Genomic DNA, 963,736 nt, shown 5'->3' with positions numbered 1-963,736 from the left:
CTTTGTCTCCCTCTGGTGGCAAATAATGTATACCACATGTCCCCAGACCTAGTTTATTTAAAAAATGGAGAAAATAAGAAAAGAATTCAACAGAATTCAGCCACTATGTTGTGTACATGAACACCAAAAATTCATGCCACGCTAGTTTATATTCAATTTTTGCCCAAAATTCATGGTTCTTCCAAAATATTAATTTTCATGACCCATAAAGTCTCATTCATTTCCCATGGCACATTTATTATTTTAGCTTGAAAAGGCTCCTTTAGCGTCACATTCACGTGATTCCAATGACAGCCATATACGTCCTTGCCAATGTCCCCCATGAATGTGTATGCCATCGACGGCTATGTAAGTCAATTCCATTGACAGAAGGTGACCTGATCGGAACAGGAAGTGACCACCAAATGCTGCCAAATCAATCAACAGGAAGTGACCTGATACCAACAGGAAGTGACACTGAAATGCCCCAAATCAACAGAAAGTGATCTGATATCAACAGGAAGTGACCACCAAATGCTGCCAAATCAACAGGAAGTGACCATGAAATGCCCACGAATCAACAGGAAGGGATCTGATATATACAGGAAGTGTCCCCATAACACCCAAAAATCAATATGAAGTGACTCGATATCAACAGGAAGTAACCCTGGAATGCCCCCAAATCAACAGAAAGTGATCGGATATAAACAGAAAGTGACCGCCAAATGCTGCCAAATTGAGAGGAAGTGACCATGAAATGCCCACAAATGAACAGGAAGTGACCTGATATCAACAGGAAGTGATACTAAACGGCCCCCAAATCAACAGGAATTACACTGATAACAGGAGGGATCTGTTAATGATCTGCTAACAAATCCCCAACAAATCAAAAGGAAGTGAACTGATAATAACAGGAAGTCACCCCGAAAAGCCCCCAAATCAACAGGAAGGGCCTTATATGAACAGGAAGTGACCATGAAACACCTCCAAATCAATAAGGAGTGACTTTATGTCAACAGGAAGTACCCTGGAATGCCCCCAAATCAACAGGGAGTGACCCTGATAGCAGGAAGTGATCTGCTACCAACATGAAATGACCCTGAAAACCCCCCAAATCAATGGAAAGTGACCCTAAAATGCCCCCAAATCAACAGGAAGTGAACCAACATCAACAGGAAGTCATCTAATATCAACAGGAAGTGACCTTGAAATGCCCCAAATTAGCAGGAAGTACCCTGATAACAGGAAATGACCTGATACCAACAGTAAGGGACTCTAAAATGCCCCTGATTTAACAGGAAGTGACCCTGAGAGGCCCAAAAGCAACAAGCAGCACCCTGATAACAGGAAGTGACCCTGAAACACCCTCAAAACAACAGGAAGTGACACTGAAATGCAACCAAATGAACAGGAAGTGACCTGGTACCAGTAGGAAGTGACCCTGAAATGCCCCCCAATCAACAGGAATTGACATGATACCAATAGGAAGTGACCCCAAAATGCCTCAAAATCAACAGGAAGTGACCCAGAATCCCCCCCAAATCAACAGGAAGTACCCTGATAACAGGAAGTGATCTGATCCCAACTGGAAGTGACCCTGAAATACCTTCAAATCAACAGGCAGATATATGATATCAACAGGAAGTACCCTAAAATGCCCCCAGATTATTAGGAAGTGACCCGGTTTAAACAGGAAGTGTCACTGAAATGCCCTCAAAGCAACAGGAAGTGACCTGATATCAATAGGAAGTAACCCTATATTGCCCCCAAATCAACAGGAAGTGACCTGTTATTAACAAGAAGTAAACTGATATCAGCTAGAAGTGACCCTGAAATTCCCCCAAATCAACAGGAAGTGATTTGTTATCAACAGGAAGTGACACTGATATGCCCCCGAATCAATAGGAAATGACACTGATTTCAACAGGGAGTGACCGGATATCAAAAGGAGGTGACCCTGAAATGCCCCTGGATCAACAGGAAATGACATGATAGCAACAGGAAGTGATCTGAAATTAACCAGAAGTGACCCCAAAATGCCTCAAAACCAACAGGAAGTGATCTGATATCAACAAGGGGTGATCTGATACCACAGGAAGTGGCCCCGAATTCCCCCCAAATCAACAGGAAGTACCCTGATAACAGGAAGCGATCTGATACCAACAGGAAGTGACCCCGAAACACTTTCAAATCAACAGGAAGCGGTCTCAAATCAACAGGAAGTGACACTAAAATGCCTTCAAATCAACAGGAAGTGACCTGAAACCAACAGGAAGTGACCCCAAAAATGCACCCAAATCAACAGGAAGTGATCTGATATCAACAGGAAGTGACCCTAAAAATGCCCCCAAATCAACAGGAAGCTGTCTCAAGTCAACAGGAAGTAACACTAAAATGCCTTCAAATCAACAGGAAGTGACCTGCTACCGACAGGAAGTGACCCCAAAAAGCCCCCAAATCAACAGGAAGTGACCCCGAATTCCCCCCAAATCAACAGGAAGTACCCTGATGACAGGAAACCATCTGATACCAACAGGGAGTGACCCTGAAACACCTTCAAATCAACAGGAAGTGATCTGATGTCAACGGGAAATGACACTAAAATGCCTTCAAATCAACAGGAAGTCACCTGATACCAAGAGGAAGTGACCCCAAAAATGCCCCCAAATAAACAGGAAGTGATCTGATATCAACAGGAAGTGACCCCGAATTCCCCCCAAATAAACAGGAAGTACCCTGATAACAGGAAGCGATCTGATACCAACAGGAAGTGACCCTGAAACACCTTCAAATCAACAGGAAGCGGTCTCAAATCAACAGAAAGTAACACTAAAATTATTTCAAATCAACAGGAAGTGACCTGATATCGACATGCTGTGACCCCAAGAATGCCCCCAAATCAACAGGAAGTGATCTGATATTGACAGGAAGTGACCCCCAAATTCCCCAAAAATCAACAGGAAGTACCCTGATAACAGGAAGCGATCTGATACCAACAGGAAGTGACCCTGAAACACCTTAAAATCAACAGGAAGTGACCCCAAAAATGCCCCCAAATCAACAGGAAGTAATCTTATGTTGACAGGAAGCGACCCCGAATTCCCCCCAAATCAACAGGAAGTACCCTGATAACAGGAAGCGATCTGATACCAACAGGAAGTGACCCTGAAACACCTCCAAATCAACAGGAAGCGATCTCAAATCAACAGGAAGTAACACTAAAAGTCCTTCAAATCAACAGGAAGTGACCTGATACCAACAGGAAGTGACCCCAAAAATTCCCCCAAATCAACAGGAAGCGATCGCAAATCAACAGGAAGTAACACTAAAACTCCTTCAAATCAACAGGAAGTCACCTGATACTGACAGGAAGTGACCCCAAAAATGCCCCCAAATCAACAGGAAGTGATCTGATATCAACAGGGAGTGAGCCAATATCAACAGGAAGTGACCTCGAATTCCCCCCAAATCAACAGGAAGTACCCTGATAACAGGAAGCCACCTGATGCCAACAGGAATTGACCCTGAAAGACCTTTATATCAACAGGAAGTGACACTAAAACGCCTTCCAATCAACAGGAAGTGACCCCTAAAATGCCCCCAAATCAATAGAAAGTGATCTGATAACAACAGGAATTGGCCCCAAATCCCCCCCAAATCAACAGGAAGTACCCTGATAACAGTAAGCGATCTTATACCAACAGGAAGTGACCCTGAAACACCTTCAAATCAACAGGAAGTGGTCTCAAATCAACAGGTAGTGACCTTGAAATGCCCCCAAATCAACAGGAAGTGACTCCAGAAAAAAAAAAAAAAAAATCAACTGGGCAGGTTTTAGATCTCTACCTACCGCAGCAAAGTTCCCATGGCAATTTCTCTACTAATTGCAGTTTTTAGCTCTCAAAAAGTTACTCAAGTAAATGTAAAATCAAAATGAATCAAGTGGCGAAAAACCTGCCTGGCAAGAGGAAATATCTCAGCAGTCAAAAAAGAACACAACCTTTTTGCCGGCTTTTTCCCCCGCTCATCACACAAGGCCCTAAAGATGTCAGGCACTTCTGCCCCGCCGCCCGTCAACTGAACATTCTCCTGACGCGCGACATGCCCGGTCATGATCCGCCATCAGTCTGGAGCCAGAATGATGAAGAGCCAGAAGACACCCACGCCGAGCCGAGCCGAGCCGAGCCGAGCGGCGGGTCAGGTCAGAGGGAGCCACGTATTTATCAAACGCCGGTTTGAAGTATCGCTAGCTGGATGGATTTCAAAGTAGAAAAACGGCGCTTTTATGGTGAAAGAGGGCAAGCGTCATTATGCTATTCGCAGCTGTCCTTGTATATTTGCTTCACCGCTAGCGTTAATGAACACAAGCCGCCCTCGTGGTTGTGTTTTTGCTCCCTCGGGTACCTTGTAGAATTTGACCCCGGCCGTGGTTAGCGACCTTCGACCCCATTTGGATGTTTTCCGTGTCACGCTTAGCGCTGTGTTGATATGCACAACAGAGCCCGCTGAGCCCATCAATCAAGTGGATAACAACAAAGATGTGATCTGCAATTCATTCCTAGCAAGAAAATACAATTTGCGTGGATACGCTGTGGATTTCGGGTCACTTCCTGTTTTTTGGAGGGCAATTCGAGCTCACTACCTGTTGAGTTTTGGCCAATTTTGGATCGATATCTGTTGATTATGAGTCACTTAGTAGATTTCCGGATGATTTTGAGTCACTTCCTATTGATTTGGGGCAGTGTTAGGTCACTTTCTGCCCATTTTGGGTCACTTCCTGTTGACTTGGGGCCATTGCGGGGTCACTTCCTACCCATTTTGGTTCAGTTCCTGTTGATTTGGGGGCATTTGCAGGTCACTTCCTGTTAATTTTGGAGCTATTTCCTGGTCACTTCCTGTTCATTTACCTTTCCAGTTGATTTTGGGCCAATGCCAGGTCACTTCCTGCTCATTTTGGGTCAATTCCTGCTGATTTGGGGGTGTTTCCAGGTCACTTCCTGTTAATTTTGGAACAATTTTAGGTCACTTCCTGTTAGTTTTGGGGCATTTCCTGGTCACTTCTCGTTCATTTACCTTTCCAGTTAGTTGTTCTTAAACATTTTGGGTCACTTCCTGCTGATTCTGGGCCATTGCCAGATAACTTCCTGCCCATTTTGGCTCACTTCCTGTTCATATTAAGGCATTTCCAGGTCAGGTTTTTTAGATAACTGAACAGGCAGTGACTCTAGAATAAGTGATTGAAAACGAACAGAAAGTGACCTGTAAATGCCCTAAATTCAACAAAAAGTGACCAGTAAATGCACACAAAAGACTGGTTGTGAATGCTCTGGTTTCAGTGCCATTGACGGCACTAGATGTCCAATCCAGTCAAAATGAAATGGATGTCTAGCACCATCAATGGCAGCCAGTGAGCTGGCATACAGTGGGGCAAATAAGTATTTAGTCAACCACTAATTGTGCAAGTTCTCCCACTTGAAAATATTAGAGAGGACTGTAATTGTCAACATGGGTAAACCTCAACCATGAGAGACAGAATGTGGAAAAGAAAGAAAACAGAAAATCACATTGTTAGATTTTTAAATAATTTATTTGCAACTCACGGTGGAAAATAAGTATTTGGTCAATACCAAAAGCTCATCTCAATACTTTGTTATGTACCCTTTGTTGGCAATAACGGAGGCCAAATGTTTTCTGTAACTCTTCACAAGCTTTTCACACACTGTTGCTGGTATTTTGGCCCATTCCTCCATGCAGATTTCCTCTAGAGCAGTGATGTTTTGGGACTGTCGTTGGGCGACACAGACTTTCAACTCCCTCCACAAATTTTCTATGGGGTTGAGATCTGGAGAGTGGCTAGGCCACTCTGGGACCTTGAAATGCTTCTTACGAAGCCACTCCTTTGTTGCCCTGGCTGTGTGTTTGTGATCATTGTCATGCTGAAAGACCCAGCCACGTCTCATCTTCAATGTCCTTGCTGATGGAAGGAGATTTTCACTCAAAATCTCTCAATACATGGCCCCTTTCCTTTACACAGATCAGTCGTCCTGGTCCCTTTGCAGAAAAACAGCCCAAGAGCATGATGTTTCCACCCCCATGCTTCACAGTGGGTATGGTGTTCTTCGGACGCAATTCAGCATTCTTTCTACTCCAAACACGAGAACCTGTGTTTCTACCAAAAAGTTCTATTTTGGTTTCATCTGACCATAACACATTCTCCCAGTCCTCTTCTGGATCATCCAAATGCTCTCTAGCAAACCGCAGACGGGCCTGGATGTGTACTTTCTTCAGCAGGGGGACACGTCTGGCAGTGCAGGATTTGAGTCCCTGGCGGCGCATTGTGTTAGCCTTTGTTACTGTGATCCTAGCTCTCTGTAGGTCATTCACTAGGTCCCTCCGTGTGGTTCTGGGATTTTTGCTCACCGTTCTTGTTATCATTTTGACGCCACGGGGTGAGATCTTGCATGGAGCCCCAGATAGAGGGAGATTATCAGTGGTCTTGTATGTCTTCCATTTTCTAATAGTTGCTCCCACAGTTGATTTCTTTACACCAAGAGTTTTACCTATTGCAGATTCAGTCTTCCCAGCCTGGTGCAGGTCTACAATTTTGTCTCTGGTGTCCTTCGACAGCTCTTTGGTCTTGGCCATAGTGGAGTTTGGAGTGTGACTGACTGAGATTGAGGACAGGTGTCTTTTATACCGATAATGAGTCAAAAAAGTGTTATTAATACAGGTAATGAGTTGAGCCTTTGTTAGACCTCGTTAGAAGAACCTCTTTGACAGCCAGAAATCTTGCTTGTTCGTAGGTGACCAAATACTTATTTTCCACTCTAATTTGGAAATAAATTCTTGCAAAATCAATGTGATTTTCTGTTTTTTTCCACATTCTGTCTCTCATGGTTGAGGTTTACCTATGTTGACTTTTACAGGCCTCTCAAATGTTTTCAAGTAGGAGAACTTGCACAATTGGTGGTTGACTAAATACGTATTTGCCCTACTGTAGACACTAATCTAATGGAAGATTTTGGTAGCAACCTTTTTTTTTTTTTTTAAATATAGTGACACTTTCCAAAAACGATGTATCCGTTCTTGGCAGGAGCATAAATTGATAACCTTTTCAGCTACAGAGTATCGCAATATATCACCTTTTCGATATATTGTCACACCCCCAATATACAGTATATCTAAACCAATATACATACAACCAAGGATAAGTGTTTGTGCGGAAATTTTCTTGAAATGCCCCAAGAAACACCATGTCAAATTTTGGCATCTGTAGAAATGGCTTCTGGACAGTGTTGACAGAGTCCAATTATAAGTAGAGTGGAGTAAACTGCGAGCAAAAACCCCTCAGGCTTTGACAGCTTGCAGATAGAAGAGAAAATGGGCTGGAAAAAAGCGCCTGAATAAAACTCCCTGACAGCAACCCCCGCAGAGAGGGAATTGGATCATATCCCCAAACCTTCAGGCTTCGGGTTTGAGGCCAAGGCCACTTTTATGATATTCCGTCGTATCGGATTTATATCAAATTTAGCGTAAACAGTCAATCCGCCGACTAGCATAGCGGCATCAGCTCGGAGAAAGGTGCCAAAGAGACCCTTGTGATTTATTGGCTGGGGCAAGCGCAGGGCTTTAATGTCGCACTTGCACTGTAGTCACATTCTGAAAGTTTCAAACAACTGCACATCTGAAAGACTTTTGCTGCCAGGCGCGACGATTCTTTGCCGCCGGTTTGTTTTGCGCTGACAGCTAGATAAGCTGCTACCTTCAGTGCACACTGGGGACGACAACAAAACACATTCATAATCCCCTGAAAAACACGTTTTAGGTTACGTGGCAGAGTGTTGGATGTCTCTTGTGCAAAGAAAGCCAAGTTAGGTCAATCTATTACAAAAAAGAACAGCTTTTAAACGTCAATAGCGTTTTATTGCAGGTCACGAGTACAAAACAGCCATTTCAGTTAGCAAAATGTTAGCATCTCAGGGGTCTTGAATGTCGTAGGTCAGTTAAATTAGGTCTTCATGGGTCGTGGAGAACGTGCTGTACATTATATTCATGAGAGGATGTTTTATCATTCTGAGTTGGCATCTTACATGTACCCAGAACCCTGACAACTTAGCCAAAAGGCCAAACTCCGTGCGTTCACCTTCGTCTTAACCCCTTGTACTGACTCCATTTTGAAAGCTGGAAAAAGGCTTTGAAGCACAAGTTGACGATTTATTCAGGTTGACAGCAATCTTACAGCACAGAGGGACCCAGGCGAGGATTCAGGGTCACCATATCACAAGTCAACAAAAGGTTCCCGAGAAAAATGACAATGCTTCGCTAAACATTCAGTCTTTTAAAGGCTGTCACGGGTCGGGCTGCGAGCAGAAAGAAGGGTGTGTTTCGGATAATGTTCTAAAACAGTTTGGGCTTTTTAGTTCGTGCGTCACAGTTGCTGAGTCACCGTTACTGGGGCAACCACAGTGGGAGATTTTGCCCGCCTCAATGTCAAAGGGGCTTTTGGACTCTTATCAGTTGTGTTATCAGTTGAACATTTCAAGTTGCTGTGATGTTAGTGAACCTAAAATGTGTTATTTTTGTAGGAGGAGGTTTCATAATTCCAAGTTAGCATGACATGCTAGCATTTAAGGTGTAGTAAATGTCGCGGGTGATTTAGGTGAGGTCTTCCTGAGACGTAAAGAACCTAATGTACATGATTTTCCTGAGAGGAGGTTTTATAATTCTGAGTTAGCATGACATCTTAGCATCTTACATGTTCTGTATGTTGTATTATGTTATGAACATTACTTCCTGGGTTGTGGAGGTAACGTAAAATGGGGTCGTAGCTGGTTTTTGCAGAAGACAGTTTTCAAATTTTGAGCTGGTGAAACATTAGTGATCCTAAAATACATTGTTTTTGTAGTAGGCTTCATATTTCCAAGTTAGCACGATATGCTAGCATTTAAGGTGTAGTAAACGTCACGGGTCCATTAGATAAGGTCTTCAAGGGTCATGGAGAACCTAATGTACATGATTTTCACGAGCGGATGCTTTATCATTCCCAGGTAGTGTGACATGTTAGCATCTTACATGTTGTGACTGTCGTAATGTGTTATGATAATCACTTGCTGGTTTGTGGAGGTAACAAAAAATGGGGACGTCGTTGTCTTTCGTAGAAGACCGCTTGAACATTTCCAGTTGGTTCGGCGTTAGTGAACCTAATGTACATTATTTTTGTAGGAGGATGTTTAATAACTCCAAGTTAGCATGGCATGTTAGCATCTCAGCTGTCGTCAGTGTCCTAGGTCTGTTTAGTAACCTCTTCCTGTTTTGGGTTAGCATGTCATGTTTGCGTTTTAGATATCATGCAAGTTGTAGGTTAGTTAGGTAAGTGTTCATGGGTCAGGGGAGTACCTAATGAATAGGATTTTAATGAGTGGATCTTTCATAATTCTGATTTAGCATGACACGTTAGAATCACAGGTGTTGTGAATCTTGTAGGTCAGTTAGGCAAGTTCTTACTGGGTCCTGGAAAACCTAATGTACTAGGTTTCTCCAAAACGATCTTTCATAGTTCCGTGTTAGCATAGCATTTTAGCGTTTCAGATGTCATGCAAGTCGTAGGTCAGTTAGGTAAGTTGTTGCATCCTTGGGCAAGATATAAAGTGTCTTTTGAGTTTTTTGAGAAGCACTATATTAATCCAATGCATTACTATTATGATTATTGGTCACTTAGAGCAGGGGTCTTCAGACTATTCCATATAGGGCCACACTGGGTGCAGGATTTCATCCCAACCAAACAAGACAACTTTTCACCAATCTGGTGTTTTACAAGTGTAATCAGTTGATTGCAGTCTGGTACTCCTTGTTTTAAAAGAAATCTCATTGGTTCAACTTTTTGTACTGGATCAGTTGGAACAAAAACCAGGACAGTGGTTATTGAGGACTGGTTTGGAAATCCTTGACCTAGAAGGCTAATTGTTGAGCATGATTCTTTTGGTTAGTGTTGAAATTCGCCTCCCCAGACAAGCCGCACGGAAACAGCGACAGCTGAACAAAGTGCCACTCTGCCGATGCTGCCTCCGCGCGCGCCAACCGGGAAGGCGGAATTTCGCGCGTTCATCTCTGATGTTAACCCTTTGTACTGACTTGTTCCAAAAGTTTAATAAAGACTTGCCGAAAGCAGGTTGACAATTTGTTCGTTGACAATGGTAAAAAATAAGGCAAAAACAGACGACGGAGGGGCAATTCTGGATCCAAAACAAGGCTACGTGTTTCCGAGCAGCAAAATCTGTCTTATCTCAGTGTCCAGTGTTTTTTAAGTCCGTGGGCCGGCCGAAGGTGTGTCCGGGCGTTGCTTTGGGATCATTCCTCTCTGGCCGGTTTCGGGCTGTTTAGGTTCCTGCATGGATGGGATGTGGTTGCCACAGCCACCGACGCTGGTCTTGACGTCACAAGCGCCCGCTATCAACTTTGTTATCCGGGCTGGCTCTACTTGTTTTAGGACAAAGAGGGCTTTGTCCTTACAGAACTGATTTGCAAGTTTTGGTGTGTCAATCTTGCTCGTGACGCATATGTCGGGCTTCTGTGATAAGATGTTGTTGTGTATCTATGCTGCTTTTCATTAAACTATGGTGTGCTATTTATTTTATATTAGGTGCAGTCCTACAGTAAATATGAGAAATGATACTATTCCCTGGTTAATTATATTAAGTGTGTTCAAGTAATGCAAACAGTTAGACGGTGCCTACGAGAAATGGTACCATTTTTCCTTTTCCCCCTCAGGAGCCCCGATAAGGTGATTAACTTTACTGTGTCAAGGGCACTGAGTGAAGTCTGCCTAAACTATAGTTAGATGAATGTGTTAGACTAATGCAAACAATAATATGGTGTGTGCGAGAACGGTACCTTTTCCCTTCATTAGCAAAGAATTGGAATTTACCGTCTGCCTCAAGTCTGGTCTCCTTGGCAGTCGAATGCATCCAAATTTGGCGGGCCTTACCAAGCCACCCAAACCGTCAACTCCTGGATGACATCCCTAGCGTGAAGGAGTTCAAGAATCACTTCCAATTCACTTGTGCCAATCTTGAGCTTCAGATTCGTTGAAGAATTTATTCTTATCAGCAAAATACCTGCTACTAAGATTCAAAATTCTGTAGGCGTCTTCCTAATCCTCGACAGAATCAACTGGCTCAGAGACGAGCACTGCTTCGAGCGCTCATTTTTCAGTGCCATTGACGGCGATAGACATCCAATCATTTAAACCGTGAGAACCGGCAATGACGATAGCAAAAATGATGAATGACTGACCGTCTAGTTTGCTGCCTACACAGTTTGCTGCTACCTGCAGTGCCAACTGGCACACTGAAGACAAAGCACACTTTTTTTATGCACATACATTATTTAGAAACATCATATTTTCTTGGTTACACAGCAGTTTGTCACTTCCCACCCGCATCATTGACGCCAGTGTGACATTCTCTTCTGTCACTGACTCCACTGTTATTAGCAGTGTGCTAACAGACATACGCGTCACATAAGGCGCCCCGGGATAATGAGGTGCTGCTGTACGGTCAGATGGACACCCGAAGGTCCGCTGAAAGACGGACTAGACTGCAGAACTGAGCCACTTATTTGGGGGAGTTCAACTTTCCTCTATTCGGAGGAGAGATTTCGGGTTTTAGGACTGCAATGACCATCGGGAGATGTTTATCATGGTGTTTTATATGGCAATTGACTATAAAGCTTAACAGTTAACATAACTTCAATCCGTAAAAGACTTATAAGTGCTCATTTCAAACAATTACCCAGACTTTAAATAGAGTTTTAGAAGTTGTAACTCAGTTGTTATGCGCAAAGACAAATTGGAGAACAATTTAAGTATAGCTACGGATAAAACAGATCTGAGTACAAGCAGTGTTGTTTTTGGCAGGCCTTTAAATTTTTGTTTTATACCCCTTTCCCGCTGGCCAAAAAAAACCATGTCAAGCCACTAACAATCGGCTTTTGGTGGCAGTGGGAAAGGTGCAGCGACTCGCCTCGACCCGTGTCAATCAACCCGCCAAGCGACCCGGGTTAAAATCACCTCGGCTCTGATCGTCATGCAGTGTGAAAGCAAAACCCCGGGTCAACAGTCAACACCCTAATCTACGTGGTGACGTAGGCTCTTACGTTATGTGTCATAACAACGTGCCAGTCGCCTCCCATTTAACACGCCCCACAACCGTAGTTATGTCGATGCTCATAACAAAGCTAGTAGAAGAAGAAGAATTCACGTCGCCTACGTTGCCTCAGCACAAGCGGAGTATTGATCCTTTGCTGCATTTCGATCATTTTGAGGGCAGTAAAAAGCATGAAAACGGAGAAAACAAACGGAAAGAAAGCTTCCATGTTGCTCTGCAATGTTTACTTCCTTGATCTGAATGAATTGTCGACGGCATTTTAGCGTGGTGACGTCACGTAACCTTACGCACGGCTGAGGAGTGGTGGGGGGTTAGACAGGTGAAAAGAAAAAAAAAAAGACACGGCTTTTTTTTGTCAATGCAAAATGCCAATTGCTAGTGGGTTGCATCGGCTTGGAAAAGATGCTCATTGACCCACTAGTTTCAGTGGGAAAGGGGCATCAGTCTTCCATCTATCCATTATCTTACGCTTAATCCAGGGTCGGGTTGCAGGGGCAGCAACTTTAGCAGGGAAGGCGAGACTTCCGGCCCCCCAGCCATTTCAACCAGCTCCTCCGGCGGGATCCCAAGGCGCTCCCAGGCCAGCCGAGAGATATAGTCTCTCCAGCGTGTCCTGGGTTGTCCCCGAGGTCTCCTGCTGGTAGGACATGCCCGGAACACCTCTCCAGGGAGGCGTTTGAATCAGATGCCCAAGCCACCTCAGCTGGCTCTTCTCAACGCGGAGGAGTATCGGCTCTACCCTGAGTCCCTCCCAGATGACTGAGCTTCTCATCCTATCACTAAGGGAGAGCCCGGACCTCCTGCGGAGGAAACTCATTTCAGCTGCTTGCATCCGGGATCTTGTGGTGTTGGACAAAAATACTTATTTGTCTTAGTCTTGGGGATGGTGGGGCTCAGTGGTAGTGTAGTCGTTCCCCAACCTAGAGGTTTTGGGTTCAATTCTCTCCCCTGATGAACTCTTTGAGCAAGATACTGAACGCTATGTATAGTAAACAACACCCGATCACACCCTTCTCCGGGACTACAGCCTGCCTCACCAGAGCCTTCAAAAACGGAATTCTTTAGCTAGCGAGGTCTTTCTCGGGAATCTTTTGTTGATGGTTACTGTTGAAATTCGCCTCCCCAGCCAAGCCGCACGGAAACAGCGACAGCCAAAACGTGCCGCTCGGCCGATGCTGCCTCACGTGCGCCAACCGGGAAGGCGTAACTTCGCGCGTTCTCTTCTTATTTTAACCCTTTGTACTGACTCCATGTTTCAAAAGTTTGAAGAAGACTCACCGAAAACAGGTTGACAATTTATTCGTCGACAATGGTCAAAAACAAGGCAAAAACAGGCGACGGAGGGAACAATGCTGAATCCAAAGCAAGGCTACATAGCAAATGTTTCCGAGCAACAAATCTGTCTTATCTCAGTGGCAAGTGTTTTTTAAGTCCATGAGCCGGCCGAAGGTGTGTTCGGGCGTTGCTTTGGTATCATCCCTCTCTGGCCGGTTTCGGGCTGTTTAGGTTCATGCGTGAATGGGATGTGGTTGCCACAGCGACCGACGCTGGTCTTGTCGTCCCAAGCGCCTGCTATCAACTTTGTTTATCCGGGCTGGCTCTACTTGTTTTAGGACAAAGCGCTCTGGTCTTTGTCCTTGTTAGTTTGTCGGGAGGACTGATTGCCAGAGTTGGTGCGTCAATCTTGCTTGTGGCGCCCACGTTGGGCTTCTGTGATAAGATGGCATTGTGTATCTATTGTGTTTCTTTAAAATATGGTGAGCTATTTATTTTACATTAGGTGTGTTAGAGTAGTGCAGTCCTACAGTGAATATGAGAAATGATACTATTCCCTGATTGATTATATCACGTGTGTTCGAGTCATGCAAACAGTTAGACGGTGCCTACGAGAAACGGTACCATTTTTCCTTTTCCCCCTCATGAGCGCCGATAAGGTAATTAACTTTACTGTGTCAAGGGCACTGAGTGAAGTCTGCCTAAACTATAGTTAGATGAATGTGTTAGACTAATGCAAACAATAATATGGTGTGTGCGAGAACGGTACCTTTTCCCTTCATTACTCTGGATCCAGCCTTTCCTCCTTGCCTGGGTCTATTTGCCGTTTTGCCTTGCTGTCTGATTGCTGTCGACTTGGAATAAATTGTCAACTTGTGTTTTGAAGCCTTTTTCCAGCTTTTAAAATGGAGTCAGTACAAGGGGTTATAACTAAGGTGAACGTGCGGTTTTGCCTTTTGGCCAGGTTGTCAGGTTTCCATTGGAATTGCGCTTGAGCGGTTCCGGCGTTACGGCTGGCATGATTCTGGCTGAAAGGTCAAATCCCTACATACGCTTGTGCAGTGGGACCTGGGTTCCTCCTGGTCCACGACAATGCCCAACCTCATGTGGCTGGACTATGCAAGCAGTTCCTGAAGGAATTGATAACACTGAGTGGCCCCCACAATCGCCTGACCTAAATCCAAGAGGACACTTCTGGGACATTATGTTAAGGTCCATATGGCAGAGCCAGGTTGCTTCTCAGACTGTCCTGGTCCAGATCTGGGAAGAGATTCCCCAGGACGCCCTCTGTCGTCTCATTAGAAGCATTCTCAGGTGTTGTAGGAAGGTCATAAAGGCACGAGAAGGCCTCACACACTACTGAGCCTAATTTTGACTTGTTTCAAGGACATTACATCAAAATCGGATCAGCCTGTAGTGTTTTTCCAATTTCATTTTCATACAAATCCAGACCTCCATGGGTTCGATATATAAAGACGTAACTTCGCTCTCGAAAGCGAACATTTTCATTTGTTTTTTTTTGTTTTTTTTGGCATCGGCTATGGCTGACAGTAATCCTGTTCGTGCTTTCTGTTGCAAATAAACCATTGAAAGCACTAAGGAAGTTAGCATAGTCCTTGTAGACACTACAACACTACGCTATGTATGTTTTATCCGTTTAAATGATTGACAATGCCGTAAAAAAAACAGGCAAAAAGCTATGCTAACCTAAAAATGCAAATGCAACATTCAGACATGAATCTATACCTGTATAAAATTGATATTTTCAAGAACGATCCATATCTCACCAACTGTTTTGAACGAATGTTTAATTGCTGCTAGCCCTCCCAGTTTAAACAAATAGAACGTAAATCACTGTCAGGAGGATGATTTGTTTTCTATGATGCCAGAACTAAAGGTATTTGCCCTCAACGGTTTCAGGTTGGCAGACAGGAACCAATAAAGAACCCGTTCCAGTTTTGTGAGGTTGTGAATAATTCGATATATTCTGATTGACTGTCTCTCAAAATAACCTTTAATTTCCATCAACGATATTTGACAGAACAAAGAAGCAGACCTAGACTATTGCTTATTTACTTTAGCCAGCAGTCCGAGGTGGTCAATCCCTAGACGGCGCTGCCTGACGTCATCATGAAGGCAATTTCAGTTCATCAACTTCCTGTCAGGTACAATTCCTTTCCGCCGCTTCAAGCGGCAAACCGCCGCGCCGTCTATTCGCCTCTCCGGCCGCCGAAAGCAAATTACGCGACCCGCGCGAGCTCGACGCCGGCCGAATCAGTCTTCCCCAATTTTCAGGACTCTCGGGAGGCCGCCCGACTAAACAGGCGGCGCAACCCAGTCGGATTTAATCATATTCTTTACCTCGCCTAGGCGGCGGAATCCCCCCGAGTGCGTAGCGACCGCCGTGTCTGGACTATTACGGTGGCAGGAACAATCATACTGCTTCAGCAAACAAGTCAAATGAGGTTTATTTACAGTCTTGGCTTAATAAATAGCAGACAAACTGGAATATATGCGTACGTAGATAATTCTACAGGTGTGCCAAGAGATGAATGTGTCTATGTTTGCTGTATGTTTTTTGAAAGTTCCTCCCATGCAACAGGTCTCAAAATGGAGCTTCTCTAGATTTATATGTGGAACATATTCATCGTAGGTATATTATTTTTGGAATTAAAATAATATGTTGAGACGATTTAACTATATAAAACAATTTGGCAAAGCGCTGATGATGAGAAATGTGTCTTTAAATCTGCCAATTAGCTTCTCCTGTCAATACAATGCTCTGGCGCTACCGTCTTGGTGATGACGTCAGACAATGAGCAATTTCAGCAGATTTAGCATTGAGCCCTATGGAATAGGAAAAACTTTTTAGCGATTTAGCATTGAGCCCAACGGAAGAGGAAACATTTTTTAGCAATTCTGGTTCAAGTTGGGATTTTTCCAATTATATTGTCGATCCAGAGCAAATATGTGACATACAGCCATATACAGTGGGGCAAATAAGTATTTCGTCAACCACTAATTGTGCAAGTTCTCCCACTTGAATATTAGAGAGGGCTGTAATTGTCAACATGGTTAAAACTCAACCATGAGAGACAGAATGTAGAGAAAAAAAAAAAAAAACAGAAAATCACATTGTTTGATTTTTAAATAATTTATTTGCAAATCATGGTGGAAAATACGTATTTGGTCAATACCAAAAGTTCATCTCAATACTTTGTTATGTACACTTTGTTGGCAAAAACGGAGGCCAAACGTTTTCTGTAACTCTTCACAAGCTTTTCACACACTGTTGCTGGTATTTTGGCCCATTCCTCCATGCAGATGCCATGCAGTAATGTTTTGGGGCTGTCGTTGGGCAACACGGACTTTCAACTCCCTCCGCAGATTTTCTATGGGGTTGAGACCTGGAGACTGGCTAGGCCACTCCAGAACCTTGAAATGCTTCTTACGATGCCACTCCTTTGTTGCCCTGGCTGTGTGTTTGGGATCATTGTCATGCTGAAAGACCCAGCCATGTCTCATCTTCAATGCCCTTGGTGATGGAAGGAGATTTTCACCAAAATCTCTGGATTCATTCTTTCCTTTACACAGATCAGTCATCTTCGTCCCTTTGCAGAAAAAAAGCCCCAAAGCATGACTTTTCCACCCCCATGCTTCACAGTGGGTATGGTGCAATTGAGTATTCTTTTTCCTCCAAACAAGAGAACCTGTGTTTCTACCAAAAAGTTCTATTTTTGTTTCATCTGACCATAACACATTCTTCCAGTCCTCTTCTGGATCATCCAAATGCTCTCTAGCGAACCGCAGACGGGCCTGGACGTGTACTTTCTTCAGCAGGGGGACATGTCTGGCAGTGCAGGATTTGAGTCCCGGGCGACGCATTGTGTTACTGATAGTAGCTTTTATATATATATATATATATATATATATGTATATATATATATATATATACAGTGCCTTGCAAAAGTATTCGGCCCCCTTGAATCTTGCAACCTTTCGCCACATTTCAGGCTTCAAACATAAAGATATGAAATTTAATTTTTTGGTCAAGAATCAACAACATGTGGGACACAATCGTGAAGTGGAACAACATTTATTGGGTGATTTAAACTTTTTTAACAAATAAAAAACTGAAAAGTGGGGCGTGCAATATTATTCGGCCCCTTTACTTTCAGTGCGGCAAACTCACTCCAGAAGATCAGTGAGGATCTCTGAATGATTCAATGTTGTCCTAAATGACCGATGATGATAAAGAGAATCCACCTGTGTGTAATCAAGTCTCCGTATAAATGCACCTGCTCTGTGATAGTCTCAGGGTTCTGTTTAAAGTGCAGAGAGCATTATGAAAACCAAGGAACACACCAGGCAGGTCCGATATACTGTTGTGGAGAAGTTTAAAGCCGGATTTGGATACAAAAAGATATCCCAAGCTTTAAACATCTCAAGGAGCACTGTGCAAGCCATCATATTGAAATGGAAGGAGCATCAGACCACTGCAAATCTACCAAGACCCGGCCGTCCTTCCAAACTTTCTTCTCAAACAAGGAGAAAACTGATCAGAGATGCAGCCAAGAGGCCCATGATCACTCTGGATGAACTGCAGAGATCTACAGCTGAGGTCGGAGAGTCTGTCCATAGGACAACAATCAGTCGTACACTGCACAAATCTGGCCTTTATGGAAGAGTGGCAAGAAGAAAGCCATTTCTCAAAGATATCCATAGAAAGTCTCATTTAAAGTTTGCCACAAGTCACCTGGGAGACACACCAAACATGTGGAAGAAGGTGCTCTGGTCAGATGAAACCAAAATTGAACTTTTTGGCCACAATGCAAAACGATATGTTTGGCGTAAAAGCAACACAGCTCATCACCCTGAACACACCATCCCCACTGTCAAACATGGTGGTGGCAGCATCATAGTTTGGGCCTGCTTTTCTTCAGCAGGGACAGGGAAGATGGTTAAAATTGACGGGAAGATGGATACAGGAACATTCTGGAAGAAAACCTGTTGGTATCTGCACAAGACCTGAGACTGGGACGGAGATTTATCTTCCAACAGGACAATGATCCAAAACATAAAGCCAAATCTACAATGGAATGGTTCAAAAATAAACGTATCCAGGTGTTAGAATGGCCAAGTCAAAGTCCAGACCTGAATCCAATGGAGAATCTGTGGAAAGAGCTGAAGACTGCTGTTCACAAACACTCTCCATCCAACCTTACTGAGCTCGAGCTGTTTTGCAAGGAAGAATGGGCAAGAATGTCAGTCTCTCGATGTGCAAAACTGATAGAAACATACCCCAAGCGACTTGCAGCTGTAATTGGAGCAAAAGGTGGCGCTACAAAGTATTAACGCAAGGGGGCCGAATAATATTGCACGCCCCACTTTTCAGTTTTTTATTTGTTAAAAAAGTTTCAATTATCCAATAAATTTTGTTCCACTTCACGATAGTGTCCCACTTGTTGTTGATTCTTGACAAAAAATTAAAATTTTATATCTTTATGTTTGAAGCCTGAAATGTTGCGAAAAGTTGCAAGGTTCAAGGGGGCCGAATACTTTTGCAAGGCACTGTATATATATATATATATATATATATATATATATATATATATATATACATACACAGTGGGGAGACCGTGTGCTTTGGTCAGATGAGACCAAGATTGAGCTTTTTGGCAACAAACACTCTAAGTGCGTCTGGCGTGCCACGAAAGATGCGCATGCTGAAAAGCACCTCATACCCACTGTGAAGTATGGGGGTGGGTCAGTGATGCTGTGGGGCTGTTTCGCTTCCAAAGGCCCTGGGAACCTTGTTAGGGTGCATGGCATCATGAATGCTTTGAAATACCAGGACATTTTCAATCAAAATCTGTTGCCCTCTGCCCGAAAGCTAAAGATGGGTCATCACTGGGACTTTCAGCAAGACAATGACCCTGAACATATGCCCAAATCTACACATAAATGGCTCACCAGACACAAAATGAAGCTCTTCCCATGGCCATTTCAGTCCCCAGACCTTGTTTTGTTGGCAAAAGGGGGTTGCACAAAGTATTAACACCAGGGGTGCTAATAATTGTGACACACATTATTTGATGTCAAATATTTTTTTCTTTATGTGGGATTTTTCCCCACTGAATGAATGCACTTGTATTGAAGGTTGGATTTTTCTCTTTTTTTTTTTTTTCATTAAGGTCCCATATTATTTGAATTAAAAAGAATAAATGATTAGAAGCTAAAAAACACATCTTAACCAGGGGTGCCAATAATTATGGAGGGCACTGTATATTGATATTTTCCACACACTTCCAAGCAGTCCATTGCATTCGGGACTCCCATAAAACACCACGTGTAATATGAAATAAAAATGTTTTCTTGTCTCATATGCACTTTAAGTAGCAACAATCAGATCCAGCAAATAACTGCCATCAGCCTTCCCAGTCAAAAATGGACTGGATATCTATTGTCGTCAATGGCCTGCCTAATGACTCACTGGTAGTCGAATAGCCAAAGGCCTAAGTCAACTGATGACGCATTCATGATTCGACACGTTACGTATGTCGTTAAAATTTCAAACTCCCCCCCACGGAGGTGTGGTCACCTGTGGTTCATAGTTCATGTTATTCAATCATCTTGCAGCCAAGGAGCCTGCGGGGTTTCCTGCCGCTGATGAGTTCTAAAGGTGGCGGGCACTTGACAGGACGACCCCTGCGTCCCTTCCCCTCTTGTTTTATGCTGAATTGATAACTCAGTCACCTGCTGGGAGTCTACTGAAATTGTTGACAGTGTGTAGAAGAAATGGGATGATTAAAATTGTGCACACTGTGGATAGGGGTCAGTGAAATTTGGAGTTCACTGTTAAATTACTGAAGTCTTAGCATCCGCTGCAAAATTATAATTTTTAAAAATTCAAAGTATGCTGGATCTTTTTTTTTTCTTGTGCCCTGCACAAGACCAAAACACTGAAAATCCTGTAGATTTTTTTGGTGTTATTATAGTTCAGTCATATGGTTGTCATATTTTTTTACAGTCCCAGATCCGATCATGTGATCATTTAAAATGAATGGAAAATTTGGACGTGCTTGGCCGTCAATGGCATGGACGCGCATGGCCTTCAAAACTGCCATATACACCCCAAAATTCCGAATACCACCCAAAAAATGTGACAAACCAAAATCCATTTTGCCACATGGCAAAAAAATGCCACATGGCAAAAAAAAAAAAAAAAATGCCACATGGCAAATGGCAAAAAAAATGCCACATGACAAAATCCCCATTTTGCCACATGGCAAATACCACTTTTGGTTCTCGGCCCTGCTGAAAATGTGTCCAGATGCATCAGTAGATTATGTATGTACACAGTTGGGTTACAGAACAGGAAGTGACCCAAGAATCCCCCAAATTAAAAGGCAGTGACTCAAACTCAACAGAACGTGACCTGTAAATGCCATAAAATGGGGGAAAAAATGACCTCTAAGCGCCCCAACGATATATCGATTCTGAGCAGAGCATATCAATAACCTTTTGGGATACAAAGTATTACGACATATCACCATTTCGATATTTTGTCACACCTCTAATATAATACAGTGGGGCAAATAAGTATTTAGTCAAGTTCTCCCACTTGAAAATATTAGAGGCCTGTAATTGTCAACATGGGCAAACCTCAACCATGAGAGAAGGAATATGGGGGGAAAAAACGCTGAAAATTACACTGTTTGATTTTTAAAGAATTTATTTGCAATTCATTGTGGAAAATAAGTATTTGGTCTATACCAAAAGTTCATCTCAATACTTTGTTATGTACCCTTTGTTGGCAATAACGGAGGGCAAACGTTTTCTGTAACTCTTCACAAGCTTGTCACACACTGTTGCTGGTATTTTGGCCCATTCCCCCATGCAGATCTCCTCTAGAGCAGTGATGTTTTGGGGCTGTCGTTGGGCAACACGGACTTTCAACTCCCTCCTCACTCCATGCCGTCAAAATGATAACATGAACGGGGAGAAAAAATCCCAGAACCACACAAGGGGGACCTATTGAATGACTTACAGAGAGCTGGGACCACGGTAACAAAGGCTACTATCAGTAACACAATGCGCCGACAGGGACTCAAATCCTGCACTGCCAGACGTATCCCCCTGCTGAAGAAAGTACATGCCCAGGCCAGTCTGCTGCTCGCTAGTGAGCATTTGGATGATCCAGAAGAGGACTGGGTGAGTGTGTTATGGTCAGATGAAACCAAAATACAACTTTTTGGTAGAAACACAGGTTCTCTTGTTTGTAGGAAAAAGAATACTGAATTGCACCATACCCACTGTGAAGCATGGGGGTGGAAAAGTCATGCTTTGGGGCTTTTTTTCTGCAAAGGGACCAGGACGACTGATCTGTGTAAAGGAAAGAATGAATGGGGCCATGTATCGAGAGATTTTGAGTGAAAATCTCCTTCCATCAGCAAGGGCATAAAATGAGACGTGGCTGGGTCTTTCAGCATGACAAACACACAGCCAGGGCAACAAAGGAGTGGCTTCGTAAGAAGCATTTCAAGGTCCTGGAGTAGCCTAGCCAGTCTCCTGGTCTCAACCCCATAGAAAATCCGCGGAGGGAGTTGAAAGTCCGTGTTGCCCGACGACAACCCCAAAACATCACTGCTCTAGAGGAGATCTGCATGGAGGAATGGGCCAAAATGCCAGCAATAGTGTGTGAAAAGCTTATGAAGAGTTACAGAAAACGTTTGGCCTCCATAATTGCCAACAAAGGGTACATAACAAAGTATTGAGATGAACTTTTGGTATTGACCAAATACTTATTTTCCACCATGATTTGCAAATAAATTCTTGAAAAATCAAACAATGTGATTTTCTGGGGGGGGTTTTCTCCCCACATTCTGTCTCTCATGGTTGAGGTTTAACCAGTGTTGTTAATAACGGTGTTAGAATATAACAGCGTTATTTTTTTCAGTAATGAGTAATCTAATTAATTAATTTTCTCATCTTGGCAACGCCGTTACCGTTACTGAGGCGGGAAAGGCGTGCGTTACTATGCGTTACTAAGTTGGTTGAATAAAAAAAAAAAGTCTGAGAGAGACGCACTCACGGAGACGAGAGAGCAGAGCAGAAGCGGGGAAGACACTGTTGCAACCGCGATGCTAGGTGGCTCCAATAATACCTGACTGGAGCCATAGCCTACAAACTACGCCCACACGATACGGTAGATATCGCATATTATAGAACTAGATGCAAATGACAGACACGGCTGCATTGGCAACATGTTTTAAGGACTACATGCGTTAGTAAACAGCCGCCATCTTAAAGCAGTAGACCTCTCAGGAAGGTTTTGATGTAGAGATCCTTCCTAGCGAACCTAAGTAACTTTTTTTTTTAAATCTAAAATGCTCCTAAATCGGCAAAATCTTGACTTAAATCTACCTTTAAACAATGAAACAGTTTTAAAACTTACACATGTTGAAAGTAGAAGGGAACTAATGCAATAATGGGAGCAATTTTAACAACTTTAACGGTTGATTCACAACTTTAAATGACTTCCACACATAGCAAAGGTTACTATCTAGTTATAGCAATACCCTTGTGTCTAGTTAAGTGGAGGGTAAAGAATTGGGCGAGGGCCAATTGTCCCCAAAACCCTTTAAAATTCACATTGTGTGACCTGTTTTGTTTGTTTGTTTTTTTAGAAAAAAAAACATGAAATTATCTCTAGTTACTTTGCCAAGTAACTAATTACTCTTACATTCAGGTAACTGAGTTACTAACGCAATTACTTTTTGGGAGAAGTAATTTGTAACTGTCATTAATTACTTTTTTAAAGTAAATTTAACAACATTGGGTTTAACCATGTTGACAATTCCAGGCCTCTCTAATATTTTCAAGTGGGAGAACTTGCACAATTAGTGGTTGACTTAATACTTATTTGCCCCACTGTATAAGTCATTTGTACTTATTTTTCTGAATGTACAGTATGTTTCTTATATTTTTATTATTAAAAAAAAATAAAAAAATAAAAAGCAAAAGTAAATGTTTACATTAACTTCAATTTTTACATACACCCCAGGTTCTTAAGTAGTTAAAATTGAGATTTGGCATTTAGTATGTGAGGAAATGAGGGAAAATAAAAATTAGGAGATGGAGGTTGGGGTTATTGCTGTTTTTGTTAACTTTTATTTTGCAAATCATTGAAAAAATACAATTTTGAATAAGAAACAGTTTTTGTATGTGTTATAGAAATAACTGCCAAAACAGTATTCTTTGCATTTCAGTAGTTTTAGAAGGTTTGACACCCCCCCCCCACCACCACCACCACCTGCCCACCCCCTACACCCCCAAAAAATGAAAATGAATAAATAAAAAAAACAAAATTTCTGGCTCTGTATCGACCTTCACGTCGTGGAGTTCCGGCAAGAAATTCTAGCCACTTTCAACCCTGCTCGTACTCACGTAGAAAAATACAGTATGTGATCGGGACACCACTATCAGTTACTGTACATAACGCATGAAATTAATTTATAATAAAATAGGGCTGTCAAAATTTTCGCGTTAACGGGCGGTAAATAATTTTTAAAATTAATCACGTTAAAATATTTGAGCATTTAACGCACATGCCCCGCTCAAACAACAATGACTGCTCAAACAGCAGTGTAACGTCCGCTTGTTACTTGTTTTTTGATATTTGGCGCCCTCTGCTGGCGCTTCGGCCTAAATGATTTTATAGGTTTCAGCACAATGAGCGAGCGTGGTGAAATTATTGACATAAACAGTGGCGAGCAACTAGTTTATTTTTTGAGGGTAACACTTTATAATAACTATCTGTTTACTAGTTAATAGATCATTAGTAAACTGTTGATAAATGATTTATTGTTGATTTGTGAAGTATTTGTTAACAGTTTGTTAATCATTTACAGGGTGTTCTTAACCTGAAACACAGTTTGTGTAGAAACGTTTGAAGTTTTTGTGTGTAACTTTTGGCATTTATCTTTTCAGGTTAAGAAATGCCGTTCACTTCAAAAGAAAAGGCATTTTGATAAGGCATTTTGCAGGCAGCGCTCATGTTGTACATTTATGAAAATCTGCCATAGAACTAACAAATATTTGTACTTTTCTTTGTATATTTAACCAATAAAACTTATGACCTTCAACATAAAGTGTATATAGTTTTATTAAGATCCATCAGCTAGCATGGGCATTTAGAATGGGGTCAATCATATTGGAACACCCTGTAAATGCTTAACAAACTGTTAACAAATACTTTACAAATCAACTATTAATCATTTATCAACAGTTTACTAACGATCTATTAACTAGTAAAACGGATAGTTATTATATAGTGTAACCTTTTTTTTTAAATTTAATAAAAAGAATTAAGAGGGGTTTTAATATAAAATGTCTATAACTTGTACTAACATTTATACGGAGCCCCCGGGTGCCGGGATAGAAAAATGTAAAAATCATAGCTAATCTGTACCCACAGATTACTAATCTGTACCCACAGTTTACTAAACTGTACCCACAGTTTACTAATCTGTACCCACAGTTTACTAATCTGTACCCACAGTTTACTAATCTGTACCCACAGATTACTAAACTGTACCCACAGTTTACCAAACTGTACCCACAGATTACTAAAATGGGGTTTTAAAAAGGTAACTATTGCACATTTTCTTTGGTAGCCGTCTACATTTTCAGGTGTCAGCAATCAATATGGCATGTTGCGTGTTAGTAGCCGCTAATGCGGCTACTAAAAATAGCTAACTGACAAATGAACACTACTTGAATTAAGCATGCACGGACACGACAGCAGCACAGAAAATGTGTAAACACAACATGCCATATTGATTGATGACACCTGAAAGACGCCTACCAAAGAAAACGTGCAATAGTTACCTTTTAAAAACCCCTTTGTTCGCCAAGGGCAAATGGTGGAGATGGTTGCTCAGTCGGTCCCTCGGCGTTTGGACCTGGAGTCCCCGCTAAACATTGGTGACTACTGTTTCCAGGTCATTGCTAAACTGTGGGTACAGATTAGTAAACTGTGGGCACAGTTTAGTAATCTGTGGGTACAGATTAGTAAACTGTGGGTACAGATTGCTAAACTGTGGGTACAGATTAGGTATGATTTTTTATTTTTTTCTATCCTGGCACCCAGGGGGCTCCGTACATTTATCTTTTAAGAACTACAAGTCTTTCTATCCATGGATCGCTTTAACAGAATCTTAATCATGTTAATGCCATCTTGTTGATTTATTGTTATAATAAACAAATACAGTACTTATGTACCGTATGTTGAATGTATATATCCGTCTTGTGTCTTATCTTTCCATTCCAACAATAATTTACAGAAAAATGTGGCATATTTTATAGATGGTTTGAATTGCGATTAATTACGATTAATTCATTTTTAAGCTGTAATTAACTCGATTAAAATTTTTAATCGTTTCACAGCCCTATAATAAAATCAGGAAGCAAGTATGACAGACTATAGCAATTTATTACTATTAGCCATCCATGTTCATTTTTTAAAAGCTGAAAATCAACCATCATGCTTCGTGTCGACGACCCACTGCCCAAACATTAGGGGAGGGAGGGAATATTTGAAATATTTCTGCATTCCCCCTGCCGTGCTGTAATGGACTTAATCTGCCCCTCAGAGTCATCTGTCATCTGTTAACTGATGTAATTGATGCTTCCTGATAGATGTGGGCTTCAGCTATGAGCCTTGAGCTCGATTTATGACCCCCATGCCCCCCTAGCTAGCACACAAACATACACACACGGCTAACGGGTTTAATAGCAACCAACTGACAAACTCCTGCTCCTTCTTGTCAGGTGATGAGCCCACAAATACCTGCCAAGAGCCACAAACACAACCTCTCAGCGCCGTCCCTCAGAGGGGGGGGGGGGGGCAAACGCAAAGAGTCTATTTTTACACGACTCGCAGTATGAGTTCCGCTCTCGACGTGAAATCGCCTCCTGGCTCAGGCTTTTTGGGATCGCTCGCCATATATTACATTTGCTGCCGGGAGGCGTCGACGTCTCATTAGACGGCCCACGCGACGCCGACGCTTTGTTTATTAATGTGTTTATAATCCGCGGTGCTGTGGAATATTTTCCCTGTCATGTTTAGTTTGTATGCAAGGGTCAAAGCTAGAGTTACCCAATGTTCTCGAGTAGCTGATAAAATCAGCTGATAAAAGCATTTTCAAATGATATCGTCTTCAGTTCTGGGTGTAGCGGATGATGTTTGTGAGTCTGTGGCGGCAAGTCGAGTCAGTGTGTTGTCGTGTCTCTAGTAACTCTGACCCGGATACCCGCATGTCAAAAGAGTTCCCCTCCGGAACCCAATATCCCCTACATTAGTTCCGTGGGTACATTATGTTAAGAGGATGTCTAGTCTACCCTTTCTCTCCAAAATCCTTGAAAGAGTGGTAATTAACCCTTTCACACCTAAGCCTATTTTGGCCGAATTTGCATGCATTTGATGTTGCCTTTATACTTCAAATAAAAACTTGTTCACAATGGCCAAGTTGGGTCCCTTTTTTAAGGACACTTTGAACTTCATATCCAAACTGTTGCTGTCTTCACTGACCAATTATAATCCACATTTTGGACCCAAAAAGACAAAAAAATCCCAAAATATTTTTTTCAAAATTTGTAATGTTGATGTCCCATTGACAACCAAACATGCTCGACCAACCGTTTTGAAGCTTGATAATATTTATTCAACTTGTTAGGATAAACATTCAATAGAAAAACATCAGATTGAATAGTTTTATGTTTGACAATTCAACACAAACAGCAAGTCTGGTCATAGGCGTTTTTGGCCTTTACACATACTATGGTCAAAACAGGTTATATATAGTGCAAAATAGTTAGAAAAAAAAAAAGTACCGTATATCATCTAACACAAAAAGGTTTGGAGGATATCTCTTAGTTGAGTTAGGTATTATACCCATCACCTTATCTAAAGTATAGACGTACATGCAATCAAGCTTCTCGAACACTCATCTTTATAAAAATTGAAAAGATTATAGTGAAGAAAAAATATGTATATAACATTGAAAAAAAGTATTTTCAAAAATATTGACAAGTAGTTCAGTTCAATTGAAATTTTTCAGGCAAGCGACCCAATAAACGACAAATACGGCTCATCTTCTTCCTTGAGTTAATGAAATAATGCATTAGCTTGCGCTAAATTTAGTTTTAGATTCATTCTGCACGTTTCAAAGTCACTCGCTCAATCCAACCGGCTGTTGCTTGCTTCGAATGCCTCCTTTTCCTTATTTGGAGCCTCGCACGGAAATTAAAAATGTCCACACTCGGTTCGCCCTTCTTGACATCACAACGGCTCCTGGGATATGTAGTCTTTTGTGCTGCTTTCAGTTTTGAAAAAGGACAAGAAATGATGGAAATATGGAGATAGAGATACATGGTCCATGCAGCGTTTTAATGCATATTTATGAGTGCAATAAAACTATAAAACTCAAATGACGTTATCTCCCGTTTTTCTTGGCCGATTGACTTCAAATAAAAACTGGTGTGGACATCAACTCCCGCACTTTCAAATGAAACCAACCAGCGGCATGTGAGTGACGTAATTAAAGCTTGACGAAGCTTCAAAGACAACATGCGTAAACGCGTCGCTGCCGACACGTTCGGTGTTAAAGGGTTAAACAACTCTGTCAGCACCTACTGGACAATAGTTTATTTGAACATTTCCAGTCTGCCTTTCCAGCTCATCATAGCACTGAAACTGCATTAGTCAAAGTAAATAACGACTTATTACTAGCCGCTGACGTTGGATTTGTCTCGATCCTGGTTCTGTTGGACCTGAGTGCAGCCTTTGAAACAATCGACCATGATATCTTATTGCAGAGACTAGAATGTGACATAGGCGTTAGAGGAGCAGCCCTCTGCTGGTTTAAATCATATTTATCTAATAGGTACCAGTTTGTCAATGTAAACCAGCAATCATCACCGCACTCTAGAGTTAGTTATGGTGTGCCGCAAGGATCGGTCCTCGGGCCCATCTTGTTTACTTTGGTCACTACACAGCCCCCTCCCCCTCCAGAATTCACCGCGTAACCCGACCTGTGGCAGACGACTGAATGGGACGATCAGGAGGACGTCTAGGATGCCAGTGTAACCGCTGTGAAACGCGCCGTGTCCCGACGTGCTGCACTGTCGATAGTGAGCGTGTCGTGCAGCGCGGCGTGGATTCGCGTCCCAGCCTGGTCAGAGAGGTGGTAGCAGATCGTGTTGGAGCGCGGCGCGTTTCACAGCGGTTACAATGGTGCCGTGACCCGGATCGGCAGCGAACGTTTTCGGGGGGTGAGTGTGACGGGTACACGCAGTTGTGTAGTGAGTGCGCAGCGTGGAAAACCTTCCCTCCGATGCCTTCAAGTCGGGATGCTGGCGGCTGTAGCGGCTCGAACTTAGCGGTTAGCACAGCAGTTAGTGTCCCTGCACTGTCGATAGTGAGCGCGTTGTACAGCGCGGCGTGGGTTCGCATCCCAGCCTGGTCAGAGAGGTGGGCGCGGCGCATTTCAACACCGGTTACACCAGGCCGTAGACTGCACTATCAGTTGATGGGGCATGGTGCCGATCCATAAGTGGCCTATCTTAAAAAACTTCAAATTCAAATATTTTCATAACTAAAGCCACTAGAGACCTAAACCCAAAACAGGCACCTCCCTTAGGCATATAGGAGTCTCCAGTAGAAGTGACATGAATATCTTTGTTCCCTAATAAAATCCCGAATAATATATTTTTTTATACAAGTATAACAAAACTTAAAATCACTATAAAATTCTCAAATTTTATGCCAGATGCACAAAAATCTCCATATGCAGAGATAATCACCTATATTTTCAGGATCAACGGCAATATTTCATATATGATTTTTTGCACAAAATAGCACCTTTTTTAAAAATGTATTTAGTGAAAGTTTTCCACAGCTAATAAAATCACTTAATTTTCACATCAGAAAGCATGCAGTATCATCTTAATTTTACTCAAGAAAAACAACATTTGCATGTTTCTGTGTAAAATCATAACTCATTTAGGTTGAATTCTAAAGGAATCTGACCTTTTAGCCAGATTGCCGGAATCACGCCAGCCGAAACGCCAGACCCGCGCTGGCGCAGATCCAATGACCGGCGAGGCCCGACAACCCGGCCAAAAGGCCAAACTCCGCGCGTTCACCCGAGTCTTAACCCCGTGTACTGACTCCCTTCTGAAAGCTGTAAAAATGCTTCGAAACACCAGTTAACAATTTATTCTGAGTCGACAGCAATCGTACAGCACATAGGGACCCAGGCGAGGATCCAAGGTCACCATATCGCGAGTCAACAAAAGCTTCCCGAGAAAAATGACGATGTTTAGTCAAACATTCATGGGCCAAGATTAGTCCTGATTAATGTGCCAGACTGATCTGCAGCGACAGGAAGCGTCTGGTTGAAGTTATTGCTGCCAAAGGGTGTGGCCACAAAATATTAAATGTGACGGTTAACTAAGTTATTTTTCCCCCTTCTGTCATTTTTTGCACGCTATCCTCATCAAAATATGAAAACCTATAAATGTTTGGCCGGTTTTATTTAAAGCAGACACTGTTTTTTCATCTGTGTGATTTTGATAAAGATCAGATAATATGTGATTGTGATTTTATGCAGAAATGTGAGAATTTCCAAAAGGTTCAGATACTTTTTCATACCACTTTAAATAAAACATCATGAGCAACCACAAAGGGAGTATATCAAACTCCCATGTGATACATTAGAATTAGTTCAGACCATACAGACGCTCCAATTCTTCGTGTCTAAGCAGCTGAACAAGACAGGTGAAAAAATCATCTAGATTCATAGGGTAGACGCAACGACACCAAAGATTAGCCCATCAACGGTCAGTGATTGATTTATTTTATGTGATATCATTGTGAAAAGCTCCATAAACATTATAGTGTTACACTGACCGACAAGGCTGACTACTATCCAACATACTGTACGTGATGCACAGCCCTCATCAGGTTGCATCAGCATGTCAATCAAACGGCGAACAAGCCTGGCAGCGCTAATTAGCTCATGTTCACCTAACGATGTTTGAATTTCTGACGATTGCATCACGGCGAGGTCGAAACCTGCCGGCCGTTCGTACGGAAGCGCCGTTCGGTCGCGTGCTTCTGCTATAGAACATATAAGAACATCGGGCTCGGATTTCAGCGAAGCTCCAGAAATCCTCCGTAAATGACGCCATTAATATTAAATGATGTTGCCGCAGATGTCTTTAGGTGCCCTAAAGCTGACGGCGGCAAACCTGATTTATCACTCAAATTCAACTCCTGAGTGAGAAAAGTTAAGAGCCGTAAACAACAGGATTGGCTGACATTTGTACCGTTAACTATTTTGTTGGCCCAGATTTTAAGACACCCAAGTAAGAAAAGACTACTCCCGAGGGGATTCTTTTTTTTTTTTTTTTTTTTTTTTTGCACTCCAATGGAAAATAAAGTCCCTAGTTCTTAAAAGAAGCAGATATCATAAGTCATGTCCACACAAACTTGTGCCCCAAATGAAGAAAATATCAATTGCCAGAGAGGTGGTTTTCTGCCCTCTAGTGGACAACAATTGTGCTGTTTTAAGTAGACCTGTTAACTTGTGTTGTAAATATGGAAGTAGATTAATGTCTTTATTTTTCAATCCAAAAAGTCCAAAAATATATATTTTCAATTAAAAAAAAAGTCACTTCAATCAAAAAAAAAAAAAAAAGTGTTAGAATGCAAAAATAAATTTGAAACTCAAAAAAATGCATTTGGAAACTTTTCCTTTAATTGAATTTTTCTTCTTTTTTTTTTCTTTTTTAATTAAAGTTTTTTTTTAATTGAAACGATTTTTTTGATTGAAGTGATGTTTTGCGTTTGGGTCACATGTTGGCTAGTACATTTGTGTCTTTATTGTTCAATAAATAAAATAAGTTGCTTCAACCCCCCCCCCCCCCCCCCCAAGAAAAAAAAATATCTATCTATCTATATATATATATATATATATATATATATATAAATCCATTAAAAAAAAAAAAAAATCAATCCCCCAAAAACTTGATTCAATCAAAAAAATATTTTCAAAGAAAAAAAAAATTGCAAGAGTGCCTTCCCTCCCCAATAAAAATCTTTTTTTTTTTGGAAAAATTTTTATTTGATTTTTTTTTTTTTTTTTTTTTTTTTGTCACTTTAAGTGTCACTTTTTTAATTGCAAAAACTTCCTAGTTTTTTTTTTTTTTTTTTTTTGAGGTGCAAACATTTTTGAAAGCACTATATTTTGATTTAATCATTTTGAGACAAATGTTGCACTATGCTAAAAATGCAACATACAAAAAAAAAAAAATGCCACATACCAAAATCCATTGTGCCACATAGCAAAAAAAAAAAAAAAATGCCACATGCCAATATCCATTTTGCCACATACCCAAAAAATAAAATGCCACATGTTAAAACCCATTTTACCATACACCAAAAAAATGCCACATTGCAAAAAATGCCACATTGCAAAAAATGCCACATACCAAAATACATTTTGCCACATGGTATAAAAAATGCTACATGCCGAAAACCATAATGCCACATATAAAAAAAAAAATACATACAAAAAAATGCCACATACCAAAATCCATTTTGCCACATGCCAAACAAAAATTGCCACATGGAAAAAAATGCCACATGCCAAAATACATTTTGCCACGCACCCCCCAAAAAATGCCACATACCAAAACCCATTTTGCCACATACCAAAAAAAAAAAAAAAAAAACACATGGCGAAAAAAATGGCCAATGCCAAAATACATTTTGCCACTTGGCAAAAAAAAATGCTACATGCCAAAATTCATTTTGCCACATACCTAAAAAATGCCACATGGCAAAAAAAATGCCACATGGCAAAAATACATTTTGCCACATGGCAAAAAAATGCCACACGCCAAAATACATTTTGCCACGCACCCCCCAAAAAATGCCACATACCAAAATCCATTTTGCGACATACCAAAAAAATGCCACATGCTAAAACCAATTTTGCCACATACCAAAAAAAAAAAAAACCATATGACAAAAAAATGCCCAATGCCAAAATACATTTTGCCACATGGCAAAAAAATTCTACATGCCAAAATTCATTTTGCCACATGCCAAAAATAATTTTGCCACATACTAAATACCACTTTTCGTTCTTGCGGTCTCTTGAATTTTTTTTTTTTTTTTTTTTGAAGACACAAATCTAGCTCCATACATAAACAGGGTTCATTTCTGGTATTTTAGTTTTGTTTACCTAGACACAGTCCGCTGACTTACTGGTAGCTGTTAACTGTTTCAAGCATTTTACCTTGTATTAGATTTTTATCATTGGATGGTACATGGTACATAGTAAAATTTATTTTTCTTATTTTTTTGATGGCGTTTCTTCGGCGCTGTACAGCCCCAACTGTTTGACCGACTGTCACCATTTGAATATCAAAATGACCGGAATATTCGTGAGGATCAGGGTATTTTTTTTTTTATATTGGATAATTTCTCAAGGCACACCTGACGATTTCTCACCGCACACTAGTGTGCCGCACCACACCGGTTGAAAAACAATGAACTAATACATTGCCATTGACGTGGATGGACGTCCAATCCCTTTGAACTGGAAGGACCTGCCCGTGATCACTTAAAGAAAAAAAACCTCACACATTCAACTCAAGAGGGAGGTGGCGGCTTGACAGGATGTGTCCGGAAAGGAGGGAGGGACGGACGGACGGAGGCTGTCATTGAGTTAGTGCATGTGTTGTAGTGCGAGTTCTCAGAAGAAGACGATTGCCAGAGTGTTTTTTTTTTCTCTTCATTATTCTTTCTGACATCTTTTGATTGTTCATCAAGAGTCTTCTTTATACTTGTCAGAGCAACGTCGGAAAGGTAAAGCTTGTTTCGATCCAATGGATTAAGAAAGTGCATGTGCCAATGTAAGACTGATGTCATCTTTGAAAATGTGTTAGTTTTATATCTAGGTTTACCACAAGTTAGGTCGGAAGCCTTCTAAAGTGTCAAGTAAAATTCTGGTTGAATTTTGACAGTTTTTGAAATGTCTGGTGTATTCCAGAATGAAATGTGAATGACTTTGTGTGGCTAAAATTTGTAATTCTGTCAGGGGTTTGAATGTCAATTGTGGCCTTTCATTTCCAAACAATGCATGTTAGATTCACGCATGAGTTTCTGATGATGAATGTTTGTTTGTCTACATGTGCCACACTTTAAATGAGGGGCTTGAGATATTAATTTCGAGTGATGACGTGACTCGCAGCCCCCCATTTACTGCAAAATGGACCCAAAGCAGCGCCATTCATTTGTGCTATGTAGACATGTGCCAATAACCGGTTTCAAGGTTTACCGTGGTATGGAAACGTCAATGTTTCAAAACCGCAAAAAAATTCCGTCATACCGTCCCTAAGGTACAGTGGGCAAATAAGTATTGTATAAGCCATGTTAGCTGCACACAACAACTGCACACCGCTCTCTCACCATTAACGACTTCGCCTTGTCGTTAAGCATTAACTAAGAAGCCCGTTTCACAAAGATACTATGTTGTAAATTGTAGCAAGGTTTTCAGTGCTCTCTTAGCAAAGTCAGGATATTCCGGAAGGACTTTATTCCAGAACCTCTGTAGTGTTGTTGTCTCAAATGTACGTTTAAGGTCGCCGTCATTTGCGATCTCTACAAGCTGATCTTCCTGTTGCACAGACATGCTCGAATCATTCGGTTTATTCACAAACGGGTCACGAATCCACTCCTTCGCAGTTCGTGGGTCTTCGAGGTTGTAGGCTCATCTTCTGGTTTGTCAGGTGCCCTTTTTCGCCATAAAACTCTCTACAAAGACCTCCGTTTTCCAGTCATCTTTGCTCGTTTGGGGGAACAAATGTGCTGTGCCCGCGGCTTATTTATACGTTATTATGGAGGACAAGCGCACATAGATATAATATATGCACAAAACAAGATGTACTGCTAGCAGTCAGATCAATGGATTTCTATGACGTTATTCTAATCTATCCTGTAGTATTACATCTTGAGAAGACAGGGATATTGGTGTGTTAGCAGGGGCACAGGGTTAATTCAGCCAGAATGTGGTCGTCAATAAATTATTATTTCTGTGCGGCCCGGTAGCAAATGTGGCCCGGCAGATGGGAACCCAAGTATCCAGTGGGGTATCACAAAATAGTTAAGTCCACGACCGCATATCTGGTTATCAGCTTGATATCAGTATTGGATTTTTGGAGTTGGACAATATTGGGATATCGGTTAAAAAGTCATTATCGGACAACTCTAGATGCAACCCATTGAGAATGATGCAAATACCGTATGTGATTTGAAAACCCAGGTGAACAATGTCCCAGTTATACTACAAAAAGTCGGACAACTCGTCATACCCCGACCGCATCCCCTTACGCATCGTGCGGGCAGAGTCGGAGCTGTCCGCCCTGGAGAGGGCCTACCTGGGGGCCGTGGGGAAGGGCGACTACGCCACGGTGAAGGAGGCCCTGGAAGAAGCCGAGATCTACTTCCGCATCAACATCGACTGCGTGGACTCACTGGGACGCACGGCGTTACTCATCGCCATCGAGAACGAGAACCTTGAAATCGTGGAACTGCTGCTCAGCTACAACGTGCACGTGGGCGACGCCCTGCTGCACGCCATTCGCAAGGAGGTGGTGGGTGCCGTGGAGCTGCTGCTCAACCATAAGAAGCCCAGTGGTGAGAAACAGGTATTGTGATTTTTGTTTTTTTAACTGGGAAGTTTTAGTAGTCAGACAGACAGACAGACAGAAGAGCAATATCATCGGTTCTCATTAGGCGAGGAAACACCCTGTGAGGAAGAAACAAACTTTACTAATCGATAGGAAACAAAGAGGTTAATTTTAGAGCATTTACAGGTTACTTCCAATTGATTTGGAGTCACCTCCTATTCATTTGGGGACATTCTTGAGTCACTATCTGATTGGGAACCCAAAATCTACAGGAAGTGACCTGTAAGTGCCCCAAAATCAACAGGAAGTTACCCTTAACTGCCCAAAAAGGAGAAGGAAGTGGCCGAAAATCAACAGGAAATGACATGAAATGCCCCAAAATTAACTGGAAGTGAGCGAATATGAACAGAAAGTAATTCCGAAATTGCCCAAAATAAACAGGAAGTGACCCGATATCTACAGGAAGTCAGAGATGCCACAAAAATCAACAGGAAGTAGTTCTGGAATGCCTCAAAATCAACAGGAACTAGGCCCGAAATCCCCCCACATCAACAGAAATTAAACCTAAAATGTCCCCAAATCTGCCAAAAACATACACATTCATTTCTAATAGGCAAAATTTCCCATTCGTTTCCAATGGCCCTATTCACCAAAAATTTCAATTACACAAAAACTCTGATTGATTTCCAACCCATGTGACACAATATCAACAGGAAGTGACCCCTAAATGCCCCATAATCAGCAGAAAGTGACACTGTAATGCCTCAAAATCAACAGGAGGTTACCCAATATCTCCAGGTAGTGACCCTGAAACCCCCCCACATCAATAGGAAGTGACCCAATATGAGCATGAGATGATCCCGAAATGCCCCAAAATCTGCCCCCACCAAAAAAAAAAAAAAAAAAACACCCATTCATTTCTAATAGGCTAAATTTCCCATTCGTTTCCAATAGCCCTATTCACCAAAAAATCCAACAGCACAAAAATTCCACTCATTCCTATTGATTTCCAACCCAAGTAACTAAATATCAACAGGAAGTATTCCCTAAATGTCCCCAAATCAACAGATATTTACCCTGGAATGCCTCAAAATGAACAGGAAGTGACCCAATATGTACAGGAAGTGAACATGAAATGCCTCAAAATCAACAGGAAATGATGCTGAAACCCCCCAAATGAGCAGGAAGTGACCAATATGAATAGGAAGTTAAGCCAAAATTCCCCAAAAATCTGCCAAAAATATACCTATTCATTTCTACTTGGAAAAAATTCCCATTCATTTCCAATACCTCTTTTCGCCATTCATTTAAATAGCACAAAAGCTTCCATCCACTCCTAATGATATCCAACCTAAGTGACTCAATATCAGTGAGAAGTGACTTCTAAATGCCTCAAAACCATCAGGAAGTGACCCAATATGTACAGGAAGGGAACATGAAATGCCCCCAAATCAACAGGGAGTGACCCAATACGAACAGGAAGTGAACCCAAAATGCCCCAAAAAATTTCCAATTCGTTTCCAATTGCCTTATTCACCAAAAATTTCAATTGCACAAATACGTCCATTCACTCTTACTGATTTCCAACCCAAGTGACTCAATATCAACAGGAAATTACCCTCAAGTGACTCAAAATCAAGTGACCCAAAATGTACAGGAGGTGACACTGAAATCCCCCCATGTCAACAGGAAGTTACCCAATATGGACAGGAAGTGAACCCAAAATGCCCTCCAAAAATACCTATTCATTTCTAATGGGCAAAATTTCCCATTAATTTCAAATGAGCTCTATTAGCCATTCATTTAAATAGCAAAAAAAAAACTTCCATTAATTCCTATTGATTTCCAAACTAGCCTAACCTTACCAAGTTATCCCTAAATGCCCCAAAATCAACAGGAAGTGACCGCCAACTATTGATATCCAACCTCAGTGACACAATATCAACAAGAAGTGATCCCTAAATGCCCCAAAATCAACAGGAAGTGTCATGTCATTTCCTGTTTTATTTTGAAGGCTTCGACCTCCTCGTGTCTGCGTACTTGCCCTTCCTCTGGTCACCTAATCACCTATTGTTTCCACCTGTTCCCCATTTACCTCCTGTGTATATATTGCCTTAGTTTCCCTTGTCCAGTGCAGAAGTGTCTTTCTATTCAAGTAAGTCACAGCAGCCTTTTGTCATAGCTTTCATAGTAACCCTGTATATTTATTCTCCATTTGGAGCGCTTTGTGTTAGTAAATTTTGATCAGAGTAATCCTGACTTTGTCCTCTTTTTGGGAGCATTTTAGGTTGTTAACTTTCCTCCCTTTTGGAGTGCTTTTTTGTTTCTAGTCATCCTGACTCATTCCTCCGTTGGAGCGCTTTCTGTTTGTATTTTTCTCATCCCCGCATGTCAGCGGAAGAACCTGTGTTTTCAAAATAAAAGTTTTTGCCCGAAACTCTGCAACTGAGTCCACCTCGTCGTCTTAGTCTGACAGGAAGTAATCCTGAATTTCCCCCAAACCAAAGGGAAGTGACCCAATATGTACAGGAAAGGAACATGAAATTCCCCCAAATCAACAGGGAGTGACCCAATATCAACAGGAAGTGAACCCAAAATGCCCCAAAATCTACCCAAAAATATACCCATTCATTTTTAATGGGCAAAATTTCCAATTTATTTCCAATGGTCTTATTCAGCAAAGATTTCAATAGCACAAAAACGTCCATTCACTCCTATTGATTTCTAACTCAAGTGACGCAATATAAACAGGAAGTGACCCAATATATACAGGAAGTGAACATGAAATGTCCCCAAATCAACAGGAATTGACACTGAAATCCCTCCATATTAACAGGAAGTTACCCAATATGGACAGGAATCGAACCCGAAATGCCCCAAAATCCCCCCCCCCCAAAAAAATACCCATTCATTTCCAATAGGCAACATTTCCCATCCATTTCCAATAGCCCTATTCACCAAAAAATTCAATAGCACAAAAAAAAAAAAATCCATTCACTCTTATTGATTTCCAACCCAAGTGACTCAATATCAACAAGAAATTACCCTCAAGTGACTCAAAATCAACAGTAAGTGACCCAATATGTACAGGAAGTGAACCCAAAATGCCCCCCCAAAATACCCATTCATTTCTAATGGGCAAAATTTCCCATTAATTTCGAATTAGCTCTATTAGCCATTCATTTAAATAGAAAAAAAAAAATGTCCATTCATTCCTATTGATTTCCAACCTTTCCTAACCTTACCAAGTTATCCCTAAAGGCCCTATAATCATCAGGAAGAGACCAAATATGAACAGGAAGTAACCATGAAATGGCTCCAAATCAACAGGAAGTGACCCTGAAATGCCCCAAAATCAACAGAAAGTGACCCAAAATGTACAGGAATTGAACCCAAAATACCCCCAAATCAACAAGTTACCCAAAATTAACAAAAGGTTGCCCTGAAACGCCTCAAAATCAACAGGAAGTGACCCGATATACCAACCATAACAGCTAAGCTAGCATCGCAATTCATCAATCCAGAAATTGCATTTTCTAGTCTAATGTTGCAATTATTTTATGAATTTTAATGTCTTTGACAGTCATTAGCACTGAAACAAACTACCCGAACTCATTTTGATTGCCTTCTCAAATAATCCTACATAGACTACTGTATTTTATGACCATGTAAACATGGGTACTGCCAAAACAAAGATAAAATAGGCAATGCAAATTGGATGGGCGACCAAACTATGAGCCATTAAAAAGTCAGATTTTCATATTCGTCCTTCAAAATATAAATCATGCAAGGAGATGTCACTGCTGTAGATTAACCACGTGATGCTGAGTGGTTAGAAACAGGTACAGTTGGACGGTATGGGGACCATCATTCACACACAAACACTGCTCACCGTATAGTAGTAATTTATTTTCATGCTACTGTCGGACACAAATCGACAGCAGTAAATAACGGAACCAGGAGAACATATATATTGCAAGGCACGAAAATCTCAGCTATATTGCCGAAATCTGCAGTTTAGAGTGCTGCCTGAGAGAAGAGTGTTGTCTTCGGTCCAGTGGGACGGACATACGACACCAGCAGAGGCAACTCATTAGCTGCGCGTGAGCTTGTTATGAGGAAAGATGGTCAAAGGAGATGAAATTGGACCCTTTCTAACCGCATTTTCAGCAAACCAAGTGCTTGCTGCTTGACGTGTCTCGGCTAGTTGCTAAAGAGACGAACCCAGCACTGCAACGAACAGATGCTAGCAAAGCAGTATTATTTTAAAGTAGTTAGAAACAGAGTTCGTTACCCTAACATAACTCACTACAGAAATGAAACATCAGCCGTCCAAAGAACATAACCGTCCTTTAGTGGAGAAACATTTACTACCGTGAAATTAAAACCATCATATCACCGATTTTCCGTGGTCTATCGGTACCAAGTAAAAACTGGGGGATGGATTAAAACATGCGCTTCCTAGTACTCATGTTTAATGGTTAATTTTTTTAGGCACTTTAAAGACCCCTCGGGATTGAACACGCCGGCATTATCATAGGACTTTCGATACGTAGTACCGTATTGGCCCGAATATAAGACGACCCTGATTATAAGACGACCCCCTCTTTTTCAAGTTTGAAAAAAAAGACTTTTTGAACACCAAAATAATTTTTATACAGAAAATAATTATAGTACATCCGAAACTAATGATTATAACAATATATTTGAGAGAAAAAGCATGTTATTTTGCCTCATTCAAATCTTAATATCTGAACATTTAAGTACGTAAACTAAAGTGCAATCACATTCGTAAATGAATGGCTTCTGGTTTTTGAAATGTAAATAAACCAATCTATTGTGATAAAACAACAAAATTGCAATAATTGCATTAACCATCAAAGTGAAGTCTAACTGTAGTCTTGAAACAAATCTGAATAAGGAAAAACATTGCAATAAAATAATGCAAACTGGTTAAACTTGAGAGTAGCTGAGATCTATCATAACAGAACATTGCTTCAATGATATCTGGCGCCATCTAGCGTCGTGAATGGGTATAATGTCTAGACCGCGAACATAAGACGACCCCCTCTTTTTCAGTCTTATTTCAATGCAAAAAAAACACCGTCTTATATTCGGGCCAATACAGTAATAGTAATAGTCATATTTCAGTCATTTCAAAATGTGTTAGTAGTTTTCCTTGACGAAAACTCAAAATGTTTTCATCTGTAAAATTCAATCTTTAGTCAAAAAATAAATACATAATGAACCTTTGAGAAACGAGCGCATATTGTAGCGTCTAAAAGGACAACTTGGTGATAATAATAAACACGCAGCAGGAGTAAACACTACATCATTTTCAATGAATTATACTTACAGTGGTCTGAAAAGGAATCTGAACCTTTTGGAATTTCTCACATGTGATCTGATTATTGTCAAAATCACACAGATGAAAAACTGTCTGCTTCAACTAAAACCACCCAAACATTTATAGGTTTTCACATTTCAATGAGGATAGCATGCAAACAATGACAGAAGGGGGAAAAATAAGTAAGCGAACCATCTGCCTAAGCAGACTTAAAGAGCAATTGAAATTAATTTTTAACATACAATTTAAGTCAGGTGTGTCCCCAATCACTGATGAGTGGTTTAAAGCCACCCTGCCCACTATAAACCACACACCTGGTTTTCTGCTTTTACTAGAACCACCTAAACTAGGGCTGTCAAACAATTAAAATTTTTAATCGAGTTAATCACAGCTTAAAAATTAATTAATCGTAATTAGGGACGACCCAGGACATGCTGGAGAGATTATGTCTCTTGGCTGGCCTGGGAAGGCCTCGGAATCCCGCTGAAGGAGCCGGTTGAAGTGGCTGAGGAGAGGGAAGTCTGGGCTTCCCTGCTAAAGATGTTGCCCCCGCGACCCGATCCCGAGCAAGCGGTATGGGTACGGGTATGGGTAGGGTAGTCAGTGGCATTCCATTAGAAATGAAAGGGCAAGTTTTTGGCAAATTCTGGGGGAACCATAGGTTTTTGCCAAATTCTGTTCTTCGCCAAAAATTTGAAACCCCCGACCGTCCTGGAAATTTTGATGTGTAAATTTTCTGATTTGTTCAAAAATTGTAGGGCAAGTAGCGTTTTGACTTTATTTATTTATTTATTTATTTATTTAAAGACCTGTGTCTACGGGCGAATGGCACATTTTGGGGTATCATTCGTAAAATTCCCTGCATCGCTTGAAATATCTGGTCATTTCGATATTTGAACGGTGACAAGGCAAAGCCCCATCTAACTAAACCCACCTGGATGCCATGAACTGCATGTAAAAAAAAAAAAATGTTGCCCGAGATTTTAAGACAACACTTGCCATGCTAAATACTAACGGAACGAAGGCTATGCTAATGCTACAAGTTACATTTAGTGCGTGATGATCACTCGGCATAGACATTCTAAGGCTGAAGCAACATTGCGGATTTCTCTTGCCAAGATAAGAAAACAAATCTCCCCATGTGTTTCAAAACAAGCTAGCCTGCAGACACCGCTAATTGGCAGATGTTACATGAGGGACACAATCAAGCGCTATTATACTGCAGGCTATCTTAAACATATCATATGAAAATGTCACATATTGTGAGAATATGACGGACAATATGGCGCCTTTTCGTCTCGTTACGTTTTAGTCTCCTGAGACACGTTTTCAACAATGCTGCTAATTGAAGTCTTTGTCCTTCCTTCAAGCTCCCCCCTACCCTGCTAGACAAACTGTTTTCGGACTTCACCCCAGACATCACCCCGATCATCCTGGCGGCCCACACCAACAACTACGAGATCATCAAACTCCTCGTGCAGCGAGGAGTCTCCATACCTCAGCCGCACGCCGTGCTGTGCGACTGCCTGGAATGCGTGCTGAGTTTGGACGTCGACGGCCTACGCCACTCGCACTCCCGACTCAACATTTACAAGGCGCTGGCCAGCCCCTCGCTCATCGCCCTCTCCAGCGAAGACCCGTTCCTCACGGCCTTTCAGCTGAGCTGGGAACTCAAGGAGCTTAGCAGGGTGGAAAACGAGTTCAAGAAAGAGTACGAGGAGCTGTCGCATACGTGTAAACAATTCGCGAAGGACCTCTTGGACCAGACCAGGAGCTCCAAGGAGCTGGAGATTATCCTGAACTACCGTGATGACATCAACCCACTGTTGGATGAGAACGCTAACGATCTGGCGCGGGTAAAATTGGCTATCAAATACTGCCAAAAAGAGGTAAGTGCCATTAAGAATTTAGAAAGTTTCCATTCAATTTTCGGATTCTTCCATTCACAAATTTACAGGGACATTGACAGAAATAAAATAAATTTAAGCAATCTGTTTCGCACCAGATACTATCAAGTAAACATGACCATTACATAGCATTTAAGCCAGCGGACTTTTGCTACGCAAGTTAGCCAGATGTTGTAAACATTAGCATTATATAGCATTTAAGCTTGCAATATTTTGCTATGTACGTTAGCCAGTTGTTGTAAACATTAGCATTCTATAGCATTTAAGCTAGCAAACGTTTGCTATGCAAGTTTGCCAATTGTTGTAAACATTAGCATTAGAGATGCACGATAATATCGGTCACCGATAATTATCGGCCGATAATGGCAATTATGACGTCACACAGATAATCCAGATAAAACGAAATTCAACCGATAATGCAATCCAATAATTATATAATTGAATAAGCCTCCAAATGTGCGCAATCAACAGTTTTGTCCAATTCTGCTAGTTTTAAGGAGGTGTTTTTGCAGTGTAGTAATGTAATATATGTTAGGAATGGTTTACTTTTAAAGGCATTTTTGTGCAACTAGGGTGTTTACTCTCTAATTGTTGCCAAAAGCTTACCATTACACAACGTCATTGCCATTGTTTAGTTGTTGGAATTTACTACTTGTTCACATTTGATGTGGAAAAAAATTTTTTTTTGCATTACATTTTTGCACAGTAACATTTGATCTTTGTATACTTTAAATTTTTACATACATATTTGAATAGAATTATCGGCGTGACATTATCGGTTATCGGGTGGAAGGGGCAGGAAATGATCAGTTATCGATATCGGTTGAAAAATGTATTATCGTGCATCACTAATTAGCATTGTATAGCATTTACGCTAGCTGAGTTTTGCTATGAAATTTAGCCAAATGTAACAATGCAACAATTGGCTAAATTGCATAGCAAAGGTCACCTAGCTTAAATGCTATATGATGCTAATGTTTACCAGATCATTTCTGGTGTGCATGAGAAACAATCTGGTAAACGTAAGCAAGATATAGCATTTAAGGTAGCGGACTCTTGCTATGCAATTTAGCCAATTGTTGTAAACATTAGCATTATATAGCATTTAAGATAGCGGACTCTTGCTATGCAAGTTAGCCAATTGTTGTAAACATTAGCATTGTATAGCATTTAAGCTAGGGGACCTTTGCTATGCAATTTAGCCAAATATAACAATGCAACAATTGGCTAAATTGCATAGCAAAGGTCAACTAGCTTAAATGCTATATGATGCTAATGTTTACCAGATCATTTCTGGTGTGCATGAGAAACAATCTGGTAAACATAAGCAAGATATAGCATTTGAGCTAGAAGAGGCTTGCTATGCAAGTTAGCCAATTGTTGTAAACATTAGCATTATATGGCATTTAAGCTAGCAGACCTTTGCTATGCAAGTTGGCCAATTGGAACAATGGAACAATTAGCTTTCAGTTATTAAATGTTTTTATTTTAAAGATGTCCCGCTCGATCGGGTCCGATCACGTCATTTTCAAAGTATCGGAATCGGCAAAAAAATATCGGGCATGCCTTTTTTTAATATATATGTATTTTTTAATTAGATCGTCTTCTATTTGTATTTAACGTTACAGACAAAATGTCTTACACTCATCCAGAGTAGTTTTGGCTTAAAGTAGGGCTATCAAATTTATCGCGTTAACGGCGGTAATTATTATTTTTTTAATTAATCACGTTACTATATTTAAAGCAATTAACGCATGCGCTGCACGACGTACTCATGCATTGTCGCTTTCAAATTATAATAGCGCCGTTTTACTTATATATAGGGCTAAGAAGCAGCGTAAAATGAGTAAAGTGAATTTTGGCAGTCTTTGGAGCATTTTTTTAATTGGCTAAAGCCTCTCTCAACAATTAGAAATATCGTGGAGAGATCTTTTTTTCTTAGCACCCTATGTTATTTCCTAACGCAGAGAAGATATATCAATTGGTGCCACTACGCACAGTCATGGTTCCACTTCCCATCATGCATTTGGGCAGAACAGTTAAATGGCTACAGTATCAGAAAGCTCAACAAAAAAACTAGATGGCAATATTTAGTCACAATATACAAAGTCACATTTATCCTTGAAGAATTACAAGTCTTTCTATCCGTGGATCCCTCTCACAGAAAGAATGTTAATAATGTAAATGCCACCTTGAGGATTTATTGTCATAATAAACAAATACAGTACTTATGTACTGTATGTTGAATGTATATATTCATCCGAGTTTTATTCATTTTTTTCTTAATGCATTGCCAAAATGTATATGATCGGGAAAAATGATCGGGAATGATTGGAATTGAATCGGGAGCAAAAAATAAGCAATCAGATCGGGAAATATCGGGATTGGCAGATACTCAAACTAAAACGATCGGGATCGGATCGGGAGCAAAAAAAACATGATCGGAACAACCCTAATTATTTTATATGATTGTCCAGATACAAACACCAATGACAAGCATAATGTTTTGCTGATAACCACAAAGAGTCATTTTTGCCACACGAAGATCAAAAGTAAACACTCATCAGGCCCAATCTGGGAACGTCAGTTTAAACACTATCCTGAGATTGGATGAATTTCCAGTTCTGTCCCAAAGATGGATTAAATACTGGAAAAAAAATGACTGTAAAATGTTATATTTCACCTTAAAAGAAAGTAAATGCTTCCTTTAAAGATTTAGTCCAAGGACAAAATGATCAACAATGTGGCCTCGCGACAACAAGATGAGCCACAAATGGCTGGAAATGGTCCGAGTTGTCCTCGGGGAATTTTGGCCAGCTCGTAATTGCGAGGCTGCTCCTTAATGTAATGCATTAGTCTTGGACCTCGGTCCCATGGCAACAGAATTATTGGGTGATAATGACAACGTGACAGTTATTTCCCTGAAATGAATCATATTTTAATCATTTGATGGACATGGTATAGAGTGGCTGCAAGTCAAAGACCTGGCAACCACGGAAATAGAGCAGTAGGTGGGTCTAACACTTTTCTATATGGTGGAGATCCCAGGCCAGGGTGGCAGTTACAGGGGTGGGGAGTTCAATTTTCCAGTCCTGGGCCGCCCCCTCTGGGAGTTCTCCTGCTTCCACCTTCCTCTCTTGGACGGTGGCATGTCACAGTTGGTAGCTGGAGTTGTCCTTGGAACGAAGGGTCAGCGGTTCGATTCCCAGCTACAACTGACCAACGTCGAAATGCCCTTGGGCAAGGATTTGCCCCCAATGGGTTGGTAGAGCCCTGGTGTGTGCTTGAAAGGATAAATGTGTGCTAATGTAAAGCACTTTGGGTATGGTAACCATGTAGATAAATAAGTATTGTCCTTTAGTCTCTTCACGGCGCAGATGTCTGGCTTAACGCCAGCGGGGTGTTGCCCCACCCAGGTGGGGATCCTTTCCCGGACGTAGTGACCCGCGGTGTTTAGCGATGGTTGGGGGGTTGACTAGGTGTCCATGTGGGGCGGTGGTGCATCCCCTCGTCCTTTCCCTGAGGACTGGTTCATGAGGGCACGGTTGGTCCGCATTGCCTGCAGTAAGTCAAATCCTTTCCCAGTGAGGGTTGGACTCCACCAAGGTTGCGCTTCTATTCGTAATTTTTACGGACAGAATTTCTAGGCGCAGCCAAAAAATTGATGGGGTCCAGTTTGATGGCCTTAGTGTTTAGTATTGCATCTCTGCATTTTGCAGATGATGTGGAGCTGTGGTTCCACCAACTCTCACTGGAGCGGTTCGAAGCCAAGTGTGAAGTTTTCGGGATGAAGATAAGCACCTCCAAATATGAGACTGTGGTCCTCAATCAGAAAAGGGTGGCGTGCCCTCTCCGGGTCGGGGATGAGATCCTGCCCCAAGTCGAGGAGTTCAAGTATTTTTGGGGTCTTGTAGGAGGTAGCGGGAGATCGACAGGAGGATTAGTACAGCGTCTGTAGTGATGCGAACTCTGTACCGGTCCGTTGTGGTGAAGAGGGAGACGAGCAAAAAGGTGAAGCTCTTAATTGACTAGTCAATCTACGACCTACCCTCACCTATGCTCACGAGCTGTGGGTCGTGACTTAAAGAACAAGATCTCTGATACTAGTGGCCAAAATGAGTTTCCTTCGCAGGGTGTCAGGGCTCTCCCTTCGAGATCATCCGGGAGTGACTCAGGGTCGAGCCGCTACTGCTCCGCGTTGAGAGGAGCCAGCTGAGGTGGCTTGGGCATCGAGTTCGGATGACCTGGACGCCTCCCTGGAGAGGTGTTCCGGTCATGTCCAACTGGCAGGAGGCCTCGGGGGTTACCCAGAACACGCTGGAGAGACTAAGTCTCTCAGCTGGCTTGGGAATGCCTTGGGATCCGGCCGGAAGAGCTGGTTGAAGTGCTAAACTGCTAACTGCTAAAGCTGCTGCCCCTGCCACCCGACCCCGGATTAAGTGAAGGATAATGGATGAATGAATTCTTTGATAAATTAACACTGGGTACACCAGGATTAGCGGTCAGGTAGCAAAGAATTAGATGTCAACATCTCCATACCTACAGGTGATCTTTATAATACTGGGTTCCCCACCTCACATGGCTCCACCCAATCTAATCACATCACCTTTTAACTCACTTTCCCTCATCTTACTTTTCGATGAACAAGCCCCTCCCACATGGTGTCCACGGGTAAATATAATTAACACCACTACAGGTAGCACAGGCGTTTAATAATGTATTTTTTTTGTTTTTGTTGTTGTTTGTTGTTCCCGTCTGTCTGTTTACCTTCCTTTCTGTCCTTCCTGTTCGCTACTCCCTCCTAATAAATAAAACATATTGACAATGGGATTTAAATCTTTTAGAAAAATCTCTTTTGCAAGGCGTGGCGGCTTTTATTTTGGTGTGGCTGTGCGCCATGATCTTTTATTTGTAGGGGAAACCCTGTATGTTTTGTTGTTGTTTGTTCTTCTCTTTTCTGCTTCCTTACTTTCGGTCCTTCCTGTTCGCTGCTTCCTCCTAATAAATAAAACATATTGAAAACAACCACAATGGGAGTATATCGAACTCCCATGTGATACAATACTACCTTTCAGACCACAAAGACACTCAGATTCCTAATCTCCGTGTCTAAACAGCTGGACAGGACAGGTAACAAAAATATGTCAGACATAGTGGCTATACTTCATACGTTAAACAGTTTTTCACAAATTTTTGGCTACTTCAATTTTATATTAAAGACATCAGCATAAACTTTTGAAAGGTTGCTAGTGTGGTTTTTTCCCACTGAATGGATCCACATTGGTTACAGACAAGCTACAGACCATTACGAGCACTTAGCAGTTGTCCACAAAATCTCTTCCTGCTTTTGAGAGTTTTTGTCAACAATGTCAAACACCGTCGGGCAGATTCCAATCGTCACGTAATCCAAATTAATCCTCAAATCGATGTCGTGCAGCGAGGCGCTGTGGCAACAGGCAATTTGACCACTCCCGAGACAAGATGGGGAAACTTTAAAGGGATTCGGTATGGAAAGATGACCTCACCGACCTCCCCCATTATGGAGTGAATCCATTTGGATGTAATGAGGTTAAACTGAAATCAACTTCCATCACCAGCAAAAGACGGCTCGCAGATGTTTTTATCGAGTCTTAGAGAGCAGAGGATAAGATTTGAACATTTCTTCGAAAAATTGGATCATCAATCTTGTCACGATAATTTGTAATCCAAAAGTTTATCGATATCTTCCATTCGACTATTGTCTATGTTAGCTCACTGGCTGCTCATTTTGAAAGGATTGGACGTCGACCACCGTCAATGGCATTGGAACCAGAGCATTCACAGCTTGCCTTCCTGGTTTGGCGGCATTTATACATCTCTTCGTGTTCATTTTAGGGCTTTTATAAATTACTTCCTGTTGATTTTGGGGCATTTACAGGTAGCTTCCTGTGGATTTTGGGTTACTGAACAGGAAATGGCTCAAGAATGTCCACAAATTAATAGGAAGTGAGCCAAAGTTTACAGGAAATGTGGAGAAATGCCCCAAAATTAACAGGAAGTGACCTGAAAAAGCCACAAAAGGAAACTTCTTGAGTTGTTTCCTTTTCAGTAACCAAAAATGAACAGGAAGTGACCTGTAGGCGCCCAAAATCAACAGGAAGTGACTAAAAAATCAACAAGAAATGACATGAAATGCCCCCAAATCAACAGGAAATGACCTGTGAATGCGTCAAAATCAACAGGAAATGACCAAAAATCAACCAGAAATGACGTGAAATGCCCCAAAATCAACAGAATGTGACCAAAAATCAACAGGAAATGACCTGTAAATGCCTCAAAAGGAACAGGAAGTGACCGAAAATCAAAAGGAAATGACCCAAATGGAACATTATATTGTCACTTTATTTTCACTAACTCAAATCAACAGGAAGTGACCTGTAAATGCACCATAATTAACAGGAAGTGACCTGTAAATGCCTCAAAAGGAATAGGACGTGACCAAAAATCAATAGGAAGTGATGCGAAATGCCCCAAAAGGAACGTTCTCGAGTCACCTCCTTTTCAGTAACCCAAAATCAACAGGAAGTGACCTGTAAGTGTCCCAAAATCAACAGGAAGTGACTAAAAATCAACAAGAAATGACATGAAATGCCCCCAAACCAACAGGAAATGACCTGTGAATGCGTCAAAATCAACAGGAAATGACCAAAAATCAACCAGAAATGACGTGAAATGCCCCAAAATGAACAGGAAGTGACTTGTAAATGCCCTAAAAGTAACATTCTCTTGTCACGTCCTTTTCAGTAACACCAAATCATGAGGAAGTGACCTGCAAATGCCCCAAAATCAACAGAAAAATGAACCGTAAATGCCTCAAAAAGAACAGCAAATGACCAAAAATCAACAGGAAGTGACATGAAATGCCCCGAAATTAACAGGAAGTGACCTGTAAAAGCCCCTAAAGGAAAATTCTTGAGTTATTTCCTTTTTAGTAACCAAAAATGTACATGAAGTGACCTTTAAATGCCCCAAAATCAACAGGAAGTGACCAAAAATCAACAGGAAATGATGTGAAATGACCCAAAAGGTACATTATATTGTCACTTCATTTTCACTAACTCATAATCAACAGGAAGTGACCTGTAAATGCACCAAAATCAACAGGAAGTGACCCGTAAATACCCCAAAATGTACAGGAAGTGACCTGTAAATGCCTCAAAAGGAATAGGACGTGACCAAAAATCAATAGGAAGTGATGCGAAATGCCCCAAAAGGAACATTCTCGAGTCACCTCCTTTTCAGTAACCCAAAATCAACAGGAAGTGACCTGTAAGTGTCCCAAAATCAACAGGAAATCACCTATAAATGCGTCAAAATCAACAGGAAATGACCAAAAATCAACTAGAACTGACGTGAAATGCCCCAAAATGAACAGAAAGTGACTTGTAAATGCCCCAAAAGTAACATTCTCGAGTCACTTCCCTCTCAGTAACCACAAATCATCTGGAAGTGACCTGTAAATACCCCAAAATCAGCAGGAAATGAACCGTAAATGCCTCAAAAAGAACAGGAAATGACCGAAAATGAACAGGAAGTGACATGAAATGCCCAGAAATTAACGGGAAGAGACCTGTATAAGGAACATTATAGAGTCACTTCATTTTCAGTAACCCTAAATCAACAGGATGTGACCTGTAAATGCCCCAAAATCAACAGGAAGTGGCCCATAAATGTCCCAAAATGAATAGAGGGGACCGAAAATCAATAGGAAATGATCTGTAAATGTCCCAAAAGGGACATTCTCGAGTCATTTCCTTTTCAATAACCCCAAATCATCAGGAAGTGACCTGTAAATGCCCCGAAAGGAAACTTCTCAAGTGATTTCTTTTTCAGTAACCCAAAATCAACAGGAATTGACCTGTAAATGCCCCCAAATCAACAGGAAGTGACCTGTAAATGCCCCAAAAGGAATATCCTCGGGCCACTTCCTTTTCAGTAACCCAAAATCATCATAAACAGACCTGTAAATGCCCCAAAATCAACAGGAAGTGACTCGTAAAGTCCGAAAAATCACTAGGAAATGACTCGTAAATGGAAGAATCAAAGAATCAAGGAAGTGACAAAAAGCAACAAGAAATGATGGGAAATGCCCCAAAATCAACAGTAAGTGACCTGTAAATGCCCCAAAAGGAAAATTCTCAAGTCACTTCCTTTTAAGTAACCCAAAATCATCAGGAAGTTACCTTTAAATGCCCCAAAATCTACAGGAAGTAACCACAAATCTGCGAGCCCCAGGGTTGAGGTAGGGGGTTGCGCCTCCGTCCCCTTGGCCTGGCTCTCCAGGGCTGCGGCAGCAACGGCAGGGTCGTTGGTGTGGCCTCATGGGGCCTAGAGTGGGGCTGTTGTCCCCTACAGGAGGGGTGGGTATCCCCTGGTCTCCGACGCTCGGTGTGGCGCCTGTCCGGGGTGCGGGGTGGGTGCTGGGGCAGTGGGGAGGAGGTGTGGGTGGCGGCGGGGGTGCTGGGGGCGGTCTGGGGTGGGGGTGGATCGGGGCCCTGGTGCTTCTCCCGCCCTGCGGCCAGTGTTTAGGCCGGATGGGGCTGCGCCTGCGGGAGCCTGCCTCTTAATTCACGCACACTTCATTTCGCATTGTAAATAGCTATCACCTTGGCACCTAAATACTCATTCATAATTCCAGGGAGACTCGGAACGGGGCTGTACAGTCCCAGGCCGGCTCCTCCTCGATTTTAATGCACCACACACCGAGGTTGTGGGAGGGATGGGACCTGTTGGGAGCGGGGTTACCTCACAGTTGCCTCCTCGTGGCAGGCGCCGCCATTCCGGCATTTCATTTAACGCACCACATAGGTCATACTCCACAGAGGAGCTTCGGCATTGGGTGGTGGGACAGATGGCTGGGTAGAATCTCCATGCGGCGTTCCCACTGCCCTAAACCGGGCTATCCTATTTTAATGCATACACAGCACTACCCTCCCCACACAGTCCTATCACGGTGTTGAGTAATGGCTGCCAGTCGGGGACCTGGCAGCCACAGTAATAGGGTGGTAGGTGGGTCCCACACTTTTTCTCTATGGCATGGCTCCCGGGGCGCGGCCTCCCGTATGGTTGGCCTGCCGGCTGCGGGGTTGTGGCTCCGGTCCCGCGCCGCCCCGCGCACCTTAGCCGGACGCTGGTTGGGTGCTGGCGGACTGGCTGGTTATCGCCTGCTCCGGTGGGGGGTACTGCCCTGCACTGGACTCGGTGGCCCGTTGGGCGTCCCGCGATGTGCCATGCCTGTCGGGGGGCTGCGGCGGTGGCTCGTGGGCCAAGTAGGCAGGCGGGCATGGGTGGCGCGCCCCTTGAAGGCCAGTTCATGGGGGCACGGATGGCCCGAGGCACCACCCTGAATCCTGGGGGGAATGATGACGGCTCCTTTGCTGGGCTGCTGGAGAAGGCATGGGCTGCGCTGGCTTTTCGCTGCCCCAAAGGGAACATTCTCAAGTCGCTTTCTTTTCAGTTACCCAAAATCATCAGGAAGTGACCTATAAATGCCCCCAAATCAACAAGGAAGTTATGGAAAATCAACAGGAATTTGCTTGGCCCTGGCTACAGTCGACGTCCAATCTGTTATAAGTTAGAGGGATGGCAGCAAATGACCGAATGCAGGTTTTAATAGCGTTAAAATTTAAGAGAAGTCATCAATGTCTTTGCTTCATTCACAGTTTGTGGCCCAGCCCAACTGTCAGCAGCTGCTAGCGTCCCGTTGGTACGATGAGATCCCGGGCTGGAGGAGGCGTCATTGGGCGGTCAAGCTCATCACATGTATCCTCATCGGCTTCCTCTTTCCACTCTTGTCCCTCTTTTACTTGATCGCGCCCAAAAGCCGTTACGGCTTGTTCATCCGCAAGCCTTTCATCAAGTTCATTTGTCACGCGGCTTCCTACTTGACGTTCCTGTTCCTGCTCCTGCTGGCGTCGCAGCACATCGAAGCCCCGCAGCGGGACTTTCAGGGACCGGCGCCGACCGTGGTGGAGTGGATGATTCTACCTTGGGTCATCGGTAAAGTTCTTTCATGATGGTTTTCCTTCGCGGTACGATAATAATCCAGCTGTTTGCTTCCGTTTTGAAGGATTCATCTGGACCGAGATCAAGCAGATGTGGGACAGCGGTTTCCAAGACTATATGGACGACTGGTGGAACATTATGGACTTCATTATGAACGCGCTGTATCTCGCAACCATCTCTCTGAAGATTGTTGCCTATGCAAAGGTACTTTGAACGCTCTGATTGAGCCTTGTTTACATTATACAAATGAATTTTTGATCAGACTTTATTCTGGCACTTGAGAGATCTGGGGTTTTTTGGGGCATGTGGCATTTTTAAGGCAATGCACGTCCATGCCATTGATGAATACCCATTCAAAATGAATGGAAAATTTGGACGTTCATAGCTGTCAATGGCATAGCCTGACTTAGGTGCCAGTTGAATGTCATTGCGCTGTAATGGTAGGTGTATGATCAAAAATCACAGCCACACGTTTTTCTGCCATTTAAAATGAATGGAAAATTTGGACGAGCATAGCAAAAATGCGATATGCCCCAAAAAAGCCACATACCAAAAAAAAAAAAAAAAAAAAATTTAAAAGCCAAATACAAAAATCCATTTTTCCACATAAAAAAATAATAAAACACGTGACAAAATCCATTTGGCCACATACACAAAAAAAATATATATGCCACATGCCAAAATCCATTTTGCCACATGACCAGACAATGCCAAATGGCAAAAAACATGCCTCTTGCCAAAATCCATTTTGATACATACCACAAAATATCGCCACATGGCAAAAAAATTGCCTCTTGCCAAAATCCGTTTTACCACATACCCAAAAAAAAAAAAGCCACATGCTAAAATATATTTTGCCACATGCCCAAACAATGCCACATGGCAAAAAAAATGCTCTTGCCAAAATCCATTTTGATACATACCAAAAAATATCGCCACATGGCAAAAAAAATGCCTCTTGCCAAAATCCATTTTGCCACATGCCAAAAAAATTGCCACATGCCAAAATACATTTTGCCACATGCCCAAACAATGCCACATGGCAAAAAAAACAAAAAAAGCCTCTTGCCAAAAGCAATTTTTCCACATACCCAAATATATCGCCATATGGCAAAATAATGCCACATGCAAAAATCCACTTTGACAAATACAAAAAAAAAATACCACATGCCAAAATCCATTTTGCCACTTGGCAAAATCAATTTTGCCACATGCCAAAAAAATGCCATTTTTTCCATACACCCAATAAATGCCACATGCCAAAATCCATTTTGCCACATACCAAAAAAAGCCACATGCCTAAATACATTTTGCCACATGGCAAAATCAATTTTGCCCCATGCCAAAAAAAAAAAAATGCCACATGGCAAAAAAAATGCCTCTTGCCAAAATCCATTTTTCCACATACCAGAAAAAATGGCACATGGCAAAAATAATGCCACATGCTAAAATCCATTTCGTCACAAGGCAAAAAAAAAATGCCACATGCCAAAATCTATTTTGCCACATTAAAAAAGTGCCATATGCCAAAATACATTTTGCAACAACCAAAAAAATGCCACATGCCAAATACCACTTTTCGTTCTTTGCTCTGCTGCACTATTTTGTGTTTGTGAACAGAACATTCACAAATAAAGGTGTGACAATACATCGAATATATTGCGATACTTTGTTGCCCAAAAGGTTATTGATATGCTCCTGCCAAGAATCGATATATCGTTTGAAAAAGGTGACTGTTTCGAAAAAATAAAAATAAAAATCTTCCATTAGATTGATGTCTACGTTAGCTCACTGGACAGGACATCCGGTTCATTTTGACTGGATTGGACGTCTAGCGCCATCAACGGCACTGAAACCATAGCATTCACAGCTTTTTTAGGTCTCTTCCTGTTCATTTGTAGGGAATTTACAGGTTACTTCCTGTTGATTTGGAGTCACTTACTATTCATTTGGGGACATTCTTGAGTCACGTTCTTTTCAGTAACCCAAAATCAACAAGAAGTGACTCAATATCAACAGGAAGTTGAGTGAGCCTTGTGTCGTAAATAGTATCGTATCGTGAGCTACTCAGAGGTTGTGTTTTATTTCTCTTGCAGTACAGCGGACAGAAACCCCGACGCAATTGGGAAACGTGGCACCCGACTCTAATAGCCGAAGCTCTGTTCGCCATCGCTAACATCTTCAGCTCCTTGCGCCTCATCTGCCTTTTCACCGCCAATTCCCACCTGGGCCCCTTGCAAATCTCCCTTGGTCGTATGCTCCTCGACATCCTCAAGTTCCTTTTCATCTACTGTCTGGTGCTGCTAGCCTTCGCCAACGGCCTCAACCAGCTTTACTATTACTACGAAACTGACATGGGCAGCAACTGCACGGGTATTCGTTGCATGCAGCAAAACAACGCTTTTTCAACGTAAGTTTCAAAGGAAACTTTATCACAGTTGTTTTTTTTTTCATAGCAAATCGCTCACACGTAACTCCAAAAACTGTAGCTGTAAACTTATTTACAAATGCATACACAAATATATATTAGCTGAAACAACTTACAGTCTTGTGTGGGCCAAACCAGAGCGCAGCTGTCCTTTATTCATGTTAGACAAGTGTTTAAGCACCTCTGTCAGTCCAGCCAGACCCAACGCTGCCACCAGAGGGCAGTGTATCCTCCATCAATAAACAAAATATGATACTTTGGACTTTTTGTTAGTTATTTTAAGATTTAAAGCGTTGATTCCGACTTGCGTGGAAATTCAGTTTATGTCGCATCTATACAACGAATACAACAGACATTATGGCCCACAATAATCAAGGGGACGTTGGCGTCCCCGATTGTACACACGGAGTGTAAAGAGTTAAACGGTTATTCCGACTTACGCAGCAATTAGGTTTACCTCGCCAGCATAGGAACGGAACTCGTTCCTAACCCAAGGATTACATGTACTAGCCAAAAATTACGTTTTTATAACTAGTACAACAGACGCGAAGGCCCACAGAAATCAAAGGGACGCTGGCGTCCCCAATTGTATACGCGGAGTGTAAAGGGTTCATTCAAATTTATGTGGCAATTAGGTTTACGTCGCCAGTGAAGGAACGGAACTTGTTCGTAACACGGGACTACTACTAACCAAAAATGACATCTTTATAACGAGTACAACAGTTGTTTTGGCCCACAGTAATCGCGTCCCCAATTGTACATGAGTAGTGTAAAGAGTTAAATGGTTATTCCGACTTACGCGGCAATTAGGTTTACTTCGCCAGTGTAGGAATGGAACTCGTTCCTAACCCGTGGATTGCTTGTACTAGCCAAATATTACGTTTTTATAACTAGTACAACAGACGTTAAGGCCCACAGAAATCAAGGGGACGCTGGCGTCCCCGATTGTACACACGGAGTGTAAAGAGTTAAACGGTTATTCCGACTTACGCAGCAATTAGGTTTACTTCGCCAGCGTAGGAACGGAACTCGTTCCTAACCCAAGGATTACATGTACTAGCCAAAAATTACGTTTTTATAACTAGTACAACAGACGCGAAGGCCCACAGAAATCAAAATGACGCTGGCGTCCCCAATTGGTCCCCAATTGTATACGCGGAGTGTAAAGGGTTGATCCAAACTTATGTGGCAATTCGTTTTACGTCGCCAGTGAAGGAACGGAACTTTTTCGTAACCTGGGACTACTACTAGCCATAAATGATGTCTTTATAACTAGTTCAACAGTTGTTTTGCCCCACAGTAATTGCGTCCCCAATTGTACATGCGGAGTGTAAAGAGTTAAATGGTTATTCCGACTTACGCGGCAATTAGGTTTACTTCGCCAGTGTAGGAACGGAACTCGTTCCTAACCCGTGGATTACATGTACTAGCCAAAAAGTACGTTTTTATAACTAGTACAACAGACGTTAAGGCCCACAGAAATCAAAGGGACGCTGGCGTCCTCAAATTGTACAGCGTGGAGTGTAAAGAGTTCAAGGGTTAATTTCGACTTAGGCGGCAATTAGGTTTACTTCGCCAGCAAAGGAACAGAACTCGTTCCTAACCCGTGGATTACATGTACTAGCCAAAAATTACGTTTTTATAACTAGTACAACAGACGTTAAGGCCCACAGAAATCAAAGGGACGCTGGCATCCCAAATTGTATATGCGGAGTGTAAAGGGTTGATTCCAATTTATGTGGCAATTCGTTTTACGTCGCCAGTGAAGGAACGACGGAACCCGTTCGTAACACGGGACTACTACTAACCAAAAATGACGTCTTTATAATGAGTACAACAGTTGTTTTGGCCCACAGTAATCGCGTCCCCAATTGTACATGAGTAGTGTAAAGAGTTAAATAGTTATTCCGACTTACACGGCAATTAGGTTTACTTCGCCAGTGTAGGAACGGAACTCATTCCTAACCTGTGGATTACATGTACTCGCCAAAAATTACATTTTTGTAACTAGTACAACAGACGTTAAGGCCCACAGAAATCAAAGAGACGCTGGCGTCCCCAAATTGTACAATGTGAAGTGTAAAGAGTTCAAGGGTTAATTTCGACATATGCGGTAATTCGGTTTACGTCGCCAGCATAGGAACGAAACTCGTTCGTAACCCGGAGATTACAAGTACCGGCCATAACTCACGTCTTTATAACAAGTACAACAGACATTATGGCTCACAGAAATCAAGGAGACGCCGGCGTCCCCATTTGTACACGCGGAGTGTAAAGGGTTCAAGGGTTAATTCCAATTCATGCGGAAATTTGGTTTACGTCGCCAGCATAGGAACGAAATTTATTCGTAACCCGGGGATTACATGTACTGTACAAAATGACGTTTTTAGAACGAGTACAACAGACGTTATGGCCCACAGAAATCAAAGTGTACGCCGGCGTCCCCGATTGTACAGCACGGAGTGTAAACCTGTGATGAGTGACTACCTGCGATCAATAACTTTGTCATTCAGCAGGGCCAACGGATGTACTTTTATTTGCTTTTCCAGGTTATTCGAAACGCTTCAGTCATTGTTCTGGTCCGTGTTCGGCCTCATCTCCCTCTACGTGACGCGAGTAAAGCCGGACCACGAATTCACTATGTTTGTCGGAACCACCATGTTCGGCACGTACAACATCATCTCTTTGGTCGTGCTGCTGAACATGCTCATTGCCATGATGAACAACTCGTACCAGCACATCGCCGTGAGTGGCCCGTTCTATTGTTTTGCCTTCTTCGGCAAACGCCTGGTGTTTTCTTTTCAAGGACCATGCGGACATCGAGTGGAAATTTGCCAGGACTAAATTATGGATGAGCTACTTTGAAGAGGGTGGAACTTTGCCATCGCCATTCAATATCATACCCAGTCCCAAGTCTTTTTATTATCTGACGGGATGGATAAAAGCACGTGTGTTTCGGAGGCCAAGTTTAAAAAGACTTGAGACTTTTGAAAGTTTGGGGGTAAGTTTTTTGCGTGAATTTTCCTAGATATGTTTGTATTCTCATCGTGACTCATTGCCCTAGGTGAAAGTGTAGCTTGGAGTAGTGATGTTCCTTCTAACGCTGGTATTTCTGATAGATTTGCATGTAATGCAAAAAAAAAAAAAAAAAAAAAAGCCAAAAAAATTCCCATTCATTTCTAATGGGCAAAATTTCACCATTGATTTCCTATGGCTGTATTTGCCAACCATTCATTTCAATACCACAAAAAAAATCAATTCACTTCTATTGATTTCTAACCCAACTAACTCAAAATCTACAGGAACTGACACCTAAATGCCCAAAAACCAACAGGAAGTGACCCTGAAATGCCCCAAAATGTACAGGAAGTGATCCAATATGTATAGCAAATGAACCCGAAATGCCCCCAAAACAAGAAAAAAAAAAAAAGCAACAGGAAGTGACCTAAAATCAACTGGAATTGCCCAATGAACAGGAAGTAACCCAGAAAGGCCACATTAACAGGAAATTACCAAACGTCTACAGGAAATGCCTCAAAACTAACAGGAAGTGACTCCGGAATGACCCAAAATCAACAGGAACTGATCCAATATGTATAATAAATGAACCCGAAATGCCCCCAAATCTACAAGAAGTGACCCAAAAATCAACAGGAAGTTACCCCAAATCAACAGGAAGTGACCCAAAATCAACTGGAATTGGCAAAGGAACAGGAAGTAACCCAGAAATGCCACATTAACAGGAAATGATCAAACGTACAGGAAATGACCCCAACCTTACAGGAAGTGACCCCGGAATGCATCAAAATTAATAGGAAGTAACCCAATATGTACAGTAAATGAACCCAAAATGCCCCAAAACCAGCAAGAAGTGACCCCAAAATCAACAGGAATTGCCCAACGAACAGGAAGTAACCCAGAAATGCCACATTAACAGTAATTGACCCAACATGTACAGGAAGTGACCCAAAATTTACAGGAAGTGACCCAGAAATGCCCCAAAATCAACAGGAATATATCCAGTATTTATAGTAAATGAACCCGAAATGACCCCAAACCAACAAGAAGTGAACGTAAAATCAACAGGAAGTTACCCAAAATCAAAAGGAAGTGATCCAAAATCAACTGGACTTGCCCAACGAACAGGAAGTGATCCAACATGTATAGTAGATGAACCCGAAATGTCCCCATACCAACAAGAACTGACCCCAAAATCAACAGGAATTGACCCAAAATCAACTGGAATTGCCCACTGAACAGAAAGTAACCCAGAAATAACACATTAACAGGAATTGACCAAGAATGTACAGGAAGTGACCCAAAATTTACAGGAAGTGACCCTGAAATGCCCCAAAATCAACAGGAAGTGATCCAATATGTATAGTAAATGAACCCGAAATGCCCCAAAACCAGCAAGAAGTGAACCCAAAATCACCTGGAATAGCCTAACGAACAGGAAGTTACCCAGAAATGCCAAAATTGGAAATTACCAAATATCTACAGGAAATAACCCAAAACCTATAAGAAGTGACCCTGAAATGCCCTAAAATCAACAGGAAGTGATCCAATATGTATGATAAATGAACCCAAAATGCCCCTAAACCGACAAGAAGTGACCCCAAAATCAACAGGAAGTTACCCAAAATCATCAGGAGGTGACCCAAAATCAACTGGAATTGCCCAACGAACAGGAAGCAACTCAGAAATGCCACATTAAACAGGAAATAACCAGATATGTACAGGAAATGACCCAGAAATGCCCTAAAATAAACAGGAAGTGACACCTAAATGCCAAAAACTCAACAGGAAGTGACCCTAAAATGACCTATAATCAACAGGAAGTGAATGTGTGCAAGTGCAACTTGTCCACATGTTTTTTGTGGTCCGGATGCCTCCTGGACACCTCCTTGGAGAGGTGTTCCTGGCATGTCCCTCCGGCGGGAGGCCCCGGGGACAACCCAGGATACGCTGGAGAGACTATGTCTCTCGGCTGGTCTGGGAACGCCTTGGTATCCTGCCGCAGGAGCTGGTTGAAGTGGCTGGGGAGAGGGAAGTCTGGGCTTCCCTGCAAAAACTGCTGCTCCCACGACCCGACCCCGGATTAAGCGGAGGATGGATGGATGGATGGATGGATGGATGGATGGATGGATGGATGGATGGATGGATGGATGGATGGATGGATGGATGGATGGATGGATGGATGGATGGATGGACACTGGGAAGATCAGTACCTCCAAATCCACGGTCCTCAGTCGGAAAAGGGTGGCGTGCCCTCTCCGGGTCGGAGTGGAGGAGTTTAAGTATCTTGAGGTCTTGTTCACAAGTGAGGGTAGGAGGGAGCGGGAGATCGACAGGCGGATCAGTGCGGCATCTGCAGCAATGCGGACCCTGTACCTGTCTGTTCTGGTGAAGAAGGAGCTATGCAAAAAGGCCAAGCTCTTGATTTTCCAGTTGATCTACGTTCCTACCCTCACCTATGGTCAAGAGATATGGATTGTGGCCGAAAGAACAAGATCCTGCATACAAGCGGCCGAAATGACGTTCCTCCGCAGGGTGTCCGGGCTCTCCCTTAGAGATAGTCATCCGGGAGAGATTCAGTGTTGAGCCGCTACTCCTCCGCCTTGACAGGAGCTAGTTGAGGTGGCTCGTGCATCTGGTATGGATGCCTCCCTGGAGAGGTGTTCCGGACATGTCCCAGCGGAGGGAGGCCCCGGGGACGATCCAGGACATTCTGGAGAGACTATGTCTCTAGGCTGGCCTGGGAACGCCTTGAGATCCCGCCGGAGGAGCTGGTTGAAGTGGCTGGGGAGAGGGAAGTCTGGGCTTCCTTGCTAAAGCTGCTGCTCCCGTGGCCCGATGCTGGTAAATTATTTTGACTTTATCTTCTCTAATTTGTGCATTCACAGAGACGTGCTGCAGACAATGTGAGACTAAACAATGAGTATCAGGTAAGATTATCTCAAAATAGTTGGTTGTGCTGACACACGGGTCCGTGGTGCTCAAAACCGAACCTCAGATGACTACCCACCTCTGTCGAAAAGAATCTGTTTCTCAACATTACTCTAAACTTTGCAGGAGGTTTTGAGGAACCTGGTCAAGCGCTACGTAGCGGCAATGATCAGAGACGCCAAGACAGAAGAAGGCTTGACCGAAGAAAACTTTAAGGTAGCGCAACCACTAAACTCCAACCATTCCGGCTTCTTTATTTGCTGCGGTTTAAACGATTTCCCTTCATGGTCCACAGGAGCTCAAGCAGGACATCTCCAGCTTTCGCTACGAGGTGCTAGGAATGATGAAGACCAAATCCCAAGGCCGAGGCTCGGGGATAGTAGCGAGTTCCCCTTTTGCTTACCAGGGCAACACCTTCAAATATTCCCCGAAATGTTACGCGGAAGAGTCCCCACAGAGGCTGGAGGTGTTTCACCTGAACCGACCGAGCAGAATTCCCGGCACGAGCAACAGCCCGACCGATAGGTACTTCGATTACGGCGGTCAGCAGAGACGCCTCAAACAGCCGTCTCAGAACTGCGCCGAAACCAAGCAGTCCTCGGAGAAAGTGGGAAAGACTTTGCAAACCGGCGGAGGACGAAATCTAGAGCTTAAAAGTCCGAGGGTGATCGTGGAAGTGGCGCAAGATGTGGAGGAAGAGGCTAAGGAGAAGGAAAGTTCATGTCAACGGTACACCGCGGGACAATAATGACTGAAAAAACAGGCATTTGTCTGTGTCCACGAATAATCGATGTTTGTTTTTCCTCTGCTTTGTGGTTATTTATTCCATTAAAAAATAAGAATTAAAGACATTTTTCTGGCTATTACTTGAAAAGATCACTAGAAAATGACATTTCTGGAGAATTTGAGCTAGTAGTTTTGTGGTAGTGGTTTTGCGGTTTCAGGTCACCTCCTATTGATTTGGGGGCATTTTAGGGTCACTTCCTGTTGATAACATATCACTTCCTGTTTATTTTGGAGCATTTCTAGGTTACTTCCTGTTCATATTGGGTCACATCCTGTTGATTTGGGGCACTTCATGGTCACTTCCTATTCTTATTGGGTCACTTCCTGTTGATTTGGGAACATTTCAGGTAACTTCCTGTTCGTATTGGGTCACTTTCTGTTTATTTGGGGGCAATTCTGGGTCACTTCCTGTTGTTTTGGGGGCATTTCAGGGTCACTTCCTGTTGGTTTTAGGGCATTTCAGGGTCACTTCCTGTTTACATTGGGTCACTTTCTGTTCATATTGGGTCACTTCCTGTTGATTCTGGGGCATTTCGGGGTCACTTTATATTGAGATTGGATCACTTCCTGTTTATTTTGGAGCATTTCACGGTTACTTCCTGTTTATATTGGGTCACATCCTGTTGATTCGGCAGCATTTCATGGTCACTTCCTGTTAATATTGGGTCACATCCTGTTTCTTTTGGGGCATTTTGGGTTCAGTTCCTTTTCATATTCGGTCACTTCCTGTTGTGTTGGGGAAATGTCGGGGTAATTTCCTGTTCACATTGGGTCACTTACTGTTCATTTGGGTCGCTTCCTGTTCATATTGGGTCACTTCCTGTTGATTTGGTAGCATTTCAGGGTAACTTCCTTTTCATATTGGCTGACTTCCTGTTATTTTGGGGCATTTCAGGGTCACTTCCTGTTCATATTGGTCAACTTCCTGTTGTTTTGGGATCATTTTAGGGTCACTTCCTGTTTGTATTAAGTCCCTTTCTGTTGATTTGGGGGCATTTCAGGGTCATTTTCTGTTCATATTGGGTCACTTCCTGTTTATTTTGGAGCATTTAAGGTTACTTCCTGTAAATTTGGGGTCACTTCCTGTACATGCTTGGTCAATTCCTGTTAATGTGGCATTTCTGGGTTACTTTCTGTTCATTGGGCAATTCCAGTTCAAATTGGGTCTCATCCTGTTGATTCGGCGGCATTTCATGGTCAGTTCCTGTTCATTTGAGTTACTTCCTGTTGATTTTGGCTCATTTCAGGGTAACTTCCCGTTCATATTGGGTCCCTTCCTGTCGATTTGGGGGCATTTCAAAGTCACTTCCTGTTCATATTGAGTCACTTCCTTTTTATTTGGGAGAATTTCAGGGTCACTTCCTGTTGATTTGAGACCATTTTGTTGTAACTTCCTGTTCCTATTGGGTCACTTCCTATTGCTTTGGGGACATTGTAGGATCATTTCCTGTTCACATTGGGTCACTTCCTGTTCATATTGAGTTAATTCCTGTTGATTTGGGAGTATTTTGGGGCACCTTTTCATATTGGGTCAATTCCTGTTGATTTGGGGGCATTTCGAGGTCACTTTCTGAACATTTTGGGTTATTTCCAATTTATGTTGTGGCATTTTTTTTTACGTTAAATCCTGTTCATTGGTCAATTCCTGTTAATTTTGGGTCCCTGACTGCTTATTTTGGGGCATTTTGGGGTTACTTGCTGTTAATTTATCAATTCCTGTTGATTTTGGGTCACTTACTGTTGGTTTTGGGGCTTTCACGGGTCACTTCCTGTGCATTTTGGGTCATTTCCTGTTGATTTTGGGGCATTTCCGGGGGAAGTTGCTGTGCATTGGTCACTTCCTGTTGAGTTTTTGTTTTTTCCAGGTCACTTGCAAATGATTTTGATGCATTTCTAAGTCACTTCATCTTGCTTTTGGGTCACCTTCTATTGATTTTGGGGTCACTTCTTGTTGGTTTTGGGGCATTACAGGGTATTTCCTGTACATTTTGGGTCATTTTCCTTTTGATGTTGTTACATTTCAGGGTTACTTCCTGTTCATTAGGCAATTCCAGCTGATTTTAGGTTGCTTCCTATTGATTTTTGGGTAACTTCCTGTTGATTTTGTGGTCACTTTTTATTGGTTTTGGGGCATTCCGGGGTCACTTCCTGTATATTTTGGGTCATTTCCTGTTGCTGTCGTGGCATTTCTGGGTTACTTCCTGTTTGTTGAGCAATTCCAGTTTATTTTGAGTAACTTCGAATTGATTTTGGGTAACCTCCTGTTGATTTTCGGGTCACTTATTATTTGTTTTGGGTCATTTCCTGTACATTTTTTTGTCATTTCCTGTTGATGCTGTGGCATTTCTGGGTTACTTCCTGTCTATTGGGAAATGCCAGTTGATTATAGATCACTTCCTGTTGATTTTGGGGTCAATTTTTGTTGGTTATGGGGCTTTCCGGGGTCACCTCCTCTAAATTTTGGGTCATTTCCTGTTGATTTCATGGCATTTCTGGGTTACAACCTGTTCGTTGGGAAATTCCAGTTTATCATGAGTAACTTCCTATTGATTTTTGGGTAACTTCCTGTTGATTTTGTGGTCACTTTTTATTGGTTTTGGGGCATTCCGGGGTCACTTCCTGTATATTTTGGGTCATTTCCTGTTGCTGTCGTGGCATTTCTGGGTTACTTCCTGTTTGTTGAGCAATTCCAGTTTATTTTGAGTAACTTCGAATTGATTTTGGGTAACCTCCTGTTGATTTTCGGGTCACTTATTATTTGTTTTGGGTCATTTCCTGTACATTTTTTTGTCATTTCCTGTTGATGCTGTGGCATTTCTGGGTTACTTCCTGTCTATTGGGAAATGCCAGTTGATTATAGATCACTTCCTGTTGATTTTGGGGTCAATTTTTGTTGGTTATGGGGCTTTCCGGGGTCACCTCCTCTAAATTTTGGGTCATTTCCTGTTGATTTCATGGCATTTCTGGGTTACAACCTGTTCGTTGGGAAATTCCAGTTTATCATGAGTAACTTCCTATTGATTTTTGGGTAACTTCCTGTTGATTTTGTGGTCACTTTTTATTGGTTTTGGGGCATTCCGGGGTCACTTCCTGTATATTTTGGGTCATTTCCTGTTGCTGTCGTGGCATTTCTGGGTTACTTCCTGTTTGTTGAGCAATTCCAGTTTATTTTGAGTAACTTCGAATTGATTTTGGGTAACCTCCTGTTGATTTTCGGGTCACTTATTATTTGTTTTGGGTCATTTCCTGTACATTTTTTTGTCATTTCCTGTTGATGCTGTGGCATTTCTGGGTTACTTCCTGTCTATTGGGAAATGCCAGTTGATTATAGATCACTTCCTGTTGATTTTGGGGTCAATTTTTGTTGGTTATGGGGCTTTCCGGGGTCACCTCCTCTAAATTTTGGGTCATTTCCTGTTGATTTCATGGCATTTCTGGGTTACAACCTGTTCGTTGGGAAATTCCAGTTTATCATGAGTAACTTCCTATTGATTTTTGGGTAACTTCCTGTTGATTTTGTGGTCACTTTTTATTGGTTTTGGGGCATTCCGGGGTCACTTCCTGTATATTTTGGGTCATTTCCTGTTGCTGTCGTGGCATTTCTGGGTTACTTCCTGTTTGTTGAGCAATTCCAGTTTATTTTGAGTAACTTCGAATTGATTTTGGGTAACCTCCTGTTGATTTTCGGGTCACTTATTATTTGTTTTGGGTCATTTCCTGTACATTTTTTTGTCATTTCCTGTTGATGCTGTGGCATTTCTGGGTTACTTCCTGTCTATTGGGAAATGCCAGTTGATTATAGATCACTTCCTGTTGATTTTGGGGTCAATTTTTGTTGGTTATGGGGCTTTCCGGGGTCACCTCCTCTAAATTTTGGGTCATTTCCTGTTGATTTCATGGCATTTCTGGGTTACAACCTGTTCGTTGGGAAATTCCAGTTTATCATGAGTAACTTCCTATTGATTTTTGGGTAACTTCCTGTTGATTTTGTGGTCACTTTTTATTGGTTTTGGGGCATTCCGGGGTCACTTCCTGTATATTTTGGGTCATTTCCTGTTGCTGTCGTGGCATTTCTGGGTTACTTCCTGTTTGTTGAGCAATTCCAGTTTATTTTGAGTAACTTCGAATTGATTTTGGGTAACCTCCTGTTGATTTTCGGGTCACTTATTATTTGTTTTGGGTCATTTCCTGTACATTTTTTTGTCATTTCCTGTTGATGCTGTGGCATTTCTGGGTTACTTCCTGTCTATTGGGAAATGCCAGTTGATTATAGATCACTTCCTGTTGATTTTGGGGTCAATTTTTGTTGGTTATGGGGCTTTCCGGGGTCACCTCCTCTAAATTTTGGGTCATTTCCTGTTGATTTCATGGCATTTCTGGGTTACAACCTGTTCGTTGGGAAATTCCAGTTTATCATGAGTAACTTCCTATTGATTTTTGGGTAACTTCCTGTTGATTTTGTGGTCACTTTTTATTGGTTTTGGGGCATTCCGGGGTCACTTCCTGTATATTTTGGGTCATTTCCTGTTGCTGTCGTGGCATTTCTGGGTTACTTCCTGTTTGTTGAGCAATTCCAGTTTATTTTGAGTAACTTCGAATTGATTTTGGGTAACCTCCTGTTGATTTTCGGGTCACTTATTATTTGTTTTGGGTCATTTCCTGTACATTTTTTTGTCATTTCCTGTTGATGCTGTGGCATTTCTGGGTTACTTCCTGTCTATTGGGAAATGCCAGTTGATTATAGATCACTTCCTGTTGATTTTGGGGTCAATTTTTGTTGGTTATGGGGCTTTCCGGGGTCACCTCCTCTAAATTTTGGGTCATTTCCTGTTGATTTCATGGCATTTCTGGGTTACAACCTGTTCGTTGGGAAATTCCAGTTTATCATGAGTAACTTCCTATTGATTTTTGGGTAACTTCCTGTTGATTTTGTGGTCACTTTTTATTGGTTTTGGGGCATTCCGGGGTCACTTCCTGTATATTTTGGGTCATTTCCTGTTGCTGTCGTGGCATTTCTGGGTTACTTCCTGTTTGTTGAGCAATTCCAGTTTATTTTGAGTAACTTCGAATTGATTTTGGGTAACCTCCTGTTGATTTTCGGGTCACTTATTATTTGTTTTGGGTCATTTCCTGTACATTTTTTTGTCATTTCCTGTTGATGCTGTGGCATTTCTGGGTTACTTCCTGTCTATTGGGAAATGCCAGTTGATTATAGATCACTTCCTGTTGATTTTGGGGTCAATTTTTGTTGGTTATGGGGCTTTCCGGGGTCACCTCCTCTAAATTTTGGGTCATTTCCTGTTGATTTCATGGCATTTCTGGGTTACAACCTGTTCGTTGGGAAATTCCAGTTTATCATGAGTAACTTCCTATTGATTTTTGGGTAACTTCCTGTTGATTTTGTGGTCACTTTTTATTGGTTTTGGGGCATTCCGGGGTCACTTCCTGTATATTTTGGGTCATTTCCTGTTGCTGTCGTGGCATTTCTGGGTTACTTCCTGTTTGTTGAGCAATTCCAGTTTATTTTGAGTAACTTCGAATTGATTTTGGGTAACCTCCTGTTGATTTTCGGGTCACTTATTATTTGTTTTGGGTCATTTCCTGTACATTTTTTTGTCATTTCCTGTTGATGCTGTGGCATTTCTGGGTTACTTCCTGTCTATTGGGAAATGCCAGTTGATTATAGATCACTTCCTGTTGATTTTGGGGTCAATTTTTGTTGGTTATGGGGCTTTCCGGGGTCACCTCCTCTAAATTTTGGGTCATTTCCTGTTGATTTCATGGCATTTCTGGGTTACAACCTGTTCGTTGGGAAATTCCAGTTTATCATGAGTAACTTCCTATTGATTTTTGGGTAACTTCCTGTTGATTTTGTGGTCACTTTTTATTGGTTTTGGGGCATTCCGGGGTCACTTCCTGTATATTTTGGGTCATTTCCTGTTGCTGTCGTGGCATTTCTGGGTTACTTCCTGTTTGTTGAGCAATTCCAGTTTATTTTGAGTAACTTCGAATTGATTTTGGGTAACCTCCTGTTGATTTTCGGGTCACTTATTATTTGTTTTGGGTCATTTCCTGTACATTTTTTTGTCATTTCCTGTTGATGCTGTGGCATTTCTGGGTTACTTCCTGTCTATTGGGAAATGCCAGTTGATTATAGATCACTTCCTGTTGATTTTGGGGTCAATTTTTGTTGGTTATGGGGCTTTCCGGGGTCACCTCCTCTAAATTTTGGGTCATTTCCTGTTGATTTCATGGCATTTCTGGGTTACAACCTGTTCGTTGGGAAATTCCAGTTTATCATGAGTAACTTCCTATTGATTTTTGGGTAACTTCCTGTTGATTTTGTGGTCACTTTTTATTGGTTTTGGGGCATTCCGGGGTCACTTCCTGTATATTTTGGGTCATTTCCTGTTGCTGTCGTGGCATTTCTGGGTTACTTCCTGTTTGTTGAGCAATTCCAGTTTATTTTGAGTAACTTCGAATTGATTTTGGGTAACCTCCTGTTGATTTTCGGGTCACTTATTATTTGTTTTGGGTCATTTCCTGTACATTTTTTTGTCATTTCCTGTTGATGCTGTGGCATTTCTGGGTTACTTCATGTCTATTGGGAAATGCCAGTTGATTATAGATCACTTCCTGTTGATTTTGGGGTCAATTTTTGTTGGTTATGGGGCTTTCCGGGGTCACCTCCTCTAAATTTTGGGTCATTTCCTGTTGATTTCATGGCATTTCTGGGTTACAACCTGTTCGTTGGGAAATTCCAGTTTATCATGAGTAACTTCCTATTGATTTTGGGTAACTTCCTGTTGATTTTGAGGTCAGTTCTTATTGGTTTTGGGCATTCTGGGGTCACTTCCTGTGCATATTGGGTAATTTTCTGTTGATGTCGTGGCATTTCTGGGTTACTTCCTGTTCGTTGGGCAATTCCAGTTTATTTTGGGTAAATTCCTATTGATTGTGGGTAATTTCCTGTTGATTTTGGGGACACTTCTTATTGGGTTTGGGCATTCCGGGGTCCCTTCCTGTGAATTTTGGGTCATTTCCTGTACATTTTGGGTCACTTTCTGTTGATATCGTGGCATTTTTTGGCTACATCCTGTTCGTTGGGAAATTCTAGTTTATTATAGGTAACTTCCTATTGATTTTGGTTCACTTCCTGTTGGTTTTGGGGTCACTTCTTATTGGTTTTGGGGCATTCCAGGGTCACTTCCTGTATATTTTGGATCATTTCCTATTGATGTTGTGGCATTTCTGGGTTACTTCTTGTTGATTAGACAATTCCAGTTCATTTTGGGTCACTTCCTGTTGACTTTTGGGTCACTTCTTGTTGGTTTGGGGGCATTCCGGGTTCACTTCCTGTAAATTATGGGTCATTTCCTGTACATTTTGGTCATTTCCTGTTGATGATGTTGCATTTCTGGGTTACTTCCTGTTCGTTGGGCAATTGTAGTTGATTTTGGGTAACTTTCTGTTGATGTTGGGTCACTTTATGATTTTGGAGCATTGCTGGCTCACTTCCTGTACATTTTGGGTGACTCCCAGTTATTTTTGGGGTTATTTGAGGTTTTATGGGGGTCAAAAATAATGGACATTTGTGTTGTTGTTGCAGGTCCTGGTTGAAATTCAATAGCTGTAAATGGAAATGTTTTTGTGGGAGTTGAATGTGCCATTGAAAATGAATGGGGCTGTTCAAAATATATGTTTTTGTCAATGGTACAATTAGGCCCAAAGCTGCCTGATAGCTGTGTGCCTTAATTTTACGAAGGATTTGATGTGTGAATTTTGGAAAAATAAGAAAATTACAAAAACACAATAAAACCTGTTTAATCTCTTAATAGCTTGCTAATATTTTTATTATTTTTACATTTATTATTATTATTCATTATTATTATTTATATTATGTTATTTATATTTATATATTTATATATATTTATATATACTGTATATATATATATATATTATATTTGATATTATATATTTATATTATATATTTATATTTATTTTTCTAATATATTTAACTTGTATGTAGTCAAGTAAGTCGTCCCAAACTGCCTCAGTGTTTTTTTGTTTTTGTTTTTTCAAAATAAATCATTCAAAATGTTAGCTTTGAACTACTTTTTCCGCCCTAAATTGCGGGAACATAATTAATTTAGTTGAAAAAAAAAAAAAGCGCAAGTAACCTCAACACATTAATTTTGCACTAATTACAGAGCGCCGCATGACACGCAACTAAATTATCGTGGCACATCTTTGAAACCGATTGTTTATTCATAAAATATTTGCACTGCTAAATGAACAGAAATGAAACTCTTGGAAAATTTTTGCAGGTCACGTTGAACTGATGATACAGTATATTAGACAGTTTTCTTTTGAGTTTACAGAAATGTTGTACCAGCAAATGGTTGCTTTACTCATTCACTCCCAGCCATTTTCACCGGTGCAACCCCCTTCGCTCCCGGACGTTTTACTAGATTTTGACTGATTTTGCAAGGCCCACAGAAAATTCTGTTCTATTGCTATATAAACATGGAGCCCACCAAAAGAAAGATTACACTCTCTTCTTTCAGCAGGAAAAAAAGTAAGTTCATATCTTTTTCCGTTCTTTAGAAATCAGCATTAGAAAATAGCTTAGTTTGAGCAATTTTCCAATTTCTGATTAAAAAAAAAAACAGAGCTTTCTGTGAAAGCATACATTTCAAACATAATTTTGACTTTATTTTTTGCTTTAGTTACATCCCAAACATCTGAATAATGTTTTCCTTTTACAAAATAAGATAAACAACAAGACAAATAGAGCTTTTGATAGCAAAGTAACAATGCCCTCCCACCCCTATTTATTGAAAGAAAATGTTTTTTTTTCACAAAATGTATCGGTACCGTATTGGCCGATTCCACACTGTCCAGTATCGGAATCAGTATCGGGAGCCAAAACCACTCATTTTTACTTCCTAATCAACGTCAGAACGCACAAAGATTGATTTATCCTCAAAGCTTTTGTTCAAATGAACCCTACACGATTCACGTCACGGTCACGAGCTCACAAAACTGGACGTATAAAATTGCTATCTTCTCAGTAGACGGTAATTCTAGGAAAATTGTGCAACTGAATGAGTTCCCGTCACTGCTCCTGAAAGCCGTGAATCACTCAACCGGGCTAATTTTCACGCACGTGCGAAGCTTATTGTTAGCGAGCCGCGGCGCATTGAATCATTTATTGATTGCGCCTTTCAAAGTTTGGAGCGAGAAACACAAACAAACTCTGGGGTGATGATCAAAAGATTTACTTTTGACTTTTCAGACACTAAAAGCCCGCGTGTTGATTAGCACTCCCACAGATGTCGCAGGATTAACTGGCAGAGATGAAACGTGGAGAAAGCGTTTTGTGGCAGGGACGCACTTTGGGCTGTATTTTCATTATCTGTGAGCGAAGCTACGCTGCATCCAATTATCGTCGTGTTGACTTCATCTGTGATGTTTCATGGTTTTTGTCAAATTTGCTGTGTGTTCAAACATTAGGATTATCCAGTTAATGTCTTCCAGTCGTTTGGATTAAGGGGTACTACAACAATAACATTGAAAATAGTCATTTTTCTCATGAAGAAATAATTAAAACTAGGCTTGCAAGCCGGACTGAAAGGGCCCTCGCAGTTTGGTACAACTCGGACATCACGCAGGTCAGAGTGGTGGCAGATCGTCCCCCTCTCATCATCTCATGAGAACCTAACATGCTCGAAACTCGCCTCATTTTTGTGGATTAGAAATACATTCACACACCTAGGTGAAAAAAAACCCTATTGAAGAGTCCTAAAAAAAAGAGGCGCTACTGAGCTGTGTAGCCACGCCCTTATTCAAAACCAAAATGAATCTTCTAATTGGGCCAATTCGACCTATTGTGCCAAATTTCGTGGCTATGTAAACTGCCACAGTCCTTGAATAAATCTATTTGAATGGCGAACAAAGGGTTGTCACGGCAACAGACAGAGATATCTGGACATGGGCCTTAAAACAAAGTATTTGAGAAGGTCTTGAAATTATAATGACGAATCTGAAAAGAACTTGACATGGATAAGTAAAACAAGTGACTTTCTGTTGCCACTAGTTGGCGCTGTAGGGTTGATGTAAATGACCTCTATTAAACCTTTCAGGGTACGACTCTCACCAAGCACGGGAAGTTTGGTGGTATGTCTGTGTAATTATGACTGTTCAAAATTTGTGGCGAGACAAAATGGGGACGGTCATTTTCACTTTCATGTTTGGACCCTTCTGCTTCAACAAAATCCCCAATAGTTTTCATCAGGCACCTGAACAAGGCTCCCCTGATGTAGGTTTGAGGTTAATTGACCCCCCCCCCCCCTTGGAGTAGGAGCCTGTCTCATAAGAAAGGGCCTGACAAAGACTGAACCTTGCATCAGGGAGTTATTAGTCATTTATTGAATTTGTCACGTTGCCCCCCCCCCCCCCACCAAAAAAATGCCCAACTTTGGAACCCTGCCCAGGTCAGGCCCATGAATAAAAACTCATCATTTTCATAACTAAAGATCTCATATGTCGCAACAACAGTCTTACCAATTTTGAGGAGGATCCAACTAATTCTCTAGGTGCCAATGTTTCAGATATGCACCCTGTAACTCTAATTGGGCCAGTTCGATCAAGTGTGCCAAATTTTGTTGCTCTACAAACTGATTGAGTCCTTGAAGAAATGTACTTCCTTTTAATGGCAAACAAAGGGTCGTCACGGCAACAGACAGAGACATGTGGACATGGGACAAAAATGTAGTATTAGAAAAGGTCTTGTAACTGCAATGAACAACCTGAAAAGAACTGGACACGTACCAGTAAGATGAGTGACTTTCTGTTGCTACTCGTTGGCACCGCAGAGTTGATGCAAATAACCCCTACAGGACCGTTCACGGTACGACTTTCACCAAGCATGGGCCGTTTGGCGTGGATGTGTTTGTCTGCTAAGTTATGACTGTTCAAAATTTGTGGCGAGACATAATGGTGACGGTTATTTTCACTTTCCTGTTTGGACCCCTCTGCTTCAACAGTACCTCAATATTTTTCATTAGGCGCCTGAACACATGTCTTAAGGCTCCTCTGATGCAGATTTGACGTCAATTTTTTTCCCTCGGAGGAGAAGCATGTCTAGTAAAAAAAAAAAAAAGGGGGGGGGTCGTTTCCTGTTCCCAGCAGGGTTGCCAGGCCTCATGGGTGATATTTCAATGCAGTCTTGTTCAAGCTAGGTGACCTCTCATACACACCAGATATGAAAGAGACTGAACCTTGTATCAGGGAGTTATTAATCATTTACTGAATTTGGCGTGTTGCCAAAAAATTGGCCGACTTTGGCATGCCGCCCAGGTCAGGCTCGTCAACGAAAACTAACTTCAGATGTCATATGTCTCATGAACAGTCTAACCAATTTTGAGGAGGATCCAACTAACTCCCTAGGTGTCAATGTCTCAGATATGCACCCTTTAACTTGATATAAATTTCACATTCAATCCAAAATACACAATTTCCTGTTGGGTTTGTTATATGGGTGCAAGAGAATTTTTGGAGCAGTTTTGCACAAGGTATCGACTCCCCAAATTTCATCGTTCTATGTTGAAAAAAAACTAATAGGAAGGGCCTTTTTGAAAAATTCAAGGGGGCGTTTTAGCCATTTTGTTACATTTTTTCTCGCGTCACCAAATTATCAAAATTTATGCCAAACTGCATGTACGTGCCAATTTTGACGAGTTTTCGTGCATGCTCCAGATAATAGGGCTTTTGTGCCAGTTGGTGCCATGGCCCTAATTATTGTAACTTGTACTAAAATTTATCATTTAAGAACAATGTGTCTTTCTATCTGTGGATTCCTTTTAACTTTCCAAAAGTAACTTGAAACACACTGATGCTGCAAAAAGTTATAAAAAACTTTTTTTTTTTTCATGTGGTGCCCCTTCCAGATAACACATCACCGCAAGGTAAAGATTGAAAAAAACAAAACAAAAACAAGGTCAAATGAACTAAAACCGCCCATTAACGTAACAAGATGCGATGCAATACTGCCATCTTTTGGATAGTTAAAGTAACTACGTAATAAGTTCACAATGTATTCATCAGCGGTGAGACTTAAAAAAAAATTTTTTAACCAGGATTGGATTAGCAATGCGTATACATTCCTACAATATACTAAGCGAATTCAATTTTCAACCGTCCTTGAATAACGGAGCATTAATCATTTTAGTGTTCTCACCAAGAAGAGGAAGAAAGCAAGTGACATTTTGAGCCCTCCCTCCATGCGGTCTAAAAAAGCCTTCGAGCTTCTGTACTCGTTAAATTCCGTTTTGTATCGTCATCATTGGACGTCTTTTAAGTTTCAGCTTTTTGGTGGTTCTGTGGCCAGAACCTCACTTTACATGTGGAAAGCGAGGCCCATCGGGGTTCTATCAGGGTGAACGGATGTGGGACCTACAGGGAAACAGATAGCAAAGTTTGCCAGGAGTATCCCAGATGTCTCCCACATGGGTTCCTTCCCTTGATCACATTGTGGCTCGGCTCTAACAACGTGGTCGGGTCCTATAATTTTCAATGCTTTTTACAAGCTACCAGAGGTACAGTAGGTAGTAAAGCATTACATTTACAACATTACATTTACTTGAGAAATGTACTTCTTCAATCTGTCCATGTCTTGCCAGTGTTGTATCGTATTTTACAGCCAATTTGATGATTTTTACTGCAGTACAGTACTCCACAAATAGTGGGGTGCGACCCCCTAGGGGGTTGCAGAGCGATGCCGGGGGTGGTGCATGTGACCTCGGGAAACATACTGTATTGGGCCGAATATAAGGCGGCCCTGATTATAGGACGACTCCCTCTTTGCAAGACTCAAGTTTGAAAAAAGACTTTTTGAACACCAAATTAATTTTTATACAGATAATAATTACAGTACATCTGAAACAAATGATTATAACAATATATTTGAGAGAAAAAAAGCATGTTATTTTGCCTCATTCAAATCTTAATATCTGAACATTTAAATATGTAAACTAAAGCGCAATCACATTCGTAAATGAATGGCTTCTGGTTTTTGAAATGTAAACAAACTAATCTATTGTGATAAAACAACAAAATTGCAATAACTGCATTAACCATCAAAGAGGTCTAGTCTTGAAACAAATCTGAATAAGGAAAAACATTGCAATAAAATAATGCAAACTGGTTAAACTTGAGAGTAGCTGAGATCGGTCATGACAGAACATCGTTTCAATGATATCTGGCTCCATCTAGCGTCGTGAATGGGTATAATGTCTAGACCTCGAATATAAGACGACCCCCACTTTTTCCGTCTTATTTCAATGCAAAAATCACCAAGTTGCTAGTGTTATGTCCCTGCCGTCCCTGTGCAAACCTGCACCCTTGGTATCAAGCTATTTATTGGCCATATGTTGACACAAGGTGTGCAACAATGAATCCATGTAGATCAATATATTGATTCCATAAGCACAATTGAATGCGAGGGCGTAGGTTTGCATCGGGACGGTGGGGACAGAACACTACCAACTTTTCAGGATGTTTCAATTGTCCCCAACAACTTTGAAGCAACCTTATTTGCTTTTCATAATGAATTCAGTTATATGATAATAATTATTATAATTATATAATATGATAAAAATTTAGATTATCTTCACATATGTTGTAAGGATAGAATATACCCTACCATTATTTAATAAATTATTTTTATTATGTTCAAATTTTATCCCTTTTCACTTGCTGAATGTGCCAGTTCATTTTTTCCGCCTCAAACGCACGTTTGATTGGCTGATGATTTGACCCCCCCACACACACACACACACACACACCCTCCCGCCACACAGACACACACGCACACTCACACAACCCCAACAGATTCATACTGACAATATGCCGCCTCCTCCGCTCCCTTAAGAGACGAGGGACATTAGAAGTTTTTTTCAGCCAGCAGCAGCCACTGTAAGTAGTGTAAAAAGACGTCAATCTTGTAGAGGTGGGGAACACAACACTAATTTTGGTACTGAAAGTCAGACCTGCATTAGAGTTGGTATAACAATAAACTGTGTGAACTTGATAACCTGAAAAACGACTGCCGTCAAGCTTGCCATCCCTCATTTGGATCATTATTTAGATTATGTGCATCACGGTAATGCAACACGGTGGCTTCAGAGTGCAAGTCCCTTTATTTAAAGTCTTGGAGTAGTTCTAGTATGGCTCAGATGTAGATCAGTCCTTGGACAGCTCTTTTTTTTTTATTGATTTTTTTCCCAAACCACTTTTATGTTGCAATATTTTAGTTTGAGTCTTGGGGTGCTCCAGTGCCCCCAAAAGTGGACCCATTCTTGGATAGTTCCCTGTTTTTTCAATAAAGGGACTTGCACTTCAAATGGTTTTTTAGTAGTTTTTGAAAACAAAGGTTGAATTGAACGTTGTTTCACTTGAACCAATATGCATGAAAGTTGGTATAAGTCAATACAGATTTATTTTTGCATTGATCATCATCTCTTATCTCATATTCGTGAGAAATGTAGCCCTGACCCATGTTCAATAATCCGTTTGGTCTTATTAATGTGCCGTCCCCAGCAAAATGTGTACATGCAGTTTATGCTGCAATATCGTCCCTACCAATGTTGAGACTAGAGATGTCCTGATTGATCGGCTCCGATCACATCATTTTCAAAGTATCGGAATCGGCAAAAAAATATCGGCCATGCCTTTTTTTTAATATATATATATATTTTTTAATTAAATCGTTTTCTAATTGTATTTAACGTTACAGATATAATATGTTACGCTCATCCAGAGTCTTTAGTTTAGGCTTTAGGTAGGGTTATCAAATTTATCCCGATAACGGCGGTAATTAATTTTTTGAAAAATGTATCACGTTAAAATATTTAACGCAATTAATGCATGCTCTGCACGACCCACTTACGCATTGTCGCGCTCAGTCAGTAATGGGTCTGTAATAATATAGGTAAAACGGCGGTTTTACCTATATAGAGTGATAAAAGGCAGCGTAAAATGAGTAGAGAGAATTTTGGCAGCCTCCCTCTTCCCACGATTAGTAATATCATGGGAAGCAATGTGGGGAAGCAGGGTAGCAATTGATCTTTTTCTTAACACCTTATCTTATTTCCCAACGCAGAGAAGATATATCAATTGGTAGCACTACGCACAGTCATGGTTCCACTTCCCATCATGCATTTGGGCATGGCTACAGTATCATTTACTGAAAGCTCAACAGATACACTAGATGGCAATATTTAGTCACAATATACAAAGTCACAAGTTTTTCTATCCGTGGATCCCTCTCACAGAAAGAATGTTAATAATGTAAATGCCATCTTGAAGATTTATTGTCATAATTAACAAATACAGTACTTATTTATTGTATGTTGAATGTATATATTCGTCCGAGTTGTATTCATTTTTTCTTAATGCATTGCCAAAATGTATATGATCGGGAAAAGTTATCGGGAATGATTGGAATTGAATCGGGAGCAAAAAAAAAAATCAATCTGTTCGGGAAATATCGGTGTGTGAGTGTCCAATTACTCACATAGAGAGGAAAGCGGGGCTCTGTCTGACGAGTTGCATCCACGACGACTCGGGTGAGGCTGGGTCGGTCATCCGATGGCTTCCATTTGTCTAATTCCTTAATATGATCGCGTGTATAATAAACTTTGATCACATTACTACTTTTAAATTTGTCACTTTCGCGTCCGCTAAAGCTGAACTAGTGACACGTTCGTATACGCTGTATCACGATAGTGTGCACCGTCACCGTGATCGTGTCAAACTTAAAGTGAAGTTGAACCGAACATAAACTATCAAATATTAGCGTATAGGGCGAATCGAATACGATGGGATGGAATACTAAATGCAATGCTGGCGTTAGCGGTCAACAGAAAATTGGCACCCTGCCTCCTCTCTTTCTACCTCAATCAAACTTTCTCAGGTAGTCACAGGTGGTATTAATCAGTTGACAGAGTGACAGTGACACACCCACCCCATGCACACACACTCATTAAACCTTTGCACCCCAAAACAAGTAGTGCTCAAATTCCTGCCTCTAACAATCGGGATCGGCAGATACTCAAACTAAAACGATCGGGATCGGATCGGGAGCAAAAAAACATGATCGGAACAACCCTAGTTGAGACCAAACCTATGCCCTTGATTGAATGCAATTTTATCACAAGGCAAAATGATGGGGTTATCTGTATGCCGTTTTGTCAACAACAACAAAAAACACTTCATAAGCATCAAAACTAATTGGCAGTTTTTATTGCTTTTCGGTAAATTACATAAGATTGCATTCATTTTCTATTAAATTGATTGAAAGCCTATGAATCAAATCGCCACAAAATATCGTATCATTATCCAAAGAATAGCATCAAGAAATACTTGCCACCCTTTCGCCACCCCATAATTTATTTTATTTTATTTTTTCATTTTTAGATCCACCCCGGAAAACATATCAGCTTTTCCCTATTTGCTTTTCAAACAAAATATAAAATATTTATGTTCAAGTTACCAGTTCCAGATTTTTACTCCGTCATTTTTCTCATGTTAAATTTTGGCTCAATGTTTAAGAAACACTGACCTCGTACCACCTCGCGTTGATGAACATGCAGCGCTTGTGACCACTAGGTGGCACAAAAACAACACAATCTGCAAATTAAACTGTGGCCTGGTTGCATTTCTTGATAGTTTAAGAGTCCAAATGGGCAGGGAATTATTATGTGTAAGTGCCATTAACGGGGAAAGACGCCCAAAAATGTGAAATACTGAAATGCATTGGATGTTTATCCGTCAATAAGATAAAAAAAAAAAAAAAAATGAATTACAATTCTGAGACACTATTAGGCAAACCTGTGCCATGAATTTGCCTTAAAACTGATTCAAAGTAAGCAAATTGTTCATGAAAAATAACTATATTTTGAAGTTGCTGACCTTGCGTGAGAGTTTCCCGCTGGTACTTGTGTGTGATGTTGTCATCGTGGTGGAGCGGGAGGTGAGCGGGGGCGGCCGTATATAAACTCCTGCTCGGAGTGAAGTCCTCATCACTTTGTGTTTGGAAGGGGTACGAGCCATCAAGTCAAGGATGAAGCTCCTCTTTGCAGCCACCTTTGCACTCTTTGTGCTCTCATCCTTGCTGGACGGGGCGCAATCGTCCTACTCGGCCTACGACAAGATTGTGGCGCACAGCCGCATCCGGGCCAGGGACCAAGGGTAAGAAATATACATACATAAAAAAAACATGTTAATAAATTTGAATCATTTATTTCATATGACAGTCAGTGAGTACATGGATATTTATGAAATTCATGCATGCATTTCAGTGCTACAGATGTAAGTAAAATAAAAATTCATGTTCTGTGCTAATTAATTCTTCACTTACTGTTCCATTTGTTTCATTAATTGCTAGTAATGGTATTTTGGTAACACATTTGACAGTGGCTCCATAAGACTGTCATAAGACCATCATAATTATGACATGACACTGCCATGAGCGTTATTGAATGCTCATGACAGATGTCATTTTGAGTCATCCGACAAATGATCTCTCTTTTGAATAGATGTTAAAAAAAAAAAAAAATCTTAGCTGGACAGAAATGGAGTTAGTGAGATAATCTGCCGTATGACTCGTAATGACATCTGTCATAAGCATTCATTAATGCCCATGATAGTGTCATGTCATAATTATGATGATCTTATGACAGTCTTATGGGCCGCTGTCAAATGTTTAACACAAATACCATAACTAGCAAACAATGAAACAACTGGAACAGTAACTGAAGACATTATTAGTGCAAAACTAGGGCTGTCAAGTGATTCAAATTTTTAGTCGAGTTAATTACAGCTTAAAAATGAATTAATCGTAATTAATTGCAATTCAAACCATCTATAAAATATGCCATATTTTTCTGTAAATTATTGTTGGAATGGAAAGATAAGACACAAGATGAATATATATACATTCAACATACGGTACATAAGTACTGTATTTGTTTATTATAACAATAAATCAACAAGATGGCATTAATATTATTAACATTCTCTTAAAGCGATCCATGGATAGAAAGACTTGTATTTCTTAAAAGATAAATGTTAGTACAAGTTATAGAATATTAAAACCCCTATTAATGTTTTCGTTTTATTGAAATTTGTAAAACTTTCAATCAGAAAATGAACTAGTAGCTCACCATTGTTGATGTAAATAATTACACCATGTTCACTCATGGTACTAACCTATAAAATCAGTTGGACCCAAGCGCCAGCAGAGCCAAACACCAAAAAACAAGTAACAAGCGGACAGTACACTATACTGTCATTTTAGTCTGTTTGAGCGGGGCATGTGCGTTAATTGCGTCAAATATTTTAACGTGATTCATTAAAAAAAGTAATTACCGCCCGTTAACGCGATAATTTCGACAGCCCTAAAAACATGGAATTTTGATTTGATTTGATATGTCACCGTTTCGGTATATTGTCACACCCTAGTTGAGAGACGACTAATAATAGTTCAGTCACTGAGCAGTTATATTTTATTCTGTGTACAGTTCATCGATACAATAAATTTGAATCCCACTTTTGTAATTTAACAACTAGTTTTGCACGATATGAAACTTTTTTTTTTTTTTTTTTTATAATTTGACCTTAGAGTTTAATTGCGAATGAATAAAAATGCAAATAATGTATGACATACTAAGAGTGAAGTCACAGAATGAATTCAAGTCAATCTGAAGTTAGTTTCGTTTATACTTACAGTATGTGTATGGTGTTTTAATTACGCTTAAAAATTAATTAATTGTAATTAATCGCATTTCAAACCATCTATAAAATATGCCATATTTTCCTGTGAATTATTGTTGGAATGGGAAGATAAGACACAAGATGGATATATACATTCAACATACGGTACATAAGGACTGTATTTGTTTATTATAACAATAAATCAACAAGATGGCATTAACATTATTAACATTCTGTTAAAGTGATCCATGGATAGAAAGACTTGTAGTTCTTAAAAGATAAATGTTAGTACAAGTTAAAGAAATTTTATATTAAAAGCCCTCAATGTTTTAATAAAATTTGTAAAATTTTCAATCAAAAAATAAACAAGAAGCCCGCCATTGTTGATGTCAATAATTACACAATGCTCATGGTCCATAAAATCAGTCGCACAGAGGGAGACAAAAAACACAAGTAACAAGTGGACATGAAACTGCTGTCATTTTAATCTGTTTGAGAGGGGCATATGCGTTAATTGTGTCAAATATTTTAACGTGATTAATTTAAAAAATTAATTACCGCCAGTTAACGCGATAATTTTGACAGCCCTAGATTAAAATTTTTTAATCGAGTTAATTACAGCTTTATAATTAATTAATCTTAATTAATCGCAATTTAAACCATCTATAAAATATGCCATATTTTTCTGTAAATTATTGTTGGAATGGAAAGATAAGCCACAAGACGGATGTATACATTCAACATACGGTACATAAGTACTGTATTTGTTTATTATAACAATAAATCAACAAGATGGCATTAACATTAATAACATTCTGTTAAAGCGATCCATGGATAGAAAGACTTGTAATTCTTAAAAGATAAATCTTAGTACAAGTTATAGAAATTTTATATTAAAACCCCTCTTAATGTTTTCGTTTTAATAAAATGTGTAAAATTTTCAATCAAAAAATAAACAAGAAGCCCGCCATTGTTGATGTCAATAATTACACAATGCTCATGGATGCTGAAGCCCATAAAATCAGTCGCACCTACACGCCAGCAGAGGGCGACAAAACTCCAAAAAACATTGCACTGTGCTGTCATTTTAATCTGTTTGAGCGGGGCATGTGCGTTAATTGCATCAAATATTTTAACGCGATTCATTTAAAAAATGAATTACCGCCCGTTAACGCGATAATTTTGACAGACCTAGTTTTAACTGATATTTCTATCCACTTCAGGCCCAATGTCTGCGCTTTGCAGCAAGTCATGGGGACCAGGAAGAAGTACTTCAGCACTTGTCGCAATTGGTACCAAGGCTCCATCTGCGGAAAGAAAGCGTGAGTAGTTTAGCTTCTTGTACTAACTATTACAACACATACTCTGTGAAAACTATACTAGTACACATAGTACATACATTCCAAAAGTATTGGCATTCCTGCAATTCTGTCAGATAATGCTCAATTTCTCTGAGAAAATGATTGCAATTGCAAATCATTTGATAGTAATATTTTGCTTGCAATGAAAAACCACAAAAGAGAATGGAAAAAAATCTATGGCCAACTGCTCCAGGTCTCTGAGATTTGAAGGGTGCCATTTTCAGATCTCTCAGGTCTGGCCACTTTAGAAGTCTCCAGTGCTTTCTCTCAAAGCATTTTCTAGTGCTTTTGGGTCATTGTCCTGCTGGAAGACCCATGACCTCTGAGGGAGACCCAGTTTTCTCACTCCGGGCCCTACATTATGCTGCAAAATCTGTCAGTAGTCTTCAGACTTTATAATGCCATGCACACGGTCAAGCAGTCCAGTGCCAGAGACAGCAAAACAACCCCGAAACATCAGGGAACCTCTGTGTCAAGTTCAAAAATAGACCCTTAGGTAGACATTTGTAAAATTACCCAAAAATAAGGAGAGAAGACACTCAGTTTTCTTGGGCAAGGAGAGCAAAGAGGGACTAAGACAGAGGAATGCTAGATTACCCTGTCTAGTCACCAAAATTGATCTAAGGAAAAACCCTCCTTGCTCTCTTTATTTAGGGGTTTGTCCTAACACAGAAAGGGTGCCACCCTGAAGGCAGGGGGGAAGCAAGCTGGAGACACCCATGTGATTTTGGTTGGCTTTGTGTGAGCATGTAGGTGGAACTAACTAAATACACGTGTGTAAGCAAGGGCACAGGTAAAGACGTCAAAATGACCCAGACACTTCAGTTATGCAACGCTGCGGCCATAGAAGATGTCCTCGAATGGAAAATTGTCCTCGAAAGTCCAGACGAAAGTCTAGACGTCAGGTGCTGAAGACGTCCCGGAAGGTCTAGTTACGCAATGATGCGGCCATGAAGCAAGGCGGTTGTCATCCCGACCCTTTTTAACACTTTGTAATACTTAAACATTATACCTAGTATAGCAAGCAATAATCATTTACTGGTTATATCAAATAAGAAAAAACAGGGGAATATGTATTATGTATGGTATATATGAGCACAAGCAAATATTCAATCAATCAAGCAAATATTCAATAAATTAAGCAAATATTCAATCAACCCTCGATAATTACCTCAACAGTCTGCTATGTTCGACTGTGGGGACCATGTTCTTTACTTTGAAGTCCTCGTTTGTTACACCAACTTTATGTTGGTGCCTTTTCCCCAAAAAACTCTACTTTTGTGTCATCTGACCAGACATTTTGGCTTTCTAAGGTAAGTTTTGGCAAACTCCAGCCTGGATTTTTTATGTCTCTGGGTCAGAAGTGGGGTCTTCCTGGGTATCCTACTCTTTTCATTCAGACGCCGATGGATAGTATGGGTTGACACTGTTGTACCCTCGGACTGCAGGACAATCAATCAATCAATCAAATTTATTTATATAGCCCTTTACAAAACCCGAAAGGCCCCCAAAGTGCTTTACAACAAAACATGGCTCAAGATAAATAAAAGGCAGGAAAATATTATACAATGACATTTTACAAAATAAAATAAAACAAAGAGCGCATCGCAATAAAATTCCAGCAAGTAAAACAATAAAACCGATAAAATCGAGAAAAAAAAAAAAAAACATTAAAAAAGCCCTTAAGCTAATAAAACCAGGCTATCCTAATCTTTGTAAAAGGCGAGTCTAAAAAGGTGTGTTTTTAGCCGAGACTTAAAAAGACCTACATCCGTGGTGGTGCGGATTTCGGGGGGAAGGCTGTTCCACAGCCTGGGGGCAGCAACCGCAAAGGATCGGTCCCCCCACTGTTTAAGGTTTGACCTTGGAACATCTAAAAGAAGCTGGCCGGTCGAGCGAAGAGTCCTGCCAGAGTTACGAAAAGTTAAAATGAAAGGACAGCTTGAACTTGTTTGCATGTTAGTTGAGGTTCTTTATCCACCATTTGCACAATCTTTTGTTGAAATCTCTGGTCAATTTTTCTTTTCCGTCCGCATACACACTTTTCCGCTTTACACTTATTGATGATACTGCGCACGGTAGACACAGGAACATTCAGGTCTTTGGAGATGGCCTTGAGAGGGCCCGTGCTTCCTCACCATTTTGCTTCTCGAGTCCTCAGACAGGTCTTTGGTCTTCTGTCTTTTCTCCATGCTCAATGTGGTACACACAAGGACACAGGACAGAGGTTGAGTCAACTTTAATCCATTTTAACTGGCTGCAAGTTTGATTTAGTGATTGCCGTCACCTGTTATGTGCCACAGGTGCTGTTAATCACACAAATTAGAGAAGCACCACATGATTTTTCAAAGGGTGCCAATACTTTTGTCCGGCCCATTTTTGGAGTTTTGTGTCAAATGATAAGGATATAATTTTTTTTTTTCATTCTCTTTTACTATTTTATATTGCAAGCAAAATAAATGAAGATATTACTACCAAAGCATTTGTAATTGCAATCATTTTCAGGGAGAAATTGAGCATTATCTGACAGAATTGCAGGGGTGCCAATACTTTTGGCCAGCAGTGTACATCTATACATACTGTACATATATATACATCCATACATTTATATATTATCCACACCTAACTTAACATAAAATACTTGCCCACCAATACACTATACTCGACAATGGCCAATTTAAACATTAAATATTGAAAACATAATCCAAAACTCAGTGACAAGTAGCGAGCGAGCGAGGATTTGGCAAGCGACCATCATCTTGCATAACAAGACAGCCAAGTGTTTATGATGAAGCCATCATGTGGAGTACTGGAACTCAAACAAGCACGGAGGGCACGAAAAGTGTCGGTGACGGACGAGCGGGGTTCAACAGAGAAAGCGATGACCAAAAAAAACATGGCTCTCGCCCATGTTTGAACACAAAAGCGCTGAGGAGCCAGAATCGGCGAGCGAGAAGGAGTAAACGGCGGGCTTTTCCATTCATAAATGGAGTCAGCAGTTCAGAACCACATCCTGGAGTCGGCGGTTGACCACAGGGACACTCGCGCTCCAAAACTTTTTTTTTTTAATGTAAAGACTACAAAGAGTTTCAGATCTAGTTAAATAGAGTAAAAACGTTTTATCGTGAAGTCATCTAACAAATGGAAAATGTCTTATTCACCAGAAAAAAAGAGATTCTCCATGTACATTAGGGTTGGGAACCTCCAGGTAGCTCACGATACGATACGATTTGCAATACAAGACTCATGATTACGACAATTATCAACACACGTGTGTGAAAATATGTCTACGATATTCTACAATACAACTAATAAATAGAAAATCAAGCAGTTCTCATCCTTCTGTCTTGAATTGAAATGAGTTTATCACTATTAGATGTCCAATCCGTTTGAAGTGGGACGGATGGCCGCCAATGAACCCCAAACAGATTGGACATTTATGGCCGTGAATGGCAGCCAGTGAGTTCATTTTGGGGCAATGTAGTTCATTTCCTGTTGATTTTTTTGGTCACGTCCTGTAGATTTTGGACATTTCTAGGTCACTTCTTGTTCAGTAATGCCAAATCAACAGGAAATGACCCAGAAAACGCCCCAAAATCAACATGAAGTAACTGAAAATAAACAGCAAGCGACCTGAAAGGCCCAAGTTAAAGTCATTGGTTGCCAATGACCGCCATAAATGTCCAGTTTGTTTGAAGTGGGCATTTTCAGGGCAATTATGTGCCACTTCCTGTTGATTTTGGGTTACTGAAGAGGAAAGTGATCCATAAATGCTCCAAAATCAACAGGAATTGACTAAAAATCAACAGCAAATGACCTGAAATTCCCAATTATTAAGCTTATTGGTTGCCATTGCGGCAGGGCCGAAAACCAAAACTGGTATTTGCCATGTGGCAAAATGGATTTTGCCATTTGGCATTCCTATGCATGTTTTGCCATGTGGCAAAATTGATTTTGCCATGTGGCATTTTTTTTGCCATGTGGCAAAATTGATTTTGCCAGGTGGCATTTTTTTTGCCATGTGGCGAAATGGATTTTGCCATGTGGCTTTTTTTTTTTTTTTTTGCCGTGTAGCAAAATAGATTTTGCCATGTGGCAAAAAAAAAGTCATGTGACAAAATGGATTTGCCATGTGGCATTGTTTTGCCATGCGGCAATATGGATTTTGCCATGTAGCATTTTTTTTACCATGTGGATTTTTTTTTTTGCCATGTGGCATTTTTTTTTTTTTTTTGCAATGTGGCAAAATTGATTTTGATTAATAATCAATGTCAATGCAATGGAAAATTTGGACATGCATAGCCATCAATGGTATGGACGTGCATGGCCTAAAAAACTGCCATATACCCCAAAAAATGCCATATGCCCCGCCCCCCCCCCCCCCAAAGAATGGCACAAACCAAAATCCATATTGCCACCCCCCCCCCCCCCCCCCAAAAATGCCATATGTCAAAATCCATTTTGCCACATGGCAAAAAAAAATGTCACATGGCAAAATCCAGTTTGCCACATGGCAAATACCACTTTTGGTTCCCGCTGTCTCTCTGCTATTTAACGCCATAGAAGTCCAATTCGTTTAAAGTGGGCTTTTTCAGGGCATTTCTGGGCCCCTTCCTGTCAGTTGTGGGTTACTGAACAGGAAGTGACTCGGTGACCCTGTTGATTTTCAGTTACTAAACAGGAAGTGACCTGTAAATGTCCCGAAATCAACAGGAAATGACTCAGAAATGCACAAAAGCAACAGGAAGTGACTGCAAACCAACAGCAAATGACCTGAAATGCCCCATAAATAAACTCATTGGTCCAATTCATTGGAAGTGGGCATTTTGAGAGCATTTCTGGGCCACTCCCTGTTGATTTTGCGTTACTGAACATGAAGTGGCCCCGAGTTAAACAGGAAGTGACTTAAAATGAACAGCAAATGACCTGATATGACCCATAATTAAACTCATTGGTCCAATATGTTGGAAGTGAGCATTTTGAGGTTATATCTGGGCCACTTCATGTTGATTTTGGGTTACTGAACAGGAAGTGACCTGTAAATGCCCCAAAATCGACAGAAAAGTGACACAGAAATGTCCCAAAATCGACACAAAAGTGACATAAAAATGCCCCAAAATCGACACAAAAGTGACACAAAAATGCCCCAAAATCGACAGCAAATGACCTGAAATGCCCCATAAATAAACTCATTGGTCAAATTCATTGGAAGTGGGCATTTTGAGAGCATTTCTGGGCCACTCCCTGTTGATTTTGCGCTACTGAACAAGAAGTGGCCCCAAATCGACAAGGAAGTGACACAGAAATGTCCCAAAATCGACAGAAAAGTGACCCAGAAATTTCCGAAAATCGACAGAAAACTGACACAAAAATGCCCCAAGATCGACACAAAAGTGACATAAAAATGCCCCAAAATCGACGCAAAAGTGACACAAAAATGCCCCAAAATCGATACAAAAGTGACACAAAAATGCCCCAAAATTGACAGAAAAGTGACACAGAATCAAGAGCAAATGACCTGAAATGCCCCCTTATTAAACTCATTGTTTGCCATTGACTGCCATAGATGTCCAATCCGTTTGAAGTAGGAGGGATGGCAGTTGATGCGCTGCCACCCTCCCACTTGAAACGCATTGGGCCTTTACTAGTGATAAACTCAATTGAATTCACAGCAATAGGATGAAAAGAGCTTGTTTACCTCTCTTTTGGTCGTATAATAATAATTGTTATATCACCATATTGTGAGATCATCCTTAATCTATTGCAAAACGGATCGCATCGTGAGCTACCCAGAAGTTCCGACTCTTAGTTTATAGTGAGTTTGCCTTAAAACATGTTTTTCCTAAACGAAGCTTTGTAAAAAGCGTCCAATTCAGCATCTTTTCTTCATCAGATGATTCAAGCATGCAGCATTCTTGACTCGTATTGTCCATTTACAAGAACAGGTGACTCGCATATGGAGCTTTTTTTTGTCTGATTTGTTTTGCAGCTTTCACGTGGAAACTTGTTTTTCTTCACATTTTGGGTTTGGATTGTTCTCCTGGACACAATGTGTTTTTGCTTTTTGTTCCTTTTATAAGGTTGCTGGGATACTGAGCCATGACCGTTTATATATAAGTATTGTATATATGTGAATATATACACTGTACATATAACAGCGGTGTTCTTGTGGCAAAGCACGCTTCCTCCAATGTTTGTAACAGCGGAAAAGCGGTTCAAATATGTTCAAATCTGTGGACGCAAGAGGTATAGCCTTATTTCCACCCAGCAGCTGCGCTTGATGATTTCACGTCTCTCATTGGGCCGCCCTTGGTGATTTACTGAAAATTAACTGCGTCTAAGACACGACCGTGTCAGCTGTTTGCGGAGTTTGAGCACGCACGCGAGCATCCATTAACTGGATCTTTTAAGAAATATAGACAGAGGCAGTGGTGAAAGTGGCTAGAATTTATTGCGGGCGCTTCCTGACATTCAGGTCGCAACGGAGACAGAATTTTTGGTGGGGGGCTATGGTGGTTCAAACCTCCTAAAACTACCGAAATGCAAAACCTCAAATTTAACTACTTAAGAACATTGGATGTACAATAAAACTGAAGCTAATGTAAACATTTACTTTTCTTTTTTCTTTTCCGATTTCTTTAGTAAAAACTATATAATATATTATTATAGAATTATTGTGTTGCATTGAATGAGGTGTGTATAAACTTTTGTAATTATAACTTACAGTATATGGTGAAAAACACTCAGGTGACTTGAAGTTCCGTTCTGAGACCCCCAATTTGGCCAAATTTCAAAATTGTCCGATATACAGTGGGGCAAATAAGTATTTAGTCAACCACCAATTGTGCACATTCTCCCACTTGAAAATATTAGAATGGCCTGTAATTGTCAACATGGTAAGCCTCAACCATGAGAGACAGAATGTGGGGAAAAAAAAACAGAAAATCACATTGTTTGATTTTTAAAGAATTTATTTCCAAATTAGAGTGGAAAATACGTATTTGGTCACCAACAAACAAGCAAGATTTCTGGCTGTCAAAGAGGTCTAACTTCTTCTAACGAGGTTTAACAAGGCTCCGTTCTAGGGCTGCAGCTATCGAATATTTTTGTAATCGGTGAAGAGCAATTATAAATATACATGAGAAAACAAGACATTTCATCTAATCTTGAACCATTTTCAGTCAATCAATGTCTTTATTTTCGATGTATATTGTTGAAAACAGCCAACAATTGCATCTCAGATGTAACTAGAACAAAAACAAAATTCACTGCTTAACTCAAAAAAACTTTTAGATCTTATTAAAAAAAAAAATATATATATATATATACATATATATATATATTATATATCTTACTAAAAATGCCGTTACGCTTGATAACACACATCACTTAAAAGTTAGGATTTTTTCCCACGTGTTTCAATTGAATTTCTATTTGTGTCAAGCCATTTTTAAGTTCTAGTTAAGTTTTAAGTAAGTCTAAACTGTAAGTCCTGATAGGATTTTGAGTTTTTGCAGTGTTCAAAATAAATGTATGGTACAGGCTGTATTGGAGCACATTAGGTACCTGTGCTACTTGGTGTTTTATCCAGCAATGACTACTGAGCTAAAATTAATAGTTAGCATTATTAAGTTTTTATTTTACACCCTCATCACTCCACAATGCTATGTTATGTTAAACCCTGTATGTAAGACATGTTAGCCACGCATCGACAGTGGTCATAATTAATAGAAACCTAGCCCTCCGCAGGGCTAACGTTACATGAGCCAGTAGTGACAGTAACGTTAATCTTATTTATTAGCGCTTAGCGCTCTTTTATTAGCACTTAGCGCTCTACTGCTTTAAGATGGCGGCTGTTTACTAACGCTGCCCAGACGCAGCCGAGTCTGTCATGCGCATCTAGTTCAACATACATGTGATCTCTATGAGACGCATCAGACGCTACCTGCTACCAACATAGCCTCGTGCGGGCTAGTATTTAGCAACGTCGGCGTCGTTTGTAGCGGCTGTCGGCTGCAGTAAGTTTTTTTTTTTTTTCCCTTCCTCCTCTCCGCACGTGACATCAGCGCGTTGTCCCGCATTAAAAGTAGTCCGAGCAAAACGTGATGCTTAGAGCTGTCAAAATAAACGATTACTCGAGGTGAATATAATTACTCGGATCAGTTTTTAAACTCGAGTTACTCGAGTTAGTCGAGTATTCGTTTCAGCTCTACTCCATTCGTTACCTGTATTAATGGTACCAGTTTTAACTCGCTATCGGTATAAAAGACACTTGTCCACAAACTCAGTCAGTCACACTCCAAACTCCAATATGGCCAAGACCAAAGAGCTATCGAAGCACACCGGAGACAAAATTGTAGACCTGCACCAGGCTGGGAAGACTGAATCTGCAATAGGTAAAACGTTTGGTGTAAAGAAATCAACTGTGGGAGCAATTATTAGAAAATGGAAGACATACAAGACCACTGATAATCTCCCTCGATCTCCATGCAAGATCTCACCCCTTGGCGTCAAAATGATAACAAGAACGGTGAGCAAAAATCCCACAACCACACGGGGGGACCTAGTAAATGACCTACAAAGAGCTGGGACCACAGTAACAAAGGCTACTATCAGTAACACAATGCACCGCCAGGGACTCAAATCCTTCACTGCCAGACGTGTCCCCCTGCTGGACAAAGTACACGTCCAGGCCTGTCTGCGGTTCGCTAGAGAGCATTTGGATGATCAAAAAGAGGACTGGGAGAAGATAGAACTTTTTGGGAGAAACACAGGTTCACGTGTTTGGAGGAGGAAGAATACTGAATTGCATCCAAAGAACACCATACCCACTGTGAAGCATTGGGGTGGAAACATCATGCTTTGGGGCTGTTTTTCTGCAAAGGGACCAGGACGACTGATCTGTGTAACGGAAAGAATGAATGGGGCCATGTATCAAGAGATTTTGAGTGAAAATCTCCTTCCGTCAGCAAGGGCATTGAAGATGGGTCTTTCAGCATGACAATAATCCCAAACACACAGCCAGGGCAACAAAGTAGTGGCTTCATAAGAAGCATTTCAAGGTCCTGGAGTGGCCTACCCAATCTCCTGATCTCAACCCCATAGAAAATCTGTGGAGGGAGTTGAAAGTCCGTGTTGCCTAACGACAGCCCAATAACATCACTGCTCTAGAGGAGATCTGCACAGAGGAATGGGCCAAAATACCAGCAACAGTGTGTGAAAAGCTTGTAAAGAGTTACAGAAAACGTTTGGCCTCCGTTATTGCCAACAAAGGGGACATAACAAAGTATTGAGATGAACGTTTGGTATTGACCAAATACTTATTTTCCACCATGATTTGAAAATAAATCGAACAATGTGATTTTGTGTTTTTTTTTTTCCACATTCTGTCTCTCGTGGTTGAGGTTTACCCATGTCGACAATTACAGGCCTCTCTAATATTTTCCAGTGGGAGAACTTGCACAAATAGTGGTTGACTAAATACTTATTTGCCCCATTGCATTTACAGACACATTTTTTTTCATTGTGACATAATTTGTTTAAAAGTTTAAAATATGCACGTGAATCATTTTTTTAAGTCTTTTTTTTTAACTAAATATTAGAGATCAATTAATGATTCTAAGCTAAAAATGACAGACATTTTGAATAATAAATGCCGTGCCGTTCCGTGGAATAAATAAATAATAAATATAGGTGGAAACAGATGACACTACACAACCACTGTATTATGCTTGTGGTTAACACTTGCGTTTGTAAATCAGACGTTTGTAGATGAGTTAAACCGGACGTTTGTAGATGAGTAGATGAGATGCGTGTGTGGCAGTCGTCTGGCAGTTTGTTTGTTTTTTTTTTTTTACATAGGGTTTTGACAGTTGCCTGCATATTTTTCGGGATCAAAGCACCGTATACCGCAACGGCGTTCCGGCCCCGAATCTTATACTGGAATTGCGTTCCGGACCGTCCCACTTTCACCCCTAAATTATCAGTCTTTGTTCGTTGTTTGTGAAGTTTTTTGCTTGTACGCTAAGTTCACTTACATCCTGTGCATCCCCTGGGGGCTTGGTCCCCCCCCCCACCTCCGTTCTCAAAACCTAGGGGCAACTCTTTGAGAAGACGAAAAATTTCATGTTTGCATTTATATGGTTCCGTCTCCATTCGAACAATGTCGCAATTCCGCATTAAAACGATGTAGTAGTCATGCCAGGCCCTAGGGGGCGGTGCAGATTTACAAGGCGACAGCAAATGATGCACTTTGACCTCCTCAGCCCGGAAGACAACATGCCCGCCCACTCCATGCAATGGCATTTTCTTTTTGTTCAAAAAGGCACAAAAATGGAAACATTCAAATTACAAACATTTAAATTAAAAAAATATTATAGAAACAGTAAATTAAAGCCGACTTTTCGCCATATTTGCTGTTTTTGATGTTTAGTAGCACCGCTGCGCACGCCCAATGTGACGTGTATGAGTGCTGACATTATCGGCGCGGTCCCGCACCGCGGGAGCTTTTGATGTGCATGTGGAGCAAGCCCCCGCAATCGAATTCTTTCACTTTGGAGGCAGGATTCCCAGGTTTGCGTCTTTGCCTTCCGTCTTTGCCGACACCATACGAACGCGAGGTCACTCCGCAACACAGTCATTGCTTCTTCGTGTCACAGAGTCGCCATGTAAACTGCCCCCTAGTGACGACCCTGGTTGCAACTCATCAAGAGGACACCTTTTCACTCAAGGGCGTAGGTTTGCATAGGGACGGTAGGGACATAACACTAGCAACTTTTCAAGATGCTCAAATTGTCCCCACCAACTTTTAAGCAACCTTATTTGCATTATATAATGAGTTCAGATTTATAGTTCATTTAGAGTGTCTTCCCATAAGTTTTAAGGATAGAATTGACTAGGGCTGCAGCTATCGATTATTTTAGTAGTCGATTAATCGATGAACTAGTTAGTTCGAATAATCAAGTAATCGGAAAAGGAACATGAAAAATTAAAATATCTGAGCTGAGCCTCAAACGGTATTAAAAATAAATAAATGAGGATATATGTACAAAAAAAGAACAATTGGCGAACTTACATGGCAAAAGTCCGCTAGCTTAAATGGTATAGAATGCTACCTTTTTTTCCAATGCTCTTAACAAATGGTCCAGACTCATATTCCCACAAAAAAAGGCTAAATATACATATAAACTAAATTACGAATGCATTAAAAAACATTAGCCCAAAGAAAAACTTAGCTTACGTTGGTCTTAACAGGGAGCAGTTGGATTCACCCATGTGAAATGAGGCAGACCAGAGGGCAATGTATCCACCCAAATCAATAAACTAAATGTAAACACTTTCAAAATAAAACATTACAACGGCACTTTAATTAAACGAATACTCGAGGCAACAAAATTTAATTTGAATATTTTTTTCTAATCGAATACTCGAGTTAATCGATTAATCGTTGCAGCACTAGAATTGACCCTATCACTATTAAGTGATTTACTTTCCTTATGTTCAAACTGCCGGTCAGTTTTTTTTTTTTTTTTTAAATCAAACGGACGTTTCATTGGCTGATGACTTGACCCTTTCCCCTCGCACACACACACAACCTCAGCCCCGACACAATTATAACATGCCGCCTCCTCCGCCCCTTCAAAGACGAGGAGTTGTTGTTGTTTTTTTCCCCCGTCAGCAACAGCCACTGTAAATAATGTAAAAAGACGTCAGTGTTGTGAAGGTGGGGGACACACCACTAATTTTGCTCCTGAAAATCTTAAAACAAATGTTTACTTTTGGCATACCTGGGTAATTAAGAGATTATTAACCAATTTGTATTTATTGTGTCTGTTAATATAATTTATGTTCAAATATTACAATTTAAATTTGCTAATAAAATCCAGACATTTATTCAGAAAGTTTTCAAAATGTTTCTTTAGTAGATTTTTAAAACAAAGGTTTGAATCAAACGGTGGATCACCTGAACCAATACATACAGTGCCTTGCAAAAGTATTCGGCCCCCTTGAACCTTGCAACCTTTCGCCACATTTCAGGCTTCAAACATAAAGATATGAAATGTAATTTTTTTTGTCAAGAATCAACAACAAGTGGGACACAATCGTGAAGTGGAACAACATTTATTGGATAATTTCAACTTTTTTAACAAATAAAAAACTGAAAAGTGGGGCGTGCAATATTATTCGGCCCCCTTGCGTTAATACTTTGTAGCTTGCAAAACAGCTCGAGCTCAGTGAGGTTGGATGGAGAGTGTTTGTGAACAGCAGTCTTCAGCTCTTTCCACAGATTCTCCATTGGATTCAGGTCTGGACTTTGACTTGGCCATTCTTAACACCTGGATACGTTTATTTTTTAACCATTCCATTGTAGATTTGGCTTTATGTTTTGGATCATTGTCCTGTTGGAAGATAAATCTCCGTCCCAGTCTCAGGTCTTGTGCAGATACCAACAGGTTTTCTTCCAGAATGTTCCTGTATTTGGCTGCATCCATCTTTCCGTCAATTTTAACCATCTTCCCTGTCCCTGCTGAAGAAAAGCAGGCCCAAACCATGATGCTGCCACCACCATGTTTGACAGTGAGGATGGTGTGTTCAGGGTGATGAGCTGTGTTGCTTTTACGCCAAACATATCGTTTTGCATTGTGGCCAAAAAGTTCAATTTTGGTTTCATCTGACCAGAGCACCTTCTTCCACATGTTTGGTGTGTCTCCCAGGTGGCTTGTGGCAAACTTTAAACGAGACTTTTTATGGATATCTTTGAGAAATGGCTTTCCTCTTGCCACTCTTCCATAAGGCCAGATTTGTGCAGTGTACGACTGATTGTTGTCCTATGGACAGACTCTCCCACCTCAGCTGTAGATCTCTGCAGTTCATCCAGACTGATCATGGGCCTCTTGGCTGCATCTCTGATCAGTTTTCTCCTTGTTTGAGAAGAAAGTTTGGAAGGACGGCCGGGTCTTGGTAGATTTGCAGTGGTCTGATGCTCCTTCCATTTCAATATGATGGCTTGCACAGTGCTCCTTGAGATGTTTAAAGCTTGGGAAATCTTTTTGTATCCAAATCCGGCTTTAAATATACGGAGACTTGATTACACACAGGTGGATTCTATTTATCATTATCGGTCATTTAGGACAACATTGGATCATTCAGAGATCCTCACTGAACTTCTGGAGTGAGTTTGCTGCACTGAAAGTAAAGGGGCCGAATAATATTGCACGCCCCACTTTTCAGTTTTTTATTTGTTAAAAAAGTTTAAATTATCCAGTAAATGTTGTTCCACTTCACGATTGTGTCCCACTTGTTGTTGATTCTTGACAAAAAAAATTAAATTTCATATCTTTATGTTTGAAGCCTGAAATGTGGCGAAAGGTTGCAAGATTCAAGGGGGCCAAATACTTTTGCAAGGCACTGTATGCACTGCAAAAACACACCTTCTTAAAACTAGTTAAATTCTCTTGGTTTCAGTGTAAATCTACTAGAAATAAGTGAATAAGTGACTGCCAGTGCTTCAAGAAAATTTTACTCTCTTAGATTTCTTGAAACTAGTCTCTAAGTAAATGTAACACATTACTACTGACCTTTGGTTGGGACACGGGAACAGAACTGATAAACGAAGGAACTTTGTTTTAATATGTTGTGTCTTACAGCAGGACAAGTAATTCTTCTAATCCACTGCTTTTGTACAATTTCTGAAGAGACAGCAATTTCTACTCAGCCATGCCATAAAACCACAATACTTTCAGTCAGTATGAGTAAATTTCCATAGAAGCGACCATAAAAGGGTCTTTGTGCTGACCCAAAAAGTTCTCAAATCCTAAGTTACTCACTCGGCATTTCTTCATGCCAGAATGAGGTTAACCGAATGCCGAGCGGCGAGCGAACTGATTGTGAATCTTCAAATGGAGACCTCGCCGTAATTCAAATCCATGATTTTAATAGCGGCTTAATCCGGGAGGCAGTTATCCCATTAGGCTTTGGAGCAAGATACGAGATCACATGGCATGGTTTGGTAGCGACGGAGATGAACAGTCACATCTGGAAACTGACACATGAGCCAATCGGCAAAAAGTCAACATTTTAAAGGATTTGCTACCGATCTGAGTTTTATTTAATTTCCCTTACAGGATGGTCCTTTACGAGTGCTGCCCAGGGTATATGAAGTTGGACGGAATGCGCGGTTGCCCTGCAGGTGCGTACTGTTGAAGTCCATTTAGAAAAGTTTTATTCGGGCGTATCATCCAAAACCTAGGTAGCAGCTGTTTGCTATTATGCCGCAAAGGATGCTCTCACATGTTGCTGACACATGTGCGAGTCTTTTTCTTTCAGTTGCATAGATAGATGGTCCGTTCCGAGTCACGCAAACCAATTTTCCCTACTGTAACATAATGGCAATAAAAATCATGAGCTTCAAGGACCAGACTGCTGCCATCATTATAACCTTTAATAACTTTACTGTGTCATTTTACACAGCCACTAAAGTGAAATTGGCAGAAATAAAATAAGTTAAAGCAATCTTGTGCACACCAAATAGGCCAGAAACAATGTGGTGCACACCAAAATGATAATACAGGATTTAGTTGAGCTTTACTTCAATCTTTGACTCAACTAGCACCTGAGCTTAGCCTCAAACGATATAAAAAAATAATAAATAAATAAATGTGGATCTAAGTACAACAAAAGCAGGGGTCGCGTTAACCGAATATTTTCCGTCGTTTTTTTTTTAACGGTGACGGAAAAAACTGAAGTCCATCTGTCATTTTAACAGGTTGCAATTCACACCCCAGACCACAGGGTGGCAAGTGAACATATTAATTAGCTATTGTCTCTCTTGATGCATGACGTCGTTGGCCTTACTCGGAAAAATGTCAAGGCAACTGAGTGTCCGAAGTTTCTTGAAAAAGCCCCAAAACAACGATGGTGTTGATAAAAGAGGTGAAAAAAGAGGGACTGATGCAGTGGAGGATGAAGGATGACAATGAATCAAGTGACACGCCGTCACCCAGGTGTATTTCGGAAGACAACAGGAAACAACAAGCCAGCGGATTGTAAGTCCATACAAATTTCTAACGATTTTTTTAAAAAATTGAAGTTTCCTATAATATATATATATATATATATATATATATATATATATATATATATATATATATATATATATATATATATATATATATATATATATATATATAATGGAATTATATAATATTTTATTATTATTAAATGTATCAGGATCATGGAAGGTCCCACTTGGGGGAAAAAGAAAAAATATATATATATATATATATATATATATATATATATATATATATATATATATATATATCCTGTATATACATAATATGATAAAAATATATATGGAAACACAGCACTGGCCTGCTTAATGTAATCCATGACTGCACTAATGTTAGTTACTTTATATTACAAAGTATTATTGTATTATTGTGTATATACATATAGTGACTGCATCAAGATATAGTCATTTTAAAAATTTAAGTGACGGGTAAAAATAGATTATGACCGGATTTTTATGACCCTGTCAGTCAAAATGACAGACAACAAAAAAGTCTAGCGCAACCTCCGAACAAAAGACTAATTGGCTAACTTGCATTGCAAAAGTCCACTAGCTTAAATCCTACGAGAGGCATTCAAAAAGTAATGCACTCAAGTGCATGGCTCGTACAGGATTTTACCAATCGTGTTTATATTTGGCACAAACATAATAGGACACACCTTTTTGCGATTGGTATATGTGTTTTCTTATTTTCAGATTTTGAAAGCTTAAACTAGCTTCCAAAATGGCAGCCCCTTTTGAAGGTCGTCAGAAACAAAGAGCTGTAATCGAATTCCTTGTTGCAGAGGGAGAAAACCCTCTGAAGATTCACAACCGGCTGGAAAATGTCTACAAGGATGATACCATAGACTATAGTACTGTAAAAAGATGGGTACAGCGATTTAAAAACAGTACTGACGACCATGAAGAGGTGAGTAAAGCCAGCATAGCCGATAAGCCCCGTAGTGGTCGCCCATCCACCTCTGTCAATCCTGTCAACAAAACTTATGCCGATGAGTTAGTTTAAGCTTTAAAAATCTGAAAATAAGAAAAACACATATAACAATCGCAAAAAGGTGTTTCCTATCATGTTTGTGTCAAATATAAACAAGATTGGTAAAATCCTGTACGAGCGATGTACTTGAGTGCATTACTTTTTGAATGGCCCTCGTATTTAATGGTAATTTTTACCAGATCGGTTCTGGTGCGCACTAGAAACTATCTGGTAAACATTGGCATTGTATAGCATTCAAGCTAGTGGAACTTTGCTATGCAAGTTAGCCAATTGTCGTTGTTGTACTTAAATCCTCATTTATTAGCGCCAGAGCTTAGCCTAAAACAATATAATAATAAATAAATGATGATCTAAGTACAACAAAAAACAACTGGCTAACTTGCAGAGCAAAAGTCTGCTAGCTTACCGGTGAATGCTTTTTTAATGTAATGTTTACCAGATTGTTTCGGGTGCTCACTAGAAACTGAGCTTATCCTCAAACGATATAAATAAATAAATAAATGAGGATCTTACAAAAGAACAATTGGCTAACTTGCATAGCAAAAGTCCACTAGCTTAAATGGTATATACAACTAATGTTCACCAGATTGTTTCTGGTAGCCAATCGGTCTTGTTGTACTTAGATCCTTATTTATTTATTTATTTTTATCTCGTTTAAGGCTAAGCTCAGGAACGCATCAGACACCAGCAGTTTTGTCATGCTAAAAGTGATAATACAGGATTTAGTTCAGCTTTACTTCAATCTTGTACTCAACTAGCGCATGCTGACGTTTTATTGACTTAGAGTAGCATTAAAAGTTAACCACTAATTTGGTAATGTGGTGTGGCAATGAGGCATGGAGCATATAACAAGGTTGCCCCTAATTAGCATGTAGCGAAATAGCTAAAGCAATGTAAAATTGCCGTTTCAGGAGGTTTTCGGGGAAAATAACAAAACAAACGTTAACAGTGCCTATAATTAGCATTCACCATGATTGTTTTCCCCTTTTATTGCATTTATAGATCAATCATGGTCAAAACAAATTTTAAGTTATTGGGGAAAAACTTTGTAATGTTAAAATGAAAACATAATTGTACAGAGTAATGTCAGTGAAATAAAAACTAAGTGAAAATAATTATGCCGTGGGGTGATGGGATGCAATACAGCTGCCGTGTCAGCCGGGTTCTCCTATTTTAATGCATACACTACACCAGGGGTCTGCAACCCTGGTCCTCGAGAGCCCCTACTCAGTTTTACATGTCTTCCTCCTTTAACACACCTTAAACAAATGATTAGCTCATCAGCAGGAGCCTGATAACGATCCTGATTATTTGAGTCAGGTGTGTTGTACGAGGGAGATATGGAAAACAAGCTTGATAGGGGCTCTCGAGGACCGGAGTTGGATACCCCTGCACTACACTATCCTCCCCAAACAAGCCAATCATGGTGCTGGATAGTGGCTGGCAGTCGGGGACTTGGAAGCCGCAGTAATAGGTCAATAGGGGTGGCCCTGGCGCAGTTGGTAGCTTGAGTTTTCCTGGGACCAAAGGGTCAGCGGTTCAGTTCCGGCTACGACTGTCTGATTTTCCCCCAATGGGTTGGCAGCCCCTTCCATGGCAGCAGCACCATTGGTGTGTGAATGTGTGCGTGGAAGGGTAACTGTGTGCTAATGTAAAGCACTTTGGGCATGGTAACCATGGAGATAAATGTGCTGTATAAGTCCTCTCCAATAGTTGGGTCCCACACTTTTCTATATGGTGGGGCTTTTGGTGCAGGGCCGCCTCTTTGTCTGGGCTGTCGGTTGCAGGGGTTGGGAGGTCGGGACTCCGGTCTTGCTCCACCGTCTACCCAGGCTTCCTCCTTGGGCCCTGGTGCTGCCAGCGGGGTAGTGGGGTGTTGTTTCATCCGCATGGCGATCCTTTCCTGCCTACTGGGCTGTGGGGATCCCGTGGTGTGCCTCATCAGTTGGGGGGGTTGCCGTGGTGGCTGTGGTCATCATGGGGGCAGTGGCACGTCCCTACCCTGTGGGCCGGTTAATGGAGGTGTGGATGATCCGGGGGCTAATGTCCTGGGTCCCGGGGGATTGTGGTGGTCTCTATGCCAGAGTGACGGGACGGGGTGGGCCACGCTCACTTCGCCCCCCTGATTGGCGGGGCCAGGGCTCTGAGGCAGCCCCTGCGCAGTATTTACACTTTTCTGCAGGACTATCTTACGACTAAGTGGGTTTACATATGACTGGATGCAATTAGGTAGAGGGATTGTCGGTGTCAGGATTAGTGATCAGGTACTATGGAATAGGATGTCAACATATCCACACTTACAGGTGCTAAATTGTGAACACTCCACCCAGTCAAATCACCTCTCTTTTTGACACACCTCCTCTCTTCTGTGTTGCATCAGTTGGAGGGTTGCTGCAGTGGCTAGGGGTCCAGGTGGTGGGGGCGGTTGGGCGTCCCCTCTTCCCTTCCCTGAGGGCTTGTCAATGGAGGTGCTAATGCTCCAGGGGACCGCCCTGAGTCCCAGGTGTCCCAGGCAGAGTTCTTTTTACCAAAATGTTAAAATTTTGAATACAGTGGTAATTCTACTTACCAACATCTCGACAAGCATTATTTTCAGGTTACAAAATATTTAAGCGGGAAAATATTGCCTCTTGTTAAGAAATTTCAGGTTACGAGGTGCAAAAATATTATCCAATACTATAAACGATACATATGTACTTCTTGCGTTCTACTTATAAATGTCGCACAATAAGATCCTGCTTCCCTATTGGTCTTAATAATTCCCATCATGCTTAACAACGGAATTCCACTCTCCTATTGGCCTATTGTTGTTGACGTTTCAATTTAGATGGCGCAGTGTTGCTGATATAGCAACCGCTGGCTAACGCATGAGCCAAAAGAGCACACGTCTTCTCATGTTTTCCTCTCACGAAGAGTTTTTAGACTGATCATGACATTAGTAGCACATTAGAGCCTTGATCTCCTGGCGTTTTTGCATTGCAACGAGTGAGAAAGATAATAGGCTCCATCGATTTTGTGAAAGAGTACATTGCCTCACTCGAAAGGTCAGATAAATTTGGGGTTCTATTATATACTTCATTACAGGTAGTAAAGGTTAGGTTGGAATGGAATGATTCAAATGTGTTTGGCTGTTGTTTTGTGGTGTGTCAGTAGTGCTCAGAATGGATCAGGGTATTTATGTGTAAAACACGTCTCTATTTACGAAATTTTCAGTTTACGAGACTACTTCCAGACCCAATTAATGTCGCAAGTAAAGGTACCACTTTATTACTGAAGCTCTTGATCTTTCCCCCTCACAGTGGCCCCAATCGACCACGTGTACGGCACGCTGGGTATGGTGAAGGCCCTTTCGACCCAGAGATACGCCGACGTCTCCAAACTGAGGGCCGAGATCGAGGGATCTGGCTCGTACACCTTCTTCGCACCCAGTAATGACGCTTGGGACCTTTTGGCTGATGTAAGATTCCACGGACAAACCTCGCATGACCTTTTAAAAATAGCAACTAACATTTTCTTTATATTTCAACAGGACATGCGGGCCGCGCTTGTCAGCAACGTCAACATCGAGCTGTACAACGCCCTGCGTTACCACATGGTCAACAAACGCCTCCTCACCAAAGACTTGCGCAACGGCATGACGGTGACCTCCATGTACAACGACCTGGGACTGCTCATCAATCACTACCGTAACGGGGTGAGCGCCACCGTCGCGAGCCTCGGCCGTGGGAGTCGCACATTCTTAGGGTGTTCTCTCGCAGGTGGTGACGGTCAACTGCGCCAGGATCATCCACGGAAACCAGGTGGCCACCAACGGCGTCGTCCACGTCATTGACCGCGTGATCAGCGCCGTCGGGAGGTCGATTAGGGACGTTATCGAGGTTGAAGATGAACTGTCGACGCTGAATGTGAGTAGTGGTGATTGCCGCCAAACTAATTTTGTTCTATGGGTGACTCACATGAAGCTAACTTAACAGGGACCACGCCTAGAAAGACATGTAGTTCTTAAAAGATGAATGTTAGGGTGATTTATAATAATTTGCTATTAGTACCCCTCTTAATGTTTTCGTTTTGATAAAATTTGTAAAATTAGTTTAACTAGTAGGTCGCCATTGTTGTTGACGTCGCAGGGCGGTGACGTCACGTGGGCACTCTGCCGGACTTCCACAGTGTCACTTTTAAACTACATAAACATGTCGTCGGTCCTGCCCATCCAATTTGAACCCGAGCGAAATATTAATGAGAAGAACAGCCCTGTTAATATTTCACAAAACGAGCAGCAAACGCAAAATGAACAGGAAAGACGGGATGGGACGAGAGTAGCGTTCATGTGTCAAGTTTGCTGGTGACAGCACTCTCCTGCTCTAGTGACGGAGCAGGAGAGTGTTTGATGTCAAAAAATATTTGCAGATCTTCACGGTAAATTATGGTGTGATCCAACTTGTTCCAAAATTATTATAGAGATAGTTAGCATCCAGAGCTGCCGTGTGCCTTTACAGTGAAACACAGCAGTTTTACAGATAGCCCTGCGTTACAGCAAATGAAAGCCTTGATGCTGTTTGCCTCTACCGAGACGTCTAATAGCGTCTTGCCTTATTTTTGTCCCGTAAAAGCACTGTCCAGATTGATGATCAAGCCCCCGGTGTTCTAAGACTTATCAGATGTTGCTCTTGAAGCTTTTCAGGCAGTGAATAAACAACACGGAAAAGATTTTTGGTTTTTTTTTTTACTTTTTTGCCAAAATCATCAATACTTAATAATTACTGTACAATACAATTAAAGGCTTGAACTTGAAAATATATGAAAATCTAATGCTTATCAGTACATTACAGAAAATAATGAACTTTATCACAATATGATATTTTTTTTAGAAGGACTAGTATGTGTTTCTAATCATATATTTTAGTAGAAGAGAACAATTGTGGCTTATTAGATCCTACAAGTCTTTAAATCAGAGGTTCCCTTTTAAACTACGCAAAAAAGTGTTATTTTTGTGCTCTCATTTTACTCAAACGTAACTACAGCTGAATATTTGGTTAGGCCGCTTAAATCATATCTACACAAACGATACAGTTTGACGCCGCGTTTCAAAGTGCCCCCAGCTATTTCATGTTGCGTTTAAGCCTGCTAGATTATCCAGTCGATAACAGTTAGCTCAAGCATGTGTTTATTTGACAAATCTTCCTGTTTACATTTTTTGCAAAGGATAGAATTCAGCGTTACGTAAAGAGCACTGCTGACGCTGACAACCGTAATAATTATGGTCACCGTTCTTTAGATCTCTAGTCCTGATCTGTTTCGCTAACGCTACCGCTGGATCTTCCGTCCAGGATATTGCAGTCAATTCTGGATTGTTGGACAAGCTGTCTCAGGCCGGGCATTTCACTCTCTTCGCCCCCACCAACGACGCCTTCGACAAGCTGGGAGGCGACGTGCTGGAAAGGCTCCAGAGCGACAAGCAGGTCCTCCAAGGTACACCCAATGTTTGCTCTCAGGGATGATGAATCGTCCCTAGACATTTAGAGTCTACAGCCGAAGCACAAGGTATCTTTGTAGCGAAAAGGTGAATGTACATAGACGTACATAATTCTAAATTTTCAAGGCTCTGTGTTTGCTTGATTTGTTTTTTTTGTCACAGGTTCAATCGACTCCAATTGAAAACAGCTGAAACCGCTATTTCTTAGCAAAAAGTTTGGAAAGTGGACACGTTGGCAAGCCAAGGGAATAATAAAAAATTAGTCTCCGCTTTCAAGTCCCACATGTAATCGTGAACAGAAAGTCAACAGGGTAGTTCCCGATGTAATTGGATCACACTTTTACACGGATAAATTATTTTGCGAGGTAGCTAAACAGAATCACTTGAGGAGTTTGTTCTATTATCCTGAAATTTAAAGACAGCGCTGTTGTTCTTGTTTGAACCAACATAAAACATCCTGGCTTGGAAGCGCGATTTATACAAAGAAGGCTGGCGAACCTCAAATATTTTATTGGCCGATGATGTCAGATCACACAATCCCGCACAAAGTTAAACAGAACCGTGGCAGAATCCCAAGTGGTTATCTTCCAGGACCCGAAGGATCTAAGGGTCTTCTGGTTCCCGAGAGCTTCTGTTTCTAGTGTAACACGAGACCAAACCGCCCAAATAATCTTCATACAAACATGTTTTTTTCTTTCCAGCTCTTCTGAATTTCCACCTCCTGGACTCGGTACAGTGCTCTGAGGCCATCATGGCCGGGACTTCTTACGAGACCCTGGAAGGCAATAACATTGAAATCGGCTGCGACGGCGAGAGCTTGACCGTCAACGGCATTAAGATGGTGCTCAAGAAGGACATTGTCACAACCAATGGCGTCATCCACCTCATTGACCAGGTCCTCATGCCAGACTCAGGTTGGAGCTTTATTTGCTGTTCCACTGATCATCTCTGACCATTGGCTGACCATTACCAGGAGTGGTTAGAGTTCTCAAATAATTGCTTCAAGTAATAGTAGCGTTACATCAAAATAATACGAGTCAAGTATAACTAAAAAAAACTACTTGGGTTCCAGGATAAAATAAACATATTTTTCATAGCTAATAGGTATTCACAGATTAGTAATGTGTGGGTACATATTGGTAAACTCTAGGAACAGATTAGTAATCACTGCATACAGATTAGTAATGTGTGGGTATAATCTGTGGTACGGATTTGTAAACTGTAGTTATGGATTATTAATCTGTGGGTACAGTTTAGTAACCTGTGGGTACAGATTAATAAACTGTGGTCATATGTTAGTAACATGTGAGTTAGATTGCTATACTGTGGGTACAGTTTAGTAAACTGTAGGTACAGATTACTAAACATATTTGTCATATCTAATATGTACCCACAGATTACTAATCTGTGAGTACAGATTGCTATACTGTGGGTACAGTTTAGTAAACTGTAGGTACATATTACTAAACATATTTGTCATATCTAATATGTACCCACAGATTACTAATCTGTGGGCACAGATTACTAAACTGTGGGGGACATATGACTAAACTGTGGGTACAGATGAATAATTTGTGGGCACAGTTTAGTAAACTGTAGGTACAGATTACTAAACATATTTGTCATATCTAATATTTACCCACAGATTACTAATCTGTGGGCACAAATGACTAAACTGTAGAGGACAGATGACTAAACTGTGGGTACACATGAATAAACTGTGGGAACAGTTTAGTAAACTGTAGGTACAGATTAGTAATCTGTCAATAAGGATTAGTAATCTGTCAATAAGGATTAGTAAACTGCAGTTGTAGATTAATCTGTGGGTACAGTTTAGTAATCTGTGGATACAGATTAATAAACTGTGGTCATATGTTAGTAACATGTGAGTCCAGATTGCTAATCTGTGGGTACAGATTAGTAATCTGTCAATACGGATTAGTAAACTGCAGGTATAGATTATTAATATGTGGGTGCAGTTTAGTAATCTGTGGGTACAGATTAATAAACTGTGGTCATATGTTTGTAACATGTGAGTCTAGATTGCTAAACTGTGGGTACGGTTTAGTAAACTGTAGGTACAGATTACGAAACTAAGGTTACAAATCCTTGGGTACAGATTACTAAACTGTGGGGGACAAATGACTAAATTGTGGGTAAAGTTTAGTAAACTGTAACTGTGGGTACAGATTAGTAAACTCGGGTTACAGATTAGTAAACTGTGGGTACAGATTAATAAATTATGGGTGTATAATAGTAACCTATGAGTACAGATTACTAAACTGTGGGTACAGTTTAGTAAACTCTAGGTATAGATGACTAAATTGTCGGTACATATTAATGAACTGTGTGTGCAGTTTAGTAAACTGTGGGCACAGTTTAGTAATCTGAGGGTACAAATTAATAAACACTGGGCATATATTAGTAATGTCTGGGTACAGATTACTAAATTTGGGGTACAGATAATTAAACTGGGTATAGATTAGTAATCTGTGGGTACAGATTAGTAAAACTCGGGGTACAGATAAGGAAACTGGGTACCATTTAGTAACCTATGGGCATATATTAAAAAACTGTGGTCATATATTAGTAATCTGTGGGTACATATTACTAAATTGTGGGTAAAGATTACTAAATTTAGGGTACAGATGAGTAAACTGTGGGTACAGATCAGTCATCTGTGGGTACAGTTTAGTAATCTGGGTACAGATTAATAAATTGTGGGCATATATTATAATCTGTGGGTACATATCACTAAACTGTGGGTATAGTTTAGTAGACTGTCGGTACTGATTACTAAACTCATGGTACAGATTAGTCATTTGTAGGTACAGGTGACTAAACTGTGGGTATAGATTAGCTATCATATTGTTTTCTACTCTGGCACCCAAAGGGCTCCATAAAAAAGTATTTGGTGGAACAAGTATCCAAGTAATGAGTAATTGCTTACAACGTCTGATTTTTATTTTTAGGCAATGATATATTTTTTTTGTCAGCACAACGTCATCTATATGAACTGTTAATATTACACTGTACTATAACCTATTACATTATCATATTAGGCCCCCAAAACACAAAAATTACTGGACTAGAAAACTAGAAAATATTGACAGAAATGAAACATTACCTGTCCAAAGAGCATGCGTGCCCTCTAGTGGAGAATACATTTCCAACCACAAAATTATAATGATCATTTTCGCACTTTCAAGTGAAATAGTTTGTTTTACGGTGCTTTAAAGATGCCACGTGCTTGATCGGTCCAGCGTGATCATAGGACTTCCGACTGCAAACTTGTTTATGATCATGTGACTGTATTTTGACATCTGACTGGTGTCATGGTAAAACGGCAGATCATCAAAATTGGGTGAATCCGACTCAAACTCGGGTGCAAAAATAATTTGAACTGATTTTTTAGACACCGTCACACTTTAGAATAGCAAAAATAAGACTGAGGATGAACTTTACATGACTCGAGATGATATCCACCTTTCTTTTTTAAAGCACATATTTTCCCACGATTTACATGACACGTGCTCAAACATATATGCACATACTTTGAATCTAACATGAATAAACTTTCAACGTGTTGGCATTTTTCTTCCATGTCATCTACATGAAAAGCCAAGATTCACTCTCTAATTTTTATCAACTCAACTGCTGTGCTGGCGTTCAACACCATCATCTGCAAGGATATACATATTCTAAAGCGGCATTTGAGACGGAGTGAAAGTTCAACCATCCAAGGAGCATGAGTGCCGTCTTGTAGAGAAAACACAACAAATCTTTTCCCATGAAATTAAAACAAGCATATCTCCAGCTTTCTATTGAAGCCAAATTAAAACCTGCACGCTTTCTAGTGAAATTGTTTATTTTTTATGACGCTTTAAAGACGCCAAGTGATTGAACACGCCGGCATAATCGTAGCACTCCTGGCATTTCACTGTATTGCAGTGTTGTTTTTGGCGGTCCTTTTAATTTTTGTCATAGTCTTAGTCTTTCGGACAAAAATACAGGTAGTCTGCGGATTACGGCATACTCGACTTTCGCGATTTTGTCTCCAGTCATTTTTTTGTTGTTGTTGCATAAACAGTACCTTATTGTACCTCTCAGTATCTTAATTTTTTACTTCACTTTATTAATGTGACGTGTTCTGTCCTCATTCAACGTGAAGTTGTTTAACAGACAGTAAACAGGGCAACTGTGCTTTTGACAAAACAATTGGTGTTCAAACGTGCATGTAGTCTGATCAATATCAATTTAGTAGATTAAACTAGCCTAATTTGCCAAACAAAAATCCGCTAGCGTGAATGCTACAAATGCTAACGTATTTACAATTGTCATAGCAAATCGTTCACACGTAACTACACAAACTGTAACTGTAAACTTAATTACAAATGCTTACACAAACATATTGAATTTGATCCTAACCTTGGCCCTATTTTTTGATAAAAAGTCTTAAATTTTTTATATAACCCTCTTTTAACTGCCACTACTCCCCATGCCTTTGCAGCCAAACAGGTGATGGAATTAGTAGGAAGTTCCCAGTCCACCTTTGGTGACATGGTCTCCGAGCTAGGTCTGTCAGCCGCCATGAGGCCTGAAGCCGAGTACACTCTCCTGGCCCCTCTCAACGTTGCCTTCAATGGTAAGCAGGTGTCCAATCATTTGTGTCATATAACTCCATGTTCTCCTATTCAGGTTGAAGCTACAGCGCTATGAAAAAGTATCTGAACCTTTTGGAATTTCTCACATTTCTGCGTAAAATCACCATCAAATGTGATCTGATCTTTGTCAAAATCACACAGATGAAAAAAACTGTCTGCTTTAACTAAAACCACCTAAGCATTTACAGTTTTTTTTTTTTTTCATATTTTAATGAGGATAGCATGCAAATAATGACAGAAGTGGGAAAAATAAGTAAGTGAGCCCTCTTCCTAAGGAGACTTAAATAGCAATTGAAACCAATTTTTACCAAACATTTTAAATCAGGTGTGTGCACAATTACTGATGAGTGGTTTAAAGCTGCCCTGCCCACTATAAAATACACACCGGGTAAGAATTGTCTTGATGATAAGCACTGTTGGATGTGCATTAGGGGTCGGTCAAAAGAGCTGCGATCACGGATTGTTGATTTGTATAAAGGTGGGAAAGGATACAAAACCATCTCTAAAAGTCTGGATGTTCATCAATCAACAGTCAGAGAAGTAAGTTGTCTACAAATGGAGAGAGTTTGGCACTGTTGCTTCTCTCCCAAGGAGTGGTCATCCACCAAAGATAACGCCAAGAGTTCAGCGCAGAATACTCAGAGAGGTAAAAAAGAACCCTAGAGCGTCTGCCAAAGACTTATAGAAATCACTGGCACCGTCTGTGCCACATCAACTACGTGTAAAACTATGGCCAATAATGTTATTTATGGGAGGACTCCATGGAAGAAGCCACTGCTGTCTAAAAACAATGTGTTGCTCGTTTAATGTTAGACACTCCACAGAAGTTTTGGCAAAATATTTTGTGCACTGATCAAACCAAAGTTGAATTGTCTGGGAGTGACACACATCGTCGTGTGTGGAGGAAAAATAGAACAGCTCACTAACATCAACACCTGATCCCCACCGTGAAGCATGGTGGAGGGAGCATCATGATTTGGGGCTGTTTTGCTGCCTCAGCGCCTGGACAACTTGTAATCATTAATAGAAGAATGAATTTAAGTTTTGCAGGATTTTTTTCAGGAAAACCTGAGGCAGTCTGTCAGACAGTTGAAGCTAAAAAGATGTAACAAGACAATGATCCAAAACACAGAAGTAAATCAACTTCAGAATGGTTTCAGGAGTACAAAAGAAACGTTCTGGAGTGGCCAAGTCAAAGTCCAGACTTGAACCCCATTGAGATGCTGTGGCATGACCTAAAACCAGCGATTCATGCCAGACATCCCAGGAATCTGACTGAACTGCAGTTCTTTTGTAGAGAAGAATAGATCGATGTGCCAGACTGATCTGCAGCTACACAAAGCGTCTGGTTGAAGTTTTTGCAGTCAAAGGGGGTGCCACAAAATATATAATGTGATGGTTCACTTACTTATTTTCCCCCTTCTGTCATTGTTTGCATACTATCCTCATTAAAATATGAAAACCTACAAATGTTAGGGTGGTTTTAGTTTTCATCTGTGTGATTTTGACAAGGATTGTGGCATTGTAATGTAATGGTTTATTTCGGAAGTGTTTGCATTCAGTTTTATTGATTTGAGTGGATACACTGCCCTCTAGTCTGCCTCATTTTACATGGGTGAATCCAGCTGCTCCATGTTAAGACCAGCATAAGCTATGTTTTTGTTTGAGGTAATGTTTTTTTAATGAATTCACAATTTAGTTTATGAGTATATTTAGCCGTTTTCTTTTTTTTCTTTTCTTTGTGGGAATATGTGTCTGAACCATTAACAGCACTGTAAAAAAAAAAAAAAAAAAAAACTTTTTATAGCATTTAAGCTAACAGAATTTTGCTAGCCAATTGTTCTTTTGTTAAACATAAAATTTTGCTATGCAAGTTAGCCAATTGTTCTTTTGTTAAACATAGATCCTTATGTTTTTATACCGTTTGAGGCTCAGCTCAGGTATTTTAATTTTTCATATTCCTTATCCAATTACTCGATTATTCGACAAACTAGTTCATCGATTAATCGACTACTAAAATAATCGATAGCTGCGGCCCTAGTCTGATCAAAGTCAATTTAGTAGATTAAATTAGCCTAATTTGCCAAACAAAAATCCGCTAGCGTGAATGCTACGAATGCTAATGTATTCACAATTGTCATAGCAAATCGTTCACACGTAACTACACAAACTGTAACTGTAAACTTAATTAAACTGAAAAGCTGTAACAAGACAATGATCCAAAACACAGAAGTAAATCAACTTCAGAATGGTTTCAGAAGTACAAAATACACGCTCTGGAGTGGCCAAGTCAAAGTCCAGACTTGAACCCCATTGAGATGCTGTGGCATGACCTAAAAACAGTGATTCATGCCAAACATCCCAGGAATCTGACTGAACTACAGTTGTTTTGTAGAGAAAAATAGATCGATGTGCCAGACTGATCTGCAGCTACATGAAGCGTCTGGTTGAAGTTATTGCAGCCAAAGGGGGTGCCACAAAATATTAAATGTGATGGTTTGCTTACTTATTTTCCCCCTTCTGTCATTGTTTGCATACTATCCTCATTAAAATATGAAAACCTACAAATGTTAGGGTGGTTTTAGTTAAAGCAGACACTGTTTTTCATCTGTGTGATTTTGACAAAGATCACATTTGATGGTGATTTTATGCAGAAAAGTGAGAAATTCCAATAGGTTCGGATACTTTTCATACCACGGTAAGTGAAATCCCCAGTGTTGTGTTTGTCAAATCTGTACGTACAGTCAACGGGGCCTGGATATTTTATGGGTTTGGAAAAAGGGCTAAGAGTTCACAGGGTGACAACAGCTGGAGGTAATGGCAACCACGTGCTTGTTCTGTCAGTACTTTCCGATGTGGAGACATGATTTGCATCTTACTTAGCGCGGTCCAGTTGCGGAACTCCAGATTTTGCTGTAAATCACTTGTAAGAGTCGTAATTCTTCCTCATCCGTGCTCGGTATTGCGATTTGCTACTTGTGAGGGATGACTATGTTGTCTAAACTAGGTTCATATGATGTAAATCACTTAGTAAAGCTATATTATTTAGCTAGCTGTTACATTGTATTGAAAGCCGTTTCCAATATTTTTGTCGCAGATGAGGTGATGTCTATGGATCAGAGGACGCTTAAATTTATCCTGGAGAACCACATCCTGAAGAATAAGATCATTCTGGGACAGTTGTACAACGGCCAGACGCTGGAGACCATCGGCGGAAAGCTCCTGAGGGTGTTCATCTATCGCACAGTGAGTCGTCCTCTTGTAGGAAAGTCATTCCCTGTCAGATTAAGGCTTAATCTGCTTTTTTCTGCAGGCGGTGTGCATTGAGAACTCCTGCTTGATCAGAGGCAGCAAGGAAGGAAGCAACGGAGCGCTCCATCTTATGAGGAGCTTCCTCAAACCGGCCGAGAACTCAATGTATGAGATTCTGAGAGATAACGGCGGGTTCAAGTAAGTACAGTCTGAGGGTGTTGTATGACCTCTTCAACCGTATCGTTGTAAATCTTTCCGGTAATGAAGCATGTGTGACAAAACGATGTTGTTGTAGTATTCCCACTCTGATTCCCTCTCTGTCCTGCAGGATCTTTTTGTCTCTGATGGAAGACGCCGGTCTCACAGACTTATTGAGACAGGAGGGGGATTTCACATTATTCGCTCCGACTGACAAGGCTTTTGCCGGTTTGAAGGACAGAGATTTCCAGCTTCTTAAGAGTAGGCCATGCCGCACGCCTCTTATTAGCATGTGTACCATGTCGCTGGATCAGGGGTGGGCAAACTATTCCACAAAGGGCCACAGTGAGAGCAAGTTTTTGTTGCAACCATTGGCGCTATAAGGCCTTTTTTTTTTTTTTTTTTTTTTTAACCTGTCCTGCTTGACACAAAGAATGGAAATCTGAGTGTCCAAGTGGTCTGAACAGTTTTAATGTATCACATGGGAGTATGACATACTCCCATTGGGATCGTTCAACGTGCCTCGTTTATTAAGAGAAAGCAGCGAACAGGAAGGGGTTATTGGAGGGAGGCGGGGGTCAGAAGAAGCACAAACAACAAGAAATACATTGAGCTCCTACACTAACTGTACGACCGGTGTCAGAGTTTGGTCCGCATTGCCGGCAGTAAGTCGAATTCGTTCCCAGTGAGGGTTGGACTCCGCCAAGGCTGCCCTTTGTCACCGATTCTGTTCATAGTTTTTATGGACAGAATTTCTCGGCGCAGCCGAGGCGTTGAGGTAGGTCCGGTTTGGTGACCTCAGCATTGAGTCTCTGCTTTTTGCAGATGACGTGGTGCTGTTGGCTTCATCAAGCCGTGACCTACAACTCTCACTGGAGCGGATCGCAGCTGAGTGTGAAGCAGTTGGGATGGAGATCAGCACCTCCAAATCTGAGACCGTGGTCTTCAGTCGGAAAAGGGTGGCGTGCGCTCTCCGGGTCGGGGATGAGATCCTGCCCCAAGTGGAGGAGTTCAAGTATCTTGGGGTGTTGTTCACGAGTGAGGTTAGGAGGGAGCTGGAGATCGACAGGCAGATCGGTGCAGCGTCTGCAGTAATGTGGACTCTGCACCGGTCCATAGTGGTGAAGAAGGAGCTGAGCCGAAAGGCGAAGGACCAACTGAATATGTTGGTGTTATCGTTAGCTAGTTAAATTTCCGGTTGATACCATGTGGGGGGGCTGATGGCCAAGGAGAAAGAGGGGGGTGGGGAAGAGTCAGAAAGATAAGTGATTCGTAAGGGTGAAGTGTCAATGTACACAAATCAGCCATGTGAGGTGTAGAACCCAGTATTTGTGTGAAAACCTTGTGGGTGTTAATATGGTGGCATCTTATATTGCCATGTGGCTAAATGGATTTTCCCATGCGACATTTTTTTTATTTCGCCATGTGGCAAAATGGATTTTGCCATGTGGCATTTTTTTATTTTTTTTACCATATGGCAAATGGATTTGGGACTTTGGAAAATTTAGACGTGCATAGCTGTCAATGGCATAGCCTGACTTGGTTGCCAGTTGAATGTCAATGCACTGCAATTCTAAGTGTATAATAAAAAATCACAGCCACACATGTTTTTGTGCCATTTAAAATGAATGAAAAATTTGGACGTGCATAGCCGTCAATGGCATAGCCTGACTTGGGTGTCAGCCGAATGCTCTAATGTAAAGTGGATGGTCACAAATCACAGCCACAAGTGTTTTTCTGCCATTTAAAATGAGTGGAAAATTTGGACGTCCATGGCCTTCAAAACTGCCATATACCCTCCAAAAATGCCACATACCCCCCCCCCCCCCCCATTTAAAAAATGCCACATGGCAAACAAAAATGTAACATTTCAAAATCCATTTTGCCACATGGCAAAAAAATGCAACATGGCAAAAAAAAATGTAACATGTCAAAATCTATTTTGCCACACGGCAAAAAAATGCCATATGGCAAAAAAATGCCACATGCCAAAAAAAAATGCCACATGTCAAAATCTATTTTGCCACATGGCAAAAAAATGCCACATGGCAAAATCCATTCTGCCACATGGCAAAACAAATGCCATATGGCAAAGTCCATTTTGACACATGGCAAAAAATGCCACATGGCAAAATCCATTTTCCCACATGGCAAAAAAATGCCACATGCCAAAAAAAAAATGCCACATGTCAAAATCCATTTTGCCATATGGCAAAAAAAACCACATGGCAAAAAAAATGCCACGTGGCAAAAAAAAAATGCCACATGGCAAAATCCATTTTGCCACATGGCAAATACCACTTTTGGTTCTCGGCCCTGCTGCAAATCCTTGCAGAAGGAGGGTTTTTGGGCCACTCATAGTGTCGAGCCTTTGTTTGAGCAATTCATAGCTACACATTGAAATGGCATGATGAATCTCGCGAGTAAAACTCAGAAAATGTTTGCAATATATGGCGAGGATAGTGTTGCTATACTTTCGTATGGAAGTGCTGGGGAGGTCTTGGGAGCTTTACTTCACCAGCTACCAGCCGGCAGCGAGGCGCGTCCCTTGTTGCTAAGGTGTTGCTATGGCAGTAACTCAAAAACTACGCGGTCAATTCAAAAACGTTTTGGGTCATGTGAGTTTTAAGATAGCGAAAGATGCATTCAATACAATTTAAAGGAGTAAAACGCTCATGAATTGAAGTATTTAGCTGCCTTTTAAAACCCAGTGACACCCCTGGTTGTAACCCATCAAGAGGTCACCTTTTCACCTATTTTATGTCTTCGAAGTGCAATCAGTTGATTGCAGTCAGGTGCTTCTGGTTTCCCCGGACCCCTTATTGGTTAAACTCCGTGTGCTGGATCAGCTGTAACAAAACCAGGACCCACTCTGGCTCTTTAGGACCGGTTTGCCCACTCCTTGCGCTAGATGATAATTACTCTTGTCACTGCTTAAAATTTAGGTGACATCAACGTTCTCAGAACCATCCTTCTGTACCACATCAACAACGGCATCTTCATCGGCGGCGGTTTGGAGACCGGCGTGACCAACCTTCTCAAGTCGCTGCAAGGCAGTAACCTCAGAGTGATGTTTGTGAGTTGAGTTCCGTGACTGTGCATTTTTGTTTCGCAAATCAAGCAGTTATTTCTTGAGCAAATGCGGCATGAGCTCAAGCATTTACGACATCTGAGGTCTGGAGTTGTTGTTTTTGCAGGCAAACGACACCATGCGAGTCAACTCGGTCCAGATCCCAGAGTCTGACATCATGGCTACGAACGGAGTCGTTCACTTTGTCAACCAACTGTTGTATCCCGCTGGTATAGTTCTCGGCTTTCTGTGAAAGCTATCAAGCTGCGTGACCTTCCCTCTTTGCTGTTGTTGCGTTTTTATGACACATCCTGTACTCTCGCTCAGATATCCCCGTCGGGAGCCAGGATATTCTCTCGCTACTGAAGAGGCTTGTTACTTATATGCAGATTAAGGTTAGTGATGACCTCATTTTAATGTAACACTAGATGTTCATAACTCAAGACTTTTCGTGGGTTTACTCATGAAACACTAACATCTTTCACTTTTGAATGTCCAGTACATTCCAGGCTTCAAGTACCAGGAAATTCCGCTCACATTTTTGAGTGAGTATTAAAACAATCTAAAGTTAGTGCTCATTCCTGCACTGACATTAATGCTTTTTTATCTTCTATTCTTATTAGAGAGGGTCGTCACGCGAGTTGTTGGAGGTACAGTAATGACAAATTAGCATGAGCGTCATGTGATTCCTCATCAGGAAGTTCTTAACAAATACAAAAGATTTGCTTGATGACCAGACTGCATGGAAAGTTTCATCAATGGGCCGCATTTCTCATGCATTGTCAGAAATTGATACCTTGTCTGTATGCAAACCTCTGCGGAGAAATATTGCACTCCCAGAATGGTCATGTGGCCTCTAAGTGAATAGGGTCATACCAGAGATGCGAGGAAGGAGGTGGGAAGTTCCACGATGTGTCTCTTGGAGGCAGAGGATGTCGCAGTGATTCTTGATACAGAAATCTGCCAGGAGATCTTGTTTTGTGCTGTTTGATAGCACACATAAGTCCTGACTGTCAGGCCGAGATGACGAGGCGGACTCAGCTGCGGAGGCTCAGGCAAAAATTTATTTTGAAAACACAGGTTCTTCCGCTGACATGCGGGGATGAGAAAAAGCACAAACAAAAAGCGCTCCGACGGAGGAATGAGTCAGGATGATTAGAAACAAAATAAGGTTTCAAACACAAAGCGCTCCAAACGGGAGGTAAGGCAAAAACATTAAGCGCTCCAAAAGGAGGAAAAATTCAAGCTGGCTAGGATCAAAAGTTACAAACACAAAGCACTCCAAATGGAGGAATATGTACAGAATAACTATGATAGCTATGGCGAGAGGCTGACGTGACTGACCTTACATGAAAGACAATTCTGCACAAGACAAGGGGAACTAGGGCATTATATACACGCAAAAGGTAATGTGGAACAGGTGGAAACAATCGGTGATTACCTGACAAGAGGAAGGGCAAGTACGCAACTATGAAGAGGGTGAAGCCTTCAAGATAAAACAGGAAGCAACGTGGCATGACACTGACAAGGACCCACCTACAAGTAACACATCACAAAGACCAAAGCTAAAGTGGCATCAAGTGACGGCATTTTCAGGAAGCTCAACACAAAGTGGGCTGCTGATGCTAAAACATTATTTACCACAGCTTTGGCTTTATGATTCTCTGCAGCGGAATACGCATCACCTGTCTGCTATAGATCAACCCATGCCACCAGGGTTGATCCAGTGCTAAACTCTGCTTGCCGTGCTGTAACTGGCTGCTTGAACTATACAAAGGTTGATGACCTATACCTACTTAGTTGGATTGCTCCACCAAGCATCCGGAGGACAGTTGCATCCCAGAAGATAAAGCTGAGACAAGAAACACCCGCCACCAACTCTACAATCATGAGTAAACAGTAAAAGGGCTAAAGTCAAGGCATAGCTTCCTGCACTCTGAAAAGTCTCTGATCAGAAACCCGGAAAAGCAGCGTGTCGCTCTGTAGACAGAACATCTTACCCAAGCCCCACAAATTGTGTCCTCTACCAGGCCATGCGAATGTCCTCCATTTGGTGCCAGTGAAGCATGACCACTCTGGTCTTGCCTTACCGATTGAGAACTGCTGCCGGCCAATGCATAACAAACCTGACAAAGTGGGGGTTTAATGTGAATGGCGACATCTGTTGTATGTGTGGAGAGGAGCAGGCGATGCAACATCTCCTAGTCTTCCCACTCTTTCCGACACCTTGCACCCAAGAGGACCTACAGTAGCTGACCTAAGATCAAGTGCCAGACAATGCATCCAGCAATGGTGTGGAACTATCTGATGATATGTAGTGACTTGAGAAGAGGAAGAATTTCTCATTCAATATAAGTCAACGATGAAGGTAAAAGTTTTTTACAGCCTCAAGCAGGAAGTTCTGATGCTGTTTACATTCAACAGAGGGCAGATTAAAATTGCAAGCAGTGACATGTTCAATACTGCTTTCACAGATCACCTCATCATCATCAGTGCAATCCTTTAAATTATGAAAGTAAACGGCCATTTGACATATCGGAATGTGGACTGTGTGCAGAATGCACAAGCGACCACACCACAGCGCAGATACAGACCACACAAGTAGACCTGTCGTGGACCCAAACGATGCGCGTAGATCCACTCTCGCAAATCCACTAGCAATCGTAACTGGGCTGGGAAGTAGCTAGCTTTGCTTTCATTCACAGCCTGCTGGCTGGCTTTAGCTTTTGTCTCTTCAGGCTCGTGAGCAGCTGGCTGTCTTATACAGAGAGATTGAAAAACACCGGCTATGGAGGGAGTTTGTTTCTTTCCTCTTATGGAGGTTATGTGCTTGGACAATTTAGCATGGGATTCTAGTGCCTTCATGCCCATTGTACCCAGCTGAATCAGTTTTTTTTTTTTGCATTAAAAAAAAAAACCTCAAACACACTGCTATCTACTGGTTTGAGCTAAAGGCAAAACAATTGTTTACTCAACCACGCTGGGCTGAATTATAATTTCCCTATTCCTCTAATATGAAGTGTATGGCCAGGTGTAAAAAAATATGTATAGTTTGGAGCAAGACATTTTGTCGTGACACAGGATTCACATGGGTATCCCGCGGGACAGGATTTTGACCCGGGGATGCGTTGCGTTCTCAATGATTGGCTCCTCCGCCCAGTACATTTATTTTGGCTACATTATTTAATCGAAACGACAAATGACACTTTTGAGGAGAAATGAGACACGGAGAAGTTAAATGAATTTTTAAAGCCCAGATATGAAAATTCAATACTTTTTCAACGCTTTTTATTGTCATTTCCAAATTCATAAATTCAATGCTTTTAACCCTCATATCGTGTTGGGGTCAGAATTGACCCGTTTTCAAATTTTCGTATGTAAAAATCAATGGTACTTTTGACATACCCAAACTTAAGATTGGGCCAGTCTTGAACCGAAAGAGATACACTGCAAATGTTTAGTATTTTCAAGCCAAGTTAATTTACAGATCATATTTAATTCACTAGCAAAAATATGGGCCGATTTCTAAAAAAAAAAAAAAAAAAGACAAGGGTTAAGACTTTTTAGGACCACGGGGGAACCCTGAGAAATACATTATTACACGCATATGCTACCTACGAAAATAGTGGTACGATCACAGAAAAGGAAAACCGATAGGAGACAGCAATGAGACAAACAAGGGCAATAAAAGAACAAGCACAACAAGAACATCACAAATCAGCCATCACTGCTCACTGCAAAAGGGAAAACCACATCACGGACTGGGAAAAGGCCAGAGTTATCCGCACCGACGAGACCATTGAGATCCCGAGGACCATCAACAGGGACGAGGGGGCGTACATGCTCTCTAGGACCTGGATCAGCATCCTGGAAGGAAGAGTGAACGGTCAGCAGAGGGCGTGACTCGCCTGTCAATCTGACAGGTGAGTCAGGCCTTCATTCATCAGCTGATAAAGACACGTCACACCAACACCAGTGACCCTCTGACGAAGTTTGCCGAAACGTCAGGTAATTAAATTACCTACTATTATCTGGTATAAAGGAAAATTTTGACTAATTTATAAGTGTAGGCAAAATGAACCCAATACAACTAGTGGTGCTATCGTTAGCTAATTATATTTACCCGTGGACACCATGTGGGGGGCCTGATGACCGAGAAGAAAGACAAGGGGAGGTGGGTCAAATGGAGATGTAATTAGGCAGGATGGAGCATTCACAATCCAGCAATGTGAAGTGGGAAACCCATTATTATGTATATCCCCTTTAAGTGTGGATATGTTGACATTCTATTCTATGCTACCTGATCGCTAATCCTGGCATCGACAATCCCTCTATCTGAGTGTGTCTAATTGCATCCAATCATGCGTAAACCCACTCAGACTTGTGATAGATAGTCTTGCAGAAAAGTGTGAATGTTGCGCAGGGACCAACCCAGGGCCCTGGCAGCTCCCCCACTAATCGGGGGTTGGCGGGAATGAGCACGGGCCAACCCTCCTCCGACAGTTCTGGCAAAGAGACCACCGCCATCCCCATTGGACCCAGGACGTTAGCTCCCGGACCATCCACACCCCCATTAACTGGCCCACAGGGAAGGGATGAGGGGCCGCGCCACTTCCCCCCATGCCTGCCCACCCACCACGACCCCCAGCCACTGCTCCAACACCCCAAATAACGCGGCATACCGTGGGACACCCACGGACCAGTAGGCAGGAAAGGATCCCTGGGCCCCTGCTAAAAGCTTTGAATAGCTTCTTTGGAGTGTCCTTTTCACGCATCTTATCATATGAACTGCTCGCATATGACCATGTACTGTATCTTGACGTGTAAATAAACTGAACTGATCCCCACTCGGAGGGGGCGATACCCTCGTGATCCGCACTGGAGCCCAAGGAGGATACCCGGGAAGAAAAGAGGAAGGCGGAAGCAAGAAAACGCCAAGAGCCACCGGGGGGTGGTTTGGGACCGTGGACCAGACCCCCTGTCATATAGAAAAGTGTGGGACCCACCAACCACCTTATTACTGTGGCTGCCAGTTCCCCGACTGGCAGTTACTACCCAGCACCGTCATGGGGTTGTGTGGGGAGGGTATGGCATTAAAAATAAGTGATCCTGGCTGAGAGGGCAGTGGGACCGCTGCATGTAACTTCTTCCCGGCCGCATATACCACTGCCCCTCATATGAATATAATGTACAGTGCCTTGCAAAAGTATTCGGCCCCCTTGAATCTTGCAACCTTTCGCCACATTTCAGGCTTCAAACATAAAGATATGAAATTTCATTTTTTTGTCAAGAATCAACAACAAGTGGGACACAATCGTGAAGCGGAACAACATTTATTGGATAATTTAAACTTTTTTAACAAATAAAAAACTAAAAAGTGGGGCGTGCAATATTATTCGGCCCCTTTACTTTCAGTGCAGCAAACTCACTCCAGAAGTTCAGTGAGGATCTCCGAATGATCCAATGTTGTCCTAAATGACCGATGATGATAAATAGAATCCACCTGTGTGTAATCAAGTCTCCGTATAAATGCACCTGCTCTGTGATAGTCTCAGGGTTCTGTTTAAAGTGCCGAGAGCATTATGAAAACCAAGGAACACACCAGGCAGCTCCGAGATACTGTTGTGGAGAAGTTTAAAGCCGGATTTGGATACAAAAAGATTTCCCAAGCTTTAAACATCTCAAGGAGCACTGTGCCAGCCATCATATTGAAATGGAAGGAGCATCAGACCACTGCAAATCTACCAAGACCCGGCCGTCCTTCCAAACTTTCTTCTCAAACAAGGAGAAAACTGATCAGAGATGCAGCCAAGAGGCCCATGATCACTCTGGATGAACTGCAGAGATCTACAGCTGAGGTGGGAGAGTCTGTCCATAGGACAACAATCAGTCGTACACTGCACAAATCTGGCCTTTATGGAAGAGTGGCAAGAAGAAAGCCATTTCTCAAAGATATCCATAAAAAGTCTCGTTTAAAGTTTGCCACAAGCCACCTGGGAGACACACCAAACATGTGGAAGAAGGTGCTCTGGTCACATTCTGGAAGAAAACCTGTTGGTATTGGCACAAGACCTGAGACTGGGACGGAGATTTATCTTCCAACAGGACAATGATCCAAAACATAAAGCCAAATCTACAATGGAATGGTTCAAAAATAAACGTATCCAGGTGTTAGAATGGCCAAGTCAAAGTCCAGACCTGAATCCAATCGAGAATCTGTGGAAAGAGCTGAAGACTGCTGTTCACAAACACTCTCCATCCAACCTCACTGAGCTCGAGCTGTTTTGCAAGGAAGAATGGGCAAGAATGTCAGTCTCTCGATGTGCAAAACTGATAGAAACATACCCCAAGCGACTTACAGCTGTAATTGGAGCAAAAGGTGGCGCTACAAAGTATTAACGCAAGGGGGCCGAATAATATTGCACGCCCCACTTTTCAGTTTTTTATTTGTTAAAAAAGTTTAAATTATCCAATAAATGTTGTTCCACTTCACGATTGTGTCCCACTTGTTGTTGATTCTTGGCAAAAAATTAAAATTTTATATCTTTATGTTTGAAGCCTGAAATGTGGCGAAAGGTTGCAAGGTTCAAGGGGGCCGAATACTTTTGCAAGGCACTGTATGTGGTGAGTTAAAAGAAGTAAATGGCGGGACCAGCAGCAGGAGGGCAACTGACACATCACCCCTCCACTCAACCGACCCCAGCCGCCCCACACCCTCGGTATATGATGCATTGAAATCAAAGGGAAGCCAGCCCTGACTGTGCGGCCCCGTTCAGACTCTGCCCGAAATCCCTGAATGAGTGTGTCTGTTGAACTAACGCACTCCATTTGGCAACTTTTCATCAAGAAGTCAGCTACCGGAAAATGATCAGTCTTTTGATTCTAGAGGAGGTTTTCCATGGCATGTTTTCAACTGACCCCCAAATTGAGTTGCTGGCCCTACAGTGAGTGACAACGAACTCACAGGCATCCCTGTCAAATATAATCTATAAAACAGATACCACAACCCCCCCCCCCCCCCCCCCCAATGTTAAACAGATGTGTCTAGTGACGTAATGGGTTGTTCCTATGCACATGTTGTAGACCTAAAAGAAAAAGTGCCAGGCAGACAGACAAGACAATTACGTGAAAAAACAAAATAGTGTAATTTCGTGACCATTAGCTGTATTAACAGTCACAGTCTCAATTGCGATTGCAATTTCTGTTTATGTTTAACACATACAGTACATAAGTATTTTTGGGCGGAACATACAAGCATGCATGCATACTAAAACATGATACACGCTAGCATGCAACGTACGCTAGCAGACAAATGCGCTATATATGTTAAAACTACAAGCAATGATTGAAATCTTTGATGGGGAATCACATTACTGCTGTAGAAATCTTTCCAATCCGGCAAAATTTATACCCATGAGCAATGTTTCGCTTTGGCTAATTTAGCTCCGGAAACCAAAGTGACAAGGGTCATCCAACAAGAACCTTCCATCACCAAGGTTACCCGGGTCATTGAAAGTCAACCGTCAATCACCAAGGTGACCCGAGTCATTGAGAGTGACCCCACCATCACTAAGGTCACCAGAGTTGTCTCGGGTAAGTTTTAGTAACTGAACACAGGAGGAGTTTGCTAACGTTTGAACATTCTGGACTGTCATTCAATTGTTACTGGTTTGTGATCTCAGGACCTCAGTCCTCCGTCAGTGGAGGCATTTCTGTGGACGGTCAGTCAAACCCTTTTACAAAATGTTATTAAACTTGAATTCACCATTATAATCTTGAATTACTCTGTTCCTTCTACAGCCTCCACCATCCACACGGATAGCAATTTTGACGGCGAGGGACTCGTCAAAATGATAAAAGGTGAATTTTTAAATGAGCGCTTTGTTCGTGCTCGCAGACATTTGACCTGATGATGTTTACCTGCCTTCGAATAGAGAGCGGTTTAAGGAGAACCTCTTCCAGAAGAGTTTTAGGTAACGCTGCGATTCAGATTCTTGCTGCTGGGAAAAGCTTTTAATATGGATCGGCTTGCTAGCTGGTTGTCGCACAATGGCCTTGCTTGGAAATAGACCTAAATATGTGTACTGCTGCTGTTTAAAATTTAACATGATTTCAACCATTTCAGATTCACGCGAACACATTTGAGGTGGATTCGTACAAAGCCCCTCAGAGTGCCAGGGTAGAATGTTTTCTTTTTTTTTTTTAATAGCTAATCTGGACCCAAAATTTAGTCATCTGTACCCAGAGTTCACTCATCTGTACCCACAGATTACTAAACTGTGGGTCCAGATTATCAAACTGCATTTTGGTAATCTGTACCCACAAATCACTAAACTGTACCCGTATATTACTAAACTACCCACAGATTACCAAACTCTGGGTCCAGATTGCCGCAGTTCAGTAATCTGTACCCACATACCACTAAACTTTACCCACAGATTACTAAACTGGTCCAGATTAACCATTATAAATCGGTAACCACGGTGTCCGGATCATTGCTGAACTGTTGGTACAGTTCAGTAATCTGTGGTTACAGTTTAGTAAAGTGGGGGTAAATATTACTAAACTGTGGGTACAGATCACTAAACTGTACCCACAGTTTGGGTAATATTTGGGTACAGATTACTTGTACTAAATAATCTGTGGGTCCAGATTCCTAACTGTGGGTAGTTTAGTAAACTGTGGGTACACTTTAGTGATATGTTGGTAAATATTACTAAACTGTCCCCACCGTTTAGTAATATGTGGGTTCAGATTACTAAACTGTGGGTCCAGATTGCTAAACTGCAGTTTAGTAATATGTGGTAACATATTACTAAACTGTCCTCAGTGTGGTTATCTGTGGGTACAGAATACTAGTCAAGTACAAAATAATCTGTGGGTTCAGATTACTAAACTGTGGGTCCAGATAAATAAACAATCTGGACCCACAGTTTAGTAATTTGTGGGTACAGTTTAGTGATATGTGGGTACTGATTACTAAACTGTACCCACAGTTTAGGGTCCAGATGACTAAACAGCAGTTTAGTAATATGTGGGTACAGATTACTAGTCTAGTACTAAACTATATTACTAGTTTAGTAAACTGTGGGTACATATTAGTAAACTGTAATATTTTGTACTAGTAATCTGCAACCACAGATTACTAAACTGTGGGTACAGTTTAGTAATCTGTACCCACAGTTTACTAAACTACTAGTAGTAATGTGGGTACAGATTACTAAACTGTAATGATTAGTACTAGTAATGTAATCTGCACCCACAGATTACTAAATTGTGGGAACAGTTTGGTAATCTGTACCCACAGTTTACTAATATGTCTTGACAGATCACTAAACTGTACCCACAGTTCAGCAATGACCCGGAAACAGTGCTCACCAATTTATTTGGGTTAAACTGTACCCACAGTTTAGTAATGTGATTACTAGTACTAGTACTAAACTAGATTACAGTATAGTAATATATCAACGCATATTACTAATCTGCACCCACAGATTACTAAACTGTGAGTACAGTTTAGTGATCTTTACCCACAGTTTACTAATCTGTACCCAAAATTCAGCAATGACCTGGAAGCAGTGGTCACCAATTTATTTTGGCTAAACTGTACCCACAGTTTAGTAATCTGCACCCACAGTTTAGTCTGGACCAACAGATTCAAATGGATTGGGCGTCCACTAGTGATAATCTCATTCAAATTCACAGCAGAAGCATGTAAAGACCTTGTGTTTCTGTTTTATTAGTTGTTTTGTAGAATATCCTAGAATGATTTCCCCGCCATATCGTGAGGTCATCGTTATCGTGAGCCTTGTATCGTATGGTGAGGTACCCAGAGGAGTTCCCACTCCTACTAGCAAGTATCTCCAATCCCAATCACCATCCTATCCTTGCCTCCTTTTACAGATGCATGACAGACAGACCACCACACACACAAAACATAACCAGGTTTTTAGATCTATTTAAATTTACAACTTCCACGTGGTTGGCCTTGAAAGGACAATTACAAAACTCCCGACAGAGACTCTGGCTTAGTAGAACGTCTGGAAACCGGTAAACATTTGGCTGCTAGGCAACCAAAAAAAAGCATCCAGAGGCACATATTTCATTTAATCCCTGGTATCTATTTTATACGTATGTTACTCTCAAGGTTCATGAAGGATTTAAGGATTAGGGTTAAGTGGCCAAGATTTTATGCAATCATAAACTTTGTACGTGTATGTTACGATGGAAGATCGTTTTCAACACAAAAGCAATTTGTGACCATCTCAAAAACAGTGGAGGAAAAAAAAAATCCAAATAACTGCATCCAGTCTGCAGGCATACCTGATTCCAATCCAATTCCTCTTTGAATCTGATCTTTAGGGCTGACTGTTCACACTATTTTTTTGAACAAGTGTCCAAATCAAATCTGGGCCCGTTCAGTCTGGGCCACATTTTGACACGCCTGGCAGGTTTCTGCAGCCACAAGGCGTCATCCAGCATAGAGTGACGTCACAGACGGTTAAAACCCATCCGTGCTGTTCAGATTGAGAAGCATCTTGTCCTTATCAGATATGGTTTGTGGTTTCTGATCAGATTCTGTGCTTTGTGACTGTTCAGACTACAAAAGAGCAATCCAGTTTCAATCTGGATGGGCTACAAAATCAGATTCAGACTGCTATTCCAAATGAATTCTAAGGTTGCATCCAGACTGCACGCAAATCTGATTCCGATTGGATTCCTCTTCAAATCTGATTTTCAGGGCAGACTCTTCACTTTTTTTTAAGCAAATGGCTGAACCAAATCAGGGCCCGTTCAGACTTGGCCACATTATTGACACTCCTGATAGGTTGCAACGAAGGCGTCAGGCAACGTAGAGGCCTTGTTCAGACTGGCAGGCAAAATCTGATTTTTAGCCCATCCAGATTGAAACTGGAATAGATATTTTGTAGTCTGAACAGTCACAAAGCACAGAAAGCAGATTTTTGCGAGACGGATTGAAACCATGTCATATTTGGACAAAATGCTTCTTAGTCTGAACATCTGAAATGGGATTTGACGGTCCGTGACGTCAGTCTTTGCCACAATGACCTGTCAGGTGTGTCAATAATGTGGTCCAGTCTGAACAGGCCCAGATCTGACTTGGACACTTGCCAAACATAGTGTGAACAGTCCGCCCTAAAAATGAGATTTTAAGAGGAATTTCACTGGAATCAGATATGCCTGCAGTCCTACTCATACTTAGCGATTAGTGCTTTAGCTCAAATTTTGTATGCTTAGCTTGTGTATGTGACCAGGCATGCATTAATGTTGCGCTGCGAAGCTTATTACTGCTGCTCATCATTTAGCATCCATCATCAGTGTTGCCAGACTGGGTGGGTTCCAACCCAATTGGGCTATTTTCAGAGATTTGGGGCGGGTTGTTAATATTTTCAAAAGGTACTACTTTTGACAAGGAATGAACTGTTTTGATTAGTTTTAATGGTAAAACTATGAGCTATGTTCAATTACAGTACATTGCGGTATCTTCTTTATTCTAATTATATCTGGTATTTTAGCGCCTCCACATGTGAAGCTTTGAACTACGTGCAATTTCTGATTTCTTGGTGCACGCTTGACGAAATAATTCCAAAAATGACAAAACAAAGATGCGTGAGATGCACAGTGTTTTCATTCATTTATTTTCCCAGCTGTGTACAATTGTTATACATAAAAAAAAATTCAGGAAGCTAAGGGGCATAAAAGTTCGATTCAATTTTTGCTAAAAATAAAAAATTGCCAAAACATGCATACATTCATTTCTAATGGCCCAAATTTCCCATTGATTTCCAATGGCCCTATTCGCCTGTTAATGAATTCAATAGCACAAAAACTTAGCAGGAAAAACCTGTGTGGTTATGATTTTTGACCAAAAACTTACCTATTTTGACATTCAACTGGCGCCCATGTAAGTCAATGCCATTGACAGCTATGTACGTCCAAATTTCCCATTCATTTCCAATGGCGGGAAAACCTGTGTGGTTGTGATTTTTCACCAAAAACCTACCATGTGAGCCCACTGACATTCAACTGGCGCCCATGTAAGTCAATGCCATTGACAGCCATGTACATCCAAATTTCCCATTCATTTCCAATGGCGGAAAAACCTGTGTGGTTATGATTTTTGACCAGAAACTTACCATTACAGCCCATTGACATTTAACTGGCACCCATGTAAGTCGATGCCATTGACAGCCATGTACGTCCAAATTTGCCATTCATTTCCAATGGCGGAAAAACGTGTGGTTGTGATTTTTCACCAAAAATTTACCATTACAGCCCGTTGACATTCAACTGGCGCCCATGTAAGTCAATGCCATTGACAGCCATGTGCGTCCAAATTTCCTATTCATTTTCAATGGCAGAAAAACATGTGTGGTTATGATTTTTGACCAAAACCTTACCATTAGAGCCCATTGACATTCAACTGGCGCCCATGTAAGTCGATGCCATTGACATCCATGTACGTACAAATTTCCAATTCATTTTCAATGGCAGAAAAACATGTGTTGTTATGATTTTTGACCAAAAACTTACCATTACAGCCCATTGACATTAAACTGGCACCCATGTAAGTCAATGCCATTGACAGCCATGTACGTCCAAATTTTCCATTCATTTCCAATGGCGGAAAAACCTGTGTGGTTATGTGGAAAAACCTGTGTGGTTATGATTTTTGACCAAAAACTTACCATTACAGCCCATTGACATTTTACTGGCACCCATGTAAGTCGATGCCATTGACAGCCATGTACAGTGGGTAGAACAAGTATTTGATACACTGGCAAACCGTGTAGTGTATCAAATACTTGTTCTCCCCACTGTACGTCCAAATTTCCCATTCATCTCCAATGGCGGAAAAACCTGTGTGGTTGTGATTTTTCACCAAAAACCTACCATGTGAGCCCACTGACATTCAAGTGGCGCCCATGTAAGTCGATGCCATTGACAGCCATGTACGTCCAAATTTCCCATTCATTTCCAAAGGCGGAAAAACGTGTGGTTGTGATTTTTCACCAAAAATTTACCATTACAGCCCATTGACATTCAACTGGCACCCATGTAAGTTGATGCCATTGACACATATGTAAGTCAATGCCATTGACGGCCATTTACGTCAAAATGTCAACAGGTCGCGTCCCCGAAATGTCCCCAAATCAACAGGAAGTGACCTCATAGATCTGTGTCTCCCGCAGCAAAACTCCCATTGCCTATTTCTGTAGAAATTGCATTTTCTAGTTAGGAAAGGTTCAATAAACATAAAGAACTACGAACTCCCATGATTTTTATTGGTGAAACGGCAATGATTCCGCAACTACTAATTCACTATTATTATTTTTTTCCCCAGTTATAGTATCAAAACATGTATTGAGTTGAATAAATTGTGTACATCTTATCTTGGACGGAAGGTTGTCATTTCATTGAATTGAGCGGGTTTTATGCAGCGATTGGGCCGGAAACCGTCTTTCCCATCTGGCAACCCTATCCATCATCTGTTTTCTGTTGTATAAATCTCCTCTCAGAACGCTGCTCCTGCTTTGCCAAAATGTGATATTTCCACAAAGCGATTGTTGACTCTTCAAAACACCTCTACCTCGGAAATAACTAATAAAAAACCTTTTCCTTATTGTCTTCCAAGCTGGCGGCAGGCGAAGAGGAAGGGACTGAGCCGAGCCAACCGGAGCGTCGCGGCGGGTTAAGAGCGACCGGCCGACAAGGGAACGCACTCGAAACGTCATTTCAAGCGTACTCTCGGTTGGAAACGGAAATCTCGACGCTACTTTGAACGCGTATCCGCTTTAAGGGCCGCAAATGCGAACAAATGAACATTCCGCCGTGGCTTTATTGCACCAATAAAAGATCAAAACAGTTCAATCCTACACTTTTCTTTTTTTAAAGCAATGAAACACAAGTAGATGATAAATGATCAGTGGAATGATGTTTCTTTTAAACTTGTTAAAACAGTTTCACGTGTCTCTCATTTCCAACAATGTATCCATCTAAAGGGTTTCCCTGCTTTCAGTCTTTTTTTCCCCCCAAGCATTTTCCAATAAAGTACATTCTTTGATATAAACATGCCACTTTTTTTTAATTGGACACCTGACGACAACAGCCTTAAAAGGTCTTATTTCCAGAGTAGACTTCAAAATGATGCTGCTTTTGTCTATTTACAAGTTTTTCCAAGCGCAAGTGTTTAATAACGTTCACATCTTTCAAGTTGTATTCATTGAAAAGCTGGCCGTCTGCTGCCGGGAAGCTCTTAAGAAGAGATTTTTTAGGTAGAAAAACCGTGTTTAAAGTGCGTCCAAATGGACTGGCTTGCCGTACTGTTAGCACTGCGTGTTTGCTTTGGGTGTTGAAAGTAAGTTTTGGATCACATTAATCAAGAGAAACGCAGTTTGACTGAGTGGGAAAATGGCATCAAGGTGTTTTTGTTTCTAGCTTATTGGATTTCCCTGAACTATAAGTCATTGTGAGTCAATTCAATGTTTTTAAACAACATGGAAGTACATTCCAGGAAGTGGAAATTATCAGTTCGTGGGCTGCAATAGCGTACCGCACGAATGCTATTTTTAGACCGCAAGGCTGCCTGACGTCACCATCGTAAACCGGAAGGGGGTCAACATAGAAGCGCACTCGCATACAATCAATGATAGTACTGCTGGTTTTCTGCCGGTAATCTTTCCAAAAAAATAACATGCCAATTAAACACTGCTGCTATGGAACTTGTAGAAACGACTGTAGACATTACGACCATTTACATATGAAGGATGTTTTCTGCATACGATTCCCAAAGCCAAAAACTCGGAGGGAAAAAATGTGAAGAACGGATTACCTTGTGCGGACGTCCAGACCAGTTTAATGCCAGTAAGGTGAAGTCTTCACCTTCATATGCAGTAAATATTTTGTTGAGAGCCATGGTCCTACAGATTGACAATCCTGCCCCGAAGAGGTAAGATATTTTGAGTTATTTTTTAGCGTGGCATTTTGCCGTGCTGCTTCCGTCTGACAATGAATGACCTGAAAAAAATTACAAATGTATTTACCGAATATAAGACGGCCCTGATTATAAGACGACCCCCTCTTTTTCAAGACTCAAGTTTGAAAAAAAGAAGAATTTTTATACAGAAAAGAATTACAGTACATCTGAAACAAATGATTATAACAATTAAGAGATGTCCCGATCGATCGGGTCCGATCAAGTCATTTTCAAAGTATCGGAATCGGCAAAAAAATATCGGACATACCTTTTTTAAAAAAAAAAATTCTTTTCTTTTATTTTAATTAAATCGGTTTCTAATTGTATTTAACGTTACTGACATAATGTGTTACACTCTTCCAGCATCTTTAGTTTAAGCTTAAGGTAGGGTTGTCAAATTTATCGCGTTAACAGCGAGAAATAATATTTTTTACATTTATCACGTTACAATATTTAACGCAATTAAAGCATGCGCTGCACGACCCACTCACGCATTGTCGTGTTCATTCTATAATGGCGCCATTTTACCACCATCATATTACATTTGATGGTGTTTTTATGCAGCAATGTGAGAAATTACAAAAGGTTCCGATAGTATTTCATACCACTGTATGTCTATATTTCTTGCCTGCCACACTGCTCAAATTCATTGCTTTTAATAAAAGTGTCGCAACTCTGCAACCCAATCGCACCAAAACATGGGAAATGTCCTCCTTCTTCACATGCTTCATCCATCACCAGTTACATGATGTTTTATACACATGTCAGTACCAATGGAAAAGCTCATGTTTTGGCCAATAAGGGAAATCCCAGATTCAACTAGATGCCTGAGCTAAACTCGATTGCCTTTATCTTCATAGAAGGGGTTTGAAATTTTATCGGAAAGTTACATATCACGATACTCTGTAGATTAGTGTCTACATTAGCTCACTGGCTGCCATTGACGGCGCTAGACATCCAATTCATTTTGAGCGAATTGGACATCTAGTGTCTACAATGGCACTGAAACCAAAGCCGGTCTTTTGTGGACATATACAGTACAGTTCACTATCTTCTCATTTTAGGGCATTTATCAGTAACTTCCTGTTGATTTTGAGTCACTACCTATTCATTTGGGGACATTCGTGAGTCACTTCCTAGTCTGTAACCGAAAATCAACAGGAAGTGACCTGTATTTGCCCCAAAAGGAACATTTTTGAGTCACTTCCACTTCAGTAACCCAAAATCAACGTGGAATGATGTAAAATGCAACAACATCAACAGGAAGTTACCCGTACACGCCTCAAAAGGAAAAGGAAGTGACGGAAAATCAACAGGAAATCACATGAAATGCCCAAAAATTAACAGGAAGTGACCTGTACATGCCCCCAAAAGCAACATTCTTGAACCACTTCATTCCCTCCATTTCAAATCAACAGGAGATGACGTGACCTGACCAGTGGCGTACCGCAAGCAACACGTCACGGTCGTCGTGATGATCCCAAGCCGAAAATGGCACTTCTCGGGCGGACACGTAAGAACCGGAGAAGACAGTGGGTCGCTGCGTGAGTCCGACCGGAAAACTGCTTTCGCAAACGGTGCACAGCTTGTCATATCTCTTTTCGGCGGCCCACTATTTGAGAAGTGCTGTGCTGTATGAACATTTTAAAAAACATAACCAAAGTTACAGTGCCCTCCATTATTATTGGCACCCCTGAAAAAGATGTGTTTTTTTAGCTTCTAATAATTTTTTATTTTTTTATTTTTTTTTCAAATAACATGGGACCTTAATGGAAAAAAAGAAGAAAATCCAACCTTCAATACAAGTGCATTCATTCAGTGGGGAAAAAATCCCACATAAAGAAAAAATTATAATGTGTGTCACAATTATTAGCACCCCTGGTGTTAATACTTTGTACAACCCCTTTTTGCCAACAAAACAAGGTCTGGGGACTGAGATGGCCATGGGAGGAGCTTGATTTTGTGTCTGGTGAACCATTTATGTGTAGGTTTGGCCATATGTTTAGGGTCATTGTCTTGCTGAAAGACCCAGTGACGACCCATCTTCAGCTTTCTGGCAACAGATTTTGATTTAAAATGACCTGGTATTTCAAAGCATTCATGATGCCATGCCCCCTAACAAGGTTCCCAGGGCCTTTGGAAGCGAAACAGCCCCACAGCATCACTGACCCACCCCCATACTTCAAAGTGGGTATGAGGCGCTTTTCAGCATGCGCATCTTTTGTGGCACACCAGACCCACTTAGAGTGTTTGTTGCCAAAAAGCTCAATCTTGGTCTCATCTGACCAAAGCACACGGTCCCAGTTGAAGCCCCAATACTGCTTGGCGAACTCCAGAGGTTTGCTTTTATGATTGTGAGAGAGGAAAGGTTTTCTCCGTGCATGCCTCCCAAACAGCTTGTTGGCGTGTAGACAGCACCTCATACCCACTGTGAAGTATGGGGGTGGGTCAGTAATGCTGTGGGGCTGTTTCGCTTCCAAAGGCCCTGGGAACCTTGTTAGGGTGCATGGCATCATCAATGCTTTGAAATACCAGGACATTTGAAATCAAAATCTGTTGCCTGAAAGCTGAAGATGGTCGTCACTGGCTCTTTCAGCAAGACAATGACCCTAAACATATGGCTAAATCTACACAGAAATGGTTCACCAGACCAGAGGTTGCGCTAGACTTTTTCGTTGTCTGTCATTTTGACTGACAGTGTCATAAAAATCCGGTCATAATCTATTTTTACCCGTCACTTACATTTTTAAAATGATAATAAGGATATATTCAATAGTATTTAGTTTTCATTCATTTTTAATGAATATTCTGTCCGAACAAGCTTAACAAGAGGCAAACAGACAGCGGAGTGCACCAATCAGCGACGGGCAGACGTGCCGTTAGCAAAGCGACGAGGGCAGGACGAGGGACTTGCGCGCGGAAGTAAACATTTTATTCCAGTTTATTCCACATGGCTAGCGCGAGACAGACTGTTGTCAATGACTCGTGTCGATGTGTTTTAGCTCATTTAAAACTGAATTTACCGCGGATTGGAACATATTCTCGGCTCTCCCGTTCGTCATCCGTGTTGATGAGACGACTTTCGGCGCGCAAGAGTGACGTTGCTTGTGAAGAACATGTCACGCAAATAAACAAATCTGATTTGTCGATTGATTTTGTACCTGCTCGAGAGGCCGTTAATGGGCTGGTTCCCAGACTTTTCTCTCAGTGTTTGAAAAATACAGGGAGAACAGTCTGGCCGTGCCAGGCAAACACTCAGTTGCCTTGACATTTTTCCGAGTAAGGCCAACGACATCATGCATCAAGAGAGACAATAGCTAATTAATATGCTCACTCGCCACCCTGTGGTCTGGGGTGTGAATTGCAACCTGTCAAAATGACAGATGGACTTCAATTTTTTCCGTCACCGTTTTAAAAAACCGGTCAACGACGGAAAATATTCGGTTAACGCGACCCCTGCACCAGACACAAAATCAAGCTCCTCCCATGGCCATCTCAGTCCCCAGACCTTGTTTTGTTGGCAAAAGGGGGTTGTACAAAGTATTAACACCAGGGGTGCTAATAATTGTGACACACATTATTTGATGTCAAATAATTTTTTCTTTATGTGGGATTTTTTCCCCACTGAATGAATGCACTTGTATTGAAGGTTGGATTTTTCTCTTTTTTTCATTGAGGTCCCATATTATTAGAATTAAAAAAATATATTAGAAGCTAAAAAACACATCTTTTTCAGGAGTGCCATTAATTATGGAGGGCACTGTAGTTCAAAAATACAGCGCACACTCTGAAAATGAGAGCGGCACTGCCACCCACTGAGTGGATGTGCAAGCACACTTTATTCTAGTACCGCAAAAAAGAAAAAGAAAAAAAGCATGTTCCCCGAGGTCACATGCGCCACCCCGGATATCGCTCTGCGCCCCCCACTACTTGAGAAGTACTGTGCTATATGAACATTTTAAAAAACATACCAAGTTATACATTGATATATTCCCCCAAATAAACATTCCTTCGGTCAAATTGACCCATGAACATTGGTGATATGATCAAGAGCAAAACCAGGAGCACTAATAAGTTGAGTTACGGCGGGCGCGCCACTGTTGAAGCTTTGAGTAGCAGCGAACATGTCGCCCGCCTGCTTTCACTTAACGACAAGCGTCAGAGCGTTTGCGGCGCCACATCCTCAGAAATTCGATCCCGTACTCGATGCCGAGTCGGAGGGAAAAAACAAAATTCTCAAATGGAAACGCCGACGCATCTTCCAGCAGATGTTTTCTTAATCCTTCTTATTGGAACGGCAACGGCCGGATGAATTTCATGTCATGAAGTAGGGGTGGGAACTTCTAGGTAGCTCACGATACGATACCATTTGTGATACGAGGCCCACGATATGGCGAATGCACAACTGTCGATATATGGGTCAGGAATCGTTCTCCAACTAATGAAGTGAAAATCCGGCTATTTTCACCCTTCTGCTGTGAATTTCAATTAGGGGTGCAGGATATTCATTTTTTGAAACCGATACTGATATCCGTAACTTCCTGCTCCTCAAAGCCGATACCGATATTGATAACCGATAATAAATATATAATTTTTTAAATGCATAACCTGAGTTTTTGAACACCAGGAGGTTTAAAAAAAATTAATAAATAGTGGTGGATTCAACCTAGATTTGCCTTTGATCTCATCAGATTTTTCATAATGACATGAACAAAACACTTCTGCACTGCCCGACAGCCAGCTAAGAATCAGTGTTGGGAGTGACGCCGTTATGTAACGGCGTTATTTTTTCAGTAACAGGGTAATCTAATGACTTTTTCCGCCATTACAACGCCGTTACTGTTACTGACGGTCAAAAGCGGTGCGTTACTTACTCTGAATAAATTGAAGAAACTACCAGCCGTTAGTGTTGTATCGGTCACGAACGATTCGTTCTTTTTGAACGAATTGTTTGGGTGAACGAGACCGAACTAATCACCATCTGCACTGATTCGTTCTATGAAGTTGGTGCTTGTTCGCTGCGTGGGAGGGCGTTGAGCAAGCGGCAGCGTCTTCTGACATCGCACACGACCAATCAGACGCCAGCCTCATCGCGGGCAGGGGAGGGGGCGGAAATAGAATCAGGGCGTCTGTCACTCACTTCCACGTGTGGCCAATAAGCAGCCAGCGTGCAGGCAGGGGGGCAAGACTGAGTTTTGTCATTTCCCGTTCAGTGACTCGGTCCTCCGGTTCCTGACCTAGCTTGCTGCTCACTTGACTTTCCAGTAATTACTATGCGGTGAACGAGTCAAAAAATTAAAGGAAATGACTTTGTCACATATTTGTTAACATGGAGCCTATCAAATGCTGCTCAAACAGACAAAAACACCTCACAAATCTAGCGAGCATGGTTTAGTTTACTACTTTTCTCAACAGACTCGGGACTACCTATGACAACATACTATCAAATTTACAGTAATTTAAAACACGGGTAGCTACGAGGCAAGCAAAAGCTGAGCGGTGGTTGCGTGACGGCAGTGAAGGGGGTAGAGAACTGTCACTATATGGAGGCTTCATGGCAGCGATATTTACCTCATATGTGCACAGAAAAAAAGAATATTTAGTATGATCACCATAATACTGATTTGCAATGAAACTGTATATACATGTCAAGTTTTCCCGAGTGTTTTTATTTTTATTTTTTTTTCGTGTCAGAGCGTTTCGGGTGTTGGTTGGTTTGACAAATTATGTCCATCCGTCCATCATGTGCTACTCAAGCGCCCAAAAACAACACACGCGGACACGGGAGATGTTGCAATATGTCTACATTTTTCTTAACAGACTAATGAGAGTAGAAAGGCGGCATCGTAAAGAGCAAACAATTATTTCTCGTCAGCATTTGACGATCTGAGATGCGGGGACAACAGGGGAGCTGACCGGATTATTTTATTTATTAATACCAGTGCAAAAATTCAACACGATCATCTTAATACTGATTTGCAATTAAACTGGCAAATATCAAAATGTAGTATTGTTTTTATTTCAAAGAAGCACATTTGACAACTAGCTATTTACACGTTAGTTTTAACAATTGTGGCCAAAAATAATAGTGATGAGCATGAAAACAAAAATACAACAGAGCGAGAGGTAAATTTGATGTGTTGGTCGTTCCATATTTAGAAATTAAACTTTTGATTTATTTTTATTTTCGTGACAGCAAGCATGCTGCGTTGGCTGGTAGCAGCAGCATTGTATATGCGATCAAGAACATGCTAAAGAAAGTCCGTGCGCCCCCGACCCCAAACCCCCACTCCCCCCACAAAAGGAAAATGTTTAACCGTGTCCTAAATCGAAATGCAAGCACGAGCCATGACTTTGAGCCCATAGAACTAGGACAGACGACGCGGAAGTTCTCCCTCGCTTTTGCAGCAGCGGGAGGGAGACGAGGCTGTCTGTGAAAGCAGAATGATATCGCCTGTCACTCATTTCTGAAACTACGACGAGCAGTCAATGAGGAGCCTGTGTGCAAGAGAGGGAGGGACCAAGCAACGTCACTTCCCGTTCAGTTATACTGCGAAGCGGTCTTTGGTGATTTGTTCGGCAACGTCACTTCCCGTTCACTAACCAAATGATTCATTTGGGCGGGAAGGGAGATGAGGGGGGCGAACGATTCGTTGAACGATTTGTTTGAACGAATCTTTTTACTGAACGAACCGGAGTGGATTCGTTTACTCAAGAGAACGACAGATCCCGTCACTACCAGCCGTGTCGGGTCGACTCTCTGCTCTGTTGATTTGTCATCCAATACTTGGGGTGCGTTCAGGTTCGAGAATAGCGCACATACTTCTGACCTCAAGCTGTTTGTCCCTGCTCATTCAATTAGACAATGCTTTCCAAAGTTTGGTAACGTTTCTGTGTTTGCTACACCTGATGCTAGCCTCGTTCCCATCTCCCACTGTCAGCCAGCAATAATTCTGCTTCCATCTTGAGGACGGCAGACGCTTTGAAGTTGACGTGAATTGTCGGGAAACGAGCCTACCTGAATGCTGCCCCTCGAGAGATGCAATGGAAGTGATTGTGATTGGCTGAGGGTTTGAGTCCTGTGTCGTGGTAAGCCAATCAGAGCCGGTGATTTCACAAGCAAACCTGAAACAGCGCGTGCGGCAAACACACACACACGCAAAACAGATGCACAGGGTCGGGATGTCAGAGCATTCAGAAGAAAATTGTCCTTTAAATGGTGGAGATATAGACACTATTTCAAGTTTGTCGAAATTAAAGGAAAGAACGTAATGTGTCATTTATGTCCCGGGGCAAAGATTTTGTCGACATCTGTGGTAAGCAATTCAAATCTGCTGAAGCACCTAACAAGTTAACTACCTGTCTGTTCTTCTCTATTCCACTGACTCGAATATTGCTCAGAAAATTTCAAATTCTTTGACATACAACAAGTTCTTTTTAAAGTAACGGAAATAGTTACTTTCCCAGGCAACTAGTTACTTTTACTATAGAGTAATTCAGTTACTAACTCAGTTACTTTTTGGAAGAAGTAGTGAGTAATGAAACTAATTACTTTTTTAAAGTAACATGCCCAACACTGCTAAGAATGAATGCAATTCCATAAACCACAAGGCTTGGTCTTTTCTTGCTTTAATGGGAAGACTCTCGTCTTAATATTGTGAAAGTACAACAGAAAAATACACATATTCAATACTCAATATACAACAAACTGCACAATCCACTTATATACACAACTATTATATGTATAGCATAGCACACTAGCTGGCTAGTCCACTCCAGGACCTTCAAATGCTTCTTACGAAGCCACTTCATTGTTGCCCTGGCTGTGTGTTTGGGATCATTGTCATGCTGAAAGACACAGCCACGTCTCATCTTCAATGCCCTTGCTGACGGAGGGAGATTTTCACTCAAAATCTCTCGATACATGGCCCCATTCATTCTTTCCTTTACACAGATCAGTCGTCCTGGTCCCTTTGCAGAAAAACAGCCCCCAAGCATGATGTTTCCACCCCCATGCTTCACAGTGGGTATGGTGCAATTCAGTATTTTTTTCCTCCAAACACGAGAACCTGTGTTTCTACCAAAAAGTTCTATTTTGGTTTCATCTGACCATAACGCATTCTCCCAGTCCTCTTCTGGATGATCCAAATGCTCTCTAGTGAACCGCAGATGGGCCTGGACGTGTACTGGCTTCAGCAGGGGGACACATCTGGCAGTGCAGGATTTGAGTCCCTGGCGACGCATTGTGTTACTGCTAGTAGCCTTCGTTACTGTGGTCCCAGCTCTCTGTAGGTCATTCACAAGGTCCCCCCGTGTGGTTCTGGGATTTTTGCTCCCCGTTCTTGTTATCATTTTGACGCCATGGGGTGAGGAGGGACTTTAAAGTCCGTTTTGCCCAATGACAGCCCCAAAATATCACTGCTCTAGAGGAGATCAGCATGGAGAAATGGTCCAAGATACCAGCAACAGTGTGTGAAAAGCTTGTGAAGAGTTACAGAAAATGTTTGGCTTCCGTTTTTGCCAACAAAGGGTACATAACAAAGTATTGAGATGAACTTTTGGTCTTGACCAAATACTTATTTTCCACAATGATTTGCAAATAAATTCTTTAAAAATCAAACAATGTGATTTTCTGGTTTTTTTCCCCCACATTCTGTCCCTCATGGTTGAGGTTTACCCATGTTGACAATTACAGGCCTCTCTAATCTTTTCAAGTGGGAGAACTTGCACAATTAGTGGTTGACTAAATACTTATTTGCCCCACTGTATCTCTTATGCCCTATGTCAAACATATTCTGCTTGTTTCCCTTAAACTATGATATAAATGCTATTTATTTTATATTGGGTACGTTAGAGTAATGCAAACAGTCAAACAATTGCAATTGTTAAACACGGTGCCCTCTGCCAGTCATTTTAGTACGAGAGAACAATTGTTGCTTGTTTGGGCCTACATGTCTTTATACTAGAGCTGTCAAATTTATCGCGTTAATGGGCGGTAATTAATTTTTTCAATTAATCACGTTAAAATATTTGACGCAATTAACGCACATGCCCCGCTCAAACAGATTAAAATGACAGCACAGTTTTAATGTTCGCTTGTTGTTTTATGGTGTTTGGCGCCCTCTGCTGGCGCTTGGGTCCAAATGATTTTATGTGTTACACCATGGGTGAGCATGGTGTAATTATTGACATCAACAATGGCGAGCTACTAGTTTATTTTTTGACTGAAATTTTTACAAATTTTAATAAAACGAAAACATTAAGAGGGGTTTTTAATATAAAATTTCTATAGCTTGTACTAACATTTATCTTTTAAGAACTACAAGTTTTTTTTTTTAATCCATGGATCGCTTTAAGAGAATATTAATAATGTTAATGCCATCTTGTTGATTTATTGGTAGAATAAACAAATACAGTACTTATGTACCGTATGTTGAATGTATATATCTGTCTTGTGTCTTATCTTTCCATTCCAGCAATAATTTACAGAAAAATATGGCATATTTTATAGATGGTTTGAATTGCGATTAATTACGATTAATTAATTTTTAAGCTGTAATTAACTCGAAAAAATTTTAATCGTTTGACAGCCCTAATTTATACCCATGGTTCCTTTTAAAAGAGTAGCAAAGAACGTCACAAAAAGTTTTTTTTTTTTTTATCACGAGTGTGATAAGAAGAGTCACCGTCCAATCAGCCGCTGTATATTTTTTGAAGGTTCCGCCCATGAAATGGGTCTCAGTTGGATTTTTCCCAGCTTTATATGTGGTTTATATTCGAAACAATCAATCGGTGTGCCAGGTTACAACACTCACTTATTAGTTTTAAACCACAACATTATAGAAGTTCACCGTGCCAAGTTCAGGTTCATGGAGTGTTTTACCTGGCACACTTAAGCACATCGTATAAAGACACGTGTACTCTAATATCCTATCCAAACGCCACCTTTTAAGCAACAAAAAAAGAGCACAAACTCCCAACAGGTTTGAAATATACTACATAATTGCCTAACCTTAACAGTTTGTCAATCTTACTTTTCATCTCAGACTTTTGACACTGAAAGTGGCTTTGAAATATTAGCGCCTGACAATTCCAAGGTGATGATGTGTTCACACGCTCAGAGTCAAATCCTGCAAAATTGACAGAAGAACCCTCATCAACAAGAGTCCAGCACGGTGTTCCAACTGTTTACATGACATCCAAGTGTGATAAAATTGTATAAGGTGGTGATATAACTTCAGTAGGGAAATATTATTTACTATTTATGTTCTTTAATGACGGCACCGCAGCTGCGGGTAGAAAAACAGTAGAATCTGCCAAAGAAATATTTGGATGACATGGAATACTAATTTTTGTCTATGACACAAAGACATCCTTACGGTCAAAATGAAGTTCAAAAGAGGATAAACTTGAATCATGCAATAGCATTTGACTGTGATAAACGTAGGTAACTCGCATCTCACCTAGTGACTTATATGACCTGTCACAGAAAAATGAGTTATAATCTCAACTTTCCAGTGACATACCAACCAATTGCAACTTGAAGCTGGGTGGTCCATGAGTCTTAGATTTCCAAAAGTGGAATAGCAACAACAACAACAACACTCATTCACTTTTCCTTACCAACCAGCATTTTACTGAGGATGTAAAACCAGAAAATTCTCAAAACTCAAGCCATCCTGAATGACAATTTATTCTAGGTTTTGAAGGAATCTGACCTCTTAGCCAGATTGCCGGAATCACGTCAGCCAGCGCTGGTGTAGCGCCAACGACCCGGGCCGGCGAAATTCCGACAACCCGGCCAAAAGGCCAAACTCCACGTGTTAGCCTTGGTCTTAACTAGGGTTTGGAATCTCTGGCATGAAGCCGATTCGATATGTATCTAGATACACAGGTTACGATTCGATTAAAAAACGATACATTTTCAAGGCCGAGCGATTCGATACGATTCGATACAGTGTAAGAACGATATGGTTCGATAGAGTGAAAACAATACGATGGTAAATATTTGTTGTGTGTGTTTGTACAGTATTTTAACCATATAAAAAGACCACATTTCTAATATAGACCCTACTCACCTACGTCATAAAATGACGTGTCGCTGTATCCGGCCGCCATATTGTCTGTATTTTTTAGACCTATTCTCATTGTTTCAATTAGTCGTGCAAGTTATAGAGCAATTCATGGAAGCCCCTGTGTTATCTGACGCTGTAAACTCATTGAATGCGTTGCATAAAAGGCGTTATGTGGAAAAGCTTCAGTTTATCCATTCGCCAGATCCATATTTGATGCCTAAATCGATGTTTTTCGACCCGCTGCCTCCGCCATCTCTGCCTGACGTCTGCTACCCTGATATTTACAACTATCTTGTCCACACAAAATCAGCCTATTCTCACGAAAGTTTGAAAAACTTTCAGAGCTTGGAGGCTTATAAATACTTTGTTGCCGGTTGGGTGAAACAGGTCCTCGTCCACGAAAATTCGGCAGGAATCTATCTTGTGCTCGGGAAGATGAGTTACCAAATTTTCAATTCAAAATCTTTTGTTCTTGCTAACATCCACTGTCAAGTCTAATGTATTTCCTGTCATTTGTCAATGGAGCTAGGGCTTTTAATGTTTATATGGTTTAGCGATAGCACTCTCACTACATACATATATAATATGTAATAAATATGTAGTGCGAGTGCACTACTCCAGATTGTCCCTAGTTGAATTTATTTTTTGGCTTTTGACCTCAATAGTGAAATTGTAAATTAATTGTATGACAACTGTCTTATTATCCCCTTATAATTATATATTTTCAGGTAGTTCATTCACAACGTCTGAGTGTATGTTGTCGGCGATTAGCCTAGCAATGATCTTAATTGTGGTTGTCAACCCAAAACCCTCTAAATATATATTAAATGCATCTTACCAGATATAAAATGACTACTACTTAATCTGTGGTAGTCGTTTGGAGCCCAGTTTTCTCATCAAATTGCAGCAGTCAATCTCGCTCTCCTCTCCGGGTCTCTCGGAATACGGCAAAACTTCAAGTCTCTCAGTCTATCTTCTCTATTTTTGCAACCGACCGCCACACACGACTTCACCATTTTGATTATTAATGTTAACAAGCAGAAAAACACGCCATAATAGGAGGAATTTACGAAATCCTAATGCATTAACATGACGAGTATACGGACAACATGGCGCGGGCGCGTGGCTATGACGTCACGTGAGTAGGGTCTATAGCAAAATTAAACAACAAAATTTCATACCAATGTTATGTTTTATTTTTTTATGAAAAAAAAAAAAAAATAAGGCTTACTATATGATCGTCATTTGGTTAGATTGGATTGATAATAAAACTTTTCCATTTAAAATTGAAACTCTCAAAGTTTCCTACTTAGGCATCACGATGACCCGGAAGCACAAAGACCTTTTTAAAGAGAACTTTTTAAATTTGGTAACTCAAATCAAACAAACACTTACACAATGGTCACCACTCTCTATGTCCCTCATTGGGCGAATAAATTCCATTAAAATGACCATTTTACCAAAATTCTTGTACTTATTTCAGGCATTACCAATTTTTATTCCCAAAACCTTTTTCGATCATCTGGATTCGACTATCTCTTCTTATATTTGGAAAGGAAAAAGGGCTCGTCTTAATAAAACTCACCTACAAAAGACGAGGGCTGCCGGTGGTCTCGCTTTGCCTAATTTCCGTTTTTATTATTGGGCGGCCAACCTGCGGTGTCTTACATTCTGGTCTCACTTTCATAATCGCCCAGATCCTCCTGACTGGGTGGCAATGGAGATGAGATCAGCGGACAATGTATCCCTGGCTGCATTGATTGGCTCCTCTCTTCCACTCTCAACCAGATCTTTAAAGAATCCAGTAGTCAAACACTCAGTGAGGATCTGGTCTCAGTTCCGAAAGTTTTTCGCTTTACATGACTTCTCACCATCAAGCCCAATATTACATAATCATTTTTTCAAACCTTCACTCAATGACCCCACCTTCAAAGAGTGGAGTCAGAGGGGAATAGAACACTTCAAAGATTTATTTATTGGTAATAATTTGGCAACATTTCAACAATTACGCAACAAATTTGCACTTCCACAGTCAAATTTTTTCCGTTATCTACAAATTCGACATTTTATACTTTCTAACTTACCCACCACGCTAAGCTCTGACAAGACTATTGTTGACATAGTTCTTTCCACAAATCCAAACCAGAGGAGGTATGTCTCTGTGTTTTGTAGCATGATGTTGGCCCTGAAGACTGCATCTATGGATAGAGTCAGGGCAGAATGGGAGGAAGACCTTGGTACCCCCTTTTCTGAGGAAACATGGTTATCCATCTTAAAACGAGTCAACTCCTCATCTCTGTGTGCTCGTCATAATTTAATCCAATTCAAAGTGGTCCACAGAGCTCACATCTCCAAAACCAAACTGGCCACTTTTTATCCTGACATTAGCCCACTTTGTACCAAATGCAATATCTCAGACGGCTCACTCTTTCATATGTTTTGGACTTGTCCTAAACTTGGCAAATTCTGGACAGAGATTTTTCATTCCCTCTCACAGATTTTAACAGTGAGGGTGGAACCGAACCCCCTTATTGGCTTATTTGGAGTTACAGAGGACTCAAGACTATCTTCTGAACAGCGCCGCACTCTAGCGTTTGCCTCTCTCCTGGCTCGTAGGTCGGTCCTTCTAAGGTGGGTGGACCCCCTCCCTCCCACACATACCGAATGGCTGACGGCCTTAATGACATGCTTGAAAATTGAAAAGATCAGATATTCTCTCCATTATTCTAATGGTAGATTCTTACGTGCCTGGGGACCATTTTTAAACATTTGTCAGGCCTCTTAAGCCCTTGGCATTCCACAATCTGGCAACTCTTTTCTTTAGTGTATTGATATTTATTATCCAAAACTATTAGTAAAACTCAATGTTCAATGGTCACGAAGTTCACTGGCAGTGACGGGGATTAATTTAATGGTTTATTTTTGTTGGTTTTCTTTTTGTTTCTTGGGTTTTTTTGGTTTGTTTTTGTTTTGTTTTCATTTTATTTTATTATTATGATTATTCTTTTATTTATTTGTGTGGGTGTTGGATGTCAGTCCCGCTTTTCATCACATTTTGTCTTTTCCTTTTTGAACTGGAAATCCATGCACAACTAGTGTGAAATTTTGGAAAATAAAGAGATTTTGATCTAAAAAAAAAAAAAAAAACTCCAGTGACAGACAACAATTAAGTGCAGTAATTAACAGTAATTACTGTATTTCCTGGTGTTTTTAACACAAGAGGTAAGTAATTTAAGTGCAAACTTTCGACGTAAACATCTTACAAACCAAAAATATTAATTATATGCAGCAGCTCTAGAAAAAAAAAAAAGAATGAACCTGCTAGTGTTATCATAAATAAATAATAAATTATGCTTTACGACTGGTATAATTGGGGGAATAAAAATATGGCTTTTTAGACAGATAGGTCAATAATCATTACTAGGGCTGCAGCTATCGATTATTTTAGTAGTCGATTAATCGATGAACTACTTAGTTCGAATAATCGAGTAATTGGATAAGGAACATAAAAAATTTAAATACCTTAGCTGAGCCTCAAACGGCATAAAAAAATTAATAAATAAGAATCTAGGTAAAACAAAAGAACAATTGGCTAACTTACATAGTAAAAGTCCGCTAGCTTAAATGCTATAATATACTATTTTTTTTAATTCATACAATGCTCTAAACAAATGGTTCAGACACATATTCCCACAAAAATTGGCTAAATATAACTCTAAACTAAATTACGGATGCATTAAAAAAAACATTAGCTCAAGCAAAAACTCAGCTTATGTTGGTCTTAACAGGGAGCAGATGGATTCAGCCATGTGAATGAGGCAGACTAGAGGGCAGTGTATCCACCCAAATCAATAAAACTAAAGGCAAACCATTACAACGCCACTTTAATTAAACGAATACTCGAAGCAGCAAAATTTAATTCGAATATTTTTTTCTAATCGAATACTCGAGTTAATCGATTAATCATTGCAACACTAATCATTACTTTAAGCTAATACACAGCAAAGTCATTCAATTATGCCTGTGCTTCCTCATTTTTTATTCCTCATCACTGTCCATATCTTTTTTTGAAGGGCAGATTTTTCTTGAGGAAGATCCATTAATCCACATGTTCATGTTTAAGTAGACTGCGTTTCGTGGTAACAATATGCCGCCCTTTCCACCATTGTAGTGGGTTATTTTTCAGGGTTGAAAACTCATGATCTCTGTATACCGCTCCACACTTCACACAAGCTCTGTCTCATGCGAACAGATCTATTTTGCGAACAGATTTATTTTCCTGCATGCGTTGAAAATCAATCGCTGCACGTCGCTTGCGTCGGTGATCACACTGTCCATTGTTTTAGCATGTTGCTTCGTTGCCACTACTAGTTTCGTTTTGGGCTGTGAAGAAAATGCTACGGCACATGCGTTACAGTGGTTTTGTTAGCTCTCGCGTTGTTATGACACGCCCGTGACGATCGGGTAATGACGGCGACTAGTAGCGGTTCTGCCGAAATGCATGGGAAGTTGAGGCAACCACGACTGTGAGTAGTGCTTGTCCATATTATATCATGCGTGCGGTCTCGATCTACTGTAAGTGCGCTGTGTGGTGAATGACACAAGCGCAGCATGTGAAGTAAAAGCTAAATTATTATCATATTAAGTAATGCATTGAACTAGGCATTAGAAGCCGATTCTTGTGCTCGTGATAGCCGAATTCTATCTCTACTATCGGTTCATTGAATATTTAATGGCTATTTACTGTCGAATGGTAACTTTACTATCGATACATCTGTATCTCTCACCTGGAAAACCGGATATCTGGTCGTATCGGTTTATCGTTCTCAAGCTTAGTCTTAACCCCTTGTACTGACTCCATTTTGAAAGCCGGAAAAAGGCTTCGAAACACAAGTTGACAATTTATTCAGGTCGACAATGATCAAACGGCAAGGCAAAACAGCAACAGACCCAGGCAAGGAGGTAGACTGGTTCCAGGGTCGCCTTATCACAAGTCAACAAAAGATTCCCGAGAAAAATGACAACAATTACTTAATTGTCTTTTTGAAGGCTCTCGCAGGACGGGCCGTGGGCAGGAAAGGGGTGTGTTTGGGTCTTCTTCTGTTGCAAATTTGGGCAGTGAAGTTCGTGTGTCACTGTTGCTGGGTCATGGTTAATGAGGCAACTGTGGTGGAAGGTTCGGCGCGCCTCACCGTCTGAGAGGCGCCGAGCTATCACTCTTAAGAAATTTTTTTTGTTATTGGGTGTTGTGGTAGTACAGGATGTCCCGCCAATTGTTCTGGACTGTCCTGAAGAGCTGATTGCGGGATTTGGTGTTGCAAACATGGGCTTGTAGATGTCTTGCCTATCACCTGGTATCACACATTCTCCCAGTCCTCTTCTGGATCATCCAAATGCTCTCTAGCAAACCGCAGATGGGCCAGGACGTGTACTTTCTTCAGCAGGGGGACACGTCTGGCAGTGCAGGATTTGAGTCCCTGGTGGCGCATTGTGTTAGCCTTTGTTACTGTGGTCCCAGCTCTCTGTAGGTCATTCACTAGGTACCCCCGTGTGGTTCTGGGATTTTTGCTCACCGTTCTTGTTATCATTTTGAGGTCACGGGGTGAGATCTTGCATGGAGCCCCAGATCAAGGGAGATTATCAGTGGTCTTGTATGTCTTCCATTTTCAAATAATTGCTCCCACAGTTGATTTCTTTACACCAAGCGTTTTACCTATTGCAGATTCAGTCTTCCCAGCCTGGTGCAGGGCTACAATTTTGTCTCTGGTGTCCTTCGACAGCTCTTTGGTCTTGGCCATAGTGGAGTTTGGAGTGTGACTGACTGATGTTGTGGACAGGTGTTTTTTATACCGATAATGAGTTAAAACAGGTGCCATTAATACAGGTAATGAGTGGAACCTCGTTAGACCTCTTTGACAACCAGAAATCTTGCTTGTTTGTAGGTGACCAAATTATTTTCCACTCTAATTTGGAAATAAATACTTTAAAAATCAAACAATGTGATTTTGTTTTTTTTCCACATTCTGTCTTTCATGGTTGAGGTTTACCCACAGTGACAATTACAGGCCTCTCTAATCTTTTCAAGTAGGAGAACATGCACAATTTGTGGTTGACTAAATACATATTTGCCCCACTGTATTTCTTTAGATTTTTATTATGGAAAGCTTTTACACATTTCCTGCCTATGTTTAGGCAACAATGAAGTACTTTCAAGGCAGGGTTAGATGCTCACACATAATGTATTCATATTCACCAGTAGAATCACATTGAATTTGATCTCATCAGTGGCCAGGACCTTAAGTGACTCCTTTAACCACACTCCCAAGGATAAACAAAGGTCTCCTGCCAAAGATCCACTTCCTTTATTTGGATTCTGTGATGGAAAATGAAACACAGCGTCCCTCGTTCGGCAATGATTTCCCTGCTGCTTTCCGTTTCGAAAATATAGCGTTGTGTTTTATGCGAACAAGGTGACGTAACGAGGCTGCAAAGAGCAATTAAGTTGAGCTTTCAATGTTTTCCTCGACGGACTCCTCGTATACGACTTGGATCGAGTTTTTTGCAGTCAGTCGCGGACATAAATCACAAACGACCTCCGACTGAGTTTCTTTTTAACAGCTTCAATATGATGCCACTTGTTTTCATTATAAGTCGACGTTGACTTGGAAACTTGTAGTGGCGCGAATAAATAACGGAAAACTTCAAAATGGCACTTCTCGACATGTCGTGCGTTCTGTTACTCGGGGCTTCAGAATAGCTCAATTGCAATAAGATAACATCAGGTTGTCAAAGTGTGCGTGATCCCGACAAAATGTCCTGGAAGCTTATTCCTTTCCGTGTGGTTAACTCTGATATTTTACAGCATTCTTACATGACACTCGTGTCTTCTGGAGGGTGAAAATCGAAGCCTTGAGATAGCAATGTCAGGATTTACGTCGAAAACATATCAGATCAAATCACTTGACCTCGGGATATTTGACTGTTGTATGATGGCAAACGGCCATTTTTTTTACTGGTGTTTTATGACACGTCCCTGCAGTCAAATGATGTGGTTGCATTTTACTCAAGTTTTTGCTTGACAGTGAGTGACAAAATCAAGTTCAAAATTAATCACGACCACCCTGCTCGCTTCCCAAATGTCTCATCCGCCCAGAGATATTAAAAATAAAACTGAAGATGCCCTCTACTGGCCATCTCGGAACCTCCAGGCAAAAATAAGTCTGCAATTAATCAGCTGAGACAAAGAAAAACCCTAAAGGCTCATGAGATTGCTGCGTATACATCCCTAGAACAGTGTTTTTTTAACCACTGTGCCATGGCACACTACTGCGCCGTGGAAAATCATCTGCTTTGACCTAATGTCTCTAGAGCTTTTTGGAAAATATTTCCACAGATGGGCTGTTACCGTGTGTCTGCGTTGCCCAATTATCGGTAATCACGGACAGGGCTAGATGGAGACAACTGATTCGCTGTGGCGACCTCTGAAGGGAATAGCCAAAAGGAAAAGAAGATGTAATACTCTTCCTTATCAGCAGATGGCAACAGTTAGCTAATGACTTTGTTTAGTGATGCGTAAAAGGTAAGTGTGTCATTGGAGCTAGCCGCTAGCTAGCCAAACTATAACGGTGACAGCAATGGAAAAGGTTTTTAAAAAGGAAAGATGCTACCTCAGAACTGGACAATATTCCTTCAATTGCGGTCAGCTCCCTAATTACTTTGTTTAGTGATGCGTAAGAGGTAAGTGTGGCATTGGAGCTAGCATAGGGTGACCAAACGTCCTCTTTTGCCCGGACATGTCCTCTTATTACGTGCTCTCCGGAGGGTCCGGCCGGGTTTCATAAATTAATGAAAATGTCCGTTTTTTTATGATTTTTCACGGGACCAATTTGAAGAGAATCCCTCCAGCCGCTAGGAGGCAGCGCCTGCCTGCGTTGATGTGGCTCCGAGTAATAGGGGCGGGAGAAGGAGTACATCTTCTTCTTGTTTTTTTTTTGTTGGCAGTTTACCCTTTGTTTCATGTGGAATTACCACCATCTAACGACGGTTGACAGTTTGACAAGAATTCAGACTACAGCAAGGAGTTTTAAGACGTGGCTCCATACACCTTTCTGTACATTTCTCTCCTGATAATGTCGATCACGTGTGTTGAATATTGGGTTATAAATGTAAACAGAGATGCAGTATATTGTATTAGTCTTGTATTAATTGTTCTGTGCTCGTGTATTTGGTTGAATGTTAGTATTATATTTTAAATAGGAGCGCCTGCCCAGTTGAGAGTTTTTTTTTTTTTTACAAAAAATACGTATATAATGGCAACTGTTGACTTCTGTCGGAGATTTGTACTGGCGTAATCTGTAAAATCCTGTTTGGTGTCGCATCGTTGTGCTGCCGATGATTGTAAACTTTTATAGCAAAGTTTGATTTTGCCTCACCCGGTGTTCTGACAAATCTTGCAACCCATCAAAAATTGCTACCTTGCGGGTTTGCGCATGCGCGTAACGTTAAAAATGGCCGCAAATGCAGCGATTCCAAAGTAAACGCTAAAAAGTTTGTAGTACAAACTTTCTTTAAAGAAGGGAATATTTACTTAAGTTTGATAATGTAAAGACATGTACAAAAGTTATCAAACACATCCTACCGCGCTCTCACTGTTAACGACTTCGCCGTGTCGTTAAGTATTCATTTACACCATTTTCGTGTTGCAGATGTATGTTTATGATGTATCTGGTTTAGTTAGCATCTTTGGATAACCTTGAGAGTCCATTTGAATGTAAAAGAGGGCTTTTTCCACGCCAGAAAAGCTTTGGGAGCAAAATTTTATAAGGGAGCAAATTTTGACAGAACACCGGTACTCGCTAACAGGGTAGCTATCAGTCCGCTCAGCCGCGCTAGGCATTATGGGCAATGTAGTTTTGAACTGCTGCGTTTGGAAACATGCTGGTTGAATAGCTTGTCAGTTTATTTCGGTTATTGTTTGCGTACAATCTAGAACACTGAATGAGAATAAAAATTGAGTGGGAATAACAATTTGTCAACGACAATTGTCGTGATAGTAATTTATAAAATTGTTGAGTTGGCACATAGCCTAACATGTGTGCGTATTGACTGGACTACATTTCCATGGGTCTGCATTATATATATATAATTTTTTTTAATCATTATTCGTTTTTTTTTTTTTTTTTTTTTTTAAGGTTTGATTTTTTTTTTTTTTTTAATTTAGGTAGAATAAAGCCTGTTGAGTAAAAAATATTTCCATATAGTGTATAATGTATACTATATGGCAATAGGCCTATTTTTATTTTATTTTTTAAATAAAACTGAATTTTTCAAACTAGATGGAGGAGGCCCATTTTAAATATATTAAAGTTATATAGGTATCTTTGAGTGGACTTCGAGTAAAATTTAAGTATCTCGAGGCTGGGCCGAGTGTCCTCTTTTTTGGAAATCAAAATTTGGTCACCCTAAGCTAGCAGCTAGCTAGCGAAACTATAATGATGACATTGATGGAAAGGTTTTTAAAAAGGAAATATGCTAACTTAGAACTCAACAAAATTCGATGAATGGTGGTCAGTTAGCTAATTATTATGTTTGTTGATGCGTCAGGTGAGGTGACAGTTGCATTAGCCGCTAGCAAAACTAATGATGACAGTGATGGAAAGGTTTTTGAAAAGCTTGTGGTGGGATGCAATGTTAAGAGTCTTGTTAGCTTAAATTGCTGTGTCCAGCCGCTGTAACTCTGCTGCTCTCTGTGAACTCTCGTGAACTCTCAACTCAGTCGGGACTCACATGGTTCTTAAGTATATGTCACGTGACTGTGACGTAGCCGGTAACACGCTAGGCCAAACGTACACACAACTTCCGTGGGTGAATTATGCTCCAAAATAAAGGGTCACCACAAGCTAAATAAATAAATAAATGAATAAATAAAAGGAAAGATGCTAACTTAGAACTGTGTATTGGACAAAATTGGCAGTAAGTTAGCTATTGACTTGGTTTAGTGACGCGTAAGAAGTAAGTGTGCCATTGGAGGTAGCTGCTAGCTAGCAAAACTATAACGGTGACAGCAATGGAAAAGGTGCTCACTCTCTGCGGACTGAGAACTCAACAAAATTCAATAAATGGCGGTAAGTTAGCAAATGATTTTGTTTAGTAATGTGTAAGGGGTCAGCGTGGCATTGGAGCTAACAGCTAACTAGCGAAACCATAATGGTGACAGCAATGGAAAAGGTATTTAAAAAGAAAAGATGCTAACTCAGAACTGGACAATCTTCCTTAAATTGCAGTCAGTTAGCTAATTACTTTGTTTACTGATGTGTAAGAGGTAAGCATGGCATTGGAGCTACCGAAACTATAATGATGTCAGCGATGGAAAGGTTTTTAAAAAGGAAAAATGCTAACTCAGAACTCAGAAAAATGAACGGTGGTCACTTTGCTAATTACTTTGTTTATTGGTGCGTCAGGTGGAGGTGACAGCTGCATTAGCCGCTAGCGAAACTATAACTGTGGCAGCCACATATAGGTTTTTGAAAAGGAAAGACGCCAAGCTGCCATCTCAGAACTGGACACTGGACGAAATTCATTGAATGGTGATCAGTTAGCTATTGACTTTGATAGTGATGCGTAAGAGGTACGTGTGGCATTGGAGCTAGCAGCTAGTTAGCAAAACTATAATGATGACAGCGATGGAAAGGTTTTTGAAAAGGAAAGATGATACCTCAGAACTGGACATAGGATAAAATTCATTAAATGGTGGTCAGTTAGCTAATGACTTTGTTCAGTGATGCGTAAGAGCTAAGCATGACATTGGGGTTAGCGTCAAGTTAGCGAAACTGTAACGGAAAAGTTTTTTTAAAAAGAAAAATGCTGACTCAGAACTTGACAAAATTCAATGAATAGTGGTCAGTTTGCGAATGACTCTGTTTAATAATGCATCAGGTGGAAGTGACAGTCACATTAGCCGCTAGCAAAACTATAATGATAATCGTGATATGAAGGTTTTTGAAAAGTAAAGATGCTAACCCAGAACTGGACACTGGGAAAAATTCATTAAATGGTGGTCAGTTGGGTAATGGCTTATTTCCGTGATGTGTAAAGGCCGAGTTATACTTCCGCGTCAGACCTGCGCCGTCAAGGAAGACCCGAGTTACGACCCTACGCCGTAGCGTGACGCGCCTCTCGAATTTTCTAATCTTCGCGTCGCGTAGACGTGTATGACGTGGCGAAAACGGACTGTTGATTGGTCCGCTTGGACTGTTGTTTCCGGTTTAGCGCGAAATCCCCGCCATTGTAGAATAGAATCAAACATTATTTTCTACACGAAAAAACGGACCAAGCCGACGGGAGTATCATCAAAGAGCAAGTCTCGTCAAGACATTATTGTGAATACCAAATGGCAAGGTCGGCGATTGAAAAAAAAAAAAAAAATGGAAGAACCACCGAGACGTGTGTGTTTGGAATCGAGTGGCCACACTAAGCGATGACCCAGTCGGCCAAAAACTGCCAACTTTTTATCACTTTTATGTCGTATTTTTGGTTGGTGCACTTCATCATTTATTGTGTACATATGTTTGCTGTGAGTCTGTGACTTATTTACGTGTCACACTTCAAGTATATGAAGAATAAAGCACAGATTTGGTGTCAAAAGAGTTGTTTTGATCTTTAATTTTCAATAACAGACAGTTCACACACGATACATCATCACTGATTGAGAGTGCCTCGGTGCTTTTTATGATAACGTTAAAATCAAGGCTCCCAACGCAGTTTGGGAAGTTCCATTGACGCCAGAAATCTGCTATGGCTTCCCACTGGCTGGTTGTAGGACACGGCAAACAAATCGGGCTGGAGGGCTTTGCAGACCTTGAACGCAGTGCTCGACGCCAGTTTGAAGCTAGCCGCCACAGCTAGCTCTCTCCACCCGAGTCTAAAACTCTCTGTGCGACATCAAGTCGGCCAGACCGCCTTGAAACCGTCTTCTGCGTCGCCTGCCCCTCAACATTTGTATGTTCAATATTTATTCAGTGTTGATGAGCAGGATATTTACAGTGCCTTGCAAAAGTATTCGGCCCCCTTGAACCTTGCAACCTTTCGCCAGATTTCAGGCTTCAAACATGAAGATATAAAATTTTAATTTTTTGTCAAGAATCAACAACAAGTGGGACACAATCGTGAAGTGGAACAAAATTTATTGGATAATTTACACTTTTTTAACAAATAAAAAACTGAAAAGTGGGCCGTGCAATATTATTCGGCCCCCTTGCGTTAATACTTTGTAGCGCCACCTTTTGCTCCAATTACAGCTGCAAGTCGCTTGGGGTATGTTTCTATCAGTTTTGCACATCGAGAGACTGACATTCTTGCCCATTCTTCCTTGCAAAACAGCTCGAGCTCAGTCAGGTTGGATGGAGAGTGTTTGTGAACAGCAGTCTTCAGCTCTTTCCACAGATTCTCGATTGGATTCAGGTCTGGACTTTGACCTGGCCATTTTAACACCTGGATACGTTTATTTTTGAACCATTCCATTGTAGATTTGGCTTTATGTTTTGGATCATTGTCCTGTTGGAAGATAAATCTCCGTCCCAGTCTCAGGTCTTGTGCAGATACCAACAGGTTTTCTTCCTGTATTTGGCTGCATCCATCTTCCCGTCAATTTTAACCATCTTCCCTGTCCCTGCTGAAGAAAAGCAGGCCCAAACCATGATGCTGCCACCACCATGTTTGACAGTGGGGATGGTGTGTTCAGGGTGATGAGCTGTGTTGCTTTTACGCCAAACATATCGTTTTGCATTGTGGCCAAAAAGTTCAATTTTGGTTTCATCTGACCAGAGCACCTTCTTCCACTTGTTTGGTGTGTCTCCCAGGTGGCTTGTGGCAAACTTTAAACGAGACTTTTTATGGATATCTTTGAGAAATGGCTTTCTTCTTGCCACTCTTCCATAAAGGCCAGATTTGTGCAGTGTACGACTGATTGTTGTCCTATGGACAGACTCTCCCACCTCAGCTGTAGATCTCTGCAGTTCATCCAGAGTGATAATGGGCCTCTTGGCTGCATCTCTGATCAGTTTTCTCCTTGTTTGAGAAGAAAGTTTGGAAGGACGGCCGGGTCTTGGTAGAAATCTTTTTGTATCCAAATCCGGCTTTAAACTTCACAACAGTATCTCGGACCTGCCTGGTGTGTTCCTTGGTTTTCATAAGGCTCTCTGCACTTTAAACAGAACCCTGAGACTATCACAGAGCAGGTGCATTTATACGGAGACTTGATTACACACAGGTGGATTCTATTTATCATCATCGGTCATTTAGGACAACAATGGATCATTCAGAGATCCTCACTGAACTTCTGGAGTGACTTTGCTGCACTGAAAGTAAAGGGGCCGAATAATATTGCACGCCCCACTTTTCAGTTTTTTATTTGTTAAAAAAGTTGAAATTATCCAATAAATGTTGTTCCACTTCATGATTGTGTCCCACTTGTTGTTGATTCTTGACAAAAAATTAAATTTCATATATGTTTGAAGCCTGAAATGTGGCGAAAGGTTGCAAGATTCAAGGGGGCCGAATACTTTTGCAAGGCACTGTACCTTCAAGAGTTCCATCTTGCATTGTTTATTTTTTTTCTCCGACTAGCGGAAGTCAACAAGCATGCCCCAAAACCGTACAAACATAATGCCACATCCCTCTAGTGGCTTGGCGGTGAATTACAGAGCAACGCGTTCCCTCACTGCAGAACTATCAAATGTCGAATGACGCCGTAGTCGCTGCGCAGTCACCGCAACGCGGGAGTATAACTCAGGCTTAAGAGCGAAGCATGGCATTTGGAGTTAGCGGCTAGCTAGTGAAACTGTAACGGAAACGTTTTTACAAAAAGAAAGATGCCAACAAAGAACTTGACAAAATTCAGTGAATAGTGGTCAGTTTGCTAACGATTTTGTTGAATGATGCATCAGGTGGAAATGACAGTCACATTACCCTCCAGCAAAACTATAACGATGACAGTGATGGAGAGGTTTTTGAAAAGGAAAGATGCTTACTCAGAACTGACCCAGATGAAGGCTCAAGTATGAATGTCAGTCAAAAGAAAGCAAAGAGTGTTTCCTTTCTGACCCGTGCGTTGATAATTGTTGCAACTTCAACTTTGCCTTGTATCGTGAGCTATCTCGAGGTTCCCACCTCTAATCTCAAGTCACAACAGTGTAAAAACTGCAAACAAAGTAGACCGCAAAGTCAAACGAAGCATGAGAGGAAAAACAGATCATTGATGTTAATATAGCATGTCAGGGCACCTCTGCTGAATGACAAACATGTTTCACGTCAGTTCGCCCGAAGGTCGCGCACAGGAATACAACCTCGCTGACATTGTGTCTAATTTATCACCGTTTTGCCTTTTGCCACACGTGTTTTAAGCGCACCGCTTCATATTAGTCTGACTTAATTTCACGTATTTAGCATAGCTGAGCGCAGACGTCGCAGTGCGCGTGGGGACAAAGTGTTTTTCCAGACACAAGCCTCTCATTTCATCTGGGGTTCATAAATCACTTTTTTACTGGCCGGATGCTGATAACGTTTTTTTTTTTTTTTTTTGAGACAACTGTTTTTTGAACCAAATATCATCATTCGACTCAAAAGAAAATACACAAATTACATTGGAGATATGCGAATTTTTGAGTAAGCTTCATCTTGAGGAGAGCAAATAACGGCAATAGACGCCCAATTCATTTGAACTGGGAGAGGCTGAGAAACATTATTCACAACAGATGTTACTAGAAATAGACAATTCTAACGCCGTCCGAAGCGATATATTGCGGTCATTTCCAACCGCGCGTTTCTAGTGTTGACTTTTTTTTTTTTTTTCCCTTGCAATTAATTGCCTTCCACAAATTTTCTGTTGGAAGAAATTTACAAAAGTCAAGTGTGAGGACGAAGTTGGACCCTAGAAAGGAAAATTCGGTTTGCGTGTCCAGAAGTGCTGTTAAGTCACATAACTTTTGTTGCGCAAGACGGCACGTGTGTATGAAAGCATCTTCGGGCAATGTGTGAAAGAGGATACAGTGGGGCAAATAAGTATTTAGTCAACCACCAATTGTGCAAGTTCTACTTGAAAAGATTAGAGAGGCCTGTAATTGTCAACATGGGTAAACCTCAACCATGAGAGACACAATGTGGAAAAAAAAAACAGAAAATCACATTGATAGATTTTTAAAGAATTTATTTCCAAATTAGATTGGAAAAGAAGTATTTGGTCACCTACAAACAAGCAAAATTTCTGGCTGTCAAAAAGGTCTAACTTCTTCTAACGAGGCTCCACTCGTTACCCTTATTAATGGCATCTGTTTTAACTTATTATCAGTATAAACAACACCTGTCCACAATCTCAGTCTGTCACACTCCAAACTCCACTATGGCCAAGACCAAAGAACTGTCGAAGGACACCAGAGACAAAATTGTTGATCTGCGCCAGGCTGGGAAGACTGAATCTGCAATAGGTAAAACACTTGGTGTAAAGAAATCAACTGTGGGGGCAATTATTAGAAAATGGAAGACATACAAGACCACTGATAATCTCCCTCGATCTGGGTCTCCATGGAAGATCTCACCCCGTGGCGTCAAAATGATAACAAGAACGGTGAGCAAAAATCCCAGAACCACACGGGGGGGACCTAGTGAATGTCCTACAGCGAGCTGGTACCACAGTAACAAATACTACTATCAGTAACACAAAGCGCCGCCATAGACTCAAATCCTGCACTGCCAGACGTGTCCCCCTGCTGAAACCAGTACACGTCCAGGCCCGTCGGCGGTTCGCTAGAGAGCATTTGGATGATCCAGAAGAGGACTGGGAGAATGTCGTATGGTCAGATGAAACAAAAATAGAACTTTCTGGTGGAAACATAGGTTCTTGTGTGGGAGGAGAAAGAATACTGAATTGCATCCGAAGAACACCATACCCCGTGTGAAACATTGGGGTGGAAACATCATGCTTTGGGGCTGTTTTTCTGCAAAGGGACCAGGACGACAGATCTGTGTAAAGGAAAGAATGAAGGGCATTGAAGATGAGACGTGGCTGGGTCTTTCAGCATGACAATGATCCCAAACACACAGCCAGGGCAACAAAGGAGTGGCTTTGTAAGAAGCATTTCAAGGTCCTGGAGTGGCCTAGCCAGTCTCCAGATCTCAACCCCATAGAAAATCTGTGGAGGGAGTTGAAAGTCAGTGTTGCCCAATGACAGCCACAAAATATCACTGCTCTAGAGGAGATCTGCGTGGCGGAATGGGCCAAAATGCCAGCAACAGTGTGTGAAAAGCTTGTGAAGAGTTATAGAAAACGTTTGGGCTCTGTTATTGCCAACAAAGGGTACATAACAAAGTATTGAGATGAACTTTTGGTATCGAGCAAATACTTATTTTCCACAATGATTTGCAAATAAATTCTTTAAAAATTAAACAATGTGATTTTCTGTTTTTTTTTTTTTTCTCCCACATTCTGTCTCTCATGGTTGAGGTTTACCCATGTTGACAATTACAGGCCTCTCTAATATTCTCAAGTGGGAGAACTTGCACAATTAGTGGTTGACTAAATAATTATTTACCCCACTGTATATACATATATACACACACACACATATATATATATATATATATATATATATATATATATATATATACAGTATATACATATATACACATATATGTATATACACACACATATATATACAGTGTGTGTATATATATATATATATACTAGGGCTGTCAAACGATTAAAATTTTTAATCGAGTTAATTACAGCTTAAAAATGAATTAATCGTAATTAATCGCAATTCAAACCATCTATAAAATATGCCATATTTTTCTGTAAATTATTGTTGGAATGGAAAGATAAGACACAAGCCAGATATATACATTCAACATACAGTACATACAGTTAGTACTGTATTTGTTTATTATAACAATAAATCAACAAGATGGCATTAACATTATTAACATTCTATTAAAGCGATCCATGGATAGACAGACTTATAGTTCTTAAAAGATAAATGTTAGTACAAGTTAAAGAAATTTTATATTAAAACCCGTCTTAATGGTTTTGTTTTATTAATGTTTTTAAAATTTTCAAACAAAAAATAAACTAGTAGCTCGCCATTGTTGATGTCAATAATTACACCATGCTCATGGTGCATAAAATCAGTCGCACCCAAGCGCCAACAGAGGGAGACAAAAAACACAAGTAACAGGTGGACATGACACTGCTGTCATTTTAATCTGTTTGAGCGGGGCATGTGCGTTAATTGCGTCAAATATTTTAACGTGATTAATTTAAAAAATTAATTAACGCCCGTTAACACGATAATTTTGACAGCCCTAAAAAAAAACGTTTTAAAAAAAAATGTCCTCCCATTCAAAATGTTTCTTCCCCTAGAAAACTGAGATTTTAAGCTTTCCAATGATATATCACATGTGCATATCGGACAATTTTGAAAGCTGGCTAAATTGGAGGTCTCGGAGTGGAACTTGAAGTCACCTCAGTGTTTTCCGCCATATATACATATATTATCATTTATTGTATCGGTATCGGCCTTGAAGATTAGGAAGTTATCGATATCGGTATTGGTCTCAAAAAATGGTTATCGTGCACCACTAATTATAATGCTATTTGAGACTTTTTTTAATGTTCTCACAGGCACTTCAATGTAATGCATTCCTACTTACCTCTGTTAAACTACCCGATAACTGCCATTTAACATCCACAAAATGTATGTGCACATGTCTACTTATAACCGCTGCAACTTCAGTCAACATATCAATGATATTTATTATAAGAGATTTAACAAATGAGAATGTCAAGGGAGCCAGATGTCACTTGCAATGGCCAAATCTGGTCTTTCTACAGACTTCAGATGCATTCTGGTGACGATACATCACAGAATTGTTAAAATGTGCTCTGTCAGTGAGTCAATTTCACTCGAAAGGTTACTGTTTATCTTTGAGGAATGCACACAGGCTGATTAATCATTTCAGCATGCTTCAAAACCCAACCAAGATGCATCCGTCAGGCCTATTCGCTTGAATGAATTTGTAAAACAACAAAAAAAGCGCACATCTTGTTCAATAAAAATCTATGAAAAATGTTCAATCATGACTTTATTTCGCCTGCTAACTGATAGAACGGAAAGTGGGAGGACAGCAAAGACTAGGGTAGTACAGAGTAGCGCTTAGGGGTGCAACGGTTCAGTTAGCCCACGGTTCGGTTTGAACCTCGGTTTTGGAATCACGGTTTCGGTTCGGTTTCGGTTTGCGTTTTGCTTTTTTTTTTTTTTTTTTTTTAAACTGCCTTCATTTTGCTTTTTTAAAAAAATGAAATAAACACTTCATATGTAAACATTTTCGACTGTTAAAATGCCTCTTAGCTCTTTGGCTCGTGTAGTGACTGACTACTAAAATACACACACAGTAGTAAAAAAGTTACTTGGCAAAGTAACCGGTGATACCTTTCATGTTTTTTTTTTTTTTCATTAAAAAAAAACAAAAAAACATAGTAACCTTTGCTATGTTTGGAGGTCATTCAATGTTGTGAATCAACCGTTAAAGTTGATAAAATTGCTCCCGTTTTTGCATTAGTTCCCTTCTGTCTACTTTCGACATGTGAAAAATTTAAAACTGTTTCATCCTTTAAAGATAGACTCAAGTCAAGATTTTGCCGATTTAGGAGTATTTTGGATAAAAAGCTGCTTAGGTTCGCTCATAAGGTTTACTACAACAGAGCCTTTCTGAGAAGTTTACTGCTCTAAAATGGCAGCTGTTTACTAACGCTACCGAGTCTGTCATTTCGTATTTAGTTCTATATGCATGAGATCACTAGGCGTAGATTGCATGCTGTCGGCTACGTCAGGAAATATTGGAGCCACCTAGCCTAGCATCGCGTTTGCTACAGCGTCTCAACAAACACTCTTCCCTCTCCGTGTCTGACTTTTCTCGCGTCATTCATCCAACGTATTAACGAAGATTCAGATTCAGAATATTTATTGTCATTGCTACAAAAAAAGCACAACGAAACTTTGTTTGGAGCATCCATCCAGCTCATACAGCTAAGTTGGTAAAGTGCAAAGTGCAAACCCATAAAATAAATACCCATCAGTACCAAGTGTAAACATTGACACAGTTTTGGACATATGTACAGCAAAGATTCAACAGCAGCATGAGGTCGTGTCAGTGCTAAAGTGCAGAGCAAAAATATACCAGTTGAAAACAGGCAAAAATCAGTGCAAAACCCAGATAAGTTAATCAAGTATAATCAAGTACAGCCTACTGCTTGTCAACCAATGGGTAAGTGTCAGGGAGGAGGAAATAGTGGATAGTGACATACTGCAACAATGCAAACCAGCTCAGAGTTATTGTTGTTGGTGGATGTGGATTATTGTCCGTAAGAGGGGGGCAGAGTTCAGTAGCCTCACAGCCTGTGGGTACGGACTGTTGGACAGTCGTGATGTTCTGGCCTGTATGGACCTGTACCTTCTCCCTGAGGTGCAGCAGGTGGAAAAGCCTGTGAGCAGGATGGTGCTGGTCTCGCAGGATGTTGTGCACTCTTCTCAAACAGCGAGTGGAGTAGATGGTGCTGATCTCAGGGAGAGTCATTCCTATGATTCTCCCGGCAGCTTTCACCACGCGCTGGAGCGCCTGCTGGTCTGCCTTAGTGCAGCTGGAAAACCACACTAAAAATCCGTATGTCAGAACACTGCTGATGCACAGTTGTAAAAATTCACCATCAGTGGTCTGGGGATGTTAGTGCTCTTCAGCTTCCTCAGGTAATAGAGGCGTTGTTGTGCCTTGCGAACATTGTCTCGTTGCAGAAACGGTGACCAAATACGAACGGATGAAAAAAAAAAACGTAATGCACGAAAAACGTGCAGATTTTGAACGTAACGTACGGCGTACACATTTAAAAATCAGTGCTCACTTGTACAAATTACGCCAAAACCGTACAACTTGACAGATATGACTTATAGTGGACCGTCACAGATAGTAGCACTCTGTAGCACGGGACGTCCAACTATCAGTGGTCAGGGCGAAACTATGTGCTTTAGCGAAATCATCTTCGATGGCTTTGCGTGCCATTTCATAAATGTCGGGGATTATGTTGTTGGAGAAATATGTCCGCGAGGGAAAAATGTAACGCGGGTCAAGCGTTGCAAATAAATTAACGAAGCCCGCCGTGTGTTTTCACTGGTGTCATCTTTGGGGTTGACCTTCCCTGAGAAAGTGATATCTGTGGGTGATGCCGGCTGAGGTACCAGAGTCATGTTATAAAAGTGTTGCCATTAGCATAGGGAACAAGCGCTGAGCAATGCTTATATATATATTTTTTTCCCCAATATTTTCTCTCCCTCCGCATTGTAGTCCACGGGGAAACCAAAATGCTGCCACACCGCAGATTTGAAAGAAGCTGGTGCTTCCTCAAAATTCGGTCTCTCCACTCCTCCGCTCGCCATAGCTAGTTATTTTCTTTCTTGTTTCACTTTCACTTCACTCGTAAGCGAGAGAGGGCGTTACTCGGCTTCTATTACACAGGTGCTTGACAGCGATCTGACATTTACTTGCGGGGCAGGAATTTCTCCACAGCGGTGCTTCACGTCACACACAGGCACACAGAGCTCGGTCAATTCATTCCACAAGCGTTCGGAATACATTAATTGCAAAACCGAAAAGGCGTATTGAACCGTACAGGGCGAACCGTACAGTTCGGCTTTGAACCACAAACCGTTGCACCGCTAGTAGCGCTTCATTCCACGTTGGAGACGACTGAAAACAGATTCCCGCTCAAGAAAAACTACTTTCATGATCTTGCTTTTTATTGCCATTTATCTTCTTATGGCCTTTGTACTGATCTATGCCATAAAGCTATGGAATATTTACGATGATGATGTCACTGCTAAAATATCATTTAAAAGAGCCGACAGTTTTACTGCGATATAGTTTGAATGTGTGCTGCTTAATTGAAACAGCATGTCTATTGTCTAACCCACAATTTGAGACGATTTTGTCGGTTACAGAAGACGTTTCCGAAAGCGCTTATACTCACATGCAAACAAAGGCCGCGTTCAGACTGCAAGTATATCTTATTCCAATGGCATTCCACCTCAAATCTGATTGTTAGAGCTGACTGTTCACACTATTTTTGTCCAAAATCAGATATGGGCTTGTTCACTTATTGACACAACTGACATGTTGCTGTGGCAACCAAGGCGTCGGGCAGCATTGAGTGACGTCATGGACAGTTGTATCCCATTTTAGATGTTCAGACTGAGAAGCATCTTATACAAATCTGATATGAAACTACATTCAGTATGTGGTTTCAGATCAGATTTCTGTGCCTCATGACTGTTTAGACCAGGGGTCCCCAAACCTTTTCCTGTGAGAGCCACATAACTTTTCCCTTCTCTGATGAGGGGCCGGGTCAGTTTGTAACAGAAAAAGTTTGACGATTGCAGGAGTGCCTAAATGTAAACATTTATTCAAATATCAAATAACCCTTTCTGGATTCTTCAAGGAACAAAAGTAAATAAGATAATATAATGTAATATCATATCATATCATATAATTAGGGCTGTCAAAATTATCGCGTTAATGGGCGGTAATTAATTTTTCAAATGAATCACGTTAAAATATTTGATGCATTTAACGCACATGCCCCGCTCAAACAGACCAAAATGACAGCACAGTGTCATGTCCATTTGTTACTTGTGTTTTTTTGGTGTTTTGTCACCCTCTGCTGGCGCTAGGGTGCGACTGATTTTTTGGGTTTCAGCACCATCAGCATTGTGTAATTATTGACATCAACAATGGTGAGCTACTAGTTTATTTTTTGTTTGAAAATTTTACTAATTTTATTAAAACGAATACATTACGAGGGGTTTTAATATAAAATTTGTATAACTTGTACTAACATTTATCTTTTAAGAACTACAAGTCTTTCTATCCATGGATCGCTTTAACAGAATGTTAATAATGTTAATGCCATCTTAATGATTTATTGTTATAATCAGGGGTGCACATAATTTTTTCGCCCAGGTTCTCAGAGGAGGACCTGGAGATGTGACTTGGTCCTCATTGAGCTTGAGAGCCGACCCGCCTGATGCGATAAATTTATGACAAGCTTTACTTAGAGCCAATTAACTTTAATTAATTATATTAACAATTAATGCTTGGTTAACATCAACTGGCACAACAAAATTGGCATTACTATGAAGTGAAATGTAAAGAAATAAACATAAAAGCACCAATTCAAAATAAAGGGCGTTATGCGGCTCCCACATTAACTCCAAGCCTTTTTAAAAGTGGGATGTCCTCCTCATAAGACCTCATTGAACGTGCATGTTTAGCTTTGTAAAATGCGAGCAAAAACACGTTTGTCAGTGCATGTCGCTGTTCATTACCTTTATTCCACGACTTGTCCATAGGGCGAGTGGGGTCCTGTTTGACATCGATAGTTTGCTTAATTGCCACATGCTGTTTTTTCTTTCGTGCTTTTCAAAGTTTGGATGGCTGAAATTCTTTGACCCTACATAAAATGCGCTGCTCTTATCGGCGACATTGGGATTCTCACGGCACATTTTGTACCGCATTTCCGCGCGAGCATCATTTGCTTCTAGCCATGATACCTCCTGTAGCCACTTTTCAGCAAAAGTCCTTTTTTTCGGTAGCTCCGGTGACGTCTCTCTCGTCTGTCTGTCTTTTGACGGGGGTGGGGGAACACAAAAGTAATTACTCAGTGTGGCCTGCCTTGTCGACATTTTGAGAAGTTATTTTCTCGTGTCCGCCGCAAATACAGAGGTCAGCCATCGGTACGCAAAAGCGTATGGAAGCTGTTGAAGGCCAGCGCGTTTGTCTACAACCACTACGGACCACTTATGTGCACCCCTGGTTATAATAAACAAATACAGTACTTATGTACAGTATGTTGAACGTATATATCCATCTTGTGTCTTATCTTTCCATTCCAACAATAATTTACAGAAAAATATGGCATATTTTATAAATGGTTTGAGATGCGATTAATTACGATTAATTAATTTTGAAGCTTTAACTCGATTAAAATTTTTAATCGTTTAACAGCCCAAAATATAATATAATATAATAATAAATAATAACACTATTAATTAAATAGATAATAACCAAATAACCCTCTCTGAGTTCTTCACAGAAAAAAGCCATGAAATAAATAACATTGAAAAAAAAAAAATGTTCAGGGGGCCGGACCAAATGTGGAGGCAGGTCGTATCCGGCCCGCGGGCCGTAGTTTGGGGACCCCTGGTTTAGACTATAGAAGAGCCACCCAGTTAAATCTGGATGGGCTAAAAATCAGATTTTGCCTGCCAGTCTGAAAAATACGGAGCACCTAAAGGGACATCAGCAGAAATAAATTTAAGCAGTCTAATGCGCACCAGAAACAATCTGGTAAACATTAGCATTATATAGCATTTAAGCTAGCAGACTTTTGGTATGCAAGTTAGCCAATTGTTGTAAACATTAGCATTATATAGCATTTAAGCTTGTGGAATTTTGCTATGCAAATTAGCCAATTGTTGTAAACAATAGCATTAGATAGCATTTAAGCTAGAAGACTTTTGCCGTGCAAGTTAGCAAATTGTTGTAAACATTAGCATTATATAGCATTTAAGCTAGCAGATTTTTACTATGCACACTAGCTGCTAACTGCTATGCTAATGTTTACAGTGTTTGATATGTGTTTCCTTATTTTGCATGTCTGAACTTTAATTCCACGGTGTGTTGATGACTAATAAACATCTGTGAAAAAAACTGGAGTCTCATATGCCATCAACACGCACCTGTATACGCAGGCACAAATGTATGCACGCACGCGACGATAAAATGCAGCCATGAAAATGACTGCCCTCATTTTTATTTACCGTGCGATAAATAGACTCATTGCATATCGCGACAGGCTTAGCGACTTCAATAAAACATGTCATTAGTTAGTTAGATGGACTTACGATCTGCCAGCTTGTAATTGTCTCCTGTCGTCTTCCGAAATTACAACTGGGTGATGACTCTTTGGGTGTTCATACACGGCTGACGTGCAGCCAAGCTTGGCATTGAAGAGACACAACAGTGTACCCTCCTCGGATCTACCCAATTCACATAGGTCACCCTTTTTTATTTCAAAATGGCGAATTTCGCCGAAAGGTGAGAGATTTTCATGCCTGAACGTAGCACAAACGAACGGCATAACTGCGGTTCCATTCCGCTATAGATGGAGGGGGGCTGCATGATGTCATCACGACATATTAAAAGTGGAATAACTAGAAAACCGTTGCAGCACAAACGTAGCACAAACAATTGACATCATTGCTATACGAATTTGCATCTGTTTGGGGGCAACTACATGAGTCAGTCAAAATGGCGAGGCCTCGACTCCCAGAGACAAATTCTGATGATTGTGACTTCAATACAACTTCAACCTCTCACATATAATATGCCTTTAGTCAACAATATATAATGAATCGCCTTAAGGAGAAGAAAGATTAACTATTTTGTGCGAGTCGTAAAAAATTCATTCAAAGTCAAACAAACAATAAAAGACTTGTAGAGCGCTCATGAGCACAAAGGCTGTTGTTTTACACTGGGGATTCACTGCAAACAATGCTGATCATAAATAACATCATGCTCATTATAAGTATACATAATAGCTTCCATCCATAATGCTGGAAATATACAAGAGTAATAAATTGCTTGCTAGAGGAGGAATGAAAAACAATAAGTTTTCTAAATCAATGAGTTTTGAGCTAAGATGAGTTGCCGTCTGCAGGCTTTAAGCATCAATACCCACTATTTTCATGAACAGTATGGCTATCTTGACAATATTTTTTTATAAATAAATGATACAATCGTCATCTTAAACCTTTTAAACAACATTTGTTCAACATAAAAATACTTGTACAAATGTAGAGAAAATAAAAAACATAGGCTGCCAGAAGTGGTCTTTTGGGGAAACATTTGCAGCTAGCAGGGTCACAGCTAATAATGCCTCCGAGTTGAAGTTTACATACACCATAAAAGGTATCATTTTCTCTCACTTTGCAGTATGAAACGCCATTTTGGCAAATATAGTCTGTAGTGTAGTGTTGTTCTCACCCATTCCGTAATTATAGAGAAATTTCGTCACTTAATGCTAATATTAACGTTGTTTGCCTTCGTTCAGTGTTAGCATTCACATTTGTTTTATTTAAAATGATTGCGTTTCGATTGAATTATTTAACAAAAGATGCCAGAAATCAACAGATAGCGTGTTTAAAATCACGAATGTTCATGTACTGCCATCTCGTGGTTAAAACTAGGGGAAATGGCACTGATTGTAAAAGTAGCGTCAGTGTCACCAAGCAGGCGGATACTTCCGGGTACAAATGTTTTCGATTTCTTTGAATTTACGGCGACGGAATATTTAACAACGTGCATGTATCAAGTTTAAATTTGATTTTTTTTTTTTTTTTTTTTAAATTAAGAGGAAAACCACCGCGTTTCATTTTCAAGAAAATAACTGAGCTACTTTGTTGACATTTCCGGTCTTCAAAATTAAACATGAACTCGAGGCGGATATTTGATTAAAAGGTCGCTACTCGACACAGTTCACTTGCGTCACACCGACTATTGGTTGAAATATCATTCCGCCACGGTCCGAATTTATCCACTTTCACCTCCGTGGAGTGATAAGACTGAAAGCATTTGTAGCGGTGCAAGCTTACCGGCGGCTAGCTGGTAGGTAAGTTAACACCGTTACAACCTAACGGGAAGCTAACGCTAATTAGCTGTAAACAAAGCTGTCATATAATTCCTCGTTGTTTAAGTCGAGCAATTGAATTATTTGTTTGTCACTTTGGTATTTTATTCGAAGCACACAATAGCATGCATAGAAGCAAGGTAGTTAGGTTCGAAGTATGGAAGTTTTCGAAGTCTACGTCATGATGTTAATGTCAATGAAATTCAGTACGACTGCTGCCTTCACGTGATGTCGTAATTGTAGTGAATACCATTTGTCGGGTCGAAAATTGCATGTGTTCGCCCCTTCAAGACGTATTTTCTACTGAAAACTGGTATTTTTATTGTGATACCGAGGGTCCGAGATGGAACGACTGTTTACTTTTCAAAATGGCGTTTTTAAGATTTATCGTCAATTTGCACGTTTTTTTTTTAACGCAAGCATCAAAACGTAGTGTACGCATTTATAAAACTCGTATTTTTCAACCAAGTGGTTGCTCAAACGTTCAGTTAAAAACAAACACTTACCATTTGCATTTTGACTCAATCCCTTCTTATTGTAGTAAATTAATTAAAAGATCAAAAAGTTTTGCCCACGCACCAAACCAAAATTAAATTCGTTTCACATGAACAGGGCGTACTCGTATCTACCAAAAGGTAAGGTTCATCTTTCCCAGAGCATGTGAAGGCAGCATAACCGTACTACAATTACTGGAAAATACCAATTGTTTAAAAGTTATTTGGCATATACTATCACAAAACATAAATATACCCAGTGGCTAGTTTACATAGAAGCTTGAGGCATTCTTGGATCACTTCCTGTAGATATCGGGTCACTTCCTGTTAAATTTCAGGCATTCCTGGGTCACTTCCTGTATATATCGAGTAACTTCCTGTTGATTTTCAAGCATTCCTGTGTCACTTCCTGTAGCTATCAGGTCACTTCTTGTTGATTTTTGGGCATTTCAGGGTCACTTCCTGTTGATTTTCCGCTATAATTGGTTACCTCCTGTAGATATCGGGTCACTTCCTGGTGATTTTCGGGGCATTTTGGGTTGACTTACTGTACGTATTAGGTCATTTCCTGTTTATTTTTTTAGGCATTTCAGGGTCCCTTCCTGTAGATATTGGGTCACTTCCTGTTGATTTTGGGGCATTCGGGTTCACTTCCTGTTGATTTTGGTGAAATTTGGGCATCACTTTCTGGCACTACAGGTTGATTTCTTGTATATATTGGGTCACTTCCTGTTAATTTTCAGCCATTCTTGGTTACTTCCTGTAGCTATCCTGATGATTTTGGTTCACCACTTGTTGATTTGGGGGGGATCTGGTGGCATTATGGGTTGACTTCCTGTACATATTGGGCCACTTCCTGTTGATTTTGGGTCACTACCTGTTGATATGGGGAGATCTGGGTGTCACTTCGTATTGATTTGGGGGAATTACAGTTTGACTTCCTGTACATTTTGGGTCACTTCCTCTTTATTTAGAGGTGTTCTAGGCTCACTCCTGTTGATTCCCAGGCATTCCTAGGTCACTTCCTGTTGATTTTGGGGTATTCGGGGTCACTTCCTTTTGAATTTGGGCCACTACCTGCTATGGGGGGGGGTTTGGGGGCATCACTTCCTGCTGATTTTGGGGTATTCGGGGTCACTTCCTGTTGATTTTGGGTCATTATGGTTTGACTCCATGTATATATTGAGTCACTTCCTGTTGATTTTGAGGCATTGTTGGGTCACTTCCTGTTGATTTTGGGTCACTAGCTGTTGATATGTGGGGATTTGGGCGTCATTTCCTGTTGATTTGGAGGAATTACGGGTTGACTTCCTGTACATATTGGGCCACGTCCGGTTTATTTTCAGGCATTCCAGGGTCACTTCCTGTTGATTTTCAGGCATTCCTGGGTCACTTCCAGTAGATATTGGGTTACTTCTTTGTTGATTTTGGCCATTTCAGGGACACTTCCTGTTGATTTTGGGTCACTTGGTTTGGAAATCAATAGGAGTGAATGGAAGTTTTTGTGCCATTGAATTGAATGACAAATTTTGCCCATTGGAAATCTAAGGGAAATTTTGCCCATTAGAAATGAATGGGGATGTTTTTGGCAAATTTTGGCCGAACCGTACATTCTTAGCAAAAACTAAGTATAACATTTGTGCCCCTTAGCATCCTGAATTTTTTAAATGGATAAATGATGTGTTTTGGACAAAAATTACTTGCAAAGTTACCATCAATTGCAGCCAAAACCCTGTTTTTTAATAAGAGTCTCATTTCAGAGGGAATGGAGAAAGCGAAAGAAGATGCATTCGACCACGCCAGACTTGAAGTGATCAAAGATGGCTACGACCGGGGCTTTGAATGCATCAACAAGGCGCTGACGGCCGACGAGGCCGGAGACAAGCGTCAGGCTTTGGAGCTCTACGGGAAGGGTCGGAAGCACCTCCTCCGGGGTATCAGTGTGCCCTCGCAAGGTGGCGAGTGCAGGGGTGCCTCCTGGGACTCGGCCCGGGAGATGCAGCGGAAAATGCAGGAGACGCTGGACAACATCACCACGCGCCTCGCCGCGCTGGAGATGGCCGCCGGCGATCAGCGTTGCGTCTACCCGCGACTCCCTGTCGAAGATGGAAGTACGCCCACATGTCCGCCGGACCGACCCCCTGCCTATTCCCCCCGAGCGGCCGAGGGCCATCTATCTATCTCATACGGGACCGAGTCGGGCGAGCTGTCCTTGGTGGGCGACGACTTCTACAGCCGGACGTCCAGCGCCGCGTCGTCCCCGCAAAGCGCGGGCGAGGATGCGGAGGAGCTGCTGTGCATCCCGCAAGGGGTGCAGATATTCTTCGTGACCCCCGAGGGCCACGTGAGCGCCCCGTCGTACCCGGGCTACCTGCGGTTAGTCAAGTTCACTGAGACGGCACCTGGCAGACCGCCGGCGTTTCTGCAGGTAATGTTCTACGCTTCATTTAGGGCCGGGCGACAGGGGCGGAACTTGCGGGGTGCGACCGCAAGGGGCCTGGTTTGCGGGTGTAAAATGAGTGAGGAGTGGGTCAAACTGAAAGGGCATTTCTGGGTCACCTCTTGATTTTGTGGCATTTACAGGTCACATTCTGATGATTTGGATTACTGAATAGGTGGTGACTCAAAAATGTTCCTTTTGGGGCTTATATAGTCCCCAAAAATTGCACTTTTTGACAGTATTTTGTAAACAATAGAAATTATTGTCATGAAATATGATTTTTTTTTATTTGTTTCAATGAAATGAAACGTCATCTTTTACATCTGGGAGGGGTCTGTTCATGATAAATGGTGTTCTACGAAATTTCTTGGTCCGCACTTTTGCGAAATTTCGTTTCCGGGTTCGCAGTGAGTGTAACACGCACACTTTTGCGAAATATACAATGTTTAATGTAGAAAAAGGAAGAAAGAAAGAACAACAACGCGAGATATAGATTGTCACTTCTAAGATCCCCGCGCTACTGTTAAAGCACACAAGATATTACTTTGAGCATAGCAATCGAAACCCTTACCGTTGACAAGCGGGCGGAGAGCCGACACCCCGGTAGAGCTTGCAGAGGAATACAGCTAGGCGTCCGTATACTAACCACTAGCAGACTCTAACCCAGTACTTCTCACATAGTGGGGCGCGCCCACCTGGGGGGGCGCAGAGCGATGCCAGGGGGCGCGCATGTGTCCTCGGGGAACATGCTTTTTTCTTTTTTTGCCGGACTGGAATAAAGTGTACTTGCACATCCACTCAGTGGGTGGCAGTGGCGCTCTCATTTACAGAGTGCGTTCAGTATTTTTGAACTAAGGAAGAGCACTCAGCACACAGAAAACAGATATGAAGAGCAGTGCGCCGCCGCCGTTTTCGAAAGCCGTTTTCCGACCGGACTCACTCACGCAGCGACCCACGGTCTTGTCGGGTTCTCACGTCGCCGCCCGAGAAGTGCCATTTTCGGCTTGGGATCGTCACGTCGACCGCCCTCACCTACGGTTCTACCTCGGCCGCCGAGAATGCGCTTTTTTCGTGCCGTTTGCCTTTTAGCTTTGACTTTTAATACAGTGTGTGATGAGGAAAGACCACTGTTTACTGTGTCCAAAAATATTTATAGCGGACAGCCAGAAGCCAAATCAATTAAGACGCCACTTAACTCATTCACTCCCAGCCATTTTCACTGGAGCAAGGCCCTTCGCTCCCGGCCATTTTACTGGATTTTGACTGATTTTGCACGGCCCACAAAAAATTCTGTTCTATTGCTATATAAACATGGAACCCACCAAAAGAAAGATTAGACTCTCTTCTTTCAGCAGAAAAAAAAAGTAAGTTCATACGTTATTTCATTCTTTAGAGATCAGCATTAGAAAATAGCTTAGTTTGAGCATTTTTCCAATTTCTGATGAAAAAACGGAGAAAATGAGCTTTTTGTAAACGCAAAAATTTCAAACATAATTTTGACTTTAACACGGCTATTTTTAGCTTCAGTGACATCCCAAACATCTGAATAATGTTTTCCTTTTACAAAATAACATGAACAACCAGCCAAATAGAGCTTTTCATAGCAAAGTAACAATTTATTCACACTTACCTAACTGAGAGATGACGTTTGGTGGCTGCGACAGCGGTTAAACTTTTCCCTCATTGCTGACTGTCTCGTAAAGATGGATTTTTTTTTAAGTCTTTTTTTGTGGTGACCACTGTCTCGTTCACCAGGGGAACTTATGTTCCTGGGGGGGAACTGGTTTGGCCGTGCGCGTTTCCGTGCAGGACCCTCGAGCGTGCGGTGGAAGTGAGCAGCAAGCTGCGGAGGGGCTCTGCTAGCTTCCCTAATAAAGTTGTACTGTTTGAATTGAGTTGTGGGCTCTTAACAAATGCGCTACTGCCCCCAAGTGGCCAGTTTTATTGCTTTAAAATGGGTTTTGAGGCTTGTTTTTTGTTTTGGCGATAGATCGAAAGCTCTAGATGCTTCTTGTACAAAAAAACGCAAAAGACGTATAAATACGTAATCGGGACACTGAAGCATTTGGAAATAGAACGTATTTATACGGTTCCGGGAGCAAATGAGTTAAAGACATTCGACCCCAATCTCATTGATAAGCCGCTTGATTGTTTTTCAGCGAAAACGTGCCGAATATTGCCAACAATTGTCCTGCTTTGTCAGTGTTATATCAGTAAACCAGTGAGCATTGATCGCATGCTCATTGCAAAATAACTCCACATCATTGCAAAGGAGGTAATACTGAGTGTGAGCAGCAAAAATAAAAACTGTCCTTCTGTCCAAGGACACTCTTTTTTTCTTTGATTCACTTTTGTTTTTTTCGGTCAAATTTTTTGGCATATTGTCCCCATGAGTGAATGTTTCTAATCAATTCGAATTTGTTATTATTTACTGATTTTATTACATTTTATTTTTCTGTATCAAATGGTCAAAAATGTAACGAGTGTATTTTTACAGTTTGAACGTTGACTTTTTTTTTTTTTAATTCAGGCAAATTGATGCTCGTCAAGTCTTCTCTGTTACAAACAAAACAACGTTAATAAAGTTATACTTTATTATAAGTTGATCTGTTACTTTTTTTCTTTATTTGAAAAAAAGGACACAGTGTTAGGCAGATGCGTATTTATGATAGTCATTTTATAGACAAATGATACTATTTACAGTGGCGGCAGATAGTTTGGGGGGGCGCGAAACATTTACGTCTTGCTTGGGGGGGCGGAATAGAAAATAATTGAGAAGCACTGCTCTAACCGAAGAGGAAAATATCCCCGGCTCTTATAGTGGTGCATCACGTGAGATCAGAGATGGTCCGTCCCTTATCTCAGGTGATGAGCCACTTGCCCAATGGTATCGTTACACATGTTTTGTGATCCAATGGTTTCGTCATGTTTTGTAATCACACATCACAAAGATGTCAAAGTGGCGAGGAAAACAAGGTAAAGGGCATCCTACATCACAAGGACACCAAAGTGGCGAAGATAACAAGGTTACAGTCATAAAAGGGAATCATCACAATCGGCTGATACAGTCACTAAGGGAATCAACGCAATGTGCTGATTCATTCCGGGTCATATTATACTTCTCCCATCAAATGGCTATATTATTTTATTTTAATACCATCTTGGAGGGGATCAATGCCATTGTTGATCAAATCGTCTTCCTCCGAATCCATGTCCCCTCTTTCTGGGGACTCATCTTCGGACTTGGCATTATTCTTTGCTTCTACTCACCTGGTAAGGACCGGATGCTCTATTACTGGTGTTCTACACCTCTTCTACCCCTGCCTTGTCGTTGTGATGCAATTTTGTCAATGTAATTGTGAGAAAAATTCATTTTGTTACCATGCTACAGTGCTGCCATCTGGTGTTGAATGAAAGCGCTACTATTCCTCTATATACTGGCCAAAAATGACGTCTTTATAACGAGTACAGCAGACGTTACGGCCCACAGAAATCAAGTAGACACCAGCGTCCCCAATTGTGCAGCGCTGAGTGTAAAGGGTTAAACAAAACAAAAAAACCTCCAGTCCTGTCAGTGGCAGTAACTACACACTGCTTGCTGTTTTTTTGTTTTTCACCATCATCCTTGTTGGTTCATTGCTGCACTGGAACCTAATACAGTATTAGAGATAACAAAAAAGTAATAAATTCTTGTCAGGCAACACTCATTTTTGTGCATGTCTTCTTGGTTTGTCATGAGAGTCGCACTCAAGTAATGAAGTCACTAAACAACAAGGACTTTGAAGTGACAGATGGATTTTTAACAATCAATTGGTAGTCTAATTTTGTGCTAGTATGCAGTAAACACAGAATAAGGGGTTTCTTGTCATGGGACAGAATTGACTTTTAAAGCGGGAATTTCCCTGGTGCCCCTGGTGGCTGATGAAATCACAGTAGCGCTGGCCAGTCACATGACTGAAAGTTTGTGCGTTTAATAACAATTTGCCTCCTCGTGTATATCCACGTAGCGACTAGATTTGGGACAAAATACCGTTTTGCGATTCAGCGCGATACAAGACGTCATGATTTTAAAAAGAATGGATTGTGACGTATAGACTCGCTGCTTATAGATAGCAAGTCATTAAACCAAAGGTCATTCAAATTCTAGGTGTGGAAACAGCACTGAAAATATAACTAGAAACTCAGTAGCATAACTAGCAATGAATGAAACAACTGAAACAATGACTGAAGAAATAATTGGCTCAGAACATGAAATTTGAAAGTTATTTGTATTTTCAGCGCCACATTGCATGCTAGGAGGCATGAGGCATGTTCGGTGGCAGCAGAGATTGTCTGTGATGGCCAAATGAAGCTTCTTGAAGTTTCATTGTGATTCATTTGCTCTCAAGTGGTCTTAAGGTTATTTCCATCGGTAGAGGGGCAGTGCATACTGGGAACCATGTTGGACGACAACAGTGTGAACAGCAGGTGGCAGCAGACATTTTCTGTCTCGCAAGGGAGCAGTGATGGCCAAATGAAGCTTCATGGTGATTCAGTTGCTCTCAAGTTGTCTTAATGCCTTAAAGTTACTTCTGTAGAGCTGCAATGCATACCGAGAGGCATTTCGGACAACAATTGTTGACAGCAGGTAGCAGTAGAGATTATCTCTTCCAAGGGAGCAGTGATGGCCAAATGAAGCTTCTTGAAGCACTGAAGCGTCATGGTGGTTCATATGCTCTCAAGTGGTCTTAAGGCCTTAACGTTATTTACATATGTAGAGCAGCAATGCATACTGAGAGGCATGTCGGACGAAGTGTGGTGGCAGCAGAGATTCTGCCTCTCCCAAGAAATCAGTGATGGCCAATGAAGCTTCTTGAAGCAATGAAGCTTAATGGTGATTCATTTGCTCTCAATTGGTGTTAAGGTTATTCTTTAGAGCTGCAGTGCATACTGAGAGGCATGTTGGACGACAATTGTTGTCGCATGTCGGACGAAGTGTGATGACAGCAGGTGGCAGCAGAGATTCTGCCTCTCACAAGAGAGCAGTGATGGCCAATGAAGCTTCTTGAAGCAATGAAGCTTCATAGTGATTTGTTCATTTGCTCTCAGTTGGTGTTAAGGTTATTCTTTAGAGCTGCAGTGCATAGTGAGAGGCATGTTGGACGACAATTGTTGACAGCAGGTGGCAGCAGAGATTCCCAAGGAAGCAGTGATGGCCAAATGAAGCAATGAAGCCTCATGGTGATTCTTTTGCCTTAATTTTATCTACATCTATAGAGCAGAAATGCATACTGAGTGGCTTCTCAGTTGACAAGTGTTGACAGCAAGCAGCCACTCCCCCCCCCCCCCCCCAAGGTTCAGTAATGGCCAAATGAAGCTTCTTGAAGCACTGAAGCGTCAAGGTGATTCATTTGTTCTGAAGTGGTCTTCAGGCCTTAAGGTTATTTATATCTGAAGAGGAGTAATGCATACTGAGAGGCATGTCGGACGACAACTGTTGGCAGCAGAGATTCTCTTTCTCCCAAGGGAGTGGTGATGGCCAAATGAAGCGTGTTGAAGCAATGAAGCTTCAAGTGGTCTTGAAGCCCTAGATTGAATGGCTATTTGTTTAAGAAAATGATATGTTTACTCTATGGAATAAATGCTATCAGGATAATTTCTTATTAGTCTTTATTTAGGAATAATAGCTTTCCTACAGCGTTTGCCTTTATACGGTTTCTTTTTTTGCATGGGTGGGATAGGGGAGGTAGAGCACTAGCGCTAGATAGCAGTATTCAAAAAACATTTTTTGGTATGGTATCGTGACCCTGCAACACAAGGTGCATCATATGGTGAGTATAAGTGTTTCGTCCCATCCCTGTAGCAACCACTTAAGGGAATGAATGATCATGTTTTATTGCGATGGACAACATGAGACAACTGATTTACTTTCTACCATTCTTTCTCTGCTGGCAGGTGTGCGACTGGCTGTATCCACTCATGTCGGCAAACTCGCCTGCCTTATTGTGCAACACCGGCGTGTTCATGTTCCCCGACATGATGGCACCAGCGCCGGGCCACTTCGTGGGCGTGGTTCTATCCTCCGAATTGCCGGCCACCGACCGAGAGCTGTTCCGGGATCTGCTGGATCAGATGACAGACCTCAGAGTGCAGGTACATGAACAGATAAGTTCCATCTCGCCTGATCAATATGTCAATTAAGTAGATTACCCTAATTTGCCTAACAGAAGTCCGCTAGCTTAAATGCTAAGGTATTTACAATTCTAATCGCAAATTGCTTACACGTAACTCCACAAACTGTAGCTTTCAACTTAATTACATATGCATACACAAACATATATTAGCTGAAACAACTTACAGCCCAGTGCTGTTTTCATCAACGATGACTATTACGAAAATATTTCGTCAACGGACAAGACGATAACGAGCTAAAAACGTGTCTTAGGAGACTAAAACATAATGAGACGAATGGCAGTTTTCGTCTGACGAGACAAGAACGAGACAAAAATGCACCATAGCCTTGGTCACATGTTCACAGTGTGTGATATTTCATGTGTAGCGAAGGATACTGACCTTTTTAGCCAGATTGCCGGAATCACGCCAGCTGAACCGCCAAAACCGCGCTGGCGCAGCTCCATCGACCCGGGCCGGCGAGACCTTGGCCAAAAGGCCAAACTCCGCGCGTTCACATTAGTCTTAACCCCTTGTACTGATTCCATTTTGAAACCTGGAAATAGGCACATCGTGACAATTTATTCTGAGTCCGCAGCAATCATAGAGCACAGAGGGGCCCAGGTGAGGATCCTAGGTGACCATATCACAAGTCAACAAAAGGTTCCCGAGAAAAATGGCAACGACTTTTGGAGGCTCTCGTGAGGCGGGCTGTGGGCAGAAAGAAGGGTGTGTTGTTTAGGATTATTGTCTGTTTGTGGATTGGACAGGAGGATTCGGGAGTTACTGTTGTCAGGGCAACGAGGGTTGTGGATTTTGTCACCTCAGCGTCAAAAGGGCTCTTGGAGTCTTGTCAGTCGTGTTATCCGGTGGATATCGGGCGTTCTCCGGCGTTCCTTGTGTTGGGACAGGGCGTCCCGCCATTTGTTCTGGACTGTCCAGGAGAACTAATTGCGAAAGTTGGTAGTGCAGACGTGTGCTTGTAGATGTCAGTGTCAATCTTGCTCAGTCAGTTGCATGACGCACACCTTGGGGTTCTGTGATAAGAAGGCATCATGTATCTCTTATGTCCTATATTCTGCTTGTTTTCCTTAAACTTTGGTATAAGTGCTATTCATTTTATATTGGGCACTAGAGTAATACAAACAGTCGATCGGTAAATAAGAGGAACGATACAATTCCCTGAGTGATTATATTAAGTGTGTAAGAATATTGCAAACAGTTAGACGGTGCCTACGAGAAAAGGTACTATCGTATCTCCTTCATTAGTAAGTCCTGCATCATAGCAGGGTCTGATTATATCATTCATGTGACATGCTATGCATCCCCTCCAACTGACCAGTGTCCTCTCCAGTCTCCCCCTAGCTTGTTTTTAAACACACACGGTAAGGTTTGTCTTATCTTGGCAAGAGAGAATATGCAATTAATATGCTGAGTGATCATCACACAATAAATGTAACTTGGAGCGTTAGCATAGCTTTCGGCGAGCGTCCTCTTATACTCTATCCATGTCAATTGTCTGAGTCTTCTTCTCAGTTACTCAAGGTGACAGTGCAGCCAGACCCAACACTGCCACTAGAGGGTAGTGTGTCCTCCAACATTAAGCAAAATAAAATAGTTTTGGACTTTATGGATAGTTATTTTGGGGTATTTAAAAGGTTATTTCTGACTTACGCGTAAATTCGGGTTATGTCACCAGTGTAGGAACGGAACTCGTTTGTAACCCGGGGACTAATTGTATTTTTGTTGTTGTCGTTGTGAACACAAACGTGCATCGAGATATCATTTAGCTTAGCAACTGTAGGCGGTAGAGCCATTTTTCCAGTGTCCCAAACTTCAAGAAAGTGCGTTAATCAAGGTTTCCTCGGCTGTGACTTATGTGTCTCCGTCCACCGAATGGCATGCTATCACCAAGCCAGCACCTCTGCTATTGGGTGTGCTCAGAGTTTGCCACAAAGTGCTCACTGCCGTGACTAGATTTGGCAGGGGTTTTCAGAATCGGCACCTTTCAAACTAAATTTGGGAAGTGAAGGAGAAAAGATATCGTCATCGCACACACCATATAATTGTTTGCATTAGTCTAACACACATATATAGTCTACCACATACATATGGTACAGGTTTTCGTAGGCACCGTCTAACTGTTTGCATTAGTCTAACACACGTAATATAATTAATCAGGAAATACTATCATTTTCATATTTACGGTAGAACTACACTACTAATATAAAATAAATAGCACACCATAGTTTAATGAGAAGAAATAGAAGAGATACACAATGCCGTCTTATCACAAGATTGACGCACCAACTCTGGTAATCAGCTCTCCCAGCAAACTCCAAGGACAAAGCGCTTTATCCTAAAACAAGTACAACCAGCCCGGACAGCAAAGTTGATAGCGTGCGTCCCAATCCGTGCACGAACTGAAGCCGCCCAAAACCGGCCACAGAGGGGATGGCCCAAAAGCAACGCCCAGAAACGCCTTCGACAAGGCCTGCCTCAGCAAAGACTTTAAAAAGACTGGACACTGAGATAAGACAGATTTTTTTCTGCTCGGAAACATATAGCCTTGTTTTGGATCCAGAATTGTCCCTCCGTCGTCTGGTTTTGCCTTGTTTTTACCATTGTCGACGAATAAATTGTCAACCTGTTTTCGGTGAGTGTTCTTCAAGCTTTTGAAACGGAGTCAGTACAAAGGGTTAAAATAAGAGGACGCGCGAGATTCGGCCTTCCCGGCGGGCGCGCGTGGGGCAGCGTCAGCCGAGCAGCAATTGTTTTGGCTGGTGCTGTTCTCGGGTGCGTCTGGGCCGGGGGGGCGAATTTCAACAGAAGGTATTTGTGTACTTGTGAGAAGGCACCATATTTTATTTCTTTCTCACTGTAAAAAAACATGTAAAATGTACTGGAAAAACTGAAAAATGGTCTTGAAAGTCATAAAAAAATGCTTGAATTTGGCCATGAAAAAGGTGTACGAAACCTGATCTGAGCTGTTCAACTTGAGAAGCATGTTGTCCACATCTGATATAAAACTACCAACCGTATATGGTTTCGCTCAGTCTCATAAAAATCGGATTTCTTTTCCACTAAACCGACTTTTTGACGGTTAGTATAGAAGTGTGAGTCGGCCTCAGTCGCTCTGCCTCAGCATTGTTGGGATTTGAGCATTAAAACTTCCCTAATGCTCTTACGAGCAGGAGCCTCGACCGCCACGGCAGGTCATTTTTTGGGGACGTCAATGGAGCTGATCCCACATTGGCGAATAGGCACACAAGGGAAGCTCTTTCCTTTTGTAAACAGTTGCAGCTTTGTGACAAGTTGCGCTGCGTCATGACAAAAGCTATTGAGAAGCAAGATCGTCTTATGTTTTTAGCTTTTAGCTCCGTCATGTGTTTGTTTCACCAGGATGGGGACGAGGCCTCCGAGCACATCAATCTCGGCAACAAAGTGTCCGTCGTCACACCTGCTCGGGAACCGACCGAGGGCGCGGCGGTAGCGGAGGAGGACAAGAATCTGCCCGAGTGGAGCGAGAAGGTCGCCAACGGGATTCTCACTGGTGAGGTCGTCGTCGGAGTATGCCGACAGCCACATAAACAATGTGGCTAATTTCTGGGTACCTCATGATCCAATTTGCGATACAAGGCTCACGATAACGATGATCTCACAACAATGATCGATACATGGGTCAGGAAATCATTCTACAGCTAATAAACAGGGAACATTTTTATATGTTCATCCTTCTGCAGTTAGTTTCTCGCTAGTACTCGTCCAATTCGTTAGAAGTGGGAAGGTGACGGCAAACGATTCGCTGCCACCCCTCCCACTTCAAACAGATTGGATGTCTTCGGCCGTCAATGGCAATGAGTTCACAGCATACATAACATGTCGCACAGGGGCTTCGTGGTTGAGCTGGGGTCTGGTCAAAGGTGCAGAGTTAACGGGCAAGGCTATCCACAAGGGGGCGTCCAAGCTCCGAGAGCACATGACGCCAGAAGACAAGCCCGCGCACGTCAGCCCCACCGTCACCAAAGGCCTCCACGTGGCCAAGCAGGCCACGGGCGGCGCTGTCAAAGTCAGCCAGTTCCTAGGTGAGCGCTTCTGTAACTTTTGTATGCATTTGTGGTTATGGTCCGACTGAATGCCGTGTCCTCGCAGTGGACGGCGTCTGCGCCGTGGCCGGCTGCGTGGGTCGGGAGCTGGCGCCGCACGTTAAGAAGCACGGCGGGAAGCTCGTTCCCGAGTCCATGCGCAAAGACAAGGACGGGCGCTCCAACATTGACGGGGCGATGGTTGTGGCTGCCAGTGGAGTGCAAGGTAGCGTCCAATTCATTATGACTTGGATTGGTTGGACACTTTAATATAGCTGTACATGTCACAATGACAAAAGATTCTATGCTATGCTATGCTATTGTCCTCTATCAACATCAATGGCATGCAATGAGTTAAATTCTATGAAATCAGCTTTAGAGTGTTACTGATTCATTTTAATCGACCAATGTCCTCTCCAGTCTCCCCATTGCTTGTTTTTAAACACATATAGTAAGATTTTTCTTGCCAAGAGACGATATGCAATGTTGCTTTAGCTTTTCAAGGTGTGTGCTGAGTAATCATCATACACTAAATGTAACTTGTATAGTTAGCATAGCATTCAGCGAGAGTCATCTTAAACTCTATCGTTTATCCATGTCAGACGTCTGAGTCCAATTCCAAATTTCCAAATATCGGCCCAATACATCTGCCGGCCGATATATCGGTCTATCTCTAATATCTTGTATCCGTCCATTTAAGAGTATTTGATGTGTGGCTAACCGTTGTGCTGAAATTTGACACTTAAATGGTCGTAAAAACAATTTATTTATATATATATATATATATAGCATAGGGCTGTCAAAATTATCGCGTTAAGGGGCGGTAATTAATTTTTTAAATTAATCACGTTCAAATATTTGACGCAAGTAACGCACATGCCCCACTCAAACAGACTAAAATGATGGTACAGTGTAATGTCCGCTTGTTACTTGTTTTTTGGTGTTTGGCGCCCTCTGTTGGCGTTTGGGTCCAACTCATTTTATGGGTTAGTGCCATGAGTGAGCATGGTGTAATTATTTATAACATCAATGGTGAGCTACTAGTTTATTTTTTGATTGGAAATTTTACAAATTTTAATAAAACGAAAACATTAAGAGGGGGTTTAATATAAAATATAAAAAATATAAAAATACAAATATTTAAAAAATATAAAATAAACTTGTACTAACATTTATCTTTTAAGAACTACAAGTCTTTCTATCCATGGATCGCTTTAAGAGAATGTTAATAATGTTAATGCCATCCTGTTGATTTATTGTTATAATAAACAAATACAGTACTTATGTACCGTATGTTGAATGTATATATCCGTCTTGTCTTATCTTTCCATTCCAACAATAATTTACAGAAAAATATGGCATTTCATAGATGGTTTGAATTGCAATTACGATTACTTAATTTTTAAGCTGTAATTAACTCGACTGAAAATGTTAATCGTTTGACAGCCCTAATATAGCACAAAGCTGTACTGTAATTATGAGGCAAGCATTGTAATACTTACTTTCCCCAGCAGAGGTAGCTGTTACCACATGGTCTATAGACTGGCTGTGCTTGTAAACTGTAGTATACCTTTTAACTGCACTATAACAAAAATTGCAAACTTACTTATACAGGTAGTACCCGAGTTACGACGTACTCAACTTACATGATTTTGACTTTACTACACCGGAGTCTTGTCCCTTAATTTTGTCTCCTGTTACGTCCCAATATAAGGCTCGCTATGGACGGAACATAAAACAAGCCACGAGTTCTCAAGTTGACACAATTTATTTACACATCAAAATCCCAATGAATACAAAATACATAATCGGAAGAAGATTGCCTTCAGAGTAAGCCCTGGCCAAAACAACAAACAAAATGAATCTACTGCTAACGAAATCTTGATCATAAAAAAGGAAACAACAAAAAGACAGCCACAACCTTGGCTTCCTACAATATACAAAACAAGAGAAAACAAGTTGAACATAAATGGTGGCTTACCCCTACTCCTTCGTGCTCTTATGTACAGTGTCGAACAAAAATGATCCAATAATAGACATGTGCCGGTTACCGGTTTCACGGTTTACCATGGTGTGAAAACGTTGCGGTTTCAAAACCACTAAAATTTTCCGTCATACCTTAGTACGGTATTCGCTATTTTTCATGTGGCAAAATGCAGCCGAAGTGGCTTGGTGCGACAGCGCTCACCCTTCCCGTTTGTTGCCGTGAGTGTCAGTGACGCTATTCTGCTAAACAGCAAGCAAACCCAAAAACAAACCCTCGAAACACAAGGCGTACTTTTCTTCAATTTATTGAGCTCTCAAATCGTGGTGAAATATACAAATGAATACATTGAAAATGTTATACAATTGTATTTTTCCACATGTGAGTAGGTTCAACAGGATAGCAGTAGCACCATGAAAAAGGTCGCCAAAAACAGAACATACATTTTCCTTTCAAATTCAATATACAAACTAACTAAAACTTACAAAGACGAATGTTAGCCTAGGCTAAGCTGGGAGAGCAGCTTCGTCGACGTTTTTGTGTCTCACAACCGCTGAGTGAGAAACAAGCTTGAATGAAGGGGGAAAGAAAAAGGATCAGGTCAAAGATCGCTAATTGAGAAAGGAGGTCTCACTCCTCACTTTTTATTTTAGATGAAACCTTTCCTCAACAATATTTACATTTTAACTAACTTATAAAACTAACTTATACATTTTTAACTTATTAACTTATGAATTCTTTGTTCTCTTTAACACAAAGGCATGACATCATGTAGAAGAGAGTTGACACAGTGGCTGAAAATGGCGAAACTTCAGCTTCTCCCCCTCAAAAAAAGTCATACAGTATATATTTTTAATTTTATTTAGAAGTGTTTTTACTTTTTTATAGCAATTATTTTCTTGCTCTATTATTGAGCAACTTGAGCTGTGGCTGTGGGTATAGTCTAGGATCTATTTATTTTAATTTTATATAAAATATTTGTTATTTTTTGTTTATTTATTTTCACATTAATTTATTTTCACATTATATTCATGTTCCAATTTGCAAATATGTTCTGAAAAAAAAAAAAAATTTCAATGGAAAAAAGTTGGGTTTTTAAAAAAAAAAAAAAAAATACATTTCAAAATTTTGGAGCTATAATTGCAATACCGTGATACCGTGAAACCACGGTATTTTTGCTCACGGTTATCGTACCGTCAAAATCTCATACCGGCATATGCCTAGAATCTATCTTGTGCTTGGAAAGGTGAGTTACGAAATTTTCAATTCAAAATCTTTTGTTATTGCTAACATCCACTGTCAAGTCTAATGTATTTCATGTCGTTTGTCAATGGAGTTAGGGCTTTTAATGTTTATATGGTTTAGCGATAGCACTCTCACTACATACATACGTGTATGTTGTCGGCGATTAGCCTAGCAATGATCTTAATTGTGGTTGTCAGCCCAAAACCCTCTAAATATATATTAAATGCATCTTACCGGATATAAAATGACTACTACATAATCTGTGGTAATCGTTTGGAGCCCAGTTTTCTCGTCGAATTGCAGCAGCCCATCTCGCTCTCTTCTCTCCGGGTCTCTCGGAATCCGGTAGAACTTCAAGTCTCTCCGTCTATCTTCTCTGTTATTGCAACCGACCGCCACACACGCCTTCACCATTTTGATTATTAATGTTAACAAGCAGAAAAACACGTCGTAAATAGGAGGAATGTACGTAGCCGTAACAGGGAAACATGATGTGTTGACGGACAATTGGGCGGCACCAGTCAGGAGGAAGGAGTTGTGACGTCACGTGGGTAAATGGTAAATGGTATTAGGGTCTATTGTACTCTATCTGCTTCAATGGCATGCAATGAGTTAAATTCTATGAAATCAGCTTTAGAGTGTTACTATATAAGTATAACACCATTTACCATTTACTGATTCAATTTAATCGACCAATGTCCTCTCCAGTCTCCCCATTGCTTGTTTTCAAACACATATGGTAGGATTTTTCTTGCCAAGAGACAATATGCAATGTTGCTTTTGCTTTTCAAGGTGTGTGCTGAGTAATCATCACACACTAAATGTAACTTGTATAGTTAGCATAGCATTCAGCGAGCGTCCTCTTAAACTCTATCCATTATCCATGTCAGACGTCTGAGTCCAATTCCAAATTTCCAAATATTGCCCCAATACATCTGCCGGCCGATATATCGGTCTATCTCTAACATCTTGTGTCCGTCCCTTTAAGAGTATTTGATGTGTGGCTAACCGTTGTGCTGAAATTTGACACTTAAACAGTCGTAAAAACAATTAAAAAAAAAAAATTCAGTACTGTGCAAAAGTTTTAGGCAGGACACTTTGCATAGTACTGTGTATATATTTTTTTAATTATTAAATTTATTAGGATCATGGAAGCTTCCACTTGGGGAAAATATATACATACAGTATATCCTGTATATACATAATATAATAAAAATATACCGTACTGTATATACATATATATATATATATATATATATATATATATATATATATATATATATATATATATACATAGCATAGGGCTGTCAAAATCATCGCATTAAGGGGCAGTAATTATTTTCTTAAATAAATCACGTTAAAATATTTGACGCAAGTAACGCACATGCCCCGCTCAAACAGACTAAAATGACAGTAGTGTGTAATGTCCGTTTGTTACTTGTTTTTTGGTGTTTGGCGCCCTCTGCTGGCGTTTGGGTCCAACTGATTTTATGGGTTAGTGCCATGAGTGAGCATGGTGTAATTATTGACATCAACAATGGCGAGCTACCAGTTTATTTTTTGATTTGAAAATTTTACAAATTTTAATAAAACAAAAACATTAAGAGGGGTTTTAATATAAAATATAAGAAAATATAAAAAATATATATAAAAAAATAGAAAAATTATTTTAAAAAATATAAAATAAACTTGTAGTAACATTTATCTTTTAAGAACTACAAGTCTTTCTATCCATGGATCGCTTTAAGAGAATGTTAATAATGTCAATGCCATCTTGTTGATTTATTGTTATAATAAACAAATACAGTACTTATTAGGCCTGAACGATATATCGTTTAAACATCGCCATCGCGATGTGCGCATGCGCAATAGTCCCATCGCAAGGACGTGCGATAGTTTTTTCATTTCATTTTTTTAAATCCACAAACGTTTGTTTTGAGGAAGGAGCGCGAAGGAGAGCGCACAGCCTCTCATCTCATTCCCTCCAACTCGCAGTCATCGGCTCCTCCCCCTCCCCTGCTACAGCGGAGTGGAGGGAGGAGGGGCCGAACAGCAGAGCGGAGGGAGGAGGGGCCGTTTTCAAAGTGAAAGCAAGCAACACGTTGAATAGGGAAGACTGTCTCCAAAAGGAGTTTTGGAAGTATTTTGGCTATCGACAAGAATATAAGGAACAAAAAACAGCCCTGTTGACAGTGCCTCGCCATGGTTGCCTCAACAAGAAGTAATCCGTCGAACATGTGGGACCATTTAAAACGCAGGTATCTATGCATTCCTGCTACGAGCTTCCCATCAGAGGCTTTTTAGTACAGGTGGGAACATTGTTACGTGCCAACGTTGTTGTCTCAAGCCTGCAATGGTGGATAAACTAGTAGTCTTGGCCAAAAACCTATGAGACCCAGTTGAGAATTGCTGAGCAAGGAAGGTGGACGATATGCAGACAAATACATAACACAGCTGCAGGAATGTCTTTTCTTCTTTTTATTCATGTGACAGCTATCAGGAAGGCAGGAAATTTGGGAGTTAAAATGGTTCTGTTATTCATCAGTTATTTGCTGTTATTCAGTTCAATTATTTACAAGTTCAATTGAGTTTCTGTTTCTTCTATATTTAAATGAATTGTAAATCGTATTTTTCAAATAACTATAGTACAGCTGCACATAAAGTTTTGATACTTAATATTTTTTAAATATTTTTACAACTTTGTTGCAGTTTTGCAGTTTTATATTGTTATATTTTGTGTAAACAACTCAGGGGACTAATGCACTTGCACTTTTATTTGACAGATTTAATATTTAAGTTCAAATATGTTGACAACTTTATTGTTTTACTGAGGTTTTTATTTATTGTTATAGTTTGTGAACAACTCTTATTTGTCATATTTAATATTTTTGTTCAACTATGTTTACAACTTTGTTGTTATTTTACAGAAGTTTTTATTTATAGTTATATTTTGTCAAAAACTTAGGGGACGAATGCACCTGCTCTTTTATTTGTCATTTAATGTATTTGCTGCTGTTGAAGTGTCAAATATTGTGTTCAATAAATTATCTATTTTGTGCAGACATTGCTTCCTGGATCCCTTCATAATAATACAGCAATCTTAATCATTCACAAATGAAACGGTATTATATGAATACGCTGTGGTCACGGTGTGTCATGCAAAGTATTTCCAAACAGCTATTCAAGTCATCTAGTGAAAATTTCTTTAAAAAAAAAAAAAAAAAAATTATATATATATATATATATATATATATATATATATATATATATATATTTTTTTTTTTTTTTTTTTTTTACTATCGCAATATAATATCGCAATATATTGCACACCTCAAAAAAATCGCAACAATAGTTTTTTCCAATATCGTTCAGGCCTAGTACTTATGTACCATGTGTTGAATGTATATATCCGTCTTGTCTTATCTTTCCATTCCAACAATAATTTACAGAAAAATATGGCACATTTTATAGATGGTTTGAATTGCGATTAATTACGGTTAATTAATTTTTAAGCTGTAATCAACTTGATTAAAATTTTTAATCGTTTGACAGCCCTAATATAGCACAAAGCTATACTGTAATTATGAAGCAAGCATTGTTATTCCTACTTTCCCCAGCAGAGGTAGTTGTTACAACATGGTCTATAGACTGGCTGTGTTTATAAACTGTACTATACTTTTTAACTGCACTATAACAAAAATGGCAAACTTACTTATACAGGTAGTACCCGAGTTACGACGTACTCAATTTACATGATTTCGACTTTACTACACCGGAGTCATGTCCCTTAATTTTGTCTCCTGTTACGTCCCAATTTAAGGCTCGCTATGGACGCAACATATAACGAGCCACGAGTTCTCAAGTTGACACATTTTATTTACACATCAAAATCACAATGAATACAAAATACATAATCGGAAGAAGATTGCCTTCAGGGTAAGCCCTGGCCAAAACGACAAACAAAACAAATCTTCTGCTAACGAAATCTTGATCATAAGAAAGGAAACAACAAAAAGACAGCCACAACCTTGGCTTCCTACAATATACAAAACAGGAGAAAAAAGTTGAACAAAAATGGCGACTTACCCCTACTCATTCGTGCTCTTATGTACAGTGTCGAACAAAAATGATCGAATAACAGCAAACCACAAAAGAACTCACCGAAAAGGGGTAATATAACAAACTCTAGATCGAATGCTAAGGTGAATGTACGGCGAGCAAAAGCAGCTGGCGAGGAAGTACGCGATGGCTGTCAAATGTGACCTCTCAGACAGCTGAAGCTTTTGACTTCCTTTACTTTTGGCAATTTGTAAAGCGGTAACACACATATTTACAAAACGACACAAACAATTGTTGTTCAAACGTCGATCTAGTCTGATCAATATGTCAATTTACTAGATTAAATCAGCCTAATTTGTTTGACAAAAATCCGCTAGCTTAAACGTATTTACGATTCTCATAGCAAATTGCTCACACGTAACTCATATATTAGCCGAAACAACTGAAACAACTTACAGCCTCATGTGAGCCAAACCAGAGCACAGCTATCCTTTATCCATGTCAGACGTTTGAGTCTGCGTCTGTCATACAAGGCGACAGTCCAGCCAGACCCAACTCTGCCACCAGAGAGCAGTGTATCCTACGTCATTAAACAAAATACAATACGTTTGGACTTTTTGAATAGTTATTTTGTAGGGGTTAATTCCGACTTATGCGGAAATTTGGCGTATGAATGGAACTCATTCGTAACCGGGGGACTACCTGTACTTCCATTTATTGTGGATGGGGAGTGACTCCAACTCTGCGTTTATTTCTAGGGTTCGCCACCATGTGGACAGGTTTGGAAGTGGCGGCCAAGAACATCACATCGAGTGTGGCCTCTGAGACGGTCACTACAGTCAAACACAAGTAGGTGACCGGCTTTGCAACTCTGAGGGGCTGTTTACATGGTGACTCTCTGAGAACACGAAAAACTTCAAATTTGCATTTGCGTCTCCATTTGAATAATGTCGCAGTTCCGCATGAAAACGATGTAGTATTCATGCCAGGCCCTAGGGGGCAGTGCAGATTTAAGGGCGACAGAGAACGATGCACTTTGACCCCACCAAGCTCCCTCAGCCCGGAAAAAAAATATGCCCGCCCACTCGAAGCAATGTCATTTTTCTTTTGTTCAAAAGGGCACAAAAATTGAAACGTTCAACATATTTAATTTAAAAATATTATTAAAACGGTAAATTAAAGCCGACATTCCGCCTTATTTGCTGTTTTTTGTTTGCTGGTTAGTAGCACCACTGCGCACGCCCAATGTGACGTGTACGAGTGCTGACGTTAACGGCGTGGTCTCGCGCCGCAGGAGCCTTTGATATGCATGCCAAGGAAGCCCTCACCCTCCCGCAATCTGATTCTTCCACTTTGGAGGCAGGATTCAGAATTTTTCGTATTTGCCGACACCATATCCTGTCTTTTCTTAATATTGTGGTGCACCGCCACAACAAAATAAAAGCCGTCACGCCGTGCAAAAGAGATGTTTTATGTTTTTTTTTAAGGCCGTTTCAAACTAACGGCAGCCTAATGTGAAGGGTTCAGCGGCAACCTATTCATTGTGCATAGTAATGTCCTTAACTATACGGTGCCACCTTAAAAAGTGACGATCGGACGGGGAGCTGTGACGTCGAGGGAAGCGAGGAGGAGATAGCGGTCGCATGTCGCGGAAGCCCGCCGTTATTTTGTTATTCCTTTTCTTTATTATTGTTGCCACAATAAAGTGGCTGAGCCAATACAGACTCCTGTCCTTGTTCCCCCCCATCCGGGGCATTACTGTATTTTGGATCGGCCTTTTCCGCGAGAGTGAGCGGTGGACGGAAAGGCAAGTTTGAATGAATTTGCGCCGAGCGCCGGGTCAGAGTGCTGCCGCGCTAATGTGTCAACAACGCATTCAATAGCAGAAAATGCAGGGCTATTACAGCGTACGGATATATGCAATCACGGCTGACGAACCTGGGACACTCCAAAAACGTCTCTCATCCCTCTCCTTGCTAAGCTACAGTGCCCTCCATAATTATTGGCACCCCTGCTTAAGATGTGTTTTTTAGGTTCTAATATTTTTTTTTTTTCAAATAATATGGGAACTCAATGGAAAAAAAAAAGAGAAAAATCCAACCTTCAATACAAGTGCACTTATTCAGTGGGGAAAAAAATCCCACATAAAGAAATAATTATTTGACATCAAATAACGTGTGTCACAATTATTAGCACCCCTGGTGTTAATACTTTGTACAACCCTCTTTTGCCAACAAAACAAGGTCTGGGGACTGAGATGGCCATGGGAGGAGCTTGATTTTGTGTCTGGTGAACCATTTCTGTGTAGATTTGGTCATATGTTTAGGGTCATTGTCTTGCTGAAAGACCCAGTGACGACCCATCTTCAGCTTTCGGGCAGAGGGCAACAGATTTTGATTTAAAATGTCCTGGTATTTCAAAGCATTCATGATGCCATGCACCCTAACATGGTTCCCAGGGCCTTTGGAAGCGAAACAGCCCCACAGCATCACTGACCCACCTCCATACTTCACAGTGGGTATGAGGTGCTTTTCAGCATGTGCATCTTTCGTGGCATGCCAGACCCACTTGGAGTGTTTGTTGCCAAAAAGCTCAATCTTGGTCTCATCTGACCAAAGCACAACTGGGACCGTGTGCTTTGGTCAGATGAGACCAAGATTACCTTCATGGAACCAAACAGAGGGGGCAGCAGAGGGCAACAGATTTTAATTTAAATGTCCTGGTATTTCAAAGGATTCATGATGCCATGCTCCCTACCAAGGTTCCCAGGGCCTTTGGAAGGGGAAACAGCCCCACTGCATCATTGACCCACCCCCATACTTCACAGTGAGTATGAGGTGCTTTTCAGCATGCGCCTCTTTGGTGGCACGCCAGACCCACCTAGAGTGTTTGTTGCCAAAAAGCTCAATCTTGGTCTCATCTGACCAAAGCACAACTGGGACCGTGTGCTTTGGCCACGAAAGATGCGCATGCTGAAAAGCACCTCATACCCACTGTGAAGTATGGGGGTGGGTCAATGATGCAGTGGGGCTGTTTCCCCTTCCAAAGGCCCTGGGAACCTTGTTAGGGAGCATGGCATCATGAATGCTTTGAAATACCAGGACATTTTAAATCAAAATCTGTTGCCCTCTGCCCGAAAGCTGAAGATGGGTCGTCACTGGGTATTTCAGCAAGACAATGACCCTAAACATATGGCCAAATCTACACAGAAATGGTTCACCAGACTCAAAATCAAGCTCCTCCCATGGCCATCTCAGTCCCCAGACCTTGCTATGTTGGCAAAAGGGGGTTGTACAGTAGTATTAACACCAGGGGTGCTAATAATTGTGACACACATTATTTGATGTCGAATAATTATTTCTTTACGTGGGATTTTTTTCCCCACTGAATAAATGCACTTGTATTGAAGGTTGGATTTTTCTTTTTTTTCCCCATTAAGGTCCCATATTATTTGAATTAAAAAAAAATATTAGAAGCTAAAAAACACATCTTAACCAGGGGTGCCAATAATTATGGAGGGCACTGTAACTGAACTCATTATATAATGCAAATAAGGTTGCCTAAAAGTTGGTGGGGAAAATTTGAGCATCCTGAAAAGTTCCTGGTGTTATGTTCCTAACGTCCCTATGCAAACCTACACCATTGGTCCATTAACAGAAGGACTATTATTGTTGTGTTCATGTAGTACATTAAAGGGTATGTAGTGCCCTGGGACAATTTTAATATTCCATCATTTATCCATAAACGCATGCCTTTTGTATTCATATCATGCCACTTCGTGTAATTACACACAAGAAAATGAGAGAAATTTGGCACGGTTGTCAAGCTAAAACGACCGGCGCCCGAGATCTGGCAGATTGTGCGCGTGACGTCACGACAAGTGAAGAGAGTGCCACCGGCCACTAGGGGGGCAGCGCCTGTCTGCATCAATAGAATTCCTTCTAGCTGTTTATGCTGATGCATTGTGTTCGTCCTGCACATATTCCAGGTTCCCTCATGAAGAAACACCCCTTGTTGTCAAGAGAATTCAGAATTGACAGTAAGGGGTGTTTCTTCAACAAGAAAAAGGCTGTGCTTTAATACTGAATGGCGGCGATGATGGCAGACAATTTCGTTTCTAGTTTCAGCGACGAATCCGACGTAGAAGGACGTAACCAATGTTCATCTAATGGTGACGAGGAGAGTTACGAAGCTTTAATCGGTGTTTTAGGTTACCAATTTGAGCCCAAACGAACGCCAATGCAGCGTAATGAAACGGTCATTGAGGGGAGCAATGACACTGATGAAACATCGGCGGCAACAGAATCACCGAATGATTTGTTTCGCATTTCTTTTTGTGAAGCTGATACACCGTGACTGCAAAATAAAGGAATGCATAGAATAATTATCATTTATTGCGCTATCATAGCTTTTCGCTCTGCCAACAGACACAAATATGAATGGGATCAGAGGATTTGTTCTATATATTTTACGAACGATAATTTATACATGTGTCCAGTCCTGTATCCAATGCGTGACATTTTTTTATTATAAAAGAGTACTCACTCTGGCCATTTCGAGCTTGGCTGCTCCCCTCCTTTGCTTAGCTTTAGCCTCCTTTACCAGTCATCGTCCTCTTTCTTGATATCTCGGGACATTTAGGTGGCTGCACCTGTATGGTCGGCACCGCATCTCCTTTGAGCAGCAATCTTTTAGCAAAACCCGATTTCTTTTGTCCATAGTTCGAGACGCTTTCAGGTGGAAAATGCGCACCACAGAAAAGCGTCCCGGAGGCTGTGTCTAGAAAATTAGCCCTCTTTGCACGGACGAACTTTACCCATTGTCTGTGTAGTCCAGCTTCTTTTTTCGCGTTCAGGAACTCATGGATACTATATTCTGATAAATAACTATTTGTACACCACATAGCACAGTAGTGTTGAACCATTTTTGTGATGTTTTGGTCAAACAAACCCCAACGCTACTCTCTCGTCGTTAAAAAACAATGGCACCTGGCTCCGCCTCGACTGTCAATCACTTGTCGTGACGTCTCCGCCCCATTCGGCTGTTTCCGGAACACTTTCGGAAATGTTCGTCATTTTTGATCTATTTTCGTTAATTTCTCATTAATGTGATTGATTTTTTTGTTAACTTTATCAATATTTGTTATCTTGGCACATAACGGTTCTATTGATGTCTCACACCCCCTTTGCCGCTACATACTCTTTAAGGACTACGAGATGTAAGTAGTACTATTGCTACGAGAAAAAAAAGTATTATCACGTAGGGTAATGTAGCTGTAATCAGCTACGCATTTTACGTACATGTGCCGTAGCTGAGAGCTATGACATTAGCCTGGCTAATGAAATATGTCAAATAGATCTTTGTTATGGTTCTTCTTGGGTAACAAAATGTGGAAAAAAAATTAATTTGTCATGATATGACGCAAATTTGCCGTGGCACAACATGGTGAGGTGGTCCGACTCCGATGCAGCCCACCACCGCAGCTTCAAAAAATCCTAGGGGAAACCCTGATATGCACACGAGGCGAGTCCGCTCAGTCATTGTCGCCGAGTCGCCATGTAAACTGCCCCTGAGTCTGTGTGTTTTGTACCCTTTGCCTCACTTGTTTCAATTTGCTTTGCAGATTTAGGGGTCTACAAAACCTCTTTGACCCACCTAACAGCAACAAGTGATTATTTTCACTAACTCTTCGCAATAGCATGACAAGCATGGCACCAAACCTTTTACTAAATACTAAATCTTCTTTCCCCTTTTTGTGGCAGATCAAAACTACTTTAATGTTCTTTCAACCTGATGCAAGAATTGCCATTTCTCATTCCCGTTTGCATATTAATTCTTCTCTGTGTCCCCCCCTTTTACCTCACTTCCAATCTTAACAACCGATCCCCTACCCGATCAAAAGGTACGGCGCGGCGGCCGGGCAGGCCACAGACAATGCGGTCAACTCTGCCATCAATGTGGGCGTCGCCGCCTTCAACATCGACAACCTGGGCGTCAAAGCGGTGGTCAAACGGACGGGGAAGCACACGGCTCAGGCCATCTTGGAGGACTACAAGCTTCAAGAACCAGAGAATACGCAGAAACAAGTGGAGAAATCCAGCAAGTAGCTCCAACCCTCAAGCACCCTAAACCACTTTTGCCTTAAAGTTCTAAAAATTGTGATTACATATCATTTGTATTGACAAGTAATTGCTTTCATACCTAACTTATTAACAGTTAATTGTATTCTGTGAAATAAATCTACGTAATATATATTATAAATTATACTAAGTCAACTTTTCAAAGTGTAGCAGAAGGAGGGAGTTTATTTTCTCAAATCCTGTGTGTAAAGTTTGTTAGAATTGCGGTTAACATTCCTACTACTGATATTTGTGCCTATAACTACTAATGTTTTGAAGCCATAAAAAATATATATTTTCAAACCAAAGACGAAAATCTTACTGTCACTTTCATAATTTGGTCAGAAATGTTGAACGGTTATCCCTAATTTAAATGTAGATCTATACGTGTGAAAGTACATGTTAAAATGTGACTGCAGTGCTGCTATATTCAAATCATTGTACTCAAGACTAGAAACTTTTGTCGTCGAGTCACATGGTTGTTAACTTCAAGTTTATTCAAACTGACTAATCGGCACTTTTCTGTCTGAAAATGTGAATTAACTTAAGCCTTTTCCGCCTAATTAGCATGTGCGGGCTAATAACTGCATATTCTTGGGCTGATATGTAAATTCTGACATGATGCTAGTAAATTACTTTATTACTCTATTCTTTGGATGATGTGGTGTTAATTAGGGCTGTCCCAAACGACTAATTTTCTCCCGATTAGTCAGACGACTATTTTTACGATTAGTCGACTAATCTAATAATTAAAAAAAATATTTTTTTTTTGTTTTCTAATTTAGCAATGAAATTTTTGTTGACGCTTATCAATTCACAAAAAACATATTGGAACACTTAAATTATTTATTAAAGTACAAATAAACACGTAAATAACAATAATAAATCACAAATAAACAATGAGTTCAAATGCTGATAGAATTAACTAGTGTAGCATCCCGATTGAAAAGATGGTCTCTTAAACTGATGGTTTACAACTTTTATTCCATCCTTGATGTAATCACACTGTAAAAGCTACGGTGCACACAAATAAAACAACACAATTAGAAATTAACGAAAACTTTTCACCTTTTTCCTTTTAAACCTTATTTATATATCAATGAATTGCCTATATGAATTGCCTTTACCTTAATTTATTACCTTATCATTAACAATCTCTCCCTTAAGTGCAATCACTGTATATACTGTATATATTTATGACCTTTTAACCTTATATAATTTTCTATACCATAAAATAAACCATAACATGAAATAAACCTTTCAGTTAGCATTAAGAACAATACTAATAGCACTTATAGGCCCATTGTCAATGAAACATTATTATTTAGTAAGGCGACAGCACCCTCTGGTGTACAAAAAATGGAGAAAAAAAAATAAAAAAATTACAAACTGGGTTACGGCGCTTGAGGTGTTTATTCACGGCCTACGTGCAGCCAAGCTTGGCATTGAAGAGACAGGACGGAAGAGTGTACGCTCCTTTGTTTCTTTGAAATAAGTCAATGTTTTGGACACTGTGGTGCGCTTTTTTGGCTTTGTGCCGCTTTCCCCGCTTGCATACAGAGCATCTGACATTCTGAACTTTCCGCGCACATATTTTTTTAACCCTTCATTAACCGTCGACGGGATGTTGTGCTCGTCGACGGATTTACGTCATCGATGACGTCGACTATGTCGACTAGTCGGGACAGCTCTAGTGTTAATGTGATATTTGTTGTCTATAGAAAAAACTAAAGATTGAATGCTTTACACTCAGCCTCTGTTGAAGTGTTAGCCTAGCATAGCTAAAGTTACCTAGCTGGCTACAGAATTACATTTTGTTGTAGTCAATCTAAATGCAAGCTTAATTCAATTTTAGATGAATGCTTTTTAGGTGTTTATTTAGGAGAAGAGGGCTGGTGTTTGTGAAACCTAATATACTTTATTTGACCTCAAAATCCAACTCTTTGAAGCTACTCGCTACTGCTAACCTTTACTGTAAAGTTACCCAAAATATAACGCAATGTACACTGCTGCTGGCCAAAAGTATTGGCTCATTTTCTCCCAAAAAGTGATTGCAATTCCAAATGCTTTGGTAGTAATATCTTCATTTGTTTTGCTTGCATTGAAAAAAAAAAAACAAAGGAGAATGGGGGGGGATTTCAATCATTATCATTTTCCACAAAACTCCAAAAATGGGCCAGACAAAAATATTGGCACCCTTTGAAAAATCATGTGATGCTTCTCTAATTTGTGTAATTAACAGCCCCTGTTACTTACCTGTGGCACAAAACAGGTGTTGGCAATCACTAAATAGCACTTTCAGCCAGTTGAAATGGATTAAAATTGACTCAACCTCTGTCCTGTGTTCTTGAGTGTACGACATTGAGCATGGAGAAAAGAACTCAAGACTCGGGAAGAAATCTTAAGGCTACAGGTCCATCTCCAAAGACCTGAATGTTCCTGTGTCTACCGTGCGCAGTGTCATCAGTAAGTGTAAAGCCGATGGCACTGTGGCTAACCTCCCTAGATGTAGACGGAAAAGAAAAATTGAAGAGAGATTTCAGTAAAAGATTGTGCGGATGGTGGATAAAGAACCTCGACTAACATTCAAACAAGTTCAAGCTGTCCCCCAGTTCGAGGGTACAACAATGTCAACTCGTACTATCTGTCGGCGTCTGAGTGAAAAGGGACTCTATGGTAGGATACCCAGGAAGACCCCACTTCTGAACCAGAGACATAAAAAAGCCAGGGTGGAGTTTACCAAAACCGACCTGAGAAAGCCAAAAATGTTTTGGAAGAATGTTCTCTGGTCAGATGAGACAAAAGTAGAGCTTTCTGGGGAAAGGCATCAACAGGAAAAAAATCGAGGCCTTCAAAGTAAAGAACGCGGTCCCCACAGTCAAACATGGCGGAGGTTCCATGATGTTTTAGGGTTGCTTTGCTGCCTCTGGCACTGGACTGCTTGACTGTGTGCATGGCATTATGAATCATTTTCTGGGAGAAATTGAGCCAATACTTTTGGCCAGCAGTGTAGCTACATGTTTACGTTTTGTTGTAGTCAATCTAAACGCAAACTTAATAGTCCTAAAAAGCATTTATCTCAAAAAAGAATTATTTAGGAGAAGATGTGATTCGCTAACCGGTGTCTGTGAAACTTAAAATAAACTACTTAAAAATCAACTCTTTTTTTATACTTTCTAGTGCTAGCCTCAATCGTAAAGTTACCCAAAATATAATGCCATAGATTTCATATATCTACAATTTAATGGTATACATTGGTATAATATATTTCACGTTTTACATATATTGATAGGCTACGTGAAATTGGAATGAACAGTTTCACTTGTAGAGCTGAAGTTAAACAAGCTACACTTTTCAAGTTAAGTATCTATTGGGGTCCAATGTAAATTTGTGTCCTTTCAAGTTATCAGAATAATTAACTGACAATCGGGGGTTAATTTGTGCCGTATCCCGCCGGAACAAGATCCGGCACCTCTTCATTTTTACCTCCCATTGTTCCGGGACTTATTTGGGCAGATCCGGCACCTCTCGTGTATAGAAAAAAATATGCAAAAACGTTTTTTTTTTTTAAATGTATCAAATAAAATTATAATATGCATAAATTCATTTACAGCACAAATCCCAAGAATTGCATGTTGTTTATGAAAATTTTAACGTCATTTGAACGAGTCGGAGATTTGTTGATACACTGAAAAGATGGACCAACAATTCACGCCCCTGACAAAAACAAAAAAAAACCTTTGGGAATTCGCAGCATCTGGGGGGCAAGCAGCCATGATCAAATGATATTTCAACATGGCAAAAAGACAGTTGCATTTACCTGCCTTTTTTCAAGAAGAAGAAAGATGGTTCAAAACGAGTCAGAAAAGCAACAACCGGGTATGAGGGCAGCTGTAGCGATCATGCTATCGGGCAGGACCGGGTGCAACAGGAGGCTAGCGCCGCAGCAGCCAGCCAGGTTCACGGACAGTCAGCCAAGCCGGGGCAGGAGGCTGCTACCGTGGCAGAGGGTGGTCAGGTTGAGCGCCACCCGGAGTGGGGGCCAGCTACAGCGTCACAAGTCAGCCAGGTGGACCACCAACAGCCGGAGCAACAGGTCAGTACCCTTATGAAAAAAAAAACTGGATATAGCAAGGGTTATAGAGATATGAGTTCTTATTACCTTGGTCTTTCCTATGGAAAGAACAAGGTATTGTTATTCTGCAACTTTATTCGCCTTATTATTACCTTGGTCTTTCCTATGGAAAGAACAAGGTATTGTTATTCTGCAACTTTATTCGCCTTATTATTACCTTGGTCTTTCTGAAAGAAAGAACAAGGTTATGTTATTCTACAACTTTATTATTATTATTATTATGCAATGGTTTCTCCGCGTTTTTTCGGCGCGCCGCGCAGCCCGAACCGTACCACCGATCGGCACCGTTCAAGTATCGACACGACCGGAATTTTCGCGCGACGATGGGAATTTTTCAAACGACCCCGAAAAATTTTTCGTTCGCCCGTAAACGGCAATTTTCCGATTTTTTACAACTTTTTCAAAACGCTACTTGTCCTACAATTTTTGACCAAATCACATAATTTGGACATCAAAAATTCCGGGACGGTGGGGGGCATAAAGATTGTATACAGAATTTGGAAAAAATTTACGGTTCTCCGGATATTTGCCAAAAACTATCCCATTCATTTCCAATGGGAAAAGTTCCCATTCACTTTCAATAGTATTTCCAATGGACTTTACATTGCATTGATGCCATTGACGGCCATGCATGTCGAATCTATTGATGCCAATGTACTTGGATTCATTTGACTATATGGATGTCGATGCCATTGACGGCCATGGACGTCCAAAATTTTTCCCATTCATTTTCAATGGGGAAAAAACTAAATTTCCCCAAATCAACAGAAAATGACCAGATATTAATAGGACGTATACCCCAAACGTCCCCAACTCCATTGACGCTTATGGGGGGTGCTGCCATTGACGTCCATGGACGTCCAAAATTTTTCCCATTCATTTTCAATGGGGAAAAAACTAAATTTCCCCAAATCATCAGAAAATGACCAGTTATCAATAGTACGTCTCCCCCAAACGTTCCGAACTCCATTGACGCTTATAGGGGGTGCTGCCATTGACGTCCATGGACGTCCAAAAATTTTCCCATTCATTTTCAATGGGGAAAAAACTAAATTTCCCCAAATCAACAGAAAATGACCAGATATTAATAGGACGTATACCCCAAACGTCCCCAATTCCATTTACGCTTATGGAGGGTGATGCCATTGACGTTCATGGACGTCCAAACTTCCCATTCATTTCCAATGGCATTTCTTCATGTTTGTTCATTCTATTGATGCCAATGTACTTGGATTCCATTGACGCCTATGTAAGTTGATACCATTGACGTCCATGGACGTCCAAAATTTTTCCCATTCATTTTCAATGGGAATTTTTTTTTTTTCCCCAAAATCAACAAAAAATGACTAGATATCATTAGGACGTGTCCCCCAAATGTCCCCGATTGCATTGCCGCTTATGGAGGGTGATGCCATTGACGTCCATGGACGTCCAAAATTTCCATTCATTTCCAATGGCATTTCTTCATGTTTGTTCATTCTATTGATGCCAATGTACTTGGATTCCATTGACGCTTATGTAAGTTGATACCATTGACGTCCATGGACGTCCAAAATTTTTCCCATTCATTTTCAATGGGAATTTTTTTTTTTTCCCCCAAATCAACAGAAAATGACTGGATATCATTAGGACGTGTCCCCCAAATGTCCCCGATTGCATTGCCGCTTACGGAGGGTGATGCCATTGACGTTCATGGACGTCCAAACTTCCCATTTATTTCCAATGGCATTTCTTCATGTTTGTTCATTCTATTGATGCCAATGTACTTGGATTCCATTGACGCTTATGTAAGTTGATACCATTGACGTCCATGGACGTCCAAAATTTTTCCCATTCATTTTCAATGGGAATTTTTTTTTTTTTCCCCAAATCAACAGAAAATGACTAGATATCAATAGGACGTTTCCCCCAAATGTGCCCGATTGCATTGCTGCTTATGGAGGGTGATGCCATTGACGTCCACGGACGTCCAAACTTCCCATTAATTTCCAATGGCATTTCTTCATGTTTGTTCATTCTATTGATGCCAATGTACTTGGATTCCATTGACGCTTATGTAAGTTGATACCATTGACGTCCATGGACGTCCAAAATTTTTCCCATTCATTTTCAATGGGAAATTTTTTTTTTTCCTCAAATCAACAGAAAATGACTAGATATCATTAGGACGTGTCCCCCAAATGTCCCCGTATGCATTGCCGCTTATGGGGGGTGATGCCATTGACGTCCATGGACGTCCAAACTTCCCATTCATTTCCAAAGGCATTTCTTCATGTTTGTTCATTCTATTGATGCCAATGTACTTGGATTCCATTGACGCTTATGTAAGTTGATACCATTGACGTCCATGGACGTCCAAAATTTTTCCCATTCATTTTCAATGGGATTTTTTTTTTTTTCCCAAATCAACAGAAAATGACTAGATATCATTAGGACGTGTCCCCCAAATGTCCCCGATTGCATTGCCGCTTATGGAGGGTGATGCCATTGACGTTCATGGACGTCCAAACTTCCCATTCATTTCCAATGGCATTTCTTCATGTTTGTTCATTTTATTGATGCCAATGTACTTGGATTCCATTGACGCTTATGTAAGTTGATACCATTGACGTCCATGGACGTCCAAAATTTTTCCCATTCATTTTCAATGGGAATTTTTTTTTTTCCCCAAATCAACAAAAAATGACCAGATATCAATAGGACGTGTCCCCCAAACGTCCCCAACTCCATTGACGCTTATGGGGGGTGCTGCCGTTGACGTTCAAGGACGTCCAAAATTTTTCCCATTCATTTTCAATGGGGAAAAAACTAAATTTCCCCAAATCATCAGAAAATGACCAGTTATCAATAGTACGTCTCCCCCAAACGTTTCGAACTCCATTGACGCTTATAGGGGGTGCTGCCATTGACGTCCATGGACGTCCAAAAATTTTCCCATTCATTTTCAATGGGGAAAAAACTAAATTTCCCCAAATCAACAGAAAATGACCAGATATTAATAGGACGTATACCCCAAACGTCCCCAACTCCATTGACGCTTATGGGGGGTGCTGCCATTGACGTCCATGGACGTCCAAAAATTTTCCCATTCATTTTCAATGGGAATTTTTTTTTTTTCCCCAAATCAACAGAAAATGACTAGATATCATTAGGACGTGTCCCCCAAATGTCCCCGATTGCATTGCCGCTTATGGAGGGTGATGCCATTGACGTTCATGGACGTCCAAATTTCCCATTCATTTCCAATGGCATTTCTTCATGTTTGTTCATTCTATTGATGCCAATGTACTTGGATTCCATTGACGCTTATGTAAGTTGATACCATTGACGTCCATGGACGTCCAAAATTTTTCCCATTCATTTTCAATGGGAAATTTTTTTTTTTCCCCAAATCAACAGAAAATGACTAGACATCATTAGGACGTGTCCCTCAAATGTCCCCGATTGCATTGCTGCTTATGGAGGGTGATGCCATTGACGTTCATGGACGTCCAAACTTCCCATTCATTTCCAATGGCATTTCTTCATGTTTGTTCATTCTATTGATGCCAATGTACTTGGATTCCATTGACGCTTATGTAAGTTGATACCATTGACGTCCATGGACGTCCAAAATTTTTCCCATTCATTTTCAATGGGAATTTTTTTTTTTCCCCAAATCAACAAAAAATGACCAGATATCAATAGGACGTGTCCCCCAAATGTCCCCGATTGGATTGGCGCTTATGGAGGGTGATGCCATTGACGTCCATGGACGTCCAAACTTCCCATTCATTTCCAATGGCATTTCTTCATGTTTGTTTATTCTATTGATGCCAATGTACTTGGATTCCATTGACGCTTATGTAAGTTGATACCATTGACGTCCATGGACGTCCAAAATTTTTCCCATTCATTTTTAATGGGAATTTTTTTTTTTTTCCCCAAATCAACAAAAAATGACCAGATATCAATAGGACGTGTCCCCCAAACTTCTCCAATTCCATTGACGCTTATGAAGGGTGCCGCCATTGACGGCCATGGACGTCCAATTCTCCCAATCTTTTCTAATGGCTTTTACTTTGTTTAGTGCCATTGACTGGCATTATGGTCCATTCTATTGATAGACCTGAGTGGGGCTAAGATTTGTATCTCCACAGAGGAAAGACCAAGGTGTAATTTCTCCCGAAATTGCAGTTTCTAGTTATTATTTATTATATCTTCATCTTATTCTCCGCGTTTTTTCGGCGCGCCGCGCAGCCCGAACCGTACCACCGATCGGCACCGTTGAAGTATCGGCACGACCGGATTTTTCGCGCGACGCAGGGACTTTTTCAAAATCCCCCGAAAAATTTTCCGTTCGCCCGTAAACGGCAATTTTCCGAAAAAAAAAAAAAGTTAAAAAATGTATCTAGTCCTACAATTTTTGACCAAATCACATAATTTGGGTATCAAAAATTCCGGAACGATGAGGGGCATAAAAGTTGTATACAGAATTTGGCAAAAATTTACGGTTCCCCGGAAATTTGCCAAAAACTTTCCTATTCATTTTGAATGAAAAAAAAACGCACGCTGCACAGCCCGAACCGTTTGACCGATCGGCACCGTTCAAATATCGGCACGACCGGAATTTTCGCGCAACGATGGGAATTTTTCAAACGGACCCGAAAAATTTTCCCTTCGCCCGTAAACGGCAATTTTCCGGAAAAAAAAAAAATGTTTCAAAATGTATCTAGTCCTACAATTTTTGACCAAATCACACAATTTGGGCATCAAAAATTCCGGGACGGTGAGGGGCATAAAAGTTGTATACAGAATTTGGAAAAAAATTACGGTTCCTCGGAAATTTGCCAAAAACTATCCCATTCATTTCGAATGGGAAAAGTCCCATTCACTTCCAATGGGATTTCCAATGGAATTTACATTGCATTGATGCCATTGACGGCCATGCATGTCGAATCTACTGATGCCAATGTACTTGGATTCAATTGACTATATGGATGTCGATGCCATTGACTGCCATGGACGTCCAAAATTTTTCCCATTCATTTTCAATGGGGAAAAAACTAAATTACCCCAAATCAACAGAAAATGACCAGATATCAATAGGACGTGTCCCCCAAACTTCCCCAATTCCATTGACGCTTATGAAGGATGCCGCCATTGACTTACATGGACGTCCAAAAATTTTCCCATTCATTTTCAATGGGGAAAAAACTAAATTTCTCCAAATCAACAGAAAATGACCAGATATCAATAGGACATATATCCCAAACGTCCCCAATTCCATTGACGCTTATGGGGGGTGCTGCCATTGACGTCCATGGACGTCCAAAATTTTACCCATTCATTTTCAATGGGAATTTTTTTTTTTTTCCCCAAATCAACAGAAAATGACTAGATATCAATAGGACCTGTCCCCCAAATGTCCCCGATTGCATTGCTGCTTATGGAGGGTGATGCCATTGACGTCCAGGGACGTCCAAACTTCCCATTCATTTCCAATGGCATTTCTTCATGTTTGTTCATTCTATTGATGCCAATGTACTTGGATTCCATTGACGCTTATGTAAGTTGATACCATTGACGTCCATGGACGTCCAAAATTTTTCCCATTCATTTTCAATGGGAATTTTTTTTTTCTTCCCCAAATCAACAGAAAATGACTAGATATCATTAGGACGTGTCCCCCAAATGTCCCCGATTGCATTGCCGCTTATGGGGGGTGATGCCATTGACGTTCATGGACGTCCAAACTTCCCATTCATTTCCAAAGGCATTTCTTCATGTTTGTTCATTTTATTGATGCCAATGTACTTGGATTCCATTGACGCTTATGTAAGTTGATACCATTGACGTCCATGGACGTCCAAAATTTTTCCCATTCATTTTCAATGGGATTTTTTTTTTTTTTCCCAAATCAACAGAAAATGACTAGATATCATTAGGACGTGTCCCCCAAATGTCCCCGATTGCATTGCCGCTTATGGAGGGTGATGCCATTGACGTTCATGGACGTCCAAACTTCCCATTCATTTCCAATGGCATTTCTTCATGTTTGTTCATTTTATTGATGCCAATGTACTTGGATTCCATTGACGCTTATGTAAGTTGATACCATTGACGTCCATGGACGTCCAAAATTTTTCCCATTCATTTTCAATGGGAATTTTTTTTTTTTTCCCAAATCAACAGAAAATGACTAGATATCATTAGGACGTGTCCCCCAAACTTCCCCGATTCCATTAACAATTATGAAAGGTGCCGCCATTGACGTCCATGGACGTCCAATTCTCCCATTCATTTCTAACGGCTTTTACTTTGTTTTTTGCCAATGACTGGCATTATGATCCATTCTATTGATAGACCTGAGTGGGGCTAAGATCTGTATCTCCACAGAGGAAAGACCAAGGTGTGTAATTTCTCCCGAAATTGCAGTTTCTAGTTCTTCTTATTATTATAGTCGTTTTTTTCGGCGCGCCGCGCAGCCCAAACCGTAGCACCGATCGGCACCGTTGAAGTATCGGCACGACCGGATTTTTCGCGTGACGATGGGAATTTTTCAAACCGCCACGAAAAATTTTCCGTTCGCCCGTAAACGGCAATTTTCCGAAAAAATAAAAAAGTTTCAAAATGTATCTAGTCCTACAATTTTTGACCAAATCACATAATTTGGGTATCAAAAATTCCGGGACGATGAGGGGCATAAAAGTTGTATACAGAATTTGGCAAAAATTTACGGTTCCCCGGAAATTTGCCAAAAACTTTCCTATTCATTTTGAATGAAAAAAAAACGCACGCTGCACAGCCCGAACCGTTTGACCGATCGGCACCGTTCAAATATCGGCACGACCGGAATTTTCGCGCAACGATGGGAATTTTTCAAACGGACCCGAAAAATTTTCCCTTCGCCCGTAAACGGCAATTTTCCGGAAAAAAAAAAAAGTTTCAAAATGTATCTAGTCCTACAATTTTTGACCAAATCACACAATTTGGGCATCAAAAATTCCGGGACGGTGAGGGGCATAAAAGTTGTATACAGAATTTGGAAAAAAATTACGCTTCCTTGGAAATTTGCCAAAAACTATCCCATTCATTTCGAATGGGAAAAGTCCCATTCACTTCCAATGGGATTTCCAATGGAATTTACATTGCATTGATGCCATTGACGGCCATGCATGTCGAATCTACTGATGCCAATGTACTTGGATTCAATTGACTATATGGATGTCGATGCCATTGACTGCCATGGACGTCCAAAATTTTTCCCATTCATTTTCAATGGGGAAAAAACAAAATTACCCCAAATCAACAGAAAATGACCAGATATCAATAGGACGTGTCCCCCAAACTTCCCCAATTCCATTGACGCTTATGAAGGGTGCCGCCATTGACTTACATGGACGTCCAAAATTTTTCCCATTCATTTTCAATGGGGAAAAAACTAAATTTCTCCAAATCAACAGAAAATGACCAGATATCAATAGGACGTATATCCCAAACGTCCCCAATTCCATTGACGCTTATGGGGGGTGCTGCCATTGACGTCCATGGACGTCCAAAATTTTACCCATTCATTTTCAATGGGAAATTTTTTTTTTTCCCCAAATCAACAGAAAATGACTAGATATCAATAGGACCTGTCCCCCAAATGTCCCCGATTGCATTGCTGCTTATGGAGGGTGATGCCATTGACGTCCAGGGACGTCCAAACTTCCCATTCATTTCCAATGGCATTTCTTCATGTTTGTTCATTCTTTTGATGCCAATGTACTTGGATTCCATTGACGCTTATGTAAGTTTATACCATTGACGTCCATGGACGTCCAAAATTTTTCCCATTCATTTTCAATGGGAATTTTTTTTTTTTTCCCCAAATCAACAGAAAATGACTAGATATCAATAAGACGTTTCCCCCAAATGTGCCCGATTGCATTGCTGCTTATGGAGGGTGATGCCATTGACGTCCACGGACGTCCAAACTTCCCATTCATTTCCAATGGCATTTCTTCATGTTTGTTCATTCTATTGATGCCAATGTACTTGGATTCCATTGACGCTTATGTAAGTTGATACCATTGACGTCCATGGACGTCCAAAATTTTTCCCATTCATTTTCAATGGGAATTTTTTTTTTTCCCCAAATCAACAGAAAATGACTAGATATCATTAGGACGTGTCCCCCAAATGTCCCCGAATGCATTGCCGCTTATGGGGGGTGATGCCATTGACGTCCATGGACGTCCAAACTTCCCATTAAATACCAATGGCATTTCTTCATGTTTGTTCATTCTTTTGATGCCAATGTACTTGGATTCCATTGACGCTTATGTAAGTTTATACCATTGACGTCCATGGACGTCCAAAATTTTTCCCATTCATTTTCAATGGGAATTTTTTTTTTTCCCCCAAATCAACAGAAAATGACTAGATATCAATAGGACGTTTCCCCCAAATGTGCCCGATTGCATTGCTGCTTATGGAGGGTGATGCCATTGACGTCCACGGACGTCCAAACTTCCCATTCATTTCCAATGGCATTTCTTCATGTTTGTTCATTCTATTGATGCCAATGTACTTGGATTCCATTGACGCTTATGTAAGTTGATACCATTGACGTCCATGGACGTCCAAAATTTTTCCCATTCATTTTCAATGGGAATTTTTTTTTTTTTCCCCAAATCAACAGAAAATGACTAGATATCAATAGGACATGTCCCCCAAATGTCCCTGATTGCATTGCCGCTTATGGAGGTTGATGCCATTGACGTCCATGGACGTCCAAACTTCCCATTAATTTCCAATGGCATTTCTTCATGTTTGTTCATTCTATTGATGCCAATGTACTTGGATTCCATTGACGCTTATGTAAGTTGATACCATTGACGTCCATGGACGTCCAAAATTTTTCCCATTCATTTTCAATGGGAATTTTTTTATTTTCCACAAATCAACAGAAAATGACTAGATATCAATAGGACGTGTCCCCCAAATGTCTCCGATTGCATTAACAATTATGAAGGGTGCCGCCATTGACGTCCATGGACGTCCAATTCTCCAGTTCATTTCTAATGGCTTTTTGTTTTGTGCCAATGACTGGTATTATGATCCATTCTATTGATAGACCTGAGTGGGGCTAAGATCTGTATCTCCACAGAGGAAAGACCAAGGTGTGTAATTTCTCCCGAAATTGCAGTTTCTAGTTGCTTTATATTGCTGGCATTGAAGGGTTTTAAACTCGCAAAAGGATTTTTTTATTGTTGTTGATGTTTTACAAGTTAGACGTGTTGAGAAACAAATTGCTGACACTGTACTGTAAGTCCCACCTTTGGTTACGTGGGCAATTGACCGTGCAATTCAGAGTATAGCCTAAATAATTGTAATTGGTGTCCTAACATTTATACCATGGATATTATCTGAAATTGAGGCTTGAAAATCCCACAGCATGTAAAATGGACACTTGTGTGTTGTTTTCAGTACCATTTTCTGCGTATGTTCCGGGAACTGTGCGCGTCTTGTCATCCCTGCGCCGTCACATGTACTTTGCGTTCCGGCACCTTATGATTTGCAAATTAAACACTGCTGACAATTGTTTCCTTTTCAAATCTAGATGGATTTCCCTCAACTTCACCTGAAAAGCTGAAATGAATGTGTTGACTTTAAATTGGAATAAACAGTGTCAATTCTACCTGTCGAGCTGAAGTAAAAAGCTACACTTTTCAGGTTAGGTACCTAATGGGGTCCAATGTAAATTTGTATTCCTTCAATTTATCAGAATAATTAACCAGCATTTTTCCCCATCTTCCCCTGAAGAGTGATGGGCTGGCGACCTCTTAAACCTATTAAGAGACCTCTTTACCTATTAAAGATTCATTCAAGAACTGTTAATGAAACTAACAGCGCTGAAGAAACATTGCTGCAAAAACCAGCACAAATGTAGCGCAAACATTTGCAGCCAGTTTGTAGCGAATCGAAAATTGGGGGAGAGGGGGGCTGTGATGTCACAGATGTTAACATAAAATCCATACCAGCACAAATGACAATTTTTGCAGCACAAACTTTTGCGACCAGTTCAGAGCAAATCGGACATTGTGGTGTGGTGCTGGGCCCTGGTTTGCGGGTGTAAAGTGGGCGTGGTTGGGGGAGGGGAGGGTCAAACGGAGAGGTAAGATGATGCGCGACGCTGTAATATAGTGTTTAAATGTTAAAATATCTCTGCCAGCCAGTTGTCTGGAGGAGCCCACCAAAAAAAAAATTCCACTTGCATACCACCCCCAAGTACACACACTGGTCGATTGTCTTGAGGGGCTTTGTGGGGCCCCGTGAATAATTGCACCTCTCCTTTTGGACAGTGAGCTCCAGGGGTCCTGTTTTTGCTCATCGCACTTGGGCCCTGTTCTTTTTTTTTTTTTTTTGAATAATACAAAACATACAAATAATAAAAAACAACTAGTTTACATAGAATATAACCATCTTAACATATTTACATTATAAGACATACAAAAAAAATAATAGTAAATAAATAAATATAAATAATGATTCAAGAGGGAACTAATTAAATACTAAACAATTTTGCATGAGCTTCTATAGTAGACTTGCATTTATTATTTTGTATCATATTAAGTGATGTTAAATATGATTCAAATTCAACCCAAAAAATCTTTAAAGTTCGGATTTCTTTTTGAAATTTAGATTTAAGAATATGAAATTTCCCTAGCAATATATAAAGATTTAATATATTAAATATTTTTTTATCTTTGGATTCAAATACAGTAATGACCGCTTTTCCCGTCAAGTCAATGTTTTGTTTAGTTTGACATAAAATATATTTTTGAAGATCCGTCCAAAACTTTACACTAATGGGGCAACCATAAAACAAATGAGTCCCGCTTTCAGGTTCAGTCATACAAAATAGGGTTGTTCCGATCATGTTTTTTTGCTCCCGATCCGATCCCGATCGTTTTAGTTTGAGTATCTGCCGATCCCGATATTTCCCGATCCGATTGCTATTTTTTTGCTCCCGATTCAATTCCAATCATTCCCGATAATTTTTCCCGATCATATAAATTTTGGCAATGCATTAAGAAAAAAATGAATAAAACTCGGACGATTTCATACATTCAACATACAGTACATAAGTACTGTATTTGTTTATTATGACAATTAATCCTCAAGATAGCATTTACATTATTAACATTCTTTCTTTGAGAGGGATCCATGGATTGAAATACTTGTGACTTTGTATATTGTGACTAAATATTGCCATCTAGTTTATTTCTTGAGGTTTCAGTAAATGATACTGTAGCCATGCCTAAATGCATGATGGGAAGTGGAACCATGACTGTGCGTAGTGCTACCAAATGATATATCTTCTCTGCGTTGGGCAGTAAAATAGGGTGTTAAGAAAAAGATCAATTACTACCTTGCTTCCCCACATTGCTTCCCACGATATTTATTGTTGGGAGAGGGATTGTAAGGCTTTAGCCAATTAAAAAAAGGCTCCAAACGCTTCCAAAATTCACTCTACTCAATTTACACTGCCTTTTAGCTCTCTATATAGGTAAAACGGCGCCATTACAGATCGAGCGCGACAATGCGTGAGTGGGTCATGCAGCGCATGCATTAATTGCGTTAAATATTTTAACGTGATACATTTTTTTGAAGAATTAATTACCGCCGTTATCGGGATAAATTTGATATCCCTACCTTAAGCCAAAACTAAAGACTGGTTGAGTGTAACATATTATGTCTGTAACGTTAAATACAATTAGAAAACAATTTAATTAAAAAAAATATATATATATAAAAAATGGCATGTCCGATATTTTTTTGCCGATTCCGATACTTTGAAAATGACGTGATCGGACCCGATCGATCGACATCTCTAGTATATATTACGTAAAATTTTCAATTGCAATTCCCTTACTTTGTTGGAAACAAACAGTTTAAAAGGAACAAGCCACGCCTCCCTCCATTTTATATTTTCAAACTGTGCATTCCAAAAGAATTTCCCACGAGGTACAATTTTCCTCTTACTAAAGAATGATTCCCTTATATGTTTATTAGTACATTTCTTGCTTAATAGATCTATATTATTTAAATTACCGGCTTGGTCATTCTGTCCTTTATACTTTTTCATTAGTTCTAATATTCCATTGGGGATGGAGTCAAACACAGAATGAAATTCTTTAAATTTAATGGGAAATCCTTTTTCTATTAGAAATTCTTCATAAGAAAGAAGCTGTCCATCACCTTTAAACAAATCTTTCAAGTATATAACATTTTTATTAGGGCTGTCAAAATTATCGCGTTAACGCGCGGTAATTAATTTTTTAAATTAATCACGTTAAAATATTTGACGCAATTAACGCACATGTCCCGCTCAGACAGTATTCTGCCTTTTGGAAAGTTTTACAGCAAGGTTTTTTGTGCTAACAGCGAACTCTTGTGGTTGCTTTGCGACATGGTTTATTGCTTTCTTGCCAGTTCAATATGGCTGCACGACGTCTCGGGCTGACGCTTACGTTGTAATGTTGTGCTTATATGATCCTTGGACAAGATTTGTCTGTAAGTATCGTTGTTGTAAAGAATGTACATATTATGTTAGTAAGCGAAATGTTCTATTTTTTGTATGAGACGCTTTTTGTTTATGTTTAGATAACCTGTATAGCGTGCTAAGCTAACGTTGTTGCTAATGCAATGCTTGTGTACTTTTTTTTGTAGTTTCCCTACGGTCTAAAGAGGACAATGGTTTGAGGCCATTTTATTAATAAATCAGATGAAAAAGGAAGAAGTCTGATTATTAAGGCGTCGTTCACTAGCTGTCTAGCTTTGGAAAAAGTAGACGCTTCGGAGTGAGGACAGCATAGACCGATTTAAATGACAGTAGAGTGAAATGCCCACTACAGTCCTTATATACCGTATGTTAAATGTATATATCCATCTTGTGTTTTATCTTTCCATTCCAACAAATTATTTTACAGAATATATATATAATTTACAGAAAAATATGGCATATTTTATAGATGGTTTGAATTGCGATTAATTACGATTAATGAATTTTTAAGCTGTAATTAACTCGATTAAAAATTGTAATCGTTTGACAGCCCTATTTTTTATCAATCCAATTTTGTATGAAGAGTGATTTGTTCCTTTTTGTTATATACTCATTATTCCAGATAATATATTTGTGTGGAGAAAAATTGTGAGAGTAACATAACTTCCAAGAGAATAAGGCTTGTTGATAAAAAGCTGACATTTTAACTGGAAGTTTCGAGACCTTGTAATTACATGACAACAGAAATCGAAGACCTCCAACCTTGTTAGAAATATTTGGGATGAAATACCAGATTGAATTTGGTGCTTTTAATCATTCTTTTAACCATATGACTTTATAAGTATAATTCAAGTCCATAAAATCCAAGAGTTCAAGTCCACCTTCAGTGCTGGAAACGGAAAGCAGAAAGTTCTTTTGAGATGATGGTGCTTATTTTTCCAAACAAAATCAACCAGCATTTTATTAATTGCTTTGCAAGTAGAATCAAAGACTTCTAGGGAAAGTGTTGGATAGACAAACCTGGAAACATCTTCAGCTTTCGTTAAGAGAACCCTCCCTAAAATAGATAAGTCCCTTTGAAGCCATATATTGAGTATTGTTTTAGTTCTTTGTATTCTATGGGAGAAGTTAAATTGTTGACGCTCCTCACCATTCTTACAGACATGAATCCCAAGGTATCGAACACACTCCTTAACAGGCATATCATACAAAGTTTTCCCATCATTTTGATACAAACATGCAGGGCCGGACCAGGCCATTTGGGGGCCCTAAGCAAAATAATGCAAAGGGGCCCATATCTATGGCCCACCATTTCGTCAAAGTTTACTGTGAAATCCATACATGCAATCCAACCCATACGTCCATATTTTGTATATTAACCCCTTTAAGGTCTGGGCCTATTTTGTCTGATTTTGCATGCCTTTGAAGTTGCCTTTATATTTCAAAGAAAGAATTGTTTACGATGGCCTGGTTTGGTCCCTTTTTTTGTGACACCTTGAACTTCATGTCCAAACTGTTGTTTCCTTCACTGACCAATTATAAATCATCATTTTGGGCCCAAAAAGACCAAAAATTCCAAAATCGTTTTGTCAAAACTTTTAATATTGATGTCCAATTGACAACCAAACATGCGTAACGAACGGTTTTGAAACTCAACATGTTAGGATGAACATTCAACCAAATAAATTTAGAATAAATAGTCTTATATTTGACAATTCAACATAAACAACAGGTATAGCCATAGGTGTTTTTTGCCTTTATACATGCTCTAGTCAAAACAGGTTATATACAGCAGACCGAACAGTGAAAAAATATATACCATCTAACACAAAAAGTATTTAGAGGCCATCTCTTTATGAGTTTAGGTATTGCGGCCCATCACCTGATGAAAACTATGTACACACAATCAAGCTTCTTGAACACACATTTATATACACAAATTGAGAAGACTGATTGTGGTAAAAGAAAATATATATATATATATATATATAACATTGGGGGAAAAAAAGTATTTTCAAAAATATTTACAATAAACAAGTTAATTTTTTTTCAGGCATGCCACTCTGAAAAGCAGTTTCGTCCTGGAATTAGACACAGGGCTACATCACACAGTCCACACTTCCATGGGGTGTCGGTCCTCTTTCCACCCTTTCATTTTCATTTCACTTTACTTTCATTGTCACTATAAATGTACATGAAAAAAGTCCGTATTTATGAAAATAATAAAGCATAAAATAAAAACATATACAGCAATAAATAATAATGGAAATCTATATGTATGACAATAGAAAGAATTCCATAGCTGAATATGTGCTACATCCCTAATCTTCATATAGAAAGAAGAACACCACAAATGATAAATTCCTGCCTGGGATACCCACAGTGCACGTACGACTTTGATCTGATATGCACATTTTATTATTATATACACAAACACACACTTATATTGCATCAAAATTAACTTTGTCTTGCAATATCAAAAGAAACTTTCAAAAGAAACGTTTTCAGCATGAAAAAAAAAGAGTGAGTTGGCTTACCTCTGCTCGTCGATGGCGTCACCCACGTGTTCAAATCCGTCACTATCTTCACTCGAGGACTCTTCCGAAGAAGACGATGATGACGAATTTGGACCATCCTCTTCCTCAAGTTGATCAAAAAGCACAATTGCTCGCGCTAAATTTAGTTTTCCGTTCATTGTCAAAGTCACACAAAGTCGCTGCTCGATCCAAACGGCCGTCGCTCGCCACCTCGCTGCTTCAGAACACTCCTCCCTTTCGTTCAGTAGAACCTCGCACGGCATTTATATTTATTTAAAAAAAACAAAAAAAACGCATTTTGTGTTTCCACTGTGACTTCGAAAGGGTTCGTTTGATTTGTGTTTTTTTCATGGAGCTTCCGTTTTGAAAAAGGACTAGAAATGATGGAAATATAGACATAAACAAATGATCCATGCAGCGTTTTAATGTTTTTTGAGAGGACAATAAAACTATAAAACTTAAATGACAATATCTCATGTTTTAGTTGGTCGATTGACTTCAAATAATAACGAGAGTAAACCGCAACTTCCGCACTTTAAAACGAGACCAACCAACGGCATGTGGGTGACGTAATTAAAACGTGAGGGCGCTGCAAAGACGACGTGCGCTGAGGACGCGCCGGCGCGTCCTTCGACTCTCAAGGGTTAATCAGATTTTGTTGCACTGCATACTTCAAACTTCCCACCCCAAATGATTGTCAGTACTTACAGTAGATAGCGCCAAACCTTTTTCTAAAACAGGAAAGAAGTTAAGGAAGAACTTTTATTTTTTAAAGCTTGTAATCAAGTATCAAAACTCACAAAAGTCAAATAAAGCAAACTGTAGTAAACAAAATAGAATATAAATTAAACAATTGGGGGGCCCCTAGTGGTCAGGGGCCCTAAGCAGCTGCATAGTCTGCGTATAGGCTGGGCCGGCCCTGCAGAGATGAGATTTCACATTAAATTTTAATCCTGAGGCAAAGGAAAACTCATCTATTTGAGGAATGGCATATCCAATCTGTTGTTTATCTTTTAGAAATAACACCGTGTCATCAGCTAGTTGAGTCATTTTTATCTCCTTACCAAAGATGGACCCTTGGGCCCTGTTCACATTTGTTCCGCCACTGGCTGTGACGTCACACGAGTAAGAAAAAAAAAAAAAAATGAAACGTTAATAACCATAATAGCAAGAATGAACATTTTTGCATCACAAACTTTAGTTTCAGCATAGTTTTATTTGACATTTACAATAGAGGATGGGCTTACTTTACTAATAATTTTTTGGGTGCTTACATCCGCATTGCGCGTGCGCGCTTCACGTGGACATGCACAGGTCAAGAACCGCAATGGCCGAGGAGGGAGGGACGGGGGAAAGATGAGGATGATGAGGAGGTAGCAGGTGGAGGCGGGGGGAGGAAGGAAGAGCAGCAGGGTGGAGGAGGAGGAGGACACCGGCACCAGCGGCTGCCTCCGCCCGGCGTGCGAGCACACGGCAGGCGGGCGTGCACACGCAGCAACAAAGGGACGGACATTCGCTCGCGCCCTCCCGTCAAATGAATGCATCACAAGGCACTTTTCTGACACGCTTCTGCTTACATCACTAAGGTAAAAGGAAGCCAAATATCATGGCTTTCTCTTTTGTTTGGCGTTTGCCTCGTTGCAATGTTAGTCTTTTTATCCTTCAAAATGAATGAGAAATGTCCTGACGGTGCAAGGTGTTAAGACAAGGATGGGTGTGACACGCGCCCTCTTCTGTGTCATAGGCAGCATAGCTCAAACGTGAATAGGGGCTGAACACAATCGCGTCGGTTGAATTCACAATTTAAAACACTTGTCATGGGTGTAAAAAACAACCTGAATTAAATGAGCATGTTTTGAGGGGGTGGTGGTGCTATCTCTTAAAATTGACTGGAAAAATGACATATTGCATCTGAATTGATGTGCATGTCGATTTCTACTTTAGTAGCAAATTGTTGAGACTTTTTAAAAATACTTGTAACGCAATTTGTGGAAACATTGAATGCTCTTAAGGCGGTCGATTAATTCCTGTTGATTGCGGGTCACTTCCTGTTGATTTTTTTGGGCAATTATGAGTCACTTCCTGTTGATTCTGGGTAACGTCCTGTTGATTTTGGAGCAATTCTGAGTCACTTCCTGTTTATTCTGGGTAACGTCCTGTTGATTTTGGGGCATTTAGGGTTTTGGGGCATTTAAGGGTCACTTCCTGTTGATTTTGGGGCAATTCTGAGTCACTTCCTTTTGATTTTGGTTCACTTCTTGCTGATTTGGGGGTGATTTTGGGTCACTTCCTGTTGATTTTGGGCCACTTCCTGTTGATTTGAGGCAATTCCGTGTCACTTCCTGTTTATTTGGGGTAACTTGCTGTTGATTTGGGGGCATTTAGGGTTTTGGGGCATTTAAGGGTCACTTCCTGTTTATTTTGGGTCACTTCCTGTCAGCTTTGGGGCAATTCTGGGTCACTTCCTGTTGATTTTGGGGCAATTGTGAGTCACTTCCTTTTGATTTTGGTTCACTTCTTGCTGATTTTGGGGCAATTCTGAGTCACTTCCTGTTGATTTTCGGTCACTTCCTGTTGATTTTGGGACAATTGTGAGTCACTTCCTTTTGATTTTGGTTCACTTCTTGCTGATTTTGGGGCAATTCTGAGTCACTTCCTGTTGATTTTCGGTCACTTCCTGTTGATTTTGGGCAACTTCCTGTTGATTTTTGGGCAATTCCAAGTCACTTCCTGTTCACTTTGGGTCACTTCCTTTCGATTTTGGGTCACTTCCTCTTGATTTTCGAGCAATTCTGAGTCACTTCTTGTAGATTTAAGGGTCACTAAGTGTTGATTTTGGGTAACTTCCTGTTGATTTTGGGGCATTTAAGGGTCACTTCCTGTTTATTTTGGGTCACTTCCTGTTAGCTTTGGGGCATCTCTGAGTCACTTCCTGTTGATTCTGGGTCACTTCCTGTAGATTTGGGGGCAATTCTAAGTCACTTCCTTTTGATTTTGGGTCCCTTCCTGTTGATTTTTGGGCAATTCTGAGTAACTTCCTGTTCACTTAGGGTCACTTCTTGTTGATTTTCGGTCACTTCCCGTTGATTTTCGGGCATTCTGAGTCACTTCCTGTAGATTAAGGGGTCACAACCTGTTGATTTGGGAGCAATTCTGAGTCCCTTCTGTTGATTTTGGCTCACTCCCTGTCGATTTTCGGGCAACTCTGAATCACTTATTGCATATTTAGGGGTCACTAAGTGTTGATTTTGGGTAACTTCCTGTCGATTTTGGGGCAATTCTGTGTCACTTCCTGTTCATTGAGGGGTCACTTCCAGTTGACTTGGGGGGATTTTTGAGTCACTTCCTTTAGATTTTGGGGTCACTACCTGTTGATTTTGGGGCAATTCTGAGTCATTTCTTGTAGATTTTGGGGCACTTCCTGTTGATTCTGGGTAACTTCCTGTTAATTTTGAGGCAATTCTGAGTCACTTCCTGTTAATTTAGGGGTCACTTCCTGTTGATTCTGGGTAACTTCCTGTTAATTTTGGTGCAATTCTGAGTCACTTCCTGTTGATTTAGGCGTCACTTCTTGTTGATTTTGGGGCACTACCTGTTAATTTTGATTTTGGGGTAATTCTGAGTCTCATCCTGTTGATTTGGGAGCAATTTTGAGTCACTTCCTTGTTGGTTGGTGGGTAATCCCGGTCACTGCCTGTTGATTTTTGAGTATTATTGCATCACTTCTTGTTGATTTTGGGTCATTTTGGGTCTGTTGTTTTTTTTGTTTTGGTCAAAATCAATGACCACCAATCGACTTTTTTTTTCGTGGGTCCCAGTTAAAACGCTATAGGAAAGAATGAAACATTTCTTGTGCGTGTTAATCAGTAATGATCAGAATTGAATAAGCAAATCAATTAGAAGTACCCCTAAGATCAACTGGAGGTGACCCAAAATCAATAAGAAGTGACTCAGACGTGCCCCAATATCAACAGGAAGTGACCTAACATCAATAGGAAATGACACAGAAGTGCCTCAAAATCACCAGGAAGTTACCTAAAATTTACTCCCCTGCCACTGACAACAATAGACGTCCAATTCCTTCAAACTGGGAGGACTGGCTGTTATTGCTAACTAGACGTTCAATCCATTTTGACAGGTAGCAATGTGAGCCTACATCAACAGGTTTATCATCGTTAGTGGCAGTGAACATACTCTTGACCCCTGCTTTGCTTTCTGTATTTTCTATTGGATGTAAAAGCACCTGCAGAGATGGAGCTGGAACACTTTGACGAGCGGGACAAGGCGCAGAGGTATGTCCGGCGGGGCTCTAGGGGGAACGGGCTCCCCAGCCCCACCCGCAGCGCCCACTGCAGCCTCTACCGAACGCGGACGCTGCAGACTCTGAGTTCGGAGAAGAAGGCCAAGAAGGTTCGCTTCTACCGCAACGGGGACCGTTACTTCCAAGGGATCGTCTACGCCATCTCGCAGGAGCGCTTCCGATCACTGGACGCGCTCCTGGCGGACCTCACGCGAGCGCTCTCCGACAACGTCAACCTGCCGCAAGGGGTTCGGACCATCTATTCCATCGACGGGGTGACCAGGGTCACCAGCATGGAGCAGCTGGTGGAAGGTGGGATGAAGCTTTTGCCATTATTTCCCCAACATAGTAGCATGTATCATTTTTTTACGCAACATTGGTTAGACAGCAAAAACACAGATAGGTGAACTTCAGCATGATGGTTGTGTGAGGGCGGGGAGGTCGGGGCTCCAGTCCCACGCCGTGGCGGCCTCTTGGCGTTGTCCTGCTTTCGCCTTCTCTTTCTCCTTGGGCCTTGGCGCAGATCGCCGGCACCTGCGGGGTGTCAACCCCTCCGGGTGGGGGTCCCGCAATGTGCTTTGTCGATTGGGCGGTTGTGGCAGTAGCTAGTGTAGGAATTTGACATTTTAGTCAGATTGCCGGAATCCCGCCAGCCAAACCGCTGGAACCGCGCTGGCGCAATTCCAATGACCCAGGCCAGAGCGACCCAACAACCCAGCCAAAAGGCCAAAGTTTGCGAGTTCACCTTAGTTTTAACTCAAGTTGTCAATATATTCCAAGTCGACAGCAAGGCAAAACAGACGAGAAAGAAAGCTGGCTCCAGGGTCGACGAACAACAAGTACACAAACATGTTCCCGAAAAAATACAGCGCTAGCTAAAGAATTAAGTCTTTTGAAGGCTCTGGTGGACGGGCTCTGGTCCAGAAGAAGGGTGTATTTGGGCGTTGTTTAGGATTATCGTCTGTTGTGGATTGGACAGGAGAATTCGGGCGTTACTGTTGTCAGGGCAACCAGAGTTGAGGGTTTCGCCATCCTCAGCGCCACGTGAATGCTGAGTGTCCAACAGGTTCCTCCGTTATCAGATGTTGCTTGTGGAAGCAGAGGTTGTCCTTTCATTATTCTGGACTGTCCATTGTTCGTTACCAGAAGAGCTGTTTTGAAGGCTCTGGTGAGGCAGGCTGTGGTCCGGAAGAAAAGTGTATTTGGGCGTTGTTTAGGATTATCTTCTGGGCATTACTCTAGTCAGGGCAACCAGAGTTGAGGGTTTTGCTATGCTCAGTGCCACTTGAGTGCTGAGTGTTCACTTCTCAGTCGCGGGTTCCCCCCTTATCAGATGTTCCTTGTGTCAAGACAAGATGTTCCGCCATTTGTTCAGGACTGCTCATGGTTACCAGAAGAGCTGATGGTGGTGTTTGGTTGTCCAGACGGGAGCTTGTAGATGTCTTGGCCATCACCTGCTTGTCTTGCTCCTTCAGCGTCAGTCACGCTCAGTCAGCTGCATGACGCTCACGTTGGGTTTCCATAGTCGGCAGGCATCCTGTAACTGTTATGCCCTTATCTGCCCGTTGTCTTGGCGCTGTAAATTCCAATCACTCCAACTACTCATAATATTAATTATAGTCTACTTTCTTTCTTAAACTAGGATTTTAATGCTATTTATTTCATATCGGGTGTGTTAGATCACTACAAAAAGTCAACCAGTAAGTATTGGGAAAGGATGCTATTCTCTTCACTATGTGTGGGGGGCGGTGGTGTGTCCCCTTATCTCTTGCTGAGGGCTGGTTAATAGGGGCGCGAAGAGTTACTGCCCTAGGTCCCAGAGGGATGCAGCAGGGCATTTTTTTTTTTTTTTTGCCATGTGGCAAAATGGATTTTGCCATGAGGCTTTTTTTTGTTTTGTTTTTTTGCCATGTGGCATTGTTTTTCTGCTATGTGGCAAAATGGATTTTGCCATGTGTCATTTTTTTGCCATGTGGCAAAATGGATTTTGCCATGAGGCATTTTTTTTTGCCATGTGGCATTTTTTTTGCCATGTTGCATTTGCAATATGGATTTTGCTCTGTGGCAAAATGGATTTTGTCATGTAGCAGTTTTTTTGCCATGTGGCAAAATGGATTTTGCTATGAGGCATCTTTTTGCCATGTGCCATTTTTTTCTATGTGGCAAAATTTATTTTGCCATGTGGCATTTTTTTGCCATGTGGTAAAATGGATTTTGCCATGTGGCAGGTTTTTTTTTTTTGCCATGTGGCATTTTTTGCGGATTTTGCTCTGTGGCAAAATGGATTTTGTCATGTAGCAGGTATTTTATGCCATGTGGCATTTTTTTGTTGCCATGTGGCAAAATTGATTTTGCCAAAAATGTATTTTTCTGCCATTTAAAAATGAATAGAAAAATCGCACGTTCATAGCCGTCAATGGCGTAGCCATACTTAGGTGCCAGTTGAATGTAAATGCTCTTTAATGGAAAGTGTATAGTCAAAAATCATAGCCACACGTTTTTCTGCCATTTAAAATGAATGGAAAATTTGGACGTGCATAGCTGTCAATGGCATGGACGTCCAAGGCCTGCAAAAATGCCACAGGGCAAAATCCATTTTGCCACAGGGCAAAAAAAAATGCCACATGGCAAAATCAATTTTGCCACATGGCAAATACCGCTTTTGGTTCTCGCTGTCTGTCGAGGGATGACGGTGGCACCTTTTCCGGAGCTGCATGGGAAGGGGTGCCCCCGCCGATTTGCCCTGGGGCACCCCCCATGCACCATTTCCATTTTTCTGCAGGACAATCCCACGTCTGAAAGGGTTCACGCATGACTGGGTGCAATTAGACCCACTGAGGTATAGAGATTGTCGGTGCCTGGATTACTTTCCCTCCTCTTTCTCCTTGTTTATCAGCCCCCCACCCCACCCCCACATGGTGTCCACAGGTAAATATCACTAGCTAATGATAGCACCACTATGTTCATAGGTAGCATAGGCGTGTAATAAGGTAGTTCTTATTATTGTTTGTTCTTCTCCTCTTCTGTCTGCCTCCTTCCTTTCTGTCCTTCCTGTTCCCTACTTTCTTTGTCATATTACACGTGGTATTTTATGCTCTTAAATGAAATGGACTGATTGGATTTATGTGGAAGCGATAGATACATTTATTCAACTTTTTAAATCCCAGCACCATGAAAATGAGTGACTTCCGGCTAGAGTCTCGGGTTGAAGAAGAAGGCAGATGTGACGTCAGAGAATGAGATCGTCTTCACTATGCAGCCTTACTATTTCATGCAGAAGGACTGCGGATTCAGCTGTTTTTTGTGTTTATTTTTCGCGCCATGCCAGCCCAATGTGCTGCAGGCTTTTGTTGTTACATCAGAGAGAGTGGTGTGAGCCCTTTTGGGTTTCCTAAAGATCCTGTTCAATGAAAAGAATGGGGAAAAACAAGTCCGACAATCGAGGGATCATTGGACGGACGAGGGAGTGATTAAGCTACGTGTTTTATATTATGTCAAATACTGGGATCATGGCACACGTTTTAATAAAGAAGTGGCTTGCATTTTGTGGGTGGCAATGCTCCCTGTCACCGGTGCCCGTTTTTATCGGCCGACGACCACAGTGTGTGGTCCACCGAGAAGTTCTGGAGTGGCCCCAGCCCCTGACCCGGGGAGCCCCTGCTCTCGTCTATGGTTCTCGATTATGTCGAGACTTCCACCCTCCTCAGCCCTCTTCACATGCCCACCTAGAGAGCGCTATACTCGGCTTGGGCTCAGGGCTGCTGAGACCGCAGCAGGGGACGACGAGCCAAAACTTGCTCACCGCTGGGGGCTGGCCGATCGGTAAAGGCAATCACCCCTGCCGCCATGTGTTACATGAGTAGGTTTGCTTTAGCATGTAGACTAGAGCTCACCCTCCTCTTTTGTTTATGCTCTTTGGTCCGTTTCCGAGTCCCCAGCAGGGAAATGACAAGAGCCCGACTAAGCTGTGGCATAAAATACCGTTCGGGAGGTTTATGAAGTCGCCAGTTTTGACCATTGTGCAGTAAATTAGCCCTGTCGTACTGAATACATGCATTTTTAAAATTTGATATTCCATTTAGCACAATGTTATTTTCATGCTCATGCATGCCCAATGTTAAATCCACTGAATCGATCATTGTCTGACATCATCACCAAGATGGAGGCGCCAGAGTGCTATTATGAAAGGAAAGGAAGTACCGTCTAGCTTGAAAGGCTAACTCCTTACTCACTTCTCCAGGAGAAAGCTACGTGTGCGCCTCCTTTGAGCCTTACAAGAAAGTGGACTACACTAAGAACGTCAACCCCAACTGGTCCGCGGGCGCCAAGACGGTCGCGGTGTCCCCCCGCGACCCGCCCTCCCTCGGCAGCGCCAGGGCCGGCTCGCCGGAGACCCGCGAGAACAAGGACTTCATCAAGCCCAAGCTGGTCACCATCGTCCGGAGCGGCGTCAAGCCCCGCAAGGCCGTGCGCGTCCTGCTCAACAAGAAGACGGCGCACTCCTTCGAGCAGGTCATGACGGACATCACCGACGCCGTCAAGCTGGACAGCGGGACCGTCAAAAGGCTGTTCACCGTGGATGGGAAGGCGGTATGTACATGTCAAATTCTTATCCGAGCCCGTGATCCAGTGACGTTGACGTGAATAGACGTCTAATTCGTTTTGCGATGAGTCGACAAATCAGCTGATATATAAATCACGTTATTTGAGACCATTTCTACTAGCGGCAGCCCGGTGTGTATGTGGGAGGGGGACTTCTCGGCAAACATGAGTGGTGGCGGCAAGTCTTGAGTGAATTTCCACTTAGGGGCGGGGCTCAAACTAGAAACTTGTTTTATTTTCACAGCGTTGCCACGCTGATGTCAATATCGCACCCAATCGTAGAGGGGCAGGCATACCTATATCTGTGATATCGGGCCGTTTTGGCGAATGGATATGCGCAAATCATGGCCGACGAAACCTTGATATATGCGCTTTTTTCAAAGTTTTGCGAGCTCTGGGAACCTACATAAAGTTGGCCCCCCATCAGGAGCAAATTTATAGAAAATTGATGTCATTCGTTTGTGCTAGGTTTCTGCTCGTTTGTGCACCTAACCTATCGTTTTTGAGATATTAACAAATATTTTTGTCGGTCAATCTGAGCTCAACCAGCCCCCCATTTTGATTAAAAATGGCCAAAAATGGTGTAACTAATATCAATAGGAAATGTTCCCAAATCAACAGGAAGTGACCTGATATCACCAGGACATGTCCCTGAAATGTCCCCAAATCAACAGGAAGTGTCCTGATATCAATAGGACATGTCCCCCAAATGTCCCCAAATCAACAGGAAGTGACTTGATATGACAGGGACATGTCCCAGAAATGTCCCCCATATCAACAGGAAGTGACCTGATATGATCAGTACATGTCCCCGAAATGTCCCCAAATCAACAGAAAGTGACCTGATATAACAGGACATGTCCCCCAAATGACCCCAAGTCAACAGGAAATGACCTTATATCAATAAAACGTGTCCCTTAAATGCCCCCAAATCAAGAGGAAGTGACCTGACATCACCAGAACTGGTCCCCTAAATGTCCCCAAATCAACAGGAAGTGTCCTGATATCAATAGGACATGTCCCTCAAATGTCCCCTAATCAACAGGAAGTGACTTGATATGATAGGGACATAACCCGGAAATGTCCCCCAAATCAACAGGAAGTGACCTGATATGACCAGTACATGTCCCCGAAATGTCCTCAAATCAATAGAAAGTGACCTGATATAACAGGACGTGTCCCCCAAATGTCCCCAAATCAAAGGGAAGTGACCTGATATCACCAGGACATGTCCCCCAAATGTCCCCAAAATAACAGGAAGTGACTTGATATGACCAGGACATGTCCCAGAAATGTCCCCAAATCAACAAGAAGTGACCTGATATGACCGGGACATGTTCCCGAAATGTCCCCAATTCAGCAGGAAGTGACCTGGTATCACCAGGACATGTCACTGAAATGTCCCCAAATCAACAGGAAGTGACCTGATATTGTCCATGATTTTTTTCCAAATCAACAGGAAATAACCTTGTATCATTAGGATGTGTCCCCTAAATATCCCCAAATCAACAGAAGGTGACCTGATATCAGAGTTTGCGCTAGACATTTTCGTTGTCTGTCATTTTGACTGACAGGGTCATGAAAATCCGGTCATAATCTATTTTTACCCGTCACTTAAATTTTTCATATGATAATAGTGACATATTCAATACTATTTTAGTTTTCATTCATTTTTAATTAATATTGTAACGCTTGCTTGGCGGCGACAATTAGACACGGAAGTCGTGGTATTTTTCTCCCTCTTTTTACTCTGCTTACCGCCTACAACACCAACAAAACAACAACTTCGCCCCCAAAGAAAAAGAGGCAACTATATAGACTCCAATCACCAACGTCACACAATGATCTTAATTGTGGTTGTCAGCCCAAAATCTTCTAAATATATATTAAATGCATCTTACCAGATATAAAATGACTACTACATAGTCTGTGGTGATCGTTTGGTGCCCAGATTTCTTGTCGAATTACAGCAGTCCATCTCGCTCTCCTCTTCGGGTCTTTCAGAATACGCTAGAACTTCGAGTCTCTCCGTCTATCTTCTCTGTTACTGCAACCGACCGCCACACACGCCTTCACCAGTTTGATTTTTATTGTTAACGAGCAGAAAAACACGCCGTAATAGGAGGAATGTACGTAGCGGTAATGCGTAAACACGACGAGCTGACGGACAATATGGCGGCTCCAGTCAGGGGGGCGGAGTTGTGACGTCATGTGATTGGGGTCTATACACAGGCGGCAATCTAGTCCACCAATTGGATGACGCGCTGGCACACCGGGTGCACCAATAAGAACCTCGCGTTGATGTGTCAATCACGGTGCCGCCGCCAGACCCCGGTGACGCTACAAAATTCTGACAGAATAGCCAACGACGTCATGCATTAAGAGAGACAATAGCTAATTAATATGCTCACTCGCCACCATGTGGTCTGGGGTGTGAATTGCAACCTGTCAAAATGACGGACGGACTTCAGTTTTTTCCGTCACCGTTTTAAAAGACCGGTCAACGACGGAAAATATTCGGTTAACGCCAGGGGCGGACTGGGACTAAAAAGCAGCCCTGGACTTTGACTCAGCCCAGCCCACAAGAATTGCTATACAAAGGGAAACACAGACCCCCTAGGGGGGGGCCGGGGTCATGCCCCCCCGGGATTTTTTTTTTTTTACATTTTATTGTAAAATGCATCAATTTCGTGCACTTTGAGAGAAAATGAAGAAAATGTGTCTAGACTGTGACTGTCTGACTTGGGGCGCTCAAAGTACTGCAAGGCTGAACTGGAGTTGGATTCATTTTCTGTACTAGCTCTATGATCAACCTGAATAAACAAATGAAAGAATTTATTTTTCAAAGCAAGTTTTATGTATCCAATTGATTATAATATATCTCTATATATCTTTGTCTATAAAATGACTTCATTGTTTATGCCATAATTCAGTGGTCTCTAAACTATTACACATAGGGCCGCAGCGGGCGAGGGATTTCATTCCAACAAAACAAGACAACACCTATCCACCAATCTGGTGTCTTACAAGTGTAATCTTTTGATTGCAGTCAGGTGCTTCTTGTTTTAGCAGAATCTTCTTTGGTTAAACTGTCGGTACTCGATCGGTTGAAACAAAAACCAGGCCCCACAGCGTCCCTTGAGGACCGGTTTAGAGACCCCTGCCATAATTAATCTTGCCATACAAATAATAAATTTCAATGAAAATACAATAAACATTTCAAGACAAATCCTGTATACATAACATTCATTGGAAAGTATTAACCTTAAAACAAAACGATATATAAAGGATTAATAATATATATAACATCAATTTAACTACCTAAACTTTAAAGTAAAACCATTCATTTTATTAATATTTTGTTATATTTCTTCTGAATTAATATTGCTGCTGCGTGTGCATACGTTGTTTTACAGCTAAAATATTTTTCTTAAGAGAGTGATAGTAGGACTAGCATACTGTAACTTGACACGATTGCAAACGGGTACATGGGCTAGCTGGCACTAACCCCTTAATTGTCATTTATTTCATTTAAAATGTAGCTACCTGGTGGATAACAACTGCCAGTATACCGAGCAAGTAACCCTCTTCATCCCTACTTACTTTCCCTGCGTTTGTCTGGGGAACTTCCATATCATTACCCCCCTCCCTCTTCTTTTCTCTCTCCCTGCACCGGTTGCACGTCAGAGCGGCTGCCGCTCCCACCATCTCACCATCGCCGGGGGCTGGGCTGTTGACTTGTTACCCGACGTGGCCGCTGCAGCTTGCGAAAATATTTGTCAATTTATGACATTTTAATGCTTCGCTCTCCAGTTTCTTTAATTTTTTCTCCCTAACCTTCTCAGCGCCACCCTTCTCTTTTCTTTTTTTTTTTTTGCCACCACCATCCATATTGACGCTCGTTGCTATTTTGCTTCCACAAGGATCCAATGAAGGCTACTCTGTGCTTTCTTCGTTCTTCTATCAGATTGGCAGTGCCAGGCGCAATGCTGCCACCTGTCGGATTGGATGCGAACTGTAGTTAATCAGAGGATGGGGGGGATAAAAACAGTGATGTATAATGAATGGCGGCCGCCGGCCGTCCAGGCCACCGGCCGTTCTGTGATCCTCCAGAACCCACAGATTACCAGTCCGCCCCTGGTTAACGCGACCCCTGCCTGATATCAACAGGACGTGTCCCGCAAATGTCCCCAAATTAACAGGAAGTGAATTATACCACCGGGACATATCCCAGAAATGTCCCCAAATCAACTGGAAGTGACCTGATATGACCAGTACCAGAAATTTCCCCAAATCAACAGGAAATGACATTATATCAATAGGACATGTCCCTGAAATGTCACCAAATAAACAGAAAGTGACCTGATATAATGGGGACATGTCCCTGAAATGTCCCCAAATAAACAGAAAGTGACCTGATATAATGGGGACATGTCCCTGAAATGTCCCCATATAAACAGGAAGTGACCTGATTTCAACAGGACATGTCCCCCAAATGTCCCCAAATCAACAGGAAATGACCTCATATCAATAGGACGTGTCCCTTAAATGCCCCCAAATCAAAGGGTAGTGACCTGATATCACCAGGACATGTCCCCCAAATGTCCCCAAATCAACAAGAAGTGACCTGATATGACCGGGACATGTCACTGAAATGTCCCCAAATCAACAGGAAGTGACCTGATATTGTCCATGATTTTTTTTCCAAATCATCAGGAAATGACCTTATATCATTAGGATGTGTCCCCTAAATATCCCCAAATCAACAGGAAGTGACCTGATATCAACAGGACGTGTCCCTGAAATGTCCCCAAATAAACAGAACGTGACCTGATATAACGGGGACATGTCCCTGAAATGTATCCATATCAACTTGGGCGTGGCTAAGATCTATATTATTCCCCCCCCCCGCCCCCCCCCCCCCACACACACATCAAAGTCCAATAGTAATTTCTCCAGAAATTGCAGTTTCTAGTTCAACGAATTGTCAGTTAACGTGACATTTTTTTGAAAATATTTTATAAAGGTTGAAAAGTTACCTAGTGTTCCTTTGTATGAAACTGGAAAAAAATAAATAAGTATAAAAATATATACAATTAAGACACACTTTTTCGACATATTTTTCAGGAAATACGCGCACGGCTGGTCACCAAGCTAAAGTTTAGCAATCAACAATCATAGTATGCCCTATTTATACATATAATTTTTTCCGTTGTCCAATTTCAACTTGAAAACTTTCTAATGGAAAACAAATCTATCAAATGGAAACAGGAAATGACCGTTCCTGGGTTCTGTTTAATGTACTTCCTTGGAATGAATGGGTGTGAGATGCTAGCAACTGATCAATCCCATTTAGTGACTCTACTGTACATACCTGGACAGACAGATTGACTGTACATTACTGTAGTACATTACCGTAGTACATTACTGCGAATTCCATGTTATCATCAATAATGTATGCATATCATTACCAATTGCTATGATTTTTGATTTTCGGCGCTGTCTTTTACAGTGACTTCTCTCTTTCCTCTGGACTAGGGGTGTGAAAAAATATCGAAAAGGTGAAATATCAGGATACTTTGTAGCCCTAAATCTTATCAATACGCACACGCTAAGAATCGATATAAGGTGTCAGTGCTTAAAAAAAATCAAATACAGTATATTCCATTAGAAAAGTGTCTACATTAGCTCACTGGCTATCATTGCATTACTCCAGACAGTCAATTCATTTTGACTGGACTAGACGTCAATGGCATTGAAACCAGAGAATATCTTGTTGACATTTACAGATCACTTTCTGTTTATTTAGGACATTTACAGGTTGCTTCCTGTTGATTTGAAGTCACTTTCTATTCATTTGGGGATATTCCCGGGTCACTTCTTGTTCAGTTGCCCAAAATCAACAGGAAGTGACCTGTAAATGTTCCAAAAATCAACAGAAAATGACTTGCTAATGCCCAAAAATGAACTGGAAAAGGCCTGTAAATGCCCCAAAATGAACATTCTTGAGTCACTTCTTTTTCAATAAGCCAAACTCAACAGGAAGTGACCTATAAACAGCCCCTAAGGGACAGGGAGTGATCGAAATTCAACAGGAAATGACCTTTAAATCCCCCAAAAGGAACATTCTTGAGTCACTTCCTTTTGTGTAATCTAAAATCAACAGAAAATGATGTGGAAAGCCCCTAAATTTACAGGAAGTGACCTCTATATCCCCCAAAAGGGACATTCGCGAGTCACTTCCTTATCAGTAACCAAAGACAAACATGAAGTGACCTGTAAATACCCCAAAAGGAATAGGAAGTGACCAAAATACAACAGGAAATGATGTGAAATGCCCCAAAATGAACAGGAAGTGACCTGAGAAGCCCCAAACGAAACAGGGAGTGATCGAAATTGATCAGAAAATGACCTGAAATGCCCTGAAATTAAAAGGAAGTGACCTGTAAATGCCCCAAAAGGAACATTCTTGAGTCACTTCCTTTTCAAGTACCCAAAATCAACAGAAAATGACCCACAGATCACCCAAAAGGAAAAGGAAGTGACCGAAAATCAACAGGAAATGACCTGAAATGCCTTAAAATTAACAGGAAGTGATCAGTAAATGCTTCAAAATCAACAGGAAGCGACGTGCTAATCCCCCAAAACGAAAAGTGACCGAAAATCAACCGGAAATGACCTGAAATGCCCTAAAATTAACAGGAAGTGCCCTGTAAATGCCCCAAAAGGAACATTCTTGAGTCACTTCCTTTTCAGTAACCCAAAATCAACAGGAAGTGACCTGTGAATGCCCATAATCAACAGGAAATTACCCGAAAAGCCCTAAAAGGATATGGAAGTGACCGAAAATCACCTGAAACGCCCAAAAAACTAACAGGAAGTGACCCTCAAATGCTACAAAGGGAAAAGTAAGTGACCAAAATACAACAAGAAATGATGTGAAATACCCCAAAATTTCATCTAAGGTCACTCCCTGTTCATTTTACAGAATTTACAGGTTACTTCCTGTTGATTTGAAGTCACTTCCTATTCATTTGGGGATATTCCCAGGTCACTTCTTGTTCAGTAACCAAAAATCAACAGGAAGTGACCTATAGATGCCCCCAAATCAACAGGAAGTGATGCGCTAACACCCTAAAAGAAAAAGGAAGTGACCGAAAATCAGCAGGAAATGACGTTACATGCCCCAAAATCAAAAGGAAATGACCTGTAAATGCACAAAAGGAACATTCTTGAGTCACTTCCTTTTCAGTAACCCAAAATCAACAGGAAGTGATCTATAAATGCTCCAAAATCAATAGGAAATGATCCGTAAAGCCCCAAAAGGAAATGGAAGTCACCAATAATCAACAGAAATTGACCTGAAATGCCGTAAAACTAACAGGAAGTGACTCGCAAATGCTACAAAGGGAAAAGGAAGTGACCAAAATACAACAGGAAATTATGTGAAATACCCCAAAATTTCATTTAAGGTCACTTCCTGTTCATTTTACAGAATTTACAGGTTACTTCCTGTTGATTTGGAGTCACTTCCTATTCATTTGGGAATATTCCCAGGTCACTTCTTGCTCAATAACCAAAAATCAACATGAAGTGACCTATAAATGCCCCCAAATCAACAGGAAGTGATGTGATAATCCCCCAAAAGGAAAAGGAAGTGACCGAAAATCAACAGAAAATGACCTGAAATGCCTTAAAATTAACAGGAAGTGATTAGTAAATGCTTCAAAATCAACAGGAAGTGACGTGCTAATCCCCCAAAAGGAAAAGGAAGTGACTGAAAATCAACAGAAACTGACCTGAAATGCCCTAAAATTAACAGGAAATGATGTGAAATGCCCCAAAAGGAACATTCTTGAGTCACTTCCTTTTCAGTGACCCAAAATCAACAGGAAGTGACATGTGAATGCCCAAAATCAATAGGAAGTGACCCTAAAACCCCTTAAAGGAAATGGAAGTGACCGAAAATCAACAGAAAATGATCTGAAATGCCCTAAAATGAACAGGAAGTGACCCGAAAATGCTCCAAAAGGAAAAAGAAGTGACCAAAATACAACAAGAAATGATGTGAAATACATCAAAATTACATTTAAGGAAACTTCCTGTTCATTTTACGTAATTTGCAGGTTACTTCCTGTTGATTTGGAGTCACTTCCTATTCATTTGGGGATATTCCCAGGTCACTTCTTGTTCAGTAACCAAAAATAAACAGGAAGTGACGTATAAATTCCCCCAAATCAACAAGACGTGATCCGCTAATCCCCCAAAAGGAAAAGGAAGTGACCGAAAATCAACAGGAAATGACCTGAAATGCCCCAGAATGAACAGGAAGTGACCTCTTAATGCCCTAAAAGGAACATTCTTGAGTCACTTCTTGTTCAGCAACCAAAAATCAACAGGAAGTCACCTGTAAATGCTCCAAAATCAATAGGAAATGACCCGTAAAGCCCCAAAAGGAAATGGAAGTGAACAAAAATCAAGAGGAAATGATGTAAAATGCCCCCAAATTAACAGGAAGTGACCTGTAAATGCACCAAAAGGAACATTCTTTACTCACTTCCTTTTCAGTAACCCAAAATCAACAGGATGTGACCTTTAAATGCTCCAAATCAAAAGGAAGTGACCTATAAATGCCCCAAAATCAACAGGAAGTGATCCGTAAATGCCCCAAAAGGAAGAGGAAGTACCGAAAATCAACAGGAAATAATGTTAAATGCCTCCAAATTAACAGGAAGGTAATCGTAAAGCCCTAAAGAAAATGGAAGTGACTAAAAATCAACAGGAAATGACGTAAAATGCCCCCAAATGAAAAGGAAGTGACCTGAAGATGCCCCAAAATCAAGAGGAAGTGACCCGTAAATGCCCCAAAAGGAAAAGGAAGTGACCGAAAATCAACAGGAAATGATGTTAAATGCCTCCAAATTAACAGGAAGTGAACCGTAAAGCCCAAAAGAAAATGGAAGTGACTAAAAATCAACAGCAAATGACGTAAAATGCCCCCAAATTAAAAGGAAGTGACCTGAAGATGCCCCAAAAGGAACATTCTTGAGTCACTTCCTTTTCTGCAATCCAATATCAACAGGAAGTGACCCACAAATCCCTATAAAGAAAAAGGAAGTGAACGAAAATCAACTGGAAATGACCAGAATTGCCCATAAAATTAACTGGAAGTGACCTGTAAAAGCCCCAAAAGGAACATTCTTGAGTCACTTCCTTTTCAGTAACCCAAAATCCACAGGAAGTGACCTGTAAATGCCCCCAAATCAACAGGAAATGATGTAAAATGCCCCCAAATTATCAGGAAGTGATCTGCAAATGCACCAAAAGGAACTCGACTCACAAATCCCTTTCAAGAAAAAGGAAGTGAACGAAAACCAACAGGAAATGATGCAAAATGCCCCCAAATTAACGAGAAGTGACCTGTAAATGCACCAAAAGGAACATTTTGGAGTCACTTCTTTTTCAGTAACCCAAAATCAACAGGACGTGACCTTTAAATGCTCCAAAATCAACAGGAAGTGACCTGTAAATGCCCCAAAAGGAAAAGGAAGTGACCGAAAATCAACAGGAAATAACTTAAAATGCCTCCAAATTAACAGGAAGTGACCCGTAAAGCCCCCCAAAAGGAACATTCTTGAGTCACTTCCTATTCAGTTATCCAAAATCAACAGGAAGTGACCTTTAAATGCCCCAAAATGAACAGGAAGTGACCCGTAAATGCCCCAAAAAGTGAGCGACGATCAACAAGAAATGACGTAAAATGCTGCAAAATGAACTCATTGCCTGGCATTGCCCGCCACTGACGGCCATAGGCGTCCAATCCCTTTCAAGTGTGAAGGAAAAATGGTACCGTTTCTCGTAGGCACCGTCTACTCGAACGTACGTAATATAATCAATCAGGGAATAGTATCATTTCTCATATTCACTGTAGGACTGCACTACTCTAACACACCTAATGTAAAATAAATAGCACACCATAGTTTAAAGAAACAGAATAGATACACAACGCCATCTTATCACAGAAGCCCAAAACGTGTGCGCCACGAGCAAGACTGACGCACCAACTCTGGCAATCAGTCCTCCCGACAAACGAACAAGGACAAAGACCAGCGCGCTTTGTCCTAAAACAAGTACTGCCAGCCCGTATAACAAAGTTGATAGCAGGCGCTTGTGACGTCAAGATCAGCGTCGGTCAGCACGAAACCGGCCAGAGAGGGATGATCCCAAAGCAACGCCTGGACACACCTTCGGCCGGCCCACGGACTTAAAAAACACTGGACACTGAGATAAGACAGATTTTGATGCTCGGAAACATGTAGCCTTGTTTTGGATCCAGAATTGTCCCTCCGTCGTCTGTTTTTGCCTTGTTTTTGACCATTATCGACGAATAAATTGTCAACCTGCTTTCAGCGAGTCTTTTTCAAACTTTTGGAACATGGAGTCAGTACAAAGGGTTAATGTCAGAGATGAACGCGCGGAGTTCCGCCTTCCCGGTTGGCGCGCGCGGGAGCAGCATCGGCAGAGCGGCACTTTGTTCGGCTTGCGCCTTGGCCGGGGGGGGCGAATTCCAACAAGTGGGAGGGTCGACACTGGATCCTCCCACTTCAAACGGATTGGACGTCTAGTAGTGATAAACTCAATGGCTTGTTCTTCTGTTTATTAGTTGTAGAAAGATTTCCTGACCCCATGTATCGATCGTTAACGTTAGCCTTGTATCGCCAATCGTATCGTGACGTACCCAGAAGTTCCCGCCCCTACTCTGGAGTGTATCCCCTCAGCCCCCCCAAAAATGTCATGACTTTCACCAGCCCCCTCCCGTCTTCTCTGATGGTGTCTACGGTTTCCATGGTAATTCGGTTTCCTGCGCCGGTTGCTTAGGAACTGCTGCAGAGCGGTGCAGTAGGGAGTGTGTAGTAGCGTGTGTGTGTGTGAGGGCCCTATAATGCGGCGACACTGAGATGAAGCACATGGCACACGGATATAATAGCTCATTAGCTGTCGTTGACGTGGAGTGACGTCCAATCCGTTTGAACTGGGAGGGCTGTCAAAGACCACTGTAACTAGGGCAGTGTTGAAGGCCATACTTTCCACTGTATTGATTTCCTGTGACACAGCAAGTCCATTAGCCCCTCCCCCATCTGACACTCTCATTGTTGCCCAACACGTAGCATCTGTTAGCAACACTAATGGCAGTCCTTTTCCAGCACTTTCTATATTTAGCGCTTCAAACAAAGTCTGGCTAAAGCTATTTTAGAAAGCCGCCTCAATTTTTTCTTTTGGAATGAAAAAGCTTAAGCGAAGATGAAAGGGAACATTCGCGCCCTCCTGGTGGGGACTCTGAGCGAGGCGGCACTTGTGTTCAATAGCCAAGTCACAGCAGTAGATGAGTGGGAAGCCAAACACTGTTAGCCATCAATTATTTACAGTTTTATGTAGGACCAAATTGGGCAGATTGAAATATATAAATACATCTTGAAATAAGTACTTAAATCATAGGCGGAGTTGGACTTTTGGGGCAGGGGGGGGCACAACATGTTGATGACCCCGAAACACAGTGTCAGCTATAAAATTAACTTACAAGAATATTTATAATAAGTTGACAATTAGCGTTTTTTTGTTTCCCATCATTCTAAATCAGGCTGCTTAAGCAATACTTTTCGCCAAGATCGTCATCCATTGAATATGCTTACACCTGCCGGTGTTGTGCCAATGTAGTTACTCCAGTCAAAACTTGTATCCCCTGGGCGGAGCCATATGGAGGTAGATTTGTGTCTTTATTATTCAATCCCCCAAAAAAATTGCTTCCAAAAAAAAAAAAAAGTTGCTTCAATCAAAATATATATTTTCAACCAAAAAAAGTCACTTAAATTAAAAAAATTTTTTTTTAATGTGTTTGAATGCAAAAATAAATTTGAAACTCAAAAAAATGCACGTGAAAGCTATTTTCTTGATTTATCTATTTATTTATTTATTTATTTTTAATTGAAGCAACTGTTTTGATTGAAGTCATGTTGATTTGTGTGTGCGTCACCTTTTGGCTAGGACATTTTTGTCTTTATTATTCTGTCAATATATAAGTTGCTTCAATAAAAAATATATTTCCAACCCCCCCCCCCCAAAAAGTCACTTCATTTAAAAAAAAAAAAAATGTTTGAATACAAAAATAAATTTGAAACTCAAAAAACTGCACGTGAAAGCTATTTTTCTTTGATTTTTTTTTTTTTTTTTCAAATTGAATCAACTTTTTTGATTGAAGTAATTTGTTTGGGCCACATTTTGGCTAGGAAACTTTTGTCTTTATTATTCTATCAATATATAAGTTGCTTCAATAAAAAAAATATATTTTCAACCAAAAAAAGTCACTTCAATCAAAAAAAATGTGTTTGAATGCAAAAATACATTTGAAACTCAAAAAAATGCATGTGAAAGCCATTTTTTTTAAGTCAAGTGTTTTTTTTTTTTTTTTTTTAATTGAAGCAACTTCTTTGATTGAAGTCATGTTGTTTTGTGTTTGGGCCACATTTTGGCGAGGACATTTTTGTCATTATTATTCAATCAAAAAATAAGTTGCTTAAAAATATATATATTTTTTCAAAAAGAAAAATCACTTCAATCAAAAAAAAAAAGAAACATTTCAATCATGGAAAAAGTTTTTGAATGCGAAAAAATATTTGAGATTGAAAAATTTGCATTTGAACACTTAATTTTTAATTGAAAAAGTTTTCTTTGATAGAAGCAATCCCTTTTGTGTTTGGGCCATGTTATGGGTAGGACATTTTTGTCTAAATCATTGAATCCCCCCAAAAGTTGCTTCAATCAAAAATATGTTTGAAAATTAAAATTGCCCTCCCCTAATCTTTTTTTTTTTTTTTTTTGAAAATTATATGCAAAGCAAATGACCATCTAAGTTGCTAGTCACATGATCTATTCGAAAAATAATTTTGACCCATTATAGAAATATATGTTTTTGTTCATTTCATTCATTTTTTTTTTGCAGTTTTATTGCTTTTCAACTTTTATACATATAGGAAATTAAAATACATGCAACGACACTGTTCGGCCACCAGGGTGCCCCCCTTAAAATCCACTCATGACTTAAATATGTCATAAATTAAATAAAATAGGAATTAAACAAGTGTCATTTAAGTGTCTATGACAGGATTAAAAAAAAGGGCTTAAACAGCATTATTATGTGAATTACAATCATATTTTGAGACGATTCGACAACAATTTGGCAAAGTGCAGATGATGAGAAATTACTTTTTTAATCTGCCGTTTAGCCCCTGCCTGTCATTATAGCGCTCTAGCGCCCCCAACAGGAGGAGGACGTCGGCAGGGTCATGGTTTCATCTGATTTAGAATTCAGCCCAGTGAGGGGGAATTATTCAGAACGAGGAAAATGTGATAAAGAGAGCCGCAAAATGTCATTGTTTCAATCTCTCTACTCCAATATTTTTACAGGATATTCTTTTTATCTCAGTATTTTCACAAATTGTTAAATAAATGGTTGGGTCATGCAAATAACAGTCTTGTGCTAAATGGAATATGAAATAATCAAAATGCATTTATTCAGTACGACATGGCAAAATTACTCCCTAATGGTCAAAACTGTCAACTTGCACCTCCCCAACACTATTTTATCCCACCGGAGTTAGTTCGGCTTTTGTCATTTCCCTCCCCCGGCTTCAGAGAGCGTAAACAAACCAGGAGGCGTGACAGCTAGCCGACATGCTAAACCCAACCGAGTGATGTTTCAAAGTCTTATTTTTGCCTTTCAAAGCGAAAAATCACACACAACTACCCGGGTTCATGTCACACGGCGACGGGGTTGTCGATTGTCATCGCCGATCGGCAACCTGCACGGAGGCGAGCAAGTTACAGCTCGTTGTTCCCTTGCTGTGGGCAGGGGAGCTCGTTTGTAGGGTAAGCAGTTGGAGAATGACCGCCAGACAAACCAGCCGATGTCGGAGGAGCGCGTAGCTGCCACATGGTCAATACAAATACGGCGTAAAATACTGCTAAAATACACGGCAAATACGTAAACAGGGAGAGAGCGGCGTGCATTTGTTGTGCAGCTGACATGGCAGGATGTGTCTGAGGGGAACATTTCTACATGTCCGTCCATGATCTAACGGAAGTAAATAGTCCTTTTTTTAAAGGAAGTTTGTAGTGTTTACTTTGTCATCGCTGTATTCGCGGCCATTTTTAACACAAGTTGTAATTTCTGATTGGGTGGAAAATTTAACAGAACACCAGAGAGACAGCTAGAACCAAAAGTAGTATTTCACATGTGTCAAAATTTTTTTGCCATGTGGCAAAATTTTTTGCCATGTGGCAAAAATTTTTTGCCATGTGTTTTTTTTTTTTGCCATGTGGCAAAAATGTTTTGCCATGTGGCATGTTTTTTGGTATGTGGCAAAATGGATTTTGCCATGTGACATTTTTTTTTTCGCCATGTGGCATTTTTTTTGGTATGTGGCAAAATGCATTTTGGTTTGTGGGGGGTATATGGCATTTTTGGGGTATATGGCTGTTTTGCAGGCCTTACAAGTCCATGCCATTGACGGCTCTGCACGTCCAAATTTTACTTTCATTTTAAATGGCAGAAAAACATGTGGCTGTGCCACATGGCAAAAAAAATGCCACGTGGCAAAACATTTTTGCCACATGGTAAAACAATTTTGATACATAGCAAAATAAAATGCCACATTGCAAAAAAAAATTGCCAAATGGCAAAAAAAAAATTGCCACGTGGCAAAAAAAAATGCCACATGGCAATTTTTTTTTTTTGCCACATGGCAAAAACCGCTTTTGGTTTTCGGCCCTGCAGGAACACCAGGCACACGAAGAGGGCAATAAGCCGAGTATAGCGCTCTCCTGTTAGGGGGATGTACAAAAAAGTCGCCGGTCGTCGGCTGAGTTGCCTTCTCGGTGGACAAGGAGCATGTCAGCCACAAAATGCAAGCCACCTCTGTATTAAAACGTGTGCCACGATCCCAGTATTTGACATGATACAAAACACGATGTTTTCTCACTTCCTGGTAAGTCCAATGGTCCCACAGTTGTCGGACTTGCATTTCAGTGACACGTCCTGTTAATTTTGGGGCATTTCAGGTTCACTTTCTGTTCATATTAGGTCATTTCCTGTTGATTTTGAGGCATCTCGGACTTCCTGTCAATATCGGGTCACTTCCTGTTGATTTTGAAGGCATTTCAGTTTCACTTCCTGTGCAAATTGGGTCACTTCCTGTTTATATGGAGCCATTCCAGGGTCACTTCCTGGTGATTTGGTGGCATTTCAGGGTCACTTCCTGTTCATATCAGACTACTTTCTGCTGATTTGGGGGGCATTTCAGTGTCACTTCCTGTTGATATTGGGGCAATTCAATGTCACTTCCTGTTCATATTGAATAACTTCCCATTGATTTGGGGGATTTTAGGTTCACTTCCTGTATATACTTGGTCACTTCCTGTTGATATGGGGGAATTTCGAGGTAACTTCCTGTTAGTTTTGGGGCATTTTGGGTTGCCTGGTACACCACACCAGACTCACCGCTGTTCCAGCTATTGAGTCTGGCCACCATTCAGCGGATACAATTTCCAGGGCGGAGCAAGCCCAAGCAAACAGACAGCGGAGTGGACCAATCAGCGACGGGCAGACGTGTGACGTTAATAAAACGACGAGGGCAGGACGAGGGACTTGCGCGCGGAAGTAAACATACGAGGAGAGCGGAGTTTATCCAACATGGCTAGCGCAAGACAGACTGTTGTGAATGACTCGTGTCGATGTGTTTTTGGTAATTTAGAACTGATTTTACCGTGGATTGGAACATATTCTCGGCTCTCCTGTTCACCATCTGTGTTGTTGTAGAGACGACTTCCGACGCGCAAGAGTGACGTTGCTCGTTAAGAACACGTCACGCAAATAAACAAATCTGATTTGTCGATTGATTTTGTACCTGCTCGAGAGGCCGTTAATGGGCTGGTTCCCAGACTTTTCTCTCAGAATTTGAAAAATACAGGGAGAACAGTCTGGCCGTGCCAGGCAACATTTAGGGTTCACTTCCTGTTCATATTGGGTCACTTCCTGCTGATTTTGCGGCATCTCGGACTCCCTGTAGATATTGGGGCATTTCTTGTTGATTTAGGGGTATTTCAGGTTCACTTCCTGTACAAATTGGGTCACTTCGTGTTGATATGGCGTCATTCCGGGGTCACTTCTTATTGATTTTGAGGCATATCAGTGTCACTTCTTGTAGATATATGGTGACTTCCTGTTGATTTTAGGACATTTCAGGGTCACTTCCTGTTCATATTGGACTACTTCCTGTTGATTCGGGGGCATTTCAGTGTCACTTGCTGCTGATATTGGGGCAATTCGGGTTCATTCCCTGTTCATATTGGGTCACCTTCCGTTGATATAGGGGATTTTGGGTTGACTTCCTGTATATATTGGGTCACTTCCTGTTTATTTTGGGGGCTTTAAGCCTCACTTACTGTTCATATTGGGTCAAGAAGTGACCCTGAGATGCCCCCAAATAACCAGGAAGGGACCCCATATCTACAGGAAGTCCGAGATACCTCAAAATCCACAGGAAGTGACCTGATACACCAACCATAACAACAAAGCTACCATTGCAACTTCTCAACAAACTGTATTTTCTAGTTTACTAATGTGACTTTGATCTCACCAAGAAGCAACGTCACCATGATGTCCCGAGCTGCTAAGCTAAATTGCATAATGAAACCGTGATGCTAGTAAGCCTATGTTCTCGTATGCTGTTTAAGCAGTATTTCTGTTTTCTTAGGGTTAACTAAGCATAAAAATGACAGGCAATCTATTGTTTAACGGCTATCGTTTTGCATTCGCGGTTGAGAAATCAATAGTTGGCTTTTCACACAAAGCATCAGGCTCGAGATGTTATGTCTAAACAACGCGCAGAAAGAGGCTAAACGTTTTCAAAGACAACCTTAACAGTGGACTGGCGATCGATTCGCTGACAAATGACCTGCAAAAGCGTAAGTTAGCGCACCATAAAAGTGTCAGCTGGTTTACACTATTAAGTTTCTTTTTTTCACACTTCCCAGCCTTGGCAGAGGTCACTCTCGTGGTGGTTTTTTTTTATGTAAAACGACCCTTGTAATAGGCGCTGCGGTCCACTTAAGCAGAATCCGTCACACTGTTATTTAGCTTTTTAGCGGTCAGCGTTCCTCGTCTCCTCCTGCTCATTTTTCCTCCGTCCCGTCTCCTTGGCAACGCCATCCGTCCTTTGGGAGTCGCCGCACGTTTTGGAGGAGGTGCGAGAGGGAGGGCGTGTCTATTATGAGCCCTGTGTGTTCATTGTTTGACCGTTTCGGTTGCAATATTAGCATGTGTCCCAGTTGTAGTGTGATTGACATTTGAGTTATGCTAGTAGAGGTGCTTCCGCAATAGTAGCTTTTAAAGGAGAAGGTCAGCACTCCATCAGTGTCTTTTGATTTATTTATGACCGCTGAGTCAGACTGGTTGTAATGAGAGCACTGTGGAGTGTCCAGGAAGACGTTTGTTTATCTGTTTACTTTGATGTAAGCTTGTTGTGATACTTTTAAGTGCAGTACTTTTGCATTTAACCAGGAATGATGAAAATAATCCATCCATCATCTACCGCAGCAGCTTTAGCAGGGAAGCCCAGACGTCCCTCTCCCCAGCCACTTCAACCAGGTCCTCCGGCGGGATCCCAAGGTGTTTCCAAGCCAGCTGAGAGACTTAATCTCTCCAGCGTGTGCTGGGTCGTCCCCGGGGCCTCCCGCCGGTGGGATATGCCCAGAACACATCTCCAGGAAGGCGTCCGGGAGGCATCCGAACCAGGATCTTGTTGTTTTGCTAACGATCCACAGCTCGTGACCATAGGTGAGGGTAGGAACGTAGTAGATCAACGGGTAAATCGTGAGCTTCGCCTTTTGTCTCAGCTCCTTCACCACTACGGACTGGCCGGCATAACTGCAGACGCTGCACTGATCCACCTGTCGATCTCCCGCTCCCTCCTATCCTCACTCGTGAACACGACCCCAAGATACTTGAACTCCTCCTGAGGCAGGATCTCATCCCTGACCCGGAGAGGGCATGCCACCCTTTCCCGACTGAGGACTATGGTCTCAAATTTGGAGGTGCTGATCTTCATCCTAACCACTTAACACTCAGCTGGGAACCACTCCAGTGGGAGTTTCAGGTCAAGGCTTGATGAAGCCATCAGCACCACTTCACCTGCAAAAAGCACAGATGCAATGCTGAGGGTACCAAACTGGAATCCCTCAACGCTTCCGCTGTACCCAGAAATTCTGTCCATGAAAGTTCTGAACAGAATCGGTGAAAAAGGGCAACCTTGGCCATGTCCAACCCTGACAAATCCAACTTCATGTCGGCAATGCGGACCCAACTCTGACACCAGTCATACGGGGACCAAACAGCCCTTCCCAAGGAGCTCAGTACCCCGTACTCCTGAAGCACCCGTCACAAGACTCCCCGAGGGACACGGCCAACCGCTTTCTCTGATTCCACAAAACACATGTAGACCGATTGGGCGAACTCCCATGCACCCTCGACGACCCTGCCGAGGGTGTAGAGCTGTTCCACGGCTGGGATGAAAACCACACTGCTCCTCCTGAATCCAAGATTCCACTTCCTGATGGACCCTCATCCCCAACACCCCTGAATAGACTTTACCTGGGAGGCTGAGGAGTGTGATCAGTCTATAGTGGGAACAACACCCCGGTCTGTCAATCCAGAGGCACTGTCACCAATGTCCACACAATGTTGCAGAGATGTGTCAGCCACGACAGCCCCACAATATCCAGAATCTTCAGGAACTCTGGGCGAATCTCATCCATCTCCAGGGTCTTGCCACCAAGGAGCTTTCCAACCACTTCAATGACTTTGACCCCAGAGATAGGAGAGCCCGACTCGTACACCCCAGACCAGGCATGAAAATCTCTCACCTTTCGGCGAAATTCGCCGTTTTGAAGTCAAAAAGGGCGACCTACGTGAATTGCGTAGATCCGAGGAGAAATTCTTTTGGGGGGGGGGGGGGGGGGGTCGGGTCGGGAGGTTTTATTAAATTATTATTATTATTATCATCATGTGATTAACTTAATACGTAAACTGATCGGTTCTTTAAAAAAGTGACACGGACAGTCAGCAAATCCTTCTAGATGCTTCGCTGACGAGAACCAATCATCGGCCCAAGCTGCGGGCCATTATTCCAAACGCGCGCACTCCTTACGTGAAACAAGGAGTGCTCGGCGAGCCTTTGGTTGAATTGCAAAGCTGCGAAAACAAAAAAGCAGGCCTTATCCACACCGGGCAGACCAGAGCGCAGCATACACACTTGCCTGTATTTGCCAGCAGATTGAATTTGGTGAGTGATGGTTTCAATCGTTTTCACATTTTGCGATATAAAAAAGTTAATGCCATTTGTTGCAGCTTGCGTTTAACACTGCCAGAGCTAGCCAAATCTCCCATGAAAAAAAAAAGCTCCCGTTAAATTGGCGTCAAGCTTGTGTATTTAGCGGTAATATAAACGAAGAAACACACTGTTGAGTCAAATTAAGCGGCATGCTCTCGGATTGAGGGGTCGCCTCGCATCGCATCGCATCGCTCCCGTCGTCCGCCTTAGACGCGTTATTTTCGGCTGGGACTTGAGCTGACGGCCGGTGTCGGCACAACACCGGCTCGACGAATGGTGGGAATGACTCTTGCTTCTTAAACCTTTTCAGAAATACAGGGATCCCTCGTTTTTCGCAGTTAATGGGGACCAGAACCCGCCGCAATAAGTGAAAACCGCGAAGTAGCCCCCCCATTTTTTTGGTGTGTGTTCAATGTATTTATTCAGATTTTACATTGGAAAAAAGATACATATATTTAAGACGTTTTTTCACTTTATTCACCAAAGTATCATTTATAAATGGTTTTCAAGCACTTCAAAATGTAAGAATTATGATAAGTTTTAAACATGTTACTGCCCCACCGAATTATTTTTAAACAAGAATAAAGTAGTAAGAAAATGCTTGGCTTTATTAAATGCTTCATACTGAGTCTACTCAAACCCTCTCAGGCTTTGTTAAACGGTGATTGACACATGTGCAAAGGTTTTCTTTTTATATATATTTTTTGTTTGAAGCAACTTATTTGATTGAATAATAAAAACACAAATGTCCTAGCCAAAATGTGGCCCAAATGCAAAACAACATTACTTCAATGGAAAAATTTGTTTCAATCAAGAAAAATAGTTTGCAAATGCTTTTTTTGTCTCAAATTTATTTTGCAATCAAAAACATTTTTTTTTATTGAAGTGACTTTTGGGATTAAAAGTATAACTGTATTTTGATTGAAGCAACTTTGTTTTTGATAGAAGTAACTGTTTTTTGATTGAATAATAAAAACACAAATCTACCTCCATCGTTATTGAGAGAGAAAGAAATTAAGAAAGCTTTAAAACTAAAAGCCACCGGGGAGTCTATTTTTTTGTTTTTTCAAATATTTATATTTCATTACATAGACATGCCTCGTAGGGAAGGGAGATTGAGGGATAAAAAAAGGAGTTAGATGAGGCTGCTAAAGGCAGTGGATACCTCATCAGCTGGGTGAATAGCAGACCTGGTAAGAACAGGTTTGCAAGGATAGTCGGGTATTAAATACAACTAGGCCTGCAAGCAGGACTGAACGGGCCCTCGCAATCTAGCGCAACTCGGACGTCACGCAAGTCGGACTGTGTGCAGGTCAGGGTGGTGGCAGATCCTCCTCTCTAATCATCTCATTAGAACCTAACATGCTCGAAAGTCGCCTAATTACATTCCCACACCCAAGAGATAAAAACCCCTATTGGAGAGAGTACTACAAAAAAGGAGCCACTACTGAGCTGTGCAGCCAAGCCCTTATTCAAAACCAAAATTAATCTTCTAACTTGGCCAATTCGACCAAGTGTGCCAAATATTGTGGCTCTATAAGCTGCCTGAGTCTCTGAAAAAAAATATTTCCTTTAAATGGCGAACAAAGGGTCGTCACGGCAACAGACAGAGACACGTGGACATGGGCCGTAAAAAAGTATTTTAATAGGTCTTGAAACTACAATGACCAACATGAAAAGAACTGGACATGTTTTGGAAAAACGAGTGACTTCCTATCGCCACTAGTTGGCGCTGTAGGGTTGATGCAAATGACCCCTACAAGTTCCTTCAGGGTATGACTCTCAACAAGCACGGGAAGTTTGGCGCAGATATGTTCTATATCTGCCGAGTTATGATTGTTCAAAGTTTTTGGAGAGAAAAATTGTTGACAGTCATTTTCACTTTCCTGTTTGGACCCCTCCGCTTCAACGAAACTTCAATATTTTTCATCAGGCACCTGAAGACAGGTCTTAAGGCTTCCCTTATGCAGGTTTGAGGTAGATTGGTTTTTTCCCTTTAGAGGAGGAGTGTGTCCCGTAAAAAAGGGCATTTCCTGTTTCCACTAGGAGGCGCCAGGCACAAATGGTAAATTTTCAATCCAGTCCTGCTCAGGCTGGTATACCTCACACACATGCCAGATTTAAAATAGATTTAACATTGTATGAGGGTGTTATCAGTCATTTTCCGAATTTGGTGTTTTGGCGAAAAAATGGAAGAATTTGGCGCCCCGCCCAGGTCAGGCCCGTGAATGAAAACACACCATTTTTATAACTTAAGATTTCATATGCCTCATGAACAGTCTCGCCAATTTTGAGAATGATCAAACTAATTCCCTAGGTGCCAAGGTGTAAAATGTGCACACTGTAAATCGATAAAAAGTTCACATTCAATCCAAAATACCCGATTTCCTGTAGGATTTGGAATGTGTGTGCAAGAGACTTTTTGGAGCAGTTTTGCACAAAGTTTTGACTCTCCAAATTTCATCACTCTATGTTAGAAAAACCTAAATGGAGAGGCCTTTTTGAAAATTTCAAGGGGGCGCCACTGAGCCATTTTCTTAAATTGTTTCGTAACGTTGCAAGATTATCGAACGTTATCCAAAGCCGCATGTATGTGCAAATTTTGGTGAGTTTTTATGCATATTCAAGCCTCCAAATGTAAACTCTTACTGTGAACCCATGAAAATTTCACATTCGATCCAAAATACCCGATTTCCTGTCTGATCTGGAATATGGGTGCAAGAGACTTTTTGGAGCAGTTTTGCATAAGGTATCTACTCCCCAAATTTCCTTGCTCTATGTTGAAAAAACCCAATAGGAAAGGCCTTTTTTAAAACTTCTTTCTGTCGCCACTAGTTGGCACTGTAGAGTTGATGCAAATGACCCCTACAAGAACCTTCAGGGTATGACTCTCAACAAACACGGAAAGTTTGGCGCAGATATGTTGCATATCTGCCGAGTTATGACTGTTCAAAATTTTTGGCGAGACAAATTGTTGACGGTCATTTTCACTTCCAGTTTGGACCTCTCCGCTTCAACGAAACCTCAATATTTTTCATCAGGGACCTGAACACATGTCTTGAGGCTCCCCTGAAACAGGTTTGAGGTCAATAGATTTTTTTCCCTTGGAGGAGGAGCCTGTCTCGTAAAGAAGGCCATTTCCTGTTCCCACTAGGGGGCGCCAGGCCTAATGGGTAATATTTCAATGCAGTCGTGTTCAGGCTGGGATATCTCATATACATGCTAGAAATGAAAAAGATTGAACGTTGTATCACGGAGTTTTTAATCATTTTCTGAATTTGGTATTTTGCCCAAAAATGGCCGACTTTGGGACCACGCCCAGGTCAGACCCTTGAGTGAAAACTCACCATTTTGAAAACTTAAGATCTCATATGTCTCCTGAATAGTCTGACCAATTTTGAAGACTATCCAACTATTTTCTTCAGCGACAAGGTCTCAAATGTAAATCGATAAAATTTCACATTTGATCCAAAATTTCCGGCTTCCTGTTGGGTTTGGAATATGGGTGCAAGAGACTTTTTGGAGCAGTTTTGCACAATGTATCGACTTGCCAAATTTCATCGTTCTACGTTGAAAAAACCTAATAGGAAAGGCCTTTTTGAAAATTTCAAGGGGGCGCCACTGAGCCATTTTGTTAAATTTTTTTGTAGATTATCAAAATTTACGCAAATTTGCATGTATGTGCAAATTTTGGTGAGTTTTCGTGCATGTTCAGGCCTCCAAATGTAAACTCAAACTGTGAACCGATAAAAATTTCACATTTGATCCAAAATATCCGATTTCCTGTTGGATTTGGAATATGGGTGCAAGAGGCTTTTTTGAACAGTTAGGCATAAGGTATCTACTCCCCAAATTTCATTGCTCTACGTTGAAAACCTGAGAGGAGAGGCCTTTTTGAAAATTTTAAGGGTCAAGGGGGCGCCACTGAGCCATTTTTTGACATTTTTTCAAAACGACACAAGATTATCGAAATTTACGCAAAGCCGCACGTTTGTGCAAATTTTGGTGACTTTTCGTGCATGTTCAGGCCTCCAAATTGGCCATTTTCATTTGCCCTGAAAAAAGAAGAATAATAATAATAACTAGGCCTGCAAGCAGGACTGAACGGGCCCTCGCAATCTAGCGCAACTCGGACGTCACGCAACTCGGACTGGGTGCAGGTCAGGGTGGTGGCAGATCCTCCTCTCTAATCATCTCATTAGAACCTACCATGCTCGAAAGTCGCCTATTTACATTCCCACACCCAAGAGATAAAAACCCCTATTGGAGAGAGTACTACAAAAAAGGAGCCACTACTGAGCTGTGCAGCCAAGCCCTTATTCAAAACTAAAATTGATCTTCTAACTGGGCCAATTCGACCAAGTGTGCCAAATATTGTGGCTCTATAAGCTGCCTGAGTCTCTGAAAAAAAATATTTCCTTTAAATGGCGAACAAAGGGTCGTCACGGCAACAGACAGAGACACGTGGACATGGGCCGTAAATAAGTATTTTAATAGGTCTTGAAACTACAATGACCAACCTGAAAAGAACTGGACATGTATTGGAAAAACGAGTGACTTTATATTGCCACTAGTTGGCGCTGTAGGGTTGATGCAAATGACCCCTACAAGGCCCTTCAGGGTATGACTCTCAACAAGCACGGGAAGTTTGGCGCAGATATGTTGTATATCTGCCGAGTTATGACTGTTCAAAGTTTTTGGAGAGAAAAACTGTTGACAGTCATTTTCACTTTCCTGTTTGGACCCCTCCGCTTCAACGAAACTTCAATATTTTTCATCAGGCACCTGAAGACAGGTCTTAAGGCTTCCCTTATGCAGGTTTGAGGTAGATTGATTTTTTCCCTTTAGAGGAGGATTGTGTCCCGTAAAAAATGGCATTTCCTGTTCCCACTAGGAGGCGCCAGGCACAAATGGTAAATTTTCAATCCAGTCGTGCTCAGGCTGGTATACCTCACACACATGGCAGATTTAAAATAGATTGAACGTTGTATGAGGGAGTTATCAGTCATTTTCCGAATTCGGTGTTTTGGCGAAAAAATGGCCGACTTTGGCACCCCGCCCAGGTCAGGCCCGTGAATGAAAACACACCATTTTGATAACTTAAGATTTCATATGCCTCATGAACAGTCTCGCCAATTTTGAGAATGATCAAACTAATTCCCTAGGTGCCAAGGTGTAAAATGTGCACACTGTAAATCGATAAAAAATTCACATTCAATCCAAAATACCCGATTTCCTGTTGGGTTTGGAATACGCATGCAAGAGACTTTTTGGAGCAGTTTTGTACAAGGTATTGACTCTCCGAATTTCATCCATCTACGTTGAAAAAACCTAAATGGAGAGGCCTTTTTGAAAATTTCAAGGGGGCGCCACTGAGCCATTTTGTTACATTTTTTCGTAACGTTGCAAGATTATTGAACGTTATGCAAAGCCGCATGTATGTCGAAATTTTTGTGAGTTTTCGTGCATGTTCAAGCCTCCAAATGTAAACTCCTACTGTTAATCGATAAAAATTTCACATTTGATCCAAAATACCCGATTTCCTGTTGGATTTGGAAAATGGGTGCAAGAGACTTTTTGGAGCAGTTTTGCACAAGGTATCAACTCCCCAAATTTCCTCACTCTATGTTGGAAAAACCCAATAGGAAAGGCCTTTTTTAAAACTTCTTTCTGTCGCCACTAGTTGGCACTGTAGAGTTGATGCAAATGACCCCTACACGAACCTTCAGGGTATGACTCTCAACAAACACGGGAAGTTTGGCGCAGATATGTTGTATATCTGCCGAGTTATGACTGTTCAAAGTTTTTGGCGAGACAAATTGTTGACGGTCATTTTCACTTCCAGTTTGTACCTCTCCGCTTCTACAAAACCTCAATATTTTTCATTAGGCACCTGAACACATGTCTTGAGGCTCCCCTGAAACAGGTTTGAGGTCAATAGATTTTTTTCCCTTGGAGGAGGAGCCTGTCTCGTAAAGAAGGCCATTTCCTGTTCCCACTAGGGGGCGCCAAGCCTAATGGGTAAAATTTAAATGCAGTCGTGTTCAGGCTGGGATATCTCATATACTTGCTAGAAATGAAAAAGATTGAACGTTGTATCACGGAGTTTTTAATCATTTTCTGAATTTGGTGTTTTGCCCAAAAATGGCCAACTTTGGGACTACGCCCAGGCCAGACCCTTGGATGAAAACTCACCATTTTGAAAACTTAAGATCTCATATGTCTCCTGTATAGTCTGACCAATTTTGAAGACGATCCAACTATTTTCTTCAGCGACAAGGTCTCAAATGTAAATCGATAAAATTTCGCATTTGATCCAAAATTTCCGACTTCCTGTTGGATTTGGAATATAGGTGCAAGAGACTTTTTGGAGCAGTTTTACGCAATGTATCGACTCACCAAATTTCATCATTCTACGTTGAAAAAACCTAATAGGAAAGGCCTTTTTGAAAATTTCAAGGGGGCGCCACTGAGCGATTTTGTTAAATTTTTTTGTAGATTATCAAAATTTACGCAAAGTTGCATGTATGTGCAAATTTTGGTGAGTTTTCGTGCATGTTCAGGCCTCCAAACGTAAACTCCAACTGTGAACCGAAAAAATTTCACATTTGATCCAAAATATCCGATTTCCTGTCGGATTTGGAATATGGGTGCAAGAGGCTTTTTTGAACAGTTAGGCATAAGGTATCTACTCCCCAAATTTCATCGCTCTACGTTGAAAACCTGAGAGGAGAGGCCTTTTTGAAAATTTTAAGGGTCAAGGGGGCGCCACTGAGCCATTTTTTGAAATTTTTTCAAAACGACGCAAGATTATCAAATTTTACGCGAATCTGCACGTATGTGCAAATTTTGGTGACTTTTCGTGCATGTTCAGGCCTCCAAATTGGCCATTTTCATTTGCCATGAAGAAAGAATAATAATAACTAGGCCTGCAAGCAGGACTGAACGGGCCCTCGCAATCTAGCGCAACTCGGACGTCACGCAACTCGGACTGTGTGCAGGTCAGGGTGGTGGCAGATCCTCCTCTCTAATCATCTCATTAGAACCTAACATGCTCGAAAGTCGCCTATTTACATTCCCACACCCAAGAGATAAAAACCCCTATTGGAGAGAGTACTACAAAAAAGGAGCCACTACTGAGCTGTGCAGCCAAGCCCTTATTCAAAACCAAAATTAATCTTCTAACTTGGCCAATTCGACCAAGTGTGCCAAATATTGTGGCTCTATAAGCTGCCTGAGTCTCTGAAAAAAAATATTTCCTTTAAATGGCGAACAAAGGGTCGTCACGGCAACAGACAGTGACACGTGGACATGGGCCGTAAAAAAGAATTTTAATAGGTCTTGAAACTACAATGACCAACATGAAAAGAACTGGACATGTTTTGGAAAAACGAGTGACTTCCTATCGCCACTAGTTGGCGCTGTAGGGTTGATGCAAATGACCCCTACAAGTTCCTTCAGGGTATGACTCTCAACAAGCACGGGAAGTTTGGCGCAGATATGTTCTATATCTGCCGAGTTATGATTGTTCAAAGTTTTTGGAGAGAAAAATTGTTGACAGTCATTTTCACTTTCCTGTTTGGACCCCTCCGCTTCAACGAAACTTCAATATTTTTCATCAGGCACCTGAAGACAGGTCTTAAGGCTTCCCTTATGCAGGTTTGAGGTAGATTGGTTTTTTCCCTTTAGAGGAGGAGTGTGTCCCGTAAAAAAGGGCATTTCCTGTTTCCACTAGGAGGCGCCAGGCACAAATGGTAAATTTTCAATCCAGTCCTGCTCAGGCTGGTATACCTCACACACATGCCAGATTTAAAATAGATTTAACATTGTATGAGGGTGTTATCAGTCATTTTCCGAATTCGGTGTTTTGGCGAAAAAATGGAAGAATTTGGCGCCCCGCCCAGGTCAGGCCCGTGAATGAAAACACACCATTTTTATAACTTAAGATTTCATATGCCTCATGAACAGTCTCGACAATTTTGAGAATGATCAAACTAATTCCCTAGGTGCCAAGGTGTAAAATGTGCACACAGTAAATCGATAAAAAGTTCACATTCAATCCAAAATACCCGATTTCCTGTAGGATTTGGAATGTGTGTGCAAGAGACTTTTTGGAGCAGTTTTGCACAAAGTTTTGACTCTCCAAATTTCATCACTCTATATTGGAAAAACCTAAATGGAGAGGCCTTTTTGAAAATTTCAAGGGGGCGCCACTGAGCCATTTTGTTAAAATTTTTCGTAACGTTGCAAGATTATCGAACGTTATTCAAAGCCGCATGTATGTGCAAATTTTGGTGAGTTTTTATGCATATTCAAGCCTCCAAATGTAAACTCTTACTGTGAACCCATGAAAATTTCACATTCGACCCAAAATACCCGATTTCCTGTTGGATTTGGAATATGGGTGCAAGAGACTTTTTGGAGCAGTTTTGCATAAGGCATGTACTCCCCAAATTTCCTTGCTCTATGTTGAAAAAACCCAATAGGAAAGGCCTTTTTTAAAACTTCTTTCTGTCGCCACTAGTTGGCACTGTAGAGTTGATGCAAATGACCCCTACAAGAACCTTCAGGGTATGACTCTCAACAAACACGGAAAGTTTGGCGCAGATATGTTGCATATCTGCCGAGTTATGACTGTTCAAAATTTTTGGCGAGACAAATTGTTGACGGTCATTTTCACTTCCAGTTTGGACCTCTCCGCTTCAACGAAACCTCAATATTTTTCATCAGGGACCTGAACACATGTCTTGAGGCTCCCCTGAAACAGGTTTGAGGTCAATAGATTTTTTTCCCTTGGAGGAGGAGCCTGTCTCGTAAAGAAGGCCATTTCCTGTTCCCACTAGGGGGCGCCAGGCCTAATGGGTAATATTTCAATGCAGTCGTGTTCAGGCTGGGATATCTCATATACATGCTAGAAATGAAAAAGATTGAACGTCGTATCACAGAGTTTTTAATCATTTTCTGAATTTGGTATTTTGCCCAAAAATGGCCGACTTTGGGACCACGCCCAGGTCAGACCCTTGAGTGAAAACTCACCATTTTGAAAACTTAAGATCTCATATGTCTCCTGAATAGTCTGACCAATTTTGAAGACGATCCAACTATTTTCTTCAGCGACAAGGTCTCAAATGTAAATCGATAAAATTTCACATTTGATCCAAAATTTCCGGCTTCCTGTTGGGTTTGGAATATGGGTGCAAGAGACTTTTTGGAGCAGTTTTGCACAATGTATCGACTCGCCAAATTTCATCGTTCTACGTTGAAAAAACCTAATAGGAAAGGCCTTTTTGAAAATTTCAAGGGGGCGCCACTGAGCCATTTTGTTAAATTTTTTTGTAGATTATCAAAATTTACGCAAAGTTGCATGTATGTGCAAATTTTGGTGAGTTTTCGTGCATGTTCAGGCCTCCAAATGTAAACTCAAACTGTGAACCGATAAAAATTTCACATTTGATCCAAAATATCCGATTTCCTGTTGGATTTGGAATATGGGTGCAAGAGGCTTTTTTGAACAGTTAGGCATAAGGTATCTACTCCCCAAATTTCATTGCTCTACGTTGAAAACCTGAGAGGAGAGGCCTTTTTGAAAATTTTAAGGGTCAAGGGGGCGCCACTGAGCCATTTTTTGACATTTTTTCAAAACGACACAAGATTATCGAAATTTACGCAAAGCCGCACGTTTGTGCAAATTTTGGTGACTTTTCGTGCATATTCAGGCCTCCAAATTGGCCATTTTCATTTGCCCTGAAAAAAGAATAATAATAATAATAATAATAATAATAATAATAATAATAATAATAATAATAATAATAATAATAATCCTTTGCAAAACAATAGGGCCTTCGCACGCTTAGTGCTCGGGCCCTAATAATAATAATAATAATAACTAGGCCTGCAAGCAGGACTGAACGGGCCCTCGCAATCTAGCGCAACTCGGACGTCACGCAACTCGGACTGTGTGCAGGTCAGGCTGGTGGCAGATCCTCCTCTCTAATTATCTCATTAGAACCTAACATGCTCGAAAGTCGCCTATTTACATTCCCACACCCAAGAGATAAAAACCCCTATTGGAGAGAGTACTACAAAAAAGGAGCCACTACTGAGCTGTGCAGCCAAGCCCTTATTCAAAACCCAAAATTAATCTTCTAACTCGGCCAATTCGACCAAGTGTGCCAAATACTGTGGCTCTATAAGCTGCCTGAGTCTCTGAAAAAAAATATTTCCTTTAAATGGCGAACAAAGGGTCGTCACGGCAACAGACAGAGACACGTGGACATGGGCCGTAAATAAGTATTTTAATAGGTCTTGAAACTACAATGACCAACCTGAAAAGAACTGAACATGTATTGGAAAAACGAGTGACTTTCTATTGCCACTAGTTGGCGCTGTAGGTTTGATGCAAATGACCCCTACAAGGCCCTTCAGGGTATGACTCTCAACAAGCACGGGAAGTTTGCCGCAGATATGTTGTATATCTGCCGAGTTATGACTGTTCAAAATTTTTGGAGAGAAAAATTATTGACAGTCATTTTCACTTTCCTGTTTGGACCCCTCCGCTTCAACGAAACTTCAATATTTTTCATCAGGCACCTGAAGACAGGTCTTAAGGCTTCCCTTATGCAGGTTTGAGGTCGATTAATTTTTTCCCTTGGAGGAGGAGTGTGTCACCGTAAAAAAGGGCATTTCCTGTTCCCACTAGGAGGCGCCAGGCACAAATGGTAAATTTTCAATCCAGTCGTGCTCAGGCTGGTATACCTCACACACATGGCAGATTTAAAATAGATTGAACGTTGTATGAGGGAGTTATCAGTCATTTTCCGAATTCGGTGTTTTGGCGAAAAAATGGCCGACTTTGGCACCCCGCCCAGGTCAGGCCCGTGAATGAAAACACACCATTTTGATAACTTAAGATTTCATATGCCTCATGAACAGTCTCGCCAATTTTGAGAATGATCAAACTAATTCCCTAGGTGCCAAGGTGTAAAATGTGCACACTGTAAATCGATAAAAAATTCACATTCAATCCAAAATACCCGATTTCCTGTTGGGTTTGGAATACGCATGCAAGAGACTTTTTGGAGCAGTTTTGTACAAGGTATTGACTCTCCGAATTTCATCCATCTACGTTGAAAAAACCTAAATGGAGAGATCTTTTTGAAAATTTCAAGGGGGCGCCACTGAGCCATTTTGTTACATTTTTTCGTAACGTTGCAAGATTATTGAACGTTATGCAAAGCCGCATGTATGTCGAAATTTTTGTGAGTTTTCGTGCATGTTCAAGCCTCCAAATGTAAACTCCTACTGTTAACCGATAAAAATTTCACATTTGATCCAAAATACCCGATTTCCTGTTGGATTTGGAAAATGGGTGCAAGAGACTTTTTGGAGCAGTTTTGCACAAGGTATCAACTCCCCAAATTTCCTCACTCTATGTTGGAAAAACCCAATAGGAAAGGCCTTTTTTAAAACTTCTTTCTGTCGCCACTAGTTGGCACTGTAGAGTTGATGCAAATGACCCTTACACGAACCTTCAGGGTATGACTCTCAACAAACACGGGAAGTTTGGCGCAGATATGTTGTATATCTGCCGAGTTATGACTGTTCAAAGTTTTTGGCGAGACAAATTGTTGACGGTCATTTTCACTTCCAGTTTGTACCTCTCCGCTTCTACAAAACCTCAATATTTTTCATTAGGCACCTGAACACATGTCTTGAGGCTCCCCTGAAACAGGTTTGAGGTCAATAGATTTTTTTCCCTTGGAGGAGGAGCCTGTCTCGTAAAGAAGGCCATTTCCTGTTCCCACTAGGGGGCGCCAAGCCTAATGGGTAAAATTTAAATGCAGTCGTGTTCAGGCTGGGATATCTCATATACTTGCTAGAAATGAAAAAGATTGAACGTTGTATCACGGAGTTTTTAATCATTTTCTGAATTTGGTGTTTTGCCCAAAAATGGCCAACTTTGGGACTACGCCCAGGCCAGACCCTTGGATGAAAACTCACCATTTTGAAAACTTAAGATCTCATATGTCTCCTGTATAGTCTGACCAATTTTGAAGACGATCCAACTATTTTCTTCAGCGACAAGGTCTCAAATGTAAATCGATAAAATTTCGCATTTGATCCAAAATTTCCGACTTCCTGTTGGATTTGGAATATAGGTGCAAGAGACTTTTTGGAGCAGTTTTACGCAATGTATCGACTCACCAAATTTCATCATTCTACGTTGAAAAAACCTAATAGGAAAGGCCTTTTTGAAAATTTCAAGGGGGCGCCACTGAGCGATTTTGTTAAATTTTTTTGTAGATTATCAAAATTTACGCAAAGTTGCATGTATGTGCAAATTTTGGTGAGTTTTCGTGCATGTTCAGGCCTCCAAACGTAAACTCCAACTGTGAACCGAAAAAATTTCACATTTGATCCAAAATATCCGATTTCCTGTCGGATTTGGAATATGGGTGCAAGAGGCTTTTTTGAACAGTTAGGCATAAGGTATCTACTCCCCAAATTTCATCGCTCTACGTTGAAAACCTGAGAGGAGAGGCCTTTTTGAAAATTTTAAGGGTCAAGGGGGCGCCACTGAGCCATTTTTTGAAATTTTTTCAAAACGACGCAAGATTGTCAAATTTTACGCGAATCTGCACGTATGTGCAAATTTTGGTGACTTTTCGTGCATGTTCAGGCCTCCAAATTGGCCATTTTCATTTGCCATGAAGAAAGAAGAAGAATAATAATAATAATAATAATAATAATAATAATAATAATAATAATCCTTTGCATTACAATAGGGCCTTCGCACGCCTAGTGCTCGGGCCCTAATAATAATAATAATAATCCTTTGCATTACAATAGGGCCTTCGCACGCCTAGTGCTCGGGCCCTAATAATAATAATAATAATAATAATAATAATAATAATCCTTTGCAAAACAATAGGGCCTTCGCACGCTTAGTGCTCGGGCCCTAATTATAAACACATTACAATGTTATTTTTCTATAAGATTTTATGTCATTGCTTTATTAATCATTAGGTGCTAGAGTTGTTAAGTATGGATAATAATGAAATAATAGTTTTGAGAAAACTGTGCTGTTAGTGGCTCGGTGACCATCTGATGTGGTTTGTTCTCAGATGAACAAGTTGAGGAAGGAAGTTTTGATGCAGAGGTTGAAGGAAGAAAAGAGCTAGACTGACTGAGTCACAGCCAGAAAGTGTGGATGACAGTTTTGATTTCTATTCACTGTTGCCCCCTCCCAATTAAAGTATGTCACAGTCGCAGCCAATTATTATCTAAAGCTGGTTAAAATTGAAGTTATGTTGTTTTAAGGTGTATTAAATACTTGTTCATGTGCCCCTTTTGATCTACGAGCACCCGCCCCTCCACCGGTCTCTACACGGCCCTGCTGAAACACAGTGTGGGTCGACAGAGCTCAATATTTTGTTGGGGTGTACAGTGTACTGGAACATATTTCCTCCACACCCTTCTCACCTTTTTAACCCCTGACCCATTTTCATGCCTGCCCCAGACTCTGCTTCGTCAAAGGAGGGTGTGTCGGAGGAGTTCTTTGAAGTATTATCCCCACCGACTCACGACGACCAGAGTCGAAATCAGCAGCACCCCATCTCCACTATACACGGTGTTAAAGGTGCACTGCTTTCCTCTCCTGAGACGCCGGATGGTGGACTAGAATTTCCTTGAAGCTGTCAGGAAGTTGTTTTCTATGGCCTAACCAAACTCCTCCCATGTCCGAGTTTCTGCTTCAGCGACCGGCGAAGCTGCATTCCGCTTGGACAGCCAGCACCTGTCTACTGGGGTGGCGTGGCTCTGTGGTAGAGTAGATGCCCCCCAACCCAGAGGTTACAGGTTTGATTCTCCGCACTGATGAACTTGTCTAAGTATCCTTGAGCAAGATACTGAACCCCACGTTCCTCCTGGTGCTGCGCCACCTGTAGGTGGATGGGGAAGTAGTGTAAAACGCTTTGAGGGCCTTGAAGGTGGAAAGGCGCTATACAAGTATAACTTTATTTACCATACTGCGTCTGGAGTCACACAGGCCTAAAAGGCCCGGAAGACCTCTTTCTTCAGCTTGACGGCATCCATTATCAATAGGGATTGCAGCCACAACAGGCACCAACCACCTTATGTCCACCACATCCCCCGGGACAAGTTCTGCTGAAGGTGGGTGTTGAAGCCTTCTGACAGGGGATTCTGCCAGACGTTCCTAACAGACCTTCACAATTCATTTAGGTCTGACAGGTCAGGCCAGCATCTTCATCAGTATAAGCATCGCAATTAGTTGACAGCTCCGCCCCAGTTCACTCGAGTGTCCAAAACATATGGCTGCAAATCCGATGACACGACGACAACGTCAGTCATTGAACTACGGCCTAGGGTGTCTTGGTGCCAAGTGCACAAATGGATACCCCCATGTTTGAACATGGTGTTCGTTATGGACAATCCGTGACAAGCGCAGAAGTCCAATAACAGAACACCGCTCGGGGTCTGGTCGTTGAGGCCGGTCTTCCCAATCACTCTTCTCCAGGACTCACTGTCTTGCTCACATGCGCGTTGAAATCCCCCAGCAGAACGATGGAGTCCCCAAAGGGAGCGCTTTCCAGCACACCCTCCAAGGACTCCAAAAAGAGTGGGAACTTTGAGCTGCTGGTAAGTCAGTAGGCACAAACAGTCAGGAAGACGGAGAGAAGTTAACCTCATGTCTACCGAGGTAAACCCCAACGCACAGGCGCCTAGCCGGGAGGCAAAAAGTATGCCCACACCTGGTCAGCGCCTCTCATCGTGGGCAACTCCAGAGTAGAAGAGAGTCCAACCCCTCTCGAGACCAGAACCCCAAACTATGTGTGGAGGCAAGTCCAACTATATCTAGTCGGAACTTCTGTGCCTCACACACCTGAGGTGATATTCCATGTCCCAAGAGTTAGCTTCAGTAGCTAGGGGTCGAACCGCCAACGCCCCTCGCCTTTGGCCGCCGCCCAACTCGCTACGCAGCTGACCCCTTTGGCCCTTCCCGCAGGTGGTGAGCCCATGGTAATGACTGATATCATGTATTTTGCAGGTCACGTGCCTTCAAGACTTCTTCGGAGAAGATGACATTTTCTTCGCTTGTGGACCTGAGAAGTACCGATACCAAGATGACTTCAGTTTGGATGAAAGTGGTAAGTCGAATGTCCGTTCTGTTTTGAGTTGTAGCAAATGACCTATCATAAACCCAGGGGGAGGAAGAAAAACATGTTTTCTTCCTATGTGTTTGTGTCCAGATTGCAGGGTGGCCAAGTCTTCGTCCTACGGTCGGCTTCCCACGGTGCACGGTCGCTGTTCTCCAAGAAGCGGCGGAATGTCTCGCAGGAGCAAGTCGCCCTCCTCAGCGGGCTCGGGTGAGAAAAGAAAACTCTTTCTTCATTGGGGAAAGAAAGGGCGACTGTCTCGTGATGGATTTAAGCTCTCGGTTGTAGTGGTGGAAATCTGTCAGCGGGAGGCGCTACTGTATTGTAATGCATAAAGGAAAGGAGGCCTATGATTCATTGTAGTAGCATTAGTTGTTTTTGAATCCAGTCTTGCCGTATTTTTTGTATGTTGGCTTTCTTAGCTAGCTTAATTAATTAGCCTCTAATACAATATTATTACCATCAAAGCTAAGCTAATCGATTGGAAAGGATCCAGTGTGTACATGCAGTTTGCCCATGATTACTTCCCACCTAAGCCACTTCCATGAAGTTGGCCCCCATCAGATTATTTGAAAATGTCAATCGTTTGTGCTGCTATCATTGTTAAGATGTTTACAATTGTTTCATAGGTCAATCTGAGGTCAATCAGCCCCCAATTCTGATTAAAAATGGCAAAAATGGTGTCAATCGTTTGTGCCTCAATTGTTTTTGAGGTATTAATTTCAATCCGTTGCGGTTTACGTAGCATACCAACTCTCTCAATGACTGAGGGGTGTCACAACAACTGACTCAAACATAGCACAAATGAATGATACCCTGTCGGGTCCATTTCGCACTATATAGGGGCCTGCGAGTTACGTCATGACTCAAAATTAAATATATCATTTGCGCTAGTTGTTGGGACACCCCTCTGTTAGTAAGAGAGTTGGTACGCTCTGTCAGGGATATGGAAAAGCTGCAAGTGATGTCATCACTCGAAATTGATATTTCAATACAGGTAGTCCCCAGGTTATGAACGAGTTCCGTTCCTAGGCTGGCGATGTAACCCGACTTTACGTGTAAATCGGAATTAACCCGTTAAGGACCCCTCAATCTCAAAATAACTGTCCAAAAACATGTAATATACGTCATATTAATAAGGTAAAGTAAAAAATAAGATATTGTGAGGTACGTTGTGTTAAATGCCGTTATATGCAATGACTATTCGGGCTTTTAAAAAACAAAAAAACTTCAGGCTTTACTACTCGTGAGTGAGTCGCCTTGCTGAGAGAAAAGGGCACTGTGGAAAGAGTAGGGAGGCGAGAGAGGGGAGGATATCATCGCCTTAACGTAAGCCCGCCCTCCAAACTAAAAAAAAAAACTGGATCGGGATTCGCAAGAGGAGTCGGCGCTGGCATAGAAGCAGCAGTAGCATGAGCACAAGGAAGTGGGGACCTAACTAGACATGTGCCAATTACCGTTTTCAAGGTATAACGTGGTATGAAAACGACAGTTTCAAGACCACAAAAAAAAATTTCCGACATATCGTCGCTGCGCTATTAGCTATTTTTTATGTCCCATAAATGCAGGGAGAAATCCCTTGCTTGAAACTGCAAGGCTCAACACTCCCCCACCGGTTGTTTCTCAATGTCACTGACTCAGCTGTGCTACACGATGGCTGGAGGAGGTGAAACTCCTGAACTTTTTCCCCTATTGAAGATAATAAAATCGCTGGCATGGAAATACTTTGGCGACAGAAAAGTTACCGTCAGCCGTGGCGTAGAGGAGAAAGGCCGACCGACATGAAAAAAACATTTTTGCGGAGAATAGCTGGCGGGGAGGCAATACCTCGAAATATGATTTCGCATTTAGGTTCTGGTCTACCTTAACAAGTTGGGAAATGACGATAAGTTCCGAGTTTCTTTAGCTTCTTCTTCTTCTTTACCGACAGCCAACGGGACCGCCGGCAGTCAGCTGTCCACTCCTCGATCAGGGAAGTCCCCCTGCCCTTCCCCCACCAGTCCTGCCAGCCTCAGGAGACATCAGGTACTTTTCAATCGTGAACAGCAAGCACAATCACGGCTAATTACTCAGCAACATGATATCACCACGGAGTGAAGAGTAATGGAGCTGTTGGTTAGACTCCAAACATGAGCTAAGACAGGCCACAAAGGGCGGGTGCAGGTTTTTGGTTCCAAGAGGACACCTTTTCACCAGTGCAATTAAGTTTATTGATTTTGAGGCATTCCAGAGTCACTTCCTGTTGATATCAGGTCACTTCCTGTTAATTTGGGGGCATTTCGGTTCCCAAAGATGGTACCACACAACAAATACAATAGACTGTGAAACAGACAAAAGTGCATGAGGAATGAGGACAAGGAGTTGTTCATGTGCTGTCTTCAAATCTATAATAATCAATAACAGGCTTGCTTTACTGTGATATATACAACTGACATCTGTTGTTCTTTTTAGCTGTACGAAATGCTTTCGCCAAAATGGGGCGTGTGGACAATTATATCTGTTTTGTAGTCACTCTTTTCACATCAACAAATACTGTAATCATTTTACACTTCTTAAAACAACACAGATTCTACAGCAGAGGGCGAAATAACTGTTGCTATCACTCCGACGTGAGCAGCAGGGCCGAGAACCAAAAGTGGTATTTGCCATGTGGCAAAATGGATGTTGCCATGTGGCAATTTTTTTTCGCCATGTGGCAAAATTGATTTTGCCGTGTGGCATTTTTCTTTGCCATGTGGCAAAATTGATTTTGCCATGTGGCAAAATTGATTTTGCCATGTGGGATTTTTTCTTGCCATGTGGCAAAATGGATTTTGACATGTGGCGTTTTTTACTTTATCATGTGGCTTTTTTTTTTTGTGCTTTGTGGCAAAATTGATTTTGACATGTGGCATTTTTTTTTGCCATGTGGCAAAATTGATTTTACCACGTGGCATTTTTTTTTTTTTTTTATGCCATATGGCACTTTTTCTTTACCATGTGGCATTTTTTTGCCATTTGGCAAAATGGATTTTGCCATGTGGCATTTTTTCTTTACCATGTGGCATTTTTTTTTTTTGTGGCATTTTTTTTGCTATGTGGCAATATTGATTGTGCCATGTACCATTTTTTTGTTATGTTCCATTTTTTTGCCATTTGGCAAAATGGATTTTGCCATGTTGCATTTTTTTCTTTACCATGTTGTATTTTTTTAATTTATTTTTTTGCTATGTGGCAAAATTGATTTTACCATGGGACATTTTATTTGCCATGTGACAAAACAGATTTTGGTTTGTTTGTTTGTTTTTCTTCCATTTGATATGAATGGAAAATTTGGACGTGCATAGCCATCAATGGCATAGCCTGACTTGGGTGCCACTTGAATGTCAGTGCGCTGTAATGGTAAGTGGATGGTCATAAATCAGAGCCACACGTTTTTATGCCATTTAAAATTAATAGAAAATTTGGACTTGCATAGCCGTCAATGGCGTTCATGGCCTACAAAAATGCCATATACCCCCAAAATTACCACATACCAAAAAAATATAAATGCCACGAACCAAAATCCATTTTGCCACATACCAAAAAAAAAAAAAAAAAAAAAAAAAAACGCCACGTCAAAATACATTTTGCCAAATGGCAAAAAAAAAAAAAACTGCACATGGCAAAATCAATTTTGCCACATGGCAAAAAAATGCCACATGCCCCTCCCCCCCAAAATATGACACATGGCAAAATCCATTTGCCACATGGCAAAAAAATGCCACATGGCAAAAAAAATGCATTTGCCACATGGCAAAAAAATGCCACATGGCAAAAAAAAATGCCGCATGACAAAATCCATTTTGCCACATGGCAAATACCACTTTTGGTTCCTGTTTTCTCTCCATGTGAGCGCATTTTTTCCCCCACTCTCTTGTCTTTTTAAATGGCAGTCATACTTGCTGCTCACATACAATGAAATTACACTTGACTTAAAATTTGTCAACATTGGTTAATACTGACCTGTGCATCAGGAACGAGGACACGGAGTTGTTTGTGTGCTATCCAAATTCAATCTGAAATATGGACCTAAATCCACATCAAAGACCAGGCCAGACGGCAAGTTCCGGTGACAAATTTTCCTCTTACTTTTTTCCTACCGTCAGGACTGTCAACAGACTTGCAGGGGCCCGGGGACAAGAGACCGTTATAAGGGCCCCACCCACCACTGCCACCGGCTTGTCACGACAACATACACAGTACTTTTACCGCTTTGCAAGCAATGACAGCATAAATTTTCAAATAATTTAATTTGAGATGGACAGTTAAATTTAACAGACCGTAATGTAATTTGACACAATATGAACAAGCAATTTTCATCTATTGTCCCATGTAGGCTACAGTGCAATACAACTGAGAGTGCTATGCCTGCCTAATACACAGTGGGTTGTAAACCCAAGATAAATCCAGGCGCCTGGCCAGAGCCCGTTCAGCCTCGCACACCTGATCCAATGATCCAAAAATCTAATGTTCTTATGATGACTATGTTGTCAATTTTCTAGGGCTCTCAGCACAGCGGGTCTTCGCTGTCGTTGTCTTCCATCAAAGTTTGCAGCTCCATGGACGAAGGAGACGGACCCAGCAGCGAAGGTGAGACCATTCCACGGTTTTCAAACGCCAAATAAAATCCCTTTCCGTCACAGCGGAGCCCATGGACGACTACCCCGTCCCCGCTTCCATAGCGGAGCGGTACAAAGTGGGCCGCACGCTAGGCAGCGGCAACTTCGCCGTGGTTCGAGAGTGCGTGGAAAGATCCACGGGCAGAGAATTCGCCCTCAAGATCATCAGCAAGGAGAAATGTAGAGGAAAGGTCAGCCCTGTCATCCATTCTTTATCGCATTGGTCAAGATCGTGATCAGTATGTGCATTTGCAGGAGCACATGATCCAGAGCGAGGTGTCCATCCTGCGACGGGTCAAACACCCCAACATTGTGCTGCTCATCGAGGAGATGGACACCGGAAACGAGATTCATCTCGTCATGGAGTTGGTCAAGGTTCGGCCATTTTACAAATGTTAAATCCCCAACCTAACCCTTGGTTGAAACTATTTTGAAACTGCAACTTTTGCCTAATTTAAAAGCCTAACCCAAACATTAGACTCTTGTCTTAATTTAAATCAATGATCGCTAACTGAAAGTCTAAACTTTGTTTCAAACCGTAATTCTAATTTGAAACACTGGATTGAAACGATTTTAAATTTTAACATTGTCTTAAAAGACAAGTATGTTTTTTAAATCATTAATTTAATAAAAACCTAAAGTTGGCCAGTTGAAAGCCTAAGCCTTCTTTGAAAACCTAAACTTTTCTTAACCCTAAATTAAAACCCGAATATTGATTTGAAACCTAATTTGAAGATGAAACCCTGGATTGAAAACTCACTGGATTCAAACCTCATTTTGAAACCCCAAACGTGTTTTCGCAACATTACTCAAAATTCAAACCCTAAATTGAAAGCCAAACATTGACTTGAAACCAAAATTCAAGATGAAACGTTGGATTCAAACCTCATTTTGAAACCCTAATCCAGGTTTGAAAACCCGACCTTAGATTCAAACCCTAAATTGAAACGCAAACATTGATTTCATATCTAGTTTTAACCTAAAGACGTTGGATTCAAACCTCATTTTCAAACACTTACCCAGGTTTAAAAACCAAACCCTCGATTCAAACCCGAAATTGAAACCTAAACTTTGATTTCAAACTAGTTTTAAGCTAAAAACATTGATTTGAAAGGTAATCTTAGGATGAAGCGCTGGATTAAAACCCTAACCCTATTTTGATAATTTAACCCTAGATTCACACCTCAATTGAAAACCCAAACATTAATTTAAAACATACTTTTAAACTAAAACACTGGATTCAAACCTCATTTTGAAAACCCTAACCCTAGATTCAAACTCACAATTGAAACCCAAACATTGATTTGAAACCAATTAGAGGGCCAGCGAGAACCAAAAGTGGTGTTTGCAATGTGGCAAAATGGATTTTTCCATGAGGCATTTTTTGCCAAGTGTCAAAATGGATTTTGCCATTTAGCTTTTTTTTTTTTTTTTTTTTTGGCATGTGGCATATTTTCGCCATGTGGAAAAAATGGATTTAGCCATGTTTTTTTTTTTTGTTTTTTTTTGCCGTGGCATTTTTGTGGCAAAATTGATTTTGCCATGTAGCATTTTTTGCCAAGTGTCAAAATGGATTTTGCCATTTAGCTTTTTTTTTTTTTTTTTTTGGCATGTGGCATATTTTCGCCATGTGGAAAAAATGGATTTAGCCATGTTTTTTTTTTTTTTGTTTTGTTTTTTTTTGCCGTGGCATTTTTGTGGCAAAATTGATTTTGCCATGTAGCATTTTTTGCCATGTGGCAAAATTGATTTTGCCAAATGGCATTTTTTTCCCGCTATATGGCAAAATTGATTTTGCCATGTGGCATTTTTTTTGCCATGTGGCAAAATTGATTTTGCTGTGTGGCATTTTTTTTTTTTTTGCCTTGTGGCATTTTTGTGGTTAAAGGGATTTTCCCTTGTGGCATTTTTTTGCCATGTGGCAAAATGGATTTTGCCATACGACATTTTTTTGCCATGTGGCAAAATGGATTTTGCCATGTGCCATTTTTTTTTTGCTATGTGGCAAAATTTATTTTGCCGTGTGGCATTTTTTATTTATTTTTGTATTTTTTTTTTGCTGTGTGGCATTTTTGTGGTAAAATGGATTTTGACGTGGCATTTTTTTGCCATGTGGCAAAATGGATTCTGCCATATGGCATTTTTTTGCCATGTGCTATTTTATTTTTGCCATGTGGCAAAATGGATTTGGATTATGAAGCAAAAGACAAAAAACACGGGGACACCATTGCTTGAAGCGTTATGTTATGTTCCGGGCTGAGGAACTTTTTGTCAAGAAAGTGCATCATTGGCGGTCACCTTGTAAAGCTGTACTGCCCTCGAGTGCCTGTCATGAATACCACATCGTTTAGACGTGGAATTGTGTCATCGTTCGAATGGAGATGGAACCGAGGCGGAACCATGTAAATGCACAAATGAAATGAGTTGTATTCTCAAAGCATCACCGTGTGAACGGCACACTAAATTCAAGATAAAACCTGAGTCCTGTTTTGAAAACGTAACCCTAGATTGAAATCCTAAATAGAAACCCAAACATTGATTTGAACACTAATTTCAAGATGAAACGCTGGATTAAAACCACATTTTGAAACACTTACCTAGATTTGAAAACCCAACGCAAGATTCAAATCCTGAATTGAAACCCAAACATTGGATTGGTACCTAATTTCAAGATGAAACCCTGGATTCAAACCTCATTTTGAAACCTTAGTTGGGCTTCGAAAACCCAACCCTACATTCAAACCTTAATTAGAAACCTGAACGCTAGGTGCTGCAAGGTGCTGAGTAATGGCTGCCAGTCAGGGACCTGGCAACCACAGTAATAAGGTGGTAGGTGGGTCCCACACTTTTTCTCTATGGCGTGGCTCCCGGGGCGTGGCCTCCCCTCTACCTGGGCTGCCGACCACGGGAGTGGGGGGAGGCCGCGGCTGCTCCTCGGTGGTCTCCTGCTTCCGCCTTCCCCTTTCTTCTCTGCCTGAGTATCCGCCCCGCGCTCCGCCGCGGGTCGCTGGCTGGACGCCGGTGTATCGGCTGGATGTTGCCTGCTCCGGTGGGGGACCCTGCTCCGCCCTGGCTTTGGTGGGCTGCTGGGGGTCCCGTGGTGTGCTGTGCCGTGTGGGCAGATGGGGGTGGGGGCGGGCCGTGGGGTTGCACCCCCTCTTCCCATCCCTGAGGGCCGGTTGATAGGAGCGCGGGTGGCCTAGGGGAACACCCTGGATCCCGGGGGGGTGACGATGGCTCCTTTGCTGGGCTACGGGAGGAGGGATGCGCTGTGCTCCCTCCCCGGGCTGGCTGGGTGGGGGTCGTGGCTTTGGGTTGGCACCCGCGTGGTGTCTCCGCTCATCTGCGTTGCTGTCGCGTGTTTGGCGGGGCTTGCGTGCGGCTGGATGTGATTGGGCGCGCTCGGGTGGGGGCACCCTGTGCCAGGACTGGCGGTGTGGCGGCGTAGGGTTGGTTGCGAACGTGCTTACACTCACAAGGGATTCACACGATTGCTGGGTTCTAGATCACAGATCTGATTTGTGTACACTCTACCCCTCCCAATCACTTAGCTTTCATAGACTTCCCCACTCCCCTCCCCTTCTCTCCCGGGTCAGCAGGCCCCCCACATGGTGTCAACCGGAAATACATCTAGCTGACGATAGCACCAACATATTAATAGTTAGTGAGGGCGTTCAAGATATTTCATGTTGTTGTCTTTCTTTTCTTCTGTCCCCCCATAACCCCTTCCTGTTCGCTGTTTTGTCATAATAAACGAGATATGTTGAATGATCACAATGGGAGTAAGTCATATTCTCAATGTCAAAACTGTTTAGACCAGGGGTCCCCAAACTTTTTCCTGTGAGGGCCACATAACCCTTCTCTTCTCTGATGAGGGGCCGGGGTCAGTTTGTAACAGAAAAAGTGTGACGATTGCAGGAGTGCCTAAATGTAAAAATGTATTGTTTTTCAGAAAGCCACAATCAAATAACCCTTTCTGGATTCTTCACGGAACCAAAGTAAATAAAATAAAAATGATATAATATAATATAGTATAATATAATATAATTAGGGCTGTCAAACGATTAAAATTTTTAAGCGAGTTAATCACAGCTTAAAAATTAATCGTAATTAATCGCAATTCAAACATCTCTAAAATATGCCTTATTTTTCTGTAAATTATTGTTGGAATGGAAAGATAAGACACAAGACGGATATATACATTCAACATACTGTACATAAGTACTGTATTTGTTTATTATAACAATAAAGCAACAAGATGGCATTAACATTATTAACATTCTGTTAAAGTGATCCATGGATAGAAAGACTTGTAGTTCTTAAAAGATGAATATTAGTACAAGTTATAGAAATGTTATATTAAAACGCCTCTTAATGTTTTCGTTTTAATACAATTTGTAAAATTTTCAATCAAAAAATAAACTAGTAGCCCTATTCTGTCCTCAATGTGTGTGAGTACACAAATTGACAGATAGCGAACATAAGTTCCAAAAAGAAATCAGACGGTGTGGCAAAGTTGCATGGGCTTTATTGAAGTCATCTCTTTTTGACAGGGGCACGTTTCTTGTATTTTTGTAAAACTGAAAATAACAAGGCAATGTGTCAATAACTTGCATAAATCACAAAATAACATAAAATGTACACACACGTGTCCATTTGAGCAGTAGCACTAGCCAATTAGCTCACAAGCATCTAACAATGTAACTGCATTTCACCATATATGTGAACAAATTCAAATACACATCATCAATAACTATCTAATGCTCATGAATATACAGTGCTGCTCAAAAGTTTGTGAACCCCCTCAACATTTTGGAATTTTCTATTATTTCAACCTGATTTCCTAATCAATCAATTCAGTAGTTTTTTTTTTGTTTTTTTAACAGTTGTGTTGTCGAGACTAAATTAAAAAGAGTTTTCATCAACTGATGTAGGTGCAAAATTGAACTGTTTGGTCACAACCAAAACCGCCATGTCTGGCGAAAAGTCAACACTGCATACCACCAAAAGAACCTTCTCCCAACAGTGAAGCATGGAGGTGGGAATGTCAAGATCTGGGCTTGCTTTTCATCCTCAGGACCTGGACAACTGCACATAGTCCAGGGAATCATGAATTCTGAGGAATATTGTCAAATCCTAGAACATAACCTGATGCCATCTGTTTTGAAGTTAAAGCTTGGCAGAAGGTGGATCATGCAACATGATAATGATCCAAAGCATTCCAGCAATACAACCAAGGAATGGCTGAAAAAGAAGAAGATTCATGTTCTGGACTGGCCCAGTCAAAGTCCTGACCTAAATCCCATTGAAATGCTGTGGCGGGACCTGAAGCGAGCAGTTCATGCCAGACGCCCATCAAACCTCTCTCAACTGACTGCGTTCTGCAAGGAAGAATATAACAATAAATCAACAAGGTGGCATTAACATTAATATTCTGTCAAAGCAATCCCTGGATAGAACGACTTGTAGTTCTTAAAAGATAGATTTTAGTACAAATTATAGAAATTTTATGTTAAAACCCCTCTTAATGTTTTCGTTTTAATAAAATTGGTAAAATTTTCAATCAAAAAAATTAACTAGTAGCTCACCACTGTTGATGTCAAGAATTACACAATGCTCATGGTGCATAAAATCAGTCGCACCCAAGCGCCAGCAGAGGGAGACAAAAAACACAAGTAACAAGTGGACATGACACTGCTGTCATTTTAATCTGTTTGAGCGGGGCATATGCGTTAATTGCGTCAAATATTTTAACGTGATTAATGAAAAAAATTAATTACCGCCCGTTAACGCGATAACTTTGACAGCCCTTAATATAATATAATATAATATAATATATTATAATATAATACAATATAATATAATCAGGGGTGCACATAATTTTTTTGCCCAGGTTCTCAGAGGAGGACCTGGAGATGTGACTTGGTCCTCATTGAGCTTGAGAGCCGACCCACCTGATGCGATAAATTTATGACAAGCTTTACTCAGAGCCAATTAACTTTGATTAATTATATTAACAGTAAATGCTTGATTAACATCAACTGGCACAACAAAATTGCCATTACTTTGAAGTGAAATGTAAAGAAATAAACATAAAAGCACCAATTCAAAATAAAGGGCATTATGCGGCTCCCACATTAACTCCAAGCCTTTTTAAAAGTGGGATGTCCTCCTCATAAGACCTCATTGAACGTGTATGTTTAGCTTTCTAAAGTGCGAGCAAAAACACGTTTGTCAGTGCATGTCGCTGTTCATTACCTTTATTCCGCCCTATTCCGCCACATGTCCATAGGGCGAGTGGGGTCCTGTTTGACATCGATAGTTTGCTTAATTGCCACATGCTCTCTGTTTTTTTCGTGCTTTTCAAAGTTTGGATGGCTGAAATTCTTTGACCCTACATAAAATGCGTTGCTCTAATCGGCGACATTGGGATTCTCACGGCACATTTTGTACCGCATTTCCGTGCGAGCATCATTCACTTCTAGCCATGGTACCTCCTGTAGCCACTTTTCAGCAAAAGTCCTTTTTTTCGGTAGCTCCGGTGACGTCTCTGTCGTCTGTCTGTCTTTTGACGGGGGTGGGGGAACACGGAAGTAATTACTCAGTGTGGCCTGCCTCATCGACATTTTGAGAAGTTATTTTCTCGTGTCCGCCGCAAATAGTGGTCTGCCATCGGTACGCAAAAGCGTATGGAAGCTGTTGAGGGCCAGCGCGTTTGTCTACGTCCAGTACGCATGTGCGGACCACTTATGTGCACCCCTGAATATAATATAATATAATATACTATCATGTAATGTAATATAATATAATAATACTGTATTAATTAAATAGATAATAACCAAATAACCATTGCTCAGTTCTTCACAGAAAAAAGCCAGGACATAAATAACTCTATTGGGAAAAAAAAAAAAAAAAAAAAAAAAAAAATTTTTTTTTTTTTTTTTTTTTACAAATTTTTTTTTTTTTTTGTTCAGGGGGCCGGACCAAATGTGGCTGCGGGCCGTATCCGGCCCGCGGGCCGTAGTTTGGGGACCCCTGGTTTAGACCAACCGGACGCTAAGACTTCCATTCTCCATGTCAAACAGCTGAACAGGACAGGTTAAAAAAAAAAAACAGCAACAAAAGAAAGAAACCCGAACGCTAATTTTAAGCCTAATTTGTAATTGAAACCTTGGACTGAAACCAAATTTCACAACCCTAACCTTGGCTTTAAAACCTAATTTGAGCTTTTCCATGCAATCGACGTCCATTTCTAACACAAACTCCTGTGCAGGGAGGCGACCTATTTGACGCCATCACCTCGTCCACCAAGTACACGGAGCGTGACGCTAGCTGCATGCTTTTCAACCTCGCCAGCGCCGTCAAGTACCTGCACGGCCTCAACATCGTCCACCGAGACATCAAGCCGGAAAACCTGCTGGTAGGTGCTCCCCAATTGCACCTTCGTTCAACTACTCCTAAGCGAGGTCACGTCGGCTTTGCGCTCGAAGGTCTATCAGCATCCCGACGGTAGCAAGTCTCTGAAACTGGGCGACTTTGGCTTGGCGACCGTGGTCAACGGCTTTCTGTACACCGTGTGCGGCACGCCCACGTACGTGGCGCCGGAGATCGTCGCCGAGAAGGGGTGAGTCGGATTCTTCGTTGAGGTCCGGCTTTTTTGTTTCTGAACTTTCTTGTTTAATTCCAGGTACGGCCTGAAAGTGGACGTTTGGGCCGCCGGGGTCATCACGTACATCCTGCTTTGCGGTTTCCCACCCTTTAATTGGTAATTGGTCTTTTGCGCCTATTGTTGGTGATACAAACCTTCCTATTAAATTGAAGCCGGTATTTGTTTTAACAGCAGCTCCGATGACCAGGAAGTTCAGTTTAAAGAAATCCTGGAGGCCGAGCTGAGCTTCCCCGCGCCCCACTGGGACAACGTGTCCCACTCCGCCAAGGTGGGGCCCCCTTCCGACCTTCCCCGATATGTCTGAGCGTTAACGGACATCTCTCGTTTAGGCTCTCATAGCCGGCATGCTACAAGTGGACGTGGAGCAAAGACTGTCGGCCGCGCAGGTTCTGGAGCACCCCTGGGTCAACGTGAGGAGACCAACGGTCGCCACTTTGCGTGCAGAAAAAACGTCTAAACGTCTCTTTCTCAGGAGGACGGTACGCCCGAGAACCAACAGCAGCTGCCGGTGGCAGTCAGGATCAGGAAGAACTTCAACACTGGACCCAAAGGCAGTAGCACAACGGCAGGCGTCATGGTCATCACGGTAAGGCTAACTGCTAGTAGATAACACGCACAAGGAAAGGAAATATAGTCTGAAAAAATACGGTACTAAGTCGCACCCAAAGATCAGTAGTAACACCTTTGTGAAGTTTGCCCCTCATCAGACGCAAACTTAAGAAAAAATTATGAGTAGGGTTGTTCCGATCATGTTTTTTCGCTCCCGATCCGATCCCGAGCGTTTTAGTTTGAGTATCTGCCGATTCCGATATTTCCCGATCCGATTGCTTTTTTTTTTTGCTCCCGATTCAATTAATTCATCCGATCATTTTTCCTGATCATATACATTTTGGCAATGCATTAAGAAAAAAATAGGGCTGTCAAACGATTAAAATTTTTAATCGAGTTAATTACAGCTTAAAAATTAATTAATTGTAATTAATCGCAATTAATCGCAATTCAAACCATCAATAAAATATGCCATATTTTTCTGTAAATTATTGTTGGAATGGAAAGATAAGACAAGATGGATATATACATTCAACATACGGTAGATAAATACTGTATTTGTTTATTATAGCAATAAATCAACAAGATGGCATTAACATTATTAACATTCTGTTAAAGTGATCCATGGATAGAAAGACTTGTAGTTCTTAAAAGATGAATATTAGTACAAGTTATAGAAATGTTATATTAAAACGCCTCTTAATGTTTTCGTTTTAATACAATTTGTAACATTTTCAATCAAAAAATAAACTAGTAGCCCTATTCTGTCCTCAATGTGTGTGAGTACACAAATTGACAGATAGCGAACATAAGTTCCAAAAAGAAATCAGACGGTGTGGCAAAGTTGCATGGGCTTTATTGAAGTCATCTCTTTTTGACAGGGGCACGTTTCTTGTATTTTTGTAAAACTGAAAATAACAAGGCAATGTGTCAATAACTTGCATAAATCACAAAATAACATAAAATGTACACACACGTGTCCATTTGAGCAGTAGCACTAGCCAATTAGCTCACAAGCATCTAACAATGTAACTGCATTTCACCATATATGTGAACAAATTCAAATACACATCATCAATAACTATCTAATGCTCATGAATATACAGTGCTGCTCAAAAGTTTGTGAACCCCCTCAACATTTTGGAATTTTCTATTATTTCAACCTGATTTCCTAATCAATCAATTCAGTAGTTTTTTTTTGTTTTTTTAACAGTTGTGTTGTCGAGACTAAATTAAAAAGAGTTTTCATCAACTGATGTAGGTGCAAAATTGAACTGTTTGGTCACAACCAAAACCGCCATGTCTGGCGAAAAGTCAACACTGCATACCACCAAAAGAACCTTCTCCCAACAGTGAAGCATGGAGGTGGGAATGTCAAGATCTGGGCTTGCTTTTCATCCTCAGGACCTGGACAACTGCACATAGTCCAGGGAATCATGAATTCTGAGGAATATTGTCAAATCCTAGAACATAACCTGATGCCATCTGTTTTGAAGTTAAAGCTTGGCAGAAGGTGGATCATGCAACATGATAATGATCCAAAGCATTCCAGCAATACAACCAAGGAATGGCTGAAAAAGAAGAAGATTCGTGTTCTGGACTGGCCCAGTCAAAGTCCTGACCTAAATCCCATTGAAATGCTGTGGCGGGACCTGAAGCGAGCAGTTCATGCCAGACGCCCATCAAACCTCTCTCAACTGACTGCGTTCTGCAAGGAAGAATGGGCAAAAATCCCCCAAAGTAGATGTGAGAGGCTGATTAGTCACTACAGAAACCGTTTGGTTGAGGTAATCTCTGCAAAAGGAGGCGCAATATCCTATTAACTGAAGGGGTTCACATACTTTTGCACACATGATATCTGAGTTTTTCTTAAATCAACCACTTTTGTTAAATAAAGAATGACAATATAACTATTTCTTTTGTTTCAGTCCATTATTTGGAATGTCAGTGTTGTGGATTTGGGTATAACTTAACATTTAATAAGGTTATTTTAGTTTTTTTTACAAAAAATCTGACCATCGCTGTGGGGTTCACAAACTTTCGAGCAGCACTGTAAACAAAGGAGGAATATAACTCACAAGCGATGCATGTATTAGACACACACAGTGTGATGGGGCTATGAGAACTGCCACTGAATACTGGATGCGGACGTTAGCTGGTCTGAAAAGCACTGTCTATTAGTGTGAGTTCGGGTCGACATATAATCACATCAAAAAAGCGCGCCGAAACCCAAATAATCAGCTGCACTAAATCGCCAGCAGAGGGCGACATTACGCCACATAACATATGCAAGTCACACCCAAGCGCCAGCAGAGGGCGGAAAAACTCCATAAAACACAATTAACAAGTTGGCCTTTCACTGTACTGACATTTAAATCTGTCTGAGCGGGCCTAGTGCGTTAATTGCGTCAAATATTTTAACGTGATTAATTTAAAAAATTAATTACCGCGCGTTAACGCGTTAATTTTGACAGCCCTAAAAAAAAAATGAATAAAACTCGGACGAATATATACATTCAACATACAGTACATGTTGTGTTTCACAGTATTTGCACTGCTCTTAATGGCAAACGGAGGTGTGGTGCATTTAGCGAACGGTCCTTTAAATGTTCGTGTGTGACATCGTTGACACGTGATCAAATGTCCATGCGTGTCACGTGATCAAATGTCCGTGCGTGTCACATGATCAGCTTGTCACATTTGAAAAGGCAAATGCCGCGATCGTTCAGCACGACAAGTAGTGAGCCTTGACCCGGTGTACAGCCAACAGGTAAAGCACTTCTGTTTCCTTATGTTGTGGGTGATGTTGTTTTAACTGTTACAATGCAATGCTTTATACTTAACAATCTCGCAGTTTACGCTACTTGATGACGCCGCTTTGCTAGCGTCTCTGAGCTGTCATTTTAACTTTGTAGCGATGTTTGCAAAGTCATCAAAATGCCATACTCACATGCGGTGATGATTGGGGATTGTGTTATTTGGGTTTGTTGATGTACCGCGTGCCTTGATCGTCACGTTTGCTCGGTAAAATGTAAGCCGTGAGAGCGGGTTTAACCCAGCCGCGAGCGGCTTCCTGGTACCGCGAGGCATTATGGGACTTGTAGTTCGCGTAAAGCAGATCTGTGTATTGTATAGTTTTGCACTGGGTTATTTGAATTGATGTAAATACGGTTGTACTACTGAAACATAAATACAAAATTCATGAATTTAAATTTTATAACAGGTATTGATTAATTTACATTGATGCTGCTGATGTGTTGCTGATGGTGTTAATTTATTGATTTGTTAATAATTTATGGATCACTCATGTTTTTCACTGAATACATTGAAATGGTTTTAAATGAAATTGTGTAGTTTGATATGATCTTTATCTTGGTGATATGCTTGGTAACACATTTCTGGTGTTTATGCTATCAGGACAGTATTTAGTAAGTGGGAGGATTATTGGTTTAATAAATGCATCTAACCATTGTTTGGTCGTTGTAAAACTACAAAAAAAAAAAAAAAAAAGTACACAAGCATTACATTAGCAACAACGTTAGCTTAGCACACTATACAGGTTAACTAAACATAAACAAAAAGCGTCTCATACAAAAAATATAACATTTCGCTTATTAACATAATATGTACAGTCTTTACAACAACCATACTTACGGACAAATCTTGTCCAAGGATCATATAAGCACAACAGTACAACGTCGTGCAACCATAGTGAACTGGCAAGAAAACAATAAACCATGTCGCAGAGCGACCACAAGAGTTCGCTGTTAGACAGCACAAAAAGCCTTGCTGTAAAACTTACCAAAAGGCAGAATACTGTCTGAGCGGGACATGTGCGTTAATTGCGTCAAATATTTTGACGTGATTAATTTAAAAAATTAATTACCACGCGTTAACGCGTTAATTTTGACAGCCCTAAAATATATATATATATATATATATATTAAAAAAAAGGCATGTCCGATATTTTTTTGCCTATTCCGATACTTTGAAAATGACGTGATCGGGGCATCTTTAATTATTAGTACTGCAACAATTAATCGATTAACTCAAGTATTGGATGAGAAAAAAGCTTCGAATTAAAAGTTGCTGCTTCGAGGATTTGTTTAATTAAAGTGACATTTGTGTTACATTTTGTTTGATTGATTTAAGCGAATCCACTGCCATCTAGTGGCAACAGTGAATATGCCATAACTCGTCTAATAGAGGTGTCAACAATAATCGATGCGGCGATGCATCCCGATGCGGGGCATGGACGATTCGATTCGATGCGGGCAACAAACTGAATCGATTCAGCGCATTTTAAAATGTATAAGTACGTTCAAAAATCTTCCTTGCTCAATTCCAGTGATGCAACGGATTTGGTTTCCCCATTTGTATTATTATTCTCATGTTTCATTTTTTACACACCGCATAACTCTGGTCAAGTTTCCCACCAACCTCGCAGAAGCCAAAATGTCTCCAGATGTCTGCTTTCAATGTCTTAGGTGCATCAATAATCTTTCTCGCTTCCTCTTTCTCCACTTCAGTCATTGTTATGTTATGTCCTATCTCTTAGAGGTTAGATCTAGTGCCCCAACCCGACCCCGGGCCCAAAATGTTAAGCATTCACGTTCGGGTCGGGACGGGCCGCCGCTCCGACTAATAAATTATAAAAAAAAAAAAAAGAAGGGGATAAAACTGAGAGCAGGTTCTCTGTATTGTGCATTTGCTTGTGCACGCACATGAACGCCGTGGCGCCGCCCGCTTTTCTTCTTCTCCTCCCGCTGTGGCGCTTGCGATTCGTTATGAAAGACACTTTTATTTATGCACACAAAGGCAACACAAATGTGATCCTTTTGAATCTTCTCCTCTGTGTGTCTGCAAAACAGCATTTTTTTTTTTTCCATTATTAAACTTTCCCGGCGTCATTTCGTTGTGGAAATGCTTTTATAATGATCATAAAAATATGTAGACTATTTAAACATTAAGAAAACTTGTTTTTTTTCTGCCAACTGAAAATCCATTACGAAGGACACTTTTATTTATGCACACAAAGGCAACATAAATGTGATCCTTTTGAATCTTCTCTGTGTGTCTGCAAAACCGTTTTTTTTTTTTTTTAATATATTAAACTTTCCTAGCGTGATTTCGTTGTGTAAATGCTTTTATAATGATCATAAAAATATTAAGGCTGTCAAAATTATCGCGTTAACGCGCGGTAATTAATTTTTTAAATTAATCACGTTAAAATATTTGACGCAATTAACGCACATGTCCCGCTCAGACAGTATTTTGCCTTTTGGTAAGTTTTACAGCAAGGCTTTTTGTGCTGTCTAACAGCGAACTCTTGTGGTCGCTTTGCGACATGGTTTATTTTTTTCTTGCCAGTTCAATATGGCTGCACGACATCTCGGGCTGACGCCTACGTTGTAATGTTGTGCTTATATGATCCTTGGACAAGATTTGTCCGTAAGTATGGTTGTTGTAAAGAATGTACATATTATGTTAGTAAGCGAAATGTTATATTTTTTGTATGAGACGCTTTTTGTTTATGTTTAGTGAACCTGTATAGCGTGCTAAGCTAACGTTCTTGCTAATGCAATGCTTGTGTACTTTTTTTTGTAGTTTTACGAGGGTCTAAAGAGGACAATGGTTTGAGGCCATTTTATTAATAAATCAGATGAAAAAGGAAGAAGTCTGATTATTAAGGCGTAGTTCACTAGCTGTCTAGCTTTGGAAAAAGTAGACGCTTTGGAGTGAGGACAGCATTGACAGATTTAAATGACAGTAGAGTGAAATGCCCACTACAGTCCGTATGTTGAATGTATATATCCATCTTGTGTCTTATTTTTCCATTCCAACAATTTATTTTACAGAATATATATATAATTTACAGAAAAATATGGCATATTTTATAGATGGTTTGAATTGCGATTAATTAATTTTTAAGCTGTAATTAACTCAATTAAAAATTTTAATCGTTTGACAGCCGTAAAAAATATTAAATGTGATGGTTCACTTACTTATTTTCCCCCTTCTATCATTGTTTGCAACCTATTCTCATTAAAATATGAAAACCTATAAATGTTTGGGTGGTTTTAGTTAAAGCAGACAGTTTTTTCATCTGTGTGGTTTTGACAAAGATCACATTTGATGGGGATTTTATGCAGAAATTCCAAAAGGCTCCGATACTCTTTCATAGATTATAGAGATGTGAGTGCAAGTTTTGAAATTCAAACATGTCAACCAAGTATTTTCTTCTCCTTTCTTTATTCTGTCAGAACACACCGCTTGACAAGGAACGGCAAGTTTTACGTCAAAGGCCAGAGCATCCCGCCGCCCAGCCCAACTTCCCGCGCGGGGCCCGCTCCTCGGCGACCGCCGCCCTTTCCCCCGCCGACTTTACCTCCGAGTCGGAGGACTATTCGCCGGGTTCGGCCGGCACAGTGCGCTCCCCAGTGTCTCCGTTCTGAGCAAATCCACAAATTGCTGCTATCATCTTTCAGTGTTATATCTTCTGCAATATTTACCCCCCCCCCCCAAAAAAAAAACTACAAATGACCTGTTGCCGATTCCAACGTTTTAAGAGCACACGAATGATAAGATTGAAGTGCAATTAACGGCGTCACGCCCACAGAAAGCACAGTGTTTGTCGTCGAAAAGCGATATGATGTAGCACGGTGCTTCCAGTCAACTGAAATTTTGAATAATCATCTTTTCAAGAGCCTTTTTTTTCCCCACAAAGTGCATGTGTGCATCTTTGGAATGTCGTTTGCGTTCACGAATGTGCAGGAGCTCGCGTCTTTGTACTTGTTTTTAACCCCCATTTGGTTGCTTTCAAGGGCTGCTAATAAGAGTTGAATGAAATAGCACACCAACGTTATGATGTATTAAATTTCATGTACGCATTATCGCCATCGATAATCCACGTCGACACATTTTACAATGATGAAAAATGCCTTTTTAACCGCTAGTTTACGAAGATTGTTTTCCGGAGTGTCTGCTCGCCATCCATTGTGAAATTAAAACAACAGAGTCCAACTTTTGTCAGGTCATTTTTCTTTCAATTTTGATCAATTGTAGTGACACCATTGAAATTTTGTCAAGTCCAGGGATGTCCCGATCACTTGACTGAAAAGCGGGCCAATCGCACCTTTTTTAGAGGATCAGGTGAAAAGGAATGAGTTTTTAACCCCTTCAGACCTAAGCATGCTGCTGAATGACATGACGCGTTTGCGTCTAATAAATACACTGAAATTAGTTGCTATTGGAACTTCATGAGTTTCGGCATAAACTCTTGAGGCTTTTTGGAAATGGCTCATGACTAACATTGTGCTTAACTGCTTCCAATGTCATATTTATGAAACCGGTGTACTTTTTTCACAGCAAAACATCTAAATTGTTAAATATTATACTGTACTATAACCTATTACATGACCACATCAGGCCTAGTCAAAATAGACTGGACATCTAGTGCTGTCAATGGCAGCCGATTGGACACGATGACACAAAAAAGCTCAAAAAGTTCAAAAAAGCTTTATTTGTAGTTGTTTTTGTTGTATTTAAATCAATAAAAAATCAAATGAAAAGTGACTTGTGCTGCTGTAACAAGTTTAGACAGCAGGTGGCAGTAAAAGCAATTGGATTAAAAAAAAAAAAAAAAAAAACCAGCAGAATTTCAAGACATTTTAAGACTTTTTAATCATCCAAAACAGGTGAGGAAAATAATTTAATCATGATGACATAAATATAGCACAAACAACAAAATTAAATACATCTATGAGCAAATGAATATCATTTAAAGTAAAACTTTTGTGTCTGCAGCTCATTTGCCACAAACTTTCCTTGCACAAATAATAATATTAGCTGTAAATCTTACGGCTTTCCATGTACTCAAATTGATGTTGAGTGTAATTTTTTTGTGTGATATTCTTTAAACACGACATAAGACAGAACACTTGATTTACACAACAATAAATACACAAAAACGTAAAAATGCTCACAAAATGAAAATTTGCATTCATTTCAACACAATGTTTTTTGTTTTTTTTTACTTTGAATGTTGTTACGTACTTCAAATATGACAACTCATATTTCTGCCCACTAGATGGCAGTGTTGAAGCATAAATGTTGAATTTTAGTGGTTTGATTCTTGACGGTTGGATGTTTAAAACACAAAATATGACATACATGGACATATTTTTTGTTAAAAAATATTCTAAGAAAAAAAAATCTACATGTGTTCTTACTAAATTAGGTCATCAACGTGTCTAATTATGAAAAGTAATCCGTTTCAGTTCCAGTCTGGGCACAAATCTTGGATATTTACATTTATTTTGCCATATTTACATGTTTCAGTTGGCTTGGCGGGCGCCGCAAAGTCAGCAGAAAGCGAGTCCGCGAACGGAACGGCGTCCCCTCAGAGGTTGGACGTTCCGGTCAGTACCTGTGTTGGTGTTCGAAATGCCAACGGTTGAAGTCGATGTTGAACGCCACGATGCTTCCTGATGCCATTCCTGTGATCAGAGTCCTGAAAGTACAAAATGCGATGAATCGCCGCTGAATAAATGACTTGGCGATGGATGTTTGTATGTTTTCTGGTTGACAAGCTGTCTGCTCAAATGGATTGGACGTTGTCGTTTTTCTGGCCGCATTTTGATGAATTTTTAGGAAAGCGATTAATCTTGTTTTTGTTTTCAAGACCAAGACTTTAGCAGGTATCGTATTTATTTAATCGAATGCCATAAATTCCTTTTAATATGAACTAGTTTATTTCTTATGGAAATGCTCCAAAATCAACAGGAAGTGACCAAAATAAACAAGAAGTATCCTCGAAAATAGGTCAAACAGGAAGAAAATGTCCCTGAAATACCCAAAAATCAACATTAAGGAATTAGCCTTTTGGCTAATTCGTGCATAATTAAAGTGAGTAACGTGAGTAAAGTAAGTAGCGAGTAAAATTGAGTGAGTAAGTAAATATATAAGTAAAGTTCAGTAAGTACCAAAGCAAAGTAAGGGAGTATGTGAGTAAGTAAGTGAGTTAGTGAAGAAGTATGTAATATAGTGAGTAAGTAAAGTATGTAAATGAATAAGTAAAGTAAGCGAGTAAGTAAATGAGTAAGTAAAGTAAGTGATTTAGTGAGTAAGTAAAGTAAATAAGTAGGTGAGTATGTGAAATTGAGTAAGTAAATGAGGTCAGTAAGTAAGTAAAATAAGTGAGTATGTAAATAAGTAAAGTTAGTGAGTAAATAAAGTAGGTAAGTGAGTAAGTAAATAAGTAAGTAGGTGAGTATGTGAAATTGAGTGAGCGAGTAACTAAATATGTAAGTAAAGTTCAGTAAGTAACAAAGCAAAGCGAGTATGTGAGTAAAGTGTGTAAATGAGTAGTAAGTGAGTTCGTGAAGAAGTATGTAAATGATTAAGTAAGTAAAGTATGTGAGTAAGTAAAGTAAGCAAGAAACAGTATGTGAGGAAATAAAGTATGTAAGTAAAGTTAGTGAGAAAAAGTAAATTAAGTAAAGCATGTAGGTGAGTATGTAAAAGTAAGTGAGTGAGTGAATAAGTAAAGTATAGCAAAGCAAAGTAAGTGAGTTAGTGAATAAGTAAATTCAGTGAGTGTGAATAAGTATGTAAATGAGTAAGTAAGGTTAGTGAGTAAATTAAGTAAAGTAGGTGAGTATGTAAAATTGAGTGAGTAAGTAAGTAAACATCTAAGTAAAGTTCAGTAAGTAAAGTAACAAAGCAAAGTAAGGGAGTATGTGAGTAAGTAAGTGAGTTAGTGAAGAAGTATGTAATTGTGTAAGTAAGTAAAGTATTGAGTAAGTAAATATGGAAGTAACTGATTTAGTAAGTAAAGTAAGCGAGTAAGTAAATATGTGAGTAAGTAAAGTATGTAAATGAGTATGTAAAATAACTGAAGTATGTAAGTAAGTAAAGTGTGTAAATGAATAAATAAGTAAAGTTAGCGAGTACGTAAAGTAAGCTAGTAAGTGAGTTAGTGAATAAGTAAATTCAATGAGTGTGAATAAGTATGTAAATGAGTAAGTAAGGTTAGTGAGTAAATAAAGTAAATTAAGTAAAGTAGGTAAGTAAATAAGTAAAGTAGGTGAGTATGTAAAATTGAGTGAGTAAGTAAGTAAACATCTAAGTAAAGTTCAGTAAGTAAAGTAACAAAGCAAAGTAAGGGAGTATGTGAGTAAGTAAGTGAGTTAGTGAAGAAGTATGTAATTGTGTAAGTAAGTATTGAGTAGGTAAATATGGAAGTAACTGATTTAGTAAGTAAAGTAAGTGAGTAAGTAAATATGTGAGTAAGTAAAGTATGTAAATGAGTATGTAAAATAACTGAAGTATGTAAGTAAGTAAAGTGTGTAAATGAATAAATAAGTAAAGTTAGCGAGTACGTAAAGTAAGCTAGTAAGTATGTGAGTAAGTATGTAGATGAGTATGTAAAGTAAGTAAAGTATGTGAGTAAGTAAAATAAAGTAAAGAAAGTAAAGTAAGTAAGGTAAGTGAGTTAGTGAATAAGTAAATTAAGTGAGTGAATACATATGTAAATGAGTAAGTAAAGTTAGTGAGTAAATAAAGTAAATTAAGTAAAGTAGGTAAGTGAGTAAGTAAACTAAAGTGCAATCAAATTCATAAATGAATGGCTTCGGGTTTTTGATATATAAATAAGAAAAAAATATTGTGATAAAACAAAATTGCAATAACTGCATTAATTATCAAAGTGAAGTCTAACTGTAACTGAAGTTCAGCATTCGATTCATTGATGACTGGCGCCATCCAGCGTCGTGAATGGGTATATGTCTAGGCCGCAGTTTTTTTTTTGTTTTTTTTTTTTTTAGGCCGCAGTTATAAGACGTCCCCCAGGTTTTCATTCTTACTTTAATGCAAAAAACACCGTCTTATATTCGGGCCAATACGGTAATAAGTAAGTAAAGTTAGTATGTCAAGTAATCTAATAAGTAAGGATGTGAGTAAGTATGTAAATGACTAAGTAAAGTATGTGAGTAAATAAATGAGTAAGTAAGTTAATTAAAATAACAACATTAAACATTAAAATAATAACAGTTAATTAAGCAGGTAAGTAAGTAAATGAGTATTAGAGTTCAGTATATAAATTAATAAGTAAAGTAAGAGAGTAAGTAAATGTGTGAGTAAGTAAAGTACTGTATGTAAATGAGTACGTAAAGTAAGTAAAGTATGTGAGTAAGTAAATGAGTAAGTTAAGTAAAATAACACATCGAAGTAAGTAAAGTAACCGAGTAGGTAAGTAAGTCAAGCAAGTATGTGAGTTATTTATGTAAATGAATAAGTAAGTTAGTAAGTATGTGAGTAAGTAAAATAACTCACTTCGTTTGTAAGTAAATCAAGTAAAGTGAGTAAGTAAAGAAAGTAAGTAAACTAAGTAAAGGAGGTATCTAAGTGAGTAAGTAAGTATGTGAGTAAGTAAAGCAGGTAAGTAAATAAGTAAGTAACTGATTTAGTAAGTAAAGTAAGCGAGTAAGTATGTATGTGAGAAAGTGTGTAAATGAGTATGTATAATAAGTAAAGTATGTGAGTATGTAAATGAATAAGTAAGTAAAGTTAGTGAGTATGTAAAGTAAGTATGTGAGTAAGTTTGTAAATGAGTATGTAAAGTAAGTAAAGTGAGTGAGTGTGAGTAAATAAATAAGTTAAGTAAAATAACAAAGTAAGTAAAGTAATTGAGTATTAGAATCAAACATATAAATGAATAAGTAAAGTAAGTTAGATGGTAAGTGAGTAAGTGAAGTATGTAAATGAATAAGTAAAGTAAGTATGTGAGCAAATAAAGTATGTAAATGAGTAAGTAAGGTAAGTAAAGTATGCAAATGAGTATGTAAAGTTAGTAAAGTATGTATGTAAATAAATAAGTAAAATAAAAAAGTAAGAAAAGTAAGATGAGTAAGTTCAGTAAAATACCAAAGAAAGTAAGTAAGAGAGTAAGTAAGTAAGTGAGTATTAGTCAAGTTTATAAATGAATAAGTAAGAAGGTAAGTATGTGAGTAAGTATGTAAATGAGTAATTAAAGTAAGTAAAGTATGTAAATGAGTAAGTATGTTAATGAGTAAGTAAGGTAATAAAAAGTATGTAAATGAGTAAGTAAGGTAAGTATGTAAGTAAGCCAAGCAAGTGTGTGAGTTATTTATGTAAATGAATAAGTAAAGTAAGTTAGGAAGTAAGTATTTGAGTAAGTGAAGTCTGTAAATGAGTAATTAAGTAACTGACTTCGTTTGTAAATCAAGTACAGTGAGTAAGTAAAGAAAAGTAAAGTAGGTAAGTGAGTAAAATAGGTCAGTGAGCAAGTAAAGTAAACTAAGTATGTGAGGAAGTAAAGTATGTAAATAAGTATGTATAATAAGTAAAATATGTGAGTAAGTATGTAAATGATTAAGTAAGTAAAGTATGTGAGTAAATACATTAGTTAAGTAAAATAACAAAGTAAATAAAGTAAGTGAGTAAGTAAAGTGAGTGAGTATTAGAGTCAAGCATATAAATGAATAAGTAAAGTAAGTTAGAAGGTAAGTAAGTATGTGAGTAAGTAAAGTATGTAAATGAGTAAGTAAAGTAAGTAAAGTATGTGAGTAAGTAAAGTATGTAAATGAGTAAGTAAGGTAAGTAAAGTATGTAAATGAGTATGTAAAGTAAAGTATGTGAGTAAATAAATAAAAAAATAACAAAGTAAGTAAAGTAAGTGAGTATGTAAGTGGGTACGTAAAGTAAGTGAGTATTAGAGTCAAGTGTATAAATGAATAAGTAAAGTAAGTTAGAAGGTAAGTAAGTATGTGAGTAAGTAAAGTATGTAAATGAGTAAGTAAAGTGAGTAAAGTATGTAAATGAGTAAGTAAAGTATGTAAATGGGTAAGTAAAGTAAGTAAAGTATGTGAGTAAATAAATAAGTAAAATAACAAAGTAAATAAGTAAAGTGAGTGAGTATTAGAGTCAAGCATATAAATGAATAAGTAAAGTAAGTTAGAAGGTAAGTAAGTATGTAAATGATTAAGTAAAGTAAGTAAAGTAAGTGAGTAAGTAAAGTGAGTGAGTATTAGAGTCAAGCATATAAATGAATAAGTAAAGTAAGTTAGAAGGTAAGTAAGTATGTGAGTAAGTAAAGTATGTAAATGAGTAAGTAAGGTAAGTAAAGTATGTGAGTAAATAAATAAGTAAAATAACAAAGTAAGTAAACTAAGTGAGTATGTAAGTAAAGTAAGTGAGTATTAGAGTCAAGTGTATAAATGATTAAGTAAGTAAAGTATGTGAGTAAATAAATTAGTTAAGTAAAATAACAAAGTAAATAAAGTAAGTGAGTAAGTAAAGTGAGTGAGCATTAGAGTCAAGCATATAAATGAATAAGTAAAGTAAGTTAGAAGGTAAGTAAGTATGTAAATGAGTAAGTGAGTAAAGTATGTAAATGAGTAAGTAAAGTATGTAAATGAGTAAGTAAGGTAAGTAAAGTATGTAAATGAGTGAGTAAGGTAAGTATGTAAGTAAGTCGAGCAAGTCTGTGAGTTATTTATGTAAATGAATAAGTAAAGCAAGTTAGTAAGTAAGCATGTGAGTAAGTAAAGTATGTCAATGGGTATTAAGTAACTGACTTCGTTTGTAAGTAAATCAAGTAAAGTGAGTAAGTAAAGAAAGTAAGTAAAGTAAGCAAAGGAGTAAGTAAGTATGTAAGTAAAGTAGGTCAGTGAGCAAGTAAAGTAAACTAAGTGAGTATGTGTGTAAGTAAAGTATGTAAATGAGTAAGTAAAGTAAGTAAAGCATGTAAGTAAATAAGTAACTGATTTAGTAAGTAAAGTAAGCGAGTAAGTATGTAAATGAGTATGTATAATAAGTAAGGTATATGAGTAAGTATGTACAGTAAATGAATAAGTAAGTAAATTTATTATGTAAAGTAAGCGAGGAAGTATGTAAGCATGTAAATGAGTAAGTAAAGTATGCGAGTCAGTAAATGAGTAAGTTAAGTAAAATAACAACGTAAAGTAAGTGAGTAAGTAAAGTGAGTATTAGAGTTCAGTATGTTTAAATGAATAAGTAAGTTAGTAAGTAAGGTATGTAAATGAGTAAGTAAAGTATGTGAGTAAGTAAATAAGTAAAATAACAAATCAAAGTAAGTAAAGTAGGTAAGTAAGTCAAGCAAGTATGTGAGTTATTTATGTAAATGACTAAGTAAGTTAGTAAGTATGTGAGTAAGTAAAGTATGTAAATAAATGACTAAGTAAAGTAAGTAAAGTATGTGAGTAAGTAATGTAACTGACTTTGTTTGAAAGTAAATCAAGTAAAGTGAGTAAGTAAAGAAAGTAAAGTAAAGTAAAATAACAAATCAAAGTAAGTAAAGTAACCGAGTAAGTAAGTCAAGCAAGTATGTGTTATCTATGTAAATGTAAGTGAAGTAAGTTAGTACGTAAGTAAGTATGTGAGTAAGTATGTAAATGAGTAAGTAAAGTAAGTAAAGTATGTGAGTAAGTAAATGAATAAGTAAAGTAACTGACTTTGTAAGTAAAGTGAGTAAGTAAAGAAAGTAGAGGAGGTCAGTAAGTGAGTATGTGACTAAGTAAAGTATGTAAATGAGTAAGCATAAAATATGTGTGCAAATAAAGTAAGTGAATGAGTAAGTAAAGCAAAGCAAAGCAAAGCAACTGACGTAGTGGGTAAATAAAGTAAAGTAAGTTAAAAAAAGTAAGTAAAGTAGGTAAGTAAGTGAGCAAGTATGTGAGTAAGTAGAGTTAGTAAATGGGTAAGTAGTACTTAATGAGGAAGTAAAATAGTGAGGAAGTAAAATAAGCAAGTAAAGTAGGCAAGTGAGTAAGTATGTGAGTAAGTAAATAAGTAAGTAAAGAAAGGAAGTAAAGGAGGTAGGTAAGTGAGTAAGTAAAGTCATAAAGTAAGGGTGTAACTATGTAAATCAGGCATGTCCAAAGTCCGGCCCGGGGGCCAAATGCGGCCCGTGGACAAATTTCATCCGGCCCCCAGCCTTTGTCATAAAATCAATAACGTCTGGCCCGCACACAGACTTAATAAATTGGTCAGCAGTACTGCTACCAGCATATGAAGTAACCTACACACTAAATGCTGCTCCTCATTTACCCAGTAAAAGGCAGCAGCACCCTAACATTACCCCATGTGACCCAATTTTCTAAAATGGTGACAATCAACAACAAAAAAAAAGAAAGTTGACTGCAACTGCTGACGCTTCAAGGATAGGTGAAAATTGGGCTATTTCTTCACTAAAATACGCAACAACTGTGTCTGCCTCATTTGCAAAGACACAGTCGCTGTTTTTAAAGAGTTCAATGTGAGGCAATATTACCAAACAAGACACGCTGACATGTACGACAAGATTACAGGGAAGATACGTAGCGAGAAATTGAAGCAACTTGAAACAAGTTTAATTTTACAGCAGCAGCATTTTGCAAGAGACCGAGAGTCGAAAGAGAACGCCACAAAGGCTAGTTGTAAAATTATTCATTAAAATTAATAATAAAGCAAATGTGTCACACAGAATGGCTTGCTAAAATTTGCAATATATAATAATATATTGTTCTACGTAAAGGACGTCAGCCAAGGTCAGCCCCCCACATTTTTACCACACCAAATCTGGCCCCCTTTGCAAAAAGTTTGGACACCCCTGATGTAAATGAATGCAAAGTAAATAAAAAGCAAACAAAAAAAAGTGTGTAAGTAAAGTAAGTGAGTTAGTAAAATAAAGTAACTCAGTGAGTATGTAACTATGTAAATGAGGAAGTAAAGTGAAAGAGTTAGTGAATAAGTAAATAAAGTAATGTACGTGAGTAAGTAAAGTAAGTCACAGAAATGTAAGTAAGTGAGTAAGTCGGTGAGTGAGTAAGTAACGTAATTCAAGTAAGTGAAGAAGTATTTATATGTCGATGTATTTATACTGTAATTTATTTATTATTTTTATTTTTATTATTATTTTATTTAATTTTTTAAATTTTATTATTTTTATTATTTTATATTTTTATTTTTATTTATACTGTAAACATATACTATATACATAGTGAGTATTAGGGTTAAGTATATAAATGAATAAGTAAAGTAAGTTTGTAAGTATGTGAGTAAGTATATAAATAAGTAAAGTATGTGAGAAAGTAAATGAGTAAGTTAAGTAAAATAACAAATCAAAGTAAAGTAACCGAGTAAGTAAGTAAGTCAAGTAAGTATGTGAGTTATTTATGTAAATGAATAAGTAAAGTAAGTTAGTAAGTAAAGTATGTGAGTAAGTAAAGTAACTGACTTTGTAAGTAAATCAAGTAAAGTGAGAAGTAGAGAAAGTAAGTAAAGTAAGTAAAGAAGGTAAGTAAGTGAGTAAGTAAGTATGTGAGTAAGTAAAGTAGGTAAGTGAGTAAGTAAAGTATGTAAATGACTAAGTAAAGTGAGTAAAGTACGTGAGTAAGTAAATAAGTTACTAAGTAAGCGAGTAAGTAAGTATGTGAGGAAGTAAAGTATGTATATGAGTATGTATGTAAATGAATAGGTAATGTTAGTGAGTATGTAAAGTAAGCTAGTAAGTTAGTATGTGAGTAAGTATGTAAAGTATGTGAGTAAGTAAATGAGTAAGTTAAGTAAAATAACAAAGTAAGCTAGTAAGTAAGTAAGTATGTGAGTAAGTAAAGTAAGTGAGTATTAGAGTTAAGTATATAAATGATTAAGATTAGAGTTAAGTATATAAATGATTAAGTTTGTAAGTAAGTGTGTGAGTAAGTATATAAATGAGTAAGTAAAGTATGTAAGTAAATGAATAAGTTACGTAAAATAACAAATCAAAGTCAGTAAAGTAACCGAGTAGGTAAGTAAGTCAAGCAAGTATGTGAGTTATTTATGTAAATGAATAAGTAAGTTAGTAAGTAAAGTATGTGAGTAAGTAAAGTAACTGACTTCGTTTGTAAGTAAATCAAGTAAAGTGAGTAAGTAAAGAAAGTAAGTAAAGGAGGTAAGTAAGTGAGTAAGTAAAGTAGGTAAGTGAGTAAGTAAAATAAGTGGGTATGTGAATAAGTAAAGTATGTAAATGAGTAAGTAAAGTATGTGAGTAAGTATGTAAATGAGTAAGTAAAGTAAGTAAAGTATGTGATTAAGTCAATGAGTAAGTAAGTTAAGTAAAATAAAGTAAGTTAAGTGGGTAAGGTAAGTATGTGAGTTAGTAAAGTAGATAAGTGAGTAAGTATAAGTGGGTATTAGAGTAAGTGAAGTAAGTAAATGAGTAAGTAAAGTATGTGAATAAGTAATAAAGTAAGTGATTTAGTAAGTAAAATAACCAAGTAAGTAAGTATGTGAGTAAGTATGTAAATGAGCATGTAAAATAAATAAAGTATGTGAGTAAGTAAAGTGTGTAAATGAATAAATAAGCAAAGTTTGTGAGTACGTAAAGTAAGTATGTGAGTAAGTATGTAAATGAGTAAGTAAGTTAAGTAACCGAGTAAGTAAGTCAAGCAAGTATGTGAGTATTAGAGTTAAGTATATAAATGAATAAGTAAGTTAGTAAGTAAGTACGGTAAGTATGTGAGTAAGTAAAGTAAATTAAGTATGTGAGTAAGTAAATAAGTTAAGTAAAATAACAAATCAAAGTAAGTAAAGTAACCGAGTAAGTAAGCAAGTAAGTCAAGCAAGTATGTGAGTTATTTATGTAAATGAATAAATAAAGTACGTTAGTAAGTAAGTAAGTATAAGATTCAGTAAAGTAACTGACTTCCTTTGTAAGTAAATCAAGGAAAGTGAGAAATTAAAGAAAGTAATGGAGGTAAGTGAGTAAGTAAAGTAGGTAAGTAAAATAAGTGGGTATGTGAGTAAGTAAAGTATGTAAATGACTAAGTAAAGTGAGTAAAGTATGTAAGTAAATAAGTTACTGATTTAGTAAGTAAAGTAAGCGAGTAAATAAGTATGTGAGTAAGTAAAGTATGTAAATGAAAAAAGTGTGTAAAGTAAGCTAGTAAGTAAGTAAGTATATGAGTAAGTAAAGTAAGTGAGTATTAGAGTTAAGTATATAAATGAATAAGTAAAGTAAGTTAGTAAGTAAGTAAGTATGTGAGTAAGTAAAGTAAATTAAGTATGTGAGTAAGTAAATAAGTTAAGTAAAATAACAAATCAAAGTAAAGTAACTGAGTAAGTAAGCAACTAAGTCAAGCAAGTATGCGAGTTATTTATGTAAATGAATAAATAAAGTAATTTAGTAATTAAGTAGGTATGTGAGTAGGTAAAGTATGTAAATGAGTAAGTAAAGTAACTGACTTCATTTGTAGGTAACTCAAGTAAAGTGAGTCAGTAAAGAAAGTAAGTAAAGTAAGTAGAGGAGGTAAGTAAGTGAGTATGTGAGTAAGTAAAGTATGTAAATAAGTATAAAATATGTGTGTAAATAAAGTAAGTGAAGGAGTAAGTAAAGCAACTGACGTTGTGGGTAAATAACATAAAGTAAGTAAAAAAAAAAGGTTAAGTAAAGTGGGTAAGTAAGTGAGCAAGTATGTGATTAAGTAGTTAGTAAATGGGCAAATGAAGTAAAATAAGCAAGTAAAGTAGGTAAGTTAGTAAGTATGTGAGTATGTAAATAAAGAAAGTAAGTAAAGGAGGTAGGTAAGTGATTAAGTAAAGTCGCAAAGTAAGGGAGAAAGCATGTCAATGAAAAAGTAAATTTAGTGTGTAAGTAAAGTAAGTGAGTTAGTAAAATAAAGTAACTCAGTGAGTATGTCACTAAGTAAATGAGAAAGTAAAGTGAATGAGTTAGTAAGTAAATAAAGTAATGTACGTGAGTAAGTAACAGAAATGTAAGTGAGTAAGTAGGTAGGTGAGTAAAGTAATTTAAGTAAGTGAAGAAGTAAGTAAGCAAGTAAGTAGGTTAAGTAAAGTACAAAGTAAAGTAAGTGAATAAGTGAGTAAATAAAGTAAAGTAAGTGTGAATGTAGGCAAGCAAAGTAGGTAACAAAGTAAGTGAGAAAAGTCTAGTCAAGTCAAGTAAGTAAGTAAGTAAGTAAATATTTGAACTAGGAGTGAATTGCCCTTTTGCGGTACGCAAGTGAATTTTGATTTCGCAGAATGAGACAAGTCAGAGTGAATTTCTTAAGTAAAAAGTCTGTCTCTGTCCATCTCGGCGTATACAGTAATTTACACGTGAAGGAATTGAAATCAATCTCTTTTACGATCATCGCAACAGGACAACAGGCGCACTAAATAAAAAAACCTCAGTAAATTAACTCATCACTTGTTTTCTTTTTTTTTTTTTTTTGTGGGCGGAGGTGACGTGCGCCCAGCCCGCAACGCGCACTTCTGACACCGCCCGAAGGCCGGAGCACAAAGAACAAAAGACAGCGCAGAAATCCCCTCCACCGACAGCGCCGCCTAGCGGTCGTTGAGGGGTTTTTTTTCTCAGCGCCGACAAAAGAAGCCGCTGTGAAGTTTGACGGGCGGCGAGCACGAGGCTCGCTCCTGCAGCTCGAGTCTTTATGACAAGCGTGACACAAACAGGCACCAGCGAGCTTTTTACCTCAGGCAAGGCACTATTTAGCATTCAACAGCTTATTTACAAAGTTATAATATTTACAGCATATTTTGACTCCACTCGACGTCAACGGCAATGAAAGATGTGTATTCACGTTGAATTAAAGACAAAGTGAGACACCATTTTTTTATTATTACTATATTTAAAGAACCTGACTAAAAAAATGAATTTCAATTGAACATGAATCATTCATTTATTTTCAAAATAAATAATCATCTATATTTTGGAATTAAGATTTTTTTAATATAACATTATGGAAAGGTTTGATTAGAATGGCCCATTTTAAAATTTGAATATCATGGAAATATTTTGTCTTTCTTTTTAAATCCCCCCCCCCCACCCCCCCGTATAATTCTACAGTATACTTATTTATATGTGTATGTATATAGACTGTAAATATAAGTAATGAATTATTACTAACGATGAATAAAAAAAAAAAAGTCGATTTAAAAGCCAGTTTAAAAACTAAAAAACGTATAAAAATATTACAAGGTATTTATAGAATAAAATAAACAATACTGTATAGTATATTTACATGACTATATATTTGTTGTTTGAAAATATGCACTAGACTGATGAGACTTTATGTAGTCATTCATAATTCAAAATACTCTCTACATATTAATAATACTAATATTTAATAGAATAAAAGAAACTTACAATACTGTATAATAGATTTACATGAGTTTACATTTGTCATATTAAAATATGCATTAGAATGACTTATTTTTATGTAATCATAATTCAAATTTAACACTCACTAAATATTAATAATACTTAATCTTATTCATGTTTGTATGTATTTAAACCGTAAAGATAAATAATGAAATATTACAACAAAATAAACTGTAAAAAAAAAAGTCAATTATGTGTAAAACTATAAAAATATTAAAAAAGAATAAAAATACTGTATAGTATATGTTTGTCATTTTAAAATCTGCATTACAATGATGACTTATTTTTATGTAGTTATTTATAATTCAAATTTAATACTCACTACAGATTAATAATACTCATCTTATTCATCTGTATATATTTAAAGTGTAAATACAAATAATGAAATAGTGCTACTAAATAAAGAGTAAAAAAAGCAGTCAAATATGTTTGTTGTTTTATGTTTACACATAACATATTAATAATAATAATCTTATATGTGTTTGTATACTGTAAATATAAATGAATATTACTAGATAACGATATAAAAAAGTAAAATATGATTAAAAACTGTATAAAGTATTAAAAATGAATAGAATGAAAGGAACTGACAATATTTAATAATTTATAATTCAAATTAAATACTACATATTAATAATCATCATCATCTTTTATTCCAAATATAAATGTAATACTGTATTACTAAATAAATATTAAATTATTTTGAAAACCTTATATAGATATTAAAGTGTATTTTTTAAGCAATAAAAGAAACTAACAATACTGTAGTATATTTGCATGAGTACATATTTGTCATTTTAAAATACGAATTAGTATTTTTATGGTATAGTTCAAATGAAATACTCACTACATATTAATCATAATAACAATAATCTATATTGTGTAAATATAAATGAAATATTCTAAATAACTGTATAAAAAAGGGAAATATGCTTTAAAAACAAAACCATTTAGTAATTTATGCCTTAAAATTATGAAACTTATGGAGCTAAATTATTTTTATGTAGTCATTTATAACTCAATTCAAACACACACTACATAATCGTACTTTATCTTATTTATATGTCGATGTATTGATACTGTAAACATATACTATATATGTTAGGGTTGTCAAAATTATCGCATTAACGAGCGGTAATTATTTTTTCCATTACCGTATTTTTCGGACTATAAGTCGCGTTTTTTTTCATATTTTGGCTGGGGGTGCGACTTATACTCAGGAGCGACTTATGTGTGGAATTATTAACACATTATGATATAATTTCACATGTTATTTTGGTGTTTTGCAGTGACACTGATGGTTTTGTAAAGTTGTTAGCATGTTCTTATGCTATAGTTATCTGAATAGCTCTTTATAGCTATGGCCACGTTCGCGTTCTGCCTTTGGCAGTGTATGTTCAATTGTATTATTGACTTTTTTATCTTGAAATGGATGCATTTCGTTTGTGGCGCTTTCACGCCCACGTGAGGGCGCACTCGCACTTGTTTACGTGACACGCCAGAAGAAGACGGACAGCTACGTAGCTCTGAGTGTGAGTGGGCGAGTTAGCTAGAGAGAATAGACGGATGCGAACCTACTTTCATTGTTTATGCTTTTAAATCATCTCTACAGAGGCAACGCCTGCGTGTATCATCTTTTCTGTTGTTGTTGTGTGTTTTCCACCCGCGATCGGACACTTAGAGCCAGTTGTGTGGTTGTTTGAACGATGTGCTAATGATAGCGAACGAATGCTAACCTGTTACTGGTTACTAATAGTACCTAATTATCATTTGTTTACGTTGATGCGAACCTGTTTTCTATCGAGGACCAAATTGATTCAGAAAATTATACGGACGTCCAGCATTGTCTTTTGGGAGTTCGCTGTATAGCCAGGACAGGCCGTAGCGTAGGACAGTATATTCACATTTTGTTGTTCATGCACTGTACACTGTACATTTATTTAGCATGTTGTTCTCTATTGTATTTTTTTAATTAAATTGCCTTTCAAGATGACATGTCTGTTCTATGTGTTGGATTTTATCAAGTAAATTTTCCCCAAAAATTCGACCTATACTCCGGTGCGACTTGTATATGTTTTTTTTCTCTTCGTTGGGCATTTAATGGCTGGATCGACTTATACTCAGGAGCGACTTGTAGTCCGAAAAATACGGTAATCACGTGAAAATATTTGACGCAATTGACGCACATGCCCCGCTCAAACAGATTTAAATGACAGCACAGTGTCGTGTCCACTTGTTACTTGTTTTTTTTTTGTCTCCCTCTGTTGGCACTTTGGTTCGACTGATTTTATGGGTTTAAGCACCATGAGCATGGTGTAATTATTGACATCAACAATGGCGAGCTACTAGTTTATTTTTTGATTGAAATTTTTACAAATTTTATTAAAACGAAAACATAAAGAGGGGTTTTAATATAAAATTACTATAATTTGTAACTATGACATTTATCTTTTAAGAACTACAAGTCTTTTTATCTGTGGATCTCTTTAACAGAAAGAATGTTAATAATGCCATTTGTGGATTTATTGTTATAATAAACAATTACAGTACTTATGTGCAGTATGTTGTACGTATATATCCGTCTTGTGTCTTGGCTTTCCATTCCAACAATAATTTACAGAAAAATATGGCATATTTTAAAGATGGTTTGAATTGCGATTAATTACGATTCATAAATTTTTAAGCTGTGATTAACTCGATTAAACATTTGAATCGTTTTGACAGCCCTAATATATGTATATGTATGTATACGTATATTAGGGCTGCCCAGACGCGGCCGAGTCTGTCATTTCGCATCTAGTTCAACATACATGTGATCTCTATGAGACGCATCAGACGGTACCTGTTACAAACGAAGCATCGTGCGGGCTAGTATTTAGCAACGTCGGCGTCGTTTGTGGCGGCTGTCGGCTGCAGTAAGTTTTTTTTTTTCCTTCTTCCTCTCTGCACGTGACAGCGCGTTGTCCCGCATTGAAAGTAGTCCGAGCAAAACGTGATGCTTAGAGCTGTCAAAATAAACGATTACTCGAGGTGAATAAAATTACAGTGGTACCTCTACATACGAAGTTAATCCGTTCCAGGACCTTGTTTGTAAGTCGAAATGGTCGTATGTCGAGCAGGATTTTCCCATAGGAATACATTATAATTCCATTAATTCGTTCCACAGCCCAAAAACCTGCACTAAATCCTTAAAAAATACTGCTGGTGCTATTACAAATGGCAATTACACGTAGCAAAACAAATAAATTATAAATCAAAATTGGAATAATGTAATAAAAAGAATAATAATAATTCCTGTAATAGTGTAACGAATCGGGTTCTAATAAGGCGGACGTTTTTTTGTGTACCTGAACGCACCGCGGGGCTCACGTGCCAGAGACAGACCGGTGAGCTTGAGTTTCACTTTCACTTTGAATGTTCTCTTGAGAACACCATCAATTGCGGCAGACAGCAGGCGTTTTGTGTTGAATAAGTTGTAAAAGAAATGATGAAAACGTGGCGAAGCTGGCGATTTCTTTGGAGACAATAAGAATTGTCAGCTTAATTTATAAAGACTGGCGAACGATGGTCGGAGGAGGACCGTGGAGATGTATTGTTGAGCCATTTCACGGATGCCCACCCCACGCTCATATTTTTCTGTCATTTGCATCTTCATTTCGAAGGTAAGCATCAACTTTTTCCTTGTTTCACCACCTGTACCAACCTTTTCTGAAACCTGTGTTGATTTGTCACACAAGAAAATCCGCCGTGCATTCGTCTGCGGTGCTGCCATTGTCGTCGTATTTCGAGCATGTCGTCGGATGTAGAAACAAATGGCGAGTCAAATTTTACGTCGGATGTCGAAAAGTTCGTGTGTCGAAGCGATCGTATGTAGAGGTACCACTGTACTCGGATCAGTTTTTAAACTCGAGTTACTTGAGTTGCTCGAGTACTCGTTTCAGCTCTAATGTATATATGATTACTCAACAACAACAAAAAGTAAAATATCTTCAAAAAGTGTAAAGATATTATAAAATATAAATCAATAGAATAAAAAAAACTAACAATACATGAGTACAATTAGAGCTGGGAATCTTTGGGCACCTAACGATTCGATTATAAAACGATTAGTGATGCACCCCCCCTCCTTTTTTTTTTTTTTTTTTTTTAAATGTTTTGTACATTAGTTCCAAAATTGTTGAAAAATACTCTCAGGCTAAACCAAACTACTATTTCAGTATCAAGTTAACATATAGCAGTAAACAAATATACAAAAATAACAGTAAATAAAAAAACTCCAGTCCCCATTCGGTATCAGCAGCTTTAAACTACATTCAATTAATTTAATGTTGTGAATCAACCGTTAGAGTTGTTAAAATTGCTCCCGTTATTCCATAATTTCCCTTTTGTCTACTTTCGACATGTGAAAGTTATAAAACTATTTTAAATGGTAAATGGTAAATGGTGTTATACTTATATAGCGCTTTTCCACCTTTCAAGGCGCTCAAAGCGATTTACACTATCTCGCCATTCAGATAGATTCAAGTCAATATTTTACCGATTTGGGAGTATTTTAGATAAAAAGTTAATTAGGTTCACTTGGAAGGTTCGCTACAACAGCCTTGCAGGAAAGTGTACTGCTTTAAGATGGCGGCCATTTACTAACGCCCGCATCTAGCTTTTTGTAGACGTGCTGCTAACGCTATCGAATCTATATGCATCTAGTCCTATATAAATGATATCTACCGTAACATTATGCGGATGTACTTTGTAGCAGCTTTTCGGCAGCAGTCAGGTATGTTGTTGTGTTTTTTATCTCGTGGCATGAGTTGAGCTAGAGCCGTGAGTTGAGCATTGGCATTACCCGAGGGGCCGGGTAATGAGAAGCATGATGTTTAGGTACTCTCGCTCCGTTCTTCCTCATTGCGTCCCGAAGACCGCGCGGCGCGCTGAGTGTGTTGTACTTTCGCTTTACTTGGCATATTTCAATAATCGGAATTTGGATGTTTGTGAATCGTTCTCGAATCTTCCACGGCCGAATCGCGAATAATCTAAGAATCGGAAATTTTGCACACCTCTAAGTACAATTATGAAACTTATGAAACTAAATTAGTCTAATGTAGTTATTTATAATTCAATTGAAAATGATCACTCACAGTTTACAAACTTTATACGCTTATAATTACAAGAATTTCACTTATATTTGCATTGAAATGCTGCCATCATCCCCTCACACTCCAAATATCTTGCACATCAACGTCAGTCAATGACCAAAATGAAGAAATAATAATAATATTTTCAACTCACAGATACGTGTCTAAATGAGATTGGAGTATATTGATAGTTTTTGTGTTCATGTGCTGACCTTTGGTCATGTGAAAGATCCATGGCTCTGATGGCGGCGTCGCAGGCGGGGTAGACATAGAGCGGCTTCAGGCTGCACGCTTGCCACACTTGCACCACGCCGTTGTCGCCGCCCGTCACCAGGTTGTGCCCGTCGCTGCTCAGGAGGATGGCCTGTCATAAATAACGAAAACATCAATACTTGAAAAAAAAAAAACACTGACAACTAGAAAATGACATTTCTATCACAACTGCATGAAGATGGGTCAGTTCCTGATTTTGGGGCACTTCCTTTTCCTTTTGCGGCATTTACCGTTGATTTTGGGTTATTGAAAAGGAAATGACTCTTAGATTAGGATCATTTCAGCTCACTTCTTTATTAATTTTAGGGTCATAATTATGATTTTTGGAGTCATTTTTTTCTGTTGATCTCTTGGGGACGTTTTTGAGTCCCTTCCTGTTCAGGAACCCCAAATCAACAGGAGTTGTCCCGCAAATTGTTACAAAATTAACAGAAAACGCCCCAAAAGGAAAAAGGAGTGACCAAAAATCAACAGGAAATAATGTAAAAAGCCCCCGAATTAATAGGAAGTGCCCTGTAAATACCACAAAAAGAGACATCCTTGCATCACTTCCTTTTCAATAACCTCAAACCAACAAGAAGTGATCCGCAAATAACCCGCAAGGACAAGAAAGCCACTCAAAATGAACAGCAAATGACGTGAAATGCCCCAACTTTAACAGGAAGTGACCTGTAAATGCCTTAAAGGGATCCTCTATTTTTTAAGACAAGTAATTCTTAAAAGATAAATGTTAGTATGAGTTATAATAATTTGATATTAAAACCCCTCTTAATGTTTTTGTTTTAATAAAGTTTGTAAAATTATTTTAAGTGATAGGTCGACATTCCTGTTGATACACAGTCAGAAACAGCAGATGAAACTAGAAACTGCAATTTCGGGAGAAATTACTTCTGGTCTTTGCCATGTGGAGATACAGATCTTAGCCCCAGCCTAGGTTGGTTTGCTTCATAGCCGTCAATGGCATCCAAGTACATTGGCATCTATAGAATGGACAAACATGCCCATCAATGGCATTAAACAGAGGAAATGCCATTGGAAATGAAGGAAAATTTGGACGTCCATGTGCGTCAATGGCAGCACCCTCTATAAGTGTCAATGGAAGCGGGGAAGTTTGGTGGACACGTCCTGTTGATATCTGCTCATTTTCTGTTGATTTGGGGAAATATTGTTTTTTCCCCATTGAAAATGAATGGGAAAATTTTTGGACGTCCATGGCTGTCAATGGCATCGACTTACATAGGCGTCAATGGAAAGCAAGTACATTGGCATCTATAGAATGGACAAACATGCCCATCAATGGCATTAAACAGAGGAAATGCCATTGGAAATGAAGGAAAATTTGGACGTCCATGTGCATCAATGGCAGCACCCTCTATAAGTGTCAATGGAAGCGGGGAAGTTTGGTGGACACGTCCTGTTGATATCTGCTCATTTTCTGTTGATTTGGGGAAATATTGTTTTTTTCCCATTGAAAATGAATGGGAAAATTTAGGGACGTCCATGGCTGTCAATGGCATCGACTTACATAGGCGTCAATGGAAAGCAAGTACATTGGCATCAATACAATAGAGAAAATTGCCCGTCAATGGCATTAAACAAAGTAAATGCCATGAGAAATGAATGAGAAATTTGGACGTCCATGGCCGTCAATGGCAGCACCCCCTATTAGCGTCAATGGAATCGGGGACGTTTGGGGGACACGCCTTACTGATATCTGGTCATTTTTTTGTTGATTTGGGGAAATTTTGTTTTTTCCCCCCATTGAAAATGAACGGGAAGTAACCTGTAAATGCCACAAAAGGAACACCCATGAGTCACTTCCTTTTTAGTAACCCCAAAACCAAGAGGAATTGACCTTTAAATGCCCCAAATCAACACGAAGTGATCTGCAAATACCCAAAAGAAAAAGAAAGTGACTGAAAGTGACCCGTAAATGTAATATTCTTGACTCACTTCCTTTTCAATAATCCAAAATAAACAGGAAATGACCTGTAAATGCCCAAATATCAACACAAAGTGATCCGCAAATGCCCCAAAAGGAAAAGAAAGTGACCGAAAATCAACAGCAAGTGACCTGTAAATGCCCCAAAATGAAAAGGAAGTGACCTATAAAAGAATATTCTTGAGTCGCTTCCTCTTCTGTAATCCAAAACCAACAGGAAGTGACCCAAAAGGAAAAGGAAATGACTACAAGTCAACAGGAAATGATGTGAAATTCCCCAAAATCAACAGGAAGTGACCTGTAAATGCCCTAACATCAACAGGAAGTGACTGAAAATGAACAGAAAATGACGTGAAATGCCCCAAAATGAACAGGAAGTGACCTGTAAATGAATGGGGCTTTATTTTGTTTAACTTGACTTTCGCCTCGCTGACTGACCCTGGCGCTGTCGTCGAGCTCCATGCGTGCCAGCAGCTTGCCGTTGACGCTGAAGTTGCAGAAGCGTCCGCGCTCGTAGTAGACGATGCAGTGGCCCTCGCTGGATACAGAGATCAGACGGGGTCGCCTCCAGTTCTCGGGCCCTTCCAGCGCTCGCAGCAAATCCCCCGTGATGGTGTGCACTAGACACGGTCCGTCTGGAAAAAACAAAACAAGATAAGCTTGTTTTTGTTATTTAAAAAGGTACATTGTTTACATTTTTTGGTGGCTGACCTTGGGCCCCGCTGATGACCAGACCTAGCTCGGCGCAAACGGCCACGCACGCCACTTCCTGGTCGTGACCCGTGAGGACGGCCCGTGGCGCCGGGTAGTCGTCTAAAATAATCACATGCGACATTCCAGTAAATATCAACGAATACTCATTGGCTGTCATTGACAGTAAAGATACACGATAATATCGGTCACCGATAATTATCAGCCGATAATGGCAATTATGACGTCACACAGATAATCCAGATAATAAAAAAATTCAACCGATAATGCAATCCGATAATTATATACTTGATTTAGCCTCCAAATGTGCGCAACCGAATTCAGCACGCCACCTCCTCAACCCCTCCCCTCTCTGAAGCCCCTGAGGGAGGAGGGGTTGAGGAGGCGGAGTTACACGACAAGAAGTAGTTGAATATTATGGCGGCTGTTACTAAAAAAACGACACTCTCGCCATCTGCGAAACATGTACCGTAGAAGTTCCACGAGGCAGAAAGAAAGCATCCTCATTCAAAACCACTAACCCAGCAGCCATTTAAAACTGCATCACAAAGATTTTTGGAACGAATACCAGGCTGCTGCTGCTAGCGGGAATGCTAAAACACTAAGTTAAACTACAGGGCTTGTGACGATACAGAGTCGGGCTGTTTGGGAATGCAGCCCAAGGCGGGTGGTAAATTCGCATCTAAGGCTAAACACCGGCACGACTAGAGACCGATAGTCGGCGAGTAGCCGTCTTCCGACGGAGCCCGCCGCTCTGGCCAGTCCGGCAGGGCGCCGCCTCGCCATAGGCGGGGCGGGCCGAGCTCGGTTTCCCGGCCTCGGGACCTCCGGCGAACACCCCGGTTTCTTGAGCGTTACCTCGCGGCGTGCGAGCAGAGCCAGGACCAGAATACGCCGCGGCGAACCAGCCGGGGCGGGCGGATTATCCGGTACGAACTGAAGGGGAAACGATATCGTCATCGCACACACCATATAATTGTCTGCATTAGTCTAACACATATATAGTCTAACACATACATATGACACCGTCTAAGTGTTTGCATTACTCTAACACACGTAATATAATTAATCAGGAAATAGTATCATTTTCATATTTACGGTAGGACTACGCTACTAATATAAAATAAATAGAACACCATAGTATAATGAGAGGAAATAGAAGAGATACACAATGCCGTCTTATCACAGGAGTGACGCACCAACTCTGGCAAATCTGCTCTCCCAGCAAACTCCAAGGACAAAGCGCTTTGTCCTAAAACAAGCACAACCAGCCCGGACAGCAAAGTTGATAGCGGGCGTCCCAATCCGCGCACGAACCTAAGCCGCCTCAAACCGGCCAACCAGGGGAAGATAAAAAAGCAACGCCCAGAAACGCCTTCGACAAGACCCGCGTCAGCAAAGACTTCAAAAAGACTGGACACTGAGATAAGACAGATTTCTTCTGCTCGGAAACATGTAGCCTTGTTTTGGATCCAGAATTGTCCCTCCGTCGTCTGTTTTTGCCTTGTTTTTTACCATTGTCGACGAATAAATTGTCAACCTGTTTTCGGCCTGTGTTCTTCAAGCTCTTGAAACATGGAGTCAGTGTGCAAAGGGTTAACACAGGAACGCGCGGAGTTTAGCTTCCTCCTGGCCTGGCTCCGCTCGGGGGCGTCGAGCGGCGGAGCACATTTCCGTTCTGTTGCCGGCCTCCCCGTGCGGTTTGGGCTGGGAGGACTAAATTCCTTCAGAACGTAGCTGCCGCCGCGATGCAATTTTTTTTTTTTTTTTACCCGAGAACCAAAGCCCTGGATAAAAAAAATAATGCAGTTTATACGACCACCATTCTTCATGAAAAAGTGATGTCCAGTAAGCAAGCAAGCTTATCATGACGGCACAGTGGTTAGATGATAATTTAAACATGGAGAAAACGAAGTCAGCCAGTCAATAACGCATTCAGTATGTAAAATGACGAGCGGTCAGATGACTTTGTAACGCTGCCTTTATTTTCGGCTTAACAAAACTCAGGCACAAAACAACACGCACGCGGACGCGAGCTCCAACTCCGTTCAAATAGTACTGCCGTGTAGCAGTTTAGCTGCTGTAAAGCAAATGTCGTGAAAGCCGCAAATGTAAACAAAGCGCTGCAGAATGGGTACATGACATCTCGCTCTTTTGAGTTAATCATTTTCACAGTGTGCAACAAAGCATATAACATTAGCAATCACTTTTCAAATTATGTAACTTATTTTTCTGCTCAATTACAGTCACAGTAGATAATCAAATTCTTAAATCAATATTCTGTAGCCACAAATATTATTCAAAATCTTTCCTTCTTCCTAGTTTTTTTTTTTTAGGATTAAGTATAATAATGTATTGCTTGCAGTGTTTCCCACAGGATTTTAGGAGACTGTGGTGGGAGGGTCTCTGACCATAGGATTTTTTGAAACTGTGGTGGTGGGCTGCATCGGAGTCGGACAGCCACACCATGTCGTGCCACGGCGAATTTTGTTTTTTTTTTTTTTCATTATTTTTTTCCCCCAAGATGAACCATAACAAAGATATATTTGAAATATTTCATTAGCTAGGCTAATGTTATAGCTCTCAGCTACGGTACATGTATGTAAAATGCGTTGCTGATTACAGCTACGTTACCCTATGTAATAATGCGACTTTTTTTCTCGTAGCAATAGTACGACTTACATCTCGTAGTGACTCAGGGTTGGCAACCCAAACTGTTGAAAGAGCCATATTTGACCCCCCCCCCCAAAAAAAACAAACAAACTGATAAAGTATGTCTGGAGCAGCAAAAAATTAAAAGCCTTGTACAAGCCTTATAATTATCAATACTAGCTATATTAGCCTACTATAAAAATGAATAAGTTGGCTAGAAATACATAATTAGCCTTCATGATTAAATGTTTATTTTCCCTGCAGTGGATCCTATAGCGCACCACGTGACTACTCTGTTGTACGATGACACCACAAGTTTAACTTCATTACAATATTAATGAATTGAAAGAATGTTTGTATCATGTTTGTGCTCCTAGAAATCCTATTAAAACAAAAAATATATTTCCCTCCCCCATCTTTTTCCATTTAAAAAAAAAAAAAAAGCTCCGAAGCAGCACTAAAGAGCCGCATGCGGCCCAAGAGCCGCGGGTTTCAGACCGCCGTCGTAGCCCTCCTTTTTCCTTTTTATTTGACCCTCATAAGTACTACATTACCACAACAATAACAGTCCTTCTGTCAACTGACCCATTTACAGAACTGGGGGAATTCTAATGGCCGTGTAAAAAGTTTTTCTTGATTCGGTGAGAAGGTGAATAGTTTTTTCCCCGTTGTTCGTGAACTAAATTTCCACACAAACGCACATCGAGGTACCATTAACTTAGCAAGGAGAGGTATGAGAGTCATTTTTCGAGTGTCCCAGAGCTCGCGAAATTGGGGGGGCGCATTTATCCAACTTTCGTCAGCCGTAATTGTCTGAAGTTGGCGCGTCGGTGTTGTGCCGAAAAATAGCCACTCCACGCGAAATGTCCCCCCGACGGGAGCGCCCACACGTCACTCGTACAAACAGCCTTTTCTTACCAATCGATGGACACGGAAACGACGTTCTTGTACCGTGAATATGTATCATTTTACTCTGCTTGAACTAATAAATACTTTACTGTGACCAACGCTCTGAAAATAGAGCAAGGCTTTATTTTGGGCCCCGCCTCTCTGCGCAAGTTCAATCAAAGTTTGCTTTCCGTCCAAGACGGCCGTCCACCGCTCACTTTCGCCGAAAAGTCCGATCCAAACTATTGTAATGCCCCGGATATGGGGAAGAAGGAGAGAAGTCTGTATTTGCTTACCCACTTGATTGTGGTAACAATAATAAAGAAAAACAATAACAAAATAACAGCGGGCTGCTACGACATGCGACCGCTATCTCTCGCTATCTCGCTCGTTCTCCCATTCTTCCTACTCGTTCCCCTTGCGTCTCTTAAATGAATAAATAAATAAATAAAATACTACTCTAAAATGCTGCTCTCACTCGCGCGGGTAGTAGAGTGGAGTGGGCTACAGCTGTGTAATCGGCTGACTGACGCATCTGATTAGTATCTTTTTTTTTTTTTTTTCGGCGGGGGGGGGGGGGGGGGCGCAAACGAGACTGTGGCGGGCCCAAACGAGACTGTGGCGGGCTGCCACAGTCTCTTTCATTGGTGGGAAACACTGGCTTGCTGTTAAGATTATTTTCAGTGAGCTATTTTTCTTCCAAGAAATCTGAGAGAAATACACTTGAAGCGATGGCAGATAATTTCACTTATTGCTTTTAGATTTACACTTAAAACTGACTAGTTTTAAGGAGGTGTGTTTTGCAGTGTATTAATGTTATATATGTTAGGAATGGCTTACTTTAAAAGGCATTTTTGTGCAACTTAGGTATTTACTTTGTAAGTAATTGTTGCCAAAGGTTTACCATTACAAAATGTCAGACAATCTGTCATTATTTAGATGTTTGAATTGACGACTTGTTCATATTTTATGTTGAAAAAAAGAGCAATACATTTTATTTTTGCACAGTAGTATTTTCTTTTGTGTATACTTTAAAATTTTACATAAATCTTTTAATAGAATTATCGGCTTGACATTATCGGTTATCGGTTGGAATGAGGAGGAAATTATCGGTTATCGGTATCGGTTGAAAAATGTATTATCGTGCATCACTAATTGACAGCACTAGAAAAATAATAAAATATATAACAAGGATTAATGACAGTATTACAACAAATTAGGGCGAAAGAAAGGAGGGAAAAAAATTGTGACTGCAATTTAAAGTCATACTATTAGTACGGCTAATTTAGTTGAATTAGCTGCTGCGTACTTTCAGTTAGGGGTGTGACAATATATCCAAAAGGTTAGTCAAATAGCCGCCATTGAATCATCCAATTAATTTTGACTGGATTGGACGTCTAGCGCCGTCAATGGCACTGAAACCAGTAAAAGGCTTTTGTGGGACTTTTCAGGTCACTTCCTGTTCATTTTAGGGAATTTACAAGTTACTTCCTGTTGAGTTTGCGTCATTTGCCATTTGGGGACATTGTTGAGTCAATTCCTTTTTAATAACACAAAATAAACAGGAAGTGACCAGTAAATGCCCCAAAAGTAACATTCTTGAGTCACTTCCTTCTCAGTAACCCTAAATCAACAGGGAGTGACCCGTAAATACCAGAAAATACACACTTCATTTTCAGTAACACTAAATCAACAGAAAGTGACCCATTAATGCTGCAAAAGTGACCAAAAATCAACAGGAAATGACCTGAAATCCCACAAAAGGAACATTCTTGAGTCACTTTCATTTCAGTAACCCCTAAAACAACAGGAAGTGACCCATAAGTGCCCCTAGAAAGAAAAGGAAGTGACCAAAAATCAACAGGAAATGACTAGAATTTCCCCAAAATCATCAGGAAGTAACTCATAAATGCCCCCAAAAGAAAAAGAAGTGACAAAAAATAAACAGGAAATGGTTAGAAATGCCCCAAAATCGATAGAAAGTGACCTGTAATTTCTCCAAAAGGAACATGGTTGAGTCACTTCCATTTCAGTAACCCCAAATCAACAGGAAGTGACACGTAAATGCCCCAAAATCAACAGGAAGTGACTAACAATCAGAAAGAAATTACGTGAAATGCCGCAGAATTACCAAGAAGTGACCTGTGAATGCCCAAAAAGGAACATTCTTGAGTCACTTCCTTTCCAGGAAACCAAAATCAACAGGAAATGACCCGTAAATGTCCCAAAAAGAAAAGGAAGAGGCCACAAATCAACAAGAAATGACTAGAAATGCGTCAAAATCAACAGGAAGTGACCAGTAATTGCTCCAAAAGGAACAAACTTGAGTCATTTCCTTTTCAGTTACCCAAAGTCAACAGGAAGTGACCAAAAATCATCAAGAAATGACTAGAAACGCCCCAAAATCAACAGGAAGTGATTTGAAATTGCTCCAAAAGGAACATGCTTGAGTCACTTCCTTTACAGTAACCCCAAATCAACAGGAAGTGACCTGTCAATGCCCCAATCGGAAAAAAGAAATTACGGAAAACCATCAGGAAATGACGTGAAATGCTTAAAAACCAACAGGAAGTGACCTGTAATTGCCCCAAAAGGAACATTCTTGAGTCACTTCCATTTAAGTAACCCCAAATACACATAAAGTGTCTCGTAAAGCCCCAAAATCAACAGGGAGTGACATAAAAATCAACAAGAAATGCGTAGAAATTCCCCCAAATCAACAGGAAGTGACCTGTAATTGATCTAAAAGGAACATTCTTGAGTCAATTCCTTTTCACTAACCCAAAGTACACAAGAAGTGACCCGTAAATACCCCAAATTCAACAGGAAGCGACCTGTAAATTCCCCAAAATCCACAGGTGACTCATAAATGCCTCTAAAGGAAAAGTGTATGAAAATCAACAGAAATGAAATGAAATGCCACAAAATAAACAGGAAGTGACCTTTAAATGCCCCAAAATCCACAGGAAGTGACCCATAAATGCCCCCCCCCCCAAAAGGAAACAGAAAATGAACTAGAAATGCTCCAAAATGAACAGGAAGTGACCTGTAATAGCCCCAGTGGGAACATTCTTCCTTTTCAGTAACCCCAAAATGAACAGGAAGTTACCTGTAATTGCCCCAAAAGGAAAAGGAAGTGACTAAAAATCAACAGGAAATGACATGAAGTGCCACAAAATGAACAGAAAGTGACCTTTAAATGCCCCAAAAGGAATATTCTTGAGTGACTTCCTTTCCAGGAACCCAAAATCAACAGGAAGTGACCCATTGATGCCCCCAAATGTAAAGGAATTGACTAAAACTCAACAAGAAATGACTAGAAATGTCCCAAAATCAAGAGGAAATGACCTATAATTGCCCTAAAAGGAACATGCTTGAGTCACTTCCATTTTAGTAACCCCAAATCAACAGAGACTGACCATAAATCAACAGAAAATGACGTGAAATGACCTAAAATTACCATGAGGTCACCTCTAAAAACCCCAAAAGGAACGTTCTTGAGTCACTTCCTTCCAAAGTGTACAGGATGTAACCTGCAACACAAAATCAACAGGAAGTGACCAAAAATCAACAAGAAATGACTAAAAATGCCCCAAAATTAATAGGAAGTGACCTGCAATTGCCCTAACAGGAACATGCATGAGTCACTTCCACTTTAGTAACCCAAAATCAACAGGAAGTGACATGAAATGCTCCAAAAGGAACATTCTTGGGTCACTTCCTTTCCAGGAACCTAAAATCAATAGGAAGTGCCATGTAAATGCCCCAAAATCAACAGGAAGTGACCCAAAAGGAACACTCTTGTACCACTTGCTTTTCAGTAACCCCAAATCCACAGGAAGTGACACATATATGCCCAAAAAAGAAAAGGAAGTGACCGAAAATCAACAAAAAAATGACGTGAAATGCCCCAAAATGAACATTCTTTAGTCACTTCTTTTCCAGCAACCCAAAGCCAACAGGAAGTGACCCATAAATTTACCATAAGAAAAGGAAGTGACCAAAATGAACAAAAAAATGACGTGAAATGCCCCAAAATGAACATTCTTGAGCCGCTTCCTTTCCAGGAACCCAAAATCAACAGGAAGTGACATGTCAATGCCCCAAAATGAACATTCTTGAGTCGCTTTCCAGGAACCCAAAATCAACCGGAAGTGACCCATAAATGCACAAAAAAAGTAAAGTAAGTGACCAAAAATCAAACGGGAAATGACTAGAAATGCCAAAAATCAACCAAAAAAATGATGTGAAATGCCCCAAAATGAACATTCTTGAGCCGCTTCCTTTCCAGGAACCCAAAATCAACAGGAAGTGACCCATAAATGCACAAAAAAAGTAAAGTAAGTGACCAAAAATCAAACGGGAAATGACTAGAAATGCCAAAAATGAACAAAAAAATGACGTGAAATGCCCCAAAATGAACATTATTGAGCCGCTTCCTTTCCAGGAACCCAAAAACAACAGGAAGTGACCCATAAATTTACCATAAGAAAAGGAAGTGACCAAAATCAACAAAAAAATGACGTGAAATGCCCCAAAATGAACATTCTTGAGCCGCTTCCTTTCCAGGAACCCAAAATCAACAGGAAGTGACATGTCAATGTCCCAAAATGAACATTCTTGAGTCGCTTTCCAGGAACCCAAAATCAACAGGAAGTGACCCATAAATGCACAAAAAAAGTAAAGTAAGTGACCAAAAATCAAACGGGAAATGACTAGAAATGCCAAAAATCAACCAAAAAAATGACGTGAAATGCCCCAAAATGAACATTCTTGAGCCGCTTCCTTTCCAGGAACCCAAAACCAACAGGAAGTGACCCATAAATGCCCAAAAAAACGTAAAGTAAGTGACCAAAAATCAAATGGGAAATGACTAGAAATGCCAAAAATGAACAAAAAAATGACGTGAAATGCCCCAAAATGAACATTATTGAGCCGCTTCCTTTCCAGGAACCCAAAAACAACAGGAAGTGACCCATAAATTTACCATAAGAAAAGGAAGTGACCAAAATCAACAAAAAAATGACGTGAAATGCCCCAAAATGAACATTCTTGAGCCGCTTCCTTTCCAGGAACCCAAAATCAACAGGAAGTGACCCATAAATGCACAAAAAAAATAAAGTAAGTGACCAAAAATCAAACGGGAAATGACTAGAAATGCCAAAAATCAACCAAAAAAATGATGTGAAATGCCCCAAAATGAACATTCTTGAGCCGCTTCCTTTCCAGGAACCCAAAATCAACAGGAAGTGACCCATAAATGCACAAAAAAAGTAAAGTAAGTGACCAAAAATCAAACGGGAAATGACTAGAAATGCCAAAAATGAACAAAAAAATGACGTGAAATGCCCCAAAATGAACATTATTGAGCCGCTTCCTTTCCAGGAACCCCAAAACAACAGGAAGTGACATGTAAATGCCCCAAAATGAACATTATTGAGTCGCTTTCCAGGAACCCAACATCAACAGGAAATGACCCATAAATGCACAAAAAGAGTAAAGTAAGTGACCAAAAATCAAACGGGAAATGACTAGAAATGCCAAAAATGAACAGGAAGTGAACTTTCAATGCCCCAAAAGGAATATATTTGACTCACTTCCTTTTCAGTAACCCAAAGTCAACATGAAGTGACCCATAAATGCCCCTAAAAGAAAAGGAAGTGACCAAAAATCAACAGGAAATGACTAGAAATGCTAAAAAATGAACAGAAAGTGACCTGTAAATGCCCCAAAATCAACATACTGCCCGTCATTGGCTGCCACTGACAGCCATAGACGTCCAATTTTTTTGAAGTGGGAGGGAACGTCAGCGAATGAACAAATGTTCCCATATCAAATGGATTGGACTAGTGCTGCAACGATTAATCGATTAACTTGAGTATTCGATTGGAAAAAAATATTCAAAATGAATTTAGTTGCCTCGAGTATTCGTTTGATTAAATGACGTTGTAATGTTTTATTTTGAAAGTATTTCCATTTAGTTTATTGATTAGGGTGGATGCATTGCCATCTGGTTTGCCTCATTTCACATGACTGAATCCAACTGCTCCATGTAAAGCGTCTATTTTTATTACGGAGTTTAAGTACATACAGGACACCGTCGCCCTTAAAATTAATCAGCCGCACAAATTGTTTCATTCATTCACAATTTGGGTGATCCTACCTTGAGTGCCTTCAGTCCTTTTGGCTTTGCGTCAAACCTTCGCCTCCAGAAGCGGAGGTGAGGCCAGTCCCCTCGAAAATTGAGGAACACGCACGCTTTGAATGGAGGTCCCCTCTGCTCCAGGAAACACCAGGTATGTCGCAATCCGGCTCGAAGGACCAATTAAATGTCAAGTTCAAAAATAGACCCTTAGGTAGACATTTGTAAAATTACCCAAAAATAAGGAGGGAAGACACTCAGTTTTCTTGGCCAAGGAGAGCAAAGAGGGACTAAGACAGAGGAATGCTAGATTACGCTGTATAGTCACCAAAATTGATCTACAAAAAAAACCTTGCTCTCTCTTTTATTAGGGGTTTGTCCTGACACAGAAGGGTGTCGCCCTAAAGGGAGGGGGAAAGCAAGCTGGAGACACCCATGTGATTTTGGTTGGCTATGTGTGAGCATGTAGGTGGAACTAACTAAATACACGTGTGTAAGCAAGGGCACAGGTAAAAAAATGGTCAGAATGACCCAGACACTTCAGTTATGCAATGCTGCGGCCATGGAAGATGTCCTCGAATGGAAAATTGTCCTCGAAGGTCTAGACGAAAGTCCAGACGCCAGGTGCTGAAGATGTCCCGGAAGATCTAGTTACGCAATGATGGCCATGAAGCAAGGCAGTTGTCATCCCGACCCTCTTTACTCTTTGTAACACTTAAACGTTATACTACAACCTAGTACAGCAAGCAATAATCATTTACTGGTTATATCAAATAAGAAAAAATATGGCAATATGTATTATGTATGTATGCACAAGCAAATATTCAATCAATCAAGCGAATATTCAATCAACCCTCGATAATTAACTCAACAGTAAGCTAAGTTTTTCTTTGGGCTAATGTTTTTTAAAGCATTTGTAATTTGGTTTATATGTATATTTAGCCATTTTTTGTGGTAAAATGAGTCTGAACCATTTGTTAAGAGCATTTAAAAAAAAATGTTAGCGTTTTATAGCATTTACGCTAGCGGACTTTTGCCATTGAAGTTAGCCGATTGTTCTTTTGTACATAGATCCTCATTTATTTCTTTTATTACAGTTTGAGGCTCCGCTCAGGTATTTAAATTTTTCATATTCCTTTTCCGATTTCTCGATTATTCGAACTAACTAGTTCATCGATTAATCGACTACTGAAATAATCGATAGCTGCAGCCCTAGATTGGACCTCGACTAGTGTTAAACTAATGACGTGCTGAATTGAGGTGAAAACATCAAATGGATTGGACGTCCAGCACCGTCAATGGCAGCCATCGGGTGCCCTATAAAGAGTGGCGTCATCGGGAAGACAAACTAACGCTTCCATGTCAAGCTAATCCATTCAGTCACGTCTGAGTGACAGTCAACCCCCCTTTGTTGGCCACGCGGCGGTCCAGTCCGCTGGACTGTGATGGATGCGGTCCCACAGAGACCGCGCCGACAGTGCTCGCAGCTGCTACGAGGATGATGGGGCGCGGGGGCTTGTTCTTGGAGCGGGGGGTCCGTGTCACAGGACGCCTCGGGGGGGCAACGAGGGAGCTCAAGCCGCTCACCTGCCCGACTAAAGATTCAATCTCGCCGTTACCCTGGGGACGGCGGTGACGCTCTGGCCCGATTGATCCCGAGACGGCGTTTTAATTACCCCGACACCTCTTTTTTTTTTTTTTTTCCCGGTCACGTGACCTCAAGCGGATGAACTCGGCTTCTGCTTTTTCTTTCACATTGGTGCAAAATTGCATGGTAATTGATGCTCAAATTAAAAATGTAATTGCTTAGAAGCGCCACAAGATGGCAGCAAATAGCTTTAGAAGTACATTTAAAATGAGTTTCAATTGTTTTATTCCCCTAAATCATTTTAATCATTTAAAAAAAAAAACTTTTGTCTCTGTATTTTAATAATTTGCTTCCATTGATGGCAATAGACATCCAATTCATTTGAATCTATGTAATAATTAATCTGTTCTGAAGGGCAAACAATTCATGAATCGCATTCATTTCTTGATTAATCGGAATTTAAAAAATCCTTATCACAAATATACATTCATAATGAAATTAATTCTTTTTTTAGATGAATCCCAATGAATCAAGATTCTATGCTTTTGATGACAACATTGATGAACTGAATTCATTTTTACTAAATGGGGATTAAATTACGCATTAAAATAAAACATAATCCAAAATATTAATAAATTGTAATAACAAATAAAACAAGGCCTGCAAGCAGGACTGAACGGGCCTTTGCAGTTTGGCTCACTGTGGTGGCCGTTCCCCCTCTCATCATCTCATGGAAAACTAACATACGCTCAAAACTCGCCTCTTGTTTTGTGATGAGAAATACATTCAAACACATAGGTGAAAAAAACCCTATCGAAGAGGTTGCTACAAAAATGGAGGCACTCTGAGCTTTGCAGCCACACCCTGACTCAAAACGAATCTAATTAGGCCAATTCGCCGAGTGTGCCAAATTTTGTGGGCATAGGCCTTATCGTAGTATTAGAAAAGCTCTCGTAACTCCACTGACCATCCTGAAAGGAACTGTACATGTATGAGTAAAATGAGTGTCTTTCTGTTGCCGCTAGTTGACGTGTAGGGTTGATGCAAATGACACTTACAGGATGCTTCAGGGTACCACTCTCAACAAGCACAGGAAGTTTGGCGGAGATATATTGTACGTCTCCCAAGTTATGACTGTTCAAAATTTGTGGTAAGACAAAATGGCGACGGTCATTTTCACTTTCCTGATTGGACCCCTTAACTCCAACAACACCTCAATACATTTCATCTGGCAGCTGAACACATGTCTTATGGCTGCCCTGATGTAGATTTGAGGTCAATTGTTTGTTTTTTTTTCTGGGGGAGGAGCCTGTGTAGTAAAAAAGGGTGTTTCCTGTTCCCAGCAGGAAGAACCAGGCCTAATAGGTAATATTCCAATGCAGTCGTGTTTAGGCTGGGGTCCCTCTCATACATGCCAGATATTAAAAAGACTGAACCTTGGATCAGGAAGTTACTAGTAATTTACTGAATTTGGCGTCTTGTCAATAAAGAGGCCGACTTCTGCACCCTGCTCGTCAGGCCTGTGATTGAAAACTCACCATTTTGATAATTTTACATCTCATATGTCTCATGAACAGTGTCACCAAAGTCACCAATAGTGGTATTTGCTACATGGCAAAATGGATTTTGCCATGTGGCAAAGTGGATGTTGCCATGTGTTTTTTTTTTTTTTTGGCCATATTGAAAAATAAATAAATAAATAAATAATAAACAAACAAACAAACAAACAAAAAAAAATAAATAAATACATAAATAAATAAATAAAATGCCACAAACCAGAATCCATTTTGCCACATGGCAAAAAAATGCCACATGGCGTAATCTATTTTGCCACATGGCAAAAAAAATGCCACTTGTTAAAATTAATTTTGCCATATTGCAAAGAAAATGTGGATTTTTTTTGCCATGTGGTAATACTGTATGGCAAAATCCATTTTAACATATGGCATTTTTTTTGCCACATGGCAGAAAAAAAAAAATAACAAGCCAAAAAAAATGCCACATGGAAAAATCCATTTTGCCACTGGCAAAAAAAATGCCACATGGCAAAATCCATTTTGCCACATGGCAAAAGAATGCCACATGGCAAAAAATGCCACATGGCCATTTTGACACATGGAATTTTTTTTGCCGCATGGCAGAAAAAAAATAACACAAACCAAAATCCATTTTGGCCACATGGCCCAAAAAAAATGCCACAAACCAAAGTCCATTTTGCCACTGGCAAAAAAATGCCACATGTTAAAATCAATTTTGCCACATGGTTAAAAAAGTGCAACATGACAAAATCCATTTTGCCACATGGCAAATACCACGTTTCGTTCTCGGCCATGTTGCAATTTTGAGGAAGATCCAACTAACTCCCTGGGTGCCAATGTCTCAGATGTTCACCCTGTAAATCGATAAAAATTTACATTCAATCCAAAAACCTCGATTGCCTGTTGGGTTTGGGATATTGGTCCAACAGACTTTTTAGTGCAGTTTTGCTCATGGTATCGACTCACCAATGATCATGTCTACACATTGAAAACCCTAATAAGAGAGGGCTTTTTTACAAATTCAAGGGGGCGCTGTTGAGCCTTTTTGTTACGGTTTTTCGCAAAGTTGCAAAATTATTGAAATTTACGCACGAATCTGCAAATATTGGTGAGTTTTCGAGCATGTTAAGTGATTCAAGATTTATGAACTTATTCTCTACCATTGATGACAATTTTAATTGGCCAATGATTAGCTGCCAGCCTTCCCACTTCAATGGATTTGATTTTTTCAGCTTCTCATTTTTCAAAAGACTCCGCCTTGCATCTTTCCATTGCAGAAAAAGACATTCGGCCAGCGTGAAGAACCGCCGGGGGGGGGAAATTGCCCTTTCCCGAAGCAAGCGGCACAACGAGCTCCGCCGACTAATTGGACGCGGCCGAGCCGAAATTCTTAATTAGCCGTCGCGGCACCACGTCGGACGTCGATAGCCCGAAAAGATGCGGCTTACTGTTAACGGGGTTGTCGCCGATGATGTGATGCCTGCCGCTCCAGTACCACAGAAGAAGAGTGGCGTCTCTGGAGCCGGACACGATGTAACAGTCGCCCCCGATGTACGACTCGGAGCGGGCCAGGCACGTCACCACGTCCCAGTGGCCGAACACGATCTGGGTCAGCTTTCCTGATTGGAACAGAAGTTGTTTTAGGAACTCTCACAAAGGATATGTAGGTATTTACACAACAATTTACTTGCAGTCCATAAAAATACAACAGGCAAAGCAATTCGAATACCACATGTATGCACACACATTGTACGCACGTGCAAGTAAGCATGCACATATATTTTACAAAAAAAAAAAGGGGAAGTGAAACAAAGACGAGCGTTTCTCAAGCTGAAGTCATAAAAGATACTGCATTACTTGTTTTTTGGCTAATGGCGCAACATTCAGCTTTAGCTTGTTCGGAATTAGCAGCTGGCTTAAGTTAGCATGCTAATTCAAGTTGATACTGAATTATTAAGCACAATAATGTTACACCTTCATCCTTCTATTACGAATTTAAATGAGTTTAGAAGGAGTTTGTCACTTGGTACGATCGCTGCCAGCCCTCTCCCAGTTCAAATGGACTGGACGCCTATCTAAGTTGACATGTTTAGGAGTGTTATGACATTGACACAACACTCCTAGTCGCAGTGTTCTGATAATATGCTAAAGTTACTTTGTCCGCAATATAAAAACAGTTCATTGATGGTAGCTTTAATTGTAATGCAAAGGCTACCATCGATAACATTCCTTTTTTTTTTAAACGGTGTTTCTTCCCAGCCAAAGACATTTGACCCACCAACTTCCTTTACACGCCAGACCACCAGAATTCTCATGTGACGTGGGCTCCCATTTGTATGACACCCCAAAAAAAGACCGTTTGGCCAAAAATGCGTTTTTTTTTTTTTTTTGGTGGAAAAAAATGAAATTTCAAAACGCTACTTGTACTACAATTTTTGTACAAATCACCTCACTTATACATAAAAAAAAAAATTCAGGACGCTGAGGGGCACAAAGGTTTTGAGAGACGGCGAGAACCAAAAGTGGTATTTGCCATGTGGCAGAATGGATTTTGCCATGTGGCATTTTATTTAGCCATGTGGCAAAAAAAAAAAAAAAGGATTTTGCCATGTGGAGTATTTTTTTGCCAAGTGGCAAAATGGATTTTGCCATGTGGCATTTTTTTGCTGCTTGGCAAAATTGATTTTGCAGTGTGGCTTTTTTTTGCCATGTGGCATTTTTTTTTGGTATCTGGCAAAATGGATTTTGGTACGTGGCATTGTTTTTGCCATGTGGCAAAAGGGGATTTTTCCATGTGGCATTTTTTTGCCATGTGGCATTTTATTGGAGTATTTTTTTGCCACGTGGCAACATTGATTTTGCAGTGTGGCTTTTTTTTTTTTTGCCATGTGGCATTTTATTGGTGCATTTTTTTGCCACGTGGCAAAATTGATTTTGGTATGTGGCATTGTTTTTTCAAACATGTGCATTTTTGTTGTTGTTGCCATGTGGCATTTTTTGGGGTATCTGGCAAAATGGATTTTGGTATGTGGCATTGTTTTTGCCATGTCGCAAAATGTATGTTACCATGTGCATTTTTTTTGCCATGTGGCAAAACGGATTTTGCCATGTATTTATTTTTTTGCCATGTGGCACTTTTTTTGTGCATGACGCCTTCTTATCATGGAAGCCCAACGTGTGCGTCATACATCTGACTGAGCAAGATTGATGCTGACAAGCCCACACCTGCACCACCAACTCTCGCAATCAGTTCTCCCGGATAGTCCAGAACAAATGGCAGGACGCCCAGTCTCAACACAAGGAATACCGGAGAACGCCTGATATCCAACTGATAACATGATTGACAAGACCCCAAGAGCCCCTTTGACGCTGAGGTGGTCAACTCCACAACCCTCGTTGCCCTGACAACAGTAACTCCCAAATCCTCCAGTCCAATCCACAACCAGACAATAATCCTAAACACACCCTTCTTCCTTCCCACGGCCTGTCCAGCGAGAGCCTCCAAAAGACTGAATGTTTAACTAATCGCTGCCATTTTTCTCGGGAACCTTTTGTGGACTTGTGATATGGTGACCTTGCCTCCTCACCTGAGTCTGTTTCTGTTTCACTCTGCCGTTTGATCGCTGTCGAACTGAATAAATTGTCAACATGTGTTTCGAACCCTTTTTCCAGCTTTTAAAAATGAAGTCAGTACAAGGGGTTAAGACGAAGGTCAACACGCGGAGTTTAGCCTTTTGGTCGGGATGTCGGAGTCCCGCAAGCCCGGGTTGCTGGAGCTGTGCCAGCACGGGTCCGGTGGTTCGGCTGGCGTGATTCCGGCAGTCTGGCTAAAAGGTTAGATTCCTTCGCCCAATAACAACAGGAAATCCGAGATGGCTCAGTATCAACAGGAGTGACCCGATATAACTACGCTACCATCGCAATTTATCCAGAAATTGAATTTTCTAGTTTCTAAAGCAAGTCACTGCCCATGGCAGCTGAGGAGTTAACGTGCCGAGCCTTAATAAAAACACAACCCAATCTACTATGTCTCAATTATCCAGTCCGTCATTTAACTACATTTTCAAGAGTCAAGAAAGAGATACTTTGCATGTCGAGAAGGTCAAAAAAACAAGTTTTTGCAGCGTTTTAGCGCCCTGTGAAAGGTAGCGGCGCCGGCGTCCTCCACGCACCGCCGCGCACACCTTTGGCGCCCCCGCCGGAAGCCCACCTGTCTCCGAGGAGTACACGCGGAAGCTCTTGTCCCAGAAGCCGCACACGAGGATGTAGCGGTTGTCAGCTGTCACCACGAAGCACTGCGTGCTGATCTGGATGCTCTGGTCCACTAAGTCTGTGATCTGACGCTTGTTGCTGGCGCCGCTGTTCGCTGAGGCGGCGACGAAGGAGAACACGTGTCGACAGGAGACGCGACAAGCGGCCCGCGCATTTGAATGAGGACAGGAACTCACCGATAAGAGGGTCCATCTCGATGGGGAGGTGGTGAGCCTGCTCCAAGGAGTAGCCGGGTGCTCCTCTTAGACCTGGAGGAAGACAAACCAAAGGATGAATGATGAACTGAATTTTCATTAACTAAAACTAGCTAACGCGTCATAAGACTGTCGTAATTATGACATGACACCAGTGGTGAAAGTGGTTAGAATTTCTTGCCGGAACTCCGTGACATAAAGGTCACCACAGAGCCTGCATTTTTTTTCAAGTCCTCATTTTTATTTTCCCATCCATACATATAGACATATGAGAGCTAAAGTTATCAAAATGGTGAGTTTTCATTCACAGGCCTGACCTGGGCGTGGCACCAAATTTGGCCTTTTTTGTGGCAACACAGCAAATTCAGTAAATGACTAATAACTCCCTGATCCAAAGTTCAATCTTTTTCAGATCTGGCATGTATGAGAGGTATCCCAGCCTGAATACGGCTGCATTGAAATATTACCCATTAGGCCTGGCGCCCCCTGCTAGGAACAGGAAATGCTCTTTTTATACTAGATAGGCTCCTCCCCCAAGGGAAAAAAAATCAATTGACCTCAAACTTGCATCAGCCTTAAGACATATATGTTCAGGTGCCTGATTAAAAATATTGAGGTTTCGTTGAAGCAGAGGGGTCCCAAACAGGAATGTGAAAACTATCGTCGCCATTTTGTCACCAAACCGTAACAAAATGGCTCAACAATGCCCTCTTGAATTTTTCTAAAATGACCCTAAAAAACTAAACCAATTAGAAAATTCATTTTGGTTTTGGAATAAGGGCGTGGCAGCACAGCTTAGTAGCGCCTTCTTTTGTATAGGACTCTCTTCACTGTGGGCTTTTTCACCTAGGTGTGTGAATGTATTTATCATCTCAGGATATACAAAAACATCTATCAGCCATGTCCACAACACAGAAGAGGTTCCTTCTAAGCTGCTTATCCTCATGAGGGTCATGGGGGTGCTGAAGCCTACCTCAGCCAACTACGGGCAGTCGGCGGGGTACATCCTGAATCGGTTCAAATTAAATAAATTCACAGAATATTTACTATCGAGTTGTTAAATGTTACAATTTGATTACTGAGTATTTTTGTTTATTTTTGTAAAAATATATTTAGTAAACATCATTTTGACAACCTTATTTTACCTTATTGGCCGCCATTGACAGTGACAGACAAATGGATCGGACGTCTAACGCCATCAATGGCACCATCATTCACTTGTAACCCGCCCCCCACTTCACCAATGTTGTTTTTGTCTGTCCAATATGGTGGCCAGTTGCCCTCATTAGGACGCTAGACTCGCCACTCTGACAGCTGGGAAGTGTGACGAGAAGGGGTGCCGGAGCCAGGGCCTAATTCCAAGCGTTGGCCTCCTGACCCGCAGGCGGCGGTGACCGTCACTAGGCGGGGGCGTCGAGCGGAAACGCGAACCCGGCCGAGGTTTTTCTGACTGCCACTCACCGAGCGTGTTGTGCCATCGGTTGACGGCGAAGAGGCGGCTGCACGTGACGGTGACCACCGCCGGCACGGCGAGATGCGGCAGCGTGTTGGCGGCCACGTGCGTCACTGGGGAGTTGGACGGGAACTTGAGCACCATGATTACATCTTGCTGCAGCTGGTCTTTGAACATCAGAGGACTCTGTGGGTGGACCAACATGGAAAACTTTTCATTCTTTTCATTAATATTTACACTTAAATCTGCTAGATTTTACACTTACATACTTATTGAAAATATTTTAAAATGTATTTGTAGTTTTTTAAAATCACCCACCCCCCTATTTTATAATATATATTTACAGTATAGTTTTTGTTGTTAAAACTTCACAGCTTTCCTCATATCGGTACTTATACAGTGGTATCTCAACCTCTTGGAATTTCTCACATTTCTGCATAAAATCGCCATCAAATGTGATCTTTGTCAAAATCACACTGATGAAAATACAGTGTCTGCTTTAACTAAAACCACCCAAACATTAATAGGTTTTCATATTTTAATGAGGATAGAATGCAAACAATGACAGAAGGGGAGAAGTAAGTAAAAGTGAACCATCACATTTAATACCACCCCCCCCCCCCTTTTTTTGGCACCAATAACTTCAACATGACACTTCTTGTAGCTGCAGATCAGTCTGGCACATCGATCTTGGCCCATTCTTCACTACAAAACAGCTGTAGTTCAGTCAGATTCATGGGATGAATCGCTGTCTTATGGTCATGCCACAGCATCTCAATGGGGTTCAAGTCTGGACTTTGACTTGGCCACTCCAGAACGTGTAATTTGTTCTTCTGAAACCATTCTGAAGTTTATTTACTTCTGTGTTTTGAATCATTGTCTTGTTGCAGCATCCATCCTCTTTTTAGCTTCAACTGTCTGCCTGACAGATGGCCTCAGGTTTTCCTGCAAAACGTTTAAATTCATTCTTCCATTAATGATTGCAAGTTGTCCAGGCTCCGAGGTAGCAAAACAGCCCCAAATCATGATGCTCCCTCCACCATGCTTCACGGTGGGGATGAGGTGTTGATGTTGGTGTTCTGTTCCATTTTTTCTCCACACATGACATTGTGTGTTACTCCCAAACAATTCAACTTTGGTTTCATCAGTCCACAAAATAATTTGCCAAAACTTCTGTGGAGTGTCCAAGTGCCTTTTTGTGAACACTAAATGAGCAACATTTTTTTTTTTTCATTTTTTCTTCCTCCGTGGGGTCCTCCCATAAACACCTTTACCGGCCATAGTTTTACATATACAGTAGTTGATGTGTGCACAGAGAAATTGGACCATGCCTGTAATTTCTGTAAGTCTTTTTTTTTTTTTTTACCTCTCTGAGTATTCTGTGCTCAACTCTTGGCGTCATCTTTGGTGGATGGCCACTCCTTGGGAGAGAGGCAACAGAGCCAAACTCTCTCCATTTGTAGACAACTTCTCTGACTGTCGATTGATGAACTGGAAGTTCATTTTCACTTTTAGAGATGGTTTTGTATCCTTTCACAGTTTTATATAAATCAAAAATCCTTGATCGCAGGTCTTCAGACAGCTCTTTTGACCGAGCCATGATGCACGTCAGACACTGCTTCTCATCAAGACATTTCTTACTAGGTGTGTGTTTTGTAGTGGGCAGGGCAGCTTTAAACCACTGGTTACTCATGGGAAAAAGGTGGAGTTTTTTCAAGGTAAACTATTGACAACTCTGAGTTTAATACATTTAATAATAACAATAATAATAATTAATCAATAATCTTTCAATAATTATTACTGATTTTTCCTGGGGTACAAATACATATGAACCCCAGTAAATTGAAAATGAATCATTTAAAAAAAAACATACAATGTGATTTTTTGGATATTTTTAGATTATCTCTCTATGAGTGGAAATGCATCTATGATTGAAATTCTACCTATTGTCTAAGTGGGTGAACTTTCAAAATCACAAGGGGTGCAAATACGTCTGCTCCTCTATGTAAATATATCTCATTTATATCATAATTATTCCATTTGCAGTGCTTTACAATATACATTTTAAGTTACACTTTGAAAAAAGGTGGAAAAAAGACATGTCTAAGATGCTCTTAAATCTGAATTAATACATTGAAACCACCCCCAAAAATTTCATTTTTATTTTATTTTTTAAATGCAAATAAGCTCCGCCTCTACTTTGCAGATTTTCAATTCTCACATGGTCCCAATTAACCGCAAAAAATGAGGGATCACTATATACATACGTATATACATACGCATATATATATATATATATATATATATATATATATATATATATATATATATATATATACACGTATATGTATACATATACGTATATATGTTTACATATATAGATTTAAATATACATATCTCTCTTGATATACATATATATATTTTTTTAAATTCCCAATTGTCTTAATGAAAGTTTTTTTGACAATTTTCATCATTATATAACGAATAATAAACACTTTTAGAAGCTTATCTTTAAATTAGGGCTGTCAAACGATTAAAATTTTTAATCGAGTTAATTACAGCTTAAAAATTAATTAATCGTAATTAATCGCAATTAGTCGCAATTCAAACCATCTATAAAATATGCCATATTTTTTTGTAAATTATATATATATTCTAGAGCTGAAACGAGTACTCGAGTAACTCGAGTTTAAAAACTGATCCGGGTAATTTTATTCACCTCGAGTAATCGTTTAATTTGACAGCTCTAAGCATCAGGTTTTGCTCGGACTACTTTTAATGCGGGACAACGCGCTGACGTCACGTGCGGAGAGGAAGAAGGAAAAAAAAAAAACTTACTGCAGCCAACAGCCACCACAAATGACGCCGACGTTGCTAAATACTAGCCCACACGATGCTACATTGGTACAGGTAGCGTGTGATGCGTCTCATAGAGAAAAATGCAAAATGACAGACTCGGCCACGTCTGGGCAGCGTTAGTAAACAGCCGCCATCTTAAAGCAGTAGAGCGCTAGGCGCTGATAAAGAGCGCTAAGCGCTAATAAATAAGATTAACGTTACTGTCGCTACTAGCTCACGTAACGTTAGCCCTGCGGAGGGCTAGGTTTCAATTAATTATGACCACTGTCGATGCGTGGCTAACGTGTCTTACATACAGGCTTTAACATAACATAGCATTGAGGAGTGATGAGGGTGTAAAATAAAAACTTCATCATGCTAACTATCAATTTTAGCTCAGTAGTCATTGCTGGATAAAACACCAAGTAGCACTGGTCCCTAATGTGCTCCAATACAGCCTGTATCATACATTTATTTTGAACACTGCAAAAACTCAAAATCCTATCAGGACTTACAGTTTAGACCAGGGGTCAGCAACCTTTTTGGTGTGGCGTGCCACTTTCAAATTTTTTTGTCAATCAGTGTGCCACACCAAGATTAATGACGCACATCCGAATTTTTATATCCAACAGAGCTGTAATTTTACTCCATAGAAAACAACATGAACATACGTTGAAATCTTACAACTACCATTCTTCTTTAACAAATAACTAAAAAATAAAAGTATATTGTAGAAAACATCAAAACTTGAGCATCATCTTATGTAAACATATCACACACACACAACCCAGCAAGAAAAGGGGAACAAGCATGATTCTCAGTGCAGGTCTCTCACAGTACAGAGCGGGCTGTTTTAACCTTCAAAGTCAGGCAACTACTTTGTCTTTTTCACTAACAGTGAATTCTATGCACAATTTTAGATCTTATATAACAAATACAAAAGATGACTACCTTAATGTGATCCCTGGCCCTGTTTTCCATGAATTTCATGTTTCATCTCGTAGTTGCGTTTGACACTTGTTATGCGACACACACACAACGCTCCCGAGGCATAATGCACAGAGCAAGCAGAAGTAACCAGCCAACCAGTTGTTACCGGCACCCCCAAGGGGCCGCTGTCCCCTACAGTATGACCAGCTTACTAGTTAAGCGTAAGAAAAAGAGAGGCAAGGAGCAAGGTGTTGAGAGAGAGTTGTGCGAAGAGCGCCATGAAAAGTGGTTGTGCCCCATGCTGGTTTTAGTTTTGTTAATAAAAGTCTCCAGCAAAATACCATCCAACGTGTCACTGTGTTTTTATACACATCACCACCTCTCTGAAGTAATAAGCACCGGGCGAATCGACGACAACAAGCCACGTTAATCGCCTGTCCACTACAACCTACGGTGCAGAGTTGCAATTACCAAAAAGTGCAATTGGTAACACAGTGTACTTCCGCCAGCTCTCTGATTGGTCGGCTTCGTGACATGTTAGTAGCGTGGGCTGAATTAAACGCGCAGAGAAAAAAAATCCGACAAGCGCAGGAGTCGAGAAATGGGGAAGAGCTGGAGGTGTGCTCAAAATCAATTATTGCTCGCATATAACGCCACAGGCAGAGTGGGTGAGAGGGGCGGTCCCGTAAAGCCCCTAAATAACAGGGCGCGCAAATGAAAATGCCTTAATTTCCGGTAAAAAGGCACATTGTAAATGGGCTTGCTTCCGCTATCCAAACAGCTAAACATGAAAAGGTTCACACTCCGGATGTTTTCAGTCATCCTTTATGTGTCTCTTTTCTTTTTTATGAAACTAAATCAATGAAAAAATACATGCAATCAGCAACAATGCTGCAAATAACAAAAATGCCATCCATATATGCAAACACAATTAGCCTGTATTCAGTAGTTCTTAATTAGAAATATCAAACACATTTCCCCTCAAACATGCAACCTAAAGACAATATAAAGAGTGTAATTCTCAATTTGACAACAAAATACTCACAGACGTTGCGCTAAAGAACACAAATGCCACTCAAGTTGTGAGAGTGGAGCTGCCATGTAACACACTGAATCCCATTTGAAGAACTTCCTATTTGCATTTTTCTTCTACTGTTTTAGAACCAATAAATAAAACGGCCACAAGATGGGGCGCTTGAGCAAGTGATAAAGATACAACCGACAATGAACATAACACGCATTTTTTTTTTTTTTTTGCCATGCCCTCGCGTGTCACTGGTTAACCCTTCGCGTGCCAGTGCTGACACGCGTGTCATAGGTTGCCGACCCCTGGTTTAGACTAACTTAAAACTTAACTAGAACTTAAAAATGGCTTGACACAAAGAGAAATTCAATTTAAACACGTGGGAAAAAAATCCTAACTTTTAAGTGATGTGTGTTATCAAGCGTAACGGCATTTTTAGGTAAGATATATATATATATATATATATATATATATATATATATATATATATATATATATATGTTTTTTTTTTTTTTTTTTTTAAATAAGATCTAAACGTTTTTTGAGTGAAAGCAGTGAATTAGTCTTTTTTTTTTTAATTCTAGTTACATCTGAGATGCAATTGTTGGCTGTTTTCAACAATATACATCGAAAATAAAGACATTGATTGACTGAAAATGGTTCAAATGTCTTGTTTTCTCATGTATATTTATAATTGCTCTTCACCTAAAAATATATTTGTTTTATCCGATTACTCGATTAATCGATAGAATTTTCAGTCGATTACTCGATTACTAAAATATTCGATAGCTGCAGCCCTAATATATTCTGTAAAATAAATTGTTGGAATGGAAAGATAAGACACAAGATGGATATATACTGTACATTCAACATACGGTACATAAGGACTGTAGTGGGCATTTCACTCTACTGTCATTTAAATCTGTTTATGCTGTCCTCACTCCGAAGCGTCTACTTTTTCCAAAGCTAGACAGCTAGTGAACGACGCCTTAATAATCAGACTTCTCCCTTTTTCATCTGATTTATTAAGAAAATAGCCTCAAACCATTGTCCTCTTTAGACCGTTGTAAAACTACAACAACAAAAAAGTACACAAGCATTGCATTAGCAACAACGTTAGCTTAGCACGCTATACAGGTTCACTAAACATAAACAAAAAGCGTCTCATACAAAAAAAAGAACATTTCGCTTACTAACATAATATGTACATTCTTTACAACAACCATACTTACGGACAAATCTCGTCCAAGGATCATATAAGCACAACATTACAACGTAGGCGTCAGCCCGAGACGTCGTGCAGCCATATTGAACTGGCAAGAAAACAATAAACCATGTGGCAAAGCGACCACAAGAGTTCGCTGTTAGACAGCACAAAAAGCCTGCTGTAAAACTGACCAAAAGGCAGAATACTGTCTGAGCGGGACATGTGCGTTAATTGCGTTAAATATTTTAACGTGATTAATTTAAAAAATTAATTACCGCGCGTTAACGCGATAATTTTGACAGCCCTACTTTAAATCTTTAAACTTACGTACTAATCTTTTTAATTTAATAATAATAAAAAAGCTTTATTTATTTTTTTTAATTTAATTAAAAGAATGTTTTTTCCATTTTTTTTTTCCAGATTCCAGCTGACAATGCATGCTATTGGACAGTCTTCATATTTATACATACCGTATTGGCCCGAATGTAAGACAGTGTTTTTTACATTGAAATAAGACTGAAAAAGTGGCAGTTGTCTTATATACGTGGTCTAAACATTATACCCATTCACGACGCTAGATATCATTGAAGCGATGATCTGTCATGACAGATCTCAGCTACTCTCAAGTTTAACCAGTTTGTATTATTTTATTGCAATGTTTTTCCTTATTCAGATTTGTTTCAAGACGACAGTTACAGTTAGACCTCACTTTGATGGTTAATGCAGTTATTGCAATTTTGTTGTTTTATCACAATAGATTGGTTGATTTACATTTCAAAAACCAGAAGCCATTCATTTAAGAATGTGATTGCACTTTAGTTTACATATTTAAATGTTCAGATAGTAAGATTTGAACGAGGCAAAATAACATGCTTTTTCTCTCAAATATATTGTTATAATCCTCTGTTTCAGATGTACTGAAATTATTTTCTGTATAAAAATTTGGTGTTCAAAAAGTCTATTTTCAAACTTGAGTCTTGAAAAAGAGGGGGTCGTCTCCTAATCAGGGCCGTCTTATATTCGGGCCAATACGGTATATAACTTCTACTTGTACACTACATATTCTTAACTGTATATGCAGTAAAAAACAACATATTCTTAAAATAAAATATTTTAGAATTCGAAAATAGTTTTCTCATCTCACCAGCTGTCCTAACATTATCATTATTATTAATTCTATATCATTCTACATATCCATGGACAGTGATACATGTCAAATGGCAGCTAACGACTTTATCAAAAGTAAAGGGATGATTCATAAAAAACATAACATCTCCTCTAAATAGTTCATTAACTTGTTTCTTTTTTTTTTGTTTAGTTTTCTCTCCCATCATGCTCTGCTCCCTCACCAGGTGCATGGCGGAGCTGCGTGGCGGATGTGGCTCGATGAGCAAGTGAGATGGCGTCTGTCCAAAGCTCCGGATCTGCGCCTCGGTGGCCTGCGGGGGGTGAGAGAGAGAGCTGCTGTCAACGTGGATATGCGTCAAAGTGATGGGTCAATGCGCTACTTGACAATGCAAGCAAATCCCAACCCGACCCGGCGCGGTGCGGAGGGGGTAAAACGGGGAGAGTGGGTGCACTCCCGCCCGCCTCACCCTGCAAAGTCATCCAAGTGTTAGTATGGAAGAGACAGGCCTTTTCCTATTAACATGCTTGGCTTAACCATTCCCATTTGCAGGCGCGAGGGGCCCCCGCTTGCGCAAACGCTAACCTGGAGTGACACCCCCGGCCGGTTCCACGCTATTGTGCGCAAGACAAAGGAAAGGACATGCGCACACAGGAATATACAGAGACGATCGGGATTGGGCAAGATGTTTGGCATTCTAGTTGAAGCGCATTTTAGTTATGGTTATGTTAGTCAACATATAAATATTTAACTCATATTGCTCTATAGGGTTGCTAACTCCTTGAAAAATAAAAATATGGAACACCTCATTGTTGGAGCCAGCTGACCGGCCTGATAACTGTCACCCTTGAATTATATTTTTGTATGTGATTTTTTTTTAAAATTAATAATAATAATATAATTTTACTCAAATCAGAATTAGGTACATATAAAATAAAGATTATCAGCAATGTATTTTACTAGAAACTGCCAATTTTTGGAGAAATTGCTCTGGGGCTTTGCTGTGTGGAGATACAGAGCTTAGCCCCGCCCAGGTTGGTTTGGGGACATTTCGGGGACAATATCAGTTCACTTCGTGTTGATTTGGGGACATGTCCTGGTCATGTCAGGTCATTTGGGGACATTTGGGGGGCGTGCCCGGGTCATATCAGGTCATTTAGGGAAATTTCAGGGGCGTGTCCTGGTCATAACAGGTCATTTGGGGACATTTGAGGGGCGTGCCCCGGTCATATCAGGTCATTTTGGGACATTTGGGGGGCGTGGCCTAGTCCTATCAGGTCATTTGGGGACATTAGGGGGGCGTGTCCTTGTCATATCAGGTCATTTGGGGACATTTGGGGGGCGTGCCTGGGTCATATCAGGTAATTTAGGGAAATTTCAGGGGCGTGTCCTGGTCATAACAGGTCATTTGGGGACATTTGAGGGGCGTGCCCGGGTCATATCAGGTCATTTTGGGACATTTGGGGGGAGTGGCCTAGTCCTATCAGGTCATTTGGGGACATTAGGGGGCGTGTCCTTGTCATATCAGGTCATTTGGGGACATTTGGGGGACGTGCCCGGGTCATATCAGGTCATTTAGGGAAATTTCAGGGGCGTGTCCTGGTCATAACAGCTCATTTGGGGACATTTGAGGGGCGTGCCCGGGTCATATCAGGTCATTTTGGGACATTTGGGGGGCGTGGCCTAGTCCTATCAGGTCATTTGGGGACTTTAGGGGGGCGTGTCCTTGTCATATCAGGTCATTTGGGGACATTTGGGGGCGTGTCCTTGACATATCAGGTCATTTGGGGAGATTTAGGCGTGTGTCCTGGTCATATCAGGTCATTTGGGGACATTTGGGGGACACGACTAATTGATATTTGGTCATTTCCTGTTGATTTGGGGACATTTGTTTTTTTGCCATTGAAAATAAATGGGAACTTTGGACGTCCAAGGCCGTCAATGGCATCGACTTACATATGCGTCAATGGCATCCGAGTACATTGGCATCAATAGAATTGACATACATGGCCGTCAATGGCATCTGTCTAAATTGGCCTCAATGCAATGTAAATGCCATTGGAAATGAATGGGAAATTTGGACGTCCATGGCCGTCAATGGCATCGACTTACATATGCGTCAATGGAATCCAAGTACATTGGCATCAATAGAATTGACATACATGGCCGTCAATGGCATCTGTCTAAATTGGCCTCAATGCAATGTAAATGCCATTGGAAATGAATGGGAAATTTGGACGTCCATGGCCGTCAATGGCATCGACTTACATATGCGTCAATGGAATCCAAGTACATTGGCATCAATAGAATTGACATACATGGCCCTCAATGGCATCTGTCTAAATTGGCCTCAATGCAATGTAAATGCCATTGGAAATGAATGGGAAATTTGGACGTCCATGGACGTCAATGGCATCGACTTACATATGCATCAATAGGATCAAAGTACATTGGCATCAATAGATCTGACATACATTGCCGTCAATGGCATCAATGCAATAAAAATTCCATTGGAAGTGAATAGGAAATTTGGATGTTGCATCACATTAAAAATAAATAGGAAAGTTTCTGGCAAATTTCTGGGAAACCGTAAATTTTTTCCAAATCTGGATACAATTTTTATGACCCTCACCATCCCGGAATTTCTGATGTCCAAATTATGTGATTTGGTCAAAAATTGCAGGACTAGACACATTTAGATTTTTTTTTTTTTTTCAAAAAAATCTGTGAAAAATCGACATTTACTGGCGAACAGAAAATTTTCCGGAGAATTTTTCAGATAATAATGCTATTTAAGATGACTTTTGGTCATGTCATATGCACTTTAGGCCAAGAAATACACAAGTTGAAGTTTCCTCCCAAAAATGAGCTCAACAACAGCTCACGTGCAACTTTGAGGTTGTCGTGCGACCGCGGCGGCGTGCTGCCAGATAGGAAGTGACCGTTGCGGAGCAAGTTGTTTTGGCGAACGCGAGAGGGGCCGGCAGGTGGCCTGTCCCCATCCCGAATCACCTCGGAAGGTCCAGCGCTCTGGCGTGCGTTGCCCGTTGGCCGCGTGTGATTGTAAACGGCCCGTACAGCCCCCGCCACGGGCGTCGGCCACAGAGGAACGGGCGCCGCTCAGTTCATGTCCGTCGTTGTCAGCGACAGTCGTGCAAACCTTGCGTTTGCCTTCTTGTGTCTTACTTCATTTGTCAGTGGAGGGCTTTCTGGTTTTGATACTCGTTAGCGGCTCAAACGAGTAGCTTTATTTACTAAGCCATACTTTTTACTTGGATTTATGAAGAAAAAAACACTACTCTTACTCCACTACTTTGGGCTACACAAGTCGTTATATTTTCCTCTTTAGTCTACATATTAGTTGTTTTTTTGCTGTTGTTTTTTTTGCCAGCGATGCCAAGAAAAGCTCTACCAATTTCGCCAATGAGCCGTTGCAACTAGAGATGTCCCGATCGATCGGCGGGTCCGATCACGTCATTTTCAAAGTATCGGAATCGGCAAAAAAATATCGGACATGCCTTTTTTTTAATATATATTTTTTAATTAAATCGTTTTCTAATTGTATTTAACGTTACAGACATGTTACACTTATCCAGAGTCTAGTTTAGGCTTAAAGTAAGGTTATCAAATCTATCCCGTTAATATATTTTTAAATTTATCACGTTAAAATTAGGGCTGTCAAACGATTAAAATTTTTAATCGAGTTAATTACAGCTTAAAAATTAATTAATCGTAATTAATCGCAATTAATCGCAATTCAAACCATCTCTAAAATATGCCATATTTTTATGTAAATTATTGTTGGAATGGAAAGATAGACACATGACGGATATATACATACAACATACTGTACATCAGTACTGTATTTGTTTATTGTAACAATAAATTCACAAATGGCATTATTAACATTCTTTCTGTTAAAGTGATCCACGGATAGAAAGACTTGTAGTTCTTAAACGATAAATGTTATAGTTACAAGTTATAGTAATTTCATATTAAAAACCCTCTTCATGTTTTTGTTTTAATAAAATTTGTAAAAATTTCAATCAAAAGTAGAGTTAATATAATAAGAAGAATAAAAATAGAGTGAAAAGTTTTACGTTATTTTGCATAGCTAAATTGATATGGAATGCCAGTTTATTTAGCATTGTTGTTTAACTGTGTGACAGAATAGGGCCTCATTACTATAGAGTGAAGTGCTTTTCTTTTTGAGAACATTATTTTTTTTTGAGAGATAGGAATACTATTTGTGTTGTGCTTTCACTAAACGATACTTATGTTTGTTGTGAAGGAGACGCTTATGCCAATAAACGGCGCGCCTGTGTCCACTCGCCTTTACTGTATAACATACACAGTGGGGAGAACAAGTATTTGATACACTGCCAAAACCCATTGGCAGTGTATCAAATACTTGTTCTCACCACTGTATCTGTACATATCTTACCCAAAATAAAACAAGAGACACATAATTGCCACTAAAAGAAAGAAAACTTACCGAAATATGTGTGGAGCACAAATAGCAATTTGCATTGCATTGTGAATACAGCATAAACGTCTCACAACTACTAATTCTCCCACGTTTAGAAGACATGAGTATGGAACGGCACTGCCCCCAAGCGGCCGGTGGCATTCTCTTCACTCTTAATGTCCACAAACGGCCTCATTGTAATGTTTGAGGCAATTAATTAACGCCCGTTAACGCGATAATTTAGACAGCCCTAGTTAAAATATTTAAAGCAATTAACGCATGCGCTGCACGACCCACTCACGCATTGTCACGTTCAATCTGTAATGGCGCCGTTTTATCTATATATTGAGCTAAAGGCAGCGTAAAATGAGTAGAGTGAATTTTGCCAGCCTTTGGAGCCTTTCTTTAATTGGCTAAAGCCTTAAATCCCTCTCTCTACAATTAGAAATATTGTGGGAAACAATGTGGGGAAGATAAGTAGTAATTGATCTTTTTCTTAACACCCTATGTTATTTCCCAACGCAGAGAAGATATATCAATTGGTACCACTACGCACAGTCATGGTTGCACTTTCCATCATGCATTTGGGCAGAAGTTAAATGGCTACAGTATCATTTACTGAAAGCTCAACAATTACACTAGATGGCAATATTTAGTCACAATATACAAAGTCACAAGTCTTCCTATCCGTGGATCCCTCTCACAGAAAGAATGTTAATAATATAAATGCCATCTTGAGGATTTAATGTCATAATAAACAAATACACTACTTATGTACTGTATGTTGGATGTATATATTCGTCCAAGTTTTATTCCTTTTTTTTCTAAATGCATTGCCAAAATGTGTATAATCGGGAAAAAGTATCGAGAATGATTGGAATTGAATCGGGAGCAAAAAAAAAAACCAATCAGATCGGGAAATATCGGGATCGGCAGATACTCAAACTAAAACGATCAGATCGGGAGCAACAAAACATGATCGGAACAACCCTAGTTGCAACAATAATCATATGACATATGACATATTACACCAATCAGACGCTCTAAGACCACGGCAGCCTGTTCAATCACGCAGCATCTTTTAAGCACCCTAAAAAAGGAAGTATTTGACAGAGAGTGCTGCCTTTTACATGACTTGAAAGCGCGGGATTTAAACCTCTATCCCAGGTTTTATTTGGCACCGAATGCCAGTTCTCTTTACATTGTTTAACTGTGTGAGAATAGAGCCTCAGTACTACAGATTATAGCACTTTTCTTCTTGGTGAAATTTTTTCACAGATATGAGTTTTGAAGTATTTTCACGAAATGATACTTATGTGTGTTTTGAAAGAGTTGCCGAAGCTTATGGCAATAAACGGCGCGGTCCGAGGCTACGAATCTGAATGCTTGTGTCCGCTCTCCTTTCTCTTTCCCACTGTGGATGAAAAAAACTACAGCTTCAGTCAAGGGAAAAAAACGCGCTCATTGGCTTGATCCCTAATGTAAAACTCGCCACTGACATCTTGTGGCGTATTTAAATCACTGCCTTACATAATTAGTGACACTTTTTTTTTTTTTTTTTTTTAAGAGTGACAGGTGGAATTCTGGCAGCATGGCCCTGGGACGTCAACAACAATGGCGACCTACTAGTTAAAATAATATTACAAATTGTATAAAAATGAAAAACATCAAGAGGGGTTTCAACATCAAATTATAATAACTTGTACTAGCAGTTATCTTTTAAGAACTACAAGTCTTTCTATCTGTGGATCCCTTTAAGTCATGGCCCGCCTCCACATTTGGTCCGGCCCCCTGAACATTTTTTTATTTTATTTTTTTTTTTACTTGTGTTACTTGTTCTGGCTTTTTCTGTGAAGAACCCAGAGAGGGTTATCTGTAGAGCTGGGAATCTTTGGGCACCTAACGATTCGATTACGATTCAGAGGCTCTGATTCGATTATAAAACGATTATTGATGCACCCCCCTCCTTTTTTTTTTTTTTTTTTTTTTTTTTTAATTTAAATGTTTCGTACATTAGTTCCAAAATTGTTCAAAAATACTCTCAGGCTAAACCAAACTACTATTTCAGTATCAAGTTAACATATAGCAGTAAAAAAATATACAAAAATAACAGTAAATAAAAAACTCTAGTCCCCATTCTATATCAGCAGCTTTAAACTACATTCAATTATTTTAATGTTGTGAATCAACCGTTAAAGTTGTTAAAATTGCTCCTGTCATTCCATAATTTCCCTTTTGTTTACTTTCGACATGTGAAAGTTTTAAAACTATTTTAAAGATAGATTCAAGTCAATATTTTACCGATTTAGGAATATTTTAGATAAAAAGTTAATTAGGTTTGCTTGGAAGGTTCGCTACAACAGCCTTGCAGGGAAGTGTACTGCTTTAAGATGGCGGCCATTTACTACGCCCGCATCTAGCTTTTTGTAGATGTGCTGCTAACGCAACCGAATCTATATTGCATCTAGTCCTATATAAATGATATCTACCGTAACATTATGTGGATGTACTTTGTAGCAGCTTTTCGGCAGCAGTCAGGTATGTTGTTTTGTTTTTTTATCTCGTGGCATGAGTTGAGCTCGAGCCGTGAGTTGAGCATTGGCATTACCTGAGGGGCCGGGTAATGAGAAGCATGATGTTTATCTACTCTCGCTCCGTTCCTCATTGTCCCGAAGACCGCGCGGCGCGCTGAGTGTGTTGTACTTCCGCTTTACTTGGCATATTTCAATAATCGGAATTTGGATGTTTGTGAATCGTTCTCGAATCTTCCACGGCCGAATCGCGAATAATCTAAGAATCGGAAATTTTGCACACCTCTAGTTATTTGGTTATTAATTATTTGATTAATAATGTTATAATATAATATAATAAATATTATATTTGGGGCTGTCAAACGATTAAAATTTTTAATCGAGTTGATCACATCTTAAAAATTAATTAATCGTAATTAATCGCAATTCAAACCATCCATAAAATATGCCATATTTTCTGTAAATTATTGTTGGAATGGAAAGATAAGACACAAGACGGACATATACATTCAACATACTGTACATAGGTACTCTATTTGTTTATTCTAACAATAAATCAACAAGATGGCATTAACATTATTAACATTCTCTTAAAGCGATCCATGGATAGAAAGACTTGTAGTTCTTAAAAGATAAATGTTCGTACAAGTTATAAACATTTTATATGAAAACCCCTCTTAATTTTTTCGTTTTAATAAATTTGTAAAATTTTCAAACAAAAAATAAACTTGTAGCTCGCCATTGTTGATGTCAATAATTACACAATGCTCATGGTGCTGAAACCCATAAAATCAGTCGCATCCACGCGCCAGCAGAGGGCGACAAAACACCAAAAAACACAAGTAACAAATGGACATGACACTGTGCTGTCATTTTAATCTGTTTGAGTGGGGCATGTGCATTAAATGCGTCAAATATTTTAACGTGATTAATTTAAAAAATTAATTACCGCCTGTTAACGCGATAATTTTGACAGCTCTAGTTATATATTATATGTTTTTTTATTATTATTTTTATTTTATTTACTTTTGTTCCGTGAAGAATCTGGCAAGGGTTATTTGATTGTGGCTTTCTGAAAAACAATAATTTTTTACATTTAGGCACTCCTGCAATCGTCACACTTTTTTGGGTAAAAACTGACCCCGGCCCCTCATCAGAGAAGGGAAAAGTTATGTGGCACTCACAGGAAAAAGTTTGGGGACCCCTGCTTTAAGTGTTCAGGCAAAAAAAAAAACAATTTAGAGCAATGGAACTATGTTGACTGGAACTGTGGAGCTTCATGATGACTTTTTTGTTGCCATTTTGTGACGTAACTGCAATTATGAATAAAATTATCCAAATTATTCATGCTTTTAGGCTAAAAATCTTGTTTTCCTTTCCCAGGAACTTGGATTGAAAGACCCTGCCGTAGCGCTGGCTAGCAATGCGCTAACACGAGACAGCACAAGAAGCCGACGTCAAGTCAGTCAGACAGAAGGAGGACGCGCCCTCTGCTTGACCCGCTAAGTAGCGTGGATCAGCGCGCGTCACGACACCTGAAGCAGACAACATCTTGGGAAGACTGACTCAGAAGATACAAGCACACACATTTGGAGCGGGAGGGTTGGCAGTGAATGATCAGGTTTCCCTCCCAGTCCAAATGGATTGGACGTCGAGCGCCATAAATGGCAGATAATGATACAAAATATATACAGTCCCTGACAAAAGTCTTGTCGCTTATCCATTTTGTCGAAACAATTGCTAATAAACTGACTTTTAATGATTCAATTTGTTTCAGAAATGGCTCATATGAAAGTTAAGACCCTTCCAAATGATGTTGAATGTACAAAAATATATTTGTTTCACTGAAAAAAGATTTATCATTGAATGAAGACATAAAGGTCAAATTTTGGCAAAACAAAAGTTTTGTCACCAACAGAAAGTAGTGTGAAAATTGAACAAAACATGTACTTCATATACAAAAATATGTTACATAACATAAGCGAATTAAGTAGTGGTGCTGTGAGATCGAAATGGAATATTTTGTATGACTTCCATAGGCAAGGATTCATACAATTTATTGATGAAGTCATCAGGAACATCAAAGAAAGAAGTCTTGCATCCCTCCCAGAGTTCATCAACATTTTCGGGTTTGGTCTTCCATGCTTCCTCTTTCATCCTGTTCATGTCTGGTGACTGGGCTGGCCAGTCCTGGAGGATCTTGATCTTCTTTGCCTTGAGGAACTTTGAGGTAGAGATTGAAGTATAAATGGAGCACCATCCTGCTGCAGAATTTGTCCCTTTTTATGGTTAGGAATGTAAGAGGCAGCTAAGATTTGTTGATATTTCAGACTATGTTGAAAAAAATATTCAGAAATGACTTAGTTATCACACTTCAAAGGACAAGCCATACTTTGGACAAAATCACAGAATTTAGTCAAAATAAAATAACGCCCACGGGTCGCAACCTTTTTTAAACAGTGGCGTCTTTTTAAAACGAAATATCAATTCTTGGTGGGAGCATATCGCTAACCGTTTGGGCTACAAAGTATCGCGATTAGGGCTGCTAAATGATTAAAATTTTTAATCAAGTTAATCACAGCTTAAAAATTAATTAATCGTATATATAACGATAATTCAAACCATCTACAAATTATGCTATATTTTTCTGTAAATTATTGTTGGAATGGAAAGATAAGACACGAGACGGAAAAAAACATTCAACATACTGTCCATAAGTACTGTATTTGTTTATCATAACAATAAATCAACAAGATGGCATTAACATTAATATTCTGTTTAAGCGATCCATGGATCGAAAGACTTGTAGTTCTTAAAAGATAAATGTTAGCACAAGTTATATAATTTTTATATTAAAACCCCTCTTAAAGGGGATGTAGCGGCAAAGGGGGTGTGAGACATCAATAGAACCGTTATGTGCCAAGATAACAAATATTGATAAAGTTAACAAAAAAACCCCAATCACATTAATGAGCAATTATCGAAAATAGATCGAAAATGACGAACATTCCCGAAAGTGTTCCGAAAACAGCAGGATGGGGCGGCGACGTCACGACAAGTGATTGACAGTCGAGGCGGAGCCAGGTGCCATTGTTTTTTAACGACGAGAGAGTAGCGTTGGGGTTTGTTTGACGAAAACATCTCAAAAATGGTTCAAAACTGCTGTGCTATGTGGTGTACAAATAGCTATTTATCGGAATATAGTATCCATGAGTTCCCGAACGCGAAAAAAAAAGCTGGACTACGCAGACGATGGGTAAAGTTCGTCCGTGCAAAGAGGGCTAATTTTCTAGACACAGCCTCCGGCACGCTTTTCTGGGGTGCGCATTTCGAGCTTCTTGAACTATGGACCAGTGAAATCGGATTTTGCTAAAAGATTGCTGCTCAAAGGAGATGCGGTGCCGACCATACACGCGCAGCCACCTAAATGTCCCGAGATATCAAGAAAAAGGATGATGACTAGCAAAGGAGGCTAAGGAAAGGAGGGGAGCAGCCAAGCTCGAAATGGCCAGAGTGAGTACTCTTTTATAATTAAAAAAATGTCACGCATTGGATATAGGACTGGACCCATGTATACATTATCGTTCGTAAAATATATAGAACAAATCCTCTGATCCCATTCATATTTGTGTCTGTTGGCAGAGCGAAAAGCTATGATAGCGCAATAAATGATAATTATTCTATGCATTCCTTTATTATGCAGTCACGGTGTATCAGCTTCACAAAAAGAAATGCAAAACAAATCATTGGTGTTTCCCACACAATCTGCTGCCGATGTTTCATCAGTGTCATTGCTCCCCTCAATGACCGTTTCATTACGCTGCATTGGCGTTCGTTTGGGCTCAAATTGGTAACCTAAGACACCGATTAAAGCTTCGTAACTCTCCTCGTCACCATTAGATGAACATTCGTTACGTCCTTCTACGTCGGATTCGTCGCTGAAATAGAAACGAAATTGTCTGCCATCATCGCCGCCATTCAGTATTGAAGCACTGAGCCTTTTTCTTGTTGAAGAAAAACAATTCTGAATTCTCTTTTATTGACAACGAGGGGTGTTTCTTCACGAGGGAACCTGGAATATGTGCAGGACGAACACAATGCATCAGCATAAACAGCTAGAAGGAATTCTATTGATGCAGACAGGCGCTGCCCCCCTAGTGGCCGGTGGCACTCTCTTCACTTGTCGTGACGTCACGCACACAATCTGCCAGATCTCGGGCGCTGGTCGTTTTAGCTTGACAATCGAGCCAAATTTCTCTCATTTTCTTGTGTGTAGTTACACGAAGTGGCATGATATGAATACAAAAGGCATGCGTTTATGGATAAAAGATGGAATATTACAATTTTCCCAGGGAACTACATCCCCTTTAATGTTTTCGTTTTAATAAAATTTGTAAAATTTTCAATCAAAAAAGTAAACTAGTAGCTCGCCATTGTTGATGTCAACCCCTAAAATCAGTCGCACTAAAGCGCCAGCAGAGGGAGACAAAAAACACAAGTAACAAGTGGACATGACACTGCTGTCATTTTAATCTGTTTGAGCGGGGCATGTGCGTTAATTGCGTCAAATATTTTAATGTGATTAAAAAAATGAATTAACGCCCGTTAACGCGATAATTTTGACAGCCCTATTCGCGATATATCTCCTTTTCGATATATTGTCACACCCCTAATTCCTAATTGGCGTTGAAAGGATTTAAAATAGACCGCACGTAATTAGCCGACTGACTTTCGACACAATTGGCAACCCCGCACAATAAGTCCCCCGCCTAAAAATAAAAAAAGCTTTGGATCAAGCTTGAAATCTTGGCGCGGGCCATTTGCATAATGCTCACTTGATAAATAAAGGCGCCGCTGGAAGTGACAGTATATAAATGAGTTGTTTTGCAGACAGCAGATGGCGGATATCGCAAGGATAGAGAGACTCTTCTTCCCGGAAAAGAGCACAGCAGCTGTAAATTCAATTAATGTGTGGTGTGGAAGGCTATTGACGGCCCGACCTCCGCTCATTGATCCCGCTGAAAGCCCAAAATCAACTCGTGCGATGTCATTGTTTCTCCTTTTTGGAAACAAGACACGTGCCAGGACACATGCGGACAGGAAGTGATGTCGACTGTGAGGGAGAGTGAAAGGGAGGGGCTTATTGTGTTTTGGGAAGCTAGTTAGGGAACAATATACTGTATTATTTAGGGCTGTCAAAATTATCGCCGTAACGGGCGGTAATTAATTTTTTAAATGAATCACGTTAAAATATTTGACGCAATTAACGCACATGCCCCGCTCAAACAGATTAGAATGACAGCACAGTGACATGTCCATTGGTTACTTGTGTTTTTTGTCTCCCTCTGCTGGCACTTTGGCGTGACTGAGTTTATGGGTTTAAGCACAATGAGCATTGTGTAATTATGGACATCAACAACGGCGAGCTACTACTTTATTTTTTGATTGAACATTTTACAAATTTTATTAAAACGAAAACATGAAGAGGGGTTTTAATATAAAATTTCTATAACTTGTACTAACATTTATCCTTTAAGAAGTACAAGTCTTTCTATCCATGGATCGCTTTAACAGAATGCTAATAATGTTAATGCCATCTTGTTGATTGATTGTTGTAATGAAGAAATACAGTACTTATGTACAGTATGTTGAATGTAAATATCCGTCTTGTGTCTTATCTTTCCATTCCAACAATAATTTACAGAAAAATATGGCATATTTTATAGATGGTTTGAATTGCGACTACGTATCGTAATTTTCGGACTATAAGCCGCTACTTTTTTCCCTCATTTTGAATCCTGCGGTTTATAGTCCAGTTCGGCTAATTTGTTGATTTATTTGGGTTAATATGTAACACTTTATTTGACGGCGGTGTCATAAGACTGCCACAAGACCGTCATAATTATGACATGACAGTATCATGTGCATTAATGAATGCTTATGACAGATTTCATTTAGTATCATGCGGCAAATTATGTCACTAACACCATTTATTTCCAGCTCGGATCTTTTGCATCCATTCATAAGTGATATAATTTGCTGGCACAAAATGACATCTGTCATAAGTATAATGATGGTCTTATAACGGTCTTATGGCACCACTGTCAAATACAGTGCTACTATATACCATAACTAGCAATTAATCAAACAACTGGAGCAGTAACTGAAGAAATAATTATCAAAGAACATGAATTTTGATTGTTATTTACATCTGTAGCGCTGCAATGCATGATGGGAGGCATGCTGGATGACAACAGTATTGACAGCTGGTGGCAGCAGAGGTTGACGGTCTCCCCCAAGAGAACAGTGATGGCCAAATGAAGCGAGAACAGTGAAGGCCAAATGAAGCTTCTCGAAGCAATGAAGCTTTGCAGCCAATTGTTTCAAAGCTTCATGGTGGTTCATTTGGTCTTATGATGCTGCTGTCAAATTAAGTGTTACCGGTTTATATCTTTTGGTGTAACTATCCCATACTACAGTGAGGACAGCTGCGGCTTATAGTGCAGTGCGGCTTATCTATGAACAAACGCTGTTTTCGTGTCAAATTTGGTGGGTGGCTGCTTATAGTCAGGTGCGTCTTATAGTCCAGAAATTGCGGTAATTACGATTAATTAATTTTTAAGCTGTGACTAACTCGATTAAAAATTTTAATTGTTTGACAGCCCTAGTATTTTTTTCTCGTAAGAATTGCATTTTTGCTCATTAAGAAAAAAAAAAGAATCTGTCATTGGGCAAATAATTACAGTGGTATGAAAACCTATAGATGTTTGGATGGTTTTAGTTAGAGCAGACAGTGTTTTTACATCTGTGTGATTTTGACAAAGATCAGATCACATTTGATGGTGATTTTATGCAGAAATGTGAGAATTTCCAAAAGGTTCTGATACTTTTTCATACCACTGTAACTCGTTTTGGCTGTCATTGACGGCGCTAGACGTCCAATCCATTTTGACTGGGAGGGGCGAATGAACATCAATGGCAGGTAAACTATGGCTGGTAACAGTTTTGCAAATGAAACATTGTTTTGACAGCCAATAAACCATTGTTGACCTTAACATTGTCCAAATGTTGTTGGTTTTTTTTTAGCCTCTTAACATTTTATATGTCTATCTGTCCATCTTTATTTTAAAATAGTTTATCAGAAAAGTAGAAAAACTTTATTGTGTTTATTCTTGTTAAATTTCTGTTAAAATCTTTTTTTAAATAACACGTTATTTTTGATTAAAAAAACAAATTAACAGAAATATTACAAAGACAATTTAAATATATAAATATATAGAAAACAGAAAAGGCTGAAAAAGCAGTTTCTGCTCTTGCACCCAATTTAAAATTAACGGCTGTATTTTAAGCCAAAATAATTTGTGTTTGATAGAACAATATGTCTATATGCTGCAATTGCAGATTCATGGCACATTAGGCCCCCGAACTATTTTTAATTTGTCCGTTTTACCCTGGAAACCCCCGTTTACAGACATCGCGCAACCGCTTTTGTTTCAATCCAGCCATAAAAACAAGGTAAGTAAATATATTTATTTTTCAAAATGTCCATCATTTTTATCAAAATCATTAATTGATGTCTAATATTTAGTTTAAAAAACAAAAACACCTTTAAAAAAATTATTCACTCGCATTTTAAACTTTTATGTCACAATGAAAAAAATTGGTGTCTGTAAATGTCTCGAAATTACCACACGAAATTTACACCTTCGTCTTCCATATTATGGATGTACACTACAACGCATTTCCGCGATGTTACGCTGCTCATTTAACATGGTATTCACAAACGATTAGCATGCGTAAGCTAACGCTCACTTCTTCAGCGCCGAAAGGATCAGAAAGGTTAAGACCGTGGGAGACTCAGCAAACTCATGGTTTCATGATGAACAATGAGTGGCAAATTAAGAGCGCCTTACTTCAAACTCGTCGTGTTTGTGAAAGTCGATTGTAATATTCTGGTTTTGTGCTGTAATGAGCAGAAGTGACTTCCCTGGCCAAGATATCATCAAATAGCAATCTAGATGTACTATGTTAGATCCCAAGCCAACTCTCGCGCGCACACACTAAATATCATCAAATAGCAACCTAGATGTACTACATTAGATCCCATGCCATTAGCTGCGTGAGCCCAGAGCGACGCGTAGTCTATTGATTAAATAGAAACCGCCATGACTGAATGGAAGTTAAGCAGGCCAAATCAACCCATACCAGTGACTATAGCTAATGCTGCAAATACTGTTAATTCAGTACATGTTACAGATGGACTCGGACCACAAATAGGATGTTTAAATATAGCTGCTTAGAGAGCTGCAGCAATCAACAGTGTGGCCCACTTTACAAACAGTAAAAATTGTTCTCAGCACTTATGTACAAAATTTTTCTTCACATCAGTAAGAAGTAAGCACATAAATATTATGCACTAAAATGCGTGTTTATATGATGGCACTGTTATTTTTGCTTGTTAGCAAAAAAAAATAAAAAAATAATAACAGTTGTATTTTCCGTTTCAGAGCATTAAATGTATTGAATTGTATCGAAAATCGTACCGAACCGTGACTTAACTGTATCGTTGCATCCGTTATACGCACACGCACACACACACATATATATATATATATATATGCATTTTTTTTTTTTTTGCAAACAGTGGTATCGGAATGGTATCGGTATCAGCCGATACTGCACAGCCAGGTATCTGTATCGGTATCGGGCCCAAAAAATGGTATCGGTGCAACACTAGTTTTAACAATTGATTTGTATTATACTGCTGTAAATAAGTATTTGAACATATGAGAAAATTAATGTTAATATTTGGTACCGTAGCCTTTGATTACAACTGCAGAGGTCAAAACGTTTCCTGTAACTTTTCACCAGGTTTGCACAGACTACAGCAGTGGTTTTGCATCACTGCTCCACACAAATCTTCTCTAGATCAATCGGTAGGTGCTACCATCCTCGTGCTTCACAGTAGGGATGGTGTTCGTAGGGTGGTACTCATCATTCTTTTTCCTCCAAATACAATGAGTGGAATTAAGACCACACAGATCTTTTCTAGATCAATCAGGATTCCGGGCTGGAGTTTGAGCTTCCTCCAAAGATTTTCTATTGGGTTTATGTCTGAAAACTGGCTCGGCCCCTCCAGATCCTTTTTACAAAGCCACTCCTTGGTCATTCTGTCTGTCTGCTTCGGGCCATTGTCATGCTGGAAGACCCAGTCACAACCTATTTTTGTTGCTCTAACTGAGGGAAGGCGGTTATTCCCCAAAATCTCACAATACATGTCCCTGATCATCCTCTCCTTAATCCATGGCAGTCGTCTAGTCCCATAAGCAGTAAAACACCCCCCAAAGCATGATGCCACTATCTCCATGCTATGCAGTAGGGATGGTGTTCTTGGGGTGGTGCTAATCATTCTTCTTCTTCTAAACGCTATGAGTGGAATTAAGACCAAAAAGTTCCATTTTGATCTCATATGACCACATGACTCCTCTGGATCATCCAAATGGTCATTGCCAAACCTAAACCGGGCTTGAACATGCGCTGGTTTCACCTCCACTTCACTTATTTGTTGCACTTTTTAAAGGCGATTATCTTTGAAGCTCAAAATTCTAGCTAATAGACAGTTGTTCAAATAGTTATTTGCAGCAGTATAATACAAATAAATTGTTTTAAAAAATCATACACTGTGAATTGTCTCTCACAGTGGACAAGCACCTACACTATCATGAAAATTTCAAACCTGTCCATCATTTATAAGTGGGAAAACTTGCAAATTGCAGGGTGTTCAAATACTTATTTTCCTCGCTGTACATATGTTTTCATTTTAAAAAAAGGAAGAAACATAAATACTCTCTTTTTTTATTTATAGTGACATTTTTTAGTAAATAAAAGGGGGGTAATCGGTAAACATTCTCTTTTTAATGTTTTTTTTTTTAATTAAAAATAATAAAGGACCAAACAATAAATATTCTATTTTAAAAAGAATCCTTTATTTTGTTGAGAATGATGAAAAAACAACAAAAAAACAAAAGGGGAAAAGACCGGTTATAGTGCTGCAACGAGTCATCGATTAACGTGAGTATTGGATTAGAAAAAAAGATTTGAATTACATTTTGCTCCTTCGAGTGTTCGTTTAATTAAATTGGCTTTGTAATGAAAGGGTTTGCATTTGGTTTAATATATTTGGGTGGATACACAGCCCTTTAGTCTGCCTCGTTTAACATTGCTGAATCCAGATGCTCCCTGTTAAGACCAACATAAGCCAAGTTTTTGTTTGAGCTAATGATTTTTTTGAATGCATTCGTAATTTAGTTTAAAGGTATATTTAGCCATTTTTTGTGGGAATATGTGTCTGAACCATTTGTTAAGGGCACAAAAAAATATTATTTTATAGCATTTAAGCTATTGGACTTTTGCTATGTAAGTTAGACAATTGTTCTTTTGTTGTACATGAATGATAGATCTCTATTTTTTAAACAGTCTGAGGCTCAGCTAAGGAATTTTAATTTTTTATGTTCCTTATCCGATTACTCGATTATTCGAACTAACTAGTTTATCGATTAATCGACTACTAAAATAATCGATAGCTGCAGCCCTAATCGGTTAACTTTTTTTTTTTTCATTGTTATAAAAACCAAAGCAACAAACAGCAAATATTCTTTGTTTTTTTTTTTTTTTTATTAAATTAGCTTATGAAACAAGAAGTGGAAGCAAATTTTTTACTTCCGCGGGCCACACAAAATGATTAGGCGGGCCCGGAACTGGCCCAAGTGCCGCCACTTTAACACTTTATAAAATATACTTTTCACCTCCATGAAATAATTGCTGGTCATTTTCTTTTCAATAAAAATGATTAAAATTGTTAAGCAAAAACATTTTCAAAATCCCATGATTGAACGTCTCTTGTTGTCAAAGGCAACGAGAGAGAGTTCAACAGTATTAGAACTACGTTGAATTTTTGAAATGAGTGATTCTGCAACATACCACTAGAGGGAGCGTGTGTTCACTGTGCAAGCACTGCGTGCGTTTACCTCTCTGGTCAAAGGGTCGGCGATGGCGTCCAAGCTGACGGCGCCCTCGTAGGTCAGGTGGTGAAAGACGTTGAGGGCGCGCACCGCCTCGGGGCCGCGCTGCTTGTAGCCGAAAACCAGGTCAATCCACTGGTGCAGCTGACACGACACAAATTCGCTCTCCAACGCCTGCGCCGGCAGCACACGGGCCAATTAGAGGAGAGAGGAGAACACGCACACACGACTCGCGCTGTCCGGTTACATCCGGACCCGCTCGGGATGTTGCAGCAGAAGCAAAATATACAGGATGAAATATGAAGTACCGTTCCATATGAGAGCGCTGGGAAATAATTGCTCCTTTGCTAACGAACGCCCAGATTTGGACTCACCCAAGGACAACATAAAGGCCAATTTGAATCAACATTGTCATAGACAATGCAAATATATATTGACCTGAATCTAATCATAAAGAATTTTGTCATTCAGTCAAAATTACTTGGTTCTGGAGGTCGTTTCGTAACTTGAAAATTATGTAAGTAGAGTCGTGTTTTCCATGTAAATGCGCTAATCTGTTCCTAGTCCCCCCAAATTCAGACGTAAAATTCATAAAAATGGATCAAAACATGTCACAAATACATGTTTCAACTAGAAAATGCAATTTCTGGAGAAATTACGATGGGGCTTTGCTGTGTTAGATAGAGATCTAAGACCACGCCCATGATGATTTGGGGACTTTTCGGGGACACGTCCTGTTGCATGGCTGTCAATGGCATTGACTTACTAGGGTGCAAGTTGAATGTCGATGTGCTGTAATGGTAAGTTTTGGTCAAAAATCAAAACCGCAGAGCTTTTTCTGCCATTGAAAATGAATAGGTAATTTGGACGTACATGGCCGTCAATGGCTGGGAGGTGCATGGCCGTCAATGGCATCAAATTACTTGGGCGCCAGTATATGTCAAAGGTAAATGGTCAAAAATCACAAGAATGTTTTCCTGCCATAGAAAATGAATGGGAAATTTGGACGTACATTGCTGTCAATTTTATCCCATTAGAAATGAATGGGAACAGTTTTTGGCAAATTTGGGGGGAACAGTACATTTTGGCCAAATCCTGTATACAACTTTTATGCCCATTGCAATCCTGGAATTTTTGATGTGCAAATTATGCGATTTTGGTCCCAAAAATTTTTGGGACAAGATACATTTTGAAACTTTTTTTTTTTTTTTAAACATGTGGCAAAATCCATTTTGACACATTACAAAAAAAAGCCACATGGCAAAATCCATTTTGACACATGGCAAAAAAATGCCAAATGGCAAAAAAATGACTGCCACATGGCAGTAAAAATGGCACATGGCAAAAAAAAAAAATATATGCCACATGGCAAAATGCATTTTTCCACATGGCCAAAAAAAAGCCACAAACCAAAATCCATTTTGGCCAAATAGCCCAAAAAAAGACCACAAACCAAAATCCATTTTGCCACATGGCAATAAAAATGCCACATGGCAAAATCCATTTTGACACATGGCAAAAAAAAAAAAAAAAAGACCCATGGCAAAATCCATTTTGTAACATTGCAAAAAATGACACATAGCAAACTCAATTTTGCAACATAGCAATAAAAATGCCAAATGGCAAAATCCATTTTGACACATGGCAAAAAAAATGAATAAAAAAAATTGGCACATGCCAAAATCCAATTTGCCACATGGCAAATACCACTTTTCGTTCTCGGCCCTGCTGTGAATTGGGGGCATTTTGGGGGGCACTTCTTGTTGATATGGCGTCACTTGAGTGGGAATTCAATCGGAGTGAATGGAAGTTTTTGTGCCATTGAATCAATGGTGAGTAGGGTCATTGGAAATGAATGGAAATTTTTGCCCATTAGAAACGAATGGGTACATTTTGGGTCAATTTTGGCCGAACCGTAAGTTTATAAGCAATAACTGTATAGAACTATTGTGCCCCTTAGTGCCCAGGACTTTTTTATGTAAAAATGATGTGATTTGGACAAACATTGTAGGACAAGTCCCCCCCCCCCCCCCCCCAAAAAAAATCTGCATTATGGGGAAAACACTCATTTTTGGGGTGTCAAACAAAAGCAAGCCCGTGTCACATGAGAATTCCACCAGTGTGTCAATGGGTCAAACGGTTTTGGTTGGGAAGAAACGCAATTGAAGAAAAAAAAAAAAAGAATATTATAACATGCAAAGCTACCATCAATTATAAATGAATGACAAAAAACATTGAGAACTCCTCTATGTGCTCCCAATAAGAAACGAACAAACTGCAATCCCGCATATAATACCATATAGACACTTTGTTGGTTTAACATTCCGACCCGTTGCCGTCAAATCACAGCCAACTAATTGAACGGACTAAACAAGCTTATCTCAGCGATATAACACGTTTCAGTGTAAACAGCTCTCGTATCATCTGGCGTTCTCCTTCCCACTTAAAAAGCCCAAGTCATCATTTTCCCAGATAAATGGCTCCACGCCTAACCGGGATCCAATTTAGTGTAAAACTAGCCTGATAAACGACCTGCGAGGGCGTCTTCCTCCACCGTGACTTTTATTGTGAGCGCAGATAAGACGCCGGCAGCTGATAAATGCCGGCGTACGCCGAGCTTAGGCGGAGAGCGAAGAAAAACAGCCATTAGCGACAACGGCTCGCACTCTCTGGCGCTCGCAGTTTGCCACAGGGCACGTCATCGCAATTGGAAGTGGCACATGCAAAGATGGCGAGCGGGAGGAAGGCTGGGTGGGGGGTTGGCGAGCCAAATGAAATACTAAAGGAGGCGAGGGTGCTGCACGCTAGAACAAAAGAAGACAAACATGGCGGCGGCGGAGAGAAGATGGCGGCCGCCGGAGTCGACCCGCGCCATGGAAAGGTCACCCTCAGTCGGGCTGAAAAGGTCAAGCTGGGGAGGGGGGGTGATGATTCAAGGATGGAAAAAGGTTGAACATTTGCCCGTTTATAATGCTGTAAGCTAAGCACACGATGCTAATACTGTGCAAATGCATGAGGAAAATTTCATATTTAACTAGAAAATGTCATTTCTGGAGGAACTGCGATGTTAGGGTCACGTTCTGCTGATTTCAGGTCACTTCCTGTTGATTTGGAGACATTTCAGGGTCACTCCCTGCTGATATCAGGACATTTCCTGTTGATATTTTGACATACATAGCCATCCATGGCATGGACGTATGTACATGGCTGTCGATGGAATCCAAGTACATTGGCATCAATAGAATCGACATATATGGCCGTCATTGGCATGGACTTACACGGCCGTCAATGGCAAGGATATACTGTACATGGCTGTCAAAGGAATCCAAGTCCATTGGCATCAATAAAATCTACATAAATGGCCGTCATCGGCATGGATGTACATGGCCGTCGATGGCAAGGACCGCCAATGGGTTTTCCCATTGACTGTGTATCAAATACTTGTTCTCCCCACTGTACATGTACTGTCAATGGCAAGGATGTACACGGCGGTCAATGGAATCCAAGTACATTGGCATCATTAGAATCGACATGTATGGCTGTCATTGGCATGGCATATATGGCCGTCAATGGCAAGGATGTACATGGCTGCCAATGGCATGGAGGTACATTGGCGTCAATGGCATGGACGCACATGGCTGTCAATGGAATCTAAGTACATTGGCATCAATAAAATTGACTTTTCCTGACCGTCAATGGCATGGATGCACATGGCAGTCGATGGCAAGGATGTACATTGCTGTCAATGGCATGGACGTAAATTGGTGCCAATGGCATGGAGATACATAGCTGTCAATGGAATCCAAGTACATTGGGATCAATAGAATCGACTTTTCTTGGCCGTCATTGGCATGGACGTACTAGTACATGACCGTCAATAGCGAGGATGTACATGGCCGTCAATGGCATGGATGTACTTCAAACTGCTGCACACGGACGCGCAAAAGTGCATGAAACCTCCAATTTGCCGATGTAGTATGCATTCCCAATGTGCAGGTGGCACCACCTAAAAAAATTATTACTTCTGTGTCCTAACTCCCGCGGCTGATGGAGCGTAACACCTTCCATTCTGTTGTTTCCTCTGTTGTCCACAGCACGTACAACTTGGCAGGGGAGCGCATTTAGCCGCTAGGCTAAAAGCCCAGGCTAGTAGCCGCCAGCGCAATCTTTTGAAGGCATCAGGAGGGAGGTTTCACATGGAAGGCGAACAACGAGCTAGAGCTGCTAGCCTGGGCTTTTGGCATAGCGGCCAAGCGCGCTCGACGGCCGAGCCGGATGCGCCACGCCTGACCTGGAAGAGGGGAACGGATCGCATCGTGTGTTACATCTATATAGATTTGGTCTCACTTTAGTCGCTGTGTTACGCTGTTAGTTTGTTAGCTAGCCATGTGTGTCATTTTGCCTTTTTATCCGACCTATATTTCTCCTTTTATAATGAAGCCTTAGCAACTTTTTGCCATTACGTATTTAATTTTCCATACACAGAATTTTAGGGCTCCCCATCCTGTCAATTTTTTTTTTTTTTTTTTTTTGATTAGCGTTTCTTTGGCGCCCTGCACAGCCCAAATCGTTTGACCGTCTGTCAACATTTTAACACAAAAATGATCAGAAATTTTGTGCAATGCAGGGATTTTTTTCAAATGACCACCCCAAAGTTTTCCTTTGCCCATGAATGCTGTTTACTCCCCCCCCCACCCCACCCCCACCCCCCAAAAAAGGTACCTAGTCCTACAGTTTTTGACGAAATCGCATAATTTGCAAATCAAAAATTCCAGGATGTTAAGGGACATAAAAGTTGGGTACAGAATTTGGCAAAAATATACAATTCCCCAGCCATGTAATGCTGTTTACTCCCCCCCCCCCCCCAAAAAAAGGTACCTAGTCCTACAGTTTTTGACGAAATCGCATAATTTGCAAATAAAAAATTCCAGGATGTTAAGGGACATAAAAGTTGGGTACAGAATTTGGCAAAAATATACAATTCCCCCTAAAACTCCCCCAAAACTGTCCCATTCATTTCTAACGGGATGCATTGACAGCCATGTACGTCCAAATTTCCCATTCATTTTCCATGGCAGGAAATTTTAGGTCCTTGTTGTTTTTGACCATTTACCATTACAGCCCATTAACCTTAAACTGGCACCCAAGTAAGTCCACGCCATATACAGCCATGTACGTCCAAATTTCTCATTCATTTTCAATGGCAGAAAAACCTGTGTGGTTGTGATTTTTGACCAAAACTTACCATTACAGCCCATTGACATTAAACTGGGGCCCAAGTAAGTCCATGCCATTGACAGCCATGCACGTTCAAATTTCTTATTAATTTTCAATGGCAGAAAAACCTAAGTTGTTGTGATTTTTGACCAAAACTTACCATTGGAGCCAATTGGGATTGAACTGGTGCCTAAGTAAGTTAATGCCATTGACAGCCATGTACGTCCAAATTTCCCTTTCCTTTTCAATGGCAGAAAAACCTGTTTGGTTGTGATTTTTGACCAAAACTTACCATTACAGCCCATTGGCATTCAACCGGCACCCATGTAAGTCCATGCCATCGACGGCCATGGATGTCCAAATTTCCCATTCGTTTTCAATAGCAGAAAAAACTGTGTGGTTGTGATTTTCGACCAAAACCTATCATTACAGCCCCTTGAAATTATACTGGCGCCCAAGTAAGTCCATGCCATTGATGGCCATGTACATTCAAATTTCACATTCATTTTCAATGGCAGAAAAACCTGTGTGGTTGTGTTTTTCGACCAAAACTTACCATTACAGCCCATTGACATTCAACTGGGGCCCAAGTAAGTCCATGCCATCGACGGCCATGTACGTCCAAATTTCCCATTCGTTTTAATAGCAGAAAAACCTGTGTGGTTGTGATTTTTGACCCAAACTTACCATTACAGCCCATTGACATTTTACTGGCGCCCAAGTAAGTCCATGCCATTGATGGCCATGTACGTTCAAATTTCACATTCATTTACAATGGCAGAAAAACCTGTGTGGTTGTGTTTTTTGACCTAAACTTACCCTTACAGCCCATTGACATTCAACTGGGGCCCAAGTAAGTCCATGTCATTGAATGACTTGAAATGACCTGATCTCAACAGGACGTGTCCCCGAAATGTCCCTAAATCAACAGAAGGTGACCTGATGGAGCTGTATATACCACAGCAAATTCTCATCGTAATTTCTCCAGAAATGGCAGTTTCTAGTTGTTGTACAATGTTCCCATTTCCCACGACTGTAAAATTTTGCCATCCTCACCATTCTGTTGATTCTCACAAAGTCTTCGGGGGTCTTGGCCCAAGCCGGCAATTCCACGTCGCCCACCGTGACGCCGTCCTCCCGCGTTCCCAGACGGAAACCGTTGGCGTTGACCAACATCTCCGGCAGGTAGAAGAACTCCGGGATCAGCTCCTGCAAGAACGAGAACGAAAGAAGGTGAAAGGTTAAAACAAACACAGAAAACAGCACAACGTCAAAAGTGAGAAGTGCTGTATTTTTTTTTAACACTTATTATTGGACTGAAAGGTGTTAGCGTGTTAAATTGAAGTGGAAGTGAGTCATTGCAGTTGTTGTTGAATGTGACAGCGGAAGGAGCGCCAACAGCAGCTGCTGGAATCCCATGCATTTAAATACAACCTGATGATTGACACGTTTGGAATACGCGCTACCGGCCCTTTAAGAAAAGGTGGGACCGGCATTTCGTTTCTCATCTGCGGTTTTGTGCGTGCGTGAGAGGATGAGTTGAACATTGATGCAATCATGCGTATGCACATTAGTAATGTTCACACGTGTGAAGATTTGATGGATGCGGACAAAAGTATTGGGACAGGTAGTTGTCAGATTCAGAAGATTTTTTAGTTGGAATTCAATGGTTTTTGTGTATTTTTTGGCCTTAAATGGTCATGTATTGCTATGAGTATCGTATAAATATAACAGTTCATATAAATGACGTGGTGAAAAATATAGCGTTGTTTCAAACAAAATCAGACATTGTAAGCAGCTACTCATGGCTTGAGTATTCTTTTCATCAAATACTTTTTAATAATATTTAATATTAATCATACTTTACTAAACCTAATAAATAACCACAATGGGAGTAAATCAAACTCCCATGTGATACTTTTTTTTGAGTAAACTTTTACTTGAGTAATGTTATCTTGAAGTGACGCTACTCTTCCTCTATTCAAATTTTTGGCGACTCTGCTTGACACTAGTTTGGAGTGGGTGTATTCATCACATCAACGACCTGTTTGTGTGCCCGCTCGCAAACATTGTCCGTTGATGAGGGGGCGGCCAAGGTGTTGTTTCCGTCAGACTCGAGGTCACGTCGTGAGGGGCTCACTGCTCGCGCTCGTTACTGCTAGAGGTTAATGAAGGAGAGACCCCACAAAACAAGAGGGCTTTTTTTTAATCAGGCGTCCCCTGCCGGACTCTCGCCTAGGCTGTTTTAACAGGAGTAAAATATACTTTATTAGAAACGATCGCATGAGATCCAATAGAAGGAATTTGACCATTAAAAATCAATCTTTTTTTGTTGGAATTTTTTTCCCGATTTAAACTCACAAATTCATTTATTCATATTCTGAACTACTTATCCTCACAAGGATGGCAGGGGGTGCTGGAGCTTATGCTAGCTTACTATGGGCAGTAGGCAGGGTACACCCTGAATTGGTTGCCAGCCAATCACAAGCAGACCAGCAACCATTCACGCGCACAATCACACCTAGGGACAATTTTAGAGAGACAGTGAGAACGAAAAGTGGTATTTAGCAAATGGCAGTTTTTAAAGCATATGGCAAAATGGCTTTTGGCACATGGCAGTTGTTTTTTTTTTTTTTGGCATATGGCAAAATGGCTTTTGGCACATGGCAGTTTTTTTTTTTTTTGGCATATGGCAAAATGGCTTTTGGCACATGGCAGTTTTTTTTTTTGCATATGGCAAAATGGCTTTTGGAATATGGCTTTTGTTTGGCATATGGAAAAATAGCTTATGGCAGTTTTTTTTTTTTTTTTGCATATGGCAAAATGGCTTTTGGAATATGGCTTTTGTTTGGCATATGGAAAAATAGCTTTTGGCAGACGTTTTTTGTTTTTTGTTTTTTGTTTTGCTATATGGCAAAATGGCTTTTGGCACATGGCATTTTTTTGACAAATGACTTTCTTGGTATAGGGCAAAATAGCTTTTGGCATATGGTAGTTTTTTTTTTTTTTTTTAGTTATTTGGAAAAATGGCTTTTGTAATTTGCTATTTTTTGGGGTATATGGCAAAATGGCCTTTGACATATAACATTATTTTGGGTATAAGGCAAAATAGCTTTTGGCGTATGGCATTTTTTGGGGATATGGCATTTTTTTGGCATATGGCAAAATGGCTTATGGCACATGGCAGTTTTTTTTTTTTTTTTTTTGGTACATGGCAAAATGGCTTTTGGAATTGGGCATTTTTTGGGGTATATGGCAAAATGGCCTTTGGCATATAACATTGTTTTTGGTATATGACAAAATGACTTTTAGCATATGGCATTTCTTTTTTTAAATAGATTTTTTGGTATATGGCAAAATGGCTTTTGGCGTATGGCATTTTTTGGGGATATGGCAAAATGGCCTTTGGCATATAACATTGTTTTTTGTATATGGCAAAATGGCTTTTGGCATATGGCAAATTTTGGGCATACTGCAAAACACCTTTGAGATATGGCTTTTTTTTTTGCATATAGCAAAATGGCTTTTGGCCTATAGCATTTTTTGACAAATGGATTTTTTGGCATATGGCAAAATAGCATTTGGCAGACAGTAGTTTTTTTTTGTAATATGGCAAAATGGCTTTTGGCATATGACATTTTTTTTGACAAATGGTTTTTGTATGGCGTATGTCAAAATAGCTTTTGGCAGATGTTATTTTTATTTCTTTTTTTTTTTTTTGTATGGCAAAATCACTTTTGGCATTTTTTGGGCATATGGGAAGATGGCTTTTGGCATATGGCATTTTGGGGGGTAAATGGCAAAATGGCTTTTGGCATATAACATTTTTGGGGGGATATGGCAAAATGACTTTTGGCGTATGGCATTTTTTTGAAAAATGGCTTTTTTAGTATATGGCAACATGGCTTTTGGCACATGGCATTTTTTTTTTAAATGGCATTTTTTTGGCATATGGCAAAATTGCTTTTGGCATATGGCATTTTTAGCAGGCCATGCACATCCATGCCATTGACGGCCATGAAAATCCAAATTTCCCATTCATTTTGAATGGCAGAAATACGTGTGGTTGTGATTTTTGACCGCACACTTACTACTACAACGTTTTTCTGCCATTAGCCATAAACTCACCCCAAGTATTCGACCACAATTGAAAACGCACAATAAACAGTACAAAAGGTATTATATACAGGTGTTGCCTCTGTGGATTCTTCACAAGCAACAAATTTCCTCTCTCTCACTCACTCGGCTGCGCGACTTCTTGAGAGCAAATGCGCTCTTCGTGTGTACGCATACACTCTTCTTCGTGTGCGCCAATACATTCTTCTTGGTGTGTATATGCGCGCTTATTCGCGTGTGGAAGTACTACCTGCTCTATGCTTCCTCCGTCAAAATAAAAGCATGCATCACAAAACAAAAGTTAAAAAAAAAAAAAAACAGATAGGAGACAAAATAGCGGACAGCACTCCAGCATCGTAAAGTCAAAATCAAATAAGTCGGTTACGTCATAGCCCGGGAAGTACGTGCACATCGGAATATAACATATAGGATTGTATTGTTGACACTGAATAATAATAAAAGCTAACCAAAGAATTAGGGACAACTTTTTCTATGACTCCCCTCAAAAACGGAATTATTAATATTTCCTGTATTGTATTCACAATGGACATGACTACAATAAAGAAGCGAGCACGTGCCACGCGTGAAAACAAAGGCCGCCGCTTACATTGCAGCGCGCGTGCTATTTGTTAACAACGTGTGGCACGAGTGCGGCTGGCAGAAGGAGAGGAGAACCTCTGTCCCGACATGGAAAAAGAGTGCATTTGAAGAGTGCTCTTGTCATTAATGCTTTATTAATTGCCCGCGGCTGGAAAAGGGATGACACTTTGAGGTCAGCGCCTACTCCTCCTGCTGCGAGCGTGCGTGCGAGCGAGAGAGGCAAAATGGAGGCAAATCAGCAGGCTTCAGCGCTTTTTCTCTGTTTTTTTCCTTCTAGAAGCGCTTGGCTCTTTGTTTAAGATCTCCCGATACTAGCACGTTTTTTTTGTCTTTCAAGATGATGAAAATGTGGATTTTTTTTCCCGTGTCGAGGGTATTCCTATACGAAGGCTTCTATGTTCAGGCAAGGGATTAATATTGAATAGAATATGGAAGCGTGCCGCCAAAATAGCCAAAAATATCAGGTACACTGTTTAATGTACTTTTTGGAGTACAGTGTATAGACCAGGGGTCGCGTTAACCGGAAATTTTCCGTCGTTGACCGGTTTTTTAAAACGGTGACGGAAAAAACTGAAGTCCGTCAGTCATTTTGACAGGTTGCAATTCACACCCCAGACCACAGGGTGGCACATTAATTAGCTATTGTCTCTCTTAACGCATGACGTTGTTGGCTATTCTGTCAGAATATTGTAGCGTAACCGGGGTCTGGCGGCGGCACCGTGATTGACACATCAACGCGAGGTTCTTATTGGTGCACCCGGTGTGCCAGCGCGTGATCCTTATGTCTTCCTTCCCCTTCCGTTTCCGCCTGTTTACCATTGAAGTCAATGGCGGTGGAATCGAAGTTGGAAGGTCTTTATACAAGATCCCGGGAATGTTATTTTGATGTAGGCGGGTGGAGAACCAAGCCAAGGCCTCCATGCTTCGTACCATGTCGATTTCCAAACCATGGGTGCTCGTACTCGTCATAAGGAGATGGACAAAACCAGTGTTGTTAATTTTACTTTAAAAAGGTAATTAATTACAGTTACAAATTACTTCTCCCAAAAAGTAATTGCGTTAGTAACTCAGTTACCTGAATGTAAGAGTAATTAGTTACTTGGCAAAGTAACTAGTGATAATTTTTTTTTTTTTCTCAAAAAAAACAAACAACAACAACAAAAACAAAAAAACAGGTCACACAATGTGAAGTTTAAAGGATTTGGGGGACAATTGGCCCTAGCCCAATTCTTTACCCTCCACTTAACTAGACACAAGGGTATTGCGATAACTAGCTAGTAACCTTTGCTATGTGTGGAAGTCATTTAAAGTTGTGAATCAATCATTAAAGTTGTTAAAATTTCTCCCGTTATTGCATTAGTTCCCTTCTGTCTACTTTAAACATGTGTAAGCTTTAAAACTGTTTCATCATTTAAAGATAGATTTAAGTTAAGATTTTGCCGATTTAGGAGCATTTTAGATGAAAAAAAAATTACTTAGGTTCGCTAGGAAGGATCTCTACATCAGGGCCTTCCTGAGAGGTCTACTGCTTTAAGATGGCGGCTGTTTACAAACGCATGTAGTCCTTAAAACATGTTGGCAATGCAGCAGTGTCTGTCATTTGCATCTAGTTCTATAATATGATATCTACCGTGTCATGTGGGTGTAGTTTGTCGGCTATGGCTGCAGTCAGGTATTATTGGAGCCACCCAGCATCGCAGTTGCAACGGCGTCTTCCCCACTCCTGCTCTGCTCTCGTCTCCGTGAGTCCGTTTCTCTCAGACTTTTTTTAATTCAACCAACTTAGTAACGCATAGTAACGCACGCCTTTCCCGCCTCAGTAACGGTAACGGCGTTGCCAAGATGAGAAAAGTAATTAATTAGATTACTCATTACTGAAAAAAATAACACCGTTAGTAACGCCGTTATATTGTAACGCCGTTATTAACAACACTGGACAAAACTGACAGCTCCTGCAGTCATGCCCCCGCTGTTATGGAAGGTAATGTGCTCTAAAAATACGAAACCTAAAATCTGGCGCATGAAACGACTTGTTGCCTTTGCTATTGATATTACGATGATGATTGTAATTACGAAGTTTAATCATTTTTACAACAACTAGCTTCTGCTACTGCTGCTAGCCGCCTGTTGCTAATCGTGTTTGAATGCACCGCATATATCCAAGTGTTACAAGTTTTTATTCGTTTGTTTACAGCTGGGAAATGCTGTTATAAAAGAGAAGACAACTTGACTTGTACGTTGATGGACTTATATCGAACATATATAGTTTGCGTTCCACAATGATGATGACAGCTCGACTCCCGGGAGAGGCCGAGAGAGGCAGGAATTGTGACAGACGGTGGTTCGCCGAGATCGCCGTGATCCAACTACGAACTTGTGAACGGTAGCATTTTTAAATATATGCTATTGGAGCTGGAATTACCGAAGAGGAGAGCGAGATGGACTGCTGTAATTCGACAAGAAATCGGGGCACCAAACGATCACCACAGACTATGTAGTAGTCATTTTATATCTGGTAAGATGCATTTAATATATATTTAGAAGATTTTGGGCTGACAACCACAATTAAGATCATTGTGTGACGTTGGTGATTGGGGTCTATATGGTTGCCTCTTTTTCTTTGGGAGTGGAGTTGTTTTGTTGGTGTTGTTGGCGGTAAGCAGAGTAAAAAGAGGGAGAAAAATACAACTTCAGTGTCTAATTTTTCGCCGCCAAGCAAGCGTTACAAAATTAAAAATGAATGAAAACTAAATACTATTGAATATATCATCATTATCATTTTAAAAATTTCAGTGACTGGTAAAAATAGATTATGACCGGATTTTTATGACCCTGTCAGTCAAAATGACAGACAACGAAAATGTCTAGCGCAACCTCTGGTATAGACAAATACTTTTATGTCTTTTTTTGAACTGTGTGGCTTTAAAATTGAAGCAGCTATTGAAGCATAAATAGCTAGCATAAATAGTATATGCAATGTTATGTAGGCTAATGGGTACAGTGTCGCCATCGGCGCAGCTTTAATTTTGAAGCAGCTAATGTATTGATATTTATGTGCAAGCTAGCATAATATCTATGCTAGTTATGGGCTAACTAGCAAAATGTTATGTTAGTTATTCCATTAAAAAAAAAAAAAAAATCATAACTAACATAAAAGTACGGTACTGGCATCAGTGTGGCTTTAATATTGAGGCAGCTAATGTATGAATGGGCTAACTATCATAATATAGGGTGACCAAACGTCCTCTTTTGCCCGGACAAGTCCTACTTTCACGTAGTATCCTCGTCGTCCGGGCGGGTTTTATAAATTCATAAAAATGTCCGGTTTTTATGATTTTTCACAGGACCAATTTGAAGAGAATCCCTTCAGCCGCTGTCTGGCAGCGCCTGTCTGCGATGTCGTGGCCCCTAGTAGTAGGGAGGGAAGAAGTAGTTCTTCTTGTTTTTGTTGGCAGTTTACCCCTATCATTAGGCATTACCGCCATCTACTGGGTTGACGATTTGGCCACAACGCCTGCCCAGTTGTTAAGTTTTTTACGATAAATACGTAAACAATGGCAGCTGTTGACTTCTTTCGGAGCTTTGACTGTAAAATCCCGTTCGGTGTCGCATCGTTGCGCGTAGCCGATGATTGTAAACTTTTATAGCAAAGTTTGATTTTTGCCTCAGCTAGCTATCAGTAAGCTAAACCGCGCTCGGCATTATGGGAAACGTAGTTTTGAACTGCTACGTTTGGAAACACGCTGGTTGAATAGTTTGTCAGTTTATTTTGGGTTTTGTTTGTGTGCAATTTAGAACATTAAATGAGAATATCATTTGAATGGGAATAACAATTTGTGAAGGACAGTTGTCGTGATAGTAATTTATAAAAATGTTTAGTTGGCACATAGCCTACTGTGTGTATGTGTATTGACTGGACTACATTTCTATATATATATATATATATATATATATATATATATGTATATATATATACATATATATATTTTAAGTCATTATTTTTTTTTTATACTGCCTTTTTCCATCCAGAGTGAGGGGCACACTATAAATATATTAAAGTGATATAGGCATCTTTGAGTGAACTTCGTGTAAAATTCAAGTATCTTGATGCCGGGCTGAGCCTGGGCTGAGTGTCCTCTTTTTTAGAAATCAAAATATGGTCACCCTATGTTAGTTATGCTAGTTTTTATGGGCAAAGTAGCGTAACATTTACACTAGTTAGCGTAATAACATAAATGTTATGCTGGCTAGCACATACAGTAGATAACCATACTTTAGCTGCTTCAATACTAAAGCCCCACCAATACCGATACTCTACACGTAGCGTAGCGTAACGTAACGTACATAGCATTTATGGTAGTTAGTTCATAAATAGATAAAAATATCCATAGATTGCTACGACGAAGCTGCAATGCTACCACAACACTTATGCCACTAAAGCTAGCATTAAACTAGCCACAACTGGTTCAACAGATTTGAAACGACTTGAAATTTGAGTGGCCATTTCAAAGAGGCCTCACCTTGACGTCTGTGGGGTCTCGCTGGCAGTTCCCCCATGATCGGGCGATGGAGGAAAAGATGCGATCCGGGTGGTCAAATTTGTTGTTGTTGGCGCTGAGAAACAAGCTAGTGAACGGCTCCTGAAAAAAACACAGAAAACAGTTTTTTCCCGCCATTTTTTAGTGACTAATTTTACTGTATTTTATGAATGAATGTTGATTCGCTGCCACCCTCCCGCCTCAAACGGATTGGACCTCTACTAGTGATAAAACCATTCCAATTCAGAGCAGAAGGATGAAAATAGACCGTTTTTCCCTTTATTACTTGTATAGAAAAATTTTGCGGAATGATCGAAAATTGCTGTATCGCCATATCGTTAGATCACCGTTGTGAGCTACCCAGAGCTTCCCACCTTTAGACTCTATCGCCGTCAATAGCGGCCAATGAATTGCCACGATCCAACAGCCGCGAGTCCAATCTGGGCGCTGTCAGAGAAGCTCCTCAGTTGATCAGCGACCCTCGCTACTAATGATGGGGAGGACTTCCACAAACAACATCCTCCAGTAAATGAGGACCCGAGTAAGCGTGATGGACACATCTGCGAGGCTGAAACACACCAAGCCGTCACGCCAGCCCGCGCTTCTCCTCCATCCCCTGTAAATCATTACCCAGCCACTCTTTATTTAGCGCGCATATGCCGCTTTACTGGCCTGTGAAATGTGGTTTTTGGGGGGAGCGCCGCTGATGGAGACGTAACAGCATCATCGGGCCTGACAGGTGACGAAGACGCTAAGTGCGGAATGGCAAGGGGAGGGGAGGAGAGGATGACGTCGGCGAGACTTCGTCAATCGCCGTTTTGAGTTGTGAAATTTTTAAAGTTGGTTATTAGGGAACGTGAATATAATATATACTGTATTATATTGAATATTAAATGGAAGGGTTACAAGTAATCCAACATGAAATTGATTGTTTTGTATGTTTAAAAAAAGAAAAAAAAAATGTCAATTTTTCCATTATGTGACGAGGTTTTTTTTCTATTTTTGTTCCATTTAATTATTTATTCTCTTGTTTTTCATTTTAGTATTATTTTAAAAATGTTTTCAACAATTGTAATAATTACCACATTTTCTAAAAAATATATAATTTCATTCCCATTATTTTTTTAAACATTATTTGCATAATTCTATTTTTCTATTCTATTCTCTTCTTTTTGTGATGTTCATCATCATCGTCAAAAAAAAAAAAAAAAAAAAACCCGGCCCCAATATGACATTAGTGGTTTGTTTATTATTATTATTATTATTATTATTATATTTTTATTCTTTACAATTACTTATTTTGTTATATTTTGGGCCTTTTTTTTTCAAGTTTTTTTTTTCTATTTTTGTTTATTGATTTTTTTCAGTTGTTTTTCATTAATTTTAGTATTTTTTAAAAATGTTTTTATTAATGCATGATTTTTTGGTGGTTGTCATCATCAATAAATAAATAAATAAAAAGAAAATCAAATCAAAATAATACCCCCCCCATTTGACATCAGTGATGTTTGTTATTATTGATTTTTTTTTCTTAATTTTTTAAAATTTAGTTTTCCTTTTCAATTACTCATTTTGTTATTTTCTATTTAGCTTTCATTTATCGATTTTTTCCCCCATTTGTTTTTTAAAATATATTGAATTTTTTTCCAACAATAGTTTAAATCACCAAATGTTCTAAAAAAAAAACTAATATAAAAAATTATTCCCATTTATTTTTTTACATTTTTTGAAAGTCAATTCACACTGTATTTAATACTTTTATTATTTTTTTAAAAACATTTTTATTGTTTTTTTTTCCATTGCTGTTTCTTCTGTCTTCTTTAAAAAAAAAAAAAAAAAAAAAAAAATCTAATAAAAATGAACCTCATTTCCCCCAATTTTCATTCCTTCATCTAGACTTTTAAAGCAACACTTGGTATCTTTTCAGTTTGGGTCGATTTTAGCAACGCCGGTGGACAAAAGAGGTAGTGTTTTGCCTTAAGGAAGACTGTTTCCCATGAGGACCAGCGCACACTTGCACGGTGTCGTAAAATCATCAATCAATCAAAAATCAATCTCGCGGTCCCCTGCAGATGGATTAATCAAGACTGCTGTGAACGAATCCAGGTGTGGCTAAACAATAGCATATGACGGTTAGCAAATGTGTGGCTTAGTGTGGTTAACCCCACCCCACCCTCCACCAAACTGAAAATATATCAATATACATTATATAGTCAGTAGCTAGTATAAAGTCAGTAGTCCTGGTGTCAATCAATTTGTCAGTCAACTCACCATCCTGATGAGCCAGTGCAGCGCCGATGCGGCGGTGGAACCGTAGCGTCGATAGTGCCATGGCGGCATCTTGTCGTCTGCCCACGACTCAAAGCGCTCGGCGAAGAAGGCAGCCCGCTTGGGGTTGAGCGCGCCCACGGGCTGTACCCAAAAACACCAACAGTTAACTCAATTTTATTTCTATAGTCCTATATCACAACAAGGTTGTCTCAAAGGGCTTTACAGAGTTAATTTGACACACAGTCAGATATAGTAGATGAATGAAATGAGTTCATGTCCTGGGCATCCCCCATCCTTAGACCCTCCATGGCGGCAAGGAAAAACTCCAAAAACCCAGTGGGAAAAGAGAAACCTTGGAGACATTTCAGGTTCAATTCCTGTTCATTTTGGGCATTTCGGATTCACTTCCTATTCATATAAGAGGGTATTTTGGGGCATTTCAGGGTCACTTCATGTTGATTTTAGGGCATATAAGACTGTAGATAACGGGTAACCTCCTGTTCATTTTTGGGCATTTCAGGTTCACTTCCTGTACATAATGGGTTACTTCCTGTTGATACGTTGGGATTTCATGGTTACTTCCTCTTGATTTGGGGTCATTTCGGGTTCACTTCCTGTACATATTGGGTCAATTTCTGTTGATATGACGGGATTTGGGTTCACTTCCTGTGTAAACAGTGGTATGAAAAAGTATCTGAACCTTTTGGAATTTCTCACATTTCTCCATAAAATCACCATCAAATTTGATCTGATCGTTTGCAAAATCACACAGATGTAAAAACAGTGTCTGCTTTTTTAAACTAAAAACACCCAAACATTTATAGGTTTTCATATTTTAATGAGGACAGCATGCAAACGATTACAGAAGGGGCGGAATTATGTAAGTGAATCCTCTGCCTAAGGTGACTTAAAGTGCAATTGTAACCAATCTTACCAAACAATTTAAGCCCAATCAATGATTTCTGATGTGCATCATAGCTCAGTCAAAAGAGTTGTCTGAAGTACTACGATAAAGGATTGTTAATTTGCAAAAAGCTGGAAAAGGGTACAAAACCATCTCCAAAAGTCTGGATGCTCATCAATCAACAGTCAGAGATGTTGTCTACAAATGGAGAGAGTTTGGCACTGTTGCTTCTCTCCCAAGGAGTGGCCGTCTACCGAGAGTTCAGCGCAGAATACTCAGAGAGGTAAAAAAAAAAAAACATCCAGTGTCTGCTAAAGACTTACGGAAATCACTGGCACAGTCCAATATCTCCACTACATGTAAAGCTATGTCCAAGAATGGTGTTCATGGGAGGAATCCACGGAGGAAGCCACTACTGTCTAATTAAAACAATGCTGCTCGTTTGATGTTCACACTTGGCACTTGGACACTCCACAGAAATTTTGGCAAAATGTTTTGTGGACTGATGAAACCAAAGTAGAATTGTTTGGGAGTAACACACAATCTCTTGTGAGGAGGAAAAAATGGAACAGCTCACTAACATCAACACCTCATCCCCACCGTGCAGAATGGTGAAGGGAAAATCATTGATTTGGGGCTGTTTTGCTTCCTCAGGGCCTGGACAACTGGCAATCATTAATGGAAGAATGAATTCAAACGTTTTGCAGGAAAACTTGAGGCCATCTTTCAGACAGTTGGAGCTAAAAAGAGGATGGGTGCTGCAACAACACAACGATCCAAAACACAGAAGTAAATCAACTTCAGAATGGTTTCAGAAGAACATAATACATGTTCTTGAGTGGCAAAGTCATAGTCCAGACTTGAACCCCATCGAGATACTGTGGCATGACCTAAAGACAGTGATTCATGCCAGTCATCCCAAGAATCTGACTGAACTACAGCAGTTTTGCAAAGAAGAATGGAGAGACAGCAGAACCAAATTTGGTATTTGCCATATGGCAAAGTGGATTTTGCCATGTGGCACTTTTTTTTGCAATGTAGCAAAATGGATTTTGCCATGTGGCCAAAATGGATTTTGGTTTTTGGCATTTAAAAAAAAAACAAAAAAAAACGTACAAACCAAAATCCATTTTGGCAACATGGCCTAAAAATGCCACAAACCAAAATCCATTTTCCCACATGGCAAAAAAAAAGCCACATAGCAAAATCAATTTTTCCACATAGCAAAAAATGCCATATGGGAAAATCAATTTTTCCACATGGCAAAATCCATTTAGTCACATGGCAAAAAAAAATGTCACATGGCAAAATCAATTTTGCCACATGGCAAAAAAATGCAAGATGGCAAAAAAAAAAAATAATGTCACAAACCAAAAATTCATTTTGTCACATGGCAAAAAAAAATCCACAACCAAAATCCATTTTGTCACATGGCAAAATTGATTTTGCCATATGTCAAAAAAAAAAAAAAATGCCACAATTGCAAAAAATGCCAAATGGCAAAATCCATTTTGGCACATGGCAAAAAAATGTCAGATGGCAAAAGCCATTTTGCCACATGGCAAAAAAAAAAAAAAATGCCGCATGGCAAAAAAATGCCACATGGCAAAATCCATTTTGTCACATGGCATAAAAATGCAAGATGGCAAAAAAAAAAGTCACAAACCAAAAATCCATTTTGTCACATGGCAAAAAAAAATGCCACAACCAAAATCCATTTTGTCACATGGCAAAATTGATTTTGCCACATGTCAAAAAAAAAAAAAAAAAAAAGCCATAATTGCAAAAAAATGCCAAATGGCAAAATCCATTTTGGCACATGGCAAAAAAATGTCAGATGGCAAAAGCCATTTTGCCACATGGCAAAAAAAAAAAAAAAAATACCGCATGGCAAAAAAATGCCACATGGCAAAATCCATTTTGCCACATGGCAAAAAAAAAAAATGCCACATGACATAATCCATTTTGCCACATGGCAAACACCACTTTTCGTTCTCGGCCCTGCTGGAAGAATGGACCAAGATTAGCCCTGATTGATGTGCCAGACTGATCTGCAGCTACAGGAAGCGTCTGGTTGAAGTAATTGCTGCCAAAGGGGGGTTGGGGGGGGGGCACAAAATATTAAATGGGATGATTCACTTACTTATTTTCCCCTTTCTATCATTGTTTGCATACTATCCTCATTAAAATATGAAAACCTATAAATGTTTTTAAAGCACACAGTTTTTTCATCTGTGTGATTTTGACAAAGATCATATCACATTTCATAGTGATTTTATGCAGAAATGTCAGAAATTCCAAAAAGTTCAGATACTTTTTCATACCACTGTAGATGGTATCTTCAGCATTACATGCAAAGCTACCATTTATAATGCAAAAACATGCAAATTAATCAAATCATCGCATTATAATCGCACGATTAATTGACAATCAAAATCATAGTTTCTGGTATTTCTACTGTTTACTAAAGTTTCCACTGATGTTGACGGGGCCCCATGTGTTTGCAAGGATGGGGTCGGCGGGGTCAATGAGTGCGACTCTAGCCTTGGCGTGTCAGAGCTCATTACTCTCAGCAAGCCTAAAAAGTTCCTGCGGCTGTCCCAACCCCCTCCCTGGAAGCAACTTCTGTTAGTAGGGAGGTGAGCGTCTGCAGCTAAATTTTCTACTTAATCCGCGTGGATTAACCTCGCGTGACCCACTTCCTAGAAAGGCCTCGTGTCCGTACTCAAACCTCGATTCCGGACGTTATAACCGAAGCGGTCGTCTTTTGCCCTTTGGCTCGGTTTTCTTAAAACTAGCAAATTGCCAACATTACGCGTACGCTTTGCGGCCGATAAATTGCCTTCCCAGCCTTTTCAATCAAGCCTGCCGATACACGAGCCTCGGAGGCACGCCGCCGGTCAATATTAATACACTCGGCGTGACCCAGTCGGTCAGGGTGAGGAATGACGGCGGGCTAATCAATGGCAGCTTTCTTAGCCCGCCGGGTCCGACGTGAGCGAATGAAAGCGTCGGGGTCCCGCGTTACATCTGGAGAACTTTATGGAGATCCGCGTTGATTTACGAGGTGATAATAACCCCGCGTGCGACTCGTCTCGCGCACTGTTTAAAAAAAAATGTGCTTGAGCATTCAATGTAGGCCTGCAGGTAAGATAATCATCATGATGACTGATGATACAGGGTAATGGCGGAGGACAAGCTAGTTAGTTTTAGGTTTTAAACAGTGTTATTAACTTGTTGACTGCTTTGACGGTTATAGACGTTTGAAATGGATGGGAGAGGTTTGCCGCCATACCAGCAGAAAGCCTATTGCCTATTTTTCAGGCATATGGTATAAGGGGTGTGACAATATATCGATGTGGTGACCTATTTATTCAGATATATTTGTTTGTCTGTATGTTTGAGTTCAAAAACAAAGTTTTTCGCGTTTAATGAGGATAAAAAAGCCTCGCGAAAAGTGGAAAAAACAAACAAAACAAACAAAAAAAAACATTGATTTTAATGGCCAAAATTTCCTATTCATTTCCAATGGTCAAGTTTGCCATTCATTTCAATAGCGCAAAAGCTCCCATTCACTCCTATTGATTTTCAAGTGACTCAATATCAACAAGAAGTTGCCCCCTTAAAGGCCCCAAATCAACAGAAAAAGACCCTAGGATAATGTTGCACAGATACCGATACCAGCATCGGCAGGGGGCACCGATCCGGCCCAAAATGGTGGTATCGGTATCGGCGAGTACCAACAAATAGGCCGCCAAAACCATTTAATGGCATCACTTGAACGCAGATGTACTGTCCTCACCAAGACGCTACGGCTCATTCCTGGCGAAACAGCGAGCTAAACTCACAAATGACAATGCAGGACATCGGTATGATTTTTTATACTTTATTTTGCCGTTGATTCTAACGTCGTCAGTTGGTGAAACTAAAAATAGAAATGAAACAAACAACTTCGTCCTCAGTAACAAACATGTTCGCAACAACACAAATCCGCGATGATTAGCTGCTAATACAGTTATGACATTCACAAACGGTGAGTATGCGTTTGCTAGCATCCGTACATCATCCAAACAACTACACCACTGGCTTTAAGTGTCCGATGGCGAGTGGAAACACACACCAACAATACAAAAGACGATACATACAGGCGTTGCCTCTGTAGATATTTTACAAGCATAAAAAATGCACATAGGCTCGCAGCTGTGTTTTCCTCTCTCACTAGCTCACTCGGATGCTATCTACAGATATATATGTATATTAGGGGTGTCAAACGATTAACATTTTTAATCGCGTTAATTACAGCTTAAAAATTAATTAATCGTAAGTAATCGCAATTAATCGCAATTCAAACCATCTCTAAAGTATGCCATATTTTTCTGTAAATTATTGTTGGAATGGAAAGATAAGACAAGACGGATATATACATACAACATACTGTACATACAGTAAGTGCTGTATTTGTTTATTATAACAATAAATCCACAAATGGCATTATTACCATTCTTTTAAGTGATCCATGGATAGTAAGACTTGTAGTTCATAAAAGATAAATGTTATAGTTACAAGTTATAGTAATTTTATATTAAAACCCCTCTTCATATTTTCGTTTTAATAAAATTTGTACAATTTTCAATCAAAAGTAGAGTTAATATAATAATAAGAAGAATAAAAATAACAATAGTAAGAATTGAGTGACCAAACTCTTGAGTAATGCCAGTTCACTTTGCATTGTTGTTTAGCTGTGTGAGGATAGGGCCTCATTACTACAGACTGAAGTGCTTTTCTTTTTGTGAACATTATATTTTTTTGAGAGATAGCAATATTTTTGTTGTGCTTTCACTACATGATACTTCTGTTTGTTGTGAAGGAAATGCAGAAGCGTATGCCAATAAACGGCGCAGCCCAAAGAACGCCTGTGACCACTCGCCTTTATAACAGATATATTTCTGAGCATATCTTACCCAAAATACAACAAGGGACACATAATTGCCACTAAAAGAAAGCAAACTTACCGAAATATGTGTGGAGCACAAAGCAACAGCATAAACGTCTCACAACTACTAATTCTCCCACTATTACAGTACTTCTCAAATAGTGGGGCGCGCCCCCCTGGGGGGGCGCAGAGCAATGCCAGGGGGGGCGCATGTGACCTCGGGGAACATGTTTTTTTTTTTTTTTTGCCGTACTGGAATAAAGTGTACTTGCACATCCACTCAGTAGGTGGCAGTGGCGCTCTCATTTTCAGAGTGCGCGCAGTATTTTTGAACTAAGGAAGAGCACTCAGCACACACAGACAACAGATATGAAGAGCAGTGTGCCACCGCCGTTTTCGAAAGCCGTTTTCCGACCGGACTCACTCACGCAGCGACCCACTGTTTTGTCTGGTTCTCACGTCGCCGCCCGAGAAGTGCCATTTTCGGCTTGGGATCGTCACGACGACTGCCCTCACCTACGGTTCTACCTCGGTCGCCGTGAATGCGCTTTTTTCGTGCAGTTTGCCTTTTAGCTTTGACTTTTAATACAGTGGGTGATGATGAAAGACCACTGTTTACTGTGTCTAAAAATAATTATAGCAGACAGCAAGAAGCCAAATCGATTAAGACGCCACTTAAAGACATTAGACCCCAATCTCATTGTTAAGCCGCTTGATTTTTTCAGTGAAAACGTGCCGAATATTGCCAACAATCATCCTGCTTTGTCAGTGTTATATCAGTAAGCCAGTGAGCATTGTTAGCATGCTAATTGCAAAATAACTCCACACCATTGCAAAGGAGGTAAATACTGTGAGCAGCAAAAATAAAAACTGTCCTGTTCAAGGACACTTTTTTCCCCCTTTTATTCAGATTTGTTTTTTCGGTCAAATTTTTTGGCACATTGTCCTCATGAGTGAATGTTTCTAATCAATTTTAATTTGGTATTATTTACTGATTTTATTACATTTTATTTTTCTGTATCAAATGGTCAAAAATGTACCTTGAGTGTATTTTTTAGTTTGGATGTGATTTTTTTTTTTTTTAAATTCAGGCAAATTGATGCACGTCAAGTATTCTCTGTTACAAACAAAACAATGTTAATAAAGTTATACTTTATTATAAGTTGATCTATGTTACTTTTTTTCTTTATTAGAAAAAAAGGACAATGTTAGGCAGATGCGTATTTATAATAGTAATTTTATAGACAAATGATAATATTTACAGTGGCGGCAGAGAGTTTGGGGGGGCGCGAAACATTTACGTCTTCCTTGGGGGGGCGTGACAGAAAATAATTGAGAAGCACTGCACTATTAGAAGGAATAACATTGGTATGGAACGGCGCTGTGCTGCCCCCAAGCGGCCGGTGGCATTCTCTTCACTCTTAATGTCCATAAACGGCCTCATTGAAATCTGTTTGAGGCAATGCGAGAGAGGCTCATTCAGTGCATGCTTTAATTGCGTCAAATATTTTAAAGTGATTAATTTTAAAAAATTAATTAACGCCCGTTAATGCGATAATTTTGACAGCCCTAATATATATTTATATATATATATATTTTGTTCCCCAAACGGAGTGAATGGTATCGGCCGATACTGAACAGACAGGTATCGGTATCGTATTGGGGCCAAAAAACTGAGATAAAAAAAGAGATAGTGACTAATTCGGTACAGGAAGGGACCCTGAAATGCCTCAAAATCAACTGGAGGTGACCCTTGAATGCATACAAATTTAACAGGAAGTGAACCTGAAATGCCTCAAAATGCATGGTAAGAGATTGCATTAAAAATACATGTACAGGAAGTGACTCTGAAATGTCTCACAATAAACAGGAAGTGATCCTGAATCCTCAAAATCAAGCAATGTCTCAAAATCAACTGGAAGTGACCCAATAGGTCCAAGAAGTTCTAAATGCCTCAAAATCAACAGGATGTGACCCTGGAATTTCTCCAAATCAACAGGAATTGACACTGAAATGCCTCAAAAATCAACAGGAAGTGACCCTGGGATGACAAAAAAATAAACAGAAGGTGACCCAATAGTTACAGGAAGGGACCTTGAAATGCCTCAAAAATCAACAAGAAGTGACCCTGAAATGTCTCAAAATCAACAGGAAGTGACCCAGTAGGTACTTGAGGTCTGAAATGCCTCAAAATCAACAGTAAGTGACATTGGGACGACTCAAAATCAAGAACTGTCTCAAAATCAACTGGAAGTGACCCTGAAATTCCTCAAATAAAGAGGACGTGACCCTGAAATGTCTCAAAATCAACTGGAAGTAACCTTGGAATGACACAAAATCAACAGAAAGATACCAACTAGGTACAGGAAGTGACCTTGGGCTGACTCAAAATCAAGAAATGTCTCAAAATCAACTGGAAGTGACCCTGAAATGCCTCAAAGTAAACAGGACGTGACCCTGAAATGCCTCAAAATCAACTGGAAGTGACCCAATAGGAACAGAAAGTCCGAAATGCCTCTAAATCAACAGGACGTGACCCTGGAATGACTCAAAATAAAGAGGAAGTGACCCAATAGGAACAGAAAGTCCAAAATGCCTCTAAATCAATGAAACATGACCCTGGAATGCTTCAAAATGAAGAGGAAGTGACCCTGAAATGTCTCAAAATAAACTGGAAGTGACCCTGAAAGCCTTCAAATCAACAGGAAGTGACCCAGGGATGACACAAAATCAACAGAAAGATACCAAATAGGTACAGGAAGTGACCTTGGGATGACTCAAAATCAAGAAATGTCTCAAAATCAACTGGACGTGACCCTGAAATGCCTCAAAATAAACAGGATGTGACCTTGAAATGTCTCAAAATCAACAGTAAGTAACCTTGAAATGACACAAAATCAACAGAGAGTGACCAAATAGGGACAGGAACGGATCCTGAAATGCCTCAAAATCAACTGGAAGTGACCCAATAGGAACAGAAAGTCCAAAATGCCTCTAGATCAACAGGACGTGACCCTGGAATGCCTCAAAATAAAGAGGAAGTGACCCTGAAATGTCTAAAATCAACTGGAAGTGACCCTAAAAACCTTCTAATCAACAGATAGTGACCAGGGATGGCACAAAATCAACAGAAAGATACCAAATAGGTACAGGAAGCGACCCTGAAATGCCTCAAAATCAACTGGAAGGGACCCTGAAATGTCTCAAAATCAACTGGATGTGACCCAATAGGAACAGAAAGTCCAAAATGCCTCTAAATCAACAAAACATGACCCTGGAATGCCTCAAAATAAAGAGGAAGTGACCCTGAAATGTCTCACAATAAAATGGAAGTGACCCTGAAAGCCTTCCAATCAACAGGAAGTGACCCAGGGATGACACAAAATCAACAGAAAGATACCAAATAGGGACAGAAATGGATCCTGAAATGCCTCAGAATCAACTGGAAGTGACCCCATAGGAACAGAAAGTCCGAAATGCCTCTAAATCAACAGGACGTGACCCTGGAATGCCTCAAAATAAAGAGGAAGTGACCCTGAAATGTCTCAAAATCAACTGGAAGATACCAAATAGGTACAGGGAGGAACCCTGAAATGTCTCAAAATCAACTGGAAGTGACCCAATAGGAACAAAAAGTCCAAAATGCCTCTAAATCAACGAAACATGACCCTGGAATGCCTCAAAATAAAGAGGAAGTGACCCTGAAATGTCTCAAAATAGACTGGAAGTGACCCAGGGATGACACAAAATCAACAGAAAGATACCAAATAGGTAAAGGAAGTGACCTTGGGATGACTCAAAATCAAGAAATGTCTCAAAATCAACTGGACGTGACCCTGAATTAAATGCCTCAAAACAAACAGGATGTGACCTTGAAATGTCTCAAAATCAACAGTAAGTAACCTTGGAATGACACAAAATCAACAGAGAGTGACCAAATAGGGACAGGAACGGATCCTGAAATGCCTCAAAATCAACTGGAAGCGACCCTGAAAGCCTTCTAATCAACAGGAAGTGACCAGGGATAACACAAAATCAACAGAAATATACCAAATAGGTACAGAAAGGGACCCTGAAATGCCTCAAAATCAACAAGAAGTGACCCTGGAATGCCTCAAAATCCACAGAAACTGAGCCGATATGCCAACCTAGCCTGGAACTCCAGACTCACCGCTGTTCCAGCTATAGTTCTAATGGCATTTCTTCATGTTTTTTTCATTCTATTGATGCCAATGTACTTAGATTCCATTGACACCTATGTAAGTTGATACCCATGACGTCCATGGACGTCCAAATTTTTTCCCGTTCATTTTCAATGGCAAAAAAACAATATCCCCAAATCAACGGCAAATGACCAGATATCAATAGGACGTGTACCCCAAATGTCCCAGATTGCATTCACGCATATGGAGGGTGCTGCCGTTGACGGACATGGACGTCCAATTTTCCCAATCATTTCTAATGACGTTTACTTTGTTTATTGCCATTGACTGGCAATATTGTCCATTCTATTGATAGACCTCAGTGGGGCTAATATCTGTATCTCCACAGAGGAAAGACCCAGGTGTAATTTATCCCGAAATTGCAGTTTCTAGTTCTAATATACACTTTTGGTGTGACTTAAGACACATCATCAGTGTTGGCACCTGGGTTCACTGGGTGTTTCGGGTCTCACAACATACACCCTCGCCCAGGGGACCCAGTCGGGGTTGATCAAGTCCCGGCTTATGTCTTAAGAGCATGTGACCACGCGTCTCCGAAGCCGGGGGAGGGAAATGACATAAGCCCAATTTAGGTGGCATAAAATATCGTTCGGGAGGTGCGACAGTAAAGGTGAAGTCGACAGTTTTGACCATTATGGAGTCATTTTCCCATGTCGTCTTGAATAAATGCATTTTTATTACTTCATATTCCATTTAGCACAAGACTGTTATTTGTCATGACCATGCCATTTATTAGCTATTTGAAAAAATACTTGGATGAAAAGAATATCCTGTAAAAATATTGGAGTAGAGAGACTGAAACAATGACATTTTGCGGCTCATCGTCGCGTTTTCCTCGTTCTGAATAATTCCCCCTCAATGGGCTGAAAAGTAAAACCGATGAGCCCAGTCTACCGCTGACGTCATCCACCTGTTGGGGACGCTAGAGTCCTATAATGGTAGGCGTGGCTAACCGGCAGAATAAAAGACTAATTTCTCGTTATCTGCGCTTTGCTAAACTGTTGTATATAGTCGAATCGTCTCAAAATATGATTCTAATTCACATAATAATCCTGTTTAAGACTTTTTTTCTCCTGTCGTACGCACTTTAAACCTTCCAGCTAGACTTGTGCCACTCTCAATTCAAACCACAAGATACAAAGCGTGTAAATGATCCGATTCTTTCTATTCCAACACGTCACCGGAAAAGACGTATTATGTAAGCTTAAATCAAACCAAGAGCCGTGCTCCGTGTGATTGCAGTAACAGCGTTTCATTCATTTTGCTGTCCAGGAAACTGGAGCGGTCGCTCAGCGAGGCCGCAGATGTTATTTTTATCGAGCCTCGCTGTCATATTTGGGGAACGTTCACCTGACAGATGGTCGGAGACGGCCGCGGTCGGCGGTGCGACATGCAGCCGGCCGGCCACAAACGGTAAACACGAGAGATTCAAGTTGACAATTGATCAAATGGCAAATTCGCCGAGCGTTTTGATGTATTTTCTCAGTCACTGGTCGCGTGACTTGACTCGAATTAGATTTGAGTCCCCAATTTTGGGGACAAACTTGGAATCTTTAAACTTGGATATTTATGGGATAACTAGCATAAATGTTATGCTATAAATAACTAGCATAAACACTATAATGTTGGTACAGTATTGGCATCGGTGGGGCTTTAATATTGAAGCAGCTAATGTATGCATATTTATGGCATAAATGTGTTGTTAGTTAGCCCATCCATACATTACCTGCTTCAATATCAAATCAGCACCAGATATGTATGGGCTAACAAGCATAAATGTTATGCTAATTAGCCCATAAATATCTAGCATCATTATTACGATATCGGTACAGTATTGGCATCGCAACGGCTTGAATTTTGAAGCAGGTAATGTATGTACATTTATGTGCTGACTAGCATTAATGTTATGCTAGTTAGCCCATCCATACATTACCTGCTTCAATATCAAATCCGCACCAGATATAACTGGGCTAACTAGCATATATGTTATGCTAGTTAGCCCATAAATATCTAGCATAACTAGTATAAATATTATGATATTTAGATGCTAGTTAGCCCATCCATGGATATTTATGGGCTAGTTATGGTAGTTAGCCCATCCATGCATTAGCCGCTTCAATATTAAAGCTGCACTAGATGTTACGAGCTAACTAGCATAAATGTTATGCAAGTTAGCCCACGAATAACTAGCATGTATAGCATACATATTATGATATCAGGACAATATTGGAATTGGTGCGACTTTAATATTCAGCAATATTTTATGGATGAGCTAACAAGCATAACCTTTTATACTAGTTAGCCTATAAAAATCCATACATTAGCTGCTTCAATATTAAATCCGCAATACTTTAATATTAAAGCAGTGAAGGTACGGATATTTATGGGTTAACTCGCATAAATATTATGCTAGTTAGTCATTCCATACATTATCTGCTTCAAAATTAAAGACGTGCCGAGGTCAGTACCGTATTGATATCATAATTGTGATGCTAGATATTTATGGGCTTATTAGCATAACATTTATGCTAGTAAGTCCATAAATATCTGGGGCGCATTTGATATTAAAGCAATTAATGAATGGATGAGCCAACTAGCATAACCTTTGTATGGGCTGACTAGCATAAATGTGACGCTAGTTACCATAAATCTTATGCTTGTTAGCCCATGGATGAGCCAACTAGCATAATATTTATATGGGCTGACAAGCATAAATGTGACGCTAGTTAGCATAAATCTTATGCTAGTTAGCCCATCTATACATTACTTGCTTCAATATCAAATCCACGCCAGATCTTTCTGGGCTAACTAGCATTAATGCTATGCTAGTTAGCCCATAAATAACTACCACAAATATTATGACGTCAGTACAGTATTGACATTGGTGGGGCTTTAATATTGAAGCAGCTCATGTATGTATATTTATGGGCTAACTAGCATAAATGTCATGCTAGTTAGCCCATCCATACATGAGCTGCTTCAACATTAAAGCTGCACTGGAAATTTATGGGCTAAGTAGCATAACTTTTATCCAAGTTAGCCATGGATAACTAGCATGTATAGCAAAAATATTATGATATCGGTACAGCATTGGCAATGGTGACACAATAATATTAAAGCAGCTAATGTATGGATATTTATAGGCTAATTAGCATAAAAGTTATGCTAATTAGCCCATAATAACTAGCATAAAATGATGTCGGTACAGTCTTGGCATTGGTGGGGCTTTAATATTGAAGCTGCTAGTGTATGGATATTTATTGGCATAAATGTGATGTTAGTTTACATAAATGTTATGCTAGTTGGCTAATTCATACATTATATGCTTCAATATCAAATCCACACCAGATATTTATGGGCTTAATAGCATAAATGTTATGCTAATTAGCCCATAAATATCTAGCATCACGATTATGCTATCGGTACAGTACTGACCACGGTACGTCTTTAATTTTGAAGCAGATAATGTATGGATATATATGGGGCGACAAACAAAAATGTGACGCTAGTTAGCATAAATGTTATGCTCATTAGCCCATAAATATCTAGCATCACGATTATGATATCGGTACAGTACTGACCACGGTACGTCTTTAATTTTGAAGCAGATAATGTATGGATATATATGGGCTGACAAGCAAAAATGTGACGCTAGTTAGCATAAATGTTATGCTAGTTAGCCCATCCATACATTACCTGCTTCAGTATCAAATCCACACCAGATGTTTATGGGCTAACTAGCATAAATGCTATGCTAACTAGCGCATAAATAACTAGTACAAATATTATGATGTCAGTACAGTATTGGCATTGGTGGGGCTTTAATAAGGGTTGCCACCTTTCAGAAATAAGAAATACGGGACGCCCCCCTCGCGCCCGAAGCTGTACAGGCAGAGAAAAAAAGGGACATCCCAAAAACACCTAAAATGCATAGAAATGTATCTATTCATTTATATTCCGTATTAGTTCAATACGGAATGCGACATTTAATTCCCAATTTCGGATTGTTCCTTATTTTAAGGGACAGGTGGCAACCCTAGCTTTAATATTGAAGCAGCTCATGTAGGTATATATATGCACTAAATGTCATGCTAGTTAGCCCATCCATACATGATCTGCTTCAGCATTAAAGCTGCACTGGAAATTTATGGGCTAAGTAGTAAAACTTTTATGCTAGTTAGTCCATTCATACATTACCTGCTTTAATATCCAATACACACCACACCAGATATTTATGGGCTAAGTGGCATAAATGTTATGCTACTTAGCCCATAAATTAAAATAACTAGCAAAAATATTATAATGTACTGTCTTGGCATTGCTGAGGCTTTAATATTGAAGCAGCTAATGTATGGCTATTTATGGGATAACTAGCATAAGATTAATGCTAACTAGCATTATGCTAACATTCGCAACTAGCGTTTATGTCTAATTAGTCCATCCATACAATAGCTGCTTCGATATTAAAGACGCACCGATGCCGATACCGTACCAATATAACATTTATGCTAGTCATTTATGGGCCAACTGCTAATTAGCCCATTCATACATCAGCTTGTTCAATATTAAAGCCTCACTTATGCTGATACTGTGCCAATACTCCATCACCCCCCTTTCAATACTGCATACTCACTTGCTTTGTCAGACACTGACTGGCTGCCATTGACGGTGCTACACGTCCAATCCATTTTAACTGTGCCAGGCCTCCCAGTTCAAAAGTATTATGCCGCGGAAACAAGTCACAGTTCAATGGTGATAGACATCCAATCCACTGGACTGATAGCAAAGAAATATTTTCTTCAATTGACGTCTATAATCGTCAATGGCAGCCGATTAGTCTATTTAACACTTGCTACATGGACAGGGGTAGCCTTTGAGTAAATGTTGCTTTACAACGGTGAGGACATCAAAACATTGTCTAAAATATCTGCCATTCCATCCATCCAAAGTCAACAGCAATCTGGGGATGACTCAACTCTCTGTTGTGGCTTTAAAACTTTGAATTTTTAGACTAAACGGAACCATGTGAAAATCAAGTCGAGTCTTCGTCCCTCGCTTTGAAAGGAAGCCCAAACTTACACAGCGGGTACGCCGAGGAAACCTCACCGGGCACGTCAAAGTCTCACAGTGTTGACGGCGTGTGAAGTGAGCTGAGAGGCTCATATACATTGTATAGGAAAAAGTAAATAAACAGTCATTTTTGCTTCCACGGAAAAGTCAAATTCAATTAAAGTTGAGTGAAGGGCCCCCTCGCGCAGACTTGGATTGGAGAAGTTTAAAGGAAAACTGAGTGTGGCGAGTCATCAAGCTTCACTCCAACCCGATGCATAAACTAAAATTTCACAATAAAATGTCACTTGTCTGTCTTGGAGCCCAAATGACCTTATGATTACAACTTTAAACCAAAAATGGAAAATTCCCTGTACATTTTCAAGCACGGCTTTTTGAGACTTTTTTTGTGGGTCTAGTCATAATAAACAAGTCTCCCAAATTTCATGTTGCTTGGTAAAACTCTCTTCAGGGGGCTGGATTCCCCCCCCCCCCCCCCAGGACAAATCATCAAATTTGACCTAATCATCTGTAATTGCCTCTTTAAACCAAAATGACAGACTGCCTGTATATTTTCAGGCATGGCTTTTGAGACTTTTTTGTGGGTCTAGTCATGATAGACATGTCTACCAAATTTCATGTTGCTATGTAAAACTCTCTTCAGGGGCTGAATTTTAAAAATTTCTTATTCATGGCGAATCATCAAATTTGACCTAATTGTCTAAAAAGCCCTTAAAAACCCAAAATGGAAGACTCCCTGTACATTTTTAAGCATAGCTTTTTGAGACTTTTTGTGGGTCTAGTCATAATAGACAAGTCTTCAAAATTTCATGTTGCTAGGTGAAATTTGCTTCAGGGGCTGGATTTTTTAAATTTCTTATTCATGGCGAATCCCCAAATTTGAGCTAAATGTCTATAACCAGCGTTTAAAAACCAAAAATACAACACTCTACATTTTCAAGCATGGCTTTTTGAGACTTTTTTGTGGGTCTAGTGATAGTAGACAAGACAACAAAATGTCATATTGCTAGGTAAAACTCTCTTCAGGGGCTGGATTTTTAAAAATTCTTATTCATGGTGAAGAATCAAATTTGACCTAATTGTCTATAACAGCCTTTTCAACCAAAAATGGCAGACTCCCTGTACATTTTTAGGCATGGAATCTTGAGACTTTTTTGTGGGTCTAGTCATGATAGACATGTCTACCAAATTTCATGTTGATAGGAAAAACTTTTCAGGGGCTGAATTTTTTAAAATTTCTCATTCGTGGCGAATCACTAAATTTGACCTAATTGTCTATAACAGCCTTTTTAAAACAAAAATTACAGACATCCTGTACATTTTCACGCATGGCTTCTTGAGGATGTTTGATAGGTCTAGTCATGATAGACAAGTTTATCAAATCTCATGTTGCTAGGTAAAACTCTCTTGAGGGGCTGATGTTTTCCCCCCCAGGGCAAATAATCAAATATGACCTAATTATCTATAAAAAGTCTCTTTAAACCAAAAATGGCAGACTGCCTGTATAATTTCAGGCATGCCTTCTTGAGACTTTTTGTGGGTATACCCATGAGAGACATGGGTATACCCACAAAATAAAATTGTTATTAAAAATTATTGTCTATATAAACCTCCTGAAACCAAAAAATGGAAGGCTCCCTGTACATTTTCATGCATGGCTTTTTGAGACTTTTTTTGTGGGTCTAGTCACGATAGACATGTCTACCATATTTCATGATGCTAGCTAAAATTCTCTTCAGATGCTGAATTCTTAAAATTACTTATTTCAAAAATCTCTGTGCATCCGTGTGCTCCGAAATCCATCCCACACAAACGCACTTTAGATTTCACAAGGAATTACACCGCAGCTCTTTGCTACGTCAGGACACGTCGGAGTCGTTTGCGCCGGCCTCGTCAGAAAGCGCTCGCGCGCAATCAGCGAGACGACCGGTCAAAACAAAGCAGATGCGCTCCACATACGACAAAGCCGGTGGAGCACGAGAGAGGGTGAAGAAAAGCGCCATTAGGAGAATAGCAAAGTGGAGTGTTGCTCGCCAAATGACAAGTTCTTTTTGCATTACATGATATGACACGCCATCTTTTCACTGATAGGCTGAGAGGAATCACATGGGTTCACTGCATTCCATTGCGCAAGATCGACCTGAATGAGTACGACTGTGTTTTACCTCAGATGGGGTTTAGATCAGGGTATTTTAGCAATGATTTGCTTTTCTATCGCCGTCAGCGGTGCTGAAACATTAGCATTCGCTGCCTTCGCACTTCAAATCATGCGTGATCAAACTCCCGTCACATGATTAAACAGCTATGAGAAACATCGTCCGTCACCTCGTCTGTCAGCCACTTGTCACATCGTCGGGAAATAATCATTACAAGCCAAGGTGCAACGCTCGCTGACGACCTGACATCCAAATATGCGGCGCTCGGGCCTGCGGGCGGCGCTTTTCACACCCGACTGGATAACCGAGCGGCAGGTAATTGCCGGAGAGCAGGTGAGAATATCTGGCAGGGAGCAGCGGTTAAGTGCAGACGTTAAAACAATGCCGTCCGTCAAGCCGCACTCAGCCGAGAGCGTGACGAATGAGACGTTAATGTGCTTGTGATGTGTGGGAAAAGAACAAGCGCGCACAGGTGTTGCTTGCTTTTTTATCCCCCTGTCGTCCGAACTAAAAAAAAAAAATGTTCAGTAATTTTTGCACTGACAGTAACATACTCTAGTAGAAGACAATAGTAGAATTGATATAGCTTGTTTTGTTTTAATCCTTTACGTATAAAGTAAAGCATTAAAAGCAGTGTTCTTTCGCTGAATAGCACTGACAGTAACATACTCTAGTAGATGAGAATAGTAGAAGTTGATCTAGTTTGTTTTGTTTTTGTCATTTACATATGAAGTAAAACATTAAAAAGTACTATCACTTTGCAGAAAAAGCACTGACAGTAACATGAACTAGTAGAAGAACAGAATAGAAGAAGTTGATATAACTTGTTTTTGGTGGTGAACTGTGAAGGTTGCTTAAACCAAAAATGGCAGACTCCCTGTACATTTTCAGGCATGGCATCTTGAGACTTTTTTGTGGGTCTAGTCATGACAGACATGTATACCAAATTTCATGTTGATAGGTAATATTTTCTTCAGGGGCTGGATTTTTTCCCCCAGGGCGAATCATCAAATTTGATCTAATCTATAAAAGCCTATTCAAACAACAAATGCCATACTGCATGTATCTTTTCAGGCATGGCTTCTTGAGACTTTTTTGTGGGTCTAGTCATGATAGACATGTCTAACAAATTTCATGTCGCTAGGTAAAACTCTCTTCAGGGGCTGGATTTTTGAAGTTACTTATTCATCGCAAATCATCAAATTTGACCTATTTGTCTATAAGAGCCTTTTTAAACGGAAAATGGGAGACTCCCTGTAAATTTTCAAGCATGGCTTATTGAGATTTTTTGGTGGGTCTAGTCATGATAAACATGTCTACCAAATTTAATGTTTTAATGTAAACTCTCTTCAGGGGGCTGTTTTTTTTTTAGGTTTTAGTTTTTAGGGCAAATAATCAAATTTGATCTAATTGTCTATAAAAGCCTCCTTGAACCAAAAAGGTAAGGGCTCCCTGTACATTTTCAGGCATGGCTTCTTGAGACTTTTTTGTTTGTCTAGTCATGATAGACATGTCTACTACATATCATTTTGCTAGGTAAAACTCTCTTGAGGGGCTGAATTTTTTTCCCCCAGGGCGAATCATCAAATTTGACCTGATTATCTATTAAAGCGTCTTTAAACCAAAAAATGGCAGACTGCCTGTATATTTTCAGGCATGTCTTCTTGAGACTTTTTTGTGGGTGTAGTCATGATAGACATGTCTACCAAATTTCATGTCGCTAGGTAAAACTCTCTTCAGGGGCTGAATTTTTTGAGGTTTTAATTTTTTAGGGCAAATCATCAAATTTGATGTAACTGTCTATAAAAGCCTCCTTGAACACAAAATGGAAGGCTCCCTGTACATTTTCAGCCATGGCTTCTTGAGACTTTTTTGTGGGTCTAGTCATGATAGACATGTCTACAAAATTTCATTTTGCTAGGTAAAACTCTCTTCAGGGGCTGGATTTTTTGTTTTTGAGGGCGAATCATCAAATTTGATCTAATTGTTGATAACAGCCTTTTTCAACCAAAAATGGCAGACACCCTGAACATATTCAGTCATGGCTTCTTGAGACTTTTTTGTTTGTCTAGTCATGATAGACATGTTTACTAAATATCATGTTGCTGGGTAAAACCTTCTTAAAGGGCTGAATTTTTTTTTCCCAGGGCGAATCATCAAATTCGACCTGATTATCTATTAAAGCCTCTTTAAACCAAAAATGGCAGACTGTCTGTATATTTTCAGGCATGTCTTCTTGAGACTTTTTTGTGGGTCTTGTCATGATAGAGATGTCTACCAAATTTCATGTTGCTAGGTAAAACTCGCTTGAGGGGCTGGATTTTTAAAGTTACTTTTTAATGGCAAATCATCAAATTTGACCTAATTGTCTATAACAGCCTTTTTAAACTGAAAATGGGAGACTCTCTGTACATTTTCATGAATGGCTTTTTGAGACTTTTTGGTGGTCTAGTCATGATAAACATGTCTAGCAAATCTAATGTTGCTAGATAAAACTCTTCAGGGGCTGAATTTTTTGAGGTTTTAGTTTTTTAGGGCAAATCATCAAATTTGATCTAATTGTCTATATAAGCCTCCTTGAACCAAAAATGGAAGGCTCCCTGTACATTTTCAGGCATAGCTTCTTGAGACTTTTTTGTGAATCTAGTCATGATAGACATGTGTACAAAATTTCATTTTGCTAGGTAAAACTCTCTTCAGGGGCTGGATTTTTTGTTTTTTGGGTGAATCATCAAATTTGATCTAATTGTCGATAACAGCCTTTTTCAACCAAAAATGGTAGAGAACCTGAACATATTCAGGCACGGCTTCTTGAGACTTTTTTGTTTGTCTAGTCATGATAGACATGTCTACTAAATATCACGTTGCTAGGTAAAACTCTCTTGAGGGGCTGAATTTTTTCCCCCCCAGGGCGAATCATCAAATTTGACCTGATTATCTATTAAAGCCTCTTTAAACCAAAAATGGCAGACACCCTGTACATTTTCAGGCATGGCTTCTTGAGACTTTTTTGTGGGTCTTGTCATGATAGAGATGTCTACCAAATTTCATTTTGCTAGGTCAAACGAGGGGCTGAATTTTTTTTCCCATGGTGAATCAACAAATTTCACCTAATTATCTATGACAGCCTTTTTAAACCAAAAATGACAGGCACCCTGTACATTTTCAGGCATGGCTTCTTGACACTTATTTGTGGGTCTAGTCATGATAGACATGTCTACCAAATTTCATATTGCTAGAAAAAAAAAAAGGTTGCTTAATATGTTTAATATCTTATGCATGTATTAGTATTCTGTCAAAACAGACTGAGTTCAGTAAATCAAGTTTTCATAAAGAAAAAGAAACAAATTGCATGAAAATGGCTATTTGTCCCTACTTAGTTAAGAATGTTGGTAGACATGCAATTATAAATTCCTGTCATGATGACCACGTAATCATTTCTATTTTTACACTCAATGGATCAGAAGTTATTAGATGTAAAAATGATGCTACTACAGCCGTTTTTTATATACGGCTTTCAGGTGTACTTAATGTAGCGGAGTCCCGAATGTCATCCATTATGGAGTGAGAGAGCGAGCTAGCGACGGGGCTCCAAGGACGACTGTCAGGCATTGCCGGCCTGTGAACTCATGCTAATGAAGGCAGTTCCGGCCTGTAAACAGCATGGGAGGATGTCACCGGAATACATTACAATACATAACTGTCTGCCTGGGGGCGGGAACCAGGACGCATACGGATGAGGGATGGATGCGCACGGATGTCCACCAAGTCAGCCTTTAACTCATTTGCTGCTATCGACGACGACAGACATCCAATCTGTTTGAAGTTATTAAAACACTGCTCTCCACCACTGCAACTTGTCAGGGCTGTCAATAATATGGCCAGTCTGAATAGGCCAAGATATGATTTGGAAACTTGCTAAAATAGTGTGAACAGTCTTAAAAGTCAGATTTGAGGAGGAATCCCATTGGAATCAGACTTTGTATTGCATACAACTTTGAACAAACATAAAGCAGAATTGCATTGGAGCCAAGCATTGATTTTTAAAATAAACTGCTGCGGATTACTGTGACATAGTGAGTCAGCAAAGAGATGTGAGCATTGAGTCAGGAATGTGACTCTTTTCAGGTCAGTGAGCTGAACAGAGGAAGCGAGAGAGCAAGAGCCAGATGAGGAGGGGTGGGAAAATAGCAAAGTAGGCCAAATTTAGCAATAAAACAAAAAAACTAAATGACAGAATTCTGATTCTTAGCGACACAAAGTCTAATCGAAAAACTCAAAATCAAGCCTTTTTTCTGTTTTTTAAAGGTATTATTCAGACAAATGAACATGAATCAACATTTAATATGGAATGCTTAGCCGTTGTTGTTAGCATTCTTATTAGCGGTGTGACAATACATCAAAAAGGTGAAATACTGTGATCATTTGTAGTCTAAAAAGTTATATGCTCCCACCAAGAATCCATGTATGGTTTTAAAAAGGGGTCACTGTTTAAATTAAAACAGTCGCGACCAAAACCTTCCTTTCTACGTCAGTCAAATTTTTCTTTTATTTCGAAATAAATATTATATTATATACAGTGGGGCAAATAAGTATTTAGTTAATCACTAATTGTGCTAGTTCTACCACTTGAAACGATTAGAGAGGTCTGTAATTGTCGACATGGGTAAACCTCAACCATGAGAGACAGAATGTGGGAAAAAAAAACAGAAAATCACATTGTTTGATTTGCAAATCATGGTGGAAAATTAAGTATTTGGTCAATACCAAAAGTTCATCTCAATACTTTGTTATGTACCCTTTGTTGGCAATAACTGAGGCCAAACGTTTTCTGTAACTCTTCACAAGCTTTTCACACACTGTTGCTGGTATTTTGGCCCATTCCTCCATGCAGATCTCCTCTAGAACAGTGATGTTTTCGTTGGGCAACACGGACTTTCAACTCCCTCCACAGATTTTCTATGGTGTTGAGATCTGGAGACTGGCTAGGCCACTCCAGGACCTTGAAATGCTTCTGACGAAGCCACTCCTTTGTTGCCCTGGCTGTGTGTTTGGGATCATTGTCATCCTGAAAAACCCAGCCATGTCTCATCTTCAATGCCCTTGCTGATGGAAGGAGATTTTCACTCAAAATCTCTCCATACATGGCCCCAGTCATTCTTTCCTTTACACAGATCAGTCGTCCTGGTCCCTTTGCAGAAAAACAGCCCCAAAGCATGATGTTTCCACCCCTATGCTTCCCAGTGTTCTTCGGATGCAATTCAATATTCTTTCTCCTCCAAACACGAGAACCTGTGTTTCTACCAAAATGTTCTATTTTGGTTTCATCTGATCATAACACATTCTCCCAGTCCTCTTCTGGATCATCAAAATGCTTTCTAGCGAACCGCAGATGGGCTTGGACGTGTACCGGCTTCAGCAGGGGGACACGTCTGGCAGTGCAGGATTTGAGTCCCTGGCGGCGCATTGTGTTACTGATAGTAGCCTTTGTTACTGTGGTCCCAGCTCTCTGTAGGTCATTCACTATTTCCCCCTGTGTGGTTCTGGGATTTTTGCTCACCGCTCTTGTTATCACTTTGACGCCAAGGGGTGAGATCTTGCATGGAGCCCCAGATCGAGGGAGATTATCAGTGGTCTTGTTACTGTGTGTCTTCCATTTTCTAATAATTGCTCCCACAGTTGATTTCTTTACACCAAGCGTTTTACCTACTGCAGATTCAGTCTTCTCTGTCTGGTGCAGGTTTACAATTTTGTCTCTGGTGTCCTTCGACAGCTCTTTGGTCTTGGCCATAGTGGAGTTTGACTGACTGAGGTTGTGGAGAGGTGTCTTTTATACCGATAATGAGTTAAAACAGGTGCCATTGATACAGGTAATGAGTGGAGCCTCGTTAGACCTCGCTAGAAGAAGTTAGACCTCTTTGACAGCCAGAAATCTTGCTTGTTTGTAGGTGACCAAATACTTATTTTCCACTGTAATTTGGAAATACATTTTTTAAATATCTAACAATGTGATTTTCAGTTTTTTTTTCCTACATTCTGTCTCTCATGGTTGAGGTTTACCCATGTTGACAATTACAGACCTCTCTAATCTTTTCAAGTAGGAAAACTTGCACAATTGGTTGTTGACTAAATACTTATTTGCCCCACTTTAATTATTGTATGGGATAAAGAAAATTACATATATACATACACACACACACACAGTCCCTGACAAAAGTCTTGTTGCTTATCCATTTTGTAGAAACGATTGCTAATAACCTGACTTTTAATTATTCAACTGGTTTCAGAAATGGCTCATATGAAAGCTAAGACCCTCCCAAATGATGTGGAATGTACAAAAATATATTTGTTGCACTGAAAAAAGATTTATCATTTAATGAAGACAGAAAGGTCAAATTTTGGCAAGACAAAAGTTTTGTCGCCTTCAGAAAGTAGTGTTAAAATTGAACGTAAAATGTACTTCAAATACAAAAATATGTTACATAACATAAGCAAATTAAGTAGTGGTGCTGTGAGATCCAGATTTAATATTTCGAATGACTTCCATGGGCTTGAATGACTGCATCCATGCGGTTCGGATTGAAGTATGCAATGGAGCACCATTGTGCTGCAGAATTTGTCCCTTTTTATGGTTAGGAATGTAAGAGGCAGCTAAGATTTGTTAATATTTCAGACTATCTTTCAGGGTGCAGACAATTAAAAAAACGTGTTGCAAAGGATGGACGCTGGAAAAGTGGCAAAAGGTGGATTTTTCATATGAATCCTCCATTTAATTACACCACAGTCGCCGCAAACATTGCAGGAGACCTACTGGAGCCCGCATGGATCCGTGATTCACTCAGAAAACAGTGACGTTTGGTGGTGGCAAAATCATGGTCTGAGGTTACATCCGGTATGGGGGTTTGCGAGAGATCTGCAGGGTGGAAGGCAACAAAAATAGTCTGAAATATCAACAAATCTTAGCTGCCTCTTAAATTCCTAACCGTAAAAAGGGACACATTCTGTAGCAGGATGGGGCTCCATCGTATACTTCAATCTCTACCTCAAAGTTCCTCAAGGCAAAGAAGATCAAGATCCTCCAGGACTGGCCAGCCCAGTCACCAGACATGAACAGGATGAAAGAGGAAGCATGGAAGACGAAACCCAAGAATGTTGATGAGCTCTGGGAGGCATGAAAGACCCCTTTCTTTGATGTTCCTGATGACTTCATCAATAAATTGTATGAATCCTTGCCGAACCATATGGAAGTCATACAAAATATTCAATTTGGATCTCACAGCACCACTACTTGTAATTCGCTTATGTTATGTAACATATTTTTGCATTTGAAGTTCATTTTTTGTTCAATTTTCACACTTTTCACACATAAGCGAAAGACTTTTGTCAGTGACTGTAGGTTGAGTCAACTTTAATCCATTTTAACTGGCTGCACATGTGATTTAGTTATTGCCACCACCTGTTATGTGTCACAGGTAAGTAACAAGTGCTGGTAATTACATTTTTAAAGATTAACAACACTGCCCATAAATGCCCTAAAAGGAAAATAAGTGCCAGAAAATCAACAGGAAATGACATGAAAGCTCAAAAAATTAACAGGAAGTCACCTGTAATTGCCCCAAAAGGAAAATTCTTGACTCACTTCCTTTTCAGTAACCAAAAATCAACAGGAAGTGACTTGTAAATGCCCCAAAATCAGCAGGAAGTGACCGAAAATCAACAGGAAATGACCTAAAATGCCCCAAAATTAGCTTTTGCTGCCACTGACCATTTCCAGACCCAAGTATTGATCATTTTTGCATCGCCATATTGTGACATCGTCGTTATCGTGAGCCTTGTATCACAAATCTCATTGTATGGTGAGGTTCTGGTCGCCATTAACTGAGAAAAAGGAGGGATTACCGTATTTTTTGGACTATAAGTCGCGTTTTTTTCCATATTTTGGCTGGGGGTGCGACTTATACTCAGGAGCGACTTATGTGTGGAATTATTAACACATTATGATATAATTTCACATATTATTTTGGTGTTTTGCAGTGACACTGATGGTTTTGTAAAGTTGTTAGCATGTTCTTATGCTATAGTTATCTGAATAACTCTTTTTAGCTATGGCCACGTTCGCGTTCTGCCTTTGGCAGTGTATGTTCAATTGTATTATTGACTTTTTTATCTTGAAATGGATGCATTTAGTTTGTGGCGCTTTCACGCCCACGTGAGGGCGCTCTCGCACTTGTTTACGTGACACGCCAGAAAAAGACGGACAGCTACGTAGCTCTGAGTGAGTGAAGGGCGAGTTAGCGAGAGAGAATAGACGGCTGCGAACCTACTTTCATTGTTTATGCTTTTAAATCATCTCTACAGAGGCAACGCCTGCGTGTATCATCTTTTCTGTTGTTGTTGTGTGTTTTCCACCCGCGATCGGACACTTAGAGCCAGTTGTGTGGTTGTTTGAACAATGTGCTAATGATAGCGAACGCATGCTAACCTGTTACTTATTACTAATAGTACCTAATTATCATTTATTTACGTTGATGCGAACCTGTTTTCTATCGAGGACCAAATTGATTCAGCAAATTATACGGACGTCCAGCATTGTCTTTTGGGAGTTCGCTGTATAGCCAGGACAGGCCGTAGCGTAGGACAGTATATTCACATTTCGTTGTTCATGCACTGTACACTGCACATTTATTTAGCATGTTGTTCTCTATTGTATTTTTATATTAAATTGCCTTTCAAGATGACATGTCTGTTCTATGTGTTGGATTTTATCAAGTAAATCTCCCCCCAAAATTCGACTTATACTCCGGTGCGACTTGTATATGTTTTTTTTCTCTTCGTTGGGCATTTTATGGCTGGATCGACGTATACTCAGGAGCGACTTGTAGTCCGAAAAATACGGTACTGTCATCCCTTTATTCGTTCTTGAGTTAAATTGAACACAATCATACTAACAAATACATAACCAGACCGAACCAAACACATGACCTCTGAATTTGTAGGTTACGCCTACAGACTTCAAAATGAAGGTTAAAGTGAACAGTTTGTTCTACCTTGGAGAGATCTCGAAAGTTGGCGGGCAGGGTGAGGTCCAGCTCCTGTGAGTCATAGCTAGCCAACACCCAGGGAAAGAGCGGGTACTGGTTCAGGTCATTGTACGTCCTGCCTGGACACAACACAGCAGAAAGAGAGAGTCAGCAAATGTTATCCAAGAAACGGCGGGTAGTCGGCTCCGTTAGCTGGCCAGATGTGAGCTTACGCGCCCTGTTCTGGCAGCCCCGATATGGCTTTCAGATGGCAAAACGTGTCGGGAGAAATCCGTGGGAAGGTGGCGGGATCGTGTTTTTCCTCTTGTTTGCTAGAGATGCGAAACAGCTGTGAGGTTAAAAGTGAGCCGCAATCCAAAAACGTTTAAGGACACTTTGGCGGAGTGATTACAGAGGCCAATAATGACAGCAACTAGAAACAATGCACATTTAGTGCTTTCCAGTTGAGGGATTGTAGTATTGGGAGACAACAGGAAAGTTTTATGTTTAATGCCAAATTTGAAACACCGTCAAATCAAAGCATCGGAATCGGAAAGTTTGACGATTTTGACACTGATGGCGATAAACGTTTGATCTGTTTTGACTGATTGAGTTTTTGATTTCTTTTTGTTTTAAACACAATATTATACGCAGCCCCTAAAGGGACATCGACAGAAAAAAAATCAAAATTTAAGCAATCTGGTGTGCACCAGAAACTACCTGGTAAACATTAAATGTTGCATAACGCTAATGTTTACCACAATTGGCTAACTTGCATAGCAAACGTCCGCTAGCTTAAATGCTATGTAATGCTATTTTTTTTTTTACAACAATTGGCTAACTTGCATAGCAAAAGTCCGCTAGCTTAAATGTTACATAATGCTAATGTTTACAACAATTGGCTAACTTGCATAGCAAAAGTCATTTTACCACATACCAAAAAAAATGCCATTTGCAAAAAGCCACTTGCCATTTACCCCCTAAAAAATGCCACATACCATATGCCATAATGCCATACACCAGATTTCATTTTGCCACATACCAAATAAATGCCACATACCGAAATTCATTTTGCCATATGCCAAAAGCCATTTTGCCATATACTGTACCCCCCCCAAAAAATGCCATACACAAAAAAAGAAATGCCATACACCAAAATCCATTTTGCTACATACCAAAAAAAATGCCACATACTAACAATCATTTTGCCAATTTACAAAAAAATGCCACATACAAAATAAAAATGCCATATACCAAAAGCCATTTTGCCATATACCAAAAAAATGCCACACACCAAAATACATTTTGTCATATAGCAAAAAATAATGCCATATACCAAATAAAAAATGCCATATACCAAAAGTAATTTTACCACATACCAAGAAAAAAATGCCATGTATCAAAGTCCAATTTGCCATTTAAATGCCATTTGCCAAAAGCCATTTTGCCATATGCCAAAAAAAAAAAAAAAAAGCCACACAAAAAAAGAAATGCCAAGTACCAAAAGTCATTTTACCACATACCAAGAAAAAAAATGCCATGTACCAAAAGCTATTTTGCCATATACAAAAAAATGCCACATAAAAAAAAGAAATGCCAAGTACCAAAAGTCATTTTACCACATATCAAAAAAATGCCATTTGCCAAAAGCGATTTTGCCTATACAAAAAAAGCCACATACCAAATAAAAATGCCATATACCAAGTCATTTTGCCATATTCCAAGAAAAGATTGCCATGTACCTAAAGCCATTTTGCCATATGCCAAAAAACGAAAATGCCACATAAAAAAAGAAACGGCAAGTACCAAAAGTCATTTTACCACATATCAAAAAAATGCCATTTGCAAAAAGCCATTTTGCCATATACAAAAAAAACAAATGCCACATACCATAATTCATTTTGCCATATACTAAAAACAATGCCACATACGAAATAAAAATGTCATAAACCAAGTCATTTTACCACATACCAAAAAAATGTCATTTGCAAAAAGCCATTTTGCCATATACCAAAAAAATGTCACATACAAAATGAAATGCCACATACCAAAATCCGTTTAGCCACATACCAGACAAAAATGCCATATACCAAAAGTCATTTTACCACATACCAAAAAAATGCCACATTCAAAAAAAATACCGTATACCCAAATCTATTTTGCCACATACCAAAAAAATGCCACATTTCAAAATCCATTTTGCCATTTACCAAAAAAAAAAAAAAAAACACATACCAAATAAAAATGCCACATACCAAAAGCCATTTTGCCACGTACAAAAAAAATGCCATATGCCAAAAGCAATTTTGCCATATACCAAATCCCACTTTTCCTTCTCGCTGTCTTTCTTAATTTATGCGAATAAATCAAGGAAAAACATTTTCTTTTAAAGGTGACATTTGCAGTTGCGTGTAGTTTGGAAGCATCATCGCCGCTCAGACAGCAATCGCGTCATCAGGGCGGCGAGTCGGAGTGTCAGGATGTTAATAAGCGCCGAATAGTGGTTAATTAGAAGAGCGCGTCCCCTTCGCACCTCTTCCCGGCACTTCTTCACCCCCACAAGCCCAACTGTCTTCTCCTTCTCCTGACGTGGCTGTCAGCCCAGGTCATTACTGGGGGATTTTTTTTTTTTTTTTTTAAATAAATTTCCTACGTGTTTTTCCTTCCGTCTTGCCTCGGCGTCTAATTAGCTGACAATAATGTATGGAGAAAAAAATGTGGCGGCTAAATATAAATATGCATGATCGCAGAAGCGAGACGGCGGCGTGACACCTTTCTGGCGCGGCCCGCCTCCGTTAGATCTCCGATCGGCGCTCGTACGCTCTCGACGAGCCTAATTACCGTCCGAGAGTGCGTTTCAAACGGCTCTCGGGCACTTAAGGACGAGAAACGAGGCCGCCGCTTCTGCGACGTCGGCGGTGTTTATTGATCGGTCGGCAGAGTATCGCGCGTAAGATCAGGATAATTGCTTTCAACGGAACGCGTTCCTTTCGGATAAACTCTTTCCGGATTAGGGACAAAACGAGTCAAAATCAATGCGTTTGACTGATGACTATACAGGGAGCGAAGCATTAAAAATTGGCTACGTTAGACTGCAGGCTGAAGAAATCTGACCATCCAGCCAGACTACCGGAACCACGCCAGCCGAACCGCCGGACCCTGCAGGACTCCGGTAATCCGGCCAGAAGGCCAAACTCTGCGTGTTCACCTTAGTCTTAACCCTTTGTACTGACTCCATTTTGAAAGGTTCAAAGAAGGCTCACTGAGAACAAGTAGAAAATTTATTCGACAGCGATCAAACAGAAAGGCGAAACAGACACAGACTCAGGCAAGGAGGCTCTTTCCAAGGTCACCATTTCAGAAGTCAACAAAAGGTTCCCGAGAAAAATGACAACGATTAAACATTCAGTCTTTTGAAGGCTCTCGCGGGGCGGGCTGCGGGCTTGGGTGTTGTTTAGGATTATTGTGTTTTTGGATTGGACAGGAGGATTCGGGAGTTACTGTTGTCAAGGCAATGAGGGTTGTGGATTTTGCAACCTCAACGTCAAAGGGGCTCTTGATGTCTTAACAATTGGATATCGGGCATTCTCTGGTGTTCCTTGTGTTGAGACAGAGCGTCCCGCCATTTGTTCTGGACTAAATGTTTTAAAACCAACAGAATGTAACCAATGATCAGGAAGTAACCCAGAAATGCCCCATAATACACAGGAAATGACCCAAAAGCCACAGGAAGTGATGTTGGAATGCCCCAAAATGAACTGGAATGACCCAAAATCAACAGGAAATGACCTGGAAATGCCCTAAAATCAACAGACAATGACCCAAAATCTACAGGAAGTGATGTCGGAATGGCCCAAAATGAACTACAATGACCCAAAATCAACAGGAAGTGACCAATGATCAAGAAATGACCCAGAAATGCACTCAAATCAACATGAAATGATCCCAAATCAGGGATATCAAAAGACCCCAAAATGCACTGGTATGACCCAAAATCAACAGCAACTGACCTGTAAATGTTCCAAAAGCAACAGAAAGTTGCCAATGATCAGGAAGTGACCTGGGCATGCCCTAAAATCAACAGGCAATCACCCAAAATGTACAGGAAGTGGTGTCGGAATACCCAGAAATGTACTGGAATGACCCAAAATCAACAGGATGCGAACCATAAATGTACTAAAATCAGCAGGAAGTGACCTGTAAATGTCCTACAATCAACAGGAAACACAGGCAGTGTGTCAGATTGCCCCCAAAATGAACTGAAATGACCCATAATCAAGAGGAAGTGATGTCGGAATGCCCCAAAATGTACTAGAATGACCCAAAATCAAGAGAAAGTGACCAATGATCAGGAAAAGTTCAGGAAATGCCCGAAAATCAACAGGAAATGATTTTAAAATAATGTACAGAATGTGATGTCAGAATGACCCAAAATGTACTGAAATGACCCGAACCCAACAGGATGTGACCAATGATCAGGAAGTGACCTATAAATGACCTAAAATCACCAGGAATTGATCCAAAATGTGCAGGAAGTGATGTCAGAATACACCATAATGAACTGAAATGACCTCGAATTGAGAGGAAGTGACCTGTAAGTGTCCCAAAAGCAACTGATAGTGGCCATCGGTCAGGAAATGCCCCAAAATGGACCGGAAAAAAATCAACAGGAAGTGACATGGAAAGTGATGTCAGCAAGCCCCAAAACAAACCGGAATGACCAAAAAAACAAGAAGTGACTCGGAAATTCCCTAAAATCAACATGAAATGATAAAAAAAAGACAGGAAAAGATGTCGGCAAGCCGGAAAATGAACCTGAATGACCCAAAATAAACAGGACGTGACTCAGAAATGTCCTAAAATTAAAAAAAGAAATTACCAAAAATGTACTGGAAGTGATGTCAAATGAACTGGAATGACCCAAAATCAATGGGAAGTTACCAATGATCAGGTGATAACCTGAAAATGCACAAAATGTACCATAATGACCCAAAATCAACCTGAAAATGCATCCAAATGAATTGGAACGACCAAAAATCAACAGGAAGTGACCTGGAAATGCCTTAAAATTAACAGGAAATGATAAAAAAATGGACATGACGTGATGTCGGAATGCCCCAAAAGCAACAGGAATTTTCCTGTAAATGTCCTAAACTCAACATTAAGTGACCTGAAAATGCACCCAAATAAACTGGAATGCACCCAAAATCAACAGGAAGTGATGTGGAAATACCCTAAAATGAACTGGAAATTATCTAAAATGTACTTGAAGTGTAGTCAAAATGCCCCAAAATGAACTGGAATGGCCCAAAAGCGACAGGAAGCGTCCTGTAAATGTCCCGAAATCAACAGAAAGTGACCTGAAAATGCACCAAAATGAACAGGAAGTGACCCAGAAATGCCTCAAAATCAACAGGATATGATTGAAAATGTACAGAAAGCAATTTCGGAATGCCCCAAAATGAACTGCAATGACCCAAAGGCAACATAAAATGTCCTGTAAATGTCCCAAAATAAACAGGAAGTGACCAGTGATTAGGAAATGACCCCAAAATGCTCCAAAATAAACCAAAACCAACAGGAAGTGACTCAGAAATGCCCTAAGATGTACTGGAATGACCCAACAGCAACAGGAAGTGACCTATAAATGTCCCAAAATCAACAGGAAGTGACAAATGATCAGGAAATGATCCGAAAAAATGCTTCAAAATGAACCAGAATGACCCAAAGTTAACAGGAAGAGACCCAAAAATTAACAGGGAATGATTAAAAAAACGTACAGGAATTGACGTTGGAAAGCCCCAAAATGAACTGGAATGACCCGAAATCAACAGGAAGTGACCAGAAAATCAACAGGAAATTATCAAAAATGTACTTGAAGTGTAGTCGGAATGCCCCAAAATGAACTGGAATGGCCCAAAAGCGACAGGAAGCGTCCTGTAAATGTCCCGAAATCAACAGATAGTGACCTGAAAATGCACCAAAATGAACAGGAAGTGACCCGGAAGTGCCTCAAAATCAACAGGAAATGATTGAAATTGTACAGAAAGCGATTTCGGAATGCCCCAAAATGAACTGCAATGACCCAAAGGCAACATAAAATGTCCTGTAAATGTCCCAAAATAAACAGGAAGTGACCAGTGATTAGGAAATGACCCCAAAATGCTCCAAAATAAACCAAAACCAACAGGAAGTGACTAAGAAATGCCCTAAGGTGTACTGGAATGACCCAACAGCAACAGGAAGTGACCTGTAAATCTCCCAAAATCAACAGGAAGTGACAAATAATCAGGAAATGATCAGAAAAAAATGTTTCAAAATGAACCAGAACGACCCAAAGTTAACATGAAGACACCCAAAAATTAACTGGGAATGATAAAAAATGTACAGGAATTGACGTCGGAAAGCCCCAAAATGAACTGGAATGACCACAAATCAACACGAAGCGACCAGAAAATGACCTAAAATCAACAGAAAATGCTCAAACACCTACAGGAAGTGATGTTGGCAAGCCCCAAAATGAATTGGAATGACCCAAAAGCAACAGGAAGTTACCTGTAAATGTTCCCAAATCAACAGGAAGTGAGCAATGAATAGGAAATACCCCAAAATCAACTGGGAAGGATCGAAAATGTACCAGAAGCGGTGCCATAAATCCCCAAAATGTACTGGAATGACCCAAAATCAACAGTTATTGACCCCCAAATGAACTCATTGCCTGTCTTTAAAAACATTGAACATCCAGTACATTTGAACTGAGTGGTCTGGCTGTGAATGCTTTTGCATCTTTCAGAGCCACGGATTGGACGTCTAGTGCCCTCAATGTCAGTTACTAGCATTCATTTGAACTGCTGATCTTAAAGCACTCACCTGCGATGGTGTTCAGGAACATAAGGTACTCAAAGTTGGAGATCTCTCTCCTCTGCCAGCGCTGCGTCATGTTGGACGACTTGAAGAGCTGCCGAGGGCTGGCCAGCGAGATCCGCCTGGAAAGCGCAGATTTTGAAACCGGAGAGCGTCTATTCACTGGAAGCGGGAAAACTCGGAGCACTTGCGTCATGTCTGGCACAGATTTGAACAGTGAACCCAAAGTTGGATGACTCACCACTTAATCAATTAATGAATAAAGCGGGGTTTGGATTAGAGCCCGTACGTCTGAATTTGTCATTTTCGAGAGCCATTCGGGAAAATTGTACACTTTGTGGGTACATTTTGGGGAAGACCCTTACCTCTTGCCAAGCACTTTGCTTTTGAAAATAACTTGCAGTGAATTCGTTAAATTGCAGATGAGTAAACACTGTAGCAAGAACTCTGTGGTCAGCGGGCTGTCTGTGTGTGGAATTAGGTCACCCGACAAGGGTCAGCGCACAACAAAATGACCGCAACTGGGCTCCAAAGTAACACCGAGACAATGCACTCGTCTGGCCAACCTGTCTTGAGGAAGCCCGTAGCTGGTCCCGACTCCGACTTGGGGAAGACTGTAGACCGCTTTCTTCACCGTCGCCTGGTCAGGGAAGTTGAACAGGACGGATGCTGTACACAAAAACGCACATTTCAACACGTAAAGCAGGGGTGTGAAACAGATTCCACAAAGGGTCGCATTGGGTCCTGGTCTTTGTTCTAACAGATCCAGCACAGACAGTTCAACCAATGAGGTTCCTGCCGAAACAAGCAGCTGACTGCAATCAACTGATTACACTTGTAAGACACCATCCATCCATCCATCCATCCATGGGGTCTGGTCGCAGGGGCAGCAGCTTTAGCAGGGAAGCCCAGACCTTCCTCACACCAGCCACTTCAACCAGCTCCTCCGGCGGGATCCCAAGGCATTCCCAGGCCAGCTGAGAGACATAGTCTGTCGTGTGCGCCCTGGGTCGTCCCCGGGGCCTCCCGACAGTGCGACATGCCTGGAACACCTCTCTAGGGAGGCGTCCAGGAGGCATCCGAACCAGATGCCCGAGCCACCTTAACTGTTTCCTCTCAACACAGAGGAGTAGCGGCTCGACACCAAGTACCTCAAGGAAAACTGAGCTTCTCACCCTATCTCTAAGGGAGAGCCCGGACACCCTGCGGAGGAAACTCGTTTCGGCCGCTCGTATCCGGGACTTTGTTCTTTCGGTCACAACCCACAGCTCGTGACTATAGGTGAGGGTAGGAACGTAGATCTACTGGTAAATCGAGAGCGTCCCCTTTCGGCTCAGCTGCTTCTTCACCACTACGGACCAGTGCAGAGTCCGCATCACTGCAGAAGCCGCACCGATTGGCCTGTCAATCTCCCACTCCTTCCTACCCTCACTCGCCCAAGATACTTGAACTCTACTTGAGAAGGCACACTACTCTTTTCCGACTGAGGACCACGGTCTCAAATCTCGGGGGGTCTGGGGGGTAGAACACCAGACTGTTTAAAAACTATACATCTCGTTTGGTTGAAATGAAATCCAGCACCCACTTCATTCTTTTGAGGACCGGTTAGACACCCCTGACGTAAAGGATTGAAAATTTGAAAGATAAATTTCACGTAAATGACGTACTTCTGTTGGCCATGAAGACCTCCATGGCTGTGTTCTGAAGCAGGTGACGCCTGGTGAAGACGGCGCGGATCTCGCTGAACATCCATTTTCCGTGCAGACCTTCTGTATACGCCAAGACCTGCGATGGAATCCATGATTTGATCATGCACCAATCATAAAAAGAAGCCCCACAATCAAATAAATCAAACTACCATATTTTCTAGACAATAAATATCACATGGGAGTATCATATAGTACAGTTTTGATTATTCATTGTGTTTCGTTTATTAGGAGAATGCAGCGATGGGGGATGGAAAGGAAAACACAAAAGGAGAGAGAGACAGAAGAGAAGAACAAACAACAACAACAAATACATTAAACACCTACGCCAACTATGAATATAGTAGTGCTATCGCTGGCTAATTGTATTTCTGATTGACACCATGTGGGGGGCCGAGTGACCGAGGAGAAAAAGGAGGGTGGGGAGGGGTCAGAAAGAGATGTCATTAGGTGGGGTGGAGCGTACACAAATCAGCAGTGTGAAATGTAGAACCCAGTATTATATAAATCACTTGTAAGTGTGGATATGTTGACATCCTATTTCATGCTGCCTGATCACTAATCCTGGCACCGATAGTTTCTCTACTTGAGTATGTCTAATAGCAGCCAGTCATGCTGGAATCCCATCAGATGTGTAATAGTCCAGCAGACAAGTGGAGATGGTGCGCGGGGTTCGCCCCAGGGCAAAGGACCCTCCCCAGCCAATCAGGGGGGTGAGCCAGTGCGGCCCATCCCTTCTCCTGCAGCTCCAGAAAAGGGGCCGCCGGGATTCAGGGTGGTCCCCTGGACCATTAGCTGGCCTTCAGGGAAGGGATGAAAGGACGTGCAACCGACCCCCATGTGCCCCCATCACCTCCCACCCATCCAGCCCACCATAAACCGCCGCAACCCCCCAACCAACAAGGTACACCACAGAACCCTCACGGCCCACTACACCCGGGGCAGGACAGGGTCCCCACTCGGAATGGGCGACCCGCACCGGAGCATAAGGAGGATACCCAGGCAGAAAAGAGAGGGGAAGGCGGAAGCCGCAGCAGGGCGACGCGGGACCGGGGACCCGTACCCGCCCCCACACCCCTGCAACCAACAACCCAGGCAAAAAAGAGGGCACACCCCTGAAGCCACGCTATAGGGAAAAAGCATGGGACCCACCTACCGCCCTAATACTGTGGCTGCCAGGTCCCTGACTGGCAGCAATTACCTAGCACCGAGATGGGATTGTGAGGGGAGGCTAGTGCAGTGTATGCATTAAAATAGGAGAGCCCGGCTGAGGGTAGTGGGACCGTGCATGGAGGTTTTTCCCAGCCGCACATTCCACCGCCTCTCACCGACACCCCCCCGTGGCGTGTAATGTATGTGGTGCGTTAAAAGAGGTGTGGGAATGGCGGGGCCTGCAGCGGGGAGGCAACTGTCCCGTCAACATGAAGCCGGTCCCAGCCGCCCCAAATCCTCGATGTATGATGCATTAAAATCAAGGGGGAGCCAGCCTGGGATTGTATGGCCCCGTTACGATAATATAGTATGCTATAGTATAGTAAAGTATTAGTATTACTATTAGTATAGTAGTATAGACTACACTAAATTACAATATATACACTATAGTATACACTACACTACACTGTACTATACTAGTGTATAGTATAGCATACGATAGTATATACTATACTATATCCTAACTAACAATTAAGCTTATTATAACAAATACGTATTTCCTACAAAAGACGAAGAAATAAAAGCCTGGCAAAAACAACACTGCTTTGCACCATTCACTGGTGCAAAGGCTGGTGGGTCGGAGTGCCACCGTAACTTTACATAGTTGGTGAATTCGGGATTTGCGTTCGTGTTCTGTGAAAGAGTGTGTGACAAATGAGCATATGTTTTGCTTTCTAAAAGGTGGTAAACTCCTTTGTTAAATCAAATACAGTACATACTACAGAATGAAATTTTATTCAGAAATACAGTTGAGCTGACGCACTCATTTTGAAGTTTTCTATGGAAATTTGGAGAAAGCGGCCGACCCCTGCCTTAACCCGTTCCTTAATTCCAATGGCCGTAAACCAGCTAACCAAGCCCAGTCTTCCAAGCCAAGACCGTTTGGAAGTGGACCCCATGTGGTGTGTGACATAGAAGAAGAAAAAAAATCAATAACCGCATTGTGGGAGACAAAAGGACGGGCGCTGGAGGGCCGCACGCACACAGAAGTAAGACAATTGTTCTGACAGGTGAGAACGCACCCCAGCGGCACCCCCGCTTTTTCCATCTCGCTTCTCTCGGAACAATTTTGTCCCGCGGCGACCTCATCGGCTCTCCGGGTCGTCAAGCCGCCGTCTCTTGCGAGGCAACGTGTGAGAATAAAGATATAACGGGAATGGTGAGGTGTGTCTACATTCAAGATGATGTTTCAGTGCCATTGGCGCCAATAGATGTCAAAATTTATTGGAGTAGGGAGGGCTGGCAAATGCAAACAACGTAGCCAAACTGGATGACATATGGCAAATTTACGATTTAACATAGTAAATGTGCATATCTAAATAGTATAATTTTAATCACCCAAAAAGGACATATTTCTGATATTTCCAGTCACCAAAACGATCAGAATTCTCATGTGATGCAGATCTCATTTGTTTGACACCCCAAAAACGCCACAGGGCCGAGAACCAAAAGTGGTATTTGTCATGTGGCAAAATGGATTTTTCCAGGTGGAATTTTTTTGCCATGTGGCAAAATGGATTTTGCAATGTGGCACTTTTTTCTTTGCCATATGGCACAAAAATGCCACATGGCATTAAAAAAAAAAAAAAAAAAGTGCATAGCATGGCCTCATGGCAATTTTGCCACATAGTAAACTAAATTTTGCCACATGGCGAAAAAAAATGCCACATGGCAAAATACATTTTGCCAAATGGCAAAATACATTTTGCCACATGGCATAAAAATGCATGGCATGGCATTTTTTCTTTGCCATGTGGCACAAAAAATGCCACATGGCGAAATACATTTTGCCAAATGGCAAAAAAAAAAAAATTCTACATGGCAAAATACCTTTTGCCTCATGGCAAAAAAATGCCACATGGCAAAATCAATTTTGCCACATGGCAAAAAAAGCCCCATGGCCAAATCCATTTTGCCACATGGCAGAAAAAAATGCCACAATGGCAAAAAAAATTGCCACACGGCATTAAAAAAAAAAAAAAAAAAAAAAAAGAGCCACATGGCAAAAAAATGCCACATGGCAAAACACATTTTGCCAGGTGGCAAAAACATGCCACACGGCAAAAAAAAAAAAAAGTCACATAGCAAAATACATTTTGCCACATGGCAAATACCACTTTTGGTTCTTGCTGTTCCTCCAAAAAGGTCCGTTTAGCCCCAAAAAAGAGACATTTGAAAAATGCTACTTGCTCAACAATTTTTGTCCAAATCAAATCATTTATACATCCAAAAAAAGTCCCCCCACCCCCCAAAACACATTCTTTTTTTTTTGTCTTAAAAAAAAACAAAAACATACAGTTCGGTCAAAATTTTACCCAAAATATACTCAGTCAATTCTAAAGGGCCAAAATGTTCTTTTTTACCCCTGCTTCAAATGGAATCGGCGACTGCGTTAATTGCTCTCTCGCTACAAGTCGCTAGCACTCAGGTATGGGGAAAAGAAATACGTACATGCATTTATTATTTTTAAGGGAATGACATGTTACGCTGGGTCAGCTCTGATGCTAATGCTCATTTAAAAGAGAGTACTGGAAGTGGGCGGGGAGGGACGCGTGCGGGCCGGCCGCCTTAATTTCTCCACGGAATAGCCGGCCGGCCGACCCCGCCGCCGCTGCTAGGCTCTCTGGAGCTCAATTAAAATTGGATTAGATGGAGATAGCGGATGTGCGGCTCGGCATCTCCTCCAGGGTAATGCCCCCCTCACTTGACACATCCTCAAACCACCGCTACAACCCCCCGATGCAGCAACTCAAACAGTTGTCATAGAGACAGCGTGCCCCCAGAGGAGGGGGCACGGGTCTATTGCAGGTGAGGGTCGCTTTCATCCACCCTCGTGTTGGAGAAGTTAACTCATTAGCCACTGTTGATGGTGCAAGACGTCCAATCCTATTTTGTATGGGACGGTTGGCACTGATCGAATGATGAGGTCAAGAGCAGCCAATGAGTTAAAAGTGCTATGAAATGGTGACTATGTCAAAAAAATGAAAAGCACTCATCTACATTAGCAACTGTGGTTGTCACATCAGAACCAGAATTGATTGTTCTGTTAGTTTTCTAGTGGTGCCCTAGCTAGTACTATATATTCCATACTGTAAGGCGCATTCGAGCATAAGGCACGCGGAGAATATGAATCTGAGAGTCCTTATGGTCTGAACACTTTTAATGTATCACATGGGAGTTTGGTTGTTCATGATGTTTTATTTATTTGGAGAAAGCAGAAAGGACAGAAAGGAGGGAAGCAGACAGAAGAGGAGAAGAACAAACAACCACAAGAAATACATTATTTCACACTTATACTACTTACAAACACAGTGGTGCTATCGTTAGCTGATTATGGACACCATGCTTAATAACCGAGGAGAACATGGAGGGTATGTGAGTAAAAAGGAGACACGATTAGGCAGGGTGGAGCGTATACAATTGTGCAATGTGATGTGGGGATCATTAACTAAATCACCTGTAAGTGTGGATATAGTCACATCACCTATTCTATGCTAACTGATCGCTAATCCTAGCACTGACAATCTCTCTACTTGAGAGTGTAATTGCACCTAGTCATACAAAAACCCATTCAGAGGTGTGATAGTCCAGCAGAAAAGCGAAAATGCTGGATGGGGGCCGCCCCAGGTCCCTTGCACCGCCCCAGCCAACCGTGGGGGTGGCACACACCACCCGTTGCAGCTCCAGCAAAGGGGCCACTGTCATCCCCCTAGGGACCCAGGGCCCTATTTGCAAGCCCTCATGGAAGGCATGAGGAGGCACGGCAACACCTCCCACGCACACCTACACCACTGTCCACACACTGCGGGACCCGCACGGCACAATAGGCCCGGGCAAAGAAAGGATCTTCACTCGGAGGGGCTGATACGCTGCCGCCGGAGCCCAGCCGGTGATCCGCGCCAAGGCCCAAGGAGGATGCACAGGGCAGTCCCCTGGACCATCTGCGCCCCCATTAGCCAGCTCTCAGGGAAGGGACGAGGGAACGTGCCACTGCCCCCCATGCCCAAGCCAACAAACACACCGGGTCCCCCAGCCACCACCGCAACCCCCAACAAACAGCACACAGTGGGACCCCCACGGCGCACTATACCCGGGGAAAGAAAAGATCCCCACTCAGAGGTGGGTGACACCCCGTCGCCTCCGCCAAAGCCCAGGCGGTGATCCGTGCCGAGGCCCAAGGAGGGTGCACAGGGCAGTCCCCTGGACCATCCACGCCCCCCATTAACCAGTCCTCAAGGAACGGACGAGACGGCACGCCAACCCCTCCCACGCACACCTCCACCACTGCCCATGCACCCGGACCCCAGCCAGCGCTGCAACCACCCCAAACAATGCATCACACCGCGGGACCCCCACGGCACACTAGGCCCAGCGAAAGATAGGATCCCCACTCGGAGGGAGTGACACTCTACCGCCTACGCTGGAGCACAGCCAGCGATCCACGCCAAGGCCCAAGGAGAAAGCACAGGATGGTCCCATGGACCATCCGCGCCCCCATTAACTAGCCCACAGGGAAGGGACGAGGGGACACACCACCTCCCTCCATACTCCACCCAACCACTGCCCATGTACCCGGTCCCCCAACCACTGCCACAACCCGCCAACCAACGCAGCACACCGTGTGACACCCACGACGCACTTGGCCCAGGGAAAAAAAAGGAAGCCCACCTGAAGAGGGCGACAACCCGACACGCGATCCGATGGCAGGGTAGAAAAGAGATGAAGGCAGGAGAACGCTGACAATCCGCTGCGGGGCGACGATGGACCAGAGGGTTATGTTGATTGTAGTCAGGTGCTGCTTGTTTTAGAAGAAACTTCTTTGGTTAAACTCTCTGTGCTCGATTGGTAGGAACGAAAACAGGGATCCACAGTGGCCAATGAGGACCGGTTGGGACACCCCTGACCAAAACAGAGAACTGAAATGTGCTGATGTTTCTATCCTACTGCTAAATTAAAACGTTATTTAAGCAAACAGTATTTTATCAATCATTCAATCAGTAGCTTTTCATTCGCTTTCTCTCCGGCCACCGGCCTGTCCAAGTGAACATTTCTGTTCGGTGACAAAGCGCAGGCCAAAGGGCGATCTGTCAACAAAAGGAGGCTAAAGACGAAGCCATGGAGGAGAAAAAAGCTGATTTCAAACAGCCTCAATCAGAAGATTTGTCATAACAACAAAGCTTTGGCGGTGTCGAGCCAACGTCGAGGGCCCCCTCCCCGTGTCGCCTTGACAAAGCCCAGCGCTGGTGTTTTTTTTTTTTTTTTTTTTTTTTTTTTGGGGAGGCCCAGCTGTAAAAAATGCCATTTAATGAACCTGTCTGCCGAAGCTGTCCCCTGCCTGTCAGAGGTGTCAGGCGCTGACGAGCGCCGGGGACGGCCGCCTCCAGTCACAGACAGGCCTGCCAGCTGGAGGCTTCGGCCCCAATCTAATCACGCCACCAGGAAGGGACCGAGTGGCGCTCTGCTCTCGGTCTGTCACGCTCAGGGCTGCGCGGGGGGAAGGGAGGGAGGAACGGGCAAGGGGGGCTGCCGCCCAGCCTTTTGTTTCCGCGCGGGTCATTAGGAAGCCCGATGTGAGCACCATGCAATTTTAAAAAAGGTACTGTGAAATGCTACAGCGAGTGATGTTTAAATAATAACAGAGCACATGTTGGATACAAATCCATTCATAAAACGTACAGAAACAGCAGGGCCGAGAACCATAAGTGGTGTTTGCGATGTGGCAAAATGTATTTTGCCATGTGGCATTTTTTTTGCCATGTGACAGAATGGATTTTGCCATGTGGCATTTTTTTCTTTGCCACGTGGCATTTTTTTGTCATGTGGCAAAATTGATTTTGCCATGTGGCATATTTTTTGTCATGAGCCAAAATGGGTGTTGACATGTGGCATTTCTTTTTGGTATGTGGCAAAATTGATTTTGGTTTGTCGCATTTTTGGGGGTTACAGTTTGTGCAATTTTTTGGGGGGTATATGGCAGTTTTGCAGGCCGTGCACGTCCATGCCATTGACGGCTATGTACTTCCAAATTTTCCATTCATAGGCAGAAAAACATGTGGCTGTGATTTTTGACCATACACTTTACATTACAGTGCACTGACATTCAAATGGCACCCAAATAAGTCAATGCACATCCAAATTTTCCGACCGACTTTCCTGTGATCGTTGACAAGGCTCCTAAAATAACCTAATGGTCCCCCCGCGAGCGGAGCGACCACGTTCCAAAGATTCATCAGTGCAGAAAGAAAGCTGACTAACACGGAAATTTGGACATGCAGAGCTGTCAATGGCATAGCCTGACTTGGGAGTCAGTTGAATGTCAAAGGGCTGTAATGTAAAGTGTATAGTCAAAAATCGCACAACCCACACGTTTGTCTGCCATTTAATATGAATGGAAAAATTGGACATGCATAGCCGTCAATGGCATGGACGTGCAAGACCTGCAAAACTGCCATATAACCCTAAAAAACGCCACATACGCCACCCCCCCACCCCCCCAAATGCCACAAACCAAAATCCATTTTGCCACATACCAAAAATAAATGCCACATGTCTAAATCCATTTTGCCAAATGGCATAAAAATTCCCACATGGTAAAATCAATTTTGCCAAATGGCAAACAAAAAATGCCACATGGCAAAATCCATTTTGCCACACGGGAAAATCCATTTTGCCGCATGGCAAATACCACTTTTGGTTCTCGCTGTCTCTCTACAGAAAAGGCTTTAAAATTCTAAATTAGCTCCCTGGCCCTGCCCACATTAAAATAATCTCCTAACCAAATATGATGTCACACTCCGATTGAGCTGCAGGTTTTGCTAGCATGCTAGCCATAGGCGCACTATTGTCTTGTTGTCGTGTGAGTGTTCTGTCATTCATGTACATGTACTAGCTTGTGCCGCACTAGAAAGCTAGAAATGATCATCAATTCTTGTTATGATGTCACAACCAGAACGGCTGAAAAAAAGTGGGCGTTCTCTGATGTATTGTTTTGTGTGGAATAACTATGAAATGGTTAAAACAGCCAAAACGCTAACATCCTTGCCATTTCCTGCACTGTTTATAACGCACCACATACATTATACTCCACGAGGGAGCTACGACGAGGAGTGGTGGGCTATGCGGCAGCGAAGCAGTTCGATGCGGCGGTCCACTGCCTTCTCAGCCGGGCTCTCCTATTTTATTGCATACACTGCACTACCCTCCTCTAACAATCCCATCACAATGCTGGGTAACGGCTGTCAGTCGGGGACCTGGCAGCCACAGTAATAGGGAGGTAGGTGAGTGCCACACTTTTCTATATGGTGGGACTCCCGGAGCGGGGCGTCCTCTTTGTCTGGGCTGTCGGTTAAGGGGTTGAAGGAGGTACCCAGGCATCCTCCGTTGGCCCTGGCTCGGATCGCCGGCTGGGTTCCGATGGGTCGGTTGGGTGTTACCCCCTCTGTGTGGGGATCCTGTCCTGCCCCGGGCCTAGTGGGATGGGGAGGTCCCGCGGTGTGCCGCGTTGGTTGAGGGGTTGCAGACATAGCTGGGGGTCCGAGTTGCTGTAGGGAGGGCACGTCCCCTCACCTGTTCCCTGAGGGTCGATTAATGAGGGCGCGGATGGTCCCGGGGCCTCCCCTGGCTCATGTGGGGATGGTGGTGACTCCTTTGCCAGAGCTATGGGAAGAGGAGTGGGCCTCACTCGCTCCCACCCTGATTAGCTGGAGTAGCGCCAGGGCTCAGTGGCAGCATTTCCACTCTTCTGCAGGACTATCACACATCTGAGTGGGTTCACACATGATTGAGTGCAATTCGATACACTCAGGTAGATAGATTGTCGGTGCCAAGATTAGCGATCAGGTAGCATAGAATAGGATGTCAACATATCCATACTTAGGGTTAGGGTTGTAGGGTCACTTTGCTGATTTGCGTATGCTCCACCCCGCCTAAACATGTCTCCTTTGACTCACCTGCCCTCCTCTTTCTCCTCGGTTAACAGGCCCCCCACATGGTGTCTATTGGTAAATAGAATTAGCTGAGGATAGCAGCACAATGTTCTTAGGTAGAATAGGCGTTTAAAAATGTATTTCTTGTTGTTGTTTGTTCTTCACCTCTTCTGTCATCTTCCTTACTTTTTGTCCCCCAAAAACAACCTCCTGCTCGCAATCCCCTCCCCCCCAAAAAAACCTCCCACTTCAAATATGGCAATGCTTTGAATTTGTCTGCTTAGGCTGCAGAGTAATTTATTAAATTCAATGAGTTAAAGAAAAGGTGACGTCGACGTTTAAACCCGTGTTCGACGCCATAACTTTCAAACACCGACGCATCAGATTCTAATCACACGCGACTGCCCGCCGGCTTTAACTACATGTTGGCTGAGATGCCGTGATGGATGTTATTAATAAATCTAAAGCGGGGGGAAATCCGCGTGCAATTGTCTGCGTATTTCTTCCCGGATGGGCGAAGAATACAATTGGGCGTGACGGATATATTTATAGGAGACAGCCGAGCGGCGCGACACCCAACTCTGCCACTCGGCAGATTTGGCTAATAGGCTTCTGGCAAAAAGGCCCGAGGAGGAAGACGTGTCTATCCTTTTTTTGGGGGAGTTATTTGACAAGTGTTGAGTGCAATGGTTTTCAAAATTTACAAACATACTGTATGTATACAATTAAAAGAAAATGTTTTGTATGTTTTGAAGTCTTATTCATTCCCAGTGAAGGTTGGACTTCGCCAAGGGAGACCTTTGTCACTGATTCTGTTCATAACTTTAATGGACAGAATTTCTAGGCGCAGCTGAAGCCTTGAGGGGGACCGGTTTGGTGGCCTCAGCATTGAATCTCTGTTTTTGCAGATGATGTGTTGCTGTTGGCTTCATCGAGCAGCGATCTCCAACTCTCACTGGAGCGGTTTGCAGCTGAGTGTCAAGCTGTCGGGATGAAGATCAGCACCTCCAAATCTGAGACCATGGTCCTCAGTCGGAAAAGGGTGGCGTGCCCTCTCTGAGTCGGGGATGAGATCCTGCCCCAAGTGGAGGAGTTCAAGTACCTTGGGGTCTTGTTCACGAGTGAGGGTAGGAGATAGCTGGAGATTGACAGGCGGATCGGTGCAGCATCTGCAGTGATGCCGACTCCGCACCGGTCCGTAGTGTTGAAGGAGCTGAGCCGAAAGGGGAAGCTCTCGATTTACCAGTCGATCTATGTTCCAACCCCACCTATACAGTAGTTACGAGCTGTGGGTCGTGACCGAAAAAACAAGATCCCGGATACGAGCGGACAAAATAAGTTTCCTCCGCAGGGTGTCCGAACTCTCCCTTAGAGATAGGGTGAGAAGCTCAGTTATCCGGGAGGAACTCGGGGTTGAGCCGCTACTCCTCCATGTTGAGAGGAGCCAGCTGAGGTGGCTCAGGCATCTGGTTCGGATGACACCCGGCTACTCCCTGGAGAGGTTTTCCGGGCATGTCCCACTGGTGGGAGGTGGCCGTATAAGTGTTTGCACATTTGTTATAATAAAGCACTTAACCATAGTTTGAGGGAACAAGCAGACAATGCTCCATGCCGTTTTAAACAGTGAAGCGGACTGGCTTATCAGCCCTCGCCTGATAAGCAAAGGAAAAGACGCCATCATCTCTTTGGTGGAGCCAAGACACCCCAGCCTACCAATGCAACGCAAGAGAACAAGAAGGACTAAGTTGGATAGCTCTCAGACGTCAAGGCAGGCCCAATCTCCCACCTCAGTGGCCTGATGAAATCAAAGAATTGTTTGGGAGTAACACACAACACAACATCATGTGTGGAGGAAAAATGGAACAGCTCACTAACATCAACACCTCATCCCCACCCACCGTGAAGCATGGTGGAACGAGCATCATGATTTGGGGCTGTTTTGCTACCTCAGGGCCTGGATAACTTGCAATCATTAATGAAAGAGTGAATTCAAAGGTTTTGCAGGAAAAACTGAGGCCGTCTGTCAGACAGTTGAAGCTCAGAAGAGGACGTAGACCAGACATGTCCAAAGTCCGGCCCGGGGGCCAAATGCGTCCCTTGGTCAGATTTCATCCGGCCCCCAGCCTCTCTCATAAAATCAATAACGTCTGGCCCGCACACAGACTTAATGAATTAGTCAGCAGTACTGCGACAAGCATATGAAGTAGCTTACACACTAAATGCTGCTCCTCATTTACCGACTAAAAGGAAGCAGCACTCTAAGCAACATTACCACAAGTGACCCTTTACTCCCAATTTTCTAAAATGGCGACAATCAACAACAAAAAAAAGCTGACTACAAGGCTGGCGCTTCAAGGTGGAAACTGGACTATTTCGTCACTAAAATACGCAACGACTGTCTCCTTCATTTGCAAAGAGACAGTCGCTGTTTTTAAAGAGTTCAATATGAGGTGATATTACCAAAGAAGACACGCTGACATGTACGACAAGATTACAGGGTAGATACGTAGCGAGAAATTGAAGCAACTTGAAGCTAGTTTAATTTCACAGCAGCAGTATTTCGCAAGAGCCCGAGAGTCGAAAGAGAACGCCACAAAGGCTAGTTGCAAAATTGTTGAAATTATTAGTTAAAAAAAAAAAAAAAAAAAAAAAAAGCAGTGCTGCAACGATTAATCGATTAACTCGAGTATTCGATTAGAAAAAAGAATATTCTAACTAAATTTTGTGGCTTCGAGTAGTCGTTTAATTGAAGTGCCATTGTAATGGTTGATTTTAAAAGTGTTTGCATTTAATTTTACTGATGAGGGTGGATACAATGCCCTCTGGTCTGCCTCTTTCCACATGGCTGAATCCAACTGCTCCCTGTTAAGACCAACATAAGCTAAGTTTTTGTTTGAGCGAATGTTTTTTCAATGCATTCTTAATTTGGTTTGTAGGTATATTTAGTCGTTTTTTGTGGGAATATGTGTCTGAACCACTTGTTAAGAGCATTGTAAAAAAAGCATTTAAGCTAGCAGACTTTTTCTATCCAAGTTAGCCAATTGTTCTTTTGTTGTACACAGATCCTCATTTAAAAAAAAAAAAATTATATCGTTTGAGGCTCAGCTCAGGTGTTTTCATTTTTCATGTTCCATATCCGATTACTCGATTATTCGAACAAACTAGTCCATCAATTAATCGACTACTAAAATATTCGATAGCTGCAGCCCTATCATAAAGAAAATATGACACAAAGAACGGCTTACTAAAATTTGCTTAAATATATTGTTCTATGTAAAGGACGTCAGCCAAGGTCGGCCCCCCACATTTTTACCACACCAAATCTGGCCCCCTTTGCAAAAGGTTTGGACACCCCTGACGTAGACAATGATCCAAAACACAGAAGTAAATCAACTTCAGAATGGTTTTAGAAAAACAAAATACATGTTCTGGTGTGGCCAAGTCAAAGTCCAGACTTGAAACCCAGTGAGATGCTGTGGCACGACCTAAAGACAGTGATTCATGCCAGACATCTGACTGAAATACAGCTGTTTTGTAGAGAACAATGGGCCACTATGAGTCCTGGTCGATGTACCAGACTCATCTGCAGTTGCAGGAAGCGTCTGGTTGAAGGTATTGCTGCCAATAAAATATGAAAACCTCTAAATGTTTGGGTGGTTTTAGTTCAAGCAGACACTGCTTTTTCCTCTGTGTGATTTTGACAAAGATCACATTTGATGTGGATTTTATACAGAAATGTGAGAAATTCCAAAAGGTTCAAATACTTTATTTATACCACTGTAGATGACTGTTTTAGAAAAGATTTCCAGACCCAAAAAAAAAAGGAATCCTGTAAGTTGCAGAAACACGTCAAAATGTTTTTCTCCCCATGTAAAGTCATAAATGAAGTTAATTGCTACTGAAATAAATAAATAAAAAGCACATAAAAAATACAAACTTATCGCTACAGCGCGCTCATAGTTCAAGTTTGCTGTCGCTTTCCCGATCTAACTCGGGAACACTTTCCCTCAGGTGATCTTAAAAGTTCCGCCGGTGCTTTCGAGTTGAAATAAAGCAGAGTAGACAGGAATCTCCGCACATTCGCATTAATCCATTTTTCCACGCCGTGAAGAATTAGCGCATCAAAGCTCGTTCCCATCTGATGCTTCTCTGGCTGACAACTGTTCTGAAGTCTATTCCAAAATATCATTCCCCCGCGCTCATATAAATACTCTCCAGTCTTCTCCACTCTGGTTGAGGCCCGTATCGCCGCTTGAATAAAGTAGCAGACTCCTAAAGCAGGTATCGGTTGAGGGGGTGGGCTCGGGGGGGGCGAGATGGAGATTTGCATAATCACTGTCAGTCCACATTTGGGCGCGAGCTGGAGTGTGGCGGGATGACACGGTGCGGGACCGGTGGGATCAAGCAGATGAATATGCATTAAATACACTGACACTTGACTGGCCCGCATGTCCAGCCAAGTTTGTCAATAGTGTTTATGTCAGCGACGCTATTTCACGCGCGTTAAGCCCCGCTAGCGTACTCTGCAAGGTGGGAGGGGACTGCTTTTAGGGGATTTTTGACGACTTCCAAAGTCGGATTTCTGATGCGTGGAAGTAAAAGTGTCGTAACTTTAACCTCCGTGAAGTTGGCTCCCCATCAGACGTAAATATATAAATATGCTATGAATCGTTTGTGCTACGTTTGTGATGTAAAAGGTTTCTTTTGTGCTGCTATCGTTTTTTTGAGATATTGAGGTCAACCAGCCACCCATTTTGATCTAAACCGGCAAAAATAATGGCGTCGATCGTTTGTGCTGCAATGGTTTTGTACAATGTATCAGAAAAGTGAGTACACCCCTCGCATTTCTGCAAATATTTAAGTATATCTTTTAGGGCTGTCAAACGATTAAAATTTTTAATCAAGTTAATTAATCGTAATTAATCGCAATTCAAACCATCTATAAAATATGCCATATTTTTCTGTAAATTATTGTTGGAATGGAAAGATATGACAAGACGGATATATACATTCAACATACGGTACATAAGTACTGTATTTGTTTATTATAATGTGTTTATAATAACAATAAATCAAGAAGATGGCATTAACATTATTAACATTCTCTTCAAGCGATACATGGATAGAAAGACTTGTAGTTCTTGAAAGATAAATGTTAGTACAAGTTATAGAAATTTTATATTAAAACCCCTCTTAATGTTTTCGTTTTATTAAAATTTGTAAAAATTTCAATCAAAAAATAAACTAGTAGCTCGCCATTGTTGATGCCAATAATTACACCATGCTCACTCATTGTGCTCAAACCCATAAAATCATTTGGACCCAAGTTCCAGCAGAGGGCGCCAAACACCAAAAAACAAGTAACAAGCGGACATTACACTGCTGTCATCTTAATCTGTTTGAGCGGGGCATGTGCGTTAATTGCGTCAAATATTTTAACGTGATTAATTTTAAAAATTAATTACCGCCCATTAACGCGATAATTTTGACAGCCCTAATATCTTTTCCTGGGACAACACTGACAAAATGACACTTTGACACAATGAAAAGTCGTCTGTGTGCAGCTTATATAACAGTTAATTTATTTTCCCTTCAAAATATAGCCATTAATATCTAAACCCCTGGCAACAAAAGTGAGTACACCCCTTAAAATTACATCCCTAAATGTCCAAATTGAGTACTGCTTGTCATTTTCCCTCCAAAATGTCATATGACTCATTAGTCTCACTAGGTCCAGGTGTGCATAGTGACCAGGTGTGTTCAGATTTGTAGTGCAGCTCTCACACTCTCTCATACTGGTCACTGAAAGTTCCAACATGGCACCACATGGCAAAGAACTTTCTGAGGATCTTAAAAGACGTATTGTTGCACTACACGAAGATGGGAAAGGCTATCCAAATGCTTTCTTTGAAACATCGTCGCAGGACTGCAGTCGGAATTGCTGCAGAGATTGAAGAGGTGGGGGGTCAGCCTGTTAGTGCTCAGACCATACGTCACACTCTACATCCTATTGGTGTGCACGGCTGTCACCCCAGGAGGAAGCCTCTTCTAAAGACGGTACAAAAGAAAGCCCACAAACAGTTTGCTGAAGACATGTCAACAAAGCACATGGATTACTGGAACCGTGTCCTATGGTATGATGAGAAGAAGATGAATTTGTTTGGTTCTGATGGTCTCGAGCATGTGTGGCGGCGACCAGGTGAGGAGTAAAAAGATAAGTGTGTCATGCCTACAGTCGAGCATGGTGGTGGGAATGTCATGGTCTGCATGAGTGCTGCAGGTGTTGGAGAGTTACATTCCATTGAGGGAAACATGAACTCCAACATGTACTGTGAAATACTGCAGCGGAGCATGATCCCCTCCCTCCAGAAACTGGTTCGCAGGGCAGTGTTCCAGCATGACAATGACCCCAAACACACCACTAAGATGACCACTGCTTTACTAAAGAGGCTGAGGGTAAAGGTGATGGACTGGCTGGCCAAGTATGTCTCCAGACTTGAACCCAATAGAACATCTTTGGGGGATCCTCAAGCGGAAGGTGTAGGTGCGCAAATTCCCAAACTTCACTGTTTTGTGGCTAAAGGTGGATTTTTCAGATGAATCTTCCATTGAATTACACTACAGTCGCCGCAAATATTGCAGGAGACCTACTGGAGCCCGCATGGGTCCGAGATTCACTCGGAAAATAGTGAAGTTTGGTGGTGGCAAAATCATGGTCTGGGGTTACATCCGGTATGGGGGTGTGCGAGAGATCTGCAGGGTGGAAGGCAACATAAATAGTCTGGAATATCAATAAATCTATGCTGCCTCTTACATTCCTGACCGTAAAAAGGGACAAATTCTGCAACAGGATGGTGCTCCATCGCATTAGAGCTGTCCCGACTAGTCGACGTTGTCGATGTCATCGATGACGTAAATGCGTCGACGGGCAAAACATACCGTCGAAGGTCAATGAGGGGTTCAATAAAAAAATTACATGAGGATGAAGTTTAGAATGGCAGGCGCTCGCGATGCAAGCGGTTGTTACTGGCGCTCCCAAAGGGGCCGCTGTTATTTCAACGTGACCGGCATTGTCAGATTGAGCAAAGAGGAAGAAAGTGGGCGAGCGAGAGAGAGGGAGCGAGATCGGTGAGTTGGGAAAGTGCGCGGGTACCGCGGAGTTCAGTGGCTGCATCCCCCACGTTTTTGTTTCGGTCAATAAAAGAGCCATCCGACGCCTCTCGGTGTTTTTATGCACGCCACCTTCCTGAGGAGGAAATCGGACGAACTGACGACAACGAGCCAAGTGAATCGCCGGTTCACTCCTCACTACGGGGAGGAGTTGAAAACACCGCCAATTACCAAAAAGGGCAGAATTGGTAACATGTGAAAGCGGCATTAAGCCAAAAAAGCGGACCAGAATAGCCAGAGCCTAAAATTCTTTCAGGAAAAATATGGAGGGTGCCACTGTGTGTACTCTTTGCTAAGCTGAGCTCGCATACCACGGTACCATGTCGGCTATGAACGAACACTTGAAGCGTCATCACCCAAGTGTAATTTTCGAAGACAACAAGAAACAACAAGCTAGCGGATTGTAAGTCCATACAACTTTCTTTTTTTTTTTTTTTTAATGGAATTTGCCTTTATGTGCGTCGTATCAACGTGCATTTTTATTTAATAAAATAATTACCGTAATATATATTATATAATGTAATTACATAATATTTTTTAAAAACTATTATTACATTTATTGGGATCATGGAAGCTCCCACTTGGGAAAAATATATACAGTACATATATCCTGTTATAATAAAAATATATATGGAAACAGCACGGGCCTGCTTACTGTAATCCATGACTGCACTAATGTTAGTTACTTTATATTATGAAATATTATTGTGTATATACATATAGTAGTATACCATAAAATTAATACTATATATTTAATTTTTGTTACTGTGAGTATGTTTGCCTTTCCTTCAAAATAATGGTGGTAATATTTCAGTGTGCCCTCGACTTTATCTATTTTCAGGTTAAAACAAACAAAAGTTGAACAGTTTTTCCCTCCCCCTAAAATGAGGAATGCACACCAGAAAAAGCATCTGAACTCACACAAAGTATTCTGAAAATGGTTTTCCGGGACAATGCAATTCATTTTAACATGACAACAGACAATGACATACCACAAAAAGAGTAAGAATTGTTTTGACTCCTATTAAAGAGGTGAAGTCTCAGTGTTTCCGTTTACATTTTTTTTTTGCACTAGTTAATGCCAGCAGCATTTGACCTCATTGTTTGTGATTTATTATTTATATTTGTTATTTATTTTAACGTTAGTAAAGAATTTAAGTGTTCCAAAATGTTTTTTTTTGTGAATTAATAAGCTTCAACAAACATTTAATCATTGAAGTAGTTAAAAAAAAAAAAAAAAAAAAAAAAATATATATATATATATATATATATATATTAGATTAGTCGACTAATCGTAAAAATAGTCGGCTGACTAATCGGGAGGAAATTAGTAATTTGGGACAGCCCTACATCGCATACTTCAATCTCTACCTCAAAGTTCCTCAAGGCAAAGAAGATCAAGATCCTCCAGGACTGGCCAGCCCAGTCACCAGACATGAACATCATTGAGCATGTCTGGAGTAGGATGTAAGAGGAAGCATGGAAGACGAAACTCAAGAACGTTGATGAACTCTGGGAGACATGAAAGACTGCTTTCTTTGATGTTCCTGATGACTTCATCAATAATTTGTGTGAATCCTTGCCGACCCACATGGATACAGTCCTTCAAGCCCATGGAAGTACCGTAATTTCCCGAATATAACGCGCACTTTTTTTCCCCAAAATCAACTTGTAAAATCATGGTGCGCATTATAAACGGGTACATGGATGGAGACACAAATATATATATATTACATATATATATTAGAGCAGGGCGGTAAACCGAAAATTTACCGTCACCGAAATTCTTCACGATGACCGACGTAATTTTGACCATGTCGGTAAATTCGGTAATTTAATAAAACAAGAAAATATAGTCTTTTTATCCCGCTTTGACACTGTGTTCGGCTTTAAGAAAGCAGACAGTGTGCTTACGTATGGAGTCACGTGGTTTTCAGGAAGCCAATCAAACAGAAGCCCGGTAGGCTAATAACGGCTAACGGCTAACGCTAAAAGTAAACGGGATGGAGTCGGGCTTAAGTTAGCTAACTTAGCTTCGCCAAACTTTCACCCAGCATTAAGTAAACTCTTGGCGGGTTCCAGAAGGGCTTTCACCCGCTGTCATCCCTGGTTCTCACGATATTAGGAGAGGATGCTTTCAGTGCGTTCTTCTGGTAGCCAAGCCACAGGCTAATGCTAGCAGCTAACAACGGCTACAAATGAACGTGAAAGAGTCGGACAGCGGCTCTAACCTTGTCGAAACGGCTGAAATTAATGAGTGGACTGGGCACAGACTTCATGTAGAAATCATCATGTCGCGTTATTTGGCATCTCTATGTGATTTTTCTGAAAGCTTTCATGATGGTAAAGCACTCAGCATAAAGTAGCCTAATCCAACAGTGAAGCCTATACATAATATGACAGTTTAATGGCCAAAGCTATTTTTCTCTATGTGTTTGCTTTATTCTGCCATCATAAAACCTCAAATGTTTCATTGGCATAAGAGCAATACAGCTTTAATCGGGTTGTGTCTGTGTGGGGGGTGCATGTATTAAAAAATGTTTCGGGGGGAAAAAAAAAAAAACTGAAACCTTGACGTAAACACTTGTGTTGAATAATTATGTCACAGCAGCCATTACCAATAAATTGTCTGAAGTGTACTGTTAAAGCTGCAAGTCATTTGTGTTAGAATGACATGTTTGCACAGTCATCATATTGATTTTTATAATGTTGTACATTTTCCAAGTCATACAAGCTGTTATAAATGTTCACACTAGAATTCTTATTGTTTACAATATTTTTTTTAATACTTAGTGTTTAGACTGCATGTGCAATTGTTAGTTTGAAAGCTGGTTAAATACATTTAACGAGAAACGGTTAATTTGTATTCCATGCATTGATTCAAATTTTCAAATTATATAACAGTCCGCTTGGGCGAATTTATCGTCATTTATCGTTATCGAGGCAAATCTGCTCAATTTATCGTGATACTTACTTAAGGCCATATCGCCCAGCCCTAAGATATATAAACCGATTTTTTTTTTTTTTGACACGGCCACGTTGTGTTGAAGAAACGTATGCGGCGACCCATTGCCGACCATTACGGTACGTGACGTCACCATTTTGTTTCGGTAATACTTCACTCTAATCGGCCGAATGATTTAGTCTGTGTTGAATTCTTTTTTTACTCTTCATAAAGCACGGAATTTAGTTTCTTGAACTCATTTGAGTCAACGTTTATTGCAGCTCCGCAACTCTGACCATAACAAATGTAAGCACACAGACTTCCTGTGTCCGTCAACTATATCTGTCCCTCAGGAAACTCAATCCCAAATAACAATAGTTCCTATTGTTACTGTCGTGGTCACAGCGATGAGCTCTCACGGATTTCCGACTTACGTTCTGACTTTCATTTTACCGTATCAATCCATGGAAGAAACATTTATTCATCATGATGAAACGAGCAAGTTATACAGCAGCCTTTAAAAGAAAAGTCACATCTGTTTTGTTTTCTCCTAGATTCTGGTAAGCTGGAGAAGTTGTCAAATCGTATTATTACCGTAAATATTGTCTGTTTATGGTAATGTTTTAAACTACCAATATGCTATGCTTGTGCTGTGTTTCACCAGTCAGTAAAATGACATTTCTGTATCTGTACAGGAGCTCTGTTTTCTTGTATTCTTCTATTTATTGGTGCTAAAATTAGGGTGCGCGTTATAAACGGGTGCAATATTTTTCCCTAGATTTTACAAGTAAATTTGGGGTGCGCATTATACACGGGTGCGCCTTATATTCGGGAAATTACGGTAATACAAAATATTGAATTTGGATCTCACAACACCACTACTTAATTCGCTTATGTTATGTAACATATTTTTGTATTCGAAGTACATTTTTTGTTGAATTTTCACACTACTTTCTATAGGCGACAAAACCTTTCTCTTGCCAAAATTTGACCTTTATGTCTTCATTAAATAAGAAATCTTATGATAAATATATTTTTGTACATTCAACATCATTTGGGAGGGTCTTAGCTTTCATATGAGCAATTTCTGAAACCAATTGAATCATTAAAAGTCAGGCTATTAGCAATTGTTTCTACAAAACGGATAAGCGACAAGACTTTTGTCAGGGACTGTAGTGTCTGCTACTTTGGACCAGTTTCTGGCCCAAAACTGGTTGCTGATCAGGTAAATGACTCGCTACTGAGTTTGGGCCATTGTTCAAAAAGACACTGAGGCGGATCCGTTTTACCAAATTGGGCCAAAATTTGCTGTACATCTGGCGCATTTCCGTTCCAGATATACAGTGCCCTCCATAATTATTGGCACCCCTGAAAAAGATGTGTTTTTTAGCTTTAATATATTTTTTTAATTCAAATAATATGGGACCTTAATGGAAAAAAAGAGAAAAATCCAACCTTCAATACAAGTGCATTCATTCAGTGGGGAAAAAATCCCACATAAAGAAAAAAATATTTGACATCAAATAATGTGTGTCACAATTATAAGCACCCCTGGTGTTAATACTTTGTACAACCCCCTTTTGCCAACAAAACAAGGTCTGGGGACTGAGATGGCCATGGGAGGAGCTTGATTTTGTGTCTGGTGAACCATTTCTGTGTAGATTTGGCCATATGTTTAGTGTCATTGTCTTGCTGAAAGACCCAGTGACGACCCATCTTCAGCTTTCGGGCAACAGATTTTGATTTAAAATGTCCTGGTATTTCAAAGCATTCATGATGCCATGCACCCTAACAAGGTTCCCAGGGCCTTTGGAAGCGAAACAGCATCACTGACCCACCCCCATACTTCACAGTGGGTAGGAGGTGCTTTTCAGCATGCGCATCTTTCGTGGCACGCCAGACCCACTTAGAGTGTTTGTTGCCAAAAAGCTCACACAAAAATACACACGGTCCCAGGCTTCAACTGGGACCGTGTGCTTTGGTCAGATGAGACCAAGATTGAGCTTTTTGGCAACAAAAACTCTAAGTGGGTCTGGCGTGCCACAAAAGATGCGCATGCTGAAAAGCACCTCATACCCACTGTGAAGTATGGTGGTGGGTCAGTGATGCTGTGGGGCTGTTTCACTTCCAAAGGCCCTGGGAACCTTGTTAGGGTGCATGGCATCATAAATGCTTTGAAATACCAGGACATTTTAAATCAAAATCTGTTGCCCTTTGGCCGAAAGCTGAAGATGGGTCGTCACTGGGTCTTTCAGCAAGACAATGACCCTAAACATATGGCCAAATCTACACAGAAATGATTCACCAGACACAAAATCAAGTTCCTCTCATGGCCACCTCAGGGGGTGGGTTGTACAAAGTATTAAAACCAGGGGTGCTAATAATTGTGACACACATTATTTGATGTCAAATATTTTTTTCTTTATGTGGGATTTTTTCCCCACTGAATGAATGCACTTGTATTGAAGGTTGGATTTTTCTCTTTTTTTTCCATTAAGGTCCCATATTATTTGAATTTAAAAAAAATTATTAGAAGCTAAAAAACACATCTTTTTCAGGGGTGCCAATAATTATGGAGAGCAATATATTTTGCTATCAGGCTAGCCAATCCCGTAGCACTGAAACCAACAGAAAACTATACAAACTGCACGGAATTAGTTGAAACCAACTCCGCCGACTAATCAAACCCCCGCTAACTCAAAGATTAAACCTAATATCAAAAATTCTGAGCTTCCTTTTAATAAGCATATTTGTTGCTTAGTTTTGATTAAAAGTAGCTTTTACAGGCATATTTACCCCTTCCATGCGAGTGTAAAGCTATTTAAGCATGTTGTAGTTTTTCTAGCAAACTAAAGCAGGGAAGCCATCAAGCTGAAAGACTTTAAGAGAACCCATCACGTAGATAAACAGCTTGAGGACTTTTTAGTCTAAGGAGCTTGAGGCCTAGCTTTTCTTAATGGGACTTTTTCCAGCGACTTGTCAGCCTTAAGATGACTGAAATCTTGCCAAGAGGATGGCTTTTGATCCCGCTTTTTCAAAATGGCGGCGTGCGAGAGAGAGAAAAAAAACAGCAAGAAAATTATGGAAGCGCACAATCGCTGATGAACGTTCGATTAATCTTGTCTGGCTCACCTTTTTTGCCTCTCATCCATCATCCTCAGCGTATTCGCCAACAATGGTTTGATAATATGTTTTGTATTTGATATAATTCTCGCTGTCACCTGCGGTACTCACATTGGAGTGGACGCCCTTTGAGGATTATGGTGGGTGACAACGCCATCGGGAGCGCGGTTTTCGCAGGCAACCGGCAGAATTACTTCGACTTATCTGCAAATGATGGGGGTGAAAAATAGGTGGAACAGGTTTCTTATCGGCGCCACCGCATTCGAGGGGGGCTTGTAAATGTAAATGAGAGCCTTTTGTCAGCCGCCGTCACCCCTCGGGGGCCACGGCGAGCCCGGGGTACGATAATCCGGCACTGGAGCGCCCGATAATTTGTACGTTATCCTCGTGTAATGATAGCGTTAAAGTCTTTTCACAAGCGCTAATCCCACCGCCTCGTGAGGGAATGCCGGTGGTTTGTTAGCGGGCCGTTAGTTAGCATGAGAAGAATAAAACACGGTGGAGGAGGAGTGGGGCACTGATGAAATTTTTCTGACTTGCCCCGCCACGCATCCTTGCTATCGTTACTGATTCACCTTAGCAGAGTGCCAGAGAAAAAAACTCCGGGCTATGATGGGCATCTCGGAGCATCAGCGCACAAACGCCATTTGTTCACATGCAATACTTGTGGAAAAATGTGCACGGCTTGACTTTTCGAGATCCGGTCTTCTGAAAATGGTACTGAATGGCTTTTTTGCCATTGGGCCGAAATACTTTTTGTTAGAGATCGACCAATATGTTTTTCAGGACCGATACAGATTATTAGTAGTTAGAGGGGCCAATAACCGATTTTTGGAGCCGATGTTCATTTGCTGTAAAAGAATTGGCGTTAAAAAAATTGGATAATGCAAACACTGTACTTCATTAAAATGGCTATAAACATGTTTATTTAACCCTTTAACACCGGATGTGTCAGTGGCAACACGTTTACGGATATCATATTGGAAGCCTCGTCACGCTGTAATTACACCAATGTGCCACTGGTTGGTCTCATTTGAAAGTGCGGAAGTTGAGGTCCACGCCTATTTTTATTTGAAGTCAATCGACTAAGTAAAACGGGAGATAATGTCATTTGAGAATAAGAATTATAACGCTGCAGGGACCATGTGTTCATGTTTTTTCACAACCGAAAGCACCACGAAAGACTACATATCCCGGGACCCATAGTGAGGTCGCGAAGGACAGACGTAATGTGAACATTTTTTGATAAATTGCCGAACAAGGCGAAGTCGCGAGCGACGGCCGTTTGGATTGAGTGAGCGACTTTGAAACGTGTAGAATAAAGCGAAAACTAAATTTAGCGCAAGTTAACGCATTATTTCATCAACTTGAGGAAGAGGATGGACCAGATTATTTGTTTTCTTCCGATGAGTCGGCGGGTGAGGAGACAGCAGTGCGCAAAAGGTGGAAGAGTGGGCTATGTGACGTAGCCCTGTGTACTGTTCAAGGGGAAACTGGGTGGCATGCCTGAAAAAAATTGACCTGAACCAGTTTATTGTCAATATTTTTGAAAATACTTTTTTTCATTATTATATTGTTTTTTTTTTCTCCTATCAATCTTTTAAATTTCTATATGCACTGCTGGCCAAAAGTATTGGCACCCCCGCAATCCTGTAAGATAATACTGAATTTCTCCCTGAAAATGATTGGAATTACAAATGCTTTGGTAGTAATATCCTCATTTTATTTTGCTTGCAATGAAAAAAAAAACACAAAAGAGAATGGGGAAAAAAATATTAAATCCCTATCATTTTACACAAAACTCCACAAAGGGGCTGGACAAAAGTATTGGCACCCTTTAAAAAAATCATGTGATGCTTCTCTAATTTGTGTAATTAACAGCATCTGTTACTTACCTGTGGCACATAACAAGGAATGGCAATAACTAAATCACAATTGCAGCCAGTTAAAATGGATTAAAGTTGACTCAACCTCTGTCCTGTGTCCTTGTGTGTACCACACTGAGCATGTAGAGAAGAAAGAAGAACAAAGAACTGTCTGAGGACTTGAGAAGCAAAATTGTGCGGAATCATGGGCAATCTTAAGGCTACAAAACCATCTCCAAAGACCTGAATGTTCCTGTGTCTGCCGTCCGCAGTGTCATCGATATGTGTAAAGCCCATGGCACTGTGGCTAACCTCCCTAGATGTGGACGGAAAAGAAAAATTGACGAGTGATTGTACGGATGGTGGATAAACAACCTCGACTTACATCCAAACAAGTTCAAGCTGTCCCGCAGTCCGAGGGTACAACAGTGTCAACCCGTCCCATCCGTAAGCGTCTGAATGAAAAGGGACTCTCTGGTAGGATACCCAGGAAGACCCATAAAAAAAAGCCAGGCTGTAGTTTGTAAAAACTTACCCGAGGAAGCCAAAAACGTTGTGGAAGAATGTTCTCTGGTCAGATGAGACAAAAGTCGAGCTTTTTGGTTAAAGGCATCAACATAGAGTTTACCAGAAAAAAAAACAGGCCTTCAGAGAAAAGAACACGGTCCCCACAGTCAAACACGGCGGAAGTTCCCTGATGTTTTGAGGTTGCTTTGCTACCTCCGGCCCTGGACTGCTTGACCATGTGCATGGCATTTTGTCTGAAGACTACCAACAAATTTTGCTGCATAATGTAGGGCTAAGTGTGAGAAAGCTGGGTCTCCCTTAGAGGTCTTCCAGCAAGACAATAACCCAAAACACACTTCAAAAAGCACTAGTTTGAGAGAAAGTACTGGAGACTTCTAAAGTGGCCAAACCTGAATCCCATAGAACACCTGTGGAGAGATCTGAAAATGGCACCCTTCAAAATCTCAGACCTGGAGCAGTTGGCCAAAGAAGAATGGTCTAAAATTCCAGCAGAAGCGGAAACGGTTGTTCGCAGTTTTATTTTTTATTTTTTTAAAGCTTGTGCTACCAAGTATTAGGTGGAGGGTGCCAATACTTTTGTCCAGCCCATTTTTTGAGCTTTGTGTAAAATGATCAGAATTCCATTTTTTTTTTCATTCTCTTTTGTGTTTTTTTATTGCAGGCAAAATAAATGAAGATATGACTACCAAGGAATACCAAAGTAATTGAGAATTACCTGATAGAATTACAGGGGTGCCAATACTTTTGGCCAGCAGTGTATTGGCTGAAACAACTTACAGCCTTATGTGGGCCAAATCAGAGTGCAGCTATCCTCTATCTATGTCAGACGTCTGGGTCTGCTTCTGTCATACAAGGCGACAGTCCAGCCAGACCCAACGTTGCCACCAGAGGGCAGTGTATCCTCCATCACTAAACAAAATACAATCCTTTTTTTCTTTTTAGATCGTTATTTTGGGGTACTTAGAGGGTTAAATCTGATTCACGCGTAGGAACGGAACTCGTTTGTAACCCGGGGACTACCTGTCAATACATTACTCACTATATAAAAAAAAATAACGCTGTTATTACCAACACTGTAAAAGAGCCTGTTTCAATCTGGATGGGCTAAAAATCGGATTTTGGCTGGCAGTCTGAACAAGGCTTTAAACTGACTAGAGGAAATGATCCGATTGTACATAAGAAAGATGTTAGGGTGCAAATACCGTATTGGCCCGAATATAAGACTTGTGTTTTTTGCATTGAAATAAGACTGAAAAAGTGGGAGTCGTCTTATATTCGGGGTCTAGACATTATACCCATTCATGACGCTAGATGGCGCCAGATATCAATTACGCGAATGCTGAACTTGAGGAGTAATGTTCTGTCATGACAGATCTCAGCTACTCTCAAGTTTAACCAGTTTGCATTATTTTATTGCAATGTTTTTCCTTATTCAGATTTGTTTCAAGACTACAGTTAGACTTCACTTTGATGGTTAATGCAGTTATTGCAATTTTGTTGTTTTATCACAATAGATTGCTTTATCTAAATTTCAAAAACCAGAAGCCATTCATTTACGAATGTGATTGCACTTTAGTTTACATATTTAAATGTTCAGATATTAAGATTTGAATGAGGCAAAATAACATGCTTTTTCTGTCATATATATTGTTATAATAATTTGTTTCAGATGTACTGTAATTATTTTCTGTATAAAAATTAATTTGGTGTTCAAAAAGTCTTTTTTCAAACTTGAGTCTTGAAAAAGAGGGGGTCTTATAATCAGGGCCGTCTTATATTCGGGCCAATACGGTAGTTTTTATTTTATTTATTTTTTAGTTTATTTTTTTAACGCCCCCTATGGACATTAATAGCAGTATTATTCTAATAGCAAAACTAACTATGCTGTATGTCTAATAAAGTCTAATTTGAATATTTCATACGACATAGTTAGAGGCCCAAAAAAGTCCATAAGTCAGAACAACATAATTTCTTCGCAAGCAAATTCATGTTTTGGCCTATGGCGCCCCCTAGTGACTTTTGGGTGTTAAGACTCTCAAGACACAAATTCCTCTATTTCCATGTTTTTGACTCGCCAAAGAAGCGATTGCATCAGTAATCACGGAAAATGCATTATAACACAATAGGTTTACAGCATATCTAAAATTATGATTTATGATGGGAGTCAATGAGCCAGAACATGGCATTATTACAAGAATTTAGTGTGAATCTCCCCAGCCTGTTTGCAGTAAGTTAGAAATTGCAGCATTGTGCCATTTTGATCTTTACATGTTTTTACTATCCTGGGGAAATATTAGCTCCCGAGTGTAATTTTTCCAATGTTTTTTCTTTGACAAAACACAGACAAAACTAAAAAAAAAAAAAACAGTATGGACAAATAACACCGATGGGTTTTAACTGTGCTTGGTCAGCGATTCATTTGCGTACCACTAGAGGGAGCCCTTGAAAAAAGTGCTAAAATATGCTTTAAATGAGGATAAGCAGCTCAGAACACATTCAACCAAGGCAAATTTTTCATCATTCGTACAAAAAAAAAAAAAGTCCAAATGAGAGGCAGTGAAATGAGCTTTGGGAGTTTGAATTCAATTGTGCTAAATCAATTTGCCACAATGGGGGAGGCAAGCTCGACTATTTGTATGTGTAATAATGGTCTTAAAGCCGGCCTCATAGAGACGGAATACCAAAGAGGCTTACAGCCGGCGTTTCATGAAACATTTAGGCAAAAAAAAGTTCCAAGGGGCTGTGCGTGATGAAAGAAGGTAAAGCTGGTGGGATCGGCGGGCCTTATTGTACACAAGTCACATCAAATTAATACTGAGGGCCAGTCGCAGCCTTTCTTCTCCTCGGCTTTTCACAACGGATTAAGCTATGAAAACTCAGAAATTACTAAAGCACCTATTAGGCTCCGTGCTCCCCGTCTTTCTTCTTCCTGCCTTTGAAAGTCGCTCAATGCGTCCCGTCACCTGACTTCCTTTCATAACTTGTTTGTGCGCTGCAAAGCATTAAAGGGTGTCATGGGAAAAATGGGGATTGCCATTCTGACACGGCGTGCTAATAGCGAACGGATCGCTAACGTAAACTCGTACGGTTGCAGCCAACCAAATGGATTGCACGTATATAATGCTGTCAATGCTACATATGTAGCTCCTAGCTCCTAAAATGACCAATCTTCCAAGTTAGCATGGATTTTGTACTTCTATAGATGTCGATGGCAGTGATTTTAAAGGACCAATAGTGTCAATATGTTCCAGAAAAGTGGGTGTTCTAAAATGTTTTAAATAAGAACAAGCACTATTCCGAAAATCAGTAAAATTCTGTAAATTGACAAAAAAACGACTCACCAGTGAGTGAGTACTGTTAACACCATTGCCAAATTTTAGAGGATAAAGATATCACCAATTATATAAAACTCCAAATAACCTCCGTCCAAAATAACAAAACACACATACACAACTGAAGGAAGATAAATTTTAGCTTGATGGAGGGAATAGGAATAGTATCTTTTTTCGTATTTACTGTTTGTATTACTCTAACAAACCCAATATAAAATAAATAGCATTTGTATCATAGTTTAAGAAAAACAAGCAAAACATATTGGATATTATGAACAGTTGGACTTGATTTAAATTTGCAGCGCCAAGACAACGGGCAGATAAGGGCAGAACGGATACAAGACGCCTTCTGTCCACGGAAGCCCAACGCACGCGTCAGCTGACTGAGCAAGACTGATATCTACAAGCCCACGTCTGCACCACCAAATCCAGCAATCAGCTCTTCGGGAAATTCCAGAACAAATGGCGGGACATCCTGTCTTGCCACAAGGAACATCTGATACGGAGGAAGCCGCGACCTAGAAGTGAACACTCAGAAATCACGTGGTGCTGAGGATGGCGAAATCCTTAACTCTCGTTGCCCTGACAACAGTAACACCCGAATGCCTCCAGTCCAATCTACAACTGAATATGATCCTAAACAACGCCCAACAACACCCTTCTTCCGGACCACAGCCCGCCTCTCCAGAGCCTTTAAAAGACTGAATGTTTAACATATCATTGTCATTTTTCTCAGAATCTTTTGTTGACTTTTGCTATGGTGACCTTGGGTCCAGTTTGCCTACTCGCCTGGGTCACTGTACTCTATGATTGCTGCCGACTTGGAATAAATTGTCAACTTTGAGCGCCTTGAAAGGTGGAAAAGCGCTATATAAGTATAACACCATAACCATAACTTGTGTTTTGAAACCTTTTTCCAGCTTTTAAAATGGAGTCAGTACAAGGGGCTAAGACTAAGGTGAACATGTGAAGCTTGGCCTTTTGGCCGGGTTGTCGGATTTCCGCCGTACCCGGGTCGTCGGATTTCCGCCGGCATCGGGTCGTTGGAATTGCGCTAGCGTGGTTCCGGCAGTTCGGCTGGCGCAATTCTGGCAATCTGGCTAAAAGGTCCTTCAGTCACTATGAATGAGGAAGTGTTTTCCGCCATATATAAAAAAATTATTAATCAGGACATTATAAGGGAAGGACTTTGAATTTTTTTATGCTCATGGAGACTCATACATGGCTAAGGTAGGTGCCTGTTTTGGTTTTAGGTCGGTAGCAGCTTTGGTTCTGAAAATATTTGAAGTCTTTGAAAATAGGCCCCCTACGGATCTGCCCCTTTTCCCGTGTTATGTCAATAGGTTATGAAGTAGGGCTGCAGCTATCGAATATTTTAGTAATCGAGTAATTGACTGAAAATCCTATCGATTAATCGAGTAATCAAATAAAACATTTTTTAGGTAAAGAGCAATTATAAATATATGAGAAAAAAAGACATTTCATCTAATATTGAACCATTTTCAGTCAATCAATGTCTTCATTTTCAATGTACATTGTTGAAAACAGCCAACAATTGCCTCTCAGATGTGACTAAAATTATAAAAAAAAAAAAAAAAAAAAAAAGACCAATTCACTGCTTTCACTCCAAAAACTTTTAGATCTTATAAAAAAGATATATATTTCTTACCTAAAAATGCAATTACGCTTGATAACACACATCACTTAAAAGTTAGGTGTTTTTCCCCACGTGTTTCAATTGAATTTCCATTTGTGTCAAGCCATTTTTAAGTTCTAGTTAAGTTTTAGGTTAGTCTAAACCAGACATGTCCAAAGTCCGGCCCAGGGGCCAAATGTGGCCCGTGGTCAAATTTCATCCGGCTCCCAGCCTCTGTCATAAAATCAATAACGTCTGGCCCGCACACACTTAATAAATTGGTTAGCAGTACAGCTACCAGCATATGTATGAAGTAGCTTACACACTAAATGCTGCTCCTCATTTACCCACTAAAAGGCAGCAGCGCTCTAAGCAACATTACCCCGCATGACCCTTCCAATTTTCTAAAATAGCGACAATCAACAAAAAAAGACTGCCACGGCCGACTATTTCTTCACTAAAATACGCAGCAACTGTGTCTGCCTCATTTGCAAAGAGACAGTCGCTGTTTTTAAAGAGTTCAATGTGAGGCGATATGACCAAACAAGACACGCTGACATGTACGACAAGATTACAGGGAAGATACGCAGCGAGAAATTGAAGCAACTTGAAGCTAGTTCAATTTCACAGCAGCAGTATTTTGCAGGAGCCCAAGAGTCGAAAGAGAACGCCGCAAAGGCAAGTTGCGAGATTGTTGAAATTATTAATAAAAAAAATAATAAATGTGAAAAAAAATAAGTGTGACACACAGAATGGGTTGCTAAAATTTGCTTAAATACATTGTTCTACGTAAAGGGCGTCAGCCAAGGTCGGCCCCCGACATTTTTACCACACCAAATCTGGCCCCCTTTGCAAAAAGTTTGGACACCCCTGGTCTAAACTGTAAGTCTTGATAGGATTTTGAGGTTTTGCTGTGTTCAAAATAAATGTTACAATAGTAACATATCAGGTTATAATATTGCAGGGATATTTGCATGCGTTCCTGAATGCACCGCGTGACGTGCGGGGGTGTGGGAGGTGCGGAAGAGCGAGAGACGTGCCTTCCTGTTGTTGTTGTCGTTCCACAAGTTCCCATAAAAGAAATAATTGCAACCTAACGAAGCGGGTGGCTCTTTGTCAACGTTACAGTATGACACCGGCTGTATTGGAGCACATTAGGGGCCAGTGCTACTTGGTGTTATATCCAGCAATGACTACTGAGCTAAAATTGACAGTTAGCTTTATCATATTTTCATTTTACACCCTCATCACTCTACAGCGCTATGTTTCACATATTAAATAAAGTCTGTATGTAAGCCACGTTAGCCACGCATCGACAGTGGTCTTAATAGAAACCTAGCCCTCCGCAGCGCTAACGTTACGTACGTGAGTGAGTGATAGTAACGTTAATCTTATTAGCGCTGAGAAGTGTACTGCTTTAAGATGGCGGCTGTTTACTAACACCGCTGACTCTGTCGTTTCGTATCTAGTTCAACATACATGAGATATCTATGAGACGCATCAGATGCTACCTGCTGCCACCGCATCATGCAGGCTAGTTTTTAGCAACGACGGCGTAGTTTGTAGTGGCTGTCGGCTGCAGAAAGGTTTTTTATTAGGGCTGTTAAACGATTAAATTTTTTAATTGAGTTAATTACAGCTTAAAAATGAATTAATCGTAATTAATCGCAATTCAAACCATCTATAAAATACGCCATATTTTTCTGTAAATTATTGTTGGAATGAAAAGATAAGACAAGACGGATATATACATTCAACATATGGTACATAAGTACTGTATTTGTTTATTATAACAATAAATCAAGATGCCATTAACATTATTAACATTCTCTTAAAGCGATCCATGGAAAGAAAAACTTGTAGTTCTTAAAAGATAAATGTTAGTACAAGTTCTGGAAATTTTATATTAAACCCCCTCTTAATGTTTTCGTTTTATTAAAATTTTCAATCGAAAAATAAACTAGTAGCTCGCCATTGTTGATGTCATTACACCATGCTCACTCCCCAAACCCATAAAATCATTTGGACCCAACCGCCAGTAGAGGGCGCCAGACAACAAAAAACAGGTAACAAGCGGACATTACACTGCTGTCATTTTAATCTCAGAGGGGCATGTGCGTTAATTGCGTCAAATATTTTAACGTGATTAATTTAAAACATTTATTACTGCCCGTTAACGTGATCATTTTGACAGCCCTATTTTTTTAATATATTTTTTATTGCTTCTTCCTCTACGCACGTGACATCAGCGCGTTGTCCCACATTAAAAGTAGTCCGGGCAAACATGATGCTTAGAGCTGGCAAAATTAAACGATTCCTCGAGGTGAATAAAATTACTCGGGTCAGTTTTCAAACTCGAGTTGCTCGAGTATTCGTTTCAGCTCTATTATGAAGTCTATGGTTTTTTTCCAATTCAGACGCCATTTTAAAACCCACTAGTTGCAAATCACATGACCTGACCCCCGCAGAACTCCACCTGTTGCTTCGCTTACAACCATCCAACGTGTTAGAATGAGAATTTGATTGAAAATTGAAAACACCCTCGTAGCGGTGGACCTAGGGAGCAGCCTTAAGGCATGCAGAGCTAACGTTGCCGGGGTCCTTTGACGGCCGGGGGAGGGGGGCTGGTGGACCCCGACTAGCCCTCTCTCTGAGGCTCTTCAAAGACGCGCAGGCAGTGCATGAATTGTAATTATGGCTCCTAACAGGATTCGAGAACGAGCACTTGAGAAGCGGGTCGTGTGGAGTTAAACGGCTGTCACACACTCCAAAGCCTGGCTGCCATGTGAACAAACCGACAATGATCGGACCCCGTCCCAGCCTAAGGCCACTTTACCTCTCGTCGCGAGATTAGAGATCAACCTTAAAAGCCCCAATGCCATCTTTGAATCTTTCGTCCAGCTTGCACTTTTTCTGACTAATGCAGAAAAGATTTGAAAGACAAGCACACTTTTGACATATTTTATCAAGAATTATCAAGCAAGGGATGGTAGAGTTTAAGCCAAATGGGAACCGGTGCTGTATTAAAAGGGGGGTGGATAATTGGTACCACCTGAGAAACCAACGTACAAAAAAAAAAAAAAAATCAGTGTCAGATTATCTGCCGACCTCGACATTTGGAGCAACGGAAAAGATCGTCTGTGCTTCCACAAAATGCTTCAATGTGGGGACCCTTCAAGTTCGGCCCGGCTTCCCAAAGCCGCCCCCCCTCGACTACTCTGCAGCGTGACGTCCCCCATGCCTGACCCTCGTTCAACTCTTAATTGGATTGTGAGCTCGCTGAAGAAACATTTGGCCATTGTTCACTGGGCTGTGCTTTTTCTTAAGCATTCCTTCCAGTAGTTTGCCTCCCCAACAATAACACTCCAACAGCCACTGACGGGAAACTTTTCAGTTTTCATAAGCCAAACCTTTTTCTCTATTTCTCCGGTTCACTTTCACAGGGTGCTCGCTGGTGACAAGCTGAAACAAAGCCAAGGGAAAGCCATTGTGTTGCCTTTCACCACCGTAATGCTCTTCCAGTGGATACAAGCGGGGGTGCTATTGAGCAAAGTGAATGCCTATGCCAATGCTATGCTAACTCTACACAATATTGTCAATGAATCATACACACTTGGACAGTACGAACTGTATTTTTAAAAAGTTCAACAGGACACTCGCCACGCTAAAGTTGATGCTAATGCTAACCCGAATGCTACGCTAATGCCGTATACTATTTTTGATGAATTATACCCACATGGACACCAAGAACTGTGTGTAAAAAAAGTTTTCAGAAAGTTTAAATGAATGCTCGCCATAATAAAGTTGACGCTAATGCTGCACATTATTTTCAATGAATTATACTCACTTGGACACCAGGATGGATGTAAAAAAGTTGTCCAAGAGTTGAATAGGGCATTTTCCACACTTAAGTTGATGCTAATGCTAACCTGAAAGCTATGGTGATGATGCACAATATTTTCAATGAATTATACTCACTTGGACACCACGAACGGTATGTAAAAAAGTTGTCAGAGAGTTAAATAGGACACTCGCTACGATAAAGTTGATGCTAATGGTAATGCTATTATAGTGCTGCAAATTATTTTCAATGAATTACACCCATTTGGACACCACAAACTGGATGTAAAAAAAAAAGTTGTCCAAGAGTTAAATAGGGCATTTGCCACATTTAAGTTGATGCTAATGCTAACCTGAATGCTATGCTAATGATGCACATTTTTTCAATGAATTAGACCCACTTGGATACCACAAACTGTATGTAAAAAAGTTGTCCGAGAGTTTAATTGGGCACTTGCCATGCTACATTCGATGCTAATGCTATGCTAATGCTGCAAATTATTCTCAATGATTTATACCCACTTGGACAGCACAAGCTGCATGTAAAAAACGTTTTCCGAGAGTTTAATAGGACATTTGCTACACTAATGCTGCATACTATTTTTGATGAATTATACCCACAAGGACACCAAAAACTGTAAAAAAAACTTTCAGAAAGTTTAAATGAATGCTCGCCATAATAAAGTTGACGCTAATGCTAATGCTGCACATTATTTTCAATGAATTATACCCACTTGGACACCAGGATGGATGTAATAAAGTTTTCCAAGAGTTTAATAGGGCGTTTTCCACATTTAAGTTGATGCTAATGCTAACCTGAATGCTATGCTAATGATGCAAATTTTTTCAATGAATTAGACCCACTTGGATACCACAAACTGTATGTAAAAAAAGTTGTCCGAGAGTTTAATTCAGCACTCACCATGCTACATTTGATGCTAATGCTAACCTGAATGTTATGCTAGTGCTGCAAATTATTTTCAATGATTTATACCCACTTGGACATCACAAGCTGCATGTAAAAAACGTTTTCCGAGAGTTTAATAGGACATTTGCAACGCTAAAGTTGATGCTAATGCTAATTCTATGCTAATGCTGCACATTATTTACAATGAATTATACCCACTTGAACATCACAAACTGGAAGTAAAAAAAGTTGCCTGAGCGTTAAATAGGACATTCGCCAAGCTAAAGTTGATGTTAATGCTAACCCGAATGCTATGCTAATGCTGCACATTATTTTCAAAGATTTATACCCATTATGACACCACGAACTGTATGTAAAAAATGTTGTCCGAGGGTTTAATAGGGCACTCACCATGCTAAAGTTGATGCTAATGCTATGCTAATGCTGCACATTGTTTTCAATGAATTACACCTACTTGCACACCAAAATGATTTACACCTACTTGGACACTACGAAGTCTATGTAAAAAAAGTTGTCCAAGAGTTTAATCGGGCACTCGCCTTGCTAAAGTTGATGCTAATGCTTAGCTAACGCTGCACATTGCTTTCAACGAATTACACCTACTTGGACACCAAAATTAATTACACCTACTTGGACACCACGAACTGTATGTAAAAAAGTTGTCCAAGAGTTTATTGGGCACTCGCCACACTAAAGTTGATGCTAATGCTGTGCTAATGCTGCACATTATTTTCAATGAATTATACCCATTTGGACATCACAAAATGCATGTAAAAAAAAATTGTCCGAGAGTTTAATAGGGAACTCCCCTTGCTAAAGTTGATGCTAATGCTATGCTAATGCTGTGCATTGTTTTTAATGATTAATATCCGCTTGGACACCACAAACTGGATGTAAAAAAAGTTTTCAGAGAGTTTAATAGGGCATTTGCCACGCTAAAGTTGATGCTAATGCTAACCCGAATGCTATGCTAACGCGGCACATTATTTTCAATATATTATACCCACTTGGACTCCATGAACTATATGTAAGAAATGTCCGAGAGTTTGATAGGACACTCGCCACACTAAAGTTGATGCTAATGCTAACACAAATGCTATGCTAATGCTGCACATTACTTTCAATGAATCATACCCACTTGGACACCATGATTTCCATGTAAATAGAGCTGTCTGATTGTATAAATGAATGCTTGCCAGGTTAAAGTTGATGCTAATGCTACGCTAATGCTGAACATTATTTTCAATGAAATTATACCCACTTGGACTCCACGAACTGTATGTAAGAAAAGTCCGAGAGTTTGATAGGGCACTCGCCACACTAAACTTGATGCTAATGCTAACACAAATGCTATGCTAATGCTGCACATTATTTTAAATGATTTATACCCACTTGGACACCAAGAACTGTATGTAAAAAACGTTTTCTGAGAGTTTAAATGATTGCTCGCCACGATAAAGTTGATGCTAATGCTACGCTAATGCAACACATCATTTTCAATGAAATTATATCCACTTGGACACCACCAACTGTATGCAAGAGGACACTTACCAAGCTAAAGTTGAGGCTAATGCGAACGTGAACGCAAATGCTATGCTAACACTAGGCGTTAAATTTAATGTGTGATGATCACTCAGCACAGACATTTAAAGATTAAAGCAAGATTGCATATTCTCAGTTGATAAGATAAATCTTAACATGTGCTTCAAAACAAGCAAGCCTGGATTGCTAATGACACATACGATAAAAAAAATCTCACACATTGTGAACATATGATGGAAACTATGGCGTATTTTTGTCTCGTTCTCGTCTCGTCCGACAAAAACTGGCATTCGTCTAGTTATGTTTTAGTCTCCCAAGACGTATCATCTTTATTATCATCTCGTCAGTCATGAAAAAAATTGTTTGTCGACGACATCTTTTCGTTATCGTCATCGTTGACGAAAACAACGTTCGCAACTTGTAATTGAATACGAAATTGAACTTTTTGTGTACCCGAGTGAATTACTCTCTAATAGAGAAGTAGCGATGCCCTTCACAATAACATCCATCAAGCTCATTACCCCCTTCTGCGCCGCTTCAGAAAAGAGAAACACATAATGAAAATAATTACAATAATATCTCATTAAGGGAGCGAATGAGCGACATGGGGGAGAATTAATAGCAGACAGGTGTACAACACTGTGCAATTATGGAAGCTGAAATTAGTTCACTGCCTCAAGGCAAACATTAGGTGTGTGTATGTGTGTGCTTTCTAGTAGGACCGTTAAGAAAGAGCGGCACGGAAGATACTCCAACCCGAAATGTCTTGAATGTGTAAATGAGGGCGAGAACTACGCGTGGAAAGCGGCTTTCCCCATAGCACACGTCGGCAGCCCGAGATGAGAGGTTGAAATGTGATCAAGGCCGGCGCTCGCTCAGCTCGGCGGCGAGTGGCGGCGGCGCTTTTGCAGTCAATCATTCATCACTGAGCCAAGTGCTGCTTCTCCACTTTTTTTTTTGAGGGGGGATCATATTACTGACTTGGTAAACGCCTAATCCACCCCCTTCGTTAGACGGTGTCAACAGCAGACATGTTCGCGCACACCCCCAACGCCGAGCTAACTCCTTGGGGGAAACGGACTAATGTACCCATTTTATTCTGTGGAAGCTAAGGACGCTCTGTTTGTTTGAACTGGAAAGTTTGGCAGTGGCCTTGACGGGAATAGATGTCCAAATGTCCAGATATTCATTAGGAAAATAATAGTTTTGCTAATTTTAAGTACTGTGTGTTTTTGTTTTGAGGAATGCGAAAAGAAAAAGTTGACTTTTTGTGTGATTTTACATTAAAAATAATAGTTTGAAAAATATAATAGGTAAAACAAATCAAAATTGTTTATAAAGTTAAAAATTTATAGGTATTTGAGTGAGAGTGCTCTAAAAATAACTGTTCGAAAGAATACTTTTTAAGTGTTTTTAAATTGAAAATATATAGGGTTATAGTTGAAAACTAAGTTTGTTTAAAAAAACTACAATTTCTGGTGTTTAAAAATGATATTGATTTATTTATTTGAGGAAGTGGGTTTGGCTAAATGACTTTAATTTTTTTGTTTTTTTTACAAATATTGCCCGTTTTTGGCTTCAAAGACATTTAAGGTACAATGTTTATTGTTGAGTCCATTATCACATTTTGACATTATAGTTTTAATGTTTCTTCGTGATAGTTATCACGTGTTTACATGATAATTATCACGTTTTCACATTATAGTATCAAGTTTTTACATGATAGTTATCATGTTTTAACATTATAGTATGACATCTTTACATGATAGTGTCATGTTTTACATGATAATTATCACATTTTTACATGATGGGATCATGTTTTTACACGACACGTTTCTACATGACAATTATCACGTTTTACATAACTTGGTTTAAAATGATAGTTTTTACATGATAGGATGACATTTTTAAATGAGTGTCATGTTTTTACATAATTATCATGTTTTACATGATAGTATGATGTTTTTGCATGATAATTATGACGTTTTTACATCATAGTTATGTTTTTACATGATAATTATCACATTTTTACACAACATCACGTTTCTACATGACAATTATCACGTTTTACTTAACTTGGTTTAAAATGATAGTTTTTACATAATAGGATGACATTCTCACATGAGTCACGTTTTTACATAATTATCACGTTTTACATGATAGTATGACATTTTATACGTGATATTGTCACGTTTTTACACCATAGTTATCATGTTTTTACATGATAGTGTCACGTTTTTACATGATAATGACCAGGTTTTTACACATTATCACGTTTCTACATGATAGTTACCATTATAACATGAGAATGATGTTTTTACATGATAATGACCACATTTTTGCATGATAGTGTCATGTTTTTACATGATGAATACCATGTTTTGAATGATAATTATCACATTTTTACATAACTTGGTTTAACATGATAGGATGAATTTTTTACGAGTGTCACGCTTTTAAATAATTATCACACTTTTCCAAAATAGTATGTTTCTACATGATAATTGTTTTTACATGATAGTTATGTTTTTACATGATTGTGTCACGTTTTTACATGATGTCACGTTTTAATGACCACATTTTTACGTTTCTACATTAGTTATCGTTATTACATGAGAGTTATGTTTTTACATGATAATGACCACGTTTTTAGACATTACGTCTTAATAAAGTTTTTACAAGACTTATGTTTTTCATGATAGTGTCACATTTTTACATGATAAATGTCACGTTTTAATGACTGTTTTTAGACATTATTACATTTTTACACGAAAGTTATCATTACATGAGAGATCATGGTAGTGTCACATTTTTACATGATGACCACATTTTTAAACATTACGTTATTACACGAAAGATTTTGTTATTACATTTGAGTTATGTTTTTACATGATACTACGACGTTTTGACATGGTAGTGACACGTTTTGAAATAATAATTATCATGTTTTTTCATGATAATTATCACATTTTTACATGATGTTGTTACACGATGTTGTTACATGATAGAATCATGTTTTTACATTATATCCATTGTTTTACATACTTATGGTTTTCCTACTCATCCCATTTTTTTTACTTGATCATATCACATTTTCAAACAGTTATCACGTTTTTCATGATAAAACCCACATTTTTAGATAAAAATTACCACGTTTTAACATGTTTTTACATGATAGTCTCAAGTTTTTACATTATATATCTTTTTTAATATGTATCACGGTTTTACATGATACCTTTTTTACTAGATAATCACGCTTTTTCATGATGAATATCATATTTTTACATGATAGATAACAGTTAGCAGTTAGAAATAATGGAAGCATTTTAGTTTTGGGGGAAAAAAGGCAATTCCTACTTGTCAATGACTTACATTTTGAATGAGTAACTTTCATTGCCACTCAGGGCGATCGATATCCAATACATTTTGACTCAGATGGCTGAGAGCAATTACTCACTTAGATTTAATAACATTTTATCATGTCTTTTCATATTTTTTGTTACGAATTCATGGATTTCGCATACTCTGGGCAGCGATGAAAAGGACCATCCAGAATGCTACCGCAAATAGAAAATTCAATTCTAACAACTATTACTACCCTACAGAGGAGAATAAATAAAGTCTCCACTCCACCTGTGAGCCACCCCTTCATTTAACAACCTTCTATTATCCATAAAGGTTTGCAAGCTGTACCTTAACGGGTGACCTAAGCTGGGCTGATATGTAAATGCGTGAAGTAAACTATGTCACGCTAAAGGCGCATCTAACGCGGTCTGAGTGTCGTTAATTACCGTATAAAATAAGCAATTGGCATCCTGCCCCATATGTCTGAGAGACCGTGGAGGATGGAAATGAGGTGGGCTAATATTAAGCGCAACTCAACGGCAGGCAGAACTAATCAAAGTCGACAAAATGTCTCTGGCTGCCATCTTTGTCTGCCGTCCATTCCGGGGATGAACCGCCCCTTTTTCGCCCGATTTTCTTTTTCACCTCGCCTCCTGAGGGGAGGCCGATATTGCTGTGGAAATGGCAGTGATTTGGTGGGTGGGTCAGGATTAAGAATGAGGGCTGTCCCCATCTTGCAAACGAGTTGAAGCCCGAGCCACCTGATTTTAAGGTTCGGCCTATATCGAGTACTGATCCGATACCTCTGCAATGTATAAATGAGAAAATAAGCCTTTCAAAATGTCAAATATGTTCATACTACAGACATGATCACTCTTGTATGTCGCTATTTTACTGTTAGCCTCACACAAAAACTAGCATAACGTGCCCCTACCGGCAGTGTTTAATGGCTATATAGCACTGTAACTTATGTAAATCAGTGTTTCTCAACTGGCAGGTTGTAACCTAAAAGTAGTTGATGTTGCCTAGGTGGGTTACCTAGCTTACCTCGCTCATTCCTCCTAGCTGATTTTACCTTGCTGCCAGCAAATAACTTTCTAATATCCAGTAATGCTGTTTGAGTCAAATAGAAATTAAAAAAAAAATAAATGTTTCAGATTACAGGGACTGCAGCAACAGAATGCTTGTAAAACAACTGGAAATTATGATGAGCATCCATCCATCTATTACGTACCGCTTAATCCAGGGTCAGGTCACAGGGAAAGCAGCTTTAGCATGGAAGCCCAGACTTTACTCTCCCTAACCACTTCAACCAGCTCGTCCGACGGGATCTGAAAGCGTTCCCATTTTCGTAGAAAATACACAAGTTTCCTTCACATGTTCACAATGTGTGACATTTTAAAGTCTGGCATAGACTTCATAATTGTATTGACAGGTCACATCTGTCAGCCACCGCGCAAAAATCTCAAGTAGGGGGCATTCCTGCAGTCCGCTTCAGTTATTCGCACTCGGTCGCAGTTAGTCAACACACTCAGCGAACTAACGCTGGATTTAGGTTGAAAAAGTATGAAAGCTATACCGCATATAAACAGGAAGGATCGTCTCGGGAGTGATTTGTTCGAGGATTCAAGGTAATTATTATATTTTTCGTACCATGCATGCATTTTGAAACGTGAAAAAAAATCAATGGGAGAAATTAACCGCTATAGACTATCATCATTCTTCGACATATTTCCGTAAAAAATACTGCCTGTTTTTCTGCTCTTTTGAGACTGTTTTACGTTCATATCTATAAAGAATTCATGGATTTAGATATTTATTCACAAGAATTTTCACCGGAAAAGTTGTGTTTACATATGGCGGCCGCCACATTGACTACAGACTAGCATTGTACTTCGACATATTTACGTAAAATAAATGCTAACTGCTCGGTTTCTTTGCTTTCAACCAAGAATTGAGATGTTTTAGGCCCATATCTATGAAGAATTCGGGGATTTAGGCATTTATTCGCGAGAATTTTCGCCAGAAAAGCTCTGTTTACGTCAGGGGGCTGCTAACCTCATTCGCTAACAGTATATAGTGTATAATGATAAAAAAGGGCTATTCTATTGTATAATAAGTTGTGATTGTATCTAAAACGTATAAACAATCTATTTACATATTATTTACAATTGATTCTGCATGTTTTCCTCAAGTATAACGTTTCTTAGGTTAAATTGATTTATTCATTAGCTGTTGGAACGTGCAGTAAAAAAAAAAAAATAATAAGTTGCTATTTTGGTCAAAAACTTGTATACAGTATGTTAATTGCTATTGATTCTGAAAATATAGATGATTATCTCTGCATTTGGTGATTTTTGTGCATCTAGTTTAAAATCTGAGACTTTTATAGCCATTTTAAGTTGTGTTATACCTATATAAAAAATAATCGGGATTTTTATAAGGGAACAACTTTGAATTTTTTTTATGCCGCTGCTCATGGAGACTCATACAGTGGGGCAAATAAGTATTTAGTCAACCACCAATTGTGCAAGTTCTCCTACTTGAAAATATTAGATAGGCCTGTAATTGTCAACATGGGTAAACCTCAACCATGAGAGACAGAATGTGGGAAAAAAAAGCAGAAAATCACATTGTTGATTTTTAAATAATTTATTTGCAAATCATGGTGGAAAATAAGTATTTGGTTACCTACAAACAAGCAAGATTTCTGGCTGTCAAAGAGGTCTAACTTCTAACAAGGTCTAACGAGACTCCACTCGTTACCTGTATTAATGGCACCTGTTTTAACTCGATTATCGGGATAAAACACACCTGTGCACAACCTCAGTCAGTCACACTCCAATCTCCACTATGGCCAAGACCAAAGAGCAGTCGAAGGACACCAGAGACAAAATTGTAGACCTGCACCAGGCTGGGAAGACTGAATCTGCAATAGGTAAAACGCTTGGTGTAGAGAAATCAAATGTGGGAGCAAATATTACAAAAATGGAAGACATACAAGACCACTGATAATCTCCCTCAATCTGGGGCTCCATGCAAGATCTCATCCCGTGGCGTCAAAACGATAACAAGAACGGTGAGCAAAAATCCCAGAACCACACGGGGGGACCTAGTCAATGACCTACAGAGAGCTGGGACCGCAGTAACAAAGGCTACTATCAGTAACACAACGCGGTTCGCTAGAGAACATTTGAATGATCCAGAAGAGGACTGGGAGAATGTGTCATGGTCAGATGAAACCAAAATAGAACCTTTTGGTAGAAACACAGGTTCTCGTGTTTGGAGGAGAAAGAATACTGAATTGCATCCGAAGAACACCATACCCACTGTGAAGCATGGAGGTGGAAACATCATGCTTTGGGGCTTGTTTTCTGCAAAGGGACCAGGACGACAGATCTGTGTAAAGGAAAGAATGAATGGGGCCATGTATCGAGAGATTTTGAGTGAAAATCTCCTTCCGTTAGCAAGGGCATTGAAGATGAGACGTGGTTAGGTCTTTCAGCATGACAATGATCCCAAACACACAGCCGGGGCAACAAAGGAGTGGCTTCGTAAGAAGCATTTCAAGGTCCTGGAGTGGCCTAGCCAGTCTCCAGATCTCAACACCATAGAAAATCTGTGGAGGGAGTTGAAAGTCCGTGTTGCCCAACAACAGCCCCAAAACATCACTGCTCTAGAGGAGATCTGCATGGAGGAATGGGCCAAAATACCAGCAACAGTGTGTGAAAAGCTTGTGAAGAGTTACAGAAAACGTTTGGCCTCCGTTATTGCCAACAAAGGGTACATAACAAAGTATTGAGATGAACTTTTGCTATTGACCAAATACTTATTTTCCACCATGATTTGCAAATGAATTCTTTAAAAATCAAACAATATGATTTTCAGTTTTTTTTTCCACATTCTGTCTCTCATGCTTGAGGTTTACCCATGTTGACAATTACACGCCTCTCTAATATTTTCAAGTTGGAAAACTTGCACAATTAGTGGTTCACTAAATACTTATTTGTCCCACTGTATATGGCTAAGGTAGGTGCCTGTTTTGGCTTTAGGTCGGTAGCAGCTTTGGTTTTGAAAATATTGAATTTGAAGTTTTTGAAAATAGGCCCCCTACGGATTGTTGAAATTCGCCCCCCCCGGCCCAGACGCACCCGCGGACAGCACCAACCAAAACAAGTGCCGCTCGGCTGGCGCTCCCCCGCGAGCGCCCGCCGGGAAGGCCGAATCTCGCGCGTCCTCTTATTTTAACCCTTTGAACTGACTCCATGTTTCAAAAGCTTAAAGAACACTCATCAAAAACAGGTTGACAATTTATTCGTCGACAATGGTAAAAACAAAGCAAAAACAGACGACGGAGGGACAATTCTGGATCCAAAACAAGGCTACATGTTTCCGAGCAGAAAAAATATGTCTAATCTCAGTGTCCAGTCTTTTTAAAGTCTTTGCTGACGCGGGTCATGTCGAAGGCGTGTCCGAAGGTGGGTCTGAGCGTTGCTTTTTGGTCTTCCCCTTGGTGGCCGGTTTTAGGCGGCTTAGGTTCGTGCGCGGATTGGGACGCCCGCTATCAACTTTGCTGTCCGGGCTGGTTGTACTTGTTTTAGGACAAAGCGCTTTGTCCTTGGAGTTTGCTGGAAGAGCTGATTGCACGAGTTGGTGCGTCAATCTTGTGATAAGAAAGCATTGTGTATCTCTTCTATTTCTTCTCATTAAACTATGGTGTGCTATTTATTTTAGATTAGTAGTGTAGTCCTACCGTAAATATGAAACATACTATTTCCTGATTAATTATATTACGTGTGTTAGAGTAATGCAAAAAGTTAGATGGTGCCAACCTGTACCATATGTATGTGTTAGACTATATATGTGTTAGACTAATGCAGACAATTATATGGTGTGTGCGATGACGATATCTTTTCCCCTTTAGGATCTGTCCTGTTTCCCGTGTCATGTCAATAGGTTATGAAGTCTTACAATTTTGGACCAAATCGCGTACTTTACACATAAAAAATTTCAGGACATTAAGGGGCATAAAAGTTGTATACAGAATTTGCCAAAAACCTATGGTTTCCCCCACAGTTTCACCAAAAACTCTTCTATTCATTTCTAATATTATGCCATTGACAGCCATGTATGTCCAAATTTCCCATTCATTTTGAATGGCAGGAAAACTGGTCCTTATGATTTTTGACATTCAACTGACATCCTGTAAGTTGATGCCATTGACAGCCATGCATGTCCATTCCATTGACGGCTGTGTATGTCCAAATTTCCCATTCAATTTTCAATGGCAGAAAAACCTGTGCGGCAGCGATTTTTGACCAAAAACTTACTATTACTGCCCATTGACATTCAACTGGAGCAACATTCAAATGTCTTCAAATCAAAGGGAAATGACCTCATATCTGTAGGACATGTCCCGGAAATGTCCCCTAATCAACAGGAAGTTACCTGATAGATCTGTATCTACCACAGCAAAACCCCATTGTAATTTCTCCTAAAATTGCAGTTTCTGGTTGAAAGTAATGTACTGTTTTCCTGCTGAGTGTGTATTATCACCAAGTTGACGTTGTCCTTGTAGATGCTACAATATGTGCTTTGCTGTGAATCGAAATAGTTGGAAACCCTTATTTATTTATTTATTGGTAAACGTCGACTAAAACTACACGAAATTAGTCTTGAGTCAACAAAAACTAGACAAGGACAAACATATTTTGAAATGACTAAAATATGACTAAGACTAATGAATGATAAACTGTCCAAAAAGCTAAGACGAAAATTAAAAGGGCTGCGAAAAACAACACTGCTTCACACAGGTGACAAAATATCCTCTGTAATGATAAGTTTAACCGTAAATATGCATGATTTACGGTGGAAAAAACCCTGAAACATCTTCAGCCGTGTTACGGGGGGTCTCGCTGGCGACTCTCTCATAAATCAGCGTCGGAACGAGGGAGGCTCATTCGATTCATGAATGGAAATGACGCGTCAATACGGCGACGTCCATTCACACGCGTCAGCTGGCCCCCAATGGGCGGGAGGCCGGCTTATGAACTCCCGGCACCACTCCGCCGAGTCTATAAAACAACTGGCGGCGCCGCTGGGGAGCGCCGCCCTCTCGCACGGACCACCAGATGACACAGATGGGGCGAGAGCAAACAAAGACGAGGGGCCCTTTGTGCGCCGACCCCCGCCCTTTCCGAAGCTATTCAGGCAACAAATTGGGGAAATCTGGCCGGGCCCGCGGACACTCCTGCTTTGCTCTTTTATTAGCGGGAGGCTTACGTCACCGGCGGCTGATTTACTGCCGAAAAGAACGAGCGTTTCAGTGCCATTGACGGCAAGAGACGTCCAAATCATTTGACGTGGGAGGGGCTAGAAGCAATCAAATGATCATTGGGAAATAATATATTTTACAATATCTGTTTAATGGTTTTAAAAAAAGGAGTATGTACAGTTTACAGCGGTACCTCTACATACAAATTTAATTCCTTCCAGGACCTGTTTTTGAAGTCGAAACGGTCGTATGTCGAGCAGGATTTTTCCATAAGAATACATTGTAATTCGATCAATTTGTTCCACAGCCCAAAAACATACGTTAAATCCTTCATGAATATAGCTGGAACAGTTACAAAAAGCAATTACACATAGGAAAACAAACAAAATTCAAACTCGTGATGAATTCATTAGAGCTGCAACGATTAATCGATTAACTCGAGTAGAGCTGAAACGAATACTCGAGCAACTCCAGTAACTCGAGTTTAAAAGCTGATCCGAGTAATTTTATTCACCTCGAGGAATCGTTTAATTTTGCCAGATCTAAGCATCACGTTTTGCCCGGACTACTTTTAATGCGGGACAACGCGCTGACGTCACGTGCGTAGAGGAAGAAGCAATGAAAAAAAAAAAAAAAAACATTACTGCAGCCGACAACCGCTACAAACTACGCCGACGTTGCTAAAAACTACGCCCGCATGATGCTAGTGTGGTAGCAGCTAGTGTCCGATGCGTCTCATAGATATCGCATGCATTTAGGACTAGATGCGAAATGACAGACTCGGCCGCGTCTGGGCAGCGTTAGTAAACAGCCGCCATCTTTAAGCAGTAGACTTCTTAGCGCTAATAGTCACTCGCTCATGTAACGTTAGCCCTTCGGTGGGCTAGGTTTCTATTGATTATGACCACTGTCGATGCGTGGCTAATGTTTCTTACATACAGGCTTTATCTAATCTGTAAAAACACAGCGCTGTAGAGTGATAAGGGTGTAAAATTAAAACATAATAAAGCTAACTGTCAGTTTTAGCTCAGTAGTCATTGCTGAATAAAACACCAAGTAGCACTGGTCCCTAATGTGCTCCAATACGGCAGGTATCATACATTTATTTTGAACACTGCAAAAACTCAAAATCCTATCAGTACTTACAGTTTAGACTGACTTAAAACTTAACTAGAACTTAAAAATAGCTTGACACAAATGGAAATTCAATTGAAACACGTGGGAAAAACACGTAGCTTTCAAGTGATGTGTGTTATCAAGTGTAATTACATTTTTAGGTAAAAAAAAATGTTTGTTTTGTAAGATCTAGAAGTTTTTTGAGTGAAAGCAGTGAAATTTTTTTCTAGTCACATCTGAGATGCAATTATTGGCTGTTTTCAACAATGTACATCAAAAATAAAGACATTGACTGAAAATGGTTCAATATTGGATTAAATGTCTTTTTCTCTCATGTATATTTATAATTGCTCTTTACCTAAAAAAAAAGTTTTATCCAATTACTCGATTAATTGATAGAATTTTCAGTCAATTACTCGATTACTAAAATACTCGATAGCTGTAGCCCTAAACTCGAGTAATTTGATTCGAAAAAACCTTCGAATCCGATTTTGCTGCTTTGAGGATTCGTTTAATTTGCGGAGTTGTCATGGTTTGTTTTGAAAGTACTTGCATTTTTTATTGATTTGGGTGGATACACTGCCATCTGATGGCAACAATGAATATGACAGAACTCCATCTAAGATGGCTGGATTCCGCTGCTCCCTGTTAAGACCAATAAGAGGTGTGTTTTTGTCTGCGCTAATACTTATGTTTGTCAATACATTTGTTTTTTTAGTTTATTTTGTATTTTATGTTGGGAATATGTGTTTGAGCGATTTGTCAAGAGCGTTGTCAAAAAAATAAAAAATAAAAAAAATATAGCATTTTATAGCAGTTAAGCTAATGAATTTTTGCTATGCAAGTAACCCAAAAAAGAATAGTTTTTTTGGTGTATTTTAAATGTCTTTTTAAAAAAAAAATTATACCGTTTGAGGCAAAGGTCAGGTATTTTAATTATTGCTTTTGTGAAATGAAAGTGCAATTCCATCATTTGAAAAAAACGTGGTAATTTTATTTTGTATTCGCATTGAATTCTCTTTTGAAAGTGCAATCTTCGCAAGCCTTTATTTTTCATCAGAGCTTTAAGTAGTGTTGCACCGATACCATTTTTTTGCCCCGATACCGATGCCTGGCTGTACAGTATCGGCCGATACCGATACCATACAGATACCAAATATATATATATGTATATATATATATATATAGCAGGGGTTGCGTTAACCGAATATTTTCCGTCGTTGACCGGTTTTTTAAAACGGTGACGGAAAAAACTGAAGTCCGTCCGTCATTTTGACAGGTTGCAATTCACACCCCAGACCACAGGATGGCGAGTGAGCATGATAATTAGCTAGCCGCCATTTCGCCTGGTTTATTTTTCCTTCATTTGAAAAAGCGGCCTTGTCATTGGTCAGGAGTGGCTATTGGACCGTTCTCATTGATCTGGAGCAGGCCAATAGCGATAGCTGCTTAGTGTTCATGTGTCATCGCACAACACAGAGACAGAGTCCCCTGCCGATACTAGTATTGGTATCGGTGCATCTTTAGCTTTAAGTCTAAAATTTATTAAATTTTCCTAATCAAAAAATACGCGACATGGGGACATCCTCAGTATTCATATACTGTATTGGTCCGAATATATGACGGTGTTTTTTGCATTGAAAATAAGACTGAAAAAGAAGGGGTCGTCTTATATTAGCGGTCTAGACATTATACCCATTCACGACGCTAGATGGCGCCAGATATAATTGAAGCGATGTTCTGTCATGACAGATCTCAGCTACTCTCAAGTTTAACCAGTTTGCATTATTTTATTGCAATGTTTTTCCTTATTCAGATTTGTTTCAAGACTTCAGTTGCAGTTAGACCTTACTTTGATGGTTAATGCAGTTATTGCAATTTTGTTGTTTTATCACAATAGATTGGTTTATTTACATTTCAAAAACCAGAAGCCATTCATTTACCAATGTGATTGCTCCTTAGTTTACATATTTAAATGTTCAGATATTAAGATTTGAATGAGGCAATATAAAATTCTTTTTCTCTCAAATATATTGTTATAATCATTTGTTTCAGATGTACTGTAATTATTTTCTGTATAAAAATTAATTTGGTGTTCAAAAAGTCTTTTTTCAAACTTGAGTCTTGAAAAAGAGGGGGTCGTCCTATAATCAGGGCCGTCTTATATTCGGGCCAATACGGTAATACCGTTTAATCCAGGCTAAGGGGGTTTATATGTGAATGATGAAGATTGGTGTGTATAAAAGGGATCCAGTAAGCCATGTCTACGCAAAATTGCAAGAATTCAAAAGTCAATTTGGTGACTTAGGCTAATTTCATAGTGCCGGTCTTAATGCACAAATCCGTTTTTTTCGTGTTTTTCCGACTGGAATCAGGCATTAACTTGACGGTCTGAACGAGACAGGACACATAGGTCACTTTCGTGTGTGGTTAAAATCCGATCCGGGCCACGTTTTTCCAGAATCTGGCTGCGGTCTGAGCTGTCAAGTCCCCCAAATAGGAATTCATGCAGCTATTACATCAGCAAAACGCGAGAGAGACAGGGCGCTACGTTAGCAATAGCATTCGCGCCTAGCTTGAACGTGGCTTTGTGGAAGAGGCGAGCTTGACAACAGTCATAAAAAAATAAAAATAAAATGGGGATAAGCCTGAGAATGCTTGGTTTTCTTTCTCTGCTCCAATCGAGCAATATTGCAAGATTGCTGTCCATACATCTGTGCGTCACGCACAGTGCATGCATGCTATCATTTCGTATAAACTTGGAATATAAAACTAGACGGGGGATTATTTATGTCTGTTATTTGTGTCCTATTTTTGGGAATCAAAATATGATCACCCTAGAACAGGGGTGGGCAAACTATTCCACAAAGGGCCGCAGTGGGTGCGGGTTTTTGTTGCAACCCATTAAGAGGACACCTTTTCACCAATCTGAAGTGCAATCAGTCGATTGCAGTCAGGTGCTTCTCATTTCTCAAACCGCATTGGTTAAACTATCTTTGCTGGGTCAGTTGGAACAAAGACCAGGACCCACTGCGGCCCTCGAGGACCGGTTTGCCCACCCCTGCCCTAGAATGATGTTGAGTCAGCATTTGTTTTGATGCTCCCGCGCATGCGGGTCAGTTTGCACAGTGAATCTCGGACAGCGAATTAGTGCGCATGCGTTATATTTGAACGGGGTCAATGGACAAAGGCATTCCGAATGGGCATGGCCCCCCCAAAAAAAGATCGAAAACAAATCGGAATTGTGCATTAAGACCCGCAGGATAAACCTAGTCGGCTTTTGAACATTTTGCGCGTTTATTTGAATTATGAAAGCGTTCAAATTTGCGTTACAAACAATACCTCCAATCAATACCGACAATGGCAAACTCCTCCTACGAGCCAGCGCAGCGTCAAGTTTTATTTCCAAGACGTTACTTCGCCCTGAAGTTGCTTTCAAGAGACGGACGCTCCTTTATGTCTCGGCCCTTAACAACATCAAGCTTGAGCGAGTGCGGTTTGTTTCCGCGCAGGTCATTAAATAAGCACACAAGCTTCCTCTCATTAGGCCCGGCCGCAGTTCTCCTCACAGCGGCCGCGATCTGCATAGAGAGACATTTGTCATCATTAGCCCGCCTCTGACAGTTGGCAGCCGGCATCTCGCATCTCCGCGACTGGCAATTATGAACCCTTCATCCCTTATTTAGGCAACCTCGCCTAATTTCATCACCGGCTTTCGATGAGGACTTGATCCTCTTTTGTGTTCTGAGGCCTAATCTTGAGGGGAGCTGGATTTAAGGAGGACGCGTGGAAGCGGGGGGCCGCCGAGGGAAGAGCAGACTGGCGTCTCGGGGTCAGCGGGCAGATGATTACAGCGCCCACGCGGAGCTGGTCGACATGAAGATTAATACGCCGGTCGTTTGTGGCCGCAAATGCCGCGAGGATTTTTGAAACCGTAAAGCGCACTGGTCCGGCAAGCCTCAACATTCACTAACGATTCCTCTGTGAAGTTGGTCGCAAATTTACATAAAAAATGATGCCAATCGTTTGTGCCATCGTTTTTCAGATATCGAGATATTTACGTCACGCAGCCTCAATCTACGGCGGAACGGAACCGCAATAGTGCCATTCATTTGTGCTAGGTTTGTGCAAAATCTAAAACGGAGGCAGACTGCAATGAATCAGTTTTCTTTAGAAAACAGTTGTTCATAAATACAATACAAATCCAATTTCAAAGCACACTCTTTTGTATGACAATTTACAGTTTGTGTTGATGCTACGTTTCTGCTGCTATTGTTTAATAGATATTAAGATATTGATTTCGAGTGATGACGTCAATCGCAACCTCTCTGTCGCGGCTACCAACTCTCTCTGTCAATAACGGAGGGGTGTCCCAACAACTAGCGCATACATAGCACAAACGAATGGCACCGTTTCGGTTCCATTCTGCGAGTCACGTCATCACCCGAAATAATATCTCAAGACCCTATTTACTGCAAAATGGACCCAAAGTGGTCCCACAAAGTGTTTTGTGTTACGTTCCGCTGGTTTTCTCCAGTAATCTTTCAAAAAAGAACATGCCGAGTAAACACTGCTGCTATGGAACTTTTAGAAACGACTCTAGACATTACGACATATGAAGGATGTTATCTTCATACGTTTCCCAAAACCAAAAGCTCTGAGGAAAAAATGTGAAGAATGAATCAACTTGCACAGACGTCCAAAAGACCACTTTAAGGCCAGCAAGGTGAAGCCATTCACATTTCATATGCAGTAAACATTTTGTTGGGGGGCGGGGGGGGCATGGTCCTACAGAGCAACCTCCTTCCCTCAGTCAGACACTTCAAGATGGATCTTCCAACATGACAATGATCCACAGCACACAGCCAAGCAGCAGGGCCGAGAACGAAAAGTGGTATTTGCCATTGCCAATTTTTTTTGGGCCATGTGGCATTTTTTTTGCCATGTGGCATTTTTTTTTTGCAATGTGGCAAAATGGATTTTGCCATGTGGAATTCTTTTTTTGCCATGTGGCAAAATGGATCTTGCCAGGTGGCTTTTTTTTGCCATGTGGCGAAATGGATCTTGCCATGTGGCTTTTTTCTTTTTTGCCATGTTGCATTTATTTTGCCATATGGCAAAATAGATTTTACCATGTGGCTTTTTTTGCTATGTGGCAAAATTTATTTTACCATGTGGAATTTTTTTTGGGCCATGTGGCATTTTTTTTTGCCATGTGGCATTTTTTTGCCATGTGCTAAAATGGATTTTGCCATGTGGAATTTTTTTTTGCCATGTGGCAAAATGGATCTTGCCAGGTGGCATTTTTTTGCCATGTGGCGAAATGGATCTTGCCATGTGGCTTTTTTCTTTTTTGCCATGTGGCATTTTTGTGGCATTTTTTTTTGCCACGTGGCAAAATTGATTTTGCCATGTGGAATTTTTTTGGGGCCATGTGGCATTTTTTGGCATGTGGCAAAATGGATTTTGCCATGTGGAATTTTTTTTTTGCCATGTGGCGAAATGGATCTTGCCAGGTGGCATTCTTTTGCCATGTGGCAAAATGGATCTTGCCAGGTGGCTTTTTTTTTTTGACATGTTGCATTTATTTTGCCATATGGCAAAATAGATTTTACCATGTGGCTTTTTTTGCCATGTGGCAAAATGGATTTTGCCATGTGGCATTTTAAAATTTTTTTTCCATGTGGCAAAATGGATTTTGCAATACGGCATTTATTTTGCCATGTTACTGTACATAGTTTTTACTTGTTTCGTGCTCAAATCCTTTAACTATTTTGTATGAAAAGAATGCAAAGGTGGCCACTTTCACGAGTAAATGATAGTATGAGACTACTGGAATTGATCTGAATTCTTATTTTTCCATATGGGGAGTGCAGCAGCGATGAATCAAATTTCTTTTATTGTCCTTAATTCAATCATTAATAGTTTTGAACTGGGTGCTGGAAAAGACTGTGCAAGCACTTTCAAGGACTTGCCGCAAAATTCAAGCATTGGTCAACCCATGAAAACACGACAGTCAAATTCCAAGTGTCTTCAAGGATTTCAAGGACCTGTACCAACCATGCGGATTGGACGTATACCGTCGTCATTGGCGCCGAAACACGATTACCTCCTGCTAGCTTCGGTTCAAACAAATTGAACTTCTCAAAGGGCAAATTCTCCATTTTGCCAAAGTCTTCATTTGGCAAACGTGAGGCCCACCGCTGCTAAATTCATGCAAATACATGCATGTAATTTATCACAAAGGCTGACAAGCATAGCATATTGCGGGAGGGTGCGGCGGCGGGGTGAAGGGCCAAATGAAGCTGAGACAATCAATTACGTTTCTTAATTTACACTTTTGCCACCTTTCTGTGTGTACAAAAACACACACGTGCGACATAAAGGCAGCGCTGCGTCTTTAAGCGTGTGCTTTCAACGCGATTGGTCGGGAGTCTGCGGGCGACGTGAGGCCCAGCGGTGGGGAAAACAAATGGCGAGCCAAAATTAGCTGACCTCCTATGGAGAAGCCATATTGCATGAGGATAATACATACAATAATAATAATGTAAGAAATCCCGATGACACTTTCATCAAGTGACACTCAAGATAAGAAGAACCCCTTGAGATGAAATGATATTATTTCTCACAGTGGGAATCTCTGACACTTTGAATGGGATTGAATCAGAAATATGACATAGATGAAGTTTTCTTAATCTAATCTGCGCATTAGCTTCATGCGAAATGTCAATTTTTTTGACGGATTTTGTCTTGATGGGGCATACTCGCTTCATTTTACACCACATTAAGGGGCGAGTTCTTCTCGGGTAACTGGATTATCCAAAGGACTGACATACCAGACGAAATTGGGCCGCTGAATATAAAAAAAAAGAAAAAACAAGAGCCATACTTTATACTTTTACTCAAGTAGATTTGTGAAGAAGAAACACTACTCTTAACTCCGCTACTTTGGGCTACACTAGTGACGCCAACAGTAACGTTACCAGTTTCACCAATGAGAAGTGGCAACAACAATCACATGACTTTATTATACTAATCAGACTCAAGCTTGCCGTTCTATGATCATGCCAGCCTTTTCAATCAAGTGGCGTCTTTAAAACGCCGTAAAAAAGTAAGTATTTGGCATAGAGCGCTGCCCTGGGGTGGCGCCTGCTTGTCAGCGCGACTGTCGCATATTTGGTGGGGCTCGTGCACGGCTGGATGTGATTGGGCGCGCTCGGTTGGGGGGCCCCGGTGCCGGGATTGGCGATGGAGCAGCGTAGGGTCGGTTGCCGATGGGCTTACACTCACAAGGGAGTCACACGATTACTGGTTTCTAGATCACAAAGCTAATTTGTGTACACTCCACCCCTCCCAATCACTTATCTTATAGACTCCCACCCCCTCCCCTTCTTTCCCTGTTCAACAGGCCCCCACATTAAAAAATGGACAATGTTGGATCTGTGCGTAGATCTGTATCTTTTTTTTTTTTTTTTAATTGGCATGCCAAGTCACGCTAGCTTAGCCACTCCGTAGCCTTAAATCCAACAAGTAATTTACAAACAGCACGGAATTTGTTGAAATCAACTCCACCAACTAATTAAGCCGCCGCTAGCTCGAAGATTATTAAGACTCTGAACTTCCTCTTTCAAGGGTTAATTTCGACTTACGCGGAAATTCGGGTTACATCGCCAACCTAGGAACAGTAGTCGTTTATAACCCGGGGACTACCTGTATCCAGATAGTCCAAAATGATTGTGTTTTGTTTAATGATGGAGGATACACTGCCCTCTGGTGGCAGCATTGGGTCTGGCTAGATTGTCGTCTTATGACTGAGGAGAAGACAGAGACAGAGGTGGGTAGTAGCACGTTACATTTACTCCGTTAGATCCATTCGAGTAACTTTTTGAGAAAAATGTACTACTAAGAGTAGTATTACATAGCAATACTTTTTACTTCTGCTTGAGTAGATTTGTGAAGAAAAAAATGTCGTTACATTTTTCCTCTTTACATATTAAATCTATTATTCTATTTTGCCAGCGATGCCAAGAGTAACTACCAATTTCACCAATGAGACATCACAAAAATAATCACGACTCCATTATACCAATCAAATGCAATGTTGCTGTTCTACAGTATAATCATGCCAGCCTGTTCAATCACATGACGTCTTTAAAGCGGAAATGTGAACTAAGGTTGGCCAACCATGTTTTTGAATAATATCAATGGCTAAACAATTCTAAGCATATCTTCGTTTTTTTTTTTTTAACGCAACCCTTCCAGATTCTTTGTTTAACCCATAGCAACGCCCTTGACAACGAAAATGCTTTTCTTCGGCAATCTTCGGAAATGACGTCACACTGAGAAGTGCGAGGGAAGTCCGCCATAGAACAGTATCGTTTCTCGGTAAGATGCCATGGCGGTGTGTTGCGATGTTTTGTTCTCACTCAAACGAAAAGTTGTATGAGTGGCCAAAGGATAGCAGGGCACGTAAATGGACATCTTTCGTTCGCACGAAGCGAATGAATTTCACGCCATCATCGAGTCGTGTTCTCTGCTACAAACACTTCGAAGATGCCCGTTTCCTCAACCAGTCCGCTTATGATCAAGGATTTGCCAAAAATTAAGTGTGATTTTTGGATAGATGACTGATGACTTTGTCAAAGCAGAGCTGCCAACTGTTGTGGAATGAACCGTAGAAGCCAGCGACGTTAGCCAAAAGCTAACTCGTGGCAATCCCCGATCATAGTTGTTGTTGCGTTCGCTAGGTTAAGCGTGTTTAAATTGTGCTTCATCTATTATCTTGTCCAAAAGGGTTATTCCACTGTCAATCGGGAAAGGGGTGTGGATGTGCATATAAGCGGGTTGGCGTCGCGGTAATTCACGGTCACGTTGCTTTCAGAGACACACACCGCTGGTGAGTTTGTGCACATTTATTTGTATTTGTAATATGTATTTCCACCTTGATGCTTCAAGCTTTGCATTGCTCTTGGACTTGGTTTCTTTCACGGTGATCGCATGATAGCCTTCTAGTTTGTGTTTTACGAGAGCCGCTGACAGGTGACAGTTGACAACTAGCGTGTTGGTTTTGCGTAGCCCTTGAGTCAATCTCGCAGCGAATCAGCGAGCGGTGCAGGTCACGCAGTGAATCATGGGAAATGTAGTTTCGGGACAACACTGAAGTGGTGCTTTGTAATCTGTTCGCTTGTGTGAAAAAACTACATTTCCTCACGCCATTAGACGCCACTTCTACAGGCTCTATCTATCGTTCCGCACAGCCTGCCGAGAGCCCCAAGCTGTGTTCGTACTGTTAGCTCCATGTGTTAATAATAGGGCTGTCAAAATTATCGCGTTAACGACCGGTAATTAATTTTTTACATTAATAACGTTAAAATATTTGACGCAATTAACGCACATGCCCCGCTCAGATTAAAATGACAGCAGTGTAATGTACGCTTGTTACTTGTTTTTTGGTGTTTGGCGCCCTCTGCTGGCGCTTGGGTTCAAATGATTTTATGGGTTGGGGAGTGAGCATGGTGTAATGACAACAATGGCGAGCTACTAGTTTATTTTTTGATTGAAAATTTTACAAATTTTAATAAAACAAAAACATTAAGAGGGGTTTTAATATAAAATTTCTATAACTTGTACTAACATTTATCTTTTAAGAACTACAAGTTTTTCTATCCATGGATCGCTTTAAGAGAATGTTAATAATGTTAATGCCATCTTGTTAATTTATTGTTATAATAAACAAATACAGTACTTATGTACCGTATGTTGAATGTATATATCCGTCTTGTGTCTTATCTTTTCATTCCAACAATAATTTAAAGAAAAATATGGAATATTTTATAGTTTGAATTGCGATTATGATTAATTCATTTTTAAACTGTGATTAACTCGATTAAAAATTGTAATCGTTTGACATCCCTAGTTAATAAAGAAACAAAGTTGTCAGCACGTCGTGTGTTCGATACCTTTGTCAACAAAAAGCTCATAACAAGACACTATGTACGATCCGTTTAAGAGACGCTGGAGTAGTAGGAGGCGAGGAGGAGATCAGCGAGAAGCAAAACTTCGCGGTCGAATGTGGTGGCAGTCAGCTATTATTTTGTTTTCTTATCGTTGCCACAATAAAGTGGAGAAAGCCATCAACGACTCATCTCATTCTTTCCCCCCAACGTTTTTATATTATTATGAGAGCTGCCAGATCTAGGCACATTGTTTGCATCCTGATTAGCGTCTGGCTAATACATGTTAGGTCCAACATAAAATTCCAACCTCCTCTTCTTCCTCCAACTCTTCAAAAACTTGGATCTCCTCCCTTGCGCTCGATCTATCACTTATATCGCTGTTTGAATCATTGTTTGAAGGGCTTTGTATGGCGGCCATCGCTGTTCTCTGTGTGACATATCACTTCCGGGTTCGTCCCCTTTCAGGCTCGAACTTCGGAAACGCGATGATTTTGTCAAATATACAACATATAAATTAGTTTTTTCATGCTTTATTTGTTGGACAATGTTTCATTACTAGGGGTGCACGATATCCATTTTTTGAAACCGATACCGATATCGATAACTTCCTGCTCCTAGGCCGATACTGATACGATAACCGATAATATATATATATAATTTTTCAATATTCACCTGAGTTTTTGAACATCTGTAGGTCAAAAATACTAGTGGTTGATTCAGCTTAGATTCGCCTTTGACCGAACCAGAATTTTCATGATGACATGAACATTATTATAATGAACAAGACAAAGACAGTAACAAAACTTTGCACACTGGAAAAACAGGAGTGGAAACAAACGCACAAATCCCAATCCGACACCGTGCCAAAAATATTGTTAATAGGGCCAATAATATATAATTAGAGCTGAAACGAATACTCGAGCAACTCGAGTAACTCGAGTTTAAAAACTGATCCGAGTAATTTTATCCACCTCGAGGAATCGTTTAATTTTGCAGCTCTAAGCATCACGTTTTGCCAGGACTACTTTTAATGCGGGACAACGCGCTGACGTCACGTGCGTAGAGGAAGAAGCAATAAAATAAATAAATAAATAAATAAACTTGCCGCAGCCAACAGCCGCTACAAACTACGCCCGCATGATGCGAGTAGCAGGTAGTGTCCGATGCGTCTCATAGATATCGCATGCATTTAGGACTAGATGCGAAATGACAGACTCAGCCGCGTCTGGGCAGCGTTAGTAAACAGCCGCCATCTTTAAGCAGTAGACTTCTCATCGCTAATAAATATAACTAGAGCTGAAACGAATACTCGAGCAACTCGAGTAAATCAAGTTTAAAAACTGATCCGAGTAGTTTTATTCACCTTGAGTAATCGTTTATTTTGACAGCTCTAAGCATCACGTTTTGCTCGGACTACTTTTAATGCGGGACGCGCTGATGTCACGTACGTAGAGGAAGAAGGAGAAAAAAAACTTACTGCAGCCGACATCCGCTACAAACGACGCCAACGTTGCTAAATACTAGCCCGCACGATGCTAGTTGGTAGCAGGTAGTGTCTGATGAGTCTCATAGAGATAACATGTATGTTGAACTAGATGCGAAATGACAGACTCGGCCGCGTCTGGGCAGCGTTAGTAAACAGCCGCCATCTTAAAGCAGTAGTAATAAAGAGCGCTAAGCGCTAATAAATAAGATTAACGTAACGTTAGCCCTGCGGAGGGCTAGGTTTCTATTAATTATGACCACTGTCGATGCGTGGCTAACGTGTCTTACATACAGGCTTTAACATAACATAGCATTGTGGAGTGATGAGGGTGTAAAATAAAAACTTAATCATGCTAACTATCAATTTTAGCTCAGTAGTCATTGCTGGATAAAACACCAAGTAGCACTGGTCCCTAATGTGCTCCAATACAGCCTGTATCATACATTTATTTTGAACAGTGCAAAAACTCAAAATCCTATCAGGACTTACAGTTTAGACTAACTTAAAACTTAACTAGAACTTAAAAATGGCTTGTCACAAATAGAAATTCAATGGAAACACGTGGGAAAAAATCCTAACTTTTAAGTGATGTGTGTTATCAAGCGTAACGGCATTTTTAGGGATATACTTTTTTTTTTAATAAGATCTAAAGGTTTTTTGAGTGAAAGCAGTGAATTAGTCTTTTTTTTAAAATTTTAGTTACATCTGAGATGCAATTGTTGGCTGTTTTCAACAATATACATCGCAAATAAAGACATTGATTGACTGAAAATGGTTCAATATTGGATTAAATGTCTTTTTCTCATGTATATTTATAATTGCTCTTTACCTAAAAAAAAATTATCCGATTACTCGATTAATCGATAGAATTTTCAGTCGATTACTCGATTACTAAAATATTCGATAGCTGCAGCCCTATATATTATGTTATCGGATTTATTGGGATGACGTCATAATTCCTATAATCGGACCGACATAACCTTGTGTGATAGGACTTCCATACGTACAATAAGAGGAATCCACTTTATTTTCCACGAACCTCCCCCCCAAAGTTGCACCAGCGTCACCTCGGGCCACTCATTCAGCACGAGTGTTGCGGTCACAGGGGGACTTTCCAGTCAAGTACTGGCGACCCCGGCGTTCTCTGCCGTGTTAACGGCACAATCGGTCTTCATAAAGAGGAAAACGCCAAAGAAAAATGAAGGACGAGGAGCAGAGGCGCGTCCGCGGAAACAAAAGAAGCCTTGAAAAGAGGGTCACATGAACTGGTAAAAATCGAGGGAAGACAGCGGGAGACGCCGTATTGATTTATACAATAACGCGTGGGTCAAAAAGGGGGTCTGAGCTGGAATCACGGGCCCATATATCAGAGCCCGGGGAGCAACAATGCCGGCAATGTTGTCACTGTCCGAGACGAAGGGCTGACGTATTTACCAGCACATGCTTCGGATTAGGAGGCGATAATCCGGGTCGAAATCCCCGCGCTACGGAGAAACTCCGACTCGAGAACGCGACCGCTTCCCAGGTTACCGCGACGAGCTCGTTGTCGGACGAGGTCTGGTTTCAATCAATGTAGCGGGAAGGCCAAAGCGGGGGCGGAAAATATGTCAATAAGGGAGTCGATTTTACTGTCAAATGTAAAAAATGTTGTATGGGATTATTACGGGAATGCTGGGAAACAATGTGGCCAAAATACGAGGGGAGTCCTTTCATTTTTTTTTTCTGGATGGGGTTTGATGTTAATCACGTCGTCGTTTCGCAGTAGATTTACATGCGGAGAAGAACAAAACGCCAGTCTTGTGCTTTTGCTTGTCTCCAGCCAAATATTTATCGGTTGAGAAATATCGGACTTCAAAGAGATCAAAGACGAGATCGTGACACGCAACGACGTCACCGATCGTAAGTCATAAAGTCCGAAACTGCCACTAGGGGGCAGATGCGTGGAATGTCTTTGTGTTTCTGCGCCATTGACTGTGATAGACGTCAAATTCTTTTGAACTGTTTGATCGCTGCTAGCCAGTTCAAATGGATTGAACGTCTAGCACCGTCAATGGCAGTGAAGGAGTTAATTGCAGGAGCATATTTTTTCTTTAGTACTGAATACAAGATAAACGCACATAAGAAAAATCTCAATAAATTATGAAGGTTGCATTCATGACACGCAACGAATGCACAAAGTCTGAAACTGCCACTAGGGGGCGATTACATGGAACGTTATTATTTTTCTGCGTCACTGACGGTGCAAGACATCCAATTCATTTGAACTGGGAAGGGCTGGTAGCAATCAATCGCTTCCAAAAAATATTGGACTTCATTCTTAGGTTGACTGATTAATTGGCCGGCCGATATATCGGGCCGATATACGGACTTTTTTCCAACATCGGCCGATTAATTAACAAAAAAATAAGCCGATTAAAAAAATATATTTTGATCAGGCATCTGTGGCCGCCGCTGACTGATGGTAGGACCCCAGAAGGACCCCGCAGAAGCTTGTAGGCAGGCTGCTACAGGAAGGTTTAGGCTTGCTTTTTTTGTAAATTCTGTAAGATTTGTTTTTCTTGCATAAGATAATACGCAATATTGTTTTAGCCTATTGAGGTGTTTAACTTGTAGCATTAGCGTAGCATTCGCGTTAGCATTAGCATGGCGAGCATCCTGTTAAGCTCTTACTTGTTTACATCTCGTGACGTCCCGGTGGGTTTAATTATTTGAAAATAATGTACTGTTCTTGCTAGTGTGTCAATCATAAAAAGAAGTGCTGCATTCGTTGGTTTGGTAGCACAAAACCGAATTTATCGTTTAAGTCTCAGATTATCATTGTAAATTTGAAGCTGTTGAAGCCATTAAAAAAAAAAAAAAAAAAAAAAAAAAAAAAAAAAAAAAGACTTCATAAATATTGGCTTTGTACGATGCCTCTAAAGCATCAACAGAAATAAAATTTAAGCAATATGGTGAGCTGTATCGCTTTCTGGACTCATTTTTATCTTCAACTGGATGGTCCAGGCTGGACGTCTTTGGAGCTGGACTCCTGTGAAAATGTCTCTCTTCCTGCACTTCTAGCTGCATCATCAGACTGTCAAATACCAAACTCACTTAACCCAGTGGTACGTCACACCCTTCGTATATGGGTCCAGTTTAGGAGATTCTTTAACTACAAACTGTTTTCTCTCTTGAGTCCGATTGCCTCCAACCACCTTTTCATCCCCTCTTCTTGTGATTATAACTTTCGGATATGGCACGATAAGGGTATCAAATCATTTGCTGACATGTTTGAAGATGGACACTTTGTATCATTTACTCAACTGACTGAGAAATATAATCTACCCAGAACTCACTTTTTTCGTTATTTGCAAGTCAGGCATTATGTGCGCTCTAATGTGCCCAATTTCCCCTTAGTACCCAGTCCTAATCCAATCGACCGGTTTCTCTCCTTTGATCCACTTTCCGAAGGTGCACTGTCAAAACTGCATAACTACATTTCGTTATCATTGGGTTCAGCTATTGATAAGGTAAGGGCAGCTTGGGAACAAGATTTGGGGCATCTCCCTGATAATTTGTGGGAATCTATACTATCTTCAATACATAAATCATCAATCTGTGCTAGGCACTGCCTTCTTCAGTTCAAGGTGGTGCACAGGGCTCACATGTCCAAAGCTAAACTGTCCAGTTTTTACCCGAACATTACGGCCACCTGTGATAAATGCAAATTTGGGGACGCTACATTGATACATATGTATTGGCTGTGCCCCAAACTGCAGAAATTTTGGTTTGATATTTTCCAAACTCTGTCCACAGTACTAAATAAGAATATTAACATCAATCCTACCCTTGCTTTGTTTGGTATTTTTCGTGAAGATAATGATCACTTGTCATCTACAGAACAACGTATGGTCACCTTTGCTCTGCTCTTGGCTAGACGCACAATTTTGCTACAGTGGAAGGGGGCTGCCCTGCCCACGCTTATCCAGTGGCGTCGGGATTTAATGTCTTGCCTCAAACTAGAAATGTTGCGCTTCTCTTTGACTAGGTCAAGGAGAAGGTTCCATACGACGTGGGATCCTTTTCTGACGTACTTTCACAAAACTCAAACAAAGCCATGAGATATGCTCAGATGTTCGGAGGGAACCCTTGAGACGTATGGATAAATACAATCATTCTCCTCCTATTTTTACATTTTCTCTCTCTAAAGATAAAGATATATACAGATATGGACATAAATGCAACAGCTTTTATTTTGTGATGCACTGCCTTTAACTCATCATTGATATGTATTTGTTTGCCTAAATACTATAGTTATTCAGGACATTTGGGGTTGTGGGTGGGGAGGGTTTATCTTGTGTTATCTTGTTTGTAAATTTCTGTTTATATACATGAAAAAATTGAATAAAAATATTTGAAAAAGAAAAAGCAATATGGTGAGCAACAGATGGTTTCTAGTGCGCACCTGAAACTATCTAGTAAATATTAGCATTATATAACATTTAAACTAGCGGATTATTGCTATGAAAGTTAGCCATTTGTTGTAAACATTAGCATTATATGGCATTTAAGCTAGCTGTCTTTTGGTATGCAAGTTAGCCAATTGTTGTAAACATTAGCAATATATAGCATTTAAGCTAGCGGACTTTTGTTAGCCATTTTTGTAAACATTAGCATTATATGGCATTTAAGATAGCTGTCTTTTGCTATGCAAGTTAGCCAATTTCAACAATACAACAATTGGCTAACTTGCATAGCAAAAGTACGCTAGCTTAAATGCTATAAAATGCTCATGCTCATGTTCCAATTGTTGTATTGTTGGAATTGGCTAACTTGCATAGCAAAAGACAGCTAGCTTAAATGCCATATAATGCTAATGTTTACAAAAAATGGCTAACAAAAGTCTGCTAATTTAAATGCTATATATTGCTAATGTTTACAACAATTGGCTAACTTGCATACCAAAAGACATAATGTCTTTAGCAATGCAAGTTAGCTAATTTCTGTAAATATTAGCATTATATAGCATTTAAGCTAGCGGACCTTTGCTATGCAAGTTAGCCAATTGTTGTAAAGATTAGCATGATATAGCATTTAGGCTAGCGGACTTTTGCCATGCAAGTGAGCCAATTGTTGTAAACATTAGTATTATATAGCATTTAAGCTAGAAGACTTTTGCTTTGCAAGTTAGTTATTTGTTGACAACATTTTCATTATATAGCATTAAAGCTAACAGACTTTGCTATGCAAGTTAGCCAACTTTCGTAAACATTAGCATTTTATAGCATTTAAGCTAGCAGACTTTTGCTATGCAAGTTAGCCAATTGCGAAAATGCAACAATTCGCTAACTTGCATCGCAATAATACGCTATCTTAAATGTTATATAATACTAATGTTTACCAGATAGTATCTGGTGTGCACCAGATTGCTTAAATTTAATTTATTTGTTTTGATGTCCCTTTAGTGGCTCTGTAGTTTTGGATATCTGCAATCAGCTAAGAATTTTTTTTAGACATGGTTTCGGCATCGGCATTTCTAAATATCATATTGGTCGATCTCTACTTCAAAGAGATCAAAGACGAGATCCTGACACGCAACGACGTCACAGATGGTAATTGACGAAGTCTGAAGCGGCCACTAGGGGGACATTACATTGAACTTGATTATGTTTCTGTGCCTCTTGCCGGTGACGGACGTCGAATCCATTTGAAATAAAGGGCTAGCAGCGATCTATCGCTTCCATGACGTCGTAACGTGTCACGATCTCGTCTTTCATATCTTTGAAGTCTGATATTTTTCAACGGATAAAATAACAATTCAATGCAACCAATCATTTTATTTCGTATCAAAGAAAAATATATGCTCCCACAATTAACTCCTTCACCGCCATTGACTGTGGTAGACGTCCAACCCATTTGAACTGGCAAGGGCTAGCAGTGATCAAATGGTTCAAAAGGATTGGACACCTATCAAATGAGTCAGTGGTGCAGAAACACAATCATTTTCCATGTAATAACCCCCTAGTGGCCGTTTCAGACTTTGTGAATTACGATCCATGACTTTGTTGCGTGTCACGACCTTGTCTTTGATCTCTTTGAAGTCCGATATGTCGCAACCGATAAAATAGTAATGCAATGCAACCTTCTTAATTTATCGTCAACCCTTTTTTATATGAGCTCGTCTTGTATTTTTTATCTTTTTATATTTTTTTGCTGACCCCGAACTAACTAAATGTAATTTAATTCATCCTTCATAATTTATTGTCAATGATATTTTTACATGAGCTTAAATTGTATTTTGTACAAAAGAAAAACATATCCTCCACAATTAACTCCTTCACCGCCATTGACGGTGATAGACGTCCAATCCATTTGAAATGGAAACCGATTGATCAATGCTAGCCCTTCCGGGATTAAATAGATTGGACATCTATCATCGTGAATGGCGGTGAAGGAGTTAATTGTGGAAAATATTTTTATTTTGTACAAAATACGATTTAAGCTCATATAAAAATATGATTGACAACAAATTCGGAAGGCTGCATTGAATCACATTTAGTTGGTTCGGAGGTCAGCAACCCGCGGCTCTAGAGCCACGTGCAGCTCTTTAGCGCTGCACTAGCGCCTTTTCAAAAATATTTTAAAATGAAAAAAGATGGGGGAGGGAAACATATTTTTTGGTATATTTTATATGGTTTCTGTCGGAGGACAAACATGACAAAAACATTCTTGAAATTAGTCAAAACTTTTCTTTCATCCTAGACATTAGTAGGTTATTTAATTACCTAACATGCAAAGTAATGTAAAGAAAGGTTTTGACTAATCTATAAGTGTAGGCAAAATGAATTCAAAACAAATTCTTGAAATTATTTGTATTATCATGAAGTTAAATTTGAGGCGGCATCGTGCAACAGAGTAGTCACATGGTGCGTAATTCTCTATAGGATTCACTGCAGAGAAAATAAACATTTACTGTATTTTCCACACTATAAGACGCATAGAAGTATAATGCACACCTTCGAGGAATGGCCTATTAAATACCAATAAATATATATTAAAACAGTTTTCATGTGTAGGGTACATCGCATTATAAGGTCCAGTAGTAGTAGTAGTAGTATTAGTAGTAGTAGTAGTGTTTGGCATTGCGTTATGCGTCCACAAGGTGGAGCTGAGCTAAACGGAATGTCATGCCATGATTAAATTAATTGATCCATAAATAAGGAACATTGGATTACAAAGTGTACTGTCCGCTTTTGAAAAAATTGAAGGGTTTCATATCGCATTGCAATAATTTTGCATTGCACTAAAAATAAAAAACATATGGCGGAAAATACAGACAAGGCTGAAAAAGCAGTTTCTGCTCTTGCACCCCTCTTTAAAATATACTGCTGTATTTTAAGCCACAAGAACTGTTGTGTTTGATAGAATAATATGTCTATATGCTGCCAAAGCAGACTCATGGTGCATTAAGCCCCCGAACTATTTTTAATTTGTTCGTTTTACCCTGGAAACCCCCGTTTACAGACATCGCGCAACCGCTTTTGTTTCAACCCAGCCAAAAAGAAGCTCAGTAATTATATTTATTATTCAAAATGTCAACTTTATGTTAGAATTATTAATTGATGTCTAATATTTAATTTAAAAAAAAAGGACTTTAAAAATTATTCACTCGCATATTTTAAACTTTTAAACAAACTACATCACAATGAAAAAAAATGGTGTCTAATATATCTATTGTATTGTGTAATATGATATGTTATGATAATGTAATACCATAACAATCACTTTTTTTTGTTACTGTTGCATTTTCCCGGGTATGTTAGATGATAAATAATCGATCCAAACAAAGAAAAATGAGAAAACGTTTAAAAGGGTAAATATATGAAAGAAAATCTCGACCACTCCTTGATGTCCGTGATTTCTGCATCGCGACCCTTGTTATATTAGCATGTTTCAGCCATTAAATCCCCCAAATTCCGGCTGTGACCAGTCACAGCTGTGTTTTGACACTCGGTGATACATGCTACATGGAGTTTTTGGATCGAAAAGAGTAAGAGTAAGTACGCGATAATATCTCGTTAAAATCATGGCGTCTTTAATTATGCTCTCACCTCCAGTTAGGATTTTGCTGTTTAAATTTTTTTTTAAAGCCCTCCTGTTCAAAAATGTTATCCCCCTTGAAAATTGAGATTCTAAGCTTTTCAAAGATGTATCACACATGCATATAGGACAATTTTGAAATTTGGCCAAATTGGTGGTCTCAGATCTTAACTTCAAGTCACCTGAGTGTTTTCCGCCATATGTATTGATTTGCAAAAAAAAAAAAAAAAAAAAACTTAAGAAATAAATATATGTATAGATTTGGATCCAGCGCATCAATTTAATTCAAGTATTTTACCTGGAAACGAATATCAAAATTTGAAAAAGTATATTGCGTTGGATTTTTAATGCTGATTTTAACTTAAACTGCAAATTGCAAAAATGCAGTTTAATTCCCCACCATCCCCAAATTTTACAATTACTGTATTTGCACCAAAGTATATTTACAGTAAACTTATTAATGTTAAATAAACATGTTTCTTTCAGATTCCATTGTACGTCAAGATTTGTCACATCATATTTTATTTGACGGGGATCATATAGTTAAAAAAAAAAATCTGACGTGATGCAAAAAACTGAGATCAGTTTTGGTTTCCATATACAAAAACTTCAGTTGATTCGGATGCTATTCACAAAAATGCTCCATGTGTTTGGTTAAAATATACTATCTGCGGCCTGTATATTAATTTTATTGTAGTAGTTAAATGCAGTCCAGTGAAGAAATATTATATCTAAAAAAAGGCCTATGAAATAAAAATCCTCAAGAACACATTCGGAAAAAAGCAATTCAATCCAGAAGAGCGATGAAAAAAAAAACCAAAAGCATATTTTTTTTTCCTTCCATGCGCGTGGGTGTATTTCCTCATCCGCGTTGTACTATTTGGCCTTCTTATTTCTCCCGCTTGTATATAAACAAGCGCGCAGGTCTGCCGTGACGCCATTGGTCCGACCCGCAACAGCTCCTCCCTCCTAATAAAGCCAGCGTGCGCGCGTGTGTGTGAACGCGCGCGTGTTGTCAAAAGACTGCAAACGCCGCGACGGGCGCATTCCACTCGGTGCAAAAAGCACGCATAGTAATTTTGCGCGTTCGGGGGACTTTGGGGTCTCTTTTGGACATTTTTGGGAGGGATGTCAAGTGCCAGCTGAGCTGAGCTTAGGAGCGAGTGCCGCTCGGGGGGCTCTTCTTTTCCCCTCCCCGGTCGGGTCCGGTGCGGTGTTTGTAGAATTTTTTTCTGGGTAAAGAGTTGTCTTTTCTGGTCTAAAATTGGCTCCCGTCCAAACCGCCGCGTTGGATCCGTCGGCGTACTGCGAGACTCCGGTGTACAACCCGGATCTCTGCCCCAACATGATCGCCGCGCAGGCCAAGCTGGTGTACCACCTGAACAAGTACTACAACGAAAAGTGCCAGTCGCGCAAGGCGGCCGTGTCCAAGACCATCCGCGAGGTGTGCAAGGTGGTATCGGATGTTCTAAAGGAGGTGGAGGTGCAGGAGCCGCGCTTCATCAGCTCCCTGAGCGAGATGGACAACCGCTTCGAGGGCCTGGAGGTGATCTCGCCCAGCGAGTTCGAGGTGGTGCTCTACCTCAACCAGATGGGCGTCTTCAACTTCGTGGACGACGGCTCGCTCCCCGGCTGCGCCGTGCTGAAGCTGAGCGACGGCCGCAAGCGCAGCATGTCGCTGTGGGTGGAGTTCATCACGGCGTCGGGCTACCTGTCGGCGCGTAAAATCCGCTCGCGCTTCCAGACGCTGGTGGCGCAGGCGGTGGACAAGTGCAGCTACCGCGACGTGGTGAAGATGGTGGCGGACACCAGCGAGGTGAAGCTGCGCATCCGAGACCGCTACGTGGTGCAGATCACGCCCGCGTTCAAGTGCACGGGCATCTGGCCACGCAGCGCCGCGCACTGGCCGCTGCCGCACATCCCTTGGCCGGGGCCCAACCGCGTGGCCGAGGTCAAGGCGGAGGGCTTCAACCTGCTCTCCAAGGAGTGCTACTCGCTCAACGGCAAGCAGAGCTCGGCCGAGAGCGACGCCTGGGTGCTGCAGTTCGCCGAGGCCGAGAACCGGCTGCTGCTGGGCGGCTGCCGCAAAAAGTGCCTGTCGGTGCTCAAGGCGCTGCGCGACCGGCACCTGGAGCTGCCCGGCCAGCCGCTCAACAACTACCACATGAAGACGCTCGTCTCCTACGAGTGCGAGAAGCACCCGCGAGAGGCCGACTGGGACGAAAACTGCCTGGGCGACCGCCTCAACGGGATTCTATTGCAGCTCATCTCTTGCTTGCAGTGCCGCCGATGCCCGCACTACTTTCTGCCCAACCTCGACCTCTTCCAGGGAAAGCCGCACTCGGCGCTGGAGAACGCCGCCAAGCAGACGTGGCGCCTGGCCCGAGAGATCCTCACCAACCCCAAGAGCCTGGAGAAACTCTGAGGTAACCCTCCAACTTGATCGACACCCGATTTCCAACCGAGGGACATTTTTTTTCATAATTAAAAAAAAAAGAAAAGAAAATCAAGGTTTTCGTTATTAAACCTTTGACAAGACTTGAAATTCGCGTGTACATTTGATACTGTAAATGTGTTGATATGTGTTCGTGTTTTTTCTTTCTTCACCAACACGGAAAAAAACCCCAAGAAATTAATTTATACTCTATTTGTTTTTGCAAAGTTTACATTTGAGTGTAAAACAAAGATACATTCCATCGATTTACTTGAAGTTTTAATTTAAATGACATTTTTATTGGCTGTTGTTTTCCTCGAAAATGTCACCTTTTGTTTTGGAAATGGCAATTTATATGAAAAGAGAAAATCTATATCATTGAGGAAAAGAAATGCACTTGAAATACACTGGATTAGAACATCTGTGATTTTTTTTTTTTTTTTTTTTAATGTCATTCACTTAATTTAAAGAGCTAATAAAGCAACTGTTATATATACATATTTTGTTCGGCGTCTTGTTTTGTTAGAATAATATTAATTCAAAGGGGATTTTTAGCCCTTGACATAAATGAACAAATAATATTTTTGTATACATGTGTGGCTTAAATGACCCAAACTGGATTATGCGTGGACGCCAATCTAATTCTTAAAAATAATACAATTTTAATTTTTTTAAAAAACGCTCCTCAAAAACACTATTTTGTTAAAATAGTACTGAACTCATTGCATGCCATTTACAATCCAATTCATTTAAACCGGCATGACTGGCGGTGAATGTTCATCTTTTAGTGCCACTGACGGCGCTAGACGTCCAATCCACATGCGTGCTCAAAAAGGTTAAATGATCGTAAAGTGTCATGACGTCAAAAAACAAAAATAATAATACACTGGAAAAAAATTGTAATAATTAGCACTTTTATCAAGTAAATTTTACTGCTTGTGAATTTACTTGATAAAAGTCAGTGCAAATTGTGACAATGATTTTATCAAGTAAATCCACTTCTGTGTAAAATGACGCGTTGTAGGCTCACCTTAGGGCTGGCATTCTTAAAGTTGGGGTCCTCCTCGTCCACCTCGAAGTAGATCTCGCTGGTGCTAATGGAGAGGGTCCCCCGAGCCACCAGGCCGGGCGCGAGCAACTGGGCCGGGCTGCTCAGCACCACCGGGCCTCCTGCACGGAGGTGACGCACTTATAGAATTGTTGTTTGAATAACAAAACGATTCAATGTAAAACATGTAATTCAATGTAATTGCAACACAAACAAGCAGATTTTCGAATTATTTCATTGTATGGATCAGGAATAACAACCAAAAAGAGATGCGTTTTTGCTTGACGTTATAGCGGAGTCAAAATCTTTTTTGTTTGTTTGTTTGTTTTTGTTTTATAAGACTGTGCACCCCCCCCCCCCCCCCCCCCAAGTTTCGTCTCAATAATTACACTGTCATTTCGTCACATTAGAATATAATAACATTAACACAAGCAAAAACGGGATTCAGTGTGTTTTTACGTGCAACTCAACGACGCAAGTTAAGCACTAAAAATGCATTTCATATTTATCAAAAAATAAATAAATGATGTTTTACAATTAAATCACAAGCAGCAATCGCAATAAGACTATTACAAAAAACGTGGTACTGGTATTGCTAAATGGTACCCTCGAAATTGTGTTGCAATGCGAGCGCCAACATTATTAGGAACTCTACACTGTTTAAAAAATAAAAAAGTGTAAAATTTACAGTAAAATACTGGCAGCTTTTGTTGCCAGTAGTTCACCGTTAGATACATGGTGACAATGTAAAAGGTACTACTGCAACGATTAATCGATTTACTCAAGTATTCAATTAGATAAACACATGCGAATTAAAATTGGCTGCTTTGAGTATTCGTTTAATTAAAGTGGCATTGTAATGGTTTATTTTGGAACTGTTTGTCTTTAGTTTTATCATTTGGGTGGATACACTGCCCTCGAGTCTGCCTCATTTCACATGGCTAAATCCAGCTGCTCCCTGTTAAGACCAACATAAGTTTTTGTTTGAGCTAATGTTTTTTAATGCATTCGTAATTTAGTTTATAGGTATATTTAGCCATTTTTTGTGGGAATATGTGTCTGAAACATTTGTTAAGAGCATTGTAAAAAAAAAAAAAAAAATTAAAAATATTTTTTAAAAAGTTTTATAGCATTTAAGCTAGCGGACTTTTGCTATGTAAGTTAGATAATTGTTCTTTTGTTCTACATAGAGCCTCATTTATTTATTTTTTTATACCGTTTGAGGCTCAGCTCAGTTAAATTTTTCATTTTCCTTATCCGATTACTCGATTATTTGAACTAACTAGTTCATCGAGTAATCGACTACTAAAATAATCGATAGCTGCAGCCCTAGCAAAATAAACACACACAATAAAAATATACCAAAGAAAAAGTCAGTATAATTTACGGTAAAATACCAGCACCTCCGGTAGCCTGCGCCGTAAAAAATATGGTGACAATGTAAAAATCATTATGATAATGTAAATAAATTCCGTATGATTTTCAGGAAAATTCCTTTAATTGGGCTGCCGGCAAGGTTAAAGTCATTACGGTAATGGGGGGAAAAAACTGCTGCCAGTATTTTACCGTAAATTATACATTTTTTCCAGTACCGTAATGACTTTTTCATTTACACTGTGATATTTACGGTAAACTACCGGTAACTACAACTGACGGTAGTTTACGGTAAACTACAGGTAATCATAACAGACGGTTGTTTGACAGATTGATGTTGAAAAGATGTTGGATCAACATTCCACTGTCGATCTTATATCGTTCAATCAACATCACTTTTGTTTTTTCAACGTTGAAATCCTCACAAAACCTAAACGTCATTTCGATTATTAAGAATATTGGAACAACGCAGAATCAATGTTATGCCCGCTAATCCATAATTCAATGACTTTCAATCATATTTCCCGGTCAATCATAAATCAACTATTTGTTAACATTAGTTCATCAACTCTAAAACAATGTTAACCCAACCATCGCCTAACATCCCATAGAACAACGTTGTTTCAATGTCACTTGACGTCGAAAATTTCGATGTCAACCATACTGATGATTTTGATGGAAAATCGACGTTTATTCAATGTCGGTCTGCTATCTGGAAAATGTTAGAGGTTCATTACCGTAATGACTTTAACCCTGCTGGCAGCCACAGTTGAAGGAATCTTCAGGTAAATTATATGGAATTTATAGTGTTGATTTTCACATTGTCACCGTATTTTTTTACAGTGCATGTTACCAGAACTGCTTGTATTTGACTGTAAATTTCACAGATTTCTTTAACAGTGACATTCATAAACCCTTGTATTGTTTTAGAAATCTGCCCATGTTTTTTGCTAGTGGATCAAATTTGAGCTGTGATTTAATTTAGCCTAAAAATACTCAACATTTGTAGTATGTTGTTACGTTTGGGCATGTCAAAAGTACCATTAATTTTTTTTTTGCATACCCAAAATTGCAAACGGCTCAATTACGACCCCAACACAAAACAAATATAAAAAAAAGAAGAATACAACTAAACAAAAAGAGCTACTTTAAGTGTTTCCTCATCACGATATATCGATCGAAGCCACTTGAACGCATCATCCGTCTTCATTTTCGTCCTCGGCCCAATTAACGGGGGATTTCAGTTCGAATTTGGGGTCTCACACACCCCTTCCCCCCTCCTTCCGAACCACTTTGCACTAAAACCTGCCTTTACAACAGACCACCCCCTCCGGTTATCGTTTTTTCCCGACGTAATCCGATTGACAGCGACCAGATTATTATTGATGTAATAAACGCTTTGTATGGCACGCACGCATGCGCAGAGTGCGCGCAAGGAGAAGAAGAGGATTAACACTTTAATCCTCCCTCGGAGATCCTTTCATAATTAGGCGATATGGCTTTGCAATGTTTACATGAGAATAATGAAATTAAGGGCAAGTTAACACCAGATTTAGCTTCACTTGCGGCAGAAAAGATTTTTTTTTTTTTTTAAATAATACATTATAATATAGCAAGTGTGAGGATTTAAATGCGATTTGAACACATTGGACATTGAAGCAAATGTTTCACACGCTAACATGGATATACGAATTTAACAATAAGGGGGTTGTACTTTCAAATATGTGCAGAATATATTATAATTCAATATATTAGCGTATTTATTTACATTTAAAAAATCTAATAGCGTGACTAAAAAAAATGATCAACGCATTTTTTTTTTGTTTCAGGTTAGATTGCTAAAGTTTAAAGTAAAGACAAATACTTCGGAAAATTTGGATTATACATTTTGTTTCTTCTTATTTAGATATGCGATTGTCATATTATATTATAGGGACGATATAACCTGCATGTACACTTTTTGCTGGGGACAGAATAATAATTAAAGACCAAACAGATTAGGTGAACGGGCATCAGGGCTACATTTCTCAAGAATATGAAGCTAATTTATTAATAGGCTAATTGATCAATGCAAAATAAATCTGTATTAACTGATAGTAACGTTCATGGTGATACGCCGTTCGATTCACACATTTGTTTTCAAAAACTGCTAAAGAAACATTTTGAAAAATTTCAGAATATATTTTATTTGCAAATTTAAATTGCAATATTTGAACAGAAATTATATTAACATACACAATAAACACAAACATGTTAATCATCTCTTAACTTGAATATAAAAAAAATAACATTTGTCTTAAGACCAGTCAACATTAACTGTCTGTCTAAATCGGGGGATCAGCAACATGTGGCTCTACAGCCGCATGCGGCTCTTTAGCGCTGCCTTATTCTTGCAAGCCACTTTCGAGATTTTCACTTGTCCTGCACTGTAAAGGGAGGTGCTCCAAAATTTCACTGTACAATCAATAATGACAATAAAGGGCTATTCTATTCTATTCTATTCTATTCTATTCTATTCTATTCTATTCTAGTTGCTCCCTGGAGCTTTTTCAAATTGAAAATGGAAAAAGATTGGGGAGGGAAATATATTTTTTGTTTTAATGTTTTATGTAGGAGGACAAACAAGTTAGACGTGAGGCGGCATCACACAACGTACATGTATAATTCTCTATGATGCACAGCAGGGAAAATACACATTTAATCATGAAGGGTCATTATGTATTTGTAGCCAACTTAGTCATTTTGATAGTAAGCTAATATAGCTAATATAGATACATACAGCATGTGTTGCCTTCATTATAAGGCCTGTATAGGGATTTTAATTTTTTTTTTTTTGGTTGAATATGCTCTTTCAAAATTTTAGGTTCCCGACCGCTGGTTAAATAAAGAAATTAAATATAACTGAAAAAACTTCTTAGTCAGGGAATAATCAGTACATAAAAATTGAGCCTTCCTTCGGGTAAAACACTCCTGCTTTTGCCCACAAGCACAGCCAAACTCAACAAAAAAAAAAACAAAAAAAAAATGAAAGCGCCTTTGGGCTCTTTAACACCACATAAGTAAAATAAAAATGAAAATTGGGGAGAAGGGAGTAAACCTCGGTTCACTACATTTCTCACAGTTTAATGTTAACAGAAGAAAACACATACAGCAGCACACTTCTCTCTAAGCAGTTTCCTACTGGAGGTTAGCAAGTTCATACAGTTTAATGTGATGTTAACCTGATGCAGGTCAGACTTTCAGTAGCACATTTAGTGGTGTGTTCCCCAACTCCAGAACATTGATGTCTTTTTACATCACAGACAGTGGCTGCTGCTGGCCAAAAAAAAAAAAAAAACCTACTAATATCCCTCCTCTTTTAAGGGGGCGGAGGAGGCGGCAAGTCGTCGACAGGTAATTAATTCTAATTGGGCTGCGTGTGTGTGTGTGTGTGTGTGTGTGTATATGGAGGGGGGTCAAGTCTTCAGCCAATCAAATATGCTTTTCAGGGGGAAAAAAACGGACTGGCACATTAATCAAGTGAAAATGGGTAAATATAAGTCTGAATATAATGAAAAAAAAATCACTTAATGATGGTTGGGGCATTTCTATTCTTAACAACATATGGGAAGACAATCTAAATGAGATATTTAAAGGAACTTGTTATATGATGCAAATGAGGTTGATTTAAAGATGGTGGGGACAATTTGAGCATCCTGAAAAGTTGCTACCGTCACCGATGCACATCTACACCATTGGTGTTGCAAGTAGTCCCCGTGTTACGAACAAGTTCCGTTCCTACGCTGGCGACGTAACCCGAATTTCCGCATGTCAGAATTAACTAGTGCTGCAACAATTAATCGATTCGATTAGAAAAAAAGATTCTATAAATTTTGCTGCTCCGAGTCGTCGTTTAATTAAAGTGGTGTTGCATTGGCTTATTTTGAAAGTGTTTGCATTTATGGATACACTGCCTTCTAGTCTGCCTCATTTTACATAGCCGAATCCAGCTGCTCACTGTTAAGACCAACATAAGCTAATGTTTTTTAATGCATTCGTAATTTAGATTAATGGTATATTTAGCCAATTTTTGTGGGAACATGTGTCTGAATCATTTGTTAAGAGCATTGTTTAAAAAAAAAAATACAAATAAAAAAATAAAAAGAAAGCTTCATAGCATTTAAGCTAGCAGACTTTTGCTATGTAAGTTAGCCAATTGTTCTTTTGTTGTACATAGATCCTTATTTATGTATTTATTTTTATACTGTTTGAAGCTCTGTTCAGGTATTTAAAAATTTTTTTTATGTTCTTTATCCGATTACTTGATTATTCGAACTAACTAGTTCATCGATTAATCGACTACTAAAATAATCAATAGCTGCAGCCCTAGAATTAACCCTTTAAACATTCAAAATAACTATCCACAAAGTCCTAAAGTATTGTATTTAGTTTAATGGTGGAGGATAAACTGCCCTCTGGTGGAAGCGTTCGGTCTGGCTGAACTGTCGTTCAATAATGCTTCCATGCAGGAGCACTCAGACGTCTCACGTGGATGAAGGATAGCGGTGCTCTGGTTTGGCCCACATAAGGCTGTAAGTTGTTTCCGCTAGTATATGTTTGTGTATGCATTTGTAATTAAGTTTACAGCTACAGTTTGTGGATTACGTGTGAGCGATTTGCTATAAGAATTGTAAATACTGTACGTTCACATTCGTAGCACTGAAGCTAGCGGACGTTTGTGAAGCAAATTAGGCTAATTTAATCGACTAAATTTACAAATTGATTAGAATAGATGGACAGTTCAACACCAATCGTTTTGTGTCGTGTGTTTTATTGTTAAAATGCGTGTCGTTACAACTTTACAAATAGTCAAAAGTGAAGGAAGTCAAAAGTTTCAAAAAGCATAATTGTTTTTGCTGTCTGTCAAGCTGAACAACTTCACGTTTAGTGAGGACAGAACAAGTCATGTTAATAAAGTAAAGTCAAAAATAAGATACTGTGAGGTACAATTAGGTACTGTTTGTGCGACTGGTCTCGTAAAGTCAAAATTGCGTAAGTCAAGTACGACGTAATCCGGGTAACTACCTGTAAAAAATGAACTTGAATTTTTGGGGAGGGTACTGGATTTTTGTGCTGATGGAATGACTCAATATTAATGATTTAAAAAAAAAAAAAAAAAAATGCATATAATATCCACAAATGAGACCATGTCCATTTAAGCATATATAAATACATCTAAATGCAATTCTGAAAAGTTTTGTTAAAGAAATATAAATCTAAAAAAAAAAAAAAAAAAAAAAAAAAAACGTACAAACAAGACCATGTTCGTTCAAGCATTTATAAATATTTTTCAAACACTAATTGTACGTTGCACTTTAAAGGTCTGTTATTATTATGCTTTTTCAATCAATGTGAACTAGTTTATCGTTTATTATAATTTGTCGAATTAGCAAATACCCGTGAATAAACGGAATGACTAAGATGTGTTTCTTTGTATACATTACACACACACTTGCAGTGTGCTTGCAGGAGGAGGGAGGGTGGGCTTCAGTGTGTGTTGTCCTAGTAATCACAGCTGTCTGAAGCTCGTCACCCCCTAAAGGCTGGCAAGGAGGAGCACCGCCGCTGCATCCCGAGCAGCAACCCGCATAAAGCTCATCAATATATCATAAAAGGAAGGTTTTTTGACGTAGTATTAGAAATGAAACGCCAAGTTATTAACATGTTTGGAACCAGGATATTCAAAATAAGACATTTCTGTCCCATGTTTTAGTTCCTTCAGTCACTGTCAGAGTAATGTGTGGATGTTAATTCATTTACTGCCATTGACGACGTTCAAATAGATTCTCCAAAAAATTGAACTGAAATTATATATATCAGACACAATTATGCTAATTAAACTAAAGGAATCTGTCAAGGTTAGTCAATTTAACACTGTTTTATGACGCTGCGTGAACCCCGAATTTAACAATGTGGCATGCCTGATTTGAAGATTCTGTTTAAGTTTTCTTCCGTGACCTCAACTCACTTTTACAACAAGCAGTAGCTTGGCAGAACAAACCTTTAATAAGAGACTTCATGCTGTTTAACGAATCTCCTAATTCTGGTTTGCTGTCAGAAGAAAACATAAAACAAAGAATTACAAGTTGGGTTAAAAATAATAATAATAAAAACACGAGTTTGCATTTACGTCTGCTAGCTTAATGCTAACACATAACTGGAAATGCCAATGACAGCCTACAAAAAATAGCATGGACAAGTTGTGAAGTATAAAATTAACTGTTTCACGTCCATTGGCGTTCATAGATGTCAGAATTATTTAAATTAAAAAAAATATAATATTAAAAGAAAAAAACAGACCAAAAAAAGAATCTAAAATGGTTTAAATGGATTGAATATTAGTCAGTGGCAGCCAATGATGTAAAAATGACTTGCTTTTTCAGTGGTTCAGGAACAAATGAATGCCATTTTCATTCAGTTCAATGAGACAAGTGTTGTGAGTTATATGCGTGGTGACAGAAACAAATTCGTATCTCAAGACAATGCATTAGATCATAACATTTCTTGAGTATAAATACACATTTTTTGCTGATTTTAACAGCAAATTTTTTTTATTACAGTATACTGTCATGTGTACTATACTTGTACTGATAGTATACTGATGTAATATTATGTAATAGCTTTAATCTTGGTGTCCTAGCCACAATTAGCAGTAGTTAAAATATTTTTAATTTCTAATGTATATTTTTGGATACAGGTAGTCCCCGGGTTCCGTTCCTACGCTGGTGACGTAAAACGAATTTCTCCGTAAATCGGAATTAACTCTATAAGTACACCAAAATAACTACAGGTGGTCCTCGGGTTACAACATAACGGCATTTAACACAATGTTCCTCACATTATCTTATTATTTAACTTTATTAATGTGATGTATAACAAATGTTTTTGGACAGTTATTTTGAGGTTCAGGGGGCATCTTCAGGTACTTAAAGGTGAAGTTCAGAATTTTTGATATCAAGCTTAATCTTCGATTTAGCGAGGGTTTAATAAATTAGTCGTTGGAGTTGATTTCATGGGTGTTCTGGAACAATGATCTGGGGTTGGTGGTGCGACCCCTCGTCCCATCCCTGAAGGCCCGTTGATGGGGGCGCGGGTGGCCCAGGGGACCACCCTGGATCCCGGGGGGTTCACGATGGCCCCTTTGCTGGGCTGCGGGAGGAGGGATCGGCTGCACTGCCCCCACCCACGCCTGTCCTCCCTCCACGGGCTGGCTGGTTGGGGGCCGTGGCCCTGGGGTGGCGCCCGCTTGTCTGCGTGGCTGTCGAATGTTTGGTCGGGGCTCGTGCGCGGCTGGATGTGATTGGGCGCGCTCGGGTGGGGAGCACCGGTCGCGGGTTTGGCGATGGGGCAGCATTGGGTCGGTTGCCAATGGGTTTACATTCACAAGGGAGTCACATGATTAATGGTTTCTAGATCACAGAGCTGATTTGTGTACACTCCACCCCTCCCAATCACTTCTTATAGACTCCCACCCCCTCCCCTTCATTCCCTGGTCAACAGGCCACCCACATTGAAAAAAATAAAATAAATAATAATACAAAAATAAAGACAATGTTGGATTTGTTATTAGATTTTTTTATTGGCATGCTAAGTCACGCTAGCTTAGCCACTCCGTAGCCCTGAAACTAGCAAGTAACTTACAAACTGCATGGAATTTGTTGAATTCAACTGCACCAACTAATTAAACCGCCGCTAACTCAAAGATTAAGATTATTAAGTTTCTGAACTTCTGCTTTAAAGGGTTAATTTCGATTTACGCGGAAGTTCGGGTTACATCGCCAGCCTAGGAACAGAAGTTGTTCATAACCCGGGGATGACCTGTATCCACATAGTCCAAAATTTTTGTGTTTTGTTTAATGATGGAGGATACACTGCCCTCTGGTGGCAGCGTTGGGTCTGGCTGGACTGTCCCCTTATGACTGAGGAGCAGACTCTCATCTGACATGGACAGAGGTGGGTAGTAGCGTGTTACATACATGGTTATATAATGGGTTATTGTACAGTATCATTATAACAACAGTTCATATAGATAACGTTTCACTGAGAAAAAAATACTATAATATACTGTATATATATTATAATATTATAATAATTGTTTAAAAAAAAAAAAAATGTAAGCAGTTACAATGTTACTCATGACTTGAGTGTTCTTTTCACCAAATACTTTTTTACTTGTACTTGAGGATATTTTTTTTTGGATGTTTACTTTTATTTGAGTAATTATTATTTTGAAGTAACACTGTTCTGACTTCAAATTTTTGGCTACTTTACCCACCTATGGACATAGATAAAGAACAGCTGTGCTCTGGTTTGGCCCACATAAGGCTGTAAGTTGTTTAACCCTTTAAGGTCTGGGCCTATTTTGTCTGATTTTGCATGCCTTTGAAGTTGCCTTTATATTTCAAAGAAAGAATTGTTTACGATGGCCTGGTTTGGTCCCTTTTTTTGTGACACCTTGAACTTCATGTCCAAATTGTTGTTTCCTTCACTAATCAATTATAAATCATCATTTTGGGCCCAAAAAGACCAAAAATTCCAAAATCGTTTTGTCAAAATTTTTAATATTGATGTCCAATTGACAACCAAACATGCGTAACGAACCGTTTTGAAACTTTGTAATATTTATTCAACATGTTAGGATGAACATTCAACCAAAAAAAATTAGAATAAATAGTCTTATATTTGACAATTCAACATAAACAACAGGTATAGCCATAGGCGTTTTTTGCCTTTATACATGCTCCAGTCAAAACAGGTTATATACAGCAGACCTAACAGTGAAGAACAGTGAAAAAATATATACCATCTAACACAAAAAGTGTTTAGAGGCCATCTCTTTATGAGTTTAGGTATTGCGGCCAATCGCCTGATGAAAACTATGTACACACAATCAAGCTTCTTGAACACACATTTATATACACAAATTGAGAAGATTGATGTGGGAAAAAAATATATATATAACATTGGGGGGAAAAAAGCATTTTCAAAAATATTTACAATAAACAAGTTAAATTTTTTTCAGTCATGCCACTCCGAAAAGCAGTTTCGTCCTGGAATTAGACACGGCTACATCACACAGCTCACACTTCCATGGGGTGTCGGTCCTCTTTCCACCCTTCCATTTTCATTTCACTTTGCTTTCATTGTCACTATAAATGTACATGAAAATAAGTCAGTATTTATGAAAATAATAAAGTATAAAATAAAAATATATACAGCAATAAATAATCATGGAAATCTATATGTATGACAATAGAAAGAATACCATAGCTGAATATGTGCTACATCCCTAATCTTCATATAGAAAGAAGAACACCACAAATGATAAATTCCTGCCTGGGATACCCACAGTGCACGTACGACTTTGATCTGATATGCACATTTTATTATTATATACACAAGCACACACTTATATTGCATCAAAATTAACTTTGTCTTGCAATATCAAAAGAAACTTTCAAAAGAAACGTTTTCAGCATGAAAAAAAAGAGTGAGTTGGTTTACCTCTGCTCGTCGATGGCGTCACCCACGTGTTCAAATCCGTCACTATCTTCACTCGAGGACTCTTCCGAAGAAGACGATGATGACGAATTTGGACCATCCTCTTCCTCAAGTTGATCAGAAGCACAATTGCTTGCGCTAAATTTAGTTTTCCGTTCATTGTCAAAGTCACACAAAGTCGCTGCTCGATCCAGCAGTATCCAACTGGCCGTCGCTCGCCACCTCGCTGCTTCAGAACACTCCTCCTCCCTCTCGTTCGGTTGAACCTCGCACCGCAGTTATATTTATAAAAAAAAACAAAAAAAAACAAACGCATTTTGTGCTTCCACTGTGACTTCGAAAGGGTTCGTTTGATTTGTGTTTTTTTCATGGAGCTTCCGTTTTGAAAAAGGACTAGAAATGATGGAAATATAGACATAAACAAATGATCCATGCAGCGTTTTAATGTTTTTTTGAGAGGACAATAAAACCATAAAACTTAAATGACAATATCTCACGTTCTAGTTGGTCGATTGACTTCAAATAATAACGAGAGTAAACCGCAACTTCCGCACTTTAAAACGAGACCAACCAACGGCATGTGGGTGACGTAATTAAAACGTGAGGGCGCTTCAAAGACGACGTGCGCTGAGGACGCGCCGGCGCGTCCTTCGACTCTCAAGGGTTAAGCTAATATATGTTTGTGTATTGTGCATTTTTAATTTAGTTTTTTTAAACATGGCTTGCACAAGATATCAACTCACCAAATTTCATTGCTCTAAGTTAAAAAAAAAACCTAATAGGAGAGAACCTTTTGAAAACTTCAAGGGGCGTCACTGAGCCATTTTCTTACGGTTTGTAGTCAATGTCGCAGAGTTATCAAAATGTACACCTTGCAGCATGTATGTGCAGATTTTGGTGAGTTTTCGAGCATGTAAAGGCTTCCAAATTGTCCCTTTTCATTTGGTCGGGCCCTAACTAGCATACAGCGCTCCAATGTGTGGTGATGTTTCAGTGCAAAATGATTAATAACATAATATTTTTAGCCATTATTTGATTGGCTGCCATTGACTCAAACATGCTCAAATAGAGTGGATGTCCATCACTGTCATTGGCAGACAACCTGTTAATTGGGATTTTGATGTTTAGACTAATCTAAATCTGGAACCTTTTGTTGACTTGTGATATGGTGACCTTGGATCCTCGCCTGGGTCCCTCTTTGCTGTATGATTGCTGTCGACCTCAATACCGTATTGGCCCGAATATAAGACGGTGTTTTTTTGCATTGAAATAAGACTGAAAAAGAGGGGGTCGTCTGATATTCGCGGTCTAGACATTATACCCATTCACGACGCTAGATGGCGCCAGACATCATTGAAGCGATGTTCTGTCATGATAGATCTCAGCTACTCTTCCCTTTCACAACGCTAGATGGCGCCAGAAATCATTGAAGCGATGTTCTGTCATGACAGATCTCAGCTACTCTTTTTAGTTTAACCAGTTTGCATTATTTTTCCTTATTCAGATTTGTTTCAAGACTACAGTTAGTTAGACTTCAATTTGATGGTTAATGCAATTATTGCAATTTTGTTGTTTTATTACAATAGATTGTTTTATTTACATTTCAAACACCAGAAGCCGTTCATTAACAAATGTGATTGCACTTTAGTTTACATATTTAAATGTTCAGATATTAAGATTTGAATGAGGCAAAATAACATGCTTTTTCTTTAAAATATATTGTTATAATCATTTGCTTCGTATGTACTGAAATTATTTTCTGCATAAAAATTAATTTGGTGTTCAAAAAGCCTTTTTTCAAACTTGAGTCATGAAAAAGAGGGGGTCGTCTTATAATCATGGCCGTCTTGTATTCGGGCCAATACGGTAAATTGTCAACTTGTGCTTCGAAGCCTTTTTCCAGCTTTCAAATTGAGTCAGTACAAAGGGTTAAGACTAAGGTGAACGTGCAGAGTTTGGCCTTTTGGCCAGGATGTCGGGATCCCGCCGGCCCGGGTCGGTGGAGCTGCGACAGTGCGGGTCCGGCGGTTGGGCTGGTGTGATTCCGGCAGTCTGGCTAAAAGGTCTGATTCCTTCACTGTGAAAACGACAGTCACCCTCAAGATTAAGAAGAGGTGTCATTCAACTAGTTGTCAGTCGACATATCACAAACGTTATGAAAATATTTGATGAATGTTCAAAAGTTACCTAGTGTAAGTGTTAAAATATACACACACATACCGTATTTTTCGGGCAATAAGTCGCAGTTTTTTTTCATAGTTTGGCTGGGGGTGCGACTTATACTCAGGAGCGACTTATGTGTGAAATTATTAACACATTATATCATTTCACATGTTATTTTGGGGTTTTGGAGTGACACTGATGGTTTGGTAAACTTGTTAGCATGTTCTTTATGCTATAGTTATCTGAATAACTCTTAATAGCTATGGCCACGTTCGTGTTCTGCCTTTGGCAATGTGTGTTTAATTGTATTATTGACTTTTTTATATTGAAATGCATGCTTTTAGTTTGTGGTGCTTTCACTCCCACGTGGGGGCGCACTCGCACTTGTTTACGTGAAGAAGAACGCTCACACGCCAGATGAAGACCGTCAGCTAAGTAGCTCTGAGTGATTGGGCGAGTTAGCGAGAGAGAAACACGGCTGCGAACCTACGTTGTTTATGCTTGTAAAATATCCCTACATGGGCAACGCCTGTGTGTATTATCTTTTCGGTTGTTGTGTGTTTTCCACCCGCGATCGGACACTTAGAGCCAGTTGTGTGGTTGTTTGAACGATGTGCTAATGCTAGCGAACGAATGCTAACCGTTTTTGTCATTGCTGTAAAAGCACCTAATAATCATTTATTTACGTTGATGCAAACCTGTGGCCTATACTACGAACCGAGTTCAACCTCCCCCAGAAGTAATCCAGTTTACCATCGGGTAACCGGAGTTGACAAAACCTGGTTGTCTAGTTTGTGGTCAATCGGTACTACGACGCTGATTATGAGGTTGATTAGTCGACTCTGTGTCAACCCAGTCAGAGTTACTGCGCGTTCACATAAAAGGGGGCGGTGACCAGAGTCAAACACTACTTGTGACGACGGCACGGGCACCTTACTTCACGGAGGAGGAATGCGCGATGATCATGCGGAATTATGAGGAATTAAAATCCACCCTCACCGCGAAATCCAACACCGCTTCGGCGAGTAGAGCGCAACGGGTCTGTTGACAGCGAATTTACAGATCGTGTGATTTGTGAATGCGTCAATATGCCAGTTTACTTATGTCCATGAAAAGAAATAAAGCCTGCTGTCAGGACAATAAAATAAGATTTGTTCCATTAACAGTAAGAAATAATTGTCACGCATCACCACACGAAACAGGATGATTGTATGAATACGTATGTTCTTTTTTTTAGTTTGGGCCTAAAAAAATCCGAGTCCGATCAATAAACTTGATTTGCAGGCCCGAGCCCGACAACCCCCCCCCCAAAATTATGTTATATTTGTGAGGACTCAGGAGAAGAAGGAAATGCGGGGATGCCATGCGTTGTTGCGTAAATAAAAGCCCGTCTTTTGTAGCGATTTTTCACAGTTAAAGAAGACTGTAAGATGCATATTCAATAAACATTTATATCTTTTATATTTGTGCGTCTGTCCTATCAGTGGATTTGACATTTAATTTAATCTCCTCCAGTTGGCAGAAAAAAACGCAAGTTTTCTCAATGTTTAAATAGTCTACATATTTCTATGATTATTATAAATGCATCAATTTGAAGCGTTTCCATACCCCACTCCGAATCGCACGGCATACAGTGTTCTTACGCAGATATTCAGCATCACCGATGGAATACATATATTGTCCCTGGCGAAAGAGCGCACGGACAGGCACACACAATCTGCGCGGTTGTCAGGGCCTGACTCAGCGGGTTACATTAGTGACGTCTGCTGCCTAGATCAGTTGGCACAGGTAAAGAATTCCCTCAGCTGAAAATCTATATCTTTCAAGGAGAACATCTTCCGGGTACGCCAGCGGATTCTGGCGGTCCCGAAAAACCCGTGCCCTCCGGAGAGAGCCCCTCACAATCCGCGCGCCAATGTCGTATGGGTCGTCCAAGTACGCTGTCATTGTCAGGAGGACACGTCCGCGGAGGAGTGCTGTTTAAATAGAGCGTGGTTAATTGGAATCCTGATGTTAAGCAAGATCTAACTCTGACACGACCAGGTTTGGCGTGTGGCGTGTGTTGCCATGGCAACACTTCTCGGTTCCAACATATCCACCTTTCGTAGTCTCGCATAGCCGCGAACTTAAGTCGCACGTGATAAAGTTACTCTCGAAGTTACCCTGCTAAGCCAGAAAACCGGCTTCGTAGTATAGGCCACTGTTTGGTATCGAGGACAAAGTTGATTCAGCAAATTATACGGACATCCAGCATCGTCATTTGGGAGTTTAGCCCGCTGAATAGCCAAGACCGAGCCGTAGCGTCCTGGTGAGGATAGTATATTCGCATTTCGTTGTTCATGCACTGTACACTGTACACTTATTCAGTATGTTGTTCTCTATTGTATTTTTATATTAAATTGCCTTTCAAGATGACATGTCTGTTCTATGTGTTGGATTTTATCAAGTAAATTTCCCCCCAAAACGCGACTTATACTCCGGTGCGACTTGTTTTTTTTTTCTCTTCGTTGGGCATTTTATGGCTGGTGCGACTTATACTCAGGTATAAAGTACTCAGGTATATAAAATACGGTACCCGCTGTACCCGGAGCCTCTCGGGGGCCCAGTTCCCAGACGCAAAGGGGACGTAGTTGGACAAGGTGGAGGGTCAAACGGAAAGGTAAGATGGAGCTGGAATATAGAGTTTAAGTGTTAAAATATCTAAAACATTTCCAGTAGCGCCGCTCCAGCCCCACACATCAGACAATTGTCTTGAAGGGCCTGCGAAAGTGTGGCGGGGCCTGCGAATAATTATCCATAAGGACCCCAAACGCCTCGAGGGCCCGGTTTCAATTCATCGCACCCGGGTCCTGTTCACGTTTGCTCCGCCACTGCAATGAGCATTCTAATATTTGAATGTTTCTTGGACTGCTTGAGATTAAAGCCCCAAAATGATGAGTTTACAGACTCGGAAAATGTAGCACTCTGTGTGAAACATGTTTTTTCAGATTAAAAAAAAAAAAAAAATCCAGTTAAACATAAAAATCACAATGATGTATGACAACATCTTTCAGCAAGCCAATACTGTACTTCTTTTACTGAAGTACTTCTCTTTTATAGAAGACATAGTGTGTTTGATTGCGGTTGCTTGAGAGTGGAAGTTCACGGGAAAGAGTCTGGCCTCTCGGTCACCCCCTCGGTGGATGAGATTGTACTGGCCCGCTTTGCCAAGATGACGCCGTTCGCGAGCGCCTTCCCGCATCTTTTGTCACTTAACATCAAAAAATACACAACGTGGATAAAAGTCACGGGACGCGTGCCCGGGAAGCGGGAAGAAAATGTCGGGTTGAAAGTCTTCCAGGAAGAAGATTTTACTAGAGTTCAGTGTCATCCAACTTTTAACTCTTTCAGTGTCACCGATGATAGACAACCAATTATGTGGCGCTTTTCATCCTTCAGCTGAGAATTGAAATGAGTTCATCATTAGTAGACGTCCAATCCATCTGTTTCTGGGAGGGCTGGCAGCAAATGAACGAATGTGGCAACTTGCCACTTTGTAGAGTAGTACTGACAGTAACATACACTAGTAGAAGAGGAAAGTCAAAGATTTGGATTGAACTTTTGTCGAGCATATGTGTTGTCTGTGAATGTTTTGAACAAATACCCTCCCACTTATAATGGATTGGACAGCTATTGTCATCAATGGCAGCTAAAGAGTTAACCCCTGTACTGACTCCATTTTGAAAGCTGGAATAAGGATTCAAAGCACAAGTCGACCATTTAATCAGGTCGACAGCGATCATACAGCACAGAGGGACCCAGGCGAGGATCCAAGGTCACCATATCACAAGTCAACAAAAGGTTCAAGAGAAAAATCACAATGCTTAGTTAACATTCAGTCTTTGTTAAGGCTCTTCTAAGTCAGTTTAAAGTGTTACAAAGTTTTTTTTAGATTAGTCTAAACATCAAAATCCCAATTAACAGGTTGGCTGCCAATGACAGTGATGGACGTCCAATCCATTTGCGCATGTTTCAGTCAATGGCAGCCAATCAAATAATGGCTAAAAATATTATGTTATTAATCATTTTGCACTGTAACATAACCACACATTGGAGTGCTGTGTGCTAGTGAGGGCCCGAGCAAATCAAAATGGCCAATTTGGAGGTATTAACATGCTCGAAAACTCAACATAATTTGCACATACATGCGGCTAGGCGTAAATTTTGATAATTTTGCGACCTTGCCTAAGAACAGTGACAAAATGACAAAAAAAAAAAGAAAAAGAAATAGGCAACAGGGTAAACTAATGTATGTGTGTTTTTGTCATTTCTAAGCTCGTAGCCTCAAAAATCACATGATTGTGATTGTTGATCGCGAAAAATTTGAGGTACGCTTTGGCGATCAGCCGTAATCCTATCAGTGTAGACTTTTTAGTTGTCACTGGTGTTGCAGCAACACAATTTTCTGGCTCCTGACCTGTATATCTGGTGGCCATCTTGGATGGGGCAAGAAGCAGTTGGACACTGCTTGGGGGCAGCGCCGTTCCATACTCATGTTATTTCTTCTAAACGTGCACATGCCCCGCTCAAACAGATTAAAATGACAGTACAGTGCATTGCCAACTTGTTACTTGTGTTTTTTGGGAGTTTTGTCGCCCTCCGCTGGCGCTTGGGTGCGACTGATTTTATGGGCTTAAGCACCCATGAGCATTGTGTAATTATTGACATCAACAATGGCGGGCTACTAGTTTATTTTTTGATTGAAAATTTTACAAATTTTATTAAAACGAAAACATTAAGAGGGGTTTTAATATAAAATTTCTATAACTTGTACTAACATTTATCTTTTAAGAACTACAAGTCTTTCTATCCATGGATCACTTTAACAGAATGTTAATAATGTTGATGCCATCTTGTTGATTTATTGTTATAATAAACAAATACAGTACTTATGTACCGTATGTTGAATGTATATATCTGTCTTATCTTTCCATTCCAACAATAATTTACAGAAAAAAATGGCATATTTTACAGATGGTTTGAAATGCGATTTATTACGGTTAATTAATTTTTAAGCTGTAATTAACTCGATTGAAAATTTTAATCGTTTGACAGCCCTAATATATATAAAACAACTTTAGTAAGGGGGAAGTGAAAATAAATTATAGAATTAAGATTTGTTGTCAATGAAAACATTAAAAGTGTTCGGTAAGAGATGTAGGACAACCAGAGGATATATAAGAAAGACATGGCTGATGGTAAAGGATAGCTTGTTGAAACAGGAGAATGTCATTGTCAGTCGCGTCGATAAAAAAGCTAAGGCTATGCTTAGGTCGGCTCGTTTTCTTCGTCTTTTTCAGCCTTCGACACTCAAGCCATCTCTTTAACTGAACATTTTTATGTTCTTCTACTTCTTTGCCAGTGAATTTGGCACCAGGCACATCATTTTCGGAGAGAATTAGTAGGTTTAGCTCTGTAAACATCTCCTTCGTACACGATTTCCATTCATTTCCGATTAGGGACAACCGGTTGCTTGTCCCTACTTAGCAACAGTAGGTAATGTCATGAATATTAATGAGCGGAAGTGACGTGTTGCTTGCGGTATGCCATTGGATAACTAGCATAGAAAAAGTCCACTAGGTTAAATGCTAAAGTTTTTTTACAATGCTCTTAACAAATGGTTCAGACACATGTTCCACAAAAAACGGCTAAATATACCAAACAACTAAATTATGAATGCATTAAAAACCATTAGCGCAAACAAAAACTTAGCTTACGTTGGTCTTAACAGGGAGGAGTTGGATTCAGCCATGTGAAAAGAGGCAGACCAGAGGGCAGTGTATCCACACTAATCAATAAAACTAAGTGCAAACACTTTCAAAATAAACCATTACAACGACACTTAAATTAAACGAATACTCAAAGCAACAACGTTTAATTCAAATACTTTTTCTCGAATCGAATACTCGAGTTAATCGATTAATCGTTGCACCACTACTGCAAAGTAGGGCTGTTAAACGATTAAAATTTTCAATCAAAAAATAAACTAGTAGCTCGCCATTGTTGATGTCAATAATTACACCATGCTCACTCATGGTACTAACCCATAAAATCAGTTGGACCCAAGCACCAGCAGAGGGCGCCAAACACCAAAAAACAAGTAACAAGCGGACATTACACTGTAGTGTCATATTAATCTGTTTGAGCGGGGCATGTGCGTTAATTGCGTCAAATATTTTAACGTGATTAATTTTTTTTTTTTAATTACCGCTGGTTAACGCGATATTTTTGACAGCCCTACTGCGTATCGCGATATATCACCTTTCCGATATACGTATTGTCACCCCCCTAATGTTCACTTCAATGTGTGCAATTGAAACATTATAACCAGCGTATCCCATTTTAGGGGCAGTGAAAATCCATGAACTATACCAAAGTGTTCTGTAGAATTGAAAGCCTAAAAGCGTAATTATAAAGAGTGGAGATGAAGCACATCGTCTCATTGGCAAGCTTTGAATGGAAGTTGTTTTTTCTTGAAATCATCAAGAAGAAAAAGTTGACCAAGTGGCTCGCAAAAATCTCCTAAATGTGTCGCGTGAGGTTTGAAGTGCAGGTCGGCACCTCATCTAACGTTTTAGACGGCTGCCGAAAGCCAAACTCATCAAGGCGCCCATGACGGACTGACGGCGCAATTTTACATCGGCCGTAGCGGTTTCAAAATGCTAAATACGCCTCGGTTTTTCCAGATCATACAAACCAACAAAGGTGTAATTTACCAGCCAGGTGGTCCAGTTCCTTCTCCTGCAGCAAACCCGCGGAGTCGTCCTCTCCCTCCAAAACCAGATCTGTTTCGGGGATCTGGCTCGGTACACTTTGGCTGGGGAACACCAAAGTCTTCAACTTGACCAGCTCGTCGTCTTCTGTCACTGCAACAAAGAAATAAAATCTCATTTACGCACATAAATAGGGTGTAATAGGGTGTCCATGTTTTTCCCCCTTCCTTTTCCCTTTTCCCATTGCAGTAATTTGGGTACCTCTCTTACGAGGACAGTTTAAAATTTTTTTTTTAAAGTTATTATTTTTAACCCAGCCGCATTCACCGGAGCAAGGCCCTTCGCTCCCGGATTTACTTTATTTTGACTGATTTTGCAAGGCCCACAGAAAATTCTGTTTTATTGCTATATAAACATGGAACCCACCAAAAGAAAAAAAAAAGTGATATTTTTTTTAGGGCTGTCAAAATTATCGCGTTAACGGGCGGTAATTAATTTTTTAAATTAATCACGTTAAAATATTTGACGCAATTAATCACGTTAAAATATTTGACGCAATTAACGCACATGCCCCACTCAAACAGATTAAAATGACAGCTCAGGGTCATATGCACTTGTTACTTGTGTTTTTTGGATTTTTGTCGCCCTCTGCTGGCGCTTTGGTGCGACTGATTTTATGGGTTCAGCACCATGAGAATTGTGTAATTATTGACATCAACAATGGCGGGCTGCTAGTTTATTTTTTGATCGAAAATTTTACAAATTTTATTAAAACGAAGACATTAAGAGGGGTTTTAATATAAAATTTCTATAACTTATACTAACATTTATCTTTTAAGAACTACAAGTCTTTCTATCCATGGATCGCTTTAACAGACTTAATGCTAATGCCATCTTGTTGATTTATTGTTATAATAAACAAATATTATGTTGAATGTATATATCCGTCTTGTGTCTTATCTTTCCATTCCAACAATAATTTACACAAAAATATGGCATATTTTATAGAGGGTTTAAATTGTGATTAATTACGATTAATTCATTTTTAAGCTGTGACTAACTCGATTAAAAATTTTAATCGTTTGACAGCCCTAATTTTTTCCATTCTTTAGAAATTAGCATTCGAAAATAGCTTAGTTGGAGCAATTTTCCAATTTCTGATGAAAAAAGACAAATTGAGCTTTTTGTGAAAGCATGCATTTCAAACACAACTGAATTTAACACAGCTAATTTTTGCTTTAGTTACATCCCAAACATCTGAATAATGTTTTCCTTTTACAAAATAACAAACAACAAGACAAATAGTGCTTTTGATCGTAAAGTAACAATTTATTTACACATAACTAAATTATTGAACTGTTGAACTATTTGTGCACATAACAACAGGGAAGGCTCTCAGCTGCTCCCGGTTGAATGAGGTGGCTCCCAGTAATCTGATAAATCCGTATCAAGATCGGTGTCACTTTTTTCATCATCTTCATTATGTTCATCATTGGTTTCAAGCTCGGGCTCAGGAGTAATGCAACGACAGCGCTGCATAATGCGTGTGGAACCTGAAGCTGTTGGGCCGTCACGTCTGTCTCATCAAGATATTTTTTTGAATCCTTCTTTGACGATGGTTTTGTTTTCTTTTCAAAACACTCATCCAGTGTAGTTTGCCTTTTTTTCCGATTTTTTTTTCAAATTCTCACGCGTCTTTACAAGATCCCTACAACTTCCGTTTCCTGACTATTTTTCTTCACTTTCTTTCTCGGCCCGAGATGAGTTCTCACAAAATGCACTACTTCCCTCCAGTGGCCAGTTTTATTGCTTTAAAATTAGTTTTGAGCTTTGTGCATTGCAGTTTAGGTGCAACAGAACCTAGAGATGCCTCTTGTGTAAAAAAACAAACAAAAAAAACCGTAAAAGACATATAAATACGTTTTTGGGACACTGAAACAATAAAAAATAGAACGTATTTAAACATTTTTGGGAGCAAATGAGTTAAAAGCATGATTGGAATAAAAATGCTTCAAGTACAGACTCGGTATATTCTAACCCCTTATACTTATATAAACATGATAGATACATACTTACTAGGGGTCAACCGATATGGGATTTTGAAATGCCGATACCTAAAAAAATGTGCAGCCGATTGCCGATTTTGTAAGCCACTTTACTTTTTTAAAGCACATAGACTGAAAAAAATTGCTTCAACACCTTAAAATTTACAATGCTAACCTGAGACTTAAAAAATTAAGTCTAGTGCTACCAAACTAACAAACACAGCAATCCATTTTATGTTTATACATACTTAGCAAGAACAGTACATTATTTTCAGATAATTAAACCGACCAGGACATCACAACGAGATGTAAACAGATGAGAGTTCAAGAGAATGCTCGCCATGCTAAAGCTAATGCTAACGCGAATGCAATGCTTACGCTACAAGTTACATTTCGAGTGAAAGGATCTCTCAGTAAACACCTTGAAAGGCTAAAGCAACACTGCATATTCTCTCATGCAAGATAAAAAAAAAAAAAAAAAAAAGTGTAATATTTACAAAACAGGCAAGCCTGAAGCTTCCTGAATAGAATGCCACCGGCCGCGAGGGGGCAGCGCCGTTCCATAGTAATGTTATTCCCCCCAATAGTGGGAGAGTTAGTAGTTGTATGAGACGTTTATGCTGTTGCATTGTGCTATTTGTGCTCCACACATATTTCTGTAAGTCTAATGTCAATTATGTGGCTCTTGTTGTATTTTGGCTTATATGTGTACAGAGATATATTATGTTTTGTTAGTACTTGCTATTGTTTTCTTCTATTCAGTTAAGTTAGTATGTTGTGGCTAATTAGCTATTTTTCTTGTTCTTCAGGGTTCCCTCATCTTTGTCAATAAATGAGAATTATAAATTGACATTGAGGGGTATTTCTTCACTTCCTTTAGCAGCCTGCCTTCAAGCTGATGTGGGGTCCTTACGGGGTTCCACCGTCAGTCAGCGGCAGCCACAGTTGCCCACACAGATGCCTGATGATCAAAATCCCTTTTTTATGGGCTTTTTTTGTTTGTTTAATCGGCCGATTTTTTTTTTTTTTTTTTAATTGCCCCATTGCCAATGTTGGAAAAAAGTCTATATAGTGGCCAGCCGATATATTGGTTGACCTCTAATAATTACATACACACATATATACATGTATAATATACGCACATTTATTTACAGAACATTAACTCATTTGCTCCCAAAAACGTATAAATATGTTCTATTTTTAATTGTTTCAGTGTCCCAAAGACGTAATACGTCTTTTACGTTTTTTTTGATAAGAGACCTCTCTGGGTTCTGATTCTACTGAGCTCCAAAGCACAAAGCTGAAAATCCATTTTAAAGCAATAAAACTGGCCACTGGAGGGCAGTAGCACATTTGGTAAGACCGCAACCTGATTCAACGGCAACGAACGGCCGGGCCACACGGTAAAGGCGCCAGCGGAAGGATGCCAGGCGGCAGACGACCGGGCAGAACAACCGGGACCACCAGTGCAGCGGATGATGTCGTTGAGTCTGTGCTGCTCGCCAAGCAGACCCCGCAGACACAAAAAAAAAAATCCATCTTTATGAGACAAGTGGCGATGAGGGAAAAGTTAACCCGGCTGTCGTGGCCACAACAGTGTCATCTCAGTTAGTTATGTGTAAATAAATTGTTACTTTGCTATCAAAAGCTCTATTTGTCTAGTTGTTTATGGTATTTTGTAAAAGGAAAACATTATTCAGATGTTTGGGATGTAACTAAAGCAAAAAATAGCTGTGTTAAAGTCAAAGTTATGTTTGAAATGTATGCTTTCACAAAAAGCTCAATTTCTCTGTTTTTTCATCAGAAATTGGAAAATTGCTCAAACTAAGCTATTTTCTAATGCTGATTTCTAAAGAATGGAAAAAGATATGAACTTACTTTTTTTTCCTGCTGAAAGGAGAGAGTCTAATCCTTCTTTTGGTGGATTCCATGTTTATATAGCAATAGCACAGAATTTTCTGTGGGCCTTGCAAAATCAGTCAAAATTCAGTAAAACGGCCGGGAGCGAAGGGCCTTGCTCCGGTGAAAATGGCTGGGAGTGAATGAGTTAACAAGTACAGGGGTCGGACACCATTTTAAAAGTCAAATTAAATGCTTTTAAAGACATTTTTAAAACCTTGAAAATATAATTTAAAACCCAAAAAATGTCGCAACAATTTATGAAGAAAAAACTCATTTTATTTTACCGGTGTTTTTCTCCTCTCATGTGCGACTCCACAGCTTTGACCCCCATTGTCCCTAACGAAAAAGTCTTTTTGCAGACTTTGCACTACAGGTGGGAACCTCTAAGGACCCGCGGGAACTCTGGAATTCACCAACGATGTAAAATCGTGGTCGTCACTCGGAAGGTGTATCCACAAATCTTTGTGCCTGTCAATCATAATTCTAATCCGAACTCTGATCAGATTAAAGACATTTTCTCCATGTAAATTTCACAACATTTACATTTGTCCCTTCAAAACAATGAATTCCTTATGTGTTTCTAACCTACTTAGCCAATCGATAAAAACATTCACACGCGGTCTCGAAACCGAGAGCGATCTGAAGCGTACAAGCCAGAAAAGTCAAACAGACGACACTATGAGAACGTAAACCACAGGGAGCCTCTCCAAGCATTTTCCATGTAAAAGGCGATATAGCATATGAAGGCAAGCGCGCTTTCTCTGACTGAACGCATTTGAACATCACAGGTGCATTTGCTTTTATTCCCAGACAAGGTCAACAATGAAACACAACGTCTTGAAAGAGCAGCGGCTCGCCGTCGATTAGCGACGCGACTCTCGCCGCGTTTGGAGACGTGACAAGAGGCGAGACGGAACAGACAACGCAATTAGGTTGCGCCGGGACTTCGTCATCCGCCTGCTGGCTCAACGCGGAGCGCGTCGAAAACAAAAGCGGGGGCTTCTTTTCGCAACGCTCAAAACAGCCCATCCCCCACTGAATGGCTCCGCGTTGGATTCTGTCGACTACAGAAAATGAAGCGGTCTACATAGTAGCAATTTGGTGACAGTGTGACTTATCATTCAAATAAGGGGTTCTGCTAAAATGAAAGGAACCGCAAAAATACGAGGGATCACGTGAAATATACAGTAAGGAGCAGAAGTATTTGCACCCCTTATGATTTTGCAAGTTAACCCACCTAGAAAATAGGAAGTGGTCTGAAATTTCAATCATAGATGTATTTCCACTTATAGAGAGATAATCTTAAAAAAAAAAAAAAAAAAATCCAGAAATTACATTGCATGTTTTTTAAAATATTGTAATTTACTGGGGTTCATAAGTATTTGTAACCCTGACAAAATCAGTGCTAATATTTTGTGAAAAAGCCTTTGTTTGCAATTACAGAGGACAGACGCTTGAAAAATATTGAGTTTTCGAGCATGTTCAGGTCTTCAAATTGGCCGTTGTGAGACAAAATGCCGAGGGTCTTTTCACTTTCCTGTTTGGACACTGCCGCTTCGACGAAAACTCAAATGTTTTTCATCAGATACCTGAACACATGAATGAAAACTCACTATTTTGACAACTTAACATCTCATATGTCGCATGAACAGTCTCAGCAATTTTGGGAGAAATCTAACTAACTGCCCAGGTGCAATGGTCTGAAACAGGGACGCTGTTTATCGGCTAAATTGCATGTTTTTTTTAACATTCAATCCAAAATGCTGAGGGTCTTTTCACTTTCCTGTTTCACGCCGCCGCTTCGACGAAAAGAATATTTTTCATCAGATACCTGAACACATGTCTTGAGGTCAAATGATTACTTTCCCACGGAGGAGGAGCCTTTCTTGTAAAAAAGAACAATGGTTGATGGTTGAGGTTTACCCATGTTGACAATTACAGGCTTCTCTAATATTTTCAAGTGGGAGAACTTGCACAATTAGTGGTTGACTAAATACTTAGTTGCCCCACTGTATACATTTATTTTAGTTAGTGAGAGAGAAGAAAAGTCCGGCTCGACCCGACCCGAACGTAAATGATTGACATTTTGGGCCCGACCCGGCCCGAAATTCGGGCTCAAGATCTAGGCTCTAACGTAATTGCATGAATTCAGATTTGGGGGACTTGACAGTTCAGACCGCAGCCACAATCTGGAAAAATGTTGCCCAGATCGTATTTTTTATCCACATACAAAAATGACTTAGATCGGATTGAAACGGTCCACTTTTATGCAACCTGTCCCGTTTAGACAGTCAAGTTAATGCCTTACTCGAGTTGGAAAAACACAAAAAATTGGATTTGTGCATTAGGAGCAGCAGCATGAACCCAGCCTTAGGGAGAACACTGAAGTCAACTGGCTTGCCACTCGGTCGGAATGCATTTACTGTAATGCTTGGATTATGCAGGTATGCTAATTTTTTTCATTTGACCACGGTAACACGAACGGCCGCTAGCTTGATCGCAGTGACCAATTCCTACTTATTTTTCCCGTGTATGTGTAAAATATGTAAGGGTTCAGTTCGCGCATGTGTAGTGACATCAAACCCTACTTATTTTAGGAATTAGCACCCCACTAATATCTCCCGACACCAGCCCATTGATGGGAAATCCCCGTTATCTCCGTATACCTGTCCACCCTTGATATCGATAGCCTTTTGAGATACAAAGTATCACAATTAGGGGTGTCAAACGATTAAAATTTTTAATCGAGTTAATTACAGCTTAAAAATGAATTAATCATAATTAATCGCAATTCAAACCATCTATAAAATATGTCATATTTTTCTGTAAATTATTGTTGGAATGGAGAGATGAGACACAAGATGGATATATACATTCAACATACGGTACATAAGTAATGTATTTGTTTATTATAACAAATCCACAAGATGGCATTACCATTATTAACATTCTGTTAAAGCGATCCATGGATAGAAAGACTTGTTCTTAATAGATAAATGTTAGTACAAGTTATAGAAATTTTATATTAAAACCCGTCTTAATGTTTTCATTTGAATAAAATTTGTAAAATTTTCAATGAAAAAATAAACTAGTAGCCCGCCATTGTTGATGCCAATAATTACTTACACAATGCTCATGGGTGCTGAAGCCTATAAAATCAGTCGCACCCAAGCGCCAGCAGAGGGCGACAAAACTCCGGAAAACACATCAAGTACACATTTCACTGTGCTGTCATTTTAATGTTTGAGAGCGGCATTTGCGTTAATTGCGTCAAATATTTAACGTGATGAATTTTTAAAAATTAATTACCGCCCGTTAACGCGATAATTTTGACAGCCCTAATCACAAATATATCACCATTTCGATATTTTGTCACACCCCTAGTCGGTATTGTCCTTTACATTGAGTTACTCATTTTAGCGTAAGAATACCAAACTTATCCATCTCAAATGACAATCCACATATTGTTTGAATCTGAGCCTTCTGGAATAAAGGTTAGTCGACGGAAAAGTTTTCCAGTTTTATCCGGCTGTTCGCACATATTACCATCACAAATGCGGATAATTGCGTTGACGTATCAACTCCCGTCGAGGCCAATGATTTCAACGAGACCGTGTTTAGGGGTCTCTTCCATGTAGGTATGGAACAGATCAGACTTAAAAGGCTTTTAAAATATACTTCTCTCAAGTTTATATTCTTTCATTTCCTGTGCTGCCGGGCATGCTAGCGATATGTCGGGAAATGTTACACACAGTTACTGTACACCCGTGCGACACACACACAGAAACGCAGTACGCACGGTGACCTCAAAGAGAACTCAAAGGGTTTAAGTTTTGGGAGCTTGCGCAGGAATTATTCTGTTTCATGTCTCATGCTGTCAGATCTCTGTAAATAACTCCACTGATTTGCAAAAGCGTTGTGACATCTGATGGAATGTGAGCTGTATAGACGGACTTAAATATCAAATACGTTGCACGGCGGCCTCCCACGCAATCCGCGGAGAGCCCAGACTTTCGCCAATATCTGTTTTTAACGCCGCCGAGGGATTTCCAACAACAGGCGAGCACTTCCCGCCGATTTTCAGGCTCTTTGGTAAACATCGTAACGTTGATTTAAGGGGGCGTTTACGCGCCGCTTCCTCTCGGGGAGATCTTAATTCAATATCCTGCCTGGGATGCGCCGTGTCCTGTCTGCCGGAGGTTGCAAACAGAAATTGTAAACAAGTCGGTACCATTTTATTTGACAGTGGTGTCATAAGACCGTTATGATTCAATCAACTTTATTTGTATAGCACATTTTTAAAAAATCCGCCAAGGAGTCCAAAGTGCTTTACATATCATAAAACATCAAAATAAGTTAACATTCAAAGTTAAAAGAAACACATAAAAAATAAAATAAATAAAAGACAAGGTTATAAGCAGTCATTGCAAATTAAAAGCTGAAGAAAAATAAAATGTTTCAATTAGGGCTGTCAAAATTATCGCGTTAACGGGCGGTAATTATTTTAAATTAATCACGCTAAAATATTTGAGGCAATTAACGCACATGCCCCGCTCAAATTAAAATGACAGCAGTGTAATGTCCGCTTGTTACTTGTTTTTTGTTGTTTGGCGCCCTCTGCTGGCGTTTGGGTCCAAATGATTTTATGGGTTTGGGGAGTGAGCATGGTGTAATGACATCAACAACGGCGTGCTACTAGTTTATTTTTTGATTGAAAATTTTACAAATTTTAATAAAATGAAAACATTGAGGGGTTTTAATATAAAATTTCTATAACTTGTACTAACATTTATCTTTTAAGAACGTTTTTCTATCCATGGATCGCTTTAAGAGAATGTTAATAATGTTAATGCCATCTTGTTGATTTATTGTTATAATAAACAAATACAGTACTTATGTACCGTATGTTGAATGTATATATCCGTCTTGTGTCTTATCTTTTCATTCCAACAATAATTTACAGAAAAATATGGCAACAATGGCGTGCTACTAGTTTATTTTTTTGATTGAAAATTTTACAAATTTTAATAATACGAAAACATTAAGAGGGGTTTTAATATTAAATTTAATAACTTGTACTAACATTTATCTTTTAAGAACTACAAGTTTTTCTATCCGTGGATCGCTTTAAGAGAATGTTAATAGTGTTAATGCCATCTTTTTGATTTATTGTTATAATAAAATACAGTACTTATGTACCGTATGTTGAACGTATATATCCGTCTTGTGTCTTATCTTTTCATTCCAACAATAATTTACAGAAAAATATGGCATATTTTACAGATGGTTTGAATTGCGATTAATTACCATGAATTATTTTTAGGCTGTAATTAACTCGATTAAATTTTTTAATCGTTTGACAGCCCTAGTTTCAAGGCGTGATTTGAAATCTGTAAGCGAAGGGGCCTGGCTAATAGTAAGTGATAATTGGTTCCACAGCCTTGGCGCCAGCACCGCAAATGCACGGTCACCCCTAAGCTTCAGCCTTGATTTTGGGACTTCTAGAAGCAGGTGGTCAGCTGATCTGAGGGCTCTGGTTGGACTGTAAGGCTGAAGCAGTTCTGACAGATATGGCGGCACAAGATTATTCAAACATTTAAAAACAAAAAATAATATCTTAAAATGTATCCTTACATTTTAAAACAGCCCAAAAGCATGATGTTTCCACCCCCATGCTTCACAGTGGGTATGGTGTTCTTCAGATGCAATTCAGTATTCTTTCTCCTCCAAACATAAGAACCTGTTTTTTTTTTTTTTTTTTTTTTTTTTTTTTTTACTAAAACGTTCGATTTTGGTTTTATTTGACCATAACACATTCTCCCAGTCCTCTTCTGGATCATCCAAATGCTCTCTAGTGAACCGCAGACGGGCCTGGACATGTACTGGCTTCAGCAGGGGGACACGTTTGGCAGTGCAGGATTTGATTCCCTGGCAGCGTATTGTGTTACTGATAGTAGCCTTTGTTACTGTGGTCCCAGCTCTCTTTAGGTCATTCACTAGGTCCCCCCTGTGTGGTTCTGGGATTTTTGCTCACTGTTCTTATCATTTTGACGCCACGGGGTGAGATCTTGCATGGAGCTCCACATCAAGGGAGATTATCAGTGGTCTTTTCTAGTAATTGCTCCCACAGTTAATTTCTTTTTACCTATTGCAGATTCAGTCTTCCCAGCCTGGTGCAGGTCTACAATTTTGTCTCTGGTGTCCTTCGACAGCTCTTTGGTCTTGGCAATAGTGGAGATTGGAGTGTGACTGACTGAAGTTGCGGACAGGTGTCTTTTATACCGATAATGAGTTAAAACAGGTGCCATTAATACAGGTAACGAGTGGAGCCTCGTTAGACCTCGTTAGAAGAAGTTAGACCTCTTTGACAGGCAGAAATCTTGCTTGTTTGTAGGTGACCAAATACTCATTTTCCACCATGATTTGCAAATAAATTCTTTAAAAATCAAACTATGTGATTTTCTGTTTTTTTCCCCACATTCTATTTCTGATGGTTGAGGTTTACCCATGTTGACAATTCCAGGCCTCTCTAATCTTTTCAAGTAGGAGAACTTGCACAATTGGTGGTTGACTAAATACTTATTTGCCCCACTGTAAACTTGGAAAAAAGACAAAACAGGGTTTATTAATGTCAGTTATTTGTGTCCTCTTTTTTGGAAATTCAAAATATGATCACCCTGGAATGATGTGCAGCCAGCATGTGTAGTTATTTGTTTAATGCTTCAGCGCATCCAGGTCAGTTTGCTCAGCACGTGTCGGACTGCGAGTTATTAGTGCGCATACGTAAAAGGAGTGGGAACCTCAGGGCACCTTACGATACGATTCATGATACAAGGCTCACGATCACGATTATCTCACAATATCAAGATACATCGATTATCGATATATTGGTCAGAAATATGATATTCTACGATGAAACTGTTGAAGGAAAAAAAAGATTTCAGCCATATTAAAAAGTGACACCTTTGCTGTAAAATATACAGTGGGGAGAACAAGTATTTGATACACTGCCAATGGGAATTGGCAGTGTATCAAATACTTGTTCTCCCCACTGTACATCTACTGCAAATTGTGTACCTGCACATATAGAGGAAACAAACCACAACCACTCATATCTCTTGGAAAGATCATGATGAATGGCACCCTTAATTTCTTTAAAGTTTGAAATCTTTAAAAAAAAAAAAAAATAATAATAACTGTGCTGTTGGTGTCAGTCAGCAGTTGAACTTGGAATGGGGCAGGGGTGAAAGTGGGCTAGAACGGTCAGGAACGCAGTTCTGGTATAAGATTCAGGGCCGGAACGCAGTTCGGGTATATGGTGCTTTGATTCCGAAAACATGACGGCAACTGTCAAAACGCTATGTAAAAAAAAAAATAAATAAATAAAATAAAATACAAAGCTGCCACACATGCATTTCATTTCCAAGAAGAAAACAATCTACCAACATCAGATTTACATACACAAGTGTTAACAACAAGCATAATAAAGGGCTTGTGTAGCGTAATCCATTTCCACCGATATTTATTATTCATTTTATTCCACGGATCGCATAGAGGTTTCCCCAACTGCTGCAGTTATCAGAGTCTGACGATGACGAGTCACGTAAATGTGCGAATGCATGCAGCAAAACAAAACGCATGGACTCATTTATCCGTTCAACTGGCTGACATACTGACATGTGATCACCAGAGATAGTTAGCTCTGATTGGTTCAAATTTGCATGTTTTCTGAAACAGCAAAAAAAAAAAAAAAAAAAAAAAAAAAAAGTCAATGTTTGCTTCACATGTTTGTTTCACTCTGCATAATATAAGTCATTTGTGCTAGTTTTTCCTGAATGTATGTTACTAATATCTTTATTATTAAAAAAAAACAAAAAACTAAATGTTTATATTAACTTCAATTTCAATATACAGCCTATGTTCTTAAGCAGTTAAAATTTAGATTTGGAATTTAGTATGTGAGGAAATGATGGAAAATAAAAATTGGGAGGTAGAGGTTGGGGTTATTGCTGTTCTTGTTCATTTTAAAATACTACTTTGAATGAAAATCAGTTTTTGTATGTTATAGAAATAACTGACCAAAACAATTTTCTTTGCATTTCAGTAAATTTTTGAACAAAAAAAACAAACAAACAAAAAAAACCAAATACAATTTCTGGCTCCGTGGCAACCATCACGTCAGGTAGTTCCGGCAAGAAATTCTAACCACTTTCACCCCTGGAGTGGGGCAATGATAACATTGATGGGTCTTTTCTTCATATATTTGGTTCCAAAAAGCTCTGCTCACACACAAAAATACACACGGTCCCAGGCTTCAACTGGGACCGTGTGCTTTGGTCAGATGAGACCAAGCTTGAGCTTTTTGGCAACAAACACTCTAAGTGGGTCTGGCGTGCCACGAAAGATGCGCATGCTGAAAAGCACCTCATACCCACTGTGAAGTATGGCGGTGGGTCAGTGATGCTGTGGGGCTGTTTCGCTTCCAAAGGCCCTGGGAACCTTGTCAGGGTGCATGGCTTCATGAATGCTTTGAAATACCAGGACATTTTTAATCAAAATCTGTTGCCCTCTGCCCGAAAGCTGTAGATGGGTCGTCACTGGGTCTTTCAGCAAGACAATGACCCTAAACATATGGCCAAATCTACACAGAAATGGTTCACCAGACACAAAATCAAGCTCCTCCCATGGCCATCTCAGTCCCCAGACCTTGCTTTGTTGGCAAAAGGGGGTTTTACAAAGTATTAACACCAGGGCTGCCAATAATTGTGACACACATTATCTGATATCGAATAATTATTTCTTTATGTGGGATTTTTTCCCCACTGAATGAATGCACTTGTATTGAAGGCTGGATTTTTCTCTTTTTTTCCATGAAGGTCCCATATTATTTGAATTTTAAAAAAATTATTAGAAGCTAAAAAACACATCTTAACCAGGGGTGCCAATAATTATGGAGGGCATTGTAGTAACCTTCGCTATGTGTGGAAGTCATTTAATATTGTGAATAAACCGTTCAAATTGCTCCTGTTATTGCATTAGTTCCCTTCTATTTTCGACATATGTAAGTTTTAAAACTTGTTTCATCATTTATAGATTTAAGTTAAGTTTTGCCGATTTAGGAGTATTTTACATAAAAAGTTACTTATGTTCGCTAGGAAGATTCTCTACAACAGAGCCTACCTGAGAAGTCTACTGCTTTAATATGGCGGCTGTTTACTAACGCATCTAGTACTTTATTATACTTGTTGCTAATGCCGCCTTGTCTGTCATTTGCATCTAGTTCTGTATATATGTGATATCTACCAAAGCATCATGTGGGCGTAGTTTGTAGGCTATCGGCTACAGTCAGGTACTATTGGAGCCACCTAGCATAGTAGCATCGCATTTGCAATGGCGTCACATTCCCTTGCCTCCTCCCCACTCCTGCTCTGCTCTCTCGTCTAGTGAGTCCGTCTTTTTCACACTTTTCTCGCGTCAGCCAACCAACATCGCAACGCATTGTAACGCACGCCTTTCCCGCCTCAGTAACGATAACGGCGTTGCCAAGATGAGAAAAGTAATTAATTAGATTACTCACTACTGACGCCGTTATTAACAACACTGCCTAAGACTAAAGTATTTTCGTCCAAAAAACTAAGACGAAAATTAAAAGGGCTGCAAAAGACAACACTGCTTTTCCAATTTTCAGCAATTATCTTCAATTACTTTCATTGTAACGGATATCCGTCGTAAACCAAGGACTCGACCTGACGCGTCGGAATTGCCCGGTTGGCCTTTGAGTGTAAACAGAGCCGAGATAAGGTTTGCTCCACCGTCCCGCGCGGAGCAATATGTCCATCTGTAGCAATCAGTGGCGAGAAAGCAGAAGAGGCAGCTTCTCACCTGATTGCAGACAGCAAGGACACCTGGAGGTAAAACACCCCGTTAAACACTTGGATCAATATTAACGTGACTTCCATTTCATGCTTGCCCGCTTCCAATCAGCCGACAATATACTCCACCAGCGGGCCGTCTGGTGCAACAGGGCAGCTCATTCCAGGCGCAGCGACGGCAGCCGCACAAAATGTGCTGGCTAAGCTGGACCGTGTGGCTAATAGACAATGAAACCCAGCGAGTGTCCACCAAATCACACACACATACACGCGCAGGCTAGCGACAAAAGTGATGACAAAGGTCACGCTGAAGCCGACAACGGCAGTTTTCGTCAAACTCATTTAGAAAGGACCTCCGTGAAGTGCTCAAATTTATATAAAGTGATGTCAATCATTTGTGCAATTTTGTGCTATTAAAAGTTTTGTTTGTGCTGCTATCATTTTCGAGAAATTGGGCTTTATTGCAACACTTGGTAACTTTTCAATTTTGGTCGATCTTAGCGACGCCGGTGGAGAAAAGTGGTAGTGTTTTGCCTTAAGGAAGACTGCGTTTCCCATGAGGAATAGGGCATACCCGTGCAGTGTTGTAAAATCTTCAGTCAAAAAAAAATCAATCTCCCGGTCGCCTGCAGATGGATTGATTAACATTTATGTGGCTGTGGCAGTAATAGTAATAAGGTAATGAATCCAGTTGTTGCTAAACAATAGCATATGACGGTTAGCCACCGTCATAGTGCCAATGTTTATTCTGTACTGGTAGCCTGCCTTGTTTTTCCTCTTCAGACAGACTTTTTGTCTCTTTTGTTGCTCTGCGTTAGCATCGACTTCCGTTGTTATGATGAATGGCGAAAGGAGGAAATGATGTATGCCGTAAAGCAGTCAGGACATTTGTATTTTTTTTATTTTTTATTTTTTTTGTGGCAGGGTTCCTGCCACCCTGCCCCCTCCTTAAAGCTAACTAGTACCGGTGAAAGTCGACATACTGTATTATCACAAATGTGATGAAAATATTTCATAAAGGTTGAAAAGTTACCGAGTGTTGCTTTAATGTCACTTTAATGTATGCTGTCGCTAGCTCTGGGAAGTTGACCCCCAACCAGAGGCAAATTTATATAAAAATGATGTCAATTGTTTGTGCTAGAAAAAAATACATTAAACACCTACACTGACAATTAATATAGTGGTGCTATTGTTAGCTAATTGTAATTACGGTGGACACCATGTGGGGGGGCGGGTGGCTGATGACCTAAGAGAAAGAGGAGTGGGCGGGGGGGAGTCAAAAAGAGATTAGGTCAGTTGGAGCTTACACTAATCAGAAATGTGAGGTGTAGAACCCAGTATAATGGGAAGCAATATGTCGATATCCTATTCTATGCTGCCTGATCGCTAATCCTGGCACCGATAGTTTCTCTACTGGTGTCTAATTGCACCCAGTCATGCGTGAATCCCATCAGACAAGGGATAGTCCTGCAGAACAATGGAAATGCTGCTGGGGGGCGGGCCCTCCTCAGCCAATCGGGGGGGTGGTGACCCATCCCTCCTCTGGCAGCTCCAGCAAAGGGGCCATCGCCATCCCCCTGACCATCCATGCCCCCATTAACCGGCCTTCAAGAAGGGATGAGAGGATGTGCCAACGGCTCCAATACTCGCCCACCTGGCCCGACAACCACCACTGCAACCCCCAACTGAGCGGGACTGCCACGGTTGCCAGGCCCGGGGCAGGACAGGATCCTCACCCAGAGTGCATGACACCCCACCGATCCACCGGCAATCAGCAGACAACCTGCGCCGGGGCCAGAGGAGGATACCTGGGTAGATAAGAGAGTGGAAAGCGGAAGCAGGAGAGTACCGAGAAGCCGCCGCGGGGTGGCTCAGGACCAGACTCCCGACTCCCCCCACCTGCGCAACCGGCGGCTCGAGCAAAAAGGGAGAGACAGCGAGAACCATAAGTGGTATTTGCCATGTGGCATTGTTTTTGCCACGTGGCAAATTGGATTTTGTCATGTGGTATTTTTTTTAATTTGGCAAAATGGACTTTGGTAAATGGCATTTTTCCTGAATGTGGACAAATGGATTTTGGTATGTGGCTTTATTTTTAATTTTTTTTTTTTTTTTTTGGGGGGGGGGGGGGGGTCTGTGGCGTTTCTTTTTGGGTATATGGCATTTTAGCCGGCCAGGCACATCCATGCCATTGCCGGCTATAAACATCCAAATTTTCCATTCATTTTAAAAGGCAGAAAAACGTGTGGCTGTGATTTTGTGGCTGTGGGCAGGAAGAAGGGTGTGTTTGGGCATTGATTATGATTATCTTCTATTGCAGTTTGGGCTGTTTAATTCATGCGTCACAGTTACTGAGTCACCGTTACTGAGGCAACCCGAGTGGGAGATTTTGCGCGCTTCAGCGTCAAAGGGGTGCTTGAGAGCCTTATCAGTCGTGTTATCAGTTTGGGTATCGGGCCGGTGTTTCTTATAGTACAGGACTTCCCGCCATTTGTTCTGGACTGCCCTGAAGAATTGATTGTGTGGATTTGGTGTTGGAGACGTGGGCTTGTAAATGTGTTGCCTATCACCTGGTTGTCAGTGTCAATCTTGCTCAGTCAGCTGCATGACGCACACGTTGGGCTTCCGTGATCAGAAGGCGACAGAAAATGTAACCAAATTTGACCCCAGATATTGCGATTTTGAGTGTTGCAAGATTTGTACTTGGCGCTAAAAGGTATGTATTAGACATTTTGGTGAAGATAAAATATACACTGGATAGTCGTTTAAAATGTTTTAAGGAACATTTTGATGTTGTCAATCATAACCAAGCTCCAAATCACACCCTAAAAATGGTAAGCACCTCCAACAAACTGCTCACTGGCAGCTTTTTTAGATGGCACAGAGCTACAAACAATCTCAAAATAACTCCTTTGAGCGCGGGCGACAAATAAATAAAGCGAGGCGGCGAGTTCTTAATGTTCAGTCGAAAACAAAGGCGTCGGCGAGACTGCGTCAAAACAGACACGGGCCACTCACGCAGCCGAGTGTTCTTTGTGAGAGGAAACAAAAAGAAAAACAATCACTTTCATTCCTTCCAGCGAGCGAGCGGGGAAAGAGTGACGCGTGCTGCGAGCGCCGGCTTCAAACGGGAAAAGATGGCGGCTGAAGCGCGCCTTGTCATCTCCTGCTGTCAAAGTCTGCATTCTTTTTGGACAAGCTAGCGTCTTTCCATTAGTCCCAGATTGGAGCGCTTTAATGACGACACGCTTTGTTCTAAAATGTTCGACGGGGAGCTCGTCGAGTCTGGATGGAACGGAGCGCAAGCTCACCTGTCGACCTCGGCGACCTTACGATAAAATACTTTCTGTTTCAACGGAGAATATTCCACGGAGAAACCGTCTTGTGTCAACTAAACTAAGGAGTAAAGCTGCAAGTGACGTTTTGCTTGAAGTGAAGCCTCGAAATGAGCGTTCAATTTGGATGCCGTTCACCCACGATACAAAATAAAGCATTTTCTTTTATCTATCTGTTAGGAGATCAACCAAAATGGTAGACTTGGAAATTTAATCAGCATAATTAAATTGAATCATTGTTTTTTTCGTCAACCATGACAATAACGAAAATATTTGTTTTATGACGATGACAACCTAAAAATGTGTCCTGGGAGACGAAAACGTAATGGGAAAAATGCTAGTTTTCGTCTGACGGGATGACAACAACACAAGAATTCCACAGTTTCTGTCATATTTTCTTTCAAATGTCTTTCGCCGGAAAACACAGACAAGGCTGAAAAAGCAGTTTCTGCTCTTGCACTCCTCCATAAAATAAACTGCTGTATTTTAAGCCAAAAAGAACTGTTGCGTTTGATAGAACAATATGTCTATATGCTGCCATAGCAAATTGATGGCGCATTATGTCCCCGAACTATTTTTAATTTGTCCGTTTTACCCTGGAAACCCCCGTTTACAGACCTCGCGCAACCGCTTTTGTTTCAACCTAGCCATAAAAAGGTAAGTAATTGTATTGATTATTCGAAATGTCTGTCATTTTTAGCTCAGAATCATTAAATGATGTGCAATATTTAGCTTAAAAAAAAAAGACTTTAAAAAATTATTCACTCACATATTTTAAACTTTTAAACAAATTACGTCACAGTGAAAAAATTGACGTCTGTAAAAAAAGTCACGGATAGCTACCTCATAACTATCACTTAATTGTATATTTTTTTTGTTACTGTCGCGTTTTCCCCAGTATTTTAGATGATAATCGATCCAAACAAAGAAAAATTGAAAACGAAAAAAAAATAAAAACGTTTAAAAGGGTAAATATATGAAAATGAAAATCTCGACCACTCCTTGATGTCTGCGATTTCTGCATCGCGACGCTTGTTATATTACAATGTTTCACCCATAAAAATCCCCCCAAAATCAGGCTGTGCCCATTCACAGCTGTGTCTTGACACTCGGTGATACATGCTACATGGAGTTTTTGGATCAAAAAGAGGTAAGTACGCAATAATATCTCGTTAAAATCAGGGCGTCTTTAATTCTGCTCTCACGAAATAATTTTTTTTTTTTTTAGAAATGCCCTCCTGTTCAATATTTTTCTTTCTCCAGAAAATTGAGATTTTAAGCTTTCCAACGATGTATCACACGTGCATATGGGAGAGTTTTAGAATTTGGCCAAATTGGGGGTCTCAGAGCAGAACTTCAAGTCACCTGAGTGTTTTCTGCCATATGTATTTAGCCTGCATCGTAGCAGTATTTGGGTCGTGTCACTCATGTGAGATGTGCGTAGTGTGTAGAATGTGCTTCAAGCTAGGCTGCGCTCCAGGCTTGCTTGTTTTGAAACACATTGTAAGATTTGTTTTCTTATCTTATAATGTTGTTTTAAAGTGCCTGTGACACCAAAAAGCATGTTTATTTAACCGTGGTATTTTGTGCTCCTGAATAAAATGGAACCCTTTTTGAGTGTTTGGCAGAATGGCTTTTGGCATATGGCAGTTTTTCTGGTATATAGCAAAATGGCTTTTGGCATATGGCAGTTTTTTGGTCTATGGCAATATGACTTTTGGCAGATGGCATTTTTTTGCATATGACAAAATGGATTTTGGCATGTGGCAGTTTTTCTGGTATATGGCAAAATGCCTTTTGTCCTATGGCAATTTTTTGGCATATGGCAAATTGACTTTTGCCGTATGGCAGTCTTTTGGCATTTGGCGGTTTGGCTTTTGGCATATGTCAAAATGGCTTTTGGCATATGGCAGTTTTTTTTTTTGGCATATGTCAAAATGACTTTTGGAATATGGCCTATCTTTTGGCATATGGCAAAATGGTTTTTGGCATATAGCATTGTTTTGCATATTGCAAAATGGCTTTTGGTATACGGCAGGTTTTTTTGTTTGTTTGTTTGTTTTGCTTACGGCAAATGACTTTTGGCAAATAGCAATTTTTTTGCATATGGCAAAATGGCTTTTGGCATATGGCAATTTTATTGGCATATGGTAAAATGACTTTTGCATGTGGTATTTTATGACAGTTTTTGGCATATGGCATTTTTGCTTCATTTTCAATGGTAATGGTAAGTAAATGGTCAAAAAAAAACCAACAAAAAAATTTAGTTTTTCTGCCATTGAAAATGAATGGGATATTTGGACATGCATGGCCGTCAATGGCATGAACATGCATGGCCTGCAAAAATGCCATATGCCAAAGAAAAAACTGCCATGTGCCAAAGGCCATTTTGCCATATGCCAAATACCACTTTTCCTTCTGAGCCCTGCTGAGATTTTGTGTGATCCGTGTCTTTTGCTAGTCGTGCCAAGAACCCTAGTGAAGAGAGGTAACAGGCTTTTTTTTCTTCTTCGATTACTATTTCTGGTAGCCATTGTGTAGCGTTGTTACGACAAGCCTGGGACCTTGAGACATGTTTTGTACGACACACTTAACAGGAGGCATTACTGAAAAAAGATAGCAAAAAAAATTACCAGTCTCCAAAAGTAGAATCAGAATGAAGTTTTAGCTCCTTTTAACAATTAAGATTCTAAATTGAACCCAGATTGTGTCGCAGGTGACGAATGCTAAAACCCTGGCGGAGGTCAACACTCTGTTTTTAATAGTTGCTTCGTCGGCAATCATGCGAATTTACTGGCAGGCGAAATTGTCCTTGGCGAATGACACGACGGCGTTCTTTGCCTGACAGATGTCAACACATCACAGAGAGCCCGGCAAATTAACCAACGGCACCCCCCGACACACAGGCAAAATTAAGAGCAGACGGCACAATCATAGACCACCTGCAGCCGAGGCGGCAGCTGCCAGTGCCGCCAGATGACTTCCTGAACTTGGTTAACTGTCCTTGCTAGTCTGTAACATTGGGGTTGAAGGAAAGAGCTACAATGTAATGCGCAATACAGGGATGTCCCCAGTCCGATCGGGTCAAAAACATTGGGTGTTTAAAATGTATTCATTTTTAATGGCTGCCAATGAAAGCGATAGATTGTTCGATTGCTGCCAGAGCCTAAGTCAAATTGAATTGGATGCCTATCTCCATCGATGGTATGAAATATGATTTCTCAATACCAGCCTTCCCGGTTGAAATGGACTTGATGTCTATAACAATCAATGGAAGTCATTGTGTTAGGAGCTACAACAACAAAACAATCCAGAGGCGTGAGAATATTGCATACAAAACAAAAAAACTAGGCCAAAAAAAAGAAACTAAACCCAAAAAATCATGACAAAACAAAGAGAACCCAAAGAAACGCAAACAATAAAACCTATAAAAAACACTCCAAAACAATATAAACCCAACCCAAAACAAACTAAACCAAACCCTCCCCCAAAAAACTAAACCTACAAAACAAAAAAATAAACTAAATAGAAAAACCAAAACCCAGAAAAACTAAAAACCAAAAAAAAAAAAAAAAAAAACACCGAAAACACAAAAAAACAAAAGAATTACACCCAAACCTCCGAAAAAATTAAACAAAAAAAGAAAAAAAACTTAACTCAAATCCCAGAAAAACTAAAACATAAAAATGAAACCAAAACACCAAATAATTCCACAAAACCAAACACCAAAAAAAAAAGAAATCCAATAAAAAAACCTTAACCCCCCCCAAAAAGCCAAAAAACAAGCCTCCCAAAAAACTAAATAAAAAAAAAAGAAAACCCAAAGTTATAAACACCAAAAACAAAACCCACCCAAAAAACGAACAGAAAACAAATTCTAAAAATTTAAACCAAAACTTCTTCCCAAAATACTAAACCAAAAAACAGACACTGTTCCCCCCCTAAAAAATATTTTAAAAAAAACACAAAACAAACCCCAAACAAACACACATAACAAAATCTAAAAAAACACACACACAAAAAAATAATAAAACAAACACAAATAAAAACAAAAACCAAACAATCCTCAAAAAGCTGAACTTACAAAACAATTTTAAAAAGACAAAAACAAAACGGCAGAAAACAAAAAACTAAACCCCAAACCCCATAGGCAAGGCAAGGCATGGCAAATTTATTTATATTGCACAATTCAACACAAGGCAATTCAAAGTGCTTTACATCATATGAAGATCATAAAAATCGCATTTAAAGCAATACAACGTAAAAACCAAGACAAAAGATCGCATTTAATCACAAATAAAATAAAAATAAATAAATAAAAATAAAACAAAAATAAAAATAAAACAAAAACTACTATTAATAATAATAATTGAAATCAGCAATGGAGATAAGCACAAGAGGAATAGAAAGCAAGTAGACTGAAATATATAGACAGTTATGGATATGGAGTGCTAAACAAAAGCGTTTTTAGCCCTGATTTAAAAGAGCTAACAGTTTGAGCATACTTCAGACGTTCAGGTAACTTGTTCCAGAGGTGAGGAGCATAATAACTAAATGCTGCCTCACCCTGCTTGGTTCTTGTTCTTGGAACATGCAGAAGACCGGTTCCAGACGACCTTAGGGGTCTAGATGTCTCACAGGAATCTAACAAGTCAAGCATGTATTTTGGTCCAAGGCCATGAAGTGTTTTGTAGTATTTTATAGTCTATCCTTTGACTCACTGGAAGCCAGTGTAGCGATTTCAAAACCTGTGTAATGTGGTCCAGCTTCCTTGTATTTGTGAGGACTCTTGCTGCAGCATTCTGTACTAGCTGCAGCTTCCTGACTGATTTTTTATCAAAAGACGTAAATATACCGTTGCAATAGTCCAATCTGCTGAAAATGAATGCATGCATAAGTTTTTCCATGTCTTGTTGAGTCAGAAGCCGTTTAATTCTGGTTATATTTTTTTAGGTGGTAATAAGCGGATTTAGTGACGGACTTTAGATGGCTATCAAATTTTAGATCTGAGTCAATAATTACGCCAAGGTTTCTGACTTGATTTGTAGCTGTAAGTGAAATTGTGCTAAGTTGCCTGCTTATCTTTGACCTTTCCTTTTTTGGCCCAAAAATGATCACCTCTGTCTTCTCCACATTTAACTGGAGAAAATTCTGGCACATCCATTCATTGATTTGATGAATGCATTTACTCAGGGAGATTAAGGGACTATAATCATGTGGGGACACAGAAATGTACAGTTGTGTGTCATCTGCATAGGCGTGATAGGAGATGTCATACTGTTCCATTATCTGAGCTAACAGAAGCATATAGATGTTAAATAAGAGTGGTCCAAGAATTGACCCTTGAGGGACTCCACACATGAATTTGGTTCGTTCTGACTGATAGTTTCCGATTGACACAAAGAAATCCCTATGATGTAAATAGGATGTGAACCACTGAAGGATAGTGTCAGTAGGCCCTACCCACTGTTCCAATCTGCTGAGTAGTATGTTGTGATCAACCGTGTCGAATGCGGCGCTGAGATCCAATAGTAACAGAACAGATGATTTGCCTGCATCGGTTTTCCGACGAATATCATTTAGGACTTTGATAAGCACGGTCTCGATGCTGTGTTGTGGCCGAAATCCAGACTGAAATGAGTTAAAAAGATTGTTTTGCATCATAAAAGTCTGGATCTGTTCGAACACAACCCTTTCTATAATTTTCCCCAGGAATGTCAGATTTGATATTGGCCTGTAATTAATAATGGTTGAGGCATCCAGATTAGGTTTTTTTAGGAGAGGTTTTATTACTGCAGTTTTTAAAGTCTGAGGAAACTCTCCTGTTTGTAGGGAAGTATTTATAATCTGAAGTATGTCTGGGGCTATGCAATGAAAAACAGTTTTGAAAAAGTTTGAAGGAAGGATGTCAAGGCAGCATGTTGTGGGCTTTAATTTTGACACAATTTCTGTTAAAGTGGCATAGTCCAAGAGGCTAAACTGTCTAAGATTGACGTGGGGGACATTTTGGGAGGCATTTAGTGTAACAATTGTTAATCTGGAGTTGCACACAGTCTGTCTAATCTTTAGTACTTTGGGTGTAAAGAATGCTGCGAAATCATTACAGGACACCTCAGATGCCAGTTCCTGAGGTATTGATGTTTGTGGGTTTGTCAGTTTGTCAACAACAGAAAATAGTGTGCGAGTATTGTTGGTGTTTCTACTAATGATCTCTGAAAAATATGACTGTCTAGCATTTTTCAGTTCCTGGTTGTATTTGCGAAGACTCTCTTTGTAGATATCATAACTAGGAGTTTGTTTTTTTGCCATCTGCGTTCTGCTCGTCTACAATCTTGCTTTTGTTTTAAAGCTAGTATGGCATTTCTCCAGGGTGACCTCTTCTTTCTTGACAAAGTTTTTGTCTTAATCGGGGCAATAGTGTCAGTTACAATCACACTGGAACTGAAACTATTTACAAGTTCTTCCACTGGAGCTGTTGGAGGGGTTTAATGGTGAGGCATAGGCCTGTGTGAATAACGCACAAGTGTTATCACTGATGTAACGCTTCCTAATCACCTCTGTTTCCCTTTTCAGAGGATGGACAGGGGTGGTTATTTTAAACATAATGCTGTAGTGATCAGACAGAGCAACCCTAAAAAATTAAACAAAAAAACTCCACAAAACAACAAACTTAAATCCCAGAAAAACTAAACATAAAAAAGAAACAAAAACACCAAATAAACCCAAAAACCAGAAAAACTAAAAGAAAGAAATTCCCCAAAAAACAAAAACCTTAAAAAACCCACCAAAATCAAAACACCCCAAAAATCAAAATCTGAAAAAAACACCCAAAAAAATAAGCCCCCAAAAAACTAACCCACAAAAAAGAAAACCAAAAATACCCCCAAAAAAATTTTAAACCAAAACTTTTTCTCAAAGTACTAAACCAAAAAAAGACACTATACCCCCCTAAAAAACAAAACACACACAATAAAACCTATAAACAATAAAAAAAAAAAAAAAAAAAAGAAAAAACCTAAACCAAACCATCATCAAAAAGCTAAACCTACAAACAATTTCAAAAAGATGACAAAAAATATACCCAAAACCCAGAAAAACTGGACCTGGAACAGCATCTTGGAAGAGTGAATGGGCAGCAGAGGGCGTGACTCGCCTGTCATTCTGACAGGTGAGTCACGCCTTCATCCATCAGCTGATAAAGACGCGTCACACCAACATCAGTGACCCTCTGACGAAGGTGGAAGTGCTCGCCGAAACATGTCAGGTAAATAAAACCACCCACTATTGCCTGGGATAAAAGAAAAGGTTTGACAAACCCAGAAAAACTATTAAAAAAAACACACACACACACACACACACACAAACAAGACGCCAAAAAAAAAAAAAAAAAAAACTAAAACTAAACCCCAAACCCCGTAAAAAATTAAACAAAAAACAAAGTCAAATCCAAGAAAACTTAAAGAAACAAACATAAAAATAAACCAAAAACACCAAAGAAATCCAAAAACCCAAACACCAGAAAAACGGAACCCCCCCCCCCCCCCCCGAAGAAATAATAAAAAAGAAAATGGAAAAAACCCCACCAAAATCAAAAAACATAACCTAAAGAACACCAATAGAAAATAAAAAATGAACCAACACCCCCCAAAAAAACTAATAAAAAACCCAAAGAACAAACACTATAAAAAACACCAAAACCAACCCCCCCAGAAAAACAAAATCAAACCAAAACCACTTCCCAAAAACTAAACCAAACGAAAAAAAAAAAAAAAAACAAACACCAAAAGACAACAGACTCAAAAACAAACTAACATACTACAAAGTCCTCGGCCTACGACATTTCCACAGTATGACACATGTGCCTCGTCTGCCATTGAGACCCCAGCGCCATATTTTCTACCTAACGGGAACTGACTTGTCAAAAAAAGGATTAGTTCATTTTCTTTTGGCTTCTTTCAATCCACTGCTATACTAATAACCCTTTCATGTGGCTAAAATGCTGGAAATAAATTAATATAAAGTGTGCCTTCCCCCCGACTAATTCATTTCCGAGGTATCGGACTGGGACTCGATAGATCCTTAAAATCGTGTGACTGGGATAGACATGCAAAAATACGCGATCGGGACAACGATCATAAAAAAGCTGATTGTAAAAAAAAGTTTGGCCGCTGCTCAACAACTGCTCTTGCTCCTCGACATCGACGAAAAAAAAAAAAAAAAAAAAAAAAAATCAAGGCTCGCTATTTTCCAACTGAAAATGGGTGAGAGGGGGGTTGACGTTATTAGCTGGAGAATCAATACGCTCATTCTGCATTTGCTGTTTAATCACCAAGCCAGAGCCGGTGTTTAATAGCACTGCTTTGCGTAAAAGTCAGTCTTGCGTTGAGTGTGGGAAAAAATGACCTGAGGGTGAAACGGGGAGGACGAGCTGAATTTTTCCATTTTGATGAGGGATAAAAACACCCATAAAACGTAAGTCTTGGACGTATGCTAGCAATAAAAAACACACCAATAAACCCCCGCGCGTTGTATTACATTATGAGCTCCGTCGAAAGCAGTTTGCAGCAGTTCGCGCTTACCATATTCCTGCAGGGTTTTGCAGGCGACGTCCGAGTGGGCGGAGCCGAGTGGGTTCCGGACAAATCGTCTCCTACGACGTAGGTCGTCCTCCCAATAGTCCAGACGCCAGAAGTCGTGAGGTGGCCTAAACACAAAAACAATAAGGAAAAGGACAGAAATGCTAATTAGATTAAAAAAATTGATTGTTAGTTTAAACTTTTGGACAATATAGAGACATTTCATTTTCATCCGAGAGGCATATACAACCCCTAGCAAAAAGTATGACATCACCAGTCTGGGACGAGAACTCACTCAGACATTTTATTATGTAGAACAAACTCTGATAAAAAGCTTTAAAAAATAATGAATTAGTTCAAAAGTGCAATTCTTTAGCATTCAGAAACACTAAAAGAAATGAATAAAAAACATTGTGGTGGTCAGTAAATGTTAATTTTATCGAGCAAGTGCAGGGAAATATATATATGGAATGACTCCATTCTGCAGGGAAAAAAACATGGAATCATGAGAAACAAACAAAGAAATCACAATCAAAACACATCACTAGTACTTAGGAGCACCACCTCTGGCTTTTATGACAGCGTACAGTCTCTGAGGCATGGACTTGATGAGTATTCTTCATCAATTTGGTGCCAACTCTCTTTGAATGCAGTTGCCAGATCATCCTTGGAGGTCGGAGCCTTGCTGTGGACCATTTTTTTCAATAGGGTTGAGATCTGGGCTATTTGCAGTCCATGACATTGACTGGATGAGTCTTTCTCCAAGGAATGCTTTAACAGTTTTAGCTCTGTGGCATGATGCATCGTCATCTTGGAAAATGACAAACATATTTTCAATTGAAGGGATAAGAAAGCTGTCTACAATTTCAATGTAAACTTGTGCATTGATTGAAGATTTAACCACAGTGCCTTTGCCTGGCATGCAGCCTCATATCATCAAGGACTTAGGGAATTTTGATGTGTTCTTTAGGCAGTCATCTTTGTAAATCTCACTGGAACCGCAACAAACAAAAGTTCCAGCATCACCACCTTGTCCAATGCAGATTCATACCTCTTGACTATTGATTCTTGACTATTTCACTGCACTTGCTCTATAAAATTAACATTTACTGACCACCACAATGTTTTTATTCATTTCTTTTAGTGTTTCTGAATGCTAAAGAGTTGCACTTTTGAAATAATTCATTATTTTTTTTCAAGCTTTTATATCTGAGTTTGTTCTACAGGATAAAATGTCTGAGTGAGTGCTCGTCCGAGACTAGTGATTCCATACTTTTTGCTATGGGTTGTACTTTGCATCGTGTGGTTGTTGGGTCGGCAAAAGAATCGATTTTATCCAATTGTTGTTGAGAACAATTACAATAAGGCTTAAAAGATACAAAAATATAAAATACTACATTAGAGTTAAAAAAAAAAAAAAAAAACTAGAAAAATCTATTTCTCTCTGATGTACACGGAGTCAATGGCATCGACTTACAAGTAAGTCGATAGAATCGACAGAGTACATGGCCGTCAATTGCAAAGATGCACATTGCTGTCGATGGCATGGACGTACATGGCTGTCAATGAAATTCAAGTACATTGTCATCGACATAAATGGTTCTCAATGGGATCGGTATACATGTCCGTCATTGGCATGGACGTGTATGGCCGTCAATGGCATCGACTTACCTGAAGCGTGTTGAATGTCAACACGCTACAAAGGTAAGTTTTTGGTCAAAAATCACAACCACACCGGTTTTTCTGCCATTGAAAACAAAGGAGAGATTTTGGCCATTAGAAATGAATGGAAGATGGCAATGGCATCCATTGGAAACATTTATGCCTCAGATAATGCTCAATTTCTCCCTGAAAATGATTGCAATTTAAAATGCTTTGGTATTAATATCTTCATTTATTTTATTTGCAATGAAAAAACATAAAAGACATTGGGAAAAAAAAATCACTATTATTTTCCACAAGACTCCAAAAATGGGCCAGACAAAAGTATTGGCACCTTCAGTCAAATACTTGCAATCCTTAGACAAAATCACTGCGAACAACCGCTTCCGGAATCCATCAATAAGTTTCTTACAATGCTCTGCTGGAATTTTAGACCATTCTCCTTTGGTCAACACCTAAAGGTATCTGAGATTTGAAGGGTGCCATTTTCAGATCTCTCCACAGGTGTTCTATGGGATTCAGGTCTGGTTACTTTCAAAGTCTCCAGTGCTTTCTCTCAAACCATTTTCTAGTGCTTTTTGAAGTGTGTTTTGGGTCATTGACCTGCTGGAAGACCCATGACCTCTGAGGGAGACCCAGCTTTCTCACACTGGGCCCTACTGCAAAATCTGTTGGTAGTCTTCATCATGCCATGCAAAAGGTCAAGCAGTCCAGTGCCAGAAGTAGCAAAGCAACCCCAAAACATCAGGGAACCTCAGCGATTTTTGACTGCGGGGACCGTGTTCTTTTTTTTGAAGGCCTCCTTTTTTTACTGTTAACTGTATGTTGACTTTTCCCAAACAGCTCTACTTTTGTCTCATCTGACCAGCGAACATTCTTCCAAAACATTTTTGGCTATCTCAGGTAAGTTTTGGCAAAAACTCCAGCCTGGCTTTTTTATGTCCCTGGGTCAGAAGTAGGGACTTCCTGGGTAGAGTCCCTTTTCATTCAGACGCCGACGGATAGTACGGGTTGACACTGTCGTACCATCGGACTGTGACACAGCTTGAACTTGTTTGGATGTTAGTCGAGGTTCTTTATCCACCATCCGCACAATCTTTCGTTGAAATCTCTCATCTATTTTTCTTTTCCGTCCACATCTAGGGAGGTTGGCCACAGTGCCGTGGGTTATACACTTATTGATGACACTGCGCCCGGTAGACACTTGCCTGGTATACCAGGATCAAATTCCGAGGGCGGAGCAAGCCACAGCAAACAGACAGGGGAGTGGACCAATCAGCGACGGGTAGACGTGACGTTGTTAAAGCGACAAGTAATTAGCATGAGCGGAGAATGGAGAAGTTTATTCAAAATGGCTAGCGCGAGCCATATTGACTGTTGTTAATGACTTGTTTCGATGTGTTTTTGGTAATTTAAAATTGGTTTTACCGCAGATTGGAACATATTCTCGGCTCTCCCGTTTGCCATCGGTGTTGTTGTAGAGACGACTTTCGGTGCGCAAGAGTGGCGTTGCTCGTTAAGAACACGTCACGCAAATAAACAAATCTGATTGGACGATTGATTTTGTACCTTGCTCGAGAGGCCATTAATGGACTATTTGGACTAACTATATGGATTAACAGACTATTTCTCACAGTGGTTGAAAAATACAGGGAGAATAGTCTGGCTGTGCCAGGCAAGTAGACACAGGAACTTTGAGGTCTTTGGGCGATGGATTTGTAGCCTTGAGATTGCCCATGCTTCCTCACAAGTCCTCAGGCAGTTCTTTGGTCTTCTTTCTTTTTTCAATGCTCAATGTGGTACACACAAGGTAACAGGACAGAGGTTGAGTCAACTTTAATCCATTTTAACTAACACTTTGGGCCGAATAAATGAATAAAGTTGAGGGATTTTACTATCTGGATTTCTGAATCTAAATTTCTGATGTGTAAATTAAGCAATTTGTTCAAAAATTGCAGGACTAGATGCATTTTGAATTGTATTAAAAAATAAGAAAACGTGTTTCCGGGCGAACGGAAAATTTTTTGGGGGGGGGGGTCATTCAAAAAATTCCCTGCGTCGCGCAAAAATTCCGGTCATTTTGATATTCGAACAGTGACGGTCGGTCAAACGGTTTGGGCCATTCAAAAAAAACATTCTTACTATATGGGCCTTTGCCTTGCAAAGCCCTATCGAATAAAATAATACATACAAATACACAATAATATTTTATGAAATATCATATTAATAGATGAAATAAAAATAAAATGATGGCAACCAAATACTGTCTTTACTCAAAACAAATATCCCATTAATGATTTCAAATATTGATAAATATTTTGAAAGAATGGAATAAAAATACCTTAAAATTCAAAAAGTAATTATTTAATAAAGGTAGAGATGTGCCGATAGATCGGCATCCCGATCGATCGGGTCCGATCACGTCATTTTCAAAGTATCGGAATTGGCAAAAAAATATCGGCCATGCCTTTTTTTAATATATATATATATATATATATATATTTTTTTTTTAATTAAATTGTTTTCTAATTGTATTTAACGTTACAGACATAATATGTTACACTCATCCAGAGTCTTTAGTTTAGGCTTAAGGTAGGGTTATCAAATTTATCCCGATAACGGCGGTAATTAATTTTTAAAAAATGTATCACGTTAAAACATTTAACGCAATTAATGCATGCGCTGCACGACCCACTCACGCATTGTCGCGCTCTATCTATAATGGCACCGTTTTACCTATATAGAGAGATAAAAGGCAGCGTAAAATGCGTAGAGTGAATTTTGGCAGCCTTTGGAGCCTTTTTTTAATTGGCTAAAGCCTTACAATCCCTCTCTCAACAATTAGAAATGTTGTGGGAAGCAAAGTGGAGAAGAAAGGTAGTAGTTGATCTTTTTCTTAACACCCTATTTTATTTCCCAACGCAGAGAAGATATATCAATTGGTAGCACTACGCACAGTCATGGTTCCACTTCCCATCATGCATTTGGGCATGGCTACAGTATCATTTACTGAAAGCTCAACAAATACACTAGATGGCAATATTCAGTCACAATATACAAAGTCACTTTCTATCCGTGGATCCCTCTCACAGAAAGAATGTTAATAATGTAAATGCCATCTTGAGGATTTATTGTCATAATAAACAAATACAGTACTTATGTACTGTATGTTGAATGTCATTGCATTGCCAAAATGTGTATGATCGGGAAAAATTATCGGGAATGATTGGAATTGAATCGGGAGCAAAAAAAAAAAAAAGCAATCAGATCGGGAAATATAAGGATCAGCAGCTACTCAAACTAAAACGATCGGGATCGGATCGGGAGCAAAAAAACATGATCGGAACAACCCTAAATAAAGAGAAATATTTGACATTTAAATCAATTAAATGCAAAAGCTGCTATCAACTATTGTTTGAAATCAATGGGAAAATATTAGACGGAAATAAGAAAATTGGATTCAGCTGGCTGGCCAACGTCAATCCTAAAACATTATTACGAGTGTTTGTTCTCGTAAGCAAAGACAGGTCTGAGAACAGCGGGGAGTCACATTAACAGCGGTAGCGCTCCTAAATCACACGCGACTTATACACCAACAACACGGCATCAAATTACAAATCCAAATGATGCCGCTTGCCTCATTTTTTTTGTTTTCTTTTTTTAACAAGTCTTGTAAATCAAAGGTACACACTCAGCGTGGGCTCTAAAGACCGGGGGGCGCTTGACGCATGAGCCTATCAACATCGGCCCCTTCCCCCCTCCTCGCACGTGCGCTCAGATTAAAATAATGTGCTGAAATATTCATCGTAATGATTCCCAGAGCCCTCCGGCGAGCCTGCTGAAAATTGCATTTTTATTCATTATTAATAACGGCGAATTAGGGTTGTTAAAAGCCACAGAGGGTCGTGAGGGGGAGATGAAAATAATTCCGGCATGTGGTAACCATCTTTTAGTAAATGATTATGCAGACATTAGCCGGGCTTTACTGTTGGCCCTCATGCAGACCGTTAAGCCACGACGGCGGCAATAGGTGACTAAGTGCTGCTTGTTCTGCCGCTACAGCTGGAGACACTTTTTTTTTAACGACCTTTTAAGGAAAGTAATGCAGGAGAATGTGTGGCATTCATTTACCATTGAGAAGCAAAGATATTTATTATCAGACCCGTGCCGCCCATAAGGCAATCTAAGCAACCGCCTCAGGGCGCACCAGCGTCAAGGGCGTCAAGAAAAATATTCAAATAATATTTGATGATAGCAGTATTAAAGTGATCCTCTACCTTAAATACGTGTAGGCTCTAATAAACCACACTTGTTTTTTTGTACTAAAATTAGGGCTGTCAAACGATTAAAATTATTAATCGAGTTATAAGCGGCATGGAAGATGAATGAATGAATGAATAAGTACAGCTTAAAAATTAATTAATCGTAATTAATTGCAATTCAAACCATCTATAAACTATGCCATATTTTTCTGTAAATTATTGTTGGAATGAAAAGATAGGACACAAGACGTATATATACATTCAACATACCATACATAAGTACTGTATTTGTTTATTATAACAATGAATCAACAAGATGGCATTAACATTATTAACATTCTCTTAAAGCGATCCATGGATAGAAAAACTTGCAGTTCTTCAAAGATAAATGTTAGTAAAAGTTATAGAAATTTTATATTAAAACACCTCTCAATGTTTTCGTTTTATTAAAATTGTTGATGTCATTACACCATGCTCACTCCTCAAACCCATAAAATCATTTGGACCCAAGCGCCAGCAGAGGGCGCCAAACAACAAAAAACGAGTAACAAACAAGTAAGAAACAAACGGACATTACACTGCTGTCATTTTAATCTGAGCGGGGCATGTGCGTTAATTGCGTCAAATATTTTAACGTGATTCATTTAAAAAATTTATTACTGCCCGTTAACGCGATAATTTTGACAGCCCTAACTAAAATACATTGTTAGAAACACATAAAATGTTAAATCAATGGCAATATTTTAAAATATTTACTACATATTTTGAACGTTAGTTTGCGCCATGGTTTGCGGGCTTGCAGTGATGACTTCATTGGTCATCAACAATTGCTTATTGCTGCCTAAACTTGCAAAGTAAAATGCCACGATATGCTGCTTTTGGATGCAATTTTCAGTCAAATGGAAACAAGGGGAGTGAAGTGAGTGGTCAAGGTGGAATTATTATTTTTACTGAATAAATGTGCATAAGTGGAAGCTTCTCCCCCTTTTTGGTCCCTGTATGCATGTATCCTACCCACCACGCGTTACAACTGGCACCCGAACATTTTTCCTGGATCCTCAGTCAAGTAAGGGAGCCGTCTATTTTCTGGATCCGACGGTCCCACCGCGTCTGCAATATTGGTTTCGGATCTGTCCATTTTTTTGATTCGCCCGTCCCACAGCGACTTTTCGGATCAGTCTATTTTGTGGAATCGACGGCCTGATCGCGGTCTGATGCTGGTATTTCCTTTTTTATATGGAGCAGCAAGAAGTGAAAAACAAACTAAACTACGGGGGAATAGAACAGGCAAACATGCACCGGAAGGAGTGGGGTATGGAAAAGCTTCAAATTGATTGCTGAAGATGCTATGCAGAAACCTGTGTCGGCTTCTCTGAATGTAAACGAATGTGGCGCTTTGCTCTCATACAAGAAATATATTTTAAAAACGTTTCCAGTGTTATTTCGTTGTGTAAATGCATTTATGATGATCATAAAACAAAAGCGGTTGTGCGACGTCTGTAAACGGGGGTTTCCAGGGTAAAACGGACATTAAAAATAGTAAGGAGGCTTAATGCGCCATGAATCTGCTATGGCAGCATATAGGCGCGTTCTTCTATCAAACAACAGTTTTGGCTTAAAATACAGTAATTTTAAAGAGGGGTGCGAGAGTAGAAACTGCTTTTTCAGCCTTGTCTGTGTTTTCCGCCATATACGAGTATATACACACACAGTGGTACCTCTACTTACAAAATTAATTGGTTCTGGAAGTAGTTTCTTCATTTGACCATTCTGTAAATAGTCTATTTCCATGTATTTGCCCTTATCAGTTCCAGCCCCCCCCCCAAAATTCAGACATTAATCTTTTATAATAAATAAAAATGCATCAATAGATGTCCCAAATACACGTTACAATTAGATTATTACACAATAAACCTAAAATCAGAATTTTGCAGAACGTAAAAAAACAAGAATAGAGTCTAGAATAAAGTTAATACACTCATGTAAAGCTTTTGGAATGAACAGGACGCTGGGATACACACATATACATACAGTAGAGGTCCATCCTAGCCAATTGGATGCCAGGAATGCTAGGCAATAGCCAATGGCAGACCAGCTATACAGTGGGGCAAATAAGTATTCAGTCAACCACTAATTGTGCAAATTTTCCCACTTGAAAATATTAGAGAGGCCTGTAATTGTCAACATGGGTAAACTTCAATCATGAGAGACAGAATGTGGAAAAACCCCCAGAAAATCACATTGTTTGATTTTTAAAGAATTTATTTGCAAATCATGGTGGAAAATGGTATTTGGTCAATAGCAAAAGTTCATCTCAATACTTTGTTATGTACCCTTTGTTGGCAATAACGGAGGCCAAACGTTTTCTGTAACTCTTCACAAGCTTTTCACACTGTTGCTGGTATTTTGGCCCATTCCTCCATGCAGATCTCCTCTAGAGCAGTGATTTCTTTGGGGCTGTCGTTGGGCAAAACGGACTTTCCATGGGGTTGAGTTCAGGAGACTGGCTAGGCCACTCCAGGACCTTAAAATGCTTCTTACGAAGCCACTCCTTTGTTGCCCTGGCTGTGTGTTTGGGATCATTGTCATGCTGAAAGACCCAGCCACGTCTCATCTTCAATGCCCTTGCTGACGGAAGGAGATTTTCACTCAAAATCTCTCGATACACGGCCCCATTCATTCTTTCCTTTACACAGTCATCCTGGTCCCTTTGCAGAAAAACAGCCCCAAAACATGATGTTTCCATCCCCATGCTTCACAGTGGGTATGGTGTTCTTCGGATGCAATTCAGTATTCTTTCTCCTCCAAACACGAGAACCTGTGTTTCTACCAAAAAGTTCTATTTTGGTTTCATCTGACCATAACACATTCTCACAGTCCTCTTCTGGATCATCCAAATGATAACCGCAGACGGACCAGGACGTGTACTGGCTTCAGCAGGAGGGCACATCTGGCAGTGCAGGATTTGAGTCCCTGGTGGCGCATTGTGTTACTGCCTTTGTTACTGCCTTACTTAGCCTTTGTTACTGTGGTCCCAGCTCTCTGCAGGTCATTCACTAGGTCCCCCCGTGTGGTTCTGGGATTTTTGCTCACCGTTCTTGTTGTCATTTTGACGCCACGGGGTGAGATCTTGCATGGAGCTCCAGATCGATGGAGATTATCAGTGGTCTTGTATGTCTTCCATTTTTTAATATATATATTTTTGTTTTTGTTTTTTTCCCTTCAGGCATGACAAATCTAAACATACAGCATTTATATGTGTTTACAATTAATTCAACCCGAAAAGAAAAGGGCTGACGGGAGAAGCCGAAGCTTACTGAAACCCATCCCCAGTATACCATATAGGACGCAGAAAATATCGAATATCAATTTTTGACATTCAGATTTCGTAGTGATTACAAGGTTGTTGTTTTTTTTTTTTTAAATAGTAACCATCCCCTCTGATTGTTCATTTTCACAATAGTCCATTGTCGATCGTGAAAATGCGTCCTTCGCCTTCGAGTGTCTGTGAGTCAGTAGCCACGTTTACATGCTGACTGTTATTCATACCGATTCAAATCATTCCGAATGGAAATTTCACATCAGCTGTTTACATGTCACTTCATCTATTCCGATCCAGCGTTTACATGTGTCTGCCTTTATTCCGAAAGGACGTTTGACAACTGCCGTCTGACATGCGCAGATTAATCAAAACAAAGCGTCACGTTGCAAAACATGGAGATCGATCGTCAGATCAGCTGCTGTTTTAACTTTTCGAGTGGAAACAAAACTTCAGAATGATACGCCGTTCATTTAAAAAGTTGTGTGGGTGCGCTGTGCGTGTGCTTGGAAGCCATGTTGCAAGTGACGTTACTTACGTCACCACGTCAGTACGGAGCATGTGCAGAAAGAACACAACCAGACACCATTCCGCTTCCCTGTTTACATGATATAATTTTACTTATCGGTTTGGGAAAAGGAATATTCCACCCCTGTGAATCGGAATGAAATTCCATTCGGTTTGGGCCTGTTCATTCCGAATGAGGTGTTTATATGGAACACATTTATTCGGTTTGAACAAATATTCCGATTGTAATTGGAATATTTGGCTCCATGTAAATGTGGCAAATGATTGCTCCCACAGTTGATTTCTTTACACTAAGCGAAGAATGAAGAGTTACAGAAAACGTTTGGCCTCCGTTATTGCCAACAAAGGGTACATAATAAAGTATTTAGATGAACTTTTGGTATTGACCAAATACTTATTTTCCACCATGACTTGCAAATAAATTCTTTAAAAATCAACAATGTGATTTTCTGTTTTTTTTTCTCCCCACATTCTGTCTCTCATGGTTGAGGTTTACCCATGTTGACAATTCCAGGCCTCTCTAATCTTTTCAAGTAGGACAACTTGCACAATTGGTGGTTGACTAAATACTTATTTGCCCCACTGTAAGTATGTTTTGTTCAGTAAACTCTTGGAGCTGCGAGTGCCAGCAATACTGCATTTTTGCCTTTCTTATCCTAAAATTTATTTCTTAACAAGAGACAATATTTTCCCATTGAGGCGTGTTTTAACCTGTAAACTATGTCGGGACATTCGTAGGTAGAGGTACCACTGTATATTAATTTTCTGGGAAGTTGGAGGGCTGAAAATCAGTGGCGCCCCCAGGGGGTGGCCAGGGGTGGCCACGGCCACCCCTATAAATTGGTTGGCCACCCTGCTTGCCAGTATATCGTTAGATTGTTGTAGCATCAGTTATGCGTTTCATCCCAAATGAATGCATTTATTATGTTTAGTTAAATGTCGGGCTGTCAAATTTATCGCTTTAGCGGGCAGTAATTAATTTTTAAAAATTAATCACGTGAAAATATTTATCGCAATTAACGCATTCGCGGTATGACTCATTCACGCATTGCCGCAAACAGCCTACAATGGCGCCGTTTTACTTGTATACAGAGATAAGAGGCAGTGTCAAGTGAGCGGAGTAGATATAAGCATTCATTGAGACCGTGCTTTTAATTGGCAAAAGCATCGTCATCTCTCCCACAGCAACTATAAATACTGTGGGAAGCGACGTGGGGAAGAATGACAGGAGTTGATATTTTTCTTAATACCCTGTTGTGTACCCAATGCAGAGAAGATATAGCATTTGCAGCCACCACACACAGTCATGGTTGCACCACTTCCCATCATGCATTTGGGCAGAACAGTTAAGTCGCTACAGTATCATTTACTGAAAGATCAACAAATACACTAGATGGCAATATTTAGTCACAATGTACAAACTCACATTTTTATAAGTCTATCGGTGGATCCCTTTCACAGAAAGAATGTTAATAATGTTAATGCCATCTTGTGGATTTATTGTTATAATAAAAAAAAATACAGTAAACATGTACAGTATGTTGAATGTATATATCCGTCTTGTCTTATCTTTCCTTTCCAACAATAATTTACAGAAAAATGTGGCATATTTTAGAAATTGCTTGAATTGCGATTAATTACGATTCATTTTTAAGCTGTGATTAACTCGATTAAAAATGTTAATCGTTTGACAGCCCATGTTAAATGTACACCTTATGCTTAATATACTGTATACATAACACAATAAAACAGAATTGTTGTAGAACTCAAAATGTTGACTGGACACTTATGGACTATTCACATTAAATCATTAGTAACATCAAATATTACACAATACACCAAAGTATATCAGTAGCGGTGTCCTTAAGTCTTTCTGATAGTTTTCCCCGGACCTTTTTACTGCAATAATATAATGAAAATCCGAAATTATGGCTTTTAGTTTTGGCCACCCCAAGATTTTAAGTGGCCCCATCTGGCCACCCCTATGAAAAATTTCTGGAGGCGCCACTGCTGAAAATGAATAATGTTTCAGTGCCATTGACTGCAATACAAGTCCAATCCATTTGGCGGTCTATCACCTTCAATAGCAGCCAATGAGTTTCAAAAAAAGGGATTGTGTACAAAACATCAGCGAGGCCTTGGCAGACGGCCGTCGACGTACCAGCGCATTGAAGGAGTCGAAAGAGATTAAGTGTTACACGGATCACATGACAACATCGCGTACACACACTTAAGTGAATAGCACTGGCGTCAGAAATCAAGCAGCTCAAGAGACTTAGCTGAGCTTTGACAGCAACAAGAGCTCACTTTCAGTTAAATATCAATCAAAAGCCAATATACAGTATGTGTGCGTGTATAGGTCGCGCGTCGCCACTATATGCAAAGCCAATGCCTGGAGCCGCTCTTCTGTCAATCAGCCCTTTTGAAATGCGGAGGAAGAGCGAGATGTCAGTGGGCGGAAAAAAAGAAGAAAGCCCCCGTAAATGATATCGTAAATGGCGGATTACACCAGCCCCATATGTAAATCCGCATATTTTTCCCCCGGTCCGAGATTATGCTCGTCTAATTCCGGGTGCAAAGTAGGCAGCGGGGAGGGGTAAATCCTCCACCCTCTTCAACCACATTCAAGGCACTTTTATCAGGTCTGGTGCAGGTGCTTCATTTGGATATGCGTTTTTATTTCAAAGCTATATGCCAAATTTAAAAATAAAATGCTGATGACGAATGTTGGATTTAAGACCTAATAGTTTGTTTAATATGAGACTGGCGTGCCTCAACTTTTATTTGATGGGGCTTCAAAAGGCATATACCCTGATACAGCAGTAAGAAAAAGTATCTGAACCTTTTGGAATCTCTCCCATTTCTGCATAAAATCCCCAACAAATGTGATGTGATCGTTGTCAAAATCACACAGATGGAAATACACTGTGTGCTTTAACTAAAACCAATCAAACATTTATAGGTTTTCCTATTTTAATGAGGATACCATGCAAACCAGGGCCGGCCCAGCCTATACGCAGACTATGCAGCTGCTTAGGGCCCCTGACCACTAGGGGGCCCCCAATCTGGCAATTGTTAATTTATATTCATTTTTGTTTACTACAGTTTGCTTTATTTGACTTTTATGAGTTTTGATACTTGATTACAACCCTAAAAAAAAAAAAAAAAAAGTTCTACCTTAACTTCTTTCTTTCCTCTTTTAGAAAAGGGTTTGGTGCTATCTACTGTAAGTACTGACAATCACTTGGGGTGAGACGTTTGAAGTATGCAGTGCAACAAAATCTGATTAATATACAAAATATGGACGTATGGCTTGGATTGCATGTATGGGTTTCACAGTACACTGTGACGAAATGGTGGGCCAAAAATATGGGCCCCTTTGCATTATTTTGCTTAGGGCCCCCAAATGGCCTGGGCCGGCCCTGATGGAAACAATGACAGAAGGGGGAAAAATAAGGAAGTAAACCCTCTGGCTAAAAAGACTTAAAGAGCAATTGCTGACCTGCCCACTATAAAACACACACCTGGTAAGAATTGTCTCGATGAGAAGCATCGTTCATGTGCATCATGGCTCAGTCAAAACAGCTGTCTGAAGAACTGTGATCAAGGATTGTTGATTTGTATTAAGCTGGGAAAACCCTCCCTAAAAGTCAGGATGTTTATCAATCGACATTCAGAGAAGTTGTCTACCAATGGAGAGAGTTTGGCTTTGTTGTTTCTCTCCCAAGGAGTTGCCGTCCACCAAAGATGAAGCCATGAGTTCAGTGCAGGATACTTAGTGTGTTTAAAAAGAAGAGAACCTTAGAGTGTCTGCTAAAGACTTACCAAAATCATTGGCACAGTCCAATATCTCTGTGCACATCAACTATATGTAAAACTATGGTGTTCATGGGAAGACTCAACGGAGGAAGCCACTGCTGTCTAAAAAAACCCCATTGTTGCTCATTTAATGTTTGCAAAAAGGCACTTGGAAACTTTGCAGAAGTGTTGGCAAAACATTTACTGGACCTTTGAAACCAAAATTGAATTGTTTGGGAGAAATACACGTCATGTTTCAAGGAAAAATGGAACAGCTCAACAACATCAGCACCTCATCCTCACTGTGAAGAATGGTGGAGGGAGCATTGTGATTTGGGGTTGTTTGCTCTCTTAGGGCCTGGACAACTTGCAATCATTAATGGAAGAATGAATTCAAAAGTTTTCCAGGAAAACCTGAGGCCGTCTGTCAGACAGTTGAAGCTAAAAAGAGGACAGACAATGATCCAAAACACAGAAGTAAATCAACTTCAGAATGGTTTCAGAAGAACTATATACACTTTCTGGAATGGCCGAGTCAAAGTCCAGACTCGAACGCCATTGAAATGCTGTGGCATGACCTAAAGACAGCGATTCTGAACTACAACTGTTTTGTAGAGAGCCAAGATTGATGTGCCAAACTGATCTGCAGGGGTGGCACAAAATATTAAATGTGATGGTTCACTTATTTTCCCCCTTCTGTCATTGTTTGCATACTATCATCATTAGAATATGAAAACCCAGAAATGTTTGGGTGGTTTTAGTTAAGCAGACACTGTACTTTCATCTATGTGATTTTGACAAAGATCAGATCACATTTGAGGGTGATTTTATGCAGAAATATGAGTAATTTCAAAAGGTTCGGATACTTTTTCATACCACTGTTGATCCAAATTTCGCATTCATTTGCAATGGCTGAAAAATATTTGTGCAGTTGTGATTTTTGACCAAAAACATCCTTACAGCCCATTGATGTTCAACTGGTGCCCATGTCAGTCGATGCCATTGACAGCCATGCAACAGGACGTGCTGCCCTAATGTCCCCAAATCAACAGAGTGACCAGATTGATCTGTATCTAACACAGCAAAGCCCCATTGTAATTTCTCCAGAAATTGCGGTTTCTAGTTACCAAGAGGTTTCAAATGGAAAGATTATGTTTATTTATTCATTTATTCTTTAAAGAAAATGACACATTATGAGGAATGCAAAAGTATCTCAACATATGGAAAGAAAGTGACTAAATATATAACAACCGTAAGGAGTGTCATAATTAAATGCTTAATTAAATATATAATTCTGTTATTAAAATTCATGATTTCAATCTTTATTCATTATTTTTCAAGGATGATTTCAATATTTATATATTACATTTTTTTTTTTTTCGTTTTCAACAGTATTGTTTTTTTTTATATGTTTTTATTATTATTTTAGTATTTATTGTATATATTTAAATATTACTATTATACTTATTATATCTCAGGCACTTCAAATTTTAAATGTCTTATGTTTGTTGATTACACTATGTTTTAATACTTTTATTTTAATGGGTACTAAAGTAACAAGCAATAGAAGCAAACAATTAGCATGCTAGCAAAAATCCTATTTCCCTTCATTATGTATATAAAGATTATCATTAAACAGACATACACACACAGGTATACTAATATGTATAGAGTGGTACCTCAACATACGGACACCTTGACATATGTTCCTTTCGACATCCGACTCAAAAGTTCATTTGTCTCGAAATACGACGACATGTTCGAAATACTACGATTTACGACAGTGTCGCAATTTCATTGTTGTACCCCAAGACGGCAGCACAGCGGATTTTTTGTGAGAGAAATCAACATAGGTCCCAAGACGGTTAGTGCGGGTGGTGAAAAAAGTGATGCTTACCATTGAAATTAAGATGGAAATGATGGAATATGTCTACAATCTTGACAGTCCTCCTCGGACTTCTGTCTGTCTGTATAAGGTGACACTTTGTCCGGTTTTTAATCATTTATTTCAGCACCTTCCATAGGTTTCACCTACTGGTGGAGGTAAGTACGTATTTATTTAATATTGGCACTCCCGGTCCTCCATAGTCAGTAGAGGAGCATAAATAAGCGGTCGGTATCGTAAAACTGTTCTCAGAAAGCCTAAAGACGTGGCGTTAACACAAAGCCCGTCTCGATAACAGACGAGCGCAAACGAAGAGCGTCCGCCCTTCCTTCTTTTACACGTCTGGCTTGACGACAACAATAAAAAATGGCCGTGACGAGGCCCGCCTGGATAGCGGCAGAATTTATTAGAGCGCTCGCCAATCAATCACCTAAATGGATTTCAAACTGCATTTTAAAAGCTAATTTTCCTGCACTGATAACCTTCGGGAAACGGGAGCGCCGTTATTTATGGAGCCTTTCAGCTTCCGCTAAGTGTGGCGGGATAAATGCAGGGAAAGGGATCGCGTTGTCCGACTATTACTCTCCGCTTTTGTAAAAGACACTTGAGCTGTTTTATTTGGACTGCGCTTTATCCGAGACCGCAGTGTTTTCTTCATAAAACTGAAACGTGTGTTTCGAAGGATACAGAAATAAAATAACGGAGCTATGAAAATTGAGGAAGGAATTCGGGATGGACGGACGGACGGACGTATAGAGATGGATACAGGCATCTCTAATATGTTCAAGTGGGAGAATTTGCACGATTACTAGTTGACTAAATACTTATTTGCCCCACTGTATCTGTATCTATCTAGACATACTTTGCCTATAATTGTCGACATGGGTAAACCTCAACCATGAGAGGAAAAAAATGTGGAAACCCCCCCCCAGAAAATCACATTGTTTGATTTTTTAAGGAATTTATTTGTAATTCATGGTGGAAAATAAGTATTTGGTCAATACTAAAAGTTCATCTCAATACTTTTTTATATACCCACAGTTGGCAGTAACGGAGGCCAAATGTTTTCTATAACTCTTCAAGCTTTTCACTCACTGTTGCTGGTATTTTGGTCCATTCCTCCATGCAGATCTCCTCTAGAGCAGTGATGTTTTGGGGCTGTTGTTGGGCAACACGGACTTTTAACTCCCTGCACAGATTTTCTATGGGGTTGAGATCTGGAGACTGCCTAGGCCACTCCAGGACCTTAAAATGCTTCTTACGAAGCCACTTCTTTGTTGCCCCGGCTGTGTGTTTGGGATCATCGTCATGCTGGAAGACCCAGCCACGTCTCATCTTCAATGCCCTTGCTGATGGAAGGAGATTTTCACTCAAAATCTCTCGATACATGGCCCCATTCATTCTTTCCTTTTCACAGATCATTCGTCCTGGTCCCTTTTGCAGAAAAACAGCCCCAAAACATGATGTTTCCACCCCCATGCTTCACAGTGGGTATGGTGCAATTCAGTATCCTTTTTCCTCCAAACAAGAGAACCTGTGTTTCTACCAAAAAGTTCTATTTTGGTTTCATCTGACCATAACACGTTCTCCCAGTCCTCTTCTGGATCATCCAAATGCTCTCTAGCGAACCGCAGACGGGCCTGGACGTGTACTTTCTTCAGCAGGGGGACACGTCTGGCAGTGCAGGATTCGAGTCCCTGGCGACGCATTGTGTTACTGATTGTAGCCTTTGTTACTGTGGTCCCAGCTCTCTGTAGGTCATTCACTAGGTCCCCCCGTGTGGTTCTGGGATTTTTGCTCCCTGTTCTTGTTATCATTTTGACGCCACGGGGTGAGGAGGGAGTTGAAAGTCCGTGTTGCCCAACGACAGCCCCAAAACATCACTGCTCTAGAGGAGATCTGCATGGAGAAATGGGTCAAAATACCAGCAACAGTGTGTGAAAAGCTTAAGAGGAGTAACAGAAAATGTTTGGCCTCCGTTATTGCCAACAAAGGGTACGTAACAAAGTATTGAGATGAACTTTTGCTATTGACCAAATACTTATTTTCCACCATGATTTGCAAATACATTCTTTAAAAATCAAACAAGGATTTTCTGGTATTTTTTTTTCCACATTCTGTCTCTCATGGTTGAGGTTTACCCATGTTTACAATTACAGGCCTCTCTAATATTTTCAAGTGGGAGAACTTGCACAATTAGTGGTTGACTAAATACTTACTTGCACCACTGTATGTATAGATATAGATGGATGTCTAGATAGATGTATATAGATATATTTCTATATTGATGTATAAGTAGCTGTATAGAGATAGATGTATTGACATATGTATAGACATACAGATATAGATAGATGTCTAGATAGGTGTATAGATAAAGATAGATGTCCATATAGATGTATACCTGTAAATGGATGTCTAGACAGATGAATATAGATAGATTTCTATATAGATGTATAGGAAGATGTACAGTATATAGACAGACAGACAGATGTATTGACGTACCGATACCTAAATGTCTATATAAATGGATGTATAGATAGATGTATGTAGATTGATTTCTATATAGATGTATAGCAATAGATGTATTGATAGAAGTATAGATGTTCAGACAGATGTTTAGATAAATGTATAGATACAGTCGACGTTGATAGATGCATAGATATATAGATGATAGATGTATCGAGATGGACGTATAGATAGATGTCTACATAGGTGTATATAAATAGATGCAGTAGATGAATAGATAGATGAAGACGGATAGATAGATAAATGTATAGATGTATAACGACATATAGACGTATAGATGATAGAAAGATGTCCAGGTAGATTTAGATAGTATACGTCTATAAGATGCATAGAATTAAATAGATGTATAGATAGAGATAGGTGTATAGATAGATGTATAGATGTACAGATATAGAGGTACGGGGATGGCAGCGAATTCTTGAGACGGTTATTCGTGATTAACTCATTTTAATTCACAGCTGTTTATTAGTTGTATCGTAGTATGATTTCCTGACCCACGAATCCATTATTTTTGTACCGCCATATCGGATCATGAGCTACCCAGAGTAGGGGCCAACTATTCATTCTGAGCCGAGCCGCAACTTGGCACATCATTAATCCACGGTATGCAACACAAACCTCGCCTAAAGTGAAAATATTTCACATGATAATATCAGTTTGTTGTCAGTCGCAGTGATTAACACGGCTTTTTAGGCAAACCGAGAGACGCACGCTGACACGCACGGGGCCGGCGAGGAGATAAAGGGTCCCCTTTTATTCTATTTTTACTGGCGGGAGGATTTGTGCGAGGCAGCCGGCAGGGAGGACACAGACATGCTGATTCAATAAAACACCATTATGCTCCTTTTAAAGGCGTCAATTGGCGACATGAGTGAGGGGGTAATTATTATAAATACCAGTAATCAGTGACAATTCTATTCAAAAAGGGGGTAGCGGGGGGTTCCTCTATCACACACACACATGCGGTTGTGCGTGCCTTGAACACATGTATGTAACACAGAAGACAAGAAGTCTCTTCTTCCAGATGACCTTCCGGATTCTGACTCAATGAACTTAACTGACATGCAAGTACTCATAGGAAATGACTAAAATATACGTTCTAAAACAGCGCATGGAACCTTGACGGTCGATCATGCGATGCACGCTTTTCTACACCTCTGTGAAGTTGCCTCCCCATCAGACGCAAATTTAGACTTAAATGGTGGCAATTGTTTGTGCTGTAAAAAGTTGTTTGCGCTGCTATCATTTTTTTTTTTTTTTTTTTTTTAGATATTTACAATTCTTTTATACGTCAACCTGAAGTCCACCAGAGTACCATTTTGATTAAAAATTGTCTAAAAATGGTATTAATAGTTTGTGCTGTAAACATTTTTGTTTGTTCTGCAACGGCTTTGCAGATATTCTGCTTAGACCCAAAGTGGTGCCGTTCGTTTGTGTTATGTTTTTGCTAGTTTGTGCTGTCAATTTTTTTTCTTGTTTTTGAGTAAAGACGTCACTCGCAGCTCCACATTTACTGCAAAATGGACCCTGAGTTCAAAATGGGCAGGTTGACATCAGACTGACCTATAAAACAAATGCAAATATCTCAAAATAGATAACAGCAGAAACAAAAACGTTTTACAGCACAAACTAGCAAAAATGTAGGCCAAACAAACGCCACCACTTCAGGTGTACTTTGCAGTACATGGCCAATAAAAAAGGATTTTGATCAGGCGGCCAACTGTGATCACCCCTGACCAGTGTTGTTAATCTTACTGAAAAAAAGTAATTAATTATAGTTACAAATTACTTCTCCCAAAAAGTAATTGCGTTAGTAACTCAATTACCTGAATGTAAGAGTAATTAGTTACTTGGAAAAGTAATTGGTGATTACTTCTTTTTTTTTTTTCCCCTCAAAAAAAAATAAAAATAAAATAAAAATAAACAAGCATTGGCCACACTATGTGAAGTTTTTTGTGAAGGTTTTTGGTACAATTGGCCCGAGCCCAATTCTTTACCCTAATTTACCCTTTACCCTGAATCAACTGTTAAAAGTTGTTAAAATTGCTCCCATTATTGCATTAGTTCCCTTCTCTCTACTTTCGACATATGAAAGTTTTAAAACTGTTTCATCATTTAAAGATAGATTCAAGTCAAGATTTTGCCAATTTATAAGTATTTTAGATAAAAAGTTACTTAGGTTCGCTAGGAAGGTTCTCTACAACAGAGCCGTCTTAAAAAGTCTACTGCTTTAAGATGGCGGCTGTCTACTAACTCATTTAGTGCCATGTCTGTCATTTTGCATCTAGTTATATCTATGTACAGTACATGTGATATCTACCATGTCTACCATATCTACCATAACATGCGGGCGTAGTTTGTAGGCTATCGGCTACAACATGTATTATTGGAGCTACCTAGCATCGCGTTTGCTCGGCGTCACAACTTTCTTGCCTCCTCCCTCCTTCTGCTCTGCTCTGTTGTCTCGGTGAGTCCGTCTCCCTCAGACTTTTCGACCAATATAGTAACGCATAGTAACGCATGCCTTTCCGTCCTCAGTAACGGTAACGGCGTTGCCAAGAGGAGAAAAGTAATTAATTAGATTACCCACAACTGAAAAAAATAACGCCGTTAGTAACACCGTTATATTGTAACGCCGTTATTAACAACACTGCCCCTGACTGACGGTAAGACCTCAGAGAGACCCTGCAGCAGCGTGAAGGCAGGCCGCTACAGGAAGCTTCAGGCTTGTCTGTTCTGTAAAAATTCTAAGATTTTTAACTAATTGTAGCTCTAACTTAGAAATGCATACACAAACATATATTAGCTGAAACAACTTACAGCCTTATGTGGGCCAAACCAGTGCGCATCTGTACTTTACCCATGTCAGATGAGTCTGCTCCTCAGTCATACTTAGCGACAGTCCAGCCACACCCAATGCTGCCACCAGAGGGCCGTGTATACTCCATCATTAAACAAACTGCAATACTTCTGGACTTTTTTTGGATAGTTATTTTGAGATTTAGGGGTACTTAAAAGGTTAATTCCGACTTATGCGGAAATTCGGGTTACACCGCCAACGGAGGAACGGAACTCGTATGTACCCCGGGGACTACCTGCATTAATTTCAAGTGATGACGTAACTCGCAGCCCCCCATTTACTGCAAAATGGACTCAAAGGGGTGTAATTTGTTTTTGCTACGTTTCCGCTAGTTTTTGGGACACCCCTCTGTGATTGAGAGAGTTGGTACACCCGGTCATCCGCAGCTGATGGGCTGCGATTGACGTCATCACTCAAAATTAAGGAGAAAATGAAGGAGATAGTAACTTTTCTCGTATTTACGTGTTTGAATTACTCTAACACAACCAATATTAAATTAATAGCATTTATACCATAGATTATGGAAAACAAGGAGAATATATGGCATAAGGGATACATGACGCCTTCTTATCACAGAAGCCCAACGTGTGCGTCATGCAACTGACTGAGCAAGATTGACGCTGACAAGCCCACGTCTGCACCACAAACTCTTGCAATCAGTTCTCCCCGACAGTCCAGAACAAATGGCGGGACACCCTGTCCAAACACATGGGACATCAGTGAACGCCCGATATCCAACTAATAACATGACTGACAAGACTCCAAGAGCCCCTTTGACGCTGAGGTGGTACAACCCTCGTTGCCCTGTGTGACGGCCCTGGCCGTTTAATGGTTAATTTTCTGAAATTCTTCCAGTCAGCTGATCGTCGCCTCCACCAGCTGGCTGCTTCCCCTCCCACTGTGACGACAGCTGATCGACGCAGGACAGACCGACGACGTCGCCGCCGCTGATTGGCCACGGGAAAAGGCGCCAAGCTTCTTAAACCTGCCGCTCTCAACGCTCTAGGAGGTCGCATTTGACAGTATTCTGCCGCGGTCCTCCTCGCCAGCTATTTGCTCGCCATTCACTCTCGTTTGCATTTGATCGCTACTTTGATACACTCCCGCTTTTTCAGTGAGGTCTTTTGTGTTTTTTCGTTATTGGATCGTTTTTGTTCACCACTGTAAATAAGAGCACTGAAGCAAGTAAGGGTAAGTCGCCATTTCTGTTCAACCCGTTTTCTCCTGTTTTGTATGGAGTAGGAAGTTAGGTTAGAAGCTGTCTTTTCTTTGTTCCTTTTACATGATCAGGGTTTAGTTAGCGGGTGGGGTTTAAGTGTAGTTCCTTTTGTTTGTTGTTTTGGCCTGGGCTTACCCTGAAGTCACGCTTCGTCGACATTCTGTACATATTCATTGCGAGTTTGATTGTTCTGTAAATAAATTTGTGTCCACTCGTACATTTGTGTGGCTTGTTTTATGTTACGCCCTTCGCGAGCCGTCTTTGGCACGTAACACCCTGATATATATAACTCCCGAATCCTCCTGTCCACTCCACAGACAGACAATCTAAAACAACGCCCAAACAAACCCCTTCTTCCTGCCAATCGAGAGCCCTCAAAAGACTGAATGTTCAAGCGTTGTCGTTTTTCCTGGGAACTTTCTGTTGACGTGTGATAGGGTGACCTTGCCTCCCTGCCTGAGTCTGTTGCCATTTCGCTTTGCCATTTGATCGCTGTCGACTTGAATAAATTGTCAACTTGTGCTTCAAAGCCTTTTTCCAGCTTTCAAAATGGAGTCATTACAAAGAGGTTAAGAGTAAGGTGAACGCACGGAGTTTGGCCTTTTGGCCGGGATCTCGCCGGCGAAGGTCATTGGATCCGGGCCACCGCGGGTCCGGCGGTTCGGCTGGTGTGATTGCGGCAGGATCGATACAGACGGATTTTGAATCGATACGAGAATTGCGTGACGTAATAATACGATGTATCTCAGAATTGATTTTAACACCCCTCGTGATTAGTACCATATTTCTGCATCAGAATATAAGGCACACCCTCAAAGAATGGCTTATTTTAAAACTGTTTTCACTTATAGTCCGCACCATAATATAAGGCGCAGTTGCAGTTGTAGTAGCTGCGTTATGCATCCACTAGATAGAGCTACGCTCTAGCAAATATCATGCCATGATTAACCAATATTGATCCATATATAAGGTGTCTTAATTATTGGGCGCACTGTCGGCTTTTGAGAAAATTGAAAGCTTATAGGTGCACCTTATAGTGCAGAAAATATGGTAATTAAGCGTTGTCGTTTTTCCCGGGAACTTTTTGTTGACGTGTGATAGGGTGACCTTGCCTCCCTGCCTGAATGTGTTGCCGTTTCACTTTGCCATTTGATCGCTGTCAACTTGAATAAATTGTCAACTTGTGCTTCAAAGTCTTTTTCCAGCTTTCAAAATTGAGTCAGTCCAAAGGGGTTAAGACTAAGGTGAACGCAAGGAGTTTGGCCTTTTGGCCAAGATCTTGCCGACCCGGGTCGTTGGAGCTGCGCCAGCGCACGTCAGGCAGTTCGGCTGCCGCGATTCCGGCAGTCTGGCTAAAAAGTCAGATTCCTTCACTCCATGTCTACAAAACGATAGCAGCACAAATGAATTTTTTTACAGCACAAACGTAGCACAAATGATTGAACTCAATTTCTAGTTAAATTTCCATCTGATGGGGGGCCAACTTCAGGAAAGTGTCTGAACAAGGCCTAAAATTGACCTTCAAACCCACGCGTGAATCGGATTCCTCTTATTGCTCAGCGACGGACACGCGACGCGTGATCAAACCTTTTAAAAGAGGAAACTATATTCAGTCTTGACTTTACTGGCCACTTTTAAAGCAACCCATCAAGCATGTGGCTGCCAGCCACCACTTTGCTGTTTTCTTTTAGTTTTCATCTCGCGGCAGCTGTTTGTTTGGCTTGACAGACAAGGTTACTTTTTTTTTGTTTTTAAAGGTTCACTTGCAGACGAATGACTTTCATCATGCGCTGATGTGAACTAACGTTTCCTCGAGATATTTTGCTCTGAACACCGGCCAGTATTTTCAGTCTTTTCATACTTCCTGACGACTGACAGCAAAAGGAACGAGGCACTTGTTTCGGGCCATGAACCAAAACGAAGAGAAAACATAAAAGCTGACTTGGGTTTAAGTGATTGGCTGCCATTGACGGTGATAGACGACATTGCCGCCAATGGCAGTCAATGAATTCATTACTATTAGAAGAAATGTGCATATTGGCAGATTTTTGCCTTTTTTGTACTTGGACAAGGCTATCTTGAGAGTCGTGCAGTCCCCATATACAGTGGTATGAAAAAGTATCTGAACTTTTTGGAATTTCTCACATTTCTGCATAAAATCACCATCAAATGTGATCTATTTTTTGTCAAAATCACACAGATGTAAATACAGTGTCTGTTTTAGATAAAACCACACAAACATTTACAGTTAAATGAGGATAGCATGCAAACAATGACAGAAGAGGGAAAAATAAGTGAACTGTTGAGGTAATTATCATGGTTTGATTGATTAAATATTTGCTTGATTGATTGAATATTTGCTTGTGCTCATATATACCATAATTAATACATATTGCCATATTTTTCTTATTGATATAACCAGTAAATGATTATTGCTTGCTATACTAGGTTGTAGTGTAATGCTTAGGTGTTACAAAGAGTAAAAGAGGGTCGGAATGACAACTGCCTTGCTTCATGGCCGCATCATTGCGTAACTAAACCTTCCGAGACATCTTCAGCACCTGGCGTCTGGACTTTAGTCTCGACCTTCGAGGACAATTTTCCATCCGAGGACATCTTCCATGGCCGCAGCGTTGCATAACTGAAATGTCTGGGTCATTTTGACTATTGTTTACATGAGCCCTTGCTTACATACGTGTACTCAGTTCCACATATCCAATAAAAATTACATGGGTGTCTCCAGCTTGTGACCCCCTCCCTCAGGGCGGCACCCATTTTGTATTAGGACAAACCCCTAAATAAAAATACCAAGGAGGATTCTTCTTTAGATCAATTTTGGTGACTGGACAGCGAAATCTAGCATTCCTCTGGCTAGTCACTCTTTTGCTCTCCTTGGCCAAGAAAACTGAGTGTCTTCTCTCCTTATATCTGGGTAATTTTACAAATGTCTACCTAAGGGTCTATTTTTGATATTTTTGAACTTGACATGAACCCTCTGCTTAAGGAGACTTAAAGAGCAATTGAAACCAATTTTTATCAAACAATTTAAGTCAGGTGTGTGCCCAATCAATGATGAGTGGTTTAAAGCTGCCCTGCCCACTATAAAATACACAGCCGGTAAGAAATGTCTTGATGAGAAGCACTGTCTGATGTGCATCGTGGCTTGGTCAAAAGAGCTGTCTGAAGACTTGCGATCAAGGATTGTTGATTTGTATAAAGCTGGGATAGGATACAAAACCATCTCTAAAAGTCTGGATGTTCACCAATGAACAGTCAGAGAAGTTGTCTAAAACTGGAGAGAGTTTGGCACTGTTGTTTCTCTTCCAAGGAGTGGCCGTCCACAAAAGATGACGCCGATAGTTCAGCGCAGAATACTCAAAGAGGTAAAAAAATATCGAGTTTCTGCTAAAGACTTACCGAAATCACTGGCAAAGTCCAATATCTCTGTGCACACATCAACTATATGGCCAAGAATGGTGTTCATGGGAGGACTCCACGGAGGAAGCCACTGCTGTCTAAAAAAGCTGATGCTTGTTTAATTTTCGCAAATCGGCACTTGGCCACTCCATAGAAGTTTTGGCAAAAATATTTTGTGGACTGGTGAAACCAAAGTTGAATTGTGTGGGAGTAACACACAACGTCATGTGTGGAGGAAAGATGGAACAGCTCACCAACATCAACACCTCAGCCCCAACATGGTGGAGGGAGCATTATGATTTGGGGCTGCTTTGCTGCCTTGGGGCCTGAACAACTTGCAATCATTAAAGAAACAATTAATTCAAAAGTTTTGCAGGAAAACCTAAGGCCGTCTGTCAGACAGTTGGAGCTAAACAGAGGATGAATGCTGCTACAAGACAATGATCCAAAACACAGAAGTAAATCAACTTCATAGTGGTTTCAGAAGAACAAGATACACATTCTGGAGTGGCCTAGTCAGAGTCCAGACTTGAACCCCATTGAGATGCTGTGGCATGACCTAAAGATAGCGATTCATGCCAGATATGTAGAGAACAATGGACCAAGATTAGTCCTGATCGATGTGCCAGACTGATATACAGCTACAGGAAGCGTCTGGTTGACGTTATTGCGGCCAAAGGAGGGAGGGGGGGCACAAAATATTAAATGTGATGGTTCACTTACTTATTTTTCCCCCTTCTGTTATTGTTTGCATACTATCCTCATTAAAATATGAAAACCTATAGATGCTTGGGTGCTTTTAGTTAAGGCAGACAGTTTTTTCATCTGTGTTATTTTGACAAAGATCAGATTACATTTGATAGTGATGTTACACAGAAATGTGAGAAATTCCAAAAGTTTTACTTTTCATACCAGTGTAATTATGACTAGAGTTCACGCGATATGGGATTATCCAAATGCCGATAGCGTTATCTAAAATCTCATCTGATTGCCGAGATCCAAAGTCGATTTTGTAAGCCTATATTTGAGGCCGCTATAGTTTTTGTTTTTTCAAAGCTAAGTAACTTATGAAAGGCAATTTTAATAAAAATGCTTTAATAGCTTCAAATTTACTACGAACATAGCAATTTTTTAAATGATTATACACACTAATACAGATTATTTTCAAATATTTAAACACACCAGGACGTCACAACGAGATGTAAAAAAGTGAGATTGAGAGTTTAAGAGGATGCTCGTCATGCTAAAGCTAATACTAACACTAATGCTACAAGTTACATTTAGTATGTGATGATCACTCGGCACAGACCTTTAAAGGCTAAAGCAACAGTGCACATTCTCTCTTGCTAATATATGGAAAGAAAAATCTTACCGTGTGTTACCGAACAAGCAAACCTGGAGAGGAGAGGACACCGGTGAGTTGGGGATGGGGGTTGGTGCACTGCTATGTTAGCCTGCTACGATGCAGGCTAACGACATGTTAAAATATCACACATTGTGAATGTGACGGAAACTATGGCGCATTTTTGTCTCGTTATTTTTGTCTCCTAAGAAACTTTTTCAGCTCGTAAGAAACTTTTTCAGCTCCTCTCCTCATTGTCGTAAAAAAAAAAAAAAAAAAAAAAAAAATCATAATATTTTCGTTGGAGTCACCGTTGATGAAAGCAACATTGCCTGTGGTTGAGATTGACTTTAAGAAGTGGCATGTATGGCGAAAATTGTAATTTTTACAGTCCACTTCCTTATAAGTCCATGTTGGGGGCATGATGGTTTGGGGGCCATCGTCAGTGACGGCTGAGGATGGATCCTCCATCCATCGGTGACCGCGGCAGACCTTAACCTTAGCTGACTACTCTATTGATTGTCAACATTTCTTCTGTATAATTACTTTTTTTTTCTGTAGCAGAACGCCAAATGGAGGCCGTCTTTATTGATCTGCGTTCAGGCAACCGAGCAGTCGCTTCTTTCCACTCACTGCCTGTTTCATCTTTCACAAGTGACAAATGGTGACAATAACTCTTTTTTTTCTTTATGACTATTACACACCAGTAGCCCAGCAATGTTTGGTCTCACTTTAAACGGAACCTCGGACTCTAATAAGGCACAATTGATCTCTTTTGCTAAATATGAAATATTAGAAACATATGTATTGTTGCCATTGATTTAAAAAATCAATAATATTTAGTACATGTTTTGACCAACAGAGGGCACTATATTTTACGTGCGCAATGCATGCTGGGGGTGATGATGCAGTTGGACTGGAAGAATAGCTGTGCTAGCCAGCGAGCGAAGCTAGTATGACGACTGGCATGATTTTGTCTCATTCTGCTGCTGGTCAGATTATTTTGTTACAGAGATGTGGGATGAGTTTCCAACGTCGTACCTGTATCCAATTCCAGCTCATCAGCAATGTCTTTAACCCGATCCTAGGTGGCTTGCCGAGATATTGACTTGCTGCCATTTGATAGTTTGTATATCCCTTCGTTGCTAATTGCATCATTAACTTGGTTTTTTCATTCGTCTGCTTCTCACCGCGATTTTCCCTCCTGTTTTTTTGTGTGTTCAATAAACCCTTTTAAGCTGTTTGTTGTAAATTTTATAAAAACGAAAACATTACGAGGGGTTGGAATATCAGATGATTATAACTCTTACTAAAATTTCTCTTTTAAGAACTACAAGTCCTTCTGTCCGTGGTTCCCTTTAAAAGGCCATTAATTATAACGCATGAGCACAACGTTGTCGAGGGGGACCAGTGTTGTTTCGTCAACGACGACAATAACGAAAATATTTCGTCGACAAACAATTTTTTCATGGCAATGACGTGACGATGATGGGCTAAAAACATGGCTCGGAGGCTAGAACATAACGAGAAGAATGCCAATTTTCGTCCGACGAGACGAATATAGCGACATCGTTTCTGTCATATGTTTACTATGCATGACATTTTCCTACTGTACGTGGAGTACGTCAGCTTGCATCGTGGCAGTGTTCGGGTCGTGTCACTCATGTGAGATAAGCTGCGCCTCTCCCTTCTCACCGGAGTTTAGGATGTATCTTAAGCAAGGCTGCGCTCCATCTTGCTTTTTTGGAAACACGGTAAGATTGGTTTTCTTATCTTGGCAAGAGATTATGCCATGTTGCTTTAGCCTTTAAAGGTCTGCGCCGAGTGATTATCAGATGCTAAATGTAACTCCAAGCATAAGCGTAGCATTCACGTTTAGTCGCGTTGAATAAAACTAGAGGAAGACAAAAATATTTTAGAATGACTAAAATAAATGACTATGACTAATAAGTATTGTCGTCATAAAGACGAAGACTAAGACAAAACTTCCGAACGGCAGCATTGCGGTTCCATTCCGCCGTAGATAGGGGGCTTCATGACTTCGTCACTACAAATATATTGTAGAATATCTCCAAAACCATTACAGCACAAACGATTGACAACATTTTTAGCCATTTTAGTCAAAGGGGGGGCTTGATTTACAAACTAACACATCCCAATCCACCGACACCGTGCCAAAAATATTACAGTACATGTACTGCCCAAAACAGTGCGTTTCACTTCTGCACTGCCCGAAAGCCATCTAAAAATGAATGCACTTCCATAAACCACAAGGCTTGGTCTTTTCTTGCTTTTTTTGGAAGACATTTGTTTTAATATTGTGAAAGTACAAAATAAAAATAGACATATTCAATACTCAATATACAACAAACTGCACAATACATTTATATACACAACTATTATATGTAAAGCATAGCACACTAGCTTGAGCTACTAAAGCATTGGCTGGCTTCTATAACCCAACTTATGAAGTTCTGTACATATGACCCTTCACCACAGAAGTAAACATACAGTATATTGCACATCCATATGTTATAGTAAACATAAAATACTTACAGACATATTTCCGAGACGGAAAGCATTCACGATTGTCAATGCTACCGCTACACACCGCATTGTGTAAGTGAATGAGCTTGTGAGAAAAACAAAAAATAGATGCAGCGAATTATTCTGACTGGCAGGTGGCAGCAATGCCCCGCAAATGGTCAACTGATTTCCCATACTGGTGTGTAGCACAGCAAAGTGCATACAGTATTATCGGTCCTATTAATAATGTTATTGGATTTATTGGGATGCCGTCATAATTCCTATTATCGGACCGATAATTATCGGACCAATAATTATCGTGCACCAGTAGTTCATTCCACAATACGATCGGGGTTTTGCCTCGAGTTACCATTCAGCTAACGTCGCTACCTTCTACTCTTCATTCCACAACAGTTGGCAGCTCTGCTTTGACAAAGTCATCAGTCATCTATCCAAAAATCACACTTACTTTTTTGCAAATCCTTGATCATAAGCAGACCGGTTGAGGAAGCAGGCCTCTTCGAAGTGTTTGCGGCAGAGAACACTACTCGATGATGGCGTGAAATTCATTTGCTTAGTGTGAACGAAAGATGTCCATTTACATGCCCTACTATCCTTTGGCCAATCATACAACTTTTCTCTAAATTGAAAACAATACATCGCCACACACCGCCGTGGCATATTACCGAGGAGCAACGCAACAATACTGTTCTATGGCGGACTTCCTTCGCAGTTCTCTGTGTGACGTAATTTCCGAAGATTGTCAAAGAAAAGCATTTTCGTTGTCAAGGCCGTTGCTATGGGTTAGACAAAGAATCTGGAAGGGCGTCCAGCTATTTATTCTGGACTGGCCAGAAGAACTGATTGCGAGAGTGCGAGAGTCAATCTTGCTCAGTCAGTTGCATGACGCACACGTTGGGCTTCTGTGATAAGAAGGCGTCATGTATCTCTTATGCCCTATATTCTGCTTCTTTTTCTTAAACTATGGTATAAGTGCTATTTATTTTATATTTGGTGTGTTAGAGTAATACATACAGTCAAACCGTATAACTGGGAAAGGATAATATTAACTGATTAACTCTGGTGTGCAGGAGTAATACAACCAGTCGATGGGAAAATACGAGAAAAGACACAATAATAGACACAAATAGACACAAACAAAACCTTTTGCAACATAGCACAAACAATTATCATCATTTTTTTAGAAAGGCTGTCAAAATTATCGCATTAACGGGCGGTAATTTTCTTCATTAATCACGTTAAAATATTTGACGCAATTAACGCACATGCCCCGCTCAAACAGATTAAAATGACAGCAAACTGTCATGTCCACTTGGTACTTGTGTTTTTTGTCTCCCTCTGCTGGCGCTTGGGTGCGACTGATTTTATGCACCATGAGCATTGTGTAAGTATTGACATCAACAATGGCGAGCTACTAGTTTAGTTTTTGATTGAAAATTTTACAAATTTTATTCAAACGAAAACATTAAGAGGGGGTTTTTAATATAACATTTCTATAACTTGTACTAACATTTATCTTTTAAGAACAAATCTTTCTATCCATGGATCGCTTTAACAGAATGTTAATGCCATCTTGTCGATTTATTATTATAACTAATACAGTACTTTTGTACAGTATGTTGAATGTATATATATCCGTCTTGTGTCTTATCTTTCCATTCCAACAATAATTTACAGAAAAATAAGGCATATTTTATAGATGGTTTGAATTGCAATTAATTACGATTAATCAATTTTTAAGCTGTGATTAACTCGATTAAAATTTTTAATCGTTTGACAGCCCTATTTTTTATATAAATTTGCGTCTGATGGGGGGGCCATCTTCACGGATGTAGCGACAGCATAAAATGTCATTAAAGTGACATTAAAGCGCAAACGCCCTGCAAACAGCGCTACTCCAATTCCCGAATGGCTTCATCAACCTTGACATCCACTTTCACTTTGCACCCTCCTGAACTTTATAATCCAGCCGCGGCAGTTCAGAGGTCAACAGCAGAAGCGACCGGCGACGGAGGAAATGGCTCCCTCCTCCCTCCCCTCCGGGGGAAAAAAAAAATGCTTCTGACATCCAATTTTCAACTTGATTTATCAGTGCAAAGCCAAAATTGATAGTGTGTCATTACCGGGCAGGGAGCTGTCGTGCGGAGACGTATAAAAAGGCTCCTCGTTTTGATTTAGCGCGCTGGATCAATACAAGCCTATACTGTTTCAATTTGAGGGCTATTGATTTTTCTATGCCCACTCCATACTGGGAGGGGGACATTCATCACGGAGGAGCCGTATAGCGTGATCTAACGTGGCGGCGAGGCAGCCAGATATGCTTAGTCTTCAGTCGGGTCACGTGAGCACGCTGCACCACAAAGAGCGAGCTTTGGTTTGTTGCAGCCAAAGAAAAAAATAGTGCATGTTTGTAAACGTACAGAACAATTGATGTAGTGCCATATGTGAAACAAATGGGGTCATAAGTGGATTTTAGGGGGGGGGGGGGGGGTCAGAGGGTGAACCATTTCTGTGTAGATTTGGCCATATGTTTAGGGTCATTGTCTTGCTGAAAGACCCAGTGACGACCCATCTTCAGCAGTAGAGGGCAACAGATTTTGATTTCAAATGTCCTGGTATTTCAAAGCATTCATGATGCCATGCATCCTAACAAGGTTCCCAGGGCCTTTGGAAGTGAAACAGCCCCACAGCATCACTGACCCACCCCCATACTTCACAGTGGGTATGAGGTGCTTTTCAGCATGCGCATTTTTCGTGGCACGCCAGACCCACTTAGAGTTTGTAGCCAAAAAGCTCAATCTTGGTCTCATCTGACCAAAGCACACGGTCCCAGGCTTCAACTGGCTTCAACTGGGACCGTGTGCTCAGTGAGTGATGCTGTGGGGCTGTTTCGCTTCCAAAGGATGCGTTAGTAAACAGCCGCCATCTTAAAGCAGTAGACTTCTCTTGAAGGCTCTGTTGTAGAGAACCTTCCTAGCTAACCTAAGTCACTTTTTATCTAAAATGCTCCTAAATCGGCAAAATTTAACTTAAATCTATCTTTAAATGATGAAACAGTTTTAAAACTTACACATGTCCAAAATAGATGGAAGGAAACTAATGCAATAACGGGAGCAATTTTAACAACTTTAACGGTTGATTCACAACATTAAATGACTTCCACACATAGCAAAGGTTATTATCTAGTTATCGCAATATCCGCAATACCCATGTGTCTAGTTAAGTTTAGAGTAAAGAATTGGGCTAAGGCCAATTGTCCCAAAAACCCTTTACACTTCAGATTGGGAGACCTGTTTATTTTTTTTAAATGAAATTATTTTGACATGAAAATTATCACCAGTTACTTTGTCAAGTAACTAATTACTCTCACATTCAGGTAACTGAGTTACTACCGCAATTTCTTTTTGGGATAAATAATTTGTAACTGTAATTACTTTTTTAAAGTAAGATTAACAACACTGGTCGGCAGTAAGTGGAATTCGTTCCCAGTGAGGGTTGGACTCCACCAAGGTTCCCCTTTGTCACAGATTCTGTTTATACCCGAAGCGTTGAAGGGGTCCGGTTTGGTGGCCTCAGCATTGCATCTCTGCTTTTTGCAGGTGATATGGTGCTGTTGGCTTCATCAAGCTGTGATCTCCACCTTTCACTGGTCCACAGCAGAGTGTGAAGCGGTTGGGATGAAGATCAGCTGTTCCAAGTCCAAGACCGTGGTCCTCAGCCGGAAAAGGGTGGAGTGCCCTCTCTGGGTCGGGGATGAGATGCTGCCCCCAGTGGAGGAGTTCAAGTATCTTGGGGTCTTGTTCATGAGTGAGGCCAGGAGGGAGCGGGAGATTGACAGGCGGATCGATGCGGCGTCTGCAGTTATGCGGACTCTGTACCGGTCTGTTGTTGTGAAGAAGGAGTTGAGCCAAAAGCGAAGCTCTCGATTTACCTGTCGATCTATGCTCCTATACCTTCACCTATGGTCAGGAGCTGTGGGTAGTAACCGAAAGAACAAGATCCCGGATAGGAGCGGCCGAAATGAGTGTCCTCCATAGGTTGTCCGAGCTCTACCTTAGAAATCGGGTGAGAAGCTCGGTCATCCAGGAGGGACTCTGTGTCGAGCCGCTACTCCTCCACCTTGAGAGGAGCCAGTTGAGGTGGCATCTGGTTCGGATGTCTCCTGGAAACCTGCCTGGAAAGGTGTTCCGGGCACGTCCCAGTGGTGGGAGGCCCCAGGGGCGACCCAGGACACGCTGGAGAGACTGTCTCTCAGGTGGCCTGGGAGAAGCGGACGGACGGACGGATTAATTCTTTGATAAATCAACACTGGCAAGATCAGAACCTCCAAATCCGAGACCGCAGTCCTCAGTTGGAAAAGGGTGGTGTGCCCTCTCCAGGTCGAGGATGAGATCCTGTTCCAAGTGGAAGAGTTCTTGGGGTCTTGTTCTTTAGTGAAGGCAGGAGATCGAAAGGCGGATCTGTGAGACGTCTACAGTGATGCGGACTCTGTACTGGACCGTTTTGGTGAAGAAGGAGTTGAGCCAAAAAGTGAACCTCTCGATTTATCAAGTAATCTACGTTCCTACCCTCACCTATGGTCACGAGTTGTGGGTCGTGACCGAAAGAACAAGATCTCAGATATAGGCTGTCCGGATCTCTCTTAGTGATAGGGTGAGAAGGTCGGTCATCCGGGAGGGACTCGGGGTCGAGCCGCTACTCCTCCGTGTTTAGAGGAGTCAGCTGAGGTGGCTCGGGCATCTGGTTCGGATGCCTCCCGGACGCCTCCCAGGAGTGTCGATCCGGGCATGTCGCATCAGCGGAAAGCCCTGGAGACAACCTAGGACACGCTGGAGAGACTGTCTCTCGTCTGGCCTGGAACGCTTTGGGATCCCGCCGGAGGAGTAAGTTGAAGTGGTTGGGGAGAGGAAAATTTGGGCTTCACAGCTAAAGCTGCTGCCCCCGCAACTGGATCCCTGGATTAAGCTGTAGATAATGGATGAATGGATGGATCATAGGAGACAATATTTAAGGTCGTTTTTCGTAGAGCTCGGAACAAATTCATTATATAAAAAAATCGTATCTGGAGATACCAGATATATATACAAGGTATTTCACTTACTTATACAAGACATTTCGATGTAAATTTCGACTAACAGTGATAACAGACTTGCGCCGAAATTCGGTCGTAACTCCAGGACTCCGTGTATTGGGTTTATTAAGAAATAATGCAGACGTTTTTTGGAACAGTTGTGAAAAACTCTCCGATACGCCTTTGAAATAAGATTGTTTACAATCCATGCCTGAGCAATTCTAAATATCCTGAGGCTGAACTTGATATTTCAGTGCATTAGCCTGAAAATAAACATTTACAGCTAAGCTTTCTAGCCCTCCGCATTCACTTGGACGTGCCGCAGGGCTTTCTATTTTACAAGAGCGGCATAAATGGGAAAGTTAATGTAGCATCGAATAAGACTGAGCTGCCGTGCGCGCGACGTCGCCCCGAGCGCTCGCTGGCATATTGCGTCATTTTTCTTCAACAGCGGGTTACCATTAAATTTGAATTTGCTCCTTTTTTTTCCTTTTTTTGGGCGGTGTCATTTACAACGGCTGTCTTTTGCAGCAATGCAAATCTGCATCACTTTCAGGAGAGAGAGAAGAAAGAAAGAACCATAAATATTTGAGCAAGAGTCCAGATTCCAGTAATATGTACTATATTCATTCATTCAATTATTTTCCATGCCGCTTTTTCCTATATACTGTATATACAAACTCACCGGCCACTTTATTAGGTACACCTGTATACACACTATATATATATATATATATATATACAGTGCCTTGCAAAAGTATTCGGCCCCCTTGAATCTTGCAACCTTTCGCCACATTTCAGGCTTCAAACATAAAGATATGAAATTTAATTTTTTTGTCAAGAATCAACAACAAGTGGGACACAATCGTGAAGTGGAACAACATTTATTGGATAATTTCAACTTTTTTAACAAATAAAAAACTGAAAAGTGAGGCGTGCAATATTATTCGGCCCCTTTACTTTCAGTGCAGCAAACTCACTCCAGAAGTTCAGTGAGGATCTCTGAATGATCCAATGTTGTCCTAAATGACCGATGATGATAAATAGAATCCACCTGTGCAGGGCCGGAGTGGGACTCATTTTCGGCCCTGGAATTTCATGCCTCAGACCGGCCCACTCATTTAAAATTATGTCATTATGCATACACGTGTTAAGTTCAGTGTTCTCTAAAGCCGTGTACTGTAATTCTGTGTATTCCAATTCAGTGCAGGTCATGGTTGTTTAACAAGGTGGCTTTATTTTAACAAGTGCAACACAACATATTTTGAACAAATTTAAAAATGGATTTAAAAAAAAACTATATTAAATGATACATTTGAAAAATAAATTAGGCCTGTCAAATGATTAAAATTTTTGATCGAGTTAATTACAGCTTAAAAATTAATCGTAATTAATCGCAATTCAAACCATCTATAAAATATGCCATATTTTTCTGTAAATTATTGTTGGAATGGAAAGATGAGACACAAGATGGATATATACATTCAACATAAGGTACATAAGGACTGTATTTGTTTATTATAACAATAAATCAACAAGATGGCATTAACATTATTAACATTCTGTTAAAGCGATCCATGGATAGAAAGACTTGTAGTTCTTAAAAGATAAATGTTAGTACAAGTTATAGAAATTTTATATTAAAACCCCTCTTAATGTTTTCGTTTTAATAAAATTTGTAAAATTTTCAATCAAAAAATAAACTAGTAGCCCGCCATTGTTGATGTCAATAATTACTTACACAATGCTCATGGGTGCTGAAGCCTATAAAATCAGTCGCACCCAAGCGCCAGCGGAGGGCGGCAAAACTCCATAAAGCACAATTAACAAGTGGCCATGTCATTGTACTGTCATTTAAATCTGTCTGAGCAGGGCATGTGCATTAATTGCGTCAAATATTTTAACGTGATTCATTAAAAAAATTAATTACCGCCCGTTAACGCGATAATTTTGGCAGCCCCAAAATAAATGAATAAATAAGACCTTTTCTGCAACATCAAATATTAACAAAATGAGTGCTTACAGATAAAACAAACATAGCAACATAACAATATGAAAAATAAAGAATACGTATTGCACATTGTAACAACTTCTAATGATACTATTATCCATTTTCCATTTCCACTTTAAAAACGCCACGTAATTGATTATATTAATTCTAATGTTAACTCGCTGAACGACATGGCAATCCTACCTTCCAGCTCTGCACCTGTGGTGTGTTCATTATGGCTAATGCTTGCTGCTACATATCCCTTGTGAGGTGCTACAAGAAGCCAAAGTTTCCACAATTACATATTGTCGTATCACACGGTGCAAGTTGCATTTTATTCGCCATGTGGCCTTACCACTTTCGTTGTAATCCTCTGTAGTTTGAGGCAGCAAGGTCGTTGCATGAAAAAAATTAGCTATTTTCGCGCATTTTGCCGATTCTTTCACGAGTGCTTTTCTCTTTTTAATTCTTATTTTTCAGCGCCACCCTTGCTCTTTTTATCCATCCGAGCACCGAGATAGCAGCTAATTTGGCTCAATACAGACTACAATTAGGGGGCGGAGCTGCATGCTGTATTTTTCGTCTGCACACGTGAGGATGAGTCTGGAAAAAAAAATAATACTGTTTTTTTTTTTTAAGACGGCCCACAGGGACAGCGGTAACAGAATGTAAGTTATACTCAGTGACACTGTCATAAATAAATACCAAACAAAAAATGATAACAGTGTAATTTTTTTTTTTTTTTTTTTTTTAATAAAACGCGGACCGGCCCATCTGGCCGGCCGGCCCTTCTGGAATCGTCCAGAAGCTCCCGATTAGTCACTCCGGGCCTGCACCTGTGTGTAATCAAGTCTCCGTATAAATGCACCTGCTCTGTGATAGTCTCAGGGTTCTGTTTAAAGTGCAGAGAGCATTATGAAAACCAAGGAACACACCAGGCAGGTCCCAGATACTGTTGTGGAGAAGTTTAAAGCTGGATTTGGATACAAAAAGATTTCTCAAGCTTTAAACATCTCAAGGAGCACTGTGCAAGCCATCATATTGAAATGGAAGGAGCATCAGACCGCTCCAAATCTACCAAGACCTGGCCGTCCTTCCATACTTTCTTCTCAAACAATGAGAAAACTGATCAGAGATGCAGCTAAGAGGCCCATGATCACTCTGGATGAACTGCAGAGATCTACAGCTGAGGTGGGAGAGTCTGTCCATAGGACAACAATCAGTCGTACACTGCACAAATCTGGCCTTTATGGAAGAGTGGCAAGAAGAAAGCCATTTCTCAAAGATATCCATAAAAAGTCTCGTTTAAAGTTTGCCACAAGCCACCTGGGAGACACACCAAACATGTGGAAGAAGGTGCTCTGGTCAGATGAAACCAAAATTGAACTTTTTGGCCACAATGCAAAACGATATGTTTGGCGTAAAAGCAACACAGCTCATCACCCTGAACACACCATCCCCACTGTCAAACATGGTTGTGGCAGCATCATGGTTTGGGCCTGCTTTTCTTCAGCAGGGACAGGGAAGATTGTTAAAATTGACGGGAAGATGGATGCAACATTCTGGAAGAAAACCTGTTGGTATCTGCACAAGACCTGAGACTGGGACGGAGATTTATCTTCCAACAGGACAATGATCCAAAACAAAGCCAAATCTAATAAACGTATCCAGGTGTTAGAATGGCCAAGTCAAAGTCCAGACCGGAATCCAATCGAGAATCTGTGGAAAGAGCTGAAGACTGCTCCATCCAACCTCACTGAGCTCGAGCTGTTTTGCAAGGAAGAATGGGCAAGAATGTCAGTCTCTCGATGTGCAAAACTGATAGAAACATACCCCAAGCGACTTGCAGCTGTAATTGGAGCAAAAGGTGGCGCTACAAAGTATTAACGCAAGGGGGCCGAATAATATTGCACGCCCCACTTTTCAGTTTTTTTATTTGTTAAAAAAGTTTAAATTATCCAATACATTTTGTTCCACTTCACGATTGTGTCCCACTTGTTGTTGATTCTTGACAAAAAATTAAAATTTTATATCTTTATGTTTGAAGCCTGAAATGTGGCAAAAGGTTGCAAGGTTCAAGGGGGCCGAATACTTTTGCAAGGCACTGTGTGTATATATATATATATATAGTGTGTATACAGGTCATGCTGTCAAACGATTAAAAAATTTAATCTAGTTAATCATATGTCAACTGTGTGATTAATCATGATTCATCACATTTCCCTCAGGATGAATAAAGTTGATCTTCAGGAAAAAAAAAAAAATCAAGGAAAATACTATAATTGACTTAAAATTTGTTTTAAGATGAAATGTATGATGTGTGAATGAAATAAAACTTAACCAAATAGTTTTTAAATTTTATTTAACAACTTAGCTCGTATAAAATAAAAAATAAAATAAATTGTATTATAGAGCAAAGAGTTTTAACAGATTACAGGGCAACTGAAGGGCGGCGCGTCCCTCGTTGCTATGGTGTTGCTATGGCCATAACTCAAACTACGCGGTCAATTTTTTTTTAATGTGACTTTTTGAGACAGCAAATAATGCATTTAATACAATTCAACTGAGTAAAACAATCAAGAGCGAAATCCGAAAAGCTCTTCAGTTGCCCTTTAAAGTGCCTCAGACTAACAATGTGGCTCAAGTACCGTTTGGCATATTACCCAAAATTAATTGCCAATTTAAAGAGCAGACAAGCACAATACAGTAACAACAGCAAGTGTTTCAAAAAATGTGTAAATAACTTGTCTGTTAAATTGAACATTTCACACAAATAAATGCAGCATTTGCAGTTTTACATTAAATGGCCTGAAAGCTGTGATTAAAAAAATAAATAAATAAATAAAAAGTCAATTTTCACACACTTAACTGAAAAACATTACACTAAACCGTGTGTAAAGGTGTTTAGAAACACTGTTTAAGTTAGCCATACTCTTCCCCCCCCCCCCCCCCCCCCAACACACTGCTCAGGCAAACTAGCTTGTTGACATTTTCAGATAACAGAGCAGACCTTTTCTTTTGAACAGTGTGCCCTGTCAAAAAAAACAGTCTCTCGGAAAGAACGGTTGTGGCAGGTGTGACCAGATACTTTTTTTGCTAGGTGGGCCAGCTTACTGTGGGCACCATTGTGCGCAGATCACCACTGTAGTGGACATGAGTCCATGCTGGCACTGCCTTGTACCTGTCTAGCGGTTTGTCACTGGTTGTTGTTTGTTGTCATTGGATTTTCAAGGCCCTCGTCTTGGACTATGTTACACTCTACAGTCTCTGGCTACCCATGTAGCGATAGCAGTAGTCAACATACTTGTTGTCTTTTTGTTGGCAAGTCCGAGTCCGCACTCTGCCAGTGTAGCTTGATGACTGCGGCTTGTTCCCGCAGTGTTAGCATCATTGCTAACACTAGCGAAGATACTGTATGCTTTGCCCGAAGGTGGTTGAGTTTCGATTGAAGGACAGTTCATTACATCAGTATGTGCACACAACTTTGGTTTTATCCAGATTTCCATTAGGCAGCTTTTTAAAACAGAATTTGGTCATCATCCTCACTCATCGTGGCTGGCTGAATTATGTCCTGCATTGCCGCACGGAGAACGTAAACATCAGCGTGTGGGACTACGGGAGACAGTTGTGGCCAAACTTAGTGTGAGCAGTAAATTGCATTATTTTATTTTTTTTAATGCATTAATATTTCCAGGTTAATCATGGTCGTTAACGCGTTATTGTTGACAGGCCTAATGGCCAAGCCATATATATATATATATATTATCATATCCATACACACAACATAATTTGGACATCAAAAATTTCGGGACGGTGAGGGGTATTAAGATTGTATTCAGAATTTGGAAAAAATATACGGGTCCCTGAAAATTTGCCAAAAACTCTCCCGTTCATTTCTAATGGGCTGCCACGTCTAAACTTCCCATTCACTTCCAATGGAGTTTTTTTACATTGCATTGATGCCATTGACAGCCATGTATGTCGGATCTATTGATGGCAATGTACTTGGATTGCATTGACGCATATGTGAGCTGATGCCGTCGACGGCCATGGACGTTCAAATTTCCCATTCATTTTCAATGGCGAACAAAAAACAATGTCCCCAAATCAACAGGAAATGACCAGATATCAATAGGACATGTCCCCCAAATGACCTGATATGACCAGGACATGTCCCCAAATCAACCTGGGCAAGATCTGTATCTTCCCACAAAGCCCCATAGTAATTTCTCCAGAAATTGCAGTTTCTAGTATTGTTTGTTGTTACTGTTGAGCCAAAGACCAGGACCCACTGCGGCCCTGGAGGACCGGTTTGCCCACTCCTGGTCTATGTTCATACGAAATTGTCGGAAACATTTATTGATTTTTGCACTAAAATTTTAATTTTAAGTAACTGTCGACTAAAACTAGACGAAATTTGTTTGAGATTTGGTCGACTAAAACTAGACGAAGATGTAAACATTTTGAAATTACTAAGATTTTCATCCGGAAGACTAAGACAAAAATTAAAAGGGCTGCCAAAAACAACACCAACATTCTTTTTCTCAAAACAATAACACAAGAACATTAAAATTGAGGACCATTAAAGCCCTCCATGTTGTCGTCTTGTCTAAAATATCTTTCGCGTTAGCGTCATCCTGCAAACTGCAAAATAACGAGGGAACGGCGAATGAGTTCTGCTGAAACAAAAACTCGCGCGCCCGTAAGGGCTTGATCTTGATCTTTCCCCTTCACCGCCCACAAGCAGAGAAGTGGAACGAGTGCTTGTTTTAACAGGACCCCTGGGAGGTGGAAGAAACGGGGGCGGCCCGAAACAACCGCCGATAGCCGGTGCGCGTCGGACGGAAACCCCCCCCAGGTTACGATCGTTCGCGAAGATTACGGAAAGGTAAAAGAAGGGTCGCTAACCTCGGCCCCGCCGTTCCCCAGGCGCCGTGTTTGTTGGTGAGGATGTTGACGATCTTCTGCCGCAGCTGATTGGCCGTCACGTGGTCGCGATGCTTGGCGGCGCTGATCAGGTGCTCGCACATCTTCTCTTCCTCCCGCCTTTCTGCGGCGTACTGCTCGCAGTTGGACTGAAAACAAAAACAATTGTTATTTAGAGCAAGACACACAAAAAATAAAATCCTTTTCCACACTAATACACTTAATATAATCAATCAGGGAATAACATCTTTTCTCGTATTTAGCGTTTGACTGTTTGTATTATATAAAATAAATAGCATTTATATCATAGTTTAAGGAAAACAAGCAGAATATATTTGACATAGGGCATAAGACATACTTGACGCCTTCGGACCACGGAAGTCTAACGTGTGCGTCATGCAGCTGACTGAGCAAGATTGACACCGACTGCCAGGTGATAGGCCACACATCTACAAGCCCACGTCTGCAACACCAAATCCCGCAATCAGCTCTTCAGGACAGTCCTAAACAAAAGGCGGGACGGCCTGTTCTAACGCGACACCCGATAACAAAAACAACTAAGTTTGACAGCGCGCCGGCTCTCAGACGGTGAGGCGCGCCCAACCTCCCAACTCAGTTGCCTCATCAACCATGACCCAGCAACGGTGACGTGAACATCACCGTCCAAATCTGCAACAGAAGAAGACCTGAACACACCCCCACGGCATACTCCGTGAGAGCCTTCAAAAAGACTGAATGTTTAATTAATCGTTGTCTTTTTTTTCTCTGGAACCTTTTGTTGACTTGTGATATGGTGACCCTGAGTCTGCCTTCTCGCCTGGGTCTGTTGCAGTTTCGCCTTGTCGTTTGATCGCTGTCGACCTGAATAAATTGTCAACTTGTGTTTCGAAGCCTTTTTCCAGCTTTTAAAATGGAGTCAGTACAAGGGGTTAAGACTATGTTGAGCGTGCGGAGTTTGGCCTTATGGCCAGATTGTCAGAGTTTCGCCGGCCCGGGCCGTTGGAGCTGCGCCAGCGGGGGTCCGGCGATTTGGCTGGCGTGATTCCGGCAATTAGGCTAAAAGCTCAGATTCCTTCACTTAATATTCAAGACCCACAATAAAGTCAAAAGGACTAATATTGCCTATCATGTTAGCCCTATTTGCCTTATTCTAAAACCTGCTATTACCAACTCCGGCTCGAAGGACCATGAAAATGTCAAGTTCGAATACAATTCTTTAGGGAGACATTTATAAGTACTACACAAAATAATGAGAGAAGGAAATCAACGTTTTGAAGAAATCGAATGTTAAAGTTGCATATTTTCCTCTATCCAGATGTTTGTAATAATAATGTAATATATAAAGATGTAATAAAGAATTGAATTGTTACACAAAATTGAATCGGAATTGGAATATATGCCTGAAAAATATGCAATACCCCGCCTTAAAAATGTACTCAAACCGAAAAAAAAAAAAGCCATCTCTTTTGTTCTTCTGCAAACTCTCACAATGCAAAGAATGGTAATAACGCTTGAGAAAGATTTCAAGACTCTACACATCCTCTAATGGAGCATTTGTCACGCTGACTAATGCTCGGGCTTCAGTCAACACACTTGAGCGCACCGAGATATTAACAGACAGCGGGGAGATAAATCGGGGCTCCCTCTGAGGAGGGCCGTAAATCACCCTCCTCCTCCCCGCTAGGCCGACGGGGCTATTAAGACTAGAAAGGAAAATAGTTTAATAGAGCCGCGAGGAGCGGCACCTGTCAAGGACCTAACAGAGCTACATATCACCACGCAGAGTCTATTATTGGCCGCTTTTGAAGAGGAGACGGTATATTTGGCGTCAAGCACAATAACAAGGCTGACTTACAAAAATGACACACATATGTTATGTGATGAGTCTATTGCAAATCGCCGCGGCGTCGTAACCCTCAATTGGCATTGACCTGAAATGATGCTAGCGGCTAGCTAAGGGCCATCCGAGACCGTAAATCGGGGGGACGTGAAATGAAAATATAAGAAAGCATCTAAGCCCTGACAAATAATTTGAAAATTTGAAAAAGAAAATGGTGAAAATAAAAAATATTAGATTTTAAAAAATGGAAATACATTTCAATAATATGAAAATATAACATGAAAGTATGTATGCTAATAACATTATAAATTCATATATTATACTATTAATTTAATAAATGAATCTATGAAAAAACAATATTAAATATACAAAATATGTGCAGTGTATAAAATCGGAAAAAAACAACAGAAAAACTTTGAAACAGAAAAAAAATATTTTAAAAAAAACTACAATACTTTATATATAAAAGTGAAAACAAAAATTTAAAAATTAAACATGAAGACGAGAATAAAATTGGAAAAATAAATAGCCAATCTATGGTAAGAAATAATGTATTACATTTAAAAAATCCTCAAATTTAAAATGAAGACACATATAAAATATAATAAATAATAATTGAAACTAAACTGAACAAAAATGTCCAACATCAAATACCAAAAGTATTCCGCAAAAACAAAATATTTGACAAAAAGAATAGAAAATATTGTAATGATGATAAAAGATAAAATAATATTTGTAAAAAGAAAAACTTAACAAAAATTTGACAAAAACATTTTGGGGGAAAATACTGGAAAGAAAATTAAAGTTATAAGAAAATGAAATATTCCTTTTCTCATAGGCACTGTCTGTTTGCATTACTCTAAAAAACCTAATATTAGGAGTGTGACAAAATATCGAAATGGTCATATATCGAGATTAGGGCTGTCAAAATTATCGCATTAACGCGGAGTAATTAATTTTTAAAATTAATCACGTTAAAATATTTGACGCAATTAACGCACATGTCCCGCTCAGACAGTAGGGTTAGTTGGGTAAGTTTTACAGCAAGGCTTTTTGTGCTGTCCAACAGTGAACTCTTGTGCTCGCTTTGCGACATGGCTTATTGTTTTCTTGCCAGTTCAGTATGGCTGCACGACGTCTCGGGCTGACGCCTACGTTGTAATGTTGTGCTTAAATGATCCTTGGACAAGATTTGTCCGTAAGTTAGTTGTTGTAAAGAATGTACATATTATGTCAGTAAGTGAAATGTTACATTTTTGTATGAGACGCTTTTTGTTTATGTTTAGTGAACCTGTATAGCGTGCAAAGCTAACGTTGTTGCTAATGCAATGCTTGTGTACTTTTTTTGTTGTTGTAGTTTTACGACGGTCTAAAGAGGACAATGGTTTGAGGCCATTTTATTTATAAATCAGATGAAAAAGGAAGAAATCTGATTATTAAGGCGTCGTTCACTAGCTGTCTAGCTTTGGAAAAAGTAGACGCTTCAGAGTGAGGACAGCATAGACAGATTTAAATTACAGTAGAGTGAAATGCCCACTACAATCTTTATGTACCATATGTTGAATGTATATATCCATCTTGTCTCTTATCTTTCCATTCCATTTATTTTACAGAATATATCTATAATTTACAGAAAAATAAGGCATATTTTATAGATGGTTTGAATTGCGATTAATTGCGATTAATTACGATTAATTTTTAAGCTGTAATTAACTCGATTAAAAATTTTAATCGTTTGACAGCCCTAATCGTGATACCTTGTATCCCAAAAGGTTATCGATATGCTCCTGCAAGAATCGAGATGTTTTAAAAAGGTGTCAATGTCAAAGAAAAAAAAAAAAAAAAAGGAACCAATAGGTTTTTACCAAAATCATCGACAATCCAATCCCAGTCCATTTAGAATAGAAACCAGAGCATTCACAGTCATTGTCAGATTTTCAGGGCATTTCCAGGTCACTTGCTGTTCATTTACAGGTCATTTCCTGTTGAGTTTGAGTCACTGCCTATTCATTTGGGTGATTCCCAGGTCACTTCCTGTTTTGTAACACAAAATAAACAGGAAGTGACCCCTAAAATACCCCAAAATCAACAGGAAGTAATTGAAAATCAACAGGTAAATGACCTTAAATGGCCTAAAATGACCTCATTGCCTGGCACTGGCTGCCACTCACGGCCATAGACGTTTAATCCGTTTTAACTGGGAGGAATGGCAGCCGTTCATTCGCTGCACCCTCCCATTTCAAATGGATTGGACGTCAACTAGTGATAAACTCATTCCAATTCACAGCAGAAGCTTGTTTTCCTGTTTATTAGTTGTTTTTAGAATGTCCTAGAATGATTTCCTGACAAATGTATCGAAAATCGTTGTACTGCCATATCGTCAGACCATTGTCAGCGTGAGCTTTGTATCGCAAACCGTATCGTATCGTGAGGTACCAAAAGGTTCCCACTCCTACTTAATATAATCAATCAGGGAATAGCATTGTCTCTCGTATTTACTTTTTGACTGTTTGTATTAGTCTAACACAGGGGTCCCCAACGACCGGGCCGCGGAACGGTACCGGTCCGTGGCGCATTTGGTACCAGGCCGCGCAGAAATAATACATCATTTATTAATGACTGCATTCTGGCCGACTGACTTTGGCCTGTGCCGCTTAACACACCAATATCCCTGTTTACTCTAGATATACAACTACAGGATAGGAGGTCGTCATAGATATGCATTGATTGGGCTGTTAGCACTAAATCTCGTTTTGTATATCTATATTTGTATGTATTTATATGTATATCTAGCTTGGACCCGATAATAATTTATCACGTAGGTCGTCGCCAATCACATTTCTTCCCAGAAATAATTAGCCCCCACACTACAATGACTGAATCACAGACGTCTTTGGACAGACTTTTTACGGGGAAAAGGGAACCTGACGAGCCAGAAGATGTGCCTACAACCTCGAAGAAAACTAAATTTATGCTACTTCCCAATCACTAAAGACCCACGAACTGCGAAGGAGTGAATTCGTGACCCGTATGTGAATAAACAGTGATTCGAGCATGTCTGTGCAACAGGAATATCAGCTTGTAGAGATCGCAAATCACGGCGACCTTAAACGTACATTTGAGACAACAATTCTACCCAAGTTCTGGATTAAAGTCATTTCGGAATATCCTGGCTTCGCTAAGAGCGCGCTGAAAACTGAGCTACAATTTCCAACATCGTGTATTTGTGATGCTAGCTTCTCTCACTCTCCCATCTCGTCTCAACGAAACAAACTCAGCCCTCCCACTGATTCGGCGGGTGAGTTGTATTTTTTTCCCTGCACTTAACACGACGGGGCTAAAAACAAATGCTATTTTATATTTGCTGTATTTTTCTGCCGCACATTGCCGGTGTTCTGACAAAGTTGGCATGCGCGTAACTTTAAAAAGGACCGCGAATGCAGCGATTCCAAAGTACACACTACAAACTTTCTTTGAAGAAATATTAACTTACGTTTGCCATGTTAGGTGCACACAACAACTGCACGTAGCCCTCTCACTTAACGACTTCGCCGTGCCGTTAAGCATTAATTTACGCCATTTCCGTGTTGCACATGTATGTTTATGATGTAAATAGTTTTTAAGCATAACATTGAGAGTCCAACTGAATATAAAAGAGGGCTTTTTTTCACCGCCACAAAAGCTTTGGAAGCAAAATTTTATAAGGGTGCAAAATTTGACAGGACACCGGTCCGTGAAAAAAGACCCAAATCACACCGGTCCGTGGTGCAAAAAAGGTTGGGGACCCCTGCTCTAACACACTTAATATAAAATGAATAGCACTTATACCATAGTTTAAGTAAAACAAGCACAATATAGGGCATAAGAGATACATGACGCCTTCTAACCATGGAAGCCCAATGTGTGCGTCATACAACTGACTAAGATTGACGGACCAACTCTAGCAATCAGTTCTTCCGGACAGTCAAGAGCAAATGGCGGGACACTCTGTTCCAACACAAGGAACACCACAGAATGCCCGATATCCAACTGAAGGGGAAAAGATATTGTCGTCGCACACACCATATAATTGTTTGCATTAGTCTAACACATATATAGTCTAACACATACATATGGTACAGGTTCTCGTAGGCACCGTCTAACGGTTTGCATTACTCTAACACACGTAATATAATTAATCAGGAAATAGTATCATTTTCATATTTACGGTAGGACTGCACTACTAATATAAAATAAATAGCACACCATAGTTTATTCATTCATTCATTCATTTTCCATGCCGCTTTTCCTCACGAGGGTCGCGGAGGTGCTGGAGCCTATCCCAGCCAACTACGGGCAGTAGGCAGGGGACACCCTGAACTGGTTGCCAGCCAATCGCAGGGCACAAGGAGACATACAACCATTCACGCACACACTCATACCTACGGACAATTTAGAGTGTTCAATCAGCCTACCATGCATGTTTTTGGGATGTGGGAGGAAACCGGAGTTCCCGGAGGAAACCCACGCAGGCACGGGGAGAACATGCAAACTCCACACAGGAAGGCCGAAGCCCGGGATTGAACCCTTGATCTCAGAACTGTGAGGCAGATGTGCTAACCACTAAGCCACCGTGCCGCCCACCATAGTTTAATGAGAAGAAATAGAAGAGATACACAATGCAGTCTTATCACAAGATTGACGCACCAACTCGTGCAATCAGCTCTCCCAGCAAACTCCAAAGACAAAGCGCTTTGTCCTAAAACAAGTACAACCAGCCCGGACAGCAAAGTTGATAGCGGGCGTCCCAATCCGCGCACGAACCTAAGCCGCCTAAAACCGGCCACCAAGGGGAAGACCCAAAAGCAACGCCCAGACCCACCTTCGGACACGCCTTCGACATGACCCGCGTCAGCAAAGACTTTAAAAAGACTGGACACTGAGATAACACAGATTTTTTCTGCTCGGAAACATGTAGCCTTGTTTTGGATCCAGAATTGTCCCTCCGTCGTCTGTTTTTGCCTTGTTTTTACCATTATCGAAGAATAAATTGTCAACCTGTTTTCAGTGAGTGTTCTTCAGGCTTTTGAAACATGGAGTCAGTACAAGGGGTTAAAATAAGAGGACGCGCGAAGTTCTGCCTTCCCGGTGGGCGCATGCGGGGCAGCGTCAGCAGAGCGGCACTTGTTTTGGCGGGTGCTGTTCCCGGATGCGTCTGGGCCGGGGGGGCGAATTTCAACACAACGGATAACACGACTGACAAGACTCCAAGAGCCCCTTTGACACTGAAGTGGCAAAATCCACAACTCTCGTTGCCCGGACAACGGTAACTCCTGACTCCTCCTGTCCAATCCACAAACAAACAATGATCCTAAACACTCCCTTCATCCTGCCCACAGCCCACCCCACAAGAGCCTTCGAAACACCTAATGTTTAACTAAGCATTGTCATTTTTCTCGGGAACCTTTTGTTGACGTGTGATACGGCGGCCATGGCGCAGTTGGTAGCTGGAGTTGTCCTGGGACCGAAGGGTTGGCAGTTCAATTCCTGGCTACAACTGCCCACTGTCAAAGTGCCCTTGGGCAAGGCACTGAACCCTAATTTGCCCCCAATGGGTTGGCAGCGCCTTGCATGGCAGCAGCACCATAGGTGTGTGAATGCGTGTGGGAATGGTAAATGTGTGCTAATGTAAAGGGCTTTGGGCATGGTAACCATGTAGATAAATGTGCTGTATAAGTACTGTCCATTTACCAAGTCAACATTAATCCATTTTAACTGGCTGCACATGTGATTTAGTGATTGCAACCACCTCTTATGTGCCACAGGTAAGTAACAGGTGCTGTTAATTACCTAAATTATAGAAGCACCATATGGAGGTAGATTTGTGTCTTTATTATTCAATCCAAAAAAAGTTGCTTCAATCAAAATACTTATTTTCAATCAAAGAAAAAGCCACTTCAATAAAAAAAATTTTTAAAAAAAATGTGCTTGAATGCAAAAATAAATTTTGAAACAAAAAAATTTATTTGGAGCCTATTTTTCTTTGATTTTTTTTTTTTTTTAATTTAAGTTTATTATTATTTTTTTTTTTTTTTGGATTGAAACAACTTTTTTGATTGACCTTTTTTTTTTTTCAAAACTACATTACGTCAATCAAAAAAGTTGTTTCAATTGATTGACTTTTTTTTTTTCAAAACTACATTACGTCAATCAAAAAAGTTGTTTCAATAAAAAAAAGAAAAAGAAAAAAAAAAACGACTTAAATCAAAAAAAAAAATTCAATCAAAGAAAAATAGGTTCCAAATAACTTTTTTTTTTTTTTTAGTTTGATTGAATAATAAAGACACAAATCTACCTCTATAGCATCACATGATTTTTCAAAGGGTGCCAATACTTTTGTCCAGCCCATTTTTGGAGTTTTATGTCAAATGATAATGATTCTTATCTTTTTTTCCATTCACTTTTGTGTTTTTTATTGCAAGCAAAATAAATGATGATATTACTTCCAAAGCATTTTAAATTGCAATCATTTTCTGGGTGAAACGGAACATTATCTGACAGAATTGCAGGGGTGCCAATACCTTTGGCCAGCAGTGTAGCTTGTTTTCCTGTGTATTAGTTGTTTTGTAGAATATTTCCAGATCAATTCTTTGTTATCTGGAGCTTTGTTTCACAAAATTGTACAGTATCATGAGCTACCCAGAGGTTCCCACCCCTACTATCCATAGTATCTTTCTATCCATCTACCGCGTCTGTCTAATTTGATGTAGGGTAAATCAGATCGTCTAAAAGTAATACAGAGAGACAACATAAAGTACAGTACATTTTACCGCCAGAACGAGATGGGCCCCCCCCCCGGGACCAGACCAAGCTAATATTCCAAATCTAATTTGCTAACAGAAGCCGGGAACTAATTGAATTTCCTGCGTCAATTTTGAAATCTGTCACATATCATACTTGAGCGTATTCCTCATCAAGCGGGTAACTCGATCCGGGCGCGCTCACGTGACGTGCGCTGACAAATATCATTTCCCGGCGCGCCTCGCGCCGCCTTAATTGTAAAAACGTCCGATCCGGCGTCTTCCATCTTTCGGACGCGCGGCGGCGGATAATAAAGCGGAGGCTGTCGGAGTTGGCAGACACGACGGATGGGGCCAGGTACGCTCCGGCACCCCCCTCGTCTTCTTCTGACATTGCGTCTCCTCCGGTTTATCTAGCGGGTCAAGGATCCGGGGCGACTGTAAATCAAGCGGCCGTTTGAAGACGGCTGCTGTTGGCAGATAAGAAAGTCATCACTCCCCACGCGTACACGCTCGCTAACAGAGTTGACACGCCGCGCGACGTTATCGCGCGCGCACACTAAAATACAGTGGGGCAAATAAGTATTTAGTCAACCACTAATTGTGCAAGTTCTCCCACTTGAAAATATTAAATTGTAATTGTCATCATGGGTAAACCTCAACCATGTGAGACAGAATGTGGAAAAAAAAAAAAACAGAAAAACACATTGTTTGATTTTTAAAGAATTTATTTGCAAATCATGGTGGAAAATAAGTATTTGGTCAGTATACTTTGTTGTGTACCCTTTGTTGGCAATAACAGAGGCCAAACGTTTTCTGTACCTCTTCATACACTGTTGCTGGTATTTTGGCCCATTCCTCCAAGCAAATCTCCTCTAGAGCAGTGATGTTTTGGGGCTGTCATTGGGCAACACGGACTTTCAACTCCCTCCTCAAATTTTCTATGGGGTTGAGATCTGGAGACTGGCTAGGTCACTCCAGGACCTTGAAATGCTTCTTACAAAGCCACTCCTTTGTTGCCCTGGCTGTGTGTTTGGGATCATTGTCATGCTGAAATTTCTCATCTTCAATGCCCTTGCTGATGGAAGGAGATTTTCACTCAAAATCTCTCGATACATGGCCCCATTCATTCTTTCCTTTACACAGATCAGTCGTCCTGGTCCCTTTGCAGATAAACAGCCCCAAAGCATGATGTTTCCACCCCCATGCTTCCCAGGGGGTATGGTGTTCTTCGGATGCAATTCAGTATTCTTTCCCATCCAAACACGAGAAGCTGGGTTTCTACCAAAAAGTTCTATTTTTGTTTCATCTGACTATTACACATTCTCCCAGTCCTCTTCTGGATCATCCAAATGCTCTCTAGCGAATCGCAGACGGGCCTGGACGTGTACTTTCTTTAGCAGGGGGATACGTCTGGCAGTGCAGGATTTGTGGTCCTGGCAGTACATTGTGTTAATGATAGCAGCCTTTGTTACTGTGGTCCCAGCTCTGTGTAGGTCATTCACTAGGTCCCCCGTGTGGTTCTGGGATTTTTGCTCACCGTTCTTGTTATCATTTTGACGGTTGAGATCTTGCACGGAGCCCCAGATCGAGGGAGATTATCAGTGGTCTTGTATGTCTTCCATTTTCTCATAATTGCTCCCACAGTTGATTTCTTTACACCAAGTGTTTTCCTATTGCAGATTCAGTCTTCCCAGCCTGGTGCAGATCTACAATTTACTCTCTGGTGTCCTTTGACAGCTCTTTGGTCTTGGCCATGGCAGTTTGGAGTGTGCTTAACAGATTGTGGACAGGTGTCTTTTATACCGATAATGAGTTAAAACAGGTGCCATTAATACAGGTAATGAGTGGAGCCTCGTTAGACCTCTTTGACAGCCAGAAATCTTGCTTGTTTGTAGGTGACCAAATACTTATTTTCCACTATGATCTGCAAATAAATTCTATAAAAATCAAACAATGTGATTTTCTTTTTTTTCCCCTCCATATTCTGTCTCTCATGGTTGAGGTTTACCCATGTTGACATTTACAGGTCTCTCTAGTATTTTCAAGTGGGAGAACTTGCACAATTAGTGGTTGACTAAATACTTATTTGCCCCACTGTACTCACGAGAACCTGACAGAAGTATATGGCCGGAAAAGCGGAGCGTACCTCAAACTCGGCGTGTTTGTGGACGTCCTCGGCTCGCTGGCGATTCAGGATGAACTCGGCCTCGTTGGCCACGCGGACGATGTGGTCCTTCGTGGCATGACAAAGCAACCTTTGGAGAACAGGCGTGCAGATTAATAGATTATTGGCTGCCATTCACGTCAGTGGCAGTGAAATAGGATCACTGTCATCTAGAGGTGGTAATCTTGGGCGCACCTAATGATTCGATTACGAATCAGAGGCTACGATTCGATTATAAATCCATTATTTATTCACCGCTCCCCCCACGCAAATAGCTGCTTTTAATGTTTCGTACATTAGTTACAAAAATTATACAAAAATCCTCTCAGGCTTAAATAAACTACTGTTTCAATTAGCTGCAATGTTTAATCGATTAACTCGAGTAATCCATTAGAAAAAAAATATTCAAATTAAATTTTGTTGCTTCGCGTATTCGTTTGATTAAAGTGGTGTTCTAATGGCTTATTGTGAAAGTGTTTATATTTAGTTTTATTGATTAGGGTGGATACACTGCCCTCTGGGCTGCCTCATTTCACATGGCTGAATCCTACTGCTCCCTGTTAAGACCATCGTAAGCTTTTGTTTGGGCTGTTTTTTTTTAATGCATTCGTAATTTATTTTATAGGTATGTTTATTTTTTTTTTTTTGTGGGAATATGAGTCTGAACCATTTGTTAGGAGCATTGTTTAAAAAATGAAAAAAAGTTAGCATTTTATAGCATTTAAGCTAGCGCACGTTTGCTATGTAACTTAGCCAACTGGTCTTTTGTTGTACATAGAGCCTCATTTATTATTATTATTATTATTTTTTTAATACCGTTTGAGGTTTAGCTAAGGTATTTGAATTTTTCATGTTCTTTATCCGACTACTCGATTATTCGAACTAACTAGTTCATCGATTAATCGACTACTAAAATAATCAATAGCTGCAGCTCTACATCAAGTTAACAGTTCAAAACAGTAAAGAAAATACCGTATTGGTCCGAATATAAGACAGTGTTTTATTGCGTTGAAATAAGACTGAAAAAGTGGGGGTCATCTTATACTCGCGGTCTAGACATTATATCCATTCACGACGCCAGATGACGCCAGATATCATTGAAGCGATGTTCTGTCATGACAGATCTCAGCTACTCTCAAGTTTAACCAGTTTGCATTATTTTATTGCAATGTTTTTCCTGATTCAGATTTGTTTCAAGACTACAGTTACAGTTAGACTTCACTTTGATGGTTAACGCAGTTATTGCAATTTTGTTGTTTTATCACAATAGATTGGTTTACTTACATTTCAAAAACCAGAAGCCATTCATTTACCAATGTGATTGCACTTTAGTTCAGTCAGATATTATATTTGAATTAATTAATTTAATGTTGTGAATCAACTGTTAAAGTTGTTAAAATTGCTCCCATTATTCCATAATTTCCTTTCTGTCTACTTTCGACATGATAGATTCAAGTCAAGATTTTGCCAATTTAGTAGTATTTTGGATAAAAAGTTGATTTGGTTCGCTCGGAAAGTTCACTACAACAACCTTCCAGAGAAGTCTACCGCTTTAAGAGTGTCATTTTGCATCTAGTTTTCTATACATGTGATATCTACTGTAGCATTATGTGGGCAGGGTTTCCCCTACACGTAAGAGATTGTGGCGCAACGCCACAGCAAAATAAAAGTTTTCCATGCCTTGCAAATGAGATGATTTTTTAAATATTATTATTTTAAAATTTTTTAAGGCCATTTCAAATTAGCGGCAACCGAGTGTGATGAGTTCAGCGGCAACCTGTTCATTCTGTATTGTGTTTCTGTGTTGGAACAATGACAATAAATTATTCTGATTCTGATTCTGATTCTGATGTCCGTAATGTAAGTGGGAGGGATGGCAGCGAATTAACGAAAGTTCATTCGCTGCCACCCTCCCAGTTCAAATGGATTGGATGTCTACTAGTGATAAATTCCAATTCACACTAGAAGCTTGTTTTTCTGTAAATTAGTTGTTTGTAGAATATCCTAGAATGAGTTCCTGACTAATGTATCAATTATCAATGTATCGCTATCGTTATCGTGAGCTTTCTATCGCAAATCGAATCGTATTGTGAGGTACCAAGAAGTTCCCATTCCTAACGTAGACACTATTTCTAATGGAAGATTTTGGTCGCAACCTGTTTTTTTTTATGTTTTTTTTTTTTTTTGCAAACAGTGACACCTTTTTAAAACATATCGATTCTTGGCGGGAGTAACCTTTTGGACTACAAAGCATCGCAATATATCACCTTTTCAATATACTGTCACACCCCAATTTAACAAGAGGATTTTGACTTTTAGAGCACAATGCAACAAAAATAATCATTGACTGACAACACAATGCAGACGAATACCACCGGTGACATAAGTTTTATGTCATTATTCCTATTAATTCAGGTCGGCTGAAAAGAAACTACAACTGACTTGTGAATTGAACACCTTGCATGCTCAGACAGCTGACGAGATTTCCAAATCAGAACCACGGGTGCCACCTCATTGACGCTTTGTCCCAGTGCCAATGCGGTGAGGAGCCCCGGGCCAATCCCCAGCAAGGCACAGAAACAGTTGCCAGACGGGTCAGCAGATGGGCCGGGAGGCTTAGTTGGACCTGATCTGCTCAACGGAACCCCCTAAGAGCCTGGGCCACGCCCGCTAAAGCAAGGAAGACCCTGCACTCGAGTGACCTTTCTTCTTCAAACACACTTGGACTTGCTTCTCTTTAATACTACAACACATGCAAACGTCTCAATGAGCTGTAAGACTGGTATTTTGTTTTGAAGCAGCCATCTTAGACAAATAAATGCCTCGTGCTTTGGCAAAAAAACATACTAGGCTATTTTATTAAAGGGTGCCAATTGGAAACAAGTATCAGATGGGAGCGTGCTACTAAATCAAGATGCTATTTTGCTTTCAACATCAAATTTAAACAGCCTATGACAGCAGAAAACATGTTTATTTCATACTTCACGCAGTATTTCATGCTCCTGAATGAAATGGACCACTTGATGTAGTGCTGCAACGATTAATCGATTAACTCGAGTAGAAAAAAAAAGATTCCAATTAAATTTTGCTGCTTCGAGTATTCGTCTAATTATTGTGGCGTTAACATGGGTTATTTTGAAAGTGTTTCCAATCAGTTTTATTGATTTGAGTGGATACACTGCCCTCTAGTCTGCCACATTTCACATGGCTGAATCCAACTGCTCCATGTTAAGACCAACATAAGCTAAGTTTTTGTTCAGGAAGCAAAACAGCGAGCAGATCCAACAATTCGAGAAGTGATCAATCAGATTGAATCGGGAGAAAAAGTTCCATCAACCGCAAAGAAGGAAGTCCCTGAACTTTGCCTGTTATTACGGGAATGGAACAGATTAGTTCTTAAAGACGATGTCCTTTATCGATCAAGACAAGACGGTGCGCAAACACAGTTCCAACTCGTTCTGCCTCAGGAATTAAGACCCTTAGTATTAAAGAGTCTACACGACAACATGGAGGCAGCCGATGAAGTGGTTGAGCTGGACGACCAGGAGAGCCGAAACGGTGCTTTTAAAATGAAGGAGCGGCTACAGAAGCGACATAAAGAGAGGCTAGAGGACGCCGAGCGGCGAAAAGAAGCCAAAGAGAACCTCTCTGTGGCCAGTGAGAGCGTCGAATACTTTCTCAGCACGTTCAACGACCAGCGCTCTGCAATCGAGGAGCTACTGTGCGGTTGTTTGGACGCTGATCAAAAGGCGGCGGCTCGGAGGCTTGAGGAAGCTTCGAGTAAAACGGTGCAGTTGCAAAAGTTCCTCAACGACAGCATAATGTTTTTGACTACGCACGACCGGCGGAAAGCCCAGGTGGCCATCGAGAAGCTGCAGACGTCCCTTAATGAGACGAGAGAGAAAGTGCTTCCCAAGAAAAAATTCGGCTTCCGGGGTCGCACCAAAGCCTCCTCGGCCACTGTGGAGGAATCTGCGGTCGCTCCACAGGCTGGGACGCGAACCCGCGCGCCGCGACGACTCTAGTCGGCAGGCAAGTTCGGTAACCACTGCGCCAATAAGCTCGAGCCAACGGCATAGCCGCTAGCGTCCTTACATGAAGGAATCGGCGGCAGTGAAGGTTTCGGGGGGAGAGTGTAACGGGTACACAGAAAGTGTATCCGTTGTAGCACGTGGTAGCGTGGAAACCTCCCCGCCGAACAGACTCGGGTTACAAATGGGGGCTCGTCCGCTAGCGGCTACGCCGTTGGCTCGAGCTTATTGGCGCAGTGGTTACCGAACTTGCCTGCTGACTAGAATCGTCGCGGCGCGCGGGTTCGCGTCCCAGCCTAGTCAGAGGTGGGAGCGGACCGCGGGGCGGCACAGAACAGACTCGGGTTACAAATGGGGGCTCACCCGGGATCGGCAGCGAAGGTTTCGGGGGGAGAGTGTAACGGGTTCACAGAAAGTGTATCCGTTGTAGCACGTGGAAACCTCCCCGCCGATTCCTTCATGTAAGGACGCTAGCGGCTGCGCCGTTGGCTAGAGCTTATTGGCGCAGTGGTTACCGAACTTGCCTGCCGACTAGAATCGTCGCGCTCGCAGGTTCGCGTCCCAGCCTAGTCAGAGGTGGGAGCGGAACGCGGGCGGCACAGAACAGACTCGGGTTACAATGAGCTAAGTTTTTGTTTGCGCTCATGTTTTTTTAGGGTTGTCAAAATTATCACGTTAACGGGTGGTAATTTTTTTAATTAATCACGTTAAAATATTTGACGCAATTAACGCACATGCCCCGCTCAAACAGATTAAAATGACAGCACAGTTCAATGTCCAAGTGTCCATGTGCAATGTTGTTGGAGTTTTGTCGCCCTCTGCTGGCGCTTGGGTGCGACTGATTTTATGGGCTTAAGCACCCATGAACATTGTATAATTATTGACCTCAACAATGGCGGGCTACTATTTTATTTTTTTGATTGAAAATGTTACTAATTTTATTAAAATGAAAACATTAAGAAGGGCTTTAATATAAAATTTCTATAACTTGTACTAACATTTATCTTTTAAGAACTACAAGTCTTTCTATCCATGGATCGCTTGAACAGAATGTTAATAATGTCAATGCCATCTTGTTGATTTATTGTTATAATCAACAAATACAGTACTTATGTACCGTATGTTGAATGTATATATCCGTCTTGTGTCTTTCCATTTCAACAATAATTTACAGAAAAATATGGCATATTTTATAGCTGTTTGAATTGCGATTAATTACGATTAATTAATTCTTACGCAGTAATTAACTCGATTAAAAATGTTGATCGTTTGACAGCCCTAGTTTTTTTTTAAATGCATTCGTAATTTAGTTTATTAGTATATTTGGCCGTTTTTTGTGGGAATAGGAATCTGAACCATTTGTTACAAGGATTGTCAAAAAAAAAAAAAAAAAAAAAAGTTAACGTTTTATAGCATTCAAGCTAGCGGACGTTCACTCTATAAGTTAGCCAATTGTTCTTTTGTTGTACATAAATCCTTATTTGTTTTTTTTTTTAATACCGTTTGAGGCTCAGCTCAGGTATTTTAATTTTTCATGTTACTTATCCGATTACTCGATTATTCGACAAATTAGTTCATCGATTAATCGACTGCTAAAATAATCGATAGCTGAAGCCCTACTTGGATGTGTGTGGAAGCGATCGATTTATGTTTTCAATTTTTGAATCCCACGCCATGAAAATGCGTGACTTCCTGGATTGAGGAGCAATGCGAATGTGACGTCACCCAGGTCAGCATCTCACAATTCAGCACTGCTTTATACCATGCAGATGGACTGCGGATTCAGCTGATTTTTGCTGATTGGTTTATTTTTCACATCACGCCAGCCAAATGTGCTGCAGGTGCAGATTACTGGTTTAAAGGTATACCAAGGTATGAAAACGTCACGGTTTAAAAACTGCAAAAATTTTCCCATAATACCGTCTCTATGGTATTAGCTACTAAGTCCCAAAAATGCATTGAGAAGCCTCTCCCTTGTAGCTGTAAGGCTCAACCATCCCCCAGTTGTTGTTGCTCAGTGTTAGTGAGTCAGCTGTGCTCCTTGATGGCTGGAGGAGGTGAAACTCCTGAACTTTTTCCCACATCAAAGAAAATGAAATCGCTGGTATGGGAATACTTCGGCTACAGAAAAGTTTCAGACGGCCGCGACTTAGAGGAGGAGGGCAAACCGACATGTTTGTGGAGGGTGGCTGCCGAGGAGGCAATACCTCCAATATGATTTCGCATTTATACAAGATTAAAGGTTAGTAAACACTGTCATGAACTTTTACCACAAGCTACGAAAGTTAACTGAAGCTTTTTTAGTATGTTTAACGGCGTTAAAACATGTGTTTTTCTTCTTTCTGGCAACTGTCTGTGTTGAGAAAGAGGGTGTGTGCATATTGTAAACATAATTTGAGTCATAAACACGTGCTTTAAAAATAAATACAAATAAACAGCACTTATACTATAGTTAAAGGAAAACGAGCAGAATATAGGGCATAAGAGATGCCTTCTTATCACAGAAGCCCAGCGCATGCGTCATACAATTGACTGAGCAAGATTGACGCACCAACTCTCGCAATCAGTTCTCCCGGACAGTCCATAACAAATGGCAGGATGCTCTGTCCCAACACAGGGAACACCAGAGAATGCCTGATACCCAACTGATAACACGACCGATGAGACTCCAAGAGCCCCTTTGACGCTGAGACGGAAAAATCCACAACCTTCGTTGCCCGGACAACAGTAACTCCCGAATCCTCCTGTCCAATCCACAAAGAGAGAATAATCCCAAACACACCCTTCTTCCTGCCCACGGCCCGCCCCGCGAGAGCCTTCAAAAGACAATGTTTAACTAATCGTCATTTTTCTCGGGAACCCTTTGTTGACTTCTGATATGGTGACCTTGGAATGAGTTTGCCTCCTCGCCTGAGTCTGTTTCGCCTTTGTGTTGATCGCTGTCGACCCGAATAAATTGTCAACTTGTTCTCGGTGAGCCTTCTTTAAACCCTTCAATATGGAGTCACTGCAAAGGGTTAGGACTAAGGTGAACGCGCGGAGTTTGGCCTTCTGGCCGGATTGTGAGACTCCCGCTGACCCGGGCCGTTGGAATTGCGCCAGCGCGTGTCTGGCAGTTCGGCTGGCGTGATTCCGGTGGTGGCTAGAGGGTCAGATTCCTCAGTACTGAATAAATGCATTTTTAATATTTCATATTCCATTTAGTATAAGACTTATTTGTCATGAACATATCATTTATTTAGCAACTGGGGAAAAATACTTTCCTAATTTCCTGTAAAATCATTGGAGCAGAGATTGAAACAATGACATTTTGCTGCTTTCTTCGTCACATTTTCCTCGTTCTGAATCTTCCCCCTCAATGGGCTGAATTTTAAATCAGATGTAATCATGACCCTGCCGACGTCATTCTCCAGCTGGGGACGCTACAGCGCTTTAACGACAGGCGGGGCTAAACGGCAGATTAAAAGACTAATTTCTCGTCATCTGCGCTTCACCAAATTGTTGTATATAGTCAAATTGTCTCAAAATATGATTGTAATTCACATAATATTTAAGATTTTTTATGCTGTCACAGGCACCTCAAGAGTGTGGCATACTGTCAAATTTAGTTTTCGTTCCAATTAGGCCTGCAGCTATCGATTATTTTAGTAGTCAGTTAATCGATGAACTAGTTTGTTCGAATAATCGAGTAATCGGATAAGGTTTATAAAAAATTAAAATACCTGATCTGAGTCCCAAACGTTATAAACAATAAATGAATGCGGATATATGTACAACAAAAAAACAATTGGCTAACTTGCATAGCAAAAGTCCTCTAGTTTAAATGCTATAAAATGCCGTTTTTTTTTTTTTTTTACGATGCTCTTAAATAGTTCAAACACATATTCCCACAAAAAATGGCTAAATATACCTTTAAACTAAATTACAAATTAAAAAAAAAAAACATTAGCTCGAACAAAAACTTAGCTTATGCTTGTCTTAACAGGGGGTAACTGGATTTAGCCATGTGAAATGAGGCAGACTAGAGGGCAGTGTATCCACCCAAATCAGTAAAACTAAATGCAAACACTTTCAAAACAAACCATTACAACGTCACTTTAATTAAACGAATACTCGAGGCAGCAAAATTTAATTCGAATTAGGGCTGTCAAACGATTAAAATTTTTAATCGAGTTAATTACAGCTTAAAAATTAATTAATCGTAATTAATCGCAATTCAAACCATCTATAAAATATGCCATATTTTTCTGTAAATTATTGTTGGAATGGAAAGATAAGACAAGATGGATATATACATTCAACATACGGTACATAAGGACTGTATTTGTTTATTATAACAATAAATCAACAAGATGGCATTAACATTATTAACATTCTGTTAAAGTGATCCATGGATAGAAAGACTTGTAGTTCTTAAAAGATGAATATTAGTACAAGTTATAGAAATGTTATATTAAAACGCCTCTTAATGTTTTCGTTTTAATAAAATTTGTAAAATTTTCAATCAAAAAATAAACTAGTGGCCCTATTCTGTCCTCAATGTGTGTGAGTACACAAACTGACAGATAGCGAACATAAATTCCAAAAAGAAATCAGACGGTGTGGCAAAGTTGCATGGGCTTTACTGAAGTCATCTCTTTTTGACAGGAGCACGTTTCTTGTATTTTTGTAAAACTGAAAATAACAAGGCAATGTGTCAATAACTTGCATAAATCACAAAATAACATAAAATGTACACACACGTGTCCATTTGAGCAGTAGCACTAGCCAATTAGCTCACAAGCATCTAACAATGTAACTGCATTTCACCACATATGTGAACAAATTCAAATACACATCATCAATAACTATCAAATGCTCATGAATATAAACAAAGGAGGAATATAACTCACAAGCCATTAATGTATTAGACACAAACAGTGTGATGGGGCTATGAGAACTGCCACTGAATACTGGATGCGGACGTTAGCTGGTCTGAATAGCACTGTCTATTAGTGTGAGTTCGCGTCGACATATCATCACGTCAGAAAAGCGCGCCGAAACCCAAATAATCAGCTGCACTGAATCGCCAGCAGAGGGCGACATTACGCCACATAACATATGCAAGTCACACCCAAGCACCAGCAGAGGGCGAAAAAACTCCATAAAACACAATTAACAAGTTGGCCTTTCACTGTACTGACATTTAAATCTGTCTGAGCGGGCCTAGTGCGTTAATTGCGTCAAATATTTTGACGTGATTAATTTAAAAAATTAATTACCGCGCGTTAACGCGATAATTTTGACAGCCCTAATGCGAATATTTTTTTTCTTATCGAATACTCGACTTAATCGATTAATCGTTGCAGCACTAGTTCCAATATGCAGTCATGAAATAGGGGTATTAAAAGCTTGAAAAATGATGCCCAACATTTGTGTCACTGATCATCACACTTGATTTGACTTGAAAATTGGCCATGTCAAACAACAAGACACACAAAATTGATTTTTTTGACAGACAAATTTGACGGAAATCGGCCATTTTTCTTTAAAACGAGCAGTTGTTTTGGGCAATCTCCAATTCAGGATTGAACCAATTGACCTTTCGCAAACTCCGCCTCCTATACGGCCGTCGACCAACCAGTTGAACTCATTGATGACGATAGACGTCCAATCCATTTAGACTGGACTCAGTCCAGACAGAGTGATAAACTTATTTGGAATTTTGTTTTTTACTAGGGTTGCCCTACATAGTAAATGAAACGTACAGATGAGGTGACGTCAAAATGAACAACTCAATTGCATACCTTCCTTCGTTGATGAGCTCAATAAAGGCCAAGCCGGCATTCTTCTGTATGGAGTTCTGCCACTCCTGAGAAGAAAACAAGTGGGACGCAAACGTCAAAATTCCAGCCGAATTGCGTATTTCTTACACTAGGAACGTCTCATTTGCTCAGACAGAAAAGCGTGTAAAGATGACAAGAAGCTGCAAAGCACATGTGCCGCCCCGCTCGGTGAAAAGCTCTGTAAACACTGTAGACATAATTGCGGGATGAAACCGTATCCTCCCGCTTTAAATGCGGCCATTTCCTCCGGCCTGCTCAGTGACAGATTAGCGAGTGAGGGGGTTAGAGCCCTCGCCGGCTCTGGAAACTATTAAAAAGACGCTCCCTTCATCGGGGTCTCCCCTGGAAATGCGTGGATTCAAATACCGGATTTTTCAAACTATAAAGCGCACTTAAAATCCTTCATTTTCCCCTTAAAATGTATAGAGGGTGCCTTGTGTGTGAATTCTGGTTGTGCTTAAGTACCTCAAACCTATAAAGTTGGAGCATAACTGTATTATAATGCTCCAGTAAAATGGTCAAGACACATTCATTTTTCATCAATCCCTCAATTATCACTGTTAAAGCAACACTAGGTAACTTTTCAACCTTTATAAAAAAAAAAATCATGACATTTGTGATGATATGTTGACTGACAACTAAGCCTGTCGCAATATGCAATAATTCCATTAATCGCACGATAAATAAAAATGAAGGCGGTAATTTTTCCGTTGCGATTTATTGCCTCGCGTGCACGTGCGTGCGGCAGACGTGCTGTAAAAAGTTTGGATTCCTTGTTACCAACTGCACAAAATGCATCTTCGTTCCAGGTCCGGCAAAAAATAGCGCCGGAGCCAATCGTCCCCATTATATCCTATTGTTCAACATATACCGGCCGCGCCAGTGCTCCGGATTGACTGCGGGCCATCTCCGGCATGCCGGTGTTGATGACGTGTGGGCGCTCCCGTCAGGGGTGACATTTCACGCGGGGCGGCTATTTTTCGGCACAACACCGGATATTTGAGTGGCAAATTAACGAGCGCTGTGCTTCAAACTCGTCCTGTTTATGAAAGTCGATTGTCATATGCTGGTGTTGTGCAGTAATGAGCAGATGTGACTTCTGCCGCGTTTACTAACTTTTTTACTGCGCGCACACACTAAATATCATGAAATAGCAAACTAGATGTGCTACGTCCCATGCCATACATGAGCCCAGAGTGATTATGGGACACGTAGTCCATATACTACATTGATGAATTATAAACCGCCATGACTGAATGGAAGTTAAGAAGGCTAAATCAATCCATACCAGTGACTATAGATAATGCTGCAAATATTGTTAATTCAGTACGTGACACAGATGGATTCGGACCACGAATAGTATGTCTTGCTCATGTAGTAAAACTAGCTGCTAAGAGAGCTGTATAGCAATCAACAGTGTGCCCCGCCTCACTTTATAAACAGTAAAGATTGTTCTCAGCACTTTTACACTAAATTTCTTCAGATCAGTAAGAAGTAAGCACATAGATATTACGCACTAAAATGCATGTTTATATGATGGCAATTTAATTTTTGCTCGTTTGCAAAAAAAAAAACCGAAACAAAAAACTGGATTCATTACCTCATTCCTATTACTAAGCCACATTGTAAAGGTAAGCGCGTTGTAGCGCATATTTAGTCAATGACATGTACACACAACAGTATACTATTGATAGCTTATTTTGGGGGGGGGGGGGGGGGGTTCCTTGCAGTCTTACAGCAATTGCCACTGATACTGTATATATACAAGTAGTCCCTAGGTTATGACGTACTCGACTTACGCGACTTACTCACTGGAACAGCACCAAACAAAAGTTCCAGCATCATTACCTTGTCCAATGCAGATTCTTAACTCTTGAAAAGGTCTAATGCAGTAAATCTGTTTGTAAATCTCGCTGGAACAGCACCAAACAAAAGTTCCAGCATCATTACCTTGTCAAGAGTCAAGAATCTGCATTGGACCTTTTCAAGAGTTAAGAATCTGCATTGCACAAGGTGATGATGCTGGAACTTTTGTTTGGTGCTGTTCCAGTGAGATTTACAAAGATGACTGCCCGAAGAAAATACTAAAATTCCCTCAGTCCTTGATGATATGGGGCTGCATGTCTCTTTTTTCAAGCTTTTTGGATGGATGGATGGATGGATGGATGGATGGATGGATGGATGGATGGATGGATGGATGGATGGATGGATGGATGGATGGATGGATGGATGGATGGATGGATGGATGGATGGATGGAAAACACTCAGGTGACTTGAAGTTCCGCTCTAAGACCCCAAATTTGGCCAAATTTTCAAAACTGTGCGATATGCATGTGTGATACATCATTGGAAAGCTTAAAATCTCCATTTTCTGGGGAAAGAAAACATTTGAACAGGAGGGCATTTATTTATTTATTTTTCTTTTTTTAAAAAGCAAATCCCGATCTGGAGGTGAGAGCACGCGAGAGCAGAATTACAGACGCCATGACTTTAATGAGACATTATCGCGTACTTACCTTGTTACGATCCAAAAAACAACATAACGTAACATGAGTGTCAAGACACAGCTGTGAATGGCCACAGCTGGATTTTGGGGGGATTTTATAGGTGAAGCATGGTAATATAACAAGGGTCGCGATGCAGAAATCGCAGACATCAAGGAGTGGTCGAGATTTTCTTTTTCAGATATTTACCCTTTTAAACTTTATTTTTCTTTGTTTGGATCGATTATTTATCATCTAATGTATCGGGGAAAATGCACAGTAATGAAAAAAATACAATTAAGCGATAGTTTTAAGGTAGATATCCGTGTCTTTTTTACAGACGCCAATTTTTTCATTGTGACGTCATTTGTTTAAAGTTTTAAATATGCGAGTGAATCATTTTTTTAAAGTCTTTTTTTTATTTTTAACTAAATATTAGACATCGATTAATGATTCTAAGCTAAAAATGACATACATTTTGAATAATAAATATACGTACCTTGTTTTCATGGCTGGGTTGAAACAAAAATGGTTGCGCGACGTATTAGACATCGATTAATGATTCAAAGCTAAAATTGAGACATTTTGAATAATAAATACGATTACTTCCCTTCTTTTTATGGCTAGGTTGAAACAAAAGCGGTTGCGCGACGTCCGTAAACAGGGGTTTCCAGGGTAAAAGGGACAAATTAAAAATAGTTCGGGGGCTTAATTTGCCATGAATATGCACATATTGTTCTATCAAACACAACAGTTTTTTTGGCTTGAAATACAGCAGTTTATTTTAAAGAGGGGTTCAAGAGCAGAAACTGCTTTTTCAGTCTTGTCTGTGTTTTCCACCATATACTGTACATACTGTATTTTTAAAAAAGTGGTATCCGTATGGTATCATCCGGTGCTGCACAGCCAGGTATCAGAGCCAAAAAATGGTTTTGGTAAAGCACTAATTTGAAGGGTTGATTCAGACTAGCGCGGAAATTTGGGAAACATCGCAAGCGTAGGAATGGAACTCTTTCGTAACTCAGGGACTACCTGTATATATTACTTTTATAAATGTGTCATGTTAAGTCGTAGATAAATGAGTTTTTGCTTTCCACAAATGACCACAACACAACAACAAGCACATTTGTGACCTGCGCTTGTGTTAAATAAAGGAGACCCTGAAACCAAACGGCTGAGCATCTGGTCTCCAAATGTCCCCTGTAACCCCCCCACCCCCAACACAACCCCATCTCTTTCCCGTGATACAGTGTCAGCCTGCAGAATAAGCTGTTGTAAATTTGGACAGGGATCGCACCCCGCTCAGGCGCTCACGTGATAAAAATAAACACGGAAACGGAGGCGTGTGCGACACCTAGAGTAGGCGGCTCAGTTTTAACAACTTGATTCTAGCAAAGAAATCAATATATTTGTAAACGCGATCAGCCAAAGTTTGAAAAAACAAAAAATCTTTTAGGACTTTAAATCTCATAACTCAATTTTTTTAGGGTTGGGGGATGTTTACCGCTTTCATCTCCATGAGATTCAGCAGGGCAGCGAGTATTTGCGAGCGTTCAGATTCGACCTGTCAGTGCACATGGAGCCTTTGCTTTTATCTGCTAGCGATACTCTCCACATCTGGAGGCCTTCCATCACTAAATCTCCGCTGGCTCCGGGTCTTCCCTCGCGTACACTCAAACTGTTACAAGAAACAGAGCCGCTTGACCTTTTCACTCAGACGCGGGAAGCCGAGAAGCTCGGCGTCCGCGCGCCGTCGTCGCCGTCATTAGTATGCGCGAATCGGAGGAGGCGGGTCATTAGCGCTAATTTATGCAGAAACGTGACAGGCCGCAAAACAGAGAGGGGTCAAAGGTCACGGCAGGAGTCGTCCCGCGCGTTCGGACGAATTAAAGTGAGCGATGTGTTTTTGTTTTTCAACTCGGCTTGGGGTATTCGTATAGTCTTCATGGAGTATGTGTCATGGTTATGGTAGTTCACAAAAATAAATATGGCGGAAAACACCGACAAGGCTGAAAAACCAGTTTCTGCTCTTGCGCCCCTCTTTAATCCTGTAGCGGCCAGCGTTGCAGAATCACAACATTTTTATTTTTTGTAAAAAAGGGTAGAAATGTTTTTTATTTTGTTGTTTTTTTTACATTAGCACAGTCGTTGGGTCCTACGGTTCAGTCTCACAATGGGTATGGATAGGAGATTTGTATACGAGCCCTGCCCACTGTTCCAGGACTTTCAGAATCTGCAGAACTTTGGCTGAGCGACAACACTGATTCCTTGGACTGGATTTATCAGATTTAAGTAAGTATCATGCCTTTAATATTTTTTTTTGTAATTATTACACCTACTAGACCATGTACATATGCAATTATTGTGAAATCCATTCATCAAATGTAAATTAGAGCATCTTGTATATATGTTGTAATTTTAAAACTCTGGCCCTTGGGTAGTCAAAATGGCCATGGTGTAGGTTTACAAGATACCTGGCTAAGTGTAGCCTAAATAGACATTTTGACAGGGACCTTCTATTTTTCACAATATATTTTAAAATTACACACATCTATTACACTTACCAGATGATATACTGTATTACATGGCTTTATATTTATTTTTAATTTCCAAACCAGTGCTATTTGGAACCCAATGTACAAGAAGCTGTACTACTGAAATATATTGCAATAGCATATCACTTTCTACTGCTTATAATTGTAATCACCTTCAATAGTTCAGTTTCTCATTTTGTTTGTTTATAAAGTATGTGCCTATTATGTTGTCTCAATTCATAGCCTAAGCAGTTAGTTCTGGGGGGATGTTGAGTGGTCCTTTTGGGATGTTGGTTTCACATTCTCACCTGATAATCCAAGCATAATAGGTTGGTGTTGAGTTAATTATCGAGGGTTGATTGAATATTTGCTTGATTGATTGAATATTTGCTTGTGCTCATATATACCTAATACATACATAATACATATTGCCATATTTTTTCTTATTTGATATAACCAGTAAATGATTATTGCTTGCTATACCAGCTATAATGTTTAAGTGTTACAAAGTGTTAAAAAGGGTTGGGATGACAACTGCCTTGCTTCATGGCCGCAACATTGCGTAACTAGACCTTCTAGGACATCTTCAGCATCTTACGTCTGGACTTTCATCTAGACTTTCGAGGACAATCTTCCATTCGAGGACATCTTCCATGGCCGCAGCGTTGCATAACTGAAGTGTCTGGGTCATTCTGACCACTTTACCCAAGTGCCCTTGCTTACACACGTGTATTTAGTTAGTTCCACCTACATGCTCACACATAGGCAACCAAAATCACATGGGTGTCTCCAGCTTGCTTTCCCCCTCCCTTTAGGGCGGCACCCTTCTCTGTTAGGACAAACCCCTAATAAAAGAGCAAGGAGGTTTTTTTTTTTTTAGGTCAATTTTGGTGACTGTACAGCGTAATCTAGCATTTCTCTGTCTAGTCCCTCCTTGCTCTCCTTGGCCAAGAAAACTGAGTGTCTTCTCTCCTTATTTTTGGGTAATTTTACAAATGTCTACCTAAGGGTCTATTTTTGAACTTGACAGTTGGCCAGAAAGTATTGTGCCTATTGTGTTGGCTCGATTCATGGTCCAAGCAGTTAGATCTGGGAGGATGCTGAAGGGTGCCTGTTGCATTGTTCCAGACAAGGTGACAACGTTCGGAAACGCTTTCCCATTGCAGACATTATCATCCTTGTAGAAATGCAACATGCTTTCCTTTTGGGATTATGGTTTCACATTCTTGAACATTCTCACCTGATAATCAGAACACAATAGGTTGGCCAGACAGTATTGTTTGATTAGTGAGATGTGTAAATAGGTTACTTTTCCCCCCACCCATGTGCTAATGTTATTTCCATTTATTTATTTTTTTGTCATTTTAGAATGTCTTCAGCAAGGAGAAAGACCTTGTACACTGTGCAGAAGGTCATCGATGCTGTCCAAAATGGAGAGAGTGTTGTGGACATAGACTTTGATGAAATTCATGAAGTCCGATGACGAAACCAAAGAAAGTGGAACAAAGAAAACCATCCACCCACTGACTGCCCAGCCAATGAGGACATTGAGCCCCAATCGGCCAAAAATGCCAAGCCCTGTGACAGATATCGCTGGCAGAAAAAAAGTTTTCATCAGCCATAATTCTGAATGAATGATAACTACGCTACTCCAAACCTACATAGCCTTTGTACATATGGCTATACTGTAAATATCTGGCATTCTCTACATCGATGCACATGTTCCTGTTTTTTCAATCCCGTTATCTTTTTTAAATAAATATGCTATTTGTAAAAATATGACTACAATTGAAAATATTATTAATGTTATGTACTGTTCTGGGGCTATGTAACAATCAGTCAACCAATGCAAATTAACCAATATTTTTTTTTGTACTTTATAAACATGTGTACCTTTCTGATCAGACAATGAGTACAACTAGGGTTTGAGTCAGGAAATTCTGCTACCCCATTTAGCCAGCATTGTAAGATTACAACGTTCTCATAAAACTTTACAAAAACTTTTTTTTTTTTTTTTTTTGCAAACACTTCACTTTCGTCTTTAAAGGCTTCCTACAAAACCATTTAAGTGGTTGAAAATTTTTTCTTTTATGTTTTTCTATGTCTGGCCACTACAGGGTTAAAATAAACTGCTGTATTTTAAGCCAAAAGAACTGATGTGTTTGATAGAACTATATGTCTACAGTGGGGCAAATAAGTATTTAGTCAACCACTAATTGTGCAAGTTCTCCCACTTGAAAAGATTAGAGAGGCCTGTAATTGTCAACATGGGTAAACCTCAACCATCAGAGACAATGTGGAGAAAAAAAACAGAAAATCACATTGTTTGTTTTAAAGAATTTAATTGCAAATCATGGTGGAAAATAAGTATTTGGTCAGTACCAAAAGTTCAACTCAATACTTTGTTATGTACCCTTTGTTGGCAATAACGGAGGCCAAACGTTTTCTGTAACTCTTCACAAGCTTTTCATACACTGTTGCTGGTATTTTGGCCCATTCCTCCATGCAGATCTCCTCTAGAGCTGTGATGTTTTGGGGCTGTCGTTGGGCAACACGGACTTTTAACTACCTCCACAGATTTTCTATGGGGTTGAGATCTGGAGACTGGCTAGGCCACTCCAGGACCTTGAAATGCTTCTGAGGAAGCCACTCCTTTGTTGCCCTGGATGTGTGTTTGGGATCATTGTCATCCTGAAAGACCCAGCCATGTCTCATCTTCAATGCCCTTGCTGATGGAAGGAGATTTTCACTCAAAATCTCTCTATACATGGCCCCATTCATTCTTTCCTTTACACAGATCAGTCGTCCTGGTTCCTTTGCAGATAAACAGCCCCAAAGCATGATGTTTCCACCCCCATGCTTCCCAGTGGGTATGGTGTTCTTCGGATGCAATTCAGTATTCTTTCCCATCCAAACACGAGAAGCTGTGTTCCTACCAAAAAGTTCTATTTTGGTTTCATCTGACTATTACACATTCTCCCAGTCCTCTTCTGGATCATCCAAATGCTCTCTAGCGAACCGCAGACGGGCCTGGACATGTACTTTCTTTAGCAGGGGGATACGTCTGGCAGTGCAGGATTTGAGGTCCTGGCGGCGCATTGTGTTACTGATAGTAGCCTTTGTTACTGTAGTCCCAGCTCTCTGTAGGTCATTCACTAGGTCCCCCGTGTGGTTGTGGGATTTTGCTTACCGTTCTTGTTATCATTTCGACGCCACGGGGGGAGATCTTGCATGGAGCCCCAGATCGAGGGAGATTATCAGTGGTCTTGTATGTCTTCCATTTTCTAATAATTGCTCCCACAGTTGATTTCTTTACACCTAGCGTTTTACCTGTTGCAGATTCAGTCTTCCCAGCCTGGTGCAGGTCTACAATTTTGTCTCTGGTGTCCTTCGACAGCTCTTTGGTCTTGGCCATAGTGGAGTTTGGAGTGTGACTGACTGAGATTGTGGACAGGTGTTGTTTATACTGATAATAAGTTAAAACAGATGCCATTAATTAGGGTAACGAGTGGAGCCTCGTTAGACCTCGTTAGAAGAAGTTAGACCTTTTTGACAGCCAGAAATTTTGCTTGTTTGTAGGTGACCAAATACTTCTTTTCCAATCTAATTTGGAAATAAATTCTTTAAAAATCTATCAATACGATTTTCTGTTTTTTTTTTTTCCACATTGTGTCTCTCATGGTTGAGGTTTACCCATGTTGACAATTACAGGCTTCTCTAATCTTTTCAAGTAGGAGAACTTGCACAATTGGTGGTTGACTAAATACTTATTTGCCCCACTGTATATGCTGCCATTGCAGATTCATGGCGCACTAAGCCCCCGAACTCTTTTAAATGTGTCCGTTTTGCCCTGGAACCCCCGCTTACAGACATACCGCAACTGCTTTTGTTTCAACCCAGCCATAAAACGAAGGTAATTAATTATATTAATTACTGTATCGTCTGGAATATAAGACGGCCCTGATTATAAGACGACCCCCTCTTTTTCAAGACTTAAGTTTGAAAAAGACTTTTTGAACACCAAATTAATTTTTATACGAAAATAACTACAGTGCATCTTAAACAATGATATTTTAGAGAAAAAGCATGTTATTTTGCCTCATTCTAATCTTAATATCTGAACATTTAAATATGTAAACTAAAGTGCAATCACATTCGTAAATGAATGGCTTCTGTTTTTTTTTTTATGTAAATAAACCAATCTATAGTGATAAAACAACAAAATTGCAATAACTGCATTAACCATCAAAGTGAAGTTTAACTGTAGTCTTGAAACAAATCTGAATAAGGAAAAACATTGCAATAAAATAATGCAAACTCGTTAAACTTTAGAGTAGCCAAGATCTGTCATGACAGAACATTACTCCTGAAGTTCAGCAGTCGCTTCAATGATATCTGGCGCCATCTAGTGTCGTGGCTGGGTATAATGTCTAGAGCCCGAATATAAGACTACTCCTACTTTTTCAGCCTTATTTCAATGCAAAAAACACTTTCTTATATTCGGGCCAATAATGTACTCAAAATGTCTGTCAATTTTAGCTTAGAAGTCTAATATTTCGTTAAAAAAAAAAAAAAAAACGACTTTAAAAAATTATTCACTCGCATATTTTTAACTTAAATTTAAAATCATCACGGCTATCTACCTCATAACTATGGCTTAATTGTATTTTTTTGTTACTGTCAGATTTTCCCCGTTATTCGAGATGATAAATAATCGATCCAAACAAAGAAAAATTGGAAAAAAAATACATTTAAAAGGGTAAATATATGAAAATGAAAATCTCGACCGCTCCTTGATGTCTGCGATTTCTGCATCGCGACCCTTGGTATACTACCATGTTTCCCCGATAAAATCCCCCCAAAATCCGGCTTTGGCCATTCACAGCGGTGTCTTGACACTCAGTGATACATGCTACAAGGAGTTTTTGGATCAAAAAGAGGTAAGTACGCGATAATACCTTGTTAAAATCATGGCGTCTTTAATTTTGCTCTCGCGTGAATTTTTTTTTTTTTTTTTTTTTTTAAATGCCTTCTTGTTCAAAATTTTTCTTCCCCCAGAACATTGAGGTTTTAGGCTTTCCAATGATGTATCACAGAGTGAGCACACTACAAAAAGCAGCGGTCCGTCTCTGCGTGAGAGGCTCTTGGCTTTGGTTGTGCTTCGCGTCTTGTCGTTTGATCAATATCTCCGCCTGAGTTTCATCCCCAGAGCCCTTAATGGCAGAAACCTCTTGAACGGCGGTAATGCTATCTGAGAATTCGGGGAGAATTGTGGGGGGATGGGCCGGGCCGGGCCCGTGGGCGCACTCACGTGCAATAAATCCAAACGTCCCGCAGAAAAAAACCACAAAAGGGGGAGCCGTCAGAGAACTTTCAATAACTCAATGGCGGCTGTCCCATTTGCGAGCTTATTTTGCGGGTCGGGATGACAGCTAGGCCGAGCGCCCCGCTGAAGAGAAGACGTTCGGGGTTGCGACAATCCACCTTCTCGTGTCTGGATCCGCAAAAGAGGCACCAAGTAATGGCTTCCTTATGGCCCCCCTGACGGAAGACTGATGGGCTGACAGAAGGTATGTTAAAGATCTCCCTTCCAACTGCTACATCGGGGCTCCGACCTTGCTTAAAACATGGGCTTAACAAGAGCTTGCCAGGTCAGCTCCCAAGTAATCAGTCACCCGCGGTCGGGGGCGGGTGCTCGGCCGAGGTTAGGCGAGAAAGTCGGCGCTGTCGGTTGTCAGCAAAGGGAAGTTTTTACATATAAAAAACCACGATTAGCTAAACTGCAGTTTGTTTCCTCAGAGAGGATACTAGCGGGTACAGTCGTGACTCTTTCACTCAAAAATTTATTCGATTCAGATCTCAATTCTTGGTCCACGGTCAGATTCAGGGACATTTAATAATTAATTGTAAACAACTCGAACCGATTCGAACCTAGCCTACATGCTACATTTGCAATCCTCGTACATTCTCTTCTGATTTTTTTTTTTACCGTATTTTTCGGACTACAAGTCACTCCTGAGTATAAGTCGATCCAGCCATAAAATGCCCAACGAAGAGAAAAAAAACATATACAAGTCGCACCGGAGTATAAGTCGAATTTTTTGGGGAAATTTACTTGATAAAATCCAACACATAGAACAGACATGTCATCTTGATAGGCAATTTAATATAAAAATACAATAGAGAACAACATGGTAAATAAATGTACAGTGTACAGTGCATGAACAACGAAATGTGAATATACTGTCCTACGCTACGGCCTGTCCTGGCTATACAGCGAACTCCCAAAAGACAATGCTGGACGTCCGTATAATTTGCTGAATCAATTTGGTCCTCGATAGAAAACAGGTTCCCATCAACGTAAATAAATGATAATTAGGTACTATTGGTAATAAGTAACAGGTTAGCATGCGTTCGCTATCATTAGCACATCGTTCAAACAACCACACAACTGGCTCTAAATGTCCGATCGCGGGTGGAAAACACACAACAACAGAAAAGATGATACACGCAGGCGTTGCCTCTGTAGAGATGATTTAAAAGCATAAACAATGAAAGTAGGTTCGCATCCGTCTATGCTCTCTAGCTAACTCGCCCACTCACTCACTCAGAGCTACGTAGCTGTCCGTCTTCTTTTGGCGTGTCACGTAAACAAGTGCGCCCTCTCGTGGGTGTGAAAGCGCCACAAACTAAATGCATCCATTTCAAGATAAAAAAAAGTCAATAATACAATTGAACATACACTGCCAAAGGCAGAACGCGAATGTGGCCATAGCTATAAAGAGTTATTCAGATAACTATAGCATAAGAACATGCTAACAACTTCACAAAACCATCAGTGTCACTGCAAAACACCAAAATAACATGTGAAATTATATCATAATGTGTTAATAATTCCACACATAAGTCGCTCCTGAGTATAAGTCGCACCCCCAGCCAAAATATGAAAAAAAAAAACGCGACTTATAGTCCGAAAAATACGGTAATTGTGCCGGTTGGCCAGTTGGATCTTGGCTTGGACTCACAAAATAGAAGGAAAACTTACTTGAGAACAAAGCAGCATAACGAGCTCCACCACTGACGTGCTGGACTTCATGCATACGAGACCTGTAAAGACCAAAAAAAATGAAAAGAAATTAGGTCCACTTTACCTAATTTCTTTTCATTTAAAATTTGGGCAAAATTTGAGGGTATATGTACAGCCATGTGAAAAAATTAGGACACCCTATGGAAAGCCTGTGTTTTCTAACATATTTAGTCGTATGGATATTTCATATCAATTTTAACAATCTTGAAAGATTCAGGCTAAACAATTAAAACTGAATAGTATATGGTATAACAGTAATAATTAAACTATATTAACTGAAAAGTAACATCATGAATTGCTGCTGATCATATGTGAAATTAAGGTCAATCAAATTTTTTTCCCTTCATCCCCTCTCTTGTTTTCGCTTTTCAATCCACAAAAAAAAAAAAAAAAAAAAAATCATGACGAACAACAGAACCTGTACTGTAAATGCAAAGTAAACATGCGAATTGACAGTGAATACATGATGATGCGATGTAAGAATTGGCCTTTGGAGGAATTCCTCTTGATTATATTTTTTTCCGTCTTCCGCTCTCTCGTTTTCCCTTTTCCATCCGATAATGATCAAACACGAAATCATAGAAACCTCTACTTTCACACAACAGCATGACATGATGTTGTTCGTATTTGAAGTTGGGGTTAATCCTTTTTTTTTTCTCCTTCCACTCTTACGTTTTCCCTTTTTCATCCAAAAAAGATCAAGACAAACAACAGAAACCTGTACTGAAACCTGTACAAAGTAAACATGCAAATTGATAGCGAATGGATGTCGTCAAGTAAGAATTAACCTTGGCAGGAATTCCCCTTATATTTTTTCCCTCGTCCACTCTCTCGTTTTCCCCTTTCCATCCAAAAATGATCAAACATGAAATCACAGAAACCTGTGCTTTCACTGCAAAGTAACAACATGCACTGATGTTGATCGTATGTGTAGATTTAATCTATCATCCTCCCTTCATCCACTCTCGTTTTCCCTTTTCCATCTAAGAAAGCACAAACACAAAATAAGCGAAATCTGTTATTTCCCTCCAAAGTATGACCTCCAAATAATGGTGGCCTCATGTTTTAAAGTGTTGCTGTTTGATATGTAAATGTTTAAAACTTACCCTCACTTATTTTTTTCCTCCCTGACCCACTCTCGTTTTCCTTTTTCCACCCATAAAAGCTCACACACGAAACAAAAGAAACCCTTTATTTTAAATGCAAAGTAAACATATGAACTCATAGTGGATGGATGTTGTGAAGTAAGGGTTATTCTCAGAGGGAATTCCCCCTGATTATATTTTTTCCCCTTTTACATGTTCTTGTTTTCCCTTTTCCATCCAATCCAATAAAGATCAAACATGAAATAACCTGTATTTTCATTGCAAAGTGTCAAGCTAAACTGCTGGTAGTTAAGTTAGATATGAAGTTATGGTCAATCTTCAATTGAATAGAATTTTCTTCCCCTCATCCACTCTCATTTTCCCTTTTCCATCTAAGAAAGCTCAAACAGAAAAACAAGTGAAAGCAGTCATTTCACACCAAAGTATGATGTTTTAAAGTTAAGGTTAGGCTTAGGTGAAATATCCCCCAATTGTAATTTTCCCCCTCATCCAATCTCTTGTTTTCCCTTTTCCACCCAAAAAGGATCACACCAGACACACCAGAAACCTACCCATACTTTCACTGCAGAGTGCCTTATGTCCTTACACTTGCAGTGGCGGAATGTTTGAAGCGTGAGTCAAAGTTTTGCTCACAACACAACGCAAATAACTCCTAGCGACAGCTATGTAATTCCAGATACTCTAGAAACTACAAGAAATTGGGGCATGCTTAAGCTAAAGGTACCGCCGCATATGGAAACAACATCTTTTTACAGCCCGTAGTCATTTTGCTACTCCGGCGCGTCGCCGAGGCAGCCCTAAAGGAGCATATTGTAAAGACTGTGAGAGGAAGTGACCCTTCTCTTGTACGCGGGGCGCCGCCGCCGTCGACCTCTCGTTACAGCGCTGACACGCCGAGCCATAAGTCAGCGCCGTGTGACGTGGTAGTCAGGTGGCCGGCTGACCCCGGCCTCGCGCCGGTAGACAAACTAAATGCCTTCTCTTTAAACACGGGCCTGCCAGTCCCTTTCCTGTAAACAGCGGCCCGGGGTGAATGTGGCATTGTGGGGGTCGCCTCGGCGGACGGCGGGCGGGCGGCGGCCGTCACAACAGCGCCAGTGTCGGCCGCGGCTCGAGGCGCGCTCCGCGTAATTGCCGCGGGGAGGCGAAGGAGAGGAAGCGAGGGCCCTGGTGAGGCAAAAAAGGGCACCGGGGGGGCTTGACCCCGGATAATCTTAGACGTGATGGATTGCTGGTAATTACTGGTAAATGCAGCGCCTTTGCACGGAGGCACACTATTTCAAGTGTGTGTCGGAGCCGGTGAGAAAAGGACAAACAGCGGATTGGCGCAGATTTGACAAACATTTGAATTTGAACGCTGAAAAACCGTCCATCTTAGAGTCCGATAACCCAGTCACGCTTCAGTTTGTCAGCTCAGTCAGTCCGCTGACAGATTTGGATGAAAGACAAAACTCACACTTGTCATGGCTGTATTACCTGACTTTTCATTTCATTATTTTTAAGCGGCTGTAACAGCTACTCTCGACGTAAGACAAACATTTGGGAAAAGAGCAAAATCATTTTTAGATTGACCTTTGATAGACTGGAGAAGAAAAATGGCTAGGAGAAATATATGACATTTTGGGGCCTGTGTTAGCTTGAATGTAAAAATGTTAACTTATCAATGTAGAAAAAGCTTCTTGGGAGTTAGCAGCAAAAGCAACTTGGAGTTGTATAAAATATTTCGTGTATTTGTTAACCTCTGTGAAGTTGGCCCCCATCAGATTTATATCAAAATGATGTCAATTGTTTGTGCTACGTTTGTGCCGTCAAAAGTGTTGTTTGTGCTCTTATCGTTTTTAAGATAGTTAGGGTGCTTTCACACTAGACCACAGGTGTCAAACAGATTCCAGAAAGGGCCAAGTGGGTGAAGGTTTGCCTTCCAACCAATGAAGAGGATGTCTTTTCACCAATTAGATCTTTTACATGTGTAATCAGTTAAACTTTGTCAGTTGCTGCTTGTTTCAGTAGGAAGTTCATCGGTTAAACTCTCTGCATGGTATCGGTTGGAACAAAATCCAGCACCCACTTGGCCCTTTCTGGAATCGGTTTGACACCTGTGCACTAGACCAATGATTCTTAACTAGGGCTGCAGCTATCGATTATTTTAGTAGTCAATTAATCGATGAACCATCTGTTCGAATAATCGAGTAATCAGTTAAGAAACATGAAAAATTAAATTACCTGAGCTGAGCCTCAAACGGTAGAAAAAAATAAATAAATGAGGATCAATGTACAACAAAAGAACAATTAGCTAACTTGCATAGCCTATAAAATGCTAACATTTTTTTTACAATGATCTTAACAAATGATTCACTCATATTCCACAAAAATAGACTAAAAATACCTATAAACTAAATAACGAATGCATTGAAAAAAACAAAAGCTCAAACTACAACGTAGCTTATGTTGGTCGTAACAGGGAGTACCTGGATTCAGCAATGTGAAATGAGGCAGACTAGAAGGCAGTGTATCCACCCAAATCAATAAAACTAAATGCAAACACTTTCAAAATAAACCATTAAAACGCCACTTAAACAAATACTCGAAGCAGCAAAATTTAATTCGAATCTTTTTTTTCTAATCGAATACTCGAGTTAATCGATTAATCGTTGCAGCACTATTCTTAACCTTGCTAAAGGTACCAAACCCTACAAGTGGAATCACCGAACCCTTCGGAATTAGATAATATTTACTTATTTATTTTTTTATTTATTTTTAGCTAACAAGCTAATAATTCAGCAAATTCTCGTTCAAAAATCTTCTCATTTTGACAACATGTTTTATAAACAGGTCCAAATTTGAGACCACGCTGCCCATTGGTCTGTTGTATTCCCTGATACCAAGTGCGAGTTGACCTTCCACTGACCAAACCAGTTCCTCCTCCCATCAGATCTAGGACTAGCAGACTAGCAAAAGAAATGGCTTAAGCCTGTAATCAATCAAATGATTATGTCATCAGCAACCTCTCCAGAAGCCTGATAATGATCCGGATTATTTTGATTCAGGTGTGTTGGAGGAGGGAGACATGGAAAACACGACAGGAAAAGTGGCACCGAGGTCCGGATTTAGTGAACCCTGGTCTACACTAAGTACTAATATGTTGGTGCTATTGTCAGCTAGATGTATTTCCGGTTGACACCATGTGGGGGGCCTGTTGACCAGGTAAAGAGGGGGACAGGGTGGGGTAGTCTATAAGCTAAGTGATTAAAAGGGGTAGAGTTTACACGAATCAGCTCTGTGATCTAGAACCCAGTAATCGTGTGAATCTCTTGTGAGTATAAGCTCGTCTACACTGTAGACCAGGGGTCATGAATTAAAAATCCTCTGGGTCCGAAATTTAAAAAATTACAACAATCTCGGGTACGGAAATACTTTTAATGCTTCTTTTTTTTCCCAAAAATACAAACGTATCTTTACGTGGCCATGCTGAGAATTACAACATTCAAAAATGTAAATAAAATAGGAAAAAAATAAATTTATAGTAAGTAATAAATAATATTTAATAATAATTAATCAGTAATAAATAATAAAGCGATCATATTGAGCCCTTAATTCCACTATTTTTTGAGAACGGATGGCAGAGTTCATAGGGAAACTTTGCGAAAAAGCTGCGTGCTTCGTGTCATAGTGCCTTTTCAAATGGCTGCTTTTTACAAGCGCTTCCATTGTTCGGCCATTCTTTACCAGGTGGCGAAATGTCTACACAACGCTCAGCGTGCTTGAGCAAGCATCCGCACGCATGCGCACATCGGTTAGAAGCGGTGAGTACTCACTATTTTTGTTTTTATTTAGTTTTTTTAGAACCTTTTCATTGCCTGAAAAGTACTTTTTGCATGTATTACCCTCTCATACTTTTCACCATTGTGTATTTTTTTGTGTTAGCTTTGAAGCAGTTGCCCACATTAGTCACGTAGCGTATTTAAACCGTCCTTATTTGGTATAACTGCATTGAAGTATTTTCTTAAGGCATTTTTTAGTACGTTCTGCCTGTATGCATCCAAACAAAACAAGTTTAGCGCGCATGGTAGTACTTTGGGTGTCAAATTCGACGAATGTAGGACGTTTCGCCGATGTAGCTGATTTTGGCAGAACAGTCTCTGAACAGATGAGGCATAGCAGTCTTGTGCTGCCGCCAGGTAAAATGAACAAAAATGTGTTGGTCTACTCCTCTTTAAAACCTCTGTTTTCTGCATCAATCTTGCGTAGTTTTGAGCACGGCTTTTGCCGTACCTTTTCACCTCTTCCTCCAACTTCGTTCGGCTCAGTTTTTGGCTGTCACTTCGCGGAGTCTGGAAAGCGAGTGTGGACATGCTGTTCTAAAAATAACTTTTAAATGCTTCACTCCCATTGGCTGGCTCACGCGCGTCACCGCTAAGGTTTTTGTTTGTTGGCCACCTCCGCTCTGCAAACCCGCAGAAAAAAAAGATTTTTGTTGTTGCAACGTGTATTAGTCCGGACAGCTTGAGATCCGGTCCAGACGGCCTGGGGGTCCGGAACCGGACCGAAGTCCGCGGTTCTGTGACCTCTGCTGTAGACATTCAATGTATTTCTTGTTGTAGCTTGTGTTTCTTTTCTTTCTCCTGTGTTTTTTTTCTTCTGTTCTCCCATAACCCCTTCCTGTTCGTTGCTTTGTCATAATAAACGAGGTATGTTGAACGATCACAATGGGAGTATACTGTCATTGTGAAACTTTAAAACTGTTGAGACCAACAGGGCACTTAGACTTCCATTCTCCGCGTCAAATAGATGAACAGGACATGTTTAAAAAAATAAATAAAAAAAGGAAACTGATTGACTCCGTAGATATATCTTGGCAGATCCGTACCGTGGATGCAGCCGGTATAATTTGGCCTTTAGTGTACATGTGTAATACTTGAACGGATACAATGGACATAGGTAGTCTGAACGGGCATGCAAAAAAACCCAGATCAGATATAAAAGGAAAAAAATCGCAATTATGCATTAAGACCCGCGGTGTGAACCAAGCCCAAGAGGAGCAGTGTCCGGTTGGACAGCATCCTTGCAGCAACACTTGCAAATAAGTTGTTGTTAAATTTCAGTACTCACACTGCGCCAAGCGAACTTTCCGTGTAGCGTCACGTGGACAAAAGGTGCACTAATTGATCGGACAAATAGAAGAGGAAATACCTCCCTCCTGGGAGGGGAGGGAGCGTCACAGCGTGGTTTTACTACAGTAAATCATAACGTCAATCAACAATCACTGGCTGCCAGCCAGCCCTTCCGATCAAAATGAGTTGGACGTCTGTCATTGTCAATGGCACGGAAAGACGATCGCTCACAAGTGGGCCGACAAATGTTATTGTGTCTAAATCCGATTTTAAAAATCTACTTTCTGGAAAATAAACACGGTAAAAAATTGAATTACTTTCATCAGAATCATGTTGACAGCGGGGTCATATATACATTTTTTTGTATTCTTTGAACTAAACATACACAAAGGAGCTGAAAAGAAGTGGGTCAAGTGGCTTTTGTGCCTGACTATTTTTAGCCTTCGCTGACTCAAGATCATTTTGATTTTCTTTCATGCGAAAGAGAAAAGGAGGTACCTTCGATGAGCAGCTCCTGTCCGTGACTGCCCAGCAGGGTGCGTGACAGGAAGGGTGCAAAGTCCACGAAGATCTCCCGAAGCAAGGGGGCCACCTTCTCCAGTGCTCGCTCCAGCTTGGACGTAATGCTGTAGAATCCAACATTTACGCGTAAATCGCATAGAAAAGCTCGTATTATTAATGATGACAGCTAGGACTGACTTTCCAATATTAAATTTTTGACTCTTTGTATTACTCTAACACCCCCAATATCAAATAATTAGCATTTAAATCCTAGTTTAAGAAAACAAGTAGAATGACTAGCTGGACTTAGAGTGACTGGAATTTGCAGCGCCAAGACAACGGGCAGATAAAGGCGATAACAACTACAGGATGCCTGCTGACTACGGAAGCCCTACGCGTGCATCATGCAGCTGACCTGAGCGAAACAAACACGTGATGGCCAAAACATCTACTAGCCCACGTCTGGACAGTCCAGAACAATGAAAGGACATCCTCTCCTCCCACAAGGAACATATGATAACAGAGGAACCCGCGACTGAGAAGTTGATACTCAGCACTCACGTGACGCTGAGGCTGGCAAATTAACAGACAATAACCCTAAACAACAGCCAAACACACCCACGAAAGCTTTCAAAAGACAAAATTCTTTTGTGCCGTCTTTGCTCGGGAATCTTTCATTGACCCTAGATCCAGCCTTCCTCTCCGTCTGGGTCTGTTTACTGTTTTTGCAATGGTGTCTGATTGCTGCAGACTTGGAATAAATTGTCAACTTATGTTTCGAAGCCTTTTCCCAACTTATAAACCGGAGTCACTACGAGGGAAATAAAACTAAGGTGAACCCGCAGAGTTTGGCCTTTTGGCCGGGTTGTTGGGTTTGCGCCGACCCGGGTCATTGGAACTGCACTTAGCGCGTTTCCGGCGGTTTGGCTGGCGTGATTCCGGCAATCTGGCTAAAAGGTCAAAGTCCAACATGCCCTCGGCAAAAGTTTGACTAAGCGCCCCCCCGCAAGAAAAGGACTAAATTTTTAAAATGTTAAAATGTGATATTCCAGTGGCAGAACAAATCTGAACAGAGCCCAGGAGCGATGAGATATGAGTGTATGTGGGGAGAGGAAGGAAGCTAATGGAAAGTTTGTTGTGGGCTGCTTCAGATGACCGGGGGTGGGGAGTTACAGAGATATTATAACACTATATTACACCTCCATGCATCATCTTACCTTTCCGTTTATAAAAAAAAAAAAAATTATTATTTTAAAATTATGAAAAAAATATATATATTACCCACCTCTCCTCACCTAACCACATTCCCTTTACGCCCATAAACAGGGCCCCCTTGAGGCCTTGGCCAAGGTGCAGCCGCTCCCTGGCCCCTCATCAGCTCTGCCACGGTCTTTTCCCACATTTTATATCAAATTTACATCATTTAAACATCTAAAAATCCAGGTATTCAGGCAAACAAAAAGTTGGATAGTATATGCTATGTATATGCTAGTATATGCTATATCTTTTTTGTCAAAATGTACAGTTCAACCTAAATTTAATAAAACATTTTTTCTCAATTAAAGATTTGTTTCCAAAGAGAAAAAAATGACCTAATGTCAACAAGGGCCCTGAAAGAAAAAGATCCAAAATCTAAAGGAAGTGATTCAGACATGCCCTAAAAAAAAAGAAAAAAATTTAAAAGATACATTACCAAAAATATTGGGAAAAACGCAACAGCAACAACAAAAAAATTTTTTTTTTTAAATTTAAAAACTGGAAAACATGAAAAAAAACAACGGGGGAAAATGAATGGGGGAATGGGGGAAAACAAAATTGTAAGGGGGAAAAAAATTGCAAATCTGAAAGATACTGAGAAAAAAAGAAGTACCCTACCAATGTTTCCTCTAAGCTGCGCGCGTGCGCAATGCCACACTTCTTGCACAAACTTGGCGCACAAGAAAATTGATGCAGCGCACAAAATAAAATTCAACAGAAACGTATTTTAGTGTCACTAGGACCATTGTCGGGGCCGCAGCACGACACCCCTATTGGTGCGTTCGATACGGCAACACAACGCTCCCATTGGTGAATTCCATACGCCAACGCGACGCTCTTACTGGTGGCAATGCGACACTCCCATAACAATGATAACAGTTTTAATTGAGTTTTACATACTTCCACAGTGGTTGCTCCTTATGTCTTATTTATTACCGTAATTTCCGAAATATAAGGCGCACCCGTGTATAATGCGTACCCCAAATTTACTTGTAAAATCTAGGGGAAATTATTGTAGCCGTTTATAACGCGCACCCTAATTTTAGCACCAATAAATAGAAGAATACAAGAAAACAGATACAGAAATGTCATTTTACTGAACGGTGAAACAGCACAAGCATAGCATATTGGTAGTTCAAAACATTACCATAAATTGACAATATTTACGGTAATAATATGATTTGACAACTTCTCCAACTTAACAGAATGTAGGAGAAAACAAAACGGATGTGACTTTTCTTTGTAAAGGCTGCTGTATAACTTGCTCGTTTCATCATGATGAATCAATGTTTCTTCCATGGACTGATACGGTAAAATGAAAGTGAGAACGTAAGTCGGAAATCCGAGGGAGCTCATCGCTGAGTTTCCCGAGGTACAGATATAGTTGACGGACACACACAGGAAATCTGTGTTGTTACGTTTGTTATGGTCCGTGTTGCGGAGCTGCAATAAACGTTGACTCAAACGAGTTCAAGAAACTAAATTCTGTGCTTTATGAAGAGTGAAAAAAGCAGAATTTAACAGACGAAATCATTCGGCCGATCAGAGTGAAGTATTACCGAAACAAAATGGTGACGTCACGTACTGTAATGGTCGGCAACGGATCGCCGCATACGTTTCTTCAACACAACGTGGCCGTGTCAATAAAAAAAAACAAAAAAAAAACAAAACGGTTTATATATATATATATATATATATATATATATATATATATATATTTATATATATATTTATTTCTGTCTCCATCCATGTACCCGTTTATAATGCGCACCATGATTTCACAAGTTGATTTTGGGTAAAAAAAAAGTGTGCGTTATATTCGGGAAATTACGGTAACTCACCTATGCCACAATTGGACCTTTTCCAGGCCAAAGCAGGACTCTTCCAATGGTTATTGCAGGACTCTCACATATAACATAGTACACATCTCATAAACAATGAGACTGACTATTTCATTTTAAGTGGACCAAATCAATTTTATTAAAAGTAAACTAATGCAAATTGCTGCTGTAATTTCACTCTTTAATAAGCCATGTAATTTGCTGTGATCCAAGGTTTTGAACAGGCGTGATACAGGTATGTGGCCACAGCGTACACATTTGATGTTGCTCACAGTGGTCCTCAGTGTGTTCACAGAGCTTGTGTTTCTGCTCAGACAAATAAAAATTAGAGGGAACATTGCCCCCACCCCATTTTTTTTTTTTTTTTAAACTGACGGGCCCAGATATCCAATTTGACTGACTTACATGCTAATTGTAATGGTTTTATGGCGCCAATGTCAAAATAAAAGTATATGATTTTGTATGTACAGTGTGAATGAGCTACAACATGTCTGTCAGGCAGAACAACCCAACAGGCCGGATTGGACGCCCTGGCGGGCCGCTTCCGGCCCGCGGGCCTTGCATTTGACACCCCTGCACTAGATGTTGGACGTCTAACACGCTCAATGGAAGCCGGTGAATTAAATGAGTGTCCTACAATGGGTTAAAGTCAAACTAAAATACGGTAGAAGACCGTGTTTTTTTGGTGTGTGTATGAAACTGAGCCATCATGTAGTCCAGGGTTACACAAGGCTAGCGCAGTCACGGCTGCCATGGCAACAGATCCCCCATTTGTCTAGAGGAATACACACGAGTGCAGAAACAGCCGAGCCGGGGCTCTCGGGCGCGACTGTCACAAACTATTAGAGCCGAGGGGAGATGAGTCAAGGTCACAAACACACTTCACTGTGGCGCTCAAGGATTACGCTACATTTATATCCATTCAAAATTGGAGGACATTTTAAGGCAGAATGAAATGATCTTCTACCTCATGTTTTCGACCGTGTCTTCGGGCATGGGCGCCAGCGTCTGCACGGCGGGAAGATTCTTGCTGGTGGCGCCGTTGACCAAACCGGAGGACGCAGCGGCATCGACGGCTCCTGAAAGACCAAAACTTGACTTATGAGTGTGCTTCTTTGGAGTAAAATTTGACTTAAGCACTACCTTATAGTCCAAAAAAAACAGTCAATTCCATTTGAGTACAATGGGAGTAGAGATGGGTAATAACGAGAGATGTCCCGATGATCGATCGGGTCCGATCACGTCATTTTCAAAGTATCAGAATCGGCAAAGAAATATCGGCCATGCCTTTTTTTTAATATATTTATCTTTTTTTTAATTAAATCGTTTTCTAATTGTGTTTAACGTTACAGACATTGTATGTTTCACTCTTCCAGAGTCTTTAGGCTTAAGGTAGGGTTATCAAATTTATCCTTATAACGGCGGTAATTAATTTTTTAAAAAATGTATCACGTCAAAATATTTAACGCAATTAATGCATGCACTGCACGACCCACTCACGCATTGTCGCACTCAATCTGTAATGTATAGGTAAACCTGCCGTTTTACCTATATAGAGAGATAAAAGGCAGCGTAAAATGAGTAGAGTGAATTTTGGCAGCCTTTGGAGCTTTTTTTAAATTGGCTAAAACCTTACAATCCCTCTCCCTATGATTAGAAATATCATGGGAAGCAAGGTAGCAATTGATCTTTATCTTAACACCTTATGTTATTTGCCAACGCAGAGTAGATATATCAATTGGTAGCACTACGCACAGTCATGGTTCCACTTCCCATCATGCATTTGGGCATGACTACAGTATCATTTACTGAAAGCTCAACAAATACACTAGATGGCAATATTTAGTCACAATATACAAAGTCAAGAGTCTTTCTATCCGTGGATCCCTCTCACAGAAAGAATGTTAATAATGTAAATGCCATCTTGAGGATTTATTGTCATAATAAACAAATACAGTAATTATGTACTGTATGTTGAATGTATATAGTCGTCAGAGTTTTATTCATTTTTTTCGTAATGCATTGCCAAAATGCATATGATCGGGAAAAATGATCAGGAATGATTGGAATTGAATCGGGAGCAAAAAAAAAAGCAATCAGATCGGAAAATATCGGGATCGGCAGATACTCAAACTAAAACGATCGGATCGGGAGCAAAAAAAAAAACATGATTGGAAGCCCCCTAGTAATAACGCGTTCCATTTACTCTGTTACATTTACTTGAGTAACTTTTTGACATAATCGTACTTCTAAGAGTAGTTTTACTATGCCATATTTTTTTACTTTTACTTGAGTAGATTTGTGAAGAAACGTTACATCACTCGTTACATTTTTCCTCTTCATTCTAGATATTAGATTTTACTTTGAATTTTTTGGGCCAGCGACGCCAACTGTAGCGTTACCAATTTCACCAATGAGATGTGGCAACAATAGTCACATGACTCCATTATACTATTCAGACTAAGGTTGCCATTCTATTATCACCGCGGTCTGTGTAGTACTAATCACATGGCATCTTTAAAGTACCGTTAAAAAATGAAGTATTTGACATAGAGTGCTGCCCTCAAAATGACTGGAAAGCCCGGATTTTAACCACTCTCCCAGTTTTTATCTGGCACCGATTGACCATGGGAAAATGGAGATATGATCCTTTTAATTTCATAATTGGAACTACGATGGAACTATTCACTACAGTATACAACTACAGGTAGTACCTGGTTTACAACGTACATGATTTACGTGATTTAGACTTTACGACGTGTGTCTCGTCCGCTGTTTTTTCTCTAGTCGTGTAACCATCTCGCCCACCAACAATACGCCCCACCCCGCCCCGTTAGCTTGCTATTAGCCCACTAGCTTATTGAAAAGCGTTCGTTTTCACCGCTGGATCGGTGCCACAAATAGCTACTGTTTTCCTTGTTGAATTGCCCAAGGTTTGGACCTTATTTCGCCAGGTATTATTGTGCAGCCATTGAGATATGTTTTTGTAAGCAAATATGTTTCTATTGATTTACTTTATGGCATTATTGTACGCTATTTGTCAGGATTGTATTTCATGTTCTAATAGTGTGTATATACAGTAGTTTGATAGTGACAAATGAATAAATGTCAGTTGTAAGAAGAATTATGGTATATGGGATGAGTTACCAGAAGAAAGTAATACCTTATTTTCTAATTCATTATATTAATATGAAGTAAAAACATGTTTTTGGATAGTTGGGTATTTAGGAGTACTTAAAGGGTTCATTCTGACTTAACAAATTCGGGTTGCGTCGCCAGCGTAGGAACGGAACTCATTTGTATCCCGGGGCCTAGCTGTATTCAAACTAGGAACAATTTTCTCCACTAGAGGGCACTCATGCCTTTGGAAAAATGATGCTTCAGTTCTGTTGAGTTTTTTTTTTTTTTTTGTCTCGTTGGAATTTGTTGTTGCTTTTGTATTTCTTTGGCTTAATGCGGTTATGTAAACGGTTATGATACAGTATAATTATAATAGTTTGTGTTATAACAATTGCGGGCGCCAAGTTTCCCCCGGGATCTGACGGGGCTACTCCGTCACACAGTTCATATAGAAAACTTTGTAATGAGAAAAAAAAATACCATTGTTTTAAAAAAAAAAAAAAAAAGTCGTAAGCGGTGACTACCTCTGTGAAGTTGGCCCCTTATCAGACCCAATTTTTTTTTTTTTTTTTTTAGAAAATTATGTTATCCGTTTGTGCTGAAAAAAAATTTCGTTTGTGCTATCGTTTATGAGATATTAACAATTATTTTATAGGTCAATCTGAGGTCATTTCGATTAAAAAATGGCTAAAAATGGTGCTGATGGTTTGTGCTAGTAGTTGGGACACCCCGTTGTTATGGAGAGAGTTGGTACGCTTCGTCAGCCGCGACGGAGTCACTGCAGTTGATGTCATCACTCGAAATTAATATCTCATTATCTATAAAACGATAGCAGCGCAAACGAAAAATTTTCAGTAAAAACGTAGCATAAACGAATGGGCAATCGCAATAAATACAATACCGCGAAACTGATATTTTGGCTGAAGGTTATCATACTGTCAGAATCTCATACTGGCACATGCCGAGTACCAACTCTCTTAATAACAGAGGGGTGTCCAAACAACTAGCGCAAACGTAGCACAAACAAATGACAACTCGTGGGGTCAATTTTGCAGTAAACGGGGGCCTGCGAGTCACATCTTCACTCAAAATTACTATCTTAAGCCCCCTATTTACTGCAAAATGGACCCGAAGGGGTGCCATTCATTTGTGCTACATTTGCGTTAGTTGTTGGGACAAACCTCTGTTATTGAGAGTTGGTACGCTCCATCAGCTGCGGGAGTTGGAAACGGAAAGGCTGCAAGTGACGTCATTACTCAATAGTAATATCTCATTTTCTATAAAACGGTAGCAGCACAAACAACTAACCTAAAATATAATCAAATTAATTCAGGTCGTATAACTATAGATCAGCAGCCATCGTGACTTCTGCATCCGACACCTGAGCTTTCAACCGATGGGCCTGACAAGATTCGATGATAACCTGAACCGTCGTCAGATGTTTATCATTCACAATACAGTCTGTTGTCCTTGTCTGGTGCGGGGAAACCCCCAAACAATGTGATCGCACGGGGCCCGCGTGAACGCCTCCGGCTTGTGGATGCATTGGCCTCATTCCTACCGAGCCTAAGTAAGGAAAGGGGATTTTGTTTTTCGTGCCTACGGTCGTGTCGTGTGGTCAAAACGGAGATGCTTAAGTCAATTATTGGTGTGAAAACTAAGCGCAGTGACAAGACTTGGAATTATACTGTACTTGTGAAAATATGGAGGATTGAAGACAACTCGGCAGCTATATTTAAAGGAAAGTGTCTCAGTGGGTTGCAAAAGGGGGAATTCTGAAAGGGAGACAAAGGTTTGTATTGTGAGACTGACTGCAAGACGGCCATGAGAAAGGCAACTGTGCCATCTAGTGGTAGTAAGAATTACAAGCAGAAGGAACGCTAGAGAGGAGAATAATCACTGGGTTGGACATAGAATAATCACGTTTGACGGGCATTTGATGCTGGGAAGTTTTGGAAAAATGGAGGATAATTACAGTGCAAGGTGAAGAGTGCGTGAGTTAAGAGGCAAGCGGTTTCTTGACCGCCAGAATTGCCAGCGAGAGAAGCGTGAATATCGTGGTGGAGGGGTTTGCGTGTCCCAATGATTCTCGGAGCTATGTTGTCTGGGTTAGGGGTAAGAGAGTATCCTGGATTCCCCCGTTTCAACTTACGCCTCCACAGGTAACAGGAACCCAGGAATTGAATGCACGGGCCGGCGCTCGTCGTGGAAACTCCCTCTTTCCGGGACTCAAGATCCGACTGCAGACCAGTTAGACTTATCGCAAAACCATTTGTCAGTACCCATCAGGCCAGCAGCAATAGTGGATCCCAGATTTATTATCCAGAAATGGACCGGAAGCAAAGAACCAACTGTTCCAAAAGGAAAGGCACGATGGGCACGAACATGGAAAACAGGAGTAAAGGTAAGTATAAAGGGTACTGCAAGAACCCGTAAAAAATCACCATCAAAACCATGAATATAAGTCAACCTGGTTGTGAGACCAAGGCCGTCAGTATTCCTATAACACCAGAATCAGTAGTACAGTGTACGTGTATAATTGGGAAGACAAACATCCATGCCCCAAAAGTACACATGGAATAGTGCATGCAAGTACCACATTCAACTAATACAAGGGGGCACATAATTATTCATCACCTTATCGTGGTGGCGGGGTTTGGGTGTCCCAATGATTCTAGGAGCTATGTTGTCTCGGGCTTTCAGCATGGCTCAAAATGACCCTTTATGACGGGTGAAACAAATGGTCTCAAGTTTCCCTTGTCTGGACACGGGTTACCAAGGACCCCTCTGGAGCCAGTCCTGGAGGTGGGGCTCAAAGGCACGCGTCTGGTGGCCGGGCCTGTCCCCATGGGGCACGGCCGGGCCCAGCCCAAAAAGGCAAGTGGGTTCCCCTTTCCGTGGCCTCACCACCTGTGGGATGGGCCAAAGGGGGCGGGTGCGTAGGGAGTTGGGCGGCAGCCAAAAGCGGGAGCCTTGGCGGTCCGACCCCCAGCTGCAGAAGCTAATTCTTGCGACATGGAATGTCCCCTCTATGGCAGGGAAGGAGCCCGAGCTGGTGTGTGAGGCAGAGAAGTTCTGACTACATACAGTACAGTCGGACTCTCCTCCACACACAGCTTGGGTTCTGGTAACAATCCTCTCGAGAGCGGTTGGACTCTCTTCCACTCGGAAGAGAGTGGAGTTGCCCACGGTGAGAGGCGCCGAGCAGGTGTGGGCATCCTTATTGCCCCCCGGTTTGGCGCCTGTGGTAGACGAGAGGGTAGCCTCCTTTCGCCTTCGGGTGGGGGGGACAGGTTCTGACTGTTGTTTGCGTTTATGAACCGAACAGCAGTTCAGAGTACCCACCATTTTTGGAGTCCTTGGAGGGTGTTCTGGTGAGCGCCCCCTCTGGGGACTCGTTTTCCTTGGGGACTTCAACGCTCACGTGGGCAATGACAGTGAGACCTGGAGGGGCGTGATTGGGAGGAACGCCTCCCCCCCCGATCAGAACCCGAGTGGTGTTATGTTATTGGACTCCTTTTACGGTCGTCCATAACAAACGCCATGTTCAAACAGAGGGGTGTCCATATGTGCAATTGGCACCAGGACACCCTAGGCCACAGTTCGATGATCGACTTTGTAATCGTGTCATCTGACTTGCGGCCAAATGTTTTGGACACTCGGGTGAAGAGAAGGGCAGAGCTATCAACTGATCACCACCCGGTGGTGTGTTGGCTCCGATGGCGGGGGAAGATGCTGGCCAGACCTGGCAGGCCCAAACGTATTGTGAGGGTCTACTGGGAACGTCTGGCAGAATCCCCTGTCAGAAAGAGCTTTAACACCCACCTCCGGCAGAACTTCGCCCTTGTCCCGGCGGAGTAGGGGAACATTTAGTCCAAGTGGGCCGTGTTCCGCACCTCCATTGTTGAGGACGCAGATCAGAGCTGTAGCCATAAGGAAGTTGGTGCCTGTCATGGCAGCAATCCCAAAACCCGCTGGTGGATACCAGCGGTAAGGGATGCCGTCAAGCTGAAGAAGGGCGTTTTTGGCCTGTGGGACTCCGGAGTTGAGCCGCTACACCTCCGCGTTGAGATGAGCCAGCTGAGGTGGCTCGGGCATTTCGTTCATATGCTTCCTGGATGCCTACCCGGAGAGGTGTTTCGGGCATGTCCCACAGGCGGGAGGCCCCGGGGACGACCCCGGACACACTGGAGAGGCTGTCTATCGGCTGGCCTGGGAACGCCTTGGGATCAGAGCAAGCTGGGTATGGTTGTGGTTAGGGTTATGGGAAAGGCAGGGCAGCGTATGGTATGGTATGGTGCCAGGGAAGCACCAGGGCTGTGAATGGCCACAGCCAGACTTTTGGGGTATTTTATGGGTGAAATGCGGTAATATCACAAGGGTTGCAATGAAGAAATCGCAGACATCAAGGAGTGGTTAAGATTTTCTTTTTCAAATATTTATCCTTTTAAACGCCCCCCCACCACCACCACCACCACAATTTCTCTTTGTTTGGATCAATTATCATCTAAAATATTGGCGGAAAATACGACAGTAACAAGATATAATTAAGCGATTTGTTTCATTGTGACGTAATTTGTTTAAAAGTGTAAAATATGAGAGTGAATAATTCTATGAAGTCATTTTTTTTAAAAACCAAATATTTGACATCAATCAATGATTCCAAGTTAAGAATGAGACATTTCGAATAATAAATAATTACTTACCTTCTTTTTATGGTTGGTTGAAATAAAAGCGGTTGCACGGTGTCTGTAAACGGGGGTCTCCAGGGTAAAACAGACAAATTAAAAATAGTTTGGGGGCTTAATGCGCCATGAAACTGCTATGGCAGCATATACACATATTGTTCTACCAAACACAACAGTGGCTTAAATACTTCTTCTTGACCACTATTTATTTTGTAAGAGTTTTATTTGTTCATTACAAATAAAAAAAAATAACAATTAAAAATTTTACAATTGTTTAAAAAGAAAATCTGACATTGTAAGCAGTTCCTCATAAATATGAGTATTCTGTTCACCGAATTCTTTTCTATAAACGTTTACTTGAGAAATATTATTTTGAAGGAACACTTCTCTTACTTGAGTCAAATGTTTGGATGCTCTACTCAGTCTGATTGCGTTACGACATGTGAATTCTAACCCTAATGTAAACATGAATCAGGATCTAAATCAATTTGACATTTTGGGTCATTAATCCGACGACATTACAGGATTGCCAAACATCAAACTGGTTAAACGGACCCGTGACATGACCCAGAGATGACTTACCCATGGTGTTGATTGTGCTTTTGGGGGTGGCGGCAAATATGTTGGGGGTCCCCAGTCCGGAAGAAGGGCTGCCCCCTCCCGCTGTGATGGCGAGTGCTCCAATGGGGGCCTTCTTTACCGGGACCACCACACTCCTATGAGCCCAAACACAACAATAAGACAAGTTATGACCTCTATCAAAGGCCTGTCTGAATAGACAAGCATCAAAGAGAGCAACTCAGCGAGTCTGGGTTCGCTCTTAGGGTTTTTGAGGATGTTTGATGACAGCTGGCCCGCAGTTAAGACCCGTTCGGGTCCGAGCTAAATCCCCGCTTGTGTCTGAGGAACGTCTCTGGAAATTCTCAGAGTGAGACAGTACAGGAATGGTTTTGTTTCATGTTGTATGTTACTGGGGATCCAGATATGTGACCCAACATGATGAGTCATGTTTCAGCGTCACGGACAGCAGTGTGTCAGTGACCTGCCGCCCAACAAATCGCATCTAAAAAAGTCTATTGATGTTTAAACGGACTGGACCGTCAATGGCACCAAAACATGATCATTTTCATTATTAAAGAAGATCATAATGCCATACTCAAATGGGCACAAGTTTATGGCGTGGCAGTCAATGGTTCTAACAATATCATTGGCCACTTCCATGACAAAATGGAGACAAACGTCTAGCACGCTCAAACAGCAACTGACCTTGGTCTCACCTTCGACTCTGATGGTGACTCTGGTGGCCATATAAAGCTCAAGGTTTAGTTGTGTTCAGGCTGGGATACCTCTAATACATGTCAAGACATGAGAAACACTGAACCTTGGATCGGGGAGTTATTAGTCATTTACTGACTTTGGCGTGTTTGGGGGACAAAAAAAAAAAAAAAGGCCGACTTTGGCACCCTGCGCAGGTCAGGCCAGTGAATGAAAACACCAGTTTGATAACTTCAGATCTCATTTGTCTCAAGAAGTCTCACCAAGGAGAAGGAGGATCCAACTAACTCCCTAGGCGCCAATGTCTCAAATATGCATCCTGGTAATCATGGGTGTTCAAATCTGTCCTTGAGGGCCACTGTGGGTCCTGGTTTTTGTTCCTACCAATCGAGCACAGACAGTTTAACCTATGAAGTTTGTGCAAAAACAAACAGCACCTGACTGCAGTGGACTGATTACACTTGTGAGACACCAGGTTGGTGAAAACATGTCATCTTGTTCTGTAGGAATAAAATCCAGCACCCACTGCGGCCCTATGTGGAATAGTTTGGACACCACTGCTGTAAATGGACTAAAATTTCACATTTACTCCAAAATACACGATTTCCAGTTGTGTTTGGGATAAGGGTCCAAAAGACTTTTTGGTGCAGTTTTGCACGAGGCATCGACTCTCCAATTTTCATCGCTCTATGTTCAAAAAACTTAACAGGAGAGACCTTTTTGAAAAAATTCAAGGGGGTGCTGTTGAGCCATTTTGTTAAAGTTTTTCGCAAGGTCACAAAATTATCTAAATTTACACCAAGCCAAATGTATTTGCAAATTTTGGTGAGTTTCGAGCTTGTAAAGGCCTCCAAATTGGAGAGACAGCGAGAACCAAAAGTGGTATTTGGTATGTGGCAAAATTTTGTAATGTAGCAAAAAAATGTCACATTGCAAAATCTGTTTTGCCACATGGCAACAAAATGCCACGTGGCAAAATCCATTTTGCCACATGGCAAAAAATTGTCACATGGCAAAAACCATTTCGTCACATGGCAAAAAAATACCACATGGCAAAAAAAAAAAATCCCACATGGCAAAAAATGACACACAGCTAAAAATGACACATGGTAAAAAAATGCCACATGGCAAAAAAATGTCACATGGCAAAAAAATGCCACATGGCAAAAATAAATCCCACATGGCAAAAAAAAATCCCACATGGCAAAAAAATGTCACATGGAAAAAAAAATGCCACGTGGCAAAAAAATGTCACATGGAAAAAACCATTTTGCAACATGGCAAAAAAATGCCACATGGCCAAAAATGGTCACATAGCAAAAACCCTTTTGCCACATGGATGGCAAAAAAAAATGCCACATGGCAAAAACCATTTTGCCACATGGCCAATACCACTTTTTCGTTCTCGGCTGTGCTGCCAAATTGGCCATTTTCATTTCATTTGCCCAAAACCGTTTTTTTTTTTTTTTTAATGATTTTTTTTTTCCTGACGACCCACCAGACTGATTAAAACACTTACGGTTTCAAAACAGGTTTTGATTATGGAAGATTCTATTGTATTTTTTTTTTAAATCTGGGTGTTAGTTTTGCTGTAAAACTTCCCCTTCAAATGAATTGGACGTCTATCGCCGTCACTGGCGCCGAAACATGATCATAAACCACCAGCCCTTCCGGTTCTAAAGTTTAATGATCATTTCACCAATTTGCGAATGCGAGAGTTCACTTCTGCCTCCGTTTTGAATTATTCATGGCCATCTTGTATCGCTGAAATGCATTCAGAGCAGTGCCTGACAAGCGCCTGACGACAAAACCCAAAATTGCACTAATTTTGTTTTTCTTCTACTGCGCTCGGCAGATCAAAACTGCGGGAAAAAAAGCAGCTTGAAAGCTACGTATTCTCATCTCCAGAGATTTTTTTCCAGGCTCTGAAGCTAACTGATGACAAGCATCATTTATCTAGCGGACCTTTGTTCTGCTCTTCCGCGTGAAACCTCATTGACAGGTATCAGAACATCTCCCAGAGATGAGGGGAACCGCCGGAGGAACGCCGCTCCAACGCTGAACGTGAATAATTCATGAGCCCCTCGCTCATGAATCATGCATGGCTTATCTGGAGCATATTTTATTAATGGGATTGTCTTAATTGAGTTGCGCCGGATAAAGCGGGGATTAATCTGGGAGTGAATATTAATGAGGCCCGTGGCATAACTGTACAAGCGCTTCCTTTACATAGTCAACCGCGCATTTAATGGCATCTCACTGTGGTTTATTTAGTCATACAAAAAGAAGATAAAGTAGAACGCGGCAATTTAAAACAATTAGCATTTTGCTTCATCTCTTTACGGACAAATGAGAGTCAAGTTCAGGAAGAAAAACAAATTGCTTGCTTCTACGAGGTGTCACTTGAGATGAATTATTCGCACCGGATTATTGTTACCTGTAGAACTTTGGTGATTTGTAATCAGGGGCGCTGAAAGTCACCCACGGCAGGGGGTGCGGAGGATCGTTTTTAGTTTTTCACCATCCACAAATAGCAGTTTCGGTCTAAATTTGTCATGCTCTCGCGTTTTGCTAGGCGTGCACAATGGCAATACACACACATGCTGGATAGTTTGCGTACTACTACTAGGCTGCTACAAAGACAGCGTTCCGTTTCACCTACAGTGTGAGTTGGCGTTTTAATATTGAAAGTAAAACTGCCTGTGCATTACCGTATTGGCCCGAATATAAGACGGCCCTGATTATAAGACGACCCCTTCTTTTTAAGGCTCAAGTTTGAAAAAAAGACTTTTTGAACACCAAATTAATTTCCATACAGAAAATAATTACAGTGCATCTGAAACAAATGATTATAACAATATATTTGAGAGAAAAAGCATGTTATTTTGCCTCATTCAAATCTTAATATCTGAACATTTAAATATGTAAAGTGCAATCACATTCGTAAATGAATGGCTTCTGGTTTTTGAAATGTAAATAAACCAATCGATTGTGATTAAAACAACAACATTGCAATACCTGCATTAACCATCAAAGTGAGGTCTAACTGTGACTGTAGTCTTGAAACAAATCTGAATAAGGAAAATATTGCAATAAAATAATGCAAACTGGTTAAACTTGAGAGTAGCTGAGATCTATCATGACAGAACATTACTCCTCAAGTTCAGCATTCGCTTCAATGATATCTGGCGCCATCTAGCGTCGTGAATGGGTATAATGTCTAGACCGCGAATTTAAGACGACCCCCGCTTTTTCAGTCTTATTTCAATGCAAAAAAAACGTCTTGTATTCGGGCCAATACGGTATGAATGCAAATACCCGCAGCTAGATGGCACAATGACACAAAAACACATTTGAAACCTAAAAGGGCCAATAAGCCTGAGTTTAACCCTTTAACACCTGAGGTGTCGGCGGCATTTACGCATATCATCTTTGAAGCCTTGTCACGCTGTAATTACAGTGGTATGAAAATATATCTGAACCTTTTGGAATTTCTCACATTTCTGCATAAAATGACCATCAAATGTGATCTGATTTTTGTCAAAATCACACCGATGAAAAAATGAGGATAGCATGCAAACGATGACGGAAGGGGAAAAAATTAATAAATGAACCCCCTGCCTAAGGAGACTTTGAGCAATTGAAACCAATTTTGACCAAACAATTTAAGTCAGGTGTGTGCCCAATCACTGATGAGTGGTTTAAAGCTGCCCTGCCCACTATAAAACACACACCTGGCAAGAATTGTCTTGATGAGAAACATTGTCTGATGTGCACCATGGCTTGGTCAAAAGAGCTGTTGAAGACCTGCTATCTTTGTATAAAGCTGGGAAAGGATACAAGACCATCTCTAAATTCTGGATGTTCATCAATTGACAGTCAGAGAAGTTGTCTAAAAAATTGAGCGTTTGGCACTATTGCTTCCGTTCCAAGGAGTGGCTGTCCACCGAAGAGTATGCCAAGAGATTTGAGCGCAGAATACCCAGAGAGGTAAAAAAAAAAAAAAAAAGAACCCTAGAGTGTCTGTGAAAGACCTACAGAAATAGCACAGTTCAATATCTCTGTGCGCAAATCAACTATATGTAAAACTATGGCTAAGAATTGTGTTTATGGGAGGACTCCACGAAGGAAGCCACTGCTGTCTAGAAAAACTGTTGCTCGATTAATGTTCACAAAAAGGCACTCCACAGAAGTTTTGGCAAAATATTTTGCGGACTGATGAAACCATAGTTGAATTGTTTGAATTGTCATCAACACCTCATCCCCACCGTGAAGCATGGTGGAGCGCATCAGGATTTGGGGCTGTTTTGCTTCCTCAGGGCCTGGACAACTTGCAATCATTAACGGAAGAATGAATTCAAACGTTTTGCCGGAAAACCCGAGGCCGTCTGTCAGACAGTTGAGGCTAAAAAGAGGATGGATGCTGGTACGAGACAATGATCCAAAACACAGAAAAAAATCAACTTGAGAATGGTTTCAGAAGAACAAAATCCACGTTCTGGAGTGGCCAAGTCAAAGTCCAAACTTGAACCCCATTGAGATGCTGTGGCATGACCTAAAGACAGCGATTCATGCCAGACATCCCAGGAGTCTGACTGAACTAGGGTAGTTTTGTAGAGAAGAATGGGCCAAGATTAGTCCTGATCGATGTGCCAAACTGATCTGCAGCTACAGGAAGCATCTGGTTGAAGTTATGGCTGCCAGAGGGATCTACAAAATTTTAAATGCGATGGTTCACTTACTTATTTTTCCCCTTTCTGTCATTGTTTGCATACTATGCTCATTATAATATGAAAACTGATAAATGGGTTGTTTTAGTTTAAGCAGATGCTGTTTTTCCCATTTGTGTGATTTTGACAAAGATCAGATCACATTTAATGGTGATTTTATGCAGAAATGTGAGAAATTGTAAAAGCTTCATACCACTGTATGTCGACTGACAACTCATTGGATGACACCGCTTTTATATCTTGAGGGGGTCTGTGTCGCTTACACCAACACTAACTTTGAGGAGGGTGGCAGGAAACTTGCCACATAAGAAAAAACTACAAATGTGCTGACTGCTTCACGGCATACGTCAATCCCTTTCCCCATTCGTTATAAAGACGGAAGTCGATGCGAATGCTTTCGCACGAATTCTGTATTGATGGCAGAGCAACAAATGAGACAAAAAGTTTTGTCTGAGGAGGGAAAAAAAGGAAGGCTACCAGGATATCACAATACATTTGAAATGAAGGTCATTTCCCCACGTCACACATTGGCTAACCACTGTATTATGCTTGTCTTTTGTTAAAACAAACTTTAATGGACCCTGAAAGTGAAGCAGGGCTTCGTATGAGTCTCAGATGGAAAAAGACAAATTGCACAGGTAGACAAACTATAAAGAGTGTTTTGCTATATTCTTCTTTAGCATTGAGGTCATTCATACCAAGTGTTGTTTATTTCTTTCAAGCCCAAATGCCCTCCAATGCTGCAATGACCTGCAAAAGTCACCCCCAATTTGAAATGTAAGAAAACCAGGTGCTCCTGACTTCAAGTCATTCTCCGCCCTTTTTGATGTTGTCACGTCCAATCTGCGTCCATTCCGACAAGCTATTGAAAGGCCCGTCCGTAGCTGGCAGCTCATTTTGCTGACAGGTGGCAAACAATTAGACACAGCCGAGTGGGGCGAGGGGGTCGGCGGGAGACGCCGGACCCGGTCCTACGCCGAGACGCTTTGCGTTTCAAAAATGATACTCTTGGCTGTAGAAACTCATTTGGGGCTGCCACGTCAGATTAGCGGCGTGAGCGATGAAGTGGACGGGCCGGACGCCGTGCGGGCGCGGGGGCCGCTTCTGTTTAATCTGTCATCAACACCCTGGAGACCCCCGCAACCTTCTAGCCGCGACTCCTATTCATCAAGCGCACCTCGGCGGACGGATACATTTATAAAACACTCTTTGTTGCGACTACGTCACGTCCAGGAGGAAAACCCAGAGTAAAAGGTTTCCTTTGTGTCACATTTACTTGATGTTTATGTAACCCCCTTCTTTCTTTGCTGCGGCTTGGCGCTTCGAACTCCTGGACTCTACTTTGTGTTAGGTTTTGGAATATTTCCAGGAGACGTGGATGGTTTCGACTTTTAACACAATGCGAGCCGGTCAGTCCCACAGGCCTCGCCACAACGTGCTAAAGAATAATTGATATGGTTAGCTCTGTGGCGCTAAGCTAATAGCAACTTACTACAGACCCACAGTGTATGAAAACATGTCTTCAAGTATCAACCTTGTACACCTATTTACCTTCAAGCATAGACTTCATATTATTTTGACTGGTCACTTATCCCGGACACTGTGCCACGCCTTGGCGTAGGGGGCCTGCCTACACCCAGCATCAAGAGAAGCTATTCAAAAACACGCACGCAGCGATCTAACGCCGGATTAAGGTTGAAAAAGTACAAAAGCTGTACCGCATACAAATAGGAAGGATTGTCACAGGAGCGATTTGTTCGAGGATTCAAGGTTAGATTTTTCCGTACCATGCATGCATTTTTAAATGTTGGACAAATGGGACAAATTAGCCGCTACTGCATTGGCGTCATATTTTGAAATATTTACGTAAAATAAATGATAACTGCCCATTTTTTTGCTGGGAGACGGCGAGAACATAAATTGGTATTTGCCATGTGGCAAAATTGATTTTGCCATTTGGCATTTTTTCTTTGTCATGTGGTAAAATGGATTTTGCCATGTGACATTTTTCCTTTGCCACATGGCAAAATTGATTCTGCCATGTTGCATTTTTTCTTTGCCGTGTGGCCAAAGTGATTTTGCCATGTGGCATTTTTTTTGCCATGTGTCAAAATGGATTTTTTCATGTGGCATTTTTCCTTTGCCATGTGGCAAAATTGATTCTGCCATGTTGCATTTTATCTTTGCCATGTGGCATTTTTTCTTTGCCAGGTAGCAAAATGGATTTTGCCACGAGGCATTTTTCCTTTGCCACGAGGCATTTTTCCTTTGCCATGTGGCAAAATTGATTCTGCCATGTTGCATTTTTTCTTTGCCATACGGCAAAATGGATTTTGCTATGTGGCAAAATGGATTTTGGTTTGTGGCATTTTTTTTTTTTTGTATGTGGCAGTTTTGCAGGCCATGCATGTCCATGCCATTGATGGCCATGCACGTCCAAATTTTCATATTAAATGGCATAAAAACACGTGGCTGTGATTTTCTACCCCAAAAAAATGCCACAAACCAAAAATCATTTTGCCACATACCAAAAAAATGCCACATATCAAAATACATTTTGCACATTGAAACAAAAAATGCCACACGGCAAAATCTATTTTGCCAAATGGCACAAGAATATGTCACATAGCAAAATCCATTTTGCCACATGGCAAAAAAATATGTCACATAGCAAAATCCATTTTGCCACATGGCAAAAAAATATGTCACATGGCAAAAATCCATTTTGCCACATGGGAAATATCACTTTTGGTTCTCTGTATTTGCTTTTAACAAAGAATCTGGACTGGTTTACGTTCATATCTATAGAAATTCTGCGATTTAAGCATTTATTCACAAGAATTTTCAACGTAAAAAGCTGTTTTTCAACTGTGTAATGACAATAAAGGGCTATTCTATTCTGTAATAAGTTGTGATTGTATATAAAATGTATTAATACTCTATTGTTCATATTGATTCTGTATGTTTTACTTAAGTATTAGGTTTATGATGTGAAAATTGATTTATTAGCTGTTGAAAACATGCGGTAAATACAAAAATATGTAAGTTGCTATTTTGGGCAAAAATGTATATGGTATGTTATTGCTACTGATCCTGAAAATACAGGTGATTATCTCTGTGTTTGATGATTTTTGTGCATCTACTGTAAAATCTGAGAATTTTACAGCCATTTTAAGTTTTGTTATATAAGAAATAATTGGGATTTTATAACGGAACGACTTTGGATTTTTTGATGCCGCTTCTCATGGAGATTCATATATGCCCAAGGGGGGTGCCTGTTTTGGTTTAAGGTCGGTAGCAGCTTTTGTTTTGATAATATTTGAATTTGAAGTTTTTAAAATAGGCCCCTAATGAATCGGCCCCGTACCACGTCAATATATTGTGAAGTCTATGGTTCAACGTTATTCAAGAATCTGGTCAATTATTCACCACTCTAATTACAGCCTGATGCGCTTCGCCATGTTGTTATTTGACAAGGCCGAAACAGCAGTAGGGAAGGTGTTACACATATTTAAGGCTGATATACTTTCTTCCTTTTTTTGAGGCAACTTTTTACCTGTCAAAAGAGTGAAACTGCACGGGTAGTGCGGTTTGGGTCTTGGCTGTCAGGTCCGGGTAGGAAACCGGCTCAAGCCCCGCCTCCACACCCTCCACAGGCGGAGCCACCAGACTCTTGAGAATCTCCTTGACGTTTAAGCCCGAGGAGGAAGAGGAGGGCGGAGCCTCGGAAAAGATCTGGCCGGCAACGTCAGAGCCGTTGACGACGCTGACGACCTGCTCGGTTCTGATGCTAGGTTCGCTGCGAGGAAGGGATCGCTCCTCTGAAGGCGGAGCCAGGCTCGCAAAGTCCGGGAATGTTTGAGCTGTTTCTGCACAAGACAATAATAATCTGTTAGTGTCCATTCTGTTAAATGGAAATGGCACCCTACAAAAAAAATGACCCAGTCTTAGTTGTAATAATGACAGTAGTAGTTTATGAGGTCATTGTCAATTACCGTATTTTCCGCACTATAAGGTGCTCCTATAAGCTTTTAATTTTCCCAAAAGCTGACATTGCGCCCCATAAAAAAGGCACTTTATATATGGATCAATATTGGTTAATCATGGCATGACATTCTCTGTAGCGTAGCTCCATCTAGTGGATGCATAACGCAACCACTACTACCACTACTACTACTACTACTGCGCCTTATAATGTGGTAAGTACTATAAATGAAAACAGTTTTAAAATAAGCCACTCTTTAAGGGTGTGCCTTATATTCTGATGCAAAAATATGGTACTAATCATGAGGGGTGTTAAAATAAAATTGATTCTGAGATACATCGTATTATTACATCACACAATTCTCGTATTGATTCAAAATCCGTCCATCAATCCTGAAGGAATCTGAACTTTCAGCCAGATTGCTGGAATCACGCTAGCCAAACCGCCGGACCCGCGGTGGCACGGATCCAATGACCTTGGCCGGCGAGACCCGACAACCCGGCCGAAAGGCCAAACTCGTGCATTCAGCTTAGTCTTAACCCCTTCGACTGCCTCCATTTTGAAAGCTGGAAAAAGGCTTCGAAATACAAGTCGACAATGTATTCTGAGTCAACAGCAATCATACAGCACAGAGGGACCCAGGCGAGGAACCAACGTCACCATATCACAAGTCAGCAAAAAGTCCCTGAGGAAAAAATGACCAGGCTTAGTTAAACATTCAGTCTTTTGAAGGCTCTCGCAGCTCAGGAAGATGGGTGATTTTGGGTGTTGTTTAGGATTATTGTCCTTGATGCAAAGGAGGGAACTGTGACCAGACACCACCAAGGTTTTAACCCCGCAAATAACTCCTTAAAGTGGTATCTAATTGTCTTAAAGAATCTTTTAACAGGAACCTGGAGGGGGATTGCTGATTGTTTCACAACTTGGTAAGGCCAAGTTCCGAGACCGCCGTCATTTTTTAACGATCCCCGACAGGAGAATAAAGGAGATAGTACTTTTTCTCGTTGGCACCGTCAAACTGTTTGCATTTTTCCAACACACAATATAATCAATCAGGGATAATTTCAGGAAAAGAAGTAGAATATAGTACATAAGAGATACATGACGCCTTCTTATCACGGAAGCCCAACCTGTGTGTCATGACTGAGCAAGATTGACGCTGGCAAGCCCACATCTGCACCACCAACTCTCGCAATCAGTTCTCCCGGACAGTCCAGAACAATGGCGGAACGCCATCCTTCAACACAAGGAACACCGGAGAACGCCCGATATCCAACTGATAACACGACTGACAAGATTCCATGAGCCCATTTGACGCTAAGGTGGCAAAATCCATAACCCTCGTTACCCTGACAACAGTAATTCCCGATCCTCCTGTCCAATCCACAAACAGAAAATAATTCTAACTCCCAAACACACCCTTCTTCCTGCTGACGGCCCTCCTTCAAAAGACTAAATGTTTAACTGAGCATGGTCATTTTTTTCCTCGGGAACCTTTTGTTGACTTGCGATATGGTCACCTTGGTTCCTTGCCTGGGTCCCTCTGTGCTGTATGATTGCTGTCGACCTGAATAAATTGTCAACTTGTGCTTCAAGCTTTCAAAATGGAGTCAGAACAAGGGGTTACGACTAAGGTGAACACGCGAAGTTTGGCCTTTTGGCCGGGTTGTCACGGTTCGGATGGCGTGATTCCGTTAATCTGGCTGGAAGATCAGATTCCTTCAATCTTTACACGAATGTTTTTGATGCAAATAAACAATTCAATGGCTGCACTTCTACTCCCATCCAGCAGTTGGAAGCGAGCAGCAGCATTACCTTCCTTCTGCTATAGTAACAACAACAGTCTAATCCGAGTAGAGATTTGTGTACATCACCCTCTCGTGGTTGCTCGGATTAGTCCTTTTATAAGACTGAAATTTGGGCTTAATTTGGCTTTGACTGAAAAAATGGAACTTCCGTGAAGTTGGTCGCAAATTTATATAAAACAATGTCAATCGTTTGTGCTACGTTTGTGCTGTAAAGTTTTGTTTGTTCCATCGTTTTTTTAGATATTTACCATTCTTTTTGAAGGAGATTTTTCTCGTAGGCACCATTTAACTGTTTGTCTAACTAACACACTAAATATAATCAATCAGGGAATAGTACAGTTTCACGTACATACTGTTTGACTGTTTGTATTACTCTAACAAACCCAACATAAAATAAATAGCACTTATACCAGAGTTTAAGGAAAAGGAGCAGAATATGGAACATAAGAGACAAACAATGCCTTTCGAATCACAAACAACTAATAGCAATGTGTGTGTCATGCAACTGACTGAGCAAGATTGACGCTGACAAGCCCACGTCCGCACCACCAACTCTCACGATCAGTTCTCCCGGACAGAACAAATGGCGGGACGTCATGTCCCAAAACAAGGAACACCGGAGAACGCCCAATATTCAACTGATAACACGACTGACAAGACTCCAAGAGCTCCTTTGACAGTGTGGTGGCAAAATCCACAACCCTTGTTGCCCAGACAACAGCAATTCCCGAAATCTCCTGTCCAATCCACAAACAGACAATAATCTTAAACAACGCCCAAAGACACACTTTTTCCTGTCATTAGCCCGCCCAGTGAGAGCATTCAAAAGACTGAATGTTTAACAAAGTGTTGTCATTTTTCTCGAGAACCTTTTGTTGACGTGTGATAGGGCGACCTTGCCTCCTCCCCTGAGTCTGTGTCTGTTTCGCCTTTCTGTTTGATCGCTGTCGACCTGAATAATTTCTTCTCGGTGAGCCTTCTTCTAGCTTTCAAAATGGAGTCAGTACAAAGGTGAACGTGCGGAGTTTGGCCTTCTGGACGGATTGTCGGTTCTCGCCGGCCCGAGTCGTTGGAACTGCGCCAGTGCAGATCCGGCGGTTCGGCTGGCGCGATTCTGGCAGTCTGGCTAGAAGGCCCGATTCCTTCATTTAATAGGTCAATCTGAGCCCCCCCCCCCCATTTTGATGAAAAATGGTGTCAATTGCTTGTGCTACATTTTGTGCTGTAGAAAAATCGTTTGACCTGCTATTGTTTTGAAGATATTAAGATTAGGGCCATCAAAATTATCGCGTTTACGGGCGGTAATTAATGTTTTTAATTAATCACGTTAAAATATTTGACGCAATTAATGCACGTCCCGCTCAAACAGATTAAAATGACAGCACAGTGACATGTCCACTTGTTACTTGTTTTTTGTCTCCCTCTGCTGTCGCTTTGGTGAGACTGAGTTTATGGGTTTAAGCACAATGAGCATTGTGTAATTATTGACATCAACAATGGCAAGCTACTAGTTTATTTTTTGATCGAAAATTTTACAAATTTTATTCAAACGAAAACATTAAGAGGGGTTTTAATATATAATTTCTATAACTTGTACTAATATTTATCCTTTAAGAACTACAAGTCTTTCTATCCATGGATCGCTTTGACAGAATGTTAATGTAAATGCCATCCTGTTGATTTATTGTTATAATAAACAAATACAGTACTTATGTACCGTATGTTGAATGTATATATCTTGTCTTATCTTTCCATTCCAACAATAATTTACAAAAAAATATGGCATATTTTATAGATGGTTTGAATTGCGATTAATTCACTTTTTAGCTGTGATTAACTCGATTAAAAATTTTAATCATTTGACAGCCCTAATTGAGATATTAATTTCAAGTGATGACGTCATGCCTAATTGTGATACGAATCGTATCACCAGACATGAGGCAATACGCACCCCGACTAATCATTGTCATGATGATCATTCTTATCCTTAATGGTAGTGGCACCATTTCATTTTCCAGGGAGTTTTCTTTTTGTTTGTCTGTGTGTTCCACAGGCCATAACGGCAAGCAGCCTTCCATCTCATCCCCTGACTCCCCTAATGAGGTCAGCAGGGCCGGTCGCAGCGTGCCGGCCGGCGGACTGCTCTTCTACACAATGTCGAGTCGCTGGCGACCGGCCATATTCCCTGGTTTCTGTCTTCCGGCAACCTCCTTGATCCCATTCTGCTCTGCCGGATTGCTTGGCAAATGGCCGCCGACAGACGGAAGCTGGAGAGAACCGGCCGAGCACACGTTTCTACTTCCAACTAAACTGGCCAGCCGACGACCAATCACTATGCGGTGCCATTGACGGTAATAGACGTCCAATCCATTTGGACCGGGAGGGTTGGCAGCGATTACTATATGTCAAACTCATTTTGGTTGGCGGGCTCATAGGTAGAGTTTGACTTTTGGGGCAGGGGGAGGCACAACATGTTGATGACCCCGAAACGCAGTGTCAGCAATAAAATTAACTTACAAGAATATTTATAATAATAAGTTGACAAAGAGCATTTTTTGTTTCCCATCATTCTTGAGAGGAATTTTAAAATCAGGCTGCTTAGGCCATACTTTTCACAAAGATCGTCATCCATTGAATATGTTAAGGCCGCCGGTGTCGTGCCACTGTAGTTACCCCAGTCAAAAACTGTATCCCCTGGGCGAGACATATGGAGGTACATTTGAGTCTTTAGTATTCGATCAAAAAATGTTGCTTCAATCAAAATATATATTTTCAACCCCAAAAAAAGTCGCTTCAATCAAAAAAAAAAAAGTTTGAATGCAAAAATAAATTTGAAACTCCAACAACTCAAAGAAAAAAATGCATGTGAAAGCTATTTCTCTTTGATTTTTTCTTTTTTTTTTTTTTGATTGAAGTCAGGTTTTTTTTTTTGATTGAATCAACTTTTTTGATTGCAGTAATGTTGATTTGTGCCACATTTTGGCTAGGACATTTTTGTCTTTATTATTCAGTCAAAAAATTAGTTGCTTCAAAAAAATATTTTCAAAAAGAAAAATCACTTCAATCAAAAAAAAGAAAACTTTCTATCATAAAAAAGTTTTTGAATGCAAAAAAATATTTGAGATTGAAAAATTTGCATTTGAACGTTTAATTTTTCATTGAAAAAGTTGCTTTTGATTGAAGAATTCCTTTTTGTGTTTGGGCCATATTATGGGTAGGATATTTGTGTCTCAATCATTCAATCCCCCCCAAAAAATTGATTCAATCAAAGAAAAAAATCATTTGAAAAATAAAACTCCCCTCCCCTCATTTTTGGGGGGGAAATTATATGCAAAGCAAATGACCTTCTAAGTTGCTAGTCACATGATCTTTTTGAAAAATAATTTTGACCCATTATATAAATGTTTTTGTTCATTTCAGTGATTTTTGGTGCAGTTTTATTGCTTTACAACTTATATAAATATATACTGTATAGGAAAGACAATTATATGCAATGACACTCCTCAGCCACCAGGGGGGCCTGGCCCCCCCCTGACCCCCCCCCCTTAAAATCCGCTTATGGGCGGGCTGCACGGTTGAACCCTCTGATGTAAATTATTTTGTTCTCAGAGAATGCAAGATTTTCAAGTCTATTTTATTGATTTATTTTTCATCAACCCAATAAGCGCAGCCAAATTAAAGCTCAAGTACAAACAGTTCAAGACTCACCCGTTCCGCCGAGCAAGTTGGCATCCCGATGACGCCGTGCGACGTGGTCGGACCTGGCGCCGGTCCGGCCGCTCTGACGCCGAGGTTCCAGGATGTCGCGGTACTTGGAGACCATGAGAACAGAGATGAAGTAGACCACGGCCAGAGCCAAGAACTGAGCTTGCTTACTGTCATCCTGCCGCAATAAGTCAAGTTAGATGATTGATTAGAAATCATCGTGGGGAAAAAAAAGGAAGAAAAATACAATTAGGGGTGTGGCAAAATAGAGAAAAAGTGATATATCACAAAATTTTGTAGACCAAAAGGTTATCAATATGCTCCCGCCAAGATTTGATATATCATTTTAAAAAGGTGTCAGTGTTGAAAAAAACAAAACCAAAAAAAAACAACGGATTGGACGTCAGTGACAGCCAATAAGTTTATTTGGGGGCAATTTGCATGATATTCTGTTGATTTTTGGTTGCTTCCTTTTCCTTTTAGGGCATTTACGGGTCACTTCCTGTTGATTTTGGGTGACTGAAAAGGAAGTGACTCAAGAATGTTCCTTTTGGAACATTTACAGGTTTATTTTGGGACATTTGGGGCATTTAACATCATTTTCTTTTGATTTTTGGTCACTTCCTGGACTGGCCATGACTGCGCTGGTTTCAGTACCATTGACGGCCCTATTCGTCCAGTCCAGTCAAAATGAATTGAATGTCTAGCGGCATCAGTGATAGCCGGCGAGCTAACGTAGACACTATTCTCATGAAAGATTTTGGTAGAAGCCTGTTGGATCTTTTTTTTTTTTTTTTTTTTTTTCTTAAAACAGTGACACCTTTTTGAAACGATATATCGATTCTAGGTGGCAGCACACCGATCACCTTTTGGGCTACAAAGTATATATCGATATATTGTCACAACCCTTCTTTTGACATTATTGCTAGATTGTTGAATCCACTCATAGCAATGTGATCTAATTTATTATAATCTTATTAGTGTGAAAACTACCACACATGTATGTTCTACAAAGTGTACTGTATGAACCTTTTGTTCATTCAATTACAACAATTGGAAGTAGTTATGCACAACTTTCAACCAACCAGCAGAGGGCGGCAAACACAATTTACTTTTTACTGGCTGCCTGGAAAGGGAAGACGGCTTGAACCAAAAGCGGTTTTTTCCATGTGGCAAAATGGATTTTGCTATGTGGCATTTTTGTTCGTGACATAACTGTCAATGGCAAAGCCTGAGTTGGGTGCCAGTTGAATGTCAATACGCTGTAATGTAAAGTGTATGGTCAAAAATCACAGCCACACATGTTTTTCTTCCATTTAATATGAATGGAAAATTTGGACGTGCATAGCCGTCATTGGCATGGACGTGCATGGCCTTGTAATCTGCCAAATACCCCCCAAAAATGCCACATACCCCCTAAAAAATGTGAAAAACCAAAATCCATTTTGCCACAAAAAAAGATGCCTCATGTAAAAATCAATTTAGCCACACGGCAAAAATAAAACATTTTTTAAAATGGCACATGGCAAAATCCATTTTGCCGTATGGCAAAAAAAATGCTACATTGCAAAATCCATTTTACCACTTAGCAAAAAAAAATGGCACAAGGCAAAATCCCTTTTGCCACATGGCAAAAAAATGCCATATAGCAAAAAAAATGCCACATGGCAAAATCAATTTAGCCAAAGGGCAAAAACAACGCCACATGGCAAAATCCATTTTACCACATGGCAAAAACAATGCCACATGGCAAAATCCATTTCGCCACATAGCAAAAAAAAAAAAAAAAAAAAAATTGCCACATGGCAAAATCCATTTTGTCGCATGGCAAAAAAATGCCACATGGCAAAATCCATTTTACACAAGGCAAAAAAAGCTAAATGGCAAAATCCATTTTACCACATAGCAAAAAAAATGCCACATGGCAAAATCCATTTTACCACATAGCAAAAAAAATTCTACATGGCAAAATCAATTCAGCCACACGGCAAAAGACACATGGCAAAATCCATTTTAACACGTGGAAAAAAATGGCACATGGCAAAATCCCTATTCCACGCGGCAAAAAAAATGCCACATGGCAAAAAATGCCACATAGCAAAATCAATTTTACCACATGGCAAAACAAAATGCCACATGGCAAAAAAAAATGCCACATGGCAAAATCCATTTTACACAAGGCAAAAAAAGCTAAATGGCAAAATCCATTTTACCACATAGCAAAAAAAATTCTACATGGCAAAATCAATTCAGCCACACGGCAAAAGACACATGGCAAAATCCATTTTAACACGTGGAAAAAAATGGCACATGGCAAAATCCCTTTTCCACACGGCAAAAAAAATGCCACATGGCAAAAAAATGCCACATAGCAAAATCAATTTTACCACATGGCAAAAAAAAAAATGCCACATGGCAAAATCAATTCAGCCAAACGGCAAAAGGCACATGGCAAAATCCATTTTAACACATGGGGGAAAAAATCGCACATGGCAAAATCCCTTTTCCACACGGCAAAAAAAATGCCACATAGCAAAATCCATTTCTCCACATGGCAATAAAAATGCCACATGGCAAAATCAATTCAGCCACACGGCAAAAGACACATGGCAAAATCCATTTTAACACATGGAAAAAAATGGCACATGGCAAAATCCCTTTTCCACACGGCAAAAAAAAGGCCACATAGCAAAATCCATTTCTCCACATGGCAAAAAAAAATGCCACATGGCAAAATTTGTTTTGCCACATAGCATAAAATATGCCACATGGCAAAATCCATTTTTCTACATGGCAAAAAAATGGCACATGGCAAAATTCATTTTACAACATGGCAAAAAAATTGCCACGTGGCAAAATCCATTTTACCACATAGCAAAAAAAATGCCACATGACAAAATCAATTTAGCCAAACGGCAAAAAAAAAAAAAAAAAAAAAAATGCCACATGGCAAAATCCATTTCTCCACATCGCAAAATCTGTTTTGCCACATAGCATAAAACATGCCACATGGCAAAATCGATTTTCCCACATGGCAAAAAAATGGCACATGGCAAATTTCGTTTTGCCACATGGCAAAAAAATGACACATGACAAAATCCATTTTGCAACATGGCAAAAAAATTGCCACATGGCAAAATCCATTTTACCACATAGCAAAAAAAATGCCGCATGGCAAAATCAATTTAGCCAAATAGCAAAAAAAAAAAATAAAGCCACATGGCAAAATCCATTTTACTACATGTCATAAAACATGCCAAAAGGCAAAATCCATTTTACCACATAGTAAAAAAAAAATGCCACATGGCAAAATCAATTTAGCCAAACGGCAAAAAAAAAAAAAAAAATTTTTTTTAAAAGCCACGTGGCAAAATCCATTACTCCACATGGCAAAATGCGTTTTGCCACATAGCATAAAACATGCCACATGGCAAAATCCATTTTACCACATAGCAAAAAAAAATGCCACATGGCAAAATCAATTTAGCCAAACGGCAAAAAAAAAATGCCACAAGGCAAAATCCATTTTACCACATGGCATAAAACATGCCAAATGGCAAAATCCATTTTGCCACATAGCCAAAAAAAATTGCCACATGGCAAAATCCATTTTGCCACATGGCAAAAAAATGCAACATGGCAAAAATAAATGCCACATGGCAAAATCCGTTTAGGCCCTGCTGAAAGCCCAACCAGACTTAAAATTGTCTTTTTATTCATTGGATGCCATTCACATCTGCCGTCGTTCATTCCATTTGAACAAAACTTGTCTACTGCCATCATTGGCGGCCAAGGATTTCATTATAGATTATTTTAAATTTGTTAAGTATTTTAGTTAGCTGGGATCGGCTCCAGCACCCTCAAGCGAACAAGCAGAATCTTTTTTTTTTTTTTTTTGTCCTACGTACTGACCACGTCACGGAAGACCACGGCGCGCAGGCGGTTAATGTCGACGTCTTGCAAGAGGCGATCGGGGTCCTTCACGGGAGACAGGTTCAAAGGGACGCTTTCAAACGTGCTGGAAAGCTAGTAGATAAAAAAACGTACTGAAAAACCGACACCTCAAAGAAAATCAAAGTTAGATTCATGTTATTTCAAGTCATACCTTGCCCGGAGTGCCAGCATTTGGCGGAGCGTCCTGACACTTGTTGTCGTTCGGATGGGGCGACTTGTTTCCGTAATCGCCCAGCCTTTGCCTGCACTCCAGGCAGCTCCTTACCGCCATGCAGCACACTGAACAAAAATGACACATGAACGGGAATGTTGATGACATGCAATTTAATTACTGATTTATATTATGTTCGAGGTCAAATAAATGATCAAATGTGTCGTTAAATTTTTATAGGGCACTCATTGGCTGCCATTGACGTCCAATCCATTTTGACTGGGAGGAGTCAAAGTGAATTGGACGTCCAGCCCCAACAATGCCATTCACATATATTATTGTCAGTGGCAAGAACTGAGTAGTATACCCTTTTTTCTTATTTTAAAGGAGCGTCAATTGGGATATCATTTTTTCACATAGAATTTTTTTCATTTTATAAATTCATAAATTGTTCATTAAAATACTATATTTATTTATATACAATCAATATTTTTTTTTATGAATTTATTAATGTGTTCATTAAAAATATAAAAATTACAAAAATGACGATATTATCCATTTATATATAATGTTTTTTTTTTTTATTTTAACAAAGGGTTCATTAAAAATTTATAGAAATTTTAAAAATTGTAATAATTTTTTATTGTTATTTTTTTATTTCATTTTAATTTAGAAATGTGTTCATTAAAAATACATACAAATTACAAAATCAATTTTTATGTGAAATTTATTATCATTTATTTTATTTCATATATTAAATAAATTGCATTTTATTTATAATTTATTGTTTAATTCATTTCACTTTATTAATTTATAAATGTGTTCATGACAAAATTACAATATATTTTTTTAATTATCATTTTTCGTTTTATAAATTCATGTGTTCATTAAAAATATATACAAATGACAAAAATTACAATACCATTTATTTATATCCTGTACAATTTATTATTTATTTTTACAAATTTATAAATTTATTAAAAAATACAAACTACAAAAATTACATTTATTTATTTATACATTTTATACATTTATAAATGTGTTAAAATATATACAAAATACAAACATTATCAGATGATATATTTAGTCAAATACAATTTATTGTTATTTTATGAATTTGTAAATGTGTTCATCAAAAATATACAAATTACCAAAATTACAATATATTTATACATAATTTTCTATTTTTTTATTTCATAAATTTATAAATGCGCTCATCAAAAATATATACAAATTACAAAAAATACAATATCATTTATTTATATCTAATTTATTATTATTTATTTAATGTTATAAATGCAAAAATTACAATACTATTTTATTATTTATTTGTTTTTAAATTAAATGTGTTAATCAAAAATATCTACAAATTACAATAATCTTGAATCATAAAATACGGTAACGTTGGCCACCAAAATGTTAATATTGTGGCCTACAAAATATGATGTCCATGCAGTTAATTATTTTTTTCTTATTAAAAAATAGTCACCTGCCCTATCCAGGGGTGGATGTTATTATTTCAGTCTTGATTTATTTATTTCAATATTTTAATACTGATTCATATACTGTATTATTTACATGTTTATTTAATTTGGTTTTTTATTTCAACAAGTATATACTTCTTTCATTCATACATTCATTCATTCATTCATTCATTCAAGAGTCACGGGGGTGCTGAAGCTTATTCCGGCCAGAACTTACCCAGTCTGAGGCACTGACGCATGAGCCCGCCCGACGACATGTTCTTCTCCGCCTCGATCTCGCTGAAGTTGAGCGAGCTGGAGAACACCAGCACGTCCACCATCACCATCAGTCGTGACAGAAAGGTGATGGCCGTCTCCGAGGACATGCCTTGCGTGGCCTCGATGTTCTCCACCTCAGACGCAGACAATGATTGAATAAATATCAGCGCAGCACCCACTCAACCGCTAGATGTCACTGCCGCCTTACAGTAGGCGAGGTGGCGGCTGAGAGCAGAGGCAGAATCCCGCCACAGGCGATGATGATGTTGTCCACCATCTGGGAGATGAGGTGAATGGTGTTGTGCACAAAAATGATGTTCTCGCTGCTGTTGACAAAATCCATCACCGACTTGGTGGAGTGGCTAATAGGAGGAAGAAAGCCGTTAACCCTTTAAAGGTGCGATGAAATACGACAGCAAGTGACGTGAAATTAGGAACGCGCTGCTATTAGTTAAAAGAATAGTGTCCACATTATCTTACTGGCTGCCACTGACAGCGTCAGACGGCCAATGCATTTTGACTGGATTGGATGTCTAGCGCCGTCAATGGCCCTGAAACAAGAGTTTCACAGCCAGTCCTGTGGGCATTTACAGGTCACTTTCTGTTTGTTTTAGGGCATTTACAGCTTACTTACTGTTGATTTGTAGACACTTCCTATTTATCCGGGGACATTCTTGAGTCGCTTCCTTTTCAGTAACCCAAAACCAAAAAGAAGTGACCCAGAAAGGCCCCAAAACTAACAGGAATTGGCCTGTCATTGCCCCAAACTCAACAGTAAGCAACAAAAAATCAACAAGAAACTACGTAAAATGCCCCAAAATTGTCAGGAAGTGCCCTCTAAAAGGAACATGCTTAAGTCATTTCCTTTTAAGTAACCCAAAATCAACAGGAACTGACCCGTAAATGCCCCAAAAAGGAAAAGGAACTGACCGAAAATCAACAGATAACGACAATAAATGCCCCCCAAATGAATAGTAGCACCAAAAGTAGCATTTTGGTGTCACTTTCTTTTCAGTAACCCAAAACCAACAGGAAGTGACCCATAAATGCCATTTAATCAACAGGAAGTGACCTGTAAATGCCCCAAAAGGAACATTTTAAGTCATTTCCTTTTCACTAAACCAAAATCAACAGGAAGTGATCCGTAAATGCCCCCGTAATCACCAGAAAGTGACCGAAAATCAACAGGAAATGATGTTAGATGCCCCCAAATGAAATTCTTAAGTCACTTACTTTTCAGTAACCCAGAATAAACAGGAAGTAACCCGTCAATGCCCCGAAATCAACAAGAAGTGACCTCTAAATACAAAAAATCTACATAAAGTGACGGAAAACCAACAGGAAATGATATGAAATACCCCAAAACTAGCAGAAAGTGACTTGTAAATGCCACACAAGGAACATTCTTGACTCAATTCCTTTTCAGTTACCCAAAACAATCAGGAAGTGATCTTTAAATGTCCCTAAATCAACAGGAAATGGCTGTTATATAACAAGAAGTGACTGAAAATTGACAGGAAATCACGTGAAATGCCCCAAGCTTAGCAGGAGGTGACCTGCAAATGTCCCATAAGGAACATTTTTGAGTCACTTCCTTTTTAGAAATCTAAAATTAACAGGAAGTGACCAGTGAATGCTCCAAAATCAACAGGAAGTGACCTGTAAATACCCAAAATCAACAGGAAGTGACCTGTAAATACCCAAAATCAACAGAAAGTGACTGAAAACCAATAGAGAATGACATGAAAGGCCCCAAAATTATCAGGAAATAACCTATAAATGCCCCGAAAGAAACATTCTTGACTCAATTCCTTTTCAGTAACCCAAAACAATCAGGAAGTGATCTTTAAATGCCCCTAAATCAACAGGAAATGGCTGTTATATAACAAGAAGTGACCGAAAATTAACAGGAAATCACGTGAAATTCCCCAAACTAAGCAGGAGGTGACCTGCAAATGTCCCAAAAGCAACATTTTTGAGTCACTTTCTTTTTAGTAACCTAAAATTAACAGGAAGTGACCTGTAAATGCTCCAAAATCAACAGGAAGTGATCTGTAAATACCCAAAATCAAGAGAAAGTGACTGAAAACCAATAGAAAATGATGTGAAATGCCCCAAAATGATCAGGAAATTACCTCTGAATGCCCCGAAAGAAACATTCTTGACTCAATTCCTTTTCAGTAACCCAAAACAATCAGGAAGTGATCTTTAAATGCCCTTAAATCAACAGGAAATGTCTGTTATATAACAAGAAGTGACCGAAAATTAACAGGAAATCACGTGAAATTACATTATTACTACATTAAATGATGTGAAATGGCCCGAAATGAACAGGAAGTAAGCGTAATTTTACAGGAAATGATGGGAAATGCCCCAAAATTTGCCGGAAGTGACCTGTAAATATCCCACAGTAAACAGGAAGTGACCTGTAAATGCCCCAAAAGGAACAGGAAGTGACCAAAAATCAAAAGAACATGAGATGAAATGCCCCAAATTGAACAGGAAGTGACCCATAAATGCACCAAAAGGAAAAGGAAGTGACCGAAAATCAACTGTAAATTACATGAAATGCTTCTAAGTGAACAGGAAGCGACCTGTAAATGCACCAAAATGAACAGGAGGTGACATGTGAATGCCCTAAATGTAAAATTTTTGAGACACTTCCTTTCAAGTTCCCCAAAACCAACAGGAAGTGACCCATAAATGCCCCAAAATCAACAGGAAGTGACTTCAAATCAAGAGAAAATGACGTGAAATGCCCAAAAATGAACATTCTTGAGTCACTTCCTTTTTAGTTACAACACAAAGTAACCAAAAATCAACAGGAAATGATGTGATGTGCCCCAAAATGTTGCCTGGCATTGGCCACTGACGGCCATAGACATCCAATCCATTTCAAGTAGGAGGGATCACAGTCAATGAACTTCAAATGGATTGGACGTCTACTCGTGATCAACTCATTCGCAGCAGTAGAAGGATTTCCCGAGCCATGTATGGATATTTGTTGAATCGTTATATCGTGAGATCGTTTTTGTGAGCCTTGTATCGTATATCAAATCGTCAGGTCCCCAGATGTTTCCATCCATACTCCTTAGAAAAATCGCTAACATGTTTTCTTATTATTTTTTTGCTTTCTTTCTATCTTTGGTTGCCATTTTCCTGGGGCACATGGCTAATATTCACTTGTAAGCACAAATGATTCAGATGCACAAATTGAAAATCACTGGAGACAACGATAAGCAGCCTAGGTACAGTACGTGTGGGAGCGCACCTTCTCCAGACGTGCACGTCACTCTCCAGGGCGAACAGCAGGTCGGCCAGCAGCCTCTGGTGCAGCGGTGACCACTTGAACTCGGGAATACGGAACATGGTGGTGCGAGGCCCAGGGCTGAAGCGCTGCTGCCGTCGCTGCGGGTCCTCCTCTCCCGAGGGGGCGCCGTCGTTTAGACTCTGATAGAAAAACCTCTTTTGTAATCCGCGATAACAACAGAAGACAAAAAAAACATCCGTTATATTCACTCAGCCTCTCGCGCTCGGTCCCCGCGGTCTCGTTTTCTGTCCCACCCAAGCACGAGCGTCAAATAACTACCTTGACGCTTGATGAATGACTCAATTATTCGGTCGGTTCGCAACGGATGATGAAAATACAACGAGTCCTCAGACGACCTCCGGCTCAATAAAAAATTACAATAACAACAACCTCGGCGCCAGCGATAAACACCAAATGAACAAATCAACAAGACGCCGCCGAAAGCCTGTTAAAACGCATCCAACATGAGCGCTAAAGAATACATCCAAGGCACTCTGCTACGTTTTAGCGACTTAATTAAGGCTGAAGTTAATACAAATAAAAATGATTGTATAAAAAATGCATAGGTAGCATTTATTAATATGTAGTAAAAAAAAAAAAAAAACTATTCTAAATGAGTGATGTTTTATGGAAAAAATGTTACATTCGACTATGTTTTTTTTTTTTAAATTTAATATATATGGCGGAAAACACAGACAAGGCTGAAAAAGCAGTTTCTGCTCTAGCACCCCTCTTTAAAATAAACTGCTGTATTTTAAGCCAAAACAACTGATGTGTTTGATATAACTAAATGTCTGTATGCTGCCATAGCAGATTCATGGGACACTAAGTCCCCGAACTATTTTTTAATTTGTCCGTTTTACCCTGGAAACCCCCGTTTCCAGATGTCGTGCAACCACTTTTGTTTCAATGTAGCCATAAAAAGAATTACTAGAGGTGTGCGAAATTTCCAATTCTAAGATTGTTCGCGATTCGGCCGTGCAAGATTCGAGAACGATTCACAAACATCCAAATTCCGATTATTGAAATATGTCAAGTAAAGCGGAACTAAACACAGTCAGCGCTATCTTCGGGACGCAATGAGGAACGGACCGCATTGTGTCCCGAGAATAAACCTCATGCTTGTCATTACCCGCTAATGACAATGCTCAACTCACGGCTCTGGCTCAACTCATGCCACTAGATAAAAAAAACAATAATACCTGACTGCTGCCGGCAGCCTCTACAAACTACGTCCATATGATGTTACGGTAGGTAATAGATATCCTGTATACAGAACTCGATACAAAATGACAGACTCAATGGCGTTAGAAGCACATGTATTGAAAACTGGATGCGTTAGTAAACAGCCGCCATCTTAAAGCAGACGACTTCCCTAGTAGGCTGTTGTGAACCTTCCAAGCGAACCTAATTAAATTTTTATCTAAAATACTCCTAGATCGGCAAACTCTTGACTTGAATATCTTCAAAAGAGTTTTAAAACTTTCACATGCTATTGGATGTTATTGGGCGGGCTCGGGCGGAGGGTCCCTGTGCCGGGATTGGCGATGGGGCGGCGTAGGGTCGGTCGCCAACGGGCTTACACTCACAAGGGATTCACACGATTACAGGGTTCTAGATCACAGAGATGATTTGTGTACACTCTACCCCTTTCTATCACTTAGCTTACAGACTCCCCCACCTTCTTTCCCCTCTTTCCCTGGTCAACAGGCCGCCCACATGATGTCAACCGGAAATATATTTTGCTGACACTTAGCACCAACATATTGGTAGTTAGTGTAGTTAGGCGTTCAATGTATTTCTTGTTGTTGTTTGTGTTTCTTCTCTGTCTTCTCTTGTGTTTCTTTTCTTCTGTTCCCCCATACCCCCTTCCTGTTCGCTGTTTTGTCATTATAAATGAGGTATGTTGAATGATCACAAAGGGAGTATGTCGGACTCTCAATGTGAAACATTAAAACTGTTCAGACTATCCGGGCACTTAGACTTTCAGTCTCCGTGTCAAACAGCTGAACAGGACAGGGTAAAAAAAAAGAAAAGTGGATGCGAAATGACAGACTTGCCGGCGTTGGTAAAGAGCTGCCATCTTAAAGCAGAAGACTTCTCTAGAAGGCTCTGTTGTAGCGAATTTAATTAACTTTTGATCTAAAATACTCCTTAATCAGCAACTATCTCTAAAACAGTTTTAAAACTTTCACATGTCTAAAGTAGACAGAAGGGAAATTATGGAATAATGGGAGCAATCTTAACAACTTTAACGTTTGATTCACAACATTAAATTAAATAAATGTAGTTCAAAGCTGCTGATACAGAATGGGGACTTGAATATTTTATTTACTGTTTTGAACTCTTAACTTGATACTGAAATAGTCGTTTATTTAAGCCTGAGAGGCTTTTTGTACAATTTTTGTAACTAATGTACGAAACATTGAAAGCAGCTATTAACTTGGGGGGTTTGTGGGTGTCATCAATAATCGAATCGTTAGGTGCCCAAAGATTCCCACCTCTAGTAATTACCGTAATTTTCGGACTATAAGCCGCTACTTTTTTCCTTCATTTTGGATCCAGCGGCTTATAGTCCAGTGCGGCTTATTTGTTGATTTATTTGGGTTAATAGGTAACACTCTGTGTCATAAGACTGCCGTAAGACCGTCAAAATTATGACATGACACTATTATAGGCATTACTGAATACTTACTACTGATGTCATTAAGTGTCATCCAGCAAATTATCTCACTTACTCCATTTCTGTGCAGCTTGGATCTTTTACATCCATTCAAAAGTTAGGTAATCTGCCGGATGACAAAAAATGACATCTGTCATAAGCATTCATTAAGGCTCATGGCAGTGTTGTGTCATAGGTATGATGGTCTTATGACCGTCTTATGGCGCCACTGTCAAATAAAGTGTTACTAAATCCGGTAACATTTTATAATAACTATCCGTTTTACTAGTTAATAAATGATTAGTAAACTGTTGATAAATCATTTATTGTTGATTAGTGAAGTATTTGTTAACAGTTTTAAGCATTTACAGGGTGTTCTTAACCTGAAACAGTTTGTGTAGAAACGTTTCAAGTTTTTGTGTGAAACGTTTGGCATTTCTATCTTTTCAGGTTAAGAAATGCCGTTCACTTCAAAAGAAAAGGCATTTTGATAAGGTATTTTGCAGGCAGCACTCATGTTGCACATTTATGAAAATCTTCCGTAGAACCAACAAACATTTGTACTTTTCTTTGTATATTTAACCAATAAAACTTATGACCTTCAACATAAAGTGTATATAGCTTTATTAAGATCCATCAACTAGCATGGGCATTTAGAATGGGGTCAACCATATTGGAACACCCTGTAAATGCTTAACAAACTGTTAACACATACTTCATAAATCAAAAATAAATCATTTATCAACAGTTGACCAATTATCTATTAACTAGTAAAACGGTTAGTTATTATAAAGTGTTACCCTAAATCCCATAACTAGCAAGTAATGAAACAACTGGAATAGTAACTGAAGAAATAATTGGCACAGAACATGAACTTGGATTGTCATTTATATCTGTAGTGCCGCAATGCATGCTAGGAGGTAGGCCTGAACGATATATCGTTTAAACATCGCCATCGCGATGTGCGCATGCGCAATAGTCCCATCGCAAGGACGTGCGATAGTTTTTTCATTTCATTTTTTTAAATCCACAAACGTTTGTTTTGAGGAAGGAGCGCGAAGGAGAGCGCACAGCTCTCTCATTCCCTCCAACTCGCAGTCATCGGCTCCTCCCTCTCCCCTGCTACAGCGGAGTGGAGGGAGGAGGGGCCGAACAGCAGAGCGGAGGGAGGAGGGGCCGTTTTCAAAGTGAAAGCAAGCAACACGTTGAATAGGGAAGACTGTCTCCAAAAGGAGTTTTGGAAGTATTTTGGCTATCGACAAGAATATAAGGAACAAAAAACAGCCCTGTTGACAGTGCCTCGCCATGGTTGCCTCAACAAGAAGTCATCCGTCGAACATGTGGGACCATTTAAAACGCAGGTATCTATGCATTCCTGCTACGAGCTTCCCATCAGAGGCTTTTTAGTACAGGTGGGAACATTGTTACGTGCCAACGTTGTTGTCTCAAGCCTGCAATGGTGGATAAACTAGTAGTCTTGGCCAAAAACCTATGAGACCCAGTTGAGAATTGCTGAGCAAGGAAGGTGGACGATATGCAGACAAATACATAACACAGCTGCAGGAATGTCTTTTCTTCTTTTTATTCATGTGACAGCTATCAGAAAGGCAGGAAATTTGGGAGTTAAAATGGTTCTGTTATTCATCAGTTATTTGCTGTTATTCAGTTCAATTATTTACAAGTTCAATTGAGTTTCTGTTTCTTTTATATTTAAATGAATTGTAAATCGTATTTTTCAAATAACTATAGTACAGCTGCACATAAAGTTTTGATACTTAATATTTTTTAAATATTTTTACAACTTTGTTGCAGTTTTGCAGTTTTATATTGTTATATTTTGTGTAAACAACTCAGGGGACTAATGCACTTGCACTTTTATTTGATAGATTTAATATTTAAGTTCAAATATGTTGACAACTTTATTGTTTTACTGAGGTTTTTATTTATTGTTATAGTTTGTGAACAACTCTTATTTGTCATATTTAATATTTTTGTTCAACTATGTTTACAACTTTGTTGTTATTTTACAGAAGTTTTTATTTATTGTTATATTTTGTCAAAAACTTAGGGGACGAATGCACCTGCTCTTTTATTTGTCATTTAAAGTGCCTGTGACACGAAAAAGCATGTTTATTTCATAATACACGCGGTATTTTATGCTCCTGAATGATATGGACCGCTTGGATGTGTGTGGAAGCGATCGCTATATATATTTAGTTTTTTGAATCCCGCGCCAGGAAAATGAGTGACTTCCGGCTTCGGTCTTGCATTGAGGAGGAGGGCGCTGTGACGTGTACGGTAGAAGACGTCCTCTTCACGCTACAGTGTACTGTTGTGTATGAGGACGAAGGATTCAGCTGATTTTGCGGATTAATACGTTTATTTTTCGCATCACGCCAGCCAAACGGCTGCAGAAAAATCATTCTGTGTGCGGGAGAGGCGTATGCGCCTTTTTGGAGTTTCAAAAGGTTCCCATTCACCGTGGATATTTACTGTGGGACCATTGGACTTACGAGGAAGTGAGTAAACATCTTGTTTTGTGTTATGTCAAATACGAATACAGTGATTACAAAGTAAACACTACAAAATTCCTTTAAATAAAGGACTACTTACATTTGATCATTGATAGGCATGTAAAAAGCTCTCCTCATGCTCGTTAGTAGTTAGCTGTTAGCACGTTAGCTGCACAACAACTCCAGCCACCCTCCTCCCGGGAACGAACTGTAAATTGCTCTCCGCCGGGCGTTTTGCCGATCCGCGAAGACAATCGACAACCGGGTCGTCATGTCAAATAATCCAGGCTAGTTATGTGTGATTTTCCACTTCGAAGACTTTGAAACATCCCTCGGTTCGGGTTAGCATGTCGGCTAGCTGTCACTCCTTCTGGTTTGTTTACATTCTCCGAAGCCGGGGAAGGGAAATGACATATGTCCGATTTAGGTGTCATAAAATATCGTTTGGGAGGTGCGACAGTAAAGGTGAAGCCGACAGTTTTGACCATTATGTAGTAATTTTGCCATGTCGTCTTGAATAAATGGATTTTTATTATTTCATATTCCATTTAGCACAAGATCATGCCATTTATTTAGCAATTGGGGAAAATACTTGGATAAAAAGAATATCCTGTAAAAATATGGAAGTAAAGAGACAGAAACAATGACATTTTGCGGCTCTCTTCGTCGCGTTTTCCTCGTTCTGAACAATTCCCCCGCAATGGGCTGAATAGTAAAACCGATGAGCCCAGTCTACCGCTGACGTCATCCACCTGTTGGGGACGCTAAAGCCCTATAATGGTAGGCGTGGCTAACCGGCAGATTAAAAGACTAATTTCTCGTCATCTGCACTTTGCTAAATTGTTGTATATAGTCGAATCGTCTCAAAATATGATTCTAATTCACATAATAATGCCATTTAAGACTTTTTTTCTGGTGTCATATGCTCTTTAATGTATTTGCTGCTGTTGAAGTGTCAAATATTGTGTTCAATTGCTTCCTGGATCCCTTCATAATAATACAGCAATCTTAATCATTCACAAATGAAACGGTATTATATGAATACACTGTGGTCACGGTGTGTCATGCAAAGTATTTCCAAACAGCTATTCAAGTCATCTAGTGAAAATTTCTTTAAAAAAAAAAAAAAAAATTATATATATATATATATATATATTTTTTTTTTAAACTATCGCAATATAATATCGCAATATATTGCACACCTCAAAAAAATCGCAACAATAGTTTTTTCCAATATCGTTCAGGCCTACTAGGAGGCATATTGGATGACAAATCAGTGTTGGTAGCAGGTGGCTCTGCTGCCTGTTGGCCTTCTCCCCCATGGGAGTAGTGATGGCCAAATGAAACTTCTTGAAGCAATGAAGCTTTGCAACCAATTGGTTCAAAGCTTCATGGTGGTTCATTTGGTCTTATGAAACTCTAATGATACCGCTGTCAAATGAAGTGTTATCAGTTAATATCTTACGGTGTAAATATCCCATTATACAGTGGGGACAGCTGCGGTTTATAGTCCAGTGCGGCTTGTCTATGGACAGATGTCGTTTTCGTGTCAAGTTTGGTGAGTGGCGGCTTATAGTCAGGCGCATCTTACAGTGCAAAAATTACGGTATATTTAGTATTTGAATTTTGACCTTAGAATCATTAATTGATGTCCAATATGTAGTTTAAAATTAAACAAATATTCACTCGCATATTTTAAACTTTTACGCAAATTACGTCACAACATAGACTTCATAACCTATTGACAAGACACAGGAAACGGGGCCGATCCGTAGGGGGCCTATTTTAGAAAAATTCAAATATTTTCAAAATTAAAGCTGCTACCGACCTAAAACTAAAACAGGCACCTACCTTAGCCATATATGAGTCTCCATGAGCAGCGGCATCAAAAAATTCAAAGTCATTCCCTTATAAAATCTCGATGAATTATTTTTATATCAGTATAACACAACTTAAAATGGCTATTAAAGTCTGATTTTACACTAGATGCACAAAAATCACCAAATGCAGAGATAATCACCAAAATTTTAGGATCAATAGCAATATTTAACATATATCAGTTTTTGACCAAAATAGCAACTTATTTTTTTCAATTATTTACTGCAAGTTTTCAACAGCTAATAAATCACTCAATGTAACATCAGAAACTTAATACTTAAGGAAAGCATGCAGAATCAATTAAATAATATGTAAATAGTGTAGCGGATGAATGTTATGAGTCTCGATGGCCTGATGAGTAAACGTGTTGCCGTGTCCGGCCACTCATGCAACTGCTAAGTCTCTCTGCCACTCAGCCGGAACGCACACGGCTCTTAAGTGTCTGTTAACTCTTTAGTGTCTATTACGTGACTGTGGCGTAGCCGGAACGCGCTCGGCCAAATATACACACACAAGTTCCGTGGGTGAATTATGTCATATAATAAAGGGTCACCACAGTAGATTATTAATATATTCTATATGCAATCACCACTTATCATAGAATAGAATAGCCCTTTATTATCATTATACATTATATACAGTCAGCGAATGAGGCTAGCGGCCGCCTGGCGTAACAGGAGGTTTTCTGGCGAAAATTCTTGTGGATAAATGCTTCAATCCCCGAATTCTTCATAGATATGGACGTAAAACAGTCTCGATTCTTGGTTAAAAGCAAAGAAACCGTGCAGTTAGTGTTTATTTTACGTATATTGACGAAGTACAATGCTACTATGTTAGCGAATGAGGCTCGCGGCCACCTGGTGTAAACAGAGCTTTTGTGGCAAAAATTCTTGTGAATAAATGCTTAAATCCCCGGATTCTTCATAGATATACAGTGCTGCTCAAAAGTTTGTGAACCCCCTCAACATTTTGGAATTTTCTATTATTTCAACCTGATTTCCTAATCAATCAATTCAGTAGTTTTTCTTTGTTTTTTTTAACAGTTGTGTTGTCGAGACTAAATTAAAAAGAGTTTTCATCAACTGATGTAGGTGCAAAATTGAACTGTTTGGTCACAACCAAAACCGCCATGTCTGGCGAAAAGTCAACACTGCATACCACCAAAAGAACCTTCTCCCAACAGTGAAGCATGGAGGTGGGAATGTCAAGATCTGGGCTTGCTTTTCATCCTCAGGACCTGGACAACTCCACATAGTCCAGGGAATCATGAATTCTGAGGAATATTGTCAAATCCTAGAACATAACCTGACGCCATCTGTTTTGAAGTTAAAGCTTGGCAGAAGGTGGATCATGCAACATGATAATGATCCAAAGCATTCCAGCAATACAACCAAGGAATGGCTGAAAAAGAAGAAGATTCGTGTTCTGGACTGGCCCAGTCAAAGTCCTGACCTAAATCCCATTGAAATGCTGTGGCGGGACCTGAAGCGAGCAGTTCATGCCAGACGCCCATCAAACCTCTCTCAACTGACTGCGTTCTGCAAGGAAGAATGGGCAAAAATCCCCCAAAGTAGATGTGAGAGGCTGATTAGTCACTCCAGAAACCGTTTGGTTGAGGTAATCTCTGCAAAAGGAGGCGCAATATCCTATTAACTGAAGGGGTTCACATACTTTTGCACACATGATATCTGAGTTTTTCTTAAATCAACCACTTTTGTTAAATAAAGAATGACAATATAACTATTTCTTTTGTTTCAGTCCATTATTTGGAATGTCAGTATTGTGGATTTGGGTATAACTTAACATTTAATAAGGTTATTTTAGTTTTTTTTACAAAAAATCTGACCATCGCTGTGGGGTTCACAAACTTTCGAGCAGCACTGTAGATGTAAAACAGTCTCGATTCTTGGTTAAAAGTAAACTATGAGGCTAGTCAGTTACGAAAATTAGCCGCCTCCATGTGTCAACAAAGAAGAAAATTCCTGCGAATAAATGCTTCAATCATGCATGCATGGTACGCAAAATATAATATTTACCTTGAATCCTCAAACAAATCACTCCTGAGACAATCCTTCCTGTTTGTATGCGGTACAGCTTTCGTAGTTAAATCCAATCGTAAGTAAATCCAAGCTTAAATCCGACATGAGGGTGTGCCGTCTTCGGCTATTACTAAATGAAGCTCGGCCCCCTCTGATAAGGCGTCGCGCAAAGAATGACGAAGTGACACGTCAATAGTAATGATGTCTGTGGTCACTATGAAAAAAAATTGGTGTCTGTACATAAGTCACGAATATCTACCTCATAACTACCGCTTAATTGTATTTTTTTTTTTGTTACTGTCGCATTTTCCCCAATATGTTAGATGATAAATAATCGATCCAAACAAAGAAAAACGTTTAAAAGGGTAAATATATGAAAAAGACCATCTCGACCACTCCTTGATGTCTACGATTTCTGCATTGTGACCCTTGTTATATTACCATGTTTCACCCCTAAAATACCCCAAAAATCCTGCTGTGGCCATTCACATCAGTGTCTTGACACTCGATGGTCCATGCTACATGAAGTTTTTGGATCGAAACGAGGTAAGCGCGCGACAATATTTTGTTAAAATCGTGCCGTCTTTAATTCTACTCTCTCGTGCACTCACCTCCAGTTAGGGTTTTGCTGTTTAAATAAAATAAATGAATAAATTAAATACCCTCCTGTTTAAAAATTTTCTTCCCCCAGAAAATTGAGATTTTAAGATTTCCAATGAAGTATCACACATGCATATCGGACAATTTTGAAAGTTGGCCAAATTGGGGGTCTCGGAGCGGAACTTCAAGTCACCTGAGTCTTTTCCGCCATATACATACATATCATATAATATATAAACATGTTTCCTTATTTTTCATTTCTTAACGTTCTTTCTATGGCATGTTGAAGACCAATAAACATCTGTGGAAAAAAACTGTAGTCTCATATGCAATCAACACGCACGTGTGCACTCAGCACACGCAAACACATGCGAACGCAGCAATAAATTGCAGCCAGGAATAGTACCGCCCACATTTTTACTTACCACTTACCGTGCGATAAATGGATTTATTGCATATCGCGACAGGTTTAATGAGGAGTAGTTGCAACTTTAGAATAATGTCCCAATAACATAAAATATCAGCTGATACCTAATAGGTCATTAGTTACCGTAATTTTCGGACTATAAAGCGCACCTGACTATGAGCCCCCACCCACCAAATTTGACACAAAAAATGCATTTGATCATAGATAAGTCGCATGAACCTGTACACCATGAAGCTTTAAACCAATTGGCTGCAAAGCTTCATTGCTTCAAGAAGCTTCATTTGGCCATCACTGCTCCCTTGGGGGACACAGTCAACCTCTGCTGCCACCTGCTCTCAAGACTGTTTTCGTCCAACATGCCTCTTAGCATGCATTGCAGTGCTACAGATATAAACAACAATAAAAATTCATTTTCTGTGCCAATTATTCCTTCAGTTACTGTTCCAGTTGGTTCATTAATTGCTAGTTACGTATGGTATTTTGGTAACACATTTGACAGTGGCGCCATAGAACCATCATATTTGTAACATGACGCTACCATGAGCATTAATGAATGCTTATGACAGGTGTCATTTTATGTCATCAGGCAAATGATGTCACTTTTGAATGGATGTAAAGGATCCGAGCTGGACATAAATGGAGTTAGTGCCATACTGTAATTTTTGGAATATAAGGCGCACCTTACTATAAGCCACCACCCACCAAATTTGACACAAAAACGACATTTGTTCATAGATAAGCCGCGCTGGACTATAAGCCTCAGCTGTCCTCACTGTATTATGGGATATTTATACCAAAAGATATTAAACATTAACACTTTATTTTACAGCGGTATCATAAGACTGTCATGAGACCAAATGAACCACCATGAAGCTTTGAATCAATTGACCTCCTAGCATGCATTGCAGCGCTATAGAACAATCAAAATTCATATTCTGTGCTAATTATTTCTTCAGTTGCTGTTCCAGTTGTTTCATCAATTGCAAGTTACGGTATCTGGTAACACTTTGACAATGGCGCTATAAGACTGTCATAAGACAGTCATAATTATGACATGACACTGTCATGAGCTTTATTGAATACTTATGACAGATGTCATTTTATGTCATTCGGCAAATTATCTCACTTTTGAATGGATGTAAAAGATCCAAGCTGAACATAAATGGAGTTAGTGACATAATTTGCCAGATGACACTTCAAGATATCCTTCATAAGCATTTATTATTGTCCATGATAGTGTCATGTCATAACTGTTAACAAACCCATAACAAAACAAATCATTTATTAACAGTTTACTAATGATCTATTAGATAGTTAGAATGGATTATAAAGTGCTACCATATTTTGCTTTTCCGAAGATTTCGACATCTCAATTGCTTGTTTAATTATTTTATCCAATCTACACTGCTCGTGTTTTATCTTTTAACCAGCTCTCCTTGCTCTATTTTCATTGTTTTAACTAATAAATTCTCAACAGCAGCAGCAGCATTAGTATGATTCATGCGGCATAAAGGCGTCTAACCTGCGTGCTCGCCATGGTCTGAATCTTGATCTTCTTTCCGTCCTCCGCTCCCTCCGCATCCGAGGGCTTCCAAACAGAAGGAACGTCACCTTTAGGGGGCACCGCCATGTTTTCCACCGGAGTCTGGACCCCTTCGCCAGAACGGACGCTTCGGGGCGTAAAGTCCCCCTTTTCCAAAACGCTCGGTAAGCCGTCGAGGAAGCCCAGATCGTTGCCGGGCGGCGCTTTGGAAGACGGAGCCTCTTGGAACAAGAGGGCGCCGCCATCTTTGTCCTCGTCCAATGAAATGAGAGGAGCGGAGATGTTTTTCGGCAGCAACGCGGCGCAATAAACGTCATCCAGAAGCGAGGCCACGTCCGCGTCGTCCATCTTGACCTCGGTGGCTTCCACCTTCTCCGCTTTGACGTCCACCAGGAGGTGGAGGACCTCCGATCCGCCGCCGTCCGCCGCCGCCGCGCTCTCTTTCCGGGTTCGCCCTTCTGTCAACGGGTTCTGCGGGTCTGCCCCGTCGCTGCCCGGCGAATGGGAGCTGCGGTCCATTTCCGCCATGTCCGTCAAGCTGCCGGGCTGAGCCGAAAGACCCGAGATGGTGCTGACCAAGCCTTTTTTCCCTTTCTTGATGTTTTCCTCTTCCTGCCGCTGGTATTCCTCGTACATGTTGGCCAGGTACTCCTTATGTGCTTCGTATGTCACCTGTCAAACAGATCAAGACTAATAACTTCCAGACAATGAGTTAAGAACAGAATCAAACAAAACTAGGCCCTATGTTTTTGTCCTGAGATGACAAATACATTCAGACAACTAGGTGAAAAAAAAAAAAAACCTATTGAAGAGGGTCCTACAAAAAAGGAGGCGCTACTGAGCTGTGCAGCCACGCCGTTATTCAAAACCAAAATGAATCTTCTAATTGGGCCAATTCGACCAAGTGAGCCAAATTTTCTGGCGCCATCAGCTGCCAAGTCCCTGAACAAATTTACTTCCTTCTAACAAAGGGTCGTCACGGCAACAGACAGACATGTGGACATGGGCCTTAAAATGTAGGATTACAAAAGCTCTTGTGACCATGTGACAATGACCAACCTGAAAGTAGCTGGATATTTATAAGTAAAATGAGTGACTTGCTGTTGCCACTAATTGGCGCTGTAGCGTTGATGCAAATCACCCTACTAAACATTCAAGGGTACGACTCTCATCAAGCACGGGAAGTTGTTGTATGCAATGGGACAAATAAGTATTTAGTCAACCACTAATTGTGCAAGTTCTCCCACTTGAAAATATTAAAGAGGCCTGTAATTGTCAACATGGGTAAACCTCAACCATGAGAGACAGAATTTGGAGGAAAAAAATAAGAGAATCACATTGTTTGATTTTTAAAGAGTTTATTTGCAAATCATGGTGGAAAATAAGTATTTGGTCAATGTCAAAAGTTCATCTCAATACTTTGTTATGTACCCTTTGTTGGCAATAACGGAGGCCAAACATTTTCTGTAACTCTTCACAAGCTTTTCACACACTCTTGCTGGTATTTTGGCCCATTCCTCCATGCAGATCTCCTCTAGAGCAGTGATGTTTTGGGGCTGTCGTTGGGCAACACGGACTTTCGACTCCGTTCACAGATTTTCTTTGGGGTTGAGATCTGGAGACTGGCTAGGCCACTCCAGGACCTTGAAATGCTTCTTACGAAGCCACTCCTTTGTTGCCCTGGCTGTGTGTTTGGGATCATTGTCATGCTGAAAGACCTAGCCACGTCTCATCATCAATGCCCTTGCTGACAGAAGGAGATTTTCACTCAAAATCTCTCGATACATGGCCCCATTCATTCTTTCCTTTACACAGATCAGTCGTCCTGGTCCCTTTGCAGAAAACCAGCCCCAAAGCATGATGTTTCCACCCCCATGCTTCACAGTGGGTATGGTGTTCTTTGGATGCAATTCAGTATTCCTTCTCCTCCAAACACGAGAAACTGTGTTTCTACCAAAAAGTTCTATTTTGGTTTCATCTGATCGGAACACATTCTCCTGGTCCTCTTCTGGATCATCCAAATGCTTTCTAGCGAACCACAAACGGGCCTGGACGTGTACTTTCTTCAGACAGGGACACGTCTGGCAGTGCAGGTTTTGAGTCCCTGGCGGCATTGTGTTACTGACAGTAGCCTTTGTTACTCAGGTCCCAGCTCTCTGTAGGTCATTCACTAGGTCCCCCCATGTGGTTCTGGGATTTTTGCTCACCGTTCTTGTTATCATTTTAACGCCACCAGTGGAGATCTTGCATGGAGACCCAGATCGAGGGAGATTATCAGTGGTCTTGTATGTCTTCCATTTTCTAATAATTGCTCTCACAGTTGATTTCCTTACACCAAGCGTTTTACCTATTGCAGATTCAGTCTTCCCAGCCTGGTGCAGGTCTACAAGTTTGTCTCCGGTGTCCTTCGACAGCTCTTTGGTCTTGGCCATAGTGGAATTTGGAGTGTGACTGACTGATTGTTGTGGACAGGTGTCTTTTGTATCGATAATGAGTTAAAACATGTGCCATTAATACAGGTAACGAGTGGAGCCTCGTTAGACCTCGTTAGAAGAAGTTAGACCTCTTTGACAGCCAGAAATCTTGCCTGTTTGTAGGTGACCAAATACTTATTTTCCACTGTAATTTGGAAATAAATTCTTTAAAAATCAAACAATGTCATTTTCAGTTTTTTTTTTTCCACATTTTGTCTCTCATGGTGGAGGTTTACCCATGTTGACAATTACAGGCCTCTGTAATCTTTTCAAGTAGGAGAACTTGCACAATTGGTGGTTGACTAAATACTTATTTGCCCCATTGTATTTGCCAAGTGATGACTGTTCAAAACAAAATGGCGACGGTCACTTTCACTTTTGTGTTTGGTATCCTCTAATTCAACAAAACCTCAATATTTTTCACCAGGCACTTGAACATATGTCTTAAAGTTCCCCTGATGCAGGTTTAAGGTTAATTTATTAGTATTTCTTTTGTGTGTGCATGCTCGAAATAAAAAAGTTTCATCATCATCATTCCTTGGAGGAGGAGCTTGTCCAGTAAAAAAAAAAAAAAGTTTCCTATTCCCAGCAGGGGGCGCCAGGGTGTTATTTCAATGCAGTTGTGTTCAGGCTGAGATACCTCTCATACATGCCAGATATAAGAAAATAGAGAACCTTGGATCAGGGAGTTATTGGTCATTTACTGAATTTGGCATTTTGCAAATAAAAAGGCAGACTTTGGATCTCCGTCCAGGTAATCTCACCATTTTCATAACTTTAGATCTCATATGTCTCATGAACAGTCTTACCAATTTTGAGGAGGATCCAACAAACTCTTTGGTGGCCAATGTCTAAAATGTCCACCCTGCAAATCGTCGAAAATTATACATTTTTTTCACATTCAATCCAAAATACCCGATTTTCTGTTGGGTTTGGGATATTGGTCCAAGAAACTTTTTGGTGCAGTTTTATACAAGGTATCGACTCCCCAATTTTCATCACTCTACATTGAAAAAACCTAATAGCCTTTTTGAAAAATTAAAGTGGTCGATGTTGAACCATTCAGTTTTTCGCAAGGTCGCAAAATTATCAGAATTTACACATGGAAAATTAACATTTACCACCTGGCTCGCCAAAACATCTCATCAGCCCGTGACATTAAAAGCACAAGCAAAGAGCGCGCATGCCCTCTAGTGGATAACTCGGAACCTACAGGAAACAATAAGTCCACAATAAATTCTTGTCGTTAGTCCGCCCTGAGGAAAAAGAACTTGATTTAGGTCGATTTCATTCAATTTAATCCAGATTTAAGTGATTCGGTGATGGTTTTGAAGGAAGATTTTTGACAGATTTCCAAAATTTTAATCTTCCGGGCAAGAAAACATTTTAAAACTGACGAAAGACTTTTGCAAAAACTGAACTTATGACCAAGCCTGTGCGTGCTGACTGGAACGTAGTAACGGCATTTTAATTATTTCCAATGGAGGAAATTGATTTGATTCACAACTAATCGAGTTACCAGATTGCTCATGAAGTCAATCAATTTACGAGCATGTGGAATTGATTTTCCCATGGACTGACTTCACTAATATACCTTTGACCTTCCATTTGATCTAGCTCGGAAATACACACATTTTGTTTTATACAGCTTTAAAAAAAATTATTTTTTTTTAATGGCCGAATTATGTTTAAAAAAAAAAATCAATCAATAAATAAAAGATATGAGTAATCATATCAATCCATTTAGACTGGGAGGGGCTTAGAGCGACCAACAAAAAAAAAAAACAATAACAATCTAGAAATTGCAATTTCTGGAGAAATTGCGATGGTAGCTTTGCTGTTATGGTTAGTGTATCGAGTCATGTTCATACTGGATTATTTCTTGTTGATATGGGGAGTATTTCGGGTTCACTTCCCGTCCTTACTGGATCACTTCCTGTTGATTTTGAGGCATTCCAGGGTCACTTCTTGTACATATTGGGTCACTTCCTGTTGATTTTGAGGCATTCCAGGGTCACTTCCTGTTGATTTGGGGACACTTCAAGGTCACTTCCTGTTGATCTGTGGATTTTAGTCATTCCAGGGTCACTTCCTGCGCATATTGGGTCACTTCCTGTTGAGTTTGAGACATTTCAGGGTCACTTCCAGGTGATTTTTAGGCATTCCAGGGTCACCTCCTGTACATATTGGATCACTTCCTGTTGAGATGAGAGCATTTCAGGGTCACTTCCTATTGTTCTGTTAATTTTAGGCATTCCAGGGTCACTTCTTGTACATATTGGGTCACTTCCTGTTGATTTTGAGGCATCCCAGGGTCACTTCCTATCAATTTGGGGACATTTCAAAGTCACCCCCTGTTGATCTGTGGATTTTAGTCATTCCAGGATCACTTCCTGCACATATTGGGTCACGTCCTGTAGATTTTGAGGGATTTCAGGGTCACTTACTGTTGATTTTAGGCATTTTAGGGTCAATTCCTCTATATATTCAGTAAATCCCTGTTGATTTTGAGGCAGTCCAGGGTCATTTCCTGTTGATGTGGGGGTATTTCAGGGTCACAACCTGTTGATCTGTTGATTTTAGGCATTCCAGGGCCACTTCCTGCACATATTGGGTCACTTCTTGTTCATTTTGAGGCATTCGAGTGTAACTTCCTGTTGATTTTGAAACATTCTACAGTCACTTCCTGTTGATTTTGAGGCATTCCAGGGTCACTTCCTGTACATATTGGGTCACTTCCTGTTGATCTGTTGATTGTGAGGCATTTTAGGATCACTTCCTGTCGATTTCCAAGGCATTTTTGGTTCACTTCCTGTTGATCTACTAATTTTAGGCATTCCAGGCAAACTTTCTGCACATATTGAGTCAATTCCCGTTGATTTCCAAGGCATTTTGGGTTCCCTTTCTGTTGATAAGTTGATTTTTCGGCATTCCAGGGTCACTTCCTGTACATATTGGGTCACTTCCTATTGATTTTGAAACATTTCAGGATCAATTCCTGTTGATTTTCAAGGCATTTTGGGTTCACTTCCTGTTCATATTGGGTCACTTCCTGTTGATATCAGGTTATTCATCAATAGGAATGAATGGAAAATTGTCTGCAATTGAAATGAATGGTGAACAGGGCAATTGGAAATTAATGGGAAATTTTTTATTTTGTATGTTTTTGGCTAATTTTGACTGAACCGTAGGTTTTTAACAAAAACCGTTTAGATCTTTTGTGCCTATTGACGTCCAGAATTTTGGACTAAATTTGCAGGATGAATAGGATTTGAAATTCCATTTAGACAGACTGTGTGCAACTCCAGATTAACAAATGTTACACTAAATGCCTCCCAAAATGTCCCCCACGTCAATCTTAGACAGTTTAGCCTCTTGGACTATGCCACTTTAACAGAAATTGTGTCGAAATTAAAGCCCACAACATGCTGCCTTGACATCCTTCCTTCAAACTTTTTCAAAACTGTTTTTCATTGCATCGCCCCAGACATACTTCAGATTATAAATACTTCCCTACAAACAGGAGAGTTTCCTCTGACTTTAAAAACTGCAGTAATAAAACCTCCCCTAAAAAAACCTAATCTGGATGCCTCAACCATTAGTAATTACAGGCCAATATCAAATCTGACATTCCTGGGGAAAATTATCGAAAGGGTTGCGTTCCAACAGATCCAGACTTTTATGATGCAAAACAATCTTTTTAACTCATTTTAGTCTGGATTTCGGCCACAACACAGCACCGAGACCGTGCTTATCAAAGTCCTAAATGATATTCGTCGGAATACCGATGCAGGCAAATCATCTGTTCTGCTACTATTGGATCTCAGCACCGCATTCGACCCGGTTGATCACAACATACTACTCAGCAGATTGGAACAGTGGGTAGGGCTTACTGACACTATTCTTCAGTGGTTCACATCCTATTTACATGATAGGGATTTCTTTGTGTCAATCGGAAACTATCAGTCAGAACGAACCAAATTCACGTGTGGAGTCCCTCAAGGGTCAATTCTTGGACCACTCTTATTTAACATCTATATGCTTCCGTTAGCTCAGATAATGGAACAGTATGACATCTCCTATCACACCTATGCAGATGACACACAACTGTATATTTCTGTGTCCCCACATGATTATAGTCCCTTAGTCTCCCTGAGCAAATGCGTTCATCAAATCAATGAATGGATGTGCCAGAATTTTCTCCAGTTAAATGTGGAGAAGACAGAGGTGATCATTTTTGGGCCAAAAAAGGAAAGGTCAACGATAAGCAGCCAACTTAGCACAATGTCACTTACAGCTACAAATCAAGTCAGAAACCTTGGCGTAATTAATGACTCAGACCTAAAATTTGATAGCCATCTAAAGTCCGTCACTAAATCCGCTTATTACCACCTAAAAAATATAACCAGAATTAAGGGGCTTCTGACTCAACAAGACATGGAAAAACTTATGCATGCATTCGTTTTCAGCAGATTGGACTACTGCAACGGTATATTTACAGGTCTTGATAAAAAATCAGTCAGGAAGCTGCAGCTAGTACAGAATGCTGCAGCCAGAGTCCTCACAAATACAAGGAAGCTGGACCACATTACACCGGTTTTGAAATCGCTACACTGGCTTCCAGTGAGTCAAAGGATAGACTATAAAATACTACAAAACACTTCATGGCCTGGACCAAAATACATGCTTGACTTGTTAGATTCCTATGAGACATCTAGACCCCTAAGGTCGTCTGGAACCGGTCATCTGCATGTTCCGAGAACAAGAACCAAGCAGGGTGAGGCAGCATTTAGTTATTATGCTCCTCACTTCTGGAACAAGTTACCCGAACGTCTGAAGTATGCTCAAACTGTTAGCTCTTTTAAATCAGGGCTAAAAACGCTTTTGTTTAGCACTGCATATCCATAACTGTCTATATATTTCAATCTACCTGCTTTCTATTCCTCTTGTGCTTATCTCCATTGCTGATTTCAATTATTTTTATTTGTAGTAGTTTTTGTTCTATTTTTATTTTTGTTTTATTTTTATTTATTTATTTTTTATTCTGTGATTAAATGCGATCTTTTGTCTTGGTTTTTACGTTGTGTTAACTTAAATGTGATTTTTATGATCCTCATGTGATGTAAAGCACTTTGAATTGCCTTGTGTTGAATTGTGCTATATAAATAAATTTGCCTTGCCTTGCCTGGCCTTTATTTTTATGATAAAAAACCCGCGGTGATTATTGTGTTGTCAAACAAAAGCGAGGAAGCGTTGCACAAGAATTTCGGTCGTTTAATTAAAAATTTAATAAACAACGGATTGGACATGTATCGCCAGGAATATAAGCGAGTCACCTTGGAGTGGGCGATGGAGAGCGTGTCGACCCAGACGCGCCAGCCCCCCCACTCGTGTTTGACGGCGTGGTAGAGCAAGATCCGGAATATGTTGTAGACCATCTCGCTGATCTTCTGCTCATCCGGGCTTTTGGGGTTGATGAAGCCCAGAGAAAACATCCAGTCCTGCCACACGGAGCACTGAAGCAGACATCTGCAACGTTTCAGCAAAACACCCACACGTTAACAAATGACCTATTAAAAGAATTATTTTCTCTTTACTGTGTGTTCAGTCAGTCAGGTTTTTAAAAAAATAAATACGGAGAGAGTAGTGAGAAATTCGGGGAAAAAATAAATTAAGTTGTCAAGAGTACAAAGCGTGGTGAGCAGAGTGAAAAGGAGCAAAAAAAAGCAATGGCTCGTTTTATTGTTAATTAACAGTGGGAGGCCTCATTCATCTCTTCCGACACTAGAATAACACGCGACGACTTATTAGACATCAGACTCCGGTGACGGCTTACCGTCTGTTCTCTCGGCTGCTGCTAAACAGTTTGATCATGTCGGAGAGGAAGAGGCGGCGAATTTCCATCAGCTCGGCGCCGGGGGACGACTTCTTTAAAAGGCTCGCTATCACTTTGAGGATCACTGTTAAAACGAGTGGACAAACACCTCCGTTAAAGCATTTGGGAAAATCAACACTACTAGTGAGAAGAATGTCAAAGTATAGACTTCATAATTGTATTGTCGGGTCACATCCGTCAGCCACTGCGCAACGCCTTCAAGTAGGGGGCCGTCTTACAGTCAACTACAGTTATTCGCAGTCGGTCGCAGTTAGTCAACGCATGCAGGGATCCAACGCCGGATTTAGGTTGAAAAAGTACAAAAGCTGTACCGCATACAAACAGGAAGGATTGTCTCAGGAGTGATTTGTTCGAGGGTTCAAGGTAATTATTAGATTTTTCGTACAATGCGTGCATTTTGAAACGTTGTGGGAAAAAAAAAAAAAAAATCAAAGGGAGAAATTAGCCGCTACAGCATTGGCATTACACATAGCAATATTTATGTAAAATAAATGCTAATTGCAGGTTTTTTTTTTTTTTTTTTTTTGCTTTTAACCAAGAATCGAGACTGTTTTACGTCTATATAAAAATTCAGGGATTTAAGCATTTACTCACATGAATTTTCAACAAAAAAGCTCTGTTTACATATGGCGTCCGCCAAATTAACTGACAGACTAGCATCGTACTTCGACATATTTACGTGAAATGAATGCTAACTGCACGTTTTTTTGCTTTCAACCAAGAATCGAAACTATTTTACGTCCATATCTCTAAAAAATTCAGGGATTTAAGCATTTATTCACAAGAATTTTCAACGCAAAAAGCTTTGTTGTACTAACGGTAAGGGAGACACCACAGTGACATAACGAGCATCACATTCTACATATTTACGGAAAATAAATGCTAACTGCCCACTTTTTTGCTGTTTTTACAAAGAATCAAGACTGTTTTAAGTCCAAATCTATAAAGAATTCAGGGATTTAAGCCATTTATTCACAAGAATTTTCAAGCAGCCGCTATTTGCTTACTGACTAGCATCATAGTTTGCAATATTTAGGTAAAATAAATGCTAACTGCCAGTTTTTTTGCTTTTAACCAAGAATCAAGACTGTCTTACTTCTATATCTATAAAGAATCCAGGGAGTTAAGTATTTATTCAAAATTTTCAACACAAAAAGCTCTTTATTGTACTAAGGGGGCTGCCACAGTGACTTAACTAGCAGCACATTCGACATATTTATGTAAAATAAATGCCAACTGGCCGTTTTTTTATGTATTTATTTTTGCTCTTTTAACAAAGAATTGAGACTGTTTTACATCCATGTCTATAAAGAATTCAGGGATTTAAGCATTTATTCAGAAGAATTTTCAACGAAAAAGCTCTGTTTACATATGGCAGCCGCCACATTAACTGACAGACTAGCATCGTACTTCGACATATTTACGTAAAATAAATACTAACTGCAGGGGTTTTTTTCCCCCGCTTTTAGCCATGAATCGAGACTGTTTTACTTCTATATCTATAAATAATTCAGGGATTTAAGTATTCACAAGAATTTTCAATGCAAAAAGCTCTTTGTTGTACTAAGGGACCTGCAACAGTGACCTGACTAGCTGCACATTCGACATATATACGTAAAATAAATGCTAGCCGACCATTGTTCTTTTTCTCTTTTTTTAACAAAGAATCAAGACTGTTTTACATCCATATCTATAAAGAATTCAGTGATTTAAGCATTTATTTACAAGAATTTTCAACAAAAAAAGCTGTTTACGTATGGCGGCCGCTAATTTGCTTACTGACTAGCATCATAGTTTGCAATATTTATGTAAAATAAATGCTAACTGCATGTTTTTTGCTTTTAACTAAAAATTTAGACTTTTTCGAGTCCATGTCTATAAAGAATTCAGGGATTTAAGCATTTATTCACAAAACTTTTCAACAGAAAAAGCTCTTTGTGTTTCCACTCGGTCAGCTTTGACGGTGATAGGCCCCCTATGAATTGGCCCCGCGTCCCGTGTCCCACCAATACTTTATGAAGTCTATGGTCAAAGTTAAGAGAACAATAAGCATGTAAAGGTAGTCCCCGGGTTACGACGTACTCGAAAACGCAGGAGTATCATCCACCATTTTGTCTCCAGTCATTTTTTTTTTCGGTCCAATAAACAGCTCCTTATTGCAGTGTTTTTCAACTGTTTCTGATTCACGGCACGTTTTTACATTGGAAAAAAATCTGACGGCACAACACAAACCAAAAATGTCTACAAATTACATTTTGTACAGTATATTTCATTATAAACTAATTTCTCAATGTTTACACTTACTCGGTGTGAAACTTGAGCCTGCTTAGATAAACAAAGCCAGTATTCTGGCAGGAATTGAAGAAACACACAAAGCTCTTCTTCAACAGCTCTCAGTTTCTCTGATTTTACTTTTCATGGTGGGCAAGGGTGGAGATTGGCTGGGGGGGGGGGGGGGGGGGCATGGCCCTTGGTTGGCACCCACTCGTCTGCGTGTCTATCGGAGGTTTGATGGGATTCGCGCATGGCTGGATGTGATTGGGCGTGCTCGAGTGGGGGACCTCGGTGCCAGGATTGGGGATGGGGCGGCGTAGGGTGGGTTGCCAACAGCCTCACATTCACAAGGGATTCACACGATTACTGGATTCTAGATCACTGATTTGTGTACACTTCACCCCTCCCAATCACTTATCTTATAGACTCTACCCCACCACACCTTCTTTCCCTGGTTAACAGGCCCCCCACATGGTGTCAACCGGAAATACATCTAGCTGATGATAACACAAACATATTCATAGTTAGTGTAGGCGTTCAATGTATTTCTTGTCTTTCTTCTCTCTCTCTCACTCTCTCTCTCTCTCTCTCTCTCTCCCTCCCTCCCCCTTCTTTTCTTCTGTTCCCCCATGACCCCTTCCTGTTCGCTGCTTTGTCTTAAAAAAAAAAAAAAAAAAAAAAAAAAAAAAAGATATGTGGAATGATCACAATGTGAAACATTAAAACTGTTCCGACCAACCGGACACTAAGACTTCCATTCTGTCAAATAGCTGAACAGGACAGGTTTAAAACGCTGTTAATACAAATGTTGAAGTGTTGGTGACACAGAAGTCACCAGCACAGAAGTATGCTGTGCTGAGTCGGAAACAACGTTCTGAATGGACCAATCACAGTCCGTCGACGTGAACGTCAACACGTGGCCTGCACAAAAACAGGCGAGCACTATGCACTAGCTAAGCAGAAACTATGGCGCTCAGGAGTAAATGGCAGGTAAGGCACGGTTGCAGTAAAGTCGTAGGTCGAGGACATCGTAACCCCAGGACTCCTTGTAATTCAAATAGAAAGTCATACTTGGATTCTGAATCTTGACGGTGGAGTCTGGTTCGGCGTGCGGCGTGTGGACCACCTGGGTGCACACCTGCTCTGTAAGAATCTGAGGCGGACAAGAAGATGATGTCACCGACGGACGTAAAAATGATGACAACGCGACGGAGGCGTGGCTTACCTCATACAGCGTGTTGTATGTGGTCATCGTCAAGGCGCCTCCGTGCAGCAGGAGCTTTTCGCCCAAAAGTGTGAAGAGACTTTGGGTGTGCATGATCTCCACCTTCCTCCTAGGTGGAAAAAAGCAGTGCTACTTCCAGAAGTTCAAGATATTTTTCATCATAATAGATCAACATTGATTTGGAAGTAGTTAGACCGAGATGGGATTTTCAAAGGCAGATTCCTATGATGATTTAAACAAAAATAATTCTGCCGATAAGTCGATTATGTAAGCAGATATTTGAGGTCGATACACTAATATTCAAAGAAGATTTCATTTTTCTGCACAACCTGGCACCTGCTCACAGTGCCAAAACCACTGGTAAATGGTTTACTGACCATGGCGTTACTGTGCTCAATTGGCCCGCTAACTCTCCTGACCTGAATCCCATCGAGTATCTGTGGGATGTTGTGAAGAGGAAGTTGAGAGACACCAGACCCAACACTGTGGATGAGCTTAAGGCCGCTATCCATGCATCCATAACACCTCCATGCCACGTCACATTGAGCTGATCTAATTAATTGAAGGTTGACTTTTTTTTTTTTGTATTAAAAAACACTTTTTGTATTGGTCGGATTAAATATGCAAATTTTTTAAAATAGGGATTTTTGTTTTTTCTTGACTTTTTTGCCGAAATCATCAATATTAAAACAATAAAAGGCTTGACATACTTCAGTTGTGTGTAATGAATCTAAAATATATGAAAGTAATGTTTATCAGTACGTTACAGAAAATAATGAACTTTATCACAATATGGTAATTTTTTGAGAAGGACTAGTATATTGGCCCAATATATCGGTAAACCTTCATAAGAAAGCTCATTACCCGAACAGTGAACATAACATATCAGCCCAATGTCACCCAAATAGTGAACATAGCAGTTATCCTGTTATATAAACTACGTATATATTAGAGATGCACGGTAATATCGGTCACCGATAATTATCGGCCGATAATGGCAATTATGACGTCACACAGATAATTCAGATAAAACGAAATTCAACCGATAATGCAATCCGATAATTATATACTTGATTTAGCCTCCAAATGTGCGCAATCAACAGTTTTGTCCAATTCTGCTAGTTTTAAGGAGGTGTTTTTGCAGTGTAGTAATGTGATATATGTTAGGAATGGCTTACTTTTAAAGGCATTTTTGTGCAACTTGGGTGTTTACTCTCTAAGTAATTGTTGCCAAAAGCTTACCATTACACGTCATTGCCATTGTTTAGTTGTTGGAATTTACTACTTGTTCACATTTGATGTGGAAAAAAATAGCACTAAATTACATTTTTGCACAGTAACATTTGATCTTTATATGCTTTAAAATTTACCATACATATTTAAATAGAATTATCGGCGTGACATTATCGGTTATCGGGTGGAAGGGGCAGGAAATTATCGGTTATCGATATCGGTTGAAAAATGTATTATCGTGCATCACTAGTATATATCCACCAACGGCCAATCTAGAAAAAAAAGTCCATACATCAGTCAACCTTAATTCTGAACTTGGCCAAGATGGCACAGTTGCATACTGTTAAAATGTGCTTTTCTATCATTTGTACTGATTCCTATGATCGCTACATGCTAGTGGTGTCATTAAATGATGGAAAAATTGGGTCACATATCAAATGCATGAGCCAACACAGGTTAAAAAAAAATGTGCAAAGCACTCGGCGGGGCTGTTGCGGCAAAACGCCTTGTAAAAGAGCCCACCGGGAACCGTGTCAGCAAGCGCTCGCTGTCATAAATTGAGCTTGGCGGGGAGGGGTGCGGAATCACAAAAGGTAGCCTGTCCCGCGGAATCAAGATGTAACTGAGGCGCAGAGGAAGTAAACGGCTTCGGCGGAGACAAACGACCGTGGCGAAAGGAGCGGAAGCGCGTAAGAAGCCGAGGTGGTTGTTGTGCGAGATGAAGCGGCACGTCACCTCTTCCAGGATGGGCGTGAGATTTCTGTTCTTGAATTTTGAGCATCTGTGTTAATTCATTGGTAAGTTAACTCAGAATTAAAGCCTAATTTCTCAGTATTAATACCATGGAGTACAGTGGTGCCTCTAATTACAAAATGAATGTGTTCTGGAAATGGTTTCGTAACTTCTTTAAGTAGAGACACGTTTTCATGGTAAGTGCTTTATTCAAAGTCATTAGCGCGTTTTGAAGACACTGCTTGACTGTTAAACAAGTTGCCTTTTCTTCAAGTTAAGTAATTCAAAATTTGTTGCCTAACAACCTATAAAGGGATGAGATGTGTGAGCCTTGGACCAGGTGCCGGTGATCATTGTCAGCAGCTTACTTAAACCGGTCCTTGCCAGATCAACAACTCAACTACCTGACTTTCAGCTAACAAAGAATCCGGTAATCCTGATACTAAGCTCATTTTTGTTTTTTTCCTGTAGATCCTGTACTGCTTGCCTGCCAGATTGCCTGCCTTCCCGTTCCCGATTCTTCGGTCACTATCTGCCACTCCCTCTCATCATAAATAAATTCTTGTTACCACCGCCAGTTTGCCTCTGTCTCTGCACTTTGGTACCCTGTTACCCCAGAACCTTAACAAATACAATGTGTTGTTTACAGTCTAAAAATTGATCATCTTTAATGCGGAGTTGCTTGTTCCAATATTTTGTGAAAGAACAATGTTGTATTGTTATGGTGCTTTAATATGTTAGCATTTATGAATGGCATGAAAAAGTGTTGTCATTATTGCTTCAGTGTTATATCAGTAAACCAGTGAGCATTGTTAGCATACTCATTGCAAAATGACTCCACACCATTGCAAAGGAGGTAATACTGAGTGTGAGCAGCAAAAATAAAAACTGTCCTTTTGTCCAAGGACACTCTTTTTTTTCTTTTATTCATTTTTGTTTTTTCGGTCAAATTTTTTGGCATATTGTCCTCATGAGTGAATGTTTCTAATCAATTTGAATTTGTTATTATTTACTGATTTTATTACATTTTATTTTTCAGTATCAAATGGTCAAAAATGTACCTTGAGTGTATTTTTACAGTTTGAATGTGACTTTTTTTTTTTTAAATTCAGGCAAATTGATGCACGTCAAGTCTTCTCTGTTACAAAAAAACAATGTTAATAAAGTTATACTTTATTATAAGTTGATCTATGTTACTTTTTTTCTTTATTAGAAAAAAGGGACACAATATTAGGCAGATGCGTATTTATGATAGTAATTTTATAGACAAATAATACTATTTACAGTGGCGGCAGAGAGTTTGGGGGGGCGCGAAACATTTACGTCTTGCTTGGGGGGGCGTCGCAGAAAATAAGTGAGAAGCACTGCATTACAGTATGATACAATGTACAAAATGGACCCCAAATTTAATACTGGAAACGGTTTTGGTACAAATCTGTCCCAGATTGGGTAACATGTGTGCCGTATTTGGGCCATACTTGTCATGTACTTGACCTGTCCTGTTCCAGTTATATATTGCACCATCTAAGCAGAAACTATGGCGCTGGGGACTAAATAACGGAAGAAGCTAGGGGTTTGTAAAGCCAAAATGCTGTAAAGCAATAACAACCTAACTCGAGGACTCCCCTTACTTTTGTTGGTAAAAACCTGTTTTAAAAATGTATTATTGCTTTGGGGTACGCTGGAACAGAATACAATGGTATGAAAAAGTATCTGAACCTTTTGGAATTTCTCACATTTCTGCATAAAATCATCATCAAATGTGATATTATCTTTGTTAAAATCACACAGATGAAAAAAACTGTCTGCTTTAACTAAAACCACTCAAACTTGAATAGGTTTTTATATTTTAATGAGGATAGTATGCAAACAAAGACAGAAGGTGGGAAAATAAGTAAGGGAACCATCACATTTAATATTTTGTGGCACCCCCTTTGGCAGCAATAACTTCAACCGGATGCTTCTTGTAGCTGCAGATCAGTCTGGCACATTGATCTTGGCCCATTCTTCTCTTCAAAACTGCTGTAGTTCAGTCAGATTCCTGGGATGTTTGGCATGAATCACTGTCTTTAGGTCATGCCACAGCATGTCAATGGGGTTCAAGTCTGGAATTTGACTTGGCCACTCCAGAACATGTAGTTTGTTCTTCTGAAACCAGCTGATTTACTTCTGTGTTTTGGATCATTTTCTTGTTGCAGCATCCATCCTCTTTTTAGCTTCAACTGTCTAACAGACAGCCTCAGTTTTCCTGCAAAACTTTAGAAATCATTCTTCCATTAATGATTGCAAGTTGTCCAGGCCCTGAGGGAGCAAAACAGCCCCATATCATGATGCTCCCTCTACCATGCTTCACGGTTGGAATGAGGAGAGCTATTCCATTTTTCCTCCACACATGACGTTGTGTGTTACTCCCGAGTCCCAAACCAACTTTGGTTTCATCAGTCCACAAAATATGTTGCCAAAAATGCTGTGGAGTGTCCAAGTACCTTTTTGCAAACATTAAACAAGCAACAATGTTTTTTTTTTAAACAGCAGTAGCTTCCTCCATGCCTTTAGCAGACACTCTAGGGTTCTTTTTTGCCTCTCTGAGTATTCTGCGCTGAACTCTTGGCGTCATCTTTGGTGGACGGCCACTCCTTGGGAGAGAAGCAACAGTGCCAAACTCTCTCCATTTGTAGACGACTGTTGATGACTATCCAGACTTTTAGAGATGGTTTTGTATTTTTTCCCAGCTTTATACAAATGAACAATCCTTGATCACAGGTCTTCAGACAGCTCTTTTGACCGAGCCATGATGCACATCAGACAATGCTTCTCATTCAGACAATTCTTACCAGGTGTATGTTTTATACTGGGCAGGGCAGCTTGAAACCACTCACTAGTGATCGGACACACACCTGACTTAAATTGATTGGTTAAAAATTGGTTTCCCTTTCTCTTTAAGTCTTCTTAGGCAGAGGTTTCACTTACTTATAATTCCCCTTCTGTCATTGTTTGCATGCTATCCTCATTAAAATATGAAAACCTACAATGTTTGGGTGGTTTTAGTTGAAGCAGACACTTTTTCATCTGTGTGATTTTGAAAAAGATCACATCATATTTGATGGTGATTTTATGCAGAAATGTAAGAAATTCCAAAAGGCTCGGATACTTTTTCAATCCACTGTAACTGTATTTATTATTGCTGGGGATTACTTACTTGTGTCCCAAATGTTTGAGGAAATAGGCGAGGACTTTGAGGGACTGCACTTGAATGTTTTCACTCTTGGACGCCACCAGTTTGTAGATTACCCTGCGAGACACACAAAAGAAGAGTTTCTGTGCCATTGACGGCGATGGATGCCCAAGTCACTTGAGCTGGGCAGCAAATGTTAGCTTGCGCAAAGTTAGGATTAGAGGTCGATTGACATGGATTTTCAAAGGCCGATGCCGAAACCAATTTTTAATAAAATTGCCAACGTCTAAAGCCGATTTTGTACACTAATATTTGAGGTCGGTGTTTTTTTTTTTTTTTTTTTTTAAAGCAGGCTGATTATGAAAGGAAGCACTCATTATAAAAATGTCTATAGACCCTACCCACGTGACGTCACAACTCCGCTCTCCTGAATGGTACCGCCCACTTGTCCGTCAAAACATAGTGTTAACCTGTTACGGCTACGTACATTTCTCCTATTTACGGCGTGTTTTTCTGCTCCTTAACATTAATAATCAAAATGGTGAAGGCGTGTGTGGCTGTTGGTTGCACTAACAGAGAAGATGGAAGGAGAGACTTAAGTTTTACCGTATTCCGAGGGATCCAAAGAGCGAAATGGACGGCTGCAATTCGACGTGAAAACTGGGCACCAAAAAAAATCACCACAGACTATGTAGTAGTCATTTTATATCCGGTAAGATGCATTTAAGATATACTTAGAGGGTTTTGGGCTGACAAATAACCACAATTAAGATCATTGCGAGGCTAATCGCCGACAACATACGACGTAGTTTCAAATTCAAGATGTTTGTGACTTCCCTTTCTTCCACCATCGTTATTTTTTGAATAATATTTAGCTGGTACCAAGTGAAAGAAACTGGCCTCGTCTACGGGGCTGACAAATAACCACAATTAAGATCATTGCTAGGCTAATCGCCGACAACATACACGTATGTATGTAGTGAGAGTGCTATCGCTAAACCATATAAACATTAAAAGCCTTAGCTCCATTGACAAACGACATGAAATACATTAGACTTGACAGTGGATGTGAGCGAGAATAAAAGATTTTGAATTGAAAATTTCGTAACTCACCTTTCCAAGCACAAAATAGATTCCTGCCGAACGAGGACCTGTTTCACCCAACCAGCAACGAAGTATTTATAAGCCTCCAAGCTCTTGAAGTTTTTCAAATTTTCGTGAGAATAGGCTGATTTTGTGTGGACAAGATAATTGTAAATATCAGCGTAGCAGATGTCAGGCAGACAGGGCGAAGACAGTGGGTCGAAAAACATCGATTTGGGCATCAAATATGGATCTGGCGACTGTATAGAACGAAGCTTTTCCACTTAACGCCTTTTATGCAACACATCCAGTGAGTTTACGGCATCAGAAAGCACCGGGTCTTAAATGAAATGCATTTTAAATTCCTCGATCAATTGAAAACAATGCTAATACAGAGACAAAATGACGGACAAGTGGGCGGAACCACACAGCGAGCACGTGGTTTTGTGACGTCGGTGGGTAGGGTATATACGAGGTTGAATTTTTCTTCTGCTACTTCCTTTTGTAACACTGGCCACTAGGTGGTGCAAAAATCACAATTAGCAAAAAACACAATTTCCAAAGATCATCACCCAAACATTAAACTTAAGAGATATTCAATTATATTTGCTATACATCAGTTGATATCAGCCAATCATGGAAAAAAAGTCGATCATCATCTATCGGCCAATATATCGGTTCACCTTTATAAGAAAGATCTTATTATATCAACTGAAATCAAGCGTTCTTGAAAAAAGTCCATATGGCGGAAAACACTGACAAGACTGAAAAAGCAGTTTCTGCTCTTGCACTCCTCTTTAAAAGAAACTGCAGTATTTTAAGCCAAAACAACTGTTGTGTTTGATAGAACAGTATGTCTATATGCTGCCATAGCAGATTCACTATTTTTAATTTGTCCGTTTTACCCTGAAAACCCCCGTTTACAGATGTCGCGCAACCGCTTTTGTTTTAACTTAGCCATAAAAAGAAGTAATATTTATTATTCAAAATGTCTGTCATTTTTAGCTTAGAATCATTAATTAATGTCTAATATTTAGTTTGAAAAAAGAAAACAACTTTTAAAAATTATTCACTCACAGGTTTTAAACTTTTAAACAAATTACGTCACAATGAAAAATTTGGCGTCTGTAAAAAAGTCACGGATATCTACCTCATAACCATCGCTTAATTGTGTTTTTTTTTTGTTACTGTCGCATTATCTCCGATATGTTAGATGATAAGTAATCGATCCAAACAAAGAAAATTTGAAAAATAACATTTAAAAGAGTAACTATATGAAAAGGAAAATCTCAACCACTCCTTGTTGTCTGTGATTTCTACATCACGACCCTTGTTATATCACCACGTTTCACCCATAAAATCCCCCAAAAAATCTGGCTGTGGCCATTCACAGCTGTGTCTTGACACTCGGTGATACATGCTACATGGAGTTTTTGGATCGAAACAAGGTAAGTGCGCGATAATATCTCGTTAAAATTGTGGCGTCTTTAATTCTGCCCTCGCGTGCTCTCGCCTCCAATTAGAGTTTTGCTGTTTAATTTTTTTTTTTTAAATGCCCTACTGTTCAAAATTTTTCTTCCCCCAGAAAATTGAGATTTTAAGCTTTCCAATGATGTATCACACATGCATATCAGACAATTTTGAAATTTGGCCAAATTGGGGGTGTCGGAGCGAAACTTTAAGTCACCTGCGTGTTTTCCGCCATATATCAGTCTAATATGTTAGCTAGCCAACTAATCAGTTGCTCTTTATGAGAAAGATTTGTACTCAAGGCGCTAACATGAGGTCTTCTATTATATCAGCTATATATTGGCTGATGGCCAATCTTGAAAAAAAGTCCATGCATTAGCCCGATTAATCGGTTCACCTTAGTGAGATAAATCAACACCCAACAGTGAGTATATCAGTTATCTTATTATATCGACCGATCTTTAAAAAAAGTCCATATATCGGCCCGATATAGCAGCTCGCCAACATACTGATCGACCATTATGAGAAAGATTAGCATAAAAGCAGCCAAGATAAGTTATTCTATTATACCGGCTATATATTGGCCGATCTGGCAAAAGGTCCATTCATCTACCTGATATATCAGCTGATATATCGGTCGACCTTTAGTTAGGATCGTTTAGTTTTTGGTTTGAAACACCTAGTTGAATTTCAGAACAAATTCAAAGTGAATTCCATGACACGGGAGACTTGATTAAAATTTGGGGTCATGAGGTTAAAGGTCACAGAGGCCAGAAAAGGAACTTCACAATTACGTGATAACAGATTAGCCTAGTTCACTGCAAATTTGCCAGGTAGGTGAAATGATGACAATAGAAGGGCTCAAAGGTCACAGAGGTCAGATATATGGCGATGCTTTGAACTTTGCTGCTTAGGTGGAAGGCTCTTTCGGAACACTCCTCTAGTTCTAATATTTTAACTTTAGAAACAAATTGCAGTTAGAATTTAACATCAGTTGCGAGATTTTACATTTTATACATACATTTTCTAATAAAATAAAATTAGAACGAAAAATACTACAGAAATTTTCAAGATGCTTGTTTCCATACCATTTATCCTCATGAGGGTCACAGGGGTGCCGGAGCCTATCCCAGCTAACTACAGGCAGTAGGCGGGGAACTCCCTGAATTAGTTGCCAGCCAATCGCATGGCACAAAAGGACAAACGACCAATCGCGCACATCTACAGACAATTCAATCAGCCGAGAAATCATCCAAGGAATTGTCATCTAAAACGAATATGATTAATTGCATGCAAAAAGACCATTCCGATGTAAAATTAAATCTGAAATGTAATGAAGACACGACTTCCTCACCGTATTCCGTTTCTCTGGTCAAATGCTGGGATCATGGAGGCCGGGTGCTCGGCCATGAGCGCTACGAGCAGCTGCAACACGTCGTGTAGGTTCTCATCCTGCAGACAACAGTGCACAGTAGGGGTGTGTGACTATATCGAAAAAGGTGATATATAGTGATACTTTGTAGGCTAAAAGGTTATCGATATGCTCCAACCAGGTATTGATGTATTTCTTTAAAAAGGTACCAAACATTCATCACTGACACTGAAACCAGTGTGTTTACAGCCAGTCTTGTGGGCATTTACAGGTCAATTCCTGTTCTTATTAGGGCATTTACAGGTTAATTCCTGCTGATTTGGAGTCACCTCCTATTCCTTTGGGGACAGTCTTGAGTCACTTCATTTTCAGTGACCCAAAATCAACAAGAACTGAACTGTAAATGCTTCAAAATCAACAGGAAGTGACCTGTAAATGCCCCAAAAGGAAAAGTGACTGAAAAATCAACAGAAAATTGACTCATTTCTTGGCATTGACTGCCACTGGCGGCTATAGACATCCAATCCGTTTGAAGTGCCCCAAATGCTCCAAGAGGAAAAGGAAGTGACCAAAACATCAACAGTAAAGTATGTGAAATGCCCCAAAATTAACCGAAAGTGACCTGTAAATGCCCCAAAAGGAACATTTGTGGGTCTCTTCCTTTTTCAGCAACCCAAAAACAACAGGAAGTGACCCATAAACACTCCAAAATCAGCAGGAAGTAACCTGTTAATACCCCAATAGGAAAAGGGAGTGAACAAAAATCAACAGGAAAGTATGTGAAATGCCCCAAAATTAACCGGAAGTCACCTGTAAATGCCCCAAAAGGAACATTCTTAAGTAACTTCCATTTAAGTAACCCAAAAATCAACAGGAAATGACGTGAAAAGCCCAAAAATGAACAGGAAGTGACCTGTAAATGCCCCAAAATGAACATTCTTGAGTCACTTCCTCTTCTCTTTGGACATTTTTGAGTCACTTTCTTTTCTGTAACCCAAAATCAGCAGAAGGTGACCTGTAAATAGCCCAAAAAGAAAATAAAATGACCAAAAATCAACAGGAAATGATGAGGAATGCCCCAAAATTAAAAAGAAGTGACATGTTAATGCCCCAAAATGAACATTTTTGGGTCACTTCCTTTTAAGAAACTTAAAATCAACAGGAAGTGAACTAAAAAAGTTCCAAAATCAACAGGAAATGATGAGGAATGCCCCAAAATTAAAAAGAAGTGCCATGTTAATGCCCCAAAAGGCAAAGTAAGTGACCGAAAATTAACAGGAAGTGACTTGTAAATGCCCCAAAAGGAACACTCTTGAGCCACCTCCTTTTTGGTAACCCAAAATCAACAGGTGGCTGCCTGTGAATTCCCCAAATTCAGCAAGAAGTGACCGGGAAATGTCCCAAAAAGAAAAGGGACCTGTAAATGCCCCAAAATGAACAGGAAGTGACCTGTAAATGACCCCAAAATGAGCATCCTTGAGTCGCTTCCTTTTCAGTAACCCCAAATGAAAAGGAGGTAACCAATAAATGCACCAAAAGGAAAAGGAAGTGACCAAAAATCTACAGAAAATGATGTAAAATGCCCCAAAATGAACAGGAAGTGACTTGTAGATGCCCCAAAAGGAACATTCTTGAGTCACTTGCTTTTCGGTAACCCAAAATCTACAGCAAGTGAAATATAAATGCTCCAAGATCAACAGGAAGTGACAAGTAAATGCCTCAAAGGAAAAACCTGACCGAAAATCACCAGGAAATGACTTGAAATGCCCCAAAATAAAACAGGAAGTGACCTGTAGATGCCCCCAAATGAACATTTTTGAGTCACTCCCTATTCGGTAACCCAAAATCAACAGGAAGTGAACTATAAATGCTCCAAAATCAACTGGAAGGTACCTGTAAATATTCCTAAAGGAAAAGGAAGTGACCAAAAATCAGCAGAAAATGATGTGAAATGCCCCAAAATGAACAGGAAGTAAATGCCCCAAAAGGAACAATCTTGAGTCATTTCCTTTTCGGTAACCCAAGATCAACAGGAAGTGACCAAGTAAACCCAAAATCAACAGGAAGTGACCTGTAAATGCCCCCCCCCCCCCAAAAAAAAGTTACAGAAAATCCCGTAAGACCTGCAAATGCCCCAAAAGAAAAAAAAGTGACAGAAAATCAACAGGAAATGACTTGAAATGCCTCAAAATAAACAGGAAGTGACCTGTTAATGCCCCAGAATGAAAAGGAAGTGACCTGTGAATTCCCCAAAAACAACAGGAAGTGACATGCCCCGAAGGAAAACGGAAGTGCCCAAAAATCAACAGGAAATGATGTAAAATGCCCCAAAATGGACTTATTTCTTGGCATTGACGGCCACTGACAGCTATAGACGTCCAATCCGTTTGAAGTAGGAGAGAGGGCTGCATCCCTCCCAGTTAAAATGAATGTCTACTAGCGATAAACTCAGAGCAGAAGGATTTTAAAAAGCTAGTTTTTCTGTTAATTTGTCGTTTTGTAGAACATTTTTGTACCACCATATCGTGAGATCATTTCTATCATATATTCTACCTACGCTGTCTTCCAAATGGATGTTCTTCAATAAAAAAAAATCAAGGCCTATACAACTTTCATTGCTGTCTTTTCCACTTTTTATGAACGTATTGATTTCTCTATTCAGAAACACTGAAACAACAAATTTACTTTGACTTTAGGGTGAATGACGAGGGTGGGAAAGAGGGTTTACTGGCTCTGGGATGCCCGTGGCTTAACATGTCCTGGGTGAACTGGCAAAAATTCCCACACTCCCGTAATCTTGTTAATTCTCTCCAGACAAGTAGAAGCTGAAGGAGCTGCGAGCGGTCCATATTTTCATCACTCTCAGCTTCATGTGAATAGGCATCCCGGCACTTGTCGGTTTAACGTACGGGGGTGTGTGAAGATCAGAAAGAAAAAAAATGTATGCGGCTGTGTACCTCTTGCATTGTTAGCAAATAGTTAAGGATGCTCTGCAATTCGTCTTCTTTCACACCTCGGTCCTGAAAAAAGAACACAGGAGATAGTAGGAACCATTTGGAATTTCTGACATTTCTCGATAAAATCACAATCAAATGTGATCTGGTCTTTGTCAAAATCACACAGATGAAAAAATAATGTCTGCTTGAACTAAAACCACCCAAACATTCATAGCTTTTCATTTTTTAACCTGAAAAGATGGAAATGCCAAACGGTACACACAAAAACTTGAAACGTTTCTACACAAGCTGTGTTTCAGATTAAGAAATGCCGTTCATTTCAAAAGAAAAGGCATTTTGATAAGGCATTATGCAGGCGGGGCTCTTATTGAACACATTTATGAAAATTTGTCATAGCACCAACAAATATTTGTACTTTTCTTTGTAAATTTAACCAATAAAACGTATGACCTTCAACATAGAGGGTATTTAGTTTCATGAACTCATTCACTCCCAGCCATTTTCACCGGAGCAAGGCCCTTCGCTCCCGGCCGTTTTACTGGACTCGGATTTTGCAAGGCCCACAGAAAATTCTGTTCTATTGCTATATAAACATGGAAGCCACCAAAAGAAAGATTTGACTCTCTTCTTTCAGCAGGAAAAAAAATAAGTTCATATATTTTTCCATTCTTTAGAAATTAGCATTAGAAAATAGCTTAGTTTGAGCAATTTTCCAATTTCTGATGAAAAAACAGAGAAATTGAGCTTTTTGTAAAAGCATACATTTCAAACAGAACTTTGACTTTAACACAGCTATTTTTGTGCTTTTGTGACACCCCAAAAATAACAAAATAACAAACAACAAGACAAATAGAGCTTTTGATCGCAAAGTAACAATTTGTTTACACTAGGGCTGTCAAACGATTAAAATTTTTAATCGAGTTAATTACAGCTTAAAAATTAATCGTAATTAATCGCAATTCAAACCATTGATAAAATATGCCATATTTTTCTGTAAATTATTGTTGGAATGGAAAGATAAGACACAAGATGGATATATACATTCAATATACGGTACATAAGTACTGTATTTGTTTATTATAACAATAAATCAACAAGATGGCATTAACATTATTAACAATCTGTTAAAGCGATCCATGGATAGAAAGACTTGTGGTTCTTAAAAGATAAATGTTAGTACAAGTTATAGAAATATTATATTAAAACCCCTCTTAATGTTTTCGTTTTAATAGAATTTGTAAAATTTTCAATCAAAAAATAAATTAGTAGCCCGCCATTGTTGATGTCAATAATTACACAATGCTTATGGGGGCTCAAGCCCATAAAATCAGTCGCACCCAAGCGCCAGCAGAGGGCGGCAAAACTCCAAAAAACACAAGTAACAAGTTGGCATTGCACTGTGCTGTCATCTTAATTTGTTTGAGCGGCGCATGTGCGTTAATTACTTCAACTATTTTAATGTCATTAATTTAAAAAATTAACTACCGCCAGTTAACGGGATAATTTTGACAGCCCTAATTTACACATAACCAAACTATTTGCGCACATCACAACGGGGAAGGCCCTCGGCTGCTCCCGGTAGAATGAGGTGGCTCCCAGTAATCTGATGAGTCCGGATCAAGATCGGTTTCACTTTTTTATCATCTTCATCGTTGGTTTTATGCTCGGACTCAGGAGTAACGCAACGTGAGCTCCGCAGAACGCGTGTGGAACCTGACGTCGTTGTGGCCGTCACCGACTGTCTCATCAAGGTAGATTTTTTTGAATCCTTCCTAAGTTTTAAAATCATCATTTAAAGATAAATTTAAGTCAAGATTTTGCCGATTTAGGAGCATTTTAGATAAAAAGTTACTTAGGTTCACTAGGAAGGTTCTCTACAACAGAGCCTTCCTGAAAGGTCTACTGCTTTAAGATGGCGGCTGTTGACTAATGCATCTAGTTCTTTATTATACATGTTGCTAATGCAGCCGTGTCTGTCATTTGCATCTAGTTCTGTATATATGTGATATCTACCGAAGCATCATTTGGACGTAGTTTGTAGGCTATCAGCTACAGTCAGGTATTATTGGAGCCACCTAGCATCACGTTTGCAACAGCGTCACCCTCCGTGCCTCCTCCCCACTCCTGCTCTGCTCTCTCGTCTCCGTGAGTCCGTCTTTCTCAGACTTTTCTCGCGTCAGTCAACCAAGATAGTAACGCACGCCTTTACCGCCTCAGTAACGGTAACGGCGTTGCCAAGATGAGAAAAAGTAATTAGATTATTCACGACTGAAGAAAATAACGCCGTTATATTCTAACGCCGTTATTAACAACACTGGTCTTATGACGCCACAGTCAAATCAAGTGTTACCCAATTGTTTTCTTGAACTCAATAACTGTAAATGGCTTCATAAATATTTGGTGTACACTTGAAAAGAAAACACGGCGTGACAATCGGCATTTGTATTTCAGAGCGAAAGAAAGATGAAGAAATGGAGCCTTTAGAGGACGAGTTGGGCCAGGCTCGGCGGGGGCTGTGAGATACCTTCAAGATGAGTTGCTTGAGGAAGAGAAGCATGAAAGCCCGCAGAGAGATGATTTCTTTCTGGGTCGGCCTTGGACCATCTGCAGCGAGAAGGAAGGAAGAGAGAGAGGTAAAGCGCCGGAACATAATGTGCAGCCGTCTGCTTGTTTACGTGGCTGTTGTTCATTCTTATTTTACTCTTGGTTGGTTTTAATGATGCGAAGTTAGCGTTTGAAGTCGCCGTAATGAGCTACTGATGCTCGGCGTGGGGAAGAAACAGCTACATATTTTACACGCGTTTTCCTTCAGCTCCGTGAGTCGTGATTAAAAAAACAAATTTTTTTAAGACATTTTCATGAATTAACGCTCACATATTGTGAAATTCACTTGAAAAACATGGCAAGTAGTGAAGTACTATTGGAGAAGGATCATTAAAAAGAAAAACATAGCGATGATGTGTTTATATCAAGGTTGTTATCGATTGGAAAAAAAAAAAAAAACAATAGAAAAGTAGGGAAAATAAATATGGGTTTCATTCACCCTGACGTCTAGCGCCGTTAATGGCAGCCAATGAGTGAAATAGAGTAGCACCTCAAGATACGTAATGAATTCGTTCCGGAGTGGCTTTCATATCATGAAGCCATTTTTATATACAAGTCGCTTCATTTGTTCCAAAGCCTACTAAAACTGTCACTGTCATTGCACTTCTAATGCAACAACATTGTCACATGCATAGACTTTCATTACTATTGACGTGTCACTTCGTCATTCTTTGCGTAACACCTTATCAGAAGGGGCCGAGCTTCATTTAGTAATAGCCGAAGACGGCACACGCTCATGTTGGATTTAAGCTTGGATTTACTTAGGATTGGATTTAACTACGAAAACTGTACAGCATACAAACGGGAAGGATTGTCTCGGAGTGATTTGTTCAAGGATTCAAGGTAAATATTTTTCGTACCATGCATGGGTGATTGAAGAATTTATTCACAGGAATTTTCTTCTTTGTTTACACATGGAGGCGGCTAATTTTCATAACTGACTAGCCTCATAGTTTACTTTTAACCGAGAATCGAGACTGTTTTACGTCCATATCTATGAAGAATTTGGGGATTTAAGAGTTTCTTCACAAGAATTTTCACCACAAATGTTCTGTTTACGCCATGCGGCCGCTAGCCTCATTTGCTAACATAGTAGTATCGTACTTCGACAATATACGTAAAATAAACACTAACTGCATGGTTTCTTTGCCCTTAACCAAGAATCGCCCCATGTTCCAGGATGAAAGAGGCGAGACATCAATGAGGGTTGGCTCCAGGCTGATGACCCTGCAGCGGGCCCACTGGCACCGTCGGAAGTGCAGCAAGCAGTAATGCTCAGCAGGCTCCGCCTACCTGCACTCCCAACTAGCATTTTTCAATAAACACAAAAAATGTTTTGAAGAAAATCCTACATTGTGATTTCTGGATTTTTTTTTTCAGATTGTTTCTCAGAGTTCACAAGCACCTACCATAAAAAATTTCAAACCCGGCCATCATTTCTCCTGAGGTAACATGCATATTACAACACAAAATTGCGGTGAATTTGAGAGTATTTTGTCCTCACATGCCCTGCAAGTATCTGGGAGTACCCCAATTTGTTAGCCACCACTCTAATGAGGACAAGCACTCTAGAAAATGATGTTGTATGAAAATGTCAGCGTTGCATCTCAGGCAGCCTCGACACAGCGGCAGTAAAAAGTCAAGGTCAAGCCTGTCCATCAAGCGGTCACGAACGACGCCAAATTGGAAAGGCTGGGCCACAGTCAAATGATGGCAATCCGTCTACCTCCCTTGCTCTGAAAGCTCCACAAAAGAATTGTTTTTTAGTGAGACTAAATACTAAAACAGTATGTTCCATCCATATAAATGATTGGCCAAATTCTTTGTGAATAACCAGCATGTTATTTTCTTTAAAAGCACTTGAGGCGATTGGTCATTGTCGCTCACACTGTAAATTTGAGGCTGAGCTGAACTTGCAGTAGACCAAACATTGTAAATATGGAAGCGGTCTAACATTCACGATCATCAGACTGATTACAGAACAAACATTTAGGATATTGGCTAATGACCATCTTTTGAAAGAAAACCCTAATCACAGATAATTGCTTGGGATTATATTGTCAAAAAGACTTAACACACACTCAGGATAATCTTTTAGGATAATCACTTTGAACACATTACACACCATAGGATTAAAAATCAGAATATTGTGTTACCTTTTAAAATAATCTCTTTAGCGCAATTATCTTTTTAACACACTTCACATCACAAGATAATCAATTGGGATCCTCTTTTGGAAAGATTCGTCAAACCTAAGATTGTTTAATCACTCGAACACCACAGGATAATCACTCTGGATCTTTTTTTTTTTTTTTTTTTCTATAATACACCCCACAAAACAGGGTAATTGCTCAGGACCATCTTAAAAAAAAAAAAAAAAAAACACCCACTTTAAAAACAGGCCACACTACGGGATAATCGCTCAAGAGAAATTTTTCACAAATCACTCTTAACATGCAACACAATATAATTGCTTCGGATTATATACACAAATAATTATCTTAACAGACCTACACCACAACAATCTCCTGTCATAGAAATGTTCACAAATTACTCAACACACAGCACCAAAAAATAATCACTTGGGATCATCATTTTTCAAAAAGCACACCACAGGAAAATCAGTTGCGATGACCTTGTGGACATATTCAACAAGTCCAAGGATATATGTATATATTTTTAAATCAAACCCACACCATTAGATAATCTCTTGTCATAAAAATGTTCACAATTCACTCTTAACACACAACACCAAAAATGATCGTTTTGGATCATCTTTTCAAAAAGCACACCACAGGATAATAAGTTGCAATCATCTCGCGGATTTATTCGACCAATCCAAAGACTATTTAAATCGCTTGAACACCACAAGAAAATCACTCAGGATCTCATCAAAATTCACTCTTAACACACTCCGCAAAAAAGAAAATTGCTCAGGATCATCTTTAAAAAAAAATTAAAAAAAAAAAAAAAAAAAAAAAACACCCACTTCAAAAACGGGCCACACCACAGGTTCATCACTTGGGATAAAATTTTCACAAATCATTCTTAACATGCAGGACAAAATTTTTGCTTCGGATTATATACACAAATAATTCTCTTAACACACACACCACAAGATAATCTAATGGCATAAAAATGTTCAAATCACTCTTAAAACACAGCACCAAAAAAATAATCACTTGGGATCATCTTTCAAAAAGCACACCACAGGATAATCGGTCACGATCATCTTGCAGACATATTTGACGCGTACAAAGACTATTTTTAAATCGCTCAAATACCACAAGATGATCACTTAAGGATCTCGCCAAAATTCACTCTTAACACACTCCACACACACACAAAAATTATTGCTCAGCATCTTTTTCAAAAAAAAAAACAAAAACAAAAAAAAAACACACCCACTTTAAAAACAAGCCACACCACAGGTAAATCGCTTGGGATAAAATTTTCACAAATCACTCTTAACCTGCAACACAATGTAATTGCTTCAGATTATATACACAAATAATTCTCATAACACACCACGCCACAAGATAATCTGATGTAAAAAAAAATGTTCATTAACACACAGCACCAAAAAATAATCGCTTGGGATCATCATTTCAAAAAGCACACCACAGGATAATCACTCTTGCCGACTTATTTGACAAATCCAAAGATTACTTTTTTAAAATCACTCGAACACCACAGGATAATCACTCAGGATCTCATCAAATATCAATATTAACACACTCCACAAAACTAATTGCTCAGGATCAAAAACACACATCACAGGATAATCACATGGAATATAACATTTTCACAAATAATTCTCTTAACACACCCAAACCACAAGATAATCTCATGTCAAAAAAATGTTCACAAATGACTCAACACACAGCACCAAAAAAAATAATAATAATCGCTTGGGATCATCATTTCAAAAAGCACACCACAGGATAATCATTCTTGCGGTCAGATTTGACAAATCCAAAGATTACATTTTTCCCAAATTATTCGAACACCAAAGGATGATCACTCAGGATCTCATCAATTCACTCTTAACACAGTACACAAAACACAATAATTGCTCAGGATCAAAAACACACACTACAAGATAATCACATGGAATATGACATTTTCACAAATCATTCTTAACACACACAGCAGCGCAAAATGATCACTTAGGATCATCTTTTCAAAAATCATACTTAACAAACCCTACACCACAGGATAATCAGTCAATCTTTTGGACATATATATCAAACCATAGTTTTTAAATCACATTAACAGGCCAAACTACAATCTTTTAAGTGAAACACCACAGGATAATCATCCAGTACCTTAACTTTGATAGTCCTACAAATATTTCATTTACTACCGATGAGATGACGCTCGGCCGACCCATCGACAACTGCACTTTGGCCGCGACAAAGCCAAAAGCCGCAGTAGCTCCGACAAACAGTAATCAATGACGAGGCTCCCCGAGGACGAGGCTAATGGTTAAGTATCTCCACCGTGATTAATAGAGAGGACGGGAAAAAAACGAGAGTCTGACAGGGAAGCGCCGATAAGAGCGTTATTACTGGCCGCCGATGCGTCGGAGTTATTCACAAGTAATTATGTTGAACAGCTTCGCGCCTCTTGTTTCTCCCGGTGGCAGATTACGTTGAGCTCCCGGCGTCACCCGAGGGCACGGCTAGTTTATTGAAAAATGATTTATTTCCGTGCGATTAACGCAGTCGTCGTCTTGGCCTTGTAATGGATGGTTGTTGTGTCACGACGCGGACGGAAATCCCGCATCCCGCCGAGGCGTGCAAGCACCTCGTGGGTTTGTCGAAGTGGAACAAAATAGGTTAAAGTACAGGACAAGTTTAGTCTTTTGCTGCTATTGAAGGTAATGTAACAGACGTTCAGGTTGAAAAGAAGGAAAGGCAGGGTGGTGCTACAACGACTCAACTTGACTCACTTGCAGTGTTGGGCACGTTACTTTAAAAAGGTCATTAGTTACTCACTACTTCTTCCAAAAAGTAACTGAGTTAGTAACTGAATTTCTCTATAATAAAAGTAACTACTTACCAGGGGAAGTAACTATTTCTGTTACTTTAAAAAGAATTTTCTGAGCAGTATTCGCGTCAGTTGAATAGAGAAGAACAGACAGGTAGTTGTGTTACAGAACCTTGTAATATTTATTGCACCTCACCAGCAACAGATTTAGCCTACACTTGAAGTGCAACAAAAATAAACAGATTTGAATTGCTTACCACAGATGTTGACAAAAGCTTTGCCCCGGGACATAAATTACACTTTACATGCACGTTCTTTCTTGAATTTCGACCAACTTGAAATAGTGTTTATATCTCCACCTCGTAAAAGGACAAATTTTCCTCTGAATGCTCTGCCATCATATCCCTCTGCATCTATTTTGCGTGTGTGTGTGTTTGCCGCACGCGCTGTTCCGGTTTGTGTGTGAAAACACCGGCGCTAAAGTTTGTTGAAAAAATAAATAAATAAACAAAAGTTTATGAACAACAAATACACGTGCGCTATTAGGCTCGAGCGTTTACGTCACAGAATGGGGGATCACGTGAGATTTGACAAAAACGCAGCCATATTTGAAGCAGGTCTGGCTCGCGGGACATTAAACTTTAACTTGCCAGTTCGATAAAGAGACAAACTCGTTACTAAGGCGAAGAAGAGATATGTGATCAAACTTAAGGATGTGAACAATGTTGACCCTTACGAGCAAGCCGAAGACAAATGGAGTAAAGATGTCGACAGGCTTCCACAATGACGCGAAATGGACATTCTGCTGTATTTATTGTTTGGTCTATGTTACTAAACTCATCAGCGATTCCGCAATTACAAATCGCTACAAAGCTACGAACACTTTTGCTGCGGATGGGTGCAGGACCTGCACATTATGACCATATCAAACGGCAACTCCATCGTTCTTGCAAAGGTAGGCTATGTGTGTTTACTATTTTCATTGCCATGAACCGGAACACACCTCCCAAGTCTTGGATGACAAACAGAGCAGAGTAGACTCGCTACGGCTGGTTGTTTCTTCAATTTATTCAAAGTAAGTAATGCACCGCTTTTGACCGTCAGTAACGGTAACGCCGTTGTAGCGGCGGAAAAAATAATTAGTTAGATTACCCCGTTACGGAAAAAATAACGCCATTATGTAACGGCTTTATTTATGACGGCGTTATTCTCAACACTGCTCACTTGACATAAAATGATAACTGCCCGTTTTTTTTTTTTTTTTGCTTTTAACCAAGAATCTAGATTGTTTTACGTTCATACCTAAAGAAATTCAGGGATTTACGCAATTATTTACAAGAATTTTCAACCTAAAAAGCCCTTATTTTTGTGATGTGCACCAGGGGGCGTTACCGGGGGGGGGGGGGGGCACCCACGGACACGCTCTGCCCAAACAAAACTGGATGTAGTCCTAACTGTAGTCTGGACACCGCATATGGTATCCTATTCATGTTGTACTGATGTGTTCTAAGTTTTAACATTTGTGTTGTTACCTACTCTTTCACCTAAAAAAAAAAAAACACAAAGCTACACACATTAACGCATATTTTGATTTTTTTTTTTTCCCCACATTTTATCAAAGTTTTCACCAGTGTTCACCTGACTGTTGAGTTTGGTGAGTTTTGAAGCATTCTGAGGGGGTCAAAGTAGGGCTCAACGCATCGGCGGGACAAAGAATGACTGCTAGGGGGCGCTACATAGTGTGTTTGGAATTTGTCTTAACACGGTTTCAAAGATTCACTCAAAACTCATGTCAAAATTATACTAGATAAAGTCGCTACTGTATTTCGGGCAAAAACTTATAATGTTAAATATTGCTATTGATCCTGAAAAAAACACTACTGGCCATGAGTATTGGCACCCCTGCAATTCTGTCAGATAATGCTCAATTTCTCCAAAAAAAAAAAAAAAAAAAACCCTATCATTTTGCACAAAACTCTAAAAATGGACCGGACAAAAGTATTGGCACCCTTTAAAAAAATCATGTGATGCTTCTCTAATTTGTGTAATTAACAGCACCTGTTATTTACCTGTGGCACATAACAGGTGGTGGCAATCACTAAATCACACTTGCAGCCAGTTAAAATGGATTAAAGTTGACTCAACCTCTGTCCCGTGTCCTTGTGTCTACCAAATTGAGCATGGAGAAAAGAAAGAAGACCAAAGAACTGTCTGAGGACTTGTGAGGAAGCATGGGCAATCTCAAGGCTACAAGTCCATCTCCCAAGACCTGAATGTTCCTGTGTCTACCGTGCGCAGTGTCATCAATAAGTGTAAAGCCCATGGCACTGTGGCTAACCTCCCAAGAAAAATTGACAAGATTCCAACGAAAGATTGTCCGGATGGTGGATAAAGAACCTCGACAAACATCCAAACAAGTTCAAGCTGTCCCGAAGTCCGAGGTTACAACAGTGTCAACCCGTACTATCCGTCGGCATCTGAATGAAAGGGACTCTATGGTAGTATACCGAGGAAGACCCAACTTCTGACCCAAAGACATAAAATAGCCAGGCTGGAGATAGCCAAAAACGTTTTGGAAGAATGAGGTCAGATGAGACAAAAGTAGAGCTTTTTGGGAAAAGGCATCAACATAGAGTTTACAGGAAAAAAAAAAAAAAAAAAAAGGCCTTAAAAGAAAAGAACACTGTCCCCACAGTCAAACATGGCGGAGGATCCCTGATGTTTTGGGCTTGCTTTGCTAGCTCTGTTACTGGACTGCCTGACCGTGTGCATGGCATGATGAAGTCTAAGGACTACCAACAAATTTTGCCGCATAATGTGAGGCTGAGTGGGAGAAAGCTGGGTCTCCCTCAGAGGTCATGGGTCTTCCAGCAGGACAATGACCCAAAACACACTAGAAAATGGTTTGAGAGAAAGAATTGGAGACTTCTAAAGTGGCCAGACCTGAATCCCATAGAACACCTGTGGAGAGATTTGAAAATGGCACCCTTCAAATCTCAGACCTGGAACAGTTGGCCAAAGAAGAATGGTCTAAAATTCCAGCAGAGCATTGTAAAAATCTCAGTCATTTCCCTGCCGGGGACTCGGAGACGAAGGAAAGAGCGTAAACAAAAGAGGAGGCATGAGAGCTAGGTTACATGCTAACTCAAACCGAGCAGCACTTCCAAGTCTCTTCCTCGCCTTTCAAACACGAAAAAAAAAAAAAAAAAAAAAAAAATCACACTAATCTAGCCCGACTCATGTCACACACGGCAGCGGGAGTTTCAGCGGACTATGACGGCTCGTCATTCCCCTGCTGTGACCCCGGCAAGGAGTCCCGATGGACGCTCAGCTGCGGAAGCGTCGGCGGGATCGAGTTATCTGCACTGGGGGCGAGGGGAGAATGGCTCCAACACCTCCCAGCAAGCAGTCCCGCCGTGCGGGTCAGGCGCCGGAAGGGAGAGGGGACGCCGAGGACGGTTTTGGGGCTTTACGGGGTCACGTCCTGTTGGTTTGGGGAGATTTCAGGGTCACTTGTTGATATCAGGTTACTTCCTGTTATGTTGTGTCACTTCCTGTTGAGCAGAACTAAGAAACTCATCGATGGATAGTGGAAGTGGTAGTTCGCAGTTATTTTGTCTAAAGGTTGTGCTACCAAGTATTAGGCTGAGGGTGCCAATACTTTTGTCCGGCCCATTTTTGGAGTTTTGTGTAAAATTATAATGATCTAATTTTTGTAAATGGTAAAATGGTAAATGGGGAGTACTTATATAGGTCTTTATTTACATTGTTAAAATGCCCAAAGCACTTTACATTAGCACACATTTACCCTTTCACGGACATATTCACACACCAATGGTGCTGCCATGAAATGCGCTGCCAACCCATTGGGGGCAAGTTAGGGTTCAGTACCTTGCCCAAGGGCACTTCGATAGTGGACAGTCATAGCCGAGAATCGAACCGCTAACCCTTCGGTGTCCCAGGACAACTCGAGCTACCAACTGCACCAACGCTGTTTTCTTTCTCATTTGTGTTTTTTCATTGCAAGCTAAATAAAATGAAGACATTACTACCAAAGCATTTGTAATTGCAATCATGTTTACTTTTGGCCCGCAGTGTATAGGTGAGTACCTCTGAATTTGGTGATTTTTGTGCACCTAGCGTCAAATCTGAGAATTTTATCGCCATTTTAAGTTTGATTATACTTATGTTAAAACATATTTTAGGGATTAGGGAACGACTTTGAATTTTTTGATGCTGCAGATCACGGAGACTCATAGGCTAGGTTCATACTACAGGTCTTAATGCACAAATCCGATTTTTTGCCAGATCTGTTTTTTTTGCGTGCCTGTTCAGACTGCCTTTGTCCATTGAGACCGTTCGATATCACGCATGCGCACTAATTTGCAGTTCGAGATGCACTCAGCAAAGAGACCCGCATGTGCAGAAGCATCAAAACAAATTACACATGCAAGCTGTATGTCATTACAGAGTGATCATATTTTGATTTCCAAAAAGAGGACACAAATAACAGACATTAATAATCCCCATTTAGTCTTATATTCAAAGTTTATATGGAGGGTTATCCTTTTCTTCATTTTATTTTTTTATGACTGTGGTCAAGCCCGCTCCGTGCTTAATAGCAGAGTTCAAGCTAGGCGCTAATGTCTACATGGCTGCCGTCCTCCGCGCCTCTTGCTTTTTGCTGACGTCATTGCAGCACGAATTCCGATTTGGGAGTTTGACAGTTCAGACCGCCAGTCACGTTCTGAAAAAATGTGGCCCAGATCGGATTTGAACCACATACGAAAGTGACTCAGATCGGATTTGAAATGGTCCACTTCTATGTGACTTGTCCCGTTCAGACCGTCAAGTTAATGCCTGACTCGAGTCGGAAAAACACGAAAAAATCGGATTCGTGCATTAAGACCTGTGGTATTAACCTAGCCATATATGCCTAAGGGAGGTGCCTGTTTTGGTTTTAGGTCACTAGCATCTTTGGTTTTTAAAAATATTTGAAATGTAAGTTTTTGAAAATAGGCCCCCTACGGAGCACCCTGCGCCCCGTTTCCCGTCAACTGATAGTGAAGTCTATAACTAAAATATGACTAAGACTAATAAGTATTATCGTCCAAAAGACTAAGACGAAAATTAAAAGGGCTTCCAAAAATAACACTGGAGTAAACGCAGACCCTCTCAAGCAGTAGCCCAATCAGCCGTGCGTAGCCTCCGTGAAGCCATCCATCAGCTTGTGTGGCCGCATAGTTCCAACGACGAGCTTTCAAGCGACATTAGCCCTCGGAGGCAGCAAAGTGGAGTTCGGCGAGGGACCCGAAGAGCAAAACGGCTTTTCATCGCTCATTACCGAGCGAGACAAAGGCGGCGGGGCTATCGATCCAGACAGACGACGCGTCGGTCGGCTCGAAGCGCCTGAAAGAGGCCGAGGCGTCTCGTGGCTTTTGCGCATAACTGAATGATGTACGACTTTCATTTGAAAGGCTTCACTATTAAAAAGCCCAGGCTGTGCTTCAACGTCCTCCCCGTGTCCTTATAATTGAACACTTCATTACCTGCTCGGCTCTCTTTATAAGCGCCTTTGTTTGCTCATTTTTCAGCCGACAATGACGGCCCTGCCAAATCAAGCTGAGGATTAATGGCGGCGGGACCCGGCGCGCGCAACCCGTCGGAAGAAAGCCATCCGTTTTGGAGATTGGCCCCGCCGTCTTTTTCGCCTTTGTTTAAAAAAGAAGTCGGCATTAGGCGGGCCTAATTGGAGAACGCGCTGGGAGGAAAACCAATCAAGTCCATTACGTCTTTGCGCCGGATCCGTATGCCTCCCATCTGTTCGCGCTCATTGAGGCAATCAAGCAGCGCGCCTGGCTCATGCACAGAATGAACAAACTTGTTCCCTGACGAAAAGGGAGGAAAAGTCTTGACGTTGCGCTTTCATCCAGTGAACTCGCTGGATGCCAATGACGCCAACGTTCCATTTATCTTATTACCTGAGACGAAGAATAGGAATCTGGGTGTCCTCATGGTCTGAGCTTCTTTTAATGTATCGCATGAGAGTTTGATATACTCCCATAGTGGTTGTTCGTTATCTTTATAGAGGACAGCAGCCAACAGGAAGGGACAAAAAGGAAGGATCAGACAAAAGAGGAGAAGAACAAACAAACAAACAAAAATACAGTACATTATTATACGTCTATGTTACCTATGTAAATAGTGGTGCTATCCATCTATCCATTTTCTCCCTCTTATCCGAAATTGGGTCACGGGCAGCAGCTGCAAAAGGGAAGCCCAGACTTCCCCTTCCCCAGCCAGCTCTTCTTGGGGGACCCCAAGGCGTTCCCAGGCCAGCCGGGAGACAGTCTCTACAGCGTGTCCTGGGTCAGCCCCGTGGGCTCCTCCTCGCGGGACGTGGCACGCAACACCTCAACCAGGGAGGCGTCCCAGAGGCATCTTAATCAGATGCCCGAGCCACCTCATCTGGCTCCTCTCGATGCGGAGGAGCAGCGGCTCTACCCCAAGCCCCTCCAGGCTTACTGAGCTTTTCTCCAAGGGAGAGCCTGGACACCCTACGGAGGAAACTAATTTTGGCCGCTCGTATCCGGGATCTTGTTCTTTCGGTCACGACCCACAGCTCGTGACCATAGGTGAGGGCAGGAACATAGATCTACCGATAAGTAGAGAGCTTCACTTTTCGGCTCAGCTCCCTCTTCACTACCACGGACCGATGCAGAGTCCGCATACCTGCAGACGCAGCACTGATTCGCCTGTCGATCTCCCGCTCGATTTTTTTGTCATTCTTGAACAGGACCCCGAGATGATTGAACTCCAATTGGGGAAGGATCTCATCCCTGAACCGGAGAGGGCACTCCACCTTTTCCCGACTGAGGACCATAGTCTCGGATTTGGTGGTGCGGATTCTCATCCCGAACACTTCACACTCAGTCTGCGAACCCTTGAATGTAATGGCTTGATGAAGTCAACAACACTTCATCATCTGCGAAAAGCAGAGATGCAATACAGAGGCCACCAAACCAGACCCCCTCAAGGCCTCGGCTGCACCTAGATATTCTGATGAACGGAAGCAGGGACGTAAGACAGCCCTAGCGGAGTCCCAACTCTCACTGGAAACGGATCCAACTTACAACCGGCTACATGGACCAAACTCTGACACCGGTCATACAGGGACCGGAGCACCCCCTGCAGGACTCCCCGGGAAACACAGTCGAATGCCTTCTCCAAGTCCACAAAACGCATGTAGACTGGTTGGGCGAACTCCCATGACCCTCTGAGAACCCGGCTGAGGTTATAGAGCTGATCTACTGTTCAGCGGCCTAGACAAAAACCACACTGCTCCTCTTTGATCAGAGATACGACTTCCAGTGGTGCAATCTGATAACTGAGGAGAAAGAGGAGGGAAGGTAAGTCGAACCGACCCACGCCCCCAAATCACTAAAGTTGGTTTTAGGTCACTTCCAGTTGATTTTGGGGCACTTCATGTGGTTCACTGTCGTTGCATTGCTCATGCCACAACATTGTCACATGCAATCCCACCAAGTAATGTTCTCAAACATCTGTCAAAATCTGAGTATTGCACATGCAATATTTGCACTGTTCAATTATAGCATTTTTGCACTCATACATCAATATCCAGTCAGCCATCTGCTTCTTAGTCTGAGTACTGTAAATTGTCAAATACGCACTGCTATACAACTACTACCTCACCACTTTCTTCACTTTATTCTGTCTATTGTGCTTTTGTTTTATGCGATGCACCTTATGGCATAGCTTTAAATACTCGTTGACAGTGAAGGTTTTCTATTCTATCTTGGGTCACTTCCTGTTGGTTTTTGGTAACTTCCTGTTGATTATATAGCATTTATGGGTCATTTTTCGATTTTGATTGAGCTGGACTAAAACATAGTTCATGTGCATCAGTGATGGACCAGATCCACCTCCTATTCATATCGTAGCGACAACGTAGAGCCAGTCGAGCCATTCAAAAACGCTTCCTCCTCCATTGGGCTCAATGCTAAATCTGCTAAAATGTAAGTGGAGCCTCCAGCAGCACAATTAAAAACCCTATCAGTTCTATTTGACCCAGACTTATCATTTAAAGCTCATATTAAACAAACCTGCAGAATAGCCTTTTTTCACTAGCGCAACATAGCCAAAATTAGAAATATTTTGTCTAAAAACAATGCAGAAAAATTAATTCATGCGTTCGTTACGTCTAGATTGGATTACTGTAACTCCCTACTTGCAGCTTGTCCTAAAAGTTCTCTAAAAGGTCTTCAGCTAGTCCAGAACGCAGCAGCAAGACTTTTAACAGGAACTAATAGAAGAGAGCACATCACCCCTGTGCTCCAGGCCCTTCGCTAGCTTCCAGTCGAGTTTACAATTATATTTAAAATCCTCCTCCTGACATTTAAGACCATTCATGTTTTGGGTCCATCCTATCTCACCGATGCTCTGGTTCCATACCGCCCCAACAGAACACTAAGTTCTCAGAATGCAGGTCTACTGGTAGTTCCCAGGGTTTCTAAAAGTACAGTAGGCGCTAGAGCCTTTAGCTTCCAAGCTCCTTTCTTATGGAATCAGCTTCCAGCTAGTATTAAAGAAGCCGAGACAGTCTGTACATTTAAGGTTAGACAAAAAAACGTTCCTATTCAACAAACTTATGGTAAGGCTAGTTGAAATCGGACTAGACTCACAGTTCAATCTAAGCTGCACTAGAAGCTATAATGCTGGGGGAAGTACAGCCACTAGTCCTATCTCCTTTTTCTCACTCTACCTACCACTTGTCTTACTTTAGTTCTCTTTTCTAATTTTTAATGTCTCGTTGACTAGTCTCTTCATCACTAGTCACCCGGTGTCCCCTTTTCCCACTCCCCTCTGGGGAGGGGCTATTTTTTCAGCCACAGCCTCCCGACTATCCGGACCCCTGGCTGGATGGACGTCCTCGTTGCCCCCCCCCCCCCCCCCCCCCCCATCTCATCTGGCTAGATGGACCTCCTCTTGTTCCCTCACTCTATTGCATCTCTATAAACTCTAACTCCGTCTGCTAATTCGCATTAGCAGTCCTGGTGCATCTTGTCTATCCGTCCTGGGAGTGGATCTCTCCTGACTATGGTTCTCCTCAAGGTTTCTCATTTTTTCCAAAGGGTTTTTGGAGTTTTTCCTTACCGAAATGGAAGGGTATAAGGATGGGGGATGCCCAGGACTTGGACTAGAACTTTATTTAATTCATCTACTGTTTCTGACTGTGTATCATATTGCCTCTGCAAAGCCCTTTGAGACAACCTTGTTGTGATATAGGGCTATACAAATAAAACTGAATTGAATTAAAATCGCTCATTGTCTGCCGTCATCGCCAAGATGGAGGCGCCGGAGCACTAATATGAAAGGAGGAGCTAAACGTCAGATTTAAAGACGCATTTCTCGTCATATGCCAAATTGTTGTATGGAGTCGAATCGTCTCAAAATATGATTTTAATTCCAATCATAATGCTACTTAAAAAAAATATCATGTCTTATACACTTTAATGTAATGCGTTACAACCCACCACTGGCTGGAAACGTACAAAACAGGATCCACTAGTCTCAAACACTCATGCCCCAAATTGTAAGACGAGGCAAATTCTAGGGCAGAGCTCTCACATTAGCTTGCGTTGCGTTTACCCATTTGAAGCTTCATTTTTAACAGAGGAACAGATTGTAGTGCAGCATCGTATAAAAAATGGATACACAAGCTAAATCACACCTGTGATCCTGTAAGTTTTACTCTGTATGGCATTCCAAAAGAGTAAAGAGCTCATTTGCTAAGCTACGAGTGTGTCGTCAGCATAACCCCAAGCTAAAAAGGTCAGCGTCATTATTAGCAGGGAATCAATTAAAGGAATATAGGCCTTGACACATCTCTGGCACGGCCTGTGGGAATCCGTCTTCATCCCGCTAATTTATTCGGAGAAATTAGCAGAGAAGCGCACCGCTAACAATGGAAGAAAAGACCTCTCGGTGGCGTGACAAGTGTTACGCTATCGGAATCAAAGTCGCCACCGGCGGCGAGATTGCATCACGGCGCCACGCCGGGTAAGCCCACGTTTTGTTGGAAGGCGAGAGAAAAAAAATGGCATGTGATAGGGCGCTAATAAAAAAGGCGAATGGGAGTGAAGAGTGGAAGTGACAATTCAAGGACACTTTCAACACGCTGTTGATTGGAGCTTGGGGAGCCCTTAACAAAGACAAGTTTCTTTAAAGTAGGGGTGTCAAACGCATTTTGCTTAGCGGGACACACTTTTTGTGGGAATTACATCTCATGCGGGCCAGACTCGTTTATTTTTGGCCAATCCATTTTGACTGGAAGCGGGCAAAGGAATTATGTACTAGGCCTGAACGATATATCGTTTAAACATCGCCATCGCGATGTGCGCATGTGCAATAGTCCCATCGCAAGGACGTGCGATAGTTTTTTTATTTCATTTTTTTTAATCCACAAACGTTTGTTTTGAGGAAGGAGAGGGGGAAAAAGCGCACAGCTTCTCTTTCTCTCCAGCAAGTCATCGGCTCCTCCCCCTCCCCCTGCAACAGCGGAGTGGAGGGAGGAGGGGCCGAACAGCAGAGCGGAGGGAGGAGGGCCCGTTCTCAAAGTGAAAGCAAGCAATCAACACGTTGGAGGAGCAAGGAAGACTGTATCCAAAAGGAGTTTTGGAAGTATTTTGGCAAGAACAAGACTATAAGGGACAAAAAACAGCCCTGTCGACAGTGCCTCGCCATGGTTGCCTCAACAAGAAGTAATCTGTCAAACATGTGGGACCATTTAAAACGCAGGTATCTATGCATTCCTGCTACGAGCTCCCCATCAGAGGCTTTTTAGCACAGGTGGGAACATTGTTAAGTGCCAACGTTCTTGTCTCAAGCCTGCTATAGTGGATAAACTAATAGTCTTGGCCAAAAACCTATGAGACCCAGTTGAGAATTGCTGAGCAAGGAAGGTGGACGATATGCAGACAAATACATAACACAGCTGAAGGAATGTCTTTTCTTCTTTTTATTCAGGTTCTGTTATTCATCACAGTTATTTGCAGTTATTCAGTTCAATTATTTACAAGTTCAATTGAGTTTGTTTCTTTTATATTTAAATTTATTGTAAACCGTATTTTTCAAATAACTATATATAGTACAGCTGCACATAAAGTTTTGATACTTAATATTTTTGTTGAAATATTTTTACAACTTTGTTGCCGTTTTGCAGTTTTATATTGTTATATTTTGTGTAAACAACTCAGGGGACTAATGCACTTGCACTTTTATTAGTCAGATTTAATATTTAAGTTCAAATATGTTGACAACTTTGTTGTTTAACTGAGGTTTTTATGTATTGTTATAGTTTGTGAACTCTTTTGTCATATTTAATATTTTTGTTCAAATATGTTGACAACTTTGTTGTTTTACTGAGGTTTTTATTTATTGTTATAGTTTGTGAACAACTTTTTTATTTGTCATATTTAATATTTTTGTTCAAATATGTTGACAACTTTGTTGTTATTTTACAGAAGTTTTTATTTATTGTTATATTTTGTCAAAAACTTAGGGGACTAATGCACCTGCTCTTTTATTTATCATTTAATTTATTTGCTGCTGTTGAAGTGTAAAATATTGTATTCAATAAATGATCTATTTTGTGCAGACATGACTTCCTGGATACCTTCATACAGAAATCTTCATCATTCACAAATTAAACTGTATTATATGAATACACTGTGGTCACGGTGTGTTATGTAAAGTATTTCCAAACAGCTATTCAAGTCATTTAGTGAAAATTTCTTTAAAAAAGATAGATCTTTTTTTTTTTAATATCGCAATATAATATCGCAATATATTGCAAACCTAAAAAAAATCGCAACAATAGTTTTTTCCAATATCGTTCAGGCCTATTATGTACTACTAAAACGTGATGAACACCTTCTAAAAAAACATGATAATTATGTAAAAACATGAAAATGTATCACGGTGAAACATTGAAAGAGGAAACCGCCAGCAGAATGGCTAGCGATATGATGAAGTTTTATTTTATTCCTGGGTTTAGACATTGCCAGATTGAACAGGTATTAAGCAATGTGGGTGGTGTTACAAAAAGTATGCGCACACTCAGGCGGGATTTAGAGTGCATACGTTTCAGGCATTTCACATTTTTACATGATAGTTTTTACGTTTTTACATGATAATGATCATGTTTTACATTTTTACTTTTTTTTAACATAATTTTTATTGTTATATTATTAAGTACATAAAATTTTTACATTATCGTTATCATGTTTTCATGTAACAATGTTTTTACGTGATGTTTTCATGGCTTGACATGATTGTTTTATCATTTTGACGTGATAATTACCATGATTTCACATGATATTCATCACGGTTTTGATGGTTTTACATATCACATTTCTACATGATAACGATCAGTTTTACATGAGTTTTCATGTTGTTAAACGTTTATACATGAAAATCATAATTTTTTAATTATCATTCGATTATTATGTGGAATTATTACGCTTTTACATAATTCTCATGTTTTTTCATGATTATTATCATGATTTTACATGATTAAGATCATGGAAAAACAACGTTTTTGCATCATTCTTTCACAGCTTGACATGATGGTTTTCTCATTTTGATATAATCACCATGTTCTCACATGATAATTGTCATTTTAATGGCTTTACATATTCATTACATTTTGACATGAGAATGATCACATTTTTACATGATAGTTTTTACATTTTTTCATGAAAATCATCCTGTTTAAACATGATAATTATCACGTTTCTTACATGATGATGAAAATGTTTTTCACGGCTTGACATGTTAGTTTTCTCATTTGGACATTTTGATAATTATCATGTTTCCACATGATATTTATCACGGTTTTACATGAAAATTATTGTTTCAACATGATAATTATAGCATTTTTTACACGATTATAACATTATTTACATGATCATGATTTTTAATTGAAAAATTTTTACGTGATGTTTTCATGGCTTGAAATGATAGTTTTCTCATTTTGACATGATAATTACCATGATTTCACATGAAATTTATCACGGTTTTCATGGTTTTACATATCACATTTCTACATGATAACGATCAGTTTTACCTGAGTTTTCATGTTGAACGTTTATACATGATCATAATTTTTAAATTATCATTCGATTATTATGTTGAATTATTACGCTTTTACATAATTCTCATGTTTTTTCCATGATCATTATCATGATTTTACACGATTAAGATCATGGAAAAACGTTTTTACATCATGCTTTCACAGCTTGACATGATAGTTTTCTCATTTTGATATGATAATCACCATGTTCTCACATGATAATTGTCATTTTAACGGCTTTACATATTCATTACATTTTGACATGAGAATGATCATTTTTACATTATGGTTTTTACATTTTTTCATGAAAATCATCCTGTTTAAACATGATAATTATCACGTTTCTTACATGATGATGAAAAAAATTTTCACGGCTTGACATAGTTTTCTCATTTTGACATTTTGATAATTATCATGTTTTCACATGATAATTATCACGGTTTTCACGGTTTTACATGAAAATTATTGTTTCAACATGGGAATTATAGCATTTTTTACACGATTATCACATTATTTACATCATCACGATTTTACATGATTTTTAAAAGAAAATTTTTTACGTGATGTTTTTGTGGCTTGACATGATAGTTTTCTCATTTTGACATGATAATTACCATGATTTCACTTGATAATTATGATGGGTCTTACTCTACCTACCACTTGTCTTACTTTATTTCTATTTTCCAATGTTAATATCTAGTTGTCTAGTCACTTCATCACTAGTCACCCGGTGTCCCCTTTCCCCCCTCCCCATTTTTCAGCTGCAGCCTCCTGACTGTCCGGACCCCTGGCTGGATAGACGTCCTCGCTGCTACCCCCGTCTCATCTGACTAGAGGGACTTCTTCTTGCACCTTCACTCCACTGTATTTTTACGGACTATAATTTCGCTTGCTAATTCCCATTAGCCGTTCTGGGGTTCCTGTCTATCCGTCCTGGGAGTGGATCTCTCCTGACTGTGGTACTCCCCAAGGTTTCTCATTTTTCTCCCAATTGACTCTGGAGTTTTTGGAGTTTTTCCTTGCCGGCATGGAGGGGCTTAAGGATAGGGGATACCCAGGACTTGAACTGCATCTATTCATCTTTGTTGCTTCATTTCTAATTGTGTATCATATTGCCTCTGTAAAGCCCTTTGAGACTTCTGTTGTGATTGAGGGCTATACAAATAAAATTGAATTGAATTGAATTGAATTGAATTGAATGGTTTTCATGGTTTAGCAGTTATCACGGTTTTACATTATAATTAGTTTTACAAGACAGTTTTCATGTTTTCACATGAAAATTATCATGTATCAACATGACAATCATTACATTTTTACATAACTCACGTTTTTTACATGCCTGTGATCATGTGAAGACAATGTTTCTACATGTTTTCATGGCTTGACATGAGTTTTCTCATTTTGACATAATTACCATGATTTCACATGATAATTATCAGTTTTCATGATTTCACAAACTTATTACGTTCTTACATGATAATTATCACATTTGTACATGACGGTTTTCACATTTTTACATGAAAATGATCAGATTTCAACATGATAATTGTGCGTTTTTACAAAATCACGTTATTTACACGATCATGATCATGTTTTAACATTTTTTAAACAATGTTTCTACATGTTATTTTCACGCCTTGTCATTACCATGATTTCACATGATAGTTTTCACGCTTTTACATGATAATTATCATGTTTCAACATAATTGTTACATTTTTACATAATTATCACATTTTCACGGAATTACCTATTTATCACGTTTTCATGATATTTATCACATTCTTACATGGTAGCCTATTTACATTTTATGTTTCACACATTTTTACAGGAAAATTAAGTTTCAAAGTAACTATTGTTTTTACACAATCACAATTTTTTTAACATGATTATTATCATGTCTTTACATGATAATGATCATGTAAAAACAATGTTTTTACGTGAATTTATCACGGTTTGATATGATAGGTTCCTCATTTTGATATGATAATTACCATATTTTCACATAATTATCAGTTTTCATTTACATATTTATCATGTTTTACATGAAAATTTTGTTTCAACATGAAAATTATGTTTCAACATGATAAGTATCATGTTTTTACATGATATATTTTTACGTGAGTTTTCACGTTTATCATATTACATTTTTACATGATAAATATGCTTTACATAATTATCACGTTTCTACATGATCATTATCATGTTCATACATGATAATTATCATGTTTTTACACGTTTTTACATGATCATCATATCGCCATTATCATGTTTTAACATGTTTTTACGTGATCGTTTGAAGCTTTTTATATGGTGTTATGGTGTTATATAGCGCTTCTCCCCCTTTCAAGGCGCTCAAAGCACTTTATGATAATTTTCACGTTTTTGCATCCGATCAACTAAAAACGTGATACTGGACATTTTTTTAAACGATTCCGTAATAGGTACATAACATCACAAAAACTTAATATGAATCAAGCCATGACTTCCTTTCGAATCTGCGAAGTGAGACACGGACTCACCGAGACCCTTCGGGCCGATGCCGCTGGTCTCGGCCGGGTTGACGGCCCAGTAGTAGTACTTGAGCGTATGCATCAGCTGGAGCGCCGTGCCGCCTCGCCGGACGGTGCCGTAGATGGCGGCGGTGCCCACGAATTCCGACGACAGGTACGTATACAAGGAGAGTTGCAGCTGCGGGAGGGACATATGCGTCAAAATTGCAAGTAGAAAACTTCATACTCAAAAGGGAAAAAGTCAACCGCGGTTGAGATTTTAGACAAACAGAACTTGTGTTCTCCCAGACCGTGACGACATTTTAATGGAGTGGCTCTTGTGTGATTAGAGTAATCAGTATTAAATGCAGTTTTCCTTCCACTCACTGATTGGTGTTGATTACATTGGGCAAAAAAAACGATTGAATGAATTCATTTGAGTTTTTTTTTTTTTTTTTTTTTTTTTTTGAAAATATAATTTGAAATTATTTCCACTAATTTTCTTGCGCATGATTAGCCTCCTTGAGATATGCAGTACGCACCAAAGGGAGCTGCTTGTGTTTTTTCTTCCCACCAAGCACACGCACATGATTGATTCGTTGCTTTATTGGAGTGTCAGGATTTAGGTGTTCCTTAATGCTGGTGTTTAAAAAAAATTGTAACAGCAAGAGAAGAAAAAGTCCTGCACTTTCAATGAAAATGAATTTGCATTTGATTCTTTGTGTAGTTATTACTGCATAATTATTATTATTAAATGATTATCGTACATATTATTATGAGAGGTGGGTAGTAACGTATTACATTTACTCAGTTATATTTACTTGAATAACTTTTGGAGAAAAATGGACTTCTAAGAGTAGTTTTACCATGCCTTACTTGAGTAGATTTGTGAAGAAACGCTACTCTTACTCCGCTACGAGTGCATTTATATTTGTCCTCTTTATTCTAACAAAGAGGTTACAAACGAATTCCGTTCCTGCGCTAGCGACATAAACCAAATGTATTGTATTTTCTTTAATGATGGAGGATACACTGCCCTGCAGCGTTGGGTGTGGCTGGACTGTCGCCTTATGACTTAGGAGCAGACTTGTCTGACGTGGATAAAAAAAACAGCTGCACTTTGGTTTGGCCCACATAAGGCTGTAAATTGTTTCAGCTAATATAATAAAATAACAAAATATTAAATGGGATGGTTCACTTACTTATTTTTCCCCCCTTCTGTCATTGTTTGCATATTACCCTCATTAGAATATGAGAACCTATAAATGTTTGGGTGGTTTTAGCTTGTCAAGATCACACAGATGAAAAAAGTGTCTAAGATCAGATCACTTTTGATGGTGATTTTATGCAGAAATTCAAAAAAGGTTCAGATACTTTTTCATAGCACTGTATGTGTGTTACAGCTATACAAATTGTCATTAGTGAAGGAAGTAAAAGGCTTCAAAAAGCCCAATTGCCTTTTTTGATGTCTGTCAAGCTGAACAACTTCACATTTAGTGAGGACAGAACATGTCATATTAATAGAATAAAAAATAAGATACTGTGAAGTACAATAAGGTACTGTTTATGCGACAAAAAAAAAAAAAAAGACTGGAGACAAAATGGTGGATGAGACTGACGTCGTAAAGTCGAACTCGCATAAGTCGAGTACGTCGTAACCAGGGGTGAAAGTGGGCCAGAACGGTCAGTTTCGATATAAGATTCAGGGCCGGAATGCAGTTCCGGTATAAGATTCAGGGTCGGAATGCTGTTCTGGTACACAGTGCTTTGATCCCAAAAATATTACGACAACTGTCAAAAGGCTATGTAAAAAAAAATTTTTTTTAAATGCTAAGCTGCCATACATGCATTTCATCTCCGAGAAGAAAACAATCTACCAATATCAGATTTGCATACACAAGTGTTAACAACAAGCATAATAAAGTGCTTGTGTAGCGTCATCAGTTTCCACTGATATTTATTATTTATTTTATTCCATGGACGGCATGGAGGTTTCCCCAGCTGCTGCAGTTATCAGGATCTGACAATGATGAGTCACGTCAATGTGCGAATGCACGCAGCAAAGCAAAATGCCTGTACTCATTTATCCGTTCAGTTGGCTGACATACTGACATGTGATCAGCAGAGATAGTTGTCTGTGATTGGTTCAAATGTGCATGTTTTCTGGAACAGCAAAAAAAAAAAAAAAAAAAAAAAATTTGTTTAATTGATGCAACAAAAAAGGGCAATGCAACAGAAAATGGATCAAATCTTTAAAAGCAGGGAAAGAGTTGAGGAGGCTTATTTATCATATTTAGTTTTATTTGCTCTGATGGGGAGGTTCAGAACATCTTAGCTGTCAGTGTGCACTTTGGACTTATAATTGTTCATTATGGTAGGCTTAGATTACTTATCCATTTCCTTATGATTTAAAAAAGTCAATGTTTGCGTGATCTTCAAAATATATTCCATTTCACTCTGCATAGTATAAGTCATTTGAACTTATTTTTCTGAATGTATGTTACTTATATCTTTATTTTTTTTTTTTTAAAGAAAGTAAAAGTAAATGTTTTAGGGCTATCAAACGATTAAAATTTTTAATCGAGTTAATTACAGCTTAAAAATTAATTCGACGTAATTAATCGCAATTCAAACCATCGATAAAATATGCCATATTTTTTTTTATAAATTATTGTTGGAATGAAAAGATACGACACAAGACGGATATATACCTACATTCAACATACGGTACATAAGTACTGTATTTGTTTATTATAACATTAAATCAACAAGATGGCATTAACATTATTAACATTCTCTTAAAGCGATCCATGGATAGAAAGACTTGTAGTTCTTAAAAGATAAATGTTAGTACAAGTTATAGAAATTTAATATTAAAACCCCTCTTAATGTTTTCGTTTTATTAAAATTTGTAAAATTTCCAATCAAAAAATAAACTAGTAGCTCGCCATTGTTGATGTCAAAAATTACACCATGCTCACTCATGGTACTAACCCATAAAATCTGTTGAACCCAAGCGCCAGCAGAGGGCGCCAAACACCAAAAAACAAATAACAAGTAGTTAAAATTGAGATTTGGCATTTAGTATGTGAGGAAATGGGGGGAAATAAAAATTAGGAGATGGAGGTTGGGTTATTGCTGTTTTTGTTAACTTTCCTTTTGCAAATCATTGAAAAAATACAATTTTGAATGAAAATCAGTATTTGTATGTGTTATAGAAATAACTGCCAAAACAGTTTTCTTTGCATTTCAATAGTTTTAGGAGGTTTGACCCCCCACCCCACCCCAAAAAATGAAAATAAATAAACAAAATTTCTGGCTCCGTGGGGACCTTCACATCGGGGAGTTCCCGCAAGAAATTCTAGCCAATTTCACCCCTGGTTGTAATTCAGTATTTGGGAGCTGTTAGTATTTTTTTGTGTGTAAATCCAGGTTGGAAATAGTGGTTAGTTTAGTTTAAAAATATAAATCTGAAAAAAATTGTACCCATTTCCACAAAAAAAAGATTATTTTTGCGCATTATCGCCAAACTCAAATTCACAATCCCTGCCAAAATAATACTTTCAAAATGTCATACGATCCAGTTACTGCACGTTTCATTTAGAAAGTAGAGAGAAATCGGTTCCCCCTACAATTCCACAACATTTATCCAGAGTGTGTAGTGTGTTGGCGAAAACGCAACACGCCGCCATCGTTTTACATCAGCCTGCACTCCTGGCCCGTCCTGAGGGAAGGAGCGAGCGCTGTTCTGGGTACCAATGGAGCTCAAAGTGCTCTAACCTACTTCATTACCTCCATGTTTCTCTCATTTTTCTCTCTCTGCCGGTGCTCTACTTTGGAGGACTGTCAGAGGCGAGCCTCCAGACAATTTAGCGTTTATTTCCCCTTATATTTATTCATGCCGGGTCCCGGCGGCAGCTGCTTTCTGGAGACCTTTTCCACGTGCGATAACTCACTCCTTTTGGACCCACGACGGCGGGCTCACCTTGGCGGGCGTGTGGATCCAGATGGCGGCGTTGAACAGGATGTGGTCGCAGAGCTGTTTGAGTAGCGGCGCCCCGTACGACAGAGTGTCCAGATATTTGGCGAAGGAGAGGAACTGCTCCAGGACCGACCTGCTGATGTGAACGCGTGACGACTGTGGGACCAGAGAAGTCAAATTATTCCCAAAAAAAGAGGGACACGACTTGTTTCGTATTTCTAAATGTTTAACACTAGAAGTCCCAGAGAATTATGCGACTCCTAACAGTCCCAAGCAATGGCCAATTTGGCCTCTCCTCCGAAAAAACCCAGAGGTGGCCTAAATGACCCAAGTGCTTTTGAATTAGCAAGTCGTTGTCCGACAGACAACAGCCGTTCATATGGAAATGCAACCACTTGTGTTGGTATGCGGCCCAAATGGAGTGGAACACACAACAGTAGTACTATTCATGTAATATTATGTGTCAGTTCAAGTCAAGCTACATTTATGGGGTTTTGCACATTTTAATAATGTGCATTGTTTTACGATTTTACTGTCGGAAAAAATATCTCTGACAGTGTATTTGTGGGGCCTTTATATGCTAGCAATATTTGTTATAACAGTATATTTGTGATGCCTGCAGAAAATAGAACATTGAATCAGTATCAAATGTAAAACTGAAATAAGAGTCTGATGAAGTTAATTTTTGTCTTTTCTTCCTGGTATTTATTGATGCACAGGATTCAAACAAGAGTAATCACAGCAAATCAAAACTATCAAGTCAAAACAATTAAATACTATAGAAAACACACATAAATTTACCTCTTATACACCCTCTATCCTCTGTAATGGACTTGTCGAAAGGTTATCAAGATTTTTTTGTTTTCCTGGGACTACTTGGTATACAATGAGGAGCAATTATTTGCACTCCTTGTGATTTTGCAAGTTCACTCACTTTGAAAAGAGGTGGAGGTCTGACATTTCAATCATAGATGCATTTCCACTCATAGAGACAATCTAAAAAAAATCCAGAATTCACGTTGTATGATTTTTAAAATGTATTTTTTATATATTTTTATCTACTGGGGTTCAGTTCAAGTATGTGTGCGTCTGAGAATCAGCAATAATTATGACACTCAAAGAGTTGTCATTCTACCTTAGAAAAAGTCCACCTTTACCCCACCCGTTTGAGCTCATCATTGTCACCTGTGCACCCCACAGTCAGTTATAATCCACCCGCTACCATGGGCAATACCAGAGAGATTTCGAAAGGCACCAGATTCGATTAGCTCCACAAAGCTGGAAAAGGCTACGGGACAATTGGAAAGCAGCTTGGTGAGAATAAATCAACAGTTGCAGCAATTGTTAGAAAATGGAAAAGGCTAAACATGACTGATAATCTACCTTGGACTGGGGCTCCATGTAAAATCTCTCCTCGTGGGGCATCACTCATGATGCGAAAAGTGAGGGCTCAGCCTAGAACTACATGGCAGGAGCGAAACCTTGCTGAGTGAGGCTGCTTTCTCTTTCGCCCAACCCCCTCCTCAGCTAAAGTAGCCTGACTTGAGCCTTTTTCGCCCAACCCCCACCTCAGCTAGACACTTCTTTCTTACTTGCCTACTGCAAGTTGATAAATTTGTAGGTAGATTTGTGTATGTCTTAGTCAATCCAATAAAAAAGGTTCCTTCAATCAAAGTATATATTTTCAATCAAAAACAAAAGTCACTTGAATGAAAGCAAAATGTGTTTAAATGCAAAAGTTGCCTCAAAATAAAGACAGACAAAACAATTCTTGTGTTGGTATATTTATTTTGCTTTTGATATGTTTTTATATTTTATTAGAATCAATCACAGCTTTGAAAGCCTACTGTAGGTTGTCAAATTTGTAGGTAGATTTCTATATGTCTTAGTCAATCAAAAAAAAAAAAAAAAAAAAAAAAAGGCTACTTCAATCAAAGTATATATTTTCAATCGAAAACAAAAGTCACTTGAATGAAAGCAAAATGTGTTTGAATGCAAAAATTGCCTCCAATTAAAGACAGACAAAATTTTATGAGAATCACAGCTTTGAGAGCCTACTGTAGGTTGATAGATTTGTAGCTAGATTTATTTCTTGGTCAAGCCAAAAAAAAGTTATTTCAATCAAAATATATATTTTCAATCGAGAAAAAATAGTAACTTGAATTTGAAAAGAGACATAACTTGAAATAACTTGAAATGAAAGCAAAATGTGTTTGAATGCAAACGTAAACAAGTCAGGCTGCTGTTTCTTTACTTGCAACCAGCCATTAGCTGTGGAGGGGAGGTTGGGGGAAATTTTTCAGCCATTACCTGTGGAAGAGGGTTGGGCGTCAGGCTACTTTCAGACACTATTTACTTGACAATAAACTGCTAAACTTTTGAGGATATTTTGACAGTATTTTAATAATTCTAATTTATTCGGATGTACAGTGGGGAGAACAAGTATTTGAGACACTGCCGGAGAACAAGTATTTGAGACACTGCCAATGGGTTTTCCCAATGGCAGTGTCTCAAATACTTGTTCTCCCCACTGTATTTGTTTGAATACCCTCTACATGTTAAAAAAACATTTTTGAAAAGATCAGTTAACAATTTGCTGTCGATATACATTGATATACATAGATATTCAGAAATACTATAACTAAGCACACCAAGCAACAGTGGTAACAAGAAAAACACCTCACATGAAATAGCTGGAAAAAAAATATGCAAGACTAGTAAATACCACTCTTGGTTCAGAAACAAGCTATCATTCAGGCAACTTTTGCATTCAAACACATTTTGCTTTCATTCAAGTGACTTTTGTTTTCGATTGAAAATATATACTTTGATTGAAGGAACCTTTTTTTGGATTGACTAAGACATACACAAATCTACCTACAAATTTATCAACCTACAGTAGGCAAGTAAGAAATACGTGTCTGAAGTAGCCTGACTAGTAGTCAGGCTACTTTAGCTGATGAGGGGGTTGGGCGAAAGAGAAAGCAGCCTCACTCAGCAAGGTTTCGCCCAACCCCCTACTCAGCTAAAGTAGCCTGACTTGAGCCTTTTTCGAGTCTTGAGTCCTACTTATGAAGATGGTATGTCCTGTATCGGAATTTAAACAAATACATATAAAAACAAATTTCCCATTTATTTTCAATGGCAAGTAATCAAGGTCCCTGTGATTTTTTTTTACCATTTATCATGACAGCCCAATGAGATTGTATACCGCTAACTCTCATATAGGTGAATTAAAAAAAAAAAAGTAAAAAATCTGACCTACGTTTTTTGGGGGAGGAATGAAAAAATCAATTCAATCAGTTAACATAAACATCTTTGATGTGAAATGTTTTATATTGTTTATTTGTAATAACGTGTAGAACATGAAAAGTAACGTGTTACTTTGCTGAGTAACAAATTACTCTTACAATGAGGTAACTGAGTTACTTCTCCCAAAAAGTAATTTAGTTATTAACTTGTAACTAATTACTTTTTGAGGTAAGATTGACAACACTGTGCAGTACATATTCCCTTCATAATAATTAGGACTATTAGGACATTCAGTCATTATTTCAGTGTGTTCAAAGAAACTGTTCAGGGCTGCTCCCTTCCACCTTCTCATGACACAAATTCTGTTTGTTTTTCTCAAAGGTTTTCACACGTTTTCTCGTACTAACTTCAGACAAAATGGCCACAATTCATGCTCCATTAGATCCAGTCATTCTAAACTATACACATGATCTTGCTTTAAACTCAAATTGCAGTTCTAAAACGTTTTTTTTTTTTGTTGCAAAAACAATGTACAATTTTGGGCCATTTTTTTCTGTTTTTCTGTGTGGAGTATAGGAGAAGTTAAAAGTTTGTAAAAAGCGTAAAACTCCATAAATAAATGTATATTAATAAATGTAGCTTGACTTGAACTGACAAAAACTATCACATGAAGTGTGCAACCGTGGTGTGTTCCCCTCCGTTGGGCCGCATTCTAACACAATGTATGTCTAGTGGTTGCATTTACATATGAATGGTTGCTGTCTGTCGGACAACGACTTGCTAATTCAAAAGCACTTGGGTCATTTGGGCCACCTCTGGGTTTTTTAGGAAGAGAGGCCAAATCGGCCATTGCTTGGGAATATTAGGAATTTTTGTCTTGAGGAAGGGCCGAGTCGGCCTCTGCTGGGTTTTCTAGTGTTAACTTTTAACTCAAGGGCTCCCATTGACAGTGCTAGACGTCCAGTTCATTTAAACTGAACATACACCGCTTCCAACCTAAATTAATTGGCCATCTAAAGCCGTCAACTGCACTGAAACATGAGCATTTACAGCCAGTTCTCCTAAATTAAATGAACTGGACGTCAATTACCGTCATTGAGTTATTATTATGAAAATGCGAAATTGAAAATAATAACTTTAGAGGATTATTGGGGACCAAAACCACAGTGCATTTCTGTTTTTATTGATGGTAGCTTTGCATGTAATTTTTTTCCAATAGGCATTTCTTTCCGAGGCAAAACCATTTGACCCATTCACATTGTTCATGCCCCAAAATGAACGGAATGGAAGAAAAGTGACGCATGACATAGTCACTTTCCTTTAAAAAAAAAAAAAAAAAGGTTCCCCCCTCCCCCCAATTTTTTTTGGGGGGGGTGTTTTTCTATTTGGAGTTTTTTTGGGGTTGGGGGTTTCGAAACGCTACTTTTTGTCCAAATCTCATATTTATTAATAAAAAAATTCAGAACGCTAAGGAGGACAAAAGCTTTTGCTAAAAACATGCGGTTCGGCCAAAATTTGCCAAAAACATATCCATACTTTTCTAATAGGCAAAATTTCCCATTTATTTCCAACGGCCCTCTTCGCCCATCATTTCAATGCCACAAAAACTTCTATACCCCCAAATAGACAGGAAGTTACCTGATATGAACAACAAGTGACCCTGAAATTCCACAAAACCAACAGGAAGTGACCCCACAACGCCCAAAACCAACTGGAAATGACCTAAATCTTCAGGAAGTTACCTAGAAATGGCCCAAAATCAACAGGAAGAGACCCAATATCAACAGGAAGTGACCCGATATCGACAGGAAGTGACCTGATATCAACAACAAGTGACCATGAAATCACCCCCAAAAAACAGGAAGTGACCCTGAAATCCCCCCCATGTTCTAAACAGTTTTTGCTAAAAACGTACCCATTCATTTCTAATGGTCCAAATCTCCCATTGATTTCCAATGGCCCTATTTGCCATTCATTTTAATGGCACAAAAAAATCAATTCTCCCAAATCAACAAGTGACCCGACATCAAGGTGACCTGATATTAACAATTGACATTGAAATTGCCCCAAATCAACAGGAAGTGACACCAAAATCCTCCAAAAGTTCTATACAGTTTTTGCTAAAAACGTAACCATTTATCTCTAATGGTCCAAATTTCCCATTGATTTCCAATGGCCCTATTTGCCATTTCAATGGGACAAAAAAAATCACTTCCCCTAAATCAACAGTAAGTGACCAGACATCAAGGTGACCTGATATCAACAACAATTGACACTGAAATTCCTCCAAAACAACATGAAATGACCCCAAAATCACTCCAAAATTTTAGTTTTTGCTAAAAACTTTCAACAACAAATTTCCCACTGATTTCCAATGGCCCTATTCCCCATTCATTTCAATGGCACAAAAACTTCTATTCCTCCAAATCAACAGGAAGTGACCCGATATCGACAGGAAGTGACCTGATATCAACAACAAGTGACCATGAAATTGCCCCCAAATAACAGGAAGTGACCCCGAACCCCCCCCCAAAGTTCTTTATAGTGTTTGCTAAAAATTTACTCATTCATTTCTAATGGTCCAAATTTCCCAATGATTTCCAATGGCCAGTATTTGCACAAAAAAAACAAAAAATCCAATCCTCCAAATCAACCGGAAGTGACCTGACATAGCAGAATATGACCTGATATCAACAACAAGAACCTGAAATTCCACCAAACCAAGAGAAGGTGACCTCATAATGCCCCAAAACCAACTGGAAATGACCCAAAGTCAACAACAAGTGAACCCGAAATGGAGAGACGGTGAGAACCAAAAGTGGGATTTGCCATGTAGCATTTTTTCTTGCCATGTGGCAAAATTGGTTTTGCCATGTGGCATTTTTTTGCCATGTGGCAAAATGGATTTTGCCATGTGTCACCCTGGTGACATTTTTTTGGTATGTGGCATTTTTGCAGGCCACGCACGTCCATGCCATTGAAGGCTATGAACGTCCAAATTTTCCATTCATTTTAAATGGGAGAAAAACAAGTGGTTGTGAATTTTGACAATACTTTTTGGATGACTGTAATGGTAAAAAAATAAAATAAATAAATAAATCACAGCCACACATGTTTTTTTGCCACTTAATATGAATGGAAAATTTGGACATGCATAGCTGTCAATGGCATAGCCTTACTTGGGTGCCAGTTGAATGTCAATGCACTGTAATGGTAAGTGTATAGTCAAAGTTCACAGCCACACGTGCATGACCTGCAAAAATGCCACATACCAAAAAAATGCCATAAGGGTGACACATGGCAAAATCCATTCTGCCACATGGCAAAAAAAAAATGCCAAAAGGCAAAAAAAAAAATCCCACATGACAAAATCAATTTTGCCACAAGGCAAAAAAACTGCTGCTTGGCAAAATCAGTTTTGCCACAAGGCAAAAATAATGCGACAAGGCAAAAAAAAAAAAAAATGCCATATGACAAAATCGATTTTGCCACATGGCAGAAAAAAATGCCACATGGCAAAATCTATTCTGCCACATTGCAAAATCCATTCCGCCACATGGCAAAAAACTGCCACATGGCAAAAAAACTGCAACATGGAAAAATCCATTTTGCAACAGGGCACAAAAAATGCCACTTGGCAAAATCCATTTTGCCACACGGCTCATAAAATACCACTTGGCAAAATCCATTTTGCCACAAGGCAAAAATAATGCGACAAGGCAAAAAAAAAAAAAATGCCATATGACAAAATCGATTTTGCCACATGGCAGAAAAAAATGCCACATGGCAAAATCTATTCTGCCACATTGCAAAATCCATTCCGCCACATGGCAAAAAAACTGCCACATGGCAAAAAAACTGCAACATGGAAAAATCCATTTTGCAACAGGGCACAAAAAATGCCACTTGGCAAAATCCATTTTGCCACACGGCTCATAAAATACCACTTGGCAAAATCCATTTTGCCACAAGGCAAAAAAATGCCACATGGCAAAAAAAATGCCACGACAAAAAAAATGCCACATGGCAAAAAAAATGCCACATGACAAATTCCATTCTGCCTCATGGCAAAAAAATGCCACATGGCAACATCCATTTTGCCACATGGCAAAAAAAAAAAATGCCACATGGCATATTCCATTCTGCCACATGGCAAATTCCATTCTGCCACATGGCATAAAACAAATGCCACATCGCAAAATCAATTTTGCCACATGGCAAAAAATGCCACGTGGCAAATACCACTTTTCGTTTTCGGCTCCGCTGCCGAAATGCCCCCACATCAACAGGAATTGACCCGATATCAACACGAAGTGACCTAAAATCCTACAGTTTTTTTTTAAACTAAAAACGTACCATTTCTAATGGTCAAAATTTCCCATTGATTTCCAAAGGGCCTATTCGCCATTCATTTCTCACAAGAAAGTGGACTTTTACAAGCAGCTATGTTATGCGCTTTGACCTTGCCTCAGAGAGCTGCACTCTTATCTTATCCAAATAAAGTCAAAAAGAAGACCAAACTGAATATGTCAATTAAAATGACCAAACATATGGGAACAAATATCTCTACAAAGGGAGGGGGGGTTTGTCTCGTGCAAAAGCTCGCCTTCCCATCTCGTGTGCTATACCGGTCCTGGTTGTCATGACAACCGAGAAGGCTACAACAACTATTTGCGAAAGCTCATTTATTACTCCAATTTTGCCTCACAACAAAAGCAAAAAAAGTGTCCATGTACGCCAAGGTGCTAACAAGCAGTATTTTGAAAATGCTGTCAGGTAATTAATCAATCAAGCAAACGAGCTCCGTCGCACGCCTAAAGTTCAGTAGCGTGCCGGTGTAAAATGACACGTCGTCGTTATTAAAAGTTTGACTTTGCCTGGAACGTTGACACCTGTTCTCTGCCCTATGGGGGATCTGGCAAAGCCGAGAGAAGAGATAAATGAGGGTAGAGTCGAGGCAAAGGTGGCGGTTTAATCATATCTTGAACAGATGGAGCCGTACACCAGGGTGTGAAACCTGGCAACGTGTCGCGAGAGAAGAATACGGAGGGGAAAAGGCCATTTCTTTACTTCCTTGCTGAGTGACAAAGTGCGTTGATTTCTCAGGGAGGAGGGGAAAAAAAGGAAGAGAAATGTCTTGTGGTACCTTTTCAAGCAAGTAGCCAATGACCAAAAAGCCTTTTCCTCCAAGCATCTGCTCTTGCATGGCGACGGAGCTCTTCAGGAGATCCACCAGGAACACCAGCAAGGTCGCGCTGCCGAAATGAGAAGGTTAGTTAAATTGACGATGATAGATGTCTAGTCATGTGGCTTTTTAAAAATTATTCTGCTGCAGTGGCGGTTGTTGGTCTTTCAAGGAGGGGAAAGCTCAGTTTCAGCCCATCCATCCATTATCCACCGTTAAATACGGGATTGAGTTGCATCTCCCTAGCCACTTCAACCAGATTCCAAGATGTTTCCAAGCCGGCCGAGTGACAGTCTCTCCAGCATGTCCTGGGTTATCCCCGGGGCCTCCCGCCGGTGGAACATGCTCGGAACACCTCTCCAGGAGGCATCCGAACCAGATGCCTGAGCAACCTCAGCTGGCTCCTCTCAACGCGAAGGAGTAGCAGCTCGACCCAGAGTCCCTCTCAGATTACTGTGCTTCTCACTCTAAGGGAGAGCCCGGACACCCTGCGAGGAAACTCATTTCGGCCGCTCGTATCCAGGACCCACAGCTCGTGACCGAAAGAACAAGATCCCGGTGAAAAGCTCGGTCATCCGGGAGGAACTCTGCGTCGAGCCGCTACTCACCCGCAATAAAAGGAGCCAGCTGAGGTGGCTTGGGCATCTGGTTCGTATGTCTCCCGAACGCCTCCCCGGAAAGGTGTTCTGGGCATGTCCCACCGGTGGGAGGCCCTGGGGACGACCAAGGAAACGCTGGAGAGACCGTCTCTCGGTTGGCCTGGGAACGCCCTGGGATCCCGCCGGAGAAGCTGGTTGAAGTGGCTGGGGAGAGGGAAGTCTGGGCTTCCCTGTTAAAGCTGCTGCCCCCGCGACTCGACCCCAGAACAAGCGGAAGATGATGGATAATATGTTTGTTTATGCATTAGTTATTTAGGTTAGAAGTATATTTACTGTATATGCTTCCTCTAGGTAATATCATCAGAAAACAGCATTAAATTTCATTGTTACGCTGACGACACACAACTGTATTTATCAATTAAACCTGAGCAGATCAGGCAAGTGGATAAACTAAGCACCTGCGTCCCAGATATAAATACCTGGATGAGCACTAACTATCTTCTACTTAATCCTGAAAAGACAGACGTCCTTATAATAGGCCCGAAAAGTGTGAGAGACTCTTTAGCTGCCCAGATAGTCACTCTGGACAATGTAAGTGTAGCTTCCAGCACCACAGTTAAAAACCTAGGAGTTGTATTTGACCCAGACTTATCGTTTAAAGCTCATATTAAACAAACCTGCAGAACGGCCTTTTTTCACCTGCGCAACATAGCCAAAATTAGAAATATTTTATCTAAAAACGATGCAGAAAAATTAATTCACCCGTTCGTTACATCTAGATTGGATTACTCTAACTCCCTACTTGCAGCTTGTCCTAAAAGTTCTCTAAAAGGTCTTCAGCTAGTCCAAAACGCAGCAGCAAGACTTTTAACAGGAACTAATAGAAGAGAGCACATCACCCCTGTGCTCCAGGCCCTTCACTGGCTTCCAGTCAAGTTTAGAATGAAATTTAAAATCCTCCTTCTTACATTTAAGACCATTAATGGGTTGGGGCCATCTTATCTCACCGATGCTCTGGTTCCATATCGCCCCAACAGAACACTCCGCTCTCAGAATGCAGGTCTACTGGTAGTTCCCAGGGTTTCTAAAAGTACTGTCGGAGCTAGAGCCTTTTGCCACCAAGCCCCTGTTTTATGGAATCAGCTTCCAGCTAATATTAAAGAAGCCGAGACAGTCTGCACATTTAAGATTAAAAACGTTCCTATTCGACAAAGCTTATGGTCAGGCTAGTTGAAGTCAGATTAGACTCACACTTCAGTCTAAGATGCACTAGAAGCTATCATGCTGAGGGAAGTACAGCCACTGAGTTCTCACTCTACCTACCACTTGTCTTACTTTATTTCTATTTTCCAATGTTAATATCTAGTTGTCTAGTCTCTTCATCTCTAGTCACCCGGTGTCCCCATTCGGGAGGGGCTATTTTTCAGCTGCAGCCTCCTGACTATCCGGACCCATGGCTGGACAGACGTCCTCGTTGCCACCCCCGTCTCATCTAGCTAGATGGATCTCTTCTTGTTCCTTTACTCTACTTCATCTTTACAGACTGTAACCCCGTCTGCTAATTCCCATTAGCAGTCCTGGTGCATTCTGTCTATCCGTCCTGGGAGTGGATCTCTCCTGACTGTGGTACTTCCCAAGGTTTCTCATTTTCTCCCAAAGAGCTTGGAGTTTTTCCTTGCCGACATGGAGGGTCCAAGCATGGGGGATTCCCCAGGACTTGAACTTTATTGATCCATCTTTGTTTACTTTATTTGCCGTTTCTGACTGTGTATCATATTGCCTCTACAAAGCCCTTTGAGACAACCTTGTTGTGATTTACAGCTATACAAATAAAATTGAATTTAGCTGTCATTTGTGGAAATATGTGTTGGCATGATTTGTTCAGAGCTTTGTAAAAAAAAAAATTTTTTTTTTTTTTAGCATTTTATAGCATTTAAGCTAGCTGACTTTTGCTATTGAAGGGAATCGTATCTTTTCTCGTATTTACCGATCGATTGTTTGTATTTCTCTAACAAATTTAATATAATGAATCAGGGAATAGTATCTTTTCTCGTATTTACTGTTTGACTGTATTACTCTAACACAACCAATATGAACTAAATACCACTTATACCATGGTTTAAGGAAAACAAGCAGAATATAGGGCGTAAGAGATACACGACGCCTTTTTATCTCGCAGCTGACTGAGCAAGATTGACGCTGACTACCAGGTGATAGGCAAGACATCTACAAGGCCACGTCTCCACGTCACTTCTTCCAGGCAGTCCGGAACAAATGGCGGGACATCCGGTCCCGACACAAGGAACACCAAAGAATGTCCGATATCCAACTGATAACACAACTGATAAGACTCCGAGACCCCCTGTGACGCTGACGCGGGCAAAATCTCCCACTGCGGTTGCCCCAGAAACAGTGACTCAACAACTGTGACGCACGAACTAAACAGCCCAGACTCCAATCGAACATAATCCTAAACACACCCTTCTTCCTGCCCACGGCCCGCCCTGCGAAAGTCTTAAAAATACTGACTAATGTCTAACTAAGCATTGTCATTTTTTTCTCGGGAACCTTTTGTTGATTTGTGATATGGTTACCTTGGAACGAGTCTGCCTCCTCACCTGAGTGTTTCGCCTTGCCGTTTGATCGCTGTCAACCTGAATAAGTTGTCAACACTCGCTTCGAAGCCTTTCTCCAGCTTTTAGAATGGAGTCAGTATAAGGGGTTAAGACTAAGGTGAGTGCGTGGAGTTTGGCCTTTTGGCCGGGTTGTCGCCGGTCCGGGTCACTTGAGCTGTGCCAGTGCGGGTCCAGTGGTTTGCATGGCGTGATTCCAGCAATCTGGCTAAAGGCCAAAGGCTAAATTCCTTCATTATACAAGTAAGCCAATTGTTCTTTTGTTGTACATAAATCCACATTTAGTTGTTTCTTTTATACTGTTTGACACTAAGCTCAGGTATTTAAATTTATTTAAGTGCATCTATTACACTTGCGAAATGAAAGTGTAATTCTACAGTGTTTGAAAAAAACGCTCAGGTCTTTGATTTGGTATTCGCATTCCATGCCCTTTTGAAAGTGCAATCTTGGCAAGTCAAAATAAATGCTATTGCAAGCATAAATACTTTGGTGTATCTTGGTTTTATATGTCCTAAAATGTATTCAGCAGCGCATTAAAAGTTTATAAACCAATGACTCGATTATTCCAACTAACTAATCGCTAGATTAACCACACACACTCAATTTTGATGTCTCAACAGGAGAAATGGCGTCTGGCAGCGGGAGCCTGTTGCTCTAGCACTGGCTTTGGTAGCCTATTCTAGAGTCATTCTATGCCCGTTCCAGCTCCATATTATGGACTACACTAGATGGGGGTGTTTAAAGAAAAATCTTTTCTTAGATATGTCGTGATATTACACCACGGAATTCTCATATTGATTCAAAATCCATCTGTACCCATCATTTTCGAGTGGTTTTGGTGGAAATAAACAATTCAGTGGCTGCAATTCTACTCCCGTCCAGTAATTGGCAGCACGCAACAGCATTGTTTTGCACGCTGCTGAAGTAATAACATTATTTCCTTTATTATGTATTATATAGGGCTGTCAAATTTATCGCGTTAACGGGCGGTAATTAATTGTTTTAATTAATCACGTTAAAATATTGAGCGCATTTATCGCATGCGCAGAACGACCCACTCACGCATTGCCGCAAACAGACTACAATCACGCAGTTTTATGTATAGTGAGAGTTAAGAGGCAGAGACAAGCAAGTTGAGTGGACACAGGCATTTACTGGGGGCGCGGTATTTATCGGCAAAAGCTTTGGCATTTCTTCCACAACAATTATATCTATTGTGGCGAGCGACGTGGGGAAAACGTATCTTTTTCTTAACACCCTGTATTGAACACAATGCAGAGAAGACATACCATTTGCAGCCACCATTGACAGTCATGGTCGCCCATCTTCCCATCATGCATTTGGGCGGAGCAGTTAAGTCGCTACAGTATCATTTACTGAAAGCACAACAAAAATAATATTCCTCTCTCTCTCAAAAAAAATGTTCACAAAAAGAAAAGCGCTCAATGCAAAGAGAACTGGCATTCCCAATCAAAACAGCTATGCAAAATAATACCCCCACTTTGGTCAAACTCTATTCAAACATTTCGTTTAGCTCAACAAATACACTAGATGGCAATATTTAGTCACAATATACAAACTCACATTTATCTTTTAAGAATTACAAGTCTTTCTATCCGTGGATCCCTTTCACAGAAAGAATGTTCATAATGTTAATGCCATCTTGAGGATTTATTGTTATAATAAACAAATACAGTAATTATGTAGAGTATGTTGAATGTATATACTGTATCAGTCTTATCTTTCCATTCCAACAATGATTTACAAAAAAATATGGCATATTTTAGAGATGGTTCTAATTGCGATTAATTCATTTTTAAGCTGTGATTAACTCGATTAAAAATTTTAATCGTTTGACAGCCCTAATATTATATTAAATCCTTTTTTGTAGAACCCTTTTCAATAGGGGGTTTTTTCACCGTGGTGTGTGAATGTATTTCTCATCTCAGGATATACTGCGACGGCCCGTTCAGTCCTGCTCGCATTCCTAGTCATATTTTACTTTAAGAACAGCCGCAAAGTGCTTCTCAAAGCTAGACAAAAACTAGCATTATTTCAGCAGCGAGAGCTAAAATAAAACATAGCAACAGAGCACAACATGAAATGTACGCATTCAATAAGTGCATTTACATAACATAATATACATTTGCATGTGGAAGCAGCTCTTTTTATTGATTTATTTTCGTTTGTGCGTGCCGCCGCATAAACCATCCAATCAATCTACCAAATATATACTCTGACAGACGCATTTAGTCCGTGTAGATGTTTTACGCAATTCCTACCACTTATGCGTCGTCTCTCAAGCATTTTACGGATGACTAAAGCAGTCGTGAAAGACCCTATAAAGCCAGTGAATGCTGCTCCTGATAGACTTTCCGGAAAGAGGCTTGTATGATATACGAAAGGTCTGGAGAAGGTCACCTTCAGGGCGTCATGTGTGTGTACAATGCGCAAGAGGAGCCACCAAAGGTCCAATAAAGGTGCCTTTTCCATTGTTGCATTGAAGCCTTTGGCTGAATGACAGCGGCGCCGGTAATCGGCTTTGCCTGGCATCCTCTGGTGGCCTCCGCTCCAGCACAACAATAACAAGGATGCAATCGCGCCGGCGCAGGCCGACGCGCCGCACGCATACAAAGTCGGGAACGTTCACTTTGCGTCCAATCGCGACTTGAAATAAATGCGTGCAGGAAAAAGTCCTGTAAAATTACCGCTGCTAAAAAAGTGAAAGCAGGAGGCGAGCGCTAATGTGATGTCCTGCGGTTTTATCTGTTTATCACTTGCTTTATGTACCACTTTGTTTGTTTTCGTGCTGGATTATGTAAAATCCATTTACGCGCTAACATTTGGATGCAGCGGATGCAGGGTAAACTACCACTGCTGAGAAACTTGCCAAATTCATGCAGTCAGGTATAAAAATATTGCTTTGGCACCATATGGTGCTATTTTGCTTTCCACCCGTTATGTCTAATCCATATGGGAGAATAATTATTCATAAAAATTATTTGCGAGTGCCATATTGCGTGACAACATATCGATATGCTCTTGCCAAGAATCAATGTATCGTTTTAAAAAGTGTCACCATTTGGGGGGTGGGAGGAAAAAAAAGGCAATAACTAACAGGTTGCTACCATAATCTTCCACTAGAATTGTGTTTGTGCTTGCTCATTGGCTGCCATTTACGGCACTAGACGTTATAAGCTGATTTTAAGGGAGGGGCAGGCCCCCCGGTGGCCGAAAAGTGTCATTGCATGTAATTGACTTTCCTTTATATATAAGTTGTAAAGCAATAAAACTGCAACAAAAATGAATGAAATGAACAAACAAAAAAAATCATTTTTATAATGGGTCAAAATTATTTTTTGAGCACATCAGACAGTCAGTTGCTTTGCATATAATATATATACATCAGTGACGTGCGGTCAGGGGAGGCAGGTGAGGCCGAGCCTCAACTGTCATCATGACAAAAAAATATTTATAGCATCAAATTTATATTAATATTTGTCCGTTGCTCTTTATGTATGACTCATTTCAAACATTTTTTATAGTCAAAATCGCTGAATTTGCCTATTTCCTGTTCAAATAAAGAAATGAAACGAGAGGTGCGGCAGCAATGAGTAAAGCCTCACCTCTGATTGCGCAATCCACAACAAACTGGGTTGATACATGGAATTGGAGCGTGCTGGTTGCCGTACATCTGCCATTATAATGTTTCCAGATACGTTTATTTGACCTGATTTTCCACAGTCTGGCTAATGTCTTTATCCCTTAAAGTTTAATGTTTGTTAGCGACATATTTAGTTTTGCTGATGGGAAATAAAACCGCAGTTAAAAGGCACACTGCTAGGGGGCGTACGTGAAACTGGACTTTCCGTTAAAAGTGGACGCGGTTAACACAACACCGGAGCTAAAAGGTTTGCTTCACACTACGAGACAGAAGATAACTCGCGCTTTTCAAACGGACTGGTACACCCGAAAAGACTGGCTATGTGGCTGTCCTTCGAAAAATCACATTTGCTGCTTTCGATGCCTTTTCTTCTCAACTTGTGCCAATGTCTGGACTAACACGAGATATTGTGACATTCAAAAACTACCACGAAGCCTCAGCAAACATGAGAGCTCGACCACTCACATTCAAAGCGTGATTGCTTTAAAAACTTTTGGAAGCTCATGGATCGATTTGGCTTCGACGAACAGCGGAAGCTCAACGGTAACATCCTCAATGCAAAGGTAAAAAAAAGAGTTTGAAAGACCTCATTAATGCAACCTGCATCCTAGCTAAACAGGAGTTAACATTTCGTGGTAACGATGAGCATGTAGCTCTTCTAAACGTGGCATATACGTAGAACGATTACATGGTTTTGCTGAGAAAGATGAAAGGTTAGCGAGACTTTTGGACACATCCACTGTGTTTTCTGGCTTGTCAAATAGAACACAGAACGATCTAATTGAAGCAATCCTCTCCATTGAGGCGGAGAGATGATTTTTTTTCAAAGTAAAGGAAAATAAGGAGGACTTTTACAAAAAGGGCGTAGGTTTGCATAGGGACGGTAGGGACATAACACTACCAACTTTTCAGGATGCTAAAATTGTCCCCACCAACTTTTAAGCAACCTTACCTTTTTTGCATGATATAATGTTCAGTTATATAGAGAATTTAGATCTTTCACTAGTTCCATATGTTGTAAGGATAGAATTGACCCTGCCATTATTAAGTGAATTATTTTCATGATGTTTATGTTAGCTAATAAAAACCAGACATTTATTCAGGAAGTTTTCAAAATGTTTCTTTAGTATTTTTTTGAAAACAAAGGTTTGAATCGAACAGTGTATCATCTGAACCAATGCATGTAAAAGTTATCAGAAGATAAGGATTTATTTTGCATTGATCATTTTGCCTATTAATTGATTAGGTTCATATACATGAGAAATGTGGCCCTTTGCCCCCTTCATCCAATCTGTTTGGTCTAAATGTCCCGTCCCCAGCAAAAAGTGTACCTACATGCAGGTTATGCTGTTATATCGTCCCTACGAATGTTGAGACCAAACTTATGCCCTTCCAAAGTAACGTCGGTTTTTGTGGTGAAGGACAGGCGCAAGACCACAGACAGTTTTAATTTCAATCTTATAAAAAAAAGAGCTTAGACTAAGAAAAATACATTAGAATATTTAAAAACTAAATTTTGGCCTTAAATAAAATATTCTTTGTTTTCCTTTTCACACTTTTTGTTTAGCAATCTGTAATAAATTGATTCAAGCATCAGAATTAAAAGTTTTAAAAACAACTGAATATTTCACTAAAGGTCAGAACTGAATTCTGTGGTTTTGTACACCACTCTTTACTCTCATTTATGTTGCATGAATTATAGAATTGCGACGACCAACACAGTTGCCACGTTTACATGGAGCCAAATATTCCAATTACAATCGGAATATTTGTTCAAACCGAATAAATGTGTTCCATATAAACACCTCATTCGGAATGAACAGGCCCAAACCGAATGAAATTTCATTCCGATTCACAGGGGTGGAATATTCCTTTTCCCAAACCGATTAGAAGTAAAATTATATCATGTAAACAGGGAAGCGGAATGGTGTCTGGTTGCGTTCTTTCTGCGCATGCTCCGTACTGACGTGGTGACGTCACTTGGTGACGTAAGTAACGTTACTTGCAACATGGCTTCCAAGCACACGCACAGCGCACCCACACAACTTTTTAAATGAACGGCGTATCATTCTGAAGTTTTGTTTCCACTCGAAAAGTTAAAACAGCAGCTGATCTGACGATCGATCTCCATGTTTTGCAACGTGACGCTTTGTTTTGATTAATCTGCGCATGTCAGACGGCAGTTGTCAAACGTCCTTTCGGAATAAAGGCAGTCACATGTAAACGCTGGATCGGAATAGATGAAGTGACATGTAAACAGCTGATGTGAAATTTCCATTCGGAATGATTTGAATCGGTATGAATAAAAGTCAGCATGTAAACGTGGCTAGTGAGGGTGTAGAGCAAATGCATGTTATTTTCTTACTTTTACGTATCGATAATATGTACCGTGTGTGCGTGTTTTGTGAAGAATGCTGATAAGATATGAAATAACCAGTAGCCAATTGAATAAGCTACACTTTTTGGTTTATATATTTGGAAATCTGACACTAAAGGAGTCAGTGCCTCACCAACCATGAACCTCACCGCACGTCACTGATATACATATATATATATATATATATATATACTGTATATATATTAGAGAAAAAAATATTTTTAAAAATGTTTTTTTCTTTTATTTATTTATTTTGGGATCCATCCATCCACCCATTATCTTCCGCTTGCTCCGGGGTCAGTTCGCGGGGGCAGCAGCTTTAACAGGGAAGCCCAGATTTCCCTCTCACCAGCCACTTCCTCCAGCTTGGCGTTCTCAGGCCAGCCGAGAAACATGGTGCCTCCAGCATGTCCTGGGTCGTCCCCGGGGCCTCCTGCCAATGGGACATGCCCGGAACACCTCTCCATGGAGGCATCCAGGTTCCGTGACCCAAGAGTTGTTCGATGACACGATTACAAAGTCGATCCTCAAACTGCAGCCTAGGGTGTCCTGGTGCCAAGGGCACATATGGACACCCCTATGCTTGAACGTGGTGTTTGTTATGGACAAACCGTGACGAGCACAGAAGTCCAGTAACAGAACACAACTCGGGTTCTGATCAGGGGGGGCGTTCCTCCCAGTCACGCCCCTCTAGGTCTCACCGTCATTGCCCACGTGAGCGTTGATGTCCCCCAGGAGAACGAGGGAGTCTCCAGAAGGGGCGCTCTCCAGCACACCCACCAAGGACTTCAAAAAGGGTGGATACTCTGAGATGCTGTTCGGTGCATAAGCACACACAACAGTTAGAACCCGTCCTCCCACCTGAAGGCGGAGGGAAGCTACCCTCTCATCTACCGGGGATAACCCCAACGTACACAGGGCAATAAGTATGCCCACACCTGCTCGGCGCCTCTCACTGTGGGCAACTCCAGAGTGGAAGAGAGTCCAACCCCTCTCAAGAGGATTGGTAGCAGAACCGGAACTTCTCTGCCTCACGCACAAGCTCGGGCTCCTTCCCTGCCAGAGAGGTGCTATTCCATGTCCCAGGAGTTAGCTTCTGCAGCTGGGAGTCAGACCGCCAAGGCCCACATCTTTGGCTGTTACCAAACTCCCTATGCACCCGACCCCTACGGACCATCTCACAGGTGGTGAGCCCATGGGAAGGGAAACCAACGTTTCCTTTTCATGTTGGGCCCCATGGGGACAGGCCTAGCCACCAGACGCTCGCCTTGAGCCCCACCTCCAGGCCAGGCTAAGTAACCCGCGTCCGGGCAAAGGAAAACCCAAGTCCATTTATTTTATTCATCATAAGGTGTCTTGTTGAGCCATGCTCTGTCTGGCCCCTCACCTAGGACCTGTTTTCCATGGGTGACCCTGCCACGGGCTTAAAGCCCCAGACAACATCGCTCCTAGGATAATTGGGACATGCAAACCCCTCCACCACGAAAAGTCCTGAGCGAGTCTTCCATCTGTTTCTACCATAGCAAAGCTCCAGAAATTGCAGTTTCAAGTATATCATTGGATTTCCCATCTTAAAAACAAGATTTATCATGATTAATTGCAAGGTGTCGTGTGTTTCATTAATCCTTGGCCAGCCCTTGTAAAATGAAAATGTTTCTTCTGCGAATTTCAAAGACAGATAGTTACATTAATCTTGCAGAAAAACCTTCTTCTGTATATTTGTGTTAAGATCCTCCAAGTGGTCGTACAGACGGGACAGAGGAGAAAGATCAGAGTCGACTTAAAGGCAGGCAGCCTTGGCTCGGGGTGTCTTCGCCAGTGCGGCCTAGCGGGCTACCGCTGTGGCTTTCTGGTCAACCGTCAGGCATCGGTCCAAGATGGAATCAGATCAGAGCTCTGATGCCTTCCAGAACGCAGTGGGAGAGCTTTGCGACGGCCAGCCCGGAAGGAGGGACGCGCATTTAAAAGTCCCAACTATTTTGGTTCAGGATGATCATGTTATTAATTAACGGGTTGCGTCTATTTCTCACCAAACGGTGTTCTCCGCTTGGCTATCGTTCAACTGGTGGTAGTCCAGCTGAGCAAACAGGGGGAAGAGAACCTGGATGCCACCGATGGAGTGGATCGCCCGTTGAATGGAGTAAGTCACGGTGGCTTTTACATCCTGGAAAAAATCGGGGGGAAAAAACAGTGCATTAGGTTTGGGAAATTGGAAAACGAGGGTGGCTGAGGGAGGAAAAACTAGCAACAAACTGACAGCTTGTTTTGAAGTCATTTTAAACTTTCTGTTCATCAACTTTTTGAAATAGCTTGCAATATGTCAATGTTTTGTGAAAACATTCTGCAGCTGCAATCCGTTTTGTTTTTCTTGAGTTTGACACCTGTAAACATAGGCGGAGTTTGACTTTTGGGGCAGGAGGGGCACAACATGTTGATGACCCTGAAACGCAGTGTCAGCAATAAATGAACTTACAAGAATATTTATAATAATAAGTTGACAATGACATTTTTGTTTCCCATCATTCTTGAGGGGAATTTTAAATCAGGCTGCTTTGGCAATACTTTTCCACAAAGATCGTCATCCATTGAATACGGTACGCCCGCCGGTGTCGTGCCAATGTAGTTAACCCAGTCAAAAATTGTATCCCCTAGGCGGAGCCATATGGAGGTACATTTGTGTCTTTATTATTCAATCAAAAAATGTTGCTTCAATCAAAATATATTAGGGCTGTCAAACGATTAAAATTTTTAATCGAGTTAATTACAGCTTAAAAATTAATTAATCGTAATAATCGCAATTCAAACCAAAAGATAAGGCACAACACGGATATATACATTCAACATACGGTACATAAGTACTGTATTTGTTTATTATAACAATAAATCAACACGATGGCATTAACATGATTAACTTCTGATTCTCTTAAAGCAATCCATGGATAGAAAAACTTGTAGTTCTTAAAAGATAAATGTTAGTACAAGTTATAGAAATTTTTATATTAAAACCTCTTAATGTTTATGTTTTATTCAAATTTCTAAAATTTTCCAATCAAAAAATAAACTAGTAGCTCGCCATTGTTGATGTCAATAATTACAACATGCTCACTCCACAAACCCATAAAATCATTTGGACCCAGGTACCAGCAGAGGGCGCCAAACAACAAAAAAACAAGTAACAAGCGGACATTACACTGTTGTCATTTTAATCTGTTTGAGCGGGGCATGTGCGTAAATTGCAAATATTTTAACATGATTAATTTAAAAAATTACCGCCCGTTAACGTGATAATTTTGACAGCCCTAAAATATATATTTTCAACCCCAAAAAAGTCGCTTCAATCAAAAAAGGTGAATGCAAAAATAAATTTGAAACTCAAAAAACTCAAAGAAAAAAATGCATGTGAAAGCAATTTTTCTTTGATTTTTTATTTTTATTTTTTGATTGAAGCAACTTTTTTGATTGCAGTAATGTTGGTTTGTGATTTGTGCCACATTTTGGCTAGGACGTTTTTGTCTTTATTATTCAATCAAAAAATTAGTTGCTTCAAAAAATTATATATTTTCAAAAAGAAAAAACACTTCAATCAAAAAAAAAGAAAAATTTCCATCATAAAAAAAGTTTGAATGCGAAAAAATATTTGAGATTGAAAAATTTGCATTTCAACACTTAATTTTCATTGAAAAAGTTGCCTTTGATTGAAGAAATTCTTTTTTTGTTTGGGCCATATTATGGGTAGGAAATTTGTGTCTAAATCATTCAATCCCCCCAAAAAGTTGCTTCAATCAAAGAAAAAAAAATCATTTGAAAAATAAAACTCCCCTAATTTTTTTTTTTTGTGAAAATTATATGCAAAGCAAATGACCCTCTAAGTTGCTAGTCACATGATCTTTTCGAAAAATAATTTTGACCCATTATAAAAAATTTTTTTTTTGTTCATTTCAGTCATTTTTGTTGCAGTTTTATTGCTTTACAACATTTATATGTATATAGGAAAGACAATTACATGCAATGACACTCTTAAGCCACCGGGGGGGGGGGGGGGGGGGCTGGCCCCCCTGCCCCCCAAAAAATCCGCTTATGCCTGTAAAGCAATATATGAAGCTTTACCCCATAATGTCTCATATCCATTTGGTGGCAATATGTGTGATGGCCCCGTTAGCAAAAAAGACTCTTTGCCTAACTGAAAAAACAGGCTAAATGACTCGAATAACGACCTAAGCCTTCTTCTAAAAAGCGGAACGTTATGAAACGGTCCAAAGGAGAGCAATCTTTTTGGACCAACCTGAAGCATAAGCGCATGGGGCGAGTGCACAAAGATGGAAGTGTTTTCCTTGGGGGAAGACTCCAGGCAAAGCTGCGCGTCGGTGGCCTTGGCGTTGTAAGCTAGCGCGATGGCGCTCGCCAGCTTGCCGTCATACAACACTTGCTTGTGATGCTCGGCGAGGTGGATGTCGCTCTCAGACTTGAACTTGAACGTGCTCTGGGGAAGAAATGGAAGCAAACAAGGGTGAAATTAAAATATCGGGGGAGACGGATGAGGGTTGTTGCCGTGTGATTTTCAATATCTGCTCGTAATAATTAGAAACGTATACTTGTACATGACAGAGTTTGCGGAACAGACGTCCTTGTGTGTTAACGACTCATCCAACGTTAGACAAATGAGAAAAATGGGCATGTACTGTAGCTTGTTTTCACCGCCAACACTCAAAATGGTCATTGAACTTTGATGCCACACCCACTTTAACACTAGAGTGTATCTGTCAAAGACACATGCTTCCTATTCAGGCTGATTTGGGAAAAATTTTAGTGTGAGCTTGTTGATGGCGAGCTACCAGTCGATCACAACGCAAGTGTGGGTAGTGGCTTCAAACTGATTTTTTTTTAAAAATGTTTATCATTAATTATGTTCTGTGAGCAACATCTTGTAAAGCAGATGTTGGAAGAAAAACAATGAACATCCCTGTATTATACAGTGGTACCTCTACAAAAGAACGTCTCTAGATACAGAATTTTCAGGTTAAGACACGCTTCAACGGGAAAATATTGCCTATAGTTGAAGAATTTTCAGGACAAGAAAGGAAAAAAATAAAGTATGGCTGGTACCTGCAGCTCCCAGAGTTTACTGAACGTAACTACTTATAGCAGCTATGCCATTGGCTATGGCCGAGCATTTTCCTGGCATCTAATTGGCTAAAAGGGACCTTTACTGTATGTGTGCGTGTGTTTCCCAGCGACCTCTTCATTTGCCCCTAGTGTTTTACATGAGTGTATTAACTTTTATTCTTTACTCCACAGACTTCAGTATCAGGTGACTGTACACAGGGTTCGGGGCCGATCCGTAGGCGGCCAATTTAACCCTTAGACGCACAAGTTACTGGACCCCACACTCTTCCATAAGTGGGTCAAAAATGACCCATATTAGAACTAATGTGTTTTTATGCCATTTTGGTGAAGAATAATCAATTGTATATTATCCATCCATCAATTATCTTCCGCTTGTTCCGGGGTCGGGTCGCGGGGCAGCCGCTTTAACAGACTTCCCTCTCCCCAGCCACTTCAACCAGACTTGTATATTAATTAGTATGATATTTAGGGGTACACAAGAATGATTTCATGCTTGAAATATCTTTATGATTCAATTAACATTAAAAAAAAAAAAAAACAGCAATAGACTTTATCCTTCCTTGTATTTTATCATCAATGATGAAGAGCTCCCATGCATCTTTTTGGTGAGGCAGCGGTGCTAAGCCCTTGTGGAGGCACTGACCGATTTCTGAGGATATTGTGGCTCTGTGTTCTGCCCTGGGTGGGAGGTAATTTTCTCTAGTAAGAGCCCTACCAACTCATTCTGTTGGCCATGATTTGGACACTTTCTTCTTCAGAGGACACGTAAGTGGAATCTTATGAGTCAGATTGATCCTGTTTAGTTGGATTTCCAGGTGGACAACTGCCACTGCCACCTGGATAATAGTCTGTGTCCTCATCGCCAGAAATTTCGGACACTTGAGTCCAACCCCGTCACTGCCTCTCCATCATCCAACCCATTTTCAAATTCGATGTATGTGGTTAAAATCCCATCCGGGCCACATTTTTCCAGAATGTGGCTGCGGTCCGAACTGTCAAGTCCCCCAAATTAGAATTCATGCAGCAATTAACATCAGCAAAGAGCAAGAGAGACAGGGTGCTACGGTAGCGGTGCAGCTGTGCATCAGCGTTAGCGCCTAGCTTGAAAGCAGCTTTTGGGGAAGGAGCGGGCTTGACAACAGTCATAAAAAAAATAAAATGGGTTCAGAATAAGCCTGACAATGCTCGGTTTTCTCGCTGCTCCAATGCTCCCTCGCATGCGTGCCAGTTTGCTTAGCGCATCTCGGACTGCAAATTCGAGCGCGTGTGTGATACTTCAACAGGCTCAATGGACAAAGGCAGTCTGAACTGGTACGCCAAAAAAAACATATGACAAAAAATCGGGATTGTGCATTAGGACCTGCGTTATGAACCTAGCCTCAGTTAGCTAGCTAGTTATGAAGTAGGTTAATTTGTTGATGAATAATAATAAAGTGTCATGAAAGACACACACACAAAATACTACAGTGCCTTGCAAAAGTATTCGGCCCCCTTGAATCTTGCAACCTTTCGCCACATTTCAGGCTTCAAACATAAAGATATGAAATTTAATTTTTTTGTCAAGAATCAACAACAAGTGGGACACAATCGTGAAGTGGAACAACATTTATTGGATAATTTAAACTTTTTTAACAAATAAAAAACTGAAAAGTGGGGCGTGCAATATTATTCGGCCCCTTTACTTTTAGTGCAGCAAACTCACTCCAGAAGTTCAGTGAGGATCTCTGAATGATCCAATGTTGTCCTAAATGACCGATGATGATAAATAGAATCCAAATGTGTGTAATCAAGTCTCCGTATAAATGCACCTGCTCTGTGATAGTCTCAGGGTTCTGTTTAAAGTGCAGAGAGCATTATGAAAACCAGGGAACACACCAGGCAGGTCCGAGATACTGTTGTGGAGAAGTTTAAAGCCGGATTTGGATACAAAAAGATTTCCCAAGCTTTAAACATCTCAAGGAGCACTGTGCAAGCCATCATATTGACATGGAAGGAGCATCAGACCACTGCAAATCTACCAAGACCCGGCCGTCCTACCAAACTTTCTTCTCAAACAAGGAGAAAACTGATCAGAGATGCAGCCAAGAGGCCCATGATCTCTCTGGATGAACTGCAGAGATCTACAGCTGAGGTGGGAGAGTCTGTCCATAGGACAACAATCAGTCGTACACTGCACAAATCTGGCCTTTATGGAAGAGTGGCAAGAAGAAAGCCATTTCTCAAAGATATCCATAAAAAGTCTCGTTTAAAGTTTGCCACAAGCCACCTGGGAGACACACCAAACATGTGGAAGAAGGTGCTCTGGTCAGATGAAACCAAAATTGAACTTTTTGGCCACAATGCAAAACGATATGTTTGGCGTAAAAGCAACACAGCTCATCACCCTGAACACACCATCTCCACTGTCAAACATGGTGGTGGCAGCATCATGGTTTGGGCCTGCTTTTCTTCAGCAGGGACAGGGAAGATGGTTAAAATTGACGGGAAGATGGATGCAGCCAAATACAGGAACATTCTGGAAGAAAACCTGTTGGTATCTGCACAAGACCTGAGACTGGGACGGAGATTTATCTTCCAACAGGACAATGATCCAAAACATAAAGCCAAACAATGAACTGGTTCAAAAATAAACATATCCAGGTGTTAGAATGGCCAAGTCAAAGTCCAGACCTAAATCCAATTGAGAATCTGTGGAAAGAGCTGAAGACTGCTGTTCACAAACACTCTCCATCCAACCTCACTGAGCTCGAGCTGTTTTGCAAGGAAGAATGGGCAAGAATGTCAGTCTCTCGATGTGCAGAACTGATAGAAACATACCCCAAGCGACTTGCAGCTGTAATTGGAGCAAAAGGTGGCGCTACAAAGTATTAACGCAAGGGGGCCGAATAATAATGCACGCCCCACTTTTCAGTTTTTTATTTGTTAAAAAAGTTTAAATTATCCAATAAATGTTGTTCCACTTCACGATTGTGTCCCACTTGTTGTTGATTCTTGACAAAAAAATTAAATTTCATATCTTTATGTTTGAAGCCTGAAATGTGGCGAAAGGTTGCAAGATTCAAGGGGGCCGAATACTTTTGCAAGGCACTGTATATGGATATAATACTTACAGTACACCTATCAGCTCTTGCTGTGTAAAATGATCTTCTTAAGGAATGTTACTTTTTACATACCTGGTCTGTGTGGTCCACGGTAAATTTATTCCTGACTGCCAAAGTTGATAAGAACGAAAGATTCCCATTGGATTCCATAGAAAATGCATGTGGGTCATTTTTGACCCACTTGTGGAAGTTTAGGGTAGTAATACAAAAATGACCATTTCTTCAAATGTATAAAAAGTTCATCCAAAATTTGAATGACATTATATCAAGAACATGTTTTTTGGGGAATACCTGAAATATGAATTGATAAAAATTTTTCATTCCGAAGATATTTCAAGAAAACAACCTCACCGGGTCATTTTTGGCCCACTTATGCATCTAAGGGTTTAAAAAAACAAACAAAAAAAACATTCAAATATTTTCAAAACCAAAGCTACTAGCAACCTAAAACCACATCAGGCACCTCCCTTAGGCATATATGAGTCTCAATGAGGAGCTGCATCAAAAAATTCATTTATGTTCCATAATAAAATCCTGATTATTTTTTATATAAGTACAATAAAACTTAAAATGGCTATAAAATTCTCAGATTTTAAACTCGATGCACAAAAATGACAAAACAATGCAGAGATAATCACCTATACTTTCAGGATCAATAGCAATATTTAACATAGTTTTTGCCTGAAATGGCATCATAAATGTCATGTGTAGAGATACAAAATCCAACATGGCGGCAGACACAAAACAAAGAGCTTTTTAAGTTGAAAATTCTTGTAAATAAATGCTTATATCGCGGAATTTCTATACATACGAACGTAAAACAGTCCAGATTCATGGTTAAAAGCAAAAAAACAGGCAGTTTTCATTAATATATCAAGCAAAGGTTACGGTATTATATGATCCAACATGGTGGCCGTCACAAAACAAAGCTTTTCAAGTTGAAAATTCTTGAAAATAAATGCTTATATCGCGGAATTTATATACATATGAACGTAAAACACTCTAGATTCTTGGTTAAAAGCAAAAAAACAGGCAGTTTTTGTTAATATTTCAAGCAAAAGTTACGGTATTATATAATCCAACATGGCGGCTGTCACGAAAGAGCTTTTTATATTGAAAATTCTCGTACTGTAAATGCTTAAATGGTGGAATTTCTACAGATGTGAACGTAAAACAGGTGTTTTCAGGTAATCCCCGGGTTAAGACGAGTTCCGTTCCTACGCTGGTGGCGTAACCCGAATTTCCACGTAAATCGGAATTAACACTTTAAGTACGCCTACAAAATAACAATCTAAAAAGTCCAAAAGTATTGTACCGTGGTACTTCGGCATATGATCGCTTCGACACACGATCTTTTCGACATCCGACGTAAAATTTGACTTTTGTGTTAACGACTCATCGAACGTCAGACGATGAAAATGGAGAAAAATGGGTGGGTACTGTTGCTTGTTTTCACCGCCAACACTCAAAATGGTCATTGAACTTTGACGCCACACCCACTTTATCACTAGAGTCTATCCGTCAAAGATACGTGCTTTCAATTCAGGCAGGATCAGATATGTCGCGCCGTCAATGGCAGCCAATTTAAACTGAAGTTCAGTAAGTCCATATACTGACGTAGAATTTCTAGCCCTGTCGGTAACGTGTGCGATAGCCTCTGGCAACAAGACAGAAAATGGCCCAATGCACTCCGGGGACTTTTTTTTTTTTGCTTTTTCTATGACTGTGTGGCCAATGGACTGAGCGCTTTTATGCCGCTGGGTGTTTTGCAGCCACAGCTTATGAGATCATTATTTTCACAGAGGGACGGCATCACGGTGCGGTCCGTCGTTGCGAGTCGAAATGTTTTGAAGGATGAGAGAGACTACACGATGTGACGCGTATTGCTTTCTATTCCATCTTCATCACAGCAGATGAGCACTGTAGTTATTATGATGCTTTTTTTATCAGCGGACCGGAAGACCGTGTTTATTGCGCTTCAATACTGGTGATTGTGTTCCGTTAAAGTCTTGCAGCCGTTGTACCGACGAACTAATTAAGCTCTAATTCTTGCCGAGCACCGTTTTAGTTCCGTTGATGGCATTCGACGTAATATACAAGCACAATATCCGATGACTGCCTTCGGGGCGCCCTGATTGCTTGGATGTTAAAGGGAAAACAAGAGGATGGATGAGGGGTAAAAAAAACCTCCACAATTAAAAGTAAATCAAAGGGATATAGAAGCGTGTTATGTGATTATTCCGATGAAACAGCTGATTCCTCAGGTGGAAAAGGGAAATGAAGAGGGTTCGAGAAAAATACACCAATGAGTCAATCAAACAGATTTATAGGCACAATATTCATTTCACTCCTCCGCAAAAATAAATAGCATTTCCATTTTCACACTAGCAATTACATTTGGCCCATTTATATACATGTAAACCTCGTGAAACAATCAGACATCCATTCCGATCTGCCGGACTCCAGCGGTTGGACGGAAATAGCTCTGGAGTGCGTCACCGGAGGATCTGTAATGTAATGGCTTAATTGTTTTGACTATCCATAGCAGTATCGCTCACGCTAACAAAACACTACCTCAGTGTTTTGGGGCTTCAACATCCCATTATCTCAAAAAGACGAAACAAGCCATTAGACATAAAGAAAAAGAATATTCAGCTGTTTTTAGAACGTGTGGAAATATTCTGTTGTCTGGATGTCTCAATAGAGGACCAAACCTGCCAAAATTAATGATGGATAGATAGACAGTCGGATGGATGGACAGACAGACGGGGATAAACAGACGGACGGACGGATAGATAGATAGATAGGCGGATAGACAGATCGACAGACGGACGGACAGCTGGATGATGGATGGATGGATAAACGGCTAAATGATGGATGGACGGATAGACAGATCGACGGCAAGATGGATGGATAGATGGATGGACGGACGGATAGACGGGTGAATTGATGGAAAGAGACGGCTGGATAGACCTTAAGATGGATGGACGGATGGACCGATGAAAGGATGGAAGGCTGCACGATGGATTGACGGATAGACAGATAGATGGCTGGATGGACGGATGAATGATGGACGGACGGACGGACGGACGGACGGCTGGACGGATAGACAGCTGGATGGATGGACGGACGGACGGACCGACCTACGGATTGACGGCTGGATAGACGGCTGAACTGATGGATGGATGGATGGATGGATGGATGGATGGATGGATGGATGGATGGATGGATGGATGGATGGATGGATGGATGGATGGATGGATGGATGGATGGATGGATGGATGGATGGATGGATGGATGGATGGATGGATGGATGGATGGATGGATGGATGTACTGACAGACAGCTGGATAGCCAGATGGATGGACGGATGGGCAAACGGCTAAATGATGGATGGACGGATAGACAGATCGACGGCAAGATGGATGGATAGATGGATGGACGGACGGATAGACGGGTGAATTGATTGATGGAAAGATAGACGGATGGAAGGCTGCATGATGGATTGACGGATAGGCAGATAGATGGCTGGATGGACGGATGAATGATGGACGGACGGAAGGCTGGACGGATGGACAGCTGGATGAATGGACGGACGGACGGATTGACGGCTGAACTGATGGACGGATAGACGGATGGATGGATGAATGAATGGATGTACTGACAGACAGCTGGATAGCCAGATGGATGGACCGATGGGCAAACGGATGGATAGATGGATGGATGAATGGATGAAATTAAAAGGACTAAAAATACAGAAATAAGGCTACAAATAAATATGGAAATAAATACATAACTGAATCAAAGTCAAAAACAAAAAATAATATAAATACAAAAATATGAAATAACTTAATGAAAATTACATACAAATGTAGAAATAAATACAAAAATAAATTCAATGTAATATGAATTCATAAATAAAAGTGCTTTTCTCCCGTTTATTTCTTAGTCAGCATACAACATACAGAAGGAAATGAAGGCACGGTTCTATGTGTGCCTAGTGTTGAAGTCTTGGCCTATAGACCCTACTCACCTACGTCACAAAATGGGCGTGTCGCTGTTTCCAGCCGCCATATTGTACCTCTTTTTCAGACCTATTCTCATTGTTTTCAATTAGTCGAGCAAGTTATAGAGCAATTCATGGAAGCCCCGGTGTTATCTGACGCTGTAAACTCATTGGATCCGTTGCATAAAAGGCGTTACGTGGAAAAGCTTCAGTTTATCCATTCGCCAGATCCGTATTTGATGCCTAAATCGATGTTTTTCGACCCGCTGGCTTCGCCTGACATCTGATTTCCTGATATTTACAACTATCTTGTCCACACAAAATCAGCCTATTCTCACGAAAGTTTGAAAAACTTTAAGAGCTTGGAGGCTTATAAATGCTACGTTGCTGGTTGGGTGAAACAGGTCCTCGTACACGAAAATTCGGCAGGAATCTTGTGCTCGGAAGGTGAGTTACGAAATTTTCAATTCAAAATCTCTTGTTCTTGCTAACATCCACTGTCAAGTCTAATGTATTTCATGTCATTTGTCAATGGAGCTAAGGCTTTTAATGTTTATATGGTTTAGCGATAGCACTCTGACTACATACATACGTGTATGTTGTCGGCGATTAGCCTAGCAATGATCTTAATTGTGGTTGTCAGCCCAAAACCCTCTAAATATATATTAAATGCATCTTACCAGATATAAAATGACTACTACATAATCTGCGGTAGTCGTTTGGAGCCCAGTTTTCTCGTCGAATTGCAGCAGTCAATGTCGGTCTCCTCTTCGGGTCTCTCGGAATACGGTAAAAATTCAAGTCTCTCCGTCTATCTTCTCTGTTTTTGCAACTGACCGCCACACACGACTTCACCGTTTTGATTATTAATGTTAACGAGCAGAAAAACACGCCATAATAGGAGGAATTTACGAAGCGCTAATGCATTAACATGACTAGTATCCGGACATCATGGCGCGGGGGCGTGGCTGTGACGTCACGTGAGTAGGGTCTATTGGGTAGTTATGAGGATGCTAATAGCGAGCGCTACGCTAAAGTGGAGGCTATTTGCTTATGTTATTCGCTCAAATGGTAACAGCTAACGCTAATCTTCATATGCAACAGCTGGCATTGGATAGTACTCGTTGGATTTGGTGATGATTAGCATGTGTTCTGTACTTTTTAATCGGTTGTGTACAGGTAGGCATCCGCTAGTCAATCGCTGCAATCGTATGTCCATTAACCAATAGGTGAACAGTTCAGCACACATAGGCCCGCCCCCTTATATGGATAACATGTCCTTATGTATGTTGCATGTTGACAATTAAATATATAAAAGAGCAAAACACTTTTAGTTTTCATTGATATTGAATTCAACTCATATATTTTTGTATTGATTTCCATATTTATTTTCGTAAGCATTTTTAATTTTCTTATTTTATATTTAAGTTCGTTTTCACTTTATTTCATTTTTGCAGCTTCGATCCTCCATACGTCTGTCTGTTTTCACAGCACGGTCGGGAAGCGAAACGTAGCTAAAAATAGCTCCTATGACGGATGACGGCGAGCTGCTGTCAGTGTCAATACGGCCAACGACGTCCCTTGATATTATCTCTCTGTGACTGAGGAGCTTTCAAGTCACACGAGCAACAGAGGGCCGTCGAAAGTCTTGCTCAGTGTTTCGCGGGTGAAGATGTAAAAAACACCCTCGGGCTCCCGATACACTAGTCAGGTGGAATTTATTGGACGGTGGTTATTCAGAAAGCCCGTAAAAGTGGTCGATTTGGATCGGGACTCGGTATCGGCAGATCCTCCATATTAGACTCCCATGCAAAATTGTGTGATAGGGACGTCCCTACTCGCAAATATTAAAATGTTGTCCCTCTCAGCGGAGCTCTCTTATTTTAATGCATACACACCACTACCCTCCCCTCCCCACATAACCCCATCACGGTGCTGGGTAGTGGCTGCTAGATGGGGACCTGGCAGCCAGAGTAAGGCTACGTTCATACTACAGGTCTTAATGCACGAATCGGATTTTTTCGTGTTTTTCCGACTCGAGTGAGGCATTAACTTGACGGTCTGAACGTGACAAGTCGCATAGCACTGGACCATTTCAAATCCGATCTGGGTCACTTTCGTATGTGGTTCAAATCCGATCTGGGCCACATTTTTTCCAGACTGTCGCGACGGTCTGTACTGTCCATTCTCCGGAATCGGAATTCATGCACTAATTACGTCAGCAAACAGCAAGAGGCACGAAGGACGGCAGCGATGCAGGCATTAGCGCCTAGCTTGAACTCTGCTTTTAAGCACGAAGCGGGCTTGAGTGCAGTCATAAAAAAATAAAATGAAGAAAAGGATAACCCTGTCAATTTTCGATTTTAACTCTGTGCGCCGAATGAGCAATATTTCATTATTGAACACATTGCCCAGTCGGGGCAAACTGACGCACCCACGTCATTTCACGCACACACGTCAAGGCTTATGTGTGTGAGTGTATGCGTTCTGTCAAGGCTTATGTGTGTGCGTGTATGCGTTCTATCAGTCCATATAAACTTTGAAAATAAAACTAAACGTGGATAATAAATGTCTGTTATTTGTATCCTCTTTTTAACAAGAAAAATATGATAATCCCTGGAATGACAGCCAACATGTGTGGTCATTTGTTTTGATGCTTCTGCGCATGCGGGTCGTCTTGTTCAGCGCGTGTCGGACTGCGAATTAGTGCGCATGCGTAATACTTGAATGGTCTCAATGGACAAAGGCAATCTGAACGGGCACGCCAAAAAAACAGATATGACAAAAAATCGGATTCGTGCATTAAGACCTGTAGTATGAACGTAGCCTAATAGGATGCTAGGTGGGTCCCACATTTTTCTATATGGTGGGACCTCCTCTTCGTCTGGGCTGTCGGTGGGATGGTCAGGGCTCTGTGCAACCCTTTGGTGGCCTATCGGGGTTCTCCCACCACCAGGTGGGGATCCTCTCCTGCTCCCGGCCCAATGGGCCGTGGGCGTCCCACGTTGTGCCGCGTAAGGGGGGGGTTGCGATGGTGGCGGGAGCGGGCGTGGTTTGTGGTTAAACGTCCCCTCCTCCCTTCCTTGAGGGCAGAGTGATGGGGGCACGGAAGGTCCTGGGGACCGCCGTTGGTCCCGGGGGGATGCAGGGGAAGTAGGTGTAGCGCTTGCACCCCTCCCCGATTGGCTGGGGATGCGCCAGGGTCCTGGGTCGGCCACTTTTCAGCAGGACTATCATACGTCTGAGTGGGTTCACGTATGACTGGGTGCCATTAGACACACTCAAGTAGAGAGATTGTCGGTGCCAGGATTAGCGATCAGGCAGCAGAGAATAGGATGTCAACACTTCTAGGTTAGGTTCAGACCGCAGGTCTTAAAGCAAAATTCAGATTTTTTTGTCAGATCTGTTTTTTGGGCGGGCCCGTCTATGACCACTGAGCCCAAGCATTACGCATGCGCACTAACTCGCAGTCCGACAAGCGCGAACTGACCCGCATGCGCAGAAGCATCAAAACAAAGGACACATCTACACATGCTGGCTGATCGTCTCTAGGGTGATCATTTTTTGATTTCCAAAAAGAGGACACAGGTAACGGACATAATTAATGTTCATTTAGTCTTGTATTTAAAGTTTATATGCAGTGGTAGAATGCTTGCACGCATTGTACGTGCATGACGCACACACATACCGTCAGTTTGCCCAGACTCTCGGCCATGTAAACTATATTGAAATACAGCATGGCTCATTTGGAGCATAGAAAGAAAAACGACCACTCACCCTTTTATTTTTTTTCTTTATGACTCAAGCCCGCTCCTTCCCCAAAAGCTGCATTTAAGCTATGTGCTAACGAAAATTCACAGCTGCACCGCTATCGTAGCACCCTGTCTCTCTCGCTCTTTGCTGACGTAATTGATGAATGAATTCCGATTTGGGCGACTGTACAGTTCAGACCGCCGCCACATTCTGGAAAAATGTGGCCCAGATCTGATTTTAACCACATATGAAAGTGACCTAGATCGGATTTGAAAGGGACCACTTTCATGGGACTTTTCCCGTTCAAACCGTCAAGTTACTGCCTCACTCGAGTCAGAATTACACGAAAAAATCAGATTTGTCCATAAAGACCTGCGGTATGAACCTAGCCTTGGACACACTCAAGTAGAGAGATTGTCGGTGCCAGTATTAGCGATCAGGAAGCATAGAATAGGGTGTCAACATATCCACACTTACAGGTGATTTAATTATAGTGGTTTCTCCACCTCACATTGCCAATTTTATACGCCCCACCCCGCCTAATCATGTATCCTTTCGATTTACTTTCCGTCGTCTTTCTACTCGGTTGTTAGTCCACGGGTAGATGTAATTAGCTAACGTAATCACCGCTGTGTTCATAAGCAGCATAGTGAACAGAAGAGTATCTTTTCTCGTGTTTACCATTCGACTGTTTGTATCACTCTCACACATTTAAAATAATCAGGGAATGGTATCTTTTCTTGTATTTAATGTTTGAAATACTCTGACATACCAAATATAAAATAAACAGCATTTATATCATAGCTTACGGGAAACAAGCAGAATATATTTGACATAAGAGATGCATGACGCATTCTGATAGCGGAAGCCCAACAGGTGCGTCATGCAACTGACTGAGCAAGACTGACACTTGCCACGTTTACATGGAGCCAAATATTCCAATTACAATCGGAATATTTGTTCAAACCGAATAAATGTGTTCCATATAAACACCTCAATCGGAATGAACAGGCCCAAACCGATTGGAATTTCATTCCGATTCACAGGGGTGGAATATTCCTTTCCCCAAACCGATTAGAAGTAAAATTATATCATGTAAACAGGGAAGCGGAATGGTGTCTGGTTGCGTTCTTTCTGCGCATGCTCCGTACTGACGTGGTGACGTCACTTGGTGACGTAAGTAACGTCACTTGCAACATGGCTTCCAAGCACACGCACAGCGCACCCACACAACTTTTTAAATGAACGGCGTATCATTCTGAAGTTTTGTTTCCACTCGAAAAGTTAAAACAGCAGCTGATCTGACGATCGATCTCCATGTTTTGCAATGTGACGCTTTGTTTTGATTAATCTGCGCATGTCAGACGGCAGTTGTATGTAAACGCTGGATCGGAATAGATGAAGTGATATGTAAACAGCTGCTGTGAAATTTCCATTCGGAATGATTTGAATCGGTATGAATAAAAGTCAGCACGTAAACGTGGCTAATGACAACCAGGTGATAGACATCTACAAGCCCAGATCTGCAACACCAAAATCCCGCAATCAGTTCTTCAGGACAGTCCAGAACAAATGGCGGGACGTCCTGTCCTATAAGGAACGCCGCCGTCCTGATATCTAACTGCTAACACGACTGATAAGACTCCAAGCGCCTTTTTGACGCTGAGGCAGGCAAAATCTCCCACTCCGGTCGCCTCAGTAACGGTGACTCAGCAACTGTGACACACAAACTAAACAGCCCAAACTGCATTAGAAGATAGTCCTAAACAACGCCCAAACACACCCTTCTTCCTGCCCACAGCGTCTCCCGCGAGAGCCTTCAAAAAGACTGAATGATTAACTAATCGATGTCATTTTTTCTCAGGAACCTTTTGTTGACTTGTGATATGGTGGCCCTGAGTCGGCCTCCTTGCCTGGGTCTGTTGCTGTCTGCCTTGCTGTTTCACCGCTGTTGAAGGAGATAGTACCTTTTCTCGTAGGCACCGTCTAACTGTTTGCATTACTCCAACACACTTAATATAATCAATCAGGGAATAGTGTCGTTTCTCGTATTTACTGTATGGCTGTTTGCATTACTCTAACACACCCAATATAAAATAAATAGCACTTATGTCATAGTTTAATGAAAAAAAGCAGAATTTAGGGCATAAGAGATAAACAACGCCTTCTTATCACAGAAGCCCACTGCATACGTCATACGAGCAAGATTGACGCAACCAGTTCCGGACTGTCCACGACAAAGGGCAGGACGGTCTGTCCTAACACGAAGAGCAATGGAGAACACCCAATATCCAACTGATAACATGACTGAGCCCCATTGACGCTGAGGTGGCAAAAATCCACAACCCTCGTTGCCCGGACAACAGTAACTCCTGAATCCTCCCGTCCAATCCACAAACAGACAATAATCCTAAACATACCTTTCTTCCTGTCCACGGCCCGTCCCGCGAGAGCCTTCAAAAGACTGAATGTTTAACTAAGCGTTGTCATTTTTCTCTGGAACCCTTATTGACGTACGATAGGGTGACCTTGCCTTGAGTGTTTCTGTTTGCCGTTTTGATCACTGTCGATCCAAATTAATTGTCAACTTGTTCTCGAGCCTTCTTTAAACCGTTCAAAATGGAACCAGTACAAAGGGTTAATGCTGGAGTGGACACACGGTGTTTGGCTTTCCGGCCGACTTACGATAGACATCGCGCGGGCGCAGTCCCCGCATCGGCTGGCGTGATTCCTGCAACTTGGCTAGGAAGCAGAATTCCTTCACTGTTGACCTGAAGAAATTGTCAACTTGTGTTTTGAAGCCTTCTCCCAGCTCTCAAAATGGAGTCAGTACAAGGGATTAAGACTAAGGTGAACGCGCGGAGTTTGGCCTTCTGGCCGGATTGTCGAGATACTGCCGGCCCGAGTCGCTGGAGCTGGCGGTTCGGCTGGCATGGATCCAGCAGTCTGGCTAAAAGGTCAGATTCCCTTAATTGCCGTGTGACAATGTATTTCTTGTTGTGGTTTGTTTTTTCTCCACTTCTGTCTGCTTCATTCCTTTCTGTCCTCCCATCAGCCATCCCTATTGTCTACTTTCTCCTTATAAAACAATGAAAAACCACAATGGGAGTCATGACACACCCATGTGATACATTAAAACCAGCATGTAGCAAAAAAAAAAAAAGTAATAAACAACGAATGATTATTTTTGTCTCATAAAAAAGAACATGACCGGCAAAAATATGCAAAACCAACAATCATTTTGCATCTGTGGCAGTCATAACAGCTCTCCCCCTCGAGCTTCCCGTTCATGATGCTGTGTATCATGTTGTTATTCCGCAGAAGGTCATTTATGATTCTAGCCAAGATGGGGGTGACGCCACACACCACAGCAGAGCAGCGAGGCTTTTTTCCACCCCAGATTAAAAGACGACGCGGTCTAATACATTCGGCCTCAAGGTCATCATACCTTATAGCCCGGCCCGAGCTGATGGATGGCGAAGATCTGCGCCGGATTGAGAGCATCGGCGAACACGTAGACGGCTCCCAGCTGGCCGCAAAAGACTCTGTTCGCGTCTGCCGTCTCCGAGGAGCCCAGGAAGCACTTCTCGAAACTCTGGAAGCGCACGAGAAGACGGCGTTTCAAAGTTGGGATGTTCACTTTTAACAAAGACGGAGTGGATTTTTCAAACAGATTTCCCCGCTGAGCCCTCCACTCATATTTTCACAAAAGGTCCGCCAACAATTTGACCTGAGAAGATCAAAAAAGTGCTATTCGGCGGTGGAGCTCAAATCAGGAGAGGAGCGAAATCCATTTTGACAAATTAGGATTGGGTGTAGACGTTCGGGGAAACGGGGAATATTGCCGTGATTGCGTTCATAATAAAAGCAACCGCAGTTACGACCTCCATCTTATTGAGCTATTTCCAAAGTTCTTTTACTTAATGTGGTTCTTTCACAACATCCCAGGTGTCGTCATGAAATGTCTGTGACACGCTTCTATCGCTAACTGTCCGTTTAAGTTTTCAAATGACAAACCGTATTTTTCAAATTATTTCACCGTGTAGGATATTTTAGCAGGACACCCATTTCAAAACAAGACTTGCTCTTGGGCACGTAGCAATTTGAAAACACGGTAGTGTCAACTAAATAAAGTTTATTTAAAAATCTATTTGTTCAAAAAAAGTTTCACCTCCAATTGGTATTTTTTTACTATTTAGTTACACAAATATGATTTTTAAATTGCAAAACTTTCTTGTTGATAAAAATACACCGCAAGTCTGATTTATTTTATTATCATTTTTTAAAATACAGTATGTCCTCCAATTTGAGCTCATGGAAAGGGTCACCCTACCTCATGTTGATGCTATTTTCTTATGGTATTTGCTAACATTAACCGTGAATGCTAACCTCTAATACTAATTGTCGTAGTTGACTTCAATATCAGGGTTTCCCCCTACACATAAAAGATTGTGGCGCACTGCCACACCAAAATAAAAGCAGTCACGCCTTGCAAATGAGATTTTTTTAAGGCCGTTTCAAACTAGCGGCAGCCTAGTGTGAAGGAGTTCAGCGGCAACCTATTCACTGTGTAATGTAGCGTCCATAACTAAGCGCGGCCCCCTTAAGAGACCATTGGACTGGGGAGCTGTGACGTAGGGGGAAGTGAGTAGGAAGAATGGCGAGATAGCAAGAGACAGCGGCAGCCCGCTGTTATTTTGTTATTGTTTTTCTTTATTATTTGTATTTTGCATTTTCTTAGGATCCCCTAATGAACACATCCGGACTTAGTGAGCGTGAGCGGTGTATGGCCGTTTTGGAAGGAACGGCAAGTTTGAATGAATTTGCGGCAAGCGGCGGGGCCAAAAATAGAGCCTTGCTCTCTTTTCGGCGCACCACCGCGCTATCGTCAACAACGCATCCAATAGCAGAGTGGCAGGTATACTTATATCTGTGCTATCAGGCTGTTTCGGCAGACGGATAAATGCAATGACGGCTGATGAACCTTGATAAATGCACTTTTTTCAAGTTTTGCGAGCTCTTGGACACTCAAAATATGACTCTCATACCTCTCCTTGCTAAGCTAAATGGTACCTCGAATGCGTTTGTGAGGAAATGAAGTTCACAAACAACAACAAAAAAACTAGGGCTGTCAAACGATAAAAAAATTTAATCGAGTTAATTACAGCTTAAAAAGTAATTAATCGTAATTACTCGCAATTCAAACTATCGATAAAATATGCCATATTTTTCTGTAAATTATTGTTGGAATGGAAAGATAAAACACAAGATGGATATATACATTCAACATACGGTACATAAGTACTGTATTTAAGCCTGAACGATATATCGTTTAAACATCGCCATCGCGATGTGCGTGTGCGCAATAGTCCCATCGCAAGCACGTGCGATAGTTTTTCTTTTTTTTGATCCACATACGCCTCACTTTCTGGTCTGCGCACAGCCTCCTACCCTCCCTCTCCCAGCCTTTTGATCCTCTCAGTCACTGCAGCACAACAATGGCTTTGATCTGGCCAAAGAAGCAGACTTCACACGGGCATCTGTCAATCATCGTTTAACTTGTTGAAAGGAAGCCGCGCTGGAATGAATGTGTGTACTGTGGGGACGTTGGAGACATTTAAATGCCAGAAGTGATCATGAGGAGTTTGAAATTTCTACATGTCACTTCAACGGTCACAGCTAAAGTAGATAAACAGAAGCATTTAATAAAGCCAAGCATTTATCTGCTACAGTACTTTATTCTTGTTCAAAAATGATTTGGTTGGACAGTTATGTTTAAAACTTATCATCATTATGAAATTTGAAGTGCTTAAAAAACATTTATTTATATACATTTTTTAAATCACTTTGGGGGGGGGGAGTTGGGGGGGGGGGGGGGGAGAAAAAAAACATGTCTTATACACGGTGACCCAAAAAAAAGTTTATACTGCCATAATACAACTTAAATGCCATGTTTATTCATCTTAGAATTAGAATTGAATCACAAATTATACATTATTGTAAAGAACATGTACAGTACACTCTATTTTTCAATGTGTCCTCCCTTAAGTGTCACAACAGCCTCCAGGCGCCTGCGGAACGCTTCTTTATGTAGGATGCTGTCATCTTTTCCCAAGATCTAACAATGGACCTCTCCAAGGCTGCCACAGAAGTTTGTGGCTTCTTACAGGCACTGTCCTCCACAGTTGCCCATATGCTATAATCCAGGGGATTGAGATCTGGACTCTGGGGTGGCCACATATCACCTTGTCAATCAACTATTTGGTCCGCACAGATCGGCACTTCCAGACCCAGGTTTTCGTGAGGCCGTTCCAATATCTTTCAGCTTCTTATAACTTTGTAGACTGCACATCTGGATATTCTCAGATTTGCTGCAATCTCAGTAGGTGTCAGACCGGCACGCAGCAATTCAGGTACAGCTAAAGTTTTCTTCATTTTCAGCAGAAGCACAGGAATTGTAGAGATGAGAGATTACCAGCTGCATTGAGTGACCTTAATGAATCACTTAAGCATGACAACCTATTTAGATATGTTTCAATGGCTTTTAAACAAGCAGTCAACTGAGTGTAAACTTTTTTTTGGGTCAACCTGTATGTATCTCTTTCCAATGCTAAATCTGAATAAATACATTGGGCACAAAAAACACACACAAAAAAAAAAAAATTAAAATGGGGGGGTGGGCTACTTCGCGGTTTTTCACTTATCGCAGCGGGTTCTGGTCCCCATTAACCGCGAAAAACAAGGGATGACTGTACACTGTGGTGATCTAGAGTCTTTCCAAACAGCTATTTAAGTCATCTTGTGAAAATATCTTGAAAAAAATATATATGAATTTTTTTTAATATCGCAATATAATATCGCAATATATCGCAAACCCAAAAAAAATCGCAGCAATAGTTTTTCCCAATATCGTTCAGGCCGAACTGTATTTGTTTATTATAACAAGAAATCAAGATGGCATTAACATTATTAACATTCTCTTAAAGCGATCCATGGATAGAAAGACTTGTAGTTCTTAAAAGACAAATGTTAGTACAAGTTATAGGAATTTTATATTAAAACCCCTATTAATGTTTTCGTTTTATTAAAATTTGTAAAATTTTCAATCAAAAAATAAACTAGCAGCTCACCATTGTTGATGTCAATAATAACACCATGCTCACTCATGGTACTAACCCATAAAATCAGTTGGACCCAAATGCCAGCAGAGGGCACCAAACACCAAAAACAAGTAATAAGCGGACATTACATTGTGCTGTCATTTTAATCTGTTTGAGCGGGGCATGTGCGTTAATTGCGTCAAATATTTTAAAGTGACTCATTTAAAAACTTAATTACCGCCTGTTAACGCGATAATTTTGACAGCCCTAAAAAAAACTATTCAACTTCTCACCGAAACTATTAAAACTCCTTATACGGCTATTAGAATTTCCCCCTACTCCTTGAAATGGGTCTGTTAACAGAAAACTTCTTGTTGTAGTAATGTAGTACGTATTAGGGCCAAATAAAAGGAAAAAGAAGGACTACGAGATGTAAGTCGTACTATCGCTACGAGAAAAAAAGCCATTATTACGTACGGTAATGTACCTGTAATCTGTGCATCTACCGCAGATGAGAGCTACGACATTAGCCTGGCTAATGAAATATTTCACATAGATCTTTATGATGGTTCTTCTTGGGGAAAAATGTGAAAAAAACCCAACTCATTTGTCATTATACGACGCAATTTCACCATGGCACGACATGGTGAGGCTGTCCGACTCGGATGCAGCCCACCAACAGAGCTTCAAAAACCCTGAATATCCTGAATTTTATTTTGGTGGAAATGATGAGATTTGGGCCAAAACTGCCTCTTTTGTGCCTCAGTTAGTTGCTAACTTGCCATGTCTGTGATGCAGGTATTACAAAACAAAAGAGCTGGTCTAAAAACAACTCTTACTTCCCGCATTAGTGACTGCCGAAGTTAATGCGCCGCACTAGTGTATGAAGCACGGCGGTCATTTAAGCAACCTGCTGTTCCCGAGAGTCCAAATGTGAGCTTGTTTATTCCTCATTGAAACATGCAAATGGACCAGAGAGTAGAAATCTTGCCCGCTCCCCCAGGATGTGTGATCATCCCTCATCCACTTTGCTCTAACACATCTGTTTAACATATGAATATTCATGCTCGAGACCCAAATGGAAGTCGTATTTCTTCAGATAAATTCAGATAACGGGCATCATGCGGCTACATACGATGAATATATTTGACGTATGAATGAAGAATAGTGCACTTACATCGTTTGTGTTGACGTGCCAGGCCATGTCTCCGTAAGAAACCAGCTGGCCGTTGACGTAGCAACGGATCTCGCTGTTCCTCCAGCGGCTGTAGACGTGCACGATGCTGATCATGTACCACTGAGGGATTAAAAGAGAACTGTCACAGATTTCGTTATAGAACAAAAATCAGATCACGTGATCGGAAATCGGGTTTAGAAGAAAAAAGATTTTTTTAAATGTATTTATTAGGGCTGTCAAACGATTAACATTTTTAATCGAGTTAATTACAGCTTAAAAATTAATTCATCGTAATTAATCGCAATTCAAACCATGTATAAAATATGACATATTTTTTTGTAAATTATTGTTGGAATGGAAAGATAAGACAAGACGGATATATACTTTGAACATACGGTACATAAGTACTGTATTTGTTTATTATAAAAATAAATCAACAAGATGGCATTAACATTATTAACATTCTCTTAAAGTGATCCATGGATACTAAGACTTGTAGTTCTTAAAAGATAAATGTCAGTACAAGTTATAGAAATTTCATATTAAAACCCCCTCTTAATGTTTTCGTTTTATTAAAATTTGTAAAATTTTCAATCAAAAAATAAACTAGTAGCTCGCCATTGTTGATGTCAAAAATTACACCATGCTCACTCATGGTACTAACCCATAAAATCAGTCGTACACAAGCGCCGCCAGAAGAGGGCGCCAAACACCAAAAAACAAGTAACAAGCGGACATGACATTGCACTGTCATTTCAATCTGTTTGAGCGGGGCATGTGCGTTAATTGCGTCAAATATTTTAACGCGATTAATTTTAAAAATTAATTACCGCCCGTTAATGCGATCATTTTGACAGCCCAAGTATTTATTTGACTCATTGGTTGCCATTAATTGCGACAGACGTCAAATCCAGTATATGTGTGTTACTGTGTATACAAACACCCACACACGCACACAAACACAAGGTGGGCCGCCGAGGACAGAAATGCCAGGGCCATTTTTTTCTTCCAGTCCACCCCTGTAAGGGGCTACTATATAATCCTAACTCCATATTAGTAATTTCATTTATTTACTCAACTTTAATTCACCAGACTTCACGCACATTCATCATTTTAATTCCACTTGGACACTCATCTCTGACGCAAACCCGAAACTTCAACAACATGAAGGGGGGGGGGGAAATGTCTCATAAAGCCAGGAATGCACTGTAAATAATAGATGGCCAAAGGAATGGTAAAAAACAATAGACAAAAGAGACTGCTTTGAAACTAGGAGCAGTGACCAAGTTTCACTCACCTTTCTGGGCTGGAAATCATATTTGACGCAGTGCTGGAAACCTTTGCCTTTGGATTTAAGCGATGTGACGATCAGGCAGTTTCCCACAAAATGCGCAGAGTAGCCGATACATTTGCTGGTACGGAAGCTGCGTGTAGAAATACATTTATTGCGCTAACTAACATTCCATTATGCAAGAACGGCACATGGGCAAAGAGAGCTTAATTACATGAGCAAACATTGATTTAACCCTCCGACTGTGGTCTTGCTGATAAGAATTTGACTGAGGAAATGACACCTGTACGGGAAAGGCGGCAAATAAACACACACACCAACTGTAGGCGCGCAAACAACTCCAAAATGAACATTGATCTAGCCTCTGTAATATACTGTCTGCTACTCCCACGCTCTTTCGATCTATAGCATCCATCTTTAGCCAATACCTCACAGTGAGTACCAACCTCTCCTGAGGATGTGGCAACACAATTGTTCGTTACTCACCCGTCAAACTCCCACGTGTTCTAGTATTTGGGTTTTCTTGTAATATTTATTCTGTTTCTGATGAAATTCCATACTGAATCCCCATAGTTTTCCCATTTCCATTTTTTCCCTTTTCCAGTTCTCTCAAACCTCTCACTCCTTTATTGAGTTCGCTGAAGGTTATTTTTTATATTTCCAAACTGTAACTCCACCCTCATCTAAGGAGCATTTTTGGGATTTGTTTTTGTCTTTCTTCTATAATTTTTTCCCCTAACTCCACACTGTTTTCCACCCCCAGGATAGTAATATAGTTTTTCCTTCTTCCAGTTTTTTCCCTTTTCCAGTTCTCCAACAGTCCCCCCCTCCGCCCAACTTTTAAGACAAAAGTAGATTTTTCCCTCTTCTACCCTTTTCTTTCCCTTTTCTTACCTAACGAACCGGGGCATTAACTTAATGTAACCTGTCAGCTTTCATCGCTCTGTCCTTAACGTGTCTTTTTTTCCAGTTTCACCCTATAGAACCATAGTTTTAGATTTTTCCCTCTTCCAGCCTTTTGTTTCCCCTTTGTTACCTAAGGAATCAGGGCACTTTGGGGCAGTTTACATGGCGACTCTGCGACACGAAGACACAATGACTGAGTAGCGGAATTGCTTCGCGTGTATATGGAGTCGGCGAAGACGAAAAATTCTGAATCCTGCCTCCAAAGTGGAAGAATTCGATTGCAGGGGCTTGAGAGAGTCTGGCTCCGCATGAATATCAAAGGCTTCTGCCGCGCAGGACCCACGCCGATAACGTCAGCACTCGTACACGTCACATTGGGCGTGCGCAGCGGTGCTATTAAACATTCAGCTGATGGCAGAACGTTGGCTTTAATGTATTGTTTTAATAATATTTTTAAATTTAAATATGTTGAATGTTTCCATTTTTGTGCCTTTTTCAACAAAAGAAAATGCCATTGCTTGGAGAGGGCGGGCATGTTGTCTTCCGGGCTGAGGAGGTCAAAGAGCATCATTCGCTGTCGCCTTGTAAATCTGCACTGCCCCCTAGGGCCTGGCATGAATACTACATCGTTTTCATGCGGAATTGCAACATTGTTGGAATGGAGACAGAACCATATAAATGCAAATTCGAAATTTTTCGTCTTCTCGGAGAGTCACCATGTAAACTGCCCCTTTGAGTAACATGTCAGTTCTCATTGCTTCATAAGTTCACTTCCTTTTTTTTTTGGAGAGACAGCCAGAATCAAAAGTGGTATTTTGTTAGTGGCTAAAAGTATTTTCTATAGCCTGTCAGTCCTGGGAGTGGATCTCTCCTGACTGTGGTTCTCCCCAAGGTTTCTCTTTTCCCACTGGGTTTTTGGAGTTTTTCCTTGCCGCCATGGAGGGTCTAAGGATGGGGGATGCCCAGGACATGAACTCATCTCATTCATCTCCTGTATCTGACTGTGTATCAAATTGACTCTGTAAAGCCCTCTGAGACAACCTTGTTGTGACATAGGGCTATACAAATAAAATTGAATTGAATTTTTGGTATGGCAATGGCAATTTTATTAGGTATGTGCCAAAATGGATTTTGGTAGGTGGCATTATTTTTTTGGTATGTGACATTTTTTGGTATATGGCAAAATGGATATTGGTATGTGGCATTTTTTTTTGTTTTGGTATTTGGCAAAATTGATTTTGGTAAGTGGCATTATTTTTTTGGTATGGCATTTTTGGGGGTATATGGCATATTGGATTTTGGTTTGTGGCATTTTTATGGTATGTGGCAAAATGGCTTTAGGTATAGGTTTGTGGCATTTTTATGGTATGTGGCAAAATGGCTTTAGGTATAGGCCTATGGCATTTTTGGCGGTATATGGCAAAATGGATTTTAGTTTGTGGTTTTTTTGTGCTATGTGGCAAAATGGATTTTGGTAGGTGGCATTTTTTTGTATGTTTTTTTTTTTTTTTTTTTTTTTGGTATGTGGCAAATGGATTTTGGTAGGTAGCATTTTTTGGTACGTGGCAAAATGGCTTTAATTATATGGCTTTTTTTAATATAGGAATTTTTTTTTTTTTTTGGGTGTACAGCACTTTTGTAGGCCATGCACGTCCATGCCAGTGACTGCGACGCACGTCCAGATTTTCGATTCACTTTAAATGGCATAAAAACGTGTGGTTGTGATTTTTGACTATACACTTACCATTACAGAGTATTGACATTTAAGCGGCACCCAAGTAAGGCTATGCCATTGACGGATATGCACGTCCAAATTTTCTTTTCATTTTCAATATCCCAAAAACAATTGCAATTGCAATTTTTGACTATATTAGTACACTTACCATGACAGCGCATTGATATTCAACTGGCACCCCACTAAGGCCATGCCATTGACGAGTATGCACGTCCAAATTTTCATTTTGAATGGGAGAAAAATAGCTGGCAATGGCATGGTCATGCATGACTTGCAAAACAATGCTATATACCAAAACTCCACATACCAAAATCCATTTTGCCATATACCAAAAAAATGACACATACCAATAAAAAAAAAACACCAAATACCGAAATCCATTTTGCCACATCCCCCAAAAAATGCCACATACCCCCCCCCAAAAAAGCCACATACCAAATAAAAATGCCACATACCAAAATCCATTTTGCCACATACCAAAAAAGTCACATATAAATAAAAATGTCATATACTGAAATCCATTTGCCACATACCATAAAAAAATGCCACATAACACTCTATTTTGTCACATACCAAAACATTGCCACATCCCAAAATCCATTTACCACATTCAAAAAAAATGCTACATTCCAAATAAAAATGCCATACACCAAAATCTATTTTGCCACATACCATAAAAAAATGCCACATAACACACTATTTTGTCACATACCAAAACATTGCCACATCCCAAAATCCATTTACCACATTCAAAAAAAAAATGCTACATTCCAAAAATGCCGTATACCAAAATCCATTTTGCCACATACAAAATAAAAATGCCATTTACCAAAATCAATTTTGCCACACACACCAAAAAAAAAAAAATGCCACATACCAAAATCCTTTTTTTCCACATAGCAAATAACAAAGCCATATACCAAAATCCATTTTGCCATATACCAAAAAAAAGACATATACCAAATAAAAATGTCATATACCGAAATCCATTTTGCCACATACCCCAAAAAATGACACATACCAAAATCTATTTTGCCACATACCATTAAAAATGCCACATACCAAATAAAAATGCCACATACCAAAATCTATTTTGTAACATACCAAAACACTGCCACATCCCAAAATCCATTTGCCACATTCCAAAAAAATCCCACGTACCAAATAAAAATGCCACACACCAAAATCCATTTAGCCACAAACGAAAAACTGACATATGCCAAATGCCAATACCGAAATCAATTTTGGCACATACACCAAAAAAAATGGCATATGCCAAATAAAAATACCATATCCCAAAATCCATTTTGCCACAAACCAAATAAAAATGCCACATACAAAAAAAAAAAAAAAAAAGCCACACACCAAATAAAAACGCCAAATGCCGAAATCCATTTTGCCACATATTAAAACAATTCCACATACCAAAATCAATTTTGCCAAATACCCCCCCAAAAAATGCCACATGCCAAAATCCATTTTGCCATGTACCAAATACCTCTTTTCCTTCTTGGCTCTGCTGTTTTATTGTGTGTGTTTTCCTTGGACAGGTTAACTCATTGGTTGGCATTGACAGCAATACACGTCCAATCCATTTGAACTGGGGTATCTAGCAGCGATAATGTGGATTCACTGCTAACCTTCCCAGTTCAAAAGGGTCGGATGTGTACAAGTGGCAAACTAATAAATACACAGCAGCAAGATAAAAAGCCACAGCAAGAATTGTTGCTAACATACTTGGGAAATAAAATGAATTCATCCCACGAATGCAAATTTGTGCACAGCTCAAATCTGAAACTGAAGGGGAATAAAGTATCACTACAACTTGATAAGAGCGCGAACAAAGGGTTGTTTATGCTGCGCTTGACGTATATTCTCGCAGCAACCGCGCGCCAAGCTAGCTCTCAGAACCCTTCCTGTAATGACATATCAGGCGAAAAGCAACAACCTCCAGGCCCGCTTTTGAAGTCAACATGCTTTTCCCGTTGTTGACAAGGCCTGCCACGGAGCTGTGAAGATTAGCTTGACATATCTCCCACCCTTTTGCCACCTGAATACATAAAAGCTCAACCAATATTCCTTCTTTTTATGTCAACCAAAACCGCAACACGGCCTTTTAAGATCGAAATCTTTTCAACGAAAGATCCGTCAAGAGCGAGCGACCCAAGGAGAAACACAGTTAATGACTAATTCGGCGCAATATTGCATGACAGAATAAACGCAGAGTTGGTTAATATTCCTGGAACATCGGTGCGGGCTTTGCACCGTGAGAGACGGACCATTTCGACCTTGACAAAACACAGCGTGTACTCCTAATCTAGGAGGACGTGAGGTCAGCGAGGTTTCCGGCGGGAAGTCCGCGACCGAGCGGTTATGTTTGCGGGTCTCGGGAGAGCGGCGGGAACGAGCGCTAATGCGGCACGAAAGCAATTAGCGTGATTGGGGGGGGCGGCAAAGTCCAGCCGGGTAAAGAGCGCGCGTGCAAATCCGCGTGCGCTCACCAGTAGAGATAAGGCTTGTCTTTATCCACGTTAATGTTGTTTAATGGATCCATCCTGAACCAGGTGTTGAACGTGAAGCCGTTCTGGTAAGGCCACTTGGCGATGGGAGGTAATGCGATGGCCTGAGAAGACAAAAAATGATGAATGAATGCTTGCTGGACGCTTAAATGCAACACAGACAGCAAAATTAGCAATCAGAGTGACCACCTTTTTAAGGGAAGTTTGGGTCTCATTAAAAATTGAGTTGCCTGATAATATCAGACTTTATAAATAATATCAGAATAGACTTTAAAATGGTATTAATGGGTCAGATTATATTTGCATGCCAACCTCATTAAAATATGAAAACTAGAGCTGGGAATCTTTGGGCACCTAACGATTCGATTACGATTCAGAAGCTCCGATTCGATTATAAAACGATTATTGATGCACCCCCCTCCGTTTTTTTTTATTTTTTATTTTTTTATGTTTTGTTCATTAGTTCCAAAATTGTTCAAAATTCCTCTCAGGCTAAACCAAACTACTGTTTCAGTATCAAGTTAACATAAAACAGTAAGCAAATATACAAAAATAACAGTAAATAAAAAACTCCAGTCCCCATTCTGTATCAGCAGCTTTAAACTACATTCAATTCATTTAATGTTGTGAATCAACTGTTACAGTTGTTAAATTGCTCCCGTTATTCCATAATTTACCTTCTGTCTACTTTTATCAAAGTTTTAAAACTATTTAATCATTTAAAGATAGATTGAAGACAAGTTTCTGCCGATTTAAGAGTATTTTAGATAAAAAGTTAATTAGGTTCGCTACAACAGAGCCTTCTAGAGAGGTGTACTGCTTAAAGATGGCGGTGGTTTACTTACGCCGGAAAGGCCGTCATTTCGCATCTCTGTTCAATAATACATGTTCTAACACCGACGTCATCTGTCATTTTGCATCTAGTTCAACATATATATGTTATCTACTAAAGATGTCCCGATCGATCGGCATCCCGATCACGTCATTTTCAAAGTATCGGAATCGGCAAAAAAATATCGGACATGCCTTTTTTAAATATATATATATGTTTTAATTAAATCGTTTTCTAATTGTATATAACGTTACAGACAATATGTCTTACACTCATCCAGAGTCATTAGTTTTGGTTTAAAGTAGGGCTATCACATTTATCGCGTTAACGGCGGTAATTAATTTTTTTTTAAATTAATCACGTTAAAATATTACACGCAATTAACGCATGCGCTGCACGACCCTCTCACGCATTGTCGCGTTCAGTCTATAATGGTGCCGATTTACTTATATATGGAGCTAAAAGGCAGCGTAAAATGAGTAGAGTGAATTTTGGCAGTCTTTAGACCCTTTTTTTAATTGGCTAAAGCTTTAAAATCCCTCTCTCAACAATTAGAAATATCATGGAAAAACAATGTGGGGAAGAAAGGTAGTAGTTTTCTTTACACCCTATGTTATTTCCCAGCGCAGAGAAGATATATCAATTGGTGCCAATACGCACAGTCATGGTTGCACTTCCCATCATGCATTTGGGCAGAATAGTTAAATGGCTGCAGTATCATTTACTGAAAGCTCAACAAATACACTAAATGGCAATATTTAGTCACAATATACAAAGTCACATTTATCCTTTAAGAATTACAAGTCTTTCTATCCGTGGATCCCTCTCACAGAAAGAATGTTAATAATGTAAATGCCATCTTGAGGATTTATTGTCATAATAAACAAATGCAGTACTTATGTACTGTATGTTGAATGTATAAATTCGTTCAAGTTTTATTCATTTTTGTCTTAATGCATTGCCAAAATGTACGTATATGATCGGGAAAAATTATCGAGAAGGATTGGAATTGAATCGTGAGCAAAAAAAAAGCAAACAGATCGGGAAATCTCGGGATTGGCAGATACCCAAACAATCGGGATCGGATCGGGACCAAAAAAACATGATCGGAACAACTCTAATATCTACTGGAGCCGTATGTTTGTAGCAACTAGCAACTAGCCGTTGTTTGTAGCGGCTGTCAGCCGCAGTCAGGTATGATTGTTTTTTTATCTAGCGGCATGAGTTGAACATGATATTTTCTCTCAGTCCATTCCTCATTGCGTCCCAAAGACCGCGCTGATTGTGTTTTACTTCCGCTTTACCTGGTATAATTCAATAATCGGAATTTGAATATTTGTGAATCGTTCTCGAATCTTCCACGGCCGAATCGCGAATAATCTAAGAATCGGAAATTTCGCACGCCCCTAATGAAAACCCATAAATGTTTGGGTTGTTTTAGTTAAAGCAGAAACTTTTTTTTACATCTGTGTGATTTTGACCAAGATCAGATCACATTTGATGGTGATTTTATGCAGAAATGTGAGAAATTCCAAAAGGTTCAGATACTTTTTCATACCACTGTGTTTGTGCACTATTCTGCTCAAATCATGTAGCAGCGCATCCAGTAATCATATCGCGATCAACTCGACACATATCGTGACGTTTTGTATAGCGATGTGTCATCAAACAATATTTTGTCCCTTTTACAAAATGCCATTTCCAAACACTTTGCAATATTTACCTCAGGATAATGGAACTTTGAGTAAAACGAAAGACGTGTTTAACACAAAAAAATTCACAAAGTCTCTTTGTGCGACTTAACATATGACCGAAGAATGACATTCTAGCCAAATAGATGTGTACGCACTTGCTTAAAGTAAACAACGAGCATTTCCGTGTTGATGTTTTTACATGTTTTACAGCTATGCAAATGTGCAAAATGTTTATTTAGCTCACATTACCATTCATCTTCTGCCCGCAGCCGTATTTTGTGAAATGAATAAACACCTTACTCAGTACAATAAATCCCGCTCCTGCTAAATATGTATTAGATGTTCAGCTGTTTTTTTTTTTTTTTAAATAAATCTAATCTTTATTGGCATGCTTTTAACATCTCGCTTTATTTATTCATACAACAAACAACTTGCAGACCGCTAAAATGATGCATAATGGATAGCTGGATTTATTTGCTTGCTTTGAGGAAAATGTCATCTGGCGCGATTTAGCTGTTTGGGTGCTTATATAGGTCGACCGATATGTTAGCAGGTTAATATATCGGGCCGATGTACGGACTTTTTTAAGATCGCCCCATATCAGCTAGGGGCGTGCCCAAAAAAATCGATTATTAGATGCATCGCGATTCGACACGTGACGATTCGATTACAATTCATAAATGTTTAAAAACGACTTTCCCTAATAACTTTATGACAGCCGCTCGTAGCGGAACAAATTTCAAGACACATTTGCCGCCCGGACACCTTTAACGGACGCACTCACGGCGTTATGATGGATGCTGCTGGTTAATAAGCGAGAGATTTACTCCTTTTCAAAAGACTCGAAAATGTATTTGTGTATGAGACAGGCAGGGACCGACCCGGCGGTGGCGCTTTGGGTCCTCTTCTATGCGCATTTTTTAGAGTGTGAGGGGATGAGAGAGTTCTTTGCTCCTTGTCTTTCAGTTGTCCTGCATTAGGTTCAAGTCGTGTTAAATGGAAAAAGTTCCTAGTGTTTTGCTAAGTCCAGTGTCCGTCTATCAGAGGTGAAGGGAATAGGTACCGTTCTCACACACACCATATAATTGTTTGCATTAGTCTAACACATTCATTTAACTATAGTTTAGGCAGACTTCACTCAGTGGCCTTGACACAGTAAAGTTAATCAGCTTATCGGGGCTCCTGAGGGGGAAAAGAAAAAATGGTACCGTTTCTCGTAGGCACCGTCTAACTGTTTGCATTACTCGAACAAACGTAATATAATCAATCAGGGAATAGGATCATTTCTCATATTCACTATAGGACTGCACTACTCTAACACACCTGATGTAAAATAAATAGCACACCATAGTTTAAAGAAACAGAATAGATACACAACGCCATCTTATCACAGAAGCCCAACGTGTGCGTCACGAGCAAGATTGACGCACCAACTCTGGCAATCAGTTCTCTCGACAAACGAACAAGGATAAAGACCAGCGCGCTTTGTCCTAAAGCAAGTAGCGCCAGCCCGGATAACAGAGTTGATAGAGGGCGCTTGTGACGTCAAGACCAGCGTCGGTCGCTGTGGCAACCACATCCCATCCAAGCACGAACCTAAACAGCCCGAAACCGGCCAGAGAGGGATGATCCCAAAGCAACGCCCGGACACACCTTCGGCCGGCCCACTACACCACGGACTTAAAAAACACTGGACACTGAGATAAGACAGATTTTCTGCCCGGAAACATTTTATATGTAGCCTTGCTTCGGATCCAGAATGGTCCCTCCGTCGTCTGTTTTTGCCTTGTTTTTGACCATTGTCAACGAATAAATTGTCAACCTGTTTTCGGTGAGTCTTCTGCAAACTTTTGAAACATGGAGTCAGTATAAAGGGTTAAAATAAGAAGAGAACGCACAGAGTTTTGCTTCCTCCTGGTTTGGCTCGCGGGGGCGGTAAACAGCGGAGCACCAGTTCCGTTCGGCTGCCGCCGTTTCCGTGCAGCTTTGGCCGGGAGGACTAAATTCCAACAGAGGTGAGTAACACGAACCCTCTTGTACAGTTTAGCTTTTATTGTTGTTTTTGAGATGTTAGTAGTTAGCGCTGAGGGCTATGCTAATTAGAGACTTTGCTTACATGTATTTCCATGTCAAGTTGTGCGTTGTTTGGCGGTGTACAAAAGATACTCCAGAAGCAGAATGTTTAAAACCAGGCTTAAGTACAGGGGTTATACTTGAAACATGCGAAATAGTACAGAAATCTGTGAAAACAAAGTATATTGGTTTAAAGAAGTCTTTTTCTCTAAAGACACTTTGTTTCTAGAAAATGTGGAATTCATTCAACAAGTGTTAAGTTTATTGTATTGTTGAGAGAAATAAGTACTGCCTATGAAAGAGCTGATGTTTTTGCACCTTGTGAAAAAGAGCATCTCAAGGTCAGCTGTGTGTCGTTAGGCATGATGAGAAATAATTACTGCCTTTAAAATGGTTAATGTTTTTGCATTTTCTTGAGGAAAATAAAACAGTTTAAGGGCAGCTTTTTGTTTTATGGGCATGTTAAATAATGGACATACATTTGTTTGGCTACTTTATTAATAAGTAATACGATGCATTGATAATCGTGATCATTGTCAATACCGTGATCATCGTTCAATAATCGAATCGTAGCACCCTGAATCGTAATTGAATCAAATCGTGGGGTGCCCAAGCTGGCACACCCCTAATATCAGCTGATATTAGGATAAGGATAAGGATACGAAGATTTTTCTAATCGAATTATTCGAGTTAATCGATCAATTGTCTCAGTACTATACTGTATACCTTTTTTTTTTTTTTTTTAACTACTGTAGCTCTTCGAGCATAGAAGTATTGAAATGATAAGCCGGTTGTTGTCAACACGAGTGGCAGGTTGTCGGCTATCATGGATTCAGAAGATATTTACTTGCAGTTATAGCAACTGACCACTGAATTGACCTCAACAGAGTACGGCAGCAGAGAGCACTCTCGAGGTTGCTACGCAGTTAAACCCTTGAAACCAATGCTTTAAAGAGAAAGGTATGTTTCAGTAGCTTTCCACTGTAGTGACTAGGGGTGTGACAAAATATGGAAATGGTGATATATCGTGATACTTTGTATCCCAAAAGGTTATCAATATGCTCCTGCCAAGAATCGAGATATCGTTTTAAAAAGGTGCCAAGGGCTATTTGCAGGCCATGCCATTGACTGGATGAGACTTTCCCCAAGGAATGCTTCAACAGTTTTAGGTTTGTGGCATGATGCATTGTCATCTTGGAAAATGACAAACATCTTTTCAATTGAAGGGATAAGAAAGCTGTCTAAGATTTCAATGTAAACTTGTGCATTTATTGAAGATTTAACTACGTTGCCTTTGCCTGACATGCAGCCCCATATCATCAAGGACTGAGGGAATTTTGATGTCTTTTTCAGGCGGTCATCTTTGTAAATCTCACTGGAGCGGCCCCAAACAAAAGTTCCAGCATCATCACCTTGTCAAGAGTCAAGAATTTGCATTGGACAAGGTGACAAGGGTCAAGAATCTGTATAGGACAAGGTGATGATGCTGGAACTTTTGTTTGGTGCTGTTCCAGTGAGACCTTAAATGGCCCAAAATGACCTAATTGCCTGCCATTGACTGCCACTGACAGCTATAGATGTTCAATCATTCGTTCATTCGCTGCCACCCTCCCAGTTCAAATGGATTGGACGTCTACTAGTGATAAACTCATTCCAATCCACACTAGAAGCTTGTTTTTCTGTTAATTCGTTGTTTGTAGAATATCCTAGAATGATTTCCTGACCAATGTATCGATAATCGTATCGCCAGGTCATGGTTATTGTGAGCTTTGTTTCGCAAATCGTATCGTATTGTGAGGTACCAAGAGGTACCCACTCCTAGTAGTGACCACTATGCACCAGAGGGTTTTTAAAAAAAGCATTGGTCTCAAATAATAGCTTGCAATGGCTTCAGACATCGACAATCGGCTGAATTAATTTTTTTAAACTCGGGATCGGTCTTTCAAAATCCCATATCGGTCCACGTCTAAGTCAATAGCACTGAAAAGCGACTTACGGCGGCGGTGCGCCCTGGAAAGTTGAAAAAGGCGTCGGGTCCGTGTCTTTGGGGCATCTGGTTGAGCACCGCCAGCATTTTGACCGCATGTCTGGGCTGCGGAGGAAGCACAAAAAGTACTAGCCAAAGCTTTTGGCCATTCTCGCTGTCCGTCTCGCGGCGCGTGTTCTACGGGGTCACTTACCCAGAGGCCGCCTTCCCCTTGTAGCATGCTGAAAAGGAGCTTGACCTCCTGCACTGTGATGCTGTAGCTGGCCAGCACGCCCAGCATGTCCACCAGCAGGTCTTTGAAGACACACAATGCTTACTAGTTGGTACACCACACATTCCAACAAGAACAAAGGGCAAAGAAGCACTCTTCTACAAAGGTGTTGTTGGGGTGATGTGCTGAGAGGTAAACACTTTTGACTGTTATTTCTACAAGGCAATAGCGAAAGAAAAAAATCAATTCTAATATTCATTTAATGAGTAGAGGTGGACCGTGGGATTTTCAAAGGCCAATGCCGAAACCAATTTTTAAAAGGGACTGCGGATGTAAATTAGCTATTTTTGCTACAATTTGGCATATTTACATGTTTTAGATGTTTGTTCATCAATACGCACTGTGCCTATTAAATAAATAAATAACAATTCAGCCGATTACCGATTTAAAGCCGATTTTTGAGGATGATTTTTTTTTTTTTTTTAAGTAGATTGATTATGAAAGAAAACAAATGTCTATATAAAAAAGGGGCGTCCAAACTTTTTGCAAAGGGGGACAGATTTGGTGTAGTAAAAATGTGGGGGGCTGACCTTCGCTGACGTCCTTTACGTAGACAATATATTTAAGCAAATTTTAGCAAGCCATTCTGTGTGTCACATTTGCTTTAATTTTTTTTTTTAATTATTAATTCAAACAATCTCGCAACCAGGGATGGGAATAGATAGGATTTTTACGATTCCGATTCCATTATCGATATTGCTTAACGATTCGATTCTTTATCGATTCTCTTATCGATTCTAATTTGGGGGGGAAAGAAGAACAAACGTTTTGATTGGCATCGAGTTTGTTTAATCAGAAGTCACAACCTTACAAACTCACAACAAGGTCAAAAGAGGCCCAAAGCCTCAATATTAACTGTGGCAATAAGTGGCAAATGCACAAGAATGTATAACATTTCACTGAAACATTTTTCTAATAGAAATAAAAAATATTGGTATATATTGGCATATAGGTCGTTCTGCCGTTGGCAATACAGTGGTACCTCTACATACGATCGCTTCGACACACGAACTTTTCGACATCCGACGTAAAATTTGACTCGCCATTTGTTTCTACATCCGACGACATGCTCGAAATACGACGACAATGGCAGCACCGCAGACCAATGCACGGCGGATTTTCTTGTGTGACAAATCAACACTGGTTTCAGAAAAGGTTGGTACAGGTGGTGAAACAAGGAAAAAGTTGACGCTTACCTTCTAAATGAAGATGCAAATGACAGAAAAATATGAGCGTAGGGTAGGCATCCGTGAAATGGCTCAAAAATACATCTCCACGGTCCTCCTATGACCATCGTTCGCCAGTCTTTATAAGTTAAGCTGACAATTCCTTTTGTGGTAACATCTCCAGAGAAATCGCCAACTTCGCCACGTTTTTATCATTTATTTCACAACTTATTCAAAACAAAAACACCTTCTGTCTGCCGCAATTGAGGTGTTCTCAAGAAAACATTCAAAGTGAAAGTGAAACTCAAGCTCACCGGTCTGTCTCTGGCACGTGAGCCCCGCGGTGCGTTCAGGGTCAGCAAAAAACGTCCGCCACATTAGAACCCGATTCGTTACATTAATACAGGAATTATTATTATTATTATTATTATTATTATTCCGATTTTGATTTATAATTTATTTGTTTTGCTATGTGTAATTGCCATTTGTAATAGTACCAGCAGTATTTTTTAAGGATTTAGTGAAGGTTTTTGGGCTGTGGAACGAATTAATGGAATTATAATGTATTCCTATGGGAAAATCCTGCTCGACATACGACCATTTCGACTTACAAACAAGGTCCTGGAACGGATTAACTTCGTATGTAGAGGTACCACTGTATGTGTTAAAGCAGGGGTTCCCAAACTTTTTTCCTGTGAGGGCCACATAACTTTTCCCTTCTCTGATGAAGGGAAAGGTCAGTTTGTGACAGAAAAAGTGTGACGATTGCAGGAGTGCCTAAAATGTAAAAAAATATTGTTTTTCAGAAAGCCACAATCAAATAACCCTTTCTGGATTCTTCACGGAACAAAAGTAAATAAAATAAAAATAATAATATAATAATAATAAATAATAACACTATTAATCAAATAGATAATAACCAAATAACTGAGTTCTTCACAGAAAAAGGCCAGAAAATAATAAATTCAAAATGCTCTCTGGTATTGCTCAGGGGGCCGTATCCGGCCCGCGGGCCGTAGTTTGAGGACCCCTGTTAAAGTGTATTATTTACCAGTATATTGAAATGCATGCCTTTTAGTTTTTATGGTGCTTTCATGCTCAAGTGGTGGCGCCCTTGCGCTTCCTCACGCGAAGAAGAGCGCGAATACACGCGAAGAAGAAATGCCGCATCCAAGCGAGTGAGCGATTTAGTGAGAGAGGGAAACACTGCTACGACCCTACGTTCTTTGTTAATGTTTGTAAAATATCTACAGAGGCAACTCCTATATGCATCATCTTTTGTGTTGTTGTTGTTGTGTGTTTCCACTCGTGATCGGACACTTAAATCCAGTTGTGTAGTGGTTTGAACGATGTGCTAATGCTAGCAAACGCATGCTAACCGTTTTGTTATTACTGTATTAGCAGCTAATCATCGCTGATTTACGTTGATGCAAACCTGTTTGTTGTTGGAGAGGTAATTTATTTGTTTCATTTCTATTTTTAGTTTCACTCTTCAAGTGATGGTTGAATAAAGTCAGCAAATTATACCAACTTCTTCTGTATCGTCATTTGGGAGTTTAGCTAGCTGTATAGCCAGGACTGAGCCTTAGCGTCTCGGTGAGGACAGTGCAGTCGTATTCCCTCCCGATGCAGTTACCTCCACCTTGCAATGACTGCAAGTCGTTTTGTTGTAATTTTTCCTCGTGAAGTGAAGACACACTTTCGAGCGTTTGAACCTACGTGCTGTCATTGTTATGTTCACGGCTGCAATGCTCGTGCTAAACCATCGTAACCTTTCATTTTCACCCTCTTTCCTGGTGAAGTGCAGCCAAACTTTGGAGCGGGTGGTTCTTGGTGCCATGCTAGTTTGATGCGTCTGGACAACAAGACACGTCACGACGCAATATGCGTCTTTCGGAATCGTTAAAGCGATTGTTAAGGCTTTTTCATTGTGATGTCGAGGCCTCGAAACACTAGGAACCGGTTCGGAATTGGAATCGTATTTCGATTCCCATCCCTACTCGCAACTAGCCTCTGTGGCGTTCTCTTTCGACTCTCGGGCTTTTGCGAAATACTGCTGCTGTGAAATTGAGCTAGCTTCAGGTTGCTTCAATTTCTCGCTGCCTATCGTCCCTATAATATTGTCGAACATGTCATGTGTGGTAATATCGCCATTTTAGAAAATTGAAAGTAAAGGGTCAAACGGGGTAATGTTGCTTCGAGTGCTGCTGCCTTTTCGTGGGTAAATGAGGAGCAGCATTTAGTGTGTAAGCTCCTCCATATGCTGGTAACGGTACTGCTATTTATTAAGTTTGTGTACGGGCCAGACGTTATTGATTTTATGACAGAGGCCAGATTAAATTTGACCACCGGCTGCATTTGGCCCCCGGGCCGGACTTTGGACATGTCTGATATAAAAGGTTCAATTTTTCTTCTGCAACCTGCTTTTGTAACACTGGCCATTAGATGGTGCCAAATCACAATTAAAGATCATCACCCAAATATTGGACGTAACAAATAGTTGATATCGGACAATCTTGAAAGAGGGTTAGGGTTAGTTGATCATCATCTATCGGCCCGATATATCGTTTTACCCTTTAAGGAAAAGATAACTGTTTGGGTGGTGATCTATTATATTCATCGATATCAGGCGGTCTTTAAAAAAAAAAAAAAAAAAAAAAGTCTGTATATCGGTCCGGTATAGGAGCTAGCCAACTAATTGGTCGATCTTTATGCGAAAGATTCGTACCCAAGCAGCTCACATAATGTCTTCTATTACATTGGCTATATATTGGCTGATCTTGAAAAAAGTCCATATATCGGCCCGATATATCGGTTGACCCTTATAAAGATCACCACCCAAATAATTACCATAACAGTTATCTTATATCGGCCGATATCAGACGTTCATGAAAAAAGTCCATATATCGGCCCTCTATATCGGTTGAACTTCAAAAGAAAAATCACCACCTAAACAGTGAGCATAACAATGATCTTATTATATCGACCGATCTTGAAAAAAAATCCATATATGGGTCCGATATAGTAGCTAGCCAACATATTGGTCCACCATTATGAGAAAGATTAGCATCCAAGCAGCCAACATAAATTCTTTTATTATATTGGCCATATATTGGCTAATGGCCGATTATTAAAACAGTCCATTTATTGGCCCGATATATCGGCTAACCAATATATACTGTAGGTCGACCTTAAGTGCTTAAAAAAGTATCTCAAATATTGGCTGAAAAAATTGGCATTTCAGAAATTGCATTTCCGTCTACTTTCTTCACGATGCAAAAGCGGCACCTGCAATCATGTCGTCCAGCGACTGGATCCGGAGCAGCAGCCGCTGGATGAGGCCCACCTCGGTGCTCATCTGCAGGTTGCGCACGCTTTTGCGTAGCATGGCGGTGAGCATGCTCCAGATCTCCGCCTGGCAGTTGACGTCGCAGAGCTCCAGGAGCGTCGGCAGGCAGCCGATGCCCTCCGCGTCTTGAATGATGAAGTTGCTCTCCAGGTCGAACTCGCCCGCCACCAGCTGCGGAATCACACCAGATGTCAGCCCGCCACCGATTCCCCGATTTGTAATGGTTATCGACACTTGATAATTAGCGAGCGCTGTACTGAACAGACACCGTCGCTGCATTTTAATGCACTCTTTCAGCGTCATTTCTATCGCCATCAATGGCAGCCGATTAGTTCATTTTGGGGTATAATAAATCAAAATGGTGATGTATCGTGATACTTTGTAACCCAAAAGGTGATTAAAATGCTCTTCCCAAGAATCGATATATGACCAATACTAGTATCGATATTAGAGGTCGACCAATATAGGATTTTCAAATGCCGATGCCAATACTGGTATCTAAAAATAAATTTCAGCAGATTGCTGACATCCAAAGCCGATTTTGTCAGCCGATAGACTTTAAAGCACGTAGATTATGAAAGGCCGTTTTTATTCAACAAAAAAATTTGCTCCAACAGGACGTCACAACGAGATGGCCATTTGCAGGCTATGACATTGACTGGATGAGTCTTTCTCCAAGGAATGCTTTAACAGTTGTTCAATGCAGATTCTTGACTCTTGACAAGATGATGGAACTTTTGTTTGGTGCTGTTCCAGTGAGATTTACAAAGACGACTGCCTGAAGAAAACATCAAAACTCCCTCAGTCCTAGATGATATGGGGCATGCATGCATGTCAGGCATAGGCACTGGGGAGGTGGCTGTGGATAAATTTTTAATAAATGTTTACATTGATATTTTAGACCGCTTTCTTATCCCTTCAATTGAATATATGTTTGTCATTTTCCAAGATGCATGCCACAGAGCATAAATGGCGGAAAACACAAACAAGACTGAAAAAGCAGTTTCTGCTCTTGCACTCCACTACAAAAGAAACTGCTATATTTTAAGCCAAAATAACTGTTGTGTTTGATAGAACAATATGTCTATATGCCGCCATAGCAGATTCATGGCGCATTAAGCCCCCGAAATATTTTTAATTTGTCCGTTTTACCCCGAAAACCCCCATTTACAAACGTCGCACAACCACTTTTGTTTCAACCCAGCCATAAAACAAAGGTAATTATATTATTCAAAATGTCTGTCATTTTTAGCTTAGAATCATTAATTGATGTCTAATATTTTCTTTAAAAAATAAAAAAAAGCGCATATTTTAAACTTTTAAACAAATGACGTCACGATGAAAAAAAATGGTGTCTTTAAAAAAAGTCAAGGATATCTACCTCAGAACTATCGCTTAATTGTGCTTTTTTGTTACCGTCACATTTTCTTTGATATGTTCGATGATAAATAATCGATCCAAACAAAGAAAAATTGAAAACGTTTAAAAGGGTCAATATATGAAAATAAAATCTCGACCACTCCTTGAAGTCTTCGATTTCTGCATCGCCACCCTTGTTATATTACCGTGTTTCACCCATAAAACTCCCCAAAAATCCAGCTGTGGCCATTCACAGTTGTGTCTTGACACTACATGGAGTTTTTGGATCGAAAAGAGGTAAGTAAGCGATAATATCTCGTTAAAATCGTGGCGTCTTTATTTCTGCTCTCGCGTGCTCTCGCCACCAATTAGGGTTTTGCTGTTAATTTTTTTTTTTTTTTTTTTAAATGCCTTCCTGTTAAAAAAAAAAATTGTTCCCCCAGAAAATTGAGATTTTAAGCTTTCCAATGATGTATCACACATGCGTTTCGGACAATTTTGAAAGTTGGCCAAATTGAGGGTCTTAGAGCAGAACTTCAAGTCACCTGAGTGTTTTCCGCCATATGTATACCATACATAGATATATTGGCCAGCCGAGAACGGTCAACCTCAAATCTACTAGTCATACGCTAATTTTACTGTGCTGTCGATGTAAAAACTGGATCTCTGGTTTGCCTTTCACTGTTCGCGGCGACTAAAGAGTTAATCTAAAAGGATAAATCCTGTGGATTAGCACTTTTGATTCCATTATACCGCTTATCGATTCCTCGGAGATTCTCTTATGGATTTTCCTTGGGTGAAGGAATGCAATCATACAAATGGCTTTGTTTGCTTTAACATCACTCATAATCTCTAATCCATTTGAAGAGGGGCTAAAGAAGAGACCACAAATCTTAATGCATTTTGAGCATAATTTACACGATATCAGATTGACTTCCAGTTCCACTCTGACTGATCCAGACAAACCAAAATGGAGCCCGACTGATAAAACACCTGCTGTAAATAAATTGGCAAAATTGCACTTGTATAAAAATGAAATAAATCCCATAAATTGAAGCATAATATCTCTGACACACGGTATTCAATCTCCTTTATGCGAGCTGGGTCATCAGCACTTTCCTCTCTAAAAGCTTTGATCGGAATTTAACCATCTGTGAAAATAAAATAGCCTCTCCTTTAATGAAAGGTGGCGGCGCTGCCCCCCCTTTAGTCACAAATAATCGGTCAGAAAGTCGAAAACAACAAATCAATAACGCAGTTCATCAAGTTCAACGAGCATGAAATTAGCACGGCCTAATAACCGTATGCTACGGGTATCAAAGTGTGGAGGTGGAAAATGGGCCTGAGCGCATTAGGGTGATTGACAGCTAATGGCATAGGTGGGATGAAAAGGTATCAGTGGACGGGCACGGGTTCAAGGAGACTCCATGCTGAGCTTTACACGGTCGCTATTACATTTTCCGATAATAGCAACGTGTGACAGTTCCAGTTAAGCTACTGTATGCTTGGTGGGTTTAACCGCTTTGTGCCTGAATTTACATTTAACCAATACACATTGAGTATTGGCGGAATAAAAGAAATAGTAGGGGTGTGTGTTGCCCTATATCGTATCACCAAAGGTCATGATTCGATCCCAATTAATCCCGATAGTACTACTAAAAGGAAGTAACAGAAGAAAAAAATCAATTAATATTCATATAATGAGTAGAGGTCGACCCCTATGGGTTTTTCAAAGGCCGATGCCGAAAGCAATTTTAAAAAATAATAAATTCAGCCTATTGCCGATGTCGAAAGCCGATTTTGTAAACTCATATTTGATTTTTTTTTTTTTTTTTTTTTAAGGCTGTCAAAAGTATCGCATTAACGGGCGGTAATTAATTTTTAAATTAATCACGTTAAAATATTTGACGCAGTTAACGCACATTCCCCGCTCAAACAGATTAAAATGACAGCACAGTGCAATGCCAACCTGTTGTGAGTTTTTGGGAGTTTTGTCGCCCTCTGCTGGCGCTTGGGTGCGATTGATATTATGGGCTTAAGCACTCATGAGCATTGTGTAATTATTGACATCAACAACGGCGAGCTACTAGTTTATTTTTTGATTGAAAATTTTACATATTTTAATAAAACGAAAACATTAAGAGGTGTTTTAATATAAAATTTCTATAACTTGTACTAACATTTATCTTTTAAGAACTACAAGTCTTTCTATCCATGGATCACTTTAAGAGAATGTTAATGATGTTAATGCCATTTTGTTGATTTATTGTTATAATAAATACAGTACTTATGTACCGTATGTTGAATGTATATATCCGTCTTGTGTCTTATCTTTCCATTCCAACAATAATATACAGAAAAATATGGCATATTTTATAGATGGTTTGAATTACGATTAATTAATTTGTAAGCTGTAATTAACTCGATTAAAAATTTAAATCGTTTGACAGCCCTAATATAATAATAAAATAAAAGTCCACTGTCGGCCCAATATAGTAGCTAGCCAACTAATCAGTCGATCTTAATACCCTAGAAGCTAACATGAGGTCTTCTATTAGATCGGCTCTATTTTGCCCATAATGTCCCCAAATCAACAGGAAGTGACCTGATATTGTCCCCGAAATGTTCCCAAACCAACCTGGGCGGGGCTAAGATCTGTATCTCCACACAGCAAAGACCCAAAGTAATTTCTCCAGAAATTGCAGTTTCTAGTCTTTCTAATGCTCTGTTATCATATACAGTTTTATTTTTTTGCTTCTTTTGATGTTTTAGCACATTTATGACACCAAGTACTAGTTTCACACTGTTTCATCTCCATTTAAAACAGTCATTTCAGTCACTGGCTCAAATGAAAAATCTCTTTTTAATATCTTTAAATGAGAACATGGACTATTTGCTACTCAAGTTAAAAAATATTGAAAAAAAAATCTTCTATTCCGCGCGTGACTTGGAAAATGCTTTATTTAAGGCCCACAAAAAGAACATCTTTGCATTCAAACAATGAAGCGATGAGCGTGTCTGAGCCACATTTGAAGAAACAATACAACACAGGAGGCTGAGACCAATCTATCCACAAACAGAGTCAGAGAGTTAACTGCAATGGGAAATAACAAGAGCGGGGCTAAGCTGCGCTTCTGCATTCCAAAAAAAAAAAAAAAGCCACTTCAACTCCAGCTCACGCACCGGCATGGAGACGGCCGGTCAGAATAAATTGCCGGCTCTCGTCTTTTTTGTGTCTGAGAATCGGCGCTGGCCCAATTGATAAGGTAAATTTTGTGACCAGCGCACCTGGAAGTCAAAGTACCCGTCAATTTGCTTTTCCCATTGAAATGAATGGAAATACCATTAGGTAGGGATTTTGGACCGTTGGCTGCCATTTCGGATTCTATTCAGTCGCTGCACAAAAACAGCTCAATATCCTTGCTTTCAAAGTCTGATCAAAACACATTCCAGTGCAACATAATATCGAATTGAAAGAGATATCATTTGACCTGTTTTGGCGATTTAAAGGGAACCTCGGACTTGAAGGCTCTAATAAGCCACAATTTCTTTCTATTACTAAAATGTTATCAGAAACACAAAATATTGCCATTGATTAAAATTTGTTGGAATATTTAGTTAGTGCTGCAACGGTTAATTCGATGAGAAAAAAAAGATTGGAATTAAATTTTGCTGCTTCGAGTATTCGTTTAATTAAAGTGGCGTTGTAATGGTATATTTTGAAAGTGTTTGAATTGAGTTTTATTAATCTAGGTGGATACACTGCCCTCTAGTTGGCCGCATTTCAGATGGCTAAATCCAGCTGCTCACTGTTAAGACCAACATAAGCAAAGTTTTTGTTTGAGCTAATGTTTTATTTTTAATGCATTTGTAATTTAGTTTATTGGTCCATTTAGCTGTTTTTTGTGGGAATGTGTGTCTGAGCATTGTAAAAAGAAAAAAAATAAATAAACTTTGAGGCTCAGGTATTTTAATTTTTCATGTTCCTTATCCGATTACTCGATTATTCGAATTAACTAGTTCATCGATTCATCAACAACTAAAATAATCGATAGCTGCAGCCCTATATTTAGTACACGTTTTGAGATACAGAGGGCGCCATTTTTTATGGACGCGCAGAGTTTCCTTCTACGCGGCAAGACGTCCAGCACATGCACACATCGGTTAATAGCGGCGAGTGCTTACTTGTGTTTTTATCGAGTCTTTTATTACCTCTTCATTGCCTCCAAATACTTTTTGCATGTGTTTCCCTCTCATATTTTTAAGCATTTTGTTTTCTTGTGGTAGCTTTAAAGCAGATTGTTGATCTGTTGACCACATTAGTCACGTAGCATATCAACCTTATTTGATATTATTAACTTTAAATGTTAAGGCATTTTTAGTATGTTCTGCCTGTATGCATCTAAACAAAACAACCTGAAAGCGCAAGGTAGTACTTTGGGTGTCAAATTAATTCACCTGTAGACGTTTCGCTCGTGTAGGACATTTAGCAGAATTTGTCCTACTCTCACCTCATCCCGTCTTTCCTGTGCATTTTGCTTTTCCTGCTCATTTTGTGAAATATCGACAGTGCTGTCATGCTCATTAATGTTCCTCTCGGGTTGAAATTGAAAAGGTTGAACAGATGATATGTTTATGTCGCTGGAGTCATACTCTAGAAGCCCGGCAGCGTAAACAAGTGACATCACCACCCTGTGACGTCAACAACAATGGCGACAGAACTACAAGTCTTTCTATCCTTGTGACACCTGGTGCCTGTGACACCGTTAAAAAAAAAAAAAAAATCTTAAATAGCATTATTACGTGAATTGAAATCATATTTTGAGACCATTTGACCCTATACAACAATTTGGCGAAGCGCAGATGACGAGAAATGAGTCAAGCTGCCATTTGGCTACTCCTGTCATTATAGCGCTCTGGCGCCGCCATCTGAGTGATGACTTCGGTAATGATTTCAGCTGATTTAGAAAGCAGCCCAATGAAGAAGGAAGATTCAGAACGAGGAAACACACACAGCAGCAAGATGTCATCATTGTTTTTCTCTCTTCTCCAATATTTTTACAGAATATTCTTTTTAAGTATTTTTCCTAAATGCCAAATAAATGGTATGGTCATGACAAATAATGTGCTAAATGGAATATGAATTATTACCAATGCATATATTCAGTACGACAGGGCTAAATTACAGCATAATGGGCGAAACCGCCGACTTCTTAAACCTCCCGAACTGTATTTTATGCCACCCGATTTAGTCCGGCTTTGGTCATTTCCCTGCCCTGGGTTCGGAGACGGAGGAAAGAGCGTAAACAAAACAGGATGTGTGAGATCTAGGCGAAATGCTAACCCGAACCCAGCGGCTCTTCCAAGTCTTTTCCTCGCCATTCGAAAACAAAAAAATGACACAAAACTACCCTGACTCAATTCACAAACGGCAGCGGCGATTGTCTTCACCGATCGGCCATCCAGTCGTCTTCTCGGTGGACAGGGACCATTGTCGGCCACAAAATGCAAGTCACCTCCTTATTAAAGCGTTTGCCATGATCCCAGTATTTGACACAAAAAACACGCACTTTACTCACTTCGTCATCCTTGCAATGGTCTCTAAATTGTCGGACGAGTTTTGCCTATTCTTCTTGGTGAACAAAATCATTAGAAAATCCCAAAAGCCTCACACCACTCTCCCTGGTGTAGCAACAAAAGCCTGCAGCACATTGGGCTGGCGTGATACAAAAAAATAAAGAAATTAATCCGCAAAGTCAGCTGAATCTGCAATCCTTCTGCATACTGTGGTAATGGCTGTATTGTGAAAAGTGTTGTTACTCTTACTTTGAAAAAGTAATTAAATACAGTTACAAATTACTTCTCCCAAAAAGTAATTGCGTTAGTAACTCAGTTACCTGAATGTAAGAGTAACTAGTCACTTGGCAAAGTAACTGGTGATAATTTTCATGTTTTTTTTTTTCTCAAAAACTTAACTAGACATAGGGGTATTGGGGATATTGCGATAACTACATAGTAACCTTTGCTATGTGTGGAAGTCATTTAATGTTGTGAATAAACCGTTAAAATTGCTCTCGTAATTGCATTAGTTCTTCTATTTTCGACATGTGTAACTTCTAAAACGGTTTCATCATTTCAAGAAAGATTTAAGTTAAGTTTTGCCGATTTAGGAGTATTTTACATAAAAAGTTACTTAGGTTCGCTAGGAAGTTTCTCTACAACAGAGCCTTCTTGAGAAGTCTACTGCTTTAAGAGGACGGCTGTTTACTAACACATCTAGTTCTTTATTATACTTGTTGCTAATGCCGCCGCGTCTGTCATTTGCATCTAGTTCTGTATGTACGTGATATCTACCGAACAATCATGTGGGCGTAGTTTGTAGGCTGTCGGCTACAGTCAGGTATTATTGGAGCCACCTAGCATAGTAGCATCGTGTTTGCAATGGCGTCACACTCCCTTGCCTCCTCCCCACTCCTGCTCTGCTCTCTCGTCTCCGTAAGTCCGTCTTTTTCAGACTTTTCTCGCGGTCGTCAACCAACATCGCAACGCATAGTAACGCAAGCCTTTCCGGCCTCAGTAACTGTAACGGCGTTGCCAAGATGAGAAAAGTAATTAATTAGATTACTCACTACTGAAGAAAATAACGCTGTTATATTCTAACACTGTTATAACCAGCACTGATTGTAAATATGATTAGTCCACTTACATCACATTCGCCTTCTTCCTCAGTCCAAACTCTAGCCGCAAGTCACTCATTTTCACTGCGTGGGATTCAAAAAATTGAATAAATATATCGATTGCTTCCACACACATCTAATCGCTCCATTTCTTTCAGGAGCATAAAATACCGCATTTAATATCAAATAACCATGTTTTTTTTTTGTGTGTCAGGCACTTTAAGACGTCACATAAAGACCCCAATCACTTTGATAAGCCGTTTATTAGGGCCCGAGCACCAATCGGTGCGAAGGCCCTATTGTTCTGCAAAGGATTATTATTATTCCTTTTAAATGGCAAATGAAAATTAAAAAAATAATAATAATAAATTTGCACAAACATGCAAATTCGCGAAAATTTTGATAATTTGGCAACGTTGTGAAAAAATGTCAAAAAATAGCTCAGTGGCGCCCCCTGAAATTTTTAAAAAAGGCCTCTACATTTAGGTTTTTCCAGCGTAGAGTGATGGAATTTGGGGAGTCGATAACTTGTGCAAAAAATGCTTCAAAAAGTCCCTAGCACCCATATTCCAAACCCAACAAGAAATCGGGTATTTTGGATTGAATGTTGAAAAACATGCCATTTTTGTCGAAAACCAGGGTGCACGTTTGAGACCATTGCGCCGAGGCAGTTAGTTGGATCCTCCTCAAAATTGGCGAGACTCTTCATGAGATGTTAAGTTCTCAAAATGGTGAGTTTTTATTCACGGGCCTGACCTGGGTGGAGTACCAAAGTCAGGCTTATTTGGGGATTAGGGTTAGGGTTTAGAGATGGGGCTTCTTCAGGGCAAATGAAAATGGCCAATTTGAAGTTCTGAACATGCTCAAAAACTCAACAAAATTTGCACATATCAAAATGTTGAGTTTTCATTCATGAGCCTGACCTGTGAGGGGTACCAAAGTTGGGTGTTTTTTGCTGTTTAGAGTTAGGGTTTAGGGTTAGGGCTTCTCCATAGCAAATGAAAACGGCCATTTTATTATTATTATTATTATTAGGTGGTTGTTATTACTTTTTCATGGCAAATGAAATGGCCAAATTGAAGGTCTTACCATATTAAAAAAAAAAAAAACACTGAAAAGAAATTGGAGGAATCAATAACAAAGCATTGAATGATCCAATTGGATTAAAAAAAAAACAAATCCAAATAGATATGTTTACATGTGGGAACAGAAAAACTTAAATCCAGATAGATATGTTTACACGTGGTAACAGAAAATCCACCGGAAATATTTGAAAAGCATAATAAACATATTTAACAGAAATTCAGCATACACGTGTAATGTATTTTCTTGTATTTTTGACATTACATTGAAGAGTAAGCCAAACGTATTTAGCAACCAAAAAAAAAAAAAAAAAAAGAAATCACCGAAAAGAAATTGGAGAAATCGTTACGTTCCCCGAGGGCCCGTTGAGTCCAGCTCGCAGGGCTAGTTTTTTTTTTTGTTTGTTTTTTTTTCAGCGAAAACGCGCTTGATTGGATCAGGGACATCCTTAGTAAAGTTTATTTTCAAATCAGACATGATTCATCCATCCGCATTAATGACAGTCAATGAGTTCAAATGATTTTAGCTGTCAATCAGTGACTCCAGATTAACCGCAGGTGTGGCGGCGCGAGCCGGGCCGAAACCAGTCAGAGCCCAATTAAAATCCCATTAGTCTCCAGTCGCCCGGTGGAGAAATCCCTTCCCCGCCAAATCGTGGAAAGTACGGCTCCGTCGAGCTTCGGACTATTTTGGTAATCCGGGCCCCGGTCGCTTAATTGAAATACTATAAATTAGCCGCAAGGTTTCTTCTCCTCCCCCGGGAGTTTGCAAATACGGCGGCGTCACCGAGACTTTCTGGACGTCTCGTTGCGCCTGAAAAATGTGGGGCATCCAAAACAGAACGTCTTTGATGTTGATGATGCACATTTGAAAGCAGAGGCGGCAGCCAATGGTGTGAATTCTGATGGGGATTGCGCGTGCGCTCGGATGCGGTCCAACCAGCCGTTACCGTTATAGACACATTTTGAAATATGTAAAGTACTAGATGCTAATAATCCAATCATCATTTGTCCTCGTTTTAGACGTCATGTCATCGTAATGTGTTCCGCAAATGTGTTAAACGGTGATGTGCGTGCTTCCCTTAATAGAAACAGAAAATCAGGTCAGATTCAGGACTCACAGGAATTAAATCAATTGCTTCAAATCTTGAGTAAAGACAGAAATCATATCTTATTTTTTGTGACTGCCTCGATTATTCAAAAACAGTAAAGTTGTAGTATTTAACTCATTCACTCCCAGCCATTTTCACCGGAGCAAGGCCCTTCGCTCCCGGCCGTTTTACTGGATTTTGACTGATTTTGCAAGGCCCACAGAAAATTCTGTTCTATTGCTATATAAACATGGAACCCACCAAAAGAAAGATTACTCTTCTTTCAGCAGGATAAAAAAGTTCATCTTTTTCCATTCGTTAGAAATCAGCATTAGAAAATAGCTTAGTTTGAGCAATTTTCCCATTTCTGATGAAAAAAACGGAGAACTTGAGCTTTTTGTGAAAGCATACATTTGAAACATTAATTTGACTTTAACACAGCTATTTTTTGCTTCAGTCACATCCCAAACATCTGAATAATGTTTTCCTTTTACAAAATAGCATAAACAACAAGAAAAATAGAGATTTTGATAGCAAGGTAACAATTTATTTACACATAACTAAACTATTGAAGTGAGAGATGACGCTGTTGTGGCCAAAACAGCTGTTGTAAACTTTTCTCTCATCGCTGTAATATATTGATAGGATGATCTATGTCATCCTAGATCGATTGGTTCGCCCTGGGAAGTACAGCCTTGTTTGACATGTCATGCCTGGGTCTGCGGGGAATATACGTTTATGTTTGATGTGTGCGGCGCAGTGCAAAGTAGTGAGATTAAAGACGTGTGCTACACTGTGTTCACCGACAACGGCCTGATCATTCTAATATTTATAAGTGTACACAATAATTGCCGCCTGTCTCATCAAGATGGATTTTGTCTTTCTTTACAGCACGGACTCAACGGCATCGTCCGCTGTACTGTTGGTCCCGGTCGTCCTGCTCGGACATCCCGCGCCCGGCGTCCTGGTTGTCCATTCGGTCGTCTTCCGCCGGCGCCCCGGCCGTTCGTTCCGTTGAATCGGGTTGCGGGTCTTACAAAATGCGCTACTGACTAGCGCTGAAACGAATACTCGAGCAACTCGAGCTTAAAAACTGATCCGAGTAATTTTATTGACCTCGAGGAATCGTTTAATTTTGCCAGCTCTAAGCATCACGTTTTGCCCGGACTACTTTTAATGCGGGAAAACGCGCTGACGTAGAGGAAGAAGCAATAAAAAAAATTAAAAACTTACCGCAGCCGACAGACGCTACAAAGTACGCCGACGTTGCTAAAAATTACGGCTGCATGATGCTAGTGTGGTAGCAGGTAGTGTCCGATGCGTCTCATCGATATCGCATGCATTTAGGATTAGATGCGAAATGACAGACTCGGCCGCGTCAGGGCAGCGTTAGTAATCAGCCGCCATGTTTAAGCAGTAGACGTCTCATCGCCAATAAATATAACGTTACTGTCACTCGCTCACGTAACGTTAGCCCTTCGGAGGGCTAGGTTTCTATTGATTATGACCATTGTCGATGCATGGCTAGCGTGTCTTACAGGCTTTATCTGTAAAAACAGCGCTGTAGAGTGATGAGGGTGTAAAATTAAAACATAATAAAGCTAACTGTCAGTTTTAGCTCAGTAGTCATTGCTGAATAAAACACCAAGTAGCACTGGTCCCTAATGTGTGTCAATACAGCAGGCATCATACTGTACATTTATTTTGAACACTGCAAAAACTCCAAATCCTATCAGTGTTTATAGTTTAGACTAACTTAAAACTTCACTAGAACTTAAAAATAGCTTGACACAAATGGAAATTCAATTGAAACACGTGGGAAAAAACACGTAGCTTTCAAGTGATGTGTGTTATCAAGCGTAATTACATTTTTAGGTAAGAAATATGTTGTTGTTTTTTTTTATAAGATCTACAAGGTTTTTGAGTGAAAGCAGTGAATTTTTTTTCTAGTCACATCTGAGATGCAATTGTTGGCTGTTTTCGACAATGTACATCAGGGCCGGCCCAGCCTATATGCAGACTATGCAGCTGCTTAGGGCCCCTGACCACTAGGGGGCCCCCAATTTTGCAATTATTTAATTTATATTTTGTTTACTACAGTTTGTTTTATTTGACTTGTGAGTTTTGATACTTGATTACAAGCTTAAAAAAATAAAAGTCCTTCCTTAACTTCTTTATTTCCTCTTTTAGAAAAAGGTTTGGCGCTATCTACTGTAAGTTCTGACAATCATTTGGGGTGAGAAGTTTGAAGTATGCAGTGCAACAAAATCTGATTAATATACAAAATATGGACGTATGGGTTGGATTGCATGTATGGGTTTCACAGTACACTGTGACGAAATGGTTGGCCAAAAATATGGGCCCCTTTGCATTATTTTGCTTAGGGCCCCCAAATGGCCCAAATGTACATCGAAAATAAAGACATTGACTGAAAATGGTTCAATATTGGATTAAATGTCTTTTTTTCTCATGTATATTTATAATTGCTCTTTATCTAAAACAAAAAAATGTTTTATCCGATTACTCGATTACTAAAATATTCGACAGCTGCAGCCCTTACTACTGACCTCCAATGGCCAGTTTTATTGCTTTAAAATGCCTTGCGCATGTAACCCCCGATGAATGTCTGCACCATTTTCCCTTCATTTTGTCAACACTCACCGAGGAAATGTAATTTCCTTATTATAAGTTGTTCAGACGGCCTTATTTCAGCGTTGAGTAAATTATTCGTTTTCAACAAGGCCCACTTATTGGCTCCAAGCGCCAAGGAAGTCCTTCCTCTTTGGCATCCAAGCGGAAAAGAACGGAAAATAAAGAACCTTCGAGATGATGTCAAGAGCAGTTGTGATTTTCACCTGTAACACTGTGAAAACAAAGTATATTGGTTCAAAGAATTTTTTTCTAAATACACTTTGTTTGTGTCCAGAAAATGTGGAATTCATTCCACCAGTGTAAAATTCATTGTATTGTTGAGAGAAATAAGTACTCCTGTTTTTGTTTTTGCTAGGGCTGTCAAAATTATCGCGTTAACGGGCGGTAATTAATTGTTTAAATTAATCACGTTAAAATATTTGACGCAATTAACACACATGCCCGGCTCAAACAGATTAAAAAGACAGCACATTGCAATTTCAACTTGTTACTTGTGTTTTTTGGAGTTTTGTTGCCCTCTGCCGGCGCTTGGGTGCGACTGATTTTATGACCATGAGCATGGTGTAATTATTGACATCAACAATGGCGGGCTACTAGTTTATTTTTTGATTGGAAATTTTACAAATTTTATTAAAACAAAAACATTAAAAGGGATTTTAATATTACATTTCTATAACTTGTACGAACATTTTTTTTTTAAGAACTACAAATCTTTCTATCCATGGATCGCTTTAACAAAATGTTAATAATGTTAATGCCATCTTGTTGATTTATTGCTATAAAAAAAAAATACAGTACTTATGTACCATATGTTGAATGTATATATCCATCTTGTGTTTTATCTTTCCATTCCAACAATAATTTAAAGAAAAATATGGAATATTTTAGTTTGAATTGCGATTAATTATGATTCATTTTTAAGCTGTAATTAACTCAATTAAACATTTTAATCGTTTGACAGCCCTAGTGTTTGCACTTTCTTGTAAAAAATAAGTAAAAAAAGCAGCTTAAGGGCAGCTTTTTGTTGTATGGGCATGTTTCCATCTTTCCTGTTGAATCATAAGGATATTTTAAATAAATAATGGACATAAATTTCTTTGGCTACTTTATTAAACAGTACTGTACGATGCATCGATAATTGCGATAACCGCAATCATCGTTCAAAAATCCAATCGGAGCACCCTGAATCGTAATCGAATCGAATCGTGGGGTGCCTAAGATGGCACACCCCTACTGAACAGTGTCGTTGGGTGAAACGATACTAGGGCTGCAGCTATCAAATATTTCAGTAATCGAGTAATCGAATAAAAAAAATTTTAGGTAAAGAGCATTTATAAATATACATGAGAAAAAAAAAGACATTCCATCTAATATTGAACCATTTTCAGTCAATCAATGTCTTTATTTTCAATGTACATTGTTGAAAACAGCCAACAATTGCCTCTCAGATGTGACTACAATAAAAAAAAAAAAAAGACCAATTCACTGCTTTCACTCCCAAAACTTTTAGATCTTATAAAAAATATATATATATTTCTTACCTAAAAATACCATTACGCTTGATAACACACATCACTTAGAAGTTGGGTGTTTTTCCCACGTTTTAATTGAATTTCCATTTGTGTCAAGACATTTTTAAGTTCTAGTTAAGTTTTAAGTTAGTCTAAACTGTAAGTGCCGATAGGATTTTGAGTTTTTGCAGTGTTTTAAATAAATATTGTAACGTATCAGGTTATAAGATGGCGGGGATATTTGCATGCGTTCCTGAATGCACCGTGTGACGTGCCGGGGTGAGGGGGTGCGGGAGAGCGAGAGACGTGCCTGCAGAAAGGTTTTTGTATTGCTTCTTGGGTTGCGTTGTCCCGCATTAAAAGTAGTCCGGGCAAAACATGATGCTTAGAGCTGGCACAATTAAACGATTCCTCGAGGTGAATAAAATTTTTCGGATCAGTTTTTAAACTCGAGTTACTCGAGTATTCGTTTCAGCTCTAAACGATATGTTAGAGCAATCCAAACAGTTAAACGGTAAATAGGGTAAAGACACTATTGCCTTGAAGAACCACTGTTCTATAGTGTTGCACCGATACCATTTTTTGGGCCCGATACCGATACAGATACCTGGCTGTGCAGTATCTGCCGATACGATACCATTCCGATACCACTCTGTTTGCAAAAAAATATATATATTAGGGCTGTCAAACCATTAACATTTTTAATCGAGTTAATTACAGCTTAAAAACGAATTATTCGTAATTAATCGCACTTCAAGCCATCTATAAAATATGCCATATTTTTCTGTAAATTATATATATATTCTGTAAAATTGTTGGAATGAAAAGATAAAACACAAGATGGATACATACATTCAACATACGGTACATAAGGACTGTAGTGGGCATTTCACTCTACTGTCATTTAAATCTGTCTATGCTGTCCTCACTCTGAAGCGTCAACTTTTTCCAAAGCTAGACAGCTAGTGAACGACGCCTTAATAATTAGACTTCTTCCTTTTTCATCTGATTTATTAATAAAATGGCCTCAAACCATTGTCCTCTTTAGACCGTCGTAAAACTATAAAATAAAAGTACACAAGCATTGCATTAGCAACAACGTTAGCTTAGCACGCTATACAGGTTCACTAAACATAAACAAAAAGCGTCTCATACAAAAAATATAACATTTCGCTTACTAACATAATATGTACATTCTTTACAACAACCATACTTACGGACAAATCTTGTCCAAGGATCATATAAGCACAACATTATCAGCCCGAGACGTCGTGCAGCCATAATGAACTGGCAAGAAAATAATAAACCATGTCGCAAAGCGACCACAAGAGTTCGCTGTTGGACAGCAAAAAAAGCCTTGCTGTAAAACTTACCAAAAGGCAGAATACTTTCTGAGCGGGACATGTGCGTTAATTGCGTCAAATATTTTAACGTGATTAATTTAAAAAATTAATTACCGCGCATTAACGCGATAATTTTGACAGCCCTAATATATATTTATATATATATGTACGTATAAGGGATGCAACAATACAGTTAAGTCACAGTTCGGTACGATTTTCGATACAATTCAATACATTTAATGCTCTGAAACAGAAAATACAACTGTTATTATTATTATTATTTTTTTTTTTTTACATTATTATTATTATTTGCTAACAAGCAAAAATAACAGTGCCATCATATAAACAAGCACTTTAGTGCATAATATTTATGTGCTTACTTCTTACTGAGCTGTAGAAATTTTGTATATGAGTGCTGAGAACAATCTTTACTGTTTGTAAAGTGGGGCACACTTGATTGCTGCAGCTCTCTTAGCAGCTATATTTACCATATAAGCAAAACATCCTATTTGTGGTCCGAGTCCATCTGTAACATGTACTGAATTAACAATATTTGCAGCATTATCTATAGTCACTGGTATGGATTGATTTGGCCTGCTTGACTTCCATTCAGTAATGGCGGTCTCTAATTCATCAATGGACAATATGGCGTCGCTCTGGGCTCACGCAGCTAATGGCATGGGATCTACTGTAGCACATCTAGGTTTCTATTTGATGATATCTAGTGTGTGCGCGCGAGAGTTGGCATGGGATCTAACATAGGACATCTAGGTTGCTATTTGATGATATCTAGTGTGCGCACTGCGCCGCTACAGTGTTTTATGGCCACAGACGTCACTTCTGCTCATTACTGCACAACACCAGTACATGACATTCGACTTCCATAAACAGAACGAGTTTGAAGTACGCCACCATGAGTTTGCTTAGTCTCCCACGGTCTTAACCTTTCTGATCCCATCGGCGCTACGACAACAGGCGTTAGCTTACGCATGCTAATCGTCTGTGAATGCCATGTTAGATGAGCAGCGTAACATCGCGGATATGCGTTGTAGGTTTCATCTTTAATATTGAAATCGAAGGTGATAATTTCGTTTGGTAAATTCGAGACAAAGACATACAAATGTCATGCATCGGGATTGTGGAAGTTAGCTCACGTGGGGAGGACCATACATTTGCGTCCAAGTGATGCCAGTAGATGGTATCGGCGCCCTAAATGTTGGTACTCGTCGATACCGATACCACCAATTCGGGCCGGATCGGCGCCCCCTGCCGATACTGGTATCGGTATCGGTGCAACTTTACTGTTCTAATGCATTCGACGCCTCCGAAAACACTACAAGATGGCGTTAATTCAGACTGGGCCGTGTAAAATCCCGGCTTCCAAAGCCATTATACTGTATCTTTGTCCAAATGACTGCAAGGCAAATGCAAATATTACAGTTGTCTATCCCCGGCGAGCCTTCCTTTGAAAAGTATTACTTTGCAATTCTGTGCTATGATGCGAGAAATGAACTTACAGCGGAATCCGAGAGGCTCGTTCCACTTCAAACCGTTTCTGATTAGGCCGCGGGTGAAGGCTATCTGTCGCCATGGCGATGGGTTGCGACGCTCCGACTCCAGGCTCATCCCGATCCGGCCTCGGAGCAGAGTCGCTGAACGAAGGCCAAATAAAAGTGTCTTATTTCATTTGAAATGAACAAAACCCGGACTGAGAAATCCAAATTAGGCAAGCTATAGCTCGTAACCCGCGAGTTGGAGCGCTCATCACTCAAGGTGCCGCTCTATCTTCCTGTTATTAATGCGCTAAAAAGGAAAAAGACTCAGCCATGAGTTTTGCGATTCTGTGGGGAGTTCAAGTAGGAACGCGCAATATCTCTGCGGAACACAATCAAGCAGAAGCAGATGAGAAGGGAGCTCCGGAGAGTCTTTATCACGCGTTCACCTTGCGGCAACTCCGCCAACACATAACATCATTTGTTATGATGTCAGAGGCCAGAAGAAAAATAAAAATGTGATTAACAACTCGGGAGATTTTGTTGCTCTATACTAGGGATGCTACAAACCATTATTTGGAAGGCGAATACATCATTGATGTTGCGATAACGCTAGTAAACGGCCAGTGTTGAAAGTGTTGAAGACATTCAATTCATTTCGACTGAATTGGACGTCTAGCACGGCCAATGGCGATGAAACCGGAGCATTTACAGCCAGTCAATTTACAGGTCACCACATGTTCATGTTAGGGCATTTTTGGAGTCACTTCCTATTCATTTGGGGTCGTTCTGGAGTCACTCCATTGGAGTAACTCAAAATCAACAGGATTTGACCCATTAATGCCCAAAAAGGAAGTGACAGAAAATCATTAGGAAATTAGGTGAAATGCCCCAAATTACACAACAAGTGACCAGAAAATGACCTAAAAGGAACATTCTGGAGTCACTTCCTTTTCAGAAGAGGAAGTGACCCATAAATGCCCCAAAAGAAAAAGGAAGTGACCAAAAATCAACAGGAAATAAACTGAAAGGCCCCAAAATTAACAAGAAGTGACCTGTAAATCCCTCAAAAGGAACATTCTGGAGTCACTTCCTTTTCATTTACCCAAAACTACCAGTAAGTGACCCATAAATGCCCCAAAGGGAAATGAAGTGACCAAAAATCAACAAGAAATGACATCAAATGCCCAAAAATGAACAAGTGACTTGTAAATGACCCAAAAGGAATATTCCTTTACAGTAACCTGAAATCAACAGGAAGTGACCCATGAATGCCCAAAAGGAAGAGGAAGTGACCGAAAATCAACTGAAAATGAGATGAAATGCCCCAGAAGGAACAAAAAGTCACCTGTGAATGCCCCTAAAGGAACATTCTACAGTCACTTCCTTTTCAGTAGCCCAAAACAACAGGAAGTCACCCGTAAATGCCCCAAAAGAAAAAGGAAGTGACCCAAAATCAACAGGAAATGACATGAAATGCCCCCAAATTTAACAAAAAGTGACCTGTGAATACCCAAAAGGAAGAGGAAGTGACCGAAAATCAACAGAAAATGAGATGAAATGCCCCAGAAGGAACAAAAAGTGACCTGTGAATGCCCCTAAAGGAACATTCTGGAGTCACTTCCTTTTCAAGAACCCAAAATGACCAATAATCAATCAACAGTAATTTACCTGTAAATGCCCCAACAGCAAAAGGAAATGAGCGAAAATCAACAGGAGATGACATGAAATGCCCCAAAATTAACAAGTGACCTGTAAATGCCCCGGAATCAACAGGAAGTGACCGATAATCAACAGGAAATTGTGTGAAATGCCCCCAAATCAACAGTAAGTTAACTGTAAACGCCCCAAAAATGGCATTCTTGAGCCACTTCCTTCTCAGTAATCCCAAATGAACCGGAAGTCACCAGTAAATGCCCCAAAAGGAGCATGCTTGAGTCATTTCCTTTTCAGTGAAGGAGATAGATGGTGCCTATGAGAAAAGGTACTAACTCTAACACACTTAATATAATCAATCAGGGAATAGTATCATTTCTCATATTTACTGTTTGACTGTTTGTATCTAACACACCCAATATAAAATAAATAGCACTTATACCATAGTTTAAGGAAAACAAGCAGAATATAGGGCATTAGAGATACATTACGCATTCTTATCACGGAAGCCCAACGTGTGCATCATGCAACTGACTAAGCAAGATTGACGCTGGCAAGCCCACGTCTGCACCACCAACTCTCGCAATCAGTTCTCCCGGACAGTTCAGAACAAATGGCGGGACGCCCTGTCCCAAAACAAGGAACACCGGAGAACGCCCGATATTCAACTGACAACACAACTGCTAAGACTCCAAGAGCCTCTTTGACGCCGAGATGGCAAAATCCACAACTCTCGTTGCCCTGACAACAGTAACTCCCGAATCCTCCTGTCCAATCCACAAACAGGCAATAGTCATAAACAGCGCTATGTGACGGCCCCTGGCCGTTTAATAGTTAATTTTCTGAGACTCTTCCAGTCAGCTGATCGTCGCCTCCACCAGCTGGCTGCTTCCCCTCCCACTGTGACGACAGCTGATCGACGCCGGATGGACAGATGACGTCGCCGCTGACTGGCCATGACAAAAAGGCGCCAAGCTTCTTAAACCTGCCGCTGTCAACGCTCTGGGAGGTCGCATTTGACAGCATTCTGCCGCGGTCCTCCTCGCCAGCTGTTTGCTCGCCATTCCCTCTCGTTTGCATTTGATCACTAGTTTGATACACTCCCGCTTTTTCGGTGAGGTCTTTTGTGTTTTGCCATTATTGGATCATTTTGTTCACCACTGTAAATAAGAGCACTGAAGCAATAGGGGTAAGTCGCCATTTCTGTTCAACCCATTTTCTCCTGTTTTTTTTAGTGTGAGAAGCTAGGTTAGTGGCTGTCTTTTCTTTGTTCTTTTTCATGACCAGGGTTTAGTTAGCGGGTGGGGTTTAAGTGTTGATTCCTTTTGTTCGTTGTTTTGGCCTGGGCGTACCCACATTTTGTACATATTCATTGCGAGTTTGATTGTTGTGTAAATAAATTTGTGTCCACTCGTACCTTGTGTGTCTCGTTTTATGTTGCGCCCTTAGCGAGCCGTCCGTGGGACGTAACACACCAAAATTCACCGTTCTTCCTGTCCACGGTCCGCTATGTGAAAGCCTTCAAAAGACAATGTTTAACTAAGCAGTCTTTTTTTTTTTTTTCCCTCGGGAACTTTTGTTGACTTGTGATATAGTGACCATGGATCCTCGCCTGGGTCCCTCTGTGCTGTATGATTGCCGTCGACTTGGAATAAATTGTCAACTTGGGTTTCGAAGCTTTTTTCCCAGCTTTCAAAATGGAGTCAGTACAAGGGGGTAAGACTAAGGTGATGCGCGCGGAGTTTGGCCTTTTGGCCGGGTTGTCGGATTCACGCCGGCACGGGTCGTTGGAGCCGTGCCAACTCGGCAGTCCGGCTAAAAGGTCAGATTCTTTCTTTAGTAATCCAAAATCAATATGAAGTGACCTGGATATGTCCCAAAAGGAAAAAAGTGACCGAAAATCAACAGGAAATGACATGAAATGCACCAAAAAGTGACCTGTAAACGCCCCAAAATCTAAAGGAAGTGACCGAAAATCATAAATATTGAGGTATTAATTTCAAGTGATTATGTCACTCACAGCTCTTCTGCATCCTAACTCCAGCAGCTGATAGAGTGTACCAACTGTCTCAACAACAGAGAGGTTTCCCAGTAACTATCGCAAATGTAGTACAAACAAATAGCACCATTTCGGGTCTATTCTGAGAGTGATGTGTTCACTCAAAATTTAAATAACAGGGGGCCAACTTCACAGAGGTGTATATGTCCCTTTCTTTTCAATCCATTTAAGAGCTGTAATTACACCTGGTTAAATAGAAATACCTACGGAGGCTGACTGTCACATTTCAACAGGTTAAAAAAAATAGGCAGATTGAAACCCAAGTTGTGCTTCACGCCGGCAAATAAAGGCTGAAACGTCATACTTGAACGTTTCTAAATGAATCGGCTTTATTTTTCACGCGGCACCCTTCACCTTTTCAAAGACTCAAGATGCTGATGACAAAATGAAATCAGCGTTATTCTATTGGAATAAAGCAGAGGCAGACAACCTTGAATAAGTCACGTTTTGATCGAAAGATACAAAGCTGAAAGCTGAAGCGAGTCCGATTGATGTCTGCAGCTAATAAAGCAAATTAGCTGTTCAAGTAAAAACGGTGACTTGATGACAACGTGAGGAATTGCGCCTTTTTCCATTCACTCGACAACCATGGGGGGTAAAACAACGTTTTGCTGAAGCACTGAATCTGGAACAAATGATATTCCAATTTGAAATAAAATACATCAATGGTATTGTATGGAAAATTACAACTACAAACTGCAATTTCTGGAGAAATTTGCTGTGGGGTGATACAGATCTTGGCTCCACCCAGTATGATTTGGAAGACAATATCAGGTCACTTCCTGTTGATTTGGGGACATTTCAGGGACTAGGACATGTCCTATTGATATCTGGCTACTTCCTGTTGACTTGGGGACATTTGGGGGCGGACACGTCCTGGTCATATCAGGTCACTTCCTGTTGATTTGGGGACATTTCGGGGACACGTCCTGTCATATCAGGTCACTTCCTGCTGATTTGGGGACATTTTGGGGACACGTCCTGATCATATCAGGTCACTTCCTGTTGATTTGGGGACATTTTGGGGACACGTCCTATTGATATCAGATCACTTCCTGTTGATTTGGGGACATGTCCTGTCATATCAGGTCACTTCCTGTTGATTTGGGGACATTTCGGGGACATGTCTTGTCTGTCATATCAGATCATTTCCTGTTGATTTGGGGACATTTCAGGGACATGTTCTGGTCATATCAGGTCAATTCCTGTTGATTTGGGGACATTTCAGGGACATGTTCTGGTCATATCAGGTCACTTCCTGTTGATTTGGGGACACGTCCTGGTCATATCAGGTCACTTACTGTTGATTTGGGGACATTTCAGGGACCAGGACATGACCTATTCATATCGGGTCACTTCCTGTTTATTTGGGGGCATTTCATGGACATGTTCTGGTCATATCAGGTCTATTCCTCGATTTGGAAACATTTGGGGGACACGTAGTTTTGATATCTTGCTACTTCCTGTTGGTTTGGAGACATTTGGGGATCAGGGGAACACCTACTGTTGATATCTGGCTACTTCCTGTTGATTTGGGGACACGTCCTAGTCATATCAGTTCACATCCTGTTGATTTGGGGACATTTCTGGGACATGTTCCATTGATATCAGATCATTTCTGTTGATTTGGGGACATGTCCTATTGATATCTGGTCATTTCCTGTTGATTTAGGGACTGATTTTTTTTTTGCTATTGACAAAGGAAAATTTGGACGTCCATGGCCATCAATGGCCTCGACTTACATATGTGTCAATGGAATCCGAGTACACTGGCATCAATAGAATCGACATACATGGCCGTCAATGTTATTAACGTGCATAGCCCTCATTGGCATGTGGCCAAATTAGATGATTCATTTTGGTTTTGAATACGGGCGTGGCTGCACAGCTCGGTAGCGCCTCCTTTTTTCTAGGACCCTCTTCAATAGGGGTTTTTCCCTCCTTGGTGTGTGGATGTATATCTAATCCCCAAAAAAGAGGCGAGTTTCGAGCCAGTTAGGTTCTAGTGAGATGATGATGAGGGGGACAATCTGCTACTACCCTGACCTGCGTGCCGTCCGAGTTGGGCCAAACTGCGAGGGGCTGTTCAGTGCTACTTTTAAAATGAAATCCTGCATAGTTTGAAGAAACACTCGGGAATTGCTGCAAACGATTAATCGAGTAACTCGAGCAATTCGATTAGAAAAAAGCTTCGAAATAAATTTTGCTGCTTCGACTATTCTTTTAATGTGGCGTTGTAATGGTTTGTTTTGAAAGTGTTTGCATTTATTTTTATTGACTGGGTGGATTCACTACCCTCTAGTGGCAACGTTGAAAACGATATAACTTATTTAACATGGCTGAATCCAGCTGCTCCCTGCTAAGACAAACATATGCTAAGTTTTTGTTTGAGCTAATATTTTTTTTAATGCATTTGTAATTTATGGGTAGCTCTCGCAATCAGTTCTCCCGGACAGTCCAGAACAAATGGCAGGACCCCCTGTCTCGACACAGGGAACACCGGAGAACGCCCGATATCCAACTGATAACACGACTGATAAGACTCCAAAAGTGCCCCTTTGACGCTGAGGTGGCAAAATCCACAACCCTCGTTGCCCTGACAACAGTAACTCCCGAATCCTCCTGTCCAATCCACAAACAGACAATAATCCTAAACAACGCCCAAATACACCCTTCTGCCCACAGCCCGCCCCGCGAGAGCCCTCAAAAAGACAATGTATAACTAATCCTTGTCAGTTTTTCTCGAGAACCTTTTGTTGACATCTGATATGGTGACCCTGAATCCTCACCTGGGTCCCTCTGTGCTGTATGATCGCTGTCCACCTAAATAAATTGTCAACATGTGCTTCGAAGGCTTTTTCCAGCTCTTTCCAAATGGAGTAAGTACAAGGGGTTAAGACTAGGAGTGGGACCTCTTGGTACCTCACGATACGATACGATTTGCGATACAAAGCTCACGGTAACGATGATCTGACGATATGGCGATACAACGATTATCGATACATTGGTCAGGAAATCATTCGAGGATATTCTACAAACAACTAATAAGAAGAAAAACAAGCTTCTGCTGTGAATTGGAATGAGTTTAGCACTAGTAAACGTCGAATCCATTTGAAGTGGGAGGCTGGCAGCGAATGAACATTCGTTCATTCACTGCCATCCCTCCCACTTTAAACGGCTTGAACATCTACGGCTGTCAGTGACAGCCAAAGCTAGGCAATGAGGTCATTTTGGGCCATTTAAGGTCATTTACCTGTAGATTTTCAGTTACTTTCTGTTGATTTGGGGGTATTTTATGGGTCACTTCCTGTTTATTTTGCGTTAAAAAACAGGAAGTGACCTGGAATCACCCAAATGAATCGGCAGTGACTCAAACTCAACAGGAAATGACCTGTAAATGCCCTAAATCGAACAGCAAGTGACCTGTAAATGCCCTAAAAATCACAGAATGACCGTGAATGCTCTGGTTTCGAATGAACGAACGTTCGTAGTCTCAATGGATCGAGCGTCAAGCACTATGATGGTGGAAGATTTTGGTAGCAACTTGTTTGTTCCTTTGGATTTTCTATTTTTTTTTTTTTTTTGACATTGACACCTTTTTAAAATGATATCTCGATTCTTGGCAGGAGCATATCGATAACCTTTTGGGATACAAAGTATCACGATATATCACCATTTCGATATTTTGTCACACCCCTAGTTAAGACTAAGGTGAATGCGCGGAGTTTGGCCTTTTGCCGGGTTGTCTGGTTCTCGCCGGCCCGGGTCGCTGGCTAAAGGGTCAGATTCCTTCACAAGTTAGGCAATTGTTCTTTTGTTGTACTTAGCTTCAAAGGGTATAAAAAAAATTAATGAGGCTCTAAGATCTAGTATTTTCATTTTTTTTATGTTACTTGATTATTCGAACTTGTAGATAGATCAATCGACTACTAAATCAATAGCTGTAGCCATCATTTAATGTTCATTTTATTAATGTAGTACTGAAAATATTATCAAGTATTTTTTGGGATCATCGATATCAAGTTGAAAATGTTAGTATCGTAACATCAGGACTACATGACAACATATTCCATTCCATCCTCTTTTTATTTTATTTATTTATTTTTTGATATTCCCAATCTATCATGTTAACCAGAGTGGAAGAACTTGCTGTAATGACTTCAATCAGGTCGGGAAATAAAACGATACTCCAAAGGCTTTGCGATCGATTAAAGGGGCAGGGTAAAGGCCACGCCGAAAGAGCGGAGAACGCCGACGAATTTTAAAGCGTCGGCGTTAACGTGCTTTACAATTCCCAAATATGTCTGTAAGGAGTAGAATTGGAATGACGAGTGAGGTGTTCGACTCATGTTTGAGTTGCTGATTTTTATATTCGTTACTGGGCATTTGGCAAGGAAATAAAACTAAAGGAATTAGTTCCCGAGCGCTAAAAGAAAAATTATTCCAGCCTGTCTACCGTATTTGAATTTAAGGGCAATTCCTGATGCATTAAAAGCACAAAGTTTCATCAGAAAACAAAAGTCTTTTTACTCATGAAAAAAAATGAAGAAACATCCTTGTCAGCCTGTGTTGGGCATTAATATTCACCTTTTTATATCTCAACAATATGCCACAATATACAGTGGTATGAGAATCTGAAACTTTCTCACATTTCTGCATAAAATCACCATCAGAAATGTGATCTTTGTCAAAATCACACTCTTGTAAAAACTGTGCTTTATCTTAAAACCTTACAAACATTTATAGGTTTTCAGATTTTAATGAGGATAGCATGCAAACAATGACAGAAGGGGGGAAAATGAGTAAATTAACCCTCTGCCTAATGAGACGTAAAGAGCAACTGGAGCCAATTTTGACCATACAATTGAAGTCAGGTGTGTGCCCAATCACTGATGAGTGGTTTCAAGCTGCCGTGCCCCACTATAAAACACACACCTGGTAAAAATTGTCTTCATGAGAAGTAAAGATACACGATAATATCGGTCACCGATAATTATCGGCCGATAATGGCAATTATGACGTCACACAGATAATCCGGATAATAAAAAAATTCAACCGATAATGCAATCCGATAATTATATACTTGATTTTGCCTCCAAATGTGCTCAACCGAAGAATTCAGCACGCCGCCTCCTCAACCCCTCCCCTCTCTGAAGCCCCTGAGGGAGGAGGGGTTGAGGAGGCGGAGTTACAAGACAAGAAGTAGTTGAATATTATGGCGGCTGTTACTAAAAAAACGACGCTCTCGCCATCTGCCAAACATGTACCGTACAAGTTCCACGAGGCAGAAAGAACGCGTCCTCATTCAAAACCACTAACCCAGCAGCCATTTAAAACTGCATCACAAAGAATTTTGGAACATATACGAGGCTGCTGCTAGCAGTAATGCTAAAGCTATTGTAAACACTAAGCTAAACTACAGGGCTTGTGACGATACAGAGTCGGGCTGTTTGGGAATGCAGCCCAAGGCGGGTGGTAAATTCCGACGGAGCCCGCCGCTTTGGCCAGTCCGGCAGGCCGCCGCCGCCTCGCCATAGGCGGGGCAGGCTGAGCCCGGTTGCCCGGCCTCTGGACCTCCGGCGAACACCCCGGTTTCTCGAGCGTTCCACCACGGCGTGCGAGCAGAGCCAGGACCCGAATACGCCGCGGCGAACCGGTCGGGGCGGGCGGGCGTATTATCCGGTACGAATGTAGCTGCCGCCGAGACGAGACACAGTTTTTGTTTTTTTACCTTAATGACACGAGAACCAAAGCCCTGGATAAAAGAAATAATGCAGTTTATACAACCACCATTCTTCATGAAAAAGTGATGTCCGGTAAGCAAGCTTATCATGACGGCACAGTGGTTATAAGATAATTTAAACATGGAGAAAACGAAGTCAGCCAGTCAATAATGCATTCAGAATGTGAAATGACGAGCGGTCGGATGACTTTGTAACGCTGCCTTTATTTTCGGCTTAATAAAACTCAGGCACAAAACAACACGCACACGGATGCGAGCGCCAACTCCGTCCAAATAGTACTGCCGTGTAGCAGTTTAGCTGCTGTAACGCAAATGTCGTGAAAGCCGCAAATGTAAACAAAGCACTGCAGAATGGGTACATCTCGCTCTTTTGAGGTAATCATTTTCACAGTGTGCAACAAAGCATATAACATTAGCAATCACTTTTCAAATTATTTAACTTATTTCTTTGCTCAATTACAGTCACAGTAGATAATCAAATTCTTAAATCAATATTCTGTAGCCACAAATATTATTCAAAATCTTTCCTTCTTCAAGTTTTTTTTTTTTTTTTTTCAGGATTAAGTATAGTAATGTATTGCTTAAAACAAGGCTGTTAAGATTATTTTCAGCTAGCTATTTTTCTTCCAAGAAATCGGAGAGAAATACACTTGAAGCGATGGCAGATCATTTCACTTATTGCCAACAGATTTACACTTAAAACTGACTAGTTTTAAGGAGGTGTGTTTTGCAGCGGATTAATATTATATATGTTAGGAATGGCTTACTTTTAAACGCATTTTTGTGCAACTTAGGTATTTACTCTGTAAGTAATTGTTGCCAAAGGTTTACCATTACACAATGTCAGACAATCTGTCATTATTTAGATGTTTGAATTGACGACTTGTTCATACATTGTGTTGAAAAAAAGAGCAATAAATTATATTTTTGCACAGTAATATTTTCTTTTGTTTAAAATTTTACATAAATCTTTTAATAGAATTATCGGCTTGACATTATCGGTTATCGGTTGGAATGAGGAGGAAATTATCGGTTATCGGTATCGGTTGAAAAATGCATTACCGTGCATCACTAATGAGAAGCATTGTGTATTGATTTGTGTAAAAGTGGGAAAGGGTACAAAACCATCTCTAAAAGTCCGGATGTTCCTCAATCAACAGACAGAGAAATTGTCTTCAAATTGAGAGTTTGGCACTGTTGCTTCTCTCCCACGGAGTGGCCGTCCGACACAGATGAAGCCAATAGTTCAGCGCAGAATACTAAGAGGTAAAAAAAAGAACCCTAGTGTGTCTAATAAAGACTTACAGAAATCCCTGGCACAGTCCAATATCTCTGTGCACATATCAACTATCTGTATAACTATGATGTTCATGGGAGGACTCCACGGAAGCCATTGCTGTCTAGATAAAACATTGCTGCTCGTTTAATGTTCGCAAAAGGGCACTTATTTTGTGGACTGATGAAACCAAAGTTGAATTGTTTGGGAGTAACACAATGTCATGTGTGGAGGAAAAATGGAACAGTTCACCAACATCAACACCTCATGAAGCATGGTGGAGGGAGCATCATGATTTGAGGCTGTTTTGATGTCTCAGGGCCCGGACAACTTGCAGTCATTGATGGAAGAATGAGTTCAAAAGTTTTGCAGGAAAACCTGAGGCCCTCTGTCAGACAGTGAAAGCTAAAAAGAGGATGGATGCTGCAACAAGACAATGATCCAAAACACAGAAGTAAATCGACTTCAGAATAGTTTTAGAAGAACAAAATACACCTTGTGGAGTGGCCAAGTCAAAGTCCAGACTTGAACCCCATTGAGATGCTGTGGCATGACCTAAAGACTGATTAATCCCAGGAATCTGTGATGAACTACAGCAGTTTTGTAGAGAAGATTAGTCCTGATCAATGTGCTAGACTGATCTGCAGCTACAGGAAGCGTCCGGTTGAAGTTATTGCTGCCTAACGGGGAGGGATGGGGGCACAAAATATTAAATGTGATGGATCACTGACTTATTTTTCCCCTTCTGTCATTGTTTGTATACTATCCTCATTAAAATTGAAAACCTATAAATGTTTGGGTGGTTTTAGTTAAAGCAGACATTTTCATCTGTGTGATTTTGACAAAGTTCAGATCACATCTGATGGTGATTTAGTGCAGAAATGTGAGAAATTCCAAAAGGTTCAGATACTTCTTCATACCACTGCATACTGTAGGCATGTGCCGGTTACTGTTTTCAAGGTTCACCGTGGTATGAAAATGCCACTGTTTCACAACCACTAAAATTTTCCGTCATATCGTTGTATAGTATTAGCTATTTTTTAATCACTCAAAAATGAAGTGAGAAATCCATGGCTTCCCATCCCCCTTCGGTTTTTGCTCTTTCCTGTGTCTGTCGGTGACACTACACCTGAGCTTTTTCCCTTCCGTGCGTCCTCAGCACATGTAGTCTTTGAAACCCCCTCACGTTTTAATTACATCACCCATGTGCCGCTCGTCAGTCTCGTTTGAAAGTACAAAAGTTGTCAACCGACTAAGTAAAACGTGAGATAATGCCATTTAAGTTTTATTGTCCTCTCAAATAAACCTCTCCGGCCACCATAGGTGGATCTACTATTCAGGCGAAGTAGGCGATCGCCTTAGGCCCCCAACCAGTGGGGGGCCCCCAACCAGCTGCCCTTGCCCCAACGAGCAAAGGCTTGGGCCACCGGAGCCAGCAGCACCCCCAACTATTCGTCATGTATAATTATGTCAGCATACCAAACAAACAAATAACAAAACAAAAAAGAAAGCCATTTGAATGCTGCATTTATTTTATCTCTCCCACACACACGCACGCACTACAATGGACTGTTCCACGACGAAGGACTGAATATCAGTCGCTTAGCTTCATTTAGAGGCGTTTAGCATCGCTTAGCTCCGTTTAGCTGTTCGTTAGCTTCACTTAACACGCTTTTCACGCCACTAAGCTTGCTATTTTTACAGCTCACTAACTACTTTGCACGTGGGCTATCGTTTATTTCGAACACATGAGCGAAGTGCAGTGAGGGAGAAGTTGAGAACAGGCCGCTAATGCCTCTTAACTTTCTTCTTCTTCACGCCGAACATAAAATACATGACAGCACACCCTGTGGCGAAACAATGCAGTACAATTCCAATCAGTCATACAATAACACTCAAAAGCTGGTTAAAAAAAATTAAATCTATTAGTGACTCCTCAAGGAATGACAGAAGAATGTTTTTTACGGTGTTTAAAGCTTTCGGTTAGCGGTTTAGCGAACGTGCCTCCAGTGAACATTTCAAAATAAAAGCACGTCATGTTCGTCATATAAACAACGATTTCTGGAGTTAATCCTACATACTTCAAAATAATAATATTTTGAGTAAATACTACAGAATACAGATTATACACGAGGAATAGCTTTCAAATGAGACTGACAAATATGATTGGCAATGAATAATTAATTATTATACTACTATTATATATAGGAGTATACTATAAAAATACTGCTAGAATTTTTTTTAAGAATTGTTTTGAATAATGTTGGAACGGCAAAGTCAGTGTTCTGAATCAGTTTTCTTTCCATTCTTTTGCGCTAGTAAATGCTATCAGCATTTAACCTCATTGTTTATTTGTGATAAATTCTTGTTATTTACATGATTATTTGTACTTTAATAAAGAATTTAAGTGTTCCAAAATGGTTTTGTGAATTAATAAGCGTCAACAAAAATTTCATTGCTAAATTAGTAAAAAAGATTGGTCAACTAATCGGAAAACTAGTCAGCTGAATAATCAGGAGGAAATTTGTCGTTTAGGACAGCCCTAGTGTACCGGAACATATTTCCTCCAAACCCTTCTCACCTTTTTAAGCCCTGACCCATGAAGAGGGCCCCTGGATATGTTCGCCTTAGGCCCCAAAATTGCCAAGTCTGCCACTGCCTCCCACAAGGAACATATGATAACGGAGGAACCCGCGACTGAGAAGTTGACACTCAGCACTCGCATGGTGCTGAGGCTGACAAAATCCTCAACTCTGGTAGCCCGGACAACAGTAATGCCTGAACTCTCCTGCCTAATCCACATCAGACAATAACCCTAAACAACACCCAAACACACCCTTCTTCCGGACCACAGCCCACCACCCAAGAGCCATTAAAAGACTGAATGTTTAACCCTTTAACACCGAACTTGCGCATATCATCTTTGAAGCCTCGTAACGCTGTAATTACTTCACCCACGTGTCCCTGGTTGCTCTCGTTTGAAAGTACGGAAGTTGATGTCCACAACAGTTTTTATTTGAAGTCAATCGACCAAGTAAAACGGGAGATAGTGTCATTTGAGTTTTATAGTTTTATTGCACTCATAAATATGCATTAAAACGCTGCACGGACCATGTGTCTATCTCCATATTTCCATCATTTCTTGTCCTTTTTTCAAAACCGAAAGCAGCACAAAAGACTACATATCCCAAGAGCCGTTGTGATGTCAAGAAGGACGAAGCTAATGTGAACATTTTTAATAAATTGACGAGCAAGGCGCCAACTAAGGGAAAGGAGACACGCGTAGCAAGCAACGGTCGGTTGGATTCAGCGAGCGACTTTGAAACGTGCAGAATGAATCGAAAACTAAATTTAGCGCAAGCTAATGCATTATTTCATTAACTCAAGGAATAGGATGAGCTGTATTTGTCACTGTTTTCCTCGGATCAGTCGGCGTCTCGGCGCGTAGAAGTGACAGCAGCGCGCAAACGGCGGATGAGTAGGCTGTGTGACGTATGTGACGCAGCTTAGTGACATGTTCAAAAACAAACTTTATTGAGTGCGCCAAAAAAAAAAAAAAAAACTATTGGGTCGCATGCCTAAAAAAAATTGAACTGAACTACTTGTCAATATTTTTTAAAATAATTTTTTTTCAATGTGAAATATATTTTTTCTTCACTATAATCTTTTCAATTTTTATGTAGATGTGTGTTCAAGAAGCTTGATTGCATGTACATATATACCTTTGATAAGGTGATGGGTACAATACCTAACTTCACAAAGAGATATCCTCCAAACCCTTTTTGTGTTGGATAATATACTGTATATAATTTTTTTTTCTCACTATTTTGCACTGTATATAACATGTTTTGACCATAGTATATGTGAAGGCCAAAAACGCCTATGAACATAGCTGCTGTTTGTGTTGAGTTGTCAAACATAAAACTATTCAATCTTATTTTTTTCTTCTGAATGTTTATCCTAGCAAGTTAAATAAATATTATCAAGCTTCAAAACGGTTGGTCGAGCATGTTTGGTTGTCAATGGGACTTCAACATTACAAATTTTGAAAAAAGATTTGGGGATTTTTTTTTGTCTTTTTGGGTCCAAAATGTGGATTAAAGTTGGTCAGTGAAGAAAACAACAGTTTGGACATGAAGTTCAAGGTATCCTGAAAAAAGGGACCCAACTTGGCCTTTGTGAACCGTTTTTTTCTTTGAAATATAAAGGCAACATCAAAGGCATGCAAATTCGGCCAAAATAGGCTTAGGTGTTAAAGGGTTAACTAATCTCAGACATTGTTCTCAGGAATCTTTTGTTGACCTGTTGATTGTGGACCCCGGATCCAGCCTTCCTCTTCGTCTGGGTCTACATGCTGTTTTTGCCTTGCTGTTGGCTAGAATAAAGCATTAACTAATTGTACCCAGAGTTCTCAAACCCTAGTTGAAACTAAAGAAACATGCACGGAAAAAGTCTGACTTTCAGTCTACACATAGGTAGAATGGCATTTTTGAAGTCATTTTGGCATTGCCCTTTGGTTTATCCCGGAGGTGTGGTCTTGGCGCGAGGTAAACGAGATGTCAAGGTCACTGGGTCTGTATCTCCTGTAGCTAATTAGTTGGGCTTGCTTTATTGCCTGGGCGTCCGCAGATGGAGAGCAAGATGTTGTTAGCATTTTGGGATTAGATGGCACTTCTTTAACAAGGCCCAACCGCGGAGAGTGCCGTTCCTCTCAAGGTGACTGTCTGGATCGGATGGAATTTATTCACAAAGACGGAGAGCGCTAATGTTATATTCACTCTCTGCTAGATGGGCTCGTAACTCATTTACTGCCACTGATGGCGAGAGCCGTCCAACCCCTTGCCGCTAGCCCCTCCCAGTTCAGATAGATTGGATGTATGGCTGTCCGTGACAGCCAATGACAAGCGAGAAGTTAATATTGTGCATTTGACGTCACTTCCTGTTGAGTCGGGGGCGTCTACAGGTCATTTCCTATTGATTTTCCACCACTTGTTGTTGATTTTGGTGCATTTACAGGTCACTTCCCGTTAGTTTTAAGGCATTTCACATCATTTCCTGTTGTTTTGGGGCATTTACAAGTCACTTCCTCTTGATTTTTGGTCACTTCCTTTTCCTCTTAGGGAACTTACAGGTCACGCCCTGTTGATTTTGGGTTTATTGAAAAGGAAGTGACTCCAGAATATTCCTTTTGGGGCATTTACAGATCACTTCCTATTCATTTTGGGGCATTTCACATCATTTCCTGTTGATTTTTGGTCACTTCCTTTTCCCGTTGGGTAATTTACAGGTCACTTCCTGTTGATTTTGGGTTACTGAAAAGGAAGCGACTCCAGAATGTTCCGTTTGGGGCATTTACAGGTCACTCCTTGTTAATACTGGGGCATTTCACATTATTTCCGATTGGTTTTCCGTGACTTCCTTTCGATTTTGGGACCTTTACTGGTCACTTCCTCTTGATTTTGGGGAATTTACAGGCACTTCCTGTTGATTTTGATTGACTGAAAAGGAAGTGACTCAAGAATGTTCCTTATGGGCCACTTGCTTGCAATTTCCTTTTCCTTTGGGAGCATTTACAGGTCACTTCCTGTTAATTTGGGGGCATTTCACATCATTTCCTGTTGATTTTCTGCCACTTCCGGTTGATTTTGGGGCATTGATGGGCCACCTCCCATTAATTTTGGGTTACTGAAAAGGAAATGATATAGAATGCTGCTTTGGGGGCATTTATAGGTCACTTCCTGTTCATTTTGGGGCATTTACAGGTCACCTCTTGTTGATTTTGGGTTACTGAAATGGAAATCATTCAAGAATGCAATTTTCTGTGCTTTTACAGGTCATTATGGGGCGTTTACAGGTCACTTCCAATTAATTTGGGGGCATTTTACATCATTTCCTGTTGGTGTTCGGTCACTTACTTTTCCTTTTGGGGCATTTACAGGTCACTTCCTGTTTATTATGGGACATTTAGTGGCCACTTCCTGTTGATTTTGGGGTATTTCACATCATTTCCTGTTGATTTTCAGTCACTCCCTAGTCCAGTTGGGGAATTTACAAGTCACTTCCTGTTGATTTCGGGTGACTGAGAAGGAAGGGACTCAAGAATGTTCCTTTTGGGGCATTTACAGGTCACTTCCTGTTCATTTTGGGGCATTTCACATCCGTTCCTGTTGATTTTCGGTCATTTCCTTTTCCTTTTGGGGCATTTACATGTCACTTCCTTTTCCTGTAGATTTTTGGTCACTTCCTATTCCTGTTGGGGCATTTCACATCATTTCCTGTTGATTGTCTTTCACTTCCTGTTGATTTTGGGGCATTTATGGGCCACTTCCTATTGATTTTGGGGACATTGTCAGGCCACTTCCCATTGATTTGGGGTTGCTAAAAAAGGAAATGATTCAAGAATGCTCCTTTTGGGGCTTTACAGGTCACTTCCTTTTCCTTTTGGGTCATTTACAAGTCACATTCTGTTAATTTGGGGGATTTTTACATCATTTCCTGTTGATTTTCTGTCACTTCCTGTTTATTTTGGGGTATTTGTGGGTTGTTTCCTATTTATTTAGGGACATTTACAGGTCGCTTTTCATTTATTTTGGGTTACTGAAAAGGAAACGACCCAAGAGTGCTCTTTTTGGGGCATTTAGAGGCAACTTCCTGTTCATTTTGAGTCATTTACAGGTCACCCCCTTTTCCTTTTAGGGCATTTAGTGGCCTCTTCCTGTTGAATTAGGGGTATTTCACATCATTTCCTGTAAATTTTTGGTCACTTCATTTTCCTTTAGTGGCATTAACGGGTCACTTCCTATTCATTTTGGGGCATTCCACATCATTTCCTGGTGATTTCTGTCAGTTACTGTTGATTATGGCGCAGTTATAGGTCACTTCCCGTCGATTTTGGGTTACTGAAAAGGTGACTCAAGAATGTTCCTTTAGGGGTATCTACAGGTCACTTCCTGTTGACATTGGGGCATTTCACATCATTTCCTGTTGATTATTTTGGAGTATTTGTGGGTCGTTTCCTATGGATTTGGGGACATTTGCAGGTTGCTTCCTGTTTATTTTGGGTTACTGAAAAGGAAACGACTGAAGAACGTTCCTTTTGGGGCATTTACAGGTCACTTCCTCTTCATTTAAGGCATTTTACATCATTTCCTGTTGGTTTTCAGCAATTCCTCTTACTTTTGGGGCATTTAAAGGTCACTTCCTGTTAATTTTAGGGCATTTCACATTATTTCCTGTTGACTTTCGGTAGTTTCCTTTTCCATTTAGGGCATTTATCGGTCACTTCCCATTGATTTTGGGTTACTGAAAAGTGACTCCACAATGTTCCTTCTGGGGCATTTACAGGTCACTTCCTGTTCATTTTTGGCCATTTCACATCATTTCCTGTTGATTTTCAGTCACTTCCTTTTCCTTTAGCGGCATTAACAGGTCACTTCCTGTTGATTGTGGGTTACTGAAAATGAAGTGACTCAAGAATGTTCCTCTTGAGGCATTTACAGGACACTTCCTGTTCATTTTGGGGCATTTCACATCATTTCCTGTTGATTGTCACTTCCTTTTCCTGTTGCGGCATTTATGGGTCACTTCCTGTTGATTATAGTGCATTTTAAGGTAACTTCCTGTTGATTTTGGGTTACTGAAAAGGAGGAGACTCAAAACTGTCCCCAAATGCATCGGAAGTGACTCAAAACCTAAGACTGGCAGTCTTGTTATATTAAGGGTTTTAAAGTGTTGGATTTTTCTTTATTTTATTCAAAATCACTGCCTTTGGTTTATCATGAACTTTATTTTTCTTCAAGCACTTTAAGGACCTTTCGGGTTTTTGTAAAGGACTACCGGGATATAAATAAGGTTGATTTGAACTGGATCAAATACAAAATCAATATTCCCTGCCAGTCCTGTCCTATCTGGAATGAGCGAATCAACGGCACTTGAAACATGATCAGAAAGCCGCTCTGAAGATGACAGCGGAGAGCTCTCTTTCGCATCATCGACGTGTCAAATGTTACTCATTCATATGCTAATGTCGGCAGCCGATTGCGGTATTTGGGTCAGCTACTCGAGCGAATGACTCCAAATTCAACTGGTGTCTGATAGCTCTTTAAAATGACAAGGGCCACAGTTCTCCACGCGTCATTACGTGTCATACTCCAAGTGCCGCTGTAAGCGCACGCTCAAATTAGCGGCGGATGAGCGCCATTAATCCGCCGCTCCGGCGACGGTTCCAGTCACGGAGGAGTGTCGAAAACTGTCCGTCATATCGTGGCCTTAAAATGTCAAGAAAGACAGCCAAGCGCGGTTCTCGACAGAAGATCCACAAATGTATGATTTGATTAGGAAACATCTGTAAATTCAGAGTGCAAACGGACGTAGCGACCAAACTGCTTCGTTCGTGTACTCATGAAAAGAACAGAAAGGTTTGTGAAGCTGGTGTCTTTCACTGTTTACACTGTGAAGACGCCATCAAGAAAATGAATGATTGAAAACCTGCCAGTCAGGAGAAGCTTTCAGATACTTGCTTAGCAGACATTGAAAGCATTAAAAAATATGTACAGTGGGGCAAATAAGTATTTAGTCAACCACTCATTGTGCAAGTTCTCCCTCTTGAAAATATTAGAGAGGCCTGTAACTGTCAACATGGGTAAACCTCAACCATGAGAGACAGAATGTGGAAGAAAAAAACAGAAAATCACATTGTTTGATTTTTAAACTTTTAATAAGAATTTGGTCGATACCAAAAGTTCATCTCAATACTTTGTTATGTACCCTTTGTTGGCAATATCGTAGGCCAAACGTTTTCTTCACAAGCTTTTCACACACTGTTGCTGGTATTTTGCCCCATTCCTCCATGAAGATCTCCTCTAGAGCAGTGATGTTTTGGGGCTGTCGTTGGACAACACGGACTTTCAACTCCCTCCACAGATTTTCTATGGGGTTGAGATCTGGAGACTGACTAGGCCACTCCAGGACCTTGAAATGCTTCTTACGAAGCCACCCCTTTGTTGCCCTGGCTGTGTGTTTGGGATCATTGTCATGCTGAAATGTCTCATCTTCAATGCCCTTGCTGATGGAAGGAGATTTTCACTTAAAATCTCTCGATACATGGCGCCATTCATTCTTTCCTTTACACAGATCAGTCGTCCCGGCCCCTTTGCAGAAAAACAGCCCCCAAAGCATGATGTTTCCACCCCCATGCTTCACAGTGGGTATGGTGTTCTTCGAATGCAATTCAGTATTCTTTCTCCTCCAAACACGAGAACCTGTGTTTCTACCAAAGAGTTCTATTTTGGTTTCATCTGACCATAACACATTCTCCCAGTCCTCTTCTGGCTCTAGCGAACCGCAGACGGGCCTGTGCGTGTACTGTCTTCAGCAGGGGTACACGTCTGGCAGTGCAGGATTTGAGTCCCTGGCGGCGCATTGTGTTACTGACAGTAGCCTTTGTTACTGTGGTCCCAGCTCTCTGTAGGTCATTCACTAGGTCCCCCCCGTGTGGTTCTGGGATTTTTGCTCACCTTTCTTGTTATCAGTTTGACGCCACGGGGTGAGATCTTGCATGGAGCCCCAGATTGAGGGAGATTATCAGTGGTCTTGTATGTCTTCCATTTTCTAATAATTGCTCCCACAGTTGATTTCTTTACACCAAGCGTTTTACCTATTAGCAGATTCTGTCTTCCCAGCCTGGCGCAGGTCTACAATTTTGTCTCTGGTGTCCTTCGACAGCTCTTTGGTCTTGGCCATAGTGGAGAGTGGAGTGTGACTGACTGAGGTTGTGGACAGGTGTCTTTTATACTGATAATGAGTTAAAACAGGTTCCATTAATACAGGTAATGGGTGGAACCTCGTTAGACCTCCTTGACAACCAAAAATCTTGCATGTTTGTAGGTGACCAAATACTTATTTTCCACTCTAATTTGGGAATAAATTCTTTAAAAATCAAACTTTTTCTGTTTCCCCCCCCCCCCCACATTCTGTCTCTCATGGTTGAGGTTTACCCATGTTGACAATTACAGGCCTCTCTAATATTTTCAAGTAGGAAAACTTGCACAATTGGTGGTTGACTAAATACTTTATTTGCCCCACTGTATATGACTATATACACTGACAAAATGATATAAAATACAGAGACAGAAATTGTATCTAACAGACAGATGTGACCAAATATGTGTATCATAACGCCTAGCTGTTCAAAGCGGTGTGAAGTGAGGAAGCGAGATGGAGTCGGGCAGATGAATAGAAGTGTCGTGGGTGAGCGGTATAGGAAGAAGCACCAGCTTGAGCGAAAGGTAAGGTTAATAGGACGGTATTGAGTTCAGCCATGTTGTATGCTTTCCAGACATTTGCAATAACCGCATGAGGAGACAGAGCTGGAATGGACAGTATCGAGAACAGACTGCAAGTGTTCACAGTGAGAGAGAGAAGGAGAGGAGATTTAAGGACATGGCCAGGAAAGATTTGCAGAAGATGCAGCCAACAGGAACGGATGGAAAAGGATGATTCGCTGTGGCGATCAGCGAAAGGAAGGGTACGATGATGTCTCTTATCACAGTACGCATGAAAAAATCTCAGGGACCTACGCACGAGATGGAACAAGGAATGGATCGATTTGGTTTGAGACATATATAGAATGGGTTTTGAAAGACGGCGTGGGTGTCTTTTTAGGCGGTGACTGATTTGGAAGGCAGAAGGAACACAATGTGTATCGAGTGTGCAGAAACATGGCCTTCTAGATCCCTTTCATATACAGCAATCTATCATTAACAGATGAACCTCCTTAATCGGTATTACAGTGGGGTAACACAGTATTTAGTCAACTACCAATTGTGCAAGTTCTCCCACTTAAAAAGATGAGAGGCCTGTCATTGTCATCATAGGTATACCTCATCTATGAGAGAGAGAATGAGAAAAAACAATCCAGAAAATCAAGCAAGATTTCTGGCTCTCACAGAGCTGTAACTTCTTGAACTCATTTGCTCCCAAAAATGTATAATTAAGTTCTATTTTTAACTGTTTAAGTGTCCCAAAGACTTATTTATACGTCTTTTATGGGGCGTTTTTTTTTTTCACAAAAGACATCTCTGGGTTCTGATTCAACTTAACTCCAAAGCACAAAGCTGAAAATCCATTTTAAAGCAATATAACTGGCCACTGGAGGGCGGTAGTGCATTTGGTAAAACCCGCAACCCGATTCAACGGAAAGAACGACCGGGCCACACGGCCAGGGCGCCGGCGGAAGACGACCGAATGGACGTCCAGGATGCCAGGCGGCGGACGACCGAGCAGAACAACTGGGACGACGCCCGGGATGCCAGGCGCTGGACGACTGAGCAGAACAACCGGGACCACCAGTGCAGCGAACGATGCCGTTGAGTCCGAGCTGCTCGACGAGCAGAGCCCTCGCCGCCGTGCTCTGCCGCTGGCATCCCCCGCACCCTCCAGTGTCCCGCACTGAAACAACCAACCAGTTCCCCCCCAGGAACACAAGTTCCCCAGGCGAACTCTGCCACGACGCAGTGGTCACCACAAAAGAAAGACTCAAAAAAATCCATCTTTATGAGACAGGCGGCGATGAGGGAAAAGTTTACCCCAGCTGTCGTGGCCACAACAGCGTCATCTCTCAATTATGTGTAAATAAATTGTTACTTTGCTATCAAAAGCTCTATTTCTCTTGTATGTTATTTTGTAAAAGGAAAACATTTTTCAGATGTTTGGGATGTAACTAAAGCAAAAAATAGCTGTGTTATAGTCAAAGTTATGTTTGGAATGTATGCTTTCACAAAAAGCTCAAGTTCTCCGTTTTTTTCATCAGAAATTGGAAAATTGCTCAAACTAAGCTGTTTTCTAATACTGATTTCTAAAGACTGGAAAAAGATCCATCCATCCATTATCTTCCGCTTAGTCCGGGGTCGGGTCGCGGGGGCAGCAGCTTTAGCAGGGAAGCCCAGACTTCCCTCTCCCCAGCCACTTCAGCCAGCTCCTCCCGCGGGATTCCAAGGCGTTCCCAGGCCAGCCGAGTGACAGTGTCTCCAGCGTGTCCTGTGTCGACCCCGGGGCCTCCTGCCCCGATATGAAAGATATGAACTTTTTTTCCTGATGAATTCTTTTGGTGGGTTCCATGTTTATATCGCAATAGAACAGAATTTTCTGTGGGCCTTGCAAAATCATGCAAAATCCAGTAAAACGGCCAGGAGTGAAAATGGCTGGGAGTGAATGAGTTAAGAGGCTCCTCTGTCCTCTCCACTCGTTGCCTGTATTAATTAGAACTACCAAGGGTGAATCAGTTGATACAAATCACTTTTGTGATCAAAGAAGGGTCATCTGACTCTAATCAGCATATCTTTTATGAGCACTGACGTCCTCATTAGTCATTCTCATTCACACTCGCAAAAGCACAGGGTTGGATTGCTGCAATTAGCATCTTCAGTGTTTGCAGGGTTGCCTTGGCTTTGGACAGTGGACCTCTCAAGCAGCCAATCGGGGGGACAACCTTTTTACAGTATGTTTTAGTGTTTGGTAACTGCTGTTTGGTTGTCTAATGTGATCAAATTGTGCGCGATTTGACAAAATTGGGAAGATATCAGCACTTTTTTTTTTTTGCTAGGGATTTGTTGCGGAGGACTGTCTGACATTACAGCATTGAGAAAGAATCTCTCTGAATATCTACTTGCACTGTTTCTTGTATGTATGGAGCTAAAATTTTCATATTGCTGATGATGGATGGCTGATGATGCTCAAGACAAGTCATTTTTTTTGCACGGAAAAAGCTTTTTATTCCATAAAGAAATATGAAAGACAACAACAACAAAAATATATATATATATATATATATATGAGGGATGGTGTAATAAAAAACAAAACTTTTTATGAGGTGACATGACACTTCGCCCTTTTCCCGGGGCTAGGTGTTGGAGGTTGTTGCCGAAGCAATTTTTCCCTTCTGCGCCTTCTTTGCGCCCACATGAGAAGGCCGATTCCTTTGCAAAACCCACCAAGAAGTCCACCGGTCTCTCTTGCCTTCCGGTGCATGCCTGATACAACACATATGCATTCAGTGCTGCCATGTCAATCATATTGTAGAACACGGCAAGTGGCCATCTCCGTGTTCTTCCGTGTTTTAAAAAGCCAAGGGAGCCCTGGATTTGTGAAACATTCAAGATGCTAATTGCAGCTATACAGAGTGAAACCCCCCTTCACACCTAGGCAGCGACTCCACAGGAGTTGATTGCTTGTTGGAGTGGAATTGCTTGACAAAGCCAACTAGTCAGTTTGGTATCAGGGTCATCTGACGCCCTCCCCCCAAAAAACGTCCATTGTTAATGGCACGTGTTTGAACTCATACTCAGTATAAAACACACCTGTCCACAACCTCCAACAGTCACACTCCAAACTCCACTATGGCCAAGAACAAAGAGTTGTCAAAGGACACTTGAAACAAAATTCTAGACCTGCACCTGGCTGGGAAGACTGAATCTGCAAAATGTAAGCTGCTTGGTGTGAAGAAATAAACTGTGGGAGCAATTACTAGAAAGTTGAAAATATACAAGATAATCCCCCCCCCCCCCCCCTATCTGGGGCTCTGTGCAAGATGTCACCCTGTGGGGGTCAAAATGATCACAAGAACAGTGAGCAAAATTCCCAGAACCACATAGGGGGACCTCGTGAATGACCTGCAGAGAGCTGGGACCAAAGTAATGAAGGAGACAGAACCTTTTCTCGTAGGCCACGTCTAACTGTTTGCATTATCCTAACACACTTGATAAAAAAAATTTTTTTAAAGACATTTAACCATAGTTTAATATTATAAGAATTATAAGTTAAAATACACTGACGCACTCCTCACAAAGCAGGAGGCCAGCGTTGAGTCATCAGTACATTCCATATCAGCCCTCGCCTGATAAGCAAAGGAAAAGATGCCGTCATCATCTCTTTGGTGGGGCCAAAGCCTACCAAAGCAACACCCGAGAACAAGAAGAACTAAGTTAGAGTTGCGCCTCTCAGACGTCAAGGCAGGCCCAACCTCCCACCTCAGTTGCCTTAGCAACCATGACCCAGCAACGGAAGGTGACGCACGAACTTGACCGCCCAAACCCGCAACAGAAGAATTATCCTAAAACAACACCCTTTGCCTGGCCCACCCCACCAAAACCTTTAAAAGACAATGTTTAAAATAAGCGTTATTTTTCCCGGGAACCTTTTGTTTACGTGTGATATGGTGACCTTGGAGCGAGTTTGCCTCCCCGCCTGAGTCTGTTTCTGTTTCGCCTTGCTGATGATTGCTGTTGACCAGAAAAAAATTGTCAACTTTTTTTGGTGGGCCTTCTTTAAACCTTTCAAAATGGAGTCAATATGAAGGGTTAAGACTAAGGTGAATGCGCGGAGTTTGGCCTTCTGGACGGATTGCCGGGATCTCGCTGGCCCGGGTCGTTTGAGCTGCGCCAGTGCGGGTCCGGCGGTTCAGCTGGCGCGATTCCGGTGGTCTGGCAAAAAGGTCAGATTTAGGGTTGCAGCTATCGAATATTTTAGTAATCGAGTGAACTCGACTGAAAATTCTATTGATTAATCGAGTAATCGGATAAAACATTTTTTTAGGTAAAGAACAATTATAAATATACATGAGAAAACAAGACATTTCATCTAATATTGAACCATTTTCCGTCAATCAATGTCTTTATTTTCTATGTACATTGTTGAAAACAGCCAACAATTTCATCTCAGATGTGACTATAATACAAAAAAAAAAAAGACATTCACTGCTTTCACTCAAAAAACTTTTAGATCTTATACAAAATATATTCTTACCTAAAAATGCCGTTACACTTGATAACACACATCACTTAAAAGTCAGGTGTTTTTCCCACGTGTTTCAATTAAATTTCCATTTGTGTCAAGTAGGCATGTGCCGGTTACCGGTTTCACGGTTTACCGTGGTGTGAAAACGTCGCGGTTTCAAAACCACTAAAATTTTCCGTCAGACCGTAGGACGGTATTCGCTATTTTTCTTGTGTCAAAAATGCAGCCAGAAGTGGCTTGGCACAGCAGCGCTCACCCCCTCCCGTTTGTTGCTGTGTGTGAGAGTGACGCTATCGGCTACACAGCCAGCTAACCCAAAAACAATTACTCCAAACATGAGGCGTACTGTTCTTCAATTTATTGAGCTCTCAAATCGTGGTAAGTTTAATATACAAAATGAATACATTTAAAATGTTGTACAATTCGATTTTTCCATGTGAGTAGCTTCCACAGATTAGCACCATGGAAAAAGTTCGCCAAAAACAAAACACACATTTTCCTTTCAAATTCAATATACAAACTAAGTAAAAGCTTACAAAGATGAATGTTAGCCTAGGCTCAGCTGGGAGAGCAACTTCGTTGAGTGTTACAGCCGCAGAGTGAGAAAACAAGCTTGATTCGCTTGAATGAAGGGGAAAAAGTGATAGCATCAAAGATCGCTAATTGCAAACGATGATCTTGCCCTAAGCACAAATCCACGTTCGCTGGATCAAGGAGAGGTCTCACTCCCAATGTGGTTTTTTTTTTTTAGATGAAACCTTTCCACAACAATATTGACATTTTAACTAACTTATACATTTTTACCTAACTTATGAATTCCTTATGTTCTTTTTAACACAAAGGCATGACATCATGTAGACTAGAGTTGACACAGTGGCTGAAAATGGCGAAACTTCACTTAAGCTTTTCCACCCTCAAAAAAAAAAGTCATGCAGTATAAATTTTTAAAAATTTTATTCAGAAGTGTTTTTACTTTATAGAAGTTATTTTGTTCTTGCTGTAATGTTGTGCAACTTGAGCTGTGGCTGTGAGTATAGTCTATAATGAATTATATAATTCAAACATTTTTTTTATTGATAATTTATTTATTTTAACAATATATTCATGTTCCAATTTGCAACTATGGTCTGGAAAAAAAAATCCTGTTCAATGGAAAATGGCGAAACTTCACTTGAGCTTCCCCCCTCATAAAAAAAGTCATATAGTATATATTTTTAATTTTATTTAGAAGTGTTTTAACTTTTTATAGCAATTATTTTGTTCTTACTCTAATATTGAGCAACTTGAGCTGTGGCTGTGGGTATAGTCTAGGTTCTATTTATTTTAATTTTATAGAATATTTGTTATTTTTTGTTAATTTATTTATTTTCACATTATATTCATGTTCCAATTTGCAAATATGTTTTGAAAAAATCCTGTTCAATGGATTTTTTATTTTATTTTTTTTAAACCCATATATCTCAAAATTTTGGAGCTATAATTGCAATACCGTGATACCGTGAAACCGCGGTATTTTTGCTCACGGTTATCGTACCGTCAAAATCTCATACCGGCACATGCCTAGTGTCAAGCTATTTTTAAGTTCTAGTTAAGTTTTAAATTAGTCTAAACTAAGTCCTGATAGGATTTTGAGTTTTTGCAGTGTTCAAAATAGATGTATTGTAACATATCAAGTTATAATATGGCGGGGATATTTGCATGCGTTCCTGAATGCACCGCGTGACGTGCGGGGGTGAGGGACGTGCGGGAGAGCGAGCGACGTGCCTTCCTGTTGTTGTGGTTCTGGCGGGTGCGTGTGTGTCGGCTTTGGCAGACAGCAGTTGTGTGTTGGTTGTTCTACAAGTTCCCAAAAAATAAATAATTGCAACCTAACGAAGCGGGTGACTCTTTGTCAACATTACAGTATGATACCTGCTGTATTGGAGCACATTAGGGACCAGTGCTACTTGGTGTTTTATCCAGCAATGACTACTGAGCTAAAATTGACAGTTAGCTTAATGAAGTTTTTATTTTACACCCTCATCACTCCACAGCGCTATGTTTTCACAGATTAAATAAAGCCTGTATGTAAGACACGTTAGCAACGCATCAACAGTGGTCATAATGTATCGAAACCTAGCCCTACGCAGGGCTAACCTTACTGCTTTAAGATGGCGGCTGTTTATTAACGCCGCTGACTCTCTCATTTCGCATCTAGTTCAACATACATGTGATATCTACAAGACGCATCAGACGCTACCAAAGTAGCATAATGCCCATTAACGGCCTTTTGAGCGCAGACAAAATCAACCGTCCAATCAGATTCGTTTATTTGCGTGACGCGTTCTTAACGAGCAACGTCACTCTCCCGCGTCAGAAGTCGTCCCCCAACAACACAGATGGCAAACAGGAGAGCCAAGAATATGTTCCAATCCACAGTAAAATCAGTTTTAAATGACCAAAAACACATCGACACAAGTCCCTGACAACAGTCTGTCTCGCGCTAGCCGTGTTGAATAAACTCCTCTCTCCTCATATGTTTACTTCCGCACCCAAGTCCCTCGTCCTGCCCTCGTCGCTTTACTAACGTCACGTCCGCCCATCGCTGATTGGTCCACTCCGCTGTCTGTTTTCTGTGGCTTGCTCCGCCCTGGAAATTGTATCTGCTGAATGGTGGCCAGACTCAATAGCTGGAAAAGCGGTGAGTCTGGTGTACCAGGCTAGTGTCCCCTTGCTTGAGTCAGTACACATCCAGGCCCATCTGAAGTTTGCTAGAGAGCATTTGGATGATCCAGAAGAGAACTGCGAGAATGTGAAATGGTCAGATAAAACCTATTTGGTAGAAAGGCAACTTCTTGTGCTTGGAGGAGGAAGAATGCTGAAGTGCATCCAAAGAACACCATATCTACTGTGAAGCTAGGGGGTGGAAACTATGCTTTACGGCAGTTTTTCTGCAAAGGGACCTGGACGCCCGATCTGTGTAAAGGAAAGGATAAAAGGGGCCAGGTATCGTGAGATCTACCTCACCTACGGTCACAAGCAGTGGGTCGTGACCAAAAGAACAAGATCCCAGATACAAGCGGCCGAAATGAGTTTTCTCCGCAGGGTGTCCGGGCTCTCCCTTAGCAATAGGGTGAGAAGTTCGGTCATCCGTGAGGGACTCTGCGTCGAGCCGCTACTCCTCCACGTTGAGAGGAGCCACCTGAGGTGGCTCGGGGATCTGGTTCAGATGCTTCCTGGATGCATCTGTGGAGGCGGGAGGCCCCGGGGATGACCCAGGACACGTTGGAGAGACTGACTCTTGACTGGCCTGGGATCCCGCCAGAGGAGCTGGTTAAAGTGGCTGGGGAGAGAGAAGTCAGGGCTTCCCTGCTAAAGCTTGAAGGGAATAGGTACCGTTCTCGCACACACCATATAATTGTTTGCATTAGTCTAACACATTCATCTAACTATTGTTTAGGCAGACTTCACTCCATGCCCTTGACACAGTAAAGTGAATCACCTTATCGGAGCTCATGAGGGGGAAATGAAAAAATGGTACCGTTTCTCGTAGGCACCGTCTAACTGTTTAAATTACTCGAACACGTAATATAATTAATCAGGGAATAGTATCATTTCTCATCCTTACTGTAGGACTGCACTACTCTAACACACCTAATATAAAATAAATAGCACACCAAAGTTTAAAGAAGCTGAATAGATACACAACGCCATCTTATCACAGAAGCCCAACGTGTGCGTCACGGGCAAGGTTGACGGACCAACTCTGGCAAGCAGTTCTCCCGACAACGAACAAGGACAAAGACCAGCGCGCTTTGTCCTAAAACAAGTAGCGCCAGCCCGGATAACAAAGTTGATAGCGGGCGCTTGGGACGTCAAGACCAGCGTCGGTCGCTGTGGCAACCACGTCCCATCCGCGCACGAACCCAAACCGCCCAAAACCGGCTACAGAGGGAAGGTCCCAAAAGCAACGCCCGGACACACCTTCGGCCCGGCCTATTCCACCACGGACTTAAAAAACACTGGACACTGAGATAAAACAGATTTTCTGCTCGGAAACATTTTCTTTGTAGCCTTGTTTTGGACCCAGAACTGTCCCTCCGTCCTCTGTTTTTGCCTTGTTTTTTGACCATTGTCGACGAATAAATTGTCAACCTACTTTCAGTGAGTCTTCTTCAAACTTTTGGAACATGGAGTCAGCACAAAGGGTTAACACAGGAACGCGCGGAATTTTGCTTCCTCCCGGTTTGGCTCGCGGGGACGGTAAACAGCGGAGCACCATTTTCCGTTCGGCTGCCGTCGTTTCCGTGCAGCTTTGGCCGGGGGTACTAAATTCCAACAAGCTGCTGCCCCCGCGACCCGACCTCGGAGCAAGTGGAAGATGATGGTATGGTAAAAAAGGTTGTAAGCAGTTACTGATTACTGAGGTTACTCATGATGAGTATCCTTTTCACTGAATACGTTTTTACCTTTACTTGATTACATTTTTGGATGAGTACTTTAACTTCGGTAATATTATGAAGTAGCACGACTCTTAGTTAGGCATGTGCCGGTATGAGATTTTCACGGTACGATAACCGTGAGCAAAAATACCGCGGTTTCACGGTATCACGGTATTGCAATTATAGCTCCAAAATTTTGAGATATATGGGTTTAAAAAAAAAAAAAAAAATCCATTGAACAGGATTTTTTCAAAACATATTTGCAAACTGGAACATGAATATAATGTGAAAATAAATAAATTAACAAAAAATAACAAATATTATATAAAATTAAAATAAATAGAACCTAGACTATACCCACAGCCACAGCTCAAGTTGCTCAATATTAGAGTAAGAACAAAATAATTGCTATAAAAAGTAAAAACACTTCTAAATAAAATTAAAAATATATACTGTATGACTTTTTTTTTGAGGGGGGAAGCTCAAGTGAAGTTTCGCCATTTTCAGCCACTGTGTCAACTGTAGTCTACATGATGCCATGCCTTTGTGTTAAAAAGAACAAAGAATTCATAAGTTAATAAGTTAGTTAAAAATGTATAAGTTAGTTTTATAAATTAGTTAAAATGTAAATATTGTTGAGGAAAGGTTTCATCAAAACGAAAAAGAAAAAAAAGTGAGGAGTGAGACCTCCTCCTTCAATTAGCGATCTTTGACGCGATTCTTTTTCTTTCCCCCCCTTCATTCAAGCTTTTCTCTCACTCAGCGGCTGTGAGACATAAAAGAAGCTGCTCTCCCAGTTTAGCCTAGGCTAACATTCGTCTTTGTAAGTTTTAGTTAGTTTGTATATTGAATTTGAAAGGAAAATGTGTGTTTTGTTTTTGGCGAACTTTTTAATGGTGCTACTGCTATCCTGTCGAACCTAATCACACGTGGAAAAATACAATTGTACAACGTTTTAAATGTATTTATTTGTATATTTCACCACGATTTGAGAGCTCAATAAATTGAAGAAAAGTACGCCTTGTGTTTGGAGGATTTGTTTTTGGGTTTGCTGGCTGTTTAGTGACACTCACGGCAACAAACGGGAAGAGGTGAGCGGTGCCGCACCAAGCCACTTCGGCTGCATTTTGGCACATGAAAAATAGCGAATACCGTACTAAGGTATGACGGAAAATTTTAGTGGTTTTGAAACCGCGACGTTTTCACACCACGGTAAACCGTGAAACCGGTAACCGGCACATGTCTACTCTTAGTTGAATCAAATTTTTGGCTTTGGTTTTAACCCCTAATGCAAATTCACAAACTGGGCGGATCCTAGCCTGGTACACCAGACTCACCGCTGTTCTAGCCATAGAGTCTGGCGACCAATGAGCGGATCAAATTTCCAGGGCGGCGCAAGCCACAGCAAACAGACAGCGGAGTGGACCAATCAGCGACGGGCAGACGTGACGTTGGTAAATCGACAACTCGCGCAGTGTGCGCGGAGAACAGAAAATTTTATTTAACGTGGCTAGCACGAGAGCCTGTTGTCAATGACTTGTGTCTCAAGTGTTTTTGTTAATTTAAAACGGATTTTTAACGTGGATTGGAATATGTTCCTAGCTCTCCTGTTCGTAATATGTGTTGTTGGGGAGACGACCTCCGACGCGGAAGAGTGACGTTGCTCCTTAAGAACACGTCACGCGAATAAACGAATCTGATTGGACAGTTGATTTTGTCCTTGCTCGAGAGGCCATTAATGGGCTGGGTCCCAGACTATTCTCGCAGTGTTTGAAAAATACAGGGAGAAAAGTCTGGCTGATCCAACATGGAAAATGGTGCATGCTGTTTGGATGGGCCCCAATGGGATGGTGTCGTCCATTACTGTCAACCCTCCATTACTGTACCCTAGAGAGGCCCTGACCCAGATGCCGCCACACCCACGTCTTGATTTGAATCAAATTTGTATTGAAGTTTTCCCTTATTTTATTTAGAATGTTTCTGAAGCGGGGTTCTTCTTTCAAGAACACAAGGAACCCACTCTATCTAGTACGTCTGGATGTTGAAACCCCCTAATTTTTGTATGGATTTAGCCAGAGTGTCATTATAAACAATGCAGTACTTGGCCTGGATAGTGTCCGTAGACACAGCATTGAGCACAGAAGGAATCATTTGAAGATCAATCCAAAACCTGAAGAAAACATGACAGAAAGACAGCTGCTGTACAGCAGCAAATACATCAGAGGCACCGAGTGGACTCCAGTCGTTTCATCAAACTGCCACCCGGTGTGTGCGCGCGAGTGTGCACAAGGGTGTGCTACTGTGACTGAAGGCTCTCTTTTGGTCTTATTTGGTCTACTGTGTAATTACTTGCATCAACACAACCTGTCAGCCTCAATCTGCCGAGCATCACGAGCAGAATGAGATCGGCCGAAACGTCAACAAAGCAATCGCCCCGTTGTGTAGCGCGCGACGCCAGACGTTGTCGCTGCCTGGGAAAGCAACACTGCGGGGCATGAGCACAGTTAGCCGGATTTTACTGGCCGTGCGGTGACATTTAGAAAGAGGAGCTTCTTTAGTTCTTGGGGTACAAGTGCCTCTATAGCAAACAAACAAAAAAAAACTACATTTTCTCAATCTGTGTATTTTTCCATCCCGGATCAAAAACGCAGAGGTGGGTAGAGTGGGAAGAAAAAAAAAAACATTTTTCAATGCTAATCTGTACCCCAAATTTAATAATCTGTACAGACTAGTAAACTGTGTTTACAGTTTAGTAAACAGTGGGTTAAATTGCATATTCTGTGGGTACAGTTTATTTATCTCTGCCAACACACTACCACAGATTATAGATGTGGGTAGGAAAAAAAGTATTTTTCATAGCCAATCTGTACCAACAATTTAGTAATCTGTACAGACTATTAAACTGTCGGTAAAGATGACTAAACTGTGGGTACAGTTTAGTATTCTGTGGATACAGTTTATTCATCTGTGACCACAGTTTAGTAATTTAATTTGTACTAACATTTTATAGATGTGGGTAGAAAAAAAATTCATAGCTAATCTGTACCCAAAATATTTTTCAATGCTAATCTGGACCAACAATTTATTTATCTTTACAGACTAGTAAACTGTGGGCAGGGATTACTAAACCAGGGGTACGGTTTAGTAAACAGTGGGTAGAAATCAGGTATTCTGTGGGTACAGTTTATTAATCTGTACCCACAGTTTAGTATTCTGTACCAACATACTACAGATGTAGCTAGATTTTTTTTTCATACCCAATATGCCCCACAGTTAAGTAATCTGTAAACTGTTGGTACAGTTTATTAATCTGTACTCACAGTTTAGTATTCTGTACCAACATATTACAGATGTGGGTAGATTTTTTTTCCACAGCTAATCTGACCCACAATTAAATAATCTGTACCCACGGTTTTGTAAACTGTGGTACAGTTTATTGATCTGTACCCACAATTTATTAATCTGTACAGACTGGTAAACTCTGGGTACAGTTTAGTAAACTGTGAGTACAGATTGGTATTTTGTGGGTATAGTCTAGTATCTCACAGTTCATTCATCTGTTACAACATATTGCAGATGTGGGGAGAAAAAAAAATCATAACTAATCTGTCCCACAGTTAAGTAATCTGTACATTACTAAAATATAGCCACAGTTCACTAATCTGTACCCACAGATTAAATATGTGGGAAGAAAAAAACATACATAGCTAATCTATCCCACAGTTAAGTAATCTGTGGCCACAGTTAACTAAAATGTGTGTACAGTTTATTAATCTGTACCCACAGTTTAGTAATTTGTACCAACACATTCCTAAACTGTACCCACAGTTCCCTAATCTGTACCCACAGATTACAGATACGGGAAGAAAAAAATATTTTTCAGATCTAATCTGTACCCACAATTAATCTGTACAGACTGGTAAACAGTGTACAGTTTAGTAAACAGTGGGTACAATTTAGTATTCTTTGGATACAGTTTATTAATCTGTGCCCACAGTTTAGTAATATGTACCAACATATTACAGATGTTGGCAGAAAAAAAATATTTGTCATATTTTATCTGTACCCATAATTAACCTGTGCAGACAAGTAAATTGTGGGTACAGTTTAGTAAATTGTGGGTACAGATTAGTAATCTTTGGTACACTTTAGTCATTGTAGGCTATATATGTAATACGGATGTAGATGAGGGCTGCAGCAATCGATTATTTGAGTAATCGATGAATCACTAATTTAGCTCGAAAAATCGAGTAATCAGATTAGAAACATTTAATGCGTTGTAGAATATATTTTATTTTATTTAAAACAAAGGCTTGCCAAGACTGCGCTTTCATAACATACAGTTCCTGATCGAGTTTCTTCAAACTTTTCAGAACTGCACTTTCATTCCACAAGAGCAATAAATGCATTTAAAACTAAATAAAAAATACCTGAGTTTAGCCTCAAACAGTATTCAAAAATATTCAATTCAATACACTTTATTAGTTTTCCAGCTCCCATAACACCACAGCAGCAAAGATAAAAGTATAAAATACAAAAGTAAAAAGGTTTTAAAAAATAAAATTACATTTAAAAATGTAATAAAATTAATAAGTGAGAGCTAAGATAACAATTGGCTAACTTGGATAGCAAAAGTCCGCTTCTTTTTTGTTATAATGCTCTGAATAAAACACTTATTCCCCCCAAAAATGCAAAATTTACCTATACACTAAATTAGGAATGCATTAAAAAAAAAACATCAGCTCAAACAATAACTTCCCTTGTTTGTCTTAGCTGGGAGCAGCTGGATTTAGCCATGTTAAATGAGTTATTTAGATTCACTGTTGCCATTAAAGGGCAGTGTATCCACCCAAATCAATAAAACTAAATGCAAACACATCCAGAACAAACCATTACAACGCCACTCTAATTATAAGGAATCCTCGAAGCAGCAAATTTTGATTCGAAGCTTTTTTCTAATCGAATTACTAGAGTTAATTGTCGCAGCACTAATGTAGATATATAAACATATACCTGTATCTTACAGCCCTGCACGTCATCTTACCTTTCTGTCCGATCAATCCCTTTCGACAACCACGCCCCCTTTATGCCTGCAAACCGGGCCCGGCCGCACCCACAACACCCCCTAAGCTCCGCCCCTGACCCAAGGACTACCTGTACACAGTAAGCATTAAATTGACACAAATTTGGACGATTTCATTTGAAACTAAATGAAAAATGCTAACTAGCATGCTAGTTCCAAGTTTTGGGCTAATTTCGTTACCCGAAGTCAAAAGAGCTCGCGTGGTATGGTCATATGCTAAATTACAATCGGTGTCATTTTTGCAAATCACCTCATTTAGCAAATTAGCATTGGAATGCCGACAGGATACAAATCGAAAAGGATTGGGTTCAATTTTAAGAGGAAAAAAAAAAGCTATTGAGCGAGTGAGGGTCCATCCTCAAGGGACGCTAGTCAATCACTGCAGCACCATTCTACTTTGATCTCTGTGGCTCTCTTTCTTTCCATGACAATAAATCAGACAAGAGGGAACGGCGGCGGACAAGACAGCCAACAACCGAAATGCGTCCCGACCACCTAATTTGATTCTCCCGGAGGCTGCAAAAACACCTCGCTACCGAGAGCTCGGCCGTCCAGCTCCGGCTAACAAAGGATGATTTGCTTCCTATTGACAAGTGGGCTAATAACTCATCCCGGCCTCATTTGACCAGAGTCCCGAAAGGACCGCATCGACATGTTGTAAATACGGGTCAAACGCCATCTGTTCCAATTTCTAAAGCTCTTTTCTCAGAGGATAATGAAAATTGCAAATAATCTACTGTCAGACACCATAAGCATAAAGGTTCTTTTTAAAAAACTTAATTAAAATCATGTGGTGAAAATGGACAAGGCATGATGTTGTCTGTGAACATTATCAAGTCAATTAGAACTTCTCTTACCCAAATGATGCATCCTTTAGTCTGAAATGGTTTGTATTTAGAAAGGATCCCGTCGGAAAAATCTATTTGGGAATGCAATGTCTACGGTAAACGTCCAGTCTGGTTTGCCTGGGAGAGCTGACAGCAGTGTTGTCAAGCCCAATTCAATAAAACCCAGTCCACATTCCAACCTCATATTCAAGATGTGTCTCTTATACAACACTTATGTACTGTATATTTATGTATTACAACTATTGGTGGGAACCTCTGGGTAGAACACCACATGATGCAATTTGCATTTATCTATGATGGAATTCTATGAATGATGAATTTAGTGCACACCACATGCTATCTGGTGCGCTCCAGATAGTTTCTAATGGTGACCACATACTACCTGGTGCGCACCAGATCGATTTCAGTGCGCACTACATGCTATCTGGTGCGCACCAGATAGATTGTTTCGCACCAGATAGTTTAATTGCGCACAGTATACTATCTGGTGGGCACTAGATAGTTTTAAGTGCACAAAACATACTGTCTGGTGCGCACCAGATAGTTTTTAGTGCGCACAACATGCTATATGGTGTGCACCACATACTATCTGGAGTACAACAGATAGTTTTTAGTGCTTACTACGTGCTATCTGGTACGCACCAGATAGTTTTTAGTGGGCAAAACATGCCGTCTGGTGCGCACCAGATAGTTTTTAGTGCGCACCACATACTATCTGGTACGCACCAGGTAGTTTCTATTGGTGACCACATACTATCTGGTGCGCACCAGATAGTTTTTAGTGCGCAAAACATGCCGTCTGGTGCGCACCAGATAGTTCTTAGTGCGCACCACATACTATCTGGTACGCACCAGGTAGTTTCTATTGGTGACCACATACTATCTGGTACACACCAGATAGTTTATAGTGCGCACCACATACTATCTGGTACGCACCAGATAGTTTTTGGTGCGCACCACATACTATCTGGTACGCACCAGATAGTTTTTAGTGCGTACCAGATAGTTTTTAGTGCGCACCACATACTATCTGGTACGCACCAGATAGTTTTTAGTGCGCACCAGATAGTTTTTAGTGCGCACCACATACTATCTGGTACGCACCAGATAGTTTTTAGTGCGCACCACATACTATCTGGTACGCACCAGATAGTTTATAGTGCGCACCACATACTATCTGGTACGCACCAGATAGTTTATAGTGCGCACCACATACTATCTGGTGCCCACCAGAAGGTTTTTTAGTGCACAAAACATGCTGTCTGGTGCGCACCAGATAGTTTTTAGTTTGCACTACATATTATCTGGTACGCCCCAGATAGTTTCTATTGGTGACCACATACTATCTGGTGTGCACAGCAGATCTATTTTAGTGCGCACTACATGCTATCTGGTGCGCACCAGATTGTTTTTAGTGTGCAAAACATGCTATCTGGTGCGCACCACATACTAGCTGGAGTGCACCAGATAGTTTCTAGTGGTGACCACATACTATCTAGAGCGCACCAGATGTCTTTATTGTATTTCTGTCGATGTCCCTTTAGACACTCTGTAAATGTATTACAAATGGGTGCACCAGAGTTTTTAGTGATCACTACATACTAGCTGATACGCACCAGATAGTTTCTAATGGTGAGCACATACTTTTTGGTGTGCACCAGATTGTTTCTGGTTCGCACTAGATAGTTTTAGTGCGCACTACATGCTATTTGGTGCACAGCAGATCACTTTTAGTGCGCAAAACATGCTATCAGGTGTGCACCAGATAGTTTTTAGTGCGCACAACATGCGATCCGGTGCGCACCACATACTATCTGGAGTGCACTAGATAGTTTCTAGTGGTGACCACATACTATCTGGCGCGCACCAGATGGTTTGAATTTATTTTATTTCTGTCGATGTCCCTTTAGGCGCCCCGCAAATGTATTACAAAACATCTTTTTCTTTTTGTTTCTTATGACATTTTGTTTTTACATCTTGATTACTTTGTTGATTTGTAGCTTTAAAAAACCCCATCTTTTTCACCAGATTGCCATCTTCAAAAATGGCCTGATCAGGCACGAGTTCCGATCACGCCATCGGATCAGAGACATCCCAAATTTTGGGTTCAGCTACAAACAACAAACATTTCAAATGATTCATTTATAGATTCCAGATTATTTGATGTGCCATCAAGATTTTGGAGCTTTGCATTCCTAATGATTTTAGGAGTGTTTAACGTTGACACGTCTGTTTCCGAGCTAATGTGCAATTTGTGCAACAGTAGCTATTTTTCAATAGAAACAGATGGTGTTAAATAAGGTAAAATGAAAGTTTCCTTGGAAACCAGTCTCAAATAGACGAGCACCATCAGAACTAGAGCGTGATTTCTGCCACAGCTTACAAGACACGCACGCACGTCCCGACTGGACGGTTCGGTCCATCTGTACGTGCGTGTCGATTCCCAACTCGTTTGCCGACGACTCGCCGGATAAACACTCGATAAAAACGGAATGGCCCGACGATAGCCCGGCGCACATTATGTTTAGCGAACAGTAGCGCAACTGAAGTGTGAGGGGAATACCGGCTGGCCTCTCAACAGGTGCAAACAAGCGATTGTACGACTGGATGACCGAGAAGCACATGTGTGACACACATACTGATCTGTAACGCCTGGAGCGAAACTTGGCTCTTCTTTCCTGACACATGGCAATCATTCGGTTCACTGCGGGAACATGAGCGAACAGTCCACTAAGCTACTAACTGGCACTAGTTGCCCTCCAGTTGAGAACGAATGGCCCTACAAAGGAAACAAAAGTCTCTGCTCACCCAAATGTCATTACAGATTGTTAAAAATACTTTGAATCAAGTCAGTGACAGTTAAAATTGGGCATATCATGTTGCTGGAAGCGCAAACCACAAACGGAGACGACCTGGGGGACATGTGCGTAAATGTGGCCGAGGCAGGCGGAGCCTCTCGTGGCCAGCGTTTTTTGAGTCTTGCTCTCCTAGTAGTGGCCCGGACGTTAGGCCTGAACGATATTGGAAAGAACTATTGTTTACATACAGTGGGGCAAATAAGTATTTAGTCAACCACTAATTGTGCAAGTTCTCCCACTTGAAAAGATTAGAGAGGCCTGTAATTGTCAACATGGGTAAACCTCAACCATGAGAGACAGAATGTGGAAAAAAAAAAAAAAAAACAGAAAATCCCATTGTTTGATGTTTAAAGAATTTATTTGCAAATCATGGCGGAAATAAGTATTTGGTCAGTACCAAAAGTTCATCTCTATACTTTGTTATGTACCCTTTGTTGGCAATAACGGAGGCCAAACGTCTTCACAAGCTTTTCACACACTGTTGCTGGTATTGTGGCCCATTCCTCCATGCAGATCTCCTCTAGAGCAGTGATGTTTTGGGGATTGTTTTAGGATTTTTACGATTCCGATTCCATTATCGATATTGCTTAACGATTCGATTCTTTATCGATTCTAATTTGGGGAAAAAGAAGAACAAACGTTTCGATTGGCATCGAGTTTGTTTAATCAGAAGTCACAACCTTACAAACTCACAACGAGATCAAAAGAGGCTCAAAGCCTCAATGTTAACTGTGGCAATAAGTGGCAAATACACAAGAATGTGTAACATTTTATTGAAACATTTATCTAATAGAAATAAAAAATATTGGTATATAATGGCAGATAGGTTGTTGTTCTGCCTTTGGCAATATGTGTTAAAGCAGGGGTCCCCAAACTTTTTCCTGTGAGGGCCACATAACTTTTCCCTTCTCTGATGAGGGGCCGGGGTCAGTTTGTATCAGAAAAAGTGTGACGATTGCAGAAGTGCATAAACGTAAAAAATTATTGTTTTTCAGAAAGCCACAATCACATAACCCTTTCTGGATTCTTTGTAATAACAATAATAATAATAATTAATAATAAAAACACTATTAATTAAATAGATAATAACCAAATAACCCTCTCTGAATTCTTCAAGGAAAAGGCCAGGAAATAAATAACACGATTGAGAAAAAAAAAAATTTCAAAATGGCCGCACCAAATGTGGAGGCGGGCCGTATTTGGGCCGCGGGCCGCAGTTTGGGGACTTCTGGGTTAACGTGTATTATTTACCATTACATTGAAATGAATGCCTTTTAGTTTTTGTGATGCTTACACGCTCAAGTGGGGGCGCCCTTGCGCTTCCTCACGCGAAGAACGCGCTCACGTGAAGAAGAGCGCGCTTACACCCGAAGAAGAAATGACCCATCCAAGTGAGTGAGTGATTTAGTGAGAGGGAAACACTTCTACGAGCCTACGTTCTTTGTTAATGTTAATATCTACAGAGGCAACGCCTGTATGTATCATCTTTTGTGTTGTTGTTGTTGTGTTTCCACTCGCGATCGGACACTTAAATCCAGTTGTGTAGTGGTTTGAACGATGTGCTAATGCTAGCGAACGAATGCTAACCATACTGTTATTAGCAGCTAATCATCGCTGATTTACGTTGATGCAAACCGGTTTGTTATTGAGGACGAAATTGATTTGTTTCATTTCTATTCTTAGTTTCACTCTTCAAGTGATGGTTGAATAAAGTCAGCAAATTATACCAACGTCTTCTGCATCGTCATTTGGGAGTTTAGCTAGCTGTATAGCCAGGACTGAGCCTTAGCCTCTCTGTGAGGACAGCGCAGTCGTATTCCTTCCCGATGCAGTTATCTCCACCTTGCAATGACTGCAAGTCGCTTTGTTGTAATTTTTCCTCGTGAAGTGAAGACACACTTTCGAGCGTTTGAACCTACGTGCTGTCATTGTTATGTTTATGGCTGCAATGCTCGTGCTTACCCGTCGTAACCTTTCATTTTCACACTCTTTCCTGGTGAAGTGTAGTCAAACTTTGGAGCGAGTGGTTCTTGGCGCCATGCTAGTTTGTTGCGTCTGGACAACAAGACACGTCACGACGCAATACGCGTCTTTAGGAATCGTTAAAGGGATCGTTAAGGCTTTTTCATTGTGATGTCGAGGCCTCGAAACACTCGGAACCGGTTCCGAATTGGAATCGGATTTCGATTCCCATCCCTAGTCGTTAGGGCAACACGGACTCTCATTCGGAATGAACAGGCCCAAACCGAATGGCATTTCATTCCGATTCACAGGGGTGGAATATTCCTTTTCCCAAACCGATTAGAAGTAAAATTATATCATGTAAACAGGGAAGCGGAATGGTGTCTCGTTGCGTTCTTTCTGCGCATGCTCCGTACTGACGTGGTGTTCTTCTTCTTCTTCCGTTGATTTCCGGCAGACTCGATGCCTATTGGCACATTGCTGCCTTACCCAATGTGGCCAGATCACGTAATGACCTCTATGTCCATCTCTGCCCGGAGGCAACGAAAAAGTCCGCCAAAGCTCTTATCGTTCCATCCTGTCCCACCGCGGGACACAACAGATCGTTCATAGTCACAGTGCCATGCGGCAACGGCCCTCTTTTTCCAAAAAGCTCCCGTCACTGCTCACTATATAGCGGACACTCCATCAGCACATGTTTCACCGTTTGATATTGTTTGCAGTGCTCACATTTACCATCAGGATGTTTACCTATCTTGGCCAGATCCCAAGCTAGTCCACAGTGACCCAATCTTAGACGCGTTAACATGACGGCATATTTCCTTTCTTTACCGATATACACCGGAGTAAATCTGACAGATGGGTTAATAGCAAAGTAATGACGCCCTCTGGTGTCACTCTCCCAAATTTTTTGCCAGACAGCTGTCACATATGCCTTAATTTTACCCTTCCACTCATAAATTCCAGGGACTATTTCAACTTGAATTTCCCGTTTGAGAGCCCACTTCGCCGCCATATCGGCCATTTCATTTCCAAAGATCCCCACATGGGCTGGAACCTACTGACGTGGTGACGTCACTCGGTGACGTAAGTAACGTCACCTGCAACATGGCTTCCAAGCACACGCACAGCGCACCCATACAACTTTTTAAATGAACGGCATATCATTCTGAAGTTTTGTTTCCACTCGAAAAGTTAAAACAGCAGCTGATCTGACGATCGATCTCCATGTTTTGCAACGTGACGCTTTGTTTTGATTAATCTGCGCATGTCAGACGGCAGTTGTCAAACGTCCTTTCGGAATGAAGGCAGTCACATGTAAACGCTGGATCGGAATAGATGAAGTGACATGTAAACAGCTGATGTGAAATTTCCATTCGGAATGATTTGAATCGGTATGAATAAAAGTCAGCATGTAAACGTGGCTAGTAACACAATGCGCTGCATGGAGGAATGGGCCAAAATACCAGCAAGTGTGTGAAAAGCTTGTGAAGAGTTACAGAAAACGTTTGGCCTGTGTTATTGCCAATTCCATTATATATATTATAAATATTGCCATTCTTTTTTTTTTCTCTCTCTCATGGTTGAGGCATGTTGACAATTACAGGCCTCTCTAATATTTTCAAGTGGGAGAACTTGAACAATTAGTGGTCGACTAAATATTTGCCCCACTGTATAGTTCGTAGCGTCAGGATGAGTTTTTGTTGACTAAAACTAGACGAAGACAAACACATTTTAAAATATGACCAAGACAAACAAGTATTTTCATTGGAAAGACTAAGATGAAAATTAGAAGGGCTGCTTAAACAACACTGGCGCCAAACTTCCTACAAGTGGCCAAGAAGTTCACGCAATCAAGTACAGCGCATTTCTCGTATTTCCATTGGAGATTCTTTAAAACTACCAGTTAAAGTCAACTTTTTCAGCTGGATTACCCAGTCCTGGCTCCAACTATTATCCACGTGAGTGGAACTCGAGGTCTGTTTTCACACTTCATAAAAGAGGGCAAATAAATACAGAAACTGCATCGGAAAAGTCGTCAAACGGAGCTCAAAGGACTATCACTCGGAGGCAAGAAGCCTGATTGGAGTAATCTCCACTGCTTTTCATCTCCGCTAACACTACGGCGGGGACACTCGCCGTCTTCCATATAGGCCATCTAATTCCATGCTGAATCATCTGCGAGAGAACGCCGCGGTCCTAATCCTCCTCCGCCGGCGACTCGGGAGCGACGGCGACGCTCTCCAGCCAGATGTTCTTTTCAGAGCGCTGCGACTAATAGCATCAGCTCCAGACACACATTTAGCATCTAGCCGCTGCTTCAAATCTGGCCTATGTACGCAAACGTAAAGTGACGGGACGTATTCCCGGAGCTGAACAGCAGAGCAGCTACATGAAGTAATAAGCTACGTGCGAGAGGGTAAACCGTACGAAAATGTTAGAACGTGATTATCGTAAGCAGTACGATGGTAAATATCACAATATAACAAAAAGAAATCTCATGGAAAGTGTTGAAATGGCTTAAGTAAAAACACATAAAGTCAACCAGGTTTTGGTTATAACGATCGAAATGTACAGTGGTGCCTTGAGATAAGAGTTTAGCTGTTTTCCGGGACCACCCTTACAACTCAAAACACTTTGCTTTATGTTGTGTCTTCTTTATTATTGTATCATTAAACTAGCTACGAACTGACTGGAATAGATCAAATTTTTTTTTTTTTTTAAATTAAGAAATTGTTAAAAGGTTTTGTTGACAAAAAATGATCTGAATCTTCTTCTTGGTACAGGAAGTCACCCATAAATGTCCCAAAAGGAGATGATGTGAAATGCCCCAAAAATAACAGGAAGTGAGGTGTAAATGCTCCAAAAAAGAACATTCTTGACCCACTTTTTCAGTAACCCAAATTCAGCAGAAGGTGACCTCTAAATGCCTCCTAATCAACATGAAGTGACCCGTAAATTCCGCAAAAGGAAAAGAGCAGGGCCTAGAACGAAAAGCGGTATTTGCTATGTGGCATTATTTTTTTTTTTTTTTTTGCCCTGAGTCAAAATCAATTTTGCCATGTGGCATTTTTTTGCTATGTGGCATTTTTTTTGTCATGTCACAAAATGGATTTTTCCATGTACCTTTTTTTTGCCTTGCGAATAAATGGATTTTTGTTTGTGGCATGTTTTTTTTTTTTTTTTTTTTTTTTTTTTGTCCATGTAGCCAAAATGGATTTTGGTTTGTGGCATTTTTTTAGCCGCGTGGCAACAAAAAATGAAGTGAACAGTAAATGCCTTAAAAATATTCTTGATCCACTTTTTTCAGTACCCAAATTCGGGTGGCGTGGCTCAGTGGTGGAGTAGTTGTCCCCCAACCCAGAGGTTGTGGGTTCGATTCTCCACCCTGATGAACTCGCCTAAGTATCCTTGAGCAAGATACTGAACCCCGCATTGCTCCTGGTGCTGGGTCACCAGTAGGTAGATGGCAATGTAGTGTAAAGCGCTTTGAGTACCTTGAGAGGTAGAAAAGCGCTATTAAAAAAAACAATTCAACATGAAGTGACCCGTAAATTCCCCAAAAGGAAAAGGAAGAGCAGGGCCAAGAACGAAAAGTGGTATTTGCCATGTGGCATTTTTTTGCCATGTGACAAAATGGATTTTGCCATGTGACATTTTTTTTGCATTTTGAATGGATGGATTTTGGTTTGTTGCATGTTTTTTTGGCCATGTGGGCAAAATGGATTTTGGTTTGTGGCATTTTTTTGGGCCGCGTGGCCAAAAAAATGCCACATGGCAAAAAAAAGCCACATAATGCCACATGGCACAATACGTTTTGCCACATGGCAAAAAAATGCCACATGGCACAATACATTTTGCCACATGGGAAAAAATGCCACATGGCAAAAAAAAGATGCATTAAAAAAATGCCGCATGGCACAATACATTTTGCCACATGGGGAAAAAAATGCCACATGCCCAAAAAAATGCATAAAAAAATGCCACATGGCAAAATCTATTTTGCACGTGGCAAAAAAAATGCCACATGGCAATAAAAAAAATAAAAAATGCATGCCAAATGGCGAAATCAATTTTGCCCCATGGCAAATACCACTTTTAGTTCTCGCTGTCTCTCAAAAGGAGGTGACCGGAAATCAACAGGAAATGACGTGATCATTGCTGTATCGCCACATCGTCAGATCATCGTTATCGTGAGCCTTATGATGCCAATCGTATTGTATCGTGAGCTACCCAGAGGTTCCCATCCCTAAAATATGTCAATACATCTAGAATTTAGACACCCCTAATTGAAACGCTTCATTATTTTAAGACTTTCAATCGATTCGATTTCCATGATCATAAACGGGAAAAGAACCCTTATTTCAAATTCATTCAAGGTCAAACATCCTACAAAAACATTACGGGCCCCGTGGTGGCACACATCGAAAATGGATCCTATAAATGCCAGAGCTGGTTCATATGGGTGGTTTTATCCCCGACAGCTTGTTTACGTTGCGTCTGGAATATCGCAAAAGCATTAAGGGATTGCCTTGCTCAAGGGCAGTCAAGGGCAAAAGCCAACGGTGGTTATTTCTCTTTAGCCATAGAAGTAAAATGTGAAGAGTTCCTTATATTCTTTTGAAACAAAAGGGATTCAGGACTCTTTGCTTCTGAATGCATTTTTTTAAACGTACGCTTCTGTATTAACTGCATCGGCACCACTACGGCGTTACCCCGTCGCAACAACTCGATCACAGATGCGGCTCATCTCCATACAAATGAGCACACGCGTGCTGGGCTTTTCCCTTTTGGGGGGGCTAGGGTTGTCAAGACAAAAGAATTGAATTGAGAGTTTGGTTGACTGCCAGCCACATGCCCGTCTCCGACCGGCGAGTTAACGAGGCTTTGGTCGATGACGGCGGCTTGAAGAAAATGTCACGTAACGTCATTACGGCACAATCACGAATGCACTGGGGCTAAGTGTTGGTTTACAACTTGAAGATTTCCCAGTTAGAAAAAAAATAATAATAATACTGATTGGACACCTTACGATACGATTTATGAAAGAAAGCTTTCAATAGCGATGATCTCATCGCGATTATCGATACTTTGGTCAGGAAATCGTTCTAAGATATTCTTCCAAACAATTAATGAACAGAAAAACAAGCTATCGTCACCCTTCTGCTGTAAGTTTATCACGAGCAGTGTTAAACCCTATATAACAGCGTTATGTTTTTTTAGTGAGTAAAAAATCATTACTTTTCTCATCTTGGCAACACCGTTACTGAGGCGGGAAAGGCGTGCGTTACTATGTTGGTTGAATGACGCGAGAAGAGTCTGAGAGAGACGGACTCACGGAGACGAGAGAGCAAAGCAGGACTGGGGATGAGGCAAGGGAGTTGTGACGCCGTTGCAAACGCGATGCTAGGTGGCTCCAATAATACCTGACTGTAGTCGATAGCCTACAAACTACGCCAACATGATGCTAGATGCGAAGAAGAACTAGATGCATTACTAAACAGCCGCCATCTTAAAGCAGAAGACTTCTCAGGAAGGCTATGTTGTAGGGAAGCTTCCTAGCGAACCTAAGTAACTTTTTATTTAAAATGCTCCCAAATCGGCAGAATCTTGACTCGAATCTATCTTTAAATGATGAAAGTTTTAGTAATTTCACATGGCGAAAATTTGGCCTTATTGGGGGTTTCAGAGCGGAACTGAAATGAATGAATATGTGTATACTGTGTGTATATATAAAGTAGGTGCATGTGTGTATTTAGCTATACAGTATACATACATATACAGTATTATACATACAAGTATATACTGTGTATATGTGGTGTTCTAGTGCCACAGGGCTCGCCACAGTGGTTCAGCACCACGGACGGCGACACCCCTGGGAGGCGACCACCCCCACCTTCAGTCGACTGCCTCTTCAGGTAACACCTGATGAGGCTATTGTCATCAAGGCGCTCTCCCCATCATATAAAAGGGGAGAGGTGCAGCGAGACTTGAGAGAAGAGAGACAAGAAGCATTCCACGACGTGGCCGTAATACCCCAAAACGGAAGGGTTGGTTTGTTTTTCACTTGTAATTTTGTACTTTTGATTGTTTGAATAAAAACGGGCCACAACGACCCATTGTGGTCAAAACCTCTGCCTGCCTGTTCTTTTTCCAACCCCCGTCATTTTCAGTAATATAGGGCTGCAGCTATCGAGTACTTTAGTAATCGACTAATCGACGAAAAAATTCTATCAAGTAATCGGATAAAAAATTTTGAGGTGAAGAGCAATTATAAATATACATGAGAAAACAAGAAATTTCATCTAATATTGAACCATTTTCAGTCAATCAATGTACTAATTTTCGATGTACATTGTTGAAAACAGCCAACAATTGCATCTCAGATGTAACTAGGATTTTTAAAAAAATAAACACTAATTCACTGCTTTCACTCAAAAAACTTTTAGATCTTATATATATATATATATATATATATATATTTTAGGGCTGCAGCTATCGAATATTTTAGTAGTCGATTAATCGATGGACTAGTTAGTTCGAATAATCGAGTAATTAGATAAGGAACATGAAAAATTAAAATACCTGAGCTGAGCCTGAAACAGTATTTTTTTTTTTTTTTTAATGAGGATCTATGGACAACCAAAGAGCAATAGGCTATCTTACAAAGAAAAAGTCCGTTAGCTTAAATGCTATAAAATGCTAAAGTTTTTTTTACAATGCTCTTAAAAAATGTTCAGACACATATTCTCACAAAAAAACGGCTAAATATACCAATAAACTAAATTATGAATGCATTAAAAAGCATTAGCTCAAACAAAAACTCAGCTTATGTTGGTCTTAACAGGGAACAGTTGGATAAAGCCATGTGTAAAGAGGTAGACCAGAGAGCAGTGTATCCACCCTAATCAATAAAACTAAATACACTTTCAAAATAATCCATTACGCCACTTTAAACGAATACTCGACGCAACAAAAATTTGAATATTTTTTTCTAATCGAATACTCGAGTTAATCGATTAATCGTCGCAGCACTACAATAATACACATGGCGGAAAACACTCAGGTGACTTGACATACGACCATTTCAACTTGCAAACGAGGTGCTGGAACGAATTTACTTAGTATGTAGAGGTACAGGGATTCCCCTATATTCAACAGATTGTGGCGCACCGCCACACTAAAATGAAAGCCGCCACGCCTGGCAAATGAGATGTATTTTATTTATTTATTTAAATAAAAAAAAAATTTTAAGGCCGCTTCAAACTAGCGGCAGCCGAGTGGGAGGAGTTCAGCGGACACCTATTCATTGTGTATTGTAGCCTAATGTTCGTAACTATGCAGGCCCCCCATTAAGAGACGCAAGGGGAACGAGTAGGAAGAATGGGAGAACGAGCGAGATAGCGAGAGATAGCGGTCGCATGTTGTAGCAGCCCGCTGTTATTTTGTTATTGTTTTTCTTTATTATTGTTACCACAATAAAGTGGGTAAGCAAATACAGACTTCTCTCCTTCTTGCCCATATCCGGGGCATTACAATAATTTGGATCGGACTTTTCGGCGAAAGTGAGCAGTGGACGGCCGTCTTGGACGGAAAGCAAACTTTGACTAACTTGCGCTGAGAGACTGCGGAGAGGCGGGGCCCAAAATAAAGCCTTGCTCTATTTTCAGAGCGTTGGTCACAGTAAACGATTTATCAGTTCAAGCAGAGTAAAATGATACATATTCACGGTACAAGAACGTCGTTTCTGTGTCCATCGATTGGTAAGAAAAGGCTGTTTGTACGAGTGACGTGTGGGCGCTCCCGTCAGGGGGGACATTTCACGTGGAGTGGCTATTTTTCGGCACAACACCGGCGCGCCAACTTCAGACAATTACGGCTGACGAAACTTTGATAAATGCGCCCCCCCACCCAAATTTCGCGAGCTCTGGGACACTCGAAAAATGACTCTCATACCTCTCCTTGCTAAGTTAATGGTACCTCGACGTGCCTTTGTGTGGAAATTTAGTTTACGAACAACGGGGAAAAAACTATTCACCTTCTCACCGAATCAAGTAAAACTCTTTACACGGCTATTAGAATTCCCCCAGTGCTCTAAATGGGTCAGTTGACAGAAGGACTGTTATTGTTGTGGTAATGTAGTACTTATGAGGGTCAAATAAAAGGAAAAAGGAGGACTACGACGGTGGTCTGCAACCCGCGGCTCTCGGGCCGCATGCGGCTCTTTAGCGATGCTTCGGAGCTTTTTTTTTTTTTAAATGGAAAAAGATGGGGGAGGGAAATATATTTTTTTGTTTTAATAGGATTTCTAGGAGGACAAACATGACACAAACATTCTTTCAATTCATTAATATTGTAATGAAGTTAAACTTGTGGTGGCATAGTACAACAGAGTAGTCACGTGGTGCGTCATTCTCTATAGGATCCACTGCAGGGAAAACAAACATTTAATCATGAAGGCTAATTACGTATTTCTATAGTAGGCTAATATAGCTAGTATCGATAATTATAAGGCTTGTAAAAGGCTTTTAATTTTTTGTGGCTCCAGACATACTGTATCAGGTTTTTTTGTGTTTTTTTGGGGGGTCAAATATGGCTCTTTCAACGGTTTGGGTTGCCAACCCTGAGTCACTACGAGATGTAAGTCGTACTATTGCCACGAGAAAAAAAGTCGCATTAGTACATCGGGTAACGTAGCTGTAATCAGCTACGCATTTTACATACATGTACTGTAGCTGAGAGGTACAACATTAGCCTGGCTAATGAAATATTTCAAATATATCTTTGTTATGGTTCTTCTTGGGGGAAAAAATGAAGGAAAAAAAATTCGCTGTGGCACGACATGGTGAGGCTGTCCGACTCCGATGCAGCCCACCACCACAGCTTCAAAAAATCCTAGGGGAAACACTGAGGTAGCACTGTATATAGTTGTCCTTCTCAAAAAATTAGCATATTGTGATAAAGTTCATTATTTTCTGTAATGTACTGATAAACATTAGACTTTCATATATTTTAGATTCATTACACACAAATGAAGTAGTTCAAGCCTTTTATGTCTTAATATTGATGATTTTGGCAAAACAGTCAAGAAAAAACGAAAATCCCGATATCAAAAAATGAGCATATCATGAAAAAGTACTCCAAAGAAGCTACGAACCTAATCATCTGAATCAACGAATTAACTCAAAACCCCTGCGAAAGGTTCCTGACGCTTTTAAAAACTCCAAGCCTGGTTCATGACTCAAAACCGCAATCATGGGCAAGACTGCCGACCTGACCGCTGTCCAGAAGGCCATCATTGACACCCTCAAGCAAGAGGCTAAGACACAGAAAGAAATTTCTGAGCGAATAGGCTGTTCCTAGAGTGCTGTACCAAGGCACCTCAGTAGGAAGGAAAAAGTGTGGCAGGAAATGCTGCACGACCAGAAGAGGTGACCGCACCCTGAGAAAGATTGTGGAGAAGGGCCGATTCCAGACCTGGTGGGACCTGCAGAAACAGTGGACCGAGTCTGGAGTAGAAACATCCAGAGCCACCGTGCACAGGCGTGTGCTGGAAATGGGCTACAGGTGCCGCATTACCCAGGTCAAGCCCCTTTTGAACCTGAAACAGCGGCAGAAGCACCTGACCTGGGCTACAGAGAAGCAGCACTGGACTGTTGCTCAGTGGTCCAAAGTACTTTTTTCAAATGAAAGCAAATTTTGCACATCATTCGGAAATAAAGGTGCCAGAGTTTGGAGAAAGACTGGGGAGAAGGAAATGTCCAGTGTCAAGTACCCACAGTCAGTGATGGTCTGGGGTGCCATGTCAGCTGCTGGTGTTTGTCTAGTGTTTTATCAAGGGCAGGGTCAATTTTGGATCACTGCATGCTTCCATCTGCTGAAAAGCTTTATGGAGATGAAGATTTCATTTTTCAGCATCTGCTCACAGTGCCAAAACCACTGGTAAATGCTTTACTGACCATGGCATTACTGTGCTCAATTGGCCTGCCAACTGTCCTGACCTGAACCCCATAGAGAATCTGTGGGATATTGTGAAGAGGAAGTTGAGAGACACCAGACCCAACACTGTGGATGCGCTTAAGGCCGCTATCCAAGAATCACCTCAGCAGTGCCATAGGCGGATCTTCTATTCAGGCGAAGTAGGCGATCGTCCTAGGCCCCCAACCAGTAGGGGGCTCCCAACCAGATGCCCATGCCCCAACGAGCAAGGGCTTGGGCCACCGGAGCCAGCAGCACCCCCAACTATTCATCATGTATAATTATGTCAGCATACCAAACAAATAAATAACAAAACAAAGAAAGCCATTTGAATGCTGCATTTATATTATCTCTCACCCCCACACACGCACTACAATGGACTGTTCCACGACGACAGACTGAGTACCAGTCGCTTAGCTTCATTTAGCTCCGCTTAGCATCGCTTAGCTGTTCGTTAGCTACACTTAGCTCTCCCGCGTTTTTCACCCCACTAAGCTCATTATTTTTACAGCTCACTTGCTACTTTGCACGCCGGCTATCTCTTATTTCGAACACATGACCGAACTTGCTCTCCATGAGAGCCAAAGGGCATTGAGGGAGAAGTTGAGAACAGGCCGGAGGCCGCTAATGCCTCTTTTAACTTTCTTCTTCTTCTTCACACCGAACATAAAATACACGACAGCACACCCTGTGGCGAAACAATGCAGTACAGTTCCAATCAGTCATACAATAACACTCAACAGCTGGTTAACAGCATTTGCTAAAAATTCAATCTATTAGCGACACCACAAGCAATGACGAAGAATGTTTTTTTACGGAGTGTAAAGCTTTCGGTTAGCGGTTTAGCGAACGTACCTCCGGTGAACATTTCAAAATAAAAGCACATCATGTTCGTCATATAAATAACGATTTCTGGAGTTAATCCCACATACTTCAGAACATATATTATAATATGTTGAGTAGGGGTGCACGATATCCATTTTTTGAAACCGATATCGATATTGATAACTTCCTGCTCCTCAAAGCCGATACCGATAACCGATAATAAATATATAATTTTTTTAATGTATAACCTGAGTTTTTGAACATCTGGAGGTTTAAAAAAAACAACAACAACAACAACAACTAGTGGTGGATTCAACATACAGTAGTTTTGCCTTTGATGTCACCAGATTTTTCATAATCACATGAACAAAACAGTGCGTTTCACTTCTGCACTGCCCGACAGCCAGCTAAGAATGAATACACTTCCATAAACCACAAGGCTTGGTCTTTTCTTGCTTTTATGGGAAGACACTTGTCTTAATATTGTGAAAGTACAACAGAAAAATACACATATTCAATACTCAATATACAACAAACTGCAAAATACACTTATACACAAACAACTATTATATGTATAGCATAGCACACTAGCTTGAGCTACAAAAGCATTGGCTGGCTTCTATAACACCACTTATGAAGTTCTGTACATATGACCCTTCACCGCAGAAGTAAACATATATTGCACATCCATATGTTATAGTAAACATAAAATACTTACATATATTTCCGAGGCAGAAATGTAACAGAAAGCGTTCACGACTGTCAATGCTACCGCTAGACACCGCAATGTGTAAGTGATTGAACCAAACTACTGTAACAAAAAAATAGATGCAGTGAATTATTCTGACCAGCAGGTGGGAGCAATGCCCCGCAAATGGTCAACTGATTTCCCATACTAGTGTGTAAAATGTAAAGCCACAACAGTACGTATTATCGGTCCTATTATAAATGTCATTGGAATTATCGGGATGACGCCATAATTCCTATTATCGGACCGATAATTATCGGACCAATAATTATCGTGCACCAGTAATGTTGAGTAAATACTACTGAATACAGATTCTACACCAAGAATAGCTTTCAAATGACACTCTTTACGATAAATATGATTGGCAATGAATAATTAGTTTAATTATTATACTACTATTATATATAGTAGTATACGATAATAATGCTAGATTTTTTTAAAGAATTGTTTTGAATAATGTTGGAAAGGCAAAGTCTGTGTTCTGAATCTGTTTACTTTCCATTCTTTTGCACTAGTAAATGCTATCAGCATTTAACCTCATTGTTTATTTGTGATTAATTATTGTTATTTACATGATTATTTGTACTTTAATAAATAATTTAAGTGTTCCAAAACGGTTTTGTGAATTAATAAGTGTCTCAATTAGTAAAAAAAAAAAAAAAAAAAAAAAAGAAAAGAAAATTATTAGATTAGTTGACTAATCGTAAAACTAGTCGGCTGACTAATCAGGAGAAAATTTGTCGTTTAGGACAGCCCTAGTGTACCGGAACATATTTCCTCCACACCCTTCTCACCTTTTTAACCCCTGACCCATGAAGAGGGCCCCTGGATATGTTCGCCTTAGGCCCCAAAATTGCCAAGTCCGCCACTGAGCAGTGCCACAGGAGTACATTACAGAAAATAATGAACAGTATGCTAATTTCTTGAGAAGGACTAGTACATGCACATTGGCGATTCTTATTTTACCTGTGGATTGCACAAATACAACTTTAATGTCACTTCTCAGAATCCCTTTTGCCGTATTCCCTTTCAGATATCATGATTATACTTGTGCTCTTTTGCTCAGCATAACCATAGAATGAAATGTTTGAAGTTTGCGGCACACTTTAGTAACCCCCCCTTTGAAAGAGTTCCCTAAAAACGTTGATGAACGCCAGGACTTTCAAGGTGAGGTGACCAAAGTCGAATAAATATCTGGAGTTTGTTGAAATTGAGTCTCGTATCTGGCTCGGCCGTCGACTCGGGAGGGCCCTCTGATTGATGACCCGGGTGAGCGCCGTTTATCGCGCGGCTCTATTTCCGCTCTAATTAGCGCGCGTCTGCGGGTCGCCAGCGATAATATTTCTTCCTGGTCCGCGTTTGTTCAATTCTTCTCGAGCCAGGTCGGCATCGCTCATCCCCGAACGAATTCGGGATTTTAGATCAGAGACGCGGCCTCCCTTCAGAGATTAGCCGGCGCCGTAAATATCGGCCCGTGAAAAGAACATTCCGATTGAATTGTTTCCATCCACTTGTGGAATAATCACAACTGAGGCGCTTTCAGGACAACGCCAGCCAACTCTGGAATGAGAGGGAGTCTTTTATCTTCATACGCGTGGTTAAAAGGACCCCGACGATAAAAGTTTTGACTTGGCTTGAATTTAAATGACTTTGGTTTCAGTGCCAATTACGGCAATAGATGTCCAACCCATTTGAATTGGTATGGGCTGGCAGTGACTGCGCGGCTACGCCAAGAACCTCACAGACGTCCAGCTCACTTACGTAGTAGACACGAAGACAAAAATCATTTCGGCGTAAGTGGTCACGCTCGGCTTTGGTAATAATCGCAAAAGACGGGAGTTTTCGACCACGAACTCATTCGCTGCCGTTGACCTGACGGACGTCCAATCAGGTGCATTTTTTAGTACACTGGCGGGCGTACTATATTCAATGGATGACGATCTTGGCAAAAAGCATAGCTGTCCTAAGCAGCCAGATTTAGAATTCCCCTCAAGAATGATGGGAAACAAAAAAAAACCCAACACTTTTTTCATTTTATTATTATTAATATTCTTGTAAATACGGTCCGCGAATGCGGAAGCAAGGTACAGTAAGACCCCAAATAGCAGAAAACACTAACTGAGGGATTGCGCACAAGGTTTTATGGAACACACAAAAAGCATGCGATCACGAAAAGGGAGACAAAAAAAAGGGTCCGTGACAGTTGGTCGGGAACTAATCGAGAAAATTAAAAAAATAATAATAAAATAAATTTTAAAACGGGGCAAAACCGCAATATCAGTCAATATCTTGGCAACCTGCCTAGGATCAGTTTAAAGACACTGCTGATGAGCTGGAATTGGATGCAGGTACGGCATCATCATACAGCTCGGTAACAAAACCAGCAACATAATGTGACAAAATCATGCCAGTCGCCATACTAGCTCTGCTTGCTAGCTAGCACAGCTATTCTCCCAGTCCAGCCCAACCGCATCATCACCTCCAGCATGCAGAAAGCATGACTCCCTCCATAGGTCAAAATATGTACAAAATATGAGAGATTTTTAAATCAATGGCAATATTTTATGTGTTTCTAAAAACATTTTAGTAAAAGAACAATTGTGGCTTAATAGGGTCTATAGGTCGGTTTGTATTGTGTTTTCGGGAAACATTAGCACTTGAGGGATCGCTATTTAATCAATTAGTTGTTGCAGCCTTACCCTCAGTAACTTAAAGTCAGGAAAAAAATGTGAATCTGTGGGGAGGGGGGGGAAATGATTTTCCGCATTGAAATGCTCATACAGACCTTTCCAAAAACTCCACTTTTGAGCGTTTTCTTTATTTTTCCCTCTCTGGCTGTTTCTCGCAGGCTTTTCTCCACATGATGAGCAAAATGGAAATGCCTGGTAAAGTCCCAGAGTGCGCTCACTGATAACAAACAGGCAGCGTTTTTTTGTCTTTTTCCTTCCCGCAGCCGGTTTCCAAAGTAGAGCAAAGGCTGGGGGTCTATTTCCTCTGTGTCAGCGAGGTCTAATTCTCTCCTTACTGCGCCCGTCCTTCATATTTGCCCGCCAAGCATTACCCCGGAGAGGTTTTCACGCTGTATTATAAAAGCTTTTGGTGTACTCCTAGCCGGGCCGGCGAATGTTTACGAGCTACGCGGCCGGGGATTGACTGCTTTATGGTTGCTCAATAAACCGCGCGAACATTTCGGACAGTTAGGAATACCATTTCCATTCGTAATCATTTTTTTATAGTAGACCTGTTTTGGCTTTTCCCATAAGTTGCTTGGAAGCCGCGGTAGAAAATAATGAACGCAAACCAGAGAAGACACCAAAGAAGGGTTGATTTTTTTTTTCCCCCCTCTCGTTGATTACATACAGTTAGTCCCAAGGTTACGTGGTACTAGACTTGCGCGAATTCGACTTTACAATGCCAGCCTCGGCCACCATTTTTGTTTGTCGTTTTTTTGTCACATAAGCAGTACCTCACGGTATCTTTTATGACCTGTTCTGTCCTCACTAAATGTGAACTTGTTCAGCTTGACGGACAGCAAACAAGGGCAATTTTTGCTTTTTGAAGCTTTTTACCTCCTTCACTTTTGACAATTTTTAAAGCTGTAGCACAGATATGTTCAAAACGACGCAAATTTTAAACAAATAAACACCTGACACAAAACCATTGGTGTTCAAACGTCCATCTAGTCTGATCAATATGTCAATGTAGTGGATCAAATTAGCTTAATTTGCCTGACAAACATCCATTAGCTTAGATGCTATGAATGCTAACATACAAGGTTGTTTTCATCAACAGTGACGATAACTAAGCCCGTCGCGATATGCAATAAGTCCAGTTATTGCACAGTAAATAAAAATGAGGGCGGCTGTGTTTTATCACCGCGTGTGTGCATGGATCCATTTGTGCGTGCGCGTACACGTGCGTGTTGCTAGCTTACGAGACTCCAGTCCCCTTCACAGATGTATACTGGACATCAACACTCCGTAAAATTAAAATTCTGACATAAATAAGGCAACACATCGAGATTAATCACTGTAAATGTTAGCATTGCTACATTGAGGCTAATGGGGAAAAAAAAAAAGACATCTACTTTAGCCTGCTATAAAACATTGGCAGTCTTCTTGCTGTTAAAAGGTAACGCTACAACACATGAAAAATCGCTGGTTAACAGCATTTGCAAACAAAAAAAATGAAAAAAAAATTATTACCGACACCACATGCAATGATGAAATGTGCACTTTTTTTGCGGAGTGTAAAGTTTACGGATAGCGGTTTAGCGTTTAGTGAACATTTCAAAATAAAAGCACGTCATGTTCAACATATGAATAATGATTTCTGGAGTTAATCTCATATTTCAGAGTTCAGATTCTAGACTAAGAATAGCTTTAAAATGACACCCTTTAAGGAAAAATCTTGATTGGCAATGAATAATTATTAGAGGTGCACGATAATTATCGGTCCGATAATAGGAATTATGACGTCATCCCAATAAATCCAATAACATTATATATTGTCGGGCCTATCCATATTAATTTTTGCACGGTGTCGGTGGATTGGGATGTGTGCGTTTGAGTTGTTTCATGGACCAAGACCACAAAAGTCTCCTCTCCTCTTGCACCAAATGTTTAATCTGCTGACAAAGCATATTACCTGTTGGGTATATATTTGTTTTAGTTCAGCGCTCATTGTTCAGGGGAACACATCATCAATAATATTTACTAATTGATGGTGATTGACTCAAATTTTATTTATTTGAAAAAATAAATATGGGCACTCTATTTGAAGTCAAAACTGTTCTTGTCTTGTGTTTTTGTTTTGTTTTGTTTTTTTTCATTATAATAATGTTCATGTCATCATGAAAATTCTGGTTAGGTCAAAGGCAAGTCTATGCTGAATCCACCAGTAGTATTTTTGGCCTACACGTGTTCAAAAACCCATGTTAATATACATTTAGAAATTATGTATATATTATCGGTTATCGTATCCGTATCGGCTTTGAGGAGCAGGAAGTTATCGATATCGGTTTCAAAAAATGGATATCGTGCACCCCTAATAATTATGATACTACAGTGATATATAGTAGTATACTATAACATTAATGCCAACTTTTTTTTAATTGTTTTGAATCATGTTGGAAAGGCAAAGTCAGTGTTCTGAATAGGTTTACTGTCCTTTATTTTGCACTAGTTAATGCGATCAGCATTTGACCTCATTGTTATTTCCTTGTCCTTTAAGAATTTGAGTGTTCCAACATGTTTTTGTGAATTAATAAGTGTGAAGTTTGTCAACAAAAACTTAAAAGCTAGATTAGTAAAAAAAAGTACCGTATTGGCCCGAATATAAGACGCCCCTGATTATAAGACGACCCGCTCTTTTTCAAGACTCAGTTTGGAAAAAAAGACTTTTTGAACTCTAAATTATTTTTTATACAGAAAATAATTACAGTACATCTGACAAAAATGATTATAACAATATATTTGAGTTTAGTTTCAATGTACGTCTTGTACTTGTATGCCCTCAAAGGATCATCTCTTATCTGACGGTAGGAAGCATACAACAACAACAAAAATTAACCATTGTCACATTAGACACCTCAGGTGCATATTACACCAAGTCACACATTTGTGTTTCTCTCTGGCGCACGACTTGATGCGCGGTTGATGACGTGTGCTGCGATTTCATCTTTTTAGATGAGAGCCGACGCGGGTTAGCCGTGTTTCCCAGTAGGGTTTAACGCACACGTCCTTTCCTTCAAAGAGGTCAGCTTGTCTGGTCACCCTCGTCTCAAAAAGATTTTCAATGGCAAGAAACGGAACGAGCCAGACACTAAAAAAAGCTTTTTCTATCCTCAAATGTTTGCGGAGCTGCCGAGAGCCAGATGACAGACTGATGAATACCAAGGGATCGGCTTGATGAAGAAATCCATTTTTATTATGGCTCATTATCTTCCCTTCCATATTTTAACGAGATGGAGAATCAGCCATTTGGACATACTCGGGGTGCTTCATTATCCCTTCAAGACCAAGAGAATGTTATCCTAACTGCTTAAATATAATCATTTTGAAAGATGCCCGATTGATGGTAGCTAACGAATATTAACCTTTCAATAGGGCTGTCAAACTAGAGATGTCCCGATCCGATATTTGGATCGGATGCCGATATGGGCAAAAAAAAGCGCATCGGTATCGGATCGGAACACGGGAAAAATTCCGATCCAGACTTCCGATCCTTTTTATTTTTTTTTAAAGTCCGGTCCGGGTTTTCCAGCGCACCGATTTACATAAACCATTCCAGTTTTTGCTTCGGTTTCCCTAAAATCCGTTCCGCATTTTACGGCACACCTTCAACACACTACATTACCGTCTCCCAATTTACCGAGAGACTTTATCGGGGAAAAAGCCAGCTGTGTGGGATCATTTCACCTTAAAGGACGACAAAGACAAAGAGGCAGAGAGCAACATATGCCACAACAAAGTCAAGCTTAGTGGTAAAGCTGTAAGAAGTTTTATTGCAACCAACCTAATCAAGCATTTAGCGAAATACCACCACTAACAATATGAGGATTATGTTAAGAAAACCGAAGACAAAAAAGAAAGGTCCTACGCAACTAACACTGGCAGAAACTTTTGCTATGCGTGACAAACTGGCACTCGACAGTCCCAAAGCCCAGGGAATAACAAGAGTCATTGCCGAAGAATTCATTCTGGATGACGAGCCATTATCGCACATGAGTAAAGACGCACCATTTAACACGCGATTCGGCCGCTGAGATTCGAGAACGATTCACAAACATCCAAATTCCGATTATTGAAATATGTCAAGTAAAGCGGAACTAATACACAGCGCGGTCATCGGGACGCAATGAGAAACGGACCGCATTGCGTCCCGAAAGTAAACATAACTTATCTTAGACCCGGGTAATGCCAATGCTCAACTCACGGCTTTAGCTCAACTCATGCCGCTGGATAAAAAAACACAAGAATACCTGACTTCTGCTGACAGCCGCAACAAACTACGTCAACGTCGTTTTACTGGAGATAATAGGTATCATATGTAAATAGAACCAGATGCTACACGACAGACTCGACTGCGTTAGCAACATTGAAGTATGGAAAACTAAACGGCCGCCATCTTAAAGCAGGAGACTTCCCTAGTAGGCTGTTTTGAACCTTCCAAGTGAACCTAATTAACTTTTGATCTAAAATACTCCTAAATCGGCAAAATCTTGAATCTATCTTTAAAACAGTTTTAAAACTTTCACATGTCGAAAGTAGACAGAAGGGAAATTATGGAATAACGGAAGCAATTTTAACAACTTTAACAGTTGATTCGCAAAATTAAATGAATTGAATGTAGTTTAAAGCTGCTGATACAGAATGGGGACTTGAGTATTTTATTTACTGTTTTAAAATGTGAACTTGATACTGAAATAGTTGTTTATTTAAACCTGAGAGGCTTTTTATACAATTTTTGTAACTAATGCACGAAACATTAAAAGCATCTAATAGCTTGGGGGATTTGTGGGATTTTCCACTGAGGTTGTTGGTGTGTTTTGCTTTTTTAAGACAGTTTACAATATTATTTGCACGTTTTACTGACTGACTATGCCATTTCTGTTTGTTATTTATAATGTATTGTGTTTGTCACTGAATAAACAGGTCAGTTTTTTGTTACCAACCGTTGTGTGTTATTCAAACTCACTTAATTCAGCTGGCTAGTTGTTATCGAGGGTACTAAAACCGTTTTCAACATGAGTCTGACAACTAAGTAAGGAGGCTAAATAACTTTAAACTTTAACACATGCTCAGATAGGTCGTATCGGTCAGTATCGGTATCGGATCGGAAGTGCAAAACAATATCGGTATCGGATCGGAAGTGCAAAAACCTGGATCGGGACATCCCTATGTCAAACGATTAAAATTTTTAATCGAGTTAATCACAGCTTGAAAATTAATTGTAATTTATCGCAATTCAAACCATCTATAAAATATGCCATATTTTTCTGTAAATTTTTGTTGGAATGGAGAGATAAGACACAAGACTGATATATACATTATATACTAGGCCTGAACGATATATCGTTTAAACATCGCCATCGCGATGTGCGCATGCGCAATAGTCCCATCGCAAGGACGTGCGATAGTTTTTTCATTTCATTTTTTTAAATCCACAAACGTTTGTTTTGAGCAAGGAGCAGGAAGGAGAGCGCACAGCCTCTCCTCCTCCTCCCACTCCCCTGCTAGAGCGGAGTGGAGGGAGGAGGGGCCGAACAGCAGAGCGGAGGGAGGAGGGGCCGTTTTCAAAGTGAAAGCAAGCAACACGTTGAACAGGGAAGACTGTCTCCAAAAGGACTTTTGGAAGTATTTTGGCTATCGACAAGAATATAAGGAACAAAAAACAGCCCTGTTGACAGTGCCTCGCCGTGGTTGCCTCAACAAGAAGTAATCCGTCGAACATGTGGGACCATTTAAAACACAGGTATCTATGCATTCCTGCTACGAGCTTCCCATCAGAGGCTTTTTAGTACAGGTGGGAACATTGTTACGTGCCAACGTTCTTGTCTCAAGCCTGCAATGGTGGATAAACTAGTAGTCTTGGCCAAAAACCTATGAGACCCAGTTGAGAATTGCTGAGCAAGGAAGGTGGACGATATGCAGACAAATACATAACACAGCTGCAGGAATGTCTTTTCTTCTTTTTATTCATGTGACAGCTATCAGGAAGGCAGGAAATTTGGGAGTTAAAATGGTTCTGTTATTCATCAGTTATTTGCTGTTATTCAGTTCAATTATTTACAAGTTCAATTGAGTTTGTTTCTTTTATATTTAAATTAATTGTAAATCGTATTTTTCAAATAACTATAGTACAGCTGCACATAAAGTTTTGATACTTAATATTTTTTAAATATTTTTACAACTTTGTTGCAGTTTTGCAGTTCTATATTGTTATATTTTGTGGAAACAACTCAGGGGACTAATGCACTTGCACTTTTATTTGACAGATTTAATATTTAAGTTCAAATATGTTGACAACTTTATTGTTTTACTGAGGTTTTTATTTATTGTTATAGTTTGTGAACAACTCTTATTTGTCATATTTAATATTTTTGTTCAAATATGTTTACAACTTTGTTGTTATTTTACCGAAGTTTTTATTTATTGTTATATTTTGTCAAAAACTTAGGGGACAAATGCACCTGCTCTTTTATTTGTCATTTAATGTATTTGCTGCTGTTGAAGTGTCAAATATTGTGTTCAATAAATTATCTATTTTGTGCAGACATGGCTTCCTGGATCCCTTCATAATAATACAGCAATCTTAATCATTCACAAATGAAACGGTATTATATGAATACACTGTGGTCACGGTGTGTCATGCAAAGTATTTCCAAACAGCTATTCAAGTCATCTAGTGAAAATTTCTTTAAAATTTAAAAAAAAAAATATATATATATATATTTTTTTTTTTTTTTTTTTTTTTTTTTTACTATCGCAATATAATATCGCAATATATTGCACACCTCAAAAAAATCGCAACAATAGTTTTTTCCAATATCGTTCAGGCCTATTATATACATACATACTGTACATAAGTACTGTGTTTATTGTAACAGAGCAGCAAGATGGCATTAACATTAACATTCTGAGAAAGCGATCCATGGATAGAAAGACTTGTAGTTCTTAAAAGATAAATGTTAGTACAAGTTATAGAAATGTTATATTAAAACCCCTTTTAATGTTTTTGTTTTAATAAATTTTGTAAAATTTTCACTCAAAAAATAAACTAGTAGCTCGCCATTGTTGATGTCAATTATTACACAATGCTCATGGTGCTGAAACCCATTAGATCAGTCGCACCCAAGAGCCAGCAGAGGGCGACAAAACAAAAAAACAAGTAGACATGACACTGCTGTCATTTTAATCTGTTAGAGCAGGTCATGTGCGTTAATTGCATCAAATATTTTAATGTGATTAATTTAAAAAATTAATTACCGCCCATTAACGCGATAATTTTGACAGCCCTACCTTTCAACATTGTGAATTATATTTACCGTATTTTTCGGACTATAAGTCTCCCTCGAGTATAAGTCGCACAGCCATAAAATGCCCAACGAAGAGGAAATAAGTCGCACCGGAGTATAAGTCGCATTTTTGGGGGAAATTTACCTGATAAAATCCAACACATAGAACAATATGTCATCTTGAAAGGCAATTTAAAATAAAAATACAATAGAGAACAACATGCTGATTAAGTGTACAGTATGATAATGTTACATGATGCATGAACAACGACATGCAAACGTGGCCGGTTTGTTAATGTAACATAGCTATTAACTATTTGCTCCCAAAAACGTATAAATATGTTCTACTTTTAATTGTTTCAGTGTCCCAAAAACGTATTTATACGTCTTTTACGTTTTTTTGTTTTTTGTTTTTTGTTTGTTTTGACAGCTAAAAGCAATAAAACTGGCCACTGGAGGGCAGTAGCGCATTTTGTAAGAACTCATCTCGGGCCAAGAAAGGAAGTGAAGAAAAATAGTCAGGAAACGGAAGTCGGAGGGATCTTGAGAAGACGCATGAGAATTTGAGAAAAATGTGGAGAACGATCGGAAAAAAGGCAAACGACACTGGAGGAGTGTTTTCAAAAGAAAACCATCGTCAAAGAAGGATTCAAAAAAATATCTTGATGAGACAGACGGTGATGAGAGAGAAGTTCACCCCGTCTATCGAGACTGCCACAACAGCGTCAGGTTCCACACGCGTTCCGCGGAGCTCACGTTGCGTTACTCCTGAGCCCGAGGTTGAAACCAACAATGAAGATGGTGAAAAAAGTGAGACCGATCTTGATCCGGACTCATCAGATTACTGGGAGCCACCTCATTCAACCGGGAGCAGCCGAGGGCCTTCCCAGTTATTATGTGTGCAAATACTTCAACATTTCAATAGTTTAGTTATGTATAAATAAATTGTTACTTTGCGATCAAAATCTCAGTCTTGTTGTTTATGTTATTTTGTAGAACGAAAACCTTATTCAGATGATTGGCATGTCACAAAAGCGAAAAATAGCTGTGTTAAAGTCAAAGTTGTGTTTGAAATTATGCTTTTACTAGTGATGCACGATAATACATTTTTCAACCGATATCGATAACCGATAATTTCCTGCCCCTTCCACCCGATAACCGATAATGTCACGCCGATAATTCTATTTAAATATGTATGGTAAATTTTAAAGCATATAAAGATCAAATGTTACTGTGCAAAAATGTAATTTAGTGCTATTTTTTTCCACATCAAATGTGAACAAGTAGTAAATTCCAACAACTAAACAATGGCAATGACGTGTAATGGTAAGCTTTTGGCAACAATTACTTAGAGAGTAAACACCCAAGTTGCACAAAAATGCCTTTAAAAGTAAGCCATTCCTAACATATATCACATTACTACACTGCAAAAACACCTCCTTAAAACTAGCAGAATTGGACAAAACTGTTGATTGCGCACATTTGGAGGCTAAATCAAGTATATAATTATCGGATTGCATTATCGGTTGAATTTCGTTTTATCTGGATTATCTGTGTGACGTCATAATTGCCATTATCGGCCGATAATTATCGGTGACCGATATTATCGTGCATCTCTAGCTTTTACAATAAACTCAATTTCTCTGTTTTTCATCAGAAATTGGGAAAATTGCTCAAACCAAGCTATTTTCTAATGCTGATTTCTAAAGAATGAACTAACAGACATGGACTAACTTTTTTCCCCCTGAAAGAAGAGAGTAATCTTTCTTTTGGTGGGTTCCATGTTTATATAGCAATAGAACAGAATTTTCTGTGGGCCTTGCAAAATTTGTCAAAATCCAGTAAAACGGCCGGGAGCAAAGGGGGTTGCTCCGGGGAAAATGGCTGGGAGTGAATGAGTTAAGAGTTATTCAGATAAATACAGCATAAAGAAGATGCTAACAAGTTTACCAGACCATCAGTGTCACTCCAAAACACCAAAAAACATGTGAAATGATATAAAGTGTTAATAATTTCACACATAAGTCGCTCCTGAGTATAAGTCCCACCCCTAGCAAAACTATGGAGAAAAAAAAAAAAAAACTGCGAACTATAGTCCGAAAAATACGGTATGTCTATTCTTTCTATACATGTCTAATTATCAAACAAATTTATCAAACCAAATTCCAGTATCACTTAAAAATATTGGGTCAAATATTACAAGGACATCACAATTTTCACGATGATATTACACACCAGGAAAATAGCACATTATTTGCAATGAATTCAACTGAACTGGACGCCACAAACTGTATGTAGAATGTTTTCCAAGAGTTTAAGAAGACACCGCGCTAACTCTACAAGATAGTTTAGTGTGTGATGAACCCTCAGTACGGACCTTTAAAGGCTAAAGCAATGTGGCATATCTAGCCAAGATAAGAAAGCAAAACTTACCAAGCAGCACCTGACACATACTGTATGTTTCAAAAGGAGCCTGGAACGGGCACAGGCTTAAGGCTGATTTATGCTTCTGCAGCAGACCGACGCTGTCAAGACAGACCCGATTGACGACCCTACGCCGTAGCCTGACGTGCAACTCCACAAAATCTTGACTACGCGTCACGTCACCATGCGTTGACGGGACGCGAATGGACTGTGATGGACCGCTCAGTCTGTTGTTTCCGGATCAGCGCGAAATCACCACCATTTACATACATTCTTGCGCTACACACAAAAATGAACCAAGCCGACGAGAGGATCATCGAAGGGGTGCCCAAGTATGACCACCTGTACAATGTTTCGTCAAGGCATTTTAAGGGTGGAAGGCAACATAAATAGTCTGAAATATCAACAAATCAGCTGCCTCTTACATTCCTAACCATAAAAAGGGACAAATTCTGCAGCAGGATGGTGCTCCATCGCATAGTTCAAAGTTCCTCAAGGCAAAGAAGATCAAGATCCTCCAGGACTGGCCAGCCCAGTCACCAGACATGAACATCATTGAGCATGTCTGGGGTAGGATGAAACAGGAAGCCTGGAAGACGAAACCCAAGAATGTTGATGAACTCTGGGAGGCATGTAAGACTGCTCTCTTTTACGTTTCTGATGACTTCATCAATAAATTGCCGAACCACATGGATGCAGTCCTTCAAGCCCATGGAAGTCATACAAAATGTTAAGTTTGGATCTCACAGCACCACTACTCAATTCGCTTATGTTATGTAACATGTTTTTGTATTTGACGTACATTTTTTTGTTCAATTTTCACACTACTTTCTGTAGGCGACAAAACTTTTGTCTTGCCAAAATTTGACCTCTATGTCTTCATTAAATGATAAATCTTTTTTCAGTGAAACAAATATATTTTTGTACATTCAACATCATTTAGGAGGGTCTTAGCTTTCATATGAGCCATTTCTGAAACCAATTGAATCATTAAAAGTCAGGTTATTAGCAATTGTTTCTACAAAATGGATAAGCGACAAGACTATTGTCACGGACTGTAGACAACCATACTGAGCAGTTACCAAACATTAAGACATAGTAAAAAGGTTGTCCGCTCGATTGGCTGCCTGAGCGGTCCACTGTCCAACAAAGCCAAGGCAGCCCTGCCCTGTAAACACTCAAGATGCTAATTGGAGCTATCCAACCCAGTGGTTTTGCGAGTGTGAATGGGGGCAGCTTACATGGCGACTCTGCGACACAAAGACACAATGACTGCGTAGCGGACTTGCCTCGCGTGCATATGGTGTCGGCGAAGACGAAAAATTCTGAATCCTGCCTCCTAAGTGGAAAAATCCGATTGCGGGGGGTTGAGGGGGGCTTCCTCGGCATGCATATCAAAGGCTCCTGCGGCGCGAGACCGCGCTGGTAACGTCAGCACTCGTACACGTCACATTGGACGTGCGCAGCGGTGCTACTAAACATTAAAAACAGCAAATATGGCGGAATTTCGGATTTAATTGACTGTTTTAATGATATTTTTAAATCAAATATGTTGAACGTTTCAATTTTTGTGCCTTTTTGAACAAAAGAAAAAAAGACATTGCTTTGAGTGGGCGGGCATATTTTTTTCCGGGCTGAGGGAGCTTGGTGGGGTTCAAGTGCATCATTCTCTGTCGCCCTGTAAATCTCCACTGCCCCCTAGGGCCTGGCATAAATACTACATTGTTTTCATGCGTAATTGCGACATTGTTCAAATGGAGACGCAAATGCAAATTTGAAATTTTTCGTATTCTCGGAGAGTCACCATGTAAACGGCCCCTGGGAATGACTAATGAGGACCTCAATGCTCACAAAAGATATGCTGATTAGAGTCAGATGACCCCTTCTCTGGGGACAAAAGTGATTTGTATCAAGTGATCCACCCTTGGTAGTTCTAATTCGGGCTTGACGCTTATTTCACTTTATATTTTTGTACCGCATGAAATACTTTTATCTGTCATTGGCTCATCAAACTCGGTGGGCGGGCGTGAATTAGGCGGGGTTTGACTTGAGCGAGTCAAGCTACATGGTTCTGCAGTTAAGCTATTGCTCCTTCCTTCCCAACATGGCAGCGATTGCTGAGGTTCTGCATGAGCTCTCTCTCGAGATAGACCGCTGTTTTATAAGCCACGTGCTCAGGCTCCAAATTTCCTGCGTCAACGTGTTCCACCAAGTCTAACATGTCCGTTATTAAATCCCGAGAAAGCTCATGCAAATTTGGTTTACGTCGCCAGCGTAGCAACGGAACCCGTTCGTAACCCTGGGCCTACATGTATTGTGATAGAGGATTATTCCCATATCGTGCACCACCTGTTTTAATGTTACACTCTGTTTACAAGTGATAAAAATACCAACCATATGTCAAAGCGTCAAATTTTCACACACTATAAACATACGCCTGAGCCGGATGGCATAAATGTAGCCCATGATTTGTGTGGGTTGCACAATACGAGACTCCAACGTGGTTCGGGAAACCTCCGTTATGACACTGAATAATAAAACCTGTGATTACCGTTGGGTCAAATGACATTAATCACGACTTTATGAAGCTGCAGTGAGATTATACACCTCAATTAGAACGGTGGAAAAGGTTTGTTTTTAACTCTTAATTGTGAGTCGTGAGGCCGATTTTAGAGCTTGGCCATTATGCTCGGTAATAAACCAGACCACGTCAGTCGTGTTATTGTTTGGAGCCATTAATTTTCCGAGGATTCATTCGGACAAAAGGCCACTTAGTCATAGCGTGATGATTCAGTAAAAATCTCTCGACGTATTTTACACTGCTCAAAAAAATAAAGGCAACACGAAAGGAACAACTTGCAGATCTGAATGAATTAAATATTTGGATGAAATACTGTCCATAGTTGAATGTGCTGACTACAAAATCCCACAAAAATGATGAATGAAAATCAAACGTATCAACCTTTGGAGGTCTGGATTTGGAGTTATACTCAAAATTCAAGTGGAAAAACACTACAGGCTGATTCAACTTTGATGCAGTGTCCTTTTAAACAAGTCAAAATGAGGCTCAGTAGTGTGTGTGGCCTCCACGTGACTCTATGACCTCGTTACAATGGCTGGGCAGGATCCGGATAAGGATGTTTTCCTGAGGGATCGCTTCCCAGATCTGGACCAGGGCCTCACTGAGCCCCTGGACAGTCTGAGGAGCAACCTGGCGGCGCTGGATGGACCTAAACATAATGTCCCAGAGGTGTTCTATTGGGTTTAGCTCAGGTGAACGTGGGGGCCAGTGACTTATCAATTCTTTCTTCCTCCACGAACTCCTAGCATACTCTAGCCACATGAGGTTGGGCATTGTCCTTGTTGGAATTTGGCCTCTTAGCCAAACCGCCGGAACCATGCTAGCTAGAGGTGGGAATCTTTGGGTACCTAACGATTCGATTCCGATGACGATTCAGAGGCTCCGATTGGATTATAAATCGATTATTGATGTCACCCAAACCCCCCCCCCCCCCCATTTTAATGTTTTGTACATTAGTTCCAAAATAGTTTAAAAATCCTATTAGGCGAAACCAAACTAATATTTAAGTATCAAGTTAACAGTTAAAAACATTAAAGTACTCAAGTCCCCATTCTGTATCAGCAGCTTTAAACTACATTCAAATAATTTAATGATGTGAATCAACCGTTAAAGTAGATAAAATTGCTCCCGTTATTCCATAATATCCCTTCTGTCTACTTACAACATGTCAAGGTTTTAAAACTGTTTCATCATTTAAAGATAGATTCAAGTCAAGATTTTGCAGATTTAGGAGTATTTCAGATAAAAAGTTCAATTAGGTTCACTACAACAGAGCCTTCTAGAGAAGTCTACTGCTTTAAGATGGCGGCTGTTTACAACGCCGCAACTACTAAACGGCAAGCCTGTCGTTTCGCATCTAGTTCTTATTATATGTTCTAACACCGCAGTCGTCTGTCATTTAGCATCTAGTTCTGCATATATGTGATATCTACTATAGCCGTATGTGGCCGTATGTTTGTAGCAACTAGCAACTGGGCGTTGTTTCAACCAGCTGTCGGCCACAGTCAGGTATTTTTGTTTTTTATCTAGCGGGATGAGTTGAACATGATATTTGCTCTCGGTCCGTTCCTCATTGCGTCCTGAAGACCGCGCTGACTGTGTTTTAGTTCTGCTTTACCTGGTATAATTCAATAATCAGAATTTGGATGTTTGTGAATCGTTCTCGAATCTTCCACAGCCGAATCGCGAATAATCTAAGAATTGGAAATTTCGCACGCCTCTAATGCTAGCGCAATTCCAACACTCCGGCCTGCACTGCCCCAACAACCCAGCCAAAAGGCCAAACTCCGCATGTTCACCCTAGTTTTAACCCCTGCTACTGACTCCTAAGCCCGTCGCAATATGAAATAATTCCATTTATCGCGCGATATATAAAAATGAAGGCGGTAATTTTTCCGCTGCAATTTATCGCCTCGCGTGCACGTGTGTGCGTGCGTGCGGCAGACGTGCTGTTAAAAGTTCGTTACCAACTGCGCAAACTGCATCTTCGTTCCAGGTCCGGCAAAAAACTAGCGCCGGAGCCAATCGTTCCCATTATATCCTATTGTTCGGCGTATACCGGCCCCGTCAATGCTCCGGAGTGACTGTGGACCATCTGTGGCGCGCCGGTGTTGTTGACGTGTGGGCGCTCCCGTCAGTAGTGACATTTCACGCGGGGCGGCTATTTTTCGGCACAACGCTGGATATTTACAACGAAGTCCGCCAAAACATTGTTACCGACTTGGCTGCAACGAATAACCTCACTTTGACAACGAACAGCTGAAAGTAATTAAGAGCGCTGTGCTTCAAACTTGTCCTGTTTATGAAAGCCGTCATATGCTGGTGTTGTGTTGTAATGAGCAGACGTGACTTCAGCGGCGGTTGCTAACTTTTTTAATGTGCAGTTGCGCGCACACACTACATATCATGAAATGGCAAACTAGATGTGCTACGTCCCATGCCATTGGCGACGTGAGCCCAGAGTGATTATGGGACACGTAGTCCATATACTACATCGATGAATCCTAAACTGTCATTTGTCACATGAGGTTAAGAAGGCCAAATCAATCCATACCAGTGACTATAGATAATGTTGCAAATATTGTTAATTCAGTACGTGACACAGATGGATTCGGACCATAAATAGGATGTCTGGCTCATGTAGTAAACCTAGTTGCTAAGAGAGCTGTAGCAATCAGCGGTGTGCCCTGCCTCACTTTACAAACAGTAAAGATTGTTCTCAGCACTTTTATACAAATTTTCATATCAGTAAGAAGTAAGCACGTAAATATTATGCACTAAAATGCATGTTTATATGATGGCAATTTAATTTTTGCTCGTTAGCAAAAAAAAAATACAATTGTTATTTTTTTTAACAGAGCATTAAATATTGAATCGGATCGAAAATCGTGTCCCCCATATCAAAATTCGTACCGAACCATGACTTAACTGTATCGTTGCATCCCTATGGAACACCATTGCAGAAGCTATGAGGGGAAAAGTTTTCATTTTCCGAAATGCTTAAGTTATTAAGTGCATTTTTTTTTTTTTAAACACATTTTATTTATTCTGTGTTTCTGTGCAGTACCAATATTGTTGTTTTTTACTTAAGAGGCAGGGTCTATTGTTTTTAGTTGTGATTTCTTAAAAAGTATATTTGAATTTAAGAGTAAATATTTATCGTGTTTAAATGGGTGTACTTGATCTATTAATATATACTGTATTCGCACTGTTATTGTAAATTGGTTAAAAAAATTGGGGGGGGCGCAATAATATCGCATATAATTTATGAGAATAATTATCGCACACTAAAATTTGCTATCGCGACAGGCCTCCTGACTCCATCTTAAAAGCTGGAAAAAGGCTTCGAAATGCAAGTTGATCATTTATTCCAAGTCGACAGCGATCAGACAGCAAGGCAAAAACAGCAAACAGAAGAGGTGGGGGGTCAGCATGTTAGTGCTCAGACCATACATCAAATTGGTGTGCATGGCTGTCACTCCAGGAGGAAGCCTCTTCTGAAGATTGTACACAAGAAAGCCCGCAAACCGTTTGCTCAAAACATGTAAACAGAGCACATGGATTACTGGAACCATGTCCTATGGTCTGATGGGACGAAGATTAATTTGTTGGGTTCCGATGGTCTCGAGCATGTGTGGCAGCGACCAGGTGAGGAGTACAAAGATAAGTGTGTCATGCCTAAAGTCAAGCATGGTGGCAGGAATGACCCGCCCTCCTCTTCAATCTCTGCTACTCAATTTGGACATTTGGGGATGTACGTAGTTCCCATGCGGTGCACTCACTTTTGTTGCCAGGGGTTTAGATATTAATGGCTATATTTTAAGGGGAAAATAAATGAACTCTATTATATAAGCTGCACACAGACTACTTTTCATTTTGTCAAAGTGTCTTTTTGTCAGTGTTGTCTCGTGAAAAGATATAAGTAAATATCTGCAGAAATGCGAGGGGTGTACTCACTTTGTAATACACTGTATATTTGGTCTTTTTTTGTGGGAATATGTGTTTGAACGATTTAAGAGCATTGTAAAAAAAAAAAAAAAAAAAAAACAGTTACATGGCTGAATCCAACTGCTCCCTGTTAAGACCAACATAAAGTTTTTTTGTTTTGTTTTTTAGGCGATATGTCTGTTTATACATTCGTTATTTAGTTTAGAAGTATATTTAGCAGTTCTTTGTGGGCATATGTGATTGAATGATTTGTTTAGAGCATTGAAAAACTACGTTAGCATTTTGTAGCATTTAAGCTAGTGGACTTTTGCTATGCAAGTTAGCCAAGTGTTCTCTTGTTGTACTTAGATCCTCATTTATTTTCAAATGAAAGTGCAATTCAGCAGTGTGAAGACACACTTGGGACTTTTATTTTTTTATTCACATTGAATGCTCTTTTGAAAGCTCAATCTTAGCAAGCCTTTGTTTTACATCTCCAAAAATGTATTCTGCAACACATTAAATGTTCACAATCCAATTACTAGATTATTCCAACTAACTAGTAGATAGATTAATCGACGACGGAAATAATCGATAGTGGCAGACCTATATTTGATTTTCATTGATAATTTTGGTGTGATTTTGTAGTCAGCACATACAACTATAGAAAGGATTAGGTATTTAAGAAAATATTTAATTCATACAAATGTATAACGTGTTGTTTAGTGTTCCTTTTTTGTTTTTGTTTTTTTGGGGGGGTTTTGGAGTAGTGTATTTTTCGCTCATAAATCCCTCCGATGGCGATAACGCACACTAAATTCAATGTTTGGTTCAAGGATGGCATCAGATTGGATTTGAGCTCAAAAAGAAGAAGTGCCGTCGTCATCAAACGGTGAAATCGCCATTTCCTAGTCCGCCTTCAAAGCTCATCAGCATGAGACGTGGCTTTTTTCGTGAGGAATATTCCGACTCGGATCTTTGTAGGTGTTCCGGGGCGCAAAACGCGCATCCATTAGTCGTTAAATTGGATCCCTTGAGAGAACGCAGGGGCTCTTTTTCATCAAGTTCGGAACTTCAAAAACAACCTGCGCAGAACCTTTCACAGAATTGTCTTTTTTTTCCCCCCAGTACAGCGTGATTACTCATACATTGTTCTGATGTAATATGGATTAGCGGCTGAGAGTCGGCTCATTTATACCGCGTAACGTGAGAGGGATGGAGTCCGTCGAGTCAAGTATGAGGAAAGAGCTTCTGAAATGACTTTGAGAAGGCAAACATGCACGGAAAGATGAGAGGCTGAGACAATATTGGTGGAAAGCAAGCAGGCCTGAAAAATTCAAACACCAGATGAGGGCCTGACAGATGACTTCGCCATGTTTCATCTTAACAATCTACCAGGAAAAAAAAAAATGTTGAGTTACGGCTCGTAAACACACCACATCTGAAGCCCGAACGTATGCTACCTTTTTATGATCGACGGCCGAGAAATAAAAATGTTGGGCTAGGAAAACAAGTTGATACAGGAGAGCTCGCAGGGGAAGCAGCTGGAGAGTACCGCCGGACATCGGAGGAGCACGAAGCTGCCACGTGGTCAACACGAATATGGCGTAAAATAATGTCTTACTACACGGCGAAGAAGTGAACGGAGAACGTCGTGCAGTTGTTGTGCAGCTAACACGGCAGGATGTGTTTAAGGAGAACTTTTCTACATTTCCGTCCATGATCAAACATAGGTAAATAGTCTTTTATTCAAAGAAAGTTTGTAGTGTTTACTTTGTAATCGCTGTATTCACGGCCATTTTTACAGCAGGGCCGAAAACCATGTGGCAAAAAAAATGCCACATGGCAAAATGGCAACAACAAAAATTCCCACATGGCAAAAAATTTTTCCCCTACATGGCAAAAAAAAAAAAAAAAAATGTTTCCACAAGGCAATTTTTTCTCTCCACATGGCATTTTTTTCCCCCCACATGGCAAAAAAAAAATTACTCCACATGGAAAAAAAATTTTCCCCATGGCAAATTTTTTTCCCCTCCACATGGCCAAAAAAAAAATCTCCACATGGCCAAAAAAAAAAAATTCTCCACATGGCAAATACCACTTTTGGTTCTCGCTGTCTCTCCATTTTTAACACGAACTTGCAATTTCTGATGGGGTTGAAAATTTGACAGAACACCGGGCACGCGAACAGGGCAATAAGCCGTGTGTAGCGCTCTCAAATAAACAAATTAATCCGCAAAATCAGCTGAATCCGCAGTCCATCTGCACACTATAAAGCATTGCTGTATTGTGAAATGCTGACCCGGGTGACGTCACATTCGCATTCTTCCTCAAAACAGGACATTATTCATTTTCGTTACTCGTTTTCATGGCGCGAGATTCAAAAATTGAGTATATAAAATGATGGCTTCCACACACATCCAAGCGTTCCATTTCATTCAGGAGCATAAAACACCATATGAAATATGAAATTAACATGCTTTTTGGTGTCATACACAGTTTAAGACTTAAAATTTTCTAAATAGTGAAATTAAATACAACTGAAACAACTTCTTGGTCAGGGAATAACAAAAATAAATAAAAATGGAGCCTTCCTTCAGGTAAAACACTACTGCTTTGGTCCACAAGCAAAGCCAAACTCAGCATTAAAAAAAAAAAAGAAAGCTCCTTTGGGCTGCTTTAAGACCACATAAATCAAATAAAAATGAACATTGGGGAGAAAGTGGTAAACCTCGGTTCACTACATTTCTCACTGTTTAATTAACATTAACAGTAGAATTAGGGGTGCACAATATCCATTTTTGGAACCAATACCGATATCGATAACTTCCTGCTCCTCAAAGCCGATACCGATATCAATCACCGATAATAAATATATAATTTTTAAAATGTATAACCTGGGTTTTTGAACACCTGGAGGTTTTTTTTTTTTAAAAAAAAACTCGTGGTGGATTCAACATAGATTTGCCTTTGATCCCACCAATTTTTTCATAATGATAATTAACAAAACAGTGCGTTTCACTTCTGCACTGCCCGACAGCCATCTAAAAATGACTGCACTTCCATAAACCACAAGGCTTGGTCTTTTCTTGATTTTATGGGAAGACCCTCCTCTTAATATTGTGAAAGTACAACAGAAAAATACACATATTCAATACTCAATATACAACAAACTGCAAAATACACTTATATACACAACTATTATATGTATAGCATAGCACACTAGCTTGAGCTACTAAAGCATTGGCTGGCTTCTATAACACAATAACTTATTAAGTTCTGGACATATGACCCTTCACCACAGAAGTAAACATATGTTGCACATCCATATGTTATAGTAAACATCAAATACTTACATACATTTCCGAGGCGGAAACGTAACAGAAAGCATTCACGACTGTCAATGCTACCGCTAAACACCGCAATGTGTATGTGATTGAACCAAACTACTGTAACAAAAAATAGGTGCATTGAATTATTCTGACCAGCTGGTGGGAGCAATGCCCCGCAAATGGTCAACTGCTTTCCCATGCTAGTGTGCCAGCACAGTACATATTATTGGTCCTATTAATAATGTTATTGGATTTATCGGTATGACATCCTAATTTCTATTATCAGACCGATAATTATCGGACCAATAATTATCGTGCACCAGTAAGTAGAATGCACTAGAGCTTTCCCGACTTGTCGACATAGTTGACGTCATCGATGACGTAAATCCGACGACGAGCACAACATCCCGTCGACGGTTGATGAAGGGTTTAAAAAATATATGCGTGGAAAGTTCAGAATGTCGGATGCTCTGTATGCAAGCGGGGAAAGCGGTACAAAGCCAAAAAAAGCGAACCAGAGTGTCCAAAACATTAACTTATTTCAAAGAAACAAAGGAGGGTACACTCCTTCTGTCCTGTCTCTTCAATGCCAAGCTTGGCTGCACGTCGGCCGTGAATAAACACCAAACGCCGTCACCCAGTTTGTACATTTTTTTTTTTTTTTTTCATTTTTTGTACACCAGAGGGTACTGTCGCCTTACTAAATAATGATGTTTCATTGACAATGGGCCTATAAGTGCTATTAGTATTGTTCTCAATGCTAATTGAAAGGTTTATTTCATGTTGTGGTTTATTTTATGGTGTAGAAAATTAGATAAGGTTAAAAGGTCATAAATATATACAGTATATACAGTGATTGCACTCAAGGGAGAGATTGTCAATGATAAGGTAATAATTTAAGGTAAAGGCAATTCATATAGGCAATTCATTGATATATATAAATAAGGTTTAAAAGGAAAAAGGTGAAAAGTTTTTGTTAATTTCTAATGGTGTTGTTTTATTTGTGTGCACCAGAGCTCTTACAGTGTGTTTACATCAAGGATGGAATAAGTTGTAAACCATCAGTTTAAGAGACCATCTTTCCAATCGGGATGCTACACTAGTTAATTCTATCAGCATTTGAACTCATTGTTTATTTGTGATTTATTATTGTTATTTACGTGTTTATTTGTACTTTAATAAATAATTTAAGTGTTCCAATATGTTTTTTGTGAATTGATAAGCGTCAACAAAACTTTCATTGCTAAATTAGTAGAAAAAAGGGGGGGGGGGGGGGAATTATTAGATTAGTCGACTAACCATAAAAATAGTCGGTTGATTAATCGGGAGAAAATTTGTCATTTGGGACAGCCCTAGAATACACATACAGGAGGACACCTCTCTAAGCAGCTTTGTACTGGTGTTAGTGGTGTGTTCCCCACCTCCACAACATTGACGTCTTTTTACTTCATCAGTCAATCAAACGTGCGTTTGAGGGGGAAAAAAATTGACTGGCACGGGGGTAAATATCAGTAGTCTGAACATAATGAAAATAATTCACTTAATTATGGTTGGGTCAGTTCTATCCGTACAACATATGGAAAGACAATCTAATTCACCTATATAACTGAATTCATTAGGAGTGGGAACCTCTTGGTACCTCACGATACGATACGGTTTGCGATACAAAGCTCACGATAACGATGACCTGACGATATGGCAATACAACGATTATCAATACATTGGTCAGGAGATCATTCTAGGATATTCTACAAACAACTAATAAACAGAAAAACAAGCTTCTGCTGTGAATCGGAATGAGTTTATCACTAGTAGACGTCCAATCCATTTGAACTGGAAGGGTGGCAGCGAATGAATTCGTTCATTCGCTGTCATCCCTCCCACTTCAAACGGACTGAACGTCTATGGCCGTCATTGGCAGCCAAAGCCAGGCAATGAGGTAATATTGGGCCATTTACCTGTTGATTTTCAGTTACTTCCTGTTGATTTTGCGGTATTTCATAGGTCACTTCCTGTTTATTTTGCGTTACAAAACAGCAAGTGACCTGGGAATCACCCCAATGAATAGGCAGTGACACAAACTCAACAGGAAATGACCTGGAAATGCTCTAAAATGAACAGCAAGTGACCTGTAAATGCCCTGAAAATCTGACGGAATGACTGCGAATGCTCTGGTTTCGAATGAACGAACGTTCCCAGTCTAAATGGATTGGGTGTCGAGCACTGTCAAGGCAGCCTTAGAGTTAACTGACACACTATTATGGTGGAAGATTTTGGTAGAAACTTATTGGTTCGGGTTATAACTTTTTAAATGACATCTAGATTCTTGCAGGAGCATATCGATAACCTTTTAGGATACTAAGTATCACGAGATATCACCATTTCGATATTTTGTCACACCCGTAGAATTCATGATATAATGAAAATAAGGTTGCTTAAAGGTTGGTGGGGACAATTTGGGCATTCTAAAAAGTTGGTAAGGCTTTATCCCTGCCGTCCCAATGCAAACTTACGCCCTTGCGTTATAGCATTCTGTTCATTGGACGTAGACACACACACACGTCGCTTTAAAAATGGGTCTCACGCCTCCAATTGCCAAGCCAAATGAGATCTCGATGTACGTTTGTGTGGAACTGTAGTTCACAACAAAAAACTATTCCGTTTTCACTGAAACTAATAAAGCTCTTTACAAGGCTATCACAATCTCTCCTACTACTTAAAAATAATACTGTGTTTTCTTGTGGAATCCATCGAGAGCCAGGCGAGTGAGGAGTTCTAGCCCCGACATACGCGGAGATTAATGGGGGTGGCTGAAAATCTCATTGCATATACAGTGTATCAGAAAAGTGAGTACACCCCTCGCATTTCTGCTGATATTGAAGTATATCTTCATGGGAAAACACTGACAAAATGACACTTTGACACAATGGGAAGTAGTCTGTGTGCAGCTTATATAATAGTTATTTTCCCCTCAAAATAACTCAAAATATAGCCATTAATATCTAAACCCCTGGCAACAAAAGTGAGTACACCGCATGGGAACTACGTACATCTCTGACTGTCCAAATTGAGTACTGCTTGTCATTTTCCCTCCAAAATGTCATGTGACTCGTTACAGGAGTGCTGTCAGCATTTCTGCAGAGATTGAAGAGGTGGGGGGTCAGCCTGTTAGTGCTCAGACCATACATCAAATTGCTGTGCATGGCTGTCACCCCAGGAGGAAGCCTCTTCTGAAGACGGTACACAAGAAAGCCCGCAAACAGTTTGCTGAAGACATATCAACAAAGCACATGGATTACTGGAACCCTGTCCTATGGTCTGATGAGACGGGCGGCCTTTCTTGTGTACAGTCTTCAGGTGTGATAACGGCACTGTTTTGAACTGCTGACTAACGAGCAGATATAATTTGAGGCAGGGGCCTAATTAAGGAAAGGAAATTGACTGGGTGTGTCTGTATTTTCTAGTCAAAATGGAGTGATTCCATATTTTTTTCTTCAGAAAAAAACTTGCTCTATAAAAGTAACATTTACTGACCACTAGAGCTGGGAATCTTTGGGCACCTGACGATTCGATTACGATTACGATTCAGATGGTCCGATTCGATTCTAAAACGATTATTGATGCACCCCTTTTTTTTTTTTTTTTTTTTTTTTTTTAATATTTTGTACATTTGTTCCAAAATTGTTCAAAAATACTCTCAGGCTAAACCAAACTACTATTTCAGTATCAAGTTAACATACAGCAGTAAACAAATATACAAAAATAACAATAAATAAAAAACTCCAGTCCCCATTCTGTATCAGCAGCTTTAAACTACATTCAATTAATTTAATGTTGTGAATCAACCGTTAAAGTTGTTAAAATTGCTCCCGTTAATCCATAATTTCCCTTTTGTCAACTTTCGACATGTGAAAGTTTTAAAACTATTTTAAAGATAGAGTCAAGTCAATATTTTACCGATTTAGGAGTATTTTAGATAAAAAGTTAATTAGGTTTGCTTGGAAGGTTCGCTACAACAGCCTTGCAGAGAAGTGTACTGCTTTAAGATGGCGGCCGTTTACTACGTCTGCATCTAGCTTTTTGTAGATGTGCTGCAAACACAACCGCTACCGTAGTGCATCTAGTCTTATATAAATGATATCTACCGTAACATTATGTGGATGACGTACTTTTGTAGCAGCTTCAGGTATGTTGTTGTGTTTTTTTTATCTCGTGGCATGAGTTGAGCTGGAGCCGTGAGTTGAGCATTGGCATTACCCGAGGGGCCGGGTAACGAGAAGCATGATGTTTAGCTACTCTCGCTCCGTTGCTCATTGACCGCGCGGCGCGCTGAGTGTGTTGTACTTCCGCTTTACTTGGCATATTTCAATAATCGGAATTTGGATGTTTGTGAATCGTTTTCGAATCTTCCACGGCCGAATCGCGAATAATCTAAGAATCGGAAATTTTGCACACCTCTACTGACCACCACAATGTTTTTATTCATTTCTTTTACTTTTTCTGAATGCTAAAGAGTTGTACTTTTGAACTAATTAATTATTTTTTTCAAGCTTTTAATATGAGTTTGTTCTTCATAAAAAAATGTCTAAGTGAGTGCTCGTCCGAGACTGGGGTTTTTGCTAAGGGTTGTTTTACTCCATCACACTTAATATAATCAATCAGGGAATAGTTTTGTTTCTAGTATTTACTGTTTGACTGTTTATATTATAACACACCCAATATAAAATTAAGAGCACTTTTACCACAGTTTAAGGAAAACAAGCAGAATACAGGGCATAAGAGATACATGACCCCTATCTCGGAAGCCCAACGTGTGCGTCATGCAACTGACTGCGCAAGATTGACCCTGACATCTACAAGCCCACGTCTGCACTACCAACTCTCGCAATCAGTTCTTCCAGACAGTCCAGAACAAATGGCGGGACGCCCTGTCCCAACACAAGGAATGCCCGATATACAACTCATACCACGACTGACAAGACTAAGAGCCCCTTTGACGCTGGGGTGGCAAAATCCACAACCCTCGTTGCCCTGACAACAGTAACTCCCGAATCCTCATGTCCAATCCACAAAAAGACAATAATCCGAAACAACGCCCAAACACACCCTTCTTCCTGCCCACGGCCCACCCCACGAGAGCCTTCAAAAGACAATTTTTAAGCATTGTCATTTTTTTTCTCGGGAAACTTTTGTTGATTTGCGATATGGTGGCCTTGGTCCCTCTGTGCTGTATGATTGATGTCGACTCAGAATAAATTATCAACTTGTGCTTCGAAGCCTTTTTCCAGCTTTCAAAATGGAGTCAGTATAAGGGGTTAAGACTAAGGTGAACGAGCGGAGTTTGGCCTTTTGGCCGGAGTTTTGCCGGCCTGGGTCGTTGGAGCCGCGCCAGCGCGGGTCCGGCGGTTCGGCTGGCGTGATTCCGGCAATCTGGCAAGATGGTCCTGATTCCTTCAGTCAACAAAAACTAGATGAAGACCAACACATTTTGAGATGACTAATATATGACAGATTAATAAATATTATCGTCCAAAAGACTAAGACTAAAACGAAACTTAAAAGGGCTGCCAAAAACAACATTGCTGTTCACTTGATTAAACTCCAAACTACTCACGCACGGGCTCAAACTGTACGCTATACTCGATGTGACGCGGGATATCAATGGCAAGCAACTTTAGAACCAGCGTGTAGCACCAATGAAGCAAATGTATTTTATTTTCCTTCATTTAATCATTTCTATATCTTTTTGGTCACTCAAAATACTGCCAAACTGCAGACATGTTGGTGAGCCGGTAGTGTTAGCTCGCCATTTTTTAATCATGTCATCGCAAAAAGACAAAGGTTGTTCACACTTTTCGGTGGTAAACTTTCGGCCATTTAACCAAAAAACGAAAATGCAATTTTAGCTATTTTTGGCCGAAGGTTGTCGGCGCCGAATTTTCGGTCAAATCTCTACTTTTTTTTTTAAATCTCATGGATTTTGTAAGAGCATTTACACCAGTTTGTCATTCTTATACCACAGCCACTGATTTGAAACCCATTATTTTCAGTATAAGCGCATGAATTGGAGTTGTTTGGCCACCCGTACCTTTAAAATGCCTCGCATAACATTAATATGCCACTTACAGCCTTGACATGCCACCCGTAGCAGGCAGCGTGAGTGTAATTGTTTCAACTCCATTTGGGACTGTATGAATTGTAAATGCTTTTTCTCAATCCTACCCTGGCTTGCAGCATCTTTTTTTGCTCCAGCAGACAACAAAATACCAAAGTAAAGGAAATGATCAAAATTGCAGGCTTTCCTACCAGCGACACAAAGGAGAAGAATGAATAAAATGAGCTCAACGAAACGACGCGGCTGCAAGTGCTGTCCTTAACGCTCAAGTAAAATCCACACGCACGGCGATAATCAGGTTTTTTTCATTGCAAGGACTTGATTGCGTGATGTCTCTGATGCCCGTTTCGCTCATCACTTGTACAGTATTTCTGTTTTTCAACTCCCATGAGTCAGTGAGTCATTTTTGCCACAACCAATGAGTTGTGGCAAGACGTTCCGCGGAAAAATATCCCATTGAACTTCATCAAATTGGAAAAAAATTGTTCACTACAAATCATTTACTTTTGTTCAGAGAAATAGGCAGCCTAATCTAAAAAAGAAACTTAAAAAATGACAAGAATAATTCATAAAAATGAAAAATTCTTTTTTTTAAAATATACGATATTTTCCTCACTATAAGGCACAACCTGAATGAATAGCCTATTTTAAAACGTTTTTCATATATAGGGTGCATTATAAGGCGCAGTAGTAGTGGTAGTATTAGGACATGGGATTGTGTTATCCAACCACTAGATGGAGCTGCGCTAAAGGGAATTTCATGCCGTAATTAACCAATATTGATCCATATTAGGGCTGCAGCTATCGATTAATCAATGAACTAGTCAGTTCGCAATATCGGATAAGGAACATAGAAAAGTTAAAATACCTGAGCTGAGCCTCAAACAGTATAAAAAAAAATGAGGCTCTAAGTACAAGAATTGAACAATTGGCTAACTTACATAGCAAAAGTCCGCTAGCTTAAAGACTATAAAATGCTCTTAACAAATGGTTCAAACACATTTTCCCACAAAAAAATGGCTAAATATACCTCTAAAATAATTACGAATGCATTAAAAAAAAAAAACATTAGCTCAATCAAAAACTTATCTTATGTTGGTCTTAACAGGGAGCAGCAGGATTCAGTCATGTGAAATGTGTTGCTATACTCAATGTTGCCACTAGACGGCAGTGTATCCACCCAAATCAATCAAACTAAATGCAAACACTTTCAAAACGAAACATTACAACGGTACTTTAGTTAAACGAATACTCAAAGCACCAAAATTCAATTTGAATCTTTTCTCTAATCAAATTACTCGAGTTAATCGATTACTCCCCGGGTTACGAACCGAGTTCCGTTCCTACGCTGGTTACGTAACCCAAATTTAATTTTGGGATTGGAACCCTTTAAGTACCCCCAAATCTCAAAATATCCCAAAAGTCCAAAAGTATTGTACTTTGTTTAATGAACTCAGGTGCCAGCGTTGGGTCTGACTAGACTGTCGCCATGTATGACCGAGTAGCAGACTCAAACGTCTGACATGGATAGAGGATAGCTGTGCTGTGGTTTGGCCCACATAAGGCTGTAAGTTGTTTCTGCTAATATAGCTTTGTGTATGCATTTTAGGGCTGTCCCAAACGACTAATTTTCTCCCGATTAGTCAGCCGACTATTTTTACGATTAGTCGACTAATCTAATAATTAAATTTCTTTTTTTTTTTTTTTTACCAATTTAGCAATGAAATTTTTGTTGACGCTTATCAATTCACAAAAAACATATTGGAACACTCAAATTATTTATTAAAGTACAAATAAACACGTAAATAACAATAATAAATCACAAATAAACAATGAGTTCAAATGCTGATAGAATTAACTAGTGTAGCATCCCGATTGAAAAGATGGTCTCTTAAACTGATGGTTTACAACTTTTATTCCATCCTTGATATAAACACACTGTAATAGCTACGGTGCACACAAATAAAGCAACACAATTAGAAATTAACAAAAACTTTTCACCTTTTTCCTTTGAAACCTTATTTATATATCAATGAATTGCCTATATGAATTGCCTTTACCTTATTACCTTATCATTGACAATCTCTCCCTTGAGTGCAATCACTGTATATACTGTATATATTTATGACCTTTTAACCTTATATAATTTTCTATACCATAAAATAAACCATAACATGAAATAAACCTTTCAATTAGCATTAAGAACAATACTAATAGCACTAATAGGCCCATTGTCAATGAAACATTATTATTTAGTAAGGCGACAGCACCCTCTGGTGTACAAAAAATGAAAGAAAAAAAATTAAACTGCGTGAAGGCGCTTGAGGCGTTCATTCACGGCCGACGTGCAGCCAAGCTTGGCATTGAAGAGACAGGACAGAAGAGTGTACTCTCCTTTGTTTCTTTGAAATAAGGCAATGTTTTGGACAATCTGGTGCGCTTTTTTTGGCTTTGTGCCGCTTTCCCCGCTTGCAAACAGAGCATCCGACATTCTAACTCAAATATTTTTTTAACCCTTCATTAACCGTCGACGGGATGTTGTGCTCGTCGACGGATTTACGTCATCGATGACGTCGACTATGTCGACTAGTCGGGACAGCTCTAATGCATTTCTAATTGAGTTCACCCCTACTGGAGAAAAGAAGTAGAAAATAGAATTAATTTAACGCTTTTGGGGCTGTAATTACCGAAGACAGCAGGAGAAAGCCCGTCAGGAGGCCGTAATGTCGGGTGAGAGTTGGCGAGGCTCCGGAGCTCTGCTGTCTGATACCATTCTCGTATGCTATTTTTCCAATAATTTTATAAAATGTGATTTATTGACCTGTTTTGCACATGCACTAATCGTTTTAAATAAAGCAAGAAATGGATGCATGTTGTCCAAATGTTTTATTGGGATCAACATCTGCAATAAAAAAAGATTGACATACGATTTTTTTTTTTTATATGTACAAACCTTGTTGTATTTCCTTGTAACAACAAAATCTGTGTCAGCCCTTTTGCATTGGACAAATGTATATTTTGGTCACTCAAGTGGCCGACCAATCAAGCTATACCTCACGTCAACACAGGCTGACAGGTTGCTATAATTTTGTCCACGAATGATCAACGAAGTGATAAGAAAAATCATAAAACCTCATATACGTTGTGGTGAATCCGTTTTTGGAGATTCCATGAGTTCCTCTGGCTTGATTTTGTGGTGTTAAATGAGTCAACAAACTGTTTACTTTTCCAAAATGGCGCCGCCCATATTTCGCTCAGGAAACTTGTCTATAAGGCGCATTGGATTATTAAGCGTACTGTCGGCTTTTGAGGAAATTGAAGGCTTTGCGAAGCATCTTATAGTGCGGAAAATACAGTACCAAAAAAAAAAAAAAAAAAAAAAAAAAATACATGTTTTAATATTCAATAAAATGTTAAACATTTTAATGACTTTTTTAATTGGCAGAACAGTGTTCACTGCCCCTTCCAACACTTTTTAATGCAATATTGCATTCTTCTCGCCAAAAAATTCAATACCGCAAATAAACAGACCCCCTTCCAAATCCCACAATGCAACGTGCTACATTCCCCTGACGTCAGTGTGCAAGCGATCATGGCACAAGGAATATTGTATAACTCACTTATAAATTGAAACCAAATCAACTTTCTTTCCCATGCATTGTTTTTGTACCCAAGTAAAATATGTCCCGTTTGAAGTTGTTTCAGTAAGAAAAAATAGAATTGTGCTAAAAAGCATGTGACAGTCAAGATTTTCACATCACAAATGAGTCTTTTTATCAATCAGCATAAGTTGTATTCAAACTGGAAACTATCTTCTGACATCCATCAACTTTTATGAGCAAGAACAGCCAAATATATGCTCAACCTTTCTGAGCACATTCGTATTAAACAAAGATGCCAGGGGGGAAAAAGCACGTGCTGTCATCATGAATACTAAAAGAAACCTTATTTCTTAATAACGTAGAAAAACAAGGTGTTTACTCACCAAATTCAGCACAGTTTCCACGATATCCCTATTGCCAACCTCCCCGGCTTGAATAAGTCCGCTGAGAACGGCAAATTTGGTTTGAATATCTCGAATGGGCACCGACGGGTCGATCACGCCCGCCGGTAGCAGCACGGTGCCCACGCCGGACATGGCTGCCTTCTCGCCGGCGTCGCCTGGAGGAGGCGGTCGGTCCGTTATGGGCACGGAGCCCGGCATGGTGCGCGCCGGTGTCTCCCTTCCTCCTACTCGCAGATGGTGGCTTCCGAGTGTACGTGAGAGAACTGAGGTCTAGCACCGGGAAGAACGCAACCGTGTTCGGTCAGCCGGTGCCGGTCGGTTCACTAATAACCCGCTCATTCCGCTCAGCTGTGCGCGCGTATGTGCTCGGACGTGACTCTTGTGTTCCTAGCAGCCTTCAACGCCCTCTGCCGGCAGCTCTGTGGAAGTGTCCGTTTCATTTCCACACCTGCGACACGTTTATGAAAGTCATGCTGGTTTCAAATGGGAAGAATGATACACATGCTAATAGGTCATTTCGAGTACGTCCTGTTTTTATTACGGTATTATTTCTTCATTTTCAAGGACGCTTAATACCAACGCGAGAAAATTCAGTATCTTAACCTAAGTAAAACAACAGTTACAGAGGCAAGTAAAAGTACAAGTGTCTGAGAAAAAATACTCATGTACAAAAGTATTTTGTACTTGAGTACTTTGTAAAATTTACAAGTAAAAAGTAAAAGTATTTTCTTCCGATGCAAAAATGTGATATACAGTCATGTGAAAAAATTAGAGGACACCCCATGAAATATTCTGTTCTTTATTAAAAAAATGTTCACATATCAATGTCATATCTTGTTTTTCTTTATCTTTGGGAAAGAAAGTAGGTTCATTGCAGGTAAACAACAAAAATGAACATTGTTTTACTTATGAAACCAAATATATCAACAAAAATGCATATTCTAACTGAGGAAAAAGTTAGGACACCCTACCACCTAATAGCTCGTCTTACTCCCTTTGGCTGAAATAACTTCAAGGAGACGCTTTTTCTAGCCATCTACCAGTTCCTTCCTTTATTGTGTTCATCCTGTCCGCTACTTTCTCCTCATAAATAAAAAACAATGAACAACCACAATGGGAGTACAGTGATCCCTTGTCTTTTGCAGTTAATGGGGACCAGAACCCACTGTGATAAGTGAAAAACCGCAAGGATTTTTTTCCCCTTTTTTTTGGTGCGTTCAATGTATTTATTCAGATTTAGCATTTGAAAGAGATACATATAAGCCATGTTTTTTCATTTTTTCCCAAAGCATAATTAAAGAAAAAAATATGTAAATATATATATATTTCTTTATGAATGTTTTTTAAGAACTTCAAATGTAATAATTATGATAAGTTTTAAACATGTTACAGTCAATGTTCCCTCTAATTTTTTTCATGTGTCTGAGCAAACACACAATCTCCCTGAGCACACTGCGGCCCACGGTGAGCAACATCAGATGTGTACCGTATTTTTTGGACTTTAAGTCGCACCAGCCAAAAAATGCGCAATGAAAAGGTAAAAACATATGTCGCACCGGCGTATAAGTTGCATTTTGGGGGGAAATTTATTTGGTATTATCCACTACCAAAAACAGACATGTCATTTTGAAAGGCAATTTAGAATAAAAATACAATAGAGATTAACAGCCTGAATGATAACATTACATGACTCATAAACAACGAACTGAGAACATGCCTGGTATGTCAATGTAACATAGCTATTTAGAGTTATTCAGATAACTATAGCATAAAGAACATGCTAACTAGCAACAATGACATAATAATGTGTGAATAAGTTCACATATAAGTCGCTCCAGAAAATAAGACGCACCCTCTGCCAAACTAAGAAAAAAACTGCGATTTATAGTCCGAAAAATACGGTACATAGCGGCCACAGACCAGTATCATGTCTTTTCATGCCTATTAGCATTTCTACTGCCCGTAAATTATCCAGTAGTAAGAGCATTTAATGATTAATATCCATAATTAAAATATCTTAATAAATGTCACTGGAATACACACCAATCTGACTTAAATTGTACCTTATTTTTCACGTCTTAATATATAGGACTTGCATTTGGTGTACTGATATGTCAGTGCTCTCATCTACTATCAGTGTATGCCAGGGTGCATTTTTAACACTTAACACTGCACATAGTCTCGTTCTCCACTATATCATTGATTGAGTTTACAAATTCAAAGGCATAGTTTTTACTTCGCCAGCTTTCTGGTATACTCACATACTTTGCCATGTGATTGTGGATTTGTTGAACTGACACCATTGACGCATTCATTTTGATGGTGAGTCAAATATTGTCAATGAGAACTTCAACTTGCTCTGGGTCAGATTTTGTTTTGTGGGACAGCTCGTTTCTCTTCTGTCGGTCTTTTGCATTCTCCCGCAATAATGTACCAATCCCCTATCGCATCTTGAGTCTTTGTAATTTTCAACAGCTTTCAAATGACTTTTCTGCTGAATATGACGCTTGAGGTAGTCCAACTTCCATTCAGTCCACATTTTTCCCTCTGAAAACTCACTTGGTACTTTGGCTTCAGTTTCACCGCTTGTTCGTCTATTTGCACATGCTCCGACAGCCACTCCTTCTTATATGGACCGCATTTCTTTTTTACTTTGGCTTGGTGAGTGGATGTGTCGCTGCCCGTTCGTTTCGCCATGATAAGGGGTTGGCCTTTACGTCTCTCAACTCCGCCGCACTCACGCACTGTTGTCAGCTTGCTAACCTACACCGCGCAATACACAAGCAATGTCAATGCTATGATTGGCTGCGTAGCGGAAGTGAACCTTATCGTATCATTAGCTGGACACCTGTCAGTCACCGAGTTACAACATACGTTTCTGTTGATTTTTTTTTTGTGCGCAGCATTGAATTTCTTGTGCGCAGAGTAGGTGCCAGCAGTGCGCGATTGCGCACGCGCGCAGCTTAGAGGGAACATTGGTTACAGTCCCACTGAATATTTTTTAACAAGAATAAGGTTGTGGGAATATGCTTGGCTCCTCACAAGCTGCTCACTTACACATAATAAGTTGCCATAGCAAATGTTTAACAAGTTAAACGTTGATTGACGCATGCAGCACTTTTGAAATCCGTGATTCTGGCAAGATCAAACACAGACATCTGTCAACATTGTTTAATAAGCAACTCCAGTGCAGTGCCTGACGAACAAAGAGCAGGGCCAGGGAAGGAGGGGGCGAGAGTGAGACAAAGTGATCGGCTCGGGACAGCTCATCTGTATTTTTTTTTTTATTGAAAACAAGTCGCGATGGACTGAGGCGCGAAGTTTGAAGCGCGAAGTAGAGAGGTATCACTGTATATCAAACTCAAAACTGTTCAGACCATAAGGACGCGCAGATTCCTATTCTCTGTGTCTAAGCATCCAAACAGGACAGGTTATTTAAAAAAATAATAATTAAGTAGTAACATAGTAATAACCTAGTAATAATGCCGTAATAACCATAGTAACACTACTATTAAAAACAAAAAAAACTGAAGCAGCTGAACAGCATGGGTAAAAAAATATTATTTTTGTTCTCATGCTACATGACTATAAGTAGCATTACAAAGTAAAACTTCACCAGCGAAGCCATTGGACAGAAAGCAGAAATGAATAGAAATGATCACTTTCACAATGAATCTATTGAATTGAATATGCTTGGATTCTTTTATCCCAGCCCTGGAACTGGACTAAAAACGGCTGCTGGAAACCAAAAATGACAACTTCCTGTTCAATTTCATGCATGGACGCTTTCATCGATTGACATTCAATTCAGTGTCGATTAGTGAAAAAGTCCTGAGTCTGTAAAAGAAAACGCGATGACGCGGTTTTTTAATTTGTATCATTTGACCTGAGACACTTGAGATTTAATTAGAACTTTAAAAAAAAAAAAAAAAAAGTCTTAATTTTGTTCTTCCAGACGAACCAAAAAAGAAAAGTCTCAGTGTCATCTATCAGTTCCCATATGAAGTCCTCGGTGGCTAATTAGATTTTCTTTATGACTGACAAATTATACCTTGGTACCCAAAGCCCGAAATGAGGTGTGAATTGGCTTCCTTTTTTTGTGGATATTAAACAGTCATTGGGGTTAATTAAACTTCTAAAGGTGTAATGTAGGCACCAGCTAATGGATTCACAGTTATTTTGCCGCAGAACCATCTTTTCTTCCATTTTGCTTTAATGCAATGGATATTACGAGGGTGATGATCCACTAAAAAGGGCTCCAAAAGGATAAGAATATGGTGATTGGAAGCCTTTTTTTATGTGGTTCTTCACATTTTATTTCTCTACCAATGAGTTTTGAACAACTATAAGTTAATCTTGCCGCAACGACAAAGCCTGTATGATTCTTACATTATATATTGAAGAAATCTGACCTTTTAGCCAGACCGCCGGACCCAGATCGCTGACGCAGTTCCAGCAACCCGGACCGGCGGGACGCGACATCCCGGCCAAAAGGCCAAACTCCACGCATTCACCGTTGTGTTAACCCTTTGTACTGACTCCATTTTGAAAGCTGGAAATAGGCTTCAAAGCACAAGTTGACAATTTATTCAGGTCGACAGCGATCAAACGGCAAGGCGAAACAGAAACAGACTCGGTCGGGGAGGCAAGGTCACCCTATCACATGTCAACAAAAGGTTCCCGAGAAAAATGACAACGCTTAGTTAAACATCCAGTATTTTGAAGGCTCTCGCTGGGCGGGCCGTGACCAGGAAGAAGGGTGTGTTTAGCCGTTGTTTAGGATTATTGTCTGTTTGTGGATTGGACAGGAGGATTCTGTTGTCAGGGCAATGAGGGTTGTGGATTTTGCCACCTCAGCGTCAAAAGGTGCTCTTGGAGTCTTATCAGTCATGTTATCAGTTGGATATCGGGCGTTCTCCGGTGTTGCTTGTGTTGGGACAGGGCGTCCCGCCATTTGTTTTAGACTGTCTGGGAGAACTGATTGCGAGAGTTGGTGGTACAGACCTGGGCTTGTCAGCGTCAGTCTTGCTCAGTCAGTTGCATGACGCACGTTGGGCTTCCGTGATAAAAAGGCGTCATGTATCTCTTATGCCCTATATTGTGCTTGTTTTCCTTAAACTATGGTATAAGTGCTATTTATTTTATATTGGGTGTGTTAGAGTGATACAAACAGTAAATACTAGAAATGATACTATTCCCTGATTGATTATAATAAGTGTGTTAGAGTAATACAAACAGTCGATCGGTAAATACGAGAAAAAGTACTCCTCCTTCAATATACAGTATATTATATAAACTCTAATATGACACATTAAAACTGTTCAGACCGTAAAGTTTAGAGATAGGAGCAGTCAGAGATGTCCACTACCAATACTCACCAACCTTACAGAGAAATGTTTCATATTTGTGGAGTTAGTGCCACAAACATGACAACTGTGACCTGATCAAAGTGCACCCATGCAGGACTTTTAATTCTATTTTCTCAATATTGCTGCACTAAGAATGCTTTATTTTGAGTGTGGGAGCAGTCAGCGATCTCCCCTACCAATACTTACCAACCGTGGTAAGAAAATATTCAGATTTATGGAGTTACAGTGCCACAAACAGGACACCTGGGACTGGACCAACGTACAGTACACATTATTATATAAGCTCCAATTTGACACATTAAAATGAACATCGACATTAAAATAAAGTTGTGTTGAAAGGCAATTCTCATTTTGACCACACGAGGGAAGCAAACTTCTATCTTCCAGAAGAGAAAACCACAGGACTATTGGACTACAAAAATGGAGGGGACGTAAATTTAATACAAGTGTTCATTTATCCAGCCTCGAGTTTGAGGGAACAATTAATCAAGAAAATAACATAAATAAATCATTAAATAAAATACATGATTCAATAAATACAGACCAGTCGCGATCCCGGACGGGGTACGGTGTTTATTAGTTGATATCTCAAAAGAATTGAGCTGATGGTGACGAGAAACACCTCATCTGTGGGTCAGCAAGCCCTGGTGGCTCCCGGGAGCTTAGTCAAAAATGTTTGAAAATGGAAAAAGATGCGGGAGGGAAATATATTTTGAGTTTTATGATGGTTTTTCTAGGGCAAATATGACACAAACATTCTTCTAAATCATCAATATTGTAATGAAGTTAAACTTGAGGCTGCAACGTCATTCTCTATAGCATGGGTCTCCAACCCGGTCCTCAAAGGCCAGCTGTGGGTGCATGATTTCATTCCAACCAGAAAAATGCCAACACTTTTTCACCAATCTGGTGTTTTACAAGTGCAAGCAGTTGATTGCAGTCAGGTGCTGCTTGTTCTAGCAGAAACCTCATTGGTTCAGCTATCTGTGCTGGATTGGCAGGAACAAAAACCACGACCCGTAGCGGTCCTTTGAGGACCGGGTTGGAGAACACTATAGGATGCACTGCAGGGAAAATAAACATTTACTGTATTTTCCGCGCTATAAGTAGCATCAGAGTATAAGGCGCACCTTCAATAAATGCCCTATTTTAAAAGATTATTCATGTATAAGGCGCACTGCGCAGTAGTAGAAGCAGAATCAGCAGCAGTAGTGGTTGGTGTTGCGTTATGCATCCACAAGATGGATCTGAGCTAAATTGAATGTCATGCCATGATTAACCAGTATTGATCTATACATAAGGCACATCGAATTATAAGGCGCTAGAGGTGTGCAAAATTTCCGATTCTTAGATTATTCGCGATTCGGCCGTGGAAGGTTCGAGAACGATTCACAAACATCCAAATTCCGATTATTGAAATATGCCAAGTAAAGCGGAAGTACAACACACTCAGCGCGCCGCGCGGTCTTCGGGACGGAACGGAGCGGGAGTAGCTAAACATTATGCTTCTCATTAACCGGCCCCTCGGGTAATGCCAACGCTCAACTCACGGCTCTAGCTCAACTCATACCACGAGATAAAAAAACACAACAACATACCTGACTGCTGCCGAAAAGCTGCTACAAGTACAGCTAAGCTACGTAATGTTACGGTAGATATCATTTATATAGGACTAGATGGAATATAGACTCGGTAGCGGTAGCAGCACATCTGCAAAAAGCTAGATGCGGGCGTTAATAAACGGCCGCCATCTTAAAGCAGTAAACTTCCCTGCAATGCTGTTGTAGCGAACCTTCCAAGCAAACCTAATTAACTTTTTATCTAAAATACTCCTAAATCGGTAAAATATTGACTTGAATCTATCTTTAAAATAGTTTTAAAACTTTCACATGTCAAAAGTAGACAAAAGGGAAATTATGGAATAACGGGAGCAATTTTAACAACTTTAACGGTTGATTCACAACATTAAATTAATTGAATGTAGTTTAAAGCTGCTGATACAGAATGGGGACTGGAGTTTTTTTATTTAATGTTATTTTTGTATATTTGTTTACTGCTATATGTTAACTTGATACCGAAATAGTAGTTTGGTTTAGCCTGAGAGTATTTTTGAACAATTTTGGAACTAATGTACAAAACTTTATTAAAAAAAAAAAAAAAAAAGGAGGGGGGTGCATCAATAATCGTTTTATAATCGAATCGGAGCCTCTGAATCGTAATCGTAATCGAATCGTTAGGTGCCCAAAGATTCCCAGCTCTATAAGGCACACTGTCAGCTTTTGAGACAACTGAAGGCTTTCAGGTTCGCCTTATAGTGCGGAAAATAGGGTAATCAGAAGGCTCATTATGTAGTTGTAGCCAGCTTAGTCATTTGGATAGTAGGCTAATGTAGCTACGATAGATACATACAGCATGTGTTGCTTTCATTTTAGGCTTACTTAAGGCTTTCAATATTTTTTGCGTCTGCAGACATATTTGTTTTACTGCTCCAATATGGCCCTTTCAACATGTTGGATTGCCGACCCCCTGAATTCTAACCCCCACCCCCCCAACAAACAAACAAAAACATCTTTTTATTCCTTGGATGCACCACATTCATCTGGTTTGTTTACAGTTAAATAAAGACACCACTGTAATCATATATATTTATAACTTTTTAAAACTACAAATGGTCTCCAAACATGGCGACCCTGCCATTTACTTCCTTTAAAAACTACAAAATGACTACAATCATGGCAAACGTGTCAAATAGACTTCAAATATGGCCACCGACAGTGCTACAATAAAAGAACTACAAATGCACTACAAACATGGACACCACAACATATGTTGCAGTCTAAAACTACAAATTGACTACAAACACAGCTACCAACATAGTGCTGCAATGAGAAAAAAAACAACAACAAAATTAACTTCTGACATGACTAGCCATTGCACTGGGTGCTACAATTAAAAACTACAGAACTACAAACATGCTTACTTATTTCTTAAAAAAAAAAAAAAAAGCGATAATAATAACTGAAAACATGGACAGCGTGACACGTGTTAGCCTTGAAAAGTACAATTTTACTGCAAACAAAGACGACGTATCACATCCTACTTTCAAAAGAACTACAAACATGGATGTTACATTACTTCAACACTGTCCTGATATGTGTTAATGTTACCAGCAGAGGGGAATGTGTAAATGTTGAATGTTCACTGCTTGAGACAGACAGAGGAAAAAAAGGTATTTTCAGTGTGGTTAATAATAAGCAAATAAAACGAAGCTGCTGTTAATAAATCAAGGAGCACAAGCGCTTCTTTTCATTATTAGACTTTGTGTCATTTTAGAACTGAACAACACGAACACGTGCTCCAAAAAAAACTACAATAATGGATTTCGTTTTGTTCTGCTAAATTCGAGGAAGGTGGGAAGCCGGATTTTTCCTAGTCGCGAAAATGGAGGGGAAAAAAGTACCCCGCCTTCACGAGTTGCTTCAATCTGACCATCAATCTATCTTTTATTTTACAATGATAATATAACCATGAGTCTTGAAGAGAATTGTATCTTTTCTCGTATTTACCGTTCGACTGTTTGTATTACTCTTAACACACTCAATATAATCAATCAGGGGATAATATATTTTCTCGTATTTTCTGTTTGACTGTATTACTCTAACATACCCAATAGAAAATAAATAGCATTTATGTACTAGTTTAGGGAAACGGAATATATATGACATAGGGCATAAGAGATACATGACACCCACTGACCACGGAACGCGTGTGTCATCCAGCTAACTGAACAAGATTCACACTGACAACCAGGTGATAGGCAAGACATCTACAATACAAGCCCACGTCTCCAACACCAAATCTCGCAATCAGTTCTTCAGGGCAGTCCAGAACAAATCATGGGACGTCCTGTCCTATAAGGAACACCGGCCCGATATCCAACTGATAACATGACTGTTAAGACTCCAAGCGCCCCTTTGACGAAGAGGCGGGCAAAATCTCCCACTCTGGTTGTCTCAGAAACGGTGACTCAGCAACTGTGAAGTACGAACTAAACAGCCCAAACTACATCCTAAACAACGCCCAAACACACCCTTCTTCATGCCCACAGCCCGCCCTGTGAGAGCTTTCAAAAAGACTGAATGTTTAACTAATCAATGTCATTTTCTCGGGAACATTTTGTTGACCTGTGATATGGTGACCCAGAGTCTCCTCCTCACCAGGGTCTGCCACTGTTTTGCCTTGCTGTTTGATCGCTGTCGACTTGAATAAATTGTCAACTTGCGCTTCGAAGCTTTTTACCAGCTCAAAATGGAGTCAGTACAAGGGGTTAAGACTAAGGTGACCGCGGGAAGTTTGGCCTTTTGGCTGGGTTGTCGAGATACTGCCGGCCTGGGTTGTTGCATTCTGGCTGGCCTGATTCCGGTAATCTGGCTAAAAGGTCAGATTCCTTCAGTCTGTCTGTGTCATTTTTTTGTCATTGTTTTATGCAGCAGATGATTGTAAGCATGTAAGTCCCAAAAAAATGTAGCATAGCATAGCATAGAAAGTCTGCGTGGTTGCTCCCTCCCGACTGTAGCGGACTAAAGTATGTTAAAAAAATGCATCGGGGGAAATTAAACCACAAAAGGGATCCGCGTGGTGCCCCCAAGTCACACAGGCGTGCAATCGCTCTCACTTTCATGACTTTTTAAACTGTCAAATTGTCGCCACTTCAAGGACAGCAAGACTCACGATACAGCCGCCCCGAGGGCCTGCGCATGTCTCGGCCTCTGTCACTCTCACACGGCACGTTCAGCAACAGCACGCAGAACACATCCGCCACATTAGAAGCCGATTCTGTGTCGCAAATGCAACAACATTTGGCCATGGGTCATCTGTCATCTTGCCATTGTTGATTTTGAGTACTGTGCAAGCTGTACTTCCGCTTCCAAGGATGCCCTGCCTGTACTGTCACAGTTTGGGGCATCACGATTCCACGCTGTGACGCTGCACATCAAGTAGCAAAATCGCGCCCCGTTGCTCTGGTTGCATTCACGAGCGCAGCAGGGTGCGCGTAAAGTGCCTATGACAGGATGAAAAAAAAAAAAAGTCTTAAATAGCATTATTATGTGAATTACAATCATATTTTGTGACAATTCGACTATATACAACAATTTGGCAAAGCGCAGATGACGAGTAATGAGTCTTTTAATCTGCTGTTTAGCCACGCCTTTCATTAGAGCGCTCTAGCGTCCCCAGCTGGGGCATGATGTCAGCAGGGTCACGATTTCAGCTAATTTACAAGTCAGCCCATTGAGAGGGAAGATTCCGAATTAGGAAATTACGACAGAGGAGCAAAATGTCATCATTGTTTCAATCTCTCTACTCCAATATCTTTTACAGGATATTATTTTCATCCAAGTTGTAACGGCTCTCAAACTATTTGAGTGGAACAGAAAATGGCCACGAATCGACTGACGTATTTCGCCACTTTATTTCCTCCTTTGCTGTGCGAGCAACACCGTGAAAAACTAAAAGAGCATACAAACAATATCAATAAACATCCATAAAATAAAATACAACATCCATTCAAATAAAATACAATCATACCGTGTGCCCCTTCTGTCCAAACATAAGAGAGCTGTTAAATTTCTTCGTGAGTCCGTATTCTATCGTCAGCGTCCTCCATCTTTTCTTTCTGTCCGTGAGTTCGCGCGCTCTCTCTCTTCTCGGGTACACGCAAAACAACGCGTGAACTTTACGTATTCACTATAACATATTTCACCATAAGATGGCAGTATTGCGACAGAGGTAGAAAACAAAAACAATGTGGATGCAAAATAATCAATAAATTCCAATTTCTTGTATTGCCACAGTTACACAAGTATTTTGCCCCGATTGCTAAATAAATGCTATGGTCATGACAAATAAAAGTCTTGTGCTTAGTGGAATATGAAATATTAAAAATGCTTATTCAGTACGACGGGACAAAATTACGGCATAATGGTCAACTTTTGCCGTACTCGAACAAAGTGAAATTGCACATCCACTCAGTGGATGGCAGTGGCACTCTCATTTTCAGCGTGTGCGCAGTATTTTTGAACCAAACGAGAGCACACAGCAAACAGCAGGAGCTAATTTGAAGAGCAATGATGAGGAAATATGACAAAGCGTATGTGGCGTTACAAACAAAAATTGTTAATAACTTCTTTGCAAGTTGATATGTATTACTTTTTTATTTGAACAAGGACAATTCTATGCAGAGGTGTACTTACAATATATATATATATATATATATATATATATATATTTTTTTTTTTTACACAAATATTTATACATATACCCAAACTTTTGACCCGTAGTGTTCACAGCCCATTTACAGTGGCAGCAGAGTTAGGGTGGTGCTCAGGTCTTCCTGAGGGGGGTGTAACAGAAAATAATTGAGGAGCTCTGCTATAAAGCAATGCTGTATGGGGAGATGCTGACCCGGGTGACGTCATATTCACATTCCTCCTCAAAACAGGAAGTTATTCATTGTTATGGCGTGGGATTCAAAAAATTGAATAAATAAAATGATCGCTTACACGCCCATCAAAGCGGTCCATTTCATTCAGGGGCATAAACTGCCATATATGAAATAAATGTGCTTTTTGCTGTCATAGATGAGATGATTATTAAATGGTTATTAAATATTTGCTTTTACCAATGAAGGCTCACAATAAAGTATCGATTGCGATCATAGTATGTTCCATGATTGATTGCAGTCAGAGACATTTTAGTGATTGATAACTATAGACATGTTTAGCTCTTGATAAAACTGCCTTGTCATTCTGACTGGTTTAAACCGGCCTAGATCCACAGGTCAACTTCAATACATTTAAGGAATCACATTGTTGCATTTTATTACTTACCAAATGTTATTGCTTCATGAAATGTATTTGATGAGATAGTTATTGGGTTGTTATTATATATTTTTGCTTTTATCAATTGCTGCCCGCAATGAAGAAATGCTTTTGCTTATTGCTGCCTGCAGTGAAAAAATGCTTTTGCTTATTATTATTGCTCACAAAGAAAGAATGTTTTGTCTTGCCTGGTCAAGGGCTAGAGAGGCTGCTTTGCTTTGCTGAAATGTGCTGACACATATGTACAGTGTATCACAAAAGTGAGTACACCCCTCGCATTTCTGCAGATATTTAAGTATACAGTATCTTTTCATGGGACAACACTGACAAAATGACACTTTGACACAATGAAAAATAGTCTGTGTGCAGCTTATATGATTGAGTTCATTTATTTTCTCCTCAAAATATAGCCATTAATATCTAAACCTCTGGCAACAAAAGTGAGGACACCCCTTAGAAACTACATCCCTAAATGTCTAAATGGAGTACTGCTTGTCATTTTCCCTTCAAAATGTGACTCGTTACAGGAGTGATGTCAGCATTGCTGCAGAGATTGAAGAGGTGGGGGGTCAGCCTGTTATTGCTCAGACCACACATGAAATTGGTGTGCATGGCTGTCACCCCAGGAGGAAGCCTCTTCTGAAGAAGGTACACAAGAAAGCCCGCAAACCGTTTGCTAAAGACATGTCAACAAAGCACATGGATTACTGGAACCATAGTTGCTAAAGACATGTCAACAAAGCACATGGATTACTGGAACCATGTCCTATGGTCTGATGAGACGGGCGGGCTTTCTTGTGTACCGTCTTCAGAAGAGCATGCACACCAATTTGATAAAGAGTGCGGCGTATGGTCTGAGCACTAGCAGACTGACCCCAGACCTCTTCACGTAGTTCCTAAGGGGTGTACTCACTTTTGTTGCCAGGGGTTTAGATATTAATGGCTATATTTTGAGGGGAAAATAATAAAGGAACTCTATTATATAAGCTGCATACAGACTACTTTTCATTATGTAATTTTGTCAGTGTTGTCCCATGAAAAGATATAATATCTGCAGAAATGCGAGGGGTCTACTCACTTTTGTGATACACTGTATATAACTGCATCTACATGCACACACATAGGCTGCATGTAACAACATGAAACATCAATGAAAAAAATTCTTTTTTTTCTCCCCCCTATTTTAATGGCAAAAGTGAAAGTCAATAAAAAAAGTTTCTTTCTTATTATTTATTCATTTATTTCTCTTTATTTACTTATTCATGTGTTTTTTAATTTTGGCACAATTGTAATTCCATACATTCTGCCATAACTGCCACATACAGTTCAATTTTTTTTTATTTTATTTTAACAACAATGATGAATTTTACAATTCGAAAGGCAGTTTGGTATAACATTCAAACACCGTGCTGGCAGCTTAATTCAATGTCTTCTTCTTTGGCGGTATATATACAGCAGCCAACGGTGTTTGATGAGCTTCATTATCACCACCGCATGGACATATTTTCCATGCACCATTGCAATGCATTGTGGGATATAGGGCGCTCCGGAGTGACCATTGTTTTTCACTCGATCACTGAGGGTCCATCTCACCAAGTTTACTTCGCTGTTTTGGGAATTGGAACGGCCCTTAAGATGGCGGCGGGGATTCCCCCGGGGGGCGGTGGCTAGGGCAAGTGAGTGGGGGCTCATTTAAACCGCGATTGAAACGCAGCCAGAGCCTAACAAATACAATGGGTGTCGCCAGCTTGCTTCCCCTTTCCCTTTTAGGGCAAGACACTCGTCTGTTGTTAGGGCCATCCCAAATAAAAAGCGAGGTGAAGGAGGGGCTAGTCAGAACAATTGCGGAAGCTGCATAGTTTCCCCTCCTTCTCCTTGCAAGCTTCTCAACTAAATTGAGTGCCTTCTCTCCTTATTTTGGCCAATAATATAAATGTCTACCTAAGGATTCGTATTTGAACTTGATAGGCACTTTACAGCGGACCTAGACCCACGATTTTTGAGCGGACCAGAGTTCTTTTGTCTTGGACTAGAGTTCGGGTGCGCGTTCACATTTACGAAACGAAGCGGACTATCTGAGGAAAAACAACTCTGGTCTGTTTAAAACGGACCAAACAGTACTTGTGTAAAAGCGAACCTAAAAGTAGGGGTGAGAGCTTACAGTGGGGAGAACAAGTATTTGTTACACTGCCGATTTTGCTGGTTTTCCCACTTGCAAGCCATGTGGAGGTCTGTAATTTGTATCATAAGTTCTCTTCCACTGTGAGGGACGGAATCTAATACAAAAATCCAGAAAATCACGTTGTATAATTTTTAAATAATAAATTTGTATTTAACTGCATAAAATAAGTATTTGATACATTACCAACTAGTAAATATTTCGGCTCTTAGTTCTTTTTTAAGAACCCCTCCTCTTCTCCACTCATTACCGGAAGTAACTGCACCTGTTTGAACTTGTTACCTGTATAAAAGACACCTGTTCACATGCTCAAACAAACAAACTCCAACCTCTCTACAATGGCCAAGACCAAAGAGCTGTGTAAGGACATCAGGGATAAAATAATAGACCTGCACAACGCTGGGATGGGCTACAGGAAAATAAGCAAGCAGCTTGGTGAGAAGGTAACAACTGTTGGAGCGATTATTAGAAAATGGAAGAAGTTCAAGTTGACGGTCAATCTGCCTCGTTCTGGGGCTCTGTGCAAGATCTCACTTCGTGGGGCATCACTGATCATGAGGAAGGTGAGGGATCAGCCCAGAACTACACGCCAGGACCTGGTCAATGACCTGAAGAGAGCTGGAACCACAGTCTCGAAGAAAACCATCTCGGAAACATATTACGCCGTCATGGATTAAAATCCAACAGCGCACGCAAGGTCCCGCTGCTGAAGACAGTGCATGTCCAGACACGTCTGAAGTTTGTCACTGACCATCTGGATGATCCAGAGGAGCAATGGGAGAAGGTCGTGTGGTCGGATGAGACCAAAATGGAACTTTTTGGTCTAAACTCGGCTCGTTGTGTTTGGAGGAAAAAGAAGGATGAGTACAAGCCCAAGAACACCATCCCAACTGTGAAACATGGAGGAGGAAACATTTTTTGGGGCAGCTTCTCTGCCAAGGGTACAGGACGACTGCACCGTGTTGAGGGGAGGACGGATGGGGCTATGTATCACTAGATCTTGGCTGACAACCTCAGTGAGAGCCCTGAAGATGGGTCGTGGCTGGGTCTTCCAGCATGACAACAACCCAAAGCACACAGCCAAGGCAACTAAAGAGTGGCTCCGTAAGGAGCATCTTAAGGTCCTGGAGTGGCCTAGCCAGTCACCAGATCTGAAGCCGATAGAAAATCTATGGAGGGAGCCGAAAGTCCGTGTTGCCCGGCAGTAGCCCCGAAACCTGAAGGCTCTGGAGAAGATCTGCATGGAGGAGTGGGCCTAAATCCCTGCTGCAGTGTGTGCAAACCTTGTCAAGGACTACAGAAAACGTTTGGTATCTGCAAAAGCAAACAAAGGTTTCTATACTAACTATTAAGTTCGATTTTTGTGACGTATCAAATACTTATTTCATGCAATTAAATACAAATTTATTATTTAAAAATCATACAACGGGATTTTCTGGGGTTTTGTATTAGATTCCGTCCCTCACAGTTGAAGAGAACTTATGATACAAATTACAGACCTCCACACGCTTTGCAAGTGGGAAAACCAGCAAAATCGGCAGTGTATCAAATACTTGTTCTCCCCACTGTATGCCTCTTATCCAAATGGATAAAAACATCATTAAACCTAAACTGAATGAAGAGAAAACCGACTTTTTTCTTTATTCCTCTCAAAAATGATTCACAAAGCACATTTGATGTGGCAAACCAATGCTAAAAAGCCCCAATTTAGCACAAAAACGAGTTGAGTGTTCATTATTGGACAGGAACAAAGACCCAGTTTGCCTGATAATGATGCCACGCGTGTTTGTCGATGAAGATGTCGAGCCTCTTTACAGTCACGTGTGTCACATCTGCAGCCTCAGTTAGCATCCTCTTGACAAAACGCACTGTCCTCTGCTTCTAAGTAATCCAATTACACACGTGCGTCGCCAGCTCACACACATACGGACGCCTGCCCCCTGCACGCACACGTTCCTCATTCTGGTCGATCGATTCCCATTCCTTCTATTCATCATTCTGCTGCTTTACAATCAAATAAATGATTATTATATAACATCTTGTTCTGTCAGCGTTCCGATTGCATTTTTTTGTCATCCTCCTGACCTTCCTCCGTTTCAAATCCAATGACGTTCCGAGCCGGTGTCATGACGACTGTAAGCGTGTTTCACTTTTATCGCAGCAAAAGCAGGCCGCCTTCACTGCCTTTGATGTGTATTTTTAGAACTCTTTAGCATAAATATTCTCATTTCAAAGTGAAAACAAAGCAATGAGCTCGGTGGTGGTGTGGGGGTCAGAGTTCAAAGGCTTGAAGGGGGGCGTGCCTGCGTCACACGATGAGAGACATGCACCTGAGGTCATCTGAGGTAAAACCTCTTCGTTGACTGTAACCGCTGCAAGCATCAAAGACGACGAAGGAACGGACGCAGGGTGTTGCGTTAGCTGTATTCGGCTATCGATTGTATCTTTCTTCTTCAGCGCTTATCCTCATCATCTCTCGCTCGATGAGTCACGTTAGCGATAGTAGCCGGCCACCCCGCCCCCTCATCTTTATTTGCATCACACTGACTCACTTTGTGGGTTTTAGATTCCCTCAAAGTTGGGCCATCCATCCATCCGCTGAATCCGGGGTCAGGTCGCAGGGGAAGAAGCTTTAGCCGGGAAGCCCAGATTTCCCTTTTCCCAGCCACTTCAACCAGCTCCTCCGGTCGGATCCGAAGGCATTCCCGAGCCAGCCGAGAGACATAGTCTCTTTAGCGTGTCCTGGGTCGTCCCCCGAGCCTTCCGCCGGTGGGACGTGCCCAAAACAACTCTCCAAGGAGGCATCCAAAACCAGATCCCCGGGCCACCTCAGCTGACTCCTCTCAACGCGATGGAGTAGCAGCTTGACCCCATGTCTTTCATGGATTACTGACCTTCTCACCCTACAGTGGTATGAAAAAGTATCTGAAGCTTTTGGAGTTTCTCACATTTTTGCATAAAATTACTATCAAATGGGATCTTATCTTTGTCAGAATCACACAGATGTAAAAATAGTGTCTGCTTTAACTAAAACCATCCAAACATGTATAGGTTTTCATATTTTAATGAGTATAGCATGCAAACAATGACAGAAGGGGGATAAATACGTAAGTAAACCCTCTGCCTAGGGAGACTTCAAGAACAGTTGAAACCAATTTTTACCAAACATTTTCAGTCAGGTGTGTGCCCAATCACTGATGAGTGGTTTAAAACTGCCCTACCCACTATCAAACCCACACCTGGTATGAATTGTCTTGATGAGAAGCATTGTCTGATGTGTATTATGGCTCGGTCAAAACAGCTGTCTGAAAACCTGCGATGAAGGATTGTTGATTTGTATGAGGCTGGGAAATGATTCAAAACCATCTCTAAAAGTCTGGATTTTCATCAATCGACAGTCAGAGAAATTGTCTACAAATGGAGAGAGTTTGGCACTGTTTCTTCTCTCCCAAGGAGTGGCCGTCCACCAAAGATGACGGCATGAGTTCAGCGCAGAATACTCAGAGGGGTAAGAAAAGAACCCTAGAGTGTCTGCTAAAGACTTACTCAAATCACTATGACAGTCCAATAACTCTGCACACCACATCAACTATATATAAAACTATGGCCAAGAATGGTGTTCATGGGAGGACTACACGGAGGGAGCCACTGCTGTCTAAAAAAAAAAATGTTGCTCGTTTAATGCTCACAAAAAGGCACTTGGAAGGCACACAGAAGTTTTGGCAAAATATTTAGTTGACTGATGAAATTAAAGTTGAATTGTTTGCGAGTAACACACAACGTCGTGTGTGGAAGAAAAATCGAACAGCTCACCGACATCAACACCTCATTCCCACCGTGAAGCATGGTGGAGGGAGCATTATGATTTGGGGCTGTTTTGCTGCCTCAGGGCCTGGACAACTTGTAATCATTAATGGAAGAATGAATTCAGAAGTTTTGCAGGAAAACCTGAGGCCGTCTGTCAGACAGTTGAAGCTAAAAAGAGGATGGATGCTCCTAAACACAGAAATAAATCAACTTCAGAATGGTTTCAGAAGAACTAAATACACGTTCTGGAGTGTTAACGTCAAAGTCCAGACTTGAACCCCATTATGATGCTGTGGCATGCCCTAAAGACAGCGATTCATGCCAGACATCCCAGGAATATGACTGGAATACAGCAGCTTTGTAGAGAAGAATGGGCCAAGATCGATGTGCCAGACTGATCTGCAGCTACTATCCTCATTAAAATATGAATTAAATCTTTGGGTGGTTTTAGTGAAAGGATACACTGTTTTTTCATTTGACAAAGATCAGATCACATTTGATGGTGATTTAATGCAGAAATGTGAGAAATTCCAAAAGGTTCAGATACTTTTTCATACCACTGTTTCTCTTCGGGAGAGCCCGGTCACCGTGCGGTGGAAACTCATTTCGGCCGCTTGTGTCCGAGATCGCGTTCTTTTGGTCACGACCCACAGCTCGTGACCATAGGTGAGGCTAGGAACGTAGGTTGACTGGTAAATCAAGAGCTTTTCAGCTCCTTCTTTACCATAACGGACCGGTACAGAGTCCGCATCACTGCAGACGCCGCACCGATCTACCTGTCGATCTTCTGCTCCCTCCTGCCTTCACTCGTGAACAAAACCCCAGGATACAAGATACTTTAACTTCTCCACTTAAGGCAGGATCTAATCCCTGACCTGGGAGGGCACGCCACCCTTTTCCGACTGAGGACCATGGTCTCGGATTTGGGGATGCTGATCTTCATCCCGACCTCTTCACACTTGGCTGCAAACCGTTCCAGGGAGAGTTGCAGGTCACGGTTTGATAAAGCCAACTGCACCACATCATTTGCTAAAAGTAGAGATGTAATGCCAAAGACTCCAAACCGGACCCCTTGTAGCCAAAGGCTTGGCAGTCTGACCCCCAATTACAAAAGCGAACTGAAATTTGGGCTGCTTCACAAATTGTGAATAAAACCTGAATGCAATGATCCGGAAGTGAAATTTTTAAAAATTTTGGTCTGAAATTATGTGTGTGTGTGTTTCTATCTAAGCCTTAGCGAACTAAGTTTCCTCCATCGCCGCTACTTGATAAATATCGGACGTTGGCCAAAACGGAAAGACACCGTCCTTTCCGAAGCAGCGATCGGCGTCACGGCGACACCTCTCTCCCTCTCTTTCGATAGAACGCGCGTCTATTCGTGGAGCCTCCCAGTCGTGACGAACTCAATCCTAACCCACTGCCTCGCTCGATACCACCTCCTCGCTACTTGGGCAATACGTCGTCCTCAACGGCCGGCGCGCTAGCGGCAGTGGGAAAAGGCCTTAAGGCCTTGTTCAGGCTGGCAGCCAAAATCCAATTTTAAGATCATCCAGATTATAACTGGATAGCTCTTTTGTAGTCTGCACATTCATAAAGCACAGAAATCCCATTTTTGCAAGACTTATCGAAACCACGTACAGACGTAGTGTAGTGACCACTACATCCTCTCTACATAATTCAATCACGGAACTAATGTGGGGGATGTTGTGTTTCGGAGGGGAACTTTTTGAGGCGCGGTTTGCGGGTAGAGAGACTAGAGACACGAGCAGCCGACACGCGACATCCTTACCACTCGACTCGCCGCCACAGACTCACGCACATTATCCGCAACAGTATTTTCATGTCTGATATGGACAAGCATCTGTATTTTTTTTTTCTGTCCTGATCAGCTGCTTGACAAGGACAATTGGAATCTGAGTGTCCTATTGGTCTGAACAGTTTTAATGTGTCACATGCAGTGTTGTTAATCTTACTTTAAAAAAGTAATCAATTATAGTTACAAATTACTTCTCCCAAAAAGTAATTGCGTTAGTAACTCAGTTACCTGAATGTAAGAGTAATTAGTTACTAAGCAAAGTAACTGGTGATCATTTTCATGTTTTCATGTTCATGTTAAAAGTTGTTAAAATTGCTCCCATTATTGCATTAGTTCCCTTCTGTTTACTTTTGACATGTGGAAGTTTTAAAACTGTTTCATCATTTAAAGCAGTGCTTCTCAATTATTTTCAGTTTATTATTTTTATTATTTTCAGGTGAGGGCTGACAAACTAGTCCACTTTACTGTGTCAAGGGGCATGGAGCTTGTTTCTTTAAGCTATGGTTAAGTGCTTTACTATGATGAATGCGTTAGACTAATACAAACAATTATATGGTGTGCGCGAAAACGGTACCTATTCCTTTCAAGTCTTTTCAGTCGTGTTATCCGTTGGATATCGGGCATTCTCCGGTGTTACTTGTGTTGGGCAGGACGTCCCGCCATTTGTTCCGGACTGTCCGAGAGAACTTGCGTTAATCTTGCTCAGTCAGTTGCATGACGCACACGTTGGGCTTCCGTGATAAGAGGGCGTCATGCATGTCTTATGCCCTATATTCTGCTCGTTTTTCTTAAACTATGGTGTTAGAATAGCCAAGTCAAAGTCCAGACCTGAATCCAATGGAGAATCTGTGGAAAGAGCTGAAGACTGCTGTTCACAAACACTCTCCATCCAACCTCACTGAGCTGGAGCTGTTTTGCAAGGAAGAATGGGCAAGAATGTCAGTCTCTCGATGTGCAAAACTGATAGAAACATACCCCAAGCGACTTGCAGCTGTAATTGGAGCAAAAGGTGGCGCTACAAAGTATTAACGCAAGGGGGCCGAATAATATTGCACGCCCCACGTTTCAGTTTTTTATTTGTTAAAAAAGTTGAAATTATCCAATAAATTTTGTTCCACTTCACGATTGTGTCCCACTTGTTGTTGATTCTTGACAAAAAATTAAAATGTTATATCTTTATGTTTGAAGCCTGAAATGTGGCGAAAGGTTGCAAGGTTCAAGGGGGCCGAATACTTTTGCAAGGCACTGTAAAAGAAAAACATATTTGTATATGTATACATGCATACAGTTGGGAGAACAAGTATTTGATACACTGCCAATGGGTTTTGCCATTGTCAATGTATCAAATACTTGTTCTCCCCACTGTATTATATCTTAATATCAATTTTAAATAAAATACTGTTTTTTTTTTGTTTGTTTGTTTGTTTGTTTATTTTTAAAAAAAAAACACGATGGACCAAGGGCGCGAAATTTGAAGCGCGATATAGCGGGGTTGACTGTAGTAACGTTGGGTCCCTGCCTTCTGGATACTTTATCGCATGTTTGTTGCCGCCGTCGCAATTGTGTGACATCAAACACAACACGCGCTGGATGATGCCTTCGTTGCCACAGCAACCTATCAGACGGTTCAATAATGTGGCCTGGTCTAAATAGGCCCAATTCAGATTTAGGCACTTGCTAAAATAAATATATGAACAGCCAGCACTAAAAATCGGATAAAATTCAGATATGCCTGCAGTCTGAATGCAGCCTAAAGGTTTGTGGTATTTGTAACCAAGGAAGCTGGACCAATAACGGCCAAGGAATGAGGATGAAGAGGCTCGGTAAAAAGGGGGCTTTTCGGGGGAAGATCAGCCTGCCTGGTTCCACCCTGATATTTGAAAGAACGGAAAATATGCCAAATGTGGCCGCATCTGCTGCAGAACACTTCCTGTTCCTCCTTTTAGCTGTTTAACATTCACTGTGAGTGGGAGACGCAGCGAGCGGGAATCCTCAATAGGACAACACGCCAGATGGGAACACACACACACACGCGCGCCCCCACACACACACCCCTATGTGTCCCCTTCTGTGCTGCCCCGCCCATTCAGTGTAAATACATTCTGCATCCTTTATCTCCAAATCCACATATTCACCCTCCTCAACCCTGGGCCCTTCCATTGCCTTCTTCAATCTTCTTTTCATGCATGCGTGTTCGATGTCATCAACATCGGCCTTCCTCCTTTTGCATCTGTGAGTGTGTGGGTGCAGGATAACAAACGAGCTCATTTTGTGTTGATTTTCTTATTGATGAAGATGAAGGTATCACGATGAGCCTTCTGTTTAATTTGACGGCCTGGCTGTAATAAATGCGTGAACGGAGGCCCACAACAAGCGTACGTTCGGAATGACGCAAATCAAATGTTGTTCTCCGTTCCAAAGAAAGCAGGGAAGGGCATGCTGGAGATGCAGGTTCATCAACAACTCTTTACCCCTTTACTGTTGTTTGATGTCTGTGCATGTCCAATTAGGATGAACAAAATGATTTTCATTTGCGACCTAGTGGAATAATGAGAGTAGGATTTCATTTGTCCTCAAGAGTTTCCTCAAAAGCTGAAGATTAAAGATGCACACCGATACCATTATCGGCAGGGGGGCCGATCCGGCCCAAAATGGTGGTATCGGCGAGTTCCAACAAAGATAATGGCGCTGATACCATTTACCGGTCTAGTATTATAACACTTTTTTTCTCTTGACGCTCACCACTCTCTCTGTTGTGTGATGTCGTGATCACTTTACACGCCAAGCAGTTATCACTGTTGGCCTGCTCCAGACCAATAGCCACTCTTAACCAATGCCGGTACAGCCTTTTTCATGTAGGAAAAACAAAAATACGAGTGGAAAATGTCGGCGGTCTGGAAATATTTAATTTTACAATCTACGTCGAGTACCATGGCGGCATGCAAGATTTGCCCCCTGAAAGTTTCAATCGGCCAGTTTCAATACCTCGAACCTAATAAAACATTTGAAGACGAAACGTGAAGGAACACAAAGAGTTTGAGGCTACAACTGCTATCAAGAGAAATGTCAGCTCTCTTCGTCTACTTTACTTTTGTCTTTTACTGAAAAAAATGCCACGGTAATTTGAAACCTGTTTCAAACTTTCAGAAATAGAAATAAGGTGACGTCAAAAATGCATTAGCATGATAATATTTACCATGCTAATATAATAAAATACTGTAATTTCCCGAATATAACGCGCACTTTTTTCCTCCAAAATACACTTGTAAAATCACGGTGCGCATTATAAACGGGTACATGGATGGAGATAGAAATATATATATATATATATATATATAAACTGATTTTTATTTTATTGTTGAAGAAACGTATGCGGCCATCCGTTGCCGACCATTACAGTACGTGATGTCACCATTTTGTTTCGGTAATACTTCACTCTGATCGGCCAAATGATTTCGTCTGTGTTAAATTCTGCTTTTTTTCCACTCATCATAAAGCACAGAATTTAGTTTCTTGAACTCATTTGAGTCAACGTTTATTGCAGCTCCGCAACTCTGACCATAACAAACGTAACAACACAGACTCCCTGTGTGTGTCCGTCAACTATATCTGTCCCTCGGGAAACTCAAACCCAAATAACAATAGTTCCTATTGTTACTGTTGTGTCGACAGCGATGAGCGCTCTCGGATTTCCGACTTACGTTCTCACTTTCATTCTACCGTATCAATCCATGGAAGAAACATTTATTCATCATGATGAAACAAGCAAGTTATACAGCAGCCTTTATAAGAAATGTCCCATCTGTTTTGTTTTCTCCTTGATTCTGGTAAGTTGCAGAAGTTGTCAAATCATATTATTACCGTAAATATTGTCAGTTTATGGTAATGTTTTGAACTACCAATATGCTATGCTTGTGCTGTGTTTCCCCAGTCAGTAAAATGACATTTCTGTATCTGTACACGAGCTCCGTTTTCTTGTATTCTTCTATTTATTGGTGCTAAAATTAGGGTGCGCGTTATAAACGGGTACAATAATTTCCCCTAGATTTTACAAGTAAATTTGGGGTGCGCATTATACACGGGTGCGCCTTATATTCGGGAAATTACGGTACTAAGCACATACAGACACAGAAGATTACATGAATAAACAAGTTAGTATGGTGGGTAATCCGCTAACAACATGACAAAGTTGAGACCCACGTGTTCACTTGGATGTAGTCGAGCACACACTAACAGGTCCCCAACACAAATAAAAATGTCTTATTCTATAAGTTATAACAGGCTTTAAAGAACTTTGAAACATACATTGGTTGGATACATCAAAAAGTGTTTGAGACTGACCTGCAGCTGTTGCTCATTGGCTTCTCTGTCACACGACTAGACTGAAGGAAGAGGAATCAAGGCAGCTTATATAGCGCCTAGGTGACAGGTGATTGGCTAATTGGTATTATGTGACTTGGTGCGTTCAGGGGGTGTGGGAAAAACAAGCACTGGCTAAAAATTGGGATTCTTAACCCATATTAGACGAGTGATTCGGACGTATAAATTACCTGAGATTTATAGTTTATCAGTAATCAAGCAATGTGTGTAATTTTCCATATTCAACTTTAGCTGGTTAGAAGACTTTCAAAAATGTCAAATTAAAAAAAAATGGAAAAAAGTTCATGACATAATACTTTGAGGATTTTGGAATAAAAAGATGTGCAATAAGGCATGTTTGAATGTGTTTTTTTTTTTTTAGTTTATGAATACACATAGAAAAATCAACCTCTAATTTCTAGGGTTGGGAATCTCTGGCATGAAGCCGATTCAATATGTATCTAGATACACAGGTTACGATTCGATTAAAAAACGATACATTTTTATGGCCGAGCGATTCGATACGATTCGATACAGTTTAAGAACAATACGGTTCGATACAGAGTGAAAACTATACGATAGTAAACATTTGTTGTGTGTGTTCGTACAGTATTTTAAACATATAAAAAAGGCCACATTTCTAATAGCATAATTAAACAACAAAATTTCATACCAATGTTATGTTTTAATTTTTTTATTTAACAAAAATTAAGCCTTACTATATGACCGTCATTTTGTTGGATGGGATTGGTAATAAAACCAGTGACAGACAACAATAAAGTGCAGTAATTCAATTACTGTATTTCCTGGTGTTTTGAACACAAGAGGTAAGTAATTTAAGTGCAAACTTTCAACGTAAACATCTTACAAACAAAAAATATTAATTATATGCAGCAGCTCTAGAAAAAAAGAATGAAACCTGCAATGTTATTACAAATAAATAATAAATTATGCTTCACCACTGGTATAATTGGGGGAATAAAAATATGGCATTTTAGACAGACAGGTCAATAAACATTACTTTAACCTTATACACCGCAAAGTCTTTCACTTATGCCTGTGTTTCCACATTTTTCATTCCTCATCACTGTCCATATCTTTTTTGGAGGGCAGATTTTCTTCTTGAAGAAGATCAGCTAATCCACACGTTCATGTTTAAGTAGGCTGCGTTTCGTGGGAAAAAAATCTCCAGAGGGTCGTGCTGCCCTTTCCACCATTGTAGTGGGTTATTTTTCAGGGTTAAAAACTCACAATCTCTGTACCGCTCCACACTTCACACTAGCTCTGTCCCATGCGAACAGATCTGGCTGCCTTCCTCAATTCAAAGTCCGACTTTTGCTTTCCTGGGTGCGTTGAAAATCAATCGCTGCACGTCGCTGACGTCGGTGATCACACTGTCCATTGTTTTAGCATGTTGCTTCGTTGCCACTACTAGTTTCGTTTTGGGCTGTGAAGAAAACGCTGCGGAGGATGCGTTACAGTGGTTTCGTTAGCTCTCGCGTTGTTATGACACGCCCGTGGCGATCGGGTAATGACGGCGACTAGTAGCGGTTCTGCCGAAATGCATGGGAAGTTGAGGCATTCACGACCGTGAGTTGTGCTTGTCCATATTATATCATGCGTGCGGTCTCAATCTAAGTGCGCTGTGTGGTGAATGACACAAGCGCAGTATGTGAAGAAAAGCTAAATTATTATCCCATTAAGCAATGCTTTGAACGAGGCATGAGAAGCCAATTCTTGTGCTCGCGATAGCCGAATTCTATCTCTACTATCGGTTCATTGAATATTTAATGGCTAATTCCTGTCGAATGGTAACTTTACTATCGATACATCTGTATCTCTCACCTGTAAAACCGGATATCCGGTCGTATCGGTTTATCGTTCTCAAGCTTACTAATTTCACAATAAACTGCTGAGAGTGTAAAGGGTTCATCGATCACGTACATATCTATATCTCCCGTCATCCCTCGAGAGAAAATGGCGTCGGTTCGCGCATGCACAGTAGCTACCGATCCGGTAGCCCGTCATGATTTATTGACACTCCCTGTTAGCATACAACATCAGTGCACATACAAACACTTGAGAAGGAGAAGAAAAAAAAAAAAACACTCGCTTTCGAACAAACTTGATTAACAGACATTACTTACACTTTGTACAATCATCACGTCATCATACTGAAACTAATTTTATTCAACAGAACATTTGAACATATTTATTTGATCTTTTAATGCATATTTATTCATCTATGTCAGTGGTCCCCAAACTACGGCCCGCGGGCCGGATCCGGCCCGCCTCCACATTTGGTCCGGCCCCCTGAGAACCCCCCATATAGTGTTATCTATTTCCTGGCTTTTTTTCTGTGAAGAACCCAAACAGGGTTATTTGGTTATCATCTATTTAATTGTGTTATTATTATTCATTATTATATGATATTAGATCATATTATATTATTATTTTTATTTTATTTTGTTGCGTGAAGAATCCAGAAAGGGTTATTTAATTGTGGCTTTCTGAAAAACAATACATTTTTACATTTAGGCACTGCTGCAATCGTCACACTGTTTCTGTTACAAACTGACCCGGCCCCTCATCAGAGAAGGGAAAAGTTATGTGGCCCTCACAGGAAAAAGTTTGGGGACCCCTGATCTATGTACTAATCTAGTTATATATTAGCGATTTATTAAGTAAGGTTTGGGAAAATGCCTGTAGACTGACAAAACTTCCCAAAGACCCAAGACTTTGTTCTCGCCATTTTTCTCCTACAGCGTTCGAGGCTTTTAGTTGACGACAACTTATGAAAGAGCTCACCATATAAGCGGAGACTAAAATCAAATGCTGTTCCAACTATTTTCCCTCACAAGAAGCCTCAACGCGCCTCGGATATGGCCAAAGACAAGACACTCTGGCCCCTCTCTTAAGCAGCCAAGCTGCTCCTGTCGCTACAGCGATAGGCGAACGTTCGGGCATACCGCTAGTCACAGAGGAAGCTAATAATTCATTTCTACTGTCAGATCATCAGGCAGTAAGCGTGTCTGTTCAGTATTCATCTGAGTGACGCTGCTACTCAAACTGATCCAAACACATCCGATGCAATGGTACGGTGGTCAGCGGATGTGCGCCGAGCACTTAATATGGACCACCCTTACGTAGCTCAACGTGAGTTGGATGTACAAGACACGGAGGACACTCGATCTAGATGACGAATTTCATCAGGATAGTCGGCCACGACACGACTCCGATCCTGACTATCACACATGTGTATTCATAGTTTTATTACCTTCAGTGAGAGTTTATAATGTCAATAGTCATTAAAATAAAAATGCACGAATGACAAGGTGTGTTTTAACTTTTGGCCTCTATTGAATGTAAAGCACACGACAGCTCAGGATGCTAACAATCTACATATTTATTCTGGGATAAGTTTGATCACCCAATAGCTTACCTTGAAGATCTGCTAACAAAAACCGGAGTTGTCAGCAGCATACACTCTCTTGCTCCATTGTCACTGAGACACATTTGCTGCAAGTACATCACCAGTTTTGCCGAACTCTTGTCTTAACAGGTATTTCCTGCTCTGCATTTTGCCTTTGCTGCTCGTCTTGTGAACGACCAACAGTGCTGTCCTGTTCTTCACTTTTCCGATCTGGTTCAAATTGGAAGGGCAGAACAGACGACATGTTGGGGTAGCTAACGAGTGACACGCTGGAAGTTTGGCAACGGGCCCGGTAACGTGACCGCACTGCGACGTCAAGAAGAATGGCGACCTATCACTTAAAATAATTTTACAAATTCTATTAAAACGAAATCATTAAGAAGGGTTTTAATATCAAATTATTTTAACTCATACTAACATTTATCTTTTAAGAGTTACTTGTCTTAAAGATCAAGGATCCCTTTAAGAAATCAAACTGTCACATTTGATCCGTTGCTAAATGCATACTGCTAAATGAAGATGTTTTGTCACACATGAACTCATTCCACCTACATGCACACACATAGCAAAACAAGTTAAAGGGGTGTCGCCAGCTTGCGTCCCTAATTTCCTTTTAGGACAAGACACTCATCTGTTGCTAGGACTATCACGAATAAAAAGAAACAAAGGTTTGTAAAAAAGTTTCTAAAAAAGCTGAGTGCCTTTTCTCCTTATTTTGGGTCATTTTATAAATGTCACCTAAAGGATTTATATTTGAACATGACATTTAATTGGTCCTTCGAGCCGGATTCCGAAATACCCGGAGTTCCCAGAGGGGGAGTCGACACTCAGTGAAGTCCCTGCACGGCCTCAGTTTGCGAGGCCTCACCTCCGCGTCTGGGGACCTAGGGTTGAAGCAAAGCCAAAGGACTGAAGGCATCTCAAGGTAAGAAATTCACTCAAACTAGTGTTTTCCCCTCTGGGTTATTTGTACACTCCTGACTCAAAAAGCCCGATGATGAAGTTTGGCGTCAAAGAGTCCGTTGCCCCCTCCCCTCTTGTCATCAGGATGAGTGACAGCTGTCAATCCGTTGTCAGTCATCATCGTGCCGAGCAGTCTTCATCCCTTTGAAAAATGTTTTATTCATTTCTCTTCTTTTATTTCCATCCCTACTGCGGCATTTCCTCAAAAGTCACCTCTGCTGTCACACCCGGGCGGGTTGTGTGTATGTGTGTGTGTGTGTGTGTATGCTTGACAGCACGCGTGAGTGTGGCTAGAGAATTACAGCTGGCACGAGACTGATAACAATGTTAAGTCGACAAAGTGCACCTACGCACGCGTGCAGAGTTGCCTGGACTGTCTCATTGTATCGGGTGCTCTTTGCCTGACGCTGTCTGAGCTCGTACAAAGTGCGTGGAAAAAAGGCGGATGCGTGTGTCGGTCGGTCGCTTAGCTCTCTCGTTGCCGTCTTAAAGGTGACCTACATCCTTCAAACTGGACACCATTCGTTTAGGAACGGCGATCGCTGGACTTTCCTAGACAATAAGGTCAAGATGTGATGTCGATCAGGAACATACAGATTGGGCAATCGTTGAACTTTCCTAAACAGTGAGGTCGAGGTGTGATGTCCACCGGGTCGGGTGACATGCGATTGTGACGGTTAAACTTGACGAAGGCCTTTTTCTTTCTCAAAACTCATTCCCATATTCTCAGTTATGTCTTCAGGACCACGTGCAGTACCCTTGCTTTCTTCATTGAAGGAATCTGACCTTTCAGCCAGACTGCCGGAATTGTGATAGTCGAACCGCTCCAATGACCCAGGCCGGCGGGACCCCGACATCCCGGCCAAAAGTCCAATCTCCGCACGTTCACCTTAGTCTTAATCCTTTGTACTGACTCCATTTTTAAAGCTGGAAAAAGGTTTTGAAGCACAAGTTGGCAATTTATTCAGGTCGACAGCGATCAAACAGCAAGGCAAAACAGACTCGGTAGGGGAGCCAAGATCACCCTATCACACGTCAACAAAAGGTTCCCGAGAAAAAGGACAACGCTTAGTTAAACATCCAGTATTTTGAAGGCTCTCGCAAGGCAGGCCGTGGGCAGAAAGAAGGGTGTGTTTAGGCGTTGTTTAGGATTATTGTCTGTCTGTGGATTGGACAGGAGGGTTCGGGATTTTGCCACTTCAGCGTCAAAGGGGCTCTTAGGGTCTTATCAGTCGTGTTACTCGTTGGATATCGGCGTGAGCCGGTGTTCCATGTGTCGGGACAGGGCGTCCCACCATTTGTTCTGGACTGTCCGGGAAAACTGATTGCGAGTGTTGGTGGTGCAGACATGGGCTTGTCAGGGTCAATCTTGCTCGGTCAGTTGCATGACGCACACCCTGGGCTTCCGTGATAAGAGGGCATCATGTATGGCTTATGCCCTATATTCTGCTTGTTTTCCTTAAACCATGGTATAAGTGCTATTTATTTTATATTGGGTGTGTGAGAGTAATACAAACAGCCGATCGGTAAATACGAGAAATGATACTATTCCCTGATTGATGATATTAAGTATGTTAGAATAATTCAAACAGTTAGACGGTGCCTACGAGTAAAGGTAGTATATCCTTCATCATCCTCTTTAGGGCTTTCTTATCGTCTCTCTTACAAATCATGATTTCTTGCCCTGCCACTATTGTTTCTTCGACACTGTCTTGTTTTCCATCAAGTCAGGTATTATTCCTGTCCATCAAAGCACTACTGTTGACTTTACAGGCAGGAGAAGACTACTGAAAGTGATCAAAACAGCACAAAAGGTCATCTGTTGGCTGCCCCCTTCTCTTCCTCGCTTGTCCACCATCCACAACGCTCGGTGCTTAGGAAGACCAAGGAGCATCGTAAAAGACTGTACACACCCCAGCTTCCACTTCTTCAACCCTCGGGCGGGCACTACCCGCCAAAACAAACAGACTGAAAGACAGTTACGTTGCAAGAGCTGTCACCATAATCAACTCAAGTTTGCAACCAAATGTCACTGTCATTGTACAGCTAATGCCACAATATTGTGACATGCAACTCACGAAGTACTTGTAGTCCCCAGGTTACGAAGGAGTTCTGTTCCTACGCTGGTGACGTAAACCAAATTTCCGCGTTAAGTCGGAATCAACCTTTTAAGTGCCCAAAAATAACTATCCAAAAATATTGTGTTCGGTTTAATGATGAAGGATACACTGCCCTCTGGTGGCAGCGTTGGGTCTGGCTGGACAGTATGACTGACTGGATAAAGGACAGCTGCGCTCTCGTTTGGCCCACAAAAGGCTGTAAGTCTTTTCTCGTATTTACTGTTTGACTGTTTGTATTACTCTGACGTACCCCATATAAAAATAAATAGCATTTATATCATAGTTTAAGGAAAACAAGCAGAATACGTTTGACATAGGGCATAAGAGATACATGACTCCTTCTGACCACGGTAGCCCAACGCGTGCGTCATGCAGCTGACTGAGCAAGACTGACGCTGACTACCAGGTGATAGGCAAGACATCTACACGCCCATGTCTGCAACACCAAATCCCACAATCAGCTCTTAAGGACACTCCCGAAAAAATGGCGGGATGTCCTGTACTACCACAACGCCCGATAACAAAAAGAACTCTAAGTTTGATAGCTCAGCGCCTCTCAAACGGTGAGGCGCGCCGAACCACCCACCTCAGTTGTCTTATTAACCATGACCCAGCAATAGTGACACACGAACTTCACCGCCCAAATCTGCAACAGAAGACTAACCTAAGCAACATCCGGCCCCACTTTTCGTCCGGCCCACCACAGCACAGCCTTCAAAAAGACTGAATGTTTAACTAATTGTTGTCATTTTTCTCGGGAATCATTTGTTAACTTGAGATATGGCGACCCTGGAACCAGTCTGCCTCCTCGCTTGGGTCTGTTGCTGTTTTGCCTTGCCATTTGATCGCTGTCGACCTGAATATATTGTCAAGCCTTTTTCCATCTTTCAAAATGGAGTCAGTTAAGGGGGTTAAGACTAAGGTGAACGCGCGGAGTTTGGCCTTTTGGCCGGGTTGTCGGTATTTCACCGGCCCGGTTCGTTGGAGCTGCGCCAGCCAGTGCTGTTCCGGCGGTTCGCTGGTGTGATTGCGGCAATCTGGCTAAAACGTCAGATTCCTTCACATTCATAGCATTTAAGCTACCGGACTTTTGTTATGAAAGTTAGTCATTTGATCTATTTAATTTACATTGTGATCAGACTAAATGGACATTTGAACACAAATTATTACATTCAAATGTGTGGCATTTTGTAAATATGTGTTACAGCTTTACAAATTGTCAAGCCCAACATGTGCATCATGCAATTAACTGAGCAAGGTTGACGCTGACAAGCCCACGTCTGCACAACCAACTCTCACAATCAGTACTCCCTCACAGTCCAGAAGAAATGCCGGGACGCCCTGTCCCAACACAACAAACACCGGAGAACGCCAGATATCCAGCTGATAACACGACTGACAAGAGCCCCTTTGACGCTGAGGTGGCAAAATCCACAAGTCTCGTTGCCCTAAAAACACTAACTCCTGAATACTCCTGTCCAATCCACAAACAGACAATAACATATGATAATAATGATAATAAATGCCCAAACACACCATTCTTCCTGCCCACGGCCCGCCCAGTGAGAGCCTTCTGTGCAATCAACCTCCAAAGATCGACTTGTCCATGTCCAACACGGTAATCGTGGCATTGTTAGTCTTCATGTGTCATATGGCGTCACGACTGCGACTGAATAGACATCAGCGCAAGGTGTCATCACTAGTAAAAGTACTGAAAAATATCCAGTTCAAGAAATCTGTGAAATGGTACTACCCCTAGTGTATCGGTTCAAGCGCGTGCACGCTATGAGTGCTTGTTCAAAGATCATCAGATCACGCAAAAACTGCCTGGCATCATCCTTCTTAGCAGTGTTTACGACAGTGGCTTTTAACATCAGCCTCTGCTATTTGTCAGTGTGGATGTGTGCTCTCTGCTATGTGTGTTTGATTGTTCTTTATCTTGTTTTCTCTGTCTGTTTGCCAGCTGCTGCTGCTCTATCATGGCTGCGCACACACGCGCACACCAACGCACACGGCCGCGGGAGATGGCCTGTTTGTTTGCTCGCTACTCAGTCGCTAAGTCAACATTTACCTAGAATTCATTCAGTTATCGGGGAGCCCGTCCACCCGCAGGTTTCACAGGTGCCGGACATCCTGTGGCTTGGCCAAAGGACGACAACATATCACGGTCGTGCGTGGCGCCATCGCCGGTTCTCGGAATTCTCAGAATTACTTGTGGTCTCCGTCATCAGTCGTCAGTAGATGAACGCGTGACCCCATTAAATGAACTTGTGACGAATACTTCGTTAAGCCAATCAACTTTGAAATGAGTCAAGATCTCAGGAACCTTAGAATAACTCCGCGTCATCCTTAAGTGCAGTTTCCACGCCCTGTACGTTTGTTGACAATCACACAGTTTCCCTTTCTCTTGCTACCAAACAAGATCCGAGAAACCGTGGTTCGGAACACTCTGTGCTTACTTAACGCGCGGAGTGTTAGTCACGGAGAGGAAGGAGAGGAGGCGTCATCTAGAACAAACCGCCAGCTGTGTCTCTGATTGATGCTCCGTTCATGTGTGACTTCTCGACTGTTAGCAGAAGTGAGCAAATACCGCCGGTTCACTGTTGAGTTTGTAGACTACGGTCGCTCTTCTACAACGCCACAGCGTTGTCATGAATCATTAAACACAGGAGAAATGTGTTCATGTTCCGTATGTTTTTTTGTGGCGGGATGTTCATCATTGTCTGCTTACATTCTCCAGAGGAATGCGGGGTGTCATTTTCAGCTTGTTTTTGACCATGTCATATTTCCAAGGTATCTCACGGCACATTGTGCCACGGGATGTTCCTCATACATCCTACAACATGCCGGCGTGATGTTTCTCGTGCAGTAATGACTCTCACCTTCCTCGTGCTTCTTTGGGCGCTTTTGCATGATACTAAAAGGATCAGGGTCCGGTTGGAGAACAACATCGCAACCACACCTGCAAATTACTTGTTGAAAAGGCACAGCATTCACACTGCACTAACCGAACTTTTCGAGTAGCATCACGTGGACAAAAGGCGCACTCATTGATTGGACGAATAGAAGAGGAAATACCTCCCTCCTTGGAGGGGAGGGAGATTCATGTGTCACAGCGTGGTGCTGGGACGCTACACGTAATATAGCATAAATTCAGTCGCAGCTCGGCTAGCGATGGGGTCGCTCCCTTCTGACTCTATGTCGAGCGGACTGGATGACAGGTCGTTCCCGGGTAACGAACGAGTTCCATCCTACGCTTGCGATGTAAACCAAATTTTCGCTTAAGTCGAAATTAACCATTTAAAGTACCCCCAAAATAACTATCCAAAAAATCAGAAGGTATGTACAGTCCTACCTCTACATATGAAGTTAATTCATTCCAGGACCTTGTTTGTAAGTCGACATGGTCGTATGTCGAGCAGGATTTTGCTATAAGAATACATTTTAACTAGAGGTGTGCGAAATTTCCAATTCTTAGATTATTCGCGATTCGGCCGTGGAAGATTCGAGAACGATTCACAAACATCCAAATTCCGATTATTGAAATATGTCAAGTAAAGCGGAAGTAAAACACACTCAGCGCACCGAGCGGTCTTCGGGACGCAATGAGGAACGGAGCGAGAGTAGCTAAACATCATGCTTGTTATTACCCGGCCCCTGGGGTAATGCCAATGCTCAACTCACGGCTCTAGCTCAACTCATGCCTCCAGATAAAAAAAGCAACAACATACCTGACTGCTGCCGACAGCTGCTACAAAGTACGTCCACATAATGTTACGGTAGATATCATATATTTATATAGGACTAGATGCAAAATAGACTCGGTGGCGTTAGCAGCACATCTACAGAAAGCTAGATGCGGGCGTTAGCAAACAGCCGCCATCATAAAGCAGTAGACTTCCCTGCAAAGCTGTTGTAGCGAACCTTCCAAGCGAACCTAATTAACTTTTTATCTATAATACTCCTAAATCGGTAAAATGTTGACTTGAATCCATCTTTAAAATAGTTTTAAAACTTTCACATGTCGAAAGTAGACAAAAGGGAAATTATGGAATAATGGGAGCAATTTTAACAACATTAACGGTTGATTCACAACATTAAATTAATTGAATGTATTTCAAAGCTGCTGATACAGAATGTTAACTTGATACTGAAATAGTCGTTTATTTAAGCCTGCGAGGCTTTTTTTTTTTTTTTTTTACAATTTTTGTAACTAATGTACAAAACATTAAAAGCAGCTAATAGCGGGGGGGGGGGGGGGGGGGGTCACCAATAATCGATTTATAATCGAATCGTAGCCTCTGAATCGTAATCGAATTGTTAAGTGCCCAAAGATTCCCACCTCTAATTTTAACCCCATTAATTCACTCCACAGACTGAAAACCTACACTGAATCCTTAATAAATGCTGCTGTTAGTCTTACAAATAGCAATTACACAGAGCAAAACAAAAAAATTATGAATAAAAATCTGAATAATAATGTATTAATAGTAATAATAATAATCATAATGCCTGTAATAATGTAACGAATGGTGTTCTAATGTGGCGGATATGTTTTGCGTGGTGTACCTGAACGCACCGTGTGGCAGACTTGACATAGTGAGGGAAGGAGAACTTTTTACTTTCACTTTGTTCAGCTGGGGTGGACAATAGGCATGTTGTGTTGCACAAGTTCTGAAATAAATGAATTAAAAACCGGACGAAGCTGGCGATTTTTTGGTGACGTTACTATAATAATAATTGTCACCCTAACTTATAAAGACTGGCGAACGGCGGTCGGAGGATGACTGTCGAGATTCTAGACACTCTACGGCCATATTGTCAAGTCAGTTCACGGACGCGCACACCCTGCTCATATTTTTGTGTCATTTCCAGTAGAGGTGGGAATCTTTGGGCACCTAACGATTCGATTACGATTCAGAGACAACAGTGTGATTATAAATCGATTATTGATGACACCCACAAACCCCCCAAGTTATTAGCTGCTTTCAATGTTTCTTACATTAGTTACAAAAATTGTACAAAAAGCCTCTCAGGCTTAAATAAATGACTATTTCAGTATCAAGTTAACAGTTCAAAACAGTAAATAAAATATCCAAGTCCCCATTCTGTATCAGCAGCTTTAAACTACATTTAATTATGTTGTGAATCAACCGTTAAAGTTGTTTAAATTGCTCCCATTATTCCACAATTTACCTTCTGTCTACTTTAGACTTGTGAAAGTTTTAAAACTGTTTTCAAGATAGTTTCGAGTTAAGATTTTGCCGATTTAAGAGTATTTTAGATAAAAAGGTAATTAAATTCGCTACAACAGAGCCTTCTAGAAAAGTCTTTAAGATGGCGGCTGTTCACCAACGCCGCCAAGTCTGTCATTTCGCATCTATTTTCAATACATGTGCTGCTAACGCCATTGAGTCTGTCATTTGTATCTAGTTCTGTATACATATTATATCGATAATCTACCGTAACATGACCATGATATTGACGTAGCTTGTAGCACTGTAGCATTTCTTTGTCCATATCGGCATCCGATCCGATCCAAGTATCAGATTGGGACATCTCTAGTTTTACGTCCATATCTATAATGACTTCTGGCATTTAAGCATTTATTCACAAGAATTTTCAACGAAAAAAAAGCTCTTTGTCTGTAATTCCACTCGGTCAGCTTTGACCGCCACGGTAACAATGCAAGCCCCCTAAAAATCGGCCCCGTGTCCCGTCAATATCATTATGGAGTTGATGGACAGAGCATGTAATAATGATTAAGTAAAGTAAAAAAATAATCTACTGTGAGGTATATTAAGGTACTGTTTATGTGGGAAACATAAAAATAAAAAAAATGACTGGACACAAAATGGCGGACGAGACTGGAGCGTCATATAGTCGTACACAGTCCGTTCAGGAACAGCATGCAAAACACAACCGCCACATTAGAACCTGATTCTGTGTATCAGATGTAACTGCTTAAAGCCAGACCCACGATTTTTGAGCGGACCGGAGTTCGTTGGTTTGGTCCGAACTAGAGTTCGGATGCGCGTTCACATTTACAAAACGAAAAGACTATCTGAGAAAAAGAACTCTGGTCCGTTTAGAACAGACCAAACAGTGCTAGTGTGAAAGCGCTCTTATTGTGTACGATTCCTCAACGCGTCGTGTTTCCTAATGCGTTTCGTGGCGAGACGTGGAGCGGAGCTGGTTTCTCACAATGTGAGGTTCCCCGCATTCTTTGTGCTACAAAATTTCTCGTGGCGTGGCAGATGCCACTGCTTAATGTTTATTTCTCATGATGTGCTAAAGCTAAAGAATGTTGTCCCACGCTCCAGCACGATGCCCATCGTTGTTTGAGCTGAGCACTGAGGTGTGAAGACGTGACGGGAATACAAACGCACGCGCGTGCAGGACTAAATAATGAATTGACACGCACGCAGTCAGCCAGCCAGCCAGCCGCACACACACCCACACGGGCAGCCTCCATGTTGTCGTGCTAGCAGAGGCGACATGACCACAGTGAAAATGGAGCTTTGCTGTCTGGGGACGCCAGGCGTGACTTCCGATGAACGCGCGCATGCACACGCACGCACACCTAAGCACACATGCACTCTGACACCATAGCTGAAAATAGACAAGAAACACACCTAGGAGTCACACGAATGCACATGTGCAGGTGTTGCTTGCCACACTTGCACGCAAATGCTAATTTTACACTCATCGTTCTACCTGCAACTTAACTTTATGCTAATTCCACGCTAGTGTCACGCTAAGTGAACGCCAAAGGCTGATTTATCCTTCGTTGTGGTGACGGCAGATTTAAGCCATGAACGCAGACCTCCATTTGGACGCCGTAGGCTGACAAGCAGCTCGAAGAAATCCTGACCACGCGTCACGTCAACGTATCGCGACGTGACCGTCAAAGGACAGTGATTGGGCCGCTCAGAACGTTGTGTCCGGTTCAGCACAACAACAAGACCATTTTCAAACATTCTTGATCGAGAAAACTAAAGGAATTCGACAAAACTCGCCCAAAACATTGCAAAGACAAAGCCACACCCCTCTAGTGGCTAGGCGGTGAATTACAGAGCAACACGTTCCCTTGAGGCAGAACTTCAAATGCTCAATGACGACGTAGGGTCTATGCCATTTCTCCGCCATTAATGCAACGCTGAAGCATAAATCAGCCTTAACCTGCTAGCATTTATTTTGGGGCGACTGAGATAACGTGAGCCAATAGCGAGTTGACCCTCAAATCACAGGTGACGCTGTCATGTTGATAGTGCAATTGGTTCCAATGTCTCATCGGCGGGCGTACCTTGACAAATTCACACTGGCTTTGCATGATACAGTGGTAAGATTAATTATCTGAAGCTTTTGGACTTTCTCACATTTCTGCATAAAATCACCATAAAATGAGATCTGATCTTTGTCAAAATCACACAGATGTAAAAACAGTGTTTGCTTTAACTAAAACCACCCAAACATGTATAGGTTTTCATATTTTAATGGGGATAGCATGCAAACAATGACAGAAGGGGGAAAATTAAGTAAGTGAAGCCTCTGCCTACGGAGAGTTAAAGAGCAATTGAAACCAATTTTTTCCAAACATTTTCAGTCAGGTGTGTGCCCAATCACTAATGAGTGGTTTAAAGCTGCCCTGCCCACTATGAAACACACACCTGGTAAGGAATGTCTTGATGAGAAGCATTGTCTGATGTGCATCATGGCTCGGTCAAAAGAGCTGTCTGAAGACCTGCGATCAAGGATTGTTGATTTGTATAAAAGAGTTCAGCGCAGAATACTCAGAGAGGTAAAAAAGAACCCTAGAGTGTCTGCTGAAGACTTACAGAAATCACTGGCACAGTCCAATATCTCTGTGCACACATCCACTATATGTAAAACTATACCCAAGAATGGTGTTTATGGGAGGACTCTACGGAGGAAACCACCACTGTCCTAAAAAAACAAAAACAAAAAAAAAACATTGTTCCTCGTTAAATGTTTGCAAAAAGGCACTTGGACACTCCACAGAAGTTATTTTGTGGACTGATGAAACCAAAGTTGAATTGTCTTGTGTGGAGGGAAAATGGAACAGCTCACCAACATCAACACGTCATCCCCACCGTGAAGCATGGTGGTGGGAGCATCATGATTTCTGTTTTGCTGCCTCAGGGCCTGGACAACTTGCAATCCGGGGTAAGGGTAGGTTTTTGTCAAATTCTGCTTACAACTTTTATGCACCTTATCTTCCTGAAATGTTTTATATATTCATGTGAATTGGATAAAAATTGTAAGACGAGATACATTTTTAAAATGTTTTCCAAAAAACCTGCGTTTTGGCGCCAACGGTATTTTTTGGGAGGGTCCGTCACAAGATTAAACTGGAAGTCCGAAGCAGAAAATGTCAAACATGGCACCGCTAACGTTTCGCTTAGGAAACTTGTCTACAGGCCCCATCAATAACAGACAGCCTACGGAAGGTACAGTGGTATGAAAAAGTACCAAATGTGAAACTTTTGGAATTTCTCACATTTCTGCATAAAATCAGATGAGGGAAAAATAAGTGAACCATCACATTTAATATTTTGTGCCAAGCAATAATTTCAACCAGATGCTTCCTGTAGCTGCAGATCAGTCTGCCACATCGAACAAGACTAATCTTGGCCCATTCTTCTCCACAAAACTGCTGTAGTTCAGTCAGATTCCTGGGATGTCTGGCATGAATCGCTGTCTTTAAGTCATGCTACGCCATCTCAATGGGGTTAAAGTCTGGACTTTGACTTGGCCTCTCCAGAATGTGTATTTTGTTCTTCTGAAACCAGCTGATTTACTTCTGTGTTTTGGATCATTGTCGTGTTGCAGCATCCATCCTCTTTTTAGCTTCAACTGTCTGACAGACGGCCTAAGATTTTCCTGCAAAACTTTTGTATTCATTCTTCCATTAATGATTGCAAGTTGTCTAGGCCCTGAGGTAGCAAAACAGCCCCAAATCATGATGCTCTCTCCACCATGCTTCACGGTGGGGATCAGGGGTTCATGTTGGTGAGCTGTTCCATTTTTTCTCCACACATGACGTTGTGTGCTATTTCCAAACAATTCAACTTTGGATTCAGCAGTCCTCAAAATATTTTGCCAAAACCTCTGTGGAGTGTCCAAGTGCCTTTTTAGAATATTAAACGAGCAGCAATATTTTCTTTTTTTTTAAGACAGCAGTGGCTTCCTCCGTGGAGTCCTCCCATGAACACCATTCTTGGCTGTAGTTTTACATATGTAGTTGATGTGTGCACAGAGATATTGGACTGTACCAGTGATTTCTGTAAGTCTTTAGCAGACACTGTTGGGTTCTTTTTTCTTTTTTATTCTGCACTTAACTCTTGGCGTCGTCTTTCATGGACGACCATTCCTTGGGAGAGAAGCAACAGTGCCAAACTCTCTCCATTAATGAACATCCAGACTTTTAGAGACTGTTTTGTATCCTTTCCCAGCTTTATATAAATCAACAATCCTTGATCGCAGGTCTTCAGACAGCTCTTTTGACCGAGCCATGATGCACGTCAAACAATGCATCTCATCAAGACAATTCTTACCAGGTGTGTTTTATAGTGGGCAGAGCAGCTTTAAGCCACTCATCAGTGATTGGGGACACACTTGACTTAAAATATTTGGTTAAAATGGGTTTCAATTGCTCTTTAAGTCTCCTTAGGCAGAGGGTTCACTTACTTATTTTTTCCCCCTTCTGTCATTGATTGCATGCTATCCTCATTCAAATATGAAAACCTATAAATGTTTGGGTGCTCTTAGTTAACGCAGACACTGTTTTTTCATCTGTGTGGTTTTGACAAAGATCAGATCTCATTTTATGGTGATTTTATGCAGAAAAGTGAGAAATTCCAAAAGGTTCAGAAACTTTTTCATACCACCGTCTTGACACAAATGTACGTCCATGCCATTGACGGCCATGCACGTCAATTCTATTGATGCCATTCTATTGACGTGTATGTAAGTCGATGGCATTGACGGCCATGTACATCAAAATATCAACAGGAAATGACGTGATATCAATAGAAAGTAACCCTGAAATGTCCTCTAATCAAGAGGACGTGACCCCAAAGGGTTTACCTGAAAAAGCAGAGCTACCATCGCAATTTTCTCGTTAAAACTCGATATCTTTTTCCACACTGTTCCTCATACTCAGTTTCTAGAAGAAACACAATTTCAAAACTGGCCCAAAGCTTCATATCTGAGCCGAGCATCTGCCAAATATTTACACATAGTCCCCTGTTTGCTTTCTTTTTCCAGTTTTCCAAACAATCCGTTCCCGTGCATGAGTGCCTAAAGAGGGGTGTGATTACAGCCGAGACAAAAATCTGATTGACAGACAGACGACCGTTGGGAGGCGGGGCTTTTTGTTCCCAATCCACTCCTTTCCCACCTCGCGCGCGACTGTGCGCGTGCCCGAGTCCATCCTCTGCAACCCGCTTCGGTTGCAGCGCGGAAGAGAGAAGGGAGCGGGGAAGGAAGAAAAGCTGCCGAGTTGCTTGGAGGAGACGCCGGAGCGTCAGCGGCGGGATGCTTCGGGCGCGCGGACGCTGACATTTTGCCACACGCACCGCAGTGGCCCGAGTAGGACGGGATTTCTGCTAAACCGGTGTTACCGAGGAGGACCTCGCCCGCTCGGGTTGTGGCGCACCGTCTGTCATGTGTGATGGGATCGACGCCTATGGCTGTTTGACTGACAGGACGGCGAGCTCCCTCCTCCCCTTTCGTCCCGCCGACTGACCACCCAGGACCGAGCCCCCCCTGGGAAAAAAAAAATGAAGGCAGCCCACACCGCACCGCACCACAGGCAACCCGGATTATTTTGACGTCCTAGTGAAGCTGCATATCATGACGGTAAGAATTCATTGATGAGATTTGAGTGACGGATGGATTGTCGGCGATGCGCGTGCATGAGAAGGCTGCTTTTGATCTTCTCGGTGCGGTAATCTGATTACACGCTGCCATTCCATCCTGCGCGTGCACGTTGGGGATGATACATGCGCTGATAGCGCATGCACGCCCTTCTCCCATCATGCAGGAATGTGCACTGATACTTGATCCGACGCGCGTGCCTGTTACTGCCTCATCTATTATACATCAGGCGAACATGAGAAACCCGAAGGGAGGGGAGCGGAGGGCAAAAGGGGGGACGCTGGATTTGGCACCGTAACAGCACATAATATCATCTGTTCACAATCGGACCATTTGCTAATCGAAATCCAGAAAAAGGCTCCTTCCTCCATCCCTAATTTCTTTCCTTTCTTCCATCCTTCCTCCCTCCCGCCTTTCCTTCCCGGGTGTGTGTTACCACACACACAGCGGGGAGATTCCACTGTCAGCGGGGTCCTGATGCTGACTTCTTTCTCAAGCTCTTGTGTTATGGCCGCCAGGGGCAGTCACGAGGTCAACGTGCCACACATCAACAGCAAAAGAAAAATTGGCCTCGTTTCAATTTTCAAATCGATGCGTAAAACCGAGTTATCCCAAGCAATGTGTTTGACGGTGGCCGCGCCCACCGAGAAAACAGGAAGGCCGCATATCAATGGCCACGGTATAATCACGGCATCGCTCGTCAAAGCGACGGCATAAAGGCCGATAGGTGTCGGAGCGAGGCTTTGCAGTGAGACACCCTTGCTGCCGACGTATAAAGGAGGAAGAGGCAAATACGGCTTGGAGAATGGACATAGTTGAATGTAACCTGCTAATGACGAAAAATGATGCGGCATGATGATACAGCGAAAGGAGCCACATCGATAAAAGCAAAAATGGAGCGCTTTGGCAATTTCCCACTGGAACAGCAGAGCAATTGGAAAATAATGTGTTTTTGGGGTGATGGGGTGCAGGGAGTAAAGCGTGTAAACCAATCGAGCACAGACAGTTGAACCAATGAAGTTTGTGCCAAAACAAGCAGCACCTGACTGCAAACAACTGATTACACTTGTGAGACACCAGATTGGTGAAAAGATGTCGGCTTGTTGTGTAGGAAGGAAATCCAGCACCCACTGTGGCCCTGTGTGGAATTGTTTGGACACCACTGGTGTAAACAAAGAGTAAATCAGATGCATCTGCGCTGAACCAGAATTCCAGCCATTATATTCATTGGGGGGGGGGGGGGGGGGGGGCAAGAATTGTGTGTTTGCGTGGAACTCAAATGTGACTGCATTCATTGAGAAAGGTGTATTTGAAAAATGAAAGCGCAAGGCATGGCCGGCAGACCACCGAGTGGAGTTTCAGTTTTAAAAATCCACCCAACTAGCATTTGGTTCCACCCGGACCATAGACTTCATAATGATATGGACGGGACACAGGGCGCGGGGCCTGTTAAATAGGGGGCCTGCATTGTTGGCGTGCCCGTCAAAGCTGACTGAGTGGAATCACAGACACAGAGCTTTTTTCGTTGAAAATTCTTGTGAATTAATGCTTAAATCCCTGAATTCTTTATAGATATGGACGATTCTTGGTTAAAAGCACACACACAAAAAACGTGCATTTAGCATTAATTTTACGTAAAAATGTCGAACTACAATGCTAGTCTGTTATGCTAGGTTCATACTACAGGTCTTAATGCATGAATCCAATTTTTTTCGTGTTTTTCCCGACTCGAGTGAGGCATTAACTTGACGGTCTGAACGTGACAAGTCGCATAGAACTGGACCATTTCAAATCCCGATCTGGGTCACTTGCGTATATGGTTCAAATGCGATCTGGGCCACATTTTCCAGAATGTGGCGGCGGTCTGTATTGTCAAGTCTCCCAAATTGGAATTCATGCAGCAATTACGTTATCAAAGAGCGAGAGAGACGCTACGGTAGCGGTGCAGCTGTGCGTTATTAGCGCCTAGCTTGCATTGAACACGGCTTTTTGGGAAGGGTCGGGCTTGACAACAGTCATTAAAAATAAAAATGGGTTGAGGATAAGCCTGAGAATGATCATTTTTTTCTCTGCTCTATATGAGCAATATTTCAACATTGCTTACACGGCCGAGAGTCGGGGTGTGTGTGTGACATGCACGGACAGTGCGTGCATGCTATCGATCCATATAAACTTTGAATATAAGCCTAAAGGGGATTACCGTAATTTTCGCACTATAAAGCGCACCTGACTATAAGCCGCCACCCTCCAAATTTGACATGAAAACGACATTTGTTCATGGATAAGCCGCACTGGGCTATAAGCCGCATCAGTCCTAACTGTATTATGGGATATTTGCATCAAAAGATATTGACCGGTAACACTTTATTTGACAGCGGCATCATACGACTGTCATGAGACCAAATGAACCACCATTTGCAGCCAATTGGTTCAAAGCTTCATTGCTTCAAGAAGCTTCATTTGGTCATCACTGCTCCCTTGGGGGAGAAAGTCCACTTTTGCTGCCACCTGCTGTCAATACTGTTGTTGCCCAACATGCCTCCTAGCATGCATTGCAGCGCTACAGATGTAAATAACAATCAAAATTCATGTTCTGTGCTAATTATTTCTTCAGTTACTCTTCTTGTCGTTTCATCAATTGCTAATGATGGTATTTGGTAACACTTTATTTGACAGTGGCGCCATAAGACTGTCATTAGACAATCAAAATTATGATATGACACTGTCATGAGCGTTAATAAATGCTTATAACAGATTTCATTAAGTGTTATCCAGCAAATTATCTCAGTTTTGAATGGATGTAAATAGCTGAGCTGGACATTAATCGAGTTTGTGACATAATTTGCCCGATGACACTTAATGACATCTGTCATGAGCATTCAGTAATGCCCATGATAGTGTCATGTCATAATTATAACTGTGTTATGACGCCGCTGTCAAAAAAAGTGTTACCTATTAACCCAAATAAATCAACAAATAAGCCACACTGGACTATAAGCCGCATGATTCAAAATGAAGGAAAAAAGTAGCGGCTTATAGTCCGAAAATTATGGTATTTATGCCTGTTATTTGTGTCCTCTTTTTGAAAAGCAAAATATATCCCTGGATGGATGACAGTTAGCATGTGTGGCCATTTGTTTTGATGCTTGTGCGCACGCTGGTCTTCTTGCTCAGTGCGTGTTGGACTGCGAATTAGTGCGCATGCGTAATACTTGAACGTTCTTAATGGACAAAGGCAGTCTGAACGGGCACGGCAAAAAAAAAAAAAAAACAGATTTGAGAAAAAATCGGATTTGTGCATTAAGACCTGTAGTATGAACCTAGCCTTAGTGAATGTAGCTAGCGGCCGCCTTATGTAAATAGAGCTTTTCTGGTGAAAATTCTTCTGAATTTATGCTTAAATCCCCGAATTCTTTATAGATATGGAGGTAAAAAAGTCTCCGGGTAATTACCCGGGTAATGACAATGCTCAACTCACGGCTCTGGCTCAACTCATGACGCTGGATAAAAAAACAATAATACCTGACTGCTGCCAACAGCCGCTACAAACTGCGTCCACATAATGCCACGGTAGATAATAGATATCATATGTATATAGAACTAGATGTGAAATGACAGACTCGGCGGCGTTAGTAAACAGCCGCCATCTTCGACTTCTCTGTAGCAAACCTTTCAAGCGAACCTAATTACCTTTTTATCTAAAATACTCCTAAATCGGCAAAATCTTGACTTGAATCTATCTTTAAAACAGTTTTAAAACTATTACATGTCGAGCAGACAGAGGGGAAATTCTGGAATAGCGGGAGCAATTTGAACAACTTGAACGGTTGATTCACAACATCAAATGAATTGAATGTAGTTTCAAGCTGCTGATAGAGAATGGGGACTTGAGTATTTTATTTACTGTTTTGAACTGTTAACTTGATACTGAAATACTTGTTTATTTAAGCCTAAGAGGCTTTTTGTACAATTTTTGTAACTAATGTATGAAACCTTAAAAAGCAGCTAATAGCTTGGGTTGGGGTCATCAATAATCGATTTATAATTGAATCATAGCCTCTGTATCGTAATCGAACCATTAGGTGTCCACCTCTAGATTCCCACCTCTAGTAAATATTGCGAGCTATGACGCCAGTGCAGTAGCGGCTAATTTCTCCAATTGATTTTTTTCACAACGTTTCAAAATGCAAGCATGGTACGAAAAATATAATCATGACCTTGAATCCTCAAATGAATCCCTCCTGAGACAATCCTTCCTGTTTGTATGCAGTACAGCTTTCAAATTTTTTCAACTTAAATCCAGCGTTGGATCGCTGCATGTGTCGCTGCGACCGACTGCCAACAACTAAAGCGGATTGTGGGATGGCCCCCTAACTGAAGGCGTGGCGCACTGACGGTCGAATCTGACCCGTCAATATCATTATGAAGTCTATGCCCGGACCCTTCCTGATCCCTTCGTCCATTTGTATCATAATGAATACATAATTGAATAAAGATTGTGAGACAAGCTTTTGAATAATGCATGAATTCGATTTTATTGTGTTTTTTCCAACTCGAGCGAGGCATTAACTTGACAGTCTGAACGTGACAAGTCGCATAGAAGCGGACCATTTCAAATCCGATCTGGGTCACTTTCGTACGTGGTTTAAATCCCATTTTTCCAGAATGTGGCGGCGGTCTGAACTGTCAAATCTCCCAAATCGGAATTCATGAAGAAATTATGTCAGAAAAGAGGGAGAGAGACAAGGCGCTACGGTAGATGTTAGAGGTGGGAATCTTTGGGCACCTAACGATTCGATTACGATTCAGAGCCTCCGATTCGATTATAAATCGATTATTGATGCACCACAACACCCATCCCCGACCTCGCACCCCCCACTTTTAATTTTTTTTACACTAGTTCAGGCTAAACAAACTACTATTTCAGTATCAAGTTAACCGTTAAAAACAGTAAATAAAATACTCAAGTCCCCATTCTGTATCGGCAGCTTTAACCTATATTCAGTTAATTTAATGTTGTGAATCAACTGTTAAAGTTGTTAAAATTGCTCCTGTTAGTCCATAATTTAACAGAGACTTCTAGAGAAGTCTACTGCTTTAAGATGGCGCCTGTTTACTAGCTCGGGAAAGTCTGTCATTTCGCATCTAGTTCTTGGTAAATGATCTAACACGGCCGTCGTCTGTCATTTCACATCTAGTTCTAGATATATGTGATATCTACCATAGCCGTATGTTGCCGTATGTTTGTAGCAACTAGCAACTGGGCGCTGTTTGTAGTGGCTGACGGCCGCAGTCAGGTATTATTGTTTTTTTTTTTTTAATCTAGCGGCATGAGTTGAACATGATATTTACTCTCGGTCCGTTCCTCATTGCGTCCTGAAGACTGCGCTGACTGTGTTTTATTTCCGCTCTACTTGGTATAATTCAATAATCGGAGTTTGGATGTCTGTGAACTGTTCTCAAATCTTCCACGGCCGAATCGTGAATAATCTAAGAATCGGAAATTTTGCACGCCCCTAGTAGATTTGCACCTGTGCATTAGCTCCTAGTTTGAACGCACATGCAGGTCAGTTGCTCAGCGCATTTCGGACTGTGAATTAGCGTGCATGCGTGATACTTGAACGGGCTCAATGGACAAAGGCAGTCTGAACAGCAAAAAAAATAAATAAATAAACATATGACAAAAAATCGGAATTGTGTATTAACACCTGCGGTATGAACCTAGCCTTATAAGCAACCTTATTTGCATTATATCATGACTTCAGTTATATAGGTCATTTAAATTGCCTTCCTATATGTTGTAAGGATTAAATAGACCAATTATTAATCAATTAATCAATCAATCAAATTTATCTCTATAGCCCTTTACAAAAACTTGAAAGGTCCTCAAAGTTCATGATAGATAAAAGGAAGAAAAGTACTATACTATGACATGAAGAAAAACAAAACAACACATCACTCAAAACAGCAAATAAAACAATAAAATAGATCAAATCAGAAAACATTAAAACCCTTAAGAAATAAAACAAGGCTACCCTAGTCAGGGGAAAAAGCGAGTCTAAAAAATGGCATCTTTAACAGAGATTTAAAAAGGCGCTGATTGATAATAGTGCGTATTTCAGGGGTAGGCTATTCCACAACCTGGGTGCAGCAACTGCAAAAGATCAGTCCATCCGCCCCACTGTTTAAGTCTTGACCTCGGAACTTGCAAAAGAAGCTAGCCGGTAGAACCAAGAGCCCCGCCAGAGTTACGGAGGTTTAAAATTTCCGATAAATAAGAAGGAGCCTGACCATTAATAGAATTCAAAACAAACAGTAAAAGTTTGAAATCAATTCTAAAATGGACTGGAAGCCAGAGGACCGATGGTAGCACGGGGGTAATATGTTCACATCTAGGTGTAACGGTTAAAAATCGAGCAGCAGCACTTTGAACAAGATGAAGACGAGAAATAGAGGACTTGGGAAGACCAACATAAAGTGCATTGCAGTAGTCCAGCCTTGAGCTTATAAAAGCGTGACTTGCTTTTTCAAGGTCGTGGCAACAAAGAAAAGGCTTCACTTTGGCCAAGAGACAGAGATGGAAAAAACTTGCTCTTACAACAATTACAATTAAGTGAATTATTTTCATTATGTTCGGATTTACATTTATCCTTTTTCACTTGCTGAATGTGTCGGTTCATTTTTTTCCCCTTTAAAACGCACGTTTGATTGGCTGATGACTAAACCCCCCCTCCTGCCACACAGACACTCACTCAGCCCCGACAAATTCATGTCGACATTAGCCACCCCCTTCGAAGAGGGGAGGATACTCAGAGTTTTTTTGGCCAGCAGCAGCCCTTGTAAGTAATGTAAAAAGACGTCAGTGTTGTGGAGGAAACACCACTAGTTTTGCTACTGAAAGTCCGACCTGCATCAGAATTAGCGTAACATAAGAGTGTGTGAACTTGCTAACCTGCAAAACGACTGCGGTCATGCAAGCCTCCACAAGGAACAAAAAAAAGTCAAGCTAGCTGTCTCTCATTTGTTTGCATTATATGCATTACCGTAATGTAAATCCGTGGCTACAGAGTGCAAGTCCCTTTATTAAAAAACAACAGGTAGCTATCTAAGAATGGGTCCACTTCAGGGGGACACTGACATGAACATGAACTGACATGACAAAAAAATCACACATCAGAATTTCATGAGAGTACTTTGGGTCAAGTCTTGGTAGTATGCCTCAAATGTAAATCGGTCCTTGATATCTCAGATTTTTTTTTCATTCATTTTTTTCCCCAAATCCGTTTTATACTTTAGTTTGAGTCTAGGGGTGCTCCAGTGTCCCCCAGAAGTGGACCCATTCTTGGATAGCGCCCCATTTTTCTTTAGAATAATAGCACTTGCACATCAAAATGTTTCTTTTGTAGTTTTTGAAAACACAGGTTTGAAGGGAACGTTGTAACACCTGACCAGTGTTGTCAGTAACACGTTACTATAATCTGATTACTTTCTTTCAGTAACGAGCAATCTAAAGCGTTAGTTTTTCCAAGAAGGTAATCTGATTAAAGTTAGTTTCCTCAGTAACTGTGCGTTACTATTTTGTTTTTGCCTCATACTGTATGTAGAATGAAGAATACTGTAGTCATGTACGAAGAGCAATTGAATAGAAAATACCGCATTTGAGTTTGGGAGTGACATCACATCTCAGGTTTTCTCATCGGAAAAAAACGGGTCACGTGCAGTACCATGCTGTATGCGCGCCGTCTGCCACATAGCCTGGCTACAGGATGCTAACAGTAAAGGAGCCGGAGAGATACAACAAACGGCTGCATTTGCTCACTGGAGATATAGCCATTACTTCACATATCCGTCCAGTAAAGATGACAAAAATATCTCCGTGCGTTGCAAACTCTGCGCTGGCTCAGATGGACTGTCGAACGCTATATAGTCGACATCCAATTCAACAAGGAAGCACTTGGAATTACAGCACAACGCGTCGCGAAAAAAACTCAAAACAAGACGACAGGTAACGAGACAGCCAGCAACTAGCCTTTATAATATGTGTAACTATGTACATTTTATAGTTAGAGTTTGTAATCGTAGGCGGAGTTTTACATTTGTGGGACTGGGGGGAGAAGCATGTTGAAGACTTGAAACGAAAGTCAAAAGTTTGGACACACTTCATAATTTTTGCGTTTAATATATTTTCACTGCTATTGTAAATTCTCATTGAAGACATCAAAACTATTAACGAACATGTGGAATGGCAAAGAAAGTGAAATAACTGAAAACAGGTTTTGTATTCTACATTCTTCAAAGAATCCACCTTTGAGGTGTCTCCAAACTTTTGGCCAATACTGTAAGTGGGGAGAACAAGTATTTGATACACTGCCAATGGATTTTCCCATTGGCAGTGTATCAAATACTTGTTCTCCCCACTGTATATAATATATATATACATACACACACACACATCTTGATACTGTTCGAGTTCAATCAGCTGTTCAAGTTGTTGTTGGTAGCGCTTGAAAGCTTAGGTTTAAAGAAGAAATTCTAAATATCCATCTTGCCCCCTCTGGTGTAGTTTTGGCTAAGCAAAGCAAAGCATAGTCTCAAGGTGCTAGTCACATGATCTGTTCGAAAATGATTTTGACCCATTATGAAAACTGTACGTTGTAGGATTTTTGTTCATTTCATAAATTTTTGTTGTTTTATTGCTCTACAACTTTTATAGACAACATTTTAATGGCTAGGTCTTTATTTCACAGGAGAAGTTCAAAATTTTTTACATTGGGCTTCATCTTGGAGTTAGTGGTGATTTAATTAGTCGTTGAACTTTATTTAAACAAATTTCGTGCAGTTTGTCAGTTATTTGTTAGTTTTAAGGCTCCGGGATGGCTAAGCTAGGGCGAGTCAATGGTGGTTGAAATCATCTCCATCGACTAATTAAACCCCCGCTTACTCAAAGATTAAGCCTTATGTGAAAAAGTCAATTACACGTGATTAAATTTTTCTGTTATTTTTATGTTGAAGCAGCAAAAGGACAAAAATTGGTAAAAAGTAACTGATAAGTTACTTTTAAAGTAACTTAGTTACTTGGATAATAAAGTAATCAGTAAAGTAACTAGATTGCTTTTTTGAGGTGTAATCAGTAATTAAATTACTTTTTTAAGTAATCCGTGACAACACTGCACCTGACCCAATAAACATGAAGGTCAATACAGATTTATTTTACATTGATCATTAGCCGATCAATTAATGAGGTTCATATTCATGACAAATGTAGCCCTGACTCCTGTTCACCTAACCTGTTTGGTCTTTAATTAATGCAGCAAAAAGTGTACATGCAGGTTTAGATGTTATATCATCCCTACCAATGTTGAGACCAAACCTACACCCTTGCTTTGAATGCTTTCCACCTATCTATCCATCGATTTTTTTCCCACTTAATTCTTTCCCTGCTAAGAAATCCAGCATAATTATGCCGCTTTCTAAAGCTGCCAGGCGACCAGTAGAAACAGACAACAAATCCAGCAAAAGCCTACACAATAAATAGACTGTGATGGGCAGGTGCCGCATTTCAGCTTTATCGACCACGCCTGTATGTCCTCCACGTAAATCCACGCGCTAATGCTGCCTTGAATCCGTCAACTGTCAATTTTGCCTTTCCTGGGAGGTAGTTTCGGACCTATGTTCCCTCTAAGCTGCGCAAGTGCGCAATCGCTTGGCTGAGGACAGTGGAACCGCCACATGGAAGTCCTTCCCAGCCATACCCAGCCCTATGGAGTATAATGTACTGTATGTGGTGCCTTAAAAGAGGCGCGGGAATGGCGGGGTGGCAACTGTCAGGCCCCCCCCACCCCCAACTGGGCAACCGGTCCCAGCCGCCTCACCTCCTCAGCATTCCCATTTCCAAAACTGAGGAACTTGTGCAGTGGCGCCACCAGGTGGTGGCCAGGGCTTGCCAGTATATCGTTAGCCTGGTACTCCAGACTCACCGCTGTTCCAGCTATTGAGTCTGGCCACCATTAAGCGGATAAAATTTCCAGGGCGGAGTAAGCCACAGAAAACAGACGGCGGAGTGGACCGATCAGCGACGGGCGGGACGAGGGACTTGCGCACGGAAGTAATCATACGAGGAGAGCGGAGTTTATTCAACATGCCTAGCGCGCTGTTGTCAATGACTTTGTCGATGTGTTTTTGGTCATGTAAAACTGATTTTACCGTGGATTGGAATTAGGGGTGTCAAACGATTAAAATTTTTAATCGAGTTAATTACAGCTTAAAAATTAATTAATCGTAATGAATCGCAATTAATCTCAATTCAAACCATCTATAAAATATGCCATATTTTTCTGTAAATTATTGCTGGAATGGAAAGATAAGACACAAGATGGATATATACATTCAACATACGGTACATAAGTAGTGTATTTGTTTATTATAACAATAAATCAACAAGATGGCATTACCAGTATTAACATTCTGTTAAAGCGATCCATGGATAGAAAGACTTGTAGTTCTTAAAAGATAAATGTTAGTACAAGTTATAGAAATTTTATATTAAAACCCCTCTTAATGTTTTCTTTTAATAAATTTGTAAAATTTTCAATCAAAAAATAAACTAGTAGCCCGCCATTGTTGATGTCAATAATTACTTACACAATGCTCATGGGTGCTGATTCTGCTGAAGCCTATAAAATCAGTCGCACCCAAGCGCCAGCAGAGGGCGACAAAACTCCGAAAAACACAACAAGTACACATTTCACTGTGCTCTCATTTTAATCTGTTTGAGCGGGGCATTTGTGCGTTAATTGCGTCAAATATTTTAACGTGATTATTTTAAAAAATTAATTACCGCCCGTTAACGCGATAATTTTGACAGCCCTAATTGGAACATATTCTCGGCTCTCCTGTTCGCCATCTGTGTTGTTGTGGAGATGACTTCCGAGGCGGAAGAGTGACGTTGCTCGTTAAGAACACGTCACGCAAATAAACGAATCTGATTTGTCGATTGATTTTGTACTTGCTCGAGAGGCCGTTAATGGGCTGGGTCCCATACTATTCTGTCAGTGTTTGAAAAATACAGGGAGAACAGTCTGGCCGTGCCAGGCAAGTATATCGTTCGATTGTTGTAGCATCAGTTATGTATTTCATCCCAAATGCACAGCCAGGACTATGGATTATGGACTATGCACATTAAATCAGGGGTCCCCATCTGTTGGCATTTAATACCATGCCACACAGAAATAATATTTAATTAACGACCGCATTCTGGCCGAATTAACTTTGGCCTGTGCCCCTGCTTAACACATACCGATGAGTCAATATCCCTGTCTACACTAGATATAATACTACAGTATAGATTTGAATGTTGTCATAGAAATCCATTGATTGGACTGCAAGCAGTACATCTTGTTTTGTACATATAATATATCTATATGCGTTTGTCCTCCAAAATAACGTATGACTAGGCCCCGGGCGCAGCACATTTGTTTCCCCACACTAGTGAAAATGACTGGAAAACAGACGTCTTTGGAGAGATTTTTTACGGCGAAAAAGCTCCTGACTAGTCAGAAGATGAGCCTACAACCTCAAAGACCCACGAACTGTGAAGGAGTGGATTCGTGACCCGTTTGTCAATAAACCGAGTGATTCGAGCATGTCTGTGCAACAGGAGGATCAGCTTGTAGAGATCACAAATGACGGCAACCTTAATTTGGTAATTTGCAATTTACAGTTCGTTCCCCGGAGGAGGGTTGCTGGAGTTGTTGTGCAGCTAACGTGCTGCTGCTAATGAGCATTAGGAGAGCTTTTTACATGCCTATCAATGATCAAACGTAAGTAGTCCTTCATTTAAAGGAAGTTTGTAGTGTTTACTTTGTAATCGCTGTATTCGTATTTGACATAATACAAAACAAGATGTTTACTCACTTCCTCGTAAATCCAATGGTCCCACAGTAAATATCCACGGTGAATGGGAACCTTTTGAAACTCCAAAAAGGCGCATACGCCTCTCCTTCATACAGAATGATTTTTCTGCAGCCGTTTGGCTGGCGTGATGCGAAAAATAAACGTATTAATCCGCAAAATCAGCTGAATCCTTCGTCCTCATGCACAACAGTACACTGTAGCGTGAAGAGGACGTCTTCTACCGTACACGTCACAGCGCCCTCCTCCTCAATGCAAGACTGAAGTCGGAAGTCACTCATTTTCATGGCGCGGAATTTAAAAAACTAAATAAAAATAGCGATCGCTTCCACACACATCCAAGCGGCCCATATCATTGAGGGGCATAAAATACCGCGTGGATTATGAAATAAACATGCTTTTTCGTGTCACAGGCACTTTAACCATCTTTTTGGAGACAATGGAATTTAAACTCAATTTATTTTCACCTTTCTATGTTTAATCTTTAGTGCTGTTGTCTATGTTCTATTCTGAATGAAATATTGAAATGTACCACTTCGTCATTATACCATTCAGGTTTTATCCACAATCAGCACAAAAATCGAAAAATGGAATGGAAGGGAAAATGGAGAGTACTTATATAGCGCATTTATTCACTTTGTTACAATGCCCAAAGTGCTTTAGATTAGCACACATTTACCCTTTCACGCACCAATGGTGCTACTGCCATGCGAGACACTGCCAACCCATGGGCGGCAAATAAGGGTTCAGTGCCTTGCCCAAGGGCACTTCAATAGTGGGCAGTCGTAGCCGGGAATCGAACCACTGACCCTTCGGTCCCAGGACAAGTCACGCTCAACGCTTTGCCGCGCCACTTATCAACACTCGGAGAAATGAGTAGGAGGCGGAAGACGGCAACCGATCCGGACGGGTTGATGCCTTCGTGTCAACGGCGAGAGCAGATGTCAGCACGCCGGGTGGGCGGGCAGACGTGCATTCTAAATTTAACTCAGGTGTGTGTGTATGATACGAAATTTCTCATCGTATGATTTCTCATTCGACTGTTTCCCGACGTGTGACTTTTGATAATCTGACAAATTCCTGCTTCCGCACGTTTGTGGGATTAGGGAATGTTTGCGTCCGTGTTTTTTTTTTGTATGTGAGTATTTAAAGTGGCCTGGTCTCAATGGCCGTTGAGGGCCACATGTGCGTGTTTGCCATTTGTGTGTGTATATAGTACGTGTTCCAGAGCCACCTATGTTTGCTGTACGTTGAAGGAATGTAACCTTTTAGCCAGACTGCCGGAATCGCGCCGGACCCGCGCTGGCGCAGCTCCAACGATCCGGGCCGGCGGGACCCCGACATCACGGCCAAAAATGCCAAACACCGCGCTTTCACCTTCGTCTTAACCCTTAGTACTGACTCCATTTCGAAAGCTGAAAAAGGCTGATTGATCATATTAAGTGTGTTAGAGTAATACAGACAGTCGACAGTAAATAGGAGAAAAGGTACTATCTCCTTCAACTTGTACTCGGTTTGCATGGAGCTGCGCCGCAGTACGCGATCTGTCCCCCATGTACAGGTCAGGACTCATGTCAAGTCAAGTATGTAGCCCCTAAAGGGACATCAACAGAAATAAAATAAATTTAAGCAATCCGGTGCGCAAACAGATCATTTCTGGTGTGCACCAGATCACCAGAAACAATCTGGTGTGCACCAGAAACTATCTGGTAAACATTACTGTTATATACAGTAGCATTCGAGCTAGCAGAATTTTGCTATGCAAGTTGTAAACATTAGGATTATATAGCGTTTAAGCTAGTGGACTTTTGCTATGCAAGTTAGCCAATTGCAACAATTGGCTAAATTGCGTAGCAGAAGTCCGCTAGCTTAAATGCTATACAATGCTATTGTTTACAACAACTGGCTAAGTTACAAAGCAAAAGTCCACTACCTCAAATGCTAATGCAAATATTTACAACTTGTAGAGTAAAAGTCTGCTAGTTTAAATGCTATATCATGCTAAGTTCATCCCAGCCACACATCCACATCTTTTGCTATGCTAACTTGCATAGCAAAAGTCCACTGGCTTAAATGCTATATAATGCTAATGTTTACTGGATAGTTTCTGGTGCGCACTAGAAACAATCTGGTGCGCATTATATAGGATTTAAGCTAGCGGACTTTTGCTATGCTAGTTAGCCAACAGCAACAATGCAACAATTGGCTAACTTGCATTGCAAAAGTCCACTAGCTTAAATGCTAAATAATGCTAATGTTTACCGGATAGTTTCTGGTGCACACGAGAAACAATCTAGTGCGCACCAGAAACTAATATATACATATATATATATATATAAATAGTATTTAAGCTAGCGAACTTTTGTGATGCAATTTAGCCAATTGCAACAATTGTCTAACTTGCACAGAAAAAGTCTGATAGCATAAATGCAATATAATGCTAATTTTTACTGGATAGTTTCTGGTGCGCACTAGAAACAATCTGGTGCGCATTATATTTAGCATTTAAGATAGCGAACTTTTGCTATGCAAGTTAGCCAATTGCAACAATTGGCTAGTTTCCGGTAGTTAGATAGTTTCTAGTTTCTCTGGTCGCTTAAATTTAAATATTTAATTTCTGTCCATTTCTCTTAAGGAGTTCCCTAGGCAAGCGCGCTAACCACGAAGCCAAAAGCCCAGGCTAGTAGCTCTAGCTGCCAGCGCGCCCTCTTGAAGGCATAGGGAGTGAGGTTTCTATGCAACGCACACAATGGACCCGTGTGCACCAGTTACACTCAACCCTCAAAACCTTCACAGCCGATCTGGGTCGCGGCACCAGTGTAACCGGTCTGCATGGAACCACGCCACACGAAGCGTCCAGCAGGCAAGCGCGCTAACCACTAAGCCAAAACCCCAGGCTAGCAGCTTTAGCTGCCAGCGCCCCCTTTTGAAGGCATAGGGAGGAGGGAGGTTTCTATGCAACACACACAACGGACCCGCGTGCACCCGTTGCATACATATGGGTGTGTTTATCCTGGGCCTAATCCGTATGAGCGCCACTGTGGGCGGTTAGGGCAGACGGGAAAAAAGCTGGGATTGAAGCGGAGGCGGCCGCCCAATGCCCTCATTAAAAGGAGAACACAAAAATATTTCTTTCTGTCATGCGAGACATTTGTTAGATACAAGATACGACAATGTCACCGTCAACAACAGGCACACTAGCGTGTGTCTAGCGCCAGCTAAACGCAGAGCGTGCTCGCGCTATACGCGCCGGTCATTTGAGGCAAAAGAAAGCTGCGGTTCGCACTTAGACTGATGAGGATTTAAGGGGGGGGGGTGAGGACAGCGTTGGTAACGATGGCTTTCCGGCGGCGCCGACTTCACCGAGCGAATGGACGGGTCGGTTTGGCTCGAGATGGTATCGCAGGGATTCCTCTTAGGGGCGGTGCCATTTCTTGCCTTCTATGTGAATACTTCAGCTGGTGAATATTAATGAGCTGTCGCCTCTGCTCATCAATATTCATGAGTGCAAAATATATTTTTAAGCTGATCATTCATTAAACATCAAAGGCTTTTTTAGCGATCCGCAAGTCTGCGATCATTCAAAAAAAGGCAGCGATCAGATTTTTGAAGCTTTGTTCCGTCATAAGTGGATTTTAAGGGGGGGCAGCCCCCCCCCGAAAAGTGTCATTACATTGACTGTCCTATACATAAAAGTTGTAAAGCAATAAAACTGCAACAAAAATTAATGAAATGAAAAATATATATATATATTTTTTTATAATGGGTCAAAATTATTTTTCGAGCACCTTAGACGGTCATTTGCTTTGCATATAATTGAAAAAAAAATTAAAAATATTTTTTTTAATGTTTTTTTTTTTCTTTGATCGAAAATATTTTTTTTGATTGAATGATTTAGACACAAATGTCCTAATCATAATATGGCCTAAACACAAATGGATTACTTCAATCAAAGAAAACTTTTTCAATGAAAAATTAAGTCATCAAATGCAAATTTTTCAATCTCAAATATTTTTTCGCATTCAGAAACCTTTTCTATGAATGAATTTTTTTGTTATTTTGAGTGAAGTAATTTTATTTTTGAAAATCTATACATTTTTTAAGCAACTTATTTTTTGATTGAATAATAGAAATAAAAATGCCCTAGCCAAAATGTGGCCCAAAAACAAATCAACATTACTTCAATCAATAAAGTTGCTTCAATCAATAAAATAAAATTAAAAAAATCAAAGAAAAATAGCTTTCAGATGCATTTTTTTGAGTTTCAAATTTATTTTTGTATTCAAACAATTGGAATGGAAAGATAAGACAAGACGGATATATACATTCAACATACTGTACATAAGTACAGTATTTGTTTATTGTAACAATAAATCCACAAGATGGCATTATCATTATAAACATTCTTTTTGTGAAAGGGATCCACAGATAGAAAGACTTGTAATTCTTAAAGGATAAATGTGAGTTTGTATATTGTGACTAAATATTGCCATCTAGTGTATCAGTTGAGCTTTCAGTAAATGATACTGTAGCGACTTAACTGTTCTGCCCAAATGCATGATGCGAAGTGGTGCAACTATGACTGTGTGGTGGCTGCAAATGCTATATCTTCTCTACGTTGGGTGCACTACAGGGTTTTAAGAAAAAGATCAACTCCTGTCATTCTTTCCCACGTCGCTTCCCACAATATTTATAGTTGCTGTGGGAGTGGTGACAAAGCTTTTGCCAATTAAAAGCACGGCCCCAATGAATGCTTGTATCTACTCCACTCACTTGACACTGCCTCTTATCTCTGTATATAAGTAAAACGGCGCCATTGTAGGCTGTTTGCGGCAATGCGTGAATGAGTCGTACCGCGAATGCGTTAATTGCGATAAATATTTTCATGTGATTAATTAATAAAATTAATTACCACCCGTTAACGCGATAAATTTGACAGCCCTACATTTGACAAAACAAAATAAATGCATTTATTTGGGATGAAATGCACAAGTGATGCTACAACAATCTAACGATATACTGCCAAGCGGGGTGGCCAGTGGGGTGGCCAACCAATTGATATGGCCACCCCCTGGTGGCGCCACTGATTGGCACGACACCCTTAGCATAGCATATTCAATGGATGACGATGTTGGCGAAAAGTATTTAGAATTCCCCTCAAGAATGATGGGGGGAAAAACACTAATTGTCAACTTATTATTATAAATATTCTTATAAATTCATTTTCTTGCTGACACTGCGTTTCGGGGTCATCAACATGTTGTGCCCCCCCCCCCCCCCCCCCCGTTACGTTCAAATGTAAAGTGCACTCGTTTGACGTTGTCGCTGATAGTGGTCTGAAGGGCTACTCAGGAACTTTGCAAATAAGAGGGAAAGGTTCCTAATAATATGGCCATCTGTCGCTAAATCCTCACTCGCGCGCACACGCTAGCATGGTCACACGCAATCACGCACGCACATGAAATATTGAGGTCAGTTTTCTATTAAAGGAGCAGATGACTAATCCACGTTTTAGCGGGAGAAGAAAATAATCCTCCTTTTGTCTCTTTATGTCCTTCTAATGCGCCGTGCATGCGTGCGTGCGCGCGTGCGTCTGCCAGTCACCCAGCATGCGGTGTTAGCAAAGCTTCTAGATTAGTAGTTGCGCACAAATACCCAAATTCAAATGTCAAATTAAGGTTGCATCATGTGGAAAATTGCTCCTAATGATAATGAATAGAGTTTGCCCTTTTTCACCAGTTCTCGACCTAACCTTTATGAACACAACTTTCAGGCATTGACGAGGTCCGCTCTGATGTATCGCATCTCTGCGTTTGCGCACGCTTCATCCGTCGCCATCGTTACCCTGAGATTCTGAGATCCTTCCACGGAGCTAATCTTACTTGCCCCGAAGTCAACAGTGGGAGCTCGTCAAAATGCTAATCAAAAGCAAAATTGCTAGGGACGCCATAACTATGCTATTTTGCCCCCTCCATAGCACTGATACAGCCTTACTTAAAACTACAAACGACCTCCTCATAGCTTCTGATTCTGGTTATTATTGATCATTGTCCTTCTTCTCTTCTCCCTTGTTATCACCCACACACACACCATTCTTGGTTGACTTCCTACCTGTCCGACCGCACACAATTTGCCAAATTCGGCCCCCACTAAACCAAATCATTGTCTCCACTGGGGTGCCCCAGGGTTCCGTCCTGGGGCCGCTCCTCTTCATTATTTATGTTGTCCCCCCCCCCGGTTCCATCTTTCGCAAACGTAACGTTCACTTCCACTGCTACACGGATGACACCCAGCTCTACATTTCCTCAAAACCAACCTCTTCCCTTCCATCCTCCTTGCTCACCCACTGCTTAGAAGAGTTTAACTCTTGGTTCTCCTCCAACTTCAGAAGTCAGAAGTCCTCCTTGTAGGGAACAACACCACATGACAATCAACAATTTTGGCCCAATTTCGTGAAACAGATCCGCCCCAGTGTCTTTTTGAACCATTGCCCAAAAAGGGATTCACTTGCCGCATCAGCAACCAGTTCTGGGCCAGAACTGGTCCAAAGTAGCAGACACTACATTAATGTATAGCACAGATGTGGCACACATGTTACCCAATCTGGGCCAGATTTGTATCAAAAACGTTTTCAATATTAAATTTGGGGTCAATTTTTTTCAATGTATCATAACTGTAATGTTTTTATATTGCAGATTAAATTTGTCTATGAAAAGCAATAATGACAACCCTTCTTCTTCATGCCTTTTATTAATGCTAACATATTAATGCACCATAACAATACAACATTGTTTTTTCACAAAGTATTGTTGAGTTTCTGGGGTAACGGGGGACCAAAGCGCAGACACAGAGGCAAACTGGCAGTGGTCACAAGAGTTCATTGACGATGAGAGGGAGTGGCAGGTAGTGTCCGAAGAATCGGGTGGGCAGTTTGGTGATAGAACAGGTGAACGGGCAGGCAGGCGTTCTGGTTGTCAAGCAGTACACGATCTGTGGGAGAAAACAGCTCAGTATCAGGACTACAAGTTTCTTTGTTAGCTGAAAGCTGGAGTCACAAACTTGTGTAGTTGAGTTGTTGATCTGTCGACATTGTGAGGCCTGGGACCGGTTTAAGACTGAGCCCAGGCTCAGTCGTCTGCACAATCAAGGCAGTGACACAAATACACAGACACAAGGAGGAGGGGCTCAGTTTGAATGATAGTATTGAAACATTGAAATATTTACAGCTGCACAGAGTACATGCTTTCTCCCTCCATATGTTGTAATGTAACAAATTTTGAATTACTTAACTTGCAGACATGGCAGATCACTTGAATACACAGGGCCATTTTATTAACGCTCGATTGAATAACTTTAACAGTCAAGCAGTGACATCAAAACCAGTATGATTTTGAATAAAGCACTTACCATAAAAATTTTCCATCCGATGAGATGCTCTTTACTCTAGCGTGCTCTCCTGTTTAGTGTCGTAGCGTGGATGCCAGCCTTCAGAGTGCAAGCTGTCGTGACGTCCCATGTCGACTGTTAAATTTCAGATTTTGAGCGCATCCGGTCTGAACGGTTCGCCCCGGACCAGTGCCTATCCTATCATTTGGACTGTCAGATTGATGATCCCGGCCAAATCTGGTGCACTGAGGGGGTTCAACAGACATGATTGCTGTGTTAACCTGGCGAGTTGACTCCAGATTCGGCGCACAGTCACCGGCTATCGGGGTCATCTCCAATTTCCTACATTATTTGGCATATTTGCAAAGCGTGAAGAAGGCGCTCACTCCCTGATGGTTGGCCGACAGTGAGAAAAGTGAATGATTAGAGGTGCAGCGGAGCCCGTGTTTTACACACGAGTTCCTTTCATTGCAGCGGCCAAAAAGACTATCGCGGTCACAACTCCGGCCGTCGTGCAGCACTAAAGCTTGCTTTCCGCTCGGGTGCGGTCGGCGCAGCTATTGCAATATTTCAACTCTGTGTGGCTTTCCACCTCCTTTCACCCGTTTTCTCCCAGAGTACAGTGGACAGTAAAAAGCGTCTGTAGCATACGTACAACGCTAGCCTGTAGCATCGACTCCCAATAGGAGAGACCAACACGCTGACCTAGGAACCTCCGCCAACTTGTCCAGCATGTTTTCCATGTAGAAACGTCGGCTCAGTTTTAAAAAATTGGCGTAATGTAGTTTGTGCGGAAGCTGTACAGTTCCTGAAAATGCGCTCACTTGACACTAGGCCTAAGTGCCATTTTGGCAACGATGTACTTGTGTAACGCCTCGTCCAGATGTCGCCCCTCGCTAACATCTGCGTTAGCGCCTCTAGACCGCGAGCCGATAACGGCTGCTAATATCTCACACCGCGCCAACATACGCCCGCTCGCAGCTGCCAGCGGGAAACGCAGACAGTGGCGAGTTGACACGGTCATAGCATGTGACACTTAGCGGATAGCCGGCTTTGCCTGTGTGTGTTTATCCATTTTCTGTTCTAAATTTTCACAAACAAACCAAAAGTATGAGCAAAATCATGATTGTACTTACGGTTGACTGCACCTTTTGCCATCAAATGGGAGAGAACAAAAAAAGTTACACAACATCTGCGCAAGCAGCAATGAAAAAAAGCAAAGACACAGCCGCCATTCAGAATCAGAGACACAGCGAGAACCAAAAGTGGTATTTGCCATGTGGCATTTTTTTCATGTGGCAAAATGGATTTTGCCATGTGGCAAAATGGATTTTGACATGCGGCATTTTTTATTGGTATGTGGCAAAATAGATTTTGGTTTGAATTGTGCTATATAAATAAATTTGCCTTGCCTTGCCTTGCCTTGCCTTGTGGCATTTTTTTTTTTCATGTGGCATAACTGATTTTGCCATGTGGAATTTTTTTGCCATGAGGCAAAATGTATTTTCAAAATGTGGCATTTATTTATTGGTATGTGGCAAAATGGATTTTGGTTTGTGGCATTTTTTGGGGCTGTATGGCATTTTTTCAGGTCATGCACGTCCATGCCATTGACGGCTATACACGTCCAAATTTTTCTTTTTAAATGGCAGAAAAACATGTGTGGCTGTGATTTTTGACTGTACACTTACCATTAGAACGCATTGACATTCAAATGGCACCCAAGTAAGGCAATGCCATTGACGGCTATGCATGCCCAAATTTTCCATTCATTCTAAATGGCAAAAAACATGTGTGGCTGTGATTTTTGACTGTACATTTACCATTAGAGCATTGACATTCAACTGGCACCCAAGTCAGGCTATGCCATCGATGGCTATGAACGTTCAAATTTTCCATTCATTTTGAATGGCAGAAAAACATGTGGTTGTGATTTTTGACCATACACTTTACATTACAGCGCATCCATTTTGCCACATACCCCCAAAAATGCCCTATGTTAAACTACATTTTGCCACATGGCAAAAAAAAAGCCAATTTTGCCACATGAAAAAAAACATTTTGCCACATTGCAAAATCCTTTTCATCACATGGCAAAAAAAATGCCACATGACAAATACCACTTTTGCCACATGGCAAAAAAATGCCGCATGGCAAAATCCATTTTGCCACATAGTAAATACGACTTTTCGTTCTCGGCCCTGCTGCAGAATCATGTGAAAGATGCACTTGTTTTGAGGTAGAAACAAAGAGATGGCCAAATATTCTGTATTCTGGGAGCAGGAGTTGCACCTGTCAGTCAGTGTTTTTGCGGTTATTTTACAAACCTCGAGTTGTGTGCATGTTTGTGTGTGTGCTGTGATGTCATCACATTGCAAAGATGCTCAAATAAATTCAGGGGGTCAAAATTGATTTTAGACATATTTTGTTTGGCCAATCCAACGTTGAAGAATCAGAAATGGATAAAAGATATGTTTTAAATCTTATTTTAATATTGGCAAAATTTCACATTCACTGTGTAAAATATGCTAATCAAAGACCAAATTTTCATGTTTTTGGGAAAATGTTTTCTTTATATTTGTACGATTTAAGTTTCTCTTTGAACCCCGAAGCTATAAGGACCAAAAGACTTTGCAAACAGTACGGCTTGCGTTAAAAATTGCCCCAACCATTTTATTTATTATTTTGTTGTTGTAAATCTGTTGATTGTATGTGAATTGTTCGCCCATTATTTGTAGTTGTTTTTGTGTATATAAAGTTTGTTTAAAAAAAATTAATAATAATAATAATTCAGGGGGTCTATCAAACCAGACAATTTTTACCCGGTCACAACGAGTGAGACGAATGCGGGCGGGAGGCTCTAAGGGGTAGGGGGGCTGAAGTGTGTCGAAAGCTCCAACGCCCACCCGCCTCCTCCAAGCCACTTCCTGCAGTCGTGCACGCTGACATCAAAGCTGCCATTTCACACACGCGCACACACACACACACGGCAAGACTGGGTGCCAATCAGGTTACCATGGCAGCCCTTTATGCAAATCGGCTTCTTTCCATCAAGGTTTCAACTAGCGTGCGGAGTCAGCTTTGGCGGCTTCATCTCTGTGGCCGGCTGGCCGGGTCTCATCTTATGCGCTAGATATTGTGTGTGCGTCTGATGGCGAAGGAGCCCCCTGGGTCGCCATCACATAGATGAGCTGTCGAAGCACACTTCACTGACTAACTGACTGACTACTGAGATACTTACGCGCCCGCCGGCAAACCCGGGACCGCGCCGCGTGTGTCAGCGGCTCTTCTGGTCTCCTGCTACGCATGTACGCTCACACAGAAGATAAACACGCATATGTATCCACATCCCATGATGTGAGAGGCGTATAAAAGTGAGGTCTTCAATGCAAGTGAAACTACCCAGATAGCGAAATATAACTGGAGCGGACATGGGCCAGATGAACGACAAATTTCGTAAAACGGATCTGCCCCAGTGTCTTTTTGATCACAGGGCCAACCTTCACTTGCCGGATCAGTTTTATGCCCAAACTGGTCCAAACTAGCGGAAACCACATTAATGTATGGCCCGGATATGGCACAAATGTTCCCCTATCTGGGCCAGATTTGTATCTGAAGGAATCTGACCTTCTAGTCAGACTGCCGGAATCGCGCCAGCCGAACCGCCAGACCCGAGCTGGCGCAGCTCCGACGACCCGGGCCGGCAAGTACCCGACAATCCGGCCAGAAGGCCATACTCAGCGCGTTCACCTTAGTCTTAACCAGGGCTGTCAAAATTATCGCGTTAATGGGCAGTAATTAATTTCTTAAATTAATCACATTAAAATATTTGGCGCAATTAACGCTAATGCCCCGCTCAGACAGATTTAAATGACAGTATAGTGAAATGCCCACATGTTGTGTTTTATGGAGTTTTGCCACCCTCTGCTGGCGCTTGGGTGCGACCGATTTTATAGGCTTCAGCACCCATGAGCATTGTGTAAGTAATTATTGACATCAACAATTGTGGGCTACTAGATTATTTTTTGATAGAATTTTTTTACAAATTTTATTAAAACTAAAACATTAAGAGGGGTTTTAATATAAAATTTCTATAACTTGTATTTACATTTATCAATTAAGAACTACAAGTCTTTCTATTCATGGATCGCTTTAACAGAATGTTAATAATGTTAATGCCATCTTGTTGATTTATTGTTATAATAAACAAATACAGTCCCTATGCACCGTATGTTGAATGTATGTATCCATCTTGTAACTTATCTTTCCATTCCAACAATAATTTACAGAAAAATATGGCATATTTAATAGGTGGTTTGAATTGCGATTAATTACGATTAATTAATTTTTAAGCTGTAATTAACTTGATTAAAATTTTTAATCGTTTGACAGCCCTAGTCTTAACCCTTTGTACTGACTCCATTTTGAAAGGTTTAAAGAAGGCTCACCGAGAACAAGTTGACAACTTCGACAGCGATCAAACAGATAGGCGAAACGGACTCAGGCGAGGAGGCAAACTCGTTCCAAGGTCACCGTATCAGAAGTCAACAAAAGGTTCCCGAGAAAAATGACAACGCTTAGGTAAACATTCAGTCTTTTGAAGGCTCTCGCGGGATGGGCCGTGAGCAGGAAGAAGGGTGTGTTTGGGATTATTGTCTGTTTGTGGATTGGACAGGAGGATTCGGGAGTTACTGTTGTCAGGGTAACGAGGGCTGTGGATTTTGCCACCCCAGCGTCAAAGGGGCTCTTGGAGTCTTATCAGCCGTGTTATCAGTTTGATATCGGACGTTCTCTGGTGTTACTTGTATTGGGCAGGATGTCCAGCCATTTGTTCTGGACTGTCCGGGAGAACTTGCGTCAATCTTTCTCAGTCAGTTGCATGACGCACGAGTTGGGCTTCCGTGATAAGAAGGCGTCCAGTATCTTTCATGCCCAATATTCTGCTTGTTTTCCTTAAATTATGGTATAAATGCTATTTTTTTTATATTGGGTGTGTTAGAGTAATACAAACAGTAAACACGACAAACAACAATATAATCAATCAGGGAATAGTAAGTGTGTTAGAATAATGCAAACAGACGGTGCCTATGAGAAAAGGTACCATCTCCTTCATATCAAAACAGTTTTGAATATTTAAAATTTGGGGTCAATTTTATTCAATGTATCATACAGTAATGTGTTTATATTGAAAATTAAATGTGTCTTTTCAATGCAATAATGACAACACTTCTTTTTCACGCCATTTATTAATGCTAACATATTAATGCACCATAACATTGCATTATTTTTTTGAAAAAAGATTTGAATTGGAACAAGACACTCCACATTAGACATAACTTATTTTTAGACCGTAAACAACATATTGTATTTGTTTAGGTTCTGGGGTAACGGGGGACCCAAGCACAGAGACGGGAGGCAAACTGGCAGTGGTAACAAGAGTTTATTGACGGATAGAGGGAGTGGCAGTTAGTGTCCGAAGAATCCGATGATAAAACAGGTGAAAGGGCAGGCAGGCATTATGGCTGGCAAGAAGTACAAGATCTAGGGGATAAAAAACTCTAACTCAACTAGCAGGAGTCACAAACTTGTGTAGTGCAGTTGTTGATCTGTCGACAATGTGAGGCCAAGGCCCTAAAGCCTGATTTATGCTTCTGCGTTCTGTTGACAGCGGTTCCACAGCATAGACCCTACGCCGCCATTGAGCATTTAAAGTTCTAGGGAACGCGGTGCTCTGTAATTCACCGGCAAACAACTCTAGGGGTTTGGTGTCTTTGTACAGTTTTGGGGGGCTTTTGTCAAATTCCTCCGGTCACAGACAGTAATGGCAATGGAGAGAGAAGGGTCTGACTGCATCCAGAGCAATGCTACAAACTACGCCTCATACAAACTACGCCCCCTCCAAACCATGCCTGCTGTTGGTACGGTGGCGGGAAGATTTCATTTACTGTACTATGTAAAGTTCAAAGAGTTTTGTAGACGATAAGCCCTAGCCCGATTCTTTACCCTAAACATAACTAGACACAGGGGTATTGCAGGTATTGCGATAACTAGATTTTAACCTTTGCTATGTTTGGAAGTCATTTAATGTTGTAATTAGGGCTGTTAAATGATTAAAATTTTTAATCGACTTAATTACAGCTTAAAAATTAATTAATCGTAATTAATCACAATTCAAACCATCCATAAAACATGCCATATTTTTTGTAAATTATTGTTGGAATGGAAAGATAAGACACAAGACGGATATATACATTCAACATACGGTACATGAGTACTGTATTTGTTTATTAAGACAATAAATCAACAAGATGGCATTAACATTATTAACATTCTCTTAAAGCGATCCATGGATAGAAAGACTTGTAGTTCTTAAAAGATAAATGTTGGTACAAGTGACAGAAATTTTATATTAAAACCCCTCTTAATGTTTTCGTTTTATTAACATTTGTACAATTTTCAGTCAAAAAAATGAACTAGTAGCTCGCCATTGTTGATGTCGATAATTACACCATGCTCACTCATTATGCTGAAGCCCATTAAATCATTTGGACCCGAGCGCCAGCAGAGGGCGCCAAACACCAAAAAGCAAGTTACAGGCGGACATTACACTGCTGTCATTTTAATCTGTTTGAGCGGGGCATGTGCGTTAATTGCGTCAAATATTTTAACGTGATTAATTTAAAAAATTAATTACCGCTCATTAACGCGATAATTTTGACAGCCCTCGTTGTAATTCAACCGTTAAAGTTGTTAAAATTGCTCCCGTTATTCCATAATTTGCCTTCTGTCTTCTTTCCACGTGAAAGTTTTAAAACTGTTTCATCATTTAAAGATAGAGTCAAGATTTTGGCAATTTAGGAGTATTAAGAGATCAAATGTGACTCACTTTATGTTTGCTACAACGGGCCTTCCTGAAAAGTCGACTGCTTTAGGATGGCGGCTGTTTACTAATGCCACCATTTCGCATCTAGTTCTATATTTATGTGCTATCTATGGGAGGCATCCGATGCTACCACCGTAGCATCATGTGGGCTTAGCTTGTAGCGGCTGACGCCTGGCTCGGGGTTGCAGTCAGGTATTATTGAACGGAGATGCAATGAGTATATTTACAGCTGTAGCTAATCAATATTGAACAACAAATGTTGTTAATGCAGTGCAAAAGGTAAACCGTAGGTGACAGAGAAGATGTTTGTGAAATTTTTGAAAACGGCCGTCATTTTGTGCTGAACCGGAAACAATGTTCTGTGTGGACCAACCACTGTCCTTTGATGTTCACGTCACGACGCGTTGACTATACGCTTAGTCAGGACTCTTTCGGAGCCGCACGTCTCGCTACGGCGTAGGGTCGTTAACCCGGTCTGCGTTAACGGCGTAGGTCCGCTGTCACTGCAACGCAGATACATAAATCAGCCTTAAGAGTATTGAAACATTAAAACATTTACAGAAATTCAGAGTAAATGCTTTCTCCCTCCATATGTTGTTTTGCAACAAATTTTGAATGACTTAACTTGCAGACATGGCATATCACTTCAATACACCGACCATTTTATTAACGCTCGATTGAATAACTTGTTTAACAGTCAAGCAGTGAGTTAAAAACGCGAGTATGACTTCGAATGAAGCACTTACCATTAAAATTTGCCGTCCGCTGTGTCTTGACTCCTGCCTTTTCTCCTGTTTAGTGTCGTAGCGCGGATGCCAACCTTCAGGGTGCGCGTTCTTGTGACGTCACACGTCGACTGAAAGTTTCTGATTTTGAGCACGTCCGGTCTGCACTGTCCGCCCCGGAACACTGCGTAACCTATCATTAGGGCTCTCAGATTGATGATCCCCGCCGCGTCTGGCGCACTGACATTTGGCGGGCTTGATTGCTCTGTGAATCTGGCGAGGCACAGTCACCTGCTATCAGAGTATCTTTTTTTCCATATCCATTAAAATTAGTCAAATAGATCCACGGATCAATCATTTGAAGGCCTGAAATTGTCCGAATTTCCGCAGGAAAGCTCCCATTTCTGTCGTCACCCATCCGATAAAGAATTCACTTTCGAAATAAGAACTACTTTATGCAAACAGCATTTAAGTGAAACCCTAAGATAGTAAACCAGTCACCGTAGGCATAGGCAGATCTACTATTCGGGCGAAGTAGGCGATCGCCTTAGGCCCCCAACCAGTAGGGGGCCCCCAACCAGCTGCCTTTGCCCCAACGAGCAAGGGCTTGGGCCACCGGAGCCAGCAGCACCCCCAACTATTTGTCATGTGTAATTATGTCAGCATACCAAACAAACGAATAATAAAACAAAAAAGAAAGCCATTTGAATGCTGCATTCATATTATCTCTCTCCAACACACACACACTAATGGCTGTTCCACGACGACGGACTGAGTATCAGTCGCTTAGCTTCATTTAGCGCCGTTTAGCTTCGCTTAGCTCCGTTTAGCATCGCTTAGCAGTTCGTTAGCTTCACTTAGCTCTCCCGCATTTTTCACGCCACTAAGCTCGCTATTTTTACAGCTCCCTGGCTACTTTGCACGTCGGCTATCGTTTTTTTCGAACCCATGCGTGAACTTGCTCTCCATGAGAGCCAAAGCGCAGTGAGGGAGACGTTGAGAACAGGCCGCTAATGCCTCTTTTAACTTTCTTCTTTGATCACACGTAACATAGAAAACACGACAGCACACCCTGTGGCGAAACAATGCAGTACAGTTCCTGTCAGTCATACAATAACACTCAATAGCTGGTTAACAGCATTTGCTAATGAAAAAATAAATAAATCTATTAGTGACACCACAAGCAATGAAGAAGAATGTTTTTTTACGGAGTGTAAAGCTTTCGGTTAGCGGTTTAGCGAACGTACCTCCGGTGAACATTTAAAAATAAAAGCATGTCATGTTCGTCATATAAATAACGATTTCTGGAGTTCATCCCACATACTTCAGAATTAATATTATAATATGTAAAGTAAATACTACAGAATACAGCTTCTACACTAAGAATAGCTTTCAAATGAGACTCTTTATGACGAATATGATTGGCAATGACTATTATAATTATTATATTACTATTATATATAGTAGTATACTATTATAATAATGCTAGAATTTCTTTTTTAAGAATTGTTTTGAATAATGTTGGAAAGGCAAAGTCAGTGTTCTGAATCTGTTTACTTTCCATTCTTTTGCACTAGTAAATGCTATCAGCATTTAACCTCATTATTTATTTGTGATTAATTATTGTTATTTACATGATTATTTGTACTTTGATAAAGAATTTAAGTGTTCCAAAATGGTTTTGTGAATTAATCAGCTTCAACAAAAATTTCATTGCTAAATTAATTTAAAAAAAAAAAAAAAAAAAAAAGAAGAAAATTATTAGATTAGTCGCCTAATCGTAAAACTAGTCGGCTAACTAATCAGGAGAAAATGTGTCGATTAGTACAGGACAGCCCTAGTGTACCGGAACATATTTCCTACACACCCTTCTCACCTTTTTAACCCCTGACCCATGCAGAGGGCCCCAGGATTTGTTCGCCTTAGGCCCCAAAATTGCCAAGTCCGCCACTGACAGTAGGGCTTCTGCTGTTCATTTTTAACATATTTCAACTCAGCGTCAATGTCTCTTGTGATGTTTTCTGGGTTTGGTGGTGGATGGAGGGAAGGAAGCAACAAAACCCTGCACCAAGGGGTATCCAATTCTAGTCCTCAAGAGCCACTATCCAGCTTGTTTTCCATGTCTAGCTCCTCCAACACACCTGACTGAAATAATCGGTATCATTATCAGGCTCCTGCAGAGCTTGCTAATGAGCTCATCAATTGTTTCTGGTGTATTGAAGGAGGGAAACGTTGAAAACAAGCTGGCTTGGAGCTCTCAAGGACCAGAGTTGGATACCCCTGCCCTACACTATTGGGGCTTACAAACTTACAGAAAAGTCAAAAGGTTGTCAAATACATAAGACGTGTGTAAGAAAATTAGCCTTTGAATCGACACTGACCGGTGGACGCCATCTTGTTTTGAACCCCCCTTTGACATTACAAATGAAGGTCCTCAATGTGCACACCTGGCCAGCAGATGGCATTTTCTAACAAAAATACTCTTCTTTTATTGAGACAATGGCTCCGACAATCCGCTTTCACTTTGGAAATCAGACATCATTACTTTTGCCCAACTTTCCGACAAGTGTCACTGACCTAACCGGGAAGTTAAGCAGAATCTGTTGACAGCAGTGTCTTTTATTTACTGTCTGTAGCATTCCGGTTGACAAGATGGTCTCTCAAACTGATGGTTTACAACTTTTATTTCCCACCTTCATGTAAACACACTGTAAGAGCTACGGTGCACACAAATAACACAATTAGAAATGAACAATAACCTTTTACCTTATTCCTTCTTAAACCCTATTTATATATCAAGAATTGCATTAATTAATGAATTATATCATGAATTGCCTTTATGAATTGCCTTGACCTTAAATTATAACCTTATCTTTGACATTCTCTACCTTGAGTGCAATCACTGTATATACTGTATATATTTATGACCTTTTAACCTTATATATTTTTCTTATAACATAAAATGAACCGTAACATGAAATAAACCTTTCAATTATCATTACACACAATACTAATGGCACTTAAAGGCCCATTGTTGATGAAGCATCATTATTTAGTAAGGCGACAGCACCCTCTAGTGTACAAAAAAAATGAACAGAAATACTACAAACTCAGACAACAGATCTTACACTTAGCGAAATATAATGTACCTATTTACAAAATGAAACCTTCAATACGAACCTTGTTCCCTCACCAACCAGGTGCTAAAAACTTTTAGCAGCTTAAAACACTGTTTTGGATCTTATTTTCACCATGACGGCAACACACGTTGTGTGCCTTCTCTTCAGCGTGCCGTTTTGCCAACTTCCTTAGTCTTTTCAGCAGTTGATACATTTTGCGGCATTTTGCCTTCCTTTGCCCTTTCAAAATAAAAGTATAAACTCTCAAAAACGGAAATGAATAACAAACACGTAAAATAATGAACAAGGTCATTTACACTGTCGACAAAACAAAAGTCACCAACGTTTCAAAACGGGACTGCGGGAAAGGGAAACTTTCAACGAGCATCCACGCTAGTGCTCGATCGGCCGCGTGACGATGTCCGGAGCCGCGCTAAGTCGATGTCAAACGGCGAGGAGGGCCGTCACTCACTCGCCGTGTTTGCCGGCGATCGCGTGCGCAGCCCCGACCGCCGTTAGCGCCTTGGCGGCTAATTAGGATGATGGATGTAGGCGTGAGGAATCCTAATGCTCCGTCGCCTCAGTTATCACCGGCTAATTGACGGTTGGCACGGGTCGCTTCCTGTTGGCCACGCCAAAGGAGTGCTGGCGGGGCGGGGGGGGGGGGGGGGGGGTGACCCAAGTTGTTCTTAGGCGATAAAACGGTGGATGAGTGAAAAAGCCTGAAATGAATTGAAGTAGAACATTCAGCGGGGTGAGGGGCGCCCAGTCGAGCGGTCTTGCTTGTCAAAAACACATAAATTGGTTTTGAGAGTTTGAAGGAATTTGAACTTTTTTGCCAGATTGCCGGAATCACGGCAGCTCCTGTGACCCAGGCCGACGGGACTTCCAACAACCCGGCCAAAAGGCCAAACTCCGCGCGTTCACCTTAGTCTTAACCCCTTGTACAGACTCCATTTTGAAAGCTGGAAAAAGGCTGTGAAGCACAAGTTGACAATTCATTCAGGTCAACAGCGATCATACAGGACAGAGGGACCCAGGTGAGGATTCAGGGTCACCATATGACAAGTCAACAAAAGGTTCCTGAGAAAAATGACGATTAGTTCAACATTAAGTCTTTTTGAAGACTCTCGCGGGGCGGGCCGTGGGCAGAAGAAGGGTGTGTTTGGGCGTTGTTTAGGATTATTGTCTGTTTACGGATTGGACAGGAGGATTTGGAAGTTACTGTTGTCAGGGCAACGAGGGTTGTGAATTTTGCCACCTCAGCGTCAAAGGGGCTTTTGGAGTCTTATCAGTCGTTTCATCAGTTGGATATCGGGCGTTCTCCGTTGTTCCTTGTGTTGGGACAGGGCGTCCCGCCATTTGTTCTGGATTGTCCGGGAGAACTGATTGTGAGTCAGTTGCATGACGCACACATAGGGCTTCCGTGATAACAAGGCGTCATGTATCTTCATGCCCTATATTCCGCTTGTTTTCCTTAAACTATGGTATAAGTGCTAGTTGTTTTATATTGGGTGTGTGGGAGTAATACAAACAGTCGATCGGTAAAGAAGAGGAACGACACAATTCCCTGATTGATTATATTAAGTGCGTTAGAACAATGCAAACAGACGGTGCCTATGAGAAAAGGTACGATGTCCTTCATCTGTTAGCATACCGACTCAATGGCACAATTTACCCGAATATATTTTCCCCAACGGCACAACTTGCACTACAAGTTTTGCCCTTACTCATCCACTTGGCAACTGTTAGGTTGACTGGCACGTCATTTGGCAAGAAATAACACGTAGGAGTATTAAGTCTTTCGCGATATACGAAATGTCAGTTTATCGCACACTAAATAAAAATCAGGGCAGTCATTTTCCCAGCTGCAATTTATCACTGCATGCGTGCGTGCATAAATTTGTGCACACGTGCGTGTTGATTGCATATGAGACTCCAGTTCCTTTCACAGATGTTTAAAGGTCATTAACACACTGTAGAATTAACGTTCAGACATACAAAATAAGGAAACACATCTGTATTAAACATTGTAAAATGTTAGCATTGCTACATTGGGGTAATGGAAAAAAGAATGTACTAGCCACTTTAGCCTGCTATGAAACATTGGCAGTCTTCTACAAAACGTATAACTGCGGTTAAAAGGTGACAATTAATTAATTATTTTTTAATATAAGTATAACGAAACTTAAAATGGCTATAAAATTCTTAGATTTTACACTAGATGTACAAAAATCACCAAATGCAGAGATAATAACCTATATTTTTTTAGCATCAATAGCAATATTTAACATATATAAATAGCAACTTAATTCTTTTTATTTACTGCAAGTTTTCAACAGCTAATAAATCACTCAATTTTCACATCAGAAACTTAATACTTGAGGAAAACATGCACAATCAATTATAAATAATATATAAAGAGACTATTAATAAATTCTATATACAATCACAAATTATCATTGAATAGAATAGAATAGAATAGAATAGAATAGAATAGAATAGAATAGAATAGAATAGAATAGAATAGAATAGAAAAGAATAGCCCTTTATTGTCATTATCCAGTTGTAAAATGAAATTGTGAAGCATCTTCCTTTACAGTGTAGGATAAGTTAAGTTGAAATCTCAAAAGTGACTTGCAAGTGTAAAGTATAAAATCTAAATAAACATGAATATAAAATGTGTAGGAGATAGTCCTATAACTCAGGCAGTTCAACTAATGGATGCGGTGTTACCAGGATGTGAGCCTCGTCTTTCAACAATCACATACCCTCTTTCTATGTCTTGCGTTTCCTGGTCAGCTTCCTCGACTTGTCCCTGTTCCTCGCTGTCTCTTTTCTGCCCTCCTCGACTATGCTCGTCTTCCTGCCATTCGGCCACTCCGAGGCCTTGTTTTTCCTCGCTTCTGAAGTCACATCCTTGAAGAAGTTCACACCAAAACAGTTGACCGCCAAGAACTCCAGCAGGTGCCTGAAGCCGTCACCGTGGTGTATGGCAAGGGAGAGGAGGAACCTATCCTTCTTGTGCTACCTGCACATCAGGGACTTTCCAAAAGACGCCATGGGGAGAGATGGCCGCTTGAGGAGCGCCCGTGCCGTCTCCAGCTCTCCCTTGTCCTCTGGAACATCTCCAGGATGTCGGCCGTGTTCCTTCTTGCCCGTGGTCATGGCGAGGAGCCTCAGCCCGGCGACCATGTTGGGGTTGACGACCGCCACGATGAGCCCGACGCTCTGCTTCTCGATCAAAGAGCTCGCTAGCACCTTCTGGGTCAACTTGTAGCCGGTCTTGACAGACTTGTAGTTCTCCCACCTGGCCAGCACCTTCAGGCTCGAGAATCGGGCCTTCCTCATCCTCATCCTCTCAGGCTCCTAATAAACATGTTTTAGAAAGATAGGTGTTTTGATTCATCTTTTTTATAAAGTGAATAATTAGCGGCCGCCATATGTAAACAAAGAGCTTTTTCGGTTAAAATTTCTTGTGAATAAATGTTTAAATCCCTGAATTCTTTATAGATATGGATGTAAAACAGTCTTGATTCTTGGTCAAAAACAAAACACCGGGCAGTTAGCATTTATTTTACGTAAATATTGCGGACTATGATGCCAATGCAGTAGCGGCTAATTCCTCCCATTGATTTTTTTTCACAATGTTTCAAAATGCATGCATGGTAGGAAAAATATCATAATTACCTTGAATCCTCAAACAGAACAAATCCTTCCTGTTTGTATGCAGTACAGCTTTCTTACTTTTTCAACGTATATCCGGCATTACATCGCTTCATCTGACCGACTGCTAATAAATGAAGCGGAGTCTGGGGCGGCCCCCTTCGGGAAGGCGTGACGCAGTGAATGGCAAAAGTGTCAGGTCAATACATTATGAAGTCTATGGATGGGCTCTAATTAGCAGAGAACAAAAATGGCGTTGGATTTCTCACCTATTTAATATTCTGCATTTAAATGACTGGTATGTATTGTGTGTGTTTTTTTTTTTTTTTTTTTACATATTTATTCTTTTAATATAGTTTGTGTTTTATTTAAGAATAAAAACTTATGGCATTGGAATGGGTGATTTATTAGGTTGTAAAAAGCGGCATGGAAAATGAATGAATGAATGAATGTCACTACATTAGTGGTTGAATTGGCATATTGGCAATCATTTTTCAGACGATATATCACCTATTAAAATTTGTTCTTGATGGATTTGTTTTGTGATGGCTGACATGTTGGATTTTGTATCCAAACAAAATAACATAACTTCACATTCAAATAATCCGGTCATTTTCAGCCAATTGTATACAGAAAAATGCAAAATTTGCTTTTGTTGAGTAAAGTTAAGATGATTCTGCATACTTTCCTCAAGTTTTTGATTTGAAAATAGAGTGATTTATTAGCGGTTGAAAACTTATGTCAAAATTGCACTTTGAAGTCGCGATTTCGGGCAAAAACTTATATGTTAAATATTCCTATTGATCTTGAAAATATAGGTGATTATTAGGGCTGTCAAACGATTAAAAATTTTAATCGAGTTAATTACAGCTTAAAAATCAATTAATTGTAATTAATCACAATTCAAACCATCTATAAAATATGCCATATTTTTCTGTAAATTATTGTTGGAATGGAAAGAAGACACAAGATGGATATATGGATATATAATACGTTACATAAGTACTGTATTTGTTTATTATAACAATAAATCAACAAGATGGCATTAACATTATTAACATTCTGTTAAAGCGATCCATGGATAGAAAGACTTGTAGTTCTTAAAAGATAAATGTTAGTACAAGTTATAGAAATTTTATATTAAAACCCCTCTTCATGTTTTCGTTTTAATAAAATTTGTAAAATTTTCAATCAAAAAATAAACTAGTACCCGCCATTGTTGATGTCAATAATGACACAATGCTCATGGGTGTTTAAGCCCATAAAATCAGTCACACCCAAGCGCCAGCAGAGGGCGACAAAACTCCAAAAAACACAAGTAACAAGTTGGCATTGCACTCTGCTATTATTTTAATCTGTTTGAGCGGGGCATGTGCGTTAATTGCGTCGAATATTTTAACGTGATTAATTTAAAAAATTAATTACCGGCCGTTAACCCGATAATTTTGACAGCCCTAGTGATTATCTCTGCATTTGCTGATTTTTATGCATCTATGATAAAATCTGAGATTTTTATAGACATTTTAAGTTTTGTTATACTCATATAAAAAATAATTAATCGCAATTTTTTAATGCCGCTGCTCATGGAGACTCATATATGCCTGTTTTGGTTTTAGCTCGCTAGCAGCTTTGGTTTTGAAAATAGTTGATTTTTAAGTTTTTGAAAATGGGCCCCCTACGGAGCGGACCCGCGCCGTTTAATGTCAACTGATTGTGAAGTATATGGTTTGGCCTTTTCGCAACGCGTCACTCACCCTCAACCCTCGACCAGTGGTGGATGCGCGCGCCGTCTGTCACAACTTGTTCTTTACTCTCTGCAAATACTTGAAATGTCACACGCGTTCTCTGTGGCAAAATGTCACATTTGACTGCGGTGGCTTTAATTCCTTCCTCCCTTACTCTTCTTCTTCTTGCTCCTCCTTATAATTAGCAGATTATTGTTTTGGAGTTATTTGTTGTCTCTTCCGTTGTGGGCGACCTTGGTAGGCACGACCACGCTTTTCGCCCGGACGCATCGAGCGAACCCCGTGTTTAAAGGGGCAGCGACGTACGGCTCCTTTGAGCCATTTGCTCGCTTTCTTTGACTCGTTCCAACGGGTGGGAGGATTCCGCCATCGATGATTTCTCCGTCGATGAAGAAGGATTCGCTTCTGAAATTTGAAATTGACATTGAAATGAAGTGATATCCATAAAACAGACTAGCTCTGCTCAGCAAAAACACATGACAGAGTTCAGCCAATAAATATTGATAATTATCAGCATGGAGTAAGCCGAATTATTCATCGTTTGTATCACTAAGAAATATTCTTGAATAAAACGTAGAAGGAGCATCGGGTTCGCATGTACAGGGCATCCGCCGTCTCGATTGCCTGCTCACCATCAAGGTTATCTGATACTCTGGGTTCACGGACGCGCTTGCGTTTGAACACGCAACGTCTTTCATCTTTATTTGCTTTTGTGCACTGTGAAAATGTGTGAGCAGTGTGAACGTGCGTGTGTACGCGCCATCTATAAATAAGCTTTGTCTCCAGGAAGAGCAGAAGACTTTCCTAATGGAACTTCTCTGTTGCCGTTCGTCTTTGTGCCTCGCGCAGGTACGCGTGTGCGATTGAGTTCTAGTTTCTGTTTGGCAGCTGGCCTCACGGACATAAGTGCATCGGTTCTATTCCCCGCGTACACAGTCATGTTCCCGACCGGACTTATGAATTCGTATTCCTTAAATGGCTATCGAATTCCCAGCAGTTTGAGTGGAGTCACGACTCGTTCTAGTGAGACAAGTCAAGTCATATAAAAGTGGTTTGGGAGAAAAATCATGAAAAAAATGTAAGCTATCCAAGGACCGATTTATATCTGAGGCGTACTAGACTACCCTGTTCATGTCAGCGTCCCCCTGAAGTGGACCCATTCTTGGATAGCTCCACGTTTTGTTTTTTAATAAAGAGATTTGCACTCTGAAGCCACAATGATCTATCAGCTAGCTTGACTTAGTTGTTCCCTGTGGAGGCTGGCCTGACCGCAGTCGTTTTGCAGGTTAGCAAGTTCACACAGTTTAATTTCTCTTAAAACTCTGATGCAGATGGGACTATTAATAGCAAAACTAGTGGTGTTTCCTCCACAACGCTGATGTCTTTTTACATTACTAACACGGGGTGCTGCTGGCCAAAAAAAATTTCTAATATCCCTCCTCTTCAAAGGGGGCAGAGGAGGCAGCATGTTGTTGACATCTGTTGGGGCTGTGTGAGTGTGCACGTGTGTCTGTGTGACGGGAGGGGGGTTGGGTCAGGTCATAAGCCAATCAAACGTGCATTTGAGTGGGAAAAAATGGACTGGCACATTCAGCAAGTCAAAAGCAGCAGGGCCGAGAACCAAACGTGGTATATGCCATGTAGCAAAATAGATTTTGTTATGTGGTTTTTTTTTTTTTGCCATGAGGTGTTTTTTTGTTTTTGTTTTTTTACGTGGCATGTGGCATTTTTTTGGTATGTGGTAAAATGTATTTTGGTATGTGGTATTTTTTTGTATGTGGCAGTTTTAGGCATGTGGCAAAATGTCATTTGTAAGTTTGCATTTTTTTGGTATATGGCAAAAGAAATTTTGGTATGTGGCATTTTTTTGGCATGTGGCATTTTTTTTTGCCATGTGGCAAAACGGATTTTGCCATGTGCGTTATGAATAAAATGTATTATTATTATTATTATAATTTGAGCATCCTGAAAAGTTGCTAGTGTTATGCCCTTGCCATGCCATGCCATACACCCCACCAGGGTGAGCGGGGCAGTTTGTATACAACACGTGGCCGGGTAAATTGACAGATTAGACCAACACAAAATAATTTTTCGTTTTACGTGGGCTTTCTTCCCGACTGCACACGCAAACGCTTGTACAGCATTAATTGGGTAAATACTGAGAGATTGACAAAAATATTATAAATCAAATCACACTGCCAGGCGGTCCTCCTTATCCTCAAACAGTTCTCCTTACAAAAATAATGAGCAAAAATTTAAAAAAAATGGCAGGGTGACTCAAAAAAGAAATAGAAACAATAGTGGCTTTCTGAGTAAGGGGAAAAAAACACACCCACAAACAGCAACTTACCACCCTAACTATTATTTTGAAATCTTGAAAGCCAACAAATGAACTATTAGGCACCTGATGAGCTTTGTTTATTTTTTGATACAATTTCTTGATTCGATCTCACGAATGTTCAACATGTCCACTCTCTCCCGCCCGCAGGCCAATGAAGAACACTCGGACGAACCTATCGGGGAGTGGTGCGGTCCTTAACTCCGTCTCCGCAGCCAGACCCACTTGAACTGCCTTTTCAGGTACTCTCTACCGCATGCCGATTCGCCCGGGTACGGATCGGGTACGTCGTAACCCGGGGACTAAATGTAGTCACACATGATAGCCAAGTTCGTGTTACGTCGGCTCGATTTGTGTCATTTTATAACTCTGTTACTATCTATTGCGTCATTTGTTACATTGTGCATTTATTTATCACTTACGCTGTGTGCGTGACAGGAGCGTGAGCATGGAGGGCCCGCGATGGGCGACGTTACCGCTGGTCCTGGCGGCGGCGTGCTGGCTGCTCCCGTCCTCCGCGCGGTCCATGTTGTGCCCCAAGCGCTGCACGTGTCAGAACCTGCTGCCGTCCTACACGGTTCTGTGCGCCAAGACGGGTCTGCTCTTCGTGCCGCCCAACATCGACAGGCAGACGGCCGAGCTGCGTCTCATGGACAACTTCATCACCACGCTGAGGCAGCGAGACTTCGCTAACATGTCCAGCCTGGTAACGGCCTCCTTAGCGGCATCGAGCTGCATTTGCGTGCGAGTAACGGTCTATATTATCGACACCGACTTCAAAACCGCCCCTGGCGGTTGACCGAATATGGAAAAGGCAGCCTGAAGCCAAAAATAACAAAACAGATAGCAAACGGGAATCGCAGCAACTGCCACGAAAACAATCGCATGTTAATAGCCCCGAGCCGGCGGCTAACGGATTGTTGTCGCGGCGATAGATCCACCTGACGCTGAGCCGGAACACCATCAGTCAGATCCGGCCGTTCGCCTTCGCCGACCTCCAGGATCTGCACGCGCTCCACCTGGACGCCAACCGTCTGACCACGCTGGACGACAGCCACTTTCAGGGCCTGGTCAACCTGCGTCACCTCATCCTGGCCAACAACCAGCTGCACCGCATTTCCCAGGGAGCCTTCCAGGTGACCCCTCGCCTCACTCATTCGTCCGCGTCGGAATTTGTCGTCCGGCTCCACAAAATAAGTCAGAAGCATGCATTTTAGCGATTCGTTAAGCCAAAAAAATGAAAGCACCGCATTGTCCACACTGGTGGTTTCACCCTTTGAGGAGACATTGTGTTCCGGCCCCCTACTTGACATCAAAGTTAAGCATGTAGTGTGTTTACACAAAGACTTGCAGGTGGCCTTTTTCCTGTCAAAAAGCCGTCCAAAGACGTCGCCGACACACAGCCAACAGCAGCTACAGTGCTGGCCTACCCCTGCAATTCTGTCAAGATAATGCTCAATTTCTCCCAGAAAATGATTGCATTCATAAATGCTTTGGTAATAATATCTTCATTTATTGGGCTTGCTATGAAAAAAACAAAAATTAAATCATTATCATTTTACACAAAACTCCAAAAATGGGCCAGTCAAAAACATTGGCACCCTCAGCCTAATCCTTGGTAGTACAACCTTTGGACAAAATAACTGCGAACAACAGCTTCCGGTGTCCATCAATAGACCACTTTTCTTTGGCCAACTGCTCCAGGTCTCTGACATTTGAAGGGTGCCATTTTCAGATCTCTCCAAAGGTCTTCCATGTGTTGGAATTTAGTCCTCCCGGCCAAAGCTGCACGGAAACGGCGGCAGCCGAACGGAAATGGTGCTCCACTGCTTACCGCTTCCGTGCGCCCCCCGGGAGGGAGCAAAACTCCGCGCGTTCCTGTGTTAACCCTATGTACTAACTCCATGTTCCAAAAGTTTGAAAAAGACATACCGAAAGCAGGTTGACAATTTATCCGTCGACAATGGTCAAAAAACAAGGCAAAAACAGACGACGGAGGGACAATTCTGGATCCAACACAAGGCTACATAGAAAATGTTTCCGAGCAGCAAAATCTGTGTTATCTCAGTGTCCAATGTTTTTAAGTCCGTGGTGTAGGAGGCTGGGCCGAAGGTGTGTCCGGCCGTTGCTTTTGGGACCTTCCCTCTATGGCCGGTTTAGGTTCGTGCGTGCATGGGACGTGGTTGCCACAGCGACCGACGCTGGTCTTGACGTCCCAAGAGCCCGCTATCTACTTTGTTAACCGGGCTGGCGCTACTTGTTTTAGGACAAAGCGCACTGGTCTTTGTCCTTGTTCGTTGTCGGGAGAACTGATTGCCAGAGTAGGTGCGTCAATCTTGCTCGTGACGCACACATTGGGCTTCTGTCATAAGATGGCGTTGTGTATCTATTCTGTTTCTTTAAACTATGGTATGCTATTTATTTTATATTTGGTGTGTTAGAGTAGTGCAGTCCTACAGTAAATATGAGAAATGATACTATTCCCTGATTAATTATATTACGTGTGTTTGAGTAATGCAAACAGTTAGACGGTGCCTACGAGAAACAGTACCAGTTTTCCTTTTCCCCCTCATGAGCGCCGATAAGGTGATTCACTTTACTGTGTTCAAGGGCACGGAGTAAAGTCTGCCTAAACTATAGTTAGATGAATGTGTTAGACTAATGCAAACAATTATATGGTGTGTGTGAGAACGGTAGCTATTCCCTTCACATGGGATTCAGGTCTGGACTCATTGCTGGCCACTTTAGAAGTCTCCAGTGCTTTCTCTGAAACATTTTCTTGTGTGTTTTGGGTCATTGTCCTGCTGGAAGACCCATGATCTCTGAGGGACACCCAGCTTTCTCACACTTGGCCCTGCACTATGCTGCTAAATTTGTTGGTTGTCTTAAGACTTCATAATGCCATGCACACGGTCAACCAGTGCCAGAGTTAGCAAAGCAACCCCAAAACATCCGGGAACCTCCGTCATGATTGACTGTGAGGACCGTGTTCTTTTCTTTGAAGGCCTCGCCTGGCTTTTTTATGTCTCTGGGTCAGCAGTGGGGTCTTCCTGGGAATACTACCATAGAGACCCTTTTCATTCAGACGCCGACGGATAGTACGGGTTGACACTGTCGTACCCTCGGACTGCGGGACAGCTTGAACTTGTTTGGATGTTAGTCGAGGCTCTTTATCCACTATCCGCACAATCTTTCGTTGAAATCTCTCGTCAATTTTTCCTTTCCGTCCACATCTAGGGAGGTTAGCCACAGTGCCGTGGGCTTTACACTTACTGATGACACAGGAACATTCAGGTCTTTGGAGATGGACTTGTACACTTGAGATCTCCCATGCTTCCTCACAATTTTGCTTCTCAAGTCCTCAGACAGTTCTTTGGTCTTCTTTCTTATGTCCATGCTCAATATGGTACACACAAGGACACTAAAAAGAGGTTGAGTCCACTTTAATCCATTTTAACTGGTGGCAAGTGTGATTTTGTTATTGCCACCACCTGTTATGTGCCACAGGTAAGTAACAGGTGCTGTTAATTATACAAATTAGAGAAGCGTCACAAAGGGTGCCAATACTTTTGTCCGGTCCATTTTTGGAATTTTGTGTAAAATGATAATGATTGGGGAAAAAAATCCATTCTCTTTTGTGTTTTTTCATTGCAAGCAAAATAAATGAAGATATTACTACCAAACCATTTGTAATTGCAATCATTTTCTGGGGAAAATTGTGCATTATCTGACAGAATTGCAGGGATGCCAATACCTTTGACCAGCACTGTGAGGTTACTGTTTAATTGACTGACGCTGGGCTGCTACTGTATAGTTGTGCAAACACAGCAGTAATGGCGGCCAACCACTAGACGGCAATGTACACAAATCTCTACTCAGATTAGTCAATAGAGTAGATAGGCATACTGCTGTGTCAAGTGGCAAAGGCCAGATTGTGGCGGTCCTTATCAAAATGATTTATTACTTCTCTGCGAGCCGGTAGCAAATGTGCCACGGACCAGTACCGGTCCCCGGCCCTTTGGTTGGGGATCCCTGATGTAGTCGATGGTGAGAGGAAAAAGGCAAAAGCTTTACGGGACACGTACAAATGAAGCAAAAGTGGCGTGCTGGGAAGGTTCAGAAGCGCTTTCTTCTTAAATGAGGTCACAGATGAACGGCAGTTATCGTCTGCCTTACGCAAGAGCGTGCTAACCCCTCCCTGCTAGGAACGGCATAGATCTACAAGATCAGAGAGAGAAAAGAGACAAGGTGACCTTTTTATGCCGGCACTAGAGGCTGTCGTTATTAAAAGTGTGAAATACAAGTGCAACGAAATACTCCTCCAACGGCTGAAATGATGAGAAATAATCATTTGCAACCATTTTTGTACAGCAATTGTACGTGTGTTTGAACCCGGCAGGACTTTCTGGAGACCCTGGAGGACCTGGACCTGAGCTACAACAACCTGGCGGAGGTCCCGTGGGAGACCGTCTCCCTGCTGGTGAGCGTCAACACGCTCAGCCTGGACCACAACTTGATCGAGAGCGTTCCCGAGGGAATCTTCTCCAATCTGCACAAGCTAGCCAGGTAGCGGCCGCCTCTCCCCGCCCGGCTCGTCTCGTTCCGCTTGACGAAGCGTCTGTTTGCTGCGATCAGGCTGGACATGACGTCCAACAAACTGAAGAAGATCCCGCCCGACCCGCTCTTCCTGCGCATCCCGGTGTACGCCAAGATGAAGGGCTCGCCGCTGAGCGCCTTGGTTCTGAGCTTCGGCGGCAATCCGCTACACTGCAATTGCGAGTTGGTGTGGTTACGCCGGCTGACGCGCGAGGACGACCTGGAGACGTGCGCCTCTCCGAGGGACCTTGCCGGGAAGTACTTCTGGACCATCAGAGAGGTATAGCTTACTCGCCCCGTCTATTAGTGACCTGTGAAAGTCCCTTTGATAGACCGTTGAAGACCAAAAAATGAAATATTTGCAAAAAGAAATAAGCCAAAACTTTGCTATCTGGTAAACATTAGGCTGGCAAAGCAAGTTGAAGGTGGCGCAATTTGCCCATTTACTCTGCGGCCAAGGAAGCCAAATGGAAATAGGCAGCGGGAGGGAGCGGAAACGCCCCATTCAGGGCTACGGGCGTCCTTTTCCTGCGGGAATATCTAACAACGCGTCTCGCTTCCCGTAGGAGGAGTTTGTGTGCGAGCCGCCGATGATCACCCGCCACACGTCCAAGATGTTCGTGATGGAGGGCCAGGAGGTGAGCCTGCGCTGCAAGTCCATGGGCGACCCGGAACCCTCCACGCACTGGGTCGGCCCCGACGGGAAGCTGATGGGCAACACTTCGCGCACCATCTGCTACGAAAACGGCTCGCTGGACATCCTGAAGGCTTCCGTCAAGGTCGGCGTGACGGGGAAAGACACAGTCCCTCCGCTGCCGCTCAGCCGCTCTCCTAACTTCTGTCTCACGCAGGATTCGGGCAAGTTCACGTGCATCGCCTCCAACGCGGCCGGTGAGGCCACGGCGCCGGTGGAGCTGGTGGTCAATCCCTCGCCGCGTTCGGATCCCGGGCCGCCGGAGCGGGCCGACCCGGGGCCCTCGGACGTGCCCACCTCCATCCAGTCCAACGCCGGCGGGGGTCAAGCGCGCGTGGGCCAGCGGCAGGTCAGCGTATCCCAACTGACGGCCAGCGGCGCCCTGGTCACGTGGCCCGCTCAGAACCACGTCCCTGGCGTACGCGCCTACCAGATCCAGTACAACAGCTCTGCCGACGATGTCCTCATATACAGGTGATTAACTACATTTTAGAGCCATGCGGGCCAGAAGTGAAGATGACCTTTAGAATATTCAAATTAATGATTTTGTAAACAATGAGATAGTCGAGAGTTTGACGTCCTTGGGTCGTAGGGGCCAAATCAGCTCTGAAACAGCCCAGTTTTTCCGGATGCGCACGCTGAGCTCTGGACGATCCGAAAGCACCTTAAAGTGCGTATGACAGGATTAAAAAAAAAAGTCTTAAATAGCATAATAATGTGAATTAGAATCATATTTTGAGACGATTCGACTATATACAACAATTTGGCAAAATGCAGATGACGAGAAAATAGTCTTTTAATCCACCATTTAGCCACGCCTACCATGAGAGGGCTGTAGCGTCCCTAACAGGAGGATGACGTCAGCAGGGTCACTGTTTCATCTGATTTACAATTCAGCCCATTGAGGGGGAATTATTCAGAACGAGCAAAATGCGACGAAGAGAGCCGCAAAATGTCATTGTTTATGTCTCTCTACTCCAATATTTTGACAGGATATTCTTTTTATCCAAGTATTTTTCCCCAATAGCTAAATAAATGGTATGGTCATAACAATTAACAGTCTTGTGCTAAATGGAATATAAAATAATAAAAATGCATTTATTCAGTACGAAATGGCAAAATTACTCCATAGTGGTCAAAACTGTCAACTACGAACGATATTTTATGCCACCGTACTTAGTCAGGCTTTTGTCATTTCCCTGCCCCGGCTTCGGAGAATGTAAACAAACCAAGAAGCGTGACAGCTAGCCGACATGCTAGACCAAACCGAGTGATGTTTCAAAGTTTTCGAAGCGAAAAATCACACAAAACTAGTCCGGATCCTTTCACACGGCAGCGGGGTTGTCAATTGTCTTTGCCGATCGGCAACCCGCCCGGCGGCGAACAAGTTACAGGTCGTCGTTCCCCTGCTGCGGGCAGAGGGCTCATTTGCATGGAAGCAGCTGGACAATGACCGCCGGACAAACCGGCCGACATTGGGGGAGCGCGTAGCTGCCACATGGTTAACACGAATATGGCGTAAGATAATGCTTTACTACATGGCGAAGATGTAAACAGTGAGAGAATGGCGTGCAGTTGTTGTGCAGCTAACATGGCAGGATGTGTCTGAGGAGAACTTTTCTACATGTCCGTCCATGATCAAACGTAAGTAAATAGTCCTTTATTTAAAAAATGTGTGTAATTGCTGTATTCATGGCCATTTTTAACACAAAGTTGCAATTTCTGATGGGTTTGAACATTTGACAGAAAACCGGGCACACAAAGAGGGCAATAAGCCGAGTACAGCGCTCTCCCGGCGGGGAGGTGTGCGGCAAGACGCCGGTCGTCGGCCGGGTGGCATTCTCGGTGGACAAGGAGCATTGTCAGCCACAAAATGCAAGCCACCTCCATATGAAAACGTGTGCCATGATCCCAGTATTTGACATAATACAAAACACGATGTTTACTCACATCCTCGTAAGCCCAATGGTCTTACAGTTCTCGCACACTTGTCTTGGCTGATCTCGGGGTGAACGGAAACTTTCTGAAACCGAAAAAGGCTCACACGCCTTTCCCTGGTGCAGCTACAAAAGCCTGCAGCCGTTTGGCTGGCGTGATGCAAAAAATAAACAAATCTAATCCGCAAAATCAGCTGAATCCGCAGGCCGTCTGCATGCTATAAAACAATGTTGTATTGTGAGACTGAAGCCGGAAGTCACTCATTTTCATGGCGTGGGAATCAAGAATTGAATAGATAAAACGATCGCTTCCACACACATCCAAGCGGTCCACTTCATTCAGGAGCATAAAACACTGCGTGAAATATGAAATAAACATGCTTTTTGGTCAAGTTGAGCGATCCTGGATTGACGTCGGGGCTTTGCTCGACTTCCCCTCGGCAGGATGATCCCGGCCGTTCGCAAGTACTTCCAGCTGGGCGACCTGGCGTCGTCGCGCGACTACGACTTGTGCGTCCTGGCCGTCTACGACGACGGTCTCACCGCCTTGACGGGAACCAAGATGGTAGGATGCGTGGCCTTCACCACAGAACCCGAGTACGGACGATGTCACTCCATCCGAGACCAGGTAGGGGTTGACGCGGGAATGATTAAATGCCCTTCACTCACGCTATTTCTCACTTCTGTCCTTTCTTCCCCCGTCGCGCGTCCTTAGCGTTGCGTTCACCGGCAAGTGTAAAAGTAAGCTTTACCTGCACTTGCCAGGGGGGAGATCAGTGTAGTACGTTTAGAGATACAGCAGAGCTTAAAACTCACCCGGAGCGGACGGCTTTCCACATTACTTTGTTGTCAGAGTTCCCATCCGCATGACTTTGTTGTCAAAATTGCCATCCGCTCCTGCCCAATCTGGGATTTGTTGACTCCCTGAAAATGCCAGCCTCTATATTTCAGCAGGGCCAAGAACGAAAAGTAGTATATGGGATGGAAATTTGGACGTGCGTAGCCGTTAATGGCATAGCCTGACCTGGGTGCCAGTTGAATGTAAATGCGCTGTTTTTAAAGTGTATGGTCAAAAATCACAACCACATGTGTTTCTGTCATTCAAAGCGAATGGAAAATTTGGACGTGCATAGCCAACAATGGCATGGACGTGCATGGCCTGAAAAAATGCAATTTACCAAAAAAAAAAAAAAATTTTGCTAATGCCACATGCCCCAAAAAATGCCACATGCCTAAATCGATTTTGCCACATAACAAAAGCCATTTTGCCACATGCAAAAAAAATGCCACATACCAAAATCCATTTTGCCACATGCCAAAAAAAATGCCACATGCCTAAATCCACTTTGCCACATGCCCCCCCCAAAAAAAGCCACATATCAAAATCCATTTTGCCACATACCAAAAAAAATGCCACATGCCAAAATCCATAACGCATACAACAAATAGATAACATAAATAACAAATAAAAAATGCCACATGACCCGAAAAAGCCACATGCCAAAATCATTTTTTTCCACATACCAAAAGCCACATGCCAAAAAAATTAACCCTAACCCTAAACCCTAAACCCTAACCCTAACATTCAAAAAAATGCGACATGCCAAAATTGATTTTGCCACATACAAAAAAATGCAACATACCAAAACCCATTTTGCCGCATACCAAAAGAAATGCCACATACCAAAATCCAATCTGCCACATACTAAAAAAAATGCCATATTTTGCCACATACCAAAAAAAAAAATGCCACATGCCTAAATCAATTTTGCCACATAACAAAAGCCATTTTGTCACATGCCAAAAAAATGCCACACACCAAAATCCACTTTGCCACATGCCCAAAAAAAATGCCACATATCAAAATCCATTTTGCCACATACCAAAAAAAATGCCACATGCCAAAATCCATAACGCATACAACAAATAGATAACATAAATAACAAATAAAAAATGCCACATGACCCGAAAAAGCCACATGCCAAAATCATTTTTTCCCACATACCAAAAGCCACATGCCAAAAAAATTAACCCTAAACCCTAACCCTAACATTAAAAAAAATGTGACATGCCAAAATTGATTTTGCCACATACAAAAAAATGCCACATACCAAAACCCATTTTGCCGCATACCAAAAGAAATGCCACATACCAAAATCCAATCTGCCACATACTAAAAAAAATGCCATATTTTGCCACATACCAAAAGCCATTTTGTCACATGCCAAAAAAATGCCACACACCAAAATCCACTTTGCCACATGCCCCAAAAAAATGCCACATATCAAAATCCATTTTGCCACATACCAAAGAAATGCCACATGCCAAAATCCATTACGCATACAACAAACAAATAGATAACATAAATAACAAATAGAAAATGCCACATGCCCCGAAAAAGCCAAAAGCCACATGCCAAAAAAATGGCACATTCAAAAACATGCTACATGCCAAAATCGATTTTGCCATATACAAAAAAATGTCACACACCAAAAGCCATTTTGCCGCATACCAAAAGAGATGCCACATACCAAAATCCCTACTGCCACTTACTAAAAAAAATGGCATACCAAAATCCATTTTGCCACATACCAAAAAAAAAAAAAATGCCACATACCTAAATCGATTTTGCCACATAACAAAAGCCATTTTGCCACATGCCACAAAAAATGCCGCATACCAAAATCCACTTTGCCACATGCCCAAAAAAATGCCACATACCAAAAAAAATGCCACATGCCAAAATCGATGGCACATGCAACAAACAAATAGATAACATAAATAACAAATAGAAAATGCCACATGCCCAGAAAAAGCATCATGCCAAAATCAATTTTTCCCCCATGCCAAAAGCCATATGACAAAAAAATGGCACATTCAAAAAAATGCTACATGCCAAAATCGATTTTGCCACATACAAAAAAATGCCACATACCAAAACCCATTTTGCCGCATACCAAAAGAAATGCCACATACCAAAATCCATTCTGCCACATACTAAAAAAAAATGCCACGTACCAAAATCCATTCTGCCACATACTAAAAAAAAAATGCCATACCAAAATCCATTTTGCCACATACTAAAAAAATGCCACATATCAAACTCCATTTTGCCACGTACCAAAATACCAAAAAAATGCCACATGCCAAAAAAATGCCACATGCCAACAGCCATTTTGCGACATACCAAATACCACTTTTCATTCTCGCTCTCTTATATTTCTCACACACGTGCATATAATTTTGTTTTGTTTCAGTTTTTGGGAGGCACCATGATCCTGATCCTGGGCGGCATCATCGTGGCATCCGTTTTGGTCTTCATCTTCATTCTGCTGATGAAATATAAGCTGCACAATAACCAGGACCACAAACACGACGCCGCCCGACACGCTCATGTCTGCTCGCAGACCAACGGGGGCGGAGCCAACAACCCGCCGCCTTTGGGACAAGGTGATGTGCGGGCACTTCTTGTGATAAAATCTTCAAAGATTTAAGATCAGGAGTCATCTCTTTGTTGCATTTGGACCCGAGCCGAGCTGCTGCCACCGGCCTTTTCGGGGTAGTCCGTTTTGTCACGTCGGCCGCTCGGGACACGCCCGAGAGCCTTCGCTCTATTCTTTATCTGAGAGAGAGGCAGGCTGTGATAAGGCTAGCTTTTCCTGCCCTTGAAATTTAACGTTTCTCTTGTTGTCTCGCAGGCACTCACAAAGGACGCCGGCTGTCATCGTCGACAGCGGACGGGCCGTCTCCCGCCGCCACCGACGTCCGCGGAACTCCTGTGGATTTGGACGGCGCCCGCTACGGCGATGCCGCCACCGCCGCCTCGCAATAACCAATAGAAGCAAGGGTCGAGCTAAGCCAGTACGCCGTGCCCCCTTGCCGCTCACACGCAGACTTTTTTTCTTTTCATTTGACACTGGCGCCCGGAGCCGAGACGGGCGGGGCAGCGACAAGCGACGCCCCGCGCCGGTCAGTTCAACTCACCGAACTCAACACTCACCCTTTAAAGTGTATATGACACCAAGATATTCTTTGTATAAGTATTTTTTTCCCCCCGATTGCTATATAAATTGTATGGTCATGACATAAAAGTCTTGTGCTAAATGGAATATGAAACATTAAAAATGCATATGTTCAATATGACAGGGCTAAATAACTGCATAATGGTCAAAACTGCAGACTTCTTAAACTTATCGAACGGTATTTTAGCCTAACCCGGCTTTTGTCATTTCCCTGCTGCGGTCTCAGTGACGGAGGAAAAAGTGTGAACAAAAGAGGAGGCGTGAGAGCTAGGCTACATGCTAACCCGAACCCAACGGCTCTTCCAAGTCTCTTCATCGCCTTTCGAACAGGCAAAAAAAAAAATTAAAAGCACACAAAACTACCCCCATTCTAGTCACACACGGCAGCGGGAGTGATTGCCTTCACCGATCGGCCAGCCTCCGGCGGCGAGCAAGTTTCAGCGGACGTGACGGCTCGTCATTCCCCTGCTGCGGCCTTGGCGAGCAGTCCCGCCAGACCCAGGGCAACGTCAACGAACATCCGGCGGGAGTGTTTGTTGCCGAGGACGCAGCAGGGGAATGAACGCCGAAAAGGCTGATTCTCGGCGGACTTACTGGCCAATATCAGGCGACTTGTCACACGCCGCAGTCACCTGTCGATGAAGGCAATCACTCCCGCCTTCATCAACCGATGACCGCCAGCTTGTCGCACGCCATTTGTCGCCGGTCGATGAAGGCAACCGCTTCCTGCTTCACCGGCCGACGGCAAGCATTGTCAGCCATAAAAATGCAAGCGACTTATTAAAACCATGGTCCATGATTCCAGTATTTGACAGCAATTTAAAACACTTACCTTACTTCCTTGTCCGTCAAATGGTCCCTCGATTGTCGGACGTATTTTGCCCATTCTTCGCGGTGAACAGGATCTTTTGGAAACACCAAAAGGCTCACACCACTCTCGTTGGTGTAGTAACAAAAGCCTGCAGCACACTAGGGTGGCGTGACGTGAAAAATAAACGAATTAATCCACAAAATCAGCTGAATTGGCAGTCCTTCTGCATACAATAGTATGACTGTATAGTTAAGATTATCTCATCTGCTGATGTCACATCAGCCTTCTTCCTCAATCCGAGACTCTGGCCGGAAGTCACTCATTTTTATAGCACGGGATTCAAAAAGTTGAAGAATCACTTCCGCATACATCCAAGCAGTGAATTTCATTCAGGAGGATTAAATACTGCATGTAATAAACATGCTTTCTGGTGTCATATACACTTTAAACTCATTTTGCTGTTTCAGTTCGATAGGGGCATTGTTTTGTCAGGTTAGGTTAGCACAGGGGCGTCAAACCGATTCCACAAAGGGCCCAGCGGGTCCTCGTCTTTGTTCCAACAGATCCAGCGCAGACTGTTGGTCCATCTTGGTTCGTAATGAGGTTTCTGCTAAAACAAGCAGCACCTGACTGCAATCAACTGATTACATTTGTAAGACACCAGATTGGTGCAGCCCTTTGAGGACCGGTTTGATACCCGGCTAGCATTTAATTTTTTAGGTTAAATATTGTTTTTTTTTTTTGTTTTGTTTTTTTTTGCTTCCTTGAAATTTTTTCATTCATACATTTTCCCCATTTTGTAGTTATGAGTTTTAGTTTTGTCTTCACACTATTCTTTTGCATTATTTTGATGAACTGGCAGAAAGAAAGAAAAAGAGCACGCCACTAATCGTTAGAGTGACTCCAGCAGTGCCGAGAATGACAAATTGGTATTTGGTATGTGGCAAAATTGATTTTGCCATGTGGCTTTTTTTTTTTTTTTTTTTGCCATGTTACATGTGGCAAAATGTATTTCTGCATGTGGCTTTTTTTTGCCATATGGATTTTTTTTGGTATGTGGCAAAATTGATTTTGTCATGTATTTTTTTGTGGAAAAATTGATTTTGGAATATGCCATTTTTTTTGTGTGTGTGGCTTTTTTTTTTTTTTTGGTATATGGCATTTTTGAAGGCCATGCACATCCAAATTTTCCATTCATTTTGAATGACAGAAAAATATGTGGTTATGATTTTCAACCATACACTTTACATGACAGCGCATTGACATTCAAGCGGTTCCCAAATAAGGCTTTGCCACTGAAGGCTACGAACGTCAAAATTTTCCATTCATTTTAAATGGCAGAAAAACATGTGTGGCTGTGATTTTGGAACATATACTTACCATTACAGTGCAAAATTTGGACGTGCATAGCTCTCAATGGCATGGATGTGCATATATAATGCCATATAGCAAAAAAAAAAAAAAAAAAAAAAAAAAAAGCCAAATACCAAAAAAATGCCACATACCAAAATCCATTTTTACCACTTTTCGTTCTCTCTTTGCTGTCATTCGTTCTCGCTATCTCTCCAGGACTGCCGAGAACAAAAAGTGGTATTTGGTATGTGGCAAAATTGTTTTTGCCATGTGGCATTTTTGCAGGCCATGCACGTCCAAATTTTCCATTCATTTTGAATGGCAGCAAAACATATGGTGTTGATTTTTGACCATACACTTTGCATTACAGCGCATTGACATTCATTTGGCACCCAAATAAGGCTATGCCATTGATGGCTACGAACGTCCATATTTCCTATTCATTTTAAATGGCAGAAAACCATGAGTGGCTGAGGCTAAAAAAAATGCCACATACCAAAATCCATTTTGCCACATACGATAAAATGACACATGCCAAAATACATTTTGCCACATGGCAAAATCAATTTTGCCACATACCAAAAAAATAACACATGGGGAAAGAAATGCCACATGCCAAAATCCATTTTGCCACATACCAAAAATAATGCACATGGCAAAAAAAAAGCCAGATACCAAAATACATTTTGCCACATGGCAAAATCAATTTTGCCACATACCAAATACACTTTTCGTTTCCGCTGTCTCTCCGTTTTTGAAATATCACAATTTCAACGCACTGTTACTTGAATGGCATTAGTACTGAGTCAGTATTTCCACAACGGAGCAACACTGCCTCCTGCAGTTCAGCTGAATCAATTACAAGCATTGATAATTACTGTGAAAACACACAACCACAATTCTAACGAACATTCATTACGCTTTGCCCTCAGGTGGTGCCGCCGGCTACGGAAAGTCTCACCGAACTCATGAGGCCAGCTACCGACGAGGACTTTTGTAGACGGCGTGGGCCGGGCCAAAGTACTCGGGCAAACGGACGGACACGACGTCCCTGAAAGAACGTTCTTTCAAGACTTTCCGTGAAGAAGATTGAAATAGGAATACTCATTCCGTCAGGGAGCGGCTCTCCCAGTGTCTGTCTTGGTTTCACTTTTAAGCACTTTTGTCGCAGGGGCGTTTGAATGAAGTTTTCCACAGGACGTGACCAGCGCCCGCCACGAGTCGGTTCTGCTCTCGCTTCATCGATACGCCGCACTTTTGAGTCGAGTCACACTTTTGCGTTCTGAGAAAAGTCAACGTGGGATTTGTAAAGAAAGAAATAAAAAATATTTTTATTGAAAAACTTGTCGGCACATGCACAAACACGCTCTCCTTTATTGGTCGGATGACTGTCGGCGGTCGTCGTCGTTGGCAGGCGAGACCATGGCCTTGACCCTGACCCGGGTCTCTTCCCTGGCCTTGGACTTTGAGTTGGCTTCGGTGACGTCCTTGAGGCCCAGGAGACCGCGGAAGCCGTTCCTGATCTCTGCCGTGCGGACCCCGTAGATGACGGGGTTGGCGGCGGCCGGGACCAGGATGTAGAGGAGCCCCATGGCGCTGTTGGCGTCGGTGGGGATGGACAGACTTAGGTTGTGCGACAGGAAGCTGACGGTGCCCACCAGGTAGAAGACCATCATCACCATCAGGTGGGTACCGCAGGTGTGAAAAGCCTTACGTCTCTCGTTCCCGTGGGCCGCCGCCCGGACCGCGGCGCCCAAGATCTGAGTTGACAGACAAGCAAACATAAGATTTCAACTCGATGTGTCGCGCACTTCTGGCTGGCAAAAGAGCACGTGCAACGTTTAAAGAGCGACGGCTTTAGCGGCGCTTTTCTACGAGCGCGCTCCAAAACCTGTCGGGTGTCTTTCCCCAGGTAAATGTTTAGCGAGGCCAGAAATTCATAGGATTCCTCCCTCGGCCGTCGTTTCGCGGTTCAGGCCGAGATACAGAGAAGGTTGCTGCACTTTTTTCAAGCTTCAAACGCAAAGGGTTCAGTCGTCCGGAAGTGAAATGTTTCCAAAGATTACCTTCAAGTAGGAGAATACGATGAGCGGGATGTCCACGCCCACGAAGCAGGCGATGACGGCCACGCCGGCGGCGGCGCTGCGTCGGGTGTCACCGCAGGCCAGGCTAACCAGCGCCATGTGATCGCAGTAACAGTGGCGGATGACGCGGGAGGCGCAGAAGCGCAGCGAGCCCGCCAGGCCCACCAACGTGCCCATGACGGCGCCGCTGCGGGCTGCCGTGAAAAGGGCCAGCGCCAGCAGCGCCCGCCGGCCCACCAGCCGCTCGTAGCACAGCGGCCGGCAGATGGCCACGTAGCGGTCGAGCGCCATGGCCAGCAGCACGGTGGACTGCACCGACGACAGGAAGTGGGTGGCGAACATCTGCGCCAGGCAGCCGGCCAGCGACACGCCGTTCCGTTCCGCCAGCAGAACCGCCAGCGCGCTGGGGACGATGGCTCCCAAGGATAGCAGGTCCACCAGGCAAAGGGCGCAGATCAAAAGGTACCTGTCAGAAAGTGGGGTGATACACTAGGCTGGACTCAAATACACGAGACGAGTGAGAGTGGCATTTCCCAATGAATGGTTTCTTCTTATTTATTGTCATCATCATCGGTATCATTGTCAGTTGCAAAATGTGATATGATTAACCCGAACAAAGACAAGGGCTGACGAGCAGACATAGAGTTTTGAGAGGGGCCACGAGGCGCAGTGCCCCCTTGTGGCCAAAAAATGTCATTGCAATTTACTTTACCTATACAGGTAGTCCCCAGGTTACGAACGATTCCGTTCCTATGCTATACGTAACCCGAATTTCCGCTTAAGTCGGAATGAACCCTTTAGGTACCCCCAAATACACCCTAAATCACAGGTGTCAAACCGATTCCAGAAAGGGCCAAGTGGGTGCTGGATTTTGTTCCAACCGATACAACGCAGAGAGTTTAACCAATGAACTTTGTGCTGAAACAAGCAGCACCTGACAAAGTTTAACTGATTACACATGTAAAAGATCTAATTGGTGGAAAGGTGTCCTCTTCATCGGTTGGAAAGCAAACCTGCACCCACTTGCCCCTTTCTGAAATCGGTTTGACACCTGTGCCCTAAATCTCAAAATAACTATCCAAAAACATGTATCATGTCATATTAATAAAATAAAGTAAAAAATAACATTCAATGATTCAAAGTCTGTAACAATAACACTGCAGAACAAGTAATGAGGAGAGAGAGGTTGAAAATCATGGCCGCTCAGGTCGCCAGCGCCGGCTCTCTCAACGTGACCCCGCCGTCCGAACTAAAAAAAAAAAAACAGATCGGAACTCGCAAAGAGGAGTCGGCGCCAGCGCTGGGCGAGAAGCAGCAGCGGCAGCAAGCATGAGAACAAGGAAGCGGCAGATCTCCCGGCTGAAAGGAACTGCAGGACGGCAGTGACGCACCTGGGGAAGGAGGGGCATCCTGTCATGAAGAACAGCAACCGGACCTAGGTACTGTTTAGGTGACTAAAAGAAAAAAAAAATGACTGGAGACAAAATAGCGGACGAGACTCTGGTGTTGTCAAGTCAAAGTCACATAAGTCTGGTATGTCGTAACACGGGGACTAGCTGTATATTTAAAATACAGACTTAGCTGGTAAAGTTTTGTCTACAAAATTGAATGAAATGAACAAGAATCCTACAAAGTAGTTTATAATGGGTCAAAATTATTTTTCAAACAGATCATTTGACTGGCGCCTTAGAGACGGTCCTTTGCTTTGCTTAGCCAAAACTACACCTGGGGAGGCAAAATAATATTCGGAATTTCTTTAAACCAAAGCTTTCAAAAGCTTCAACAACAACTGAACTTGAACCGAGGATTGAACACCAGACATGCTCAATGATGTTCATGTCTGGTGACTGGGCCAGAAGAAGAACAAGATCCTCCAGGACTGGCCAGCCCAGCCACCAGACCTGAACAGGATGAAAGAGGAAGCATGGAAGACAAAACCCAAGAATGTTGATGAACTCTGGGAGGCGTGCAAGACTGCTTTCTTTGATGTTCCTGATGACTTCATCAATAAATTGTATGAATCCTTGCCGTAGCCCATGGAAGTCATACAAAATATTCAATTTGGATCTCACAGCACCACGACTTAATTCGCTTATGTTATGTAACATATTTTTGTATTTGAAGTGCATTTTTTTGTTCAATTTTCACACTACTTTCTGTAGGCGACAAAACTTTTGTCTTGCCAAAATTTGACCGTTATGTCTTCATTAAATGATAAATCTTTTTTCAGTGAAACAAATACATTTTTGTACATTCAACATCATTTGGGAGGGTCTTACCTTTGATATGAGCCATTTCTGAAACCATTTGAATAATAATTAAAAGTCAGGTTATTAGCAATCGTTTCTACATAATGGATAAGCGACAAGACTTTTGTCAGGGACTGTATATATGTATATTAGGGCTGTCAAACGATTAAAAATTTTAATCGAGTTAATCACATCTTAAAAATTAATGAATCGTAATTAATCGCAATTCAAACCATCTATAAAATATGCCATATTTTTCTGTGAATTATTGTTGGAATGGAAAGATAAGACGCAAGACGGATATATACATTCAACATACTGTACATAAGTACTGTATTTGTTTATTATAACAATAAATCGACAAGATGGCATTAACATTATTAACATTCTGTTAAAGCGATCCATGGATAGAAAGACTTGTACTTCTTAAAAGATAAATGTGAGTACAAGTCATAAATATTTTATATTAAAACTCCCCTTAATGTTTTCATTTTAATAAAATTTGTAAAATTTTCAATCAAAAAGTAAACTAGTAGCTCACCATTGTTGATGTCAATAATTACACAATTCTCATGGTGCTCAAAACCCATAAAATCAGTCGCACCAAAGCGCCAGCAGAGGGAGACAAACACAAGTAACAAGTGGCCATGACACTGCTGTGATTTTAATCTGTTTGAACGGAGCATGTGCGTTAATTGTGTCAAATATTTTAACGTGATTAATTTTTTTTTTTAAATAATTACCGCCCGTTAACGCGATAATTTGGACAGCCCTAATGTATGTATATACACATACATATATTTTGCAAGTTAACTTCATTGATGACACTGCGTTTCGGGGGTCATCAATATGTTTTACCCGCCACAAAAGTCAACCTCTACCTATGTGAAAACAGGACAGCTTTAAAGTTCCAACAAAAACATGAGGCAAAAAAGTGTGAAGTGTCACGCTTCAAGAAGGTGACGTCGCTTCCTACTGCTCTCCAACAAAAGAAAACGTACTGGCGCAAGACAAGAAACAACAAGCGTGAATAAGGATTTGGACTAATGATAAACAGTTTTAGGCACTCTGAAGAGGAAGCTAACAAGGGTACAGAAAGTCATTGAGGAACCCACCGAAATTAAACAGGATGAGAAGTAGTACCTGCATGGGGACACGAGACACGCTACCTTGACTCGCAGCTGTCCCGAAAACTTTTAGCTTCACCGCACTCACATTTCTTTACAATTAATTTAAAAAAAAAAAAAAAAACTGGGGTCCAAGAAGGCTGACTGCTTCAGGAAAGTTGGAAGGGAGCAAACTATAAACTGAAATACAAGTGAGTGAGTTTTCCCACATGGCTAATTATAGTCGTAAATAGAAGTTTAACAGTCCATTCAGAAACAACCTGTGTAGAAGCCATATTCACTGTCACAATTCAGTGCATCAATTTGTTTATTTTGAAACTGTGTTATTGTTTTTGCCACCAGGGGGCACCACCAAAGTCATTATGTAATTTACTATAAAGGTGCGCCAAGAGAGCCACTGCTAATTAGTGCACCTGGTGGACACACAGTTTTTACCATAGCACGCCGTAGCATGAGCTACATGGAAAGTGGACTGTTTGCTGAATAAATCAACCAAACCAAAACCATCCATGTGAGCAGGTCATTGCCGGTAGCCTATGCATACATTCAGGTTCCGAAGGTGTACTCAGTATTGGCTTGATTTTGAGTTTGCAAAAATGCCAATACAACCTGCAACAAGTGAAAATCGGAGTCGTTTTGGAGATATAGCCTACATGTATTTGCTAAGCAAACGACTGCCATTTAGTCACATTTAAATTAGGGCTGTCAAAATTATTGCGTTAACGGGCGGTAATTAATTTTTTAAATTAATCGTGTTAAAATATTTGACGCAATTAACGCACATGCCCCGCTCAAACAGATTAAAATGACAGCACAGGGGCATGTGCACTTGTTACTCGTGTTTCTTGGGAGTTTTGTCGCCCTCTGCTGGCGCCTGGGTGCGACTGATTTTATCACCATGAGAATTGTGTAATTATTGACATCAACAATGGCGACCTACTAGTTTATTTTTTGATTGAAAATTTTACAAATTTTATTAAAACGAAAACATTAAGAGGGGTTTTAATATAACATTTCTATAACTTGTACTAACATTTATCTTTTAAGAACTACAAGTCTTTCTATTCATTGATCACTTAAATAGAATATTAATGTTAATGACATCGTGTTGATTTATTGTTATAATAAACAAATACAGTACTTATGTACAGTATGTTGAATGTATATATCAGTTGTGTCTTATCTTTCCATTCCAACAATAATTTACAGAAAAACATGGCATATTTTATAGATGGTTTGAATTGCGATTAATTACAATTAATTCATTTTTAAGCTGTGATTCACTCGATTAAAATTTTTAATCGTTTGACAGCCCTAGTTTAAACTTCATATAGGAGACATTCTCAACACATTATGCCTACATTTGAACACTCCCAAAATCACATCTATTGATATAAGTTAGTGTACGGTGTTGTGTGGGTTCGCTGCAGGCAGGCGGCAACCCCTGAAGCGACAAGCCCGACTTGGAACATGGCAAACTTTGAGAAATCTTTGCACGCCACACTAGGTAAATACAGACCTGGGTGGCGGAATCGTGACCTTCCCGAATGTAGCGCATTTCCGACTGAATTTTAAGTTTTACAGCCGGCGGGGCATTCCCTTATCAGCAGCCGATCGTGGTCTAAGACAGTGGTTCTTAAGCTCGCTAACGGTACCGAACCCCACAAGTTTCACATGTGAACTCTTTGGAAAATAGATAATAAAGCTTTTTTTTTTTTTCAAATTTAAAACCAATATAGCGAAGCTAGCAAGGTAATAATTTAGCTAATTCCTGTTCAAAATTCTTCTCATTTTGACAGCATGTTTTATAAACTGGTCAAAATTGGATACCACTTTGCTCATTGGGCTGTTGTATTTCCTCATACCAAGTGCAAGTCAACCTTCCACTGAGCAAACTAGTTCCTCCTCCCATCAGATCGAGGACCAGCAAATAAAAGAAATGGATTAAGCCAGTAAGTTAGGAGCGCGCTAGTCCAAAACCTGGTCCAAAAAGCTGGATTTAATCAGCGTACGAAATAAGGCTCTGCGTTTAACTTCGCCGAACCCAAACCCAGGTTAAGAACCACTGGTCTAAGACGTAGAGTAGCTGTTGTTGTTTTTTTTTTTCAACAACTGCTTCGGACGCGGGTGTAGCCTTCCTAAAAGGCACCACGCCAAACTCTGTCACCGGACGCACGCTCGACACTTACATGGGACTGTGGAGACGCTGGACGCTGACGATGACGTACACCAGAAGCGCGTTGGCCAACAGCGCCGACACCGAGGCGGAGGCCAGCGGAGGCGCGAGAATCCAACGTCGCTCGGCCAGCGCGGGGAACCCCCGGAACACAAAGTCCGCGTGCGACGAGTTGCAGGCGGACATTGAGCAAGTGTCAATTAGTCCGGAGGCATCTGTCGGGAGCCCTTGAAAAATAAAACCTGCAAAGAACGTGACATCAAATGGTCAAAGACTATTCCTCGACGCTAAGACAGGCAGCTGTTTTTATGGAATGCATCCATTTAGAGCATTTGGAGATTTTCCCAAAACAAGGCTAGAGAGGCTATCCCGCTATTTTTAAAAAATGACACTTGAGTTTAACACTTGATGCTGCATTAAAAAAGGAAGTCACATGGAGAACAAAAGCATTGGCCCACGACGTGTACCTGGTGTCCTAGCGTATCCGCCGTCGGTCCGCAACGGCCGCCCTGCGTCGGGTCTTATAGGCCGACGCCGAACATCCCGCGAGAACGGCGGGCGTCCGACCGCTCACGGCCAAATTAAACTCGAGGGGTCTCCAAATCGTCAGGATGGAAATTTTCCTAATGAGAAACTTTGTCGCCACGCGGTCGTTAGCGCGAGCTAATTGGTCCAAAGCACGTCTTCACATCCGAAGCGCCTCCGCTGACGATCCGCTAACGAGTCTATTCCTTCGGTCCGCTAACGAGTCTATTCCTTCGGGCGGCGCTAATTGCGTGACGATAAGCTGACGGGCGATCGAAGAAGCGAGCGAAGGATCGATTCGTCAGCTGAACGAATGGAAAAAACGTCCGCTCGTCTCGTGCAGTCGGTCAGACCGAGTTGAGCGTGTCATATTTATCTGGTTGTCTGCTGTGATTGCGTCTCAAATGAGAAAAGTGAGACAAAGACTGGAGAAAACCAGAATGTATGACAAGAAAACCGGAAACAGGAGTTTTCTTTATTTTTTTTTTTTGGAAGAATGGAATGAGCCAAGGCGAGACAAATCTGAGACGGCGGCCTTCAGCGACAAAAATGTTTGGGTGACTTCACCCAGCGACACCTTCACCGTCCATCCCAGGTTAGGGCACCGACGTCGCCATTGGTGCCCTGTCGAGGCTCGAACGCGGCTTCGAGTGACGGAGCTAAAGCTGACATGGTATCGCGAAGGCATCGGGAGTGAGCTACAGTGGCGCGGGAAGTGGGATGCTGAGGGTGTTGCAGCACCCCCAGGTTTTGGAGAGAATTGTTGGAGCCGATTTGTTTTTGTTAAAAATGAATCAATAAATAAAAAAATATTGAATCAATAGTGTATTTTACTTTGGGGATTAAATACATATGGTTTTTTTGTGAATAGAAATCAACACTGTCATCAACACTTTCTGGCTGTGACTCAGTCAGTCTTTGCCTTTTTTCTTCCTTCAACCTCTATATCAAAACTTCCTTACTCAACTTGTTGTTCTTCTTAGAACAAACCAAATTAGATGTTCACTGAGCTACCATCCGCAGTTTTTTCAAAACTATTATGATTAGAGAATTTAACGATGTGTAAATTTCTACATAACGTTGTGAAGAGAACGGACAAATATGGTTGCCTAAAGAGAATAGAGACACACAGGTCGAAATAGCCTTGGGGGCGGGGGGTAATTCACTATTAAAGTAGAAAACTATGTAAGCGAAAATGACATATTATTTTTCAAAAATCCCCACAGTAAACCTGGTGTAACAATTTTCACTACAGTATTTGCTCCAACACGGTTTAATAGGGTCACACCGTTTGTTTTCAACTAGCAGGTGTCCTCAGACTCCTCACCGCACACCCAGATCACAGAGGAACAGCGTGCGGGAGGGAGAATTATGTGGCGGCTTAGCGGCACACAGACGGTGTCAAAAGGGGCACTTTGGGCATATAGGGGCAAAGGGACAGGTGCTCAAGCACCCCCCCGCGCCTGTTTGCCATGCTTAACATGGCGCCGTATGCCGTATACGTGACCCGTATGTGAATCACCCGAGTGATTCGAGCATGTCTGTGCAACAGGAATATCAGCTTGTAGAGATCGCAAATCACGGCGACTTAAACGTACATTTGAGACAACAACTCTACCGAAGTTCTGGATTAAAGTCATTTCGGAATATCCTGACATCGCTAGGAGCGCGCTGAAAGCTGCTACAATTTCCAACATCACGTATTTGTGACGCTAGCTTCTCTCACTCTCCCATCTCGGGACCATCTCGTCTCAACGAAACAAACTCAGGCCTCCCACTGATTCAGCGGGTGAGTTGTATTTTTCCCCGCACTTAACACGACGGGGCTAAAAACAAATGCTATTTTATATTTGCTGTATTTTTCTGCCGCACATTGCCGGTGTTCTGACAAAGTTGGCATGTGTGTAACGTTAAAAAGGACCGCGAATGCAGCGATTCCAAAGTACACACTACAAACTTTCTTTAAAGAAAGGAATATTAACTTACGTTTGCCATGTTTGGCGCACACAACAACTGCACGTAGCCCTCTCACTTAACGACTTCGCCGTGTCGTTAAGCATTAATTTACGCCATTTCCGTGTTGCACATGTATGATGTAAATAGTTTTTTAGCACCGTTGGATAACATTGAGAGTCCAACTGAATATAAAAGAGGGCTTTTTTTTCACTGCCACAAAAGCTTTGGGAGCAAAATTTTATAAAGTTGCAAAATTTGACAGGACACCGGTCCGTGAAAAAAAGACCCAAATCACACCGGTCTGTGGTGCAAAAAAGGTTGGGGACCCCTGGGATAAAGGATAGCAGCGTTCTGGCTTGGCCAAAATAAGGCTGAAAGTTGTTTCAGCTAATATACAGTGGTATGAAAAAGTATCTGAGCGTTTTGGAATTTCTCACATTTCTGCATAAAATCCCCATCAAATGTGATCTGATCTTTGTCAAAATCACACAGATGAAAAAACAGTGTCTGCTTTAACTAAAACCACCCAAACATTTATAGGTTTTCATATTTTAATGAGGATAGCATGCAAACAATGACAGAAGGGGGAAAAATAAGTAAGCGAACCATCACATTCAATATTTTGTGCCCCCCGCCCCCTTTTTTTGGGAGAAGTAACTTCAACCAGGCGCTTCCTATAGCTGCAGATCAGTCTACCACATTGATCTTGGCCCATTCTTCTCTACAAAACTGCTATAATTCAGTCAGATTCCTGGGATGTCTGGCATGAATCGCTGTCTTTAGGTCACGCCACAGTATCTCAATGGGGTTGAAGTCTGGACTTGGACTTGCCCGCTCCAGAACGTGTATTTTGTTCTTCTGAAACCATTCTGAAGTTGATTTACCTCTGTGTTTTGAAGATCCTTCCTCTTTTTAGCTTCAACTGTCTGACAGACGGCTTCAGGTTTTCCTGCAAAACCTTTGAATTTATTTATTTATTTATTTAATAGGGACAGTGCACATTGATGAACATCTAAAAAGATGTAAATATGCCAGATTGTAGCAAGAATATGCTAATTTACATCTGTAGTCCCTAAACAATTCATTCTTCCATTAATGATTGCAAGTTGTCCAGGCCCTGAGGCAGCGAAACAGCCCCGAATCATGATGCTCCCTCCGCCATGCTTCACGGTGGGATGAGGTGTTGATGTTGGTGAGCTGTTCCATTTTTCCTCCACACATGAAATTGTGTGTTACTCCCAAATAATTCAACTTTGGTTTTATCATTCCACAAAATATTTTGCCAAAACTTCTGTGACGTGTCCAAGTGCCTTTTTGCGAACATTAAACGAGCGTCAATGTTTTTTTTTTTGGACAGCAGTGGTTTCCTCCGTGGAGTCTTCCCATGAACACCATTCTTGGCCGTAGTTTTACATATAGTCGTTGTGTGCGCAGAAATTTTGGACTGTGCAAGTGATTTCTGTAAGTCTTTAGCAGACACTCTCGGGTTCTTTTTGACCTCCCTGAGTATTTTGCGCTGAACTCTTGGCGTCATCTTTGGTGGAAGGCCACTCCTAGGGAGAGAAGCAACAGTGCTAAACTCTGCATTTGTAGACAACTTCTCTGACTGTCTACTGATGAACATCCTTTGAATATAAGCCTAAACAGGGATTATTTATGTCTGTTATTTGTGTCCTCTTTTTGGAAATTAAAATATAATCTCCCTGGAATCCTAGACTTGCAAATGACGGATGACAGCCAGCATGTGAAGTTATTTGTTTTGATGCTTGCTCAGCCCGTGTTGGATTGTGAATTAGTGCGCATGCGTGATACTTGAATGGGCTCAACGGACAAAGGCAGTCTGAACGGGCACACCAAAAATTATAGATATGACAAAAAAATCGGATTTGTGCATTAAAATCTGTAGTATGAACCTAGCCAAAGTGACCTAGATCGGATTTGAAATGGTCCACTTATATGCGACTTTTCCCGTTCAGACCGTCAAGTTAATGCCTCACTCGAGTCGGAAAAAACACCAAAAATTCGGATTCTTGCATTAAGACCTGCAGTATGAACCTAGCCCAAGTTTTCGTAGCACAGCGGCGTCCGAGCGCATGAACCAGATCGACGGGCTCGAGAGTTGACAGACCGCCAATGGCCCCTAGTGGCCGCTAATGGCCTCCCAAGGGCCGTAGTGGTCACAACATGTTTGTCCTGCCGGCGTTCCCCGGAGAAGAGGAAGATGAAACAACAAGACGGCCCAAGAGAGCGACGCTCTTAACGACCTCTCCTCGGACCCCTCGGCCCAGACGTGCTCATTAGTCGCTCCGAGCAAGCACGGAGGGCTTTGAAAGAAAAACTTTTAAAGGGGGCCCGGGCCAAAGTGCGAGCGTTTAAAAATTTTTCTAAAAAAAAACGTGTTTGAAATTCAAAGTTGGCTTTCAAGTTGGGAATTTAATTTAGACAACAACTCCTATACTGTAACTGACCTTTGCCAGAAAGCCACAAGTATTAACGTATGCGAATGGCCAGTTTGGCTGACCCGGGGGCGTTAAAACAGGGGGGGGCTTAGCACCCAGGATGTAAGGCTAGGTTCACACAACAGGTCTTAATGCACAAATCCGATTTTTTGTCATATCTGCTTTTTTGGCGTGCCCGTTCAGACTGCCTTTGTCCATTGAGACCATTCAAGTATTACGCATGCGCACTAATTCGCAGTCCGACACGCGCTGAGCAAGACGACCCGCATGCGCAGAAGCATCAAAACAAATGACCACACATGCTGGCTGTCATCCGTTGTTCTGCCAAATTCTCTTACATCGGCGAAACGTCCTACATTAGTCGAATTTGACACCTAAAGTACTACCGTGCGCTGTAAACTTGTTTTGTTTCGATGCATACAGGCAGAACGTACTAAAAAAATGCCTTAAGAAAATACTTAAATGTAGTTATATCAAATAAGGACGGTTTAAATACGTACGTGACTAGTGTGGTCAACTGCTTCAAAGCTAACACAAAAAAACACAATGATTAAAAGTGTTAGAGGGTAATACAATCAAAAAGTATCTTTGAGGCAAGGAAAAGGTTGTAAAAAAAACAAAATAAAAACAAAAATAGTGAGTACTCACCGCTTCTAACCGATGTGCGCATGCGTGCGGATGGTTGCGCAAGCACGTTGAGCATTGTGTAGATGTTTCGCCGCCTAGTAATTCATTCCAGGGATATCATATTTTTCTTTTTAAAAAGAGGACACAAATAACAGACACAAATAATCCCAGTTTAGTCTTATATTCAAAGTATATGGATCGCTAGCATGCACGCACTGTCCGTGCATGTCACACACACGACTCTCGGCCGTGTAAGCAATGTTGAAATATTGCTTATATGGAGCAGACAGAAAACCGATCATTCTCAGGCTTATCCTCAACCCATTTTTATTTTTTGATGACTGTCGTCAAGTCCCACCCTTCCTAAAAAGCCGTGTTCAAGGCAAGCTAGGCGCTGATAACGCACAGCTGCACCGCTACCGTAGCGTCTCTCTCGCTTTTTGATGACGTAATTGCTGCATGAATTCCGATTTGAGAGACTGGACAGTACAGACCGCCATGACAGTCTGGAAAAATGTGGCCCAGATCGGATTTGAACCACATACGAAAGTGACCCAGATCGAATTTGAAATGGTCCAGTTCTATGCGACTTGTCACATTCAGACCATCAAGTTAATGCCTCACTCGAGTCGGAAAAACACGAAAAAATCGGATTCGTGCATTAAGACCTGAAGTATGAACGTAGCCTAAGTGAACAAAGCGTACAAGCACAAAACTTCACAAACAGCTCACAGACTGATAATCTATTCATTATTATTATTACTGCTGTTGTTGTTTCAGTCTATTTTTTAATACAGTTAAACAACGGGGAAAAATGGCTACAATTGCAAGTAACTTGTTAGATGGAAGTATCAAAGAATGCCCTCTGTTTTTAAGGGTGGCAAATCGGTCTATCACTCTGCTCTGACTCCTACAGGAGTGACTGTTATTAGTGTATTATTATGACTATCCACTGATGATAATCATATGTGAATGAGCTCTGCGCTTGTACTCATCTACAGACCCTGACAAAAGTCTTGTCACTTATCCATTTTGAAGAAACAACTGCTAATAACCTTACTTTTAATGATTCACTTGGTTTCAGAAATGGCTCATGTGAAAGCTATGACCCTCCCAAATGATGTTGAATGTACAAACATATATTTGTTTCACTGAAAAAAGATTTATCATTTAATGAAGACATAAAGGTAGAATTTTGCAAGACAAAAGTTTTGTCGTCTACAGAAAGTAGTGTGAAAATTGAACAAAAAATGTACTTTAAATACAAAAATATGTTACATGACATAAGCGAATGAAGTAGTGGTGCTGTGAGATCCAAATTTAATATTTAATGACTTCCATGGGCTTGAAGGACTGCATCCATGCGGTTCGGCAAATGATTCATACAATTTATCGATGAAGTCATCAGGAAGACCAAAGAAAGCAGTCTTGCACGCCTCCCAGGGTTCATCGACATTCTTGGGTTTCGTCTTCCATGCTTCCTCTTTCATCCTGTTCATGTCTGGTGACTGGGCTGGCCAGTCCTGGAGCATCTTGATCTTCTTTGCCTTGAGGAACTTTGAAGTATGCGATGGAGCACCATCCTGCTGCAGAATTTGTCCCTTTTTATGGTTAGGAATATAAGAGGCTGCTAAGATTTGTTGATAATTCAGACTATTCATGTTGCCTTCCACCCTGCAGATCTCTCGCACACCCCCATACTGGATGTAACCCCAGACCATGATTTTGCCACCACCAAACTTCCCTGTTTTCTGAGTGATTCATATCTTAATATCATTAATATATAAACCTTATCTACACCCCTTAGAAACTACATCCCTAAATGTCCAAATTTAGTACTGCTTGTCATTTTCCCTCCAAAATGTCATATGACTGGTTAGTGTTACTAGGTCCAGGTGTGCATAGGGAGCAGGTGTTTTGAAATTTGTAGTGCAGCTCTCATACAGGTCACTGAAAGTTCCAACATGGCAGCACATGGCAAAGAACTTTCTGAGGATCTTAAAAGACGTATTGTTGTGCTACATGAAGATGGCCAAGGCTACAAGAAGATTGCCAACACTCTGAAACTGAGCTGCAGCACAGTGGCTAAGATCATCTAGCATTTTAAAAGAGCAGGGTCCACTCAGAACAGGCCTCGGGTCGGTCGCCCAAAGAAGCTGAGCGTCACATCCAAATGCTTTCTTTGAAAGATCGTCGCAAGAGAGCTGTCAGCATTGCTGCAGAGATTGAAGAGGTGGGGGGTCAGCCTGTTAGTGCTCAGACCATCCGCCGCACTCTAGATCAAATTGGCTGTCACCCCAGGAGGAAGCCTCTTCTGAAGACGATACACAAGGAAGCCCACGGTTTGCTGAAGACAAAGCACATGGATTACTGGAATGGTCTGACGAGACGAACATTAATTTGTTTGGTTCCGATGGTCTCGAGCATGCGTGGCGGCGACCAGGTGAGGAGTACAAAGATTAGTGCGTCATTCCCACAGTCAAGCACGGTGGTGGGAATGTCATGGCCTGGGGCTGCATGAGTGCTGCAGGTGTTGGAGAGTTACATTCCATTGAGGGAAACACGTACTGTGAAATACTGCAGCAGAGCAGGATCCCCTCCCTCCAGAAATTGGGTCACAGAGCATGACAATGACCCCAAACACACTTCCAAGATGGCCATTGCTTTAATGAAGAGGCTGAGGGTAAAGGTGATGGACTGGCCAAGCATGTCTCCAGACTTGAACCCAATAGAACATCTTTGGGGGATCCTCAAGCGGTGCGCAGAGTCTCAAATATCAGGCGACGTCGTCATGGAGGAGTGGAAGAGCATTCCAGTGGCAACCTGTGAAGCTCTGGTCAACTCCATGCCCAGGAGAGTAAAGGCACTTCTGGCCACACAAAATATTCACAGTTGACATGTTGTATGTTAATATTGACAACTTCCACTAAGGGGTGTACTCACTTTTGTTGCCAGGGGTTTAGATATTATTGGCTGTATTTTGAGGGGAAAATAAATGAACTCTATTGTATAAGCTGCACACGAACTACTTTTCATTATGTCAATTTGTCAGTGTTGTCCCATGAAAAGATATAAATATCTGCAGAAATGCGAGGGGTGTACTCACTTTTGTCATACACTGTATGTTTTATTTTAAATCAAATGTTGACATTTGGAACTTCAACATTCGATCTTTTTTGAAATTGGTATAGTTTTTGAGGAATCCAGCTTTTTTTTTTTTTTTTGTTTTTTTAGGATTGTCAAAATTAGCGTGTTAACGGGCGGTAATTAATTTTTTAAATTCATCACGTTAAAATATTTGACGCAATTAACGCACATGCCCCGCTCAAACAGACTAAAATGACAGTACAGTATAATGTCCGCTTGTTACTTGTTTTTTTTTTTTTCGTGTTTGGCGCCCTCGTTTGGGTCCAACTGATTTTATGGGTTAGTACCATGAGTGAGCATGGTGTAATTATTGACATCAACAATGGTGAGCTACTTGTTTATTTTTTGATTGAAAATTTTACAAATTTTAATGAAACGAAAACATTAAGAGGGGTTTTAATATAAAATTTCTAAAACTTCTACTAACATTTATCTTTTAAGAACTACAAGTCTTTCTATCCATGGATCGCTTTAAGAGAATGTTAATAATGTTAATGCCATCTTCTTGATTTATTGTTCTAATAAACAAATACAGTACTTATGTACCGTATGTTGAATGTATCTATCCGTCTTGTGTCTTATCTTTCCATTCCAACAATAATTTACAGAAAAATATTGAATATTTTATAGATGGTTTGAATTGCGATTAATTCATTTTTAAGCTGTCATTACCTCGATTAAAAATTTTAATCATTTGACAGCCCTAGTTTTTTTTTTTTTAGTTTTTTTTTTTTTATGAAAGGCTTGAGAAGCAGGCCACCTTTTCCAATGGGCGAGTTGGGTCCGACGAGCAAATTTCCAATAGATGGTCGGGCCTCAAAGCCAAATTGCTGTTTGCTTCCTGTTGCTTAGCACGAGATTTCCACGGGGTGGTGCTGTAGCAACCGCTGTGAAACAAGCGAGGTCTCGTTGGTGTCGCTTTTCTATTTGCTGTGAGTTGGAAGGAGGAGCGCTTGAATAATTCATGAAAGTAAGGTGACGCATAACGTGCGGGGGTGTGCTCCCTGCCGGCAAAACGTTGAAAAACAGCGCCGACACACACGCACGCTCGCCAAAGACGCTTCGGCTAGGACTCCGTCGACGGTGCCCTCCGAGCGGTCGGAGCAGGTCCTTCGGTGATGACGGCTCGCCGATTCGGCCGTTAGGAAGGGGTGACTGACGAAAACGCTATCCGTCTGACCTTATTTTCAAAATCTCGACAGGTCGGGATCGGAAGCAGGGAATAAATTTGGATCGCCGAGCGAGCATGTCCAACGTGACCTACTCCTACGTGGTCCTGTCTTTCTACGGCGACTTGGGCGCGGCCAAGTACTTGGCCTTCGCGGCCACGGTCACGATGTACGCTTGCGTGCTGGCGTCCAACGCCTCTCTGGTGGGGTTCATCTGCCTGGACCGCGAGCTGCGCGCCCGGCCCATGTTCGTGCTGGCGGCGTCGCTGTTCGCCAACCAGCTGCTGGGCAGCACGGCTTTTTTACCGGCGGCGGCGGCGCAGACGCTGAGCTCGTCTCACGCCGTGTCTCCGGCCGCCTGTTACCTGCAGATCTTCGGGCTCTACTCCTACGCCCGCGTGGAGTTCTGCACGCTGGCCGCCATGGCCTACGATCGCTACCTGGCCGTGTGCCGTCCCTTGCGCTACGGCGCTATAGCCACGCCGCGCCGGGCCCTGCTGGTTACGCTGGCCCTGTGGTCGCTGTCCATGGCCTGGGTGGCGGCGGCCCTGGCTCCGAGCGCGGCCCGGCCGCTGTGCGGGACCGAGGTGGCCGGCTTCTACTGCCAATATTACCAGGTGATGCAGCTGTTGTGCGGTGGCGTAGCGCCCGCCAACTACGCGTACGGACTGGCTGCCACGGCGTTGGGGGTGGTGGCGCCGCTCCTACCCGTGCTGTACTCGTACGCCGGGATCTTGCGCGTGGTGTTTACGGGCCGAGGGCAGGCGCGGAGCAAAGCCGTGGCCACGTGCGCGCCGCACGTGGTCTCGCTGCTCAGCTTCTGCTTCGGTTGCACCTTCCAAGTGGCGCAGGTGCGCTTCGAGGCCGCCGGTTTGCCACCCGGCCTCAGGGGCTTCCTGGCTCTCTACTACGTGCTGGCGCAGCCGGTGGTGGTGCCGCTGGTTTACGGAGGCCAGATGGCGCAGATACGACAAAGGTATAAGCGCTTGCTGTGCTGCCCCCGCCACCTGCCGGTGAAAGACCACGGCTGATGCAAAACCGCAGCCACCGAACCCGGGGGGAAAAAAATACACAATTGGACCGAAGCTGTGTTTATTGTGTAGGAAATTTCAAAGCTGCTCTCACTCAACAAATCTTTCTCGATTTTTCTCTCTTCCAAAATGAGTCTCCAGGGCACAGTTAATCATAAGCGGTCTTTTCCAGCGATGGCCAATTATGAACAGTGCATGAAAACAATGTAAAATTGTAAGCGTGACAAATCAAATACAAAACCTAATGGGAGGTTGACAAACATGAAACTGAAACTGAAAAGACTTGAAAGTACTAGAGATTTGTGTGAGTGGGGTTCGTTAGCCGAGAGACATCCGAATGTCGTTTGTCCTATCTGCAATAGTGACCAAGATACAGTTGATGACCCTCATTGAGGTTTTCAGTTTGTCACATCCGTTTTGCTCCATTTCTGTGACCAAGCCAGAGCCCCGCAAAGCAGCAGCAGTTGACCGCTTCTTTTTCAAAGCTAAAGATTTTTTTTTGTTTTTTACCTTTTACCAGCCAAAGGCGACAGACGAGCGCAGATATTGCGCTGACTGTTGGGCGCAAAACGTGTTTGGGTGTGTTATTTGATTTTCATTCATAAAGTGCATTTAAAAAAAAAAGTGTATAAATGCGCTCAAAATCTCAAATGAAGATTATATGCATCCAGGATTATTAAAATGTGACTTGAAAACAATTTGGTGGAGTGCGCTTATTAAAGGGAACCACGGACCTAAAGACTTGTAGTGAAGGAGGTATTTCCTTTTCTCGTAGGCACCGTCTAACTGTTTGCAGTGGTCTAACACACTTAATATAATCAATCAGGGAATAGTATCGTTTCTTGTATTTGCTGTTTGACTGTTTGTATTACTGTAACACACCCAATTTAGAATAAACAGCATTTATACCACAGTTTAAGGAAAACAAGCAGAATATAGGGCATAAGAGATACATGACATCATCTTAAAACGTAAGCCCAACGTGTGCGTAATGCAACTGAGTAAGATTGACAAGCCCAAATCTGCACCAGCAACTCTCGCAATCAGTTCTCCCGGACAGTCCAGAACAAATGGCTGGACGCCTTGTCCCAACAAAAGGAACACCGTAGAATACCCGATATCCAACTGATAACATGACTGAAAAGACTCCAAGAGCCCCTTTGACGCCGAGGTGGCAAAATCCACAACCCTCGTTGCCCTGACAACAGTAACTCTCGAATCCTCCTGTCCAATCCACAAACAGACAACAATCCCAAACACACCCTTCTTCCTGCCCACGGCCAGCCCTGCGAGGGCCTTCAAAAGACTGAATGTTTAACTAAGCGTTGTCATTTTTCTCGGGAACCTTTTGCTGACGTGTGATATGGTGACCTTGATTGCTGTCGACCTGAATAAATTGTCAACTTCTTTCGGTGAGCCTTCTTTAAACCTTTCAAAATGGAGTCAGTACAAAGGGTTAAGACTAAAGTGAATGCGCAGAGTTTGCCCTTCTGGCCAGATTGCCGGGGTCTCGCCACCCCAGGTCATTGGAGCTGCGCCAGCAAGGGTCCGGCGGTTCGGCTGGCGCAATTCCGGCAGTCTGGCTAGGATGTCAGATTCCTTCAGTAGGCTCAAATTGTTCTCTTTTACTAAAATATGTTATTAGAAACACATAAAATATTGCCATTAATTTAAAAAATCTTTAAAATTTAGTAAATGTTTTTACCTCCAAAGGGCGCCATGTTTTTATACCTGCAATGGATGCTCGGCGTGATCACGCGGTTGGGCTGGACTGGGAGAATAGCTGTGCTAGCTAGCAAGCGAAGCTAAAATGACAACTGGCATGATTTCTGCTGCTGGTTAAATTGTTTTCTTACAGAGCTGTGGGATGAGTTCCCGACGTCGTACCTGCATCTAATTCTCGCTCACCAGCAGTGTCTTTAACTAAACCGATCCTAGGCGGCTTGCCGAGATAATGACTTTCTACAGTTTGAGCGTTTGTGGTTGCATCATTGCCTTGGTTTTTTCGTTTATCTGCCTCTCACCGCGGTTCACCCTCATTTATTTTCTCTCACAGACCCTTTTTTTGTAACCTTTTTTGTGTGTTTAAAAAACCCTTTCACACAATCCGTTATTATTGTGTGCTTGCGGACGGTAACAGATTTATTGGTTTTCATCTGAGGACTTGTTACTGATTGTAGCTAGTAGATTGATAAACAATACAAATACTATCGATAACTCTGAAGCCACGGCGTAGCATTACCGTAATGCACATAATGCAAATAATGAGGCATATGAGGACGGCTAGCTTGACTTAGTTTTTCCTTAAGGAGGCTGGCCTGAACTCAATAGTTTTGCAGGTTAGCAAGTTTAATGCTATGCTATCTCTGATGCAGGTCAGACTTTCTGTAGCAAAATTAGTGGCGTTTCCCCCACAACACCTCCACGGAAAATGGATCGGCTTATTCAGCAAGTGAAAAGGGATGCATTTAATTCTGAACATTTTGAAAATAATTCACGTAATAATGGTAGGGTCTGTTCTATCATTACAACATATAGGAAGACAACCTAAGTGACCTAGAGTATATACAGTGGGGAAAACAAGTATTTGATACACAGTCAATGGGAAAACCCATTGTATCAAATACTTGTTCTCCCCACTGTAAGTGAACTCAATATACAATGCAAAAAAGGTTGCTTAAAAGTTGTTGGGGACAATTTTAGCATCCTGAAAAGTTGCTAGTGTTATGTCCCTACCGTCCCTATGCAAACCTTGTGTTAAGCATTGTGTTTTCTTGTGGTCGCTATAAAGCAGATTGTTGATCTGTTGACCACATTAGTCTCGTAGCTTGTTTAAACCATCCTTAATTGGTATCACTACGTTTAAGTATTTTCTTATGCCATTTTTTGTACGTTCTGCCTGTACGCATCTAAACAAAACAAGCTGAAAGCACACGGTAGTACTTTGGGTGTCAAATGTGCCTTTTGTAGCATGTTTCGCCGGTGTAGGACATTTTGGCAGAACACTGGTTTTGTCCTACTCTCGTCTCATCCAGTCTTTCATGTTCATTTTGCTTTTGCTGGTCATTTTTTGAAATATTGACAGTGCTGTCCTGCTCCTTCTTCGTCAAGACTTCAACGGGGACGGACGTGTTCCTCCCTGCTCCTGCTATCTTCGTCAGTCAAGTCTGTCAGCTTTTTTGTATTTTTCCTCTGTGGATCAACTGTGCTGGTCTCTCATACGAAAATTGATTAGATTAATTGGTCTCTCAGTGCTATAGACCCTACCCAGCGACGTCACAAAATCACGTGCTCGCTGTATGGTTCCGCCCCCTTGTCCGTCATTTTGTGTCTGTATTATCAATGGTCTCAATTGATCGAGCAATTTATAATGCATTTCATGGAAGACCCGGTGCTTTCGGATGCCGTAAACTCACTTGATGCGTTGCATAAAAGGCATTATGTGGAAAAGCTTCAGTTTATCCATTCGCCAGATCCATATTTGATGCCTAAATCGATGTTTTTCGACCCGCTGTCTCCGCCGTATTTGCCTGACATCTGCTAGCTACCCTGAACTGTACAACTATCTTGTCCACACAAAATCAGCCTATTCTCACGAAAGTTTGAAAAAAAGCTTGGAGGCTTATAAATACTTCGTTGCTGGTTGGGTGAAACAGGTCCTCGTCCACGAAAATTCGGCAGGAATCTATCTTGTGCTTGGAAAGGTGAGTTACGAAATTTTCAATTCAAAATCTTTTGTTATTGCTAACATCCACTGTCAAGTCTAATGTATT

General features: G+C 40.6%; 9 protein-coding genes and 1 long non-coding RNA gene across 19 annotated transcripts; 7 read left to right on the top strand and 3 right to left on the bottom strand.

Moving 5' to 3' along the window:
• Positions 1–34,679: 34,679 nt before the first annotated feature.
• On the top strand, positions 34,680–61,643 carry LOC130917474 (short transient receptor potential channel 4-like). The gene is made up of 10 exons (XM_057838919.1): positions 34,680–35,201; positions 41,901–42,419; positions 52,139–52,475; positions 52,546–52,685; positions 54,578–54,891; positions 57,459–57,654; positions 57,716–57,910; positions 60,816–60,857; positions 60,985–61,074; positions 61,154–61,643. The coding sequence occupies exons 1-10, from the start codon at positions 34,824–34,826 to the stop codon at positions 61,604–61,606; spliced, it is 2,664 nt and encodes an 887-aa protein (XP_057694902.1). The 5' UTR covers positions 34,680–34,823; the 3' UTR covers positions 61,607–61,643.
• A 17,102-nt stretch (positions 61,644–78,745) lies between these two features.
• Positions 78,746–128,582, top strand: postnb (periostin, osteoblast specific factor b). 2 transcript variants are annotated; one of them, XM_057839946.1, is made up of 22 exons: positions 78,746–78,897; positions 81,645–81,743; positions 95,906–95,970; positions 101,146–101,303; positions 101,376–101,540; positions 101,605–101,751; positions 103,174–103,315; positions 104,021–104,233; positions 107,830–107,964; positions 111,081–111,229; positions 111,297–111,433; positions 111,564–111,694; positions 114,379–114,509; positions 114,631–114,733; positions 114,831–114,898; positions 115,003–115,048; positions 115,127–115,153; positions 121,947–122,096; positions 122,186–122,224; positions 122,304–122,363; positions 122,438–122,476; positions 128,161–128,582. In XM_057839946.1, the coding sequence occupies exons 1-22, from the start codon at positions 78,770–78,772 to the stop codon at positions 128,187–128,189; spliced, it is 2,361 nt and encodes a 786-aa protein (XP_057695929.1). In that variant the 5' UTR covers positions 78,746–78,769; the 3' UTR covers positions 128,190–128,582. The 2 variants fall into 2 exon arrangements, with proteins under 2 accessions (XP_057695929.1, XP_057695930.1); XM_057839947.1 differs by lacking the exon at positions 122,438–122,476.
• A 37,556-nt stretch (positions 128,583–166,138) lies between these two features.
• On the top strand, positions 166,139–197,026 carry LOC130917828 (spartin-like). 3 transcript variants are annotated; one of them, XM_057839558.1, is made up of 9 exons: positions 166,139–166,337; positions 168,614–169,281; positions 175,228–175,425; positions 178,846–178,996; positions 179,334–179,528; positions 179,596–179,754; positions 187,575–187,665; positions 192,440–192,484; positions 192,719–197,026. In XM_057839558.1, exons 2-9 carry the CDS (start codon positions 168,619–168,621, stop codon positions 192,921–192,923), a joined length of 1,707 nt encoding a protein of 568 aa, XP_057695541.1. In that variant the 5' UTR covers positions 166,139–166,337; positions 168,614–168,618; the 3' UTR covers positions 192,924–197,026. The 3 variants fall into 3 exon arrangements, with proteins under 3 accessions (XP_057695541.1, XP_057695540.1, XP_057695542.1); XM_057839557.1 differs by having other exon boundaries at positions 166,140–166,341; positions 192,719–197,025; XM_057839559.1 differs by lacking the exon at positions 192,440–192,484 and having other exon boundaries at positions 166,142–166,341; positions 192,719–197,023.
• A 16,494-nt stretch (positions 197,027–213,520) lies between these two features.
• Positions 213,521–276,421, top strand: LOC130917407 (serine/threonine-protein kinase DCLK1-like). 4 transcript variants are annotated; one of them, XM_057838768.1, is made up of 16 exons: positions 213,521–213,728; positions 216,383–216,754; positions 220,683–221,032; positions 255,554–255,653; positions 255,756–255,872; positions 257,593–257,687; positions 260,186–260,273; positions 260,327–260,493; positions 260,558–260,677; positions 267,576–267,722; positions 267,793–267,926; positions 267,990–268,067; positions 268,143–268,239; positions 268,301–268,381; positions 268,444–268,557; positions 274,784–276,417. In XM_057838768.1, the coding sequence occupies exons 2-16, from the start codon at positions 216,394–216,396 to the stop codon at positions 274,973–274,975; spliced, it is 2,241 nt and encodes a 746-aa protein (XP_057694751.1). In that variant the 5' UTR covers positions 213,521–213,728; positions 216,383–216,393; the 3' UTR covers positions 274,976–276,417. The 4 variants fall into 4 exon arrangements, with proteins under 4 accessions (XP_057694751.1, XP_057694754.1, XP_057694752.1 ...); XM_057838771.1 differs by lacking the exons at positions 213,521–213,728; positions 216,383–216,754; positions 220,683–221,032 and adding an exon at positions 237,576–237,802 and having other exon boundaries at positions 274,784–276,421; XM_057838769.1 differs by lacking the exons at positions 213,521–213,728; positions 216,383–216,754; positions 220,683–221,032 and adding an exon at positions 237,814–238,063 and having other exon boundaries at positions 274,784–276,421.
• LOC130917406 (neurobeachin-like) lies at positions 275,877–848,773 on the bottom strand. 2 transcript variants are annotated; one of them, XM_057838766.1, is made up of 56 exons: positions 848,379–848,773; positions 746,481–746,712; positions 741,949–742,049; positions 741,765–741,860; positions 735,152–735,273; positions 730,016–730,142; positions 728,719–728,838; positions 723,890–724,036; positions 708,741–708,938; positions 706,489–706,622; positions 695,147–695,255; positions 686,752–686,904; positions 682,797–682,965; positions 662,052–662,131; positions 659,528–659,590; positions 656,553–656,650; positions 652,670–652,762; positions 647,506–647,614; positions 647,352–647,433; positions 643,947–644,070; positions 643,447–643,639; positions 635,616–636,308; positions 623,936–624,114; positions 620,873–621,026; positions 620,624–620,798; positions 618,923–619,050; positions 618,730–618,843; positions 614,821–614,995; positions 608,876–609,188; positions 599,897–600,030; positions 592,474–592,585; positions 588,406–588,533; positions 581,649–581,710; positions 569,548–569,612; positions 559,713–559,821; positions 548,927–549,093; positions 507,596–507,720; positions 481,866–482,015; positions 462,016–462,155; positions 392,212–392,329; positions 391,111–391,213; positions 390,551–390,666; positions 383,708–383,820; positions 357,375–357,515; positions 355,086–355,205; positions 346,906–347,058; positions 340,639–340,806; positions 322,836–322,925; positions 315,496–315,673; positions 314,017–314,088; positions 313,779–313,934; positions 311,017–311,187; positions 296,761–296,862; positions 296,488–296,684; positions 294,047–294,198; positions 275,877–277,032 (listed from the first exon to the last, which is right to left on the bottom strand). In XM_057838766.1, exons 1-56 carry the CDS (start codon positions 848,595–848,597, stop codon positions 276,942–276,944), a joined length of 8,133 nt encoding a protein of 2,710 aa, XP_057694749.1. In that variant the 5' UTR covers positions 848,598–848,773; the 3' UTR covers positions 275,877–276,941. The 2 variants fall into 2 exon arrangements, with proteins under 2 accessions (XP_057694749.1, XP_057694750.1); XM_057838767.1 differs by lacking the exons at positions 581,649–581,710; positions 592,474–592,585; positions 599,897–600,030; ... (27 more) ...; positions 746,481–746,712; positions 848,379–848,773 and having other exon boundaries at positions 275,879–277,032; positions 588,406–588,526.
• mab21l1 (mab-21-like 1) lies at positions 459,548–461,481 on the top strand. The gene has a single exon (XM_057838773.1). It carries the CDS (start codon positions 459,897–459,899, stop codon positions 460,974–460,976), a length of 1,080 nt encoding a protein of 359 aa, XP_057694756.1. The 5' UTR covers positions 459,548–459,896; the 3' UTR covers positions 460,977–461,481.
• On the bottom strand, positions 472,089–473,580 carry LOC130917409 (uncharacterized). The gene is made up of 2 exons (XR_009063460.1): positions 472,951–473,580; positions 472,089–472,595 (listed from the first exon to the last, which is right to left on the bottom strand). It is a non-coding gene; the product is annotated as an uncharacterized LOC130917409 (long non-coding RNA).
• Positions 848,774–889,779: 41,006 nt separating the features above from the next.
• On the top strand, positions 889,780–944,276 carry si:cabz01090165.1 (uncharacterized protein LOC100333421 homolog). 2 transcript variants are annotated; one of them, XR_009063478.1, is made up of 12 exons: positions 889,780–890,210; positions 928,151–928,242; positions 928,439–928,706; positions 928,936–929,136; positions 932,400–932,566; positions 932,636–932,876; positions 933,163–933,375; positions 933,448–933,764; positions 935,672–935,855; positions 938,485–938,677; positions 938,926–939,196; positions 942,346–944,276. XR_009063478.1 is itself a non-coding variant. In XM_057838952.1 (12 exons), the coding sequence occupies exons 3-11, from the start codon at positions 928,449–928,451 to the stop codon at positions 939,057–939,059; spliced, it is 1,908 nt and encodes a 635-aa protein (XP_057694935.1). In that variant the 5' UTR covers positions 889,780–890,210; positions 928,151–928,242; positions 928,439–928,448; the 3' UTR covers positions 939,060–939,088; positions 942,346–944,275. The 2 variants fall into 2 exon arrangements, 1 of the variants encoding a protein (XP_057694935.1); XM_057838952.1 differs by having other exon boundaries at positions 938,926–939,088; positions 942,346–944,275.
• On the bottom strand, positions 942,764–944,374 carry LOC130917491 (olfactory receptor 52P1-like). Of its 2 annotated transcripts, none has more exons than XM_057838954.1 (3): positions 944,336–944,374; positions 943,480–943,963; positions 942,764–943,173 (listed from the first exon to the last, which is right to left on the bottom strand). In XM_057838954.1, exons 2-3 carry the CDS (start codon positions 943,837–943,839, stop codon positions 942,787–942,789), a joined length of 747 nt encoding a protein of 248 aa, XP_057694937.1. In that variant the 5' UTR covers positions 943,840–943,963; positions 944,336–944,374; the 3' UTR covers positions 942,764–942,786. The 2 variants fall into 2 exon arrangements, with proteins under 2 accessions (XP_057694937.1, XP_057694936.1); XM_057838953.1 differs by having other exon boundaries at positions 944,210–944,350.
• Positions 944,375–959,009: 14,635 nt separating this feature from the next.
• On the top strand, positions 959,010–959,963 carry LOC130917674 (olfactory receptor 10C1-like). The gene has a single exon (XM_057839308.1). The coding sequence runs from the start codon at positions 959,010–959,012 to the stop codon at positions 959,961–959,963; it is 954 nt and encodes a 317-aa protein (XP_057695291.1).
• Positions 959,964–963,736: the final 3,773 nt, after the last annotated feature.

This window comes from Corythoichthys intestinalis, chromosome 6 (genome assembly GCF_030265065.1).
Source record: "Corythoichthys intestinalis isolate RoL2023-P3 chromosome 6, ASM3026506v1, whole genome shotgun sequence".
Taxonomy (NCBI): domain Eukaryota; kingdom Metazoa; phylum Chordata; class Actinopteri; order Syngnathiformes; family Syngnathidae; genus Corythoichthys; species Corythoichthys intestinalis.
This window is presented reverse-complemented; position numbering and strand designations above follow the sequence as displayed.

Coding starts and splice junctions, on each gene's coding strand:
- LOC130917407 (XM_057838768.1), top strand. CDS start 216,394: ATGGAGCTGGAACACTTTGACGAGCGGGACAAGGCGCAGAGGTATGTC. Junction 221,033..255,553: donor TCACCGTGGATGGGAAGGCG/GTATGTACATGT, acceptor TGTATTTTGCAG/GTCACGTGCCTTCAAGACTT. Junction 260,274..260,326: donor AGACGGACCCAGCAGCGAAG/GTGAGACCATTC, acceptor TTTCCGTCACAG/CGGAGCCCATGGACGACTAC.
- si:cabz01090165.1 (XM_057838952.1), top strand. CDS start 928,449: ATGGAGGGCCCGCGATGGGCGACGTTACCGCTGGTCCTGGCGGCGGCG. Junction 928,707..928,935: donor TCGCTAACATGTCCAGCCTG/GTAACGGCCTCC, acceptor TCGCGGCGATAG/ATCCACCTGACGCTGAGCCG. Junction 938,678..938,925: donor CCCGCCGCCTTTGGGACAAG/GTGATGTGCGGG, acceptor GTTGTCTCGCAG/GCACTCACAAAGGACGCCGG.
- LOC130917406 (XM_057838766.1), bottom strand. CDS start 848,597: ATGCCGGGCTCCGTGCCCATAACGGACCGACCGCCTCCTCCAGGCGAC. Junction 656,651..659,527: donor ATTTGCTAACAATGCAAGAG/GTACACAGCCGC, acceptor TGTTGTCTGCAG/GATGAGAACCTACACGACGT. Junction 619,051..620,623: donor GCGTCAGTGCCTCAGACTGG/GTAAGTTCTGGC, acceptor ATTTTTGTTCAG/TGTGCTGCATGGCGGTAAGG.
- mab21l1 (XM_057838773.1), top strand. CDS start 459,897: ATGATCGCCGCGCAGGCCAAGCTGGTGTACCACCTGAACAAGTACTAC.
- LOC130917491 (XM_057838954.1), bottom strand. CDS start 943,839: ATGTTCGCCACCCACTTCCTGTCGTCGGTGCAGTCCACCGTGCTGCTG. Junction 943,174..943,479: donor TCGTATTCTCCTACTTGAAG/GTAATCTTTGGA, acceptor CTGTCAACTCAG/ATCTTGGGCGCCGCGGTCCG.
- postnb (XM_057839946.1), top strand. CDS start 78,770: ATGAAGCTCCTCTTTGCAGCCACCTTTGCACTCTTTGTGCTCTCATCC. Junction 111,230..111,296: donor GGGTGTTCATCTATCGCACA/GTGAGTCGTCCT, acceptor TTTTTTCTGCAG/GCGGTGTGCATTGAGAACTC. Junction 115,049..115,126: donor AATTCCGCTCACATTTTTGA/GTGAGTATTAAA, acceptor TATTCTTATTAG/AGAGGGTCGTCACGCGAGTT.
- LOC130917828 (XM_057839558.1), top strand. CDS start 168,619: ATGGAGAAAGCGAAAGAAGATGCATTCGACCACGCCAGACTTGAAGTG. Junction 178,997..179,333: donor CGCCAACGGGATTCTCACTG/GTGAGGTCGTCG, acceptor CATGTCGCACAG/GGGCTTCGTGGTTGAGCTGG. Junction 187,666..192,439: donor GTCACTACAGTCAAACACAA/GTAGGTGACCGG, acceptor TTTGCTTTGCAG/ATTTAGGGGTCTACAAAACC.
- LOC130917674 (XM_057839308.1), top strand. CDS start 959,010: ATGTCCAACGTGACCTACTCCTACGTGGTCCTGTCTTTCTACGGCGAC.
- LOC130917474 (XM_057838919.1), top strand. CDS start 34,824: ATGTCCCAGTTATACTACAAAAAGTCGGACAACTCGTCATACCCCGAC. Junction 42,420..52,138: donor TCAAATACTGCCAAAAAGAG/GTAAGTGCCATT, acceptor CTTCATTCACAG/TTTGTGGCCCAGCCCAACTG. Junction 57,655..57,715: donor ACTCGTACCAGCACATCGCC/GTGAGTGGCCCG, acceptor TTTCTTTTCAAG/GACCATGCGGACATCGAGTG.